Below are 1086063 nucleotides of genomic sequence, written 5' to 3' on the forward strand. Positions count from 1 at the left end.
TAACTTACAATTTAAAGTCTTCAAGGAGGCTGGTATTAAATGCTCTCACACTAGGAAGACTTGATGCGGTTTTGCTAAGCCTATAAACAGCAAAACACTAAATCTAACAGTTTGGAGGGAATCTCTACTCTATTAAAGTCTGATGAAGTAGACTGGAAACAAAATTTATCCAAAGCAAACTTGTCAAACTGAGGGAAGATGTGAAGGCGCTTCACGCGTCCACTATTCCGGCTTCGTTATGCCAAAGCACGATCTATACCAGTGCTTCTCAACTGGGGACAGTTTTGCCAACCATGTGATTTGGGGCAATATCTGCAGTTTGGTCTGTCACAATTACGGAGGAATTGCTACTAGCTAGAGGCCAGGGATGTTGCTGAACATCCTTCAATTCACAAGATAGCCCCTCTACAATAAAGAATTATTCAGCCCCAAACGTCAATAGTACTGGTGTTGAGATTCACTGGTCTATACTAAGTAGACAGTTGGACAGGAGTCTCTCTACGGCCTTGTCCTCTCCTCCTCTACCTTATTTTTAAAATAATGTCATCATTTGTCCAAATGAAGTATTTCTTGAAACATAAAGGAGAGCTGTTCTGGCTGAAAACGCACAAGAGTCTTGGAGCTCCACTAGCTGTGGCTACTATTACCCTTTGAGATGACCCTTTTTTAAGCACAACCTCAGTGCTCTGAAGAATACAACTTAAAAAACATTGCTCTCTGACATGGGTACCAGCACTCTACCACTCCTAAAATAACTGGAAAAGAAGAGGGGATCCTTGCAGTGGTAGATATTATACCCCAGGCACAATACCCTTGGGCAGAGACAGGGATAATTTTGGTAAAAGTACGGGCCTGCCTGGAATAACAATTGTCATGACATCCTTTGATGTTTGGCATCTTGAGAACAGGAGAAAGTCCCACCTCAGCCATGGAGAGCTATACTATAGAAATGATTTCTAAAGACAGCCGCATGTATTCTGCTGTGGTTGAGGAACAGATATGAGTAGAGCATTCAGGCAACGTCCAAGTGCAGTGAGTGGGGACAATGGAAATTTCACCATCTTCTCTGGTGGGGAGCACAAAGTCTACATAGATTTTACTTCATTGGAGAATTAACTAAAGAAGCTAAAATTTATTGAGTATTTACTATGTGACTGATATTATTTTAAATGCTTACCTTAATTGCTATTTAATCCTTATATGCTCTTTTGAAATTTTAAAAATGATACTAAAGATAATGCGATCATTGTGTGAACTGTAAAAAAATGTAATGAAGACGAACTTGCCCTAAAAGATGTTAAAAGCTATTATAACAAAAAAGAAATTAAAGCATGCAGTGACCCAGCAATACATAACACAGAGAAACTAGAAATAAACTAAAAAATAGGGGAGAATTTATTATCATAAATTTGGGATTTAAAATTAGCGAAGAAAAAATGGATTATTTTGAAAAATATTGGGACAAGTTAATAGCTATTTGAGAAAAAATTTATGTTAAATTCCTGCATCATTTCTTATATCAAAATAAATCACAAATGGAAAAAATGTACATCTAAAAATGACAACAAAAGTATCAGAAGAAAATTTTAAAAGTTATTACCATCTTGGAGTGGGGAGGTCTGTCTGCCATGAAATACAAAAGCTAGTAATGAAAGCACAATTGAACTTGACTGCTTAAAAATTAAATCCTTTTGCACAACGAAAGTTACCATAGAAAATCAAATAACAACAAACCAACTGAGAAAAACATTTGTATCACATATTTCATAAAAAAAGAATTTCTTTAGTATATCCCAAACCAATTAGAAAATGAAGAACACCAAAATAAGAAATAGGCGAAAATACAAAAAGATATAAAGGTGCTCAATAAATATATGAAAATATGCTCAAGCTCACTTAAAATTAAAGAAATACAACTTAAAACTACACAGGAATACAAATGTTTACCTATAAGGGAACCAGATAATGAAAATTGCCAAGGTCTATTATCAATGAGGGGAAATTGCACCTTCACATACACTTTAGGGTTCTGAACTGATGCAACTTTTGGAAAGGCAATTTGAAAATAACTATTAACATTTAAACACACTTGAATTTGTTGTTGTTGTTTTTTGGGGTTTTCTTTTGGTGAGGAAGACTAGCCCTGAGCTAACACCTGTGCCAATCTTCCTCTATTTTGCATGTGGGATGCTGCCATAGCATGGCTTGACGAGCAGTAGGTTCACGCCTGGGATACGAACCTGTGAACCCCGGGCTGCCAAAGTGGAGTGTGTGAACTTAACCATTACACTACTGGGCGGGCCCCTAAACATACCTGCCTTTTGATCAGCAGTTCCATGTCCAGGAATTTCTCCTACATATATATATGTTCACTTCATTGCACAAAAATACAAGAGAGTGCTAACAAAAGCATAGTTTGTGACAACAAATACTCAAACATCATCAATACCACACTGGTTAAAAACATTATGGTACATCCATACACTAGAATAGCATACAGTTCTTAGGAAGACTGAAATATATCCATGTTCATCGGGTCTTTGTTTTGTTTAAATGCCTAGAACAGTAGGCACCAAGAAGCCTCTTAATAAATATTTGTTGAAGTGAGTAGATGACCCTCATTCTAAGCGTGTTGCAATGGAGAGTAGTATGAAGCAACGATCCTAAGTTTTAAAAAAAAATGTTCCTCCCAAGACACTCACACACTCACAGACAGATTTCTGGAAAGAGAGACAAGAAACTGTTTGCAGTGGTGTGTTTTCTGTAGTGGAATGAGGAGGAGGAAGCAGGGCCAGACCTAGGGTGAGGTGTGTGAGGTACCTAGGGTACAAATTTGAGGAGGCACCCTGAGATTGGGTGCCTCGCTAAACTGTGTGCTCTGGGCAGCTCACACGCCTCACCCTATTGCCTACCTGTGGGGAAGGGAACTTTACTGTCATTTCTCTATTTTTCAATTCTACTTAAGTATTTTCCATGAGAAGGTAAATGTAATTTTGGAATTAACAAGAAAATAAATTACTCGATAAAACTAGAATTTAAGAATAGAGATTTCATGGTACAAAAGGACTGATGGTGACATTCAAGCACTTTAAAAATAGAATCAAGAATAACTGTCCTAAATATTGCTACAAAACTGACTTTAAATTTCAAGAAATATTATTGAAAGAGAGGATATGTTAAAAACGACAATAACTCAGGTCTATACCACCAGATAACATTAAAAAGTGCTAAAAAATGTTGGGAGTGGTAGTAAGATGCGCACTCATTTATTAAACAAATAAAAGCAGAAGTAAAGCATGGTTGGTATTTTAAATTTCAGGAAAAAAATAGAGGAAATTGAAGATTCTCTTCTTTTAGTGAAGGCACAATCCATGCTGACAATGTCCATGGAGAATAGCAAATAAGAGTTTCAAAATCAATTAAGCAAAAATTGTTATATTTACAAGGAGTGATAAACACTGCTTTTGGTAGAAAACTTGGCCTTACCTCTATTAGCCTCTGATGGTCCAAAATGTATACACTCATATATACGTACACACATACAGAGATAACACAAGAGATATAGGTACTTGGATACTATGTTCATAAAGTTTAAATGTGCATTAAAACAAACATCATGCAGGCTTTTGTCAATCACCTGTGGAACTTTAAAAAATAAAACTAATTGTAAGCTAAGTTACAAAGAAAAATTAATAAAATCCCCAAAATAGGAACTGTAAAGGCAAGTTTCTTTGACAACAATGCAATGAAATTTGAAATCATGTTCACAAGCTTAGATAGAAGCAATTAGGGTTACTTTGAAATTAAATAACAACAACAACAAAAACTTTTAGCTAAATGCGAATGCCCATCTACAAGTATGGAGTATTTATAAAATAAGAAAAATGAGAACAAAAATTCTCCAAATTTGTTAATTGTAGCCAAAACTATTCTCAGAAGGAAAGATTTTGTGTTAAATGGTTTCATTATTTTAAAAAAAGCAGAAATAAAAATAAATGACTGATCACATCTCAAGGAGTTTGGGAAAAACAAAACACACCTAAAAAAGGCATGAAGAAGGATATGATGAAGAATAAAAATAGAAAGAAAATTAATAGAAAAACAGAATCAGAATCAATTCAAAAATAAAATGACAGTCCCTTTAAGACCAAATTTCCTACAAATATAACTAAGAGAAAAGGCACAACACAAATTTTAAAAATAGGAATTAGATATTTGATATCACAAAAAGTATAGAGGGAATAGATTACAAAAGATATTATGTAGCATTCTATGAAAATACATTAGAAATTTGAATGACATAGATTATTTTTCTGAGAAAAATTTAACATTCAAAATTGGCTGAAGAAATAGAAAACACTAATTTCTTTCATAAAAAATAATCAAAACTTTTTCTTCCGAAAAGCTTTGAGCCATGTGGTTTTACTGTTAGGAGTTAGGTCAAACAAACAAAAAAAAGAATTCAAATTATACATAAACACTTTTCTGGAATATAGAAAAAGCCAACTTAACTTTGAGTTTTAAAAAAATCTATTCAAAATAGTATTTAAAAAATTATATTCTTTAAGAGGATGAAAAGAGAAGCCACAGACTGGGAAAAAATATTTGCAAAACACATATCTGACAAAGGACTTGTGTCCAAAATTTACGAAGAACTCTTAAAACTCAACAATAAGAAAACAGTCCAGTTAAAAAGTGGGCAAAATATTTGAACAGATACCTCGCCAAAAAAGATGTGCAGACAGAAAATAAGCATATGAAAAGATGCTCAACCTCACATGTCATTAGAAAATTACAAATTAAAACAACAATAAGACACCACTACATACCTATTAGAATAGCTAAATACGAAACACTGACAATACCAAATGGTGACGAGGAGGTAGAACAACAGGGATTGCCACTCATTGCTGGTGGTGTAGCCGCTTTGGGAGACAGTTTGACAGTTTTCTACAAAGCTAAACATAGTCTTACCATATGATCCAGCAATCATGCTCCTAGATACTTACCCAAATGAACTGAAAACCTATTTCTACACAAAAACCTGCACATGGATGTTCATAGTAGTTTTACTCATAATTGTCAAAACTGGAAAGCAGCTTAGATGTCCTTCATAGGTGAACTGATAAACTGTCGTCCATCCATACAATGGAATACTATTCAGTGATAAAAACTAAATGAGCTATGAAGTCATGAAAAGACATGGAGGGACCTTAAATGCATATTTCTAAGTAGAAGAAGCCACTCTGAAAAGGCTATATACTGTATGATTCCAACTATATGACATTCTGGAAAAGGCAAAACTATGGAGACAGTAAAAAGATAAGTGGTTGCAGAGGTTAAAGGAGGTAGGGGGGAGGGATCAGTGGGGGAGAACAGAGGATATTTAGGGCTTGATATTTGGATATTTGCTTTGATACTATCATGGTGGACACAAAACAGTATGTGTTTGTCAAAACCCATAGAAGTAAACATCACAAAGACTGATCCCTAATGTAAACTATAGACCTCAGTCAATAATTTTTCAATACTGGTTCATCAATTCTAACAAATATAGTACACTAATATGACATGTTAGCAACAGGAGAAACTGTAAACGTGGAGAGAAGAAGTATATGAAAACTATCTTATTTGTATTTTCTGCTCAATTTTCTACTGTATTTTCTGCTCAATTTTTCTGTAAACCTAAACTTTATCTAAGAAAATAAATTCTATTAACTAAAAAATTACATTAAATTCAATATCCAGTGTCCATAAATAAAGTTTTATTGGAAAAGAATAAAACCCTACATACATAGAAAGCACACTCATAAGTAGAGTTTCAAAAATCCCAAAATACACAAGCAAACCAATTTGGACAGTTTATTGAAAAAATCAATCAAAAAGCATTTTACCTGGAATGCATCTCAAAATTTATACACATAGCATACCATGTAACTTAATTTTATTTATAATAATAATTTTGGTTGATGGCAAAACTGCATTTGGAAGGAAACATTGACATCCATTCCTAGTTAAGTCTCAAAACAAAATTAGGAATAGGAGTATACTTCCCAACAAAATTATTAATATTAGATCAAGAGTCAACATCATACTTAATGGTTTTTGGAAAGTGTGTTTTACAGTCTTCGTTTCAAAAGATTTCATAGTAGATATTTCTTGGGGTGTCTTCTCAACTCATGATAATCCCCCTTTTTCTAGAAACAGCCCTTGAGACACAGGAATGGACCTCCAGGTATTATGTCTACCATCTGACCTTGACCATTGCTGACTGATCCAGGGATGGACACCTGACCCTAGTGTGGCTGATCAGGTTTCCTGTTCTGAGAATTTGAAATTTGGGGTTGAGAAACAGAGACTGGGGAGTAGTTGGAGCTCAGCTTTATTACTGGCAGTGCTTGACACAGAGCCTCCCAGAATTCCTCTGTATTCTCCTTCCTGAGTCTTGGTTATTAACTCTTCCTTGGATTCTAGTACATTCTTCTTTCTCCTTAAATGTGTGAGATTTGTTTTTGGAGCTTGCAAACAATGACAAAAAACCTCCAGTAACACAAACCCTAATAGCTGTTTCATGGTGAAAATGGAGGGATGTTGATCAGTGAACAATTTGTTTGGGAACTTAGGCTAAGCAAACTTATAGAGCTCTTTTTATTTTGGAACTTCTCAGAGTCAATGCTGCGTCACATTGTGAGTCTCTAGGAGAAAGCTGTGGTACGCAATTTCACAACTTTATTCGACCACAGATTTTTTTTTTGGCAGGTACTTTAAAAAGACTAGTGTGCTGGATAACATACTTTGGGAAATACTTCCCTAGTGGTACTCTTAACAAACCAGCATCATCATCCCTATGATTTAATATGGTTCTGGAAAGCCTTGGCCTATTCACACAGCATCTACAACCATCTATTAGTAGCTGCAATGAGAAGGGAAATCCACTCAAAACAGCAGCAGTAACAGCAACAATAATGAAAACATAAGACCCCTTAGGTTCCTTTTTACTCCAAGTTGGTGGATTTCTTAAGGGAAACACTTATTCATTACTGTTGTACCCTGGAAGCATACCTAGTCCACAGTGGGTCCTTCATAAATAAATGAATAGATATTTCCTTTTAATTTCCTTGAGATTAAGATAGTTTATGGTTATTGTCTACTTTGTAAATCATATTATTCTGGAAGATACAATCAAATTGAAGAGGCTGGTCATGTATCAGGTAGCTTTTGATTATATAATTGCTTATCTTAGAAAATTGTGTTATAAAACAGGAAGCATACAAAAGAGAATATTCATCCAGTCACATTGCCACTGCTGTTTTTCCTTCTGTTGTCACCACCAGTGAAAGAGGAAGAATGAATTGCTGCTCCAATGACTGAGTACTCGAGCATCCCAGACTTCTCCCTTTCCTCTCTCCTACTCTATTTCCTTACTCCATTGAACGAGATGCATTGTTTTGTCGCAGAATTACCTGCTTCTGTGAAGAACCTCATTCATTCACAAGGTTATCATAGTTACTGTAATTATGGGGAACATGATTATGCACAGCCTGACCATTTTATATTTTAAATCTTAGCGGAGGCTAAACTCCTAATTGAAACTGAGTCAAGTGTCTCTTCTCTGGAATTCTGGACTTGGTGAAAAGAAAGGAGAGAAGGAGGGTGAGAGGGAAGAAAAGAGAAGAGAGAGAGAGGTGTGTGTCTGGAGAAACAGAGGGTGTTTTGTAGATAGAGAATGATAATGCACAGAGAAGAGCACAATAATGAAATAGAGTAGAAGTTCTGATAGTGTTCAAGTGTTTGATCGTGATTATCCCTGAGATGCAGACATGCACCTTTCTCTTAGTTCTGGGAGACAAATCCATATTTTTATAATAAACGTTCAAATTGGATATCTGTCACTTGCAACCAGAGTCTTGGACAATACACTTAAAATATCACTTGGAGAAAATTACACTTGCAAAGCTATTATATTCACCTGAGGGAGTCTATAAATAGATTAGAAAAACAGCAAGGAGAAATCATAGATGTTTTGGATTTTGAAGGGACCATCAAGAGCCAAAGTCTGGAGAGATAAAGTGATTTGGCCAATTACCAACATCAGCTTGCCAAATAGTCTGGCTCTTAATGCTCTTTACTCTTTATTGCATTGCTCAATTTCTTGTTTCATTTCCTTTTGGTCGGCTAGCTCATTCTTTGGTCCAGTGTCTTTGGCCCACTGTTCTTCTGCTGATTCTCAGATACATTTCACATATTCCCTTTCCTTGGCCCTGCATTCAACCACTAGCTTCAGGTTAAAACTACTTCCTTAATGTGCCCTGGACTCATGCATAACAGCTCTCTAATTGCTCTCTTTCTTTACTGGGTGAAAGTCACCTTGATGAGCTTCCATGAAGGGAGTTTCCAATAGTTGCATTAGTTTGTGACAACAGAGCAAGGGAAGACATGAGAGATAGACTCAATACAATCAGATGTCATTTAAATATTTATAGGAATTGTGGCTTTGCCTATAGAAAGAATATGAAAACAATTCAGAAGGAGAATGAAACCTTACCTAGCTACACTGAATATGAATCAACCTGGGTGGGTGCTGCAAACTCAAATCAGACTACAAAATTAGGTAATATGATATTTGAATCCAAGGCTCTTGGACAGCAAGACAACTCACATTTGAAAGGCAAGAAATTGACTCAGAGGTCTGGACTTGGCTTAGCATTGGCTGCTAAGCCACATCACATGTTATAGGCTGAATTGGCCCCCCCAACATTCACAATTAAAGCCCTACCCCCCAGTACTTCAGAATGTTACTATATTTTGAGATAGGACCTTTAAAGAAGTAATTAAGGTAAAATGAAGTCATTAGGGTTTACTCTAATCCAATCTGACTGGAAGAAATTTTGACATATGGAGAGACACGAGGGATGCCTGCACAGAGGAAAGACCACGGAAGACACAGTGAGAAGGCGGCCATCTGCAAGCTAAGCAGAGAGGCCTCAGAAGAAACCAAACTTGAGGACACCTTGATTTTGGACTTCCAGTCTCCAGAACTGTCAGAAAATAAGTTTCTGCTGTTTAAGCCTCTCAGTCTGTGGTATTTTTTTAATGGCATCCTAGCAAACAAATACATCTCATATCTCAACTCAAATCTCCATTCAGCATTTCCTACCAGTAAATTCAGTTCAGAAGCTAATGTAAAAATCACTTGTGATGATTTAATTAATTTCTTTGTGTCTTAAACCTTGGTATTAAATATAGGAATAATCTGTAAATATATTAAGTATTTTTAAATACCTATACTTAAAATATTTAAAATAGTTAAACATTTAAGAAAAACTAGAACATTAGAGGATAGAGTATCTAATAGGTAAGCCATACTATTCTAATTTAAAATGTGATATTTGAATAAAATTCAGGCATGACCTTAAATTGAAATTTTATAAATTTGTAAACCATATTGAAATATCTAAGAGAACATGAGCTATTATAAGGTTAATTTATTGAATTTACAAGTTATTTAAATATATATGAAAGCTTACTTAGTTGGCAATTTGAAATTACTAGAAAAGTGAATCTAATAAAGTTCATAAGTAAAATTTAAAATGTTTAAAGGAATTTAGTTAAACTATAGAAGGACTCATGAAAGTGGTTGTTAAAATTTCATCAAATCTATAGAAAGAACAATAAGATTTATACATTGTACTTAAAGTATAAGGAGCTATGATTTTGGGCTTATAAATGTAATAAATCAAATATTTATGTCAAACAATCTCAGACTTACAGAAAGACTTAGAAAAAGTACAAGTACTGAGAAGTTGCAAGTACAGCTCAAAGACCTTTTCCCTCTGAAATATCTATAAATAATTTGCTAACATGATGCCCCTTGACGCCCAAATGCTTTAGTGTAATTTTCTACAATCAAGGATGTTTTCTTATATAACCACAACGTAATCCTCAAAATCAGAACACAAACAATTTTACATCACTATCACGTAATCCTCAGAAACCATTCAATTTTCACCAATTGTCCCCAAATTCCCTTGAGAGGATAAGGATACAACTCAGAATCACGTGCTGTGTTAGGTTGTCATGTCTCTCTAGTCTTCCTCAGTCTTTTCTTATACTTTCATGATCTTGACACTTTTGAAGATCTCAGACCAGTTATTTTGTATAATGTCTCTGGATTTGGGTTTGTCTGACTTTTCTCTTGATTAGATTCAGGTTATGCGACTTTGGCAGGATTATTACAAAAGCAATGCTTTGTTCTTCTGTTGCATCTCATTCGGTGGGGAACAAATTCAGTTTGCCTCATTACTGATCATATTCTCTTTGATCACTTCCTGAAAGTAGTGTCTTCCAGGCTTTTCCATCAGTCTCTCTGTAATTAATAAGCATTTTGTGGGGAGATACTATGTAAATGTCCCCCTCCTCCTAAAACCTTCAATTTACTCACTTATGTAGATCAGTATGGACTAATGGTTTCCTATTTCATGCCTGTTGTTATCATTATCTATTTTGATGCCCAAACTGTCCCAGATTTGGCCAGTGGGAAATCTTTCAAGGTGAATTCTGAGTCCTTTTGATAAATCTCCCTCAGTTTTCAAGATCTTCTTTGTTTTCTAGCACAAAAAGATGTTCCAGACTCTTGTGTTTTCCCTGCCTCAGTGCTTGGATCAGTCATTTTTCCAAGGATCCTTGCTTCCTTTTGGTGGAAAATGGTATTGAGAAACTAAGATGTAGGAGTGTGTGCTCACTGATACTGGATGTTGCTGCTCTGAGGCCCTCTTAGTGGACAGAGCAAGGGAATATGTATGAATACACACATTAACATATATTCTGTATTTGTCTTATATATGGAAAATGAGACCACAACAATGCATCCAGTGCTAATTTAACACCAGTCTACTCATCCTGATTGAGACCTGCCGCCTTGTGCCAGGCTATCACCTCTCCCATGAATACATCCTTCTCACACCATTGGACCTCTGACATCCTGCTCTGCGCTTTCCCATCCACACACTGAGCAGACGTCCACCTTGCGTGGCCCCACTTAATGGACTGTTTAGAAAGGGAAGAGAAGAGAATGGGAAGGAGAAGAGGAAGAACCAAATATTAATTTTAAATCACACTGGCCTCTGAATAACATCTTTTTTGCACGAATGCCACCTGCAGGGGCACATTATGAAAATGTGTTCTTTTCTCTTATGAAGTCCTCAATTCTCTAAAATTTTCTGATTTTCTTTAAATTTCATTTTCTCAGCTTCATTGTCATGGGGTTCATATTGTCCAGGCACATAAACGTGTCAAATGCTTCCATTCATTTTATGCATTATCTCATGGGATATTTCAGATTTTACTTACCCATTTAGTGCTATAAAAACCTTTTATATTTATATTTCCTTCTGCCTGGGCTCCAATTTGAGAACTCTTATCAATAGTCAATGATTTTAGGAGATAGCACTGCCACATGGCATAAGGTTTGGTCCACTATATTTGGCAACAGCAGGACCTGGAAAATTTTTGTTTTGGAAAATCTGAGCTACAAAATGTCACTAATTACTGTATTTTTGAAGTAGCAACAAGATTTTCTCTCATGAACTGTTGCAATCAGCTTCAGTGTTTAGGGGGAAAAAATTAGAAAAACCTCAAATCAGATTAAGAGACTATTTGTGCCACAAAAAGACAGTCAAGATTACAGTTTTCTTTCTAATTTCTTTATTAACTTTTATTATTCCAATTTGCCTTCCAGCTACAGGACTAATTTATTATTTTAATTTGCTTCTGGTTACAGGATTCATTTAAATTTAGCAAACCATTAGAGAACCATCTAACATGTTGGTAGTTAAGTCTTTCTTCTGGAAATGTGGTCAAAAATGACAGCTTGTATGTAGAGCTGTGTCTGGATAGGGGTTCTAGTAGAGTTGTCACCTGGTTGAGCCTAAAATACATAAATCATATTGTTAATCAGTCTAGTCCATGCAAATAATTGGCATTAAATGAATTTTCTTCTTGAGTCAATATTGTAGCAAACAAAACTAAAGAGGCTGTGGCCATCGAGATATTTCCACATTTCCCCCCAAGTTCTTTTTCCTAACAACAGTGACAATTCCAATCAAGACTTTGAGGCCCTAGATTGTGGCAATCCTAAAAATATCTAGGATCAAAGCAGTGTCCCCGGCTCATGATTGTCTAGTCTCTGCTGAACCCCATGGGTCACTAACTCTGCAGAATTCCCAGTGAAAGGCTTTGCAAGCTCATGTAATTTTAAGTTAATAAATCAGAAGAATCCTATCTTGATTTCAAGTTGTCAAATAAAACGTCTCGAGTTTGGAATTGATTCAGACTGGTAGAAGTACCCATATATGGTGGGTTTCATGAAAAGCTTCCTATCACTTTCAAAACTATTTGCTCTGCTTTTTTTCCCCTTCAAATTATAATCCTTGAAAAAAGATTTGTTCCTTTTACCTTTATTCAGGATAGTCTATCATACTGACAGGCTCCTAGGGACTCCTATGGGAACAAGTATTCACTAATATGGTAATGATAAGAAAGAAGAGAGAGATACTAAAAGAGCTGGACAATATCTATAATTGGAAAATATTAGTCATTAGGCCTTTTCTATATTTGATGCTACTTGCTGTCTCTTCATTTCTCGTAGCAAGAGACGATGAGAAATTTAGAGCTGGGATTAGAGAAGATTTGGTATTGCCTCTTCCCCTGAGCAGTCAATTTCTTGTGCTAGGGAGAGAGAATATATTGGACCCATCTTTAATAAATAGAGTCAGTAAAATTATAAGACTTTGAAATGGGTCAAAGAAAAAGAGTGAGTGTCCTGAGTGGCTCACCCATCCAAGTTTTTTCTGCTTTTCATTTTTTGGTGCTATTTTACAACTATTCAAGTTGTAGAAAACTGATAATAACACAAAATATTTTTATCTACAAAGATGCAAATTAACTGTGCCCAGTGGAATGCAATTACTTATTCCTTTTTGCTCTGTATTGGGGCTTGCTTTGCATCTATTTGCAAATTAATTTCAAATTTTCTTATTCCCTGTATATGTTCTGCTTTTTGAATTTTCCTTTGAACTGCTTATAATATCTTACTGGTTCCCTCTATAATTAATAAATTAAGTAAAATCTTTGGCACATTTATTTCATATCTGTATGAAAGTCACGATTATATCCTTTTTAGAAAAATTACCTTGTGAACATTTTGGAAGTTCCACGCAACGCCCAATGGATTCACCTGATGGCTGAGTGACCTGTGTTGCTGGAGGAGTATTGTACCTCATGGATGACTTATACCCAAGAATTTCTTCTCTTGGCTCCAAGAGGTAAATTCTCAGTAGCAATGGAACTTTCACTTTCCTGATCCTCTGTTTCTTTATATATTTGCCATTTTACTATTTTTGTGTTTTGCTTTTGTTTTTGGAACCTTTTCAATCAACAAATTGCTCCCCCTTGGTGACAGCAATGATTCGGAATTTGGTTTTATGGTTTAAACTTTGTGATCTCTGTAAATGGATTAATAGATTATAGAGATTTATTCTGTCTTGGGTGAGAGACAACAGAGAATCTGACTTGTTAGTATTTTATTCTCTTTGTTTATTTTGAGCTCAAATTAAGAATCTTGTGCCCACCAGGAAAGAGAACAACTTTTGGATATATGGACAGATAATTTTTTGTCTTTTCTTTTGACCTGTGGCTAATGTCTAGATCTGAAGCTACAAGCTCTCTATGTATAGAGTCTGTGTGTATATGTGCTTATGACCTGGAAAGACCTTTTCATCTTTTTGTATGAGTATATAATATTTTCCTGAGAAGGGAACTAGTAAATTAAAAAAGTCTCCTAAATTAAAGGAAATCTGTTTCGATTGGCCTGTAGAATTCTTAGGTAAATAAGTTCTTCTATAAATCAAATATTAATAAAATTCCAAGAAAATGAGGAAATTAAAGTTTTGATACTTTAAATGTGCTAATAACAATATATAACTTAACTTTAATAACTTAAAAAGTTATTCTTACAGAAACTCAGAAGTGTTTTGAAAATTTAAGTTCATGTAATTAAGGCAAATTTTTGGTAAATCAAACTACTGAAGTAATTTTGGTTTAATACAAACAGCTTGTTCTCTGATTTATCAGTGTTAGTTATAATATAAGCATACTTATTTTCTACTTGGGTTTGCTTTTCGTAAATTTATTCAGGTATACTGATCAAATAAGCCGACATTTAAGATAATGAAAAATGTAAATCTGTATTCAACAAAATCAAATCATTATTCTGACAACTTTATTTCAATAGTGATTATGTTTTTTAGCATGTCACCTTGAATATAAGTCCCAAGATCTTCAGGTAACATAAAGCCTTAGACTACTATTAAGTTGAATTATATAATGAATGTTCATTTGATATCTAGATAATTTCTAATTAAGAATACTGAAAGTCTGATGTCTAATTATTAGGCATAATTCTAAGTTTATGTACTTTTGCTTATCTCTCATGGAAACTTCCTACCTTTGCGCCATGTTAATGTGCTCATTTTGTCTCTTTAAAAAGCTATGTGTGTGAGGGGTCGGCCCCGTGGCTGAGTGGTTAAGTTCGCACGCTCCGCTGAGGAGGCCCGGGGTTCGGATCCTGAGTGCGGACATGGCACCGCTTGTCAGGCCATGTTGAGGCGGCATCCCATATGCCACAACTGGAAGGACCTGCAACTAGGATATACAACTATGTACTGGGGGGCTTTGGGGAGATAAAGCAGAAAAAAAAAAAAAAAGAAATTAAAAAAAAAAAGGTATGTGTGTGACTGTAGAAAGTTGCAATATGAGCTTTGCTAGACTGTTAAAATGCTTTTGGAAGACAGACAGTTGTTAATTACCTACCTCTAGTTTTCTCTATGAAATAGGAGTTACTTTGGTTAAAAGTCACAATTAATGTGAATGGTTGAGATTACACTATGAGTAATAGGGACACGTTAATACCGTGGTCTGTGTGCTTTTGTGTTCCAAAGAGAAAGTAGTTTTGTCCTAGAGTAGGGGTATGCACAGTAGTGGTTTTCAGGCTTTTCTTTTTGTTCCTTCTCAGAAACCCTGTACAATCTTGGGACTTGCTGAGGACCCCAAAGAACTTTCATGTGGGTTATAACTATCAATATTTACCATATTGGAAGTTGAAATTGAGAAATTTTTCAATACTTACTGATTCATTTCACCACAGCAACAACGAATATGCATTGAAATGCTAACAGAAACAACATCTTAGTATTAACATAAAAATTATTTTGAGCTCATGAATCCCCTAAGAATTGCTGTGATATAAAGAAGCAAAATGAAGGGCAAATTTGGAAGTAAACTTTGCATGCCTTGGTTTATAGTACTTGAGTCTAAAATGAAGAGAGAAAATGTGCTAAAATTTTAGTAAGTTTGCCTCATCTTAAGGGCTTGCTTTCTTGGGTTACTGGTTAATTCCTTTGCCTACTATAAGAAAGACTTTTCTTTCCTTTTTTTCCCTTAACCTTTTGTGTAATCTGTCTAGGTAGCAAATATTCTGTGTCTTACAAGAATAATTTCTTGTGCTTTATGTTGGATTTATTACATCCTTGATTAAGAAAGACAAAAAAATAAGAAAAAATAAAAGAAAGCAAAGAACAGAGATTCCTCACATAAAGAGCTAAAGATTTTTACAATCGTGTTAATGTCTATGTCTATTTTTAAATGTTTTATTATTTTAAATGTTTATTTAATTAGTTGACCCAGTATTATTTCTCTAGCACCCTGACCCTATCTTAATCAAGTGTCCAAATACCTTCTGATGATTTTTTTAATTTTTGCCTTTCAATAATTGGATTCTAAGTATAGAAAAAATTAAATAAGACTTTCAAGATATCTTTTATGTCGAAAACCACCTTTGAGATTTCCCAGAGGGTCCCTGGAAAAATCACAAAGATTTATTCTTTCACCTTTTAAAAGAGGTGCTGGGAATAATCAGGTTTGTCTGTAGAATTCTCTGTGAACAGTCGTCAAATCAGAAGAGGTGCTCACCTTTACCTAGGTAAATTTGTATAGATACAATATTATTAACATAAATATTTCAGAAATTTTGTATGCTTTATGAGAAGTCCCTGGAGTTATGTCATTGCCCTTGCTGTCTCATACCATGGTTTTACCCTCAGGGAAAACACTGATTGCAGCTCTCAAGTATATTTCCATCAGGTTTTCCTATCTTTATCAGAGTTCTGGAAACAGCAGGATAAGGTTATCAGTGATAATTTCAGCTAGTTTTTAAAAACACAAATGTTTAGGTCTTACTGCAAACTTACTAAATCTCTTTACTTGATATTCTTGGTATAGACAATTACGTCTCAGGATTATTTTATGTCCTAGGTCAAGATTCTTTTGCTCTATAAAATAGTTTTCATCTATTTCTTGAATCAGATAGAGTGTTTGCAGACTTCTTTTAAAATAAATTTAATCATTATCCTTAGATGGTTTCTCTAATTTGGGGATGGGGGCAGGGAATGGCTTTATTATCTTTGTTTTGCATGCCACAGAAAGAACTAAACTTCTTTGTCTGTTGTATTGTTCTTATTATGAACCCGCATCAGACTGTTCACATTTGAAAATTATTCGTAATAAATCATTCATAGCCATTTTAAGTCCTTATCATCTACAGATAGTGTTGTTTTACTCTGATGCTTCCCTGAAGTCTCTCTTCTAGATTATAGATGAGAATTTGTGTCTTCAACAAAGAGGAATAGTCTCAGAATCTTGTGGAAAAGGACTATACCAGGTACTTCAACTAGTGACACTTCAAATCTGAGATGGCGTAGATTAGATAACTTTCAGATTACACCAGGAGTGGACTGAGTTAGGATTTACAGGACCTGTTTTAGGCCAAATGGGAGGACTGCTAACCCAAGATCCAGTGTAATATTGTTGATATTCCAATATTCTGGAATATTATTGATCTTCTTTTAACACTCTATTTTCGAGATACACAAGAACACCCTTCTCTTTCTCGTTAAGCAATGTGTAACCCATAGCAATTTAGTAGACTCTGCTTTTGTAAACTGAAATGAAACCTTTTTAAATGATATCTGATTCTCACTTATTCCTCTAGGATTCAGAAATTTATAGTAAGTCTCCTTACTTTCCATGACCATTTAGCTATTTGCATAGGTTCAATAAGCAGCTGTCATCCTTTCTACCAGAATGTAATTGTACAAATTGTAAAACCAAGGCCTTGCCTGGGATGTCATATTTGAAAACAATGCTAGTTTAATCAGGTAGGAACAGCCACTCTTTAGGGATTAAGTTTGAATTTACTTATGGAAGCAATCCCTACAAAGTGCTGGCTTATTTCTTGGCTTAAAAAATCCAAGAATATTATATATTATACGTAAGTAATCTTAGGATATTTGGGGAACATTGAGAATAGAGGAATTTACCCAAATTTTAGGTATTTCAAGTGAAATATGGTGGAGAGCATTTATTTCTTTGGCTTGGGTTCCTAGCCTCAGGTCAACAAATAATGGAGGGTTTTAAAAATCCAATTTGAGACTCCTCGTGAAAACTTCCAGGCACAATTTAATTTATTATTTGTTCAAAGTTGTATGGCTTTAGAATTTACAAAGGAAACTTAAGGTGTCCTATATGGTAAAATAACACTTTTACTGCATCTATGTAAACAATCAGGCAAATCTAATGAGGCCAGCCTTATTTTATAAGAATAATCTTTCTTTGAAATTATTATGATATAAAGAGGGGAGGAGACTGTCAGGGAAAGTTGTGAGGGACTTTGAAATGGGCAAAAATCAAACAGTAGCTATCTTGACTACTCAGTCGTCTAGGTTTTCTCATCTTCCATTGATATTACAACACTGTAAGTTGCAGAAATCTGATAATAATGCAAATAATTCTTGTCTGTATAAATGCAAAGTAGTTATATTCGATGGCATGCAACTGATTTTTGCCTTGATTTTGATAGTCCAGTTTTGCATCTATTTGTAAATTCATTTCAGAATTTCATATTCTCTTTGTATGTCTCTGCTCTTTGAAGTCCTCTTTGAACTAATCATAACATCTTACTGGTCCCTCATTAATTAATGAGTTAAAAATCCTTGACACATGTTCATTTTATGTCTATAGGAGAATCATGATTCTACCTTATTTTAAAAATTATTCCTTAACAATAGATAACAAGAATGCTAAAAACAATCTCACATATGCAACAACAACAACAAACAATGCAGTTGGTTGAGAAAATTCAGCACTTAGAAAACAGAAACTGTACACATCTGCTGGGGTGGTGAATGGTTAAGAAGAGTCATGGGAGTTGACTACGTGTTCAACTGTTGAGACCCAGAAGAAATCATGCTCTCTTTGAATTAGAAATAATCCCTTAACTGAGGTCTTGAACCTACAGTGACTCCGTGCCTGACTCGTGTGTTTTCTGGTGCCTGCTTCTTTGTCAATAGTATCAGTTCTTTGAAATTATAGAGGAAACAATTATTTTGTTTTGGTTCAATCATTTCATTCAGCCAGGAAACTAACTTTCCACTCTTTTCCCATATTCCTTGTCCTGATTCATGACAGTAAATTTTGTGAAAAAGTGAGCATGAATTGGAGGTAAACCTCTCTTCCTCAAATTTCTCCATTCTCATCTCCCTAGCCTGTAAAAGAGACCATTACCTTTGGCGTGATGTTTGCTTAGGCTGCCCTTCTAAGCAGAAGCTTAAAACCAGCAATTTTTCTTTGTCGTGTATGTTTTACTGGGATATGTACTTTTATTTTCACTGCAGATATTCAACTTGGATGGTGAAGGGTTATCATTTATACTTTCTTATTACTAAGCATTGATATACATATAATAATTCAAAATCATATATTTAATTTTTTTCTTTCCCCCAGCTTACCTTCCCTGTGCTACACTTCATATGAGAGTTCATACATTGGACACTTAACAACAATGTGTTTATCTCTAGGGGTTGTTCCATAAGACTGCATATAAAATTAAAGTCAGTTTTCCAGGTCAAGAGGAGGGCATAGCATTTAAGTTTGGGGAGTTTTAATTCATAAACGCCAAGCTCTGTTATGTAATTTTTAATGTATTCCTCAAGGCCATTGACTTTAGCAGCAGTTAGTTGAGTAAATCTCTAATTTCCATGTGGTGGATTTTCAGTTCAGGTACACCAGGTGATTGCCCAGGGGAGAAAATGTTTTAAAAACTTCTTAGTATGTGGGTGTTTTAGGGCTATAATCAACCAAACATTCAGTAATTTGGGCGGCAAAACCAGAAAGCTGGCAAGGTCTCAGCTTTACTTAACAACTGTGACTGTGCCGTAGTTAAAAGCAATGTTTACAAGAGGCCTCTGAGGAAAATCCAGGAGCCAAAAAGTGGTAGTGATGATTCGGTAAGTGTCCCCTGCACCGTTAATTCAAGTTTGCATGGAGTTTGAGGGAGAACTGCCAGAGACTTTGAAGAATCCATAGCCTGGCTTAAACTATTCTATTCCGTATGCTTTTTTATTTTTTGACGACCAGTAGGAAATATACCTGGACCCTGTAAAAAGACAGATTATAAAATTGAGAACCTCCACTGGGAGGGTGGAGCTTCAAGACATTAAATTTGAACCGGCTGTGGAAAGGATGTAGGAATGTTATGGGCCTCCATTTTGAGAAGAGCAATTTCAAGCCTTTGACAGGCTCCCTCTGATTTTAATATCTGCTTGGCAAGGGAAATTAAGACCAGTCAATGAACTAGGGGGCAGCATTAAGGGGGCAATTAACACCTTTCCCACTAATAGGAGCAAGTGCTGGGGTGGGGGTCGCTTGGGAGGAACAGAACAGAGGAGAGAGGAGCTATGAGAAGATACTATTGGAAACTTCCCCTAAATTAAAACAACAATGATAAAAACCCACTAAAGGCAAAAACGTGTTTTTCTTGGTAGAAGTTACTTTTCATTTTAAACCTTGTTCACCTAGATATTCTTTTGCTCCTAGAAAATGAAAGTAGAATTTGCCATTTTTTTTTGGCATCTGTATAATATTCAATAATGACTACACGTTTATTTAAAAAATAATAAAATAATTGCTTCTCTCATTAACCCATGGACCTAACACACTGTCATTGTCCTGGACACCCCAGGTCAGAACTCCAAAGTTCAGTAAAGAACCCCCAGGGTTAATTCACTGACCAAGGAGAGAAAAGCACCAGAGTCAATTACTCTGGTAATTTTCAGCTAAAAATAGCGTTAGCTCTACGTATGTTTCTAGTGCCTAAGATCCTAAAATATTTTAAACTTAACCTCAAAAGTTTCCAGGATTATTTTTGGCCCTAATATTCATTTCTTTAACAAATATTTAATATTCAATTTATTCATTCCACCGATGTTTACTGAGCACCTATGATACGCTAGCACGGGAGACAAAATGGTAAAACGACCGGAAAGGGTCCCTGCCCCATGCTTCAGTTTATGCTTTACAAGTCTCCGTCACACAGAGTGTTTCATTTGAGCCTTCAGACAAACCTACCTGACAAAGCGATTCTTGATAAGGCAGTGATAGCAAGAGTGCCAATCACCACCCCCACTCTATGATGATCCAAATAAGTGAGGAAAAACAGCAGCAATTTATCAGCGGAAGCATCTAATGTGGTCGGTCATGTGGAGGTTATCCAGAAGTCTTTGGTACATGGTTTGTACTTTCTAGTCTGTGCAGTCTCGGGAATGTGTAATTTAAACTACTTAAAATTAAGACTGTTGAATTAAAATTTGTTTTACAGGAACAAAGTTTATGGACATAGAGTAAAGTGAAGCAACAGGTAATAAAAATATTACTATGTAAAGCAGTGGATATCAAATCCAGCTAATCTTTAGGATCATCTGGCGAGATATTAAAAATATAGATCCCTGGGCCTCACCACAGGCCCATTCAGTTTGAATCTCTAGGGATGGAACCTAGGGTTCTCAGGACTGACTAGTGTGAGGAGAGAGGAAGAGGAAATATTTACTGACATGACAGAAATTGCTCCTAATCAAGCCGTGGTAGGTTGGATGTTGATAAAGAGCTCTCATGATAACATTTTGCATTCCAAAGTAACATGTTTTTATGTTTGAACAATTGTAATTTCCAAAAAGACAAGTCTGGATTGGAGGGCTCCTGATGTACAGTGAGGAGCACTGATTTGTAAAGAGAAAAGAATCAATCAATACACAGTCTGCATTGCACATGCCTCCCAAGTTCTGTGACACTCAGGATGGATCCAGAAAGGTTTATTCGACAATAGTGTCTTTAGTTTCATCAATTTCCTACATCTAATAGAAACCACAGCATCTCTAAGATCTTTTAACATATTTTTTGTTTGCTTGTTTTGTCATCAGCCGTTTAGCAAGCAACTATATTCAAGATGTACTCTATTAGACACTAAGCAAAGTAACAAAAAGGAGACTGTCGTACAGGGTTTCACGTTTTTCATAAATGATTTTCTTGTGTGTACCAATGAAGTTTAACCAAAAGAAAAATAACATCACCTCCTTTCAAAACGGTTTATGCATTTTCCCACTTGGAAATTTTGATTCTGTCATGACACAAATGATACAGATTCTCATCGAACTGTATAGAATGGCAAAAACTCATTAGATTTGGCTTCCACAGTTGGAGCTCAATTTTGTCTGAAAACTTCTCTGCCATTACTCTCCTCCCTGCACCTGGGGCTCAACCCTGGCTGCACAGTAGAATCACCTGGGGAGCTTTTGAAAAGTACAGACGCCCAGGCCTTGCACTCAGACCAATTCAACCAGAATCTCTGGAGAGGAGGCCAGGCTTCAGAGATTCTAAAGCTTCCTGGGTCATTCTGAAATCAGGCCTGTGCTGAGGAGCACTTCCTAGCCAAAAAGAGGTCCTCTCCCTCTCACGCAGCCACATGCTCTGTGCTTCCTTTAAATGTGATGTTCCTTCCTGCTAGAATACCCCTTCCACTCCAGTCCCCGTGTCTTCACCACACCCATCCTTCAAGATTCAGTTCAGATGCTATCTCCTCTATTATCTCAGTTTTTTTGCTGAGGAAGATTCGCCCTGAGCTAACATCCATTGCCAATCTTCCTCTTTTTTGCTTGAGGAAGACTGGCCTGAGCTAACATCTGTGCCAATCTCCCTCTATTTTGTATGTGGGTTGCCACCACAGCATGGCTGACAAGTGGTGTAAGTCCATGCCTGGGATCCGAACCAGTGAACCTGGGCTGCTGGAGCAGAGCACGCTGAACTTAACCATTATGCCACGGGGCTGGCCCCTTAACTCATTTTTTAATGCATGTCTTAGGTCCAAAGTAGATTCTGTCTCCTCTGAATCCTTATAATGCTTTTTCTGTCTTCTCAGGTCACTTTCTAGCTTATTTCTGTGCATATTGTGTTTTCCCACCTACTCGCCAATTAACCGGTAAGGTTTTTAGGGCAAGAAACCCACCATTCTGATTTACTTTTTATACCTCACAGTGTCCAGTAGATGCTTAATAAACATCAAACGAGGAAGAGAAGGATGGAAGAATGAAGAGGCCACAGTCTTACTGACATCCATCCAGCTCACCTTTCTCTATACTTAAGGTAGCACTGGTCTCCCATTCTTCTCTCTCTCTCTCTCTTTTCTAAAGGTTGGGGTGAAGTAAGATCTCTCAACCACTTTTTCTAGGTAGATATGCATTGTCTAAGTTTGGTCTTTACCTGAATGATCAGGTAATAGGAATATTAAAAAGATCAACGCAGAAACTTGCTAACTACAGCAGGACCCCTACTTCTAGTCCTCTTTACTCTTCGCCTGCTTTATTGTTATGCTCTCATCTTCTCCAGTTTTTCCCCCCAAGTCTGTCTGAATCTGTACTCTCTCATCTCCTTAAAACATAATTGTTATCCTGTTATTTCTCTGCACAAAAGCCTTGGCATATTTCCCCATTTCCTATCAACTCCAGTCCAAGATCCTCATCAGTTCTGCATTCAAGGCTTTTCACAACCTTTCCACACTTAATTCCCACTCCACTCCTTCTCTGAGCCAATGCAGGGGCCAAATTGAGCTATTTAGGTTTTCCTTTATCTGTTTTACACTCTTCAACATTATTTCTGCTAATGGGTTTTATTCCTGGTATTGCCTGACTCTCTGTCTCTATGAGTTCAATTCCTAACCATTCTTCAAGTCCAGTTAAAAGATGACCTCTTCCATTATCACCTAACATTATTCCCAGTGCTGTCTCCTCACCATTCCCCCTCCACTGGCTCCTGCCCCAGATCAAAAGCCATCTCTTCTTCCACTGAATTTCCAAATCATTGCTCTTTTGCAACATATCGCTTTCTGCCTTATACGCAGTTATGTTTTTTACATGCCTGCTTCCTTAAAAATACTATAAGCACTTACAGGGCAAAGGTTGAAATCTTGCTTTCTTTACATCCCCTATTGTCTCATAATACTTAAATTTAAGCTCTATTGCTAGATTCTACTAATAATGAACTATCTGACCTTGAGCAAGTCATTTAACCTGTTTGAATCAATTTGTTCATAAATCAAAAACATGTTCTAATTTAACAGTCTTAATTTGAGATGGTTTAAATTACACATTCCTGGAATTGCACAAGAAGACTTGAAAGCAATAACAAAATAAAGGTTTCTGCATAACCTCTACAAAACCTAAAATTATGGCTGCACTAGCTGTTTCCACTGATAAAGTCCTGGAATTTTTTTTTCTGACTTATTTGGATCAATATAGAGTGGGGTGGCTGTACCCTTTCTGGCTATCAATGCTCCATCAAGTGTCAGTGACATACTTCACTCCTCAACTTTTAATTAGAATAGCATTATTTTTGTGTGTTTGGAGGGAACTATTCATTCACTCATTTATTCCATGAATATTTATTGAGTATATATTAACCAGGCATTCTTCCAGGTGAATGAAAGAGGAGAGGGGAGCAAAGCTGGTGTAACTAAGGAAGATTTTTCCTATTTTAAGTATTCTATACCATCTCTCTCTCATTAGTAGATCATGAAGGTTTTAGACCACTTATGTTATTCTAAGACTCAAAGCAAACTCTTCCATAGTTAATGTTCCCTAAAAGCAGAAGAAAAATGCCTATTTTTTTTATTTGTCCAGCTAATGTAGGGGAGTGAGTGTAAAGTGCTTCCGCTGAATCCTTGTAAAGATAATACACTGGAAACATTTTGGTGGGTGTGAATTACTCAGACAAGCATTCTTCACTCAAAAATAGAAACTTGCCTTATTTGTTCCAGATGTCATACGGCTGCAGGGACGTTAAAGGCAGTGGTCCTGTTTTCAGTGCAACCAAACTCTTATTGCATTTGGAATTTCTTAACCAATGAACTCATATTACTTCTTCTAAGACCTGCACAATTTTCTTTTTTCCACTGTTACTATTCACAAACAACTAATTTTCATGGGAACCACACTTCGGAATTAATGAGTCTACGTCTGTGTTGTACAAAGAAAATACATCCTGTTTATTACTGTTTCCACCTTTCATTTATCTTGACCTCTTTAATTTTAAGCATAAACTATTTCAAAGAGAGGACTTGGAGGAAAGGAAAAGGAGAGTTGAGCTATATTGTTCTTATAATATTTTAGAGCACCTTAACTATAGAGTTATGAGAAGGTGCTCATCTTAGGAAGAATTTCAAGCAAAATTATTAAGAAAAAAAAATTGAGTATAAAAATATAATTCTTATCATTGTATATTTTTAGTTTTAAAAACTTGACATTTTAGCCTTTTTGATTCTCCTTTAGGTCTTTAAGAGCTGCTGTGTGACTGCATGAAATATAAAAGGATCATGACTCTTCGGAGAGGGTGAGTAAGTTAAGAAAATCCATAGGAGATGTACATGCTAATTTTATATCTAGTCCGTAAAAATGAAAATATGTGTGTTCTATTTTGTTCGAGAAAAGAGTGCCAGATCTCTTGAGATTATTGTCTTTTTATGGAGAGGGTTTTCTCAAATTGTGGTTCTTGGACAATCTGTAGCACAATCACATGGGCTGCTTATGAAAATATGTACTTCTGGGCCCAGTTGAGTTAGAATCTCTAGGAATTGGGCCTAGGCTGTAGACAGACCCAGAGATCAGAAAACAACAACAACAACAACACTCTCATCTTCTAGTTGTGTCATTGAAGCCCACGGAGTTTAATTGAATTTCTCAAGGCCATGCAGCCAGTTAGTAGTAAAGTAAGGCCTGGAATTTCATTTATTGGTGCTGAGACCAACATTTTTTTTCCCAGCAAGTCAGCTATTAACTATTATCTTCAAAAGTATAAAAACTTAAATAAAATTTAAAGAAATATAAATATTCAAATATTATCAGGTGGTCCACCCAATAATTCTTTACTCTCATCACTAATTAACTAAATCCATGTTCTTTCTCCAGGATTTGGGAATACCTTTCCTTCAGACTCATCATGAATCTTTTGAATTATAATTAAAATCTTCCAGAAAAAAAAGAGGAAAATGTTATATTTCATGTATTGCTGGCTAAGTCTTTGAAATCTCATGATTGATTATTTTGGAAGTGAGTATTTTAGTTGAAGTTATTTGAACCATGTTCAAGTAACAGTTTGCATTCAATAATGATTCCACAAAGACCATAAAAACTATAATTCATGGCATACATTCTTGAAGTATGTATATTCCATTAGTTAAAATAGATCCCTAAAATAGTTTGTGTGATGTCATTCAAAACTAATTCAAATATTTGTTTCACACATCTTAATGGAGCTATTAATAATTTTATATCTTTTCTTATGTATATAGTTTCACCTTCTAAAAGGAAAAGACTCTGTGAATGCTATTTATTAAGTTTTCTGTATTTTGCCTCAACTGATAATATTTTGACACCCATTTATGATAAGTAAAGAGATATCATTAGAAAGAAGTTGTCTGATAAACTTCCCTGGTATTCATAGATTCATAATAAATGTGACCCTAATGATTTTCAGGTCCAGTCCTTTATTTTACTACTGAGAAACCTGAGTCCAAAACAAGAGCAGTGTTTTTTGAAGGAGGTAGCTAGTTGTCTACCCAAAACTCTCTTCTCCCTTTCCCAGAACTCCTGTTTTCAGGAGTTTCATGGCCACCTGAATAAAGATTACATTTTCCTGGAGAAAGCAAAATACCATATGATTTCACTCATATGTAGAAGATGAAAAACAACAACAACAAACAAACACATAGATATAGAGAAAAGATTGGTGGTTATCAGAGGGGAAGGGGGGAGGGAGGAGGGCGAAACGAGTAAAAGGGCAAAAAAAAAAAGACACCAAGTTTACATTTCCCAGTCTTCCCTGTAGCTAGATATGGCCATGTGACTATGCTTTTGCCATGGAACGTAAGTGAACGTTTGTGTGGTAGCTCTTGGGAAACTTCCTTAAAAGTATATCCTTTGAGCCCTCTGAGCTTCCTCCATGCATTCTGTTTGGGATGTGGTTGTTTTGGCTGGAGAGCTATTTCGGCCCTTGAGGATGAGGGCTACACTGGCCCAGATGACTGTGGAGCTGCCCTTCCAACTTTGGGCTGACACTATCTAGACTCACACATGGGAGAGAAAGAAGCTTCTATTCTGTTTAAGTCACTGTCTTGGGGTTTCTGGTATGGGTTTCAGTATGTGACTGCAGACAATAATTTATTTTTTGCTACAGAATTTCATTCATTAATTCTTTGAGCACATAGTTATTGAGCACTTTTTATGAGAAAGGAACTGTACCAAGCGGATATGAAACAAAAATCATTTTATTTTTGATTTTGAATTTCGAAAAAGTTTTTGGAACCAGACTCCCCTTTTCTTTTAGTCTATCCTTGCCCCTATCCCAGGCATAGCACACAATTCCTATTCTTTCATGATGAAGGAATATTTCTCTTGACTTTGGATTTTAGATTGATGCTGTCATGGGAATAACATATTTTTCAAAAGTTAAAAAAACAGCCTATGCAACTCAAGCACGTATGACTTTAAGTAAAGTTTTAACCTTCACCCCCAAACATATGACAAGTCATGATTAAAAAAATCATGATGCAATGCTGTCTTTGAAAATGTGTAAGATATAAATATTTGTCCTTGAACAAATTCAAAATATCATGGAACATGTCTTTAAAATATTAAAAGAAAATGTATTTTCTAAGTTAACACTTAGAAATACACGAAGGGCCATACTGCTTTCAGTGTTAGTCACATATCAAAAGGGATATTAGAATTCTGGGTACATATGTGAGGTGAGAGATTCCCCTCCTTAAATGACTCATCACCCCATTTAGAGCAAAAAGTGACTGCACATCCCCAGGATTAGAACAAACAAATGTGTTGCCCACCAGCTCCCTGATCTAATTCTGCTGCCAGGTGTGGAACAATGTTCACACTTGCAAGTTCTATTTAAATTTCCCCCAAACTCTTTATTATTGATTTCTGATAATTTATTTAGTTTTAGAGTTTTTCTTTAATAGTACATGCTCTAAGTTTCAACATAGTTTTTCATTTCTAGATTTAAAAACTTAAGTGTGTCAAATATTTAATAGATTTTTGAATAATGGTAGAAATACAATAAAGTTTGGAGAGATATATAAATGTAAAAAGCAGACTTACCTTTGGGTCCACATTGAGAATTTTTCTGTCTCTCTTGTATTTGAAAAGTAAGCCTTCTGGATTATCAGCAATCACTTGATAATTGGGAGTAGAATTACAAACAGCAATATGATTGTCCCAGTTGTAAAAGCTATAGAAATAAATATTTATTAGGGATTAATATGAAGAATACATTAAATTGACAAATATATTTCAGAAAATATTTGGGGCAGTTCAGTTTCAAGATAAATGGATTGGATAAAGTCTATACAATCATGTAGAACACACGTGATTAAAATTCTCGCAGAAAAGATTAGACTGGATTATTCTCAAATCATTTAGATACATATTTATGACTATTTTGCATGATTTCCTGGTTTGGACATCTAGGACCTAGAGTCTATCCTAGTATTATATTCCCAGGAAGTCCAGAAGAAAATTGATGCAATTTAAGGCTATTTCTTCCAGCTCAGACTCTTCAGGATATTAAGAGTATTCAGGGTATTAAGAGACTGTTTACTGGAAGGAAAGGCAGGCTAAGTCACCTCTTTTCATTCAAAACAAATTAGGTCATTTCTTTCAGGCTCTATTTTTCAGTAATAAGTTTCCCAGGGAGAGAGGAAACTATTTGAGTTTGAAAGGTTACCATAGGCCAGGCATGATGTGATGTAGTCTGTCGCAACACCCATATGAAGCTGAGTAGACTAGGGGAGGTCAACTAGCATGGGTAAGGCCCTGCAAATATTGTGTCATAGGACTAATATTTCAACCCAGATCTGTGTGTTTCTAAGCATACGCATGCTCTTTCTAGTGTTTAACATTGCCTGCATTTTATCCTTCTTTTGGTTAATCTTCTATAAAAACTCCTATTTTTTCTGTGTCTTCTTTTATACCCATTTGTGAAAAATGAATACAACACTGTCTTATAAGTTGGAAGAATCCTCAGTACAGTCATGTATCACTTAAGGACGGAGATAAGTTCTGAGAAATGCATCCTTAGATTAATTCGTCATTGTGTAAACATCATAGAGTGTACTTACACAAACGTAGATGGTATAGCCTACATACACCTAGGCTATATGGTACTAATCTGATGGGACCACTGTCGTAAATGTGGTCCCCCATTGACTGAAACTTCGTTATGCAGTGTGTGACATATACTTATCTTACACATATTATTCCTGTTAACACATTTCTAATATTATGTTAATATGTTCAAATATGAACACATTTCTGTCTAATGTTATCCTATTTCTGGGTTGTTTTGCCCTCATTACTCTCCTTCTTCATTTTGAAAGAGCAGACTTCCTTGATTAAACTCACTCTGAATTACATTGTTTTCTGAGGTATCAACTTTCATGCTATATCACCTGAAAATGAAATGAAAATATCACCTCAAATTTTTCAGTACCCAGAAAGGACCGATTACGTAGATCATATATTTGTATTATTGGGGGGCATATTAGTGAGAACTATTCTATTTTGTCCCCTACTACTGTTTCATGGTCAAGACACAGGAGTGTCTGTTCTTTCTGAGGCACTGGGTAAGGAAAAGTGGTTTTCCAACCATCTTTGTCTATTTAGTCGGTCCTCCCCAAGAGAGCAGGAATGATTATCTGATTGGTGAAGTGAGGAAAGGAGCTGAGCATTCATGGCTTTGTAGATCCTACTTTAGCTAGCTTTCATAAGTGAAGTATATCACAGCAGGCTCAGCCCCTAACAGGGTGATGGTAGGGTAGCAGCCTATAGTCCTGGTGATAAATTCAATTCAGTGGTGAAGGTATTAGGAGCTAGTCTGACTACGCACCAAGCTTGGTTCTCCAATTCAGTTAAATCTATAATAAAGAAGATAATTTGACCTCCCTCTTACTGGCTGTTCAGTTAGGAGATTGCTAAATTGGAATATGGGACATGGGTGTGATTCTAAACCTTACACAGAATTCTCTCTAAATAATTATCTATGAGATATATAGATAATTCCAGTAAAATGCCTGAGTCATAGGTATGCTTAGAGTGGCATGATTTATATCACACATTCCTATCTTGTTGCTCAGGCCTCAAATTAAAAGCCTTATTGAAGTGCAGGCGGATTTTACATATCTAGTCTTTACATAAGAAAGTTAATTTGTATAGCACATGGTACTTTTGATGAAGCAATTAGGATTGTTTGTTAATACTTTTTTTCTCTTAGGCAGGGATGGCAAACAGGTTTCATTTCACATGCCAATTCTAATAGCTAATAATTATTTAATAAAGATAACTAACATTTATTTAATAAGTACCATGTGCTGGGTACTGTTCTGAGCCTAATGAATCTATTATCTCATTTAATCTTATCACCAATCCCATGAGTAGGTATAAAATGATCTCATTTTATGCATGCAGAGCTCAGGTGATCCTGAAGTGTACTTGTGGATGAAAATGGGGGACTGGATTTGAGAAGATACTAAAAAGTGGACTTAATGGTTCTGAGAAAGATATCAACAAAATAAGAGTCTAGGATTACTCTCAGATTTCTTGTTTGCATTCTTAAGTGTATGGAATTACTTACTAGGATATAAAATCCAAGAGAAGGAAGAGATTGCAGGAGGTGGGGGGGAGGCGGAGTTCAGTTTTGGACATGTTGAACTTGAAAGCCCTGTGAAACATCCAAGAAAATGAAAGCAAGATCTTGGTTTGTGTTGGTTACTGCCCTATTTCCAATACTTCCTCTTGGCCCATGCCTGACACATGGTAGACACTGAATGCATATTCATTGAATAAATAAATAATGGATGAATTTCTGGACTTCAGAAAGTTTCTAAGATCAAGTAATAGATCTGGAAGTATTCAGCGGTACTTAAATTCAAAGAGGTGGCTTAGATGAACAAAGGAGAACACAGAGACAAGATGAAATCTGGGAACATCAATTTTACACGGACAAAAGAGGAGTCAGCAAAGGAGAGTAAAAAACAGTGATCTGAAGCATCAGTAGGAACCAGGAGAGTTCTTTTGTTGCAAAAACTGAAGAGAGGAGAATATATCAAGAAAGAGCACTTTAAGAAACACAACAGTACCAAATACTTCATAAATTATGTCAGATATGAAAAGAATTCATCAAAATTTGCACTGGCAAGGATGTTAAAGGGAGAGCAGTTCCAGTGAAATGGTGGGAGCAAAATTCAGATTGTGAGAATCTAAGAGAACATGAGAAAAGATTACTGAATAAAAATAATTCCTTTAAGAATTTAGTTGTGAAGGAAACAAGAAAACCAGGACAGCACTAGAGAAGGATAAAAAAATTAAAGACAGGTTTTGTGTTTTTCTTAAGATGGAATATGCTTGAGTATGTTTCCAGGGTGTGAAGAGGGAAAAGTAGAGAAAGCATGACTCTAAAGGGGTAGGAGCCAGCCCTGGTGGTCTAGCGGTTAAAATTCAGTGCTCTTACTACTGTGGCCTGGGTTTGCTTCCTGGTCAGGGATTCACACCACCTGCCTGTCGGTTGTCACGTTGTAGTGGCTGCATATTCCTGTGCTGCTGAAAGGTATGCCAGTGTTTTTTCAAATACCAACAGGGTCACCCATAGTGGACATATTTCAGTGGAGCTTCCAGACTAAGACAGACTGAGAAGAAGGACCTGGCCACCCACTTCCAAAAAAATTGGCTATGAAAATCCTATGAATAGTAGCTGAGCATTGTCTGATATAGTGCAGGAAGGTGAGAAGATGGCTCAAAAAGACCAGGCATGTTCCCTCTGCTGTACACAGGGTCAGTAGGAGTCAGAATCAATTCCACAGCACTAATAACAAAAAAAAAGGCAGGAGCTGTAAAAGGTTTTGTCATAGAAAATTACATATGAGATGTATCTAACATGCAACAGCACTATGCTATTCCTTTGTCTATGTAAACTAATCTGATTTTAGTAAGAGCCCTGCATATTATTTATTACCACTTATATTAGATAGATGAGGGGACTGAAGCTGAGAGAAGATAATTTTTTTAAGTTTGTGTATCTAAGAAGTACTAGAATACAGTCTCAAATCCAAACTACAGAATCTAAAACAAGTGTTCCTTAAAAAAATGTTTTTTTCTATTGTGGTAAGAATACGTAAGAGGAGATTTACCCTCCTCACAGTTTTTTAAGTGTATAATACATTAGTGTTGACTATAGATACAATGTTGTACAACAGATCTCTATAGCTTATTTATCTTGCTGAACTGAAACTTTATGAGCATTGATTATAAACTCCCCAATGCCCCTTTCAAGTGTCCCCAGGCAACCACCATTCCATTCTTTGATTCTATGAATTTGGCTATTTTAGACACCTCATATAGGTGAAATCATATAGTATTTGTCTTTCTGTGACTGGCTTGTTTCACTTTGCATAATGTCTTCAAGGTTCATCCATGTTGTCACATATTGCAAAATTTCCTTCTTTGTTAAGGCTGAATAAATATTCTAGTTTATCTATCAAATTTTATCCATTCATCTGTCAATGGACATTTAGGTAGTTTCCACACCTCGTCTTTTGTGAATAGTTTCTTTTAGACCACATATATTTGAGCAGTGTTTTAAATCCATTCAGCCAGTCTTTGTCTTTTGATTGAGGAGTTTAATCCATTTACACTTAAGGTAATTATTGATAGGGAGCATTTTACTCTTGCCATTTTATTGTTTATGTTAGCCTTAGAGTTCTTTTGTCTGTTTTTTTCTCTCTTGCTGACTTCTTTTGAGTGTTGTTGATTTTTTATTGATATGGGTTGAATACTTTATCTTTTTCATTTGTGTATCTTCTATATTTTTTTGTGGTTACTTTGGGATTCACATAAAATATCTTATATTTTAACAGTCAATTTTAAGCTAATAATAACTTAAGTTCAATCACATACACAAACTTTACACTTTAACTTCTCCCCCCCATACATCCTATATTGTTGTCATGATTACATCTATTCATACTGTGTATCTTTTAATGTTTTTGTTATAGTTATGTAATACTTTTGTTTTTTAACTTTTATAGTAGAATTAAAAATGGTTTATTCACTACCAATACAGTATCATAGTAGTCTGTATTTGTTTATATATTTACCTTTATCAATGAGTTCCATACTTTCTTATGCTATATTACTTCTCTTTAGCTCTCTTTCATTTGAACTTGAAGAACTCTCCTGAGCATTTCTTATAAGGCAGGTCTAGCAGTGATGGGCTCTTTCAGCTTTTCTCTGTCTGGGAAAGTCTTTATTTCTGTTTCATTTTTGAAGGGCAGTTTTTCTGGGTATAGTATCCTTGACTGGTAGCTCTTTTCTTTCAGCACTGTGAATATATCATCCCACTCCCTTCTGGCCTGCAAGGTTTTTGCTGAAAATCTGCTAGTTGTCTTATGAGGAAGGGATTCCCTTGGATGTGACAAGTTGCTTTTCTCTTGCTTCTTTCAAAATTCTTTCTTTGTCTTTGACTTTTGACAATTTGATTATAATGTGCCTCAATGTGGATTTCTTTGAATTTAATTAGTATCCTTTGAGCTTCCTGGATCTGGATATCCATTTCCTTACCCAGATTTGGGACGTTTTCAGCCATTATTTCTTTGAATAAGTTTTCTGTTCCTTTATCTTTCTCTTCTCATTCACACATAATGTGTATATTGGTCCCTTGATGGTGTCTTATAAGTCTCTTAAGTGTTCTTCACTCTTTTTCATTCTGTTTTCTTTTTGCTCCTCTGACTTAACTATTTCCAATGACCTGCCTTTGAGTTCACTGATCCTTTCTTCTGCTTTATCTAGTCTGATGTTGAAAACTTCTAGTGAATTGTTTTAGTTCAGTTATTGCGTTCTTTAGCTCCATAATTTCTGTTTTATACTTTTTAATATTTTCTCTTTGTTGGATTTCTCACTTTGCTCATGCATTGTTCTCTTGACTTCAGTGAGCATCTTTATGATATTTTGAATTCTCTTTCAGGTAAATCATATTACTCCATTTCTTTAGGGTCAATTTTTGGGGATTTACCTTGCTTATTTTTTTGAAACATCTTTTGCCTGATTCTTGATTTTTCTTGACTCTCTGTGTGGATGCCTGCAAATTAGACAAAGCAGACACCTCTTCTAGTCTTCACGGACTGGCCTCATACAGGAGAAGACCTCCATCAGTCAGTCTGGCTAGAGATGCTGTGGGCCTCTTCCAACTTTGTCCCTTCCCAGTTAAAAGAAGGCAGCTGTGGGTTTTGTCTGCTTGCTCTGTGATGAGCAGGGCATAGGCTCTATGGTGTCTACCAGCCCAAGTTGCTGTCTCCATTCTCCCATAGGTGGGTAGACCTTGCTTGACCCATCAGAGTTCCAGAACTGACAAGACAGAGGCCAGTGGTCTGGGGAGCACTCTCAGAAAACTTAAGGGTCTGGATGCTCAAACCAACCTCTTCCTCCCCTGGGAGAAGTGGAGAGCTAGGGGGTTTCTTGTTGATCATAAGGTTCTGTGCCAGAAGTAAGGAATTCTAGCAAAAGGGTGTCCTAAACCTCTTTACTGGCTTTAGTGAGGCTAGTTTTCCTTGGCTGCAGGAGCCTTTCAATTAGTTTCTAGATGTCTCACAAAGGGAATTTCTCTGGGAATTGTTGCCAAATCTGTGTGTTTGTAGGAGGAGGGAGGTTCCAGAGCTTCCTCCTCTGTAATCTTGCTGATGTCACTAATTGAAATGCTCTTTTTATCTGCTACTCCTTGATTACTTTCAAGTGGCCAAGTAATTGTCAATGCAGAATGGGTTAATGTATATTTTAACCTTAATTTAACCTCATTTTAAGCCACCTATATCCAGATCCACACTCTAGATGTTGTTGTAACTCATAACTCAATTTGAATTTTTATTGTCTATTAGTATTCCTTGTTAGTTCATTTACATTACTGTTTTGATCTTATTGAGGCCTTGGGGTTCCTTAGCTCACTCTTTTTATCTTAATTTACAACAACTAATTTCTTTACTTATCCATGATTCACAAGAAACTTGCCAGTAATCACAACTTTATTCCTCAATTGACCTTGGTTATATTGAAAAACACTGGCTCTAGATCGATTCAAATGTTTGTCTTCTCTGTTCCTGCATACGGCCTTCTGGCAACTCTTGCTGAAAATAATATACTGTACCATTGATGTAATTCTAAATCCAAATCTATAACCCCAGTTGCATTCCAGACACTGCAGAGTAATTTTTTACATGTCTCTAGTTATCTTTCTCTATCACTCATTATAGTGTTCATGTCTCCTATTCCTCTATTTTCCTCCTTATTCTCAGAAGATGACCTCACTTCTTACTTTATTAAGAGAATAAAGGACATTAAATGGGAAAATGATCAACATCCTGTCCCATTGTTAGCAAATTTATTTATATTGACAACGTTCCCTACCTCCTTCCATTCAACTCAGAAGAATAGGTGTCCCTCTTCACTTCCAAGACAAAAATCATCTCCAGATGTGTTCTGAATTCCACCCCTTATTGTCTCTTTAGTTACTTCAAAAAATTATCCCAAATTTCTCTAATATAATCAAACTCACCTCACCATAAATTTTTTCCCAGGAACTAACAAACATATGTAAATGATCCCAACTAAATGAAAAGCAGAAAGAAAGGAAGAAAGAACAAAAGATGGAAAGAAGTAGAAAGAAGAGAAAAGAGAAGATTGAAAAAATTCCTCAAACTCAGATTCTTTTTCTCCTAATACATTATAATTAACCCCATCTTCTCTACGCCAACTTACCGCACCCCTCCTCCATCTTAGTTCTCTTGTCTGAGCTGCTGATCCACATCACCTGCTCAAATGTACTTAATGGGATAAATCATAGACTTCTCAATCTCAACATATCAAAAGTTAAATTTTTCTTTCCCACCCTCCAAACCTATTTATCCTTGCTGTACACTCCATATCAATAAGTGGCACTCAACAAATGTTTATTGATTAAACAAATGATATGTGTCCATCTTTACCATTATTACTTATGATATAATTGATTATATTACTTTCAATTATTACAGAATTAAAATAAAGATGTAGCAAGAAAAAATATTTAAAAAAGAAATTAAGAGAATTGATTTAGAACATTGATCTGGGACGTAGGAAACCTGATTTAGTGGTTTCAATTTTCTCTTATCTAAAGTTCAGAGGTTGAACTATATATTACAGTGGTTCTTTACAATGCTAATATTCAATGATTATAAAAGCCTCCTTTGATTCAGTGAGTTCTTACACGTTATTTTATGTCTTGGTGTTCACATCTTGAAAATACTGGTAGAAAAGTTCAAATGTACTGTAACTACAATAGACAGAACAACAATAAGAGATAATTTATGTGAAATGATTTAGGGTTTTTAGAATAAAAGAACAATTTCCATTTGCTTCCTATAATAAACATCCTAGGAATTGGGCATTTTACTGTATAATAGTGTACTTATGCACAACTTATATAAATAAATTGGAATAATAAAATTAAATAAATATGTGTAAAGTCTGTTTATTAAGTGGTAAGGAGACCTCATGTATATTTTTGGAAACAACTACCTGTTTGTCATCTAGTTTACATGATAACTCCTGATACCAGAAAAAATACTTTGATGACATCACAGGGCAACAGAGCTTTGGACCACAAGGGGGAGTAAATTTCAAAGCCATTGTCTCCAGAATACCTTGTTCTAGTTTTGCTCAATATCTTCCTACATATGGAATGGAAAAAACATACTTATGAAAATTATGACAGCACAAAATGGAAGTTATTAAAGATTTTAAAAAATTGTACATAAAAATACATTTAAAGGCAAGCTAAGGTCTTAGGGGTGAATATAGAATAAAAATAATGATTGTAACAAACTCCAGTCTCCAATATGTAAAGCATAGAGAAAAAACGAAATCATTACCATGCTCACATGAAATCTGACATCACAGAGAACACATCAATGAAACTGAAGCTATTATTGACTAAGAGATTGTCTCCATGAATATAACCAATAGTTTTTAATGATTAGGAAGGAGTTTTTGTTTCAATCTCCATTAATAATGAAATCTTTTTGGTTTTATACATCTAGACCAGCAGGCTTTGATAGTGCCTAAGACTTGCATATGGTTATAAAGTTAAAATGCATTTCATTTGAGAGAAAAAGGAAGAACAAATATTTATACGATATAATTTTTAGGACAGAGAGATATTCATATTTAAAGGAATTTTGTAACAACAGAAATAAACTCAAACATCTATAAAACTAGCTTTTGTGAAATCAAAAGATTTTATTGAAAATGAAAATTCAAGAGATTTCATATCAATCATGGGGATGTTTAAGTGTTAAACATTATTGTCTCTTTTTTTTATCTCTGTGTTGACAGCCTGTCAGTAGGATCGCCTTATAATTTTATGGTCCAAACTAGAATCCTTTTGAGAAAGAAGATAATTGTGCCAAGACAACAAGAGTAAGCCCAGATGATGCCGGGCAAACTGAGATGTGTGGTCTCTACACCTACAAACCATTTAAACACTGCTGTTTTAGAGTTGATTTATCCAATGTTTGAGTAAAAGGTTTCCAAAGTTTTGCCACAGATTTGCCAGAAATATGATAAAGATGTTTAAACAATGCTAAAACATGTTTTCTTATGGTTGATCCTTTTTATTTCATTTTATTGCTGTGGAAAATTATATTATATGGAATTGCAATTGTGGTATAGAGACATGAAATTTAATCTAGAATAATAAATATTTCTGTGCTTTTTCTATTTTTTAAATAATATCAAAGCAGTAAAACATTCTATAATAATTTTCTGAAATATCATATTCCATGTAAAAACACAGGTTTGACCAGTTATTTTGGTTGGTAAGAATATGAAATCTAAAGTTTAGTGTTTCCACAAGTTAGTTCACTTGGCTCCTATTCATGGCTATGTATTGTATCTCTAATTTCAATCAGCTATTTAATAAATGCATGTGCCAGCTGGAAAACACGGATAACTGTTGAATAACACACTGTAACTATTAAAATAATTGAGAACATTAAAAGCCCTAGTGACAGATTGTCAGAAGTGTCATTCAATTCAATTCCACAAAATTTTGAACATCTATTCTGTGCCAGGAATGGTCCTGAGTATTTAACAATGAAAAGGAACGGTTCTTACCTTCAAGGAACTCATAGTCTATGGGATGTCAAAAATGCAAACAAAGGATTATAATACAGTGTGAAAAATGATACAATAGAAATTTATGTGAGGTGTTTTTGGACAGCAGGGGTCAAGAAAGAATATACATCTTGGTGAAATAGATTTCTAATGAGATTTTCCTCACGGAAAGCAGCAGGGTCAAGCATTCCAGGTAGAAGAGATAGTAAAACTTAGAAAAGATAAGAACTGAAAAATGTGCATATATCAGTGCTAATCACTATGAGAGATTTTCAGTAGTACAATGAAAGATGAAGGAGAGGGTAAATTGCTGTGAGTTGAGAACTAAACGTGAAATACGATTCTTAACTGTCTCCTCCCAAAGTGCAGAAATGTTGGTTGTGCCCTGCCTTTGGAGCTGGAGTAGGCTCAGAGTTAAGGAAGCAAGGAGAGCTGGTAAGGCTGGCTTGGGATCACTTTAAGGCAGATAGATAGAGGGAGTGTTCATTGCCAGCTGGCCATCGTTCCTAAATTTTCACTTGAGTAAGAAGACAGATGGGCACCTGCCTGGCATGTTCACCATGTCATGTGCTCTCAACGAAAAGTGTGGTGTCAAGTGGATGGACTGGTTGCAGAAGCTGCTGTAGGAGAGATGAATGGAATATAATACCTAGGATACTTGACTAATTGTTATAGGTCCTCAAGGGTAGAGAATAATGCAACCCAGCGAGTAGATTTAAGTCACTACCAAGGAGCTCCTTGTTCAGAAGGACTCTTCTTATAGGTAGAGATCCTGAGGAAGGATGCCATTCCTACTTCTCTACTCTTAAACTGTAAGCTGGCCTTCTCCCTGGGGATCCTAGCCATCCTGTGAGGACTCTGGGAGGCTTCCTTGCTAGCCCCATGCAGTAGGAAAGGGGTGGGTGATAAGTTTACCAGATCTCCCCATGGTAGGGCTATAGAGATAGATTTATGAGTTACACAAAGTTCTTTCCGATTTTTCTATCAGTATTAGAAACATCCTGGAGTACTTTTCAGTTGCAAATCATAGGGTGAGAACTTTAAGGTCAAGCAAGAATCCACCAACTAGTCCCAAAGCAAGTGGGCTATGTGGCCATTTGTGGTAAAGAGACTGCAGAGGAAGCACTTTCCCAAAGCAGAGACCTGAGGGGATCACGCAGGGAGGGGGTGGGTGTCAGAGATCCCTACCTTAATCTCATTCTTTTTCTGATATTATTGAAACAACTGCTGCTAATGTTATTTTGCATTGATGTAGTGCTTTGTCATTTACAAAAAGCTTTCATTTTATACTCTTGCTTAATGTCCAAAACAATCATGTGAGATAGGCAGGGTCTGCATGTATTTACTATTGTTATTATTAGTTTACGGAAGAGAAAATTGAAGCTTTAGAATGTTCTAGATATTATGTAGCAAAATCAGCATTCAATCTATGATTTTAAGATGATTATTTCATTGCTTGTCTTTGCTAACTATTACCATATGTTAAGTTTCTCAGGCTAGGCAAAAGTCCTATATCACACTTTGTATCTCCTAGAAGCAATAAAATCTCCCCTGAGAGCAAACAATAGGGAGAGGAAGGTGAGGAATAAACTCGAAATAGGGGACTTTTTAAGCCAAACTGTCCCTTTTCAGTAATAAAGCAGCTATAAACAAGGAGCTGTTTTACCTCAGGGAGTGTAGAGAGTGATTCCTCCTCAAAATTGGGCTTAATTCACCAGGTGCATTAGAGCAGGATTAGAAACTTCTGAGCTTTGCTTGAGTTCACAAGACTGGGTGTATGTGGGGGTGTGTGTGTTAAAATTCAACATAGAGTTTCTGACCAGACCAGGGTGATGATCAAAATAAAGCCTTTCTGTGCAGTCTCTTTGTGTTCCAGAGACCCCTTTCAGCAAGTTATGGATCTCATAATGAGTAGATGTTATAGGAACAATTGCTGGTGTGAGTACTAGGTTTATCACCCAAGGGAGACATAATGTACTCCGAGATGAACAGAACTGGTGATCTGGTCCAGGATATCTCCAAACACATGGCATCCTTCATGGCAATTTTGCCAACTGTCTAGATTAAGGGGGTGCTCCCCATATCAGGCGCCATTTCCTGTCCCTCCTCTCACCCAACCAGGCCATTTGAGAGATCCAATAAGGTAAATATTTAAGAAAATAAGGCTTTTGGAGGGTTTCTGGCTTCAAGGTAGTTCTTTTGGTCAATTTTTTCATGCAGGTCAAGAGGAAAACGTTGTCTAGAGGCCACATTACAGAGAGCAAGGCAAGGAGCTGAGAGAAGTGTCTGTGAAGTCACATTCATTCATTCACTCGTTCATTTTTTTTTTAACTTAACATTAGTGGAGAGGATATACCATACATTAAGCACAATTTTATGTGTTTGGGATAGAACAAGGAATAAGATACAATCCTTGCCTCATGAGTTCACTGTCTAAGAGGAGAAAAAAAAATAATCCAAATAATACAAATATGTCTGGAATTTGATGGGAAGACAGAGGAGGGAAACCTTATCCAGAATGAGGGACGAGAAGGAGAATTTAAGGATAGCTTCCTGGAGGAAGTAACACTAGACCTGAATCTTAAATGAGTAATAGGACTCAGCCAGGCAGAGGGATGGAATCAGGGAGAGAAAAATGGGCTTCCAACTAGATGAAACAGCATGGGAAATGAACGCTGTTGAGTATGGGAATGGAGAATGCTGGGGGCAGAGCGGCCAGCAATTCAATATCAATAGAACAGAAAGTGCAAGCAGGTGGGTGAGAAATGAGACTGGAGAGAATAGGTAACAGAAGGTCTTATTTACTAAGCTAAACAACATTATCTTTATCCTCTAGGCAATGGAAACATCTAAGGTTGTAAATAGGAAAGTGACATGGCCAGATATGCAGTTTGGATAGATTATTCTGGCAGTGCGAGGAGAAGGGATTTAAGGGGCTGGCAGGGAAGAGTACTAGAAGACAGGGGACCCGTCTAAAATCTGTCATCAATCTGGCCCAGAATTGAAAAAGGATTACAGGTAATGGAGTTGGAGAAAAAGAGATGCAGTAAGGGGGAATATAGCAGATGGTAACTACAGAAGTCATTAGTGAGAAGTGTTACAGATGACTATTAGGTTCTTAGCTTGAGAGATTGGATGGATAGTGGTAGTAGTACTTAGGAATGTTAGAAGAAAACACCTTTTCTACATGACCCCAGTTTCTGTGAAGAGAAGTTTTTCTTAAACATGCCCAGTCTTTTGATCTACTGATTTGGTGGGAATGAGAATAATGGACTGTGAATAGACCCTATGATCTTACATATATTGTAAATGTTTACAAATGTTATATCCTCTTATTGGATTGACCCTTTTATCATTATGTAATGACCTTCCTTCCTTCTTGTTACAGTCTTTGGCTTAAATTCTATTTCGTCTGGGGTAAATATTGCTTTCTCTGCTTTCGTTTGATTTCCATTTGCACCAAATATGTTTTCCATCCCTTTGCTTTCAGTCTGTGTGTGTCTTTAAAGCTGAAGTGAGTCTCTTGTAGGCAGCATCTAGTTGGGTCTTGTTTCTTCTTATCCATTCAGCCACTCTATGTCTTTTGATTGGAGAATTTAGCCCATTTACCTTTAAAGTAATTATTGATAGGTACGGACTTATTGCTATTTGTTTTCTGGCTGTACGCAATTCTTTTGTTCCTTTCTTCTTCTCTTGCTTTCTTCCTTTGTGATTTGATGATTTTCTGTAGTGTTATGCTTAAACTCCTTTTACTTTATATTTTGTGTATTTATTATAGGTTTTTGTTTTCTGGTTACCATGAAGATTGAATAAAATAATTTATATTTATGAGTCTATTTTAAGTTGATAACAACTTAACCCCGAATGCATTCAAAAGCTTTATATTAATTCAAATATACTTTTTGAATTATTTGAATATTTGAATATATTCAAAAACTTGTCCTCACTATTTTACATTTTTGATGTCACAGTTTACATTAGATATGCATCGGAGAAGAGCCTGAGAAGGAGATAGAGAATTGCATACAAATATAGGAGGAGTGTTAGGATAGGACAGCACCCTAAGAACCAAAGAGAATAGAAGGTATGATACAATAGTGAGGAGATTGCCCTTGTTAAGGAAAAAAAAAGAATGAAAAAACGAAAATCAAAATTTGATGGCTGTTATTGGTAACTGTCCTCTTGGTGGCCAGACTGTATTTATCTTAGGCTAAGGAGATTGTATAGATAAGCAAACTTTGCTGCTTCTATTGAAATTATAAGATTAAAATTCTGTTTTTTTTTAAAAAAAAAACTTCTTTGTCTTAACAGATTCTTTCTATCCTGGAAAGTCTTGGCAACCCAAATTTTGTGAATATGAAAATATTTTGAGCTATTGCATCAGCAATCTCATAACTCATTTTTACATGATGAGTATTGAGATGCTCTTTAGGCTTATTGATCTTTCTATGAGTAGTAGCAAATTCTACATAGTCATATCCATACTTTTCCCTCATATCTGTAGAATTTTAATTTCCCAGTTATGATTATGTGACAAGGTAAGGATTTTTGTTAAAAGAAATGCCAGGATAGAGAAACTCATAGTGAGTATTGGGTCCTGGGGATCAGGCAGAGAAGTCAGTAAGAAAAAACTGGGGTGTAGATATGTTATGAGGGAAACTGGCCACTCCTCCAGGCTCAGGCACTGTAATTGTGCCTTGGGGTAAAGGGGCTCTGAATTTGTGTAAACTAAAAGAGATGTGTAATTTAGAGTCATATTATAAATGAGTATTATGAAAAGAGGTTTAGGCAGTGTGGAGCTATGATGGAGGAGTGTAACACTGGAGATGAGAGACTTCCTTCTCTGCTGCTGTACTTGGAGAGACATCACTGGGTTAGGAGTGGAACCCCAGGCCTTACTTAAGTGGACAGGAGTTTTCCTAGGTGGATGTATTATCAAGTTTTGATGGTATGCTTGTCTAGGAAATAGGATCATTTGGCAGTACAACTAAGATGATTTTGAGAAGATTGGAGTTTCTGTGTTTAAATTACAACTGTCTAGAAAGGGAAGGCACTTGAGCTGTTAGGTGGCTGGGTTTCAATAGGGAAAACTCGTTGAAAGGGGCCCCTTTGGCTATCAGAGAGAGTTTTGTGAGTTTGTGTTCTTCAAAGGATAGTAACCAAGACTTACCCTCTGGGGAACAGGTAGACTTGGTAGGCAGAATTCAAAATACCTTCTGTGATCTCTACCCTCTGGTGTTGCATCTGCAATTTGTTATGTTGCTTGGCAGAAAGGACTTTGCTGACATAACCAAGTTTACTAATTGTTTGACGTTCAAATAGGGAGAAAATCCTGGATTATCCAGACGGGCACAAGGTAATAACAAGAGCTCTTAAAAACAGAAAACAAAGGCAGAAGAAGTCAGAGAAATTCAAAGCATGGGAAGGATTTGATGCACTGTTGCTGGCTTTAAGATGGAAGGGCCATAGGGACTTCAGTCCTGTAACTGGAAGGAACTGAATTCTGCCAGCAATCTAAATGGACTTGGGAGCAGATTCTTCCCCAGAGCATCCATAAAGAACTCTGCCAACAACTGAATCCCAGCCTGTGAGACCCTGAACTGAGAATCCAGTCACACCATGCTGGACTTCTGACCTAAAGACTCTGACATAATAAATGACTCAAAATTGTTAAATTTATTTTAAACCGCTAAATTAGTGGTAATTTGTTACGCAGCAATAGAAAGCTAATATATTAGGCACTGGAGGGGCTTTGGAGTTACCTTAAGGGAGTGTGTTGAGGAGGATTAAACATCTTATGACAGTTGAGGTGCTGGGATAGACTCATAATTTATTTTGAATATTAAAAGGAATGTGACCTCATTTTGTACTTGAGATTGGGGAAGCAGGGATATAAGTTATAATTAGAACATGATCGGGGAGAAATAACAAAAATAACACTGAGACAACAGAGACTAAAGCAGTGAGAATCCACATAGTAGAAAAACAACCTTATGCAGAAAGAGAAGCTGAATGCTTCACAGTCTTTGACTTTTCTCTGGACAACTTTGTATTTCTGTACATGATGTGGAAAGCTGTCTTTAAAAAAATGCCTGTCTACCTCAACTATACAGAGCTAAACGAAGGAAAGATGTGCTGGTTCTTCTGGGCCAGAATTAAAATGGGAGCAGGTATTTGTTGGGACCCACTGAGGTGATGGTAGTAAAATTGAGGAGGGAAAACATTAAGCGGGAAGAATGACAGCTGCTCATCCAGCTCTCCTTCCTCACCTGACAGATCGGCTTCTGAAGGTCTTATCTCTTCAAATAATAGAGTGCTCAATATTTTATATTTATAAGTGAGACCATTACCGTATATTTGTTCCATAACTCTTTCCACTACACTACAATGCTTACTCAGTCTTTGCCTTTGCATTTGATTCTTCTTCTTCCTCTGCCATTTTCAAACAATGAAACAGAAGAAGAGATGTCTTATCATGTTTATGAGTCATAATTTGATGCATATGAGTCATCAGTAAGTGATGCCACTATCCACTAAGTCACCCAAGGTAGAAATGTGGGTTATCTGAGGCTTTTTCCTCTCCCTCCCCCTGCATTCTGTCTCTCATCAAGTCTTATAGATTCTGTCTCCTTAATCTCTCATGCTCATCTACTTATCCCCAAATGTTGCATCATATGCCAATTCTGACTTGAATTAATACAATAGCTTCACAATCAGTGCCCCTCTTTGTCTGCATCTCCTCTCATCCATCATCCCTTTGCAATCACAATTATCTTTAAAAATATCACATCAGATATTACATCCCTGCTTAAAATTCTTTTCTAACACCAATGGCTTTCTAAACACACTCTGTAACTGAGCACACAAACTCTCCAAAACCTGGAAGCTGCCTCTCTGGCCACTCCATGCACTCCCAACCCCATATTTATCTTGAGTCTTTTCCACTACGTGCATTTCTTTAAACATGCCATTTCAGGCTCTGCCAGTGCCTTCCTACCTGTGGACTGCCCTCTCCACAATTTTTTTTTCCATCTACCTAAGACTGACTCATTCTTCAAATCTCATATCACACAATACGTTCTAAGGGAACCTACAACTCTCAGCTAGCCTAATTTATATTCCAGACTCTGGGCGAAATAGATACCCTCCTACAGAAACTAAAGTTCTGTCCTACAATAATTGATTTACTATTTTGTGTTCTCAACTAGCCTGTGAGCTCCACAGGGTAGGATCCAGGATTTATTTGACTATTCCTAAAGCTTACTGCAGCACCTGGCACTTGGCTAGTTCCAACAAATGTTCAGCTTATTCCTCTGCTACCATGAGACTGCCATGAGCAGTGTGACTTGACATTTGTCTTCAGCATCAGCTTCTCTTTTGATCTTGCATCTACTATCACCTTTCTCCTCAAGTCCTCTCCTGTCCCACTGAGAGCCTGGGACCAGGAGATTATTAGACATTCATACATTAGTACAAAATAATCTGCCTCTTCTTTCATTTGCCAGTGTCATGCATCTGTCATTGCGGGAGTGTATGCTCTGTTACTTTTAAGAGGAGATGTTTTTGAGTGGGGGGGTGAGTTTCTTGACTCTCCTTTAACCACATCACAACCTCTTTTGTTTGTAGACAGCATAACTGTCTTGTCAGTATGACAGAAACCTCAGGTACCCCATTGGAAATTGAACAGCAGAGATCACGATAGGGGGATAAAACACACCATATTTGAAAATCCATTGTTTTACCCCTAAGAAGCTGGTATGATAAGCCTTTGACACATATTTGAACTTGATAATGATAACAAAACGTAAAAAGGTAAACCGGTAATATTTTGTTCAGTAAAGATAGAGTAAGAAGATTAAGAGAGAAGGCACACTGAATATTATGACACCTCCAAACAAAAGGAAAGGGAGGATATGGAGGCTACTGTTTATTTGATTGGCACATACTGAGGGACTTCCTAAGCTTAAAGGTAATGGAAGAAATCCTAAAGGAAAAGATAAATCAATTTAATTTCATAACAATTCAAAATATCTTTATGTCAAGAGAAGTCATAAATAAAAATAAAGGCAAACAACAAATAGGGAGAATAAATTGTGAAATCTCTTATAAAATAATTTAAAAAATTTTGATGACTCTAACTTTAAACTTTGGAAGAGGAAAAGAATAGATAGATCACAGAAAATAAAGTAATAACCAACAAATAATTGAAATGAGCATGAGCTTCGCTAACAATGAGAGAAATTTGAGTAAAATAAAAAGCTTTTGTCTTTTAAAATGAGGAATAATTTAAAAGCATATAATACCTCTGCTAGCTAGGGTACTGTGAGACAAGCATGCTCATGGATAGCTCTGGAAGTGCAAGTTATTACAGTTTTGGAAAGTAATTTGGCAATGTGCATAACAAGCCTTATAAGTATTCATATCACTTGACCCTGCAATTCCACTTCTAGGAATTATAGACAAAGAGATACGCACATAAAGACTCTTCACAGAATTATTTATACTAGTGATGGTTTGGAATTAGCCTAAGTGGTCCAAGCATCCATTCTAGGCAATTGGGAGGCCAAATTCTGACTTAAACTGAGTCTGCAAGAAGCAGTAGCAATGAGCAGCTAGTAGTGAAAAATGTTGACTGGGGGGTGGAACTTGGAAAGAACAGGGTTCTTTTTTTGTTTTTTTGAGGAAGATTAGCCCTGAGCTAACTACTGCCAATCCTCCTCTTTTTGCTGAGGGAGACTGGCCCTGAGCTAACATCCATGCCCATCTTCCTCTGCTTTATATGTGGGATGTCCACCACAGCATGGCTTTTGCCAAGCGGTGCTATGTCCGCACCCAGGATCCAAACTGGCAAACCCCGGGCTGCGAGAAGCAGAACGTGTGCACTTAACCGCTGCGCCGCCTGGCCGGCCCCCAGAACAGTGGTTTTTAAATAGCAGACATCTTGGTCCTTTTTGGAATTGCAAAATCAATTTGGTGGGCCACACTCAGAATGAAAATATGGAATAGTTTAGAATAGAATAGAAAATATCAGAGGGCACTCCACTGGGTAAAGGTGAACACCAGTTTCACAAAATGTTTATCCACTGTATTTATTTAGAGACTCAGGTCATCCTCTCTTTCCCTTTTAAAAAATGTATTGTGGAACATTTCAAATATACCTAAAAGTTGAGCAACTAGAATAATGAATCCCCATATACCTATTATCCAGCTTTATTCACAGTCTATCAGTTTCACCTCTCCCCTCCCACGACCTCACTGTCGCCAACCAGATTAGCAAATCCTGGACCTTATATCATTGCATCTGAAAAAGTTCAGTATAGATCTCTGTGATATTGTGATATAAGGAATATATATTTGATTTTCATCCCATTCGTGGCACCGAGCACCTAAAACCCTTGTGATTTCCTGAGTGATAGGAGCGTCTTTTGTTATTCATACTATGCCCCTTTCGACCATACCTGAGTTTATGTTAACAAGTGACTCTCCATGCAGCTCTGGATAGCTTCAGGATGAAGGATGATTGCCAGAGGAACCAACCTTGTGATGAGAGGGGTAGAACTTTCAGCCCCACCCTCAGACCCCTGGGGAGATTGAGTTAATCACCTAATGGCCAATGATTTAATCATTCATGCCCATGTACTAGAAGTTCCATAAAAACCCTAACCAATGGGTGTTCAGAGAGTGGGCAACTACATCCATGGGCCAGGAAGGTTTCACACCCCAAACTCTACGGGGACAGACGCTCCTGCACTCGGGACCCTTTCACTCCTTACCCTATGAAGCTCTTCTTCTGGCTGTTCATCTGTATCTTTTATAACATCCTTTTAATAAACCAGTAAACATAAGTAAATATTTCCCTGAGTTTTGTGAGCTGTTCTGGCAAATTATTGAACTGGGTGGTGGGGGTGGTGGGCAGACTTTGTAGCCAAGTTGGACAAAAAGTGTGGGTACCCTGGGGATCCATTACTTGCAACTGGCATCTGAAGTGAGGGTAGTCTTGTGGGAGTGAGCCCTTAAACGTGTGGAGTCTGACACTAACTCTGGGCAGTGTCACAACTGCATTAAGTTATAGGATACCCAGTTGGTGTCACGAGAATTGGAAAATTGATGTGGGGGAAATCCCCCACATATTTAGTGTCCGAAGTGTTGCAAGTAGAGATGGCTCTTTTAAAAATATAAAGACAGTTTTATTATTATACTTTAAAATTCTAATAATTCTTCAATATCATCAAGTGCCCAGTTAGCATTCAAATTTCACCAGCTATCTTAGTATCTTTTTTATGTACAGTTTGCTCAACTCAGAATCCAAACAAGGTCCATATTTTGTAGGAGTCTTGAGACTTCAACTAGTGGAGGACAAAGGGCACTTGAGTCCACTGAAATGATTTTGAAACAATGTTCAATAAATGAAAATTGGTTAACTAAAGAACAGCACCATAAAATGAGATACTGGCAGCTGTTACTGATATCCATGAAAAATGTTCAAAGAGAAGATAAAGTACTTGCAATACAATAAGATTCAGAGTTGTGAATACTCAGTAGGATAGCAAAAAAATACATTCATGAATGCACCACAAACATGATTGACTACTTGCCAGTCACTGTCACTTTTCATGAAATTTCCCCTTCCTTATAGTAACATCACAGTGGAAATGGGCAAATACGCTCTTGAAAGCTTACTGGCCTTTAGAGTGGCATATATACTATACATGCTGATATATAAATGTCCTGAGACACTATAATGAAAAACAAAAGTGAAAGGTTGTAGTGGAATAGATAGTGGTAGGTGTGGTGAAAACTTCACAGCTTGGGCCTCAATTGGATTCAACCCCAACTCCACAAATGGAGGAGGACTGAGAGTGTCAGTAACCCCTCCCCTGCCTGGCTGGCGCAAACTTATCTTAGCAGAAGTCCTTTGAAGGCAAAACCCATAACAACCATAATGGAAACTCTCCCTGAGCTAGCAATGTTTTCCTCTTGGAGCAGGTTATTTAAGGAAAATGCAAATGTTTTGTAGCTCTTGCTTTTGTTTAGTGAGTAGCAGGCATGTAGCTAATTACATAGCACACATTTGACCTATACTCACTGATCTGGTGAACACACCATTTTGCCCAATAGCGAATCTCCTATCTCTCTTTAATATATATTTGTGTCTATGTGCGTATGTTATATACAATCATGTGTCACTCAATGACGTGAATATGTTCTGAGAAATGTGTCCTTGGGTGATTTCATCATTGCGTGAACATCATAGAGCATATTTATACAAACCTGGATGGAATAGCCTAGTACACACTTAGCCAAATGGTCCTACTCTCACGGGACCACTGTTGTATATGTGCTCTGTCATTGACTGAAACGTCATTATGCAGGGCCTGACTGTGTATGTACATATGTTATATAAGTACATATATACCTACAATATTTATATTTATAATATTTTAAACATTTATATTTATAAAATTTTATATTTTATGCTTATAACATTTTAGCATTTATAACACTTTAAGATTTCATGTTGGGAACTTAGGAGTAATTTCAGTTTTCTCTTTTATAGTTTATACTCTTCTATAGTTTACATATTTTCCACAATGAGTATGCATTACTTTTAAATCCAAAAAGAGCAAAAGTGTTTCTTGTTAAATAGAGGAAGCAGAAAGGCCTTTATTACAAAATGTGTATGGAGTAAATAAAATACTTGTCTTTCCTTTGGTTCTAAGTATCAGTCAAAACATGATACGTTTTGTAAGGTTACATGAAAAATCTTGAAGTATAAACTGGGGTTGATTTTGAGAGAGTATCCTTGACGTTTTTATCTGGGACAGTAAGGATTGACATGAAATCCATGTATAAACAGTAAGCTATTGTTTTAATTTTAAGAACAATATTTAAAATCACCTCTCAAGTTTTTAGTCATAAAATCATGGAAAAGATTTGTACCTACTTTCTTACTTTTTTATATTCTAATTTGCAAGTAAAGGTTTAAGCATATCTTCCAACTGTATATCTCAAAAAATATGTGCTGTTGGAATATATACAAAATAATAATAGTCATTCTTCAAAAACAGTAAACAAAGCTGGTACCCATGTAAAAAGAACATTATTGCTGCTAAAGGTAGAAAGAACGACCTCCTTGGATAATTTCATATTCTCTCACTGTTTTAGTTACTACTTGTATTAAAAACATTCCATACCCATTTCTCTGCCCAGCCATCTCAGAGACTCAGACTTACATATCTATCTACTGTATTCTAGATGTTCCACTGGCACTTTAATTGCAACATGTCCAGAACTGAGTCCTTGATCTTCCCCCCGAATTACTGTCACAGTGAATTTTCTACCTTACATTTATTGGTACCTCTGTCTATTAAGACACTCAGGTTTTAGACTTGGAATTGTGCTCAATTCTTCCCTCTCCTCATAGCCCATTTCCATTCAGGCCTGCCGGTTTCCCTTGGTAAATATGTCTCCTATCGGGCCCTTCTCATCAAGTCTTCCTCCACCACCGCCCTGATCAGGCCCTGAGCAGCAGCTTGTTTGTCTCCTAGCCTCTTGTTTTAAATCAATTCAATCCATCTTCAAACGCAGCCTCCAGGGCTGTTTCTCACACACAGATTTAACCATGTTTCTCTTTGATGCAAATCGCTTTCAATGACTCACCATCACCTATAACACAAATTCCAAGCTTCTTAATTTGGTTTGCATGGCCCTTCACGTCTTATTGCTCTCAGTTTAAGGTTTATGCTGTGGCAACTCTGAACTGCTAATAGTTTCTCTTTCGTATAGCATGCTGTTTTCAGTTTTATACCCTTGTTCATGCTGTCTTCTCTGCCTCAATGCCATTTCCCCATCTTCCATGCCTGGAAATGCCAATGCATCCCTTAGAATGAGCTCTGTCAGCACTTCCTCTAGGAAGCCTTGTCTTTTCCCCCACACTAATTCCTTCTACATTCTCCTCTATACTTGGATATCTATATCACTGTATTTCCAAATTATTTTATAACAGTCTCTGTATTTCTGACTTTCTACTAGACAATGTGTTCCTTGAGGGAAGGAATTGTGCTGTATTTATCTTTTATCAAATTACTTAATTCTATGCCCAACACATAGTAGATTTGTAAATAGAAGTTTAGAAATTAAAGTAGTAAATCACGTGTGGGAGGATATACTGAACTGTTTCGCCCAAATTTTCTGGGGATTAAGGATATAAATTGGAGCTTGATGCTTGGCTTTGCCAATTCATGTAGGGGAAACTGTCACAAAAATTTAGGCTAGAAGGAAACAGAATATACATTTAGCAATTAAACAAATGGTTATTAATTCCATTAGTTATTAATGAGGAATAGAATAAACTTAGTAGAGTGTTTATAAAAGGAATGTGCAGTTTTCATAAGGACTCGTTTGAGTAACCACCAATAGGAAGATAATATTTCATTTGTAAATTGGATTTAATTTTAGTTGCATTTAGGAAGTCAGTCACAGACCAGAATAGAAGTCCTCACCCTTACCTTAACCACATCTCAATCCTTTCTTTCCAGAATCCCCACATGTGCTCCAAAAAGTAGTAGAAATTGAGGCCAGAGGTCACCCCTTCTTGTTGCAGAAAGAAGTCATGGACATTCAGGGGACTTCTGGACATTATTAGTAAGTAATAAAAAGAAATTGGAAGTTGAGGCATCACAATTTTGTAGTAAAAGTTCACCTGTTTTTGGGCAGTCTGGCTCAGGGACATCACGCGGAAAGGAGCTAAAAGGAAGGTGCATTATGAGAAGGCAAAGTAGGAGAAGGGGCTAGAATTAGAATATGAAGAAGGCACCATGTGGCATACCTCTCAAGACCTAAGGACGTGGTGTGAAGATTTGAGTCATGAGTCTCAGCCCCTTCTGTGGTATAAGGAAGCAGGTTAGGTACACTGACACTACAGTCTGGCTTGAATCCTACATGATGCCACTCCCATTGCTTTGCTTAGCTTTGGTTAAATTTGGTTCATTAGGAAATGCTTCCATCTCCAACAGGATCCAGCAAGTATTCAATGGAGGGAAAACAGGTGAGTCATGTGTAGAGTGAGGACCTAGTGGTCTAGCTCCATATTAGTCTGATGGATATTGACCAATCTGCATTATGACCTATTTATCAAGAAGAGATTTTGACCAGGATTATTTGTCTTGCCCCACAAGTTTGAAAGAGGGACATATATGGGAAGAAGTCACTTTAACGTAGGATCCTGGGGTGATGGTGATGGTGAGGGTGGGGAAATTCATCATACAAGACTAGTATTTTGCACAGAGGAGGAGTCACAAGTCCAAATTTTTATCAAGAATTTAAAAAACAGGTCAGATAATTCTCTGAGAGAAGTAATGTTTGTGTATCCAATAGATACTGAGGTTCATCAAAAACCTGTCTATGCAAATGATCTGGGGTAGGCACTCAACTTTTGACACTTGAAGGAGTTGAGTTCATGTAAGAAAATCACAGCTCCTTGTGATTCTATCTGGATAGTGATCTTTGTAATAACAGTATCTAACATTGGCCTGGAATTAATAGACACAATAAATTTTCCTGGAATGAACTCAATATCCTAATTCTATGTGAACCAGATAAATTTGGACTAAAGCAATAGAAAGCGATGTCCATCTAGTAATGAAATGATCCAAACATATTGAATTTGTGAGTCATGGACTCAAAAGAAAAACAGTTTCTTATGTAGCTTGGAAAACGAAATAACTGCTTAAGTTTAAGTAATGGATAATTCAGCTTTACCTGAGGATCTCATACTAATAGTTGAAAATGGAAAACACTGCAATAGCCTGAAACTATAGTAGAAAATTCTACTCACTTGAATTATAACATGCTGAGAACTACAGATGACTGCATTTCTGCCTTAGACATGATTATGACCAGAGGCTTAATTCCTGAACTTCATGAACCACATTTGTCCAATAAGTTGAATTAGAGGGTTGCATGGTAATTCAACATGGTTATTAAAACATATGAAGGCTAAAATACTGATACAATATGTTGGATTATAACCTGTATTGTGGAATCTGGAAACCATCTAACTAGGAATATTCTGTTTTGTAATTTGCTCAACTTGTAGCATGCTTTAGGAACTAATACTTAGAACTAAATGTGCATTTACTGAAATATTAAGAAAATAAATTCAGTCCTCAGGGTTTTGGGTTCAGTGCTAAACTGTGGAAACTACAGATAGTCCCTGGCTTTTGCCGATACAATTTACAACCAACAGTTACACATGCTGTTCTGTGGGGCTTCCTTCACCTTCCTGATTGAAAGAGGGGCTCCTGCTGCTGCCAGACACCTTAGCTACCATAGCAGTCTACAGATCTGTTACTTTCACTTAGCTTCCTTACAGATGAACCCTGTAAACAGAGCTTACATCCTCAGAAACCACCTCCCTGAACCCAGAGCTTCCCCTGATTTAGCAGCTGCCATTGAAGCAACCCATACACCAAACTGCAAGATCTGTAAGATTCCATCAGCCTCTCTTCCCTCTCTCTCCCCCTCTTTTCTTCTACTGGAGCTGCGATTGTGCAGCCTGTATCTGGGTAGGGTAGGAAAGTCTCCCTTTTGCCTTTAGGGTGGGGGAAGACGTACTATTGACAACAAATATTAGCACTTATGAAACATTTTTTACATAAAACAGTATTATAAATAAAAGATAGTTATCAGTTTGCCATTAAAAGTTTACGCACATACACAGACACATACACTATAGAAGTCATAATATCATGGAATCTACCTAACTGTGATATGTAACCTTGTTGAGAAAATACAATAAATGTTTCTAAGAGCCAGTTTGCAAACTTCTGGAATATAAATCATTTGTAAACTGGGGTCTACAAAGATAAGCTAGATACGATCAGTCATAAATCAGAATCTACTATTTGTTAGCTTTCCCCACCATTTTAAAGTAGGGAGACAATTCACTTTGTTATTCATATCCATGGGAACTAAAAGTTTATCTCATAATTAGAGCCAAGGCATGTAGTAACAAAAGAGATATAAGCAAAATGCTTGTTTTAGATGTGTTGTGAAATCAACTGAATCATTGCAGGCCACCTGGAGATCACCCAGTGTTACCCAGCTCCTTTATGAGTGTAATAGAAAACAAGGAGAACATAAGATACTAACATTTAAGGTGAATAGATCAAACAAATCATGCTTGATTGGCATCTTCCTATCTTGAGATGCTTTAAAAAAGTGTTTGCAAAGGAGTCGAGCTAATGGTACAGTATATAGCACTGAGTAGAGCATCAAGAAATTTAATTCTAGTTCTAACTGTGCCATTAATCTGAACTATATCTTTCCTACCAACAATTTCTACATATACTCAATAAAACATCTGGAGTAGGTGATTTCTAAAGTCCCCTAGAATGCTATAATTTATGTTTTGTCTAATGATTAATTTAGAGTAGTAATGGTGAATGGATTGCTAGCCTAGGAATTGTTTTTAGAGAATAGAAAATTGTGTGATGTGTCCTGGAAGTTGTCTGTATAATGAAACGAGCAAAATAATAATCTATTGTGTTTTTAGAGCCCATTTCCACTGTATGAAAGCTTTCCTCAAAATACAAAAGGCTCAGATTCTTTGGGAAATGTGCCATGGAAAGGAAATGAAAGCATTAGCCTGGCAACTGCTGGTGGTAACTATTGAACTATTTGGAAGCTTGTTTATCTGAAGGTTAGCCAAAATTCTGGTAAAGAATATGGGCTGGAGTTCCCTCAAACACAACATTTTATGTGAGGTTTCCAATACTTGTGTAAGTAATTACACTGAATAATAGCTTCCCTTGAATTATTATGATATTTCTAATTCCTTTTCAAATCTAGAAACCAAAAGGCATGCAAAATCTAAAACAGAGAAAATATTATTATTAGTTTTTCTTTTACTAAAGTACGATTGACATGAGGATAGAATTTTGAACAATAATACAGTTGAGAAACACCTGAACTCATCCATTTTCACCATGTCTTTTTTTGTCCAGACTTAGGTCCCCTGCCCAGATCTATTATCTGTGAAACAGTAGTTATCTTTCAACAGTCTCTGGGACATTCTTACTTGGATGTGCTGCCTTCATCATAAAACACAAGTCCAAAACTTACTCATCATCTCCCATTGAAAGCTATTTTTCCTTGCCCATTTCTTTAGCATCACCTTGGCCAGAAATCTTGGATCATCTTTGGCTCTCCCCTTTCCATTCCTAATATCATTCTATCCAGTTTGTCACTATGCATTTCCTTTCAAATAATTTCTTCCTTCCAAATCTTGCTCATAGGTATTAACCACTTTCTCTCTTCCTATGCTTATAATTATTGGGTAACACCTGGATTGCTTAATTAACTTCCCAGTTGATCTCCTTCTTTTCTTGAATACATGGAACATATTACATCCCAGATTTTATTCCCTTGTATTGTATCAGTTACCTTCTCAAGAATCAATAACAGTTCCATCTTTACTCTTGAATTAAGTTGTAACTTGGCTGTTCAGCTTGACTTTCAATGTCTTTTATAACTTATATTCTCCTACTTAGATAATCCCAGCAATGATTATTCCTCTTTCAGCTAGAATTTTCTGGAACCTTCTCTGGCTAAATTGAAGAAAAGGAATTTATTTTAAGTATCAAAGGAAGAGTTCCCAGAACTCACACAGAGTTGGAAGTAGTTCATGTCCCCCCAGCCAGAGTGTAGTCTCCTAATACACGGGTTATTGAGCAGAGACATTGGGACAACCTAGATCCAGACTTGAGGCTGCTCTGGATCTGTCCAAACATAGCTGAAAAACAAGTTTCAGAAGGATCTCACTGATTCCGTGCAACTTAATTACATTTCAGAAAAAAGTATTACATTCTTTAAAGGAATAAAAAGATATTCAGCACCCAGTACAGTAAACTCACAATGTCCGGTATCCAATTAATATACTAGATATACAAAGAAGTGGAAATATATGATCCATAGCCAGAAGAAAATATTAATTAATGGAAATAGATTCAGAAGTGACAAAGATGTTGGGACTAGCAACCAATTATAAAATTGCTAGTATATGTCTTATAAATATGCTCAAAATAGTACATAGTAAGGAGAAAACATAGAAGATACGAAAACAACCCAAATGAAATCTTAGAGAGGAAAAATATAGTATCTGATATAAAAAATACATTTTATGGGATTAATAGCAGATTAGACATTGCAGAAAGAAAAAAATCAGTGAACTTGAAGACATGGCAATAGAAACTATCAAAAAAAATTAACAGAAGCTCAGTGAGCTAACATATGTGTAACTGGAATCCTTGAAGGAGAGATGAGAGCGAGGAGGATTCAGGGGGATAGTGAAGAGGGGGTTCAGAAAAAAATTTTGAAGATATAAAGACCTACAATTTACAAATTTATTGAAAATTATAAACCCACAGCTGTAAGAAGCTCAGTGAACCTCAAGCAGAACAAACATTAAAAAAAATACAGCAAAAATTGTGGAAAATATACCAAATTGTGGAAAATCAGTGACAAAAAGAAAAATCTTAAACACCAGAGAAAAAGATACATTATGTGCAGATAAAAAAAGGAAAGAATGATAGACAATATCTCATCAGAAAATATATAAGCTAGAGAAAATGGAGTGATACCTTTAAAGTGCTTAAAGAAAAATATCTGCCAGTCTAGAATTCTATACTCAGTGAAAATATCTTTCAAAAACGAAGGTGAGATAAAAACACTTACAAACAAAGATAATTGAGAGAAATTTCCAAACATTTTAAAATAACCCATGGATCAAAGCAAAAATCACAAGAGCATTTAGAAAATATTTTAAATGAATGAAAATGAAAACAAGCACATAAAACTTTGTAAGATGAGGCTAAAGTAGTGCTGAGAGAAACATAGCAATAAAAACGCATTAGAAAAGAAAAAAGGTCTCAAATCAATGATCTAAGAAAACAAAGAAAATAATAAAGATAAAAGTATAAATCAATAAAACTGTGGACAGCAAAACAACACAGAAATCTATGAAATCAAAAGCTTATTCCTTGAAAAGTCCAACAAAATTGATAAGCCTCCAGCTGCTTTGATCAAGAAAAGAGAGAGAAGACATATCCTACAGACAGTAAAAAGGGTAATGAAGGAATATTATGAACAACTTTATGTTAATAAATTTGACAGCTTAGATGAGACTGACAAATTCCTTGAAAGATGCAAACTATTAAAGCTTAATTGAGGAATGAGATAACCTGAAGAGCCCTATGTATGAGCTCATGCAAAAACGCTCACTGCCATTTATCATTAGAAGAAATGTATATTAAATCCACAGTCGTATACCACTATGTTAGTGGTTCTTGATAGGGAGGGAGGAGAGTGTTTGCCCCCAGGGGACTTTTGGCAATGTCTGGAGAGAGTTATGGTTGTTATAGATGGGGAGCTGCTATTGACATCTGGTGGGTAGAGGACAGGCATGCTTCTAAACTTTCTACAATGAACAGAACAAAAAATTATACGACCCCAAATGTCAATAGTGCTGAGGTTAAGAAATCTGACACTACACACACACTAGAATAGCTAAAACTAAGGACTTATAATACCAACACTGACAAGGATATGGAGTAAAAGGAACTCATAAAATGCTAGTTGAAGTGAACAGGTTACATCTTTGGAAAAGAGTTTGGCAGTTTCTTATAATTTTAAACATGAGCTTATCATATCCAACAATCCTATTGATAGGTATTTACCCAAGAAAAATGAAAACTTATGTCCACACAAAGACTTCTGTATGTTCATAGCCATTTTATTCAGAGTAGCCACAAACTGGGAAGAACTCAAACGTCCATCAGCTGATAAGTGAATAAACAGATTGTGGCATATCTGTATAATGGGGCACTAACAAGCAATAAAAAGGAGTAAATTACTGATAGATACAACAGCACGGATGAATCTCAAAAGCATTCATCTTAGTGAAAGAAGCCAGACCCTGAAGAGTACATGCTGTTTTATTCCATTTATAGGAAATTCAAGAAAAAGATATACTATAGTACCAAAAAGCAGATTAATGGGGCCAGAGTGGGGTTGAGGATTGACTACAAAGGAGAAAAAGTATATTTTAGGGGGTGATGAAAATGTCCTATATCTTGACTGCATATGTTTGCCAAAACTCATAAATTGTACACTTTAAAATCAGGACATTTCATTGTATGTAGATTACATCTCAAAATAAACTGATTAAAGCAGAAAGAAAGAAAGAAACTGCTGGTCAAGTGATGGAAACCTCTTCTAAGACTAAGAGTTTCAGAACCACTCAGCCTCTGTCAAAACCAGGAGGCCTCCTGTCCAAGCAGCAGCTGTGTCTGCAATGCCAGCTCTCCCCACCCTCCTCAGCCACAGTGCATACCACCAACTTGGATGCGTACCACCTGCCTCTCGCTCCATGAACACACTTCCAAATTGAAGAAGGGAAACCTACTTCTCAGTCAGAATCCTTGCTGTGATGGAGTCTGAGCAACGTGCTTTTTAGCTATCGAGATTCCATAGTACAGTCAGGCACGTTAAATGGAGGTTGGAACTGAAAGCATATGAGCCATTCCAAAGTATCCACCACAGTTCTTCAGCTCACCTTCCAGTAGTGATTGACTAGAAGAAAATGTTTATTTTCTTCTTTCTCATTTGGGATCTTTCCTTGCTGCCTCTTAACCTTTCTCTCTTGCTTGCTGTCAAGTCCTTCTTTCTTCCTATCTGGATCCTTACTATCTTTCCAAGTCGAGCTCCAGTCCTTCTTTCTGACAGTTCTGCCCTTAGAGCCAGAGAAGCTGGGCTTACATCTCAGGGGCCCACACGCTTTGGAGTGCCTTTCTAAAACATACCTAAGTCCCCTTACAGTGGTACTTAGCAGTGTGGAGTGACTGTGATAGGCAGTACTGTATGGGTGGAGAATCAGACTGCACCAAGACCTATGTTAGCCCTGCTACCTGTTTTTCCCCTTCAGGGTGCTCTCTGGCCCTCTACCCCTGACTCTTGCTTGTGGGGTCCACGAGAAGACTCAAGGAGCTCCAGGACTCACAACTCCAGGGTCTTCCTGGACTCTCTAGCTGGGCCAGGATGGTGACCTGGCAAGTGGATTGCTCCCACTGGCTGTGGCAGCATTTCTTTCTTGGGATCATGAGACACTGTGTTGCCAGAATGGGACTGAAGGTTGATTTTGAGTGATTCTCACTTATGCTGGACACAGGAAACGTTCAGGACACTGGGTTATCCCTGACAGATATGCCAGGTCTTGTGTCTATGTTGGGACTGCAGCCCTGCTCAGGTCTAGAGCACCCCGTGCCTTCCACAGGCGCCACACAATGAGGGAGGCAGCACTCCAGGACTGGCCACACCTACCTCCACCAAGGGCTTTCAACACCCTTGCTCAGGTGTTGCTATGCCAGTTGGCTCTTCCAACGGATGTTCTGTCTTTATTCTGATTGTTGCAGTGACATTGTGTTCTCCTGGCTCCTTCATAGGCCATGTAGGCATAGAGTTACATCTTCCTCATTCATTCTGACCATGAGCCCCTCGCCTGCCCTCCTGCTATAGTATGTGGCAGGCAGGGGTGTGGTGATAATTTGCTGCCTAAGTATTCTCTAACTGCAGGCTAAATATTAATTTTGTTAGTGTAGATAGAATAAGATCTTGAAGAGGAAGCGTTGTATCTTAAATTTCTTTTGCATTTTTCACTGAATCTAGCTCTATTAGGCACTAGCATGTGATTATTGTTTGTTTGGTTGGTTTTTCTCTGACAGATTGATCAAAAGGCCCACAGAATACTCAGTCTTCTCAATAAATCAAACATTTCATTCAGGGGATCAGATGCTTAATACTTTCTCTCTAAAAAAAGAAGCTATTAAATAATGCTGGCTTATTGCCTTGAGGTCAGCATTCCTCAAATAAACAAAAGTAAAATATACAATTTTTCTTTGGGCAATTCCAGACAAATCCGGTTTTTGAAATTGAGTTCTAAGTCTGTTATATTGTCAAGGACTAAACCATTTTTGTGTGGTATGAAAAAAGACCAAGTAAATGGACACGAGTTTCCTGAATATAAAGCAAGTGCCTCTTCCTTTTGTAAATGATTCTTCCCTTCAAGAAGTACTTATGGCATCCTGTTGATCCTGACAGAAGCAATTCTGGTTTCCTTTCTCTGGTATGTGGTATGGTTTTAAAGGTTGGTGTGATGTACTTTAGTATGATGCGAAAGTCATCATGAGATTTATGGAATTGACCGGAATCTTATTGCAGCCAGATTTTTTCCTAACAACCTGAGCCTGACATCAATTTGGACGATGAATGCGCTCAGTTTAAATTTCCTTTTAGCATACAGACAAATAAATGGTAAAAAAAAATCTGCCATTTGGAATAGACATCTAGTTCCAAATTATCAAAATCCTATGTTAGTAGTAAAATTAAACCGAAAAAATATTGTGATTCTCTTTGTTTTTAAATCAACAAATACTCATTTGTATATTTGATGTGAAAATTCTTGTAAACTGATTTTTATTAATGTCAGAATAATGTATTTGAGTGTGAATTTGGCAGAATAGAATGGGAGGAGTACATGAGTGAAAAAGGTGGGAAAAGTTAGAAAAAAGAGTGATTACAATAGAGAAAAGATATATAAGATGGCTTAGAAAAACCAAAACTAAGCAAAAACTTTGAAATAATGGAGCGGACCAGAGACAGAGGAGCATAGAAAGGGATGAACAACTCGTGTTTTATTTTATTTAAATACTTTGAAGTGCTCAATTGTAAATGCTTAAATATGTAAATATAAAAGCTTAAAAAAAATGTTAAGTTTGTGATGAGTCAAGAAACTGAAAGCCAAAGATTAGGAAAAGTTTAGTAGGATAAACTGTCATTGAACATTTATTAAATTATGCAAATTCTTTTTATTTGTTTAAATTTGGAAGCACTTCCAATAATCTATCTTGAGAACTAGAGAGGATGGCGTAAGTTTTGTAAAGAACTCTGAGTTTATATTTCCCAGACTATTCTAAATTTAGAGTAGCCACTGATTACAATGATCTGTTTCAATCAAATTAATAATTTATGAAAAATAGTCTATTTGGAGATAAAGTTCAGATGTAAGCTTTGGTGTGCTAATCTGCTGGGCTAAGAGGACTTTTTATGATCAAACATATCTTTAGTTATTTTGAACCTTTTTCCTATATGTTGAATTTGATATAAATATCAATTTGTGGACTTTTTAAAGCATGAATTAATTCAAGCAATTGTTATTAAAACCATAGTCAGTTAATAACAGGTTGTTGGAATTCCATTTATGGTTTTAAAAAATTCAATTATTTGACTAAATTGAATCATTAAAAAAACCTGTTATTGTTGCAAACCTGTTTCAGAAAAACACTGAAAATAGAGAGTTTAAAGCATACTGTTTTCTAAATTTTATGTTGACCATTTGTTCCTTTTAAAATCACAGAGATTTTATTTATGTTTTGGAATAGTGAAATATTTCAGCTTGTAAAAGACAATAAGAATTAAAAAATTCTAGTAAATTCTTTTTCTACTTGAAGTTTAAGAAAGGTAAGGTATAATAAAAAAACTTTTTCAGAATGAAAAATGTAGAACTGCAAGGTGTACATTGCATGTTAAATTTATAGTTTGTTTTCTGGAACTCTAAAATTACATTGATTATTATTTGTATTGATATATATTCCTTTGGAATCTATAGACCATTACATAATAGATAGACCATTAATGTAATAGATCATTACATAATAGAAACCATATCAGTTTAGAATGGCTAATTATGAGTTTATTATTAAAATTATTATTACAATAAATTACACTATTTAATCTGGTGCCAAAGCTAGTAACTAAATTTTGTAACAAATATCTGGATAAACTGTTCTAGAAAATACTGAGGGCTTTTTTACTGCAATGATGAACCATCCCAAGCACTTATTGAAGTTTAGTGACTATTGAACCAAATATAGTTAATTGTTAATATTCAAATAGTGGAAAAATAAAGGCAATCAGTAAGACAGATTTGAATTTAAATTCACAGCCACCTCTGTAGATAGTTGTTTTAAGTAAGTGATTACAAGTTTTGCCTTTGTAAAAATGAGGAGAATCATGAAAATTAAGTTGTGTATGTATTTTGTAGAGTACAAAGACGTTATTATGCTATGAGACTTTCCGGAGGTTTGGGGGCATAATGTCAGCATTAGCATGTGACTCTCATTACCTGACGGTTCAGATCAGGGGGAATTAAGGCAGGATGTGCGTATGTGTACATGTATTCGTGAGCACACACGCACGTGAATGTTTGTATGCTTAAAATGTGTGGCCAAACATTTGGATTAAATCTAGAATTATGTTTTTGGTATAGATCAAGCACAAGAGTAAAGCAGTGATGCGAGAGGTGAGCTTCAGTACCTAAGGATAACATCAATGAACTTGCAACCTGCTTTAGGAAATATATCAACTGACAATTGAACGACTTTAGCAATATTGTCTTGAGGCGTAGTACACCGATACCAACAAGGCAATTTGACCTGCACGCTTACTTCCAAAGGACATTTTGACGCGGAGAGGTAGTGATGTAATGAGGATCAGCACTTCAGGAAATGCTTTCTCTCTGCTGACTGATGTGTTGGGGCAATGCATCACCAAAGCCGAGTATGGAAGAGTAAAATTCTGGCTTGGATTACTTCTCCACTAATTTTTTCCAAACCTTGTTATTTAAACACATAGGAATGTCATGCTAAATCCATATCCTCAAAATATTAAACAAAGAAGTGGAGGAGAACAAAACCTGAACTAAAAATATATATATATTTTTGACGTTTAAACTCTATGGGACATCCAATTCCACTACCTGCAGTCAAGTCGCCATGGGATACAGATGTAAAGAGTCTCAACCGCAACACCACATTTCGTCACACACTCTAACTTAGCGACTATTTTGGACTATTGAGAGAACAGCACAACAGTTTATGAGAGTTGAGAAATTCAAACACCAAAGAACAAGACACTTTAGGCTCCCTGAGCAAAGTTTGAAAACTCTTTGCATTTGCCTTGTTAATCTCAAGATGAAAAGCGTGATGAAAAATTGCAGGCACAAGCCGTTTGCCACAGGGAAACTCTGCACCGCAATCCAGTGGGAACCAACAGAACTGTTCCTCCACTGAAGCAGCAAGGTGATGGGACTTGCGGTCCCTTAAGCTTCCTGGCAGGTTTCTCTTGGACTTGATAGGTTTTTGGTACCGTTCTCAGTAAGGGAGATTCAGATTGAAAACGCCGTTAGGAGATTTTCTTTGCGCACTGAGAATATTACTGCTGTGCACATCCACGTCTTTAGAATTCTAGTCTTTATAAGAAAGATACATTTTCTGGTTAACACTGTTTTAATGATTAGAAGGAACAATGGAAATCAGCCCAGCAGTCTCAGTTCAGGAGCAGGAATTAGATGATCGTCCATATTTATGGGCAAACTCACCACAAAGTTTGGTCTCAGAGCTGTTCTCTTTTCCTCCTGGCTTTTTTTACTGAATGGACTAGATTCAAATATATTGAGCATTAACTTGATGAACTGAAATGATCAAACGGTGGAAATGGTAAAAATTGGCAGTCAAGTAATGCATAGGTTTGCATTGCAACCAAAGAGTATCCTTTTAGTTTAATTAAGTTTTTTTTAGTTTTTCCCAATCTCAAGAAATGGGGACCATTAACATAAAAAAGTATAGGGAGTGGCAGTATTGTGTCTTTTAAAAATTGTTTTATTTCAACATAAAATTTGGATATTTTTATTACAAACTTTTCTCATGCAAAATTTCATTATCTTACACAAACTTTTAAATCTCATAAAGATATTCGAACACTAGTTTATTGCATTACAAACCACTTCTTATTCATATCCCAAAATATAATACATTTTTCTGTGCATGGATTTAATTGCCTGTGACAAAGGCTTAAGACACACATGTTTGCTTCTTATGACACATATCATAAAGTTCCCTGAGGATCATCATCAGTTTCACTGCACATCAAAAGGTTCAGTTCTTCTCCTAAAATGTGTGTGTGCATGGTTTTTATCATTAGGCTTTTGTCATAAATCTCAATGCATTCTCTCAAGAGCTAGGCTGAACCCTGGGGAGCCACCAAGGATGGCTCTCCTTGGAGCAAGTTGACCTAAGGCCTATATCAAACATGCTGAACAGCTTCCTTGTCTCTTTAATCTAGGCTGGATCTGGAATATTAGTTCCTCCAGATCTTACCACACCAATTGTGAGGAAAGTCAAAGCCCAAGGAAAAGTCCTTCAAGGAAAAAGATGAAATTATCCATCTTAGGGCTTCTTAAGAAGGGCTCCCCATAGCACCCAAGCAAAAGGCTCCCACCTGTGACCAGGACCTTGGGGTGGGTGGGGTGGAGAGAGGCAGGTGTTCTTATGCCTTTACTGCAGCAGGCCTCACTCATTGGCCTGCTAACATGCACTCCAAGACTCCAAAAAGAGTTGAAGCTGTTCCCAGCCTGACTCTAAACCATTTTTTGAGAACAATTGCTTGGATCCAGTGTTCCTCAGACCAAAATGTTCATTCCTCTAATTGGATCGTAGGATTAAGCCAAATAACACTTAGCATTTTGCTTGGCAGACAGCAACGAATGTAACATTTCAAAAAACAATATACTCAAAACTGGGAAACCTTCGATTTTACTTTAAATCCATAGATAATCAGCTAATTGCACCTCACATGCGCTGCTCTAAATAGAATCTAAAGCACAAAAGTACATTATGAGAATTATTTTAAAATAATATTACCTCTATGAAGTGTATTGTCAAATAGCGATAGATTTTCTACTAAGTGTAAATGTCATCAGGCAGTTCCGAGAATGATTCTGTATGCTCCCGATCAAGTATGAATTTAATTTTAACTTTACTTTTCTATTATTCCCTCAATTTTGATATTGCTAATTATATACCTCCACACACAAAGGAATACTAGAGGCAAAAAAATTCAAATAATAATATCTTGAGGTGGTAAAACTATGGATGATTTTAATTTCCTTTATACTTTTGGGTACCTTTTGTACTTGCCTCACTAATAGTAAGTTATCTTTATAATTACAACCAAAATAGTATTATAATAAAAATAATTTCTTATGAAAAAGTTCTTTATATTTTGTTTCAATTTTTTTCTATTTAAATGTGGTAGAACCACAAATTTGCCCTTCTGGATGATCAGTAGATGTACACTTCTCCCTTTTCCATTCCTCAATTTCTCTGGAATTTTAGGCTCTTTGTTGGGCTGATAGGAAAAATCTCTCCTTGGGCTATTCAGACTAATGATAGCGGTGAGAACATCAACAAAGAATGGGAAAATATAAAAAAGAACCAATCAGAAATGAAGAATACAATACTGGAAATGAAAAATTCAATAGAGGTACTCAATAGCAGAGTAGATGACACAGAAGAACAGATCAGTGAGCTGGAAGAAAGACTAGAGGAAATCACCCAAGCTGAACAGATAAAAGAAAAAAGAATTAGACAGAATGAGAACAGTCTAAGGAAAATCTGGGACAATATCAAGCACACTAACATTCATATTATAGGTGTCCCAGAAGGAGAAGAGAGAGACAAAGGGGCAGAGAATCTATCTGAAGAAATATTAGCCGATAACTTTCTTAACCTAAGGAAGGAAACAGACATCCAAGTACAAGAAGCACAGAGAGCACCAAACAAGATGAATACCAAGAGGCTCATACCAAGACACATTATAATTAAAATGTCCAAAATTAAAGATAAAGAGAGAATCCTAAAAGCAGCAAGAGAAAGGCAACAAGTGACATACAAGAAGAAGAAGAAGGGAATAGAGAAGAAGTACTAAAACACCCAGAAAAAAAGTAACAAAATGGCAATAAATACATATTTATCAATAGCTATTTTCAATGTCAATGGACTAAATACGCCAATAAAAAGACACAGACTGGTTGATTGGAAAAAAATACAAGACCCATATATATGCTGCATACAAGAGACATACTTCAGAGCTAAAGACACCCACAAACTGAAAGTGAAAGGATGGAAAAGATATTCCATGCAAATGGCAAAGAAAAGAAATCAGGGGTAGCAATACTTATACAGGACAAAATAGACTTTAAAACAAAAATGGTAACAAGAGACAAAGAAGGGCACTACATAATGATAAAGGGAACAATCCAACAAGAAGATATAACGCTTGTAAATATCTATATACCAAACATAGGAGAACCTAAATATATAAAGCAATTATTAACAGACATAGAAGAGAAATAGACAGTAACACAATAATCATAGGGGACTTTAGCACTTCACTTACAACAATGGATAGCTCATCTAAACAGAAGATCAATAAGGAAACATTGGCCTTAAATGACAGCTTAGACCAGATGGACTGAGTAGATACACATAGAACATTCCATCCCCAAACATGCAGAATACACATTCTTTTCAAATGCTCATGGGACATTCTCCAGGACTGGTCACATATTAGGCCACAAAAGAAGTATCAATAAATTTAAGAAGGTTGAAATTATGCCAAGCATCTTTTCTGACGACAAAGCTATGAAATTAGAAATCAGCTACAGGAAGAAAACCAGAAAAGCCACAAAAATGTGGAGATTAAACAAAATGCTATTGAACCACGATTGGGGCAATGAAGAAATCAAAGGAGAAATAAAAAAATACCTGGAGACAAATGAAAATGAAAATACGACATGCCAAACTCTATGGGATATAGCAAAAGAGGTTCTAAGAGGGAAGTTTATAGCAATTCAGGCCTACCTCAACAAACAAGAAAAATCCCAAATAAACAATCTAACAGTGCACCTACAAGCACTGGAAAAAGAAGCACAAACAAAGCCCATAATCAGCAGAAGGAAGGAAATAAGAAAAATCAGAGAAGAAATAAATGAAATAGACAGTAAAAAAACAATAGAAAAAAATTAATGAAACCAAGAGCTGGTTCTTTGAAAAGATAAACAAAATTGACCAATCTTTAGCTAGACTCAGCAAGAAAAAAAGAGAGAAGGTTCAAATAAATAAAATCAGAAATGAAAGAAGAGAAATTACAAATAGACACCTCAGAAATACAAAAGATTATAATACTATGAAAGGCTATATGCTAACAAATCGGATAATCTAGAAGTAATGGATAAATTCTTAGAGTCATACAACCTTCCAAAACTGGATCAAGAGGAAGTAGAGAACTTGAACAGACCAATTACCAGTAAGCAGATTGAAAGAGTAATCAGAAACCTCCCCCAAAATAAAAGTCGAGGCCCAGATAGCTTCCCTAGTGAACTCTACCAAACATTCAAAGACTTAATACCTGTCCTTCTCAAACTCTTCCAAAAAGCTTAAGAGTAGAAGATGCTTCCTAACTCATTCTACAAAGCCAACGTTATCCTGATACCAAAACCAGACAAGGACAACACAAAAAAGAAAATTACAGGACAATATCACTGAGGAACACTGATGCAAAAATCCTCAACAAAATACCAGCAAATTGAACACAACAATACATTAAAAAAATTATACACCATGATCAAGTGGGATTTATGCCAGGGATGAAGGGATGGTTCAACATCTGTAAATCAATCAACGTGATACACCACATTAACAAAATGAAGAATAAAAATCACATGATCATCTCAATAGATGCAGAGAAAGCATTTGACAAGATACAGCATCTATTTATGATAACAACTCTAAATAAATGGGTATAGGAGGAAAATACCTCAAAATAATAAAGGTCGTATATGACAAACTCACAGCTAATATCATTCTCAAGAGAGAAAAACTGAAAGCTATCCCTCTAAGAACAGGAACCACACAAGGATGCTCACTTTCACCACTCTTATTTAACATAGTATTGGCAGTCCTAGCCAGAGCAATCAGGCAAGAAAAAGAAATAAAGGGATCCAAATTGGAAAGGAAGAAGTGAAACTGTCACTCTTTGCAGACGACATGATTTTATATATAGAAAACCCTAAAGAATCCACTAAAAAACTTTTAGAAATAATAAATACAGTTAAGTTGCAGGATACAAAATCAACATACAAAAATCAGTTACATTTCTATACCCTAACAAAGGAGCAGCAGAAAGAGAAATTAAGAATACAATCCCATTTACAATTGCAACAAAAAGAATAAAATACCTAGGAATAAACTTAACCAAAGAGATGAAAGATCTGTGCACCAAAAACTATAAAACTTTTGTTGAAAGGAATTGAAGACGACACAAAGAAATGGGAAGATATTCTGTGCTCTCGGATTGGAAGAATCAACATAGTTAAAATGTCCATACTTCCTAAAGCAATCTATAGATTTAACGTAATCCCAATCAAAGTTCCAACAACATTTTTCACAGGAATAGAACAAAGAATCCTAAAATTTATATGGAACAACAAAAGACTCTGAATAGCCAAAGGAATCCTGAGGAAAAAGAACAAAGCTGGAGGTATCACATTCCCTGATTTCAAAACATACTACAAAGTTGTAGTAACCAAAACAGCACAGTACTAGCACAAAAACAGACACATGGATCAATGGAACAGAATGAAGAGCCAGAAATAATGCCATACATACATGGATAGCTAATTTTCAACAAGGGAGCCGTGAGCATAAAAGGAGAAAGGAAAATCTCTTTAATAAATGGTGTTGGGAACACTGGACAGCCACATGCAAAAGTATGAAAGTAGACCATTATCTTACACCACGCACAAAAATCAACTCAGAATGGACTAAAGACTTGAATGTAAGACCTGAAACCATGAAACTTCTAGAAGAAAACATAGGCAGTATGCTCTTTGACATTGGTGTTAGCAGCATATTTTCAGGTACCATGTCTGACCGGGGAAGGGAAACAAAAAGAAAAATAAACAAATGGGACTACATCTAACTAAAAAGCTCCTGCACAGCAAAGGAAACCATCAACAAAATGAAAAGACAACCTAATAATTTGGAGAAGATATTTGCAAACCATATATCAGATAAGGGGTTAATATCAAAAATATACAAAGAACTCATATGTCTCAACAACAAAAAACCCAACAACCCAATTTAAAAAAATGGGCAAAAGATCTGAACAGAGGTTTCTCCAAAGAAGATATACAAACAGCCGACAGGCACATGAAAAGATGTTCAACATCATTAACTATCAGGGAAATGCAAATCAAAACTATAATGAGGTATCACCTCACTCCGGTCAGAATGGCTATAATTAACAAGACAGGACAGAACAAGTGTTGGAGAGGATGTGGACAGAAGGGAACCCTCGTACACTGCTGGTGGGAGTGCAGCCAATATGGAAAACAGTATACAGTTTCCTCTGAAAATGAAGAACAGATCTACCATATGATCCAGCTATTCCACTGCTGGGGTGTTTATCCAAAGAACTTGAAAACATAAATGCATAAAGATACATGCACCCTTATGTTCATCACAGCCTTGTTCACAATAGCTAAGACTTGGAAGCAACATAGGTGCCCATCAAGGGACGAATGGATAAAGAAGAGGTGGTATATAGACACAATGGAATACTACTCAGCCATAAGAAATGATGAAATCTACCCATTTTTGAAGACATGGGTGGACCTTGAGGGTATTATGCTAAGTGAAATAAGTCAGAGGGAGAAAGTCAAATACCATATGATCTCACTCATAAGTAGAAAATTAAAACAATGACAAACACATAGAAATAGAGATTGGATTGGTGGTTACCAGAGGGGAAGTGTGGAGGGAGGAGGGCGAAAGTGGTAATTAAGCACAAATGTGTGGTGATGGGTTATAATTAGTTTTTGGGTGGTGAACATGATGTATTCTAAACAGAATTTGAAATATATTACAATGTACACCTGAAAGTTATATAATGTTATAATCCAATGTTACTCCAATAAAAAAAATAAAGTGATGTTCTCTTGAAACAATTTCTTCTGTGGTTAGGAAATCAACCTTCCCTTTTTTACCAAAGGCTGATGATATACTGCATTCCTAACTAGAGATTCCCTAAATCAGATTTAGAAAAATAAAAAGTGATACTAGGGCCAGCCCAGTGGCATAGTGGTTAAGTTCACATGCTCTACTTCAGTGGCCCAGGGTTTGCGGGTTCGGATCCTAGGCATGGACCTACATGCTCATCAAGCCATGCTGTGGAGGCATGCCACATACAAAATAGAGAAGGATTTGCACAGAGGTTATCTCAGGGCCACTCTTCCTCAATCAAAAAGAGGAAGATTGGCAACAGGTGTTAGCTCAGGGCCAGTCTTCCTCACTAAAAAAAAAAAAAGATACTAAAAAGTAGGAGCCATCTTCTACCACAAGTTTACCCGAGATATGCAGATGGTTGGAGCAGCTCTTATTTCCATCCTGGCCCAAGAGAAATAAAAGGCACTGGATTACACTTCCACTGCTTCTCCTACCTTAGGAAAAATGTTCAAACTTTTCTCAGAGAAGAAACATAACTTCAGAGCATCTCACAATGAGAAAGAGGAAGGCACCTGACTTACATGAAAAATATCACAATTTTACTATTTCAAAGCACCACTCTTGAACTCTTTAGCTTTTTTTCAGAAAGGCCATACATATCCATGTAAAAGTGTATAACTTTGGAGATGGGGAGATCAGAGCATGGAGAGAGAGAAAACAAACATTAGCCTAAGCCAAAGTTGGCCGACTCAGGAGCAAGGGGAAGAATTCAACTGGCAATCCTCGGGAAGGAAAAATGAAAACTATTTTAAACTTTAAAAGAAGATTTAATTTAGAATTCTCTTTGGAAATTTTAGGCTTAAGCCTCTAGTCATATTCAAGCTAAACTAGGTATCCATATCTGAGAGAAATGAGAGTTGGACAAATAGCTGGCAATGATCGGGCCAAGAGGATAAAACATTAATAATTATTAAATCTCTAGTCCAGAAACCTGTTATTCTAGAAAGTGGAATAAGATGGAAATTCACATAGTCACCCAATTTCAGTGGCCTTTAAAGATCCAAGAAGATAAAGCAGTCTGTCATATACCTGTGGCAATACCGCTGGGTCACGAGCATCTTAGGTGACAAAGTGAAGCCAAATATCTTTCTTAAAAAATGTTTACTACCTTGGATGATATGAGAGAAAATGACTTCTGCTCTTTTTTTACCTTCAGAAAGACCTGGAATGTTTAATAAGAGTACCTCACAACACCCATTACATCATTATACTGCTTCATCCAAAGGAGAGGAGAATGTTCCTAGCAGATCCTGAGAGGTGATGAAAAAAATCAACCCTTTGATAAAGCAATGGATTTTAAAAATTAAAATTACTTAACATGTAATATGTGTGTGTCTGTGTACATGTTCTAGTCTGATGCTACGAGAACAGGTTCTCTGCCTGAAATTATGTTTATACTGCCCTAGATATATTTTGTGTAGCCCTCCACATCCCTTCTCCTCCATTCCTCATGCTCCAAGGGAGAGCCCTGCCTCAAGGCGACCTTGCTGTCTCATTTGTGCATAGTTGTTTAGTATGGTGGTGATTTGTGACCTAACTCATGCTGTTCCACAGCTGCCCACTTTCCACTTTTAGGACCGAAATTATTCTGGTATGTCATACATTTTTTCTAAAAATGTGGTTCACAATATAGATGGTCTATGAAAATTTACGTTTTTACTAGCCTTCATAAATTCTTTTTATCTCATCTTTTTTTTTTTACCAACTTCATCACCCAGTGACACTTGATACTTAATGAAATGATTAATAATTGCTTAATATATTAAGCATCTACTATGGGTTAGTTTTCATAATATGTACTTTATATGCAATATCATATTGATCATATGACCCTCTACTAATTGAGAAAGATTTTATCATCAACTTTTGTAAGATGTAGGAACTAAGGGTCATGGAGGTCAAGTCACTTGCTCAAGATGATAGAATCAGAACTAGAAATGAGGGTTGAGTGATTCCAAAGCCCAGGCTCTTTAAATATAAGGCAACAACCAGACAAGGGCATTGCTATTTTAATATTTCCCCTATTCCATTAATTATGTAGTTACAGAAAGTGGACGTGTATACATATAAGATAATGAGAAAAACATGAAAGAATTGATTTAGAATGCCGTAGGAGGGAATGATGTGAATGTCTTTCCACTTCCTTTTTGCTCTTATACATCTTATCCTAAAAACACTGTTAGTTCTCATATCTCTTTTCCATACTGGACTACTGTTCTCATCTACCCCTACCAATATACACACACGGACAGACGCACACAATTCTTCCACTTTCATTTCATTTCTTTTGTCATCAAACTTCTAGAGTTCTCTACTCGTGCTGTTTCTTTTTCTCCACCTCCAAGTCACCTTTCAATCCCCTACAATATAGTATTCCCCTGGCACAATACCACACCACTTGATGGAAACTGTTCTTACAAAGGCTACTAACGTTTTCCACATTTCCAGATACAATGGACATTTTTAATGCTTATTTTAATCAACAAATGGCAACTTTTAATTCTTTTTTTCCCCACCTAATTCAGCTATAATTGACATATAACACTGTGTAAATTTAAGGTGTACAGTATGTTGATTTGATACACTTATACATTGCAAAATGATTGCCACCATAGTGTTAGCTATTACCTGCATCACATCACATAATTAACATTTCTTTTTTTTGGTGATAACATTTAATGTTTCTTCTCTTAGCAACTTCTAAGTATATAATATAGTATTATTAACTATAATCACTATGCTGCACATGAGATCTCCAAGACTTATTCATCTTATAGCTGGAAGTTTGTACTCTTTGACCAACATTTCCCCTTCTCCGCCTCCTCCACCCTGGTAACCACCATTCTAGTCTGTTTGTATGCATTCAGCATTTTTAGATTCCACATATAAGTGAGATCATACAGTATTTGTCTTTGACTTATTTCACTTAGCATAATGTCCCCAAGATCCATCTATGTTGTCGCAAATGGCAAGGTGTCCGCCTTTCTCTTGAATGAACAATATTCCATTATATATATATACACACACACACACGCACACACAAACACACATTACATCTTCTGTATCCATTCCTCTGTTGATGGACACTTGGGTTGTTTCCATATCTTGGCTATTATGAATAATGCTGCAATGAACATAGGAGTGTAGATAACTCTTCGACATCATGTTTTCATTTCCTTTGGATATATCCCCAGAAGTGGGATTGCTGGATAATATGGTAGTTCTACTTAGTTTTTAATTTTTTGAGGAAACTCCATACTGTTTTCCATTACTTCATTCCTGAAATACTTTTCTCTCTTGAATCCCATGATATGACTGTGCTCTGCTTTTCCTCCTCTTTCCTTCTCAGATTAGTCTACTGGGTTCTTTTCCTCTTTCCAACATCTAAAATTTGGTGTTCTCACATTATATCTCTTCTCTTCCTTTCCCTAGTTAGTAACATTCTTTCCCAGAAATTTAAGTACTAACTTTCTTTTGAACACTTTCAAATTTGTATCTCCAGACTTTTCAACTCTAGACACATCTCATAGATAACCCAACCCGAGCATGCTGAAAAAGTTTATGATAATAACAAACATTTTTATTGCATGTACTATGTGCCAGTCACTGTTGTAAGTGCTTTACATACTTTAATTCACATAATCCTCACTGTAAACTTCTTAGGTAGATATCATTATTATCTACATTTTACAAACAAGGATAATAAGTTAGAGAGTTTGTAATTTGCCCAAGATCATAAAGTAAGTAAGAGGCAGAGAGTGTTTTTAACCCAGTTTGGTTCCAGAGATCTTGCTCTTTAACTACCAGGCTCTGTATGATTTCTTTGCCTAAAATCGTCTATTCCTTACTCTTCACATGGTAAGTTAGGAAGCACTTTTCATCTTTTAGGAATGAGCCTAAATTTTACCTATTCAGAGAGGCTACCCTTGATCATCTTGTCTAGAGCAGCTTCTGCCTGCTTACCCTAGTCTTAGCCTACTATTTATTTCCTTGAAATTATTTATTAAAAGTTGTAAGTCAGAGGCCAGTCAGTGGCACAGCAGTTAAGTTGCACGTTCTGCTTCAGCAGCCCAGGGTTTGCCGGTTCGGATCCCGGGTGCGGACATGGCACCGCTTGGCAAACCGGGCTGTGGTAGGCGTCCCACATATAAAGTAGAGGAAGATGGGCACGGATGTTAGCTCAGGGCCAGTCTTCCTCAGCAAAAAGAGGAGGATTGGCTGCAGTTGTTAGCTCAAGGCTAATCTTCCTCAAAAAAAAAAAAAGTTGTAAGTCATGCATTTTAGTCATCACTTGTGTCAGATACCATGGACTGTTTGCTCAATACCCACCCTAATCCCCTTTCTGGTGTGCCTTCCTGTACCGTGGAGGTGGGAGAGCTACAATCCACTTTTCCAAGGTTACCTTGCAGCTTGGTTTTTCCATGTGATTTAGTTTTCACCAATCAGAGGCTCTGACAGGAGAAACCAACTTGGAACTAAGTTATGTGGGGAGAGACACGGAACATAAGGGACAATGTTGCTCCAACAGACTACGGCAGAAAAGGCACAATTCTAGAGCTGGCAGATGTGGCAGAAGATTCTAGATCCCGACTGTTGCAGAAGCAGCACGTTTCTGGAGCAGTCAACAGTGGGAAAAGCTTCCTGATAATGTAGTATCTTGATTGTGGTGGAGGCTGCAGCTTCTTTGTCAGCTCAGTTTTGCAGTTTGGCTTAAGTGTGGAAACTCCATCTAGAGTCTGTTTCTTCCGTCTTCCATTCTGTGAACTACTTATATCCTTATTATATCTCTTTGTGCTTAAACCAGCTCCAATAGACTCTCTTACACGCAACTAAAAACCCTGATCAATACATCTAACAACTTTTGTGTTTGTCTTGTCTTCCGGAACATAAGCACTCCAGAGAAGTTAACCTTTACTGTCAATGGCTGAATTCCCAATGTCAGGTACAGCTTAGCTCACAGTAGGCGTTAATATCTAATTATTGAATTTCATGGCAAAGTTTTAGAAAGGTTTAGTTTCTCCTGCAATGACAGAAACTGTTTGGGAATACCCTCTAAGAACGTCCTACCAGCCCACATAGCTCTTTCCCTATGTGTATTACATTTCATTTCAGCTTATCCTAGAATATGATACATCTAGGGGACTGAGGTTGCTGAATAGGTACCAGTTACTCTCTGTCCTAAAGTTTGCCGTGTTTTCTCACGTTTCTGCTTAGATTTGGAATACCTTGTGCTCCACTTTTTTACTGGGCAGACTTCTATTCATTTTTCAACAACAAAGCGAATTATTTTCTTGCAGCAGCCTTTCCTGTAATTCCTCAAGTGATTAATTAGTCACACCTTAATTTGTGTTCTTGTAATACTTTTTAGATATTTTATTATAGCATCTGTAAAATAATAGATTACATCTTATTATTCTGAGTCATTGTGTTATAATTACTAGGGGAAATAAAATGTATGGGTGAAGAATGTTAAAATGACCAAATGTTTGTGAAAATGTGCTAAAAACTCACGAATGCAAGTTATTATCTTTATTACATACAGAAGCAGAGAAAAATTATTGCTTAATTTCACTTCCCAGGTAGGTGGGCTTACAATTTATTCCATTTGTCTTCTTTTTGTGGACTGACTTGCCTTACACATGACCTGACTCTTTCGAGCCCTGGAAAGAAGGGCCAGAAGGCCTTAGGAAGCCACTTGTTAATATGAGCAGCTAACCTGAAGAGTAGAAGTCTCCTTCAGAGCAGTTCCTCAGAAAATTTAGGAATAATTCAGTTTGGAACTACTTCATTTCTGTATACAACATCACAATACTGTCCTCAAACAAACAAACATAGTCAATCATTTTTACTTCCTTTTTCCTTTCAAATGAAGAATACTCACTTTGAAAATCATACTGTATTACATGTATCCCAAAATAACTACTCCTCTTGTCATTTGGAGAATTTTTTTTTCATAGTATTTAATCTATTAGGTGACTCATATTCAAATGATATAAATGTTTACCATTTCCAATATTTTCAGTTTTCCTCTTCAGAGACTTTTGTCAGTACATGTTAGAGAGTAGGTAATATTTTGCATGTTGAATATTTTATTTGAAATATTCAGCATTTATCATATTAATACCACATGTTATCCTGATTTTTATTTTATTCTGGTTAATAAACCAAAATTTACATCAAAATTAAGATAAAAAATGAAAGGGGTAATATTTACAATATTAAACATAAGCCAGATGTGGAAGCATGCTTTTCCAGATTAAACATTTACTGAGTTGGCAGGAAAAGTCTTTCTTCCTCATTCATCCAAGTTAGTTTTGTTTGAACGGATTCTAATTTCTTATCCCTTTACCCTTTTCACCATCTTTCTGTTGCTTTGTTTACCTAATAGTGGTTCCTCCTTATTGCCGCCTTCCACAGTTCTGCACAGCTGCTTCCCAGATGAGCTAAATAGCTCATTTTCATCTTTAGACAAGTTCAAACTATACGCTAATCTTATACGGCTTTCTTAGAAACAGTGACTGAAATCTCTTTGTGACAGTTCTCATTGCTATACACTTTTTTTTAGGGAGTGTTCTAGGGAACTTGGCTGTAGAAAAACACCAAACACCATTATCTGGTTCTGCATCCTTCAAATCATATGTATATTTTGAAAACTAGTGGGGACAAGGCCTAGATTTATGAAGAATATAAAGCATGCATTTGGAAAATAAAGAAAACAGACTTTCCAGCAAATTGAGAGAGTTTCTAACTCTGTTCTTATATACTAAATGTTGATTAACCAACTTCTACAGAGTTTAAATGCCTTTAAAGTGGCTTCGATCAACATGAGTCGAAGAACCAAAGCAATAATTCTTGTTTAATGGACTCATTTCATGTATTCACACATGAAATGAAAAGCTTCAAGGAGAATATTTCCCAATTTAGAGACATTTCAATAAATGTCAAGCCATTCTTTTCTCTTTCTTCCTTCCTTCCTTCCTCTCCCCCTCCTTCTCTCTCTTTCTCCCTTCTTTCCTTTTAACTTTCCTTGACATGTTCATTTTCTGCACTTTCTTGACAGTGCATCACAGTCAAAGGACTTAGGCATCCAGTGTACTCTACAATTTAAACAGTAAAATCCCAAAGGTTTGACATTGCAGAATTCCACTCAGATAGATGATAATGGATAAAGATTATGGGAACTAATAAGAAGGGATGTTGGCATTCTCAATGACTTGCCCTTTCATGTTGAGCTTGTTTATTGCTTTCCTTATTTGAAGGTGGGAAAGGGAAATGAGAGGCTGAATTCTGGGTTATGAGTAAAGAAGCTAAACTACTTAAGAAAATGCCATTATTCCATTTCATTAAATTTTGGCACAGAGGTGCATGCACATGTTACCAGATTGAAAGGTGTGTTCATGAGTCAGAATTATACAGCTTGATATTAGGGTGTGTTCATGAATCAGAATTACACAGCTTTAAATAGTTTTTTAAAAAATGATTATGTAAAAAAGTAAAAATATTGATAGAAAGTAAACATGGTGAGTGTTAAAAAAATAAAAATGTTGGTATGGAATTTTTAGATCCATGTCACCAACAAGTTAACTTCTGTTGTATTGTGCCTTTACAAAATTAGGGATGATGGAACATAAATGACTCAGAACGTTAATGTGTTAACAAGCCTTCACTATACTTGTGTGTGTGAGTATATGAGTTTGAATATATATGTTGTATTGTTGTTTCCATAGCTAAGTAACATCTAATTTTGCTAATGTGGGAAAGATAGGCACTGAAAGAATTACATTAATTCTTCCTGAATTCGAATGCTCAGGAAAACCACAGTTAGGTTTGACAACTTCAGTCGAGTGTGCTTAGCACCAGGTGTGAAATCTTTGTATGTTACTGGAACTTCTTATGGAAGTAGACAAGGGTAACCCATAATTGAGTCAGGGTTTCTGTTTCATTCTTCTCAAGTTTGGCCATGCATACAAATTGAGGGATCATCAGATTGAACTGAATCATTTAGTTCTTTTAAAATGATGATTTTTACTTCTAAAAGTAAGGGGAAGGGAAAATACAAAATAACAGAAAGATTGCTCTCTTAACAACGGAATCTTTAAGATCAATTTTGTTTTTCAAATTGTTATCCTGGTTTTGAAATCTATGTGGTAAACGTTTAGTAATATTTGAAAACGAAATTGTATATTGTTTGAAGAAACTGCTCTCACATTGTTTCATTCAGCCTAATACATGAGTAGAAATGGAATGAATTTAATTTTATAAGTAATTTGGCAGTTGAAGTTCTAAAGTTTAAGCATAAGCTCTTGTGTTCTAACTTACTGCCCAATGCACTGCTTTTATGTGACAAACTAGAACTAAATAGGAATTCAATAAAATAAAGTCATTTCTATATTAAAACCCAAAGGAAATTCAGAGACTCTGTACAAAGCACACATTATACTACTGGATATTTATGAAAACAATGAAAGCAAGATTATAGTAAAATTTTAATTATTTTCTAACTATTACTTCATATGGTGAGATGAAATTTGATCTGGAGAACACATAAAAAGGTTCTCATGACAGTTTAAAATCTAGTGAAAACTCTGTCCCACCAACAAAATAAACTTTTTGAATCAATGGCACATATCCAGACTTAAAATACAATTATAAAATAATATAATAATCTTTTGATTATTGCTAGAGTGGTATTGTCAGTACAATTTCAAAATTATTGTGCCATATACCTAGGGTTATTAAAAAATAATGATCAACTGATAGTAAAAGTAATATACAACTTTTCTCTTTCATTTGAATAGTCTTTCACAATGCTAAATGTTTTTTATAAAGTTCAATATTTTAAGCAAGAACTATATTTCTGAAGTCTTCCAAAATTGGGTTAAGCTTTTCCTTAGTAAAAATCAGTTGTTTCATTCAACTTATTCATCTAACAGATTTTTAGTAAGTCTCTGCCACATGCTGGGCCTTAAGTAGGCATCAGGGGTATAAATACATTATAAGTAGAAACATAGTCTCCCACATTTCCACAGGAGAGGATTTCCATGGGAGAGGAAGTGTGGCAAGCTGATCTGAAGGGTGGCGTCCTGGCTTACGTTGGTCCATGTATTCGCAGGAGGGTTCACGCATTGAAAAGTCAGCACAGAGCTACTTGGAGCTCTCTTTCTCTTTTGCACATTGTGTTCAGGAGGTGGCTGGTTAAAGTGAGAGGCTGCAGGCCTATAAGAGGCTGAGGAAGAGTCCTTGGAGTCTGCTCCACAGAGCGAGCTCTTCCTTGGGCAGCCCTGATGTCCAGTGTCGATGGGGCGGGGGAAGTAGAAGCATCCTCCTACATCAGTGCTTCTTAGAGTGTGGTCTCTGGACCAGCAGCATCACTTGGGAATTTGTTAGAAATACAAATTCTCAAGCCCCACCTCAATACTACTAAATTAAAAACTCTGGGAATGGGGCCCAGAAATCTGGTTTTAACAAGTTCTCCAGGTGATTCAGAACCATGCTAAAGTTTGATAACCACAAAAGATCAACTTTATCAGAAAACCCAGGGCTTGGAATTATTGGACTGCCACTGAGAAAGCTGATACTTTGGTTCTAGTATCTGGTTTTCCCTGTTCTACCTTTGTTCTCTCCATAGTTTTCCCTCAATTCTATAGATGGTAGGATTGTGTAAAAATTTAATTCACATCACATCAATCCCATGCTAAAAACTCTCCAGTGGCTTCCCATTTTACTTGGAATAAAAATAAAGTCCTTACAACGACCTGTAAGGCCCCACGTGATCTGTCCCCCATTCCTTCTCTGACCTCATTACCCAACCTGCTTCCCTTGGCCACGCCCCTCCAGCCACACTGGCCCCACTGCTGCCCCTCACACAGACTGCCTCGGGGGGCCTTGTGTCCTCTGCCTCCAAAGCCCTTCCATCTGGTCTCTCCATGGCTCACTTTCTTCTGCTTTCTGTGCAAATGCCAGCTGAGCAGTGCAGTAAAGTCTTCGAGGACCAGAGTAATTTAAAATGGCAACCAGAAATCCCCGTCCTTGCTTTATTTTCCTCCATAGCACTCATCTTTCTCTGACATTTCATATAAGATATATAGATGCTGAACTACTTAAGATAAATATATTTTACATATATGTGTATGTATACACCCATATAGATGAATAAATAGATATATTTGTTGTTGTTGTCTATTTTCTCTTTCCTACTACTTGACTATAGACTCTATAAGAAAATATTTTCTTTATTCTTGTAACTGTTGTTTCTTTAATGCCTAGAACTTGGTACATTGAAGGTGTTCAATAACTATCTGTTGAATGAATCTTCATTGGACTTTTTGTATGAGTTCTTTGCCAGTTATAGCCCTGAGAACAGAGGAAGTTCACCCCAAACCTCCAACATCATGGTTGTTCCTGTGTTGAAGAACTCACAATAAACATGCTAATATCACGTTGTAATTGATGTGAAGGAAAAGAGGTAGACACAATGATATGGAATCACATTGGTAAACTCAGTCCGGGGAATTGAAGAGTTTTGAAAAAGGAGGTCACACTTAAATTGTGTCCTCAAGAAAGGGTTCAGCAGGTGGAGCACATGAACACGGTACTTCTGGTAGAGGGTCATGAAAGCCCATGATGTATCCAGGGAACAGTGAGTAGTTCTTTATAATCTAAGCATGAGGAGAGGTGGGTAGACACATGAAACAAGACAGGAAAAGTTGATGGGAATTTTTCATTTAACACGGGAAGGTTTTGGTTGTCTTGAATCTTAAAAAATGTTTATCTTTAGAAGTCTAAGTAGAATTCTATGTTACTGAATGCTAATCTCGTCCCTGAAGTTTGAGGTGATTTTTCTAACAGAGAGAGTAGAATTTCTGGGGCAAACAGAAATCAGGATCGGGGGAGAGCAGTAAATCTGTCTGTTAAGTTCAATTCCAGAATGGCTTCAGAATTTCCCCATAGGAAGTATTGCGGATAGATTTGGATTTAATCCATGGGATTTTATTCTTCACTTTTGTTTGCATCTTAACTCAGCCATGGTCAAGGGAAAATGTCATAGATGATTTGTAACTGTAGAAATTAATTAGAAAAAATGAAGTAGTTTTTGTTTATCACCTGGGTTAAGCCAGTACAGTTTAAAAATAAAATGGAGTAAAGCAAAATAGAGACGCTCAAGTCATATGTACAAACAGATAAATACACAGCATGCTGGAATGTTAAAAGAATCTGGACTAGGGGTTAGGAGACCTCGGATCTAGTCCCTCTTTTGTTACATCTACCTTTTTTTCCTTAAGCAAGTCATTAATCCTCTTCTCATTTGTGAGATTTACACGCAAGCATCCTTAGATTTCTAGATTTCCCATCATCAATAGATTTTTAGTGTTCCCCAAGTTATGAACACCGGGTTTTGAACAGAATCTACCTGTAAGGTGTTGACTTATATGTATTCCAAGAATAGAAACTGATATTGCCTGCTACTCCAGAGAGTAAGACGTGTTCCCTGAAGCATGATATTACTTTACTTTTTTGATTCCGTGGTGGCCATGGATATGGTATCTGTAGAAAGATGATCATGGTGCATCCTTACTTATTAACTCAAAAGAGATGGTCCTCATATAGCTGAGATAGGGAAATTGTAGGAATATGGAGACATTGATTTGATATCCTCAAGTTCCTTCTTGCTACATACAACAAAACTAATTTTTCAGTATAAATAATGGGTTTGGCATTTTGTGTGATGGCCTGGGAAATTAAATGACAGTTTCTCTAGGAAAATGGTTCTGAGTTCCAAACAATAAACAAGCGCAATTTTGGTGCACAATTTATTTGGACATTGGAATTTGTCTATGACTCCTGCTAGCTCTACACTATAACTGTAATGCTATTCAAACTCTATTATAACAAATTCTATCCTTTCTTCTAAATTAGAAAATTAAATGAAAAAGCTCTGGATATCAAAGTTAATTTGCTACTAATATCCTTTCTTTTAAAAATGTATATTTTAAACAGGAAATAGACAAATAAACAAATAGGTTTGTAAAAATACAGAAATGTTAGTTCATACTAGTTTAACTACTATAACAATTTTCCCAAAGAAATGAAAATATATCCTTTTAGAGGAGACATTTAGTAATTCTTCTTTAACTAAGTGGTCAAATTGAGCATCACTAATAATGGGATAACTTGAGATTAGGTGTCTCCTGATAGGATGCAATACATATTACTCACCAATAGAGAATTCTTGCTGAAAAAATATTTACACAATACAATCAAAACTTCAGACTTATCTTCCAGTTTAAAGATAGTATAGAGATGAGAGAAACAAGTCAAATGATGCCACAAGGAAACAATAGGACAAAACCAGAATGCAGGACACTGTAAAAGGCAACTGGCCTATCTCATTAAAGAGTCAATGTCATGAGCAAGAAAAAACATATCTTGTTGGGAACTGGGGGGAAAGGGCTATCTCACAGTAAAAGACAGTTAAGAGACACAGCAATGCAATTTTTGTACATTGATTGAATGATGGTTCACAAAACCAGGTATAAAACACATTTTGGGAACAATTAAGGAAATTTGAATATGAGCTGGATATTAGATCATAATATGAAATAATTATTAACTTTCTTACATATGATAATGGTGATATTATATAGGAGAATGTTCTTTTTTTTTTTAAAGATTGGCACCTGAGCTAACAACTGTTGCTAATCTTTTTTTTATTGCTTTTTCTCCCCAAAGCCCCCCAGTACATAGTTGTATATTTCAGTTGTGGGTCCTTCTAGTTGTGGCATGTGGGATGCCACCTCAGCATGGCCTGATGAGCAGTGCCATGTCTGTGCCCAGGATCCGAAGCGGTGAAACTCTGGGCCGCTGAAGCGGAGCGCACAAAGTTAACCACTTGGCCACGGGGCTGGCCCCAGAAGAATGTTTTTATTCCTAGGAGATTCATGGTGAAATATTTAGGGGTGAAATCTGCATGCTACGTTAAAGTGGGGCGCACACACACACACCCCAACATACTTTAGAGAGTTGAGAGATTTGGAAAAACGTTAACAATTGTTTAGTCTAGGTTGTAAGTACATTGGTATTTATTGTACTGTTCTTTGAACTTTTCTAAAATATTTTTAGATGTTATAATAAAAAGTTGGAAAAATTGTACAACAATTTGAATGTACTTAATGCCACTGGGCAATACCCTTAAGAATGATTAAAATGGTAAATTTTATGTTTATTTTACCAAAAGTTTTTAAACGTTGGAAAAAATCTTGTGTCAAGAATAATCCTGTCTTAACTACACTAAGTATTGTCAATAAACTCGAGGCTGTCTCAGATCTCTAATTATTCACTTAAAGTTTACCCAGAGACATAATCCTCAGGGAAGCACATTCTAGGCAATTAAAGAGACTACCAGATGATTGTTCTGGGATTCTGACTTTTTTTAAAGCAGGGAGCCAAACAGGGCCTGGATAAAATTTTACCATAGAATGATGCAGACAGCTATTTCAGAAGGAATTCAGTAGCAACTGTTAGTCTGAGTATATTTGGGTTTTACAGACAGGAAGAAGGAGGTCCATCTGAATATAGCTTTTGGGGCTTCTCTTGTCCATCCTTGAGTTTTCCATGAGACAGAGTACTTAATGTTTAACTTGGGATAAGGAGAAGCTAAAATGAGTTAAGTATTGGAAAATTAAATTTATTTGCAAAAGGATTGCAGTAAATATTACAAAAATTATGTGAACCACAGTTTAGAGGATATGAATAGATTCTAAAAGTATCCCGGGACATAACCAAGGTTCAACAAGTCAGGGCCAATTTTCCCTAAAGACTTTTAGGCTGAAGCCACAATTAAAGGCCACTTTTAGTTCTGTCCAGGGCTCTTCCACATACAAAGCTGTGTGACACTGTAATTCTTACTCACAGTGACTGAAAATAAAAGCCTGGTTAAGTACAAAAGGCTGTTTTCTGCCAAGCTCAATGAAAGGAGGAAGTGGCAAGGGTGGGTACAGGATGGCTGAAATTTTCATCTTAACTGTGGATAGCAGGATTGCTTAAAGTTCTGAAAAACAATCCCAAATTAGGTCTTGCCAAGTCAGATACACATCTGCAAAAGAAATATATGACCTGACAATGACTGGGATATGGATATGAGACCAAAGGAGAAAATGATATCTTTTCATGACAAAGTCCAAAAGTAGAATCATGTATTGATGAAAAAATCGTGGCATTTGGGGTTTCACAGATCTGTTTCTCCTAGATTTCTAGTTGTGAGCGCAAATGTGTCTGTGTGTAACTTTGGATAAACCAATTAACATCTCTATAAAGTATGTTCTTTGATGTTAAAATGTGAAAAAGATCCCTAACCCATAAGGTAGTTGTAAAGAGTAAGTGAAATGATGTGTATAAATTATTTAGCACAGTGTCTTGTGCACAGCAAGTGCTCAGTTAATTTTTATCAGCATCATAATCATCTCAGACTTTGACTCAGTGCAGCCTTGCTGCCCACAGTGGTGTGGAGCAACCTGAGAGACCCCAAGGGCTGAAATTAAACTCACCCAGAGTGGTTGGACAAAGGAGATCATGATTAGGCTAATGGCAAATATGACTTCTAAAATCTAAGAGGGTAATTTAGACCAGAAGCCACAAACTCAAATGCCTAGAAGAATCTGACAGGTACTGTAAACGAGTGACTCCAGGATGATGGTACAGATGCCGGTATGTGTCAATGGTCAAGTCTGTTTTAATCTGATGAGAATATCCCTATCTCAAGGAGCAGCTGCTATTTAATTCTAGATTATGGCTGGGATAAGAGAATGCAGACTCAGTACGGGAAGACCTTGTAAGTTTTTAAGAGGATCTGCAAATCTAAGATATTTTATGTGATATTTTTTGTTTCTAAAACTTTGACACAATTTTTAAATACATTGTAGAGGCCATATAAAACACGTCTGCTGCCAGACACTACTGACTGGTGATCTTTTGTCTATCTCTTCTTACATCACACTTATCTGAGAGCAGTATTGGTTGTAAAGACTGAGATGGGATCAAATCTCTGGGTTGTAGACAAGTAGACCAAAACAGTGCTAAGAGATATATATGGAGATATAATGTGAGCCATATATGTCATTTTGAATTTTCTAGTAGCCACATTAAAAAAAGTTAAAAGAAATCGGTGAAGATAATTTTAATAATATATCTAATTTAACCCAACATATTATTATCTTAATGTGTAATTAATGTGGATTTATTAATAAGATATTTTACATTTTTTATGTTGTCATCAAAATCAGGTGTGTATTTTACAGTTATAGCACATCTTAATTTGGGTTTAGTCACATTTCAAGTGCTCAATAGCCAAATGTGGCTAGTGGCTCCCTACTGGACAGCACAGCTGTAGAGTATGCTTCTCAAACTTTAATATGCATATTGAAATTTTGGGGATCATGTTAAGATAACAATTCTGATTTATTGGTTGTGATAGAGCTGAGATGCTTTTCTTCTTACAGGCTCTCAGGTGATGTCAGTGCTACTGGCCATGGACCACACTGAATATCAAGGAGCTAGACAAGTGTGGCAAGTCTTCCTCAGTCAGCTTCCTTTTTCACCCAGAGCATTCCTTCCTCCTTCAGATTCAGCCAACATTTGTTGAAGAGACTAAACTGATATTTTAATGGTTAGTCATCATATTTAGATGGGGAACAACATTAATAACTTTAAAAATAAGCAGTATTTTATATACCACTTGCAGGAGTACTGTGGTCATTTACTGCTTTTGTTCTTTTTAAACTTGAGAACCTGCCAATATGTTACCAGATACTTTCATAAAAATGCACTTAAGCACAGGATAAGCACAACTTTGTAATTCTAACATCAGAGGTTTGGCACGTTAAACATTTTAATAAAACAGACAATGGGACTGCAAGGGAAATTTGACAATATCTCTCAAAGCTTTAGTATTTAGGGGCATTTTTTGGTCAAGTGTATGAATATTTCATGGACTCTCCAAAGAGAAACACAAAGAAAATTTTTTCATTTCCTCCTGACTAGCCTACTTGAGGGATGGGTAGAGCTCTACCGGCAGACCTTAGATCTTTGTTCACCAACACATAAACATAGAAATCTAAGCAGCTAAGTGTGGGGCAGAATATAACTCAAGGATTCTATATAGTGTAATCGCCCTCAAGATAGAAAACTTAGACACAGAATAGCGTCCTGTGGGTGAGCAGTGAATTATAATGCCTAAGAATGTGTCCTCGCTCACCACTGTTTTGCTTGTGAATTTCAGCCAGCAGTTTACTCTGTTTTCTCGTTACTCAGATGGTAAGAATAATGCTTGCCGAACCTATTTCATGAAGTTGTTGTCGGGAAGTGTAAGGAACTTGGAACTGTAATATGCTATTCACTTACAAGTTACTCACACAGACGCTGGAGAAGAAGGTATTGAACCCTAAAGACATGGTGAAGATAGAGTCTGGACTGACAAGCTCATCAAGTTCTCAGGGCCCTTTCTACTGCTGCATTTCATAATAATTACAGCTGTCTGTTGACATTTATATTTTTCACAGTAAAAATGGAAAACGGGATTCTAATCACAGAACTAATATCTCTTCCTACACAGACTAAACTAGCATGTCAAAAGGTAAGTAAATAGAAAGAGACCTTATGAAATCCTTAATTTTAAGGTCTTTGTTTTAATTCTGAATCAAAATAAGTGTGGAACAACATATACTAAAGGCATTTTTCCCCTTAGTAACAACTGTATAAGTCATTTATTGGCACAAAATCTCGAGTGAAAAATCTAAAGTTTGATTCTGATAGATGGCATAAATTAAACTCATGTGGTAAAAGTTATCCACTGGGATCACTGGCATAGAACTAATTTTGTTTAAAAGGTCAGAAATTATCTGGCACCAAGAAGGAAAAAAAACCCCAAAGTGGTCGAACTCTCTAATTGAGAAAATTATAAAATATTATTAAAAGACATTAAAGGAGGAATAAATAAGTGTATATACAACATGTTTATAACATGTTCATAGATAGGAAGACACTATCACAAAGATGCCAGCTAACATTGATCATAATGCAAAAGTAATTCCAATCAAAATTACAACTTTTGTGTGTGTTGAACTTCACAAGTTGACTCTAAAATATATATGGTAAAGTAAAAGGCAAGCACAGTCTAGATACTCCTGAAGAAGAAAAACTAAGGTGAAGGAATTGCTTTTCTTTATATCAAGAATTATTATGAAAATATCCCAAATAAGCAAAATTCTATTATTTCAAGGAGACACCAACAAAACAGAATAGTGAGCCCAGAAACAAACTAACACACTCAGAACTGAACTCATGACACAAATGGTGTTGCAGATGCAGGAGAGCAGACAGTAGACTTTTCAATAAATTTTGTTAGGACAAATGATTAGTCCTATAGAAAAAAACCCAAAAAAGTGGACCCTTACCACCATACACAATATTAAATCCAAGTGGGTTAAAGACATGAAATGAAAATAAAACTACAATGCTCTATAAGACAATATCTTTATGACCTCCAGAACATAGGGATTTGTTAAACCAAACACAAAAAGTGCAAACTGCAGAGGAAAAGATTAATAAAATGCATTAATCTATCAAACCTTCTGACTTCTGACTATCAATAGTCAATGTAGAGGAAACAAAAGGAGAATTACACACTGGAAGATGATATTTTTTAATATGTATAACAGGAAAAAGGATTTATCAATATCCAAAAAATAAAAATAAAAAGAATTCCTATAAGCTACAAAAAAGGAAGAATAAACAACCAATATAAAAATGAGGAAAAATCTTAGTAGACACTCCACAGAAAGAAAATCTAAACAACCAATAAAATATGTTTAATCTGGGGCCAGCCCGGTGGTGCAGCGGTTAAGTTCGCACATTCTGCTTTGGCGGCCTGGGGTTTGCTGGTTGGGGGCCCAAGTGTGGATATAGCACCGCTTGGCAAGCCATGCTGTGGCAGGCGTCCCACATACAAAATAGAGGAAGATGGGCATGGATGTTAGCTCAGGGCCAGTCTTCCTCAGCAAAAAGAGGAGGATTGGCAGCAAGATGTTAGCTCAGGGCTAATCTTCCTCAAAAAAAAAAAGTAAAAAAAAAGATATTCAATCTGATTAGTAATCATGGAAATGAAAATTAAAACCACAATGTGAGATCATTTATAACTCACCACAGTGGGAAAAAAAAAAGTTTGTTAACATCATGTGTTGGTGAGGATGAAGGTTAACTAGAGTGAAGCACTTATCTAGTCCTTCTGTTGGGTACAAATTGGTATAACTACTGTTAAAAACAGTTTGGGATTATCTGTACACTCCTTTATGCTTTTGGCTTTGCACTTTTTTCATGAACTAAGGAAAATTATCAAACATTTATTTTGTCTTTCTGCATGAATTGAATTCTAGTTCAAGGTAACCAAATAAGTGATGAGGAAAACTTATTCTCTGTGGAAGAATTCTAGCCAAAAAATGCAGGAAGAATAGAATTAGAAAACCACCATTATACAACTCCTAGTAAAAATATTTAAGTAGCCTTCATTATTGTGTGCTAAAACCATTGGATGAAAACTGATGGGGAACTCTATAATGGAGTGATCAGACTGATACCACCTGAACCCACTGATCAAGCTCACAAAGCTTCACATGTTAAAAAATTCTTACCTAAAAATAAGAATTGAAACAATTTCATCAAAACAGTTGACAGGAAATAGGAGGATAGAGGTAGGGTGTAACAAACAATAGTACAAGAGTCACATTTAGAACATGAGACATTTCGTAGGACAAACGACCTGGTTTCTCCAACAAACCAACAGCATAAAAGATAAAATGAAGGAGGGGGACTGTTATAAAGTAAAAGATAGAATAATAAAACATAATATTGTTTGGATTTTGATACGGTCAAACGAACTGTGAAAAGATAACTTCAAGACAATCAATGAAATATGAATAAGGACTAACTAGGTATTAGATGATATTAAGGAATTATTTTGTTAGGTATGATAATGTCATGATATTTTCCTTTAAAATGTTATCAGATAAAGATTCATACTGCAGTGTTGACAGGTAAAATGACACCTTCTATTTGCTTTAATGTAAACAAAGTTGTTAAGGTAACAGAACCTAGTGTTTTTAGTAAATTATTAGTTATAGGGCTGGTCATGAAGAGGAAGAGGCCTAGGATAACATGTGGATTTTGCCTTGGGCTTCCAGGATGGTGCCATTTATCAAAATAGGGGATACACAACTAACAGCAGGTTTCAGGGATTAAAATGAGCTACATTTGAAAATAAGTTTTAGGGGCTAATGGGACATCCAGAAGTTTCTCTGTCGTGAGCAGTAGGATAATGGAGTCTGAAGTAAAGAAGAGATCTGCACTAGTGTTGTAGTTGTGAAGACAACTCCACTCCAGAACAGTGACCAAATCACCCAGAAGAATGGATATGGTAAGAAAAGAAGTTCAAGGATGAACTCTGGTGAATGCCAACATGTGTGAAACAAACAAGGGAGAGTTCAATGAGGGATTCTGAGAATAAAAGGTTAGAGTACATGAATAGCTTTGAGAAGCCAGGAGTAATCAACATGATGATTAATCAGCACTAATCAAATAATGTAGGGAAGTTAAGTAAGATGAGACCTGAAAATAATCCATAGGATTTTCAAATTGGCAGTCACGGGTGATTTTAGAGCTTAGCTGGAAACTGAAAGACAGAGGCGATAGAGTACAGAGAGGATTCCCTTTCTTTAATATAGAAATGGCTTCAGCATGCTTAGAGGAAAGATAAAAGCCAACCGGTTAAGAGGGTCAGTTTGAGAATCTATTAAAAAAGAGGGAACAACAGATGAAGTATAGCTTCAGTGGAAAGAGGGATGGAAAGCATCAAACACAACTTGAATAAATTAGCTCTAAACAGGACAAGGAGTTCTTTTTTCTCTGAATCTGGAAAAATGTGGTGAGAGTAGACGCTTGTATAAAGGAATATTTCACTTAGCAAGAATGAACTATTAATTTTTTTTTCAAGAAAAAAGCTGTTTCTAAAAGTAGAGAGTGCAGCCACCTGGGGTCAGACCTATTTTGTTGCAAAAATGTCACCAGAAAAGCCTGAGTCACTCTTAGGACATACATTCCCTCACGGTTCTTGGGGAGGCCTAAGCCTTGCTGTTTTGGGGAAATGTGTACAAGTGGGCAGCAAACTGGCCCTCTGAGAGCTGGGCTGAGGGACAAGAGGGTATGGTGGTGTTCCAAGAGTCAGGAGCAGACATGTTCTGAATGTAGATGGTCGGCGCAGGGGCCAATGGCTGCCAGAATGGAATTGTGACTGGCGATAATCAGAAGGGCGCTCTAAGGGGGCCACTGTCTACTGAGGAAGTTGATTTTGATTGACAGATAGATCAGGTGGTAGTTTCTATGTTTAGACCCAATATTCTCTGTGAAACATTAGGCAAATCATATATGGAGAGAAGTCAGGGTCAGCAGTTAAGAACAATGGTTTTGAGAGAGTGGTGAAGCTTTAGAATATTTTTAGGGAGGAGGGTGAAATTAAGAGTTGAGAAAAAGCACATAAATGGTTAGCTAAGAGCCCAGCTGAGTTTTGAGACCATAAATTATTAGTAACAGCCATCCACATCTTTGGGAAATTTCCTTCAGCAGTACCCAGGGGTCCAGCTGCAGGTGCAGGCAAGAGGATGTCTAGATCAATCTACCTTTGGGCATTAGCAGGACAGATACAACCAAAGCACAGAAAGACATAAAAAGTGAGGATTATTGAAAGACAGAAGTTAAATGATATACCACGCACCTCATTTGGATAGGAAAAGGGGCAAATCCATGAAAGTAGTGATAGGTTGAGAAGTCTAAGTAATGGCAATGAAGATGGATAGAAGACGGCAGGGATGTCAGGGGAATAGGGTGTTGTTACCAGTGTCAAAGAAGGATCTGGATGCAGCAGTGGAGAGTTAAAGCAGAATGCTGCTACTACTTTTGTATTCTATGGTAAGTGAGAGACAGTAGAATAAAAAGTTTAGCTTGAGAGCTATTCAGAAGGAGAAGGAAGGATTGGATCTGTAAATAGACTGACAGTGTAGAGTAGATTCTAGATGATGGGATGAGGGCTCCCGAGGAAAGGGTAGGGGTCAATAGTAAAAAGAATGATGGGTGGAAGGAATCCCAGAACAGGCCAGTGATGAGAGTAAATGAGGATGAGCTGGTCGGATGCCTGTACTTTGGCTGGTGGCCAAAGAAAAGTGCAGCAGGAATGTGTTAGATGGACTGCTCTCAAGGCTTCTAGACAGACCGAGTCCCAAGTGGTGCAAGAGCCTTTGAGGGTAGAAATTTTTAGGCTCTACTTATCATTTAAAAGGAATGTCACTGAGAATTTACTTATCTCATCTCTGAAGAGTTCCCTTTCTTAGGGTGTTAATGGAAAAAATGCATCTGTGTTCATTCCCCATTTTAAAATTTACTTATTTTTTATTCAGACCACTCTTAACCACATTCCTACTCTCTATACATTAGCATTCTAAGCACAGCACAGAACATAAAACAAAAATCCTTTATCCTGGGGTCTGAGGAGCTTGTTCTCTTATTGAAAGTGTGAGAAATGTACAACTTACCTCATATCTGTGGGTCTTGGAAGAAGTCTTCTTTTTCCATTAAAGTAGACTTCAAAATCTTCGATCTTCAGCCTGTGGGCATAGTCAATATATCCTGACACCTCCTGCCCATGAGAATTTCTGTCACGAATAAAGATCACAGACTGGTAGCACAGAAAAATAGAGAATGGAGAGAGTAAATGAATAAAAGTCATTTGAGTAAACTATATGTGATAATAAAAGCTACAGTTATTGAATGTTACATGTGCCAGATCCTATTCTAAGTGCTTTACGTTTCATCCTTACAATGATCCTGTGTACCATCACTTTCTCCTGACAGATGAAGAAATTTATAAAACGTTAACTGAATGTGCATATAATTTGCATTTACAGTAATTTTATATAATAATATCAATAAATAACTCATAGAGGTCTTCCTAAGGGCAGATATTATTGTGTTTGTAACAATTTATTTACTTTCCCCCCAATCCTATTATCTTCTCTTTGTCATTTTGTAGATTAAAAAAACTGAGGAACAGAGAGGTTGAGTACCTCACTCAAGGTCTAGTAAATGGAAAAACTCAGATTAAAACTCAGGCTCATGTGTTTGTCTTTCTAATCACTACATTCTTTTTCCATTTGAATTCTTATGTATTTTCTGTTATAGAGATATAAATTGGGTCCCTTCTTCTCATTACCACTAGAGTCAAAAAAATCTCTTTACAAAGTTAAAATCTCTTTATAATTTAAAATCGCTTTACAAAATTAATTCCACAGGTCAAAATTATATAGCAAGTACATATTTCTCATTCATATTAATTCCTTCACAAATACCATTGAGCACCTACTTCATTAGGCATTGTTGTCAGTGCCAAGGATACAGTGATAAACAAGGCAGTAAAGGTCCTGACCTCTAAGAACTTATGTTCTGGTGAGGCAAGACAGACAATAGACATACATGAAAAGAAAAAAATACTTCAATGAGTGATAAATGCCATTAAGCAAATAAAGAGGATGGTTGGCGAGAGAATGAATTATTGGTGAAGGTTACTTTAGGCAGAGTAGTCAGAAAAGACCTTGAGGAGGTCACATTTAAGCAAAGTCTTAAAGGATGAGAAGTGAGCCATGGAAAGATCTAGAATAGGAACCTATCAGGAAAAGGGAACAGCTGTTACAAAGGCCCAAAAGTAGAAACAAGGTAATGCAAATAGAAGAATTGTAGCCTTTTCCCTATCAAGCCAACAGACTTAGATCTTAGGTTCTAGGAGAAAAAAAGAAAAACCCCTATTGCAATTGAAGAAACTCTGAATGTATTTATTTCCAAATCTAGACCAAAGTGTAGAATTTCATGGCAAAGTTCTCTATTTACAGGGAGAACCTGTAAACAAGCCTTCTTTTTCCTCTCCAGGAATCACTGGATTGTTACTTATTTGGTCTTTGTGTAGCCAATTATAGGAAGCACTAATATGGATTATCTTACATCGCAGAGCTTCCAAAAGACTGAAGTTAGAAAATTGAAAGAGTTCTTTTTCCCACTGAACGTAAGAAAATGTGTTGCTAACAATATCCCAATTGAAAAACTAAAGAACAGGTGTCTCTGTTCTTTTAGATTTCATCCTAACTAATTTACAATTAGTTTTAACTCTGCTGATGTTTCATCTTCCTGCCTAATCTGGTTGTTTGGCATTGGTGTTGAGAATAGTGTGCTGAGGATTCTGAGGCACATTCTTGGCTCAAGGGGAGGAAATTTTGTGATGGATTAGTAATATTTCACACAGATATGGCTGGAGGAACTAGCATTCATTGTTATTCCTGTGCTCAGTCTTATACAGATTCAATTCTTAGTCGTTGTCATTTCCCCTGCATAAGACTGTTATATTTAGATAGATTTCTTCATGCTTCTAGCCACTTATTTTTTAGTTTGTATAGCAAAAATTCTAAATGCATAGTAACTCAAAGAGACTTCTTAAGACGCTCACACTACTAAATCTATAACTAGCATTGGTAGCCCTGCTTAAACAAAGGCATGAGCTAGAGCTATAACTATTTCATACACAGTCCTAAAGGTGCTTGCAATCTTTATCGCACCGAGTTTGCTCCTGTTGTTAGGCAAGGCACGCAGGGACAGAGAGAGGGGGAAAAAAGGTCTAAAATAAGCCCTCTACTTTCATAATTGAACTCTATTAACAGAAAAGAAAACACCTCTGTCTGTCTCTGTCTGGCTTTGTCTCTGTTTCTGTTTCCCTCTCTTTTTAAACGAGAAATGGGTCAGCCTTATTTTTCAAGTCAAATGGCATACCAGATATTATGACTGCCCTTACTGCTAAAAACAAATACAAATTTGGATGAAATCTGAAAAGCAACTGACAACATGCCTTGATGCACTGCAAGAAAATGAGGAATACTCGAGTCTCAATACTAAGTGAAAACAGGAACCCAGAGAAGATAGAGCCCTGAAGTCATCTATGTGCTGCAGGAATTTGCCCAGTCCCAGGGAATCTCAGCAGGGATTTCATGACCTTGTGGAGTGGGAATGACAGGAAACAAAATCCAGCCTTTCAGGTGGAGAAACTAACAGAGCTCATTGCCTCATTATAAAGCTGAGAATAAAAAAGAATGAAAAAATATCCTCATTGTGTTCATAGAAAAGAAGAATCATTCAGAATTAGAGAAGAGAAAATATCTTTCTAGTGAGCAAAATATAGACCTTTTCAGACCCAAAAAGTGAGAGAATTGGGTAATAACTAAGTCTTGCTCAAAGAAATTCTGCAGGACGTATTTCAGGCAAAAAAGAAAGTGCAGCTGGAAGGTCAGAGATGAAGAATAGAATGACAATCAAAAAAAGTAGTACTATAAGGTAAATATAAACAAATAATGACTGTATAAAATAATAATAATAATAACACCTTCTGTAATAAAAAAAGTATGTCTAAATTTTTGAAATAAACATCTATGATTGGAGGGAATGATCAGAGTAAAAGTGTTGGAATGTCTTTGGATTTTTTAGAATGAGGGAAGCTATATTGATTAATTTTAGAATTTGATAACTATTCATGTATAAATCTAGCACTCCCATCAACAACTTGGAAATACTGTATATGACCTTTAGATTATTAGAGGACAAAATAAAATCAGAAAAAGTGATCAATCAATGAAATAGAAGGCCAGAAGGAAGAGGAAAAATATGGAAGAGGCGGGACAAATAAAATACACAAAGGAGGGGCTGGCCCCATGGCCTAGTGGTTAAATTCAGTATGCTGTGCTTTGGTGACCTGGGTTTGGATCCTGGGCATGGACCTACACCACTCATCAGGGCCATGCTGTGGTGGCAACCCACATACAAAATAAAGGAAGACTGGCACAGATGTTAGCTAAGGGCAAATCTTCCTCAAGCAAAAAGAGGAAGATTGGCAACAGATGTTAGCTCAGGGCAAATCTTCCTCAGCAAAAAATAAAATAAAATAATAAAATAAAATACACAAACGTAATGACAGCATTATTGGTTGAATTGTGTCCCCTCAGCCTCTATATGTTGAAACTCTAACTGCTGGTACCTCAGAGTGTACTTGGACATAGGGCCTTTAAAGAGGTAATTAAGTTAAAATGAGCCCATTAGGATAGACCCTAATCCAATGTGACTTTATAAGAAGAGGAAATTTGGACACACAGAGAGATATGAGGTGTTGCTGTGCACAGAAGGAAGACCATATGAGGACACAATGAGAAGGCACCATCCGAAAGCAAGGAGACAGGCCTCAGAAGAAACCAAATTGATCTATCTTGGACTTCTAGCCTTGAGAACTGTGAGAAAATAAATTTCTGTTATTTAAGCCACCCAGTCTGTGTTATTTTGTTGTGGTAGCCCTAGCAAACTAATATAGATAGTAATAAATTGAAATAATTACACAATTATATTACAATAAATGTAAATGGACAAATGTTTAAGTTAAAAGACAAGGGTTATTAGAGTGGATACAAAATTATGGTATAAAACATAATGTTGAAAGTTAAATGATCAAAGAATATACATAAGAAAGCATCTATCTAAGAGAGTTGGTATCAGTATCTTGATATTAAACCAATTAGAATTTAAGGCAAAAAGCATTAGTAGAGAGGGATAGTCACTAGATAATGATAAAAGATTCAATTCACAGAAAGATATAACAATTCTAAACTTGAATGAAACTGAAGCAAAAATTGATAGACTAAAAGGATAAATAGACAAGCACCATCACTGTGGTAAATTTCTCTCTCTCATTTAGTTCTAGATCAAACAGAATTAATACATAAATATTATAGAATTAATATAGATTGTAAATAATTAAAAACACAGCTTGAATGCTTGGTTTTTACCTTAAATACCTAGACATATTTACTCTTCAATGTTGTGGGTTAAATGACTGATGGTCTAAAATTATATACATTTGGCCATAGTTTCACATTTTACATTATTATGTATAGCCCTCCCATGTGTGTTAAAGCCCCCTATCCATGGAAATTATGAGTAAATTTATTTCAAATCTCACTTCTCCAGCCTTATGAGAGTGTCTGTTCTGTGATTTTTGTATATCCTCGGGTTTTCTGAAGTTAGAGAACTTTAAGTGAGGCCAAACTGTTAGAGGCTCTTAACATCAGCCTTGATATCAGTTCCCGCCGCACATTGAACCCAGCGTATATGGGGTTAAAACTAAAACCCACCACCCCCTTTCCTGCTTCTCTAGCTCCACTCATACGTAAATACCTGTTTCTTTAAACTTGGACTCTTTGAGCTTTACAACTAAATGGGAGTTACAAATTGTTAAAAGCCCAGGTGGCCTGGAGTTGGAGGCACACTAAAGTTTAGCTAATCATGTGTCCTTGAGTTTGCCAGGAAATCCGCTGTCTCAAGAGTATTAAGGAGCGGAGGCTTCCCAGACCTCAACTTCTCAACTCCCGGCGCTTGAACCCGCCTCAAACAAGAAGAGGAGACAACGGCGAAGGACGCCCACCTGCCATCCTCCTGTCTCACACCCCCCCCCCCCCCCCCCCCGCCTTGCTGCAAGCAGCCTCTCAAGGCCAAACGCAGGCTGGTGGGAAAGCACCGAGCTGCCCAAGCTACAAGTTCCCCCCTCCCCTACCCAAAACCCCAAATAAAAATCCCTACCCATTCCTCATCGGGGAGCTAGCAATTTTTGAGGCATGAGGCCTTGCTTTGCTCCCTGTGCCTGGCATAGTAAAAACCTTTCCTCTTCCACTCAAGACTCTGTTCTCGTTATTTGGATTGGCATCGGGTTCAGAGACTGAACTTTCGGTTACAAAACTGGGCATAAGTGTGGGTCCCTCCAGATTCACTGTACATCCTCTGGTGGGTTGCTCAAACTCTTAATGCCTCTCTATAGTCATAAGTCCTATCTCCTTAAGCAGGTTCCTACAAAATCCAGGAAGTTTATACCAAACCAAAACAAACACCTCCAAAACCAAAAAACATAACAAGACAAACAAAACCCCCAGACCCTGCTTGGACCTAAGCATTTAGTTAGTTAAGCCCTTCTTGCAGACTCTCCTTTCTTCCTGTTTCTCCTTTGACTCTATAGAGCAACAGAATAATCTCTCCCTTTTGTCTTGCATGGAACTGCTCAGCTCACATTCATGTACTATCAGGGCCTTACCTTCTGCTCTATGCATCCACTTTGTAAGCAACACGCAAACACTGTTTCTTTTTCAGTGGGAATTCTGGGGATCATCACATCTATGATTTATTTTATTTTTAATAGAAACAAAATGTTCAATTAAAATTTCTATAATTTTATGTGTGTGTGTGTGAGGAAGATTGGCCCTGATCCATTGCCAATCTTCCTCTTTTTATTTTTCGCTTGAGGAAGATTAGCCCTGAGTTAACATCTGTGCCAATCCTCCTCCATTTTGTATGTGGGAAGCCCCTACAGCATGGCTGATGAGTGGAGTAGGTGTGTCCCCAGGATCCAAACCCGCAAACCCGGGCCACCAAAGGGGAGCACACAGAACTGGAACAACTTGGCCATGGAGTTGGTCCAAAAATTTCTGTAATTTTAAACCTAAAAATGATAATTGCAAGGAGTGTTCTCAAAGCTGTACAGGGCAAATGAAATTACTTCATTCATGTCTTTCCAAGTATGGCAACTTAGGTGTAAAAGTGATATTTAAAAAGATCTTTTAGTGAAATATAAAAAATTTGCTAAAATAAAAAATCTTCCCAATGAACAGCGTGCTTCATGAAATTATTTTAAAAATTTGACTAGAACTTTTGATGTGTAGTAATTGATGATAGATTGTCAGGAAATTACACTCAACATTCAGCTTTAGAAATACATCACTATTAAAGCAGAGTGCAGGGTTATAGGAAAAATAAGACAGGAAGAAGTGAGAGGTAGTTCTAAGAACTTGAGGGCTATTGAAATTGTACTGGCTCATTTATTTTTTTATTATATAAATTGTCATAGAATTAGAATGAAGTTAACTCCAAGTCTTGATTAATTAATATATTCACTTATAAAATGTGTATTTTCCTCCCAAAATGAATACTAATTACTCCAACTCTTAATACTACTAGCTATCATTTATTAAGAAGCCACTATGTTCTGAACAAAACATTAGGAGCTTTACATCATTATCTTATTTAATTCTCTCAAAAATGTATAATGGCTAGATAGCAATATTATCCTCATTTTATAAGTGTAGGAATTGAAGGCACTGAGAGTTTGATTAACCTCCTCAAGGACATGCAGAGAGTGGGGTACCCACACTCTCACCCAGGGTGGCTTCCCATGAAACCCACATTCCTAACCATTGCACAGTGGACACACAGACCTGGATCCAAATGCTGGTCCTGCCACCTATTTACTTTGTGACACTGATAAGTTGGTTGCCCTTTTTAAGATTCAGTTTCCAATTTTATAAAATGGGCATAACACCTGCCTCTCAGGGTTGCTGTGTGAATTAAATAAGACTTTTTTGTGTGTGAGGAAGATTGGCCCTGAGCTAACAGGTGTTGCCAATCATCCTCTTCTTGCTTGAAGAAGATTGTCACTGAGCTAACATCTGTGCCAATCTTCCTCTATTTCATGTGGGATGCTGCCACAGCGTGGCTTGAGGAGCAGTGCTATGTCCCTCCCAACCCAGGATCTGAACCTGTGAACCCCCGGGCTGCCAAAGCAGAGTGTGCGAACCCAACCAGTATGCCACTGGGTTGGCCCCAAATAAGACTATTTTTGATAAGCACTTAACAATGCCTGGTACATGGTAAACAGTAAATATTATCTATTACTTTTTAAAATTTTTACCATTACTATTGCTATTGTATTTATATCATGTTAAGAGTTTTCTAAGTTCCTTAGGGCTAAGGAAGTGTAATAATCATATCAGAATTCCATTGCCTAGGTCTGCGTAATTATGTTTAAGTTGCAGTACATTGGCTCGATTCCTTTGTTAAGTTTAGTCATTCTCAGTTAAAACTTTGGGTGTAATTTTAAGTTAAAATTTAAACAATATTCAGGTATTATTTAAATGATCCAGGTATTCTTACATACACACAGGATGGACCCACTATATTGGGTCATGATTCTTGCATCCAGAATGGGTGGAATAGGTTAACAGAGCTCTGAATAATTAGATTTATTTTTATATTTTAGTAGTTGAAGGCTTTCTTATTTGGAGCCCTCTATTGTTTCAATAGGAACTGGAAAATGTTATGAATCATTATTTTAAGTTTCTCTAATCTAAACATTTCCTTTTACTTTTTAAAATATAACAGCTTTATTGAGGTATAGTTTACATAACATAAAATTCACCCTAAAGTTTCAATTATACAATTCAATGATTTTTAGTAAATTTTCAGAGAGCTGTGCAACACAATCCCGTTTTAGAATATTTTCATCACCCCAAAGAGATCCCTGGTGCCCATTTGCAGTCATCCCCCAGTCCCAGGCAACCACTAATCTACTCTCTGTCTCTATAGATTTGCCTTTTCTGGATTTTTCATATAAATTAAATCATACAATATGTGGTCTTTTTCATCTTAATAATATTTTTTATCACAGTTAATTTCCCAAAAGACACATGAAAACTATACTTTATATATTTAAAGGCTCTTTTAAATAATGCCCCTTGAATCCTCTCTAGAACAAGTCAAGGCGTAACCAGCACAAGTATTTCAGTGAGTCAAATGATATTCACCTGAAGCCATGAACATTGGTCTACATTTATTTGCAACCTAAGCAGAAAACACTCATTTTCCTTTAAGTAAGAACAACAAAAACACAAGAGCAAGCTATTGATAAATATCAAGATGCAAATACTCCTGATAGTACGTGGGGGCTCAGACTGCAAGGAGCATGTGGAATCTGAGATTTTACTGAGGTGGTCTGTGACCTCAAGTGTGAACCAGTGTTATTTGAAGAGACGTAGAATGCTTAGTTAGGTCCTCATTACTTCTCATGTGTTGGGAAAAGATGAATTAAAGTACAATTTAGACCATTAATATATCATTTGGATCTTTGGCTGCTTGTCTTTTCCCAGAAGTGGATTAAAATACAAATTCATAAACTTGTTATGAGTTGAGTACATGCGTTGCCTGATTTTTCTTGCCAAACACTAATGAGGAGACATAAACTCGATACATCGAAATGGGACTTTTTCAACAGTGAAGCCAAAGTGAGTTAAAAAAAAAAAGCATACTAAGCAGTATGTTGCTGCACTAAACTGAAACATCCATTTCGGGCTATGAGAGCCGTCAGGCAAGCTCCGTTCTGTGCTACCCCTCTGAGACTGTCAGCATGCTCCCTGATGCAGACAAATGAAGAAAGAATTTTTCTCTCCTACAAGTTTAAAACTCTAGAATGTTTTTATGAACCATTAGCATTAGGGAATCTTCTTCTCGTTTCAGAAGAGGAATGATTTTGCAAATGGAGTCTAAGTTCTGACAAACAATTCTAACATTTCAAAAAGTCTGTCCTTATAAATTTCTCTGAAACCAGATATTTTCTGAAATTCTTTATGCTGACAATTATTTTAAAATTCTATATCCCCTTATTCAATTGCAATTAGACACATATCTTTTCACTATTAACACAGCTCTCAGGATTATGTTTGAGACCGTTCTTTGTTCTTCCTGTTGGAGGTTAGGCCCAGAACCATCACACTTGTACTTCCACACCCTGTTGGCCAATGCAGGTCACAGTCCAGATCAGATTAAAGATGCGGGGAGAGTGACTTCTTTTGATGGGAGCAGCTGCAAAGTGTCATTGCAAAGGAGGATGGATAAAGGACACAGCGGAGAATTGTGACCAGTTTTGCAATCTATACTTATTTACCATAAAGAACCCACGAATTTTGCATGTAGCTAGTTTGTCCATTTTGCAACAGTTGGAGATTTCATTTCTGGGGGGAATCATTGACTTTATTATTTTTTTCTCTCCCAGTTTATGAAATATATCCCTATTTAAAAAGGCTATTTTGCATTACCAGTCAGGTTAAGAATAATTTAGGAATACCTGGTCTCACTGATAGTACCCAAAATGTTATGGAAACTGTAGTGGATGAAGATAATATTAAAAGTATATACAAGCTCTGAATACTGGAAAGAAGAAAATTATCATATTTGTATATAAGCTGATCATTTACTTAGAAAATCAAAGAGAGTTAACAGAAAAACTTCTAAGACAGCTCAATAAATTGATCTGGTACAAAATATCTATACAAAAAATAATAGCTTGGTTTTACACTAGCAATAACCTATGAGCTATTGTGCATGCAATATTTATTTGCATTATGCTTTTAAAACAATCATAACATTTGGGGCTGGCCCCGTGGCCGAGTGGTTAAGTTCGCGCGCTCCGCTGCAGGCGGCCCAGTGTTTCGTTGGTTCGAATCCTGGGCGCGGACATGGCACTGCTCATCAAACCACGCTGAGGCAGCGTCCCACATGCCACAACTAGAAGGACTCACAACAAAGAATATACAACTATGTACCGGGGGGCTTTGGGGAGAAAAAGGAAAAAAATAAAATCTTAAAAAAAAAATTATTAAAAAAAAAAATCATAACATTCCTCCAAACACTTTTTATAAAAAACTTTCTGAAATATTATAAAGAACTAAACAAAGAGGTCACGTTGTTAAAGTTATTATTATAAAATAAATGTATTGACATTCCAAGCAAAACACCAATGGGGTATTTTTGATTAATTAAAATTTTACCTTGAAGAATAAATGGTTAACACTATCTAAGATAATTTTGAAAAGGAGAAATAAGCAACAGAACTCGCACTATTAGATATAAAGTTATGATAATTAAATCTTATATCATCGGCACAGTGATACATGGATAATGGAAAGTAATAACTTCAGAAACACACCCATACATAAAAATATGTATGCAAATAGTATACACGTTTTTTCATAGAGTGATATTTTCTAAATTTTCTGCAATGAATATCTACTCTCTCTTTAACTACACAATCCTAAAATCTTGTCTTCAAAGATACCATTCTCTGACCTCCATCTTCTATCTTTGTAGTTTACATACACTGGAAGCCCCAATTCAACAACCCTTTCAGATCTTCGGGGCAGCCAATCCATTAAATCGCGTTTCACTGTTTATTACCCTCTTTAAGTGCTCTCACTTTCCTCTTTACCCAGCTTAGATTCCACCGTGAAGCACCATAATTGTTCACTTGCATACCCCTTCAATTTCCTTGCACACATCCTTCTGTTACACTCATTGAAAAAATTCCAACACTATTTCAACCCAACTTTCCTTCTATTCTGTTTTTGCATAGCAACAACTGAGTTTGGCTGGAGAAAAAGAAAACTATGATGACTGGTCTCAGAAATATTAACGACCATAAGCTCGATTGGACCTATAGCCCTTGCATAATAATTGTCTATGATATGCTCTTCCTCTCTCCCACACTCCTAATTTTTTTCATATCTTCTTTCCTCACACTTTCAACAACATCCTTTTTCTCACGCTCAATGATTTTCTCTCTGAAAATAGAAGTAATCAGATCAGGGCCACTCTATCTTCCTCCCATCAAATCTACCTATGCGGCTTTATGTGGATCTATGTTGTTGCTTCTATCCTGTTCATAGAACTAGAATATCCATGGTTCTATCCAAAGCCAGCCTTTCCTTTTGTGCATTGAACCACATTTCCTCTCTTGTTACTCTTGAATCATTGATTTTTCACTTCTGTAAGATCATTGTTATTGACATATAAACATGCTGCAAGATCTACTATATGAAAAAGAAATAGCTAGTTATAGTCCCAAGTTTCCACTTCTCTTTACAATTCTCATGATCTCTTTAGCCATTGCAATCAGTGTTTTTCCTGGAGCACTCTGCTAAATAGCTCTGTCTCTCACATCCGCTATTCCATCTCACCAAATCCCATCGTCAGTTCTCACGGTTTATTTTACTTGCACTCCCTGCAGCATTCGACATGATTGCTCCCCTTTCCCTGTCTTGAAATGTTTTTTCATCTGGCTTCAGTAACATCACACATTCCCAAGATTTTCTTCTGCTTCACCAATCTTTTCTTCTCTGGCTCCTTCTCTTCTTTCTGATCTCTAACTTTTGGTATTCTTCAAAGCTCAGTCCTGATCTTTTTCTCTACCTACATTCACTCACTAGTTGATCTTATCTAGTTCCACGGCTTTAAGCACCAGTTCTTATTGTTTCATGAACTTCAGACTCATACGGATAATTTCTTTCAAAATCTTTATCTCTGGCCTGAGGTTTCCCCTGAATTTCAACATGACTGTCTAGTATATCATTCCAACTGGATGGAATCCAGGCATGTTGGTTTGTAAAACCATGTCATCAATATATTAATCTGCTTTTAATTATACTTCCTACAACAGCAAATAACTTCTCCATCAGAATGTAGAAGCTTCTGTATTAACTTTGATTTCTCTTTAACTTCCCACAGCTAATCAATCATTAAATTCTGTTCGTTTTACCTTAAATATCTATCTCAAACCACGCCTTTCCTTTCTATGACCACTGCCAACATCTTATTTCAAACCTCGTTATTTCTCTGCTGAGCTATCATAACTACTTTCCTTGACACTATTCATTCTTCACTCCAGCCATCTTCAATAGTATCCCAGAATTTCCTCTCTAAAACAGGAATCTGAATATGTTTCTCCTTGCTTTATTAGCTACTTGGAGTTCTGAAGTGCATCTTCTTAGAGCCATAGATTGTCCATCATCTGATGCCAAACTACCATGCCAGGGCCACTCTCACCTCCTCCTTTCATGTAACCACTTTTGTGCAGGATGTTTATGTTTAATTCCATATTTACTATTTATTTGCATTCAATAATACATTCATGTTTTCTAAAACTCAATTATTACCTCAATGCTTATCAAGAAATATAGTCTTACCTTCTTCACTCCTCCCTAATTATGATACCTGTTCCTCAGAAGAACCTCATTTAACTCTTTCAGCTGTTTCCAAATAACATATCAATACTCATATTTCTTTTTCTTTCTTTCTTTCTTTTTTTGTGCTGAGGAAGATTTCTCCTGAGCTAACATCTGTGTCAATCTTCCTCCATTTTGTATGTAGGTCACTGGCACAGCTTGGCTGCTGACAAGTTGTGTAGGTCCACGCCCAGGAACCGAACTTAGGTTGCTGAATGCAACCACTAGGCCACAGGGCTGGCCCCAATATGGATATTTCTTAGTTTTTGGACTTAAAAACTTTTTTTTAACTTTTCCTCCTCCCATCTCTCCAATAAAGCAATATCATAATTTTAGGTTAAATGAGTATGTAGTGTTTATAATTTTAATACCATTTAAACATTAGCCACAACTGAGCCATAGAATCAGAGAGGTCAAAGCATTTATTCCCCCAGCTATGATTACATTTCATTTTTTTAAACACCTTTTCATTTTCTAGGAGGTTAATTGCCTTGGATTTCCACCCCCCTGAGTTTTCTATGTACCCATCACTAATCCATGCCAACATTTCCAGTAGATCTATCACTATCTCCTCAATGCATTCATAATCTCTCGGTTCTCATTTTTCTTGGAGACTTAGCATCGGGAGTTACTGTCTCCTTTTACCTGTACTTGATTCTTTCTGGACTCCTACCAGAATTAAATATCATTTTGGGGAATTCTCTTCACCATCATCTTGGAAATTTCCTCTGCTTTCACCTGAGATTCCATAACGGTTTTTAAAATATTTCTATTTTTGCACTTACTACTTTATATTGTAGTGTTTGAGGTCCTTGCAGGCTTGAGACTGTATCTTTATCTAACTTTGTATGTTTAATATCTCTCCTGGCTCTTGGTTCAAGGCAGGTGTGTAACCAATATGGTTTTGGAATTGAAGTGATTAAACAAAGTCCAACAAGATAATCTGCCAGGGTGCTACTTATTTAATCATGGTTCACAGAATGTGTCACCATGCAACAGAATAACAATAGTGCTAAAAGCAAACTTTTAATCAGTGCTTATTATATGCCAAGATTTTATCTCATTCAATCCTAACACAAGTTTCATAATGTAGGTACCATTATTAATGATATTTTATAGATAAGAAAACTGAAGCACGAGGAGGTCCTAGGGCTTAGGCTCATGTGGTTAGTGTGTCAGTCAGAATTCCAACAGAAAACAATGGCAACATTTGTTCATTTACACAGGGATTAATGGATGGTAATTAGGGTCACAACAAGGGATACTGCATGACGCCAGGGATACTAGTATTGGAATTGGCATCATTTCTGCCACTGATCTCCCCCTGATCCCCAAGTGGGAGAGTTTATCAGAACCCAAAAAGGAAAGAGAGATGTATAGATTGACAGCATCCTGGAGAAGAGCAGAGATCCTATGTCAAGGGACATAGACAGGTGTAGATAATCCTACAGAATGACGATCAAGGGAATAAATACCTTCCTGCTGGAACCACATATTGGCCAAATCTAACTAGGGCCAGGGACCTGAGAGCATGTCCTCTGATAGAAGCAGCCTCCCTAGGTAAAGAGCAGTGTGGAGAAGAAAGGAAGAGGATGTGAAGCAGCCAAATAAAAGTACGAGGAATAATTAGTGATAATTCTGGGATTTGTACCCAAGCATTTGACTACAAAGCTTATGCTCTTACTACTATGCTATGCTTGTGGGGTGGAAGGCAGAAAGGGAGGTTTTGTTTTCAGTTCAGATTCCAAAACAAAGTGATTCTTATAAACAAAGGAATTTTTATTTCCTTTTTCACCATTAACATTGACGGGATATCCATCTTGCAGGGAGAATACAACTTATTAGGATAATAAGAGACCATCTTGGAACCTAGCATAAAAATGACTGTGACATTGCACAAGCATTCTCATTAGCAGGGGGATAGGCACTCAGCACTTTGCAGAATGTATTGGTTTGAATCAAAGGGCTTCAACACAAGCAAAGACTAGGAAATCAGAAATAAGAGAGGCTGAAAGAATGTGGTCATCCTAGTGGGATAACAGCATCCTGAGCCATGCAATAGGGGATATGGCCAAGGCAGAATCTAGTCTTATCAATTAAGCAGACTTATTATGGGTTAAAACCACTTCCTTAGTGAGGAGAAACAATAAATTGATGTTCAAACCCACTACATGGGCTTTGTAATTCATTGAATATGAATGTATACTAAATTATTTATCATTCTCATTATAGACTGGGTTTTTGTCAATCTCAAAAAGTCCTTTCATTGTCTCCATACAATTCTGAAATAAAAAACTCATCTATATCTTTTAATGTAGGCTTCTGAATACAGTAAATCATACTGTGCTTTAGAGGGGCTCATTCAAATATATTTAATGAGCGACCAGTGTGTACTGGGTGCTGTCCTAGGTGCTGGAGATGTAATATTGAACAAAATAAGACCCTGACCTCATGGAGTTCACAGTCTACTAAAGAAGACAAACAACTTTTCTATCTGGAAATCTGGAATGAAATTCCTCTCCTCTATCATCTGAGCATTTTCTCTTATCCTTTGAAACTCATCTTCTTAGAGAGTTTTGTGTTCCAATTCCCCCTCCTTCATGCAGTGTCCCCACAGAACCCATTTCTTGGCTCCACTCTAAACTATCACACTGTATCTTATTGGTCTCTTGGCTGCTTTGTTCTCCTATTAGATTGTGAGCTGCCTGTTATCAGGGAAGCTATTATTTATCTTGGTTCCTCCACAGTCAAACCTCATGCCCAACACAGAGAAGACATGTGATAATGTTTATTGATTAAATGCATAAATTAACAAAAGAGAGAATAAAAATGTCTTTCTTCTACCCACTTCCTATATTTTAACCTCAAAAGAGGCATGAGTCATCTTCATGCTTGATAGTAAGAAGTATAACAGTTACAATTTATTGATAATCTTCTATGTGACAGGGGCTTTACTTGAATTTCTAAGTAACTTAGGCATTTCTATTTCTATGTTTTGGATCACATAAGAAAAACTAAATATCTTGCCCAAGGACCGACAGCTAGTTAGTGGCCAAGTTGGGACTTTAGGTGAAGGTTTACTAATTCAAGTCTTTGCTCCCTCTAAATCACCAGCCTTCATTTCAGCAAGTTTGGAAGAATGTCTCAAAATTAACTGTAAATTGTTGCTATGACAACGAGCACCTTCTCTGGGAAGATGTCCTCAACTCTATGTATAAATTAGGAACATAGTGAGGTTATGAAAACTCACACTGCCATACTTCCCCTTCTATACAAGACGGTGCATGATCTAAAGGAATGATTCAAATTCTTATTTCACTTTCCCTGTTTAATCAGTGGGGGCTTACATTTGGGTTCAGCATGACTTTTCTTATTAAACCTATAAAAAAAATACCAAGCTCCTTATTTTAGTTGGTGGGATAAACTTTTAAAACTCTGTGATCTAATTAGGGTAAAGATCAAAGGAAGTGACTATTTTCACATGGTCTTAAGTAGACCTTTAAAATGTTTAGGTTTAGGAAAAAGACCTTTACAACTAACATGTTGTTTGGGGGTGAGGGAGGCACAATGGCAGAACTTTGATGTTCTTGAGAGGCATCAGTGTGTCACTTGTTTATCCAAGATAATCTATGTTTTATAAGAAAATTCTCAAATTAAAAATGATGGCGCATGCTGAACTCTTCTTTGTTACAGCTCGTCACTGTTTATATGAACACACAGTAGTATGTTTACTTCAATAATTATTGAATACACCACAAGGTATTGAGTAAATCATACTTTAATTAAGAACACCATTCAGAATTCATATATATCATGTCTACTTTACAAAAAAATAAAATTTTAACCTTTAAGTATAAAGATGGACAATCAAAATAGTTTTTATGTCTCAATGTATTATATACGCTTACAATACATTTAACATAATAGGATAAATGTATTTTAAACTTATTTATTGCTGTCAACACCTAGTAGAATGCATGCTACAGGAAGGCAGAGACTTTATCCTGTTCACTAGCATATTACCAGAGTTTGAACAGTGTATGTCACATACTAGGATCTCAAGAAATATTGTTGAATGAATAAATGAATGGCTAATTGAATTAAGGAAATTCATGTTGAATGCCATATTTTCTTGCCTAAGTTATTGGGGGACTTGTATTTAGGGGCACAGAAAATGCAAACAAGAGTGGGAAAGAATAAATGTGGTTATGAGGAATGGCATGGTAATGCACAAATAAAGAAGGTACAGGTAAAACAATGTGAAAAAACAGTTGTGGTTTAGAATTGCTCAAAGGGCATAGGAGAAATTAAAATATTTGAGAGGTCTTTGTGTTTCCTGGGACTAGATATCTCCAAGTGACACTGCCTGGAAGTGAGTCCCTTCTGGTGGAATCTCTAGGGTCTATTTAAGGGTTTAATAAGTGTCTCACCTCTCCCTCCCCAACCCAAAAAGAGAGGTGATGGTGCCCCACCCAGCAATCAGTGAGAAATGAACAAGGGAAGCCTGTGCAGTATCACCTGGAAGGTGAAATGTAGGGTGACCATGTGGAGAGTTAAAGGGGTTATGTAAAAGATAACTGCTATAAAGGTAGCAAAGTCCCAAACATTATTATTCAGTACTGAACAAATTTCAGAGATACGGAAAGGGGCATAGGTGGAGACCAGCCTACTCTTAAAGGAAGATTTAAGGCCATTAATTCATTCTTACGTTTAACGAATGAGCATCCATGTGCAAGTCACTCTTCTAGACACTGATGATAAATGGTGAATAAGATAAGGTCCCTGCTCTCCATAGATTGCTTTTCAGTGGAGAAAGAAGAATCATAAATACATAAACAAATAATTGCATATAGAGCTTTTGTGCTGTGAGAACAGTGAAGTTGACATTAATTGGAAAGGGCCTACCTACTTTAGACAGGAGGTTGAATCAAGGCTTTCTGAGAAGGAAATGTTTTAATTGAAACTTGAATAATAAGAAAGCAATGGGAAGATGCAAGGGAAGAACATTCCAGCAGAGGGAACAACAAGTACAATGGCACTCATACAGGAAATGGCCTGTCTTATTCAAGAAGTAGAAAGAAGGTCAACGTGGCTGGATTATAGTGAGAGCAGAGGAGGGGTAGAGAAGGGACAACGTGAGATAAGTTTTGGGATTAGATAGAAGCCAAATTCTGTAGGCCAAGTGGGCTCTAAGAAAGGCTTTCAATTTGATTTAAGTGAAATAGAAAGTCATTGAGTAGTTTCATGCATCAGAGTACCATGGTCAGATTTTTAATTTAAAGACATCACTGAAGAACTTGAAAAGTCTCCTGGAGAAGACAGCGTGGGGCTTGAGCAGATGGTGCTGTGATAAGAATGGAAGGTAGAACAGAAGAGATGACTGAGGTGTACAAACAGGGAGAAGACTTTGCCTTGACCCATCAGGATTAGAGGGCTGCTGCAAACAATATGAGCACAACAGACAGAAATGCTATTTACACATCTTCTAGGCAGTATGTTGGCGTTTAACCTTTATTACAGTTAAAGAAATGGTAGTAAGACTGGATTTAGCAAGAATACCCCAGACCCTCAAACCTTAAGCACTACCCACTCCTGCAAAGAATCTGAAGGAAATGAAGACTTAAGACTAGTAAACATTCACGACTACTTGGAGGCTTTGTTGTCAATCCCTGGAGGTATAGCCTAAGGACTTAGGATGAACCAGGTGAAGGGACAACTGTTATTTAGGTGCCTGAGATAACCGCAAGTCTAAGATCATAGCTGGCTGAAAGGCCTCCTTTTTCCACATCTCATTTAAGCTCACATCCAAATTTTGGCTACTGTTATGAAAATCTAATATTTATTGAATAATCACACTGGGTCATGCCCTGTGCTAAACACTTTATAGGCATTATTCCATCTAACACTCTTAATGAACTTACTAAGCAAGCACATTTATCACTTCCATTTTACTGATTAGAAAACTGTGACTTAAGAGAAGTAATTTTCCAAACTTATAGTTATACATGACAGAGCTGGAATTCGAAGACAAACTTGTCTGATTCCTGAGCCCACTTTCTTCACCATTACACTCTACTGCCACTCTACCATCCTGATAGTGAAGGGATGGAGAGATCAACCAGTGATATGAAAATGGAAAGAGGTGCCATCCGTTCCCCCAATGTCTTGGGTAGAACTGATAAGTAACTTGGCCAAGCCAGAATTAGAATTCAGTAAGCCATGGGGGGCTGGCCCCGTGGCCGAGTGGTTGAGTTCGCGCGCTCCGCTGCGGGCGGCCCAGTGTTTCGTTGGTTCGAATCCTGGGCGCGGACATGGCACTGCTCATCAGACCACGCTGAGGCAGCGTCCCACATGCCACAACTGGAAGAACCCACAACGAGGAATATACAACTATGTACCGGGGGGCTTTGGGGAGAAAAAGGAAATAATAAAATCTTAAAAAAAAAAAAAAAAGAATTCAGTAAGCCATGTATATTGCCCAACAGCATGCTGCAGCCCCTTCTCATCCATATGTCCTTTGTTGTTTCTGTCTAGAGAAAGATCCAGCTCTCCCAGCCTCAGCAGCCATCTCCCTCATACCACCGCAAAGAAGCAGCGATGAGTCAGGTTCCAGGATACATGTGTAGCAGAGGCGCTAAGAGCATGCAGTCTCTTTTCCTTGCTTGCACTCTAAGACTGGGAGAATAGATTAGGCTGGTTTCCTCTTGCCTTTAGAAAGAAATTATAGCTTGTTTTCTTGCCAAGACTTTCTTATTAGATTGGTAAATGAAGATTTGGAAGAAAGCTTAGGTGAAAAGGAGACAAAAAGACCTCTCAATCTATTTAAAGTCTCTTAGGTCACTTAGGACAAAATCCAGTACAGACAAAAAGGCATCCTTCATGTGGTTTAGCTTAGCTCATCATGGGTCTACTTTGGGATTTGGGACAAAAGTATCATTTTAAAGAGGGTACCCATTTGCCTGGATTTTCTTAGGGTCCTATTGGGGAAGGTCATTGTCACACAAGTTTTAGTTGTCTGGGGATCAAATATAATTTTTTGGATTTAGATAAAAATATAATCGTAATACTACCTTAGATATAACTTACATTACCCAGAGTGATTTTGTAATTTTTCAATTACTTACTTGGTTTCCAAAAATCTTGTTAAAGAACCCTACTGTGATAGAAATTGCTGAACTTCTGTAGACTTGTTTTCTCATCTAGGCAGCATAACAAACAGTCAGGAACCATGTTGGAACTTCAACTTGGGGGGTTGTAAAATGATATTTGCACAGGGACCTTTGCATGATCAGTCTGAGCATTAGGATTTTCGAGACCAGTGCTCTAGAGGTTGTTATTTCCTCCTCCTTAGAAGTTTGTGCCCTTTATTGCCAGTGAGACCACAAAATTAAGCCTAATTGAACAGTTAGGCTTCAATTAAGATGCTTATCTAAGTCAAAGATGATGCACTGATTCCTATGCCATGTGATAGAGTGAAATGAGCCAGTCAGCAGCTCCATTATTGTACATATATTTATAAAGTGTTTATTGTTATTGCCTGCTAGGCACGTGGATGAACAAGATACCATCCTTGCCCTCAATGTTCCTACAGCCTAATACATAATTACTTACTTATCCTTCTTGGAAACACTTATTTGTCATGAGTGGCAGTTTGGTATAATGGAAAGAGTCTAGACTGGGTGGAGTGAAAACATCAGGGTCTACTCCCAGTTCTGCCATTAGCCAGCTATATGACCAGAGATAAACAACTTAAGCTCTTTGTGGCTCAATTTCCTCCTCTGTAAAAGGAAGGTGGCAGGAGTGGTTAGACATCTGAATCTAAAAATCTAAGAGGCTAACACATTTTTTTGAGGCTATTTTAGATGGTGTTTTCCAAAAATTCTTGAATAACTTGTATGCTTAATAAACATTAAATAAAAATAAGATCATCTTAATCCTCTTCTTCCTTTGCTCATAAATCCAGAGAATCTTTAAAGAACTCAAAACTCTTATGTATCATGCTAGGGGAAAAAAAAATCAAAACAAACTCTGGGAATAAGCATTAGATAAAAAGAACTTCCCTTAATCCTAAACTCTCTGAAATCCAAAACATGCAGGATGTGGTTTAAGGGTAATGTGCAGATACAAAATTGTGATCTCAAGATTAAAAAAATAATAAATGTGTGTGTTTATCTTTGTTATCTGCCCATTTAAAATACTTTTGTTCTTAACCACGATAATGATGCCTAAATAACCCAGTAGCATTTACCTTTAAGACAAAACATCAACTTGTCTACTTATATTGATATTAATTTAAAATATCACGTCACCCAAGTCCTTTTTGCCTGTATGATTTGTGTAAGCATTTTTTAAGCCCATCTAAATGGTAAACATTTTTGACAGACATAGCCATATAAGTAGTTAAGGCTATACCTTACTAAGTAATGAAGATTAGAACATAATATACACCATCTAGTTCAAGTTACATATTTTAATTATGAGAAACATTAATTTGAATGTGAATCACTCAAATCTGAAATGTTAAATTTGTGATTTTTTAAATAAAAATATGCTCATTAACATCAAAAAAGCAAATAGATTAATAGATGAACATTTTCAATTTTCCTGAGTTAAGCACGTAAAAACAGTAAGTCTCTTTTTAAGGATTTCACAAAACTTATCTCATTGCAACTCACAACAATCCTGTAATGCAGTTTTGTCATCTGTAGAGTGGAGACAACAATGGCAGATATATTGGACTTTAGAGTGGGCTTGGTTTTTCCTTGCTGAGACCTTGATCATTTCTTGGGTGTTTCCCAGGAACTTCCAGGTCTCTGAAGCAAGGAAGGCAAACGAGCTGCTCTAGTGAGCTCCACAAAGCAGAATAGGGGCTTTTCTTACCTTGAAATGCATTCAGGGCGATTTTAAAATGGGAATTCCACAGACAATGTCTTCTAAAACTATTGACACCCTTGGGAATTCTCATCTGAGAATATGATTTTAAGATGATAATGAATAAGAATTTGTTTTTCTATAAGGAATTTATCTTCTTAAAGTGAACTATTTTTGATTTTCTTATTTTACCCACAGTAAAGCCCAGTGGTGTATAGAGAAAAGAAACAGCTTTAGTGGCAATTTTGCAGATGAGGAAACAGAGCAATGGCTGAGATGACCTGGCTTGCCTGGAGTTAGTCTGCTAGTGAAGGCCTGAAGGAGTGGGAGGCAGATCAGCTGATTTTTTTCAATTCCTTAAAATTTCCATTAGATCACACAGCATTTTTGTGTTCGTAACTAGCCCATGAATTCACCAGTACAAGGGACGGTATTTCCTTTCCTGTGTATCATGTAAGAAAATAATGTGTTAAGCATTTTTTAAGACATAGTTGTTCTAGACAATTGCTGTTCTGGACTGTGCTTTGTCATTTTCTCAACAAATGCTTACTGATGATGCTGATAATGATGATGAGGATGAGGATGTGATACTGCTGACCAATCAACAAATGTAGTCTACCTACAATGGGCAGAATAGTATGATAAGCACAAAAGGAATAGTAAGAAACATAATGTATAACATTTGTCACTAAGTAGTTCACAATTCATCTGGAGGAAAATGTTTACCCATATAAAAAGCAATGAATAATTCAAGGTAGCTCTTAAGCACCAAGTGAACAATATACCAAATAAGCAGTTCAAGTCTTTGGAAGAAGAACCACATCACCGTGGGCTGAGATGATAGGATAGGCTCATTGGAAGAGAGGAATCTAATGGGTTTGGGGTAATTTGTGGATTTGAGACAGGCAGAAGTGTCCACATACCTAAAGAAAAATCAGCAGATGAGAGTCTGCTAATTTTCTCAAATGTTTAGTCAACACATCCGTCAATATGTTAAAAAAAATAAAATGAGGGACCAGCCCATTGGTGCAGTGGGTAAGTTCACACTTTCCACTTCAGTGGCCCAGGGTTCACCAGTTCAGATCCTGGGAGCTGATCTACATACTGCTTGCCAAGCCATGCTGTAGCAAGCATCCCACATATAAAGTAGAGGAAGATGGGCACAGATGTTAGCCAGTCTTTCACAGCAAAAAGAGGAGGATTGGCGGCAGATGTTAGCTCAGGGTTAATCTTTCTCAAAAATAAATAAATAAATAAATAAAATAAAATAAAATAAAATGAATCAATAACTTGGTTACAATGGAATTTAGAGAAGTACAAAAAGAATTATAGTAAAATATTTGCTACCTCTAATTTTAGCATTTTTTTCCCTTTTGACAGTTGCCAATAAAACCAATCTCTCTATCTCAGCTTACTAATTTATAAAAATAAGGTAATTCTTACCATTCACCTCAAAAGAGATCATCTAACAAGTTATTAAACAATATATTTTAAAGTAATATTATTAAAAATTCTATGTATCCCTACAACGAAGTATAAAAAAGAGAAATTAAGTAAACAATTCCATTTACAATTGCATCAAAAAGAATAAAAGACCTAGGAATAAAATTAACCAAGAAGGTGAAAGATCTGTACACTGAAAACTATAAGACACTGATGAAAGAAATTGAAGAAGACACAAACAAATGTAAATATATTCCATGCTCCCGGGTTGAAAAACCTAATGTTGTTAAATTGTCCATACTACCCAAAGCAATCTACAAGTTCAATGCAACCCCTATCAAAATTCCAACAGCATTTTTCACGGAAATAGAAAAAGAATCCTAAAATTTCTATGGAGCCACAAAAGACCTTGAATACCCAAAGAAATCTTGAGAAAGAAGAACAAAGCTGGAGGCAACACACTTGTTGATTTCAAACTATAATACAAAGCTACAGTACTCAAAACAGTATGGTATTGGCATAAAAATAGACACACAGACCAATGGAACAGAATAGAGATCCCAGAAATAAACCCACAAATATATGGTCAATTAATTTATGACAAAGGAGCCAAGAATATATAGTGGGGAAAGGACAGTCTCTTCAATAAATGGTGTTGGGAAAACTGGATATCCACTTGCAAAAGAATGAAACTGGACTTCTATCTTACACCTTACATAAAAGTCAACTCAAAAGGGATTAAAGACTTGAATGTAAGACCTGAAAGCATAAAACTCCTAGAAAAAAACATAGGGCGTAAGCTTCTTAACATGGGTTTCGGCAATGATTTTTTGGATTTGACTCCAAAAGCAAAGGCAACAAAAGCAAAAATAAACAAGTGGAATTATATCAAACTGAAAAGCTTCTGCACAGCAAAAGAAACCATCAACAAAATGAAAAAGCAACCTAAAGAATGGAAGAAAATATTTGCAAACCATATATCTGATAAGGGGTTAATATTCAAAATATATAAAAAACTCAGACAACTCAGAAAAAAAAAACCCACAACAAAACCTATCCTACTAAAAACTGGGCAGTGGAACTGAATAGACATTTTTCCAAGGAAGACATACAAGTGGCCAACAGATACTTGAAAAAGGTGCTCAATATCACTAATAATCAGGGAAATTCAAATCAAAACTACAATGAGATATCACCTCACCCCTGTTAGAATGGCTGTTATCAAAAGGACAGGAGAAAACAAGTGCTGGTGAGGATGTAGAGAAAAGGGAACCTTTGTGCACTGTTGGTGGGAATGTAAACTAGTGCAGCCACTATGGAAAACAGTATGGAGTTTCCTTAAAAAAATGAAACATAAAACTACCACATGATCCAGCAATTCCACTTCTGGTATATATCTGAAGGAAAGAAAACCACTATCTCAAAAAGATATCTGCATTCCCATGTTCACTGCAGCATTATTTACAGCAGCCAAGATAGGGAAACAACATAAATGTCCATTGACAGATGAATGGATAAAGAAGATGTGGTATATATATAGACAATGGAATATTATTCAGCCACAAAAAAGAAAGAAATCCTGCCATTTGTGACAACATGAATGAACCTTCAGGGCTTATGCTAAATGAAGTAAGTCAGACAGAGAAACACAAATACTGTCTGATTTCACTTATATGTGGACTCTAAAATAAACAAACTCCTAGGTGGTTGCCAGAGGCAGGGGTTGGTGTGGACAAATGAGTGAAGGTAGTCAAAAGGTACAAACTTCCAGTTATAAGATAAACAAGTTCTGGAGATGTAATGTATAGCATAGGGACTATAGTTTAAAAAATTACTTATTCCTAATTTAGGAAAAACAGTAATTCCAGTATAAAAATTACATTAACAATAATGATTCTCAAAACAGTTGAAAGCCTAGAATTATATTTAGCAGCATTACACAAAGATAAAATATTTGGATGCGTAATGATTTAAATTAGAACTTTTTTTTTAAGTGAGTGACTTTAGAAAATACAGTTAAGATAAAAGATCAAAAAGGCTGTTTTGTTTTCTAGAACTAATATGAAATATTAAAACTTCCTACATCATCAAAATTAGGTTATGGTCAGGGAGAGGGACGTGACTGCTGAAGGGTCAGATAGATGCAACATTGCTGCTTTGACTATAGAGGAAGGGGGCCATGAGCCAAGGCAAGTGGGCAACCTCTAGAAGCTAGAAAAGGCAAGACAATTGACTGCCTTCATGAGTCTGCAGAAAGGAACTCAGCCCAGCAGACACTTTGATTTTAGGCTGATGAGACCCATGTCAGACCTACAGAACAGTAAGATGATAAATTGTATTGTTTTAAGCTTCTAACTTTGTAGTAATTTGTTATAAACAGCATAGAAAACAATACAGCAAGAAATTTACTTACTTTAAGACATATTCAAATATTACTTATAACCAGGGATTATTTAGAAGAATCAAATGCTATAATTAATTATACATAGGCTTAGTGCAAAAGTTCTGAGCCAATTAAAGAATTGAAATAGTTAATAACTTAAGTAAAAAGGCCCAGTTACTGAGATACAGAAATATCTCAGTGCTAAATATGTAAGCGTATTCAAACTTGAAAAGTAAAATAAGAAAAATAAGCAAGTTATGTCATGCCGTAATATGAAGATATCATTAAAGGAACTGTTTACCCATCTTCTTCAGGTTCCTAAAAAGTGTTCTCAGAAAGGGATATGAGTCTTAATGACACTGAAGGATAAGGGGTACTTTATTTAAAAAGGAATTAAAGCTGGTATATTTGTTTTCCACAGCTGCTGTGAAAATGACCAGAGACTTGGTGGCTTAAAGCAACGGGAGCTTAGTCTCCCTCAGTTCTGGAGGCTGGAAATCCCAAATGAAGGTCTGCACTTTCCCTGGAGGTCCTACGGGGACAATCTGTACCTTGCCTCTTCTTGCAGCTGCATTCCTTGGCTTGTGGCTGCATCACTCTAATCACTGCCTCCACATTCACACAGATGCCTTGTTTGTGTGTCTAATCTCCCTCTTTCTCTAACACTTGTGATGGCACTTAGGGCCTGCCTGGATAATCCAAGTCTTATTTCAAGATCCTAATATAATTATATCTACAAAAGCTTTACAATATAAGGTAATATTCATAGGTTCCAGGAATTAGGACCTTGTATCTTTGGGGCCACCATTCAGCCCACTATAGTTGATTTCTGGAGTGCTGGTAATAACCTGTTTTGTCAGCTGGGTCTTATACTCAGTGTATTTAGTTTATAAAATGTCTCCGACTCCAGACCTACTCAAACAGAATCTGCATTTTAACAAGATCCCCAGGTGATTTATGAGCACATAAAGTTTGAGAATCACTGCTCAAGAAATGTTTGAAGGAAACATTGTCATAACTTGATGAGTGATTGGACGGAGTGACTGGAAGTGAAGGAAAGTAAGCAGTAAGTGGGAAGGCAGTGTATAAGACCTTATCAAAATTTTTATGCATTAAAGGAATACATTTTTAATCTAAAAGAACAAAGATTTTTAGTTCTAATAAACAAATTTCCAGAAAGAGAGAAGAGTGGCAGAGATATTTGGGGTCAATTTGTTATTGATGTCTCTGAAATGGTTCTACTTAGGTAGCTGCCTGTTTTCCAGAGGTGGGAGTCTCTCTTTCATCCAAGCACTGATAACAAGCTCCAAGCTCATCCAGAATGTTCCACAAAGTTTGGCTCCTACTATATGTGAAATTTGATAAGGACTGCTCTGTGAATTGACTACCAAGATTAGTAATAATTTGTTAGTCCAATACAATGGGCATGAAATCATCACACCTATATTTTGGATAGTTGTCTCCCTTCCTCTGTCATAGCCAGCCTACATAGAAACTAGCCAAAGAGCCACTGAATTGTTTGGCAGAAAAGTGGCACAATCAGATTGGACACTCTTAGTAAAACATCTTTTAGTCATAAAATTCAGATCTTTTGAAACCCTCTGGACTCACATGAAGTATCAGCAGTTGTAGCATGGATGATAACATAATGATCCTTGCAACAGTCAAGGGTTTATTTGGTGCCAGGCACTCTCTCCTAAAGAGCTTTTTGCTCTCAAATAATCCTCACAACAACCCAGGAGGTAGGGAGCTGCTTTGCAGATGAGGAGACTATGGCCTTCCTTCACACCTGGCCCAGGCTCACTTCTTCCTTAGGACACCTCTAGCTCATTCAGCATCGTCGAGTGCCTTTAATCACAAGCGAGTCTTAGAAATACTCTCCAGTTCATTCATTCAGTAAATATTTATTGAGTGCTAGGTAATGTGAATCAACTGAGAATACACATCCACTTTAAGGAAAAGCAAAGACAAAACAAAAACAAAAAACAAAAAAAACTGAGCATTCTGCTTCTTTAGTAGTGCATACAGTTAGCAAACAGCAAATATTTCCTGTCTGAAATGACTAAAGGAGATTAACCCTTTCACTCCTCTGTACCTGTGAATCTAACTTGGGAACTTATCACTTCTGTTTACTCTGTAATATGCCACTGATTTGGGATGTTCTCTGCCAGCTTCCATTTCTAACTCTACACCGGGCCAAAAATTAATTCCTGGATTTGATTGAGAAAGTTGAAATAGAATTGTGTGCCATTGTAGGAGTAATGTCAATGTTAAACAGATCAAATGTTGTTCCACAAATATCTACAAACAAAGCTTTTCCCTTTGTTAGAAAAGTCATATTCTGGCAGACAGGTTTTCCATGCAGGGTAGCCTCCACTGTTTGCTTGCATTTGAAATTCTATATTTATAAAAATATCTCCAGTAATCAAGCAGTCATACTTATTGTGGGAGAGTCAGAATGGATGAATGAAATACTGAAAAAAAATCCCCAAACATACTTTCAATCAAGAATGTCATACATTTCCTTAAGCTTATTAGAGCTGCCTAGTAACAAAATTGTCTCGTTTATGTTTTGCCTCTTCTCCTTCCCTTTGTGATTTCATAAAAGTACCTGCCTCAGACATCATGTGGCTCATAGTAGGTCCAGGACATGATATTTCTCTCCCTGCTCACAGAACTGTTGATCAGGTTAAAAGTAGCCATGGGGCAGGTAGCTGGAGAGTATTGGCGGGGGTCCTCATGGGTTCTTAGTTCCAAAATAAGCAAGCTTTGATTTTAACTATCAATATTCAATATATATTTAGGTCCAAAACCACTAATAGATTTGTCTTCACTATGACGCTCTGAAATTAAAATGACAGTACTTCATAAAATAGGTTTATGGGCTTGTAAATTGTGCCTTTTATTTTCTGAACTATTTGACCCACTTTTGGATACTATGTTCAGTAACTACTGCAAAATCTGTTTTGCAAAATCACATGCTAATTGAGTAAAGTAAAATGTTAAAATATATAGTCAAGAAAATATAATTACTATAAACTCACAAAAGTTAAAATTTAGTACTCTCTTCCTATAATGAATATTTCACAGTTAGACTCTTATTTAGAAGACTCTTGGATTTAGAAGATTAAAAACGCAAAACAAGTCAAAATTAAAAGAGAAACACCTGATTTTTAAGAATTAGAACTTTTTTAAACTAGATATTTCTAAATGTCAAACAATTATGTCAAATTTCTTGAGACATTTGAGACATAGTATATTCCTTTTCCAATGTAAATGTAATTTTTATATTGGAATCTCTGTTTAATAAAAACATTTAGTTAATCATCACAACAGATGTTTCAGTAATGGAAAATGTTCTGTAAGTGGCACCTCAGCTTTTGTGATAAACGCTATTGCTCTGGAAATGAATTAAAAATCATCTACTCAACATTTACTTAAACATTAACCTAAAAAAAACCATTTACTTAAAAATTTAATTTAATCTTGATTAAATAAGATTAAAATTAACTTATTATAATTATTAAAATAAGGTTAAAATAAACAATCTTAAATCTTTACACTTTAAATTAAAGCCAAATAAAGGAAAAATCAGAACATTTACTTTAAATTTTAATATTTTTGAAAATTGTACCTACTTTTTTTCGTGAGCAGTAGCCCCAGTCTTTATCACTTTTTTTCTGAACAAAATTATCAATGGCGTTATCTCTGGTGAACACATGTCCTGTGTTTCTTTTATTTACCAATGTGCTTTTAAGTTATTTTAGTCAACAAAACTACATGTACCATTTCAAGTAATGTACATTTTTTCCAATGCGATGTAACAGGAAATAGTAAAACGAGACTTCATTTAGAATTTAAAAATTCCCTTGGGGTACAATTATTGCCTCTGAGAATTGGCAGCATGTTGTACATCATAGCCTACAATATGAACGGTGGCCCCTGGAATTATGCAGTGCACATCCTGCATTGCTGCACATGGCAGTCCTTACTAACCGACACCTGGGAGGCCAGCTCCAGGGAAGACTTAAAGTCTGTGAGCATTAATCAACAAATATTTTGGAGCATCAAAGGAGTACAAATCCATTCATATCGTGCTCATTGTTCTAACACAGAAAAACAAATCTGACACATGTTTTCTGTGGAAGTCTGGTTTGGAAACAGGCAGAAAAACTTGCCTGTAAACTTGCCATGGCCTAGATTTATTATGAATGGGCATAGTATAGTTCTGACATGCAAAATCTTCTGGAACACCATTAACGAGTTCCAGGTCCTGCTGATTCAAGGCTTTGCGTTCTTTCACACAGTGGTAACTGATTCGGGAATGATGAGAAATGAGGTATTAGGTTTTTAAACAGTTAAAAAGAGGGAACAGAAAATTATTAGATGCTAAACGGTATGCCCTCAATGGATAGTATCAGTGTCACACATTTGAAAGACTAATGGTATAGCTTTTATTATTAAAATATTTCTATAATATGAATGCCAATAAATGCCATATACTAATAGTTGTCAAAATTTATTGTATATAACTGTTGCTTGGGAAGCCAATTAAAATGCAGTTTCTGGGCCACACTCCCAGAGATTCTGATTTAGAAGCATGGGAAAGGGCCTAGAATTTGCATTTTAATAAGTACTCCCAAATTCCTAATGCCAGAAGTCTTGCTCTACCATTTTGAAAAACACTGCCATAAACTGTATATAACGGTGGCTCACAGCCCTGGCATTTCTGAGAAGTTTTAGAAAAATACAGACACTTCTCCCTAGATTTATTAGATGGGGTGAAGTCCAGACATGCCTAGATTTTAAAAATTCTACAAGGTGATTCTGATTTGCTGCTGGGCTAAGAAACACTGGTAAGTAGAATTAACTTCCATTTCCTGTTTATTATTAAATGCTTTTAATAGATGACCTATTTAACCTTAGAGAAATAGGAAAATTTCTTTAGACATTTAGATTATAAAACTAATAAATTATATACAACATCTATTTCCATTAAAGTGTCTTAAAAATATTTTCATTATCTTGACCCCCTTCCCCAATACCTCCTCTCCCATTTTCCTTTAAACGGCTACGCCATCTACCCAGTTGAAGAGAGACTCTCTAGGTAGTAGTTATGAGCATGGGTTTGGAAGTGAACAGTCCTTGATCGCAGCCCCACTTCTGCTATTTCCTATCCATGCAACACTGGACATGTTACCCAGCATTTATAAAATGGTAAATACCTCATAGATTATTGTGAGAATTAAGTGAGATGACTTATGTAAAGTGCTTCATTCAACCCCTGGGCTGTGATGAGCCTTTTTAAAAAGTCAGCTATCATCATTCTTAACTCCTTGCTCTTCCCATGGGTAGGCACCATTTTCTCACTCTTCCACATGTTAATTACCTGGTGTATTGTCCACTTGTATCCATTCTTGTTGCCACTAATTAGTCCAGTCACCTCTTTCCTGGATTACCACAATTAGCTGAGTTCCTTATTTTCAGGCTTGCTCCTTCTAGCGGCAGCCAGAGATAACTAAGATGCCAATTCCCTACTCAGTTCCTTCAATGGCTGACTTCTGCCCTTGAGATAAAGTCTGAACTTCCTAACATGAGTTACAAGATATTTCTCATTCTAATTCCTGCCCATGCCTCCATTCTTGTCTCTTGCTACACTTCTGCTTCACACTTTAATTTCCCACAATATCGAACATTTTTCATTCCTGGAATGTGCTAGACTTTCTTTTGCTTCTGGGTCTATGTACATATATTCCTTCTGCCTAAAACACACATCCATCGCTCCTCATCTTCTTTACCGTCCTCTAGAAGGTTATCCTGCCCTTCAACTATGCTTGAACACTTTTCTACAAACTTGTCCCCTTCACTTATTGTTAGTGCAATTGAGTCAATTTCAGCTCCAAGTGACCCTGTGTACGGCTGAGTGGAACCCTGCCCAGTCTTTTTGGACCATCCTCTCACCTCCCTGGTGCAATATCAGACAATGCTCTGCTGCTATTCATAGGGTTACCATGGCCAATTTTTTGGAAGTGGGTGGCCAGGTCTTTCTTCCTAGTCTGTCTAGTCTGGAAGCTCTGCTGAAGCCTGTCCACCACGGGTGACCCTGCTGGTATTTGAAATATTGGTGGCATACCTTTCAGCATCACAGCAACATGCAGCCATCACAGTATGACAACTGACAGACATGTGGTGTGGTTGCCTGATAGAGAAAGGAACCCAGTCTGTGGTGATGACAGTACTGAATCTTAACCACTAGACCACCAAGGCAGTTCATCCCCCTCATAAAACACATCATATTTTATTGTGATTATTTGTTTATTTGAGTGCTTTTCATGCTGAGTTAAGGGAGTCTGGATGGTCTTCACATGCATTATTTGACTGAGAATCCTGTAACATTTAAAAAAATTTAATAACAATCTGTAAAAATAAAATAAGCATATTCCAGAATAGCTGGATATGACTATGCATTTTAGTGTCTGTACTTATTTTAAATTTTTTATAGTAAAATATACATAACATAAAATTTGCCATCTCAGCCATTTTTAAGTGCACAGTTCAGTGGTATCACGTATATTCATGTTGGTGTGCAACCATTACCACCATCCAACCCCCGAACTCTTTTCATTTTGCAAAACTGTACTCTCTATCTATTAAACAATAACTCCCCATTCCCTCCTCCCTCTAGCCTCTGGTAGCCGCCATTCTACTTTCTGTCTCTATAGTTTTCACTACTCTATGTACCTCATATAAGAAGAATCAGACAGTATTTGTCTTTTTGTGACTGGCTTATTTTACTTAGCATATGTCTTCAAGTTTCATCCACGTTATGTCATGTTTCCTTCCTTTGTCAGAATTTCCTTTCTTTTTAAGAATAATAATATTCCATTAAATGTATATACAACATTTTTCTCATCCATTCATTTGTCCATGGACGCTTGAGTTGCTTCCACATTTTAACTATTGTAAAAAATGCTGCTAAGAACATGAGTGTACAAATATCTCCTCGAGACTCTGCTTTCAATATTTTGGGGTATATACTCAGAAGTGGAATTGCTGGATCATGGTAATTCTATTTTTAATTTTTTAAGGAACTGTCATAATGTTTTCTATAGCAGCTGTGCCATTTTAATTCTTATCAACAAGGCACAAGGGTTCCAATTTCTTCATATCCTTGCCAACATTTGTTATTTTCTGTTTTTTTGATAGTAACCATCCTAATGAGTGTGAGGTGTATCTCACTGCAGTTTTAATTTGAATTTCTCTAATGATTAATGATGTTGAGCATATTTTCATGTGCTTATTGGCCATTTGTATATCTTCTTGGAAGAAATCTTTATTTAAGTCCTTTGCTGAGTTTTGAATCTGGTTGTTTGTTTTTGTTGTTGAATTTTAGGAATTCTCTATATATTCTGGACATTAATCTTTTATCATATATGTGACGTGCAAATATTTTCTCATTCTGTAGGTTCCTTTTGTATTCTGTTGATACTGTCTTTTGATGAACAAATTTTTTTAATTTTATGAAGTCCAATTTATCTATTTTTTTCTTTTTAGCCTGTGCCTTCAGTGTCAAATCCAAAAAATCATTGCCATGTCTAATATCATGAAGCTTTTGTCCTATGTTTTCTTCTGAGAGTTTTAAAGTTTCAACTCTTACATTTAGGTCTTTAATCCATTCTGAGTTAATTTTTGTATATGGTGGTAGGTAAGGGTCTAATTTCATTCTTTTACATGCGGATATCCAGTTTCACTAGTACCAATTGTTGAAAAGACTGTCTTTTCCCCATTGAATGGTCTTGGCATCCTATTTGAAAATCATTGACCATATCTAAGTGTTTGTTTCTGGGCTCTCTATTCTATTCCACTGGTCAAATGTCTGTCTTTGTACGACACTGTTTCAGTTACTATAGCTTTGCAATAAGTTTTAAAATCAGGGAATCCTCCAACTTTATTCTTCTTTTTCAAGATTGTTTTGGCTGTTTAGGGTCCCTTGAGATTCCGTATAAATTTTAGGATGAATTTTTCTATATACTCATTGAGATTTTAACAAGGATTGCATAAAATCTGTAGATCACTTGTAGTAGTATGAAGATTTTAACAATATTGTCTTCTAATTATGAACATGGAATATCATTCCATTTTTATGTCTTTAATTTCTCTCAGCAATGTTTTATAGTTTTCAGTGTATAAAGTTTTCACCTCCTTGATTAATTCCTAAGTATTTTATTGTTTGTGATACTATTGCAAATGGAATTTTTTTCTCAACTTCCTTTTCAGATCATTCATTGTTACTGTATAGAAATGCAATCTATTTTTCTGTGTTGACTTTGTATCCCGATACTGGGCTGAATTTGTTTATTATTTCTAGGAGTTTTTTGTGGAATATTTAGGGTTTTCTACATATAAGATCATATCATCTGTGAACAGAGATAATTTTATTTCTTCCTTTCTAATTTGGGTGCCTTTTATTTCTTTTTCTTGCCTAAATGTTCTGGGTAAGACTTTTAGTACTATGCTGAATAGAAGTTATAAGAGTGGGCACCCTTACTTTGTTCCTGATATTAGAGGAAAAGCTTCCAGTCTTTCACCATTGAGTGTGATGTCCACTGTGGGTTTTTTTCATAAATGGCTTTTATCATATTCAGATAGGTTCCATCTATTCTTAGCTTGTTGAGTGTTTTTATCATGAAAAAATGTTGAATTTTATTCAAGTGCTTTTGCTGCATCAGTTGAGATTATCATGTGGTTTTTTCCTCCATTCTGCTAGCGTGGTATATTATATTAATTGATTTTCATACGTTGAACCATCCTTGCATTCAGGAATAAATCTTACTTGGTCATGATGTATAATATTTTTAATTTAGTTCGATAGTGTTTTGTAAAGATTGTAGCATCAATGTGCATATTTACCTTTACTGAGATCTTTATTTCATCATATGGCTTCAAATTACTGTCTGGTGTCCTTTCATTTCAACTTGCAGGATGCCTGAGCATTTCTTGCAGGGCAGGTCTAGTGGTAATAAACTCCCTCAGTTTTGTTCATTTGGGAATATCTTAATTTTGCACTAGTGTTTATAATGTGGCTCCAAATGAATATCAAATGAGTCACGATATGATGTATCAATGAAAGTTTCATGGGAATGAAAATAAGAGTGATTTTCCTCCTGACTTTTTATTATGAAAACTTACAAAAGTGCAGAAAAGTTGAAAGAATTATACAGTGAACCCTCTTCCACTTGGTGCCTAGATTTTATAATTAACATCTTTGCAAGAGACTCTATTCAAATATTAATTCTATAACTTTTTAGCTGTATAACCTTGGGAAAGTTACTTAACTTCTTTGTACTTTGGTTTCCTTAACTAGAAAAGAGGGATAATGATAGTACTTACTTTATGCACTGCTGCAAAGCTTAAATGATACAATCTATACAGAGTACTTAACCTACTACCAGGCCCAAGATAGGTATATGCATTCAGTGTAAGCTAAAATAATTAGTAATTTTTGAATAAATGAATAAATGAAGATATAATAAAATTTCTGAATCTTCTAAAGGAATTTTAATATCTATATTTCAGCTGCTGGATGTAGAACAGTGGTGTCTCTATTTAAGGATAAACATTCTGAAGAATGTAAACATGGAAATTTTTTCTTAATAGCTGAACTAATGTACCTATATAAGAATTGTACCAGCCCAGTTGTTTACTATTAAATTGTTCTGGTTACATGCAATGAAAGAAGGTCTCCAGTATATCCCTTGGATTTCTCTCATAAAAACCATAAAAAGACAATACAGGAGAAATGCTATAGTTTCTGATTTATTAATATATAGCAGTGATTACTGGCTATACTGAGTTTCAATTGTCTGTTGGAGCAAAGAGGAGCGGTATGGGAGGCAGGTGAAGGGCCAAACTAGGGTGAGGCAGGAAATAGAAGGACCTTGGAACAATCTTGCCAACACAAACTAAGACTAAGCCTCTTGCTCTCTCCAGGTTCCATTCCTGTCCCTGAGGACTCCAAGGGTTTGTGTTTAGGGTGAGGGCAAGGAAGGAGGCGCTAAGTAGGTCCAGGTGGAATTCTTTAAGGCAAACTGGCTTGTCTCCAGCTTCAGATCTCACTCACACACTTTCTACAGCTGCATTGCTGCTTAAAGCGCATCTGGTGTGTGCTCTCTTGTCCAAGAATGGTTTGGACTCTTCCTAAGACTTGATGTAAGTGATTTTAAAGACCATCAGAAAGATGCACTTTGCTAATTAGAAAAAAATGAGACAAAACCAAAAGATTTCAATATACTTGAATCTCTAAACAATTTAGAGATAGTACCCAACTTTTTACTCATTTTTGTTATGGAAGATTACCATTTCATTGATAAATTCAGAAGGAAGACATGCACAAGATAGGTTGCACAATATTCTAGAAAGGGTACATTTTAGTAGAGGTTTGAAATCTAGTTTCCCCGTTAACTCTGTCCCCACCTTAGGGGGCCCTTAGATATATTATTACATCTTTGAGTTCAATTTTTTTCTACTCTTACGCCCTCTCATAGATCTCATCCAGTTAAAAAATTACAGTATAAGTGAACTGAATCTTAGGTTTTTGGAGCTGCACAGTTATAAAAATCAGCTTTCCTTTATTTCTGCTGTCATGAATAAGCACTCATCAAAAAACCGAGTGTACTATTTAAAAATACCATGAAGGCTCTTTAAAGATGTTAATTATTGTATTTGAATATGTTTGAAATAAGTTACTTTCATAACACGGTGAGTGTTATTATATATATTCCTATTGATCCATTACCAACTTAAATCATATTTTCTGAATTATTTAGAAAAATATTTCAAACTTGAATTCATGGAAGAAAAAAAGACCTTTGTTGTCAATTCCAAGAAACCTAGTTCTGAAAAGTTCTCAAATGTTAGTGAAGGCTTTTCAGGTTACTTGAATGCACCTGCTTGATCGGACCTTCAACAAAGTATTTTCATTGGCAAATAAGTAATTTATGAATAAATAAGAAGTTGGATCCTGAGAAACTGGACTAATAAGCTCCATGCCTTAGTCTTTGTGCAAAGGCTTGCATGCAGTTTCTACCAAACTTTTGCAAAATTAATTTCAGCAAGTCCAAGTGCTTGGGATACAAGGGGATGACTGCATACAGAGGTCTTTTCACACATTGCTCCCCACAGTCAGCGGTTCTTTTCTATTAGCTCTCTTGGCAGTCCAGCAGGCCCTCAGGAGGGTCTTCGGTAAACTTTTAGGCGCGCGCGTGTGTGTATGCGTGCATGTGTGTCCTGAGCCAGTGGATGGCTACCCATCCACCCCCAGTCAAAATGTTTCCCCTTGGATGAACAATCCTGCACTGTGAGTGTTCTGCAGGTGTCTCTGGGTGTCAGCTGGCCTCTGTTTATTATTGGTGTGCTGTGTACAGGGAGGCTGAGCGGGCCATCAGTAACAACTCTCTGCAAATGGGTCAAGGAAATGAAAATAAAGCCTGTGCAGCAGGAACTTTTAGGGTCTGGGGTTTTGCTGGCAAACTCTGCCCAAGTTCCTCTGTAGGTGCTACTTTAAAATTGCTTCATGTTTGACTTGGACGAGACTTCCCGTGGCGAGGCCGTGTGAGATATGTGAGGGGGGACCAGCTGGAAGCAGGTGTGCTGTGTTTTCATTTTAGCTTTTACCAGAAGAACACATCCTCTGCTTGGTTCTGAGGCATTGCTCTCCTTCAGAAGTTTGTTTGCGTAATTTGTTTTCCAAAAATGGGGGGGGGGGGCGGGTTCCTATTAAAAGTGTTGGGGATCATCTGCATGATTTTAAACTATTTCATTTTTCAAATCTGTTACTCATAGTTGAGTAAAAAGAAACAAACATCCCTTAGAATTTGAAGCCTTTTCCTCCTCAGCTTGCATTTTCAGTGACCGAGGAATAAGAAGGGAACTTTCTTATCAAGAATGCTCTATGATGAATTTCCAAATACCGCTTAATACATGGGAAGGGCACTGGTTTACAGACAAGCTCACACATAGTGAAGTGTATCAAGCTTGATATCTTAATACAATATTCAAAAACAATTTCTGCTGAAAGAATTACTAATTTATAGAAGTTACTTAGCACAATTGTTTTATGATAAATCAGTTCCATGGCCAGTTTTGCCATCTTTCCCTATAACTGCTGTAATAATATTCTGGACTCTGTGCACTACATTTCACATACTACAGGTATGTGGTGAAGTTAAAAGTGGTTCAGGATTATTAGTCTGGGAATCTTTCAACTGGTTCTCAGTGCTCAAAAAAATTTCTCAGGGGGCCGGCCCCGTGGCCGAGTGGTTAGGTTCCTGCGTTCTGCTTCGGCAGCCTAGTGTTTCGCTGGTTCAGATCCTGGGCGCGGACACCGCACCGCTCATCAGGCCATGCTGAGGCGGTGTCCCACATGCCACAACTAGAAGGACTTACAAGTAAAATATACAACTATGTACTGGGGGGATTCGGGGAGAAAAAGCAGAGGGAAAAAAAAAGAAGAAGATTGGCAACAGTTGTTAGCTCAGGTGCCAATCTTTAAGAAAAAAAATTTCTTTCTGCCTAATAACCTATATTACTCAAAATAACAGCTTAAATCATTTGAGAAGTTGCTATTTATTATATTCATAAAATCTATAAGCAGTCACAAACATCTCCATTTATTCATTTATTTACTCACTCAATGAGCATTGATTGAACCAACAATGTGTGCCAGGCAAGGCAAAGTGACACAAACAGAATAATGATGACCTTCCAGCCCTCTGTCTGCCTACCCTCCACACTGGCCTGAAGCAACTGGAGGTACCCTTTGAAACTATGAGCCAGCTCACATCACCCCTCTGCTTACAACCGCTACAATCACCTCTAAGGCTAGCTCCTCACTCCCCGTCTACCCTCGCATCCTGCCCCATCCCTGCCCTGGCTCTGCTCCAGCAACAGTGGTCTTCTTGCTGTTCCTAAAACACACCGAACATCTGCCCCCAACTTCCCCAACATTGTAGTTGCATAGCTCTCTATTATCTCCGTAGTGTTTATCTCCTGATCTGATTCTGTTCTCATGAATCTCTTGCTTTGGTCTGATCTCTTGTTCATCTTAAGATTCATGAAGGCAGAGCTTTTGCTGTTTCATTTTTTTCTCTCATTTCCCCTGTGTCTGAAACAGTCCTTCTACAGTAGAAATTCAATATGCATTTGTTCAACGTAGAATGAATGCATGAATACCTGGTCTTTAGTCTAGTTCGAAAGAAAGATGTGTGAATAAACAATCATAAATTACCACAAATCATTACAGTGTTATGGTACCATATGTTATAGTGATCATATACCTGTCTGTGTTTCTTAAAATGTAAATTTACTAAAATATAGATCCACAGATATTAAAGGTGTGTTTAGAAATCAAGGAAAGCATCATTTGTTTCAAGCTTTCTTATATAACTACTATTTCTTTAGGCTATTGTGATATGGCAACTTCTATCTGTAATTCTCTTATTACTTCTCAAACTGTCTGGAGGCCAAAAAGGAAAAAAAAGAGTGAAAGAGAGAAAGAAGGAAGGAAGGAAAGAAAGAAAGAGAAAGAGAGAGAAGAAGGAAGGAAGGAAGAAAGGAATGGAGAGAGGAAGGAAGGAAAATTATTTTCCAAGAATTTCCAGCTGGTTCTCAAGAACACTGGCTGGAATTTTGGGGTTAATCTTAGGAAAACTCCTCCTGAGGCTTTGACTACCCACGAGAATGGAGCCTTTTGAAAGTCTTTAAATAGTAGGAGCATGATGTTGACAACATTGTTGTATTTGTTTTAGTCAGTTTTATATTAAGACTCTCACAGTACTTACTTAAGCTAAAAGCTTTTTTGGATTTTATGAGTTGGGATGTTTCCCAATAGATTTTTTCAGTTTAGGTAAATAGAAAAGAAATGATTCAGGTCAGTGTTCGCAGAGATGGTTCTTGTAGCTGGAAATGAGGAAGTGTACTGCTCCCGTACTTATTCTTCCTGAGGGCGTAAGTTACGCAATTTCCTCATCCACCAGTTAGCTAATTATTTTCGTTTTTACTTGTCTAGAAATCAAGTTAATTTTGACCACCTACCTCACTTATTTGACCTGAAAACATACTTAGTTCTTGTGGATGTGGTTAGCTCATTAGTATAGTTTTTGTCTGATTCCATTCTGTCGACATTTTCCAAAACCAACTAGTTGATTTGATCTGTTCTTTCAACTAACACACTCTTAATACTCCTAACCAGAAGTCCTAGGCAGCCTGCACTCCCAACAATGCTTGGTCTTTAGTCAGTAATTTTATATCAAGGCTGTTCTAAAAACCTCCAGTGACTTTTCTGAAGCCTGCAGACATTTCATTTTTACTCTCTGAATTCTTTGTTGTCTACATGAAGCCCTCATAAATCCTACATAGTTTCTTCTCCTAGCTGAGGATTGACTGCTCAAATGTTGTCACTTTGAACTTTCTCTTGCCACATATTAAATCAATTTCATATACAAAGACTTCCTCATATACCTAAACCAAAGAAAATTAAATTTCTCCGCTCTCCTTACATTGCACGTGTCCATCAATTCTTCTAAGCAGTCATCTGTCTCACTCTGAGATACATGTACACACTTTCCAAACCTAGCTTATAACACTGTGAAGTTAAAGTATTTTCCCTCCCCTGTAGGCTGTTTTCTGTTGAGAGAGAACATCTCAGCTTACCTCCCTTCCATGTGCTTCAGTAATTTAGGTATTTCTTTTCTTTTTTTCAAGATATTTAGTCAGTGAGTTTTACTTAATTCAATTGAAATAATGCCATGATGACTTAATAAGCCAATATTTAAAAGGGTGAGTAAAAGGACAGCATTTCAGAACAGGAAATGTGAAGCCTGAGGGAGGGGGAGAGGCAGAGAGAGGGGATGGCTCATCAGCCACCATTTGCCAGGACAGTATATAGTCCTGTTTGGTTTGGTGGAACAGACATTTTACTGGTAATGTATTTCCCAATCCCAAATTAGGGACTACTAGAACAGTTTTTTAAAATAAAAATTATATATATTTAAGGTGTACAATGTGATGATTTGATATACATATACACAGTGAAATGATTACTATAGTCAAGCTAATTAACATATCATCCCCTCACATATTTACCTTATTTTTGTCATGAGAGCAGCAGAAATCTAGTTTCTTAGCCTATTTCCAGTATTCAGTACAGTATTATTAACTCCAGTCATTCTTCCTGTACATTAGGTCTCCAGACTTATTCATCCTACAGAACTTCAAATTTGTGCCCTTTGACCCACATCTCCCCGTCCTCCCCCAACCCCAAGCCTCTAGTAACTACTGTTCTACTCTCTATTTCTATGAGTTTTACTTTTTTTCTTTTAGATTTCACATATAAATGAGAGAATGCAGTATTTGTCTTTTTCTGACTGGCTCATAAGTTAGTTGTTTCTGTTTCTATTCATGCTTGCAGTCCTGTTTGGAGGACTCTAAAATAATTTTGAGGTATATGGTACATTTCTATGGTCCTGGATGACATTTTAATGTGACAACTCACTATTTTTAGTGTCTTTCACAAACTATTTTCAAGGTTCTCTAGATCTCTACTTTGATAGCTGTCTTTGATCTGCTTTTTCCAATATTAGCAAAGCATCGTACCTCTAGATTTCTGGGGGGTTTTTTTTTGGTGGGTTAAGGAGATTTTATAAAACAGTTCCTTATATTCCCTTGAAAGCATGTAAGAGAATCTAGTGATACGTTAAAGAGAAGAATAATGAAGCATGTGTGGCTGAACTTTACTATTCTATTAATAGCCAAGATGTTGTCAGATAGAGCAGTGGAAACAAATATAATATAACAGACCTAAGTACATATAAAATAATTTAGTATATGAAAAAGCAGTGTTTCAAACCAGTGGTGAGAAGACAGTTTATTCAATAAAAGCTCTCAGAAAAAATTGGCAAACTATTTGGATCCAAATGAAGGAAAATAAAAAATGAAATAGTTACCTTGTAAAATTGAAATAGATCACATATAGATTAAAGACAATTAAAATATGAAAGGAAACTACCAAAGCACTAGAAGAAAATAATGACACTCAGAGAAAGTTGGGATGGTAATGAACATAGTGAACATGCCACCAAAGCCATAATTGGGAAAACTATTCCATCATAAAAAGTTTTTTCTAAAACTTTGATTTAAAACAGACAAAATTAAGAGAAAAAGAAAAGTTTAGGAAAAAATATTTTGAAGCAACCTATAAAAATGCTTTTAAGCAAGAGATGATTCCATTTACATACTATGTGCCAGATTCGTCCTAAACACAAATCATTAGTGGTCCCTGCTCTCATAAAGTTTCCAGTCTAATGAGATTAAACAAATTTTTATTTTATTAAGCAAATATCTGCACAGATGAATATACAGTTAGAATCTATGGTGAGATCTGTGAAGAAAAATTGCAGGATGGTATTAGAAATAATACCAAGGGATTCTAATTTGTGTTTTCGAGTCTAGAAGAACACCTGAAGGAAGTTGCATTTGTAGTGTAATTTTAGTATATTCATATTATCATAAAATCAATTAAATTTAATTTATTCATATATCCATACTTATAAAATATAGACTATGAACATTTCCATGTCAATTATCTTATTATCATTATTTATCAGCCCTTATATTAATATACAATGTATTGTATTCTTAATATATAGAGAATTCTTCAATTTAATAAGAAAACTACATTTAACCTGATAGAAAAAAATGGGCCAGCAAACGAATATGTAGCTCATCAAAGAACTTCCCAAATAACCACAAAACATATGAAAAATATTCAATCTCACTTGTTATGAAAAAATGCAAATTAAAACAGATATATTTTCAGAGCTTAATGAAAGATACCTTCCAAGTAGAGTACGCATGCTCAAACATGTCTGGTTGCCAAATTAGTGCAATCTTTCTTGAAGGAAACTGAACAATAAGAACATCAAATTCACATGCCCTTTGCTCCAGGAATTCCACACTGAGAAACGTGTCCTAAGGAAATGAGCATGAGTCTGCACTAACATGTATGCACAAGGATATTTTCTGCAGAATCATTTTAATAGTTGAATTTTTTCAAATAAGTAAAAGTTCATAAGTAAATTTATAGTGCATTCTTTCACTGAAACATCATGCAGCAGTCCAAAAGGCTATAAAGATACATAATAAGATAGAAGATATTTATAATTTATTAAGGTAAAATACAGATTATGAAACATTTTTATTAAATGATATTATTTTTAAGTAAATATAATAATATATGGAAAATGTTAATAGTAGCCATATTTATGTACTTATTTATTAAAAAACATCTTTTTGATTTTCTGCTGTATTTTGTTTACATTTTATTCTAAGCAGTTATTAACTTTTGTAAAAAAGTTACTTTCAATGAAAATATTTAGATAAAGGAAGAAAACTGGAAAAAAGTAAACTGAAAACTATAGAACTTGGAGTGGGTTAGAAGGCTGATTATCTTAGACTGGATTTCGCAGTTAGCAGGTTCTGAGATGAATATTTGCATGGAGAAAATTTTGGGGGGCATGCTCTAGGGATTAAAATTTATGAACGGTGAGGGAAGGAGGGCCGAGCAGAGGGAGAAACTAAACTGTAATGCAGTTGCAACAGATACCTCAACTAACTGACTACTCTGAGGAGCTCTTGAGCTGGTATGATCTTCAGAGACGTCCTAATTGAAGCAAAGGGGCGGGTCTTTTTACTCCCATCCCCTAATAGGGATCAGTCATTGGATACAGGCTGCTTCCAGGAACAGTGTCTTACCTGGGACAAATCAGCTTCTTTTGGCTGAGAGCATTCCTGGGGAGAGATTCAACTGCTGTTAGGTTGGGAAGTGAGTGTCTTGGATCTGAAGGGGAATGGAGTGGAGCACCACAGCATCCATTATATTGTTGGTTTTTGGTTGAGAATTACATGGTATCTGCACAGAGTTATCAAGGGTCTGGACGGAGCTATCAAGCGAGGGTCTAGAGTTTTATTCTCCTCTTGAACTGATCAATTTCTCTTTTGATGAAAACAAAGGGAATGGATTCACATTAATACAATTCTTAAGAGTGATATACATCAAAATTCCAATTTATTAATTTTCACTGAGATACATAGCTGACATGAGACCAAAATATTGTCTTGACTGACAGCATATTCTCTATTAAGTTAGAAAAAATCTCGTTGTGAAACCAAATTGATACCAGGTTTTTTGATTTGTATTGGGCCGGGAAAAAAGTGATGGTATTAAAAAATACCTGCTTTCAAATTTATATAGTCCCATTATACCGTTTTCTGTATTAGAAAAATTTATTTTCCTTTACTGCTGAAGACACACTGATAAATTCTTTTCTCTAAACTTTTTTTCCAGACTTAATGTAGATTCTACATTTTATTTTATCTTTCTTATAGTTTGTATGTTGGTTCTAGATTTGAAAGAATCTTATCCATAACCATTTACAAATCATCTGTAGAGTGTGGCTCTTGGGAAAATTTCACATATATTTTATATGAATTTTTATTCCAAAGAGGGTGTCCTTTTTTGTAAACTTTATTCTAAAATTCTCACATACTCTACTATTTCATTGACTTTACAAGTTCCTTTGTAGAAATGATTTGTCAAATATGACTATTATAATTACATATGTAACAACTTTTTAAAAATGAGTTAAAAATTTTTTTGATAGAATTATCTTTGGAAAGTAGCAAAATCTTTCTTATTTTTAATGTTACAAGTATTTTAAAAATATTTAATTGGAAAAAATTATTCACTGCAGTTTTCCATCCCCATCCCAAGTCTAGTTCAATTCCTACCTCAGAGGGAAACGTTGTTAAAAACTTGGTGTTTCCTCGCCCTTTACCTGTGCACTCACATTTATACATATGTACGCATACACAACGTTCAAACGTAGTTGTGATCATAAGTTATATTTTGTTCTGCTACTTGCTATATGATTGATTTGGAGAACTTTTCAGAGCTCCACAGTATGCTTATAACAAATTGATGGATGTTGTCTTATTTTAATAGATAAATTTAATCAATTCATATTTATTGTGATTTAGCAATATGTTTGCCTCCTTATTGTTCCTGTCGTCTTATTAATTTTTAAAGTAAGGCCTCTTCACTCAGTGTCACTGTTTTTTTTATTTGATGTCCTCCTCTTTCTTGAGTTTATTCATATTTTGTTATTTCAACCTTATTATTATAGTAATTGTAAGTAATTAGAATAGAAAGAGTCTGTAGTTCGTGACTTTCTGAGACCTGACTCTGAAAATTGTTTTCAATATTGGGAATTTCTTTTCTTCTCATGTCTTTGTTTACTTCTTCCCCTGCATTTTCTCAGTCTTAGCCCTCTAGCACTTCAAATGGTAGAATTTGTAAATTTATATTTTGTATTTCAGGATATCTTTCATATTTTCCATCTCCAGGTCTTTTTGTGTTATATTTTAGAGATTACTTTAGTTTGATACTCCAGCTTACTAATTCAACCTTCAAATATATCTTTTTTGTGCTTTAATCCATATATATGAAGGTGTATTACTTAGATGATCACATATATCAATTACGGTTCCGTTGCACTCTGGTTAGTTCAAGCAGAAGAAAATTAATAGATGGAGTTAGATGTTTACAAAATCATCTGAAGGTTGAGAGGAGCAGTCTGTAATTGGGAAGTCCAGAACAACTCCCAGAACAGACAGAACTGGCCAGGCAGGGGGCTGCTGCTTCTGCTGCTATGAAGAACCTGCCACCAGAATTGCCGGCTCCACATCCAAATGCCTCAGCCACAATCCAAGGATAAGGTGCCATTACATTACATCTCTGCTGGCTACAAGACCTTGTGGCCTCAGCCCTGACATGTACCAGTAAACAGATGTCACATGCTGCTTCTGAATGCCCACGAAGCAAGAGAACAGACAGTTGGACGTCTGCTAGAGCTGCCGCAGAAAAGCCAAATGCCTCCCTGACTGTACTTGCCAGCAGGCACAACAAAAGCAGCTAAAGTGTGGCCTCCACCTCAGCATGTTCACTTCTGCCTTCCAAACCTCACACAATGCATTCTCCTTTTAAGAAGCGAGCTTCAATCCCACCCAGAACCCAGGTGGTAGAGGAGTTTGAGAAACACAGATTTTCTCCTCTCTAGCATGCAACAGGGTACGAAACAAAGGAGTTGGAATGGAGCTGAGAGGGACAATCTGCAGCATTTGCCATGTTATATTTTTAATTTTACAAATTTTTATTTCTCTTTCATAGCCTAACTTCTTTTTATAGATGCAATATCTTCTCAACGCTAAGTACATTAAATGCCAATTTTAAAGTTTTTCTCTGTTTTCACTACTAACTCTTTTTGGTTACTAACTCTTCTGTTTGTTGAGTTTGGCCCTTCTCTTTGGCTATTGGTTTTCATCAAATGTTTGGCAAGTTTAGTCTATTTGTTCATAATTGTACTTGATAACTTCAGTTTGCCTTTGGCGAATGTAGGGGCTGACTGCACTGGCCAACTTCTTGCGACTGGAGTGTGCGTGTGTTTGTGCATAGGATATGTATCCATCTGAGATGTCTGGGTGGCGTGTCTTCTGGCACTGCCCTGGTACCTGGGTCAGAATTTTCAATGCAGACTTTATCCTAGGAGCAAATCTCGTTCCTTAATTTTTTTTTCTTTTCCTCCCTTGACTGCCCTTATGGGGATAAGGGTTACCTCAAGCTTCACCCTGCTTATTTTTCTAGTGTCAATATTCACTTGGGAGTTCCTTTCAGCCAACTGTTTAATTTGTTAAGAAAGGAAACCAAGATTTTTTTAAACCTTTATTTTAAATTAATAGCTGAAAGCAAGTAAAAATAACTAATTTTGCTAAATACGCCAAGGAAATATTTTAAATCACATATTCAGAGCCTAAACTAGTTGGAGACATTAAATTACTCCCAAATTACAAAGAATCTTAGGAAAAAATCATATGAACACAAACCTCATGGGGGAGTTGATTTCTTGAATATTTTTCTATGGAATGTGCATTCTGGCTCAAGTATTCCCCTTTCATTGAAATGATCTAAAGGCCTTCAAAATCCACTATTAACATGGAAAACTGCCTTTCCTATGGGTTTCTTGATGACATGATGACACTTACGTCCATCTGTGTTTGATACCCAGTGCCCACGTCAAGTACACTTCCAGAGCATGAAATAGGCATGGGCTTTTAACAAGTTTGGGGGTTGCTGAGGAACATGTGTGGACGTCTCAACAAACATTTTAAAAGGAAAGAACATCATTAGCTCACTTGTTTAAGGGAAGTGATGAAGTGTAATAGAGTTCAGCCTGTTCAAACACACTTCAGAAAGCTTTGAGCAACAGTGTTGTACTTAGAGTTTTGAGAGAGAGAAATGACAGAAGACAGAACACAGAAGAAGAAAAATAATTGTGCTAAACAAAACTTTGCAGTACTTTTGAGAAGTATCTAACACAGAAGCAATCACAGCAGGTTGGAATATGCCAGAAGATACACTAACTTTTAAAAACATAATTTATTAATTAGAAAAGAGAAAATAAGATCAAATGCAACCTATCTTTATTTAGCAGTAACTATAAATTCAGACAAACTGATCAAACTGATTTCACAATAAGCTAAGGACTTTTCAAATACTGCTTCAGATTTGCTGTTTTTGTTTTTTCCTTTCTCTTCTGGGTAAGAAATTACATCAAATTTTTGGGTGCCTTCAGTTTTGTCTCATATCTATATTTATACTTCTGGCAATGATTTGGTGATATTTTTGTTTGTGTTATTTGTTTGTCTTTTAACACCTGTTGTGGCTACTCATATATGTTTTTACCACCCAAAATAGGTGTTTAAATGAACTTCAGGTTCTTAAACGTCTGAATTCTACGTGAACTTAATTAAAGTCGTGATTCATGTATGTTCTGTCTTTTTCGGTATATAGTTGATGAGCCATCAGTCTTATTCACAAGCCCAGAAGGCATATTATTTGGACAAAATACTTCTCTCCAATAAATCCATTAGGAGAAACAGAAGAAGACGGTCCTTCTGTAAATACAGAGTGAGAACCACTTTATCCCACTGTTTACTAGGTTATGTTCAACTCTGCTTGATTTTCACAAAAATTCTTTGAAGAATTTAATATGATTTTAAGAATAAACTTCTAAACTCCAGAAAAGTTCCTTTGTTCATGGAAATCTGCCTTTTATAAATCTAGTTCTTGAGTAATAGAAAATTGCTTCTCAATTTATTAGGCCAAAGACCCAAGATAATAATTTTTCTCATATATTTAATGAGATTCTAAATTTTGATGACAGAAACCTTTTTCTCTTTGCTAATAAGTGTACTTTAATTAAGTACGTAGATTTTTACATGCGTATCACATTTGTGCATATAGATAGAAAAAGTATTTTACATGTCTGCTGGACACTATAAGTATGTGATGATAGGTTTTCACATTATTCTTATATTATGAAGTGTTCAGTTCAAATATTTTAAAGCAATACATTTTCCCTCTAACATTTTCTGAAAGTTTATTAATAAAACACTGTGATAGAAAATAACACTTCGTGTGAAAGGTCAGTCTTTGAAAGAAATGTCCACAGACTTCAATGAGTATGCCTATAAATATATTAGTGATGTCATTAGACCCAAATGTGAAATATGAAACCAACATACACTGTAATAAGTAATACAACATATTTCAGTCAGTCTTTAGGATAAAGTGATCTGAAAATTATTTATGTAAAGAATGACCAACTAAAGTATTTCCTCTGTAGACATTCCATTTTTAATATGAATGCTCTATTTTTCCTAGGTAAAAGTTTTTATCAGTTTGAAAACAATGTTAACAGCTACTGCTGCTAATTTGACCACACTGGTTGTCTGCACTGGGCGTCAAGGTCCGGTTTAGATTGTAAACCTCCAAAGGTTTTTCAAGCCCTCTATAATGTCTTAAAAATAGTAGGTGGTTTAATAAATACTTACTAAGTAAATAAATGGAACCAATGCAAGCTACTTTTCATGACAGATTTTAGTGTTCCCACTGCTTTTTAGAGCTTCCTTCTTCAATTTAAGCGTTATCTCATCTGGGAAGATTTCCTTGCTCCATTGCAGGGTTAGGGAGGGGATTCTCTTATGTAATGTGTAACTCCTCTGCACACAAACCTCTGTCAAAACACTTGTTGCTTGTACTTTGATACTGTCAGTGCATCTACCCATCTCTGCAGTCTCATGGGAAGTAGGGACTACGCCTGCCAGAGAAACTTCTGGCACATAACAGATGATCAATAAATGTTGAAGAAAAAAAAAATCAAAGCAATCAGAAAACAGTTCTTTCCAGCTGTGACTCCTTGGTTAACTTATCTCACTGGGTACAGATGATGGACATATCTTATTCACTATTTTTACAAGCTTAAGTTTTGGAATTTTGCAACTCTCTGTCTCGTTAAAAAGAGACTTCATCTCCCATTGTCGAAGCTACGTGGCTGCTATTGCAATCCCCTTTCACATAACCCATTTGTTTTTCAGCTACTTTATATATTGCAGTTAATGTATTTATTAACTCCCATAATCCTGCTTTATTCCAGATTTGTTCAATTCCCTGATTCTTTCCAAATTTCTTCCTCTGTGTTTTGTTGTGCTTTTACATCTGCTTTCTTTCTGTCCATTTTTGGCTCTGAGCCTTCAATTTACACCGAGATTCACCTCTCAAGTCTGAAGTGCCAGATGCTTTGTCTTCAGTCTTTGAAGTCCTTTACAACCAGCTCTCCTGCAATGCAGCTTCTCAACTCACTGCCCTTTGAACACAAAGTGGACACAACTGACCCAGTCTTGGTAGGTCACTTCTCTGAGTGACCACAAATTTTGTGAGTCAGCCAGCTGTGGTAGAGGGGACAGTCTGTAGCTGCAAAACTAACCAGACCATAAGAAGATAAAACCTAAGGCCTTAGCCATGATCCTTGAAGCACTAATTATTAACAACTGAGTGAAACAGTCACCAACATACCCTTATTATTAACTAGATGGCAAACTTGGGTTACATGTTTGCAAGCATGCAAACATTTTTATCTAATCCATAAAAAATTTACACGAGAAACAAATTATTATCATAGCTGATCACAATTTATATGATTAAGTCATGTTTTAAAGAATAGCTATACTATGATGGCTACATACTATAAATAATATGTGTATTTGTTTGGGGAATATATTATTTTGCAATTGATGTTGGATACATATGCTCCTGGCTATCAATGTGACATGATATCACTGGAAATGTATTTAAATATACATTTTGTATATTTTAAATATACAATTTGTATACTAACAATATCTTGGTAAAAGATGATTGTAATTTAAGTAAATTGTTCTGTGGCAGATTTTTCTATAAATGTAGAGAACTATATTATTCATACAGTTCAGAGGAAATTTGGATCAATCAATTAACATTTAGCATAACTTATGGTATTAAAGTTACTCTAAGGGGTATAAAAATGCGTGGGGCTCAGTTTTCATCCTTACAAAGTTTGCAGTCCTGCTGTGGAACCAAGACATGCATGTGCAAAGGCAACAAGGTGAGGCAATATAGGAAACAAATGAGTGGGGCAGAGGGTTCATTTCAGGGAAGGTTCAGAACAGGAAGCCTTTGTATCAGTCTGCATCTTCACCATTTAATTTTTATTTCATCAGTGGAGGTTTCTCTACATAGGTGGGAACTACTGAGACCTGAAAGATGGATAGATTGATGCTCACATATTAGTTTCCTAAGGCTGCCGCAACAAATTACTGCAAACTGCGTGGCCATAAACAACAGGAATTTATTGTCTCACATTTCTGGAGACCAGAAGTCTGAAATCAAGGTGTGGGCATGGTTGGCTCCTTCTGGTGGCTCTAAGTGAGAAAGTGTCCCATGCTTCTGTTCTAGCTTCCGGTGTTGCGGCAATCCTTGCTCTTCCATGCCTTGTAGATACGTCCCTCTAATCTCTGCCTCTGTCTTCACATGGTCGTCTTCTCTGTGTCTCTCTTCTTCTTAGAAGGACACCAGTCAATGGACTTAGGTCCGACCATAAATCCAGGATAATCTCATCTCAAGATTCTTAAGTAATTACATCTATAAAGCCACTATTTCCAAATAAGGTCACATTCTGAGGTTCAAGATGAACATGAATTTTAGGGGGACACTATTCAATCTACTGTAGATGGGTAGGATAATGCTAACAGAGGCATGGGACTGATTAAATTCCTTCAAGGGCAGGGTATGTAACATCAAAAAATATAAAGATTAAGTTATTAGACAATAAGATCTGTCTTAAAAATATGCAAATTCAAAAAATAATTAAAACATGGCTTGTCAGATAAGAAATTTCTGAAGGAAAGATGCAGCCAGAGGATACCCAGTGTGTGTCCTCCCATAAACAACAACAGCAATAAAATAGCTATCAATTTTTGAGCGCTTAGTATGTGTCAGGCACTCTCACAAGTGTTTTATATGTATTATAAATATGTTACATTTTCACCAAAATCCTAAAATATAGGTACAACTATGAGACACACTTTGTAGATGAAGATATTAAGCCCTGGAGTTGTTAAAGCACTGACCCTCAGTGACACAGCTGGTAAGTGATGTTGACTGGACCTCAAGCTTGGACAATCTGAATTCAGGAGGCCATGGGCATTTCCAAACACGATATTGATAAAGCACTATGGGAAGGGATACAGCTGGAAGAGAAGTTTGGGGCAGCTTTTGAGGTTTGTGACAGCCAGGTAAGGGAATCTGGTCTCTGTTCTATAAGGAAATGGGAGTCACTGAAGTTTTTGAAGGATGTGTAACATGATAGATACAGTAAATCGGGGAGACTGTGTCAATGATTACTGTTCAGGAGAGACTGAAGAATGGAGGTCTTGCAGTCTGTTAGGAGACATTGGCACTAAGAAGCTTTTGCAATAAATAGTCAAGAGGTGATAAGGGCCTGAACTAGGGCAGTGGCAATTATGACTCATCTCAGACATATGCTGGAGGGAATAATCCTGGCTGTGTGGAGATCCCTCTTTCCCTCTCTCTGTTTCTCTTTCATAGAATTTAAACAGTATCCTTATGCAGTTAAGAAAAAAGTATGAAAGATTATCATAGGACACATGCACGGTTTATTCTGTGGACAATTTTACTTGCTAAAAGTTTCACTTTTTGTCACCTAGATCAAAACAATGCAATTCTCCTGTTCCCACCCAAAGGATTTAGCTATAATACACTATCAACACAATCATGAGTGATCCCTTCCCGTATAATTACAGGGTGTGCCACAGTGCAGATGTCTCCATGCAAAGCAGGAGTAGCCTACAATTAGCCAGAAGAATTCTGCAGCAAATGTGGTTAGAGGCAAAAGGTTTACTCTAAATTTGACAGGTTGAGCCATAGCTATAAATAGTTTGTTGGGGTTTTTTTGTCTTTGTCAAGGACATTTTTGTTTCATCTGAGCATTTTCTGCAAAATAATGCTACAGCTATAGATGCCATATGTAAAAGCTGTTTCTGCTTTGGATTGGTTTCTCTCCACTCAAAATGATCTGAATAATCCATTATGAAAATGTCTCTGCATTTTCCCTGCATCTGGAAGGGATGCATATGAATTTATAATGCTTATGTGAGGCATAAGTCAGTGGTTAATTCATCTGATTGTAAATCATGTGACTATGTACTGTGACCACATTAAAACTTAACCACAAATAAAAAAGGGAGAATGGGCTCTAACCTATAATTGTGGATCTTAGAATCAAGACTCTCACAAGCGTTCAGTCCTAAATGTGTCACATATAAGAGATGCTTGAAAAATCACATTAGTTAATGTCTAACATGTGCAGCACATGGAGTGGCAGGTTAGCAGCTTTGGAAATACTTTACGGAAAGACAGAAAGGATCACTATATACTCAATGCAAAGGCATTACGGAGAACATGTAACATATACTGAAATCAAAGATCTTTACTTCACAAAACTCAATAATTTCCCTGCACATCAGAATTAAGAATGTATTTTAGAGCATTATAGAGCCTACATTTGAATTTAAAATTAAGTTCAACATTTTTTGTGTGTGTAAAATTATGGTGCTATTGTGTTGGAAAATAGCTTAAAATACAGATTGATAACACATCACTAAGTTTGGTATTTCAGGTTAAATTAATGCTTCCACCCTTATGCATGCAAATGCTTCCACAGAGATCATCCAGGGTAGCAGTATATTATGATCTATGAATGCCAAATTCCTTCTTCATACAGAATTTTGATTAGTAACCCAAACAACTCTGAACGAATATGGTTTTCTCATAACGGTAAACATATGCACCTTAGAAAATTTTAACAGCCAAATAAATTGGTTTAACTCAATATTTCAGTTTGCAGTATCAAAATGGAAAAACTGAAATGTTGTTTTATGAACTTTTGAATATTTACATATAAAATCCTTTAAGTATAACATTAAAAAAAAAACCATAGTATAAAATAAAGTGCTTATTTCCCCTTTGTTTTCTTTGCTCCTCACTAACGGTGTTCAAATCGCTCACAGTCCATGGGCAGGTTCTCTTCTCTGTGTTTCTTGTTTCTGATATCTGCATGCAAATTTTAGAAATAGGATGATTCAACCAATGATGTCCTCTCATCTCTCCCAACCCTGACTTTTTTTTTTTTAAGATTTTATTTTTCCTTTTTCTCCCCAAAGCCCCCCAGTACATAGTTGTATATTCTTCGTTGTGGGTCCTTCTAGTTGTGGCATGTGGGACGCTGCCTCAGCGTGGTTTGATGAGCAGTGCCATGTCCACGCCCAGGATTTGAACCAACGAAACACTGGGCCGCCTGCAGCGGAGTGCGCGAACTTAACCACTCAGCCACGGGGCCAGCCCCTCCCAACCCTGACTTTTAACTATGACACGCAGTGAAACGAGTTATGTTTTAATTTTAATTCCAAGATATATCATTACTGAAGTGAGGCTCCCTAGCACGTAAGCTTTGAAATGTCTAAGAAATGTCATCAGTCAGGGGAATACAGTAAAATACTATCAGAATGGCTTTTGTTTTTTGTTTTGTTTAATGAATGTTCTTTGTCATGTTTATTCCACGTGAAAGCTCATCTTTAATCCAGTTAGGGCAAAAGAACAGGATCTTTTCAGTAAATTGTGCCATGACCTAGGGTTGATACTCAGGGACCTTTATTAAAGATCAGGTTTTAAGAACGTATTTTCCTACTAAAGCCTCTTTATTAAAAATGACTCATTTTATGTATTGTATTTGAGTCATTGAATTTTTTAAAGCATTAAATGAATGTCCCTGAATAATTTCTGATTTTTCGCTGGTGCTTCTTTCTGAGAAGTGAGGATAACCTAAAATCTGTATGGTATGGCATAGGGCAGTATCAATTACTCTGCAGCTGGCAGATGTATGCATTCATTTTGAATCTAAACTAAATTAACTCCGAAAATCACAATGAATTCCTACCTTGTGATTCTTGAAAATGTTGCACAATTACAACATGTCATATATTTCATTGTAAAGATAATTTTTATTTAAAATATTTGGCTTTATCTGTAGGCAAAATGAAGTGCCAAACTGTATTATATTTATCATCCTCATTACAACTACTCCTTTCCCAAATAAGTTTATACATTTAAAGGAAAAAAAAATCCCTTCTTTAAAGTACAGAACCCTGTTTCAGGTGGATAACTTGCTTCTAAGAGAAGAAGCACTTGGTGCAACTTTATATCTGTAAACCGTCATCCTTCAGTTGACAATCTTGACACCTCATGAATGAGTCCAAAGGTAATGCTTTCTTATTTTCAAAGCATACTTAAGATAATTGGGTCTATACTTTTACAATTATTAACAGAAAAGCTAACATCTTCAGATGATTAAAAATTAACAAGATACACCCTAGAGATGTCCTGGCATTTTCTACCATCTGATAGGGTTTACATTTCCTTAATATGTTACTATCTAAGAGGAAGGAAGAATTGTGTGTGAACAGAAACTGTGGCACCCCTGTCTCCCTCAGGGCCTTTGGAAAGGCTGCCACTTCTACCAGTGATGACCAACACCTCTTTGTTGACCTAGCAAATTCCAGTGCATCCTGAGGCCCACCCTAAATGTCCTGGCCTCTGTAGTTTCTATTCACTCTTCACAATAACTAGAATTAATTATCTCTTCACTGAAAGCCCAGTGGCACTGGAAAATGAATTCCACAGGGCATGGACTTTTGCTTATTTTGTTTGTGATGTATCTCCAGTGATGCATCTCTAGAACAGTATGGTAGGAGTTCAATAAAATTTGTTGAATGAAACTCTCTTCACAGATTCCTGAGTTGTGGAGGTATTTTCACATGATATTTTGGTTTTGCCATTTGCAAATTTTCTTTCATATATGCTACCTAAATGCCACACCCTGAAGTTTATGCTTGTGTTCTCAAAATGAAAATTTCAATAATGATAATGGACAGTTTAGCTTCTCTGTGCTTTAGCTTCCTATCTATAAAATGGAAATAATGATAATAATGGGATTAGTGTGAAGATTAAGTGATAATGCAGTAAGCTCTCCAACACAGCAGCTATCAGTGCTTTGTCTCATATTTTCTATGAGTTTGACTATTTTCAATTCATCAAGGTCATTTGGAATTTAATGGTACTCTAAGACATTATTGTTCCTTGAAGTTGTCTAGAGATAAATCATGTGAATAAAGAAAGATAAGGAGCATGTAAAATAATAACAAAATAGTAGAAATAATATCTAGAGAGTAGAGAAGCATGGGAGAGGCAATGGTTGGATGATTAAATTTATGTATAACCTGCATGAAAATTTCACAAACCATAATAGAAGTCTATGTAACTATATGGGCAAGAATAAAGTAAATTTTCTTAAGTTCAATCACACTTGCTAATATACTGACAATTAAGTACGCCTCCACTATACTCACAAAATGGTTTACAGTAATACCATCTTTAAAGTATTTTTCCTAATGTCTTTAATGATTCCACTATTAAATGCAAAGGCGAAAAACAGATCAGCAAATTCTCATTTATCTAGACAGGTTGTGGGTGTAGTTAATTGAATATTTTGGTTATTAGTGTTACTACCTGATAATTTATACATAAATGATCAATTTTCAAGTGGTTACAGTTATAGCTAACATGCATATAGTTTAATACTATGTGATGCACTGCTCTAAGAGCTTTACATTTATTAACTCAATTAATCCTCACCACAACCCTGTGAGGAAGGCAAGTTATTATTAACCCAATTTTACAGAAGGGAAAACTAAGGCACAGAGAGGGTAAGCAACTTGCCAAAGGACTCACTACTAGCAACTGTTAAGGACAGTATCCAAACCAAAGAAGAGTGACTCCAGAGTCTGTTCTCTTAACCCCTATACTATGTTGCACAGAGTCAAATATAAAATTCTTGGGTTAATGAGACAATCAACCATAGACCTGTCTAGATCAGAAACTATGCATAATTCTTGGAATCTCCAGCTCCCTCATATACACTGCAAATTGATCAATAATGTCTCTACCACCAATCCTCCCTTCAATGCCACCCCCATGATCACCAATTTAGTTCAAACCCCTCTCATCACTACGTGGACTACTGCAATAACCTCTCCACCAGTCTCTTTTCCTCCAATCTGTTCACCTTTAGTCCATTTTCCAAACTGCCAGCAGAGTGACACAAATCAGTCATATTATCCCCCTGCTTAAAATATATGTTACTGTCCACAGCTGACTCATTCTGTATGGTAGTCACTAGAGCCATGTGGCTATTAAGCACTCAAAACGTGGTTCGTCCTAATGAAGATGTGCTGTGAGTGTAAAATACACATGGGAATTTGACACCTTAGTATAAAAAATCTAAAATGTCTCACTATTAATTTGTATTTTAAATGTTGAAATGATAATATATTTGAGTTAAAATGTACTTAATATATTATGTATAAGTATAATCTATTATATTCTGTATATTAAATATTATTAAAATTAATTTCACCAGCTTTTTTCTTTTTTAATATAGCTACTAGAAAATTTTAAATTACCTACGTAACTGGTGTTATGTTTCTATTGGTCAGAACTGATCCATAGGATAAATGTAAGCTTCCCCTTGCTCCAACTTTCCCCTTCCTCTTCAGCCTCTTAGCTGGCCATTGAATCAGCTTGTGGTCCAGCCTGTGATCCGGTTCAATACACACTCTGTGATACAGCCTGTGATGCCCTTACACACATTCAGACTTCTAAACACTCTAATCTCTTTGATGTAAATCCTTTCAATCTTTGATTTCCTTGGTCAAATCCTAGTAATATTTCAAAACTTGTTTCAATAGTTTTCTCTATGAGATCTTCTCTGATCTCTCCAGGCAGCACTGATCACTTCTTCAATGATGATGTTCCCATATGTATATGTATGTTAATGATTTTCCTCATTGCACTATATTGTAATCATTGGTACACAGCTATCTCCTATAAAGGACTGTGAGCTCTCCTAAAAATTCTAGATGCACTTAATAAGTGTTTGTGGAATAAAAGAGCATAAATGGAATTAGGAGTCAAACAGATTTGCTTTAAATTATACACCAATCACTGATTAGATATGTAAATTTGAAAAATTTATGTAAACTCTAATATGTAGATGAGGTAAGAGGTTGAGCTGAATCTGTATTTATTCTATTGCATACCATTTGACACTCCTTTAAAAAATACATCCTTTATATCAGCTTCCTTGCCATTTAGCTTTTTGCCAGTAAAGGATGTTTCCAGGCTTTGGTTTAAGGTTAATGAGACATTTCAGTATAAAAGAGTTACTAAAATTTATACAAATTAATAATGCAAGTGCCATAATTTAGAATGGCAACTTTTTACGTATTGCGTATTTTAAAAAATTATGCGATTTTTCTAAACTTATGAAATTTATTATAGTTAAATGGATATGAAGTGCTTATACTAAAGAAAGGTCAAGTGAAAGACAGTACAATCTTTTCAAATTATTCGCAGTGTGGGAGATGGAAAGAAATGAAAAGAAGGCATCGTGGGGCTCATTTCAAATATTGATCATTTTCCCAGAATTTCTTCTAAACACTGGTGGTTTCAAATATCGAAGATTGTTTTAGATGGCAGGAAAAGCGGATGCATCTGGGAGCTTCTAAGATGGTGGAGGAAATGTCTCAAGTGCTCATAGATGACCATTAACGAACCAACATCATAGCAGCTAATAATGAAACCATGTTAAAGGTATGTATTAGAGAACCCATAATTCTATTACTCTTTTAAAATGAAATATGATAGAATGCAAAAAAGAAGTGAAAAATAAACAATACCATAATCATATATACCACAACTCAAAGTACTCGCACATTCCTAAAAATATATTTTGAGTAAAGCCAGGCCTAAAAATGGATAAGCCTAAGCGTTCTAAAACCTCTAGCCCATTGCATTCGAAATATATTTAAAATTAGTTATTTACTCCTTCTTTCCATTCCTACAATCCCTGCATCTAGTCTTTCTGTAGTAAAATAAGCCAGGTGTTAGAGATCAGAATTAAAATGTTGAATAAAACAATCATATTTTGACAAGTTTTAGGCTAATTCATTTTGAAGGTTTAAATCATGTTTTGAAAAAGACGGAGTGTTTTGTTCTTTGTGCTAATGTGTGACTTCCTTCTTCAACAAAAACTGGTTACATAGAGACAGTACAACGTTTCTCTGACATCAAAAAGTGGTTGCAAAACATTGTTGTGCTGAATTAGTTGAAAACGAGTCAGAAACATAAGGATTGTATTTCTAGTGAACTTCACGTGAGCTCAAATGTGAGAAAGCAAAGAGTGCTTTGGGCAGAATGGTCTTCAGATTTTAGTTAACCCATTCTTGGAAAGCTTTGCCCATTCAATTTGATTGGCAATCTGTTTTGCTCTCCTTTGTCCCTCTACCATGTTGATGCCATAACTGCACAGAACTTGAGAAGGACGTACAAACAATCCCCAGGTGACCCGTGGAACATGACTGACACCCCGTCATGATTTCTTCTGCTAACCACGAGTCAGAAGAAGCAAGAGATTCTGGTTTAAAAATTCATAAAACTGATTTGGAACATATACTTTAAAATACTGCCTTTATTCTCCATGATGGGTGAGAATTTAAGGAACAGCCTATCAATACCTTCTCAACCATTTTTCTAGTAATGACTGACAATGCTTTTTTCCCTTTATTTGAATTTTACTTCACAGAAGATTTCACTAAAATTTTTAGAGTGAAGTGATAAAGGTGTCCATTTTCTTTATAGGAATCAATACATTACTTACATTTGCTATTTAGAGATTCCACTTCATAATGGTTTTTGGGTGGGAGGAATAACCACTGCAGGTAGAAAATTCTCAAAACCATCCTTTCAAAACTTAGTTACTCATTTAGCATAATGAAAATGATTTTTGAAGCTCAAAATTTGTTGCTTCTGTTGCTGAACAAGAAATAGGTGTCCCTCACTTACATGGTCAGAAAATAAACAAACTGCGTATCATGCGATCCCTAGTTTTACATAAAACACTATGGCAGGATCAACCTCAGCCTCTCCCTTTGATGTACAGCCAAATAGACACAAAATGTTAGTTGACCAAGTTTTCAGTGAGAGCTACGTGTTGTACGCGAATATATGTTGATCTTGCAAAATTCAAATTTGCCTACACAAACTGGGTTGTGGAAGGGATCAATGTAGAAAATCTATCTGAACAAACATTTCCCAACACAGGCTGTGTTTATGTAGGGATACAAAGAAAAGAAATTCCAGATAGGATTTACTTAACAATCTTTGACTCTTTGCCTATCCATACGGTCTCAAACCCACAACCTCCACAAAAATAACATTTAAGTGAAGTAGGCTTAAAATTTGCAATCACTTTAATGACAGCATCAAATATCAACACTATGATTTCGCCCAGAGTTTTTTGAGTTCTAATGCATTTCTGCTTTCTCTGAAGGTTACTTAATTCTTTCACTATCTCTGGGAGGTATGTTTTAGTACTTACTTGTCTAGTCTATCACTCATGGTTTAGGAATTTAATTTAAAAGTCTAATAAATCCTACTGAAACTCAGTCAGAAAACGCAATTTACTTATGAAACCAAAGCAACCCAGATACAATTTTGCTTTAACGTTCTACCTGATGCCTGCAAAGGTTTTCCTAAATCAATAGTGTGGAATAGAGATCATTGTCTTTTTTTTTTTTTTAAATGTTATTAAAGATCCAACTTAGTGCCACTGAAGAGCTAGATTTTTAATTTAATTTAACTTAATTTTAATATTCATATGTAGTCAGTGACTACCATATTGGGAAATTATCTGATAAAAATGTCAAGCCACATACACGAAATTATATATAATGATGTTGATAACACTATATAAATTTTCAGATAAAATTTAATATGACATCAAGTTATTAATTTCAACTGATTTGGCACGTTTTTTATTTAGTAGCTCTTGGCAGAAGTTGTTTATATTTTTGATAACCTTGCTCCTCAATGTTGTCTACCATGCTTCTAAGATAACTAAGAATTTTTGCATTTCAAACATGTATTTGTCAATATTTCATCCTGTTAGCAAATATGGCCTCAACAGCCTTTTTCAGTGAGATGCTACATTTTAGATTGATTGTTTAGTAGATAAGAATACAGCTTAACTCACTGAAATCTTTACTCTTGGCCTTTATCCGCAGACTCATTTTCTTTCTAAAGTCAGCTTGTGCAAATTTAAGGGTTTGCAAAGGTGTAGTAAAGCATGTGTTACTCTTTCTTCCTCCTCACCAATGACATGCTCGTTCCCTGATCTGTGTTAGGTTATAATGTGTGTGCAGGGTTTACTTGTACCTTACAAAAATATATACCATATCTCAGCAATTGCTATAATTGCTAATATACATTGAAGACTTCCTGTGCACAAGAATAGTACTAAATACTTTATGAGGATTTTCTCACTTAATCCTCCCTACTGCTCTTGAAAGTAGGTATCATCTTGAAAGTAGGTATAGGATATCATATACTGATATCCCCTTGACTAAGAGTCAATGTGGTTAAATATTTGCCTGAGTTCATCCACCTAGGAAATAACAGAGCTAAGATTCAAATCCTGTCTGTCCAACTTTAAATCCACAGACTTAAATATTTTTTCCCTGATCTCTCATCTGTAACAGGGAAATTTTATCTTTTATATCCATGAAACAAAAGGAGACTTGCTAAGTAACACATTTCCTTTCTCTAGAATAATAAAGAAACCTGCAACTAGTCAGAAAATTCAACTTAATTTTGTTCGTGTTTTTTTTTCCAAGCCAGTTAAGATCTAGTCATTGAAAACTTAAGAGGCTTTTGTTCATTTGTTTGTTTTTGAAGGAGGGATATATGTCCAGCATTATATAATTAGTAAATTGCAGAGCCTCAGTTATATAGATTGCAGTTTAAATAATAGTAAAAAATGTGTCCTGATTAAAATTTTAACATGGGAACCCTTCCTGCTATTTAAGATTTTGGGTGAAATATTTCTAATCTCCTCATTACATAAATGTTCTTTGCTCACACGTAATGGTCGTGGTACCTTGAGGAAAAAAATCTCTTCAATGTATCATGGATCTTCTGATGGTGGTTCAAGATGGGTCCTAGTGTCCACGAAAAAGAAAATCACGCTGTGACCATTAAGACAGAGACTTTCAAACCTTTTAGAGGTTGTAAAAACTTCCTGTGTTATACCGTGAGTATGAAACATCCAAGTGGTGGTGTGAACTAGAAGACAACGGGGAGGCTGCATGTGTTTTGCCACAGGTAAATTCTTACTTCAAGGCATCCTATGCATTTAAAATGGAACCTGGTAGTTTTCAAACTCTTAAACAGTACATTTTATTAATGCTTTGATAAAATGATAACACTTGATCTTACTTTATGCACAAAAGAATTATAACAGGAATTCTCATGGGAAGGCAAAAAAATTCTGGATTTTTGGGGAGAGAATATAGTGATGTAGACTCTGACTTATTTGTTGGATAATCTTGAGCATGTCTCCTATTGATTTCTTTCTTTTTTTTTTTTTGAGGAAGATTAGCCCTGAGCTAACTGCTGCCAATCCTCCTCTTTTTGCTGAGGAAGACTGGCCCTGAGCTAACATCCATGCCCATCTTCCTCTCTATGTGGGATGCATACCACCGCATAGCGTGCCAAGCAGTGCCATGTCTGCACCTGGGATCCAAACCAGCAAACCCTGGGCCGCTGAAGCAGAACGTGTGCATTTAACCACTGCACCACCAGGCCGGCCCTCCTATTGATTTCTAAGGAAATAAAATACCAGTAGATATGTTAATACTTACCTTTATTGCCCATTACAAGTTGAATATGTTAAGGGTGGAAGGCACATTTTCATTTTTATAAAGTCAAATTAACTCTTAGCTGAGTAGTCCATGTCAGCAAAATAATTGGATGGCTAACAACCAGAAAGAGTTAATGCAGCTTTAAAATACGTGAACAGGATAATAGATTAGATTTTCATGCTTGATGAGAAGGAGTTCACTGAAACATAGTAAGTTCTAGATTTGCAGTCAGGAATTGGTCTCAGGTCTGCTTACTAAGAGTTATTTTCTGGGGCAAATCTTCTTCTTCTTTTTTTTTTGCTGAGGAAGATTTGCCCTGAGCTAACATCCCTGCCAATCTTCCTCTATTTCGTTTGTAGGTGGCAGCCACAGCATGGGTGCTGACAAATGGTGTAAGTCTGCACCTGGAAACAAAACCCAGACCGCCAAAGTGGAGTGTGCTGAACCCAACCACTAGGCCACAGGGCTGGCCTCTGGGGCAAATCTCTCTTATTCAGAGCTTCTTTTTGCTCTGTGATAGAAATCAGTCATGTCAATAATAAGTGTATGTCAAAGAGCCTGAAACATAGTAAATGCTTAATAATGTTTGGTTTTTCATTCACAGATGATGAAAGTAACAGTATAGATCTATAAGGTTGCTTGGGACAGGATAATTTGTCAGAGCATTAGCAAAATCAGCTTGTAATAATTCTTTATCAGGTAACTTTGTATCAGTATTAACTTTTACCCAAGTTAATGAGGTTATCTAAAATGAGTAGAGTAGGTTAGGTTCTAACTGAAATAAACAGTCCTTTCTAAAAGTCCATGCTGCTCTCCTGCCAGACCCCTACCTAAATATACTAAGAAATCAGTTTATTCTTGGTACTTAAGTTACTCCAACATAGGAGTAAGATGTTTCCAGAGGTACATCCAGTTGTCAGGGTTTCGGTGGTAAGGACAGCCTCAATGACATCCTGAAGACCTGACTGAAGCGCCTTCCTTCCTGTCCAACACGGGTCAGAGCAGAGCCAACAGAACAGCTGTCCTATCAGCTCTTCACCTGTATGTCCTAGAATTTAAGACTTTTTCAAAATCAAAATCCCTCAGTGTTTTAGTTTGTACATATGTAAAATCTCCAGATGGAAAACTAACCTCATACGATACGTTGGTCATTATTCAAGAACTGTTTTTCAGCAACCCTCAAGTGACTCGGCAATGTGAAGAAAGTATTAGATGTTCATGTTAAGTCAACCGCGTTTAATTTAAGGGCTTTCCCATTCCAACGAAAACCAAAGCTTTGAAAATTCAAGAACACATTGTCTAACCCTAAACCACTTTTAACAAACAAGGACTTTCCAGTTACCACAGAAAATCACGTCTCAGAGCCTTCTTATGTGTCCTTTTGTCTTCTATATAATGGCTTTTCTCTTCCTCCTCTTCCCCTGACCCCCACCACTGAAACTGGCCAGTATAAATTGTGGAGTTAATATGGTTAGTAAACAGAAGAGAGACTTTTCAAACAAATTTATTAATAATTCTAAGATACTACTTAGTAAGTACTTAAGATGTACTAGCCAATGAGCTCATCACTAAACACACACCCCCCAAAACCTGCAGAGGGGATCCTATCCTACATATATGTATATATGTAACATATATGCCAATATACTTAATTTAATCCCCTCAAAATAGCTAGACATGGTGGGTACTAGTTTTTAATCCTTAAATGGAGATGAAGAAACTGAAGGTTTGACAGCTAAAATTAGTTAACCAAGTTATCCAGCAGACAGTTCAGCTAGTTACCGGTACAATAAGGTAACAGATGCATTTCTGCCTAATTCCCAAGTCTATCAGCTTTTATTTTTCAGCACTGATTGCTTACTGAGTGTCAGGTACCGTGCTCAGGCACTGGAAGTACATATAAAGACACATAAGACCAAGTCCTTTGCCTTGTAAGAGGTCACAGTTGAGTTGAGCAAAGTATATAATCTGATTTTCTCTGTTTAAATAAAACCTAGAACAGTGATTCTTTAAGTGCAATCCCTAGATTATCAGCATCAACCTCCCCCAGGGACTTGTTAGAAATGCAAAGTCTCAGGCCCCATCCCGGATCCACCAAATTAGAAACTCAGGAATCTGTATTTTAACAGGCCCTCCAAGTGACTTTGGTGCATGCTGAAGTTTGAGGATCGGTGGCCTAAAGAGACAGGGGTTGTGGAGACATACACACCCGAACTTGGAGATGTGGGAGGAGGCTTCCTGCGGGAACGGACACTCGAGCTGTGTCAGGGAGGATTTATAATTTTTTTCTTCCAGGCAGAAGCGACAACATTAACAAACGCAGAGAGGGAAGAATGCCATGTGTTTGATACTCCTAGAAATTGAAGGTCAGAGGCAGGGGTTGGTAATGGATAAACTGGAATTAGACCAAGGCCAGAGAATGTGTATGTCTTAAATGTTTTAGACCTTGTCTCATACAGTGCTTAGTATAAAGACTCTAGAAAATAACTTCAGGGACCCACAGTAAAAAACCTGGAATTGATATTTCTGCAAAATTTGGGCTTCCTATTGGCCACCCAACTGTCACTGACCATGGGGCTTTCTCAGGATGCTCTTACGTGTCGTGAGGGAGATACTTTGCTGTCCAATAAGAGAATGCTGGGAGAGAAGGAGAGATCAGAGGGAGCAAGCCTCATATTCTGGGGCTTTCAGATAGATGCAGAAGCTCTGCGATCCAACGGGGCTGTGACAAATTTAACCAAAGGTGACTGACTTGGAGTAAAGAGGGAAGAAGAGGGGTAGAAGGATGGGAAAGGTAATTTTAGTGAAAATTCAAGTTAACCTTACTCTAAACAAAACACACACACACAACAATAACAAAAACAACAAAGGAGAAATTAAGATTAACCACAGGGATATGTATGGCTATTATATTGTTACTATAGATATTCAGTTCACAGACCAGGAGATAGGACATTATATGTACTTCATCGTTGTCTTGACAATGACAGGGTCAAGGGTCAGCTCTGCAAATTTTCTTGTATTCCCTCCCATATTTTCACAGAAATCTATTATTTACCAGTTTGGGAGTATTATTTTATAATCATCAAAGCCATTTTATAGGGACAATCTCCAAATATCTTACTTGTCCATTTTATTGATCAAGTGTGTCAGAAGGACAACCTTCTTTGCACAGATGGTATACACATTTTGAACAGTGGGGGATTACATTTAAAGTAAACATTTTGTATTAATCCCTGGGGAATCTGGGTTACAGAATGTGGCTGACTGCAAGAATTGGTAGTGCTCTAGCAACCAAAAAACACTTAGGAACTCTGGGGCCTCCATTGGCCGAGGCACAGCTACAAATTTAGCATTCCCTCATTTTAAGCATTCCAAAATATTTTAGTGATTGTCTTGATAGGAGTCCAGCAAAAAACAGCTGTCAAAATGTATCATATATTTGCAAACCTCCTACACAGCACTGTTACTATAATTGGTTGAGGTTTGTTTTTTTTTCATTGGACTTTAAAAAGGTTGTGGAAAGCATAGTTTAGGTTTGGTCAAACTTTTATTAATGTTCACAGGAAGACTATAGTCCATAATTAGACTTCAGTTTTTAAAGTATTTCATATTTAAAAAGTAAGCAAGTGCATAGGTGGCAATTTTTCTTTACAGCTTCATTAATCTGAAAGTTAGACTCTCTTGGACTGCAGTATGTACACAGTGTTGCAAATCACCACTTTTTAATCTGTTGTCTCTGCTCCATCGAATAGGCAAAGTAATTTGGTTGGCAGTGTTTTCATTGGTTTTAATATCTCCTTCCCCACCTCCTTTCCACTCCAAACTATGACTTAATTGCACTAGGGTTACCCTTTTAAAACCAAGACATTAAAATAGCCTGGAGTACTACCGTTCTTTCTGCAGAAACCATCGTCTACTAAACAGAGGGTCTATTTCACTAGCCACACGTCCATCACAAGTGTTTTAGAATTCAGGGTAACTAGTTTACTGGTTAAATCAGAGCCAAAGACAATAGCAATTCCAAATTGCAAGATTTCTAGAAAATATGTGGAGGTCCTTTCTGACATTAAAAGAAAAAAAAAACCTTAAAACTTATGAGGTTTTTTTTTCATTATTCTGTTCTGCTTGGCCCTGAACATTGAGTTTTATTGCCAGACTTACGAAGGGCACCTCAAAAAATATTATTGTACTGCTCTGAATTACTTTAACTGTGTTTTGAAGCAAGGCACTTTCCTATATTGATGAAACCAATTATAGACTCTTTAAATTAAAAAAAAAGTTACACTGTGGAACATATTAAATCTAGTAATCATTGGGGAAAATATCTGTTCATATGGCTTCAATAGGCAGCTCTACATGCCTCATAGATCAGAACGTCTATCCTGACCTCTTGCCCTCTATGCAGCCTAATGATTCTTATTATCTACAGAATATTGCTATTTCATTGTCATCCAAAACAAGTTTGTCTACATAAGAGCCCATAATTCCATATTTTCACTACTTTAGTAAATACATTTTCAGAGTATTCAATGCATAAACGCAATAGAGAGTTGCTGAGGTGATTAGAAGATGGATTGAAATTTAGGCCATGGTAATGGAAAGGAAATGGTGGATCCCAAAGATGCTCTGCAAGAATTCTAGACTTGATGGGTAAGAGAACAACTTAGCTCAAGGACAGTGGTGAACGGGACACTATTCCTAGGGGTGGGAAAGTAAGAAGCCATATATAGATATCCATGATAGTATAAATAACTTCATGTTTTCAGCAGGGAACTTTTAACATGTGTAAAATAAGAATCTTAAAGCAAAAAAAAAAAAAATCACAGATGACAAGCAAACATGAAATGCCACAATAACAAGGAAAGTATTTAAAAGAGTTTTCTTGTTGTCATTAGGGTAGTCACACATAGTTTCTCACCAAAAAGTGATATTGAAGTTTGGTAGAACGTATCAGCCAACCTGATTCTGCTCAAATAATTTTTTAAATAAAATTACTTGATACAGCTTGTCTTCTTTACCAATAACAAAGCATTTACCTGTCCTGTAAAATGGAAGATGCCATGCAGACAGCAGAACATAGAGACATTTAAATAGTTATTAAACTCTCAACTTTATGAACTAGGCAAAGCCTTCTTAATATACTGTTGATCCAAAAAAAATCAATATGAAAGGTGAGGAAAGACAGGCTATTTAAAGCAAGAAGAAAGAAGGAACAAGGATGAAATATTAATCATTCAGGGTAGTCTGGTGAGCTAAAATTTTTTTTGGAAGATCCCTTAAAAATTGTTTTAAATAGGGTTATTTTTCACTTTACTTAGAATTTGCTTCTTTCTAAGTAAGTTATTTACTAATTAAAAATGTAGGGATATTGGGCTTGTAATTCTCTGTTTTTCTCTGAGGAACTTCTTTGCCTTTCCCTACCTGGCTCCATCCCCTCAACGCTGACCCTAAGAAGTGCACTCAAGGCTCCCACACCGGCTGGCTCCTGATTGGGTGTGGCCAATGGAGACACCAGGGATGTTGTTCTGAATGCCATAATATACATGAAATCTCTTTGAAAAGGTCTTTTGCAAGGATACATTGTTTTAAGCCTTACTAATATTTGCCACAGTTTTAAAACATATATTTCAGTATTAAAGTGATACAAATTAAATGTTTTACATTCTATAGTTTTACACCCATTTATGAAGGAAAATGAGTTGCTGAATATGTTATAATTGAATAATAATGGACAACTTTTACTGAGACAGTTAACTAAAAAGAATTGCATTGTGGTTAAGAGAGCAGGTTCTGAAATAAGACTGACTAGGTCCCAAATCTTGTTCCATTGCTTTAATAGCTATGTGACAAAGGACTTAAATGTTCTAAACCTTAATTAATTTCTTCATCTATAAAATGGAGATAAAAATTTACTCTATGTGATTAGCCACTCTCCAAGATGGCCCCCAACGGTCCCTGCCTTCTGATATTAACATCCTTGTGTTGTCCCTTCTACACTAATGAGGGCTAACTTGTGTAACCAATGGGATGTTATGTAAGTGATATAGTGTCATTTCCAATGCTCAATTATAAAAGATACTGAAGCTTCTGTCTCTGTTGGATCATTCTTCCATCTTAAAAGTGGATCCTCCAGCCCCAGTCAAGCCTTCAAATATCTACAACCCCAAATGACATTTTAACTGAAATCTTATGAGCGACTATGAGCCAGAACCACTCAAAAAGCTGCTCCCAAATTCCTGACTTACAGAAACTATGAAATAATAAATGTAAGCTTTGGTATAATTTGTTATGCAGCAATAGATAACTAATATACTCTGCCTGATAAAGTTGCAAAGATTAAATGAGATAATTGTGTGAAGCCAACAGAACAGTATCTAGAATATAACGAATACACAAGAACTGTTAGCTATATTCCTGAGCACCAGTATGTTTTAAGAACTGGGATAGGATATATATATGAACTGTCTCATTTAACCTCATATAGTTAGCATTCTTTATGTTTCAGGTGTCAGAACACCCAACTCAGACTGTCTTAAGCTGAACCCTCCTGCAAAATAAAGAACTTGTTGGTTTAAGTAACTAAAAGTACAAGGGGAGAGTTTGTTTCACAAACTGGTAGATTCAGGAGCTTAAACAATATCACCCTGGTCTCTCTATCATTGAGCTTTGCTCTCCTCCCATGCTATTTTAGTTCTCAAGCTCTTCATGGCAAGATGGCTCCCAGCAGCTTCACCTTTACATTCTTCTTGGTGCCAGTCCAGCGGGAGGGAAAATGTGTCTCTTTCCCAACAATCCCAGGAAAATTGTCCTTGTATCACTTTGGCTCTGACTGGACAGTCAATGTCTCTGACCCAATCACAGAGCCAGGGGAAAAAGAGCATAATTGGCCAGTTAAATCACACGCTTCCCTCTATGAAAACACAGGCTAAAAGTGGAGGGGGTGGCTACCAGAGGAAAACTAGGATACTAGGGTCTTGTGATTAGAAGAAGGGTAAAATGGATGTTGGGCAAAAATAATAGATATCTCCCATGCCTCATAAAAATTACGTAAAGTAGTTGATATTATGATCATGTTCCACAGAGGACAATAAAGCATAGAGCTCATGCAGCTTGCCTGGAATTGCACAGCTATATGTGGAAGGGCCAGTCAGATTCCAGAGCCTATGGGCTGCACCACATTATTATATTACCTCTCTAAGTGATCCTATGAATTGTTACTTTATTGTGGCTTGGCAATTGAGTTATACAGACACTACATCTGTTCCACTCCCTCTATCCTAAATTATACTCCTGTACAATCTGGTCAATTTCTTCAATTATCCTATTTACTCAACTATGAAACCTAAATGTTTGAGTCAGATAAAATACTTCAAATGGGCTGAGCTATAAAAAATTAAAGTACAATCTTATTAACTAAACCTTCTCTTATAGTTATCCGATAAACTAGGTGTCTTAATTATTTCCTCCTCAGCCCTTGCAAATAGTCTTATTCTAGTTCCCAGCAGACTAGATTGAGGGTTGTGACAGGCAAGGTTTTGTTGGCTATCCTTTCTGCTCTTTATGAAACCTATTCCTTGAAGATTAAATCTCAAAACAATCTATAATTGTAGAATGTTATACAAAGATATAGGTGCTTACCTACTTTCTTTATTTAATATATCAATGTTTCATGTATCTCTTTTGTTTGAAATTCACTCTTATCCCAGGATCTTTTGAAGGAGCACTTCAAAATTGTTAGTGATTATTAAAACCAGTCTGTTAAGTTCTTCAAGATCAACAATTTTAATAAAACAGTGCTGCTGCTGATGAAATAATTTTCCTCCATGTCACCTTCCCTGAAGCAAGGAAAATGACATGAGTTTTCCCTCAAAACAGGATTCCTTAAATTATTTATCAATGATAGCACATATTTAGAGGCATCTGAATTTTCCTCTTCCCTTTCCCAATATCTCATATGAGGGCTTCTTGAACTTGATTAAATATAAATCTCTTTTAAAGAAAATAATGTGGTAAAATAATGTTATCCAAACATAAAAAGCATATAATTATGTATGTGATAATTACGTAGTGCATATTTTATACAAATTTCTTAAGGTAGAAGATTGTCACAAAGAATCAGCATAAGAATAAAAATACATGAGTTTGGGGTCCAGTTCATAGGCATAACACACTTAGGAAAAAAAGCAACTTATCAACACTTTCTTCTTTAAATTTTTATTTATACCAACTATATACCTATTTCCACCATAAACGTAGATTTCATCTACTTAGTTTAGTCACTGACCGTGTAATCATTGACAGGCTTAGATATTATTTTTGTATATGTTCCTTTCCTAGATTCAGTTGTATAGGTATATAGGCTCAACTATTGGATTTCCATTAGCATAAGTCATTAGCAATAACTCTATGCATGTGATCAAAGATAAACATTCTTCCAACGAAAAGTTTGTAGCTTTGAGATATAAAGAGGATTAGCGATTTTAAGAGAACTACGAAGCCAGTAAGAATCATGTGCTTATTTCTAAAACTACCCAGAAATTAAATGATGTTTTCCTTAAACACAGTACATCATATAATTTCTATACCTCATGCTGTGATGTCGTAAACTTTTCAATTATTCATTCAACAAAAATGTCTGGGGAGGGGCTATATATTTAGCAATATGCTGTGCTAATTGCTATGGGAATACAAAGAAGAACTTTGCTTAAGATTATGTAGTGGCAAAGATGGGATTCTGAGAAAGTGGCACTGCCTATCAAGAGCTTGCAACCGCACAAAGAGACAACTGGAGCAATAAATCCCAACCCAAGGTAACATATTATTGAATGCCAAAATGATGCCTTGGTGCAGGCAATAGCAGCCAAAGAGATGCTGGCGAGCCAAACAACGGGTAGGGGTGGAGTGAGGGAAGGAGGCAGTTTCTTAAGAAACTTTTTGGAATTTGTTTGAAGAATGAATAGGAATTGCAAATGTGGAGGGAAGGAAGGAGAACATGCCAGGTAAGAATAAAAGGTATGAATTAAAGCAAAAACTGAACAACCATGGCAACAAAAGTAGGAATGTGGGAGGAGGAGAGGAAGGTCCGGGGGATGCAACAAGTTGTAGGAAACACGTCGAAGTGGAGGAAGTACAATTAGAGGTGTTTCCAAGCTCTGTTCCACAGAGGCGGGAGCTCTGAGTCAATAGGATTCTGGAGACTATTTTTTTTTCAGTACATCTTACACACTGGGCTTTTGCATATACTTTCTTCAAATATGAGTATTAGTACTTTATACACAAATAAGTAAGTAAATACATACATAAATAAATAAAAGCTGACAGCCAAAGATTGAGTAGAAGACACTATCATGCTGAGTAGGAGAGTGACAAGGTGAAGATTTAGGAAATGATGTGCCAGATGGATGAAAAGGAGAATAAGTGTCACTGGAGGGTCGAGAGTGGAGACAGGGCGGGAGAGGCTAGAGGGAGGTAAAAGGCCATAGTATGTTACAGTATATATAATATATTATATTATATAACTATATATAACAGTATATATAAGTATATTTATAATTATATATAATAAATTAATAAATAAATTCAAAATAAATAATAAATTTAATAAAATATTTTAACAAATAAATAACGACAATAAATAAAAATTATTAATAAATAATAAACAAAATAAATTTAATAAAATAAAAATTTAAATAAAATAAAATAAATAAAATTTTAAAAATAAATGATATACTGATATATATTATATTATATATAAATATATAATTATAGACAGAATGTAATTATATTATAGACACTGTATATAATATATATAATATACATAACAGTATATATAATAATATATATGACAGCATATATTGTACCATAGTTTAAAAGATGTTGGTAATAGTGAAAACTGTGTAAAGGCTATTATTTCTTACAACTGCATGTGAATCTACAATTACCTTAAAATAAAAAGTATAATTTAAAAAAGGTGTGGGTTGTTCTCTATCCATTTACAAATCTGTGGAAGAAATGGCTGTGTTGCAGGGCAATGGCTCATGTGAAGGGCAGGATTTCATGGGATATGGAGAGAAAAGGCATCTATTAAGGCTTAAAAGCAGTTTGCACCAGCAGTGTCTGTGAAGGAAGGAGGGAGTAGAAAACCAGTGGGAGGAGGAGGAAGAGGGAGTAAATCAGTAACTTCCTATGAAAAAAAAAATTTCAATTTAACTAGCAGTGGAGACTGAAAAATGGAGAAAAGATTCCATAATCCCAAGGCTGTGACAAGAGCTTGTTTAATTTGTTCACTGCACAAGAATGCCCAGCTGAGGGATCAGCAAAGGCTGGAACCAGGACCCCACACGAGTGGCCTCCACTTGTGGAAAGGATCTTTTTTCTAATTCACACAAAGGAGCTCTAAGGGGTAGGACAGGTACACAATAAGACCTGTTCCTCTCTAAATGGGTGTACAAAGCACAGTCTGCACAAAGGGTTTCCAAAGCTCAGTTGCACTTCAACTAGGAAGGCTTCAGCCAGTTTCTATAGCAAAACTTGGAAAGAAAGAGGAAATTAATTTAAAAAATGATCCTGAGGGGCTGGCCCTGTGGCCAAGTGGTTAAAGTTCTGTATGCTCTGCTTGGGTATCCCAGGTTCGCTGGTTCAGATCCTGGGTGCGGACCTATACCACTTGTCAAGTCATGCTGTGGCAGTGACGCACATACAAAATAGGGGAAGACTGGCACAGATGTTAGCTCAGGGTTGATCTTCCTTAAGCAAAAAAAAAAAAAAAAAAAAAAAAACCAAGAGGAAGATTAGCAACAGATGTTAGCTCAGGGTGAATCTTCCTCAAGAAAAAAAAATCCTGAATCTCTATAAAGTGACTGAAACTTTGGAATCTAGAATTGTTGTTTTGACTTTCCATGTTTCTGAATAAATACCTGGGACTTAGGTATAATAAAATAATTTCACAGATACGCCTTTTTTTGGTATGAATTGTAAGTTCATTTTGTTCAACTCAAATAGCTAAAAGCAAATGTTTTCTTTTTAAAATATTGGCTTTTTAATTTTTTAATTTTTATTTTTTTAGTGAGGAAGATTGCCCAGAGCTAATATCTGTTGCCAACCTTCCTCTTTTTGCTTGAGGAAGACCGTCGTTCAGCTAACATCTGTGCCAATCTTCCTCTATTTTATATGGGATGCTGCCAGAGAAAGCCACAGAGCATGTAGGTCTGTGCCTGGGATCCACTGCAAACCCCTAGCTACTGAAGCGCAGCACATGAACTCAACCACTACACCACAGGGCCAGCCCCAAAATATTGGCTTTTTTAAATAGAAATGTTCTAGAACACAAATACAAATATCATAGTATAATGGATTTCCTGTATCCATCAACTAGCTTCAAAAATGATCAACATGGTAAATGCCATCTAATTTGTCCACGTAGCCACACCTCCACTAAATTAAAGGAAATCATAAATATTACATGTGGATAGTTTAGTATTTGTCTCTAAGAGTTAAGGACTCTAAAAAAATATTCAAGAGTATTATCACACCCAATATTCCCCAATTGTTTCATAAACATCTTTTTTGAGTTTATTGAAATCAGGACACAAGTAAGCTTCCAACATCGAGTTTGATTAAAATGCATGCCAAGATAATGCCTTCTTCTTCTTCTTCCCCTTCCTCCTCCTTCTCTTCCTATTCTCTCCTGTCCTCCCTTCCTTTCCTCCTCCTCCTCCTTCTTCCATCTGTCTGATGAAGAAACCAAGTCATATGTCATTAGAATTTTTGATGGTCTGGATTTGGTTGATTTTATGCCTGATGACATTTAATATGTTCTTCTATATTCTTGTGTTTTCTGTAGTTATATTTAGAAGTTTGATGAGATTCATCTAGTTTCCATAGTTTCTGGTAAATAGTTAGCTGTCAGTCTTACTGCAGCTTCATTGAAAAAAATGTACATTTTTTTTTTCTTTCTCTCTGGCTGTTTTTACAATTTTTCTCTTTTGTCTTCGGTTTTTAGAAGATTTATTATGAGATACATCAGTATGGCTTCTTTGCATTCGTCCTTTTTGGGGTTAATAGTGTTTTAATAATTTGTGAAATTCTTCCTTCACTTATTTTTAAAAAAAACTGTCAACTAGAATCTCTTTAAATTTTGCTTCCACCCCATTCTCTCTCTCCTCTACAGTAGGACCCCATGATAGTTATATTAGGCCTTTTCATTGGGTCCCCTGTCTTTTACATTCCTTTGTGTATTTTTCATCCTTCTTTCTTTCAGTGCTTTAGTCTAGATAGGTTTTATCTGCTGCTAAACATGCCTATTGTGTTCTTAATTTCATTTGTCACTTTTAGAAAAAGTATTTTTCTAAATACTTAAAGGTATTTACTTTTAGAATTTTCAAGTGTTGCAAACATTATGGTTCTGTGGGGACATATCAATATTGTCATCTATTTTCTTGAGTATATTAATCACTCTTTTTTTTAGAGTCTGTGCCTTCAATATCTTAACCACTTTAGGGTCCTTTTGTATTATTTTTTTTTCTCCTGCTTTTCTGTCATTTGTCCCTGTCTCCTGACATTTCTGGTACTTATTGATTAAATATCAGGCATTGAGTATGAAAAATTGTAGAAGCTCTGGATGAAGTTGTGTTCTTCCAGAGAGGATTTACTTTTCTTCAAGTTGTGGGTAAGAATTGGTATAAATCAAGGACTTTGATCCAATAAGGACTGAGATGGATCAAGGCTGTGTGTTAGGCTTTGTGGAGACTGGTGGTCTGTTTTGAGTTTGCCCTTATTTGTGGAGCACAGTCTTTCAGAGGTCTTAACTGAAACACTGGTATGTTTTCCGGGACCCTTTCTCACTGGCAGCCCTGAAATCCATTATTTGTCCTTCCAGCTCAGTGAAAGGGACATAAATTTTGCTTTGTGTGCTAGACAGTCTATGATAAAAGTAAGTCTGCCATTGTTCTGCAGAAGCAGCCATAGACACTAACCAATGAGCATGGTATACACAGCAGGAAAGATGTGCACCACCACTGTAGTTTGCTGACCCTTACATTAGGCCATCACCTTCTGTTTCACATCAGTGCTATGCCTGAAAAATCGGCTAATATTCCATGGGGAAAATGGCAGAGAAATTTGGTTCTCCTAAATATCTCTCTGGAATGTGGGGCCCTCAAATGCTGGCTGCTTTTGTTGTTCACTGATTAACTTTAAAACATTGCATTTATTTATTTAACATTTTTTAATCCTGCCTTTATAATTATACTCAGTAGAAGCGATGGTCTGATATGGATTACTCCATTATAGCCAGAAATAGAAGTTTCATTTACATAGCATTCTTCTTTTTGATTATGAAACTGTCTTCAACACAACTCCAGTGTTCTCTGATAGCTTCCTTGATTTCTGGCACGTCAAGATATATTCTAGGTTTATCTCCTACGTTTGGTGGGGGAGCAGGTGTTGAAACCTCAATAGGTTGGCTTCACCTGAAATACAAATATATGAAGGAGCAGAGGAAATACTTATGTTTTGGGGTGAGGGGAGGGTGTAGCAGGGAGCATTCTAGATAAAGTGAACAGCAAATCAAAAGCTTTGAAATGGGAGTTTGAGTGCGATGTTTTAGGAGCAGCAAGGAAGTCAGTGTGGCTAAAGCCATAGAGAAACTGGGAAGTAGACAAGATTAGGTTAAAGGATAGAGGGATGCACTACTAAACATTTACTAAGCATTCCTCAGTTTTCTACATGTATGTAATGTTATAAATATATAAACACTGCTAAAAATTGAATGCAGGGAAGGGGGAAAGAAGAAAGTCATTCTAGAAAATTATGTATAGATAATCTTTTCTAGTTCCTACAAACTGTGAGTTAGATATTAACATTTCCATTTCATAGATGAAGAAACTGATGCTTTGAGATGTTAACTAAATTATCCAAGATCATACAACTTATAACCGATAGAACTAAGATTCAAACTTCAGTGTTTTACATCTATATGACTTGTATTTCTCCCTATGCTGTATGGGGAAATTTGGGAAGGTCAGTTAAGATCAGCACCGACGTAATTAAACAGAAAACCTAGCTTAGCCTGAACGAATAGTCAAAAGCAAGCACATGATTCAACAGAGGGTGAGGTCAAACAATCAAATGTCCTAGTAATAGAAGAGAGCAAAGACAGTAGGTGTGGGGGCTGGGGCAGGAACGGGGGATACACAATTTCAGTATGCTTTATGGAATTGTAGGAAATATTGTATCTGAACAGTAAAAAAATTATTTGACTTTCAAAGAGGAAAAACATTTGTTACGGCTTCCTCCAAAAACTAAGTATTCTCTATTAATATAAGATGAGTGTACAGAATAGAAGGCGGATTAATCCTCTTTGGTGTGTGTGGTTTAGATCACACCCAAAAATTGCACTCTGGGAGCCACACTTCAAGAAATCAAACATGATCAGATTGGAGTGTGTATATGAGAGTGGAGCTGGTGATGGGGCTATCAGCCATCAGAAAGGAAATGTTTAAGAAAACAAGGGTGTTTAGAGAAGAGGAGAAAATGGGAAACGATTTGATCTATTTAAAGGGTTATAATCAGATGGAGTAGACTTAGACTGTGTCATCGCAGGGGTTTTTTTTTTGAGGATAGAGAGGTAGAAACTGTTATTGTGATACCATTTTATATCTGGTTTTTCAATTACTTGATCTGTTTGGAAATGGAATCAGCTAACTCTGCAGTGGTTTGTAATTCTTTTGAGGACACTGACACTTTTGGGAATTTGATTAAGATATGGAAACTAACCTATATATCCAAAAATTTGCATATAATTTCAAAGTGTTATCTGATCCCTGAAACTCATTTAGGCACTCCTACAGTGTCTATGACCCCAGTTAAGAACTCGGGAGATATTGAGAGTTCTCCGGTTCTAGAAACATTCAAGTAGAGGCTGGGCCTGTGGTCTGACACTGTAGAGAAAATGGAAGCACGGATTGATGAACTTCTGGTGATGGTCCTAAAATAATTGTGAAAATTGCCAAATTAGCATGATCCATCTGTATGTTCCCTCTGTTGGTCACCTGTACAAGTACATCCTTGTAATCCTAAACAGTCGTAAAATCCTCTATTACCTTGAAGCATTTCATCCATTGCACCTTTTAAATTATTTCCATGGTGTTAGAGTTGGCAAGAGAGTTCTTTGAACCTGTTGGCAACCATCTCCATCCAGGGGGAAAAAAAGGAGGAAAAAAAGATGCAATCTGAGCCAGAACCACCATCTACTCTACAAGACAATTTCTTTTATAAAATGCCAATATCCTCAAATGGCATCAAATTGTGATATTTATTTTGTTGACTCAGTTGGTTCCTAAATTGCAATTCAAATCACTTACTGGAATATTTCAACGTGTTAAAAATAATATCGAAGCAAACAAAGACTCATGCCTTTCTCACTTCACACAACCATCTTGTTTACGAATTTGCATCCCAGACAAACTTGTTTTACTTGGCTGGCTAGTTTTTCAAAAATATTCTCCCAAATTCTCATAAGCCCAAGATTTTAAACTTTTATACAAATATATTTGCACCAATTTTTTTTTTTTTTCACTTTTAGTGTTCTGGTGCTTCTTTTAGTTAATTTTCAAATTATTTCTTATTTTGCAGTGTAGTCTCAGGCAAAAAAATACTCGGTTGGAATTTGGAAAAGTATGTTCTAATTTCATTCCCCAAACTGATTAACTAGGATGAGCTAAAAACACATCAACTACGCAGAGCCAAATAGCAAGAAAGTAAACATGGTGCATTACAGATGGGGATGGAAGAGGCCAAGTCATAAATTAGTGAATACAATGAATGAATACATAAAGTGGAATATTCATTATTTCTATTATTAAATTTAAACCATTTATTTTTTCACTTACTAAGGTAATGCACATCCATTGAGGAAAACCTGGATCTACAGAGATGCATAAGGAAAACATTTAAGAATCTCTAACTCTACCACCCTGAGATATTAAAATTATTTTATAATACATTCCTATCTTTTTTGTACCTTACAAATATATCTCTATATTGCATATTCATTTTAATTAGAAGCATGTTTACATAGGTTTATATCTTAGTTTTCCACCAAGCAATATCCTCATGCCATTACTCTGAAAACACAGTTTTTGATAGCTACGTCATACTTCACCAAATGAAAACACTTTTTTTTTAACGAGTCCTTTCTTTGGATATTTAATTTATTCCAGTTTTTTACAAGTATGTCTGTGATGAATATCTTTGTCCAGAGATATTTAGAAACAGAATTACTAGATAAAAGAATGTAGATATTCTAAGCTATTTGACACATATCACCAAAGGATCTGCCAGAAAGTCTGCCTGTTTTCAGGGGCATCATCCATGTATGTGAGTGCTCATTTCATATCACTCATTTTAGCAACAATGTTCATTAAACAATTGCCAAATTGAAATATGAAAATTATGTAGTTATCTTAATACATATTTAATGGAAGGTGAGTTTGAACATTTTTCACATATTTATTGGCCATTTTTAAATTTTGCAAATTAGTTGTTTAAGATGTTTTTCCAAAGAAATGTGCTTTTTTTTAAAAAAAGAGAAAATAAACTTTATATACACACATATATATGTATATATTTATATTAGCAGAGAAAAAAGTGTGAAAGGACATATGCCTCTGGAAGAGGGTGTTTGAAAGTGCACAAAGATTATTTAGTTTTTATATGTACCTTTGTTTTGTTTAAATTGGTATTACTTTTGTTTTTAAACATATAAGCATTACTAAGCTTCTCCTAAAAAGATATTTGTCTGCGCAAAATTTTGGTGATCCCGAGTGCCTAGAAAAATTAATTATAGCTATTTGGATTCTTTAAATTAATATTAAATTTAATAAAATCACAAATTCATGAATCTATTTTACTTAAAATTTGAAGTTCAAGTTGTTTTGTATTTTTCATTATTATTTTCATGAATTGAGTAAATTTTAACAATATCTTTCAAGAGAGCTTTTGATTATGTGTAATCAGCCTAATGTAAACAAACTGAAATTTCTTAACAATTTCTACCGTTTACAAACAGTTAAATTCTTTGAAACACTTTCAACTATAGCTCATGCATAAATTTATAACACTAACTTTCTTTTGAAGTAATTCAATTACTCCATGTTAGCAATTTGCTAGAGTATTTAAATAATGTCAGTAACCCTAATATATTAAACTCTAAAATATAGTGACATCTAAGACTCATTAATAACATGAAAAAGTATTTTATAACTTTTGATGTGCAAATTGCAAGTCTTAAAAAATTACTCAGATACACGTTTAATTGGAATCTAAGGCTAACCTGCTAAATACTATTTCCAATTTCCTTTGCAAAATATTTAGAATATCAAATAAAACGATGCTATTATTACAAAAATTACCCCTCCATTTCTAGATTTGACAAAAACATAGTAAGGCTACGATGATGATTTACACTTTATCATCTATTATTTGCAACTCTGATTCTTCCAGAGTTTTATAGAAAATTATCCACCAGGGACAAAAGAAAATTGGAATCACCATTTCTGCAGAATGAAAGATAAAGAATGGACTGCAGACATCCAGAGGAATTTTTCCCTTGTCACTGAGGGACACATTGGGACACTTTTTCTAGTCACCATGACAGCCATGGTTCAAGTCTAAATCTTCCAAATGGAGTTGGCTAATAGCATCTCGCCTCTCAACTCAAGAAACTTTAGCAGAGATTATCTTCTGTCTGGTTTGAGTCTACAGCCTCATACCCTATTCACTCTACCACTTACTAGGATCCAATGAATCTATTCCCTGCTTCATATTATTCTAAATTTGTTTCATATACTTACAGTATAGCCTGGCCACAATTCTTAAGGATGCTTACATGATATCTGATTATATTCCTTATATCTCTCAGAGCTATGCTGATTCTACAGTTACATCATTAAAGTCATACTAGTGACAATTATAAAGAAAATAGTGCATAACAGGAAAATATGTTTTCTCAAATGGTTATAGACTAATATTAATCTAATTGTACATGAGATTTTAATTCAATGATTTACATAGAGTCACTATTCTACTTAGTACAAAGGATGAGTTCCCTGAAATGAGAGCATCATCTGAATCAGCTACAATGAAATTAATAGTACCTGTTCCTCACACAGTTGTGTTCCTAGGTCCTCATAAGGTCAGTCAGATCCTCTTTTCTTCGTATCCCCTTAAACAATCAGATGCCTGAACCACACTTTTTTCTGGCAACTCTTGACATATTTTTGTCACTTTTCTTCAGGTTGCATTGATGTTTATAATGTCCTTTGTAAAGCAAAGATTTTCCACTAATTTCTTATTGACCACTGATCTTTACCATCTGTTTACTTCGTTGGTGCCTTAAAGATGCTTCTCTGCCCCAAACCAGTCAAACTTTAGATTTTCATATCCTGTGTGAGTCTTATGCACTTTTATTTGCCTGCCTTTGATTAGCAAGAAAGGATAGGTCGAAACTGGGCATAAGAACGTGAAGTACTGGCCAACAAAACACAGGGCAGCAATTACAAAACATGTGTCAATCCTTGTTGACGGTCTTCCAATCTCCATTTTACCTTTTCTCTATAATAATAAAAATTTTGGCTGGATCTGTATTTGTTCAGCAAAGACTAAATTTCTTAGAGTCTCTTTCAGCTAGGTATGGCCATTTCTCTAGGCTCTAGAAAAATGGGATGTAAGAGGAAGCAACTTCTAGCCATTCTCTTAAATGGAAATGCCCATGCCCTCTCTGTTCTTCCTCTTGTCCCTGTTAGCTGGAATTATGGCAGGGGCCCGAGGAGTTACCTTAGAGTTCATGATGGAAGACATGTAGCATATTAAACGAAGAAATATGCTTCAAAATAAGAGATAGCAGTATAGTATAATATTAAGAGAAGGAGCTTTACAGTAAAAGAGATCTGGATTTGAATTATGGCTATGCCATTGTGGAAGGCAGCTTTCTAAATGACTCACACACTTCCCACTCCCTGGTATGCATATCTATTATGATCTGCTCCCTTTGAATGCAGACAGAACCTGGGAATGTAATAGGATACCACTCCTATAATTAGTTATTAATCAGTTGGAGTTAATCAAAAGGGAGAAAATCCAAGTGGACTTGACCTAATTAGTTGAGCCTTTAAAAAACGACCAGACCATTCCTAAAGCTAGAGAGATTGAAATTGTGAGAGCGCCGACGGAGGGGCAGATGTGTCAAGGACCTGAAAGCAGTGTCTAGGAGCTGGAAGTGTTCCCCAACTGACAGAGGGCAAGACAACAGGGATGCTCTCACAATCAAAGGAACTGAATTCTGCAAACAACCTGAAGAAGGTTGGAAGGAAAATTACTCTAGTGGAGCCTCCAAACGAGGAGGCAGCTGGCTGACACCTTGATTTCAAAGAAATGTGTTTTAGAAAAAAACAAAGATAAAATAAACTTTAAATATGTATACATGTATTTGTATATATTTGTATTAGGAGGTAAAAAACATGTGATAGGATACACACCTCTGGAGGGGATGTTTGGAAGTGCAGAAATATTATTTAGTTCTTATATGTACCTTGTTTTGTTCTTTCAAAGAGGAAGAGAGAGCTCTGTAAATGGCAGAATCTTTAGCAAAAGTGTCGCCTGCAGTTATGTGGAAAGCTGAGCTTTTAATCAATAAAACTTGGACATATAATTGAAATTTCCAAGCAAAGAGTTGAAGACGCTGGGTTCTCCTTGTTTCCTATAGTAAAAAGTCAGGGTATTCAGTCACACAAAGACTATTTCAAGAGATTAGGGGACATATTCATTTATTTACAACAGCCAAAATATGGAAATAACCTAAGTGCCCATCAGTGGATGAATGGATAAAGAAAATATGGTGTGTGTATATATATATACAATTGATGTGTGTGTATATATATATACAGTTGAATACTACTCAGCCATAAAAAAATGATGAAACTTTGCCATTTGGGATAACATGGATGGACAATGAGGGTATTATGCTAAGTAAAACTAGTCAGAGAGAGAAAGACATGATTTCACTGATATGTGAAAGATAAAACAACACCACCACACCAACCAACCAACCAACCAACCAGCCAAGCAACATATAGATACAGAGAACAGATTGGTGTTACCAGAGGAGAAGGTAGGTTGGGGGAGGGTGAAATGGGTAAAAGGGGTCATTTGTACGGTGACAGACGGAACTAGACCCTTGGGGGTGATCACAATGCAATGTATACAGAAGTCAGATTATACTAATATACACCTGAAATCTATATAATGTTATAAGCCAATGTTACCTCAATTAAAAAGAAAATCTCAACTAAACCAGATGAAATCTAAGAAGAGGAGCCAAAGAGAAGGAAGGGCTTATCTCAAAAAGATTTGTGGGTATGGCTTTTGTCTAATGGAGTTGAATGCCATGGAAATCTATGGAGGGCCCACAAAGTCTTTGAAGAACTTTTATCAGCAGAAACATTGCAAACTTGGCTTGAAAAGTACAAATGCAAGGAGGTTGTCAGATGCCCCAAAATACTACCGGCAGGAAGCAGGCTGATGAACTCCTCAAGTGCAAACCTGTGCTACTTTTCATAAAAAGGAAGGATGACTCAGAGGGTGAAACTAAGAAACCAGAGGGTGGAACTAAGCCACAAAGAATTATTCACAGTCTTTACAAACTAATCAAGAAACTCCCATTTGCCAGCTGGATTACAGAACTGCTTTGGACCAGTGACTCCTTTTTACCTCCATTTCCCCTTTTCGGAACCAGAATGTTTATAGCTATTATCCTTTGCCTGTCTCACCTCTGTGTTGGAAGCGTTGTGAGCAGATAACTTGTCTCTTTACTTTTATAAGTCCACAGATGAAGAGGAACTGTGCCTCAGGAGTTATATTTAAGGATTATAGCAGGAGCCTGATCCGTACCTAGTTAAGATAATTTAGATGATGAGATTTTTGACTTTAAGCTAAGGATATTTAGATACAGTTTTGGGCTTGACCTGATGAGATTATGAAATTTATATTTAGATGATGAGATTTTGGACTACAGCTGATGCTATAATGGGGTGAGTCTTTTGGGAACCTTAGAAGGGGAGTGAATGTATTCTGCATTAGGAAGGGCAGACCATGGTAAGCAGAATTCTAAGAAGGCCTCTGAGATTTCTGCCCCCTGGTGTACACACCCTGTATAGTCACCTCCCTCCAAATGTAGGTGTATATATCATCATTTCCACGAAAATTATAAAAACCTTAAGTTTTTCTTTCAACTGACTATATTGGTATCTATCAAAGATTTAACCTAAGGTAATCTAGCCTGCTGTGCTCACTCACTTCCTCTCCACCTTGGGAAAGCATTGTTACAAATCACAGATCAAATTCCCATGTCTTTTTCTGCCTAAAGCTTTACTTGAATCCTCTCAGACAGCAGTAATTAGTCCATCATCCTTTGAGTAACCAGTCTAGCTGTTTGTAGTTCTATTTAAGGCATACTTCATTCTATCTTGGATCGGGCTGTTTGCATGCCTGTATTCTCCTTAAGTGGCAGGCTGTTTTAAGTCAGTTTTATTCTTCTTGGTATCTATGTCTTGGACCCTTGACCTCAGAATCTAAGTGCCTAGTACAGAGTAGAAACTTAATCAATATGTATTGAACTGAAATGAATCACCAGAAGGGAATTCTACACGATGTATTCAGTTATTGCAACACTTTCAATTTCCCATGACAAACAAATGGTTTTCTGTATATTTGTAATTGTTAAATATTGGACCTACTTGGGCAAAGCAAATAGAATAGTCCTGGTGAACAATAAATTTATTTTCATGCTTCAAATATGAATCTATCTTTAACACTGCGACTAATTCCATACTAGTTTTCATATAGTATGGAGCAACCAAATAATTCATAAAGTTCAGTTAAAAATAAAATACTTTTTCAGTATATATGAATATAGTATCTTCCTGATGGATTGAATTTTTCATATTTCTACTGATTTTTTTTCTTGTTATTACTGAACAATCTCTATTTCTTTCAGGGTAAGCCATTTATACTTAAAATAGTAAACAGAGACAAATTACTATTAGTTGATGCCTTTTTACTTCTCTGGTGTATCACCCAACTTCTTGAGAACATCTGTGGAAGCCTTTGTGCTGTGTAAAAGCTGTATTTTAGAATCTTAGGTGTCATTATTAAAGTTTGGTTACGGATGACTCATCCTTCTTGACGGGAAGAAAATGGGTGCCAATACTGTTGACGGCACTCTGGACCTCACTTACTAAGATGCTCTCACTTGCAAAGCTGAAAACTCTAAATATATTTTTATATCCAAGGCAAACAAATTGTGTACTACTTGAAATACTGCATTTTACTAGAAATTACAGCATTGGGTTTTAAAACATCAATGCTAATATTAATTTCTTTGACACAGATGTATATAAGGCAATTAAAGGAAATGATAATTAACTAGTGAAACAAAAAATGGAGTCTATTTTGATAAAGGAAAGTTGTGTTTGATAAATAATAAATGGAAAAACCAACTGAAGTTCTTCAAAAGAATGAAAGTCATCCAATCAGAGAGAAATAAGTCAGGTGATGAAAGTCATATGAAGGATACAATTGAATATTGAAAATCATACTAAGCCACTTATTGCCTTTATTGCATTATTTCATCTGTCCATTGAGATTTTTATTCTTCTTTAATTACAATGTATTTATTTCTTTTTAGAAGTTCACATTAGTTCTCTTAAAATTCAAAATTTTCATAGTGCCTCGTTCTTTCTAAGGATCCAATTATTTTATTTTCAAATCTATTTTTTTAAAAATACTAATTTTAGGGGCCGGCCCCGTGGCCAAGTGGTTAAGTTCTTGTGCTCCGCTTTGGCAGCCCAGGGTTTCCCCGGTTCGGATCCCGGGTGCAGACATGGCACTGCTCATCAAGCCATGTTGAGGCGGCGTCCCACATGCCACAACTAGAAGGAGCCACAACTAAAATATACAACTATGTACTGAGGGGATTTGGGGAGAAAAAGCAATTAGAATAAAAAAAAGATTGGCAACAGTTGTTAGCTAGGTGCCAATCTTTCAAAAAAAATTCACTAATTTTAAATTCTCAATCTAATTATCTTAAGTTCTTGAAACTCTAATGCTTTAGTATTTTTATGTCTACCAATTAATCTGTAGTGAATTTTTTTGATGTTTTGTAAATTTTTATTGTGAGCTCATCTTTAGTAGTGCTGTTTCTTTTTTCTTTTGGGAATCATTTGCAGCCTGGGTGGTATAATTACCTCTTGAAAGACATTCAGCATGCCTTTTTTTTTTTTTTTTTTTTTTGAGGAAGATTAGCCCTGAGCTAACTGCTGCCAATCCTCGTCTTTTTGCTGAGGAAGACTGGCCCTGAGCTAACATCCATGCCCATCCTCCTCTACTTTATATGTGGGACACATACCACAGCATGGCATGCCAAGTGGTGCCATGCCTGCACCCGGGATCCAGACTGAGGAATCCTGGGCACTGAAGCAGAACGTGTGCACTTAACCGCTGTACCACTGGGCCAGCCCCTCAGCATGCCTTTTTATGCCAGTGAAGTGAAGTGTTATCTCTCACTGAGGATCAATTTCCTGATAATTTTTCAGCATGAGACTTTGTGAACCACATGGGTAGAGTAAATGTGGACCTCAACATGGGCAAGGCCCACATCCAGCAATTAGATTTCTCAGATAGCCTTTTTTCCCCCCTCCTACCCAGGATCTTGGAAAAGACAGACAGCCCTCTGTGCCATTAGGAAGATTATCTCTAGCCCACTCTATCCCCACGTGTATGTATCACAGATTGGGTTCCCTGGAAAACAGACTAAGAAAGAGTTTAGTGTTCAAGCCATTTTTTAGGAAGTGCTTTTGGGATTAATACCTGTGGAAGGAAAAAAAGGAAATAAGATTGGACAGTGGAAGAAGCTGAGCAGTGCTGCAGCTACATTAGATGCCTCTGCTGACTCTATATGTGGATTTGGAGTTGGTATGGCCCTTTATAGTTTCCTACTGAAGAAACAGGGTCAGGCCTTTATAGCCCTATCAATCAGTCACTGGATGCTGGCCACCCTGGGAAAGGAGCATGGCTCTGGTGAGACAGCTCTCTTTAGCTGAGACACTTTCCAAAGGGGGCTGGCAACAAAAGATTGTCTGCCAGTCACTCCTAACAACTGGGGTAATAAATCCCTTATTTCTGGGAGGAGATCTAGCAGCATATCATCCACCACAGTACAGACTTCAAGGACCCCAACTCCCCTTCTCAGGTGGGCTCAAGACCTCGTCTCCTTTGCAGACGAGCATTAAATTTATGCTCTATCTTACTGACATCAAAATTATAAACCCCATTCCCACCACACTCCACACCCTACACCAGGACCAGGTGCATTACTAGCTCATGAGCTTCTAGTTCCTGTTTACAATTACTGAAGTCATCCAAACGAAGATATTTTTGGAAGTCCAGTTACACTTAGACAGCAGGACTGTCCCAGGAAAAACGGGAAGTGTAAATTTATTTCAAGCATCTTTCTTTCTTGTGATTTTATCCAGGAGGTCAATTTTTTGGTTTTCATATTTCCTCTTCCAAGCACTTCTATGTATATGTGGGAGTTTTCCATGTTATCTTAGTCTATCAACTTAAATGAGAGGAAATGTATAGTTTCAATTTTTAAAACTTAACCTAAATTTATCAGACTTGAATCAAATGTAATATATGCATATCACATTATATTTTATACCAAGTTAAAATCCAGCAGCATTTATGAAATAATCATTTATCCATTGATTAAAAATGATACTTTTATTATAGTTGAATCCAAAACAGGCACAAACATGCACAAAGATATGCAAATGCTGAAATCTGTTCTTGTGTTTTCTATTTATCTCCACCAATCTGCTTATCTATCTCTGTACCAGTACCACACTGGTTTGATATGAGTAGATTCATAACTTATTTTACTATTCAAGACCCTCTTATGCTCTCCTAATATAGGCTAACTATTACTTAAAACAAACATTAAAATCACCTTTAAAATTGAACAAAACTCCCACTGGAAATTTGATTGGTGCTTATTACATTATTTAGAACCTGAATATTTTTGTTGAGTTATGTCTCTAATTATTATTTACTTGCCTAATTATTTTCTATTTATTATCGAATTTTTTTCCCTTACAGAGTTGATGATTGTAGATATAGAGGAAAGCTTCTGCTTTTTTCTCTATACATCGTGCAGTCAGCTACTTTATTCTTCTTTTATTGGGGTAACATTGGTTTATAGCATTATATAGATTGCACCAAGCTTATTAAATAAAAAGCCTGAATTGACAGATGAAGGCTTGAAGATGGCTCCAGGCCTTCCCAAGAATTAAAGTACATGGGTGTGGAGATAGCTACCTTCTAAGAATTCTTTTAAACTTACTTTTGGTTTTGTAACTGTGTTCTGACTGAAAACTCCAAAGATCTGACAAATGAATAAGTCAGAAATTAACAAAGCAGTTATTACTAAATAATCAATCTTCAGCACTATAGTACACTCCTATATACTATGAAATACTCTAATCAAGCATTATAATTATTAACAATATTCACTGAATATACATTTTAGTTGGGTATTTGAATATAAGCTGAAGCATTCTCTCTTTTCCCCTTTCCATACAAATACATCAATTTTTCAGTTTAGAATAGTGCAACATATCATTGTAACTAGAGATTGACCATGCTGATAATAACCACAGGAAGTAATGCACGATTGTGGTTTCTTTAGTAGTCTAATTCTAAGCAAAATTCCACTGTGGTTTAGTTTACAGGAGAGTCCTCCTATATTTTCCTTTTGTATAAAAACAAAAACCACAGTGACCACCCAGAAGTAAAGGACTTGTTGCTAGGAGGATATGGAGAGAGAAAAAAAATTTGCTTAGACACATGTTCTTGTTTACATTATACTTTTAGACAAATTTAAATTGAGATTTTAAAATAAAAGGCAGTTTCTATCTGATTTCATTATTTCTAAAATACCTGCTGTGAGACAATGATACAAATTAAAACACACTCTCATCTAGGATCAGAGGAACTTTTAAAATGACAATTCTCAGAAAACTGAATTAGTATCAAAGTGAATGTGCGGGGGCTGGCCCAGTGGCACAGCGGTTAAGTGCACACGTTCCACTTTGGCAGCCCGGGGTTCACCAGTTCAGATCCTGGGTGCGGACACGGCACCGCCTGGCAATCCATGCTGTGGTAGGCATCCCACATATAAATTAGAGGAAGATGGGCATGGATGTTAGCTCAGGGCCAGTCTTCCTCAGCAAAAAAAGAGGAGGATTGGCAGCAGTTAGCTCAGGGCTAATCTTCGCCCCCCCTCAAAAAATGAATGTGGGAATGGGAAAAAAAGCCTCAATGTATTTATAACCTGTTCATCACAGGTTACCCATTCCTCCTGGGGACTCAGTATTCAAGTTCTCTTGAACTGTTTTCAGTTCTCCCAAGACACCATGACGTCTCTTGGCTCTGGGGCAGTTCACATGTCCCTTTCCTCCCCCTACTTCTCTCCCCCATCCATCACATCTGCCCATCCATCAGGGGTAGGTTTAGATGCCCCCTTGCCTAGGAAGGCTTCCCTGGTGAACTCTTTGGGAAGGGCCTCAGCTGTTCTCTCATGTTTACCTGTAATTCTCCTTACACTTTTATTTTAATTGCTTCTTAGATTTCTGGCCCTGAAAAAAGCTGAATTTTGAGTTGAGGGGGCATTCTTCCTTAGAATTGTATCTTCAACAACTAACAAGGAGGCTGGCAAGTAGTAAGTGCTTATTAAATAAATGTAGAATAAATGAATGAATATGTTAACGATTTTAAAAAATAGCAGTGCGGTAGTTTTGCACTATGTCAAGCTGGCTAAGCTGGAACTGTATTTCTCAGAATCACCTTCCCTGTGTAGTCCCTGGTTAAAGCTAGGAAAAAGGGAGATTTGCACAAGGTTTGGAAATTGGAAATGAAGTAGCAGTCATTGCTCTTTGAATGTCACTGTGATCAGATGTGGCGGAAGCAGATGCAGAGAAGGAGGTGGGTCCCAGCTCGTCCTTGCTCTCCTTTGCTCCACGTCTAGCTCTTCTTCCTTCCAGACCCCCAATTATCCTCAGCTTCTCCCACAATTATGCAAGGTCTTATTCCTAAAATGAGTCCATTATTCCATAATTCTTACAGTAGTTCTGCTTTTCTGATAAAACCCTGATGGATACAAAGAGTAATAACCAATATTTCTCTCTCTTTCAGATTATTTCATACATTGTTAAGAATGCTAACGATCAAAATTAAGGTTAGTGATTTCCTGTGAGATTTTCATTGCAGAAGAAAATTGAATCAATATGGAAATTTAAAAAAACAGTCTATCCTTATGAAGAATTTATGAAAGCCATAAAGTTAACTAAACCAGGGTAAGCTAAATAAAGATTTTTCTCTGGCCTTGGACACCTTTCTTAGACTGGTGAAGAGGTGTCTGCAGCTGTGGGCAAACTTACCCATAACATAGTCCCAAATAAAAATTGCTGTGATGGGATCTAGAGGGCTTTTAAAAATAAATTTTAAAAAAAGCTTAAGGAGACTAGGTACATATCGAGGTGAATAAAGTCATGGAAAATTAGGAATAAAATATGGAATGAAGTTATGGAATTAATTAGGTTACTAAATAAATTCAGTGTAAAAGTTATGTAAATCATCATTATTTCTACTTTTCTTAAATCCCTGTAACATTGACATCAAATAATTCCAGTTTGCTATGTTTACTGGAAAGTCTGTCCTATACTTGAACAATAAGAACAACAGTAAAACAATTCTACAAAGAAATTCAATAATGGTGGTGTCAAAATTGTCATGGATACACAATAGTCACTATTATTAATTTGATCTTTTTGCCCCCCATTTCTTAACATAATTCAGAATAGTGGTTGAAAGGAGAAAAATAAAACAATATAACCAAACAAATAAAACAGAAGACAACTTTGCTTACATTTTTCTTCTATGGTTTTTAAGCACAACCATAATCATAACTGCCCTCTGTTCAAAAATTTTTAATGAACACAGAATAAAGTTCAAACTATCACCACGGCATTTAAAGTTTTCCCTTTAATCAGATCTCAAACTACCACTTTAAGTCTTTTTTCTCATAGCCTTACCTAACAGACATTTATTTGGCCGTGTAGGTGTTTTCTACCACCTACATCAACTATTGGGTTAGGAGTACCCTGAGAACCAGGCCTACATATTGACCAACTTTGTATCCTCTTCAGAACCTAACACGGGACCTGGCACATAAGAGGCATTCAGAAAGATTTATTGAATTAAAGTGATTTGAATCGTGCTGAAAAAAAATAGGAAGTTTTAGGTACAAATATTACACAAATCAAGTTTTATGTCTTTTTGTGGTCATGCCTTCCATTTTTTGTAAAAATATAAATATATTTTTAAAAATAATTTGAGTGAGCTTCACCATTTTTTTCCACAGTTAGTTTTAAGAGTAAGAACCCAGGAAAGTACAGAAAACATCAATAATACTTTCCCGCTGTTTTATATTTAGAAGATTATAGGAATTCTTTTGGCCAATACAATTTGCCCTGATTTTACTCATATTTGAGAAAGTGTACTTCTGCTTTCTGGTCATCTTTGACATATTCTTCTCTGTTTTGTAAGCCTTAGAAAATATATCATCTTTACATGACTGACATTCATTTTTTTCCAGTCAAATTAATAAACCCTTTGGGAAGGGAAATGTTGTTATGTCTATATTAATACCATTTAAGTCCACAAACTTATGTTATTTAGACACTCTTTATTATCCTATATTGTTTATATTATGAATATGTTATGGAGTATACATCCATGAGGAAATATCAGTTTAATTCAACTGAGATTGGGAAAATAAAAAATTGACTTTGTGAAAAAGATAGAATTAATATTTAACAATAAAGTCCACATTATCTTGCTAATATCTAATAATAGACTAGCAAACTGGATAATGGAATCTTAGCCCTGGTAAGAAACTACAGAAGTTTTCAGGATAGAAGCATTATCTTGATGTGAAGAAGACTATAAAAGAATACAAGTTTGGTATAAATAAGTTAGCAATCAGTAAATGTTTTGAATAAATAAGTAAAAATTAAAATAACAGAGATGTCCTACTGAAAGATCCCTGAAACATGGATATCCTCATTGGTGATAAATCCAATTGTTTGTAGTCATGAGAAATGCAATATTAAAATTACTTTTTACTGAATTTTGAATATTAAACAATCCTTTGGTTAATAAGATATTTTAAAGATAGAACTTTCAGTAGTTATCAAATATCTGATATTCTATTTCTAATTATAATTTTGCTTTTCCTTTGTAAAAAATTCCTTCCAATGTCTCTTGTGTGAAATGATGAAGAGAGATTATAAAAACTGATTTACTAGAACACAAGAAAAACCAAACATTGATGTTTGTGAGACTAGAAAAATAGTACTGATTCCTGTCTGTGCTTTGAGTAGTCATTCTTATTATTTTAAAATTGTTCTTCACATGAAATCATTAAAACCCAAACCATAGTGTGTGCATTTTTGGGGAGGTATCAGTATTAGCTGGATGTAACCACAAATATCAAATACCTTATTTTGTAAATATTCAATATATTTCAGGAAGTCATGAATTCTATGAAAATGATGACAACATCTACCCCTTTGCATCAATTACTGTTTGGCACACTTCTTTCTTCTTTAAATATTCTTAATCTTGATCAATCTAGATACTTCATATACAGCAGAGGTCAGTAAATATTTTCTGTAAATTGGAAGATAATAAATATTTTAGAGGGCTAGCCTGGTGGTGTAGTGATTAAGTTCCCATGCTCCACTTTGGCTGCCTGGGGTTTGTGGGTTCGGATTCTGGGCACAGACCTACACAGCGCTCATCAAGCCATGCTGTGGTGGCATCCCACATACAAAATAGAGGAAGATTGGCACAGATGTTAGCTCAGAGATAATCATCCTTAAGCAAAAAGAGGAAGACTGGCAACAAATGACAGCAGTGGGGCCAATCTTCCTCACCAAAAAAAAAAAATGTAAATATATATTAGGCTTTGTGGTCCATACAGTTCTGACAACTACTTAACCCTGCCATTGTACCAGAAACCAGCTATAAAGAATTAAAAAACAAATGAGTATGGCTATGTTCCAATAAAACTTTATTTATGGACAGTGAAATTTGAATTTCATATAATTTTCACATCATGAAATACTATTCTTCTTTTGATTATTTTTTAATCATTCAAAAAATGTAAAAACCATTCTCAGCTTCTGAGTGTACAAAAACAAGTGGTGAGCTGGGTTTGGCCAGTGGGCCATAGTTTGTCAACTCCTGACATAAAGTATAGAGGAGCCTGTCAACTGATTGCAGTTTTGGATAACAATCTTAAGTTCATTGATGGGGTCAGACATAGAAAAATAATCAGCTTAAATACATTTTATACTTAGAGAATAAACCATAATAAGTTTGTATAAAGATAAACAGATGTAGTGACACCGTGCAAAGGCAAACAGCCAAACACCTGAACCATACTTCCTTCACAGACAAAAATAAATGGGAAGAGTTGGGACATAGAAAATAAAAAATGAAATTAACAAAGCCACACAGATCCATCATGCTATTTGATTTTCTGTTGGCAAACTACAACAATTGATTCAAGATAGGCACACTATTTTCTATATTAAAACTACCTAAACTGCAAAGCAGAGGTATATTGGTTTTCTTTGAAAAGATAAAATTTTGATGGACAACAAGGAGGCTAACAGAGGACATATGTTTTTCCCTTCATTCTGCAAACTTGGATAACTGATGCTTTCTTGAAGGTGGAGAGAGCAGAGTCCATACAATATAGCTTTTATAAGTCTCTAATGAGAGACACTACGGGCAGGATGTGAAGACTGCTCTAAAACTGAGACTAGCTTTTGTTACCAAAAGCACCAAAGGAAAGAAATAGGCCTGTTTGAGCCAGCCTTTTCAAGTTATTTGTGTAAAACTACAAAAATACCTCCTAGTAAAATGAATTAAGTGGATGTTTCTGCTGGCCACAGAGTTCTAATGAATACTGCACTGCTCATTGCACAAGAATTCCAGCTTAGAAAGGGAGCCTTTGAGTTTCTTAAGCAGTGACGAAGACCCATCAAGGATTTACCATTAACCGGATTATGTTGGATTTCTACTCCACATTCAGCTCAACTTCTCCTTTCACTATCCACTTATCACCCGGCGGAGTAAAGGGTGAACTTAATAATTGAATGGTAGAACCTTCTAAGCAGTCTTCTAAGTATTTGTTCTACCTGATTTACGGTCCTTTAATTTCATTCCCAAAATACTTTGTCATAATACATAATTGAGAAAACATTGAAGAATGGTTTTAAAATTAATCAAATGAAATGAAAAGAAGTACTAAATTTTAATGTCTTACAAAGAGTTTAACATTTCTCACGCATGAGTTTTGTTTGGTTGTTTCTTTTCTGTTGTTGGATCTGACTCCAAAGGAGCCAGTTTTGCATTTAGCCTACAGCCTATTGGTTCTACTCATCTGTCTCAAAGAGCACACCAAATAATGTGACATTTGCTTCTTTCTATAAAACAATCAGACAAAAACAGTAGAGAAATAACACCACTGCCTGCTTATCTACCTCTTCCCTTTTCAGACTATTCTAGACTCTATTCTATCTCATTTGATTACTATTGACCTAGAAAAACCTCAGACTGTCCTAATCTCCAGGACTAAAATTCTTGCTGCCTCTTGACAACTAATGACTTAAAAATGAATATCTGGCTCCACACAGGAGGCAGAAAGAAGGAAAGAGCATTGCTGCCACCCTTACAATACCTTCAACGATTGGCAAACGCACAACTCTTCTTGAATTCATCACAAGCTAACTAACCAACATGAAATCTAAGGGAAGGCAGGCATCACCACAGACAGACAGAATACAAGCACTTGCTGCCCTGGAACAGATACCAATGAACATCTGGAAGGAGATTCAGCTAAAATTTTTGACAAATCGTTGAAGGTTGACTGTGGGACAAGAGCACTTTGGAACCACAGACACAAGGAAAATTCAAATGAGCTCTCAGGCTCTTCTTGCAAAAATTAAAAAAACCAATGAGAGTCAGGAGAAAGCCTCCTATGGTGCAGGCCTATTGGAGTGGAAGAGCAACCACTTTTAGAAAAGGCACAACATCCTGCCCAGATTCCTCCCCTCAAGACAGCAAACACTATCATCCTGAGGGACCTCATGAAAACTCGTTGCAAGTAGAAGGGAACCAAAACCAAAACCAAAAACACTCTGCCCCTGGAGGAGGAGGGATACATGTACGGCCCAGACCTAAAGCTGAGGTTGGGACAGGGTCACTGAGGTGGCTCGACCTCAACACCCAATGACATGACTAAGTGCTAACCTAAGACTAGGTCTCAATCAGTGCAACAAAGAATGTCCCTGTCCCCCACCCACAGCAGGATGGGAGGCACTGAGTAACTGCAGTCTTCCTACTCTTGGGAGAGCAACAAGAGTTTGTAGGAAGGCACTCTAAGGCACTGTACAAAGGGAAGACCTAAAGTTGAGGGTGGAGCAGCATAAAATACATATATTAGAACAGAATAAAAAGGTGAAAATCAATAATCCCTAAGCATTCATCTCAGAGAGACAGGAAAACAACAGAAAAATAAATGAAGGAAAGTACAATGAAGGGAATATAAAAGCTAAAAGCAAGAGAGAGGAACCTTGGAGACAAATTTGGATCTTTGATAATAAGAATAAAAATGTCCCCTGGTGACACCGATCAAAAAAAAAAAAAAAGAATGAAAGTATAAATAACCAAAACCAAGAATGAAAAAGGAACGTTACTTCAGATCATAAAAGAATTTTACAATCAAGTTTATGCCAATAAATTGGAAAATCTATGAAGATATAAAATTCCTAGAAAAGACATCCTGCTAAACTGACATAAGAAGAAAACAATTTCCTTGAATCTAAAATAATTTTAATTGAATCCATAAATAAAAATCTTTTGTATAACAAACCTCTGGCTCAGATAGTTTCATCAACGGACTTTACTAAATCACTTAAGGAAGAAATAATAGCAGTCTTGTAAAAACTCTTCCAGAATATAGAAAAGAAGAAAATACACCCAAACTTGTTTTATGGGGAGAATCTTGATGTCAAAATCTAAAAAGAACATTACAGGAAGGGAAAATTACAGGCCAAAATCATAGATGAATATAGCTGCAAGTGTTTATGTCCAAAATACTGACAAACCAAATCTTACATATAAAAGAATAATATGTCATTATCAGGTTAGGTTTATTAATATTAGAAAATCGATTGATGTAATTCAACACATTAAATAGAATAAAAGGGGGAAAATCAAATGGTCGTCTCAAATAAAATCCAGAATAAAGCATATGTAAATTTGTGATAAAAAAAATCCTAGCAAAATTAACATTAGAAGGGAATATTCTTAATGTGATAAAGAAGATCAACAGAAAAAATCTGGGCAAATCTCATACTTAGTGGTTAATCTTTTTCCCCAGGATTGGGACCAAGATACAGATGTCCACTAATAGCATGTCTACGCAAACCGTGGTGGAGAGCCTCATCAAAGAAAGAAAGGAAGAAAAGAAAGAAAGAAGCAACATCTATGAGTTTTAGAAGGAAAAAATGATAGTTTCTTTGTGCATAATATGATTGTGTATATAGAAAATGCAAAAGACATTTTTTAGAGTAAATAAGTGAGTTTAACCATTTGTCTTGATAGAAAGTGAATATTTTTAAAAAATATTAATTCATATTTCTATTTATCAGCCACAGAGTTAAGAAAATGACATGTTCAAGCTATCATTTATAATAATAAAACATCAAATACTTAGAAATAAATCTCATGAAAACGTTAAAACACTATCTTGAGAAACTAAATAAATTCTAAATAAATGGACGGAAATACAATATTCATAAATAGGAAAGGTCATTTTTATAGGCCCTCAATTTTTTCCAAACTGTTCTACAGAGTCAATAGAATTCAAAATCCCTTCAGATTTTTTTTGTGATAATTGACAAAATGATTATAAAACAGTTATGGATATGCAAAGGTCAACTAGCCAAGACAACCTGGAAGAACAACAAGATGGGAGAATTTACTCTGCTTAATACCAAGGCTGAGTATAAGCCTAAATTCATTCAGACAGGTGTGTTTGTGCAAGGACGGACAAATAGACCAATAGACTAGAGAAGAAAGTAGAGAAATAGATCGATAAAATACAGTCATCTCATTTACAAAAAAGGTGCCTTTGAAGAGCAGAGGGGAAAGGACAGTTGTTTCAATAAATGGTCCAAATCCAAGGGATATCCATACAGGGGGAAAAATAAGACCTGACCGCCCTACCTGATATTATATACAAAAATCCATTCTAGGTGGTTGGTGGACATAACATGAAAGGTAAAACAAGATAATATGGAAGAATATCTTCATGTCATTAGGACAGGGAAATGTTTCTTTTTTTCTGAAGTATAATTGATATACAACATTATATTAGTTTCAGGTGTACAACATAATGATCTGACACTTTTATACATTGTGAAATGATCACCCCAATAGGTCTAGTTACCATCTGTCACCATATAAAATTAAAATTTTTTCTTCCCTGTAGTGGGAACTTTTAAGATTTACTTTCTCAGCATCTTTCAAATTTTCAATACAATTTTATTGACCACGGTCACCATGCTGTACATTACATCTCCATGACATCTATTTTATAACTGGAAGTTTACACCTTTTGATCTCCTTCACCTATTTCACCCACCCCCCCAAATCCCATCCCCTCCAGCAACCACCAATCTGTTCTAAAATCTATGTTTTGTTTGTTCATTTGTTTTGATTTTTAGATTCCACATATGAGTGAAATCATACAATCTTTGTCTTTCTCTCTCTTATTTCACTTAGCATAATACCCTCAAGGTTCTTCTATGTTGTCACAAATGGCAAGAGTCCATTCTTTTTCATGGCTGAGTAATATTCCACTGTGTGTGCGTATATATATATATATATATATACACACACCATATCTTCTTTATTCATCCATCCATGGACACAGGTTGTTTTCATATCTCAACTGTGGTAAATAATGCTGCAATGAACATAAGGGTGCACATATCTTTTTGATAGTGTTTTCATTTCCCTTTGATAAATACGCAGAAAGTGGATTTGTTCGATCATATGGTAGCTCTATTTTTAATTTTTTGAGGACCCTCCATACTGTTTTCCATAGTGGCTGCACAAATTTTCATTCCCACCAACAGTGCACAAAGGTTCCCTTTTCTCCACATCCTTGTCAACACTTGTTATTTGTTGTCTTTTTGATAATAGCCATTCTGACAGGTGTCACTGGTGATATCTCATTGTGGCTTTGATATTCATTTCCCTGATGATTAGTTCTATTGAGCACATTTTCATGAGCACCATCTGTATGTCTTTGGAAAAATGTCTATTCAGATCCTCTGTCCATTTTTTAATTGGATTTTTTTTTTGTTATTGAGTTGTATGAGTTCTATTACATATTTTTAATATTAACCCCTTATCGGATATATGATTTGCAAATATCTTCTCCCATTCAGTAAGTTCCCTTTTTATTTTGTTGATGGTTTCCTTTGCTGTGCAGAGCTTTTTAGTTTGACGTAGTCCCATTCATTTTTGCTTTTGTTGGCACTGCCTTCGGAGTCAAATCCAAAAACATATCGCCAAGAGCGATGTCAAGGAGCTAACTGCCTACGTTTTCTTTTAGTTTTATGGTTTCTGGTCCTAAATTCAAGTCTTTAATCCATTTTGAGTTAATTTTTGTGTATAGTGTGAGATAGTGGTCCAGTTTCACTCTTTCGCATGTGGCTATTCTCTCATAAAGGTATTCTCTCACAGTTTTGGATGACGAGTCTGAAATCAATATCATTGGGCCAAATTCAAAGTGTCAGCAGGCCGTAGGGGAGAATCCGTTCTTTGCTTCTTCCATCAAGGAGATGGCTGCATCAACCAAGACTCTAATTCCTTGTTGTCTTATCTCTTGTGTCTGTGCCAAATCTCCCTCTGTCTCCTTCTTAAAATAAAGCATTTGATTGCATTTACAGTCCACTCAGATATCCAGGATAATCTCTTCATCTCAAGAGCCTTAAGTTAATTACATTCATAAAATCTATATAAGCTAGTATTTATATGTGCCAGGGATTAGGAACTGAAATATAGGGAACCATTATTCAGCCTACTGCACAATGTAACTGACAGAGGGCTCAAATCTTAACTATACAAAGAACACTTATTAAGCAACAAGAGAAAGGCAATTCAATAAAAAATTAAACATACAACTTCACAAAAGAGGATATCCAAATGGCCAGTAAACATACAAAAAAAAAACAGTCAACTCCATCAGAAGTCAGGGAAATGCAAACTCTCTAGAATGGCTTAAAGAGACTGACAGATCTCAAATTTTGCTGAGACTATTAAGCAACTGGAAGTCTCACACACTCTTGATAGGAGTATAAATTGTTAAAACTACTATGGAGAACTGTTTATATTCTCTACTCAATGAGAAGTTAACATCTATGGCAAAGCAATTCCATTGCTACGTATATTTTCTGTAGTAATGCATGCAGAAGTCCACCAAAAGACAAGTCAAAGAATGTTCATGCAGCATTGTTCATAACAGCGCAGAGCTGGAAGCCAACCCAAACATCTGTCAACAGTATAATGGATAAATTAATCATGGTGTATTTATAGAATGGTATATCATTTGTGGCAGATCTTTCAGTGCTCCACCCATGTCTCCTTGTATTCCTCTGCCATCTTCATGGGTGTACTTTCATTTTCACCAGCCAACACCTGCATCTCTAGATCAGAAGGCTGTCTTTAGATTGCAGAAACCTAATTTACCATGCACCCAGAAAGCCAGTAGTGCCTGGAAATTTATGTACTTTATGGGTAACCTTTAACCTGTGAGTGACAGATGCAAGGGCATGAGTTTCCCAGATCCTCTTCCCTTGATCCACACACCTCTGACTTCAGGTTACACTCTGCTCAGAGCTCCCCCATGAGATTGGGCAAATACCCCTCAGGGGAAATTTGCTTTATATTGTACCTAACTTGCTTGGTCTCCAACCTTCCCAATCCTATTCAAATGGCTCCCTATCTTTTTTTCCTTGGAATCTTATTAGGATTGATAAAATCACTTTTACACAAACCCTTGTCTCAGGTTTTGCTTCTGGGGAACTCAATCTAAGACATTTTCAAATATGAAAATGAACAAACTATTGCTACATACAACAAGAGGAACGAACCCCACAGTAATAACACTGAGCAAAATGAGCCAAACACAAAAGAATACATACCGAATGGTTTATTTATATAAAGTTCAATACCAGGAAAAACTAACCTATATATTAGAAGTCAGGATATTACTTTGCTTTGAGGAGAAGGATAAAAAAGAGGAATAATGCATCAATGATGAAAGGAGTAAAAAGAGTCTTTCTGGGATGCACGCGGTGTTTTATTTCTCGATTTTTGTATTTATGTGGGTGTGTTCACTTTTGTCATAATACCTTGAGCCACAGACTTGTGATTTGTGTATTTTTCTATATTTAGTAGAATACTTAAATAAATATTTAAAAAATTAACAGCCACATATTTAACTACCATAATAGCTATAGCATTTTCAAAGCTATCCATGAAATCATCTATTTTCTAATTTATACTACAGCAGATATAAAGTTAAAATTTAAGATTTTATATATATATATTCATTTATATATATATATATATATAAATGAATCGTTCAATACATGACCGAGTAATTGGATCATATCTCAATCATAACTAATTATTTCAATAAAAATAATAAGCTGGATGCACATATAAACTCTGTGAGATAAAAGACCAATTTTAGATAATGGTGTAATTTAGATGCACTTCCTTTGTTAGCTTGCCATTCTGCCTAAAATTAACCTTAATAAAACCCTTAGACAGTTCTTCTTTAATGACAATTTCAAATATGTTAAGAATTATTATCTTAGTAGTGTAATAGAGTTGAGAGGTAGTTAATACACTTAGATATAGGAGAAAGTATAGATGTTGGGTAGCCACATACTAGAGATAACGGATTTCCAAAAATGTTTATAGTTGCCTGGTTCCTCTGGTCCCGAAGAGATAAAAGTGAACCAAAGACAATTTCCAGCTACTTAATAATTTTGGTTAATGAAACTACAACTTCATCACCATTATCATTGTCATCCTTGTCCTAATCTTCAACTTTGTCATCATCAATATAAACTAGTAAGTATTTTATATTCTTAAGTAAAGGTTCTAGATTAAATTGTAGTCTGTATTATTAGAAAGAAAAGTCTATTAGGTTTTATCTATTAAAATTTTTCTTATTTAAAATGTTTGAAATGGCTTTTTTCCCACTAATGACAGATGCATTTCTTGAAGTTGTTCTTGGTATCCAGTTTACAGAGACATTGTCTGTAATACCATACGTTGGGTAGCTTATAAACAACACAAATTTATTTCTTACAGTTCTGGAGGCTAGAAAGTCCAAGATCGAGATTCAGCGTCTGGTGGAAATATGTTTCCTGGTTCATGTATAGCTGTGTCTTCACATGACAGAAGAAAGAAGGAAGTTCTCTGGGGTCTCTTTTAAAAGGGCACTAGTCTTATTCATGAGGTCTTAGCCCTCAGGACCTAATCACCTCCCAAAGGCCCCAGCTCCAAATACCATCTCATTGGGGATAAGGTTTCAACATAAGAATTTTGGGAGGACACAAACCTTCAGTCTATAGCAGATATGTTAAATTAGTATTAGAAAAAAAATAACAATAATTACACTGCAAATAGAATGCTTCTTCTTTTCAGTATAGAAATAGCTGCAGACAATAGAAATGTAGGTTGAACCTAAACCAGTCTGACTAGGTTTTACAAAAATATAACAGCATTTCCTTTTAAAAGCAGACTTAATTTTAACAGAATGAGACAACTCAAATTAGAATGACTGTAAACCTTTGTAATTTTTTACCTCTTGGCTTACAACTTGTTACATTTTTAAAAATTTAAACATAATAAAAAGTGGACTTTTTTTTTCCTTTTAAATTAAACCTGCCTAACTCTTTTGCATTTCAAGTTCTTACTCTGGAGTGGTAGCAAAGAGGTAAAACTATAGGGAAATTTATTAGGGTACAAACATTTGGAAATAATTTTGGGAAACAGTCCATGTATATTCCTATAACTAAAACAATCTTTAATATTTAATTTAATATTTAATATTTCTTTGAATTGAATGTTAATGCAGAAGGCTTGGCATGTTTCAACATTTCTCCTGCATAAATAGCAGTGAAGGCCATTATACTCAGCTTGCTTCCTGAAAAATTAATTCTACTCATATGTATGACAGATTATATTCAATATTAATTAAAAATGCCCAGAGCCCTAAAATTCAAATCTGTCGTCATGTGATGACACATATATGAACTTAAGAATATACATTCTCTCTACCATAAACTTCTCCCAAGTTTCTTCGGCTGGAATTAATTGTTCTACCCTTTTGGCATTCTAATTTGCTCAAAAATCTACTATAGAAATTTGAATTGCATCCCTTCAAAGTTCATATGCTTAAGTCCTAACCCTAGTACCTCAGAATGTGACTGTATTTGGAGATGAGGCTTTTAAACAGGTAATTAAGGTAAAACGAGGTCACATGGGTGGGCCCTGAACCAGTACGACTGGTGTCCTTATAAGGAGAGGTGACTAGGACAAAGATACACATGGGGGAAAACCATGTGAAGACACCAGAGGAAGAAGGCCATCTGTAAGTCAAGTGTGAGAGAGGCCTTAGAAGACATCAACCCTGCAAATGCACCTCTGCTCCAAAGACAAACATAGGCTTAGAGTGAAGGGATGGAAGACAATACTCCAAGCTAATGATGAACAAAAGACAGCAGGTGTTGCCATACTTTTATCAGACAAAGTAGACTTCAAGATAAAAAAGAAAATGAGAGACAAAGAGGGGCAGTATATAATGATAAAAGGGACATTCCACCAAGAGGATATAACAGTTACATATGCATCTAACACAGGGGCACCAAAGTACATAAAGCAATTATTAACAGACCTAAAGGGAGAAATAAACAGCAACACAATAATAGTAGGGGGCCTCAACGCCCCACTTACATCAATGGATAAATCATCTAGACAAGAAATCAACAAGGAAATAGTAGATTTAAAGGACAAATCAGATGGACAAAATAGATATATACAAAGCATTCCACTCCAAAACAGCAGAATATACATTCTTCTCAAGTGCCCATGGATCATTCTCAAAGATAGGCCATATGTTGGGAAATTAGGCAAGCCTTGATAAATTTAAGAAGATTGAAATCATTCCAACCATCTTTTCTGTTCACAATGCTATGAAGCTAGAAATCAACCACAAGAACAAAGCTGGGAAAGTGAGAAATATGTGGAAACTAAACAACATGCTATTGAACAACCATTGGATCATTAAAGAAGTCAAAGGGGAAATTAAAAAATACCTAGAGACAAAGGAAAATGAGAATACAACACACCAACTCTTAGGGGATGAAGCAAAATCTATCATAAGAGGGAAATTCATAGCAACACAGGTACACCTCAACAAGCAAGAAAAATCTCAAATAAGTAATCTTAAAATGCACCTAACAGAGCTAGAAAAGGAAGAAAAAAGCCCAAAGTCAGCAGAAGGAGGTAAATAATAAAAATCAGAGCCGAAATAAATGAAATAGAGACTAAAATAACAGTAGAAAGGATTAATGAAACTAAGAGAAAGTTCTTTGAGAAGATAAACAAAATTGACAAACTCTTAGCCAGACTCACCAAGAAAAAAACAGAGAAGGCTCAAATAAATAAAATTAGAAATGAAAGAGGAGAAATTACAACAGATACTGCAGAAATATAAAGGATTATAAGAGAATACTATGAAAAACTATATGCCCACAAAGTTGATAACCTAGAAGAAATGGATGAATTCCTAGATTCATACAACCTCCCAAAACTGAATCAAGAAGAAATAGAGAATCTGAATAGAGAAATCACAAGTAAAGAGATTGAAACAGTAATCAAAAACCTCCCAAAAAACAAAAGTCCAGGGCCAGATGGCTTCTCTGGAGAATTCTACCAAATGTTCAAAGAAGATTTAGTACCTACCCTTCTCAGACTATTCCGAAAAATTGAAGAAGATGGAATGCTTCCTAACACATTCTATGAGGCCAACATTACCCTGATACCAAAACCATACAAGGACAATACAAAGAAGGAAAACTACAGGTCAATATTGCTGATGAACTTAGATGCAAAAATCCTCAACAAAATATTGGCAAACCAAATACAGCAACATATTAAAAGGACTGTACACGATGATCAAGTGGGATTTATTCTAGGGATGCAGGGATGATTCAACCTCCGCAAATCAATCAATGTGATACACCACATTAACAAAATGAGGAGTAATAATCACATGATCATCTCAACAGATGCAGAGAAAGCATTTGACAAGATCCAACATCAATTTATGATAAAAACTCTCAATCAAATGAGTATAGAAGGAAAGTACCTCAACATAATAAAGGCCATAGACGACAAAACCACAGCCAACATCATACTTAATGGTGAAAAACTGAAAGCCATCCCTCTGAGAACAGGAACAAGAAAAGGATGCCCACTCTCACCACTCCTATTCAACATAGTATTGTAGGTATTGGCCAGAGCAATTAGGCAAGAGAAAGAAATAAAAGGAATCAAGACAGGGACTGAAGAAGTGAAACTCCTGCTCTTTGCAGATGACATGATCTTATATATAGAAAACACTAAAGAATCCATCAGAAAACTATTAGAAATAATCAACAACTACAGCAAAGTTGCAGGATGCAAAACCAATTAAAAAAATAAGTTGCATTTCTATACACTAACAAGGAACTAGCAGAAATAGAAATCAAAAACACAGTCCCATTTACAATCACAACAAAAAGAATAAAATACCTAGGAATAAACTTAACCAAAGAGGTGAAAGACCTGTACACTGAAAACTATAAGACATTATTGAAAGAAATTGAAGAAGACATAAAGAAATGGAAAGATATTCCATGTTCGTGGGTTGGAAGAATAAACATAGTTAAAATGTCCATACTACCTAAAGCAATCTACAGATTCAATGCAATCCCAATCAAAATCACAATGACAATCTTCACAGAAATAGAACAAAGAATCCAAAAATTTATGTGGAACAACAAAAGATCCCACATAGCCAAAGCAATCCTGAGAAAAAAGAACAAACCTAGAGGCATCATAATCCATGACTTCAAAACATACTACAAAGATATAGTAACCAAAACAGCATGGTACTGGCACAGAAACAAACAGATCAATGGATCAGAATTGAAAGCCCAAAAATAAAACCACACACCTATGGACAGTTAATCTTTGACAAAGGAGCATACAATGGAGAAAGGAAATTCTCCTCAATAAATACTGTTGGGAAAACTGGACAGCTTCACGCAAAAGAATGAAAGTAGACCATGATTTTGCACCATACGCAAAAATTAAATCTAAATGGATTAAAGATTTGCAGGTAAGACCTGAAACCATAAAATTCCTAGAATAAAATACAGGCAGTATACTCTTTGACATTGGTCATATCTTTTCTAATACCACGTCTACTCAGGTAAGGGAAACAAAAAAGAAAGTTATCAAATGGGACTACATCAGACTAAAATGTTCCTGCAAAGCAAAGGAAACCATCAACAAAATGAAAAGACAACCCACCAACTAGAAGAAAATATTTGCAAATCATTTATCAGACAAAGGGCTGATCTCCAAAACATATAAAGAACTCAAACAACTCAACAAACAAACAAACAACCCAATTAAAAAATGGGCAGAGGATATGAACAGACATTTTTCCGAGGAATGTATACAGATGGCCAACATGAAATGATGCTCAAAATCACTAATTATTAGGGAAATGCAAATCAAAACTACCATTAGATATCACCTTACACCTGTCAGAATGGCTATAATTACCAAGACAAAAAACAACAAATGTTAGAGATGATGTGGAGTAAAAGGAACCCTCATACACCACTGGTGGGAATACAAACTGGTGCAGCCATTATGGAAAACACTATGGAGAGTTCTCAAAAAATTAAAAATAGAAATATCATACAATCCAGCTATCCCACTACTGGGTATTTACCCAAAGAACTTGAAATCAATGATCCAAAGAGATTTATGCATCCCTATGTTCATTGCAGCATTAGTCATAATAGCCAAGATGTGGAAGTAACCCAAGTGCCCATCCATAGGTGAATGGATAAAGAAGATGTGGTATACATTTACAATGGAATACTACTTAGCCATAAAAAAGACAAAATTGTCCCATTTGAAACAACGTGGATGGAGCTTGAGATTATGATGTTAAGCAAAATAAGCCAGACAGACAAAAACAAATACTACATGATTTCACTCATATGTGGAAGATAACACATACATGGATAAAGAGAAGAAATTATCAGTTACCAGAGGGAAAGGGGGCTGGAGGGGTGGGCAAAAGGGATAGAGAGGCACATATGTATGGTGATGGATAAAAATTAGACTAGTGGGGGTGAGCACGATCAAGTGTATTCAGGAATCGATAAATAATAACGTACACCCAAAATTACACAATGTTATAAACCATTATAATCCCAATAAAATTAATTGGAAAAAAAGAAGAAGAAACCGACCCTGCTGACACCTTGGTTTTGAACTACTAGGCTCCAGAATTGTGAAAAAAGAAATTTCTATTTTTTGAAGCCACTCAAGTCTGGTACTTTGTTATGGCAGCCCTTGCAAACTATCAGAGTACATAACACACTGTTTTTAGCTAGAGATAATTGTACATGAGAATATTTTAGACGTTTGAGAGTGGAGATCTTGTCCTCTTCCTCTTGTTCTACTTCTTCCTCTTGATTTCCTTTTTTTTTTCTTCTTGTCCTCTCTTCTCTGCTTCTTCTTCTCCTCCAACTCCTTCTTCATGATATCTCTCACAGTCCCTATTTATTTGTCAATAAAGTTTTTAATGAATAAAAATTTGTGGACAGCAACTCCAACATTTAGAGAAGGCAGATTAGAGAAAATAATGGAAATACTTCAGGAAAAATGAAAATAATAAATATTTACCTAAAATTTTCAAAAATAAGAAAATTGGGGGAGCTGGCCCCGTGGCCTAGTGGTTAAGTTCAGTGTGCTCCACGTTGGCGGCCCAGGTCCAGTTCTCAGGCATGGACCTACACCACTTGTTGGTGGCCATACCATGGCAGCAACCCACATACAAAACAGAGGAAGACTGGCACAGATGTCAGCTCAGGGCAAATCCACCTCAAGCAACAAAAAAAAACAAAACAGGAAGATTGGCCACAGATGTTAGCTCAGGGTGAATCTTCCTCAGCAAAAAAAAAAAAAAAAAAAAAGAAAGAAAGAAAATTGGAAAGACTATTCTCTCCCTTTTGAACAAAGTTCCTCACTTACTTCAATTTTCACTATTCTGAAGGCATGCTACTTGACAGACTTTGTGTTTGGAAATTTATCATGCTGCCTGGAATCCTTGCTTTCCTTTTCCTCCCTCCTCCCTTCTCAGTCCTCTGTTAAAAGTTGTCAAGTAAAACGTGCACCTAACTCCTAAAACTCTGAACGTGCTATTAACTTGTAACATTCTTTATGATTTTGTCTGTCTTAAAGAATAGTTTAAGCACAGCCTCACATAATCCAAAGCACATTTTGTTTCTGATGTCTTCACAATATGATCAAACCATGATATTGCCAATGTAACTCACACATGGGCTGCAGCTTTCAACATGACTTAAATCAAACACAAAGTCTGTTCTGTAAACATTAATGGTTCCAAGCCCATAAGATAATGAAAAAAAGAATATAATTAACGACCACTGTGTTTTCTTATCCGATAGACAGGTGCACTTTCACTGGTGTTGAAAAATTATGGCTGAGTTCCAAGACCATAAAGCCATAGGTGGATTCCTATTATACAAGATTTATGATAGTTATTCACAGATTTCATTGTTACCATGCATGTAATAAGCTTGATAATGGCATTACTCCACATGTAACTCAGCAATTATAAGAAAGTATATCAGAATGTTACAAAGTCTAACAATGACTTGAATATTAAGAGTATAATCCTCTTCCTATTTAAGTATGAAAAGCACTTAGTAATTTATAATCTAGATATGTCAAGCCCGTTACAAGTACTTTAAAGTGCTATCCTTTATTTTTTTAAAAATGAAATTCTACAAGGATGGTAGAAAGACTTTTCATTACAATACCATTTTATACAGTTTGAATGATCTATCAACGTGTATAACCTATTTATACAATATTAGAAATTTTACATTAGAAAAAAGAAGTATTAGCATGTATCATATTTAAAAATATATTTTAGAGTACAAGCAATAATTTCAAATGAAAGATTTATGTTCCCAAGTTTTACTTTAATAATTGCTAAGATTTATTAATTGCGTACCAAGTGCCAGGTACTACGATGAGTGCTTTCTTTTTTAATCCTCACAATAGCCTTATAAGATGAATATTTTTTTTGTTTCTATGTTATACACAAGGAAACAAAAACAAGTAGCTTGAACATCTTTTATGTGGTGCAATGAAGATTCCAAACCAGGTTGTAGATTCCAAAGCTTTGTACCTAATGCTCAAAACTGCCTCCTAGGCATGAACAGTAGGTAGCATTATTATTCATGATTCCCTAACTATTCAATAAACGTTTGAATATAAATGAATGAATGTTCTTTTTGTAGGACTATATAGGCCTATAAGCAAATGGTGGCAGAAATTCTGCAGAGCATATTGATGAGAAGAGATCTCCTTAAGGATATAATAAATAAAGACATTGTACTTAAAATGAATTTGAGTAAGTTCATAAACAACATTGGTGATAAACATCTAAAACCAAAAACATGATACTCCAGTGTAAATGAGAACGTGGAAAGGAACACCACGATACATTCTATGTACTCAATAAAAATATACTGAACTACTACTAAGTGCCAAAAAAGAAAAACAGTATGTTTTCATGGAATTTACTATCCAGTAGAGAAGACAGATAATTATCTAGAAGAGTGATAAGAGATGAGGCTAAAGAAGTCAGAAAGACTAAATCAAGTCTGATTGTTTCAGCCACTTTAAGGAATTGAGGAATTTTTGTTACTGAAAAGCATGGAAAATCATTAAACGGGGTCAAGCAAGGGAATAACAAGTTAATACTTGCATTCTAAATAGATAACTCTTCAATGTGAAGAAAGGATTAGAGCTACAGTGCAAACCTATGGGGACTAATTAAAGAGTGGTTGGTGTAATCTCTCTCTGACTTGACAGTGACTTGAAAAAGAGAAATATTAAATAAACAAAAAGGCAGGATTAAGTGACTTAATAAATGATGGATGATAAACAAAAGGTGGGTATACAGGATGACTCCCTAGAACCTGGACCAGAGAATGTATGGCGGTATGATTTACCTAGCTAGAGAACATTGGAGAGTTGTAGAAAGTTCATGAGTTCATTTTTTGGACATGTTTGATTTCAAGTGCTTGTAAAACATTCAGGTAGATATATTACTTTATTGGGACTATAAATCAGGAATTCAGAAAAGATGTTTGATCTGAAGATATAAATGTGCAAGTCATCCGCATATAGCCATGAATATGGATAAGAACACCTGAGAGGGAATAAAAAGTGGGAAAAGAAGAAAGTCTAGGAGAGCTCTATGAATCTCACTAGTTCAAGTCAGATATCATAGAAGTTGGCAAAAGAGACTGAGAAGTGATGAGAAAATCAGGTAAGTACTAGCTATGTCAGGGAAGATAAGGGAAATACTAATTGAGTAGCTAGTTCGCAATCAACTACGTGGAATGCTACAAAGACATTACAGAAGAGAAGAATGTAAAGAACCCAAAAAAGAAACCATAGCCAGGATTATTTTTATCACTGTCAATGGCTGACCACAAGATCTTTATGAAAGATGAAGTCAAAATTTGTTTCAGAACTCTACTATGTAACTATCTTACATATAACTATAGTCTGACAAGGGAAAAGATTAACAAATTGGACTACATTCACATTAGGAGCTTCTGTTCGTTGAGACACCATTAAAGAAATATAAAGGCACACTATAGAGTGAGAAATGACATTTACAATCCAAATAACTGACAGAAGGCTCAAATACCAATTATGTAAAGAACACTTACAAATCAACAAGCAAAACACAATCCAATAATAATAATAAAAAACTGGCAATCACTTCCACAGCCTCACATAAGAGATAACCAAGTGGCCAGAAAACATATCAAAAAATTGTCAACCCAACTAGAAATCAGGAAAATGCACATTAATACCACAATGTGGTACGTCTATAACCTCACCGGAATGGCTGAAAAAGAGATCAACGATTCCAAGTTCTGGTGAGGTTATACCAATTGGAAGTCTTACACACTTTCATTGGGTATATAAACTGTTAAAACTACTATGGAAAACTGCTAATATTTTCTACTAAATGTGAAGCTAAGAACAACATAAGAACCAGCAATTCTACCGCTGGTTATATATTTCCTATAGTAATGTCTGCACAAGCCCACCATACAAGACTGTTCACAGCAGCATTATTCATAAGAGCCCAAACTGGACACAACCTAAATGCCTGGTGTTTGTTTCTCTATCTCTTCTTGACTCTAATCTTTCTCTCACAAAGTTCTCCCAGTTTTAAACCATATTTTATATGAACTATGTCATCTCTCTTATATGTCACATCAAACTCATTGAAATGAAGGGATTCTATCTACCCAAATCAGAAATAATTTTAAGCAGGTAAAATTTGTTCAGAGTGGAGCAGGCAACACACTCATAGAAACAAAATCATAACTGGTTGGCTAATAGCTGCCTCCTGTTATCCCAAGACAAAGTATAGGGCTGGAGCCTGTGAAAATCTGGAAAGTGTCATTATAAGCACAAATCAAGGAGATGTAAAAGAAGAAAAAGAGAAAGAACACAATAAGCATCCGTCTTTGCTTGGAATATTGAATTTTGTAGGAATCCAGATGAGTGCTAGTTAAATGCCAGCAACTCCATTCAATGTGATAAATCTTTATTATTCCATCAGTGTGATAAATGTGTGCCTACTAGCTGCTGGGTACTAGTTACCAGCTCATTTAAACCACTAATAATCCCAATGGGCAGATTAGAAAGCTGTCAGCTAACAATTGTTTAGTAATGAAGGCATATCACTACGTCCTTAAGTGCCAAGAGTCTCAGCACCCTCCTTATTTTTTTTTTAAGTAACTGCTCCTTGTCAAAGTAATTTCATTAGTAGTGAAATCACAGACTCCGACTGATTAGAACTATTGCCTTGGCAACGTATGTACGAAGGCTGCTTTAGGGAAACAGGACTGGATCCGTGGGATGTTGTCCATAGATATGCTGATGTCATGGCATCTGGAGGGGAAACAGAAAATGGACTCATCTGTAAGCCAGTTGGTCTCTAAACACAAAGTTGTCATTGGTTTGCTCACTGATTAATTTCATTGAGGCTTTCTAGTTCCACTAGGCCTCTCTTAAAAAAAATTAAAATAAAATAGAAGAAGCTTGGATCCAAGAACATTTCTCTTGTTTGTGCATGTGGCCATTCTCTCCTTTTTTTCCTACCTTTGTAAAATGTGTTTAGAAATATTGGCTATATTGATAGCCTCAAAATTTATTAATCTTAATGCTGTTTTGTTCTTACGAAGCAGTAAACCATGAGAGCACCAACTGAGTCTGTATTTCCTATGATTAAAATTATCATCTAGAAAGATGTTCAGGTTTAAGGCTCAGCTGAAATTGGCTAACTCGGGAAGAGCACATTCCTTCAAGAGAGACATTAATAATACTTGCTTTTCATGGCATTTTCCAAGTATTCTCATTTGGAGCTTATACTAGATTCAATCCATCTACACAACAATATCACTTATAGACAAAACAATTCCAAATCACAGGTGGTCCCGACAAGAAAATGTTTGTTTAAAATAATATAGATTTCAAGCAACAAACCAACCTAGAACTCAGGATTCTGGTCAAAATATCTTTTTCTTCATGCTTTTAATTTTGCTCTTAATAGTAATATTTTAATGTGACAAACTGCATTCTTTAGATCTTAAGTATATAATCAATTCATTAGGATATAATAAGCATCACCTTAGCATCACTTGATTATTCAGCTTATTAATTGCATATTTTCTATATTTTCTTTGTTATTTTTGTTTCTCTTATTCTATTTGCGGGATCTCTTCCACTCAAAAATGGCAACCCCAGTCCCGAGAGCTGGAAAGGAATTATTTTGTACATTATTAATTATATTCTATTTACAAATTTCATTAATTGTTGGTTTGAGAGATTTCTGCCAATTGTTTTAATCAATTTACTTCTGAGTCCATCTTAGACTTTGGTGTCTGGAATTGATGTGATAATTGTTATGCCCTTTTGCTTAAAGTAAAATTTGAATAAATTCAGTAAAAATAAAATCACTATCAAGCTAGTATCTACATTTATTGAAAAACTGAAGAGAACTGGAGGAAGTTCGTTTGTAAATTTCTCAGTTATACACTGTGTATATTAAATTTTAAAGTTCCTTCCATACCTGACATTTTCTGAATCTTTACTTAGTAAAATCTTACAGACCATTTTTAGCCATAATACACATGTATAAACAACTTCTATATATTGCTAGGAGCAAATAAATTTTTATTCTTATTGAATGTATTAATTATTTCTTTTCCTCCCACAATAAATATTTATTCCCATTTGAATTCGCAGGTCATTTCTATATACTCACAGCCTTAAAGAATAAGACTGAGCTTAAACCAAAATGAAATAAGTCCTCCTTATATTTAGATATAATTTACAAATATGTGGAACCTACTTCAATGGAAGTGTTGAAACTAGTAAACCAAACTATTCCAGTTCTTTTTTTGAGATTATTACAATTCTATTACAAAATGGAGGACAGATTAGCTAAACTATGAAACAAAGACAAACAATCAAATATCCAGATCACCAAGGCAAAGGCTACATATCCCCTTTACATTACAGAGGATCAATTCTATCTGTAAAGATCTCCACAGTCTCTCTGATATATACTAGTGGTGCCCTCTCCTTTTTCCTTATATCTTTGCTTCTCCATCTCACTAGACTTAAAACCATCATCCACCTGCTTCAGATAAACTTAAAATTGTCTTATAAATAGAGATTTCTGCCAAAACCAAATTAAATAGAAAGCAAAAAGAAGAAGCAGAGAACATTAAATTTCCTTTAGGCTCCCTGCCTAATTCTTCTTGGGCTCAGAGCCCAATTTCCACTGAGCCCATTCTGGTTTCTTTAAAGCCATGAATACAAAGGCCAGTCCTTATTATCATGATCACTCAGTCTTATCTAGCTTGTCATATTCTGAAGAACATTTCTAGTTTCTAGTTTATTTTTCTAATGGCCTTATTTATGCATACAAGATTTGAATGGGCTTGATTAGGTTACTTTTCACAGGCTAACTGAAAAATGCATTACAAATAAGACTATACACTATCTCTTGCTATTTTCACTATCCACTTGAATAGAAGTCTGTGAAAACAGCTGTCTGTTCCAATACTAGATTATTTTCACTATAGAATTAACTATTGTTTGACTATGAATGTAATTGTAATCATTAGTTCCTCAAGGGTGATGAGCCACTAGAGAGCTGACCCATCTCTGCTCCTGATGGAAGTCCTGTAAACCTGATTGATATCAACCTCTAAATTTGATGAACAACAAAATATTAGTGCTCTAAAAACTGAATAGACTTTTACTCAGGGAAAGGGTTATGGTGTCATTCTAGTGAAACCATAAGCAAAAATGTTACTTCCTTTAGGATAATATATATTTCCAAATTAAATATTTTCACAAATTAAGTAGGCTTACTTCCCAAATCACTCATTTTTAATAGATTTTTATAAAGGCCTAATCTGTGCCCAAATTTTTATATGTAGTACCTAATAATATTTTTTAAAGCTACTACTTACTAATAGATTACTATGTCAAGGAACTATATCAAAAACTTAGCATGTTTCATTTCTTTTAATCTTTACAACACCCTCTAAAGTGGAAGGTGCTCCTTCACTTATGAGTAAACTGGCTCTAGGAATTAAACTGTTTGCCCAAGTACAAAAATCTGATAAGTGGTTGAAAAAGACTCAAGCTCAGGTCCTTTTTGTCTTCTGTGGTATTTCCAATTCTTTACTTGCAGAAAAGCTCCAGGTTCTAAATTGCTTGTACCTTAGGGTCTTTACACAGTGACTACCTCAACCAAGATGGGATTGATAGCCAGAATACTATAGAAAACTGGCTTAGAATTTGAATTCCTTGGGAGATTTCTTAGCTCAAGATACACACCAGACAAATGAAAACAGGACAAATCTCTACTGGGGGATGTTCTGACTAGTAATTCTCAAACTTATCGAGGCTTGAAAATCAGAGAAGCCAAGAAGAGCCTGAGGAAACATGATGACTCAATGTAACATGGGGTCCTGGATAGGATCCTAGAAGAGAAAAAGGACCTTAGGTAAAAACTAAGGAAATCTGAATAAAGTAGGGACTTTAGTTAATAATAAATCAATATTGGTTCATTAATTCTGATAAATGTAAGACGTTAATAATAGTGTAAATTGGGTGTGTGGTATATGGGAACCTGTATACAAGTATCACAAATCTTCTGTAAATCTAGTGGCTGGCCAGATGGTGTAGTGGTTAAGTTCATGCACTCCACTTCAGCGGGTGAGAGTTCACAGGCCTGGATCCTGGGCATGGACCTAGCACTGCTGATCAAGCCATGCTGTGGCAGGCGTCCCACAAATAAAGAAGAGGAAAATGGGCATGGATGTTAGCTCAGGGCCAATCTTCCTGAGCAAAAAGAGGAGGGTTGGTGGTGATGGATGTTAGCTCAGGGCTAATCTCCCCCCTCCAACTCCCAAAATCTGTAAATCTGAATCTCTTCTAAAATAAAAGTTTACTTAAAAAAGTACAAAATATGCTACACTGAAATTCATTTTTACTAAATGAGACCTATAAACACAATTCTCAAACTGAAAGCAATATATTTGGTGAAGACTTATCAGAACCATATAAAGGCAACTTTATTTGGTGCATCCTATCTATGTGAAATATTCCAATCTGCAACTTAAATTAACTAACGTTTGGTTCATATTCTGTTTGGGTCTGCTGGTCATTTTAGTAATGTTATTTTTATAAAACCTACGTCATTAGTTTCATATTTATCATCAAGGCATGACTTTTCACCAACTTCTTAACTAGAGTCAGTCTGTTTCCTTATGTGTAAAGTGGGGATAACAATAGATAACTCCAAGAATTGAGGTTAGGATGAAATAAGATAATGACATCAAGTGTAGTGGAAGATCATATATGTAAGCTCTTAAAATATATAGCTATCCTACTCAAACATCATTTTTGAGTATAGAACATCAAATTTTGCTGCCCTGACTGTAACCATATGAAAACTTTCAGAGGGCATGTGGAGTAGATTAGAAAGATCCCTTTGAGACTTCACTGCAAGATGGGCTAAGGCACACATAGCATCTGGATGAATCACCAAACACGAACATTGGGGTGTTACAACACTGACGTGCAGCCACCATTTCTGAAGATTTGCTGTCTCCCTCCTTCTAGGTCATGTTGTTCCCTGTGACCTATGCCTGCCTACCCTGTGGAGTTGGCTTAGACACTTAGTATGCTTATGATCCTTATTTCAAAGTCAGTTCTTATCTGTCCATTTCAATTTTGGTAGCCAGATGAGTCGTTTGATGATGATGTCTTGGTTGAAACAAATAATTCACTGGAAACTCCTCTTAATAGCGTGAACCTTAGTGCAGAACGCTTTTATTCATCTATCAGAATTATTTTCTTATCCCTCAGGAATATTCACTACCACATGTAAGGTGACCAACCCCACTCCCCAACCAGTGGAGTAGCATTTTGCATAATATTTTTTAAAAAAGGAGATCTGCATCAGAGATGATTTGGGTTCTTTTAAATCAAGCAACTCACTTTCTCAAATTGAGGAGAAGTTTGAGGCTTATCATTATAATAAAAAGTGGTCAAATTCTTAACAAATCAATGTACTTCCTACCAATTGCATAAATGATTCCTACAGGATAATTTACATGCTGGGTAGATCATTTGTGTTAACAGGAATTAATAAAGTGAACAGCCTTTAAAAAGAAAAAGAAAAAAATCATAAAAGGTAAGTGAGAGGAGGTGCTCATATGTAGAGAAGCAGGACTATTTGCCAGAATGGTGCCCTAACATGCAAAATGTTAGGGCTGACCTGCCTTAGTACAATATGTACACCAAGTTTTTCAAAAGTGGGGATGAGTGCCTATCGATCTATTTCCTACTATTTTTTGCTCAGTTCTTGTGAACTACAGTAAACACCTCTGAGCTGACTGGTCAGGTTTGGAGGAGAGCCACAAAGTGCGATACAGAACACAGCAGGATTACAACCAGGACCTGAATGAGGCACCTGGTCCTTGGAGTCTTCCTAAGACATCCAGACAATGGCGAGACAGCAATAGCACTTCTGTTAAGGTCATTATATTGCTGTCTTTAAAATGAGATGTCTCTGTTGTGAAGAAACCACCATCTTATTTTCCTACCCTTTTCTCTTCTTATCTTCTTTTACAGAAAATCACAAACATTTAGTCCTAAAATGAATTACATAAGTAATGTTATCATATATCTTTAAGAGATAAATGAAATAATCTAATCTATAGTTTCTAGCAAAGTACAAAGATATTATCTTTATGGAAAACTCACATCTGTAAAGAGTTGCATACAGATTGAACTAAATTTCCCAAGGAACAGCCTGGGTCCATATTTACAATCTGGCAATAATCATATTTGCTATAAATGATGAAAAAGACCGCTTGTGTTGTACATGTAGGCATGAAAGGCCTTTAGATATATTTGCTTTTATGGCTTCTGACATGTGGCAAATTAAGTCATATTTTACAGATTTCAATTCTACTCATTCTCAAATACCACTGAGCAGCTGAATAGCTTCTTTTTAAGATCCATACTTAGGCTAAGCCAGAAACTAGTTTGTGAAAACCAAGTCATTATATATTATGGACTCAAAATTCAATTTAACATTATTTTATATTTATAATCATTTATCCATATATATTAATGGCCATCATCACATGCGTCTCCTATTTTATCAGAGGTCAAAAACTAACCACAGGATCAGATAAACCTAACTGTGTGTGTGTGTGTGTGTGTGCGTATGTGTATGTATGGAAAATAGCATATACAACATAAATTTATCTAAAGAATTCAATGGGTTAAGATGTTTAAAATTTTCTTTCCTCTAATTTTATCATTTCTAGCAACAAGTTTCATGTCTGTAAGTCATAGTTCTACAAATATTGTGTTGCTGAATGTTTCCACGCTGGTTTGAGATTGCTCCTTTAGCATTACACGCTGGGCTACAGGATTGGGGGCGACATTCAAAGACTCATGTACCAAAAGTGAGCACTGCTAATGTGGAGGTAAGCCTGTCTTATGACCACGCGTGACAATATATTAACTCTTTGAAATCAAGTGTATTCATGAATTTAAATGCATATTTAACAGTTATTTTATGAGATTTGGGACAAGGATTTAGATCTCCTCTATAAGGAAGAATTGAGAAGTGCTTTATCTATCTGGCTATATACTTTAAAGAACTAATATTTACTATTTCCTTGTGTTTTATAATCAAAATTTCACTAAATGGGAGTGAAACAGTTTGATTTAGTTTTAATGGCAACATGTCCTCTCAAATCCAACTCTTAACAGCCAGAGAAGAGAACAAAATTCTCTCTTGTTTGAAAACTATCAGTTACCTGAACCTGAAAAAGAAACCTGATGACTTACACCTAACTTCTTCCTAGAAATAATAGCAAATACTGTTTGCTATGAGCAAATTACTTGCCAATCTACCTCAAAGAAATCCTAATACTTTAATGATCATTAACAAAATAACGTTTGAAAAGTGGCCTGAACCTTTCTATGAATGAAACGCATTATTATATAACTTAAATGTATTGTATGAATAAACACACACATATATAACTTTTGATAACATGTAAGATAAATATTAAATTTGACAACAAGTTACACAATCGGGTTGAGTTAACTTCACAAATAGTTAGAGGAAACCAAGTGAACTGATTTCACACTTCCTAGGAGGAAATTTTTTAAAGAATATCTAAATTCTTTTCATAAACAGTACTGTCTACATATATATCTGAATCACCTTTCCACGAAGGACCAAGACAACTGAATTGCCAGACTGAGTCACATTTTCTGTAAAGTACAACATTTCCTCTGTTTCTGTGATGAATTTGTCTTGTTTTGAGCTCTTAAACACAGAACAGTGAGGCTGTCTACATGTCAAATTGAATTAAGACCAATATTTTTTGGTGTCCCTGGGCATCCACAGCTGGTCCCCTGCATCTCACTCTTGTCTAAAGTCATATAGTCTTTAAAATTATCTCACGTGTAGAACACATTTGCAGATTATGATATTATCACTCTGATAAAGAGTTCTCCCCTCACCACCAATCAAAATAGCCCACTCATTCTCTCACCCCTCAGTTCTCTTTATAGCACCTATCAAATGCCGACATTATTCTTTCTGCCTATCCATTTGTGTGTCTGTTTCTCACCAGTCTATGATAGATTTGTTTATGGTCTCTCTCTACCACCAGAATTTCATCTCCATGAGGGCAAGGAACTTGCTTTATCTCCTCCTACAGCCTAGCACTAGAATGACTCCTGGCACTTTTTAGAAACTCAGTAATTATTTCTTGAATGAATAAGCAAATGAATAAATAACTGTAATGCTTTTCATTAGAAAATGTCTTTTTACTTCTATGAGAAGGTTACCTATACACTTCTTATTTTATTCCCTGCTTAATGCTCTACGTTAAGCTGAGGCAACATTAGCTGTTCATTAAAATTAGCATAAGTTCAAAGAATAACTTAGTAGTTCATTAAAAGTTTATCTGCATGCCTTTACAAGTTTAATACATCCAATACCCTTTCATAGATTTTCAGTTATACTTCAGGCTGGTAGATTTATGTAGACCTTAAAATTATTATACGCAGAATTTATTGGCTCAAAATTATAGCCACATAGAGATGACAAGCAACCATATTCATATTACTGATGTGGACCCAAATAATACTAATTTATAGTATACATGTATATTCCTGAGAATTTGGAAGGTAACTCATATAAAATGCTTCAATAAGCCTCATACTTCACTAAGAGTTAAAAAACAATGCTAAAATTGTTGTCATGGCTCTTGGCAGATGATGAAAATTTATATTGAAGTTCTTGCTTCTTGCTTCCTTTCCTCAAAACATCTGTTGAGAGTCTATTATATAACAGACTCTTTTCTATCACGAGGACTACAGGGAGGAATGAGCTCAAAGTCTAGAAGGATACAGAAAAGCAGACAGAAATTAATAATGCAATGTGATAAGTACTCAGTGTGGGGACTCAGGAAAGGGTGTCAGAGAAGACTTTCCTTGAGGAGACCGGTTGATCTTGAAGTTATAGGAAGAACTCTTTGGGAAAGAGAAGGATAATGACCATTAGGAATAATTGCTGCTCTGCTTCAAAAAGTTGAATTGGAAGAGTAAGAATTAAAGATCATAGCATTTCAAAAGAATTTCTTGCCAGTTACAGTTTCTTTCCTTTATTGGCTAAGTAGATGAAAACTGAGATGCATTTTCTAACTAATATTTGTGTATGATCTGTCTTCTGTATTTCCAGGCAAAAATAAAGGTAATTTCTTAATTACTAAAAAGCTGAGGAACCAAGGTTAATGTGTAATGAAAGAATGGACAGCAGGTTATTCTATGCATCTGGAAACAGTGATCAGAACTCAGAGTTCAAGGTGTGTTATTGTTAAAGCAAACTCCCAGAGTATCTATGGCTTTTCTCCAAGTAAACAGCAAGATTTACGAAGGAAAACCATGAAACTGAATCATTTCTTTCAAATATTCCATCCTTTCTGGCATGTTTCCAATCAGATTCGTCTTTTTCCTGCTTAGAGTGTCTACACTCAAAACACACAGTACTGTTCTTTTAATGCAGGGAAATCTTTGCACAACATTTTTAGGAGAAATTGCCTATAATAAAGAGGAAAGTTTATGGAAGCTTTTAGTAATAAGACAATTAGGGATTATATCACATCAAACACATGACAAGCCGATAAATTAAAAGAGATAAATTACAAAACTAAATCAGCAAAGGGCCACATTGAGGGTTGATGAGCATAAAAAAAATCAGGGAGTTTTTTAGAATTCCATACCTAGAAAATAACAAGGTAATAAACACCACATTATGAGAAAAAGCATAAATAGCTGATGAAAATCAACTTGGCCAAAGGCTTCCATGGTTTCAGGCCAATGAACTTAAGAATACAAGGTCACTCACTATTTGATCTTGGTGAAATCAAAGAAATTTTTTTCTTTCCATTGGCAATTTGAGCTTGCCATGGCAGTGCTAAATGAGTGAGACGATGAGGGTGAACAGATGGAGTGGGCACCAGGGTAACAGCCAGTGATAACGGGATTAAGTGAAAACAAAAACATGCTAAGAAACAGCTGCACCTGCACCCATTAAAGCTTGGTAATGGCCACTGGGCCCTGATAGAAACCAGAACGCTTGACTCCTTGTAATTTGGAAGTTATTTTACAAGCCATTATTTTGCATTTCCTCATGCATGCCTTCCTTGTATTGTCATTAGAGGTTTCAAGGAAAATTGCCACAGGACATTTTTAAAATGCAGAAGATCTGGTGATTTTACTGTGCTTGTTTTGTTTACCCACATATTCTAAGTTAACATTTATTTTAGCAATGTGGAACCACTCAGTACCTGTTTCAATACGTGATTTGATTGGCATTTTAAAGCTTTCAGGATTTAAAAAATAAATAAACTAGGCACCTACTACTCTCACAAAAGTTCTCTTTTATATTTTTCAAGAGGAAAAGTAGGTATAATCTTTAAACATAGACACAGAGAAAAGAGGCACATAGAATTAGGTTATTTTCTGTGAGTTGGCATATCTCTCAAATCATTACAATAGAATGTGAGCAGTAGGTACGAAGCATAGAAATAATACAGAGGAAGGGCTATTTAAGGTTAGCACCTCAGGAAACCCCAAAGTAAGACTAGACAACAAGTGGAGATGACAGGCAGTGTAGGAAAAAGAAAGGCATGAGCGAAGACCAGAAGAAATTAAACAACATGGTGTACCTGGGAATTTCTAAGTAGTTCAATATTTTAGCAATGTAATTAAGCTAATAGCAGTCAATGCATTGCATGGAGGTGCGACAGTTGTGAAGAACAATGTATTCATTATCTATTGCTCAAATCACCCCTAAAATTTAGCAGCTTAAAACAATAAACATTTATTATTTCATAGTTCCTGTGAGGCAAGAATCTGGGCCAGGCTTAACTGGGTACCTCTGACTCCAGATCTCTCAAGAGTTGTAGTCAAGCTGTTGACCAAGGCTAGTCATCTCAAGGCTTAACTGGGACTGAAGGATCCACTTCCAAGCTCACTCAAGTGGGCCTCTCCCCAAGACTGCTCATAACCTGTCAGCAGGTTCCCCTCAGAGTGAATGATCTAAGAGAGTGCCTAAGAAAGAAGCCATAGTCTTTTTATAACCCAGTCTCAACAGTGACACACTACCATTCCTGCTATATTCTATTTGTTAAAGGTGAGTCACAAAGTCCAGCCCACTTAAGGGGAGGGGATTGCAGAAGTACATGAATATCAGGAGGGGAGGATCATTGGGAGCCATTTAAGAGGCGGCCTACCACAAACACATGTGAATTTACTCCTAGACATGGCTGAAAGCATTGCTGAGGCTGAAGAATCAGCAACCAAAAGAGCACTGAGTTCACATTGGTGTAAGCCAAAGCTGCCACGTTGAACCGTATCTATTGCTCTTCCTGTGACACCAAATGGTGGCCTTAATTCTCCCGATGGCTAGGAAATCTGTGAAAGTTTTGTGACAGCACCCAGAGCTACAGAGATGTACGTCAGGTAAAGATGCTCCTACCTTCTATTTTTTTCTAATCCCAACCTACCACTGAAGAGGCACAAGCCATCAATAGCAACCTGAAATCTTTTTCATCTAAGAAACTTTGTCTTGGTTAATCAAACTCACTTTTCCTGATCACAGGAAAAAGGAGTTGATCTCTTTCTGTCGTTTGTGGGTTGGGGGAGCTTTTAGGCATTGTATCTTTTAAAAATTGAGTATACCATGTGTGCAAAGGGCAAAGTAAGACATTGCACCAGGAGGTAGGAATCAGGAAAGGTAGGATGTGGTTCTCACACCAAGGAGCTTAGATTTATGCTGTGGGCAATGTGTGACCACTGAAGGAAATTACATTTTACAGACAGCCAGACAGCACATTGACAGCAATGTGAAAAGAGAGTGGGTTTGAGGGGTGTGTAGCAAGGATGATCATTCTTCAAGTCCTCATATTTGGGAACAGTGCAGGAGCTAAGCAGGGGCGAAGAAGACAGAGAGAACATGAGATCAAGAGATTTTTTAAAAAGCAAAATGCATGGGACTTGGCAACTGATGGAATGTAGAGCGTATGGAAGAAGGAAGGGTTTAGGTTAGTTCCCAGTCTCCTCGTTTAGTTGAAGAGATCAACTGGGAATATAGAAGAAAATATAAGTTTGAAAGGAATGATAATAGGAAAGGATAAATAGAGAATATGGCTCTGAATAGTTTCATGAATTTAAGGTCAAAAGAAAATGAATAAAGAACTAAAATAAATTGTGCTACTGAAAAAAGAGTACTTTTTTTAAAAAAAGAAAATAGAATCAATAGTCACACTCTTCAGTCTATTGTTTTTTGTTTTTCTAGGGTATTTTTTAGTCTATTGCTCCTTTGTCATCGGACTACGTGGAAAGGGCTAAGCCAAAGATCTGTGGACTTGGAACTAAAGAAAAAATCTTTAAGATTAGAGAAAAGAATATTCTACAGTTTGGACACATAAGGGGATAGAAAAAGGATATTACTATTGTGCAAAAAATCATATCAGTTGGAAAATTACTTACTGAGCTTTGAATATGGAAATATTAAGGATACTCTTCTTTCCAAAACTAACTGAAATTTTTTATTGTTATTAATTTTTAAATTGTAATGTATTCTGAAGGAAAGTCCCTGATATTTGCGGTTTTAGACATAGAAATTGTTTTTTGTTATTCATTAAAAGCATAATTTATTTGAGCTTTTCTTAGACTGCAAATTAATTGTTGCAAAAAAATTCTACTTACAAATTTATTAATATCACTATCACTTCAAAATAGTACGAGGAACTTCCCAATATATTTTACCGAATACCTGGCATTTGTTTTCTAGACTGTTTTCTGAAATATATTTTGCTTGTCGATGGAAGCCCAGAAAGTCAGGAATCAAGACCCAAGGTTTCTGTCCCAAATCTAACAACAGAACGTACTTGGGCAACATCTTAAAATAAGCTCCCTTGACTTGGCAATAATAATAACAACAATAATAACAGTTGATGATAATAATGACAATACATAACATTCATTGAGTTCTTACTAAATAACTGACACTACGTTACGCTTTTAACCTTTCTTTAAATTTCTTAACATTTCTATATGGTACTACTATTAGCTCTGTTTTAAAAATGAGTAAACCAAGGGCCATGCTTCCACAAGATAGTTAGGTGGGGAAATCAAGATTTGAACTCAGGTAGTCTGGCTCAAGAATCCATTACCCTTAACCATCTCTACAAGTTTTTCCAGGCATTTGTTTTCCTTACAGCAACAACACAAGATAGCAGCATGTGAGTAAATACAATTCATACTCCATAATCTTTACCTTTTTGGAGCAGTAAAGTGAAGTATAGGCTAGTTAAATAATTTTCTGAAGACATTCTAGCTACTTTAAAGTACTATAGTAGTAGAGCAGTAAATAAAATATTCCAGAAGGAAAATAAGAACATGTAGATACCTTCATTAAATGATCTGGAATTCTGAACTATGTCACATTTTACCACTAAGCTGAAATAAAAATATTTTTTCTAGAAAGGATACATAGACGTTCTTTTACTTTGAAAGTAAATATTTTTCTTAAAATATCTAAATGTTATCTTGGAACATATAGGACATTGCCCTAACTCGTGATGATCTATTTTCTTTTATATATTTTTTACTTTATTTTTGCTGGAGGGCTGGGGATAGAGTGTGGAAAGAGGAAAACTTCAGATTTTTTTGAACCAAATTACTGAACTGAAAGAAAAACAATCCAATCATGAAAAGTATTCTTAGATGAGAAAAGACCAACTGATAAACACATACCTGCATCCAACTGATTATATAATACCTCATGGGTGCTGTGGTAATACTGTAAAAACATGGTTTGTATCTTTGAAATATCAGATTTAATTTAAATCAGTTTCAAGCCAACTACTTTATTCCACCACTGGTGAGAAATACAGCCAGTCCCCACAATGTTTAAGTTAGTGAAGAAATGGAAAATCAGGGAAAGAACACAGGCTCGTGTTGATCTGCTATGGATGTGAAATGCCAAACGCATTACAAAGAAAGATAGCTGGTAACACATTTCAGCACCAGCGAAGTGTGGAAAAAAAGTTAATCTCTTCTTGATACATTTTGTTTTTCCTTTCCTTTTCATTCTCGTCATTTGATGGTTACTAATTCTACTTTGAACATAGGTTGTGTAAATATATTTGTTTTATTTTTAATTTACATATATTTAAAATAAGTATAGTATAAAATAAGTATAAACTAAATGTATTTGGAGGCTTTTTAAGAGACATTTTCTTCTCTTGTCTAACAAGTTAAATTTACCAAGTATTAGTGATCACCTAAAGGGGCAATTTTTTAAAAAGGCAAAAGAAAACCCACTCAAATACTTGAAAATTACAGGGAGCCTTAATATGTAAATTTTAATGTTATTATTCTAATTGTGTCATAGAGGAAGAGTCCAAGCTTCTGGCTAAATATGACAAATTGATCCTACCCATTTACCTCTGCTCCCTCTGGAAAGCCCAATGAAACAACAGTAAAGAAATAAAGATCGTATAAACTCATAAGGACAAGGAGAACTAGGGAGAGAGTGAGTGAAGAAGAGAGAAATCCACAAAACTGTAGAAGATACAAAGCAGATTGTTGAGCACTAATTAATACAGCAGAAGAGATTGATGCCCAAGTGTTGTCTGCAGAGGAGAAAGGAAATTAGATGCTAGTGCCAGTAGGTGCCAGTGGATGTGGGGCTGAAATCAGGAGAATTATCTGAAAGCCTGTATGAGGATGCGTCAGAACTACTTTCCATCCCCTTTAGCTTTGGGAGCAAAGAAAGTGTCCCTCTCTCCCTTACCACTGCAAAAGTTTAGAGAAGTTAAAAAACACAGGGTCTCTGGAACTCAGAAATCAGTCAAGCAGGAGGATCAGCTGTCATATTGAAACTCAACACACTGTAAGGTCTGAATAAGACCCCATTCTCGGCGGCCCGGGGTTCGCCGGTTCGGATCCTGGATGCCGACATGGGACCGCTTGGCAAGCCATGCTGTGGTAGGCGTCCCACATATAAAGTAGAGGAAGATGGGCATGGATGTTAGCTCAGGGCCAGTCTTCCTAAGCAAAAAGAGGAGAATTGGCACCAGTTAGCACAGGGCTAATCTTCCTTAAAAAAAAAAAAAAGACTCCAGCCCCTTTATCTAATTAGCTCTCAGGTTGGCAGTGAGGTCTGTTCTTGCCACTTTTTTATCCTCATTATGGGCAGAAGATTAGAGAAGTCCTTGCTGGTGGAGCTGGCCTCTGAAGAGAAAGAATATGACCTGGTGAAGGGCTCCCCTACCTGATTAGTTGCTTCTGTGCTCAATACCTCCATGATAAGATATACTTTTGTACTTTTACAAAAAGTCAGCCACAGGATTAGAGATCTTCCAAGTGGACTTTTAGTGCTTTCTTTGAATATAAATAAACCAAGGATCTCTAGACATTGGAAGGAAGTTTCTAATGTGAAACAAAGATGATAAAAAAAGCCAAACAGAAAAGGAGACTCAGAGGATACATGGCCAATGAAGAAAGCAAAATAAAACCTCAAAATACACAAAATTAATATCCTCAAAGAGTTAAGAGAAAGTAGTTCATCCGTGAAATAAAAAAGAAACATTCAGAAAATAAGGTAAAACTTTTGGGAATTAGAAAAATAATGGAAACAAAATATTCAATAGGAAATATTCAGAAAGTCCTTGGAGAGAGTAGTGTATCCAGGGTGGGGCAATGGCAGTGGTCTCATCAGGGTGCAGGCAAGGAGGGGCTGTGCTGTGTGTAGAAAATTTAAAAATAACAAAACAGACTAAAAGTTGTCTGCTTTTGATTATTATCGTGAGCCAGCAATTCTAAACAATGTCTGTAATAAAATATTCTCATCCACAACGTTTGTGTGCATTTAACTTGTAAACAGTTGTTGCAGTTGCTGTTGAGTCTAAGAAGAAATGAACCCAAGGAAACAGAGCTATGGATAGTATTAAAATTTCTGGAATTTATTGTGAAATGAGATTTTTATGTTTTAAGTTACTCACCTCTTATCATTTCTTATTTTGTATCATTTTGCTTCCTCTTACCTTTTTATTTATGAAATTGGTGGTTTTTCTATTTCGTTAATTTTTTTCATAACAACAGGATTTTGAATTATTAGTTAGGTGGACTATTTTCCTATTGTCTACCTCATTGATCTCTATTTGTATATTTAATAATTCCTTCTTTGCACATCCTTTGGTTTACTTTGTGGTTTTTATCTAGTTTTGGGGGGTATTGGTATTTAATTCATTTATTCATTTTATTTTTATATTTTTAATAGGTACCATTGACATACATTAAAATATGCACATATTGAAAGTGTACTATTTGTTTTATTCGTGTAGACCCTACACGAGACCCTACATAGAACCCTGCCAAAAAGACAGGTAATGAACATACCCACATAAGTTTTCTTGTTACCTTCTGTAATCTTCTTCCTACGTCTCGCCAATCCCACATCCTGAGACAATCACAGGTCTGCCTTCTTTTACTTTGATTAGTCTGCAATTTTAGAATTTTATATAAATGAAATCATCTATGGACTCTTTATCTGGCTTCTTTCACTCAGCATGATCATTTTGGGATTCTTCCACGTTGCAACATGTATCAGTTCATTCCATTTTGCTAACTCACATTCCTTTGTATATCTACACCACTGCTTCTTTATCATTTAGCCTGTTGATAGATATTTGGGGTGTTTCCAGCTTGGAGCTATTATGAATCATGCTTCAATGACCATTCATGTACAAGTCTTTGTAGGGGCATAGCTCTTTTATAACTAACTAGGACAACGGTTAAGTCATATGGTAGATGTACGTTTAGCCTTTAAGAAACTGTCAAAAAAGTTCTCTAAAGTGATTGTACCATTTTACATTCCCACTAGCAGAGTGGGAGTTCCAGTTCCTCCACATCCTTGCCAACAGGTGCTATGGTCAGTCTCGTCTATTTTAGACATATCAATAGGTGGGTAGTGGTATCTCATTGTGGTTTTATTTGCATTTCCCTAATGAGCATCTTCTCAAGTTTATATTCCATACATATACTTTCTTTGGTAAACTGTCTGTTCAAATCTTTTGCTTGCTTTTATCATTGCATTGTTTGTTTTCTAATCATTGTGTTTTGAGAGTTCTTTATATATTCTGGATATGTCTTTTATCAGATACACGCTTTGGAAGTTTTTCCTCCCAGTCTGTGTTTTGCTTTTCCATTCTACTAAGAGCATCGTGTGAAGGACAGACATTCTTAATTTTTATGAAGTACAATTTACCAATTTTTCTTTTATGGATTATGCTTCTATTATGAAAACCCACAATTTTCATTATTTTTGCTTTAAGGAGTTTATTATATTTTAGAGATATGTAAGTAATTTTAAAAAATCTATTTACTAATGCACTTATCACTTCTGGTGTTTTTTATTCCTTTGTGTAGATCCGGGTTTCTATCAGATATAATTTTCCTTCTGCTTGAATGACTTCCTTTAACATTTCTTTTAGTACAGGTCTGTTGGTGGAGAATTATTTCAGTTTTTCAATGTTTGACAGTCTTTATTTTGCCTTTGGTTCTTGAAAAATAATTTTCTTGGGTAAAACGCTCTAGGTTGACAATTTTTTCTTTCAGTTTTTAAAGACGTTTCTCCACTGTCTTCCTATTTGCATTGTTTCCTACTAGAAATACACTGTCTTCCTTATTTTTGTTTCTCTGTGTATAATGTACCTTTTCTCTTCTCCCTCTCCCCCTCCTGCTTTTAAGATTTTCTCGCTATCACAGTTTTTAAGGAATTTAATTTTGATGCACTTTGGTGTAATTTTCTTTATACTTCTTACACTTTGGGTTCATTGAGGTTTTGGATCTGTAGGTTTATAAATTTCATCGAATCTGGAGTTTTTCAGTGATTATTTCTTCTCATATTTTTTCAGTTCCTGTCTCTCCTTTGTGAACTCAAATTACACATCTATTAGACTTGAAGTTTGAAGTTATCCCTAAGATCCTAAAATTGCTATACATTTTCTTCATTCCTTTTTCTCTCTGTGTTTAATTTTGGATAGATTCTATTGTTAATTTTTTAAATTCTCTAATCTTTTTTCCCCTCAACGTCTAATCTCCTATTAATCACATCCATTGGATTCTTCACTGCAAACACTATATCACTATACTAAGCTCAGTTTGAGTCATTTAAGAAATATCTTCCAACTCTTTACTTAACACAGCCAGTCTTTCTTCTAATTTCTTGAACATACAGACTACAGTTATAATAACTATTTTAATATAATCGACCATTAATTCTATCATCTATATCAATTCTGAGTCAGTTTTGTTGGTTGATTTTTCCCCTCATTCAATAGAATCTATTACACATAACATTTTCACATTTCTTTGTATTTTTGGTAATTCTATGAGATTGCAGACATTGTGAATTTTACTGTTTGGGGTGCTGGATATTTTTGTATTCCTGTAAATATTCTTGAGCTTCATTCTGGAAAATGGTCAAATTACTTGGAATTAGTTTTATCTATTGAATTCTTGCTTTTAAGATTTTTTAGTCGGAGCCAGAGTAAGATTTAGTTTAATTTTCCCTGCTACTGAGGCAAAACCCCTCTGAGTACTCTACTGTGAACTGTGAGATCTTCCACCCATGCTAGTGGTCCTGTGTTTGCTTTAAAAATTATTTCTTCTCATTCTTTCAGGTAATTCATTCCCTCCACTCCAGATAAGTTGCTCACATGCATCACTCATATTCAGCTCAGTGCTTGAGGGGGACTCTCTACAGATCTGAGATGTTGTCTCTCTGTGCAGCTAGCTCTTCTCCACTCTACTGCCCAGTAAGCCATAGCTGATTTGGCTTCCCGAGACTACCAGCCTTGTCTCCTCAACTCATGGAGACTTCGAAGAGATCTCCCCCGCCCTGCATTGCAACCTAGACACTTTCTCCAGGCAGTAATCTGGGGAAATTATAGGGTTCATCTCATTTATTTCCCATCTCTCAGAGGTCACTGCCCAATGTTTCCTGATATCCAATGTCACGACAACTGTTATTTCATATGTTTAATCCATTTCTTTAATTGTTTCATTAGGGAGGTAAATCTGGCCCCTGTTACTCCACCTTGATCAGATGTCAAAATTCCTTAACAATTTGTAAACCGTCCGGGGCTGGTGTCTCCTTCATCTGTTTCTTTTCCCACTTTTCCACCTATGCCCTAAGACAGCAGCAGCAAGGATCTTAATTCATTAATTTTTATTCCCTCATTTTTTTGTGATAAAAACATATAGTGCTTTGAATTTTCCTCTGATTACTGTTTAAATATATGCCATTGGTCCTGACATGTAGTATTTTTAATTATTATTACTGTTTAGAAATTCTGTTATTTCAGTTTATTTTTCCCTTTTCATCTGAGAGTTGTTTAAGATTTTATTTTTAATTTACAAATGGAAGGACCTTTTTGGTCTTTACTTTGTCAATAATTTCTAATTTTCTTGCCTTGTGATTGAAAAGTATTTTTTTGTAATATATTTACTTTAGGAAACTTACTGGTGTTTTATTTGTGACCTAACATATGATTAAATCTTTTAAATAATAATCTATTTTTAAGCATAATTTTTATTTTTTTGGCTTCATCTTCAATACTTTTCAAACCTCCCCTCTGTCTTCCATTTAATTCCTTAAAGTCCCCCTACTGTTAATTGTTTACTCTTGGCAACTATTCCAAAATACTATACAGAGATACACCTCCTGTATGTTTGCAATGATGAAAATAATTGTTTTAAGCACATTCCTTATTGAAGAGATCCTTTCCCCTCCATCTGTATATTCCTCAATTCACCAAAAATTTACTGAACATAATGTGAGTACTATAGATATCAGGCTGAAGACTTGCTTCCTGCCCCAGAGGAAGCATGGTAATATGCCATGCTTTTGCCTCCTTGAGTTTTGCTAGAATCCCTCATGGTTTTGTCTCCATATTTTCAAGTACAATGTTCTGATTTTCAAGTACAATGCCATATAGTATTACTCAAATTATTGTAGAGCCTATCCAAAAAAACTATACCGATGATCACTAATAACAAGATATGTATCATCTTCACCTCTTAATGTTTTTTCTTACCTTTCCCCAAGCTACAGACTGTGGCTTCAACAATTAGTAGGACACTACTATTAGCAAGTGAAAATTAAAGGAGAAGTCAGAGAAAAATAATAGATACCAAAGAATTAACATACAATTATAATTACAAAACTAAAAATGGTAAAAAACTACAGTGATTAATAATGAAAACATATTTACGAAATGGAGAAAGTCAAATGTTTCAACTGGCACACAGTTGCACATGTAATACTTTATAAAAGTAAAACTTCATGATTAATAAAATAAAATAAGAATTAGACTAACTTCACATCAATTTTTATTTGTACAAAATGGTGATAAAAATACCAACCTTATGGGGTTGTTGATAAGATCAAAACTAATGAATGCAAAAGTTTTCCTGACACAGCAGGCACTGGATATACGGCAGTTCTTGTTTTCATTATTATTAATTCACTCTTATATAAAGACAGATATTTAAAAACTTTTTAAACAATGATCCTGAGACATAAATAACTTAAAGGCCTTGCCAGGATATATTTTGGGGGAATTCAGATGTTTTGTCTACCAGTAGTTGGAAAGAAAGTGTAGTAGTCATATGTGATTTCTGCTGACCTGAGTTTATTTCCAGTAACACACAGTGGTCACAAGAAAGCATTAAAATATGACTTTGTATATCTCAAATGTCATGGGAGAAGCTAGAACTACACAGGAGAAAATCATTGCCAGACATTCTGGTTCTCTTCTCTTATTTAAAACAGCTAACTCAACTCATCCTTCAGTTTTCTGCTTAAACGTGTTCACTTCCTCAATGAGGCCATTCCCTTTAGGGTAGACTCCTCTAAGTGGTCCTGTGCCCTCACCCCAATTTCTCCTATCATGATGTTCATCATCTTTTTTCATAGTTATTTTTTACTTGTATTTCTTCCCAGTATTTTGCAAACTCCATAAAAAGAGAAGACATGTCTGTCTTACTCATTGTTGTAGGACCAGCATCAAGCAGACTGTTTGGCACAACTTTGGCAACTCAATAAATATTTATTGAATAAATAAATGGGCAAATGAATAAATTGCCTAATAGATGTGCAAATTTAAATTCTGGTGCAAAGATAACTCTAGATTCTGGGAGAGGCAGACACCAGAGAATACACAAACACACTCCACCAAAGGTTCCGACAGAGTGAGAACATATTATTTGCATCCCCAGGGCAACCTCCCTATCATTGATGACCATCACAGAGCCTCTTGGACCTTTAGGATTGTCATTGCTTTGGAACCAGCTAAGACTCCTTAATCTATAGCTATACATTGAATGTATACATATTCAGATTCAACTAAACTAGTCTGTAGAGAACTAGCTATGTACCAGGCTAAGAGCTATGTGCTTTATCATGTACTTTCACTCAATGCACAAACTTTAATGAGGCCGGATGATTATTTCTATTATAAATAAGGAAAGTGGCTACAAAAGATATCATACCTTGAGCAAAGTCATCTAGCTTGTTAGTAGAAGAACAAGGATGCATATACAAGACATAAGCTTGCATGTTGGGAGTGAATGTTTTAGGGTAAGGCACAGTAAGGTGATTATGTTCCAGTTGTTTTTGCATGGATATTGGTAGGTCTACATGTGTCATCAATGAACTCAGTTGAAGCCCAAATTAACTTACTTATAGCACATATTAGGAGTCAGAGTTATCTTTACTGACATTCACTTGCTGTCAGACTTTAGATATTTAAGCTTTCTGTGCTTCATTTTCCTCATCTGCAAAGCAAAAATACTATGTGCCTTATTTCTCTCACAGGGTCATTGGGAGGAACAAATAAGACACCCATATAGATGACACACTGTATTAATAAAAGCTTTAAAGGGATTGTCAACACAGCTATCATCTCAATTTTCTTACTCTGTTCCTATTTTATTGAGCAAAGTTTGGTCTCTTCCTTATTTTTGTTAGGAGTTTTATAGCCTTATAGATTACTAACACTGCATTCTTTCAGTCCTATAAACATTATTCTAGTAAGTTGACAAAATGATAATTATATTCAGATTCTGATATAATACAAATCAAAACATATTCCCAGAAAAATAACAATTGCTTACACTAAAGGTTTGCTATGTCTTGGTTACCATTAAAATGGGTGCAAATTCAAGGTTTGATGGAAACAACATTGGACTTGATTTTTAAACATAGCTCTGTGTTTATTAGCATTGTTACTCTTAGTTTGAAATCCTCATTGATAAAATGGGGATAATAAACTCAAACTTTCCTAAAATCATCAAATTCCATCAAACTGTAAATAGAATGTTATAAAGAGTTTAAGCTGTACTCACACAGCCAATATTTAAGGAAGTCATGTGTTCAAGGGGAAAATGTATTTTCTACATTTGAAACCAATTTTTATGTGTTTTTTAACAACAATTTTTTATTTCTGAAAAGCACTTACCCATAAGGTTAGCTAAATTGATGAGCAATGAAATATATTTCTTTGACAACACACTGTAGACTCATTTTGGTCTTTCAGAAGTGCAATATTTATGACAACCCTTAGGAAATTAAAAGGTATGCTATTCCCACATGAGAAACAAGAAAAATACTTTATGCCATCATGAAACACAAAAGCAACCCTTTTTGAGGAAAATATTGCTTGATCTGTTATTATCAGCAACAAACAGACCTAAGTACTGCCAGGATTTGCAGGGAGATCAAAATATATCTGAGGTAAGCCAATTTGTCATTTTTTTTCTCTTCTCTTAAAGGTTGGGTCATATAGAGGCAGCAAAATGCTTTGTGTTTCTTTCACTGTGTTCCACCCAAATCATGCAGCCAAGTTTCAGAACCATTATGTTTATATAGCGAACTTCAAACACCTATTTCCTAACTTGGATTGATCAGAACATCTTCAAAACATCTGCCCAACTTGGTAGACTGCCCAGGAAGTCTAACAACTTTTGAGAAGCGAAAAGGAGATTTATTGGCTAAGACAGGGAACTACCTGGAAAATTATGAGGTTTTAGTAAGACTATCAGTACTCCTCACTGTGCCAAGAGTCAGCCATGTGGAATGCAGTAAGAACTCTAGGCAGCTTTAAAATAAACTCTTTGATTAAGTGCAATTATAAGAAATTGTCAACTGTCAGAATTGATATTTTTCCCTAGAATAATGTAAAAAGTCATCAATGTCGGAAGTATGACTAGTAGATTTCCAAAGCTGGCTCAATTTTCCTACGTGGTTTGGTCTGGAGGTAATGGGAAAGCCTGCTTTCTCAAAACTCTATCACCTTTCCAAGTCCTGGGATGCTTTCTCACTTTCTAAACAAGTCTTGGAAGACTTTCCAAAGGGAAGGGGCACAAAGCAAGGTAAGGGTGTAACATGGGAAAACAAACTGGATTACTGCCAAACAGCGTTAAAGGAGAGCATTTTCCTTAAGAGACTCACCATGATTCCAGGCCTATTCTCAGTGTTTCAGATTTAGAAATTTGATTTGTGAGGATTCTGGGAATGGATTTGTCTCAGGAAGTGACTCACATTAACCAAAGCTCATAGATATGTAACAGATAAAACCAGATGCTATTTTAAGGATTAAAACTGAGAACCATAACTGCCCATGTATCTAGGTACTTCATCCTTTACCCAGAGCATTCTCTCTAGGCAGTCCAAACACAATGAAAGTCAAACTATAATCAGAAGTTTGCTTTGAAGGACAGAATCTGAATAAGGATTATTTACTATGTGATTTGAATGCTTAAATTCATCATGTCAGATGACTATTTAAAAGTTAGAGTTAGTCTTTTTAGGAGGCAACACTGTCCTAGTACTTCTGAAACCTCTCTCTTTGCCTCTGTCTCCCTATAGTCACTCTTCCTACAAAAACATCCTCAGGAGGAATATCCCACTGAGTCACTAACAAACACGGCTGTTCAAATCAGTTTCTCAGACAACTTTTAACCCAAGAGGTGGGGGAGACAGCATTAGATCACAGAACCTAGGAGGAGGATAAAAATCAGCAAGAAATAAAGGTGAAGAGACAAGCGGTGTTGAAAGTGTATTCTACTACTTCGTCAGTTTAGTAGGGCCTGCTTTGTGGCTGACTTCTGTTTGTGTATGAGCAGCCTCCTTCTTTTGAGTTCAGGCACCCACTGAAACAATGGCAAACCTGGAACTTAAAAGCCTCTTTGAAGCTGGGGCAAAAGCAATCACAAAGCCCATTGATTTTGATTACTTTAGGAGAGAAATTTATTCAGCTTTTATTCTGAAAGCCACTACTTTATTAGTTTGTGCAAACAAAGTTATAAGTTAAATAAGCTTGGTTGCATAGCACAGTAGTTAAGATCATAGCTCTAAAAAAGATTTGGCTTTGAGTCTCAGCTCACCCATTTCCTAGTAGAGTGACCTTCTCTAAACATGGGGATAATAAGAGTACCTAACTCACAAAATCATAATAAGGATTGCACTGGAGCTTGTAAAGTCTTGGCAGAGTGCCTGGTGCCTAGGAACTGCTCTATAATTCTGGTTGCTACTGATGTTGCCATGGATGTTACCATTGTTGCTATTGGTGATGCTTCTGTGAGATTCTTCTAACATCCTCAAATTCTTCTCCCATTATAGAAAACAATTTATTTTCTACAGAATAAGAACAGCCCAGTTCAGACCACCATCAACTCTTGCTTGGCCTCTTGCATTAAAGTCTGATAGTTCTCTTCTCAAAATTACATACATCTGCCCGCTGCACAGTTGCATATGCAATTCTCCTGACTTCATCTCCTCAAAGGCCCCCTACAGGGGCTCAAGCCCATTAACAGGGTCCTTGTAGCCAAGCTTTCGCCCAGCTCTCCAGCCTCTTCTTTTTACTTTATGATTCATTAATACTATTAAGCTTGAGTCCTTTACACATTGTGCTGTCTCTCACCTCCATGCCTTTGCTCCAGTCTCTCTGCTGTTCTGGAAAGCCCTCTCATACCCTGTCTATCAGGTTATTTCCTGCATATCCTTGAGTAGTCAGTTCTTACACCCTTACCTACGCCCGCAGCTCAATGTTTGGCTCACCACTATCCCCTAGCACCCAGCATGTAGTCTCTCAAAGAATGAATAGATGAAAGGATATCCCTCTGAAAGGGTACTCCACTACAGAAAGATGAGGAAATAGAGGCACAAGAGAGTTTCCATTTGCAGGTTTGAAGTACAATATTGGTCAGATTGTGGAAAACAGTCTTTAGTACCATTTTTGTTAAATTTAAAGGTCAACAGATCATTTTAGACCTACTATTCACTGAATTGTTGAATTAATCCAGTTATTATGGAAGGACACATCATTCCAAATCATTTCTATATCTGATTTTTAAACTGTCTTTGGAAGCATTATAATATATTTGGTTGTTGATTTGAAAGTTTAGAGTTTATTTATTTTAGAGAAGAAAATAATTGAAAATTAAGTATGGATCATACAATGAGTCACCATTATTGACTTACACACTTAACTTCCTCAAGTCAAAATAACATTTTTCGTACAGCCAGTACTACAATCTCAAGCTAGTAGCTAAGAAATGAAGATTGCCATTGTTAGTTGGTCTTCGTCATACTCTATGTTATCACATGACCTAGATTCTGAACTTAGTACTTATCTGAAGTTTTTGTTGATACATGAGGTTAAATGAAGCTAATCTACTCTATCCCAGCTGCATTAGCTTTGTAATATTAACAATGGTGCAAATGAGGGTTTTTTCTCAGTAGGCTAAACATTCATAATTCAGATAGTACTTAAAGAGCAAATGGCGGGAGATAATGCTTCTGAGGACAGTATGGCTACAGAGAAGGTAACCAAATACCCTGAATACATAAATGGGGCATGTTGATGGAGACCTGTCCCTTTAGCTTTCAAGAAGTGTGGTTACCTCATAACCACAGCCTCAGCATAAATGCTGTCTGAATCCACCAGAAATTTGACTTAGTTAAACTTTTAAGGAGTTTCTGAATGACATTTTGAACTGGGTAACTATTGCCTCCTCATTACTAACATTAGAATTTAACCACAGAGGATGCTCCATTTTAGAAATGCAAGCAAAGGACATAACTTTAAACGATGGGATAATAACACCAACTTCACATTTTAATATGCTTTAAGAGAACAGAATCAATTTGTGGAATTTGTGTTCTACAATGTCTGGCTGAAGAAGTCATCTTTAAGTCTACTGGGAAGGTCCAATCTTGAAGTAGCCTCACCCTCATGCAAGGTAGCAACTCATTCTCCCAGCATAATTAGAAAATTATGACACTCTAGATGAGAATCCATATAGCTAAATAGTCCCACTTTTTAGGTCTATTATTTAAAAAATAGCAATGGTCAACAATAGTTTAAGAAGTATGGTATAATGGGTAGACCTTCAGCCTTTGTTCCAGTTAGGTGAGAATTAAGACCTTGGGCCTGCTACTCACAAGCTATGTGGCCTTAGACAAGTCACTTAGCATCCCTCAGCCTTGGTTTCATCATCTGTAAAAGAAATATAATGTTACTTACCCTGTAAGGTTGTTCTGAGGGTTAGTCTCAGGCATATTAGGGGAACTCAATAATTAGCCTGTATTATAGTTCATGCCATCATTATGTGTGCAGACTGATGGAATTTTACAGCTCTCCAAAAAAAGAAAATAGAAAGAGAGGTAGAGAGGTCTCAAATTCAAATGCTGTCAGAGGCAAGGCAAGTGCATGAGTAATGGGGACAATGGGTAGAGTCGGGGAGCCTGGTAGAATTAGGGGATGTGTAAAATCCTTGTTAAGCCTTTTAGTTTCCAAATCTTTTAAACACCGTGGACAAAAAAAATCTCACTTAGTTCATCAAACATGATCCCAGGCCAGCTCTCTGTAATGCTTGATATTCCAACATAATTATTTTAAACGTAAGAAAGTCAGTGCTCCGAGAGACTCTTCCTTGTCCTAAGCAGCTTAGTGGCAGAATTGGAATCACACTCTCTCCTATGTTTGCTTGAGCTTTTTCTTTCAATTGCAAGTTTGTCTCTTTCGGAATCCCTAAGAAATCCAATTCCTTTTCTGGTTTCTGCATGCTGCTTTCCTTGGACAAAGTTATAACTATTTTCCTCAACTATCCTGGCCAATGAGAAAACAACTTCAGCTACCTCCACACTGGGCCTCAAATAATGAGGCTTAGATAAAATGCTCTCCCAGCTAGCATTCTTCTGATTTTTCAACCCTGGAGATAGCTGGTTACAGAGCTTTCTTGCCTCTTTAATCTCCAATTTTCTAATTCCACTGATTTCTTTTCAGCTATTCTATTATCACCACTGCCTTACATAATTCAATTTTGATTTATCTTTCTCATTGTTCTGAGGTCAATATCTCCAGCTGGCATTCAGATGAATTTCGGAGTTGCCTAATAGTCATGAATTTTTATTGCTTATCAGAGATATAATGACAAGTCAATCACTTGTGCACTACTTATTGCATACGTGTAGCCATAAATAGCAAGTATACAGGTTCTAGTGTGCCCTGGCTGAATAACAACTGTGACAGCTGCTAACATTCATTCTGTGCTTCATAATTGTAATAGGGACTTTACATGTATTAATTCATTGAACTCCTACATTAGAAGGTAGGTGCTAGTATTATTCCCACTTTGTAGATGAAGATGTTGAGGCACACAGACATTAAGCACTTGGCCTGAGGTCACACAGCTGTAAGACTTGGAAGCCTGCTCCAGAGCACATCCTCTTAGCTATTATATTCTACTGTCTCTTCAAATATATTCACATTATTTAAACAAAAGTTGTATTAAGTTAAAAGAATTTTAAAGAAAATGAGAGTCCCCATTACACACTGGCCCAAACTCCCTCCGTCTCTCCCTCCCTTCCTTTCTTCCTTCCTTCCTCCCTCTCTCCCTCTCTCCCTCCCTTTCTTCCTTTCAACCTTCCCTCCTTCCTCAGACATGTCTTGAGCTCCTACAGTGCTGAAGCAACACACCAAGATTTTTGCACATTGCCACCAACATGAGTGAAATACAGCTCACTCTATGAAGTGTTGATTTAACAAAATGAATTTCTTGTTCAACCAGTCTGTTCAACCCTGTGCCTAATGACCCCAAGGACCTAGTCTGTGTTTGTGTTACATTTTGTCTAGCTTATAGATGACAGAACCCCATGGGCTTTTGCGAATCAGACTGTGCAGCATCTGAACTACTAGGGGGTAGGTGAAGCACTGATCCATTCAGATTAAAGAAGCAATCTGAACTTGGGAAGAAACTTGCTCAATAAATGTTCTTTATCATAGGAGTAGTGATTTATAACAAATGCAGGAGGAGAGCAGCAATATATAACAGTGCTTCCGACAGCCCTGATATTTAACCCAGATTATTTATATGTATTACAGGCTTATACATGTTTGCAACCTTGGCAACATTTTCTTTTGTCTTCATACTTTACAACAGCATCATTTGCTTTCATTTACCCATACAACAGAGAGGCTGTAAGTCAGAATGCCTTTCAAAGGAGCCACATCCTTTAACAAATGTAAAACATGTGGAAGAATAAAACAGCTCAACTCTGAAAAGAAAAATGGGTTTTTCCAGCTACTGACTGATATCAAAATGTAAAAGGATTGAGCTATAGGAACATATTTGCCTTAGTTACAACATTTATTGAGCTCATTTTGGTTTAGCATACTTTTTTCCAGCTATTGAAGAAAAGTAAAAGTGTTAATCACCATAGTATTTATAATAGTAAAAACAGAGCTGACATTTATTTTGTGGGACTTTTACAGTTTTAAGGCTGATATTCTACAGATCAGATGGCAAATTAACCACACCCTGTTTCCCTATATTAATCTTTAAATATATTTTAATTTACATTCAAAAACAATATTTATGGTCATCTATTTTAATATTTTATGTTGTGCTTTTGGTTGTTGGTAAGTAAAAGTTTCAATTCAACGGCATTTTCTCATGATGTATCAGTCTGAAATGTTAATTGTTCTTAACTACATTATTATTTGGATTTTTTGTGTGTGAGTGATCATAAGCAGAATTTACAGCTAACAACTTTGAAAATTGCCTAAGTGACTCTCTCCATTGAAAGAAAGCTGTTTGGGCAGGTCCATATGTACTCTTTCTAGTATGTTAAAAATACTAACATTAAAGGCATTTGTTTTTCATAAATATTTTACACTAATTTAAAATAGAATCCTAGCAAACCCTATAAGAAAAATACTAACTGACACTCTTGTCAAAGAGTATAATTTGAACTATAAATAGTACGTTGAATCTAATAAAGAAAATGACAGGCATCGCGTGGAATGTCGGACTCAGTTTTACTCACATTGAGTAAAGGAGAATGAATCTGAAATACATTCACATAAAGAGTAAAAAGACAAAGAACGTATCTGTTTCCCACTAGGATTGGACTCTTACAATGGTCTGCAATGACAACAAAAATGTAAAAGCATGAAGCATAGATTGATCAGTCCTTTCTTTCTAGCCAGCTTAAAAGGAGAAATGATTGAAATCTAACAGGAAAACCTGGGTATGCATCAAATGGTCATACTGTGAAAATCACACCAAATGAAGCAACTTAACGGAAAAACTTGCCAAGATTTGGGTTTGCTGGTGAGCAGCTGCCACCTGGATATACTAGTAAAGTTACCACTCCTGATTGCTATTGTTACTGGGTCTAGATTTCCTAATTTGGAACCAATAGTCTCAAGCTTAAACTACCTGTTCATCATGGATGATAATAATCAAAGTTCCTGATTTGTGCTGCCCAGATCTTTAGAAAGTCCTTCATCATATTCCTGAATTTTCCTGCCTCCAAAGACCACTTTATCCAATTCATCACAGGTAGACCAGTTGTGGTAAATGTGCACATATACAATGGTATTTTCTTGAACTGGAAGAGAATACTCATTTACTCCAATTTTGTGTTTTCTATACAGATAATTATAATTTAGCAACATGTGCCACTCACTCAATCAAGTTTTAAAATATTCACAGTTGGAAATAATGGGGTTACTGTGCAGATAAAATAGAGACATAAAGTTGAATGAAACATTTTGGACTCTAGAATTTATTTTCTACGCCTGGGACCAGAAGAGTGGGAATTAAGAAGCACTGTGAGATAAATAAATACTAGGCAAGGTGAGCTGTTGAGCTGTAGTAATGGTGAGGCTGTGTATGCCCGAGAAATTACACAATTTTAATAATCAAAATAAATGATAATTAGGTCATGTTCTAAAGTAGAGCCAATCTAAATGTCAAAGTGAAGAAAGTAGATTCTTGGTGATTATAAAGATTACCAGAATACAAAGATATGATGAAGGACACCAGGTGTGTTAGTTGAGAGCACTGCTAAAATGGCTAATTAATCATTGAGGCTAAAAGAAGAAAACAAGTCACTTAAGAATGAGATGGAAAACATAATACAGTGGGGAGGAAAAAGTGGAGGCTGTTATGGGCAAGGACAACCATCATTAATGATTGAGAATGTGGGAAACTTGAAAATATAGGAGGTTGTTGTTTCACAAAGTTGATGATACTGGAGATGACGCAATTTTGAATGACACACGGAGCAGCCTCGCAAGTGACTAACTGCTACAGTGTGGCAGGGGAACCTAAAAGAGCTGAGAAGGCCAAGAAATTGTGGGATCAGAACATTAAGACTGCCATTATATAAATAGTGAAGTTACCGAAAGTAAATATAACTGATGGGTGAAGAAAAAAAAAGTGTGAGTTTGCTATTAATATACTTGAGGAAGATAGATTCATTCACTCCTTCATTCTCTCATCTAACATTTGTTGAGTTCCTTCTACTTTTCAATGACACTGAATCAAGTGCAAGAAGTAACATATCTCTTTATTTTAGAGATGAAGGTGGGGACCAAATTTATATGTGGATAACATGGATATCAAAAGAAACTCACAAGAACTTAATTTTTAGTACTGTTAGTTTGAATTCTATTTTATATCATCTACTTTTCTTATGTTTTTATTTTAAAATAAATAGATCAGATATCTACCACCCCCAGTCCTTAACTTTATGAAATATCTCCTTGTTTATAGCAGAATTGTAGGACTGATTCAGTAATTTTTTTACAAAAAGTAATCTGAATTGGAATCAGCAGTTGAAACTAAATTCAATATTTTTTTCTTTTTTTAGCCAAATACACTTATCCAAATTATCCTGCTTCCAACAATGAAAGTGATTGATTTTTGCAAATCCACCAGAGATCCTCCTGGAAATCATAGTTACTATTAAAAAGTAATAATAACTAAATCTTATATTAGGGGATAAAATGTTTCATGGTTTTCTTTATTCAGTCAACATTTTCTGAATACCCATTCTGTCCCAACCACAGTGAAAGAAGCAGAGGATATAAATGGGAGTAAGACTTGGAGTCTGTATTTGAAAAATTCACATTCAAGTCATTGGAGACAAGTGTAAACATGTGCTACGGAATAGAATGGAATAGAACAATATCAAAGCTATAAGGAACCTGCTGGGGTAGGAGCAAGTAAATCTGTTAGGAGAGTCAGGAAAGGCTTCATAGAATAGTTAATAATGGAGCTAGATCTTAAAGGAGGTGGGAGGAGAGTGCAGAGAGAAAGGGTATGTAAGAATCTTTTAAGTAGAGAGAATAGTATGGGCATGGAATGCTGATAGGGCGTGGAATGTTTAGGGAATGACATGAAGTATAGTTTGGTTAGGCCACTGGGTGAAAGACTGGATCGCATGGGGTGGTAGTAAGTGGTAATGATGTAGTAAATGACCTTCTCAAAATATACATCTAAGATATTACCCCTTACTTAAAACTCTTAAATGGCTTGTCTTTCACTTAGAATAAATCTAACCTTCTTTTGAAGTGTGCAATGTGTTGAATAATAGGTCTTTCCCTCCTCATCCTGTGCCACTCTTTCCTTAAATGCTATGCTATACACCATAAAAAGAAATTTAAAAAATATTTACTGAGTACCTACTAGGTGCTGGAGACACTGCCATGAGGAAAACAAGCCCTGCCTCAGAATTTCTGCACACACTGTTCCCTTAATTAGGATACTCTTCCATCCACTCTTTGCATAAATAGCTCTTCTGATCATTTGGGTCTCAATATCTGTGTTCACCACATGAAAAAATTCCCTATGCATTCAATATGATGAAGACATTGATCATTTACTCTTTTTTAATTCTTGCTTGTTTCCTCCCACTAGAATGTAAGCCCCGAGAGGAAAAGGATTTTTGATTGTTTTTTTCACCACCGTATCTACAATGCCTGGAATAGTGCCTGGCTCAGCCAAAGGAACTCAATAAGTATTTTGAATAAATGAATGAATAATATTAGCTACAATTTATAAGTATTTTACGTATTTGTTTTTCATTTGATTTTACTTAATCTTATTTTATTTTTGTTCTGCTTCTCAAACTAGACCGAAAACCCCTGAAAGCAGGAGGAACTAAGCCCGTCTTGTTCGCCTCATATCTCCTCACTATGACTAACACAGTGCCTGGCACCTGACAGGTGCTAAGTATTTACTAATAAGTATTTACTAATGAATGGAAAGAAATGGAGGAGTTGAGGAGGTAGGGAGGATGCAGAAGCCATACCAAAATAGAAAATCTGTGGAGAAGAGCTGGGTCATTTTGTTGGTTTTGTTTCATTCTGGGAGAAATGAAAAAATGAGTTTACTTTAGATATGTTAAGTTTGACAGGCCTCCTCCATATGAGTTTAGAATATGAAACAAGCTTGGAATTCCTTGGGCAACAGATATGGAGTCTTCAGTGGTCAGAAATTGAAGTCAAAGGAGTGACTAAGATTATCCTTGGCAATCTTGAAGCACATACCCTTCTCAAAATGGATGTCAGAGATGGAAATACACAGAAGGCAGCGTGACTTATTTTATTGAAGGACACCTAGCTGTATCTTGATATTGTGAGACTGAATCTTCCTTTAGGGGACTGATTAGCCTGTTAATTTCAGTAATAACACGAACTATTTTACATGCACTCCACAAGTTTCATTTTTCAACCTCATGGTTTTGCAATAAGATAAAAAGAGTTTATTGATGGAAACACCCTATTTCATTCTTCTAGGCCCACTTTTGGCCTATATATGTATATACACATGCCATTATATAGCTTCTAAATCCTCTATCAAATAACATAAAGAACATCAATATAAGATTTATTAGGGGCTGGCCCGGTGGCACAGTCATTAAGTGCGCACATTCCGCTTCAGCGGCCTGGGGTTCGCTGGTTCGGATCTTGGGGGCGGATATGGCACCACTTGGCAAGCCATGCTGTGGTAGGCATCCCACATATAAAGTAGAGGAAGATGGGCACAGATGTTAGCTCAGGGCCAGTCTTCCCCAGTAAAAAGAGGACTGGCAGCAGTTGTTAGCTCAGGGCTAATCTTCCTCATAAAAATAAAATAAAATAAAATTGTTAAAAAAAATTTATTAACAGAAAATCCTGTGTGTGCTGAAATTTCTAGAGCATGAAATTGATAATAAAGCTTAATCACCCTGAGAGCTAAAGACGTATAGACAAGCAATGGTCAAAACAGAACTGCAAACACGAAAATCATAGAGACATTCTTGATGAGGCTGCTGCATACTTAGCCCTGTATAAGACATCACTCAGAAACAAGCAGCCAAATATATAGACTGTCACTATCATGATGGTCCCATAGCAAAATGCATGATTCTAAAGTGAGGGGTAGCCAATTTTTCCTTCAAAAGGACAGATAGTCAATATTTTAGGTTTTGTGGGTCAAGACACAAAATTGAGCAAGTTATATAGGTAATTATATAGCAATAAAAATTTTATTGGTGAAATTTGAACAATAATAATAATGATAGAGTTCACTTTTTTTTAAGACAGGTCTATTAACAAGACTGGAATTCTTTACTGTTTTTTAAAATAATATTTTGCCTAAATGGGGTTCAAATATATTGTTCCCTATCATCAAAATCAATTGCAAATGTTCATCTGTTAATGCTGATCTGCAATGAAATTTTACATATTTCATATTTAAAATGCCCTTTTATACAGATAGGTATTGCCAAATACTGATATCAATCCACAAAAATATGATTTTAATTAAGCATATTCATCACTTGGAAGGCACTTATAGACTTCTATTATACTCTTTTGATATTTTCCTTTTAGCATGATATTACATTGCAGATTAACTACTCCCAATTGAAGTTATATGGCAGTTTCTCAATTGCCCAGTTAAATGGATTTTTTTTGTGAGTGTGTAAGGAAGATTGTTGCTGAGCTAACATCTGTGCCAATCTTCCTCTATTTTATGTGAGATGCTGCCACAGCATGACTCAATGAGCGATGCTAGGTTTGCACCCAGGATCTGAGCCCTGAGCCCCAGGCCACCAAAGCAGAGTGAGCAAACTCAACCACTACACCACCGGGCACACCTCTAAACGGATTTCTAAGTATGGAAATTTCCTTTGTACTTATATAGAGGTCTGAAAAACACTACTGGATCTATGGTTTGAGTTCAGAAAATATATCTGATGCTAAATTCGTGTGGAAATGGAGATCTCGCTTTTCCTTTTACCTTTTGATTGTACAAGAAGTACATAAAGCACCCTGACTTGTGTGTGGTAGGCAGAATTCTTAGATGACTCCCAAGATCCCTACCCTCTGATGTACACACCCCGTATAATCTCTAGAACTCTGAATAGGACGGATTTTACTCCCATGATTAGGCCTGACCACATGACCCCTTTAAATCTGGCATAGAGGTCAGAGATAGAGGAAGTCCAAGATTCTAAGGATGAGAAGGTTTTGATGCATCATTGCTGGCTTGAAGATGGAGAGGACCAGGTAGCAAGAAATGTGGGTGGTCTATAGATGCTGAGAGTGGTTCTTGGCTGAAGCCATCAAGGAAACATGATTTTCTGTCCTATAACTGGAAGGAATTGAATTCTGCCAATAGCAAGAATGAGCTTGGAAGCGGGTTTTTCCCTAGAGCCTCCATAGGAGAACTCAGCCTGGCTGACGCCTTGATTTCAGCATACAGAACTGTGAGTTAATAAATGGGTTTTGCTTTAAGCAGCCTAGTTTGCAGTAATTTGTTACACAACAATAGAAAAGTGATATATTTGATTCAAACAATTTAAGTTATTGTTGAAATGACTTTACTCCAGCAAAAATTTCACACATAAGCGCTGCTTTTCTTGTAAGTTTAGGTTGAATCCATTAAGAAACATTATCAAGTCTGAAGCAAAACTAATTTCCAAAACCATTTAATATTTGAAAATAGTGGTTTAAGGTTGTTCTTCCTGTTCAGAAAAATTTCAGTCACAGCCCTGAGTTAAAAAAGAAAACTATAAGAAAACTTGATTGCCATTAATCCATTGAACTGCTGCATGGTGGGGTAACTCAGAATATTCAGTTTCTATTTTTGACAAAAATTCATGGAACTAACAATGGTTAAAGCCATAAGAGTGAATGAAGTTCACCACTGACATTATTGGTTAAATAATACACTATAAATTCAAATATTTTTCCACAAAGTATCTATTGATGAATAATACTTTAAACACCTTTTCATTTTCACAAACTTTGTAAATCTGCATACCTAACACTTTCTCTGCTCTATACATATTTTCAACACCGTTAGTTATAACATCTTAGCTGATTCCACTTCAGGTTGTACTGAATTAGTGTTTTCTCAACTTCTTAAAAAAATTCTTGCCCATAGTTGTTCTTGCAGACTATACACAAGGGCTAATTCTTCAGTCACTTTACACTTGGCATTGACTCCTGAAATAAACAATAATACTGAGTAGTATCAGCAACATCTGTTGGCTGATCAATAGCCAAGGAAACCACTCAAAATCAGTTGCTTTGTTTTTCAATTAACTATTGATGCTGCTCCCAACGTCCTCAATTCTTTCAGCAATTGTTCTTACAAAAAGGCTAAAAGTCTTAAACCTTTATTTTCTCTGGATAAATTTCTTCAACTACTGCAATCAAACACAATTTAATTAACTCAACATCATCAAATGGCTTTCCCTGCTGGAGCAACAAATGAGTGACTCAGAAACTTACTTTGGTTGCATCTTCACTTTTACTTTTTACTTTTGTGAAGAAATTCTGCTAGGACGAGATATTCAATTTTAATTTTCTAATTTTTCTGACCATTGTTTTCTTATGAATTGCAAATATTGTTGATGAGTGCTTAGTTTGGTGATGTTGACATATGTTGTGTTATTTTAGCACAACTACAGTGCCACCACATAATAAACACAATGCTTTGCCAATGCTATGATATGACCATACGTGTGGCACTTGAAAGACTATAGACTTACAACTTTATCACTATGATTGTTAGCCCACTGAGCAGCAATGTGAAGTGATGAGAACACAACACAGAGTCTCTGTGGTGGCTACTCTGGCATTGTAGTGTATAAACAGCCAGAGAAATACGCAAACAGATGAGCATAGTTGTGTTCTAATAAAACTTTACTTATGGGCACTGCAATTTGAATATAATTTTCATGAGTCATGACATATTATTTTGATTTTCTTTCAACCATTTCAAAATGTGAAAACCAGTCTTACTTAGCTCACAGTCCCAAGAAAAACAGGCAGCAGGCCAGATCTGGCTCTCAGACCATAGTTTGCCAGCCCCTGTTCCGAAGCTTAGACGTCTCATACTCAAAGGCAAAACAGGGTGGGTTGTTGATCAGGGTCTCCATGTGTCACGATAGAACTCAGATTAAATAAGACTCTGGGAAGGCAAATAATATCCATTTTAGAAACATTGTTTTGCTTAAGCCTTGATGTAAGATGCATAATAAAAGAGCTGAACGATGAAATATTGCTTGATGCACTCCTTAAGCCAGTGTTTCTTGACGTGATCAAGCACCTTGGGGGAAGCGGTACTTATTATAAATGCATATTCATGCTCCTCCTCTAATTTTATTTCATTAGAAATCTATACTTTTAAGAAGCTATCCAGTTAATTTTTGTGTATACTAAACTTCGAGAACAACTTCCTTAAAATGGAGATATTTTCGAGGCTGGCCCCGTGGCTGAGTGGTTAAGTTTGTGCGCTCTGCTGCAGGTGGCCCAGTGTTTCGTTGGTTCGAATCCTGGGTGCGGACATGGCACTGCTCATCAAGCCGTGCTGAGGCAGCGTCCCACATGCCACAACTAGAAGGACCCACAACGAAGAATATACAACTATGTACTGGGGGGCTTCGGGGAGAAAAAGGAATAAAATAAAATAAAATAAAATCTTTAAAAAATAACCAATTATTAAAAAAAATGGAGATATTTTCATAGGTATTATAAGTGACTAAATCAATGTTTCGTGCTCACGTGTGAAACCAGAGGAGCCCATATGTATATCTGATTATCTATAGAAATGTTGTGAAGTCTGACTGTGGCATAAACCCATTCAGTAAATATCACTGTAACAAACTGGTACTAGGACAATGGGAAACTGGGAAACTTAGTCTTACATGTATGCTAAACATGCACACATAGGGCACACACAGACATACACGCAGACAGTCTACTGTCCTTCAGTAGGAAACAATTTAATGTATCCATAACATTTTTATAACTTTCTCCTTATAATTATTCAGGCTATAATTTCATGTATTGACATCTATGATTCTCAGGCATTTGTATGATTGCATTTTGAGAAGGTATTAGGAGAGAAAAGGGTAATAATTTTAAATCTGATTTGAATTCCTGTTTTTTCCAGAAAACCTTTCCTTTGCCAAAACATTTATTCTTTGAAACTTAGAAGCTTGTGCTAACTGGTGAGACCAAGACTTAATATAAATGATTTTTCACTTAATCCTTAGACAATACAGGGGTTCTGGAATATTCTCATTTGTCTTAATTAAAATTTTCAATGTTTTAAAATATGTTCACACAAACTCAACTCTCAAATATGAGAAAAAATAAACAATAGTTTCTTAAGACATAGCACAGACCACACAGTAACAAAGGCCAATAATGATGACAATTTTTCAAAGAATGCATCTGGGTATAATTGCTTATGAAAGCCTACATTCGAATTCATGTTAGGATTAAAACAGAAGTATAATCTGAATTTTGAAAATTCCATAACAGCCATTTAAAGATAACATATACTATAACATACCTTAAGATGTACACTTAAACACATTTGAGAAACTTGTACCTATTATTAAAAAAGCAAGGGTTTTCATTTATTCATAAACAATCCTGTAGCAATAGGAAAAATTTTAAAAATAAAAAAAATCACAAAAAATCCCATTACCTTAACAAACCAACATTCTTCTGCTCCCTAGTTAAAATGCACTAATTATTTTTACAGTTGCCAATCATAACAGGGATAAAACTTTGTGTCCTTGGAAAAACAAGAATTTTCCATGTTGCCTCATTATCATCATTAAGGGTCATTTATAGTAAATGGCATTGAGTAGGTGAATTCTAATTATATTCAACAGTCTCTGTATGTTGCATAATGAGGTTAAATGCTGATTTCTTAGTTTTAAAAATGTATTCAGGGGCTGGCCTGGTGGCGTAGTGGTTAAGTTTGAGTGCTCTGTTTTGACAGCCGGGGGTTCACCGGTTTGGATCCCAGATGCGGACCTACTCACCGCTTGTCAAAATGCTGTGGCAGGCGTCCCACATATGAAATAGAGGAAGATGGGCACAGATGTTAGCTCAGGGCTGATCTTGCTAAAAAAAAAGTAGAAAGTATTCAAACAAGAACTAACTAGAGGGAAAACAGCAAAGAGCTCCTAATTGTTATGTGGAGATTGGGGTAGGTAGGAGACAGCATTCCCTATTTGATCAAAATACCACTTGTTGTCAATTAGTATGTAGTAACTGTCATTCAGTTGTGTTCAGCTGTAATTATGAAACAGAGTCATTCCACACCCCTTTTCCTTTTTTCCTGGGCACACAACTAGATTACATTCTCAGCTTCCCTTACAATTAGGTTTGGCCACACGACAGAGTTTTGGACAATTGAACATTAGCATAGTCAGTTTGCAACACTTCTAGACTGGACCATCAAACTTCCCATAAGCCAACTTCCATGATCCTTCTCATTCTCTCCTTGGAAGGAGACAACTATACAACCTTGGAAGCCGTGTCTTGAAGATAATACAGACTCCATTAACCTGGCTTCCTGAATGAATCCCTACTTCCTCTAACCTGGAATAGCTCAGGACTATTTTGTGAGAAAGAAGTAAACTTTTAATCATTTAAGCAATTATAAATGTTGTGGTCAGTTTTTTACAGCAGTTATTATTACTCTGTTATTATGTAGTTGGGGATAAATGCAAAGAGGAGGTTGCATTTTCTTTCTTTTTATTCTTTCCAGGACAAAACTGCTAGCACTCTTGCCCTTCCAATGCCTGCACCACTTCTGACTTCACTGTCATCACCATCTCTAGTTTCTACTTGAGCCTGTAGTAGAGTCTAAAGACAATGGTCCTACACTTTCTTTCCTATACAAAAACTGGGTGAGCCTTATCCTATTTCAATCATTATATCTAAAATAGAAAAATAACCATTTAATCCTGTAGTCTTAGTTCTTCTCAACTGACAACTCCGATAACACAAAACCAGGTATATCAACATTTTACAAAAAAGAATTAGAATTGACGGAAACCTCCAAAAGTGCTTAGTACATCTGCAGATATAGTTCTATCTAGGACAGGCATGGCTGGTATTCCATTAGATTGTTTTAGCATCCAATATTTATCCATTTTATTAAAATTAAAGGCTTGAAGAAAGGCATGCTGTTTCTGCAATTTCAGGAATGTCTGATCTTTTGCCAACAATAACACTAACATGTAATTATGCCTGTTATCTGCTGTATCTATCATGAACCTAACCACAAAATGTAACTGTACAGCATCATGTCTTATTCTTAGACATGAACAAAATATCAGATTCCCAAGAGCAAACATGCATCATCTCTATATGTATCTAATCTCAACTAGCTCTTCAATTTAATTTGCATTCCTTAAATTCAGCTGACAATCTATCTTATTCCCTATGATAGCTCTTCCAGAACTTTTCTACTCTTCTCAAGTGTCCACCTCCAACCCTGCATTTCTCATTTTCAGCAGTTATGTTACTGAGAAGATGCAGGCCATCATAATGAGTTCACTTGAATTCTTCACTTTTCATCTATCTATATTTTCACCCAAATGTTTCCCCTGACTTTCCTTACCAGAATGAATAACTTTCCAGTATCTCTTTGAAGGCTTATCATACACTATACCTCCTAGACTCTACATACACACCCTTCTTTACTCTAGATTCAGTTTACTTTCACCTCCTCCAGGTTTTCTCTATCAAGCTTCCTCATTTTCCCAGTACATACAATTTTTCCTTCCTCTCTACTAATTTCTTTTTCCCAGTCTAAAGTAAAATTCTACCTACCCATTAGGACAAAAAAAAAAAAAAGAAAAAAGAAAGGAAATCTTCCTCAAGGACTCTCAATGTTATTCCATCTTTCTCCTTCTAAATAACAAACTTTTAACAGAATAATCTACATTCCACTAGATTATTTTTCTAGCCATTGGTTTCTTAATTTGTCTTCATCTAGATTTATGAGGAAGTGGGCTGGATATTGTCAGCTGAAGATGGGATAAGATAGCCATAGAAATAGAAGAGCAAAGGCAAGACAAAAGGACAATGTATTTGGAGGGAACATACTTGTCTCGTTGGTGGCGGAACTATGTACTTGCAGGGCAAGAATGGGAGAAGCCTGGGAAAGCAGAAGATGATAGAGCCTTGAGGGGCCTGAACATCAAGATCTGTGTAGCATATTCAGTGGTTTCATTGCAGTTATTTTTAAGCAAATAAATACTTCACAGCCTCTAAAACCACCAAAACATGAGACTGCATGTTAAATTCAGGAAAATGAGTAAATAAGGGAAATTATCCACTCTTCTCAGTCCCACCTCCTTGTCTTTTGCTACATCTTATCACTTATTTCTTGCTATTATATTTGTTTGCCTTTAGTCCAAATCTAATTATCAATGTGCTTCTCACAACATGACAATTCACAGCTTTCTTTGCCACTATCAGAACTATTTTCATATATTCACATAATATGTGAAAGACAGTGAGGAGATAATCTGTGAGGGTAAATAAGCCATTAATAAAGGATATTCTGGTTAAAAGAATGAGAAATGACTGTTTAACATCACTTTCAAAGTTTCCTATGAGCTTTTTGAGATATGATTCTTTCACAAGGCTGCTGCGACTGTAGTTGGGAACTCACTGAACCAGTAATTCAGCCTTACAAACAGATTTGCTCTTTTAGGAATTAAGTGTGTACAGTTGTCGCTGTTCCTTCTGAACTTTCTCATAGAGTTACAGTGTGTAATGGTGTTTTACTGAAGCAAAGTCCATGGGCTGAGCTGATATGTGCATAACTATTGACAGGAATGGAAAGCTGACACATACTGATGGCTTTCTACGGCCCAGACACTGATCTATATATGCCTTCCATTTATTAACTTATTTAATTCTTCAAATATGAAAGGTGGTTCAAAGAAGTTAAGGGTTTGGGCTAAAGTGGAATAGGCAGGATCTGCCCAGGCAGATGAGTGGCTGTCTATGCTCTTACCATCACATCATTTGGGCCTTTCCTGGGGCACCAAAAGCTGCTACTTACATATACAACCTATCCTAAGTCTGCTAAATGCAGTAAAAATAGTTAGTGCAGACAACAGAGGCAAGGAGTGTTTTCACAAAAATGCCACAATTTAAGGGAAATTGCCCCAAGGAAAGAGATGTTATATTTTTCCCCAATAACAAAAAAACGTGCTTGGGTCAGTTTACCTGGTTTTCAGATCAGAAAGCAGATGACATTGCTCTATGACAATTAAACAGAAATTAGATTATTTTTCCGGATGGAGGGAAGGGCCAAGAGGCTTTCTGCACTGGTGATTACAGAGGGACAGACGGGCAGCCGTAGGGAATCAGAGTCTTCTCACAGATGTTAGAGACCTGAGGAGAACGGGAGAACAGAGGAGAAAGGGGCAGGAAGAGGGAGAATTCTATAGCTATTTCCGTTTATTTCTATACATACTTCAGTTTTGTTTATAGGTCTTACTTTCCCAGAGTTTAATTTAAACTCAGTCTTATTTCTTAAAATTTTCATCCTTGGTCACAAGAAGGATACTATTATTCTGCACGGAAGGACTAAAGGTATGCTGATTATCAGTATCATTTCAACAATCTAAGGGCTACATTAGCACTTCATTGTCATGAAGGAGATATTAGGGCAAGCTAGATTATCCTCTTCCTGGGTCTTTCAGACACAGACCTTTCCTCTGAGGTAACAGAGTCTTAGTTACAGCAGCAGTAGGTCAGCTGATGCAGGTCCAATCAAAGATTTTGGTCAAAATGATTTCAGTTTACTGAACGAGAAAACTATAGATGTTAACTGGGGTTAACCGGTAGCAAGCAAGACCTATTAACTTCTTTATTAAGCAGACGTATGCTGTGTTTACATTAAGGGGCAGGTGTAGTTTCCCTCCAGTCCCACTAAGTCAAGACAGGTCATGGAAGGTGAGCTAGACCTACATAGCAAAGAGACAGCTGAGTATATGTCGAGCTAGAGTTTGATCTAACTATGAAGGATGGCATTCAGACAGTTTATTTCCATGATATCTTTCCAGAAAGTTAAGCATTTTTTCTTCTACTGTGTCAACTTTTCCAAGGCTAGTACAGAAATACTCCATGAATCAGAATACAGACTCAGTGGAATAGTTTCAAGTTTTTCTGATGAGGCTTACTTGTTACATGATATGAGATTTTAAACCTAACTTACAATTAACTAGGATGAAAGGCTTAATATAGGCAAACTTAATTGCCACCTCATATGCTTACCCTTAAAAATATGAAATGTAAAATATTTCTGGGGATGCATTTATTTCTTACTTAGCAGACACTGTATGGCAAGATGGTCAGGAAAAAAATTCAACAAAATTCCATAATTTACCCAAATAGCAGTAACTTTAAAAGGAATAAATACAAATAGTTGTATTGTCTTATCTGAGTAGAGTTTTCAGGAATGAGCTAATCTCCACTGAAGACACACAGATTAGTCTGCATTGAAGCCAACATTTCAAACATTTGGTAAGGTATTTATCTCCATTCCACTTAAGAAATAGCTCAATACTGTATATTAAAGCAGAGAAATAATTTATTTCTTCAGCATTTCCAAGAGAAATTTTCGGTGCCACAAGTTTCTTTAAGTGATAAATCCCTTTTTAACAGAAGGGAAAAAATGAACAAACCAAGTATGGATTAGTGAAACGTGTGTAAAAAGAGTTTCTGAAAAATGAATATTTACAAACATTGAAATATATCCTTTACACTGTGTTAAGCAAAAGAATGTAATGAGAACTTCATAGTTCATTGAACTTCATAGAACTTGAGATTCACTTAAGTGATTAAAAAAGGCCAAGAAGATTTTTGAAATGACATTATAAAAATAAATCTATTTATGCATCTCTTCAGGCATCACTGTAGAGTTTTTCCACTCCACCTCATTCTCCCACCTGTTTGGAAAGATATGCCCTGGCAGTGTGTCTAGGACCTAATATCATTCCTAACCACATACAAATTGAATTCCAGCCTCATAGCATCAAATCTCTGGGGAGTAAAATCTGGCCACGTAGGAAGAACACAAACTGTTCCTTAACAAGATGGCAGGTATTTGGCACGTGATTCAGGTTTTGTTTAAACAAGCTGATTAGCAGTATCACGTTGGCAAGTTCATTGTTTATAATCATTCTATTTCATTTGTCTATAAAAAGTAGAGGCACATATTCTGTTTTATAAGCCTGCTATGAATCAATAGGCATTTTTTTCTCTCTCGAGTAAATACTGCATAGCTAAAAACAAGGAGGAAAAGAGATAATTTAAGTGCAAGGGATTTTAAAGGCCACCAACATTGCTGTAAGAAAAAGGTTTCTGCTAACAATTACCCCATTAACCATACTCAAACTTTTGTGGAAAAAAAAATTAGACATGCCAGTAAATCTCACTGTATTTCCTGCCTAAAATCATTGTAGATAAATGGACTCCCATCTAGGATTATTACTTTTAAATATCATTTTCAAATCCTTCTTGCCAAAGAAGTCTTAGTACTTTCTCAAGAGAACCATCACACTTAGATATTTGTGAAAAGTAGTAAATTAATTACACTTTTTTGGTGACTGGTGTTTGACAATTGAATATTAGGATTCAGACTTTTTTAATACAAACAATGCCATTTTGATTTTCACAGGGGCAGAGCTAAGAGAAATCTGTTTTCTATATCCTCTTACTCATGTAATATCTCCCTTTCTAATCCAACCCAAAGATTCTTAAACCATATCCTCAACTATTTGATGCTCTTGATTTTTCCATTTCTGTTCTCAATTCTAACCCCTGCTATTGTTTTTAGGATCATTATGCAGTATCCCTTTTATGGCAAGTACGGAAAGCAAAATAGTATAGTGCTTAGAGACATGAACTTGAATACCAGGCAGGCCTGGGTTCAAGGCCACACACTCCAGCTTAGCCTCTCAAACCCCAAGCTTACTCATCTAGTACCCATCTTGCTTGGTTCTGAGGCTCCAGTGAGATAATGCCTATAAGTGCTTAGAACAATGGCTGAAACAAAATATGCCTTTTCCTAGCAAATAATATTTATGAGTTTTAATTATGATTTTTATTAAGTATTTTCCTTTCCTTGCCCTCTCCTGGCTTTGTATAAACTCAGTCTGTAAATATATTGAATCTATTCCATTTTGATTTAAAATATTTCTAAAATTAACTTTAAAAAGTTATGAAAAACAATTCCCCCTCTCTCTGGCTAATGGCATACCTATTTTCCCTCTTATCTATAACTTCTTGAAAGAATAGGCTAGACATCCTGTCACCACATTCTCACTTCATTTATTCCTGAGTGCACTGGTTTCTGTTTAGTACCCCAACCCTAGCACATTTTTTTAGATGGTAATCTTACCTATTCACTTTCCTCTAGCCAGACTCATCTTCTTACTGCATGTCGCTACCTGGATGTAGGACCAGCACAGACTCAGCGAGTCTAAATCAAAACACAACCTTCGTCTTCAAATTTGCTTTGCCTCTTCTATTGCCTACTCCAGTTGGTGCACCACTATCATCCGCTTGACAATATCAAAATAACAAGAAGTATTATTTTAATTACAAACTATAACAGCAAGAACTAAAGCTGTCTGAATGTTCACTGTGTGCCAGGCGTTGTTCTAAGTGTTCACAAATATTAACTACTTAGTGTTCACAAAATTCCAATGCAGTAATTACTATTATTATCTGATGAAGAGCAAACTTAAGGAACTGGGCCAAGGTCACATAGCTGGTAGGTAGCAAAATCAGGCATTAGGCCTTTGGAGCCTACACATTTAACCACTTTACTGTATTGACGTCAGTTAGGAAGCCAGAAATATGAAAATGACTTTTAACTTCTTTTTTTTCTTTTTTTTTTTTTTTTTCCGAGGAAGATTAGCCCTGAGCTAACTACCGCCAGTCCTCCTCCTTTTGCCGAGGAAGCCTGGTCCTGAGCTAACATCGTGCCCATCTTCCTCTACTTTATATGTGGGACGCCTACCACAGCATGGTGTGCCAAGCAGTGCCATGTCTGCACCCAGGATCCGAACCAGCGAACCCCGGGCTGCCGAGAAGCGGAACGTGGGAACTTAACCGCTGCGCCACTGGGCCGGCCCCTCACTTTTAACTTAATTTCCTTCACTTCCTTTATTGGGTTAGTACCAAATTCTGCTCATTTTAGCTCCTATACACCTACCAAATAGATCTCTTCAGATTATCATTTTATCTCACTACATGATTGCTACATTCTTTGCTTCTAGTTCTTTCCAAGCCAACTTCCCTAATCCTGCCAAAAGGATCTATCTAATATTAAATTCTGATGAGTTACTTCTCTGCTTCAATGGCTCCCAATGACTTTGAGGATAAAAATTAAGTTTAACTGTACAGACACTGCCTACCTCCTCAATACCAACTCTTGTCACTTTTATCCCCACATATAAAGTTCCAGGGGAATAGGGATCCCAAATTGCATCCAGGCTGTGCCCAGGGCTGAAGTTCAGGCACGTGTGATAACCTAGCAGAGTCTATTGAGCAGAGTACTTGAGAACTTTCTAGGAGAATTCAAACCCAGGGACACACAAAAAAAGTCAAGAACTGGCAAAAAAAGGGGATAAGAGATAAGGAGTCAAAGCAAGTTTGAAAGACAACATAACGAGTTTGAGGAGCCAGCGGCAAATTCATATGGCAATGTACAACGAATGAACTTGCACTAGTAACAAAGTCCTAGTCATGAGAGGGGAGGGGTTCTTTCAAATATAGCACATTGACCATCTCTTCAACTATTCTCTGGAACTTGCCTACCTGCAGCAATTGAAGAAACTGTAAAATATTAGCCAACAGCATCTCCTGGGACTCCCTAATAACTGTCAATCAGAGGAGAGAAAGTCCCCTTCCCCTCGCGATTTTGCACAGTCTGCTTCCCACCTTGGGCTCTACGGGGATGCAGGGTGTCTCTGGTACTGCCTGATGGAATAGTAATTGTGCTTTCTACATCTGGAAGAAACGTGGCAGCTGATAGGGAATTGTGAAGTCTGGAAAAGCAACCATAGATAACATGGTATCTGTTGGAGCAGCAACGAAGTGTTGTAGAGTGAAATGTTGACAGGCCACCCACAGCCCAGCACGGGAGCCTGCCATGCAAGAGAGCAAATGCAGAACCTGTTTGGAATAAAGCTTTTTATAAAAACGTTTGAGATAATATTTACCAAACACAGACACAACCCCCCTAGGGTCCGGGAGCCTAGGGCGCTTAACTATAGAGAAGCAAGAAGGAGCAGAATTTAAGTATCACTGTTACATGACTTTTTTGGTACCAATAAGCTTATGAGGACTGAGGAAATTCAAATTATGCCAGAAATATTAAGCACTTGGTAATTTTCCAAATACAGTTGACTTGCTTACTGTCCTAACCCTTCCCTGTGTTAGAATTATTCTGTGGCATATGTTATGAAGAATTTGAAGGCAATGATCATCTAACGTGAAAGAGCACTTAGTACACAGTTGGCATCTAAAAATATTTACCACACTGGATTGAATAAAAGTTGAAAAAAACATCCAATTAATTTAATTTATCAAGAAATTCAAATGTAGTAGACTCATTCATTTATTTATCCATTCTTTAATTCACTCGAAAACATTCATTGACTGATAGGTGCTGGGCTAGATTCTAGAGATGCAAAGCCACAAAAGACAATTTTTGTCCTCACGGAGCCCACTGTAATAGAAAACAGAAATGGAAACTGCTAATTTTGGGTACTTACTATAAGACAGACACTATGCTAGTGTTTGTAAATGAATTACCTCATTTGATCCTCACAAAATAATGATGAAATTTCTATTATTTTCCCCATTTTATAATAAGTGGTCCCTTAAAGATTAAAGTGATTAGGCAAAGTCACACAGCTAGGAAGTTACAGAATCAGAATTTCAATTTTGGGGTCTATGTTAGGTCAAGGCTAGCATTCCTCAACCTTCCATCTTTCAGCCATGACGTTGATGATTCTTGCCATACTATTTCCACTTAAATAGATTTGCTTGGACTTGTCTAGAGGTATTATGTCTATGAAATCCTCAGCTTGATTTGTTAATTTTTCATAATATGCATTAAAATAAACATATTTCTATCAAAATTAAAAGTTGGTCTTCATACTACCCCAAATTATTTTGAGTGCCCCTTTGTATGGACACATCTTGAGACATACTGCCCTATGTCATGTCATGTTACCTCACATGCAATTGGAGGGCCAGAGTGAAGCCAGGTGGTGGCAGCCATAAATCCTGCTCTTGTCTGCTACCATTGTGAGAAATGTTGTTACGATCACTTTCACCTTTCACTATGGTCCAAAGCCACTATTCAACAAAACTAAGAGGTCTCCGTGACCCATCCCAGGGAGTGGTCCCCACTACTCCCCCTCAACCCAATGTCACTGCTTGAGGTTTAGCCTAAATTGTGTGGGTTCATAAAAACAAGTCCAAAAGGCCAGGAGGCACTTTATTCTCATTGCAGTCTATCTTTTGCTGTTGTTGCTTTGTTTTGTGTATTTGTTTGTTTGTTTGGAGAGGGGAGTAGTCATGGCTCCAGTACCTGTTTGAATAGACTGGGAAAGGTGAGGCAATACGGTTCTACCCTGAGAGAGGCAGGTATTTAAAAGACAACAACAACAACAATGATTGTACAAACACATTTGCTTCTAAGATTATCTCCAGACCTTAGACTGTCCTATAAAGAAATTCATCCTCTTCAAGGTCTCATTTAACCATGGTCCCTAATTCTGAGTTTTCCCCATAGATCCTTTTTCTGATAACTAGAAACAATTGCTTTAAGGAATGACTAATTTTTAAAGATTTAACTACTTTGATTGAAATCTTTATAAAAACACTAGTCCTTTATATGTTTCAAGTATACCGAACTTCACCTCATCTTTTCCATTGACACAATAGAATATAATCCAAATTGCTTCTCTGTACAAATGGTCACATATGATTTGTGCCTAGCTACCTCCCCACCCTCATCTCATACTACTCTTCCCAGTGTTCAGCATAGTCCAAGCACATTGGATTTCTTACTGTTCTTCACACACATTAAGCTTATTTATGCCTCAAAATCTTCACACTTGCTGTTCCTTCTGTATAACACTTTCATCAGCTCTTCCCATGGCTCTTCTAGCCATTCAGACCTCACCGCAAATGTCACCATCTCAGAGAAATCTTCTATTACCACCCTTTGAAAGTTGTTCCTCACTGTTTATCACATATCTTGTTTTTATTTCCTTTTGCATTTACCACATGAAATTATCAAGTTTATTTTTTATTTGTGTATTGATTGTCTGTCTCCCTGAATAGAACATAAATTATATTGGAAGAGGGACTTTGTTTTATCCTCTGCTCCACATCTTCAGTGTCTGCTTTATTCACTGTTCCATATCCTTACTGTCTAGAACAAAGAAGTCAATAATTATTAAAGAAAGACTCATTTTAGAGGCCAGGTGACAGATTTTGTGGACTCACTGTACTTTTACAGATCTTGCACTTCTCTTTATTTCTTCTATCTCTTATCTTGGTATTTGACTGTCATCTCTCACTTTCGACTGCTCTCAAGCTGTTTTCCTCTCATATGGTGCAGTACGACCACACCAGTCTTCATAAATATAGCCTCTTTTCTTTTCTGTATGTCCACCAAAGAAATGGCTCATTTGAAATTAGTATATTTAAGACATAGTGAATCAAATTTTTCTTCTACTCTTTCTAAAATTCTACATATATGAAACTTTTGTCTGTTTATGCCCAAGTTTTTGTAGCATCTGAGATGATAAAAATAAGACCCACAGTTGTTTTCTTCTCTGGCAGAGCATGTGTGGTCTGCACTGGTTGATATCTGATGCAGTCAACTCTGGCTATAAGCAAGGAGAGAATCATTTGAGGATGTGGTGGTGGGGAACAACACAAACAATATTTATACAGATGCTCACATTCATTTGGGCCACATTCTCATTCTGAAAAAGAGCATGTACAAGGATAGACCACAGCTTGTCCCATCTGGGTAGTGAAGGTTTCTGCTGAGGCAACTGGATCTCACTGCATGTGAGGAAGCTGTTCCTGGAACAAGGTAAGTGGGAAGAAGCTATGTGGTAAAAAAGCAAAACAAAACAGAAGGCTCTAGCAGTCTGTAGATTATAATTAGACTTTACTTGGAAGAGGTGCTAATGGAATTGATTCTCTAACATATCTAAGAATATCCAGAATAGTCCACACTGGCTATTAGTTAACAATTCATCAAATATTTCCCTAAATGAATGGTGAGGTGTGGATATGTTATAGAAATCTCATCCTTGCCCAAATAAGGAAACCATCTACAAATATGTATTAACTTGGCTTTCATCACATCTAAGTATATACCTAATTTGTTTTAATGATGCTACTATGAGACATTTCCAAATACTACAGAATGTATAGGGTTTGTTAGTAATCCTTAATGATCTGGTCACCACTGGAACAATTTTAGCCCCAAAAACCTGGCTCCTGCCTCTAACAAAAGGTCAAGTTATAGAGACTCATCCAAGCTATGCAAGAGAAGTTTTTCATTCTGCTTTGGACTCTAAAACTCATAATGCATTTGTTCTGCACAATTCAATCACAGTGGTTTTTTCACTTTATTTTAAAAAGTGTCAAATTCAAGACACAACCAAAATAAACAATTTCATCTAAATAAATGTTGCATATAATCTGAGATATTTTAAAAATAGTAAACATGCTTTCTACCCACAATTGACATTTATAAATAATAAATACTATGATTTCTACTGAAAGCTGAAACTTTTGGCAGAGCTTTAGCCAAGTTAGAATTCAAGATATCAGTTAAATGCCATTTTATTCTGGCAAGTAATAACTGAATTCACAAACACAGTGCAGATATTGGCAACTCTTCTGCACACCTGTTATTACATATTACAATGAAACAAATATTCAGAGTATTTGGCAAGTCATCTGCTGTGAAACTATGTTGGTAATCACAGTTGAGAACAGCATATAGATATATACTGTTCTTTTCTACTGAGAAAACATTACCATATATAAAACTACTGGTGACCAGCATCTGGCCTTGCAAAATAAGAATCAAAAACACAGACTCCTCCATTCTCTGCCAGGTGACATAAATGCTGAGCTTTTTGCTTTCCATTGGAATCTGCAGGAAAAGGGCTGAAGAATGCCTGTCTTGTGAGACGTATGTATTGACCTCAAAGGGTGAAATGCAGGGCACTATTTATTCAGGTGAAAAAATACAAAGCTTTGCATGTTGTTCAGCAGTGATCAAACAAAGAAGATTCCAAAGAATGTACTCCATGTGTGACTTTCAGAACTCAACTGTTGTATTTTCAGTATTAAGTGGTAAGGCAGAAACACTACAGTTGTTAAGGCAGTGACAATTTTATGTATAATACATTTTCCAATGGAAGGTTTTTTAAAATAATTTTTGTGTATTAACAATAGCCAGAGAAATATCAGGAATGATTTCCTCTATGACTAAATTTAACTGTTTATGGTAGCTATAAGGGCAATAATCTACATAGTTGAATGAATGAATGTTACAAATTATTTTTGTTGCAAAGTTTGCAATGATAGAAGCTAATACTTTGTTTTGGATAGCTTTTAGATGGACTAAAAAAGTCACCATTTTATATCATGTAAATCTGAGCAGGATGTAGTCATCGAATTATTTACAAAGCACCCAATACATACTTGCTAGGTGATGGGTATAAGACCCAAACCCTGATCTCAAAGAATTTGCAATAGTGATGTCCCACCACAGGGTAAATCCCCCTTCTGTGTATCTTTAAAGCTTTCTGCAATAGCAAGCTAGTAATTTTATTTTCCACGGGTCTCAGTTTTCTTATTTATAAAATGAGGATATTAAGACAGATCACTTACAAAGCTCCTTTTAGGTATGAAAATTGAGATTCCACAATAACTAATTTCAAGAATTCTGAGGCTGAGGAGACTGGGTGGTGGAGCTGGAGTTGGAGATGGGAATGTGAAATATGGGGCTTTAATAAATAAATAGGAGGGAGGAGCACATTCCAAGGAAATGGAATTGCGAGAGCACAGGTTAGAGGAGAGTTGACATAATAAAGAAGTCTAGTGATGGGATGGACTTTCTCGAGTAGAGACACACATTGGAGGGTAGTAGGAGAGAAAGTTGACTGGTAGGTTGGGCCAGATGGTGGAATGACTTGATTACCCAACTGAGGGTCCAGATTTTATTATACGGGCAAAAGTGTTTTATAAGGAGAAGGGTAACTTTTGCAAAGTATCTCTCATAAGACTTATGAAACTGATGTGTATGGGTGTATTAGAGGGACTAAGTCCAATTAGAAAACCATTGGGCTATAGGAACTGGTATATCAAGAGCCTTGCTCAGGTAGTTTCAGCTGGAATTGTAAAGGAAGCATGGAAGTGTTATACCGTGCACATGGTCTCCAAGTCACTGCACTGGAGAGTAGAGATCAGTTTTTCATGCATCTTTGGAGGAAATCCATTTACATTTTCATTTTTCAGGGCAGAGGCTTCATATCACAGTAGAAATCTAGGCTCAGGAAAGGCCAGACCCTGGTTAAGCACCAAAAATATGATCAATAATTATATTCTCTAGAAACCTTCTTGAGGAATGTCATCCATGTGCTGCCACTGCATGATTAACCCCGCAGGTGCTCAACAGCAGTAAAACACACAAAATAGTGAGAGCTGGGGCAGCATTTCTGCAATGAGAAAGGTAACAAAATTTTTCTTCGCATACATTTGTATGATCATAATGAACTAAAGAACCACTTAGCTCTAATGACTTTTTTAGGAAGATAATAATATTTGCAATATAAATTAAGGTATTTTCATAACATAGCCTCAAAAAGGTGCAAAAGGAAAGCACAAAAAGCTAGAGAGGCATATGCATAACTAGCAGGCAGAGGGGTGCAAAATTCGGATATCACTAGATAGGGCAACAATCTAAAAAGTTCTCTTAGGGGTTGATTCTAACAGCATTAAAAGAAAATTTTCATCAAAGTTCTCATGGATTTATTCAATCCTAAACACGTAGGCTATACTTGGTTGGTTAGTGCAAATTTACAATTAAATTGTGAAAATCGTTCTTAGCATGTTACCTCTGGGGTCCTTTTTTCTAACTTAGTTCCCACAAGAAGATGAAAAATATTAAGAACCTGAATCACTCAGTATTACTTGTGCCAGATACACTGTGTAGATCCCATGGCAGGCATATTTAATGAGGGAGTCAATTGCTGCCTCAGTTCTAATTTGGCCTTTCCCAGTGTCCAATATGTTTCTCTCAGATGAACTGGTCCATGGGGAGCTTCAAAAAAGTCAGGGTGTGTGAAGAGAAGGAACAGGAAAATTTCAGCATTATGACAGTTTTCTGCAAGCTTTATTTTTAAGAAAGTTGTGTCAATTGATTTCTGTGGTTTAAATTAACCAAAGCATAAGCAACTTAATTAATCAAAATATTCCCCATAATATTAACTCACCCACATACTGCCATTCCATTGTGGAGTAACATATTTCTGCATTGTCCTACATATGGTCCAAATTAGCACCTGCACAGTTCAGTTATTAAATGAAAAACAGCTCTTTACTTGACCTATACAGTTCTTGTATACAAGACCCCATCCAACAGCATTATGTCTTCCCTTATCAGATGTGTGTGGTAGGACATAATGAATGTAACACTTCAGTGCAATTGGCAAGATTTCAATTCCCAAGCATGGGGTCACATTTCCCTGCTCAATGTTTTGAAAGCAGACATTATGCATTGGGTAGCTAATGGTGAAGCACTGGATTTTTTTCCCTCAGAGATCTCAAACCAAATCTGAGAAGCTAGTAACTTAAATTTAATAACAGTCTGAAAATTCATTCACTGAACAAGAGCTTCTTAGAATAAGTGATGAAAACCCCAGAGAAATGTGAGTGAATGCGTGGGGCCAGCCCCAAAGTCTCTCTTATCTGAAAAATTTTAAAGGATGATAGCATTGCATAGAGTATTTAATTCTGGTTTTGCGAATAAGTTTCCTGTTGGTTGCCTTGATAAAGCAACATCCAGATCCAAATTTTAAATAATTTTCCTATATTTTAAATTACGTATAATTACACAAATAATGCATATCTACCTCATCATACTGTTTATGTAAACTTTAGTATTTTACCATTTGTATTTATTTTTAAAAATTTTTCTAGACTTTAGATTGGGACAAACATAACATACATATGTGTCTGAAGTGCCGAGCCTTCAGCAGAAGAGAAACAGAGTTTTAAGACCGTGTAACCAGACAAAATAGAATCTACAGAAAGATATATGTTTATTTACTCAGAAAAAGAAAAGTGTGAAGGTGATTGTAATTAGAGTTTTTAATGATGTAAAAGATTAGCAGTCCTAGCAAATAGTAGCTAAACCTTATCCACTTGGTGAAGAACAAGAAAAATGGAACTCATTTGGAACAGAAACGATCTAGTTTCGACAATAATAATGACTTCCTGATTCTAAAAAATTAAACCAGCGTATAATAGTTAGAAAGATTTAAAAAATAGATATCTCAGGGTAAGTGACATAAAACAAACTAACTGAAATAATAACTAAATGAAATAAAACAAATAACCCAAAAAGTCTTAAGATGCCCTCAGACAATGAACAAATGTCATGTATACCTAGAAGCTTACATTCTGATTAATCAGTTGTAGAACAGAAAGGATATAATCAATTTGGGAAAGACTCAGAAATGGACAACTGCAATTAGCAAGGATGGTATGTAGCTCTCACATAAGACTAGATTTGAAACGACTGGCACTCTAGTTTAGAAAGTGAAATTTAAAAATATATAGGATTAAATATAAAAAAATCCCAAATGCTATAAAAATGGACTTATCTGCCAAATATTAAGATACTAGAACTAATGTGCACTCATTGACATTCAAAGAAGGAAGTTTTATATTACAGAAAAGGAAATGCACTGATTTCCATGAAAACACAAAAGCTCTTTAAACAAATATTTATTGAGCATCTGCTATGGATAAAGCACTGTGTAAATAGTATGTACTCAACAAATATCTCATAAATTTTGTGCTATTCCTATTTTACAAAACTAAAATTATAAAAAAGTTCTAAAGTACTTATTTCAAGCAGTTAAGTAGTAAACATATGGAACTCATTAACTTTAAAAGCTAAGCTGGAAATACAACTACGTTCAAGAGATATTTCCTTAAACTCAATGTGGGTAGATCCATATTAGGTTAGTTGAAAGAAAGTAGAGACTTTCTAGGTATACATGTAAGTTCACGTTATAAAACAAATACCAGTTTCCCCTATTAAACACCTCTTCGTAATAACAGAATAAAAAATATTAGACTGAATAATCAAGGGGAACTTCTGTAGGACTTCTGACTTTATGAAAATTTAGATATAATCGACTAGATTTTATTACTAAGAAGCATGAGGACCTACAGAGATTTAAGAATTGAACAATATAAACATTAATCTGTCGGTACAGAGGAGAATGTATTGGGACACCTTTTGCGATATTTTCCACCTTTGTGACTCTATAAATAACAGTTTATAGAGGCTTCACATTTACATTGTATTCTTCCCAGCACCATCACCACATCAGTCTACAGAAGAGCAAATTCATTCTCATATTATCTTTGAGATAAAGGTGTCATACTGGAGAAGGAGAAAAACTTTGACAGAATCTGTGGACCAGATGAAGAAAAATGTGCTGAATGAGAGGTAATTCACAACCTGTAAATCAGCAGCCCTCGTAGAATGTTGAAGGATGAATTGATACAAGCCTCCCTGGTGGGGGACTTCAGGGCTCTGTGCTTGGTACCAACCTGTTCAACATTCTTATCAACAATTTGGATAATGATAGTGAATGTATTATCCAATGGCAGGCTTCAAGAGCTAGGAGAAAGATGTGGGATGACAGAAACAAGATTGGAAGGATCCCAATGGGGCAGAATTGATAGGGTGAAACTTGAAAAATGAAATCTAAGTGACATGCATAAAATACTTCCTTGGAGTCTTAAAATAATGGGTGGGGAAGATCTAGCCTAAAAGCAGTGAAAATGTGACCTTTGAGAAAGGGACTTAATCTTCTAAGTCTCAGTTCCTTCATCTATGTGATGGAGGTAATAATAAGGTGGTTACAAAGAATAAGTGTGTTATGCTTCTAGAATGCACCGTGCTTAGCATTTAGTAAGGTTCGATAAATTCTAGTTACTGTTCTTACTATTAAATATCTTGTAGAAGGCAACTGGAATCTGACAAATATCTCATTGTGACTCCATGAAAAACTATCAAGATAAAACACAATGACAAATACCATGTGCTGTTCAACAGAATACACTGTTTCTGGTCTAATTAAAATTGTATGACTCTTAAGAATATAGAATGCTAGTAATATTTCAGGTGGTTTAAGATAAAAGAGTTAGGCACAATTTTGGGAGTGGAAACATGGACTTTGAAATGAGACTGAAGAGCTCTGACACTAGCTACCAGTGTGATTTGGGGCCTGTTACTTGAGGTCCCTATGCCTCAGTTTTCTCATCCATAAAATGGGAGTGATAAGAATAGCTAAATCATAGCACTGCTGGGAGGGAGGATTTCAGAGATAAAATGGGAAAAACTCTTAGCACAAGTCTGAATCAAAGAAAATGCTCAATAAATATTACTTATTGTTATCATTAACAATGTGTGTTTATCATCTAAATTAATTCAACTGAAAGAGAACTAAAAGGCCTTTGACAATACATTGTATCTCTTCATACAAACAAGACAATAAGTCTTGGTTTTAAACACAAAGAAACCAGAAATAAGTGAGAAAATATGTATTTTACGAAGCAATTTAATAAAAGTTAAACTTTCATTATCTAAAGGTAGGTAATTGGAATGATTCATTCCAATGCTTACAGCTCGTACTGGATATTTTACTGACAAGAGATTTAATTAGATCCACATTTTGATGACCTTAATATTAATAATACTTACTATTGATTAAGAATTTATTTTATGCAAAATCCTATAGTTGATGGCTTCATTCGATATTCATTAAATACCAACATCATGGTAGGGCTAGTCTCCAGGAAACTGGAAACAAAGTAGCAGTTCTCCAGAATTGAGCTTCCCTCATACTTCCTTTTCTGCTAACCCCTTCTAATCCACAATGTTGTCCCTTATCTTTTTTTCATTTTTATTTGACATAAAAAGTTATACCTGTTAAATTGTTAACATCTGATAAGGTTGTGATTCTTTGATGGTCTCACGCACATTTACTTTGAACAAGAACTGAAATCTTAAAACAAGGGCTTAAATTTATCAACGTGGATTATCTGTCCAATTCTCCAAAAACCATCCCACTGTGCAGTCATTTACAAGTCTATCTACATGTTCCATTCACCAAAGACATGAGAAGATATCAATTAGATGAAATCAAAATTAATGTATTTTCAGAGGCAAGTTGAGACACTCACTTGTTAAACTCAGAAATCAAAGTAAAATAAAATAAAGTAAAAGTGTAGCCAAGAGTCCTGAGGATTATTGTACTTTAAAAGTGATAATATTCCTTGCAATTAGGCAAGAATAAAATCAGGAAGTGACAGAATGAGTCTATTCAATAGGTGGGGTGTATTTAATAGCCCCAACTATCCCTCCTATATTTGGAGTAAACAGAGAACATTAACAATTTGAAAATTACCTTCTTCAGACAGACAACTTGCTTCCACTTTTCAAGTGCTGTGTTTTAAATTAAAATTGAATCTATGTGTTTCTGAAACTTTCATAATTGCCTCTTTAAAACCCATTTTTAAATGGCTTGAGTATCTTTTAAATATTTCTCTGATGGCTATTAGAACTTGGGGAAATGTCTAGAAAATAAGCTCCATTTCCTTTCCTCTCTAATTTCCAACAAAGTCCTCAAACAAATCAAATTCATGGAGCTGGATATAAAAAAATAAGCATTTTCTAAGCACAATATTGAAATCTATAACTTTAGAATAAAAAATAAAACTTTCAAGAATTAACCTGCTGTGACAGAACTGAGGGACCAGTTAGATAGTTATTGTCACCCAAGTATTAAAATGTCTTCCTCCTTGTTCTGTAATCCCCATTCTGAAAATTTTGCCTCTATGGGATATTAAACAAAATTTATGCCTATTTTCTCAGAATTTGGCCAAAGACTTGACAACGAAGATAAAAGTTAAAAGGGATTCCACATTCTAAAAAGAGATACTGGACAACAGGATTTACTGAGTAGCTGGACAGATTCCTCCCTCTATCAAACTCTCTCTCTTCTTCACCCTGCTAAAAGAAGGCTAGAGAGTATGAAGAGGAAAATTTGTAGGAGTAAAGCAAGCTTTGTCTTTCTTCTTTTCCTTGAGATCGGAAGATAGCGAGAGTGGTGTAAGAAGGTACAGCTTGGAGACTGTGATCATCAGTGGAGCAAACTTCTCTTTTCCATTTGGTAGGATGAGAATACGTCAGTTCTTAGTGGGTCAAGCCTTCAGGTGGAAGGTTTGAGAACTGCCCTCTCCTCATCTTACATAAGAGGACTGCTTCTTGGGACAAGGGAAACTCAGTCCCAATAATAATAGACAATATTACATACTATATGCCAGGTATTGTTCTAAGTACTTTATACATCTTAAATTATTGTACCTAAGTGGAGGGCACAATTCCAGGTTTACAAATGGGAAGTTCAGGTATCTAGCAACTTGCCCAGTGTCACAGGGTTAGTTAATCATCCATATTTTTTTCTTTATATCTGGTAGTTTGTGTAGTTAGAGAAAGAAACTGAACAGTAGTAGTAAAAAGATTAGAAACTACATCACTTGTATCAGGACACTGTACAGTGAGTATTCCCATGGTTGGGGTGGGTTGAGGGAGGTCCTCTCTCCTAAGAGCCCATTGGCCTATTCTATGAAAGAGATCAACTTTTGGACACCATTCATAACTAAAAGGATTGGGTGAAATTGATGCTGAATACAGCAGCATCAATCATATAAGACCATTCTCCCCTCTTTCTCTAAACTCTCTTCTCTTTCTCCAACGTGAGGAACCAGAGGCAGGGAAAGACAAGTTCAAAAGAGTATAAAATAAACAATAAAACTGGTCACAGCTCCCTAACCCAAATGTATGGTGAGAACTTATCTGATAATAGTAATTGCACATTAGACTAAAGATTTGATTTAGACTGGACTGGGATTTTAAAAACTGAAAGTGAATTTGAATTACCATGAGATTATTTTTAGTGGGTAAAAAAATAGAAACTATGCCTGTGATATTGTCCAGGGAAAAGGAAGGCAGATTCCACAAGTAAATTCGAAAGCAGTGGTTGGAGAGAAATAAAATTAACGTTTTCATATATCCCTCTTAATTCAGCCCACTCAACAAGCTAACTTCTCCTTTTTCTCTTTCACGTTATTCGAATATCACCCTGTATCCCTATTCTCCAGCAGTTCCTGAGGTTGTAAATTTCTAAGGCCTTCCCCCAAATTCTGGAAGGTTCTAGCAGGCTAGTGTTCTCCAGGTTCTTGAGTTCTCAAGGGCTGCCTCTACACTGGGCTATATGGATTCAGGCACAACAATTAGCCCTTTGTCAGTTTCCACAACCAAAATGTTTCTCACACAAAGCATTCACAAGCTTAGGGGACTTTATTGAATATGTGGTAGTCAGGATCATATTATGATCTTACGTTTTGCCGTCTGCTACATCATTTTTGGCTAATCCTATGGTATATTATATTCTCTTTCTAATTTCATCCTGCTTTTTTGCTTCTCTCTTCCCTTTCAACACTTGAGGAATATTTCTCTCTTTTTCTTGGCTTCTGTATCTCTAGGTCCCTGGGCAACTAAAGAAGTGGGTAGTCCTAACTCTAGTTCAGACGTGTAAGTAAAATTGTCCTCTGCACCAAGGTTTCCAGCATTCCAGTCTCAAATTTTCCAGTTCTTCAAGCTTTCCACCTCCTTTCCTTCCCTGCCTCTCACAATTTTTGGCCTCTGGCGCTAACTCCTTATGTTTCTCATGTTTACCTGACTCATTCCTTTTCTCTGCACACCTGGGTACAACTTGTCTTTCATCCTTTGTTAAACTTCCACCTCATCAATCTCCTGATTGATGAACGTTGACAAACATATGCATGTACAGAATTCACAAGAGAGACTTCCCTCTGCCACAGGAAGGGATATACATAATACACATGCAATAGAGAGAAGGGCTATTTTTCACAAAAATAATATTAGCTAGGAGTAGATACGGAAAGGGACTAAAACAATATCATGCAGAGTTTCCAAAGATTATATTTTTCATAGAGTTTTAGAGTTGGAACACATCTTAGAGATAATCCATTTCAATACTCTCAGAATAAGAATGAGGAAACTGAGGCCCAGAAGGATTAAACAGCTTGCTGGTGACCACACAGCTAGTTACAAGCTAGAACCAGCATCTCCCAATGATGACCACACAGCTAGTTACAAGCTAGAACCAGCGTCTCCCACTGATGATCACACAGCTAGTTACAAGCTAGAACCAGCGTCTCCCAAATTCTCAACAACCATTACATGGCTGTTTCCATTACACGATACTGTCTTTCTTTGTATTCTAATGGTTCAGGTATTATTAATATCAAAAACTATGCAATATTCTCCTGCACTAAAAAAAACTAATGGAATACTAATTGCTTTTATTCTTATGGCCATTTGTGTGGCTGAGCAAGAAGAGGACAAAAAATGTGGTTGATAACTAAAATTCATATGGAATCTCAAGGGATCTTGAATAGCCAAAACAATCTTGAAAAAGAACAAAGCTGGAGCTCTCACATTTCCTGATTTCAAAACCTACTATAAAGTAATCAAACAGCATAGAGACACATAGACCAATGGAATGAAATATAGAGCCCAGAAATAAACTCTCATATGTATGGTCACATGATTTTCAACAAGGGTTCCAAGACCATTCAATTGGGGAAAGATAGTCTTTTCAACAAATGGTGCTGAGAAAATGATACTACATGCAAAAGAATGAAGTTAGACCCTTAACTTAAATCACATGCAAAAAATGAACTGAAACTGGATCAAAGACCTAAATATAAGATGTAAAACTGTAAAACTTTTAGAAGAAAAATAGGGGAAAAGCTTCATAACATTGGATTTGGCAATGATTTCTTAGAAATGACACTAAAAGCACAGGCAACAAAAGAAATAGATAAACTGGATTTTATCAAACTTACAAACTTTTGTGCATCAAAGGACATTATCAATAGAGTGAAAAGGCAGCCTATAAAATGGAAAAAAAAACATTTTCAAATCATATATCTGTTAAGTAATTAATATCCAGAATATATAAAAGAACTTCTATAACTCAACAACAACAAAAACAGCCTGATTAACAAATGAGGCAAAGGACAGGAATAGACATTTCTCCAAAGAAGACATACAAACGGGCAATAATCACATGAAAAGATGCTTAATATCCCTAATCATTAGGGCAGTGTAAAGCAAAACCACAAGGAGATACCATACCCGTTAGGATAGCTATTATCAAAAGTAAACAAACAAACAAACATAGAATAAGTGTTGGCAAGATGTGGAGAAATTAGTGCATTGCTTTACAATAGTACAGCCACTGTGGAAAACAGTACAGCAATTCCTTAAAAAGTTAAACATAGAATTACCATATGACTCAGCAATTCCACTTCTGGGCATATACCCCAAATAACTGAAAGTAGAGACTTGAACAGATATGTGTATACTGTGTTCATAGCCGCATATTCACTATAGCTAAAAGGTGGAAGCAACCCATGTGTCCATTGACAGATGAATGGATAAACAAAACGTGGTATATACATACCTTGAAACATTATTCAGCCTTAGAAAGGACTGAAATTCTGACCTAGGCAGGAACCTGGGTGAATCTTGAGGACATTATGCTAAGTGAAATAAACCAGTCACAAAAGGACAAATATAAACAGTAGGTGCTGGCTCCAAATGCAAATGATAACCAATATTTTTCTTTTTTGTTTGGAGATTTGTTATGAAAAAAATCTGAAGCTATATTGTAGCTGAAGTGATATTATACACAACAAATTAAAATTTAAGGCAATAATAAGGTACATTCAGAAAGAGAGAATTTTCAAAAATGTAAATTAAAAATTTCAAAACATCAGGCCAACCTGGTGGCATACTGGTTAAGTTTGGCATGTTCTGCTTCAGCTGCCTGGGTTTTTGGGTTTGGATCCCAGGTGCGGACCTACAGCACTCATCAGCCACGCTGTAGCAGTGACCCACACATACAAAGTAGAGGAAGATTGGCATAGACGTTAGCTCAGGGCTAATCTTCCTCAGTAAAATAAAAAAAAAAGCAAGAGGAAGATTGGCAACAGATGTTAGCTCAGCAAAAAAAACCCCCAAAATTTCACAAAATTAAAAAAGAAATGATTAAAAAGTAGGACAAATAGAACAAATGTATAGCTTGATAAACACAAGAATTGATCTTAAAAAATGAAAACTAATAAAAAGTCACCAAGTTTAGCATTGTTCTAATAAGGAGGAATACGTGGAAGAGAATACATTATTTCACATGGCTTTGACAAGAGAAAATGACTCACTGACAACCAAAAATAGGATTAATAATTTTGAAGGGTAATCATAAAAAACAATAAATAGAACCTTTTTCACAAAGCTTGAAAAGGAAAAATTTCTCTACCTTTTGTCAGAAATTGCTAAAAATTTCCAAAGTATACAAGAAGCAACTTAAAATATACATCAAAGGTACCATAACAATAATAGTCCATGTTGTACAATATCAAACTGCAACAATAATTGTTCTGCACCAATTTTTTTAAAATGCCTGAAAAACGTTTAGAGCAAACACTGAAAAAAGCCAAGAAGATAAAGTTACACTTTTCTTTTCATCTGTGCTGAGCGTTGGTCTATGCATATGCAAAACGATGGTGAACAATTTAGTGCAGCTGTTCATTATGAGCAGATGAGAGGAAATCATTAAAAAAACTTCCAGGCTCCCGACTCCCGCCTTGAACTAGGAGAGGTGAGTGGCAGAGTGCAGGCAGACGGCTTACACGCCAATAAGGGGAAGAAGGAGGCAAAATGTAAATTTCTTTGTGATATATGTGCATGTTTTCATAAAATGCAGTTGGCAGCTTTCCAGCTGTCCTTGTGGGGCCCCATGTTTATAATTCTAGTAGCTAAAATTCGCATAATTACAATTTCAACTTCACTTTGAGAATATTATTGAGCTGCTTTTGTGCCTGATCAACTGAACAGCTGCGTCTTCAAGTTGAAGTGTCTACTCACTGTTTCAAACACTTTAAGAAAATAAAACAAGGATCATATTTGGAACTCTTATTAAAGAGACAAAAAATATTCCTGTGCCCCGGGAAGATGAGGGGATTGCTTTTTCATTTGTTCTTCAAGAACAACACATGCAAAGCACTTGTGAAGCCAACACAGCTGCAGGACCCACTTACCATACCAATTCTGTCTACTCAGTACCCTTTCTAGCTTTTATAGGTTCAAATTTAAGACACATGCAGTATATTTCCTGCCATGATTCCAGAATATTTGTTTTTAAAATAAGTATTTCACAGATATTGGTATCAGACACCAATGGAAGATACCCTATCCTAGTATTTTCCAACATCCTCTTTACGTCACAGTAAATTTTTCTTTCTATCCATGCTAGAGAGACTGCTTAGTGAAAAGTTAGACTGCTGGAAATGATAAATGCACAACTGATATGTTACCAGTAATTCAGTGGAGGCTCAGTATACACTTCTGCAAGATTTACTGTTGAAGATAGTGGCTGTAAATCCATATTTCAATCACCTTTTTTTTGTTGCTGAGGAAGATTCACCCTGAGTGAACATCCATGCCAGTTCTCCTCTATTTTGCATGTGGGATGCCTCCACAGCACAGCCACTGACAAGTGGTATAAGTCTGCGCCTGGGAACTGAATCCAGGCCGCTGAAGAAGAGCGCATGGAACTTAACCACTAGGCCACAGGGCCTGCCCCTCCAGTTGTCTCTTTGCTAAAATCTAATTTAGTTTGTCCGACTTTTTGTCATTCTAATTAGTTCATCACTGTTTTCATCTCCAGTGTAACTGATGTGGGGTTGTACCACATGTAGAAGAGTCAGCTCCACCACTTGCGAATTATCACTTGTGTTTTCATTATTAGTATTATTCTTAATCAGCAGGCTTTCTGTGTTTCCCTCCCCCTTCCTTCTTCCCTCGCTATCTCTCTCCCTCCCTCCCTTCCTTCCTTCGTGACCCTCCTTTTTCCCTCCCTTCTCCCTGTTTCTCCCTCTCACCCTTTCATTTTGCAGAAATATTTCTTAGTTTCTTGTTTATTTTTTGAGGGTTAGTTTAGTGAAAACTAGATACTATAATTGGTAAATCCATTTAACCTAGCACACATAACCTGCAATACATTAACATATGCTGAAAGAAAGAAAACAAGTAAAGGTACCACTGTCTACTCCTCAAGTTTTTTATTCCCACGCTTTCCTCAATATATCTTGTTAACGTTCATAACCAATGGCCATGGAATCTATAGGTTGAATGGGGAAAAAAAATCAGTGCCAATCCATATTTTAATACTAATAAAGATTAATTTCTTCCTAATTTTTCACATTCAAAACAAACAAAATGTTCTCACCACAAAAAAGAAATAACTATGTGATGTGATAGAGTTGTTAGCTAAAGCTACGGTCATAATCATACTGCAGTATACAAATGTATCAAATTAACATGCTGTATACCTTAAATTCACACAATCTTATGTGTCAATTATATCCAATTAAAAAAAGTTAAAAAAAAATAAATATAAGTGCTAATGCTTTCGTCATGTACTCCACTGGCTCATCTTGCCCACCCTTGAGGTTTGTGCATTAGAGACCACTGATATACACACTGGGGGAGACATTATAATTTTTGAACAGCAGGATGTCATCGACAGATCTGTGTTCTAGAATGCTCACTCTGTCTAGCGAATAAATTTGAGTATGCAACATGATAAATCAATAAGGAGGCCCTTTGTTATTTTTTACTATATACATAATCTAGCTGAGTAAAAATGAAGCCCTAAACTACAACAGTGAGAGGGAAGGAGAAAAGGAAACAGAAGGCAGAGGTGGAGTCACTAGAAATGTGGGAGCGAGGGAGAGAATGACTCTAGGATGCCTGCCGCCTATGCAACGTATCTGCGCCACTCAGCAGTAGCCCAGCAATTCATCAAGACACGGCACAGGAAGAGGAGGTGTGGGGTAAGTGTGAGGAATTATTAATTCAATTTTATACATGTTTGATACACAAGTAGGGTATGCAGGTGAATATAGAAGTCTGGAGCTGAGAAAAGAGGTTTGGGGTGAAAATTAAACATCAGTTCCTAGTTTTAAGTAGACAGCAAAGGCATAGGGCATTGTCTCTGAAGGCCATTGATAATGTGAGGCAAAGGAGAGAAAAGGCTCTACGTCTTTTGTTAACAACTTTCATGTATTTGTGTTTTAGACTTACTGATTCTCCATTTGGAAATCATAGGGGCATGAGTCTGAGATTCTGTGGCAATAGGGCACAGATAAAGTAAGTAAAGTGGAGGTGGGTCAGGTTTAGAAGCTCAAGCTCATTTGTATGCTGCTTGAGGAAAACTTACCCAGGGTATTTCTGCAGAGAAAACTCTGGACAGCCCTATAAGGCAGCAGCAGGGCATCCACCAGAGAGGAGTGAGGGAGCATCAGAGGCAGAACAGAGACGCAAAAGGGGTAAGAGGTCAACAGAGTGTGGGAACTTGTCGGGGAAAGGGAAGAAGAATATGAGGGAGGTGCCGGGTACATGGGACACATTCATTAAGTATTGACCATTGTTGTCACGAAATATTTTTGTGATTTTTATAATTAATTATTAAAATATTTTAATAACTTATTCAAACAAAGGCTATGCAAAATGTATATATAAGGTATAACTTTTTTTAAAAAACCTGTGTAACCACCACCAGTGTAAACATTCTCAGTGCCACTGTTGCCCCCATTCACCCTCTCTGATCACACCCCCTTTCTCTCTCTCCCAGAGGGAACCACTAACCTGAATGACAAAAAATTTATGTTTTTCATTTCTTGCTTTTTTCTATCTATGTTCTTGCCAAATATATAAATACATATTTTATAAAATATTGTTCATAAAATTTTTATACTTGGTGAAATTTTACTGCTTGCAGAGAATCCACTTGATGAAGTATTTTTGGCACTGTTGAAGTTCCACATCCACTAACAACAGTATTTCACCATCTAAAATACACAGTGTCACTCCTAATGGGAAACATTTATTGGCAACGTGTAGTCAGCTTTAAGTTCTCATCAGATAAAAATTTTGTTGTGGCAATCACAGCCTAATTTGTCTTGAGTGTTTTGAGGGGTTTAATCACAGCGCTGATTTTTATCTTCTAGCATAAACGTAGCTTTCCATCTTCCTAGAAATTCTCTCTTCTGTATTTTTAAAACCACCCAAATACATTGATTTTGAGTCGACTACGTCCTTGTTTCAGATTGTAAAAGAGAGAATTCTTTAGCCCCACAACATTTTTGAGGCCTCAACCTTGCGACTTCAGTGAATCCTCAAATTCACAAATAAATGGACTGTTTACGTAAGCTCTTTGACTTTGTCCTGAATGAAACTGAATAATATGTAGTGGATTAATATTTCAAAATTTACCTGAGTGCTTTTCCCTTTTAGGTGCCCATTTACTACAGCCCCACACCACAAGCACTCACATGCATGCACGTGCACACACGCTCTCTCCCACACAAACACATGGGGAAGCAAGATCCTTAGATTAGACTTATCAAATTATAAATATCTGCATTTCAAAAACGTCATAAGCAAAATATCGAAGCCAACGACAAGCGGAGAAAAAAAATAAATGACAAAAGGCATCCATATAAATTCACAAAAAAGCACATTAACGTGCAATTCTTTAAAAAAATACAAATAAGTAATAAATGTCAAATATGTTCAATATCAAAGCAATGATTTTTGAGCAGAAAACTACTAGGAATAAAAAATAATAAAAACAAAACAAACATATCTAGGATGGGGGAGCTAAGAGAAAGTAGGCATATAAATTGGATAGCTATTTCACACTATGAATCAAAAGCCTTAAGATGCTTACTGCCTGTGTTCTGTACTGTCATCTAACAGATGGGCACAAATAGTTAGGTCTCAGGCAGTTCACCCCCATGGTTACGTTAGAGACAATATGAACAGTGTAAATGCCAACCATAGGTGATTGGCTTAATAAAATACGTGTAAGTCACTAAAGATCATGTTTTTGAAAAATGATTTAGGATATTAAAAGACGCTAAAAGGATATGCTGAGTAAGTAACTGAAGTAAAAAAAATGATGTATCAATGCAATTTTTACGAGAAAATAGTAAAAAGAAAGTAGTTTACATAGTTTTATGTATACATAAAAGGCATACCCTACAAAGTATTTTTGGGGGCATAGCAGGATAAAAAGTAATCTTTTTGTCGTGTTGATGTTTCTAAGTTTTTTCTTTAAGTATTAATTTAAAATTGTTACTTTAAAAATAAGTACCCTAATACACAAAAATTGCAGCTCTCAATAAACGAAGGCTATGAATTCTGCAAATTCTTAAAAATATTAACCTTCCCAATATATTTTAAAATGACTCCATATATAAACTGTATTCATATTTTCTTATACCATATGTATTATATAAGGTACTTCTGTATTATGAAGATATTTTGTCACTAGTTTGCTTATTTACAAGCTAATCTCTCAACTGGAAGCCAGTACAGCACTGAAAAAAGAATATAATTTGTACTTCTTTTCCCTACTAATCATGTATAAAACTGAAAATCCATTTCATAAGGAACGTATTCTGCAGTGATTTATGGAGGGAAATTCCGTAATGCCTGAAGAAGATATTTTTCTTAAATGTACATGAAACTGAACTATATGACAACAATTAGGAATCTTTCAAAAACATTTAAACATCCAATTTTAGTGGCCTTTTAATAATAATACAATTAGAGCAAACACTTTATTTTTCTACACAATAAAATTGTACTTTTATTTTTCATTTTATTTAGGAATAATGATTCAGTTTTGATTTAAAGGTTTTTTAAATTAATTTTTCCCTTTAAATTAGTCAAATGCTTTCAAGATACTAACTTAATGGTGGGATTTCTGAATATAAGGGAAAAGGACTGACAGAGTAGAAGGAAATGAAAATTTCTTGGGGTCTGGCCCCATGACTAAGTGGTTAAAGTGCCACACACTCCTCTTCAGTGGCCTGGGGTTCACGGGTTCAGATCCCAGGCGTGCACCTACTCCACTCATCAGCCCTGCTGTGGAGGCATCCCACACACAAAATAGAGGAAGGGTGGCACAGATGTTAGCTCAGGAACAATCTTTTCAAGCAAAAAAAAGAGGAAGATTGGCAACAGATGTCAGTTCAGGGCGAAACTTCCTCACCAAAAGAAAAAGAAAGAAAATTTCTTAAATTCCACTAATTTGGAATTTATTTATTTTTAAAAATTAACAGGAATTGCCTTAAAATGAAGGGATATTGTTTTACTAAGTTTCATGAATTCTTTTGTATTACACTGTATTAGTGTCGCTGCCTCTTCTAACAATGCCCTGTAAGCACTCCCAAAATAGGTATTCATCAAGTCAAAATGAAGTGTCATTTGCTCTGTGAAGAAGCTTCCCTACAGGCAGAATTAGTCATTGTTTCCCAGGTTCTCCCATAACACTTTATACTCATCAGAACAGACGTTCCATAATTTAATGATTGGTATCATTTATTTTCAGAATCAAGCCATGTCAATGGCTCAGAAGAGCCAACTTACTTAAAAGTCCCAATGCTCGGCCTTCAGACAGCTCCTTCCCTCACCTGACTCCAGGACCAAAAGCTTCTTCCCTTCTCTATAAATACTTTCTGCTCCTCTTGTGTCACTGTTTGCTAGTCCAGTTTCTTCTCCACAATTACCTTTCCCTCTAGCTATCTGCCAGAAATTTGCTTATTTTCTTAAGCCTGAGTTTAAACCACACTTCACAGACGAAGTCTCCCTTATCTCCTTAGTGGGAAATGGGCTCACTATCTGATGATCTTCTTTGTGTCCATGTGATGTTGTCTTTACTCTTGTTTCTTGAAAGCCCAGGCAGGGTCTGAATCACTTTTGAACACTCTAAAATAGAGCATTTGAAAGACTTTTTGATAAAGAAACACTTTTCAGATGAAAACTCACATAGATTTCCTCCAATATATTAGAATGTGTTTTAGAATTTCTTGCTTAGGTTTGCATTTATAACCTTTACTTACTCTGTAATTATTCAGGGAAAACAACGAGGCTGTTTCGAGAGACATTTGAAAGGAGGGGATCTGAGTAACATTTATTTTCACGTCTATCAGCTGTACTTTTTCACTCATTTCTGAATTTTTTTTAGGTTGTACAGTATCAAAAAATCATGACTCACACAATTAAGTTGCAAATGGCAATAGGTTTTTAACACCTTGTCTTTCAATTTCAAAGGCTTTCAGTTACATTGCCCCAGAAGCATGAAAGAGGAGCAAAGGAAATGTCAAAGTTGAATTATAGTAGAGTCCTCTTAACTGACAAAATTAGACTGGTGATTAGTTTGTGTCTAAAAGAACAGTTAGGGAGAGGGTTAGGAAAGGATACAAATTTAACTTAATGTTTTATGTAAAACATACAAAGGTTCATGTACTTGCCATTTTTAAACTATAGATAAGCCCTGTTCTATGCATGTGGCTGCTCCTCAGTGATTCTCATAATCTTTCTTACACAAACTACTCCAATGTATCATCTATAAACCCATTTCTTTAAACATAGGAGGAAGTTAAAGATACTTTAGAAGCAACTTGCACATGAAAATCATCTAGATTTTTATGATTTTTTCCCAACAATTTATAATTTTTTTCTACACCTGATTAAACTGTGATTTTAACCAAAACTTTCCAAAGCAATTTAACCTGCTTTTCTTAGAAACATTTCTTTTTGTTCCCATATTTCATCTGCTTACATAAATTCAATTCAATAACATGAACAATTAAATATTAAATTTAATGTAATAGTAAATAAGAGAACACCTAGCAGAAACAAGTTGGGAAACAAATATAAACGGCTCATGATTAGCATACAGCACAGCTAGAGGAAGGTGGGGTGCTCTGGCATGGGGCCAAGTATCTCCCAAACTCTGAACATCCGTCCTACCACGGGCTTTCAGAGGAACTGGATCATTTCATAGTCTAGTGAGTCATGAAACGTAGATTTAGACGATTTCTATTGTACTAATTACTTGACAATATTTGGGCTTCCTATTAGAAATAGAAAACACAGAGAAAATATAAAATCTGTGTTAAAACTATCTATAACATCATCTTACTAATTGCCATTAAAACATTACTTGATTTTGTTCAACTGACTACAAATACAGGAGCACCTACCAAACACATGTGTCTGAGACTTGACTAACGTTTGACTGAGCTCTATGCAAGTGAACTGAAGTTAGTATTAATGAATTTAATTAATATTTCTTGACTGCCAAAACATGCAACAAACCATGCTAGGTTCTAGAAGTATATTGATAAAAATATCCATTCCCTGGGGGGCGGCCCTGGGGCCTAGTGGTCAAGTTCGGCATGCTCCACTTCAATGGCCCAGGTTCACGGGTTCAGATCCCAGGCTTGGACGTACACCACTTGTCAGCCATGCTATGGGGGCAATCCACATATAAAATAGAGGAAGAATGGCACAGACGTTAGCTCAGAGCTAATCTTCCTCAAGCAAAAAAAGAGGAAGATTGGCAACAGATGTTAGCTCAAGGTGAATCATCCTCAGGAAAAACAAAACAAAAGATCCGTTCCCTTATAGAACTTATACTCATAAGTTGCAGTCTCCAAATTTTTGTTCACACATCTCTACCAGTGAAAATACTTGAGGATTATCTATATCTATTTATCTATTTAGAAATATATACTTATCTATATACTTATATATAGGTATATATATATACATATACGCATATTTATATGTATATTTATAAATTATATGCAAATACATCTGTATATTACGCTTTATGAAATATGCATAGTCAACTTTGTATTCCATGGTCCTGAATGTGGTAAAATTATTTTTTACTTCCACCATTTTACAGAAGGGGGCTTGCACAGAAGTGAGTCTTTCTTTTTAACATGACCAGTACAAAGATAGTCATCCATTTGATTAAAAAAACTATAAGATGAGCCATACGTACAGTGATTAAAAGAGAAAGTTTATTTCATGGTCTACACCAAAAACAAATATACCTGTCTTCATAAGTTAACAAACTGGTGGACACAAAAAGTTTTGCAACACATGTGATTGTTTTAAATTATATTTGAAGGAACATTCATAGAGCTTCTGCAAAACCCTAGCATTTGCCAGCACATGGTTTGAAGACCATTGCTCTTTTGTTCTGAAGCATCAAGTGCAGAGTTTGGTACAGAAGATCTCTCAAATATTTATTACTTGACAAATGTTATTTTAGGGAGAATTGTTCACATACTTGCACAACAAACTATATTCTTACACTTTATTTTTCAGTGCTTTAGAAATATTTATACATTCAAAGAATTGAAAAACCTAATTGAAATCCAATTTCAAATCTTTTTTTGGTCAAATTTTTAAGAATAGCATTTACTTTTTTTTTCTATTGAGGTTATGATAGTTTACAACATTGTGAAATTTCTGTTGTACATTATTATTTGTCAATCATCTTACAGGTGCACCACTTCACCCTTTGTGCCCACCCCCCACACCCCCTTCCCTCTGGTAACCGCTAATCTGTTCTCTTTGTCCATGTGTTTGTTTATCTTCCACATATGAGTGGAATCATACAGTGTTTGTTTTTCTCTATCTGGCTTATTTCGCTTAACATAATACCCTCAAGGTCCACCCATGTTGTTGTGAATGGGATGATTTTGTCATTTTTTATGGCTGAGTAGTATTCCATTGTGTGTGTATATATATATATATATATATATATATATATATATATATATATATAATATCTTCCTTATCAGTCATCAGTGGATGAGTGCTTAGGTTGCTTCCACATCTTGGCTATTGTGAATAATGCTGCAATGAACATAGGGGTGCATAAGTCACTTTGAATTGCAGATTTCAAGTTCTTTGGATAAATACCCAGCAGTGGGATGGCTGGATCATATGGTATTTCTATTTTTAATTTTTAGAGAAATCTCCATACTGTTTTCCATAGTGGCTGCACCAGTTTGCATTCCCACCAGCAGTGTGTGAGGGTAACTTTTTCTCCCCAACCTCTCCAACATTTGTTATTTTTTGTCTTGGTTATTATAGCCATTCTAAAAGGTGTATGGTGACATATTAATACAGTTTTGATTTGCATTTCCCTGATGATCACTGATGATGAGCATCTTTTCATGTGCCTGTCAGCCATCTGTATATTTTCTTTGGAGAATTGTCTCTTCATATGCTCTGCCCATTTTTTGATGGGGTTGTTTTATTTTTTTTGTTGTTGAATTGTGTGAGTACTTTATATATTATGGAGATTAATCCTTTGTCAGATATATGATTTGCAAATATTTTTTCCCAGTTGGTGGGTTGTCTTTGCATTTCAATCCTGTTTTATCTTGTCTTGTAGAAGCTCTTTAGTCTGATGACGTCTCACTTGTTTATTCTTTCTATTGTTTCCCTTGTCCGAGAAGACATGGTATCCAAAAAGATCCTTTTAAGACCGATGTCAACGAGTGTACTGCCTATATTTTAAATCTTTTTCTTTTTAACTCTACCTGCCTCAAAACCATAGTGTCAGACTGGAGAATACATTTTAAAACTAAAACATTTATTACTCCATTTTGTATTATGTTACCTTATTAGCACAATTAAATATGGCTTATCTTTTGGAAGGGGAAAGAAAAAGAGGAGAGGGAAGAGAGAAGGGGCAGGAGAAGGGAGAAAAGAGAAGGTGGAAAAAAGAACAAGAACAGCATCAAGAGTTCCCACATTATCCGGCATCTAAGATTCAGAGAAGACAGGGAACATCACCAATCAAAATCATCGTGTACTGTTTTCCAGAAATGAATATAAGGTTGTGACACGTGACCTTGTTTTCTGACGAAACTTTGAAAATGATTTGAATTCCTTTTTTTCTAACCTTTTCAAAACACTCAAAGATTAAAATGGCTCACATAGGAGACAATTAATCAAATGTAGAGTTTGTAAACATGAAACAGAATAAAGCTTCTACTGGAATCCATCGCCATACTCTTGTTCTGCACAGTAGATCTATGATAATTAGTTGATTAAAAAGTAGCATAATAAGTGACCAGCAATTATCAATTTAAATTGGATGCCAGGAGGCCAGCATGGGCTCAGTACTGTTCTGTGACAATAAAGCCATGGTGACAGAATTTCAAGGCTGACTAAATACCACATCTGGGTGAAGTATGGCTGCTCCTTTCTTTTTCTTTTATTTAACAAATATTGCATGGGATGAAGGAATGTCAAGCCTAAACTCTCTAATACAGATGCAGAACACATCCATTTGTGCCAGCTCAAAGTAAGATTACAGACACTGGAGGCACTGTTGTGGTTTGGCAGTTAAAATTACCCATTTTCATTAACTTGTGCTTCAAAGATACTACCACATTTAGGACAGGATGCTGCCTTTTCAGAGACTAGTGTGTTAAAAGCTAAGAGTGGAAAGAACCACATGTTTGGAGATCATGCAAAATTTCAGATATTTCAAAGTGAGAGCAATTCGGTCGCAGTAGAAACACAGATTCTAAACAAAAATTCTTTGCAGAGAATGTCTACCAAGCACTTTTTCTCATTTTTTACTTGCTATTGTTTGTGAGAAAAGGCACAACCAGCACTTGACCTTCCAAGTCACGAAGGCCTTGGAAAATATGCCAAGGAAGAAAAAGAGCCTCACAAGACAGAAGCCAAATAGCTCTTCCCCGCCTCAAAAACAACCCAAGTGATGGGAAGACATTTGAACTACCCAGGGAGCTGTCAGCTCTTCCTTTTATCCTAGTTATTTTACATCTCCTAAGTTAGATGGCATGCAATGCAAACATCCTGAGTTCTAAGTTTTATAGTTATCTTCCCAACTGATTGCTGCAGGGGTGACCCCCCCAAAAATTTAATTAATTCAACTTCTGAATATAATATTACTTACTTTAAATCAGCTATAAATCTAGGCAGTTACTTGCATTGTATGAAGTCAAACCTCCTGCTCTCAATATTCACACCATCATCTATTTGAATAATAATATTGCATTTATTCTTTCAAGGCAAAATAAAAGTCAGGTTACCTCCATAGAGAGTGGAGTTTGCCCTGGCATTATGATTTTTGGCTAGTATTTATCATAAAAATCATAGGATTTTGGAGGTAGAAGAGAATTTCCCATTTTCTAGATGGGGACACAGGTTGTAATTTGCTCAAGAAAGGAAGGTTATTAAAGGTGGAGATTGGGCTGGTGCCCAGCACCTGACTGCTATGGGCTGCTTCCCATCTGCATAGTTTTGGCCACAGTGACCAAGGGTGGCATTAGGAGATTCACTGTCACAAATAGCCTAGACATAAGGGAAGGAATAAACATTAACTATCTCCAGTAACCAGTTTATTTTATTCTCTTAGTCTACTGTGTTTCTAAACCTATAAGCTCTTAGAAACTCTTATTGTATGAGTGCGATTTTAGTGGAAAACCTAAGAATACATCAGAGGAAGGGATACCCCTGACCTTTAGCCATTCATGCTACTCATATCATGATTGCTTTCACATCCTCTCTCTAATTACTTCATAAATATTTGACACCCCAACTCTACTCTCCATTTTTTTGTTTTTTGTTTGTGTGTGTGTGTGTGTGTGTGCGCGCGTGTGTGTATAATTTGCATAAGTTTTCTAGGGTGAACCTATATATTAGGTAAAATAACGCCCCCCAAAGACGTTCACATCCTAATCTCTACAACTTGAGACTGTGTTGGTTACACCACAAGGGGGAATTAAGGTTACAGATGGATTTAAGTTTGCTAATCAGCTAAGTTTGAGATGGGAAGATTATCCTGAATTATCTGGGTTGGCCCAATGTAATCATAAGGGTCCCTATAAACGGAAGAGACAGGCAGAAAGAGGGGGAATCTGAGAGAGGGCAGCACGAGAAAGACTCAGCCTAACATTGCTAGAGGGATTACAAACCAAGGAATGCAGATGGCCTCCTCTAGTAGCTGGAGACAGCAAGGAAACAGAGTCTCCTCTTGAGCCTCAAAGGTATGCAGCCCTGTCAATACCTTCAGTTTACCCCAGTGAGACCCATTTTAGGTTTCTGACCTCCAGATTTTAGGATAAGGAATTTGTGTGGTCTTAAGTCACTAAGTTTGCGGTAACTTGTTACAGCAGCAATGGGAAACTAATATGGCCTGTAAGGAAACAGGAAAAATCACAGTGGATAATTATCGAACTTTCTGAAGGTGCAATTCAGGAAAAATCTGCTTCCAAGCTCACTCTCGTGGCTGTTAGCAAGATGAAGTACTTCCTGGGCTACTGGAATGTGAGCCTCTTTTCCCTGCTAGCTGTTGAAGTAAGTCTCCACGCTGGATGAATGATAGCTGTCTCTCTGGTTCTGCCTCTTCTGCCTCTCTTTTCCACTTACAAGAACTATAAGGATGGGTAAAGACCCTCAGTATTCATCAGATGGCAAACACTGGAGAATAGCTACGGGAAAGATGGGGAGTACAACCTCAGCAATGTCAGGTTTGAAGTGTTTTGATCTAAGGAAGAGGGTCTGTAAAGTAGGTACTGTGGAACTCAGAAGGAAGTCTGAACTGGGAGACACAAATGTGGGTAAGATTTCTGTGGGAGAGTGTTGCGTCACAGTAGCTAAATTAATAAAGTCCTATAAGAAGGAGGGCTTGATTAAAAATGACAAACACTGATGAAAGATCAGTAAGAGTGGAGGTGAAAAATACTTCTGCATCTAATATCATTGTTTTTTTGCTCACATCTTTGCTATAAATCAGGCATTTAAAAAATTATTTTGTTTCACATTGAAACATGAAAAATATTGCCCTATGAGGCTAGGCAACAGGCCCAGAGTCACACAGAGGCCCATTACAGCAGAAGCAGCTGCCTCTGGCATAAAATCTTCCAAAGAGGATGCAAAATCTACTCAAGGAACAGAAGTTGGCATTCTCTAAACATTCTGTTCCTCTGGATTAGCCTTCATAGAACACTGGACAAATACTTATTATTGTCTCCTTCACCCCGATTACCAAATGCTCTGTAATTCCAAAGATGTAGGAAGAAGAAAATAGGATAGTAGTATGAAAATTCCAAAATATGCAAAAAGTCAATAGAGATTTTTATTATTTTATGAAAAGAACCATAAAATTGAATTTTAAGTCTGGTTTCTAGTGTCAGGTGTGTTACTTAAAGATAATATTGAATGATTCTCAGAGTCTCTAAACCTGTTTGCTCATTACTTGTTCTTGTTTCTTTTTTTGAGGAAGATTAGCCTTCAGCTAACATCTGCTGCCAATCCTCCTCTTTTTGCTGAGGAAGATTGGCCCTGAGCTAACATCTGTGGCAATCTTCCTCTATTTCATATGCGGGATGCCACCACAGCATGGCTTGATAAGCGGTGCGTAGGTCTGTGCCCAGGATCCAAACTGGCAAACTCCGGGCCTCCGAAGCAGAGCATGTGAATTTAACCACTACTCCACCAGACCAGTCCCTGCTCATTAGTTTTTAACTTAAAAAAATGTGTACTCATTATCATTAGTGAAATAGTGGAAAGATCTATAAAAATAAAGCTGTTAATCCCTTCATTACCCTTTCATTCTCGCCCCCAAAAAGGCATTAAATGCTAATAGCCTACTAGGTATCCTTTTGCATCGTTTTTTCATAGTTATAACATGATATACAAAAATACACATAAGACACATTTTTTTTTTGTTTTTTATAAAATCTGAGATTACAATAAGCACATTACCTTGTAACTCACTTGACAGAGACATATTGGAAATCCCTCCAATCCAATAGCTATAGATCTAACAAATTTATTTTCTAATAGCTACATAATATTCCTCACTGTGGATGTACCTCAATGCATTCAACTACTTCCCTATTGATGGACACTAGAGGTATTGAAACTTTATCTTAGAATTCATATGATGCAAAAATCCGTATCTTGTACAGATACGAAAGCATCCTGTACTGTCTGTTACAAGTATCTTTCAAAAAGGCATATTACATTGCAACATGAAATTACGCTTTTTTTCTTTTAAATCTACAATAAAATAAAATTTTTTTGATTATTGATGGGAGTTACACCAAAATAACCTCCTCATCCTCAGCTAATTTCCTTGATTCTTATTTCTCTGGAACAAAGGAAGACTGAAGCAGTAAGACAGAACTTTCATATGTTCCTCTGACCAAATCTATTAATTTCCACCTCTGGACCTAAAAACACTACTTCTCCCTTATCATATAGGATGAATCATCCATCTTCCTAGCCAAGAGCCAACTCTTCAGATTGTACGCTGGATGCCCATGTCTCTCACCTACTCAAAGACTTTACTCTAGAATTCTTCCTTTTACTTACTCTATCATCAGTTTTTCTTCTCCAGTGGATTTTCCCATCAATATATAAATATCCTGCAATTTTATACACTTCAAGACAAACAAGCCAACAATCTCACAACCCCTCTTTCCTCTCTAGCCACAGGCCTATTTCTCTAGTCTCCTTCATAGCAAACTCCTCTTACAAGTGGTATAGTTGTCATACTCAATCCCTCTCTTTTCTTCTTGGTCCCACTTCACTCAGACTTCTATCCCCACCCCTCTCTCAAAACAGTTCTCACCAAAGTTACCAACAACTTCCATCTCGCCAAATCTAATGACCAATCATCTTCCTCTTAATTCACCAGCAGCATTTGGCCCAGTAGATCACTCTCTTTCTTTCAACAATTCCTTTGCTGCTGCTCCAGTAGTATCTCTCCTGTTTCGTCCAATGTCCTCTGCTGTTTTTCCACCACTAAAATGTAAGCTCCATGAAGAGAGGGGTTTTGTTTTTGTCTGTTTTGTTAACTGCTTAATATCCCAGCACTCAAAGTAGGGTCTGGCATGTAGTAGACCATGGGGTAGATCTATAGTGTGCCAGCAAAACTACTGACTTTGCACTGATTTATCAAGTAAGATACTGGCAATTTTGACACTGTGGACCTCAAGAGTTCCCATTAATTTGTGAAATGCCTAAACAGAATTAATTATCTTCTATCATAACCCAGCTTTTCTCCTGACTTTCCTAGTTCAATTAATAATGCCACCATTCATTTTTCTGGCCAACTAGGTTATTCATAACAGGACTTAAATCCAAATTTAGTCAGTTGCTGACTCCTATAAGGTTTTATGTTTACCATATGCCTTCTGACTCGATCCCTTGACCTCTATCCTTCCACAGTTCAAATTATTCTTCACACTACTAACAGATTAATCTCTCCTACACAGAATATTGAGAATTATAATTTGCAATTTATAAATGTTTTTAACTCCCTAAAAGCAACAGATTACATACAAACTCCTCGGACTGGCCATCAAGGTCCTATTAAATGCAGAACGATCCCCCTCCAATAGTTTCACATAGTTACCGCTAAATATCTATGAAACTCAACCACCCCTTTCTCCTGAAGTAGGTATATCCAGCAGTGTCATCGATTTTACAGTATCATTGATTTTCCTCTCTACTCTGAATTGACCCTTTCATTAAGTACTTGTCAAACTGTACTTTGCTTGATTTAAGCTTAAACAGATTCTCCCTCTGCCATTTGCCTTTTCATATGATACCTTTTCCCTGTTCAGCTCAATGATATATGAATGTCCCCCACTATGTGGCCGTATAATTTCCCCTTAGGTCACATCCATATGATGCCCTCTCTAGTCTTTCATGTTACAATCATTTGTCCTCTTGTATGAAATGTAAGCTGCGGGTAGATTTCTTATTCATCATTAAAGTCTGTTCAGCACCTAGCACAATATCTTGCACAGAGTATATACTTAATTTTAAAAGTTATTAACCTAAAGTAATAAATAGGGCAAAATGTTGTGCAATCTCCTGATAAATACCATTTTGAAATTGGATTTAAAAGAGAAACTTTTAATGTAGCTAAATATGCTATGATGAATATATTAACTTCACAGGAATGACTTTTAAGTTATAGGTATGATGATGTTATACCTGCAAGATATAAAGAGTTGTAAAAGTATGCTTTGATGACGAAAATAAGTCTTGCAAAATAATACTCTGTATAATAAAATTTTCAAATTCATGTAATGTATCTAATGCCATATTTAGCAGATACTAAAATTTTATATCTATACTAACAAAATTACCCAGAAAAATGTAATTAACGGACGTAGCATATTTGTTTACATATCACTTTAATACTTGCACTGAAATGTAAAGTATTTTCATCTGGATTTTGTAGAGCAAAGTAATTGATGATATTCCCCAATGATAAATTGCAGAGGTTGTCACTTTCTGTACACAGAGGGCCACTTATTAATCTTGAGTAACCCTCTGAGACACAGAATATAAGCAATGTGCACATGGGAGGAAAATAATAATTCACCAGAATATAGACACAGAGAAAAAACAGAGCACATTTAAACAAATACAGTGAATATTACAGGTGATATCTAGTGTCACTACTGGAGTTCACTTTGGGGGAATTATGAAATTCCCAGGACTAATCCTGCAACGTGATTACATGTGTTTCCCAGCACTCCATGGAGGAAAATAAATGAAGATGAATGTGGGGCTGCAGCTAAACTAACCACTGGCAAAGGGAATACTCTGAGTATTACTCTGTTTTCATAGGCCAATCAGTATTAAGCTCTGAGCTTGAGGTAAGATTACTTTTCCCAAGGGATATATACCTGAACAAAACAGGTGGCTTATTAAGGGGAAAGGAGGGTAAACCTGGTAGGGTAGGCAAGCAATGCTATCTGCTAAAATGACCTGGTCTTAGTCTACTGTTCCAGCTCTCATCTCCTGCCAGCCCTAATACAGCCATATAGGCATCTCTAGGATTCTAGCCAGATCTAAGGGCTTACCATTTCCCTAGCATGCTGCAGAGCTGGATTCATGGGCATACCTCCCAGCAGTTGTACAGCGCTCTGGACTCAGAAGGGCCCCATATCAGTTTATTTATTTTTTACTTTTGTAAAACATGCATAACATAAAATTTGCCATTTTAATCACTTTTAAGTGTATAATCCAGTGGCATTAAGTACATTTACATTGTTGTGTAACCATTACCATTATCTGTTGCCAGAAGTTTTTCATCACTCCAAACTGAACCACTGTACCCATTAAAAAATAACTCCTCATTCTCCCCTCTCCCAACTGCTGGTAACCACTAGTCTAATTTCTGTCTCTTTGAAATTGACTACTCTAGGTACCTCATAGAAGTGGAATCATACAATATTTGTCCCTTTGCCCATATTTGGTTAATGCTTTACTGTCAGTGCCTTGAAATTCTTAATAATTTTAGAACAAGAGCCCCTCCATTTCCTTTTTGCACTGGTCCTCTCACTAATTATGTAGCTGGTCCTGCTGTGAATATTTGTAATTCCCTATCTATGTCTTTTCCCCACCAAAAACACCTCCATGTCCTTCTGAGTTCTACTAAAATCTCATCTCTTCTGTGAGATGAAGAATAGATGATAAGATCCACTACTCTCCTTAGAGTGTTTGTATTTTGCTCATTAATGGCACTCTTCACATTGCATTGTGATCCTCTTTTTAAATCTGTCTTCTCTGTTAGAGGAAATGCCTGTGTCTTATTTATCATTGTATCCTTCAAGACTAGTGTAGCTCCTGTGCTATGGACTGAATTGTGACCCTCCCAATGCGTATGTTGAAGCCCTAATCCCCAATGTGATGATATTTGGAGATGGGGCATTCGGGAGGTAATTAGGTTTAGATGAGGTCATGAGTTGGGGTGGGGGGTTCATGGTGGGATTAGTGTCCTTATAAGAAGAGAAACCAGGGAGCTTGCTCTTGTTCTTTCTGCCATGTGAAAACACATTAAGAAGGCAGCCATCTTCAAGTCAGGAAGAGAGTCCTTACCAGAAACTGACTATGCCAGCACCCTGATCTCAGACTTCCAGTCTCCAGAAAATGTGAGAGAATAAATTTCTGTCCTTTAAGCCACCTAGACTATAATACTTCGTTATGACAACCCGAGAAGACTAAGACAACCTGATACAAAATGAATCCTTTAATATGTTCACTGAATATAAGAATGAGTGCCTGCATCCACCGATAGTATGTTACCTTTGGCATTGTTATTAGACTTTACAATTAACAGAAACTGAGGGGGAAACAATGGAACATCAGGAAACGGGATCATTTTGGTAATCCGGAAACTCTAGTCAGGGACTTGACCCCGTCACTGAAAATGTGAACCGTAGTCTAGTAATTATATTCTCAAGAAGGTGTGAGCCAAGTCTCAGACTCCGTGTTTTAAGTCACCCAATAGGCTTGTTTTTAGTATTTCTGATTCTGGAAGTTTCTAGCTCCTTTTCTTTGAACTAAGTAATAAGAATAAGGCTACCTTACTTGTTTGCATCTTTCATGTCGATCTTGTAGTCTCATCTGGGCACCTATAACTAGGTCTAAGGAGGATGGCTAAACAGACTTCAAAGCTTACAGTACCACAAGCACACACACCAGTACAACACATGATAATATTTATGTGGTGAAAGAAATGTCCTCAAACTGGAGCCCTTAGGCATAACTTAGCTCCTTGCCACACCTCAACAAGAAACTGAATAAAAGTTCTCCAAGGGCAGTAGAGTAGTACTGTGCAAAAAGCCTACCACAGGAGGTTGGAGTCATTAGTTTCTGGTCCACCAGCCATGCTCCTACTGGTTGTGTGACTCTGAAAATGAGGCTCTCCGAGCCTTGGTTTCCTCATCTGTCAACACAAGAGGATTTGGTGAGGTGAATCTCCCTGAATTCTGAACAGGACAGAAGTCACCAACTTCCTTCCCATCCAAACGCTAAGTGAAAGTAAAAAATTATTCAAAAAAGAATTTTCTTTATTGATGGAAATCAACCAGGATATTATAAATATTTTAAGATAGTCAACTGTGTGAGAGAAAAGAAACACATCGTATTGACTTTTTAACAGTGGCTTCTCCAGTGAAGACTGGAAGTAAGGCACCATGACCTTTAGTTGAACTACTGCTTAGACATGTTATTTTTCAAAGCACATGATAGAGATTATACACTTGCCTTAATTATTCTTTTTGCTATTCTTCTAAGTCATCTAATAGGCTCGTTCCAGTGTTTCTGTTAGCTCCTTTTCTATGAAATGAGACTACCTTACTTGTTTGTATCTTTCATGTCAACCTTGTATTCTCATTTGGGGACCTCTGACAAGTAAACGAGCCTGACTGGTGGAGAGCTTTACATAAAATGAAATGCTATAGTGCTGGGAATTCTTCTTTAATTTTAACTTTAAACTTGATCTTTTGGTTGCATGACTGACCACCTTATTATTACCTGTACTAAAAAAGGTCCCATCGATACTGAATGTCTTAGGTCCACAGACCAAAGACAAATGCTGCCATTGTGCAGCACAGTATAATCTGTCAAGGAAATGCACAGGCATTGACAACCATTTCTTTCCGAAGTAAGGGAGTTTCACAAGAATGAAACTGCATGTCTATCATTTCTCCTTTTTACTGTACATTATATTATATCTATTATATCTTGCTGACAATGACTTTTTTTTCTCATTTTCCCTCTAATTTGTTGGAATACAATTTAGAGAATATTATCCATAACATTTTATCTTTATTAAACATAATACAGTGGGTCTTAGATCCTTGATCTCTAAAAAATGAATAAACGTAATTACAGAACCAGTCTTTATAGCATCCATGGATAGCCATAATCTTTATTTTTGCTTGGAGATTCAAAGTTTCAAACTATTTTTTTGATAGGCACATTGAACAACACATTTTTTAAAACTTCAATTTTTTTCTTTTCTAGCATATACTCACACCTTAATTCTCTGTACTAGGGATTGGTGAACTTTTTCTGTAATGGGCCAGAGAGTATATATTTTATATTTTGTGGGCCATACAGTTTCTGTCACAACTAGCTAACTTTGCCATCTAGCGTAAAAGCAGCCATAGACAATATGTAAATTAATGAGCTGTGCTCCAATAAAAGTTTATTTACAAAAACAAACAGCAGGCTGGATTTGGCCCACAGGCCATAATTTGCTGAGTCCTATTGCTCTGCCCTATTCTGTAAGTGGTGTTGTGCAAATCATAAATATAGGATGCCAAGATATGTTGAATTAGGAAGACCTTTTCTATCACCTCTGTCACTTTGGGAATGTCTCTTCAGTTATCTGAGGCTCCTCATTTGTCCTTTGAAGGTGTTTGGTCTAAGTGAGTGTTATCAAATTCTAATATTTCTATAGTCACTTGAGCATTCCCTTGCCTATTCATGAACAAATGCTAAGAAGCTAAATGCTAAAACTTGTAAACAGTTTTTTTAATCTTAAATATTCTCTTTTGAAAAATGTTTTATTTTTTTATTGCTTTCCTTTGAAAAGTGAACTTTTAGAATCATTCAATAAAATTTGAGTGGTTATAAATGAAATGCTCCGTTCACTCATAGTTGTACTTTTAATATTGAAAAGGAACAGCCTGAGGAGGGTCTGGCTGTGGCGTCTGATACCACTTGAATGGCCAAGGTTAAGGCAGCTGATCTGTCCAGCTAGGGAGATGTCCTCTTTCTCCCTTCCTAATTCCTGTCTGTACTTCTCAAGAAGAGAGTGAGCTTTCAGGAGAAAGATAGGACTTTGTTTTCTGAACCTTCTGAGGAATATTAGTGGCCATGATACATGGCAATAGAAGTGGTACTCAAAAGGTTTGTCACTGGGGTAATAAGACTCCTATTAACTAGCAGATGCTGATAAGATTTGCTTTTCATGGTACATTTCCTTTGGGTATTAGTGAATTTATGTGAAGTTTCTTCTTGGAAATAGAAATAATACAATTTCTATTACCATCAGAATGTGAAACTATCCAATTATCAGTGGGCCATATTTAACAAAATACCTAAGATCTCCAAATACTTTGCAGTTGCCTAAGGTAGTAAAGTTGAATAATGAGGGCCCATGGTTGTTAAAATACTACTAACTGACAAATAATGCCTGTGCTACTTTCAATACTAACATGGGTCACAAAAATCTGCTTTCTAGAAACTTGCTGTATTACCTGAGGGGAATCTGAGGGCAGCTTTGGAAATGTACATGAGCATGTAAAATAATGAAATAATCTGTTTGTTTTATCTTTACATTTCTCTCTTAATCATTTCAATTCTAAGACTAAGTCAGAGAGGATGAATAGGACATAGCAGTTACTAACATACATTAAACCTGTGATCAATTTTGTTTTGGAGAATTTACCTTTACTTTTTAATAAAGTGCTATATTTTAACAAAATTTAAAAGTATAAATCTATTTTCTTTGAATGTTATTTATTTTGGCGAGATGTAAATGAAGTAAAGTAGGAGAGTGAAAGTGGCTGTTACGGCATGGCTGTTTGCAGCAGGGAGGAAAAAGAGAAGGAAAAAGCAGATTCTAGATCTTTAACTTAAGGTAGAAAGACTTCATTCTAGATTCAGTATTCTGTGGGGTAGTTCTCTCTCATGAAGCACACCTTCTGTGGGGAAAGCTGCATATGATAATCACTATTTCAGCTGTTTTCAGCTTAGTTCTATTTATATTAAACACAAGATGAGCTGGAATGTCATAAATAAAAATTTTCCATAAACATGCAGAAAATTAATTTCCTACTTTATAATTCTAAGCATTACAGAATTTTATAAAGCTAGGTTACCCTAAGGATGCCTATATAGTACAAAAAAAGGACGATTTTTTTACAATTAATTATTTCACATATTAAATTCCTTTAGGAGATAGCATAATAAGAAATGATTTACAATGACCCCAGTGGAATAGATAATATTATTTCGCTGATTCAGATTTTATTCATTTCAAGGTAGACAAAGGGTATCCTACATCCTTTATATTTTAGCAACCCTAGTTTAACTGGCATTCACTAAATGAAACTTTTTGTCAACTATAACTTTAATACGACTACAATTAAATGATAGTAGATGTTCATAATAATGTCTCCAAAGAACTCAAAAAATCTCTAAATGCTTTTAGAAGCTCAGAAAGTCCAAATCAAGAGATCCTATGTGGTTGTACTTTTGAGTATAATTTAACGATTCAATTATAGTAGCCTACCAAAACAAATGTGTTTTGTCCCACATATTCAACCTACATGCTCTAAAATCATACTGTTTTATGATAATTGCAATCAAGGTAGAATGTTTTAAACAGCTAAGTGGAAAATGTTAAAAATAATAGCTGGGAGCTGGCCCCAAGGCCGAGTGGTTAAAGTTCTGTGCTCTGCTTCAGCAGCCCCAGTTCGTAGGTTCAGATTCCAGGCACGAGCTACTCCACTCATCAGCCATGCTGTGGAGGCATCCCACATACAAAATAGAGGAAGATTGGCATGGATGTTAGCTCAGGGTGAATCTTCTTCACCAAAATAAATAAATAATAAGAATAGCTAACATTAATACAGTGTTTATAAAATAGCAGGCATACTCTTTTAAATATGCCATTATATATATAATGGAAATGACACTGTGAGGAAGCTGAGGAAGATATTATCTTCCCAATTCCCACATGAGGGAACTGAAGACCAAAGAGATTAAGTAACTTGCCCAAGAGGCTGGCAACAGAGCTGATCTGAACTGAGCATGACCTAGCTTTGGCCCCGGTACCTCCACTCTTGACCATTATGCTGTGCTATTTCAAGACTTTTCCTTTCAATGAGCCAAAGCTTATATTCATTTTTTTGTTTTAATAGTTCTATGGTTTTACGTTCTGTTCTCTATATTATTAAAAATGTTTAAAAAGGGAAAATATTAAACCACGAAGAAAAAATTTATCACTAAGACTAATTATTTACAGGAAATATTGCTTCTTACACATTAACATAATTGGTGTTGTACAAATTTGGTCTCTGAGCAAAGTATATAACCAGTACAGTTAAAAATAAATTACTCTCCCATGAAATTCAGAAGCAAGCAAAGGAGCAAGATATTATTTTTTTAATGGCCAGTTTAGTTGTAATCTCAATTAGATGCAAAGAAAACTCAGGAAGGAAAGTATCTGCATTCCTGATAGCATCTTGCCATATATAAAACACGAAAGTCATGGCACAATCTAGTAAAATGTGTTTAAGAACGGAAAATTAAACCAAGTCATTAGGTCTATTAAAATTAGCATGGTAGTTTTTAAACTGTAATTTAAAAGTTAAGTAGTGATGTTCACATTTTAAGGAGAAAAGAGGCGTCTACTAACACAATGAATGTGATTTATATATTTCTCAATTTTAAGAAGAAATGATAGCATTAAGATACTTAAATTTTTTTCAAAAATGGCATTTTAAATAGAAAATGACTATACACGTTCTTTCAGTAAATTTTTATAATGTCAACTGTGATATCAAACTCATTCACATAATTTGTCCATCATATTGTGAGTTTCCAACAGAATATGAGTTGTGCTTATAGAAATTACAATTCATATATAAGCTAATTTTCAAGTACTTTTCTCTCCTTTTTGACAAATCAGATAAATAGGTTTAAAAATTTTCATAAGTGAGGGGCTGACCCAAGGGTGTAGTGGTTAAGTTTGTGTGCTCCGCTTTGGTGGCACAGAGTTCACTGGTTCAGATCCTGGGTGTGGACCTACATACTGCTCATCAAGCCATGCTGTGGTGGCATGCCACGTGCAAAATAGAGGAAGATTGGCACAGATGTTAGCTCACGGCCAATCTTCCTCACACACACAAAATAATAATAATAATTCATAAATGATATCTTAGGAAATACTTAAGTTTCTATTTACTTGAAAATACATTTTTCTTTTAGTTTTATTAAGTGTTGAATGTGTGCAAAGAAACTTGCAAAGAAGGACCTCCTCATCAAAGAATGATTTTACTTCTCATTACATGCATGAAAAGCGACAAGTGTATGCATTCTCAAATATATGCACTTGTAAATTAGTCTGCCCCATACAAGCCATTATTCTTGATCTTTGTTTCCTTCATAGTATTGTAGTTATTACTGCATCTTATTCCTTTGTTCATTTGTTTATTGCCCATCTCTCCTATGGAGCATTAACTACCATGATGTCAAGAGACTTGTTGGATACTGTCCAAAGTTTCATCACTAACAGCTATCACTTGCTGGGCACATAATAGACGCTGAATAAATGTAGATTCATTGAATGAATGAGTGAATGAATATGGAGAAAAGGGGAAATGGATAATAGAGTTTTAAAAATACCTCAAGGCATATTTGGCATTTGTGAAAAGAAAACCACATTGTTTTTTAACAAATTTTGATACGAGAAAATGATTTTTATCAAAAATGTTTATGTTGTAATGAAGTATATCAATAAAATGAATTACAACAAGAAGCTATAAAGAAAATGGCCAGAATAATTCTAATTCTCCAAAATGCTCTCATGATGGTTAACATGACTAAAGCAATCAAAATGCATGATGATATGGATTAAAAAGAAAAAAAAATATGTGAAAGAACATTTACGCAAATTGACTAACTTGAAAACAATATGTTCATACAGACAGAATTATGACAGTATTTAAGAGGCAAAGTGGAGTACCTCCTCATTTTCAAAATGAAACATCTATACTTGAAGATCTGAGCTAGTAGGATTATAATATACCAAGAAGCATAAAGGAAAGGATGCTTACTTAATGGCAAATTATTAAAAAGGAAGAAATGCATATGGCTAGGAATCCCATCACATATATTTTTCTTTTTAATATTTAATTTTATCAACTACTAATTTCTAGCCCTATTCTTTAACTCATAATTTGTGCTTCACATTTATGTGAGCATCTATTTGAAGCAACTGCATTGAATCTCATGAAATTTATATAATTTATTAGTCAATAGTATATGTAAATACAATTAATAAGGCGTATATTATATAACACTGTTTCAACAAATATTTCACATAAAATAACAATAGAGTTTACTATTATCTACTAATTTGGCAACTTTCAATAACCACAAAATCAATACTTTTATTATACTTTGAAATTAAATTTAAAAAGATAATCCTAGTGACTATAACAGTTTAACATATCAAAGACTGGGCCAATTGATTTGAAAATAATGTTATTTTATAACTAATTTAAACAACACTACTCTAATACAGGAAGCAACTATATTTTATGAATAGCCCTAAAACTGATCATACTTCTTTTATGCTTTCTAATTTTAATATTTTAACAGTCTAAATGGCATCTTCCTGTCATTAATGAGAATTGGTGAGGGTCTACTCTCATTTTAAACGCAATTAACTTCTAAAACATTTGTGCTAAAGTAAGATGTTGACATAACTCTTAAGTATGTTTAGGTAAGAAAAAAAAATTTGTAAAACTGCCTATTCTTCACATTTATTTCACGGAAAATCTACCATTAATCAAGTACTTTCACTTAAGTACTTATAAAAATATCATGTAGCTATGGTCAATATATTACTTAATAATAGATGGATCATTAATTTCCATCTGCAATAAGTAATGAATAAATAATTTAAATCCCATGTACTAAATAATTAAATGTATATGCTAGAAAACTTCCTCACTATATCTTTGTCCTTCTTTGGATGAGTCCCACAGCCTTAAGGAAATTCATTTTCCAGGTCCCTGGGCTATTTTAAACTTATGACAAGTTTATCCAAATCGAAAAAAAGATCTTGAAGCAGGAAAAAGAAAATATAGAACTATTTCTGTTTCCAAAATAAAGACAATTTATATTTTCAAATGCTATACCAAGGAAACTATTTTATAAGTTGTAAGGTTTGAGGAAACTATGAAAGTTACATCCATCAGCAAGCCTTAAAAGGAAGTAATTTTTAGATAGATTGATTTATAGTTGCAATGTAGTGTGTTTGTATATATCTTAGCAAATCTAGTACTTCTACAATAGTATTATTAAAATATTCCCAAAATTTCAACATATTACATTACTTAATTTGGTGAGGTTTCTTGAAATTTCCTTAGAAATTACGTAATTTGGAATGTGTTTAGAGTCAGGATTATGACTGCCAACTACCATTGAACTGTAAATTTGTTGAAGTGGTAGTTATCAGAGCTTTTGATATTTAAAAAATAAGCTTATGCCTTTTATTTGCCTTGAAATGAACAAAACAGGATTAGATAAATAATATAAACATTATGATTCTCACTAAGGTCTTTTCTAAAGCATCCTAAAACATATTATTTCTTAAACTCATCAATTCATAATTTATTTAAAAATTGCATTCTTCTTAATTTAGCCATCACTCAACCTAGAGCATTATAAAATTATGCTATTCACCAATTTATAAAGTGGAAGACAAATTTAGAGCAGGTTGTGAATTTTCCTTTTAAGATATCTAAAGACAGGACTTTTCTGATAACAGCTAAAATAAGCCTGGCACATGCAACTTTCACAGATGTAGAGTGATGAGGTTGAATTTGAAATGATTTTACTCTACTATTAATCAGTGTTTTCCTTTTCTCTGCCACAAAGAAAAAATAAACAGGCACATACACAAATGTTGCTTTTGTACCATTAAATCCATTCACTTCTGGAAGTCCTGTTCAAAGGATGTTGGAGTCTCTCAACCCATCCTTTATATTTCAGGGCTGTTTTATCATATTTCCCATCTCTCTGTCTCTCTGTGCTGTACTCTCGGTGAGTTCCTCAGTTCTACCATCCAGTTCACTAACTTTCTCTTAGACTTAGAATTTATTACCCCTAGAAGTTTTATTAATTTCAATAAAATTGTTGTATTTCCAAAAATTTCACTTGATTCTATTCATGTTTAACTATTTTTGTTTCCTTTCTGCCTTTTTCTGTTTCATAATTTTTATTCTTTATTCATGCATCTTAATATCAGACTATTCCCTTAAATTAATTTCATCTTAGATTTATTCTTGTGAACATTTGCCTAGTTTGTTGGCTGTGTTTCTTAACATTAATTAGTTTGCTTATGTACTTTGGAATCTTGGCTTGCAAGCTCATTTGAATGAAAGGAATGCCCCCCTTCCTCCTCCTTTCTCTCTCTTTCTCCCTCCTTATTGCTCTGTATTTTAGTTGTTTCCACTTAGCCCTGCCATGAGTTAAGTCCAGAACCAAGCCATAATAGATCCTTCTTTATGGTGATATCAGTGATAATACAGATTCAGTCACTAAACCAACGGGCCACTTGACTCATTTCCAACTGAAAAAAAGGTGATGTATTGGTGTTCTCATCTACTATGGCCTACAGTGTCTTACAAAGCCATAGCCCCAGGCTCACAATCACAACCATAATTGCAACCTCCTTTCCTGAGTGGAATTGGATTAAGCAAGAGTCATTCCCATCCTAGACATGAAGCAATAAGCCCACTATCTCTAGCTTCAAGTATTGCATACAGAACTTTTAGACCATGTGACTCAGCAGCTAGATACTAGCAGACTGTAGCTTCAGATGCACTCAAAACTTTATGTTTCTGGTCTACAGAGAAAGGGATCTGGCGTTTGAGCCAGTTATATCTTTTAGATTGTCTTTATTTTCATCTGTCACGGTTATTGTTTAGAGCAGAGGTGGTGCTTTAAATATGAACTCATTGTGCTATCACACCCAGAAATGCAAATTATTATTAGAAACATATTAATAAGAAAAATTGTAAAAGTCAATGAAGTTAACATATTATGAGACAAGATGGCTTTAGAAAAGATGCCTATATCAATGTCTTTATCTAACAAAGAAAATTTTGGCAACCTAAGATTTGAAAAAGAATGCGGATGAATACTCTCTGGTCTAACTCATTGGGGGATGGCCTGATCCAGACAGCAGGGCCATAGTGCAGGAAAATCATTCTGTGTTGATTTGAACATAAGAACAGAAGCTCCCTGTATAGTTCATACTACACCGGAACTGTTGTATTCCTATTCAATGCTACTGCCTTTCTTAGTTCATCTTACATCCTCTCTCACCTGGACTATTGCAACACTCTCCCAATTAGTCTCCCATTATCAGTTTCTCCTCTCCATGATCAGAAGAATTATTATTTTAATAAAAATGATCATAGCAGATCTTTGCAGCAAAGAGCCCAATTGTTCCCCGAGCTGACAGGAAAGAATCTAACTTCCTAAGCATGGTATTCATGGCCTATATGCTCTGACCCCAACTTACCTCTACAATCTCAGCTTCTAAGTGACCTTCTTTATCAGCGAAAACATTCCTAACACAATGCTGCACTCTAAGACTATATGTCTTTCTCCCTATCAGCTCCTTTACCTAAAATATTTTCTTCTTTCCCTAATACATTCCCCTTAGCAGTCCCCATCTCCCCCAGTGATCTACCAAATTCTTACTTCCCTAAAGACCCGGGCCAAATATCTTCCTTTTCTGCAGGCCCCCACACTTGGTTCACACCTCATTTGAAGCATTTATCACGTTGTATTATTTGTAAACAATTAGTTTAATTAGTTCAATGAACAAATAATTACTTCTAAAGAGAGTCCTTGTCTCATTCACCCTTGGATCCTCAATGTCTATCTTTAATTACTGTTGAGCTTTTTACTCATTGAGTCCAAAAAGAACTTTTAAAGAATATTATATTTAATCCTTCATAAATTTTCATAATATAAGTACTGTCTTAAGGGTGTTCAGTAGTCCAAGCCTACTTCTTGGGAAAAGGAAAAAAGTAATCCAAGTGGCGACATTCACCACACACATTTCAAAGCATCTTAGATAAAATTGAGTGTGGTTTTGCACCCGTAATTGGATCCTAGAGAAAAATATTTTTCATGATATACCAAATATTTGAGGCAATAATTGAAGGAGAGAAGCATTCCACTGGAAATATCCACTGGGGACCACTAGAAAAGGATGTAAGTGACTTTGCTAAAGGTCACTCACTTGATGATGAAGTAGATAGAACTGCTGAGCAAGTGCAGAGCCTGGAAGTAGCAGTCACAGAAACAGGAGCTTTAATTTACTTAAATACTCACTGCAGGCCAGGTGCTCTACATACTTGTATTTTTTTGTTTTTATCACAAACCAACCCCCAAAGATAGATATAATTTCTCTCATTTTATAGACCAGGAAAATAAGGTTTAGAGAGGATAAATAGCCTAAAATCTCACAGCTAGAAAGTAGCTAGGTCAAAATTTGAACCCAGATCTACTTTATTTCAGACCAATCTCTCTCTCTCTCTTTTTTTTTTTTTTTTGAGGAAGATTAGCCCTGAGCTAACTACTGCCACCAATCCTCCTCTTTTTGCTGAGGAAGACTGGCCCTGAGCCAACATCAGTGCCCATCTTCCTCTACTTTATATGTGGGACGCCTGCCACAGCATAGCATGCCAAGTGGTGCCATGTCTGCACCCGGGATTCGAACCGGCAAACTCCGGGCCGCCAAGAAGTGGAACGTGAGAACTTAACTGCTGCACCACCGGGCCAGCCCCCTCTACTTTATTTCAAAGCCAGTGCTCTGACTTCCTGTAGGGAACAGATTTGAGGAGACAAAAGAGGCAGAAGAGACTGTCAGTCAGCCAGTGTAAAGTTGATTAAACGTGACCTCAAAGAACTAATTAAATCAAGTAATGAGAACGATGACAGGAATAAGGAGACCAAACTGAGTTTATCAGGATGGCATCAGAAATCAAGCCATCACCTTGAAGCAACATTAACATAGTTCAAGTTCACTCAATTGTAGATCAAATACAAAATACAAAACGCAAGTAAAAGATTTGTTAAATTCATTTCAAAACTGTTATATGAACAGCTTTGGAGACAGTCACAGTGGCTGTCAATCACAAAGCCTTTTCAGAAATCTTCGTCTGCTATCTCCGAGAGCAGGACAACATCTCCTTCAGCACCATGACATCCCTGGCATCTCCACAGTCACCCTTGTTTCAACAAATTGTTCTTTTCATTCTTCTCTGGAGTCATACACTGATGAGCCACCCATAAATGAAGTTAAACGTTGTATTGCAGCTTTCACCAACAAGCAAGGATAATGGCAAACATCCAACGTCAAAGATTCTAGTCTAGAAATTCACTGCATAGCCTTGACCACTGTGCTCTGCCTGCAGGTGTGGAGTCAGGTGTGTACTGATGGGAGGATTTTTTTTTTGCATCATTTTCCATAAACGTAATTCACAAAAATATACAGCATTCGGGGCCGGTTCCGTAGCCGAGTGGTTAAGTTCGTGCGCTCCACTGCGGTGGCCCAGGGTTCGGATCCTGGGCGCCGACATGGCACCACTCGTCAGGCCATGTTGAGGCGGCGTCCCACATCCCACAACTGGAATGACCTGCAACTAACATATACAACTGTGTACGGGGGGCGCTTTGGGGAGATAAAGCAGAGAAAAAAAATATATATACAGCATTCAATCTAAGAACAATACCAATGATAAATGCCATGTATTTTATTTATTTATTTATTATTTATTTTTTTTGAGGGAGATTAGCCCCGAGCTAACATCTGCTGCCAATCCTCCTCTTTTTGCTGAGGAAGACTGGCCCTGAGCTAACATCCATGCCCATCTTCCTCTACTTTATATGTGGGATGCCTACCACAGCATGGCTTGCCAAGTGGTGCCACATCCGCACCCGGGATCTGAACCCCCGGCTGACAAAGCAGAACGTGCGCACTTAATGGCTGTGCCACCGGGCTGGACCCCTGCCTTGTATTTTAGATCACATATATAAAAATTGTTTCCACAACTTTATACTATTTTCTCAATGCTTCTGATTACTGATGGTATTTTTAATTAATATTTCAATATGTTTCCATGGAAATTGGAAAATAATAATTTTAAATATCGTTTAGTCATTTTTATGGTGAAAAGTGGATAGTTAACAGTGTTATGACAAATTCTCTCAACCTCAGCTTAGCCCATTGCAATAAAGAAAAAGGTACTACAAAATCTCTCTGTTAGATACAATCACCCTGGAATATATGCCTAAACATAAAATGTATGTGTGGATGGATAGTTTACATAGGCAAATCAAACAACAGTCACAACCAGTCATAGGAGCCTGGAGAGTGAGTTTTCCCAGATGCTTAGTAAATACCTATTTGCACTGTTTTGAGATGAGGTAAAATATACTACTGTATTCAGTCCTTCAAGAGTATGAAATAGCTACTGAATATTTAACTACACTCTACATAATACATAATATATGTGAGGCATCTAGTCAAGTGGCTGGCACATAATATATAATAAATGTATGTTATTTCCCTTGTTGTTCCCTTTCCAAGTGTTCCCCTGTTGGTTTCTTCTTTCTTTCTTTTAGAATTGAAGAGTGTAACAAAGGTCATGGAAATGAGTTGTTAAATATTTTTCAACACTAAGTATATTCAGAAAATTCCATGTGTCTTAAGCAGGAAGTTCAATTATCAAAAAAATATGAGGGAAATGGAATGTCAACTCTAACCCTTTAGTGCCCTCTGAAAGGACTCCACCTTGAGCAAGCCACTGCCACCTTGTGGCATTTTGATTCAATGAGTTTTGATACATGATCCATTCCTAACATATCAGAATAAAGTATGAACTGGAGTGGGAATCTTTCCCAAATATTTACTTTGGAGGTAAACTGACTCTAGCTGGATTTTAATGCTGTAGAGTTACTTCCTTTCATATCTTAGTTTGTATTTTCACATGTTCAGATAAGTCAATCAATTACTTTCTAATAAAATAAAATATTCAACCACTTAAAATTGTCCCTGATTTCTGAATTGACTTGAAAGAGCGACAGGCAACCAAAGATCACTTTAGTAATTGCGATATTGTAATTTATAAGAAAAATATGTCTTTGCTCATTCAGATGATCAAAATACATTTCTCATATATATTTGGTCTTCCCGTTAATGAAGGTGACTTTTGGAAAGCACTTAAGGATGGAAAGCTGGTTGACAGGGGAACCAACCAAGACAAGAGAGTTGGAACTTTCAGTCCCATCCCCTGATTTCTGTGGAGGGAGAGGAGCTAGAGGTTGAATCAATCACCTGTGGTCAATGAGTTAATCAATCAGGCCCATGTAATGAAACTTCCATAAAAACTCAAAAGGAGGGGGTTCAGAGAGCTTCTAGGTTGGGGAACCATAAAACTTCCAGTTGCCACCTTGTTGGGCCCCAAGCTCCATGCAGACAGAAGTTCCTTTGTTTGGGACCTCGCCCTATGTATCTCTTCATCTAACTGTTGATTTGTATCCTTTAATATCCTTTGTCATAAATCAGTAATCTAGTGAGTAAATGGGTTTTCTTGAGTTCTGTGAGCTCTTCTAGCAAATTAATGGACCCCAAGGATGGAGTCATGGGAACCTCTGATTTACAGTCAGTCAGTCAGAAGCACAGGTAACAACCTGGGCTTGGGATTGGCATCTAAAATGGAGAGTGGTCTTGTGGGACTGAGCCCTTTACCTGCGGAATCTGATTCTATCACCAGGTAGACAGTGTCAGAATTGAGTTGAAGTCTCATACTGCCTGCTGATGTCCAAGAGTTGCTGCTCATTGGTATGGGGAAGCCTACAAACACACACACACGCACACAAACACACATTGGAATTGGGTCCAGGAACCCAAAAGAGTAATAAATATTACATATATAGATGTCATATTTCCTCTGTTTTTTAATATATAATTTTTAGTATGGGTTTCACATGTGCTTTAAATAAAAAATCTTATTTCATTTCTACTATTGGAATGTATTTATTTTGACTCCTTAACTAACAGTTTGTTTTATTTATAATATAATATACCCTAGCCTTAATATACTTAGTAAAAGTTTACTTGTTATTAGCCACCTCATCCTCAATTGGATTGGGAAAAAATTGATTTAAAGCATTTTTCAGTTTATTAGTAATGAAAATCACGAAAATAATCAGAGTTCACATGGCTGATTTGGTTGCAACACCCTTCAGAAAGAACTTCCTCCCTGGTTCCTCAATTATTTTCATGTGATTTTGATTTGTGCTTCCATTTTATCTTCTAAGACTTTATTAATATTTACTTCATATCATTTCACCTCTAAACTATTTTTATATGTATCTCTAAATTATTTTTCTAACACAGTAGAGGTCCTCAACTTTTTGCATCCATGGTACGCTTCTGAATATAAGAATACTTGGGGCCAGCCCCATGGCCGAGTGGTGAAGTTCACTTGCTCCACTTCAGCGGCCCAGGGTTTCGCTCGTTAGGATCCTGGGTGTGGACATGGTACTGCTCATTAGGCCATGCTGAGGTGGCGTCCCACATGCCACAACTAGAAGGACCCACAACGAAAATATACAACTATGTATTGGGGGAATTGGGGGAGAAAAAGCAGAAAAAAAAAGAATACTTGACCAAAACTTGAAAGAATCATATTGAACTATTATCAAATTACTTGCTTGGCTGTCCTTCAGTTCTATATCTCTGTTTGAGAAACACTATTTACTATCTTTACTTACATGCTCACGAGATAAAATTTTTATATGTTGCAGATAATAATTTTTTCAAGAAAAGCTTGACTATGCAATACCTTTTACATCTTAATTCCAAGAAGTATATCTTGCCCTACTTCTTATTTTTTCTTCAAAGATCTGAAAGAGTAAGTTTATTCCTTCAGATGTGACTTTCATCCATGACCATGAGATGCTTCATATGTTATCAGGGATTCTTAACCCTTCATCATCATTTTATATGTGTGGGGACAGCCAGAAGGCCTGGGCTCACAAAGAAGAACCACTTTGGTCTGGTTCCAGGCTTGGCACCTAAAGTGCACAGATGAAAGTCTACAGTTTACTTTAGAAGACACACAAACAAAACTTACATGGAAATAAGATATGATACAATGCAATACATTGTGATATTTGTTATTTTAGATGAGTGTAACTCTTGGACATCTGAGGTTGTATCGACCAATCAGAGGAAATAGCTCCCCTTTCTTAGAGAGGGTTTAGTAGCTAAGCAGTGGATAATTAAGGCCAATTGACCAGCTCCCTAGCAGCTGTAGGAATGGAGTTGAGGGTGACCCTCATGGTATTATACTTTGAAGCAGGTATTGAGGGCCCAAATACTCACCTAGCTAAACCTGCTCTACTCCATGCCCATAAGCAATAATGTGGTTTCTTCCAATAATGCAGAGGTTGCTGAGTGAAATAAGGAAGACATTAATTACTTCTAAGCTATCATTGCTAGAAGTTTCAAGATGCATACCCACCTTAGGGTAAATCAGAAGTGTCGGTTTTCTATTCCAAAGTAGATACATTGCAGTTAGGTATTAAAATATTCCTAAAGCTTTGCTTTGCAAGTTTGACGATAACTCATGATGCATTTACTATAAATAGATGAAAATATTGGAAAAGTAAACATATTGTCATTTACTTTCTATTTATACAAGTTTGCTTCCTCATCACTATTTACCCAGCCAAAGAACCATGTTTGACAAGTAAATAGGCAGTGATTTCTAAATTCTGCATTCTGTTTGCAGTTCCCTAAGTTCAGCAGGTTTCCCAAAGTCTAACAAACTAATTTGCTCATATTAGTAAATATTAGCAGCTTCGGTTCTCAGTATTTGCCAAAATTTATTGGTTACATAGAGGGCAAGAAAGAGTTAATGCAATAAAAAATAAAGATTTTCAAATAAAGTATATTATTAAAATACAAATAAAGTTTTGATACTCTTTACCACTGAGGAAGTCCATAATATGGTATTTAAAATAGAATTAGTTGATAAACACTTAAATATATCAATGAAGAAATGGGAAACTTGAGGCTAAAATTAAATATATTGATTCATAAAGTTTTGGTATAAATGCAACCAAAGGTGTCTCCTGCACATTGACATTAAAATCGTGTTTTTCTTTTCTGATCAGAAACCAGTTCAAAACATTCTAGCTTCAAACAACATTTTAACAGCATGTGTATGCAATGTTTTTACAAAATTTTTGATAAATGGGACTAACTCATTGAAATTCAAGATTTGTAACCACATTTAGAAAGTGCTACATTGCCAGCAATTGTCAGCATTTAGTCTTCTAAATTTAAAAGAAAAAAAAGCATTGTCTCAAGTCCTCTAACTTCTCTGTCAAACTACATTAACGTTGCCTCCTAACCTTTAAGTAGTGCAGCCAAGCTTCCAAGTAAACACACAACACATGCTTCTCCAGCAGAAGACCTGATTCTGGTTCTTCCCCGCCACCCACATCAAATCAGAGCCGTCTTCTCTAATTAGAGCCTTTGTGATGTCATCAAGGTCTCCTTTTCAAGGGAAGTGCCTTAATTTAGAGTCGGCGCCTCATTATTGGCATGGACTACCTGTCATCTCTACTAAATAACAGAGCTACGGGATCAGGTCTATATGATCACACATATGCACCTCATGGGACACTTTCTGTCAGGAACACACTTTCTATTGGTTTTGAATCTCTCCTTGAGACTTAAAATATTCTAAAGTAGCAGTAAATTTTAGTCAAAACTCTTCCCATTAAGATAGAATAGCATAATTTCAGTGCAAACTGATATTAACATTCTTTTGGGGTAATTTAACTTGTAAATGGATGATTTGTTACAAGTACAAAGAGGAAAATGGAATACAAATTACAAATGTACTTAACAGGACAGGGGCCCATGAACAATAGCATCAATTAACAAAATCCAACTCCAGGCTAATTGGGAAACAACTGTAATAAACTTTAAGTAATTGGAGAGGACGAATCAAACATGTGCCTGACTGCTTTTCTGTGGCAGAGGTACAAGGAAGAGCACAGCCAACAGTGATGAGAGTTACAAACTCAAGACAGATTTTTGTTTTCCCCATAATTTTCGTCTCAGTCAAGAGCGTTTGGTCAAGCATTAGTCTTTGCAGGTGCAGATGGATTGTGAAATGCAGTCAGTTGCAAAACAGCATCATCTTGAAGTACAAAGGGAAATGATGTTGAAGTGAAAGGCAGTGGTCCTCAGATCTTCTGTGCCTAAATCCCAATCCCTGAGGACCTAATTCAGCTTGCTACACAAGCAGCACAGGTGATTCTCATGCAGGTGATGTGTGAATCACATTTTGTAAAATACTGCTATGTGGTATGTGTGCATATCAGTAAAACAGAAAAGTCAGCTGAAATTTGGGAGGGACGAAAGTGCTTCTATTTGTTCTGATTTGCATTATGTATGTGACCTACTTTTAAAGAGAATAAAAGAAATAATGTAATTTAGATTTATAATGAATTGAGTTGAATAGCTTTGAGTTATTTAAATTTATCTGAGATACCATAGGCGCTACATCTGTTTTAGAGTTAAACGATTCAGGCAATGACAACAAAAATATGTAAAATAATGTATTAATTATCTTTTAGAAAATGAGAGTTTCTACAAAGACGTGATGCCAGTAACTTCACAGCTCTGTATTTCTTAACCATTTCTATGGGTCTTCCTAAAATGAATTCTCTACTTCTTGCTCCAACAAATATACTAGACAACACTTAAACTCGTATAGGTGACTTTCGTCATCCCTGTAGGCATTCGCCATTGGCTTAAATGTAAAATGTCCTGAGTTAATCTTGCAATTCTGCCACTTACTAGCCTTGGGGAAATTGCATGCCTTATGCCCTATGCCTCAGAGTACTTATTTGTGAAGTAAGTAACGTACCTCATGTAGGGTTTGGGGGGTTAAATGTGATAATGCATGTGAAAGAGCATAATACCATGTCCAGCACATCACTGTTACTTTTCCTTTCTCTCCTCGGCTGTTAGTCTTTCCTTTCTCACGATTGTACTTAATTCTTCTAGTTTGATGCTTCTTATCTTCTAAAGGTGAATAAAACAAACAAGCTTAAGAACCATGCATTAAGTGGAAGAAGAACTGATGTGGAACCCAAGGATGCAATGTTAGGGTTTGGGATGTTCAGAGGCATTTCGTATTTAGTTCAGAGAGTTGAGAGTATTAATTTCAACCTCTATTTAAGTGGAAGCATTATTGGAACACTTGAAATTAAACCACAGAAGATTATTTAGGGTAAAAATCATTTGGGCACAAAATAGGGAAAATTCAATTTCACAAATTATTTATATACATAGAGATTTCACAAAATATAATATTAAATAATATTAAGTCATTTGCAGTCTTCTATATGGATAAGGCTTTTTCTACGGATAAGGATATTAGTTTATTATGCTTGATATAGAGACTTTAGGTTTTTTCCCATCTAACTCTAAGATGAATTTCCAGAGAAATTAAATTCGCATATTGCTTTTGAGAGAAATCCTTTAGTAAGAAGCTGAGTTAATGCATCCTTCTCACAAAGTTTTAGGCTGCTTTCAGTTTACTGGGTTATTTTTCTCTTTAGAGGAAGGAAGAAAAGAGAAGGCAGAGGGTCAGAAGTGAGGTATAGAAACAGAAGAATCATATTTTCTTTCTGTTCTGAAAAAATGAAATACAATGTTTTGCTAACAACTGTGGATGGCTAATTGCATTCATGTATTTTTAACTGTATCACTAATCTAAAAACAATTGGCACATACTTTCTCCTTGAGGGATAACAACAACAAAAACCTTTAGAGCATGACCATTGTCAGTGATTTGTGACGTTCACACAATATTCATTCTTTCATCTGGTTCAGTTTTAGGACATTGATCCAAACTTTTCCCTTCACATTCAGGTACATCAGGCAAAATCATTTGCACTTAAAGAATTTTCTTCCTGGGACAGTGTATGGTGCTGGCAGTAATGACACAATTTAGTTATTCTCATTGCTTAAGTCAAGACCTACTGTAGTGGGTGGTAGCACTACGTGCAATGTGTTAGTCTTCCGGCTCCCCTTTCATCCTTCCGTTAATGGGAAGTTAAGAGACCAAGTCCTCAAAACTTTCAAGAGAACTCAAGAGAGTTTGCTCAATGAAGTCCAAATATCAGGCTAAAAGCAAGTTGCAATTTTGATTTGAAACCTGCTTCCTACTAATGTCCCAACCCAGGTGTGGCCTGCATTTGATAAAACATTAACTTTGTTCTCTATGTAAACAAAATGGTAGCTGTCCAGGTGCACCTGTTGTATGGTATTACGGGCAACCACAAAGTTATCAGAGTGTAACGTAGAAAAAATAAACAGAACAAGTGTGCTAAGGGGCATGTTTAGATTGCTGTTGTAGATTATGTATACAGTTAAACCTTTCTGTCAAATAAGTTTAATGCAGTTACTGAAGATAATGTACAGCTCACATGGAAGTTAATTTCCCCAAGGTTCCCATATCACCCCGATATAGGTGAATATTCTAAAAGTCCTCTCAACAATTACACAACTGGAAGGTATTTAAAAGTACTATAGTGAAAGAAAAAGAAAAAGTGTTGCTGACTGAATATGGAATAGGCTATGCTTCCTTTTAATTTCTTTTGTGAAACGACAGAATGATAGAGACTACTGGGTACATTTATTACTGACAGGTGTAATTTCACCCCTACTCGAAAGGCCATGACTCTAAAAGGAGATGAAAGCCTCCAGCTGATGAATGAGGGAAGGAAAGTCTGACAGCAATAACATGACTGTCTCGAGGGAATGGAGTCATGTGGTCCTGCGGTTTACCATTTGGCCATGAAGTTACAAAGATTTACAGTGTGCTCTGAAGGGGTTTGGAACCCGTTTATTTGCACTTACTTCTGGAGAGCTGATAGAACAACTTAGTGAAACTACAAACAGTGTGACCAGCTCATCCCACAACTGATAATGACATAATGGTTATAGGCCACCCAGAGCAATTTAACCATGACTGATGAAACCCTCCTGCCAGCAAGTTTCTGGGCTAATAACAAGATTTAAGACAGCAACCTGGGTGTAAAAAGCCTTTATAATTATCATTGAACATGAACCACAGGTTTACATTTAGAAAGGGGCTTATATCACTTATGTAGATTTTATAGTATCGAAAGTAAGGTCCCAAAGGACTTTTTAGTTTTAGGTCCATTCTAATACAACTTTAAGATATAAAGCCTTTAAATTATATTGATTAATTAAACCAACATACATTCTGTATTATTATTAAGCACTGGGCTTAGAAACGGAGTTTAAGAAAATTAAACATGTAATCAAGACAAGATATATGTGAATTACTCTAATATAAGGAAGAAGGTGAGGAGTGTCATAGGAAAGACACAAGATAGAATGGGAGATAAAAACAAGTGGCTATGTCTCTTTAGGCATTAAATCAGCATACCATTTTGTTAGAATGTACTTTCTTTTGGGAGAAAATATTTGTAAACCATATGTCTGATAAGAAGCTCATATCCAAATTAGATGAGGAATTTATACAACTCAATAGCAAAAAAAAAAAGTTAAAAAATGGGCAAATGAGGGCTGGTCCGGTGGTGTGCAGTTACGTTTGTGCACTCTGCTTTGAAGGCCCAGGCTTCACTGGTTCGGATCCCAGGTGTGGACGTACGCACTGCTCATCAAGCCGTGCTGTGGCAGGAGTCCCACATACAAAATAGAGGAAGATGGGCACAGATGTTAGCTTAGGGCCAATCTTCCCCAGCAAAAAGAGGAGGCTTGGTGGCGGATGTTAACTCAGGGCTAATCTTCCTCCAAAAAAAAGGCAAATGACCCAAATGGACATTTTTGCAAAACAAACATATGAATGGCCAACAGGTATATGAAAAGGTGCTCAATATCACTAATCACCAGGGAAATGCAAATCAAAACTATAATGAGATATCACCTCACACTTATTAGGATGGCTATCATCAAAAAGTCAAGAGACAAACGTTGGGGAGGATGTGGAAAAAAGGGAACCCTCATGCACTGCTGGTGGAAATGTAAGCTGGTACAGTCATTACGGAAAACAGTATGGAAGTTCCTCAAAAAATTAAAAATATATGATCCAGGATTCCTACATCTGGGTAAATATCCAATGGAAATGAAAACTGGATCTCAAAGAGCTATCTACACTCCCATGTTTATTGCAGTGTTATTTACAATAGCCAAGACATGGAAACAACGTAAGTGTCCATCAATGAATGGATGGATAAAGAAAATCTGCTATATATAACATTCCATTGTAAGTATATATATATATATACATTATTCAGCCATAAAAATATTATTCAGCCATTAAAATATTATTATGAAATATTATTCACCCATAAAAAGAAGGAAATTCTGCCATTTGCAACAATGTGGATGAAACTCAAAGACATTACATTAAATGAAATAAGCCAGACACTGGAAAACAAGTACTGTATGATCTCACTTCTAGTGGAATCTTAAAACAGACAAACTCACAGAAGCAAAGAGTAGAATGGTGGGTGCCAGGGGCTGCAGGTGGGAGAAATGGGGAGATATTAGTCAAAGGGTACAAACTCAGGTATAAGATGAATAATTTCTGCGGATTTAATGTACAGCATGGTGACTGTAGTCAATAATATTATATAGTATACTTGAAATTTGCTAAGAGTAGATCTTGTGTTCTCACCAAAAACAAACCAAAAAAGGTAATTATCTGAGGAGATGAGTGTGTTAATTAGCTTGATTGTGGCAATCATTTCACAATATATATGTATATTAAATCATCACATTGTACATCTTAAATATATACAATTTTTATTTGTCAATTATACCTCAATAAAGATAGAAAAAAATTGCTCTCTTTTCCTTAAATGTGCAGCCCTTTACTTCTTCAGTGCAGTCAAGTTGCGGGGGAACGGAGATTCAGATGAGTTCAGGGATATTCACTCCAGTGAACAGAAAGCAGACTCTCACTGCCCTCCACACCTCACTGGTGTTAATTATTTTTATTAGAGCTTCTATTAAAGAAGTTGTTAATGTGATCAGAAAGAGGCATTCTAAAGGGGAATGAATCTCTTCAAATAATAAATTACTTAGAGCTACTTCATAAAGTATAAAGATTAAATAAGTATGCAAGTTGCCTGAAATTCCATAGATATTAATGAATAGTATTCAGCCTTTTTTAAAGTTTTAAGAAACTTCTCATAGTTAAAATGGTGTCCAGATATGATTCAGAGAGGGACAGAACTACTAAAATACATTTCACTTTTCAAACACAGTTTAGAATTTTTGGCTTCTTTTCAGTTTACGATTTTGAGGGTCATTTATGGATTATTCAAACAAAATTATTATTTTGCCAGACAAAATCCATTAGTAGGTACAGGTATTTGGTCACAGAAACTCATAGACTGTAGCACTCAAACATGTATAGACACACTAGGTAGTACTGGAAAGCTATCAAAACATACTGTTGCACATAAAATAAAAATTATAAGAAACTCCACTAATGCCATATAAAGAAAAAACAGGAAAAGTTGTAAACCTTAAATTCACCATGAAAAAATCATTATAGCACTCTTTGACATTTACCGAAAGCAGGTGACTACTTACATCCACAGAAAAACTTGCACACAGATGCTTATAGTAGCCTTACTTATAATTGTCAAAACTTGGAAGCAACCAATACGTCCTTCAGTGGGTGAAGGGATAAATAAACTGTGGTACATCCAGAAAATGGGATATTACTCAGGACTAAAAAGAAATGAGCTATCAAGCCATGAAAAGACATGGAGAAAACTTACATGCATCTTACCAAGTGAAAGAATCCAGTCTGAAAAGACTATATACTACATGATTCCAACTATATGATATTCTGGAAAGGGCAAAACTATGGAGATAGTAAAAAGACCAGTGGTTGCCAGGGGTAGGGGGCTAGTGGGGAGAAGAATGAAGAGGCAGAGAGAGCACAGAGAATTTTTATGGCAATGAAAATACTCTGTATGATACTCTAATGATGGATACATGTAATTATACATTTGTCCAGACTCATAGAATGTACAACACCAAGTAAAGTTAAGCAAGGGTTAATTGTAATGTAAAGTATGGACTTTGGGTGATTACAATGTGTCAGTGTAGGTTCATCAGTTGTAAAAAATGTACCACTCGGGTAAGGGATGTTGATAATAGGGAAGGCTACCCATGTGTGGGGGCAGCAGGTAAATGTGAAATCTCTGTTCCTTCCTCTCTATTTTGCTGTGAACCTAAAACTGCTCTAAAAAAATTGTCTTCCAAAAAAATCATTATATGTTTCATTATTATTTTGGCCCAGTACAAAAATAAACAAGAAATAATAAAATTAGCACTTATTACTCTGGATTGCTTAAAAATCACCTGATATCAAAGAAATATCATGTTAAAACAATTCAACATTAAGAAAAGTGAAAATCTTTATACTTTAGTAAATAAACCCTACAAATGAAGCCTTGAAACACTTCTAAAAGGATATCTCCTGAAACAGCTTCATTTTCTCACTACATAGTTTCTTGACCTTGGAAATATTTGCATCAACAGCATGACAAAGTTATCAAGATTCCTTAACACAGTTTAAATAATATCACAGGAAGAAATACTTCAATAACGGTGAATATTATTCAGATTTCACTGCAAACTTTTGCCAGTGTGAATAATTACACACGAGGCAAGAGTCCTATTTATTTACAAAGTCACATTATTGAATATAATGTAAAGTAGCTATTTTTTTAAAAAAGCCTGAAGTTTCTAGACATAGTGAGGTGATCAAATAGTAAATTTATGTATACTAAAAGGCTTGGAAACTTTTCAAGAAATTCTTCCACACGTTCCTTCATATTGAGTTATATCTAAAAGTCTCATATACTATTTGAACCTCAAATACACAATTAAAGTAAATTCATTGGTGATCTCGTCATTTGTAGAACTGAATTTTATCATGAAACATTTTCACCCAGCATTTCCTTCTTTTCATCTCCTTTTCATCATCCTCTCTCTACGCACAAACACACAAAAATACACACGCACTGCTAGCTTTACCCAGTTTTATATAACAATTCTAACTGATTTATGACCCTTAACATGATTATTCTAACTCTATTATTATTCATTAAACCCCTTAGTTTCATCTCATTAGGTAACATCTGCTTTCTACCAATGCCAAGGAAGATAGGTTCTTTAAATAAACTTTCTTCAAAAAACAAGAATAAGAATGTAGGAGTTGTATGGATCTTTAAAAGCTGGAAATCTAAGTTCTTTCGTTACATCCAAAACGAAGTTTTTCTATATGAAAGCCCTCCATTTACTCCAAGAAAATCATGGAAAATATCAACATCTGTGTATTGCAATAAAAGTACTACGTGTAACTGCCATTCACCAAGCCAGTGAGTAATTTGGAAAACAGTAGCAAAAGACCTTGGAGTGTAGTATATGTGGGATGAAGCCAAACTGTTTTTCTCACATGCAAATGAAACTTTTCCATGAGCACTACTTTCTGCCTTTGCCTCTTCAAGGTATCAGCAGCATCAGCCTCCTGTTGATTTAACTCCGATAAACTGAGAGGAAATCCAAGTGAGGCATGTTCCATATGTTAACAAATCCTCCTATTACAGTGTAATTTGAATCTCACCCTCTGGTATTATTGGAATTAGTCATCGGTCAGGCATATCAATAAGAATTAGAATATTGATAAATGAACAAAAAAATGTGCAACTGGCTATTTAATTATTTAAATATTTCATTTACTTTCCTTTCATGAACTCACCTTCCAATGTTGGTAAAAAGAGACACATAGCTCAAAAATGAGATAGTCAGATAGAAGATTCAAGAAGCTTATACATTAAATAATCCATTTCCTAATTATTTAGGTTTAACAACACTTGTGAATGGTATACAATTTAAGATAGTCCACTTCTTTTAAGTGAGTATCTCCACACATTGTAATTATATAATGATATGTATGTATATATACATAAATATACATATATTGAAATATAGAGGGATATATAACTATAATATAGCAGAATCAAAAAGAAATTTTAGCTAGGAAATGTTTCATAAACGTCTCCCCTACATTACACTCTAATCTAAAATAAAAATAAGCAAAACTACGTCATATAACCTTCAGATTGTTACATTACATGAGCTCCTAGTCCAGTGCAGTTTCTAGGCTGCCCCCACTGTGATGGATTCATGACTGTAATTACATTTCTATTCCCACAGCATTAGGTAATAGAAAGCAGGTCTTTCACCTTTACAGTGATACCTTTCACAGGTCTCTTTGCACCACTTAAATTGCAAAACAAGCCCTCAAAACAATCCTTCCTATTCTGGACTCATGCCCTTCCAACACTCACAGCTTTCACCCTGCCATGAGAAACCAAGCTATGGTCATCAATTCCTTTGGTTTTCTGAAAAATGACCCAATGTTTCCCTGATTCTGAAGTCAGAAAATACTGAGATTCTTATATCTCAGTGTTTTTTTTTTTCTTACCATTCACTTTTGCATACTTCTCCCATATTTACAGCTATAACCCCTGGTATCATCAATCTTCTTGTCTCCCTCCTTCCCTTCCTTACTTTCTCCCTATCTCTCTCTGTCTCTCTATTTGTCTCTATCTCTCTCTGCAACTCTCTCTGATTCTCTCTTGCCCCACTTTTTGCTTTTAACAAATGCTGAGCACCTGGACATCCTTGTGAAGCAGAGAATACATTGACAAACAAGAGAGACATGGTCTCTATTCTTATGGTGCTTTTTCTTCCTGTCTATGTAAGAAGACAGAGTTGGAGGAAAATTGCAAGTGTGATGAAGAAGTTCAGGGTATGACAGGGTCACACAATAAACATATTTAACATTCTATTTGTCATATTTTTACTGAGGAAGTAGCATTCAAGCTGGCCTCTGAAAGATAAAAAAGCACACAAAAACAGTACACAAATAAAAAGATACAAAAGCACAATAGAAATTGGAGTAAAGGCAATCATAATCTTGACTGAGAGGCCCCTGTTCTCTGTCACTTAGGTCAAGGAGACTGTCCCCAAAGACTAGCCTTCCTGACTTCCTTCCCTTCTTCTCTCCTCCTTTCCTTCCTTCTGCAAATGTTTCCTGAATGTGTGCTATATGCCAAAGACAAGAAATTTCAAACAATTATCAAAATTATTTAGCAATTATTATCACAGTTTAAACATACAAATACTCTGCTAGAAATTTATTTTACAGAAAATCTCAGATAAGAGAAAGATATACTCAGAAAATGTATGTTTTTTAGTTTTGTAACAGCAAAAGAGAAAAGAGGAAATGCTTATCATTTGGAGTATAGGTTAAAAAGCATATGGTGTGTCCACACAATGAAATATGATGCAGCTTTTAAAAAGGCCGAGGCAGAAGTACATGACCTATCATCACAGCTGGTTCACGTATATTTTCACATGGAAAGAGCAATGCAGAAGAGTGGACTTGGCGTAATCCCATTAGCTAAAATATGCAAAAGGATTTCTAAATTTAAATCTGTAATTCTATTTACAGGTGTATCTGTCTATAACCATATACCCATCACTTTAACGATGGCTATATATCCTTGTACATAAATAGAAAATTTCTGGAAAGACTGACAAGATACTGCTAGTTGCAGAAGGGACAGTGAGGTTAGAAAATGGAACTCACTATTAAAAGTCATACCTATTATTAAAGCATTTACTTGCTTAGACATTCATTTACGTATTTTTTTAAAATTTATTCATTAGCTAGAATAGTTGGGAGTTTCCTTGACTCTTCTTTCAACAAGTGGAGTGGTCCCTCTTAGGATTACAAAAGCAAGGCAATTTAGCCCCCACTACCCTAAGAGGTTTTGTGTGGACTGGCCAAAGCTGTCCTTCCCTGAAAACTGTGGGAAACTGCCCATGAAACACACAAAACAATGCGGCATGACTAACTTTTAAGTACTTGATATACAAAAATTTTGAAAGATGCCATTGAAAATGACAGGTAACAACAGGTGAATCTGTAGAAGGTATACAGGTGTTCCCTGTACTATTCTTACGCCTTTTCCATACTTTGAAATTATTTCTAAAAAAAAGATTCAAAAAAGAAAAAGGAAATAATGATACATTATTAGGTAGGTGACATAACAAACTGTTTTTTGTTTTTTATAAAAACAACTAAATGCCTCTTTTCAATTCATTTGTAGGTTATGTTTAAAGCCAGAATGGAATACCACAAGCAAAAAGCTCATTCTTGAAAACACATTCCTGACATTTGTGTCTATTTCTTTCATTTCAAAGGTGATGGACTAAAGTTAGTAAGAGTGTTTCATAATGTTATTTCCTCTTGGCTATATAATCTAGCTGTTCAGTTTTCCCGTATGTACTTAGAGTAAGATTTTTAGTAGGACTTCTTTTATGTTTAAGAAAAAATGATTATTATGAAAACACTTCAGGAAAATCATTTTTGGTATTTTCCTTCTCCTCCCATTAGGAGGCCACTTTTTACCTTTGGAAAATAAAGTCATAGACATGCTTATTAAGCATTTGGTTGAAAAGTAAGTGTTGTTCCAAAGAAAATGTATTTGCACAGAAGTATCTCTTCAATGAAAATCACCTAACTCCCACTTTCTAAAATATGAATAAATTATCTTAACATGACCTCAAGTAGAATTACAAATAGCTATTTCTCTTTTAATTGAGGTATGAATTTTACATAACTCAGCCATGAAAAATGTAACTTTAAAATTTTTTCTCTATAACTGAACTTAAGTTACCTTGTGAGTCCCCATTTTCACTGTTGGCAAAACATGTGATCTTGCCAGTGTAAAATAAACTCAGTTATTTTTTTGCAGTTTAAACATATTTTCTTTGAGGAAAATATTGGGTTGGCTCAGAATTCTCCTCCTCCCTATTCTCCTTTTGATCCTCCTAGGGTTAAATTTTTCCTTCTGGTATCACAGTGATCTCAGGGGACAGGTGTTCAATCCAAGTTACTGACACCTATCCATCCTACCTCTCTGATGTGATGTGTAATTCATACTTTCGTAGAATTCGTATTTTGTTTTTTGATTGTTATCCCTGTATTTACCTTGAAACATGGGTGAACCTCTTTGCTTTCCAGTTGACAGTCATGGGCACACACGACCAGCACTTCACAGTGCAGATAGAACATGGGAGTTATCAAGAGAAAATTGATAAGCAGAGAAGCAATAGAACACACAGCATCTCCAGGCCTCAATTCTCATCACCCACTGCTCAGGTCTATGTGCCCTCAGTGCACATTTCAGCAGAGAGGGAACTTGAGTAAGTAACGCTCTGCATATTTATGAAGCTAAGGGGCAAGGTAATCTATGTGATGTGTAACAGTAGAAACTTCCTCAACAGGGATGGCCTTGTTAGAAATGCGGAACCTCTGGACCTCAGCAACTGTTCTTCTGTTGAACTAACTTACACCTGCTGAGCCAGCTCTCTGCCAAGCAACCAAGAGAGGAAAGAAAATTAGCCATCAGGGCCACTGGATTTGTCTCTCATCAACCTAAATCTAAGGGTTGACTATTTTTTATATTTAAATTTTTATCCTGGAATCCTCCTCTGGCATAAGGCAAAGATCTGATACTGTGTCTCTTTACTTAGCAGTTTTGATAATGTTTCAATTAGTTCTCTTGAACTTTGGAATAAAATGACATCATTGTCCACTACTGATTCTTTGAATTCTTCCTTTCCATGTTTGTATATTTTTATTTATTTTTGTTGTTATTTCTTAGGCTAGGGCCTCTAGCCTAATTTTGCACAATTTCACGGATTGCCAACATTCTGGTCAAGTAGTTGAACTTTAACAGGCACACATCTAGGGTTTCACCTCTGCCTTCTCCTCATTTACATTTACATGGAGCCTCTTGATTTTTTTTTTAAAAAAGTGCTTTCTTCTAACTTTTACTTCTTCCCAAAGAAATGGACAAGTTACTGGTTCTGACTTCTCTCAACTGGTGGAGCTAATCAAGCAAAAGCTGTAAGTGTGAAGTGGTGTAGTGATCCTAGGTAAACATCCACTCTGTAGAACATACACTCCCTTAGGCAATATCATTTTCTCATTCTATCTGACTTTAGGATCTTCTCTCAATCAATTCCAAATTTAGGAGATGAACAGAGAAGTCTACATAATGTCCTCAAACTCCAACAGTATATATTGCTTATTTATTCATACCCTTTACATTTCAAATGCAAAACATGGTATATTTTCCATCAAGGAAAATTCATCAAATAAAAAACTTTAAGAAGTATCCAAATCAGATAAACTCAAGATTTAGGCAGAAATAAGTTATAGTAGCACAAACTTTCCACTTTAAATAATGCCATATGATAAAGCAGTGAGATTAGAAGCTTAACATCTTCAATTTATCTTGTTAGATAATTAAGATAGATATAATAAGCTGTCACCTCTTTGAGTCTCCATTTCAACATCTGTAAACTAAAAGTAAGAGAACATTTTAAGTTTTTCCTAGTGGTTCCTCTCTTCAACTATCTAGCAAGGTCACTACTTTATATCATAATCTTTGCCTCCCACCCTGCCTCACTCAGTATGCAACGCCAGCTGGCACCAGAGGCCCTCCAAAGCAGCTCCTGCCCTGGGGGCCTGACCCTGCACACAAACGTGCTCACAGCAACTGTGGCCCAGGAACAACAGGAGGGTGCACACAGCCTACGTGGGGGACATGCCTGCAGCACCTGGCTCTGGTACCCAGGGAGGAATATGCTACTAGGCCCCACAGGACACTTTCTACATAAGGCCACCCCTTCAAGCCTGGGAGACATAGCTGATCTAAGTGAAACATAGAAACAAACACAGAGAGTTAGGCAAAATTAGGGGACAAGGGAAAATGTTCCAAATGAAAGAACAAAACAAAAACCTCAGAAAAAAGTAAACAAAATGGAGATAAGTAATCTACTAGATAAAGTGTTCAAAGTAATGGTCATAAAGATGCTCACTGAACTCAGGAGAAGATGGGATGAACAAAATGGATAAACACAGTGAGTACTTCAACAAAGAGATAGAAAAATATTAAAAAAAGAACCAATCAGAGCTAAAGAATGCAATAACTGAAATGAAAAATACACTAGAGAGAATCAACAGCAGATTAGATGATGCAAAAGAACAGACCAGTGACCTCGAAGACAAGGAAGTAGAAATCAACCAATTAAAACAGAAAACAGAATTTAAATAAATGAGGATAGCTTAAGAGACTTCTGGGACAACATCAAGCATACTAATATTTGCATTATAGGGGTCCCAGCAGGAGAAGAGAGAGGAAGGGACAGAAAATCTATTCAAAGAAATAATGGCTGAAAACCTCCCTAAACTGGAGAATAAAACAGACATCTAAGTCCAGGAAGCACTGAAAATCCCAAATAAGATGAACCCAAAAAGACCCACACCAAGACATATTATAATTAAAATGTCAAAAGTTAAAGAAAAAGAGATAACCTTCAAAGCTGCAAGAGAAAACCTAATACTTACATATAAGGGAATCCCCATAAGACTATCAGCTGATTTTTCAGCAGAAAATTTACAGGCCAGAAGGGAGTGGCATGATATATCCAAAGTGCTGAAAGCAAAAAACTTACAACCAAGAATGTTCTACTGGCAAGGCAGAACATTCATTCTACCTTCATTCAGAATTGAAGGAGAGATACAGAGTTTCCCAGACAAGCAAAAACTAAAGAAGTTCTTCACCACTAAACTGGCCTTATAATAAATGTTAAAGGGACTGTTTAAAACAGAAAAGAAAAAGAAATAACTAGAAATAAGAAAGTTATGAAAGAAAATTCTGATTGGTAATGGCAAACATATAGTAAAGGCAGTGGATCAATCATCTATCTAGCTAGTTCGAAGGTTAAAAGGCAAAAGTAGTAAAATCATCTATATCTCCAAGAATTTTTTAAGGATACACAAAACAAAAAGACGTAAAATATGACATCAAAAACATAAAACGTAGGGGTGGTAAAAATGTACTGTTTTTATTCCTCTCTCTCTATTTTTTGTGTATATATTATAAGGTTTTGGCTTGTGATTACCATGAGGTTCATATATAACAACCTATGTATATAGAAGTCTATTTTAAGTTGATGGTCACTTAAGTTGAGTGCATTCTAAAAACACTACATTTTTACCACCCTAAACACTCCACCAAAAAACTATTAGAACCAATAAATAACTTCAGGAAAGTTGCAGGATACAAAATCAATATACAGAAATTTGTTTCATTTCTATACACTAATAACAAACAATCAGAAAGAGAAATTGAGAAAACAATCCTTTTTACAAGTGCATCAAAAAGAATAAAATATCTAGGAATAAACCTAACCAAGGAGGTGAAAGACCTGTACTCTGAAAACTATAAGACATTGATGAAAGAAATTGAAGATGACACAGAGAAAGGGACAGTATACCATGCTCATGGATTAGAAGAATTAATATTGCTAAAACGTCCATACTATTCAAAGAAATCTACAGATTCAACACCATCCCTATCAAAATGCCAATGGCATTTTTCACAGAACCAGAACAAATAATACCCAAATTTGTATGGAACCACAAAAGATTCCGAATAGCTAAAGCAATCTTGAGAAAAAAGAATGAAATGGGAGGTATCATGCTCCCTGATTTCAAACTATACTACAAAGGTATAGTAATCAAAATTGTATGGTACTGGCACAAAAACAGACACATAGATCAATGGAACAGAATAGAGAGCCAGGAAGTAAACCCATGCTTATATGGTCAATTAATCTAAGACAAAGGAGGTAAGAATACACAATGGGGAAAAGACAGTCTTTTCAACAAGTGATGTTGGGAAAACTGGACAGGTACATGCAAAAGAATGAAACCGGACCACTTTCTCATACTGTATACAGAAATAAACTTAAAATGGATTAAAGACTTAAATGTAAGACCTGAAACCATAAAACTCCTAGAAGAAAATGTAACTACTAATCTTTTTGAAATAGGTCTTAGTAATCTTTTTTGTAATCTGTCTTCCCAGGCAAACACAACAAAAGGAAAAATAAACAAATGGGACTACATCAAACTAAAAAGCTTTTGCTTAGTGAAGGAAGTCATCAACAAAACGAAAAGGCAACCTACTGAATGGGAGAAAATATTTACAAATGATATATCTGACAAGGTGTTAATATCTAAAATTCATACAATTCAATATCAAAAACCAAACAATCTAATTAAAAAATAGGCAGAGGGGTCAGCCCCATGGCCTAGTGGTTAAGTTCAGTGTTCTCTGTTTCAGTGGCTTGGGTTTGTGGGTTCAGATCCAGGGCACAGACCTATACCACTTGTCAGCCATGCTGTGGTGGTGACCCACATATAAGATAGAGCAAGATTGGCATGGATGTTAGCTCAGGGCTAATCTTCCTGAAGCAAAAAAAGAGGAAGATTGGCAATAGACATTAGCCCAGGGTGAATCTTCCTCAGGAAAAAAGAAAAAAAAGGCAGAGGACCTGAATAAACATTTTTCCAAAGACATAGAGATAGCTGATAGACACGTGTAAAGATGCTCAACATCACTAATCATCATGGAAATGAAAATCAAAAAAAAATGAGATATCACCTCACACCTGTAAGAATGGCTATTATCAAAAAGACAAGAAAGAAATGTTGGTGAGGATGTGGAGAAAAGGGAACCTGTGTACACTGTTGGTGGGAATGTAAATTGGTGTACTACTATTGAAAACAGTAAGGGAGTCCCTCAAAAAATTAAAAACAGAACTATCACACAATCCAGCAATTCCACTTCTGGGTATTTATCCAAAGAAAACAAAATTTGAAAAGATCTGCACCTGCATGTTCACTGCAGCATTATTCACAACAGCCAAGACATTAAAGCAACCTAACTGCCCATCGATAGATGAATGGATATAGAAGATGTGGTATACATATACATCAGAATATTACTCAGCCATAAAAAAAAGAATGGAATCTTGCCATTTTGGACAATATGGATAGACGTGGAGGGCAGTATGCCAAGTGAAATAAGTCAGACAGAGAAAGACAAATATCACATGACTTCACTTATATGTGGAATCTAAAAAACAAAACAAACAAAATAAAACAGAAGCAACCTCATAGATATAAACAACAAACTGGTGGTTGCCAGAGGGGAGGGAGGTGGGGGATGGATGAAATAGGGGAAGGGGATTAAGAAGTACAAACTTTCGGTTATGAAATAAATAAGTCACGAGGATGTAATGTACAGCACAGGAAATACAGTCAATAATACTGTAATAACTACGTATGGTGACAGATGATTACTAGACTTGTGGTGATGATTTCATAATATATATAAATGGCAAATCACTATATTGCGCACCTGAAACTAATATAATATTGTATGCCAACTATACTTCAATAAAAAAGTAATAATCTTATGTGTAAATCTTAATAACTAATATTGATTAAGCACTCACTAATTACAGACATCATACTAAGCACATCACACGCTCTATCTCATTTAAAGTACTCTGTAATCTACTGAATGAGAGCCGCTGTTACCCTAATTCCACAGCTGAGGAAACTGAGGCACAGAGATGGCATATCATTTTCATATAGTGCTGCAACTAGTAAATATCAGAGGTCAACTATGAATCTAAAACTCTGACTCCAGCGCCTACTATTTTTACCACAGAATAAGTCTATTTATTAGAACACTTCTTCCATATGTCTTGGACACAGAACCATCCTTTAGGAGCTGTCCATTCTCATGAAAAAAAATCTGAGTTCTTCAATGGTGAAAAGGAAATAACCACAGTATGCAATAACCGTCATGAGAGCTATAGTACAGACTTGATGAAACATTCTTAATTTTGCCACTTTTTGCATCTATAAAAGACTTTAAGACAAAGCTTATTTTTTGTTTCAAACCTTATAACAGCACAGGGAGTCCGGTCTATATTATCATACATTTGCATTCGGAAAATAAATTTACACTGTCAAAGGAGAAAACGGACTTAAACAGAAGCTGATTAAACGCTTGAACATAATTCAAGGCACTATACCATTGAAGTGACTCCAAAAAGTGACATGCATGTAATATAAGATCCTGAACTACATCAGAACTCCAGGATTTAGCAAAAGGCTAAGAGAAGAGTTCATTCACGTAGAGGAAAAGAAAATTTTCTTTGGACTAGTTATATCAGATAATATGTTTGTTTAAGGAAAAATAAACAGGTGAGAAAAAGTTCTGCATGCCTAACATGGAAGGAAAGCATATTTGTGCCTAATATATTGCAGAAACTGTTTTAGTACAGCTCATTCTTTCAAAAATATTACCCTCATACAGTGGCCAAGGTCAGTTTGAATTTAGGTAATCTGCTATATATAAGTGCGGATCATATACGTTAAACTCAGCTCAGAGGTAATCTGACATCCTACCTTTTAAAAATATTTTTCCTGCTTATTATTCATGGATTACTAATTTTTCCCTTTGAGATCTGGTAATCTTTAGCTTTCTGTTTGGTTTTGTATCCCAAGTTCAAGTGTATAACATTCAAGTATCCTACTGATAATCAACAACCTTCATTCCTTCATTACTAAAGGCGCATATTATGATTTGGTCACATGCCTTATAAAAGCACTACTGTAAATGTTTCAGGAATAAATGATCCCTTACAACCCAAACACAAGTTTCCGACCTCAAAGATTTCCTGGGAGTGTAACAGTAGTAGCCTGCAAGATCAAGAGCAGCAGTACCTCATTTTACATGAAAGTCATAACACGCAATCATGAGGGACACCTGAGAGAGTTTTGAGTCTGAACTCATTGTTAATAGGGCTCTTTAAATTCAATACCACTGCAATTTTGAATTTACACTGTGCAGACTAGTGAAAACAAAATAGGACTGGAGATGAGGGAACTTACTTTCTAGACCCCTCTGGCCACTAACTACATGGCTCAACCTCTAAAACACTCAGTGTTATCTCTCATTACCAATCCTATGTATGACAGTAGAGCATCAAAGGTGGCTGAAAGGTGGCTCACAGGATATGAATATTAGACACATAATTTTAAAGAGCCCAATATTGTCACTGCTAGCAAGAACTTAGAAAAGCACCTTGTAATAACTTATACAGGTATCTCAAGAAACAGTGAAATCGCAGGATATATTTTGGGAACAAAGTGTGCAGAAAATAAAGAAGATTATAAAGTTGTGGATGTAATGGCAATGTAAAGGACAGACCTAGGGACTGTACATAAGGTACGAGGGCAGGGATCCATAATTCATTTTATGTCCTTCGTAGCATCTAAAACAGTGCATTGCAAAAAATAGGCAGATCATAAATGTTGTAATTAAAATGAATGCATACTCAGGGGCTTTTTCGTCTTGAATTTGGCTCAATAAAAGCTACTCTGCACAAAGCTTTACTTTCATACAGTTGGGGGTGGCTAGAGGCCAAGTGCAACATTTGGGCATGCATCATATCGTCTTGTGGATGTTCCTTTTTTCAGAGGTGAAATAAATTGACACTGGAAGTAATTTACTCTGACAAGAATGTGGCCAACATTTGAGTGTTAGGTATCTAACTCAAGACTATATTAAGTGGGAATTCAACGAAAGATGTCTTCTCTCATGATTTCCTTACTAGAAAAGCTGAGGAAATATGACCTGAATGACAGTAGATTAGATACAATCGAACAGCTTTGCTCAAACAAGGTTTGAGATGGGCAACAAGTGTGCCAGTCAAAGATTTCAGGATATGATCCCATATAATATCCAATATTGCTATCTGCTGCTGGCTTATCAAATCTACAAATGTTGAATGCACAGATGTATGAGAGTTAGCTAACGTGGGATTAATGATTTAGGATTCCAAAATATCCTGATAAGCTGAGAAAAATGACCTGAATCACATGAAAACATACAATGTTCAAGAAAAAGGTGTAACTGCTGTTTTTATATGCAAACTAATCAATTCCATTGGTATAGAATGAAGGATTTGGCTTAACAACAATTCTTATTTAAAAATACGACATTCTGATTTACCATAACATTTAATTAAGTTTATATTCTGACTTGACTGTGGCATAAACCAGAACAATCATGGGATGCACTACCGAAGGTGGTATCTAGATGACAGGAATGTGTAGTACACTATGCTCCGTGTTAGTATATTGTACTCCACGCTAGCATGTAGTAGAGTGCTGAGTCTGGTTTTAGGTGACATGTTAGAGTGCCCCTGGGCTCTGTCCTCCAACTTCTTCTCAATCTATGCTCATTTCTTTAGCAATGGCATCAATCTCATAGCTATAAGTAGCACTCATACACTCAATACTCCCAAAACATTAACTTAAATGCAGACCTCCACTCTGAAATCCAGATTTTTATATCTATGTCTGCTTAACATCTTTGCTAGGATGCATAATGAGTATCTCAATGGAACTTGACCCCTACTTCACACCATATGCGAAAAAAGTAATTGCTGATAATAATATACATCTAAAAGTAAACAATAAAACTTCTAGAAGATAAAATAGGAGTATTTATTTGTAATCTTGGGATAGCAAAATTACCTTAAACAGGATAGAAAAAGCTATTTCCACAAAGGAAAAGATTAATGAATTGGACTACATTAAAATTAAGAACTTTCATTAAGAGTGCAAAAAGTGAAGCCACAGAGTGGGAGAAGATAGCCCCAGAACATATAATCAGCAAAGACTTTTAATCTTGAGTATACAGAAAATGCCTTAAATCAATAAGAAAAAGGCAAAAAATATAGTAGAAAAATGGACAAGAGACTTCTCAGAGGAGGATATCCAAATGACCAATGAACATATGGAAGACTTCATCAATAATCAGAGAAATGCAAATTTAAACCACAATGAAAAAACACCACACACTTATTAGAATATCTAAAATCAAAAATTAAAATACCAGGGGCCAGCCCTGTGGCCTAGTGGTTAAGTTTGGCGCACTCTGCTTCAGCGGCCTGGGTTCAGTTCCTGGGCGCAGACCTACACCACTTGTCATCCGCCATGCTGTGGTGGTGATGCACATACAAAATAGAGGAAGACTGGCACAGATGCTAGCTCAGGGTGAATCTTCCTTAAGCAAAAACAAACAAACAAACAAAAAGGAATACTGGCAACAGATGTTAACTCAGGGCGAATCTTCCTCAGCAAAATAAAATAAAATAAAAAATTAAAATACCAAATGTTAATGAGACTATGAAGCAACAGGGACTCTCATATATGGTTGCTGGGAATGTAAATTCTCCCATTGACTTTGGAAAGTAGCATTATCTACTAAAGTTAAACATACATATATGCTATGACCTAACAATTTCACTTGTAAGTATATATCCAGTAGAAACTCACATAAATATGCACACAAAGACACATACAAGAATGTTCACAGCACCATGATTCATAGCAGGCCAAAACTGAAAACAATCTGCTATCCATAAACAGTAAAACAGAAAAATAAATTGTGTTATCATATAATGGAAAACCACAGAAATGAAATAGTATACACTCTAACTACACACACAACAACATGATGACCTTCACAAACAAAATATTAAGTGAAAGAACTTAGACAATACGGTTCTATTTATATAAAATTTCAAAAATGGCAAAACCAGTCTATGGTGTTAGAAATCACAACGGTGATAATATTTCGGGGTAGGAAAGTAGCAACTGAATGGACACACTGGGGACTTATTTGATATCTACAGATGTTGTTTTTTTATTAGGGGTATTGATCAAATAGTTTGTTCGCTTTATGGTAATTTATGGAGCTGCACATTTACGAGTTGGGTACTTTTATGTGTATGCTATACTTCAATTTTAAAAGGTTTTTTAAGGGACATTGAAAATTAGGGAGCATCAAGAAGAAATCAATCAGCATACCGAAAGTTCAAATAGTGATTGAAGGAACTAAAAAATTTAACATAAAAAGGCCCAGAATATTTAAAAGAAAAAAATGAAAGTTATCTTCAAAAATCACCGTGTGGAAGCAGTATTATTTTATATTGTTCTAGAAGATAAGTAACCAAAAGAAGGCAGGTTTTTCCCAGCACTGTCTAATTGTTAGAACTCTCTGAAATGTAAATAACAACCTACAAAGAAATGTTATCTATCAATGAAAATATTTAAATTACTCTATCTGTCCCTCTCTTGCTCCCTCCCCTCCATCCTCTCTCCCTCCCTCTACAATCCCTCTCTCTCTCCCCGACTCCAAAATATAATCATAGAAAATGAGATCTTTTATTTCCTCAATCCTATTTCATTCAGGTTAATGACACAAAGAGCCCCAAGTGTGATGGGAGCCCTCACCAGGGGCCAGAGGTCCAGGGCTATGTAGTCCATGCCCTGCCAACTCTACTTCCCCCGAAGGAGAAAGTGTTTTGGAACTGGATGTTCTTCCTTTTCCAAGGAACTTGGAGAACTCCACTACCTCAGAAAACACACAAGAAAATATGTGCATGATTGCCCTTACTAGATAACTTAACAAATATTTCATACCTGATTACAGAAGCCAAAGTGGTACGCAGCATCCTTTCAATGACACCCATCTCTTAGGTCTGCAGAAACCTCCAAAACAACAGCACCTTGCTGAACTTTATACTTACTTCAGCATATTAGTTTTCAAATAATTGAGATGTCCTTTTACTTGATTACTCTTTATCCCACTCCAATAAGGTAGAAAGCATTCAGATCAAAAAGTCACCTTACTTCTGGCCTATCAAATAGCATCTATTGCAAAGCAACAGGTACATTTAAAATGTAGAAAGCATTCAGATCAAAAAGTCACCTTACTTCTGGCCTATCAAATAGCATCTATTGCAAAGCAACAGGTACATTTAAAATGTTGGACAAGTCCCCCAAACATAATGCACAAAGAGTTCCTATATCATTTTGTGCATATATTACTTTTCCTGGTATTCCCAGAAATCTTCAAAGCATGGGAAAATCTGCTTTACCAAAAATTACATTAATAAATGAACAGAACATTTTATATATGTATATATAAATTATACATATATATGAGCATAACGTGAGTGTATGATGCTCCTATCACCAACATTAGATTCTTGGTAGTAAGGGGTATAATAACATAATTCTGCTTTAAAAAATAATGCTCTGTAATTGTTGAGGATTAAAATATATCTATCATTATTAATAAAGAGGAAGCAGGTATAGTTGGGCTTATTCATGGAGGAAAAAAAGAAGGAGAGATGGCAGGAGGGAGGAGGGGGAGGACTCTATCCAAGAAGGAATGTGATTTTATCAGCTGAGCCCTGGAGAAGCTGAGAACTCAGAACAGGCAATTTGTGCCACAGAGCAAAGTCTTCTATATTCAAGAGGCTTCCACCTATTGGTAATCTCCCTGACCAATCACAGGTTAATACAAAACCCATCAGGGCTCACAGTCAGCTTTTATGTGGCTTTTTTCTTAAATACGAATGAATAGCCAAGGATCACTAAAAATTTGAGAAAAATCTTGCAACACGATAGACCACAAATACATACAAAAAAGATTTACCCTGGAAGACACAGAAGTAATTTAGGCAACGGAGAAAATTAACGAACAAAACAAGACAAAAAACTCCAGTCTCCGTAGAGATCACAGAAGAAGACAACACTAAGATGAAAGAATATCAGCTAGAACAGTGATATGCCTGCTCAGCCTGCCGATCTCAAATAAGACCATGACAGTAGAGGAAGAGGAGGAACGAGTAATCAAAATTAACAAATTAATCTCAGGTGTTGGGGCAATCTTAGAAGCTGGAAAATACCAAAATACTCGGAAACTAAATAACAACTTTTAGATAACTCATGGGTCAAAAGGAAATCAGAAAGTAATTTGTACTGCATAAAAAATGAATTGTATGAAAATGAAAATATGACCTATCAAAATATTTACTGGAGTTAAAGCAGTACTTAGAAGGCAATTTATAGCACCAAAACATCTGTATTAGATGAGAAAAATCCCAAATCAATGACCTAAACTTTCATTTTAAGAAACTAGGAAAATAAGAGCAAATTGAACCCAAAGTAAGCAGAATAAATAATAAAGAGTAGACATCAGTGATATAAACAATACAAATCAATAGAGAAAGTTAATAAAGCTAATAGCTGATTCTATGAGAAGTTAAATAAAATTGATAAACCTCAGGCCAGACAGCTCAGGAAAAAAGAAAAGACAAAATTACCAGTATAAGAAATGAGAGTGGATATCACTGTAGACTTACAGAAGTTAAAATGGCAAGGGAATATTATGAATAACTTTATGCTAACAAATTCGACAAATTATAAGTGCCAACACAAAGCAGACATTCAATAAAAGACAACCATCTTAATTACAATTGTAAGTGATAACATTGCAACGGCTTTATATTGGTCAAATATGAAGAGGAGTAGAGATTTCTAAAAACAGAATGACAGATAAACTGATCCTTCTAGACTTTTCCTCCATCTCTCAAGAACTAAAGCAGAGTATAAATGTATTTGGCCCCTATTCCAAAGCAAGCACATATTCTTGCTATTTTGACTGTAACGAAGACATTGGTTCAGATCTAGTCTCTCCTCTTTAACCTCTCCAGCCAGGATGAGGAAAAATAGAGACCAGCAATGTTCAGACATGTGTCATTGGTCCAAAGAAAAGCATCTGCCAACATTTGCACTGTTTTTCTCATCTAAAGGAACAGAACCCTGTGATGACCCAGTAAAATATACCTTTCCCCTGGGACTCAGAAGGAGCTGGGGTGGGATAGGAAGGCTCAACTGTGTTTCCTTTTCAGTTTTAGCATCTAAATAAACAGAATACTACTTCAAAAGCTTGGCTGTCAAGAGCACTTAGTTAATTTACCACACACTGGAGATGAGGAAGAAAAGAGAAATCAACATTATTGGTAAATTTCTGTTGTGATCCAAATGTTGCTGAGAGCATACATACTAACCTCTTAAAGTACTAAATTATATTCAATTGAAAAATAAAAAAAAAGTCTTTTGAATATGATGCAACATAATTTTCTCCTAATAGCACAAATATTAAATTAAAACTGTTAGGTATTATAACTTTATGCCAAATTCACCATCACAAGTTGCAAATTAGGTTGAGCAATAATGTTCATAATTTTAAAGAGTAATCATTGTTATATTCCTCTTATTGTTCTGAGGGTCAGCTCTGTTATTTATTATAGTACAGTCAACATCTTCCCTGACAGCTAATTTTCACTAGAATCTTCTTAATGAGGCCCTCTGGTAATTTTAGGAACTGAAACTATTTGTGGGAAGAAGAACTATTTAATTCATTCACTTCCAATAACGTATTTCATGTATCGAGAATTTTTCTTTTCCCTCCTTTGTTTTATATCATTCACAATATGAAAGCTATTGTGTTTGTTAACATTAGGCAGCCAGAAGATTGTTCTTAAAATTTATGGACATGAAGAAAGAAATATTACGATAATGTTGCATCTAGATCAAATAGTCTCATGAAGATACTTGGCCCTCATTGCACATGTCCAAACCCAAAACAATCTGTAAATGTTTCCTCAGTTATACAGAATATCAGCTTTTATAATTTTATTAACATAAAAATTTTTAAAATAAAAGCCCTTATGAATATCACCACATCAGCATGTCCACTAATTTTACATTTTACTGGACCCACTGCATTTTGCATTGCATCTTTCCAAATTCTGTAGCAATTTTTCAATAGTTTTAATTAACCTTTGAATTGCCATGAGACAGTAAGCATACAGAACTGGGTTTAGAGGAAGTGACAGCTTTCTTAGATGCCCATAGAGCATGAATCCATAGACTCCAACTCTACCAGCGCTTTTGGATGTTTCTTCTGGACGGAACTGGAAATAATCTGTTCCCACAAAAAAAAATCTGCTAAATGATAATCCTGTCTGTATTAGAGATAAACTTTACTAATTTTAAGATTGTAGTTAAGGTTCCCCTGCTGTAAGCCAAGAACTGGACTCTAATTTAAGCAAAACAGAGGATTTATGGGAAAGGTCCTGCAGTATCTTCCAGATTCAAAGGCAGGGTTGAATATTCAAGACTCAGGAGTAGATATATAGCCAGCTCAGGGACTTCAGTGGCTGGAGTTCATGCAGCATCTCTTTAAAGGGGTTAGCTTCAATGTCTCCTTGCCTCTGCATCTCAGCATTTCTAATGTCACATCCCAACAGACAGAATCCAATAGGCCCAACATGAGTCATCTAGGCGGACAGGGAAAGGCAGGACCCCTATGGCCTCTGAAGGCCCTCTTCTGGATATGGGTTCCATTCCCAGAGCAGAAAGAATTGTTGTGAGCTGCAGTGTCCCCCAAGGTTTTCCCTTTGTGTTTGACCTCTTGGTTGCATTTTTTGTTTATTTCCTTATAAACATTTTACTAGACATAGTAAGATCATTCATTTAAAATTTTTCCAAAAATAGTATAACCTATGTTTCTCTCTCCTATTTATGACTATGAAATATTTCAAACATAAAGAAAATTAACAAAAAGATTAATGTAACTAATATTTATTAATATAACTGCCATAACTAATACCCACTAGCCAACATCCAGCTAAGCATCTTACTCAAATCTTCACATTCTCCCATACTGGCATCACAAATTTTAAAGAAATAAAACATCACATAAAAGCCCATTCTTCAATTCTATTCTTCTCCTCTCTTTCCTTTCCAATTTCTTCCTACCTTGCACAATGTAACCACTTTCCTAAATTTAGTGTATATTGTCCCCATGTAGTTTTTACACAACTAGAACATGAGTATATGTACAAAAAGTTATCCATTATTTTGTATGTTTTAAAAATTCATGTAAATATTTTTAATAAGGATATTTGTTGAGAATTCACTTTGTTCCGAATAGTGTTCTAAGCACTTTGCCTGTGTTAGTTCCTATAATCCTCACACACACCCATTCTACTAACTTGATACTGTTATTAATCCAACAGCCATATAAGGAAACTGAGACATAGAAAGGAACAGAGCTTGTCAGTGACCACGGCAGGGTCATCTGCACATATCATTCTGAAACATACTTTTTTCTTTTAATTTAGCATGTTTTTAAGATGATTCCACGTTGATATACAGAATACATCTAGTTTTTCACATTGACTGCTGTACAATATCCCATTCTATAAATGGACCACAACTTGTTCTCATGTTTACAAACATTTGGGTTATTTTGCTATTCTGAGCAATGCTACAATGCATATACTTGTAATTATCTTCTTATATATATGACTGACAGTTTTTCTCAAATATATATCTACTAGTTTAAAGATTGTGCCCATCTTTCTTTTTACCAGATATTGCCAAATTGCTCTCTGAAGTGCACCTAACAATGCACTCTCCTGCCATCTCTGAACATGGTTTCTTTCTTCTTCATATCCTCACCTGCGTTTGGAAAGGTCAGTCTTTTTAATTTTTGTGGATTTTGTGGGTGTGAAGAAATATAATTCATTTTAATTTTCATTTCTCTGATTACTACTACAGTGAGCATCGATTTATTCATGCTCCAGTAGAAAATTGTCTTAGTAATTGTGGCTTTTTAATATATTTTATTATCTGGTAGCACTGGTTACTCATACCATTATTCTTCTTTTTCAGAGTTTTACCATGATTTTTAGAAATGATAATGTCATTCATTTACTAAAGACCACCAATGACATTAACTAAAAAATAATTTTCTGTGAATAAGTATTCTGCTTTGGGAATATGACACAGCAATGATACAATGTGTACCCATGCATATGGGGCAGATACCAAGACCAAACGTAGTTCATCAATCACATTTTCCTTCTCTTGGCACTCAGCTAGAAGACATTTCTCAGTCGTCCCAATAGGTGTGGCCATATGACTGAGTCCTAGACAAGTGAATTAGGACAGAGTATTGTAGGCCACATTTCTAGGCCTGGTCCATAAAGTACCTTCTGCCTAATTCTCCTTTCTCTGTTCCCTGAGCTGCTTCTCAATATCCAGAGCGTTTTCAGAAGCTCTGTAATGAAGATAATAGAGCTTATCTGTCAATACAGGTCTTTGAATGAATGTACGAAACAGAAAAAGCCCTACTGCGTGTTTAACATGGACAAGAAACTGAGCATGAAGTGAGAGAGTAATAAATTTTTATTATATTAAACCATTAAGATTGTTGTATTTTCTTATACAATTCAGTTTACCGTAATTAATACTTCATATATTTATGATATATATATATATGTTCAGAATCCTTTATCTGAAATTTTTGGAGCTAGAATTATTTTAGAATTCAGAATCTTTGGATTTGGGTAAGGTAATATGGTAGATATACGTATATTAATCAACATTCCCAGGTAAGCCTAGGGCAGCATCCAATAACCAAACCCAGTAATTTTTCTGCAATGAACTAAAGGGATAGTCACCCAGAATGAGAAGAAGTCTGTAATAGCCTCATGTCAGATCAGGTTTCATTGCCAGATTAATTTATTCCAAACTTAAAAAAATTATTTTATTTTCAAAATTTTGTGGATTTTAGATTGGTGGTTAAGAGATTGTGAACTTGAAAGTTCACATAAACTTTTGCATCAGTGCACTTGCTGTGAGTAAATCAGTGGGTTTTTTACCATTTTTTGCCCTATTTTCATTTATGAAGAGGGATGACACATTCTTAGGACATTCATACCTCTATTAATGTCTAAACAATCCTACTACATTTCACCATTAGACAAATACCTAAGGTAACTTGTTTTCATAGAACCTTTGCAATATAATAACTCCCTAATGTGACAAAGCTGTTCATTTTCCTAATTTTGGTGACCTTATGTCGTTTGCTGTTTTCCACATTCTACAAGCACCAAAAGCCTCCAAAAATATTGCACTAGATCTGAAAACACAAAGTGTTTAGAAAGTAGTAAACCGAATCTCCATTCCTTATGACAATTATTACGTATTATATTCACAAACATCTTTTGTGAATGCACTCGGACATGCTGCTGGTTGCTCACTCACGAGTAGATTCACTAGCTTGAGTCTGTCAATCCAAACAAAACAGCATCTATTCCACATGGGATGTGTACTAGTGGATATAATATTTAAATAGGAAAGATTACATACCCAAAGTTTCTGGACGTGAAAACCATGTTTGGACTTCTGATTATTTGTAAATGAAGACACCTTTGCAGTAAAATACACTTTATTTTAATTCAAATGACTATGGAATGGGACTCTAAAGAAATAACTAAACTTTCATATAAAAATGATTGATAAATTCAAGTATCTTAAAAATATTTCTTGCCTATATAAGATTACATTATTAAAAGAGTGGCATTCTTTTCTTTCAAAAATGGCTGAAACTAAGCTTTGGCATCTGCAGTTGGTGATGTCCCTCCTAGACCCTCGTTCCCAGGCTGGTGCACTCACCTCCAGATGCTGCAGGTGTTAACAGCTAATGGCTCACACCTGCGTTCTCCTCAAAAAGGACTGCCCTTAGTTGACTGGAGCCACTTTACTCCCTTTTCCCCCCAACCTCTGTGGCAGCTGATGATTAACTGATGGAGACATGAAAGGGGAAGGAGAGTGTGTTCAAGCACATCCCCCTTGCCTCAAGGCAGAACTAACTCTGACACAATTCATGCTTCAGAGCTCCCTGTGTGATCAGATTGAGGCTAGATTTCCAGTGAACCCACATCTCTGCCTACCTTTTTCCTCTATACTACCATGCTTCCCTTCAAGTCTTTAACGGGTTTCACATGAGAGAACTTTCTCACTAAATCACTTGCACTAAAATCTGCATTTTAGGCTCTCCTTCTAGGGAACCTGAACTAACACACCATTTATTATTTATAATGTATTAAACATCGACTAAGGAATAGGCTTATTTGTGCATTAAACATTATATAATTTTATTCTAGAAATATCTAAGCTGTATGAAAATTATTATCCCCATATTGTGGGTGAGGAAACAGACATTGTAGAGTTGAGGAACTTGTATTTAGGTTATAACAACTGGGAAATCCAAAAATCAAATTCAGATTAATATGGCTCCATAGCTTCTACTCTGTACAGAATTTCTTGCTGCCTCTATATTATATTTTTACCCAGGAAATAAAAAATTAAAGATCTATTCAACTATACTGTTTTTAGTGAAATGGAAGTTGATGTGCATTTTATTTTCCATACATTGATGTAATTTGTTTAAAATGAAAGTAAGATTATATGAGTCATATAATTTCCATAAGGGTTTATTAGTGGACAAGCATGGATTCAATTAAAAAGGAAATAAACATCTGTATAATACCTTCATTTTCTTGAAAAGGAACATTTTATAGAAGTTGGAAAATAGCAAGGAGGGAAAAGATCATGTCAGCACAATGTTACTGGTCATATACAACGCAATCTTATGTTTCATAGATATTTCAACACAGGAAATGGGTATATTAGGAAGTGCCTAATTCATAGGTTTTCCTGACCCACGTACAGTGGTTTCTTTGAATGACTCTGAAGGAAAATCTGTAAGCAGTGCTTTTATACCAGCTTCAATAATGCATATTTCAAAGCCCAAACTAGTCAGCCACGTAACTGTTTACATAGTCAACATTCAGTGGGAAAATAAGTGTCAACAGGTTCCACTTTCCCAGCCCAGAACAGCATGTGACCTTTCATTATAATCCTCTTGAGTCTCTGATTAGTAAGGGGATATTTTATTTTTGTTTTTTCCATTCAATAAATCCAGGATTCTTAGTTTACTACTATCTGAAAAATAACAACTCTGCCCACCCCAGATCCTACTTAGCCACTTAAAAGACTAACACAATCCTATTACATTAGAAACACTGTAGGGAGGGCCCACGTCTTTTCCATCTTTGTTTATGGCAAATAGCAAAGTGGTTTGCACAAAGTAGAACATTAATGAAATGGATTATGGTTTCCTATAACAACAACAAAAAATTCCACAACATAAAGTGTTTTTTTTAAATGTTTTGATTGCTATAATAGCTTGCCAATGACCAAAAATCTTTAGATTCCTAATAAAAGCATAAGTATCTGGGACCAGCCCAGTGGCACAGTGGTTAAGTGTGCCTTCAGTGGCCTGGGATTCGCCAGTTCGGATCCCGGGTGCAAACATGGCACCACTTGGCAAGCCATGCTGTGGCAGGTGTCCCACATATAAAGTGGAAAAGGATGGGCAAGGATGTTAGCTCAGGGCCAGTCTTCCTCAGCAAAAAGAGGAGGACTGGCAGCAGTTAGCTCAGGGCCGATCTTCCTCAAAAAAAAAAAAAAAAGCTATAAGCATCTGATTGTCTCAAAGCACTCTTTCAACCATCTTTTCTAAAGAGAGACTCTAAACTATTCAATGCTTCCCTTAAAAACTATCAACAAAAGTACTGCATATTTTCTACAACTCCTATTTTATTTACAATTATAGTTCCAGCAATGTTATAATTTTATTTTACTGCAGAAATCATACTATTTATTAAATTCTTGTCATGTATTATGCAATGTGCCAAGTGTTTAATCTACATTTTCTTTTCAATATTCAATTGATATTAAGACGAGGGTACTCTTTTAATCCCTACATTACAGAGCAGAACACTGTGGCTTAGAAAATTTGGCATTTTGCCATCTGTAGTACTAAGTATTAAATCTGGAACTTGAGTCTACTTACAGTCTACCTCCAACTTCTATGATCTTAACCACCGAACTATACTAAACCCTCTAAAGCCAGGATCATACTTCTCTTCCCATCAACAAAATGGCCCATTGAATCCTCCAAACAGAAACATGTGACTCGTACTCAAAAATTCCCTCTCACCATTTCCCACATCAAAACAAAAAATATCGTTTGCAGTTATCACCCACATCACTCAAATCCATCTTTTTCCCATCATTCATTCTGTTATTCCTTTTCCTACCCTTTTTTATCTATCGTCTAAAATGTTACGATGGCCTCTCATCTGTCTCATCTCATCCCCTACCCCTACAGACACATACTTATCCTCACATACCGCAGCCAGTGCACTTTTAAAATACATATTTGATCACATCCACCATTGTGCAAATTCTTTCATGGATGTTTATCTTCTTTAGGGCATTGTCCGTGCTGCTGAGCACAGTACAATAGAGCCCTTAGAGCTGACTGTTGCCCACCTCTTTGGATTCCTTATCGCTTCTCCCACATTTATTTGAGACATATTTACAAAGGGAGAATTGATCGGCCTTGGTGACCAAATGGATGTGAGATCTGAGGAGTGGAAGAGGAAAAGAAATTTGGTATAGTTGTAGATTAAATGTAAGTATCTAAGGTACAGTAATGTGGAGATAAACATTGGGGTAAGAGTTCAGGAGATCTTTTTCTCCAGCTATCTACTTAATATCTCAACAACTTCTTTTGTCAAAGACAACTCAAACTCAACATGTCCAAAATCAGATCCACGATCTCTGTACCCCATGCCTGATATCTGAGTGCACCACGTCTCAAAGAGTATCAGCACCATCTATCCAGCTACCAAGGCCAGTTATCCATGGCCACTCCCTTTGCCTCAACTCCCTTCTTAGCCATATCCTAATTGTCACCACATCCTGCCTAGTTTGCCTTCTAAATAGTTCTCAAATCAGTTCTCTTTTATTCATCTTCCCTGTCATCTTCCTGGTCTAGGCTACCATTTCTTACATCTCTTGTCTGATCTTGAAATGCATTTATTAGCATCTGCTTTATCCTCTTTATAGTTTATTCTCTATACTGAAGGAATTCTCATCTTTTCTGTCTGAAAATCTGAACATATCATCTCTCAGCCTACTTATACACAATCAGAACTTTTTGTGTTTTTCCTTCATAGCATCTACCACAGTTGGAATTTTGCTTCATTTGTATCCTTACTCGATTCTATACTTTCTTTCCCAAGCAACTCTAAGCTCCATAAGGCACTTGCCATCCATTTAGTCCCAGGAACTAGTTCCATGCCTAGTACACTATTTAATGAAAAATTGAATAAATTAATTAATAGACGGACAGCAAAGATCTAGGCCTCTGCTTTGGTAGTAAGAAGCATATAGTCAGGGAGTTCATGGTTCTGGATGATTCAACAACGGAAAATGTAGAATGTGGAAGAGATGCAAGTCAAGTGGAGGTCTAAGGCAGTCAGCCCAAGAAAGAGACTGAGGTCAAAAGTTAGAAGAAAGTAGGAAAACCATAAGATAATTATGTCATTGGCAGCAAGATAGGAGAGAAAGATTGTCCAACTATGTAAATATCTCAGAGTAGTTTAGAAAGAAATTGGAAATTTTTGTCTCAGGATAACCCATATTACCTCTTCACTCTAATTTCTACATAGTCTTTTATTCATACAATCATCACATCTTGACCTATAAAATTTTCCTTAGTCTCTATCATATACATGAAATACTCTCAAGATGCTATGTCTTCTTTCAAGCATCCTCTGTAATTCTACCATTTCTATTAAGATATTTATGGAAATTGCAAGAAAAAAATATCCTTAATCCCAGCCTCATTTAAATGTTTAATTTATTTAACATTTTCACTGATTTTTCTGATAAAATGCATTTTGTGATATCTCATATATCCACACAATGTGTTTAGTCCAAGCACTTGTTATAAACACTCACAAAATAAAGGCCTCACTGTGGAGGTAGTGTTAAAAACTTTATAGCATGAGCAATCAGAAGACTACACTTTCACAAGAAACAATAAATCTGCTTACAAATGAGAAGGAAATGGTTAATCATTTTAGTCTTTAAAGAATTTTTAAATATGAAATACATAAGGTCTGAGGTAAAAATGTTTTCATACATCAATGGCTCATATTTAAAATAACTAGTTATATTACTAGGAAAAAATACTCATTGTACCTGTCATTTGAAGTATTACACAATTAATCCTTTTAAACATTTTGTACACGAATTGCACATAAGACTCAATGTTTTGTCTAAACTAAATGCATGAAACATCACAGTAATTTAAAATAGTATTTTGGAAAAGATGTAAAGAAAGAAATGTGAGTGTGCTTCCATACAGTGCGTGTATATGTGGATATATATGTATGCATATATGTACATATATTTATACATACACACATATACATATTTGTAGTACATATTATGTATAAAATTCAGAGGCATTCATGAAATAATACTGATTCTCAAATTAAATTGAGTTACCTCTGGCTTAGTACAGCTCTTTTAAAATGAGCTAAACAATTATCTAAACAATATCTATGTCAAAAGCATCTGACCCATTGAACCACTAAATGCTTTAAAGGAAGTATGTTTTCAAGAATTTTTATTCTTTGAGTAGCTGTTATATAAAGCAGTTAATTTTCATAAAACTTCCCAGGGTATGGCCCTAGACTACATGTCCAAGCAGTAGCTTTGTGGGGATGGTATGAATGTAAGTAATAAGCAAATAATCCTATAACTTGAGCATTGAAAATATTGGGGTAGGGGCCCACAGATGGAGATGGGGGGCAGAGAGAAGTGCTATTTTCCAGAGCTCCAGGCTCTACAGCAGAGTAAATTCAAGACCTAAATGGAGAAAACTTATAAATCAATTTTGCAATTAGTTGACCAGGGGAGAAAGAGGACACCCAGAGCAAGATTCACTTACACTTTAGCATTTGAAACCCGGGATCACCAACCTTAGAAATAAAAAGTCGTGAGTGTGGGAAAATAAATCTAATTGTCTAATTTCCTAGCTACAGTTAAAGAAAATTACCTAGAAAAATTGCTATGGAATTAGTCCTTCAAGCCTAATAGGACATGCAGGTCAACTATGTCAGTTCTAAAACTACACAGTAATTTGTCTAGTACGTACTTTCAGTAAGATGAAATAAAAAGAGCACCAAATGTGCCTCTGGGTTGAAGTTCTCCATTGATTTTGCACCCACATATTACGTAGAGAAATCCTAACGCTTAGGAAATAGCCATTTCCCTTGGAGAGTTCAGACCTCATAAAATTCACATATAATTTCTGCTGACCACAAATTAACACAGAGTCAAATCTCATTAATATTGTATATTTTATAAGACTAATTTTTTAAAAACATATCCATTTAGTAAATGGCCTTTAAGTAAGCATACGATCCTAATAATTAGATCTTTCTAAAATATGTGTATTCTGTTATAAATAGTTTGCTATAAAACCCTTTAGAGTCTGCTTTAAGACAAGACTAGGAAATAGAAAATTAAACCTTTAATGCTCCTTTTGATACAATGATATGCATTCTACTGATTATAATAACATCACAAATTCAAAGGTCCAAATAAATGACCATATGTTATTTTCAGACTCAGCAAGCTATGAGTCTGGCAAGATTCTAGTTTCCAAATGAGTGACCACTCACCGAACACTAAATGTTAACTATTATAGCACACCCAACAAAAGTTAAATTTAGGACCTTTTCTAGGGGGGAAAAGTCATGATGATGTAATTAAAGGTCATTTGGAGCAACAATGTGGAGAAAATAGATAAACTCACAGCAGAGCTATCTCATCTTCCCAAATCCAAACCCACCAACCTCCATGTCAGATGTGCCTATAGACTCTTCCTTCCCTCCTGCTTTCACTTTAGTAGTCATTTCTTCCCCTCTCCTCATGCTCTGGATCCCATCTTGTTCTCTCCAGCAAGTATTCTCTTTCTCCCCTACACCATCAACATACCTCCCTCTACTGGATCATTCCCATTAATGTAAAACGTAAGTGAATATTATCCATCTTAAAACACAACAAAACAAACTTCCTGGACTCCAGGCCCTAGCCAGTTGTCACTCAATGTCTATGCTACACTTAACTGCAAAACTCTGCCAAAATCAACTGTTTCTGCTCACCTTCATGTATACAGTTTTTTCTCTTTTCTACCTACTCCAATGAGATGTTTAACCACAGCTCTCCACTGAAATAGCCCTCACCAACATAATCAATAACATATATCTAGCCAAAAACAGTGGCAAACATTTTATCTATTGTTGTGGGTTGAATTACATCCCTCTAAAAGATATGTTGAGGTCTTAAGCCCTGTGCCTGTGCATGTGACCCTATCTGGAAATAGGGTCTTTGTAGATGCAATAAAATTAAGATTAGGTCATATTCAATTGGGGTCGGGAGCTAATCTAACATGACTGGACAAAAGACAGAGACACAGATGCACAGGGAGAATGCCATGTGATGATGGAGGCAGAGATTAGAGTGATGTCTCTACAAACCAAAGAACACCAAAGATTGCCGGTAACACCAGAAGCTAAGGGAAAGGCATGGAACAGATTCTCCCATAGATCCTTCAGAGACAGCATGGATTTGCTGACACTTTGATTTCAGATATCTGACCCCCAGGACTGTGAGAACAAATTTCTGCTGTTTTAAGCTACCCAGTTTGTGGTAACTTGTTATGGCAGACATGGGAAACTAATATATCATCTTATGTAACCTCTCAGCAGCATTTGACATGGTGAGCATTCTTTCCTTTGAAACTTTTTCTTCCCCCATGTTTGTGGCATCACTCTACTTGATTTTTCTCCTACCTGCTACTTCTCTGTATCATTAGCTGGCTCTTCCACACGTTCCAGATGTCTAAATGTTGGATGTCCTAAAGATCTGTCATAGGACTTCACTCTTTCTGCCTATACTCTCTGCCTAGCAAAGTTTTACAAGTCCATGACTTTATACACCATTTAGATGTTAATGACTTTCAGATTTATACTCTAACCAGGATTTCTCCCCTAAGTTCCAAACCAATGTATGTAAATGGACAACCAACTTCTCCCCAAGGGCATCAAATAGGCATCACAAAATTAATATAGCCCAAAGAGAAGTGTTTCATTATTGATTCCTGAAATAAGCATTCCTGAAGAGTTCCCCTGTCACAGTTAAGTGCCACAATCATCCACCCACTTGTTCAAGCAAAAAACCTAGAAGTCGTCCTAATTTCCTCTCTCTTTAATATCCCACATCCAATCCATCAGGGAGCCCTGTCTGCTCTGCCTCCAAAACATAGGCCCAACTCAGTAACTTCCCTCCATCTCAAGTACAATCACACTGTTTTAAGAGTTTCATCTCTTACTGGTTGATTACAGAGCTCCCTAACTTATCTCCTTGCTTGTGGTCTAGTCCTCCTTCCTACACCTCCTACCCTGCACAGCAGTGAGAGTAATCTTTCTAAAGTATAAAAAAGATCATCCATTGACTTTCTATTACAATGATAAAAGAATAAATATAAAAATTAAAATGAAAAAATACAATAAAACTTCCTTAAAATCTATATGGTCTGGCTGCCAACTTCCTCTCTGATCTCATCTGTCTTTATAACCTCCTTCAGTAATTATAATCCGGCCATTCTGGTCTTGTTACCATCTCTTCCCTATGCCACTATCACTGTTATCTTAGGAGATTTTAATATGCTGTTCCTTATTCTTGGGATATCTCTCCCTCTCAAATATTTATCTGTTTAGGGTATCTCTCCCTTCAAATTTCATGGCTATCTTCTTCACTTCATTCAAGTCCCAACAGATGTCACCTCCTCAAAGTGACTTTCCTGTATACAGTAACCAAAGCAACCAACCACTCTCTATTCAATTTTCTAATTTTATATTCTCCAAAGCATCTACCCAGAGCTGAAATTAACAGCTCCTCTTTTAGTTTGCTTATTTATTTTCTATCTCCCTCTCTAAAATATAAACTCTCTAAGGTCATGGATTCTGCAACGCCCCAGTGTCTCAGTGACCAGAACAGTTTCAGGCTTAAGCAGGTGCACAAGAAATACGTGTTGAGTGATTGGAAAATGGGTGTGAGTGGGAAAGAAAACACATAGGCATATCATTTAGGAGGCTGTTATAGTAGTTTATTTAAGATAAATTGGGGTGTTGAATCAAAGTAAATGATTATTGAGATGGTGAAAAGTGAAGTAATTTGACTTATATTTAGGAGAATTTAGTGGCTTATTCAACTTGGGTGAGAGGGAGTAAAGAGTCTATATCAACTGACATACTTCTGATCTGGTAAATGAGTGGACGATGCTGTCATTCATGGCCAAAGAAAATATCAACAGGACATAAAGATTAAAAAACACATTTTTGAGAGGAAGCATACCATTGTTGTAAAAAACACGGGCTTGGGGTCTCTAAAACTGTGTGTGTTTGTTGGTGTTACTCTAACCGTGGTCCAGTTTTTCAGCCCTATGGGATTTGATTTCCATCCTTACAGTGGATGGAATTTGTTGTGGTCAAATATTTTTTTTAAATATTTACATGTTGCTAGACCCAGTAGATGCTTTTTCAGTCCTTATCTTGTTTGATCACTGATGATCATTTGCTCCTTCTTGAAAGTCCTTATCAAGGATTCCTGTGACACCACATTTTTCTGCCATTCATCTCACATTTCTAGCTATTCTTTATATTAATGGTCAGATAAATTCCAAACTTTACTGTTGTGATTTACAAGGCCCTCCAACCTCACCTCCTGTAAATCTCACTCAACCTCCTTCCTCTAAGAAACTTTCTCTGTTTTCAAGTCAGGTTAATTCTATACAATTATCTAACCAAGGTATGATTTTTTCTTCCTCTCTGAAGTACACTGGGGATTTTGTCTGCATGTGAAGTTTTCAAGTGACCTGACAGTAAGAAAACTTCTAACTTTTTTTTTGAGAAAACTTTGGTAAAACAGATCTCCTTACACATATTTTTCTTTTGCTCTAAATTTCTCATCATACTACTTCTGAGTATTTCCGTGAGTCATTTATTGCAGTCTCTGCAGGAGTATTTGTCTTTTTTTGTCCCCGACTTGGAACATTTTAAGACTTACAGAAGACAGTTATCACTAACATTGTATTAACAAAGGGTGAAAGTAAATATTTATTCCAAATAATATTAGCAACTTTACACATTTGGTCCAGCACACGTTTTAACAAAGCAAGCGCATGTTCTCGTTGGATGATTCAAAATCATGTCTCTCTATTATCTGGTTTCTAGCACATCTCCCAAGGTAGGACTATAGGACTGACTCTAGGATGATCTTCCAAGGTAGGCAAGGGGCAAACTTGGGAATGAGTGGATGATGTGAGTGGGAGAAGTGTACTAGGAGGTAGGGCTGAAAAGAGGTGGGAAGTTTCAGTCTATCCCTAAGACAGATTTGGAGATGATAACCTGTCTCTCAATATAGGCATTTTTTCTGCAATAGATGTTTAGAATACTATTTTTTTTTTTTACCAGTTGGCTACTTCTGCAGATGTAAATAGGAATTTTAAAAATTTTCTACACATATTCCTATAATATATAAATAATAAAAAGCCATATTATATCCTTCATGAATTATTCTTCAGGGAAGATATTAGAAGTTATATTATTAACTAACTGTGTATTATACTAATTGTGTCTTTAGGATGTACATTTTTAGCTGTTGGATGAAATGTACTCACGCTCACTTTTCCATTGCGATTGTCGTCTTCTCTCACTGCCAGAGCCTTCAGAAAATTATCTTGCAGGTCTTTACCAGCACTTGTTAATGTCCTATAAAAAGGAGGTATTTGGTTATAATATATTAGATAACAAACATATTTAAAACACTCTGGGGCCAACAATTAAGCTTCTTTATTCCAAGTGACAATTTCCTTATAACATTAAAAACACATACACATTATACACAATCATTATAAGCCATACACAATTATTACAATCTACCAGATTCCTCAATTTAATTTCATACAGTTATAGAGTTTTTATTTACAAATAATTGGGATCAAGTCTATAAATAATATATAAATCCATATCAATACTCATGCCAGATACAATTAATTTCATTTACATGCTCATTTTATTCTTTTTATCAGACCATGAAAATTCAATATAATTATACCCCTCACTACTCACAATAATTTTAAATTCCCTATAAGTTAAGTACAATTTATTTATTTAATATAAGAAAATTAAAATACTAGAGACCTAAGCCAATTCGGTTACTGAAGTATAGCATTAATTTTAGCTTTATGAGTAGGGATAATCAAGGCAAGAAAGCAAACTAGGTTGAATTATCTTTGTCAGACAAAAGGAAACATTAAGAATTCAAGAGAGAAATAACTTTCTTTGGAAGTAAATTTTAAGATCTCAATCAAAGATCTCAATCAAGCAACAGTGAACCACCTAACGAAGAATGAGTTCAAGAGTGATTTGCAAAATAATAATCCTCTCTTCATATGGCAATTTCCTATATACTCAACAAACATTTTTATGTGTCTACTATGTACCAGGAACTGTACCAGGCACAAAGATGAATGAGACATACTTCCTGCTCTCAGGTTGCCTGTGGTCTTATAGAGGTGAATAAATACATCTACACTATAATGGCACACCATGTGATAACTGTAACAATAGAGATGTGGATGGGCATCAGAGGAGTTCATAAGAGAAATCTCTTACCTATTCCAGAAAAGTCACTTAATCTTAATCTTTAAAGCAATTATTGAACTAAATGTTAAAAGATGAGATAGCATTAGCCAGTGTAGGGGAAGGGGGTGGAAGAGGGAGAGAGGTATCAGTAATAACAAAGGAGCAAAAGAATAGAGATGCAAAACTGCAAAGTGCCTTTGGGTAATTGCAAGGCAGCCAGAAAATAAGTACAGAAAGTGAGGGAGACATCATATAATACTAAAAAAACTAGCATTTTTATAGACATACTGCTGTAAATATTTAGTTAAGTCCACACTGCTACTAGGGGCAGAAGCCATATTCAAACCAAGGCAGTCTGGTTCTAGACTCTTCTTATAACCACCAGGCAACAGTGTCTTTCCAGGAAGGCCTTGCATGCTACATTAAGGAACTTGAATCTTGTCTTCTAGGAGATGTTGAACAAAAAGGGCATTATGCAAGGAAATAAGATGGTCAAGTTTGTGTTTTAGAAAGAATATTCAGCAGCTGTAAGAAAAAAGCCTGGAGGAGGGCAACACTGGAGGGATTAACTAGGGGACTATTAAAAAGCTTTAGTAAGACAAGATGAAGACCTAATTTAAAGCAGTGGTGGTAAGCATAGGAAAAGATAAATCTGGGAAAGATTTTAAAATGGAACTGGTAATTTCTTTTTGTGAAGAGTTAAAGAGAGACTACTGCCAGGTTTCATTAAATCAATATAGATATGTACAATATGGAACCTATCAGTTATTTTGTTGATCTAGAAATATAACCCTTTAAATTGATCATATCTTATCAGCTTTTACATTTCTACCTTTATGTGCCTTGGCTTGTAATATCAATATCAACTAATAATTCAAACATTGAAATATACATTAAAAAACCACTAATTAGCACCAATGGAGAGAATCAGATATTTGATATTTTCAATCCATTGTTTTGTCCAAAAGTGAGTCTTCCATATTACAATATACCTATCCACTGCTCTGATACTAAATCTCTAAAATATCATATTTATTTTGTTAGTTGCTTTCCCAAAAAACATGCATTGTTTCTCCATTGCTCATAGGACAATCTTCTAATCACTTGGTCAGTTTCTCCCTAATTTCCTGCTTATGGTCTGTTTTTAAAACTAGAAATTCTCTGTGAAGTTTAAAGAGAGAATTAGTTTTACACGTGTATCAGTCAGGATTAGTTAGGCTATGCTTTAGTAACAAATGGCCAAATCTCAGTGGCTTACAATTACAAAGGATTATTTCTCAATAAAGCTACACATCAATAGCAGGTTGATTGTAGCTTTTCACCCAGGAGAGAAGAACTGGGAGGCTGATGATACAGCCTCTGTCTGAAACATTATTGGTTGTTGTGCAGAGGGAAAAGAGAATATGACCACACACTGGCTCTTAGAGAGTCTAATTCTAAGAGACACATGTCGCTTCCACTCACATTTAATTGGCCCAAGCAAGTACCATGGCCAAGCCGGAAATCAATGGAATGGGAAAGTATAATCCTACCCAGGGAAGAGTATCAAATATTTATAAACAGTAGCCCATGCACCCCTGGCTTCCTATAACATAACCAAAAAAAAGGTTGAGAGTAGATAGCTCAGTAAACAGGAGCAATTTCTGAGAGAAATTTAAAAGTACAGATTATTTGTTAAACAATGTGGTTCACTGCAATATAACCAAGTAAAGACGCTTTTGAAAATTAAGATCACTAATTCTAGCTCCAAAACAGAACTTTCCCCCACATACCCACAGAACATTCTAAAACTTACAGTTAAAGGAATGAAATAGACATCATTATGTGGTCTTCCGTGATAGTTGTAGACACTTGTTGTTTTTAGCTCCCCAACATCCCTCCCCTTTTCATTGGTATTGAATCCTAATTTTTATTTGGGCAATGGCCCTCCCATGTTCTATGCCTTGGTAGAATAGTCAATCAAGGTACCAGCTTACTCACAACTCTTACTCCCAAACCTCAACTAATGAATATACCTCAAGCTTGACCAATGCCACTTCACCTCATGGGAATGTATATCATAAACAGAGAGACACAAGAATGAAAAGCAGCTGGAGTTGTAGTAACTATGCTTAATTTCTATGACATAGCCTTATTATTCAACTTTTTCTTCAGATCTATGATAACTGGTGCTCCTCCAATGAGGTTTTCAGCAGATATTTGGGCCGGACAAGAAAAGGGAGTAATAAGGAGTAGAATTCCTGCTGCCCCGGGAAACTTACTATAGCAGACACTGTTCTCTTTTCTTCCATAAACATGAAGCCCTAGTGTTACCTGGGCGTATAGCTTCTTGGAATAAAGACTACATTTCCGAGCCTCTCTTGCAGCTAGGTACATCCATGTGACTAACTTTTGCACAGTGAGATCTAAGTGAAAATGATGTACAATTTCTAGGAAGTATAATTAAAGGGGTGAGCGTATACTTTCTCCTGAGGTTGGTATGCAGTAGAACAACTATTGCTCCTACTGCCATCTTGACTTAAATTGGAGGCCACTATTGAGAAAGGAACAGGGTCTCTGACACCTTGGAGCACCAACCCAGCCTTGACTGACACCATCTGGACTTCTGGAATATGAGACTGAAAAGAATTTATATTTTGTTTTAGCCACTGTCATTTTGGGTTTTTTCCATTATTTTTAACTAAACCTAATCCAAACAGATACATTCACCATAAGAAATTTTCTTACCTTTCTGAAAAAAGATGCTGTGGGATTTGCTTGGTGATCAAATTAGACTTTAACCTTACCTGTAATAGTCTAAGAATTTCCCAAAAGACTGTATTATTTATGTAAGTAAAATGAATTACTTTGTTAAATAGTCAGAAAGTTATGTTTTTTAAATGGAAACATAAAATAATGGAAATTAAAATGAAATATAAGATTTAATTTCTATTCATTTACCAACTGATTAATACAAGTCACCACATTTTTCTGAACCTGGGTTTCATGATGGGCTAAACAATCTCTAAGCCCCCTAGAAGTCACAACTCTTGTGATTTAAAATGACCATACTCTCATCAATGACCAAATATTATTAATTTATAATCAGTCTAAGAAATGTGACTATGTTACCAACAATACATTAAGATCATACTATTCCTTTTTTACTATTATTCAAGTCTTACATACACAGACTTACATCATTTCCTATAATCTCTATGAAGAAGATAAATGTATTTTTGTTACATAAATTGAGAACAGAGAGGATAAGGTCTACAACCCCCAAGCTATTTGCAGCAAAGTAAAAAAAGTTATATAAGTAATCAATTATTATACCATGCTACATCTGAGAACCTGAAACTTTTCAGCAAGGGGAAATATTGGAAAAGAGAGTTAATGCAGAGTGTGTGGTAAGGAATTCTTAAATCTTTAACATGCATTACTCTTACTTAACTAGGTTTATTTAACAGTCAGTGACCTGAGAAACCTTGCTTAAATAAATATTACAAAAGGAGTTACTTCCTCAAGAAGTGAAGTAGGTCTGTTACAAAATCTTAGGGTTATAAGTTTTATAAAGGCAAATACTTCATCTTTGTTGTTTATACTCCACTACACTTTCAAAATGGGGTAAAAGTTATATGGATGAGTTAATTTTTACCAACCATGTTTAATCATTAGCTAAACGTATTTATCCAATCACACATGAATGACTCTAAATATATTCTTAATCCTCAACAATTAGGCTACTGGTTTTATGATTTAATTATGTTGTTTGCATATCACATATATTTACATTACTACATTGACATTAGAAGAAAAAGAATAAATAACAGAAGAGAAAAAAATTTGGATAACTTAAAATAGAAACATTTTCAAGAGTTTTTTTTCTGAAGAGTTCACTTATTTTAAAGATGGTAAAGTCTTTCAGTAAATATTTATGACTTATTAGTCATCTTAGAATTTTAAATATAAAATTGGGAGTGCCCTAATAGGCAAAATTTTATTAATTTTTAAGATGCATTCTAATAAGCAGTTTCTGAATAATCACTAAATCAAATCTAAGAATAAATCTATCTTAATAGCAATACGCTTTATCTATCGGACAGCCTTTGTACTAGTCTCTGTGCTAGGTATTTTGCAAATACTTTCAATTATCTTCAAGACAAGGAGGATATGTTTATTTCCACTTCAGAAATGAACTTGATTATAATCAGTTGGTATTTATTTTTTAATCTAGATATTACTGATTCAAAGGATTTATTCTACTATCTTAAAGCCACATAAATATCAAAACATCACATTTACATCACAATATTTTCACATCCTGAAAACAATGAGAATTCACTGGAGAAAAGAGACCTAAATTAGCAGCAGTAGTGGTGGGGTGAAGTACAACCTTCCTCTGGGGGCACCCTTGGAGTTATCAGAGTCCGCTGGTCTTGAGACCTCTACGAAAGCTAATTAGCCATAATCATCCTTCCAGTCTAGACTGGAATTCTGATCAACTGCTCTTTTCAGAGGTAGCTTTGATTTCTTTTAAAGCCAGTGAACTCTGACATAGCCTATATTTCATATTTCTAGAATTTATAAATTCAACTCATTAGCACTTGTTGGAATATGTAATTCAACCGCTCTGTACCTCAGTTACTTGAAATGATGTTTTTCTATACTCAGTTTGGAAAAATTTAGTGGAAAGTAAAGTAAAAAATAGTAGATGAGTAAAAGTTTATTATAAAGATTCGATAATACTATCTTCTTAAGAAACAAGAACACTTATCTATGAAAAAGTAGTTTTCAGAAATAGCTTTACTTTCCATGGATAAGTTTACTGACAAAACTATTTGTGTATATTTGTATGGTCTCAAATAATATAAATTTGCTTTTTTAGAGGCCAAAATGGAAAATTGCTTGCAAAATTGATAAAAAATATGATTTTATTTATCACAATATGTGAATTTTTAGACAATTCATTTGAGTTTTACATAGGGGAAATATATTATTATTATTATGCTTTGATGTAGGGCACTTGTTGTTTTGTCAGAGAGAAACGATCTTGTACATTTTCTCCAGGACAACACAATATCTTTTGCTTTGTTTGTTACATAAATTAGGAGGGAAAAAATCCTACTTTTCCTCAAACAAAGTGTTTTATAAATATCTCTAACACTGGCAAATCTTCACATTCCTTCTCCCAATGTATTATTGTATATTTACTCTGTATAGTCAGCTCAGGCCGCCAGAACAAAGCACCACAGACTGTGGGCTTAAACAACCGAAATTTATTTTCTCACAGTTCTGGAGGCTGGAAGTTAGAGGTCAGGATATCTGCAAGATCTGCTTCTGGTGAGAGCTCTCTTCTCTTAAGCAACTCACTGTGTTTACGCTAGTATCTCATTGTACTTTTAATTTGCACTTATCTGATTACTTTTATGTTCTGTATGTACCTACCGTTTTGTCTGAATTGTATGTCCTCGGAAAGCTACATGAATACCAGAAATTGTACAGATGGAAAAAAGAGCAATCAGAGAACAATTTCAAGTCCTTTCCTTTGAGTGCCAATTCAATAGGAGAATCCACCTTTAATATCTGAGGGATTATTTTTTAAAGATCTAAGAGGGAAAAAATAGTAGAACTAAATCCAGTGTGAGGTTTTTGAGTCTCCTGTCTTTTCTCATAGCTATTCTCAGTGGCTTTTCTTTCTTTTCTTTTTTTATTTAATTGAAATAATGTTCCTTTTGAGTCAGGTCAGTCACGATTACATTTAGTGAGATTTATGATTTAGGAATTTTTATCCTACATAATGATTTCCATGGAATTTCCAGGAGGTCATCAATTTATATTCTAATAACTCTCAGAAAAGGAGAAGATTACTTGAGAAATGAGATTCATTTACTGGTGAGAAGGAATGAGAATCAAATTTCCGTTGAGAAGATAAATGGCACCACTTTCCCCACCCTCTTCTATGTGAAAGAGTTTTTAAATTATCCAATGCACAGTAAAGCTATCAGCATCTCTGGGAAAAAACTTGAACTGTCAGGAGGACGCAGAAGAAAGACGAGAAGTGCTAACATGCACACTGGACAGCTGTTTCTTTTCATTTCTATTCTCAGGAAAACCCAAGTGGGAGTCCTGAAATCTGTGGTATCTTACATCAGTCAAACTCTACTCCCCCTGGATGAAAACATGCTTTTCTTTGAAGGGACAAAATGGGTTGGCCTCTGTGTGAGAAAGTGTCTCTGAACTCCTCGTATTTTGGTACATCTGGCAAGTTCTAGTTAATTTTTAAATATGGTAGGTTAAGATGTTCTCATACTTTAAGGGGGAAAAAACGTTGCTAAGGGAGGAAATAAATGTTCTTAGTCTCTGAATGTGTTTGACTTTATTCTGAAAGTGAATTAAAATGCAACTTTACTTTTACTCTCTTCTACGAGGCAGCTAAATCTTTTATCTGATTTGAAATATACTTCCTAATCTTCTGTTTAAACTTACAGTGAAAGCCAATGAGAAAATAGAAAGCAAGGAAAGTAACCTCTTGTTTGACATGCCTGACAGCAGACTCCTCTCTATCTGTGGTCACCACCCTCATTGCTTCATAGAATGCTGAGCAAATAAGCGTTTGGAAATGTGAAGGTGTTCAGGCTCAATATCTTTACGCTATATACACCTAGTCTCTATGTGTGTGTCTCTAGCTAATGATATTTGAAAGATTCTATATAAGGAGGTGGAGAACTTGATACAATGGAATTCCAGGGAGCAACTCCTCACTAGAGAAAAGCAGTCAAAGCAGAAGCCCATACTACATTTCTCAACAACTCTACAAGGTGGTAGGGATTGTCACACATCAGAAATGGCAGGTACTTGAGTGCTCAGAGCAGAAGAGGATAGGATGAGGGGAGGGACTGTAAGAAACAAGAGGATATCGGTGTGGGACTGCGGGGAGAAAGATACCTAAAGAATACGGTTAGGAAGTCTTACTGTTTGATGTCCTCTGTATAAACCCCTGTGTTACACCTTTAATAAAACTTGCAGTACCAGGAGGCAAGTCTGACCTCTAGTGATAAAGAAAGTTTAGAAAGGATGGGACAACATTAGGATGAGAGACAGAGAGAGTTGGATGGAAGTATCCTAGACTGCTATGTGAGCTAAGGAAGGTTCAGCAAAGCCATATCTATGTCCTTGAACCAAAGTCAGCCAATAAAGAGTTATGGCTCCCAGATATGAGTCCACTTTGATATCCCTACCACATGCAGTCACTGGGGGAAAGCAGGCCATGGGAGATGTAGCCTTGGTGCAAAAGCACAATAGCTTTCAAAGACCATCTGATGGGGCCCTCAGCTAATGATACTCCCTATATGAGATGCAGTCTCATGACAGCCACAATCTCCTTTCATCTAAACCAAAATTCCTGAGGTTCAAAAACACAAACATAATAACTCATTTGCTTGATCACAAATATAGTATCAAAATAAAATTGCCAATATCATTATTAGTAATATGCTTATTGAAAACACTTTAAGACATTTTGCAGATCTTTTCTCCTTCAGGGTATATCCCACAAGGGATAAATGGCCAGAATGCTGTGCTTTAAAGTCACTTCACTTCGAAAATGTCCTTTCTTTATAGCCGTGATACCAGCTAGGTACACAATTAGGTTTATTTGTTGATTTTATTTAAATTTTTAAGATATTTTAAATTGTGCATTATAATTATATAAAAGATTCATAGAATTCTAAAATCAAACCCATAATTTAGAGATTTAGAAAAGTCTAGCTTGTATCTCACTCAGTTCCCTCTGCCCTATTCTATTCCCTCCCTTCTACATAGACCACCATTTAAAAAAAAAGGATTAGCCACACGTTGCTTTTGCAATTGTTATTATTTTTAATACAAGCATATCTAGCTAGCTATGTATTTATTTACATAAACAGTAGCACCATGTAAACATTTATGGCAACCCTACTTTTTCACTTAGCATTATATTCAGGGAATTATAGCACAGTACTAACAGGCATTTTCACTACTCTTTTAGTTGCACAGTACTCCATTGTATAAATATGTCATGGTTTAGTCACTTAGCTACTGATGGTCATTTGGGTTGTGTCCTGTTATTTGCTCTGATAAATATTGCTTCAGTGTATAGCTTTGTGCATAGGTCACTTCATACTTTTGCCAGTATATTTTTAAGATAAATTTCTAGCAGTAGAATTGCTGGTCAAAGAGTACATGAATATTTTATTTTGTTAAATATTATCAAAATCCCCTGCAATGGGATTAGGGCATTTTGCAGTCTTCCCTACCATTAACGGGAGTGTCAGTTTCTGCATAGCCTCATTAACACAGTATGTTGTAAAGCTGTTAGATTTTTGCTGATCTGATAGGTGAGAAGCTGTATCTCAGTATACTTTTTGTATTTATCTTATTATAAGAAAAAGTGAACATACTTTCATGTGTTTAGAGACAATTTGGACTTCTTTTTCTGTGAACTGTATGCTGATGCTTCATTTTTCTATAGCATTGTTGGCCTCTTGTCTATTTTATTCTTTAAACATGAAGAATTTTAGCTCTTCTCTGTGATGGAAGTTGCAAATAATTTCCCAAGTTTTTCACTTGTCATTCTACTTTGCTTATGGTGCATTTTACCAAGAAAATGCTTCACTTTTAGGTTATTAAGATGATTTTTCAATGTTATAAATCTTTCACTTATTGACTATGGATTTTGAATTACTCACAAATTATAGAGGAAATCATCCATGCTTTCTTCTAGAACTTGGTTTCTTTTTTATTTGTTTTAACACTTATATTTCTCATTCCTTGAAATTTACCCTGATGCACTGTGTGATAAATTGATCCACTTTTAACTTTTTAGCTCTTCAGTTATCCCAACACCAACTATTTAAAAGTCTATCTTTATTTTTTCCACTGATTTGAGTTTATGTCTTTATCATATGATGAATTTCCATATGCACTTGAGTCTACTTCTGTGTTTTTTATTCTGTTCCACTGCTTTGTCTGTTCATGCATTAGTACCACACTATATTGATTACAGAAGTTACATGTGTTTTTATATGTTTTTTATTTTATTTTATTTATTTGAGGAAGATTAGCTCTGAGCTAACATCTGCCACCAATCCTCCTCTTTTTGCTGAGGAAGACTGGCCCTGAGCCAAAATCCATGCGCATCTTCCTCTACTTTATATGTGAGATGCCTGCCACAGCATGGCAATGACAAGCAATGTGCAGGTCCACACCTGTAATCCAAACTGGTGAACCCTGGGCCACGGAAGCAGAACAAGGGAATTTAACAGCTGTGCCACCAGGCCGGCCTCCAGAAGTTACATGTTTTGATATCTGGTAAAGCTAGCCCCCCTCATTGGTATTCTTTTTTAGGGTTTTTGTGGATATTCTTGCTTATTTGCTTTTCCCAAATAAATTTTATTATTAAATTGTCTAGTTCCAAAAAAAAAAAAACCTCAAAAACTGACGATCATTTACCAGGATTACTTTAGTATTTCTAAATGTCATAGTTTGTGTTTATAAAGATCGTTGAAACAATAACTCCCATCTCACATGTTCTTTTATAATGCGAGCTTTGCTCTCACTAAGAGGAGGAATCTACTTCTCCTCTCTTTGACCTATATAATATGGCAGGAATGACATTAAAAATGCCTGAAAGCTCCTACTTTTGAACTTTAGGGAAGCCAGCAACCATGTAAAAAGTGTACCTACCCTGAATCTCTTATATTATATGGAAGTATAAACTAGCTAGATGGTGAATCCACATGAAGAGACATAGATGTTTGGCCATCCCCTAATTGTTCAAGCCATCCCAGCTGAGAAGATACATAATTGAATAAGCCATCTTGGATATTCCAGCCTCAACAGATACCACATGGAGTAAAGATAAGCTAGCCCCACAAAGACCTGCCCAATTTGCAGAAACAATGAATAAATTTTATTTTTATTATTATTATTATTATTATTATTATTATTATTATTATCATCAACCACTGAGTTTGGGGTGGTTTGATTTGCAGCAATAAATAACCAAAATAGAAATGATAACCATTTTCTCCTTAGCCACATTTGATGGATTACATTGTTTCCTATCTCCTACTGAATCACCCTTGTATTCCTAGAATGAACTCCACTTAATCGTGATGTATTAATTTCTAATGCATGGTTGGATTTTATTTAAGATTTTTACATCATTCATAAGCAAGTTTAATCAGTAGATGTCTTTTTAGGTATAAAATTTGTAAGGTTTGTGAATTCATGTTAAACACACTTCATAAAATAAATTTCAAAGTTTTCCTGCTTTTTCAATGCTCTGAAATTGTCTAAGTAGCATCTAGGACAATCTGATGTTAAAAAGTTTGGTGGAGAAGTGACATCAGCATCATGACAGAGTGAGCTCTTCCCTTAGACTCTCCCCCATAAGATACAATGAAAAGGACATTCACAAACAAACAGAGGACATTCACACAACACAAAAGACACCTGAGAGACCCATGAAGCCATATGTCTGAAGGTGGAGGTGATGGACCCCACAAGAGGAAGTGGAAGGAGGTGAGGGGATCTCCTCTCCCTCCCCCAACAGCAGTGACCCAGGCCACGGGACCACATGCAGCTCTGAGAAAGGAGAGGGGAGGGCAACTCTCCTTGGGAATATGTTCACTTTCCAAATTCCCTCACAGCCCATGGGAAGCCCCACACAGAGATGGCTAAGCTATTGCAGGGGTGTCTCAATCAAGTCAGCATCCAGAAGAGAAGATAGCAAGGGCAGACCGAGAATGACACTGGGATCACGAACAAAAGAAAGTGCCTCTCCTCCCCCATGGCTCCAGTGCAGCTGGTCAGGCAGCTGGTCTGGCCACCGCATACATTAGAAAAGCAATAGCTGTGAGCAAGTGAGATGAAACTGCAAACAGATCCTACCAGTATAGATTCTAAGGACAGTCACAGCTGCCAGGGTTCACAGCCGGCACAGAATACACAGCTCCTGAAATCCCCACCCACAGTGGTGGAAGGTGGAATCTGTGACCAGATACCGTCACTATGTAAAGACACAAATCCATGCCATCAAACAATATGAAGAAAAATATTAATAATCCAGACCAAAAGGAAAATGACAAGCACCCAGAAATCAATACTGAAGGCACAGAAATTTACAATCTAAATGACAGAGAATTCAAAACAGCTATCATAAAAAACCTCAATGAGTTACAAGAAAATACAGACAGACAGTTCAATGAAACAAGGAACAAAATTAATGAATGGAGGGAATTCGTCACAAAAGGCATTCAAACTATAAAGAAAGACCATTCAGAAATATTGGACATGAAAAACACAACAGATGAGATGAAAAATCTGGACTCCCTGAATAACAGAGTTGATATTGTGGAGGACAGAACTGGTAATTTAGAGAACAGAAATATAGAAATGCTGCAGACGGAGAAGGAGAGAGATCTAAGACTAAAAGGAAATGAAGAAACTCTCTAAGAAATTTCCAACTCAATTAGGAAATGCAAAACAAGAATTATAGGTATTCAAGAGGGAGAAGAGAGGGAAAATGGAGCAGAAAGCAAGTTCAAAAACATAGCTGAGAAAATTCCAAACATGGGGAAGGAGTTAGAAATACAGTAGAAGAAGCTAATAGAACTCCTAGTTATATCAAGGAGAAAAGACCTTCTCAAAGGCATACAGTAGTGAAACTGGCAAAAGTCAATGACAAAGAAAAAATAGTAATGGCAGCAAGGCAGAAGAAAATAACTTACAAATGAAACCCTATGAGGTTTTCAGCAGATTTCTCAGCAGATACCTTACAGGCTAGGAGAGAGTGGAATGATATATTCAAAATTCTGAAAGACAAAAACTGTCAGCCAAGAATACTCTAGCCAGTGAAAATATCCTTCAGATGTGACGGAGAACTAAAAACTTGTACAGATAAACAAAAGCTGAGGGAGTGTATTGCCACAAGACCTCCTCCTACAAGAAAGGATGAAGAAGGCCCTCATACAGGAAAAAAAAAGAAAGGGTTTACAAAGCCTTGAGTAAGAAGATAAATAGGCAGACAAAATTTAAAAATTGCAGCTCTCTATCAGAACAGTTAGCAACAATTAACTAAAGCATTAAAGTTAAAGGGAAGGAAGACATCCAAAATAAATATAGTCTCATCATTTTGACCACAAACTCACAACACAAGATGGAATAAGCTGTGACAAGAACAACTTAGAAGGGGAAGCAGAAAGGGATGGAATTGCCTTAGACTAAGGAAATAAGAGGCTATCAGAAAATGGACAATCTCATCTATGAGATTGTTTTATACAAACCTCATGGTAACCAATAAACAAATAATCAGAACAGGGACACAAATGATAATTAAGGAGAAAACGATCATAGAGAACTACCAAATTGATTTGGAAGTTCAAAACACATGGGAAAAGAAACAAGGGAAGTACAGAACAAATGGAAAATGAGAGATAAAATAGCAGCATTAAGCCCTCATATATCAATAAGCACTCTAAATGTAAATAAGTTGAATTCTCCAATCAAAAGACACAGAGTGGCAGGATGGATTAACACACAGAACCCAACAATATGCTGCCTCTAGGAAACACATCTCAGCTCAAAAGACAAACACAGGCTCAGAGTAAGGGATGGAAGATGATACTCCAAGCTAGTAGCAAAAGAAAGCAGGTGTTGCCATACTTATATCAGACAAAGTAGAATTCAAGGTACAACAGGCAAGGTGGAGAGGTAGTATATAATGATAAAAAGGACACTCCACCAAGAAGAAGTAACACTTATAAATATATATGTACCCAACACAGGAGCACCAAAGTATATAAAGCAACTATTAACAAACCTAAAAGGAGATATTAACAACAACACAATAATAGTAAGGGACTTTAACACCCCACTTACATCAATGGGTAGATCATCTAGACAGAAAGTCAACAAGGAAATAGTGGATTTAAATGAAAAACTAGATCACATGGACTTAATAGATATATAGAACACTCCATCCAAAAACAGCAGAATACACATTCTTCTCAAGTACCCATGGAACATTCTCAAGGATAGACCATATGTTGGGAAACAAAGCAAGCCTCAATAAATTTGAGAAGATTGAAATGCTATCAAGCATATTTTCCAACCATAATGATATGAAACTAGAAATCAACTATAAGAAAAAAGCTGGGAAAGTGACAAAAGTGTAGATTAAACAACATGCTACTGAACAAACAATGAATCATTGAATAAATTAAAGGAGAAATCAAAAAATATCTGGAGACAAATGAAAATGAAAACATACCATACCAACTCATATGGAATGCAGCAAAGCAGTCCTAAGAGGGAAACTCATAGGAATACACACCCACCTTAACAAACAAGAAAAATCTCAAATAAGCAACTTTAAACTACACGTAACGGAATTAGAAAAAGAAGAACAAACAAAGTCCAAAGTCAGAAGAAGGAGAGAAATGATAACAATTATAGCAGAAATAAATGAAGTTAAGACCAAAAAAACGTAGAAAGGATCAATGAAACAAAGAGCTGGTTCTATGAGAAAATAAACAAAATTGACAAATCCTTAGCCAGACTCACTAAGAAAAAAGAGAGAAGTTTCAAATAAATAAAATTAGAAATGGAAGACGATAAATTACAACAGATACCACAGAAATACAAAGGAGCATAAGAGAATACTATGAAAAACTATATGCACACAAAGTGGATAATCTAGAAGAAATGGATAAATTCTTAGACTCATACAAGCTTTCAAAACTGAATCAATAACAAATAGAGAATCTGAATAGACCAATCACAAGTAAAGAGATTGAAACAGTAATCAAAAACCTCCCAGAAAATAATAGTCCAGGACTACATGCCTTCTCTGGAGAATTCTACTGAACATTCAAAGAAGATTTAATACCTACCTATCCTTCTCAGAATATTCCAAAAAATTGAAGAACATGGAACACTTCTTAACACATTTTACAAGGCCAATATCACCCTGATCCCAAAGCCAGACAAGGACAATACAAAGAAGGAAAATTACAGGCCAATATCACTGAGGAACATAGATGCAAAAATCCTCAACAAAATATTGGCAAACTGAATACAGCGATACAATAAAAGGATCATACACCATCATCAAGTGGGATTTATACCAGGGATGCATGGATGTTTCAAAATCCACAAGTCAATCAATGTGATACACCATGTTAACAAAATGAGAAATAAAAACCATATGATCATCTCAACAGATGCAGGGAAAGCATTTTAAAAGATTCAACACCAGTTTATGATTAAAACTCTCAATGAAATGGGTATAGACAGAAAGTACCTCAACATAATAAAGGTGATATATGACAAACCCACAGCCAACATCACACTCAATGAGGAAAAACTGAAGGTCATCCCTCTGAGAACAGGAACAAGGCAAGCATGCCCACTCTCACTACTGTTATTCAACATAGTACTGGAGGTTTTGGCTAGAGTAATTAGGCAAGAAAAAGAAATAAAAGGAATACAAATAGGTGATGAAGAAGTGAAACTCTCTCTGTTTTCAGATGACGTGATTTTATATATTAAAAACTCTAAAGGATCCATTGGAAAGCTATGAGAAATAATCAACAACTACAGCAAAGTTGCACGGTACAAAATCAACTTACAAAAATCAGTTGTGTTTCTATATTCTGGTCATGAACTAGTAGAAAGAGAACTCAAGAACACAATCGCATTTATAGTCGCAAGAAAAACAATAAAATATCTAGGAATAAATTTAACCAAGGAGATGAAAGACCTATACAATGAAAACTATAAGACATTATTGAAAGAAATCAATGATGACATAAAGAAATGGAAAGACATTCCATGCACATGGATTGGAAGAATAAACATAGTTAAAATGTCCATACTACCAAAAGCAGTCTACAGATTCAATGCAATCCCAATCAGAACCCCAATGACATTCTTCATGGAAATAGAACAAAGAAGGCAAAAATTCATATGGAGCAAAAAAAGACCCTGAAGAGCTAAAGCAATCCAGAGACAAAAGAACAAATCTGGAGGCATCACAATCCCTAAGTTCAAAATGTACTACAAAGCTATAGTAATCAAAATAGCATGCTACCAGTACAAAAACACACACAGATCAATGGAACAGGATTGACAGCCTAGAAATAAAACCACACATCTACAGACATCTAATCGTCAAGAAAGGATCTAAGAACACACAATGGAGAAAGGAAAGTCTCTTCAATAAATGGTGTGGGAAAACTGGACAGTCACATGCAAAAGAATGAAAATAGATGATTATCTTTCACCACACACAAAAATTAACTCAAAATGGATCAAAGCCTTTAGGTAAGAGATGAAACCATAAAAATACTAGAAGAAAATATAGGCAGTACACTCTTTTTACATTGGTCTTAGAAGGATCTTTTTGAATGCCATGTCTACTAGGACAAGGGAAACAAAGAAAAAAAAAGAAGTGGGACTTCATTAGACTAAAGAACTTCTGCAGGGCAAAGAAAACCAAGAACAAAATCAAAAGACAATCACAAACTGGGAGAAAACATTTGCAAATCATATATCTGTTAAAGGGTTAATCTCCAAAATATATAAAGAACTCACACAACTCAACAACAAGAAACCAAAACACCTGATCAAAAACTGGGCAGAGGGTATGAACAAACATTTTTCCGAAGAATATATACATATATACAGCAGGCACATGAAAAGGTGGTCAACATCACCAATCATCAGTGAAATGCAAATCAAAACTACACCTTACACCCGTTAGAATGGCTACAATCACTAAGACAACAAATAACAAATGTTGGAGAGGATGTGGCGAAAAGGGAACCCTCATGCACTGCTGGCGAGAATGCAAACTGGTGCAACCACTATGGAAAAGAGCATGGAGATTTCTCAAAAAATTAAAAGTACAAATACCATACAACTCAGCTATCCCCATACTGGGTCTTTACCTAAAGAACTTGAAATCAACAGTTCGAAGAGACTTATGCAGCTCTGTGTTCACTGAAGCATTATTCACAATAGCCAAGACATGCAAGCAACCCAAGTGCCCATCAACTTATGATTGGACAAAGAAGATGTGGTATATATACATACAATGGAACACTACTCAGCCAGAAAAAAAGAGAAAATTGTCCCATTTGCAACAACATGGATGGACCTTGAGGGTATTATGTTAAGTGAAATAAGCCAGACAAAGAAAGACAAACACCATATGATTTCACCCATATGTGGAAGATAAACTAACACATGGACAAAGAAGACAGTTTAGTGGTTACTGGTGAGAAGGGGGTTGGGGGCTAGCTACAAGGGGTAAAGGGGCACATTTATATGGTAACACAAATAATAATGTTTAACTGACAAATAATAATGTACAACTGAAATTACACAATATTATAAAGTACGATGACTTCAATCTATACCGTGGCTGCTTTTGGATAGTTGTGGTTTCCTAGAAAATTTATCTATTTCTTCTAATTTATTTTTATAGTGTTGTGTAAAGTTGTCAAGTTTTCGGCTTTAATAGTTATATCCCTCCTAGTCATTTCTCATTTTACATAAATGTAGTTTCTCCCTTTTGTCTTAATTGGGTTAGCTAGTGGTTTGACTATTTTGTTAATTTTTTTCCAAAGAGCTAGAATTTGGATTTCTTATTAATTCTACATTTTTCTCACTCACTTATTTTGGATTGTTAAATTAATGTCTTCCTTTTTCTTTTAGGTGGTAGTTTGTAGTCCATTTTCTACTTTTCGAATTGGGTGCTTAATCCATTTATTTTTTTTCTTTTCTTTTCTTTTCTTTTTTTTTTTCTTTTTGGTGAGGAAGACTGGCCCTGAGCTAACATCTGTTGCCAATCTTCCTCTGTTTTGCTTGAGGAAGATTGTCGTTGAGCTAACATCCGTACCAATCTTCCTCTATTTTTTGCATGTGGGACACCACCACAGCATGGCTTGATGAGCTGTGCATAGGTCCATGCCAGGAATTCAAACTTGAGAGCCCCAGGGCCACTGAAGCAGAACCTGTGAATTTAACCACTACATCACTGGTCCAGCCCCTATTTTTTCTTTTTTTGGTATAATGCTATATATTTTTTGATTTCATGCTACATATTTTTCTCTGAAGACTGCTTTAACTTTATCCCATAGATTCTGATAGCTATATTTTCACTATTCTTATTTTTAAGAGATACTGCTATTTCTTTTTTTGTTTCCTCTTTGACCCAAGAGTTATTTAATTAGATGATTTTTAATGTTCCACTTTAAAAGACTTTTTTATTGTTGTTGTTATTAATGCCGTTTTATTGACTTATGGTCTGATAATGATCATTGAAGTTAATGGGTTGTGAAATTAATTAAAGAGATTTTTTTGGGAAGTGTGCATGTGTGGACAAGACATAGCGCAATTTGCAGAATGTTCCATGTGGCCATAAGAGGTGAAGTCTTTGTTATCAGAGTTTAGAGTTGACTATATATTTATATAAATACCTTATTAATTATATTGTCTTTTATCTCTTGAGTAAATATTTGTCCACTTTCTCAGTTCTGGTTTGAGAGAACTGTGTTAAAGTCTCCTATTATTACTGTTTTCTGCTATTTATCATTTCCTCTACTGTGGTTTCTGCTTTATAAATTCGTGTTGTTGGGTAATTAATTGGGCAATTATTAATAACTCTTATTTCTACACTTTCAAATTATGGCTTTAAGCACTATAATTTGTCCTTTATTGTCTGTTAATGCTTTTTGATTTGAATACAGTTGGTCCTCCATCTCCAAGGCTTCCACATCCACAGATTCAACCAGTGGAGGAGGATCCAAAGGACTATGATGATTGCATCTGAACTGAACGTGTACAGACATTTTTTTCTTGTCATTATTCCCTAAACAAGGTAGTATGACAACTATTTACACAGCATTTACATTGTATTATATATTAAAAGCAATCTAGAGATGATTTAAAGTATACAGGAGGATGTGCATAGGTTATATGCAAATACTATGCCATTCATATAAGGGACATGAGCATCCGTGAATTTTGGTATCCATGGGGTCCTGATATCCCATTTAGTCTTAGTTTAACAGATAAATACATATTTAATGTTTACCACAAGTCCTTTGGTTGATGTCTTTCTGGTCATTTTGGTGATCTGAAGCATATTCTCTAAATTCAGGCTCATGGGAAAAATATTCCTTAAGTGTTTGCATGCCCATGATAGTGTGTTTTCAGTCTTTATCCAAGAAGTTTCGTTTGACTGGATATAAAATCTTTGGTTTATATTTTCTTTCCTTGAGTGTCTTAAATGTTACTCCATTATTTGCTGGCATAAAACATCAAAAAAATCTGATGACAATATGAGTTTCTTTACCTTGTAAGTCTTGGCCTTTTTGCCTTTATTCCCAGAGACTTTTTTTTCCCTTAAATTCCATTTTTCTCGTCTTGACGTTGGCTCTTCTGTGTTTTTTCCCAGGAATGCAGTGTGCCTTCCAACGTATAATTTCAAGTCTTTTATTTCAGAAAGTTCCTTAAAGAATAACACTTAGTTTTAATTTTATTTCTTTGCTTTGGTTTCTTCTCCAAGGAGTCCTATTAGATATGTATATTTTCTGTGTTCTTTATTCTTTTATATAGTCATTATCTAACTTCTATCACTTCCTTTCAAGTCCTCTTAAACTCTTCATTCTAAGGTTTAATTTTTCTCTCCTTTCTGTCATCTGTTCCTCCTAAAGCACTGTGCACGGTGTTTATTCACATCTATGTTCGTTTTAGTTTAATCTTCACTTAACAAATTTTTTTTCTAACTTTTCCTACGTTCTATTAGCTGTCTTAATTTTATAGTAACAGGAATTCAAAACTTTTTTTTGTCTATTTAATATAAGATAGAACTGTATACAAGAGCAACTCACTCTGATTGATGTCATAGCCAAGTAAAAAAAAAAAACAAGTAAAGAACACTGCAACATAAAGTAAAGACATATGTAAAGACTGCAAGTAAAGACATGCAACATTGATGGAAATGTCTGATTGCTGCCTCTTAGCAATTCTTGGCAGCCCACAATGAATCCAGAATGAAAAAGAAGCATTAATAATAACAGTACATAATGCAATAGGATTGCTGTGGGCTTTAGGATAATTCACACAAGGCCCTTAGCACATTGCCTGGCACATAGAAGGTGCTCAGTAAATACAACTATTTTTGTTATCATTATTACCACCATTATTTGATGGATGATCAAAACAGAGGAAACAGAGATAGCTGGTATAGTAAAGTTTTGGGTCATATACTTTAACATTTAGATTTTGAGTCTCTTTTATCTTGACCTGTCTCTCCGTATGCTCAGATCAAGGAGATATGTGGCTAATCATAAAGTGTCCATCTAGACCAATGCTCTTTAAATGATTTATTGGACCTTGTGCTAGACTGTATTTTCCAAAATAGCATCAATAACATTTTCCATCCTACATGCTCTTATGCACTGTTCCCACACCAGTCCCAGAAAGAGGAGTCGTCTTTTTTTCCCCACCTCCTTGAATCTGGTTACTTTGAACAATAGAATACAGAGAAATAACACTATACCAGTTCTGGACCCAGCTTGTAATTGAACTGGTATCTTTTCTTCCTGTCTCTTGGAACCCACTGTCTTAGAAGTCAATTGCCATGTAAGGAAAACAACTATATTGAGACCACCATGCCATGAAAGGCCCAAGCCATAGGGAGGGGCCCTGGAGAATGAGCTGCCAGTTAGAGAGAGAGAGACTGGTAGAGAGATCACTGAGGCTGCAAACATAGGAGAGAAGAAGCCATCTTGGATGTGGACCCTCCAGCTCTGGCCCCCTCAGATGACACCAACTGAGCAGAGACCAACTGCCCACCAAGCCCTTCTGTGAGCAAAACAAATTAGATATTTAAAGCTGTGGTGTGTTTCGCAGAAATAGATAACCAGAACAAATATTTATTTAGAAAGTGGAATGAAATTTATTTCCTGTGGAAAAAATATTATAAACCTTTATCTTTATGATCAAAATAAATAATTTTCAAATGCAATGAATGGAAAGCTACATTTAATTTTATCTTTCATTTCATATATTTATCTATCATTCACAACTAGCTGTTCATTCACATAGACTCTAAGAATAAAATTACTGGATGTAGTAATAAACTCTTGCTCGGAATATATTTAAATCTTTGTAAAGTCAGCTTTCATGTTTGCAAAATATTTCCATTTTTCTATAATTATTTTCCTCTCTACAATTTCCTTTGTAATATTCTGGACCATACAAATACTTAGGAGGCATATTAAAAGACTTTAAGGTCTGAAAAATAAAATAAACCACTCATTTCCAATAAAAAGCATTATGGCACATGCTATTCTGGTTGAGAATTTCACCTGGCTCGCTCAGAATTGGTGGCACAATTATATATACATGCTATGAAAACATTTAACAGGTCAGGGCCAGGGAAAAGATATTTTTCTTTTTCATTTCCATTTGAGGACACCCTCTACTTCAGCAAAAGCAGGATCTATTTATATTTTCCCAATTATAAAAGCAATCAAGTGTGGTAACTTGAGTTAACTAGCACCATATTTCCAATGTAAACTAGCAATATTTTAATACCTTTTGTTAATTGATGTCCCAGGCAACAATTGTTATGTTGTCCCAAAAAAGAAAACAAACTAGACTCTACTATTTGAGTGACTATTTGTAACTAAACACTTCTTCAAAAGACACAGAATGTCATTATGTTTTTATCTTAAGTAAATTAATTGTTTTAGCTCCTTTAAAAACATTAGTAGATATATTACTTACATGAAAAGCTTTTATATACACAATTTAACTATCAGTCATGTGAAATCTTAGGTTTAATACTGAAGGAATTGTACATGTAGATTTCCATGTATAAAACTAAACCCACTCCAAAAAAAAAAGAAACCCTGATTTTAACACATAATATTATGTATAGTACAGTTAGTTGATATCTGGACGTACAATATATATGAATTAGAAATAACAATGTATATGTTATCAGAATAAATATATTTTAATTTTATATGCCCTATCTTTCTATCATGTATTTTATTTCTAAATAACTACTACTTTAAAAATCTGCTATCTTTTACAAGAAATAATTGGATTAGGAAGTCATTTTTTTAAAGCTTAGACTGTTAGTCATTTTGACATGGTTGGCATGTTGTCAGCTGAAAAATCTACTATAAAAATTTGATTGCTACTTACATAATCTAATGTACAGGAAATGCCTTTGTAAGGACCTTAATACCACATATTTTATTGTTTAATAAAATGAACAAGTAATTGTAAAAACTACACTTACTATATGATATTTGAAACTCCACAGAGTAAATGATTTAAAAAAAATATTTTTATTGCTCACATACTTCAGTTGAATAGTTTCCATGGTTATCAGAGTTCTGGCTTACACTGGAAGCCCACACCTGACCAAATACTGGCAAGAATGCTTCCAAGAGTCAACAGAGCTACCAGCAGGCTGGCCCATGCCACTTCTCCAGCATTAACAATATATATATATATTTTTTAAAGTTTCTTTATCATCTTTCTGCTAAGTTTGTAAAACCCACCACTTCCAGAAAGGGGAGAAAAATGTAACTGAGAAGCTCTCCTTACGTGGTTATAGCATAGTTCAGTATATATGAAGAAGTAATTTTTGGCCTTCCTGTGTTAGGGACAGTGTTAATATTAGAATAAGAATGACAGAAATTAAAAGAGGGATCAGGGTCAAACTCTAACATGATTTTCAATATAATTCATGCATAATAATAAATAATAAAACAGAATCTATTTTCAAGCCACTTAAACAAGAACATGATATTACCCAACCAAAAATCTAAAGACATTTGAGGATTAAATTGAGAATTGGCTACAAAAAAGAATAATTTGCCTATATTGGATCATCCAAACATATATAGATAAATGTATATTTAAATGTAAGAAAGAAAGAGTTGGATATGGCTACTGAGGATTTGGCTGATTCAATTAAAATATAAAAGGATAACCTGCATTTAATATCAATCAATAAAGATTAATATTGGCTAAATATTTACTAGATATAACATAATTGTCATGTCTTATTCATATTTTTATATTTCACACATGCCTAGTACAGGTTTGAGCTCAATAAATGATTGCTGAATAGATAAATAAAATCTATTTGTGATGGGCAGATTAAGGCTATATTGTGTGAAACTTTAAGTAGCTGCATTTTTGTATTCCTACATTCATATAGAGTAATTATAACATATTGAAATTATAATGGCATTTTATAGATAGCTAAATTCTGCATAATATAAAAATGTATATATTATTCAATGAACTGATAAAGCTTAAGAAGTTTGACTGGACAGAGGAAAAATCTGACAAAGAATAATTTGTGTAGATAAATTTCATTTGGTCCTTTTACCTTTCAGCAATGAGAAAGTAAATTTTATAATTTACAAACTTTTTTCTGTTTAATAAACTTATGAAAAATTATATTCTGCTTTTAATGTTTTTTCCAAAATTCCTTCTCTCTATTCCTAAAACACATAAATACTCTCAAACAACTAAAAGAAGAATTAAGATACAGAACTTAATATGAACAACTAAGTATATTTCTATGAGAGCTCATTTACTTCTTTAATCAGCAAATCACAAAGTATGTTCAGTAAAAGACTAAGCCTACAAGAATTTCAACAAAAACAAGTTTCCATTGTTTCCCTGCTGAAAATCCACAACGCACATTAGCATATTAAAAGCACTGAAAACTCTTAAAGAAACCTCTTAAATTTGCCTAAACTTGGTGTTTCCAAAATTGATTTGACCACAGAATCGATTTTTGTCATTTCACAGAACATCTACTAACATATGTGTAACAAGTACACACATAAATATAATATAATATGTTTTTGGAAATGCTATTGTAAACATTTCAATAGTTTAACTCATGTGGTCTCCTTCCTCTTACTCATCACCAAGTCTTGCTAAGCTTCCCTCTGTAATATATCTAGAATCCATTCAATTTCCTCTGTCTTCTTTGCCACTATCCTAAACCCAATCCATCGTCATCATTTATGTTAAATATTACAACAGCCTCATAGCTGATGTCTCCAATTTTACTCTCCAATTACTTTTCCTCACTGAAGTCAGAGTATCCTAAAAGTGTGTGTGTGTGCGTGCACATGTGTTGTCTGCTTAATTAAACCCCTTTAACTAACTGCTTCTTGTGGAATTTAGAATAAAATATAAAAACCACAAACCTGTCATAAAAGCCTTTCCGAATTTTCTTACCACTCTTCTTCTCTCATTCAGTGTGGTCAGTGACCACACTGGCCATGTACAGTTCTTGAAACGTGATGCTTTCTCCCACCTCAGGTCTCCCAACAAGACGTTTCTTTTGCAGAAAATACTACTGGGAATTTTTTTTTTTTGTCTCTCTAATTCCAGCTTATCTATAATATATCAGCTTAAACATCATAACCTCAGAGAGCCCTCTCTGACTTCCATTCTAATTTAGGTCACATAGAGTACCATTACACAACTTCACTGAAAGATAATTACAGCACTTGAAAATATAGCAGATTAAAACTAAAAGTTTATTACCTAAGGTAGTAATACTAGGGGGAGAATGAGTTCAGCAAATCATCATATTCTGATCAGAGTCCTAATCCACACAAACTCATACAGAGAGAGGAGATGGTATGGCCTCAGTTCTCCTCACAGGGATAAAGACAAAAACACATAGCAGTCATACAACCTGAGCTTCTTACATCTTAGAGTGTCCATAATTAATTAGGTAGATGGGATATTTTTAGAGCCTAGCTCTCATGTTTTACAATGGCTTTTTCTTATTTTTCATATTAATACATCTTCTGTCCTTGATTCTCTTGTTCATGGTTGGCCAATGGCTCAGAAGTGGCCTAGTACCATGATAAAAAGTAAACTACTTGGAATTCCTACCACATTATTTTAGAATTCCCATAAATTCACAGAGAATTTTTTTCTTTCTCTTCATAGCACTTAAAACATTTGTTTTTGTTTTAATTGTTAAATGTCTATTATCCTCACTGGGCTGACTCTAGTGAGACCAAGAACCTTATCTATTTTGCTTAACTCTGTAAACCCAAGAAATAGTAGAGTGCTTCAATAAATGTTTGTGAACTGAATGAATTATTAAATGAATTACATACTACATCAGTTACTGTGATAAGAACTAGAAGAAGAAATGTGATAATATATAGTTCCTTCCCGTACAGAGTTATAAATGAAATGGGGGGAGATATAACATTAAGGAGATAATTAAAAGAGAGTAGGGGGCAGCCTGGTGGTTTAGTGTTTAAGTTCGTGCACTCTGCTTCGGTGGCTGGGGATTCATGGGTTCAGATCCCAGGTGTGGATCTACACACCACTCATCAAGCCATGCTGTGGAGGCGTCTCACATACAAAATAGAGGAAGACTGGCATGGATGTTAGCTCAGGGACAATATTCCTAAAGCAAAAAAAAGAAACCAAGAAGGGAGAGGATAGGCAGCAGATGTTAGCTCAGGTCCAACCTTTCTCGCCAAAAAAAAAAATAGGACAGTGTCAAGATGGTGGTGTTGGCAGACTTTGAACTCACCTCCCATGGACACAACAAATTTACAACTACTGTTGGAACAATTACCCCTGAGAGAGAACTGAAAACTGGATTTAAAAAACCCCACAACAAGGGACAGTGTTGACTGAGGTGAAAGAGGCAGAAATTCCTTTCTGGAAACAAGAAAGCTACCTTCGTGAGCCATGGTGCTTTACAGCTGGCTGGTAGCAATCCTAAGGTACAAAGCCTTCCCTAGAGGAGTGGGGGAACTGAGCTGGGGAACATTACCACAATAAGCAGCTTTTGGACTCAGCACAATCAAAACAAGGGTCATAATATCTCACTTTGCTTGCTATCAACTACAATGGGGGAATACCCCTAGAAAAACTATTGGACATAAGGGGTGAAAAAGCTTGCTCTTAAAAGGCCCATGCACAAACTCACCCATTTCAGAAAGCAATCTAAAATCACCAGAAAGAAAGGTGCACAGCAAGCTCTCAGGCAACTTGTGAGCCCACATAGGCAGAGAGCTTAGAAACACTGCAGCTCAGCAGTGGGTCTGCCTCTGCAGGGTAGGGTACACACGAGGGGTGGGCCTGCATTGGTGGAGTATGTGGGGCATCTGCAGTGGGATGACTGGGTCTGATTCAGTGGGTCAGGGTATGCAGATGGAGGAGGACTGTGTTGACCAATTGTGTGGCCCTAAGAGCAGTGGGGCTTGTCAGCTACAGCAGACTTGTGTCTCTCAAACAGCCACATGAGGGGTCAGCACCACCTTCCAAAGACTGAACAACTGGGTGCTCCCATGCCTGGGGCCAGCCCCACTCAGCTGCAATCCTTAGAAAGCTGACAACAGGCTTGCAGGCCAGAGGCCTATAGCAATTATAAGTCCCTGAGCCTAGCAACCAGCCATGCTGGGGGCCTACTGACTTAACAGAAAAACTGAAACAGGTATGTGCTATTAGACCTTGCAGCCATCTGTGCTGGGGCTCCCTATGCCCAACAAAGTGACTAAAGGGTCCATAGTAGCCAAACACAGCTGAGCATTACAACCAGCCTGCCAGGGGTATCACCTAGCCTTCCCAGGCACCTGCAGCAGGAGCAAGTCTGCCACAACAGAAGGGCACATGGAGCCCACACAGGTGACACTACTGGAACACTTGTAACTGGTGATAAGAGGGAAGCAAACTTCTTGGGCTCATAAGGCATCTCTTACATAAGGTCACCTCTCCGAGATCAGGAGACACAGCTGCCCTACTTAAAACATAGACATAAGCACAGAGAAAGAGGCAAAATGAGGAGACAAAGGAATACACTCCAAGTAACAGAACAGGACAAAATTCCAGAAAAAGACCTAAATGAAGCAGAGATCAACAATCTACCTGACAGAGAGAACAAAAGAAGAGTCATAAGGATGATGACTGATCTTGGGAGAAGAATGGATTTCACAGTGAAAACATCAACAAAGAATTGGAAAATATAAAAATGAACCTATCAGAAATGAAGAATACAATACAGGAAACGAAAACTCCGCTAGAGTGACTCAAAAGCACAGCAGATGACGCAGAAGAACTGGATGAAACTCATCAGTGAGCTGGATGAAAGACTAGAGGAAATCACCCAAGCTGAACAGATAAAAGAATTAAAAAGAACAAGGACAGTCTAAGGGACCTCTATGACAACATCAAATGCACTAATGTCTGTATTATAAGTGTCCCAGAAGGAGAAGAGACAGACAAAGGGGCAGAGAATCTATTTGAAGAAATAATAGCTGAAAACTTTCCTAACCTAAGGAAGGAAATAGACATCCAGGTACAGGAAGCACATAGAGCACCACACAAGACAAACCCAAAGAGGCCCACACTGAGACACATTATAATTAAAATGTCCAAAATTAAAGATAAAGAGACAATCCTAAAAGCTGCAAGATAAAGGCAACAAGTTATATACAGAGGAAACCCCATAAGGCTATCAGAAGACTTCTCAGCAGAAACTCTACAGGCTAGAAGGGAGTGGCACAATATATTTAAAGTGCTGAAAGGAAAAACCCCACAACCAAGAATACCACACCCGGCAAGGTTAACATTCAGAGTGGAAGGAGAGATAAATAGTTTCCCAGACAAGCAAAAACTAAAGGAGTTTATCACCAAGAAACCAGCCTTACAAGAAATGCTAAAGGGATTTATTTAAGTGGAAAAGAGAAGACCACAAATACAAATAAGAAAATTATCCAAAAAATCCACATTAAAATAACTGGTAAAGGCAAATATACAGTAAAGGTACCACATTAACCACACATGAAGCTAATATGAAGGTCAAATGAAGAAATGACTAAAATTATCTATTTCCATGATAAGAGGGTAACAGATACACATGCACAAAAAAAGAGGTTAGATATGATATTAAAAACATAAAATGTGGGAGGAGGGGAGTAATTGAGTAGAGCTGTTAGGGGATGGCACAGTGACATAGTGGTTAAATTTGCATGCTCCACTTCAGTGGCCCAGGGTTCATGGGTTCAGATCCCAGGCAGGGACTTACACATTGCTCATCAAGCCATGCTGTGATGGTGTCCCTAATACAAAATAGAGGAAGATTGGTATAGATGTTAGCTCAGGGCCAATCTTCCTCACCAAAAAAAAAAAAAAAGAGTAGAGCTTTTAGCAAGGGGTCAAAGTAAAGACACCATCAACTTAATATAGATTGCTATATATGTAAGTTATTATATATGAAGCTCATGGTAATCACAAACCAGAAACCTATAATAAATAGACAAAAAATTAAGAGAAAGGAAACCAAACATAATTCTAAAGAAAGGGATCATACCACAAAGGAAGAGAGCAAGAGAAGAATAAAGGAACAGAGAAGAACTACTAAAATGCCCAGAAAAAAGTAACAAAATGGCAATAAGCACATACATATCAACAGCTACTTTAAATGTCAATGGATTAAATGCTCCAATCAAAAGACATGGAGTAGCCAAGTGGATAAAAGAACAAGACCCTTATATATGTTGCATATAAGAGACACACTTCAGACCTAAAGACACTCAAAAACTGAAAAAAACAATGAAACTAAGAGTTGGTTATCTGAAAAGATAAAGAAAATTGACAAACCTTTAGCCAGACTCACCAAGAAAAAAGGAGAGAAGGCTCAAATAAATAAAATTAGACATGAAAGAGGAGAAATTACAAGGGACACTTCCGAAATACAAAAGATTATAAGAGAATACTATGAAAAGCTATATGCCAACAAATTGGATAATCTAGAAGAAATGGATAAATTTTAGAATCATACAATTTTCCAAAACTGAATCAAGAAGAAATAAAGAATATGATTGGACCAATCACCAGTAAAGAGGTTGAAACAGTAATCAAAAACCTCCCAAAAAATAAAAGTCCAGGACCAGACAGCTTCCCTGGTGAATTCTACCAAACATTCAAAGACTTAATACCTATCCTTTTCAAACTCTTACAAAAAGTTGAAGAGGAAGGGGAACTTTCCTAATTCATTCTACAAAGCCAACATTACCCTGATACCAAAACCAGACAAGGATAACACAAACAAAGAAAATTACAAGCCAATATCACTGATGAACATCAGTGCAAAAATCCCCAACAAAATGTTAGTAAATTGAACACAGCAATACATTAAAAAGGTCACACATCATGATCAAATGTGATTTATACCAGGGATGCAGGGATGATTCAACATCCACAAATCAATCAATGTGATAGGCCACAGTAACAAAACGAAAAATAAAAATCACATGATCATCTCAATAGATGCAGAGAAAGCATTTGACAAGATACAGCATCCATTTATGATAAAAATTCTGAATAAAATGGGTATAGAAGGAAAGTACCTCAACACAATAAAGGCCATATATGACAAACCCACAGCTAATATCATTCTCAATGGAGAAAAACTGAAAGCTATCCGTCTAAGATCAAGGAACCAGACAAGGATGCCCACTTTTACTACTCTTATTTAACGTAGTTTTGGCAGTCCTAGCCATAGCAATCAGGCAAGAAAAAGAAATAAAAGGGATCCAAATTGGAAAGGAAGAAGTGAAATTGTCACTATTTGCAGATGACACAATTTTATATAGAGAAAACCCTAACGAATCCACCAAAAAACTTTTAGAAATAATAAATGAATACAGTCAAGTCACAGGATACAAAATCAACATACCAAAATTACTTGCATTTCTATGCACTAACAAAGAAGTAGCAGAAAGAAATTAAGACTACAATCCCATTTCAATTGCAACAACAACAAAAATACATAGGAATAAATTTAGCCAAAGACGTGAAAGATCTGTACTCTGAAAATTATAAAATATTGTTGAAAGAAATTGAAGACACAAAGAAATGGAAAGATACTCCATACTCTTGGATTTGAAGAATTGATATAGTTAAAATGTCCATACTTCCTAAAGCAATCTACAGATTGAGTGCAATGCTTATCAAAGCTAAAGCAACATTTTTCACAGAAATAGAACAAAGAATTCTAAAATTTATATGGAACAACAAAAGACTCCAAATAGCCAAAGCCATCCTAAGGTAGAAGAACAAAGCTGGAGGTATCGCACTCCCTGATTTCAAAACATACTACAAAGGTATGGTGCTGGCACAAAAAAAGAAACAAAGATCAATGGAACAGAATCGAGAGCCCAGAAATAAACCCACAAATCTATGGACAGCTAATTTTTGACAAGGGAGCCAAGAACATACAATGGAGAAAGGAAAGTCTCCTCAATGAATGGTGTGGGGGAAACTGAACAGTCATATGCAAAAGAATGAAAGTAGACCATTATCTTACACCATGAAGAAAAATCAACTCAAAATGGATTAAAGACTTGTATGTAAGACATGAAACCATGATAGGCTCTTTGACATTGGTCTTAGCAACATATTTTCAAGTACCGTGTCTGATTGGGCAAGGGAAATAATACAAAAAATAAACAGATGGGACTACATCAAACTAAAAAGCTTCTGCACAGCGAGTGAAACCATCAACAAAACAAAAAGACAACCTAACAATTGGGAGAAGATATTTCCAAACCGTATATCTGATAAGGGGTTAAGATCTAAAATATATAAAGAACTCATACATCTCAACACCAAAAAATCTAACAAACCAATTAAAAAATGGGCAAAAGATCTGAACAGACATTTCTCCAAATAAGATATATAGATGGCCAACATGCACATGAAAAGATGTTCAACATCACTAATTATCAGGGAAATGCAAACCAAATCTACAATGAGATATCACTTCAGAATATTGTTAGAATGGCTATATTTAACAACATAGGAAATAAGTCTTGGAGAGGATGTGGAGAGAAGGGAACCCTCATACACTGCTGATCGGAGTGCAAACTGGTCCAGCTACTATGGAAAACAGTATGGAGAGTCCTCAAAAAATTAAAAATATAATTACCATATGACCCAGCTATTCCACAGCTGGGTATTTATCCAAAGAACATGAAAACACAAAAGCATAAAGACATATGCACCAGTATGTTTAGGGTAGCATTATTCACAATACCCAAGACTTGGAAGCAACCTAGGTGCCCATTAAGGGATGAATGGATAAAGAAGATGTGGTATATATACATAGTGGTATACCACTCAGATATAAAAAACGATGAAATGTAGCCATTTGTGACAACATGGATGGACCTTGAGGATACTATGCTAAGTGAAATAAGTCAGAAGGAGAAAATCAAATACCGTATGATCTCATTCATAAATAGAAGATAAAAACAACAACAAACAAACACAAAGAGACAGAGACTGGATTGGTAGTCACCAGATGGGTGGAAGGGAGGGAGGAGGACAAAAGGGGTGATTAGGTACATGTGTATGGTGATGGATTGTAATTAGCCTTTGGGTGGTGAACATGGTATAATCTACACAGAAATTGAAATAATTGATGTACACCTGAAATTCATATAATATTATAAGCCAGTGTTACCACAATAAAAAAAAATAAAATAAATTTCTAAAAAAGAGAAAGTAATAACAAAAAGAAAAAATTAAAAAATGAGAGTTTAATAAAAGCTATAAAGTACAACGAATACCATTAAAAACATGACAACAGACCCAAAGTGGAGTTGCTTATGCTAAGCCCCACATCACCAGACCAAGACTTAATTACAGCTTTGGCTCTCCAAGAAATGGAATCTTAAAACAGTCAGTCAGGAATCACTTGATCAGCATTAGTTAGGTCATCTGCCTGATGGACGCCTGCCATCCTCTAAAGAAAGGTAACCTTGCAATAACCAATCTGCTTTTTTGCCTCGTATAACTTCCTTCTTTGTGCTCCCTTCTGCCCATAAAAATCTTTGATTTTATACAGCTCCTCAGAGCTCCTTTCCTTTTAGGAAGATTAGCCCGGTGCTAACTACTGCCAGTCCTCCTCTTTTGGCTGGGGAAGTCTGGCCCTGAGCTAACATCCTGCCCATCTTCCTCTACTTTATATGTGTGACGCCTACCACAGCATGGTGTGCCAAGCGGTGCCATGTCCGCACCTGGGATCCAAACTGGCAAACCCCAGGACGCCGAGAAGCAGAACGTGTGCACTTAACTGCTGCACCACCAGGCCGGCCCCCTCAGAGCTCCTTTTTATCTACTAGATTGGATGCTGCCCGATTTGAATCGATTTTTGCCCAAACTCTTAAAATTTTTAATGTATCTCTTTATCTTTTAACAGTACCAAAGAAGCCTGTAGAAATGGTACATAACACTACATCAAAAATATTGTAAGGTTCTCTTAACTAACATATGACGCTGAGAAGGAAAATACTCACATAGATCTTCAACACATTTATAATTTCAATTGAACTAACCCATCTGTTTCTTTGAAGAAATGTTTAATCCTTCTAATGGTCAGAGCTAGCAACCACAATGAAGCAATATGGAAACAAAAAACTCAAATAAACTTAACCACGTTTATGTGGAATACACATAAACAGAATTATATTTCTGCAATGTCTAAAAAAAGTTAGAAAAAACTGCATGTACATTATTTCTCACAGTTATCTTTTCTGTCATATCTCCAACATATTTCTTGGAAAAAAGTAAAATATATTATTAAATGTCTTAGAGAAGGCAAATTTCTCATTTGTAACAAGGTTTTAATTTGACTAAGAAACAAAGATCAGAGCAAGAATTGAACCATCAGCTTCTCTCATCCTTCTATGTGGCTAGCAGCTCTGATAACCATCAAGAATGAAAATCCCCATCAAGGGAACATACAGGAGTTTTACAAAAGTTCAAAGAGTTTGTTAGATAGTTCCCTGCTCATCACTACAAAGGTTTCTTATACAGTATAGAAAAAAACTACTGGGACCGTTTGTGGCATATTAAGAACTCTTCAATATTTCTAAGTATCAAGCATACAATATTTACTTCACATCATGGAAATAAAACATACATATGGAGAAAACATGCACTTCTTTGCAACAGAGGTTTCTAGCCTGCTATCCACATGCAGGGCCTGCTGCATATCCTGACGTATGATCATCAACTCTGTCTTTCCTCTCTCTACACACGAACAGACTTTGTTTTGGTTTCTAGCTAAAGTTGCTCATTATAAAGAGTTATTTTCCTTAAAATCTCTTTGTGTAATCAAAATAGTCATAAAAATCTACATTTATAATTGCAGTTTACATGCTAATTTCCCTTTTTTTTCTGTCCTTGTTTGGGGTATTGAAATTATACAGTCTTGTAACATATTATTTTAATTAACCTGCTTACAATTTTTCCCTTTCATCATATGGCACAGAAGCCACTTACATCTCAAACCAGAACTATTTTATTGATATTCATATTTAATTAAGATATTTAAGAATATTTTCAACTGTTTATGTTTGTGTTCTCTATTTATTAAAAGAAAATTCAGGAAAACATAGACTCCTAGAAATTTACCGTATGGCTCAATGTTCTTAGTTGCAAACAACAGAATCCACTCTGGTTAGGTTAAGCATAAATGGAATTTATCAATGGACCTTAAGGAGCTCGCAGAAACTTCCAGCAAGGTCAGAAATCCAGACTCAGGAGCTATTGGAAAATGCTCAATCACAGTGAATTGATTCTTTTGGCAAAAACACTATTGCTTCTGTACTATTCCTTCTGCACTTGGCCAAGACATTGTAGCTTTTATAGACACTGTAGCTTATATCAAAAATACTAAACCTAGATTCCAGAAGATTCTCCACTGCAGGGTCCAAGAACTAGATGCTTTACTCACCAAAGGAAAGTATTCTCAATGTTCTTGCTTCTCTCACCTTGGAAACCTCCAAATCCAAATCTCTTGCAAGTGCACTGATTAACCAAGCCGAAGACACATGTTTATGCCACAGCAGCAAAAAAGGCTAGGAGAATTATCTCTGGCTTCTACTTTAGGGAAGCAGTCTGTGTTTGCTTAAATTCTTTATCTGTCTATTTGGCACCCATTAATCACAGGGACAAATTAACAGCCAAAATTGTTTACATTTCCCCTGTGACCCAGCTTTCATAGGCATATGAAGATAATATTACAAAGCCTCCAACCAGTCATGATTCCATACTCCAAATCATCTCCTTTAACTAACTCACACACACCAAGCCAATATTTCTCCTGCCCTATATGACCCAGAGCCAGGTACTAAACAACTAGAAACTACCACTATTGCCCAGAGCCTGCTGACGTTATTCAAACTAGCCAATCCTAAGCTGGTTCCCTTGCCCTGTCTTGCCTTTCCCACAGAAAACACAATAAAGGCTCTTGGTGATGTTCTTCCCCTCACTCCTGCTTCTGCCTCCTAACAAAACCTGGTGCTTCTCTGTGTGGCTCTGCATAGCATATCATGCTCCCTTCTCTTAAAAAACGTAAGTAATAAATTCTTCTTTCAAAGGCAGTTGTTTCAATGTCTGTCACCTTACCGTAATTAAGATCCAGGTACCAATTTTAGAATAGGAATCCATATAATCTGAGAAAGTGTCCAAATACAGAATGAGTGTTGCAAAGATGTTGTAACCATAAATATGATAAATGATCAGTACATCTAATAGGTAAATGAAACCATTTTATTAGTGGAAAGTTTTTAATTAAATTTAGTGAGAGGAATTATAGACAAACTCCAATTTAGGATACTTCCCTGGAAAACCTCCAATCTGTCCTTTGAACTGGTCCTTCATCTGAAGATGTCTTTAGAGCTGTGAGGCTGACTAAAACCCTACTATGGAACTCACAATGGAGAAATGTGAACTGTACTGTTTATACAATAAGTTTTAAAGCACTTTAATCTAAGAGTTGTGGAAGATGTAGCTCTCTTTTATTAGTTTTCGTTAAAGAAATAATCTTCATCTGATGAATCTCAGACTAGTATAATTAAAATATTTTAAATGATACGTATATATCATGATTCAGAGTTATCTGGTAGAATAATTATGTAGAACAAAACTACAGAATCATGAAGTCAGAGAATCTAAGGGTTCCTACCCAGCATAAGAATCCACTTAGTGACATCTTTGAAAGATAGTAATTCAGATTCTGTTGGAATATTTTCAATAGCAGGGAATTTTTAAAGGCAATTTATCCCACCATTGAGCAGTTCAATAATTAGAAAATAGTTCCTTACACTGAGTTGAAATGTTCCTCCCTGTAACTACCACCCATGATTCTAATTTTGTTTCCCTAAGCCCCACAATTATGTCAGTACATCAGGCACAACTTTAAGTATTTGAGGATAACTTTTATGTGATCACCTTAGAGCTCATCTCTTCATGCTAAACATCACCAGTTCCTTAACACCTTCGACACACGCAATGGTTCTAGAGCTTGATGACTCTCCTCTGAATGATCTCCAATTTGTAAGAATTTCCTACAAAATGAAGCTCTCACAATTCAAAACTATGCTCTCCAGGTGATCAACTGAGGGTGCAATGGAAGGCCATTTGTGCTTTACACTTGTAAACACTTACATCATGCTGTTGACACATATTGATCTTAACAAATCCTAAACTCACTTTTAACTAATTGCCCAAGGCATTTGCAGGTTCAGTTATACTCCAGTAAAGGTCAAGGCTAAATGAAGGACTACGAAGCTAGTAAATTTATCAAAACAGGAAAAGAGTTTAAGATTCCTATTCCTGAGACTCAAGCTTCTTTTCTAATGTTAATGTCTCCTCTTCACTAAGCATGCACCAATCAGTTGTTCGTTTATAATATTCTAAAACACAGCTAGAGATTGACATGAAGCTCCACAGTCTAGAGTTTCTGAAATTGAACTCTTTTTCTCATTTGAAAAATTGATTAAGGGTCCCCTCTCAGGTCTCCCATTCTTAGAGATGACTCTGAAAAGAGAGTGACCGTTCCGTTCAACCTCCTAACATGTGAGTTATGGGGGCTGAGAAATGAGAATTATAAAATACGTTTCACTCAAAACTTTTTATATCCTTGTGACGTGTGCTTTGAAGACAATTCTTCTTAATGGAACAGGCACACACCTAAATGAGCTAAACTATCAATCTCTTTCCTCTGTCACGTAGTTATACCACATCATCTCATCCACTACTGGCACAGGGTTGGGATGAAAGTTCTCTTTTAATCCTCGTTATTTTTGTTATTCAGAAATCAAGTACAAAATCTTGCTGAATCTAGAATTTTAAAAAAACTTCTTGATTTTCTTATAAATTCATCTCTGATTATTCCTATTGTCCAAAGGTTTCAATCATTCTTATATTTTAAAAAAAGTGTGTGGGGGGGAATCTATGTTCAATTAACAATGCTGATGAATAAGAAAATTCATTTATTTTCTGTAAATTGGAGGACACCATTCATAAATTTTCCAGTGTGACTCAAAATAGCTTTGTCCTATAAATGTGGTAGTAAAAGAAAATTTCCTTATTTTAGTGATATTTCTTTCACATGAGCCCATGGTTTACTTTCTGAAACAAGAAGAAAATGTCTTTATATTCCAGACATAAAAGTATAAAATTAAAAATCTTATTTTTCATATTCAACTGATTACTGCTGTTAAGTAACTAGATCAGGCCCAAGGTGGAGTCACTCATGCTAAGCCCCACGTCAGCAAACCAAAACTTAAACTAAATTTCTATGCTTGGTTCTCCCAGAAAAGGAAGGACTGGGTCAACCATTCAATGCTTGCCTGCTCAGCACAGGTTACTTGCCCTCGCTCCAAGACTTCCCTTTGCTGCATGTATGGGAAGTAATCCTGCTTTAAGCAGTCAGAAAATGCCTAGTATAAATTCCTTGTTCCTGCTCACTTTGGTCTACAAAACCCTCTCACCTTATACAACTCTTTGAACTCCTTCCTATTTTCTAGACTAGATGCTTCCTGATTCATGATTCACTAAATAAAAGTCAACTAGATCAGTGAATTATCTGTGGAAAATTTTCTTTTAATGATACACTAAATCACCTTATTTCTGCAGATAAATAGAACCAAAGTATATTTGTTAAACTCTAAGAAAATCAACAAAATCTTAAGAGACAATTTTTTATTTCTAATTATCAAGATTAACTGTGCATTGTAAAGTACACTTAACTACTAAGACCAAGCCAGCATAAGTTGCCAAAAGCTAGACAAGATGGAATCACCTCATATAGAAATGCTATAAAAGCTATCTGAACTTTCTAAACCTTAACAAAAGTGCAATACAAACATTTTGATTGATTTCTTTATAAAATGAGTTTTCTGTTTAATTTGTGGATAATTTATGTTTTCAAGGAAAGGTTCTTAAAAAATATTTTGTTTGGGTTTTTTCAATGTTATAAAAATAATAAATTCATTTTCACAAAAGGTTGAAAATTAGAGATAAACAAAAATAGAAAAATAAAATCCTTTTTAATCCCACCTCCCAGGAAGGATCACTTTTACTGTTTTGGGAAGAATTTTTAAATATATAACATTCAGGATGTCAGTATCCTTTCCTTTACCCATGGCAGATATCAATAATTAATCATAGTATTCTATCCCAGTGATGATAGTATTTGCCTCACAATTCTTCTTCTGAACACAACACTGGATCCAATCAATATTTCCATATATTCTCACTATTTGTATATAATATTATGCAACACATTGTTTTTATTTCTTACTTAAGAATTTAAGAACATATTCCCAGGTCATGAAACAGTTTTTTACAATACTACTTTAAAGGACAGCTTAGTATTCAATTGTATGTGAGTTCTACATTTTACCATGGGAAGCTTCCCAGGTATTTTGTGTCATAAATAGCTCTATGATGAACATCCTTGGAGCATGTGTGCATATGATGTGGCATTCATTTGCATTAAAACATTTCTGATGGGTATTGCTAAATTGATTTTAGAAGGCTTTTTGAAATATTTTTTTGTTTCAAATATTGAAAGTGTGTGAGAAATGACAAGAGCTTACATATTTAGTTCATGGAATCTTCTCCAATCCTTTTTTAAAGTTTCCCTGAGACAGGAAACCCAGTAGCTTTATTTTGCCAACAGTTAAGGCTCTTCTATAATTAAAATTGCGAAAGGTACCCACACTGAAAAGAAAAAAAGTATTTAGTGGCAACAACTTCCTTTCTAGCTAGAGGAGTCAAAAATAAAATCTAAAGAAGAGATGGGACATTCCAGTAAAACAACTTATAAATAGGAATCCTAGAATTCCACACCTGTGCATACTAACAAACGTTAACAACATTCATTCAACTTTGTAAAGAGCAAAAGGTAGACAGATTTAGGGAACCAGGCTTGAATACAGTGTTTTTATCTTTTGTGTTTAGCCAGGTAACCACTGACAGCTTCAATTACCCAGCTTCTGTTATGCAAATTAAATTGAAGCCAGAAGTCATGCACCTGTGCTTGCCTCTGGATTTAATATTTCTAATGAGTTCTTAAATCCTGTTCTACAGACAAGCATGTGAGATTACTCAACTCAGATTACAGTAGAGCAGGTGAAAAGCTTTTCAAATGGAGACAATACTTTCAAGGAATTCAATAAGGCATAGTATCCAGAAGATTTAGACATTGTCAGACGGGAAACAGACACAACAAAACTATAATGAATTATTAAGACGTTTGTTAGTATTGAGATGCTTGGCCCAGTGACATTAAAGTAATGAGAAGAAAAAGGTAAAGAACAGTATTTAGCTCTCCCCAAGGTTTCTCCTTGTGGGAGGTCCTTTGTACTCTCTTCGCAGCCACCTTGGTGCAGTTATGTCAGATCTGTGATCCCTCGAGCTCTGTGGAGTTTTCACGCTACTTTATAAGCAATGAGTTCAACTCAAACTTTATTTGCAAAATTTTTCCCTTTTTACTCAAATAACATACAGATCTCTGAATATCAATGGAAATAATAACAACAACAATAATAATAGCAGTTAACATGTAATTAGCGCTTACCATGTGCCATTCATAGGCTAGAGGACTTCAGGGGATTTACATAATTTACCTATATTATTTTATTTAATCCTCACAACTAACTAATGAGAAAATAATTATTAATCTTATTTTACAAATGAGGAAACTGAGGCTTAGCTGGGTTAGCCTGAGGCCATATAATGATTAAAGGTCAGAGGAGACAGCTCTAACTCTACCTGACAGTACAGAGAAGTGAGCAAGACAAATAAGGCTTTCCAATCCTGCCTGCCAGAATGTTGCAAAGAAATGAACCAAAAAATCAAGTTTATAATGGACTAATTACTATTTTTTAATATCATGTTCCCTTCTATCAAACCCCTTCCCAACACTTAGCAGTAAAGTATCTAAAAAAGTGCCTGATTCTGCCTTATGCTAATTTCTCTTATTTAAAAAACAGAAGTATTAAACAGTGATAAGATATTCTCAAAATAGCCAAGTTTCCAAGATATTAATTACTCAAGTGAGATTTTAAGATGGCTCAAGTCTGAGTAGGAAGAAGAGGAGAAGGCAATGGGGGGAAGCATCACCTCATCTTTGTCTCTTAAAAAATCTTTCCGAGAGCCTCATCAGCGAATTCGTGCACCTGTGCTTGCCTTGTACAACTTCGTGGTCAGATTTGGGTCAGATGGCCACATCTAGTTGCAAGGGAGGCTGAGAAAGTGAATATTTTTAGCGGGGCACATTGCCACCTTGAACCAAATCAGAGATCTATTTTTAATGACTAAGAGAAAGGATATTGAATAGGTCACTACCAGTTGCTTCTTGCAGACGAGAATAGTCTTTCTGGTTTTTACCTGTAGATTTTGAAAGATGATAAAAGCCTATAATTTAGTATTATAATTAAAATTACAATTCTAAATTGGAAAATTATATCAGCTGCAGGTGGTACCTGGTGTCCTGGAGTAACTGTTGAAAACAAATCTTTGAGCCACAGGCTAAAATATTACAAACTAGTAAAACTAACAAGTACTTAGTTTCACGCTTTAAGAAACATTTAAAACTATGTTCCAAACATTAAAAAGAATTGTATAAACTGAAGGAGAAAGGTAAAATTTTTAAATAATTCATAATTTCTTTTTTTCACTCACATTTCACATCCAGTACATCAGGAAATGTTTTGAAAGCTACCTTCAAAATATATCTGGAATCTGGCCCAGCTTTCTGTTTCCACCCTCTTACTATCATGGTCCAAGCCATTCCCATCTCTTGCCTAGATTATAAAACTAATCTTTAACTGGCCTCCTCATTTCCTCCTTTGCTTCTCAACACAGCAGCCACAGCCATACTTATAGAATGTAAATCACTTTTGCCTCTACTCTAAACCAGCTAAAAGACTCCAATCTTTTTCAAAACAAAACTCCAAGATTGCATATTGACATACAAGGACATACGGGATCCACGCCATCGTCCACGCCCACACCATGGATTTTGAATCTCATTTCCCTGCATCCTCCCTGATCCACTCTAACCACTCCTTGAAGCACATGTCCACCTCAAGCTCTTTGCACATGCTTTCAGTCCACCAGCAGCACTTTATCCGCCAAATTTGCTTTGTTTTCTTCTTCACTTTCCTTTCATCTCTTCCCAATTATCACCAAATCGATTAGGCATTACTTGACAACAGTATGAAAATTGACAGCACATCCCCTTTTCTCCAGCACGCCTTATCCTTTCTCTCCTGCTTTCTTTTCCTGCATTGCATTTATCATCATGTAACATACAATGCATCCTCTCATTACTTGTCTCTCTCCCCTCCACAGAGTCACCTCCATGAAAGCAGGGACTTTACTTTTTGTTAACTGGTAAATCCTTGTGCCTGGAACACTGTTGGCACATAGGAGATAACCAACCTTTGTTGAATGGCTTGATGAACCTTATTTAAATAAAAACAGGAAAAGCCTTATAGTTCAGAAATAGCAAAAATAAAAAAAACCCTCGATTATGGCTTAATTAAATGACACTATCTTTTGTATAAGATTTCTACAAATGATACTTTCCAGAAAATCTCATCTTGGTAGCAGGGTACTCATGTCGTTTTAAAGTACCTTAAAATCATTTCACTTGACTGTTTCAGGAAGTATTTGTATCTTACAAATAAAAAATATACTATTTCCAATATTAACATGATATATTTTGCTACTCCTTGCATTTCAAATTTTGAAACACTAATTTTCAAGTGTTTTTGTGATGTCATTGCAACCACATTCCAAAGCAAACATCTGGAAGTTCAAATCCCTTGTGTGCTTCATATAAATATTTTCACCACACTAGTGAACGTGTGACCTGCTTTGCTAACTCACATGCATTTTAAAAATTAGTATTCGTAGACTGTAAGAAAAAATATTTCGACTTGGTGATTTATACAATTTCTTCCCTCAGGTCACATTTATTTTTCCTTTGCTGTCTTCAAATACTGTTTCAAAACAAAAGATTACGTGTTTTAAAATTTTGTACCCTATTAGAAAAAAAAATCTGCTATCTTCTAATTCAGTTAATTTGTGTGTCACTCACTTTCCTTCCTCTGGGTCCACAAGTCTGCTCTATTATCTACCGTGTGTGAAGAGGCTAATGCTGTGCTCCCTTCACCCCACCAGGTTTTTCTTACAACCTACCTGTTTGCCAAGGAAAGGAAAGGTTCCAAAACAGCTCTTTAAAATAATTCTCTGCTAAAATTTAGGATAAAAAATGTGTTCATGGTAGCCATTCAGAGGACTGTATTTCAGCAATGATATATATAGATATACACATAACCTCATTAGTGAGATCCAATCAGCCAACTAACTCTACTATAAATGAATGAAACTATCAGCACAGATTGAGAGGAAATAATCCAACACATATATACAGTAACATTTAGCACTTTTTTGAAAATCCAGACTATGTTAGTTAATGTTTAGAAAATAAGGACATATAGGATGTAGTATATTCTAAAATACACTACAGGTATACAGGTAAGGCTTCTCAAGCTGTTTACACTACTAGACTGAGACCTGAGACAGGAGTCTTATTTATTCCCAGGAAGGAATTGGAAGAGAGCCTATGAGGCAGAGGAAAGAGCACATGCAAAGGACTGGACATGGAGAACATGGTACAAGTCAAGGTGCAAGTGACTGACTGGGGCTTGAAAAATTCAACAGGACAGAAGAAGAAAGGCAGGCTGCCACCTGATCACAGACAGTCTAGAAGTCACTGAAACGTTTCATTGGGTTTTAGGAAGATTGCTTTGCCTATGGGTGGACAGTAGGTTGAAATGGAGATATTCTGAAGGAAAGTGAAGAAAATGGTAGTAATAATCTAGGCAAGATAGTTCCATGGTCAGAAATAAGATAGTGAATGAATAGAAGTGAATGATTTGGGGATCAATAAGGTAGTAAAAGTGATAGGACTCAGGAATTGTTTGGGTAGTCCCAGAAAGGGAAAAAAATGGTAAAAATAAGAGAGGGATATTGGCCTCTTTCTTGGGACACTGGGTAGATGGCGATCCCATTCATTGAAATTTAACACTAGAGGAAGAGTGAGATCTGGAGAGAACAGGATGAGGAGAGTTTAGGATATACTGACTTTGAGGTTACTGTAGGACATTCAAGGCCAAAACCCAGGAATAACCCTTGTCTCTTCTCACCCAGTGCATGAGCAAATCCTACTGGCTCTAACTTCAAAATACATCCAGAATCTGTCCTGATCACTTCTCACCATTTCCTCTGTTCTTATCCTAGTCCAAGCCAGCACCATCTCTCTCTGGGATTATTACAACAATCTCCTAATTGGTCTCCTTGCTTTCTCCCTTGTCCCTTTACAAGTGATTTTTAATGTAGCAGCCAGAATGATCCTTTTAAACTTAAGTGAGATTGTGTCATTGTTTGCCTCACAAACCTCCAAAGACCTCTCATTCACACAAAATAAAATCCAGTCCTTAGCAAGGCCTCCAAGGTCATGGCCCCTAACTCCTGCCTCTCTGATGGCATCTCTAACTATGTGCCCTTCACTGTTCTCCTTGCCATTCCTCAAACAAGCCAAGCATACTCCCATCACAGGGCTCTGTGCGTGTTCCTCCTGCCTGGAACACTCTGCCCTAGGACATCTGCATAGCTCACTGCTGTACTCAGAGTCACTTTCTCAGGGTGAACCCATCTAAAACATCACCCTGCCCTTTTCTAGCTGTTTAATCATCCTTATTTTTCTTCATAATACTTATCACTTCCTGAAATTATATTATGCATTTCCTTATATGTTGACTACCTATATCGAATGGAATGGAAAATTCATGAAAAAAATTGGTCTGTTGTGATCACTATTCCTACCACCCAGAAAAGTTCCTGGTACATAATAGGTGCTCAATAAATATATTTTGAATGAATTCAAGAGGAGAGATCCAAGAGGCAGCTGGATATATGGGTATGAAAAAATCCTAGTCAACTTGAGATTTGGTGGTCCTTAGTTACAGTAACTAGGGACATGAGCGCAAATGTAAATGTTTCCCAAGGCGAGGGAACTCTAGCATTTAGGCACCAGACAACCAAAGTAAAAAGGTGCTAATACATAAAAGTCTCCCCAGATCTGTACTTTGGGGTTCTGCCTTTCTCTGACAGGTTTCATTCTCATATTTCTTTGATTCTTCTAGATATCTGACTGTCACACAGTAGTCTCTACTAGTTGGCTTTTCTCTTTCTCATACCACCACGGTTATGAAGCTTTATCAAATCTTACACCTAAATTATCTCACAGTTCTATCTCTTCCTCTCAGTCCCTCTGCCACTGCCTTCATTCATGCACTTATTCAACAAACATTCATTAGCTATCTATTACATGTCAGATACCAAATGAGGAGCTGGGAATGCTAAGATAAATAAATCAATGAATACACAGTTTAGTGAAGAAGACAAGAATGTAAATAATTACAATACAATCTTGTGCATTGTGATTAACAACACAGTGTTGCACAAGAGACGATGTGAATTCACGTTTTTGAGAATAGGGGTTGGTAACGTTTGTGAACTGGGTCTGGACGATAACAAGAACTGCAACACAACATGGGGAAGATGTGGCATTTCTGAGGGAAAAAAGGGGCAAGTTCAAAGACAGGGAGTGGGAGGTATGAAACAGTATCTCTTGTTTCTGAAGGTACAATTAACTAGGTATGGCTCTAGTACAGAGTATAAGGGACTAAAGTGGCAAGAACAGCAGAACTTAATAATTATTAGCAGAAAATAAGAAAGAAGACTTTTTTTCTAGAAGAATGGAATGTTGTCAAAAAGTAGTAGGTTGAATTCTCTGAAAATTGGACTCTGAGATTCTGAGATTTATATGTAGGAGGCTTATTGGTGAGTGCTCTCATAACTGCTGTAAGGCAATGAGCAAAGCAGAATTGAGCAAAGGGAAAAGTTTAACTATAATGTGGTTGCAACAGGTATAGCTGTTATAGGTATAGCAGAACTGGTATAGCTCTTCAGAGTTGTCCAATTTGAGGCAAAAAGGCCAGACATTTCTATCCTGACATTGACTGGTTACTGGATGTGGGCTGCCTGTGAGGTCTTGGTAGTAGGGCTGGGAGGTGAGGGTTAACCTTGAGCCAGGCAGCTTCCCTCTACAAAAGCAACTCCTGGAGAGGAACTCAACTGTGAAGCTATAGCAGGCAATACTCTCCTGGCAGCTGGAGAATAAGGCCTTGATCTGAAGTGGGATTGCCATAGACTGAATGTTTATGTCCCCCAAATTCATATGTTGAAATCTAATCCCCAATGTGATGGTATTTGGAGGGAGGGTCTTTGGGAGGGGATTAAGTCACAAGGGTGGAGCCCTCATGAATGGGATTAGTACCCTTATGAAAGAGATCCCCAGAGAGTTCCTTTGCTCCTTCTGCCATGGGAGGACGAAGTGAGAGATAGCCATCTGTGAACTAGGAAGCAGGTTCTCCCCACATACTGAATCTGCCAGTACCTTGATCTTGGACTTTGCAGCCTGGAGAACTGTGAGAAATAAATTTCTGTTGTTTATAAGCCACCTAGTCTACAGCATTTTTGTTACAGCAGTCTGAACAGAATAAGACAGGGTCTAACCATCTCTCCATGATGTCCACTACAAACAGAGGCTCTAAGACATTAGACACATAATGTTCCATGAACCATGACTATAAAGAATAAGGGCTGGAGGGAGACACAGGAAAGGACTTGTCTTTTTCTTTTCAAACAAAGTGGCATAAGCATATTGTAGGGAAGTATCTAGTAAGTGGAATGAGGTTGAAAATATAAGAGAAAGGGTCTAATGGGCTCAAAAGAGGGCTAGAGGATTTCTAAGGATTGGAATTAATACAAAGATGGAAGGGCTTCCAGTGTAAGATGAAAACTATCTAGCAGCTTCTGACCTATCTCCTCCCATTTACTTATGAGAATAACACACAACATTGTGGAAAATGTAACTGCACTGGAAAGCAGGAATCTTAATCAATAATCTACCAGATCCCAAGAATTGTCCATTAACCAAAATGTGGATGGGGATCTGAATCAGGAAACAAGATCAAACAGGAAGAAGTTAGGGGTGATACCCACCTACAGCCACTTATACGCCTAATGCAGAGATTACATGATTTGTCAACCAGGAAAACAGCAGTCATTCCCTTCTCCAAGGTCTGAGATGGCCAAGCCCTTTAACAATGCTTCTCCAAAAATGCTGTTTTTTGTATCATAGATTATCTCCTCTTTTCAACCATACACAAAACGTTGCCAAAAGCAATCATAAGAAGCCCCAATGACTTAGCAAATTCTGTAATAGAGTGGCACACCAGTCAACAAGAAAGACAAAGGGAATGCAGAGGAGAGAATAATCCTCCAGTTTCAGTGAAATGGAGAGCAGACCAGTCCTGCGAGTCAGCACATATAAGGCAATAGTAATCATTTGGTAAAGGTAGGGAAAGGCCTGATCATGGAAGGACCTTTATTCTCTGATTATGGCTTCACACATCATCCTCTAAACAACAGAAAGTCATTAAGGGCTTTCGTAAAAGGTGAGTAAATGACAAAGTGGTATTTTAGGAAGACTAATAAGGCCCTATGCCCTTCTTTTGCTTCTCCATTGCCAACACCTACCTAGACAAACACTGTAAGGAAAGATGCAGTAAACAGAAAAAGGTCACAAATAAATTCTTATACTAACTTCCTGTCTCTTCCTACCCTAATTTATCATGAAAACTGCTTTCAATCTGAGTAGGATAATATTTTTTACAGAAATAAACCTAACTGTTAAGATTGAAAATTCTTACAAGCAAGTCCCCCATGATTTCATGACAAGCACACAAAATATGGACTGAGGGGTCCATTTCTGAAAGATGATAATGAGTTTATATAAAGAGCAAATAGTAATTGCTAATATTTCCTGAACATAATTAGTATGAACTAAGCATTCTATTAAGCATTTGTGTGCATTATCTCATTTTATCCTTACACTAACAGGTACTAGATGAGAAGCTGTAGCTTGAAACATTTAAGTAACTGCCCCAAGGTCACACAGCCGGTATACACTACACTTCAGAAAGAGACAGAAAAATTTCAAAATACACCTTTTCTCTAATTAATTGTAACCTCTTAAAATAAAATCCTTGTTATATATGTGTTTATTTAATAAGTAGATATTAGGCTCTTAGAATATGTGCAGTGCTAGACTGGGACCTATAAGAGATATAAGACATGATGTACTGGGAGAGCTAAGTGAATCCATTCTGCCATGCCTCTACATCAATTTGTTTATGTTTTGGGGTTAGTCTTAATTAGAATCACAGCATACGCCTTACAAACTATAGAATAACCTATTCACTGAAATAACACCAAACCGAACGTGCCAACTAAATAATGGAAATACCTCATTTGATTCTAATGCTATAATTTGAAAATGTAGGGTTGTACAGATATAAAAAATCTATACTCATTACATTAGAATATTTAAAAGGTTTCACTTCTCTTTTAAAAGTGATAAAAATGATATTGAAGATGACTTACATAGATTCTTCAATTTAAATTTGCTCTTTAATAAATACACATTAGCATAAATAGTAGAAAGCATATCACCAGTCTCTAGAGATTCATGATTTTGATTTAGTATGTATTTGCAGAATTTGCATAAAAGATTTTTTTTAATGGGGTAGTGGAAGGATTTGGAGCCCTAAGGGAATAGAGAATTATTTTTTACTTTGAACATCTGTTCTTTCTCATGTAATGAATCTTTTGCCTTCTATGCCAAAATGTAGTCGTTCAAGCTACTTTCCAAATGAATACATTTTCTTAACTTTTGATCAAAATTACTGAACAATTCATCTCAGTTGAAGTTTTCTGAGTACTTTGCGCCCTGTCTTAGTCCATTCAGACTACGATCACAAAATACCGCAGACTGGGTAGCCTGTAAACAACAGAAATGTATTTCTCACAGTTCTGGGTGCTCCAAGTCCAAGATCAAGGTCCTAGCATGGTCGTGTTCTCTGGGGAGGACTCTCTTCCTGGTTCATCGCTGGCACCTTCTAGCTGTGTCCTCACATGGTGGAACAGGCTAGGGATTTATCTGAAGTCTTTTATAAGGCACCAATCCCATTCATGAGGGCTCCACCCTCATGACTTAAGCACCTTCCAAAGGTCCCCCCTCTTAACATCATCATCTTTGGGGGTTAGGACTTCAACATATGAATTTTGAGGGACACAAAACATTCAAACCACAGCAGATCCCAAGCAGAGGACACAGCTAAGCTATGCCTGAACTCCTGACCCACAGAAACTATGAGACATGTAACTGCTAAGTAGTGCATGTGTGTACTGTTCTCATTTTAGAATCAGTTGATATTAAAACCTAAACCCAAAGTAAACATATGTCCCATATAATTACAATTTTCTGAATTACCTCTCTGATCAATTATTCATCTACTAAGACAAAAACATTTAAATGTCTATTATGTGCCAGGCATAGTGCTTCATGCTGATGCTAAATAGTAAGCAAAATCAGACACAGTCCCTGCCTTCATAAAGTTTGCTGTCTAGTGGAAGAGAGAGAGATTATTCAAGTAATCATAAACTCACTTATAACATTGGGATCACTATAAATTCTAAGAGGAGGAACTTGTCATAATGAAAGTTTATATTCATAGAGGTCAGAAAGTCTCTCTGAGGAAGTAAGTTGGGTGAAGATGAGGGGTAAGATCTTTCTATGTGAAGGAAGAAAATATATACAGAGACCCTGTGGCAGGAGGAAGCAAAGGAACTGAAAGAAGCCAAAATATCTGGGCAGAGACAGTGATGGGGAGCAGTGAGGGAAGAGATCAGTGATGTAGGTAGGAAATGACAAAATTATGCAAGGACCCTGTAAGTTTTGATAAGGAGTTTTATCACATCCCAAGAGCTTTTGAAAGTCTTTGAAAGATTTAAGCAAGAGGGGGACATGAACATATTTGCCTTCCAAAGAGATCATATTGACTATGTGGTGAAGAATGGATTGGAGAGGGTCAGAGTTGATAAAGACAAACTCTTTAAAGAAGATCCTGCAACAGTCCAGGTAAGTGATGAAGATAGGTTGGAACGCATTCATGATAAAGTTTGAGGAGGAGATGGATAGAAGCTGTTAGATATGGATAAACACGTTAAGATGAAATTCACAGGTGTTGGTGATGGGTCAGTTTTCTAGTGGGGCAATACATGTCAAGAAGACACCCAACAAGTCATGCTCTTGTATAATCCCCTGTCCTTGAGTACAGGTGGAACCTGTGAGTTGCTTCTGATGGAATATGACAAAGGTAATGAGATTTCACTCTCTTGATTACCTTACATCACAGAAGACTCTGTCTTAACAAATTGGAGAGAGAGAGCCTCTTTCACTGGCCTTGAAGGAGCAAATGTCGTCACGTAAACTGCCTATGGAGAGGGCCTTGTGGCAGGGAACTATGAAAGTCTCTAGGACCTGAGGACAGCCTCCTGACAATAGCCAGCTCACAGCCAGGGCCCTCAGTCATACAGCCACATGGAAAGGAACTTTACCAACAACCAAAATGAGCTTGAAGTAAATTCTTCCCTAGTAGAGCCCTCAAATGAGAATAAAGCCCTTCTGACACCTTGATTGCAGCCTAGTGAGACCCTCAGAAGAAGAGTCAGCCAGGCTGTGCCCCAACTCCTGACTCACAGAAACTGTGACATAATAAATGTGTGCTGTTTTAAGCTGCTAAATTTGTTACAAACCAGTAGAAAACTAATAGCCTATAAAAAGGTAGATGATACCTACGTTATGGCTTGCATAGCCAGAGAGTGTGGTACTTTTTTGATGAGTGAGCAAGCAATGGCACACACTCAGGTTTAGACGCAGGAGTTCCACAATGAGTTTTGCTTTGGGCATGTTGAATTAGAGGTTCCTTGAGACATGAAAGAGGTATGTCAATTAGACAGTTGTATATATGGGGCTGGAGCCCAAGAGAAGCCTGAGGCTAGATCAGTGGTGATTTTGCCACTCAGGAACATGTGACAATGTGTAGAAACATTTTTGATTGCCACAACTGGGGGTTACTACTGGCACCTAGTTGAGAGAAGTGAAGAATTCTGCCAAATATCCTAAAACCCACAGGAGAGATCTACATGACTGCCCCCCAAAACCCAAAATGTCAGTAAAGCTAAGGTTAAGAAACTCTGGGTTACATATATCAATTTATGCATTTGTGTGTGGATGATTAGTAATCAATAGGCATGGATTAAACTATCTAGAAAAAAGCATAAAGTGAAAAGTTGAGACAATTTAGGACTGAGCCTTCAGAAGGTCAATATTTTATGGTTGGACAGAGAAAGATTAATCTGCAAAGGAAACAAAGATGGAGTTGCAAGAAAAGTAGAAGAGAGAGTATCATATTACATAAGGTTTGAGTTCTTCCAGACTTTGTCTTAGGTATTGCCCCTTCCAGGCTATACTCTCCTTTAATGATCTCATCCATTATTGAGTTTCAAAAGAAGTGAGTGTTCCTAGGTTAATCTCAAGGCTTGGCTATTGCAAAACTCAGTGTTGCAAGATCTGATTCCTACCACCATGTTCTCAATTATCTGTGAATTAGTATGAAAAAGTCACCAAAGTTGATTTCCATTCTTAACTAACATGCCTCGCCAATAAAATCATTCACCCAATAATGAACACATTATAGCATTTTGTCATTAGCAAATATGTTTATGTTCAATTTATCATAGTGTTCACAATCTTAGAAACTTAAATCAGTTCTTCTCTCAGTCTTTACTTATCCAAAATATTTCATCTGTGCTCAAATAGAAATCCACATATCACTCTTCTTTCAAGTTTTAGAGGGTGCTCGAATATGATATTCCAGACATAGATAGCTCCCAGCTGATGCAGCACACATCCATAATAAGCAGAGTCCTTCAAGTGCCACGTGATGGCTTTTCTCTTCTCACCCAGTGTTGCCAAAGTGTTTTTAGGAGCTCACTTGGAGAAATCGACCAGACCAAAACAACAATGGCTCTGAGACATAAGGAACATTATTATGAAAGAGAATATGGAATTAAAAAAGTAATAAAAAGCAAGATCCAGTAATTTGCTACAATCATATATGAAGCTTGAGTTTTATGCATTAGAGTTAAACTAAACTGATAGAATAATATTTGCATTTAGTCTGTAAAATTCTTGCCTGTGCTTGGTTCTTGCTTTGTTTAAGGACTTGTTCCATAAGTGACAAAAATACTGAGAAATATGGAAGCAATTATAATGAGAACCCTAAATTAGCATGGGTACGGGGAGAGCCCCAGCAGTACTGCAGGTAACATGGTGCCTGAGATGGTCTTAAAACCAAGTAAACAGGAAATGGAAAAAAGAGAAACTTCTGAATTGTTCAATTTCTCTTCTTTCCATTCCATGATAGAATAAGACAACACACAGAGATTTTAGAATGTATGATGTATTCGAGGAAACACAGAAATAGAGGATTTCTAGAGTTTACAACAAATAAGAGTTGAAACTGGGGAGACCAAGGAAGGACTTCTTAGCCACATTAAAGAATTTGGACTTTACTGTATATACGACAAAAATTCTTTAAATATCATTATGGAACAAACTGACAGGTCAGATTTCCAGTTTAGAAGAGCCATTTGGCAGTTGTAGGGAGGTTATATCTAAAGAAAATAAACCTGAAGGCAGGAATTTCAGTTAGGAGCTGTTATGGTTTGAATTCTGTCCCCCCAAAAGATGCGAAGTCCTAACTCCCAGTACCTCAGAATGTGATCTTACTTGGAAATTGGGTTATTGCAGATGTAATTAGTTAAGATGAAGTCATACTGGAGGAGGGTAAGCTCTTAATGCAATGTGACTGGTGTCCTTATAAGAGAGAGGGAGCACACCATGTGAAGATGGAGGCAGAGACTGGAGTAATGCATCTACAACCCAAGGAATGCCAAAGGATTGCTGGCCATGACCAAGAAGATAAGAGAGAGGCATGGAACAGATTTTCCTGTAGAGTCCTCAGAAGGAACTAACCCAGCCGACACCTTAATTTCAGAATTGTAACCTCCAGAACTGTGAAAGAATAAATTTCTGTTGTTTTAAGCCACTCAATTTATGGTACTTTGTTAAGGCATCTCTAAGGAAACAAATAAAGGAGGACAGAGCAGTGGATTAGAAGAGTGGAATTAGGGAAATAGCATTAAGGATGGACAGGAGAAAATACATTCTCGATATAGTTATGAGGTAAAATTAGCAGATGTTGGCAACTGACCAGAAATCGGGAGGGGGACTGTGGGAGGAACCCAGGATAACTCCCATTTAGCATGGGAGATGGCAGTGAACCCAAAGAATATAATGAATATTGAAGAATCTATTTCAAGGAAGACATATGTTCATTTTTTAATGGGTTTAAATATTAAGATAAAGGAAAAGTTGGGAGATTCAGAAAATAAATTCTGAGAACAATGGGCAGGTGGTACGTGTCTAGTCAAGTCACTCATCCCAGGACAAGCGGTCATTAGTGAGGGTCTTAACAATACTACTACCAAAGATCTAGGCAGACAGGCAGGCAGCAATCTCTAGCGGGAAAGCTTAATATGCTCTGGTAAGCAACAGGCCTTAAGATTCAGGGTTCCAGAACTGGCATTGTATCTTTGGCCACATAAAGCAGGACCCCAGGTTGGGAGAAACGAGCACTGAGAAGGATATCAGCATAGGATTTTAGCTTTTAAATTCTGTTTTATGTGCCCTTGTGTGCTTCTTCAAGGTTATATTCTTTTTTTTTTTTTTTGAGGAAGATTAGCCCTGAGCTAACTGCTGCCAATCCTCCTCTTTTTGCTGAGGAAGCCTGGCCCTGAGCTAACATCCATGCCCATCTTCCTCTACTGTATATGTGGGACGCCTACCACAGCATGGCTTGCCAAGGGGTGCCATGTCTGCACCCGGGATCCAAACCAGCGAACCACGGGCCACCAAGTGGAACATGAGAACTTAACTGCTGCGCCACAGGGCCAGCCCAAGGTTATATTCTTCCTCCCATCACCCTCAGATTCTTCACCTGCTAGGTACCAAAAATGAATACTAAAAAAATCATTAGACCTGAAGATGTTAAATTTCCAATCATTAAATTTATAATTAAACTGGCATTTAAGTCTTAATAACATAAAAGTCTTTGAGACCTAAAGTGAAAGTGAGGGAGATGTTTTTGAGGAAGAGGTATCTCTTGGCAGTCTTCAGCTCATATACTAGAAGTCAATTTTACTTTGTCTACTCAGAAAGCTCTTCATACTTATATTCCCCCTTCTCCAACTCCCATTACTTCCTGTGCTTGCTTTAGTCTCATTTTAATACATTTGTATTAGTCCAATTTCTACTATCAGACAGTAAACTCCTTCAGGGCTGAGAATGCCATCTATAATTTTATTTTTTCCACCAAAAATAGCACAGAGCTTTGGAGAAGTAGACATTTATTAAATATTTGTTCAATGAATGGATTGGTTTTCAAGGTTACACTGTCTAATAAATAAAAGACTGGGTCAGCAAATTATCTGATATTTTATTCCTTTTGGATGAATTTCAGCTGCTTCCACAGTGACTTAGGGCATTCCTTGCAGTTTATTTAAAATGATAAATATTCTCCAGTTTAAATACATAATTGATATTTTTATCATTCCTTCTTTTGAAAATATCCTATCATGTTAGGCAAGATGGATTTCCACTGGATGAGTATAAATTACAGTACAGATTTGTTCAAGAGTATAGCGTGATTAAAAAAAACAGAACTGGGCATTAGGTTAGGTTCCTGTTGTACAGCCACTAGACTATGAAATGTTTTCCCTTGAATTTATTGTATTGCTTATTTGTTGTATTTACCTTTTATTTCAGGAAAAGTTCTGAAAGTGGTAAAGTAACTCAAATATTTTATTTAAGTAATTTACCATGTTCAGAAAAGTATATAAAACATTTGGCATAGAACAAAAAATTTACGCATGTTAAAATAATGCCATTCTCTTACTTTTGTCACAGCCAAAGACTATATGTCATAAAATGATTTTAAAGTATAAAAACATTTATTTCATATAACAGAAATAGAAACCACTGCAAGTTAAATCAAATAGTGAAATATTCAAGTGAACACTCATTTTGTGACAGTCATATAAGAATTAGAATAAAATTTATGTTTTATTGTACCTAGGTAAGATCTGTACCCAATCTGCTATCATTTGGTGAAAGTTTTATTTAGAACAATATATACAAGAGACAGGTTTTCTGTTAGTTTAATTCCCCAGAAATGAACCTAAAATCTCCATCATTTCAGTTCTTAATATCTAACGTTTTTGTACCATTTGTAAGTTTTCAAGTGATCCTAAGATTTTCTTTTATCTACATAATTGGTGTCATTGCTTTAATGGCAAAACTTTTCTCTACTTACATAATTCCTTTTTTCATTGACTGCTAAGAAAACTTAAATTGGTGGCCCACTATTCACGTGCATAGCACTCTGGTAGGTGTTTCTATAGGAGTCATAGTCCCAGCTCCATTTTATCTTTATTTTTTATTCATTTTCTTTCTTGATTCTAATTTATCTAGGCTTGCTATAAGGTGCCTTAAGTCATTTGCAGAATAAGTCAGAATATAGTTAATGTATAATTTTTAAAAGCCAGCAAAAAGTCTTCTTAAATGTGCATAAATATAGCTATAGTTTTAATTTTTAAAAACGTGTCAACTTTATCTTTTAAGTTACTTTTTCCCAAGTATATATGATTTGGGGGCTTTATGTTAGCACAAACACTTATGCTTGAGTAGACACAGACAATCAACATTTCATTTTCTCACATACATGGCTGACCTCGGTACCTCGTGAACTTGCGTGCTACTGGGGCACGATTGGGTGAAGCTGTATTACAGCTGAGCTACTGCCTTTGGGGAATGTTTAATGACGATACCTGGGAAATATTATTTCCACCTTTATTGCGATACAATTGACATATAACATGGTGTAAGTTTAAGATGTACAACATGTTGATTTGATATGCTTAGATATTGCAAAATGATTACCACAGTAGTGTTAACACATCTATCACATCGCATAATTACCATTTCCTTTTCCTGATGAAAACATTTAAGGTCTACTCTCTTAGCAACTTCCAAGTATATGATACAGTATTGTTAACTACAGTTACCATACTGCGCATTAGATACCCCAGAACTTATTCACCTTCTAAACTGGAAATTTGTATCCTTTGACCAACACCTCCCTATATTCCCCACCTCCCAGCCCCTGGCAACCACCATTCTACTCTCTGTTTCTACAAGTTTGGCTTTTAAAAATTCCACTTATAAGTGATATCATATAGCATTTATCTTTCATGTCTGACTTATTTCACTTAGCATAATGCCCTCAAAGTCTATCCAAGTTGTCCCAAGTGGCAGAATTTCCTTCTTTCTGGCTGAATAATATTCCACTGTACAGGTATATACCACAACTTCTTTATCCATTCATCTGTTGATGGACACTTAGGTTGTTTCCATATCCTGGCTATTGTAAATAATGCTGCAGTAAACATGGGAATGCAGATATCTCGTCGAGATCCTGTTTTTATTTCTTCTGGACAGATGTGGGATTGCTGGATTATGTGGTAGTTCTATTTTTAATTTGTTGAGGAACCTCTAGTGGCTGCAGCAATTTACATTCCCATCAGCACTGCACATGGCTTCCCTTTTCTCCACATTCTTGCCAACACTTGTTATTTCTTGTCTTTTTGATAATAGCCATTCTAATAGGTATAAGGTGATATCTCATTGTGGTTTTGATTTGCATTTCCCTGATGATTAGTGATATTAAGCACTTTTTCATGTACCTTCTGGCCATCTGTATGTCTCCTTTGGAAAAACGTCTCTTCAAATCTTTTACCCATTTTATAATCATATTGCTTTTTTTTATTGTTTGCTTATATGAGTACTTCATATATTTTAGATATCACTACTTTATCACATATATGGTTTGTAAATAATTTCTTCCATTCCATAGATTACCTTTTCATTTTGTTGATTGCTTCTTTTGCCATGAGTAGCTTTTTAGTTTGACGTAGTCCCACTTACTAATTTTTGCTTTAGCTGCTTGTGCTTTAGGTGTCATATATAAAGAAGTCTTGCCAAAACGAAAGTCAAGGAGCTTTTTCTCTGCTTTCTTCTAGGAGATTTCTAGTTTCAGATCTTATGGTTAAGTCTTCAAACCATTTCAAGTTAATTTTTGTGAGTGGTGCAAGACAGGGGTCCAATTTCATTTTTATGCATATGGTTATCCAGTTTTTCCAGCACCACTTATTGAAGAGACTATCCTTTCCCCATTGAATATTTTTGGCTCCTTTGTGAAATATCAGTTGACTGTATATTCAGGGGTTTATTTCTGGGCTCTCTATTTTGTTCCATTGGTCTATATGTCTATTTTTATTCCAGTGCCATACTGTTTAATTATTCTAGCTTTGTACTATGGTTTGAAATCAAGAAGTATGATGCCTCCAGCTTTGTTCTTCATTCTCAGGATTTCTTTGAGTATTTGGGGTCTTTTTGGTTCCATACAAATTTTAGATAGTTTTTTCTATTTTTGAGCAAAATGTCAATGGAATTTTGATAGGGATTGCACTGAATCTATAGATGGTTTGGGGTAGCATGGACATTTTAACAATATTAATTCTTCTGATCCATGAACATGGGATATCTTTCCATTTGTTTGTGTCGTCTTCAATTTCTTTCACCAAAGTCTGTAGTTTTCATTGTACAGATTTTTTCACCTCCTTGGTTAAATTTATTCCTAAGTATTTTATTGTTTTTAATACAGTTGTGAATAGGACAGTTTTCTTTTTCTTTTTCAGATGTTTTGTTGTCAATGTATAGAAACACCTCTGATTTCTGCATGTTGATTTTACATCCTGCAACTTTACTGAATTCCTTGATTAGTTCCAACAGCTTTTTGGTTGAATCTTTAGGATTTTCTATATATAAAACATAATATTTTGTTGAGAATTTCTCCATCTATATTGCTCAGGGATATTGGTCTGTAGTTTTCTCTCCTGTAGTGTCCTTATCTGGCTTTGGTATTAGGGTAACACTGGCTTCATAAAAGGAGTTTGGGAGTGTTCCCTCCTTTTCAATTTTTTAGAAGAGTCTCAGAAGGATTAACATTAATTCTTTAAATGTTTGATAGAAGTTACTCATGAAACCGTCTAGTCCTGGGTTCTCCTTGTTGGGAGGTTTCTGATTAGTAATTCAATATTCGTAATCATTATTCATCTGTTCATATTTTCTATTTCATCATGATTCATTTTTGGTAACTTGTATGTTTCTAGGAATTTATCAATTTCTTCTAGGTTATCCAATTTTTTGGCACATAATTATTCCCAGTAATCTCTTATGATCCTATGTATTTCTGTGGTATTATTTGCAATGTCTTCTCTTTCATTTCTGATTTCTGATTCTGGTATTATTTGCATCTTCTCTCTTGTTGTTCTCAGTCTAGCTAAAGGTTTGTCATTTTATCTTTTCAAAAAAGCACCTCTTAGTTTTATTGATCTTTTCTATTGTTTTTCTCATTCCTATTTCATTCATTTCCACTCTGATCTTTTTTTTTTTTTTTTTGAGGAAGATTAGCCCTGAGCTAACTGCTGCCAATCGTCCTCTTTTTGCTGAGGAAGACTGGCCCTGAGCTAACATCTGTGCCCATCTTCCTCTACTTTATACGTGGGACACCTGCCACAGCATGGCTTGCCAAGCGATACCATGTCCGCACCCGGGATCCGAACCAGTGAACCCCAGGCTGCTGAAGTGGAATGTGCACACTTTACCACTGTGCCACTGGGTCGTCCCCCATTCTGATCTTTTATTTCCTTCCTTCTGCTCACTTTAGGCTTACTTTGTCCCCTTTTTTCTAGTTCCTTGGGATGCAAAGTTAGGTTGTTTATTTGAGATCTTTCTTTTTTCTTAAGTGTTTATTGCTACAAATTTCCCTCTTAGAACTGCTTTTGCAGATACCATAAATTTTGGTATAATGTGTTTCAATTTTCATTTGTTTCAAGATTTTTTTTTATTTCCCTTTTACATTATTTTTTGACCCACTGGTTGTTCATGGATGTGTTGCTTAATTTCCAGATATTTTAAAGTTTTTCCCAATTTTCATTCTGTTATTGATTTCTAGTTTCATACCATTGTGGTCAGAAAAGATACTTAATATGATTTCAGTTTTCTTAAATTTGCTAAGACTTGTTTTATGCCCTATCATATGCTCTATCTTAGAGAACGCTCTATGTGCACTTGAGAAGAATATGTATGCTGCTGCAGTTGGATGAAATGTTCTATATACGAATGTTAGGTCTATTTGGTGTAAAGTATGGTTCAAGGCCCACATTTCCATGTTGATTTTCTGCCTGGATGATCTATCCATTGTTAAAAGTGAGGTATTGAAGTTCCCTATTATCATTGTATTATTGTAATTTCTCCATTTGAATCTGTTAGTATTTGCTTAATATATTTAGGTGCTCAAATGTTAGTTACATATATATTTACGATTGTTATACTTTCTTGATAAAGTGATTCCTTTACCATTACATAATGACCTTCCTTTGTCTCTTGTTACCATTTTTAGCTTAAAGTCTATTCCGTCTGATATAAGTATAGTCATCAGGCTCTGTTTTGGTTTTGACTTGCATGGAATATCTTTTTCTATCCCTTCACTTTGAGCCTTAAAGCTGAAGTGAGTCTCTTGCAGATCGCACATAGCTGAGTCTTGCTTTTTTATCTATGCAGACACTGTATGCCTTTCGATTGGAGAATTCAACCCATTTACATCGAGAGTAATTGCTGATAGGTAAGGACTTACTAATGTCATCCTATTGTTTTCTGACTTTTTGTAGTTTCCTTGTCTCTTCCTCCTTTTTTGTTATCTTCATTTGTGAATTGATACTAGAGGTAAGCTCTGATTCCCTTATTTTTATATTTTGTGAATCTACTATAGATTATTGCTTTGTGATTACCACTGGGTTTACATAAAACATCTTATAGATGTAACAGTCTCATCTACACTGATGATAACTTAAATTCAGTTGCATACAAAAACTCCACCTTTTTACTCCTCCCTTTTATGTTTTTATGGTCACAATTTACATATTTTTATATTGTTATTCATTAACGAATTACAGTAGCTACAGTTATTTTTTAATACTTCTGTCCTTTAACCTTTATATTATACTTAAGTGGTTAACACATTACCATATCATATTATTCTGAACGTGGCTTGAACTTTACTAGTGTGTTGTATATTTTCATATGTTTTCATGTTACTAATTAGTGTCCTTTCATTTCAGCTTGATGAAATCCTTTCAGCATTTCTTATAAGGCAGGTCTAGTGGTGATGAATTCCCTCAGCTTCTGTTTGTCTGGGAAAGTCTTTATTTCTCTTCATTTCTGAAAAATAGCTTTGCCAGATAGAGTATTCTTAGTTGACAATTTTTGTATTTCATCGCTTTAAATATATCATCCCACTCTCTCCTGGTCTATAAGGTTTCTGCCGATGGCCTAATGGGGATTCCTTTACAGATCACAATCTTCTTTTCTCTTGCTGCTTTTAGGATTCTCTCTTTGTCTTTGATTTTTGACAGTTTTATTATAATGTGTCTTGGGAAAGATCATTCTGGATTGAAATAATGGGGTGCTCTATTAGCTTCATGAACTTGTATGCCCAAATCTCTCCCAGGGTTTGGGAAGTTAGCAGCCATTATTTCTTTAAATAAGCTTTCTACCCCCTTCTCCCTCTCTTTTCCTTCTGGAACTCTAATAATTCACATATTGGTTTTTTTGATGGTGTCTCATACATCACATAGGCTTTCTTCACTCTTTTTCATTCTTTTTACTTTGCTCTCCTCTGACTGGGTAGAGTAGTCCCCCCTTATCCACAGGGGACATGTTCCAAGACCCCCAGTCGATGCCTAAAACTATGGATGGTACTGAATGATATATATACTGTTTTTCCCTGTACATATAAATAGCTATACTAAAGTTTAATTTATAAACCAGGCACAGGAAGAGATTAACAACAACAACTTCTTTTTGGCATATTCTAACTGCCACCATCACTACTCTTGTGCTTTAGGGCCATTATGAAGTAAAATAATATTTACTTTAACATAAATACTGTGATACTGCAACAGTCTATCTGATAACAGAGACAGCTACTAAGTGATTAACAGATGAGTACCATATACAGTGTGGGTACTCTGGATAAAGAGATGATTCATGTCCTGGGCAGGATGGAGAGAGATGGTGTAAAATTTCATCATGCTAGTCAGAATAATGTGCAATTAAAAATTTATGAATTGTTTATTTCTAGAATTTTACATTTAATATTTTTGGACTGTGGTTGACCATGAGTGACTGAAACTGTAGAAAGTGAAACCATGAATAAGGGGGAGACTACTGTATTTTCAAAGTTCTTATCTTCTTATTCCCAGATTCTTTTTCTGTTTGGTTTATTCTGTGGTTGATGCTCTCTAATGCATTTTTCATTTCACTCGTTAAGTTTTTCACTTCTAGAATTTTTGTTTGGTTCTTTTTTATGATTTCTATTTCTTTGTTAATTTTTTCATTGTGTTCATGCATTCTTTTCCTGATTCCATTGAATTGTGTTTCTGTATTTTCTTGTAGCTCATTGAGTTTCCTTAAAACAGCTATTTTGAATTTTTTATGGGGTAAATTGTAGATCTCCATATCTTTGGGTTCAGTTACTGGAAGATTTATTGTGATCTTTTCATGATGTTAGGTTTCCTTGTTTTGTCATGTTCCTTTAAGTTTTGTGTTGCCATCTTCACATCTGAGGTAGCAGTCACCTTCCCAATCTTTACAAACTGCCTACAGGGTAGAAATACCTTCTGTCAGTCCTATTAGAGATTCTGAGGCTTTCTCAGACTTTGTATTAATATACCTGGCTCCATACTCCAGGTTGGTTGCTGATAGCTTCTTTTTTGTTTTCCTGAAGGTAGCCCTACAGCTCAAGTTTGTGGTTTCCCTCTGGCCCACAGACCCTGGACTGCTTTCTGTGCATGATCACTAGCCTTCTACCAAAGCTCACTCTCCCTGCTCTCTTGAGCAAGAGTAGGGAGCCAGAGAAGAGTGGGGGGTGGTGTGGGTGAGGCATGCAGGTGCTGGGGGTGCCTATGGGCCAGTTGGGGGAGAATTCATGCAAAGGATTCCCCAGCACCTCATGAGCAGGCTTCCTGATGGAGCCTACTACGTAGTCAGCAGGAACTATGTCCCTTTAATGCCCTCTGAGAATCTTATCTGCCATTTTCCCAAACCCCTTCCTCCACCCAGTCATGGAGCTCCTGCTTTAGGACTCTGGATGCTACAAGAGAGAAATGAGTCTGTTTGGCAGCATCCTGCACAGCTCAGGAAGCCAAGCAGTCATTTGCCAGCTCTCCTTTTCCCTCATGGGGGAAATCTCAGGCCAAATAGGTCTCATTTACCCCTAAGTTGTGCTGTCTTTGGGGACAGGTGATGCAAGAAAAGTCAAACTGTTCTTCTTATCCACTCCAATTTATCCAAACTCATATTTTTTTGCTTCAACAGAGTGCTGGAACTTCTCCTCTGGAAACCTGGATTTCCACAAAGGCTCTCTTGTCCCTCTGTGGGTGACTGCCCAAGTCAGTGTTCTCCAGGTGCTCCGGACCACTGCCGAGAGGGGCTGGAACTGGTTCACAGGCTACTTCAGTGTCCACAGCTGGTACCAAGATCTGTCAGCCTATTACTCAATGCACAGGTGGGCGAGACTCTTTCTGGGTCTCTTGGCATATGGTGCTGGATCCCACAACTCCCACAGAGACACTTTTGTTCATGGATGAAAGCCAAATTTTTGTTGTTGTGGGGGGAGCAAAAATGATGGACAAGATCTTATGCTACCATCATGCTGACATCACTACCTCCTTGGGAAATGTTTTGACATTTCCATGTTAAAGGTAAAGGAGGGGATTTTAAGGGAAAAAAGAACCAAAAAGTAGATTTTTTTTTTGGCCAATCAAGCTAAAGAATAACCCTCCTTAGTGTGTCAGAGAAGGTTATCACAGAAAGACTGCTGATAGAGCACAGGCCTTGGTGAACTCTAAGATACTGCTCCTGGATATACCCCACCTGACTGGTACAGTCAGTATTCTGATGCTCAGAAGAGATAAAATGAGTTAAGGAATGCCCCTTTCAGAACAGTGTTTAGGCAGGCTTATTTCTGTCTGTGTTACATGATACAATTAAACATATTAGGTACTCAAAACAGAGTAAACACATAGAAAACTAAATAAAGAGCTTTAAAAGTCAACATGCGCTTCTTTTACGCTGTCTCCAAGTATCCACTGCCGGCTCTCCAGTGAGACCCCAAACTAGTGGCTGCCTAGAATGGAGATGGAGAGGCAGACAAGGAGCAGAAAGCCTCTCTTGTGTACCTCTCTCTGTTCTGGCCCATCCCAACACTCATTAACTGCAGTTCTGACACTATATGAATCCTAAAATTATGTGCTCAGAACTCACAATGAGGCTCCAGGTGTGGACCGATGTGTAGGTTAGAGGCTTCTTACCCACTTTGCTTTTCTAACTTCTAACATGGGCCATACATTTACGGGCCCATGAGTTTTGGCAGTTGTGTGACAGTGTTGACACATATTTGGCTATGGTCACCACACCACCTCTCCCATTCTGCACCTCGGTGGGTGACTACTTGAACATGAGGCTAAGATTGTATATGGATCTCTAAACAATATATCTCATTGTTTTTGGCCCATTTCAGTCTGTCCTCAAATTTTTTTAATTCTACTTCAAACATGTTAATTATTCTTCAAAGCTTTAGGTCACTGTAATTGTATTTGTTCAACAAATATTAATGGAGAGCTTTCTATGTGCTGGTAACTATGCTAGTGAGTGAGGGCAAAGAGATGAAAAACAAAAAATTGATCTTTATGTAGTCATCAGCATTGATAAAAATTTTTGACTCCTACACAATCAAGCCTTATGGTCTACTACTCCAGCCCACATATCCTGTTGCTCTATCCCCAGTGAACTCCTGAGTATTTACTTTACTTGAAAAGAACTTTCATACATGTATTTCTTAGTGCGTGCTATTCCTTCTGCCTGTTATACACTCCCATGCTTCTTCTCTAAGCAAAGTCCTACTCACTTTGTCAAGACCTGGCTTAAATGCCAAGCTAGGCCATAGGTCACTAATTATGAGCAACCTTAGGGTCTCATACTCTCATTCACCAAGGCAGGGAAACTTGCTAGTCATGTTAAGCCAGCATGCCTCACACAATCCTCTTATCTTCCCTTGGTCACCACCCAAGGTGTAAGCTTCGTTAGTCATTTGCTGTCTCTGAAGTTCACATCTCCATAATGTTCTGTAATTACTCTCATCTGACCAAGCATTTTGGTGTTTTCCTCCCTCTCAAAACAGTGTGCTTCCAAAAAATTTCATGAAAAATAAACAGACCTGCATTCTGAACATTTTCATTGAATATTTTCTCTATGTCCTTGCCTTAATTCAAACCTGGCTCTCCCAAACAGAATTCACAAATAAAATCCATTATTTTTTCATACTCTGTTTTATGTTGGAGTCAGGAGGAGTAGTTATCACTGTCCTAAATCCTCATTGATGCCTCCAGATCTTTATGACTACAGAATTCTGTGAGAACCTTTGATCTTTAAAGGCTTATGTAACACTCCAGCTTTCTACCTTCTATATCTTCTTGTTATCATTTATCTATACCAATCTCTTAGTCATTCCCCTACATTTGTTGAAGGTTTTTGTACCTTTATTAGCATCATTTCCTGTACACCAATTGCTAATATCATCTTGGGTGTTTTCAAAGACCAAAAGGACAATCTTAATCTCTCAGTTCCTCTGCTTCCTCATCTTCAGTGAACCTTATCTCTACTATGCTTTACCATCCAACTCTCATCTCTATAGCCTGCACCTTGTCATCACTATAATTGGTCCACTGCCAAACTCTGAAAGTCAAACAACCACAGCTGTCTATTATCCTGGTTCTACCACAGTTTTCCCCCCTTTGCATTAGGTCTTAGATCTTGGTAAGGCATTCAATTTCTAAATGCTTCTGCTTTCTCCCTATCAAACAGCCTACTCATGTCTCCACTTCATTTTCTCTCATATTCAACTCCATAGTGCAGTATATCAGTCACTTTTCCATGTCCTCAACTCCCTTGCTTGTCCACATAATACACCATCACTGATATAAACTGAATGTCTGCCTTCTAGGCCTAGATAGCTGAAACTTGCTAGAGAAAATAAGTGGTGCGTGTCAGTGCCACTGTAGATCTGTGGCCTCCAACATCAGCAGCTCAGCCACTGCTATCTAAGAATACTTCTAGGTTTCACTAGTGAATGCTGTCTTTCTATTCCCCAACTAGCTATTTCAAAATGTCTTCACTCATCTCAAAGCTCTGGCCTCATCCCTGTTCAATATAAAACAATAACCTTAACATTACACAACAAAAATTAAAGCCAGTAGAATTCCCTCAATTTTCTGCCATCAGATCTACAAACTTAGCTCCATCTACATGCCTATTTTCTGTCTTCTCTCCTGTCACAGTGAGAGAGGGGTTTGGCCACCCAGATGAGGATAATTTCTCTTCCCATGGTGTGGGTCATACCTCTGACAGCTTCTCATGGACCTAGCTCTGTTAATTATATTGTCTCTCTTCAGGAGGCTTCTCATGAGCGTTTCACACACTCAGATCTTTCTGATCTAAAACAACAGAAATCCTTACTCTAAGCAGTTTCCTTCCTATTCCACAACCAAAACTTTGAAAGTGCTGCTGCACAAAGGCTTATATTTAGACACCTCTCATTTACTCCTCAACAGATTGTGAAACTAGACATTTCACTAAAAAATCAGATCTTGCAAAAGTTACAAATAAATTCTTATTGCCAAATCCAATGAAAACTCATCTGTCTTTGTCTTAATTCACTCATTCAGTCGATAAATATTTACTGAGCCCTTATTACATCAAGGCTGTGAACTAGGTGCTGAAGACAGAGTTGTAAAAAAAGAAACAGTTTCTGTCCTTGTGAATATTAATTCTGATGGGTTACTCTGATAACATGCTAACTATGCACTGAGAGGTACACTTACTGAAAGAACTTCTTTGTACTCCCTTCCCAACTGACTTTAAACCTTGTAACCAGAGTTCCTTACAAACTTTAAGATGGCAACTATCTTCTTGAAGGTCAGAGATGACCAAATTTCCTGTTTCCCCATTAGGTATCATCATATCTTGCTTCCCCGTAGTAATGCATATACTTTTGATTTTATCTTCTTTCTTATATCACGAAATTATCTGTCACTCACACTGAACCATAAGCTCCTTTAGCTCAGGCTTTATATTAAATTCTCCTTTTGTCCTCCAACTACATCCCAGAAACCTTACACATAACAAGATTTCTAAAATATTGTTAAATAAACAGGTGAACAGATAAATGGATATGTGTATCAGCACACGAGTAACGATCTAGCATTAGGTCCACAATTACCCCCGAAAAAGAAAGCCAGTGTTATTGGGTTCTACAGATTCCATGAGCAAAGGAATAATTTATATAATTTATGTTCTCACAGCTTGTTTCCCTAGCTCCCTATGATGTCATATTTTCTTTTAATTCTATTTAGAAAGTTAAGGAGAAATAAATTTAAAGTTCTTGTGTCTTAATTGTTGGCACATAAACTAATCATGAGCATTCTGATAAGGAAACCAATACAGAAATACACAAACTTTTCAAAGACTTAGGCAGGATATTCTAAGTGCTGCCAAGTTTTTGCCAACTTTTTTCCAAAGAGAAAGATTGTGCCTATAGAGACAAAACGAGATGGAGAATATAGCAATTATCTAGGAAATTAGATCAATTAAGACTGACAACCTAAATAATGATGTTGGGCTTTTCTGCAACTATCCTGTGGAGAGGACTATTTCTTTCAACACCAGTCTCAGTTTTGTTTTGTTTTTTTAAGATTTTATTTTTTTCCTTTTTCTCCCCAAAGCCCCCCGGTACATAGTTGTATATTCTTAGTTGTGGGTCCTTCTACTTGTGGCATGTGGGACACCGCCTCAGTGTGGCTCGATGAGTGATGCCATGTCCCTGCCCAGGATTCAAACCGACGAAACACTGGGCCACCTGCAGCAGAGCGCGGGAACTTAACCACTCGGCCACGGGGCCAGCCCCACCAGTCTCACTTTTTAACATAGTTTCGTGTATTAATAGCCTCTATGTACAAATATATTTCTAGATGTTTTCCTCAAGCAGTCCTTTGCATCCCTCAAGAAATCTTGTTTAATAGGAAAGCACTTGGTGGGGACAAAGCAACAAATGATGTCTGGTTTAAAAGCATTTCTTTGGAGGTTAAAACAAATGGTTCTAAAGAAAAGAAATTTAGACCATTTTTCTTTCTCTGTAGAATAAGATGCTATAGTTTCTGCACGAAGTTTTTCATGTTTGAATGTTACATCAAAAGACAGTTAAGCAAAAAGTTTGTTTTGCAGGACTTTTTCTTTTCCATTGTAATAGACATAGTCTTGAGTAGGTTGAGGTGATTCATTAATATTTTGTGCCTTTTGTTTTAAAAAAGAAAAAATGTTCTCATCAAATTAAATTTGGAAATAAAACCAATAGTCTTTAATACAATAATATGAGATATTAAATTACTATTTATTTTTCACTTATTCCAGCAATTTCAACATGTAGTTATTGAACTTTGAAGTGGTCATACTTTTATCTCCATTAGAGTTCTTTTCCAAAAAGAACATAAAATGATACTCTTTTTTAACAATGAGAATCTATTCAAAGAGGTATGTGAAACAAAGAGAGAGGAGTGAGAAAGGCAGGGAAAGAAGGGCCAGGTATGCAAAGATGGACTTGGGAATGACAAGAAGCTTAGGGCTTTGAAGTGATTCAATTGCAGCATCAAGGGACGAGTGGGCTTTAAACAATCATTTTAATTTGGTAGCGGCTTGCCAGTCACCTTTTGGTAATTCACCTGAATTAGCCCATTTTTAGGCCAATAATTCTCTTCCTATTGACTTTAAGAATTAAAGACATTTAAAACTCTGATCCACTCTGTTGTTGGCCTTCTCTTTTCCCATCATGCTATTATGGACATAGAAGTTTATTGTAATGATTAGCTGCCACTTAGTTAAATTATAAAATTGACCTAAGTGTTATTAAAGTCCTGAAAGGTTCATAACATGATCAAAGAGCAAAGCCCATTCCTTAAAATGCAGTTCTCAAACTTTGGTTTCAAATAACCGCCTGAAAAGTTCCTGGCCTCCTAGTATCCCAAGCTCCCCTCCTCTGCAATCTGGTGCATTTTTTTAAAAACTCTTTTGTTTTAAAGATTTTATTTTTTTCCTTTTTCTCCCCAAAGTTCCCCGGTACATAGTTGTGTATTCTTTGTTGTGGGTCCCCCCAGTCGCGGCATGTGGGACGCCGCCCCAGCGTGGTTCGATGAGCAGCGCCACGCCCGCGCCCAGGACCGGAACCAACGAAACACCGGGCCGCCTGCAGCGGAGCGCACGAACCCAACCACTCAGCCACGGGGCCTGCCTCTCTGGTGCATTTTTTGAATGGATGCTAGGCTGAAATCACAAGCCATCTCTCTGACCATGGAAAGAATTTATAACATAACATGGAAAGTATATTTTTAAGGGGCTCCAGAATGATTATTGATAGGCTTTCAAACAGTAATTCTACAGCAGAAATTCATTGGCACACCATTCACCATGACAAGAAATTCAATTATTTCATGGTGCTCTCCCCCCAAAATTGTCTCTCTTCCTCCTTCCTATTTAAACACACGTGTTAAAGTTTCTCAGTTAATACCTTACACAGGGTAATTTAATTAATTCTCAGAGTACATATGTATTGTGCTTAATCTAATAAATGTGGACAGTATTGATCAGATATTCCTCAAGTGAGAATTTTATCATTCCCTGTGGCTTGGATGACTTGAAAACGAATGCCATTAACATAATAAATTAATAATTTTTTAAAAAGTTAAGAAAACTGTTTACCCTTGCTACCCATTCACTCATTCAACAAAATCTATTAGGTGCCTACTGCATAGCAGACATTACGCCACATCCAGGGAACCTTTCCAGAAGTCAAGAGTTTACCTGAGGATGAAATTACCTAACAAAGGATGTAGCTTCTAAAAGATCTTTCCTCTACTGAATAACAACACAAACTCTTAAAGTATTGCACAAATTAAAATCTTAACAGGAACAAAATATGTTAGAAAAAAAATTGGACTTGCATTTTAGACTGTTTTAAATAAAATGTACTAAAAAGGAGTAATACTTTTTTACTTTAAAGAATACAGACTGCAAAATATTTGGAGGAATGCCTCATAAAGCAGCACTGGTAAGAATGACCAGGCAGAAGAAGTGACACTTGCTATGACTGGATACAACTTTGACCCCTACTTGTGGCTCACACATGTTGCCTGAAAAGTTCCAGAATTTTTCAGATTATGATAGCACTTTACAAACAAATTCTCTGTATTAGGTAGGATTTGCATAAGCTTTATCAACCAAAGCACAACATTTTTGAGAGTCAAAGAGAGTATTATGAATTATTATGCTGGGACAACTGATGTACTCTGAGACTATCCAGAGAAGGCACACGCCTATGAAATTCTCAATATCAGGGGACCAAAGAATCCATAATTCTTTCATACATTTTTCTCTAAATGGAAATTCAGCAAAGTTTAAAAACTTGAACTCAGCTTAGGTTATAAGTGGAAGTATTCCTGATTTACTATGTATTTTATGCCTTCAACTAAATTACTTTAAAAACATGTTATTATATAATTTCTTTTAATCATTATCATTAGGCATTTATGTGAAGAGAGAGAGAGAGATAGAAGAATCCTAAAAATGTCAAAATGAAACTATATATAATTGAAGTTAATCTTGTAGAGGCACGTACAGCATTGTTTTCCTCAATAATATTATCCCATCATTATCATATACGTTTTGCTAAACTTTCTTGGTCTTAATATTCAGAGTATTTTTGTACAAAAACTCTAATGTAATTTCTCTGCAGCTGGATAATGAGGAGTTGTTAAGGTATTGGTTGAGAAGTGAGCAAAGGTACTTATCAGAAGGTTATATTACAACACCTGCTTGAAATTACTTATTTATTTATTTATTTAAATATTATAGCACAACTACTTCCCCCTAAAATACCTCTTGCTGTGAGGTCATATTCTGAGTACTCTCCAAAGGAGCTGTGGGTATTTCCTAGGCCTGGCTATCCCAGAGAAGGTCAACGAAACACCTCTGCGAAAGGAAAACTAGTTAAAACCCATTTGTATCGCTCTGACCTTGCTGTCACTTAGAGTTGTGTTAGCATCATGTGTGCATTTCCTTCAGGTTCTCTCTTAGCCCCAGGAATAATGTAGCTGTAATTGGTGCGTAGGTGTATTCTAGTAGTGCTGAAAATGCAGAAGTTGTGTTTCAGCAGGTTTTAAAAATTTCTTTATTTATTATCAATTCTCATTTAAAATTCACAAAAATTCAACTTTTATTGAAAAAAAAAAACCCTCTGTTGAAGCAAGTGAGCCAAAAAGAAGTCAAAGGAAATAGGCCCATTTCTATTTCTTGTATTCATTATGTATTTATTTAGCACCTACCCCAGGAGATACAGTGGGTAAACAAGACCCACAAGATCTCTGTTCTCATGTCTTCTCTCCTCAAAAAATTATTCAAATATACAAGATAATTTTAGATAGTGGCTTGGGAGCTGTTAAGGAAATAAACAGTACTCTAAGAAGTGAGAGACAGTGCCTCTAAATAAAAACCACTGATGTTTACCTACATTAGTCTCTAGATTCTTCTCTTTATCTTTCAATGACACTTATTTTCACTAAATATTAGCACCAAGGCTATCAACTTCTCTTTATAGTCAGCTTCACCTCAAGAAGGTGTCAGTCACCTTTAATTATTCCACCTCCAGTTACTCATGTCCACTAATACAAATCAAAATGCACACTTCCAATTTCACGCCTCCAGGGAACCAGCACAGTTCTTTTTCATCAAAGGAAGGGAGACCCAGGTAAGGCTACCACTCAGTCATACCTTAGTGCGTATTTGTTTATGGGGTGTGGTCCCAAGTCCTAATCACATAAGAATAAGGGGTTTGGAATTGATGGGAAGGGTACAAGGGGGAAAGAGGGTAAGAAGTCATTATTTTAACACTTTGTGATAGGGCAGACACATGGAAAGTACTAGAGAGAACGGTCTAAGACAACGAGTATAGGCAGCTTAAAGACATTATATTTGTAAGAGTGGCTAAAAGTAGAGTACTGAGTACTGGAAAAGAGACAAGAGTGCAGAAAGGGAGATGGGATACATAAAAAACTAATTTCAACAGTTGCATTATTTTTCCCAGGTCATGCCAGTGAAGGTATTATTGAACAATCCGGCTTTCCTCCTCTTCGACATAGAGAAAGGCAGCAAGAATAACTATGGTTTAGGAGGAAACCAGATATGGGGATGTGGAGATTCTTCAGATATGCACTTTGTGTGTGTGTATATGTACATATGTGTCTGCACACATATATCTAGACACACATATAATACACATACACGTGTCTATTATTAGAGAGACACTTGTGTCTATAAACACACACACACATATACACATATATTGTAATCTTTAATCTTCACATAAACCCTATGAAGATAGTACAGGTATGATTTGTTTCACAGATAAGGAAACTGAGGCATAGAGAGGATAAAGAATTTCCCTAAAGTCAAAGTCACACAGCCAGCAAATAGATGATCTGGGATTTGAACTCATGTGGTCTGGCCTTGGTGTCTGGGTTCTTGACCACTATGATATCCTATAGATGTGAATACTGGGGTTGGTGTTGGGGGCTATGGGAAAGGTACAGATATTTACAACCTGTTAGCATTTAAGTTTAAAATTTAATTTTCAGATTTGTACTTTATAAACTAAAACTTCAAACACTCCCTGATTGAATTAAAAATTTTTTTAATTACACTGAGTATTTTACTTTATTTAAGCATGCAACTTTTTAAATAAAAACATGCAGTGCAATCCAACCAGTTTTGTACTTTATTTTCACTAACTAGCTGTTGGCACAGATTTAAATACTAGAATTGTGTTAGAATGCGAATTTGGCCTTATTTCTATGCTTTCTATTTTATATATCTTTCCATTACAGTAGTTCTGGAGAGCTAAATATTTATGAGTATATTTAGGTTAGAAAATCTGTTCTTCTTGTGCAATGACTTTGAAGCTCTACATTAAAGATTCATAGCATCTGGTTCCTGTTTACAATTTTTCAATCTTCCAAGATACATTAATGAGAAACATAATGAAGTAAATTAGATTTTTACAGAGTTATGCTTATTAATATCCATGCTACCTGACATAGTCAGACAGACATGCCTCTATCTAGAAATTATAAAATATTTTAAATTCCATATTTTTAAATAACGTAATAATAAATGTAGAAAACAGCAAAGGGCAAGGAATCCTGAAACATTTTAACAATACTAATTACTCCAAAGTAGAAATCAAAATAGGGAAGTTTTTTTCTTGAAGTCTGTACAGAGTTTATCATTAAATTACCAAATACTAAAATCAAAAACAGCCAGCACTTATTGAGTGGTTGCTAAGTACTAGGCATTGTTCTAAGTATAATAATTCACTTAATCCTTATAACAACCCTATCAGGTAGTTATTACTATTCTCATGTTCCAGACGAGACCATAGAGATGGTAAGAAGTTAAGCAGCTTACACAGGCCCCACAGCTGGTAAATGGTAGAGCTAGGATTTGAACCCAGGCGGTGTGACTTCTTGAGCTCCTTTCCTATACTACCTCACTACTAAATGGCTCTAGTTGTCTTATTAGGCAGCTCACACATATAAGGTAACTTATTCACTAAAAGCCTTGAGGACTGCACCCTCATCTGGATCCAAAGTACATGTCACTATACTGATCACTATCATTTAGAGCTGTTTTCCACACGTGCTCCATAAGTTGTTCTCTAAAAGGAGGGTACAATTCTTCTTTTGCAGGACACAACTTTTCTTAGCATAGCCTGTTGTGTCAGTTTCTCCCACTTGCTTCCACCCAGTGGATATCTAGGTAACCAACCAGGGAGATGGCTGATGGGAAAAGATGTGGCTTTGTTGTGTGTATATATATAAACTCCCAAGGTACTGCCATATACTGTGTCAGATGTGTGCCTGCTATCACTACCAAGTAGAATTGACCTTTTTATTACTTTCCTCTTCCGTGGTTGCATTTAATCTTCATTTTACTCTGATTTTGTACATATAAAAGTGTTGGGAATTGGAACTTAACAATTTGATTTGTCCTAGTTCCTGAAAACACTTAAGGATGGGACCCTCTTTTATAAAAACTTCTATTATGAAAGTTGATCAATAATTTTTCAAACATAAGAATTTTAAAAAATCAACTTCTAGGGCTCTATGAATCTCTCAGGATTTCAGGTGAAATCTTAGCCTTAGTGTAGTGATTTCTACAGTGATCCTAAGAGAAATTAGCATAAGGCAATTCCTGAGTTAATATAACTTTAAAGAGAAGAGGACCTGTTATTTTATGCTTGGTTTGACTAAAGTTATTGGACATACCATTAAGATACATAAAGATTCTCTTTAGTCAACCTTTAGGTCATGTGATGGCCTGAGGTCAGTAGCTTACAAACGTCACAATATGGTTTGTTTGAAGATTCCGTCTTTAATAACATTCAAGGAAAAGAAGCACACCCTAAGTGCTGTGCAATGACCAACTTCATTGTCATATCCATAGCCACTACCTTCATTGTTAGTAACTATTGATTTATAAAAAAAAAATAGATATTAAAATATCAGGCATATTCACTTTAGTGGAAAAACGTGAACAAGTAGTTTTGAATACTTCACTATTATCACCATTACATTAAACCATGATTTTACTTCCTTATAGAAAAGACTAACCAAACTAAGAATGATGCAGATACATTCTGAGAAATGCATCCTTAGGCGATTTCGCCATTGTGTGAACATCACAGAGTGCACTTACACAAACCTAGATGGTATAGCCTACTACAGATCTAGGCCATATGATACTAATCTTAAGGGACTACCACTGTACATGCAGTCGGTCATTGACCAAAACATCATTGTGCGGTACATGACTGTATCACAAAGAAAGCTGCTATGAACATTAGTGTAGAGGAGTTTACATGACCATAATTTTCAATTCTCTGAGAAAAAAGCTTAAGAGTGCAATTACTGGGTTGTAGGGTAATTACATGTTTAGTTTTATCAGAAACTGCCAACCTCTTTTCTAGAGTGGATGTACATTCTCACCAGTAATGCATGTGATCCAGTTTCTCCACATCCTCACCAGCATTTGGTGTTGTCACTATTTTTCTTTTTTATTTTTGCCATTCTGATAAATGTGTAGTAATAACTCATGGAGATTTTAATTTGCACATCTTTGATTGCTAATGATGTTGAACATCTTTCCATATGCTTATTTGCCATCTGTATATCCTCTTCATTGAAATGTCTCTTCATAATGTTTGTCCATTTTCTGTTTCGACTATTTTTTTATTGTTGAATTCAGAGTTCTTTATATATTCTACATACTACTGTTTTCTCATATAGTTTGCAAATATTTTCTGCCAATCTGTAGCTTTTTTCCTCCTCTTTACATGGAGTTTCAGATAGCAAGAGTTTTTAATTTTGATGACATCCAATTTATCCAGTTTCTTTTTCATGGATCATGCTTTTTGTGTCACATCTAAGAAGTTTTTGCATAGCCCTAGATCCTAAATATTTTCACCAATGTTTTTTCTAAAGTTTTATAATTTTACACTTTATATTTAATTATATGATCTATTTTGAGTTTATTTTTGTATAAGGTGTGAGGTTTAGGATAAGATTCTTCTTTTTTTTTGGCCCATGGATATCCATTTGCTCCAGTACCAGTTTGAAAAGGGTTTCCTTTGTTGAAGTTTTTTGCATCTTCATCAAAAATCAGTTGTGCATACTCACATGGGTCTATTTCTGGATTCTCTTTTTATTCTGATCAATGTATCCCTCTACGAATAGCACACTGCCTTGATTATTGTATCTATATAGTAAACTTTAATATTAGGTAAAGTGATTCTTTCCAATTTACTCTTCTTTGTCAAGGCTGTTTTAGCTATTCTAGCTTCTGTGTCTTACGCACAAGTTTTAAAATAAGCTTGTCTATATCTACAAAACACCTTGATGAGATTTTGATAAGAATTTCATTAAACCTGTAGTTCACTTGGAGAGAACTGACATCTTCATTATGGTGAGCCTCCCAGTCCATGAATCCAGTTGTGTCTTTCCATTTATTTAGATCTTCTTTGATTTCTTTCATCAGCATTTTTAAATTTCCAGCATACAGATCTTTATCATACTTCTCAAGTGTATTCTATTCCTAACTTGCTGAGAGTTTTTATCATAAAAAGATGTTTAATTTTTTCAAATGCTTTCTTTGTGTCAACTGATATGACCATATAATTTTTCTTCTTTAGTTTGTTGATACGATGAATTACACTGACTGATTTTGAATGTTGAACAAGCCTTGCATACCTGAAATAAATTCCATTAGGTCATGGTATATAATTCTTCTTATACATTGTTGGATTCAGTTGGCTCATATTTTGTTGAGAAATTTTATATCTGGACTTATGATACTGCTCTGTAATCTTCCTCATTTGTATTATCTTTTTTCTAGTTTTGATGTCGGGGTAACACTGGCCTCATAAAATGAGTTGGGAAGTGTTCCATCTTAATTATTTTCTGAAAGAGATTGTATAAAGTTGGTGTTAATTCTTTGTTAAGTGCTTATTAGAATTATCTAGTAAAATTATCTGGATCTGGAGATTTCTTTTTCAGTAGCTTTTTAATTATGAACTAAACTTTCTTATTTATTACAGGGCTATTCAGATTATCTGCTTCATCTTGGTTGAGTTTTGGTAGTTTGTTGTTTTCAAGGAATTGGTTCATTTCTTCTACATTGTCAAATATATTATGTAAAATTGTTCATAATATTCATTCATTAATTTTTAATGGCTGCATAATTTGTAGGGATATTCTTTATTCCTAATATGGAGCTATTATTAATTTTTGTCAGTCTTATTAGAAGTTTATTAATTTTACGGATTGTTTCAATTGATTTTCTCTATTGTTTTCCTTCTTTTTATTTCATTGGTTTCTGCTTTCATCTTTATTATTTCCTTCTTTTGGCTTTGGGTTTATTTGGCTCTTCTTTTGCTACTTTCTGAGATAGGAACTTAGATTATTTAAGACCTTATCTCATTTCCAATGAAAGTTATAAATTATAAACAATTTATAAATTGCCTTCTAAGCACCACTTTAGCTGCAGTCATATATTTTGATGTACTATTTTCATTTCTGTTCATTTCTATGTATGTTTTTCTATTTCCTTTTCTGTCTTTCTCTTTGATCAAAGGATTATTTAGAAGTATACGGCTCAACTTCCACATGTATAGAAAAGTTTCTATTATCTTTCTGTTATTGATATCTAGTCTAATTACATTATGGTCAGAGAAGACTCTGTATGATTTCAATTATTTTAAATTTGTCGCAGTTTGTTTTATGATGCAGGAATTGGGTCATTTTGGTGAATGTTCCATGGACACCTGAAAAGACTGTGTTCTTTTTCTGTTGGGTGGAGAGTTCTATAAATGTCAATTACATCCTGTTGGTTTGAGAATGTTGTTCAAATCATTTTTATACTTGCTGATTTTGTCTAGTAGTTCTGTCTGTTGCCGAGAGGGTAGTGTTAAAGTCACCCATTATAATTGTAGATTTGCCTATTTCTCCTTTCGTTTCTATCAGGTTTTTTTCTTGAATTTTGCGGCTTTATTTAAGGTGTACACATTTAGGATGACTTTATCTTTCTCATGGATTCATCTTTTTATCAACTTTCTTTGCTTCTAGTAATTTTCTTAGCCCTGATATCTATCATATATTAATATAGACATTCCTGTATTTTTTTAAGAATTAATGTTTTTATGTATACTTTTTTCTATCTTTTACTTTCAGCCTATGTCACTGAATTTGAAGTGAATTTCTTATGAAGAGAGTACAGTTGTGTTATTTTTTTAATCCATTCTGCCAATCTGTCTTATGATTGATATATTTTGATTGGTATCGTTGAGATAATTATTGATACTTTAGAACTTAAGTCTGTCATTTTATCAATTTTTTTTTTCTGTTTCCTTCTCCTGGAACTCATTTTTTGCCTTCCTGTGAATTACTTAAATATTTTTTAGGATTCCATCTTGATTTATTTATGGTGATTTTGAGTGTATCTTCTGTATAGTTTTTGTAGTGTTGCTCAGAGAACTAGAGTACACGTATGTGACTTATAATAATTTTCTGATATCAACATTTTTACCACTTCTAGATAAGTGTGGACACCTCACTTCCATTTAAGTTCCTTTACCTTCCTCACTTTTAAATATCATTGTTTCGTGTATCAGATGGTGTTATAATTTTGTTACAATCATCAAAATATGATTTATAAAACTCATGAGGAAAAGGATAGTCCATTATATGTGACCATACTTTTGATCTTTGCATTTCCTTTCCTTCTTGCTTCCTGAGCCCCAAGATTTTTTCTTTTATAATTCCTTTCTGGATAGTTTCTAAAGCTCCTCTCATTGCAATATTCTATGAATTCAAAACCTTTCCAAAGAAATAGTGAGTTAAAGATAAGGTACTCAGAAAAATAGACATTGTTTAAAGTCTGAGAGAGGAGACAAGAGACGGTCTAGAGCTGAGGCCCTGACTGGAAAGACCACACTAGGGAGCTAGAGGGAAGTGTGCATCCATGAAGAAAGAGTAATGAAGTAAAATTTATACCTTCCACAATTAGGTCTTGGACAATACTACATTGAAAGAAATTTACCACTCAAATAAACCATCCTAAAAAGGTCTTTCATTCAAACATTATAAGATACCTACAATGTGCCAAGAACTGTGCTAGGTGATGGAGATGCAGAGATGAGTAACACATGGTCCCTGTCCTAATTCATGATTGACTTAGACAGGAGTACCTAGACACAGAATCTGGGACAGAGATTCAGGTACTTTTGCACTGTGGAGGGAATACGCAAAGGAGAAAAGCAATGAAGGTGGCAGGACAGGTCAGAAGACAAAGCAAGGCAAGGATGTGGGCTTAGCTATAGTTTATTCTAGTCTAATCCTAAGGGAGACCACAAGGAGTTCAGCAACACGAATGGCACCACAGAGTGATCCCACCTTAGGGAAAAGGATCAGTTGCAGGCCATTAGCAGCCGGCACTCACAGCAATTATGAGATGGGTGAACTGGCTGCTAAAAAGACCTAGGTGGGTCACAACAATAGCCACTACAACTGTCTGGGAAAGAAAGTAGATGATAACCAAATTACAGTATAATTTGGTATCATAGTTCAGACAGGTCCAAAGAAAGTCTAGAACAAAGAGGAGGAAAAAATAAATTCTGTCTGGGGAAGCTTGAGAAGCCTTCCCACATAATTCGTGGGACGCAGTGGAAAATAAAACTGAGGAGCACCTTGCTCAAAATGATTTCAAAACAATGACAGAGCATTAAACCAAGCATAGGGCCCTTCTAAATGTGAGTCTCTGTGCAACTGCACAGGTCGCTCTCCCATGAAGCTGGCTCTAGTGGTGAGGAAGGAATCTGAACAATGAGGAAGCAACAGGATCTTGAAGGAGATGAGTTATATGCTCCAATCTGTATTCATTTGTTTGCTTTAGGAAGATTTGCCCCAAGCTAACATCTGAGCCCATCTTCCTCTATTTTGTATGTGGGTCGCTGCCATAGCATGGCTGATGAGAGGTGCAGGTCTGCACCTAGGATCCATACTGATGAAACTGGGCTGCCAAAGCAGAGCGCACTGAACTTAACTACTACACCACAGGGCCAGCCCCTCCAATCTGTACTTTTTTCTTCTTGTTATGCTGAGGAAGATTAGCACTGAGCTAACGTCTGTTGCCAATCTTCCTAATTTTTGCTTAAGGAAGATAAGCCCTGAGCTAACATAAGTGCCAATCTTCCTCCACATTTTTTTTTAATATGTGGGTGGCCACGACTGCACAGCTGATGAGTGGCATAGGTCCATGCCCAGGATCTGAACCCACAAACCCAGACTGTCAAAGTGGAGCATGCCAAACTCAACTACTATGCCACAGGGCCAGTTCCCTCCAGTCTGTATTTTTTAAAAGCAATTTCTGGAAGCAGGGCAGAGAATGATCAGGAAATCAGTTTTGTGATAAATTCATGGTGTTTTCTAGGCAATTTAGATGTCTCATCACTCATCTCAATGAAACAAAACTTTCAATCTTCAAAATGTGTTGTGATTTTCTGTTGTTGATTAGTTAATGCTAACATCTGTAATAGTCAATACCATGTGAAGAAATAATAATTATATATCCCTAGTGAATAATGTTCTAAGGAATAATGTTCTTCAAATTATTTATGACCTGATAAATCCTGTTGCTAGTTACAATTTTTCAGAAATAGGCAACTTTATAAGAGCACAATAGAGAGTTCCAATATTCACACCCAGAGTTCAAGACTGAAGACTTGACTAAGGAAAACTACTATGAGTGTATTTAACAATCTATTTTTGACTACAAGCCACATTCACATGTGAAGAAGACAAAAGATTTAGGTATTTATTCAGCTTTCATTTCATCTTAAATAAAAGCCTAGTTCACGTAAAAGCAAATACATCTTAAAACTTTGCTTCCTCTACATGCAGAGTACTGTTGTCAGTAAACACTCATATTTAATTCTGCCTTCTCTACCCAAGCTTGTTCTAAAATGCTTTCACATAAATTCAAAATTTAAGAGTATATTTTAGCATGCTATAAGCTAATAAAAATACAGAGTGCCATGCTGTTACTTTTCATAAGGTGTTTAAAACTAAAATTACATAATTTCACATATTTAGAGTATATGGCAAATATGTTTAATGTTTAATTTACATCAGCCATTCTTAGGCATCTGTGTCCAACCACACTGTATCCTGTAGTTTAAACATCTTCTTCTCTCATTACCTTTATTAGTCACCAAGATCAGCATGGAAACATCTGGGGTCAAGAAGTTATCTTCAGGCTTTATATTCAAGAAAGGCTAAATTTTTAGAGCTGACCTCCAACTCTGGAAGTCTGTGGTTCTCACTCTACAAAGTACTCTCGGCCATGTCCCATATTTCTCTGTTGGCAACTTATCATCTGGCCTGTTCTGGTGTCTGGAGAGCTGTGTTCCAGAGTAAACCTATAAACATTGAGAGGAGGAGGCAATTCACCATGAACTTTGGGAATTACTCAGTGTTGCATCTGGAAGCCTGAAAACCTCTGAGTGTGGCTTTTATTTAATTAATCTTAGGCACAACAGATGGGAACTTACTCGTGGTGTTTCCATATACATAACGAAGAGTACATGGATTTTCCTCTGGTATAGTTTTCAAAAGTCCCCAAGGTCAAGGCAATCCCAATTCTACAGTTGCTGTAGAAATTATTTTTGCCAATCAGGGCTTTACAAAGTGCTCCTTATGCCAGCCAAGTGACCCCTAGAATGTAACTAAATAAGCAATTACCAGCTGTCATCATAGGATTGTGGCTGTCTATTGAGTCAAGGATACATTTTAGTTAAAACTTTCAATATGTTTGAAAAAAGAAATGTATGAAGCAGGTATAAAGCTCCATCCACAAATTCAGTTGTGGGGGAAAAAAACCTTTATGTTTCCTTAACAATTTAATTTCTAAACTCATCCAAACTCCAGCTGTTTTTGCTCAGGATTGAATCTAAGTGCCAAGGGTCTTATGTAGTGTTAAAACATATGGTTGGGGGTGCTCCTTGGTGTCATCTGTCCATGCTCAGACCCTCTGAATCACGCCTTGTCTGTGGTCCGTTCTTTGAAGTTAGTCCATTTAGGTTACAATTCTGTCAAACCTAATTCTCACCCATAAGGTCCTATCTAACAACTCTCTCTACTATTTTCATGACCCCCGTGGGTGCCTGAGGATTTTTAGTCACTGAAGAGCATGGTGGTCCATCAGAAGGTTATGGGTCAGCCTCAGACCAGTCTGCTTACAGAGGTTATGTGGCCTCTCTACTCTGGGGACTAATGTCCCCTCTTCAGGTCCTGGGCCCTTCCACAGGGGCAAGCTCTAGGTCTCCTCTGCTCTGGGATCTCACAGCCCTCTCTAGGGTCTCTATTGTTCTTCACTGGTGGCTCAACTAGTAGAGGGAGGCAGTCAGATACATGGCTCCTTTCTCAGGGATCACCTAGACTGGGTCAAAGCCCTCATCACTTCTCCTTTGCCTTTCTCCTCAATCCCATCCCTATGCCCTCCTGAAGCAAAACATTTTCTTGCTTTTCCCTTATTCTCAGCATTTTTCTGAGTACTTCCATCTTTGAGAAAATGAACAAAGACCTCCCAAGCATATTGAATAGTGAATGGATCAAGAGCTACCAAAAAAATCTTGGAAAGAAAAGTAGATTATACTTTAAAATACTATTGAGCTCAAATGATTTCATGTAATGTTTACGGGCTGATCAATCAACTTCATATGAACACAGTTATTTATGCACATTTTTAATAAATCATCGTTGAGCCTGAAATAACTCCTCAAATGAATGTAACTTGCATATAACACTTTTTAAAACAATTATTTTTAAAACAATTAATATTTCATGTGTATTGTATGATTAATTAGAATAAAAGTGTGAAATGACATTTCCTATACCCAACATTATATACTTACACACATTTTTTCAGATAGCCAAAGTGGCTATAAACATTTACAAGCCAAATTTATTTTAACAGTTTTATGAAGGTCTTCTAACATACATTATATACTTTCATTCCTTCTTCAATAAGGAAATAGGAGTAGACATGAAAACACCTTCTAAAATGTTTTCCAAATAGCCATGTTGCTTCGAAATTTTTAAATCTTGATAATTTATTACAACATTTAATCTCTTAACAATAGTATGGTGCTGACTGCAGGATTGACAGTTCTATTTCAAGCCATCAAAGTTCCAATAAATTTACAGTCCAACAAACTTATAATGTATGGTGGTCTGTTTGGAAAAATTATGAGACTTTAAAAATATGTGAAAATGTCAAACAACTGGACTATGTTAAAATGATATTCTGTTGAATATGGTTTCAGGAATAAAATGAAAATTAATTTTTACTTTGTTTGGAACTTTACCACCAGGATAGTTAGTATTTGGTTTTCATCATCACATTCACCTAAGTTCTATATGAAGCCAGTTGGTACTTAAGGAAGTTTTATAAGGAGTTAGATGCATCTAAAGCAACTTACTTGACTTCTTTCCTCCAAAGAGAAGCAAGATGTCAAAATACAGATCATACCAGTGATCAAGATTATTGAAGACACTGAACTTGGATTTCATTTAGGACTTCAATCTGATAATGGTCAATCAATCAACACAATTCCATGAGGTACAGAAAATATGATTTGAAAATTAATCAAGCGGTAATGAGAATATTATTAAAAACATTTACCAATTAGTTGTCAAGATTGCTAACAATATATTTTTAAATTTAACTCAAAAGGGACCTAGCATACTGTTAGGCACTATGCATTTAAGAAGAATTTTGAAAGCATCAGAAAAATATTAGCATAGATTAAGATAACCCTCAAGAAAATACTGGATGAATGACAAATATGATTTTTGTGACGCTGGTAGAATTCTAATAAAGAATATATCTTTGGTTCATTTATTCAATAAATAACTATTCAAGTACCTATTATGATGCAGGCACTGAAATTGTAGTGGTAAACACTTGGTCTTTGCCCTCCCTGAGGGCACATATAAAAACAGGCAGGATGATAAGGTGCAAACATATGGGTTAGTATAGAATGCCATGACTCTAAGAGGTGCAGATAATTCACTCTTGATATGGGGGCAGGAGGGGAGAGAAAACCTTCCCAAAGGATGTAAAGCATAAAATAAGAACCGAAGAATAAATAACATTAACAGGGTAAAGATGGAGAACATTTGCATTTTGTTTCACTCATTCATTCATTTAATAAGTGTTGTTAGAACCCAGGCACTGTCATAGGCACTTGAAAATCAACAAGGAAAAAAAAAAACTGGACTAAAATCCCTGTCCTCCAGGAATTTACACACCAATGTGGAGATAGACTATAAACAGACAAGCAAGTAAATGTATATTGCCCTATGGTAGGAGGCCAGCGTTAGCCTCACTGAGAAGGTGACATATAAGCAAAGATGCAAAGGAGGTAAGAGTATGATCCATAAGGAAGAGTATGATCTTCCAGGCAGCAGGAATAGCAAGAGCAAAGTCCTTGAGGTGGAAGTTTGTATGACATGTTCAAGGTCAGTGCGTCTGCAGTGAAGTAAGTAACGGGGAGACTAGCAAGAGGTAAGGTCAGAAAGGTGAAGAGAAGCCAGTTTGGGAGCCCTCTGTAAGCCATTGTGAGGGCTTTGACTTCTATAGTGAAGGAGAAGGAGAAGTATTAGGACTTTTGGGTGGAGAATTGAATCAATCTGACTTAAGATGATCAATCTGGCTGTTGATTTGAGAAAAGAAAGTGGTGAGGGAACAGGAACGGCATAGAATCAGGCAGAACAACTAAGAGGCTATAACAGGGTGTATAATACTGCAGGCTAAAATGATGGCGTATAGTCCAGGGAGGTAGCAGTAGAGGTGGTGAGTAATGATTCAATTCTAGATATATGTTAGCAGTAGATTTTACACGATTTCCTGACAGATTTAATTTGGGATGAGAAGAAAGAGAGGGACCAAGATAACTTCAATAATTTGGTCTGAGCAACTGGGTGGATGGATTTTCCATTTCCTAATATGGGAAAGCCTGTGAGAGAGGAAGGTTTCGCCATAGAATGGGAGATCAAAAGTTCAGTTTTGGACATGGTAAGTTTGAGTTGCGTGGTAGACATCTAAGAGGAGATGCCCACTTAGATTTGGTCTCTGTCAGACCAGCCACTGGAAAAAAACAACATGGAGAGCAATGGTGACTGAAACAAGACTAGATTCAGTGGAGAGGTGGGGATGGAAGGAGGCCTGATTAGAGAGGGTTCAAGAAGAAACGTATTGCAACTTTATGATAGGGAAAGTAATGGTATGTGTTTCTAGTCATAGAATTCTGCATTAAGACCATACCAGAAAACATTACTAATAAACTACTTTTCTTGCTAGTGAAATATAGTCAACTCCAAGATAAAAAGGTAATTCTCATTGTCACAAAGGTAGTTAAAAAATGTCTCATAAATTTTTTTAAAAAATGAAATGTACCATTTAAGTATCTTTTCATTGGGAATTTAGTAAACGGAGACTTTAGTAACCACATTTTAAGATGATAGAAAGCAAAAGTTTTTAATAAATTAAACAGAAAAATTAGATAAAACACACTAGCTCAAGAAATCATGAAAAAAAATCTCATATACTACATGGTGCTGATCAATAAATTTGAATATATTTTTCTCTAAAGTGAGAAATAATAAGAGGAAAGGACTTGGACACAGAAAGTATAAATAATTATCTCAAGTAGTTTTGCTCTAAAGTGGAATAGAGAAATGAGATGATATACAGAGTGAAATATGGACTCAAGATGGGGATTTATAAGATGAGAAAAAGTACAGCATATTTTTGCACTGATGTGAATAACCTAATACTGAGAGAAAAGTTTGTGTTTAAAGTAGAGCGGGTGGCTGAAGCAACAGCTTTGAGTTGGCAAGAGAGGATGGGATCTAGTACATCAGTGGAAAGATAAGGTTTTAACTGAAGCACAGTCAGTTCACTGACAAAAACAGGAGGAAAGACAATGTATATGGGTACAAATGCAGATGGATTGGTTGTTGCAGTGGTAGTAGTTTTTATAATCTCTATTTTGATTGTTTCTATTTTCTCAGTAAGATGGGAAGAAAGGTCATCAGCTGAGAGGAAGGATAGTGGAGGTGGGGTTGAGGGTGTTTTGAACAGATGGGAGAAGGTCTGAAAAAGTCATTTAGAAGACTAGGAAAGCAAATGGATTAGTGTAATAGAATTGCCTGGAAACACTAAGAAGATAGCTGGGTTAGTGATGACAAACTTAGATTGAACTTCAATGTAGCATGCATTTTTTTCTAGACATGCTCAGTTCCATAGGTATAGGCACATAGTAAGCAGAAAATTCGGTTTGACCAAGTCTGGGTTTTTACGAGGTGAATATGAAAGAGCGAGAAAGGGGCAAGGGAGTAAGCAGTTGAGTCCGAAAATGACTGGTTATAGTGATGGACTGTGGAATATGAGTGGATAACTGGCAATTGAGAACGTGAGTGAAAATGTGAGAAAAAAATGAGTAAACTGAAAAGGCATAAAATAAGAGAATTGCAGGTGCTGGTGAGTTTGAAGAATCTTTGGAATTGGTGTCCTTGAGGAAGTGAACTAAAGAGATAAATAGTGGTTGGAGAATGGTCTCCTTGAAATTGTGATTATAGATAGGTTGAAGTTATTAACAATGATAAGGTCAAGGTTATAACATTGGGATTGAGGGATTGAGGTAGACTGGAAGATGACATAACTGAAAGAGAGAAGACTAAGGAATTGACAGACTAGGGTAGTGGAAATACTGAAATCACCTAGAAATGTTTTATAGGAACTAATATAAACCACAACCTTCTGTCTGCAAGACCTGACTATCAAAGTATAGATGATGTCCAGCTACTATCTGTTGAATTAACAGGCAAAATGAAATTTTATTATATAAGAAAGCTTGAAATTCAATGATAATGCACATCAACGTTAGTCTTATATTCCTGGTTTCTTATGGTTTCTGTGTGTGTGTGTGTTTGTGTGTCAATGTATTGTTCTTCCAGTAAAGTTTCTTTAGGTAGTCAATTGAGCTGATTAGAGCTGAAAAGATGAAAAGAGTCTGAGGACAAGATGCACTTGATAAGCAGGAAAGAGGCATTACAAGGTTTAGACAACTAAGTTCTTCTTATTGCAAAACTTGCTTCCTTATTTTGTTTATTACATTGGACAGAAAAGAAATCAAAACAGAAAAATTGCTTATATGGGACCATCTATTCAATGGAATTGGTTGTAATGAGAAAAAAATTATCTTTCTATCACATGATAGAAAAATAATTGTGTTATACAGAACTATATCACAGAATAGTATCATTACACAGTTCTTCTCTTTGAAGCAATTTATTGCATGCATGGTAAGTTATTTAGATATTAACATCAAAAAGGCAGAAGTGTGGCAAATTTCAGAATATAAGTAAATGAGTGGGGAAAAAATCAAATTGATACTACTGCTATCACCAAGAGAAATAAGACCTTTCTCAGTCCAATCTAAACATAGTTTTTTTGTTTTGTTTTTTCCTAGGGTGCAGTAGACATGACATAATTTTTAAGGTCTCAATTATGTATTATTCTTGTATACCAGCTGAGACCAATTTTAAAAATGTATCTAGCTAGTATAATTAAAGTTATTTTTGGTCTGACTAATTATAGTGTATAGTATATGAAGAAACTGTTATTTTAAAGTGTCATCTGTCTACATGGAAATAAATTGTAATTTATTATTTTTGAATCAAGGAAATACAACATAAATCTCCAATAAATGAAGCTTCTGGAGCCTGAGTCCATCACAAAAGATCCTGAGGTCTAGCGTTTGGCACCCATAACGTGTTTCTGCTGTAAAAGCATCACACAGAGGGCTAGTGGAGAAGAAGAGCGGAAGTGTAAGTACCCAGACAAGGTAGGAAGCTAATGTGGTGGTTGTCTATGGAGTAAATTATGTGACTGGAGTCAAAGCAGTGGCAGTGAAAATGGGCAGATGTCAATGAATTTACATAATTCATTCAATCAACATGATCTGGTGATAGATTAGATTTCAATTAAAATTGAATATTCCAAAAGAAGACTTGCAAAAACTCCAAGAAAGTAATACTTTTAAATCTAGTGTTATGAAATTAATGCAACACTCTGAATGTACTACTTGGAAAAATTGTCTCAATTCTTTTTATGGGACATAGTTCTAAAGGTTCCCAAACTCACTAATAACATTTTCAAGTAAGTATAATCAGGACTTACCTTAGGAGCTGAGGGAGTAGGAAGACCACGTGGTGATGTCTCAAAGAATACCCCTCCCATCACACCCCCAAAACTTGGTTCTCTAAAATTTCACTATTAGTGATGCCTTCAGGCATCTGTGGCAATATGAGGACCCGAGCTGATATGAACCTCCTTTCCCCAACTACCCACATACGAACACATATATGCTTACTATAAACATGAAGAAATAAACCTCCATGAAAGAATGTGAGCAGATATATAAGATGGGGGAGAATCAAAATCTCTAGAACTGGAAATAATAGAACAATTTGAAATTGAGTTTAAAATCACGAAGAGATGGGTTTCATTTAACCTAAAGTAAATTCAGTTCTCAATTAAAATGCAAATAACCCTGGAAAGTATAATATCGTTATCATCTAAAAATGGAAAATACTGTTAGACAGACTTTAGTTCATTGAATTGGATTACCCACCATAGGGCATGCATGAACAGCTATTCTTGTCTTTTTCTCTTTATTTGTATTATATTTAACCTCCCTGAACTGAACAACCAGAACAATGACAACAATTCACACCCACCTATGTATTATTTTCTTATCTCATTGCCTTTAATTTGCTTATCAGATGATTGAAAGTTGAAGTATATGAGACTGAGATAAAGAATAGCTACTTGAGATTAGGAACAGGAGAAGAGCTTTTGAGGAATAATGAAGAAGTAGGAGAAAAAAAGCAAATTTTGTATACCTCACAATTCAGTCAAGGGTTTCCTGGATACTTAACACTTCAGTCAATACATATATGACAACTAATTCAAATGACAGAGAAATTAAAGTTCATTCTCCAAATTCTCTTTTTCTGCAAAATCATGAATAGAAATTAAAATAAGAGTGGTAGTGAAATTTTCATTCAAAGAACTTCCTAGAAATAGTAAACCACAGACATTCATTTAGCTAGTCTAGCCTCAATGAGATTTCCCCTCTGACAAGTACACTATTTCAACTACAGTATTATCTTTGCACATACATAACCTCCACTGATTCCAATAAGAACCATATCACTATAAAAAATAAAATTTCCCACATCTAGGAATCTTTTTATATAGTTACGTGTTTCAAATAGTCTCACCTGGATTTGCTATAACCAAAAATTCTTAAAATGAGAACTGCAAATATATCTATCTACCATAATTCAGTCTGGAGATTTATGAAGGCAATGTTTTACATTTAAAGTCACAAGCAATTAAATGTCATTTTTATCATTTATATATAAATGTCATTTCCCACACTAAGTCAAGAAAAAAGCCTAAAATAAAAATGTTCAAATTTATCCACAAGCAGAAATTACCAAGCAGACTTTTTTTTTTAGAACACAAAGGTATGACCCATAGAATTTCCTTTTGGGGTAATAAAAAATATTTTTTATTCATGGAGTATATACTTTAACCCTTGAGAAAGATAAAATATCTTCCAAGATTTCACGTTAAAAGGGGGCTATTTTCAGTTCATATATATAACTGTACATGCTTATACCTGAATAGGCACCCTTCTTATATGGCTTAGTATCCAAGTATCATGGCTGGAAAAATGGGAGGGTAGTTGAACCTATTTTTGTTATTCTTCATGGTGATAGTCACATTTTATAAAATGACCTCCAGTTTTAAATTTTTTAAAGTAATAGTCATTTTTGCATTGTTACTTTAAAGTTTCATTGTATCATTCCTAGCCTCCGTCAAAACAAATACAACTGCACATGAGAGAAGGATAGAAGCTTATGTCACTCCCCTGTGATAACAGGACACCATTCGACAGAGTGATGAGCACTACACACAGAAATCAATGGAGAAAACAACATTACTGCAAAATAGCAAGTTAGTTACTCCACTCAGGAAAAAACTGGATTAAATTTTAGTCAGTACACATAAAACATAACTTAGCAGTACAGTTCAATATTTATAGAGGAGTATAAAATAAATAAAAGTTATAAATCCTAAATACCTAATCTATTACTGCTCTAGAAAAAATTGTGGAAAAGGTACGACGTATTTTCATCCCTTTTATACATACATATATGTATGCATATACATACATATACCATATATACACACACTTATCCCTTCTTCATCATATAGATACATATCATACATATATATCCATCTTAATCTTCCTCTTCACTTCTATTCCTTTTAAACCTTGGTAGCCACGTGCTACCCTTTTCTCAGCCCATTTGCCTTGACTTTGCCAAAAAATGTCATGTAATGCCTCACTTCTACAATGTCTTCTTATTCCCTATTCTCTACAAACTCCCAAAAAATCTTAGAAATTGAGGTCTTAAAACCTAAAACTAAAATAATGTAATGTTTTGCCTCTCCAGTAGTGTGTTTTAAAAAGGAAGCTTCATTTTATTCTCCCAATGAAATTTTAAGAAGAAATGATTCATTCTATTCTTCCAAAGGAAAAAAAAACTCTATAATGGTGGGATTTTAAGTAAATATTTAAGAAAAAATTAAAAGTAAGTAAAAAAGTAATAAAGTACAAAATTTAAGGAAAAATGCTAGGCAGCTGTCTAGTGTGTATGTTTTTAAGACTTTCCCTGGATATAAGCTCCAAGAAGGATCTTTCATGCATCCTATGTGATACTCTTTATGTTTTTTTCAAATCCAAGTTTCTCCATATTCCTAACCTTACCTAATCATCATCAAACTAGTAGAAATATCTCATCACCTTCCTAGGATAACAATTTATATCCTTTCCAGGCCTATCGGCTCTCCAAATTACGTTCAGAGAATTGTTTTTTTCTAAATGCAAAACTGGTAACATCCAGTACTTAAAATGTCTTCCCACTCTTCTTACAATACAAAACATACTCCTACTCTACAAAGACCTACCCCTACTGCCTTATCTCCTACATGTTCTCCCTGGCTCCCTCTGTCCCAGCCACAATAGCATCTTTCCCTCCTGCTCATCAGGTTCTCCCTACCACCAAGTTAATATTTAATCATCCATGTCATCTCAGACCACCTATCACTTCTTCAGGGAAGCCATTCACTACCTCCCAAACCATGTCAACCTCCTCCCTATGATAAGCACAGGAAATGTCACATACCGCCCCTTCATAGCACTAGACACAGTACGAACTATAAATATATTTGCATGATTATTTGACTAATATCTTTCTCAACCACCATTCTGTAAAATTCACAAAGGCATGACCCTTGCTTCTTTGCTCACCAACTCATCCCTAATTTCCAGCATTGTGCCTGCACAGAGTAGGTGCTCCCTAGATATCTGTTGAATGAATGAATGGTTCTGATGCATAATAGGAAATACCACCTCACCAACAAACTAAAGCCTGAACTTTGATGCTTTGGCACACCTTTCAACTCAGTCTAACAAATATTGATTTTTTTCATCTACTTTGTAGCCAGCACAAAGGTGAATAAGACAGCTTCTTCTCCCAATAGCCTTGAGGTCTGAAAATACTGGATGGTGTATAATAAAAATGCGACAACAACTAAGAAGCGGACTGCTTAATACAAGTCAGCAACTGTTCTAAGAAATAAATACATACGACCTGTACAACAACCCTACAAGTGAGGTACTATCATTAACTTGTACAAGACCACACAGGTAATAAACGGAGGAATCAGTTTCCTGACTCCAGGTGATCTGCGTCCAGAGCCATTGCTCTTAGCATCAATACAACACTACCTCTTGTGAGAATGATATGATAAGAAGATAACAAAGTCATGTAAAAAGTTCTACAAAAACCCACAGGGTAGGAAACTTGCAGAGGCACAATATTTCATTGGGCTTTGAATGATGAGTAAGAGATGCTCACCAGGAAAAACATGTGCAAGAAAGAGGACAATCTAGGCAAAGACAATAGTAGAAAACAAATGACAAAGTCTTAAATGTGCATTTGTGTTTAAGGATCAACCAAATAGATCAGAGGGAGAGCTAGAAATCAGATGAAAATTAACTTGAGGCCAAGATCTGAAGGACTCTGAGTCCTAGGCTAAAGAGCTTTAACTTTATTTTGTAGACAATGAGATAGCACTGAAAGATTTTAGTCAGATATTGCTATTATGGGAATGATGTTTGGCAAAATCAGTTTTAGACAGGACGCAAGAATATTGCTTGTTCGTTGGCCTCTTCACGACATCATTTCCACCACTACCTTCAAATTCCACCTCAACTATCAGTTCCTTCAGAAAGCCTTCCCTAACCACCTTTCCTCAACCAGGTCAGATTCTCCCTTGTATTTTTTAAACTATTTATTTATTCTCATAGCTCCTCTGAGGTTTTATTCTAACACCTACCACAGCTTGTAATTATGTTCCCGGAGTGATCCAGGGTCATAAGCTAAGAAAGGGCACGCATATGAAACTGGGAGTCATCAGCAGTTGAAGCCACAGGAATAAATGAGATAGACAAAGAAAAATATGACAAATGGAAGAAAAACAAGCAGAGGTGAGATACCAGTAGAACACCATCATACTGAGTTTAGGCAGAAGAAGTAGACCCAGAGAAAATATTCCCAAAAAGGATCCAGGGCGGCAGAAAGTAAACTAGGAGAGAGGTGCGACATGGTAGGCAGGAGCTGAGATAACATCAAGGAGGTGTTGGTCTGGAGTGACAGATGCTATACAGAGATCAGGTTAAGATGAAGATAAAAACAGCAGTGGACTTGCCTTTTCCCAGAAGAACTCCAATAACATGGTGGGAGGAAATCAGATAGATATTTAAAGATTGAGAAGTAAAAGCAGTGAACAGAGACTATATCTTAAAGAAATTCCGTGGTAAAGATAACCATAGGATGTCTTGTGGAATCTGAGTTGAGAGTAAGCTTGTTCTGACACTAAAGGAGAACAATCTCAGTTTACTGATTTCAAGTAATTCCTTAGGGTTTTTGTGATAACTCAGTTTAATACTTCCTTCCATGGGAAATGGTCTTTCAAAATCCTACCAAAAGATCTTTGCATCCACATTTTCTCTCATACTCCCTTCAAGAAGTTAACAACATTAACCTAGTCTTTTTTCCCCACACATTGTCCACTTCATCACCCAAGCTTATGCTTCCCACTAGAGTTTTATCAATTCTGCACCAGATTCAATTCTCAGTAAATGAAGAACAGTTATTCAGCATCTCTTATTTGCCTGTTTCTATCTGGAAAAAAGAAAAGAACCACCTAAGTAAAGGAAATTTGCAATTTTGACTCACTTGATAAGTGAGCATGTGGTGCAAATCTTAAAGGAGGCATCAGTTTTAAAATTAACTTGCCTTTTATGGCATTAATGTAAACTATTTGATGGGCAAGGTGGCCCTGCCTACAGCTTGGGTTTTCAATATGAGATAAAAATCATCGAGGTAGGTAATTTTTATCTCATATCCTCAATCAAAATACAAAGCATAATACTTTATTTTCCCCTTATTTAAAAAATCACCTGCTGCACTGATATCTGCAAAATCTCAAAACAAGTTTCAAATGTTGATAAAATTAGATTCTGACCTACAATGCTCTTGAATAAAATTGTGGTTTTGTCAACACCATACAAATTTGACTCATTCATCCAGGGCTAAGCATTTAACAATATAAAAATAGTGAGACAGGAGCCGGCCCCCTGGCCGAGTGGTTAAGTTCACGTGATCTGCTTCCGCAACCCAGGGTTTCACTGGTTCAGACCCTGGACGCAGACAATGGCACCGCTCATCAGGCCATGCTGAGGTGGCATCCCACATGCCACAACCAGAGGCACTCACAACTAGAATATACAACTATGTATGGGTGGGCTTTGGGGAGAATAAGAAAAAAAAGAAAAATAGTGAGACAGGGATTACATCATGGCCTTTTATAAAATCAGTCATCTTTGATCAAGAATAATTAATAATAGACCCAAAACATAAAAGTATTTCAAATTATGTATCATGTTGTAAAATATTGGGCAGTTAGGCAAAACTGAGCAGAACCAAGACACTGAATTATAAACTTAGCAAAATGATCAGAATAATTAAAATTCATCCTGAAAAATGAATAAACAATATTTTCCAAGCCACTGCACTTCATATGCTTTGTTTTCTCTATTATGTTATAAATAAGAAAAAATAAAATGGATAAATATATCAAAAATGGTGCCATCTTTGAACCAGAAATTGTTTTGTGTTTACAAATGTTGAGACAAGTTCAAACTGTTAAGAAAACTCTTAGAACCCTATCCAAAGTTATATGAATAGATATTTTTTAAATTGTTAGTTAACTTTAATAAATTAATTTCAATTTACATATACTTACATTTATTTATATTTATATATAAATTGAAATTAATAAGGAATACAGTTTTAATTATAAAAGTAAGCACCTACTGAGAAAAATTGAGTGCACTAGTAAGCACAATGCATCAATTCCATTTTTAGTACTTTTGTTCACATTTTAAATAATTTAAAAATTCAATAAGCAATAACTCATCTTGTAAATACGAATGTCCAAGAGCAGTAAAAGCTAAGCTAGAGTTATGAGGGCTCAAGTTATATTTCAAACTATCAGAAAGGTTGACTGTTAATGCACTGATCTGTACTTGCTGTGACCACACATTTTACAAGCTTCAGTATGCTTTATTAAAACCCCCAGTTTTAGAACAATCAGGTTTAGATAGCTGTCATTTCAGGAGTTATTTGTCCACAGTTTATTTAGGTAAATAAGATCACCTTCCATTTGGTTATTCCAGTAATTTTGAGGACTTAGAAGATCCAGGAAATCTAAAGTGCCACAGTGAGCAAGTAGGCGGCTTGATGGAGGAAAAAAGAGGTTTTAAAAAAAGAACTAAAATCACTTCCTGTGGTTAACGTTTTAGAACCTAGTCCAGAACAGTCTGTACCAATATTGTGGGTTTCTTGGTATCTTATTTATGAGCATCGGAAGCAGACCTGCACTGGTGCCATGCTTTGAGTAGAATGCACGTGTGAGACAGATGGAACTTGTATTTTTATCAGATGTAATTAAAGATAGTGAATATACTGCCAAATACCACAAATATTAACCAATTTAGAGTAAATTTACTATTGCTTTGACAGCAGTTTCAACAAAATAGCTGGTTATTCCAACAAAAAAGAAGATTGAACATATTGAACTAGTAGAAATATTTCAATTTAAAATGATAGTTTGATATAGTCTAATTTAATGAATACAGTACAACCTACACAGATTTAAACTTAAGGATTTTATTTTAGTAAAGTACATCAGGCTCTCATATGTGAAAAATTAGGAAACAGTCTTTAAATGAGCTCTCCCAACGAGAAATTACTAAGTCAGAAGAGAACTGACTTTCCATACAGTGGAGGAAGGCCACGCAAAGGAGGCTGACCATTAGGATACATTCTCTCATGGTTTCCTACCATCTTCTTCCGGGAATACTTTCTCAATGATCCCAAATGCTTCAGAGAGATTAGCCAGGACAGCAGTAGTAAAAGACCAATGGACTGATTAACTAGAAGTCACTGGTGATGCTGGCAAGGGCAATTTTAGTTGAGATGAGGTTCAATGCAGACTGCAGTAATCTGAGAACTAAATAGAAGTTTAGCTAAGGGTCCCCCAAAATTAAAATATGAATTTATTTTAAAACAAAAATGCATAAGCTTATCCTTCAAACAACAAAAAATGAAGTCAATAAAATAAGTGGGTTTCTAAATTCCATAGAGCTAGGCTGGCTGTTAATGGCTACTTCATATAAATAAAATATGAGATGTAAAATGGCAAGATTTAGTAAGAAGTTTTGAGAGACGTTTTACCACGATACTCTAGGATGGGAGTTTTAATCAGAGAAATATTGATTTTATGCTTATTATTTATCTTCAGAAAAAAGCTATCAGGAGGAGAGAGAACTAAAATGGCCAAAGTAGCTCCTGTGCCTAAACCCCAACATACACCCACCCGCTAAAATTAATACAAACTAAACCAAAAATATTGAAAATGGGTTAATTCCCTTATTAACCAGCAGCAATTTTCCGCTTAGGTGAATTTTTTAAAAACTCATACATACAGTTAATAAGAGACATACCTAAATCAAAACACAAAAAGGTAAAAACTAAACAGATGAAAAAAGTATATGAGGCAAATGCTAGCGATATGTAGAGTAATGCAGAAATGTTAATGTCAGAACCCTTAGATTCAAGGTTAAATCATTACACGGTAAAAATAACATCTATCACGGTTTTAGAAAGCAAATTCAAATTTGAAGCATATCATGATTATTATTATACTATATTAGAAGAAGAAAATAATGTATCTAGTGAAATATAAAGTACAATAAAAATCCTAAACTAAACATGGCAAATTCATATGATGACAGTGTCATTAAAAATTATGTTACACGGGGCTGGCCCCGTGGCCAAGTGGTTAAGTTCGCATGCTCTGCTGCAGGTGGCCCAATGTTTCATTGGTTCGAATCCTGGGCGCGGACATGGCACTGCTCATCAAGCCACGCTGAGGCAGCGTCCCACATGCCACAACTAGAAGGACCCACAACGAAGAATATACAACTGTATACTGGGGGGCTTTGGAGAGAAAAAAGGAAAAAAATAAAATATTTAAAAAAAAAAATTATGTTACATGATATCCCAATCTTGAAGGGTTATCTGTAGCCCAATGTTCAATGAAACATTATTCACAATAGTCAAGGTATGGCAACAATCTAAGAGTCCTTCAATGGAAGAACGGATACAGAAAACGTGGTTTATATGTACAATGGAATATTATTTAGTCTTAAAAAAGAAGGCAATCCTTGACATTTGCAACAACATGGATGAACCTGGAGGACATTATACTGTGAAATAAGCCAGACAGAGAAAGACAAATACTGCATAGTGTCACTTATGTGTAGAATCTAAAAAAAAAAGTTAAACTCTGGAAACAAAGAGTAGAATGATGGTTTCCGGGGGCTGGATTATGGGGCAAATAGGGAGAGGCTAGGAAAAGAGTATAATCTTTTGGTTATAAGATAAATAAGCTCTGAGGAACTAATGTATAACATGGTGACTATAGTTAATAATACTGTACTAAATAATTGAAATTTGCTAAGAGAGTAGAACTTAAGTGGTCTAACCCAAAAAAAATGGTCAATATGTGAGGTGATGATTAACTTGATGGTGGGAATCCTTTCACAATGTACACTTAAATCATCCTGTTGTATACTTTAAATATCTTACAATTTACTTCTCAGTTAGACTTCAATAAAGCTTTAAAAATTACATTACAAAGTATATCAAATCATCGTGTTGTACACTTTAAATATATATAATTTTTATTAAAAATATATTTTATAAATAAGTTACAGAAAAATATTCAACGACTTTGAACAGGGTTCATAATATGCTATTAGGTTAAAAAGCAGGTGTCAAACTGGGATGTATGGTATGGTCCAAATTTTAATAGTACATAAAATATAGATTCACATATGTAAAAAATAATGAAGGGAAAGAAGTATACCAAAATACCAAAAGCAGTTGGCAGAATTACAGGCAATCTTTATCATTTTCGCTTATTTTTTATTTTCTATAATGAATATATACCACTTTTATAAAAAGTTACTTTTAGAATAGCAAGTATTGACTTTATTTGATAATCTATTCCTTAACTTTAAAATTTGCATGTTTCCATTTTGAGTGTCAAGTAAGAAAATCTACATACAAAGAAGCAACAAAAGTGACATGTTAATTAACAAAAATTTCATTACTGCTTTGAGAAAATTTAATTAAAGGAAAAATTTATATGAGTTGTATGATTACTTGCATAGAAAATAAAGAAAATTTTCTCCTAAATGAAGCGAAAATGAGTAACTATATTTGGTTTTTTTACTCACATTAAAAAATTCACAATGACCAAGAATTGGCAGCTAAAGGTGCTTATAATGTTCCTTTATATCATTTCCTAAAATGTTATTTTAAATATGTGAGTAAAATTTGTTCTTATTGCAGATCCTTTTTTTTCTAGGAAAGTAAGCTATGGAAGTATACATTTCAGGAAGGAAATTAGAGTTCCAGCCAAATTAAATAGTTTTTCTTCTCCTTCCTCTTGCTACCTTCATCGTAAAACGTAAGTTAATACTGAATTTAAGCATTGTGGAGGAAGACCAACTCCATAAAATCTAGCAAAACTATACATGCCTTAAAAAAATGAAACAAAACTTAGCATATAAACTGTGATCATTTTCTTTTAAAACATATGAGGTGAAACAGATACACATCTCTCTTTAATCCATAATTGAGAAAGTGCTGGACTTAGAGTCATATATAGTGAAATTAAGACTCATAATTGCCATAGATGATCACTTTGATTTTTTGGAGTCTACTACATACATTAATATATTCATTTGTTCCACAGATATTGACTATGTATATATTCTAGTCCCTAGAACACAGGGGTAGGATTAAAGCAATGGAAAAGAGAGAGAGGGAGACAGGTTATGTCCCAGCCCTCTTGAAGGTTTCATTTTAGTGGAGTCAAAGACAATAACAAATACATTAATAACTAAACAAGATAATTTTAAATTGTAGTGTTTTAAAAAAAAAAAGCTGTGAAGGAAATAAAATTGAAGGAGGGTTAAGGAGCAGAAGGTGCCTTAATTAACTCAGGTGATCAAGGAAGACTTCTCAACATAACTGACCTTTGAGCTGAGACCTCAAGGACGAAAAGGAGTCACACATGTAGAACACGGAGCAGAACAATCCAAGCAGAGAGAACAGCAAGTTAGTAAAGTGGGAATGCATTTGTGGGGTAAGGAACAGAAAGGAGGCTAGGATGGCCAGAGGGTCATGAGCATACCAGCACAGTTAAGACTGCTCTGAGATACAGAGGGAAAGCTAGGTATCTGTCAGATCATGCAGGGACCAACAAGCCCTAAGTTTAGATTTTACTCTACATATAAAGGAAAGCCAAGCAGAAATTTTAAGCAAGGAAGTCACGTGATCAGATGTATGTTGAAAAAATTTTGTACTGCCTATTATGTGAAGTACTGTAGGAGAGCAAAAAAAGTAGGAACAGCTAGAGTGCTTTAATGGTGATGTGGTTTAGGATAGAGGAGTTGAGGATAATGGGAAGAGGAGCAGATTTGGATGAATATGGGCTTGGGAATCAAGCAAACTGTTAACTTCAAGAATATGATACACATCTCTCAGCTGGGTAGTGACTGACAGCAATGCCATTTTGCCTGTCCGATGTCCATTTTGCTTGGAGTTTCTACAGTGACAACATGTAGGCCTGACGTTTGTGGTGGGCGTTTCACTCCCTGGAGGGGATAATCTGCCTTGGAATGAGGTCAAGAGAGGAAAGCAAAATTGAGAAATAAAGAATGATTGCTGGGGGAGAAGATCCAAGATGGCGCCGTGAGTAGTCCTCTTTGTCTCTCCCCCTTCGAGTCTACAATTATTTGGACACTTATCGCTTGACAAAGGATATCCAGACAGCATCTTAGGACGTCTGAGATACCCACGCGACTATACATCGGAAGGCGGACGGACTTTCCTCCGGGAGGATGTGGAAATAGGTGAAAACTCTCCGACCCCGACGAGCAGCCTAGTACCTGCAAGCAGCTTTCTTCCAACGGACGCCCCCAGAGGATCTACACACATCTAGGGCAGGAGCAAGCACACAACAGAGGAGCGACGGTGGAAACAGGTGACCAGAACCCTACCTAAACCCCCCGCAATTACTCCTAAACGCAGAGGGAAACTTTGGAGTTGCACACCTGAGCCCGTGGGGAGAGTCTCTCCCCGCCATTGGCGGGGAGACCCCACCTGGTGTTCGCGGCACCCGGAGGGTCCCAGAGAGAGTCGCTGAGGGTACGGAGGTCTCCCAGCTGCCGTTGCCCGCCCCGTGGGAGTAGGGATTGCCGGAGATCTCGGAGAGGACCGGGGCTGGGGGAACTTTCAAAGGCCGGCTCTGCGACCCGGACGGGAAGCGCCGGAGTTCCGCCCGGGCAGCAGACAAAACTCTCTGTCTGCCATTAGCAGAGGGGCCACTCCCAGCATTCACGGCTCTGGGAGAGGCCCGGAGAGAATCCCAGAGGGCGGGGTGACCCCCAGCTGCCATTGCCCACCCCGTGGGACTAGGGATTGCCGGAGATCTCGGAGAGGACCGGGGCTGGGGGGAGTTCCAGAGACCCAGCTTCGTAGCCTAGGGGGAAACCCTACAGGCTCACAGCAGCCTTAGGGAAAGCCTCTGCACAGCACCAGTAGAAGGCACCCAGCCACCAGCCACAAGGCTGGAAGACCCCAGGGCAAAAGCAGCATAGCTAGGTGAACTAACCACAGACTGTAGAAGATGCCAATAGCTCTCCTGCGACCCATAGAGGACAAGTGAGATTTTGTGGGTGCCGACAGCAACGGAGCGACAAATATAAGTGATCCCACCCCTGGCCGCTGGCAAAGCCCATAACACCGTTGCAGACCCCAAGGAGAGAGCACATCTAGGTGGGCTGCAACAGTAGGCACCAGCAGCCTGAAGCCCCCCTGTGACGGCCCCCACAGCAGAGGAGGGAATCCAAAGGGCCACTGTGGCTACGAGGAGGGGCCCAGGCCCAGTTAGCAACTGCGGACAGGGTTCCTGGTTGGTGCAGTATAAACAGCTGCTCCCCCACCGCAGCAGCTGAAACAAGTGAAAGGAGCAACTAAACTCTATCTCCATGCGGAGGCACAAATCAACAACATCAAGAAATATGAAAAAATACATTAAATCTCCAGAACAGAAAGAAAGTAACAAATACACAGAAAACAATCCCAAAGAAAATGAGATATATAACCTAAATGATGATGACTTCAAAACAGCCATCATTAAAATTCTCAATGAGTTAAGAGAGAGTTCTGACCATCAACTCAACGAGTTCAGGAGCTATGTCACAAAAGAGTTTGATACAATAAAGAAGAACCAAACAGAAATATTGGAAATGAAGAACACAATAGAGGAGATTAAGAAAAATCTAGATGCTCTGAACAGTAGGGCCGATAATATGGAGGAAAGAATTAGAAATTTGGAAGATGGCAATATAGAATTGCTGCAGGCAGAGGAGGAGAGAGAAGCAAGACTAAAAAGAAATGAAGAAACTCTCCGAGAATTATCAGACACAATTAGGAGATGCAACGTAAGGATTATAGGTATACCAGAGGGAGAAGAGAAGGAGAAAGGGGCAGAAAGCCTATTCAAAGAAATAATGGCTGAGAACTTCCCAAATCTGGTGAGGGAGATGGATCTTCAGGTGACAGAAGCCAATAGATCTCCAAACTTTATCAATGCAAGAAGACCAACTCCACGCCATATAGTAGTGAAGCTAGCAAAAGTCAACGACAAGGACAAAAAACTAAGGACAGCCAGGCAAAAGAAACTAACCTACAAAGGAACCCCCATCATGCTATCAGCAGATTTCTCAGCAGAAACTTTACAGGCTAGAAGAGAGTGGAATGATATATTCAAAAATCTGAAGGACAAAAATCTACAGCCGAGAATTCTCTACCCAGCGAAAATATCCTTCAAATACGATGGAGAAATAAAAACTTTCGCAGATAGACAAAAATTAAGGGAGTTCATTGCCACAAAACCTCCTCTTCAGGAAATCCTCAGGAAAACCCTCATTCCTGAAAAATCCAAAAACGGGAAGGGGCTACAAAACCAAGAGCAGAGGAGATAAGTAGAAGGACAACAACAGAGAGTAGCAGCTCTACATCAGAACAGATTAAACCATGGGACGAGAAACAAAGGAAACTGAAGAAAACCGGAAAACAAGACACAAAATGGTAGTGGTAGGCCCCCACATCTCAATAATCACTCTAAATGTAAATGGATTGAACTCCCCAATCAAAAGACACAGAGTGGCAGGATGGATCAAAGAACAAGATCCAACAATATGCTGCCTCCAGGAAACACACCTCAGCCCCAAAGACAAACACAGACTCAGAGTGAAGGGATGGAGAACAATACTCCAAGCTAATAATGAACAAAAGAAAGCAGGTGTCGCTATACTAATATCAGACAAGGTAGATTTCAAAGCAAAACAGATAAAGAAAGATAAAGAGGGACAGTATATAATGATAAAAGGGACTCTCCACCAAGAAGACATAACACTTATAAATATATACGCACCCAACACAGGAGCACCAAAATTTGTAAAGCAACTCTTAATAGAACTAAAAGAAGACATCAACAACAATACAATAATAGTAGGGGACCTCAACACACCATTAACACCAATGGACAGAACATCCAGACAGAAAATCAACAAGGAAATAATAGAATTTAATGAAAAATTAGACCAGATGGACTTAATAGATATATATAGAACACTTCATCCAAAAACAGCAGGTTACACATTCTTCTCAAGTGCACATGGAACATTCTCAAGGATTGACCATATTTTGGGAACCAAAGCAAACATCAATAAATACAAGAGAGTTGAAATAATATCAAGCATCTTTTCTGATCATAATGCTATTAAACTAGAAATCAACTACAAGAAAAAGCAGAGAAAGGTGCAAAAATGTGGAGACTAAACAACACGCTTCTCAACAAACAATGGATCATTGAAGAAATTAAAGAAGAAATCAAATTTTATCTGGAGACTAATGAAAATGAGAACACGACATACCAAATCATTTGGGATGCAGCAAAAGCAGTCCTAAGAGGGAAATTCATCGCAATACAGGCTCACCTCACTAAACAAGAAAAAGCTCACATAAGCAACCTCAAACGACACCTAACAGAACTAGAAAAAGAAGAACAAACAAAGCCGAGAGTCAGTAGAAGGAGGGAAATAATAAAAATAAGAGCAGAAATAAACGATATTGAAACAAAAAAGACAATAGAAAGGATCAAGAACCAAAAGAGTTGGTTCTTCGAAAGAATTAACAAAATTGACAAACCCCTAGCCAGACTCACCAAGAAAAGAAGAGAGAAAGCGCAAATTAATAAAATTAGGAATGACAGAGGAGAAATCACAACAGATACCAATGAAATACAAGAGATCATAAGAGAATACTATGAAAAACTATATGCCAAAAAATTGAACAACCTGGAAGAAATGGACAAATTCCTAGACTCCTACAATCTCCCCAAACTGAATCAGGAAGAAATGGAGAATCTGAATAGGACAATCACAAGTAAGGAAATAGAAACGGTAATCAAAAACCTCCCCAAAAATAAGAGTCCAGGACCAGACGGCTTCTCTGGAGAATTCTACCAAACATTCAAAGAAGACTTAATACCTGTTCTCCTCAAACTGTTCCAGAAAATTGAGAAAGATGGAGAACTCCCTAACACATTCTATGAAGCCAACATCACCCTGATCCCCAAACCTGACAAGGACAACACAAAGAAGGAGAACTACAGGCCGATATCACTGATGAACATAGATGCAAAAATCCTCAACAAAATTTTGGCAAACCGATTACAGCAATACATCAAAAAGATTATACACCATGATCAAGTGGGATTTATACCAGGGACACAGGGATGGTTCAACATCCGCAAGTCAATCAACGTGATACACTACATCAACAAAATGAAAAACAAAAACCACATGATCATCTCAATAGATGCAGAGAAAGCATTCGACAAGATCCAACACCCATTTATGATAAAAACCCTCAGTAAAATGGGTATAGAAGGAAAGTACCTCAACATAATAAAGACCATATATGATAGACCCACAGCCAACATCATACTCAATGGACAAAAGCTGAAAGCCATCCCTCTGAGGACAGGAACAAGACAAGGGTGCCCACTTTCACCACTCCTATTCAACATAGTACTGGAGGTGCTGGCCAGAGCAGTTTGGCAGGAAAAAGAAATAAAAGGAATCCAAATAGGTAACGAACAAGTAAAACTCTCGTTGTTTGCAGACGACATGATCTTATATATAGAAAACCCCAAAGAAGCCACAGAAAAACTATTAGAAACAATCAACAACTACAGCAAAGTAGCAGGGTATAAAATTAACGTGCATAAATCAGTAGCATTTCTATACACTAACAATGAACTAACAGAAAAAGAACTCAAGAACTCAATCCCATTCACAATCACAACGAAAAGAATAAAATACCTTGGGATAAACTTAACCAAAGAAGTAAAGGATCTATACAATGAAAACTACAAGACTTTCTTGAAAGAAATTGACGATGACATAAAGAGATGGAAAGACATTCCTTGCACATGGATTGGAAGAATAAACATAGTTAAAATGTTCATACTACCTAAAGCAATCTACAGATTCAATGCTATCCCAATCAGAATCCCAAGAACATTCTTCACAGATATTGAACAAACAATCCTAAAATTCATATGGGGCAACAAAAGACCGCGAATTGCTAAAGCAATCCTGAGCAAGAAAAACAAAGCCGGCGGAATCAGAATCCCCGATTTCAAAACATACTACAAAGCTACAGTGATCAAACCAGCATGGTACTGGTACAAAAACAGGTCCACAGATCAGTGGAACAGAATTGAAAGCCCAGAGATAAAACCACACATCTATGGACAGCTAATCTTCGACAAAGGAGCAGAGGGCCTACAATGGAGAAAAGAAAGTCTCTTCAACAAATGGTGCTGGGAAAACTGGACAGCCACATGCAAAAGATTGAAAATTGACCATTCTTTTTCACCACACACCAAAATAAACTCAAAATGGATCAAAGACCTAAAGATTAGGCCTGAGACAATAAGTCTTTTGGAAGAGAATATAGGCAGTACACTCTTTGACATCAGTTTCAAAAGAATCTTTTCGGACACTGTAACTCCTCAGTTGAGGGAAACAATAGAAAAAATAAACAAATGGGACTTCATCAGACTAAAGAGCTTCTTCAAGGCAAGGGAAAACAGGATTGAAACAAAAAAACAGCTCACTAATTGGGAAAAAATATTCACAAGCCACTTATCCGACAAAGGGTTAATCTCCATAATATACAAAGAACTCACACTGCTTAACAACAAAAAAACAAACAACCCGATCAAAAAATGGGCAGAGGACATGAACAGACATTTCTCAAAAGAAGATATGAATATGGCCAATAGACACATGAAAAGATGTTCATCATCGCTAATCATCAGGGAAATGCAAATCAAAACTACACTAAGATATCACCTTACACCCGTTAGATTGGCAAAAACATCCAAAACCAAGAGTGACAAATGTTGGAGAGGTTGTGGAGAAAAAGGAACCCTCATACACTGTTGGTGGGAATGCAAACTGGTAGAGCCACTATGGAAAACAGTATGGAGATTTCTCAAAAAGTTAAAAATAGAAATACCCTATGACCCAGCCATCCCATTACTGGGTATCTATCCTAAGAACCTGATATCAGAAATCTCAAGAGTCCGTTGCACCCCTATGTTCATCGCAGCATTATTTACAATAGCCAAGACGTGGAACCAGCCTACATGCCCAGAAACTGATGATTGGATAAAGAAGATGTGGTATATATACACAATGGAATACTACTCAGCCATAAAACAAGACAAAATTGGCCCATTCACAACAACGTGGATGGACCTCGAGGGTATTATGTTAAGCGAAATAAGCCAGTCAGAGAAAGACGAACTCTATATGACTCCACTCATAGGTGGAATTTAGTATATTGATAAGGAGATCTGATCGGTGGTTACCAGGGAAAAGGGGGGGTGGGGGGAGGGCACAGAGGGGGAAGTGGTGTACCCACAACATGACTAACAAAAATGTACAACTGAAATCTCACAAGGTTGTAATCTATCATAACATTAATAATAAAAAAAAAAAAGAATATGATACAACCAGGTAGGAGGTATAGAAGAGAGAGTTAGATATACGGGGCTCAAGCTCAGAGAGAAGCCACAGCTGGAGATAAATTTAAGAGTCATCAGCATATAAGTAGTTTTAAAGCCATGAGAATGTCTGATGCATGCAGTTAGAGAAGATAATTATAAATACCCTATGGGTTGGTGAGAGGCTACATAAGCATGTCTTTATTCTGAGGCTGTGACATCTGGAACCTTGTTGACACTGGAGAGGCTGCCCGTCCTTTGGCTAGCCCATTCCTAGAGATAGTAAAGGACTCCCCTGAAAGGGCACCTGCCTTTCACATGTAAGTCAATAAAATCAAAGCCCATACTCCCAACCATCTCTTTTATCAGGCTCACACTCCCAGCTACTATCCTGCTCAGGTACCAGACAACTAGAGACAGCCCTAAACCCCAGAGCCAAATGAAACTATTCAAATAAGCAACCAGTGTTATATTACACCAAGCTGTATTTCTTTCTGGCTCTTTTACACATTCTTCCAAGTCCCTCCACTTTCTCCTACAGAAAAACTCTCTGCCTTTGACCTCCTACTGGTCACAACTATCTTCCCTGGATCTCCCAAAGAACTAGTTTATCATGAGCCACAATATGGTTATTTGCTTTTCACAAACATCCTTATCATTAATTCTTCTTGACGGTGGATTGTCAAAGATGTTAACCTATGAAAGTTGGTGAGAATGAACAGAAAAGTAAATTCCTCAAGATTATCACACACATATATGGGCTGTGTAATATTGGGTTTACATGAATACAACAAAATACTTCCTTAAATAGCGAAAGAAAATGGCTATATTACCCTTACGTCCTATTTATGAATGTTAACGATTGTAATTGTATGCATATACATGTGCTGCCTTACATAACATGTATTTCAGATGAGTATTTTTTTAAAACCTGAAGAAAGCTTATTATTGTTTAAGTGCTTTTATCAAATGACATTCAGAATTCTAAGTCCAATTTACTACAATTAGCAGACATTTAGTCCTATCCAAAATGTCTGTAAGACATTTGGTCCACACCAAAAGGTCCTTGATATTTGGTCCTGTCCAAAATGTTCATGAGCGTATCTGATCTATCCCAAATGGTTTTGGACAAGACCAAATGTCCTGCAAGGATTTACTACCTCTATTTTTATGAACATATTAAGCTTACAGAGAACCTGGTGTACAGCCTATATTAATTCTATTTTTAAACCATGAAATTATGGGTAATATTATTATTAAACAAATGATAGAGGTATCATCTAGTCAAAAGTGACAGTACATGAGATTACTCTCTGAATTTCCTCTCATCCTCTAATATCTGTTCATTGTCAGAGAAAAAAGAAAAGGCAATTAGAGCCAGTACTGAGTTTACTGTAAAAAGTTTAATATGTACTTTCTTATTGATCTAGTATATATTTCTGGTAAAAGAATTTCAAGCATCATAAAACCTTTCCTTAAATTCTTTATTCCCAGATAGAGTTACCACCTGTGCAGGTATAGAGCCATTTTACAAGATTCTCTGACTCTTCTACTTCTTTTATCACTATCCAGTTTTAGATAGTAATCCTTTCTCATATTATCAACCAAAACATGTGTCCCCATATTTTCAAATAATGTCATATATACAGAACACAAAACATTCTGTCTTTTCACTTCTTGGAATGGGATCTCTAAAATAAATGTTCGATATTGAATATTAGCCATGTACCAGGTCCTAAATATAAACCAGGCTCATACTGGAAAATTCTTAGATGTACAGAATAAATGGGGGAAAAATACATGGTTAACTGGTAACAATATATATATAATCATTCAAATATATTTTCTATTTTCAGATTTAGAAGTAGGAACACCCATATTTTAGCCCCAGCTCTGCTACTAATTAGCACTTAATTTTTAAACAAGTCACTTTTAAGCCCTTGGGGTCATGCATGGTTTCCTCCATCTGTAAAATAAGGAAATAGAGACTAGGTCTCCAAGTTTCCTTCCAGTTTTAAATTTTTATCCACATTTAGTGGCTACAGTTAGTAACAAAATTCTCTCAAGAAAAAAAATTTCATATTAACAGAATTTTTCATATGTACTTTGAAAAGCCAGTAAAATAGATGAATTGGCTCTTCGAACAGTTTTTAAAAAATGCCTTAAGCTAGATTGACTGCAATATCTGCAGTGAGTCTCATTCTGTTAACTTAAAAAGTCAATAGCTCACTCATATATATAGATCTTAAAATATTATGTTATTTGCTGCGAGTTTTAGGGGGATTTAACTGGTGGAATTGATAATTTTAGCCCATTGTTTTGTTTTTGCCGCATATGGAGATTTTCCAGAAACAACCAGCTATGAACTTCACAAAAGCATCATCATTTCAGTGAAGTACTGGCATCCTTGTCTAGACTATTTGTCTTTGCAAGTCAGACCTAAAATTCTCAGAACATCTGTTAGCTGCCTCTGCTGATACTAATCTTTTTCAAGAACATGTTGCCTCTTTTTAGAAGTATCTATGACTGTGTTTTCCCAGTGGCCATGCATGACGATATCATTGTCTTAGAATGTGGCATTTTTGCTTACATGGCTTACAGAGACCAGTAGTCTAAAACCATGTCTGCTGGACATTTTGATACCTTTCCAGCGATAATGAATGCCTTTTTGGCCATCAGTTGACCTTTAACAATAGCACTTACTTAGTGAAATGATTTACAAGCTAAATTAATACAGAATGATTTTTTAATTCATGGACAAATGTATTTTATATTGCACTCTTTGTGGACTGAGTTGAGCTATAAATAATCAGAACAAACTCAATAACAGAACTTCAGAGAATTTTCTACACACTGCAATTGGAAATTCATCTTGATGGGAATGTAGTATTTGGAGAATGTAATATTTTGAAACAATCCAATAAACTACAACCAGCAGCATCTTCACGATATCCACTTAGACACCTTTATCCTTGAAGTATTATGCAATCCAAAAGAAAGCAGGGGGATAATTTTCGAAGAAAGAACACAGTTAAAAGTTTTGCATTAATTTGTTTTTAAGGAAAATGCCCTAGTACATGAGGAAAAGAATATATCAACTAGGTATTGCCCAGGTCTACAATAAATTGCTACAACTGAGTATAACAATAAAAAAAAAAAAATCTGGATACAACCATTAGCAGATACTTGGCCAGCAGAAATCAGAACATATGTTTTAGCTCTATGGCAATAGGCTGTCAACTTTTTGTCACTTGGTTCTCTTAAGGCTTCCCAAAATGTGTTAATGTTCCCAGTGTCACTTAATTCAATTAGTACCAATATAAAGATTTTTCAAGATGTAGTCTAACTTTATTGAACTAAACAAGTTTATTGGACTAAAGTGATGTGGCTCTTTATAACACTGCAGTAAGTTCTACATGGCTGCTTAACACTAAAATATCCTGTTTGAATTTATTTAATTATGGATTTTTTTTACAATGCTCTCTATTATTCAAAATAACAAGTTTTCATAACAAATACTTCACTACTTTATCAGTCTGTGGTAAATGTTTGTACTTTTGACTAGAAATGTGTCCTGGGATTACTTAATGCTCAAAAGACCAATTTATGACAGAAACATTCATTTCAAGTCTAATTTGGCATTTTCCCACAGTCTGCTCCACAGAATATGAAAGCATTTTATCTGCTATTCTTATGCACATTAGCATACTAAATGGTCTGAGAAATTTTGCAATAAAGAAGTCAGTTTGATTTTCTTTAACCCAGCATTTCTTAAATTTATTTGACTATGGAATCTTACATCCCATAAAAGAGATTAACCTCATGTAGAAAGTACTTTAAAACTTTGGGATGGAAAAGATATCTCCAAGTCTTCTTTGTATACTTCATTTTTAATTCTTAAATAATTTGTTTTCAAATCTATATTTTTTTCACTTTAAGCCCCCTACGTCTCATTTTTTTAAGAGAGGTTATTGATAAAGTGGCAACCTTAACTTCAACTTTTACATAATTTAATTCAATGCAGTAAATATTCACTAAGGTACTGTGCTTGGCACTCTAAAACTGTTATATCATCCCTCAGTTTTCACTTTGGTAGACTAAGTAGACCAAAGTCCTACTTTTTTTTTTCTTATAAATCACAATTTATACCCATCTGATTACTCTTCTGGAGCCCCACCTTTTCAAAAATATCTGCCACCATTTTGAATTGTGACAATCAACACTAGGCATATCAGTCTAACCAATGTAGCATACTCCATGAATCTGGAGCCACCTCAAAGATCGAGACTTGTGTAATATTATTGCAGCGCATTCCCTTGTGAAAGTGGAATTCTTTGACAATTTTGTGTGAAGTCACCACATCAACACCCTCTCCCGCCCTCCACCACAATACGGATTTTGTTGCCAGGGCACTCCACTATAGCAATGTCTTTCTAAACAAAGTATTTAAGCTTCATAAATATATGATAACAAATAAATTAAGACAAGGAGTTAAACTTTCATCTAAGGAACATATAAGGAATTAGAATCAACTCATATCCAACTATTGCATTCAGAAACAAAACAGTTTCACCGGGTGTACATATTTATCAGGACTTAAAAATTAAGTCAGTCTCTTTTTGGCATTGAATTGCCAGTGAAGTTTTTTCCATTTAGGCTTAATATTGTTTTCCAAAATACATAACAGATTTTTTATTTGATCAATTGCTTACGAAAAATATTTGTACTGATAATAGCTCATTAACTACTTGAGCTGCTAAAGGATTATGCTCACAGAAAATAAAGAATTTTTAAATTTTGATTTATATGCATTGTTATTCTACACAAGTATTATAGGGTGATAAATAAAAGACTATCAAACACAAAAAATTTACACTAGAATAAAATAAAATTCTATTAAGCCTAAATATGCCTCAGTTTATCTTTTAACAGTTTGAAGAGACTGACAGATCCACGCACCTAAACTGAAGTCTATAGATAACATCAAGAAACAGGGGTGGTGGCTGGTATAGTCTGAGGACATGATTTTCAAAGGTGGGCGATTGGGGAAGACAGAGGAAAATTGTCTGGAAACAGCAGTCCTAGGGGTATGAGGGTGTAAAACTCACCACCACTCGAGAGAGCTGCAGGGAAGATGTCATCCTTGAGGACGAGCCAGCTGACAGTGAGAGGAGTGATCAGAGAACAGCTCCAGAGAGCACAGTGGACGACATCCAGTAATTGGAAAGAGATGGGAGACAGAGTCAGAAAAGGAGAGGCACAAATGGGATGAAATTCCAGGAGACAAGGAATCCTGGAAATCCTGAGTTTCTGTATAGCTGACACAAACAGCAAAACAGAACATAATGAGATTAATCCAGATGCTATTGTGGGGAACCACTTGGACTCCCAGAGTTGGTACAGAGATTATTTTAAAGCGAAAATATTTAAACTAGAGAAGATGAAGAAAGAAATCTTATCTGAATTTCATTTATCTAACTAAAGTAGAGCCTCCCAAAAAAAAAGCTACCATTAACCCCCTCCATGGGAGTTTCCTGTGAATTCAGCTGCCATGAAGATAGACTGCCCATTCCCATTAGCATCAAAAAGGCCAACAGACCTTTCCATACTTTGGCATTGAAGCCCTGAATCAAAACTCCCCTGGTTAAGTTTGGTATATAGTTTTTCTCTCCACCTATTGAGTGCTCATCACTTAGCACTCCAGCTTGTACTCCAAACCCAGGAAAACATAAACGAAGCTTGTCATGAAGGCACAAGCGAACTTTGTCTTTTCTCCTGTGAATCTGTCTATTGTCAGCTAATTTTCTGGTCCCCAATCACTGGACTCAAGTTGGAAGAGGAAAAGTTTTCATCCCAACATTGTCAAGGCAGATAGTGGTGGTTGGTGAAGTTGTGAGGGTTAAGGGGAAAGAAGAAATCGAGGAGAGGAGATCTTTCCAGGAACTTGCAAAATTCAAGAACTCCTTCATTATTCCTGCCACTGATGCTTTAGAGTTTGGAAGAGAGACAGCCTTATGTGGGTCTTGTTTTATACAATTCATCCATTAAAAGAATAGACCATTTGGTCTCACCAAGAATACAAGAGTTTAGCAACCTCTTCTTAACTGACCTCTGGGACATTCTTAAATGACCTCACATTCTCCTGGTTTCCACCTGCCTCATTGACTGCCTTTCTCAGTCTCTTTCCTAGATCCTCCTCCTCTCCTGATCTCTAAATTTTGGAGCATCTAGGGCTCTGTCCTTGGCCCTCTTTACTTCCACCTCTCTCCCTGGGGGCTCTCAATTAGTCCCATAACTTTAAACACCAAATATTCACTGATGATTCTTACCTATTTCTAAACGTAAAACTTAGCCCTGACTTTGTCTTGTGTTCAAAATTCACATATCAACAGGTGACCTAACATCTTCACTTGGGTGACAGAAAGTATCTCAATTTTAACATATCCAAAAACTATTCTTATTCCCTTCATGCCCCCAGAACAACCACCTCTTTCTCCATTTTCCTTATCTCCCCATCTCAGTAAACGGTCCCACCATTTACACAGTTGCTCAGGCCAAAGATAACTCAAGTATCTCAGCTGATTCTTCTCTTTCATTCACTCTGCACATCAAATCCATCAGTCTATCCCGCCATTCTATTTCCAAAAAAATATGATTCCTAATCCTGGCACACTCCACCTCCTGCCCAGAACAAGCTCTTATCATTTCTTGCCTGGGATACCACAGTACCTATTAACTGGTGTCTGCCTGTTTCTGTTTCCCCCTATAATCTACCTTCCAAACAGCAGCCAGAGTGATATTTTGAAACGCAATGTGTTCACATCTGTTTTAGCTCTAAGCTAAGTGCCTCCCAAAGTCTTCACATGGCCTCCACGTCCCAGTCTGCACAGGCACCCACACAGGTCTTTAGCTTCACTCCTCTCACCTGCCCTCTGGCCCTCTGCTCCAGCCTCACAGGCTTTCTCACTACTCCTTTATATACCACCCTCCTTTATATACCTAGTGCCCCTCCCAGCCTTTTTTTTTTTTCTGCCTGGACCCTCCTGAATCTTTGCAGGGCTCACTCTTTCTCAGTTTTAAGTCTCTAGTGGGCTTTCCCTGAACACACAATATAAGATAACTTTTTCGCCACCTCAAGTCAACCCAGTCACCTCCTTGTTCTGCTGCATTGTCATCATAGGATCAATTCCAGGTGAAACTGCATTTCAAACTGATTTGTTTACTTGCTTATTACCTGTCTCCCTCACCAGAATATAAGCCCCATGAACAGGGATACTATGTCTAAATTTTTCATCCCTGTATCCCCAAAACCTCGAATGATAGTTCCATCAACAAATAATATTGCCAAATGAATTGATGAATAAATGTTCAATTTATAAATGTACTCTTTACATTTTTGTTACCTTACAAGTGGGGTTCTCTGCCTGATGCGCATCAAAAAAAAACGAATTATTATGGCGTCAGCTTTTGAGAAAAGGAAAGGCTTTATTGTGAGGTTGACTTGCAAGGAGACAGGAGGCATAAGTTCTCAGATCTGTGTCCCCAGTTCAGGATTTAGGGTGAAATTTAAGAGGTTGGGGAGAACAGGCAGGTATGTAGAAATGCTGGCGGGACAGGTTTTGATGGGAGGGCTTTAGGCATTTATGGTAAGATTTTAAACATTTATGGTAAGGTGTGGAAGGGGTTTGAACCCTGGATCTTCCTGGACAAGAGACTCCTCACCTTTGATGAGAGACCAACTTTCAAGTTCCCCTTGTGTCCTGGTCCTTTGGATCCATAGAGGAGAGAATCTTTGGTTTCAGTGTCATTTCAGGTCAAGATTTCCTCTTCTAGCTGTGTGGCTTTGCAAATTTTCTGAAAAAACAACTCAATCACTCTGCTGATAAGAGATGAGGCCCGTTCGAACTGGTCCTAGTGGTCCTGTGGTTGCATTTTCATTCCTTTTTGTTGCTTTAAATACTAAATCTCAACTTATACTAACTTATACAACTCAGTTTGTTTCTTCTTTGCATCCTGCAAAATATTTCTAACAGGACCCATTTCCTGAATCCCACTACAGGATATAAAACCATATTTAAATAGTTATCATAGTATACTGATGGTGAGATGCAGAAAACTCTTTTAAAGTAAAACTTGAAGATATCTATTTTCCATCCCAGCCCACCACGTCAAAGAAGAAAACTGAATTTGTCTTAGATTGTTTGTTTTTGATAGATGAACAGAGCATTAATTAATACCTTATTAACTTCTAGATGTTCAGAAACCAACTTTAAATTTGTTGTACCGTCCAGGAAATGTCCAGGTAGAAAAACCAGATTCTAATTACAATCTTATTTCTATTTTAAAACTAAGGAGTATTATTTGTCATGTCAATAACCTCACTTCTCAGTTTTTTGAAAAGATTCATAAGTAAAAAATATATATAAAATCACATTTATCACATAAAATATGTACCCAAACATTATTGTTCAAATGAACACATTATTTTTCTTATTCTTATTACTCAGCATGTTCCTTTGCTTAATGAAAATGCTAACAATACAAAACTGGAGAAACCTGAGACGTAGCCAAAACATGATGAAAAATCAAATTTACTTTTTTTCCCAGCTTTATTGAGATATAATTGAATATAACACTGTGTAAGTTTAAGGTGTACAATGTGTTGATCTGATACACTTATATATTACAAAAGGATTACCACCTAGCATTAGCTAACACCTTCATCATGTCACATAATTTCCATATTTTTTGTGGTAGGAACATTTAAGATCTACTCTCTTAGCAACTTTCAAGTATATAATACAGTATTACTAACTATAATCACTATGCTGTACCTTAGATTTCCAGAACTTACTCATTAAATTAATTCATTAAATTAAGTTTATATTTATAAATTAAATTTATTCATTCAATTAAAAAATTGAATGAATATACTTTAAATAGTAAAAATATACTTTAAATAGTAAAAAGAGATCCACAACTAAGAATATACAACTACATACCGGGGGGCTTTGGGGAGAAAAAGGAAAAAAATAAAATCTTTAAATAGTAAAAAGAATGATTTATAATAAAAGTTTTAATAGTAGAAATTTTTAAATAGCAAAAAACTATTTAGTTTTAATGTAGTTCATAAACAATCTTTTTGGTAGTTTGTTGACTAAAACAAAATTTTTAATTTTTTTGAGCCGTGCTCTTTCTATTTTACCCAAAAGGGCATAGAATCTCTAAATAAATAAGATATTCCATGAGGGGTAGTTCACCTCCCTAAAAAAGTTGCACAATGTAATTTTTTTTAAGCATCGGATCATTTAAACATATCAAAACTATAACATTTAAAATCAAACTTTAGAACCACTTGGGCCGGATTCATGATACTGGCCCTCAGACTTATTTTACTCAATTTGTTTTGCAGGAAGATGTTTTTTGTCTTGAGAATTCACACATGCTCCGCCTCCTGCCTAGAATATTCTTTACCCTGATCCTTCCCTGCTGGCCCCTCCTCGCCTGCAGGTCTCGGCTGGGCTGTATCTCCCTCTGCGCAGGCTTTCCTGGACCCATAGCACCTGGGTTAGGGGGCCCTCCTGTGGATTCCCAGTGCATTCTGCACCTCCCTTTTCATATTTATATTGTAATATAATGGTCTATTTGCTTGTCTCTAACCCCTAATCAATTTTAAGCTCCTTGTGGGCAGGAACTGATTATCTTCTTAAGCAATATATCTGTTGTAAAGCAGTTTTTTTGTGAATCAGTGAATGGAGTACCAATTAATCACTTCCGTCACACTCACTATATTTTACAGCCACGGGACCCATTATTTCCCAGGAAATCAAGAGGTCAATGCCCTCCACTATTCATTCATCAGGTTCTGACAGCAATGGCAAATGTTTTGATGAAAATATTAATTACGCATCAAGTTTTCCATTAAAAACGTAGCATCTAAAAACTTTAGCGGTCACTCCAAAGGTGTGTTATTAAAGCTTTCTTTTGCTTTAATATATTGTACCTGAAACTGAAGAAGCCTCAAAAAAACATTATCCCCCCCCATCTTGCTATCTACTTTACTAAATAATTAACTCATTTTAAGTCCATGATCCCTATTTTCTAAGAGATGCAAATGGGGGGAAATATCTTAAGTTCATATAAAAGCAAAAAGTTACATGAAAACAACTCCTCCCTCCACCTCCTGTTTAAAGTTCAACAGTATTTACAAGACATAATCGATTCCAGTTTAGGATTTAAGAAAATGTCTGTGTAACATTCTAAAATGAGTGAGATTCAACAAACTGATTTATATTTAATTCCAAGCTTAGGACTCCTAAGTCAACACTCTAACAGTGCTAGCTAGTGAAAGTGCAGGCACAGTGCGTCTTGCCATGGCTGAAAGCAAACCGAAAGCTGTGAGTGAAGGATGGCTGCGGGTCATGTGCTGCCAAGGCCTCAATGTAAACACAGGTGTGTGGGCAGGCGTGCAAGGGCTCTCCCATCTAGCAGCTAAAGAAACACGGGCAGTCACGCTGTGGAGTCTGAATGCTAAATTTGGGGAAAATAGATCATTGTAAAATTGATACATCTTATTTCGCATGTTAATGCATCCTCAACTTAACGGTTCATGAAGCACACCTGAACCTCATATCATTGTTTTATACTGAAAAATTAACAGATTGGAAAGCAGATCTTTTTTTCCCCCTGCTGAGCATCTCCCTGCTGAGTAAAGTAGTTTGAAGTTATTACCACCTCATTTGCTGGCATTTAGCAAGGATTCTTTTTATGCTTGCGTGGAATTAATGCCACTAGAGGATTTTTCCTGCCAAAGTCTGTTAAATGGCATAGCAGTGCTTTTCAAAAAATATATTTTGAATATGCCATATATTATCAATAAATTTATCAATAACAATAATATTTGCTAACAGGTTTGAGTTTGGGGGATTTGTTTTCATTTTTACAGTTTTGTTTTTTTGTAGCTGTGGTTTTGGATTTTGTTTTTGTCTTAGGGGAGGGGTTGGTTTAGTTTTCTGATATACCTGTCTGTTACTATCAAAAATAGTTTTAAAATAGTGTACAATAACCTTTAGTGTAGCCAATGGTTATGAACACGTTTTGAACGCGGACAGTCTGGGTTCATATTTTAGCTGAACAACCTGCAGATTATGTAAATTCTCAAACCTCAGGTCCTCCTTTATAAACTGGAGATAACTGTGATATCTCGAGTAAGAGGTATTTTGTGGATTAAATGAGTCAGTACACAGAAAGCACTTCCTACAGTGCCTTGTTATAGTGCAAAATAACTATTACTATCGTTAGTCCCACTTTGTTATTAGTGTCAGCTTATCTCATTTAGAATTTAACTTCATTTGGTGTGGCTTCCAAACTGCTTGATTGTATGAAATGATTGACTACAAAATTCGAATAAATATATTTGTAATTAGTTTCTTGCTAAAATATACTATCTCTCCCCTAACCTATCCTATTTTCTCAGTGTTGAAGGTTTCTCTTGAGGCAATGTTCTGCTGAATGAAAGATGGCACTTTGGTAGAAACTGTCAAAATGCATCCTAGGATTTCATCAATTACATGCCAGACTATCATTCCTGACTCACAAAATAACTGACAATTTTTATGTCAACACAATATTCTGATAAAATTGAGACAACTGTCATACTCCCAATTGAAGCTGAGGAAAACAAAAAGAAGTATGGGCCATTAAATGACATCATGTGACTCAGTAATAACACCTATAATAACAATTACCTTTGTAAATGGTATTTAAAAGCATCACGTTTCTACTTGTGGTGATACCTACGTGAAATGAATACCATGTTCTTAATGACAAAATGAATTTATTAAAACATTTGCCCTAAACTTTGTTCTGGAAGCCAACATACTCTGGTACGATACTAGACAGAGAGGGAAAGAAAAGAAGGTAGACTGAGAATCCATTCATTCATTGCTTATTCATTTATTTAACAAATAGTATCTATGTGACCAAAATTTTGTATACATCAGCTTCAGCTTGCATAGTGCTTTCATGTTTACCAGGATTTTTACATATATTTTCTTATTTGATCTTTGTAATCCATTTAAGAGATGAGAGAACTGAATATATGATACGTCCAAGGTGGCAGAAGCCTATGGTTGGTTTTCCTGAATACTGGCTAGAGCTCATTTCACTACGTGGTACTGGGGAAGCATTTTTCATTATGCAAAGGAGAGGTGAAGACTGAGAAAGCTCATGACCACAGAAAGAACCACAGAAAGACCAGAAGAGGCATTCCTTCAGTATGGAGACTACCCTGGTGTTTCTAGCATTCTTAAGTAAAGTTCTTTTGGTAAATCAAATGATACTCCTAGCTTTTTCTTCTTTCTCTCTTTTATTTTTTTAATAAGACAAAACAAAAGTGGGAGGAAGCTTATAATTAGGGACTTACATAAAATAAAATAAATTTAAAAAAATAAATGACAAGAACCACAGAAAGGACAAAGTAAATATATTACACAGGAAGCTTTACATAACTGATGCGACTGAGTATCAGATTTGGTCCTGAGTATCCTAGTAGCCAAAGTAAAAATGAACACATGAAAAATTATAAAATTCTCACCGGAAAAAATGAATAAAGGCACTTATTCCTTCAGGAAAAATAAGATATTTTTCCTGGTATTAAACTTTTAAAGGAAATTTCTTGCCAGGTCTCTCTGATTGCAGACCCATGGATAATATATTAAATGATGCCCTTTCCTAACATCTCAACCCAGCATCCTTCTACATACTGTTAGCTATTGTCAATACTATTTTTATTAATATTATATGTATAAGAATGCATAATTTTTATGTTTTCACACAGAATATCTTTTGAATTAAATACTGTTATTAACCCTTACTTAATGGGTGAGAAAACATTTATACAAATGAGAAAACTTAATAGCTTGCCCTATATCACAAAAATTGTAAATACTCATGCACTTCACTTATAAATACTCATGCACATCTTGTTACTCCAAATCCCATGTTCTCCAGATAAAAAGACAGCAGCACTGCATTGGCTGTCAACTCTATGGGCAGGATTCAGAACAGTGGTTCTCAAAATGTCAGAAGGCATCAGAGTTACCTGGAGGGCTTGTGAAAACACAGATCACAGAGCTCCTCCCTCCATCAGTTTCTGATTCAGCAGATCTGAGGTGCAGCTGGAGAATTTGCACTTCGAACAAGTTCCCACGTGATACTGACGCTGCTGGTCAGGAACCAGATATTGAGAACCACTGGCCTAGAATTTCAAAGCTTCTAAATATATATCACACTTAATAGAGTATTTTTGCTGATTGCTTTCTCTCAGTCATCCAGATTTATTTGGTAATGTAGGTCCAGTCATTGAGATACAGAATAACGGAAGAGGAGCCCCAGATGATATCTAGAAATATCATCCCTTCCTAAACCACATTTACCAATGAGTTTTCTAAAGCTAAGAAAGGAACCAATGCTCACTTTGGTTATCCCTTCCTTCTTTTATTAAAGATATCTACAATGTTTGCATATTTTCTTTGTTCAATCTTATTTTATAAGCAAAAAATGTAGATTACATATAAGAGCTTAAAAAAAAAACAGGTAACATTATGCCTATGTGGTGTCAATTTTTTCTCTCTGTAAGTTGACTCATCCACACTTGTATCATATCACTTAGTATTAAGACCTACATCATTTGTATTTCATATTCCAGTGTTAGGGGGACATGAAAGTACATTATTCTCCCAAATCCTGAACAAGAGAGATGCAGATGCAGGTGAAATTGTGGACTCAGAAGCCTGCCAGGTTGAGACAAGGCAAGGAATAGGGAACTCTTTCTGGCAAGAGATTCAGGAGGCAGATTAGTTCACAATAAAGACAAATAGGGGAAAGTTGGAAAGGGGAAAAGTGGATTAGTCTGGAGAGGAAATCTAGAGCAAAACAAAGATGAGAGACAAGGAGAAAAATGACAGACAAGGTTTGCATTTTAGGAAGTCATTAAGACAGTGGTACCACCAAGGTATTGGCTTAGAATGGCTTTAACTGCTGTGCTCCAGTCACCACAATATCCCCAGGCCTGGCTGGGGTGGGGTAGAGATGGGGGGGGTTGGAGGGAGAGAGGCCCTGATTGATAGCATTTGTCAATATTCGTGGTGTATATACTCCCATCTTGGCCAATTTCAAGCTACCAACAGACGGCCTATCTGGAAGAGAAGCGCCCTATGGACCTGCTAGCTTCTGAAAGCTGCCTCCAGCACACTATTGCCCCAAACCCACCATAGACAAAAACACCACCTAAGAGAAAAACTGTAGACTTGCTATTCAAACACAGCTTCAAGACAACAGCTCTATGGCCTTCTCCACAGCCTTCAGCTAGAATGTTGACCCTAAAATCCTCCTAGGTAGAATCGAGAGCCACCTCCTCTCTGTAACTGACAAAGAGGCATGAAATTGCCTTCTTTCAGGTTTCTACCAAAGCCTTAGTATACAGTTGTTTCACCTTTTGGTACTGACACACATCTCTAGCTGCTCTCATTGTACATATACCTTGCAATGCAGGGGTCTGCGGTGATGCAAGACGGCAGCAGCCTGGGGTGAGAGAGCATTTGATGGGGTGGTAAAGATTACTTGCAGTCAGCTCCAGGGAACCAGATCAGTGAAAACAGAATTCAGGAGCTGAGGGATGAAAACTGCTGCCTTCAGCTGACTCCCTGTGGTTTGGGGTGCGCTGCTGTCTATACCACAGTTGGCTTCAAGGGAACTAGAAGGAAAGCAATTGCCCCAGGAGCAGCAGGCCCCCATGACCATTCACCATAGTTCTAGGGCTGGTCAACAGTCCAGAAAGGACCATCCTTCAAAACTGAACCCTCAGGTTAAACATTCTGAAATATGGTTCTGGATACTTGCACCTATTTTAGACAGTTACACTTATTTATTTTAAAAAATACTTTGAGAGAAACCTTCACATATTTCCTTTCTTCAAACACTTATAAGCAATTCACATACAATTTTTAGAACCTTGAAATATTAGTTCCTTTTGTGCAAAAGAATGTAACAATGAATGTTTATAGTGGTATTTCCATGACTTATACTTGTTATTCCTTTTTGCAGAAACGTTTGGCTCAAAAAATGGGTTCTAATTTGTACTTTGTGTCATTTTTTTCACATTTAGGTAGATGCCATTCAGGTCTGTGATGATGCTACATAAAAACTAGATATTTTTTCCTTAATTATTAGCTCATATACATTTTAAATGACCAGAAAGTGATTTGGTTTTTTTAAGGTAGCATGAATTATTTTCTGGTACCCTCATTTAAATTAGAAAATTGCAACTGGGGACCTCAAAACCTAGAAATTGCGGTGCTCTTCTGGACCTCTGAGTGGGTCTGTTTCTTCCCAGAAATTATGGCTGTTGAATGAAAGAGGAGTTTACATTCGTCTGTGTGTGAAATACAGCTAGAGCTGCCCGGCTACGCTCCTCAGGCATAGGAATGTTAATCATATGAAGTGTTTATTCATTAGGCGTTCGTTTTTTGTTTTCTTTGGGACAGCCTGTTTCAGAAGCCCTGCTCATATATGTTCAAGGAAAGAACAGCCTGCGGAGGGTTAAAACTGAGGAAAAGCTCCAAAATGTGTTGGATGGCTGCAATTTGTTAGTTTGCGTGTTGATTTGGTTTGGTTTGGTGTTTCTTTCAGTGTCACTGTATTTCTCCCCTTGTTTTCTTTCTCTTTCACTCTTCCAAGGTAGAGGGAGTCGGAGACAGGGATCCTTTCAAATTTCATCATAATATAGCAACATTTTCTAGAGTGTGGCAGAGATGGAGGGTCGGTGAAGGACACAGAGTTGAAGCAATTGTTCCCCTCCCCCTTGGCCCGATGCACAATCACAGGTTCCTCCCAGAATCTGTGGGGCATTTTGGAATCCTTGCCTCTGCAACCCTATGCCACCTCTTTTCTAATGCCGTAAACTTTGCCGCCTCCTCTTTCTCGCTTCATGAGGAACTAGGACCCCTCAACACCATCATCCTCCTCTCCTGTCAGCTTAGTGGCATCCCGGCATTTTTATTTGAGTCATCTAAATTAGGGTATCATATCAGATAGAAATGTCAAAGTCTATTTTTGTCTTTTCTTGACTTTTGTCTGCTGGAAAATAAGGTCCAGTACATACAGTGAGTAGTAATTTAACAAAACAATTGGGATCATTTAGGTTCTACACACGCTCAAGAATTATAACTTTTATTCCGCTATTGATTCTAAATAAAATTTGATCAATACCTGAAAACAACTTAGCCATGGGAAAATCATTTTTAACAGGAATTATGAAATAATTTATAATTTTCATACCATTCTTAATAAAAGGATCATGCTCATCACAAAACTTGTCAGTTTTATCTTGTCAGAGTAGAAAATTAAATAGCTGAAAAAGTAAAAAACATAAAAGCATTCTCCAGAGGTCAAAGGATCTCTGTTTTTCTATTAATTAGTAATATTCCAGGTACCTTTTTAATATGAAGCTCACTAGAAGATGTCAAAATATTATGACAAGGTAGAAGAAACTATAAAATTTCTGGAGTTTATGGTTTTTATGTCATTTGGGCCAACTCACAGAAAGCTTAACACATTTAGAATTTATTAAAAATGAATTATTTTAGTACTACTAACTTTATCTGCAAATGGCAAATGCAAAAAAAATAGTCTGTTTAAAAGGAAAGGTTAGAAAAATAATGGAAGTAAAACAAAAACGAAAAGTTTGCTAGTTTGCAGTTTATTTTTTAAGCCTTTGAAGTTTGGCATCCTGGACGATATACTTCATCTGAAAAGCTCTGAAATGTTGGGAGCAAAACCTTAAATATTTGCAAATTGAAAGACACTCGTTTTTAAAATTGAAAGACACTCATTGTTTTTAAAGTTCTGCATCACACACTGTGGGTGTAACATTTAGCATTGCAATGTTTTGAGTGACCGATGAATGTCATCTTTTTTAACTTCTAGGTAAAAATCATCCATTTTGTTTACTGAATGCTGAAAAGAGTAAAATGCATAGAAAACACAGCACCTAGTTTCATGTGTCCTGAATTATGCAGCTGCATTGTTTCGTTTAGCTTAAGTACTAGTAATGGAAGTAAATATTACAGTAAGCAACTGGCAGCAGAATGATGTTAAGGATCTGCAGCCTCCCACATTCTAGGGAGTTATAATTTGGTCTTAACATTGGCTCCAAACTTAAACTTGGCATAGAAGTTTCGATTGGAACATGGAATTTTTTTTTATTTTATTTTTTCTACTTTACAAAATAAAGTCAAAATTCGTTTTCTTGTTATTTAGTCAAAGGTCGCCAAAAATAACATGATCTTGGCTGATTTAGATACGTTAATGCATCTCTACTTTAAAATCAGTTTTAATTTTAAAAATGAAATGTTGCAGACATTTGGAGATTATGGAGTCCAGGTCTGATTGGCAGAGCTTTAACGTTTGTGCGCACAATCTGATGCATGGAGTAATAATGTTACCTAGTAAGCAAAACATCACTTCAATGAACCTCTACTCTGTTTAGTATAACATTATGGGCCAAATTGTGTCCCCCCAAAATTCATATGTTGAAACGCTAATGCCTAATGTGACTGTATTGAAGATAGGGCCTTTAGGGAAGTAATAAAGGTTAAATGAGGTCATAACAGTGGGGCCCTAATCTGACAGGACTGGTGTACTTATAAGAAGAGGAAGAGACAAGAGAGATCCCCTCTCTCCCTCTCTCTCTCTGCACTTGCTCCGAGAAGAGGCCTTGTGAGGACACAGCAAGAAAGCAGCCATCTACACAGCCAGGAAGAGAGGCCTTACCTAAAAGCAACCCTGCTGGCACCCTGATCTTAGACTAGCCTCTAGAACTGTGAGAAAATAAGTTTCAGTTGTTTAAGTCACCTAACATGTGATTTTTTTTTATGACAGCCCAAGCAGACTAATATATATAATATATGAAAAACTGGAAGAACCTAGGATTTTTTCAACTAAATATTTATATTTAATCTTTTTAAGGCCATTTCCTTTTGTTTGTAAAATTCCCCAGAGGTTCCTGTGATCATATTTCATGCTCTTTCTTCATATAATTTTAGAGCATTCATTCCAAACTGATTCATTCCTATGATGGTGTTTTTTAAATAGCAATTTGCTATAGGTGATTTTGAGGTTTGCTTTTCTTCTGAGTGTTTAATGTGATGTTTCTTGTCCTCTGTTTTATAAAAGTTTTAATAATCTTGTGTTAAAAAGGTTTTTTAAAAATAATTTTTAATCATTTTATTCTGACTTAGTTTTGCCAAAAGATAGGTTTTGAAGATTGTTCATGTCCCACTCACGGTTGTGGGAGAGCAGGTAATTTCTCTCCTCAGATCTACAACAAACAACCTAGTGTGCATAATTCCTATTCTACTTCCAGTTTTGCTCAGATAGTCACCAAGTCTTATTCTCTTGTCCTGAGGAGTCAACCTCTCCTGCCTTCAGTACCACATTCTCTAATACTCTAAACTGAAGTAACATGTTGAAGAAAAAAAAACAAAAATTTCCAGTATATGCTGTTATTAGGACTCTTTTATTCACTGAAAAGGAAATTTTAGGAAGAGGAGGAAATTTCCCTGGGTGACAGGCTGATGAGTGCACTTTTGGACGTGTTGAGTTTGAAGCATCTATGGACCATCTTGTCAGACACATCTAATGAAGAGTCGAATAAACAGATCTGAAACTGGGCAGGGGCTGGGGCTCTTGTAAACAGAAAGCACTCGTGGGGTGAAATCACTTAGAGTCTATAAAGAGAGGAGACAGCAAATAAATATCACCAGCATTTAATAGATTCATTTAATAGATAAATTGATGGTGGGAGGGCAGAGGCAGAGAGAGAAGAAAACCAAAATTATGTGTCAGAGAAACTAGGGGTGGAGTGGGGTGGGCTAGGGGTGGGGAAGTGACAACAGTATGAAATTCAAAAGAGCAAGCAAGGAAACTAAGATCTGAAGAGCGTTCATGTATTTTTAATTTAAGAACTACAAAGTCTTTGCTGACCTTAGCAAAAACAGCTTAGTGGGGCAATGGGGACAAAAGTCTAGCTATAGTGAATTGAGGAGAAGAGTGCGTATAGGCTACTCTCTCAGAAAGTTTGTTCATGAAGAGAAGAGAAATGGAGCAGAAGTTCAAGGAATTTAAAGTCTAGCGAAGTTTTATTTATTTCATTTGCTTTTCATAGGGACAGAATTGACTATATACTGAGGGGGAAATTGTCAGTAGAGATGATGATGTTGAAAATACAAGAAAGAAAATACATTTATTTTCTCATTCGAGAAACTTGTTTGAACACCCACTATGCATTATGTACTGTGCTTCACGTTAAGGATCCAAGGATGGGTTATATTAGCATGGTTGATGCCCTGTTGAGAATCACAGATAGACCAAAGGCTCTAAGAAGGTACATGAGATTAGGATCCAAGTGGAGTCATTAGCCTCAAGAAGAAAGAGAATCAGTTCTTTCATTGAATTGAGGTAATGCGGGCATGATGAATGCAGACAGGTTTGTAGACGAAAGCGAGGGGACAGGCGTTTGAAGAAGTTCATACATCAAGGTCCTTCCTATTTCTATGACACAGGTTGCAAATCATTTATCCAAATGAGAATGTTCATGGTAAAGACTTAAAATAATTACTGAAGAAAATGAGAAAAAGAAGCAATATGATACACAAGATAATCACTGAGCACAACTGATAATCCCACTAAACTTGAAGCAGGTAATTTTGGTACAAATCCACATGATGGTGTGAATTTCACCAGTAGAACTCAGTGGCAGACTACATATGGAAGAAAAAAGACAAAGCTGTGGATTTATCTTTGGTTATAACACTAGCTGCTGTAACAGATTAACATAGAAATTTCAATGATTTAACACAGAAGCTTATTTCTCATTCAATTTAAAATTCTTCACATAGAAGTGGGAATTTATTCATGAAGTTATTTAGGGAGTCAAGCTAGTGAAGGCTCACCCATCATTAACATGCAACTTCCAAGAGTATCTTGGATGTTGTCATCCAACCAGCAGATGGGGGCAGGGGAGAAGGTGAAGGGTCATGCCAGAGGTTTATATAGGCAAGGCCTAGCAGGGGCACATATCATTTCTAGTCACAACTCACTGGTCATACTACAGACACATGCCAAAACCTAACTGCATGCCAGTGTGCTAGGAAGAAAGAAAAAGGGTTTTGGTGAACAGCTAGCTAGTTTCTGACACCAGGAGGTTTTCAAGAAGTTAGAATAAGATAGATAGATAGATAGATAGATAGATAGATAGATAGATAGATAGATAGATAGATACATGAATAAATAAATAAACAAAGTGGAAGTGAAGAAGGAAGGAAGGAAGGGAAAGAGGGAAGAAAGGTGGGAAGAAGGAAAGAAAAAGGAAAGAGAAAAAGACAGAGACAGACTAAGAAGTTGAGAACACAGGCAAAGGAAGAGTTAAGTAGTAACATAAAATGAAGTTAAGCCAGAAGGAGAAGGAGAGACTTGAAGAACAAGCAGTTAAGGGACTGGAGATTAAGACTGGTGGGTAAGCGTGAGAAAGCTAGAAATATTAGAGATTATGATCAGAAGTTAGGATAGTAGGAGTTTGGAGTCCAAAGATAGAGGAATCTTGGGAATGAGAGGGTCCAGGATGTAGCCACCAGCAGAAAACCACAAGAACTGTGAACTTTCAGACCTGTGTGAACTACAGAAAGTAATGGTAAAGGATGACAGCACTTGGAGTGGCAAGTAAAGTCCTTGACAAACACAAGAGATGGATTAATACGCCACAGAAGGATGGAAATGGATGTCAGGAATAAGTCTCAAATTAGAAGGAGGATTTTTACTGGAAGATGCAGAAAAAAGGCCAGAAAATCAACCGGAAGCTATAGACCCTGTGAAACATGAAATGAATAAGTAGTGTCTATTGCAGAAAGTTGCTAGAAAAATTGTGTCCTTGGCAGGGGGGCCTAGTTTCAGTTAGGGCAAAGATGTTGCACGAAGCATTCTATGAAAAATGAGTGTTACAGTAGAATCTGGTTACAGAAGGCCCAGAAGATATCTCAAAATGACCCACGGGGCAGGGAAGAACCAGCAAAATAGTGCTGGCTCAGGGGAAAAACTATGAGTACAAAACCTTGGATTTTTGAGCAGGAGCCTAGGAATCAAGGGCAAGAATGAGAGGTATGATAGTACTACATAGAACTCTTGCACATAAATTTGTTCCAGTGCCTCGTGAAGGTCACAAAAGAATGGTGATTGTTGCCTCTAGCCACCTGAGCCCTGGAAGCTGAAGGCTGCTTCTGTGTCATACCTGAGGCAAAGAATCTGTGGTGTGGTTGGGACCTTGCATTCTTAGGGACAAGGCTCCCTAGGCCCACTGTGCAGGATACTGGTCTGAGGTGGGGATGGATCCCTTCTTACTCAAAAGATCTAACAACCTCTACCGTACCGAGTCAGGAAGAAAATCTGTTCCGTACCTCTCCTTACTTTCAAAGGTTGGGCTCTCTCTCCCCTTCAGGATTACAAGCAGAAGTCTTAGGAAAATAAATGAGGTTAGGAAATGCAAAGGGCCAACAAATAATATCTCAACAAGTTAACTTACTACATAGTGATATATTTACAATAAATGAAATATCAACAGCACTCTAGGTACTCAAAGAATATGTTAAAAGTAAAAATATTTCCTGATCCTCTTCCAATCCATCCAAGCCAAAGGGATTCAATGGATAAACATTCGTCACCACATCTAATTTTGCATAAGTGTGAAAACTCAAAAGAATATGTTTTTAAATACCACCAAGATGGCAGCCTCTTTGTCTTTCCCAAACAAGGAAATTACCAAAAACAACTTACCAGAGGCCCCAATAATGATTTTTGGTTTCAGAGATGCTATTAGGACAGAGGCAAATAACAAAGACAGTTACTCAATTTCCCATAAGATTTATTGGTGGTGATGGGGAAAACGCTGCCTATTGAGCATCAAATAGTGTGACCCTTGCCTTTCAAATAAGCAGTTAACTTAATAGTTTATTTCTACATAATAAAGTAGAAATGCTTACTTCAAAGTTGTATTTGAAGTGGCTACATTTTGGCATAATGCAAACTACTTGTGCAGTATAACTCTTCCATTTTTTTCTTTTATTGAGGTCATAATAGTTTACAAGATTGTGAAAGTTCAGTTGTACATTATTATTTGTCCGTCACCATATAAGTGCTCCCCTTCACCCTTTGTGCCCACCCCCAATTCCCTTCCCCCTGGTAACCACTGGACTGTTCTCTGTGTCCATGAGTTTATCTTCCACATATGAGTGAAATCATATATGGTGTTTGTCTTTCTCTGCCTGGCTTATTTCGCTTAACATAATACCATCAAGGTCCATCCATGTTGTTTCAAATGGACAATTTTCTCCTTTTTTATGGCTGAGTAGTATTCCATTGGGTATATATACACCACATCTTCTTATCCAGTCATCAGTCGATGGGCACTTGGGTTGCTTCCACTTCTTGGCTATTATGAATAATGCTGCAATGAACATAGGGGTGCATAAGTCTTTTTGAATTGTTGATTTCAAGTTCTTTGGATAAATACCCAGTAGTGGGATAGCTGGGTCATATGGTATTTCTATTCTTATTGTTTTGAAAAATCTCAATACTCTTTTCCACAGTGGCTGCACCAGTTTGCATTCCCACCAGCAGTGTATGAGGCTTCCCTTTTCTCCACAACCTCTCCCAACATTTGTTATTTTTGTCTCGGTGATTATACACATTTTAATGGGTGTAAGGTGATATCTTAGTGTTGCTTTGATTTGTGTTTCCCTGATGATTAGTGATGTTGAACATCTTATCATGTGCCTATTGGCCATCTGTATATCTTCTTTGGAGAAATGTTGGTTCATATCCTTTGTCCATTTTTTGATTGGGTTGTTTGTTTTTGTGTTGTTCAGTTGTGTGAGTTATTTATATTTTATTGAGATCAAGCCCTTGTCAGATATATGATTTGCGAATATTTTCTTCCAATTGGTGGGTTGTCTATTTGTTTTGATTCTGGTTTGCTTTGCCTTGCAGAAGCTCTTTAGTCTGATGAAGTCCCACTTCTTGTTTTTTCTTTTGATTCCCTTGTCCGAGAAGACATCATATTTGAAAAGATCCTTTTAAGACAGATGTCAAAGAGTGTACTACCTATATTTTCTTCTGGAAGTTTTATGAATTTCAGGTCTTACCTTCAAGTCTTTGATCAATTTTGAGTTTATTTTAGTGTATGGTGAAAGATAACAGTTTACTTTCATTCATTTGCATGTGGCTATCCAGTTTTCCCAACAGTATTTATTGAAGAGAGTTTCCTTTCTCCATTGTATGTTCTTAGCAACTTTGTCAAAGATTAGCTGTCCAAATGTGTGGTTTTACTTCTGGGCTTTCAATTCTGTTCCATTGATTTTTGTGCCTGTTTTTGTATCAGCACTATGCTGTTTTGATCACTAAGGCTTTGTAGTACATTTTGAAGTCAGGGATTGTGATGCCTCCAGCTTTGTTCTTTTTTCTCAGGATTGCTTTAGCTCTTCAGGGTCTCTTGTTGCCCCACAGGAATTTTAGGATTCTTTATTCTATTTCCATGAAGACTGTCATTGGAATTCTGATTGGAATTGCATTGAATCTGTAGATTGCTTTGGTAGTATGGACATTTTAACTATGCTTATTCTTCCGATCCATGTGCATGGAATCTCTTTCCATTTCTTTATGTCATCATCAATTTCTTTCAATAATGTCTTATAGTTTTCATTGTGTAGGTCTTCCACCTCCTTGCTTAAATTTAATCCTAGATATTTTATTATTTTTGTTGTGATTGTAAATGGGATTGTCCTCTTCAGTTCTCTTTCTATTAGTTCATTACTAGAGTATATAAACGCAGCTGATTTTTGTAAGTTGATTTCGTACCCTGAAACTCTGCTGTAGTTGTTGATTATTTCTAATAGTTTTCCAACGGATTCTTTAGGGTTTTCTCTATATAAGATCATGTTGTCTGCAAACAGTGAGAGTTTCACTTCTTCATTTCCCATTAGGATTACTTTTATTCCTTTTTCTTGCCTAAATGCTCTGGCCAAAACCTCCAGTACTATGTTGAACAAGACTGGAGAAAGTGGGCACCCTTATCCTATTCCTGTTCTCAGAGGACTGGCTTTCAGTTTCTCCCCACTGAGTATGATGTTGTCTGTGAGTTTATCAAATACAGCCTTTATTATGTTGAGGTACTTTCCTTCTTTCCCCATTTTGTTAAGAGTTTTTATCAGAAATGGCTGTTGGATCTTGTGAGATGCTTTCTCTGCATCTACAGAGATGATCACGTGGTTTTCATTCCTCATTTTGCTAATGTGGTATATCACATTGGTTGACTTGTGGATGTTGAACCATCCCTACATCCCTGGTATAAATCCCACTTGATCATGGTGCATGATCTTTTTGATGTATTGCTGTACTCGGTTTGCCAATATTTGGTTGAGAATTTTTGCATCTATGTTCATCAGCAATATTTGCCTGTAGTTTTCCTTTTTTGTGTTGTCCTTGTCAGGCTTTAGTATCAAGCTGATGTTGGCCTCATAGAATGTGTTAGGGAGTGTTCCATCTTCCTCAGTTTCTTGGTGTATTTTGAGAAGGATAGGTATTAAATCTTATGTGAATGTTTGTTAGAATTCTCCAGGGAAGGGGCTGGCCCCGTGGCCGAGTGGTTAAGTTCGCGCGCTCCGCTGCAGGCGGCCCAGTGTTTCGTTGGTTCGAATCCTGGGCGCGGACATGGCACTGCTCGTCGGACCACGCTGAGGCAGCGTCCCACATGCCACAGCTGGAAGAGCCCACAACGAAGAATACACAACTATGTACCGGGGGGCTTTGGGGAGAAAAACGAAAAAATGAAATCTTAAAAAAAAAAAAAAAGAATTCTCCAGGGAAGCCATTTGGTCCTGGACTTTTATTTTTTGGGAGGTTGTTGATTACTGTTTTAATCTCTTTACTTGTGATTAGTCTATTCAGATTATCCAATTCTTCTTGATTCAGCTTTGGGAGGTTGTAAGAGTCTATGAACTTATTCATTTCCTCTAGATTGTCCATTTTGTTGGCACATAGGGTTTCGTAGCATTCTCTTATAATCCTTTGTATTTCTGTGGTATCCATTGTAATTTCTCCTCTTTCACTTCTAATTTTATTTATTTGAGCTGTCTCTCTTTTTCTTTGTGCCTATGTCTAACGGTTTGTCAATTTTGTTTGTCTTCTCAAAGAACCAGCTCTTTGTTTCATTGATCCTTTCTACTGTCATTTTTATTTCCATTTCATTTATGTCTGCTCTGATTTTTATTATTTCTCTCCTTCTGCTGACTTTGGTTTTGTTTGTTCTTCTTTTTCTAATTCTGTTAGGTGTAGTTTGAGACTGCTTATTTGGGATTTTTCTTATTTGTTACGTCAAGCCTATATTGAGATGAATTCCCCTCTTAGGACAGCTTTTGCTGTATCTCATATGAGTTGGTATGGTATGTTTTCATTTTCATTTGTCTCCAGATATTTTTTGATTTCTCCTTTAATTTATTCAATGATCCATTGGTTGTTCAGTAGCCTGTTGTTTAGTCTCCACATCTTTGTCCCTTTCTCAGCTTTTTTCTTATAGTTAATTTCTAGTTTCATAGCATTATGGTTGCAAAAGATACTTATTATTTCAATCTTCTTAAATTTATTGACGCTTGCCTTGTTTCCCAACATATCCCCAACATTTTCAATCTTTGAGAATGGTCCACGTGCACTTGAGAAGAATGTGTATTCTGCTGTTTTGGGATGGAGTGTTCTATATATCAAATAAGTCCATCTGGTCTAGTTTTTCATTTAATTCCACTGTTTCCTTGTTGACTTTCTGTCTGAATGATCTATCCATTGATGCGAGTGGAGTGTTCAGGTCCCCAGCTATTATTGTATTGTTGTTAATTTCTCCTTTTATGTTTGTTAATACTTGCTTTATGTACTTTGGTGCCCCTGTGTTGGGTGCACAGACTTTTATAAGTGTTATGACTTCTTGGTGGAGTGTCCCTTTGATCATTATATACTGTCTCTCTTTGTCTCTCTTTACCTGTTTTACCCTGAAGTCATTTTGTCTGATATAAGTATGGCAACACCTGCTTACTTTTGTTTCCCATTAGCTTGGAGTACCATCTTCCATCTCCTCACTCTGAGCCTGTGTTTGTTATTGGAGCTGAGATGTGTTTCCCAGAGGCAGCATATAGTTGGGTTTTATTTCTTAATCCATCTGCCACTCTGTGTCTTTCGATTGGAGAAGTCAATCCATTTACATTTAGAGTGATTATTGATATATGAGGGCTTAATGCTCCCATTTAATCACTCGTTTTCTGGTTCTCCTGCATTTCCTTTATTTCTCATCCTGTGTATTTTGGACTAACAATTTGGTTAGGTAGTTTTCTATGCTTGTTTTCTTAGTTTTCTTATTATTATTTGTCTCTCTGTTATATGTATTCATTTAATGGTTACCATGAGGTTTGTATGAAAAGTCTCATAGATGAGATAGTCCATTTTCTGATAAGCTTTTCTTGCCTTACACTAAGCCAATTCCATCCCTTTTGTCTTCCCCTCCTAAGTTGTTTTTGTCATATCTTATTCCACCTTGTTTTGTGAGTTTAAGGGTAAAATAATAAGATGATATTTATTTTTGGTGTTTTCCTTCCCTTTGTCTTTAATGTTATACTTGAGGGTTTGCTAACCTGTTCTGATGGATAGCTACAATTTTCTGATTTTGTCTAACTATTTATCTCCTTACTCAGGGCTTTGTAACCCTTTCTTCTTTTTTTTTCAGGTATGAAGGCCTTCTTGAGGATTTCTTGTAGGAGGGGTCTTTTGGTGATAAACTCCCTTAGCTTTTGTTTATCTGGGAAAGTTTTTATTTCTCCATCATATCTGAAGGATCGTTTCCCTGGATAGAGTAATCTTGGCTGAAAGGTTTTGTCTTGCAGAGATTTGAATATCTCATTCCACTCTCTCCTAGCCTGTAAGCTTTCTGCTGAGAAATCCACTGACAGCCAGATAGGGGTTTCTTTGCAAGTTATTTTCTTCTGCCTTGCTGCCCTTAGCATTTTTTCTTTTTCATTGACTTTTGCTGGCTTCACTACTATTGGCCTTGCAGTAGGTCTCTTTACATTGATATAGTTAGGAGATCTGTTGGCCCCTTCCACTTGCATTTCCAGGTCCTTCCTCAGGTTTGGGAAGTTCTCTGCTATTTTTTCTTTGAACAAGCTTTCTGCTCCATTTGCCTTCTCTTCTCCCTCTGTAATAATGTTTCACTTCCTAATTGAGTTGGATATTTCTCGGAGAATTTCTTCATTTCTTTTTAGTCTTAGTTCTCTCCTCTCCTCCATCTGAAGCATTTCTATTATTTCTGTCCTCAATACTGCTGATTCCTCCCTCCATAATATTAGCTGTATTGTCCAGGGAGTCCATATTCTTCTTTATCTCATCCATTGTGTTTTTCAGTTCTAATATTTCTGATTGCTTCTTCTTTATACTTTCAATCTCTTTTGTGAAGTAACTCCTGAATTCATTGAACTACCTGCATTTTCTTTCAACTCATTGAGTTTTTTATGATAGCTATTTTGAATTCTCTGTCACTTAGATTATAGATTTCTGTGTCTTCAGGGTTGACTTCTGGGTACTTTTCATTTTCCTTCTGGTCTGGCGAATTAATATATTTTTTCATACTGCTAGACGGTGTGGATTTGTGCTTCTGTATTGTAGTAGTATTTGATCACCATTTCCACCTGTTGCCACTGGATGGGGGTCAAGAACTGCATATTCTGAGCCTGCCATGATCCAAGGTGCAGCTCTCCACTGCTGAATAGGGGTGCCACGGGGGGGGGGGCACTTTCTCCCATGCCATCTCAGGAGCTTCTTGCTCTGCCCTTACTATCTGTTCTCCTGGGGTGTTAGCTTGATGGAAACAGCCCCATGATAGCTAGTCACCTCTGTGTGGGCCTTTCCCCTGGGCTGTGAGGGACCTCGGAGAGCAATGGTATTCCTGCAGAGGGCTGTCTCCTTTCCCTCTCAGAGCCATGTTCAGTCCCTGGATCACTGCCCTTGGGAGGAAAAGAAGCTTTCTCTTACCTCATTCCACTTCCTCACTGGGGGTAGGGGGGGTTGCTCCAGCACCTCCACCTTCTGACATATAGCTGTGTGGGTCTCTCAGACGTCTTTTGTGTTGTGTGGATGTCCTCTGTTGGAATATCAACATCCTTTGCATTGTATCTTAGAGGAGAGAGTTTACAGGGAGAGCTCACTCTGCCATGAGGCTGACATCACCCCCCCCAACCCTTCCATTTTTATATATTCTCATAGCCTCATTAAATAATGAGAGTGCTGTCACTACCATTTGCAGTTTTGTAAAAAATATTTTATAAAAGCATTTGGAATAATTGATCACTGCCTCCTCCTCAAAATACTTTCCTCTCTTGGTGTCCAGAACACCATACTCCCTTTGATCTCTTTCTAGCTAACCCTTCTCTAGTTTCCTCATACCCAAGCCTCTTTATGGTGAAGTGCTGCAGGGATCATTCTCTATAACTCTTCTCTGTCTTATCTACTCACATGATTGTAAGTAAGACTATACTTGCATGACTCACAAATTAATATCTCCAATCCAGACCTCCACCGAACTCCAAAATAGTTATCTAAGTGCCCTCTCCATCTCCACTTCAGTTTCCGCATAGCATCTCTAACTTGATATGTCTGAAATACAAACTTCAGATTCCATCCCTCCTTAAAATCCACCTCCCACCATCTTCCTTATCTAATTGAAGGGCTATTTCATCCTTCCAGATATTGAGGAAGTCATCTTTGTGTCTTTCTCTTTTTCACACATTATATCCAATCATCAGAAATGCCTATTTATTCTATCTTCAAAATATATCCAGAACATAGACACACCTCATTAACTCTACTTTTTATCATCCTAATCCGAGTGGGATTCTCTCTTGCTTGACTTATTACAATAGCCTCTTGCTGCTATCCTTGCTTCCATTCTTATTCCCACAAAAATCTATTCCCATTACAGCTAGAGAAAACCCTTTAATGCCAGAGTTTGTCACCCTGAGCAAAGCCTTCCAATGGTTTCACATCTCAAAAGTGGAAGCCACAGTCTACATAATGGCTTTCATTAATCTGTCCCACCCCCTTTATTTCTCTGACCTAATTTGCCTTTAAATCACTCCATTCTGGCCACACTGGCCTCCCTGCTATGTCCCAAGCACACCAAATTTTCTACTATCTTTAGGGTATTGGCTCATTTCTGCCTCTGCATGGAAGAATCTTTCCCTATCTATCCTTATGGCTTGCTACCTTGGTTCCTTCAGCTTTTTGCTCATTTTTCTTGATCACCTGTTAAAACTACAACCCTACATCCAGCACCTTTCTCCTTTTCCTGCTTATTTTCTTCCCAAAGTACTTACAATCGTCTATCATATTATATATTTTTGGGTTTTGATTATTGCCTATCTTCTCCAACTAAGACATAATCTCTGTGGATACAGAAAGTTTTGTAAATTTGATCACTGTATTGATCACTCCTTGGTGCTTAGAGTATTGACAGACATATAGCAGATGCTCAACCAATACCAGATAATGAATGAATAAAGCATAATAATGATTCACAAAATCATTGACTACTATATACTTGTGACTACCAAAATTATACCTGAAAATATTAACTTAAAAAATTTAAAGGCATTTCAAGGAGGTGCTTATTCTCTTGAGCTACATGTTACAAAATGGAATAGGTTACTCAGCATAATTTTTTTCTACTCTCTAGGAATTTTCCTCAACTCTACTCACCCTACTTTAAAATTTTTGTTGCATCTATCATTTTCTTAATCTTTTTTGTCCTCCAAGTCTTGCTTTTGCAAAGCATTACATTCTTGTTTTAAGAATACTGAATAGAGTGTGAAAGTGTATATAAGTGCGTGGTGGGAGAATTCACCAAAATCCCCATATAATTTGAATAAGTATCTACTTCACTTGGGCTCGTGTATGTATTTAGGGGCATTTTTTATATGTTTATATTAGCTTCTCTTTCTTCTGTTTCAAGCTTCCTCAAATGTCTGTTGAACCTTAGTCATCTTCATACATTTAGGAATGAGGTAATAAAAAATCTAATTACATGGGAACGTGTACAAGGGTGCTGGTGGAATTTTTTGGTGGTGAGCTGGTCCTTATGATTGAGAATTCCTACATCCCAGAATGCTGAGGTCTTTGCTCTGGGCACCAATCGCCACACCAGCTGTCCCTGTGCACTCCAGTCAGTCACTCATTTCTGAAGGGAAGAACCCTCCAATATTTTGCCTAAGTGGGTTGATGCTCATTGTTTACCATGTGAAGTAAAAGATTATTGTAACCTTCCATAAACAGATCTTTAATGCTCTTATTTTTCAACTCATTCTTCACTCCTGTTCTTCATCAGACCTGGAATTCCTGAGCTTTGAGCCTCTTCAGGATTCAGTAGGGTAGAACAACTCCTTCCCAGGCCCTAGCCTCCCTGCCATGCTACTTCTAATACCTCTCTCCAAATGGCTTTCTGTCTGCCAGAAAACTGTTGAAAATGTCAAGCACTAATGGTCACCTCCTGCAATCTTCATCATGGTGTGTTTATATGTTTTCAAGCCTGTAACTGATGAGTCTGAGATGTAAAGGACACGGCACCATGTGTCTAGAGTGCAATCATGAACCAAAAATCTTCTCTGCCCTTTCAAGCTGCTGTAAAGTTAAAATGCTAGGAAAATAGCTGGGTGTATACAAATGAACATCAGACTTGTAGGATTATTTTTAAGGGATAATTTGGGGATCAGTGTACAAGAAACTCCTAAATTATTTTTAGAGCATTTGGGAAGATTTTTAAAAATTTAGATTAGTGGGTTATGCCACTGACTAATTAAATTAAGATTTATAGGCAGGATACACACACACTAAAATTTGAGAACAAATTAACTAAAAGGATGATATATGAGAACTCACCTCTTAGTTTGAGTGCTCTTAAAGGAGTTTAAAAGCCTCTGCCTGAAGGCTCAGAGAAAACTCTGTTGCCTATTAAAAATTGGAATGTTTGAGATATGCAAGGTTCAGTACACAAAAGCATGATCTCTTTTAAAAATTTTTATGATTTTAAAACCTTCCCTTAAATATAAATAAAGAAAAGGCATTGAGTTCCCACTGCTTACTTTATAGCCCTGTAGAATTACAGGTGGGGGCATGTTATGTCAATCACATGAAACTTGATAAGATTGCAGATTCTAGGAGACCTACTCAGGGTTTTCGTTGACTCTCTGAGTCAGGCATGAATAACCTGTGCCAATTTTAGTTTCTCCTCTGCTCTCAATCCCTATGCAAACACCAGGGGCTGCTTTAATGTAAACATTCTAAGTACAAAATGCATCATCATGGCCATCTGTTTTTATTACCATTTCTCATGGTGTCTCTGACTTCAACTAATAACGCAAACATCATTTTAAAATTAATCAACAGGGTAGTGTGAATTGTTCTAAGTTAAATTAACATCTCTGAAGACGACTAATGAAAAACATCAATGTGGACAGATGTTTTCATTTGGGGAAATGTGTTACATCCCTTCAAACAAATCCCATAATCTACTCCCACAACTTCTACTGCTTAACAAGTAATCAAGTGAAATATAATAATTTAATTACATTATTTTTCAAACTTATTGTTGTACCACATTGTTCTCATTCAGCTTGGTTTGATGGCCCTTCTAATGTTAACAATGTTAACAATAACAGCTTTAGCTCCAAAGGAATTAAATTTCTGTCACCTAAAATAAACCAACCATTAGATGGATTTTACAATGGTCTTTACCCAAAGAGCAGCAGGTAAACATAACTCAGCTAGTTCCATACAGGACACCCATGGCCTTTACAAACCTAGGAGACCAGCAAATTCTCAGAAGAAATTCTAAAAGTAATATTATCCACTTCTCTTTCCCAGAAATGGCAGTAGCCAGAAAAAACTAATTTGAATTCACGTGTTATGTAATTTATTCTATTAGGTTTAATTTATTCTGTATCAAGTGGAGAATGAAATAAACAGCTGATGGCCTGTTTGTCCCAACAGGATGATACAATTGACTAAAAGATATCCACAAAGCCACGCAAAAGCTAAATCTTCCTTTAATGTAAGGAAAGGATTCAGGCTATAACACTCAGCTTACTACATACACCAGTCATGCGGCAGCACTCCCAGGCAAGGACAGGCTTCCCTGCCTCAAGGCCTCACAAAACATCTATCACTAGGATAACGCCTCTTCGGGGTGAAGATCCACCAAAGCCTTCCAGAAACTGCCTTTACATTTCTTCTGATGGATTTACACTCTCCACCAGCCTCAACTATTCTTGTGCCCACTAGGCACAAGTTAACAGGCAACATCCCTAGCATACTTCTGAGTGTTTACTGCAGGTCAAAGTCAGTTTCCTAGGAACAATTTTCTAGGTAACAGGCACAGGCTTTAGATCTGATGGGATCCAGTCTTCCACTGAGTAATTATCAGATCAACATAGTCAGTCTTAAATGAGGCTCCATCTTCTCAAGAGCATAATTTGTTTAGAGTGATGGGTGAAGGTGAGGAGGACACTAAATTAACCTAAGCTCTCTGTCACTGATACTTTCTATCCTTTAATTGCATAAAACAGTCAAAAGAGGAAAGGAAATGAATCAATTATGTTGTCAAAAGATTGAAAACAAATTCTAAACCAAGCATTAAAAAAACTTAGTTTAAATGGAAGTAATTATTTCCATAGACAATTAACAATACTAATTGTGTACCAAAACAGAACTGCTTCCTTTAACATTACTGAGTACCATGAAAATCATTCCTACCCTGAAAAATATAAACGCAATTAAATTTTTTTAAATGAGCTCTTACAAGGGTCTCAATTGCTTTGCTAGACTACTATTACTGTGTCTCCTAAGACTTACATGTTGAAGCCCCAACTCCAGGACCTCAGAATGTGACTATACTTGGAGATAGAGTCTCTAAAGAGGTAATTAAAGTGAAATAAGTTATATGGGTGGGTCCTATTCAATCTGACTGGTGTCCTTATAACAAGAGAAAATTTAGACACACAAAGAGACGATAAGGATGCTGGTGCACAGCAAAAAAGCAGCTGTCTGTGAGCCAAGGAAAGACGCCTCAGAAGAAACCAACTCTGCCAACATTTTGATCTGGGACTTCTGGCCTTCAGAACTGTGAGAAAATAAATTTCTGTTGTTTAAGCCACCCAGTCTGGGGTCTTTGTTATGGCAGCCTGAGCTGACTAATATAACCCCCACTCACTCAACAAATATGAGCTGAGCATGATCCTGGGCTGGGTGGGTGCTAGCTACTGGGTTGGGTGCAGTGCTGGGCGATTGCTCCCCTTCCAGCTGCTCAGTGCATTACAGAAACACTTTCAGTGTGATTCTCAATTACTAAAACATATATAAAAATTGACAAAGTTTTTCAACTTCCCACCAAGAACAGCTATCTTCCTTAATCTATCTTAGATTTACCTCATATGCTTTTTATTCTCATGAAAATTATCCAACTCATTAAGTCCAACCTTTCTAATTACTTCCTTCTTCGCGGCCTATTTTGATTTTGATTTGACTTTTTCAGCCCTAAATCCCACCAGTTTTGAGTGACTATTCTTCCCTGCTGAACTATAAAGAAGTGGCTCACAACCTGTTTTTAATGACATACATAAAAATAAAATTTTCACAAAAGCGAATTTCAGAACATCTTTATGGGGTTTGGTGGAAAAGTGTTGCATTTTCTTTGTATTTTATGATTATAATATAAATAAAATGCAAAGTATTAGGGAAGATTTTAAATATTGAGTATAAGTGAATTTTCAAAAAATGTTTTCAAAACTTTTAATAGGAAGCATGAAATTTCTTCTGTAGACATAATGCTTTAGTATATGGTTTTATGTTTGAAATAGCTATAAACAAATCCTTGTCAAGACTTCTTAATGATGATCTCCTTAAATTTTTCATAGTGATACAAATGAAAAATTTTGTTCACACAAGAAGGAAGTAGTAAATGAATATATATTGTTTGTATTTTGATTGTTGGAAATGGCTTTCTCACAGAAGTATCAGAATTCAGATAATTCTGTCTGTTTAAATTAAATTTCAAAGGTACAATCAGTCTTTAAAAACATCTTTGATCTTTTTTTATGACAAATATAACAGTGAACATTCTTGTGGTAATGCTGATTTTAAACCTTCAAGTATTTTAAGATTTTTTTTTCCTTTTTCTCCCCAAAGCCCCCCGGTACATAGTTGTAAATTTTAGTTGTGGGTCCTTCTAGTTGTGGCATGTGGGATGCTGCCTCAGCATGGTTTGATGAGCAGTGTCATGTCCGAGCCCAGGATTCGAACCAACGAAACACTCGGCCGCATGCAGCGGAGCGTGCGAACTTAACCACTCGGCCACGGGGCCAGCCCCTAAACCGTCAAGTTTTTAAAATATTAAAGATTTTTCTCGAGCCTACACAGATGTTGTTTTGCTCATCTTAATTCTTTAGGATTCAAACTTCTCCACTAACTCTATCAGTACCCATTAAAATATTTTAATTAAGCTCCTCAGAAGCTGAAAAAAACATCAGTCAAGTGCAATACTTTGAAAGTCAACAACAATCCCTTTAAAAAATGTGCAAAGTGAGACTAATCGGGAAAAAATATTTCAACTTATTTATCCGACAAAGGGTTAATCTCCATAACATATAAAGAACTCACACAGCTCAACAACAAAAAATGAAACAACCCAATCAAAAAATGGGCAGGGGACATGAACAGACATTTCTCCAAAGAAGATATACAGACGGCCAATAGACACATGAAAAGATGTTCATCATCACTAATCATCAGGGAAATGCAAATCAAAACTACACTAAGATATCACCTTACACCTGTTAGAATGGCAAAAATATCCAAAACCAAGAGTGACAAATGTTGGAGAGGCTGTGGAGAAAAAGGAACCCTCATACACTGTTGGTGGGAATGCAAACTGGTGCAGCCACTATGGAAAACAGTATGGAGATTTCTCAAAAAGTTAAAAATAGATATACCTTATGACCCAGCCATCCCACTACTGGGTATGTATCCTAAGAACCTGAAATCAGCAATTCCAAAAGTCCCATGCACCCCCTATGTTCATCGCAGCATTATTCACAATAGCCAAGACATGGAACCAACCTAAGTGCCCAGCAACTGATGATTGGATAAAAAAGATATGGTATATATATATACAATGGAATACTACTCAGCATAAAAAAGGACAAAGTCGTCCCATTCACAACAACATGGATAGACCTTGAGGGTATTATGTTGAGTGAAATAAGCCAGACAGAGAAAGACGAACTTTGTATGACTCCACTCATAGATGGTAGTTAACACATAGACAAAGAGAACTGATCGGTGGTTACCAGGGGAAAGGGGGGGTAGGGGGAGGGCACTAAGGGTGAAGTGGTGTACCTACAACATGACTAATAATAAGGTACAACTGTAATTTCACAAGGTTGTTAACTATCATAATCTTAATTTAAAAAAATGTGCAAAGTGAGAAATCAGCCCCTCCTCTTCCTTCCACTCCTCTCTCTTTCTCAAATACACACACACACACACACACACACACACACGCACACGCACACTATTATTCAATTATTTTATATACTCTTGCATAACTCTCCTTGGGCAACCAATGTACTTCACTATGAAGTAGTGTTCTAATCATATTTCTTTGAATACAGTTGAAAATAGTATTTTAACAGTTTGAATTTTATTATAACCATTTTTATGACATCCTTTAATGTGGACTGTAGATCTATGGACAAACATTGACATATGTGAACATCTCCAATATTAATTAAACAATGTATTTCTGAATTCGAGAGTTTAAAAAGAACTCTTGATATAAATCTCATACATCTTCCTGCAACCTAACATAACCTTCAGTGCCCAAAGATATCCAGTGTTTTCCTAATATTTTATTTGTTTCAAGTATCCCTTTACCACTTTGAACATTTTATTCTCAGTAGTTTGATAGAGAGCTTCTTTGGAACAAACAATAGTCTTCCAAGCATTTGTCTTCAGGGATTCTCAACAGTGTGATATTAAGTACGTACAGTTACTACTTTTGTGAAATTATCTATTTTCAATGAAAGCTTTTTGATGTCCTAATCTTCTGGATTCATGCTGGTTCTCTTATATTTGATACGAATGTCAACAATTTATTAATAAGACTATTTGAAAAGGCAACTTTTCTATACTCTTCCACTCTTTGATATCAAACACAGTATTGAAAAGTTTTTATAAATGCTGGTAAAATTAAAGGTTTGCAGTTATGTGAGGTGTCTTTTTTCTGGCATTAGTAATTAATTCTGAAACTAGTCTTAGGCTTGATTTGACACCATTATAAATAATCTCAAAATAACTTTTTTTATTTTGTACAAACATAGTTTACTTTGCTCCACTGCTTTACTGCCTATCTTTTCCAGGCAAATAAGACATTTAGGAAGACAGAAATTATTGGAAGAGAGAATTAAAGAAGAGAGAAGCTATTTGAGTTATTTCCCATTATGTTGCTCAATTAGTGACAAGATAGTCTACCTTACGAATCAGATAACTTTCTAGCTTTGAGAAAGGAGTTGTACACTTTGGTGAAAAATTAATGTCTATAAATATTAAATTAAATTAAACATAAAGTACTTAAGGAGATTATTGAGAAACAAAGAACTTTAATGATAAACATCGTGACTTAAATAATAATCAGATTGAGGCAGAAAAATGAGAGGGGGAGTCTCTGTGCAATTATGCAAACTTTGACTAAAAATAGAAATGACATACAGAAATGTGGGTGGTACATTTTTGCCCCATTAAGATATAAGACCATCTGCAAAAGGATTCGGTATAATTTGTAGAGCACACCAGAGGAGATGTGGAACTTCTTGTCTTGACCCAAATCTCCAAAGAGCACATAAAGCTACTTTGCCTGATGCTTTTAATTTAGTCTTACTCACAGGGAGACAGGAGATTAGATAATCACCTGGGGTGTGCTTCTGTCCCAGGGTCTGTAACTGCCTCATCATTGTCATACATGCAAAGCCCAGAGCACCAAGAACTCTCATTTAGAAGTATGGTTGATAAGTTTCCAATTTGAATATATCATAATTTCATTAGAATAATAAACAAAAAATGCAACTTGAATTCTAATAATTACTTGAAGCTGAAAATAAAGTATGTTAACTGCTGAAATTGAGTGCCGAGATGTGTACTTATTTACTATGCTCAATGTCATTAACACCTGAATACAGCAGGACACTCATGGTGCTCCCAGCCTCAGGGGTTGGTGAATGCATCAATTTTCAGAGTCAGGATATGGATCTCTTGGCAAAGGAAGGGCAAAGACTTTTTCTAAGCATTCAGGTTAAAAGAAAATTATCTTAAATGTTCTCTGTCTTGTTTATAAGATACAACTCTATATTGACCACTAAATACTATTATATTAAATAGCATCTCAAAGATAAACTAAACCAACCATATTATTTTAACATCTTCAATAAACTTCTCAAACTTATTGTTGTATTAATAGAATGAGGCCTAGAGTTTGTGATCAAATGAGTAACAGAAGGACATAGACATTCTTACATGCTATGAGTAACATTGAACCAGCAGCCAACAACACAGGTCCTAAGATATTTTGACACTTTCACCAGCAGACACAACACAGCTGCTGACATGTACCAGAGTGTCATAAAAAAAAAGCACTAAAGATGAAGAGATCACACAGATGAAAAAACACTTTATTTAACTGGGAAGAAATGAAGTCGGCAAGATTGTGACAAAGTGGGGCAATACAAGCAGAGACAATCGCTTGAACAAAACTACAAGACACACGGCAGATATACAGATCCATCCTATGGAGTACCTAACATATGAGGGGTGAGTGCCAGGACGTAAGGCTACAGACATCGCTAAACATTAGATCATGATAGGTCTTGAATGCCATGTTATGGAGCTAGAACATATTCCAATAAGCCAGTGGTAAAATTGAATGAGAGGAATGTCCTGGTATGATTTGTACTCTAAAAAGATTAAACTGGCAAGAGTATAGAAGACTGACTAGGAAAAGGGAGAAGGGTGTGGTTAGGAGGATGATGTTAAAAGTGAAAGAAGCTTATTAACTGATTTTAATAAAACTGTGGTCACTAGGCCACCTAAGAGAGGGTAAGTGCCCAATTAAAGAAGGAGGTGAAGTTATTCACAGGAAAAATATCAGTAGGTAGAATTGAACAAAACTTGGTGACTGATTTTATAGAGTGAGGTTATGTAAAAGAAAGAATTTCTGCACTATGATGCTTAATCCTTTTTCAGATCACAAAACTCTTTGAAAATCTGAAAAGCCATGACCCTCCCCACAAACACACACAACTATGGAGAACTTCAGAGCTCCACCTGGGGTTGGCGGAGGCCTTCACTGATCCACACCACACCTCCACCACCGCCCCACTCCCCCCCCCCCCCACCAGCCCATTCTTGCTCCCCCGCCCTCCCTTCCACAGCACTGCTCTCAAGCGATGCACTACCTAATACACACCCAGCATGCTAATCTCCATCTCAAAGTTTTCCTCCTGAGAACTCCAACCTGCAACATGGACATTGAAGGGAAGGATGACATTTAAAACTTCCAGCATAGTGAAAGAAGAAAAGACTGAAAGTTTTTAAAGATGCCAACTTAACATCCTGCACACACATACACACACACAGACATCTTTGCAATACAACAGTGAATCAGTAATGGGAACTTTATTAGTGTATTAAATCATATTAACTATATCCAAAAAAACACACATGATTTCAATAGATGCCCACGAATATGTTTAACAAAATTGATCTTCCATTCTTGAATTTTTGAACTCTTAGCAGCACAAGTAGATAGTTTTTTAACTTGCTAAAACTATATGACTCAAAACAAACATCCACATTATGCTTAAGATGATGGATGAAAAACACTTTCTTTAGAGTGAGGAACAAGATAAAGATCCCCAGGATCATCACTATTTGATATTGTTCTCTCTGTACTAATTGAAACAAAAGTAGACAATAGAAAGAAATAAAATACATAAATATTGGAAGGGAGAAGACAAATTTAAAATAATTGCAAATAGTATAGTTCTCTGACAATATAAATTTAGGGTTTTTTTCTTCTACAAATTTATGGTTTAATGTGTACGTGTGTGTACATATTTCATTCATTTGTAAGTGTTAAGGTAGAGAATTTTCCCAAAGGTTACCTAGTTTTTCTAAGATAATTTTTGAGTAATCTTTCTTTCTCCACTGATTTGAAATGTTACTTTTGTCATAAAATACATTTTTCCTTGAGTTAGGTTTTTTTTCACTTTCTCTGTTCCATTCATCTGTCTATTTGTTAATAGATAATGAGAGAAATTAATAAAATAACGTATGTTTGGACAATATGACAAACAAAAATAGGTAAGTTTTCTAAATATTGTTAAGGAATTAAAAAAGAAAAAAGAATTCCACTTAAAATAGCAATTGAAAAGAAAAAAGACCTAAGTATAAACTCGATAATCAAAAAGATACATTAATGTACTTTAAATACCCATTGAGGAACATAAAAGAATATTTAAATAAACCACCTTCTTGTATGAGATGACAATATAAAACATTTGGCAAATCTATCTACCTATTTATCTATCTTTCTATCTATCATGTATGGAATGCAATATAAATTAAAATACCTAGAAGATGTTGAAATTGGACATAAGGATTATACATTTCAATTGGAAAAATAAGGAGGAAAGTCTAGAAATTTCTAAAAGAAGTCAATAATTAAAATAGCTGTTAATGAATTAAAAAAAAACAAATAGACAAACAGATGAATAGAACAGAGAAAGTATAAAAAAACCTAACTCAAGGAAAAATGTATTTTATGACAAAAGTAACATTTCAAATCAGTGGAGAAAGAAAGATTACTCAAAAATTATCTTAGAAAAACTAGGTAACCTTTGGGAAAATTCTCTACCTTAACACTTACAAATGGATGAAATATGTACACACACGTACACATTAAACCATAAATTTGTAGAAGAAAAAACCCTAAATTTATATTGTCAGAGTTAAGATGACCTTTGCAAGCTGGACATAGAACAGATAAGCAACAGTAGCCTTCCTGCTGTTCCTCAGACTCACGAGGCCCACTCCAGCTCAAGGCCTTGCAATTCCTGTCGGCTTTTCCTAGACCTCTCCCATCCACCCTGCCCCAGATAGCCTCAAGGTTTGCTCACTTCCTTCACGTTTTTATTCAAATGTTATATTCTCAGTAAAGCCTCTGTTCTCAAATTTCTACCCATCCTAATCTCCCTATTCCCTTTATTCCTTTTTCATGCATTAATTTTCTCCTAAGCATTGCCACCGCCAAACATATTATACGTTATTTTATTAATTTATCTCATTTATTATCTAACTTCCCCAACTAGCCTGCAAGCTTTATGAAAGCACAGGGTTTTTTTCTGTACTCTTCACTTCTCAATGCCTATGAGATGACCTGGAGCATGCCAAGCGCTCAAAACGTGTGCAATGAAGGAAGGAAGGAATAAACAGTCAAAGGAGTAAGAAGAGGGCCTAGAGAAAACCGGGTCATTGAAACCAGAATGAGGAGGGGTATGACAATAGTGCTGTAAGCTGTTAGATAAGCAGACAAAAGTGCCCATTAGAAAAAAAATTAGCATGTCACTAACGACTTTGGCAGGAGCGTTTGGAAGACAGATTCCCCATAGGTCTCTCATTTCTACATGTGTTGCTAGCAGAGATACTGACTGTCCTTGATTCCAGAATATCTTTTCAAGTATGTTTGTATAGTGAACAGCCTTGGAAGATGGAGCATCTACCCCTGGAGTAAGAGGCAGTTTTGTTTACAATTTTGGAAGATATAGTGTCTTCCCTCTGGAGCAAAAAGGAGGCATGCTCACCACCCATTATAAAAAAAATTGTGAGGGGCCAGCCCCCATGGCCTAGTTGTTAACATCAGTGCACTCTGCTTTGGCAGCCCAGGTTCAGATCCTGGGCGCAAAGCTACACCACTGGTCTATCAAAGGCTATACTGTGATGTTGGTTCACATACAAAATAGAGGAAGACTGGCAACAGATTTTAACTCAGGGCAAATCTTCCTCAGCAAAAAAAAAAAAAAGAAGGAGAAGGAGAAAAGAAAAATTGGGGTTCTCTATTCTTCTATAATGCAACCCACTGAGTGTGCAGGGATCAACTTGCCCTCTTTGTGTTTCCTTATGGGAACTGGGGCTTGAGAATAGGTGTAAAACATGCTGATACTCTCATTGCTGCTAATGCTGTGAAGAATAAATTGTCCTTCAACTCTGGCCCTGGAGTCTATGGCAGGCTAACTTAATAATGTGCAAGTAGGGTAAAATTCAAGACCTTTTACAGTTCTAGATAGACAGATGGCAAAATGACAGGATTTTGTATAGATACACTAGCTTAGCAATGATATAGTCATTTACTTCCACTCTGTACAATACTAAATGACACCCTGGAAACATCATTCAACTTCTTTTCACCTAGATGGTATTCATAAATGCATAATGTTTATACAGGATGATGCACTAAAGTCATTAATCTAGCTCTTATAACCCTTAGCTACAAACAATATACACACTCTGGTTAGGCATATAATCCCAACAGAAGAATGAGAGATATTTGAAACAGAATTTACCAGACTCCCTGAGTATGAAACAGAGCTGTTCCAACCAATCCATAAAGTCATGTGCAAGAAATAAATGTTTATTTTTGTACGGCACTGAGATTTTTCATATTGTTTGTTATGCAACAATAGCTGGCTGATACAAGACCCAAAATATCAACACTCTCAATGTGATAAAAGTTTATTTCTCCTTTGTGCAATATTCTTGAGGTAGGCAATACAGGGCTAGTATAGTGGCTCTGCTACACAAAGTTATCCAAGGACAAAAGCTCCTTCTATCGTGTTGCTCTACCCTCCCTCCAAAATGACCCTTATCTCTTGTTCTAAGATAGCTCACTACCTTACTCATGTTTCAAAAAATGGGATAGAGGAAGGGTGAGAGAAATGAAATACACTTTCCTTTTAAAAATGTCCCAGATTTTGCATCTGCTAAGTCTCTTTATATCCCATTGGCCAGATATTAGTCATGTGGCCACACCTAACTGCAAGGAAGATAATAAAACTTACTTTATTTTTGGCAGTCCTGCACACAGTTAAAAATCAGGGGCTGTATCTCTGTGAAAGAAGGAGAAAACGGAAATTTGAAAACAACTAGCATTATTTGCCACAGTCTATTAATGTGGCAACCCAAATATTCATCACAACGTCTCTCCTTCACATAGAGTACATTCCTCATCTCCACAAGAGAGAAAATCCCAAAGTCCCATTGGTTACTGCATCCAGTAAAAGTCTCTCATCTCTGGAAGATGTATAGCCCTTTCCATTAAGCACGAATGTAGAGCCTCCTGGTTTGGCAACCTATAAACTAAAACATAAGGTTACTGCCCCTAACACACTCGATACTCAAGGCTTGTGAAGAAAGTGGATATGGCAACATAAACTGCTCCTACTGAGCAAAGGGGGATTGGGAAGCATAGAGCAGTCACTGGGCTACGGCAATAATCAAATCCTCCTAGGCAGGACTTATAGATATTCCCCAATCCAACAACTGAGTAAGTCCTGTGGTTAGTCTCATCTGGAAGCCCCTGTTTCTGCTTTATAGAAAGAAATGTCCATTTTCCTCCAAAGCTCTTGGTTCTACCCTCTGGAAGGTGCTTTCCTATCTTTTCTCCTGCCTTGCTATGAATCAAGTAAGTATTAAAAAGATTGCTCTTCTTGGAGATTACAATGTTTTTGTAGCCTGCTTCTGGCTGGTCCAGATTTGGTGGCCCAGGGATTTCCTAAGAGGTGGGAAAATTACAGGCTTCTACAGGCCACGTTGTTGTTCTGTAGCCATACAATTCCCTCAAAACCTTAGCAAGCTTCCAGGCAATTTGTTTTGGATTAGTTCCATATGTAAGTAACTATAGCCAAAGATCTAATCAAGATGTAGTCTTTAAGCCTGAAGATGCTTGTCCTTTCCTTATTACCCTGTGTGCTTTGCTTACTCCCTCTCTAGATGGAAGCTACATCCAGGCTATCTGAACCATTTTGTTTGTGTGGAAAAGCAATACCCTTAATTTGATTTTGCTTCTGGTCTGGCTCCCAAATCTGGCAGGGCATTGAGCTTATCTCCTACTAAGGCAGTGGCTTTGAAGGTACCAATTATAATCGCTTTGGTTTGGAGTACAGAAGGAGTTGACTTTTTCAACTCTTTATTAAAGGCCTGAAATTATAAAACTCTCAGTAAAATTATTTTGCTAACCCAGCACAAAGAGCCTTTCTTAATAAAACTGTATTCCTTTCCACCTCTGCTTGCAGACCGGCTAACTCTAGCCCAAGTTCATCTGTGTACAGGACTTTGCTAGAAGAACAAGAAGCAGCCAACACACATCAAGATTCTGCAGTTTTCCTATGATTTCCTCTGATGTTATTTATGGCCTCAGCCTGTGGTCTGCCTTCTGAAACACTGCAAGCAACAATTATATCAGTGTTTTTCCTCAGCATATCATGGATTAATCAGCTTTTCACCCTCCAATATCTATGTCTCTGCCTCCTGCCTCCAAACTGCCAAATATATTATGCTACACATCTAGGTTGTGCCACTTTATGCATCCCACTTCTGGTACCAAATTCTGTCTTAGATAGGATGTGGTTTGGAATGTGTAACAGAGATTCAAACACAGTACATAAAGAAAATAGAGGGCCAGCCCTGATGGCCTAGTGGTTAAATTCAGTGCGCTCCACTTCAGCGGCCTAGGTTTGGTTCCCGGCCACGGACCTACACCACTCATCTGTCAGTGGCCATGCTGTTGTGGTGGTTCACACACAAAAAGAGGAAGACTGGCAACAGATGTTAGCTCTTCCTCATCAAAAAAAGGAAGGTTGGTAATAGATATTAACTCAGGGTAAGTCTTCATCAGCAAAAAAATATAATAATAATAATAGAAGTTCAGTCCTTTCACATTACAGTCTGGAGGTGGTGGTCGAGGGCTCTTATGAGGGACCTAGGCTCTTTCTATCATGCAGCTCTGTTATCTCTGAGATATTGCTCTTATCCACATGATGCAAGATAACTGGTCACCACAAACACTTTTCAAACAAGGATGGGGGAAAAGGTGGCAGAGGGGCAACTCTTTCTCCTTTTAAGGAAAGTCTAGAAGCTGCACATATCACCTCCAAAGGAGCTTGGGAAATGTAGTCTTTACTCAGTCACCACAGGTCCTGCTATAAAACAAGAGCCTTTTAATTATAAAAGGGGAGAACGGAAATCAGAGAATAAAAAATAGTCCTTGCTACAACCTTAAAACAAGAGACATTATTTATTTGGACCTAACATGTTGGGTATTGTGAATGAATATTTATAAACACAACAAGAACTAAGTTGACTAGAACACTATTTTAAGAACTGCTGGTCTGATGATATTTATAGAGTATTTTACAAAGTGTAAAATCCAAAACATAAATTTTGGTAAAAGTAGATGTAAATTTACAGTGTACCTTTTGCATTAAACGTCTGATACATAATAGGAATTTGATAAATAATTTTTGAATGAAAGACTGAATGAACTGACCAATTAAGAAATATTTATTCAGCACTTGCTATGAGGCCATATCTGTGTTACACACCAAAGAAATTAAAAATGACATATGATTCCATAATGGAAGACGGCAGACAATTTACTTGATGAAATTGGCAACATGGAGCATCGGATACATCTAATAAAGGTATAAAATAATAATATTATATAAGTAATAACTATCATAATATAAATGATAAATATAATAATTGATAAATTTTCAACAAAATTCCCAATAATTGTACAGAAAGTAAAGCTTTTCTAAATTAAATTTTTTTCTTAGAACAATTTTATAATTTCAAATAAAATACAGAAATTGGGTATTCTCTTTATAACTTGCTTTGAATGAGAAAGTTACCCCAAGGGCAAAAGCACTAATTGGTATTTATTTATGTAACTTTTATATTATGCCAAATTGGTAAGCAGATACTCCATGCTTAAGATTTTAGTAAAAGTAATTACACATTTGACACGAAATGCAACGTGTAATTATTTGCTTAAGATTGGAATATTTTTCAAGTAATTTGAATCAATGCAAATAAGTGAACTTGTTTACAACTATCAAAGCTATTTGTGCTTTTATGTGAAGAATACAACAATTCATTTCTAGGTTTGAGAAGCTGAGAAAAGAACTTGAAGAAGGACATTTTGTAAGATAAAGTATTCTTCTCGCTTTTCCACAAACGTTTCTCTTTTCTATCCTTCCGTTCCTAGAAGCAGAATTCAGTTATCATCACAGATCGTTTTCAGGAATACATGGCTACAGACATTGGGATATATTCTTTAGAAGGCTGTCCATGTATTAAGGGAAAAGACTTGTCTGCACACATATATAAAATGCTTGTTTTAATCACTCGGGTACATGACACATCCCTATTGTTTCCACTACATAAGACCTTAGGAGAAATCATACAACTTCTGCCTTTAGTGACCCTTTTGTTCTCTATAATTTTGCATATTGGGAAACCAACAGATGAACAGAATGAATTAAGGGCAATAGGTGGTGGGAAACAACTGCTCAGTACCTGTCATGCCACGCCAAGAAGAGATATTTTTTAAAGTCTCTTGATGAGAGTACATTTTTGTTATTTGAGAGTTGACAGTCATTTAGTGCTCTATCGGGCACATAAGATGAGCAAAGAAGCTGAGAAATATTTTTATTAAAAATAAACATTGATGAAAATATTCTGGCAAAGATGGCAAGCTAGGCACACTTCTTCCCCTCCATCCAACTCCAGATTCCCATGAACATGCACAAAAGTATATAAAAAAATAGGGTGTTCATTGTACAAGAAACGGAAACTTTGTGCCAAAAACTATAAAGACTTTCTTTTAGAAATAGCACAGGTGAGAAATGAAAGAAAGAACTAAATGCTGACTCCCAATATTTTTAAAATAGTTTCCATCTTCATTTTCTTTTAGATTTTTCTATCTATCTTTACAAGTGAGATTCAAACATTCCTTCATTTATCCAACAAATACTTACTATGTTCTCTTAGTAAACCAGGCACTGTTCTAGACTTTGATATTCAGAAAACATTCCTGTTCTCACAGAGCTTACAATTTACAGCCCCGGAAAACAAGAAACAATTCTGTGAATGAGGCTCAGCATCACAGGCAGTAGAGGAGAGCCATCTAGAGCCATGGTTGGCAGCAGCAGCTGGGACACTCGCTAGAAGAGCAAGTCACTGCCAGAACAGAAGAACTTTTGCAGCTACATATCAATGGCATTCAATGGTTACCGAGCTGTCAGCAGCAGAATTCAAATTGTAGGGTTAATGGGCAGTGATCCCAAAGGAAGAAGCTTCTTTATGATGTCCAGGCAGCCAACCCCTCAGGAAGACTAGACAGATTGTCCACATAACCAAGTGACTGCCAGTCTAAACAGAGAGCTAGAAATAGGAAACTGACCCTAATGCAGTGGCTTCTCCAAGTCTGTTAAGAAAAATGAAGAAGGAGGAGGAGGGGGAGGAGAAAAAGGAAGGAAGGAAAAAGGTAAGGAGGGAAGGAAATAGTGAGAGAAGAAGGAGGGACGGGAAACCCTGCAGAGATGTGGTTCCTCTACTGCTGGAGCCTCACATTCCATTGAAGACCTACTACGTGCCAGGTACCATTCCAGGCCCTGAACAAAACAGATGAAAATTCCTGCCCATGGAGCTCACATTCTAGTGGAAGAGTAGCTAGCAATAAGCACAAAGTAAGTAAAATATATATGGTATGTTAGACAGGAATAAATTCAATAAAGAAAAACTTAACAAGCAACATAAATAGGGAAGAGACAGCCATTGTGAGGGGAAGGGAGTGTTACTGGGGGGAAAACAGTGTAATTTTTAAATGGATTGGGCAGGGAAGGTCTCACTGAGGTGAGTTTGGGAACAAACGCAGTGGATGTAAGGGAGTGAGCAATAAGAATATCTGGGAGATGAAATTTGCAGCAAAAGGCCCTGAGGCTGGACCATATATGTAGCATGGGAGGAAGAGCAAGAAGTCTAGAATGGCTAGGGCTGGGGAAAACAAAGAGTAATGTGATCAAAAAGACAATGGATTAGAGATGTGTTGGAAGGGAAAGAGAAGTGAATGATAACTCATAGATTTGCAGCTAGGGTTACCATTTACTGAAATGGAAAATACTCCAGGACAAGCTGATTTGGGAGTGTAGGGGAGGAGGAAATTTTCCTCTACCTTTCTGGGTTATTCTGGCTGGTCTAAAACTTAAATTGACATGAGACAGAATAACAGGAAAAAATCAAACAAAGTTTGATAACATGTATACAAGGGAAAAGCCCAGGAAAATGGATTAACTCACCAAAATGGCCAAAGTCACCACTTTAAATACCATCTTCAGCTAAAGACAAAAGAGGATGTTGAGGGTAGTGGTTTGGAACTTCACAGGAGAGGAAGGCAATTCACTTGAAGATGGAAAAGCAAATTCTTGGTAAACAAATGTTTGCCATGCCTTGCAGAGATAACAGGACCTGAAGAGGACTTTGATCAAAGGGACCTAGCTAGATTCCTCTCTGTCTACCACACCCAGTTCATATTATACTATAGTTATCTATGCTGATAGCTCCTTCCTGGAAGAGGTTGTCTATCTTAAATTCTTTTAGGCAGTTAGGGGGAAGGTCAAAGTTCCTTCCTGAGTCTTTTGTTCTTATGAATAATCAAGCAAAAGAGACACATTTTGGGGTAGCAAATTCTGCTCCCCTACTGAAGGGACAATCAAGAGTTTATGTGTCACAGATATTCAAGAAGATATTCAGAGTAAACAATTTGCTAATGAATCTGGAGACCAGGGAGAGGTCTGAGATGGAGACTAATGAATAGGCAGTTGTCACAGCAGATAATGTATTTAAAGCCATGCTAATAAATACAATCATCAAGGACGCAAAAAAGACAAGCAGGAGAAGCTCAAGGACAGTCCTGGAACTCTTCAACATTAAGAAATTGAGAAGATGAGGAGGAACCAGCAAAGGAAAGAGAGAATGAAGAGCCAGGGAAGAAAATCTAAGAAAATTTCAAAGCCAAGTGAAGAAAGCGTTGCAAGATAGAGAAAAAAAATCAGCTGTGTCAAGTGCTGCTGAAAGTCAAATAAGATGAGGACTTGAGAACAGCTCATTGGATTTTTTTGGTATGTTTCTTGTCTTCTCTCCCACTGTACCATAAACACCATGATGGCAGGAATTTTTCTTAGTCATTAATAAGTTCTGAGGGACTAGACAGGGCCTGGTACATAACTCATGTTCAATAAATTTATATTCATAAATGAATGAATTTCAGTTATGAATATAAATATAAAAATCTAAAAATACAATGTGATGTGGGTTTGGAAAGCCGAGAAGTGGAAAGAAAGATTTCTTAGACTCTCAAGGTCTGGTAGTAGTGCTCCTTTATTCAGGGAATAGCATGGAATAGCATGAGGACAGGACCCATGGGCAGTGAAAAGCTGCAATGGGTTGAGGGTAGGGCTAAATTTATAAGGCATAGGTAAGTGAGTTAATTCTTTACAAGACAAAGGAAAGATCACGTAAAAAAGTCATTAAAATGGTATCAGTGCAGGTGGGGTCTGGTTATCGGGTGGTCATATAACTTTGGACACGAGTCCAGTCAAATCAGGTCAGGATGTCCTATACTTCCCAGAGGATGATACAGATCAATATGTAAGGCAGGACGCCATGGGCTACTCTCCCTGGTGCAGCCTTGATCCACACCAAAATCTGAAATATTTTATGATGGTAAAATGTTTATAAACATTGTTAGATGAAAAAAATGTAGAACTTTGCTATAAAGCTTCAGGTTCTAGATGGTACCAATTTAAATTCAAAATTCAGAAAGAGTGATAGTATATAGGAAAGAAAACTTGGAAATAAAACATTTGGATAACAAAATTGGGTTCCTAATTTCTGCTTTAGCATCCAGATTATTCTTTTACCTAAACCTTACACATTTACAAATATGGCCATTTTACACAATGTTTTGCAATGATACATTACAAATTATAGCTCTTAATCCCAAATCAACTTCTTTCAAAAGCAATATTTAATTCTATTAAAAGACACTGAAGAACTCCACTAGAATCACATTAGTTATTCAACACCTCATAGTCTGCTCATACTCTTAAAGTCAGATTTTATATTCATGCTGTAATAATCAGAGTCTATACTATGTGAATGAGGTATAGGATTTCCATAAAGCAGAGGTTATAACTCAAAACAACCAGATTTCAGCACTATAGCCACCAAAATAAATTAACAAATGAAAACTGTTGTTGGCATAGTAAGAATGCAACAGTAACATGTTGCTAAGTGAAGTTAAAACAGCTTCTACTTAGATTTTATACCGAGATATACAGGTTAGATATTTCTATAACTATATCTTACCAATAATATAATTGTCTAAGATGTTTCATATTCTCAAAGATACAAACTTAATGTGTGTATTTTCTCACCAATTTTTAGGCAAAATAGTACTTGAGTCTTTCAATTAAATGTGTCATATTGTTTCAACAAGGCTAATAAAGAGTCATCTTATTCAGATAAATGACACTAGAGCAATTAGTTAGTCCCAGCTGATGACTGATTTTATAATATTACTTGAATATTGGGTGGGATGCATGGAAACCTACCAGAATTTTCCTAGGCGATTTGCCAGAGAGAATTCTTGTCAAGAAAAACAGTACTGTGATTTCAACTTTGAACTCTGAACTGTACATTGTGTGAACTTGTCAAATACTCATCCCACAAATAACCTCATGCTCTTTCTGAAAAGCTTGCCAAATGCAATGAATCTGATTTAGTGGAAAAAATGTTTAAGGCCAAGAAAAATACACACATTGTGTATAGAGTGTCAATAATTCTGGAAATATTAGTTTACCCCTATTCATGATTTCACTTTAAAAGAATGCAGTGTTGTGTCTGCTAAAATATTTTTACCATAATTAGTTCATTCTTCTCCCAAGGAAACATTTTCTTCATATGTTACTACATTTGCACATTATTCTCTTAGAGTAATTAATTCAGCTGGTTAAAACACAATGGTACTAAGATCAAGGTTTCAGACCTTCAAGGTTTCTTCTGCACCCTCAGCCATTCCCCATTCCCATGCAGATGACTTAAATTATTAAAATTACACCCGGTGACCTAAATCCTATCCACATCACTTTATAGAATATAGATAAGGAATGGTCCTTGCCTGCTTTCAATGTAGAACAGACTTCTGTGTGTGTGTGTGTGAGGAAGATTGGCCCTGAGCTAATATCTGTGCCAATCTCCCTCTGCTTTATGTGGGATGCTGCTACCATGTGGCTTGACGAGTGGTACCAGGTCCATGCCTCAGATCTGAACCTGTGAAGACTGGGCCGACAAAGTGGAGCACTTTGGAGAAAAAAAAAGTGGAGAACTTAACCACTATGCCATCAGGCCAACCTCTAGAATAGACTTTTTATAACAATATACTAGATGGATAGGGATAGAAGCAGAATAAAAGTACAAATTTTAGAGGAATGACATCAGCATCATGGCAGAGTGAACTTTCCCAGTAATCGTGCGCCTCCACCACACAATGAAAAAGACATTCATCCTCTAACAGAGGACATCCAAACACAAAACAAAACACGTCAGAAAGACCCACGCAGCCATATGATGGAGGGTGGAGAGGCTGGAGCCCCCCTCGGAGGAGGAAGAACAGGGTAAGAGAAAACTTCACTCCCTCCCTAAAAGACTGTGATCCAGGACTGCAGGCAGCCTCCAAGAGGGAAGGAACAGGGAAGAAGATGTTCCTTCATGGGAACGTCAAAGATCCCCAAGGGCCCTTGCAGCCTAGAGGGAAGCCCTCTATGGAGATGAAAGCTACTGCAGGGGTGACATCATCAAGCCAACACCCCAGGGGAGCAGATAGGGAGGGCAGAGCAAGAAACCCCTGAGAGCAGGCAGAAGAAAGCACTCCTCCCCCTTACCCACCCAGGGCCAGCTCCTGTACCTGGGATCTCAGCAGAACTGAGAGGGCTCAGAATATGCAGCTCTTGACCCCCACCCAGTGGTGATAGCCAGTAACTGCAACCAAATAATACCATGATGCCCAAAAACAGAGCCACACCCTCTAACAGTATCAAAACTTATTTTAAATCTCTAGACCAGAGAGAAAATGACAAGTACCCAGAAATCAGTCCTGAGGTCAGAGAAATATGTAACCTAAATGACAGAGAATTCAAAATAGCCATCATCAAAAAACTAAAGGAGTTAAAAGAGAATGTAGAGAAACAATTCAATGAGTTCAGGAGCTACTTCACAAAAGAGACTGAAACTATAAATAAGAATCAATCAGAAATATTGGAGATGAGAGACACAACAGAAGGCATAAAACAAAATATGGACTCCAAGAATGCTCAAGTGGACATCATAGAGGAGCAAAGCAGCACAAAGGAGGACAGACATGTTGAAATGTTCAAGATGGAGGAGGAGAGAGAACTAAGACTAAAAAGAAATGAAGAAATCTCTGAGAAATATCCGACTCAATTAGGAAACACAACATAAGAATTATAGGTACTCCAGAGGGAAAAGAAAAGGAGAATGGAGCAGAAAGCTTGTTCAAAGAAATAATAGCAGAGAACTTCCCAAAGCTGGGGAAGCAGACAGAAACCCATGTGGAAGAGGCTACCAGATCTCCTAAATATGTCAATGTAAAAGGACCTACTGCAAGGCATATAGCAGGGAAACTGGTAAAAGTGAATGAGAGAGAAAAAATAGTAAGGGTAGCAAGGCAGAAAGAACAACCTACAAAGGAACCCCCATCAGGCTGTCAGCATGTTTCTCTGCAGAAACCCTACAGGCTAGAAAAGACTGGGATGATATATTCAAATCTTTGAAAGACAAAAACTTTCAGCCAAGAATACTCTATCCCGCAAAAATATCCTTCAGATATGATGGAGAAATAAAAACTTTCCCAGATAAACAAAGGCTAAGGGAGTTCGTAGCCACGAGACCCCCACCGCCATAACAAATCCTCAAGAAGACCCTCATACTTGAAAAAAAAAACAGGAGAAAGGGGTTACAAAGCATGGAGTAAGGAGATAGATAGACAAAATCAGAAAATTGTAGGTATACATCAGAACAGGTTAACAAATACACAAGAATAGCATTAAAGATAAATGGAAGGAAAACACCAAAAACAAAGATAATCTTGCCACTTTAACCACAGACTGGCAATACAAGATGGAATAAGACGTGAGAAAAACAACTTAGGAGGGGAAGAGGAAAGGGACTGAATTGGTTTAGTCTAAGGAAATAAGAGGCAATCAGAAAATGAACTATCTTATCTATGAGATTTTTAATACAAACCTTGTAGTAACCACTAAACAAAAAAGCAGAACGGAGACACAAATAAGGAGAAAACAAAGAAACATAACATAAAAAAACTACATAACTCAATTGGTAGACCAAAATACACAGGACAAGAAACAAAGGAAATGCAGGAGAACCAGAAAATGAGTGAGAAAATGGCAGCATTAAGCCCTCATATATCAATAATCACCTTAAATGTAAATGGGTTGAATTCTCCAATAAAAAGAAACAGAGTGGCAAGATGGATTAAAGAACAAGACCCAAAAGTATGCTCCCTCCAGAAAACACATCTCAGCTCCAACGACAAACACAGGCTCAGAGAGAAGGGATGGAAGATGACACTGCAAGCTAACGGCAAACAAAAGAAAGCTGGTGTCACAATATTTATATCAGACAAAGTAGACTTCAGAATAAGACAGGCAAAGATAGACAAAGAGGAGCAGTAAATAACGATTAAAGGGACACTCCATCAAGAAGACATAACACTTATAAATATCTATGTACTCAACACGGGAGCACCAAAGTACATAAAGCAACTATTAACAAACCGAAAAGAATATATTAACAATAACACTACATTAGTAGGGGACCTCAACACCGCACTCACATCAATGGATAGGTCATCCAGACAGAAAATCAACAAGAAACTAGTGGAATTAAATGAAAAGTTAGACCAGATGGACTTCATAGACATATATAGAACACTCTGTCCAAAGACAGCAGAATACATATTCTTCTCAAGTGCACAGAGAACATTCTCAAGGATAGATCATATGTTGGGAAACAAGGCAAGCCTCAATAAATTCAAGAAGATTGAAATAATAACAAGCATCTTTTCTAATCACAATGCTATGAAGCTAGAAATGAATTACAAGAAAAAAGCTGAGAAAGGGACAAAGATGTGGAAGCTAAACAACAGGCTATTGAACAACTTATGGATCATTGAAGAAATTAAAGGAAAAATCGAAAAATATCTGGAGACAAATGAAAATGAAAACATACCATACTAACTAATATGGGATGCAGCAAAAGCTGTATTAAGAAGGAAATTCATCGCAATAAAGGTTCACCTTAACAAACAAAAAAAATATCAAATAAGCAATCTCAAACTACACCTAATTGAATTAGAAAAAGAAGAAGAAACAAAGACCAAAGTCAGCAGAAGGAGAGAAATTATAAAAATCAGCAGAAAAAATAAATGCTATTGAAACAAGAAAGGCAGTAGAAAGGATCAATGAAACAAAGAGCTGGTTCTTTGAGAAGATAAACAAAATTGACAAACCCCTAGCCAGACTTACAAAGAAAAAAAGAGAGAAAGCTCAGATAAAATTAGAAATGAAAGAGGAGAAATAACAACAGATATCACAGAAATACAATGGACTGTAAGAGAATACTACGAAAAGCTATATGCCAACAAAGTGGACAATCTAGAAGAAATGGATAAATTCTTAGACTCTTACAACCTCCCAAAGCTGAACCAAGAAGAAATAGAGAATCTGAATAGATCAATCACAAGTAAAGAGATTGAAACAGTAATCAAAAGCATCCCAAAAAACCAAAGCCCAGGACTAGACAGCTTCCCTGGAAAATTCTACCAAACTTTCAGAGAGGATTTAATACCTGTCCTTCTCAAGCTATTCCAAAAAATTAGGGAAGATGAAAGCTTCCTAACACATTCTATGAGGCCAACATCACTCTGATACCAAGGCCTCACAAGGACAACACAAAGAAGGAAAATTACAGGTCAATATCACTGATGAACATAGATTAAAAAATCCTCAACAAAATATTGGCAAACAAAATATAGCAATACATCAAAAGATCAGACATCATGATCAAGTGGGATTTACACCAGGGACACAGGGATGGTTCAGCATCTGCAAATCAATCAATGTGATACACCACATTAACAAAATGAGGAATAAAAACCACACAACCATCTCCATAGATGCAGAGAAAGCATTTGACAAGATCCAACAGCCATTTATGATTAAAAAAAAAATTCTAACAAAATGCAGATGGAAGGAAATTACTTCAACATAACAAAGGCCATATATGAAAAACCCACAGCCAACATCATACTCAATGGGGAAAAAGTGAACACCATCCCTCTGAGAACAGGAACAAGACAGGGATGCCCACTCTCACCACTCTTATTCAACATAGTACTGGAGGTTTTGGTGAGAGCAATTAGGCAAGAGAAAGGAATAAAAGGAATCCAATGGGAACTGAAGAAGTGAAACTCTCACGGTTTACAGACAACATGATCTTATATAAAGAAAACCCTAAAGAATCTGTCAGAAAACTATTAGAAATAATTAACAACTACAGTAAAGTTGCAGGGCACAAAATCAACTTACAAAAATCAGTTGTGTTTCTATACTCTAATAATAAACTTACAAAAAGAGAACTCAAGAATACAATTCCATTTACAACCACAACAAAAAGAATAAAGTATCTAGGGGCTGGCCCCATGGCTGAGTGGTTAAGTTCGCACGCTCTGCTGCAGGCGGCCTAGTGTTTCATTAGTTCAAATCCTGGGCGTGGACATGGCACTACTCATCAAACCACGCTGAGGCAGCATCCCACATGCCACAACTAGAAGGACCCACAACGAAGAATATATAACTATGTACCGGGAACTTTGGGGAGAAAAAGGAAAAAAGTAAAATCTTAAAAAAAAAAAAGAATAAAGTATCTAGGAAGAAATTTAACCAAGGAAGTAAAGGACTTATACAATGAAAACTATAAGACATTATTGAAAGAAATAGATGATGACAGAAAGATATGAAAAGATATTCCACACATATGGATCAGAAGAATAAACATGGTTAAAATGTCCATACTACCCAAAGCAGTCTACTGATTCAATGCAATCCCAATCAGAATCCCAAAGACATTCTTCATAGAAATAGAACAAAGAAACATAAAATTCATATGGGGCAACCAAAGACCCTGAACTGCTAAAGCAATACTGAGAACAAAGCTGGAAGCATCACAATCCCTGACTTCAAAATATACTACAAAGCCATAGTGATCAAAACAGCATGGTACTGGTACAAAAACAGGCACACATATCAATGGAACACAACTGAAATCCCAGAAATAAAACTACACATCTATAGACAGCTAATCTTCAACAAAGGTGCCAAAGAACATACATTGGAGAAGAAATAGTCTCTTCAATAAATGTTGTTGGGAAAACTAGACAGCCACATGCAAAAGAATGAAAGTAGGAGGAAGGTGGGCATGGATGTTAGCTCAGGGCCAGTCTTCCTCAGCAAAAAGAGGAGGATTGGCAGCAGATGTTAGCTCAGGGCTAATCTTCTTCAAAAAAGAAAAAAAAAAGAATGAAAGTAGACCACTATCTTGCACCATACACAAAAATTAACTTAAAATGGATCCAAGACTTTAGGTAAGAGATGAAACCATAAAAATCCTAGAAGAAAATATAAGCAGTATACTCTTTGACATCAGTCTTAGAAGGATCTTTTTGAACACTATGTCTACTTGGACAAGGGAAACAAAAGAAAAAATGAACAAGTGGGACTTCATCAAACTAAAGAGCCTCTGCAAGGAAAAAGAAATTAGGATCAAAACAAAAAGACAACCCACAGTACAGAGAAAATATTTCCAAATCATATATCTTACAAGGTGTTAATCTCCACAATATATAAGAAACTCATACAACTGAACAACCAAAAAACAAAGAGCCCAATCAAAAACTGGGCAGAGGATATGAATAGACAGTTTTCCAAAGAAGATATACAGATGGCCAAGAAACACATGAAAAGATGTTCAACATCGCTAATCATCAGGGATATGCAAATGAAAACTACACTAAGATACCACCTTATGCCTGTTAAAATGACTATAATCACTAAGACTAAAAATAACAAATGTTGGAGAGGATGTGGAGAAAAGGGAACCCTTATACACTGCTGGTGGGAATGCAAACTGGTGCAGCCACTATGGAAAACAGTATGGAGACGCCTCAAAAAAACTAAAAATAGAAACACCATATGACTCAGCTATCCCGTGATGGGCTATCTACCCAAACAAGTTGAAATCAACAATCCAAAGTAACACATGCATCCCTATGTTCATCGCAGCACTATTCACAATAGCCAAGACATGGAAACAATCCAAGTGCCCATTGGCTGATGACTAGATAAAGAAGATGTGGTATATATATACAATGGAATACTACTTAGCCATAAAAAAGACACAGTCATACCATTTGCAACAACATGGATGACCTGGAGGGAATTATGCTAAGTGAAATAGCTGGACTAAGAAATACAAACACCATATGATTTCACTCATATGTGGAATCTAAACAAACACATGGACAAAGAAACAGTTCAGTGGTTACCAGGGGAAGAGGAGTGGGGGGTGGGTACAGGGGGTGAAGGGGAGGACTTTTGTGGTGACAAACAAGAAATAATGTACAACTGAAATTTCACAATGATGTAAACTATTATGAATTCAGTAAAAAAAAGTACAAATTTTATAGAATTAAGAGTCAAACTAGAAAAAAAGAAATTAGAAATAAAAAGACACTCATTAATTGGAAGAACTATAATATAGAGCCAAGGAACAGCATCAGAATAGATGTCAGAAGGAACAAGAACAGGCGTAAGTTGTAGGGCTGATCAACAAATGCTGCCAAAAATGCATCTATTCAATTTCTGTTATTTTTATTGGGCCACCAGCTTCTGCAGTGGCTTGCTAGCATGTTAGGTTTATTAATTATCTTCTGAGAAATGTAAAGTTCAAAAGAAGGGCTATCCCTTAAAATCACCTAATGATTCTTTTTGTTTCATAGTATCTAATATGTGGCAAATAGTAGCTATTTAATAACCATTTGTGAATATAAATAAGTTTAATAAAATAAGTACATCAGGAATCTGAAGCAATAATGAAAAGTTTGAATCTGCTACTAAATATAAAAAAGTAAAGAATATACCTTCTCCTGCCCTTTTATACAAATTCTAAGAATTATAGGTAGTTGAAATAAAAATAAAAAGTCCTAAATGCCTTCCCCAATATATTATTATGTATCTTCCTATCTCGTTTGGATACTTAAATTGCTATTTAATGCAGCACCCTGATTTGGGGGCAAAAAAAAAAACAATATTAATGGTGGAAACTCCCTTCTATAGAGGAGTGGTCTTAATCTTTTAGAGATGACATAACTCTTTGAAGATCAATTTTTTTTTCTTTTTGTTTTGAGGAAGATTAGCCCTGAGCTAACATCTGTGCCCATCTTCCTCCATTTTATATGTGGGAGCCTACCATAGCATGGCTTGATAAGGTACGCAGGTCTGCTCCCAGTTTCTGAACTGGCCAACCCCGGGCCACCGAAGCACAGCACGTGAATTTAACGGCAATGCCACTGGACCGGCCCCTGAAGATCTAATTGTAAAACAATGAGTTCTTTCTACAGAAATGTGCTTATCTTACACAAAATGTCATACCTAATTTTGGGGCTGTTGGTGCCATTCATTGAAACCTGAAAAGGTCCATGGGATAGAGGTTAAGAAAACTTCCTATAGAGGAGATGGATAGTAAAGTTACAGATTTGTTTTGTTTGTTTGTTTGTTTTGTTTATTTGTGGGTTGTTTTTTGTTTTTTGAGGAAGATTAGCCCTGAGCTAACATCTGTCGCCAATCCTCCTCTTTTTGCTGATGAAGACTGGCCCTGAGCTAACATCTGTGCCCATCTTCCTCTGCTTTATATGTGGGATGCCTACCACAGCATGGCTTGCCAAGTGGTGCCATGTCTGCACCCAGGATCTGAACCAGCGAACCCCAGGCCACCAAAGCAGAACATGCGAACTTAACCGCTGCACCACCTGGCCGGCCCCACAGATTTGTTATTACCTTTAAAAGTCCAGGACAAATTAATTACATCAGCGTGTAGTATAATATCCCACACAATATAGGCATCAAATAAATATTTTTAATTTATATTTCCCAAGCTAAAATTGGTTTTTCATAGGTATTAATAGATTCAAAGTTATTAATTGCTGATATGCAAATTAAAATAAAATATGTTGGAGAGGAATTAGATGGTTAAATAAGCTTGGGTTATTACGAAGAATTATGTAGTTAAATGCTAGATTAAACAAAGTTAATCAGATATTTCTTTAGTGTACAACTTTTGAGAGTTGTTACTATATAAATATACAAAAGTAAGATAGATTATGTAGCATTTCCTCAACTTCTTTTGACCACAAAGTCCCCTTTTCCTCAAAATACCTGTTGCATGTTGTTGGAAATTACTTAGGATGAGTGTGGTCAGAGCTACAATTGCTTTTACTAATATTGAATTTTTAATGGAAATAAATCTACATTTAATCTACATTTTACTCTTCTTGAAAGAAACCAAGATATCAGAATAAAAGAAAATAATATATCTGAGTAGATTTCTTAGAAAATTTCTTGAGACCAAAACAGAGACTTCTGCATCCTCATGCATAGAAGGTCCTCTCTGCATTCTCTGAGAGAGTTCAGAGGGCCAGGCAGGGCCACAGTAACAGTGAGGCAGGCTGAGCTCAGCAGAGAGGGACCACCGAGAGGGCAAGGGCAGAAAGTTTAGTCCACATATTGTGGGGCTGCAACAGCTCTGAGAAATAGCAATTTATAACAATTCCTCCCCTTGGCAGTATTTTCCTCTAATTTTTGCAGATACTATGTGTACTAGCAAGAACCCTGAAGCAAGGACATAGATATTAAAAAACAAACCAATTTTTTAAGTGTTGTATTTGTTTTTGGAACACACTTTGCACTTTGAATAAGAATGGCAAGTTTCTCATAGTTCATAACCCAAACAAAATGAGAAAGAAAGTTTACAGGAAAAAAAACGACAAGAACTAAAAAATTGCCCTGCTCCCCATTGAACTTGACCATCCTCTATATCCCAGCCCTGCTGAGGAGATGACTATCTGATAGTTCCTGAGTTCAGCTGAGTGGCATTGGTATTCGCCCATCTATAGCACTTTTCCTCTGATTTATATTTCATAAGTAACAAGTAGGGCAGTTGAGTGGTAGTTAAGCGAGAATGAAGCAAGGAAGAGGTAAAGCAACATTAGGTCATTGATAGTTGAAGGAAAAATTATAACACTGGTGTGGTTAAATGTGTGTAGAGGAGATATTTAAGATAATTATATTATAGACAAAGGAGAGTAAAAGGATTAAAAGGTAAGTAAGCCTTCTATATTTCACTCAAACTAGAAAAATTATTACACAAGTAGATTGTAAGAAATTATGTATATATAATGAGTATCTACAGCAACCATTAAAAAAGCTATGCAAAAAGACACACTCAAAACCAATATAAAGAAATCGAAAGGAAAATCTAAAAAGTTTTTAAGAAATACACAGGAAAACAGGAAAAATAAAACAAGAAACAAACAGAAAACAAAAAATAAAAGGGCAGACTTAAACCCTAACATATCAATACATAAATGACATGTAAATAGCCTAAATATACTAACCAAAACACAGCAATTTGGCAGAATGAATTAAACAGCATGGACTAACTATATGCTGTCTACAAGAAACTCTCTTCAAGTATAACAATATAAGCCAGTCGGAAGTAAAAGGATGGAAAAAGATACATCATGCAAACATCAATCAGAGGAAAACAGGAACTGCTATATTAATATGAGATAAAATAGACTTCAGAGCAAAGAAAATTACCAGAAACAGAGAGACACATTATCCAGTGATAAAAGGGTAGATCGACCAAGAAGACCACAGTCCTAAAATGAATATGCACAAAGCCAACAAAGCTGCAAATTGTGTGAGGCCCAAACTGCTAGAACTCAAAGGAAAAATAAGTAAATTCAAAAGCATACCCGGAGACTTCAACATCTGTCTCTCGACAAGTGATAAAACAACCAAACAGAAAATCAGTAAGGACATAGAACTTAACACCTGAACACCATCAACCAAGAGAAACTCAGCATTTATAGAACATTCCACCCAACAACAGGAGAATATACATATTTTCAAGTGCCCAAGGAATATATACCAAGACAGACCATATTCTGGGCCACAAAACAAGTCTCAACAATTTAAAAGAATAGAAATCATATGCAGTGTGTTCTCCAACAAGGGAATTAAACTAGAAATCAATCAGAAAGATAACTGAGAAATCCACAAACACTTAGGAACTAAACAACACTTCTAAATAATAAACAAGCAAAAGAGGAAGACTCAGGGGACTCTTCAGTGTAAAAAATACATTGAACTTAATGTAAATGAAAATACAACACATCAATTTGTGGGAAACTGCTAACATAGTGCTGAGAAATTTATAGTGTGAACTGAAGGCAGCGGAAGAAAGGAAAATTCTCAAATCAATAATTTAAGCTCCCACCTCAAAAACCTAGAAAAAGAAGAGCAAAAGCAAGCAGAAGGATGGAAAAAGTAAAGAAAAGAAATCGATAAAATTGGAACAGAATAGAGAACACAGAATGGGCCCACACAAATACACCCAATTGAGTTTTGACAGAAGTACAAAAGTAATTCAATGCAAAAAAAATCACCTTTTCAATAAACAATAGACATTCATAAACTAGAAAACATGAAAGTCGACCTAAGTCTCACTCCTTCTACAAAAGTTAGCTCAAAATGAATCACAGGATATAAAATATAAAACTATAAAACTTTTAGGAAAAAAACAAGAGAAATCTTGTGGATCTAGGATTAGGCAAAGTGTTCATAAACTTGACAACAAAAGCACAGTCCATAAAAGAAAAAAATGACAAATTTGGAACTTACCAAAATGAAAAACTTTTGCTCTGCAAAAGACTGTGTGATAAGCATGAAAAGACAAGCTATAGCCCAGGAGAAAACATTTACAAACCACATATCTGACAAAGGACTATCATCTAGAATATATAAAGAACTCTCAAAACTCAACAGTAAAAAAGACAAAAAAAAATCCAGTCAGAAAATGGGCAAAAGGCATTAGGAGACATGTCAACAAAGAGGATATATAGATGGCAAATACACATGTGAAAAGACGTCCAGTATTGTTAGCCAGTAGGAATGCCTTAAAACCACAATGAGATATCATTATACATCTACAAGAACAGTTAAAATAAAAACTAGTAACACCAGCACCTGCTGGCGAGGATGCAGAGACTCTGGAGCACTCGTACTTTGCTGGTGGGAATGTAAATGGTACAGGCACTCTAAAAAGTTTGGCAGATTCTTAAAAAACTGAAATGTAACTACCATACGACCCAGCAATCACACTCCTGGGTATTATCCCAGAGAAACAAAAACTTACATTCACAAAACAACCTATACAGCAATGTTTATAACAGCTTTATTCATAATGCTCAAAACAACCCAAATATCCTTCAAGGGTGAATGATTGAACAAACTGTGGTGCATCCATACATTGGATAACTACTAAGCAATAAAAAGGAATGAACTTTTTATACACACAATAACCTCACTGAAGCTGCAGAGAATGATGCTGAGTGAAAAAAGCCAATCACAAAGGTTACATATTGTATTATCCCATTTATATAATATTCTTGAAATGACAAAATTATACAAATGAAGAATACATTAGTGGTTGTCAAAGCTTATTAAAGAGGGAGTTGTAGTGTGAGGGAGTGGATGTGGCTATAAAAGGGCATCAGGAGGGATCCTTGTGGAGATGGAAATGTTCTTTTCCTTGACTGTATCAGTGCCAATATCACGGATATAGTGTACTACAGTTTTGTAAAATGTTACCATTGAGGGAGATTGCATAAAGGGTACATGGGATCTCCGTATTGTTTCTTACAACTGCAAGTAAATCTATAAATATCTCAAAACAAAAATTTTAATTCAAGAACATTTGCATAAAAAACAGTAAAGATATTATCAGCCTTTATTATCAACAGAAAATTAAGAGATGCTTGTGGAAATTAATACATAAACCTTAGTTTCTTATATTCAGCTCCATCACCTGTCTCAGTTTTATCTGCATTTTATCTCCGAATTTTGTCTCAACCTCTTCTGCCAAAGGCCCCGTCCAATTCTGTACTTCTAGCTTATTGTATTCCATGTCTTCTTCCAAGAATGCAGTGTGGTCCAGAAAGAAAGCGAGAAATTTATGTACTTTTTAAGTATTTGCTGACCTTTTATCTTCTACTGCAAGGGGATTATTCTAAGTATTTTTAAAAATCCAGTAAGTCACCTATCAGAATAAACACCAGACCATGAAAGGCCAGTACCTTCTTATGGACAGCAGTGTGCTGGTATATATTTAACAAACAGCTTTGCGGGGATCGTGGGGCAGTTTGTAGGGTTTACCAGTTTTAACTCATGAATATTCCTGCCACGTTCTATTTCAAGCTATCAAAGAACTTAGGAAGAGATCTACGCGTTGGCTCTTGTGAGTATATGATACCAAGGAGAATGAGAAACGAATGTTAAACTCCCTAAGATTCTGACCTTCAAGCTTTAAAACTTGTAAGGAAACTAGCAGGTCTTTGTGAATTGAAACAAACTTAGGTGACGTTTAATTAAACAAGAAGGCCATTCAACTGAGGTGGTTCCGATGCCTGGGTAGCCTCCATGAGCAAACCACACTCTAAGCCTGTAAAAGCCTCAAGGTTAAGAAATCAAAATGCTAAGAAACCAATCACAGAGAGCCAACTAGGCTTTCAGCTATAGCCAATCAAATAATTTCCTTTCTTTCCTTTGCACCTTCTCTATATGTCTTTCAGCTGGCTCCTGCCCGAGGAGTGCGTCTAACCACTTCTGGTTTGGCAGGGCCTTATTCCAACCAATCTTTGCTCAAATAAACTCTTAAAATTTTTAATATTCTTCAGTTCATCTTTTAACAGTGGTCACTCAAAATTGGTCACTTTTTTTCCTGAGTATCTCTTGCTTAGTAGCCTGTAACGATTAAAGGCAAGTGAGTACTAAAAGTACTTCTCCACAACTTACTACCAGAATACTAAATGAAAAACAAAGCCTCACAATGAATTCTGCCACATGTATAAACATTTGTAGGAAGGAGCACAACCCAGTTCTGTAAACTAGATGAAGTTCCCACTTGCTCTTGGGCTGTCCAACAAGAGCCTCATATTAAACATGGATTCAGAGACAAACAGAATTCTGGGGGCAGGGTTAGTTGATCTGAGTGCCTAGTTGAATCACACAACGGCCCCTCCTTTAAGCATAGGGTAAAGAATTGAAGGAAAGTCTACATATCTGTATTGGTCCAAAGGAATTAAACTGCTAGATGTTTCTCATTTTTCTACCCCAGCAATGCAAAAGCTGTAGTGTTTGTACAGTTTCTACCCCACCCATATATCTTGAAAGCTCCTATTTTATCAACGAAAAATTATGTCTAATATCACTTATGCTACTTATCAAAGCTTCTCTTGCATATTAAGATAACAGTCTCTTGGGCCGGCCCTGTGGCACAGCAGTTAAGTTTGCACGTTCTGCTTTTCAGTGGCCCGGGGTTCACCAGTTCGGATCCCAGGTGCAGACATGGCACTGCTTGGCACGCCATGCTGTGGTAGCTGTCCCATGTATAAAGTGGAGGAAGACAGGCATGGATGTTAGCTCAGGGCCAGTCTTCCTAGCAAAAAGAGGAGGATTGGCAGTAGTTAACTCAGGGCAAATCTTCCTCAAAAAAAAAAAAAGATAACAGTCTCTTTCAAATGCTAACTAACCCCCCTTAGCCTGTGGATTCCTGATTAGGTCATTTCAAATGTTAACAGATGTAGATTAAAAATAGTTTACAAAATATATCACACTTTCTATGCATAAGTATTTAAAAGTAACTTACAGACAATATACAAAAATCACTTTAGATCTGTTGCAATATTTTACTTCAGGAAAACATTATATTTTTTAAAATGCTGGAATATATGTGGTATAAATGTGCGTTTCCTTCAGGAAAAACTCAAGAAAGACTGAATTCGCTTCAAAGAGTTGAAAATAGCATGTTGATTCATTTGATTCCCACATTAAATAATACCCAACCTGTTTAAACTAGTTAGATTTTATAATTTGAGAAAATTTATTTAAATATGTACTAAATCTCATACTACCAATGATAATAGCTAATATTTATTGAATGTTTACCTTGTGCCAAGCCCTGTGCTAAATACCTGACATGGTGTACCATCTCATTTAATACACATAGCAACCCTCTTAGTAGACATTACCATTGCCCTCATTTTATATGTGAGAAAACAGAAACCAGCAGCCAGATAGCCAATAATGATTATTCTTAAAAGTCATATAGATAAGCAACATGTTACAGACTCCCACTAGGCTCCTTATAGACAACATCTCTGACCTGATGCTTGGGTCACCATAGTAACAAGTGCTTAAGTTGGTTTTCAGGAAGTGGGAGTCGATTCCTTGTCCAGTTCAGGCCAGTTAAAGCCAAGATTCATCAAGTGGGCTTGCATGAATGTTCAATAGGTGAAACTCTGATGTCAGGGGGGCTAAAAACCCCAACCTCAGATCATGCTAATGCCATTTTGTGAACATGCATCCTATGAAGGGCCATGAAGCTTGACTAAACTGGCATAGATCACTGATTCCTGCATAGATGATTTCCAATCATCTATCCCCACACTTCAGACAACCCCACCCTTTTATCCCATAAATATCCCTAATCCCCATTTTCAGGGAGGCAGTTTTGAGACTTGTTCTCCCATCTTTTCACTTGGCTGCCTTGTGAATAAACCCCTTCTTTGCTGCAAATGTGTCATCTCAGTGATTGGCATACTGTGCAGTGGGGAAAAGGAGCCTGGTTCAGTAACAAAACTGAGACTTAGAGCTCTTAATACCTTCTCCACAGATACCCCATTAAGAAGTGGTGAAATCAAGAGTCTAACTATTCAGATATTATAGTCCCAAACATCTGTTCTTAACCACTACCCAATATTTCTATGCTTAACAAGCATTCCAGGCCCCTCCCTCTGGAGATTCTGATTCCTGGAGGACCCAAAAATCTGCTTTAGCAAGGGGCTCTCCCAGAAGACTGTTATGAACAGACAAGTTTGGGAAATCCCACACTATACTAGGCTCAATCTCTGAAAATTCTTTTTTTTTTTTTTTTAAAGATTTTATTTTTTCCTTTTTCTCCCCAAAGCCCCCCAGTACATAGTTGTATATTTCTCATTGTGGGTTCCTCTAGTTGTGGTATGTGGGACGCTGCCTCAGCATGGTTTGATGAGCAGTGCCATGTCCGCGCCCAGGATTCGAACCAACGAAACACTGGGCTGCCTGCAGCGGAGCGCGCGAACTTAACCACTCGGCCACGGGGCCAGCCCCTCAATCTCTGAAAATTCTAACACATATGTTACCTAAATTCTAACATATATGTGATGGGGTTCAAGGCAGGCTGCCCCAAGATGTGCCCAAGGTATATGGACTATTTCGAGCTGAAGACAGTAAAGGCTCAGAAGACTCAGGAGGAACATTTGACCTTCTCTCAAACTGACTAAAAGAATTCAACATAGAAGGCCTGATCCAGGAAAGAGCTAATACCATGAGACAACTAACAATAGTATAATGTAAAATAGGTGTGATAAGAAAAGCACCAACAAGCCCATCTTATCAAAATTCTGTGTCTCGGGCCACACTCTACAGGGGGCCCAGCAAACAGATGTCTAACAAACATTTTCTTTTCCATTTCCATGTGAATTGCCTTCTTCCCCTTTGAAGTCCCAAACCCCTACCCCCAACAGCCTCCCTTGTCTTTAGCAGAAGATGATATTTAAGGTGACAGCTTCAGCCATTCTGAAGAGCTGTTCAGTTTTCCTGGGTTTCTCCCATGTAGACATGTTATTAAACTTTGTTTTATTTTCTCCTGCTAACTTGCCTTTTTAATTATTTGTCCAGCCATAAGAACCAGAGGGAAAAGGGTGGGGGGAATTTTCCCTCATCCCCTACATATGCAACCTAAATTCTAACATATATGTAATTTAAATTCATACAGATTCACTTTTTTTTCTAAGAGGATGCAGAACAGCAGATACTCGTTCATCTTCATATATTCTCCACCTTTTAGAAAATTGTTAGAGAACTCCATATCCCAATATAAAGAAAATATCCAGAGCCTTCCAGAAAACATAGCAAAACATAGTGTAATGGTCATATTAAAATATATAGTAAAAATAATGGCTCATAAGAGTAACACCTTTTTTCCTTCCTAATTCCCTTTAAAAAATAACTAAAATAATCTCTATTAAATAGGCATTGAATTTGTTCAGGTAAATGTGGAAACAGTCAACATGTTAAACGTCAGACTAATGTTTGTTTTTGTTTTTTTTCATCTGGAAGATTGGCTCTTAGGTAACATCTGTTGCCAATCTTTCTCTTTTTGCCTGAGGAAGATTGTTCCTGAGCTAACATCTGTGCCAATCTTCCCCTATTTTTTGTATGTGGGATGCTGCCACAGCATGGCTTGATGAGCAGTGTATAGGTTCGTGCCCAGGATCTGAATCCATGAACCCCAGGCTGCTGAAGCAGAGTGTGTGAACTTAACCCTACATCACTGGGCTGACCCCGCATACTAATGTTTTTTTTAAAATCCAATTAAAAAAACCTAAAAGCTCTAGGAACTCTGTTAACCTGTCTTTGCTGGTATAGGGGAGGAAGAATAATTTTCCCTCTACCCTTCCAGGTTCTTGGCTGAGAGACCCCCCATAATACAAGACAGATTAACATGAGAAAAACAAAAGTATAATATCACGCTTATTTCCTGTATATATATGGGAGATACCCAGGAAAACTGAATAACTCCCCAAAATGGCCCAAGCCACCATCTTAAATTCCATCTCCAGCTAAAGACAACAGAAGATGTTGGAGGTAGGGTGAACCAGTTATGGGAGGTTACCAGACAAAGCACAGCAAACAGGGGTAAGGTTGTTATGCAGATTTAGGTCATTTCCTTTTCTACTGATAAGAGCTTCTAGAGATTTAGTCATCCGCCTGTTCCTGTTACAGACAGGGAAACACCCTTACAAATGGAAATTTCCCTTATAAATGTACATGTCCCTTACAAAAGGGTAACTTCTATTCGGTTTTCAGAGCTTTTCTTCTGCCTGCTGTTTCTTAAAAAAATAACCCGCTCAAGATAATCTTTACACAAAAGAGGCATATTTTGGGGTGGTAAATTCTGCTCCCTCTTCAGTGGTCAGTTTTACTAAATAGACTGATGTTAAAAAAGTTTTAATAAACATAGTTGTTGCCTAAATGATCCCTTTCTGTGTACTTGTACAAAACTCCAACTTCATCTATAAATTTAAGCACACACACACTTGAAGCATTTCTGGTGAGATCAGCTTTCATCAAGCTTGTTTACAAGACTTTTTCACTTTAACCTAAGAGTCTGCTATTTTTACACAGGACAATAATCATTCCCCAGTGTAAAATCACTCCCCAGGCCATTCAGTGGCTTAATTGGCAACATCACCCTTTTACTAACAACTCCACAATAAAGGAAATGTTTTTAAACAGTGACTAAGTGACAAGGCAACATGTGACCTAAATTCAATACATTATCTCTCTCAAATTTTATTGCTGCAGGTGCAGAACACAACTGTTCAGAGGCTTGCTAAGGGCAAGGTTCCCTTTCATTGAAAACAATTCTATTTATACACCTGTGTTTACAAAGATTCTAAATGAAAAGACTTAGGAGCAGATAATGGAACAAGAAAATAATACTAAACATTATCTTCACAGAAGCCTGAATCAGTCCTTCCCCAAGGAAAGGAAGGGGTGAGAACAGCCCTTGATCTAGCAGAGGCATCCCCAGAGCTGCATGTGTTCTCGGAAATTTATGTGCAGTACTAAATGTGTTAGATTATAAGGGGAAATATCTTTTATCATCCCCCAGTGCAGAAATGCTTACCAGGAGCAAGAGCTAAGAATTTGCTTCATGTCATTTTTTATACAGTTATCCCTTTCAATTCAACAGGAATGTTTTAAGCATGTATTATTCCTTCAACAAATATTTATGAAGGGCCTACCATATGGGCTGAGGATACAAGGTGAAAAGAAATCATGTGAGAAATTATGGGCTAGGCCTTGCAAGAGGTAAAAAAATAACTAATAAATAGAAATACTAAGTAGAGGTTGCAATCCAGTTACCATTAGAAAGCATACTACACCCCATCTATCCAGAGTAACACAAAGTGCTATGAGAATTCAAAGAAGAGGAGAGGAAGTGATATGGACTCAATACAAGGTTGACATAAGGGAAACCATATTGTAGAAAAGATACCATATTGTAACTTTAAATGACCTCTGACTACCTAGCCCACATATGTTCTGTAGATTTTGTGGGCCCTCCCAGGTGCTTTAAGACAATAACTTTGTTCTTTTGAGTTCCTTAAGAAGGTGATGATCCCCAGGCAGAGAGCATGTACTGATAGCCACCATCAATAACAACTCAAAGATCAGGGTATAGGGCATTGCTCCATTCTCTGATGCATATCCAGTAAAACAAAGGACTATCAGGAACTAGGACCAGATGTCTAACCCACCCAGAGACCAGCCCTGTATATAACTGGCCTATAGTCTTTGTTCTGTGTGATGGTTCTTTTGGACATGAGTTGGCCATCTTCCCTCTTGTTAGCAAGCTGTAATAAAGTCCTTTCTCTCCTACCACCTTGCCTCCTGACTATTGGTATGTCTTGTAGCGAGCAGACAACCCCCTTTGGGAGGTAACAGAAGGAGACATGTATAGATGAGGTAAAGACTTGTAGTGTCTTCCCTATGCCTGACATTGTTCTACATCAATTGACTTGTTTGAATCTTTTTTCTTTTATTAATTTAGAAATTTAAACACATAAGGAGAGAGGGTAGTATAAGTCCCCCAAGCACCCATCACCCAGCTTCCACAATTATCAATGTTTTTCGTCAATCATTTTATCTATCATCTCCCATTCTTCCAAATCCCTCAAGAATTTCAAAGGAAATGCCACACATCTTAGGCTTCCATACTTATCTCTAACAGATACAGACTTAGAACACATGAGCACACATCACACATAATACTACTGTCACACATAACAATTTATTACAAAATTTAAATTCTTAAAACAATTTAAAATAAAATTCGTCTTTACCATATAATCCTATCTTGTTATTAACGTTTTTTAACTACTTAATTTAATGTCATATTCTATATGGACTTATTTTATAGAATTTAGGTTACTTAGAGGTTTCTCAGAAACTTTTTCAATCCTTATGTGATTGTGACTGTTAATACATGAGTGTTCCAGATCTGGCAGAGATTTCCTACTGGTTTTCTTTTGTTTAGTTCTACACAGGGGGAGGGAGGGCATTCTTCTCACATCTCCACCACCTCTTTGGGCACCCATGGTCATATCTTGTGTTTTGAGTGGCTTGTAAGTCCTTAGACCATTGAAAGGGGTATTGTCCCCCACAAGTAGACGGGTGCTGAACAGTCTCTAGGAACAGATGGCACCATTCCTTCTGGGCAAGGGGACAAATGATAGTTCTGGCTGGGCTGCTCCTAGAGTATGTCGGGCCCTTGTCTATATAAACGATTTGATTAATAATGTATTTCAAAAATCCATGAGCCAATATAATGTCTACTGATTGATGACAGTTTAGTATAACGGGTAGAAAAGAGGTACTTAAGTATTTTGTATTGTCCAGTCAGTGCATGTGATGGTCCCTCCTAATGTCTAGGTTTCTCTTCTTGAACAGGTCCAGGAACTATCCCTTCATATTCTTTATTGTTGAGCGTGCTCTTCTTGGTTAATTTCCTATCCTCCTTGGCAAGGAAAAGGAAGAAACACCCTTATTACTCATAACGCCATGGTTTTTTGGAACTTGTTTGTGTTGAATCAATATAGACCTTCTTGCCTCTGTACTTCCCTAACACCAGTCCTTTCATGCTGGTTACATCATTCTTTAGGAATTGCCTCATCCCTGGTGCCACCCATGAATGCTGGCATCCAGTGACTCTCAAAAGATGACATTATGCTTTATTGATGATAACTGAAAAAACAAGTCTTATCCAGAGCATGTAGGAAAATATGAATAATTCCTTTTCTGGTCATGTTAAGTTTACCTTTTGAATTTTATAATATAGAAGAAACATCTTCCAGTAGTGCCTCTTCTTGAATTCTTTAGGCTATAGTCATTGCATTCCTAGAATGTGATCTCTTTCCATTTTGAAACTGCAACCCTGCCCTCCACACACTGCCACCAGTGGGCAGGTTAGGGAAAGGGCCATAGACAGAGAGAGAAGAGTCACATTGGAGCAAGGAATGTCCCTCTCGTTTCCAACATGGCTTAAAATTGACCAGGAGAATATACATCCACATAGATCAGAGACAAGACAGGATATCCATCAGGAGGGCCCATCGGTGTTGAGAGCAATGGTTTCTAAAGACCTCGAGGACATGGACATGGCCACTCCAGAGGACCACCTACAGAAGGGTGGGTGGCCACTTCAGATGCCAACAGTGGGGGGTCACCTGACCTTAGGGTGCAGTAGCCTAGAGGGGTATCACAGTTGGAACACACCATCAATGCATGGGCCTACACAGATGGTTCAGGCCCAAGGCTTACCAATCTGCCCTCTGACACTCCGGCCCAGCCATGGGCTGAGACGACCCTAAAGACAGGAGTCCCAGCTCCAGGACATCTGATTGGCTCCATGCTCAGGGTAGAGAGTTGGAGAGCTCCCCTAGCGGGAGACACAGGGACTGCAATCCACGCAGTTTGGAACTTGCCCAGTGCTGCTCTGGAACCCACCACCAGCCTCAGCAGGTCTCAGGAACCTGAGGAGGATTTTGAATATTCAAGGAAAGGGCTTCTGGCAACCAAATTTAGCTCAGTATCCTACTTTTTTTTTCCCCCTAAATCTGTCAATTCCAGCTATATCAGGCTTTACTGGTTCCAGGGATCACCAATGGTCTACTTATTATACCATGATTTCTCCAGTATTAATTTTGATTAATTTTTTGGTCATCTGGAATAATTGTTTTTGATGGTTTGAATGTTTTTAATTGAATTTGATCCCACAAGTTCTAAGATCCTACCCACTGTAACCATGTTTTAAATTTTCAGGGTGCCTTTTCTCCTTTTCATTCATTTATTTAACAAACATTTGTTGAGAACCTATTCTTTCCTGGCACTGTGCTCTCTTTTTTCCCTACTGTTATTTTACTGTTCTTTTCTTTCCCTCAGTTTTACTGAGATATAATTACATACAGCATTGTATAAGTTTAAGGGGTATATTACAATCACTTGACTGATATATATTGTGAAATGTTTACCACAGTAAGTTTAATTAATATCCATCATCTCATACAGAATCAAAAATAAAGATGTTTCCGTGTGATGAAAACTCAGGATTTACTCTTCTAACAACTTTCAAATATACCATACAGCAGTGTTAACTATAGTCACCATGTTGTATATTACACACTCAGAACTTATCATGTAACTGGAAGTATGTACCTTTTGACCACCTTCCTCCAATTCCGCCTCCCCAACCTCCTACTTCTGGTAACCACAAATCGATCTCTTTCTATGAGTTTGGCTTTTTGTTGTTGTTTTTTTTAGATTTCACATATAAGCGAGATCACACAGTATTTGTCTTTCTCTGTCTGACTTATATCACTTAGCATAACACCCTTAAGGTCCATCCATGTTGTCACAAGTGGTAGGATTTCCTTCTTTTTATGGCTGAATAATATACCACATACTTATGTTTTGATTTGCCTTTCCCTAGTGATTAGTGATGTTGAGCACCTTTTCATGGACCTGTTGGCCATTTGAATATCTTCTTTGGAAAAATGTTTATTCAGGTCCTTTGCCCATTTTTTAATTGGATTATTTGTTTTTTTGATATTGAGTTGTATGAGTTCTTTATAAATTTTGGATATTAACCCTTTATAAGATACATGATTTGCAAATATTTTTTCACATTCTGTAGCTTATCTTTTCATTTTGTTGATCACTTCTTTTACTGGATAGAAGCTTTTTAGTTTAATATCATCTCACTTATTTTTTATTTTGTTGCTTGTGCTTCAGGTATCATATCCAAAAAATCATTGACAAGATCCATGTCAAGAAGGTTTTTTCTATTTTTATTCTAGGAATTTTACAGTTTCTGGTCTTACATTTAAGTCTTTAATCCATTTTGAGTTCATTCTTGTGAGTGGTTAAGATAGAGGACTAGTTTCATTTTTTTACATGTGAATATCCAATTTTCCCAGCATCATTTATTGAAGAGACTGTGTTTTCTTCATTGAGTATTCTTGTTTCCCTTTTTAAATACTAATTGACCATATGGAATATTTCTTAAAATAATGTTTTCAAGAAGGGCACATAGGTAAGAACGCTTTCCAAACTTTGGCATATGTGCATATTTACATTGTTCTTTACATACAGATGGCAGTTTGGGTTTTGCAGAAATGACTGTAAGGCCTATCTTATATAGAGTTTCATGTACAGAACCTATTTTTCCTGCCTGGATACTTGTACTATACATGTACATCTGTAAACATGTATATGTTTACAGATAAACACAATGATCATCTACTAATACTTTATTCTATTTAATTACTTACGTGGCCAAGGCAGGGTTTCAGCAGCCCGAAGGCTATACCTTACTCATCATTGAATCCACGGTGCTCAGTCCTGGAATATGATATTAACTCAATAAAAACTGGTTGAGTAAATAAGTGAGTTAATTAATTCCATTTAAGGAAACAATAATAGAACGAGGAAAAGCAAAAAGTTGAAAAAGTGCAAGGCCCTATAAGTAATCTCAATTGTAAGGACCTTAGGATCTGTGTATGAACGTCCTGGGAGATGCAGTAAGAAATGCAGCTCACTACCCAGTTCTGGAAGGCCAAGCAGCAGATTTTTTTGTTAATTTGGGTAACACTGGAAAAACCAACGCTTTTAGATTAGTAAGGGGGAAAACTATTTCCTAAACTACAGGGGTCTGTTTCCCATCAGGTATGTGATACTAACAACTTTATACGACACTGAATTACGGTGGATAGTTGTGAGTACAAAATCAGCAGAAGGAGAGTGCCATCCTAGGGTGATTGCATTCTCTGTTTCCTCAAGCCTTGGCCAGTTTTAAGCAAGGCAGCATTTTTTCACCCTCTTTTAGTATTTAGGGAACAAATTCCATGCTCCTTCATTGCACACAAGCCCTTGGGACTGTTGACTTCATATTTTTATGTTTTATCTTATTAAGATGGGGAAAAAATCAACCTTGACATTCACTTCTCTAACTCTACTAATGGTCTCTTAGTGAACTATACTAAATGACTGTTTCTATGGCATGGATTTTTGCTAACAACCACAATCCCTAAAACGAATTTACACAAAGAATTTGGTTCCCAAAAAGCCTTTCATAAACTGTGACATTCTTTGAAATGCCAGGATAAAGTAGAAGGATGAAGAAGAAGAATTAGAACAGTGTGTTTTTTGTTGTTGTTTTGCTTTTGTTTTTGTGTAAAAGATGCCTTTGGGAATTGGATAAAAATTGCTGACTCACCCACAAGATCTGCATATAATACCGTGACGTTCCCAGACCTTCTAAAGTTCATTCATGGAGTCCCTTCCTCAAGAAGTTTGGGAAACCCAGGTTCAAAACCTGATATGGTCTACAGTAAATTATTTTCTATCATTTTTTTTCCTACTTATGTTCCTTATCTAAACATTTTAGGGGGAAGACAAGACAGAGAAAAATAAAAATTCATGGGAATATAAAATAATTAATAAGTGCTAATTATTTATAAAGCTGCTGCACCAAGGTCACAGAATGTCTCAATTTCTTGACATAGAAGTCAGTTCAAATATAAACTGCTTTAAAATCCAATTTTGATTATTTATTCCACAAATGCTTATGACAATCTACAAATACCATGCTACGGATTATGGAGGAATCAGAGAGACCAAAACATAGTCTGTGTCCTCAAGGAGACTATAATCTAATAGAAGCTCTAAAACCCTCACATAAGTAATGATAATGCAAAACTGAATGTGACTTGTCATGAGAAAAATACAGATAATACGATGATATGTCACAAGATCCCAGAAGAAGGGAGTAAATAGGGCTATGAGGTATATCAAGAAGGTTTCATGAAGTGTTTCCCCTGGGCTTTGAGTAATGGATAGGATTACATAGGAGGAGATTAAGAAAGAGTCATCTCAGTGAGAAGAACAAAGCAATACCTTGCACAGAACAGGCCCTAACACATAGTTTTTCAACAAATGAACAAACAAAGGAATTCAAAAAGAAAGACACAGAGCAGTCCATGGCCTGTGTGAGGCACAGGGAGCAGTTTATTTTGGTGAAAGTAAACATAAAGGAGAGTTGCAGGGAATTAGACAGGGAAAGTAGACTGGAGCAATGGGTGACGGAAAGCTGGTAAAGGGTTCTGAGCTACAGAGAAGCAAAGCCAGAGCTGCATTTTAGTGAGAAGAGAACAGGACGTAAAATCTAAGGGCAGAGATGAGTGCTGGGAGTCAGAGTGGCGGGGCGCATCATAACCACTCCCTTGTCAAAAGCTCCCTCCATCACAGTGCATCCCCCTACAGCTCGGGTGCAAAGCACTGGAAACACTCTTCAACGTAATGCAATATGAAATATAATTTGATTTCAAATCACCACTCAATTGCGAAATGAATCCTTCTGTAACAGTAAAAATGATCTATTATCATCAAAATAGAAACAAAACACCCTGAGTATCACCTTGAGGAAAGAGCCACCACTACAACATCTGAGCATTTATCCTTGGTCTCACATCCCAGGATGGGACTATTTTCCCGCTGGTGAGCTGTCGTGCTAGAACTCCTGCCCAGAGCCTCCCTTTTCCAAACATCAACGTTATGAACCTTTACCAAATCCCCAGACTTTAACATCTACATCTGGGAGATCATTATAAACTAATCTTTAAGTCAATAATTATAACACAATGATGCAATTTATAAAATATCTTTACATATTATCTGGTTTGCTCATTATAATAGCATCTTTTGAGAATGGTCCTCATTTCACTCAGATCAGTGATTGGTAGGATAAAGTTTATAAAGAGATCTTGAAATGTCATGGAGAAACTTGCTATATTTCTTTTATTTCTGATGGGCAGAAATGTGTAGATTTACAATTTCAGACAAATAAGTAGCCCTGCCATATACATCTATGATAAGATTCTGTATTTCTATGTCTGCTTTTAACACATTTTCAGCTACATGTTCTAAATTATAAACCTTCAAGGAAAGGATAGCAAGTCCTCTGTCAAAATCTAACAAAAATAAAATAAAATAATGTAAAAATAAAAATAAGACGTGTGATGTAAATTGCAATCAGAACATAGTCTTAATGAGTTTGTTATGTAATAAAACCACAATCCTAAATGGCAAAGTCAAATGGACCATCACAAAGACACCCCATAATTAAAATCTTTGTAATATAACTTTTTAATAACTGAGGTGTCAGGGTTCCTAAAGTATGTATCAATTTGTTTTCTAGCATTTATACTAATCACAATTTGTACTTGCTTTTGGCAACTTTTCAAGAAAACAATGTTTTTCAAAAAGCCAATAGAGAGGGAATGAGAAGACAAGCCATAGACTGAGAGAAAATATTTGCAAAAGACACTTCTGATGAAGGACTGTTGTCTAAAATATACAGAGAACTCAAAACTAAACAACAAGAAAACAAATGAACTGACTTTAAAAAATGGTCCAAAGACCTTGGCAGATAGCTCCACAAAGAAGATCTACGTATTGCAAATAAGCATATGAAAAGATGCTCCACATCATCAGGGAAATGCAAGTAAAAACAATAGTGAGGTACCTCTATACACCTATTAGACTAGCCAAAATCTGAAATACTGACAACAGTAAATGCCGATGAGGATGTGGAGCAATAGGAACTCTCATTCATCGCTAGTGGGGATGGAAACTGGTATAACCATTTTGGAAGACAGTTTGGCAGTTTCTTATAAAACTTAAAAATACCCTTATCATATGATCGAGAAATCAAGCTCCATGGTATTTACCCAAAGGAGTTGAAAACTTAGGTCCACACAAAAACATGCGCACAGATGCTTACAGTAGTTTTATTCATAATTGTTAAAACTTGGAAGCAATCAAAATGTCCTTCAGGAGATGAATGGATAAATAGGAAAACTGTGAACAACAGAATATTCAGTATTCAAAAGAAATGAGCAGCTATGAAAAGACAGGAAGGAAACTTAAATGCCTATTACTAAGTGAAAGAAGCCAATCTGAAAAGGCTGCATACTGTATGATTACAACATATGACATTCTGGAAAAGGCAAAACTATGGAGACAATAAAAAGACCAATGGTTGCCAGGGGTTGAGGGGGGAGGGATGAATAGGTGGAGCACAAAGGATTTTTAGGGCAGTGAAAAAACTCCATATGATACTATAATAATGGATGCATGTCATTATACGTTTGTCCAAACACACAGAATGTGTAACACCCAAGAGTGAACCATAATGCAAAGTATGGACTTTGGGTGATTATGATGTGTCAAGTAGGTTCATCAATTGTAACAAATGTACCACTCTGGTGGGGGACGTTGATAACAGGGAGGCTATGCATGTGTGGGGGCAGGAGGTATATGAGAAATCTCTATACCTCCCTCTCAATTTTGCTGTGAACCTAACACTACTCTAAAATATAAAGTCTTAACAAATACATATATGTATAAAACAAAATTCAAAAATTTATTTCACCCAGATTCAATATGGTGAGACAGTATTAGACACAAATTACTAATCCACTATACAAGTGGTAGTAATTTTTATGCAAGTGGTAAATGTTTACAAGAGTATTTTTTCATTTGGCCTCCTTTGCAGTATAGATTTATTTGGCGAAAATCTCAGAAACAGAAAATTAGGAGCAACTTCTAAGCCTCTTCAGTCATCTTTTAGGCCTGAACCACACATTACCTAATCCAGAAAGACTGCCAAATTTTCATTAGATATGTTGTCACAGTCACAACTATAACATTACCAAGTAGTGTTAACGATAGAGATTACATTTTCATTTTTAAGTTGACTTGATTCAGCAAATATTTTTTGTACAACCACTAGACTTTTGTTAGGTGAACTTTTTTAAGTGTGATACGGTCCCTGTCTTTATAATTTTATTAATTTATCTATATTCCTTCAATACAACTACTATTGCTTCAGCACATCTGTGTTCCAGCCAGTGGTCTGGGTTGGAAGGGTCACAACGGTGAATAGAGGCCGAGTCTCCCCCTTCATGGTCCTTAATACAAACATACATGAAACTATTCACATAAAATACACACGCCAAAATGAAGAGTACATATAGTTAAAACAAACATGTCAAGAAAGATGAAATTGCACTAAGGTACCCCAAGAGTAGTTTCAGGTGGATGCTGGGCGTGGTGAGGGGGCTAGAAATAGAAGTCGAAGATGGAACCTATTAGGATATAATATATATCCTTCAGAGGATGGGGCAGGGAGGGTTCTAAAGCCGTTGACAATATAGCCACAGCATTCCCCCCGAATCTGTTTTACCTTGTTGCACAGGAGACTTGATTTGCAAAAACATTCTGCTGAAGGCAAAAGAAAGTTTGAAAATCATTGACCTAATTACTGTGCTTCATTTTTTTCCTTGAACTTGATGAAAAACTACTTTAGAACTATGTAAAAATCCCTTGATGCTCTGGGAAAACCTTCAAACTGGTTTCTACTTAAAAATTAGATTTGGGGGTCCAGCCCCGTGGCCTAGTGGTTAAATTCGCGTGCTCCGCTTCAGCAGCCCGGGGTTTCGCCAGGTCAGATCCTGGGTGTGGACATGGCACCACTCATCAAGCCATGCTGAGGCAACATCCCACATGCCATAACCAGAAGGTCCCACAACTAAAAATATACAACTATGTACCAGGAGGCTTTGGGGAGAATAAGGAAAAAATAAAATCTTTAAAAATTAGATTTGGAATAATATCCTTCCCTAGTTGCAGTTTCTAGACATGTCCCGCCACACCAAAAATGCGCATCCATTTCTTGCATGCCCCTTACACCCCACTGCAAGAAGACAACTGGGTCTCCCTCTCAGATACTCATGCTTGCTAAGAGGACAATGGACCACAGACTTTGCTCCCTTAGCCAGAAGTGATTGCATCTGGGTCAATTACATTTTTTCCTCCTGGAAATTTGCAATTGGGACTCATTACTTTTATCAATTTCTAATTGCTTGAAAAGAAAGACATATAAGGCTGCAATCGTCATTTTATAGCATAAACACAGAGAAACGGAGAAGCAAGTTTGCAATTAAAGACAGAAAAGAATGACAACAGACAAAAGCAGAAATGAATGACCATGAGACTCTGGAGAGACAGAGAAAGTAAACTTCATTCTTGACTTTTGAGTTCCTGAGTTCTGGTGGCTCATGAGACCCAGCTATAAAACGGGATTCTGCTTCTTTCATTCAGAATCTCTCAAGCATCCACTCTCCACAGTTTCTCCAGTGTCTTGGTCCCATCATTATCTCAGGTTTTCCCTCCTCTTTTTTCACAGGTGTGGAGCAAGTTTCAGCCTCAGAACTCTGCAAGTGCAGACAGGGTTTTAGGAAAGGTACTAAACTACGTTTGCAGGTGTCAGGCCCTGTCTGTATAGCTGCAAACATCTTCATCTCCTGAATTCCACCATGGGAGGTGTCACAGGCGAGCTCATGCACAGTCTTGTCATCTTCACCCACTCTGGTCCCTCTCAGGAATGCCTACTGCTTGCAAAATCATCTAAGTGCGAGGCTTCAAAAGTGCAGACAGCACCACAGTCAATGCCCAAGTAATGACACTAATGTCTGGGTCTATACTTGGGTCTATGCGTGCTGTCCAATTCCATTCCTCACTTTCTTAAACCCATTCCTGTTAGACTTTCACCCGTATTATTTTTGTCATTGCACAGATGGCTTTGGGATGCAAATGAGATTATTCAGATTCAAGCCATCTTCTTCTCTAGCCCTTTAAATTCTGCTGATAAATCTTACTTATAAGCCTAGAAAATTTTAAGGGTCTATTTAAGCAGTCTTTGATTGACATTTGGTTCCATTTACAAAATTAAATACCTTCAAACACATTAAAATGCATTTTTAAATTCAATAGACTCAATTTACTTTTTAAATACTTCAATTGTCTTATTAGGAAAAAACGTCCCAAAGTACTTAAGTAATTTTTATACTTTTAGTAAGTTAACTTATAAAAAGGGCAATCAAGTTCTCTTAAATATTCCAATACAATATATAAATCTAGAAACATTTATACATAAAAATCACAAGTTGAAACCATTTACTCAATTATACATTTTAATTTGAAGTTAATAGGCTATCATTCCCAAAGGCTGAAGTTTTCTCATTTTAAGCAAATACAACACTAAATATGAACAGATTCTTCCCTAACATACACACAGTAATGCTGTAATTTTGAGTCTTAAACACCTTTCTACTCCATTTTAAATCTTGGGATTGAAAAATGCATACTCATTAAGGAAGACAGTCACCAACCCCATTAACTGAGATTAACTAGAGAGTTGACAAAAGAGTAAAGAGACATACGGGTGGATATGTGTCTGTGTCAAGGTGCCATTTCCTGATGTTCATAATCCAGCAAATAATTGAGATATATATATCTACATGTTGCTACATTCCCCAGAATCCTCAATGGGCAAGAGCTGGAAAGAATGCCCCTATTTCCTGTACTGCCCATTGTCTGTGTCCACATGTCTCAAAGTTATCCCATTTAATACAAATCCTTTAGCTCTCTCTCCCTCAAGCAAGGTCCATGGCACCACACTTGCCCAATGAGAATCAATCTCTCCCTCCTCTCTGCTTCTGGAATGTGTTGTTTATTCTTCTCCTATACCGGTTAGCACATTCTGCTTCAAGAAATATATTTAGTTGAATTTACGCGTTCTTCTTCTCTCTGAACTGTAAGTTCCTTAATGAAAGGGGATTTTTAGTGCTTACCTTTTATCACAAAATGTGCCATGCAAAACACACTCATTTAGTAGTAGCTTATAACAAACGTATTTATTTGAATTGTAAAGGTTTTATGATTGCTATTTAATAGGCAAAAAAATAAGAACTGTACGTTGATTTGGACTATTAATGAGAAAGAAGGTACAGAAAGCTTGGGACAGTTGAAATGATCATTATGAGATTTTTGCACAGGCAAGTGGTCTCAAATAGAGAGGCAGCACAGTATGAGGCCAAAAGCACGGTCACTAGATTGCCTGGGTATGAATCCTAACTCTTTCATTTACTTGCTGAGCGACCTAGGTAAGTTACTTAACCTCTCTGTAACTCAGCTTCTTATTCCATAAAAGGAGCCTAATAAAAGCCTGTAGCTCATAGGATGACTATGAGCATTAGAGGAGATAAGGCCTGCAGAGAATTTAGATTAATACCTATCATACAGAAAGCAAATCATGGCATAGAATACACCATAGATGATGCCCTCTGTGGACACTGACAGTGAGTGTTCAGTAAGTGTTATTATTATATCATGTATAACTGTTCTCTCTTTCTCTTTACTATGAAGTAAAAGAAGTCTAAATTATTGAATGCAAAAGAGATTTTAGGCAAAGAGAAATCTTATCCTAGAAAATAACATTCATGGGCTCTTAATGCCTATTTGTCCAATACACTTCCCAGGCAAACTTTCTTAGACGATATCGCAGCAACAAAATAGTAACAAAAATTGTGAAGGAATTCATATTTCTACTACTCTAACAAATTAAGCATACATAGTACATAGCCCCAGGTTCTTAAAAGTTTTTCATTGAATAAATAAGAAAGATACTATTTTTATAAAAACAAGATAAATGCTGGGGCCGGCCTGGTGGCGCAGCAGTTAAGTGCGCACGTTCCACTTTGGCGGCCCAGGGTTCGCCCGTTCAGATCCTGGGTGTGGACATGGCATCACTTGGCACACCATGCTGTGGTAGGCATCCCATATATAAAGTAGAGGAAGATGGGCATGGATGTTAGCTCAGGGCCAGTCTTCCTCAGCAAAAAGAGGAGGATTGGCAGCAGTTAGCTCAGGGCCAATCTTTCAAAAAGAAAAATAATAATAAAATTTTTAAAAAACAAAAACAAGATAAATGCTGTAGCATGTTAATTGCTCATTTTTAACTTTAAAAAAATGGATTGTTTATATCCCTATTCTCTATCTGGATTCTCCCAGAAGTATTTTCAGATTAAGTTAACTCTAAACAAACTTTAGTTAGTGATAAAATTAAATGAAGCAATGATTGAGGATAGTTAAGAATTAGTGAATTAAGCACCAAATTACACATATTCATTGCTATTTATTTAAATTTCCTCTAAAATAGTTATAATATATTATCATTTTGTGTTCAACTTAACAGTGGAAGTTTGCAATATCCCATGTCACTGATGCCTTTCAGAAGACTAGGTGCTCAAAATCCAAAGCCTATTTGAATTGTAAAGCTTTATGATGCATGAGGCCACGATTGAATGGTCGTAATTATGGATTGAATGGCCAAAGGAAATAGTCATCCTTGGTTCCATACAGTGCTGCTTTGGTGGAAGGGAGCAATTTAATTATGACACATATCACAAAACATCACCAAATTTTACCCCAAACCACGTCTTGGTCCTCATTCATTCAACACATATTTCCTTATGTTCTCCTAATGGAGATTAATACTTTTTGGAGCCTATTCTAATTCTTAATATTAACAAAAGCTGCTGGTATCAATGGAGGATGACTCCAAATGTGTATGACTTCTTCTAGGATAGAAAAAGGAGACAAGAAGGCCAAGGTTTGAATTCCACCTTTGTCACTAACTCACCTTAAGCTAAGGACTAAATTCTTTAAGTCTCAGTTTCCTTATCTGTGAAAGGAAAAACATGCCACCTCCCTGTGACTGAGATTATTTAGGACAATGCCTGACCTTCCATATAACAGCAGCTAGTATAATTTCCTGAATTATCACTGCAGATTCAGAAAGCTCAGGGAAGAAAGACCACATATACAACAGTTCTACCAACGAAGAGGTGAGAAACACTTTCTCCTGTCTGGTCTAATCACTACCACCAATGGAGTCAGGAGATCAGAGATACTCACGGAAACACCAGGTGGCTCTTTGATCTCTGCCTCTGCTAAATTCTAGCTTCTATCCTTAGATAAATACTCCTAACTGACTGTCTTCCAGGTAACTCTGCAAGAGTGGAAACAACATGCACAGAATCTCAGAGTTGGAAGAGTCTCAAAAAGAGATACAGGGTAGCTCCCTGTGCTGAGGTGGAAGGACACATAACCTATCCAAGGCAGACGGCTGTCTATTCCTAGTTTTAAAGATCTCTAAGGATTGAACTTTCCCATATTCCTTGGTTACCTGTTTCAATGTTTAATCCCTTCTTTATAGTTACGTCCATCTTTATGACCAACTGAACTTTTTCTCTTGCTACAATTTAAAAGTATTTCCTTTTATTTGGTCTCCTGTGGAAGTAAAGAACATCTGTTCTGCATCTTCCATATAATAACCTTTCAAATACTTGAAGACAGTTAAATCACCCCTTAGTCTTCCCTTCTCCAAGTTAAACAGTCCTGATCCCACTGAGGCCTCTCTTAGGAGCTAGCCCCCTTTTCTTACATCACTTTTGCTGATCTTCACTGGACTTTCTCCAGAGTCTCCATATTCTTAGCCAAATGCAAAGACCAAAATCGAACACGGCAATAATGCCAAATAAAGCAGAAGGATTACTTTTCACTTCTGTATCCCTCTCTTGATAAAACATTCCAAGTGGTATGCTTGCTTTTTTTCCCAAAAATATATTGCTCTTTCTAATCCTCTTTGCTTTGTAATCATGTATGCTATCATCTTGTGGTACCTTTCTCCCAGGCTCATATCAGATTTCAGGTGCTTCAAATAATTCCTCCCTGTCAGTAAGGACCAAATTTAGAAGCACACAGCGCCAGAACATTCTTCTACCCTCTATAAAAGTTAAAATAGAAAAGCTGTGAAAACAAAATCAAAATTCATACAATCCATGAAATAGCCATCAACATTTACATCTTGATGACATTTTAGAAACATGTTTTCTTCACATGTATGTAGAAATCCATTTTCTTTTAAGAATGATATAATCTGACAGACTTTATAGGAGTATCTTGTAAGCAAATAATAACAATAAAACAAATAAAAAGGTTAAAATTTACAGAAGAATTTCTCAATAAATTTGTGATATGGTGTAGGTTTGGTAATGTGATTTTTTTTTTTGATAATGTAGGTTCCACTTGTATGAGTTAAATCACTGAACTCAGGCAAGGCCACGGGCGCCATACCTAGGACTCCATTGTCAGTGCTGGATCAACACTAGTGTGGCAAATTGAATGACAAACGATCTTACTGCTATCTTGTCTATAATACATCCAGCAACTGGCAATCTCAAGTCTTGAATCAAAAAGTCATTTATTCAACTCGTAGTTGAGAACCTACTTTTTATCAGATACTATGATTGACTCTGGTGAGACACTGGTGAGCAAGAGAAAAAAAGAAAAGCTCGTATGGAGCTTACATGTAGCTGAGGAGAAAGAATGTATGTGTCACGTAATCAATACAAACAAACACACATCAGATAATAAGACCTCCGAGAAAAATAAATAGAGCAATGTTACAGCAAGCGACTAGGCGGCCGGTTTAGATTGACAGTCTAGGAACACCTCTCTCTATTGAGAGGTGATATATGGACTGAGATCTGAATGACAAAAAGGAGGAGCCACACAATAATTAATGGGGCGGAAGAGTTTTCCAAACAAAAAGAACAGCCAGCGCCAAGTCTGTTGTCAAGAACAAGCTTCGTGTTCACAAAGGAGAAAAATCACAACTATTAGTTAATACTCAAAAAAAACAGGAAAAGGATTCCAAACAGCAGAATCATTTAAACCTATGCATAACAGCAACACAAACAAATTACTGCCTCAACTCCAGTCCCTTTTGCTTGAAGATTATTAACTTGTTACAAAGAGCAACAATCTGGATGAAAAAGAAATGTTTTGTTGCACCTATGTAAACAAATTTTATTTGTTTATTGCTGTGAGCTTTTCCAAAACTATTTAGAATTAGAATATTTTAAAATTACAGAAAAAAATTTTTTAAAGGAGTCCAAAGTTATTCTTAGGCTGAGAAAGTTTGTTATCGCTGTCCAAATGCAGGTGCAAAAACATTTTTGCTAATGTTACAAATTCACTACTTAGAGAGAAAAGCTACCCAAACACACCTGCACCTTTTCAGAACTGATTTAATATTGTGTTAAAGTAAACATATTAAGGACATGAATGTTTAGCCATCAAAAAGCTCTATTGCCCAATTTGCTACTTAGAGTGAATGAAATAAGCTACTTGGATTCTGATAAAAATAAACCTGCATTTCATGACATCCTTTCCAAACCCAATATTATCAGGTAGCACTCGGTGCTTATGATTTCACCTTAATATTAGCTTGGTCATATGACTTACATGATTGACAATACACAGAACAACGTATAAGGAAGAGGTTATGTTCTGAACATATGGTATTTAATGTCCTATTTCATTATATGAGGCAAGGGAGTGTGATAGCTAAGAACCCAGGCTCTAACACCAGACTCCTTGGGCTTTCATCCTACTTCGGCCTGTTACTGGTTATTTAAACTTGCATGTAAACTCTATGTACTCAGTTCTTCCATCTGTAAAGTGGAGATAATAGTACTTATGTTCACTACCATGGTTGCAAACATTAACACATTAAACAAGTTAAAACACGTAAAATGCTCTACAATGCCTGATACATATTAGCATATTATAGATACAATGCTACTAAGTATTATATACACAAAATACACTCAGATCAGTCTACTGTCAAACTATTCACTCCCATGAAAGCTTATGTATCTAAATACATATATATATATGTCTCTCTCTCAACATACAGACATAAAAAGAAAGAGAATATGTAAAGTACAAAATGAATAAAGTCATAACATCAGTCCAACAAATACAGAAATTAAATTTCAATTTTAAAAATCTAGTAATTTTATGATGATAATTCATTTCAAGGATGTGCCATACATTCCCTTAACCTTATGGCAAAAACAAACCAAAAAGAATCCTCTGGTTTAAAAGAAAATCTATGTTTTCTAAAATGTATAAGCAAGTCAAATCAAGAAATTAGCTCATGCCACAACTAGAAGGAGCCACAACTAAAAATACACAACTATGTACTGGGGGGCTTTGGGGAGAAAAAGAAAATCTTTAAAAAAAAAAAAGAAATTAGCTCTCATCTGGAAATTGTTTCAATATTTAAATTAATAAAAGGAATCATACTTAACAGATCACTTATAATCATCTTGATTGGGATAATTCTACTAGTAGGATTATGTACATGAGAAAGAACTTAACGCATGTTACCCATCTCTCTAAAATTAATACTGATGCTAACATAATTCCTAGTACAAATTTTTAGAACCCATTATCTGAATATTATAGATATGAAATATTATATTATAACACATTTTATTTTCTCAGTGGATGTTTACAATTACCCTTGAATATATGTTTGAGGTAAATAGGGATGTTTGATGTTATGATGTACTGAACTGACTCACGAGAAACTAAAACAGGATTTCTGTTTACCATCTCCTGGCACCTCTCCAAATTATCCATTGATTATCGGAAATGAACATCCCTAAGCCTAAACAGAGCAAAGGACCCTTGTAGTGGGTTTTTGCCATCCTTCCCTTAGATCAAATATTTGGTTTTATGGTTACATTTCAAAGAGTTTTCCCATTATATAAAAATTAAAACAAACAAGAAACATAATTTGTCAACTAAGCAAATTAGTTAGTTGAATATGCTGGAAAACTTGAAAGCAATAAACATGTAGTGTTGTCTACAATATCTATTGCTCTGTTCACTTACTTTACCTCAGTAGTGGCTGTAAACAAATTAAAAGAGAGAGGAGGGGCCGGCCCCATGCCTGAGTGGTTAGGTTCATGAGCTCTGCTTCAGCAGCCCAGAGTTTTGCCAGTTCAGATCCTGAGCGAGGACATGGCATCGCTCGTCAAGCCACGCTGAGGCAGCATCCCACATGCCACAACTAGAAGGACCAACAACTAAAATATACAACTATGAACCCAGGGGCTTTGGAGAGAAAAAGGAAAAATAAAATCTTCAAAAAAAAAAAAAACAGGAGAGGAAGAGAAGGGAAAGAGAGACCATGTTTGTGTATATGTGTACGTGTGTGTGTGACATAAGCATTTTCTCAGATTCTCCAGGTTCAATCATATACCATTTCTATTTTAACTGATTATATTGAATATAGTAAGAAGGAGTTACAGGAACTAATCGATTGTTAACAATAATTATTACTATACTTGTAAATGATTAATTCAATGATTTGATTTAAAAAATGAGCAGTTCGATGGGCTTGAATATAGCTTTAAAACTTCATTCAGGGCCGGTCCAGTGGTGCAGTGGTTAAGTTCAGACGTTCCACTTCTCGGCGGCCCAGCGTTCACCAGTTCAGATCCCAGGTGTGGACATGGCACCACTTGGCAAAAAGCCATGCTGTGGTAGGCATATAAAGTAGAGGAAGATGGGCATGGATGTTAGCTCAGGGCCAGTCTTCCTCAGCAAAAAGAGGAGGATTGGCAGTAGTTAGCTCAGGGCTAATCTTCCTCAAAAAAATAAATAAATAAAAATAAAACTTCATTCAAACTGGTAAAAATAGCCAAAAGGTATATGCCACAGGTTTATTTAAATCACTCCATTGCTTTATCAGATCTTTTATCTAATAATTTGTAGTAATCAAGTTGACTCATGAAACATACTCCACAAGCCTCTTGGCTCTGGAGCCAATCTGCCTGGATTTCGGTCCTCAGCTATGGAGCAGCTGAAGGACTTTAGCCATGCTTCTTAACTTCTCTGTGCCTCTGTTTCATCATCCATGAAATGGTTGTTAAATTAAATAAGCAAATCCTAATAAAAGCATTTCAGTACTAAATGTCTGAATCTTAGTATGTGTTCAATAATGTTGGCTGTTTTTATTATCAATTAAACAATGGAGGCACAAAGTAAAAATGCCTGGAATTGATGCAGGTAGCCAATGTGGTACCAGACTATGAGACATCCAGGTAGTAGATCTTGATTTCTCAATGACAGAAACAAGCCTTTGTCCTCAAATAAACATTTTCTGCCAAAGTCTTATGATTCTACTCATCCCTGATACCCTGGTACAGCTAAAATCAAAGTGTATTCCACTTAACCTGCATCCCTCTGGTACCATTAAGTTTGTGCTCTGGTTTTTGTCCACCCTAAGCACAGGTCTCTTGCCTGGACTAGATTTAGAAACAGCAGAGGATTGCCTTGTTTTTCAGATCCAGGGGACAGGGATCAGAGCTATGATGATTGAGTGCATTTTAAAAAATCCTTAGACTCTTAAAATGGAGCTTATAAAAGACTGGTTGAATCCCAGAAGTGAGATGGAGGTGGGAAAGGGAGATGGTAAGAAGGGGAGGCCCTGAACAGAAGAGTTGTTCGTTATGGTAACACCAGGTAAAAGTGATTAGCAGATAATATTGGTGGAAAATTCCAAGAGACAATCCAGATAAGTTGTTATTATTATCTAACTGAATCCAACAATGAAGAATAAAGATAATAAGCATGACCAAGTTGAGCTTATCCCAGGAAGGCAAGGATAGTTTAGTATTAGAAATCCTCTAAAGGGGGCCAACCTGCTAGTATAGTGGTTAAGTTTGGTGTGCTCCACTTTGGTAGCCCAGGTTCATGGGTTCTGATCCCAGGTGCAGACCTACACCACTCACCAAGCCATGCTGAGGTGGCATCTCACATACAAAATGGAGGAAGATGGGCACAGACATCAGCTCAGGGCCATTATTCCTCAAGCAAAAAAGAGGAAGATTGGCACCAGGTGTTAGCTCAGGGCCAATCTTCCTCACCAAAAAAAGAAAAAGAAAAAAAGATTCCTTAAATATCTTTCACTTTTTAATAAAGGGGAAAAAAATCATACCATCATCTATCTCAGTGAAGTATGTACAGAAGAGAACATTCTATGTCAAACACACATACACACCTCACTCCACCATAAACAGGGAAATAATAGACATTATCCCTTTAAAATCAAAAACAACACAAGAAAGCCCACTATCAACATTTCCATTTACCCACGTACTGGAACGTCTTACAAGGGCAATAAAAAAAGAAAAATTAAGCAAAATGACTGGAAGAAAGGCAATATAATATCATTATTTGCAAATGATATGATTACCTACATTGAAACCCCACTCCCCCCAACAATCTACTAACAAATTATAAGAAACATAGTATAAATAGTGCAATTCACATTTCTGTAAAAATTTAAACATGATTCTCCTAGAAAGCATATACTTAAGTGTATAAAAGGAAGAAAGCAAGGGAAATAAATGAAATATTCTGGGGTAGATGTGTGAGGAGGAGGAGAAATGTGATTGAAAATGGGGGATAAAGAAGGAAAACACTAAATTTTTTTTTCATTAAACGGCAACCTAGGCGCCAGCCCAGTGGCCGAGTGGTTAAGTTCGCACACTCCGCTTTGGTGGCCCAGGATTTCGCTGGTTCAGATCCTGGGTGTGGACACGGCACCACTCATCAGGCCATGCTGAGACAGCATCCCACACAGCACAACCAGAGGCACTCACAACTAGAATATACAACTATGTACTGGGGGGCTTTGGGGAAAAGAAAAAATAAAAAATAAATAAACCAGCAGCCTAGTAAGGACTCACGGTAACAGCGTGCTATGGAATGAGGAGCACAATCAACACAACTCTACATTCCTGAGGTCCTCAAATTAAAAAGGGAGTGGGAGGCATGACATCGACTCTGCTTTCTGAAACAAACACCTTCAATGTTCTTAGCTCATGCATTAATTTTTCTGAACAATTTCCTTTCCTCCCTCCATTCACATCTCCTAAATCATGCATGAAACTTTTGTCCTGATTGATCACTAGGTAGGTGTTTTTCCTCTCATCTCTTATAATGGGTACTACAGCCAGTGCATTTCTTTCAAGCTCACCCCAGCATCTAGGCGGTCAAGGTAGTTAAAAATGCAGACAAAATGACTTCTGAGGCACTAGTAGTATAACTTGACCGTTTCATTCATAAATTGTGAATGAAACATTGCTGACTGAACGCCAGACTCTTTATAAAGTCAAGATTGGTTTCCTAATATCAATATCACTCAAAAACTTCTAAGTAATAGAGAAACTACTGAATAATTTTGCTTTTAATTCACCAGATAATCCTCACCAGAAAGATAGAATGTATGTCCCTATGCCTAGCAGGCATCCTTTATATTCTAAGAGTTAAGTGTCCTGGTCCTCTGGTTAGTAGAAAAGGTGAGCAAGCAGGTACCAGAACAGAATATGAGTTTGATGTGTTTGTGTGTGTGTGTATGTGTTTGTCTCGGGTAGAGAGATTGTAAAGAATGGGGAAGGGAAGATGTAAAAAAAGAAAATAATTCCTGAAAGGAAAAGAGTAATAGCCAGGTAAGACATTTTGAATAAAAGTCAAAGTCAAGCAGATTCCAGGTCTCTTGGACCTTATAATCTAACTCTATTATGAAAACCTTGCTAAGATCTTCTACCATATTATACTGAATGTCTCACGAGAGCAGAACCAAGTGGCTATCCAAAACAGGACAAGACAATGTCAATTCTTGAGGATCTATGTCTTCTTAAATTCTAATGAGGGAAAGAGAATCAGGAAAAACAGAACAATTTGGATAAACAGAAATACAAACAGCAACATTTGTGATAGCTATTATTAAGATAATTGCTCAACATACTTGCTTAATAAGTAGTAATGAAAGATAAATTTTGGTACATAAAATTAGGTAGTTTGATAGGGTCTTAAGTGTAAGCGATAAAATTTCCTATTGAACCTATAGGGCAAGAGAGAATTATTTTTTTCTGTAAAATCTGGGATTATTATCATTATAAAATGTTGATGGTGATATGGTTCACTTTGTCGTACTAGGTTCTCATTACGTGATGACTCAGAGGGAAAAAGGGCCTCAGCTCTAATGACGCTCAGCACACACTACTCCAAAATATGGCACCTTGGCATACTGAATATTTCAAGCAGAAGCAGGAAGGTCACTCCAATCCTCTCCCTCCTCGTCCTTCTTCCGTGAAATAGGTCATAAGAGAGGCAATCTCTCTAGACCCAAGGGAAAGCAGCACCCTATCTCTGAAGACAAAAAGACTAAGAAGAATCCTAACAAACAGAGCTTTCTAAGTCTCACCCAGTTCACTACACAGTACCTCATACTCCTTAACCTGTCATATTCCTCCATCACTGTCCACTCTTCATCAAACCTAGCATAAAATACTCAGGTCTGTTTCCTTGGGTCTTTATTTCCCTATGAAGGTTCTGTGTCACATAAAATTTATATCAAACAATTTGCATCATTTTCTCCTGTTAATCTGTTTCTGTCAGGTTAATTTCCAGACCCATCCAGGGGCCTTAAAAGTGTTAAGGAAAATTTTCCCTCCTTTACAGCTCTTAGAACTAGGAATATCTACACTTTTGGTCAGTGGTTTCATTGTTCCAGGTGGACATAATGAGTTATGTAATGTAAATATTTTCCTCTTTGAATCTCCCCAAATCTGGCATACATTTTGGGTACTAACCTCAACCTCATTCTTCACCACACTGATTGTATTTCTGCAACCTTTACTTTTCCTTCTCTCCACCTTTCAAAATCTTACTGCCATGAAATATTCATAATTCCCTTTTAAACACATCAAATTCTTTTGTGGAAATGCAGATTTAGAGAGTGGACAGACAGAAAGAGAAGAGAATGGAAAGGAGGAGGGATGGGAGGAAGGAGATGTTTTGAAACCTGTTTCACAGAAGCACGATCTAGCAGCACAGTATTAGAGGATGAAGAAAATTAAGAGTGAGCAATCAGGTAAGACACCGCAATAAATCAAGTTAATTTGAAGAAAAACTGGATTGGCAATGCATAAGAAGAGTGAAAAAAGTATGAATGTAGGAGCAAGTATAAACAAAAGAGTCAATAGGAATTCCTTGTTAATTGCCTTTTAGAATTGCTCATCTCATAGATTTTGAAGATATCCTAAAATATACAGGCTATATAGTAAAAAAAAAAAAAAAAAGTATTACCAGCATTAAAAAAAAATGATATTTTTGTACGTGGAGCAGATCTGTAATAATGAGACTTTATTTTCTGTATTTTATTATTGGTTTGACAGTAAAATATTAAAAAACAGAGATAGAGCTAAAAGCCCAGGAGAGAAGTCAGGATCAAAGATCTGACTCAGGATAACTGAAAATATGAAAGTGGTTGAGATATGAAAATAGTAGAATATAAAAGAGGTGAAAAAACCAAAGAACTGTCCTGTGGGAGAGATCGAAGTTAGTGAGAAGGAAGAAGATACAGCAAAGATAGCAGACAAGAGCAAACACAGAAGAAAAACTGGAGGTTCTAAGGTAATAAAAGTCAAGGGAAGGGCACATTTCAAGAAATGGAGAATTCTGAATCGCTGTTAAAGGCATCAGCAGAGGTCAAGCAAGTCAAGTGAATCTGAGAAGAGATCTTTGAATTTGCCTACAAAGGGATTATGAATGACTATTGAATGAATCGAGAAAATTTAAGCCAAGAGCTAAACTAAGAACAAAAAGAAACCGAATCTAAACAATATTCTGAAGAAAAGGGCTATAACTTTTCTAAACATGTGGATTTTATTTGTTTTTTTGATTACTCATTAGCTGAACTGTCATCAATATTGGATTTTATATACATAGTTTTTCTCTGTGACTCTTTTTAGATTTATTTTAAGCTCAAAGAGGCTAAGATCTATAAATGCGGCAATGGTAACAATACGTCAAATACAAAAATAATCAATTCATCTAAGCAATGGGTCCATTTACTCTGAGTTAGAATTAGTTGTACTACGAACATGTTCATATAAGTATTCAACAAAAGAATAATAATATAGATACATCTATTGCTAGATAGATGATAGATAGATAGATGGATAGATAGATACTATGTTCCTTGAAAAGATCAGCTCTATCTGTGATTACTTGCTTGTTTGAGAGAGAGAGAAGGGAAAAAAGAGTGAAAGAGAGGCAGAGGGAAGGATGGAGGAAGGGAGGAAAAATTCAGTGTGTAGTTTCAGTGATGTTACAATATCCACCTAGCTGATACTGGGCATTTACCAATATCACATATTTGAGACTCAGTGAGTGTATCAGAAATAATCTTTTGATCTAGTCACACCCTTAATTACATGAGAGAATAGCTCCACCCAGTATTTTTGTACAACGATTTTATTAGGAAAATACTGCATTTGAAATGATTTCTCAATAACGAGTTCCACACAAGTATTTATTTAGAAGTTATAATTCTAATAAACATGACACAAAACCAATTATCTTGTAAAAAAACAAAATAGAAAAGAACTTAATAAGAGAGAATTTCAGCTACAGTATTCATGCTTATTTAAATAGACAAAAGAATTTAATAAGAGATTGGAAGATACTGCTCTTATAATTAGTAAGCTAATTAAATTGTACTTTATATGCATAGAGTGACAGGGCATCACTTGGAGTACTTACTCCCTATAAATCTATGAGACAGAAATGATCCACCTTTCTAGATGAAAGCATAGAAGATGATCATTTTGATCAAGCTCATGAAGCAGAAAATGGCAATTACCAGAACAAAAACTAAGAGAACAGACCCCTAAACATGAAATTTCAATAATATGGCAGATGTAGAGATGAGCTGCTGCTGGGAAAACAGCAAGAGACTGGAGAGAGCGAAAGCCCACCCCACTACCAAGGCACAGAGGTGCAGGCACTGCTGATGCTGAAGGTGGAGCTGAAACGTGAATTCCATACCCAGCAAAAAGTATCTTTCAAAAGCAAAGACAAAATACCTGGGTTAACAAATGACAGGTGAGGAAATTCATTGCTAGCAGAAAGGTTAAAAGAAGTTATTCAGTTAGAAGAACTGCACTCCCAAATAGAATTTTTCATCTACACAAAGAAACGAAGAGAACCAAAAATGAGAAAATTTAGACGGCAAATGTAAAAGAATATATTTTTACTTTGGATCACTTTAAAAGATGATAGACAAATGAATTTAACAATGTAGTATATAGAATTTATAAAATACTTAGAAGTAAAATGTATGACGAATAGAACAAACACGGGAAGAATGTATGGAGCTGGGGTAAAGTTCTTACACACTATGTGAAGGGGTCATAATACTATTTGAAAGTAGACAGTTATCAGCTAAAGATGAATATTTCAAACTCTATAGCAAATACGAATTTTATTAAGAGCAATCACTAAAAAAATGTTTAAAGAGGTATAAATGAGTCAGTTATGAAGATATAATGGAATCGTTTTAAAAACTAAATTTAAAGGAAGGCAAGAAAAGGCCAAATTGGACAAACAGGAAACAGATAACAAGTTGGTAGATTTAAATCACATATATAATTATAAAAACATAAATGGTCCAAATATACCTATTAAAGGCAGTGCTTGAAGACTGAATTAAAAAAATCAAGATTCAAATATATGCTGTCCATAAGAAATTCACCTTAAATATATAAACACAGGTAAGCTAAAAGTAAAAGGATGGAAAGACATACCATGCAAATACTATTTAAAAGCTCAAGTGACTATATGAATATCAGTGTAAATAAGCTTCAGAAAAAGGAATCATTACCAGCGGTAAAGAGAATGTTAAATAAATGATATAGAAGCCAAGTGTTCAGGAAGACATCAAATCACGAAGTGTATGCATCTAACATTAGAGCAACAAAATACATAAAGCAAAAGTAATAAAACTGAAGAGATACACATAAAAATCCATCATTATAGTTGGAGGTGGCAACACTTATCTCTAAGTAATTGACAGAACAGGTAGATAAAAAATCAGTAAGGATACAGAAAGCTTGGAAACACAACCAAGCAACTTGACCTAAATCCTTTTTTAGAACATTCCACCTCCAAGAGCAGAATACACATTCTTTTCAAGTGCACCTGGAACATTCACCAACATAGACCATATTCTGCAGCAAGAAGCAGATCTCAAGAAATTTTAAAAGAATGAATTCATACAGAATATACTCTCTGTTCATAACAGAATTTAACTAGAAATCAACATCAAAAAGATATTTAGAAAATCTCTAATATTTGGAAGTTAAACAACAAATTAAAAACATCTCATGGATCACAAAGAAAATTTTTAAATCTTTTGAATTGAATAAAAATTAAAACAAACATCAAACTTTTTGAAATCCAGCTAAAACAGCGCTAAAAGAGAAATATATAGCATTATAAGTTTATATTAGAAAAGAAGAAAGGTCTAAAATCAATATCTAAGATTCCAACTTAAGATGCTAGAAAAAGAAAAAACTAAACTCACTGCACTCTGAAGAAAGTAAAAAAGGTAACAGCAGAAATTAATGAAATAGAAAACAGAAAAATACCAGAGAAAATCATTAAAGTCCAAAAGTTAGTTCTTTGAAAAGATCAACACAATTAATAAATTTCTATAAACTTACTAATACGAGAAATGAAAGAGGGAACATCTCTAAAAAATTATATGTATATTAAAATCATATAACAAAATATTATGAATGACTTTATCTCTACATATGTAATACACAGATGAAATGAACAAATTCTTTGAAAGATACAAACTACAAAAGCTTATTCAGAAAGAAATAACCTGAATTTCCTTACTGTCTATTTAAGAAATTAAATTTGTAGTTAACAGCCTCATCACAAAGAAAACTCCAGGGTTAGAAGATTTCACTGGTAACCTCTACCAAACAATTAAGGAAGAAATAACATCAACTCTACACAAATATTTCCAGAATATTTGGAAAATCAAGTAAAATTTCCCAGGCATTTTATGAAACCAAAATTACCCTGATACAAAATGCGAAAATTTACATTGCAAGAAAAGAAAACTGAAGACAAATAGGCTTCATAAAAATGGAAGCAAACATCCTGAAGAAAATATTAGCAAATTGAATCCAACTGTATATATACAATATATATACACATATACAATGCATATGTATATATACACATTGTATATATGTATATATATAATGAGAAATATATATATAAGACAAGGAAATTGGGTTTATCCCAGGAATGCAATGGTGGTTGAACCTTTGAAAATTAATCAATGTAATTTACCAACAGACTAAAAGTGAAAAACCTTAATATCATTTCAATAAATAAAATATATCGTTTGAAAAATTCTAACATCTCTGCATCATAAAAAACCTCTTAGCAAACTTGGAATAGATGGAAATTTCCTCAGTCTGATAAAGAGCATCTCAAAAGACCTATAGCTAACATCATACTTAATAATGAAAGAGAGAATGTTTTATTAGCATTTGGAAAAAAGCAAAGATGTCCACTCTCCACTTTTATTAAAGTTATCTTGGAGGTCCTATGTGGTAAGTGAAGGAGAGAAAAATAAAAAGCATACAGACTGGAAAAAGAGAAATAAAAGTTTTTATTGATGCTCTTCGACATACAAAACCACAAAAAAAAATTGCTACTAGAAGTAATAAGTTTAAGAACGTGTATGACACAAGGTCAATACAGAAAAATCAGTTTCACTTTTATATACTATCAATAATCAATTGAAAATTAAACTTTAAAAGACAAGATCATTTATAATGGCATTAAAAAAGATGAAATTCTCAGGGATAGATCTAATAAAACACTTACAAGATTTGTATATTGAAAACTACAGAACATTGCAGAGAGAAATAACGAAGACCTAACTAAATGGAGATATATACAGTGTCCATACATCAGAAAACCTGATATGTTAACATGTAATTCTCCCCAAATTTATCTACAGATTCAAACAAAATCCTGGCAGGACTATGTGTAGAAGTTGACAAGGTTATTCTAAACTTTATATGGAAAACCAAAGGACCTAGAATTCAAAACAATTTTTTAAAAGGACAAAGTTGGAGGACTCCTATTACCTGATGTTAAAACCTAATGACAGTGTGTTGCTCGCATCATGATAGACACATAGGTCAGTGGAATAGAAAGTCCATAAGAAATAGACCCACACACATATGGTCAATTGATTACTGACAAAGCTACCTTCAAAGTCCAATGGAAAATGGATAGTTTTTCAACAAGTAGTGCTGACAATTAGAAATCCAAATTTAAAAACAAAACAAAATAAAACCCTTGACTCTTACCTTGCAAAATATACAAAAAGTAACTCAAAATGGATTATATACCTAAAAATGAAGCCTAAAACTTCAAAAGTCCTAGAAGAAAATAAAGGAAAAAATATTTTTTACTTGGAATATTCAGATAATTCTTAGAACACAAAAAAAACCTGAACCATAAATAAAAATTGATAAGTTGGGCCTCATCATAATTAAAATCTTCTATTATTTGAAAGACACTGTTAAGAAAATTAAAAAAAAAAAAGAAAACAATGTACAGAGAGGGAGAAAATATTTACAAAATATACATCTGGCAAAGAACTTGTAACCAGAATATATAAAGAACACTTACAATAATAATAAGACATTTCACCAAAGAAGAGATATGGATAGTAAACAAGCACATGAAAAGATGCTCAACGCCCTTGGTCAGTAGGGAATAACAGCTTAAAAGTATAATCAGATACTGCTACACCTGCTACACCAGTTAAAAACTTTTAAACTGAAAATACCATGCGTGTTGTCAAGGAAGCGGAACAACTAGAACTCACGCGTGCTAGGAGGAAAGTAAAATGATACAGACACTTTGGAAAGTCATTTGAAAGTTTTTCATAAAATTAAACATACACCTGCCATATGAGTCAACAATCTTTCTCTTGGGCATTTACCTAAGATAAATGGAAATACATGTCCTTACAAAGACCTATTTGCGAATATTTATAGCAGGTTTATCAGAAAAGCCTACAACTAGAAAGAACCAACCATCTATCAACTGGAGAACGGATGGATACACAAATTGTCATCCATCTATAAAATGGAATATTTATTACTCAGCAATAGACAAAAACAAACACACATGCAACCACATTGGTCTCAAAAGCCTTATACTTAGTGAAAAAATGGCTACATGTTGTATGATTTCATTCATATGGCATTCTGAAAAAGGCAAAAACTTTAGGTACAGAAATCTGATGGGTAGTTGTCAGGGTCTGGGAAGAAGACATAAATACAAAAGGTCATGAGGAAACTTTGGGGTTATGGAAATATTCTTATCCTGATTGTGGTGGGGGTCACACTACTATATATGTTTGTCAGAATTCATCAAATACTTCAAAAACAATAATTCTGACTCTCAAAAATGAATTATAAAAATAAAGGAGTTGCTGCCTGGCTTCAAGGAGTATGGTTAGCTGACAGCTTCCACCTAACTCTTTTTTGGTCAGCCTCGGCGATTGAGCAGATGTCATGTTGTTCTTGGGGTAGCCTCCACAAATTACCCAGCAAGACAATAGTTCAAAGACTATTTCCATAAAATGTAGGAGCCCCCCCCCCAATATACAATCTTTGCTTTGCAGACCCTCCATTGGTCTGCAGAGACTTTGCCAGGTGGAGATTAAGGTCTGACAGCTCCCCCTGTCCAATCCTCTTCTCCACACTTTTCCTTTTATGTTTACTACTTCTCAGTTAACCTCTTGAATTCTTAAGTCCATCTCTGTGCCTGCTTCCCAGAGGGGCTGGTCTGTGACAGCTTGTACCTGGAGTAGCCTGAGAAAGCAGACAAGATGGGTTTGGGGACTGGACCACTCACCATGTATCCTCTAGTAATGAGGTCCACAGCCCTGGAGGTAAGTGGTGTGCAGACAACCCCAGCACTAGGTGGTAATCCAATTGTTAAAACATTCACATATGGTAAGCTGGGAATGATATGCAATCAGAGGAATGCCCTAGCCAATGGGATGATTCAGACATTTGAAATGTATGGGGAATGATAAACATAAGAGTAATGAAGTTAGATGGCAGTTGCTAAATTGCATTGATGCCCTATAGGCTGAAAACAAAAAGCTAAGGGCAATTAACTAACAATTGTAATGAAGTAAGAGAGCCAGAGAACCTTTTTGCTCGTTTACAAAAAAAATCCTCATCTCAGACAGTAAGCAGGTATAAAATGAAGATTAAGCACAAGATTTGATAGTCACAGTGGTTCAAGTCAAAAGACAGACGCTCAGCAGAAGCAGGTCTGTTACACTGAAATCAGAGCTCTGATTAGGAAAACCTGGGATCCTGACACATGGGATGGGGACAACTGAGTAGATGTTCCTGAAAATTTTGACCTCCCCAGACCTCTGAATTTTCTGAGCTTAAAGTGGCCCACTCCTCTCCATTAAGAGCTAGCAAACTCCCATCACCACCAGCAGCAATGCAAGAAGAAAACGGAGGTCTTTGTCCCACAAGACAACGTGTCCACCTCAAAAGATGTCCCCACATCTACTTCTGACCACCAGTCCTATAAGAGGGTTAAATCACAGCCAGGGACATGTTAGGTCTGATAAGTATCAACTTAAAAAGCAAATTTGCCTGTTTTTACCCTCAAAATGAGTTTATTTGAGAATAACCTAAAGAACTGCAATTCGGGATATGCATGCTATAGCAAACCATAGGCAAATCTGGAAAACAAAGGAGAGGAGCTGCTTTTACAAAGAAAAAGGGGGAGCAAGGAGAGGCTATTCTAAACGAAAGTCCATTGGGGGAAAGTAATAGTTCAGAGTGGCAATGGCTTCTCACTGACTGAGCTGCTGCCAGTTGGGGAGAGACATCTTCCTTCAGTAGTAAAGCAGTTTTACTTCCTCTCAAAGATGCAAGCCTCTGTCTCTTCCTGTTTGGTATAACTGACGATGTATGACAGGGTGTGAGAGCTCCTCCTACAGGTCTTCCTGACTGCAATTTAGTTAAGGTTTCTTTTATTAATTTTCACAATTTCCCCTTTTGATCAAGGTCTTTCTCCAAAAGCATCACTGATCAACAGTCAGGTTCTCTGCATGTAGTGCTCTTATCCCTCAGAGTCAAGAAGGACCTTTCCTGGCTGTCACGTCCCATATTGTGCATAGTGTTTGGAAACCATTTGGGCCATATTTGAGTAACAAGGAAGATTAGGAGGGAGAACCATCAGGCACTTCTTATTCAAAGTCTATAGTTGTCTGAGGTCATAAGCATCACAAATCATTTCAAATTGTTGAACTAACATCACCTTATTAGGTAAGTCATCTTTGCAACTGTTCAACAGGCAATAGGGACAGAGTTTAACAACAAGTACACAAGGCAGGATTAAGAACAATAAAAGAAGCCCAGTTAGTATGATAGTTCTAAACCAGGAGCCCACACCTGAAGGTAACGAGCTGAACAAATCAAAAAACAGTGGATTATTAGGTGAAATTGGTTGTAGCCAATATGCTTGCTCTCTAATCTTATGTAATTGGTCTCTCCCTCCCCAGAGGCATTGGAGGTATTCACTACTGCACAGATACCTCCTTGCTCAGAGAGTAGATAATCAAGGGCTATACAACTATCCAAAACTACCTCGGTCAATGAGTTAAGTGATTGTTGCTGAGCTGAAATGGTTTTGGTTATGGAGTCAGCCAACTTTGCTAACATCAGGGAGAGATTCCTGATCATTTGTTCATTGGCATTCACTCCAATCCACAGAAAGGAAGTTCTTCCCACACAGACAAACCCAGAGTCAAGCACATCTCCTGGAAATTCTCATTTTGAGCAACTATGGAGATTCAGTGGGAGAAACGAATGATTGATCTCTGTTTGGTTATACAGATAGAACAGGACAGTGAATACAGCAAGGGCACATTGTCCTTATATTCTCCAGTTGTCAAGGAAATGTGTTGCCAAGCATAAAGGCCATTACTGAAATTTCCACAGATAAAGATGTAGCCGGAGGGTATACATAAGTCTCATGCATAAGTGATATCATCTATAGACTCATGCATTGGCATAAAGACTTTAGCAGTATATAACCAACGCTCAGGTACTATGTTGTTACATACAGAGAGGTTGCATAAATACACGGACATGTTAAGAAACATACAAACAATCCTACTTACATTTATGGTCCCACAAAATTTTTCATACAAATATTCAAAAGCTCTTGCTTTCTTTCCAAGATTGCGCCAAATAAAGCAAGGAATGAGTTTAGGTGGGCTTAGCACCCTGACTTGGTAAAATGGGCCAGCAGATCAATTTAGACAAAGAACAGCATCTGGAATCCCAGTGAAATTACTTCTAGTGTGAACTAAGGGGTCATTACTGTCTTGGAGAGACCAAGGTTCCTGATGGAAAATCCAGCAATCAGAGCGGTTTCCACCTTTCGCAAGGGATTGGGAAACGCAAACAAGGGCACTGTCCTTCCAGGAAGAAGAAGGAGAAAATAAAATAAGAGCAGTGGGTAGAGAGCATGCAGGCCTAGTCCAGTCATCCTGGGAGAGCTGTTCACCTCAGATGTCCACTGCTTCTTTTCCTAGTCAATTTAACATTGCAGTCCCCAGTGTTCATGCAGGACTAGATGTCAGGTGGAACCTTCTTTAGCTGTGAAATGTGTACCCAAGGCTCAAGTCCCTGAAGTTTGGCTGCCATCTGGGTAGTGAGGAAGACCTGGTATAGTTCCTTCCAAGGAGATTTCAAGGGCAGTAAAATTGGAAACATCAGTTTGGAACGTCGTATCTAAGCATTTAGGGAAACTAGAAGAATTTAGAATCCAATCCAGTTTACAGGTGTAACAAAACCTTAAACAATTAATAGGACTAGAATTTAATATCTACAAAGTGAAAACATAATTTCTCTCTCCACAATAACTCCAATTTTTATTAAAGATAATCATAGTAAAACTAACCTGTATTAAACTTGGCCTGATTACTAACATAAATGCAGCAAGAACAGTGATTGACCATATAAGCTCTTTTTTAAGATTGCTCTCCTAGAACTTTGTAAGCAAGGGACTGGCCAATTTTTCAAGCAGTTTCTTAAAGCTGTCTGTTCATATCTGAGTCTATGTACATCTTTATTGAATATGACATTCTAGTCAAAGCCTTAGTAATGTAGCCAATATTTCCAATTGTATTTTGTTACAAGGAGAAGAGACCTTCACTGAGCCCATGCAAATACATATATTGTCATGAAAAGAATACTTAAGAGATTCTGAATTCAGGAGGGATCAGGTCAAAAAAAAAATAAATGTTTCAACACTTGTTGCAAAGATACACTTTACCGGGGCCGACCCCATGGCTGAGTGGTGAAGTTTGCGCACTCCACTTTGGAGGCCCAGGGTTTTGCCAGTTTGGATCCTGGGCGCGGACATAGCACCGCTTATCAAGCCATGCTGAGGCAGCATCCCACATGCCACAACTAGAAGTACCCATGACTGAAAAATATACAACCATGTACTAGGGGGCTTTGGGGAGCAAAAGGAAAAATAAAATCTTTAAAAAAAAAAAACAGATACACTTTACCAAATTGCTGTAAGTTAAGATAGCTTAAAGGAGAAGAGAAAAAGGGGTCCTTTACATCTGGAAAACAAAACATAAAAGCAATCAAGTCTTTCACTCAAGTTCTAGAAACTCCCACCCAGTTCAGTGTTACGATCTTAAAGTTATCAAAACCTGTATTCCAGAGCACCTTTCAAAATCTTTTTCATGAATCTCTTTGAAGTGAAACATATTTGTAAAAGCATCAGAGTAAAACAATAACAGTCTGTAACTGATAAAAGACTGTTTTAGAAAGCAATAGGTAAATGCAATTGCCAAGGAAATTTGGGTATTTTTTGTGACATACACTTTACATAGTAACTAGAACTAGAGATGATAACATTATATTAGGACATGTCCAACTTTTAGGAATTTTATACAATTTCTAGAACACTTTTTGGTAACATTCATCCATACAATATAACTTAAAAAGGTTTATTACCATTTATTTGACCATGCTTCTCATGTAATTTGACCTACCAAATAAACCTAATTAGTGTAATATAGCTCTTTTTATAAGGAGAGGCAATAAATCTTTTGAGATGTCTCAGGTGCCCTCTGGAAAATCCCAAAGTTACATCCAAGTAAAAAATAAATGTCATTTAGAATTTGAATACTTTGGGAAGTTTGTCAAAAATATCAAGAGGTTTGAACACTTGACTAAATAAGATCACAGATCATCATGAAATAATACTTAAGTATCTATTTGACCAAAGTAACAATAAGAGGTTTCAAGGACAAATACAGAACCTACATAGTTGTGAGCAAAACTTAACTCCTTCAATATTAAGAAGATTGAGTCTTCTTAAATAATTAAAGACCGAATAGAAATACACAGGAAATTATTTTGATAAAACACAAAATCTCTGTTTTCTTGCCATATTGCTTAAAGGTAAAGAAGCCTTCATAATCCGTTATCAAGCAAAAGTCTTGGGGCTGGCCCTATGGCCGAGTGGTTAAGTTCGTGTGCTCCGCTGCAGGCAGCCCGGTGTTTTGTCAGTTCGAATCCTGGGCGCGGACACGGCACCGCTCATCAAGCCATGCTGAGGTGGCATCCCACATGCCACAACTAGAAGGACCTACAACTAAGAATACACAACTATGTACCAGGGGGCTTTGGGAGAAAAGAAGGAAAAATAAAAAAAAATCTAAAAACCAAAAAGCCAAAGTCTTGCCCTTTCAACAGAAAAGAAAGCCAAATTTTAACTTTATATCAGCTTATTTTGATACTAAAATTCATTCATTCCAATCTTAGCCAGTCCTGATCACTCATAAAATTCTTTTCCCAAAATTCCTTTCCATAAACCTCTTATAACTTTCTTTTTATATTCAGGTTTTGTCCTATGTTTTCTTTTCCCCATTACAAAGTAACCAGCCTTTCCTTTTAGAAGGAATCATTTTCTCTTCCCTAAACAAAATGTATTTCCACTCCTTGTACCATTCCTGATCAAAACACACATTCTACTTTCCTTACATACAGAGATGGGGGATGTTTCCCTTTTATTTCTAGTAGCCTTAATTACATATATTAGAATTCTTAACCCTTAAAATCCTTAATTGCTAGTGAAAAATAAGAAGTAAGCAATCCTGGACTGGCACACATAAATACATTTCATAATTTCTAAGAGAATATGCTCTTTTGAATAGTACATCTTTCAGCGTGGCACAAGACATGCTTACCAACAAACTCAAATTTACTTTTAGTTTCTTTGCAATAGGAAGCTAAAAGTAGATAAACCTATCTCCAGTAATTAATGTTTTAGTATTTTATCTTGTTTGGAAAGTGATTTAGGTCTTCAATGACTATCTATTATTTAGTTTAACTTAGTGTAAACTTTTATTTATTATTTTAATTACTTGCTTTTCAAAATCATGCTTGGATTAGACGTTAAATAACTAACCATCATCTTAAGCTACATTTTTAAAATTTTTTATTGAAGTCACAATAGTTTTAACATTGTGAAATTTCAGTTGTACGTTATTATTTGTCAGTCACCATATATATGTCCCCCTTTACCCCTTACGCCCACCCCCTTAAGTTATCTTTTTGCTAACAAATTTTGTAACAGAGACAGCATGAGCCTACTCAACTAGTAAACCTAGGCAGAAAAAAAGGCTGCACATTTTCATTACAGCAAATACTAACAACTCTGAAATGTGCCTGTTTTTATTTACACCAACAAACTTAAGCTAGCTTTTTTTAATTATTATTTACTAAAGACTTATTCTAGATCACATAAACTGGAAAAGCATTTGAGTTGGTTTCTAAGATTTCTGAGATTTAGGAATACTTAATTTATAAGCACTTAATTTAAACCCAATTAAATAGAGCTTTTTACAAATCAATTGCAGTAATACCATCCAGAGGTAGAAAAATATCACATCTCTATAATATACATATATAGACACACAGACACAAATACAGATCTCATAGCTTTCATCTTAAAACTTTTAGCCATGTCTCAGGTACAAAACTCGAAAGAATAGTTGGATCCAAATTGTTATTTCTGGAAGATGGACTGAGGTAAGGTCACATCTTCAGATGGCCAAACTCTTTTACTAAAGATTTTTCTGCATGCTGTAAGGATCCTTTTAGAGCTGTTTTTGTAGTCATTTTGTCTATTATCAAAAGTCTAAGGAAATGGCTATTTTTTTCCTCTAGTTGTTTATTTGCTCCACTTAATTAGAAACAGTAATTAGAGGTTTAGCACTAGAATCCTCAGAGGGTCTGATTTTATGGAGGGCAGGTTTCTGCAGAAAGGAAGAGAAGAAGATGGTATTGGGGGTGAAGCCTGGGCACAAGGTGGCCCTGGGGTGAAGTCTGAGACAAAGGAGTCTGGGAAGACAAACAAAACGGCACCTGAGACAAAGAAGGAGGAGGAGGGGAACATGAGGCTCCAGAAGCCATTTTGTTCTCCCTTAGTTTTGTAGTTTTTTTGGCTAATTTAGATAAGGTACCTTGCAGTGAAGCAATTTTAGAGCTTTGTGTGCACCCAGAAGCTTCCAGGTACCCATGAAAAGAGACATACCATTCATGTTGCTTAATTTTAGAGCTGCAGTCTTCCAATTTGGTTTTAAGAAAAGCTAGTTTGGAGAGACTGAAAGCTCCCCGTAATGGCTATTGCAATTCCAGACTGCTTTTGGTCTGTTTAGCCTACTTAGTTAAAAATGCACATGGAGGGGGCCCAGAGTTCTCAAACGTAAACATCGCTGGGGGCCCTGAAGAGGGTTTCCCTCAGAACATTTGGATGACTGGGATCCCATTTCTGAAATTTCCTCTGAAAACTCAGGGAAGTTAGCAGAGTCCTTCCCCTGATCCCTGAAGGAATCTAAAAACAAAAGAAAGTGGCTGGATTCCCAGTCCTGATTCCAAAAGGAATCCAAAAACCAAAGAAAAACTCCTGGATCTTCAGCAAGTCTGAACCCCAAAAGGAGCTGTGCTACCTTCAGAAAAGAACTAAGTATTCCCCAAGGACGACACCTTGAACCCACGGACAGAGCCTTGAAGCAGGAGGAGAAAGTCCTTTCCCTAAGAGGACAAGGCCTCTCCAGATCCTGAATAAAGTCTGAGAGTTCCAAATGCAGGGAGAGTAGAGCTCAGAATCTGAGAGGAGACTCACCAAACCAAAAGCAGGCGGCAACTCACAGAAGCGATGAGCACAAGGAGCTCAGGGACAAGTACCTTGCTCGATTCTGGGGTTCTCCATCTCTCTGGGGTTGCCTCCTTTGGATCCCACTTTTCTGACACCATATATGTCAACTTAAAAAGGAAATAAGCCAGTTATTTTACCCTCAAAATGAGTTTATTCAGGAATAATCAAAAGAATTGCAATTTGGGACGTACATGCTATGGCAAAGCACAGGCAAATCAGAAAACAAAGGAGGGGCGCTGCTCCTATAGAGAAAAAGAGGAAGTAGGGAGGGGCTGTTCTAAATGAAAGTCCCCTGGGGGAAAGTAACAGTGTAGAGCAGCAATGGCTTCTCATTGGCTCGGCTGTTGCCAGGTGGGGAGAGAAATCTTCCTTCAGTAGTAAAGTAGTTTTACTTCCTCTGAAAAATGCAAGCCTTCATCTCTACCTAGTTGGTGTATTTGATGATGTATGATAGGGCATGAGAGCACCCCCTACAGGTCTTCCCAACTCCAATTTAGTTAAGGTTTCTTTTATCAATTTCCACATAAGGGGAAAAAAGGGACATAACCCAAAAGGAGATGCAGGACCTAGTCAGCAAATACCAGCAGGACTGAGGGAGTACTCATGGGACTAGATTCTGAGGATTCTAAACCAGGAAAGCCAGAAATAAGGCTGAATAAATCAGAGTTTGTTGACTTGTGGCACTCTCTCAGGACACAGGACATAGCATTTTGGTAAGGACCCCAGACAAGAGATTCGCTTATCCCAGTACTAGGGTGGCTCCATCAAACCTGGAACAAGTAATGGCCCACACTGAGTACATCTGAGATGCCTAAATTGCAGAGACAGAATTTTGAGAAAGGGATTAAAAGGCTTGGGAAAATAGGCACACTAGAGTGGACATATTACATGAGACCAGAAAATCCAGAGGGCTAGGGTCCATGAAAGGACCCAGGCCAAGGCCATCAGAAATGCACTGGTCAAAGTAGCACCAGAATCACTAAGCAAGAAGTTCAGTGATGGCTCTCCAATGCAGGCCAGGGCTAAATGTAAAAGAGCCTGTCACAGACCTAGGCTTGCTGAGAGGAAAAGGAATAATAGTGCCTTGATGCAATAGAAGCTAAGAGATGGAGCTTAATCATAAGAAGCCAAGGACTTGTAATTATCATAAAGACCAATAAACTCAGAGTGGTTACCAAGGGCCCTAATGTGCAGAAAGTTATGGAATTGGTTTATTGAACACAGCATACCTTGGGGCGAAATAGATGGGCAGTCAACAAAGGTACTACTCAATTTATATCATAACAAGAAATCAAAGTTGATTATCTGAGGTTGAAGGCCGCTATCCCAATAAAAAGCCATGATGCCTTGCCCAGTATCCATACCTAATCCAGTTTTCAGACCAGGAACTTGTGGACTGAAGAAGTTACCAGGTCCTAGAGGAATGGACCTGCAACACTGTAGCAAGTTCCATGGCAATGATTCCCTCTGTTCTTCCCCCAAAGGGACCTACGACCATTTACTTAAATAAGTATACACAAGGAAAGGAAAATAGCCTGACAGTTGATAAGACTATTGAATGCAAGGTTATAGCTAAGATTGGTATCTGGAGATCCAAAGCATCATTGTGGTCCCACTATTAGAGTGAAGGCACAAGGGGGTATGATAACAAATGGAGTCCTGGCCAAGGGTTGGTTTATAATAGGTCCATTGTGCCCCTGGATCCACCCAGGGACCACTGATCTGAATATTCAATTCAGATTTTCATACTTGGCAGTTGACACAATCCCCGTATTAGATCCCAGAGAATGACTGTAGACTACCACAAGCTCATCCAAGTAGTAGTCCTGATTGCAGCTGCAGTGCTAGTTGCTAGAAGAGATTAATATGGATTCAGGCATGTGGTATGTAGTTATTGATTTGGTGATTGAGTTCTTTTCTATCCCAATTGCGAAATGAGGTCAAAATCAGTGAATAGACATTAAACAGGCAACAATATTCGCTCACAGTTTTGTCCCAGGGCTATGCTAACATTCTTGTCTTCTGTCATAATGGAATCTGGACCAACTGGACATCCCACAGAATATCACATTGATTAATTCCATCAGCGAAATCATCACACACTGATTGAAAGAATGAACAAGAGATGGCTAGCACATGGCTTTTATGAGACATATGCACTCCAGAAGAGGACAGATAAACCCTACAAAGATTTGGAAATCCACCACTTAAGTTTTTGGGGATAAAGACTTGCTCAGCATATTTGTTTCCTAGGGCTGCTGTAACAGAGTATCTTATCAGAGTGGCTTAAAACAATAGAAATGGATTGTTTCACAGTTCCAGAAGCTAAAAGTCCAAAATCAACATGCATCATCAGGGTCATGCTCCCCTCTGGAACCTGTAAGGGCATCTTTCCTTGCCTCTCCTAGCTTCTGGTGGTGTGCTGGAAATCTTTGGCATTCCTTGGCTTGTAGATGCATCACTTGAATCCTTCATTATCACATGGCATCTTCCCGGTGTGTCTGTCGTCATATGGCCCTTTTCTTATAAGGACACCAGTCAACTGGAGTAGGGGCCCATCCTACTTCAATATGAACTCACCTTAAGTTAACTAATTACATCTGCAATGACCTTATTCCCAAATAAAGTCACATGCTAAAGTACTCGGGATTAGGATTTCAAAATATCTTTTTTGGGGAACACAATTAAACCCATAACTTTCAGGGATGGCCTTAAATTACAGTGGGGAAGAAAAACCTTCCCAATGGGCAGAACTTCAGGTGACACATCTGATCATCCACTCTGTGTAGAAAGATAAGGAAAAAGAACTGGCCCAAAGATCAGAAGAAACTCACAGGCAGTAGAATGGCCTGGCTGGCTGCGCAGGAACCTGGGAAGAAAAAAGTTGGGAAGATTGGAGACCAGGAATGTCTGAGGTGGAGCCATATGGATGGACATATGAGAATGAGTGAAACAGTTAAAATTTTTATAATGTCCACCAAAAAGGATGCACTAAACAACCAAATAGACAAAAGGGTTCAGCCAATTGATGTCAGCCAGCCTTTGTCAGTGGTCATCTCACTAGCATGATGGGCACATGAATAAAGTACAACAGATGAAGGCTATACCCTAATAACATAAACTCCCACTTACCTAGGCCAATCTAGCTACTTCTACTTCTGAAAGTCCAATTTGCCAGCAACAGAGATCAATGCTGAGCCCCTGGTAGGGCATCATCACAACGGGACTCTTGCTGGTGATTTGACTACACTGGGCCCTTTTTGTCCCAGAAGATACAGCAGTTCATTCCCATGGGAATACCTATTCCAGATATGAGTGTGCCTTTTCTGCCTCCTTGGCCTTAGTTGGAGTGCTTATGGAATACCTGATCCATAGGCATGGAATCTAATACAACATAGCATCCCAACCAGGGAACTCCCTTTACAACGAAAAGGTACGAGAGAGAGCTCATGACCATGGGATCCTCTTGCCATATCACACTGTACACCATCAGAAGCTGTCAGCCTGAAAGTGTCAGAATGGTCCACTGAAGGCACAGCTGAATTGCCAGCTTAGAGGCAACACTGTTCAAGGATGAGTTGCCATCTTTTAGGACATGCTCACTAGGGAAAACAGTAAGAGTCCCACTGAACTACAAGCTATGGCTGCCACACGAACATTTTGGGCTTTTTAAGCTCAGGGACCAGCAGGCAAGAAGAGGGGACACTATTTTGTGAAGAGTACTGGATGCTGATCAGCAGGATAAATACGACTGCTGTTACAGAATGGGAGTAAGGAGGAACATAAGACAAACTTGAGGGACCCACTTGGGCACCTCTTGATACTCCTTTATGAAATGTTTACTGAGAAAGACAAACGCAGCAACCCCAGCCTGAGGAAAGTAGGATTACTAGGATCCTGGCCATCTCATGTTTGAGACTTCAAGAGGTGATAGCTAAAGGCAGAGGATTCAGAATGGATAGCAGAAGGAGAGATGAGAACCAGTTCTGGCCCCCAAGCCAACAGGGGTGATGGGAACTGTAGCTCATCCTACTGACTTTCCTCTTCTGAGTTTCCTCGCAGGGAGAGAGGCCCTCAGTGCTCCGGAGGAGCTGCTGCCTGCATGCTCAAAGTGGATCTGCATGTCACAAGGGGCGGACAGTGGCAGGCGTGGAGACGCATCACTCAAATATCCCTTGGAGAAAGACCTCACCACCTGGCAGTGAGGAGTTTTCTGGGCTGACAGCCTCCAGCTGTTAACCCTTTCAGGGTCTGCCTCACTTTTCAAGCTGAGATCACACATTTTTGGGGGCAGCCCCTAGCCAATGAGTGTGCATAGCAGGGGTACTAGGACCTGACCATTTCACACAATGCCAGATTCCTTCAATGGACAACCTTTACTCTGGAGCTCTCCACTGTGCTGGGAGAGTCTTTGTAACTTTGGCATCAACGTTCTGACCCTGCTCAGCCCTGTTTCCTCACTTTTCCTTTCACGGGTGTTGCTTCTCCAACAAACCTTTTGCGCTATTAACTCTCACTGTCTGCCTCCCAGAGAAGCTAATCAGCAACAAGCCACAAGCCTATATTTTTTGTTTGTGAGCTACAAAACATAGGAGAATAACTTTTTAAAAACATATTTGAAACACAGGCAAAAGTTGAAGCCATTTCTCAGAAATCAGATTTTATCTAGCAGAACACTTTAAACTTAATTCATTTAATTCACAAGTATATGCTATTCACTTTGGATCATAAAGTGAATGGGATAGTCATTTTACATGAAACAAATTTTGGCCTTTTATCCAACTTCACCTTCATAAAATTGAAAGAGTATCCTGTCAAGTAATAGATATTTCCATCTCCTATTTTTAAAAATAAATTGAAGAAGACAACTCCAAATCATACCAGAAAGTAGTTGACAGATGATAAATTGGCTAGGCTAGTAGAATAAGAAAGGTTGAGGGCTTGTGTGGCTTTTACATTTAGTTCCAGATGTACCAGAGGATGAAAGCACACAAGAACCTTCCCCTAAATCACCCTAGACAGCCTCTCCATCTAAGCAAAAAAGACCACAGGGATCCCTACACATTCCAGGGAAGTCCAGGGAAGCCTTACAGGAATTCCCAGAAGCTCATCATAGGTCTCTCAAGAAGATGGCAGTAGCCAACCAGCAGTTACCAGCTCTATCAGGGCTGCCACTTATTCCATCTATCTGCGTTTCAGATGCTGTGTCTCAGTAAAATAAGGCCATGATCCCAGGAGTAGTTTTAAGAGGGGCTAATTCATCACCTGAAAAGATAAGCCGTCTCAAAGCAGCATCTGATGATCTTACAAGCTCATCTAAGAGATGTTAAGCCTGAGGGATGACTCAGTTATAAGTACTAACTAGACCTCAATGTTCAACCTGTATTGCAAATAGTCAAGGTCTCTCTCTCCATCACCTGTGGAAATCAACTGAGCTTCTCACTACAAATAGAAATTCTCTGGAGCTTATGATGGGAGCCACCTCAGTAAATGCCATAGCCAGCCCCTGAGGAAAAGAATACTGTCTCGACAAAAGGACAAAAGCTAAACTACTCCCATCCCTTCTTTCCAACCTTTATAGCCTCTGCCTTGTGGCTACTATACCCAGCTAGCATGAATCTCAGTGGAGGAGAGAGGAGAGATGATATTTACATGATAGTGAAGCTGAGACAGTTTTGAAGCAAAAATTGAGGGACTTAGGAGAAAGCAGAACCCACCCACCACCACCACCACCCCAGTAAATGTGGAAATGAGTGGCCTATAGCTGGCACAGCTTTAGGGGAAAAAAGTCTTAGCAAGGGAACAGGTACAAAGTAAGACAAAGAGGTAGAGAGAATAATTTGTGAAGCAGAGTTTATCACAGAATCGAGCCACAGTGGATGTGTCCAGCTTCATACCCCTCTTTGCCTGCTTAACTCCTACTTATCCTTTAAGAGAAAATTTAGCAGTGACGCCTTAAGAAGAACTTTCCCTGTTCTTCGCATCCCCCAAATCTCAACTCAGCACTCCTTCAGGGTGTTGCCACAGCACCCATCACAGCATATATTATCTTCTATTGTAATTGTCTTTTTTACTGAGATATAATTCTCATACCATAAAATTCAAACTTTTAAGGTGCACAATTCAATGGTTCTTAGTATATTTACAAAATTGTGCAATAAATATCAATATCTTTTTCACTCCAAAAAGAAAATTAGCAGTCATTCTCCATTTACCCTTCCTTCCAGCCCCTCGCAACCACAAGTCTATTTTCCGTCTCTAAGGATTTACCTATCTGGACATTTTATATAAATGAAACTATACAATATGTAGTCTTTTTGTCTGGCTTCTTTTGCTTAGCCTAATGTTTTCAAGATTTATCCACATTGTAGCATGTAATAGTACTTCACTCCTCTTTATGACTGAATAATATTCCATTGGATCTATATACCACATATTTTTTTACCCATTCATCAGTTGATAGACATTTGAGTTGTTTTCATTTTATGGCTGCTATGAATAATGCTGCTGTGAAAATTTGTATGTAAGTGTTGAAGTGGACCTATGGTTTCAATTCCCTTGGATATATACCTAGGAGTGGAATTGCTGGGTCATATGGTAAATCTATGTTTAACTTTTTGAACAACTGCCAAACTGTTTTCCATTTTACATTCCCATTAGCAAGGTAATCGTTTGTCATTTATCTAGTTCTCAAATTTCTTAAGGGCAGGGAATAATTCTTACGTTCTATCATATCCCCAGCACCCAGCACAGTGCCTAATGCAGTACAGTTGTCTACAAGCATTTGTAAGGTGACTGACTGAATAAAAGCCCGAGATAGTTTTTTTTTCCTGTGGAAATTAATAAAAGAAACCTTAACTAAACTGAGTCAGGAAGCCCTGTAGGGGGAGCTCCCACACCCTATCACATATCATCAATTGCACCAAACAGGAAGAGACAGAGGCTTGCATCTTCCACAGGAAGTAAAACTGCTTTACTACTGAAGGAAGATGTCTCTCCCCACCTGACAACAGCCCAGCCAGTGAGAAATGCTGCAGCTCAGCCAATGAGAAGCCCTTGCTGCCCTGAACTTTTATTTTCCCCCAATGGACTTTCATTCATAACAACCCCTCCCTACTTCCCCTTTTTCTCTATGAAAGCCTCTCCCTTCCTTTCTTTTCTGGATTTACCTGTGGTTTGCCATAGCAAGCACATGCCAAATTGCAATTCTTTTGGCTATTCCAAAATAAACTCATTTTGAGATAAAATAACAGGCAAATTTGCCCTTTAAGTTGACATACCTTATGCCTTCTTCTTTTCAAAATACCTACCAAATACCCTTTCCTAATATTTTAAGTTTCACCTCTTCAGACTCTTTCCCCTATGAAACTATTCTAAGTAAGTGACACACTCTTACGTGCCAGCACTTCTTGAAATAGGTGCTTTCCGATTGTCAGAGCAAAGGATTGTGATCTACTTGGGGCTGCTCACCTGCACATTAGAGAAGTTAATGTAAAATAATCTGATGGTAGAATCAAGTGTTTCCAGTTGGTCCTAGTTGGCAGGCAGTCAGATGCTCATACCTATTTTCAAAGTGATCTTCCAGCAAATATAGGCACAGGACATATTTGGCTCCAGGACACTCTCTGCTGGCCCTGCTGCCAATAACACTACAATGAATCTGACAGAGAAAGGAGCAAAGTGACTCCCACATGGGGCAAGAGAAAACATATGGGGCCCATCCCATTACAAAGGCAGCCTGAGAAGATCTGCAGATGAAAGGGCATTCCAACTCTAGCATCTCGGGGTGGGGATTAGTCTCCCATGACTGGCACTTAAGTAGCCTGATGGCTTCCAGCTCTGACCAGTTAAAGAGACTATTTCATAGAGTAAATACCCACTTTGATCCTCAAACACGAAACGAGCATTGTACATGGATAGAATTTACACTTTAAATATGACCAACTCTTCGTCATATGAAATAGGATGTGTCGCTAATAAAACATGAATATACATTAACTCCTTATAAAATCTCACAAAAATCTCTCTACTTCTACTCCTGACTGATAAACATTTATTGATACCTACAGAAAGAGAAGACTCTCCTGATGTTTTATATAACACACATCACAATATACACATGTACTTTGCCTTATTTCAATTTTCTAAGAAGAGAAGTCGAGTGCAACTGTGTTGAATAAATTATTGAAGTTTTATATAAATTACCTGTGGTAAGCAGAATGCCCCCCACAAGGATACCCATGCCTTAATCCCGAGAACCTATGAATGTGTTACATTACATGGCAAAATGGACTTTGCAGATGTAATGAAGGTTGTAGACCTTAAAATAGGAAAATTATCCTGGATTAGCTAGATGGTCCCAGTGTGATCACATGTGCCCTTAAAAGGAGAGATCTTTCTCTGGTTGGAGTCAGGAAAGATGCTGCAGAAGAGGAAGTCAGAGAGATGTGCAGGGTGAGAGGATCTCAATCCACTCTTGCTGGAGAGGGACCAGATGCAAAGCATGAGAAGAAATGTGGGCAGCCTGTAGAAGCAAAGACCAGTCCCCAAATGACAGTTGACAAGGAAATGGGACCTCAATCACAAGGAACTTTGGCCGGCAACCTCAGATGAGTCTGGAAGCAGATTCACCCTCAGAACCTCCACACAAGAACTCAGTCCTGCCAGCTCCAGGATTTTGACCTTGTAATAAGCTGAGTAGAGAACTCAGCGGAGCCCTGTACTTAGACTTCTGACCTACAGAACTACAAATAAATACGTTTGTGTTGTTTTAAGACACTAACTTTGTAGTAATGTGTTATGGCAGCAATAGAAAACTAATATATTACCAAATGTCAATATATTAAATTTCAATGTTCTATGGTTCTGAAACACGATAACCATTAGGACGATTGATTATAATCGGACAATCCCAGAACCAATTCATATTCCACCACTAAATGTTATTTTTTATGATAAATACACAGGAGAGGCCGGCCCGTTGGTGCAGTAGTTAAGTTTGCAGGTTCCGCTTCAGTGGCCCAGGATTTGCCAGTTCAGATCCCGCTTGTCAAGTCATGCTGTGGCAGGCGTCCCACATATAAAGTAGAGGAAGATGGGCACGGATGTTAGCTCAGGGCCAGTCTTCCTCAGCAAAAAGAGGAGGATTGGCAGCAGATGTCAGCTCAGGGCTAATCTTCCTCAAAACAATAAAATATACACAGAAGATTTCTACTCGTAATTACTGAGGGGTTTTTTTATGTTATCTAATAATAATATAGCAATTTCTAAGTAATTATCCTCTCCACTTATAACTTTAGCATTCTTTTTTTTTCCCCTTGAGGAAGATTCACCCGAAGCTAACATCTGTGCCAATCTTCCTCTATTTTGTATGTGGGATGCCTCCACAGCATGGCTGATGAGTGGAGTGGGTCATGCCCAGGACCCAAACCCATGAACCTGGCCCACCGAAGCAGAGCACACAGAAATTTAACCACTCGGCAACAGGGCCAGCTCCAATAACTTTAGCATTCATTTTTAAAAAGTAAATAGATAGTTATTTTGTCAAGTCTTTTTCAAATTGTCTTAGTTTGAGACAGTTCACTTTAGGTATACATGTCTTTCATATGTTTAATATATTTTATTAGATTCATATTTTATATAAACATATATCAGTAATGTTAACAAAAGTCAGTGATTGTTAATAGAGTTGAATGAATCAATGCTTATAAAAATGTAAGAACATAAATGATGCCAAAGATTTACAGACCTCAAAAGTACAAAGAATTCTGAGGCAAAAGTCACTCATATTTTTAGTATATAAATACCTAAAGCCAATAATATTGAGATATTTTTTAACAGGAACTTATTGGTATGATGACCACATTTTGGTATTTACATTTCTTAAGCTAGTAGCTCAGAGTTGCATGGGTTACTTGCAAGTATATCACAATTGCTCCAGTTCCTGATCTGGACAATACAGACTTAAGATATTCCAAGTTCTACCTGCTCCAACCAGCGTTTCTAAATTATTATAACAATCCCAACAAAGTTGGATTTTTCCATAGACTCTATGATATCATATAAAATCCAGATCTGGAACACAGACACTTACTTTTTCTGGGTTCTTTCAGCCAATCTTGCAATCTCTATAGCCGCCTTCCTCGCTTCAAAATCTTCCCTTTTCACCACCTCTCCAGTCCCTCGGTAGCCTAGCTCCACCAACTGGCGGGCCAGGCTTTCATCCTACAGGGAAAATCAATTGTTAGATCTGTGGATGAATGAAACACCCTATTTTATCCTATGTATACTGAATAATTGTTTCAAAAGAAAAAGCAACTTTATTACTCACAAATGAGACAAGATTTTCAGATATGAAAATTTAGAATTCTTTCTAACAATACTTTTATAAACATCTGATTTGTCATCCTTTTCCCATGGATGTAAGATGAAAAAAAAAAATAACATCAATCACTAAATCCTCTCTAAGGGACTGAAGGACAAAAGTCTGCTGTTTTTAATCAATTTATGAAAACAGCTGTAGATAATTAATAGAATATCTTTAAAACAATAAAACTAGAGACAATAGTACTTACACAAGAAAGACTTTTGAAAAACCAACTGCACAAAAAGAGAATTGGTTTGCTTTCAAGAAAGTTCAACATTTCAGACTCACTTCCTTGAAGTCAATTAAGTGATGACACAGAGCATTATAACTTCAAATACAAAAATAAAGAGCAGATGAATTTCCTATTTATGTAGCAAAATGTTGTTACATATAATGGTGGTACCAATAAAAACAGAAAAGTAGAAACCTAAGAAGATGACCACACAAAGCTCCAAAGTGAAAAAGAATTTCCCCACAATCTTTTAGACCCTTTATATTTCAGTTACTTTAAGAACTGTCTCACACATTTTTGTCACTTGCATGGCACATTCAAAAAAGAATAGTTTCCCCATAATTTGAAAAGGTGTAATTTTACTTGAAGTTACTAATATAAAGACAAAAGCATTACATTAAAACATGTTTGCATTAATAATGGTCCTTATATTATCATCTTAATTAAATCCGAAATACAGAGAAAACGGCATGTATTTTATTGTTATACACCCTCACTTACACTACTGCTGAATGCAAAAACCATCTAACAGGATTAAATGGGAAAACTTAAGATGCAGGCTTAATAATCTATTCAACCTACAGTGGCTATTTTAAAGTTCAAACTATTCCCACAAAACCAAAAACTTCAGATACTATCAATCTAGGAAACTTGCTACTTTCCTTTGCTAAACATTAAAAGCAAACATGAACCTGCATATCCACTGTAACAATGTGGATACATTTGCCAAGCTGACACCATGCAAACAGGCCTTGAGGGGGGCTATTTGCCTTCTTTCTGACTTGTTGCCCTGCTTACTATACTCAGCATCCCCAGCCTTTTTAGTCTGAGCCACAAAACTGAGCCAATGCCTCCACCTAGTGGAATTAATATTTAATAGAAAGAGCAATGCAGGTTTTGGGTTTGACTTAGAAAAAGTTCGATGATTTGAGTGTAAATTTTCTTAAATATATTATCAGCACTGAGCTTATGGGAAGAACTCTCAGCTGAGCTCTGTGAGACTGTGGGGTTCTGCTAGCAGAATATGAACTGCTTGTGGTCAAAAGAGTATTTCACATAATAAAGACCATTAAAAAGTTGGTGTATTAATTTTGTATATGGAATGAATTATGCATTCCTGTGTGCCTTACCTGGGCCACACAAAACCATTTGGATACTTCTGCATTCAACTATACTAACATATATTGTGATAAATGACAAGATCTACTGAGAAAACAAGCAGCAAGTTGAAGCTGATTGCCTCTCTTCCCATTACTATGCTCTAACCGGTGGAACCACGAGTCATCTCTCCACTTTAAATGTTCAGTTATCCTTAAAGAAATCATCTTTAAAGGAACTGAGAAAGAAAATATTTTTTTCCTCACACACTTAGCATTTCTGGGGCTTTTTATTCCTTTGTGGAGACTCCAGTTTCCTACTGATACATGATTTTCCTTCTACCACCTAAACTTTAACATTTCTTGTAGTATAGGTCTGCTGATAACAAATTATCTTGGCTTTTGTTTGACTGAAAAAAAAAATATATATATATATATTTATTTATTTCACTTTAATTTTTTTTTTGAGGAAGATTAGCTCTGAGCTAACTACTGCCAATCCTCTTTTTGCTGAGGAAGACTGGCCCTGACCTAACATCCATGCCCACCTTCCTCTACTTTATATGTGGGACACCTACCACAGCATGGCTTGACAAGCGGTGCCATGTCTGCACCCGGGACACAAACCAGTGAACCCAGGCCACCAAAGGGGAACGTGCGCACTTAACCACTGCACCACCAGCCCGGCCCCATTCGCTTTAATTTTTAAAAGATATTTTTGGTGGGTGAGTGTTCCATGTTGACTTTTTACCTTTCAGGTAAGGTAAAAATGGGCTAACCATTTTTCCCAACAACCGACCATTCCCCACCACCAACCTGGCTACACCCTTGGTGTGAAGTGCCTCCGCACTATTTCTCTGAGTAGGGGTCGGGGTGAGGCACAGACCAGGTTTGTGGTTTGCATGTCAGTTGCTGTGAGCCAGACTCCTTACTGATGAGTGTGGGACAAGGGGCACCCAGCATCTGGGGTACCCAGGTGGTTCTCATCCAAAAAAGAAAGAAGAGAAAGTCTACCCCTACTAGAATGCTTGACATTGCCCCCACAGGCTCGGTTAGCTTTTATTTATGTCATGTGTTGTTACTGTGTTGTTTATTGCTAGAGAATAGAGTATTGTTGTAGCTCAGTCTTAGATTTTTGTACTAAACTCACTGATCTGTTCTAATAGGGTCCCAGTTAATTTTCTTGCACTTTCATAATAGATAATCATACTGCCTATAAATAACATTCTTGACTCCTTTTTCCAAAATTTATAACACTTTGCTTTCATTGTAGCATTGCTTTGGCCAGACTGCCAATAAAAAGTTAAAAGTACTAGCAAACATTTTTATCAGGTTTCTGATTCAAATGTTTAATCACTGAATATGAAGTTTGTGTGTGTTTCTGCTTCTCTGACTGAATCCTGAATGAATCACAATTAGTTACTGGCAACGGTTCCAGAGGAATAGAAATTTAAGGATGGTTCTCTGAATTGGTTCTGGGTTACCTGGAATTGGGTCTCTGATCTTATTAAAGGCATTAAAAGCCCTGTTTATAGTGGTAAAGAGTACCCCGTAGTCCGTGAAATGTAAAGGCAAAAGTTATTTAATTTATCACCTCTAGATACCTGCCATGAAGACAAGGCTTTGGGTAACCAAGTGTTTGCTGCCGGAGGACATTTTAGTGGCAATAAGAAATATAACGGAGTGGGTTGTTTCTAAGTGTGCTGCAGGACTTGGGGAAAGAAAATGAGGTGCCCAGGGCTCGGGGATTAGCCAGCTACTTGGCAGCAGGTTCGTTACATAGGAAAGGGGGGATCATGAAAGGGGGAAATATTTGGTATAGTTTCATGATTTTTAAAAATTTTTTTTCATAAATGGTATTATGCCATATGTATGCAACTTTTCATATAATTATTATTTTTAGTGTTCATATGAGAATTGCCTGTTTGCTAAACTTGCTCATTTTTCTATTAGATTTTATCTATTTCTTACTGCTTTATAGGGTTTTATTCTAGCTAGAAAGTTCTTGTTGATTATATTTTGCAAATATTTATTCTCAGGCAGTTGATAGTCTTTTGACTTATTTATGATACATTTGTCAAACAGAACTTAAAATTTTTGGCAAGGAAATTACATATCAAACCTTAATAAAGCCATAGAAAAAATGCATCAATGCATTTACTAGAAAAAAGAAAGTCTGAAAATAAACAGCTAACCATTCAACTAAAGAAAGTAGAGAAAGAATAGCAAAATACATTTAAGTAATATAGAAAGAAAGAATTAATGGAAATAACAGGAAAAATGAAAAAATAGATATTAAAATATACAGATCCAGTCAGCTTTGATTGCTTAATGAAAGCCAAGAGCTTATTCTTTAAAAAGACCAATAAAATAGATAACATTTGGCAAGACTGATGGTGGAAACAAAGAATACACAAACAATTTCAGAAATCAGAAAAGAGCTATAACAGCAGATAAAAGAAAACCATACACAAGTTTATAGTACATTTGAAACTCTATATGAAAATGTATGAAGCATTTGCTCAAGTTACAAATTGAGAAAAGACCGGTAGGTGGTTTTATGAGTCCTTGATTTTCTCAAAAAAGTCTTTCTTTTGCATTCCCATTTGAATGTTAGGTTATCTAGTTCATTAGTCAGAGTCCAGGCAAGAAATAGATGATACATTCAAATGGAATAACTGAAGGAAATTGAATGGCTGAGTTAATTTACAAAGGTATAGATAGGGCTAAGAGAAATCCAAGAGGGATAATGTAGCACCCTGCAGCTAGGAACAGAACTGAGCTATTAACAGCCATTAACTCATCCAAACGGAGGTGAGGGAAGGAAGCAGTTCATAGAACCAGGGGAGACAGCTCTAGGACAGTTGCCAGATCCTAAATTGTGGTTTGATGCAAGAAAATATCCATTGTTAACCTGCAGCCCAGTGTGGAAGGAGTCTGAAGAAAAAAATGCCTGACTTCTCTCTCCTCTAGCTTCTAATTTCTTGCTGCTGCCTCTTATTGGCTGAACCCAATTGGCTAAAGGGAAAGGGGGCCCTGTGGAAGCAGTCAACAGAAGTCAACCTCTTGGGGCACAGAGCACAGAGCAGGTTGGGGTAGAACAGAAGGTAGATCTCAAGGGCCAAACAGAATATCTAATGCAGCCAGAATTCTAGATTCAAAATAAAATTTTCTAAGAAGTTTAAAGATATTACTCCATTTTCTTCTGGAATCACTAGTGGGAATGCAAAATTTAAGATCAAGCTGATTCTCATTTATATGTAAGTTGTTGACACTCTGAATTAGTTTTTTGATTGTAGTAAAATATACATAAAATTAGCATTTTAAATGTAAAGTCCAGTGGTATTAAGTAATTCACATTGTTGTGCAACCATCACCACCATCCATCACCAGAACTCTTTTCATCTTACAAAACTGAAACTCTGTACCAATTAAACAATAATTCCCCATTCTCCTTACTACCCAGATCCTGGCAATGACCATTCTACTTTGTGTCTCTGTGAATCTGACTACCCTTGGTACCTCATATAAGGGGAACGACACAGTATTTGTCTTTTCATGACTGGCTTATTTCACTTAACATAATGTCCTCAAGCTTCATCCATGTTGTAGCATGTGTTAGAATTTCCTTCCTTTTAAAGGCTGAATAATATTCTATTGTAGATATATACCACACTTTCTTTATGTTTTCATCCATCAATAAACACTTGGGTTGCTTCCACCTTTTGGCTACTGTGAATAATGCTGCTATGAATATGGGTATATAAATATCTGTTGAAGTCCCTGCTTTCAACTCTTTTGGCTATATATCCAGAAGTGGAATTGCTGGATCATATAATAATTCTATTTTTAATTTTTTGAGGAGCTGCCATCCTGTTTCCACAATGGCTGCACCATTTTACATTCCCACCAATGGTGCAGTGTTCCAATTTCTCCATCCTCACCAACGCTTGTTATTTTCTGTTTTTTTGAAATACCTATGCTAACAGGTATGAAATGGTATGTCATTGTGGTTTTGATTTGCATTTCCCTGATGATTAGTGATGTTGAACATCTTTTTATGTGCTTATTGGCCATTTGTGTATGTTCTCTGGAGAAATGTCTATTCAAGCTCTTTGCTCAATTTTTAATCAGATTGTTTGCTTTCGTGTTGTTGAGTTGTAGGAGTTCTTTATATATTCTGGATATTAACCCCTTATTAGATATACAATTTGCAAACATTTTTTCCCATTCTATGAGTTGCTTTTACATGCTATTGATAGTGTCCTTTGATGCACAAAAGCTCTAAATTTTGATGTCGTCCAATTTGAATTATTTTTGAATTATTTGATTATCAGAGTTCTGAAATTCTACCACTATCTGCCAAGATGTGGCACTTTTTCATTCATCCTACTGGATAGTTGATGGGCACTTACAATCTTGTGCTTATCTCCAACACAGAGAAACTTTTTTATTACTCGACTGATTATTTTATCCCCTTCATTTTCTGTATAATTTCTTTCTGGAATGTCTATTAGATAGATATTGAGCCTCTTGGAATTATTCTTTCATATTTTCATTCACGTAACTCTTTCTTATTTTCCTCATTTCTTTTTCACTACACTCTGGTTTAATTACATCAAATTTAACTTCCAGACCATTAATTTGTCCTTTAAAAGTGCCCATTCTATTAGTTTGCCTTTTTAAAAACATCATCAATTACGTTTTTAATTTCCAAGGATTCTTTCCTGCTCTCTGATTGCCCCCTTTTCATACCAGTCCATTATTTTGCTTATAGATTTAACAGATACTAAAGGTAACTAAGGTAGAAAATTGGAATTTATTTAAAATTCTCTCTGGGTTTTGAATGTTTTGTTTTGTTCTCCTTATTCATCTTGGGCCTTCTCTTTCATGCTATTGTGTTTCCTCAAACATCTGGGGATACGTATTTATAAACAGAGGACTAGTTTAATTGGTATAGTCATTAGCGTGGATTCCCTCTGTAGTTGTACAGGTCTAGTTCCCTAACTAGACTCTCCTCTGAAGAGGTGAACTGTGGAAGTTATGTGTAAAAGAGCAGAGCATGACAAAGTACAGACTCCACTTGAGGATATGCAGGCATGAAGAAGGAAGAAGGCTGGGATATATCCCACCCTCTCCAACCCAACTGCCAAAATAAGAAGCACTCAGCATAATAAGTGTAACTCTTTCCAGATTTTCTTCTCCTTTTCAGCATCTATTCTGGACTTCTAGCACTGTTTAGTTACTTCAAGCTTAGTTCTGATTACGTCTTAGGCCCCTTCCCCCCTTCATCTGGACTTCTTGTTAGGCATGTATTTCACTCTGAAAGAGCAGTTCTCTTGTTTATCCTTGGGTTAAACATTGCAGGTGTGTATGCTGGAGATAGGGTACACCTCTGGCCTAGCTATGTAGAATTAACTTCAATCAATTACAGATTCTCTCTTGCTCTTTGTATTACTGCTGACTCTGACTTTTCTCTAAACCAGTTTTACCTTTCCAATACTGTTCTTTATTCATTTTGGGCTATAGTTTTCTCTATCTTGTTAAGTTGATAATATCTGCTTTATAACTTACCAGAAATACGCACAATTTCTGGTCCCCTAGAGTAGCATCCTTTCTTGTTTCCTACTGTTATTATTGATGGACAGACAGATGATGGATAGGTAGAAAGCAAGGGAGGAAGATTGACTGATTATACCCAGGGCTCTACAAGCCTGCAGTGTCTACTTTAGTTTTAGCCATAATCTTCTCTTTCTTAATATACTAAAAAGGCTTCACAAAAAATTCTTCCTGCTTCTAGCTGTATACCAATACAATCCATCCTCCCAGTGAAAAATTGAAGGATTAAACTAGAAGGTATCCATTGGATTTAGTGACACATCCCTCATTTGTCACCATAGCAAGGACAATTTCTATTGAATGACGAAGATGGGGGCCAGCTTGCAGTAGGTTGAAAAGTGGAAGATGATGAAATGAAGACAGCATTTTATGATTCATTCAAGAAGAATATCTGTAAAAAGGACAAAAAGAAAGAAATGATGGGGCAAAAGGATGTACAAAAGATCTGTATAACGAAAATGAACCTCTAAAGGACCACCTTAAGAAAACAATGGATTCAATGAAGCAATTTATAAAGAATAGAGATATCACTGTAGAGAGACATTAAAATGTCTCCAAGATTTAATGTTAATTTTTTTAAGTTACAGAAAACTATAGATATTGCCTAAATTTTATGTAGAAAATACCAACGAAGAATAATATATATATTTACATATAATGAAAATATTCATATATAATAAAATATAATTTTTTGAAGACTACGCATATGTATGCAAGAAGAGGACGAATATTGGGGTGAACTTCACCCCTTGATGCTGCAACGTGGCTCAGACCCACAACAAATACTTATCATCTCCTACCTCCACCATCCATTTTAGACTCCCCTCACCCTCAACTAACACCTCTGCTGGTGGTGGTAGCATATCCAGTTGTGTGAACCAGACTCTCATTCCTGAAGGGTCTAAACCAACTGAGAAAGAAAGTATCAAGAGGCATCTAAGTGAATCACCAGAATTCTGAACACATTCCTTCACGATTGATCTTGTAAGCCCTAACTTTTCCTGATGATCACGGTCAAATTATTCTTGCCAAGACGGTGACTCTCTCCATGCCTTCCAATTCCTAGACAAGGAGCCTAAAGATTGCAGGCAATAGTTGTAACTTATAATTTAATGGGACTCTCACTGAGTCACCTGACGGAAGTGTTCTCCCATTTGGTACCAGGACAATTAACCCAGCAGAGCCCACAGTGATGAAAGAAAGTACAAATGCCCCAAGTCGGTCATTGGGAATGACAGTAAGATGCTTCAACCTCTTAGTTCCCAGACCAAGGGAACAAAACTCAATGCAAAGGTCTTTGATTGAAAGTATACACTGCATCGTGGAGGATGGCACCCCATTCTCTCAAATTATCATTCCAAATCAGCACTTCAGTTATGCTTTCAGCAATGCATTCCAATGATCTATCTGCTGGCAGCTCTGAATGTTTCAGAAAGTATTACGAGAAGTGAACCACATGGTCAGGTCCTTACTCCCACAGCTCCTTTGTTATAAATTAGGTCCCTAGTCTGACACAATGTTAAATGGGACCCTGTGTCTGTGGATCAAATATTCCATAAGCCACTATCTATAGATTCAATGCAATCTCTATCAAGATTCCAAAGGCATTTTTTAAAGAAGTAAAAAAAAAATCCTAAAATTTATATGGAACCACGAAAGACACCAAATAGCCAAAGCAATCCTGAGAAAGAATAACAAAGCAAGAGGCATCACACTTCCTGATTTTAAGCTATATTATAAAGCTATAGTAATCAAAACAGTATGCTACTGGCACAAAAACAGACATATAGACCAATGGAACAGAACTGAATGCCCAGGAATAAACCCATGCATAATCAGTCAACTAACATTTGACAAGGGAGCCAAGAATACTCAATACAGAAAAGACAGTTTCTTCAATAAACAGTACTGGGAAAATTGGATATTCACATGTAAAAGAATGAAACTAGACCCCTATCTTACATTACTCACAAAAAATTAACTCAAAATGGATTAAAGATTTAAATGACACCATAAAACTCCTAGAAGAAACACAGGAACAAAGCTCATTGACATGAGTCTTGGCAATGATTTTTTGGATATGACACCTAAAGCATAAGCAACAAAATCAAAAATAAACAAATGGGACTAAATCAAACTAAAAAGCTTCTGCACAGCAAAAGAAATGATCAACAAAATGAAAAGACAACCTACAGAATGCAAAAAAAATTTGCAAATCATATATCTGATAAGGGTTAATATCCAAAATACATAAAGAACTCACACAACTCAATAGCAGAAATACGAATAATCCAATTCTAAAACAGGCAAGGGACCTGAATAGACATTTTTCCAAAGCAGATATTCAAATGGCCAACAGATACATAAAAAGGTGCTCAATATCACTAATCATTAGGGAAATGCAAATCAAAACCACAAGGAGATATCATCACATGCCTGTTAGTATGGCTATCATCAAAAAGACAAGAGTAACAGATGCTGGTGAGGATGTAGAGAAAAAGAAACTCTTGTGCACAGCTGGTGGGATTGTAAACTGGTACAGCCACCATGGAAATCAGTATGGAGGTTGCTCAAAAAATCAAAAATAGAACTACCATATGATCCAGCAATTCCACTTCTGGAAATATATCCAAAGGAAGCAAAAACACTATATTGAAGAAATATCTGTACCCCCGTGTTCCATTGCAGCACTATTTACAATAGCCAAGACATGCAAACAACCTAAGTGTCCATGGATGGATGAATGGATAATGAAAAGTGGTATATATATACACAGTGAGATACCATCCCACCATAAAAAACGAAATCCTGCCATTTGTGACAACATGGATAGACCTTATCCTAAGTGAAATAAGTCAGACAGAGAAACACAAATACTGTATTATCTCACTTGCATGTGGAATCTAAACACAAAACAAACTCATAGATAGAGATCAAATTTGTGGTTACCAGAAGCAAGAGGGTGGGGGAACTGGATGAAGGTGGTCAAAAGGTACGAACTTCCAGTTATAAGATAAATAAGTACTGGGGGATGTAATGTACAACATGATGACTATAGTTAACACTGTTGTATGGTATATTTGAAAGTTGCCAAGAGAGTAAATCCTGAAAGTTCTCATCACAAGGAAAAAATATTTTTTTCTTATATCTATATGAGATAATGGATGTTAACTAAACTTATTGTGCTAATCATTTTGCAATATATAACAAGTTATTATGCTCTACACCTTAAACTTATGCAGTGCTATATGTCAATTATATCTCAATAAAACTGAAAGAAAAAACATTCCATAAGCCCTTAGATAGTGGAGCTGGCTTATGACTATAGGCAGAAAGTGTAACCCCATTACTACCATATGTGTTTATGCCTATCAGATTGAATTGCTGGCTCCTCCAAAGTGGAAGAGGCCCAGTGTGGTCAATTTGACACCAACTGGTTGGTTACCTTAAGAAATGGTGCTACATCACAGGCATTGGACTTAGTTGCTGACAGGTTGGACATTCAGAGGTAGCAACCGCTAGATCAGCCTTGGCAAATGGGAGCCTATGCTATTAGACCCATGCATAGCCTCCATCTGTGTGATTGTAGTCACTTCATCCATGTGCCCATTCTGCCAGCACTAAGGTGGCCAATAAAAGAGGCTGGCTGACAGCACCTGGCCATATCATTTTGTCTACTTGGTTATTTAGTACCTCTTCTATGTAGATGCTCTCTGGTAGGCAGATTGTGACCATTCCCATATGTTCATCCACATTTGCCTCTGGTATTTACCCCTGCCTATGTGTCCTATATAGTCAAACTGTGGGCCACTTCTCTGTTCAAAGTAGATGACTCCTGAAAGGATGTGCCTTACCACAGTCTCTGCAGACCTTCACCTAGGTGAGGCTGTAGTGCAGCTGCTGTCCATTTTCAGCCTGCATTCACATACCACCTGGTTCATTTATATACCAAATTTGGACTTTTCCCTCCTCTATTAGCCACTTATAAGAGAGTCTCTGTATAGCCATATATGTGAGCTGAGAGAAAGGTGCACATCCAATAGCAGTAGAAAACCTGGGATCCAGGCTCTGGCTTATGCAGCTGGCACATCTACTTTATTCTCACTCATGCTCTGTACCAGTGTAGTGCTTCCATCTGATGATGACTTGTTACTGGGCCTGCCCGACCTTATGACTTGGCAGATCTGAAAGAACTCAGTTCACCGTGGGGAGTTCCCAGTGCATGGTACCTTGGTAATTCCATGGCCAGCTGCTCTATTTCTTGCCCGGCCTCACAGTATGCCAGGAACTGTTTCTTAATGGATGTATAATTCTCCTCTGCATATAGCATGGACTTGCACCTGGCCCCTCCTGACCTCTTGCTGTGAGATAGCTTTTGGCTGTGATACGTCACCTTACTTTAATGCTGATGCTAGGTTGTGTCCTTTTCCTGAAATAAACTATAGATTGATACGCATTGTCATTTTGGGTCCTGTGAGTCTTTTAGCAATTAAACACTGCTTAATTGTCACTGTTAAGGCTAAAACCTAGAAAGTTGAATATCCAGAACAGATTAATTAGCTGGTTATTTACTGATAAACTATCAACAATGTTGCTGAGGTTTTTCAACAAAACTACCACCTCAATTACTATATCATTCAATTTAAAAGATTTCTCTTACAGTTAGTTTAGTCAGCCAGTCGCTTTTTAAAAACTTGCTCATTGTAAAATAAAACAGATATAGAAACCTACGCAAAACAAATGTAAAAAACAGAGCTTAGTCAGTTATAAGATAAACCCTTGTAACCACCACTCCAGTCAAGAAATAAAACTTTGCTAGGCATCTCAGAAGCTTCTCCATGTGCTCCTTCCTAATCACCACCACCTTTATCTTGCCCTAAAAGTAGCCACTCTTGACTTTTATAGTAACCACTTCCTTGCGCTTCTTTATAGGTTTGTCAGCCAAGTGTGCATCCCTAGATGCCAGTTTAGTCTTGCCTACTTTTCAAAATTTCACATGGCTTCTAAGTTTCTCTTAATTTGCATCCTCCCCCTCCATCCCTTTCCTATCCAATGAAGAACCTGTGCAGTCTGATCTGTAGTTCCCCACTATCAGGTTTCGCTGACTGCATGTGCATGGTGCAGTGCAATAGGTTCCTCTCTCTTCTGTGTGTCCTGCAAATCAGCGGCTGGATACAGAGGCTGGACCAGATTCAGGTTTGAGGTCTTTAGGAAGCCTGTTAGTGGTGTTTTGTTCTTTCACGCACCCATGTCTAGTTTTCTCCCTTTTTTGTGACATTAGCAGCTGTGAAAGCTCGATGTTACCAATCCTTACACTGATGTTGTCTTAGCCATTTTGGTTGTCTAAAGCTCATTCTCTAACACATTAATTAGGAAGGACCCAAGAGAAAGCTGAGTGTTTGCATATTGATAACAATTTGTGCCCTTTATGTCTGAAAGTCAGATGAGATGGATATAAAACCCTTGGCTCACATTTTCTTCCCTTGAGTATCTTAAAAAAGTGATTCCAGTTTGTTCTGGCATAAAGCATTGTTAAAAAGTATAATAATAATTTCATTTGTCTTACCTTATAAGCCACTTGCTGTTTATGCCTCGATGTCCAAATGTTTTGTCTTTTTCTTTAAAGTTCATATAATTTTACTAAATACATCTTGGTATTGGTCACACCAGGTTTACATTCTCAAGTGCAGAGTGTGTTCTTCAATAAGTAGTTTCGAATCCTTTTTGTTATTTCAAGAAGGTTTTCTTGAATTATTCGTTTTTAGGATTTGTTCTGTTCTCTTGCTCTGATTTACTTCTTCAGGGACCCCTATTATCTGTATGCTGCACATGCTTTCTATCTGCAATAATTGCTAATTTTGCCTGACTCCTTTATCTCTTTTTTTTCTTTAATTTTCCTCCTTTTTACCTTCTATTCCTTCAGGATACTATCTACTATGTTTATCCATTCTTGTGTTCCTTCTAGTTCAGCTTTTATTTCTAAAGAGTTCCTTTTGTTCCTAATCCTCTCCTGAATTCTGTCACATCGTTTCTGAACTCTTCCATGTGTATACCATTTTTCTTAATGTCTTTTAGTTTGTATTCAAAAAAAAGATTACAGTTCTGTAAGAGACTGTAGGAATACTATTCTGCTCCTCATTTTCTTTTTTTGTGCATGTGCTCTTTTTTTATTGAGGTAACATTGGTTTATAACATTATAAACGTTTCATTTATCTTTATAAACGTTTCAATGTATCTTTATATTTTGATTTCTGTGTAGATTACCTCATGTTCACCACCCAAAGACTACCTATAATCTATCACCATAGACATGTGCCCAGACACCCCTTTTGCCCTCCTCCCTCCCCAATTCCCCTCGGGTAACCACCAATCTAATCTCTGTGTCTATGTGTTTGTTTGTTATTGTTATTGTTGTTTTTACCTTCTACTTATGAGTGAGATCATACAGTATTTGACTTTCTCCATCTGACTTATTTCACTTAGCATAATACCCTCAAGTTCCATCCATGTCATCTCAAATTGCAAGATTTCATCTTTTTTATAGCTGAGTAGTATTCCATTGTGTATACATACCACATCTCCTTTATCCATTCGTTCCTTGATAGGCACTTAAATTGTTTCCAAGTCTTGGCTATTGTGAGTAATGCCACAGTGAACATAGGGCTGCATGTATCTTTATGCATTTGTGTTTTTATGTTCTTTGGATAAATACCCAGCAGTAGAATAATTGAATCATATGGTAGATCTAGTCTTAATTTTTTTTTTTAAAGATTGGCACCTGAGCTAACAACTGTTGCCAATCTTATTTTTTTCTCCCCAAATCCCCCCAGTACATAGTTGTACATTTTTTCAGTTGTGGGTCCTTCTAGTTGTGGCATGTGGGACGTTGGCTCAACATTGCCTGATGAATGGTGCCATGTCCACACCCAGGATCCGAACTAGTAAAACCCTGGGCCGCTGAAGCAGAGAGAGCAAACTTACCCACTTGGTCACAGGGTCTGCCCCGTATTCTTAATTTTTTGAGGAATCTCCATACTGTTTTCCATAGAGGCTGCACCAGTTTGCATTCTCACCAGCAGTGTATGAGAGATCCCTTTTCTCCAATCTTCTCCAACACACATTTCTTGTCTTGTTAATTATAGTCATTCTGATGGGCATAAGGTGATATCTCATTATAGTTTTGATTTGCATTTCTCTAATAATCAGTGATGTTGAACATCTTTTCATGTGCCTGTTGGCCATCTGTATATCTTCTTTGGAAAAATATCTGTTCAGATCTTTTGCCCACTTTTTAATTGGGTTGTCTGTTTTTTTGTTGTTGAGATGTATGAGTTCTTTATATATTTTGGATAATAACCCCTTATCAGATATATGGTTTGCAAATATCATCTCCTAATTGTTAGGTTGTCTTTTCCCTTTGTTGATGATTTCCTTTGCTGTGCAGAAGCTTTTTAGTTTGATGTAGTCTCATTTGTTTATTTTTCCTTTTGTTTCCCTTGCCTGGTCAGGCACGGTATTTGAAAATATGCTGCTAATACCAATGTTCAAGAGCATACTGCCTATGTTTTCTTCTAGAACTTTTATGGTTTCAGGTCTTACATTCAAATCTTTAATCTATTTTGAGTTAATTTTTGTGTATGCTGTAAGATAACGGTTTACTTTCATTCTTTTGCATGTAGCTGTCCAGTTTTCCTAACACCATTTATTGAAGAGATTTTCCTTTCTCCATTGTATGTTCTTGGCTCCCCTGTCCAAAATTAGCTGTCCATAGATGTGTGGGTCTCATCTCTTTTTTCTTATAATAACTTAGAATGCTCAATGCTTTTCTATAGCTCATTTTTGGTTTTCCTGAATCTTAGAAGAAACTGTGGCTCACAGAACTTCCCTCTTATTTTGTTTCCATATAATGTTCAAAACTTTGGCAGTTGTTTTCTGCAATTTCTTCTTTTATAATTTTTTTTTTACTCCCTCACTTTTATCTGACCCTTCTGTTTCAAATTTTGTCTCAATTGTCCCTATCCTACTCAATATTGATTCCACTCCTAATGGCATCTCCACAGTGTCAAGCACTGCCCAAAAGTGAGCTACGGAAGGTAGCTTCAAGAGTTCACAGCAGCTACATTGCTCCAGCTCCTTCAGACCTCACCTGGGAACCTTCATACACACCTACTAATTAGTGGCCAAAACTCCTCCCAGTTTCAGTTGCTGTTCTCAAATTGGACTACTCCACTTCCAGTGAATACCTGTTGACTATTTTGCAGTTTCTTGTTTTGAGGTTCTTTAGATGCTTCATTGTTTTCTTTGCTTTTCTCCTGCATGGATGCTGATACCTTCCAGGTGTTGTGGCTATGGAAGGTTTCTGCCCATCTGCTTTTATGCTGGGGTTCTTAGGAATAACTGTCACCTAGTTTTGTGCAAATATTGTCAGGGGTTTTCGGTCTTGCTATCCAGCTGCTCTTGGCTTCTGGATCATCCTATTCTCTGTACTTCCTCATACCTTTCTGACCCCCTTCTCATTCTCCTTTGTGAGCACCACCTCCATGTCCATGCCGTAAGTAACGGTAGTTCTCCAGCATTTGTGTTAAGGCCCCCGTCTTGTCTCACTCTACACATTCTCCTCGGGAATTTTCCCTCTTCCATTCTTGTCTCCTCCCAGCACTAGCTTTTGAAATCAATATAAATAAAAATTGAATGGAACATACTGTAAATACATACAATATATATTTGGGGGATTGTCTGAGACACTGAGGATGATATTAGGCTCAAAGCATTTTAGTTTTATCATTATATGATAAAGATTCACAAGCATCATGGGCGTGGTATTCTTGGTTCAGTTTTACCCTCTGATCCTCAGATTTCATGTTCACGAGGAAACTAGATATTTTTACTTAGGAAGAAGTACTTCTGTGAACCTACTAAGGAAAAAATATAGGACTCCTCTTAAGCAGAGAGCAACTAATTTATGCCAATTATTTTTCTATTGAATAAACAAAGAGTATAGCTGATTCTGAAGTACGCAAACTAAGATATTCATAGGGAACAGTATTTACTCTGTACCTTGATGCAATAAATAATGGAATAATACAATGGTTGGCTATTAGCTGGCTTGTTGTATAAACATGGTAAATTATTTTAAGGATTTCTCCTAGAATCTCACTTAATCAATGTCTGCCAAATAATTTTAAGATTATATCCAAAAGATTTAATTTGTACAATTTATTTCTATTTTCCAAATAATGAGAAGATATCCTCTGAATAAAACTTCCACATGGCTAATCTCTGTAAACAATACAGCCATGATTAGGATCCATTAGTTAAGCAAATTTTTAAATAATTCTAAAAACACCCCTTGATTCCTTATCTGGGAAAAGAAATTCAGTGGGACTTTCACTTCACTAGCGGTCACAGGCAGCCTCCGAAATGAAGGGACTGTGTTTACTTCACATGGAAGAATTAACAAGAAAAAAAATCTGGAATATCACAGTGCAAAAATTTTCCCAAAACTTTCCAAGTATTTTTATATTGATGTTGGGGATTGGTTTAATTAGGTAAAATGATACTAACTCCTAGAACAAATATTGTTATCTGGGCTAGCAGAGACAAATCTAATTGATTCTGTCATGAATTTCTTTTAATGGTTTCTAGCTGTCTAGTAAAATGAGCAAAGCACGAGGGACACAGAATGAAGGGCCTCTTTTCTCCTCCTTAACCACCTTACCCCTCTCCAGCTCACCAAACAGTTAACTAGTGTCAGTCTTCATTTTTTTCTCCTACTTCCCTTCCTTTCTAATCAGGTATCACATAAAAAGCAATGCAGTTATTACATTCATACACTACTTTTATACTTATAGTGGTCTGAGATATTAAATGATAATATAGAGGTCAGGGTCATGGCAGGCAAACTCAAAAGAGATGATTTTAAAAATGTAAAAGAACAATTTACAAAGATATGGGCAGGATGAATGGAAACCAACAGGAGATGGTGAAGCATCCTTGGGCAAGCAAGAGTGGGAAGTCATTAACACCATTTAGGTCTGAAAGGAGACAGGAGAGGCAACAGCCCCTAGAACAGGAAGTGCCGCCGGCACCTGAAGAAAGAATGCTACAGTTGATGGAATGAGAAGTTGGCCAAACCTAAGGAATGAAGCCACTTCCAAACCACAACCAGTAGGAATATGACAGGGAATTAATTCTCTAATTACACTCTTTCAGCCCTCTGACCTCCCATGGGCTGAAACAAACCGAAAGCCAAAAGAGCCTGGCTAATGACCACAGAGGACAGCTTCCAAGGGCACAGAGAAGGGTGGAGAAGGGTAGAGAATGAATCCAGCAAAGATAAGATGGCCATTTTGTGTATGAATCATTAGTACTAATTTTTATTGAAATTAATTGAAAACTTTTGGCAGTAGAATATACTACACGATAAAAGAGTACCTGGAAGATAATAAATACTTGCTGAATATATAAAACTTAGACTGGACTGTAAGCACTATACTAAAGTTCAGTGACTAAGAGCAAGTCTAGAACTGATTCTTACTTACATTGCTAGCAATTAAGGCAACATCCACTACAGTAGGCTTGGTGAAGGTGTATTAATTAAATAGATAGTTAGATGAATATATGGATGCATGGATGGACAGATGGATGTACAGATGACTCAAAATTTTACAGCCATAAGGAACTCTGAAAGTAATCTAGTCCAGCCCCTTCAATTTGCAGATGAAGAAATGGAGTTTCAAATTGGTTAAAAGTTCACTAATATAGAATTAGAACCCGAATCTCGTGACTCTAGGCTCTTCTAACTATAATAGGCTGTCAATTACTGATGACCAAAAAAGAAAGAGCAGGAATCACAAAGCATGATCCATGATCCATGACACATGCTTACCATACCAGCCATACCACTGAACCAATTCTACTCCCCAGCTCCCTAACCCATCCTCCCATCACACACACACACACACACCTTTAAGAACCTGGTGTGGGTGAGGAGGCCGAAATATGGGATGGTTGTCGGGTGGAAGACAGTAGCCAATCCCCTCATGCCCAATTTTGCTGTATGGCAGGCTTTTTTTTTTACTATCAACCTTAGTTGTGATTAACTCGATAAATTTGAGACAGGAATATGCCTGCACAACGACCTGTACAGCATACCCGTAATCAAAGGGCTTTCTGAATCAATTACCGTGGAGTGGAAGTTTTTAGACCCAAATGCCCAAGATAACACTATCCCTTGCCCTGGAAGGATACTGTGTTCTTCTTTAACACAAATTGGCAAAGGAAGAAGCAACAGGGCGTCAGACCTGAATCACACCTCACACTCGAAGAGTCTCAGCAGGCCTTGGACGCCAGCCACCGTCCTCTTAAGATAACGACATGGGAAAGGGACACACGCTGGGAGCGACAGGTGTGGCTGAGATACAGAAACCCGAGGCTCCCCCAGGTGCGCGTGCGCGCGCGGGTGTCTGCGCCAGGAGACAGGAGGGGCGCCAATCTGGGCCCGCTGAGCGGCGCGGGGCAGCAGGGCGGGCGCGTCACCGCCGCCGCTGCGTGGGCGCCGCGGGCGGGAAACGCTGGGCCTGAGGTCTGCGCGGCCCGCCGCCGGGCGCGAAGACTGCGCGATGCTGGGGCTCGGAAGGGTCCGAGGGACGGGAAGGCGGTGGCCACTCCTCGGCGGCGCCGCCCTTACCTCCAGGTAGTACAAGTCCACGGTAGTAATCTGGGAGTCGAGGAAGTCTTCGTAGGTGTTGAATTGAGTGACTATGTTGTCCACGGCCGTCGAGCCCTCTTCCGGATCCATCGCAGTTGCCCGGCCCGCAGCGTCCCTAGCGACAGGAGGCGAGGCGGGGGCGGGGCCGGGGGTGGGGCCGGGGGCGTGGCCGGGGGGGCGGGAGGTTGCACCCAGCTCGTTCCTTCCAGTCAGTTGGGAACCGGTGCTGAGCAGTGGCCGTTCGCCCCGCCCCACGTTTTGTGACTGAGTTTCAGGCTTCCGTCGTCGCAAATTACCCGCTCCAGGTTCAGGTCGGACGCCGTGCACTGACTCAGACTTCGGTGAAGTGCCGAGCCACAGGAGGGATGCAAATGGCAATCCAAAATTAAAAATGTTGAGACTGCCAGGATATGTGGATATCTAGATCAGCGCTGCCAAGCTCGTTCTAAAACAATCTTATGCAGGACAAAAATAGTTGTCAGGTAACTGAAGGTCCATTTTTGCAAGGGGGGGTGTCTTAGAACAGAAGACTCTGGAAAGTCTTGTGACCAAAATCAGTAACACAGCACATTAATGATTTTGTTAAATTATTTTTAAAATTATAAATTACAGGCAAATTATCGCTAATGTTTGGATATAAAGAAAAATTTATGAATTTCCCAAGGAAAGAAACTCAAAGAAAATATCTTTGAAGGTCTCTTTTAGCCACAAGTGCTTTTTTTAAACCTTTTCTTTTCACCTTTTAAATTTTAGTAAGCACGCAGTGGAAGACCTTGGCTTGTTGAAGCTGCGTTTTTTTAGGGTAAAATATCTGTGGAAACTTACAAAGTAAAGGTTTTTATTAAAGCCTTTTCCTTTAGAACAAAGTTTTGCATTTTTAAAACATGGATTTAAAGTAATCCGACTTGGCAGCTGGCAAAACTTTTCAGAATCCATGTTTGGATTTTAATATTCTACAGATCATCCTTGGGAATTAACACATAGTACAACACTGAGCCCGTGGTGGTTGCTTTCTGAGTACTTAGTGAATTGATTTTGAAGATTTTCATGGATGTGCTAAAATATTTTAATTAAAACATCTGGTAGGATGCTTCACTTTCTGTTAGCTTTGCCAATTTAAAAAAGTTATCTCAAAAATTAGGATGTCATCAATGTAGAAACTTTAAGTGATGTAGACACAATAATCTCTAGGATATCACTGACTTGTTTTTAAGTTAATGAATATATTCTGGAATGTTTTAAAAGGCATTTTGGACATTATTTTTAAATGCAATTTAATTATTGAATTCAGGGGAACAGAAAGAGTGAGAAACCCCAGACACTCATAACACGGCAATAATGATAATAGTAACAACATTTACTGAGTGCCCCCTGCATGCCAGGCACTGTTCTAAGTGCCAACAATGGATTGCATCCTAAACTAGTATTTGTGCTGAAATTAACAACCACCAACAATTTAACATCATCTAATACCTAAAAAGATCTAAAAATTCAAATAGCTTGAGAATGAAAAGAAATCCATCTGACTTAAGACATTCTAACTGATGAGGGACATAGGTTTCAGTATTCTCTCTATCTGGAGAGTTCTATAAGTGCCTCCTGAAAAGAGGTATTATGGGTGAATTAAACACAAGGAAAGGCTTAGAAGAGAGTCAGCCACTTACGTAAGTATTTGCTTTAGTATGGTATTTATCAAGACTTTACCATATGTCAGCCCTGTTCTAAGTACTTTACATGCATTGTCTTGTTTAATCATGGCAACAAATCCACTAGGAAAGTAGCATTAGCATTATTCTCAATATAGAGCCATAATGAATTTAAATGGATGGGCCAAAGTCTTAAAAATAGTAGCACAACAAAGAGAAAGCAGAGGTAAATAGAGGTTTGAAGAGCCACATGGAATTAATTATGAAGGGTTTTTGTTTTTTGTTTATTAGAAAAATACATGTCAAATTGTGAAAGGGAAGGTAGGCTGGCACAAATTAAAGGAGAAAAGGGATGGCATACTGTGAAATGTGCAGGCAAGAAAGGTAGGTTCTATGTAGGAAAAAGCCGCACATTGTTCTGATAGTTCTGAGGGGCCTAGTAGGAGAGTCGAGGAAATGAAGCCTTCTAGAGGATGAAAACTGGTAAGAAGGCTTTGCATGCTAGGCTGAAGAGTTCACACAAGGTAGTAATCACATCCTTGAATAAGAGGGGCATACAGTGAAAAGCACCTTGAGTGCTGAGCAGGCGCTACTGAACACAGCGTGTCTTACTCCTGAAACTGCCAGAGTGCTCATGTTTAGTACGTTTGCTCTGAAGTCCTACTCCATCAAGAGTTTGTCACTTTCAGGAAACAGTAAAGCATCCTGCGAATCTTTGGGCTCATTAAACTGTAACAATTTGATTACAAGGACCCATATGTTAGTACAATGTGAGGCCATTGTCTGCCTATATATTGTTCTGTTATGATTCATTGAGATTGTGCATTTTCAGTGGAAACCTGATTAAATTTACCATTTGGTCAACAGTTCTTTGATGAAGTAATCTCTAAAAAATCTAAATTTAAACAATCATGAAAACGTTTTCAGTCAATGAGTCTAGTAATGTATTCCAACTTGAAACACGGAGGGGGATTTTCAACAAATCGGCTTCTCTGTCAACACTGAAAGAAAAAAAGAAAATTTGTAAATTTAGCCTTGTTCCTCAGAGAAAGGCTTGAATTAGAGTAAGCCTAACTCAATTGTCTTTTTCTTAACTTTCCATTTAAATTCAAAACCGCATTCAGACCTGTTCCTGAGACATTACATGAAAGAATGGCAGCAAAGAAATTAACGAGCTTCAGCAAGTCTCTATTTCCTATTGCAAAGTCTTTTGTATAACATGCATTCCTACTTAAAGTCCAGGGTTTTAAAGATCGAAACCTGGACTTTAGCACCCAATCCCAGAAATTCCGTTCTTTGCAAAAGCACCAGCAAAGATTATGTATATTCACAACAAAACTCCAAAATATAAGACAGGAGAAACACATGCTATGTAAGAATAACAAAATATATGTCATATTTAGCTTAGTTACTGAGTGCAAAGTAGCAAAATGTAAAAATAAAGGTCATGGGAATATAAACATAAGTATCTCTTTGAAATAAACAGGCTTTGGTACAGTACTTACCTGGTGGAAGTATATAAAAGAATTTCAAAGTAAACTCTATGCTTTTCTATTTCCAAATATTCAGCAATATACCATGATACCTGGGAAAATGAAAAGGAAACATACTTTTGGTGTGTTGACATGATAGGAAGGGGAATACCTTGCTTATTATGTGAATAAGATGCTAAGCACTCTGAGTAAGAACTTGAGACTCTATTAAAATGGACTTAATACATTACCATATTATAAGAAAGAAAAACATATGCTCACTCTAGTAAGATAAGAGATTTGTGTCTGATGTTGCCCAATTGCTTATTAAGTTTCCGTGGATTGCAGATGAGGACTGTTGCTTAATCATCAGCCAAGGAGAGCTTTTTGCACTTTGTAATAATGATGACACTGAATTTATTTAAGATACTCCTCGTGATGAGATCACTGGACTTCCAGACCATCTCAGTTATTTTAAAGTGCTGTAGTTCTGGTTCCACAGCTTCTCCATCATGGAGACACAGCGTGTTCATGTGTCATAACTCCAGGGTTTTCTCCCCCCTTGCCTATGTCTGACAGTGTAAAAGGAAGGATCCAGAAGAGGAAAAAGACAAGTGTAAGATGGAACTGCTTCCAGGAGGAGTGGGGTTGACAGGTATCAGCGACTGATAAAGGTTGAAAACTACTGCTGTGCTATAGGAGAGATGGTAGCTATGATCGCCACAACCATCTCTTTGGAACAGAGGAAAACTTGGGCTCACCATGGCTCTATAAGGTTTTCCTAACAATTTCACTAAAAATTCTCTCAACCTCTTTGCCTACATGGGAATCAGGCTCCACCCTAAAACACCACTTCCTCAGAGTGGCCAATCACTCTCAGAAAGCATGACATGTGAATACATGGCCGCCACTATTAATGTAGAGCTGCCAGGTTAAGTGGGTGCTCTACACCCACCCGAAATCTTACTATGGTTCACTCCTTCAGTTCACTCTTGTTTTCTACAACGGCTTTTCCTACTTTCTCTTCTCTCTTTAATCCTATATCCTCCTGTCTCAAAGCAGATAATCTTAACTCCTACTCCACAAAGGAAGTGAAAGTCATCAGATTGGATATCCTGCAGTCAAATATGTCAGCTTATTCACATGTCAATCCTTTACTTTTTCCCTTTTGTTTCAAAGGAAGAGATCTGCCTTCTCATACTTTCATTCTCCACTGGTTCTCTTCTTCTGCCTTCTCGGGATTTCTTATTTTGATTATCCCCTCTTTCCTTTATCATTAATTCTTCTGTCTTCTGTCTTCTCTCTCTCTCTCACTCCTAGCTCCTTTCTCATTTTAAAAACAAGCAAACCTCCCTCAATGCCACAGCCCACTTCAGCTATGGGCTCTGCTGCCCTTCACAGCAAAGCTTTTTGAAAGAGTTAGCTACAATCACTCTATCCATTTTCTTGTCTTCCACTTTCTGCCCACACATTCCAATCTAGTTATACACACTGTTCCACTGAAACTGTTTTCATCAAAGTTAATTATGACCTCCTTGCCATTAAGGCCAATAGACATTTTTTCTGGCCTCATACTACTTGACTCTCAACAGCATTTGACCCTGTGACCACTCCCCTCTCTTCAAAACTCTCTCTCTTAGCTTCCATCACAACTTTGCCCTGAGATTAGTTAGTTGACTGGTTGGTTGGTTTCCATCAGCTATTCTTTCTCAGTTTCCTTTGCTTGCTCCTCTTCCCCTTAACAAGCTTTTAAAAGTTGGAGACTCTCAGGGTTCTCTCCTAGGCCTTTTTCTGACTCTCTTAGAGACCATATCCACATCCATAATTTTACTTATGTCCTACATGCATATGGTTCCCAGACCCATATAACTAGCCACGTCACTCACCTGAGCTCCAGACACATATCCAACTGCCCACCAGACACCACTTGGATGTATAACATGTATAAAACTGATCTTTTCGCTTCTCCTGCCTCCTCTACTTGCTCTTCCCCCAGTGTTCCCTTTCTCACCATACAGCCTCCTCTCTCCTTGGTGATTCATGGCAGAAACCTAGGAGACAGTCATGACCCTTGCTTCTCCCTCACCTCTGAAATATATAGCCTGTTATTTCAGTCTTCCATATACATCTCTTGAAGGCCTCAGTTTCTCTCCAATCTCTCTGCCATTGCTTCCCTGCCTAAGCCAGAGACTGACTTCTAGACTCCAAAAATAGTCTCTTTTCTGGTTTCCTTACATCCTTCTCATAACTTCTCCATTCCATTCTTCACAATGTAGTCAGAGTGATTGTTTAAAAATACTGATCTGATTTCATCACACTCCTCAGAAAACCTCCACTGGCTTCCCATTGCCCATAGAATTTTTTTTTTTCCCTTCAACATGGCTTACAAGGCCATCCACATTCTGACTCTCATCTGGCCCCCTCTATCTCACACATTACGTATTCCAACCATCATTTGTTTTGCCCCTGGATCTGTAAACACTGCTGTTACCTGTACTTAGAACATTCTTTCCCAGTACACACTCTTTCCTTTCACCTATTCATTCCCTATTATAGGTATAGGTACAAGTATAGAGATATAGCAGTTAATCTTCTTCTATTCCCAGAGCACTTTCTACCAGCATCCCCACCCCCTACAATTGTTGTGAACATCTCACTTATTATAAAGTATTTGCAAAATGTCTATACTCTTTGTTAGAATCTATACACCTGAGGGCAAAGACTACATCATCCCTGTTCACCACTATATTCCCAGCATCTGACATGGTACCTGGAACATAGTGGGTCCTCAAATGCATTTGCTGAATCAAACAGTTTCCTATATGTTTCACTCCTTCATTTTGTCAATTACTAGATGAAAGGGACTACACTCAGTGTGAGGAATATAAACAACCTAAATTTTAGCCCCTAAGTTTTGGAAGGATACTTTGCAATGCTAATGTAATAATAACACAAGACAGAGGGATATTTTTGAAGCACTGTGCAAATTCAGAGCAGCTAAAAATCACTTCTAACTGGGAAGATTCAAGGAAAGTTTAAAGGGTAACATGACCTTTGTAGTAAATTTGAAGTGCTGAGACAGGGTTCTGGGGCTCTAGGGCTCTGAATGTGAATGTCCATGTGAAGGAATCACATGTGCTAAAGCTTGAAGGTGAGAAAACACAAGGGATGCTCAGGGAAGAGTGACCAGGTCAGTTTGATTATAGTGCAGGGTATGTGTGAGAGGGAGGAAAATGGGATGGTAAGTCAGAAGCTGACCATGGTGTGATTTGTCAGTTTAAGAAACTTTAACCAGAGTCTCCAAGCAAAGGAGAGCCAAAGGAAGTGTTTAGAAAGAAATGATAATCAGAACTGTAGTTTAAAAAGATTATCCTGACAGCAGTTAATGACTTGAGGGGAGGAAGAAACCTCTTAGATCGAGGAGGGAGGAGGAAGGAAAGAGAGTCTGAACTGGAGAATAGCTGTGAAAGGATGGATTCAAGACCTTTGGGGAAGGAATTTTACAGAGGAGCAACTGATTTCAAGTTCACTGTACACACTTCTTACCCTCGAGTAAGATTCAGTAGATTTTCATTTAGATCAAAGTTTTCCTGCTCAAGATAAGAAATACAACCATGTGGTTGGTTTTTAATGAAACCTTGATAGTACTTAATAAACTCAAATACTGAGCTACTAACTGGAAAGTAAAAAAAAAAAATCAGATGAAATTTCAGAAGAAAATGTGACATCTTTAAAACCCCAGAGACAAGGTGGAAACAGGCTTCCTCTCTGAGGAGTATATTTAGCCCCTCTAAACTACTCAGTGACCTCTATAGAATTCCTAAGGGGAGAGGTTTGATCTATTTTAAACCAACGTCTTTCTAGCCTATGAGTACCATGTCAGAGCTCATCGGGTACTCAAGTATTTTTGCAGCCATGGGAATAATACAACCCCAGTCACAACTAAGCCAGTGCAGACAGGGGGAGAAAAGATCCCTAGACTTTCTAGAAGAAGCATTAAAGGGAAGGGCACCAGTTCCATTGAGACCTATTTCACTCACTGTACTCAGCTCTGCTTCTCCAAGATATCGAACATTCTCCGACTACAGATAAGTCAATCACGATAATTACAATAAGATGTTTTGATCCATCTTTCCTATTGACTCTTACTTGTTGATGCAAAAGTAAAACTTACTCACTCAGCACTCATTTAATGTAACCAGAGTCAGGCAGTATGCCAGGCCCTGAAAGTACAACAAAAAAATAAAGCCTTGGTCCTTTATGTCTTCAAGAATAGTATAATTTAGAGATGGGAGATAGAGAGACTGAACTGGTAGTTGGTTGAGTGAAGGAAAAGGAGGAGATGAACTAAGCAGATTTGAGGAAACACATCTGTAAATAAATGAGGAAAATAAAACTTTACAGGAGGTAGAGAAAAATACAGTGTTCAGAGTGAAATATAAGTGAGAAAAATTGATTCTGTGTGTGAAGGACCGACTTAATAGAAAGAATGCAAGAATGTTGTATTTTAGGAAATCAGAAAACAATTTTGTCTTCTTTAAAAGAATGAGTTAGGACTGGATGATCTCTGAGATCACATCTAGCTTCGAAATTCTGATATTCTGCTATAACATATATTTTCATGAAGCGTTTGGGTTTAACCTAAAGGAGGTCTCTGAGAAGAGAGGGAAAGAGTAGAATTGTTCTCCTACAATGCACTTTTCTGGAAGAAAACACGTATTAGGGCCAGCCCCTGTGGCCTGGTGGTTAAGTTCAGCATACTCTGCTTTGGTGGCCCGAATTCAGTTCCCCGGGTGTGGACCTACACCAGTCGTCTGTCAGTGGCCATGCTGTGGCAGCAGCAGCTCACATACAAAAAGAGGAAGATTGGCAGCGGATGTTAGCTCAGGGGGCATATCCCTCAGTAAAAAAAAGAAAGAAAGAAAGAACACATAGTGTACCAAAAATCATTTGATGACCACAAATCTCAACATGCTTGGCAAGACTACCATATTGTCTTAGTGTGTCTCCTTTCTTGTTTAAAGAAAAAGTCTATTTCACATCTTCTTTCCTATTCAAAATTGTTGCTGTCTCTCTCCCCTCCCTTTTCATCCCCCTCAACACCACTCCCCACCTACCCACCCAATACATCATTATCTACACAGCAGTATAATTTTTAAATATATAAACAGATAAGTTGGATATTATTTTCAGAAAATTCAGACATCACTAAAGCTAACCCAACCAAATAATCTGAACACTAAATGTATTAATATCTTAGAATGTATTTATGAGGAAAAATGAAGAGCTTTTATGAGGAGATACAATTACTATTTGCCAAAGTGATGTAGTTAACATTAGCCAAAGGAACACAAAAATGTTGATTTCAATAACCGAGTGGATATTTCTGGCAACTACAGTGTTTCAGCAGTAAGTGCTATAACTTATTTTAATGGACATACCACAAATGTGTACTTGTGTGACCATATTGAAGGATCCGCAATTGTTGCCTTTTCTGTCAGGACCTCATTAACATTTTTATTTTTCAGATTCTTTTTACCTTTCTCCTAAAACTTCTTCTTTTCTTGTCCATTCAGAATATCTACTGTCATATGAATATTACAGTATATAATTACTAGCCCATATGACTGTTTTTCCAAAATTGTTGCTATTCTCAGAATTTCAAATTTCTTTGAAAATCATTGTCTCCCGGGACACATCAGTGTTCGTGTCTCTGGTTTACCTTATAGAATGTTGAGACAGAGGAGACGATGGCAGCAAGACACCTGAAATGGCTGAGTGAGTCTGTGATAAAATTAACATTCTGGTCTCAACCAAAACTTTAAAATGTGGCTCTGTATGCATGCTTATCAATAACCAATACATTAATAATGATAACTTATACCTGTTTGTGATACATGTATAATGTACCATGTGCTTAATTTTCCCCCCTTCCACTTACTTTTTAGTTTATGAGTCAATTATTGGATCTTGAGAGTTTTTATAAAGGGCTGATAATAAAAATTGATTGCAAAGGACTCTGAGAGCCTTTCATGATAACCACTCCAGAGAGCAAAACAGTCTTCTACTCTGTGTTCTTTCATAGTTTCCCAGTAGATCACGTATTCCAGAAAGAGTACGTGTAGCATAGAGTAAATTCCTGAATACTTTAAAAATGTAGTTTAAGAATATTGTCCCTTCAATCAAAAATCTAGTATTTGCCTTGAAGCATTACTGCAACCGCAGTTTTCAAGAACAATGTGACTATTGGCATTTTGATTAACCTAAATCGTTCCAAGTTTCCAAATAATTATTAATACGGGGGGAATCTAATTTTTAATTTAAAACAGACTAAAATATGCTAAATACTTTTATAATAAAATTAAAACTTCTACTTATTTCTGGAAGTTTGGCCAGCATAGTTATTCAAGAGTAAAGAATTACATTATTTTTATGAAATACTTGCATGCTTTCTATTATAGGCCTATATAATTTATTGACCATTGTAATATACATGGTTTCATAACTAATTTATTCCTCCACATGTTAATCAATCATAATTAATGGCTTTTTTTAGGCTAATGTAATTTTTATGTCAGTCTTGGGATACTAACAAAAAAAGTCATTAAACTCTTGTTAGGTCAAGAAAAAACTATTTAAGACAATTTTCCTGAGAAGACAACATTTAATAAACATAGTGCTGATTTAGGTTTTAGAAAATCAAGGTCAAATTATGTTTATTTAATTGGGAACCATAATCAAATCCTATTACTCCTTTGTATCTTACTTTCTCCACTGAGAGACAGTAATAATGAATTACAGCTTCCTTCAAGTCCTAGTTAAACAGTGAAGTTAATTGAGAGAAATGAGCTACATAAAACAGAGACCATATATTTCTGCTTTGCATTTTAAGTCATGGGCTCTTCAAACCATGAGGTCTGCACCCAAAACATCAGATGATAGCTGGCTTCCAATCGCTGTTCAGGTTCTTGGTCTAGAACCAATTGCCTTGGTCTATCCATCCTGTTCCAACCAGTTTCTGATCTTTCTATTACTGTCGAAGTTTGTCATTCTTCCATTTACAATCTAACGTTATCTTTCTGTCCCATATTTTACCCTACTTTCCTACTTATGACTCGGCCATTGTTTCTGGCCTGGAGATAGATTTTTCTTCTGACTGTTGCTTCATCTTTCCTTGAATAATGCATTTAGCCCAACCTCCTGTGGGTGGCGCTCCTGCCCGAGTCTCCCCAGCCTGAAAGCAGGATCCAATGGCTGTTCCTCTTCAGTCTACCAGTGGTGCCCTGCAGGAAGAGCTTTACCACAGGTGAAGGCCATAATACAGTGTATTTGAAGGGCATCAGCCCGCCAGCCAAAAACTCCCCTGGCAGCCTACCTGAAATTCCAGCCAAGGATCATTAGTGTTGCTCCTTGAAATAACTTTGTTGTTTTGAATCTAAATCCTTCTAACCCCTACTCCTACCTTTTCCTATTGAAATAATTGTTTTCCTACGTGGTTATTGAGAACTCAATGTTTCTTAAGATTTCAACAATTGTGTTATAGCAGAACAGATGGTGCTTGGTAAGCAAGATTTTTATGTATCTTGTAATCCGTTTATCTCCCTTTTATTCTACTCTAGCATTTAGAGAGGAAAAAAAAGTATTTTTAAAAAAGTTTGTCTCCTCACTAAGGACAAGAGATTGTAGGCACACAAGAGGAGAGTGGCCCAGGGGTGATGGTAACAGAAGTGTTGGAAACTGTAACAAGAATGAGAAAAACCCAAGAGGACACATAGGGAAGAGTATCAAGACTGAGCCTCACCAGATGATTCTACTTCCTAAAACCTAGGATGTTCTTGAGTTTTTGTTCCGCTGTGGAGGTTGTTTTCCCTGTAAATGCCTTCTTAGCAGGGGTAGATTTTAACAAGATTAAGCCTTTTGTTGCCTGGGAAATAGAACACATTAATTAGTAAGTGGATCATCAGAGATAATTAATTAGGCTACTTACAGCTGGATAGCACTTTCTGGAACAAATGGAGACCTAGCCATGTTGATTTGGAGGTAGGGAAGAAAGAGGTGAATAGAGAGACAGCCCCATCCAGGTGAGGTAACCTGTCATGGTCGAGGATTAAGAGCAGCCAGGGATAAAGATAGCAACATGGTCCAGTTGGGGTGTTGGGAGGAAATCACCAACATGACTGAGAGATGCATAAAGGAGAGATGCAAAGGGAGATTTCAACCATCTTTACCATTTTTCCAGGGTTTACAGCTAAATTTACAGCTGAGAATGTGTGCTCCCTGTAGAAGAAAGGGAGCAACCATGGAAACAGACGCATAGGAGGATGTCTTATAAAGAATAGTTAATATCTGCCCCCAGGCCCAGCCCAAATATTTGTATGATCCCTTCTCTCATCCCTGATGCACATGCATGTGGACACCCCAGCCCAAAGGTTTAATCTAGTTCCCAAGCCTAGCCTGACCACCCCTCAGGCAGGGTCCATACACCTGCAGTGTGGAGGCCCTGTTAACAGGGAATTCTGGAATCCCAGGTACCCAAAGCCTAGTCTAAAAGGAAAGGATCCAGGTTCAGGTGGACGTGGTCTTTTGGCTAATTAACCTCTCAAAACAGGAGGGACAGGGCGAGAAAAAGAGGGTACACTTAAAAAGAGGGGGCCAGGGTTTCAGCCTCCTTCTCCCCACCCCCACCACGAAAGAATCAGATTGACTGTGAGCAGGACTGAAGCACCAAAAGGCAGTATATAAAATGGTCTGTGTCTCATGATGTAACTGTGACTAAGAACATTGCCAACCACTACTGAGCTACAACTACATTGTTCCTCATGCACATTTGGTCATTATTTTCTTGAAAAGGGGAAGAAAAATAAAGGAGCAGATGGACTAGACTCCAACAGTCTTTCAAGAATAACAAAATATCTTGTCATCTCCTCTCCATTCAGATTGGAAGGAATTTCCAGCCATTTTAGAATTGCGACATCATACCGTAAGTTGCCCAATGTCCTGCTTCCACTGGTGACTTTGCTCTAGTGCTGTATGCATACACACCATTTTCATTTAAAGTGACTTTTGATTTAGTTTGAGGCATGTATGAGACTTTATTAACACCACTTACAAAGAAAACATCTCAGGGAATGAGAAAGCATTGTATTAAGTGTGCAAATATGGGTAAAAATTCTGTTTCTTTGGAAGAAAGGTCAAACATGTTAACCTCTGCTCTCTGGATCATAGGAGAATAATCAAGTTGACAACTTAAAAGATCATGTCTCATTTTACTGATGAGGAAACTGAAATCTAACAAGTTTAGACATCTAGACTGTACTTTGCACATAGTATGTGCCTATAAATATTTGTTGAATGATGGAAATATAACCAAAGCCAGAGATGGTGACAGAGCCAGTATTAGAAGCCAGAAGGAGTCCTGATTCCTGGTCCATTGTTTTTGTAGTACTCACCCTCACATTTTCCCTAGCTGTAATCAGCAATGCAATAAGACATAATGGTGGTCATGTTGGTCCAAAATCCAATATGTGAAGGGAGAGGAAAAAACAAAAAGAATGCATTCCCAATCACAGAAATACATCTTTGTGTGCTTCTAGTTAAGGGAGCCATAGTGCCAGTTCTTTTAAGGGGTAAAACAAAATGTGTTTGCCTGATGCTCCGTGGGCGCAAGACCCTGGCAAAAAGAAGCCCTTCTAACCTGCTCAAGTTGGGTTAGAAGAAGTGTTTTAGCTTCTTTAGCCCAGATGCACACCCACACACGCACACACACACACACACAAAGGTATTGAAATTTATCTAAGTGTACCCAAAAGCCCTTTCTACTAAAGAATTACTAGACAAAAATCTAGCCCACTATAACTTCCTAGGTACCTCAGCAAATGGCCTGTGCTTATTTTATTTTATAGTATCAAATATTTTGTCTAACTACAGTAGTCACTGAGAAAGAGAACTGGATTCGGTTCTGAGTAAATAAAGACTGGAGTCTTTTATTAACAGTCCATTGTTTTTCAAAATCATTCAACGACAGATCTGCTAAAAGCATGGAGTCATTCCCTACCAAACTAGTGTTCCAAATGTAATTCCATCTGCTTGATACTTTGACATTTTAGGTCTGGAAAAGCACAGGGTGAAAGATGGCAGAGAGCAGGGGAATTTTAGTTCAGAAGTGCAACAGCTCACTTAGAGCTTTCGGAAAGCAGAATCCAAAACCACTGTGACTAACACATTTTTCAGATTTATTAAGTAGAAAGGCTCAGAGGCAAAAGAAAGACAACAGGCAAGGAGAATTGGCTGTTGCGCCAGCTCTTCAGGATTCTGGTGCAATGCCCTAAGATTATTTTCATAGCTGGGCAAGATCATTCTAGGTTGTAAATGTGTAACTCATCAGCAAGACAATACTTTCTGAAAATAGTATGTTCTACTGAGATATCAACCAAAAAAAGAGGATATGTGTTACACCAACTGTTTCTCTGGATAGGGTGCACCTGTTTAAAAAAGAAAAAATGTCTAAAGAATTTGTTCTCCTATTTCACATTCCTTGACCTTATCAATCATTAACTTCACAATGCTGATAAGTGACAAACCAAAGTTTAAATGAATCTATATTTTGGAAGTATGTTGGATGTTTATTCATCCAGACCAAAGAAAGATCTCTTGAAAAAAGAATCTAAAGTGATTTCTTATTTTGCACAGGTACAACTGGAAAACCCATGTGAAAGGGCTGGATACTTAATATTAAAAGTGTGTGATTGCTGCTTCAGAAATAGCACTTTTTTTGGTATCAGCTTTATTGAAATGTAATTCACATACCATACAATTCACAAATTTAGAGTATATAACTCAGGGGTTTTTAGTATATTCACAGAGTTGTGCAACCAGTTAACACAATCAGTTTTAGAACATTTTATCACTCCCAATAGAAACCCTGTACACTTTAGTTATCAACCCCCACCCACCTGGACTCCCACCCCTGCCCCCTACTAATTTACTTTCTGTCTCTGTAGATTTGCCTATTCTGAACATTTTATATAAATGAATTCTCATAATATGTAGTAATTTGTGACTGACTTCTTTTTCTTGGCATAATATTTTTGTGGTTCATTTATGTTATAGCATGTATCAGTACTTCATACATATTTTTGGCTGAATAACATTCTGTTATATGGATATACCACGTTGTGTTTATCCATTCACTAGTTGATGTGCATTTGGGTTGTTTCTACCCTTTGGCTAATATGAATAATGCTGCTGTGTGAAAATTGGTGTACATGTCTTGTGTATATATGTTTTAATTTCTCTTGAATACATACGTAGGAGTAGAATTGTTGGGTCAAATGGTAACTCCATGTTTGACTTTTTGAGGAACTGCCACACTACTTTCCAAAGCGTCTACACCATTTTACATCCCCACCAGCAGTGTATGAGGATTCCAACTTTTTCACATCCTTATCAACACTTGTTACTATCTGACTTTTTGATTATAGCCACCCTAGTGGATGAAAAGTGGTATCTCACTGTGGTTTTGATTTGCATTTCACTAATGATGAATGGCATTGAACATCTTTTCACGTGCCTAGCCATTTATATGTCTTCTTTGGTGAAATTCATATCCTTTGCCCATCTTTTTAACTGGGTTATTTTTCTTTTTAGTGTCGAGTTGTAGGAGTCTTCTCTATATTCTAGATACAATCCCTCTATCAGATATATGATTTGCAAGTAATTTCTCTCCTTCTGAGAATTGTCTTTTCACTCTTTTGATAGTGTCATTTGAAGCACAAAAGTTTTTAATTTGATAGAGTCCGTTTAATCTATCCTTTTGTTTTTCTTGTTGCTCACATTTTTGGTATCATATCTAAGAAACCATTGCCAAATTCAAGGTCATGAAGGTTTATCCCTATGTTTTCTTCTAAGAGTTTTATGGTCTTAGCTTTTCTGTTTAAGTCTCTAATACATTTCAAGTTAATTTTCACATGGAGTATGAGGTAGTAATCCATGTTTATTCTTTTTGAGGTGGGTATCCATTTGTTCTGGCACTATTTGTCAAAAAGACTCTTCTTTCCTCATTGAATAGTCTTGGAACCCTTATTGAAAATCAATTCATCATAGATATGTGATGTTTATTTCTGGACTTTCAATTCTATTCTATGGATCTACATGTCTATCCTTATGCCAATACTATGCTCTCTCTATTACTGTTGCTTTGTAGTAAGTTTTGAAACTGGGAAATGTGAGTTCTCCAATTTTGTTCTTTTTCAAAATTGCTTTGGCTATTTGAGGTACTTTGAGTTTCTATATTTTTTTTTTTTTTTTTTGAGGAAGATTAGCCCTGAGCTAACTACTGGCAGTCCTCCTCTTTTTTGCTGAGGAAGCCTAGCCCTGAGCTAACATCGTGCCCATCTTCCTCTACTTTATAAGTGGGACGCCTACCACAGCATGGTGTGCAAAGCATTGCCATGTCCACACCCGGGATCTGAACCGGTGAACCCCGGGCCACGAGAAGCGGAACATGCGAACTTAACCCCTGTGCCACCAGGCCGGCCCCCTCTATATGCATTTTAGGATCAGTTTCTACAAGGAAGTATCCTGATAGGAATTGTGTTGAATCTATAGATCAGTTTGGAGAGTATTGCCGTCTTAACAATACTAAGTTTTCCAATCTGTGAACACAGGATCTCTTTCTAATTAGTTAGATCATTAGTTTCTTTCAACAATGTCTTGTAGCTTTCAGAGTATTAGTTTTGTACTTGTTCTATTAAATTTTTTCTTAAGCATTTTATTCTTTTTGACGCTATTGTGAATGAAATTGTTTTCTTGATTCCATTTTTGGATTTTTCATTTCAAGACTATATATAGATTATATACTCATATATACATATAATATATAGATTTTTATATATCAATCCTGTATGCCACAACCCGACTGAATTTCCCATTAGTTCTAATAGTTTTTAGTGGCTTCCTTAGTATTTTCTATACACAAGATCATGTCATCTCAAATGGAGATGGTTTTACTTCTTAGTAATGCTTTTTAAGTAATAATTCACATTTTTGCGTTAAATGAAATAGTTGAATGTTTGTCCAGATGTGATGTCCAGATGTGAAAACTTAGATAATTATCTGGATTTTTTGTTTTTGTCAAAATCTGCTTTTCACTAATATATGATTATGTCTGATAAAACATTCCTTTTCTCCTCTTTTTGTTTTCTGTTCTTTAATATAAATTGCTTGGATGATTGTTTCCTCTGATCATTTCACTTCCCCACAGTAAAACTGTTACCTTTCTGCAAAAATAAAGATGTTATGGGGCTGGCCCGGTGGTGGAGCAGTTAAGTTCACACGTTCCGCCTCAGCGGCCCAGGGTTCACCAGTTCAGATCCTGGGTGCAGACCTATGCACTGCTTGGCAAGCCATGCTGTGGCAGGCATCCCATGTATAAAGAAGAGGAAGATGGACATAGATGTTAGCTCAGGGCCAGTCTTCCTCAAAATAAATAAATTAATTAAATTAATTAAAAATAAAGATGTTGTTACCATTTATTCTAAAGGAATTATATTGTGTAACCAATCTGAGGGTCAGTAGTCTTTGATTCAATACAATTAGAAAAGTTTCCTTATAAAAGTTTTGACACGCAATCAAAAGTACAGAAGAGCAACATCATATCACTGTGGCAGTAGGTTTGTAGTAATATAAAGAAGACAATAGAGCAACTGTCTACAAAGGCCAACTAAATTTATAACGTATGTGTCCACCACATCACAACATGTAAATACCTGCCTCCTATGCTACTCTTCCCCTCTAACCTAAAAAACTATTCCTGCAATCACTTTGCAATACACTGAATAAAAAAACTGCCAGCATCTGGCACAAGACTGATGGCAGAGCAATAAAAATCAGCCCAGAATTTATAACTGATTCTGGGAACACTGTTAGGCTTTTGACATGTCTCTCTGTCTCTGTACAAAATCCATCCATCATCCACATATGGCTATCTTCATTACAAGTATGTTTCCGACACACTCGTTAAGGAGCTCAGCTGAAGGGTCATTGTGTTACCACAGAGGGGACTGAGTTCAGGGGCAACCTCCTTGACCCCAGGATGTGGCCTCCAGAAACGAGAAATATTACAAGGAGGGTGGCCATGAAATTTCGCTGAGAAAATATTATCTCTTCTAAGGAGTTTTATCTGGAAGTTAGAAGAAGGACACATAGAGAAAGACAGAGAGAGATGCTGCACTTAGAGTGAGGTTAAATCCCTCATCAGAAGAAAATAAATGAATCTGTGATACAACGTCAGCTCTGTTCTGAGATATTGTGTATTATGTGCTTCTATAAAGGAAATATGTATAATCACAAGGAAGGATTAAGCAATTAGTCTTCTAGTTTGGCTGGTTGTATTTCATATTTTTTAACAAATACCCACTCACGCATTTTTCTAAGAACAAGCTTTAACTGTTATAAAAACAGTTATAGAATTTATGTTAAAATTTGGCAGAGTTGATAGCCTAAGTTATCATTAATTCATAATAAAGCAAACCACAAGAATGCTTACTTACAAGCGACTTATCCGAACATGCCCTCGGAAACTGTATTTAAATGCTGTTGATTTTAATCTCAATGAAACTCTGGAGCATCCATATTAGTCAATCTATAATTGACTCCAGAGCCTTAGCTATTAGCCAGAATGATCTGAATTTTTGTCTTGGATCTGCTTTTTTGTGGCTGTGTCATATTGGGTAAATCACAAAATCTCTCCTAAGACTGTTCGCTTGTTTGTAAACTGAAAGTCATAGAGATTATGAGGTATTTTAAAAGGATGAAATGAGAAAATGCACAAAGAAAAATTTAACACAATGCTTGGCACTTACTAAGTTCTCAAACAGACTTTGAATTCTATTCCTGTTCTTAGCCTACTTATCTGAAAATCTTAACTCATAATTTATGTCTCACACTCACGTTTATTTTAAATTATAATTGAGAGCTAATAAGAATACACTATAAGTTCCTCATTTATAACATATGCATTGGCACTGTCCATTATTAATGAAACACTTTAAATTTAAAAGATAATACATATTTTATATGTACTATATATAAAGCATATATTTATATATGCAATCTATAGTATACTATATAAAGCATATATTAATATATGTCATATATTACTATACTATATATATGCATTATATAGTATACTATATATCTTATATTTTTGAATATCTATAAAGCCCACATATATATATATATATATATATATATATAAAGCCTATTTCAACTATGTATCACCTAGAGATATCAGCATAGGACCTAGGAAATAGTAGGAACTCAGAAAGTCTTCAGTGAACAAAAACTACCTCTCATACCTAATGAAAGATAGAGGAAGATGATAAAGCAGATTAAAAAGCTGAATAATACTCCACTGGATATGCTATAAACCAACATAAAAATATTTTACTCTGGGGGACCATCCCCATGGCCGAGTGGTTAAGTACTCGTGCTCCAATTTGGCGGCCCAGGGTTTCGCCGGTTCAGATCCTGGGCACAGACCTAGTACTGCTCATTGAGCCATACTGAGGTGGTATCCCACATGGCATAACCAGAAGGACCTACAACTGGAATATACAACTATGTACTGGGGTGCTTTGGGGAGAAGAAGAAAAAGAGAAGATTGGCCACATGTTAGCTCAGGTGCCAATCTTTAAAAAAATTTTTTACTGTTTCAATACATATTATTAACAGTTATATATTGGTACAATAGTACTTTTATGCAATTTATAAACAAAGATATAAAATTTGGGATGTGGACTCAAATAATTTTGTATTAATAGTGTTGATTTTAAAAGGTATGGAGACTTGGGAGTGGAGCTGAAATATTTCTTCTCCATTTACCTATACATCTACCTACCTATTGATCCAACCATCTTTTTTTTTTTTAGCTTGAAATTTCTCTTGCCTGAGATTTTTGTTTATATCCAGATACGATGGAAGAGAGAAGAGCAGGAGGTATGACTGAGTGTCAGTGGACATAAAATGGATAGTGAGAAATCTCTTAGGCATCTAATTTCCCCAAGTCTCACAGGTACCACACAAATTATATCATCAAAGTAACTCTACTTGTCAAAGTCTTAATGCGTGTTTGAAATACTTCACCTAGCTGGAGAACTTGCCTTGATATATAGTTTGCACCTTTCTTGCTGAATTAAAGCAATCACCTTCTTATAAATCCTCAATACGATTTGCAGGGGTTTTGGTTTGTTATTTTGAATTGATGTTTGTTTTCAAAAAAGGACTGCCTTTGCTTGTAGATGAACCCAATACCCTAATTCATCCATTTAGGATCGTTTTTGTTACTAATTTTCTGTCATAGATTGTCCCCTACATAGGTGGCCTTCCTTTATAAACATGAAATATCAATATATTATATATGTAATATATATCACATATTACATATGTGTATTATAAATATACATGAAATGGAAATTGAAAAGGAGATAGAATATAATTCACAATGTTTAAAATATTTATCAATCCTTCAAATAATTTTGCTCTCGCTAACATTAATATTTTAATTGAAAGCAAGATGATGAGTGTGTTGTTTTTTAAAAATTTGGTTTAACTCTTTGTGGTACAGCAATTCAACACTATGGGTCTAAATTCAGTATGTTGCCATACGTGATTTTAAATGACTGTTATAACTGAAAAATATTCTTCACAAGCCACATAGACCTAACTGTGAGAGGTACATGTAGGCTCTGCTTGCTGAATCACAATGCCATTTTTCATTCCCATCTGCTAATTATGTGAAGGATTTTTTTGAAATCCAGAAAATATCTCTCTACCTTTCCTGATAACAATCACTTATTCTTTCATGCTAGTTAGAAAGTACTGTCTGTCTTTAACTAGAGGTCTCATTTCCTCCAGTCCAGTACTTCCTAGTTCGAGTCCTCAAACTTGAGTGGAGGCCCATGTGACTGCCTCCAAGACCATGTTTAAAGAAAAGGCAGTAGTTTTGCTATTGAGGCTGTAAATCTGTGTGTTTGCACACACATGCGTATCGAGGTTTGTTAAAAGCATGTAAGTGAAAATTGACATTTATCGATAGACCTGTGCCTCAACAAAAATAAAACCTTACCTGAAACTCTCAGGTGAGCTTTTCCAATTTAATAATATTTGGAGATATGTTAGGTAAGAGGGAAAGAGGGAAGGTGGGTGGGAGAGAGAGAGATGGGAAGAGAGAGACAGCTTTTATGCTACAGCAGACGGAATATTTACACATTAAAATGTTAGAAGGTTCGAGTACAGAAGCAGTAAAGATAGAGGCCATATCTGTCTCCTTCCTAAGTACTCCATTTAGAATCTGATCTTTGTATGGTTTCCAAACCCAGCAGTTGAAACCAACCATGATGAATGGACCGTAATAATTGTGTGATACGCTTCATATGGTACCTCTCAGAATCACATACTATCTGGAGCATCGTTTATGAAAGGAAAGGAATGTGCTACAACCAAGCTCTGCTCAGTCCTGGCTTATAAGTTGGCTTCATAATAAAAAAGAATCATGATATCAAATCTAACAGTAGTCTAATCAAAAAAAGAGCCGCCATAGAGGCTTCTTACTTTCTATGGCCGAGTCCATTTTTTTCATTAACACTTGATTTTACAGGTAACTTAATGGATTGCACCTAGTGTCTTTTGTGATTTTACAGTTGGAAAAAGTAAAGTGGACATTCTCAGATCATAGTGTGAACATAATTCTAGCAATTTCTGCATTTCCCTTAGAGAATCAATCTTATTTATTGAAAAGTGAAAGGTTAACTTTAATAAATGAAAAAGTCAAAGGAATAAGACTTAAGGACTGAGATCTGTGGTGAATTGGACTATGTTGTCTCAACAATATATAAATGCAAAAGTGTCTGCTTGGCAGGAAACAAAGGAGACTATGAGTAAAGCTTTTATTTTAGAGCCAGGAGGAAGCTTATTGAGTAGGACAGATAAGGAAACAGGTGCAGCTCATTTCAGTTATTTCACCTAATTGTGCAGCTGGTTAGCGGCAAGGTAGGTGCTCCAATGTGGATTTTCGTATTCTGAGATCAAAATTCTTTCCATGAGCTTGACTGCTTTCCCCTCACACAGAGCATGGTTGCAAAAGGGGCAGTGGGCTTGGTTTAAAGGGATACAACACTACTTGTGTATGGGCCCAGCAGCCCTGTAAAGCCTGCTGACAAGTCCTACTAGGAGCAATGGCAGTGGCCTTGCAAACTACAGAGACTCCTAATTGCCACAGGAGCTCTGATAACTGGGCCAAGTGGTAGCTGTTACCATCCAGTGCTTAGTTAAATTAAACTGTGCCTTAAGGAAATATCGCTAACTTTCTCTTGTGGTATTTTAAGTTTTGCAGTGTTCCAAACTTCCAGTCTCTACAACTCAGTGATTCTCAATCCAAGTCCCCACATTAGAGTCATCTGAGGAACTCTTAACAGTATGGGAGCTTGGGGCCCCACCTCAGGATAAAGAAATAAGAATTGCTAGGAGGCAGCCCAGAGTGAGTTTTTGTTGAGGTGGTTCTTTTTGGTTTGGAGGCTTTTGTTTGTTTGGTTTTGTTTTTGGTGGTGGTAAAACCACCTTGGAATGGTGTTTTCTTTTTAAATACCTCCAAGTGGTTCTAATGTGCAGCCAGGGGTGAGAATCGCCTGCAGCTCTCTCCTGCCCTACTATTACTTTTTTTTTTTCTAATTTTTTCCCCCAAAGCCCCAGAGCATGGTTGTATATCCTAGTTGTAAGTGCTTCCAGTTCTTATCTGTGAGCCACCAGCACAGCATGACAAGAGACAGAGGGGTGGTGTGGTTCCACACCCGGGGAACCGAACCAGGGCCACGGAAGCAGTGAGTGCGGAACTCTAACCACTAGGCCATCAGGGCTGGCCCCCTACAATGACTTTTAATTGTCCTTCTGAAGGACTCTACAGGGAGTGACAAACCAGAGTCACAGCTAAAATCTCAGGTCGATGTCCTTTCTACCCTTTTTGTTCCTTTCTTTGAGAACACTGTCCTAGAGCAATTTTTCTAAACTTCCCTCTTCATCAGAATCTCCAGGAGGGCTTGCTAAAACAGATTTCTGAGCCCCACGCCCAGGGTTTCTGAGTCAGTAGGTCTGTGGTGAGACCAGTCTGCTCATTTCGTTGTCGTGGTTGATAACAATAGTGTTCTCATTTCTCCCACTCAAGCTATGTGGAAAATTAGTCTTATCAGCCCTCTCAGGGACAAGATCACAAGCTTTCTGAATGAGTACCTCACTATTGAATGTGTGGGTTATCACTGAAGTATTGAAGCACGTCTTAAGGTCAGTTCCTATGAGGGCTATTACCATGGTTTTCCACTTTCATGAGATTCTGAACAAATAACTTAAATTCTAATTCATGAGGCAGCTGGTCAGTCAACATGTTTACAACTAGTGAATTTTATATATTTTTTGAAAGCTTGGATTTGGATATCACCTTAGAAGCAACTTAATCCAATTTCCTGTATCTTAGTGTATACATTTATATATTTAGCTTGTTTTTTTGTCATGTTGGTATTTATACCTATTACATTTTTTTCTCTCCTTTTTCTTTTGGAAAGAATTCACTCTAAGAAAGAACAAAAGAATCTAAAGAGAGAAATGAGCTTATATAGCAGTAGATTAATGGGAGCTACGTTAGGAAGTGTTATCTGTTTGGGGAGAGTCAAGCTGAAAACAAGATTTAAATCGTGTAGGAGACTATGATGGTATTGGTTACCTCTAAATTGGAATAATCTCATTAACTCCTTCTACTCCAGTGTGAGATAGTGTTAAAAGACCTTTAAGGGTTGGCCTACACCAGCAAAGGAAGTAAAGAAATGTTTGTTAATTTTTTCATTCATTCAAATAACTGTACTGATTAAACTAACCATGTCTTGTTGGCATTCTATCCTCCCCCCTCAGTCATCTGTAACAGTTAAATTGATAATTTCTGAGTGCACCACGTTCAGAAGTTTCAAGGACTATATTCCCTTAGAGACTTTCTCTTACTCTTGTCTATCCACTAGGGCCTTTCTAAAGGGAACTTGCAGAGGTCTCTGGAGTTTTGGTAGAAGAACATAGAGTTCTCCATGACACCATTTACAGTCTGAACAGAGGGTTCAGCCCAAATGCAGCCAATTTGGAAACTGGGCTGGAGGGAAAGCAGCAGAAACCCAGCTGTGATAGTGAATTTTATGTGTTAACTTGACTGGGCTAAGGGATGCCCAAATAGCTGATAAAACGTTACTTCTGGTTGTGTCTGTAAGGATGTTTTCAGAAGAAAGTAGCATTTGAATTGATAGACTGAGTAAAGAAGATTACCCACCCCAGTGTGAGTGGGCATCATACAATCCATTGAGGGCCCAAATAAAACAAAAAGATGGAGGGAGAGCAAATTCACTTTCTCTGTTTGAGCTGGGGCATCCATCTTCCTCTTGCAGACAGCAGATCATAGGACTTCTCAGCCTTCATAATTGCATAAGCCAATTCCTATAATAAATCTCAGATAGATAGATTAGATAGATACATATAAATGTGTATATCTATAGATATAGATATTCTGTTGGTTCTGTTTTTCTGGAGAACCCTGACTAATACAATAGTTCATATTGCTGGAGAATTTTACAAATCATCAAGTTAAGCCCCATTAAGATGTCCAAGCCCTTCCACTTAATTCATGGCAGGGCTAAGGTCAGGACACAGACTCCCATCTGCCAGTCTCAGCTCTTCTTATTACAGAGCAGTTCACCCAGATGGCTCCCAGGTTTGAAGAACTTATATAGTAAAGGAGACAACATACATGAAACAACCAAAGGAAGACTAAATTTTCTTTAGTCATTTTTACACATCTACACATAGTACGTGTTTGGTAAATATTATCTGATAATGAGATGCATGGCTTCTTAAAACTATAATAATATGGTTGTTTATATATTAATCTACTTTATTTTTATTTGCTTCTGACTCATGTGATTTAAAACTGATATTGTTTAGTAGTGAATATATATTAGACCTAAACAGTGAAATGAGGCATGAACATCAAGCAATTGCCAACTCAATTTGTTGAGCCCAGTAATAAGGATATACCAGTGGAAATTTCAATCTATATTGCATTGTCAATGGTAGACATTAAACCTCAATTATCTAGGCCATATCCTTATGTCTTTTTGCCAAGGCAAATATAACACAAAAAGACAACTTACTTTGAATATGATCAGATTAAAGATGGTTGCTAATGTAAAAAAGTAAGGATTAATATACGAAGATACAGGACAGAAGCATGCCTGGCACAGTAAAGAACACATTGTGACTTACGCCTAATGCTTCAGTCTTTTGCTTCATCTGTAACATAAGGATATACTTTCTAACTCACAAATTTTTTATGAGGATAAAAGAGTCGTTTCTGATATAACCCAACATATGCATTTCTAGAATCACTGCAATATGCAAAATTGTGCAATAAAAACCACAGGACCCATGAAAAAATGGGGTTAGGAGCACAACACTCAGAATTGCATCAGCGGCACATGAAAGAGGATATAACCTAATAAAATTGAGAGCACAGTGCACACATGTTAAATGGTTAATAAACACACACATACTATAATAAATATGGGATTTTCCTTTAAAAAGGTCTTATGTTTGCTTGAACTTAGGTTTCCAGTGTACTCTGTGTAACAGAGAAAGAGTGAGAGAAAAAAAGTGAGACGAAACTTTTATCATAAAAGAGAAAAAGACCGGAGAGAAAAAATACGTAAAAAGCTAAGAAGAAAGAGGAGGAAATTGAAGAGGGAGGGCGCTGGGTTGTGTGAGCAGGCTGGCTGCGGGAAGAGCTGTAGCTTGTGAGTTACTGTCAAGTGGTTTATATGAGTCTTCTGGGGCCGCCATAGCAGAGTACTACAGACTGGGTGGCTTAAACACCAGAAATTTATTTTCTCACAGTTCTGGAGGCTGAAAATGCCAGATCAAGGTTCTGGCAGATTCTGTTTCTGGTGAGGACTCTCTTCCTGGCTTGCAGATGACTGCCTTCTCTCTGTGTCCTCACACGACCTTTTTTCTCTGTGCGCGCAGTAGCAGGAGAGAGAGAGAGAACGCATGTGCTCTGGTGTCGCTTCCCCTTCTTATAATGGTACTAGTCCTATAGGATTAGGGCTCCACTCTTGTGACTCCACTTAACATAAATTATCTACTTAAAGGTTCTATCTCCAAATATAGCCACACTGGGAGTTAGGGCTTCAACATACGAGTTTTGGGGGCACAGAATTCAGTCCATAACATGGTTGAAGGAGGTTTATCTGAAATCAGGTAGAAAATTTTAACACTAGATGAGGACAAGTATGGCTCATTAACCTGATGAGGTATGTGTAGGATATTTTGTTTATTCATATCCAGCTTGGTTCAGCTGAAATGCCTAGTATTTCTCATAGATGAAATTGCATATAAGCAAACACAAAATTCACATTATCAAATTGTTCCCTTATATATCAACTTGAAACAAATTAGTGTTTTTCAAAACAAGAGTTATAGCAGAACTGACTGTATTCATTCACTCAGTCAGTAAATATTGAGTGTCTCCTATGTGCCAGGCACATTGCTTGGCAGCAGAGATACTGCACGAATCTCTACTTGAGCTTCCCTCAAGGTGCTTATGTTCTACGGGGGGGAGACAGATTGCATACGTTCCCCTGGGGAAACCAGTAAACCCAAAAGTATACAAGATATTGAGGAGCATGAAAATGCTCTAAAGAAAATAAGGAGGGGCCGAGATTCAGTAACTTGGGGAAGAGACTCTAAACAGAATCATCAGGGAAGGCATCTCTGAGGAGAGAAAGAATGGAGTTGATGAAGAACTGGAGGAAAGGCATTCCAGGCCACTGTGATTAGAGCAGAGTGAGTGTAAGATATGTGAAAGGAGAGTGAAGAAGGAACCAGAATCCATTCTAGTGGGCTCAGAGGCTACTGAAGGGTTCTGGGCAGGAGAGTGACATGATTTAAGTTTTAAAAATTTCACTCTGACTTTTCTGTAAAATCCACTGCTGTAAGAAGAAGGGACACCAGTTGGGAAGCTATAGAAAAAGATCTAGCTACAGATGGGGGTAGCTTGGACTAAGGTATAGAGTAGAGATAGAGAGAAGCAGTAGGATTCAGAATTTATTTTGAAGGTTTGGGCAAAAGGAGTTACTGGTAGATTGGATGAGGGTTATAAGGGAAAGAGAAGGCGTAAGAATGATTCCTAGATTTTTGTCTCAAGTCACTGAATAAATAATTATGCTGTTTATTAAACTGTGGAAGTCCGGAAGTTTAACCGGTTTGGGAACAACAGTTGAGGTTTGGACGTGCTGAGGTTGAGATTCCTGTTAGACATCCAAGACGCAGTGTTGAGTAGGCAGCTGATTATGTGACCCTGGGGCTCTGGGCGAGGTTGAGGCTGGAGATTTAAGTTTGGGAGTCATCAGCATACAGATGATATTTAAAGCAGGGGTGAGATCACATAGAGTGTGAGAGAAAGAAAGGAGCCAAAAACTGAGCCCTGGGGTCCTGCAAGGTTTAGAGTTCAGCAAGAAGAAAAGCAGCCAGACTAGGAAGGAGCAGCCACTGAGCTAGCAGAAAGATGAGGAGCATGTGGCACTTGGAAAATAAGTAAAAAATGTGTTTCATGAAGGAGGGAGTGATCAACTTCTTAAGAGACTTTCACAAATGTTGGTGATAAGCCACAGATTGGTTACATTCCTTGTATAATTTTAGGAAAATACAGTCCATGTGCTTTGGTGTAACACACGCAAACGTGTAGACTGACAGCTAATATCTTGGTAGAGTAAAGAGTTAATGCCTCAAGATCACACTTTGGACATAATATATTAGAATTTGTATAGCCACTGAAACTTCTGAATTTGGCATTGCTTATGGGTATAAAGGTCTTTATGCCCATAAGAATGTTGAAATATGTCCCCCTAAATGTGAAAAGGTGTCCTTCTAAATCCTCTTCTTGTCCCCCTCTGAGTTTTCCTTTGCAGTCCAGGATACTCCTTGGTGTTTACTGACCATAATACCTATTCCTAGAGAATGGATTTCCCAGAAACAATGTATGGCTGTGAGTAGCACAAAAAAGGTTTGTTGGGAGTGCTCTTGAGAGTTAAACCTGTAAGTAGGGTTGCTAAATTTAGAAAATAAAAATACAGGATGCCCATGTAATATTTGATTATAGTAATACTAAAACATTCTTCTTTTTTCACCTGTAATTCAAATGTAACAGAGAGTGTTGTATCTTATCTACATCATTACCTGAAAGGAAGTAAGAAGCCAGGCTAGAGGGAGAAGGTGACCCCTCTATATGCTTACAAGAAGAGCCCCAGCTGATCCTAGAGTTACTTTGAAGCTAGTATGACCCTCCATATTTACTGCAAATTGTGGCAAGTGGGCCCAACCTTTGTATATCTGAACCAGCCAGTCATTGGCCTCACGGTGCCCCCGGGAGTGGGTATAACCTTAGACAGAGCAGGTCCCTAAGGCCAATGAGCACAGCTTTGAGAAGATGCATCTCCAGTAACTGGAGAAGGAGTGTCTCAGGATTGAAGAGGGAATCTGCACCAAGCACCACAATATTCAAGGTGTAAATGCCGACACTTTAGAAGCTATTCATTTCCGTTTCGGTGATTTACCTCTATATCTAATTAGATAAGGTAGTTAAATATATTCTAAAAATGAAAAGTGCTGAACTAAAACTAAAAAGTGCTGTTCAGATGTAAGGTGGTAGTGAGAATTATAGTAGTCAAGTTACTAATACTAATATTATTGCCCACTGAGCCCAGCCCCTCCGCCATAGCATATGTGGGGCTTATTTGTTTAATTGTCCATCTTCCCATCTAGACAGCAAGCTTCTTGAAGGAAGAAACCATGTCTTGTTTATCTCTGCGTATCCAATACTTAGTACTGTATTAGGCCTGCAGTAGGCACTCAACGAATACCTGTGGAAAACAAACAGGCAGGAAATAAGTAAGCCATCCAAATTATAATTTATAACAACTAGACCCACCATCCATTAGAGTGGAGGGAAGCTGATATTAGATCCGAAAATCAATGTGAGATATCATTTTCATTTTTCCTCTTATTTTCTTCGGCAATGCAAAACTGACACTGCCCTCCCTGGCCTTTGAGTCTCATTATTAAGCAATTAGACCCTTGACCAAACCCTGAACCATTTCAGTTCATTAGATACTCAGTTAGTCCTCTACTGTTTTGATGCATGACTCATGCATGTCTTAAAGAGCTAAGGAGACATGGGCTCTTTCCCACTTGGGTCCCTGCCTTTTGGAAATTTTGAGAGTTTCCTTCCTAAACAGAAGACATTCTACGTTGCCTCAACCATGAAAGCCTGCTGAGAAGTACAAGAAGCCTCTATTTCTCTGTTAACCTGCAACCTCATCTCTTATGAATGCTTCCTTCCATTAACCCTTGAGTGAGTCACGCTGATGCTTGATGATAATCCTCTGGTAGATATGCTTTTCCTCCCAGAATGAGTGTTGACATGAAGAAGTCTCCAGATCCCCTACAGCCAGACCAGTGATCCCAAATTTCAACCACATTGGATCCTGCCTGCACATCCTGCCTCTGGCTCCACATCCACCTTTACGCCCACAGCTAGAAGCTGTGACCACAGAGGCAGACACTTGCAGGGTGGTCCTCTGAGCACACCCTCAGGGCAAGAGACATGAAATATTTATTGACTGCAGGCCAATGTTACAGGAACGCTGGCTGAAACCACTGTAAGGGTACCTCTGTAACTCCCGAGGTAGACACAGCAACATTTGCCAACCCCCTCAAATGTCCTGGGGGAGGTTTGTTTGCACTAATCCTAGCAGCCCAAAATGCAGCAGCTGTTCTCAAAGGGAGTCTGATATAATCCTTTATTTTAGACCGACAGTGGGAGGTAGCATTTTATTAAAGAAAAAAATTTGCTAAATTGTTAACAATTTTCTAGCTTCCTGCAAGCAGGTAGAAAAATTGCTGAAAAATTAGGCAAGATTCAGGACCACATTCACTTCCTGACTTTTTGAAACTTGTTTCTAACCTGTGGACATCTTTTTCTTGGGAAGTAAATCAGACTCTGGAAAGCATAAGTCATTTTATTCCCATTTCTGAGCAGTCCCAAAATTAGATGGCCATTGATCTTCCAATCCCAGCTATCAGGTCAGTGTTGGTTATAACAGAATTTGAGGTCTCCCTAGAAAAGCCTCCATCCTATTTTCCTACTCATTATTGGGCCCCTAATTATCTTTTAATGAATGTGGAATAATCTTGCATGTTTGTCAATAACCAATGGAAAACATATTATAAATTCCCAAAGGGAATGCCAAGAGAATTTGTGAAGTACTTCCAAAGTATGTAATGTAACCTATAGCTTAAGCTTTTGGGTCTATTGTGATAAATAGTATTCTAATATATTAAATTCCTTTGCAAGAATAAGTGTCACTTTTAACTATCTGAGAACTGGATATAACACAAAAGATATGATCCACTGCCCTAATAATATAAGCAAGAATGTAAGATTTCCCCCAAACAGGTGCTGTGTTAAGTTCTATCCTAGAACTCTAGCACAATGCCAGTATATTGTCAAGGGTTAAATGAACATTGAATCTTTTTATTGGAAATTTTTTAGAGATTTCTGCCATAAATTATTAGCAACCAAGAAATCATAATTCTTTGACTTTGAGTTGGCTCCTTTGGACCTTAGAGTTTGCCAGACTGAGTAGATTTCTTGTCATTAAACGTTAAACTCCCTGGACTTGCAGAGAGATCTTGTGATCTGAGCTCTGCATCAGCACGCTGAGATGTGTCCTTTTCTCATTTGGTCCTTGTTCTCCAGAAGATAAAGGCTGAGAATCTCAGACAACGTGATTGCTAAGGTGAAAACAAACTCCTTCTGGAGCGGACCCAATTTTATTACCCGGTGATACAACTAATGTGGCAACAAAAATGGGCATGACTTTCCCTCCCAGTCATAATTTACGGGAACTGCCGGCCTCAGAGGGGATTTATAGTAGTCATTGCGGTAACTGTTATTCTTCCATTACTTAAACAGAAAACATGTTTTCACCCCTTTGTAATGCATCCTTTATGCAAAAAAAAAAAAGAATAGGCTGAGAATGTACAACTTTTAGGCTGCTTTTTGTTTCTAAAATTTAAACTCATTCTGTCCCAGGCTCCATTAGAATGGTGATTGTTAGACAGCCCTTTGTATATTCTTCTGGTATATTTACTATTCTAGTATACGGTTACACTTACTCTCAGGGGCCCTTTATTGAGGAGAATGTAGGGCAACTAGTGACCTTTAAAAAATATAAATATATAACCTGTGTCACAGTATGGAAACAGGTTATGGAATGCACGCATCCTACAAAGAGAGCCCTATGGTACAGTGAAGGACTGCTGTGGAAGCAGAGCCGCAATTGCACTCTGGAGAGTAAAAGACATTGTGTTGCCCCTTCAGCAGAAATTCACCTCCCTGTACAAAAATCTGATAAATTTCCCAGTTTCCCACAGAGGGAATGACAGAGAATTTAATGAGAAACACATTGGAACCCAACCTGTCCCTGTGTGATTATGCATTCCCTAATCTCTCTGTAGGATACGGAAAAAGTCAGTCCTCTCTGAGAGAGTTTACCTGAGGAAAGGGAGAAAACACACCTAGAAACAAATTACTGAAAGGAAATATATGTCTTCATTCTCCCACTGATACCTACTGACGTCCCACTAGACTGCGTGTTTGGCCTATAAATAGCAAAAGCATTGGAATTTGCATAGTAACCTATTTTTATGATTGCCAATGAAATTGAAGTTTCCTAGGATGACTAACGTATCGATACTTAAATGCAGCTTGCAAACGTCTGATATTTTTAGTCTGGACTCAGGATTTGTGTTTGAGAAGTCCAAGTATAGCGAGAGGGGCAGTGGCTGTTCTTACTCTTGTAGGATCTACTTCATATCTCATGTAACATTCTCTTAACCATCATCATCATCTTTATCAAATCTTCATCAGCACCGATATCCGTCCTATAAGCATTTTTGAGCACCTAACATACGCCAGGGACCTAGAAATATAATTGTATACCAAACTCTGTGAGTAAGTAGATTATCCAGTAGTCTCACAAGGTGTTTAAGTCAGAGGGACACATCATTCAAAATGGCTGTCAGCTAAGAGCATTTCTTAAGTTCTTTTTATTACCCTGAACTTGGGTTGGACAATGTGCAATGAGAGCAGATATGTTTCCTCCAGAAGTTCGAAGTCTGAGAATACATTGATGTTAACATGCACAAGGAACACAGTAAACAAGTGTTGAGCAAATAAAGGAAGGTTTCACTAGCTGAGAGACTTGTACAAAGCGGGATCTCAGAAAATACTTAGAGAACTATTGGGACAGTGAGGGAATGGTGATGGAAAGTTGTGTCGTGAGCTATGCTTGTTTGGAGGAACAGTGTCCAGATGAGATTACTCATGTTTCTTCATGAATTTCTAGAAGGCTTCATGGAGAAAGTGGGATTTCAGTCAAAACAGAAGTATTCAAAAATCACAATTAAGGTCCTGGAACTATTTGTTATCAACAATGAGTACTCTGGCTATTCCTCTCCCTCTGGATTAATTCAGATTTGCAAAGTCCCTCATAAAATGCTAAACCCAGAATTAATCCCCATTTTGGAAACCTCTTGATTCAATCTCACAGTTCATTTTTTTTTTTTTTGTCTAAGACATAGCCTTTAAAAAATATCTATGTTTATTACAAAATTGACAATTTTTTTCATGTGATTGTGCAGTTTTATCTAGACATAGATTTTTAGTTTTATCTGAGGAGAAACCATGTCCTTTTTTTGGTGCCTCAACATTTTAAGACTCATACGATCGTTGATGAAAAAGCTAGAAATGACATTTCAGATCATATGGTGGAGGACGAAACAAGCCCTAGAGAGTGACTTGTGATAAATATACAGCAGAGTCAGGACAAAAGACGATTTAATAAAATAAAAAGTATGTAAGAGTTCTTGATTTCTAATCTAGTATTTTTATTACATAAAATTACTTAATTGCTGATGGATGATTTGTAGCTCAGTTATCTGATGGTATGTCTGAATGTTGTATGTGATTCTTAGATGTAAAAATGCTTCCACTGACTCAGCTTAGCTTGGGGTGCTCCTCCCTGCTCTCCCTCTCCCCTGGGACTTTTAAATAGGGCAGAGCAGAAGATGGAGGAGGTAATTCTTTTCTTCAACTAATACCTAATCATATGATACTCTTATTTCAAAAATAGCCTAGTACAATTAGACTGACTACTAAAAGAAAAGTAAATGAGTAATGTTCATTTATCTAAAAGGTTTGTTTCAAAAATTTTTTTAAAAGATCACTGGCTTAAAAATAGATTTTCCATGATCAAAATTGAGATATAGCAATGAAGTAAATCTTAAAGGAAGTGGAGAATTCCTTTGACAAGTTATTTTTCTTTGCTTCCCATTGCAGCAATGTCCACAATACTGTGTTTATTTTTAAAATTAAATGTACAAGCAATGTTCTGCAACTGTAAAAATGGTGACAGAATTCAAGTTTTTGGTTATTGCAATATTTTCTTTTCATTATTGAAAATGTGGGAAGTGATGGCTTAGTTCCTCTCTCCTTTAGAAGGGTAAAAAATGTTAATGTGAGAAAATTATTCAGTGTTCTATTTTAAGATCAGTTTTATAGAAAATTTACCTACCAGATTTATGGTGTTTCATTTTCAGTTACAAGAAATAAAACCATCTAAAGCAATATAATTATCAAATTTGGAAATACCTTTTGTCAGTATTCTTTATTATTGTCACATTATTTAACGGAACTTCTGGACCATTATAACTCAGCTAAAAAAACTAAGATAATTTATGTGCACCCACACTCACAAATTAGTCTTTTTAGAAGGACGTGATGGTGTCTTTTGTGAAATGAAAACCATGGTGTTATTACATCTTACTGGAAACCTCCATTTACCTCTACAGATGTTCCAAATAAAGAATATCTTAAATTAAATTAAACAAAATATAATTTAAAAAACTAAAATGTCAGTCTGAAGGTGTTTGTCACCTATCTTCTAGGCAAATTAGTTTCCTAAGTTTAAATATAAAATTCACTGACATTTTTAGATAAACATAATCACAATTAAACAACTTTACTTGATGATAGATGGGTCAAGTTACTTAAAAATCATCAACAACTATATAAGCAAGGACTCCCTTAAAAAGTTGTAGGTATTAGTAAGGATTTATATTTATACATGTTTTCCGTACATGAGTTAATTCAATTAATTTAGGTAACTTAATGCTTCAGTAGGCCTTAATTAAATGTAATTGTGTAGGGCCAGTAAACTAAAGATAAGTGTAATGCAAATTTGTTTTTTTAAATTTTAACTTAGCTTTAAATTTTGAAGTTAATGAGTCCTGACTTGCATAATATATATTTAGTGCCATCCTATTTTAACTTTCATATACTAATCAAATCAAACTGGGAGTACAAAATAAGCTCTTATTTTTTAGTTTAACATAAACTACAAGCAGCATTAACCTAATACAGTATATGCATTAATTTAGTTTGTTATTAATCATCATTAGTATCATCTTTTCCTTGCCCATTTAGGAACATATCTCTACTGTTCTCTTTTTTACAACTTTAATTTTTCATATGTCCTGAGAACTTGATAGTGCACAATACATTAGAATAAACTAGAGGATTATTTTTAGCTTTATACTGTGTATATAAGGTGATATGCCATTGAATAAGGGTTGGACATATCTTTGTTTGCAAAATCCCCTTCTTTCATTTAACCCAGGAGAATTTTAATGTATAAATTAAATTAATGTATAAAAAAATTACAACTTTTGTAGTATTTCATTTTATATTTTTTAAAAATCATGCATTAAATGCAAACAACATTTAATCAGATTATTCGCTTTATAATAAAACACTATGTTAGAGTATATGCATGATGTTTTAATTGATGGATGGATTTCATATATATTATATATAATATATATGTGCATATTTTGTTTCTATTAAAACAAAGCAATCTGCTTAAGTGGTAGTGAAGTTCAGTTTTGCTAAGTGCCTACTTCGCATTTCTGCACCAAATTAAACAGTACTTTGTTGTAAGAAAAGAAGTTTATCACTATTTAAAAGAAAAGAAGCATGCTTAAATAAAAACCACCAGCTGTCTGTGAGCTCCTCTGTTCTTTCTATGAAAAACGTACTTCTAAACGTTAGCTAAACCTTTTTATTGCCAAACTTCTGAATATAAACGTTTGTATTTCATAGAATTCCATAGAAATGATTACCCAAGAAAATAAATAAATCACTCAAATTCTCTTAAGTTAAATTTTCTGTGATTTATGCCCAACATTCAGTATTTGGGTTGAGAATTAAGTGCCATTTTTGATCATCAAATTCCCAAACTAAATTTCTCATATCACATGGCCAGCTTTTTAAAAATATACATCAGAAAGTTTCCTTATTAAAGGGCAGATCTATTCACTGGAATAGTTACCTTCAGGATAGGAGACTCAAAGGGTGTTTGACTGAGTCATGAGAATATTTTTGACAATGGGACTTGACATGGATAGCTGTTACACGATTCATCTCCTTTGGTTCTCCATGTTTTTCCGTTAAGTGGGTTGCTCCCTGTGGATCTATACAGTGGGGATAGCAGAGGGTCATAGAAGAGGTATTTTTAATCACTCCGGTTTCATAGCGTATGCTTGATGGACAGAATAAAATGTATTCCTCCAGCTGTTCAAGAATGAGGGCAGGGGGTAGATAAAAGGAGAAGTGCAGGAAGGGAGAATTAGATCTCAATAAATGGCTGCGAACGTAGTGTACTTGTGCCTCTAATCCTTTTCCTTATTTCCAACTTTTAATTTCATCAAAAAAAGTCATTAGAGTTTCTCCTTACTTCTAACCCATTATAGCCCAGCCACCAAAGGGGTAGGATTCCACATAATGTCATGAATTTACACACACACACACACACACACAAATCCAAGTCGAGCCTTTGGTGCTGTGGATGAGAATTTAAACATTTTATGATGTAGAACTAAACGTACATTATCTGAGGTATGGTAAAAAATAATAATAAAAAGTGCCATGAATAAGAAAAACGAAAAAGAAATCCACATGTTACAAATGGGCTATAAACACATTTATAATTCATAAACTGCATTAAAATGGTTGTTTATGTCATATTAAAATAATAAAAGTAAGAAAATATGCTCAATGCAGAGGTACTCTTTTTAAAAAAAACAAAAAAAGCAGAAAAACAAAAGTTAATAAAATATTTCATCTGCATCAAAATATTCTTTGGAAACCAAAAATAAAAATGTATCATGTATGTTCTTTCGGGTTGATCTGTAAAAATCAGAAAAATATGTAGTACATGCTGTTTAACTTTCTGAAAATACAGAGTCCTAGTATGCACTCAGCATAAAGCAAAAGGCTTTATGTTTTGAACTGAAGCAGTGTGCTCCGTATATTCATAGAAAGAATTCCAGTTCAGTTCCTATCAGAAAACGTTTTTGTTTCAGTCAAACTGAAACAAATGACCTGACTTCAATACAGTGTAGCATAGCTGAATCTGTGTCCAAAAGTGTTTCTTCAGAGCTCTAAAGACACCTATAGAAACTCCTGAGGGGAAGGCATGATTTCTCACAAGGCCAGGATGAATATTATCCAAAGCGAAACTTGAGTCTGTATTTCACTGTGTTGGGACTCCTCCGAGGTGCGGAAAGGGGAACCTTTGGCTTGGCAGGATTAGGTGCCTTTTTCTTTTCAGGAACAGTTACTGTGAAAGAAAGTTCTGGCTGCTCCGACTGCTTGAATCTTGGCAGGAAGTGGGTAGAGATGTGCTGGGGCTTAACCCGGGGGCTGCAGCCTCGCTTAGCTTTCCCTCTTTTGTTCAGGGCCACATACCACTCCCGTCCCGTTTTCTCAGTTCTGTGTATTGCTGAGGCATAGGTGTTATAGCTGTTTTCTTGAAATCGCTCCCTGAACTTGCAGTCATCTGTAAATTTGGCCTACGGAAAAAAAAAAAAAAAAAAAAAAAGGAGAGATTTAAGTAGTCATAATGTTTCAGCATGTAATAAAAGGAGGTCTTGGACTGTAAAGAAGAACCAAGAATTCCATGGGCCCCTGCCCTGCTACTCCATTCTCTTTTATAAAGATATATTTGCTTCTCTTAAAGTTGCTTTAAAATTACAATTTTCATTTCTATATTCCTACTCATCTTTGTAACTCTAATATCTGTTTACTATGTACTTAGTGAAATAATATCAATGTATATAAAAATGATAACAGGAACTCCCAATGTATTTAAATTCTGTTACTGTTTTTAAATTACTTTGAAATTTGTAGTTAAAAAATTAAGTTTGAACATAAGATTTTTTCCCCCTCTTAAGCTGTGAAGAAAATAAATAGAACTATATTACTGAGGAACAATTAACAGTACAACATGAATTCATGTTCAGAGAAATGGGGTTATATTATTCCCTTGAAACAAGAATACATTTTTCAACATTATCAGTGTGATCCACAGTGCTGAGAGAGGAGTAGCATATGGTCCTATTAATATTGCATGTGTTAGAGTTCTTTAGGAAAAAAATATATCTTCACACAGCAATACAGGAGAGGGTATTTGAGGCCAAGAAGTAAAAATTACTTTTTGGAGTCACTAGCAACACTTCAGCCAGATCCCTCTCTCTCTCTGTCTGTCTCTCTCTCTCTCTCACACACACACACACACATACATACATACACACACACACACACAGTATCTGCCCTTGAAATGCTCACGGAATAGTGGAAAAAGCAGACAAATAGACATCCATCACAGTGCAGCTCGATAAATGGAATAATGACAGTGGTATGCCGAGGGTACATGATAGCATAGAGGAAGAGCATCTAAGGGGTGGAGGTGACAGGGAAGAGGGCAGGAAAGTCTTCCTAGGAAAGGTGACATTAGAGCTGAGACTTCAAGTACAATGAGATATTGGCAAGGCAGGTGATGTGAGAAAGGATTTTCAGGGAGCGGGAACAGTGTGTTCACAGGTCAGCACAACAGTACTATGAGTAGTTCAGTGTGACTTCCACTTAAGATGCATGGGAAAAGGAACAAGAGATGAGGCTGACAAAGTAGCCAGTATGAGCTCAAAAAAGGCTCAGTTTGCCATGTTGAGGAAATTGAAGGAATATGGTATGGAGGAGGAGTGTGATCATGGAGTCAGTCATGCCATCAAATAAGAATTCTGCCAATTGAGGTCTTAGCTTTAGGCTCCTTATTCACAATCCTTACTCCATTGGGCTATTGTGAGAATCTAAATATTTTTCTTGGGAAATGATCTGTAGCTTCCATCAAACACAAAAGAGTCCATAACTCCCAAAGAATTAAAATTCCTATCTTAAACCAGATGACCGGGTTTCACAATTTCAGGAAGCACCATTTGTATAGAATTCCTGAGTTTGGGAATACCAAATATTTTGATGTCTATATATAAAAACACTAAATATATATATGATATACTTTCTATATCAGACCAGGAGATACTATACTAGAATTTAAAGTCCTTTTTTTCTTTCACTTTTTCTAGTACTGCCAAACTTCTCTCTGCACTACAGATCACAACACCGTAATCTGAAAGTCTGAACACTGCAAGGCAGTCTACATAGATACACTGTTGATGGCCACGTGAAATTTTGATAATATCAGAAGACAACCAATTTCAGAGTATTTCCAACAGCACATTTACCTTACGTACGACAGTTTACCCAAGTTATTTACATTCAGGTATAGCTCAATCAATAAAGCTCTTTATTGGGGCACTATGAAACTGTATATTTAGAACTTCCACAAGTCTGCTGGTGATTCCCTGGAGTTGATCTCTAACAGGCTGGAAGTAGGTGTTTGAAAGAACTACCACCTATGGATTCCTCTCATCCCATCATAACCTGCCGACCCATGTCCAGGCCAAGGGTGCTACGCTGATATCACTTTAGAAGAGCACACATTTATTGTTCCTGTTTTTTACTGAAAAGACTTTTTTACAAGTCGAACATATAGATTTGTCTGCAGATGCTTAGCTCTTAAAAGGACTTAAATGCTCTCCCATTTAATTAGATAGTCCCAAAGTTTTATTTTAAAATAAGAGCTATAGCCATCTAGAATGTTTTGTGCTACATAAAAGGATAAACATTTTAGAAAAGTGTGAGGAATTTCATTAAAAAGAGTAGAAGGTGGGGCCAGACCAGTAGCATAGTCATTAAGTTTGTGAGCTCTGCTTCAGCAGCCTGGGGTTGACAGGTTCGGAACCCCAGGCGCGGACCTAGCACGTCAAGCTACGCCGTGGTGGCATCCCACATAAAATAGAGGAAGATGGGCACAGATGTTAGCTCAATGACAATCTTCCTCAAGCAAAAAGAGGAAGACTGGCAACAGGTGTTAGCTCACAGCCAATCTTCCTCACGAAATAAATACAATTTAAAAAAATAAAAATAAATAAAGAGGAAGATTGGCAACAGGTGTTGGCTCCGGACTAATCTTCCTCGCCAAAAAAAAAAAAAAAAAAACCCACAAGAGTAGAAGGGATATTTACCTTGCCTCAGATTTTCTTCTTAAAATGTATTTGAAAAACATTCTTTAGAATATATAATACATTATACTTTGACCTGACTTCTGCCCGTTTCACAAAATATCCATTTTCCTGAAATAGAGATAGCACCAGTTGCTTTATTCAATTTTGACAGGTTTGTTGAGTGTACTGCATTATTTAACCATTTTTTCCCGACAATGTCAAAGAAAAAATATGTCATTTTTTAGTTGAAGTGGCTAGCAGACATACATGCATAAACAACGCCTCCCCCCCATACACACGGTGAATTAGACCTATAGCAGTTCCGTCTTAAGGTCTTCATGTGAGTGACACCCCACCAACTCTGACTGCTAAAGTTATTCCATGTAAAAACTTTCTCTTTTTCTCCTCAAAATTTGTGTTCTAAAGTTCTTTCTTAAGATGAAAGATGGCTGTTCAGGCTCTAGATTTTTCAAAGTTCACCTAGCTGTCGCACAGGGTAGAGACGTTCAGAATTCTGAGGACCCACACACTACCTGCAGCCCCTCAGCCATTCCAAATCCCATATTAAAACAGGAGGAAAGGGGATCAGACTGTTTTGGCTTTCTTAATTGACTTCTAATTTAATGTTTTGTCTGAAAAATTCTTCCAGCTACGATGGAACAGAACCATTTGAAACAAACATTTCAGTGAGTTTTTTCATCAGGAGATCTAGTTTCTTCTTGAGGGGTCAACTGTTCCTGTTGGCATTCCTGGGCTGGTTGACAAAAGGGTGACCCTAAGCAGTGTATCGCTGTCCCTAATGTCACACATGCAGCATCTTTATAGCAGAGTTGCTAAGCAGCATAGGTCTTAGCTATACATTTACCTTTACATTTATTTTGGATAATAGATTTTCTAGGCTACATTTAATTTTTAAAATCTCCTTTGAATCATAAGAAGTCCTTTAGCAAGATATATACTTTTTAAATAATATCACTGTATTATTTCCTTAGAAAAAGTGAAGTTGCCATAAAGACTTTTTCTACAGTTAACGTGTGAAGTGAGAGGTGAATCAAATTGCAAATAAGCTATTGAAATCAGGACCTCCGTCACTTCATGGTCCTACCACCATTGGCCACTACAACAAAACCAATCCTTAAAATGTTTGTAAAGAACCCCTATCTTTGTTTCAAATTCAATTTTTTGTGAGTTTATTCAACAGATGTTTATTGACAATGTATCACATGCCAGAAAAACAAACAAGTGGGTCTTAGAGCAAATTAAGCCTGAACTATCGCGGGAGGCAAAACTGATAAAACTGAGGCTGTCCTACTTTGGGCACATCAGGAGAAGGCAGGATTCTTTGGAAAAGACAATAATGCTGAGAAAAGTAGAAGGCATCAGGGAAAGAGGAAGACCAAATATGAAATAGAGTGACTCCATTAAGGAAGCTATAGTCATGAGTCTACAGGACTGAGGACAGGACACTGTGGACATCCCTCATTCCTAGTGTCGTGAGGTGTCAGAGCTAACTTGACGGCACGTGACAAATCACACGCCACACACTGTGTTAGTTGCCGCTTTTACAATGAAAAACAATAGAGATGTGGTCCCGCCCGTGTTCTTTGTTGACTGAAATGATCTAAGTTTTTCTCTTTAATTTTTCCTTGATCTTGCAAGTGTAAAAGCAAACTACATTCAACAAGCCATAATTACAAAATTAAAATGAAATGTTCAAATCAGCTAATTCCTATGTAATTTAATATAGTCCTTATTGACAAAACAAATAAAACTTAAACAAATTAAATTGTTCTTTGCTTGAATATCCAAATTATTCAGAAGAGGGGGAAAGACAGTGCTATTGCGAAAAACAAGAACTTTTGGATTAGAAGGACACTTGGCCCTGATTCTACTCATCTCTTCACACAGTGAGGGCACACAATGGATGTTTAGAAGAAAGGTCAAGTTCAGTTCAAAGAAAATAAAATTTGATTAACTGGGATAGTCTACAAAAGATTAATTCTGCTTAATTGAAATCTGAGAGTCAATTAAACCAAACAGAAAATTCTTTCTGAAATGATATGTTTTAAAAAAACTTTCTAAAACCTCTTAACATAGTTTTTTGTTCCTTAGTAAATATCATGTCCTATGATGATTGAGGATCTTGTCGTGAATAAGTCAAGGCAATGCAATCAAGTACCAGAAGTACCAGTTCTCATACTGCGCCACCATGGCAGTAAATATGCAGTCTATGGAAGAGGTGCAGAGAGAAGCGTGAATTTGGACACACACTAGTATAAATCTTGGAGTCTGTGGAGTATTTAATCAATTTTAATACTTTATTTAATACTTTATTTCACTTTGTTTTCTTTGATTTGCCTCTCTATTGAAAAATCTTATAAAATTAAGAAATAATTAACCAAATATAAATAATTAAAATGTTGTTGTTGACTGTAATAGCCAGCCCAGGTGGTCTAGTGGTTAAGATTTGGCACTCTCATCGCCGTGGCTCAGGTTCATTTCCCAGTCAGGGAACCACACCACCCGTCTGTCGTCTGTTGGTTGTCACGCTGTGGCAGCTGCATGTTGCTGTGATGCTGAGAGATCAGCCACCAGTACTTCAAATACCAGCAGGCTCACCCACGGTGGACAGGTTTCAGTGGAGCTTCCAGACTAAGACAGACTAGAAAGAAGGACCTGGCCACCTACCTCCTAAAAACATTGGACATGAAAACCCTATGGATAGCAGCAGAGCATTGTCTGATATAGTGCCTGAAGGTGAGAGGATGACACAAAAAGACAGGGCAGGGTTCCACTCTGCTGTCCACAGGGTTGCTAGGAGATGGAATCGACTCAAGGGCTCTAACAACAACAAATAGACTGTAATAAAAACAATTATAGATCAAATTGTGCTCTAAGCAGAGTTTTCTTGCTGAATGCATCCCTCCTTCTTGTTCCCCTATCTCTGTTCAGTGCTTCCTGATTCCCATCCCTAGGCCCAGCAATGGGGCCGCCCAGGCCAGGTGACCTTAGGCTGTTTTGTATGATTGTCCAGGATATTCCCTGCACAAAAGGCACCCAGCCTTCGTGCTAAGTGAAGGTTGAAAGCCAGACCCTGCTCTAATTGTTCCCAAGCAGAGTGCCCCAGTACAGGGCAGCATGCACCCAGAGGGGCTGCCTTTTAGACTTTACTAAATAAGCCTCATATGGGTCAGTTATAGCCATATCATGCCATCGCCAGCATTTGGCCATATTTCCTGCTTGACACTGAACATCTCTCTTCTTTATACTGAGCAACCAAGGGAATATACAAGTTGGATTTAATAATAAACCAACCTGAGCTAATGTGGTGAAGAATACCAACCACAGGATTTCTCCTCCTCAGAACTTCATGAATTGACTTAAAGTTACACAGGGAGCTGGTTTAAAATGCATATTCCCCAGGCCCTATCTCCAGAGACTGTGTTTTAGTAAGTCTGAGGTGAAATCCTGAAATTGCAGCCTTAACCAGCATCCCATGTGATTTTGATGCAGGTGAAGTGAGGACCACACTTGGACAAACATGATATAAAATAGCAGTTTTCTTTCTGATGCTCTTAATAAGTCAATAAAGCTGGGCTACTGAGGGCTACTATGTGCCAGGTGTTTAACATATATTATTTCATTCTCACAGTAACTCCGTGACTATTAGCATGCTATTATCTGATTTTCCAGTCAGAGAAGTAAAGAAAATTATTTGTCTAAAGCTCCACATTTATCAAGTGCCAGGGTAGGCCTGTGACTTAAATCTCAGATCTTCTGATTCCTAGATTCAAGCTCTTTCCATAATACCACACAAACCCAAGACCACCTCCTAGGCTTTTGTGTAGACCCACCTGCCCTGAAGTTGCTCCATGGTAAAATGCTGGTGAAAAACAAGTGCCACTCCCCAAACCATCAGAGAAATGTAACACCGTCTCTGGCTTTAGGCTGAAATGGATTTCTGAAGCTACAAGTCAGTTCATCACACTCAGACTTCCTCAATAAAATAGGCCCCCTAGCCAGATTTACACAGAGAGAAATTAAGGGGAAAACTGGTATTTACTGCAAAAGCAGAGCCCTGCACCCATTTTTGAGCCTGAGTTACTAGAAATTCGATTTTACTATGTAAATTGAAAGCTCTTGGAGAGCAAGGGGAATTTCTATTCAAATGCCTTTATACAGCTCGAGGTCTCGCCTGGAAGAGTGGAGTGCTTAATAAGTTATTTTATAATGATGATGATAACTATTGCTCAAGCCTCCATTTCCCCAACGTGCCCAGCTTTAGGGGCTGCGGACTCCTCCTCACTCTGCCCCCAGCGCAGGAAGTCCAGTCCAGACGCTCATCCGAGGCAAGCCAGCTGGCACCCTCTGAAACCAGGAAAGGAGGAGTCCTTGCTTAGGCTGATCAAACACACATTCCATGCCTGTTTCGTAAACTCTGCAATTAGCTTTCCTTCCAAACATGATCCCCCTAAAACCCTGAGAAACAAAAATAATTCTGCCACATGCTTCTCACTGGATCTTTAAATTGAGCTACAATGTTTTTTCCCTAATAGGCAATGAGTTATCATGCATACTTTATGAAGAGACTGAAGAATACATGATAACTACCTTTTCCAGGATTTACACTTTTTTAGGGAAAAAAAGATATACAATAGGGCTCTGAAAGAATTATGAGATTATGACTATAGGAATTCCTTGCCTCTTAAAGAACTTTAGCCTGGGAATTTTGCTTTCAAATTAGGTTGCTTGGAAAAAAGGAAAACCAGGAGATAAGGGGCTACTATATGCATGAAAAGTTTGGACCTAAGGAAAAAAAGGTCAATGATAAATAGGATTTAGGGCTGATCCAAATATCTGAGGGGTCACAGCTGCTTGACCTCCAAATCAGAGAGTCTTCTAAGAGAGGAGATTGAGGATCATCAGACAGCTGTCTGAGAGCAAATTCTGCAAGATCTTTTTCAACAGTTAAGTACTGACTACTTTCCAGGCACTACTCTAAGTGTCTTGTATGTATTATCTCATTTAAAACACTCAACTATCACAATAGATTGTTACTTTAATTTTCCTCCTTTTACAGCTGATAAAAACCAAGGAATAGAAAGATTAAGTAAAATGGCACACTTGGTAAGTGGTGGAGTGGGAGTCAGGCTTTGGCAATAGAACTGTGCTCTTAACCACCACTCAAGGCCTTTCACTCTTACATCTGGACCCACCTCAGACAAACTTTTCTTTTCTTGGTTTTTCTTTTTTTGAGGAAGATTCACCCTGAGCTAACACCCATTGCCAATCTTCCTCTTTTTTTTGCTTGAGGAAAATTAGCCTTGAGCTAACATCAGTGCCAATCTTCCTCTATTTTGTATGTGGGATGCCTCCACAGCACTGCTGATGAGTGGAGTTAGACCACACCCAGGATCTGGGCCTGCAAACCTGGGCCACCAAAACAGAGTGCAAGGAACTTAACCACTTGGCCATGAGGCCAGCCCCATGGAATTTTTGATGAAGACAATAAATCTGAGGAGAGGGCAGGAAGGAAGGAAGGAACAGACAGACCTGAGGAGGAAGCAGGAACAGACAGGCAGAAGAGAGACAGAAAGAGAAGGATGTTCAGTCCCACAAGGTCTTCCTCCTAGGAATGAGTTGAGAAAGAGAATAGAGGTCACAGTGAAGGCTCTGACTAACCCTCATGGCTCTTCGGGAAGCAATTTTCTACTCCTACTCTCAATAGTTCCCAAGGCATTTTGAGAAGGAGAAGACCATACACCTTCATCCTTGTAAAGAATGCTGAAAAGACTTCATGAGAGGAATTTGGCTGCATTGTGTATTTCGAGTATGCTCGCAAAGGTTTTAAGAGAGCTGCATGTAGATTAGTGTGAGCATGTAGATTGAATGAGGGCAGGTGGCAGAGCACAGTGAGATGGTCGAAGTTGAAATACAACTTCTCTTGCCGAATCAACAAAGAGCACACAAAGGAAACCAACATAAACGTTGCCTAAATCTAACCATTCTGGGCTTTCTGTTGACCATCTTTGTGTCCACTGATGATGAAGCATTTTCTAAATGAAGATTTTCTGTGAACTTTCTATGAAAGTTCATCTTTGAGAGCGGTTCCCTATGCAACTCATCATCACATTGAATAACCAACATTTCTAAGACTCTGTGATAAGTTCTGCTGCAGACATGTCCCCTTCTTTCTAGATTTTAAAATCTAGTGCTGAAGACACAGAAGTAGATGGGAAAAAATGATTCCAAAAGAAGAGCTTGGAATGAAAGAGAGAGAAAGAGAGAAACAAGCAAAAAAATCTAAGGATGAACCACAGTATTCATTCTTTAAAATGTAGTACGAAAATATTATTAAACCATGCAATCATTAATTCCTATAAAATAATAGGTGAAAACAACATAATTGGTTCCAAACAACACATAATATCTTCTTTCAAGGTAACTTTTACCTACTAAGCTTTATAGCATTTAAAGAGAAAGAATTTTAAAAGGATATAGTTCTGGTTCAATCGCTTGTTAACTATGTTAAACTAGGAAAAACTTCACATCTGAGCCTCTTTCCTCATCTAAGTAGGTAATGAGGTAATGAGAGTGAAAGAGCTCTTAAAGAACTATGCAAATACATTATCTCTGCCTAGTAACTAATTTTTAATATTCTGATTGTTACTATAAAAACCAAGTTGAAAATCTGCAATTATCCATGAATATTTCTCAATATACTATAGGCTTACTTGCCCCAGAATTACATGAATACTTTACATTTTTAGTTCACATTTACCCTATAGATAGAACCCTAAACGTACTCCTTATTAATTTTTAAATTTTTTTCTAGTTTTATTGAGCTACAATTGACATACTGTGTCAGTTTAAGATGCACAATATAATGATTTTATTTATATACATGTATATATCCTGAAATGATTATAAAGTACTCTTTAAATGCCTCTGCAGAATTATTAATTTGAAGCAACTCATGAAATACACATTTAATCCTAAGAGTGTAAGCGTTTTTAGCCTTTTTAGTGATTATGTGATTTTGTAAAAAATGAAAATCAAATAATTATATTTAAAGTTGTAAGAACAATTTTTTAACATGTTTAACTAGAAACTGAAAACAGGAAAGAAACCATCTAGGCTTAAAACTGATAATTGCTAGAATTACTACTATTTCTAAATTCAACTTCCTTCTAAGTAAATCACTTTATAGTTTGATTAGGTTCCCATCTAGAGGAAAAGTGCTAATCAAAGCTCAGATAAGAGAAAGTGGGTTTGGACAATTGGTTGAAAAAGAATCCACATAATCGTGGGGCTTAATTTTTTATCCACAATTCAGCTCAAAGTCATCAGAATGACTTTCATATCAAAGAACATCAGTGAGTGACAGGAGCAAGGCTTGCTTTGTGCTGTTTAAAAGTCATTATTCCATGAAATAACTTTAGCCTGCCAAGATGAGAAAGAATAACAGATGCTGTTTTTGCATTATCTGCGTTATTTCGGCCAGCCATCCTTAGACATTTGGGTCAAATTTCTGGAAATTTGCTGCTTGCATTTGACAGAGGAATCATGTATCCTCACCTCTTGGTCTGACCTTTCTAATTGGCACCCATTTCTAATACTTTGCTTTCTGTGGCAATTTTCCTTAAGCTGGCCCAAGTTTAGTCTATTTTTTGCATGTACCAGGGCAAATTAAGTATTTTAAAAAGTAAGATTTTCACCCCAAACAAACCAATAAGAGAGGTTTCTTTATATGCACTGCATATTATTATGATCCTTGCATTTCGAAGGCGTTTCAATCTTTTACAACGTTAAAGTAGACGGAGGAAATGGTTCTCTGTGCAGATGTGTTTGATCATTATTTTCTATTCTATATGTGGAGTTTTAAAAATCAAATTTTTTAAGTAAAGTGGCATGTCCTACTTTTCCACAGCAATGCAGAACTTTGTCCCTTAAAATAAAAGAGCAGTTATTTTATGAATACTATATTATAACTTGCTAGAATAAATAACTAGCTCAGAAAATGAAATAGGTAAATCTTTTTATAATTCTTGAAATCAATGATTAAAGAGGTTAACAAAGGTTTTCCATTTATCTTAATAAACAGATTTTAGGAGTTTATTATATTTATATTATCATATAATAATAGGTAATATTTACTGAGCACTTACAATGTCCAAATACTGTTCTAAAAGCTTTATCTGTATTTTCTGATTTAATCCTCAAATAACTGTAGAAATAGCTTGAATTCTACTGACTCCACCAAGAGGTGTTAGCAACTACATTGAGATGCTAGGGAAAGGAAAATTGAAAGGTTTAAACATGGAACCAAGTGAAATTCTCATTGAGCTTTTTAAAGGTGTTTAAATAGAAATTATAAATAGTAAGTTTCAGTGATTGCACTCATTTAAAACTGCCTATATACTTTGAAAACTGAAAAAGTGATATTTCTCTGATTTATTTAATAAAACTTAAAGGGAGTAAGGATTAAAGGACTAGTATAAAAGAAGAATAGCTTTTTAAAATGATTTAATGTGACAAAACAGTATACTACAGAAAAAGCACAAATCACTTTTAAGTGCTGTGCACATGTACTAATACAAATCAACAGAATCTGTGAGTGGGAAAACGAAGCCAGACATATATTACTATCTTTAAAATGTTTTAGTGCTTCTCAAGTAATGAGCATTTTCAGAACAAAGCATAGAAATCTATACCTTGTAAATTGATTACAAAATGTAAAAATGATTCCAAAAAAATTTTGAGTGAAAAATTAGTCTTCACAGTTTTAAGAAGTACTTGGTTTTGATGCAACAAAAATGCAAGATGAGAATTCCTCAAATGGATCAAATAAAATTTCTCTATGAAAGATCAAAGTCTTCTCATTATTGGTTTCTTCCTTCCATAGTGATTAATACGAAAATGTTATATTACTTAGATCCAATTTTTGACATCAGGAATAACTTAAAAATTAAATAAGAACTTGATCTATTAAACACACATATACACAAGCACCACAAACCTGTAAATTTAAAATATTATATATTATTTCCATAATATTTCTCCTCGCTTGAACCACTTTTATGAAATAAATAACGGCAATCACTTTGAGAATGCTGTTTCCAAAAACGCTTACCCTTAACATTTTTTGTGAACTCTATATTATCTTTTCAAGTAAATAAAATATTTAAGTGATTACTTATAAAAACACATACAATTCTCTTGGTTAAAGGTACATACAATTTTATAATAACAAAAAACATTAGGTTCTCTGGGCGAATTCTCCTATCCACCAATTTGAAAGATCACTGCATTCCATTCTACAAATGTAAAATCTTCATAAGCCCTTTAACAAATATAAAGTGGTTCTACTTACACTTGCATGGAGTTTTCCTTTTTTTGACATCGCTAAAAATTTGTTGCTGAAAACTCCTCGTATTCCTACAATCCCCTGAGACACAGCAAATATTTCCAAAATACCTAGGATGACAGAAATCCCAAAATAAAACACAGACTCCTCTATATACCATTGTGAAGAATTAAATTTCTACATAGATTCTTCCCATTCTTTATTACTGCGATTTAAAAAAAGTATTTAGCATCCTTATTTTTTGTGCCATTCATTAGGTAAAAAAGAAAATGCTATCGCTCAAGTGTTCATTTAAAATGAAAAATTTCAAGATTCGAAAATTTAGTTTGGCTTCATTAGTAATTCTTTTTTTTTCTTACAAATGATGAGTCCCTTTTAGTATACAGTGTTTGACAACACAATCTTTTCAAGTTCTAAAAGAATTGAAAAGAATTTTCAAAATGTTTTTCAAAATAATTCTCATGTATTGTTTTTCTATCAGAGATAATACCCTACTTTTAATAGTAAAGCACATAAAGTCTGTACTCATGACTAGTATAAACCAATGAAACTTTGAAAATATTTATTTACATAAAAGAAATTCCAGTTCTCAATTTATCATAATTATAAAGTATAAATCAATATATACCATACTCAATCATTTAGTGAGTAGCTCATTTAAAGATTACACATAACAACATCCTAAAAGCACTATAAATAATGTGGGATTATTGGCTCAATGAAGTGTTTAATGGATTATGGTTTGGAACATCTTGCATTTTGAATGACTTATCTGGAAAAAGAATTTAATGAGATATTTTGTTACATTATTGTTTTTATATTTGGTATTTTGTAGTTAATATTATCAAGTCAATGTCCCTTTGTCTCCTATAATAATTTGAAAGTTTACATCCACTGGGTCAAGAGAATCACACACCACAGGTCACTGAGTATTTTAAGAAGATGAAACTCACAGTCTGTATATAATTGGAATTCCTGCCTGTTTATCATAAACTCATATATAATGTTATATAAACACAAGAAAAACATAGTGCTTTTTGTTAATTGCCCACATCAAATTGAAAAAAAGGGCAAAATAATATAGTTTACTAGAGGTAAAAAGGGACCTGTCCTAGAAAGGAAGGAAGAAAAGAAGCAAGGATGAGAGGGGGGAGAGAAAAAAAAAAAAACCTCAACATTTCAATCTATAACATTTTGAGAAATATTTTAATTAGGATATCTCTATAAGACTCTACTGAATAGAGAAATTGATAATTTTCCTGAAATAACAGTCTCCTCCTGCAGTATTTGAAGTACGTATAAAATTATTCATTTTATAAGAAAAGCCCTATATTGTGCACACACATGTATATGACATACAAATACATATATATGAATATTTTTATTGATCACATGTCACACACTGAGCTAATACCAATAATTGTAGCAAATACTGCCACATATTTATTCAACTTGATTTCTTAAAAATACTTGATCAGAAATTTCATGGGGGAAAAAAGAGTAGCAGAATTCTTGTTTTTGTTATAAGCATTCTTAGCCTGGAGTAAATAAAACACATCTCAAGAAAACTGCGGCTACCAATTTATTAATGGGTCTTTCTTTAAAAGGAAAAAAAACCCTAAAAATTGTTAGAAGGGAACTACTTCTGCTTTTAGAAAAAGACTGCTAAAGAAACTGGTGCCTCATCAATTCCTTTCATCAAAATATTTTCAAAATGCTAATTACAATAGATTTTGCTGTATAGATTATTTGACTGTGATGCACACCCAAGGATTTAGAAGCATTACCGTTTTATCAATAGCAGCAAAGCATACAGAACGCTTTGTAAAGTCAAGTACACTACACAATGAAATACGGTGTAATAAAATTATTGATAAAGCATGAATAGGACATATGGTATGAAGTTATATTTCTATCAAAATTACAGAAGGATTTTAAGCAGCATTAACGATTTTAGATATTTGGGTGATGGGGGATATAATCGGGAATACTGTATTAAGTGTGTTAAAAAACGAGACTGGGAGAACTTGAGAAATCATCTATGTGTGGAATGATGGCTACCAAAGAGACAATGTGCAGTTGGTAGAAAGGCGATTTGTTGTATGTTTTCCCCCAATTTACTCATGATTCTACCTTGTTACAGGTTTTCCATTCCATTCTCTTGAAAACTACCTGGTTTTGCAAGTGCAAATCTATTGTGTCTTAGTGGAAAAAAAATTACACGGTAGCATAAAAGATAAAATTCTCATTAAGGATATGTTTGCAGGCTTACATTTAAGAGGGCAAGACAAAAGGATTCTATAAATATTTGTTTAATGGGAACACTGCTTTGTTTATGTAAACTATTGGTTTCTGACAACTAACATTCTGTTTTTAAGAAAGACCCATTTTGACTCATTTAACTTGTTTCCTAACACACTGTACATTCTGTGTGTATATGTTATACAAAATTTGCATTGTAATGAATTTCAAATATGAGGAAAACGAAATAGTATATGTGAAAGTGTTATTGTTTTATTACATACTACAAGGTTTCTTTTCTTGTAAGTTCCAGTATAAAAATGATTTCTTACCTGAGAAAGAAAGCATTTTATAATTTTAATAAAATTATATTTAATTGAAAGCTTAAAAAATGTACTTTTACATATATCATTCTATTTGAAATTATGAAGAATGTGGGAAAGAAAAAAAGATGAGGTTAGATTAAACAATTGTTTTTTCACATAGGCAACTTTGAAATGATCTTCTAAATCTTAATGTAATTATGGTGTAATATTGGAAACACTGGTAAGATCATAATATCAAAAGTAATTTCATCATGTCATTTTTTCTAGATTATTTGAGAAAATTCTAACAGGTCCCACAATTCAACTTCCTGCGCCCACCAAGAGATCACAGGCTTCTTGGTTTTACTATACCAAATCTCAAGAACTCACTAAAGAATTCTACATAATATTTTAAACCCATGTGCATTAAGTCACACATATAAATCCCAGAAACATTTCTCTAAAACTGATATTTTTTTCAATTTCAGTGATTTCCTGACTTACCGTTAGAAGACAGTAATAATAAATTTGATGGAAATTTACAATTCACATTATGGATGCCAAGATGATATCCCTAAGCAAAATCATGGAAGGCCAAGTATGTCTCACAGATTATAGATAATGATTTTTGCTAAATTGGATTGTTTTCTTTGACCTTTTCACTATCTCTCTTTCCCTTTTCAGGAGACCCCATAGGCACAGAGGTATAAAGACATGTTTTAGTACCCTCCTAGTATTTTGGCCCTCTCCTGCTTAGAGGGTGGAATGGGAGGAGGATCAGTATAAATTCACATTCTAGTGACGATGTCTTATCTTTCCTAGGGTGTTCACATTTAAAAGGATCAAAAGAAAAGGGCAAGGCTTAACAGAAGGAATTATTCTCTCCTGGTGTAATTTTGGGACTGACCTCTAGGTTGAAGGAGGCAAGAACTTGGTGTCTCTCAGATTTACACACACTGTTTAATCCACTTACTTACAAGCATAGGCATGCATGACAAAGTAAGTTTATTTCAGTAAGAAAATACATATCTAGATTTTAGTCCCCTCCATATTTTTAAACAAAATAGAAGTCTATTAATGATAGTTGATAATAATTATATAGACCTCTCCCTTTTCTTCCTTTTCTTGGTGAATAAGATATAGACACAGATATTCCATGTATTTAGAAGCTTTCAACAGCCATCTGAAAATCCTCAAAGAAAAATAATTTAAAACTGAAGCTTCTCTATCTGCTTTCACACAACAACAGATACAGTCTGTCATTATAAAATCTGAGTCTTGAAATATCCAGTTTGGTAGTCTTCACTGATTATATTAGTAACATAGGAATTGAGTTTTTCTATACAGTGGATGCAGATTCTGGTTTTTCTAGGCTTGGGGGACTATATAAAGGTGAACTCTACATGACACCAAAATTGATAGTGTCATGTTTTAAAAAATCAATAAAATTGAGGGTTCTATTTAGCCAAAATATATGATTGGAATTTTCCTATTTTATGTGAACACTTTGACTTTGTCTAGCCATAGCCTTAAACTTTTGCTCCCTAAATTAACAATTATCTGATAGTCTATTCCTCAATGGCCCAAAGTCAGATAACAGAAGCACTAAATTGAAAGCACTAATTGAAACTAAATTGAAAGCATAGAAATTAAAGTAAAGCCTTTGTTTTTATTCAATAGTTGGATTTTATTATCTGTCTTGTATTGTGCATCTTTCTTTATCCTCCTCCATTATTTCCTCCTAATAAGAGTTCATGTGCAATGAGCTTGGTTCCTTTTTCTCTTCAGAACTTAGAAGCTAAGACTATAATAATTGAAATACCTTAACTAAATAAATTGTGTTTCAAAATCTATGGCCAGAGTGTACTTCTGAAGGCAAAACTAGAAAATATTCACGGTTTATCAAAATTTTAATATCAAATGAGAGTTGTAAAACATATATATGCATACTGTATATATATAGTATATATATATTTATCTGTTCTATCCGACAAATATTACAGAAAATTACTAAGTTTAAAAGAACCTGCTAGAATGCAGTTTCATGGCAAAATTTTTACTCTTTTCTGAAGTAGCAAGCTGTGACTAAAAGAATCTAAGTTTTCCATCATTGCTCACTCGCAGACAGTAGAATTAGATGATGAGGTCTATCATCTGTGGTCCTTGACCCGGCTCTCTCCGTGTCTCTTGTGAGAAAAATGTTTCCTCATGTACTCTAACCAACAGTCATGACCAAGGCCTTAGTTTCCACAAATGCCAGGAAACCATCAAGTGCTGCCTGTAAGAGGTATATGACCAGTTGCAATCAACAGTCTGTTTCCCTTTCACAGCTACTGCAAAGCAGAGACCCATTTTAAATTTCCAAATTACATGCCATCCTACTAAACATGACATATTTCATAAATTATTCATTGATCAATGGTAGCAAAATCTAGTAAAGTAGTATTAGACACCAGACATCACAAAGCAGAACATTACCACAATTGGAACATTTAAGTTATGCTTTCCTCTTTGAGAAAAACCCATGGAAGGCAAAACTAAAAAAAACCCCACACTAACCCCAAAGTAAAATATCAAGCTGAGTGAGGTAGGCATCTTGTATTGGCTGAATGAATGAATGAGTAAGTGAATGATAGCAAGCCATATAAAAAACACAAACTAAATTGTGAAAGGCTATTGTAAACTGGAATGAATTAGGAAAGTGTTAGTTAAATTAAGGAAGTTTTATCCAGGGACTGTTTAAGAAACATCCCTGTACTTTTGTAGATACCTTTCAATGTAGATTTAAAAAAAATTCTACCTTGGAAATAACAGATAGTGGTCAATGTCTTTAGCTGGATGTATTCTTTGTTATCTGTTCTCATGTTCCCTCCTGTGCTTTTCTACAGCTTCTCCTCCTGCAAGGCCTAAACTGCAAAAATCTTTGTCTCTTGTGGTTTCTTCCAAGAGAAGAAGGTGACTATCTTGGGAATGAGTATGGTGTGCAGAGATCTCTAGGGTAACCCACTCCAGACACATTCGTTTACCCCTCTAACCTGCTCTTTGTTGCATGCTAACTTTGGGTCTTCCCTTGGGAACATGCAAGTTATCCTCTGTTGGTGCTGATTTCCTGGATAAACTACGAGAACACAATAGAAAAAAGTTTTCATGTGAGAGAAAGGAAGAAATATTACTGGAAGTGGGGAATAAGTTCTGATGTCTGATGAGCAGAGTTGAGTGGAACAAAATGAGAAGGACAAATGGAATACCGAAATAGACTAACTCTCGCCCTTCTGAAATCTCGGAAAACTCCCTCTTCTCTCCAGCAGACCTTGCCCTTTAACACCAAAGATGGGGGCTTATTTGATAAGACCCAAATGAACCTTAAAACGTGGGAAGAGTTTCTCTAAGGAGCGTGCGGGAGGCCCTGGGACTGGCTGGGGCATAAGCAGAGGGCCGTCTCTCGGTGCTCAAGGTCCGTTCACCACGTGCAACACCGTCATCTGGGGCTGCACAACCCGAAAGACTAGACCGGGCAACGCGCGGGCGTGGAGCCGCTCCCCTTCCTGCGCGACCCGACCGGTCTTCCATACCCCGCCTCCTGAACCCCGCGGACGAGGCTTGCCCGCCGGTCACGCCACCAGCCTGCGCACTCTAACCCCGCTCCCGAGGCGGCTGCCAGGTTGCCAGCCCCGCTGTGGCGCCCGCGCTCCTCCGCAGCTTGGGGAAGAAGTAGCCCAATGGCCATGGGGTAGTTGGCTTGAGACGCAGCGAGTTAGGTACACCTAGGAGCTAGCAGGCTGACACACGTGAGCCGGGTGACCCTACGCAGCGCTATCTCCAGGCCAGGCTTCCGCTCTCCCTGGGTATCTCGGAGGCCCCGACTCTGCTTCTACCTGGCGGACTAACTCCCCCCAGAAGAGCGATCTGCTCTGAGGAGGAAAAGCCCCGCAGAGATCGCCCAAGTCCGGCTTACAACCTCAAATCATCTCTCCCCTTAGCTGCCTAAGGGCACTCCGAGGAATCAGAGGAGCGGCAGTGACGACGGTCTGGAAACGTAGATAGGGTGGAAGGGAAGAGGAGATGAGAAAGGAGGGGGAGAGAGAGCTAATGAGAAAACTCAGACAGAAAATTTAAAACTTGGCTTTAAAAAATCCTGCAAAATTTGCACCTGTACCCAATTGAACCTCCTCTGAGTTTCCTGTAAAATAAAGAACTTTCTTCTAATTGTCCTTGGGGACAAAAGGCTGGCCAGTCTTCCTAACAAGGTGTTATCATGGTCTCAAGACACTAAACGTTGCTAAATCAAACTCTGGAGATAATAATTCGAATGTCCATCACGTCTGCCTCTCTAAACGTGTCCAGTTTTCCAGATCACTGTCTTCCTCCCAGCAGGGGTTGTCTGTATATATGTATATACACATACAAACATATATAGTGCAAATATGTATATATACTAGACATATACGTATATACATACATAAATTACATATGACATTAATTTGGGGTTTATGGTGGCAGTTGGGGGGAGCGTGTGAGATCTGATTCTTCTGAAAAAATAACTGTTCAGTTATGGGCAGGGAATAGGGACGCACTTTGATGCCTAATGAGAAATGCTAGCCTAGTAAACAGAAGCAGAAGGTAAACAGAAACTAAATGAGGAGAAAGAAGGAGATTTTTGTTTTTTCTCCAGGTACAGACTGGAGGCTCCTCTTTGGGACCAGGACAAACTGGAAACAAGATGCCTGTCCATGCACCAGCCTCCGGATAGCCTAACCCAGCAGGAATCGCCATTCCTCATACCCAGGAGAGGGGTGCGTGTGTGCGCGCCGTGTAGACCGCATCTCCACCCAACCCGCCGGGCTGTTTCGAGGGACAGTAGGGTCCCGGGGGCCGGGGCTCCGGACGGTGCGCCTGTGGCCCAGGAAATAGCCGGCTGTCCCTCCCGGGTCTCCCACCGCCCGCTTAGGACGGGTTTTGGAGGAGAGCGAGCAACTTACTTAACATATTGGCTTCGTGGGAGCCATTGACTTTGCCATCCGGGTAGATCTGCAGATGGAAACCAATGCCCACTCTGCAGTAGAGGCTGCCGGTCCGGCGACCCGAGGGGCTCCACTGGAAACTGCCCTGCTCCAAGCCGCTTGCTTGGCTGCCCAGAGAAGCCGCGGGGGAGGAGGAGGCAGAGGAAGAGGAGGAAGACGTCGTGCTACTGCCGCTCCGGCTGCTGCTGGCGCCTCTCGGGTTCCTATCAGTGGCAACGGGTCCGGGTTGCCCCTTGGGGGCGAGGCGTTTCTCCCCGTGAGCCCAGGCGCTGAGGATCAGGTGGCTGAGGAAGAGGAGGAGAAAGGACAAGCTCATTCTTCCAGCCGCGGGGGTCCTAAGTGCATCTTGTAGGGCTGGTTCTGGGCTCTGTAGCCCCCGCGCGGCTGCGTGCCTTTGGTGCTGCCCCCCTCGCCGCACCGGGTGGACATAGCCTCGGGGAAGACAGAGGGAGAGGGGGAGAGAGAGAGAGGCCACCCGAACGGATCTCGGCGCTGGCACTGGGATATTTATAACGCCAGTGATCTCACTGCTCGGTGCACGCCTGCAAAGCTTCCCCTCACCCGCCGCTTTGTGTACTCTCTGGCCGGTGTGGGGAGGGAGCCTCGCGGTCCCGGGGGCGGGGGGTGTGAAGGAGGGAGGGGATGGGAGAGAGTGAGTGGGAGGAGAAGCCTGGCAGAGAGAAGCTGCACCCGGACGCTGGGCGCGCACACCAGGGCCACGCACCCCGGCAGTTCTCACGCGCCACTCGGCCACCCTCCCAGTGGCGCCAAAGCTGCGCGGAATTTAGCTCCGCGCGAGCAGCTGAGTCTCCAGGGGCTGCGACGGAAACGGGGGGTTGAAACGTGGAAGTGAGTTCTCGTGCTTTCCCACCTCGGCCTCAAGCTTGCGTCCCAGCAACGCGCCTTTGCCTACCTAGGACCCAATTTCCAGGTTCCGTTCCCTTTGCCCAGCAGACCCGGCTATCACAGTGCCTGCCCCTCGGGAACTGCGTCCAGCCGGGAGATGCCACAGCTTCCGGCGCTTATGGTGGACAACCAAACAAGGATTTGCAGCCCAACTTGGGAAGGCTTCGGTGTGGCGCATTTGGGGGAGAAGGCTATGTTTGTTGTTGTTGTTACTGATTTATTAAGGAGCTAAGGAGTGGGTTTGTTCAGCGTTTAGAGAGCCCCTCCGAGCCATTACACCACGACTTGAGCTGCATTCCTGTTGGAAACCCTCGGTCGCGCTAAACATTATGTCGAATATATTTTTCCTCCTGGGAAGCGCTCGGTCTGTGTCTGGGAGGGTGAGCGCACACGCACGCCCGCGCTCGGAGCAGGGTCTGGGCACCAGCACATGTGACTGACTGTCCAGTTGTCCTCTCTCGCCCCAGGATCCCCTTGTCAGGAAGGATTAGCTAATGGCTCGTTTCAGCTTACTCAGAGCTGCCATTGACTGAAGGACCGACCCCAATGAATGATTAATGATGCGCGTGCTGGATTTCAGGAAACCTGAGAACGGAGAATTTCCCTGTATGCAATACCCCTACTGTCATTTACCTAAGAAATATACCTGACTTGCATTCTTGGGATGTTTCCTGTCTGAAAGCATATTTGAAGCTTTAAACTACACTCTGATACATTATTCATTGGTCATTTTAATGAAAAGGCCATAATTTTGACCGATAAGGTCAATTCACATAAGCCAAGGTTGATGCTAAGATATGGCCTTATCCATCACTGACTACCCACTTAAGGATTCCTGTCTCAGTAATGAAAAGCATATAAAACGCACGTAGATTTTTCAGGATTGGAAATATTCCATGGCTAGAATACTTACCATCAAGACAGCTGTAAAACACAGTCACCTGGACAACTTATTGAAGCCACCATGGGGAAGAAAGAGCACATCAACAGATCGATGTGCACAGCCTAGGCAAAATGCCCCTGAGACTTTATATAAGATGCTTTCCTAGGCTGAACACCCCTTCTCTTTCCACTGTTCTAGGCTCAAGCTCTCTGCTTCTGGCTTAACTAGCCATGGGTAAGCAGACCCTCACAAAGCAATCCTGAAAGTGGATATTGAGAGCAGAGCAGACACGTGGTCCCTCAGAGCAGTCCACTTGACTGAAGTTACCTCTTTTCAGGGTGAATAATTGAGGATGCTGAGCCTGGGCACCATGCCTTCTGCAGGTGATGCCCTTGGGTCTATGACAAAGCTTTCAGCTGCCACTTGGTGCTGCTGGATGCCGTCAGTAAATTCCCCTGTGTGTCACACAATCTACCACCAATGCCTCAAGTGGCAAAGATTTTCCAAAGCAAATTGCGTTGCTCGTTTCACCCACTCCTCTTCCCTAGGAGTCTGCTGAAAGAGCAGGAAAGCGAGCGGCTCCACCCCAGGCGCACTGCCAGCCCCCCTCCCCTAACGCAGGAGGCCAAGATCACTCTGGGGCCCAGCTTTTGGTACTGAGATCGGGCCTCTTGTCTTTTCTTCTTTCTTTCAGCTTTTAGAGCCCCACCCCCACTGAAACAGCCATTCTTGTATCCCTCTGGTCCCCTGCAAGATTACACTTGGGGTTCAAACTTTTGTCCGGGAATGACCCGGGAAGGCCAAGACACCTGGAGGGCGGCGAGGTGCGCTCCGACCTCCTCTGGGGTCCGAGAGTGAGACGTTAAGGAGAGCAGAACGTTCGCTAAGAGAGAAGTGATCAGCTCTTGTGGGCAGTGACCGAGTTTGGCAAGCCAGACCCCAATTTCCTTCTCAATTCTCTTCGATGCTAGGGGATTAAAAATTTTTTTGAAAGCGCGCTCTTGGAACCTAATCGGCAGGGTGTGCGTAAGCACGCCGGGTACATGCCATAAAACTTTAAAAATCTACAACAAGAGAGGTGAACTTGTATTTGGGGGTTTTGTTTGTTTGGGTTTTTTTGTTTTTTTTTTTTAAAGACCTGCAAAAGGTGAACAGTGAAAGAACAGAACACCGCGCCTTTTCGGTGCGCTGAACTGCCGAGCCCCTCCCTCCGCGACTGGGCAGGGAAAGGAACCGGCGGCCCCGAGCTCCAGGCTGCACCCGCGCCGGCCCACGCCCCGCCTAAGCCGCCGCACACCCGGCTCCGCTGAGCCTGTGTCACCGCAAATATGCGGTCAGAACAATTCTCATTTCACGGTCTCGGCTACCCGGGCTCTACTCCCTTAAGCTTCACTAAAGAGTGCAAGCGTGGACCACTTTTTCTCCGGTTACTTTCCCGATCATCAAAAGCCCTTGGCTGGAGACGTTCCAGCGGTCCATTCACGCGCAGCCAGAGCCTGCTCAAGGTCGCCGGGGCGCAGGCGGGTGCGCGCCCGCGGCCGGGGCGCGCGACTGTTCTCAATTCCCAAGTTCTCCCAGCCCCGGAAGCAAGGTCGGGGATAAGGTGTATGCGCCTGGCTACCTGCGGAAATAAAGAGAACGGTCCTCAAAGAAGAGCGTCCGCTCATCGCCACCTGACAGAGGACCGAAAAACCAACCAACAGGTTAATGGGTCCTACCAGTCACCTAGGCGTCAGGCTCTGAAAGCGCGTGCCTCCGCTTGGGTCCCCATCCCTTCTGGTTTACCTTCCGCAGCCCTCATTCCCGCGGACTCACCTACTGCAGCTCCTTAATCCCTCGGCCTCACGTTGGGTATCCCCACCATCTCAGGCTCACCTTTCCTAGCCCCAGTACCTGAGCCTTTTTCTGGCCCCCAGTTCTGTGTAGGAAACAGGGCAGTGAATTTCCCTTACGCCTTTGGTAGCTGTAGCTATGATCCCGTTACTAGCGACAGGAATCAGTTCAAGGCAAGATATAGTTACCTGTATCTTCAGGCTGGCACCCAAAAGCCTAAAGAGACAGAGGTCAGGGCTAAGAAGTCAATGCCCAAGCTTCCCCTCACCTGAGGGACAAGCTTACCATTTACAACCTTCCTCTGGTTGTAAACAGAGGCCAGACCTCCCTGAGGCCGGCGCTCCGAAAGGCAAGGCCAGTGCCTGGTCCATCCTACGGTGCATCGTGCTGGGACTGACGGAAGGACAAGAGATAGTGGGATAGCGTGAGCGATGCTGGGCGGTACAAACCCGTCTCTCCAACCCGCGAACGAGGGTGCCACCGCGCCAGCGGACCTCGCACAGGCTTCTGCTCAGAGCGCTTCAGGCGCGCGAATCTCCAATCCTGGAGGTCCACCCTCCATGAGGTTTGCCTGGTCAGAGGTTTGTTACAGTGGGAGGCGAGGACGGGTTTTCTTTGTTTGACTCAAGCAAACAAAAGCCCAGGGGATTTCAGAATGTTTTCCTAAGTGAGCTACTTGAAACTGGCCCTAAGGGACCCTGTGGCCCTCCGTCTCCAACCTTCCACACACGCAGAGGCTGCATCCAGACAGCAGGACCACTTTTTGCTAACCAGGTGCCTGGCGACCCCACTGTGACTTCTAGGTCCATACCATGTTTAACGGAGGCACAGTTGTATTGTGCGAGGAGTCAGGAGCTGACTCTGTTGGGGCCCTCAGTGCCTGTTCTTGCCAGGACCCTCTATTTCCTCCAGGCCTGGCTTCTTACCAGCCAACTTGGCAGCAGCTATAGCAACAAATAGCCTGTGGCTAAAGGAGCACTGAGCAGGCTGAGAAGGGTGTCAGGGCCAACTCTGTGAGAAGGAAGCAAAGACTAAAAGTGTACATGCAGGGTGGTGATGATGTGATTAGAAACTCTGCAGGTCCTGAAGTTAGATCTCTTCCTCTTTCTCCAGGGTCTATTACTTCCCTCTGAGAAGGCGGTTGTTGTGAAACGGCCACTGACAGCTGGTCTTCTCTGTATCTGTGGGGTCAGAAAGCAAAGCAGCCTTTGCTAGTAGAAAGAGATCTACTCTTGTGGCCTGAACTGACTCAATGAAATCAGCTACTTTTTCTCATAAAGCTCAAGTCCAGAGTTTTACAACTAACTTAGTGACTATTTTTATTTTGCCTTCTGGTACATCCTTGTGCTGAGTCCCAAAGCACTACAGGCCCCCAGTTATCTCAGCATCCAATATCCGATTCCAGGGAAATAACTGCTCTTAAAGAACTAGAAGCCCCTCGTCCTGTCTGTGGCCGCCATGGAAGATGGAGGATGCGGTTCCTTGTTACATGTGAGTGCAAAAGTCGTTTTTTAAGATCATGCCACTGTCCTTTCCCCCAAACAGAGCCCACTCTGCCCTTTGTAACAGGTTTCTTTCCTGACACAATCTGTATTAATAATGTCCTATAATGAGCATACATGGAGAGGTGTGGCACTTCCAGTCTGAATTCCCTGTAAGAAGTGTGTCAAGTGGTGAGAAGGGTGGGGAATCAGAGACATTTGTCATCTATGAGAGAAAAAGAGGGTGAGTTAGAGTTGCTGCCATTGGAACAGTTCTAGCATTCTGGATGTTTGGTTTGTAACCAGAGAGACAGGCCATAAGCAAATGGGCACTCATTCAAGAAAACGGAGGGCGGGGGATAGAGAGAAAGGAAGCACAGTGTCCTCTTCTAGGACATCCTTCTTGTGCCAAATGAGACAGGAGGGAAGAGAACAGAAGTGAGACCAAGCCTGGTACCAGGGATAAACAGATAGGAAGCTGCTGGAACCCGGGGTGCATGGGCTACCCATTCACCAACCCAGTCAAAGGCCATTTGTTCAGAAAGTAATTTGATCAAAGCTGATTTCTCAGACTAAGTCTGAGATCCAGTCCACACAGACTATGTTTGTTTTTTTCCTCTAATAAGATGCTTATTTTTCCTCACTGTTAAAGGGTTAAGGAGACCAAAATTGGAGATGCAACTGTTGGCAGGGAAGTACACAGAATTCTAAAGATATTTTCCACAATAGCAAGTGTTTAGCTACAGTTTAGATATTTTTTTCCAAGAAAAGTTTAGGCATCACATTCTAGAGAAATACTCCTTGTATGCTTTTCTAAAATCAGGAACTTTCTGAGAAGTCCAAAAGGTGATTTCAGCTTAACCAAAAGCTGTTTAAAAAAGAAAAAAAAGCATCCCATTCCTGTGGCCTCTGGAAGGAGAATTATTTGGGAACAGCTTCTTTTTGTTTCTTCCTGGGTTTGTACATTGCAGAATTGCTAGCTCAAAAATCCTGGACCTTCCTTTCAATGATCCCAGTATAAAAGCCTTCAAAAATCACAGAATTGAACCACCGCGTGCCTCCCACTCAGCTCCCAGGTAAACATATTCAAAAGAGATTGAAAACGGAGCAGAGAGACCTAACACATACACTTTATTTTGAATATTGTGATCCTATATACATAATACGAAAATCATGCTGAGAGAGCCCATGACTTCGTCTGATCTATCTGTGTCCTCACCCTTGGCCCACACCACTGTTTGCTTTTCATTCCAGTAGCTGGCTCAGGTCAGAGCAGTGAGAGGATCCTTATCTCCTAAAAACAAAAAATGAACGAATAATTCACATTCATAGATTTTTTTTAAAAGAAGAATTTACCTTATGCAAACCATTCTGGAATCTGCCCCATTTTTGAAGCTCCTATATGATCCTTAAGGGAGGGATTGAGGAGCATATAATATATTACTAAGAAGACTTTTTTGCTTTTAAATAAGGCAATTTACCACTGGAAGCCAAAAGGGCACACCATGGAACTTGGTGCTGTTAATGAGGGTCACCACTAAAAGTATTGTGATGTGAGTATGGCTCAGCTATTTCACTTTTCTAATGGGTGTATATGATCTCAAGTAAATCCTAAACTCCTCGAAGGCAGACTGCTTTCAGCAAACACTGCCTGTAACCCAACCCCCTCCCCCCATGCACAATAATGCAAATCCTAAGTGAGAAAACGTATGAGGAATTATTTCAAAGGATGGCTGAATAATTGTTTCCATTTCTCCCCCAAAGAAGTGAGACCTTTAGCACTGAAATGTACATTGTAATGCTGGGTGTTGTGTTATCTGTCATTTCCTCTAACCAGAGGCTGGAGGGTTTGGGAGAGGGTAAGCGCGAGCGTGTCTGCGTTTTCATCGTTTGCATTACTGTGACTCTTAATTACAGTAATCATTTTCGCAAATGGGTTTTGTTTTTTGCTCTGGCTCCTTGGTTTTTGGCAGGCTGCACGGGGCAAACACCTGTTGTCTGGTTATACAGAGAAACACCTGTCAGTGGAGCCACTAAGTACTAACATAGGGGCCGTCATCCAGGGTCTTGGGAACCTTTGCTATTGTCAGAAGAAAGGAAGGAGCACCTGTGTGGGGCCCACGAGGGCTGAACAGAGCTTATTGACTTCTGACAAGAGGACGATGAATCCATTCCCCTTCCGCTGCCTACTCTGGAGAAATGCAGCCTGGGGCCACAACATCTGTTACTGAGTGAATGAATGTGGTCAGATTGGAGGGAAATTCCTCTTTAAAGGAGACTGTAGTTTCACAAATATGAGGGCTTTGAGGCATCCAATTCTAAGTAGCTTTCATAGATGAATATCCTATTGATAAGAGTGGAGGCAGGGAAGCAAGGAGCGAAGAGAGAGGATGCAAAGAAATGTTGTGAGAGCATGAAAAATGGGTCAAAGAAGGTTTTTTTTCCAGACGATAATCTCCTTCAGAAAATCGCCATTTTGTGTGCATTGGTGATACTGGGCTGGTTCTTTGTAGAGACAGCTCCATTCAGCCTCACAGGCATCATTGGAGAAAGCCAGTATCAATTCCTGAAGTAATCAATGATTCTTTGACAGTTTAGATATTTAGATATTCCCACTCATAGAGAAGAGAGAAAACAAAATGACAAAAAGGTCTGGGAAGGAGAGAGAGAAGAAAGAAAAAGCTTATATTTTTCAAGGTAGATCTTAGCACCAGTATTTATTTTTATGTGTCCTAACCTTTTGTTCCCCATGTCCAACATATGTAGAAATCCATGCCAGCTCAGAGAAATTTCTTGAACCTGGCCCATCCCGTGAAACATTACCCGCAGAGCTGGGTGTTACAACGATGGGGCCATCGAGCTTTCCCATCTGTATCTTTTTCCAGTTGGAACTGTTCTCCCCGTGTTCTGTGGGCGGAGCTGCCAGCCTGAATTCCTCCTCCAGATGGATTTTCTTCTCTCTTCCGCCCCATTGTCTCTCACAAAACCACTCTCCTTTCCTTACATGATGATTTTTCCTAGACTTGGGAGCTCCCAAGGTTGGAGACGGAGGGCCACAGGGTCCTTTAGGGCCAGTTTCAAGTGGCTCACTTAGGAAAACATTCTGAAATCCCCTGGGCTTTTGTCTGCTTGAGTCAAACAAAGAGAAAATGGAGGTGGATGAATAAAGTTGTAGGTAGGAAGGGAGGCAGACAGGAGAAATCAGTAAGAGAAATTTTAATCTTAGATTCATCCTTGATTTTTCTCTTCCCTTTACCCACAACATGCAATCCATTTGGAATGCCTTTTGGCTTTATCGTCCAAATATGTGCAGAATCCAAACACTTCTTACTGTCTCTACTGCAACTGCCCAAGCCGAAGCTGTCATCGCCTCTCGCATGGGTGACGGGTACCCCTGCTTTTGGCCTTGTCTCCTTACAATTTATTTTCAAAGCAGCAAAGCAGTCTTTTCAAAGATCAAAGTGAGTTTATGCCACTCCTCTTCTTGAAACTACCAGTCACTTCTCATTTCACTCAAAATAAAAGCTAAACTCCTCCCAGTGGCCTTCAAGCCCCTACCTGATGGCCAGGCTCCCTCTGTTCAGGCCACACGGGCTTCCTTGCAGTTCTGCCAGCTCAGCAGCCACGTGCTCACCTTAGGACATTCACAAAGGCCACTTCCTCTGTTTGGACTGCTCCTCCCCAAGGTATTTGACTGGTTAACTCTTTCACCATCTTGCAGGCTTTGCTCATGTTTTCTTCTCAAATGTCACCTGACCATCCTGTATAAAATGACCACCTCCACAGACTCCCTAACACCCATGCTGCTTTTCTTTTAAATTTTTTTCCACAACAATTATTTATTTAATAAACAATCACATAGCTCTTACTATGAGCCAGGCATTCTGGCCAGGAATGAATTCATCTAATGCACATAGCAGCCTTATGGAGTAGGTATTATTGTCTTGTCTATTTAATAGGTCATAAGAAAACTGAGGCACAGAGAGGGTAAGTAATTTACACAAGTCACACAGCCAGAAAGTGATGGAGCTGAGGTTCAAACTCAGACAGTCTGGTTCCAGAAGCAACACTCTTATAACTCTGCTTTGCTGCACTTATCGCTTTCTAATGTACTATAGAGTATACTTCTGTATTGCATTGATTGTTTATTGTCTGTTTCATCTTGCTAGCATGTAAACTCCATGAAGGTAAGGACCTTTCTTCCATCCATGGATATTTACCTAATACTGAGAATGATCCTTGACACATTGTGGACGCCCAATAAATATTTGCTGGTTAAATAAATGAACTTGATGATTGAGAGTCTGCCCCTCAGCGTGAGATACATTATTTCAGGCTCATTACCGAAACATCCACCTGACCAGGCACCTCAGTTTATCCTCTACGAGACTTCAGGTAGAACAGAGCAAAGAGAAACAGCATTCCGGGGCAGATATTTTATTTCACCCAATAATTTTTGGATGAGTGAAACTACCTCAGAGATGCTGCTTTTATTTCCTCTGATCTTACTTTCTGTTTAAGTTTCCTTTACAGCCCCACCCAACCCTCTCCACCCCACATAAGGAGTGTGTAATTGTGAGAGGAAGTAAGAAATGGAGAAGTCAGGGTTCACTCTTGTTCTTATACACACGGACCAAACACCAATTAGTCTTTTTAACCTTATTTCTTGTCGGAATTTTTTAGTAATGACAGCACACAGACAGGAAGATCTGGAACCAGAGAATGGGGATTATGTGGCAGAAATGTAGCTGGTTCTTTGTGGTGCTCACTCTTGAAAACAAAACAAAGCAAACCATAGATCCAGATTTCTTAGAATTCCAGCACAGCAGAGTGGAAGCCTGCAGAGCTTCAAAACTTAGTTCATTTTGTAGAGACAGCAGGGGGCGAGGTGGCAAGGACCCCCTCACGAGGACCAATACAGCTGAATTCTAATTCTGCAGCTCACCTCCACGTTCAAACACACATACACAGAGGAACTGTGCAGTCAGACTGTGGAGTCTCATTTTCATTCTCCATAAAAATAGGGGTAATAATTTCTGCTCTGCTGTCTTGTCCTTTGTTTTGAGAAGTAAGTAAGAACACAGGCGTGAATGTGAAATCATTATATAAATTTAATATATAATTTACTTAATTATAAAAATTATAATTGTTTATGTTAAATTTGTCAAAATAATGCACTTCCTTGATATACAAGAAAGGTCTAATTAATGTATGAGGATGAAAATATTTTAATCAGTTCATCTTGCCTTTGGAGAAATGCAGATAGTAAAATGGATAAAATTGATGCTCTTGTCTGTCCTAATTTGTGACAGAAGAGCCTGGTCCAGTCGCTTATTTACAAGGTCGGATGATGATTCCCCAAAGATATTTCGGCAGCTGCATGACAATTCCAGTGAAGTTTGTGCACTGCAGGAGGAAGGAGATTGATCTGCCTCATTCCGAAGAATGCAAAAGAAAGGAAGATAATCACTGAAAAGAAGCTTGTCTGCATTTTCACCTGTCTTCTTCAAATAGTGGTCCTTTTTATTGCCAGAACCAGAGAAAGGCAGCAAGAGTCGCTGGTGCGACTTTGGAGTCATCTTTTCTGACTCTAAGGCCTCCAGCAGGTGCAGTAGTTTGCAAGGAGTGAGGATCTGTCCAGATAACTTGTCCACCCTTTAAAAGAAAGGGACTTCACTTCAGATTTCTGTGTCAGGATACCTTCTAGCAGTCACCCTGATGCCCTGGTAGTTAAAACTATGTATCTTAAAATCAAACAGATGATTTCACACTGAGTAGAATAACCTCACAGTGGCTGAGTTGCTAGAGAAGATTACTTGGCACAAACTCTAACCCATTTTCACCTCATTTTCTTCATTGGTAAAAACCGAGATACAAACTTGGCAGCTTTAAGAGTTTTCCTCATATATGATTATTTTTTAAAGTTTTTGTAAAAATATTTTAGGGCCTCTTACTGCATTAAGTTTCATCTGTAATGTGCTCTGATTTGTTTGAAGAAAGATGAGCAACAGGACTGTATGTTTAATATAACAATATAACAATATTATAATATAATATAATAGGCATCATAGAGAATGTTTTGGGACATGTCTAAGATTAAACATTAAAAAGGTCAATGTGTTTTTAAAAAAAATCATAAAGGAATTACCAAAGTAAAGCATTTTGAAACATTTGAGACATCATTAAAAATACCATCTTTGGAGCCGGCCCTGAGGCCGAGTGGTTAGGTTTGCCTTCTCCACTTTGGCGGCCCAGGGTTTTGCAGGTGCAGATCCTGGGCATGGACATGGCACTGCTCATCAGGCCACGCTGAGGCGGTGTCCCACATAGCACAACCAGAGGCACTCACAACTAGAATATACAACTATATGCTGGGGGGTGCTTTGGGGAGAAGAAAAAATATATATATTGCCTTTGTATGAATTAATAAGGAGGAGGGAAACTCTTGCACTTTGTGTGACGGTGGTTTCACACCTAATCTACTGCCATTGAAAGTGGGATTATTAATGAAGCAAAACCCTGGAGGACTCCTGGTTATAGCTTCTGGAAGGGACCCACAGGAAACTCCCTTCAGTGTACATGCTGGGAACCAGGAAGCACTGAGGACTTCATATGGATTGACATAAGGCGTAGGCATCTGACAGGAGGAGCTCGGCATACACATAAACAGCAGCATTAGAGGTTGCCTGGGTGAATTACTCAGCATTACTCCTCTCCGCAAGCACACCTCACCTTGGCACATAAAACACATAGTCAATCCTCTGAGACAGGCACAGCACTCAGAGCACTTCCCAGCTTTGCAACCTGGAACAAGTTTCTTAACCTGTCTGGGCTTCACTTTCCTCATTTGTAAAATGGAGACAGACTGCCTCTGAGTACTCTTGATTATTGTGAAAACTAAGGAGCTAATGCCCATAAATGAAGCAGTGCTGTACTTTCCTGGTCCACTGGGTGCTTCCATATCATTAACCATCAAAACACTGTCCCTCTTTTTCCTCTCACAGATTTTGGAGAAAATCATTTTGGAGAAGAGGAGGATTCACGTTTTGATGCAAGTCAATAAATAAGTCTAAATGGGATTTCCTTTTCTAAGTTAAATTTCTTCAATTCTATGAAAGATAAGGAAAATGCTATTTAACCTGAGTGGTAAAAATCACAAGGGATTTCCTTTGTCATAAACATCAGAGACAATGTCATCAGACGACACATAGAGAAATGACAGGCCTCCAATTTAACAGCAATGGTACACGAGTTTTGTGGTCTATGAAATAATGATCTCACCTGTCTTCCCATTAGTGGAGTAATGGCATTCAGGCGCCTATATCATGTGTTCTACCAGTGAGTGTAGCCATATCTCTTCTAGATAACAAAGACACCTGTCACGTAATGCCAGAATAAAGCCTTCAAATGACACTCCATTTGTCAAAACAGTACATTACAGAACATATTTTTCTTCCAGGGATTTCCCTAGCCTGTCTACATATTATAGCCATCTTAAAGAGTCCCTCTTGTGTTAGAAACATAAAACATTCAGACAAATAAAAACAAGAGCAAACATTCCATTCGCAAGGGGAAGATTAGAGTTTGCAGGAAGCACACATAATCCTGTGCACACTTATATGTTATTTGTTGCTTTTCACGTGAGGCTGAAGGAGCAACTGGACAACAGCAGTCAATGCTATATTTCATTCACATTCTGTTTTTATTTCTTCTGAAAATTTACATAAAGGAAAATTCATTCTTTTTGGTATACTGATCTAAACTTTGACAAATGCATTGACATGTAAGTATCACCACAATCAAGATCTTAATTTGGTTTGAATTGGCCCCGAGATATATGTAATGCAACATAAATGAGAATGTGTAAGTGATTCAGTCCTTTAAATGGGAAACATGAAGAATGGGGAAAATGTTAGAGGAAAGGTACGTGGGCTTCTGTCTTCCAAAATGAACCTCCACTTCCCACAATTTTCCTTGACTACTTTCTTCTCTTTTATTCCTTTATTATTTTTTTAATATCTCAGTTTAAAAGCTGCTTTCTCCTAAGAGCCTTCCGCGACTTGTCTCCCACGCCAAATCTAGATTGGGTCCTCCCATGATGTGTTTCCCAAGTATCTCGTTCTTTTTAAAGTGTCCCCACTTACCACAGTTGTGTCAATACAGCGTTTTTTCTACACAGCGTTTTATGGGATAATTAGTCTGATATCGGTTTCCCGCACTGCCTAAGCTAAAAAAGGAGTTGAATGAGTGATGAGTCCTGCTAGTCTCTCCAAAAACAGCATTTGTTTGAACAATTTTTTTCAGGTACTAGGTTAAAATAAGCCTAATTGTTTCATCGAATTCTTGACTATACCATACCAACCTTCCTCTAATGGTGAGAGAAAAATCATATGGAAGTAAAGATCAGAGTGTGCAATTGAAAATCAGCAGTATGATTTACAAAGTATATAAATAAAGTTAAATGTGGAAATATTCTTGTATGAACCTCTTTCCCAACCAAAAAAAGGCACAAGACCTGCCACCAGTCTCTCTCCTCCTAGAGTTAGACTGAACAGCTAGCCACACTTTTTAGTAGCTCCCACTGGACAGTAAGCTCTAAGCCACACTGGTCCACAGAGTTCGATCTGGGTCTGAATACTGACAAGAAAGGCAACCGAGACGCTAGTAGAGGTTGCTTTCACTTTGCTTTACTATAGAATCAGCAATCAAGCAGAGGAAATGTTACTCACCACCATAGTTAACAAGCGAGTGTTTGTGATGGATCATTTCTTCTTTGTTCCTCACACTAGTGTGTGCAAAGTGCGTTGGTTTATTCAGTCTTTTAAGGAACCGACCAGGTAAGAGGAGCCAAAAAACCCATAAGCCTACTGCCTTTTCTACTTTTAGGCTGGGCAAACAGGCCACATAAACAGCCAAGATCTTATCAACTAGGAATTTTTGCTACTCCACAATTAAATGTTCCCAAGTTCTCTTTCTTATGCTGCCATTGGATGTATAGCAGCCCAGTCACAGCCTACGACGAACTCCATGAGAGCGGGAACTGTGTCTATTTTGGTCACTTTTGAATCCCTATTCCCTAGCATGATGCCTGCCACTGAAAATGTATTCAGAAAATATTTGTGGCATGAGTGAAGAAATGAATGAATGAATGGGTTCGGGCTCTGCCTCTGCCGTTGATTAACCATGTGACTGGCTAAGTTACTTATTTTCTCCATGAATCAGGCTTTCCTCAACTGTAAAATGTAAAATCTGTAAACATGGCTAGATTGCATAATCACTAAGATTCTTTTAAAAACGAGACGGATGTCATAAAGATCGGATCAACAAGAAAAAGTCGTTTATCTTAACTCTTAATCTTAGGCTTTACAGACCATATTGCAGCCTATTTCAATTAACTACCTTAAATGACAGAAAGACTATGCTTTAGTCCTGGAGATGCTGATTGTCAGTATATGGCTTCGAATTTATCAGTTAAATGTGTGGACCTTCATTTTCTTACATATAAACTTGGAAGAAGATGAGGATATTTCTGACCTTTTTTATCACCAATATTTGATTATTCTAGTTTCTTTTATATGTTTTGTTTAAAGTTGCTCCTTTTTGTGAAAATCCTTGAATTAGTGTTTTTAAATGCCCAATTTCCAATGATTCTTTTTAAACAAGTAAAATTAACAAATTCTCTAAGCCTTATGAAGAGGGTAAATATCATGGAAAAAGTTATTTCTAAAAACAACAGTAGAGAGTAGGTATAAAACTGAGAGAAACAAAGCACAGGGGGAAAATATCTCAGGAGATGGGGTTCATTGTGCTGGCAGAGGATTAGGATAAGGAAACATGATCACAGCATCCTTGCCCCCAGAACAGGAAGAGCCCTCTAACTTACAAGAGTGGATTAATCATCATTTCATCTCCCAAACTTTCCATTTTTTGTTCTCTTTGAGACAACAATTTTGATTCAAGCAGAACACTTTTACTTCTCCCGGGTCACAAACAGCTTTCATTTCTGCAAGGATTTCTGTTAGCCTTTGGAAAAGTGCCAACAATCCAGGATATCTCCAGATTTCAACCACATTTCTGACACTGTGCATCCAATAAGATATGACACATGGACATAATTGGTTCCTAGAGGTATTTAAACAAAAAAAAGAAAACTCATTTTGTTACAAGAGTAAACCTCTCTTAGACTAACAAGATCAGGCAGAATCAAAATATCTTTTATTATATTCTTTCACATTCTTTTTAAAGGACACTATTTTGCATTTGGTGAAATAAAAGTACCAAGAAAGTAGGGCACATGCCTTTTTTCAGAGAAATTAGATTGAGAAAAGAATTAGCTGTGGTCCTATGGCCAGAAACTTGAGAGTGACAGAAGATTCTCTGAAAAGAAACTAGAACTGTTTCTAGTGACGCATGATCCATTTGAGGAAGAAAAAGGTGAAGCATTTTAAACAAACTTTCTGTTTAGTGAACTTTCTTAAGATCTCAGACTTTTTTTAAAAACAGTAGAATAGGAGAAGGGGCACAAAATGATAAATGTAAATGAGTGACAGAAAAACATTTTTGGAAGGATGAAAAGCAAAATGGATCAAGACAATGGGAAAAAACTGTTATTTTTGAGATGGTACTAATTAATTTCCAACTTTCTAAGGGACATCTTCAACTAATGTCCCAAAGACTCCTAAAGCTATCACTTCTAGAACCTAAATATCATTCAATATCTTTATCTTAGTTTTGATTAAAGCCTGAGACAAGGATTAGGTTTAGATAGTTTATTTAGAAGATGATCCTAGGAAGCAGAAAAGAGAGAATTGAGAGAATGAAACCAGAAATGGGGAGAAAAGCCAAAAAAAAAAAAAAAAAAAGAGGGGATAAATTATTGAATTGGCTACCCTCATCACTAACTGGGGACATGCTGGGCACCCTCCAGACCCTGCCTTAAAATTGTCTCACAGAAGGATGGGAAAGTTGGAGCAATTATCCATTGATTCCTCTTCCCCCCATTTGCAGGCTACATCGGTGTGCTGGTTGAAGGTACTGATGCCTTAGGAGAAAGCCCTGAGGTAGTAAAGCAGAGACGTGCAGCAGTTCCCATTTGAGATGGAACCCTGGCAACGTACATGGAACTGCTTACTCCAGCCGAGCTGAGATTATTTGGGCAAAGAAAAGATGATGTAAAGCACCACCAGTATCTATTAATATCTTCACTCCAGCTTTCTGCTCCTCATATATATTCACGTTTTCCATTAAGGCAATCACCTTCTACCAAGTTGCCCAAGCCAGAACACTTTGGGTTATCATAGACGTCGCCATCCTTCCATTCTCCATATCTAATACTGATAAATTTTACTCTCTCCACGCTTTTTTAATTGTAGTAAAACAAACGTAACATAAAACTTACCATCTTAACCATTTTAAATGGTGTTAGTTCAGTAGTGTTAAGTATAGTTACACTGTTGTGAAACAGACTTTCAAATGTTTTTCGTCTTGCAAAACTGAAACTTTATACCCATTAAACAACAACTCCTCTTTTCCCCTTCTGCCAACCTCCAGTAACCACCATTCTATTTTCTGTTTCTATGAATTTGACTATATTGAGTACCTCATATAAATGGAATCATGCAGTATTTGTCTTTTTTGTGACTGGCTTATTTCACTTAGCATACTGTCCTCAGGTTCATCCATATTACAGCACATGATAAGACTTCCTTCCTTTTTAAGACTCAATAATATTCTACTGTGTGTATATATCATATGTTGTTTATCCATTCATCCATTGATAGACATTCGAATTGCTTCCACCTCTTGACTACTGTGAATAGTGCTGCCAGACCCTGTTTCAATTCTTCACGATATATACCCAGAAATGGGATTGCTGGATTGTAAAATGGTGCAGCCACTATGGAAAACAGCATGGAAGCTCTACAAAAGTTAAAAATAGAACTATTACAATTTTTTTCTACCCTTTTAACAGCTCCATAGCCTCTCTCCCTTCCCACTGCTACTGACTCATTGTTTCTCCATTCAATCTAATTGCTCCTACTTGCTCCCCGACTTCTAGTTTGTTCCCCTGTAGTTCATTTGCTACAATGCTATCACGGATACCAAACTACAAGTCTGATCATGTCCTTCCCTTACAGAAGATCTGCCATGATCTTATGATTCCCCATAGCCTGTAGGATGTAGTCCAAAACTTATCATCAATTTATAATAAAAAGCCCTTCATGAGCTGGCTCTTGCTTACCTCTCCAATCTCATTGCTTCATTCAAGATGAACTAATTTTATTTGCATGAACTCCAGGTTATATTCTTTCTCCTCTCCTTGACTTTGCTCTGACTATCCCTTTGCCTTCAACACCTTTCTCAATCCCCTTACCTCATTAACTTCTTCTCGTCTTTCAAAATTCCTACCAGTTGTCTTTTCCTCCCAGAAGCATTTTCTAGTCCTCTTCCTAGTTTGCGTATGTGCCACACTGTCTGGTAATCACGTATTTGTTTGTATGTCTCCCTCTGGAGATAATACTCTCCTTGAAGGAAAGTGAATCCAGATAAGGTCCAGGAATTCTAATGCAGGTGGTGCTGGGACCACATTATCAGAGATTCTGATGGATAAGACTTACCTTGAGTACAACAAGATATTTATCAAAGCTCTTCCTAATGTGTTTGTGGACAGGATATGGAAAAATATGCCTCTGTACTTGGTTCTACTGTTCAACATTTCAGCAACTACTTTATTAATTGCATAATGCCGTACTTTCAATATTTCTGGATAACCAAAAGCTTGAAAGAATTGTTGGCATATTCATTAGTTCAAAGAGTCAACAAGTTAAAAATAATTTGTTCAAACAAGTAAAATAAAGCTTACTTTAATTTTTTGTTTAAAATTGTATGACTCTTCATTTAAACATCACTAAAAAAAAAATTAGAAAACTATCAAAAAGGGAGGAAGGGAAAATCACCTATGATTCTGACGCCTAACCATATTCACAGTCATGAATATTGGTGTGTTTATTTTCTTTTTTTATTTCTTTTGATAAGTAAGTGTGTTTTTCACATAGTTTTAATCATACTATATGTACATTATCGTTTCTTTTTTAACATGGTGTGCACAATCAAATTGAAAATAGATAATAAAGTACTACATTTAGGCTAAAAAAATCAGTTGCTGAAGTACAAGATAGATGATAGAGGATCTAACATAATTTGTGTAAAAACATTCACAAATACAACACACAAGTAAAAGAACTTGGAGCTGTCAGTTTGCTACAAGCTCAATGTAAATCTCCATTGATATAAGGCTTCTAAAAATCAATTGCAATACTGGGATACTTTACGAAAGATATGAATAAATGTTTCCAAAGCAGAATAACATATCTTAAAATAGAACAGAAAGTTACAACCAATATGGTATAAAGAATCTGAGAATATTATCATTTGATAGAAAGATCTGGGGATGTTTGGCATAGAAACAAGAATTGGGAGAACCATACCTTTTTTTGGAGTTATAACTTTTTGACAACATTTACTTGGATGTTTTTCCAATTTCAACCCAAGTATAAAAGCATATACTTAAAAAATAACAGAGGCCTTATTGCCATAACTTTATTAGAGTTGAACAACTTATTAACAGGATCCTTAATGATTCATGCATGAAAACCAAGGGTCCCTCAGGAATAAGTTTATCACTGTGACTGGGAAAATGAGTATATAATTTCTTAAAGCAGAAGAAATCCTAGAAGCCACTTCAATATCGTGTATAGTTTTAGAACAGCCTAGATTGACCTTTGTTTTTAAAAATGTGTTTTGTGTTTTTAAATACTAGATGATTTAAGTTTAAAAAGGAATACAAACTTATTCAAACGAAATAGATATCTATATATATATATTTTTTAAATATAATCAATGTTGACATGTAGTATGTTCTTCCATGACTTTTTCTATACTTTTTCAAACATTTATCCCCAAATATATATTTGGATTTTTGTTTGTTTGTCTTAAGAAATGAGGTCTTATAATACACATGATTGTGCTTCCCTCACATGAAAATATACCAAGGACAGTACGGACTAGATCAATACATATGGATCTAATTCATTCTCTTAAATATTTGCTTTAGGCTCCATAGAATCACGTTCAATAAATATATACTCTTTTAGAGTCATTTAAATTGTTTCCAGCATCTTTTTTACTCTAGTTATTTACAACACAGAAATTCAAATGTACCTATGATTTTATTTCTATGAGATAGATTCCTGAAACTGGGATAGCTGGGTCAAAAGTTATGAGCAACTTTTGTTTGAATAAATATTGCCAAAAAGCTGTATACCTCTCCACAGACCCCTCCAGCAATGTATGAAACTCTTGACTCTCCGCTTCTACAGGAACATGGCTATTCTGGATTTTACATTTTTGTAAAGATGTTTTCAATTATTTAAAGGGATTTGCTAATGAGATTGAACTATTTTGTATCATTCTAGATCATAGAACTGGTATAAGTGAAATTAGCTTTTGGCCTGGTGTAATTTTTCTGGCAATTGGAGCTGTTTGTAAATGAAATAGACTGCCTTATTAAAAGATCAGTTTACTGCTTCTGGAAGCTGTGCTTTGGAAATAACCTACCTAAAAATAATCCTTATATTTGTATAACAGTTTATTGTTTATATAGCACATTCATATCTTTTGATTTCCATTAATCTTTGGATCTCCATTAATCCATTATTCTACAGATATGTGAGTTTTTAAAATCTTGCTTTCTGAAAACTTATATTAATCCCAAATATATTCTCTCATTTTCCTTCTCTCTCTCTCTTCCACCCTCAGTTTTCTTCTTGGCATTTTGGAAAAACAGAATATTATGGGGCACATCATTCATCGATAAGTATGTGATATAGTCATCAATATCCTAATTATCTTTTATAGATCGTATACTAACTTAATATTCTCTTTAAAACCTAAAAATTTAATTCAGACTTACCTGTAAACATAACAGGGCTCTGTTGTCAATGATGCTGGAACCAAATTTTTTTTTTAAAGATTTTATTTTTTCCTTTTTCTCCCCAAAGCCCCTAGGTACATAGTTGTGGGTCCTTCTAGTTGTGGTATGTGGGACACTGCCTCAGCGTGGCTCGATGAGCGGTGCCATATCCGTGCCCAGGATTCTAACCCACAAAACCCCGGACCACCTGCAGCGGAGTGCGCGAACTTAACCACTCAGCCATGGGGCCGGCCCCTGGAACCAAATTTTTATAACATATCCCTCCGTTCCTCTCCCCCTGACTAAATTTTGATATGAGAGTCGAAGGAGAAGCCTTCAAAAACAACGTTAATGGAGTAGTGTTAATTAACAGATTTTATTTTGGTAGAGGTTGAAGTTCTTAGAAAGCCAAGAAAAGAAAGTATTCTTAGAGCAGTAAACACCACAGACCTCAGAAGTTGGTGGTTAAATGTCTTGGCAACAATGAGAGTAGTACACCATCTCAAGGACAGATGACGTGATATCTCCCAGATGTCACTGTTTAGTTGTGTCACTGTCCAGCAGCAGCCACTGATTAGAAAAAAAATCCTTCCTCCCCTGAAGGAGCATGGCCAGCACTGAAGGCAGTAGGGGAGATGTTGGCAAGGTACTGGAACAGGTGGCAGCAGCAGGTGTGGTAGGCGAGAGATGACAAGGGCACAGAGTGTGCTGTTGGCAAGCTGTCGGTAACCGGAGTTCAGGAACTCCTGATAGCAGAGAAAGAGCGGAGATGGGGGCACAGAGATAGAGGAGCACGGCAGAACAGACTGTCATCGCAGGATGACAGGTACCCCCTGAACAGGCACAAACAGGGAACGTGATGAGAGTGGAAGTGGTGGCCCGCAGCCGCAAATTGGCCTGGGAAGCTCACCCTGTGATGACAGGGAAGCCTGCGGTACTCCAGCAGACGTGCGAGTCACCCAGGGCTCACATGCCAGAAGGCAGTCCACACTGCAGCCACCATGGAGAGGGGAAAACAAAGAGAAAGGAACCTTAGTGATATATTATTTTTCACTTATTGTTGACACGTTGCTTTTTTTCCACTCAAGGAACAATGGTCTGATAGGAACATCAGGGCATCTCCAAATACTTTAAGAACCTAGAGTTCTTAGATTGAGAATCAGAGATTAAACGTCTTGTTATAGCCCCAATTTTATCTATTCTATAGCCATGTTGAGACCACATGTCAAGATGGCTAATTATGTGTGATTATAAAATATTTCCCTCATATGATTCAATTGAGTAAATATTTATTGATGCCAGATTACTGCATAAAAAGTTCTATAAAATAGGGAGTCACTGAGGACGGCTCGATGCTGCATTTTGATACTGCGTTGACACTATGTAACAATACGGTGCGAAGACACTTTAATTCAGTGTGATAGAATTCCATCAATATTTTATTATGTTTGCTTTGTCAAACTGTCTCGCACAAGAAGCTATTCCTCCAGGAGGATAGGATTCCAAAGTGTCAATCCTGCTCAGGGGAGAGTTAAGTTGCAAAACAGAATTTAATTTCAGTACCTCACAATATATTATATTTTCTGATACACTCAATAATAATTTTAAAGGTAATAGTTTTAAAAATGTTAACTTTAGCAATGGCAAAATTTGTTTATTCATTCAAAAATTTTTTCTTAGTGCTTGCTTTGTTCCAGGTGCTAGAGATGTCGTAATAAACAACAACAAAACAACCATGACCTTTGCATGACCTTTCATTGCAGTGAAGAGAGGCAAATGATAAATACATAAACCACTAAAAAATATATTTAATATAGCAAGCAGGATGGAGATATTAGGTTGAAGGATAGAACGTTGCTGTTTTATATAGAGTGGTCAAGAACTGCATTTTTGACAAATTGCCATTGGATAGAGACAGAAAAAGTGAGGAAGCAAGCTGTGCAGATATGGAGAGGAAAAATATTCTGGAAAAAACATGCTTGGTGCAATTCAAGAAGAACAAGGAGGCCAACGTGATTGAAATAGAAGGAGAGAGAATGAGAGGGGTAGAAGAGCTCAAAGGGGAGAAGGATGCTTATCGTGTGCGACCTGTAGATGATGGTAAGGATTGTGAATTTTATACTGAGAGATAAGGGAAACTGTTGAAGGGTTCTGAGCAAAATTACATGGTCTGAATTAATTCTCCAGAGGGTTACTCTGGCTGTTAGGCAACCAATAAACTGTAAGGGACACAAAGGTCAAAGCTGGAAGTTCTATCAGGAACCTGTTGAAATAAGCCAGTCCAGGGATGACGTGGCTTGGACTAACAGGTTTGCATTGGAGGAAGTTGAATGGTGGGATGCTGGATACATTTTGAAGATAGAGTAACAGAAGCTGCTGATGGACAGAATGTGTTAAGCACAAGGGAAAAAAACAAATCCAGAAAGGACGCCAAGATTTTTGATCTAAGCAACTTAGCAGAAGGGATATTCCATTAACTGAGATAGGGAAGACTGCTAGAAGAGTAGATTTTAGGGACAAAGTTGAGAGTTCTGTTTTGGCTATCTATTAGGTACCACATGAAATATTGAATAAGCATTGAATATAAAAGTCTGGAGTTAGGGAGAAATCAGCTCTAGAGATAAAAGTTCAAAAGCCATGGACATGTCGATGAAAGTTAAAGCCCTGAGACCAGAGGAAGTCATCCAGGAAACCAGCGTAGATAGAAGAGAGGTCTAAAGACTTCAAAGTTAAGCTATGAATAAAATGAAAGCAAAAAAAACTGAAAACCCCCAGGCAGTGAGGTAAAAGAAAAACTGAGAAGTGGCCAGAAACCAAGGGAAGAAACTACTTCAAGAAGGAGGAAGTGATCAATCATGTTAAATGTTGATTAAGTCAGATAAGAACTAAGAATTGAACTTTGACAATATGATACTCATCAGTGACCTTGGCAAGCACTATTTTTGTGAACCGTGAGAAAGAAAGCTTGATTGCAATGGGTTCAAGAGAAAATGAGAAAAGAGGATTTGGAAAGCTCTTTCACTCATTCATGAATTTTGTTGTTCTGGGACTGGAGAAATGAAGAGGTGACTAGAAGGGAATGGGGGAATGAGAAAAAAGTTTTTTGAGGTAGAAGATAGTAACAGCATGTTTGTATGAAGATAGGAATGATCAGGTAAGAGGAAAAACTTAATGATGTGAAAGAGGGAGAGAAGTGTTGGGATGGGATTCAGTGCTCTAGCGCAAGACAGGGTTTCTCAACCTTAACACTACTGACATATTGAGCCAGAAAAAATCCTTTGTTGTCGGGGGCTCTCTTGTGTATTGTAGGAGGCTTAGAAGCACCTCTGGCCTCTACTTATTAAATGCCAGAAGCACCCCTCCCCCACAGTTAAGTTGTAATGATGAAAATTGTCTCTAGAGTTTGTCAAATGCGCTCTGTGAGGCAAAATCACTGAGAACAACTAGTGTAGGACTTGGTCTTAGGTAAGCGTACAAACAGTTCATCTACAGTAGCAGGAAGAAAGGCAGAGTAAATGGTCATGGATTCAGATAATCCTGAAGACATGAGAGTGGGAATATTAGGAGTTACTTCTGATTGATCCTGTTTCATCTGAGAATGTGAAGGGGAAAGAATGCACTGGATATTAGAGTGCAGAGGAGCAGCATGAGGGAGAGGATAAGGGTGTGTGGTCTAAGGAAGTGTAGTTGGATAGCAGAGAGCACTAAAGTGAGTGGTAATGAGTTTAAAGTAAACTAGTCAGAATGGATAAGGCATTGTGACTATGGTTGTGGGTGGAGAAGATCCTTCGAGGAAGGGAGATCAAGGAACTGAGAGAGTATTGAAGGATATATAATATGGACATGGAAATCATTAAGAGAGAGGACAGAAGTAATAAATTGTATATATGAGAGAGAGAGAGAGGAGATAACATCTTCAAGAAATAAGATCTGGGCATCTGTAGATGTCTCCAACAAGGGAAAACAAGGGGGTTAGCCAGTGGTATAATCTGATAGGGTAAGCTCCAAAGCTGAGATTTTAGGGAGAAGTGAGGGGCAAGGGTCTGGAAAAACACTTACCTCAATTCTTGCCTAAGGGTACAAGGAACATAAGAGAGATACACCTGTGACTTGAGAAAACTGTAGAGGCAGCAGGGTCATTAGAGGAAAGCGAAGATTGGTTTAGAGCAAGAAGATGAAGGGAGCATTAAAAAATGCAGTTGAAGATATAATGGGTTTTTCTCATGATAAAACAGGAGTCTCAGATGGCACAGTGGAAAATGTTTGAGAGTTAGGGTAGAAGAGGAAAATGGGGTCAGCTGAGGAACCATGCAGAGTCGTATGGAGATGCGAGCCTTCTGATGATGATGCAGTAAGTTGGAATGTAAGGCATGATGGCATTAGTCCCAGATGTCTCTTGGGCCAACATCTTAAAACACTTTGTGTTAAGCAGTTCATTTTATGTGGCTTCCAGTATACACTTTCACAAAATAATACTTAAGCTAATTGTGTGATACATTTGATGTACTCTATTTTCCTTTTCACATCTAAACTATTCTTTTTAAAATGTTGCAGCCTACCAAATTGATTTCACAACCCAATAGCAGACCACGCTTAGCAGATTGAAAGCTCCTATCTAAAACAGGTTGCATGAAGGGGAGATTGTGAACGGTTGGGGAGAGAAGCTTTCTCTTAAATGCTTTCCACTTGTGAGGAACTAAGTACAATTTTCTTGCAATGTGGATATGAATTTCCAAATTCATAGGTGCAATAAATACAATTTTCTTTATTTTATGTAGCAATTGAGTTTTCTCTCTGAGTCCTTATTATGTCAGATTAGCAAAATATTGAGTCATTCTTGGGCTCTCCATTCCTCTCTCCATGTTTGGAGCAAGGTTGGGAGATGTAGGGGATCTTGGTTATTAGCTCTTTGTTTGTTCCACCCTGAACTGTCCCTTCAAAATTACTAAACTTGTGTTAACGTAGGCTGTATCTGCAGTATGAATCCACCAGACACTTTTCTAGAAGGTCTGCTTCCTCTCTGATATGCTACTAGAGCCTCACTTCCAAAATATCTCTATCCTCAAATATCTACCTCCAGACAACCCTACCCACCATATTGGAGGTTTTAGTCTGTGGGTGGAAGAAGCCTACCTCTCCCACTGAATCTCTAAGACACCCTGTTGACACCTCTTGCCCCTTTGTCTTCATCCACAGACCCTCTAAGTTCTCCTAAGTGTTTGGGTTTTCAGTACTCCAAAATACTTGTATACTGTTTCTCCTTCTACCCAGCTGTGTGGTTCCTCAAACTCAATAAAGTATATATTGGCTACTTGCTTGGATAGAGATCAGGGAAAGGGGCAATACAGAGATAAAGGCATTTAAATTGGTAGTTCCCAATATTATCCAGTCACATTTAGCAGCTTTTTGTGACTACTTCTAATAGAGAGTTACCTCTAACAAGGGTCATATTTTGAAAATTGTACATATACTTTTCTTCTTCATCTTTCCGAGTATAAGAGCTTCACCAAACTCACCCAAAATATACAACTGCCTAGGAAGGGGAAATGATGGTCAGGATTTGCTAGAAAACATGAAGGGAAAAAATGAAATAATATTTTACTTCTGCCATGCGAAATAGGATTAAGCAGAGGGACTGGTTGGGATTAGCTCTGCACACGGGACCATTGTCCTGATGGTTGATGTCCTGAGGTTGAGAACCCTCAGCAGTGCTCTTTGTTTTGAGGGACTGTCCTGTGCATTGTAGAATGTTTAGCAGCATCTTTGGCTTCTACCTAGCAGCACCCTACCCCAAGTGTGACAACCAAAAATGTCTTCAGATACTACAGGATATCTCCTGGAGAACAAAAATCCACCCTTAGTTGAGAACCACTGTGATAGAAGATTTAATAAATTCCTTTTAGTTCCATTTAATATATCAAGGCAAGTCTGAAGGATTTACATAATAGAATCTTCCATAGGATAAAGAAAATATTCCTTTCACCTAGAGTCGCTGAGCCATAGAAAAAGGATATAATGCAAATAGAGAGAAAAATGTATAATGAGGCAAAAGACTCCCTCGCTTTCTTTATAGCAGTAAAAACATGCTTCCACTTTTGGTCTAATTACCACCCTCTGGAAATAAATTTAATTATTTATTTAATTGCTGTTCCATTTAATAGCACTTCAGCTATTTGAAGACAGTTATCGTGTCCCTTCTAGTTCTTCCTCTTTTTGAGTTAATCATTCCCAATTCTATCAACCAATTTTACATGCAGGTAGAATTTTCTTGTGAATCATGTTCACGTCTTTGTCTCTGTGTGAATGTAAGTAATAATATACATCCTCAGGGTTTCTTTAGACACTCAACAGGCACGTCTTACATTGACAATATTCACAATTCTGTTTCTTTCATGAATGCATAATTATCTTACGGTATGTATTACTGGCCTCTCACCAAAAGCAAGGGTACTCCCTTCCAGTGTGGATTTTGGCAGTGGCAGGCCAGGATCCACTATAATGACCAATAGTATCCAAGAAGTATGTGAGAGCCCTGGAATTGCCTGGGAGTGGGGACATCTGTCTTTAGTCTAAGCTCCAATGTTAACTGTCTTTGTAATGCTTACTCAATGACTTAAATAATTGGTGTTTCTTCTTTTTAACAACAACTGTATCTTTTTACCTTCATCCTTAAGCTGTGACATGATAACTACCACCTGGAGGGATAAGGAGAAGTAATGATTGAAAGAATTCCAGTAGCAGTTACAAGAAATTACCAAAGGAAGAAAGAATGGGGAGAATATGCTAGAAAAGGAGTTAAGAGCCACTGAGGGGAAGGTGTGGGTGTGTTGGGGGGAGGCAGAGAAGAAGCAACAGCAGGAAAGTAGCCAAAAAGTATAGGATGTGAATGTTCTTTCTCCTTCTCCTTTTTGAGAACTGACAACCCCCAGTCAGCTGCACCAACCAGAAGGAAGGAGTGGAGAGGGGAGGGTGTGGAAAGACCTGAAAGCAGAGAAACTGAATACCTGAGAAAGGAAAAGGAAGGAAAGTGAAGCCACTGAGAGAGGAAGTGTGAATGTTAAAAGGTATTCCAAGTATTGGTGTGTCCCAGCTGAAGGAATGGAGGGGAGCAGAAGGAAAAGAAAGCTGAAGTTAAACTAGAAATTGGTCATCAGAATAAAATTTAAAGAAGGCAGCAAGCAGTGAGAGCTTTGTTGAAACTTACCTAAGAATAGACAGCTTAGAGGATCTATCAAAGTATTATAAATGTAATTACAGAGATATATTTATATATTACATATCGTGTAGTTATAAATATTATATAATATATAGAAATAATATCCAAGAGAGTTAAACAGGTGATATAGTCAGAATAGGAATATATTTAGGATTCTGCTAACTATGCGGCTGTGTGAACAGGGAGTGTTGACTCATTTGACCAGCAGTTAAAGTTGAACGATTTCCCAAACTCTCCTAGTACGTTGCCATGATAAGAAAGAATATTTTGCAGCAATTCTGATTTCAGAATAAGTATATGGAATTTAAATTTTGGAGGAAGAAAAATATATTAATATTTTGGAGGAAGAAAAATATATGAAATATTTTCCAGGAAATTGGGGGCTTGGATTTGGTTTTATGATGTTTGTACCCATGTTTTGTGAGAGTGAAATGCTAAATTCTCCTTAACACCAGAGGCCACTACAAAAGGGTGAAGCCTGATTACTCAGCCTCCTCTGTTACTGTACTCTACATCTGACCTAGAAAACAAGCACAGGGCAAGTTTAAAATGTGCTGGAATAAAGAATAACTTATTTTAAGTTTATGCTGTTGTGCTTTTACACTATGACTGGCTACAGTAAGACACCAACCCAAGTGGCTGTAATGATCCCAAAATGTCTGTTTTATTTGTTTACCATGAAGCCCTGACATTCCCTCTGCTAGAGACTTTTTTTTCAGGAGAGGAGGGGGCTAACGTATAATTTCCAAAGAAATTCTTATAAAAGTTTAAACTTCAGAATGGGAGAAACAAGTATGTTAATATGCTATTTGAAACATTATTTATTAATTTTAAGGTTAAAAAGACATTTTTGGATCATTCCCAGGGTTGCCATGAAGATCAAATGAGAAAATATATGTGAATTGCTTTGGAAAGTATAAAATACTAAAGAGATTTGGACTCTATTATTCAAATTTCTCCCGAAATGTCATGGTAAATGTGCATTACTAAGTTTAATTAAATGAAAACATTAAAAGCAAAACACATCGGAAGAAAGATAATTCATTTCCTGCACATTTAGAGAAAAATGGTTTGGAAGATACTACAAATATTTAAAAGAGAAAACCAAGGAATGTTGGCCAAAGTTTAGAGAGGCAAAATATTTACTAGTGTTACTCTTATAAGGAGATAATTGCCCTCCCAACCTGGAAACTTACTAGATTTACTCATGGGAAAAAACAATTGTGTAGAAATATCTTGTATTTGTAGACATATTTCAGAAAGAATAAGAAAAATAGACAATAGTTTTTTATAATGTGCAATATTAATAATAAATGATTTTGTAAAGATGCGGAAGTTTGGTAAAGAGACACAGAACCTCAGATAATTTATATGACTGGGATATAGAGATAAGTTAAATTAAATTCATACAAAATAAAAGGTCAGGGGCTGGCCCGGTGGAGTAGTGGTTAAGTTTGTGTGTTCCGCTTCGGCGGCCCAGGGTTTGCTGGTTCACATCCTGAGCGTGGACCTACGCACAATTCATCAGGCCATGCTGTGGCAGCCTCCTGCACAGAAAAACTAGAAGGACTTACAACTAGGATATACAACTATGTGCTGGGGCTTTGAGTAGGAAAAAAAAAAGGAGGAAGATTGACAACAGATGTTAGCTCAGGACCAATCTTCCTCACCAAAAAAAGCAAAAGAAAAACCAAATAAATAAAATGTCAGTAAGTAATAAAAACTATGAAAGATGAATGTAAGCAATAAAGGAAGAGTTTCTGGATAAAAGCTCCTTGAAAGAATGAGGGAAGAAGGCAAGAGGTGACGCAAAGCAGAACATGTTGGTCCCACTGAATAGGCAAGCCAAGTATCTGTCTGATTGATTTCAGGAACATTTGAAGGAGGGTCAACTTCACGGGGAGGTGATCTGTGCAGTTCCCAGGGCCCTAGGCTCAGAAAGACCTCGCTTGTCTTAATTATCTGCTCATGCCATTTTGAAATTCTTAATAATTTTATCTTTGAAATTATGTTTTGGAAATGAAGTCTAGTGGGACAATGGAGCATGCAAGAGCAGAGGAGACATACCCAATCTGAATGTCTGCCTCTGATCCTTGCTGCCCCATTCATATATAGTGTTTGTGATGCTCCAGGAGCGTAGAAGTCCAGTGGATCCATGAGATGTCTGGGAGTTCAGTGAGGCTCAAAGCCAGAAACCGGTAAGTCTTTTAGATCTAAGACTGAGTAAGGCTGGGGGTGACGGAGAGTTGCTGAGAGTCCTGGGAGGCCACGCTTTCTGTTTAAACCAGTGCTTGCTTTGCATGCAGAAGGAAGACATTGGTGGTGTGTCGCTTTTCTGTATTCTCAACCACTTGTGCTGAAAATAATGACGTAGAAGAAAAGCAAAAGATAGGACAATCCACAATTCCTTTTCCTTTCAGTCCTTCCTTACTTAGCAGTAAGCTGAAAGTAGAGAGTACTGGTAGTCTGTGTGTCTATCAAGAAAGGAAATAAAAAGTCAAGTTAGTTTTGTGCAGATTTTCACTGTTCTGGTAAGAGCAAAATACATATGCACATGTATAAGGTAAAAATAGAATTGTGAAATTTGGTGATTCTGCATACAACTTAAATGTTCTTATATTTATATTTAAAATTGGCATTGCACAATATGAAGATAGTAAAATTTCTGCAATATTGTAAAATTTCAATTTTTCTTTACTTAGAACAACACTAAATAGCTAATGAATGAAAAAACGGAATGACAAATTGAAAGAGAGAAGCAGAAGAAAAGGGAAAACTCTTACATTTTAGTACCTTTAATGATATTCTTTTCCTGCTGTTTGAACACGAGGCCTCACACTTTCATTTTGCGCTGAGCTCTGCAAATTCTGGAGCCAGACCTGTCAGGGACGTCTGCGCCACCTCCCAACCATCACACAAATCCCCTTCCTCTTACTTACTGGGACCTCAAATTCTGGTAAAATAGCACAAAGCACAAAGCTTGTCATCCAACAATTACAAAGCAGCTTACAATGCCCAAAGAGGTGTGATACAGCAAGCAGTGGCCTTGACTGAAAAAGGGAGATGGAGCCCCAGCAACAGTCATCATGTGTATTTGGGAAAGCTTTTTTTTGGCCCCAAATTTTCCCAACTGTAAAATGGGCTAAATTACCTATCCATAAGGCTGCTTCAAGCTCAAAGGAGTCTGTAATTAAACCCATATTGCGCACATGTAAATGGCTAAATTACAGAACTCTGTACAGATTTTGAGATTACTGGAGAAAAGGCCCTGACATCTGAAAGGAGAAAGAATTGGAGCTGCAAGAGATTCACTGCCTCACTCTTTGTAGGACCGGTTCTATGAGTGAAAGACCCAAGCACAAGGTTAAGGAAGAAGTGAATGGGGAAAGAAAACACTGCTGTGGATGAAACACCTGCTGTGCGCCAAGCACTTCTCGCGTTATTCCACGAACACCTCACATCAAGACCACAGGTAAGGGAAGTGAAACAGTTGCATTAAGGGGGAAGAAACAGGCTCAGAGGTTAAGCAAATTGTCTGAAGCCACACCGTTAGTAAGGTGGTAACGTTTGGACCCAGGATTGGGTGCTAACAAAGCCCATCCTCTTTCCACTGTAACAGAAAAAAAAGTTTTTGGGATAGACATGAAATTACAAGAAATGAAAGTTCAAAAGTTAAGTGTGCATGTATCTCGGCGAAAGAAACTCATCCACTCATTCCACCTTAGCCTTCGTAGGTGATAAATCGTGAGTCAGAGAAGGATGAGGGGAGATGAACTACATTCATGAGGAAATCATTACATAATTTTTAATGTTTCAATATCAATTGAAACGGAAACATATAAAAATCAAAGTCAAAAGAAAATGTATATTTTTAGATATTTTACTGTACTCATTTTATATAAATATTCACATTACTTTAGAAATTGTTTTAAAACTTAGAATTAATTAGAATAATGGCTATTGTCATTTTGAACTCATTAAATGATATTAAAATAGCACGATTGTGTTGTTACTCTTTTCTAATACTAGAGAAATTCTCTAATCCTACAATTCTTTCATTGGTATTTCCAAGATATGTCCTTTGTAAATAATATCAAATTAATTATGTTCGTTTTTCCTAAGTTAATTTCCTTAGAACATTGGTTAATTGGATTTCCTTCTAGCCTCTCAATCCTATGATCAATGCAAAATATAAATGGAAAAGTTAAACTATCATTTTCAAAACACCCATAATTTCTTCACTTGGTCTGGTGGGAAACTGAAGGCAGGGGGAATTGCTTGCCTAAATTCTCAAAGCAAGTCAGGAACAGACTTCTAAGTTTGATATTTCTTCTATTACACTCCGATAATTATGTCTGCTTGTTCATTCCCACCTCAACCATACAACTTGTGGCCCAATCCTGGCAAATTGATATTCAGAATATTCAAGTGAGCCAAAAAGCAAAGATTCTGTGCTGTTGCACATACATATCTTTTGACTCATTCATTCCTTGTGTCCGCAGGAACACAGCTCTCAACACTGGCAAGGCAATAGTTATTTATGGCTGAGTCAAACAGTCCTGCTTATGAGAGTTAACTTTTTAAGACTGTGAAAGAAAAATATTTTTGATTCCCTCATTTGTAATAGAAAGCAGTGCTACTTAAGCAGCTAACTCCCGGTGTTGTTCTGAGGGTTGACTGAGATAAGATTTGAGGAAGAGATTTGTAAACTCCAAAAGAAGCTTTTTAATTTCAAAATAACATTACCGAAAAAATCAACAAAATCACAAAGTTTACAGTTACATTCGAAATTATGAGACTACTAGAAGTTACACAATTTCTGTTTCATTGGTTTATAGGAATAAAAAGAAATTTGATATTTTCTGACAGTTTTCAGAATAATAAACTTGGAGAAACATCTCATTGTATTATTTCCCATGTTCACCGAATAGTCTCTATTACTCTGCTATGTTCTTTCTCTCCATATTATAGGTAAAAATCTCCCAATCCAGAAATAATTTTATTTTTAAATCGTCTATTGACTATTTTATCTCCTCAAGCTAGCGTCTCTGTTGTCTTTCCTTCCTTTCATCTTCTGAATCCACTCTCTCCAGGATAAGACAGACGAATTCCTGCTAATAATTGAAGGAGAAATGTTGGAATTAGAATATCACCATTTTTCAACATTTACTGAAATAGTGGATCAAAGCAATGACCATCAATGGTCGTTATCATTCCTAAGTGAAACAACCAGATGAGTGACTTCTGAAGCATGTTTGTAGCACCCTGAGGAATACTGATCAAGTCTGCAGAGATCTGTAAGTTTACAGGAAATAAAGGTGACAGAGAAACATGATTTAATGACACCACAATAATGCAATCAGAAAAATCTAGAGTGTCAGAGATTTTATAGGACAAATGGCCCAGCTTTTTCATGAAATAAATGGCAACAAAAAAGTATAGAAAGGATTTGTAGATTTTTAAAAGATTTGAGAGACACATAAATCAATTGCAATTTAGATCTTAATTCAAACAGATCGTAAAATTAGTACGAGACAATCAGGGAAATTTGAACAATGATTTGATACTTGATGATGTCAAGAAATCATTCCTAATTTTTTAAATGTGATCATTTTTTCCCCTTTAAAAAAATCCCTTCTCTTTTAGGGTTACATACGGAAATATTTATGATGAAATGATTTGATCTCTGGGACTTGCTTCAAAACAATATATTAAAGCAGAGAGTGAGAAGTTAATAGGTAAAAAAGAATTGGTCATAAATTAATCATTGTTGAAGTTGAGAGACAGTTACACATGGGTTCATTATTCTATTCTTTCTATATCTGTATATGCTTGAATTTTCCCATAATGAAAAGCATCCAGAATTTAGTCATTTACTGCCACTACCTCTACCACCAGTAGCCCAGGTAGAGGTCCTGCCCCCTCTCACCTGAATTATTGCAGTGTCTCCTAACTGAGCACACTGATCTGCTCTTCCTTTCCTCCACAGTCTCTCCTCAGCACAGCTGCAAGAGAAATTTTAAGATTTTAGTCAGATCAAGTTACTAAAGGCGGAAAAGGGCTTCAGCAAGGAAAGCATTAGAAGGTTATTAGACTAATCAGGCTTGAGAACATCAGGGTTTAGACCGGGCAGGTTGGCAGCAGCAGAGACAATGAGAAATGCATATATTCTGATACATCTTGATGTAGAGCTAATAGGATTAATTGATAGATTGCACATGGAATAGGAGAAAAATAGAGGAACCAGGGATATTCCAAGGTTTTCAGCATGAGGAATTGTGAGAATAGAATTGCATATATTTTAGGAAGAATAATCATATGTTCCAAAACCAAAAATAATTTAGTGGGAAGAGAAGCATTATTTTACATTTTTGTGTATCCCTTTACTAGCTGGATTAAAAGAGAGCTGGATTCTCATATCTTTGCTCAACCTGTTTTGACAGCACACATCCCGTAGCCTCTGAAACACTCCAATCCAGCGTGAGAGATGGGGGTTACTTGAGATAGGGCTGACATTATGGACTCCCCGAAAGAATCTCAGAGATCTCTGAACTTTCAGAACTGCTGTTGTATACCACTGGTAAATGTTTAAGTTCAAATATCTGTTTCTACTTCTGGAATATGGGAATGACAATTGAATCAATTCCTCAAATTTTCAGATGCATAAATTTCCTCCAACTTTCAATATTCATTTTCTATGCCTGGCACAAAATAAGCATTCGTTAAATGTTTGTTGAATAAATCATAAACTCCCCAAACTGTCCTTGGTTAGAATGTCCTAGTCATTATAACAATGTCAAGACCAATACTGGACTACTTGTTAGTTCGTAAATCATAAGCAACAGTGGTTCTTAGGAAAAACTGGACAAAGTCTTTATATGTTTTTCTAGGATTCGCCCCAGCTTCACTCACATTAGATGTCTAACAGACTAATTCATATTGTATGTAATTTATTTGGGGTACTGGGCAACAAAATAATCCATTAGAGTATAGCTAAACACTTTCAAAATAGTAATTATCCTGTTTAACAAGAATAATATTTTCTTATGTTTTATGCAAATTTAAAATCAATACTGTGTTTTCTAACTTAAGAAAGGGTGGCTGTCAAAAAACTTCAGCAAAATCATAATGATGACATATTAAAATTTTTCCCATTAAACCCAGTAGAAGACACAGATGCCCAATATTCCTTCTATTCAGCATTTTAAATATCCTAGTCAATGCAGTAAAACACAAAAATAATTAAATAAAAGGTATATATCTTAGGAAGGAAGAGATAAAACTGTCATTATTTGATGATGAAATGATCACTGATGTAAAAATCATCCAAAAGGATCACCTGACACACTATTAGAATTAATAATTAGCATTAATCCATTCAGCTAGGTAGACACAAGATCAATCTTTAAAAAGCTGTAACTTTGTTTTTACGCAAGCAATCTTCAGAAACGGCAAAAAGAATAGAAGGTTTCTTTTACAATACCAATAACTATAGCATCACCATGAATAAACCTGGCAAGACCTGTCTATTAGAAAAATAGAAGTTAACTGAAAGATGTTCATGACCTAAAAACTTCAGAGATACATATATTCAATGATGAGAAGACTCGATATGCCACTTCTCCTCAGATTAATATGTGAATTCAGTGCAATTCTCGCTTTCAATAGAATTTTTCAGTAACCGTAACAAGCCAATTCTAAAATCAACATGAAAGAGTAAATGAACAAGAATAGCAAGGATAATTTTGACAAAAATGAAGACAGAAAAACAGGTTGCATAAGCCAGTTAGCAAGACGTGCTAATTTTTAAAATGTGGTATTACGCAGGAATACGTGAATAATAATAATGATAAATGAATAGTAAAGTGCCCAGAAATAACTCTCTGAATATAAGGCAATTTACATTATCATAAAAGTAGCATTTTAAATCAACAAGAAAATATGCACTATTCATCAAATGATGTCAGGAATACTTGTTTTCCATTTGGGAAAAGAATTAAATGAGATTTGTACCTCACACATGAAAATAATCCTCGGAGAGTCTGAAGATTTAAACAATACTTATAACAATGAAACCATAAAAGGATTAGAAGAAAATATAAATATATAAGAGATACATTTGTTATGATGGAAGGAATGGTTTTCCTTAGCAAGAAAAAAATTTTTAATATATCATCATTATAATTTTGCTGAAGTTTTTTGACAACCATCCCTTATTAAGCTAGGAAACACAGTACTGACTTTAAATTGGCATAAAACATAAGAAAATATTATTCTTGTTAAACAGGATAATTACTATTTTGAAAGTGTTTAGCTATACTCTAATGGATTATTTTGTTGCCCAGTACTCCAAATAAATTACATACAATATGAATTAGTCTGTTAGACATCTAACGTGAGTGACAAAGTCACCAGAGAAAGAGCTGATAAACTGACAGCATAAAAATAAAAAATTATTTATGTCAGAGAAATCATAAGCAAAGTTAAAAATAGAGATGTGGACTGGAAAAATATTTTCATGAATATGACAAATAAGCACTTGATATTCAAAATATATAAGATCTCCTAGAGATTAGTAAGAAAAAGCAAATGATACAATAGAAAAAAGAGCAAAAAATAAGAATAAGAAATTCACAGAAGATGAACTATCAATACCCAATAAATGCATGGAGACATGATGAGCCTAGACACAAATAATAACTAGCAAATAAAATTTCAAACATGAGATACCATAGAAATGACAAAAAGTGTAAAGTTTGATAGTGCATGCTGGTGAGGGTGTGAGGAGGCTGCTATTCTCCAGTTGTTGCTGGCTGGGAGGACATGGGTGCTGACAAAATTCGGAGAGCTATTCAGTGGCATCTATTAAAGTGTTCAATGCCTCTTCCCTATGATCTAGCAATTCTCTTCACAATATCCATTGTGGAGGAACGCTTGATCAATCATGTATAGCAGGATAGACACAGATACATCGTTTCTAAGAGGGAAAAGGTAGAAATAGACTAATTGTACTTCCCTAGGAAAATGGGTAATTAAACTATGTGTACATCCATTCTCAAAGACACTACGCTGTAGTTTAAAAGAATGAGAGAGCTTTGTAGGAACCAATATGTAAATAACTCTAACATCTATTATCGAATAAAAATCAAACACATAAACGACAGGACAATTTGTTCAATGTTACATAACATTTATTTTAAAAACATATGTGTACATAGAACAAAATGATACAGCATATATTCTAGATGTACTCGCCTTTGAAGGTAAATGTTTACCACAAGTTCTGGAAGAATACACAGAAGGAGTTTATCTCTGGGAAGTTTGGCAGAATAGGACTAGTGACCAACAGACGCTGCCCTTATCTGTGATATTTCAGTATTTTACATGGGGAAATTATTCATGTATTAGATTCATGCATGAAAATAATTTTAAGAAGTAATACTATTAAAATTAGGTATTATATATATAATGATTCAAAGGACACCTGATGTTTTAACTTTCTTATTTTGTTTTCAGATTTTAAATATTTCTTTCAATGAGCTCTTTTTCAAAAGTGGTAGAAACTATCTTAAAGCGGCCTCTGTTGGGGTGTATTTAAACAAGTGAGCGGAGGGTGAATGATGTAAAAAGGTAGACGTTCTTTTGGATGGCACGAATAAATCTGTGTAAGTGATTTCCCTACAAATGTCTCCATTTCATAGAGAAATGTGATATTGCACTATTTCAGAGTTTAAAAACTGCTGATTTGGGGTAAATTTTAAGAGTAGCTGAAAAAATGCTTGAAAATCAATATAGTTATGGATATAGGAGAGACATAGTGGGTATTTATCCAATAGGGCGCCCAGAAATTGTAAGCTTACGCAGAAGGCTTAGTGGAAAATACATAAGACTATTTATACACAAAGATATATATATATGTTTGCAATGTTATTTTTATGTTATGTTTTTAACAACATAATAGCAGCCTGTGAACATTTTCATGCTAGTGAAAGCCTCAAGAAAAAGGAAAAAAAAAGATAAAGTGTCTTTTAGTTAGATAAACCAAAGTACATCAGACATTCATATTTTAGTCATTGCTTTTTAAAAAGTGGCTCAAAACATAGCTCTAACGGATCACTAGGGAAATTAAACCAAGTCTGGTGAAATTCAGAGATCCAATTCCACAGGTGTTGATGCTGGATATTTTTCATCAGCTCTAGTGTTTGTGGCAAGGAACGGCTCGCTTCGAAGTCTTCTAACTCTCACGAAGGCTATACATCTCTGGTTATTTCACACCAATACAGCATTATAAAGTCCATTAAAATTGTTAAGAAATAGACACTTGTTGCTAGTGTTCAAATAGTGACATTTAAATAACAAAAAAATATAGATTTAATTAGGTACCCAAGAGGATCACTAAAAATGTCACAATAGAAAATATACTTGACATACATACAAGAATATATGACCCCAATGTGGGAAAAAGTTCAGAAAAAAACTCAAGAAATAGCAGAATTTTTCCTGGGAAGAAACAAAGTTTCCAACATTGGAAACAAAGGCATGTAAAAAAGATTCGATGACAAGAATCAAGGCTGGATTTTTCTATTTTTAAGGGAAATAAATTGAAAAAGTGACCTCTAGTGGACTCTTAGCTTCATGTATAAAGCTGGCTCTTTTCATTTTGAAAAAAATAAAAGTTTTTATTATGAATATAAATTGCTGAGGACATAGAATCTGGATAACGTATTAAAAAACACATTTAGTAACATAGTGTATTTATTTTGATTGTTTTCAAAATCCAAAAATCATCATTTCAAAAGGAGTTCACAAATTCTCCTGATACAACCTAATGTATTTGAAATAGCATAAACTTTGAAACGTGCTTTTCATACATGGAATAGTGCTTATTGGCCAAAAATGCATTTCCAGTTGGGCCAGGACAGACACAGTCTAGATTCACGAGAAATGAGTGATAGGATCTCATCAGCACCGCATTGGTGGGCCTGATGTTTCATTTCTTTTGCCTCCCACATTGCTGGTCAACGGCATACCTCTAAAGACTGACTCGACAGCACATGCTGGTTTCTTGAATTCTACAATAAGGCTAATCGTCTACAGGGGCCCAGATCCTCCACTGAACAAGTGCTGTAACCAGCACCAGTTTTTCCCGACTTCAGGATCTTGAAGGAAATTCATTAAACAGCACACGTTGGTAACAAGACGTGGATTTACAGTAGTGTAATGACATAGTAAAGGTGGAAGAGGTCCTCACTGAGTTAAAGATTTCTCTTCAAAAACAGCATAAAATATATTTTTATAAAAAAAGGAGAGATCATTTTTTCCAAAAAATAAAAAAAGATGAAATTTGTTGTATGAAAAGAAAATATAGTCAGAAACTACATTTCCAAGTAAACAAAAATTCTGTGCAAGTTCTTAAAAGCTTGGAAAATTCCCTGATCATTTTACTTTCTAACCCAGGAACAGTGTCAAATCAGTAATCATCTTGAGGTTAAATCTTTAGAAGTAGAACTTTCTAGGTGTTCCTTAACTAATATAAGATAATTTTAGAGGACCAATGAGGCTTCAGTAACTGTTGAAAACCTCTGCTCTTTCAACCCCACACTCGTTCAGAGAAATATTAAAATGGAATAGGGTATGTAAGCTTAGTCTTGCCTTCACTTACTTTTCATACATACTTCACACTTAATTCAGGCTAAGACTAAATTAAACAAGGATTGAATCTCTGATCTGTGGGGTTTTTTTTTCTCTTTATTCAACTCTCTTTGAATGAAAACTACAGAACCACGAGTTTTGAGTCCTTATTGGTTTAAATTCTTCTAGCACCTAGGTAATTTAGAAAAAAAGGAGACCTAAAAGACTATGTAATGAGATAGGATAATTCTTTTCCAAAATCAAACATAGATCTTTGAAAAAGTTCTTTATAGAATCACTTTTAGGGCTCTAATAGGATAATATACTAACAGAATTCAACCATTTATTCTTTTTTTGAATACAGACTTTTAGTGCCCACTTGACAATTCATCTCACCAGTGGATACAAGTGCTCAGAATGCATCTCACATCCTTAAGAAGCAGCTTATCAGGACCTCCCATGCTGCTCGCTCCAAGCATGAGTGAGCAAACAGGTCTGGCTGGTGTGCCCTAAGGACCAGCATTCCTGGGCTCCACCAGACCACCAGGGAAGGGAGCTCTCTGCAGTGGTGAGCTTCCAAACGACTCTGGGGGAGTGGATTTTTACCCAAGATGTTCAAGGGAGGTAATGAATCTGCTCTGCCGAGCGGAGTGGAAGAGTCCATGGTTCAGTCTCCGACTTTATTTGTCTTAGTTAAGTTTTCCACCAACAATTCTCAAGAAAATAAGCAGTCTGTATCCCAGGATATCTCCTTTCATAGTTTCCCAGCAACATCCTCTTCTTTGTACAGAAAGAGTACAGGAGACGCCTCTCTTCATTCACAATAGGGAGAAAAGAGTGTAAAGTTGAGAAACCACAGGATAATGGAAAATTCACAAAGATCTGTAAAGGGGCATCATGAAAATAATAATTTTTATGTATCTAGTGTCTACTATGTGACTAGGACTTCCACACTTTATCTTCAATCTTTACAACAACCCTCTCTGGTTTTCAATATTCAAGTTTACAGGAGAGAAAACAGGTTCAGAAAAGTAAGATGACTTGCCAGCAGTACACACTGCAACAGAACACCAACGAGTGGTAATGCCAAGGTCTTTCTGACTCCAGTACCTGTTTTTGCTCCACCTCCCAATACAGCCTAGAAAAGCAAGGAAGGGCAGTAGTCATGCCTTCAGTCATCAGTAATCTCAATATCTGGACAATTATTCTTATTGGTTGTCTAGTCAATAATTCTAAATCCTGACTTAAGTTTTGTCCCACCAATGAACTAAAAAAAGAAAACAATAACAAAACAAAGTAAAATAAAAACTTGTGACTTTTCTCAGCTCGCCTGGAAGCCAACCGCATCCACTCAGGTACACAGAGATATTAAAGATCTCAGATATAATCCCCAAATGAAGACTCTTCTCTAAGGTAGATATAGAAAGCATTTAGGCAGCTTGTGTAGTCTGTAAATTAATACACTTTTTGGAGTGCAGCAACGAGAGGACAAAGAATTGTTATGATTTGAGATATTGAAAAAGAAACAAAGACTTTGAATCTCTGGGGTGTTTGTTTGACTCTTAGAACACTAGAATATTCTAGGCTGCTTGCCAAATGAATGGTTTGGTTGAATATAAATAAGCTTATTGTCATGCATATGTATAAATGTGCACAATAGAATTGAGGGTTAATAAAACATTTTATACCTGAGCAGACCAATATTTTATCAGAAAGAACCATTGGCAGTTTTGACCAAATTTCTGGGAGATTTTCCATCTTAACATTCTCCAAATTCCGAGTAGTAGTGGTATTTCCAAATTATTTCATTATACTGGAACTTCTTTTTACTAAGAGCCATAGAAAATGTCTGGATTTTAACATGTATGACTTCAGAAATCTCTTCTCATTTATTATGATGTAAACCTTTCACTTTCTTAACTCAGCTTCCCTGGAATGTGTATCAAATGAATGTGCATTTGAATAATAAAAAGAAAAAAATCAACACAGTCAAAGCAGAGTTACTTTATAAAGAACCCATACCATGGGTCTGCACTTCGAATGCCTTATTCAACTGAAATGGAATATTTTAATTATAGACTACTAGAGAGGGCATCATCTCATGACTACATATATTACTTAGTACTCTTCTACTACAATGCAGAAAAATGCTATCTTAGAGTAATAATTGGAATCAGTTGACAGATGTATCAGTTCAAGGAACAGATATATTAAATTATGTTGAAATTTAAGTCACAGACCAATCTGAGAGTTTTTTCAAACAAATAGAAATTGCTTCCCTAATGCCATGTGTCATGACCTTTAATTTGTCCTTGTCACATCCAACAGTTGTTTCAGGCAAACAGTACCCCTCTTCCATATTTCATTGCTACCTATCTAATTGAGGAATTAGAAGATATATAATAGGCTGGTGACTATGATAATGAAAGCGCTGTGAGGCAGCTATATAATCCAATAGAATAAAAAGTGTTTCACATTATTAACCGAAATTTATACCTCTGAAACTAGGTGGATCTGGTTACCAAATTATTTGTACAGGGAAAGCAATAAGGGAGAAACTGTTATTCATTCTGAGAAAGTAGGTAGTTTCCAGTTTCATATTTGGGACTTAGAACATTATTTTTCTGCCGTTTTGCTTGTTTGAAAAGGGAATAGGTAAAATTGGCAACAAATACCACAAAACGCCTCTAAGAATCAATTATTACTAAAGAGAACACAGAGAAAGAGTTTCTTGGAAGAAAAAATGTCACTCTAGTCTTCTCTCTTCTCCTCAACTGCCAGAAGCAACTTCCCTAGACTTCATTCAGAATAAATGTACTTTGGAAAATTAACTATTTCTCTCTCTTTTGTTCATTTTCCTTTCTTGTCTTTTTTTTTGTGGGGGTGGGATAGAAGAAGGGAGAAGTAAGGAAGTTACTAGAAATATAATTAGCGTTCCTGAGTGCCGTGTCTCTGGACAAAGCCTCAAAGGAAAGTTTGATATCAATTTTTCCTATATCCTCTAACTATTTCATTAATGCTCATATAAATGCAATTTCTCACATTTATTATTTAAAAGTTGAGTGATTATAACAAACTACCTACCTGTAGTATTTCACAACACCTACTAATTTAGTGTACTTCCTTATTTCCCGTCGACATAGTCACATTGTCACATGAAGCCCATCCTATCTGAAAGGGAAGGATTTCTATCTTCACGCTGTACAGAAAGAAATTGTATCCAACAATTGAGCCAAAACAATTTGATAGCTTAAGCTCCCTGAATTACATCATCTGAAATAGGACCTTTGCAGAGGGCATACACATAGTAGGGTTAACTAATTAAGGATTGTGACATTCTTGGGACATACCAAGAGCTATTAAAAGGGAAGTATCTTTAAACTCTCCTTTCCTTCCCCAGCTTATAGTAAGAAAGATTGACAGAATTACCAAGTAGATAATATCATCCTGCATGCTTAGTAAAGGTCAGCAACAGTAAATCAGTTAACAACAACTTCCTAAAAGTTTAGGACAGGAAACAATAAAGGATGCTGCATCCACAGAGAAGCTGCAAGGATAACTGAGCTGGATAGAATGTAATTGCTGAAGTTAAAATTAGCCAGGTCACCTTACTCTTACGGAAAAAAAAAAAACAACTCTGGGAACCTGGCAACCAAATAAATAGATAGGAACTTCCTTCCCATTAATAAGCTTCTTTCAGTTCTATGCTGAAATGTTATTCTAAAGACGTACGCCTCTTAACTCATGAGCATTACTTCCTAAACCAAGGTTGGATGCGCACTTAATTATTAAAAAGACTCTGAAGCTAATAACTATGAGTGTGTGTTATAGATATATAACCTTATCATATTAGAATTGAAAATATCTTTTAAATCATGTAGTTCAATCCTCTTTCCTCAGATGAGGAAAAAGATCCAGAGCTGTGACCTACCCACGCTCAGTCACCTAGAGTTACACTGGTTGTTTACCATAACACTGACTTTCTGTGGGTGGTAAATATTTTTTTATATTTACCTACAAATTCTTTTGTCACTTTAGCTAAATGCCTTTGAGAAAGATTATGATCACCTTTACACTCAGCATACGAGTAGTTGCTAAATAAAAATAAAGAATACACAACTTAAAAGTCAAAAGTGATATAGCAGTTACACATGGAAGATTTCCTTTAATTAACAAAGCATAGTTATTCACAATCAGAAAACATTTTTAAACATTTCTTGTACTAACTATTTCGTGGTTTAAAAACTGAATTACAACCAGATGATTCTGCTTGTTTTCCACTAGGTGGCAATATATCTTTTTCTTTACAATCTAAATGTGTTTTTCCAGACTATGATGAAAGTACTTCTTTGAGTAATCTCCCTTTGAGTAGACTCAAGAGAAAATTAAGATTAAAGAAATCTTAAGAAGTAGACATGAGAAGTTAGGGATGTATTAGGATAGGGGACAGGGTTGTCTTATAAAATTCAAAATTAAAATAATAAATTCTGCTTCACATATGCTAATAATTAAAATTTACATTAAATTTACATGACCACATTAAAAATTTGGTCGTGATTTGTTATTTAACTGAAATCAGGTTTGTTATTTATGATTAGTATCAAAAAGCACTGGAAATTTTCTTAGTCCTGTCACTTAAAACATCATCCTTAAGATTAGGTCATAGTATTTTAAACTGTTAAAATAAAAAAATATGTATAAAAAATTTTAAAAATAAAATTTCCATAGCCTATCCTCAATCAGGACTTTGGGGGAAAAAACTCATTAAATCACTTTTCTTTTTTGTTTTAGTTTATTTGTGTCCGTAGTAGAGAGAAGTTGGTTTTGAACTAATAATAAGACAAACACTATTTTCTTTGAAGTCAGATAGATTTCAGTAAACTATTTGACTAATGTATTAGGGCTGCCATAAGAAAAAATCACAAACTGGGGGACTGAAACAACAGAAATCTATTTTCTCACAATTCTAGAGGCTAAAAGTACAAGATTAAGATTGGCAAGGCTGGTTTCTTCTAAGGCTTCTCTCCTAGGCTCACAAATGCCCGCCTTTTCCTTGTGTCCTCTTACGGTTGTCCCTCTGTGCTACGTGTGTCCTAACCTCTTCTTATAAGGACACCAGTCACATTGGATACCCACCCATACAGCCTTATTTTACCTTAATTACCTATTTAAAGGTCTCCAGATACAGTCACATTCTGAGGTAGTAGGGGTTTGGACTTTAACATATGAATTTGAGGGGAACACAATTCAGCCCATAACCTCTAGTAGATCTGTCTACACAGAGTGCCCTATATTTCTAAACTGAAGGACTGAGGTAAAGAACCAAGAATCCTACATTGGAAGTCAGAGTTCCGGAGCTAAGGAAAGATCTTAGAGGTTATCTAATCCATTGATTATCTATCCTTGCTGCACAAAAGAACTTTTAAAGCACACCAACGCCTGGTCCCATACCCAGATATTCTGATGAATTAATTTGGAGGGGGACTAGCCATGAATATTTTTTAAAACTTTCCAAATGTTTCTAATATGAGACCAGAGTGGACAACCACTGATCCTGACAAATATTTCCCAAAGGAGGTTAAAGAATTGCCCAGAGGGCTTATTAAAATGCAAATTCCTAGAAACAGGCCACTGCCACCTTCATTTGGAATCTCCCGAAATGGCGCTGAGTCCATTCATCAAATGTCCTAGTGAGTCTTAGGAACCCAAAAGTCTGAGAAGCACTGATGTAGTCTAACCCTCTCATTTTACTGGTGAGGAGATTGAGGTTTGGAGAAGTTAGTTCATCCAAGGTCACACTGCTGGGGAACGGCAGAGCGGGAAGGAGATTAGATGTCAGATCTCCTGAAATCTAGTCTAATTTTTTGGCAGGATTCTCTGTGCTAATAAAGAACTGTGTGGACTTTAAAATGATCTTGTAGCTCGGGCCCCAGGATAAGACTGCATCTACCCTTGAATTCAGGCATGTCCTAACAAATCTAGAAGCCTAGTAGGGCAGGATTATTCTACCTATGGTTACATTTAAAAAATGCATTCCAGGAGCCCTTATCGTGTTCAGGGATAATGGGCAACATCAGGACTGATGGGTTATTGTGAACACTGCATAACACCTGGTGCTGCCAGGCTCTCCTGGCCCCACCTCCTCAGATTCAGGCCTGAGTCCTAGGCGGAAGGAGACTGTCGTAATGAGTCAGCAAATTCAGCGAGATGAAGCCAATGGAGGAGCCTGTTTCCCCGGCACCAGCAGCTTCTGCGGCAGGAGCCGGTGGCTTAGAAGCACACACCATCAGAAAGTGGCAGCCTCTGTGCAGGCATACGCTGGCAGAGAAGCATCAGTGGTTGATTGGTGAACTGGAACAGGGAGCAAACTGGTAGCTCAAGAGATTTTCAGTTCTGCTGCTATTATCCATTCAAACACCAAGGGTGAGAAGAGTTCTTGGGAGCTCAGCCTCGGAGCCTGAGTTGGTGAAGGCCATGAACACACATATACCAGTAAGTTGTGACACAATTTTAGAAAACCTAATGTATCGAAATCCAAAACATAAAAAGCAAACTCCTCAGGGGGTGATGATCCATGAACATTTAAAATTTTTCCATAGAGTGGGAAAGAAAGAGCAAAATGTTACAAATCACTAGAAATTGAAAATTGACCTAAAGCAAAGATAGAACATTACTGAAGATTTCTAAAAATTTTAATGTACATTATAACACTATAATTCATTTTAACCTCTATTTCAGACCCAGGTGCTCATGCATTTTAATTTAAGTTTCCATAGGACTGGTTACTGTTACAAACACTTCACAGTGTTTCTCAAAGTGTGGATCAAGAACCACCTGCTCCAGAATCACCTAGGATGATTACTTAAAATGCAAGATTCTGGATCCCTCATGAGATCAACCCACTTTCTGGAGGTGCATCTGGGAATCTGCATTTTTAACAGCTACCCAGCTGCTTTAAAGAGACCTCTTCCTCTAGGCTCTATAATGTCCTGTAGATATTATTACTTTTCCTCTGCTCTGTGAGCTCTTAGTATCTATCATTTCTAATGAAAATTTCTGAAAGGGGAGTCTTGGGGAAATTATCTTCTTTGGGAGTTGTTTCCTTATTGAGTCAATGAAATTGTGAAGTCATTATCAGAGATCCTCTCTTTTCAGTATCTGATTTTCCAGCTGACCATGCTCCTGGGTCTCTGAACAGGCTGCAATAAAGAGCTGATATGCCAGGGACTCAGAAACTGTGCACATTAAACTTTAGATTTCTTCTCCTGAAATGTACTCAAAGGAAAACCATCATCCCAGAGAAGAGAGAAATTTGTGTTATCAGAAATCCCACGTCCCTATTTCTGAGCTGTTTGTTAGAAAATTGGCTTAATACCAAAATAAACTTATTTGGAATATTTAAAGGATTTAGGAAATACAGATGTGAGCTGCTGGCAATCATGTAACTTGATGAAACTTGTTTTACCATGCTATTATCTTTACTATGCATGGAATTAAATTTTTGAAAGGTAGGTTTTCTCAACATCTTCCTGGTTTTAAGTTTAGGCATGTTTGGAGGCTTAACAAACGGCCTCAAATGTGGCCTCAAAATCAAAGAGTTCTGATTTGGAAGTAGTTTTAGGCATTATCTCCCAGGAGGAGAGGTACCTCTGCATATCAATGCCTCATCTTTCCTTACGCTGTTCCAAAAATAGAAATGAAGCCCAAAAAAGCAAATAGAGGAAAAAATACTTTCATGTAAACTCAAACGTGAATTTTCTCTCGATATTTATTCATACCAATGGGAATTTTGTATAGCACAACCTTGCTGGAGGGGAAAAGACAAAGGGAGATCTAACAGGGCCTGAAGGCAGGTGGCAACTGAAGATGAGGGGTTCTGAGATGGAACTCCGAGCGCCCATGAAGGTGAGCTGTCTACCTCCATCCAGCCCTGCTCAAAGCAAATGGTTTAACTTGCACTCTCTTCAAAAGCATTTGAATGGAGCAGTCTATTTACCCCTCTTTCTAGGAGGGACCCTGCAGTAATATTGCCTTTATTTTCTTTCCTCCACCCACATTTGGCTCCTACACTGGACCCCTGAGCATAGAGAAGCCTATGGGTACGGAGATTTTTCTAACTGCATGGTTTGCATCGTTTTCTGGGCTGGGTGTCGCTGTTTGGCTATGTTTGTCTTTCTCAAAGACCCAACGAAATCTTGCCAGAGGCGAAAACAGATCTTAATTCATTTGTTTGTCTGGGAGAAAAGTCATCAAATGCTTTTTAAAAAAGAGTTTCACACTTCACAAAAAAGTAACTAAACACAGAAAAAACTACTTTGAGTTCTACAGGCGATGGAGTAACACCGGCACGCCCATCCAGAGATGAATCCCCAGAGAAAAGTGTAATCATGCCACAGTTTTTCCAGATTTCAACCCCCGCAGCAAGTGTGCTCTGGGCTCCTGGTCAAGGGTGGGACTGATTTCCGGATTTCTCCCCTTGAAACCCACAGTCCTGCTTTTCTCTAGAGCAAATGCAAAAAAAAAGGGGATGAGAGGAATTTGGAATTGGTGGCTGCCATCTGAAGAGAAATGAAGGGACAAAGAATTGATAGAGATAGTTACTTTTGTCCCATGATTTTTTTTTTTTTTTCCAAATCTCCTTCCTGTCCTTGGCTAACGAAGGATCTTATTCCCTCTAGAATTTGGGAAAAAGAAGAAGATATTGTATGCATTCATCAAATCTCCATTTTAAAAGAGGGGAAATGTATGATAAAATAATGCATTATAGCTCAAGTTCCATTTAAAAACACTAAAAAAATTGAGGTGAAGTCAGGGGTCCCTTCTGATGATATTAACAGATGGATGAGTATCATTCATGGATTGCTATGATCTGCAGACCTAGAGTTGTCCTCATGAAGCACTGAGGACAGCATGGCTTTCTAAGCAAGGTGCCATTTGTTACATGGCACCCAGGAAGAGAAATGGGCTACTCTTCTGCATTTTGACCATCTTTTCTACAGCAGGGCAATTTTAAACTAGGACCCCTCTTAAAGCCCTTTTCAGTTTTACTCTTACGCTGGCTTACCATTTTTAAGTACTGGTAAAACACTGTACTTATAATTTAGGATTATTATAGCTAAGTCAAATAAACAACATATATCTGAACGGTCCTATAGTCCTGCTTGATTTTATTTCTTGAATATTTTTTTCAGTGACCCTTCTGTAATTTTGGGACACAAGGAAGAAATACCAAGTAGTTGAATACACACTCACAAAAATCAAACCAGTTGTTATGCCTGCCTCTCCTTAAAAATGAGCAAAGATCATTAAAGGAAGTCAAGACCACAAATGATTTCTTATAAAGGTACTAGAGCATCTGACTATCTGAGGAAGGTACGTTGAGGCTGAAAGCATCTCTTTCACCAACAGGGAAGTCAATCATGTATCATAATATGAAAAGCTTCTACATGAATGATTTTATTTGCTGTTCAAGACACAGCTGTGTGATGAGCCGACAGGTGGTATTATTCCCAGTTCAAATAAAGTAAACTGAGACACATAGATGGAAAGGCCACAAAATTTGGAACAGGCTTTCTGACTCAAGAGCCACTGTTCTTTCCACTACACTGTATTATAAGTCATCTTTCTGTTCCGAGATGACAGCCATACTAACCACACAATCCTAAAACATGATGGTGTGGGACACCTAGTAGGCTTCTTCTTGGGTAGGTTGTGAGAATTAAACCAAATCAACTTACGAAACATACTTAGAATAGTGCCTCCCAGTTGTGTGCCTGTGTGTGTGTGTGTGTACTAAAATGGCTATGTACCTTTGTATATATACAAATATATCTGTGTATATATGTGCCATATATAACATGCACATATATATATTCCAGCACACATATACGCAACTGGAAAAGGGATAAGTGAATAATAATTAGCATAACCAGGTTCTGTATTCAAGTAGGACACTTTACCAGACCTCTAACCCTAGAGATTAAAAAAAAATTTTTTTTTAAAGAGCTTTTTCTTCATTTTCCTCATCCACAACTCCTGGAGAATAGATATTCTTCTAAAAAGTTTTAAGTCCTGATTTAAAGTAAGAGAAGCAAAAGTTGCCTTAGGAATACAGTCTGTGAAGCGGAGAGTCAGAGAGCATCCCTTCTCCCTGCCCAGCCAAATTACAAAGCCAGAAGTGATGCAAGACCCGGCAGTCTAGGACACATGTTTCAGCCTCAAACGTTCTAGGCCTCATGACCCGCCTGTCAACCAAAATGCATTTGGAAGAGGAAAAGGAGGTGGCCCAACTTCTCACTCCATTCCCAGTTCAGCTTCTGGACAGGCTAAATTTTCTACACCCCTTGGAGGTATTTTTGCACCTTCAGAGGAAGACATGGACATTTCCAAGCAAGGCCAAAAGCCTATCAGTTCAAAAGCCAGGCCAGCTGCTTCCTCTCCTGGGAGGAACTGTTCAAGAGGTGGCTGTGCATGTGTGTATGTGAGTGTGTGTCTGTTTGTGGGGGCACTGGCACTTGCTCATCTCTTTGAGTCTAAGATTGGGTGTAGAGTAGTCAGCAATGCCCAGTAAATGACAATGCAGCCTCCTGTTGGGCTAGTGCGACCTCCACAGGAATTGGTTGCCTGGATGGCAGAGTCATCCAGGGGGGTTTCCTCATAAGACTCCAGGAATGCTCTCAAATCTCCATAAGTGCTTAAGAGACTTTTCCGTGAAAAGAACGTGAAAGTGAGGAGCGATTGAGCGAAGGGGAAACCGGAGATACCATGGAATGAGCCAAACTGATTCCAGAACATGGGATTGGGTAAGAGGAGAAAACAGAAAGACAATCTAAAACCTCCCCTGCTAAAACCAAGCGGATCCTTGCCTGCCGTGCTCGCCCCGCGCTCGATGGGTCCACGATGGTCCGCTGGGGCCGCGTCTCCGCTCGGGCGGGCGCTGAGGGCTGCAGCTGGAGGAGGCCGTCTGCGCCTCCCCTGGCGCACCTGCCCTGGGCCCCTGCAGACCCGGGCGGCTGCTCCACCTGGATGCGCAGCCCCGTCCTGGAGGGCGGGCGGACGGAAGTCTGGCCGGATAGTGGATGGAGAAAGGGACCGGAAGCCCCTGACCCCCGGGGCGAGGCCGCTTTGGGGATCAGCCCCCGCAATTGGAAGGGAGAGGCGCGCTTCCTGGACAGTTTTCTGGGTATGACTGGTCCCAAGGTTTCCCCGCTCAGGGTCACGCTCCCTGGGCAGGGCGCCTAAGGAGGTAAGGCGCGGGGAAGTAAAACTTTTAGAGGACAGGAAGCAGCTGCGCTCCGTGGTTCAGAGACCAGAGGAGAAGGTGGGAAATGCGGAACCCGAGCCAGACACGTGTCCCCACACCCCACCCCGCCTACCTCGGCGCGCGACCGCGGAGGTACATCTGTGCTTGCAAGCGGCCGGCGCGCAGCTGCGACTGCAACACGCCGGACTCTGAGCCTCGGAGGGCCGCAGAGACTGGGAGCGGCCCAGGACCTTGGGAACTTTGCCCGGATGGGTCCAGTTTCGGTCTCGGCTCTCCAGCGCCTGTGAACTGGTGCAGAGATGTGCGCGTGTCCTTTCCCGGGCCCTCTGGTCCCCTCACGCCTGTGGACGCACGCTACAACCTACAAACACATCCCGGGAAATACAAGCGTCCCCCTTGCCCCCTCCGGCAGACGCCGAATGCGGAGAGGGATTCTGGAGCTGCTCAGAGAGCACTCTTGGAGGCGCTAGGCGCAGGGTCAAACCCAGGCATTCTGCCCCCGACTGGGACCCAACGAACGCTGGTGCAGCAACCAGTTGGTTTTCCTTTTCCCCAGTCTCTAGGACCTGCGGTCTTGGCATTCTAAGCTCAGGCCACCTGCCCGGACTTCATGCGACCAGCGCAGCGCCAAGCCTGCATGACCCTGTGACCTTGTTTCCTCCGCAGCTGTGTGCAGACATTTACGCCCATGGCCTCAGCCAGCGACCTCAGCTAGCTCGGCAGATGGGTGAGGTTATGGAATCTTAGAAACTCTCTTGTGAGAAAGTTCAGACACGGAGAGAGTTAAGATACATCCGAAAGCTTGAAATGCAGTATTAAAATAAAATATTTCTCAGTTTGCCTTGGCTGAAGGCAAAACTAGCTCTGGGCACCCTTCCCCTACCACTTGTCGCCAAAAGGTCTTGTGGGCAGATTTGTCAGCATAGCCGCCCAGCCCTGAAGTGTCTGCCACGAACACACCTACCTGGATCGACCGGGCAGTGGCTCAGCCAAGGCTCGGCTTTCTTCCCGATTGTGTGATTAAGTTAATGACCATACAAAAGAAAACACAGGGGAAGCTCACTGAGTATGTACACGTATCCCTCAAAAAATATGATTCCAGACTATGAGGAAGCTGTTTTCAGAAAGCAGTATTTGCTTACCTTTTTCTGGACCTAAGTTCATCTCTGAATCCCCAACAGGTAATGAAGCCACCATAGTGAAAAGGAGATTCCGGGAGGATTGGGCAAAAAGGAAGGGGCATTCAAGTTTTTTTTGAAAGTAAGGCCCCAGGCAACCTGAGATGGTTTGTCTTAAAGAAACTTTTGCTCCAAAGATCCTCTAGAGTACCAGGCATAGACCATTTAGTCAGCCTCTCAGGCATTGTGATCTAAGGATCTCTTAAGGCCCATCTTCCATTTGCCTCCAAATATCTTTCTCACTTCTTGCCATCAAATTTGCTTCCAACCAATCTTGGTCTTTTCTCTAGAAAGCACCCTTTAGATTTAATTGAAGCCTCATTAAGCCATTAGAAAAAACAATTCCCCAGTGCTAGAAGTACTTTACAGATGGCCAACCCTGCCTTACTTATTGTGCAAATGAGGAAACCAAGATGCAGGTAAATCATATGATGCCAATGATGATGCAGACTCCTAGTGGTCATGAAAACAGGGTTAGAACTGGGATTTTGGACTGTTCTTTTCCTCACACTCTCTTCGGGTTTTGTGTTTCAGATCATCCAACTGTTGCCTAGGAAAACCCAGAGCAGGCCTCACAGATGTGTCGCACAAAAAAGCACTCGGATGATCTTAAGAAAATCAACCTGCTTTTTCACCAACCTGGTTCACATCTCTTTGCCCTACTCCTGGTCTCTACCTGCTCCCTGCCCTAATCATAACTCAGTTCCATAGTCAACTAAGATGATGGAGGCCTTAAAATCCTTTTAGGGAAAACCGTTGAAAGCCTGCAAACAGACTTTGTGCAAGTTTCCCATTTCATACCCTTCCACAAGTGTCCTCCTCCTGACATAGGGGAAGGTTGTCAAGATGTGAGGGAAGGAGGAAAAAATGGGAAAGACCACCTCTGTGATAGACAAACCAGTGTAGTGTCACTACAAAAGCATCCATAGAATGACTCTGAAGATGCCCATGGATTAAGTGCACACTATCCTAAGACCTAAGATCATCATTCATTTGGTTTTGCATCTAAGGGTTGCTGGACATACCACATACACTTATCTATGTACACTTTATTTCACTAAAATCTGTCATCAGGACATGGAGTACAGAGGAACTTTTCATAAGAGGAAGGGCAGGGAGAGGAGGAAAGTTATCAGGTTCTTCTGTGATGTAATGCTCCAGGATTAGTTTTTTTCCGGAGGCTGTGCAGCTGCCCAAACCTTTAGAAGAGAAGCTGGGCCCTGCAACATAGACTACCATGGCCATTTCTCCTTGCTTTCTAAAGAAACTCCATAGGGTCTCTTAACGGATAAGGACAGAATGCTGAAGGCTTCTAGAGCACAAGATACTCTCATGCAGGCCTCACTAGCAGAACCTAACGTGAACTTTTCATCTGATCTCCCTTATCCAGGCCTAAAAATTGTCTCTGGCCACTTGTGAAGGTGGTAGTTATTCTGCTGCTGAATAAATGCTAACATCCCAGTGACAGGTTAGCTTCATGGAAGGCATCTTTGTCTAAATGATTTGTCCTTCCATCAAGAAACCCAACACTCTCCTGCTAAAGATTTTCCAAATAATAATCAAACCTTGTTTTCTCACTTTTAGGCTCAAATTGGCTTAGAGTAAATAAATGCAAGTGGAGCGGCATTTGCCATCCCTCTCTTCTGCTCTTTCTTCTCTTCAGGGACTCAATGAAAATAGATGGTACCTACTCAAGTGTAGCTCTTAGCTACACAAAATATTGAGAAACACTTTACAAATAATTGCTTTGAAGAAAATAGTCATTTATTGTCAAAGCATCCAACATACTGGGATAATCTATAAAGTTTAATAAATCTTTCCAGGGATAAAAGAAACACATAACTATTCAGACTCCATTTCACTGGCACAAAATTACACTTTGTATTAAAAGGAAATACATATTTACATACTGATGACATTCTTCATTGAAGTCCATAATCATTTCATGATACATGCACTTTCCCCTGGAAACTTAAATTGAATGGTGACCCCCTTTTTATTAGTTTTGTTTATTTTTGTAAGAACACAAACCGTCATCGAGAAATGCAGAAAGCATCTCAGGCTCCTCCTTTATATCTAAAATAAATTTTGCCCTTACATATAATTATTACATCTAAACCGTAAGTGCTTAATAATTTAAGTAGAAACGTATGACAAATGCATCAATATGTTGCAATATATGACATTTTTAAAAATGTACCTTTGTTTTTGGGAAAGTGAAAATGCGTGCATTCAAAAGAAAACCCCTCAAACAACCCACTCAATCGAAAATCCACCATCCTGTCTCGTGTGTGCGTGCGTGTGTATGTGTGTGTGTGTGTAGGTCTCCGGTAAACATTTGAATGAGGAGGCTGGGGGGGAAGCACGTGTGCGAGTGTGTCTGTCTGTCTCTGGGGTGCAAAGTTTCAGTAACAAGGAGGTGGTGGATGTCCTCGCATGTTTATTCCTGCAGGTGGCTTGACTGTGCGTGCGCGCGCGTGGAAAGCTGGGGTCCTTTCCGTGTCAGTTATGCGAGGTCATGTGCCTGGAGAGGTGGTGGCGTTCCCTGAAGGACTCGTTGCAAATGGGGCACTTGAGTTTTTCCTCCCGCCGCCGCTTCACCAAGGGCTCCATGGCGTACTCCTTTTTGTGGTGCGACCTCATGTGGTACACCAGGTCGGAGGTCATGCGGAAGGAGGCATTGCACTTGGCGCACCAGTTCTGCGCGGGCAGACACAGCGAGGTGAAGGAGGGCGGCAGCAGCGTGAGCGCCGAGGGCAGCTGCAGCTGCAGGGGCCCGGCTGCCGCCGCCGCCGCCGCCGCCGCCGCGGAGCTCTTGGGCCAGAAGGCGGTGGCGTAGAGGAAGGGGCTCTGCTTGGGAAGGCCGCCGCCGCCGCCGCCGCTCGGCAGGGCCCCGCAGCCTCCGTTCAGATCCGCGGCGCCCTGGAGCTTCACGGCCAGAGGGTCGCCGGCGGCGGGGTAAAGTCTGGTGGGGCCCACGCCGTCGCCGGGGTGGCACGGCTCGAGCGCGCTCAACTTCTGGCCCAGCACGAGCGGGGACAGCTGCGCGAAGGAGCGCGCCGGCTGCGAGAAGGCGCTCTTGCGCTCGTCCGCCGCCGCGCCCTGGCCGCCGCCCGCCCCGCCCGTGGCCCCCGCGCCCCCGCCGGCCCCCGCGCCGCCGCCGCCCCCGCCGCCCAGCTGCGGCACCGAGGTGAAGGCGCTGCTCCGCGCCGGGCTGCCGCTCTCCAGCCGGCCGGGCAGCGGGCCCCCAGGCCGCGGGGCCAGCAGCTTCTCGGCGCCTGCCGGCGACGCGGCCACTGGCGTGGAGGAGCCGCCGCCGCCGCCCGCGTCCTGGTCCTCGGTGGCCGCGCCCCCGCCGTCGGCGGCGGCCTCCTCCTGCAGCCCGGCCGCTCGGGCCGCCTTCTTGACCTCCACGAAGGCGCTGCGCTTGGCCTCGCCGGTCTCGGGGCTGGGCGGCGCGAAGAGGCGGCCGTTCTCTTCCAGGCCGAAGTAGCTGCCCGAGGCGCGGTACTGCTGCGGGGTGCACACCAGGTCCTCCTTGGAGGCAGGCAGGGGCCGCTCCGCGAAGCGGCCCCGGCCCCCCAGCAGCCCCGCGCCGCCGCCGCCGCCCTCCGCCGCCTCGTCCGGGAACTTCCTCTTCCCTTTGCCGCCGCCGCAGGCGTTGCCGTCGGGACTCAGCTCCGCCTCCTGGTGGCCGCCGCCGCCCGGGCCGCCGCCGAGGCTCCGCACCGGGGAGCAGCTGCTGCCTCCCCCGGAGTTCTCCAGCTCCCGGGCCAGGTTGTGAAAGTTCGTGGATGGCTTCGCGCTGTTGCCGCCGCCAGCCGCAGGCGGGGTACTGCCCTCAGGAGAGGGGGCCGGGTAGTGGTGGATGGGGCCGGCTTTGCAGAACTTGGGGCCCGGACCCAAGGGTGCCTCCTGTTGCTGCTGCTGCTGGTCCTTGCCACCGCCGCCGCCCCCGTGATCCTTGGTACCCACGCCGCCGCCTTGCTCGTCTTGGGGGCTCATATCTGCGCTGTGAAGTCTCTTGGGGCAGCGGAAGCGCAGATGCGCCACATAGGGGAACTCAAACTGGAAACGTTGGCTGCATTCCAGGCATGTGTAAGGGGACGACCCTGCTTAGTGAGCAAACATCACACACACAAGCACACACACACACGCGTGCCCGCACCCACACACACGCATACCACATGATTACTCAGCATCGTTTCCAGGCCAGTTTGCCATCACCCCCTTCACAAATCCACCTTCATCTCTCAGGGCCTGAGTGCCTGAGAAAAGAATATTCTGTTCGACCTGATCTAACTTTCCCTCCTGATTTGGAGGGAGTGCAATAATTAAGCCAAGTGTCCCCGATTTATCCTCATCTATCTGTCCCAGCTTCGTTCCGGGCTACATCTCAGAAGCTTGCTGTGAGACGCCCAGAGGGAGGACAGGCGCGCCGATGCGCCAGGGCTAGCCCCCGCCGCTCCCTGCGTCGCTCCCCCGCTACCTAAGGGCCCACACGCAGGTCGCGAGCCAACCTACCATTCATTTTGCTGTGGGATCTAGAGGGGCAGAGCAAGAGTAACTCAGTCAGTTCTTTCCCGTACCAAACTAGTAACTCCTCGTCTTTGGCAATCCTGCGGAGAGAGCGGTAAAACAGCTGTCCATTTTTTATATAGGCTTCAAGGTTCTGCTCTTCCTTATCTCTGGCTGATTGGACCAGACGCAGCCACATGAGACCTTCTGAGGAACCATTTGCCGCTGAGGTGTCTACCTACAGTTTAGGAAAAAGAAAGAATACAAGGAAGGGGGTGGGGGAGGGAGACTCTGGTGAGAGAATGAAGCCAGAGGAACCAGGGCCATTTCCTCCGCGTTATTCTTTTCCAAAAAATTATCTGAGATCAAGCTTCCAAAACTTCCCCCAAGTTGGCACACGTCCTCATGTTTGTAAGCAGCAGGCAAGATAACCATTCTTTGAAAAGCTGCATCAATCCTATAGATTATTTAACATATGGTCTTTTACATATGTTGGTTGAACACTAAATGAGGAAATTTCTGCTTACAATTCAAATTAGTGTTAACCTCTGGAGAATCTACTTCTAAATTATCCCACATTACAGAAGTGTGGGAATTTTGTTTGTTTTGGAAATAAAAAGCAAGCTTAGATCTTAGAAATTCTTCTGTGGCATTCACTCATCTTCTTAATTTTGGCTTAAACAATTAATAGTTTTTCTCTGTAAAGAAAGAATATGAAGGGAGAAGACATCTTCAAACTCTAAGGTGGATTTAATGATGTTTTATTGTCAAATGATTAACATTTTTATTTAAGTACAAACTCTGGGCACTAGCTAGGTCTGCCAGGAGTAAAATTTAGGGGAACAGGAGGCCTCCTAGGTTGGAAGGCAAATGCATCCAATACTTATAATAAAAGTACTTACAGAAAGTACTTAGGATGCAAATAGCCTCAACCCTAGTAAAACCTCCCAAAGACTTAAGAAAGTGGTGTTCATCACCAGGAAAGCCCAGAACTGAGGCACTGATTTAGACATAGCTGGCATTCCAAATCAAATTTTGTCATTTGCTTCCAGAAAATCAATTGACAATAATTTGATCTGTATTTTCCTTGTCCAGTTTTTACTGTGCAAAACAAGATGGCTTGTATTATTCCATTTTCTACATTCAGAAGTTGTCTCACCTTGTCATTGGAATGGTCTTAGTCCATTTTCAATAGGACATTACCTTCATACCCTATGCAAAATCGGCCAATACTTACCCGGAAGATATAAGGGACTGTTCTCTTGTCAGTGGACTTGAGGGCTATAAAAGCTATGCTGTCGTACAGGGAAGTATGGCTCAGGACGCAGGGACCGAATATAGCATTCTCAGGGATGTCACAGGTGGTGTACACGCTGGTAAAAATATCTGTCAGACATTGTTGGACAGCCTTAGCATCTCCATCCCAGATGCCTCGCTGGATGCTGGAATCCTCCATCACTGCAGATAGATACACAGGACAACGAAGTGAGTTACATGACTCCTTTTGCCTCTATGAATCCAGGCAGAACATTTAAACTACTGGAGAGATTTTTCTTGAATTTGCCTGATTTTTGCATAGCTCTTATTTCAGAAATAAAACCAGTGACAAATTAAATCTGGCATATTTTCAAGATGTCAACTAAGGAGTACTTTCCTTTCCATAAAAAAAATTGGAATATTTATTTATTATCTGAGTAGGAGCTCAGAGCGGACTGGCTGCTTGGGAGAAAGAAGCATCAGAGTAGGAGAGACAAGATCATTTTTGCATTACCTTGGGGAAGGACGGGGCAGGATTTAGGGGGTGAGGATAGGGGAGAACAATAGGATTTTTTTTTTCTTACTAGCCTATAGACTTTTCTGACTGAAAGAAACTCTAACCCTAGGGAGAAAGCTCCTCTTCTCTCGTCTTCTGTGTTGAACTGGGTGCCCGGGAGCTGATTTTTTTTTCTTCCAAAGAGGGGAGCAGCATTAGCGAGCAGGCGGAGACAGCCGAGCATGGCGAATGGATTTCCAGTGGAGTGTCAGGGCTACTGATTCCGTGTCAGCTAACCTTTCTCTGCAGCCTACAAGAGGGGACGTATGTCTGCTCATTACCATAATCCAACACTGTCCCTCCGAGGCTTTAATTAAAAGCAGCAAGCAGAGGTAATTATTTCTTTCTCGACATGCTTATTTATGGATGAGGGTGAATCCCAGTTACCTTGTTATACAAGGGGGTGGACTGAGATGCATGTGCCTCATGAAGTGAGCAGGTACAGGGCAGGCCTGAAGTGTCGCCTGTGTGGAATACCGCGTGTGTAATGACTGGTGAATTCTCGCTCCCCTAGGTATGACCCTGTCTGGGCAAAAGCGGGCAGCCCCACTTGAGTCGACCTCCGTGGGCTCTCCAGATGTTTAATCCTCAGCAATTTAGAAAGTAATGCCCGATGGAGGGCTCTCTATTAAGCTGTCATAAAGAGACATCTTCCTTCCTTGGCCACTGGACATCCCCTCCCAAGACTTATCATTTTTAAAAAACAAAGCACGTATGTAAATTTTAAACTGGCTTTGAGCTAAGTGCCTTGTTTACTCTTTCTGACTGATTAAAAGATTCCCCCCAATTGACTTTTCCCCAAAAATGTCCCAATAGGCAGTAATTTACGTATGTTTTGTAAAATTTAAGTAGCAGGGAAGAGTAGACCTAATTATTTTCTTGAGAAGCTGTTCATTATGGAATAATATTAGTGATGTCCATTTTTATCTTAATGTCTATTAACCAATTAATCTTGCAAATGTGATTACAAGGTGGTGCGCTTTTTTTTCTTTCCAGCTAATAGAGCATGAAACTTTGATCAGCTTCTTTTCCCATTCACTCTGCTACATCCCCTAAATGTCAAGAATTCGGCTGTATCTGCCAGAGAGAAATAAGAGAAAATATCCGTAAGGTAGAAACTTACTTTATTATGCTGCAGCACCTATCCCTGGACATTTCTGCTCCACACAAGGTAGTCTTTCCGATCTCCAATTGCAAATTTAAATACATTAAAAAAAAACCCTTCAGAACCTCTCGTCTTCTTTTCAACGGAATCCTATTCTCTCCTTTTCAATTTCCTCAATTCAGCGTTTTATACCCCAATTTCTCCGTTCCTTTTAAAAGTCTCTTTCACACAAGCGCTTCATTGTGCCGGGAGGTCGCCCCGTCACTTCGGGCAACAGCAGGGACGCAATCATTAAAATGCAGTTCTACCTAACAATACGGTGAAAAGATCCTCGCTACGCCGCGCTAATAGGGGTCCGCGTCGCCGCAGCGGCCGCCACGAGCCTGCAGCCGGTCGGTCACAATAACCGCTGGGCGAGAACCTGGACTCTTCCGCCCGAGCGCGGTCGCCTTTGCCACCCGACCTTTCCTAGCTCTGATCCTCCTCTAGGCCCGGGATTCTCATCCGCCGGGGCATCCTCGCCGGAGCCGGCGGGCTCCTGGAAAGCCCATGCCGCCGCCCGCCGCTCGCCCTCCCCTCTAGGCAGGCATTGTCTGGCGGCCGCGCGCTCCCCAGTCGCTTGCTGCTCCGGGAAAGTGCTCCCCATCCGCTCCTCCCTTTGTATAATCTTATTGGCAGTAGAGATCCCCTCAACAATTATTTTCCCCCCCTTCTAGATAATGAGGAGACGAAGGACAAAATTTTCCACTCTCCCCACAAAACCTGCCTTCCTCCCGTCACCCTCTCACACCAATGCAAACAGACTTACCAGGAATAAGATCAGGATCGAATTGCCCAAATAAGGCCACCTGAAATCAGGAGATGCAATCGAGTGCTTCTTTTGCCTATTGTATCACTGTATTTCCATGTCAAGAGGTGTTGGTGTTGCTGTCTTGTAGGCTCTGCCTAAGAGAGGAGAGAGAGATGGAGAGACGGGGAGAGAGAGATAAGCAGAGAGTAAGAGGAGAGAGAGGGAGAGAGAGAGAAAGCGGAGAGAGTTGTACAGATGGACCCGATGCAGTGACTGACTGGCACGCAGACACACACTTTTTGTTTGCTGCACATAATCTGCCCAATGACGCGTGACAGCCCACGTCCCCTCCCTTTAACTCTTTGCTAGGCTGGGCGCTCCCTCCGGCGCCGCCTGCCTGGAAGCGGTCTCTCCGGCCTGGCTGCGCCCGGCAGGTCCTGAGTGCCTTCCCCAACTGGCAACGCCTCTCTGAGCGCGGCCCCGCCCGCTTTTTCCTAAAGCTTCGACCCTCTGGGACTGTAAGGAGGAGAAAATCAGTTTTGGGGTCGGAAAGGGAAGAACCAAAAGAACTGGAGATGGCCTTTTTCCGTTTTCTCTTGGCACTTGGAGAACCTCCGGCAGAGAGCTGGCCACCCAGCGCGCGCACGGACCCGGAGCGCATTTCCGAGTCTCAGTTCTGTGAAGGGGAGGGGGGGTGGTGGGGTGCGGATTAGCCCCGAGGGATTCTCTGGCCATTGAGCTGCCGCTGATTTGCGCAGCTAGTTGCCTGGGGGTGATAAACCGGCTCCAGCTCGCTCCTGGAGCCCTTACACTACCAAGCCCTTCCGAGCAAGATTGAGAAAGGATGCGCTTTCGTGAGAACTTGGCTCAGCCTTTCCGTGGACCCAGAGAAGGGGTAAGGGAGGATGGAGTGGGGACGCCGCCAGACCTCGGGAGGGGATTTGCAGGGGTTTTCTGGTCCCAGGACACAAGTACCTGAACAGGGGCCGGGATGAAGGGGAGATGAGTGGGGAAAACCCGGGTTGCTGGACTCAAGCTGTTCCTGCTCCTCCGCCCTCTGCCTGGCGCGTTCTGTGTAGTCCCGGAGGGGTCCCAGGGTACGGGGCGGCCCGTATTCTCAGACCTCCGGGAGTAGGGAAGAAGGGTGAGTCAAAGTAAAAATTATTACCGTGATGGGCTCCGGAGAGCCTTTCCCGTCGGCCGGTGGTGGGAGAGTGGATGGAGTTGCCGCGGCGGTCTCGGGAGCCTCGTTTGTGCGCTAAGCCACTCAGAGGCGCTGGCCTGCCCCTTTAGTGCAGCAGCTGATACTAATGACTTGAGGTCTTTAACAGCCTGAAAGTTGACTCCTTCCGTAAGGGCCGCAACGTATTTTCTTCAGGAGATCTCGGGATTCTTTTTCGCTGTTCAGTTCTCTACTCCTAAGAGAAGAAAGATCTTTGAATGGTATAGACGCCCCCACTCCCTCAGCCCCACCCACACCACCATTACACTGAAGAGGGCAATCTGTTAGCTTTAGGATAAATCGGATTGTGTAGCCGGCTAAAGGGGACAAAGCAGAACCATGACTTAAGGAGGAGACAGCCTCGTTTTTATCCAGTGTTGAAATAAGGTAAGTGGATTGGGAGTTGGCAAAGAGCAGCTTAAAAGGAAAAGGTGTGCACCGTGTTAGTTTGATCCTCTCGCAGCTCAGCTCGGAGACCTCCCTCGGGAACCCAGTGGGGCGGCGAGCGAGGCACTGAGCACCTTCCCTCGCCGGCGCCTGTAGTCCTAGGAGGCCGGGGAAGGATTTTGCTGAGGAGAAATAAAAAAATGTGCCAGGAATTTCCCACTAAGCGAATTCTCTTCTCCTTGGTCTCTCTCTCTCTCTCTGTTCCCTTCTTTTCATCTGGCTCTGGCCCCCTCCTTTCCCCCCTCCCCCCCCCCCCACCCGCCGTAAGTTCCAGCTCCTTCTGATCAGACAGAGCCCGCTGCCTAGGATTAAGCTGGGACTGGGGGAAAGAAGGGTTGTAAAATCTCCATATATTAGGGAGGAAGGGGGGCATTCTCCCTTAATTTCCAGGTTAGCTGCTGACTTTTCAAAGAAGGCTTCTTAAACTGCAGTTGTCTTTCAACTTAACATATTTCTTTTATGCACAGGTGCACACTTTTAAATAGTTTGGCTAAGGGCGACTGGGAGTGACCAAGGCTCGATGCTGAGGGCTCTCACATGTCTACATATAAGAATCTGCAACTGTATTTAACCACCAATTGTCTTATGACTAGGTGCTCCATTCATCTCTCTCTCACAAGAAAGCATCCCCTCCCCCAATCACTTGTTTAAAGAGAGGGTAGGGAAATTAGAAATGCCAAAAGAATTGCCTCAAACATCTGAAAAATAACCCACAGGGGTGAAGAATAGTGGCCAGATGCTTAAGTGAATTCAGGGAAGAAGAAAAAGGAAAAAGAAAGGGCAGAAGAGACACAGGTATAAACTACAGCAAATTAAGATAAAGAAGTAGCCATAAGAAAGCTTTAGAACCTTAGAAACTATAGCCTGATACAGCAAAGGCATGTGTGTGGAAGGGTGGTGTCCATAAACCTAATTCCATTAGATTGTTGAACAGAACACTCCTCAGAGCCTTCTTTTGCTATTATTTAGAGAACAGGGAACTTGCCTTTCCCAGGAAAAGTCATTGGTCCATGCAAGCCACTTAAAAAAATCCTCTTACATTATTGTAATACATTATTGTAAACATAAAAGCATCCACTCCAGAATGCAGACATTCAGAAAACCTAACACTCTAAATGGAACACATTTTTCTTTTCCCTGGCCTTTCCTCTCTTAAATATAGAGGGCACTTAGACTTTGTCTCCTTTGAGGTACTGAAACCTAGACTCCAGTTTGTATAAAATAATGTTTCTGGTACTTAAGATGGGGATAGCAGAGCTTGACCTTCTAATCTCAAGCTAGAAAACAGCTAAGATTCCATACATCAAAGTGGGGAGAAATGTAGTGAGAATCTGGCCATCAGATGATGTTTCCTCTCAGTTTCACTTTTCTAACCCCTTATTAGATTTCCCCTTCTGATTTCAGATAAAAATCCCCATATAAAAGAATGTCTAATATTTTATGAATCCAACAAACTGTTTGTCTTATGTATTAACTGACTGACATAACAAAAAACCAAATATGGATAAGATTAAGCTTGAAATTCCTACTTTGAGGGTTTTCTAGTATTTTAAGTGGTACACATTTTGTTTGGTAATATAAATGGTCTAAATGACAATCTTAATGGGAGGTAAAGAAAATCTGCAAATTACTTTTATTTCTCTAGAAATTTATGAGCTAAAATGGTACATAAACTTACTTTGAAATCACTCTGCATTACTACTTAGTGGATTCACTGATACTAAGTGAAAGGTTGAGGCATTTATTCAGCCACAAACAGTACTATAAAAATGCATCTCGGTCAATAGTTTTATCTAATTCACATGGAACAATGGGTTTATGCATATATTTGGAGCTTTTTGCCCTGGGATTTTATTTCCTATTAAATGATTAGAGGGATGACAATGAAGAGTGAAGGTATGCTCACCTTGCTCCACTTTAGCAAGCCTTCTTGCAGTTATGGTAAAAATACATGTGTAGGCAACTGCAGTATTGTTTTGGAAGAGAAGGCTAGAGAGAGGTTGATGAATGATTCCCGAGGTGGTACCTTTTATGACCTAAGTGAGAGGGTGGAGAAAGGGTAAGAAAGGAACTCTGATTCTTAGAGAGTGTTAGAATGGAAATGCCATTTCTCCTCCCAGGGTAGAGAGATGCGGCCCACAATATCTCAACTTCTGTGAGAGGAGACAGGTGAAGTGTTTAAGAATTACTCACTTAGAAGGACTATTACCCTATAAGAATGAAAACACATTTTTGTTTCTGTCTCCCTTTCTAGGTCCTGGTTCATCCCCCCTCCAATCCTATTTCCAAAGCACTACACCAGCAAAGGCTTAGTTGTAAAAAAAAAAAAAAAAAAAAAAAAATACATGGCAATTCATGGTGAAAGGAAAAACGCACTGGAAGACAAGAGGATGCCAATGAAGCAGACGGTGGTGGAGACTTTTTCCTAAGCTTATTAATTTCCCACAGGGAGCTCTGTGGAAGGGGCTGTGAGGGTTGGGGGAGGCAGAGAATGGAACTTCATTCTCTGGGGTATTGCACTGCCTAGCCTCACCGTGGAGAATAAGGAACTTTCTAAGGGATAACTTAGAGGCAAGAAGAGGCCGATTTGCTGAGCTGGATGAAGGTTTACAGGAATGGGGGGGAACTTTGCTTCTTATAAATATACACAGCAATTTCCATCTGGGTCTGTTCCTTACCCTAATTATTACAGTTGGTTCATCAGGTGATAAATGAGTGAATGTTTCCCCAGCTGGTCCTGGGAGAGCCAAAGTCTCCAAGGATGGGTAATTTTGTAGCCTGGGAAGAGGAACTCCAGGCTCCCAACTGCGGGGATCATTACTCCCGACTCACGTTTTTCTCTCTTCAGCTTTTCTTTTCTCAGTAAATGGTAGCTGTTTTTAATGCTGCTGCTGCTACTACTACTACTACTACTGTCATTATGATTATAACCTACCTTTCTCAAGTTTAAAACTTTCTCTCTGAGGGGTCTCAGGTTCCTTTTACCCTCGTGTGGGAGTTCAGCTGTGAGCTGGACAGTCTTTGAGAGCTTTGTGTAATTCATTTCCTCTCCTGGATCTGAGCTGTAATCAATTGGCTTAATGGCTTCTGGGTATGACTTCTAGCAGGGCTAGCAAACTGGGGTGATATTGGAGGCAAGTACCACAGATGTGAAATGAATGCCTCATGCTCACCTGTGTGAGTGTGACTTGTGGACGAGATCCAATATCCAGTATCCTAACCCCCTAGATTCTTCCAGCTCTTATACCCCTCCTCAGATGAATATCTAGAGAGCTGGCAAGGAATAACCTGGTTTTCTGTCAAGTCTGCAGGGTACAAAGTCCTTCCCAGACTCAGACATCACAGCCCTTGCATAGATCTCTGTAGAAAGAGTAGAGTGGGAGGAAGGAAAAGTAGGCAGGGCCATAGTCAGCTACTCTGAGCCCGCTCACCCTCTGGGCCAGGCTTTCCAGGCAGACTGGGGACCAAGGCATGTCCAGCAGTCTCACATTGGAGGGAACATCATATTTTGAGAAAACTGACTCTAGGCCTTAGGAATGTCACCAAGTTGAGAGGGTCTACATCAAATTTCTTTACCAGGAGAGGGGACATCATCCCACACTTAGTACCTGAGGCCCACCTTTTCCCTCTTATTTTAGCCTGTATGTAGTTCTTGAGTTAAAATGAGAGGTACTGATGGACACACAGTGGGAACATACTGGGCAGATTCCATTCCCTGATCCCAGCTAGTCCTCCAAGGTGTGGACTTATATTGTAGACTGTGCTGCTGGGCAATGAGCAGCATGAAGCATTCCTCTCCTGGGCAGAAGGGACACAGGCTCAGGACTATCTAGCTTGGAATCTGCCCATGGCATACTTTCCTGAAGTCTGAGGAGAGAGACAGAGACCTGATCTTCTCAAAGAAAAGGGGAGGCAAAACTGAAAAGAAATGAAAAGGATTTGGGGAGTAGACATCAATTAGCAACCACAACAGTGATGATTCACATAGCTTTGTTAGAGCCTTGGGAATATAGTTTAATTTCTTCACAAACTATGCTTTCATACCCAAACTGCTCCCCTGGTCAAATTGCAAACTGGACTCTTTGAGTGAAAACCATCTTTCATGATTTCAGTTTGATGAACTGCAGGTGTTTCATGATTTAATAGAGGGGTGTTAATCTAGCATCAACGGGAAATATCTCCCAAAACATTATATGGAAAGCCTGTAGGTTTTAGCAGATCTTCATAAACACTTTAAAACCACCAATGTAAGTCTTTCTTCAATTCTAACACTTGGAGAAGTGCTCTGCTAAAGAATTCAAAAATCAACTTGTCACAAACAATAGTTAACGGCATGACTACTATAAACAATACTGAATATACATTACGAAGTGGCAGAAATAATAGGCAGGGGGATTGAAACGTATTTGTTCTCTTGAACTTGCTGATTGAAAAGCCAATTCCCAGATAGATTTGATAGTCTTCTGGTAATGTAACATAAAGCTAACCAACATATAATTCAAAATCTCCTCTAGGGTTTTAAGGAAAACCCATATTTAAAAAATAAATAATATCCAAAATTGTCAAATAAATCATTCACAAATTCCTAACAGGAATAAACATACTGAATATGAAGACCTGGATATTGAAATTTCCTGAAGGCCTAGAATTCAGTTTAGGTCTGAACAGTATTATATCTGATCAGACATGGTCTCTTTTGTGTGTGTGTGTGTGTGTGTATGTGTGTTTAAGCAGGTTGGGAGTGAATGTTCTTGAGGGCAACAATTAAAAACAAACTTTCAGGACTGTCATTTTTCTTCGCTGTATGTCCATAGTTGGTGCTCCTTGTTGCATGTTTTCACATAAGATGGTTTTGAGGAAATAGTTTGCGTGAAGTCCTATAGGAGGGCAATTGGTCCTGGAGAAGCAAAATTGAATAGGGTCCTAAAGAACATATTTTCTACCCATGATTTTAGTATCTAGTACTTTGTGTATGCGATCAGATGCCTTATAGCATTATCTACATTCTAGAGTCAGTTTGCCTGAGGCCCTAGGAAGTTAATATTTCCAGACAAGTGCAGATCCTCTGAACTCGTGAAAATCTCCTGGGGACAGTCAATGCGCTTGAGAGTGCAGCAGGTTCCAGTTCTTTCCTGTGGGACTGAATTAGCTGCTCTATCCGCAAAGCCACTCACAGCTGAGTTTGGGCCCAATGTTTGGGCGATAAGGTAAGGCAAGGCACAGAAGCGCCTGCTAGAAGCAGACACTTCCTGATGTCTGGATTCTCCGGTACCTAGGTCTCAGTAAAGGGCACGGGGACGGAGATAAGAGCGCCGAGAAGACCAACGACAGAGACGGGCTTCAATGGGGGTTAATGAGGTCTCTCTGGGAGAGACCCTGGGGAGGGAATACCCCGGCAGAATCACGAAGGGCAAACGCCGCTCCCACTTGTCTGGGATGATTCACCAGGGTGCAGAACCCTGACGCGGGATGAGACCTGGGCAGAACAAGACAAGCCGCCTTCGGCAGAGGCAGAGGGTCGTTGCTTTAGAAGCAGCGCTAGCAAACCGTGAACTTGGGGGCAGGAAGAGGCCACGTGGCACGCTCAGTGCGCTCCAGACACGCCCCGTACGCAGCGCAAGTTAAGGGCCCGCCACGTTTTCTACCTTCTCCAGCCTCCTGCCGCCTCCCTGGCATTAGTGCCTACACTTACTCCCTGCTAGGCAACCAATTTCCGCGCGTAAAAGCGTCCTAAGGACTGGGCTGAGGGACCAGCAATCTCCTTTCACCCCCACCACCATCCCCGCCCCCTGCGCGCGGCGCGTCCTCGCCCCGCGAGTCCCTCCCCCGCGACCGCCTTTCCCAGGGCAGAAGTCCGTGTTCGACCTCTTACTAGCTGGGCTGCCAGTGACCTCTTCCAGTCTTGGTTTGCCTCCTTGGGCAAACTAAGGCTGGCAAGAGCTGCCTCCGGGTCGCAGTGAGGACTCAGTGAGGGAACGAGGGCGAGCAAGCTTTGGAAAGCCAGTTGCTGAGCAGATGGTAAGGGATTACTTCCAAGAGCCAGGGTCAGTGTTATTTCAGCCTTGGACATCCCAGAGAGGTCTCAATGCCTTCATTAAGGAACATTCTCCTTAGTTAGAAGTCTGGAGAACTGACCCAAGAAGGACCAACAAGTCAGGTTCAGGCCACAACGCCAACGGGGGAACTAGACTGCCTGGGTTCGAATCCCAGCTCCTGACGCTGGGCAGGTAATTTAACCGGTCTCTGCTTCAGGCCTTCATCTGTGAAGCGAGGGTAATAAAGGAAACTCTCTTCATACAGTTATTGTGAGGGCTGAGTTGATATTTAGCAACCGCAGGGAACAACGCTTGGCACCTAGTAAATACCCATTTCACTGCTGGCTGTTGTTAGCGTTACAGCACTGCCTTGGCTTCCTCATTAGGAAATTTGGGAATTGTATTGTGCACCGGCTTTCAAAGCCACTCAGTGAAGGCTGAGGATTTCTCGATGTTTCTAGGGAGATTGGGAGGACGCACTGGAGGATCAAGTAGGCAGGAGGAATCAGGGATCCTCTCTACTGCCGAGGGAAGGGCCCGAACGTCCCAGTCACAGGCCGTGATCCCTACTAACTCCTCCCCTCTTTAAGGAAGAGGAGCGGGGCTCTGCCTGGAGGCCGGGCAACGGACTTCCAGCCCCGTCGCCCACCGGGGAGTGCCTTCTTTAGGCCTGGAAGCGGCGCCACGTTAGAAACGCAGGGAAGTCTGGCCGGCTCGGACCGAGGCAGTGCGACCTCGTGAGCGAGAAGCACGTGAACGCCTCGCTGGCTGGCTCTTGTGCCGCCGCCAGAAAGCCGAGGCCCGGGAGGGCAGAGACACCTGGGGCCCGGCCGCCCGCCAGATCTGGGCTCCGGGCCCCCGGGCAGCGCGGCTCCTCCTCTACTTCGAAGAGCCGCGGCCCAGCAGAAGCGCTCAGAGACTGGCGGGCCCTCTCCCCGCACTCAGGTCTGGACAGGTGGCCAGACGAAGCCACGTTGCCCGGGGCCGCAGCCTGGCGGCACACACCGACTCCCCAACAGCGCGGGCTCCACCGTGCCCGCCTTCAGGCCCCGCCCCCGGCGCGGGGCATTGTGGGCCGCCGGCCGATGAGCCCCAAGTCGCGCCCAGGGCCTCCTCTCCGGGCTCCGCGCCGCTGTCGCGCAGCCGCAGCGCTGAGCAGGTGAGTTGCGTTCGCGCCACGCCTACAGTCTCTCGCTGCGACACCTCCCATCTAGGTAGGGGACCCGCAACAGAGGGCAGCTGTGGGTCCCTCATTGCTCATTCTTCTGAAGGTTCCGAGAGGCAGTGGTGGAGAGCTCGAAATTTAGGATCCTAGACACCTGTGTTTGAACCCCAGATCTGCAGTCTACTAGCTGTGTGTCTTTGAGCAAATCACCTAATCCCTCTGAACTTTAGTTTCCTCATTTGTAAAATAGCAAAAACAACATTATCTCCTAGGGTGGCTATGAGTATTGCAAGGGCAAGCCTGGGTTCAGATCCCAGCTGGACCACTTGCTTGGGTTAGTTGGCCTCTTTGTGCTTCCGTTTCCTGTGAAGGAAGGGGATCTGTGACCGAGGGATAATACTTAAGTCAAAGGGCCATAAGAATTAAATGCGATAAGCCTGGCAGAGCATTCATTCTAGCACGTTGTAAGAGCCCAAACAGTTAACTATTTAAAGCATCTCAGCGCCTGCCACTTTGAAGTACTGGGTTAATTTTTATCCTTAGCTTTCCTGCCCCACTTTTTCTCCTCTTCAGAGAGAAACAAAGTGCAAAGGTGCATGTCGGTGTGAGGAGTGGTAATGCATGCAGAATTGGGAAGAAGTAGCTTGTGGCCAAAAGCTGTTACACTTCTGGAAGCTGAATGCCTTTCCTTCTGGCCGTTCCCGGTCGGTTTCTAGGGACAAGGTAAAAGTCTAGGAAAGGCAGGGAAAAAGGAGCTTAGAACATGGAAGGTGCTCAACAAATGTTTCTTGAGTCACAAGTGGCATTTCGATTATTAAGGAGGCAAGGAGACTGTGGGGAGATGCAGACTTGGGGTTGGCTTCCGTCTGTCTGTGCATGGCTGCTAGTGGGCGTCTTGAGAGAGCATTTCTGTATGACCTTATGTCGTGGCCCCTGAAGGGGAAGATCTCAGAGAGGAGATGGAAGAGAGGGGGCACTGCTCTAGGGGGACAGGTTTGGGGAACAGTAGGAGCAAGGGGGTGCATCTCCCTGCAAACGGAGAAGGTATACAGCAGACACAGAGCATACCTGACTCCAGAGAAGTAAAACTCAGATCAGGGGAAGAAAAGAGAAAAGATATAGGGGTGAATTATTTGGGGGCAAATTAGGCCTCCAGTGTAGGGTTGGAATCTGTATATTCCCCAAAGCTTGAAAATTCAATTTGGAGTCCAAAAGCTTACATTCACAGATACCCCTTAGTCATCCCTACAGCTCAGACCCTTTCAGAGTAGGGGACCATACCTCACCACCCTATGCGTCATCATTGCCTTGCTCCTTCAACACTAGTGTCCTCCTCTGACTTTTTGGATGAGAGCACTTACATCCTTCATGGTTCTCTTTAAATAATAGGATAATGGAGGATGATGCTTTACCTGGCAACTAACAGGACATCTGGGAAAACACGGCCCCAAACAGCATTCCAGACCATACCCTTCTGCTTTTTCCCCCCCCCCGAGGGCAGAGAATGTTGATGCACAACCACCCCCTAAGGTATTTCATAAACTTCTGCTCTTAGTCTGCTCTCCTCTCAGACCCAGACTAAAAAGTGCTGTTAGCAGAAAGAAGAATAAAATAAAGTAAAACCAATTCCTTAGTGTTTTGACCCCCCCTCCCTGAAAGGAGACAACCTGTGAGAAGGAGCTGCAACTTGGACGAGATTTATTTTTCCTGGCCATAAATCTCATCCCCTTGTTCCTCTGCCCAACGAAGCATGATAAAGTTCTTTTCCATAAAGTATTCAGTCTTAGAGCCACAAAGCTCCCCCAATCAGTAGCCATCTGCTTCTACCATAACTGCTGCTCCCGAAGCAGGGAAAGCAGCAGCAGAGAAAGGGCACCACTGTTAGGCTGCTGGACAAATGAGGAGACTGAATGAATAGCTTTGGTTTTCCTTGTGTATCTGTATCTATAGAGACAGGAGAAGAAAGGCCGCATTATATTGATACAACAATTGTAAAACAAAACACGGAAGAGGCATCTAAAGGGCAATATCGCATGCATCAGGGGTCTCCTGATAAAAGGGGGGCTAACAGATTTATAGAAACCTTTAATTGGTTTTCAATTGAAAGCTAAAGAGGCTGGGGCGAAGCTGTGAAGAGTGGCAAAGTGCTCTCCTTCAGCCGTCTGGGAGGCGTGATCGATTTCATGGAGGGAGGAAAGAGAATCCGGAACCGCCCGTCTCCTCTGCGCCGGCAGCGGGCGACTCCGCGATACCAGCTTTCCTCTTTGGCCTGGGAGTTACTGATAGGATCACAACCACAGAATCTCTCGATTCTCTCTCCGCACCACCCTCCTCTTCCTTGTTCCCTTACCCCCATCCTCCTTCAGACTAGTAGACAAGTGGAGAGGGAAGGAAAGGATGCAAAAGTAAATCTAACTTCCCATCCCCAGAAGAAATAGACCCGGGTTAGAAACACCGGGCTTTACACCTTTTCCTCCGCGGGTTGGGAGGCCTCTTTGAAAGAAAGAGGATTGCCTCCCTCACCCCACCCCAGTCCTCTCTTCTCTCCTTTTCTACACTCAAACAGGAAAAGCTAACCATCACAGGAGCCTCTCCACTTCTGTGGTAAGTCTTTGCTGGCGCCCACTGGGTGTATTGCAGAGCGGAGCTCTCCACTCCGCCCGCACCCGCGCCTTTGCTTTAACCCCTTCCTGCGCGGTCCGCAGCGCCCCCAGGAGCCTCGGCTGGCAGTGCCCACCCACACAGCAGCCGCTACGTCCGTCCGTCCGTTCTTAAGGCTAATTTATTGGCCCGGCCCTCCATTACCTTTTTCGATTTCCTAATTAATCAAAGATAAAAGGCAATGGTGCAAATTACGATTATGAGAGAACTGGTAGACGGTTTTGAATAAAATGGGAGAAGGGAAATATGATTAACTGGACGACATGATAGTGAAATCTCAAGTGCGAGGAACAGGCCTCAAGGCGTCAAACCCTGACCCCTTCGTGTTGCAGGTGGACCCCTCCACCTGCCCTAGCGTCGTCCCAAGGGGACAGTCCTCAAATTAGGTCACTTGGGTCTGAAGCCTTCGAGGGAGAGAGAATGGAGTTTCCTCTCGGACTCCCAACCTCACTAGGCGCCTGCCGCCCAGCTTCCTCTCCCCCTCCCCGCGCCCACTCCGCTGCCGCCTCTCGGGATTTCAGGACCCCTCGCCCGTGAGTCCACTCCATATCGCGAGCGCCTTTGGATCGAAGTGCACTCCATTATTTCGCTACTGTGCCGCAAGTCTCACACAGTTTTCCTTCTGTCTTTCAACCTCCCTCTAGTGAGGCTAACTCCTCGTGAAATTACAGGCAAATTAGTCTAGTAGGTCAGAGATTGCATTTGCTCGTGTAACGGATTAATAGAGTCCCTGTCTGATGCTGCTTTCCAGAATTACGTTCGGGATTAAAAGGCAGACACTGCACGGGCGCACATTTTGCATTCGCTGGTGGTTGTGATTAATGTTTCCGAGGGGATTTGTGCTGGGAGCTTATGGAACGTGCTTTCGGGGGTCTAATGCCCGACGGCATCAGCGCAGGGGCGAGCAGAGGGGCTGGGGGCGCGCGCCAGGGCGCTGCCGGATTAGAGAAGACGTCAGAGGGGCGCGGGGCGCCCGGGTCTTTTAGCGCTTCCCCACCCCTCATCCCCCGCTTCCGAGGAAAGCAGTGAGGACTGTCCCGGGAGGCGGACTTTAGGTCTTTTAGGCGTATGTGAAAGGGAAAGATGCCCTCGAATGTCCTGACTTCTGGGTGGGAAAAAGGGACTCAGTACCAAGCCACTGAACTTCATACATCTGTCTAGTAAGGGGAATTGCGAGCTCTGTGTTCAGAGGAAGCGCTGCTCCGAAACGCATCACTCACCCCCAAATCAGAGTCGCCGGGCCTGGAGAGAATGACCTCAACCCCCGCGAGCCGCCATTCTCAGAGCTGCTTTTTTGGGCATACAGGGAGGCACCTGGGGAGAGAAGCCAGCGCCTGGGCAGGAAATACATCCCCCTTCCCACCATCCCTAGTGGGCGGACAAACCCTCCCCGAGCGGGTGAAGAGACAAGGGAAGGAGAGGAAAGTTCCAGGATGCAAGGGGGAGGGCGAGGAGAAGGAAGGGAACCTGGCAAGCAAGGAAAAAGAAAAGCAAACAGGAAGAGAGAGAGAAGACGGTAGTGAAAAGAGAGAAGATGGGAAGGGGGGGGGGTGGGTGGCAGCTGGTGGGCATTACCGCTTTCCGGCAGAAGGGGGCACCTTTCTGGCCGAGACAGTCTTCCACTGGGCTGGGGAGGATGCCTAGGCAGAGACGCCCTCCGGCCCGGCACCAGGGTGCTGGGCGCCCCCTCCTGGCGGCTGCGCGGCCGCTCTGTGCTGTCCCGCGGGTGTTCCTGACCAGCGACTGCTCTGCCCGCGGCGACGGGGAGGTGGTGGTGGTGCGGGGAGGAAGGGCAGGGGTGGAGTAGGGGTTCGAGGGTGGTGCCGGAACGGCCAAGCTCCCCGCTTCCCACCCTGCTCCCCCGCGGCTTCCTCACCTGGGGCCTGCAGGGCTCCTTCCCTGAGATCACGCCTCCTGCTTGCCCCTGGGCGGCCCAGCTTCCGCCCTAATCCGAGCCTGCGGAGGAGCCCGCTCTCCTCGCAGAGCGGCCGGGTCTCCGCTGCAGCAGCTGGCAGGGAGGGAGCGACCGCCGGCTGCTGCCGGGCGGTGTCTGGGGGCCGCGAGCCGAGCGCGAGGAGCCGCCATCTGGAGCCTCGGCGGCGGGCGGGGGTGCGAGAGCAAGGGAAGGGGCTGGCAGCTCGGCCCGTAGCGGGAGAAGGGCAGGGATCTGCGCGTGGAGCGGCCGAGTGCTGGGTGTGTGTGGTAGGGGAGTGTGCGTGAGGGGGGATGGCCCCTGGGGAGGAGGAACAGCGGCTTGCCCCTCTCAAGTCCCTGAATTCCCGGACAGTCCCACTGGCTGGTCTAGCAAAGGAGCGGGGGACCAGCTGCAGGGGTGGGGTAGAGAACTGGGAGTGGGGAACCAAAACACTCCTACACGCGGACACAGCCGCTGTCCTCCAGAAGTGGTTTTCTCATTTCCCTTTCCTCCCACGTTGTCCATCCCACTCCAGGAAACGTTCCTTTCCAAACGGCATGGACTTTTGGACACTTCCACACTAAGACAACTACTTCAGCCAGAACGTGGGACAGGCGCTCACAGGATGTCACCCTTGAGGATAAATACTCGCTAGTTTCCGGTGAACGGTGGAAAAGGAAGCGGCTGGGGTGAGGGAGGCTCATCCTCGCATATTTAACCTGGGGAAGGAGAGAATAATTGGAAGGTGGGGAGGATAGGAAATGTGGTTGCTCCTCTCCCATCCTTTCATTTCAGATCTTTCCAATGTTTTTATATCTTTCACTTAAAAAAATCATTCCCCTTTCCTGAGTTTGGATGAGGCTGGGGAGCAAACTTCCCAAAAAAGGAAGGTGATGAATATGGGAGAGGGCCAAGGGAGATGTTCAGGGAACTCAAACTCTCCAGCTTCCACCTATTTCTGAGGGAAATGCCATCAGCCATGGGTTTTAGCCCAATGTAAGGGGAGCTGATTGGGTGTATGGGCGGTGGTGGGAGGTCTGAATTAAGGGAAAGAAAGAAAGAAAGGCAGACCCTCTCCCACCCCAAGGCATTAAAAGACACCCCCTCCCCCAGCTGTCTTGTGTCCGGCAGAATGGCATTATGTAAAAAATCTGGCACGTCACCCAGTGGCACATCTGGTAGGTGTAGATGGCATTCATTAGCACAGGGTTTCTACTCTGCTGCATGCCAAAGCCCTGACAGAGATGCCCGCTGCCAATCATTCACTCGCTGCCAATCCCAGAGCGCGGCCTGGCGGGATGGCTCCCTTCCACCCTGGCACTGGGACTGGAGGAAACAATGTGTTGAGATAGGAGGAGACGAAAGCGGAGCTGAAGATGCGAGGCACCCAACAGATGTATCCAGTGAAGAGATAACGGTGCGAAGATTCATTTAGCAAGAAAGCATATGCAGGATCGCAGGAGGGAGGCTTGGGCAGGGGTCTGCCTACCTAGGGCTGAGCTGGGGGAGGGGCAGGGGATCCCCTTCAGAAACCTCAAAGTTGAAGTTGCTTCTCTAAAAACACACAAAGACCATTCTCCCCAACCCTAACTCTAAGACCTCCTCTCTCTCTCCCTGCCCCCAATATGTGCCTCTGCTTAACTTACTAGCTCTGAAAAGATGAACTACTCTGCCCTCCTCAAGACTTTCTGATTACCAACATAAAGAGCACCTTCCTGTCTTTAAAGCTGCATCATTCTCTTTGCCTTGTAATTTGAGGAGGGAGGGAGGGAGGGTGTCAGGCTATCTTTACTGCATTTTAAAATGTAAAGTGTGCCGGGACTGAGTTGCATATATTAATAATATGGATAAAAAAAAGAACGTATAGGTCTATTTCAATTCCTAGCCTTTCAGAGGGGATAAAGACAAACAAAGGAAAGCAAAGGAATTATTAAAATGGCAAAGGATGGATAAAAGTAAAATCTATGTTAGAGGTTGTCTCTGACGTTATGCTTTTTCTTAGGCTGAATGGTGGTTACCTAGGTAGTCGGTGGTGTATCGTTTTTATTTATGCCATGCACATATTTTATAAAAATTCTTTTTATCCATTGGATATTTAATGAAACAACAAAACTCAGAGGTTTGAGGATCTGTGGAACTCAGTGTTTAAGTTGGGTCTCACAGCTTTTTATTGAGTATACATGTAGATATATGTAAAATTACAATAATCATTTTAGTGTAAGTATATACTATGAAGTGTCTGAGGCATGCTTATACTGGCTCGTGGTCACAAGATGGCTATTATAATTCCAGGCATCACACCATTGTTCTAACCATGAAAAAATGGACAGGAGCAAAGAAAAGTAATTCTTTTCTTTTATCAGTGAAGGAAATACTTTGACTTTTCACTAGCCAGACCTGGGTCACTTGGCCACAGATCCTTGCAAAGGAGTCTGGGAGAACTAGCCTTTAAAGTGTCAAAAGATAGGGATAAGCGGACTGGGAGCAGGTTGTTGAATTGCAAGCAAGGATGTCTGCCAAAAAACTGAGGGCAAAGAAGACAATGTTAGCACCAGGCAAGAGCACATTATCAAGTTTTACCATTGTTGTAAATAAAAGTCTTTTGTTTTCATTATAGTCATTAAAACTTATCAGTCAGGGATACTGCACTTGAATTTAGCAGTTTCTTTGTGAATTTCATCAAGTTCTATTTCAAAATAAGAGCTCAGGCTTAATTGATATATTCATAAGACAGCTGACATAAAATCTTCTTTGGAAGAAAAGTGTAGTAAAATTATTCTTTGGAAGAAAAGTGTAACTAGAACCTGTTTACAAATTTAAATGAAACAGGGAGAAGGGCTATTGTTAGAAGAACTAGACTTTTAATCCCATCTCTGTGACTTACCAGAAATGTGACTTTGGGCATTTTACCTGTCTAAGTTGTATGTTCTTATCTGTAAAATGGGTTAATAATGTTAATATTGCCTTGCAGGTATATGGTAAAGCTTAGTAATAATGATACAAGTTGTTTTTAAAATGTAGTAGTTGTTAGGGGCCCAGCAGGAAATAAAATTCAGTCCAAATGGATCATATAAGGAGACTACTTAGAAATATGTGGGCGTGGTTAGGGGAGCAAATGAGGTGATGATGCAAACAGCAGAGCAAGAACCTCTTAGGAGAGGAATTAGTGTTTCTGGAGCCCAGTAAGGACTGGAACCTGGGAGGAGGGGCCTAGTGAGAGTTATAGGGACATGGCTACTGCCAGAGAGGCAGTGGGTATAGCAAGGAGGGAGCAGGGAAGAAACACCCAAAACTTTCTCTTCTCACACCCTTCAATTTCATGTTGATATTTTCCATTGGCCAAACCAACTGGAAACTAGTCCACAAGCTGCTGGAGCATGGTGATGAATCTGCGTGGGTCAGCTTCTGAGGGCACAGAGCCAGCACAGAAGGATGGAGAATGAATCTCGGGGAGACAAATGGAGAATAATCAGCATGCAACTATTATTATTTACAAATAAGATTATCTGAGAACCCTGCCTGCAAACATCTTTTTGATGCACAATTCCAGCTGGAAGTAAAAACTTAACAAGCTTTGTAAACCTGAGCATCCAAGATTTTAAGAGTCATCTCTCAAAGTGCTTTGGCTGAAAAACTCCTGCTAGCACTCAGGAAAGATTTCCAGAGGTCTTGGCAGATTTTGCAAGCCAAGACCTGGAAGAATTTGAGAGTATACCTTCTTGACTTCCTTTGGTCATCCCCTGATCTCTCATCATTTTGTGGCTTCCTGTGTCAGAATCAGTCTTGCTAGGCCTGGTTAGTCACTTGCTGACTGTTGGTGTCAAGGAAGCCAGCCATGCTTCAGCAAAAGGTGACTAGCTCATAACAAATCAACCCTATAGCAACAGGAAGTCTTCCTAATGCCTTCCCTTGAGTTCAGAGTCTGTGTGGACTTCAGATTGAGGGAACTTTTCCTCTTTCCAACTTTCCCTATCCTTTCCTCCTGAACCTGAACTAACCCATAGACAAAATGATGAGAGAGGATAGTGATGGAGAAGCATGTTCTCTTCCCTAATTTGAGATAAAAATTATAACTGGTATCAGAGTCTTGAATGTTCATTCTGGATAACAGCACAAACAAAAGCCTCATTTCAGAATCTCCTAGAAACTGAGTTTGAAAATTTGAGAGGACTGATAATAAAAATCAGCAGTCACCATTTTTAATGGAGAGAAATTAACTATAGAAAAACTGAAAATTAGGTGTGAGAAGCAAAGATGAATATTTGTGGAAATACCATATACAACAAAACAATAAATACAACTGAAATATATCAGCTTCTGGCTTGACAGCATGGGGTGCTCTGCTGACCCATTACCCAGTGAAACTGGTGAAAATTTTATATATATAAAACAAAAAAAATCATTTAAAGTCTCTGGAAATGGTCCTAAAGGCAAACAGCAGATGAAGAAAGGTCTATTCAAGAATATCTATGCCCATTTCGTAAGAAAGGCGAAAGTCTGTGGTCTTGGAACCAAGACCTCTCCCTTCCTCCCCACTCCCAACTCACGGAGGCACAGACTCAACTCCAGACTGCTGCAGCCAAGGACACGCGGCTCCCTCTGTCCCCAAAGTCCCAACTGGAGGGTTTTCTTTGCAAGAGGAGCAGGATTTCTGCTTTTCTCATCCTGCCCCTAGCTGCCTGTTTCTGAGCCTAAGTCTCAGATGAGTTTGGTTGGAGGTGGGAGCTTCCTTCTGTCAAGCCCTCCTTGTGGAAAGGAGGTTCTACTTTGGGCGTGGTGCGTTGAGAATTCTGGGGCCCCAGTAGACCTTCTTTTTTTTTTTTTTGAGGAAGTTTAGCCCTAAGCTAACATCTGCAGCCAATCCTCCTCTTTTTGCTGAGGAAGACTGGCCCTGAGCTAACATCCGTGCCCATCTTCCTCTACTTTATATGTGGGACGCCTACCACAGCATGGCTTGACAAGCGGTGCCATGTCCACACCTAGCATCCAAACCAGCGAACCTGGGCCACTGAAGTAGAATGTGTGAACTTAACCATTGCTGGCCACTGGGCCAACCCCTCCCCTAGTTCTTGAGGCAGAGATTCATGCCAGGAGAAGCAAGCTGAGAGGACTGCAGGCTGCTGCCACTCTCCCCCAACCAAGCATTCAGCCCCTAGATTAGGGATGTTACTCGGAGAGAAGCTTGTCATTGTTCCCACCCCCAGCTCCAGAGCCCTGGCCCAGAAAATTTGCCTGTCAGGGAAGGGGGGAGAACCAGGTCATGAAGCAGACAACTCCTAATCTCTTCCTGGAAGAACTGACTTCGTTGCAACAGGGTGGTGAAGTTTAAACCTATGGGCTACTTTCAAGAAAAGTAGAAATTGTGGTAAAAGGCAATTGAGAGGAGATTTGTGGATCTACTGAAGATGTAGCCTAGAGGGTGAAACCAGGTGGTTTGTATGAGAGAACCAGAGAATGAGCCGGGAGGAGCACTACTGGAGTTGGTACAAATATCAAACACTGACCTCAGAAACTGCTCTATTGAGTTAGTTTGTAGAGGAATTCTGCTCCTGGGAGCTGTTTTTGTTAAAAAAAATTTTCCCAACAATTTTATTGAGGTATAATTAACAAATAAAATTGTATATATTTGAGATACACAAGGTGATGATTTGATATACACATACACTGTGAAATGATTACCACATCAAGTTAATTAACACATCCACCACCTCATATAGTTACCTTTTTTAAATGAGAACACTTCAGATCTACTCTCTTTGCAAATTTCAAGTATACAATATGGTATTATCACCAATAGTCATCATACTGTACATTAGACTGCCAAAACTCATTCATTTTATAACTGAAAGTTTATGTCCTTTGACCAACATTTCCACATTTCCCCCACCTCCTCAGCCCCTGGTGACTATTTTTAAGATTCCACATGAGTGAGATCATATAATGTTTGCCTTTCTTTGGTTTATTTCACTTATCATAATATCATCCAGGTTCATCCATGTCAAAGGTAGCAGAATTTCCTTTTTATGGCTGAATAACATTACATCGCATATATATGATATATAAATATATGTGTATATATATATGTCATATATATATATATACACACTACATTTTCTGGATCCATTCATCCATTGATGCTTACTCAAGTTGTTTCCATATCTTGGCTATTATGAGTAATACTGCAAAGAATGTGGGAGTACAGATATCCCTTTGAGATACTGGTTTTGTTTTCTTTGGATATATACCCAGAAGTGCAATTGCTAGATTATATGGTAGTTCTATTTCTAATATTTTGAGGAACCTCCATACTGTTTTCCATAATGGTTATACCAATTTGCATTGTCACCAATAGAGTACAAGCATTCCCTTTTCTCCACATCCTCACCAACACTTATCGCTTGTCTTTTGGATAATAGCCATCCTAACAGATGTGAGGTGATAGCTTATTGTGGTTTTGATTTGCATTTCCCTGATGATTAGTGATGTTGAGCATTTTTTCATGTACCTGTCCATCAAGCTTCTTTTTGTCTACCTGTCTATTCATGTCCTTCCTCATTTTTTAATTGGATTATTTGTGGGGTTTTTTCCTATTGAGTTGTACAAATTCCTCGTATATTTTGGATTTTTTTTAAAGATTGGCACCTGAGCTAAAAACTGTTGCCAATCTTTTTTCTTTTTTCATTCTTCTCCCCAAAGCCCCCCAGTACACAGTTGTATATCCTAGTTGTGAGTGCCTCTGGTTGTGGCATGTGGGACACCACCTGAACATGGCCAGATGAGTGGTGCCATGTCCACGCCCTGGATCCGAACCAGTGAAACCCTCGGCCGCCAAAGCGGAGCATGTGAACTTAACTACTCAGCCACAGGGCTGGCCCCTATATTTTGGATATTAACTGCTTATCATATAGATGGTTTGCAAATATTTTCTCCTATTCCATAAGTTACCTTTTCATTTAGTTTATAGTTTCCTTTGCTTTGCAGTAGTTTTTTGGGTTGGTATAGTCCCACTTGTCTATTTTTGCTTTTCTTGCCTGTGCTTTTGGTGTCATACCCAAAAAATTGTTGCCAAGACCAAAGTCAAGAAGCTTTTTCCCAACGTTTTCTTCTAGGAGTTTTATGGTTTCAGTTCTTATATTGAAGTCTTTAATCAATTTTGAGTTAATTTTTGTGGGTGGTATAAGATAAGAGTACAATTTCATTCTTTTGCATGTGGTTATCCAGTTTTCTGAAAATCATTTATTGAAGAGACTGTCCTTTTTCCATTTTGTGTTCTTGGCACCCTTGTCAAAGATTAGTTGACAGTATATGTATAGGTTTATTTCTGGGATCTACATTCTGTTCCATTGGTCTATGTGTCTGTTTTTATGCCATTACCATACTGTTTTTACTATTACAGCTTTGTAATATAGTTTGAAATCAGAGAGTGTGAGCCTCCAGCTTTGTTCTTCTTTCTCAAGATTGCCTTGGCTATTCAGGGTCTTTTGTGGTTCCATGCAAATTTTAGGATTTATTTTTTCTATTTCTGTGGAAAATGTGAGAGCGCTATTGAAAACATTAGAGCAATAGGCCAGGAATCAGTAGAGTTTAACATCTGGGTGCAGTCAGCTAGAACTGCCGTCATCCCAGAGTGACTGTAGGCTATGTCGCCCTCATCAGAGAGCATCAGAGGCTTAATACTGTGTATGTGTATTTGTGTGTGTGGGAATAACAATAATGACTAATTCCTACAGTTGCTAAAATGTATCATCTAAAATGTCTAGTTTTTAACAAAGAATTACATGGCATGAAAAGGAACAGGAAAGTAGGACTCATATACTGGATAAAAAACAGGCAACCGTGGGGCCGACCCAGTGGCGTAGTGGTTGAGTTCACATGCTCTGCTTTGGCAGCCTGGGGTTTATGGGTTTGGATCCCAGGCATGGACCTACATACCATTTATCAAACCATGCTGTGGCAGGCATCCCACATACAAAGTAGAGGAGGATTGGCATGGATGTTAGCTTAGCAACAATCTTCCTCAGCAAAAAGAGGAAGATTGGCAACAGATGTTAGCTCAGGGCCAATCCTCGTCACCAAAAAAAAAAAAAAAAAAAAAAGCAGGCAAACGAAAATGATCAGATGTCAGATTTAACAGGAAAAGATTTCAAAGTAGCTGTTATAAATGTGTTCATAGAACTAAAGGAAAGCATGATTAAAGGAAGGTTTGATAATAGTGTTATATCAAATAGATAATATAAAGAAAGAGATAGAAATAAAAAAAATAAATGGGAAATCTGGAGTTAGAAAGTGAAATGACTGAGGTAAAAGATTCACAGTATATTTGAACTGGTAGAAAAAAGAATTAGTGGACTTCAATGTAGATTGATAGTATACAAAGTGAAGAACAGTGAGAAAAAAAGAAGGAGGAAATATGAATGGAGCCTCAGAGAAATGTGGGACACCATTAAGTATACCAGCATATGTTTAATGGTAGTACCAGAAGGAAAAGACATAAAAGAGAGTAAAAAATAGGAGAAATAATAGCTGAAAAATCCTCAAATTTATTGAAAAACAATAACCTACATATCCAGGAAGCTCAATGAATTCCAAGTAGGATAAATGAAAACAAACCAATAAATAGACACATCATAGTAAATACATTGAAAGTCAAAGGATAGGAGCAAATCTTGAAAGGAGCAAGAGAAAAATGATGTGTCACTTATAAGGGAACCCTGATAAGATTAATAGCTGACTTCTCAGCAGAAACAATGGAGGCCAGAAGGCTGTGGGATACCAAATTTAATGTGCTTGAAGAAAAAAAACCTGCTTGGTTGAGCCCACTGCCTTGGAGCTACTCCCACATGCCTCCCTCTTCTAGGTCTGTGAGTGTAGTAAATCTCTTTCTTTTTCGCATACCTCTCCATGGTGTGATTTTGTGTCCACACCTGAGGGATCATCAAAAAACCCCATTTTAAGTAACTTAATTATTCCTTACAATACAACACTATACACAACATTTAACTCAAAGTGAATCAAAGACCTAAATGTAAGAGCAAAAACTGTAAAACCCTTGGAAGAAAACATAAGGCTAAAACCTTCATGACTTTGGATTTGGCAAGGGATTCTATGATATGACACTTATATCTCAAGCAACAAAAGAAAAAAATAAATGGATAAGTTTGGAATTTGCAAATCATATATCTGATAAGGGTCTTGTATCAAGAATATACAAAAAACTCTTAGTACTCAAGAGTGAAAAGATAAATAATCCAATTAAAGAATGAGCAAAGGATTTGAATAGACATTTCTCTAAAGAAGATGGAACAATGGCCATTAGGCACATGAACAAACACTCACCATTATTAGTCATTAGGGAAACGCAAATCAAAACCACAGTGAGATACTACTTCACACAGTACTATGGCTATGATAAAAAAGACAGACAATAACAAATGTTGGCAAGTATGTGACAGTTCCTCAAAAAGTTATACATAGTGTTGCCATATGACCAAGCAATTCTACTCTTAGATATACATTGGATAGAATTGAAAACATATGTCCACACAAAAAGTTGTACACACATATTCAAAGCAGCATTATTCATCATAGCTATAAAGTGGAAACAGCCTAAATGTGTATCAATTGATGAATGGATAGACAAATTATCTTATATTCACACAATAGAATAATATTTAACCATAAAAAGTAGTGACGTACTGATAGAAGTTGCAACTGGATGAATCTTGAAAACCTATGCTAACAGAAATAAGCCAGCCTTAAAAGGACAAACATTGCATGATTCCACTTATATGAGGTAACTAGAGCAGTTAAATTCATAGAGCTGGAAAGTAGAATAGTGAAGGAAGGGGGAAGGGGAGTTATGGTTTAACAGGTACAGAGTTTTATTTTGGGATGATGAGAAAGTTCTGGTTATTGATAAAGGTTACAAAATAATGTGAATGAACTTAATGCCACTGAATTGTACACTTAAAAAGAGTTGAAATGGTAAATTTTGTGCTATGTATAGTTAATCACAACTCAACACACTGCAAATGAGAGAACATTTTCTTTTGGGGTTTTCATTGTGGGGGGGGTAAAGAAACACATATGGTGGTTTTATATCTATATTCTACTTAAGCTGGTGAGATGCTAATTTTAAGTAGACTGTGAAAAGATAACTAGTTATAATCCTTAGAGCAGTTGCTAAAAAACTATACAAAGAGATGTAGTCAAAAACACTATGGATAAATTGAAGTGAATACTCAAAAATATTTAAATAGCCCAAAATAAGTTAGGAAAGGAAAGATAGAGGAACAAAAACCAAATAATATAATGGTAGACTAAATGCAAACATATCAATAATTACATTAAATGCAAATAGTCTAAACAGAGAAAATACAGAGTTGGTCAGAATTGATTAAGAAAAAACAAACAAACCATGAACCAAATTTATGTTGTCTACAAAACAATCATTTCAATATAATGGTATAGATAGATTAAAAGTAAAAAGATCAAAAAGGATACCTGAAAACATTAATCCATAGAAAGCTATGTGGCTATTTTAATAGCTGACATAGATTTCATAGCTAAAATAATACTAGGGATAAAAAGGATCATTATGTAATGATAAAAGGGACAAATGATCAATAATTCATAACAATCTTAAATCTGTATGCACCTAATAACAGGGCTTTAAATTACACAAAGCACAAACTGAGAGGAGTAAAAGGAAAAATAGACAAATATGCAATTATATCACAGACTCAGAAACTCTTTCATTAATAGAAGAACGAATAGAAAGAAAATCAGCAAAGGTATAGAATAACTGAACATCATCAGCAAAGAGCTGAATCTAATTTTCATTTATAGAGCACTCGGCCAAACAACAGTAGAACACACATTCTTTCCACATGCACATGGAACACTCACCAGGATACTTTATATCATGGAATGTAAAACATAGTTAACAAATTTAAAATATTCATAATAATATCAAGTATGTTCTCTGACCGTACTAAGCAAGACACAGATTATCAGAAAGATATTAAGCAAAAAACAGATATCAGAAAGTTAATAGGAAAATCTCCAAGCACTTAGAAGTTAAACAACACATGTCTAAATAACCCATGCATCAAACAGGAAATCTCAAGGGAAATTAGAAAATATTTTGAACTGAAGGAAAATAAAAATACATAAAATTTGTGGAATGTAGCTAAGGCAGTGCTCAGATGGAAATTTATAACTTTAAATGCTTATGTTAGAAAAGAAGAGAGCCAGCCCTGATGGCCTAGTTGTTAAAGTTTGGCACATTCTGCTTCAGTGGCCTGGGTTGGCTTCCTGGGGGCAGAACCACACCACTTGTCTGTCAGTAGCCATGCTGTGGCAGTGGCTCACATAGAGGAACCAGAAGAGCTTACAACTAGATGCAACTATGTACTGGGGCTTTGAGGGGGTGAGGGGAGAAGAAAAAAGGAGGAAGATTGGCAACAGATGTTTGCTTAGGGTGAGTTTTCCCCTGCAAAAAAAAAAAAAAAAGACATAAGAAAGGTCTCAAATAAATAATCTAAGCTTCCACCTTAAACTAGAAAAAAGAGGAAAATAAATGATGATAAGAACAGAAATCAAAGAAATTTTAAAAAGAAACAATAAGTATAGTCAATGAAAACACCAGCTGGTTCTTTGAAAAGATTAATAAAATTGACAAGACTCAAGCAAGACTGACTAAGAAAAGAAAGAGAAGACACAAATTTCTAATATCAGGATGGAAAAGGAGATATCACTATAGATTCTGTAGACTTTTAAAGGATACTAAGCTAATACTATGAAAAACTTGACAAAGCCAATTGATTAGATGAAATGGCAATTCCTTGAAAACCACAAACTAGCAAAACTCACCCAAGATGGAATAGATAACCTGAACAGTCTTATAACAACTAGGTAAATGGAATTCATAGTAAAAAACAAAAAACCTTTCTAAAAAAAGAAATCTCCATGCTTAAGCAGCCTAACTGGTGAATTATACCAAATGTTTAAAGAAAACATGTCACCAGTTCTACACAATTTCTTCCAGAAAATGGAAGAGAAGGACATATTTCATGGTTCATTTTATATCAGATATGAAATCCAGCAAAGGAAATTCAGGAAAAAAATCCCACAGATCAATATGTCTCATGATTATAGACTCAAAGTCCCAGTAAAATATTAGTAAATTGAATCCAGCAACATATAAAATGAAAGTGACACCAGAGAAAAACTGAGTTTATCCAAGGAATGTGAGGCTGGTTCAATATTTGAAAACTAATCAATTTAGTCTACTGTATTAACAATCTAAAAAAGAAAAGCCCACAAGATCATATCAATTGATCCTGAAGTAGTATTTGATAAAATTCAACATCCATTGTTGATAAAAACTCTCTGCAAACTAGGAATAGAGAAGAACTTCTTCAACCTGATACAGGACAACTGCAAACAATCTACTTTTAACGTTGTACTTGTTGGAGATAGAATGAATGTTTCTTATGAGCAGAAAAAGGCAAGAATGTCTACTTCCACCATTACTATTGAACATCATCCTGGAAGTCCTAGCCATTGCAATAGGGCAAGAAAAAGAAATAAAAGATGTATGGAGTGGAAAGGGAGAAATAAATTGTCCCTATTTGCAGATGACACAATTTCCAACATAAAAAATTCCCAGGAATTTATTTTTAAAATCCTAGGACAGATATGTGAGTTAAGCTGGTCACTGAATATGAGTTTACAAGGTCAATACACAAAACTATCGTTCTACATACTAGCAATGAACAATTGGATACCAAAATTTTTTAAAAAATTACAAAAGTTTCTGACAAAAAAGGGAAATGCCTATGAATAAATCTAACCAAACTGTGTAGGATCTGTATGCAAAAACTAAAAAATGCTGATGAAAGAAATCAAAGAAAATTTAAATAATGGAGAGATATGCCTTATTCATGAATTGGAATACTCAAAATAGGAAAGTTGTCAATTTTTCCTAAATTAATTTATAGATATAACAATTATAATCAAAATTACACAGAGATATTTTGTAGATATAGACAAGATGATTCTAAAATTTATATGGAAAGACAAAAGAAAAAGAATAGCTAAAATAATTTTGAAAAAGAATAAATTTAAAGAATTTATAGTACCTGACACCTAAACTTACTATAAAGCTATGGCTATCAAGACAGTGTGGTATTGGCAAAAGAATAGACAAATAGATGAATGGAACAGTATAGAGAGTCCAGAAATAGATCCATACAAATACAATCATTTTATTTTTGGCAAATTTGCAAAGATAATTAAATAGAGAAAGAATAGTTTTTTCAATAAATGCTGTTGGAACGATTGGACATCCATGTGTAAAAAGCAAAAGCAAACAACTAAATCTCACACTTTATACCAGTATTAATACAAAATAGATCATAGATCTAAATGTAAAACCTAAAACTAAAAAACTTTCAGAAGAAAACGTAGGAGCAAGTCTTTTTGACCCAGGGTTAGGCAAGTGTTCTTAGTCATGATGTCAAAAGCATGATTTATAGAAGAAAAAATAAGTGGCCAGCCCTGTGGCCAAGTGCTTAAATTCCCTGCACTCTACTTTGGTGGCGCAGGTTCATGGGTTTGGATCCCAGATGTGTACCTACTCCACTCAGCAGCCATGCTGTGGAGGCATCCCACATACAAAGTAGAGGAAGGTTGGCACAGATATTAGCCAAGGGCTAATCTTCCTCAAGCAAAAAAAAAAAAAAAAAAAAGAGGATTGGCAATGGATGTTAGCTCAGGGTGAATCTTCCTCACAAAAAGAAAAAGAAAAAAAGAAAAAAGGAAAAGAAAAAATGACTTGGGCTTAATAAAAATTTAAAACTTTTTCTCTCTGAAAGTCACTGTTAAGAGAATCGAAAGACAAGCTATAGACCAGGAGAACATATTTGCAAATCATGTATCTAACAAAGGACTTGTATGCAAAATAGCAAAAGAACTCTTAAAACTCGACAGTAAGAAAATAGTCTGATTAAAATATGAGTAAATGATTTGAGCAGATGAGTATCTGTGAAGATATCTGGATGGCAAATGACTACATTAAATGATTTCCAACATCTTTGGTCACTGCAGATATGAAAATTAAAATTACAATGATTTTTAATATTAGAATGGTTAAAATAAAAAATACTGATAATACCAAGAACTAGTGTATTACTTTGCTTGAGCTGCTATAATAAAAATGCCATTGACTGGGTGGCTTAAACAACAGAAATTTATTTCTCACAGTTCTGGAGTTTGGAAGTCCCAGATCAAGGTGCCAGCATGGCCAGGTTCTGACGAGAACACTCTTGCTGGTTTGCAGATAGCTACCCTCTTGCTATATCCTCACAAGGCAGAGAGAGAGATCGTCTCTATCTTTTCTCTTCTTATGTGGGCACTAATCCCATTGATGAGGGCTCCACTCTCACGACCTAATTATCTCCCAAAGGCTTCACCTCCTAACACCATCACGTTGTGGTTTAGGGCTTCTACATATGAATTTTGGAGGGAACACAAACGTTTATTCTGCAGCAGCTGACAAGGATACAGAGGAATTGAAACTGTCATCTATTATTGGTGGGAGTGTGAAGTTATTCAGCCACTCTAAAAAAGTTCAACAGCTTTTTTTGTTTTTTTTAAAATAAAGTTAAACATACACTTATATGACCAGCAATCCCGTTGTTTGGGTACTTACCCTAGACAAATGAAACTGATATACACAGCATCTTGTTCACTAACATTCGTAGCACCTGTATTCATAATTACCAAAAGCTGAAAACAACCAAAATATCTTTCAATGGGTGAATGGATAAACAACTTCGGTACATACATACAATGGAATACTACTTAGCAAGCAAAAGGAATGAACTGCTGATATATAGAAAAATTGGGGTGATTTTCAAAGACGTTAAGCTGAGTGAAAGAAGCTAATCTGAAAAGGTTGCATACTGTTTTTATTTATACGACATTCTCAAAAAGATGAAGCTGTAGTACAGAGAGGTGGAGTGCTGCTGTAACATATACCTAAAGTGATGGAAGTGGCTATCCCATCCTTGTCACCATTTGTAGGGATTTTCAGGTATTTAGAGGCTAATCAAGGAAAAACTATGAGCACGAGGTGGTAGTAGCACAGACAGGCTTTATTTGGGCAATGCTTTGACAAATTTGCATATTAGGTGAAATGTCTCATAGCATGAGCCTGTCCAGAGGCTACAGAGTGGGAGCCATCACTCAGAAAGGGAGGAGGTGAGAGGGGTTAGGAGAAGTGGTGTCACTCAGCAGCCCAACAGGGATTCTCTAGGTCAGAGAGTTCCAAAAGACAGCGGCAGTTTAGGGTCTTTACAGCTCCGGAGTTTATCTTATCTATGGCGAGCTGATATTGTGTGCACTTTTATGAGAGTATGCAAAACAGGCAAGCTTTACGTGGCTAACAGTCTGCTTACTTGGGCTGTTTAAAACAATTGAATGTGTGAAAGTTTGACTTTGGTACCAGTGGGATTTTAAGCTAATGGGTCTCAGCGTAGTGTGAAAAAGTAAACAACCTAGAGGCCTATATACAGAGGCCATCTCTGCTTCATTTATATGACAATTTGGTAATAGGTAGAGGCTAGAAGAAATTCGAACACATAATAGAAAGAGTCTGGATTGCCTTGAGGAGACTGTTGGTAGAAATATGGATGTTAAAAGTAATTCTAGTGAGGACTCAGAAGGAAAAGGGGAACACATTATTGGAAACTGAAGGAATTTTATATATAATTAAAGGAATTGTTATGTAGTGGCAGAAAACTTGGCTGCAGTGTGTTCTCCAGTTGCGGAGAAAGCAGAAGTTGTAAATGATGAAATTGAATATGTTGCTGAAGAGATTTCCAAGCAAAGTATTGAAGATATAGCTTGGTTTTTTCTTTCTGCTTAGTAAAATGTGGAGGAAAGAGATAAATTAAGGGAGGAATTGTTAAAGCAAAAAGGAACCAGCACTTGATGATTTGGGAGGTTCCTGGCTTATCCAGATTTCAAAGGATGCTAATATTAGGAGACTTACTGTTAAGGAAATGTGTTCTGGAGAGAAGGCCAAGGGTATGACTGGATAAACTGTCGCTGAACCAGTTAAGCATGTGACTCATGCATCCACTCAATAATCTCAGTAGAAGACAGGAATAGAGATGGAGTTATTCAGGAAATATCTGTGGAAGACGCTCTTGTCTAATGCTATGGATCCTTGTGACACACCTGGGAGACCGACAAGCCTTTTTAGAATGTTATATTGGCAGGAATGCTGCTAGCTTGGACTGAAAGGGACAGAAAAGGACAAAATGAGAGAAAGCTGCTGGCTTCCAAAATTACTCAAGTAGGAAATTGCAACTGCAAACATATGCTACCCTTCAAGTAAAAGTGATAATGATTCCAAGGGTGAAGCCACTGCGGGTTGTACAGAGACCTATGGAATCTCAGAGGCCAGAGCATTAACACACAGAATATTATTCACAGGTCTTGAAACCTAATGGAATTATCCCTTATGCATTTCAAACTTACCTGGAACTGGTGACCCCTTTATTCCTTCCAATTTCTCCCTTTTGGAATAGGAATGTCTATCTTATGTATAATTTCTACGCTTATACCACCACTGTATTTTAGAAGCAGATAACTTGTTTTCTTGTTTTATGTGTCCACAGAAAGAAAACTTTTGTCCCAGAATGGGTTGTACTCAGAGCCTAACCCACACCTGATGTAGATGATGAGATTTGGGACTTTTGAGCTAATGATATGTAGATGAGATTTTAGACTTAGGGTTGATGTAATGAGTGGAGACTTTGGAGGATGTTGGGATAGTGTGAATATACTTTACATGTGAGACAGATGTGGATTTTGGGGGACCAGAGAGTGGACTGAAGTAGGTTGAATGGTGCCACCCTCCAAAAGATATGTCCACATTCTAATTCCTAGAATTTGAGAATCTGATCTTATTTGAAAAGAGGGTCTTTGCAGATGTAATTAAGTTAAGGATTTTAAGATGAGATCATCCTACATTACCTGAATGGGCTCTAAATCCAATGACAAGTGTTCTTATAAGAGACACACAGAAGAATGACAGATAGGAAGATGAGGAGAAGGCCATGGGAAGGTGGAGGCAGAGACTGGAGTTGTGCAGCCACAAGCTAAGGAATGCCTGGAGCCCTCAGAAGTTGGAAGAGGCACGGAAGTTGTCTCCCTTAGAGTCTTTGGAGAGGGCAACACCTTGATTTTGGACTTCTTGCCTTCAGAACTATGAGAGGACTCATTTCTGTTGTTTCAAGCCACGGGTTTGTAGTAATTTGTTATGGAAGCCCTAGGAAACAAATACACCTACCTTGTTATGTTTTTTAGATTTAGAGTTCTGTCATGGGAGGGTTACACTAGCTTTACAGAAGAGCACTACTATACATTTGGTTTGTATAAGTTTGAGAGTGATTGGGACATGGAAAATACAGCCCTAAGTTTACACAGACCTCTTCATTGACCCTATGCAGAGAAAACTCTTAGAAAAAGCTTAAGATTCTATGTCACATACAACTTTGCATCTCATTGGACATATGCAATTCCTCTGAAAAAGGTATCTTGTTTTCAGTCTCCTTCCAATTTGTGTGGGATGACTTCTAGAACAGGAGGCAATTCCAATATATAGTTAAAACAGAGAGATAAGAAGATAACCTTTCTGAGCTGGTTTTCCCATCTGTGAAATGGAAAAGAACTAATATCCAACTTGCCGAATTCTTTTTTGTTTTTATGAGAAAGAATATGAATATGCTTTTAGGGCTGTATAGTACTACTTGTGATATTTAATTTTGTGTCAATTTGACTGAGCCATGAGGTACCCAGATTAAACACTATTGCTGGATGTGTCTGTGAGGATATTTCTGGATGAGATTAACATTTGAATTGGTGGACTCAGTAAAGTAGATTGCCCTCCCCAATATGGGTGGGTGGCATCCAATTTTTAGAGATCCTGAACAGAACAAAAAGCAGAGGAAAGGAGGATTCATTCCTTTCGTGCCTGCCTGCCTGCTTCAGTTGCAACATCGGTGTTCTCCTGCCCTTGGACTAGGATTTACATCACTGGCTCCTCTGTTTCTTAGGCCTTCAGACTAGCACTGAAATTACACCACTGGCTTTTCTGGGTCTCCAGCTTGCAGATGGCAGCTTGTGGGACTGCTCAGCCTCCATAATCATGTGAGCCAATTCCTCGTAATCAATCTATCTATCTATCTATCTATCTATCTATCTATCCAGCTATCATCTATTTTGGTTCTAGTTCTGTTTCTCTGGAAAACCCTGACGAATATACTGCACAAATCTACTTTAAAACTATTAATATTATTAGATGATTTTAAGCCAAAATGTTACAACTTTTTATGCTTTACATTGTCGTTTTTTCCCTCACTCCTTACTCCATTAGACTCATTCAGTCACTGAGTTGGGCAGTCTAACTTCTTGTCAGTTTCCACAACCTAAGATAACTTGCCTATTCCAGGCCAAATTCAGACTAAGAATTTTGTGTCCAGTTTTTAAGACTATTAAAAAGAATAAATTCTCTTTGGAAAATTGTGAATCATCAGTTTTCTCCTGGGATTAATATATTATTAATATATTCCCAACAGGCTGTCACTCACCTGTTACATACTAGAGCTATCCAGTTATTTTAATGTATTTCTTATTGGTAAAATGTTGGTCTTTTGGGTTCCTGGGCCCAATTCCAATGTGTCTGTGTGTGTGTGTGTGTGTGTGTGTGTGTGTGTGTGTGTGTGGAGGCTTCCCCACACTAACAAGCAATTCTTGGACACCAGCAAGATGTCCGAGAATTTAACTCAATTCTGACACTACCTGAAGGTAGCATCAAATTCCACAGGTAAAGGGCTTGGGCTTCCAAGACCACCCTCCACTTCAGACGCCAATCACAAGCCCAGGTTGTTACCTATAATTCTGACTGACCAACAAATTGGTGGTTCCAATGACCCCCTCCAACTCAGGATGCCAATAGCAAGTCCAGGTGGTTACCTGTACTTCTGACTGACTGGCTATAAATCAGAGGTTCGCACGACCCACTCCTTGGATTCAATTAATAAAGTAGAATGGATGACAAAAGTTAGAGAAACATTTTACTTAGTAGATTAGTGATGTATTACAGAGAATATTAAAGGGTACGTATCAATAGCCAAATGAAGAGATACATAAGGTGAGGTCCTGAACAAATGAGCTTCTGTCCTTGTGGAGCTTGGGACCTGGCATGATGGCACACTGGTATTCTGGAACACTTCCCCAACCTGGAAGCTCTACTAAACTCCTTCTTTTTGTTTTTTTTATGGAGACTTTATTACACAGGCATGATTGATTAACTCATTGGCCATTGGTGATTGATTCAACCTCCAGCCCCTGTCTCTTCTCTGGAAACAGGGGGTGGGACTGACAATTTCAACCCTCTAGTCACAGTTGGTTTCCCTGGCAACCAGCCCCCATCCTTAGGTGCTTTCCTAAAGTCACATTAATTAACATAGAGCCAGCTGTAGTGGAAAGGGACTTATTACAACAACACACCATTTTCATCTTTATGGCTCTGAAGTCATTTTAGGAACTGAGGGCAAGAGATCAAATATTATAACAAAAGATGCTCCCATTGCCCTTATCAGGAAATTCCAAGGGATTTAGGAGCTGTGAGCCAGGAACAGTGGATGAAGACCAAACATATATAATAAATATATATATTTAGTCATTCAAATGACCAAAATATATTTCTCATATATTGCAATTCCATGGGTTTTTGTTTGTTTCTCTGTTTTGAGAGAACCAAGTATTCAATTATGATAATTTTAACTTTAAAGTCTTCCTGGGTCTAAGAACAAAAACAAAACACCTAGATGCTAGCTGAAAATCTCAGTCAAAAATCTAAGTAAATATTGCAAAATAATTCCTGATATTTGAATTTTTATGTTTCAACCTGGATTTTAGATGTCACTGACTATAACCTTCATGTTAATTAACTTCAGTCAAATGGAGACGATGATTTTAGCAAGAAATGTCAGAAAGAGGAGGATAAGAAAAGTATGTCAATCCTCACTATTCATGTTGCAGCCTTTAGTTCCAAAATAATAGAATGAAAGGCTATCTAAATTTATTCATGCAAAACGATTACGTCCCATATCTGATTTATTACCATATAGCCATGTTAACTCATGGTAGATTCATTTCCTTTATTTGCTTTCTCTGAAGGCATTTTTTTCACTTTACTGTTTACTGCTTGTCCAATATTTTGTTTTTTCTACTATTCTTTGTTCAAACTGCAAAAATATGAAATAAAAATATAATATAGAAGTATAGGCATCAGCTAACATTTTCTATGGCATATGGTACTTCAGATGCCATATGTACCAGTGTTTAGTGATTCTGGCAAAGAGGCATAGAATGGTGAAATCCAACTGCCAGGATTGCTGAAAACAAATATGTAAATGCTCCAGGGCTTTTGTTATTCATAACATACCTCTAACACAGCACATACAATATGCTGTTCATTCTGTAACTAGTGTAACTAATAAGCCACATTTTCCTCTCTTATTTTTTAAGGCTTCTCCAAGTCTGTGTGGTCTTCTGCCTCTAACCTTGAATCTCACAACTGAACTCTGCATTTCATAAAGCTCATATTAATGAAAGAGGCCTAGGGGAATACATTCATCCTTTTTCAAGGGCATTTATTTATTTTTCAAATTACAATCCAAAATCTTTTACAGGCCTCTTCTGTGAAACAAAGAAAATGCACTGGGCATGTTCTCTGGACGGCACATAGTCATTAGGGGAAAGCAGCTAATGCCAGGAAAGGCAAATTTGGGCAGAAGAACAGGAAAAGTCTCTGCGCTGTGAGGCTGTTCAGTGGTCTTCCCGACGGTGAAGTTCTATAGGACGTAATGTGAGGGGAGGTCTGTAGATATAGTTATTTTGAAAAAGGGAAATAATGATAATTTTAATAGCTTTTAAGCTACTACAAGCATTCACGTCCATGTAAAATGATCACAATTTAGAGAATAAAAGTTGACCTTATTTTGTTTTGTTGGTTTTTTCCTGCTGATTTAGACATAGCTGATGGAAGTATACCTAATCTCATCTGTTGTGTTTCATAGATAGGCAATCCACACACATGGAAAGAATAGACGAGCAGCTAGAATACTTAGGGGTCATTACGTTCCATTTGTCATCAGACAAGCCGTTTAACCTCATTGAGCCTGTTTCCATGTGTACAATGAAGATAATATCTTCCGTAGGGGTATTACTGTGAGGATAATATGATATAATCTTTGTGAAAGTGCACTTATCTAACATTATTATTATTAAAAAGAAAGCATCTGTAGATTTGCTGGTAGTTTAGAGACCTAAGGAGGCTTGTACTATTTACCACTGAGTATTTTTGCGTACACACAAAAACCTAGAAGGAATATTGGAAATGTAAAGCTATGAATGTGCCAATAAGATGCTCAGCAATGAAAATGACTCCTGGGTTTAATTCTTTTAGGTTGAATCAAGTGAAATTGCCATTTTTATAGGTCAAAAATGGTCTAATATAAGAAATTTCATTTGGTTCTCCTTAGCTGTTTTGATGGATTCCCCATGTTAACACACACACACACACACACACACACACACTCACTCACTCACTCACACATACACTCACACCCTTTCCTTTATAGCAATAACTAGTACCTAGAAGAGTAGTCTGATTTTTCTTTCTGCTTAATAGCTTCTCTTTCTATCACCTCTAATTAGTCACCAAATTATTGTGATAGTAACTCTGAAATGGCTCTCAAATGTGAACCTCTCATTTCCACTGCCATGCCCCAGTCCACGTCTTCATTTCTTGTTCAGGTTATTGAACTATTCTTCTACTTAACATTTCATGTAATAATTCTCTGTGGCAGCAGCAATGGGAATTTGAGGGCATTGGGAAGAGGAGTGGGAATATCATCTGCAGGATCAGGAAACTGTCTCCAGGTTTAGCTGAGATCCAAGATATAGTTATGAAGAGGTGTTAAGGACCTTAACAGAAGATTGGGAGGAGAAACTGAATGCTTAGGAAGTGAGTACTAATTGCTGGTCCAAAGAGGAAGATCCGATCAGGGAGCTCTAGGATAAGGTAACAGAATTTGCCTTAGCACAGTTATTAAATTGCCCATTCTGTAGTCTCACTGTCGGCCATTGGGATGGGGGATAAATCTCTTCTTGCCTATAGATGAAAATTATATGGAAGGATGGTTTCTCTGGAAAATTGGGAACTTGGCCTTTCTACAGGAAAAGTAGATGGAGTTCCATTCCAGGATCTCCTGTGGAAAAGTTCTCAAATGGGACCTGAGGTCCCTGGAAAGCTACCATGTAATAATAACTTTTCCTTCCCATAGGTACAGATAAGATTGGTACTTTCTAACTATTTTTCTTAAACAAGGTAGCTCAAGGTTGCTGAGCTCTTTTTTGAAAAGTTCCATTACTGAATTGAAAGGAAAAATGAATAAAATCTCTCCTTAAAAGCTCCTTTTGGGGCTGGCCCCGTGGCCGAGTGGTTAAGTTCGCGCGCTCCGCTGCAGGCGGCCCAGTGTTTCGTTAGTTCGAATCCTGGGCGCGGACATGGCACTGCTCATCAGACCACGCTGAGGCAGCGTCCCACATGCCACAACTAGAAGGACCCACAACAAAGAATATACAACTATGTACCGGGGGGCTTTGGGGAGAAAAAGGGGAAAAAATAAAATCTTTAAAAAAAAAAAAAGCTCCTTTTGTTTAGGATTATACTTGATTTGTATTTTGATATGTATATATCCACATATAAAATATTGAAAACCTTGTCTCTGAATTCCAAACAAGACAAAAGGAAGTTACAATTGAGTCTCACCACAGGTGAAATAGTTTCTAATTTCTTCCTGGAAAAAATAATAAAAAATACTAAGTATAAGAACACTTTTTCTCCTTCCAGGTGTGTCATATTGGAAAAACATGCAGAGAATCAGAAATTAGGAACAAGTAATCTTTCTATCATCTGGACCCAATTCTGAGGAAATGATACCAATTCGGGGACCTTTAACAATTGCAATTTTTTGTCTTCAAAGAGAGATGTCTGGCTTAGAGAGGAAAGCATCCTCAAATTCAGCAGAAACTGTGATAAATTGTTTTCCTGATTTTATTATTGACCTAAGACTTGTTGGATATATCTGGTCTACTAGGGAAGTTCTTCAGTCAGAAAAAAAAGATAATAGTGGTGATGAAAGCTTTCAAAATAACTCATCTCTGATTATTAGAAGGAGCCAATGTAACGCAGATATATTCCAGAGAATGGTGTCATCTACCATTGATGATAACAATTCTCAAGTGAGACTAGATTATGATGCTTTCTTAGATCTTAGGTAAAGTAGGCAGACTTTTAAAGAACTACATCCTACCCTAATGAACTTATAATAAATACATTTTGGAAAATTCAGAAAGGACAGAAAAAAGTTCTTCATAACAAAGTGAGGCTCCCAAGAACAGTAGAGAACCCAGGACAGACATGTTAATCAATGGATCAGTCAATCAATTAGTCAATTCAATACCCTAGAACTAGATTCTATAAGAGACACTGAAGATAGAAAATAAATATGACACAGTATCAACCCTCAAGGAGCTTTAGTCTAATAGAAGAGGAAGGGGACAAGGACCAAAAGACTACCTGAGACAGAATAGCCATAGTGTGAGGTGGGGACAGATTCCTTCTGCTTGGCTGTTCAGGGAAGGATTTTCAGAAGGAGAATTATCTGAGGTTGGTCTTGAGAGATGAATAGTAGCCTGCCAGAAAGGGAGGGAAGACATTACAGTTGGAGGGGACAGCATGTAGCAGATTTAGAAGGCCTGAAAGAGTCATATTGGAAAGAGCAGGAAATGAAAGATTGGGATTTATGGAAAATATGGGTTACAGAAAAGATGAACTAGGGAGGTGAAGAAAAAAATAGAAATTTGAGAACTTGGAAAATACAGTAACTAGATTTTATTAGTGTTTTGCAGAATGAAGAAATCATTAATGATCCAGTTATTGTGCTCAGTAAGCTAGTAACTTCAAAGCATGAACTGGCTTAAAATTGGCATAAATCGGGCACATTCCCAAGTGACAACAGATAGTCATATATCTGTAACTCCGGATTTTCCCCACCTTTTTATCCTTTCATTTCTTTCATCTCCTGATTCTCACCTCACTAAATATCTCTGTAGCTAATCTAGACGGCACTGTGGCATGGTGAAACAGGTGGAGGGTTGAGAGCAACTAGTTTTATCACAGACTACTGTGCATGACTCCGGAGTTATGCCAGGGCCACTTCTTGGATGCCCCTATGTTGCTGATTATGTCCTTACTCTAGCCTGATTTTGTCCATTCTTGAAATAACCAAAGTGAGCAATATGCAGGTGAATTCTTGTCAAAAGAAAATCTGAAGAAGATCTGTGGTATCATTTCTCCTTCAGATGCAAAGAGAGAAATGAATTGAGTAAACCTTTTGTTCATTGACTGGAACAACAGAGGCTTATTAATATTCTTGTATTTTAAAACGTATTTTCTGTTTATACTATGACTGTACCTATTCTTGTGGATCACCTAAGACATGCAGAGTGGATGCTCAAAAGTGTATTTTAGAGATAAACACTGTAGTGAGGATGGAGGATCTCAGCATTAGTCCATCAACATGATGTATTTTCTAAGTAAATAATTACTTATCATTATAATAACTCAGGTACAAATGTTGCCATTAAGGCATTGAGAAAATATCTCTATATATCTATCTATAACTATATATCTTATAGAATATTTCTATATACATATGTATGCACATGTGTGTGTGCATGCATGCACGCGCTCACACACACACACACACACACACACTCTGTACTTTAGAAAAGAGCCAAACCCCTTTATGACAAATTTGTCAACAGAATAAACAATCTTGAATATAACGTGAAGCTTGCCAAGTCCTGTCAGAAAACTCTTGTGGCTCAATGCAATTCTCGAATGGCAAAGAACCACTAAAATAACCCCTTCACTCAGACTCCTGTGATTCCCTGCAGGGAGCTTTCGTTGCAGTTGTCACTGTGAAACAGCAATCAAACTTAACGTATAGATACAGGGAGTGAAGGCATGTGAGTGTCTGTGTGCGCTCTGGTGCATATGTGTGTATGTATGTATATAGAGGGACAGCTGAAGTCTTGCTCTAATAAAATATGTATGAATAATTGGCAGAAGAGGTCTGTTAGGATTTCAGTATCTTTTTTTTTTCACTCAATAGAGTTCAAACTTTATTAAAGCTAATGGAGATTTTCATTCACCTTATAATAATTGATTTTTAAGTCCACATCTCATAGGACAAAATAGTCACATAGACAGTATTTTTCACATGATAAGTTGTGATCCATTAGGAAGTTATGAAATTAATTAAGAGGATTGTGACCAGAATTTTACAAAATGAAGTTGAATGGAATAGAAAACTATGGGAGAGAGTATATAGCATATAGTAAAAGTATTGTTTTCTTGTGAAACCTCTGTGTGAGCATGTGTGTGTGAGCGTGTGTGTGTGTTAGATCCTTATCTCCACTTTAAAATGTAGGTTATAAAAAACGTTGAAATTTGCTAACTATATTAGTCTGCTCAGGCTGCCATAAACAAAATACCATTGACTGGGTAGCTTGAACAACAGTAATTTATTTTCTCACAGTTTTGGAGGCTGGTAGTCTGCAAGCAGGAGCCAGGTTGGTTGTGTTCTCGTGAGGGCTCTCTTACAGGCTTTCAGTCAGTTGCTTTCCTCACATGGTGGAGAGAGAGAGAGAGCAAACTCTGGTGTCTCGTGAGGGCACTAATCCCATCATGAGGGCCCCATCCTCATGACCTAACCTGAACCTAATTACCTCCCAAAGGCCTCATCTCCAAATGCCATCATTTTGGAGGTTGAGGCTTCTGCATATGAATTTGGGGGGACACAATTCAGTTCATAGCACTGACATAGAGATTATATCTTAATTGTCTGTTCGGTTTACAGTATTCTCATGCTGGAGACCGTGAACTCCCTGGAGGCAAGTATTAGATGTATTTCATCTTTATACTCTCCACAGCCCCAGGAGTGTCATACACTTACTGGAAGATCACAAAATAGTTATCAAACAAATGTTAAGAGCTTCAGATGCTTGTATTTGAAAGGATAATAAAGATAATAGTTTGCATTGATAGGTCACTTACTACTTTTCAGAGTGCTTTCCATCAGTGATCTCATTGATAATTCAGAACCATTCTGTTGGAAGGAAGCATACAGAATGTTGCATTAATAAGTTTAATTATCTCCTAAGTGTGCTACATATTATGGTAGTACACAAGAAGACATTATTTAAGTAGACCCTAAAATTTGTGTTTGGGAAGGACCCGGGTTTTATGGGGCCTGAAGCTTGTGTAATGTTGGAGAACTTCATAAGGAGCAAGAATACAAAATGATGAATAGAAAATTAGGTACAATAGTGAATATTTATTTAAAAGGAAAAAAGAAATTGCAGAGATTATGAAAGCTGACAAATACCACAAACATCCCCTAATCTAGAAAAATACAAATAACGTGAGATATTTCATCAATGATTGACATCTCTATAATACGTTCTACTTTTTTTGTTGCATACACTTTGATTGCCTTTCATATGATAAAAATTTTATAGGATCTTTTTAATAAAGAGAATAGAATGTTTCTCTACCATAGCTAATGGAAATTTCTCTTTTATTATTGACAAGTGAGATGCATAGAATGTTTGATTTCACATACAGTTATACTTGCTATTTGAAGTACTGCTACAGATTTCTGCCCTTCAAATATGTGGATTCTTATACGTTCTATGGAGTACACTTCCATTAAAAAAGACAAAAGTTATGATAGGTTTATAATTGTATAAATTGCACTATTTAATATATTTCTGAATGGAGATAACTTCTATTTTGATTAAGTATTGATGAGAACTAAATCCTCTGTTTATAATTCTGCATATTTGATGTTTAGTAGAGTTTTCCACAGACTAGTTTCTTAAACTTTATTTCTTCTCTGTTATCCTCTTACCCATAGTGCAAATACCATAGGACATTCTCATTTCATGCTACAAATTCTGGCTCTGTGCTTTCATGTTACAACCGCAGGTAAGTCAGCATATTGAGTGGTGGTATTATGGGAAGATGTTCCTACAATGGGATGGCTAGTAATAACTTAAATTAAATATCGAAGTGACTGAACATAAATATAGTTCACTAAAGTCCAACTAAATGTACCTCAGCTCAGCTTTCTCTTAGCCAGATCCCCAATATATCATGGACAGTATCAACCAGGGAAGTGTGATGGAAGGGAAGTTTGAGTGGAAAGATGCAGAAGTCTTAGTCAATTGCATTTAAAATATCTTTCTTTCTACTGGTGTAAAGACAGACATATAGACCAATGAAGCAGAATAGAGAGCCCACAAATGAACTCATGAATATACAATCAGCTGATCTTTGCACATGTGTATGCATATACTGTCTACTAATCTTTGACAAGGGTGCCAGGAATACACAATAGGGAAAGAGTAGTCTCTTCAACAAATGATGTTGAGAAAATGATACCCACATGCAAAAGAATGAAATTGTATTCTTATCTTACACTGTCAACAAAAGTCAACTCAAAATGGATTAACGACTTAAACGTAAGACCTGAAACCATAAAACTCCTAGAAGAAAACACTTCCTAGGGAAAAACTACTTGACATTGGCCTCATCAATGGTTTCTTGGATATGACACCAAAGGCAGAGGAAACAAAAGCAAAAATAGACAAGTGGGACTACATCAAGCTACAAGATTCTGCATAGCAAAGGAAATAATCAACAGAATAAAAGGCAACATAAGGAATGAGAGAAATATTTGCAAACTATATATGTGATAAAGGGTTAATATCCAAAATAAACAAGGGACTCTTACAGCTCAATAGCAAAAAACCCCAAATAACCTGATTACAAAATGGGCAAAGGATTTGAATAGACATTTCTCCAAGGAAGACATACAAATGACCAACAGGTATGTGAAAAAGTGCTTAAAAGCACTAATCATCAGGGAAATGCAAATCAAAACCTCAATGTGATATCACCTCACACCCATTAGGATGCCTATTATAAAAAAAAAAAGATAAGTGTTGTGAAGATGTGGAGAAATTGGAACCCTTGTACATTGTTGATGGCAATGTAAAATAGTGCAATTGCTATGGGAAAAAGTATGGAGGTTCCTCAAAAAATTAAAAATAGAACTGCTATATGATCCAGCAATTCTACTTCTGGGTATATATCCAAAAGAAGTGAAATAGGATCTTGAAGAGATATCTGCACTCTCGTGTTCACTGCAGTATTATTCAAATTAGCCAAAATATAGAAACAACCTAAATGTCCATTGACAGAAGAATGGATAGGAAATGTGGTATATATATACAACGGAATATTATTCAGCCTCAAAAAGAAAGGAAATCCTGCCATATGTGACAACATGGATGAACCTGGAGGATATTACTCTAAGTGAAATTAGCCAGTCACAGAAGGACAAATAACTTCATGATTCCTCTTATGAGGTATCTAAAATAGTCAAAGTCAGAGAAACAGAGAGTAAATAGTAGTTGCCAGAGGCTGAGGGCAGAGGGAAATGGGAAGTCCTTCTCCCAGGACCTTGGTGGGGGCTCGTGCAAGTGAAGGAGCTTGAAGCTAAAATTCGTTAGCTTCATGGTAAATCCACCTCGGCTTTGTCAGACTTAGAGAGGACCATTCATTCTTTCAATGTGTTTGGTATAACTTGTTATATGACTGCTCAACTGTACTATCCTTTTCCTATTGTAGCAGGATGCAGTCTCTGTTCACTAAGGTCTACATAATTATTATCTGTTTTGTTTATCTCATGTAAGAAGTGTGGCTGAGATGGCTAACTGTCCTCCAAAGATCCATGCTCCTTTTAGTGCTGATTGTGTGTCTGTTTGCTCTTCCTTGCTCTGGTCTATAATGCAGGGAGTCTATTGCTTATCAACTGAGAAATGCACATTTTACATATAACTCCTCATTCTAGTCCTCTCTAACACTCTATGACAGATGTCATCATATTTCCCATTTTATATATGAGGAAACCAGGTATTAGTATCTTTATTAAGGTAAGAGTAATGCGTCCAAGTATATGGTGAAATTAGGATTTAATCACAATTTGACTTTAGATTGTGTTCTCTTAACCATAATACTCAGCACTAAATATTAGTTCTCTTATAATAAAAATTTATTTAAAAATTCTTTGTAACTGTCAGGATTATTAAGAAACTCTGAGAGAATTCACAAACTGAGCGTTAGTTTCAGGTCTCAGCATTGCTAATCAAGCCAGTATCAATTATCAGCTATGCATTTTCTGGAGTCGGATGCCTTGGTTATGATGAATAATCGCTGAAAAGAACTTTGAGTCATTCTCGGAAGATTCCTACACAGATTCTTACCAAATCTTATGGAGCATGCTTTCTCTCTGCTATGGAGAGTTTTTTCAGAATTGTTTTGGTTATTCTACTTCCTTTGCATGAACACACACATTCTATTAGAAATAGAAATTGTCAATTTAAACAGAGAAGACTGCTGAGATATTGATTGGGATTCAATTGAACATTGAGATCAATTTGAGGAAAATTGAAATCTAAACATACTGAATCTTCTAGTCTATGAATATAGTATATCTCTCTAATTATTTAGGTCTTTTAAAATTTCAGCAGTGTTCTATAGTTTTCTGTGTACAAGCCTTGCACATTTTTTTGTCAGGTTTATCCCTAAGAAGTTTGTAACTCTGGATACTATTGTAAGAGTATTATTTTCCTAATTTCAGATTGTTAGAATATGGAAATAAAATTGATAAATGTAAATTGACTTTGTATCCTGTGACTTTGCTTAGTTCACCTATTTTTTTTTGTAGATTGATTTTGTAGATGTTTTTTAGAACTAATATGTTTTTGTAGATTCCTTAGGATTTTCTACATAGACCATGTGTCCTCTATGAAAAAAAATTTTTTTCATTTCTTCCTTTCCAACATGGGTGGTTTTCATTTTTTAATTGCCTTATTTTACTGGCTAAGATCTCCAGGGCAATGTTGAATAAAAGTGCTGAGAGTGATCATCCTTGCCTTATTCCAAAACTTATAGGTAGTAACCAATCATTCACCACTAAGTATTATGTTTTTTAGATTTTTTATAGATATCTTTTGAGTTGCAGAAGTTCCTTTCTAGCTATAGTTTATATAGAGTTTTATCATAAATGGGTGTTGAATTTATCAACCAATTGTTTTGCATCTATTGAAATGTTCATTTCAGCAATTTTATTAGTCATGTGTTGCTTAATGATCAAGATCCGTTCTGAGAAATGCATTGTTAGGTGATTTTGTCATTGTGCAAACATCATAAAATGTACTTACACAAACCTAGATGGTATAGCCTACTACACACCTAGTCTATATGGTACTAATCTTATGGGACCACCATCCTATATGAGGTCCATCATGAAGCAAAAGGTTGTTATGCAGCACATGACTGTATTATGTTTTACCATGTTTTTCTTCAAATTTGTCCTGCTTTGGGTTCATTTAGTTTGTTGGATTTGTAGGTTTGGTGTTTTCATCAAATTTGGAAATTTTTCATCCATTATTTTTTCAAATATTGTTTTCTGTCTCCAGCTCCTTCTCTCCTTTTGGGGCTCTATTCACTTGTATGTTTGACCAGATTACTAAAGCTCTGCCCACTTGTTTTTTAGTATTTTTTCCTTTTTTCTTTCATTTTGGAAAATTAATAATGTTATGTCTGTAAATTCACTGGTACTTTCTTCTCTAATGTCTAAGCAGCAGTTGATCCCATTCCGTGTGTTTTTGCTTTTAAGATATGGTATTTTTACATCTCTATAAGTACAATTTTTTTTATATGTACCTCCCATTTCTCTCCTCATCATGGTCATGTTTTCCTTTATCTTCTTAAATATATGGAGTTTTTCATGTTAACTGTTTTAATATTCCTAACTGCTAGTTCCATCATTTATGTCACTTTTATGTGTGTTTCTATATTGTTTGATTTTTATTCTGGTTATGTGTCATATTTTTTTGTTTATGTGCATGTCTTGTAATTTTTGGTTAGAGGCCAGACATTGTGAATTTATGTTGTTGGTTGATTTTGTTGTTGGTTGGCGAATTTATTGTGTTGGTTGATGGGTTTTGATTTATTCTTTTAAATAATGTTAGATTTTGTCCAGGTACACAGTTAATCAGTTGTATGCTTTCAAGGTTTGATTTTTGTTTGTAAGTATAGAGAATCCTTTAGTCTGGGACTAATTTAGCCCCACTATTAAGGTGATGACCTTCTGAGAATTCCATATGATAACCACGTGTTATGAGATCTTTCCACTCTGACTGGTAAGGCAAACTATTTCTGGCCTTGTGTGAGCTCCAGAATTGTTTTTCCTATTCCTCTTTGGTACCCCCATCCTGCGACCCCATCTTGCAGTTTTCTCTGCCAAAGACTCTGTTGGTAGATCTATGGAGCTCTTTCTATATAAAGCTCCCTCTTCTTCACTACTTTACCCTGCAAATTATAGCTGCCTTGAACTGTCTCTCTATCTCCTCAACTAGGATAGACTGATGATTTTTGTTTGGGCTCTTCCTTCTTGTTCTGTGTACTGGATATTGTCTCCAAGCAGTAAGCTGGTGAAAATGTAGGGTTTAATTTATTTGTTTCCCATTTCTTAGGGATCACTGCCCTGTGCTACTTCTTGTCCCATGTCTGAAATGGCTTCTTCATATATTTGTCCATGTTTTTAGTTGTTTAAAGTGGGAAAGTAAATCTAGTCTCTGTGATTTCATCTGGTCAGAAATTGAAGTCTATAATATTATTTGTAATGTCTGCAGAGTATTCCATTTTATGGATATACCATAATTTAACTAGTTACCTGTTGTTGGATATTTACACTTTTCCAATCACAAAAATCTGTATTCATAAATATTATGAAAATTCTTATGCATATATACTTCTATGTATTTTATCTAAAAATACATAGATAAAGTGTCTGGGTCAATGAATGTAAAAACTAAGACATTTTTGGTCAATTGTATGGATATTACTTATCCCATTTAAAATAAGTGCTGGGATTCCTTAGGAACTCACTAAATAGCAGTCTTCTTCACTACCCAATTTTTGAACAAGCATACTTAATACAAAGGATTGTACATATAGGCCAAAATAGAACCCTTGTTGCCTAGAAAAGTCAAATTAGATGTGTGAAGGCTAAATAAGCCTGCTAACTGAAGCCAGGGTGAGTAGAATTGCCCATGTACAGATAATGCTGGACCATGGGGAGCTTCACTATAGGGACAGAGTCTGTATCTTGAGGAGTAATGAGTGGCTTGTTCCCAGTGGAAGGCCACTAGCAATAGATTCCCAGGAGGAAGCAGGAAGGAACTGAGCTGACAACACTTCAGTTTATTGTTCCAAAATCTACTAATCAGGAAAGTCATTCCACTTCCTGGGGCAATTAGAATAAAGTTGTGTAAAAGACACTAGCATTTACACTAATTAAGGTCTCTTAATATGGAAGAAAATATCAGGAGAGAGTAAGAAATGTTTCTCTGCTGATAACAAATAATAGTTATTGATAGCTTACTATATTCCAAATAACAGGTATTATTTCATTAAGTCCTTACCTTAACCCTATGTAGGTAGGTACCATTTTACAGAAGAGGCTGAAGATCTGTACCGAGGAGGATCTAGAATTACTCAGTAGAGCTCACAATATTTCTGAGTGTGCTTTGCAGGCCACAGGCATCAGAAGTAACTGTGTAGCTTTTTAAACTGTAGTATGTAGTACAATTTCCAAAATATGTGGAAAAGTATAACTTTCATAAAATTTTCATATAACTGAATATAATTTCTGCCTAGAGCCACTGTTCCCAATTGAGGACAAAAATATTAATCTACTGACATTCAGTTAAACCCAGGAATTCATGGATTATCTTGTTGTAGGTTTAAATTTATTCAAATTCAGACTTCTGCTCCACTTTCTTTTCCTGAGGTTGTGTCTAAGTTCCAAAGTTATGTTTTCAATGATTCCATGGCATCAGTGTTTGGTCTTAACTGTCCTCTTAACTTCTTGATCTTTACTGGCCAGGAGTTTCACATTCACACGTAATTCTGTTCTCCCTCTGCAAGGTTCCTTTTGCTCTGGTTGGGCAGGCTCCATCTATTCCTGGGGTGGTGGTGGGTGGGGAAATGGGATGTTATCTGACTCTGCCCCAAATCCATTGTCTATGGCATAATCCTTGGATTTTGCTCTTCAAAATAAGCCTTTTCTTGCCTTTCAAAGTTGTGGGCTCTGTGGAATTAAAATTTCTGTTGAAAACCAATAATTAGATTCTTGTTCTTTTTGTTTTTTGTCATGAGGTAATGCTACTTCGGACTGAATAGGGAAAGAACAACAAGAAAAGTTAGTGATATGGGTGATAAATGGGGAGAGAAACCTCAGTTGTTATCTCAAAATATTAGCCTCTTTTGTGAAAATGCAGGATATTTTGAATCAGAACCTCTGGGCATGGGGCCTGGGCATCATCATTTCATCAGGTTCCCAGATTGGCCACTGATCTCAGATGGACTCCAGAGGATGTTGAGGAGGCTAGAGATAACCTAGCAGATGTCATAATGATGTGAATAGTTGGCTGCTTGGACTAAACATAAATTTTTTTTTTTTTAAAGATTGGCACCTGAGCTGACAACTGTTGCCAATCTTCTTTTCTTTTTTTTTTTATTCTTCTCCCAAAGTCCCCCAGTGCATAGTTGTATATTCTAGTTGTGAGCACCTCTGGTTTGTGCTATGTGGGACGCTGCCTCAGCATGGCCTGATGAGCAGGGCCATGTCCACGTCCAGGATCCCAGCTGGTGAAACCCTGGCCCGCTGAAGCAGAGCGCACCAACTTAACAAGTCGGCCACAAGGCCGGCTCCTAAACATAAAAATTTACTTGGATTTATCAGAATGCATTTGCTAGAAAGTCGAGGATCCTTCTGTCAAGTATTTTGTCTTTTACTCTTTCTACACTTTTCCCTGGATTTCTGCTTTTTTCAGTCTTATTTACCCAAGGTTCCACTCCTTCTCTCTCCTAGATGGGGGGAGGGAGTTTGAGTGAAGTGGAAAAATGAATAGTTATTGGGCATCTATGATGTTCTTAAACCTTTATATGATCTCAGTTAATCTGCACAACATTCAATTAATTCTCAGAAAGGTTAAATAAATTGCTCAAGATTGCACAGGTAGCAGGTGACAGAGCTGGGATGAAAATCCAAGGCCATCTGATCTCAAAGCTGGGTGATAATGACTTTTATTTGCTGCTGTTCTGGACAGAGGCTGTAGTGGTACCCTGATTCCTCATCAACATTCCCCACTTCCCGGCCATATGGAAGGCCTAATCCTCACTTTTCTTTTTCCCATACTAATTATCAGACTGAGTCTGTAAAAGAAATTTCATGTGTTGTATTGACTTTTCTGTTTTAGATTGGCAACAATAGTTTTCTTGTTTATGTGGCACTTTATGAAGTACTCTACAGAGTTGTGATTTAAGGCGTCTTGATTAATACCTACACGGGTTTGAAGCTCAGGCTAACAGTTGTGTGGGCGAGTTAGACTCTGAGATCCCTACATTACTCTTTTTTGGATTTTGGTGTTAGGACCCATTTCATAGAGTTTTTAAAAAAATACGTAAACATTCTTTTTCCTTGGAATGAACTTCTTCAGGTCTAAGGTGTCTATAGACTCTCTTTGTGTGGGATTACCTTTCTTTCTTTTTTTTTTTTACACGGCAGAGGTCTTTTATTTTCTTTCAGTATCATGCCATGAATTCATAGGGAATGGGTTCCAGCAGCTCAGGCTTCTTTCCATTGGTTCTCACAAAGTGTGCTTCTCTGGGTGGAGCAGGCTGGCGCTTCAGTTGAACCCAAGTACCCTTCTCTTTGGCTTCCTTCTTTTTCTGATCATTTTCCTTCACACGTTTCAGGAAGCTATCCCGGCTCTTAGAATGCTTAATATGCTCAATACGTACATTAATTCTTTTGGCAAGAATCTTGCCCTTTACTTGTTTGTTTACAACAATGCCAACAGCATGCTGGGTAACATTGTAGACTCTTCCAGTTTTGCCATGGTAACATTTGTGGGGCATTCCTTTTTGAACAGTGCCCATTCCCTTGATGTCTACAATATCACCTTTCTTGTAGATTCGCATGTATGTGGCCAAAGGAACAACTCCATGTTTTCTAAATGGCCTAGAGAGCATATAGGGGGTGCCTTTCCTCTTTCCCTTTGTGTTGGTCATTTTGGCGAATTACTGGAAGATGGTGGCGCCGGCCGAAAGGGTGGGATTACCTTTCTTAATGGCATTTTGGTTCAGAGTGGTTGAGTTATGAATTAAGGGAAGATATGGTACAGTTATGGGGGAAGTGGGAGGACGAGAGTTTGCAGAGAGAAGTAGAAGGGACAGACGCTTGCTATTTGCCTTTTGGCCTGTTGGCCCTTTCAGGTTCCCTGAAGTCCAGCATCCTTTTTTTTTTTTCTTCTTCTCCCCCAAACCCCCTAGTACATAGTTGTATATTCTGGTTGTGGTATGTGGGACGCCGCCTCAGCATGGTTTGATAAGCCGCGCCATGTCTGCACCCAGGATCTGAACTGGCGAAACCCTGGGTCGCTGAAGCAGAGCATGAGAACTGAACCACTGGGCCATGGGGGCTGGCCCCCTCCAGCATAATTTAATACACAGTCTCACTTCTTTCCTGGTCTCAGGTTGGTGTGGCTGGCTGCATACAAGGACTCTCCTGTCTGTGTAGCCTGCTGTGCTGAGGCACTGCCTCTCTCTTTCTCCAAATCAGTGGAAAATGTAAGTGTATTCAAGTACTTCCTGATGTATTCCAGGCTGCATATTTTAGAAATTAGATATTAAAGGCATTTTTCCCTTAATAAATGAGGGAAAGTGTGGATTCAGTTACTATTTGAAGACATTAAATCCATATAGTGGGGGAGACATTAACATAAAAATCTTCCTCTTGAGCCCTTCTTTGCTGGCTAGTGTGGATTGTGCCTTGGCAGAATTTAAACTAGCCAGTTAAAATTATCTCATCCTCTTGGTTTAAAACAGTTCCACATTACATAAATAATCAGACCTTCCAAAATTCAGCTCTCTCCTATCCTACTTGAAAGATGATATATGGATTCAAGAGAATTATGTGTCCTCATGGTCGCAGGAAAAGAGGAGATTTATCTATGTGGGGCTTTGGGTTTTCCCTGGGTTCTGGGCAATGCCCCCTTTCCCTCCTCATCATGGGCATCCTTATGGAATCACCTGTAGAAGGCTGAGGCTAATGAAACTTTGGGTCCAGTCTGCTGGTGTGGCCAGGGCACGGTGATCCTCCACTTACAGAAGTGACTTCACTGTAACTCTTCGTGGAATTGCTGATCCTCAGCAGTTTCAATAGTGATGCCACCTCATTTCTCATCTCCCATTAGCAGACCTTCTGGTTCTCGACTCAGTTACTTCACATTAGAATTTCTAAGTCTCTTGCAAACCTCAAAGAAAAAGATTCAGAAGGTGCTGTTCTTTACTCTCTTTTGTGCCTGTGTTGCATCACAGTTTCTAATCTCCATCAGATATCTGGTGTCGATGATGAGCAGCTGAGGTGATGATCTCCTAGATTTCCAAATTTACTTCCCATTCTGCTTACTTGTATATCTTAATGTGCATTCCTTCCCAGAATCAAATATTTGGGACGTATTTGGGAGAGGATCTATCGAGACACTAGTAGGGGAGTGGGGAAGTGCAACCAGGAAAGGAGGAAGGCCAAAAAAGAGTGCATTATCAAGCACCTTATGATGTGGTTTGAAAGACAGTAGAACATAAGCCTCAGAGTTACCCCACCCAAGGGAGCAGGGAGTTGGGGTATTTATGTACCATGGCCACCAGTCATTGGTTGAGGGTTGATCTTGTGGGGCATTCATTTTCAAAAACTCTCTGTCTGCTGTATGTAGAGGCAGAGCAGGCTTTGATGGCCAGAGAAAGCCATCAGGCAAAGAGATAAAGGTGCTTCAGTTGAAAGTCAGGCTGGCACGCACAGATGGTAAAGGCTGAGAGGGTATGGCTGGGGCATCAACAGCGTCTGCTATAGTCTACTCCTGGCACCACTTAGATACACTCGTGATGCATGATGAGTTTACTCTGTTCTGTCACTGGTTCTTCAAGTTTGTCGCTGGTTATAGCTTCAAAAAAATGAAAGAACACAAAAAACGCAAATAAACTATTTAACAGAAGAGGGCTATTGGGACAAATTACAGGCCCCACTTCTGTAGTTAATAGTGTGGTAAGTGAAAGTCATGTATTTTTCTCCTCTATTACACATCATAGATTCTTCTCACCCATGGCTGGCACTTCTACTCATCTGGATTGCTCACTCAAGTATCCCAAATCTTCACCCCTGAGGAGTCTGAGCCCCTAGTTGCTATGCCTTTGTCTGGCTGTGGTTGCTGTAAATTTTCTACTTTTTCCATTTGTGGTTACCATCAGGCATATAGGCACTATGAGATGCTTCAGTGAATTTCCTGAATTCCAGACATACTTCTCCGATTTGATATTAGCCAGTATAGTGATTGAGATTGATAATCAGGTAGAATATTAACTTTTCTCTGCCAGAAACAACTAAGTGGCAGCTGTGGCTTTAGGTTTATTGGAAAACTTACTATATCTCCTGGTAGAAGGATTCACCCCTAGGGAATCATGAACTCTAGTTCTGTAGAGCTTAAAATTGTGGAATGGGAAACACAGTTCCCTCAAATGAGTCACCAGGAATAATGGTGTGAGAGGCTATTCCTACTTCCATCTCTTGGTGGTGAATTCAAAGTATATAGCCCATTTTGAAGGAAAGCCCCTAGTGTTGCAAGGTGTCAACCCTAGCCAACAATTGGCTTCATCTTTAAGAGGTCATTCCAATGTTCTATCTGGCTTGCAGTTTCTGAATGATGCTGTGTATGGTCGGATAGGAGATCCAGGGGTCATGTGGCTTACTGACTTCATTATAAAATGTTTGCATTGTGTTATTATTATCTCAGTCTTGTATCCAAGAACCCTGTAAATATTTGGGTATTCCATTTTTATCAGTGTAAAATTTCTCTTGTAAGTGGTTATAGGTCACTCTGGGGAAGTATAAGGGGGATCATTATTGTATATACTTGTAGTGTGTGGGCTCCTTCCTCAAGGAGATTGACTTTCCCTTTGATCAATAGACTCTGGGTCTGAGAACTGGGCAAGATCTGGAAAGTGAATGAAGGATCATGACATTTAATTGCAGTGGCTGACACCAACTTTCTGTTTACTTGCTCTTGATCTGTTTTTGGTTATACAGGTGAAGCAACATTCATATTATCTGTTAAGTTTGCCTCTTGTAACTGTAAGGTCTATTAGCTATTGTCATATGGTTTCTGTGGGTGAGGACCCCAAAGTCACTCCAGCCTTTGTCCATTCCATTCCAGTTGGCTGGCTATGTCCATCTCTCTTCAGGAAGTCAAATGCTACCACCTGACCTCTCTTATTTTGGAATCCTATTTTCCCGTTGAAACTAGGGGACTCAGTTGCATAAGAGCATGCCCTGTTGTCATCTCTGACCTAAAGAGGACACCCACCTCATCTCAATGATCCTGGTGCCTTCCTTATTGCTTTAATAAAGGGAGTATCCTTGGGCTCCCCTGAGGAACATAGGCTTATGTGTTCTCTGGTCATGTGTAATAAATCCACTTTAACATGTTCATTTCTCTGATCATTTTGACTCCATCATCAATGCTTTGCTCAGGCAATTCTATCTCATTTACTGTAGGCCACTATCATCTCCACATTTCAGGGGGCTATCCCAGCAGCATGTTAGGATTGGCTCAAAGCATCTTTGTTCCCAGTGCCCTGAGTCATGGGAGAGTAATCGACAAATTAAAAAATGCTTTATATCTCCTCCCCAATCCTATACTCTCAGATCCATTCTTGGGCATGTTCACTTGGTTCCTACTGGTACAAATTAGTCAGGGTCAGTAGCTATTTTGGTAAATAACCTTTCTTCCCAGTAGAGACAATACTTCCCTAGTCTGGGCTGGGCTGAGAGTTGTTCCTGATTATTGTTTTAAAACAGTGGTTCTGAAAAGTGGTTCTCCAGACCAGCAGTATTAGCATCACCTGGGAATTTGTTAGAAAATCAAGTTCCCAAGTCTCATCCCAGACCAACTGAATCAGAAACTGTGGAGGTGGGAGCCCGGTAATCTATGATTTAATGAGCACTACAAGTGATGCTGATGCATGTTAAAGTTTAAGAGCCACTTATCTAGAAGCCATGAGCAGAAGTGCGGGCAGATCTTGAGGAAGGCAGTATCATTGTGTGGGGCATCTGCCTTAGGTGAGGACTTTTCACGTCTCCAGGCAAGGAGAGGCTATGATCCTCTACCAAAAAGAAAAGAGCCTCTTCTGCTACAGAGTTTTAGATTTAATGGTTCAAAGTTCTTATGTGTATACACCCAGATATTCTTTTTCTGGGTTTTAGATCCCCTTCTTCCCTATCAGGGCCATGAATTTAGCATAGGGACTTGCCATGGGATTGTAAATTCAACTTTCGCTTGTAACTGCTACTTTTCCCATAGGATCCACAACCTGATTTTCAGCACAGTTTGCCTTCTGGCTGCTGAGGATGAGGGTCTCTTTAAATACTGCCATAACAGACCAATGACTTTCACACTATGTTTTGAGTTGATAGTTGCCTGATACAACCTTATGATTTTCTTCCTTCATCACTTTGGTGGCTCAATAACACCCAAACACATTCCCTATCCCCTTGCCTCTCAAATCTCAGAGATGTTGCATATGCACAAGTAAATCCTCTTCCACATGACTCCCATCCCAATTCACCATAGATAAGACTCTTATTGTGTTGCTATGGTACTGTAGGATTTACTACCATCTTATTGCTGTCTTAGTTTGAGTTCCTCTAGAAGAATATTCTAAGACAAAGATTCAGTTGCATGTAGATTTAACAACTCCCATCTCATTGTCCAGAACTGTGACACATGGTCTAATTATATTATTAGGACTATTCCTAGTGTCCTGGACTATTCAAGAATTTAGTTTTCCTACCCACCACAATGGAAAGCAGCAAGAGAGGAGAGGGGTGGAAGTGGATATTAAGTCAGCCAAACAGCAATGTTTGCCCCCAAAACATTATACACAAACACGCACACTCATACATGTATGTGAATGCATATGTATTTTATTCTAGCTTCTGTTCACATAACAATGTACATCTTTTAAAGTGTAGAATGAGTAGCAGGATGGTGGTTGGTAAAAGAGATGGTAGAAATGACAGAAAGTCAGAACGCTAGTTTGTATTGAGGAGAAGAGTTAGAGAGAGTGGATGTGCTTCTGCAGCACCAGCAGTAGTTTGTGGGCATGGAGAAGTTTTGTATGGACTTCTTTTTTCACTTAAAAGCAGTTTTAAGAAGGCAAGGGTTTGGAGTGCAAAGCATTTGTACAATAGATCACTGAGAAGCTGCCAAATCAGAGAAAAAAATGGAATGCACAAAATTATGAGAAAGAGAGAGGATGCACATAATGATTGCTCAATAATGTTTATTGACCAGAAATGAGTTTGAATTCTTACAATTCTGTGGACCTGGGTTGCTCAGGCTAAATTAGGAAGCTCTTCATTGCCTCTTTAGGAAACTGAATGGTGAGATTTGCTTACCTGATTGCCTTTTGTGTGGTAAAAATTCTTAGTGGTTTGCAAAACCTTATTTTGAAAAAAGTAGGATAAAACAACATGTTAAATTAGAAAAATAAATTTGAAGCTTGACTCTCAAAAGGGATTTTTTTCCATATCTTTCTCTAAAATTTAATAACAGTATTAGCACTCATTCCTCCAACAGCATAAACCTGTATACCCCTAATGCTTAGAATTTTGTTTCTGATACTATTTTCAACTGAAGGGAAATACATCTCCTTAGAGGGCAGATGTTTCAGTGACCTAAAGTAGGATAAAGTTAGGATTGGAAACAGCAGGTCTGAAACATACAGTTTTTGTCAGAGAGCAAAGATGTTTTTAAGAATGTTAGGGGGTAAAGACTAAAAGGGTAAAGAACATATCTAGTTCAAGTTATTAAAATTTGAGCATCAAAACCCAATAATGATTATTTTTAATTGACATAAGTTGAATGTATGAAAGCCTATGAATTCATAATGACATGCCAAAAAGAAAAAAGTCCGAACTATGGAAAGTTTGAAAACAAAAAAGGAAGAGAATATAGCAGAATAGGATTATATTTTTAATTTGTTTTAATAAGTAGGGGAAAGCTTTGTTCCTTCTATTAAGCATATGAATTTTATAAATTATGGTTATTCTTGTTTCTCTGAGTAAATAGAGAATAGTGAATACAGAGAACAGTGAGTAAAACAAATGATCAGCACTGGTGGTTACCCCTAATACTGGTGTATGACCAGTTGTCATGCATAATCACCAAGTAGCAAAAGGCTTTACCATGTATACTGAGATGACACAGTGGCCAAGTATCCTGCAAAGGAGATTTACCTTCACGTAATTTACTCTTTAGCTAGGCAATGAGACTTCTAGATGGCTTTACTGATTATAGTGAGAAAAAACTAAGATATCAATACATTTCCAATTGTTTTAGGCAGTTTTCTAAGATATTCCTTTCTTAGTATTCACATCCTTGTGTAATCCACTCCCCTTGAGTGAGGGCCAGGCCACACTCAAATGAACACATCAAACAAACAGAATATAGCAAAGAGATGAGACATCATTTCCTAGATTAGGTTTTGGAAAGACTGACTTCCATCCTTCATTGTCTCTCTCTGGCTTTATTGGCTTGCTGGCTCTGATGAAGCCAGCTGCCCTGTGGAGTTACTAACAGCTGATGAAGAACTGAGGTCCTCTGTTCTATAGCCCAGGAGGAACTGAATTCTACCAACAACCAAATGAATAAGCTTGAGAGGTCATTCAGTTGAGCCTTGTGATGACTGCATCCTTGGATGACTCCTTGATTGCAGCCTTGTGAGAGACCCTGAACCACAGGACCCAGTTGAGCTGTGCCCAGATTCCTGACTCACAGAAGCTGTGAGATAATAAATAGTGTTGTTGTAAGCCATTAATTTTCAGAGTAATTTGTTACATGGCAATAGATAATTAATATGCTAACACTTATAATGCCAAAGAAATGAAGTTTAGGTGCATCCTTGTTCCATGTCCCAATCAGGAATGTATTGGCAGATGATCCAGAGTTTGCTACCTGAGCTAGAAAGAGAACTCTTTCATTTGTGTGAGTTGAGATTTCTGCTAGGGAGATATGTCCGCTAAACTCATTGTAAACCAACCATATACGAGAATAAGAACATGCATTCCTATAAGAATAGAGATAATACAGAAAAAAAATATAAGGATTTTAAATACCAGAAAAAATTTAACTGGTTTTAGTGTAAGTGTAATAAATTCAAATCACTGTTATTTTGTGATATGTTTTGTCTATTTTTTAAGGAGTTTAAGGCATTAAGAGTTTCTAATATAGTAGATTCTAATATACTATGTTAGATTCTAATAGTAGTAGAGTACAGTATAAAAGATTCTATTAGTAGTAGATTTAAATCGAGTTTTAGAATAGTTTGAGCAAATAAATTTAGAGTCAATGTTCAGATGTTTGGGGAAATGTTGATTTATTAATTATGTAAATACAATGTAGATATATACAGGAATGTTAATTTTTAATTCTTGAAAGACTATTACATATTTAGTATTTTCATTGGATAAATAAATTGGGTATTAAGAATATTCTTCTTGATGTCCTAAAGCTCCTTAGATTTTAAAGAATCTATCGATATTGGCTATTAGTTGAGGGACTTCTAAAATTTTAAATGCCTGTCAACTGTCCATACCTCCTTAAGCTTCCTTCCCCCATTATAAATGAGAGTGACTTCTAACGACTTTCAATGAAATACTTTCATTTCATAGTAACACATACTCGTATCTCAGATAATTTCTGAATTGTCTTTTAATGGTAATTATTGAAACTAGATAATATTAACTATAGGTCAAAAATAAATAAGAGTTTCTTGGATATTGGGTGTGTTATTGAACTGGTTATTGCCATGGGTAACTGAAGCCCAGTCCTACTGGAGATCCTCTGCAGAATCATGTAGAATACAAATGAACTTTTTCTCCAAAGGTCAGGAGGCCAAGGCTCTTAGCCAATGACTGTCTCCATTTGGTTGAGGGTTGCCCTTGGGAATCCTTGCACTTCAGGCTGCCTAGGAACTCTAATTCAAATGAAAGAATTAAGAATAACTCATTCTTGAATGATTTTTTAGGTAGATAATAGTGCCCCATATTTACTTTGTAGTCTCCCATGTTATATTCAATTTCACTTTAACAAATAAATACTTTTCTTTCCTCATAGAAACTAGAAGTAGACAATGGCAATGGCGGTAGGAGATTGTATAATATTTTAGATAGTGACAGATCCAGAGAAACTTCTTCCCAATCTCTTAGGGGTGGATATTTTGCTTTTTCCTCACTTCTAAAGCGTCATTCCATGTGGAAGTATTGAATTAGAGTGACATTCATGGCAGATTTAGCTGTACAGAGAAAACACACACACAGTTTGACTCCTCCTGACGTAAGTTGTACAAGGGCAGGCCCCTCTACTCGGGATGCCTGTAGTGGTAAGTTGTTTCTTGTGATTGAATGAGTACGGATGAGGAAAGCCCCTCACCTGTAAGCCAGTCTAAGTAATAAAGGTAATATTTTGATTTCTGTCTGCTTGATTCCTCTTTGTTTTTCTTGTAATTAGTCCAAAATGTGGTTATGAAAAGAAGGATGTTATCTATTATTCCTGCCCCAGTATTGTCCTTTGAAAGCGGAAACATCGTTTGAAACTTCCTGACAGACTTTTCCTTTTTTGTATATAGCTACGTACAAATGATCACAATTGGAACGTTACGTAACTTGTTGTCATGAATGTAGTTCGTCTTCCACAAACCTCATATCTACAGTTAGATTTGCATTTTTCATAAATCAGGCATATATTTCCACAACTTTGGTAGAACTATGATATACTTTTAGTCATTGTGTGATTTTACTTCTTCACAAAATCATTCTTCATGAACAAAAGTCATTTTCCTTTTGTTTATTAGTAACACTCATGCTGCCTATTAGCATTGCTAATTGTTATTATGACAAATTGGCTTTTTTTAGGTATTAAAATTGATTGTTCAATGACAAGTGTGTTGGTAAATCTGATATACAGATGCTAGGCTTAGATGAGACAAGCACTTTGGGTGCTAGTTTATTTGGCTGGGTTTGGGGAAGGAATTGGGATTAGAGGTTGGGAGAGTGAGGCAGAGAAGGAGAGAAAGTCTACAAAGGGTGTCTTATTGGGTTGGTTTCTGCTATGTGCAACTGGCGCTCAGTCCTATTGGGAATGCTCTAAGGAACCATGTAGAATGCACTCAAAATTGTCCCTCCAGGCCAAGTCATTTGTCTAGTGAAATCTCTTCCTCAATTGATTGAGAGTTGTCCTTGGGAGAATTAACTCCAACTTGTGGGCTGCCCCTTGTGCAAGTAGAATGAAGAAAAGTGGAGCGATACAGCAGGACTTGAGGGGAATGGGGATATTTGCAGCCTGCACAGGGTTTGTCTCCCATAGCTTTAGCTGAAACTCAAGACAAACTGAGGGGATGTGGCACAGGGCTCTACAAGTGCCTGCTTCAAGTATTCTTCAGAAAATATTCAAAAGAGAGCAACTATTTACTACATTCAGTCCATCAGCAAGTACTTTAACTGTTGACCTGGCTAAACAGTTGTTTGCTTTTTCATAAATTAATGTTAAGTTGCTTTGAGTCCTAAATTCCAGAGCGGTCAGATAGATCTATCTATATCTTTACCTATATCTATATATCTCTCCATTGATCCAGTCAAGATTTCCTTTATGTTGCACTGACTTTGAGTTAATAATGTGTATTACTCGAGTAATAATTGTGTATTGATATTAATTCTTAAATAACATTAATTGACAATTAATTAAATCAGTCCTTGTAAGGAAATTTCTCCACCTTGATCTTGTATGTGTGTGTCTCTGGTACAAAACTTAGGATTCTCTTGTGATTTCAAGGTGATGACTATCCTTTTGTGACTTACTTTGCAAGAGTGAAGTTAGGGCTGAATAGATCACAAGGTGCATTCCCTCTTGCATGGTGCTATTGACAGGGAAAGAGGGAAGTCCCCAGCGAAGGAACTGAATTTGAAAGCTTAAGTTATTGAGTGGTAGATGCTGAAGAGAGTCTCTCTAGGAAGCCAGCCAGAATCTGGATAGGATAAGCAACTTAAGCTTTAGAAAAAAAAATTCGTAATTTATAGTCCAGATTCAAGTTTCTCTCTGGGATATTTTTCTTTTGTTGTCTTCTGGTATTAAATAAAATCTTATTGAAATGTTTTAGTCCATTCTCCATCATGCTCATGGATATTAAATAAAAGATTTGGTGTTCACAATTGGCCCTTAGTGTTAAAGGACAATAGCATCCACATCTTGTGTCTGATGGTGGTTTATGAATAAGTGAATCTCCAAGAGGAATCTCCAACCCACTGGGGAGATTTTCTCCTTCATTGTCTTTTGTTAAAGAAGGTAGTAGTTTCCTACAGGGTCTCACTATGAATTGTTAAGGGTCTCCTCAACTATTGTCTCACCTTCTACAATAGTTCATTTAATTCATCTGTCTTCTAAATCACCTTGATTCAAAACGGTCTTTTGCACTGAAATAACAAATGTAGGGTTTAATTCTTCTCCATAAATTGTTTATTTTAGTGATCTATTCCACCACTTAGTATTAGGGATTGGTTCAGTGCCTGGTCTTATTAACAACTTTGTAAACGATGTGGAAAAGAAAGTGTTCACAATGAAATTCCCAAGTTTGCCAATGACCCTAAGCTCTTTTGGTTAATGAAATGCCAAACTGATGGGGATAAACTGCAGGAAGACCTCATCAAGCTGCGTTAGAGGATGGAAATTTGACATATAAGCCTCAGAGAGGACAAAGATAAGATAATGAGCCAATGCATTTAGGAAGAAAATAATCCAAACAATACTTGCAGAATAATGGGCTTGGAACTATCCATTACATCTCAGGGATCATGGTAGACTCTTCTCTGAGGACAGTGATGAATCTATTAAAGGCTGATAAAATTCTGAAAATCACCAGGAAGGGAAGGGAAAAAATAAAACACACTATGCTTCTCCTACAGAAAATCATAGCACAGATGTACTCTTGTTTATAGTTCTGATCACTATATTCAAGAATATAATGAAAAAGAAAGTCTGGAAGAGTAAGACATCTGAAACAACCAAGAAGAATGGCAATGCTGCCATATAAATAAAGACTAAAAAGATACAAACTCCAATACAGAATGTCAAAGTTTGAGAGAAAATAGAGCCAAACCTTCAAAATCCTTAAGGATTCTATTTTGTATGTGAAAACCAGGTAACTCTTCGGACCACACTGAGGCGGCGTCCCACATGCCACAGCTAGAAAGGCCAACAATGAAGAATATACAACTATGTGCTGGGGGGCTTTGGGGAGAAAAAGGAAAAAAATAAATAAAACATAAAAATCTTAAAAAAAAAAAAAAAAGAAAACCAGGTAACTCTCTAAAAGATGTAAAACAAAGACAAAAACCAAAGGAATTTTTAATTGGTAGATTCAACAGAGAGTGGATTTATGAAACTTGCTTCCTGAAAAGATAGTTCCTGATGAAAGTAGAACCACCAAAAAGAATTTAATAAACTCTTGTAGTATTCATTTAAGTTGTTTTTAAGGGGGAAATAATGATTGTGTATTTATTTCTAGATTTTTAAGCTGAATGTCAGTGTGTGTGTATTAGAATAGGTATAAGAATAGGTATATTCACATTACCTATTACCTATTTTATTACCTATCCTTTGGTGTCCATCAGAGACAGAAAAAAGGGGAAAAAAAAGCAGCTCCTCAGAACCAAGAGTTTCATGAGTTGAGAAATTAAAGATGGAGATGTGTGGGGCTGGCTTCATGGCATAGTGGTTAAGTTCTGCATGCTCCACTTCAGCAGCCCAGGTTCATGGATTCGGATCCTGGGAGGAGACCTACACCACTCATCAGCCATGCTGTGGTGGCAACCCACATATAAAATGGAGGAAGATTGGCATAGCTGTTGGCTCAGGGCTAATCTTCCTCAAGCATGAAAAAGAGGAAGATTGGCAAGAGATGTTAGCTCAGGGTTAATCTTTCTTGGCAAAAATAAATAAATAAAAATAAAGATGGAGATGTATAATTAGTACATGAGTTTCTCAAACATCTGTCACATCATATTGTTTAGTTTTTATTGAGACAAGGCAGTGAACATCTAACAGATTTAATCTTTGTAAAACAGAAACATTTCTTCAACATTTTCTTTCTTAAGCAAATCAATGAATACTCATCGGGGGGAGACTAGCCAGTATTAGCAAAATCCCTGCTGAAAAACCTGAAAATTCAGGAATTTCTTTATGAGTTGAGTTTATGTGTTTAAAATAACTAGACCACAACCTTAATTGTTACAGTACTATTGATTTTCAATAACTAATTAGACTACCCTGGGGTAGAATCAGTCAGCTATAGTGTGATTGGCACTTGATATTCTTCAAAAACGATTGTAGAATGGTTAATTTGACAGCCATGCATAGACACAGTCTACTTCTGAGGAAATTATACTTTGCTGGCTAAGATCTGTTCTCATTTGTCTACTAGATTTTTAAGGATGAACAATAGTAAAAATTATATAAAGTAGGAGTCAGCAAACATTTTATGAAAGATCTAGATAAACATTCTGGGCTTTCTGGACCATGTGGCCCCTGTTGCAAGTATTCAACTCTGCTGTTATAGCACAGAGACTGCCCTAGACAATACATAAACAAATAGGTGAGGCTATTTGTTCCGATAAAGCTTTATTTCCCAAAACAGAGACCAGGCCTGGTTTGACTTGTAGGTCAGCTGACATCTAAACTAAGGGGGAGCTGCTATCAATGGAACATAACTTATGCAAGCTGTCCAAAGTAAAGACATTAAATTAAAGCATATATTTCACAGGAATCCCCTTTAGTTTAACTAGTGTATACAGTAGACCTTTAGTTTTCGGACCCGTTCTGCTCTGCCCAGGGTTTTATTTTGACAAGACTGTGGGATTTGCAGACACATGGCCTGGGCTCAGGTCCTGTTCTTCCGCTTGCTACCTGTGTGACCTGGAGCAAGGGGTTTAACTAGTCTGTCTTAGTTCTTTCTTCATAAAATGGGATTATAATAATGTTTAGTTGTGAGAATTAAGTGAGATAATATTAATGAGAAAGATTTTGTAAAAGTCACCTGTAAACACTTAAATCCAGTAGCAGATAGTTCCTGCTATCACTATCCTAGGTCGTTCCTTAGAGAGTACCATTTTCTTCTCTGTGAGTATTTTCACAGGCTAATTAGCTCTGTGTACTGTCCCTAAGTGAGAAGTAGGCTAATCTAAGGAGGATCTTGCAATATAATATACTTCACTAAAATAATCAAATTATCCATTAATCATAAGATTTTAGGAAATGCACATTTGTAGAGAAAAAGAAACTCTGAAGCTTGTGAAAAGAAAAAATAAGAGAAGTTTTAGTAGCGGACATAAATGATAATAGGAATTTAAGAAGGTTAGGGGGTAAGAAATTAGAGAAAATAAAAGAAATGGAAGATGAAAGATAAGTCAAGGGGCAAAACCAAAATAGGGCTACCTATGGGAGTTTAGGAGGGAAAATAATTAAAAGGGCAAAGTTAATGAAAATAGATCTAGTTCAAGGTAAGTATCAGAGTCTGCAGGCAAAGTGCTGACTAGGAAGTTTGCAACTCTGGGTTTATCTGTCCCCATTACCAGTGTGACTGTTTATCCTCCACACTTGTGTTAGTTACTATACTTGAGACCTTCCCGTTTGTATCTATATTTACTGACAGGCATCCAAAGATAAGGACCAGGGAAGCATTTAAAATAATAGCCCACAGTCCTATTGGTTCTGCATTTCTAATCAGAGAAAGCTTCCCTGAGAAAAATGATGCCCATGTGCCCTGACTACAAAATGAGTTAAGATAAATGAAGATTAAATAACAGATTTGTTAATCAGGACTTGGGATAGACTTAAATTTTCACAGTCCATTTTCTCGCTCTCACTTTCTCGCTCTTTCAAGCCTGTATTCCTGCTTATACATTCTCACAACACACATCCACACCCACGCACGCCTGTCATACTTTCTCTACCCAGATGGATAAAATGGACTGAAGTTGGGTGCACCAATGTGTCTTTTATAATCAGTATTCACTGTCTCAGAGTCAGAAAAATGAGGGTAAAATAAAAGCATCCTTCTTTTTGAAAGCATAGAGAAATGACATTCCTATTTTTCTTCCTGTTATGACTCAAACTAACCTATCTAGGTGCCACGTTCATATTAAGTGAATATTCAGTTCCACCATCTGGCAAACAGAAGGTTAAAAGTATGACTGTTTAAGGAGAAACAAACAATTTAAGAGGGTTTTTATTTTCACCTCAAAAAAGAGTGTTTGAAATATGTCTCCTCATCCCCAAACAGAGTTATTTTCAGTCACTGGATTGTATGTGGACTTGGCTATACCAGCAAAAAATGTAAAAACACAATGAAGAAGTGTATCTTTTGTTAATTGGGAGTTTTAGTGGATTTGGAAGTTTGGGCTTACTGGGAAAGGAAGAACAATTAGCTGTGGAGAACAAGGAGAACGGGAGTGGTGTGATCTGTGAGAGAAAGGAGTGGGTTGCTTCAAGGATAAACACTTTGAAAATTCTATGAAACACTGTCTAGAGTCCCCAAGGATAGAAATCTCCCCAGAAAAAAACTTAAGGTCAAAATATTAATGACATTTTCATATTTTTTTGTGAGTTTAAGAAGGGAAAAGAATGTGTTTTGGATACTTCCTAAATATCCAGAGGGAAAATACATGTTCTGGTGGTAGCACCATCTCTGTTTCATTTTCCGCAGTTTAGGTATTATTCTGTAACGAGAAGCAGAATTTAATAGGACTTTCCTCCAAGTCCCAAAGCCCCCATCTTAATAAGACAAATCATTCTGTATGCTTTTACAGAACTTTCTTTCTCTGATTCCAAACTTGTATAAGCCCCTTCCAGGAGAAGGAAGATCCCTAGGACTATGCTTACAGTATAGGTTCTTCCAAAAGGACTGAAATAGTCCACCTAAATTCTTTGACTTTTAACCCAATTGATAGAGAACGCAAGAAGACAAAAGCGTTACATGTTTCCCCCAGAACTCTCTACCTCCAAGTCAACTGTGGCTGCTCCCATCAAATAGAAATAGACAACATAGGTCTATGTTTTGACTTTTTAATTTTATTTTTATGATGAGTTCTCATCTTACCTTTATCATCCGAACGCACTCATAGAACAGTAGTTTTCAAACATAACAAGACCATCATTTTAACCAGTAACTAAAGGCATGAAGACTTGAAGGAACAACCTGAATTGGAATGAAATTGCTTATCTCTAGATTGCTTTTTAGATAATTATAGATACCTGAAGTTATCAAAAACATGCACTTAAGCTTTGCAGAACAGCTTGTTAAAGTCTGTTTGCTTAAGAATACCCTGTTTTTGCTCTTTTTTTAATACATTACAGAAGAAACACTCCACTATGGTAACATATGATGAAAGTGACACTGATTTGGAATGTAAATATATGCATGGTGTTTTAAACCGACAGCATTTTGTATGTAAAAATACTTTTAAAAATATATACTATATTTGAAATTCAATTGACAGAGAATAAAACAATAAAAATCATGCCATTCTAATTTTTAAAGTGTACATTGCAAGACGATATTCACTAAAGGATATAATTTTTCACTTTGTAAGAAAAGAGTGAATATCTTAGTTATTTTTTAATACTTAGCTATGAAGTGGAGCTGGTTGAAAAACTAGCTTTTTATTAGATGGAATTATATGAACTTGCTGATATTCAAATTTTTTAATCTACACAGAGAGTAATTTGACATGGTTCAAGCTAAAATATGGGACATCCTCAAAGGAACAACATCTCTCCAAAAAGGATTCTTTTAAAAACAGCAACTCTCACGTTCTTTATATTTTGAATAGCATCTTAAGTTTTGTAATTATACCACTGGTAATTTTTCGGATAAATATTTGTTCCTGCAATTTCCCAGGGCTATTTTCTAGAAATCAGGTGGAAATGTTTAGAATCCATATGGATTTAAGGCTCTAATCCACATTTTTAAAGTCTTGAATATAGCCATTGGTTTACCAGGACAAATTAATGAGTTTTGTTACATTTACACACCCATGCATCCACCATCACAATCAACATGTAAAACAGTTGTTTCATTTTACCTTATGCTCCCTTACAGGCGATGCCCCCCTACCCCTCAGCAACCACTGATCTGATTTATATCACTATAGATTAATTTTACCTTTTATAAAACTTATAAAAGTGAATTATATAGTATGTTCTTTTTTGTTCCTGGCTTTAGCCAGCATAATGTTTTAAAGATTGTCGATGAAAATAATCCATAACCAATTTACAAATGAAAATTTGGGAGAGTTTATTCTGTGTAGAACGTGAGGACCATGGCCCGGGACAGGCCTTCCACAAAGGGAGGGAGCACGCCAAAGAAGCAGGGGTATACAGGGTGGTTACATACCCTCAAAGAGGACGTTTCACACATGATTGAAATGTCCCTCTTACAATAGTCACAAGATTGCCCTGTCAGCACAGTGTTTGATGGACACAGCAGGTAGTGGGTCTGCTATCTTGGTGGGCGTAGCAGGAAGCAAGTCTATGGTCTTGAGCTGGGTGGTCACAGGTGAGCACAGCAATCAGTTCCTAGCCTAAGGAAAGATGCTTAATCTTTAAGGAAATGCCAATGTTGGGAGGGGGAGGGAAGCTGCACCTTTATCTCAAGGGCCTTTGTTCTTGCCATAGGGAATGTCTAAAGCAGATATACAATGCATGCTCAACAGCCATGGTCAGGCCCTTTTGGAAAAACAAGGTTGGGCTGAATTAGGTTTACACCAAATGGCTTCCTCATATACTCCAATATCCTATTGCTTGCCATTTCTATTTGTCAAGATTCATCCATTCTGTTGTGAGCATCAGTAATTCATTTCTTTTTATTGCTATATTGTAGCATTCCATTGTATGAATATATCATAATTTTGTTTATCCATTCATCTGTTGATGGGCTGTTATCAGGTTTTGGCTATTATGAATAAAGATGCTATGAATATTTGTGTACAAGACTGTGTTTTCATGTCTCTTGGGCAAGTATCTAAGAGTGAAATTGCGGGGTCATATAGTAAATGTGTTTAACTTTTTAATAATTAACAAATTATTTTTCACTGTGGTAATACTTTGATTTTTGTTTCATAGCCTCTGTATTAATTTTCCTGTTGCTGGTATAGCTGCTATATCAAAGTATCGTAAATTCAGTGGTTTAAAACACATATTTATTATCTTACAGTCCTGAAGGTCAGAAGTACAAAATGAGTCTTCTGGGGCTACGGCTAAGGTGTTGGTAGGTCTGATTCCTTATGGAGGCTCTAAGGGGAGAATCCATTCCCTTGCCTTTTTCATATTTACCTGAATAATCCAGGATGGTCTCTTATCTCACAATCCTTAATCACATCTGCAAAGTCCCTTTTGAAATGTAAGGTAACAGTCACAGGTTCTGGGGACTAGGACCTGGACATCTTGGTGGGCCATTATTCAGCCTACTACATTCTCTAACCTTCTAATCAAGTAATTTCAACTAAAATTACCCATTTAGCCAAAACTCTAAGATGCATAAAAGTTCTTTGCGTAACTTCCCTAGGCTTGCTAGCTACTAGCAATTAGTGGTTACTATGTTCCAAATACTGTTGCATAGAGTTGGCAAAAATGCAGGATGATGTAGGATCAAGGTGCTTCTTGTTGTCGCTTATTGGAGAGGAAAGTCTGATCGGCTAGTGGGAAGAGGAAAATCTGAGAGGGCCCTAGTGGAGCTTTAGTGGTACCAGAAAGGGCCCTGCTTACTTCTCTTCTTTGGAGTCCAAACCTCAGAGGGAGGGCAAAAGGAAGTCTGGTTAAGTGTGTGGGGATTGCAGAACAGATGGGCCCATTATGGAGCTCCACAGAGTGTAATCTCTAAACTGCAAAGTGTAGCGAAGCCCCAAGTGCAGCATCATGCCTGAGTGGAAGATTGACCATGCTGAAGGTGTCTGATCATAGGTTCAGGACAGCCTTTCAGAGCCCCATACACCCTAGTGGGAGAGACAAGAGCTCAGTGTAGGCCAGGAATCCCAAAGAAGGCTAGTGTTCTGTTCACCACTGGAGGTTATGATGACTGGAGGCTATGGTAAGACAGGCTTTTCAAAGTCCGGACAGGAATCAAGTGACAAAGAGGTACTCAAAGACAGAGCAACAAAAAGCTCAGCACTGGCCAGTGAGGACCGAGGGTGGCACGCTTCAAAGACATTCCTGGCCTGATGCTGGAGACACAATATGAGCCCCATAGAACTTAGATTATCCTTGGGGAGATGGGGAAAGAGAAAAGCATGAAATAAGAGATTTTTGAACCCAAAGACCTTGAGGCATATCTGGAAGTGACTGAGCTACCTTGAATTAGGAAGATTAAGTTTTCCATTAAAACGAATTAGAGAGTTAAGTGAAAATCATTTATAGAAAAACAAAAAAGTTACGGTTTATCAAACCTGACTTTCTTGCCCACGAGTTTCATGCTCCTTATACAGAGAGAAGGTATATAAAAATACTTTAACAAAGGTAATGCAATTACCAGGCTTGAGAAAGATTACTGGGCCATAGGGTCTGCTCTTGGAGGTTTCAGATGCCTTGTTCTTAGGATCATCAGGAATATTCGCCCTACAGATTTTTGAGATTAATCTCAATCTCTGAGATTAATTTTAGAGGTTAACCTTGCTTAAGATCATTGAGAAGATTGTAAGGGGTGGGTTTGTGTGAAAAGTTCAAGGAAAGTTTGACTCACATGTGAAAGGCCATTGTTTTCATTTTTTAAATGGCAAACCCATGGTCTCAAATGCAGTTCATTTCTTTTTTGTGTAATATCATATACTTTGTCTTCCATTTCATGAATTCTCCTTTCCTGCCCTGGCTACTATAAGATGGCAGTATCAGATGATGGTGATAAGAAACGTGTTCCATTCTTCAGTCTTCAAGTCACACAAAGCAAGGCAATCTTAGGTGTCTGACTAGTTGTTAATAACAGCTTGAAAATGTGGGTGTCACTGGGCTGTATTTTCTGCAGTTCATCATTTTGGCAATTGAATGTCGGATATTTTATAGGGGAGGGGAGGAGAGGAGAAGTTGCAGATCTAGCCACCATTTCCTGTTGATTGTAATCACGTTTGTCACTCACCTGCTTGAACTGCTAAAACCCGTCAGGAGCCTGATCGTAGAAGCCTCCTGTTAAGTGGAAAAGAGTCTCCCCTGCCTCTTAGCAACTCATGGTAAACATGTCAGCACATTGTGGGATGTGGTAAACTTTTGAATATGTGAACATCTGATGAGGAGATCTTTTTGATGGAAACTTTCGTGTCGGTTCAATAGGCAGGACTAGCTCTCCACTTTGTTTACTTTCAGGTATCTGAGACAGTTAGACACACATGCTGGGACTGGGGTCAGCTCGCTGCGAAATGTATGGAAACACATTTAACGCATGGGCTTTTGTGTCTCCCCCCAGCTTAGTGTTTTAAAACGACAGGTCCTGCCTCTAGGATGGTGCCTAGATATTCCAAAATAGATACACTAAATTCAGTACAAAATGCGGTTAGATGATTTTTTTTTTCTGGGTGTTTGCAGCACATTTGTACAAGTTGTTAAAAGACTTGTTTTGCTGAATTTTCATTAGCACATTCTTAGTGAGATAGTAACATTTAATATCACTGACAAATATATTGGGCATCTCTAATAAGAGTTTTTCTAATTATTGGAGGTAGATATTCAGGAGTCGGTAGAAATTCTAAATACTGATAATTTAAGAAATCCAACAATTACTGTGATGACCTTAATATTCCACTCATAATAACTGTAGCTACACTTATTGAGTGCCTACTCTGTTCCGGGCATTGTTCACAATGCTTTCCATGTGTTACCTTATTAATCACAACAACCTTATGAGGTAGGTATTACTATTATCCTCATTTTAAAGATGAGGAAATCGAGGCACTGAGGGGTTAACTACTTTGCTCTAGGATACAAAGCTAGTAAGTGGTAAAGCTGTGTTGGAAACAGAGTATACTGTTGGAACCAGCATTCTTAGTCACTATGCTAATTATATTTCACTTTCTTAGTCTTTTTTTAAATTTCATTTTTTATTAAGACTTTATTTTTAGAGCAGTTTTAGGTTAGCAGCAAAATTGAAGGGAAGATACAGAGATTTCCCATATGCCCCTGCCACCACACGTGCATTGCCTCCCCTATTATCAATATCCCTCGCCAGAGTGGTACATTTGTTACAACTGATGAACTTCCATTGGTGCATCACAATCACCCAAACTCCGTAGTTTACATTAGGGCTCACTCTTGGTGGTGTACTTTCTATGGATTTGGATGTGTAATGTATAATTACATACATCCATCATATCATTCAGAGTAGGATATCCTAAAAATCCTTTGTACTCCACTTATCCATCCCTTCCTTCCAAACCCATGGAAACCACTGATCTTCTTATTGTCTCCATAGTTTTGCCTTTTCCAGAATGTCGTTTGTTAAAATCATACAGTATGTAGTCTTTTCAGATTGGCTTCTTTTACTTAGTAATATGCATTTAAGGTTTCTCCATGTCTTTTCATGATGGGATCACTCATTTCTTTTTAGCTCTGAATAATATTCCATTGTCTGGATGTAGTACAGTTTATTTACCCACTTACCTACTGAAAGACAACTTGATTTTTTCCAAGTTTTGGCTATTATGAATAAAGCTGCTATAAACATCCATGGGTAGATTTTTGTGTGGACATAGTTTTCAACTCACTTGGGTAAATACCAAGAAGCATTATTGTTGGATCTTATAGTAAAAATATGTTTAGTTTTGTAAGAAATCACCAAACTGTCTTGCAAAGTGGCTGCACCATTTTGCATTCCACCAGCAATGAGTTCCTATTGCTCCACATCCATGTCAGCACTTGGTGGTGTCAGTGTTCCAGATTTTGGCCATTCTAATAGGTGTATAGTGGTATCTCGTTGTTGTTTTAATTTGCATTTCCCTGATGAATACGATGTGGAGCCTCTTTTCATGTGCTTGTTTGCCATCTGTATATCTTCTTTGGTGAGGTGTCCGTTAAGATCTTTGGCCCATTTTTAAATTGGGTTGTTTATTTTCTTATTGTTGAATTTTAAGTGTTCTTTGTATATTTTGGATAATGGTACTTTACCTGCTGTGTCTTTTGAAAATATTTTCTCTCACTCTGTGGCTTATTTTCTCATTCCTTTGACATATTTTGCAAAGCAGAAGTTTTTCATTTTAATAAAGTCCAGCTTTTCAATTATTTCTTTCATGGATCATTCCTTTGGTGTTTTATCTAAAAAGTCATTTACCTACCCGCAGTCATCGAGGTGGTTCTTCTATGTTGTCTTCTAGGATTTTTATAGTTTTGCATTCTATGTTTCAGTCTGTGATCCATTGTGAGTTAATTTTTGTGAAGAGTATAAGTTCTGTGCCTAGATTCTTTTTTTTTTTTTAATGTGGATGTCCAGTTGTTTCAGCACCATTTGTTGAAGAGATTGTCTTTTCTTCATTGTATTGCCTTTTCTCCTTCATCAAAGGTCAGTTGACTCTATTTATATGAGTCTGTTTCTGCACTGTTTATTCTGTTCCATTGATCTATTTGTCTGTTCTTTCACCAATAACACACTGTCTTGATTACTGTAGCTTAAACTAAGTCATTTTTCCCTCTCCTCAGTGCTATAATAAAGGAGGACATTTGAGCTTTACAAAAGTTAGAATGTGAAACTAATATGACTTTTCTCTCTTTGCTTCTTGCTGTATCCCAAAGTCTTCTATTTGAAGGGACTTTAGAACACTGTGGATATCTAATGAGAAAACTATCCTGAGGCTCTCCTACCTAAAACGGGTTGTTTTGAGGCTACTCTGCCAAAATGGTGTTGACCTTTGGTAAGTAGTTTCTTTGCCAGTATCTTCCCATCAGTGGGGAACTTAGGTTCTGAATTCCAGTCAATGTCTGGGCCATTGATATTCCTAGAGTTCCAACCAGCCTTTCCACAAAGTTTTAACAGGGTTAAACATGGGGTTAAACTCCATCCAGTTTTCACCACCTCATATTAAATGAACATCTTGATGATAATCTAGTCTTCATCTAATGCTGCGAACTGATGCTATCTAGAATGTATGTACTCAGATAGCTTCTTGATTTTTTTCTGTCTCAGCACTTAACATACAGTTTACTTGCTTACCTCTTCATCTAGACTCCAAACTTTTTGAGGACAGAAATAGCATCTTTACAATTTATCTCTACGACCTAGTAGTATTGGTTGACTAAATAAAGACCTGTATCAGGTAAGACTCTTTCCATTGCTAATGACAGAAAACCCAAGTCAAACTAGCTTAAGCAAAAAACAAAAAATCCCCCATCACATTAGTTCTTGCAGTTGCAAAGTCCAAGGCTCAAGTCATGTCATAAGAAGCTCGTCTTTTTGCATTTTTTGTTCTCCCCTCTGCCATGCTTGGCTTCACTCTCAGGCAGGCCTTCCTTAGATGGAGGCCCGTAGTACAGCAAATGCAAATTTTAGTTCTAATTGGGCCCTACTGAAGTCAGGTAGTGTCAGTCCTTCAATTTTGTTGTCCTTCAATATCGTGTTGGCTATTCTAGGTCTTTTACCTCTCCATATAAACTTTAGAGTTAGTTTGTTGATGTCTACAAATAACTTGCTGATATTTTGATAAGGATTGTATTGAATCTATAGATTAAGTTGGGAAGAACTGAATCTTGACAATGTTGAGTATTCTTATCCCTGAATGTGGACTTTCTCTCCATTTATTTAGTTCTTTGATTCAATTAATTAGAATTTTGTAGTTTTCTTCATATAGATCTTGTACATATTTCATAAGACTTACAACTATTTCATGGTTTTGGCCGCTAATGTAGATGATATTATGTTTTTAATTTCAAATTCCACTTGTTCATTGCTGGTATGTAGGAAAGTGATTGACTTTAACTTTGTATCCTGCAACCTTAGTATAATTACTTATTAGTTCCAGGAAGGGATTTTCTGTTGATTCTTTCATATTTTCTACATAGACAATCAAGTCATTTATAAATAAAGATGGCTTTATGTCTTCCTTCCCAATCTTTATTTCTGTTATTTTTATTTCTTGTCTTATTGCATTAGCTACAACTTCCAACATCAAGTTGAAAAGAGTGGTGAGAGGGGACATCCTTTCCTTGTACCTGATCTTAGTGGGAAAGCTTTGAGTTTCTCATCACTAAGTATGATGTTAGCTGTAGGTATTTTGTGTGTGTTCCTTATCAAGTTGAGGAAGTTCCCCTCTCTTCCTAGTTTACTGAGAGTTTTTATCATGAATTGGTGCTGGATTTTATCAAATAAGTTTTCTGCATCTGTTGAGATGATCATGTGATTTTTCTTTTTTAGCCTGTTGGTGTGATGTGTTACATTAATTGAATCTAAAATGTTAAGCCAGCCTACTTGGTTGGGGTCTATAATTCTTTTTATACATTGTTGTATTTGATTGGCTAATATTCTGTTGAGTATTTTTATGTCTATGTTCATAAGAGATATTGGTCTGTAATTTCCTTTTCTTGTAATGTCTTTGTCTAGTTTTGCTATTAGGGTAATGCTGGCCTCAGGGAATGAATTAGGAAGCATTCCCTCTGCTTCTACCCTCTGAAAGAGATTGTAGAAAATTTGTATAGTCTCTTCCTTAAATGTTTGGTAGAATTTACCAGTGAGCCCAGCTGGGCCTGGTGCTTTCTGTTTTGGAAAGTTATTAGTTATTGATTCAATCTCTTTAATAGATTTAGGCCCACTCATATTGTCTTTTTCTTCTCATATGAATTTTGGCAAATTATGTCTTTCAAGGAACTAGTCCGTTTCATGTAGGTTATCAAATGTGTGGGCATAGAGTTGTTCATAGTGTTTCTTTATTAGCCTTTTAATGTCCAAAGGATCTGTAGTGATATCTCCTCTTTTATTTTCGATTTTAGCAATTTGTGTCTGCTCCCTATTTCTTCAGTTAGCCTGGCTAGAGGTGTATCAACTTTATTGGTCTTTTCACAGAATCGCCTTTTAGTTTTGTTGATTTTCTCTATTGATTTCCTGTTTTCAATTTTATTGATTTCTGCTCTAATTCTTATTATTTCTTTCCTTCCACTTACTTTGGATTTAATTTGCTCTTTTTTTCTAGTTTCCTAGGTTGAAACTTATGCTATTGATTTTAGATTTTTCTTCTTTTCTAATATATTAATTCAATGCTATAAATTTCTGTCTAAGCACTACTTCTGTTGCATTCCACAATTTATTTTTATTTTTTTCCTGAGAAAGATTCACCCTGACCAGCATCGGTTGCCAATCTTCCCCTTTTTGTTTATGTGAGCCACTGCCACAGTATGGCTGCTAATGGACCAGTGGTGTGGTTCTGCACCAGGGAACTGAACCTGGCCAGCCTAAGCAGAGTGTGCCAAACTTTAACCACTATGCCATCAGGGCATGCCCCTACACAATTTTCATAAGTTCTATTTCCATTTTCCGTCAGTTCAAAATATTTTAAAATTTCTCTTGAGATTTCTTCTTTGACCCATGTGTTACTCAGAAGTGTGTTGTTTAATCTCCATGTATTTTCAATTTTCTAGTTATCTTTCTGTTATTGATTTCTAACTTAATTTCGTTATAGTCCAAGAGGGGACATTGGATGATTTCTATTCTTTTAAATTCCTTAAATTTGGTTTTGTCGCCCAGAATGTGCTCTATCTTGGTGACTGTTTCACGTGAGCTTGAGAGGAATGTGTATTCTGCTGTTGCTGGATGAAGCAGTCTGTAGATGTCTGTTGATTGATGCTGTTGTTGAGATCAACTATGTCCTTACTGATTTTCTGCCTGCTGGATCTGTCTATTTCCGATAGAAGGATGTTGAAGTCTCCAACTATGGTAGTGGGTTCATCTAATTCTCTTTGCAATTCTGTTAGTTTTGCCTCACATAATTTGATGCTCTGTTATTAAGCACATACATGTTAGGGATTGGTATGTCTTCTTGGCAAATTGACCCCTTTATCATCATGTAATGCCCTTCTTTATCCCTGATAATGTTCCTTGCCTTGAAGTCTGATCTGTCTGAAATTAATATAACTACTCTTGCTTTCTTTTGATTAGTGTTAGTATGGCATATTTTTCTTCATCCGTTTACTTTTAATCTATATGTGTCTTTATACTTAAAGTGAGTTTCTTGTAGATATAGTTGGGTTGTGTTTTTTGATCTACTCTGACAATCTTTTTTAATTGGTCCATTTAGATCATTGACATTCAAAGTGATTATTGATACAGTTGGATCAATATCTACCTTATTCATTACTGCTTTCTTTTTTGTTACCCTTTTCTTTGTTCCTATTTTTGTCTTCCACTTTTTTCTGACTTTTGGGGTTTTAATTGAACATTTTATATGATTACATTTTCTCTCCTTTCTTAGCATATCAGTTTTACTTCCTTTTTAACTCATTTTTAGTGGCTGCCCTCCATTTACAGCAAATCTAGGTCTACTTTCAAATAACACTTCACCACTTCACAGGTGGTGTGAGTACATTATAATAACAAAATATGAATTTTGATGGGGACACAGTCAGTCTGTAACAGCCCACCAGCATTAACCCTTTTTAATGTTGCCTCCAATAATCAATAAATGACTAATTTTTTAGTGAAGGCATGAGGAGATAAGGATCTTTTTTTTCTGATAGAAAAGCTCTGAGAAAGAATAAGAGAGATAGAGTGATAGAAAGGAAGAGAAGGGAAGGTGAGATATAGTGACAATTGAACAGAAGAAAAGGATGATATTTATTAAAAATAACAATAATTAATAATAACATTTCTTGTGTGTTTCTTCTGTGATAGGAACTCTGTTAGGCAACTTGTGTCTATTACTTCATTAAATCCTCAAAAATATCTTACAGGTGGATGATTTTATTTTATCCATTTCTATATGAAGAAATGGGCATGGAGAAGTTAAGCAACTTGCCCAACATTATGCAGCTAATACATGGCAGAGCCAGGATTTGAAAGTAGGCTCAGATGTCTTTTTTCCTCAACAGCCTTACTAGGGGGATTGAACAAACCTCATGATCATAATTTGGAGTAAGACTCTCCCTGTGTAGAGGCACCAGATTGATCATTTTTTGGGATCACCAGCATTTTATATGCAGTTTAACAATTATGGCCTAGATGGTCTCTATCCCTCCCAAGAATTATTATTGAGAATCACACAATCAAGCATAGATTAGGAGGTTAATATAGTGAAAGCTATGTTAAAATTTTAACAGTGGGGCCTAAACTTGTAGTACTTTGACAGCCTTAAACACAATTCTCCCCTCACCCTGCCCCAAGAACATGTGGATATAAATGAGTGAATGAGGAGTGTGATGCTAGGGGTCAGGAGGAGTGCTTAGCTGGAAAGTGGACACTATGACCTAGTAAAACATAATGGAATACTGAAAGACTTTTTGGAGAGAAGAGATGATGGAAACATAAGACTCTCAAAACCTAAAGAGGGGAAAAGCTGGATTTTGGGAGCAGGGAATAGCTTGTAGTGGATGTGGTTATGGCATCACTGTGGCTTCTACTCAAATCAGTGTTCTGTGGTTTTACATGGTGCCAAAGATGAAACGATCTTAGTCTCCCAAATCTAGAGGACCAGAGGCCAATACAGAGCTCAAAGTAGAAACAAGATGGGTGGGAGAAGAAGAATCTGAGATCACACTTCATGGTCTAGACTAAGGCCTATCTGTTGAAAGAGCAGTAACCTCTGGTGGGGATTGCAGAATTCTCTGAATCCTGGAAGAAGCTTGAGTCATGTGGAGTGGTTTACATGTGGAGTGGTTGACTACTCAAGATCCCAATTATGAATACCCTCAGGAGAAGTTATTTTCACATGTCAGCAATATTAATTTGTTTACTCAACGAACATTTGCATTATCACACTGGCAGTAATGAGATGGAGAGAGAGACTGAAGGATGTTAGACCAGAAGCAAGAGGACCAAATGTCAAGATTAAAAATGTGAGGATAGACATCTTTGTTTTCATCAGCATTATGGTCATTTAAAGATAAAACATTTATCCCTAGTTTTCTAACTTTTGCTCTTTGCTAAATTTGTGCCCTATTTTTAAAGAACCAGCTTTTGACTTGGCTGGTTCTCTTTATTATACGTTTGTTTTCATTTCAGTAATTTTTTAAATATGTTTTATTTTCTTCTTTTTTTCTATTTTCTTTAGGCTGTTCTTTTTCTTTATTGAAATGCAAATGGATGCTTAGCTAATTGAATATCAGCCTTGCTTTCTTTTGTATGTCATTTAAGGTCATAGTCTCAGCTTTGGCTGCATCTCACAAATTTTGATGACTAGCGTTTTCACTATTATTCATTTAAAATATTTTCTAACTTCAAGATTGTGATTACTTCTTTGGCTCTTTGATTATTTAGAAGTGTATTTATTAATTTTCAAACGTGTAATTTTTTTTATTATTGATTTTATTTTATTTCCATTGTGTTCTACTTCGTACATACTTGGTACACAATTTCAATATGCGGCCCAGCATATGGTCAGTTTTTGTCAGTATTCTGTGGGCATCCAAAAAGAATATGTATCTTGCAGTTGTTGAATGTAGTATCTGACAATAGGTTATATTTGTTAAATATGTTGATAAAATATTCCATATTTTTACTAATCTTTTGTCTGCTTATTCTATTAGTTTTGGAGAGAATAATTGTATCTTCCTGGTGAATTGGGCCTTTTATATTAGAAATGTCCTCTTGAGCCCTAGTAATACTTTTTGCCTTGAAGTCTACTTGGTTTGATATTAATATGGCTATACCAGCTTTCTTTTGGTTAATGTTTGCCATATATATCTTTTTTCTTTTATACTTTTACTTTCAATCTTTCTGTGTCCTTATATGTGCTTGTTTCTCATGTAGGCTGTAAATACTTGAGTTTTTTTTCTTAACTTCACTCTGACAATTTTTGTCTTTTAACTGGAAGATTTAAGCCATTCACATTTAATGCAATACTGATATATTTGGATTAAAATCTACCATATTTCTATGTACTTTCCATTCATCCCAACTCACCTATTTTTTTCTTTTCATCTCTTTTCTTTCATTTTTTGGATTGATTCAGTATTTTTTCTATTTTTCTAATGTCCCTCTCTAGTATCTTAGTAGTCATACATTCTTTTACTATTCTTTTAGTGGTTACACTAGAGATTAAGGCATGCATCCTTAAATTATCAAAGTAATGTAAATTAGTACTTTTTTTCTTTTTCTGGATGATGCATGGAACTTAGAAAAGTTTAACTCCATTTATGCCCCTCACAATTTTTTCTTAATGTAGGTTCTTTCTTTTTTGTTTTCATTGCAGTAACATTGGTTTATAACATTATATAGATTTCAGGTGTACATCATTCTATTTTGAATCCTGTGTAGATTACATCCTGTTCACCACCCAAAGTCTAATTACAATCCATCACCACACACAAGTACCTAATCACCCCTTGCACCCTCTCCCATTCCAATGAAAGGGGTGTATGAGCAGATTAGATAAGGTAAAAAGATAATTAATTAATTTGAAAGTGAGTCAGAGGAAAAGATTCAAGATATAGACAGCACAATTTTTATGCTATTGTCACCAGCTATTTTAATTCTTGCTAAATTTTTTTTTTTTTTTTTTTTTTTTGGTGAGGAAGATTGACCCTGAGCTAACATCTGTGCTGTTATTCTTCTATTTTGTATGTAGGTTGCCACCACAGCATGACTTGATGAGTGGTGTCTGGGCCTGGGGTCTGAACCTGCAAACCTGGGCTGCCAAAGCAGAGCATGTCAAACTTAACCACTACACCACCAGGCCAGCCCCTAATTCTTGGTAAATTTTAAAGTTCACATGACATTATTGTTATTGTTTAAACAGTCAATATTTATTTAGAGTTACCCTCATAATTACCTTTTTTTCCCCTTTATTTTTTTTCTTGAATCTCTGAAATTCTATTTGGGATCATATCCTCTTAGCCTGAAGAATACTCTATAGAATTTGCTTCAGGGTGGGTTTGAAATCAACAAATTCTCTGTTTATATTTGTCTTAAAATAATTTATTTCCCTAGTTTTTGGAAGATGTTTTCCCTCAGTGGAAAATTCCAGATTGACAGTTATTTTCTTTCAGCAATTTGAAGCTATTCCATGGTCTTCTGGCTTCTATCATTTCTCTTCATCCTTCCCAAATCTCTATATTCTTGTCTTCTTGGTTCTCCAGTTATACACATGTTAGATTTTTCTTCAGTGAATCTTCTATGTGTTTAACATGTTTTTCTCTATTTTCCATACTTTTGTCTCTCTATATCTTGAATTGTTTCCTCTGACTCACTTTCGAGTTCATTAATTATCTCTTTACCTTATCTAATCTGCTCATAAACCCCTTGCATTGAGTTCTTAATTTTGGTTATTGCATTTTTCTTTTCCAAAATGTACTTTATTTAGCTCGTTGTCAAAATTCTTTGATTTCCTTTTATATATCAAGCATAGTTATTTTCAAGTTACTGTTGATGTCCCTGTGACTCTCTTTCTATTTTCTCATGTTTTTCTTGTTTTGATCAGGTTGTTTTGTCTCCTCTTCTTCCTCTTTCATTTGGATTGCGTGTCTGACATCATATATGGAAAATTGTAGAGATAATCTGAGGCCTGAGAGATAGTGTCTTTTGCCAAAGGGATTTTACATTGCCTTCTTGGATTTAGGGACACTCTTCTATGCCTTTAATTCAGTCAAGGATTGGAATAATTTGAAGCTTGACTACAAAAGACCTGTTTTCCCTTCAGCCATTACTGACATTGTTCTAGTATTCTGAAAACAATGCTCTAACCCTCACCTCACTGCCTGTCTCAAATCTTTAATGGCTACCCATTGTCCAGAGCTTAAAATTTTAAATTACAGTGCTAGTATCCACAATTCTGTTAAATATGACCCCTATCTACCTTTCCAATCTTATCTTCCATTATTCCTCAAAATGTACTTCCATTTTGTGAAAATAACTTATCTAGTGCTCCAGGAATAAACTCATCCACTTTCTCATTTCTGTACCAGCATTCTCATGCCTGGAAATCTCTCCTCTGTCTTCCAAATCATCATCCTTTTCACCTTCTAGGCCAACTCTAAATTTTGTCTTGTTTATGAAGCCCCTTTTTGCAACCAAGCCCATAGCATTGTCTGTCTTCTATGGATCATTCCCTCACCTTTTATTTAGCAAGTTTAATGCATTGACAGTAGTGCTAGTTATGACACAAGTGATTTATTTTACCAGCTAGGTGTAGATTTCCTTATAGCAGGGACTTTGACTCTCTCAACTCATTATTTCTGCAGCATCCAAAAATTTTGTATATAATAGTGTATGTATGTAATAGTGATGTGGACAATACAAATGTCTTTTAATCCTCCATGGTTTTATTAATATCTGGTAGGGCTGTTGGTCCTGGGTGCATATTACAGCCTAAGTCAACCTTTCTCAGATTTAAGTAATGTGAGAATTCCTTCTAAAAGGGCTCTGATGGACCCTAAGAGATGAATTAAATTATTTTATTGTAATGATTCTTAACTAATTAAAACAAAGTGTTGGGAATAAACTCTCTATGCTTATGGTTCTTATATTAATAAAAGCAAATTTACTCATCACATCTGAACAAAATTAAAAAACCAAAAACATTAATTTAATATAACAGATGACATTGTTTTGCTAAGACTGAATGACTCTTCATTACAGATTTCTGTGGTTCAGGTTTTTCAGAGTTCAGAGTGCTTATATTACAACATATTTGGGATGACTTAATTTCCATCTCTTTTCTCTATTGAAACACCACAAATACTTTTTAGAGCATGCCATGACTTAACATAACTTTCATTTGCCAAAAATATTAAGGTCTTCTATTTTCTTTTCTTGTTAGCCTAATACTTATCATTCAAACAGGATTCATGCAAAGTCAATTTTAAATATGAAAGAAGTTCTGTGTTTTGGGCATCTCTATCATAAAATGGTCACCAAGATGATCCAGAATATACTTACCAAATATATTCCTCAAGCCTGTGAGTTTCTAAAAAACATGTCTTTAGACTTTGAGAAGTTAAGTCTACAGATTCAGCCTGAGAAACACTTGCTTACTTGTTCTTTTAGTATCAAAATGTTATATATTCTCAATCTTCTATAAAAAGCTATGCCTGATTGCATGCCCACAAAGTACTATTCCAGAATTCTAGTATTTCCAGAATTCCAGAAATTCTTCTAGTTTCAGTAACTAGAAGAACTAATACTGGTATCTCTTGATTTTCTTTGGTGTTGGTGGAGCAGATGCTTTGGTTCTTTGTTTCACATCCTCTCTGCCCAAGTCTAATTTTAGCTGTTGCCACCACGTTCAGTTCCGTGTAAGCTCAGACTCACCTTGATGAGGATTATTCTAGGCTGGTTACTTTTAAAAACTGCAGATGGGCAGGAGGCTCTGAGGAGTGGAATTTGCTTGCCCTTTGATGAGAGACATTGCATTTGTGAAGGAAGTCTCCATCTGTGTGTGGGGGGGTGTCTCCCTCTCTGTACCTGGAGGAAGAGGAGATGATCTTATCTCTAAAAACTCTTAATGGGGAAGGCAAGGACTTAAGTTGTTTACTATCTGGTAACCTCATGTAACTGACCCCCGCACCACTAACATCCTCCTTTGTCTTTAGCAGAAGATAATATTTAAGGTGGTGGCTTCTGCCATTTACTTAATCTGGTTTGATTCTTATCTAAAAGTTATAGGACCACCCAATAACCAGACCCTACCGGCACTGATACCATTTTAACAGCTTTTTTTTACATATTCCTTCCTTTGTCTTGTAAAGAGATAACTCACATACCTATGCCTTAAATTTAGCCCTACTCTCAACCCATGTTTGCAGCAGCTCTGACTGCCCATGGGTCCTGTCCCCATGCTATTCCACACTATTCTCTGAATAAAAGAGCACTACTGCCAGACCTTGAGAGTCCAAGAAATCTTTCTTTCGACTCCTCGGCTTGCCAACCCCACATCAACCTCATATTGATATCACTTACTATCTGTGTCTTTCTACTTTCTTCTTCAGGGCCTTCGCCAAAGCTATGAGAACCCACTTGTGCTTCTTGGAAGTGTAAGGATATTAAGACTCCTAGGGTGGTCCTTCTTTAGTAGAGCCCACAGATAAATGCTCCAGCCTCCTGTTTCTCGACTGGACAGTTCTGTACATAGCTAAGATGTTCTGGGGGAATTGAGCTCCTATCACCTTGAAAGCAAAGTTGATTATGAAATCTAATATTGACTTTCTCTCCTCCCCTAATTAACTCTCCCTACTCCCTCATTCCTGCTTCAAGAGATCACCTTACACATAGACTACCTCAATCTAAGTCCTTGTCTGCCGCTCTATTTGGGGGAACCCAAATTAAGACAGATAGTTCCTTTATGAGTCTAAGGAGGGACTGCAACTATGTTAATTTAATGAATATTTACTGAGACCTTCAGTGTTCCGGGCAGCACTCAATGTTCTGCTGGAAACACAGACTGAAGAAAACAGACAAAGAATCTCCCTTCATCAAGCTTATGTTGTAGTGCAAATCATAATTGAGTTCTCAAAGTTTTTCCAGAGTGAGTAAATCTGGACTAAGTTTGTAAAAACGTGAAGTAGTAGGAGGATTTGAGAGATGATTGGAAAGAAAGATCCAGAACCTGAGATAAAAGAGCTGGTGTTGATTCCTCATACAGAGAGAAACAGAAAACCGCTAGATTCCTGGAGAAAGAGAGACACAGTTGCGATTTGTTAAAAGTCTGAGAAGGAAGGGGCCAAACTCAAGCCTTGCCTCTGTCACTATTCTTCATAAGGATCAAGCCTGGTTAATAAATTGGTACTTAGTAAATAACTGTTGATCTACACGAAGTTGGAATTTAAGTCCTGGTTCTGCTGCTTACTTTGAACATGTAATTTAACTCCTCTGTACTTATTTCTACATCTAAAGTGGATAATAAGGATAATAACAATTGACTTCATAGGATTATTGTGCAATATAAATAAAGGATTATAAGTGAAAAGCACATTTTAAATTGTAAAGCAAATACAAATATCAATTGTGGGCTCAGAAGCGCAAAAGAGTGTTTATATTAAAGTCAGGTTGGCAAATGCCCCTTTCAGTGTACCAGAGAAGTTCATATGGAAGGTTCTGTGACTACTGAATTGTTCATGTTTTGCTTTTTCTCGTCCAACTATCATACAATTAGGTCTAAGCACCTCAATGGTCAAGCTATTTGTTAATTTTGACATCTGGCATAGGTATTATCAGTTTGCTATGGCTTATAATCCACGCCTAATCAGAAATGGTGCTGAGTTTTTCATTGATAATGACATTGTAAGTGTAAACACAGGTAAAGCAAGAAAACTATCCTTTCAGGAACATCCATGTAATGGTATTCTTTTCATGCGCGGACCATGATGGAGAAGCCTAAACCTCATTGATGTTAAACAGCATGGCTCTATCACTATGCATATATTCTTTCTTTTCCCCACTGCGTGCTTGAGAATGCCAAATTAAGAAAGAAAACAGCATCCACGTGAGCCATTGTCCTCAGAACTATTAGGCAAACGAACAAGTATTTCGTAGACTTAACGTGACAATGAATTACATGGCCAAAACAGGTTGTGTGTGTGGGTTAGCAAAACAAAATTAAGAGTCATTCTAGGGAAGGACATTGCCACAATTAGGCATAATTAGGAATCATCATAATCAAATACAGGAAATTGGCACATCTGCTTTTCAGGCTGTTGATCCAACTGTGAGGCTGCCTGTGCACTCTGGCACAAGCGGTTCTGATGCAGCGCGATGTGTTCTGCAAAGCTGTCTTTGCATAAATATTTACATAATTTTCTCCAAACACCACTATAAGCAGTTGTTTTTTTATCACTTTTTCTCCCTTGGGTTATTATTTCTTCCTATCCCTACTCCTGGTGAAAGAGCGATCACTTGTTATTTTAAGGATTCTGTCTCTTCAAGAGAAGTTTGGAGGAAAATCGTGGAACCTGAGAGTTTTATAAAATGACAGTGTAGCAGCATCTTTTATTTGGTATATTTTTATAAATATTCAAAAAGGAAAACTAGACCCAACTCAGCTGTGGGGAAGGCAAAGCAGAGAGAAAAGTTAGAGAGCGAATCCACGCAGGGTTTGAGATTGATAAAGAACAGAAGGTCAAATTAGGTGAGGTGGAATAGCGTGGTCTTAAAGAAATGATATACCTCTGCCCTCCCCCTATTTCCTTTAGTTATTAGAGGTTAAAAAAGTCTTCTACAGAAGCATTGGTTGAGGTGTTCTTTCACTTTTAGTCATTTAATTCTGATAGTTTCCTTCTTAAAATGGTTGAAAAGATCCCTCTTGTCTCCTCCAGGTTTTGTTGTTGTTGTTTTTTTGCTGAGGAAGATTTGCCCTGAGCTAACATCCATGCTGACCTTCCTCTATTTTTTAGTATGTGGGTCACCAGCACAGCATGGCTGCTAACAGAGTGGAGTAGATCCATGCCCGGAAACTGAACCTGGGCTGCCAAAGCAGAGTGCACTGGGCCACTGGGGCTGGCCCTTGTTTCCTCCAGTTTTGATTTTCTATTTTACATTGTTGAAACTACACATATTTTAAAACAATACATATTTTATACTTTTAAAAATTCAACTGAAAAATCTACTATCTTTTCTATTTTCCAAGCATTGTTTTGCTTACCAATGTGCATGTGTCCTATTTTTATTATTTTAAATTTTTTAATAACATCTAAGTTGCAATAGATAAAATATTTGATAATATTCTAAATATTCATAAGGAATCTCCAATGTAGCAGGCATATTTGTTCTATGTTAATATGAATCCTTTGCCTTGGATGAAGACTTTTGCTGACATATCCTAGTGAGCATGGGATTTGTATGTTTGAGGGTGTAGGATACATTTTCTTAACAAAATAATTGGAGGATTTACAGGGAAAAGTATGTTCATTTTTTCCTTCCAAAAGCAGTAGAAAGAGGCAGCTTTTCAACAATTTGCAAATAAGAAAGAGAAAGAATTCCAACTAGGAACAGGCAAGATAGCTCCCTTCATCATATGCCTCACTGTGACTTACATTAATATATGAATTATGAAGTATTGTCAGTTATCAGTTTGTGGTTAGTTATGTGTATATACGAATGCTGGATTGTGAGTGAAGTGTCTGTGAAAGGTGCTTATTTTGAACTTTTTGGTGAACTTTACATAGTTTGATTACAGAGTATAAATCACTTCTTTTCAATGAATTCTTCTGTTATATTCAACCATATTGAATCATAAGAATCTCTTCAGGTATTTTTTTGGGTTTTTTTGGTGAGGAGGATTGGCCCTGAGCTAACATCTGTGCCAATCTTCCTCTATTTTATGTGGGATGCCTCCACAGTGTGGACTGATGAGTGGCACTAGGCCTGCACCTGGGATGGAAACCTGTGAACCCCGGGCCACCTAAGCAGAGCTTGGGAACTCAACTGCTATGCCACTGGGCCGGCCCTGCTTCTTCAAGTAATATTAAAAAAGGTTTTTCCTCTTATCCTCTGTCATTCTTAGAGTGTTGTTTTTTGTTCTCTTGCTTGTTTCCTCATGGACCTCAGGTATCTGTTGCAGCACCAAAAAACACAAGTTAGGTAAAGGGTGAGAAGTGGGTCGTTTGATGGCTCCATCTGCTGAAAACCCATTTCTGCTCTTTTACTGTCTTTTCTCCTGGTATCTGTCTCATCCCTCTCACCCCTCACCCTAGGTTTCTCCTCCCTTCGGTTTTCCAGATGACTGATGACAGCTCCATGTCAATAAATAGGGCCACTTGGTGCTTTTGTTTTGCCCACAGGAGACTCTGGGAACATAAGGGCTTGAATGGTCCACTGAGTCAGAGTCAGATTTAGGAATAAGACCATGAGTCCAGTGTTTGATTCATAGTCATCTTGTACTGATAACTCATTCAACCTTCATAACGTTAGAGTTGAACTAGACAGAATGTTTTTGTATAACGCACATGTACACCTATGGATATTTTTAAAAACCTTAAAAACTCTTCATGTATGTGATGGGGTGTGTGTGTGTGTGTGTATTTACAAATCATTCTTGTGCATTTAGTAACAAGATGTTAAAAATTTTCTCTTTCCATCTAAGTCTGATAACTCTCTGGATTTTTTCCTCATTTTTTTGCCAAGTCCCGGGTGTAAGCACCTATGTCATATCTTTAACTGAACATGGTTGTGATCTGATTTAAAAGCTGAGGAATTATCAGCAACTTCCTTGATCATATCTCTATCTCAAAATCAGCAATTTTAATTTTTTTCTGCTTGCATTTATCTAGGGCAAGACTTTTTTTAACTCCACATATGTCTTAGCATATTTGCATTTTATAATATAGTTATTATCATCCCTATCTCTACTTAAAGTTCCTCTGAAAATATATAATACAGACTTCAAAGTTTGGGAGACAGTGCTGTGTGGTGAAAAGAGCTCTTTGCCTAGAATTTCGTGTTCGTGTCCAGGAGCTCCAGTTTCTCCTTCGTAAAGTGAGGACATTGGACTAGAGAAAATTTAGTCAGCATTTGTTGAGCAGATACTATATGCCAGCAACTGTTGTAGGTGCTGGTGAGAAAAAGAGACAGATTCTCAGTTGGAACTTATGATATTATTGGAAGAAGAGTCAACTCATAAGCAATTACAATAAATTATAAAAAGTCTGTATTAGGAAATGCACAGAGTACTAGGGTACAGAGAGGATGCATTTATCTTTCTCCAGAGGGAGTCAGGGAAAACTGCTTGGAGTAAATTATGTTTAAGATGAGAAGAGAGAATAATAAGTGGTAGTAAGACAAAGAGGTACAGTGGTATTTAAAATAGAACTCCCCTATGGTATAAAAATGCTATTATTGGGTCCTTTCAAGTGCATTTATATGATGTAATAGTTGAGAGAATAGGGTTACTTACCTTTTATAAATATGGAGCTTTGGGCTTGATCTGTAATGATAGATCCTTAATTACTTTTAATTTCCTGTTATATTTTTCTGCTTCAAGAGCTCCCTCTGGGCCTGCTAGTTCAGAAAAGTAATGTTCGTAATTTGAGCTACATAATTGAAATAATAGAATGTTCAAGCTGGGAAGAACCTGCAAGTTTATTCAGCCAGCCCTCTTCTTTTGAAGGATGTTTCTTTAAGGCAACACGTCTACTGAGTTCTCATATCTGGCTAGTGCCTGAGTTTGCACTAAATGTGATTTCCGATTCCTGGTTTAGTGATGGCTCAGCTGTCTCAGGATGTCTTTTCATAACACGAGGATAAATAAGTATACATTTCCTTCGTCATCTATATCCAAGTACTAGGAGAAGAAAGTTATAAAAAGGATTAAGGGCAGAAATGGAATGGGATAGGTTTTTTTGTTTATTTGTTTTTGTTTCTCTGGTTAGTGGTTTCACCATTGTGGTAGTTACAAATGTGTTTCTAAAGTTAAAAAAAGAAGAACCTATTCACTCTTGCTTTCTTCAGGATACATTTTGGTGTTAATTATCTATCTGTGTTAGTATTTTAATTGAGAAATAAATATTATTTTAACCTAAAACAGCTAGTATGAGTCTGAATTTCTCTTTTTCCTAATGACATCTAATTTTCTGCTACTATCTTAAATTACAAATTACTTTATAAATTCTTATATCAATTTGGTTGGCTTAATATGATAGTGGTTAAGAATTCAGGTTCTGGTATAATTCTTGGTTAGTTCTGGACTCAATATTTGCAAGTTACCCGACTTTAGGCAAGTATTGTACCTACTTTCTATAATTCTATTTCTTTATCTGTAAAACAGAGATGAGATTGTGATGAGAATTTAGTGAGATAGTTTACATGAAACATTTAGCCTAAGCCTAGAAAAGGGTTCACTGTACGTCAGCTGTTATTATTGTTATGATTCATAAAAAGTCAAATACTCAGTAAAAATAATGGTTGGAGGTGGTCTCCAGAAACACTGCTTGCAGGAGTATTTGTCAAAACAAATAAAAAACAAATTTTTACATTTGTGGAATGGACCAAACCAGTTTTGATACTGATGTTACCACTGCTGTTGCTGGAAACCAGATTTTGTTTGTGGGTCTTGGCCGCCAGATGAATGAAGCAGAGAGCCAATTTTGTTTAAGTGGGCCCCATATGATTCCTGGGAGTGTCCGGAATGTGAGGAAGGCGCAATGTGTGTTACTGTTGCAAATCTCTTTTCCTGCCAAGAGTGACATTATCTGGATAGCTTGGCTCAGCCTGGTCATCCCACCCTATTGGCAGCAGGACGACTGTGAGACAGAAACGGGCAGCCTGGGCCAAGCGAAAGAAACCACTGGGGAACGTGGGAAGGGAGTGCAGAGAGCTGATGGAGAGACAAATAAGAACAAGGAGGAAGTTGGCGAAAGGATGTGATAAAATAAAAACTGAAGTAGATCAATTCCCTGGTATTCTAACTGGAAAGGGTGGGATAATATTTTTGAGATATTAATTACATTTTTCTTGGCATTTTCCATTCCCACTGTCCTTCCTTCTGAGCTCATCCTCCATCCTCTGCCCCTTTGCAGACTGAAGCTGGTTGGCACATGCCATGTGGACAGATGACACCAAGAATCAGATTCTACCTGTCCTTCCTCCACTTCTTCTGCATACATGAACACCTCGGTACTGAAGAATCCCCTCTGATTGTAGATGCACCCCGAAAAAGGGAGTGGGGAATACGGGGATTGACTGAGATTAATTACTTCAGGGACTTTCTACCCCAGGGGAAAGTTAGTCGTTTGAACAAAGGAAATAATATTAAATTCTTGAACATCTGAGTTTGAAGATGAGATTCAAATGTGAGACATATATATATTATGTATATTTTTCCTCTTAAATTTCCAGTTTCTATCCAAAGTAGACATTAGGTAGAATATCTTAAGAAAGATTAATATTCTTGCAATACTTGTGAAGAAGAAAGTACAAGAAAATTTCTCATGGGGATTTCACTGCTGCTCTCTGTAATCATGAACCAATATTGATACACTATATCTCAACAATAACAGTAAACCCTAAAACTTTCTCGCTAAACTGAGCTAAACCTGAGGGATAGGTCTTTGTGTTCATTCTTTCAACAAATATTTATCAAGCACCAATTATAGGTCAGGCAGCGTGCTTGGCACTGGGGATGTACTGACAAGAAGCATATATGGTCCAAGGAGAGGGATTATTTGAAAGCAGACAAGCTAAGATTCGATGTGAAATAGTAGTGATGGGAGCATGGTTCTTACAAGTCATTTTCACATAAGGTTAGTTAATCATAGACTTAAATGGAAGTTGGATGATCTCTAATTTCCTCTCTCAACCAACATTCTCATTCCCTAAATAGCTCTGGAGAAGGCCTGAATACTGAGAACACTGTGGCTTGCTATTCAAAGTGTGAGACCTCAGCTCTCAATTACTCACTTAACGTCCCTGCACATTTTTGGAACAATGGATAATTTTGGAAGCTGCCAAGCAGATGGATGACTGGTAACTGCCTTAGCAGATCCAGGAAAGCTGAAACCTAAGCATACCAATAGGTAATTGAAACCTCTGAACCCTGGAAATGCTCCTGAATTGAAACCACCAGGTGCTTCTGAAAGTGAGAATGCAGGGCGGGGCTGAAAGCAGGGAATAGGTTGACAGTGCTATAAAGAGGAGTTCTCGTTCCTTATTCCCATTCCTCTTCAAGGAGAAGCCTGGAGGTTAACTGGTTGAACCAAAGATGCTCTGCTCTTGGAGATACCAGATAGAGTTAAGAATGGAAACGTTGGGGAGATCCCACAATAAAAATCAGGGAAATGTGAAAGACTACATTCTGAAAAATGAGACCCTCAGAACCCCTTTCCACGAGGTTCTTAACATCCAGAATACTGGAGGCCAAATTTATATTCTTCAGGCAGGGGTTCGTAGGATTCTTCTCTGGGAAAACACAGTCCACAAAAAAAGACCCACAGATATTGTCAGTAATACAGCTCTTTTGGAAAGATGGGAGGAGGGAAATGTCTGCATGTGAGGCAGTGGTATAAGGGAGTTAAATCCTGTCTTTTATAGAATGTTGTCATGAGTGAAAAATGAGGATTATCACAATAAGTGTGTTATTTGTTATTACGTAGTATTGGAAATATAGAGTTAATACCAAAAAATGTTGCTAAAGTATTTGAAAATGGATTTATCTATTTTCCTCCTCCTATCAAGGATTAGGAGCGGGGAAAGAAAATGAGAAACATGTTACTTTATAAAAAATAAAAATATAAAGACAATCAGTAGAGTGCTGTAGAGTCAAAAATATCTGGAATTAAATTTCAGCTTCTCTACCTGTGAGCTTTGTGACTTTGGTCATGTTGCTTAAATTTTCTGAACTTCAGTTCTTTTCCTGGTCAATGGAAAAATAGGACCAAGCATGCAGTAAGTGTTCAATAAATAACATCTACATCTTAGGGTTATTTTGAATATTAAATAAGTATTTAAATACTTAATATAGTACTGCATAGAGCTTAACAAATACTGTTATGACAGTGCTTTGCGAAAGATGGGAAGACAAATCAACCCAGAGTAAAGAGAGGAATAAATATTTGGCTGTGAGTACACACACACACACACACACACACACACACAGTATATAAAGAGAAAGGGAGATGAATGAGGGGTAGGCACAGTAAAACTTACGAGGGACAGTTAGATTTGTCCTTTATGTTTAAGTTAAAAGAGCCAGATTAAAAGAAACAATACCAATTCTAGTGAGAAAGAAGAGAGATAAGTTTTCCAAATAATCTTTTGTTGACTTGCCTTAACTCCTTTGTATAACAAGGTGGCATATAAATAAATCCAAAGGATTTACTGAGTGCCTACAATGTGCAAGGCACTAATTTTACTTATGAAATTACATAATGGTTATATTTAAAATAAAAGTGCTTTCTCTTATATTCTTTCACTTTATTTTCATAATTGCCTTGTAAAATAGGTAGGATAACACTTTGCAGTTGGGTTTGTTAGAAGGTAAGAAATGGGGAAGAGTGGTAAAAAGAAAATGAAACGCTAGAAGTTGCCTAAACATCAGCATGGCTGATGGAAGCAAGAGAGAGATGATAATTTTGTTAAAGATACCTATTTTTTATAACTCAGTGTGACAATTTGTTTATTAATTTTCAGTGAGAAGTACAACTGCCAAGTGAACTAAAATGCTGATATCACCTGTTTTACACATTTTCCCCCCTGTAAAAAAATACGTTTCCATGGAAATTCAAATTGGTTGGTAGAAATGCAATCAGAACACAGTTATAGGATGATCTTAATGGCTGTTATCTTCAAATTATAACACATGATGTCCCCCAACACACTCTAAGGCTGTATTTGCCAAGCAACCAGAACGTCCATGTCAGCTGGCCAAGTCACCTTCATCTCTGGGTGGTGCTGAAACTACGCTGACAGAATTGTGTTCCTTGACTTCATCCAGACCATCTGGTGACACTTATTCTTCAGCTATATTTCAGTACAGTTGGTTAGGTTAAAGCCTTCTCTTACATCAAGTCACATTCCAGGCATGCCTTCTTGATGAGTATTAAATATTTTAAATGACAGTTGGAAAGCTCAGTTTCTGCAGGGATTAAAACTGAGTTATGTATCCATATGGTTTTCTAATATTCTTATAAGTCCATTAAAAGAAAACCCAACAATTAACTAAAATGAACTTGAGTTTATTTTGATAGGAATGAAGCTAAAGATGATTAATCTATTGGATTAAACAAATATGGCATGAGAAGCACAGGTGCTAATGTCAGAATATAGAATGCACAGTCTGTGATATTCTTTATATTGTGTGTACATTTAAGATGCTATCAAACTCTTTGAATCACTACCCTTATGTTAGAAGCTTTGTTTGTCTTAGCTAGTGAAATGTCACTTCAACAAAACCAAAAAAATTTAAAAAAATACCCACATGCTTAGAAAGCAGAAAATAGCAAAATGTGGGAAAAAGTCATCTTTGCAAGGAAAGGTCGGAAGAAACATATGGATCCCAAGTGAAATTAAAATAAGGTTTCTGTACAGACTAGATACTATGGCAGATAACGGTGCCACAGGCCAGACAGAAGGTTCCCAAGGCCCCAGGCTGCTTTCTTACTTCTGCTCGGCTGAAGACTTTATCCAACATTATTTTGGTGATAACACTTGTTATACATCCTCTGGATCCTCAGATGCTAAATCATCCTGTAATAGACTTTATCCAGGAAACCCAAAGGCCAGCCATATTTCATCATTTCTTAAGTTTCAGTGATTATAAAACAGCCATCTGTACATGTCTGGAAGCATATTTTTATTTGGGTTATTATTTGATAATGTACAGACAATTCGATCTTCAATCCTCCCTAATGTGTCTATTTAAAATAAGTCCATAAGAAATTTTTAAATAGTTATATTTTTAAAATTCATGTTTTATTTAGTTGAAATGTACATAAGACTTCTTGCATCCATATTAAGTAGGAAGAGAATAAGTAATTACATGGAAAAACAAAGAATATGTTCATTGAAAACTATTTGACTACATTATCTCATTGAATTTTTTTTGTTTAAGCAAACTGCCCATTTGCTTAGAGTTGGAGACCGTATGTAAGCATCCTATATAGAAAGCCCTCCTGGAACTTTCCATCTAAAGCACACTATTACTCCTGTTTAATGTTAATGTATTACCTATCAATTTTTATCTATTAGATGCTGTTATCACCAACCAGACTCAAAGTAGGGAGGGAGTAAGTTAGATACTATAAAAGTAGCTTTAAAAGTCAGCCCTAGCCAACAATTCCTCCCTTCACTACAGACATTTGAGCCTACATGGTCAAAAACATCTGACCCCAAACTATCTGCAACAGGTGCCTGGCATTCTGCCATTAGACATTTATTCTTTGACATCAGGCAAATATGCAAATATTGTTGGTCAGCTTGGATATGAAGTAAAAGAAAAGGTAATACATTAAATATTTATTAGTGATGCATATATTAGTGTGAATTTTTTTTTTAATCAGAGCAAGAATTGCAGGAATAGGTACTTCAATGGGAGCAAGTGAAAGAGTAGTTGAGATGAAGCATGGTAGAAATGGGAAGTGGGATGGAAGTTAGTAGGGAGTGGGAGAACGCTGTTTAAGGGTGAGCATTACTAATCTGGTTCCCAGCAGGAAACAGATGGAAAACATTCAAATTGGATCATCTAATGGAGAGGTGGTTATAAAGGATGAGGTAGGAATAGGTCAGGAAGGAGTAGATTCTAGAAGCAAAGAGCTGTGTAGGGAGGGCTGCTTGACAGAAGCTGTGCCCTTTGATGGGAAGACCCTGCAGAACAAGAGCAAAGGCATAGTGAAAAAAAACTACACGCACATCCACCAAGACTTGAACATAAGTCTTTGCTCTGCCATGTACTAGCTGTCTTGATTCTCTGTGCCTCAGTTTTCTCATCCAGAAGATGTAATATCTTTTCCAGAAAGTTATTGTGAGGGTCAGATGATATCATTTACATAAAAGCTTCAACTACAGGGAGCCGGCCCTGTGGTTGAGTGGTTAAGTTCACGCTCTCTGCTTTGGTGGCCCAGGGTTTCGCCAGTTCGAATCCTGGGCATGGACACGGCGCCACTCATCTAGGCCATGCTGAGGTGGCGTCCCACATGCCACAACTAGAGGGACCCACAACTAAAAATACACAACTATGTACAGGGGGCTTTGGGGAGTAAAAGTAAAATTAAATCTTAAGAAAAAAAAAAAGCTCCAACTACAGAGCCCTACAGAGAAGCAAGCTTGGAAGAAATGAACGTTTAATTTTAAAGATGCAAAAATTAAAGGCGCAGGTAAAAGGAAAGGAGGCCTTTCTTTAGCTGGAGCAAGTCCTCAGGTTAATACAAGGGTGGCGATTAATCTACATATATGTGCTCACGACAAATGTTTCAGAGACATATGTGTATAAATATGGGATCAATAAATCAGCAAAGTTAGGAAGAGAGGGAGATAGAGAGGAAGAGGGAAAATACCAAAAAAACCCTAAAACTTTTCCCTGGATTATTAGGATAATTAATTAGATAATTAATCTTTAATTACTTATATTAATATAAGAATATTAAATATCTATTTTAGTAGATGGAATCGATTGGAAGTCTGACTAAAGAGATAGCCAGTAGGGGCCAGCCTGGTGGCGCAGCGGTTAAATTCGCACGTTCTGCTTCTGCGGCCTGGGGTTCGCCGGTTCAGCTCCTGGGTGTGGACATGGCACTGCTTGGCAAGCCATGCTGTGGTAGGCATCCCACGTATAAAGTAGAGGTAGATGGGCACAGATGTTAGCTCAGGACCAGTCTTCCTCAGCAAAAAGAGGATGATTGGCAGTAGTTAGCTCAGGGCTAATCTTCCTCAAAAAAAAAAAGAGCCAATAATGCAGACACAATCACAGGGTCCATCCCCCCATATATTGGAAATGTAAAAGTTTGCAGCTTTTAGCAAAGGGGTGGTAACAAATATTTTGTCAAATTTCTTCACAAATTTATTTCAACTTCACATACGCATTTTTAGTCTGCACTGTTAACTTTCTTAGTAAACCACAGCAAGGAGACTTAAAAACCTATTTTCTCTCATGTTTCCCTATGGAACTAGCTTTCAGTTAAAATCCCAGGATACAGTAATGTATGAAGACTGTCAATGCATTTTATCTCCTACAAGATACTCTTGTAAGGAATTTTCCTGGTTGAAAGGGATGATACACTTCTTAAGTCTGCATCAGGGAAAAGAGAAATTATTTGTTTGATCTCCTGAGTTTGGTCCCGTGTTGTGATCCCATCTAACACGAATGCAGTTTAAAATTCTATGTGAAGTCCCTCTGTTTTGACTGTCAATTCAGGGTGGAAAACCATTTTGTTAGAAGTGTCAAGGATATGATGAATGGTGAAGATATCAACTTTGTTAGCTTATTTTTTTGACTGCCACATGATTCTTCTTGTACTATATCATGTATGAACAAAAAAGGCATTAATTCAAAGACTGGAAATTCAATGACTTTTAAACTAATCACCTCAAGGTGCAATGAATTTATCTGCACTATCCTTTACAAATTGATGTTTGTGGCTACGCAGCTCCCTTGGTTTATATTCAGTATTTGTACTGCAGAAGGGAAATCATTAATGAAAGTCTTTAAAATGCAAATTTGTCAAGGTCAGAGTTCCCAAAACAGAAGCTTGTTGCTTGAACCATGCACTGCGTTTTATTTCCCTTTAATAGTTGGTTAGATTATCAATCAAAATGTTGACTATAATTGTTTAAAAATTAATTTATAAAAGTCATTTTTCAGCCTTTTCTTTGTCTAATTGAGCTTCATGTGAGAGAAAAATCTTTTGGACAGAGAGGACATGGGAATATGATCGATATCAACCATACAGATGTTACACTCTATGGAACTGGAGTATCCCACAGAACTTGGCTGCAAGTGGGTTTTTTGTTAAGTGAATCTTTATCCCTTGATGACTCTCTTTATAAAACAGGGGCTACACTCCGTGTGGAGGACACTTTTTGAGGTATCTTCCTAGTATATCATCTCCAGGAAATGTCCTTCCCCCGACCAGGGGTGGAGCCCTGTCGGCCATGTTTTGATTACATATTTGTACCTCTGAACTTGAGCTGCAGTCAGGGTGGACACCTGATCAAAACTAAATCAATACAACAAAATGTTCTTTCCTGGGAATTTGACATTGAAACCTGGACTTTTCAGGTTGGACTCTAGTTCCATACGTAAGAGCCATTACAGCGCTCGCCTGAGTTTCCATGAGACACTCTGTAGTTAATAGTATTTTCTTTCGTCTTTACCTAGTTCACATTGGTATCTGATATTATAACCAAATTTACTTTTTCCATAGGGTGAACCCTATGGATTGAATTGAAGGCAGAAATGGCAGGCTGACTATCTATCATCAAGACCTTCTGGGACCCTATTCCAACAATGAGATTTCCCCTGTGCTGTTTCCTCTGAGCCATCCCTCCCATGGTCTCATGCACAGCTGCCCAGTCTCCTCACGATAAAAAGCAACAAAATAATACCAAATCTTATCTGTTTTGAAAACAGTTGACAGTGTTCTCAGCTCCTCGGTGTCTTTTTTCTCTCATTTGTCTTGTCACAGCAACCTGATTATCCTTCTAAAAGCATAGCTCTGTTCAAACCACTCTGATGTTTAAAATTTATTGTCATCTCCATGAAAATGTTTGTACACTAAAAGGCTTTTATCTAAGGCCTAGGTTGGAAAACTTTTTCATTAAAGGCCAGATGTAAATATTTTAGGCTTGTGGGCCATATGGTTTCTGTCTCAACTACTCAACTCTGCTCTTGTAGCACAAAAGTAGCCACAGACAATATGTAAGCAGATGGACATGGCTGTGTCCAATAAAACTTTATTTACAAAAACAGATGGTGGGCAGGATTAACCTAAAGCCGTCTACGTATTTGACCTTACCCAGTCTGTGCACTTTACTTTCTACTCTATGCCTTCATACACTCAGGGCTCTACTGAAATTAAATTTCTTGTTGTGCCCATTGGTACTCTATACATTCACTACTCTATGCTTCTGTTCTCTTGGATCGGGGCTGGGGTGGGTCACAGGGAGACTGTCGTTTTCCCAAGCACATTTTCCATAAGAGGTGCCTTTACAACAACTTTAAGGCAATATGTAGTCTTACTGATTGTTAAGAGTGTGAGACAATATTCTGGAGAAAGCATAAGAAAATACATGATTAAAACACAATGCTAGTACTATGATAAAGGGAATACTATGAGACAGGTAAAGAAGGTGGTCAAAGGGTTGTTCCTTTTAAAAAAATATGCTTGCTCTTCTACCCATCTCAGTTAATGATGCCATCCTTTCTCCACCACCCCCTAACCCCCACTCTCAGATAGAAGCTGGTTATGCCTTTTCTTTCTGCAGAGTTTTCTTCCCTTCATCTGTGCTAATCTTAAAAGCACTGCCCATGTCTCGAGATGAAGATTAAATGCTCTGTCTTTTCTCAATCCTGACCTTTCCAGCTACAAGTAATTTCTCACTCTTTGGAATTCCTATTATACTCCATCACATCATTTTAATTCTGGTATTGTCGTTATTTAAGTATCTTAGTTCAATAGCTAGAATATCTAACTAGAGAATCCCTCTTAATAGATTCTGCCCTCCAAAGAACACAGAGAGTAGGCAGTAAATAATTATTTGATTAATAACTTTTTAAAATTTGTAAAAATGGATTGCTTCAAATTGAAGCTCCCTTTGTTTGATAAAGAAGTGTTAACTCTGTATAAAGATCTGGGTCAAAAGCAAACCTCTGGTTTACTAATCTTTAAAAAATATCCTCAGGCCCTTGTGGTCCAGTGTTGTTGAACTTAAGTTGGTATTTTTGCTAGCCAAATTCGCTACATATGAAACCCATTGGCCATTTGGGGATTGACAACTTTCCTACTGCTCCTTTCAAAGAACTTCCCAAGAAAACTGGGATAGATAATCTATGTGCCATATGTGCTGTTAAAATAAAGTTGGATATGCACTAATCAAGCGGTTTCCATGAGAAACGCAAGGACTCCAAAATATGAAAAGTCTCTTTAATTGTAGTACTTATGGTAGGCACTCCAAATAGCAAAATTACATTTCAAACTTTTTTATCTAAAAAAATAGTTTATACCAAAGCTTAAATATCTTGGAGCAGAAACACTGTGGCTGTTTAAAATGTTATATAAACAAGTTTGAAACAAGCAAAAAAAAGTTTTCTCTTTCATGTTGACTACAAAGTCTTTAAATTACTGCTTAGCTTAAAAGAGAGAAGTTTTTTGCTTTTTGAAAATGGTGGCAATGTAGGTAAAGGGTGCCCCTCTCCCACTGCAGATCGCAGGCAGGAGAACAAGGATGGTCAAACTTGAATTCCCTCAACTGAATGGATTGGCTGAGAACATCCTCATTTAGGTATCACCCCCACAATAGTCCAATATTTTTTATTTTTTTGTTTCTTTTGAGGAAGGTGACAGATAAGGAGGAATTAAGATTGAATACTGTTAATTTTTAATGCACCCAGCATGAAAAACAAGCTGGTTGAAAACTGGAAATGTTTATCAAAAAGACAATGTAGACAGAAGTACCTTAAAAACTATAAATTGTTATCCAAATTTGTTCCTATTGTTATTTTCCAAGTTTTATCTTATCATCACACCATATAATAAAACAAATATTGCAACGATATTTTCAGTCTTCTAAGTTATTTTATATTGTAACCTCTTGGAACTAGGTATGAACATACAATTTTCATGTTTAAAGTAATCTGGGTGTAGCATATTGAAATATTACTTATGTCCTGTGCAATTTTAATCATTCCCAGCTGTAACTTGTTTTCGAGTTGTCTGACTTCTGTGTCCATAGGTAGCTAAAAAGGTTTGTACTTGTCCTGCATTATTCTCAAAGAAGTAGATTGAACCTCCTCCTGCTTCTCTCCTCCATCTCACCCTCCTTCTCCTGCTCCCTCTCTCTCCTCCTCTCTATTGCCTTCCTTCTTCCTAGTCTTTCATATCTCTTTTTCCTCCAGGGTATCTGAGTTTACCAAGGAGAGGAATAATATCAAATGAGTGTGATGGATAATTTAAAAATTCACAATTTCTTATTTCTTTTCTTCCATTTATACCCTTTTATCATAATTATAAATGCCTGCAAAGTGACTAATTTAAGGTTCATAGAGATTATGGAATGTTGGGACTTGTCACTGTCTTTGAAAACAGAATCTGTTCTAGCTACTTTAAACGAAAGGGACTTATTAAGGAGGATAAATAGCTCACAGAGTCATTTAGGTTGCTGAAGAAGGAGAGTGAAGGCTGAGCGTTCAGGAACAACTCCCCAGGTACACCCAGCACTGGGGTGCGAGGGGGCTACCTGCTCTGCTGAGAGCAGGGAGGAGCTGAACCACGAGGCTGGCTAAGGAGCCCCAGACACTGCCTCCTACACACAGCCTCCGTCATGACCTGCCCTGCCAAAGGACTCTCCTTGTCCTGCCTCTCTCCTCATGTAAGTTGGTTCTGATTCAAAGTCTGGTGTAAGGATATATGGGTGGATTCTAAACCATGAGGAAACCTACCTGTGGGGAGTGTAGGAAATGCCCATTTTAAGCTTTCTCTAGCAGGCGGAAAGACATGCTAAAGGGAGATGCATCAGTGTTGGGTGACTTCATTCACAGTGTCCACCATTCAGGCAACTTTTATCTTCTATTTTTTTTGATTCTCACCCCTTCTCCAACTGGGATGCTGATACACAGCAAAATGACTAGAATTTTAAAAATGACATGAATCAATTTTGTGTAGACGCATCAAGGACCTCTGAGAAGAATTAACTATTTTCCCCTTCCCTTATTTGTAATTTCCTTCTCTGGTGGTGAAAAACGTGGCTCCCCTTGTCTATATTCACTTAACTTATCAATCCCTCCGTGTGTAACCACTCTCTCATTATCCCTGTTACCCTCTCCCCAACACTGACTCCCTCAGCCTGCAGGAGTTCTGACACGATCACCACCCTGTACCCCCACACAGACTCTGATGCTCTGTTCCTGGCTGCCAGCCTACCTGGGCACTTTCTATAACTCATCTGGGCTGTGATATCCTATGGGGGGGGTGACCTCTGAACAAAAACCCTCCATACGTTACTTGGGTTTCAATACTGTGCCAGACCATTCCCTGTTCTGAAGCTTTCCTTACCCTGCTTCGATTTAGCCCCACACCAGGCTGGCTCCCTTGTGCAGAATTCCTCTTCACACTGCTCGGGCTCTTAGACCCTGTACGGTGCTGCCCCACCCCTATTCGCCCCATGCTTGTTCTGACATTCTGGACAGCTTTCTTCCAGTGCAGACTCTCTTCTCTCTCTGTTCATGTTCTGACACCCTGCACTGGTGTGACCCTGCACCCCTGCATGGCAGTCCATGCTTGGGCTCCAACTACTCCACAATGAGCTTCCCCCTGTACAAAGGCCTCCTCCCCTCACTTGGGCTCAGAAACTTCACATTGGGCAGTGCGCGTACGCACACACACACACACACACACACACGCACACACATAACCTCCTCACCAGGCTCACTCGTTGACTCCTCACGCTGGGCTGCTGCCCTCCCATGTGGATGTCTTCCTTACCCTTCTTGGAATCCAATACCCCATGCCAGGCTGTGCCTTCCTGCACGAGGGGTATATTCTCTTTACTCTGCTTGGTCTCTGACACTCTGATCTGGAATACTATAGCTCCTTTCCACCCTGACACCATTTGCTTGGTCCCACCTAGTGGCTTTTTTTTTTGCTCAGGAAGATTCACCCTGATTTAACATCTGTTGCCAATCTTCCTCTTTTTGCTGAGGAAGATTTGCCTGAGCTAACATCTGTGCCAATCCAATCTTCCTCTATTTTATATGTGGGATGCCTGCCACAACGTGGCCACTAATAGACAAATGATATAGGTCTGTGCCCGGGAACCAAACCTGGGCTGCTGAAGTGGAGCATGCCAAACTTAACCACTAGGCCGGGGCTGGCCCACCTAATGGCTTTTGACTTGACTTGTTCAGTAAAGGAATGGAAGGGAAGACAAAGTGGAGAATAGAATTTGACACCTGGAACATGGTGTCAGGGAAGTGGTGTATCATGAGATAAGACCCAAAAGTATAATTGTGTTTATGAGGGGCATAGTGACTATCACGGTTTTTCTGGAGCACAGAGTACGTGAAGAGACTTAACTTGTTGTAGGTGAGGGCGCAGAGCTAATTTGTGATGCTGGTGTGGAGGGCCCTAAGTTGTTAGGAAATGATGTCTTATTGGCAGGTATTAGGTAGGTGATTAGTGTGATTGGCTTTACACGTCGGAAAACTAAATCACATTGAAGTGTAGAGGACGTATGAGAAGGCAGAATGCTATCAGAGTAATTCCATTGAGAATTGAGAAACTGACCTGGACCAGGGCTATGATAGAGGCCATGAGTGGGAGCAAGGCAGTTACATGAGTTTATCATCCAGGACGCCAATCTGAGCCTGAGCTGGTTTGTGAAGGTCTGCCATTGCACATGGGATAAGACTTTTGTTAAACAAGCTGCTAGCTGTCTTGGCTTTTTGTGAATGTTCTGGATGCTGTGGTTGCATCACCTAGATTCCTCCTTCAGGACTGAGACGCTCATTCCCCACAGCCAGGAATTTGGTTGCTGACAGCTCACAGCTGAGTTTCTCCCTACAACTGCCCTAAGCCAAAGGGAGCTGCCTTACCCAAGGTTTTGCTCCCTCGAAAGGGGCAGCCCACATGGAATGGCTTGTCCATGAGGGGATACAAAACCCTGGCCCCATTTTCTCACTTAATTCAGGACTACTGTGAAAGACTGTTCCAGCCCCAGAGCTACCACTGGGGTCGGCTGAGGTCTCCTTTGCCATTGCATCACAGTTCGTTTCCCTCTGACCATTCCTGCTTCCCTCGCCCCTCATAGGTTTTGCTTCTGAGAGCATGCTCCAGTAGACCTCCTGCAGGCAAAGCTCAGAGTCTCAAGTCTGTTTCTGGGAAACTGGATTTAAAACATTCAGTCCCAAAAGCAGATGTTGGTAATCATTCTCCGTCATTGGTTGACATTCCCTGTTGTCATACACAGAAATGTTAACTTAGAAGTAATTGCATCTTCCAAAAACATTTCATCCACTCCCAGGAACTAGTTCAGACATTGGGGAAATCTAGTTCTTTAATGACTATACCTGATACAAGTTTAAATAGGCTTTTTCACCTATAGGTACTGAAGATTTATTTCCTCCCTCTGAATCACTTTAGATATCATGGAATGAATCACTCCGTGTGTAATGTGAATATGAATCACTTCCAGGGTGGTACTTAACTTCCGGGAGAGTCAGGTTTGTCATTGTGGATGTCATACAAACATATTTACTTGTAGATAATATAGATTATACGATTTTTTACACATAAAGGATACATTTATTTCATTTTATTTTCCTAAGTTTATTGTTGTCCCTTCTATTTGTTGTTTGTTGGGGTGGAGGGAGCTGGAAATAAATTGTGATAGGATATTGGAAAGGTGAACTCCTGAGAGGATGGAGTATAAGATTTGTGCTGAGAACATTACCAGATACATAGTAGGTATCAATAAATATTGTTAAATAAAAATCAGTAACTGCACAAATAAAATTTAATATGAAGTCTGTGGGAGCTCTGCAGGTGGAAGAGATGGACAATGATGAAGGGCCTAAGGAACACTTTTAAACGCCAGATGTCAATCTCAAACTATTTAACTATGTTAAACTGAGTTTTACATGTTTTTGAGTTTATTAGTATATTTTGTGTAATGAGGTGATAAATTCTAACATTGAATTAGAGGTGTGGTTTGATGCAAAGAATAATTTTCAAAGAGTAGGGGTTTGCATGGATCGTGAAGCAAAATACTTCAGCAGAAATCCAGATAATTTGATAAAGAGAAATATTTTAGATTTATTTATCTAAATAATTCAGTCTAATCCTGTTCTCTCTGCTTAAAAATCTGCATCCCCTATGTCATTCTTGATTTAAAACTGAAAATTAAATAGAGTCCCAGCATGTCTGCTGTGGTGCGACACTCAGTTTGCAATCTTACCTGGCTAGTGTCCAGCTGACACAATGCCTGGCTCCTCCCCCTGATAGAGGGGGAGAGAAAATGTTGCTGTTGATACACTTCCTTCCTCAAAGCTTGGTGAGATTCTTGAGTCTGCCCCTGCTTTCAACTTCCCTCACTGTTTCTTGGGAAGAGGGTGACCAACAGCCTTCTTTGCCAGGGACTATCCCAGGGACTGCCCCAGTTTTAGCTCTGAAAGTCCTTGTCCCTGGACTGGGGCAAATCATGATAGTGGGTTGCTCCAGTAATTAATGACCTTCCCGCTGATCTCTATTAGATAAAGTGATTTGATTAATTATTGGTCTGTGCTAGATGAGGCCACTTCCCTGAGAGAAATGAGAAAAGTTCCAGAACTGGGCTGAATTAATTACTCAAGCAAATTAAAAAAAAAACAAAACAGCAATATGCTTTAGTATGTCAGTCACCTCTGCTGGCCATTCATCAGGAAAGAACTGAGTGAGATGACTCCAGGAGGGCCTGGGAATTTTGAGGAAGAACAAGTTTTAGATTCAAGGTAGTTTGCTTTAGTTCGGGCCTAGGATGAGATGGATTCTTAGATCAGTTTGTGGGGTCCCAGCTGATGAGCAGGCAATGAGTCAGGAAGCAAGAGGCAAAGGAAGCCAATAAATGTGAGTTTAAAATACTTCATCATGAAGTTAAAGTACATGGTTAGCATCATGTCTCCTATTTCTTCACCTTCTGTCCCCTTCTCACTTGAAACCACTTGTCATACTCTTTGGCAGATTTTTTCCCCCGATTTATGCAGTCATATACTGATAGGTATTAATTGCTAAAGGTATATGCTATCTTTGCTTTTGACTTGATTAAAGTGGAAAGAGGAGACCAGTTTTAACCAACAGTAGATAATAAAAACCTTGAAAAGAAACTTTAACAAGTTTCCTGAAAATGTCAGCCCATTCCGGCTTTGTTATGGGAAGTCAGAGAGATTAATGTATCCACCGTTGGGCCCAAGTGTGAATGAGTGGCAGTATGTCCCTGGAGGCCTGATGGCTGCAGAGGAATCAGAAGTTCAGAACTTCAAGAAAAATTGAAGGAGGAGGAATTATGGTGCTTTTAATATAGCTATCCCTCTCCTTGGGCTTTCTTCTAGAGCTCAATTACTTGAAAACAATGGAGGGTTTGTTTTTCTTTCTACCAGAAGTGTAAAGTATCTGCCATTCAATCAGCCACTTACCCCATCAGCACCCTCCCCACCCCATCAGATAAGAAGTGGTGGATCCACTGGATAGTAGTGGCAGATGTTTATTGAAGTTCTCATGGATTTATAGCTCTCAGTTCAGTTGCTATAGGGATGATGGCCCAAGGTACCATTTTATTGTGCCCTGATAACTGCAATAGTCTAACTTGTCTCCCTACTTTCATTCTTGCTGCCTCCAAATTCATTGTATCATATCAGCCAGAATGATCTTTGAAAAACATAGATCATATCACTTTATCCCATACCCCCCCCCCCCCCCCCCCGGGCTTAGACTCCTCTAATGGGCTCCTATCACACTTAATATAAAATATCTGCATTCTCTATCAGAGTTTACAAAGCATCACATAATCTGGCCCCTACCTACCTCTCTTACTTCATCACACCCACAAAGCTCCAGCCACACTGTTTTTCTTTGTTTCTTGAATGTTCTAAGCTAATGCCTAAGGAGAGTTGCAGTAGCTAGGAGTGGTTCCTCTTTTAGTTCTTGGAATAGCTGGTTTCTTTTTGTTAGTCATCTAGTCAGTCATTTTCTATCATGTTACCGTATTTTAAATCTCTGCAAACCACCTTCTAATGCGGTCATTTACTTATTTATTTCTGTCTGTTTTTCCTCCTCAAGCAGACTGCAAGCTTCACGAAAGCAGGGATTTATCATCTTGTTCTGTGCATTGACTGTGTCAACGAAAATAATCCATAACCAATTTATAAATGAAAATTTGGGAGAGTTTATTCTGATAGAACATGAGGACCATGGCCTGGGAGAGTCCTTCCACAAAGGGAGGGAGCACTCCAAAGAAGCAGGGGTATACAGGGTGGTTATATACCCTCAAAGAGGACGTTTCACATATGATTGAAATGTCCCTCTTACAATAGTCACAAGATTGCCCTGTCGGCACAGTGTTTGATGGACACAGCAGGTAGTGGGTCTGCTATCTTGGTGGGCGTAGCAGGAAGCAAGTCTATGGTCTTGAGCTGGGTGGTCACAGGTGAGCACAGCAATCAGTTCCTAGCCTAAGGAAAGATGCTTAATCTTTAAGGAATTGCCAATGTTGGGAGGGGGAGGGAAGCTGCACCTTTATCTCAAGGGCCTTTGTTCTTGCCATAGGGAATGTCTAAAGCAGATATACAATGCATGCTCAACAGCCATGGTCAGGCCCTTTTGGAAAAACAAGGTCAGGCCGAATTAGGTTTACACCAAATGGCTTCCTCATTTACTCCAATATCCTATTGCTTGCCATTTCTATTTGTCAACTGTAAGTCCTAGAACAGTGCCTAATAGATAGTTGATACTCAGTAAATCTTGTTGAAGTGACCGGGTTTCTATCCTCAAAGAGCTTGCAAATCTGGTTGCATATCAAAGATAAAGTAAATGAAAAATTAAATACAGAAAACAAGAAACACAAGAGATGCTAAAAGGCAGTATGTGATTATTATAAAAACTTTTTATCATAAAGTATTGACTTAGTTAAAATATAAAGAGGACGTGACACCTCATATTGCCATCAATCATTGATAGGTATACCAGTGAGACTGTAAGTTCTAAAAGCCAGTTCGCACAAGGAGAGGGCAGAAGTCATAGGTGGAGGTGGCTGGGAGGGGAGAGGAGGGAGGGGAAGGAAGGAGGGGGTGTAGAATGAGTAGGCAGAGAATTTGAATGCACACAAACTTCAGCTCCTGCGCGTTTGGCAAGGGCAGCCTCGCTTGCTCCGAGATGAAATTCTTAATATCTGGAGTTCAGGGTGAATGAGAGTGGGATGAAATATTTTGAAGTACAACTTTCCACTTGTAAAGAGTTTGACATTTCTTGGCTTGGTGAAACAAAACTACAAAGTAAGTTTATAAAAAAAAGAGGAAGTTGCCTTTCTTAGGTAGGGGCGTGGTAAGTAAAAACCGTGTACTTGTGGTAGTGGGGGAGGGGCGGAGTGAGGAGGCCATCACCTCCCTTGGAATTGCTAGTCTTTGGTCTCCCAGCCACACAGAGAGCTGTTCTGCACAGCTGCTGAAACAGGCCAGGCCTGCAGGATATATGGGTATGTTTAGTTTCAAGAGGACATTTGTTTTTCTAAACTCCTTCTCCCCTTTCCAAAATCTGGCAAGCGTTAGTCATCTTCAACTCGGCACGAACCCACAAGTGTGCGTGTGTGGCTCGGCGAGCTCAGATGAGGCCACGCCCTCGCCCTGAGGCGCACACTGACACACTCAGACAAGACTTGGCCAGATTGCGCTCTTGGCCCCGGTCAGAGTGGCTGCTCTCGAGCCTCTAGCCCCAGGGCCGGCTCAGCCTCCTCCCCTGAAGGGACCGCCCGGCTGCGCCGTGCCAGAGCCGAGCACAAGGAGGAAAGTTTGGCGAGCCGGGCGGAGTTGGGCCGCCGGAGGAAGGGAACCAGGAGAGAGGGATCTCCGCTCCAAGTTTGCGCGGCCGTCGCCGAGTCCCGGGGGCCCTGCCCCGCCGCGCACTACAGCCCCCGGACCTCAGCCCTCCCGGCGGAATGCGCCTCGCGGTCCGGGTCCGAGGCAGGCGCTAGAGGCGCGGCCAGAGACCAAGGGGAACTTCTCTTTCGAGCTGTCGCCTTGGGCCCTCATTGTCTGCAGGAACTCTCCGGAATCCGGAGGGGGAGGACTGGATCGCGCTTCCACTGGGATTCGTCAAGAGTTCCGGCGGCAGCTGCGGCGGCTGCAGAGTCTCCCTTTGTCCTCCTAGGACCTCCCTCCCTCTTTTTCTCCCTCCCTCCCTTTCTCTCTCCCACTGTCAGTTAGTGGGTCCCGCTGCCCCAGGCGCCGGCGCCCTAGCTGCCCACTGTCCCTCACCCCGCGGTGTGTCCCTGGTGACTGCTACCCTTAGCGTCCCCACCGAATCGAGCCGAGGGGGCTGCGAGCAGGAGGGAAGTCTCAGGCCCCTGGCCGCAGGATGGTGGCGGGGCTGTCCCTGGCCCGCAGTCCCGGGAGCTGGCTGGTCCCCGGGCTGTGGCTGCTGGTGCTCAGCGGTCCTGGGGGGCTGGTGAGCGCCCAGGAGCAGCCCTCCTGCAGAGGAGCCTTTGATCTCTACTTCGTCCTGGACAAGTGAGTGCCGGAGGGAGGTCCAGGGTCTTCCAGTGAGGGTGGCACTGGATGAGCCGTGTCTGGGGAGGCTGAGAAGTGTGTGCGCCCTGGGGAGGGGTGTTAGAAAGCGGATGATAGGTGCCCTGTTGCTATGTCCGTCCGAAGGGCAAACGCTTTCCGATCTGTGCGGGCTGAGGGGCGATGGGAGGAGTCTGGAGCTGCTTGGCTTTCTGGGGAGGTGGGGAAGTCACTCCTTGCCAGTCATGGGGGCGTCTTGGGAAGTGGGAGTGCGGCCGCTTGGGGTAGCCTTCTGCGTCCCTGGAACCCAGACAGGACTCATTCTCGGCCCGTTTGTCCTCACCCCCTCACGGTGGCTAAAGTTTGCCTGATTTTATCCTGATCGCAGCGCTGTCATTGTAGCCAAGAAAAGCCTAGGGTTCACAAACCCAGTGTGGTTTCATTTCCGGCAAAAGAAGGCTGTGTTTATTTTGAAGAGCCAGGATCCTACTCCAAACAATTAACAGGCAGGTGGTCCCCGAAGATGGGTTGAGTGCCTTGATTCTTGTAGCACCAAAGTTTCAGTTACTGATGCTGTTGCTTTGCTTGAAGAAGAGGGTAGACTACCCCCATGTAACTGTTTTGTTTTTCTGATCAGTTCAATTTCATTTTTCAGGTCTGGGAGTGTGGCAAATAACTGGATTGAAATTTACGATTTTGTCAAGCAACTTACTGAGAGATTTGTGAGGTATTTCTCCCACTTTACTTGTCTAAGCAGGGCAGTTTGAGGTGGAGGGAAGTAGACCAAAGTGTGGGTCTCCGTTTCTTTGGGAAATCTTTTGCAAGGAAAGTCTTTCCTGAAATGTTGATTTCAGGAAACTAAGTGCCTCAAGGTCGTTATGACACACGTGCTGTTATTAGGACAGCCTTTCAATTGTTGAGGGCTTATTTCATCTGGATCCCAGACACTTGGCTCAGGCTGGGGAAGCATCTTCAAATACTATTCCAAATGTCTTTTCCTTTCTGAATTTTCATCTGTTTCGAATTTCAGTTATGCTTTCTCATAATTTATCACATTAAAAAAATTTTATGCTAATAGTATCCATAATATATTTTCCTTGCCATGCAATTCTTAGCATTTTAGAGGTCCTCATTAAAAAAAAAAAAAGTGTTGGTAAACTTCAAATGAACATGTGTTAATAACCCACTACCAGAAAAGGCACTTGTGTGTGTGTTTAAAGAAACGACTTGTGTTTACACAATGTGTGGGTGTGTGGCTGGTTTAAAATTTAACTGTTCTATATATGCAATAAGCCTTACTAGGAAAGACCGGTTTCCTCTCCTATAAAAAGCATAACTGCTATGAAATCTAGCTGACTCTCTTATTTAGAGGTAACTAGGAATTAGTGGCATCCCTCTTTAAAAATAACCCCAGGATGCCACGCTTTTGAGGGTTTTTTCTTTTTTTCTCCTCTTTTTTTAAAAAGAAAAAAATGCAAAAAGCAAATGCAAGTTTATCAAGATAATGGAAAGGACACAAAAAAAGGAACTGTATCATTAAATATTGCTTCTTTCAGTCTTGTTAGCCCAAATGTTTTCTGTAAAACAGGCTTGGATGATCAAAACATTTTGAAAGTCATGTTGCAAGTAACTTCAAACAATCTGTAGAGGCCTAGGCAATCCTTGCTTTCAGTTATTGGCAGCAGTAAACTTATCCCTATAAAAATGTATGCTTGTCCGTGTTTAATCATCAGTCTCCTGCTTAAGAAGCCAAGTATAACACTCTCATTTCTGAACAGGGTCTGGGGTGAAACAGTCTAGGAAAGAAAAATAAACAAGGCCCTATATCCTTAAATGTCAAAGGCAGGAGAGACAGTTGTTTGTAAATTTTCTGACATAATCCAAGAGTGTGCAGAGAGTATGACATAAATTTTGATCAAAAGTGATGGATTATTTTCATACGGCATTTTCAAGAAGTGGGACCCTTATTATTTGGTCTGGTTTGCCAGTTGGAATTCTATAATACATAGTCTCTGGCTCAAGTTTAGTTGCTCAGTTACTTGCTAACAATATATTATAGGAAGTGAATAAAAGGTAATTACTGAGTAGAATGACTTTTAAAATATGTATGAGCCTTTGAGATCATTCCGATCTTAGTTTATAGATCTTAGTTTTATATTTTTAGTTTCAGATCTTAGGAATAGTTGCACAAGAACCATTCTGTGAGATAAATGCCTAAAGCTTAAAAGATGTAGCTAATGGGGGCATTTGTTGCCAATTGGAAGTATGATGTCTGAGACTTGGAAAACTGAAAATGCCTCATCAAACATGATTTGTTAGTCTCTTTCACATTGTCCATGACACTCTTATGTGTTCCCACTTTGGGATAACTTGTGTATGAATTCGTATCAGAGTTGTGGTCATTAAGTCAAACTGCCTGCTCCCCAGCCCTAAATATTGCTTGTGATAATCACTGTGAAGGGTTTGGCCTTCTTTAAGGAGATGAGGTAGACCACCAAGGGAAGAAGTGTTTTCTATGAGGATTTTACATTGGTCTAGAATTTATCTTTCTAATTCGTCTTTTCCTAAATGACCTGTGGATCATGGAGGAGTGTGTGAGTTCTGGGAAGTACGGACTAAATCCAAAATGACTTCTGCAGTAATGCTAAGCAGAGTTAGTGTACTTACTTAGGGAGCGCCATTCAAAAGAAGCCTGGACCATTCAGTGAGACTGCTTTTAAATGAGACTTTCTAGCTATACATCTGTATTGTATCAGTATTTCTTTTAAAAATGTTTTAACTGCCTCTTTTCTTATTTTGCAGCCCTCAAATGAGATTATCTTTCATTGTGTTTTCTTCTCAAGCAACCATTATTTTGCCATTAACTGGAGACAGGTTAGTGCATTATCTTTCACTGCAGGCTTTTAGTAGAGACTAATCATAAAGGAATGATTGATATTTCCAAGTGGTGATTCAGGCCTCTCAGCGGAACCGAGCAAATGCAAAGACAATTCGGGTCTCTTTACTAATAGAGGGGAAAGGAGGTATGAGTAATATAAAAGAGCAGATCATCTGGAAATCAATATCATTCATATTGGCTGTGGAATGTACAATGAAACCCAGATCTCTGCCTTAGTTGTATATTTACTGCTTCCTACCTTTCCCTTTCTCTGTTACTGTAAGTAGTTCTACATCTTTCTTATTGATGTAATATATTAATCAACTAGGAATTTGAAGAACATTAGGGAGGAGAAAGATATGGATCTATTTGGATAATTTACTAGATTCAGCAGACATCCTGAATCTCCAGTTTTACTCTGAGGTACACTGATGCTGAATATTTTTACCTTTCTAAAGGCACTTGCTTACTATTTTATATATAAACCCATATATGTGTGTGTGTGTGTGTGTGTGTATTTACCTATATATCATAAAAGATGGGGCTTTTTCCAAGCCAATGTCACAGTATTTCATATGACCATTTCTATAGGTTTGAACCCATTGTGGCAAGTTAGAAGTAGTTGTTGACATACTTTGAAGAATGGCTGCTTTCCGTGGGATCAGTTTTGCTTGCTATACCATGAGTTCCACAGTAGGGAGATTTTCTTCTTCATTTTTGTATCCACTTCATTTAACACAAAGTATGCAAGAAACTTCTTGCTCAGTTCTTGTTGAATGAATGAATGGATTAGCATTATTTTGAAATCAAATTTCTCCAAACTGTAGTTTTAGCAAGGGAGGCTGATGTACTTTGTTTTGCATAATATATAGATTTATGGAAAGTTACGTGTGAATACAGTTTTTTAAATAAATTAATTTTTTCTTTACAAATGTCAAGAGTGGGCTGGCTCCATGGTGTAATGGTTAAGTCTGGTGCATTCTGCTTTGGCAGCCAAGGTTTGGTTCCTGGGCACAGACCTACACAACTCATCAGTTGTGCTGTGGCAGCAACCCACATACAAAATAGAGGAAGATTGGCACAGATGTTAGCTCAAGGCTGATCTTCTTTAAGGAAGAGAATAGAAAGATTGGCAACAGATGTTAGCTCAGGTCAAATATTCCTCAGCAAAAAAAATTGTCAAGAAAGTATAATATTTAAAGGGACTCAGGGAGAGAAGTTATTTATAATTCACAGAATTGATTTGGAAAATTATATGTATATAATCTTTTAATTTTTTTTGTGCTTTAAGTTTCACTTCTCCTGGAGAGGAAATCTCTCTGTAGGTGGGGAGTCCCGCTTATGACCTTGCACTTCTCATTGATACTTCCCTTCCAGACTTTCTTGTGTGCCTGTGGGTCTCATCAAGGGTCAGAGCAATAGTCGTCCCTTATGATCCATATACACCCTTCTATACCCAGTGATAGAACAGTCCTTGCCTTCATGAAAAGAAATTTTCTCAGTTGCCCAGCTTAATTTCCAGAGAAACAGCTTTGGATCCAGCCTATCCATTAGGAGAAAAAAGGAACAATGTTATCATTTATGGAGTGCATATATAGAGAAAAGCACTTAGCATGATACCAGGCACATAGCAGACTCTCAGTAATTGTCACCTGCATATGTTGTGCCAGGTTCTCTGTTAGGTACTTTACATATGGGTCCTTCAGCACTTTGAAGATACAGTGTAGTCACTGGTTGACAAGACTGGTATTGCTTACACATGCACAGAAAGGATTTAAATCGTTAAACTAAATTAGAGATTCTTCCCTCAGTGTTGGTTGAGTCTGACAGGGGAGAGGTTGGAATGGGATAAAAAGGCTTCTATTTCAAGAGGCAGCATAATGTTGCAGTTAAGTCACTGAACCAGTTTATTAGCCAAATGGTCATGGACAAGTTACTTAACCTTTCAATGCCTCTAATTTTTTCCATCTGTATAATAATGATGATGACAATACCCACTTCATAAGATTGTTGTGAGGATTGAAGTCAGTGAATATGGAGAATATAGGACAGAGTCTGGCACATATGTATTCAAGAGTTGAAAACTTTGTTATTATTATCACTATTATCTGGAGCTAGGGGATATGTAGTATTTTAATGATCAGGGAGGAATTACCCTTATATGAAGAGATTACTATCCTGCTTGAAAGGATTTATAATATTCCAGGAAGAATTTTAATAATGCTACTTGCAACTTATTTTATATATAGTTGGCTCCTTCGTCTCTTTTTAAATAGAAATATATTCAGTTTTAACAAATTGCACCATCTGTGGCATGTTGAGTTGGTTTGGGGTGGCAGAAAGTACACTAAGAAGTTCTGGGTTAGAGTTCCAGTTTTGCCACTTACTGATTTAGAGACCTGGGGAAAATCATCTACTCAGTGCATCTGTTTTTATGTCTATAAACTGCTGCCATAATCTGCCATGTTTCCTTAAGAGAGCTATGAAGATTGAAATAAGACAATGTATAGAAAAGTACTTTGTATATCACAAAACAGACTCCACAAAAGGATATTATTTTCTGCTCTTGGTTGTTCTCTTATGAATTTTATCTCATTACATCAGTAACTTCTCAATTTTCTCTGGTCCTCTATATTTGGATATAGGGTCACTTTTCATCCATTACACACTTTCCAGTGTTTGGAAATAATTCACATATTTAGATGCAAGATCACTGAACAAATGTTTCCACAGCTATTGTGGGTCTTTGTTTCCAAGCCTAGAAATTGGAATTCTGCATGTAAACTTTCTTGATGTCATATATCACCCTCATAAATAGATCTGAGTGCATGAGAAATGCAAAGGTTAAGTATGGCAGGTTTCACAATTTTGGTTTTATTACTCACAGTTCTTCAATACTTTGGTAGATATGAGAAGTACGCCTCTTTCATGTTTCTCAGAGTGTTGCTAAATATTCTCAGGAGAGGAAGCAAGTGTGGAAGGCAATAAGTCCGCATGGCAGGGCCATGTCTTCTGTTAGGGTTTCAGCATGGCATCTGATGCTATGTAAATGCATGAATAGAATAATAAACATGGCAAGAAATGATCAGTTGTACATTTTATATACTCATTTAAAAACCATATTCTTTTAAATATTTCCATTTGGAACACTCCCTTTTCTCTTGCCCCCATGATTTTTATCTTCCCTATATCTGTTAGTCCATCCATTCACCTACCTACCTACCTGCTTGCCTACCTTATATACAATGTATTAAGCATTGTGGGCTCTGAGGGTAACGCAAAGATGAATAATCTAGCATTTGTGAGAGTAGGGGGTGTGCACATGCACATAAATGGCTCCAGGCTGTAATATAGGATCAGGTAAGAGGTAAGCGCTGAGTCTTGATTCAATATGGAAAAATCCAGCCTCTCAATATTAGAGATTTGAATCAAGACTAATTTTAAAGGATATTTTTAGTTATTATATTGCATAATTGGGGATAGTGAATTATGCTCAGTTCTGTTCAATATAATCTTAATGATATAAAAGTGAGGTACTTGAAAACATTTAATGAACAATTATTATGTGTCAGACAGTGTGCAAAATGCTTTCCATTCATTACCTCATTTAATCCTCATATAAACTCCGTGTAATACATACTATTATTATCTCAACTTTACAAATGAGGAAACTGAAGCTAAGAAAGGTAATGTAGCTTGTCCAAGGACACATAGTTAATAAGTTGCAAGCAATATATTAGCCAGAATGGTCTCTTAAATTATAAAGTAGATCATGCCACTCTCATGCTTAAGACAATCTAATGGCTTAGAATACAAAGCACACATCTCCCAATTGCCTAAAAGCCCTACCTGATTGCCTCACCCAGTCCTCTCCTGCCACATCGTGTGCCACAGTCTAGCCCATTGGCTTTCTTTCTATTCCCTGAACAGGCCAAGTTTGTTTCCACATTAGGAACTTTGCTCTTTCTCTGCCCCATGTCTTCCCCTGGCTCGCTCAGTCTTGTCATTTAGGCCTCATCCCATGTATCACCTTTTTTGAGAGGCCTTGCCTGGCCATCATGTCTGAAGGCACTTTGTCCTTCCTCCTCAGTAATCTCTCACAATACTCTATTTGGTTATCACTTTTTGAAATTGTTCTGTTAATTAATCATTTTTAACTCCACAACCCTAATGTAAACTACATGTGATCAGAGGGGCCTTCTTTGTCTTGCTCACCCATATATCCAACACCCAGAACAGAGCCTGGCACACAGTAGATGCTCAATAAATATTTGTTGAATGAATGATTGAGTTGGTCTGACTCTATTAACTGCTATCATATATTTTCTCTCTTTGAGAAATGATAAATGATGACTTGTGTTTGTAATTTTCCCATTCCCACTCTTATAAATCAGTTATAAGCATTTCCACTTCTCTTTTCAGTTACTTGTCCCCAAATTGAAAAAGTCATATAATTGTTTGACCTGAGCATAATAATCAATTACCAAGAAAAAATATTCCTTAGGGAAACTTGTAGGAAATTAAAGAGAAGTCATTTGATTGTTTAGATAATATACATCTTTCTGTTATCTGAAAGGATTTCTTCTAATTCCTTAAAGTCTGAGTTAGAAATTCACTTGTGATAAAATAGTCTTTTGTGAGAGTTGGTAACTTAAAAATTAGTTCATTCATTTTGCAGGGAAATTTGGCAGTATCTGTAAAAATGTAGAAGCTTCCTATTAGCAATGCTACTTTTAGGACTATGTCCTGCTGAAGTACTGGCACCAGTGTGCAAACACAGGTATCTGCAAAATTAGACACCACAGCATTATTCATAATAGTGAAAACTGTATTCAATCTAAATGCTCATCAATTGATGATACTATAATTAAATTAGAGTATATACATAGAATGGGATACTATACAGTCATTAAAAGAATTAGAAAATCCATATATATTGACATAAAATATATCTAAGATATATTAATTGAGAAAAGCAAGTTGCAGAACACTGCTAAGTATGATTTTATTTCTGTAAAATAAAAACAAAAAGAATCTTTAAATGTTTTTATGGTGTGTATGTATGTAATCATAAATACATGGAAGAAAGTCTGGAAAATATGCAACAAACTGCTAACAATGATACTGTTTTAGCAGTGAGATTCAACGTGGAAAGAGCCTTCATATTTTTAATTTCCATACATTTAGGTTATTCAGTTTTAGGTCAACATTAATATACTATTTGTAAAAAATTAAACAAATGCTTAAATTAAAAGGGAATGTTACTGACTTCTTCTGTAGCCAGAGATAGCTATGTTGGAATCAGAATGGAATTCAGGGGTTGGAAAGAGTCAGCATTAGGAACAGAACATGTCCAAGTATTACCTTGAAGGGTGCTGAAAGCTCCTTGTTAAAATGAAAACATCAGCATTGGACCTTGGGTCAAATAGACATAGGTGCTATCTACTAGCTGTGTGACCTTGGACAAGTTACTTTACTCCTTGCTGTCCAATTCCCTTGCCAGTTCAAAGAAGCTAATGATTCCTACCATACAGCAATGTTGGGACAATTAAATGCATGTAATGCATAAGAAGGCCTAGCTGATGACTGGGTAGGAAGGAGGCTAAGGTTGAAATGGGATTTGGAGGTTATCAATGTACACCATCATCATCATTTTCATCATGTGCCAGAATTCTAATAGAAGTTTAGAGAAGTCAAGTGACTTTGCTCGATGTGACAGCTAAGTAGTTAGAGCCAGGATTCACGCTCCGGTCTGCCTCCTGAGCACGAGCACTTCACCACTGCACTGCTTCAGTCTTGCTCTGTTCCTCTTCTCCAATTTTCACAATTAGTCAGAATTTGTCATAATTCAAAGACAGATTCATGCTCTAAATTTATTCTGTTTTCTTACAAACCAGTGAAGTGGAGAGAGGAAGTGACTGTAGTTTTTTTTTGCTTGTTTGTTTTTAATTCTATTAAGGAAGCACTTATCCTGTTTAGAAAAGTCGGCTTTGGCCACATATTGTGCTAATCCTGAGAGGTCCGGGCATGGCAGCAGCTCAGAATCTAGTGATGAGTATGTTAATAGTTACTTTCAGTGAAGTCCCACATCTGCTTTATGAGTATGTTCCAGAAAATTAAATACATTGTTACTCATGCCTGGGAGACAGACCTGGCATGCTGAAGGGGTAAAATGCAGAGGTCAATTTCTCATGGCTCAGTCAGGCAGTGAATGGGGAAATGGAGTAAAAGTATACAAAATGCAGCAGGTGTGGACTTCAGGTGTGATCTGTGTACCCTGCTTTGGTAAATGTAGGCTAAACTGGTTAACGTTTTTTCACAAAACCCTGATTGTGCAAAGCATTTTGTAAGCAGAATTTGTGAATCCAGGACCGCTACCTGGGATTCATTGGTCTGGACTCTGGACTGTAGAGATCTTGACATATGTTGGCTTTAGAGTGACGTGCTAAATAAACAATAAGCATGTTTTTATATAAAGTGAAATAAGAGATAACCAAACCTGCCAGTTCCTAAGATAATAGAATATATTAGCCATGTTTCTGTTTAGAAAATAACCTTCTACTCCTTTGAAACCTTTACAAAATTTTAAGTTGAGAAGCTAGTAGAAAACAATTACTTTTTAGTAATTTATCCTTCATGCAGTATGTAGTATAGCAGTATATAATAAAAAATAAATAATTAGAGTGAGTATATTTGAATGAATGAACAAATTTACCCTCATATAATTTTTTCTTTTTTTTTTTTTTTCTTAAAGATTGGCACCTGGGCTAACAACTGTTGCCAATCTTTTTTTTTTTCTGCTTTATCTCCCCAAACCCACCCTGTACACAGTTGTATATCTTAGTTGCAGGCCCTTCTAGTTGTGGAGTTTTTTCTTATTTTGTCAGTCTGGTTAATACTGTGGTTTATTAATGGAAGGAGACAATAAAAGTAGTAGATAGAGTTCACTGGGCACTAACTGTGTATCAGACATTTTGCTAATGGGCCGGGCCTATGGCTTACTTTAACAAATAGAATGCAGCAGACATAAACATGAAACTTCCAATTCTAGGCCTAAGCCTTAATAAGGCATAAGAGTTTCTTTTCTTCTGCTCTTGGTAGCCAGCTGCCATATAAAAACTTTGACTACCTGAGACTGCCATGGTAGCAGGAAACTCAGCCTAGCCATGTAGAGAAGCCACGTGGAGGAGAATGAAGACTCTGGTCAATAGTCCTAGCTGAGATCCTAGGCAATAGCCAGCAGGAGCACCAGCACTAACTTGCTGACCCTGTGAGTGAGGCCGTTTCAACACTTCTAGCCATTCCAACTTCCCTGCTGACAACATGTGAAGCATAAGAACTGCCCATGAAATACACAGTATCATGAGAAACAATAAATTGTGTTTACACCACTAATTTCAGAGTAGTTTATTATGCAGCAATAGATAACCAAAAATAGGAATTGTGACTAGGGTGGGAGCTAAATGACCTTGAGGAGATTGATAGTAAAGACTGGAAGGGCCAATTGTTATTGGAAGCTGAAACACAGATGACCATGTATGTAGCGGTGGAAAGTTTGGTAGAATGGTGAAAAATAGAAAATGTACATAATGAACCTGTAGATATAGCTAAGGAGATTTCCAGGAAGAATGTTGAAGATGTCTGTCAGCTTGTTTCAGCTACTTATGATGGTGTATGAGAGGCATGAGATGAGCTAAAGGAGGCAATCTTCCGTTTTCAAAGAGGATTTAGAGAAAACATAGAGCAGGACTTGATGGATTTGAAAATAAAACACTTTCTTATCCCCAGTCTCTCTTGGCAAAATACTCCCTAATTTAAGAAATGCCCTTAGATCAATGAGCAAACCCAGATTTCTGCCTGTGAAATGAGGCACCAGAGGAAAAATCAGGTAAGGGTGCAGTTGAAAGACCCTTTGTTATGACTTCAGAAAGATTTAAGATGATGCCCTGTAGACCCTCTCATCTAGACAAGAAGGCTTGTAAGAATCTAAAAGATGTGCCTCATAGATACTCTCAGGTAAACATAGGGCATCTAAGAATCTTTTGGTATATGTCTCACCTAAGTTACAGCCTAAAGTAGAGAGGAGCTTCTTTTGAAGAAATTTTGTGCATGTGGCTTTTGTCCAATAGAGTGGATCATAATTTGATACACAGAAGTCTCACAAAATTTTTTCTTTACAAGATAAGTGTTTTTATTCCCATTTTGCAGATAAGGAAACAGCAACTCAGATCCATAGCAAGTAATGTAGGAAGTGGGATGGGAAACACTGTGATTCCAGGTCTTAACCCTTGCCTCCCCTATCCTGCTCTGAGGGCTGAACGTTGGCTGTAGCCTGGCTTAGTTCCTGGGGGACGAGAGGAGTTGAGGCAGATGCTCTTGTTTGGTTCCACCTCTTCTCATGTCTGAGTGTTCTGGTAGGTGCTGTCCATGTTTGTCAATGGAATCTGAGGACTTTGTTCTTTTTTAAAATTTTTTTCTTTTCTTGAGGTCACATTGGTTTATAACATTGTATAAATTTCAAGTGTACATCCTTGTATTTTGGGTTCTCTATAGACTGCATTCTGTTCACCACCAAAAATCTAGTTTCCATCTGTTACCATACATATGTGCCCCTTTTCCCCTTTCACCCTACCCCCAACCCCTTATCCTCTGGTAACCACCAATCTGTTCTCTGTATCTGTGTATTTATTTGTTTGTCAATCTTGCACATATGAGTGGAATCATACGGTATTTATCTTTCTCTGTCTGACTTATTTTGCTTAGCACAATACCCTCAAGGGTATTATGGTATATATATACACTATCCCTTCTTTATCCATTCATCTGTTGATGGGCACTTAGGTTGATTCCAAATCTTGGCTATTATGAATAATGCTGCAGTGAACATAGAGGTGCATATATATTTTCGAATTAGTGTTTTCATGTTCTTTGGATAGATACCCAGCAGTGGAATAGCTGGATCATATGTTATTTCTATTTTTAATTTTTGAGAAATCTTCATACTGTATTCCATAGTGGCTGCACCAGTTTGCATTCCCACCAGCGGTTGTACAAGGGTTCCCTTTTCTCCACATCTTCTCCAATGCTTGTTATTTCTTATCTTTGTAATAAGAGTCATTCTGATGAGTATGAGGTGATATCTCATTGTGGTTTTGATTTGCCTTTGCCTAATAATTAGTGATGTTGAACATCTTTTCGTGTGCCTCTTGGCTATCTGTATATCTTCTTTGGAAAACTGTCTGTTCATATCCTCTGCCCATTTTTTGATCAGGCTGTTCATTTTTTTATTGCTGAGTTATATGAGTTCTTTATGTATTGTATTTTAGTTTTAAAGATTATCCTAGTTACTCAAAAACCCCTTCAATAGAAGGACTGGCAAAATAGGTAAGGTAAAGAGCATTCCAACAACATGGAAAGGTTTTAAATTAGATTAGATCAGAGGTTCTTCATTCTGCCTGCACATTAGGATACTCTGGGGAGTTTCCGAAAAATACCCTGACCCCATCACAAACCAAGTAATTAGAATCTCTTCAATTAGAGCCCTGAAGAGATTTTTTTAAAAAGCTCTTGAGGTGATGCCAGGCTGGAGAACTATACTATATCTGTAGAGATGTGTGTGAGTAGCCACTGGACTATGTGTAAGTCATTCTCATGGCACCATATAGAATCACAGTGTCCACACGTGGAAAGTGCTCAGCAGATGTGTGTAGACTGATTGGCTGAAATCTGAAAAGAGCTTTGACATCTGGAAAGTTAAGATGATGTGCATTAGGAAGTTCAGGTACTATACAGATACATTGTAGAAACATGCATCCTTAGTCAGAAGTAGAAGGGACTTAAAATTATGCCTTAATTGTGTTTTTTGGGCAAGTTAGAATTCTCCATCAACCATTTTATTATACCATTTTATTATTATGCCACCATTAAAGTAAAAATTTCTTTACTTTAGTTATGATGTCGTGCACACCTTCCATAATCCAAAGTATTGTATGCATGGAGAAAAGTCATTGATGTGGTACAGTGCGTGGCAGTTGTAGTTGCTATGTTTTCTTCCCTTCCCTTCTCATCTTTTCCTTTCCCTTCCCTTTTTATCTTTTCCTTTCCCTACAAAACAGAGAGAAATTTGAGAGATACTAACAGAGCTGAGGTGTTAATTTTATAGATTAAAAAAATGTCAGTGTGTATTTGCCTTTTTCCCCCTCTCTCTCTCCAATCAATACAAATATAAACTAAAGAAGAGTTGATTGTAGAATTTGGTCCTCTGATTCTCAACAAAAAAAAATCAGAAGTTTAATATCTCATTTTATTTGTTTAAATTCTGCCTCTTTTCCAAAATGTATTTGAAGCTATACAGAACATAACAACACTGCAGAAAATAACATATAAAAAGAAATGTTAAGATCTAGGAAAAGAGGAAGTTCCAACATGATAACGACAGGAACTTAGCAGTATTTTGTGAATGAGTAACAAATTTACTGTGGGCTTCCCAATAGTCGGGGCAAGAAACAGTTTACGTAGTCGTAGTTAGCAGGAAGGAGGAAGTATATAGCGATTACTCAGGGATGACAAGAAACGTGTACCGCAAGACCGTATAGGGCACATTGTGTGTCAGGATAGCGGCATCCTTGACTACAGCTTCACAACAAATACCAAAGTAGTTTCAATATTGCTACTCCTTGTAGTTGAAGGCATGACATTAAAGCCAAACTCAGTAAGGCTGATCTTCTAAGATGTTGGGTTTGAGCTGGTCTTTAGAACATGTACATCTTTTCTTCTTTATTTTATTATGTTCTCCCTTGTTTTCCTTTAGAGTTTTCTTTTAGTCACAGTATAGATGAATGAACTTTGTTTTCAACCTACTACATCCCTTTGTTTTCCCCCCGTTAACCGTTTTCTAGTAGAGAAATTTAGAACTTATTTTGGTTGCTTGAGATCTTTCGAAGGCCTGTCATTCGAAGGATCTGTCCTGTCTTGTTTTAGCTTCTGTTTTCCCTAAAGTGACACTTGTTGATGGGGGACAGGCTGACAGACTGTGTAGTTATCCTGGAAGGAGACAAGACCAGGACGCACATGTGTTGATGTTATCGGCTGTGAGCAAGGAACACTTCCTCCTATGGCTGTGCAGCTGCAAAAGTAATAATGGGATTCAGTGCAGGTTAAATCTTATGGCGGCAGGTGAATATGGATAGAAAAGCTGAAGGTGCTCTGCCTCTTCCAGTGAAACAAGCCGGCAGAGGCCCACCTTCCCCAAAGACTCTGAATCCCACATTTGGCAGGTTCCTTCAGCTTAGGGTCTTCTGCTGGTGTTGTCCTCAGAAGTAATGGTGAGCAAAATCTGAACTGAAAGGGGAGGGCGATTTTTACCATGCAAAATCTATCTGTGTAAACTTGAATTTCAGTTGTCTTTTTCATTTCCCTTTTGGCAGCAAACATTAATGCTTAAGCACATGCTGCCACTCATTTCTGGAAAGCACCAAATATTTGGTTTTTGTCTGCATTCAGACAGAATCAGTTTCAAGTTGTTTCTGTAGATACTAAACATAAATATTTAGATAAAACAAGCTTATAAATTATGTAATTTACTCCATCATCTTTGGAATTATGAGCTTTTTTCCTGTGGTAGACTCAAAAATTTGTTGAACACTTACTTTGTAAAAGGCATTGTAATTAAGTTTACGTGCAGAGTAGGGAGATATATTATAAATATTAGGTATGGTGATAGCCCACTGTAAACTTCCAGTCTAGTTAAAAAGTGAAAACATTAAATTAAATTGTTAGTTAAAATATTTTACAGTAGGATGTTTTTAAGAGATGAAATTATTCATTGTAGTAAAAGTTGAACATAGATATGTTTGGGTCATCTTAGAAAAAAGAATGTAACGAAGTTAGAGATAGGTTCAGAACAGGCAGATTTTAAACCAAATATTAAAAGAGACAATCAACATGGGTGGTAGAGATGACTAAATCACGAAGGGGGAAGATTAGGATCATACTTTGAAAGTTGTCTTGTGTTTGCTGGAAACTTCTTGAGATGGAGAACTTATCTGATTATAATTTACATTACAATACTAAAATATAATCAATAAGTTACTTTTAAAATGTGAGTGAGGCTCCAGTGAATGACTCATTTATTTCAAGTGTTTGAAACACAACATTGGAGCATGACAAAATAATTTATTTTTTACTATTTTTGACATATATTTTAATAGCATATGATATATACATATATACACATATACATATATACATATATGTGTGTGTGTGTATATATATATATATATAATTTTGTAAGTTCCTTGATGTTCACATAATACACTTTTTATAATTAAGCTCCTTTTATCTATCATCCTCAGTAGTGTAAGTATTCTTCATGTTTTATTTAAAGCATTATACTTCAGTTTACCATTTCAAGATTTTTTTATTTTGCAAGATATTTTTCTTTGTTTCTGTTTAAAAATGAAAATTCTGAAAATAATATATTAAGAAGGTCTCTGCTGATCTTTTAAATTTAAAATTTTAAAAGGAAGTTTTGAGTTTATTTTGGATTACTTTTGCGACATTATTGTATTTCTCTTTTAAGATTCTTGTGGTTTCTTTATTTTTAAAGAGGTCATTGGAACCTATATTAAAAAAACTGAAAAATGGGTCTTTTCTTACTCAAACACACAAAATAGCTCAACGTTGTAGTCATACTTCATTTAGACAAACCCCATCGGGACGACTAATTAGTAGCGATGGAAAAGATTATTCTATGGTTTTTCACCTTTTTAATTCATATTGCCTCTCTCAAGAGTCCATTATCATCCATCCACCCATTTATTCTTTTATTTGTTCATCAAGTATGTATTAAGTACCTACAGTGTTCAAGAGAATGAGCTGGTGTCTGGATGAGTGAGGAGATGGTACAAAATGACTAGACCGTGAGACTTATGACTCTGAGAGAATAAAGTAGAAACTGTTAATTTCTGTAAGTAAGGGTTAAGTAGTGCTTTAGGAATTTGCAGGTAACAAAGAAAATTTCCAGCTTGTAAGGAGGTGGGGTGAGTGCTTCAAAAATACTTTCTCACTTAAGCCGAACTGCTCAATCCTTGGCTTTTTTTTTGGATGAAGGAAAATGTTTTACTCCTTTGCACTTAGTAAAATAAACATGATCGAAGATATCTGTTCTCAGCTCAAAATGCCTAGAATATACTTAAATTTTTAAAGACATTTCACATTGTTAGTACTTTTATTTTATTTTTTTGTAATTAAATACAGCTGTTATTAAATATTCACTAAAATGACAAGAAGTATGAGGAGCTATCTGCCCTCAAAACCCGTGTTCTTTCCTTCTTACTAAAGACACCTTAGTTGCAATACTGCCATGTTTTCTGAGAAGTGCTTATTGTGATCTTTGCGCATTTTTCTTTTGTTTAATATTATAATACATTATTTTCAGAGGCAAAATCAGTCAAGGCTTGGAGGATTTAAAACATGTTCGTCCAGTGGGAGAGACGTACATCCATGAAGGACTAAAGCTAGTAAGTTCTTTCACATTTATGAGTATGGGAGAGAATGTTTTCTTATTCTGTAATGAGATAAATTATAACTCTCTAGTAAAACTCATAGACTCCATTACATGTTTATTGTAAAAAAAAAAATTTTTAAAGGCTTTTAGTGGTTTTAGGGATGAGACTGATAAAAAACGTTATTTACTGTGGTGATAAGAAAAGTTTGTATGGCATTTTGCCTTTTAAGGAATTTTCCATTTTCTCTGTGGTTATATTCAGACTAGTCACCCAAAGCTAAGAATCTATATCGTTTAAACCTAGTAGTAACTACTCTACAATGTGAATATATGCATATTTCAAATAAAATAGTTAACCCAAATACTCTGTTTGAAAAGCCAGTCTATAATATTTTGATTTTATCAGACTTCAAATTCAGCTTGATGGAACATGCTGCTTAAAAGTTAAGATTAAATTGTGAGTTGGATAATTATTCTTCATTTTCAGGCAAATGATCAGATTCAGAAAGCAGGAGGCTTAAAAACCTCCAGTATCATAATTGCTCTGACAGATGGTAAGCTGGATGGTCTGGTGCCATCATATGCAGAGAAAGAGGTGAGTGTTGAACTGAAACTCTTCTTTACACCCCAGTGTACTTTGCTGAGTATCTCTGTATGTATGGCCTGATATCTGAATAATTCACCTCTCTCTCTCTCTCTCTCTCTCTCTCTCTCTCTCTTTCTCTTTCTCCCCCAATCTCCCAAGGCAAAGTTATCCAGGTCGCTTGGGGCTAGAGTTTATTGTGTTGGTGTCCTTGACTTTGAACAAGCTCAGGTGAGTACAGCAAATCTACAAACTTTAAGTCACATAATTGTCTTAAGGAGAGTTTATCAGATTCTTTCCACTGATGACTTATGACACTAATCACTTGTTAAAAGATTTTCTATAAAAATGGCTGTGTGTCTTGAGCCCCACGTTAATAATGTCTGATTTGATAGGTTTCCTTACTGAAAACAAAACTAATTTTTCAGATGAACATAACTGAAATGTAATGAAGTATATAAAGTGTTGTATGTCTCAACCACCCCTTAATTTAAATTTTCCTCCTTTTTCTAAAGCTCGAAAGAATTGCTGATTCCAAGGAACAAGTTTTCCCTGTCACAGGTGGATTTCAAGCTCTTAAGGGAATCATTAATTCTGTGAGTATTTCTCTGGGGAGCAGGAAAGGCTCATAATTTTAGATACATTTTAAACTGTAAGAAGTAATCTTGATGTCCAGTTCAGGTGGTCATTATCTTGAAGAAAGAGATTAAGAAGGACATTGCTTTGCTGTTTCGAACACAGTATAGTTCTAAAGATCTGGATTTTGTTTGTAAGTGAGACGTAGTATTAGTTCTTGCAAATTGAGCTCTGTGAGCCTGGGTTTGTGATTTCAAGTTTAAGATTTTCATAAACAGTCTTAGACACTTCCATCCTTTGAGCATGGAGTTCCTCACCGCCTTGATATCGTGAAAGTTTTATAGGCTTTGTGGAAGAAGTATGAAATAAAAATTTGGATTGGAATGTGTGATTACCCCTCCTCCAAATATGGTGTTTCTTAGGGATCAGTCAGGCGACTGGAGCCAGAGGCTGAGTACTCAACGGCTGTTGTTGCTCTTTCCATTTTAATGATGAACAGTTTCGCTGGAGCTCATAATATTCCTGTTTGGAATTCAGTGGAGCTGTCTCTGGTGATCGTTAGAATCTGGGTTAACCTAAACAGGCCATGGGGAAGTGGAGTGATGAAATGCAAAGCAAAACTCCGGGGCTTTCACAGCTGAGGTTTATGTTTCATTTTACTGCCTTTTGCTAGAAGCACTAGGAACAGTTGCTATTAAGTATTTACGATATTTTGGTAAACACCATCCTAAAATGCAAGGGAATAATATATATTCTCTAAGCCAAAGCTTTTCCTTTAATCGTTAGGTATTTATTGAACGAAAAAAATCCAGTTTCTTCTGACATTTGGTTCTAGCATTTAAAATTTCTCTTTAAATAATATGTTTTTCAGAAACACAGACTGAGATTTATTGAATTCGTTTCTAGTTACACGTGGGCTTTTTTCCCCCCTAATTAATGGAGATTTTCAGAGAAAACGTAGAATTTGGTTCTATCACGTATCAGTACTTCCAGTGGACAGGCCAAATGTAAATGCAGAATGGAACAAAGATTAAATTATTTTAGGAGTTTACATATATTATCGTGTTTAATTTTTAGGAAAAAATTATAGTGTAAAAAACTAAATATTTTTATAGCTGGATTCAAGATAAATACTCTACAACCGTGATTTGTTTTAAAATATAGGAAAATGAATGGACAGTACAGAAGGGAGGATAATTGGACCCTATAAATAAACAAATCAATGGATTATATTTTAAATGCAATTTATCATGCTTGGGAATTTGCAATTATTTTTATAATTATACTAAGAAGGAGAAAAGAACTCTCTGGGTATTCCCTTTGGATTTTTTTTTCTGTTTATAAAAGGTTTAATTCAAAATTCTCCAGGTGACTAATTGGCTTTTCAAAACTCTCTTCTTATGGGTTATCACCACAGATTTCTCTGTCAAGAAATTAGTAGTTGACCACCAGGGGAGATAAAGGTGATGTTGTTTTATTACATTTATTTGTTAAATTTCATTTTTTTATTTGTATTAGGGAAACTTTAGAATGGAATTTCTAATTACAATTTTTCTCTTTTTTTTTTTTTTTGAGGAAGATTAGCTCTGAGCTAACTGCTGCCAATCCTCCTCTTTTTGCTGAGGAAGACTGGCCCTGAGCTAACATCCATGCCCATCTTCCTCTACTTGATATGTGGGACGCCTACCACAGCATGGCTTGTCAAGCAGTGCCATGTCTGCACCCGGGATCTGAACCGGGGAACCCCGGCTGATGAAGCAGAACGTGTGCACTTAACCGCTGCACCACTGGGCCGGCCCCCTAATTACAATTTTTCTTGCTGAAGTTATTGATGGACTTTAGCTTGAATAAGTTCTGTTGAAAGATTTAGCATGAAATTGGAAAGATTTGTGTTATTTTAGCCACAAATTGCGAACAAAGCCCCGTGAGTTTCATCTGGAGGGGGCTGATGGTTATAGCTTTCATCTCAATATAGTTAAACTTCAGCTCTTTTGTCACAAAAGGGGGAATAAATTATCCTCAGGGAAGCTAGCCTCTGGGGAAACACTGGCAGTAACATGACAGGGTCGACAGGTGGACAAACGGAGCCATTACAACCTAAGTCGATCTCACTAATGGTTGAGGTATTTATCAACATGATAGCTTGAGATTTTTGCTCACTTTGTAGAAACTTAAAGCAATTCAAGCACTTGATCTCTCTTCAAGGCAGAGATTGCTCCACCCCGATAATATACAAAAGTTATAATTCTGCCTTAAATTTGAATTGCACTTTATACTTACAAAGTAACATCCTATCTTGAAAAAATTATATTTGGTATTTAAAACAAATATAGTGTGTCTGTTTCAGAGTAAAGACAGAGGAGAGACTACCCCTGTACTCTTTATGATTTACCAAGCTAACAGATAAAATTGTACTGTGGAATGTACTTACATGAAGCTATGCAAATGGAAGAAATCAGGAAACTTAACTTTTTCAGACGTTTGGTACTATGAAGGGAAGATATTTGCTAAATTGATAGATTACTTTTCCTGCTAGAAGTTATTTAAATACATCCAGGCTTAATTTCAGTGCATTAATTTCTTTGAAGTTAATCTTTAATTGAGAAAAATTGATAACATGGTTTTCTTGTTTTCTTTGTCTTCCCTCCCTTGCCCACCAAAATTCAGTAACCTAGATGGTCTGGTGCCCTTACTGTATAAGATGTCACATTTCGTTAAGACATAGTTTGTCTAGAATCATCTTATTCATCAGAAAGGACAGGAGTTTTCTTTTGGAGCCTTTCTTCATTGTAGTTAAAAAAAAGGAGAAACAAGCCAGCCCAGTGGTGCAGCGGTTAAGTTTGCACGTTCCACTTTGGCGGCCTGAGGTTCCCTGGTTCAGATCCCAGGTGTGGACATGGCACCGCTTGGCAAGCCATGCTCATTTCTTGAGCTGTTACTATGCTTAGGGTATTGTGTTAAGCTTGGAAGGCAGGACAGAAACTTAAACAAGACAAATTATTCTAAAAGGGCTTAAAAATAGTGATAATTTGAGGTTTGGAATACAGTAGTCCCCAGCAAGAATTACAAAGTGTGGAGATTTTGGGGAGGAAAATTTCAGTGAGTCACCCTATGTGATAAAAAAAAGTCCTGTAATGCAATTTGTGTTAAAATGCCAATATGGCTAGAGTAAAGTTGACATAAGGATGGACTCAGTTTGGTTATATGAAGTTATGGAAGGCTTTTTTGTGGTGGAATATGAACTGTGCTCTGACGATTGGAGTCGATTTAATTAGAAACAGAAACATACAACTTCAGGAACAGCCTGGGCTGAGTAACTGAGGCACAGGAGGGAGTGTGGCTTGGCTTGAATTATGGAGGGTTGTGGGGGATAAACATTGACAGGTGAGCTGGATCCAGATTATGGAGCCCCTCAACTGTTTGGATGGGTAATTGGTACTTATTTCATAAATAATTGGGGAACCATGGAAAATTAATTTAGAGCATGAGATTTATATGATAACAGTGAACATTTAGGAAGAGTACTTGTACGGTAATGAATAGGATGATTTGGAAGATGGAAAGGTGTGTTATACATTCTCACAATGGTCCTTGTGAAACATGGTAAAAGGAAACCTAATATAGTGGAGACAGTATGAGATCGGAAATAGGAAGACCTGGGCATGAATTCCAGCTCTGCCACTGCCTAGCCATGTGACCTTGTGTACATCCTGTAATGTGGTAGGAAGCTAGGAATGGCAGGAAGGTAGGACCACGTAAGACGGGGTTATTGATCCTTCTGTAGGGCAGTCCACTGACAGAGTTGGCCAGCGTTCTAAATGATCAGTTACTTAGGTTTAAAAGGGCACGTCATTGATATATGAGAGGATCAGATCTAGCAAGTGGGTGATAACAACAAGGATTTCCAGATGGAGTAGCTACCCAAAGTCAGGTATTTGGCTGTGCCCTAGTTCTAAATCCTCAGGCCATGGGAATAGGATCCAGCCAACAACTGGGAAAGGAGATTCAATATTCCCATGACAAAAGCCATGTAGAATTTCAGGACCCTGTGTTCAAAAAAGAGCCACAATTCTTGTGGGGGAACTTGTAGTGCTAATTAGTGATTCAAAGTAGAAACCTAGTTGTTATGGGGGAAACAGCATCCCCAGTGGACCATAGTTCCTTAGGGCTAATTTCAGGCACTGGGATTCTAGGTCTTTCACAATGTAACTAGGTCAAGGACCTCGAGGGAAGCACCTAATAAACTCTCTGCCCTGGTCAGAATCATGTCAGGAACAGGGTGGGGCTGAACCTCTAGGTATGAAACTATTTTCTCTTACTGAGTCAGGCTCTGAAGGCTCCGGCAAATATTAACGGATACATGTTAATTGCTGCTGTTATTATTGTGATGGCAGTGAACATGGAAACAAAAAGGTAAATTTGGGAAGCTTTAAAAAGTTAATAGAACCTGAGAACTCACTGGATATAGGATGAAAAGGACAGAGAGGGGAATCAAATGTAACTTGGGCATTCAGTCCCTGACTAATATGAATCACTAGGAGCAGCGAAAGTGAACGCTGTTTTTCTAGAGGGGCCCAGAGTGTGAGAGGACAAAATGGAATTGGCAGAAGGGTGGAAAGAGAAGGCGAATGGGGCTTGGGAAGAAATCCCAGTCGGGGATGTCCCTGAGGGAAATGGAGGTCCAGTGAAATGTTCAAGTCAGAAAACTCCAGAATTGAGTCATTGTTCCTCCTCTTGTTCTTTCTCTCCTCCCATTGCCCACAAGCACAAAGATGTAATTCTTCTGTTTTTTTTACTTAAGATTGTCTTTAAGATCTCGGAATGTGAAACAATTATTTTTGGTTTGTTGGAACGATGATTTTAGGACTTTTATTTGAAAATGAAATTTTATGCAAACTAGCATAGATCAGACTGACATGTGAGTACCACGTGGTTTCTAGTTCAGTGTTTCACAATGCAGTGCTGTGGAAGAAAACATTAAAAATAAAACAAATCCACGGTTGGTGAATAATATGGAAAGAATAAAAATCAAAATGCTCTGTGGAAACCCCCTCTCCCACCTTTTTTCTTAAAAAAAAAAGACATGGATGTTTTACTCTTTGCAATTATTTCCATGTTTTTTTTTCTTTTGGATGGAGTACCTCAGAAAGTATTAAGCTGAAGAGTTGAATCGGTCATGAAGCTGGTTTTATAAATAACCCTGATCCAAAAGAATTAAGAACACTACATCCTAGGTGATGGCAGCTAATGCCAGAGTTCCTAAGTACCTAATGGGGAAGTATTGGAGCATAAATAGAAGGGAAGGATCACTCATATGTGTACAGAATTTAAATAAAACTGTAATAGATTGTTTATAAATGGAAAAAAGTACAATATACATTTCAAAAAGTATCCTCATTCATAGTGCTGGAAATAGAAGCTTCGTCTGACCTTTGGAGCCAAATTGTTTTTCTCAGTCATGTCTATTGTTGTTATTTTTTTTTGAAAAGTATCTAAGAAAAGTGTCTAAACTATGTTTTAATGGAATGAGAAGACATTGCAAAGTTGTTTTCTCTACGGGCAAATCATTTTTGTGCAAGAGGGTAGCTAATTAACATTCTGATAAGACCTTACCTTAAGTGATTTGAGCAGGTTCTACTATGAATGTTGACTGCTTAGTGGTGGAAATCTCTATTTATAAAATCATGATTTGATGAAAAACCTAAAGTCTGAGCTAACTACAGAGATATATTCACAGGCAAATAAACTCAAACTGGTAGGACTTACTCAAAATTGGAAGTCAGTTTCTAGGACTCCTTTAAAAAAGGATTGTCTATAATGTGCAGCTCACTATAAATCAGATTCTTCTGGGCTTCTGTTTATCTGAGGATCTTTAGTGCTGACTATAGATGAGGTGTCTCACTATAACGTCTTTCACATTAATGGTAGGAAGGTTGGGACTGTATTTCCTCGCTGCTCCTTTTTCTGCCTAGTGGCTAATGTAGTGTTGGGTAAGTAGTCGTTGCTTAATTCATATTTATTAATGAATGAAGAAATAAAATCCATGCTTCTTGAAAGTATTTGTTTATTTTTTGTAATTTTTATGGTGTATTTAAGCATTAAAAAAAAATCAACTTCTTTTTTCATTTTTGCCCGAAAATACTTTATTTTGAATTGACTTCTGATTCCATATAATTTTGATTTCATCCTCTTATTTATGTTCCACTATATTAATACTTTGGTTACAAGTGACAGAAATCAAGTTCATACTAGCTTAAAGGGGAAAAAAGCAAGTTATTGGCTTATATAACTGGGTGGTCCAGAGGAGGAAACTGCCTCGGGCACAGTTGTGTCCAGGGAATCAATCTATGTTCTTAGGGTCTTCTCTCCTTGTAAATTTTGCATATGATTCTATTCGCCTCATTCTCTCTTTATTCAAATGAATGTCAGATGAAGGTAATTGCCCAAGATTTCAGGCTTACAAGGGCCTTACTTAGCGAGGCCATTGGAAAGGGAAAGCTGTTGTCTCTGGACATCAGGATACTGGGTCCCAGATGAGGACTCTGAGTGACTCAGTTGGGTCAAGCGCTCATTCCTATGACAATTATATTGTCCACATATTTGGACCAGCCTGAGTAACACGCCTACCCCCACGACAAGAGGTTGGGAGCAAGGTGGAGAGGGAGGAGGCGTCATGATTGATAGCCTCACCAGGACCACATAGAGTGGAGAACAGTTTCCCCAATACAAAGGAAGCACTGTTCATAGACACGTAAGGATGAAAAAGTGTTCTGGGTAGGAAAAAAAATCAATAGCTATTACAGTTCACTATATTGAAATACATTTATAAATATTTTGACATATATTCTAATAAGGCATTTCATGCCTTCTAAATTCCAATTAACTCAAGTATGCAAATAGAAAATTTTCTTTAAATTATTCTTTTTATGTACTGAAATTTTATAATCTTACCTTGACATCCATTGTCCAATGCTCTATTTGCATTTCATGGTAATTTTACTTAATGATTACATTATTCTTTTATTTTTCTTAACTTGCTTGGGATCATAGTTTAAAGAGATCAAATCCACTTTGAATAAATAATTACAAATTTGTGATATTTTGTGAGAAAACTAAACTGGTAGCGTTGGGTTACATGGCCAAAATTAAGTGCTAAATGTTGGTTTCTTAACATTAATCTGTTGGGCTACAAGAGCACATCATCTTTGGAGGCTCACCTGTTCTTGAAAGCAAATTCATTTGAGTAGAAGGACATTGAAAAGGAGGATAAAATGGTTAAGATTTATGACTAAATGTACTATTGATATAAATTATAATGGGTAAATGCATGATTTCTCAGTTATATCTGATGCCCCCCGCCATATAGTAATTCCTAATTTATTTGGAAGCATTTTTGGGATACCTAATGTGTTCAAGACACTTTTCTGGTGTTGGGTTACAAAGATGAGTATGGTACCCTTGACTTTTCTGAGCTCACAGTTTTTAGGCATATGTTTTTGATTATAAAATTAATAAAAGAACTGACAAAGGTTTTTTTTTTTTTGGTATTCTTCTTGCATAGGGAAATATTTATTTGCCATTTCGGAGTTTTGAAAAATCAAATAGGACAAATATAGTCTTAGAGTCCTTGACAAATCTATTTCATCTTTCAGTTAATAAAAGCAGAAAGTGGGCAAATAGGACTAATATGAAATAGTGTATGCGTCAGAATGAAAAACATGTTGTGACTCAAATTCTTTAGATTCTGAAACAAATAGTACATTTATTACTTTATCCCATAATTTCAGTGCACTTCTTATGGAAAGTCTATTTATCCTTTAAGAAAGCCTGAAGTAATTATCTTTGTGCTGACCAAAAGAAATGAAAAGAAAAGAAAAAAGAAAAACGTAGAGGCAGATAAACTTTTGTTTCAAATCACAATCCATTTTTGGCATATTTCAAGGTTGTAGTGAGAAAGGAAGATCTGCTAATGTGATTTGTCATGCAATTGTGAGATGTGGAGAAACTTAAATGTCATTTGAGTTTTTTGTTTCAAGATTTGTGATATGGGCATATTTTCACCAACAGTGTAATCAGAACTATTCCTCTGTTATGTTTGGAGCTGAAAAGAGTAAAAGGCAATGATTATAACTTACATTCTTCCCTAGATTTCTTAAAGTAAAAGTTTGTTTAGAAAGTTGTCACTTGTCCTTATACTGCTCACTTACTTGCAAAAGAAGAGAAAAATCCATATTTAGAAATGGGTCAGTGCAGAAGGCGCTGTATTGAGCAACTGGTATTTTGAAGCTCCAAGCGTGTTTTTAAAATGAACTCAACCAAAACACGTGATTGCAATAGTTTTTCATCGAAGTGTTACCTTTTAGAGAAAAATTTATTTGGTAGGGATGTTTGGTAGCCAGAGAGACAATAAAAATCACGTATCTGAATTTTGAAAGGTAAAGAGCAGACAAGAAAAGCTTCTGAGAAACCTCTTTCCAAATTGTTTTAGCTGCTTATTTTATGCACACGCATGGCTAATTTCTAAAGCTTCATTTTGTTGGGACCTTCCGAACTAATGCTGTTCAGTGATTTTTTTCCTTATGAGATTTGAACGTGGAATCTTACATATTTGGGATGAACTCCTGTAGTGCTTAAAGCTGCTCTATGAGTCAGAAAAAAAATGCTTGCTTTTTTAGACTTTATCATCCTTACTGATATTTTCTGACATGCCATGTGTCATGGAAATTAGCAGTTTTATCTGTGAAGGACACACCTAGCATGCATGTAAATTATTTGTAACATTCTATAGTAGGCGGTGTTCTGTACCCAAAGTCAGTCTTAGAAAATTATTCCTATGATGAATATTTTGAACTTTTAATAAAGTTTTAAAGATGTTGGAGATGTTTAGGTAGCATATTGAGCTTAAATGTAAGGAGATAATCTATTTTTGGGGAAAAATCCTTGTTATTGAGAATTGACCTTAAGAAATGAGATCACATAAGATATCACCTTACACCCATTAGAATGACAAAAATATCTAAAACTAATAGTAACAAACGTTGGAGAGGTTGTGGAGAAAAAGGAACCCTCATACACTGCTGGTGGGAATGCAAACTAGTGCAGCCACTATGGAAAACAGTATGGAGATTCCTCAAAAAATTAAAAATAGAACTACCATACGACCCAGCTATTCCACTACTGGGTATCTATCCAAAGAGCTTGAAGTCAGCAATCCCAAAAGTTCTATGCACCCCAATGTTCACTGCAGCATTATTTACAATAGCCAAGACATGGAAGCAACCTAAGTGCCTATCAACAGATGAATAGATAAAGAAGATGTGGTATATATATATACAATGGAATACTACTCAGCTGTAAAACAGAACAAAATCATCCCATTTGCAATAACATGGATGGACCTTGAGGGAATTATGTTAAGTGAAATAAGCCAGTTAGAGAAGGATAATCTCAGTATGACTCCACTCATATGAGGAATTTAAAAATGTGGACAAAGAGAACAGATAAGTGGCTACCAGGGGAAAGGTGGGGTGGGGGGTGGGCACAAAGGGTGAAGTGGTGCACCTACAACATGAATGACAAACATTAATGTACAACTGAAATTTCACAAGATTGTAACCTATCATTAACTCAATAAAAAAATAAAAAATAAAAAATAAAAGGAAGACAGAAAAAAAAATGAGATCACAAAGAAAACCATTCAATTGGATTCAGTATCCTTTTCCTCTTTTCACACGTGCTATCTGGAATTAGCCCCCCCTTTTCAAGAAGCTACAAATCTCACATTTGTGTTTCTTTTTGTGTTGTTTTTATTGTTTCTTTTTCTTTAAAAATTTTTTTCTGCATCTGGCTCAATGCCTTATAGGCGCCATTGATTACCAAAATTTGAACTATCTAAATAAGTTTTCCTGTCATTGTGTGTGACTGAAGTTGTGATTTTATTTATTCAAGTAGCTCCTCATTAGGTTCTGTGTTTTTCTATATGTTTACTGTTCAGTGTTATACACCCAATTTATCTGTCTTATTGTCAAAATGCTCATTCTTTTTATTAGAAAGTTTTACTTTTACTTTTCAATTAATTCAGTAAATGTTAATTGAGCAGCTGCTATTTATAACATTTGTGCTATATACTTTTATATTAGGTTGATTTTGAATATGTGGTATTATCATTCATTAAAAAAGTATTTACCTAGTTTCTTCTGGAATGGGCTCCATTCTATTTTCCAAATACATATCCTCCCCACTGTCATTTAAAAATTGGAAAAAAGAGGGATTTAAAAGTGTGTCTTAGCTTATATTAGTTGTAGGAAGTTTTTTTCTTTTTTAAGGTGGATGCTTTATTTTCAAATCATAAGGACTAGCTGTTTCTCTCAAATTCAGCATAAACTTCAAAGACATTGTAAGTCCTAAATCATATATTTTTTTATTGCGGTGTAATTAACATTTAACGTTATGTTAGTTTCAGGTGTACAACATAATGATTTGATATTTGTATATAATGATCACCACAATAAGTCTAGTTAATAAACATTCCTGTACATAGTTACAATTTTTTTTCTTGTGATGAGGACTTTCCTAAATAATATTTTGCCTTCGTCTCCTTATCTTGACCAATTCCATGCTAAATTTTATCTTGCATATATCCCAGCTACATCTCTCCACTAATTAATCCCATTTTATCTTAAATGCCAGAAGAAAAAGGCCATAGTTATATACATTGCTTGCATTTTTCAGGCCATAAAATAGCTTTTGCTACTTTTGGCATGTCCTATATTTGTTATAATAACGTGTCCATTATGTAAACGTGTTCAGGAATTTACAAGATCTCAATCAAAATACGGTTTCCTGTGTATCTTAAAATCTCCAGGAAAGAAGAAATTAAGTCAAGATTCTCACAAAACTCGTCCTTCCGATGCTATTTGTTTATTTCTGCTGTAGATGGTTCCTTGATAATACTGTCACTTTACCTGGTTTTTATTTAATAGTTATAGAGATCTGATTATAACCCTACAGACAAACCAGATAAGAAATCGCTTTCAACCAATGGGATTCTTGGAAGAGTTGTGTCTCTGACTTAGCTGTGGTTCTCACACTCCTACAAACCTTGCCAATTCTGGCTCCAGAGTGCATGTCTGCTACTTGTTACCTCGTATGCAAATCTGGCCTACAGTGAAATCCGGCAGTCTGACCACATGACAGTAGGTGTAGACTCGATCCAAACTAATGTGGAACATGCCTGGAGTGAGTATCCAGACTGAAACACCATTCTGATACTTCATTCAAGTTGGGCTTCAGAGAAGGGACAGCATAGTGGAATCTACTTTCATCTCCTGCCAAACATCTGTAATCTCAGAGAGGCCAGCAGGCGGTACATCAGAGCTGAGTCCTAAGGCTGCATCCGGTCTTATTGCTAACCAGAAACTAACCCAGAGGGAGGCATAAACAATCTTATCCTATTCTATCCCCATCCCTAGACAAATAGAGAAATTCCATGAAATTAGTGTTTGCAGTGTTACTGAACTATTGAGAGTATTCCGATGATCTGAACTGTACAAATAATACATCAAAATTGATACAACCAGTTGGAAGCAACAGAAAATAAGTAATTATAATTTGTAAGGGTGAATGCTATTGTTCCACTTGAAGTTTTATCCCAAACAACTTGGAAGACAGGAAATACTTGGATTTTGACCTTCTTACATTAATATATGGCAGGCTTTTTACCATACATATTAAAAGAGGCATTCAAGACAAAAACATTTCAAACAGGACAGGAAGTTTTGATAATGAGAGAGGACAATGACAGTTACAGAGACTAAATATATAAAACCATCTTTAGGCATTTAATTCACAGTTTGGGACAGCATGCTGGAAGGTAGAATTTTTACACAAAGTACCAGAATTTAGAATTCTATGTATTTTAACCTCTTTTCTATTATAGATTTTTACTGGCTTATAAATAAAGTCTTTGCAGATGGTCTTGTGTGTACCAACAGCTCCTCAGTCTAGACTTCTCCCTCCTGGGAGTTAACAACTTTATCTCCTACCCAACATGTGCCCTGTGGTTACAACTGCAGGTTAAAAAGTCTTTTTAAGACCCTGTGGTTCACCAACACAGGAAGGAAAAAAACTAAGAAAAAGGACAACGGAGGAACAGACTTCCCTCAGGCAGACATGCAGGCAGATGCCATTTTCCAATGTTGGCATCCCATTTTGGAGAACATTTTCCCTCATGCTGCTTGCATTTCTTGCTTTACTAATTTCTGCTCCCTGAATTTACATGTATCAGAATTTTCATGGCTTAAAAAAATCCTCTTGAGGCTATAATTCAATCTGGGTTGTTTGAAGGGTCATCAGTTCACATATTCACATTCATATATTAGTGTGAATGAGTCCATGAAATGAGAACAGCTACAGTGAAATGGAATATTTTGGGAGGTAGGGCAAACCTGGACAGTGATTGTGTTTAGAAAAGGAGTGTCTCTGTGTATCTAGCAATCCAGGTGTGACAATGAGTTGGGGAAGGACAAAGGCTAACTTATTCTATATCAAAAATTTGCCTGAAGTCAGCTCCACATTCAGAAGAAATAGAGAAAAACAAAACGAAACAAAAACCCCCAAACTTCTGCCTCCTGGCTCAGAATGTCCTTTCTGTTCCCAGGACTCAAGCAAGTTCTAGAGTTTTCAAACTATGAAATCTAAAAGACAGTGACATCATTACTTTTATGAAATAAAGTGTTTAAGATTGAAGAACATTAATTTTTCCAAAGAGTTTGACTTTAGTTTTCCAAGTGCTTCAAATGTCCCAAACCAGAGCTAAGACCTTTGGTAATCTTTTGTTCTAGTATGGCCGCTCTTGTCTTTTAGGTTCTGGATGATGCTGAGAAGTAAAAAGTACAGGCGTTTTATCTGCACAAAACAAATTTGAGATAGGAAGCAGTAATAAAGTAAGACAATAGAGAAAAAAATAAAAAGAGAGGGCTGTATGCATTTGGGTATCCTATATATTACCAATTCATAGGATGATCTAAAACTTTAATTTATGTAAAGTCAGTGGTATTGGAGATTTTAAAACAAACCTATAAAATCCCCAGCAAATAAAAGTAAAAGCTTAGTGACATACTTTTGAAGATAAGAAATTAACCAGGTTTTAGACTGTTTTTGATAGTATGAAAGGAGTCCAGGCATAACAGGCAGAGAACTTGCACTAGTGTGTTCCATACTCGCTTTTATAATGGTCGTACCGTCCATCACAACATGAAGGGTTGCAGTGCGCACTGGGCTCAATGAAACCTGGGGAGAGCTGGCTCTGCTCTTTAAAAACTAGTTGTTCTAGGGCAACTTTTAAAAATCTCTCTAAGCCCCAGTTTTATCATCTATAAAATGGGGATAAAAATAATATGTATTCGTAAGACTTGGGAGGATTAACTGAAGAAATTCAGATGAAGTACTTAGCACAGTTCCTAGAACATAATAAGTAGCCCCAAAATGGTAATCATTATGACCATTGTTAGAAATTCTTTTGAATTTTTAACAACTGATATTTGTACTAAATTTGGAAAGTTTGACTTTGTCATCCACATTAATATTTGAGGATTTAAAGGTAGGGATGAGGTAATAATGTACATAGTATCATTTATACATATTCCTGAATATTTAGTACTTTTTGAGTGAACAGATGCTTTTGAGTGAACAGATGCTTCAGAAATATACTTTTCATGGTGAGCATCAAGTGCTTTGCCAATTTATATGTATATAAATGGACTCTAAAATCTCAAACGATGCAATTTTGCATCTAGTGTGTGCATGACTTAAAGTGCCCTGGTTTTATTAATAGCATTTGGCTTGTCTTTAAATTTGGTCTATGGTGCTATTAGCTCTCTCTGATGTCAACTAAGGCCGACCTTTAGTGGAAACTATTTTCTCTTTCTATTGAGATATAATGAAGACAGATGGCAACACATATTTGAAGAAACATCCTTACAAGATCGTCTGTTGTACAAATGATGGAAGTGTAGAGTATGAAAGATAATGCATCAATTATCATAGATGGGACACCTGATCCAATGTTCAGTCAATCAATAACAGTATTTAATTTGGTAAAAATTAACTAGAGTGTTTAAAATATTTGTCCTGTCTGTCAGTTGTCATTTGGTGATGACAATTTTAATATAATAGACACATTTTGATACATTTGAACTTGTGCAATTACTTGGTGAGACTAGATATGAACTACTTTGTATTTATGGAACAAGTTTAAAAAAATTAACAAACATTAAATTATTTTGACTTCTAGTTGTTGTTTTCTTAATAGAGGAATATAGTAAACTCTAGATGGAAAAACCAAACTTAGAACAAATTTTATTTTCTGAAAATGCATAAAATTTCTTCTCTCTTCTCTCCCCACCAGATTCTCTCTCTCTTTGATTATTTTCTATTTGGAAATGAGTTTGGTGAACTTAGTCTCAAATTATGGGTTTCTAAATTTCCAACATACACATTTTATTGAAGGACTGGATGCTTTTTCACATAAATTAACTTTATTCTGCCTTATCTTAGTCGTAATATGATTGTTGATTTGCTTACTAGATAATTTTAATATCCTCATTAATTCATGCATTCAGTCTGTATTCCCTAGGCATTTATTGGTTCTACTGCATGTACTAAACAATGTGCTCATCTGAAAGGGTTGCACAGTACAATATAACCCTATTTCTATACTTAGTTTATCTTCTAATAGAGGAGGTGATTCATACACTCAAGTAATATAATATAAGGTCCAAAGAAATTTAAAAAATCAAAATAAACTTTAGAGAAGGGCAGGAAGTGTTCTAGGGGGAATTCAACTGGATTATATCAGATGGTGATGCCAATTTTATGACTAATAGTCTAAACTGCTTGCCTTTCAATGAATGTGTTACCTGAGTCACTTTTCCATTCAATAATATCATTTCTATAAAACTCATTTTATTAAAATCATAAAGTACAAGTATAAAAGTAATATGTGTATTCTTATTTATAAATGTGTATTATACAATTTACTGATAGATATAACCAACTTCTACTCTTCTTCATCTCTGCTTAATCTCAGACTTGAGTAGAACATAAATTGCTAAGTCATCTTGAACTTTTTCTTTAAAATCAAAAAACCTTAACAGGGAATAAAAAGGATCTGGTTTCAGAGAGGTAGACCATCAAGGGTCCTTGAAGCTGTTTATTCTCCAGTCTTAAGGAGAGCTCCATAAAGAGAATTGCTCATTTGATCTTGCTATTGGAACTATTATTTAAAAAATATTTTGACAGATTACATCAAATTAACAGAGGGGTTCAACATACACACATTTATCTTAAATATTATGCAATCTGATTTAATTATGGTCAACACTGATAGGAGGGGGAAAACCAATGTAATTTCAGAAATTCACAGAGCTCATTCTGGGATGCATATTTTTTGACATGGCCTTTGGAAAATCTATTTATAATTTTTTGATTTACTTTATTCTAAGGATTTTTAAAAAATGGTTTCTATTTCCAGTAGATTCAATATTTAAACCTCTCTCATACTTTTCCTTGGTGCTTGAAATGTTTTTCAGTAATGCTGATAGAAGTGTGGCTAAAATAAATAATAAAGAGATTGTAAACTGAAAGATGCAGTCAATCTCCTTAATAGGATCTGTTTTAAAATAAATTCCTTCAGAACTGCTGGCAGACAAAATAGATTTGGGAGCTTCGTGCTTTCCTTCCATTTTTGTGGCTCACTGTTCTCATTTTTATCTCAAATGGGCTGAAGCTAAAGCCCCTTTTGCTGTTAGTTAGAGCCTTTTTAGTTTCATATTCCTTTAGGAAAATTTTTCTGTTCTCTTTCCTTCATAGCTTTGTTATCTGAGTTATGTCAAAATATTTAAAGATGTTAGTGATTTGAGCTACTTGCCCTCCAAGAGGGCATATTAACCTTTGAGAGTGGTCTTCAATTCTTAATTGAACAGTGCTGCTCACTCCTCAGAGGAGAAAGTGTTGATGACAGGAGATAAAATAGCAAACCAAGAGATGTTTGGGTGCTGAAAGTTCTTTGGGTGACTATGGAATCTCTTTGGTCATTTCTGAGTTTAAATAGACCTTGTCTGGAATTTCTCAGTTATAAAATTTTATTATATTTGTTTCCTAATCACTAAAGCCTCAATGGCTATGTGAAAAGTGGATTCACTTGGAAATGATCTTAAAAAGAACAAATGATGTCCCTTTTTAGAGATGCATATTCAGCAACAAAAATTCCATGATTGGACCCAGCTGATTTTTAAAGTCTGACCATTTATATTTCCACTGTTGTTAAAGAAAGCAAATCATCGAGTCTTGCTGAGGCAGCATCCCACATAGAAGAACTAGAAGGACTTATAACTAGGATATACAACTACGTACTGGGGCTTTTGGGAGAAAAAAAATGAGGAGGATTGGCAACAGATGTTAGCTCAGGGCCAGTTTTTCTCACTAAAAAAAAAAAGAAAGCACGGAAAGCTTATTTCCTGCTCCAGTCCTTCCTTCCTGTTTTAGTTATGAGCAGGAGATGCTAGAAACTACTGTACATCATCCGTCTTCAACTTCTGTCAAGAAAGGAATGTTGTTTAGAGATCATCTGGAATTTGTCTGACTTTGATAATGTAGTGCAGAGCACTTCTAAAAATAAAGACAGGATTGTTGTGTCCATGAGGAGCAGCTTATTTCATCATTGTTGTTTTTCGCTTGTAGTCTTGTGCCTTGTATGGTGGTTTCTACTTCTCGGAACAAGCTAAGAAGAGCCATTCTGTTCCTGTGCTCTGGGAATGCTGGAGTCCAGAGTCTGTGTTTTTGAGAATAATGTTTGGCTCATACAAGGAGCTTGTGTTCTGGAAGTGTAATGTTTGATGCATATAAGGAGGATTAGCATCTGTGGGAATTGAGGCTGAGAAATCTAATAGAAATGCCACAGTCAAATAAAGAAGTGTTTATTTATTGATATTATATTGAACTTCTTAATAGAAAACATTAAATTAGCATAATTAAACAGGAAGTCTGATTTGCTGTCTTGTTTTTGCTTGATGGGGAAAGCCAGCATTGATTTTATGGCTATTAGGAAATTTTAGTTATCGTGTCCAAGGCTACCAGACTTTGAGGCAACACACTTTGTGCTTATCTGTATTTACTCTAATCAAATAAGGATTCCTACAGAACACAATCTTAGAATATATACTGAAAGACAACACAGAAATTTCCTAAGGGCTTGGTAGCTGTTTGTGTGAGAGTTAATAGATTTTCTCTGCCATCTATTGAAGTTAAAGGGAAGACTTCAAGATTATTAGTAGTCTTATAATTCACTTTATATGTTATAATTGGTCCTATATCTTGGTCTTTTGTTTTCCTTTTTAGATACTAGCTCAGTCATGCACTGAAATCCTGGAATTGAGGCCCTCAAGTGTCTGTGTCGGGGGTAAGTGGTTAGAATTTAAAAATATCATGTAAGAAATTGGTTTTTTTTCTTAGTTAAAATATATGATTTAAATCTCATGTTGGAAAGAGAATAGCAAAATTAACTTTTTTGGCATCTTTGTCTGTAAGAATTTTTAAATAATTCCTTGAAATATTTCTATTTTAAATTCAAATTTTTAAATTGGAGTGTTATTTTAAATAATGAACATATTGTGTGACAGGCTTTTAGAATCTTCTGTATATTTAGTTCATGTTTGAGACCTTTCCTATGACAAGTAACATAAAATATGACATTTTTTCTTTTATCTGATTATACAGTCGTATATTTGTAGCCTTTGCGCCCCATGCTTTGATGACCTGGCCAAAGTACAGTATCGAGCAGCTCGGGGCACGTGAGGAAGTGACTCATGGGTGGAAGGCAGGAAAGAAAGCAGATGGTTTCATCAGCTGGTGCTAAGAACTGACTCAGGTTTTAGCACTTGCACTCCATTCTGACCTAGAGAGTGTGATTCTCTCTGACCTGTTCGATTTCTTCTTCAAGTCTGACCTGGAGTTCATTTTAACCTAACTTTACTTGAAAAGAAAAATTACTGGGTCTGGTGGAGGAGGAAATGTGCTGTGTAATTTACCACGGAGCTTCCCAACTGCTGGACTTGGTACTAAGTTCTGCATCTTTTAGTCTCCCTAACTAGTGATTATTGAGATGCTTAAGAGGAGTAATTCATTCAGACATTCCAGAGCAGGACGGGGTTCTTTGTATTTGTAATTTTACCTAATCCTTATAACAACACTATTTGACAGTTTTATAATCCCTGCTTCACAGGTGGGGAAACTGAGGCAGAGACAGGTTCAGTACTTGCTATTAATAATTGTCCTATGAGACTCTTGTCTGTCTGACTCTAAAGCCCATACGTGTTTTTACTGAGCCACATTTTAAGTTTTATCTGCACCTTATATTAACTTAAAAGCAAAATTTCTTTCATAACACACTTAATCGAGAATGGCATGGCGGTATTTTCTTCCCCAATTAATTACTATATATGTGTTAGATTATGTTAGATAGGAGGTGTTTGAAAAGAATGAGAGTTAATCACTGTTAAAATAGTTAACATACCATCTTGTAGCTAAGCAGCAAACATTTAGTTGTCAATCAAGATATTTGATCAGTTAACTTTTCTTCTTGCATATTGTTTCGCTCTCTAACACTTAGTGATTGCTCTTCCTATATATATATTGTATAGAATACAATAAATTAAGTCAACCTCTTTTAGTGACTGGCCATAGATTATTAGTAGTCCAAAATGCGTAACCTCTGATGAGTTGTAAGTTTGCATGCAACAGAAAATGAAACTGAGATTAGCAATGCGAAGCAGCTGTTAAAGAAGAACTCTGTGTGGGTGTCGTAGATTAAAGAAAATACAACACCTGACTGTTCAAGAACCAAAGAACACAAATAATTCATTTTAGTTACATTCTCATACCTCAATACCTTCGAGCAGAAAAAAACGAAGAGCTTTCTTCCCTGCTGCTATTTTCCTAAGGATAGAATTTGGGGACGTTTGTATGGTATCTGTCTGGGAATGACACTTATGCCTCAATTCTAATATCTTGGTCACTATCGGAAAACACTTTGTTTAAAACATAAAACAGTGCTTCCCTACGTGGCAGTGAATGCGATCTCCACTGTCTTTCTCTGGAGGGTCTAAGAAAGCAAGTAGATTTGGAAATAGAGCCCTGTCTTCATTATTATTAGTTGGCTGAATAGTATGAAGAAATTCATTCCATGCACCTTGATACTTTCAAGTGATGTCCTTTTTTTCTGTAAACAGTGATTAAAATGTTTATTTTTCCTTTTACTTCTAGAGGAATTTCAAATTGTTTTGAATGGAAGAGGATTCAACTTGGGCAGTCGGAATGGCAGTGTCCTCTGTACTTACACTGTGAATGAAACCTACACGAAGAGTAGGTTCCCCACCATCTCAGTGTTGCTTTCATATCTGCACAGTGTGTCAGCATCAAGTGTTTCCCTCTTTTTCCTGACTGAAACCAACTCTGCTATAGTTTTTAATCAAAGAGGAAAGAAATGAAGTCCAATGATAATACAAATAGTAGTAGTAATTATTTACTAGTTATTTAACGATGGCAACATTTGTTCATAACTTAAATGCTGGACCCTATCCTAAGAAGCCTCATTATACAGATGATAGTCTTGTGGCTGAAAGAGTCAGATAATTTGCCTGTGGTGACAGCTACTAATGGGCGGAGCTGAGAGTTGAACCCAGTTTTCCTGAGCACACTCTGTGGATTCCATCAAATGCCCGATTTAATTGTCTCTTTCTCCAGATTTATTTCTTGCCACTCTTGCCTGAAATCTAACAATCTTGGACTACTCTACTACTTTTTGCCTGATTTTATTGTCACTTGTTTTCTTTATCTGATTTCCCAATAATGTGTCAGTCAGTTGCTTGAAGACAGGCTTTTTGCCCTATAGATATTTTATATCTCCAATGCCCACTCAGCACAGTGTTCGTTGATAATTCTCATATTTGTGGGATTAGGTTTTATTTTACCTAGCTTGACTTCCACAAAAGCAGATGAATATGTTTTTATCTTCATTCTGAGAAAAGTCCTTTTGAATGGATCTTAGTAGTCTGAGCATTTTGGGTCTCATGAAAACATTATTTTCTCATTAACGATTATATTCTTTTATATTATAAGGCAGATGCTATGACTCTGTGAACTCTGGTAGAATTATTTTTTCAGAGGTTCATCTACAATTTTGCTATTTATCTGATGGTAGTAGACACTCCAATTAACACGGCTTTGGCAACATACACAGTGACTGTTCAATATGTGTTTGTTGAATTAAAGTGGTGAGGATCTCAGCATGGTAAATGTCATAATTAATTCGTCTCTTTCCTATTAAGAATATCATTTTGGTAAGGCAAGACAATAATATGCAAAAAACTCTCTTCATAGTACGTTCCACAGTTGAAGAGGACAAAATAATTTTATTTTTATTCGGTAATCATCTGTATCTAAGTGTTACCTTTATCTAACTCCTTTCAATTACATATTTGAGTTGATTATAATATAAACATATTTTATACTTAGCTACATAAGATTAAATTTTTTAAAGTAAATCCTCAAACAAATAACTTGAGTCAGTTTGTATTGTCATCATTCACATTTTAGGATTATCCATCTGATTGCATAACATTTCTGAGTATTTATAGTCTGCATCATTTTTCTCATGTATTAGTAAAATTACAAAGGCAAATTAAGCATTAAGCTTTATAAATAAATACATTTTATAAATTGTAGACAATTATTTTATTAAACTCTTGAAATAAATTCATTCTCCTTTGGACATTCATCTTCTTTTCTCCATCGTTTTTAAATTCTACTTAAAAAATATATATAGGTCATTTGTCCCTAAAAATCTAAGATATTTGCAAAATTGAAGGGGGAAAAATGATAATTTTATAGTATCTACAAATGTATGTGAATTTGGTCTAAGTCAAAAAAATCATAATTTATAATTTAACAATACTATACATGAATGAGGCATATAATCTCTTTCTATTTTTCATTCTCTTTTCCTTCTCCTCTTTCTTTAGATGAGTATCTTTTTAGTTTTTCACGCTAATATATGCAGTGTTCCACACTTGAAACTCTGAGTGCCTCATCCTCTTCATACTATTAGTGAAACTGTGTGAGATACATAAAACCCTTTATTAATTCAATGACATTTTATTTTCTAGGTGTACAGCCAGTAAGTGTGGAGCTTAATTCTATGCTTTGTCCTGCACCTACCCTGAATAAAGCTGGAGAGTAAGTATTTCATTAAAAACATTTTTAGAACTTTTTTAGCTACAAATTATTAGGAAATGGTGACAAATGTACATTAGTTTTATTGTATTTTTTTTGATATACAGATTGAATATGAATTAGTAAGCACCAGGCAAACCACTCTGCTTAGTACTTTAACTATACGCCTAGTAGTTGAAATGGTAAAGACTATTTGTCTTGTTTCTTAAATATTGATTAAAAGTCTCTGTAAATATTTATCTGGATGGCTTTGAGAACTATTGTTAGAACCTTTAAATAATCAGAGCCACAGCCATTATTTAGTACTGAATTTACACATGCACAAACACACACACGTGCACATGAGTTCCAAAGTGAGCTTTTGACTAATTACTACAGTATTTAAATATTGAGATTAAAGAGCAAAAGGAACATGCTCAATAAGGCACATGTTAGACTAGGAAATATTTGTGCTTTAATTTGTGTCCCAGTCCGTTAACGTCTATAGTCTCATGTTCTTTGGTGTGGCAGTAAACCATAATGATAGATGGTTAAAATAAGGGATATTTAGTTTGGAAAAAGGGCTTTTATTTGAATTACCTATACACAAATAATTTCACTAGTAATTTAGTATTTCCATTTGTGACGTTTTCCCCTTCCCTCTCTATTATGAAGGAAGTGATTGCAAACAGTTCAAATGTTCTCTCGCCTAGTAGTAGTGGATGCAATATGTTTAGGATAATGAACAGGATACAGTTTTCTAAAATCACCTTATACTGATTTTGCACCTAGAGCAGAGAAAAGTAAAATATATAAGGCCTCAATCCAAAGTCTGGATTAGTGTTCAGAGAATGAAGATTCTATTTTCCTTCACAGAACCCAAGGGAATCGTTTTAGTAGTTTGAAGTTGACTTGAGCACTTAACTTTTGTGGATGCTTAAATATTCAAGATCTCTATTGGGTATCACTTGTGGTCATCTAAGTAAATTGGAGCAGTCTCAGCTTTCTATTTTAAATTGATTGAAAGAACTGCATAATATAACATAAATGCAAGACTATCAGAATCTTTTTTCTTTCTATGAAAAAGTATTCATTTTCTGTGTCATGTTTTAATCTAGTGTTATTGACAACATGCTTATGGCTAAATTAGACTGGCCTTGGAATTTGAGGCAGGTCCATTTTGCATGGAGCCATCTTAACCCCAAGTGACAGTGGGACTCAAAGGTTTTCTGAGTAATCATGTCTTGTACAGTTATGCACTGCATAATGACATTTTGGTCAACAACGGACCACATATAAGAGTGTGGTCCCATATGATTAGTGCCATATAGCCTATGTGTGTAGTAGGCTACACCATCTAAGTTTGTGTAAGTGCACTCTATAATGTTCACACAACGATGAAATTGCCTAACGATGCATTTCTCAGAACATATCCCCGTTGTTCAGTGACACACGACTATATTAGTAAGGATAAATCCATTGACTTGAAGTTCAGTCCTATTTTATCAAATCTATAATTCCATATTGATTCTCCTGGTTGTTCCCCTTAGTCTGCTCCCAGAGCTGTCCTCTCTGTCTTAGTCATTGGCGGCTCCATCCTTTTTCTTGTTCAGGTCAAAAATCTTTGAGTCATTATTGATTTCTCTTATATGCAGTCCATCAGCAAATATTCTCAGTTCTAAACTCAAAATATGTTTAGAATCCATTCCTTCCTCATCGCCTCCACTGATACCAGACTAGACCAAGCTACTGTCATCTCTTGCTTGGTTTATTAGCCTCTCAACTGGTCTTTCTGCTTCTGTCCTTGGCAGGAGTGATCCTGTTAAACAGATCTGTTTATGCCACCCCTCCACTTAAAATCCTCGATAATGTGTTTCCCATTCCAATGAGAGTGAAAGTCTAATCATTGCAGTGTTCTACAAGGTTCTACAAGATCTGGCCCCTTACTGCGTCTCAGACTCCATCTTCTTTTTGCCCCTTCTGTTATGGCCTCACACTGGCCTCTTTGCTGTTACTTAACTCATCAACTTCCTCCTACATCAGCACTTTTACACATGTTGTTCCCACTGCTTTAACTGCTCTTCCCCTTATGGCTCACTCTCTCACCTTCTCAAGTCTTGTTCAAATGCCACCCTCTCAGTCATCCTATTTAATCATACAATCCTTCCTTTCCCTTGAGGTTGGCATTCTCTATTCCTTTTTCATGTTTTATTTTTATTCTGAAGCATTTATTTGTTTGCTGTTGTGTCTCCTTCCTGCTAGGATGAATCTTGTTTGTCTTGTTTCTTGTTGTATCTCTAGCACCTAACACAATGCCCAATACATAGTAGATTCGTTAAATGTTAGATGAAAGGAGGAATACATTTTTTTCAAGTGTTTTGTTTTACTAGTTATATAAAGAGCTAAAAGAATGCATTGGATTCCTGGGGGGCAGGGATCTATATCAGATAGGAGAAAAATTATCGGAATCCTATTTTGGGGGCATGCCATTTAAGAAAGCAGAAAACTGTCTTGCCTTTTAACAGCAGTGACTAATTAAGGAAGACAGTTAACTTTCTTCTCCAAAGTGGTTATAAAATGCAATATTCCTGTTCTATCCCAGACACTGAATTTGTTTTCTCTAGAATTTGCCTTTGGGCACATTCTTCTTTTGAAGAGACTACCATTGAGACTGCTGATATTCTTTAGTGATTTGTAGATGGGCTAAATACTCAGGAGATGCGATTTTTAAAAATCATATAAGGCATAATAGCTAGCAGACAGGAGAAGTCATCATTTGTTTGGTTTTGACAGTGATGTTTTACCTACAAGCAAACTGAGAATATTTTGGGAAGATCTGTCTAAAATAATTACTTTTGCTTTCCTTTTTTTTCTTGTATCAAGTACATGATGCCACTGAGACAAAAGTTGAGAAGATTTTATTTGTTAATGTATTGGGTATTTGGGGACATCATTATTTGTTCTACTAAGTATGTTGCAAGTAATTTGGACCTTTCTTTTGCCTTGAATTTTCTTCAGATGCTTTTGTAGGTGATGAGCTCTCGTATGAGACTGGATTAAAATCAACACAACTGAAACAGTTTAGCCTTGTAAGGTGACTGATGCTTAATATGTTTGCCTAATTAGCTTTTGGCTAAGGATTCAAACCCATTAAGTAGCTAGTTAGTCTATGTTTCAAATAAACACATCTGGCCCAATAATGAATGAAGGTTTTTCCTGTGTGAGGGTGACAGATGTGGTGATGGTTCCCCCTGTTCTCTCGCTTAAATAATTAACAACATGATGGTGAAGTAACTCTAGACAGACAGCCTCAAAGCCAGATGCAGAGTCTCAGAGCTGGATCCATGGACATGTGCCTCATCTCATTAGCCTGATCTATCAGTTCCTTTCTCCTCTTTATGTTACTTCCTGAATTACATTTTGTTTGAAGATTGTTCTTTTAAAAACCTAGGGCTTGAGAATTTGGGTTTGGAAGAGAGTTAACATGAGGATGTTTACTTAGAGATGGGGACTAAGAATGTAGCAGAGTAGCTAGGATGTAGGTTTGCATGTGGAAATTGACATCATGGAGTAAACCACACTTAAAGCCATCTGGGCAAGTCTCATCCAGGTATAGCATTGTTTAGCGTTGTTAGAATGGGTCTTTGTAGTACTTTCTCTGAGAGAGATCTCTATTTATTAAATTTCTTTATTTGATATAGCTTTTTAGACTAAGATGAACAAATTCATAGTATTTAAACAGAAAGAATGTAGAAGCAGTAGTATGAGGTTGTTCTTTTCTATTTCTTTCATTGGACACAGTTTAATTTTAAAATGTCATATGATTAAACAAATTGTGTTACCACGAAAAATCTGTCGATTGTTAGGGAGTTTATTTCTGCCAGCGGTTTATTTGTCTTAATGAACACCCAAAATGTCTTAGGTTTGAATAGGAAGGACTCTGTGAAGTTCTTTGAATCCTTCCCATTCCAGGGTAATCGCATCATGGTGTCAAGTGCGGGTGTCACCAGTACTTGCTGTATGGGCTTATTCTCTGACCCTCGTTTAGTGAGACATCAACAATAGCACAGCTGCTCTGCAATAGTTGAGATCTCAAACCTGTAATTTGGCAAGAAGAACAGAGCAAATTGGGTAAATATACATAAACACATTGTGAAGAAAGAAAAACAGAACAGAATGAACCAGAGCCTTATCCTACAGCTTGTTTGATAGAGATGATTTAAGGAGGCATATGGTATAGTTAAATGTGCTTTCAAAAACATTGGCCAGAATCTTCTGGCAAATATGAAATAAATATCTAAATCAGATGAAACTGATAGTATTAGTTCTCTTAAAAGGCAGTGCGGGAAGACACTTGACAGAGTGTTTTGAGTACGAAGTGGTGGGACATCAGTGTGTGTGGAAAATTGTAAGCATCTGATACTGAGGAATCATTGAGATGCATGGTGTGGCAGACTTGGGGTTAGAGGCTGACTTGGTAATAGAATCTTTTTATTTTCCTCAACATTGTTATTTTTTCAATATAATCCATTTTGCCTGGAACAAAATTGATTAATTCCATTTCTCTTTCTTGATTGGACAAATTCTGCCTTTAGCACAGCTTCTCACATGAACACTTCTTTTCAAAAATATGCCTGTGTATGTTTGTCTATGTGTATCTATACAACCCCTAATTCCATGATTTTAGTAGCAGGTGACGCAACCACATTTATTCTTTCTTCCTTTCCTTATGAGGAATGAAATGATTTATTTATTTTTTTTATCATGGATACCAGGACATTAGTTATGTCTTTATTTTGAATGTAAACATTGGAATCTTGGTGAGATGAGTTAAGGCTAGGGACACTATCTGTTTCCCTGTTTCTCTACACCTTTCCCTTCAATGGTGGAACATTTATCTTTTCTTTCATATGGTGCGTTGTTTTCTGATTATACCGATCAATGTGATAAATTCACTGAACTGCATTGCATCTCCATCCTAAGTACTATATTCAGTTCTGGAAATTGTCTTTTAAGAGAAGCAACAATGAATTCAAACACATCTAGAGATGGCCAACAAGATGTTGCTAAGTATGGAAATGTTAAACAGGATGCAATTTAAAATACTGACAAAGGTATGATTCAGGTGTGATACATCAGGTCTCTTCAAACATCACTGCTGTCTTGTGAAAGATTTGACTTATTCTTTATTGAATATTACATGTACTTATATATACTTACACATACATATATAATATATACTTATACATAACACTGTATATTATATATAGGTCTATATATACTTATTGTTTATTGAATATTCTTTATTGAATATTATCCTTTATTGACTCATTCTCCAAGGAGAAAGAAAGAAGGGATAGTAAAGGGAGGCACAATTTAGCTCAGTATAAGGAATATCTGCTTAGCAATTAGAATTATTTAGGGAATGTTTTGGTAACTAAAAGTGTTCAAAGAGGACAGCTATATGATGAGATTGAGGATGCCCTTAAATATGTGTTTAAATCATCTTATATATCTGCTTCTAAATTTTATGCTGTCAAAATTTTTACTATCACCAAGACATTTGACATTTTTGGGTGAAAGACACTAAAAATTGAGTGATTATTTCCAAGTGTCTTTTTAGTATTTTATTAAAATATGCAATGAAGTTAAAAAGAGGTTCTTTTTGGTGTAATACTGAAAACATTTACAATACAACTTTAAGTGTGATGTCTAGTACATTTCTGAATATAGCTTTTTTTTAAATTATGAAATCTAGCAAACTTCCTGACTACAATGTTTGTTTTGGTTATGCACATATATTGAGATAACTCAAAGAAATTATTTTATTCAAGAATCCTTTAACTACTTTGAAGAAAACATCATTAGACAAAAGGTTAATTGACATATATACTCATAAGTAGAAGTGGAATCTTTAAACTATTCACAAATATGAAACCTTAATTTTCGACTCGTAATCTTTATAATGCATAAAGCTAACTTTTAAAAAGCTCCACACAGTATTAAATAGTAGCACTTTATTTGAAAATCTTAAGTCACCATAATTTTAATAACTTTTTGAGTAGTTGCCAGTTTAATTTTCAGTATGTGCAAATTGGAAGTAAATTATTTATTACTTCCAGCAAATGTCTTTCACAATTTTATTTAATTTTTTCGTCTTTTTTTAATGGATCATAAAATGGCAATCTTTTACTGGATATGCATAAAGTCAGTAGCAAATGAATACTTTGCAGTAGGTTACTGTGGATTGAAATGTCAATCATATTTCATGGACTATGAAATTTCTCAGATCGGAGTAGCTCTGACATATGGCACTGAGCTATTCTCCTATTTTGGAACTGTCATACTTCTTTCAACATTAAATAATAGCAGTGTGACCATTAGGACTTACTGAATTTTATTTACTTCATTATATGACACAATACTATTTAACAATTTCTCATGTGGAATGAATTTAGTTTTATCACTGTTAATCAAGTACCAAGTGACATTAAAATGCACTTCAAACATCCTTTTGTTATGTTATATTGTTTAGGTTTCTTCTATCCTTCTACTTTGGAAAAAATTTTCGAAGGATGGAGCAAAGAGTATTTTAAGATATTTATAAGCAATTCTAAACAATGTAGAACCAATTTATAGAAAAGGAAATTGAAAGAGTTGTCAGTTCTCAGCCTAATCTTCCCTGACTGCCCTGCACGATCTGCACTATGGGCCAGTCTTGTCTCAGAAGGTCCTTGTCTTTCATGACTTCATATTCTCACCTCCCTGGCTGTTTCTTTTCAGAGGTCACCTCAGGCTCCTCTTCTTCCTACAGTCCCTTAACTCGATTTTCATCATGGTTGGATTTCTGACTCATGAACACATCTTCTTTAAGGCTTTCTTTTCTTGCTGATGAGCTTCAAATCCCCGGACAAGATCTTTTCTTTAGCTCTAAACACACTATCCAAATGTCTACCAACTCACTAGGATTTCCCATAGGAACCTTAAACTTGAAGTTCCCAAATTAAACTCATGTACTTCTGTTCAAACCTGCTTCTTCGATGTTTCCCATGTAAGATTACCCACCTATCTGTGCAAGACAGAAACTTTGAAGTCATCTTTAACTCTTCCTTCTCTCTCACCTCCTACATCCAATAAATGTCCAAGTCCTTTTTATTCTAATTCCTTAATATCTCTCAATTTTCATTTTCACACTACTCTTATTGTCACTATTTAATTCAATTCTACTTTGGTTCTTATTTGAAAGACACTAAGACATTCTTGACTGGTCTTTCTACTGTAGACACTTACTGTTCCAACCCATGTTCTACACTATAAGAAGGGTGGTATCTGTAAAACACATTTCTGATCATGTTTCTACCTAGCTTAAAAACTCTTAAGATTAATTCCAGATATCTAAAGATGGCATCCTGGGTTCCTCACGATCCTTTCCCCACTCTCTTTTTTAGCCTCAAGCCATATATTTCTTACTTTCACACTCTGTGTTGCTGCTGTATTGAATGGTTTTAGTTCCTTGACTGTTCTGTGCCTATCTTTCCTTTCAGCCTGTCAAATAGTGCTCCATCTTCTTGGATCCCTTTCTAATCGCTTTTCCTAACTCCTGGTCATTCTTTAGGATTCATCTTAGAGCTGACTTCCTGTAGGAAACTTTTGTTGATGGCCCCATGGCAAGGCTGAGTCAGTTGTGTCTCCCACATGGTCCTCTAGTACTCCTGTGCTTATACCTATTTTAGTTAATATCACACTCTATTGTAGCTGTTTGTTTATGTGGCTTCCTTTCAATTGTATTGTAATGCTTTGTTTTATTTGTTATTGCAGCCCTGTTAACAAGCACAGCCTAGCTTGGCCTCTTGTAGGCAATTTATAAATATTTGTTTAATTAACTAGCGATAGAATGATTGACTGATTGAGTGAACCTATTGGCAAACATTCATAAATCAATTTGGGGTGCAGTTTTAGGTTTTAGGTTTAAGCACACAGCTCAACATAGCTATAATGTTGGGTTTCATCAAGATAATATTTTGTAACAGGAAGGAAATAGCATTGAAAAAATTTTTTACACAAACTTGCATGATATTAAATACTAGGCATCTTTGGAACAATTTAGTTCTCTATATTCTTAAATGGCAGTAAGTAGAATACAAATTCTTTAAATTAAATAAAGTGTTAGGTAATTATGTCATTGCTGCTATACATTTGTCTGTACTATCTCTGTTATTTTTTTACTTGGCTCTAAAAGTTTTATATAAAAGTACCTTGATATTCTGAATAATCTGTTAGACAGATAGGTGCTACAACAATTTATAGAGTACCTGCTACGTTTCAGGCACTGTAGGATGTTTATACATTATTTTATCAAGTTCTCCTCCCCAAAACAACTCTGAAATAGGTACAGTTATCCTCACTTTACAGATTGAGGAATGCAAGATTGAGAATGTAGTGACCAGGTCAAACCCAAAACTCTTAATTCCCCAACATATGGGCTGAATCTATCTCCTTTTTCGATTTTATTTGATTCTTGGGACAAATAAACATGGACTGTCCCCTCATCTCTCACTTATGTGTAGAATTCAGTAAAAATAACATGGCTTTAATACATTTTTGTCCATAATAAAGTCTCTATAACTGAGGGTATGGGTTCAACTGTCATAAATATACTAACCAGAAGTAGAAATTATATAGCAATAGGAAAGAGAAATCCATAGAAGCTAGCAGAAGTGACATAAAATATGACAGGAACGATTAAATACATCTACTGAAGTCTTGGGGCAAAGAAAAAGAAAGTTATTTGAGTTTGGGTTACAGGGTGAGATGACTTTATCAATCTATATGCCAGCAAGGGAGTGGCATAGCTTTGGACAAAGGTATCAGCTCATAAAAGTGCCAATATTGTATCAATAATTACCAAAAGTATTTTTCTGAAGAAACAACACAATTTAAAAGAAGTAACTTTTAGAGTGTGTTTTTCATGTTTGCAACACTTCTGAAAAATTTTCCCAGCACAAATAAATATCTTAGCATATAGCGAATGCCATTATAGCTAACCATGAGAAATATGTGAATATAGTAAAAAACTAGAGGAGTGATACTAAGTTCTTACCAATGAAAGACATTTAAATATAAGACCCTAAAATATTTATTGAGGATTAAGGTAGGATGCAATAGAAGTGAAATCACTTTGACTACAGAGTCAGAGAAGTACAACATCTGGGCAAGTTACCCTTGTAGGCTTCAGTTTCCTTATTTGGAAAGTGGAGATAATGCTACTGCCTATCTCAGTGGGTTGTTGTGAGAATTAAATAAGATGAGTGTTATGTGTCTGGCTCCGAGTAAGGAATCGATAAATGCCATCAATATTAGTACAGCAGTTGATGGTAATGTTTTGATTGACTACTGTGCTCTCAGGAAGGTGAAGATTATATTGTTTCAATTGAGTCCATGTTCCAAAAGAATCATCAGGTGGCTTTCCATGACTGGAAACTTAACTCAGTTTTATTTGACATCAGCCACATTACACTCCACTGAGATTTTGGGGATAATATGCAGTTATTTTGGTTGCCTACAAGATCTCATCAGCGCGCATTTCTACTGTAGGAGAGTGAACTTTGTTGTAAAATGTGTCTTCTCTTCTTATTCCATGTGAATAAGCATTAAAAGTTTTGAGTGTTTCCTTCATTAAGTAGAGAACTGGTTTATTTCTGGTGAATTCTTAGTCCCAGATTATAAATAGCTTTGGTCAATATCTACTGATCCCTTAAAAGTCGAATCAATAAGATTTCCTGCAGCAATCCTACATTATTGTGAATCAAATAATCTTCCCCCAAACTAAAACCATGCCTACTATGTCATATGCTTTCTGGTACATGCTTTGAAGTAAAGGAATTAGGAACTAGGAAAGGTTTTTTTTGGATTCAGCTATGCTTAGTCTTCAAAACAAAACACAACAAGGCACTCAGTTTTGCAGAATAAGCAATTAGGTTTAAATTTGCTTTCTGAAATAAGCTACTTGGCATTCTGTGTTGGAATAGTTCAGAAGTTCAGTTACATTGATATAAACACCCAAAGTTCTCATTTTTTTCTGGATTTAGCTAAACTTCTTTTTTTGTAAACAAAATGTTTTGAAGGGAATATTTTACAATCTTTGGTATTGGGAAATATTTTTAATAGGACTATTCCTGAATTTTGAAGAAGAGTTTAGCTAGAAGTTTGCTGGTAGTATCTTTCCTGGTGGCTCTATTTCTGTTCAAATCTAACCTAAATATCCTTCTGAGAAAAGAAACACATTAAGGACTTTCATTTCATCAAGCCTCTGTGGTATGATGGAAAGGGTTCAAAATTTGTTAGAATCCTAACTTTACCACTTTGGGCAAGGTAATTAACATTCTGGGCCTTAGGTACCCGATCTGTAAAACTGTGAAACTACTTACTTTAAGGGTTATTGTAAGGATTAAGTGAGATAATGTCCATAAAATGCCTAGGACAGCACCTGGCACATAGCAGGGACTAAGTATTTCCCATCTCTCCTCTCTGGCCTCATTATTGTAAATTTTACCAGTGGCTTGAGATTGCTTCTGTTTTAAAATCCCACGTCTCCATAACTAATAATATTTGGCATTCAATTCAAGGCATGAAGAAGAAATCTTCTAAATATAACAAAATTCTACTAATTCAGAGTATTTAAGGCAAAATTTTTGGATATTAATTCTAGGACTTTAGAATATTTTATGAGAATTGGAGCATGGTATCATGTAGAAGTCAGATCAGCAAACTGTTACTTCCTACTTTTGCTTTAATGAATGGATAGCTTTGATTTGTTGGCATGCTGATTATTATATGATAATATACTTTGTAAATTCTTTTGAAAAAGAGCTATTTCCTTAATACTTTAAAATCTCTTTGTCATTTTTTCCCATTGATATCTTGTTAGAGCTGTTAAAAAAAAATTACCGACTGCTGGCTGACTGATCCTAAATAATAAATTACTAGAAACTGAATAATTGTTTTATAATTTGAAATCATCTTTTCAAAATGTAAGCTGTATTTTAACTGATATTTCTTAGCCATGAACAAAAATTACCCTCTCTTTTTTCTACCTTTCCCAGGACATTTTAATATCATGGGATATTAAGTATATTAAATATATTAAATATATCCTGGGAACAGTTACAACAAATACCTACAAATAAATCATTCGTTCTTTTCCTTTAGTTTTTCTGTCTTTCATTATCACTTTCTCTATATTTTTTCTGTGAATGGTTTATTGTTTCCAATTTTATATTCTTAAACAATGATCTTGTGATGATGGTAATGTCTAGAGACAGGGAAAATAAGCTAAATGGGATCTAAGGATTTTTTTCCCCCTTTTTGGGTTTTTGTGAAACTGAAACAACCTAACCATTTCTCTAGATTAAGGATTTTTTTTTTCTAATTTATTTAAACTAAAACAACAACAACAAGAATTTCCCAATGTTTCTATTTACCTTAATGCTTCTTTTAGAAACAATTAGATCACTTAAGGAATTTGCCTCTGGCTACTGAGTAAGGACTGGAATTCAGGAAAAAGCTAGGATAACTGATCAAAAGCTTTGATTTTTTAAGTAGATTTCTAGTTGGTTTTGAATTATGTAAGGAAATAAAAATCTCCTACAATACTCTAGTTTTTATTTTTAATGATTGTTTCTTCATTTTCTTTCAGAACTCTTGATGTATCAGTGAGCTTTAACGGAGGAAAATCTGTCATCTCGAGTTCATTGATAGTCACAGCCACAGAATGCGTAAGTGAAAAGTTTGCATAAAGTTATCTTTTAAAAATAATTCTATCCAGAAATAGTTTATGGAACCTCAGTGTTGTTGCATACTACAATAAAGAAGGTATAAACAATCACACTGAGACCATTACAAGGAAAGATTTGTATAAAATTTATTTTAGGTTGTTTTGTTTTTTCCTTACCCTCCTTTAAAAGGAATTTTAAGACAGTATATATCTTATTTTGATATTTATAAAATTCAAAAGTCATATTTAAGATCAAAATAAGGTAGAGGAATGATTTCCAAATGAAGCATTTTTTTCTTAAACCATTAAACATGTAAATAGAATAATTTTTTTTCTGTTATGAAGGCTGCATTATAGTATCTAAGACATTTATCATATTTTTGAAATTATTAGTGCATCTTAATGAGTGAGCTTATTAATTTGTCCATTTTACTGTCCTTGTTTTCTCATAAGAGTATGGAATTTGATTTTTATAGCTTGATAATATCTTAGTTTGAAACTATATTTTACTTGAGATGATTGATTTGCATTACCTAAGATGCAATATTTTGAAATATAAATTCCATTGATAAGACAGCATTTTCCTTATTTTGGAGGGTTTATGGAAAGTTGTGATATTAGATTGTTGAACATGAAAACAGAAAGAAATAAAAGAGACTGATCACATGGCTATTTTTTTATGAGTATATTTTCTTTGTAAAAAATGTATAAATCAAAGCAAAAATAAAAATTCCTGTCCTTCAAAAGACCAAAATCCCAAACCTAAACATTTTCTTACATCTTATGTTTTCATGGTTTTATATTTTGATCTTTTAATTTGAAAGACGTCCTTCCTTCAGAAGACAAAATAAAACAACTCACTATTATCTGTATAGAGACAGTTCTGTTTCTCATTGTAGGCAAACGTTCCAGGTTAAAAAGCAGCCATAGGGACCCTTGGGTGACTATTGAATTCCCTGGATAACTCTTTATCAACACCTTGTGTTTCTATTTTGAAAATAGCTAGTTTTTTCTTTTCCTTTTCCTCTGTAATTAATGTTGCAATTTGTAGTCTTATGGATGTTGCAATTTGTAGGTTTGGTCCCTCAGGATGTGGTTGAGATTACAAACATTTGTGGTATATAGTTTCTCAGTGTTTAGCTACTGAGATGGCATTCTTTCTCCATCCTTCTTCCTATTCTGCACCTCCAGCTGTCTTTTTTCACCTCTCTTCTACGCAAGCAGGAAACCAAGTCTTTGTCTGTATCCTATAACCATGCATGATTTCATTGTGCAGGGATGCTGACGTTAAATGACTCATCTGGAATTTACAGGTTGTGTGCTTTAAGGAAGTCTTCCTAGGTCTTGCTAGTTCTCAGAAGAGCATAATAGGACTCAAGGTGATTTAAGAGTCAAGTGACTTCAGAAAAAGGGACATTGGTTGTGTCAGAAATGGACAGAGAGTGAAGGGGCAAGTTGTAGTTTTAAATAAGGGGTCACAGCAGTTTTCATTGAGAAGAGATTTGAGCAAAGAATTGAGGAAGGTGAGGGAGTGAGCCTTGAAGACCACCTAAGGGAGGAGTGTTTCATGCAGAAGGAGGGGCTAGAAGAAAGCCTAAGATGGGACTGTATCTGACAAGTTTAAAGAAGAGCAGCTGGCCAGTGTGTGGGAACAGAGGTAGCTGTGGGGAGTAGGAGTCTCAAGATGAGTAGGAGGGGGTGGAGAAAGGGGGACTGATCATGTAGGGTTTTGTAAGTCATTGTAAGGACTTGAAGTTTTCTTCTGAGTGAAACAGGGTGACATGTTTTAAAAAAATCATTCTGGCTGATGTGTAAAAATAGACTTTGCAGGTAGGGGCCAAAGTGGAAACATGGAGATCAATTGTGCGGCTATTTCAGAATCTAAGAGAGGGAACGGTGCCTGCACTAGGGAGATGGCAATGGAGATGTGGTTGGATTTGAATATACTTTAAAGGTGGAGTCCATGGGATGCCGAGACAGTGGGTGTGGCATTAGATATGGGTGTGAGAGGAAAATGTAAAGAATAGTTCCCAGCTTTTTCACCTGAGTAAGTAGAAGGATGAGTTGTCATCAGGTAGAGCAGTTTTTGGAAGAAGATGAGCAGTTCTGTTTTGGAAATGTTGAGTGAAAGATGTCCATTTTGTCATCTCAGTGGAAATGTCAGAAAGGCAGTTGAATATACAATCTGGAGTTCCAGAAAGAGGTCTGGGTTGGAGGTACACATTTGGGAGCTAATGTATGGAATGAAGTAGTCAACCAAATTCCACATGATTTTTACTGGGAAAAAAAAAAGTAGCTTTCAGGAAGTAGAGCAGGAAGGGAAAGAGTACCAGTATTTATAGAGGAACCAAGATAAACTGGGTCTTGGAAGGAGAGTAGGACTTAGGAAAGGAGAGAGGAGGGAAAAGCACTTTACAGATAAATAGCAAACAGAAATTGAGAGTAGATGTATTTGGTTGGAGTGAAAATAATGGAAGGAAAGCTTGGAAATAGGAAATTGAGACCAGATTATCAATTGCCTAAAAAACAAACAAACAGAGTTTAGAGTTCATCCTGCAGGTCTGTAGTTCCTAAACTCCAGTAAACAGAGATGTCAGTGTTGAAACGAAAGAAAGGAAAGAAAATCTCCCACATCCATAAGTCCCAAGGGCCAGACTGTGGGTCTCTCCTTGCTCCTGTGGTGCGAAAGCAGAGTATAAGCTCGGGCGGCCCAAGTCATGGCAGACAGGCATCTAGAAAATGTCTTCCCCTTTTTGAGTATTAGCTGAAAGGAGTGCAGCTGAAACGGTAACTAAAGGAGGCATTGTGCTTCCAGAAAAAAATCTCAAGAAAAAGTATTGCAATCGACAGTATTAGCTGTTGACTTGAGCTCTAATGGCAAGGGTGGAGAGATTCAACCAGTAAGCATGTACGTTAGAGATAAAATTTTCCCAGAATATGGAGGCATCAAAGTAGCTCTGATGACAAGGATTATTTCTTCTTTAGAGGTGGTGACATTCTTGGAAAGTATGTAGACTGAACTAAGTCACTCTTGAAATGGCATCATGTGAAGCTGTCCATTCTACTGAAGTTCTGAAATCTTTCATCCTGTAAATAATTTCCATGTCTATCTTTTATAATAAACTAATGATATCCAAACTAAGAAAAACAAAGGAAAGGAAGTGGATTACATTTTTCATAATGCTAGATTTATTCAACTTGAAAGAATGCTTTTATTCTAAAATTGTTCTTTCTGCCATTTTAATTTTAAAATATCTTTTGATGGAGGAAAGAGTAACTATAATAACTCATTCAGTCCTTCCTTCCTTCTTTCGTTTTTTTTTCCCCTCTCCCTTCCTCCTTTTCCTTTCCTTCTCTCCTTCCCTCTGTGATAAAGAAAAATTGCACTGGACAAAGTTAAACAGGTAAGGAAGACTTTTCAAGACTGTTATAGTAGGGGAGAGAGACAACTCAACTGTGCTGAGACCAAGGGCCGGAGAGTTTTCAAGAGCTGAGGTGGAGGGAATGGCAGGCACTTCTATCTGCAAATTGGCCTTATGTGAAGGAAAAGAAATCTCTCTCCTCTCTTCCCGACAGAAGGTGGTGTTACAACTTGGGGCAAGGCACCAGCAAAGTTGGGCTCCTACCCTCCCACAGAGACTAGGAGTAAGGGTGCCACCTTCTTCGATGACCACATTTCAAAGGGATGGCTCTCAGGTGGACAAAGACATTCCCCCTGGAAGCTGTAAAACTGGAAAGAGACTTTAGAGGAGATTTATTTACATTTCAAAGAGGCAAAGAAGGATTTTGCAGTTATAAGTTTTCTAAAGTAGATTCTCCAAAAAGAGAAGTCAGGAAGAAACTGTTTAAAGTTTAATCAAACTGAGGGAAAATGCAAGGCCTTCTTGGTCAATAGAATAAGTGGAGTGAAAAAGAGAAGAAATAGCTCAAGAAATGGGAAAGCCAGGACATTTACCATATTAAAAAGCCAAAGGAAGATAGAATTCCAACATGAAAAGAAGGCAGCATTAGGTGCCTCAGAGAAGTGAAGGAGAAAAGGTCAGAGGTCACAGTGACTTTGATGTTTCAGCCCAGGTTGATGATTTGTAGTCTTCTGTGTGAATTTTATTATTCCACTAATAAGTATAGAATAATAAATACTATAATCCACTTTATCATATTGATAATAATCATAGGATAATTCTTTCTTTCTCATTAAATTTACCAATTATTTTGTATTCAAACTCAAATAGCTAGTGTATAGTAGTAATATTACTATTTTATAGATATGAAAAGTGAGACTGGAGCTGATGAGATGTACCTGCTGATGTGTTCATTAAATATCTATTCAAAATAGAAGAGGACAGTGGGTAATATTGTGATACATACCCAGGCATTGTATTTAAGTGATATCCAGTCTCTCAGGCATATTTGGATGTGATACTTAGGGGAGACGCAGTTAGTAATATTACCCATTATAGGAGAATGCTTTTGGCTTTCATAGGTATTTGAAAGCCGCACAAAATAAAACAATATTATTTAGCAATTGATTAATCCTTGTGGAAATCTCACAAATAAAGAAGCCCTTCTCTGTGCTCTGAGCACATCCAGGCTCAGGCCTGATAAGGCACTTATGTCACTGGGCTGTAATTTCCTGTTTACTTCTGGGCCTCTCTCAGCTGTCTTGAGACGTTGATGGTAGGGCCTGACCTTGCTCACTGCGTCCCTCCCAGTGCTTGGTGCTTGCACAGGGCAGGTGCTCCAAAATCATTTGTTAGATGAATGAATGAAGTAGTTGTATATCCAGTTTAAAAGTGGGGAGACTAAGGTTTAGATTTAAGAGATTTAAGATTAGAGTGTGAGGAGGGTTTATCTTCAGGCAGTGCCTTGTCTTCGTCTATCTCAAGATCTAAATGTGCCTGTGCAAAATATGGTGAAGGAGGTCTTTTGTTCCCTCTTGGAACCACTGCTCTTCTTCTGACTCTTTTCGAATAATAATACCAAGAACATGTTTTCTGAGCATGAATTAAGTGCCAGACACTGTGCTAAGCACGATACGTGTGCTAAGCACTTTATGCCTTCGTGTAATACTCGCAGCTCAAGAGGAGGCTATTACTATTACCTTAATTTTACAGAAGAGAAGACTGAGGAACAGAGAGCCACCTCCAATCTTCAGTGCACATTTATGCAAACACGTTAGAAGGTGCTTCTTCTTTTAGGTGGACCCAACCCTTGGCAGGGTCCGTGGCTTGATGAGCAGAATAATCGCTGACTTCAGACCTCATTGCCCCTGAGAGAGGGGGAACGTGGAGCCTGGAGGCTATGGAGGTTAAATTACTTGCTCAGTTTCACAGTCAAGGAAATGCTAGAATTGAGACTTGAACCCGCCTGTCTTCCCCCCAGCCTGAAGACTTGTACAATCTCCTATTTGTAACAAGGTCTTAATTACCTTATAAGGGTTGGCAGATTTTTTCTATAAAAGGTGAGATAGTAAATATTTCAGGCTTTGGGGGCTATACATTTCTGTCACAACTTCATGCTTAACTCTGCCATTGTAGTGCAAAAGGAGCTATATACCTTATGTAAACAAATGGGTGTGGCTATGTTCAACAAAATTATGTACACTAAAATTTGAATTTCACGTAACATTTTTCTTTTCATTTTTTCAGCTATATAATAATGTAAAAAACAAAAAATTCTTAGCTTGCCAGGGGTCTTATGAAATAGATGAGTTAATTTGGTTTTTGGCCCATAGTTTGCCAATTCCTGATATGAGATATTCCAAAAGAATCCAGTAAATGAAATCATTACCTATTCCATGACTATTTTTTCTTTCCTTAACTCTAAGTTCATGGAAACAAAACTGTGGAGACCTAGTTCCCCTTTTCTGTGTCTGTTTTATTCTAAGGCGGTTGCTGTGATTAATTATCTCCTAGGTAGATTTCAACATGTTTTTCATGTAGTTTTGAAATTTTTGACTGATTCCTCTTGCCCATAATTGTTTTGCAAGTGCAGTGACTCTGATTTTCTATACTTCTATGATTCTCTTAGCTAGACTTTCACTTATATTTGGCAGAGTAAAGGTTTTGATTATACATTATAACTTGCTTTAAATGAAGAAAAGAAAATTAAATGCAGACAAAGTTCAAAAATTAATTGTCCAGGATTACTAGAAAATATATTCCTTCTACCCTAACATCAAGCTCAAGGTTCTGGTATGCCCCTAGTTAATCCTTAAAAGAATTTTGGCTTCACGGCCTTGACCAGCATCTGGGATCTAAGTCTTCAACTAGACTCCTCAGTTAACTTGTCTTCATGGACATTTGAAAATGCTGCTTGTTCAGAACTATGGGTAGGAAGAATTCATCTAACAAATGGCCAGTTGAAAGGTCATCCAATAAATGGGCATTAATCCAATGACCAATTCTCTGTAATAAAGAGAATTTTGGCTTTTCAGAAGTTTGTATTTCATGCCTTTTCTTAGTTTCTTCAGGTGCTAACAAGTCCCCTCAAACTCTGTGCTCCAGCCAAAGTTGTCTTTTTCTTGTTCTTACAAGAAGCCACTAATTCTGCCCCCACTCCCTCCCCAGGCTTTCTTAAACTTCCTCAAGGAGGTCGTCTCAGAACCTTAGTCCAAGTTAGTTCCCACTTTGACATGTTTCTGTTGTTCTCTCCTTCCATACTCCTCATATTTGTAATTATTTGTTCAAGGTTTGTCTCTCCAACTACCCATGGGCTTCATGAAGACTTGTCCAACATTATAAGTTTGGCACCTGTTTAACTGCCTAGTATTTAAAGAGAGCCATGCTTAAGCAGAAGTGAGAAGTTTTTAGTTTCCACCTATGATACTGATCTATGTGTAATCATATCTAGTTTCATCTGACTCTTAAGTCTGCAGTGTGCAGCATGGTATCTGCTCATAGGACTGAAGTCTATGTGTTTGACCTTTCCTTAATTTGTTTATAAGTTATGTGAACAATGAAATTATTTACTTTTCATATCTGAAGTCTTTCATGTTCTGATAATGGCCCTGGCAAATCAAAACAAAGGAACTGGGAAAGCCTGGATTTGAATCCAGTTAACCGAGTGAATGTCTGGGACCAGGGCGTCCAGGGCTACATCTTGTACATTTATGGCAAGGTTGAGTTGCATTAAATTCTTTGCTTCTTCTGACCTGTTTTCCATCATGCTTAGCTTAAATCTAAGAAAGATTAGATCTGTAGGTCTTTAGAAATTTCATTTTAATTTTATTGTAGACAAATCTTTGGAATCAGTTAAGATGAAAATATTTTCATACTAAATGTATATTTGCATCTGGAAGTACATAGTGTTGTGTCAATGTTCCTAAAAGAGGGATTTTCTGAGGGAAAATCAAGAATTTTAACTGCCTATAACAGCCAGCCCATCTACTTTATATTATATCAGTATGATTTGCCAGATTTCCTGCTCATGACACATTTGTAGAAAGAAAAAACTAACCACTCAGTTTTTAGTAGATTCATACCCTCTAGTTGCATATGCTTATTTCTGAACACAAGGTTTGAATTCTAAGAAAAGGGGAAAACAAATGTTCATAGAACCCTTTTGCAAGTTGTATAGCACAGCCAAATGGTGAACCATTTCCATGAGTGCTGTGGCTAGATCCTCATGTGGAAAGGTCTAGTGGGGAATGTTTTATTCACTTTGTACATGAACAGTCACAGATTGGGGGTATCTTATATATGGCCTGATATTTGAAGGTGGGATCATGAATTTATACATTTGACAACATTTCTTTCATAGACTGACACAGTTTTCTATGTATGTCTTTGATGTTCTTTTCCTATTATATTCCTGTTTGCCTAGATTTTAGACCTTGGCATGATCAAGACTGTAGAAAGTTGTATGAGTTGTTCATGAATGTTTAGAATTCTGTGTAGAAAGATGCACTTTGAGTATTTTCCTAAGAAGCCTGATGTATGAGCTGAATTGTTTTCTTTGGTTCTAAGAACAGAGAACTTAGATATTTGCCTGGAGAATTTCTATGAAGTATTTATCTTCTCTCTGTCTCTGTCTCTGTGTCTGTCAGTCTCTCTGTCCCTCTCTGTCTCATACACACACACACACACACACAGAACTATGTGCAAGAAGCTGACTTAGATGTTTAGCATACATCAATAATCAAATGTTGAGCTTACATTTTCATTCTATCAAACTACATCAAGAAGTTGCTAGATAAGTCCACGTCTTTTTATTTCTTACATTTTAAATTAATTCTTTATGGTAAATATCATGTACTAGCATCTTCGAGTGCCTTAAGAATGGTTTAATAGTAAATGGTAGAGCACTATGAAGATAGTGTCTGTGTGAAGTTTTTGTAGTTATTTTCGTTGTCTTCTGAAAGATAAATGAAATGAAATGATCGAGGATTCTAAGTGATGCTTTGGCAGTGTCTGTTTTGGTTAATTTGCAGCCTCAGCTACATAGATAGCTTATATGGTTATTCCCTCTTACATCCAGATGCAAAATTAGAAATCAAGGGCTAGCTTAGTTGTTTATGTGTACTTGATTCTTAATCTTTTCCTGGAAATTTCTGAAATTAATAAATGTTTTATGGTGTATGCTGCTCTGAGAATTATTTTGAAAGTTATTTTTTGGTGGATTTAGTAAAACTGAAAGGCTGCTAGTAATCAATATCTTTGAAAACTGATTTTGTTTTGAGATAGTTTCCAAGCTACTATATGGTAATCTTTTTCTTTTTTTTCCATTGTGATAATAACAGATGGTATAGGGAAACCATACACATTTCAAGATTTTTCTGATTAGCTAAACCAAGTATATTTTGCTAACACTTCCTTGCTAATAATTTTGAAAACTACCTTCTCTTCTTTTTTCAGTTATTTACAAATAACTATTTGCATAAAGATTATTGTCTCTTTCTATGCATAGGTCATTATATGTTACACTTCAAATTCTATTATAAAATGTTCTAATTAAATACTACTACCATTGTTGCTTAAACATCAGAAAGTCTGTTAGTTTTGATCAATCCCAACATTTCCCAAAGTAGATTCTAGGGAATCCTAGTTCTGTAGAATATTAAAAATGTTATGAGATGGGCTGGCCCCATGGGCTAGTGGTCATGTTTGGTGCACTCTGTTTCGGTGGCCCGGGTTCAGTTCCTGGATATGGACCTACACCATTCATCAGTGGCCATGCTGTGGCAGCAACCCACATAGAAAATCTGGTTTGACATTATTATGCTTTCTGTATTACTTTCTGGAGTTTCCTTAAAAATATGTATATATTTGGGATTTGACCATAAGCTTTGCTGACTGCTCTGTTTTTGTCTCCTGCCTCCTCTAGTCAAATGGGATTGCAGCCCTCATTGCTATTTTGGTGTTACTGTTGCTCCTGGCCATCGGTTTGATGTGGTGGTTTTGGCCCCTTTGCTGCAAAGTGGTGAGTAAGAAGGATTTGCAACTCTACTCTTTTTTTTTAATGAGTGAGATGTAAAGTAAGACCCGAAATGTGAATCAGTACCACATTGTTCAACAACAGCAAAGTTTCCATTAGCAAAGCGAATTTTAATAGTTTTCATCACTGTAATAAATTCTAGAAAACATGCACGCCCATAAATGTTTATTATAAAACTTCATCTAAAAAACATTTCAAAATCAGATTTGGGGGACGAGGGAGACGTAAAAGGAATAAAGGGTTTTCCACTCAAGTACAAAAGAATTTCAAGTAAATTGAATGATATTTTCTGCTGGATTCATTGGGAGATGTTGATAACCTACCAGGGGTTTTTTTTTCAGTGCTCATTGAATCTTTCGCTGTTACCTCTTTGAAGGGTCTACTATTTCAGACCTTCTCTATTTGCCTCTCAGTAAAGCATTTTAGAAATGTCATGTGCAAAAGTGAGGGTATCTGTTACAGTGAGTGTGAAGTTATGACAGTTGGTTTCAGTTTGTGTCATTTTTCATGTTTGAGTAAAACCTCTGGAAGAACATGGTTTATATTAGTTTTCTATTGCTACTGTAAGCCACATATTTGGTGGCTTAAAGCAACACAAATGTATTGTCTCACAGTTATTTAGTCACAGATCCAAGATGGGTCTCACTGGGCTAAATGAGACTAAAAGGTATTGGCAGGGATACATTCCCCTCTTAACTCTCCAGAGGAGAATCTGTTCCCTTGCCTTGTCCAGCTTCTAGAGGCTACCCACATTCCGTGCCTCGTGGGCCCCTCCCTCCATCTTCAAAGCCACCCTCCATCTTCAAAGCCAGCAAGCTTGCATCTCTTTGACCACTCTTCTGTAGTCACATCTCCCTCTGACTCTTGAACCTAGCTGGGAAAGGGTCTCCAAGGTTAAGGAACCATGTGATAAGGTTGGACCTTCCTGTGCAATCCAGGGTAATCTCCTATCTCAAGGTCCTTAACTTTATCACATCTGCAAAGTCCTCTTTGCCTGTAAGGCAGTTTATTCATAGGTCTAGGAAATTAGGGTGTGGACATCTTTGTGGGGCCATTAGTCTGCCTATCAACGGGTGGCACGTTGAGTAATAAATTTCAGCACATTTCAAGCAATCCAACTTGGACCGTTCAGGTTTCATAGAAAAGATTGTCCTGAAGAAGAACTCACTCAAAGCATACCTACTACTTATTTTGATAGTATTCCTTTTATTATCAGCACATTGTGGAGAACTTCATATTCTGTGGATCACAGAACAGTGCTTTACATAGTATTTCTAGACTGCCTTTTTCCTCCTCACCTTGGCTGGCTGATTTCAGCCTCCTTGCCACTTCAGGCAGGCCTTTGATTGAGACTCCTGCATTTATTATTAATGATACTTCAGTCTGCTTTCATGAGGCAACTTTAAAATCCTTTATCTCCGAGCAGTTGGCCCACGGAGGAGGCACAGAATTAACTCAGACAACAGTAGAGACAAGAAGCATCCTGTCTCTTTGCTGAACTAATCAGTTTCCTGCCACAGCAATTTATGCTCAAACGGTTTCCTGTTACAATCTTGATTATTCTAGATATGGCTATTTCAGGGGGGCTCACATTCTCGAGACTCAAATTAAAAAGCAAAAACGTGCCTTAATGTGATCTGTGCTCCTTGGTTTTTTAATTTAAACTCTGCAGTGGTGGATTTCCTTCCTTCATTACTTTGCAGTTTCATTTATTATTGATCAGAGGGCTTGAAAGTGTCAATGTATATGCCTTTTTTAAAGACACATGCGGAAACTGAAATGGGCTTCATTGGGAGATTGCTAGATGTGCTCAAATACAGGTCTTGACCATCATTTTGGATGTTATGGAGAAGATTCCATCATCAGGTGGTAAGAATAGCTATGTTCCAATCCTGGGACTCTGCAGATTTCAAATCACGGAGTCTATTTCTTTATGTAAGGTATAGAGGGGCCCCTTAAAGGTGTGTTTTCAGCATGTCAGGAGGGCTTCCTATCCTCAGGAATATCATGAATGCTTACTAATTTATGCAGCTTATTTAATAGAGAGAACCACCTTTATTGTACATTTAGAACTATAAATAAAAGAGTGGCTGGCCCTGACTGTGAACTTATTTTTATACCTACGTATAAATGAATCACAGTGAACAAATGTTTCCTAAAGTAGGTTTAAAAGCAGGGAGAAAGGAGAGGCAAAATTCTGTGTTCAGCCCTTGGCAACCTAATATGTGCTAGCCCTGTGCTAGGAACTGGGGGTACAAAAAATGACTATAATGTGATATGGAAACTCACATTTTAATATGGAAACACAGAAATGTGGTCAAAATGTAAATGGCAGTTCACGAGTGCCCCAGTGGCAACATGTGCAAAGAACAGTAAGAACATAAAGGAGGAGAGATTTGCTAGAGGGATTGTTTCAGAGAAACCAGACTGAGCTGGTGACTCCAAACCGAGTTTTGAATAATGAATAAGATGTTGGCAATTGATGGGGGACGTTTCAGATGAAGTGTGTGTGCAGTTGTAAGTTACCATGGCGTGCTTTGGGAAGTGCTAGGCCGAGGCTTACCCAGCATGCCAGGGGAAGGGAGCAGTGAAAGATGACTTGGGATTTAGGCATTAGCGCCATAAGGGAGGGCCTCTTCTGTCTTTTAGGAAGTCTGAAGTACCTCAGGGGTGGTGGGAAGCTGCTGGAGAGACCTGATCAATATAATCCCCTGAAAGAAGCTTTCCTTGCTTTACCATGGTGCTGAGGTCTGGTCCTAGTGGTGATTAAGTCTGTATCCAAGTGAGTTCTGTCGACAATTGAGTGGAAAGCCAGTGACAGAGCGCACCTTAGATGTGGCTGGAGCCAAAGTGTCTCCAACAAAGTGTGGAGAGGCGGAGTACAATATGGAAGCTACATGAGCTAGAGAAAAACGAAGAGGTGATCTGAAAAGAAGGGGCAAAGGAGACCAGAACCTCGTGAACAAAAAAGATCTTAAGTGTACCAGAGGGTGTTGTAGTATGATGGCAGGGTATTTGTTTTATTTTGTTCCTTTTAGACAATATATGTGTGCAATGCTGGTACTAAACTATGGTTAGTTAAATAATTCTTAGCAGCATTTAATTATTAGGGGTCAGTGTGACTATCGTTACTAGTAATACTACTTTTTAATGGGAAATGAAATGCATTTATTTCAGTTTGGTGATGTACAAATTTCTTTTTGTCTGAGTGTGTTGTAAGTACTGGAGGCAAATATTTAAATCTAATCTTTCAACTGAAACATGACTAAATAGCTTAAAATGTCTGTTCTCAGGCACATTTAGATTATGTCAGTGATCCACCTCCTTGGGAATCATATGCTCAAGAGCTCTTATCAAAATAGAAAGCCTGGGAAAAAAGCCCTGAACAGAGGCACCAATATCTGTCACATATTCTTCATTCAATCATTTCACATTTTATGAAAATATATTATGAACTAATTCATTCATTGTTCAGAGATTAAAATTTCACACGTATCTAATCAATGACTCAGAAATGACAGTGTTGCTTATATTATATACTTATATTTTCTGCCCCAGATATCCAAAGGCTTTCAGAGCAATGGCCATCAGATTTCCAATGGTGGTGACTTTCCCTGAGGGGAGAGGGCTCGGTGAATGAGACATCTCCGGGGGTTAATGCCCTTTGGAAAAGCCTCCTGTGGTAGGCTGAATAATGGTCCCTAAAGATATCCAGACCTTAATTCCTGGAAACTGTGAATGTTATCTTATGTGGCAAAAGGGACTTTGCAGATGTGATTAAATTGAGACTCTTGAGATAGAGAGATTATCCAGGATGACTTGGATGGGCTCTAAATGTAATCACAAGTGTCCTTGTAAGAGGGAGACAAGGTAGATTAGACTGCAGAAGGGAAGAAGGCAGTGTGACCATGGAGGCAGAGACTGGAGTGATGCAGCTACTAGCTGGAGGATGCTCACAGTCACCAGGAGCTGGGAGAGGCAAGGAACAGATACAGCCTGGGGGCCTGCAGAAGGAACCAGCTCTGCCAACCCCTGATGTTAGCCTTGTAAGATTAGTTTGGCCTCCTGACCTCAGAACTGTAAGAAAATTAATTTCTGTTGTTTTCAGCCACTAAATTTATGCTAATGTCTTACAGCAGCATTAAGAAACTAATATATTCCTCAAATGATTCTGATACTCCCCAGGGTTAAGAATCACTGCTTAGGGCTATTGATTTTGGGAATTCTTATGTAACGTGTTTTCAGATCAACTCATTACAAAACTTGTTCATGGGGTACAAGAGGTTGTAAGATGGGAGACAAGGAAATATTCTTCAAAATGTTTGCAATAGTTCCAAGGCTAGTTAAATCAATACACATTTTTTAAAACTGGAATTATCATTTTGTTTTGAGTAAGTTAAGTAAATATGCATAATGCTTTATATACTGTGTAGAATTTACTTACTGTTTTGGAGTGATAAGGAATTTTTGGAAGAAATAAGTTTCTAATTTTCAGAAGTATCCAAAGAGTGTATGTTATTAGAACCATTTGACGTCAGCGGTCCATGGACAACTTTCTCAGGGTGCTTGTTATTTGCTAGAAGAGGCCAGTACAGTCTCATTCACATTCAGATATTGAACCCTTGAATCTTCTGAAAGCTAGAAATTGACCTTTTTACTCTGCAGGGAACAGCAAAGAACTTGAACATTTAACTAAATACTGTCAGTGAAACTACGACATATACCTCGTTAGCTGTACCAATTTGATATCAGGAACAAGAAACATATGAAAGTCATAAATATCCCCTCTAGAATACTTTATATTAAAATTTTAGCCAAAATCCTTAAAAAATGACTTTGTCAGGTTAGAAAGTAGTATTTTTTTGGTGATACTTAAATGAAATTATGATTAAACAATTATTTATGTGATTATTTGTTGAATATTTCTCTCACTTTATAGTCTAATAATTTCATGAAGGCAAGTACTGTGTGTGTTTTACCCATCACTGTAAACCAGGCATGCTGTATAGTAAACACTTATCCTTCTTGAACCATCTAAATTCTTAAAATTGAGATACTTGATATCTCTTTACCTGGAAGACAACTTCAAAATAGGATAACTTGTTGCTAGTTTTAATCAAAATTCTACCAACTATGGGGAAGTATTGTTGCATGAAGGGATTCATGGTACAATCTTAGTTCTTTGTATGATTTTCATTGCCTTTATTCAAAATGCGTCCCTTATAATGTATAGACAATAGAAAATGTGGCCTTTGTAATTCCACTCAAAAGGAACTAAGATACAATTATATAAGAATTTTCAATTGTAATAAAACTCTGAAGTAGAAGCAATTTAGCTTTTGTCTAGTTGCTTCTACATGTACTCCACAGGGAATTCTAACGTGAGGATTCTGAACTTGAATGGAAAAGAAAATCTTTATCTTCACTTCTAACTGAAATTTGTCATTTCCTTCACTTAAGAATGTAGGCTACTGTCCACAGAAGTATCAGCAGTTCTGAAGACTTTGTTGCCAATCATAATCACGGATATTCTGTATTTCATTTATAGTTGCTCAGATATTTTGAAATATCTTTTACACATATCACTACCTCAAAATTATGATTGATCCTAGACTTACTATTATATCTCATTATTTACTGATATAATCAACAAGTACATATTTCTATATCACAGACTTGGGTTTTTTCTAACAGATTTAATAATTAGATTTCAATATAATTGGGTTCCTTTAAATCTGTGTATTTTAATTTAGCTTAATTATTCTGGGAAGGGGTCCATTAGTTCACCAGATTGCCAAAGGGGGGCATAGAATAAAAAAAGGTTATGGAAATATCTGGCTATCCAGGATGCTTTTAAGATGAGACCATTTTAAATTTTTCAGTTCATTTTAACGAGCATTTTCAAGGATAAAGGAGAGAGATGATGTCATTTAAAATGTGGCAGAATAGTGTCCTCTGTGTACCTGGTCCTTCCATGACAAATAGAAATCGAAACCAATGATATTTGGAGAACTAGTAATAATCATAATGAAAGAGCCCTCACGCAAAGCTGAAATTTTCCGGCACAACCATTAGTGAATTATAGAGTATGTTGAGTTTGCAAACTATTCCATAAGGGGAAAAGTTCTCATTTGTGTAGGAAGTTATTTCTCACTATCTGTTAAGTATTCATATTCTGTTAAGACTCTTATTCTGCTCCTTGAGTATCCTCACATCCATCCTTCACAACTACTTTTCTTTAACAAAGACATCAGCAGGATCCTTCCTTTTTCCTTAAATTAAAAAAGGGGTCAGGAGAGGTTAAAAAAAAACTTAGCATGTATTGAATCATAAGTGAGATATCAGGAAATATGGATGTTTTCATCATTGCTTAGCTTAGAAGATATGTTGAGTTTGTAGCAGGTTTTTTTGTCATCTGGATGGCAGAAATGACAGTCCTATAGTTGCTTCATTTGGAATAACCAGACACTCCACTGAATTACAGATGTAAGGCTAATGAGGTGGCAAACAAAGGCTTTCTGGAGTGTTGTCAATTAGAGTGTGTTATACAGCTGCAAATAAATATCTGAATACGCTGGAAATGATAAATCTTCACTTCGCTCCAGTGTCCTTGGCCAAAGTTCTCCATGCTCCAGGGAAAACTGCAAGCTCATTCTTCCTTAGTACATTTAAGACATTACATAAAGACCTCATAAATCTTAATTTAAAAAGCCATTTTAAAAAATTATCTTTTAAAACCCAATTTGCTTATAAGTAAGTTGAGCTTTTGTGATGAGGCTATGTCTGACTGGAGCTCTATAGAATCATTTTCTTAGCCAGCAACAGCTGTGCTGTTCTTTCTAAATAGTAATAATGCTTCTACACGGCACTTGTTTTTATTGTTGAGGAGGGCTCTTAGTGCCTTTATTGAGTTACTTTGCAGCCCGATTTTTTTTTTCCTTTGGAATGCACAATAAAACAGAAGTAATTTAAATTTTAATATGCCTTCCTTGCACCATTAATTAAAATGATTTATGTTTGGTTGCCTCCTAGAAACAGAGTGTGATGTTAGCTCTTATTGCTTCCATGGTGATGTTTTCCAACAGAGCAGCATTTACAAAACAGGGTATCAAACTCTTCCTGGTCTTAGTTTATTTGCTTTGACAGCAGCATTTTACTTAACTCCTGGCAGAATACGTTCTCACACTGCTCTTCCCAGACCTCCTTTGGCATTTTAAATTATATTTATTGTCCGACTTCCCACCAGTTATTTATTCGTTCAAAGTAAGAATCTTTGAACATTGATGAGTCTGTCAAGGCTGAAAGGAAAGGGAGGATGAGATAACCCAGACCCTATTTTGTTCTGGATGTTGAAAGCATCTGACTTTGTGGGATTCAGAAGAGGACTTTCCAGATACTCACCTAAGACAACTTTGTGTTGAGGAAAGGCACTACACTTGCTCTCTGAAAGGAAAGAAAAAGGAAAATGAAAGGAAGACCCACATATATTTTAAACAAATTTTTGTAAACAGTAAGAATGGTTTCTCTATTGTCTGTGGGCTCTTAGGCACTTAGATGACATCGCTGATAAATTGGGCATTTGCTTTTGTCACTGGCAGGAGTCAGTTCTGAAATACTAGTTGATGTACGGTCGTTGTATAGTATCTTTAAAAAAAAAAAATCCAAGGCAGTTCACTGTTGACAGTTCTTTTCACTCTTTTCTGAATATCGGAACATATGATTGCATCAAGCTGGCTGCAGGCTCCAGTGCTGACATTTTCTAGCGCAAAGAATGCCCACATCACTCGAACATTTGAAAAGTGTTAATGAGCAGATCAAAAGGACTGTTGCCTCAAGCAGCTAACTTTTTTTTAAACAAATCGGCTCTCCTCCAAACTGAAATCTTCATTCTAGCAGCTAAGTAGATGAGATGTAATCCTCCCTGATGATGGTAATAACAAATGAAAAAAAAATTGGAGAAGAATCAAACTCTGCATATGGTTCATAAAGTGGTGAAAGTGTTTTCCAGAATCTTCAATACAGAGCTGAAGGATGCTAAGTGGAAAAAATCCTGGCAACTAGGCAATATTATGCCTTTTAAAATCTGCAAATTCTCATAAAATATGGTGCATATGAATACATCCTTTTCTGAAATGAATGTGTTCTTGCACTATTTAATACGAGAATGGGATTCTCATGATTGTTATTTTTAATGTATTTGGACTAACAGTAAGGTTTCCTTTTCTCCTGCACTAGTTTTATTGAAATGTAGGGATATCAGCTGGACACAGATCTTTGCCATTTTTGGCTTTTGGACTGAATGGCTTCAGGTTATTTTCATCTTCCTTTGTTACTTATGAGGTTGTGTGGTAGGGTAGAGGGAAGGAGCATTTTGAAATGTCACACAAAAAAACATTATTTCCTATTCCAATATTTCTAGGGCAGTGATGTTGGGCATATGAATTCACATGTCATATCTCTCTAAAACAGGGATGATAACCTCTCTCACACACAGTTACCATAAAAATTAAGCTATAGCTATCTTTCTGTCTATTTATCCATTCATCCATCTGTCCATCCATGCATCCTAACAAGTAACAATTACTCAACAAATCTTAAGTCTTTTCTTTTGTACCCTTTCCCTTTGTGGTTCAAACCTTATTTTAAAAGGACGTCATGTGGCAGAAGAAGTTGAACTCAGAGTTTGGAGGTAGATGGACTTGGGTCCTGGGTTTGAATTCTAATTCTAAAGTTTTCTGTTTGTATATCCTTGGGCAAGTTATTAAGGTTATAGCCTCCCTCTCCTTATATTTAAAATGGAGATAAGCGTGGTAATTGCACAGGGTGATTATGAAAATAAGAGAAATATACAGTGTGTGGCATATGGCAGCACCAAGAAAGGGTGGTTATTGTTAACAGTGATAACAGCACACAGATGAGCCTTATCCTGCTTCAATTTTCTGATGGTGCTGTTACTTGTTGTGATGGTGCTTGTGTCTCTTAATTTAACACATCAAAATTTGATTCAGGTAGAGTTTTAAGGGCTTTGTTTCCATCATTAACAATGTAGAAAATATACTTGCAGGATTTCAAAATCACTTTAAATTTATAATAAGTCATGCATTTAGTCATATATTAGATTAATGAGACATTATTGGAAAAACAAACCCTAATGTTCTTTTCCAGAATAAGGTGAATACAAATAGATATAGACATACAGCCTACTTAGTTATGGAAAGGCACAGAAGCAAAAAACCTGGTGGAAATATTGTGATATGTATTTTGTTTTAGTGTTCTATTAGAATTTTCATGTTGGAAAGGGCCTACAATTAATCAAATTTATTTCCCAGATGAAGAAACTTAGGATGGTCTTACATCTTCCCATCTGCCATTGAGTTCATTTGTTCTCTGGCTTTATTGGTTGAAAGAGAAATTTGATGCTTCAGTTTCTTTGGAAGTAGCAATATTTTAGTTTCATGGAAATCTATCTCTGTTTATTATTTATATATATATTTTTTCCTCAATATTTTTCTTATAAATTTAGAAGTTGGCTATGAGCCTGTGTGAATATTCTCAGCCAGTTCCTTCAGCTCACTTTCAATCATACTTTTAGTACCTGCTGTTTGTAGAGCACTTTATTAGGCACCGTGATATTTGTAAAGAAGGAGAAATGATTATTGCCCTTAAGAAATCTACACTCTTAAGGGATAACTGAAAAATTCCAAAATAAACATATAAACTCAAGTTAATGAAGCATGAATTGTTCGACTGTGCAGCAGCTATATTTTTAGAAGTTTTAAAGCTTGTAGATAAAGCAATGGAAAGTTGGTGGACTACTCTGTGATGGCTGGATGGGACTTAACATAGAAATGGTCATTTTATTTGTAGTAAGCAAAGGGATCTTCAGTCAGCCTGGAGTAGAGGTGCATGTAGGGGGATGTTTGTAGATAGGATGTTAGGGCAGAACTAGACCATGCTAAGGCATTTGAACAATGAGAATAGAAGAGCTGGCTCTTGTAGATGTATGAAGAAGGAGCTTTGGTTTGCCAGGTTGTGGCTTATGATAACAGATAAAGGGTCTCTGATAAGGAGAAAGAATGCAAAGATGCCTCTCATTATCCTGTTGTGAGTGTGTCAGCAGTGGTCATATGAGGATTTTATATTCAAACTCAGTTTGCTCATATCAATGCTAAAACTAGATGCTATGCAGGATAATGAGTATGACATAAAAAAGAAAGAGTCATGGAGAGGGATGTTCAGTAATTCTCAGAAGGATATAATGTTGAACAGGGCTGGGGATACTATTTATGTCCTTATAAATTTATATACCAATGCAAGATGTACAGGTAATAAGCAGAGTAAATTTGAACTTCTCACAAAGAAGTGAAAGTGAGTTCAGATGCATTATACTCATTCTTAGGGGAATGAAAGAGGTACCTTGGTCTTTTTCTAGTAAGGGAACTCTAGAAAGAACTTTATGGTAATTTGCAAAACTAAGAGTAGAAGCATGATTTCTAGGGTTCTTCCAATAAAATTCACTAATTTATTGATTTCACCTGTGGTCACTGGAACCATCGATCCATTTTGACCAAAGAAATGATTGATTAAGCTTCTGTTAGAAAAATATTGACATGGCTACATAGGTTAGAATGAGGGATGGGTTAGAGATAAGACAAGAGATAAGAGCTAGATGTCTAATTTAACTACAAGTAGAGCATGTAAACATTGGTGCCCAAAAAAGCTATGGTAATTATAGACTATCAATCAATAGTATCAATATGTTATTAATTAAAATGCATAGAATGGGAGTGAGCACTGCTGGGGGTGCATCTATTTTGTCTGAGCACCATTCATTTAATTATAATGGCTTGGCCACACTTAAAATGCTATTATCAGTTCTGGAAAACACACTTTGAGATATTGATCAAATGAATATATACTAAGGAAATTGACCAAGACATAATATAACTCAGAAAGTAAATAACTTAGAACAATTACATGAAAAATGGTTGCGATGTTTAGCTTTCAGATGAGTAGCCTCAGTAGATATGTGGTTATCATCCTAGTATTCAAAAATAGGAACTGCTCTCTTCTGGAAGAAAAATTAGTTGTGTGTGTGTGTTTCCACACTCTAGGATCAGGACTAAAGAGTGGAAACTACAGAGAGGGAAGCTTTGGCTTCATTTGTGGGAAAAACTTTCAAGTGATTTGAGTTCCTTGCCAATGGAATGAATTGCTTTGTGAGTTAGCAAATTTCTCTTTATTGCAGAAATTCAAACATAGTTGGACTACAGCTAGGTGAGAAGATTTTAGAATATTGACGTTTTGGTTGAATGTGCATTGGAGAAGTTGAAAAATGTTGTACTAGATATTTTTAAGGTCCAGAGAATCTTTGAGTTTATGAGTTTTAGGTGGTGATAGTGGGAATGGAATGTAAAGAATCCTTCCTTCTTCCCTTGTTCCTTCCTGCCTGCCTTCCTTCCTTATTCCTTTTCTCCCGTTGTCCTTTCTTCCCTCCTTTTTTCCCTTTCTCACTTTCCTCCGTTTCCTCTTTTCCTAACTTCCCTTTCTTCCTTCCTTCCATCTTCTTTACAAAATAGAAAATCTTTTTTGTGCTAGATACCTTATTAAATACTGAAAATACAGTGAGGAGCAAAGCAGACATAACCCTGTCTTCATGGAAGTTATAGTTTTTTGGAGCTAGATAAAGTTATCAACTCTGATCAGTGCTAGAGAAGAACAAATAGGCATCCGTGCATATCAAGGGAATCTGAACTTCTCTGGGAAGATTGGGGGAATTCATGGTTGTGGGGGGTGGTGGGGGGAAGAAGAGAGAGAGAGAAAAGGAGAGAAATATTTCATAGAGTCTATTGGACATGGTAAATGATTTAGGGAAGTCATTTAGAAATGAGGAAGAAATTATAGATTATGAGAAAAATGTGAGGCTGCAACTAGAGTGATTTACTTGAAAGAAACAGGAAAGACAGGAAGAAGAGTTGGCTTATAAATGGAGATGGTTAGGTTGGTTTTGACCATGTTGAGTGTGAAATGTTAATCTGCTTTTCATTGATTGATTTTGGACAAGCAGGTTGATAATTATATGAGTTGCTTCCTTTTTATAAAGGAAATGCACCTATAGCGTGACAACCTTAACTTTATTTTATTTTACTACAGTATTATTTTAAATCTTAATCCTCCAATGGCATTTATTTCTGGGCTAACTGGAAAAATTCACAGATTTCTATCCTTCAAAATTACTAAAAAAGAACTGAACTTTTATGTTTGTTGATAAAATTGAGTTAAATAAAAGGGTTACAAAGAAATAGCATTTCTTATAGCATTCAAACTAAATTGCTGGCCAGTTATATCTATGTGGCTATAGTCTCTGTATATTTTTTTCCTGAGATTTAGATCTAAATTACAATTTGAATGATGAAAATAATATACATAAAGGAAACTATGTCAGTTCTCTAAACATTATCAATAACATTAAATTTTTTAAAACCTTTCATTATGGAAAATTTCAAACATACACAAAGAGAAAGAGTAAAATAATGAATTCCTCATGTTTCCTTCACTCAGCCTCAATGATTCTCTATTTACGGCTAATCTTATTTCATCTATAATCCCATCCACCTCCCCATCCCAAATTATTTTGATGAAAATGCTGACATTTTCATATGACATCATATCACTTAACCTGGAAATATTTCAGTATATATCTTTAATAGATAAGCAGTCTTCAAAAGACATATCCATGGTAATAGTAATATACCTAAAAAGTAATAATTATTCTTTGATGATATTCATTTTCAAAGTTGCTATTGTTTTAAACTTTTGAAAACTTAATAATATAATTGAAACATCTGATATTAGATAAAGTAAACCAGTTAGATTTTCAAACAGTTTTCTTCTAAGTATAGAGACTTAGATGTGTATCTGAATTATCAGAAGCCAGTGGCACTTGGTCAATAATTTTCTATCATGATGGTGTGAAAAGTCTAGATACCTCAGTACCAGTCAAGACCATCTGAATTAGATTTCAGGCTCCATTTCCCTCACAGAAAGAATTGACCATATTAAATTTCACGAAAGAATATATTGAGTGATGATTCACAGGAAAGGAATCTTCGTTAAAAAGTTGATTTATTTCTAGGTTAAAAGGTGGGGAAAGAGAGTATGTTAATTTCCCTATCATCTCATCCAAAAGCGGGCTAACTTCTGTATGTCAATTATGAAAAAGTCAATGAGTCACAGCAGGAGGATTTTGCTAGTAAATTCCTACTCTATTTGAGGGGACATACTGTAATCTAGTGGAAAGTGTTTGCATTTTGACATTAGAAGAACCACTTAGTGAAACTTTGTGCAAGGTATTTGACAATTTTTGTTCTTGTTATTCACTTGACAAATGAAGCTAATAATATATGCATATCATAAAGATAAAATGAATGAATGTGTTTGAAGGAATTTAGTGAATCGTTAGGTGCTTGTTATCTACTGCTGCCTAACAAATGACTCCACAACTTAGTGTCTTCAAACAAGTTGGTGTCTTCACGGTTCTGTGGACACTGTCTCAGCTAAGACACTCTCACTCTGGGGTTCAGGTGATTGCCATCAGATGGCAGCTTGACTGGAGTCATCAGAAAGCTCAACAGCCCTTGATGTCTGAGAGAGATTCTTCTCTCAGATGTATGGCACCTCAGCTGGGATGGCTGACATAGCTGGGGGCTGGCCAGATACCTCTTTCTCATCACCCAGACTTTCCGTAAGGGCTTCCTTACAGCTTCATGGTCTCAGGGTAGACTTCTGACATGACAGTAGGCTTCCTCCAGAGTGACACTTCCAACTGTGTCAGGGGAAGTGGAAAAGCTTCTTCCTGACCTAGCTTGAGAAGTCACGTGACACCACTTCTACCTCATGCTAGTCAAAAGCTAGTTAAAGGCAACCCCTAATTCAAAAGGAGGGGCATACATATTGGGAGGCAAGGTTCATTGGGGACATCTTTGGTGCTACCACAATATTTTACTAATCTAATTATCATAGATTATAAAATAATTTAAATATTTTTACACAGCCTTATTGTCTCCTCCCTATTCCACCAAAGTTTTTACATTTGATTTTTTTTTTTTTTGGACAGGTTATCAAGGATCCCCCTCCACCACCACCCCCTGCACCAAAAGAGGTAAATGAGTGCCTTATAAGTGACCTTGGTGTTTTTTTTCTCTATTTAGATATTATCCCCAAATTTGATCAATTACATTGTTGTCAGATGACTATGATAACTATGTCTTGACTTTTGAATTTATGAAAATCAATTGTTAGTCTTTATCCTCTTAGGATTTCTTTCATGTGCTAAAGGAACTGAATTCTTCACAGACTGATAAACATAGACTGGCCATCAGAATCAACAGTACATAGGGATTTAATTTTATAGCACTATATCAATAGTTCTGATGTCACTTATTTTATTTACATAAAGTTGGAAGAGCCAAACTGTCAGTTTAAAGATGTTATTATTTTCTTCAAAATGATTATTACTTTTATATTACTCTGTTAGCCAAAATTGCATCAGCAACATGAATACAGAATCTACGGACATTGTGCATTTCCCAACTGCCTGTCTTGTTAGTACAAATTTCGCAGAGTTCAAACTTACACATATATAGATGCTTTAAATGATTATTTAAATGTTGTCCTAATTTTAATGATTTATCTTTTTAAATATGAAGTGATGAATAGATTTCCAACAAACAGCTGATCCTCATAGTTAAGGAGTAACTTTTGGTAACCTAGTGAAATAAGGGCAATTCCTAAAATTGTGGAAGGGAAGGAGTCCTCGTATTCTGTAGAACTCCACTTGAAATTTATGCACGTGAGCATAAATGCATCCACATGCCCTGTATATAATTTTCATCACATTTCTTCTATATCAATGACATTATTCATAAAAATGTTTAAATGTGAGCCAGTTCTGAACAAACAATATTTGAAGAACTTAATTAAACCCGCTTAAAAAAACTGTATCTACACAGGAGGAAGAAGAACCTCTGCCTACCAAGAAATGGCCAACTGTGGATGCTTCCTATTATGGTGGTCGAGGGGTCGGAGGAATTAAACGAATGGAGGTCAGTATCTTCAAAAAAAATAGAAGCTGCTAATCTCGAAAATGTATTTCTAGAACTATTAAGCCATGGAAACTGTGCTTTTCACAATTCAATATCACAATAATCATCCATTTTTACTTAACACTGGGTCTTTCGGGGATGATTCCTTTTCAATGGAATCATCCTGGCCGTTTCAAAACTGTTCAAGAACTGACTTCATGAGACAAAGAATTGCATTGATAAGATGCCTGAATTCTAAACGGCAAAACAAAGTTAGGGTTTTTCTCACTATTTTGGAAAAAATTACCTCAGAGAACATCAACTTTAAAGAAGTTGGCCACTTAAAGTTGCAACAATGCTTGTCTTTGAAAAGATCCAGCAGTTATGAACTATTTGAGAGAGAATGTTAAAATATTCAATAGTCTGGATATGACCTTATCACAAATGTAGAGGAAGCACATTTAAGGTTTCTTTTCTTTCTTTCTTTTTTTTTTTTTACAGCTTTTAGTTACCACTTATGAATGATCATAATTAACATTAAGAATCATTTATAGAATGTATTGAATTTTTTGACTGGCTCAAAATGTGGATTGAAATTGAACTTTAATATTATACGTTAAAACTCCAATGAGGTCTTCTTACCACCATGAAATAGTTTTCAAAGTGATAGATTAATTAATAATAAGCAATCATCGCCAACACTGAGCCCTTAACAACAGTTTAGACAGGCCAGCATCTCACCCCAAGGAGCAATTGAAAGAATTTTCTCATTGATATATTGACTTTATCATTAAACATAAATCCTGGCATTTCCTCCTTATTCGTTATCCTTTAATTTTACTTCTTGATAAGGACTTTTTGTGTGTTGTGCAATCATTGTACGTCTCTTACTGTCATATCTGCTCTGTCCCATTACTGCCAGCAAAAATCAATAAGCTAATTAACAACCTCACAACTGTTGCAATTTTCTCTTTTTATACCTTTCAATAAAATTCAGATTCCCAAGGAGAGTTTCCCCTGTTCAGAATAAATTTCAGTATTCTTCAAAAGAAGCCCAGGCCTACTTAACATCGCTGTCATTACCAAAGTGGGTATTCAAGTCATCTGATAGTGATTCTCACTTTCTGGACCACATTCCATCTTAAAATAATGTACATTTCCCTAAGAGCTTGCCACTTTGTTGCTGAAATATCCTCTGACTCATTGCCAATAAGCCATGGAAAGGGCAGGTGCCAGAAGCTATTAAGCTTGTCTGTTGGAGAAGATACTGCGTGTGTGTTTGTTTGTAGGTAACTGAGAATATCAAGGAGTAGAGAGAACACGGCTAGGCTAGCTCTTGTTGCTTGACACATAAGGAAGGTCTTTTCTTTCCCCTTGCCTTTGTTGTGTCATTCTAGGCTTGGAGGAATGGGGAAAGAGTGGATTAGATGTTCCTGTGTATATAAAAAATACACTTCTAAATAAAATTGTTACATATGGATATCTAAATATGATCTGTCACAACCTATTTTTAGTTTATTTAGCCTTATTCCAAAATGTGTGTGTAAAAAGATCTATGCAAGGAGAAAAAAGATTTGACAGGATACACCACGTTATTAGTTTTCTCTGGATGGAGTGATTTTCAATTTGTGCTATATATTTCCGTATTTTTTCTTCACTTATTTGACAATGAGTATGCACTACTTTATATTCAGAATAATAAATTTAAGTCCATTTTGAAATCCGCACGTAAAATATCACATGACAACAAGATACGGATATATTAGTATGTGATATCTTAGTATGTTTTAAATGAATAAATATTATTAATGCTAAATACACTAGGAATTATGCCAGGTTTTTTTTAGTCCAATATTCCAGTCTTCCAAAGATTGAGATCTCTTTCTAAAGAAAAGGAAAGCATGGGCATGAACTCTTCCGAATGGGTCCTGAGTTAAAAGGAATATTATTGGTTTATGCTCAAGAAAGCCAAGGTCTCATGCACATTCTTGAATAACTCACATTTCAGGTTTTGTTACTGACTCTTAATATGTGAAATTATATCACCCGTCCTTTTCAGTTGAAGAAAATTTATGGAAAGGATTCGTCCACTTTTATTAAATCAGAGTCCATTTAGCCTTGGCTGATTTGGGCTACATTTTATGGAGTATTCCATCAATGAGATGGAAATGGGAATGAGAATGAGAAAAAAAAAGAGAAAATAAATTTGGGCTTTGAAAGGGGAAACACAATACATAAAAATACGCAATAAAAATTGAACCGAAAATTAAGCATCATTAAACTTTCTCAAACATGAACTTATTTAAACTTGGAGAGGGAAAAGAGAATACATAATCAGTTTTACAATCATGCCTATTCAAACCTGGAAAGTATTTCCCTTTAAAAAAAATATCTTAAACTGGAGAAGGTAAAAGGCGTCACAGAAATTATGAGCACATCTGAATTACAGAACAAATCTTCCTAAGTAATGTTATTTTAAGCCAGTATATGGATTTTACCTAGAAATTTTTTCTTACTCCTCCTTTATATTAAATATTTAAACACTATGGCAATGACAATTTGCAGAAAGCTGGAACCAAGCTGATGTTAATGACAGATGTTAGCACAACTGATCCACAACACCTAATGACTTCAAATGTGTGTTTCTGCCAATTGAGCGTGAAACTGTTTTTGTTTCTTTTCTCAATTCTGAAATTGCTCCTTTATGATACAACCTCCTATTCATCCGAATATGCTCTAGAAATTATGGAATATCATTGTTTATAATGAAAGCCAAGCAGAGTTGAAAGAATTTAGCTATGAAGCTTGCACTTATTTTTTATAGTAAAAAAGTCAGACATATTAATTCTGCTAAGGTTCCTTGTAGTAACCTATTCCTGTTACTATTTTATCCTTTTTGACTATCTCAGTGTGATCAAACTAAAATATTAAAATTTATGCATATATATTTAATTGCTTTTAAGAGTTTTAGGAAAACTCTATAAAGTGTTTCCTAATTTTAGACTTTGAGACTGATTGAGAATTGTTTGTTGTGTTGTTTGATGATAGTGATAATGATGATGAAACAGTTACCTCATGAACTAACACTAATGAATTTATTTACTGAATTTCCTTTAGACTTCAGCCGCTATCTTTCATAAGCATAGTCCTTTGATAGTTGAGTCCCCCGTACTACCACCTTGGTCAGAACTCAGGTTGAACTAGCTTTGTGTTCTGTATCTGAAAACGGTGCCAGTGATACTTGGAGGAAGAATATGATTACCATAACCTCTGCGATATCAACTGTGAAGGCTGGGCTGTTAAAATCTATAATTTCCGAATGGATCTAAATTTTATCTACTTACATTTCAACTCTGCATTACTTCTCTGAGTTATGACATTCATGTTTACTTAACGGTGTATCTTCTTTTGTTTTTTGTTTTTTCCCTTAAAATTGAGACTTTACAACTGCAAGGATATGTTTTAGAGTTTTTTTAGTTCAATTTAGCTATTTTATAAGTTCTAGTTTATCTGGGTGAAGACACTGTAATTTGAAAGAGAAGGTCGTTTCGCTGGAAAGAAAGCCAACTATCTAGCTCTAAAAGTTTAATGGTGTTTAAAACAATTTTAACAACCTCATAAAGAACATTCTAGTACCACTGATCACACTGAAAGATACAGATACATTTTAATGACTCAGCAGGGTCCACTTGAAATTGAGAGCCCATTCTAAAATTGCAGTATAAAGAGGTAAAAACATCTAAAGAAGCCTTATCAAAAAGCTGTGAATAGTTCTTTCTATGAACAGTAATCATCCGTATCCCTACCCACTAACTCAGGTCATTACAATGCTTTAAAAAGTATTTAATCGTTCTTCCTTTGTAGAAATCACTTCACTGGGGAGTCATAGCGAGCCCTGGACAGGCTGTCCCACTTCTTTGTAGATCCTCACTGATCTCATCTTTGTCTTCTTTGGTAATGTCCCTGAGTTTTGAACATCTCTACTGCTCCTGCTTGGACAAAGCCTTCCTTCAGGAGGCACATCCTATTCACATGTCCACACGTGAAAAAAGTCTAGCTAAGATTTAGCTCTGAATTCCTGTTCACTGAAAAACAAAGAAAATAATCATTTGACCCTCTGGTTTTTCAATGTCTAGAGTTTTCAGAGAAGGGAATTCCCTAAAATTTGTAGACTTCCCTGGTGACCTGAATTTTTCTCTTCAAAGCAGAGTCTTTTGAGATTCCACTTCCTCAATGAAAAATCAATATGTCAAATAACCATACTCAAATGAGCAAAGGAACTAAAGACTGAAAGCTACTTTACAATCAAGCTTTACAAAACTAAAGAAAATCATATATAATTATTTTATTTCCAAAGGCTAAATGTTTAAATCATACTTTTGCCTTAACCAAATCTGATGCAAAGTTTGGAAGAAACAATTAACTCCTTTGTGTAAAATATATTTGTAATATTCAAACCTATTAACCAATTAACCCATTTCAGACTGCCTATATTCAAATCCCTGTCCTGCTACTTACTAGCTTTGTGGTTTTGGACATGTCACTTAACCTCTCTGTGTCTCAGTTTACTCATCTGGAAGGAAAAAACATAGTATCTGTCTCATTGCATCTTTTATTAGATTAAATGCAGATTGGCACATAGTAATCATTCAGTAAATGCTAATTATCACCATCATTATCATCTATTTCCTCCGGTGCCATCAGTATATATGGGTGTTTGTTTGGCTGGAAGGGGAACATTCCCAATTGGAGAACAGAATTGGAGAACACTGTCATGCATTTCATATGTAAACCACAACTTAACTCCTTATTTGAAACAGTGGAGAAATGGTTGCTTCAAATTTAATTGACTCTAGATTTTTACAAAGGGCCTTTTTTTGTAGGATCTTAATATTAAATATGTAAGGAGTGGTGAGAAATCTATTAAATCTCAGAAGAGGAGGAATTTGGCGTTAGTATACTTACTCATCTTCCTTTTACTGTGAGGTGGTGAACCAAAGGACCACTGGGCACATAAGAGCTTGTTCTTCTAGGATACTGTATGTCTCACAAGAGTATCTCCCCTCTGTTTTAAAGGTTCGTTGGGGTGATAAAGGATCTACTGAGGAAGGCGCAAGGCTAGAGAAAGCCAAAAATGCTGTGGTGACGATTCCTGAAGAAACAGAGGAACCCGTCAGGCCTCGACCACCTCGACCCAAACCCACGCACCAGCCTCCCCAGACAAAGTGGTACACACCAATTAAGGTAACTGTCCACATGTTGTGTAATTTAACTGAAACTTCCTAGGGAAACTATAACTCTCAAGAAATGATAGCTCTTTTAGTCTCCCTCTTCCACCCCCACCACCCGCAATTCTCTGAAGGAGGACCAAGGTACATTAGATAGCAGACATTCATTTTACATCATAACAACTGAATACTTTCGCAGCAACAAGAACCTCTGTTTTTGTTATTTATTTATTTATTAGTTTAATGAAATGAGAGTAGAGAATAAGGCTTTCCCGTCTTCATTTTAACTCATTTATTCGGCAAATAGAAGTTGAGAACATTGCCTCAGCATTTACAAATCATGTTCCCTGCAGGGCCGTCTTGACGCGCTCTGGGCTTTGTTGCGGCGGCAGTACGACCGGGTTTCCCTGATGCGACCTCAGGAAGGAGACGAGGTTTGTATGTGGGGATGTGCTGGGAAGGGCTGACCTGACCGCGTGGGTCCATATAATGAAGTTAGTGAAATAATCATCAAAAAGAATTTAAAGCCCTCATTACACTTGAGGAAGAAATTATTATTGTCTTGTGCAAATTCCTATTACATAGGGTGCTTAATAAATTATCTAATGTTAGAATCCATCTTCAAGCCACTGTTTAACACAAGTCCCTTTTCAAGGAGTACATAAAAATTAGGGTCCATTGTACAAATGCTTTGATAAGCACACTCACTGCTTCAGCCTTTGACTTGGACGACATCATGTTCTGACGTTTCACCCAGTGGGGAGGACAGACTGGGCGTTAGTAGTTGAAACCTCTCTCTAGCATTTACTAGCAATGTGCCTGGGGAACATGCCTCAGAGCCTCTGTTTCTTTACAAATAAATATGTATTTCCTTACCTCCAACAGTTGATTTAATCTCATTTCGTGAATATATGAAAGTGTCTTTAAAGTTATAAAGCATTATAGAAATCTGCAATGGTGAGATATAGACACAGGTATGTATAAAAATACATATATACACACACATATATATATGTGTATGCATTTTCCCTAAAAAGGAAGACTATTTGAGGCTTTTTTGTTTTGGGAAATTTGGCTAGAATTCTCCAGTTTTATAATTTCTTTAAGATAGTAGCACTATTTCCTATTGTATCAATGTAAGAAAAATCGCTTAAAACCTTTTCATATGTAACACTGGGCAGGTTTGGTTCAGAGAGACAACACTGTTTATAACAGGATCGTTTCGTTCTGTGTCAATGTGATTATCATTCTGTTTTAACAAGTGCATGAACTTCACTTCAGCTTCAGAGGACTTGAGGTTCATTCAGGTCTGATAGGCTACTTTTTTTAAGGCTGAAATAATTGATTAGATTAATATTTATTTTACAGTGCCAAGCTAAGTTATATTTAGTGTTATATGATTCTAGCTTGGTGTTTAAAATACAAAAACATCAAAATCTTAAGATTTTACTTCTATGAGATGGCGGTAATTTTTAAAACATCTGAGTTCAACCATTTAGGAAATCCTATTTGAGAAAATATTCCTGGAATATTCCCAATAGCTCATTTGCCCTTTGCTAGGACCATAGGTCGAGAGAACCAGGTGGTTTCTGAAGCAGCCTCTTTCATTACCAGACCACTGTGGTTAATAGAAAGTTCTTATATGTAATGAAATTTGTGCCTCTGTTTAAATTCATGCATGATCTGAGTTCTGCTTCTGGAGCAACATATAACTACTTACTCTTCAACATGCTAAATTTCTACTTTACCTGTTTTAAAATTGCTTTCATGCATCATCTTAGTTTTTTCTCCCCCAGGTTAGACATTAGTTCATTTGTTCAATAATTTTCATCTTTTTAAGTACTGGGTATTGCACTAGCACTGAAGATGTATTGGCCAGCAAAAATAGACAATGGTTCCAGCACTTGCCAACACTTTATATATTCTTTTAACTCTCATGATTAAAATTTAGCTTTTAGCCTTTATCGTTCCCACTAATTTTGGCTTAATTCAATAATTTTTGGATTATAAATATGCACAAATGTCATCAGGTCATACTGGGGGGTGGGTACAAACTGTAGCCTTTGCCTTTAAGAAACGTAAAATTTGTTTGGGAAACAACACACATACAAAAATAATATTTATTCCAGAGTGTGGTCTGGGCCATATTATAGATAGGTACCACGTACTCTTGAGTGCATAGAGGAAGAGATGAACTCATCCTGGAGGAATTTGGGGATGCTGCTTCAAAAACATAGGCCTTTTGTCTTTGAAAATGGGTGGGGTTTCATCATGTGGAGTTCAGTGCAATGAGCATTTCCATAGATGAAGCGTCATGAGCAGAGTCTCTGAGGCAGCCAAGAATAGTGATCTGTGGTTTATATGATAGTCTGGGGTTGGAGGTTAAACCATATTGATAGGTTGGGAATAGAAGAGAAGGCATCTGAGTGGATAAATTGATATATTTGGTTTTTTAAATAATGCGTTGTACTCATTCTTTCATTCGCTCAACAACTATTTATCTAATGCCTAACATGTACCAAGCATTTTGTTAAATATCAAATAAATTTAACATTCTTCTTAAATTATAGTGCAAGAATATTCTATGTGTTGTCCCAACAGATTAGAGAATTATTTTTTTATGATTGAAGAGTAATGCCCCATTATTTTGACCAAGATTTACTTTGTTTTTTAATAATTGGTCACACTTTTGTCTAATATAGTCCTAAAGCCTTTTATTCTAACTCTTGAGGTTAAATTGTTTCAAAATTCAGAATTTTTCAGATTTTAGGACTACATATATAGTCCATATATCAGATATTATATAAAGCAGCATCTCCTGATCACATTATTGAGACATTTTCCTACAGAAATATTAATTCTACAAGTGGGTAGACTATAAATAGTCTCAAGTTAGTTCAGGTCAGGTTTTGCTTCCAAATGACGATGTTTGGTCACAAACTTAGCATAAAACTTTCAGTTTTCAAAGATTTTGTATTTCAAAGATATAAATAAAACAGTAGAACTTTATTGTGTGTTAACTAAAACTCCAGTGTTCCACTCTTCACCTATGTATGCTCTTTATGATTTTTATTTGTTTTTATTTAAATTCAGGACTTTAAGCTTAGTAAACATCAATTGTTGGTTCAATTAATTGATTTGTTTTCCCAACAAATCTATATTATGATTATATGTGTGCCTGACACAGTCTGACTTACTCTTTCTTCATAATACCTATTCTTGATAGCTTTACTGCTTCCAACATTTTGTCAGCTGCAAATTTTTGTCACTTACTTCAAGCCACTGTCAAAAGCTCAATATGGTACTACTCCATGAGAGCTTTTCCCCACAGGTTGACACTCCACAGTTAATTGACATTAATATGGTAAACCTAGCAACCCACCCTTAGTACATACTCAGTTTATGTCTTATTCACAAGGATAATTAATAAATTTTGTTAAATAATTGGCTGAATTTAAGGTCTAATGTATATTTATGTATTCCCCCAACCAACCAAACCAATGACGCAAAATTATTTGATCATGGAAATCAGGTAAGCTTAGCATGATTTGCCCTTTTGCTTCTGTTTCTTGCTAGTGATCCTTTATAATATTATTTTTTAGACTGGGATTTCATGTCAAGTTTATAGTTACCAGCATATAACTTTTTTCCTTTAGATAACTTGGGAAATCTTTGTCCTCCTCCCTTTCTTATTTCCCATCTCCCCATTTTTCATGTTTCACAAAGATTATTAAGAATATCTGAGTTTCTGTTAACTCCACGTCATCAACCAGGTCCTCTTCATTTGATAGAATTAATTCCAATATACACTTCCCATCCCACACATATACTTAACTATAACCTGTATTTTTTCAGAGATTAAGTGATAGAATTACACAGCAAGAATCATTCCAACACTTTAGCAGAATTGGTGTTCTGTACATTATTAGCACAACTGATGAGTCCGGGCATTTGTTATATGTTTACATTATGTTTTAGGAAGTCATCATACTGTTTTGGTTGCCTGGTCTCTAGAATGCTTTACTTCCATCCTTCCTTCACCAATTCCTTCCTTCCTTCCATCTGTCCAGCATCTTATTTTTTTCTCTTTGTTTCGTCTCAAACACATTTATCTCCTTTCACTTTCAGGTTTTCTAATTTCTTATACTAGTTTATGCATTTCTTATATGCTACACTAATTTTCTCTTTGGCTTCTTCTCCTGAAGGAAGCCTCTTAATTGCTCTATTCTTATTCTCACGAGAACAGTAGATATCGTATTGACAAGGCCAACCATGTGACTCTGTGATACTTGTGCCCAAAAGAATCTGCACCAATCATAGGACACTTAATCATAGTAAATATTTGGTGGATTTTATTTAGAAGGCTTTAAAATTACTGAAATATATCAAATATTATTGTCCAAAAAAGTAATATTTAATTATATGTTTAAATAAAACCATGTTTGCATGGTGCAGTGGCATAATCTGTACTGACACTCTAACATTCTACAAATTTTATAAGAAAAAGAACACACAATATTTCTTAGATTCTAGTACTTGTTTTAGAGTATCTTTATTTGATAAACAAAGTAATTTATCCAGTAAGAAAATGAGGAAGAGGCAGAAGAGAATAAGGGATTCCGAGCATATTTGGCACAACTGATTTTGATGCGTGATAGTAGAATAGGATGGTTTGCTGTGGTAATGCTTTATCTGTGCATGAGAAGACCATGGCTCACCATTACCTCTAATTATTGGGGCTAGTTATTTAAGCCCTCAAAAATTAAACTGCCTGAAATCTATGGTTTTCACCAATTTAGTTTAGATAGACATGGTTTGTCTCATAGGATTCCATGGAGTAGAGAAAATTTTAAATTTAGGAGACTGAGATGACCAAGTGGCAGTGTCCTCCACTTCTCTGGCTAATCTTTGTGTTGAATTTTCTTGGCAAGCCAGGGCATAATCATTGGATGAGAAAATTAGTCTTGGGGTTCTTTTGAGAGCGTTAGATAACCTCCTTCACCTGTGATTGGGCTCCACTGCATAACAAAGGGTAACCTCGGTCTTCAGCCTTCTCCCCTGAAACCAATCAGTACTTGATTAAATTCAGTTAAACACTGAACTGAAACTACTCAGACTACTCAGCACAGATTTCATATATGTGTGTACTATGTATATAGTAGATATTCATTGTCCTTTGAAACTGTTTACCACTTGGATATCATAAATCTGTTTTTCTCATTAAATTTTCCCATTAAATATTAGGAAATTTGTAAATAGTATTCTATCAGCTTAGGTTACATACACTGATTCCCCCTGAAAAGGTTTGTCTCTGCATACCAAATAATTCATTGGAACAAATGTTATTAATTATTCAAAGCCAATTCTTTTAAAAAGAAACTTTATCAACATAAATTGGTGAATAAATTTTGCAAATAATTTTATTTTCCTGTGCTTGCAAAGGCTTGTGTGCGCTTACTGTTGATTTGAAGTATTTATATACTGGTATAGGAGCTTTGTGTATTTGTGTGTGTGTGTGTGTAAAGCAATTTGTACATTGTAGAACTTAGAAGACTTGGAAAAATTTTCTAATCATTGGACATGGATGCAGTTTGTTTTATATTGTCAAGAATGTCGACCTTCTCATTTGTGAATATTAAAGGAAGCAATAGTCCTTCTCTCTTTTTCCTTTTTTAAAGGCAAAACAAACTTTATGCTGCTTAAGAGAATAAAACAGAATTGTTTTCAGGTTGTGGCTGATGGTTCCAAAATAACAGAACCTCTGCCTACTCAAAGGCGTGTTTTCTACCTCGGAAAACAATCTTGTCATTTATTTATAAATTGTTTACTGCAGATTCTTCCTCTTGAGAGTCTAGTAAACAAATCGGCGTACGTGGAACTAAGCCCAGAGTCACGCACGTTGTTACTCCGCAAGTCCCATCACGCTGGCTTTCAAGCCAAACGCTCTCCTTTTACGGCTCCGAGGCCGCACTGGGCTCATTTGCGGAAGAATTCACAGCTGAGTTGAAAGCCTTGATCAAGTAATTGAAGTTCAGGCATAAAGTATCAAAGCGGCGCGAGAACTTTCGCTCCGCGCCGGCTCGCGCTGCCTCCCGCGCCCCAGCCCCTGCCGAGGCGGCGGGGCCGCGGGCTTTGATGGCGGCCGCAACTCCTCCGAGTCATGAATGTTTCAGCGCGCGGCGCGCGAGGTGAGGGCCGCGCGTCCAGGTGTAAGCTAGCAGGTTGTCGCCGACATCTGTTTGCAGCAGCGGCAGCGGCCTCCCCAGGCCGCGGCGAGCGGCCGGATTGTCAGCGGAGGTAGTTGAGAGCGGCAGAAGCGTTTTGGTCTCACGCTCGCTGCCTGGAGGCCTGAAACACCAAAGGTAGGAGTGGGGGTGGACACAGCTGCGCTCCCAAACTTGCCTTAGGCACAAATAAAGAGATCTAATGCAGTTTGACTCCGTTGCGGTGGGGAGACAAGGACAGAAAGCCACTTCAGAGACAACTTAACGCTGCAACATCTGCCGCCAAGTTTCCAGGGAGTGACAGGGGACAGCAGGTACAGATCGAAGTCTCCACATAAACAACCTCCGCTAAGCCGTGGACCCTTTTGAAGGGCCGCCATCAAACGGGCTGGAGTCCGCAGCAGGAGTTTGGTTTTCAAAGAAGTGTTTTGTTTTTGCAATAACAAGGTAATTTATAAATGATGCATTACCATGCGTTCTTTTTATTTGAAAAGAGTGAGAGAAGCAGAAAGACAAAGAAAGAAGAAAGCGCAGCGCAAGTTTTGGAGTTGTTCCACAAACCAATTAAATCTCCGAGGAGCTTCTTGGCTGGAACCGAGGTTATGTTAACCTTCAGACCGCGATCCCTCCTTCACCAGTGAGCAGACATAAACTTATATTCTGCAATAGAAGAATCCTGGGGTTGGTAACGCCCGTGAAGTACATCTACTATTTGTTTTTAAACGTTTATCATAGGGCTTCTTGTTACATGGAGGTGAAATGGAATTGCATTTTTTTCCCAGATGAATGTGATTTTTTTTAGTAAAACAAAATTTAGAAAATTGCATTGACTTCAGTTTTCTTCGTATTTATAAAGGCTTCAGTACCTGCAGTTGGATGTTAAAAATAAAATTTTAAGTCGAAAGTAAGAATTACACGTTCCTTTAACATTTTCCTCTTTTGAGCGGGCTCCCCCTCTACCACCTAGATTCAGCCAGGAAAAAAATTCAGGAATGTGAATAATTTTCACTAGAAATATTACGAAAACCTAATTGTGCGCACAATCACATATGTGTGACATAATAGAATTGGTTACAATATTAGCCTGACAAGTAAAGCTCCAGGGCATGGTAAAATAATAGTCCAGAGTAATGTAAACTATTATCATTAATAAAATTTAGGCTCCCTACCCTGAGGAAGTGTCTGCAGGACCACTGTGAGATAAAGGAAGGGTACCTTCTTAAAGGCATCCTTCTGAATGGGAGTAGGGAGGGAGCAATGGCCTGGGGAGAGATGCTAGTGTGTGGCAACGTTTTCATCAGTCAGTGGTGAAGTAAGCAACATAAGTGCATAGTGAGTTCCAAATTAAGTTAAATTTACGTTGAGAAGACTTTTGTTGTGCAGATATAATTTTCATTTGTTTTTGAAATAAAGTCTATTCTGATAGAATTCAATGCCAGTTCTCCCATCTTTTAAAAAATCTGAGAACATAGGTTCATTTCAAAGGCACCAGAGAAGCCTCAGTGGCACATGATTCAGGCTAGAACGCCGGTTCACATCTCTAGTTCTGGATTTATGCTCACTCCTCTGCCAGTCCTGCTTCTCAGTTCTCATGCTCAAGACAAACTGGCCTCACCATCTTCATTGGCGGCCTCTTCAAAGATTCTAACCCTCCCAAGGATCGCTCTGAACTCCCTTGTGCTTTCAAGTCATCTTCACTATTAAACCACTCCATCTCCGGACTGGAGAAGCATCTTGATAGCAGAGATTTTGTGCCACGCTGCCTTCAAGTTCCCCATCGCATTTGCAAAATGTAAACCACTGTGGGTGTTTCTGAGCAGATTGAAACCGTCACTTAAATGATTCGAGATTTCAAACGTTTTTAGTGCTTAGCATTATGCTGCTAATGACTGCATTCTTAAACTTAATTTTTAGATTCCATATTGATCTTTTGTGTCATATAGCCAGAGTTTAGAATAAATTTTAAGAACTGTAAGAAAACCCTTTATTTTAGCCTAATCGAGTCAGTCCTATTGTACACAAAATGCACATGGTCCCTTCAAATCTTTCCTTTTTTTAATACTTTAGAGAAAAATATCAATATGTTTTAAAACTGAAAATTGATTCCTTACGTTTTATTTCTGCAAGATCTGAAATTTTACGTGATCCTTTAGGCCAATTACCATGTGACATCACTGGGAAAGAGTACCACTAGACTTTCCCGTTACCCTTTGTGTCATTACTAGTACCTTTCCTTCTTAGTATCGCTTGTCTTCATATTTCAGGGCAGCCTTAAAATACCTTAAATATCCAGTTTAAATTAGTAGAAGCAATTAACTTTGTACATATTTGGAAGATAAATTTTTACTAGAACACACATGTCATGAACATGCCATTATTACTACAATCCTGCTGACTGATTTGTGAGTGTGTGTATAGGTATAGATGTGTGTATGCTATGTTTACTATAAATATAAATGTATGTGTATTCCTGTAGAACATGTTTTCTCAGTGTATATCATCAGCCAATGTCCGTTATAGTGGAAAATAAATTCATGAAATAGAGTGCTTTTTTGATACCATTTCTTAGCTTAAATAAAACTATCTCTTAATTATGTATATAAGTTGGCAAGTGTTGACTCACTTTGGTTCCGTAAAGTGAAATACAGAATATGTGACATTTAATCATTTAAATTACCAAATATTATTTTTTTCCAGAGAAAATATAAATAGAACTTGGATATTTAATTGTTTTTCCCCCCATCCAAACGTAATTTATATTTAGTGGCATCATATGCATTTTATGTATTAAATTGTAAGTTTAGGTAGAGATATTTCTTGATTATAATTGATCAGCAACCTTTTGATAATCGAGACAAATTATTTGTGTAATTTCCTCTTCTCAAATTAACGCACTGATTTTAGAAGTAAACTTTTTTATTCATCATCAGTGGGCTTGGGCACACTGAAAGAATACTTAAAAAATAGCAAGAGTTAATATTGATTGACCAGGGCTGAGCGTTATTTTTTTAGTCTCAATAAACAGCTTTGATGTAGAGCATTTTGAGGACATCAATTTAAATCATCCTATTAGGAGCAAAAATATCAGCACAGATACAGTTTTTAACCTTTTTTCTTCTATCTTTGAATACTTTATGTATAGTCTGTATTTTTAGTTACAGAGGATTAAATATATACTTATTTAAGTAAATCACTTTATAATTTCCAATTTACAAAAATATATATTATTCTGCATATGTTAAATATTCAGTTTTCGGTTAGAGCTCAAAGGACCCAGTCCAAGGGGGAAAAAGTGTATTTCTTTTAGACAGTTTATTATTTTAACAAAGTACATTATGATGGTGCCTTTATGTCTACCAGAACCCCATTTATAAGTTTAGTTTAAGGAAACCTTTATAACTCAGTTAAGGAAATGGGCTTGAATAGTAAGCTTTTATTGCCCCCTTATTCTTAAAAATGAATTTATATTGACACATTATACAAATATATTCTTTTAAGGGAAATAAATGCCCCTTTTTTTGCTAAATATCTTTCATTTCCTTTTTTATTTCTAAATGAAACTCTAAGATTTTTATAGTATATACTTATAAGCTCTGAGTAAATCCTCTTTAAAATTGCTTCACAGGATCTAATTATATTTCCCATTAATTCTACTCAGTCAAATTGCAGCCTCTAACGTTTGAGAAATTTGAAACTGATGAAACTTTGAGGTATAAAATAAAAGTGATTTACTTTCAAACCTTGCAAGAGTTATGTTTAAGAATACCAGTGGACATTCATTTGTTTACTATTTTATTTGTCTGACTTTGGATTAAAAATTGACTTTTTATTTCAAAAGGTTACAAGAAATTTCTCACTTTTTCTCCTTATGGTTTCTTTTTTTTTTAAATTAACGCAGTTGGGATAGTTTTTACAAACTCCCATTTCAGAATCATCTTATTCTCTGATATACCTCATCTCTCTCTCTTTAGAGAGCTCTTTTCACTTGGAAAATGTGGGAAAAAGATGCTTGTGTTTCCTAAACTTTATATTCCCATAATGATTCTTAGCAAGGAGGTTAGTATACTGAAAATAATACATATTATATATATTTTTCATAATCTTGTCCAGTGCTATGCATATTTTGATTTGTATCAAAATTAGAGATTTCCAACAGTTCTCCTTTTAATCAAACACTGTTTCCTACTTACAATAAATTTTCTACTACAGGTGTTTCCTTACACGAATGATTTCTTAAAGGTTTAACCTTTGATTGTATGTTTTCTTCCCATCTCACTTTTCTTGGAGACTTTTTTTCACATAGACTTTCACTGCTTTGCTTTCATCATTTGTAGACAATTCTCTCCTCCTTCCTCAATTCTGCTGGCCTGTCTCTGAAAGCTTGCGTGAGTTTTCCTCTTGGGTGGCCTATTGTCACCACATTATCTGTGTTTAATTGGACTTATCCCACGTTCTCCGTGTATGGCCCCCAAATTTTAGTCGTATAACTTTTCTCTCAGTTGTTCTCTCTACCCTTCACCTGCTGTGTCTAAGCTCGAGCCCGGGAGACCTCACGGTTGCCACAGCTGCATGAGCAGGGTGCAGACTTTCACTTTCTAATCCTGGGTACTATGTGCCATGCCAACAAATCACAGCACTTCCCTAGAATGTGCACAAGATATTTAGTGAACAAAATTGTGCCTATTAATGTCCCTCTTAGTTTTATGATAATTGATTAAAAATAAAAATGAGCTATTGAGGAATATACACATTAGCCTCTGGTGATTCTTAAGATACATCTTTTTGACTTTGTAGAATTTAAAAGTTTTTGTTACCATGACTTGTGATTTTACCTTCGTGGCTCTTCCCTGACACTAAGCTACTTAGAAAATTACGACCTAAAAGTGATTCTGAAATTTGACAAATTTGAATTATTTCTTATAAAGATATGACTGAGGATGGTGGTACGTAAAAATGTTATTTATATGGAGCTAAGATTTATCATTTTTGGATGGTGATTAATTTTTAATTTATAATTAAATCTATTAAACATTTTCTGAGTTATAAAAGCATGACACAATCATTTTCCCTTAGCTTGAATTCTGAATAGGTGAAGCCTTGTAATTTTTATTAATTCTCTTGCATAACCACCTTCTGCGCATGCCTGCATGTGGCTTATGCTGGCTCTGAGTGCTTCATTAGTCTGGTTTACAGAAATGCTGGCTCTTCTCAACAAACAGGGAGAAGAGGGCTGACGATTGAATTCAGTTCCTTCCTCTAGAAGTGTGACGGCTTTATCTGTCTTCTGAATCCAGATTTATGAACTAGTCCTATGCTCTTAACTAGATTAGTTCCTTTTCCATTAACTGCTTAAAGTAGGGCAGCTGTCTGAGCTGTTGGTTGTAAATTTGCTAATGTCTACTTTGTTAATGTCAGATACAAAAGGCAACAGATAACAGGATCAAAGTTTCAGGACCTAGGTTTTCACAGCCTGAAATGGGCATGGAAGGGTTGATGGAGTGGGGAATTGAAGAGATGGGAAGTGTTACAATGGGGAAAAGGGGATGACTTCTGTCATTAATCTTAATTAATTGCCAAGAGTTTTAAATCTGAGATGTTAATACTGAAGTTAAGCCCTTAATACACTGTTCATGCTTTGGCATCAGATGCTCTTTTATAAGATAAGAGGTTTAGGAGGGAGAGAAGAGTATGTGTGTGTATCTTACATAAATATTTTCATGTACATCTTTCAAACATTTCCCTGAGTTAGTATTCAGGCCTTCACTTTTGACAGTTACTGTAGGGCTGTTAGGAATTATAGACAAGTAACAATAAATCCAAATAAAATCCCTAGGTATAGCAACAGCAGTAAACCTGAATAATATTACTTTCGTGTTTACCAGCATACAAAATACTTCACTGAAGGGGAAATGTCAGATTATGGGCTGAAATAGAAGGAGGGACAATCGGGGCAGAAAGGGGACAAGAAGGGAAGAAAAAGGAAAAAGAAGAATGGGAAGGAGAGATTACTCCTCTGAAAAACTTGCAGGTAATAGGAGAATGAAGTGTTTATTTAAGTAATAAACTACAAATTTTATGTTTGCAAGATTGCATATTCCACCATTGCAGCCCTAATCATTTGGAATTAAACAAATTGAACCTTGAAATGACTAAGCAACCTTTTCTTAAAGTCTGTCTTTTTTTCCTCCCTCTGTGGCTGTTCCACTCATGTCGGTCAGGTAAATCTCCCTCCACTATTAAATCTATGTGATTATTCTGTGATACTTTTCAATGTGAAATTGCAACTAACTGTATTAATTGTGAGTATTTTGTCTATAGAAAAATGACTTGCAATTCTTCCAGAGGAAATCTTACTGTCTACAAATTTAAAATCACAAGTTTGGCTTTGAGATATATTTCTTCTGTATATATGAGATATATGTTTCTGCTGAGAAAACAGCAATGTTTTCTCCCTTTTATGATTAGCTTTAAATGTAAATGGGAAAAAACATGAAAATGAAATAGTGTTTATTTATTTTATTCACCTATGTATTTTTGCACACAGTAACTAATTATTGGAGAGACAATGCAAAAATCTGCAGGTGTCAAGAGATTAGATTTTCTTTTATAGACAGTGGAGATCCAGTAACGTTTGGGAGCTGGGCAGTAACATGATCAAATGAAATTGGAATTGGGCTCTTGGAAGTTTCTCAAATAAATTTGTGACAGGAGTGGAGATAGTATCTGTTTTTCTGTATAGCTCAGCCCTGTATCAATGTTTTTATCTTTCTATATAATAGTCTTTCATCATGAGTCACAAAAAGAATCACATAAAAATTGGATCTGATGGATTGTTGAATGGTCAAGTGGTTTCTTGAATAAAATAACACTTTTTTCCAATAGAAATGCCATCTTTTTTTTGAACACCAACTTAGTTCATTAGCTAAAAGAAGCCAGAGATTCGTGGCTTCAGATATTTTTCTTGATTTGTCAGGGGTCTTCCTTCTTTTTAGGAATATTTAGATAGATAACTGAAGCTCAGGCTTGCAACACAGATGTGCACAAATTCATGTGTTTGTTCATAGGTGCATATGTGTGTGGGAGGGTATTTATGTGTCTGATGGGGGTGACAGGGCATTGTAGTCGTTGAGGGCACTCATAATATCAGGAAAGAGGGAACACTTTTTTTCATTGGTAAGATTTGGAGCTCAAATTGAGCTAACAGTCATTGAACACCTGCTATGTCTTAGGTGTGTTCAATAGGTAAGTTCAACTCTTAACGGCGCTAAGAGTTAGGGGTCACATTAGTCCCGTTTTACAGATGAAGAATACGAGACAGAGGTATTTAGTGAATTTCCCAAGGTTACGTTGCTGAAAAGGAAGAGAGCCTAGATTCAAACTCAGGGTATTTTTTTATTTCCAGTTCAGTGAGTGCTCCATTATGCCATGCTGTCGTTTTACAGTGCCATACTTTATTCTTCTCTCTGTTCAGTCAATAACTGAATTAATGCTATCATACAGGTAGGGAAATACTTTTAAAACTTCAGTTTTGAATCTGATTCTCCTGTTGTTGAGATTATCAATTTTATATCTATATCTATAATAAATTAGCATGTATTCAGAATGCATGCATATTACTTGATTATGTATGTGTGTATATATATATATAATGTACATTTAATTTTTGTGCATCTATAAATAAAATAATGTTTAGAAGTGGCAATAAATTCCACAGAAAGTTCATAAGCTACATGGAATAAGAAACTTTTGCATTATAACGGACCTTAGAAGTTGTGTAGTTCAACCCCTTTGTATGCGTCAGCTTCCACCTCCACTTCAATTCTATGCCCTAGAAGGAAGAGCATGTTCAAAGGCACAAGAGGGGTGAAATATTTTGCATATTCCAGGAATTGCAAGTAGTTTTCAAGGCTGGAGCAAGAGACTGGGAGTTGGGGAGGTAAGTTATGGGAGGAAGGCAAAATTACAGCAATTCCTAGAGCCCTTGGTGGTACACTGGTAAGATCACTACAATGGGAGTCAGGAGACTCGGCATCTCTCTACTGTGATTGGTTAGCATGAAACCTGGCACAAGTTTCCTCATCTCTCTGCTCCTTGTTTTTCTCAATTGTATATAGAGAAATCAGTGATCACAAAGATTTGAATTCTAGCAATTTTGTCTTTGTATCTAGTTCCAACCAAGCCAGCTCTATGAAGATGGGCCTGCTCCTGTTATGGTCACCAGGGTGTCCCCAGGACCTTGTGTGTTGCCTCTCAGACAATGGGCTTTAATAATCTTTGATGAGTGAAAGAATTTATGTAGGTAGAAAGTTTGGTCCATTGTTTACAAATTTGTTTAAATTAATTCATACTCTTTAGTGATTAGATATTTCATGAGGACAGCAATAATTAATAAATACATTTAAACATTTTACAAGTTACTATAAGAATTAAAAAATGGCATTTGTTCCTCACAATATTCTGAAACATGTTTGCATAACTATAATGATACTATAATTCTAGATCCATAGTGGATATTTTGCTATTATTATGCTGTAAATAAGTTGAAAACAACTGCATATGGAAGAAAGTTAAAGAGGATACAAGTTTAATAGAGCAGCATATATAAATTTTATGCCAGTTTTCTCTCTTTATAAGATGTATCTTTCTTGCTGCTTTTCTTTCAAAAAAAGAGAAGGTATTAATGTGTAATCTTAGATTATCTCCATTGTCATTTTGATATGTTGCAATTTGCTGCCTTGTGTCACAACTGCAAGATAATTTAAACACGAAGTTTATTTTATTTAATACTATCACAAGGAGTGAAATACTAATGTGTTCCTGTCATTAAATATCTATAGCTACATGGACCTCTTCTCTCGTTGGGTCATTGTGAAATTGATTTTCCAACTTGGGCTAACAATAGAGGACAAATGTTAAATGAAAATCAATAACTTTGATTTAAATCAGCTAAATACACTCCTGTTATTAAGTGGTCTTTTTCCCTTTAGCTAACTAGATGACAAATAACCTCTAGCTTTTGAATGCTTTTAACATAAACCTCTAAGGACAATGGCTTGATCATAATTTTACTCTTATATTAGAATTATCTTACTCTTGATGAGTTAGATAAAAGTATATTTTATATATTATTTATAAATAGAAAAATCCTGAATTAATATTATTTTAATCACAAATTCTTGGACCTTTATCATCTCAAATGTATATCAGAAATATTTCAATACGAATACAATGTGGACAGAAATAGTAACATGTTATTGGGAAATACAGGGATCTAAGAAGACATGGAAACATAGCGACATTTAACTTCATTTTTAAAACAGGACAAGATAAAAAATCAGGAAAGGCTCCAATGTAACATATACCTTAGATAATTACAGTGATGTTGGGACAGTGTCAAGGTCTAAAACTGTGATAGCCAGCATAGAAAGTCAAAACTTGAAGAATATACTTTTTTTTTAATTCCACACAGACTTTTATTACAGCTGTGTAAATAAAATTGATGTATAGAAAAAAGTGGATAGAAATATACCAGTTGGTAGCAAGAATATATTTAACTAAAAAATTTAGGATATAGTTCCTTAGAAGTTGGAGTGCATTACCATCATTATTAATATCATCAATAACAAAAGCCAGCATAATCTTTAGAGCAGCAGCTATGTGCCAGGCTCTGTACTAGTGACATTACTTATGTTACTCTAAGTCTCAAAACAACTCACTGCAAAGTACTTTCATCCCCATTTTGTGGATAAGGAACCTGAGGCTCAGAAAGTTCAGGGAAGTTGCCAGAGTCATGCATGTAGGTGGTGAGTGAGTGGTATTACTTTTGTTCGAACTTTAAATAGGTTATTAGAAAATTTAGTTTACCATTTACATTCTGCTTTAATGTATATTTCAAAATTAATTGGCCAGTTATACAGAAAATGCACTGCAGTTTAGAATTCAGTGTTTTAGTTGTAATTTATAGGCCCATGTGTTGAATGGAGAAAATTATAACAAGGAAATTAAGTTGAAAAGGCCAGCATAGAAATGGGAATTATTAGCAAATGATTTGAATATCATAGGAATCACTAGTGACTATTTAAATATAAGATATCCAAAACATAAATGTTAAATATTTTAATCAATCACATTCTTGTGAATATTGGGGTCAGAAAATTACTTGTGGATTTATCTTTTGACACCTACAGATACTATACAGGGGCCAAGGTTTAGGAACTATTATAAAACATATATTTTCCTTTAAAAAAAGGAATAATAGATAATTAGTGGTAGAAAATAAATCAACAGGTTACTCTTAATATTAAACTTTTAAAATTGATTGTTCTTTCTAATCTGTAAAATGAAACTAAAAAGAAGGGTTCCATCTGGAGGCTAAGATTATGACACAACCCCAGATTATATTTTCCAAATGTGCTTCCTTTCGAAACTCGTTCACTATAGAAAAGCGATAGCTTTTAGTTTAGGATACTGTTGTACAGTCATATAATTTATAATCCCTCTTAAAATCTAGTTTTCATAATATTTCATCATTTTCAACTTCAGTTAAATTTATTAATTTACTTTGAATTTACTGTTTGTTTCCCCTATCCTCCTCTCTTGCTTCAGCTCTCATTTTGATCTATGGAGCAACTGATTCCACTTGTCAAATTTATCCCTCCATCTAGCTGCAAATAGTGTGCCCAAAATTAATCCTAAAAAAACCCCACTGAAATGGTTTTTAAAGTGACTCTTCTGGTACATTGGTGAAAATTGAGGCAAACAGGTTGCCAGCCTTTACTTTTAAGACAAATCTCTAGCATGTCAGTAGTGGGAAGTGAAGGTTGAACCTCTGAAGGGTGGCTTCCGCTCCCATCTGCCTGCCGCGGGCGCGGGGGCCGGCAGCGTACGTGGGGGCCGGCAGCGTACGTGGTCCTCGTGTGTCCCACGGGGAGGCCAGGGTTTGAGAGCTGTCTTTGATCCTGTTATTTTGATGAGGCATCTTGAAAGACTTTCATGTCGTGGCATGCTGACCTTATGGTTGTTATTCTGCTGAGAAAATACCTTTTACCAAACTGTGAGAGATCATGTCTCCCTTATTCCTTCAGTATCATTTTGTATACTCCCTCTCATGTAAAAATACTAGTATGAAAGTTAAGAATAATGATAAGACAATTTATGTTACTGAAGGCGTATAAATTATATTTTAAAGCTTGTTATAATATAGTAAACAGTTTCTCTAATCATTTATGAACATTTATTGTCCTGTTTCTGAAATCTCAGGAATAGGAAACAAGGAAAACATTGGAATAATTTGTGGTATTAATGAAATTATATGGTCTAAGATTGTAGGTGAATATCTATTTGAACTTTAAAATTACTAATGCTAGAATTTTCCTTTTTGGTGTGTTGGAAAACAATCATTTAAACACATTTCTGACTTGTCTTTTCTAAATTTTTCGTTAAAACATTTTTCAGTAAAATGAGAGTGAGAGGAAAATGAACTATAATCTTGTTAATAGACTCTTAATTCAGAGAAATAAACTTTAAAAAAATTTAACGATGACTAGATAGTTCCTACCTGCTAGGAATTTATGATCTAGTTGGAACAGGGGATAAACTAAAGCCTCATAAATTATAATGCAAAGCAGAGCAAGCAAAATTCAATTAAAAAATAAAAACAAAAAATAAAGCCAATTGTACAATCTAGATGCATTCTAATTCCTAATCCAATTTTCTACCATTGTCTGGCCTTGAAATCTGTGATAGTGTTGCTATTGATAAATACTGTATTTGTAAGAATTAAAATAATATTTTTGCTTTATATTAATTCTTAGTAATACCTACACAAATGTACTACAGAAAATCTGTAATAAGTATTAGAAGGCAAGAAATGGTATAAAATATATATATACATGATTATAAATCAGCATCAAACAGTTGATAGTTTAAAAGAATGAACTAGATTTAGGATGTGAGACGCATAAAAATAAATCATTTTTTCTTGAGCACCCATTCTTTTTAAGCAGTCTTTGAGACCCTAAAATATTTAGTACATAGTCCTCAATAAGTTTATAATCTACTCAAAGGACCAGAATACACATAAAGAAAATAAAATAATGAAATATTTAAATACCAATTCAAGGCAGTAATGAGATTTTGCAAAAGTGTTGCCTAATTAATTTCCAAATGAGTGGTCTAGAAATAAATTGCTATTTGAGTTATCAGGGAAGAACACTTCAGACTAGAAGGTAAAATGACAATTTACAGAGGAAGAAAGATTTTGAGTTAACTTTGAAGGATTTGTACAGGTAAGAGAAGGCAGGAAAGTTCACATTTGTTCCAGGACAATGACTCAGCCATTTTCTTTAGCAACTTCCAAACTATATGTGGGAAATAATAAGGATTAAATCTACGTTGTATCTAGTTCTGGAGGGGCTAGTATATTAGACTAACGCTTAGCTATCAATATCCAGCAAATATTTATTGCACTGTGTCTCAAGTTTTTAAACTTTTTCCCCATCAGGCAAAAATATTTTATCGAATTTTGTTTTCTAGTTTTGTATTAGGACCTCACGAAAACATTTTTTAAAAGGTATTAGCTTGGTGACAAGCAATAAGCTCTTGGATAGATTGAAGGAAAGAACAGAAGAAGGCTGGGCTAATGCAAGAACCACCTGGTGAGGAGCCCCGGGAGGGCAAAGGACAATGGGATTCCATCCAAATGGGAAATATGAGTTGAAAAGGGGCCCCTAACAGGACTTGATGACTAAATGGAGTTAGATGTGTGGCAGGAAGGAGAGAGAGAGCGAGGAGCACCTGAGGATGGTGCCAGGAGGATTGAACCTGAAAAAAAATTGGATAGGCTCAGTAGGAAGTTAGAAATATTGGGTTTGGGGGAAAAATGAGACCTGGACATGGAGACTGGAGAGGCTCCTTAGACAACTGAAACTGTGGGAGTATTTAAAAAATTGAGGGTTAGTCTTGTCCTATTTTAATATTAGATATTTTCTCTCTTATGGGTCAAAAGCAGCATCTGTTTTAATTTTTTTTTTAGTTAGAAATAGCATCCTGACCTCTCCTTGGCATAATATTCTTGTTTTCCAACTTTTTGCCATTTTTGAAAGCATGAAATATACAAAAACTAAAGTATTTGAATAATGCACAAAGGAGAGTGGATGGCAGAGAGAATGGAGGAAGGAGGGAGAAGAAAGAAGAAATGGTAGCTTTGGTTTGTAAAATTCTGAGGCTGTTAACTTGCTCCAGCTATTTTCAGCAGCTTAATTTCTTCAAGAGATAAAGATTTGTAGCTACTGGAAATGTGGCCTTTTTTCTTTTAAAGCAGTGGGAGTTTCATAAATCAACAAGGGTAATGACTGAGAGATGAGGATCTTCAGGTTCTTGTGAACCATTGTATCTGAAAAAGAAGTGTTAAAGAAGGATGTGAATGATAATATTTGATGTTTTTAAAGGAATGGTACAAATAGTAACTACTGAAGTCTTAAATACACTAGAGAAAGAGTATGAATGAAAGATGTGATAAAGGAATTTTTGGCTGTTTTCTCTACTGTTTCCAAGATTGATGATCCAACAAAGAGTCAGGATGACTGTTTAGTTAAAAAGAATGTGAACACATCCTGAACAAAACAATGAATATTGAGTGGGAATTTTTTCAAAATGGAAGTTTTCTAGACTTAGTTGGAATCGTGCACATATAAAGAGAATAGTACTGGTGCAAAGCTGTTTTGGTCCTTTCCTAATCATAAAATTTTGAATATAGTCATCAGTTGTATGCCTTATTTTTAAAATATTACACCATAATTTATAAATTATAGTATTTGTAAATTGATGTGTTTTCAGCAAAACTTTGTAAGAATGACACATGTTCACTAACAAAGCAATTTTAGTCACGATTTGACCAACTTGTTCAGTGGCTTAGGAGATATCTAAAATTTATCTCATGCCTTCTATGTGCTAGCTATCTTACATTGATTTTTTTTAATGTAATCCTCATAAAAAGTAGGTTCCGTACTATGCATGTAGGAGGTTAACAAAGGTCAAACAGCTGGTAAGTGGTAAAGATTAAGCAATTTGGTGACACCAAAGACTTCACTTACATTATGCTGGAGTTAGTAACGTGTAAAGATACAGTCTACCAATGAGTAAATTCTTGGGGCATTGAGGATCTTTTATGTCTATGTTTCTGTATAAAATTATTATTATTTATAAATTTTAACTTGCTGTATTGGCCTGCACTTTCCCAGTAAGACTTGCACAGAGCTAAGGATTATGGCAGTCTGGTCCCCCACCTGGGATGATGACAGCTGCTGCATCTGAATCTAGCCCTCGTCATCATTAATGACCTGCATTTGGCACTTTATCCCAGCCATCCTTGTTTAGTGTACAATGTACTGCATTAGAATAATTACTACCTGTCATCCTCTATTTAACAAACAGCTCTTAGTCATCCCAGACATGTAAGTGTCATGTGATAATGGACCAAACCCATGTTAGCTCCTGTGTTCTCATCCTGTGTGTACCTGTGTCCTGTCTTTCCTTTTTACTCACAATATTCAAACACATTTTCTACCTACATTGAGGCATTTTCTTTCTGTCACTCATATTGAAAGGATTCATCTCCTTAGTTTTTAAATAATAGCCAGACATTAACTAAGGGATAATATTTTATGAGTATAAAGCATGGCCAATGGTTTTAGGGTCTCTATTCATCCGGCTAAAAATACTGGAGAGGTAAAATAGAAATCAGAGAAGGGAATAGTAGTGCTGACTCAAAGAAAGGATGATGACCAAATCCAAAGGGTATAAATCGTGTACAGAGGCTATTATAATGCCTATATTAAAAACTTTGTTTTAATTTAAAGATCTGAGTTACTTCCAAGGACAATTTCCCTTTCTTCTTTCTTTTTTCCTTCCTGCCTGCCTGCCTTCCTTTCTTTCGTTTACTTTGAGGGAGGGAGACACAAGGGATTCACTAAATTACTGAAATGAAAGACACCTCCACCGTGATTTTAAGTCATCATAATGTTGTTGCATATTTATTGAATAGGTTTAGAAATTCCTTTGTCCCAGAGAGTGAAGATTGTGACTTTTTTTTTAGACTTGTATTATCTTTGTTTTGTTTAAGTCTCTGCTCATAGGCATCTGTTATGGTTTATTTTACTTAGGAGGGTTAATCTAAAATGTGCTACTGAGCTTCTGTGTATCTTAATTTGACACTTTAAGAAAACAAAATAAGTCATGCCTGAAATTTGGAATAACACATGCCTTGTATTCATTATGTGATTTACCCCAGCTTAATTGTTAAAAATCTAGGTTCACATATCAGCTTTTGAATTTACCAGCTGACTGGCCTTGAGCAAGTTATATAGCCTCTCTGAATCCCTTTTTTTTAAAAGATTTTTATTTTTTTCCTTTTTCTCCCCAAAGCCCTCCAGTACATAGTTGTATATTCTTCATTGTGGGTCCTTCTAGTTGTGGTATGTGGGATGCTGCCTCAGCGTGGTTTGATGAGCAGTGCCATGTCCGCGCCCAGGATTCGAACCAACGAAACACTGGTCCGCCTGCAGCGGAGCTCGAGAACTTAACCACTCGGCCACGGGGCCAGTCCCTGAATCCTTTTTTTTTTAAACAGAATTTTTCAACAGGGTTTTATCTGAATCACAGAAGAGAGTAATTTAAGGGACTATTTTCTCATTCTCCTAGGGGTGCTACACAACTAGTTTAAGGCTTGGGTGAGAAGTTAGTTTATCACATGCAATAGATGACTCCAAAGGTCTTAACGCACTCATGGAACCTGATTGAGAAAGGCTAATTAGGATAAAAAGAATTTTCTACTTTCCGTATTTTTATCACTGTTTTTCCATTACTTGAGAAGATGCTTTGGTTTTGCAAGCTAGAGGTGAATGCAGTCAACTAGCAATTTATTTCCTTTGGTTCTCAGATTATTACTGAATGAAAAGGAGATTTCTCGGAAGCTAAAATTAGTTTCTCAAATATGTACCTTCTGAATAAAGTATAATTTTATAACAATAATGAGTAGAGAGGACAGAAATATGTTTTTAGATGGGCTTATTCAAATCTATATTTGTGATATTATGTTTATGAATATATTATGTTACGTTTGGAATGCAACCTTTTTTAGAGTTTTGTAATATTTGTGGACAAGACACTTAACAGTAGATAATAATTATTGTGCGTTTTTGCAATAAGTTGTACCATCACTCAAAAGTGACCTTGTTAAGTGAGGGGGAAGGCAAGAGAGACATACACTGCCTCTGGAGAGCAGGTGGAGTGATGCGTATCAGGAGAAGACACTAAAGATTTATTGTCTGTGGCAAAGGAAACACAGATCTGTGCTTGGGCAGTAAGTGTTTTTGACACCGCTCACAATAAAGTGTGATTGGAAGCTGTTGGTTAGAAAATGTTCTGCCGGAGCAAAATAATAAGCATTTTTAAGTTGTTGTTTGTATTATGAGCGTGCCTCACTCTTTAGTCTTTGTAGCACTTAAAACATGAATCATGGTCATGCCAAACCAATCCCTGTAAATAGGACCATGCTACTCAAATAACCAGATTTACCTAATTGAACCAATACACAAGAACAGATTTGGTTATAAGAGGGAGCAATGCAGAGCAGATTAATTATTATTTTTTTCTTCCAGTCTCACATTTTGCTTATGAGAACTGTCTTCCCTGTTTACACGTTAGTTTAAAATAAGGCAAATGTGAATCATCCACTTAGCCTGAAATTTGAAAGAAAGAGGACAATTCTAATGGGAAGAATTACAGACCTTGGGGTAGTTGTTCTCAGTGGTCTTAAAACAGCCCCATCTGGCTGAGAAGGAGGGATTACGATTCAGTTATTGTAGCCGATTCCCATTTGCTTCTGGCCAGAAAAAGCAGGTGTGTTGCACCCAGAAGAGATTCATAGCAGTGTGGAATATTGTCTATGTGGTTTATGTAAGTCTTTACTTTCGTAAGAAAGGAAATAAAGTATTGTGCTCTCTTTATTTTGCATGGTGTCTAGATCCTAAGGTTTGAGCATTAGGACTTTAGCTTATAGTATATGAACTACCTGGTATATATCTTCAGGTAGCATTACCCATCCTAAAAAAAAAAGCCTTCAATTAAAAAACAAAAACAGGGAGGGTTTTGTGGCTCATCACCTGTTCACTTTTTTTTTTAAGTTGGACAGTTCGTGAGAACTATAGGAAAAGTGTATTTCCTGTGATGGTTCAGCAGGAACAGAGTAGGGCAGCCCACATTCGATGACTGATTGACATGAGTGTGCAAAGGCTTGGCCTTCTGTCTCAATTCAGAGCAACTTGAATGGCCTTCCAGTTTCGGAGATCCCCATGGGATTTCTTGAGGCCTCTGTTGAAACTGCAACATAATACAAATTCTTGCTTTTCCCAGTTCTACTTCCTTCACAGAAACGGGGGTTTCTGAAAGTACTCCCTAATAAACGTTTTGCACACAAATATTCATCTTAGAGTCTGTTTACAGGGCCACATGACTTAGTAACCCATCACTGTCTTATCATACCTGAGTTGCATTCCTGATGGTACTGTTTACTAACCCTGTGCCCTTAAGCACATTCTTAGGCTCTCTAAAACTCATTTTTCTTATTTAATATTTAAAATGGAAATTGTTGTATACTAGCACCTACCACACAGGGTTCTTTGAAGATCGAGTGAAATAGTAAAGCACATAGCCAGTGACTTAAAATCAGAAAGTTCTTAATGAATATTTGCTATTTTTTAAATCATGTTTATTATTATATTTCCAAAATTGGTAGTCTCTATTTCACAATTTCATGCTCACTCTACATTTCTACCACTTTACATATTCCACTTTGGAAGAGCTTACTTTCTCTGCTTTCAGCTTTTTAAATTTTTAGGTCATTATGAAGTGGGCAAATCTGGGGTATATATTTATGTGTTAGAAGAAACATGTTAAAGTGGGGCCTATTTGTGATGACCAAAATAAATTTAATTTAGGTTGTAATTGGTATAATTCAGAGCTTTTTGACTGCTTGGGGCTCCTTCATCCATCTTCCTATGTCCAAGGTGGGATGGTTAAGTCTTCTGGAGGAGTGCCAAATGAACAGCACAAGGTGAATCTGAACGGCTGTGATGCAAAGGTACGAGTGAAACTGAGTATTTTGGTTTCAACTTGAATTAAGGAGCTCAAATCAATAGATAGTAGCTTTGTTAAGGCAGAAAACATAAAATTGCCTCCTTGGCTTTATTTTATGTCATATAAATTTTCTGCTTCAGTTTTGTGAAGTTGTATGAGTTAATACCCATGAAACACTTAGAACGCTGCCTGGGCTTAGAGTAAATGTTCAATAAATCTTAACAAATATTTTAGCCATTAATGGCAATACATAGGAAATCAGTGCCTTCCTTCCAGTAAAATGATGTAAGATGGATGATGGTTGACATGAAAATCTGGAAGCTGAAATTGTTAATGGAAATTTTAAGGAGTAAGATTATTCCATATTTAGGTTAATTACTGCTATATAAAGAAACTTTGAGGCATACTCCTAAAAAAGAGATTTCCATATCGGATTTTTGTACATATTACTTAATGTATTCAGTTGTCTTCTAATGGGGCAAAACATCTCTGTATCTTTGCTTTCTCGTTCCTACCTTCATGGGGCAGTCCTCTGAGGAAGGACTGTGGCAGGAAGGTGAGAGAACTTCACGCCCATCCTTTCAGTAGCTCTGGTGAGGATCAGTCTATGGCCCCTAAAGCTACTTGAAACTAAGTCTAGACTCATGAGTTAAGTAATTCAGGTAAGGTTTTAAAAACCAAGAATTATCTGTTTGAGAAGCCTTTATGCTTAATTTTAGAAAGCTTCAGAATAGAAAATTATAGTGTCAGGCAATTACAAAGCAACTCTGTAATTGAATTGAATTTCTTTATCATCCTGTTGGCAGGAGTCACTGTTTGCTGAAACCTCAAGCTCTAGGGAGAAAACACTGGTGTAGAAGGAAGGAGCACAAAGGGGCCGGAGAGCCTGGCAGCAGCGGTGGACGTGCTTAATGTATTTAAAAGATTAGTAGGCCATTGAAATTAAAATTGCCTGCACAAAGCATGTTATACCAACCTCACCAATGTATGTGTAACAACCATATGGGCCACAGCTTAGGCCAATGGCTTGCTTTCGTATTGTGACAGGCGTAGAGTAGGCCTTTCTTTATTGTGATGCCTGGAAAAAATACCTTTTATTTGTCACACAATTAAAAATATACACAAGTACAAGAACTCATGTTCACATTTTTTTTTCCCAAGCAGCACAATACATCATTTTTTTGGTGTGGTGCCAGAATACAATGCTGTAAAAATCTGAACGTTTTTCTCCTCCTGCTGCAGTTTAAAACGGTCGTGTGATTTAGCAGTTTTTAATGAGTATAACAGTAGTAATTATTCCTACATATAACACAATATATTAACCACCACGGATAACAAAGTAGCGGTACTTAAGGTACTGTACTACTTTTTCAGCATTATTCAGATTTTTCTTTAGCGACTGAATTGTTATAGAGAGCTTGGCAGGAAAATGCAGAAGCATTTTGGATACATTTAATGGGCTTGAATTCTAGAGCTCTCTTCTCTTTCCTGCTTTTCCATCACTGTTCTGCGGTTCACAAAGATATCCTCTAGAGGAAAATCTTTGTAATTTGTATGAGTAGCAGTACTAGTGATGTTAGACTTTGCAAAGCCTCTGGCAGGTTTTAATTAGCTTGATTCAAACTCAGAAGTGAATGACACTGCCTTCAGACTTAGCAAGAGAACTTGCCATTTCGTTCAGTGTTCTTTCCTTCTGACCATCTCTGCCTAAATGGGCAATAGTTATGTTTATAACCAACCTCATGAGAGCTTTTGCAAAGAGTTGAAACAACAAATTCCTAAAAGTAAGGAATAGGCAAGGCAGTCATTTATGAATTAAAAACCAGAGTAAAATATTAACCAGATGTCAAAATATCATTTCTTGTTTTTACTGAAAAACAGTGAATTATTCAATACTATTAGGGGGTTTTAAAAACACCGGCACAGTGCTGGGTATATGGTTGATGCTCAATATAAATAGTTGGCTCAAAAGATACTTAATTGCACAGTTGTACTTTGTTAGTGACACAGCATTTTATAATTTCTTTGTTTCTGGGTTAAATAATGAAACAGAAATCAGTTGTTTGAGAATGGCACAATCTAAGCGGTATCTCTTTCAGGGTAGATATTAGTTGCAAATTAGAGTTGAGAAAAAGTGACCCGAATGAGTAGAAGAAAGAGTTACTTCCCCGTAGACAGTATTCTGCGGAGGGACGACAGTGAGAATTTCAGTGAAGATAGGTCCAAATGCAGATAGTCAGAAACTGGCCACACTAGCCTAAACTTTTATGGATGTTGCAAGCAATCTTCCAGAGAATTTCTTCTTCTGACCTATTTTGTGCTGTTGTAGATGTTTGTATGAGATTGGTTTTCAAGGAGCTTAATTGAGCCAAATCTGAATCTTTTGAGGTTTTCCTATAACTGGTAATTGCCTCATTAAGAAACTGAAATGGGCACCTTGTTTTCCTAATGCTACTGTTGAGACTATGGTGATTGATTCATATTCTTTATAACTGAATTAAAAGCTTAATTAAGTTTATGGGTGTTTTTAAACTGTAAAAAATCAAGGCTTATTTGTTTATTAATTTCTTAAGAGTAAAGCAAAAAAAATTATCAATACATTTTTTCTTCTTTGTAACAAAGATTAAACCGAGAAATGCCTCCAAATGATTGGATGAATGCACAAATTATTCCTTTCTTGCTGACTTTGTGTCTAGAATTGTGTGAAAGAGAGAAAAAATAGAAAATAGAAGTATAGTAGTTCTTACCCTTGTTTGGAACTAGATAGGAATGGTTGTTAAGTGCAAAGGTCATTATAATCTCTAGTGCAATATATAAGCAGGGCTTAAAGTTAATTGTGTTAAATATTGTGCAATAATTTTTAAGTTAATTGCTTGATTATTTCATGTGTCAGTTTCTTTCTCCTTCACTATCTTGTAGGTTTAGTAAAGGATTTTTCTTTCTTTTGCATCATTTTGATTTGAGATCAACTTGAATACCATTGAAATATTTCACTATTTCCTTCCATCAGCAATTACAGCTGAACTTGTCTGAGGAAATAAATTATCTTAAAAAGAAAAGAAACTTTGATAGAATTAGAAAAATGTGAGAACATTTTGGCTGTTCCTTTAGGTTTTGGATGTGAGATTAAGGGGAAAACTTCTTGGATGGGATGTTTTGAAACAGGGTTTTAAAGTCATGCTACCAATTCTAGCGCTGATTTAGGAAAGAGAATGGTAATAGTTTTTTTTTGTTTTGGGTTTTTTTTTTTTAAAGATTTTGGTTTTTTCCTTTTTCTCCCCAAAGCTCCCCAGTACATAGTTGTATATTTTTAGTTGTGAGTCCTTCTAGTTGTGGCATGTGGGATGCCACCTCAGCATGACCTGATGAGCGGTGCCATGTCTGCACCCAGGATCTGAACCAGCGAAACCCTGGGCTGCTGAAGCGGAGCGCGCAAACTTAACCACTCGGCCATGGGGCCGGCCCCAGAAAGGTAATAGTTTTGAAAGAGAATAGCCAAGTTCTGATGACAGAATATCTGAAAATAGCACAAACGGCATTGTGTCATTTTAAAATTTATCTGAATAGAGGTTGATTACAAATCCAGGCAAAAAGAATGCACCTACAACTAACTAATTATATCCTCTGTAGTACTTGTTTAAGAGTGATGATTGGAATGACTGAACTCCTTTAAAAAGTAGCATCATAATCCTATCAATGATGTGTAGCTACTCCCTACATTTAGAACTATGAATAATATCTTGGTATTATAATATGTCATCTGTAATCAGGTTGTACATGTGAAATCCTAATAAATCCCATTTTCTTACAACTTTAGAGTGGGATCATAGTTCTTGGTGCTTTTCTTTGGAAGAAGCATTTATAGTTTAAGAAGATAGATCCTACTAGAAGCTAAGTCATCTCCTGAGAGTATGTTAATTTGTGTCACTCTTTAATATGGCTATACAACAGCTAGACCACAATCAATAGAAATGCACTATGTATTAATGCAGTGAATGTGAAATAGCAAATGTTCCTTCCAAAAATAAGTAGCCAACTTGCAAATGGGCACAGCATACTCATCTCTAATTCACCTTAGATTTCCAAGTCCTTTGAATTCTAAACATCTTAAAATTTCTTCACAAGTTCTGTAGCCAAAAGAAATGGCTTTCTTCCCACTTTACTCCACATACAGTAGGCACATGAGCATAAACATCAGCTCTGCACTTGGGTTTCTGCTTTTCTTCCTCGTATTAGCATTTGACCCATCCTTCACCCTAGTCGCTGCTCCCTGTGGCATTTCCCCAGTTTTACATCCCCTTTTTTCTAGTCCAGCTGGCCTTTGAGCTTCTCTTTTTATGGTTAGTATTTCTCCCCAGATAATCTTCCCCCAACTCTTTGTCACTACTTCATTTTCACATTCGTGGTCCATGATGTACCACCATGGGTTATGTCTAATTTCAGGAATGCTGTTTCTAGTTGTGTCCTGCATAAAGATGGAAACTGAAGGAGTAACGGAGTGGTCCCTGAAATCCAGCCCACCTTGTGCTGGCCAAGCTGAGTCAGCCTGGAGGAAAGGGGGCTTGTTCTAATTGGCCAAAGTGGTGCCTTTTTAAAAAGAACAACATTTAGTTTTTAAATTCTCCACATTGGTAGAGGACATGCACTTTAATTTTAGGAGCATTTTTAGCAATGGCCAGCACTATTTAGTTGTTCTCTTAATAGAATACCCCGAGTCAATACTCTGAAAGCGCACAACATCTCACTTCAATGACTAGTGTGTATTCTTCCTGAAGAAACTCCTGAGTAGATAAGTATTTCTTTGGTTTAGAACTCAGCTAATGTAGTTGGTTTTTTTTTCCTCTCTCCAATATCTGCTTTGAAGTTTTATTTAACACAATTCTATGCATCAAACTATTCGCCAGTTCCTTTCTTTTAGACAGAAATAGTAATAGGACTATCTGGCATTTATTAGTTTTTATCATGTGTCAGGCACTGAGCATTTTGTGCATGCCTGCAAACCTCCTCCTAACTATGAGGCAGTGCTGCTGTTTTCCACATTTTATGAATGAGGAAAATAAGGTGGAAAAGATCCATCCCTCCAAGTCAAATGACTGTTGAAGGGTAGATTTAGTTCTCAAAAAAAAAAAGAGCCCACCTTCTTGCCTACTCCTTTCATCTTGCTCGAAAGCATTGACAGTCATTTACTGATACTCTTGTCAGAAATACTATCCTATTGTTTTTTCCATGCCCTTTTTTCCTGTGCCACAGTTTATATCTGAGAGAGGACTCAAAACTGTTGACAGCTATTTAGTTTCTTCCAGTAATTTGATTCAATGGTAAGATTACAACCAAGAAAAATTAACTTCAGTTTTTCTTTTTGTGGAAGACGTGGGTCAAAATAAATAACTAACTAGTAAGTTTTCTTTTAATTTTTTATTGCAGAATAAATACATACTTAAAAATTGCAAAAGTTTCAGGACAAAGAAGAAAAAGATATCTTCTCATATCACACAAATTGAAACTGTTAAAGTATTACTCAAAATTTTTTCTGAACCTGTTTTTTAAATATAATTGCAATCATACAATATAAACCAATTTCTATCCTGCTTTAAAATTATATCAGTACTGTTTTGTTTTCTTTTTTTTTTTTGGTGAAGAAGATTCACCCTGAGCTAAGATCTGTTGCCAATCTTCTTCTATTTTGTATGTGGGTCGCCGCCACAGCATGGCTGACAAGTAGTGTCAAGTACAAGTAGGCTGTGCCTGGGAGCTGAACATGTGAACCCAGGCCGCTGAAGCAGAGCACACCAAACTCAACCATTAGGCCACGAGGCTGGCCCCAGTACTGTTTTTTATATTCTTATATAGTTTTCATGATAATAGTCACATAACATTTTATCAAGCTTTTTACTATAGTCAATGTAGGAGTCCTCTGTGTTTGGATATTTAATAGTTTTTCATGGTAGGAAGGACATCATTATAACTAATGCAGCAATGATATTTTTATTCCAAGATGGGTATTTTTGAAGAGAAAAGAAATAGGTTTATAATGAAAAATTAGGAAGGAATATCTTTTGCCAAGGAAAATGCATCCCTCCTTTTGCCAGTAAGAGTTGTTGTGAGCTGTTTAAATAATTATGAAGCGAATCCTTTCTGCACTGCTGTTGCTCCTCTCCTGGAGGGCCTCCTTCACTAATCTTCCTGCTTTCTCTGAACTGAATCAGTCATTACATTTTTAACCCTTTCCTCTTCTTGGTGGTCTTCATGAAAAAAGCTTAACTATGGGTTAGGCACAGGTAGGATTGCTAAACAAAGTTAATTTTATTAATAGTTTGCTTGTATTTAAAATTTAACTAAATATGAATATTAAAGGGCTAGTTAATTTACCTATATAATGGATATTTTGTGAGCATTCCAAATTTTAAGTGTGCTGATATGACTTGTTCTAAGATGGAAAAGATTAACCACCCTCAAAGTAACATTCTATCAGCAGTTTACAGTAAATTTGAATGTACATCAGAATACTGTTATTCAGCATGTCAGCATATGTGACGTATGAGTGACTTTATTCATTCCTTCATTTTTCTTGAACATTCATTCAGTCACCAATTTATGACTGTGCACTACGAGACATCAGTGAACAAAGTAGATCAAGTCTCTCTTCTTGTAGAGTTTCCTCTAGCTCAGGAGACAGAAAACAAATATTTAACATAGCTATGGAATGTGAAGTCCTATGAAGAGAGAGACAAATGAGAGTAACTGGAGGAGGCGTATTTGGTCTATTAATAGGCAAATAAAGATACTTTGAAGTAACAAGAGCTATAAAGAAAACCAAATGAGCTAAGGGAATAGAGAATGGGTGGAAAGAGTCTACAGATCCTCAGATACACATGAATATGTGAATGCGTTCAGACAGTTGCACAAATTAGATTACCCTAATTTCGTATTATTTCTAAGAATATAGCATTTATCTAAATACCATCTAAATTAATACATTTGTGGCAAATAAAACAAATTAAATATGCTCATTTGCTCGAGGATTTCTTTTGCTGCTCTGGGAACATGTCGTGAGCGCTCACAGAGCAGCTTTAACCTTGCCCGTCACAGCCGTCCTGTAAGCGCACCGCAGTTATTTGGAACCTCGTCTGGGTTGGCGTTGGCATTCTTTTGCTAGATTACATTTATGCATTAAGACCATCTGTGCCTGCTGTACCTTCTGTGAGTTAGCCCTGGCCAAATGACTGGCATTTATCTGGAAGTGGGGAGAGAGAAAGGGGTGGGGAGAAATGAGAGAGATCCTAGAGCATTTATTTTACTCGCTGTTGGCAAAGTGGACTTTAGGAAAGGAGACGCATCGGTAAGCATAAAATATTTGCAGCTGGTGTCCCTGACTTCAACCCTTATAAAGTAAAGTCTATTTGTTTGCTTTCTCCTAAAAAATGCATATATATGTAATATACATATAATAGCTATTTACTTTTAGCACGTGCTATGCAAAATAAGTTAAAACCAAGCATTTAAATAAGGAAATACAACAAAGCACATTTGCAACATTTTCAAGTAGAGAAAAATTATGTACAACTTGAATATGTGTGCACTTCTTCTATGACAGTGAATATACATGATGTAAGTTTGGTTTCGTTGATTAGATTTGGTAGGCTGCTTGAATTGGATTCTCTTTTGGTAAATGTGTTGAAATGTAAACTTAAGAATATTGCAGTCGTATGTAGGAAAAGTATGGCTCTATATTCAACATATAATTAGGCTCCTGAATTTATTCTGTAGAATCTTTATGAGATTATATTAAACTATATGGTCCTGCAAAATAGATCAGCAACTCCCATACCTAAAACACACTCTAGAGCTGTAAATGGAAATAGATAAATAGCTCTCTCATCAGTAAAAATAGATGTCAAAGAGTTCTAGCTCATTTACGTTATCTATTTTTATCCTATACCTACTTTTGTGGACTTGATTTCCTGGTTCCCATACCTGTGGCAAATTAGAAGCAGTACAATAGAATCGGAGAGGGGGGTTGCGAAAGGTGGATACAACACAGTAAGGAGAGGTAAGAGTTGCAAAGAGGATGAGAGAACTGATAGACACAAGACCCTGCCAAACACTGCAATCTGCAGCCATATAATGTAAGAAGAAACATTTCCACATTCCCAGAATGCCCTGAGGATGTTGCTGGACTACATCCTGCTATAATAATCAATATTCATCATAACAAAGCTTTGTCTTCGATATGAGAACATGTGCAGACAACTCAGTTTAGGAATATAGAAACGTGAATGAATTCTTGAAAAGAGTTCCATCACAAATGGAAAATATATGAAGTTTTAGGTCTTAATGTAGTTAATCCATACCTATCTTTATGTACTAGCTTGTATTGTGCTTTAAGTACTGGAGATCTGAGTTCACTTTCTATCGTCTCAAATAGGTCAGGTCTCTCTCATATAAGTTCCTCTAATGTATTTTATATTCCTTTTCATAATGTTCTTCAGACTTAGTTTATAATGTATTTAATTTCTGTATTCCCACTGGATTTACGTTTCATAAAGATAGGCTTTTTTTTTCCTGTATTCCCATTCAATAATATTTCTTTATCTCCAACGTAATTTGGAAAAATCTATACAAATATCCAAGATGTAGAATTTTATTAGTGCTGTAATGCTGATTGGAGGTGATTATGGCTATTGAAGGTTGACTCTCCTGGATCCAAATCCTAGAGCCGCCATTTACTTGCCATGGAATTTTGAGTAAATGAGTAAATGATTTTCCTTCTCGAAGCATCAGTTTCATCTATAAATTTGGGATAAATAGCTGCCACATAGGACCATGGTGATGATCAAATAAGCCCAGTGCTTATAAAGCCTTTAGAAAAGCACCTGGTAGATAATAAGGACTAAATTCTATAATGGTTGGTCATAATTATTATTGCTGTTGTCAGAAAACTATTGCCTATATACATGTGGAATATAGTTGGTTTTGATTCAAATTATATTTTTAAAAAATGGTTGTAACTGGTTTCTCTGCTTTACTCTTTTGTGTCTATGTAGCTGTGTGTCAGTTTGGAGAAGTCTTCAGAGTCACAGTGGTATTGTGATGTTGGCACTAGGAGAAAGCAATGCCGTAGCATTTCCTCCTGCCTTTAGCACTGGGGCCTGTCTCAGTTGGAGAAAATAGTGGTGGCAGCAATGTTAAGAACGCCCAATGAGAACTTTATTCTTTCATTAACAGCAGTTAGAATCTTTCCATTTTTGTCTTTGATGACCAAGTCTGAAAGCCCAGTAATGGTCACCTAAGTCCTCCAGATGGTAGGCAACAGGGCAGAAGATTCTGCTGCGGCCAACTCGAATGACTGTGGGAACAGAACAGAGGCTAGGGGAAAACCAGCAGCTCCTTTTCCTACACTATCAATTATCAGGATAATTCTTCCACTCTAAATTACTTATTCCCAACTATTACTTATAGTTAAGATCTTGTGTGACTCTGTTAGCATTCTATTTGTATTAGGATACTAATATAACTAAAATAAAATTTTGAGTTAACTTTTGAAATGTCATATTTTCTTGTCTGTATGTCTTGCAAAAATACTTATTAAGCAAAAATTTTTTTTTATGTGCCATCACTGACTAGCGTGATAGATAAAATAATCATGATAAGTATGTATTGAGACAGATAACCACATATTAGTAATTTATAATAAAAGTCTATGTCTTTTAAAATAAATTAATAAATACTTTTATTTAAACGTATCTTCCAGAATATTCCTAACTTAGAATTATTACTGGTATATGGGATCTTTTTGATTTTTTTATATCTTGAATTTACCTTATCATTGTAATTGATGAATTTTGATAATATTACTTTTGATTTTAAAATCCTATAGATCATAATTTTTTGTTTTGGTAAAATATATATGAAACATAAGATTTACAGTTTTGTTCTGTTTGTTTTTTGCTGGGAAAGATTTGCTCTGAGCTAACATCTGTTACCGGTCTTCCTCTCTCTTTTTTTTTTCCCCAAAACCCCAGTATATAGTTGAGTATCCTAGTTGTAAGTCCTTCTAGTTCTTCTATGTGAGCTGCCCCCACAGCACGGCTACTGACAGATGAGTGATGTGGTTCTGGCCGGGAACAAAACATGGGCACCGAAGCGGAACACACCGAACTTTAACTGCTAGGCCATCAGGGCTGGCTCAAGATTTACAGTTTTAACCATTTTTAAGTGTACAATTCAGTAGCATTAAGTACATTGACATTGTTGTGCACCATCACTGCTATTCATCTCCAGAATTTTTTTATCACCCTAAATTGAAACTCTGTACCTATTAAAAAAATAACTCCCCATTCTTCCCATTCCCTAGCCCCTGGTAACCATTATTTAATTTTCTATCTCTATGAATTTGATTATTCTAGGTACCACAGAAAAGTGGAATCACAAAAGGTTTATCCTTTTTTGTCTGTCTTGTTTCACTTAGAATATTTTCAGGGTTCATCCATATTGTAGCCTGTATCAGAATTTCTTTCTTTTTACACCTGAATAATATTCCATTGTATGTATATACTACATTTTGTTTATCCATTCATCTGTCGATGGATATTTGGGTTGTTTCTACCTTTTGCCTATTGCAAATAATGCTGCTATCAACGTGGGTGTACAAATATCTGTTTGAGTCCCTGTTTTCAGTTCCAGAAGTGGAATTGCTGGATCATGTGATAATCTAAGTTTAATTTTTTGATAAACCACCATATTATCTTCCACAGTGTACCATTTTACATATCCCCCAGCAATGTATGAGGATTTCAATTTCTTCACATCTTCTCCAACACTTGTTATTTTCTGTGTGTTATTTTTTGATAATAGCTATCCTAATGGATGTGAAGTAGGAAAATGACAAGTTATTTTAGCTTCTACTTTTCTACTTACTTTTTCCAACTTGTAAACAGGTAGTATGTACTTCTAACTCGAGCATTTTGCTTAGCAATGGTATACAAAGATGAAAGACTTATGTGATAAATTATGGCAATCTCATAGCAGCTTTCCCATAAGAAATGTAATTGGACTTCTTAGTTCATTTAAAAGTATCTACAGACATGTTATGTTCAGCTGTCTCCACATTTGATGAAAGTGATTTATTTTTAAAATAAAATAGTTACTTTTTTTTTAAAGATTTTATTTTTTCCCTTTTTCTCCCCAAAGCCCCCTAGTACATAGTTGTATATTCTTCGTTGTGGGTCCTTCTAGTTGTGGCATGTGGGACACTGCCTCAGCGTGGTTTGATGAGCAGTGCCATGTCCGCACCCAGGATTCGAACCAACGAAACACTGGGCCACCTGCAGCGGAGCGCACAAACCCAACCACTCGGCCACGGGGCCAGCCCCATAAAATAGTTACTTTTACATGCAGGTCTTTACAGATCTTTATAAATTCTCTTTTTCCTTTCTAAGCTTAAAATTAAATCTCTTTATGTGCTTCAGTATGGCAACAATCTCACTCCTTTTTCCATTCACCTAAGCTAACACAACTTTCAGATGGGAAGTTGACATGTGGTTTGTAAAACGGTAAGGTTAGAATTAGAACCTTCTGACATCAAGTTGGACACATTGCTGTCTCATTGATAACATGGTATAATAAACATTTTTTTATAGACGTGATGGAGATTGCTATGTTTTGGTAAGTTAAATATTCTGGTTAGCTAAATTCTCAAAAACATGCACAAGAACATATTAATCTTAGTTTATAGTTAAAGAAATTGGATTCAAATTCTCATTCAAGAATATTGGTTTCATCAACACATGTTAGTTACTGTTAATTCAGCAGTCCCATAGCAATCTTGAAAGTTTTCCAAAGCCATCATTTTGAATCAATTTGTAGTCTACAGTTTTCCCAAGATAAAGAACATAGGACATTGAAGTGATTATTTAAAAACGCGCTGATTGGTGGTAAATAACTTATAAAATCATTTTGTTGGGTATAATTTGTCTTTTTCCCATGAAAGTGAAAAGCAGCAAAATAAAAATGCTTTAAAAATTCTCCTTGTCTGGAGAACAGCTGAACGATGTTAAATTTTTCTTTGTCAGATTTGGTTGCATGACTTACTCGTTCACAGACACCACCTCTGTGATAATGCAGTTAAGTGGATAAATGGAAGTTGTTACACTGATAGTACTCACTGCTTGCTGCTAATTAATTTATTCACTGGCTGACTTGTAAAGGTGTTATTTTTAATGTTGCCCAATAAGAAATGACCCCAACTCACACAAAGAGAAGGACTCTCTAGATATAATCCTTTTGAAATCCAGAAATGAATTTTGTAGAACCTGAACAATGTGATTTCAACCATGGAAATTTTAAGTCCTGGAGGTTATTATGATTACAGCAAAGAAAGGATGTTTCTATTAGTTCTGAGTCTCAATAATCTGCATGATTTGAAAATACTATAAAGTAGCTTTTCAACCAATATTTGTGCCTGGAATTCAGATTTGCTTTTTCTTATTTCCATATGCTCTGTTTTAAACATATGTTAAGTTGTATATTTAAAGCTAGAAGTACCAAAAAGCCCACATAAAAATATGTTTTCTTCATTATCAAAGTCTTCAATGCCATCATCATTTGGAAAAAAAAAGAAACAGTGAATATAATGGAAGTCTGTAAAACAGACTTTTAATAGCACCAAATAGAATGAACATCTGGCTTTCTTTTTGCAAGGTGCATTGATGTTGTCAGAAAAGATGGAATAAAAATGCTGATATGATTGTCCAGGTTTTGGACTTGCTAGTACAAAAATATTTTATTCATTCAGTCTTCCGTAAGTTCCAAAGATAGATGTTGACTTTGATGAAAAAATACAATGATATATATTTAGAATGACCAATCTTTCACATTTAAATCTAAAATTGTGCTGCTGCAGTTGGATTTTTCTCAGAGATGCCATTCAAACAACACGTTGCCTTGTCATCTCACATAGCCTTTCTATCTGTGATGATAGGGGCTAGGTGAGAGGCTGACAGCTCGGCACAGCTTTTGTTAGGGCATGTAATGCTGCATGACTGCGAGCACCTCTCTTTTGTTTCAGTCAAAGAAACATTTTCAAGGGGCAAGGTTTTGAAATTGAATCTTCATTGTCATATTTTAAAAGTGTACCAAAGACTGAATGTAAAGAAAGCAAGCTTTATGGACACTAGATTTTTTGCAATTCCTGATGTTCCTGACTCTGAAGCGTGTTCTGTGCTCCAGTCCTGCCACAGAATCAATAATTTTTCTCATAATCTCTCACCAAAGGAAGAACAACTCAATGTAGATGAAGGACTTTCTCAGTAATTTTAAATAAGATGTAGTAATTAAAATTGATTTATCAAGTTATGTTTTATTATTTTTAAGAATGTTTCATTCTTTTTGAGCCCAAATCTTTACTTGTTGATTAAGAGTCCAGTATCAACTAAATCTTAAACTTTCACATTCAACAGAAAATGCCATCAATTTGGAGAGCATTTTAAAAATATATGTTTTGGGAAATACGCATGAATTGTGCTACACTGTTTTCAAATTTAATGATGTTAATAATTAATAAATGTAGAATAATTCCTCCTTGCTGCATAACTTGGTGTCTGGAATTTTATCAACGCACAAAGATATAGGAAGTGATATGCCGCTTGTGAAGAAACATCATGTTTCTTCAGATATTGATTTTTTTGACATGGAATAACAGAGGCATCAAGGAAAATAAACGCCCACGAAATCAGTTAATTAACTGGGCATGATTTAATGTTTCTCTACTTGGTGATACGTTTACATGTGGTTAGGTTGCTCATAACGACCACTTCCTTCTTGTCAAAACATGTATTGTATTTAGATCCAAGAATCATAGTGGATTTAGAATATATACTTTTATCTCTACTCTGTCTGTTGATGGTTTCAAGCGTGAAACAGATCTCACTTCCCTGCCATCTGCTCTCTATTTAAAATTGACATCAAGTTCAGTTCCTCTCTGATGCCTCCTTGTTTCCCAGCTTAGAACACTTCACTCCTGCAGTTCAGCCATTTCCCTATTATGCCTGACCATTGGGCAAACATAGAGGAAATCCGACATCTAGAACTGCTTCACTATTCATGTCACAAAATAAACCAGGAAGATTTTGGCCATGGAATGATTGCCATTATTGCTTAATGACAAGCCAGTTAGCAAAAACCGAAGTATAGTTTTGTAGTTTTGTGTTTGTGTGTTTAGACAAGTAAACCATTGTATTTTATTTTATATCTTGCTCATCATTGTGTTGCTAGATTGCATTATGTCAGTATTCATACAAAATATCAATTATATGTTTCAGAGAGATATTAGCTCCATAGATCAAATTTAATATTTCAAACCCAGTAATCATTCATTCAGCAAAGATTTTTAAGCACTTAACCTGTAGGGTGAATACTGTTTTAGGTATTTGCAAAATGGTAGTGAAACAAAATCATCACGGAGCTCACCGTCTAGGAAAGTAGGGTTTAAACACATACTTAGATTTGTTTTAAAAAACGGAAGAGCTGTAATAATACTGAACAAACTTTGCTATCATCTAGAGTGTAATTGTATTTTTTGTGGTAGGGTAAGATATTAGGCTAATTATATTATTTTTGGTTTAGAAAATCATTTTGGCTTAGAATATCAGAAGTTGTTTCTCTAACTGAAAATTGACTCTTCATATGCACATCCTTGTATCTTATATATCTTCCTCTCTCTCTGTATATGAAACATCTATTTTGCACTGCCGTTATACCCAGTACTTGACTTGTGGATAGACCTAAACTCCAGTTTCTGGTTCTGTGATTTATGTTGAGTAATTACATATATACAAGCAAAGGGAGATTAAATAATCAAAGCCAATCACTTTTTTGTTACGTGACTCCTAAATGTACATGTCTTCAGCATTTTTTAGTTCTATAGTCCAAGAAGCAAACTGTCCTTGGTCCATAGAGATAATTACACATGAGTAAGTAATGAGTATTCTGAACTATCACATTTATGTTTGTTTACTTTTTTGAATGTATCTATATGCTTGTATGTATATAAATATTTAAACTTTGAAAGTTTATTCTTCCCGTTTGAGGGGATTAATTATATCTCTGGAGATGGTTTAGTATTTCCACAATTATTTTAAGAGTCAGTCTTGTTAGTTGATATGTTATTTAGACTAGGAATGCCTGTATTGATTAAGGGGCAAAATTAATCCACTTTCAGTTTCTTTTCAAAGTGTGAGCAAGGGGCTCTCATTAAATGCCATTATATAATCATTGATCAGTGAAATGATATCTGGGTCACAGTGGCATCTATTTTTGCAATATAAATCCCTGTGGCTATATATGAAAGGCATGTTCAGACTTGCATCTGCACGTAAAAGCAAGGATAGTCTTCATGCTGTTATCAGCCTAATTTTAGTATATACGACTTAAGGTGCTGCTTGAAGTGTTTTTCTCCATGGTATAAATTTAGCAATAAATGTAGTCATTTGGCTGCTGCTCTAGCAGTTTGAATGTGGAAGTATAATGTGAAGAATTTTAGTCCACATTACTTAGGTGTTATAGAAAACATATATCATTTCACATCATACATCTAAATATTAGTTTATAATAAATATTCAAATTTAAATCCTGACTTTGGGGATTTGGATGTCTTTTTATTAGATATAAAAATGACTTCAGCAATTGTTTAAAATTGTTTTTCCCAAATGTGATAGAAAATATCTAAAGCATAAATTTGTTGTTCAAAAATTAAACACATACATACATCTTCTCTTAGGACTGAATGTGTGGAATGGGTTCACTAAATATTTGCTGTGCTGCGAGAAAACAGCATCATAGTAACTAATTTTTCAGCTAAGGCTTTAGACAGATTTTCATAAAAATTTTTACTTTATAATCTAGAAAGTAATCCATAATTGCCCTTCAAAATGAACCTTTAAAAACTATACATTTCTATAAAATATTTTAATTGATATTATTGATAAAGTATCAACTTAAAAACTTAAAGTGAAGATTTTAATATTTGGTTTTCTTTGAAAGAAACTGTTACATAATTGTTTTTACTCTCAAATTAACTGGGAGTTTAGCTGTCTGACAAACGACTCAAAGAGCTATGGATACTTTTAAGTAGAGACAGCTAATGAAAACCTGTATGAACAAAGTGCAAGCTGAATTCATCAACACATTTTTAGTTATTGATTTTTTGACTGGAACAACATACACTGTTGTAGGGTCCCAAAAGCGAGGATTTAATTCTTAGAAACTTAACTTAGCCAGGGATCAATCATTGCATCCCTAGGGTCATATACATTAGGAAAATCTTTCAATAAACGTTTTGCAGTGCTAATGATTTATAAGCATTCAGAATTTCTCTTTCAATGTGCCATAAGCAGTTTGATGAGACAAATGAATTATCTCAAGCCCTAATTTTCTAGGAAAAAATAAGAAATTGCATGTAAAACTTTTGCTCTGTTAATGATGGAGGTTAAAATTTTAAGTCTAGAAATATTCTGGTGAAAATTAGTATTTTCGTGCAGCATTCCTCCACACTGAGTAAATTAATTTATTCTATTTCCCACCTGATTAAACAATAGTGATGTAATATGCCCGTCATTTGGATTTTTTATAACATTTTCCTAAATGCATAATTCAAATATGGATTGAGTTTTCAATTAGCTGTTATTTGACCTAATGGTTAGAATTTGGCTTCTTTATTCTGATATTGTCTATTGATTGTGTCTATGTTTCGGTACATGTGAATCTTAAGAACTTTGAAACGTAAATCACTTAACATCTCAGCTCAATCTGCTGTAAAAAAGATGAGAAGGAATCTAGATATTAACTTTGTATAATTAGTAACTTTGCTTTTAAAAAAGAGGATTTGTAATAGTTACTGCTACAAGGCTTTGCATGATAGGGTCTCTGCTTCCTCTCTGACCTCATCTTCCACTTTCTGCATTGCTCAATCTAGTCCCACCGCACTGTCTGTATTACTTTTCTACAGATATGCCAAAGACACTTTCACCTCAGGGCCTCTGCACTTGTTGGTTTCTCTACCAGAATTATTCTTCCCCAGATAGTCACAGTTTCGTTGACTTCCTTTGAATCTCTGCTCAAGTGCCAACTGAACACTTTTTGTAAAATTACTACTCCTTCAGCACTGGGCCACAACACACACACTCATATATGCTAATGCTCTGTACCCCTTTGGATTCAGATTCTCCTTTTTCTTTTGGAATGGATTATTCACGAGTGGTGCTGTGCACTTTATAATGCATCACGTCAATTGTTCTACTGTTAGTGATGCCAAGATAGATCAGAGTAAGCAGGTAGTGAAAACCTGATCCATCATGTTCATTATCATATATTTTTGACATGGTCCACTTTAGTGTTTGATAAATTTCTTTCATTTTGGCATAATATGTCCCAGACTCATTTTTACATTTTCTGTTTCAAAGCTGGAATAAACCATTCAACTCCAAGGATCCTTAGATGTTTTTAGTAGATAGTGGTATTTAGAGAACACATTTTGGATACTAGGGGTGCTAATTGTTATTGGGTTGTCATTGCTTCTAAGCATTTTCAGCAGGTAGAGCTAGGAAATTCAAGAGTTTCAAAAAAAACCACAATGAATGTGTGGTATATTTTCAATTCTAATTTATCATTAAACAGTTTTAGTGAATATTTTTAAGTTTATACTTGTACTTCTTTTCTCTTACATGAAAAATCTTGGCCTTAATATTAAAGTACTTACTTATTTGCTCTATTCTATAATGTGTATAGTTGCAAATTAGTAATAAGATAGTATTAGTAAAATTAAGACTGATGAATGAAGTAAAACATTTCTTTGTTGGTCTATTTATTCTTAGATTATATTCTGTTGTTGACATACAAAATATTGTGTTAGGTCACTTGAAATAGTTCTTTTCTGGATGTGATTATGTATCCAATTCATTTGTTTCAGTTTATTTCCAATTCTTATGTCTACTGTATTTGATTTATATTTGGCTTATCCATTCTTTGTTCTCCTGTTTCTCCTTTCCTTTCTTTCTTTTTTTGGGGGGAGGGGTGAGGAAGATTGTCCCTGAGCTAACATCTGTGCCAATCTTTCACTATTCTGTATGTGGGACGCCACCACAGCATGGCTTGATGTGCAGTGTGCAGGTCCATGCCCAGGATCCAAAGCCACAAACCCCAGGCCACTGAAGTGGAGCATGCAAACTTAACCGCAATGCCACCAGGCCAGCCCCCTGTTTCTCCATCTTTTTAACTGTATTTCTGTGCTGTTTTTCAGTGATTGCTCTAGAGATAACAATATATTTTTTAACTTTTTACAATCTTTCATCAAATAATATTACACTAAAGAACAATATGTGAACATTGCAGTGACCTAATTTCCTTCCCCCCCGCCTCTGTGTGCTCTGTCATACATTTTACTTCTACATATGTTATGAATTCAATAATATATTTTTTCTTTAAGTAATCAACAGTGTCATAAAGAAATTTTATTTCTTTTATATGTTTATGTTTCTTGTTTATTCAGATATTTGCTCTTCTCTTTCTCTTTATTTCTTCCTGCACATCTAGACTTCCATCTAGTGTCTTTTCCTTCAGTTGTGAGACCTTCTTTTACCACTTGTTGTTGGAGTCTGTTGCAGATAAATTATGTCCAGTTTAGCTTGTCTTAAAATGTCTTTATTTTGCCTACATTTTTGAAGGTTGTTTTTTCTGGATATGGAAATTTAGGTTCATTCTCCCCCCATTTGGCATTTTGGAGAGTTCCATGGTCTCATGTCTTCCATTGTTTCTGGTAAAAAGTTGGCTGCTGTGCTTGTGGACATTTTCTCTGTGTGTAATGTCTTTGGTGGGGGTGGGTGATGAGAGACAGGGAGGTATACTTTTATGATATTCTTTGGTTTTCTTAAGTTTTACTATATCTTCCTTGATAATGATTTTCTATGTATTTATCCTGCTTGAGGCTCACTAAGTTTCTTTGATCTGTAGGTTTATGCCTTTCATCTATTCTAGGAAGTTCTCAGTCATTATTTTTTAAAATTTTCTTTTCCGTTCTTTCTCCTCTCCTTCTGGGACATCAATTACTCATATAACAGACAATTAGGTATTGTTCCATAAGTCTAAGATTCTTTTCAGTTATTTTTTTCTCTTTGTTTTTCAGTTTGAACAATTTCTATTCTCCTACCTTCAAGTTCAGTGAGTTTTTCTTCTGCTATGTCCAGTCTACTTTTACATGAATCAAAACATTCTTTATTTCTGATATTGCATTTTTTTCTCTGTGGCTTTTTCGTTTTATTTATAATTTCCATATTCCTGCTGAAACTTACCATATTTTATTCATGCTATCTACTTTTCTCACCAGAACTTATAATTTTTTTATCATAGTTATGTTAAAGTCCTTGTCTATTATCTAGATTTGCCTATATTGACTGTGTTTTCCATTGGTTATGGGTCATGTTTTCCTGCTTCTTTGTGTGTACCGTAATTGGTGATTTTTATGCTAGACATTGTACATTAAAAAATAGAGACTAACCCAGATAATATTTACCTCTAGAAACATGTATACCACTTACTCTGTCACATCGCTAATTTATAGTTGAGCTGGGTCTCAGTTTGTTTCCATCTTAGTTATTTTTAGTTCACAACTGGCTTCAAAAATTTTGAGAGCAAGATCAGGGATTTTCCTTCAGCAGAGCTCTCTTTCTCTCACTCTCTGTTTACAGCCCACCTGTGAGCTCTGGGCTTGCAGGGGAGTTCTCTTTGCTCTCCAGCCACCAGGATCCTGCCCAAGCCTCCACCACCAGCCCCCACCACTTTCTGTTTGCAAATGTAAAAATATTTACATGGTTGCATTTGATATCATATAACAAGATCTATTTAAGGGTATGTCATTTACATCCTCAGCCACTCCACTCTGTGCCCCTCCTCCACCTATCAGTAGTGAATTTTGTTTTCAGAGCAAATACTGATTTTTTTCTTTCTCTTTGAAAATATAAGTATATATTAATTCCAGTGTATTTTCCTTCTTTGTCATATAAAATATAGCATAGTGTGTATACTATATGAACCTTGATTTCCTTCCCTTAATAAATCCTGGTCATCACTTCACAATAGTGTATACAGATCTTCCTCATTCTTTCTAACAGCTGTTATATTATTTATAATATTCAGTTATCTGTCTGCATCTTATAGTTTATTCATCTTGTCCCTTACTGGTGGGTATTTGGGTTGTTTTTGATGTTTTTTTAAATACCAGTAATGATACAGTGTGCATGTGCAAAACTTATTGTCTGATTTTATATAGCTTTAAGTTGTATTTTTAAATAGTTTTTTTTTTTTACTATTGGTTTAGGACCTCAGACATAATTGCTACTCTAATTGAGATTAGAAGGAGGAAAATCTTTCCTATACGTCCTATGATGTGTCCAACAAAAACAATGTTAACCAATGAAAAAGATATATGAAATTCTGTTCTGATTTTACATATATATATAAATATTGGGCATATATATATTGGGCATCTACTTCCCATTACAACTTACATGAGACCCAAGAGAAGGTATTGCCAACAATGATTTCTGGAGAACTGTCAATATGTATACATATTGCTTGCAAGTAATAACTTAGAGGGGTCAATTTCATATCTTATTATTATGAGGTATGGATTTGGTATTTCATTAACTTTCAACTGTAGGCCTGAATCTCAAGAAAAACTGAGACCTGGATATTTGCAAAATAAATGTTAATAGTGTGTGTAGAGTCACTAAAATTTCGCTGGTGCCATAACAGAATGAAGAGGGAAAAGAGCATTTGAAGGTAAATTTGTCAGACACACTCAGCACTTCCCTTCATGACATCTCCTGAATATCCATATGCTGTGTGGTCTCCACTGTAAAATGGGACATTTATAGGTTGAGCTTCCATTAGAAAAGAGTATGTGGAATTTATATTTCAGCTCAAAATCTTGCAGTTTTATTTTTAGTAGAGAATAGCACAGATTCTCTCATATGTATTTTACTATAATGTATATTTTATATGTAAATCTCTGCACATATCTCACATATATAGATAGATCTCTCTCTCTCTCTCATATATATATATATATATATATATATATATATATATGTATGTATAGGAGAGAAAGATGATAGTATGTACCCTCTCTTCAATCTTGTACCTCCAGTTGCTACAGAAAATCTCCACTCAAAGAGCCTATTGTATCCTCAAGTCGACATTCTTTCCAGATATTTGTGATTCCCTCGACCTCTTGAATTGTCTTGTGTCTGTTCCTATGTGTATCTGCACTTTGTAAACAATTTTAAATTTGAATCACCATTTACTCTTGCACAAAGCATGAAAGTTTAGCAAACTCTTTTTAGAAGTGGAGATATAAATAAATCAGCTACCTGTGTTTGAAAAGTCTAAACTAAAGTGCAGTTGTATGCTTCAGCTTGTCAATGGATATTTATGAGGTGAACATAATACTATAACGGTTCTAGCAGTGAAATATCTCCTGTGCAGATAGCTAGTAAAGGAGCTCACAAGTGTTAATGCCGGCAGAATTTTAATGCTCAAGAGATGGGAAACATGACACTTCCTCTGGGTAATGCTGCTTTTACTGGCTACAGTGAAAATGAATGTGTGAAATCAGTCTTCAAATATTACAACAGGGTTGGGGTCTATATAATTAACCAGTAACAAATACATCCTACTATTGTCTTGTTTTCTTCTCTTGGTTTAATTAACTGCCGTGCAGTAACATAGCACTACAATTTTATTTTGGCATCAACTTCCCCTTCCTACTTATTATGAGACCCAAGAGAAGGTATTGCCAACAACAATTTCCAGGGAAATGTCAATGAACTTCTTGCTCTAATAGGTACTTGTTGCCTGGAAATACCCTAAGTAAAGTTAAAGCTGACAGATTCTAATGGTGAAGTTAGCCTTCGCTATGACCAAAGTTTTGTTTGTGACTTATCCTGGGTACATTCTGCTCCTTCTTCTACTGCGGGCAAGTAGATAATGGAGGAAAGCTTTGCACAGAGCTCTGCTCTAAGAGATGAATTGGGATAGTAATACATTTCCAGCTTATAAAGAATCATATTGTGCTTATTTTTCCCAGCAGCCAAAGAAAATGAAGTTAAGCATTCAGTCTCTAGACCTAGGGGATTTATTCTTGTAGGAGAATGTCTGGGATTTTATGAAGAATAGTATAGTTTCAACATGCTTACATGCATAAACTTCAAGTTAACATTAATGATCTATGTTAACTTAGTTCAGGTTAAATTCCAATTAATCTGCATTTCATATCAGCTATCTGCAGAGTACTTCATTAAGTCTTACCATGTTAAGAAAAGGCAACAAAGGAGGGAAGTAGACATGATAATGATCTTTTTGTATAAGGTAGAGATTGAGATACTACATTTATTGGAGGGTTTCAAAGGTTTAGATGAGTTTGGAATCATTATGATTAAGAAAGTTGAGAATTAAGAAAGAAATATATATTAGTTTAAATTTACTTATACTTAGTCTACTTCTAAAGAAGTATTGAGAAAAAAAACATGTACAATAAAACTTCAGAATCAAAACAGAGAAATAATCCTGGGCCAAAGTCAAGATATAGCTGTATCAGAACATGTGCACTAAGGGTAGCAATTGCTTTTAGAACCTCCTGTAAATCTGAGCTTTTTAAAAGTCAACGCACAAAGAGAAAGTCTGAGTTATATAGTTGCCATTGTATAATAAAAGGGAAGCACCTGAGCTTACCAGAAGTGACAGGCTTTTTCCTAGCTAGCTCTGAACTCCAAGAATTGATCCTTTAGTATCAGTGTCTTCAATAGCAATTTTCCAAAATGCAAAATTCTCTTCATATGACCAAAAGTTGAATAATGCTGTAATATTGTCAAAAAGCTAGGAAGGCATTTCTAAAGAGAAGCAAAGAAACCAGGTCCAGGTAGATAGATAGTTTACCGGTAATCGGGCTTAACATAGGCATGAATATCTTGAATAATAGTTATCAAACTACATTTTTAATGCAAACAAAAACAAAATTCTGTGCTGAATTGCAATTTTAAAGGCTAGATGAGAGTGGAGCTCCCTTGGGTCGAATTAGGATTGAGAGGCCTGCAGTGTGCCTGCTTGCTCTATTCTTGTGCACCACTCCAGCCACAGTGGCCCCTGAGGCACCTTGTGGAACCCACAGGACTTCATGGACTGCGGTACGAAAAACAAACACTAACCTAGAGAAATAGATGACTAGCATCTCACGTAGAACTTCCCTCTCAAAGATAGTTTGCCAACTGATCTGGAGGGAGAGGATTCCAAAGTTATCACTGATAAATGCCTGAGGTATAAATATTTTATATTGTTGATTGAATAGAGAAATATATGCCCTAGATACTGGGCATGTGGTTAGAAAGTTTGATGTGGTATGAAAATTAAAGCGCTTCCCTTATATTCTTGTTTAAATATAATCAACTCCAGCATGGACAGGGCTTGAGGTAGGCTGGGTATATAGGTAGGTACATGCACACACATGCACACACACACACGTGTATGCACATTTAAAAAAATTAGAGAGGCCAGCCCCGTGGCCAAGTGGTTAAGTTCGCGTGCTCCACTTCGGTGGCCCAGGGTTTCGCCAGTTCGGATCCTGGGCGCAGGCATGGCACCATTCATCAGGCCACAATGAGGTGGCGTCCCACATAGCACAACCAGAGGCACTCATAACTAGAATCTACAACTATATACTGGGGGGCTTTGGGGAGAAGAATAAAAAAAAGAAAGATCACTGATTGTGACCTGGACAGATGCTTGAACAGGCATTTTATGGAAACTCTTAGAATTGTGTACCATAAAGATGAAAATGCTGACTGTGGATTATAACCTTTATCAATCATTGGCTTCTACCATACCCAAGCACTCTTGAGTAGAACTGCATTCACGTGGGTTCACCAGGATATTAACTATACAATACAACCCAGTAAACAAGTTGACCAATGTGGGCACTGAGTGCTGAAAAACTTTGGCATGGTTGGTAGTTGGTAATTAGAGAGAGTGAGTAGTCAGAGGTTCTTGGGCTGACTTTTAAAAACGTTTAAATACAGATGTTTAGAAAGGATTGCATTTTGCTGATTAAATTTACTCTTTGAAAACTATTTTTTTAAACTAACAAAGATATGCATATATAGAAAAGGTATAAAATAGAATGTAAGAAATCATATGCAATTTCATTACTCATAGTGTGTTGGTGTACTGTCTGTTGGTCTTGTCTTTTACTCTTTAGACTTTTGTTGCATAATTATAATTATGTATATATACAATTTGACATTTTTTTCACTGCAGTTTCCCTACATTGTTAAAACTGTTTAAAAAATTTTCTATTTTAATGGATAGATAATATTTAGTTAGATGGATGAATCATAATATAACTATTCTCTGTTGGGCAGAAATAAATATAAATTGACTAATTATATTTTTCATTATTATAAAAATCCCATGGTAAACATTTAAAAATCTTTGTCTAGATATTTTATTGGGCTTACTTCCCAGCTTGAAATTACTGAGTCAAGGAATATAAGCTTTTAAAGACTATTATTATATACATTGCTTACCATATAGTTTTGGCCAACTTATACTCCCACAAGCAATGCATGAAAGTTCTTTTTTTTGTCACAGAAGCTCGCTAATTAGGTAATTTCATCAATATAAGGCTGCATAAGACAGTATACATTAAAAGGAAGGCAGTTTTATTCCTTTTAAGCCATAATTTTTCTTAGGCAAATGCAATGTTGTCATACCGAGATCGTAATACAGTGATGTCAGTATACAAATACATTTCTAATATGCTACGAAATATTTTATTTTAAGTTGGTAAACATGCCTCTAGTACTCTTGTTTACAATTAACTTGTCTATCTGACTGTTTAATATATTGAGAAGGTAAACTATCACCTAGTCAGACAATATCGAATCACATTTTTGAAATTAATGTGTGTTAAATATATCCGGCTACAATCTAAAATCAGTAGTTAAATTCTGTTTGTTCTGCCTAACTTTAATGTCTTTAAATATTTAAGAAATTTCACTCCTAATCTCTTATGTCATACAAAATGAATAAATTTAACAATTACTTCATTGCATCCAAGGAATGCTATATTCATTCCCAAGGCAAAAGAATGGAATACATTCATAGTTCATTTTTAAATGAATGTACTTCTAAGATATTAATTTAATTCAATTTTATAGTGACTATATGTTGTTATTGTTGAAGTTTATGACCTAGTGACTTATGAAGCATGATACAAATTCAAATAGATTGTATTGATCGCCTAATTGAATAAATAGTACAGGTGTTGCCTGAGGCATCACACCGACAGTGTGCTTTGATTTTATCCATTATTTACATGCATGACTTTAAGTCAAGAAAATTATTTACAAAAAATATTGAATTAAAAATTCAATAAATAGAGAAAATTAAATCAATATTATTTCTTCTTAATAATTATAATTCATAATCTAATACCACATTATATTGTTTCATAAATACTTATGCCACCTGAGTTCAAATTTCTTGAATTATTTTGTAAAATACAACAAGGGTAATATTACACATTTATTTTAACTCTTGCTTACAGAAATCTTGTGTTCATCTCTTTTAGCATATTATCATCTTAGTGGTTTATTTTAAAGACTGTATTGTCTTGTTACCTAAAACTAGTATTAATCTCTACATTGAGTATAAAGTATTAAAATTATAAGTATATATTTCTATATATTTTTATATATTTAGGTTACATTGAATAATCTTTTAAGCCATTTAATTAACTTTTTATTTTCAGCACTTGTACTTTTGTCATTAAAATGAAATATTCTCAGAAATATAAACACGATTAACTAATAGTATTTTCTGTTCTATACTATTCTTTGATGAATTGTATGTTCAAGCTATCTTATATTGCTTTGCTTGTTAGCTTGATAACATACCTTTATTGTGTAGACATTATCAGCATGAGGATATGAAGTCCTGTAAACATTGTGATATCCCATTTCCTACAATTAAACATTGCTCTGTGGTGTTTTGGCATAGACTGCTTGCCATGATATTAATGGCAGCCCAAACATTCACGACCTTAAACATGATCAGCACTATCATGATGGGTTTTCTAAGATGGTACTGAGTAGTACTCAAAGGGCCACAGACACCTAATCACAGCCTCTTACAACCAGGGTGTGTTGCCTTGATTTTAGAATATTCTGGTAAGTGGAGTGGCAGCCAGCATAAAATAATCCCCTGGGAATGAGATGCCTGATGGACTACTTTCTCCTAGCCAATAGTTTCTTTTTTTATTGATTGTTGCTTTTCTATCTTTTCTCCTTGGGGCTACTATCTTCTCTTTTCTGCATATTTTCTTCTCTCCTTTTCCACTGTTGTATTTTTCTCCTTTCTAATCCTCTTTTTCTCTATCAAATTCATACTTATTCTATATTCTCATTTTTGAGGTCCAGCTCCTCCCTCAATGGAGGTTTAAGTCACTGTGTATTCATTCATTTATACATTCGTCATCCATCCATTCATTTCTAAGTACATATTTATTACAAGTCTGTTCTATGTTAGATACTGTGCAATGAGATTGCAGAGGGAAAATGGATAAGTGCCTGTTTTTAATAGAGAACTTGCTGTATGCTAAGTACTGTTCTAAGTGCTTTATATACATTAACAGATTTCGTCTCTGTGATAGTCCTAAGAATAGGTCCAATTTTTAATCCTTATTTTTGTGATGAAGAAACGGAAGCACTCAGTAGTTAATGTTGCCTGTGGCCACACAGTTAATGAGTGGCAGAGCTGAGGTACATACTCAGGATTTAGAGCCCTCAGATTTAACCATTATTGTCTTCGCTTTTGTATATTTGAGCAAACAACTGTGGTGTACTAATGTGGTTTGGCTGGAGTGGAGATGCAATGAGATCTTTCAGGGAAGGAGTTCCATGCCTGGGAGACCTAGGTAATGCTTAACAGAGGAAGTCACTCTGGAACAGAACTCCTCCGAGTTACCAACTTTAAATTTCTGTAAAATAAAAGTACACCGAGACATTATCAGCTCTTGATAAAAGTGAAAAATGCTGAGTTCGTGATCAGGAGGGGAGAAGACATTTGGTTGTTTTTGTTAATGGATGTGTGCTAAAACACACGGGTGTGTATTGCATTTAGCAGGGGTTTTTTTTTGTTTTTTGATACTTGAATCAATAGACAGCTGGCAGCTGATGATCAATACTAATCCTGTGCTTTGGAAAAATTGAAGTAAGGACCTCAGGGTCAAAATCTCAGAATTCTTTTCATTTGAGTTTCCTTGTCTTTAATTAAATCACACCAAATGAAATAGAAAATAACTTAGGTCTGGAATAATTTAGGTGTTGAAGTGATTTTGAGAATTCAGGTGAACTATGAATCTCCATAGATTTTTCAACTATCCAGTTACCTAAAGTAAATGAATCAGAGTCACCAGATTAATCCTGTGTGTAGAACAGAAGTGGTCAGAGAAGGAGCCTTATATCTAAAACCAGTTAAGTAGTGACGAAACTCAAAAGTAGAGATTCATGACAACTTCTTTTCAAAATTATTCAGAAGAGAGAAAATTTTTACTTTTTTAGTTCATAAATATACAAGAAAAAGGTGCCATTAATTCATATGTTTGCTGTCATAATGTCATTTCTCATATATTTGTTTGATTCTGGAAAATTGCCAGAAGATAATATTTTTAATGTTTATCACTGTTTTAATATGCATAGCTAAAATCTATTTTATTGCATAAAAAGTTACAGTATTGTAGCTTAGAAACTCTGCTTTATTGCTTTGCTGAAATATTTAATTATGCCATTTTCGTACCTGCTGCCCTTGAAAAACATGTTTAGAAAAGAGATATGTCATGAAAATAACATTTTCAGTGTTTTCTTGGCATTTGGTGTCATATTTAGCTAAGCTGGAGAAGAGCATCTTTTCACTTAATGTTCATTCTAAAAATCTTGTTTGAGGGTTCTAGATAATACGAAAGTACAGTCTGACTACTTGACCTGTGACCATTGCATTACCAAGGAATTGTGACCTCTTTCTAAGATGGTTTTCTTTCTGCTTTTCTCTCCCTTCCTTTTGCACAGATATTATATGTAGACATTAGGCACAAAATAAGTAATAAAATCGACAATTGTACTAATAATGTTGCCTCCAAAATTACTTAGAAGACAGATAATTTGATGAATGTTTGCCTGTTAGGCAAAAGCTAATGGAAACTAGTTTGCTTTTATGCTTTTCTGTTTCTTCATTAATTTCTGAAATTTTCAAGTTTATTGAGCAGTCATATTTAAGAAGAACATGAACAAAATCCTGTTTTTCTGTTTTAAGCTTTCTTCTCCAACAATATTTGTTGTTCCTTTTGAATATTACCATGTATTGAATATTTAAAACAAATTTATTGTTCACATTTAGAGGAAAATAGAGAAGTTCTTACATCTAAAATTAGAGAGCTGGTATTATGAGATACAGAAAAATCTCAATAGGATGATAGTCTTTACCCTGAAGTAGAAAGCAGGATGCTAGCTTTTGGCCTATTGAGGGATCTGGACATGATCCATGTAGTAAAGTACATCAACAGTGCCATACCAAGGGGAAGAAAGGAGGGGGATCTTTTATCACTAATTGGAAACTTTGTTTTCAAATGACTCTTGGTTTATTTATAATTACATATGAAACAATGTGTCTCCACAACCTTCATTGACCTGCTAAAGAATTGAAATGGCAAAGTCTCTTTGGAAATGTGCAATGCAAATAAATAGTCACTATTTGGAGAGTGCGTGGTGGTGTGCAGTTGTGAGAAATGGTCAACACTGAACAAGATCTTTAGTAAGTCTCTTGCAAAAGCCTTTTATAAAACAGAATCACAAAGAGATGGCATCTCTTCCCTTTCTCCCTGACTGCTTATCCTCAATCTCTTTCTGTGTCTTAAATGTGCTCCTTATGTATACATTTTAGAAGCACCAGATTGCATGAAGAAATACTTTCATTTTAGGTCATTATAGAAAGAAACATGTAAGGTGATGGCTTGATATTTTTATTGCTGGGATAGTAACACTATATACTTTAAACAGCAATAACATAGTTCTAATTTCCATAGAGTTTTTTCCACTCTAATTTTGCCCTACCATTGTGTAGGTGAACTTGCTATGGAAAAGAGCTGAATGAAACATTCATGCTTTGACTCAAAGGAAAAAAACTTATGCCTTCATCGTATGAATGACTTTACCTTAGGTAATTGTTTATTATATCATGGTAGGAAAACTGAGAGTGTTCTTATGCTTTTATATACTTACTTTAATATTTCAATAACAATTTGTTTCTTTCCTAGGGCCGGTGCATAAATTTCTCCCGAGTTCCGTCTCAGTAAAAGGAAATCAGGAAGACCAAGAAGGTATGAAGATGGTACATATTCACACTGCTGATTTCCAACCAAATGAAAAAGAAAGTGCATTTCAGAAGTTTTTGGAAGAGCAGCTTTATTCCTCTCAGTCAGGAAATGTTTTCTCTGCCTTCTGCTTTGCTTGCACCAAACATTTTCAAACACTTGTTCTGCCATCTACATGGGCGTTGATGAAACCCAGTGGTAACTCATGATTCATGACACTGAAAATAAAAAGGAACATTAATCTACATGCTACGGTTTACACAGGAAAGTTTGTTTGAATGTGTAGAAGAGGAAAAAGCAAAAACAGCATGAAGGTGATATCAGAACAGGGACCACAAAACAACTGGCCATCATGGATCTTTAATGGAGAGAGGAGTGTTTAACATGGAAACATGGCACTTGTGTTGTTACATGGCAAGATGGTTAGCCACAGGCAGAGTATGAAATTTCCCACCAGGCTAAGCAAATAAAGGAGTCCGTTGCCTTAGAGCTGTGTCAGATCACAAAATCCTTCCAAGTCCCCTACCACAATGTGCCTTACGGGAAGCTTCTGACTGGAAAATCTTGTCATTCTAGCACTGCAAAGTGCACACGCATGACAAAATGTAGACAGGATGCCTCAAGGTATTGGTAGCAAGCAAGATTTTGCCCTTTAGTTCTTGAAGACACCTTTCTTTCATTATGCACTCGGGAAAAGAAGAAAATTAATAGAGCGTTATTCCACAGGAAGACGGCTTCTAACCAGCGATCTTGAGTGGAGTTTAAGAGACTCAGGATTTGAGAACTTGTCCCTGTGATTGGTAGATTTACCCCTCTTTTTATGCGTGGGGTTTAGTAGTGCATAAAGCATTAGTATCTGTAAACATACCTAGGAGTTTGTTTTGTTTTTAATTTAAGGGAAGCAGTAACCACAAAGCTTCCGCTCAGGGTTTTTTCTTCCTCCAAGTCTCCAGGGGCTCTTCAGCGTCACAAGCCAGCAACTCTCTTTGCATGAAAATTTCAAAGTTTAATTAATATAATTAAAGGCAACAGCAAGCAGCAGCCTGTGAAGATTTTGCTCATCTTTTTTATGCCTTTTTGACATTGAATGACCTATTACTGTATGCGCATTACTTGGATTTTGAGGGGCACTCTACCTTGGTTATGATTCAGGAGAGGAAAAAGAGACCTCCTCTCATCAATTTGTAAATGAAATTTTCAGGAGGCTCGGCCACCACACAACATCGAAAATGTATGTATTGTAGTTTTTTAGAAAAACCACCGTGTCACGTCGACGATGCCAAATTATGTTAGCGTGAGCGGAAGCACTGTGGGGGAGGAAGAAGGCAGCAGCTGAAGAAAAAAGCTCAAATGATCTAGTCACTTTCGATACTGTACTTCAGATGCGAAATGGATATTCGACTCGAAACCTGACAAAGCGCGCCTGCTTTGATGTGAACTGGTCTAGACAATGACCAGTGGCTGGGTCAGTGGGATGTCTCTCTGCGAGCACAAAGGCTTATCAAATGACACTAAAAATAAGTTCAACAACCATCACATTGGAAGAGAGAAGGCGAACATTTCATGTTTGGCGGGCATGTGAATGCACATGATGGAAAGAGCGATTTGGAGCATCCCAATATAATTACCCCCATTGTGCTCTTAATGGAAATTTCAAAGGACGGAAGTGATTCTGTTGGTTGGTGTCCAGATTTGCGGCACTGCTCCAAGAAGCCTTACTCACACACACAAATATATATATGCATATATATATATCCTCTAGCTTGAATCTTTTGCTCAAGTTTATTTATGTCACTGGCTGGCTGGATCCAAAGTCATGTGTCTACATATGCATAAATAAAATTTTACCTGTGCCTCTGCTACCATTTTCTTTAAGCTCACATAAACTCAAGGCTTGTTAGGTTGAATATATGATTGTCCTGGTTAGTTTTAGGGAAGAATTATATTCAGTTTCAAAATATCCCTTAGGTTCACAAATAATACTGTTGGCAGTAATTATCCATGTGTACCAATGTGACTTGGAAGTCTGATGGACACCCAATGAGTTCTTGTAGACCTCTGCATCTGGGACAGGGCCTATTGCTGTTTCCTTAAATTGGCACTTCCTTTCTGACCAGTGCACACCCCTAAATGGTATTTCTGGGCATCAAGGATACTACAGAATCTAGGGCTGTTTCTTTGGTAGTTACTTTGAATTTGTCTAGTATCATAGGGCGTTTGTATGACACTTGCGTTTTGCTACAGATTAATGTTAGTGGACCTCTGCCCTTAACTGGCAAAATGGCTTTCTGTAGATTGTAAGGCAAGTGGATTTCCAGTTCACTATGAGGAGCGCTCAACGAAGAGGGAGAGGCAATGGTCTATGTGTAGACTAAAAGTGTACCATTCATAAAGTTCAAAGACAGAAGGAGCTGCATAGCACTTAAAGATATGAACCAGATCCGTGTTATGATTTTCTCTGATTATGCTAACCAGCAAATGAGAAGAAGTTGCTTTAAAGAGTACTGTTTTCTCACCAAAGGATCAAATTAAAAACCTCTACACTTTTCAACCAGGAGAGTAAAAGTTAGAATAAAGCCATTTCTATAAGTTTAATAACATTTTATATTTTATAGAGAGAAATAATTCCTTTTAAATTTTTTGGACATCATGTCAGTCAAGATCTACTTTCTGTGAATAAACGAGTAAGTTTTTATCCATAATCCATTTGTGTTGCATAAGGTTGCAAAAACAATTAAGTGGGAAATGACTCCTAACTTATGTGTCTACTCTGCCTGGAAAGAAAGTTTTGAAGGCATCTATATATATTTCATAACAATGTCTGTTCTTTATGGATTTGATCCATAAATATTTATCTATCTGAAAACTTTGATACTTGGAATGTTTTCCTTAAAGCATTTGGTGCTCCAAGAAGAAACATTTGGTGCTAAGAGTTGCAGCACTGATGCCTTCCCCTGAGTTAATTCTATTTTAAAATTTTATATTTCCTTCCCAATGAGATGCAGAGTAAGATTTGAGACCCTCCATTAAGTAGGGAGCAGCATCTGTCATCTATGGATAATTACTATTTTGACAAAAATATGTAAGGTTTAAACCTCCTATATTTCAAATTGTTGGAGAAGAAATGATTTGCTTATATTTCTTTTGAACTTTATTCTAACCACTTCACAAATTATTCAATATTTGATTTTCTAATAAATCCTTACTGGGTATAAGATCTAGATGTCTCTGTGAACTTAATAAGTTTGTTATCTAAATATCACTGACCATTGTTTTACTGCTCAGAGGCAATTTATTAGTTTATTTTTAAAATTAAAACAATCTGTATTATGGCCCATAGTGTCTAAAATTTTTTTTTTTTGAGGAAGATTAGCCCTGAGCTAATATCCGCTGCCAATCCTCCTCTTTTTGCTGAGGAAGACTAGTCCTGAGCCAGTATCTATGCCCATCTTCCTCTATTTTATATGCAGGATGCCTGCCACAATATAACTTGATAAGCGGTGCATAGGTCCGCACCCAGGATTTGAACCAGCAAACCCCGGGCCACTGAAGCAGAGTGCGCAAACTTAACGACTGCACCACTGGGCTGGCCCCGTCTAAAATGTTTTTTGACTTATCAGCTCACATTATTTTTTAATTTTAAGAGGGAAAAATATAATTAGGTTACATTTAGAAGTATTGTAACTTCCTCCTCCATTGCAAAGCCTTGTGTTTAACTTTTACTAGATTTTGTACAGTATCCTATTCCTTTAGGAAGTTTATAAGTGTTTTATTGCTACTGGAAAATTTTGGTGAGTGTATGTGCACGGGAGAGAAATATGTACATTTTTTATTTTAATATGAAAGGAAATATATAACCCAGAATGATAGAATCACTCTGGTACATCTGTTGTGTGTTTAAGGAAAGAAACAAGCAGGTGAGTCTAGAGAATGTTCTCTGCAGGTAATGAAGTGAGTGCAGCCATGTGCTCTAATCTCAGAGTTAGATTAGTGTTTCGCTTAGTGAATTTCTATGGCATATTTCTGAGAACACTTTAGTTTTGGTATATTTCTACACTTACTAGAAGCTAATTCAGTCAAGAAAGGTTGGTTTTTTAACGTACTTTATTTTTGTGCTCTTCTGCCAAAAGAAAATGCTGATAAGAACATAGACAGTCTAAGATGCAAATGTATATTAAAATGTGCTTGTTCAGATTGCTTTGCAAGAACTATATTACAGGGAAGTGTGTGAATGTGTGAAAGAGAGAGAGACTCAATGTGATGCACCACAAATTGTCTTGACTTAGGAATCAGGTGATGGAGAACGGAGACCATAGACCTAGCTGCAACTAGCTCGCTGAAATTGAACAGATCAGCTTCTCCACCATAGGCTGAGATGACTGAAGATATCTAAAGTTCCTTCCAGCTCTGACAACATTTCTGTGAAAGTATGGGCATATTGGAGGTTTTACTATTTATGTATCTCTAATTTTTAATGACTGGCTTTATTTGTAGAACACAGTAATTTTAGCTCTGTAAACTGCCATTTAGTTACAAAAAAGACATTGAACTCTAGTACATAATTTGATAATTAGCCATAATAGAGTAATTTCTCAGTTAATTTCTTATAACTAGAATTTATCAAAGAGGCAACTGATAATAAAGTTTATATGTGATGAAACCTCTCAAAAGATGAGTAAAATATTGGGAAATATATTCGTGTATTTCAGTCTGACTTTACAGTCTTAGCAAGTGTCTCAAAGGCATATATAAAAATGCATAGAAATTGTTATGAGATATTTATGCTGCCAGTTTTAATGATTGAGTTACTTTGTACACTGCAGAAATTTAAATTATTAAACTTTTCTTTCCTTAGTTAAAATTGGGGAAAAAGTCATAATTGACAATAACTATGCCTATGTTCCCCATAGCAAGTATTCAATGAAGGGCATTTTCCCTAGTAATTTGAACACAGTTTAGGATATGTAGTATGTTAGAACTGTTAACCTTGCACAAAGTTACCATCATCTTATTGTGAGAGAAAACCGTGAAAGTAAGAATTCAAAATAGAGAACCCTTAGCATTGTCTCCTAATTATGGTAAATTTATTTGTATCTTAGATGAATTATATTTGCAAGATTGTAAATGTCGATGGATAATCCAAAATAGATTGTAAAAGTTGTTAAAATATACAGTTAAGTAGATTTTAATTGATTAGAAATTTCAAGAGTTAATCTTCTAGAATGCAGACTATAGAAAAGAAAAGATGTGCATTGCCTTTATGCACTAAAAGGCAAGGTGATTTTAAACAATTTAGATGCAAAGCAAAGAGACTGAGAGCTTTCAAAGTCATACATGATGGAAAAAGGGAATTGTTATATCATGTGCAAAGTTCAAAGGGCGTGGAACCTCTCCTCATGCTTTGGCCTCCACCGTCTGATTTGTATAATGATTGGGGAAAGAAAATCACAATACAAAATAAGATTGACTAGTTGTAGCAGATGAACCTGTAAATAGAATTTTCCCTTGTTGAAATTCTGTTGTGAAATGAGACTGTTATCATTATCTCACTGAAGTTTTCTTTTTGAATTCTTTTTTTAACATCCTCTGGTTCTAAAAGTCTCTGTTAATTAAACAGAGCAATGACAGACCTTCATCTTCTTTAAATACTTTGTTTGTGTGAGGCTGTCACATAAGAAGAAAGATTGTATTTTAAACAATATGTTCAGGTGTAAAAAATCTTCAACAAATTCTTAATGTTTAAAAAAATGAGAAAAAGTTCCAGGACTTTTGTAATTAACATCTTAGGATTCTTCATGGGGAGCTGGATATTTCAGAAAGTTTGAAAGGATTTTAAATAATTTTTTAAAAAGGATATCAAAGACTAAAATATTCCCTGGAATATTCAGTGTCCTTTTTCTCATTTTAAGGGGTATTGATATGATTAGAATAATATGACATAGCACTAAAAACAGCAAAAAAATTATGATGGCATTAATGATTGTTCAGTATTTCTGTGTTCCTGTCACCACCCAGAAAGCACTGAAATGAAATTTAAAAATTCTAATTCAAAGTGATAAAGGCCAGTTCATAAATGATTTTGAAAGTATTAAATCTGTTGAGCTGGTAGAGTAAAAATAGTATAGTCCTAAATTATTCCTTTAAAATCATGGATAAAATGAAAGATATCACTTTTCTTTAAAAAAATGTTCCCTTCAATTCTTCAAAAATCCAACAAATCTCAACCCAAGGTCGTTATTGCATATGTTTATAATTTCTGACTTTGAGAAAACACTTTTAATATCAATTAAATTGAGACGAGAGGGCCTGTATCAGTTTTCTATTGCTGTTATTGCAAATCACCACAAACTTACTGGTTTAAAACACCACAGATTTATTCTCTGACAAGTCTGAAAGTCAAAATCCAAAATCAGTTTTATTGAACTAAAAAGTTAAGGCTTGAGCGGGGTTGGTTCCTTCTGGAGGCTGAGAGAAGCATTCATCCCTTTGCCTTTTCAGCTTCTACTGGCTGCCTATATTCCTTGGCTTGTGGCCCCTTCTTCCGTCTTCAAACTCTATCACTGACCTCTGCTTCAGCCATCACATTACCTTTTGTCTCTCTGATCTCCTACCTCCCTTTTATAAGGACCATTGTGACTACATTGGGCCCACCCAGATAATCCCTGATAACCTCCTCATCTCAAAATGCTTAACATAATCACATCTGCAGAGTTCCTTTTGCCATATAAGGTAACAATCACAGATTCTCGGGACTAGGACACAGAAATCTTGGGGGGGTATTATTCAGCCTACCACAAAGGTTATAATAATTTTCCTTTCATTAAATACTTTCATTGTACCTGATACCATAAGAAAATATACCAGTTGAGTTCAACTTTCTCCGTTAGATCCTTGCCTGCGCAAATTCTTTAAGTCTTATCATTCCACAAGTGATTTAGTTTTTGGAGGATTTCTATTTGTCCACATTCTACTGCTTCGTATTTTACTTGAGATTTTTCTCAGAAAAGGAAAAATGCCGGAGGATAAATTCTTGGAAGATTTTGCCAGATGATAAACCTTGCACAAGGCTGAAAAGCATACGGGCAGTTTTTGTTGCCTCTGAGCATTTACCTGGTCTGTCTGTGTAAGCCCTGCAGTTAACCTGGATTTAGTCCTGTAATACTTTCTGCTGTCATGCTGAAAATCTGTTTAGAAGCTATTGAAATATCGCCGGAGACAAAGGACAAAAATAAGTTGATATTTTAATGCTAACGTCAGCAATAGACATATAAAAAAGAACTTGATTAAACATTTCTTATTGTATTAACTATTTTGTCCTAAATTATGCGGCATTGACACATGGCACAACCTATGTTTAGCTGAGTCATTGATTGTAATCTTACTACTCATAAATGAAGTTGTATATACATAGTCAGTCATATTGTTTGGTTCCATATATGATGCTGTCACTCCAGAACATAAATCCACAACAGAAAATTCAACAAATAATTACTGAATGCCTACTAAGGACTAGGCCATATGTGGATGACCAGGGAAGTGCTGATGAATAAGTTGAGCTTACATTCTAGTGGAGAAAAAACACCTTATGTAAATAGGTGACAAGTGGGATGAGCATTTTGAATTTTTAAGTGCTGTGGTTGCGTACAATGAGGATTTAACCGAGTTTAGAGTTTCAGGGAAAACCGAAGAAGCAGGAACTTTGAAGGAGAAGAGCACAAAAGGAGGAGGAAAGAAGAATGTTGTGGACAGTGGAAGAGCAAGCACTAGAGTTAAAAGAAACAGACTATCTTTGAGGACTGAGAGAGATGAATTACAGAATGGAGAGCCAGGGAGTGGGAAAAGATGGGGCAGGATGGTTTAGGAAGGGAGCAGAAAGTGTAGGGCCACGTTCACCATTTTGGCTATCTTCAGGATGAAAAGAAATCATTCAACAAATGTTTGAAGGCCTAAAGCAGGAAAGCAATATTATCAGGTTGACATTTGGAAGCAATCATACATTAGAGAGGAGACCATGAAGGAAAGAACGTATCACAGATAATCCAACATCTCTCCCCAAATCTCACATCATTGCCCATTGTCTGGATATTATATTTCTTAGCTTGTCATAATTCAAAGTCTCTTTAAATTATGGGAGCCTTTATTTTCTATTACCTCAATTAAGTCACATCCTTCTCGGCTTTAAACAGATGTCATGTATTTAAAATTAGAACTAGTCATTCTCGTTTCACAATTGTATTTTTTTCTGTCACTTTTAAAGATTCAAAAAGTACTATTTTAAATAATTTGGCCATAGTGCTATTCCGTCTCCCCCTGACTCCATGGGGCTTCTCACCACTGTGCCCAGAGCTCTGGAATCTGACCTCTGCCCAGGTCTCTTGTTGCCTCTCAAAATCCTTTAGCCTCATCCTCACATTAGGCAGAGGTGACCTGCCAATGCTGGTACAACTAGTTTCAGAATCTCAGCATGTTCTTCGCAGAAGAGCTAGTATAACACACATTAGGATATCACCCCTATTAAATTATTCTTGACTTTTGGGGCTTCTGCTGCAACTAAGACCAAACAGATCCCATTTTAACATTGTTATAATTTATTTAAAAGGCACCATTCTGGGTGCAGGGGGAAAAAGTAGTGAGGAGGGACGAGGTCTCTGGTTCTGCAGATTGTACATTTAAGAGTGGAAATAGGAAACAAACAATGGGACTTCCAGAAAGTTGCCCTCGTGAGGTGTCAAATATAAGATGTAATGTATATCATATATGCTGTGAAGAAAACAAAGCAGTATGAGATAAAAACTGAATGGAAAAGGATTTGTAGTTGAGGTGGTAGGGACGGTCTCTCTGAGGATGAGGATTCCCTCCTCAGAGGGAAGAGCTTATTCCCAGATCCTGAGACAGAAATGAGCTTGGTAAGAACAAGAAGTTGAATGGAGACGGGCAGAGGGGTGGAAGAGAGTGTGTGTAATAAGAGGTGAGGAAGCAGGAACCAGAGCATGTGGGGCTTTGAAAGCCGTGTAAAGAGATAAGATTATACTTTGTGATAGCAAGCCAGCTCTTGGAGGATTTGAGTAGGATTGTGATATCTTCCACTTTGTGCTTGAAAAAAAAAGTGACTGTAGCTTCTGGGCAGAGAGTAAGCTTTAGGAGGCAAAAATGGAAGGAGGGAGACACATGTGAGGTATTGAAAGATCCTGTAGGGGAGGAAGAAATTTTCCTCTAAACTTCCAGCCATGCTGGCTGGCCTAAGAATGAAAATTGACATGAGACGGAATAACAGTAGAAAATCAAGCAAAGTTCAATAACCTGTGTACATGGGAGAAATCCAAGAAAACTGAGTAACTTGCCAAAATGGCCAAAGCCACCACCTTAATTTTATCTTCAGCTAAAGACAAGAGAGGATGTTGGGGGTAGTGGTTTGGGACTGCAAATGGGAGGAAGGCAATTCACCTGGAGATGCAAAAGCAAATGTTTGGTAAACAAATGTTTGCCATGCCTTGCAGAGACAATGGGACATGGGGAGGACTTTGATCAAAGGAGCCTTGCTGGGTTTCTCTCCATCTACCACACCTAGTTCATAGTATAATATTGCTATCTGTGGTATTAGCTCCTTCCTGAACAGGGCTTCTGTCTTAAATTCTTTTAGGCAGTTAGGGGGAAGGCCAAAGTTTCCCCCTGAGGTTTTTGTCCTTAAAAATAAGCCAAAGAGACACATTTTGGGGTAGCAAATTCTGCTCCCCTACAATCCTCTGTTCTTCAAAATTCTGTGTAAGATCATTTATGTATTTTTCAAAGAACAGTGATTAGTAATATAGAGAAACTATATTTTAAGTTGATCATAAAATTATTAAAATAAGTACCAGGAAATTAAAAATATCTTGCCCTCTAGCTGCTTGTGTACCTGGGTAACTCAAAAAATAAACTGCCTTTCCTCACCCCCTCTTTGTAGTAAATAAAAGATCATGACGGTATTTGTCTAAGAACCTAACTCAATGGAGAGGGGCTCTGGCAAGTCATACATTCAAAGCTGCAGCTGAGTTCTTACATGTGAAGTGAATCTCAGATATGAGTTCTGCACTCGTGGCTGAACAAAATTCAATTTCTCTGTACAAAACAGATCCTGGAGGGATTTTTTTCCCCCTGAAATGGAAGGGAAATAAAATGGAATAAAGGGAAGAGAGAGAGGAGGGCTGAGCACCATCATAGGAGGCTAGCGCATAAGTTGAGAAAATGACAGAGGAAGTTTTTGTGTTTTTAAGAATGGAGATACCTGGTATTCCACTTTAAATTGCATGCATTCCTACCATGTAAATTGTTCTATCTCGTAATTTCAGTTGTCTGCTAACTCAGTTTTTGTGTCACTTAAGGAAGTTGGCTGAATTCAAGAAAAGCACTCAGGGGGTGGTAAAATGATCCTTAAATTAATATAAGAAATAAGCCTCTCTGAAAATTTGCAGAAATATTGAGAATTGGACAACCCAAAACTGATGAATGGATTTAAGGTAAGATTATATGGATCTTAAACAGCAAGTTGCCCCTCTGTGTTAACATTTTTACCAGAATTAAAAAATATATATATTTTGAAAAAAGGAGAATGATTTTAAGATCAATCAAACTAACATCTACTTCAAACATCATTCAAGTAGTAATCTTGAACAAGACATCAATAAAATTAATAAACTCTGAAATGATGGAAATAAAAGGGGTCAGATTTTCCAGGTAGATTTCCCCTGAAATATAACATCATGTGCCAACGGACTTTGAGTCCTTAGGAACAAATTATTAAATTCTATATATGCAATAGGAATAGCGTTTACAGCTCTCATATTGTTTGTGACTTCATATAGCTACACACATATTCACATACTCTTCCTAGGAAGTACATTTATATATATATTTTTTTATTTTTGAGGAAGATTAACCCTGAGCTAACATCTGCTGCCAATCCTCCTCTTTTTGCTGAGGGAGACTGGCCCTGAGCTCACATCTGTGCCCATCTTCCTCTACTTTATATGTGGGACGCCTACCACAGCATGGCTTGCCAAGCGGTGCCGTGTCTGCATCCGTGATCTGAACTGGCAAACCCCGGGCCGCCGAAACAGAATGTGCGAAGTTAACCTCTGTGCCACCAGGCTGGCCCCAGGAAGTACACTTATATTAAAAAATGCTATGAATGACTCACAGTATGAACTCTTCTGTGCTTCATGATCCTAAGGATATCCCTGATTCTTTAAGTGAAGCAATTTGACATCTGAAAATGATTTCCTAGCATGTTTAAAGAAAACCAGGCAAATCACCTGATAACATTAATAACTTGCATTTATATATCATTTTATAATTTTACAAAGTACTTCCAACACGTATTATTCATTATTTTTATTTAATAAATATGTACTGGCTGCATACTATGTATACAGTGCTAATTTGGCAAAAACCTGGGAAAATTTAGTGTGAAATTGTTGTGTAAGGGCATGGGTGGAAGGTGGAAGAGACGGCCTTCCCATGATACTCAGTAAAATAAAGTCTTACAGCATGAATCCTGAGTGGCCCATTTAAAAATAAACCCTGACCACATAAAATGAGATTTAATGCTAAATGAGGCCTGTTTTATATGGGCAACCCTAGATAAACTCTGTGCCTCTGAGAGTACCTCATTTTGCTGCCACACAATTTCTCGTGTATATTAACAGCCTTCGCCAGGAAGCAAAATACTTTTAAATCATTCTATTTGTTGCAAAACATTACTTTGCTCTAAGTCACAGATAAGTTAAGCCACATAAAAATTTAATATCCCCTAAAGGTAAACAAACAAAATACCGTAAAAATGATGAGGTTGAGAAGGTTGACGTGATTCCTAGGAAAAAGGGAGGTTTCTGTAGAAAATTGTTTTCAGGGCCAGCTGAAGGACATTATGATAGGGATCATTGCTTTAAAATAATTTCAAAGGCAGTTAATGTTGAACAAGAAAGGAAAGAAAACCCAAGACAGTGAAAGGATAATTAATTCAGAGTCTTAGTTTTAATTTCCAAGGATCATATGGTGAAGTGACCCTTCACAATGGAAAACTGAAGAAGTAAATTTATATTTTGCTTTTTTACCTTGTGATAATTAACTGTTTCAGGTATCTATTCTATTTTGACATCAATGTTTCCCCTCCATTTGACCAACTGACCTACACAAAGCAGGTAAAGAACAATGCCGCTTAAGGTGAAGCCAGGCACCCACCTTTCAGCCACCCTGAATCAGTGTCCTGATTTTCTGACAGCCCCTGGAGAATGGCGGGGTTGATGTGTCAGCACTGTAGTCCTGGGGGAGAGGAGGATAGTTGTGCTTGGTAGCCAGGTGTGTAAAGACCCTCCAGAGGTGTGCAAACCATGCTTAAAGTCAGGGAGTTGGTTCTGTTGCCAAGAGAAAGGAGCCAAAAACTGACCAGAAAGGTCAGAAGCCATGCAGCAATTCTACAAGGGATGAAAAGCAATGGTAAGAACAAAGGCAGAGAGAAGGGAAACTACCTGGGATTTGCACCTTCACTAGCTTAATTACTGAATATTGGTGAATGCCTACCTTGTGCCACTAGGCGATGGAATACTGCAGTGAGAAGGATAACCTGGTCTTGGCAATCTCATCAGCAAGTGGGGACAGACACTGAACAAGAATATGCAAGGTCATAAGTTCTATAAAGTGGAAAGTGCTATAAGAGCCTATAATGGGAAGGGGTTAACCTAGTCTGAGTCATTAGAGAAAGCACGACATTTTCGCTGAGACCAGGAGGATGGATAGTGTGTCCTTCCTCCCTCCCTGTCCTCTCCTTTCTCTTCTTCCTTCTTTCCTACCTTCCTTCCTTCCTTTCTTCCTTCCTTCCTTCTTCAGTCCTATTCACTTAGGAACATAAGTACAACATAAAATAGCAGAGTGCCTGGCACATAATAGGCTCTCGATGAATATTTGTTAATGAGTTAAAAAATGATTATTCAGACTTCCAGTTCCTTGAAGACTGAGCAGTCGCACTTCTCCCATGTCCTCCCTATTATAACTAAAAATTTCTGGACATAACACAAGAAAAACATGGGACATCTCTGAAAGGTGGAAAGAAGAAGACACACGGCTTAAGACCCTGGGATTTGAGGAACAACACGCAAGTGAGTCCCTGGGTTTCCTTATTGCCTTATCCCAGAAAGGCTGCTGCAGAAACTTCCAGCTGGGAATCAGCAGCAGGCACAGCCACAGCTGCAAGGAAAGCCTCTTTCCCCCAGCCAAAGGATGGGGAAAGAGTGGCCTAGTAACAGAAAGCCTTTCTGGCAATACTTAGTGAACTCCAACCAAACAACAACAGAAAAATGACACCACCACCCCACCCCTGTGGTTTCAGTGGGGCTGAGTGGGAAGGTGATGTTCCAGACCCTCATGTCTTCGCCACCCACCCACCTCACCACTCCATGGAAGCAGGCAGCACTCCTATGTGCCTGCCAGATTCCATCTCCCATCCAGTGGAAACAAGTGGCAGTAAGTCAAGGTGCCACCATCAATTAGCAGCAGTGAGACTTATCTAGGTGTTGCAAGGCTGGACTAGTCACCACTATGATTCATCCGACCCCCAACCCCTGTGTGAATGCCAGCAAGGTCCACTTGAACCTCCACAGCCACCCAGCAGCCATGAGACTAAACAAGGTAGTATAAAGCAGGGCTAAGTGGCACTTCTCTTCTCCCACCATCCACATGGGATTCAATGAGGCCCAGGGGGGAACTGAACCTTCCCCCTCTCTCAAAATCAACAAAGTAGAATAGGGTCCTGTGAGGTAGGGCTTGTTGGCACTCCACTTTGTCCCCTTCCTTCCCCTCGTGTCAATGGGGACCTTAGGAATACTGAGCTTCCGTATCCAGGTGCAGCCACAAAGTGGTATGATTCAGCCTTCCACTATCTCTTCCTGGGGACAGGGGACCTAGTGGAGAGCTCATCTTATACCCCCACCCCACTTGGAAGCAATAAGGCAGTGCAAGTTGATGTCCCACTTTTGCTGAGAAAGTGTCAGTGATGCCAAGGGGAAAGTCAACTTCCACCTACCCGTCTGCAGTGAAGCAGTATAAGTCAGCACCCACTCTTGCTGGTGTGTTATTGTCAGGGTCCAGCAAGAAGCTGAACAAAGACACCCTTGGACTGACTACATCTCAACAGGAGACTGCCTGCTGAAAAAAGGTTAAATAGGATTCAGAGTCTCATGATGTAAAAAATGTATAGGATACAATAAAAATCATTTGCCGCACCAAGAACCAGAAAAATCACAATATGAATGAGAAAAAACAATCATCAGATGCCATCACTGAGCTGAATCATAGCTGTAATTATGTGACAGGCATTTTAAAGCTGCCAGCATAAAAATGTTTCAACTAGCAATTGTAAATTCTCTAGAAACAAATGACAAAAATAGAAAATTTCAGAAAATAAATAGAAGTCATATATACATTTTATATATATATAACCAAGTAGAAATTATAGAACTGAAAGAGACAATAACTTAAAAAAAATATACTGAAAAAAAATAACTGAAGATAACTAAAAAAAAAAAAAACCCCTCACTGGGTGGGCTCAAGAGTGCAGTGGGGATGACAGATAAAATCAGTAACACTGATTTGAGGATAGATCAATAGAATTTACCCAATCTAAACAACAGAGAGAAAATAGACTGAAAAAGAATGAATAGTCTCAGGGAACTGTTGGGCAAAAACAAGAGAGCTATTATACGTATAATAGGAATCTTAAAAGAGAGAAAAGAGAGAGAGAGAGTGGGACTGAAAAACTACTCAAAGATATAACAACTGAAAGCTTCCCAAATTTGGCAAAAAACTTAAACTTACTGATTTTGTTGGGAAAAGCAATCTCACAAACTAAGCTATATAAGCACATGTCTTCAGCTTGGAGCACTTTCTTACCAAGATATCAAGAGCCCACACAGCCTGTTCTGGGCTTGTCATCCTGCATGGAAATATCTTTCCTTATTTCAGGATCAATGAATACTCTTTTGTCTCTGCTTAAAGTGTGTGTGTCTTATGGAAACTGCCAACCTCACTGCTGCATCTGTCTTCTGTGAGGAGGGGAGAGGTCCTCCTACTGCAGCACAAGACGGGTGCATGTAGGCAAATTTCCCTGCCTCAGGAAAAGACGCATTGGCCATGGGGAACCAGCACTCACTATTGAAGCTGGTCTTGCTCTGTCTCTTCTCTCTGTGAGTCAAATATTGCTCTGTTCAGTGCTTGTCTGCATTGTATTTTCCTTGGTGATTCCAATACCAAAATGCAATGGGCGGAAGCATTTAGATCCTCCCCTGAGACAGGTGGCTGATACTCTGCTCAAGATTTTTTTCATTTTTTTTTTGAGGTCAAATATATGTGACATAAAATTTACCATCCTAATCATTTTTAAATATATAATTCAGTGGCATTAATTACATTCATAATGTTGTGCTGCCATCACCACCGTCCATCCCCAGAACTCTTTTCATCTTGTAAAACTGAAACTTTTCTCCCACTAAACAATAGCTCTGCATTTCCTGCTTCCCCCCAAGGCCCTGGCAATCAGCATTGTACATTCTGTCTCTACGATTTTGACTATTCTAAGTACTTCATGTAAGTGGAATCATGCAGTGTTTGTCTTTTCACAACTGGCTTATTTCACTTACTGTAGTGTCCTCAAGGTTCATCTGTGTTGTAGCATATGTCAGAATTTTCTTCCTTTTTCAGACTGAATATGTCCCATTGTATGTATATACCACATTCTGCTTATCCATTTATCCATCAAAGGACACTTGAGTGGCTTCCACATTTTAGCTGTGAACATGGATGTACAAATATGTCTGAGATTCTCTTTCAATTATTTTGTGTTTATACCCAGATGTGGAATTGCTGCATCATATGGTAACTCTATTTTCAATTTTTTGAGGAGCCACCATATTGTTTTCCATAGCAGCTATACCATTTTACATTCTTATTAACAGTGTGCAAATGTTCCAATTTCTCTACTTCCTAGTTAACATTTCTTATTTTCTCTTTATTGTTTTTGTTTCATTTTTAAATATTAGCTATCCTAATGGTGGAAGGTGATATCTCATCATAGTTTTGATTTGCATTTTCCTAATTATTAGTGATGTAGAGCATCTTTTCATGTGCTTATTGGTGATTTGTATATCTTCTTTGGAGAAATGACTGTTCAAGTCCTTTGGTCATTTTTGAATATGATGGTTTACTTTTGTTGTTATTGAGTTTTAGGAGTTCTTTATGTATTCTGAATATTAATCTTTTATCAGATATATGATTTGCAAATATTTTCTCCCATTCTGTGGGTTGCCTTTTGATAATGTCTTTTGATGCACAAATTTTTTAAATTTTCATGTAGTCTAGTTTGTCTATTTTTCTTTTGTTATCTGTTTTCTTTTGTTTTTTCTGTTTTCTACTTTTTCTTTTGTTGTCTATGTTTTCTTTCTGTTGACACAACAGACATATACAAGAAATCATTGCCAAATCCAAAAGATTTTGCCCTATGTTTTGTTCTAAGAGTTTTATAGTTTTAGTTCTTACATTTAGGTCTTTGACCTATTTCAAGTTAATTTTTATAAATGGTGTAAGGTAAGGGCCCAACTTAATTCTTTTTCATGTGGATATCCTGTTTTCCCAGCACAATTTTCTGAAAATACTGTCCTTTCCCCATTCAAGCTTTTGCACCCTTGTCAAAAATCATTTGACCATATATTTGAGGGTTTATTTCTGTGCTGTCTATTCCATTCTACTGATCTACATGTCTGTCTTTACGCCAGTGCCATACTGTTTTGATTACTGTAGCTTTTTAGTAAGTATTGAAATCAGGAAATGTTACTCCTTGGCTTTGTTCTTTTTCAAGATTATTTTTATTATTCAGGGTCCCTTAAGATTCTATATGAATTTTAGGACAGATTTTACTATTTTTTCAAAAAACATCATTGGGAATGTTGATAGAGATTGTGTTGAATCTGTAGATTGCTTTGGGTGATATTGACATCTTAGCAATATTGTTTTCTAATCAATGAATGTGGGATGTGCTTCCATTTATGTATGTCTTCTTTCAGCAATGTTTTATAGTTTTCATTGTACAAGTCTTTCATCTCCTTGGTTAAGTTCATTCCTAAGTATTTTATTCTTTCTGATGCTATTGTAAATAGAATTGTTTTCTCAATTTCTTTTTCAGGTTGTTCATTCATAGTTTATAGAAATGCAACTGATTTTTGTCTGTTGACTTTGTATCCTGCCACTTTGCTGAATTCGTTTATTAGTTCTAACAATTTTGTGTGTGTGTGCAATCTTTAGGATTTTCTACATATAAAATCATATCATCTGCAAACAGAGATAAACAGAAGATTTTACTTCTTCCTTTCCAGTTTGGATGCCTTTCACTTCTTTTTCTTCCCTAATTGCTCTCACTAGAATTTCTAGTACTATGTTGAGTCGAAGTGGCAAAAGCAGGCATCCCTGCCTTATTCCTGATCTTAGAGGAAAAGCTTTCAGTCTTTCACCAATGAGTCTGATGTTTGCTGTGGGTTTTCGTTATTGAGGTAGTTTCCTTCTATTCCTAGTTCTTTGTGTTTTTTAATCATAAAAGTTGTTGAGTTTTGACAAATGCTTTTTATGCATCAATTGAGATGATCATGAGGTTTTTTCTTTCTCATCTTAAATGTTGTTCTATCAATAAGTTTTAAAGATGTATTACTTGTAGAGAAGACTACACTTAATGAAGAGGCTTTTATTTTCAATATTATATCTTTCTCTAATTTTTAAAACCTTTGTTTTAAAATGTTTTACACAGTAAATTTGACATTTTTTGGTGAGTGCACACGTGTGTGTGCACAGTTCTATGAATTTTAATACATGTGTATATGTGTATAACCATTATCACAAACAGGATACAGCACAGTTCCATCACATCAAAAGACTCCCTCAAATTATGCCTCTGTAGTCCCACCATCCCCCAACCCTAAACCCCAAGGAGCATGTATTTGTTTTCCATGGTTATATTCTTATCTTTTTGAGAATGTAAAATAAATGGAAACAATCTCAAAAGTTTGGCTTCTTTCACTCAGCCTAATGCACCCAAATTCCAACCATGTTGCAACATATATAAATAGTTCATTCCTTTTCGTTGCTGTGTAGTAGTCCATTGTACAGCTATACCAATTGTTTATCCATTTGTAAGTGAGCATGGTGAGGCCATCTTGTTACACTAAATGGCCCCAGCTCCTCCTTTGTGTGACTACTCACTGCTCTGAATGTACTCTAAAAAAGATTCACATTCTTTCCTGATTTATGGCCTCTGCTTACATGTGTGCTTCCCTATACCTTGATAAATTAAAACTTTGTTCTATGAGTTTTTCTCCATGAACAGGCTGACCACTTATGGGAAACACACCTGCAAGGTATCCATCACAGCTGACAGAGGAAGGGAACAATGTGATGCCTGGAGCCCATCACGCCTGGAGACCAACATCCTGGACCCCCTCCTTACTGCTCATTTTCCCTATATAACTGACTCAAGATTCTGTAATCCTTGAAGATGAGTTTTGGGGATGTCAGTCACCCATCTTCCGATTTGCTAGCTAATCTAATCTAATTAAACTTCCTTTCTCAATCTCTAACTCATTGTGATTAATTGGCTCAGATCTCAGTGAGCAGAGCAAGCCCATTCCTTGGTATCACATTCACCTGCTGATAGACATTTGTGTCGTTTCCAGTTTGGGGCAATAATGGATAAGCTGCTAAGAACATCTGCATGCAAGTTTTTGTTTGCTTATGTTGTGTGAACATATGCATCTTTCTTGGGTCAATACTTAGGAGGGAGTCATATGATAGGTGTATGTTTAATTTTTTGAGAACTGCCGTACTGTCCTCCAAAGGAGTTGTAACATTTTACATTTCCAACATTTTGTTTATTTCTCACTTGTGGCCCTTCAGTGGCTCCAGTTTGTCCATAGATTGAGAAGCTTGAATGCTTTAGCATGGCAGATGTGTCAGTAAAGACCTTAGAGACAAGCAAGAGAAACGGATTCTTTGAATTTGGAAGAAGGATGTAACTGACAAATCACTGCTTCCCAAGCCTGATTTCCTGACTTGGGTAATTGGGTGCCTAGCAAAGACACATGAAAAGACATGAAAGGCACAGCTATGGAGGAAAGATCACCATGTATGGGGTAAACAACCAGGCTGAGAAACCAGACATGTAAATAGGGAATATGTGGAGCGAGAACTACAACCAAAAGTCCTATAAGAGGACCAATCTGGGGCCTGCCCCGTGGCTGAGTGGTTAAGTTTGCACGCTCTACTTTGGCAGTCCGGGGTTTCGCCAGTTCGAATCCTGGGCACGGACAGGGCACTGCTCGTCAGGCCACGCTGAGGTGGCATCCCACATGCCACAATTAGAAGGACACACAACTAAAAATATACAACTATGCACCGGAGGGCTTTGGGGAGAAAAAGGAAAAATAAAAATTAAAAAATCTTTAAAAAAAAAGAGGACCAATCTGGTGTGTATACTGCTCTTGGCACAACCACACATGTGGGCTTTGCCTTCCATCTAGTCTTATAAGGGAGTGAAATTCCCAAACATATTATTGGGGCTCAGATGTTGGTCAACCAAAAGTGTGACAAAATGTCCACTGAAGCACATAGGATTTTTCATGAGCTAGACCCTGACTCCCTACAAACCTGGCCACTTGCAATCTATTCAAATCGTACAATTAAGCATTTTTGGAATTACTGCAACATTCAAGTGGTTTGACTACTTTTATCATTTTTACAAATTGACTATGTGCCATTTCCTTCTTTTTTTCTTGTAGCACAAGGGTTAAGCTTTCCTCTGCAAAAGACTATAATTAACACATTTGTGTGTGTGAACGTTCTTTTGAACTATTTTATCTTGTTCGTTCAGATTCAACATTAAAAGGCCTCAAGGCCACAGCTAATAATAAGATTCACATTTTGGAGGCTACGTTAGTACAGTAATGCATTTCATGCTGTTGTTCCATAATTTGCCTAATCAAATTAAATGAGAGCAAGCATTACATTGGAAGGGTCCAACCTCCCCATTCATATAAAGTTATATTTAGCTAATCACATAAGAAATCACTCTTCTCCCAGGGTTTTGTTTGCGTTTTTAAGCTAGTTGGAAGTCAGAATTTAATCAGTGTATTCTATTCCTCTCCTAAAATCTAGTGAGACAATTTACCCTACTGAGTAAAGCCAAAGTAATAACAATGTCTGGTGCTTAATTAATTAATTAGTTAACTCAATAGATATTTATTGATTACTGGCTATGTACCAGTCACTTTATTGGCCACTTATTCACAGCAATGAAAAAGACACATGATTTTCACTTTTTATGAAGCTTATTTCTAATTTTAATAGTTTTCTATTGCTGCTGTAATAAATTACCATAACTCTCAAGTCTTAAAACAACACAAATTTGTCTTCTTACAGTCCTGTAGATCAGAAGTCTGACTACATTCCTTGTGGAGGCTATGAGGAGAATCTGTTTCTTTGAAGTTATAGGATTGAGGTCTCTGGATTTTTGTGGGCTATCAGCTGACTGCCATTCCCAGGTGCTAGAGGCCACCCACAGTCCTTCATCATCTTCAAAGCCAACAATGGCAAGTCAGATCTTTCTCACTTTGCATCTCTTGGACCTCTTCTTTTGCCTTTCTCTTCTGCTTTTAAGGAATGATAGGTTGGGCCTCCTAGATAATCCAAAATAATCTCCTCATTCAAGGACCTTAATCTTAATCACATCTGCAAAATTCTTTTTGACGAATAAGCTAATATATTTACAGGTTCCAAACATCTTTGGGTGAGGGGAGCATTATTCTGCCTACCACACTAATACAGGGAATGAATTTAAGAGTTAGGCCTGTGGAAATATTTTCTTGAAGTAAGTTTATTTCAAGTAACAGTTTAAGTTTATATCATATACTTTGAGAATGGAACTAAATTAAAAATTGCTCAAATTTTTATAATGACATTTAAAAATTTATGTTAGTTTTAATTTCAGATAAATCCAATTTGTTGAAACCTAGGTGGAAAAATTCTGTTTTTCCTCATGCCAACAGAGGTGTCTTTTCTAATAATTTTGAATGGCTCAACATTTTCAGGTTCTTTGTGAATTGGCCACGCCTCCATACAAATTCCTAATTCTGAACTATTGCTTTTGATTTTCCTGTTAGAAGGCTAAAGAACACTGTTGGAGGATACGGAGTCGGTCAGCAATCGGCACCATTAACAAATTTTTTTTCCAGTATTGTATATATCTCTACTACAGTTGAGAATAAACTCTTTTGGAAGGCAATTTTGAAATCTGACATAAAATTCTTAACATGTGCATTCCTTAGAATCAAATGGATCTGCTTTATGTTTCCTAAAAAAGAAAAAAAAATCAGGGACATAAACAAAAATATAGCCATATGATTGAATATTATAGCACCATCAATAGTAACAAAATATTGGAACCCATCTAAATAACAATAATAGGGTACTGGTAAAATTCTGGTACATAGGATACATTGAGAATACTTGATCACGTGGGAAGTGTGCATGCCATATATTACATATATATGTGTATGTATGCATATATATACTTGTTTAAAAATGCTAGGTTATAAAAATGTTGGTACACTATGATTTTCATGATAAAAACAATTAAAATTACATGATAGAAATAAATGCAGATAAAGATTTAGAAACATAGAATTTAGATACAGCAAAGATGTCTACAAAAAAGTTGAGTAATAATACTGAATGGTGGCATTTTAGGTAATTTAATTTTTTTATGATTTCATCCAAAAGCAAATGTGCTTCTAATTTAAAACACATTTTAAAGCACATTCTAATTTAAAAATACTATTTGGATTACAATTTCTGATGCAGCCATTTGTAAATATCCATGATAAAAGAAAAGAATGAAATCAAAAGAGAATAGTGTGAGACGCAAAGAATACAGAAGTAAGGGGCTGGCCCCGTGGCCGAGTGGTTAAGTTCGCGCTCTCCGCTGCAGGCGGCCCAGTGTTTCCTTGGTTCAAATCCTGGGCACGGACATGGCACTGCTCATCAAACCACGCTGAGGCGGTGTCCCACATGCAACAAATAGAAGGACCCACAACGAAGAATATACAACTATGTACCGGGGGGCTTTGGGGAGAAAAAGGAAAAAAATAAAATCTTAAAAAAAAAAAAAAGAATACAGAAGTAAGATGGAATTGAGTGAGTTAAGGTAAAAATTGGAGAGAAACTAAAATCTTAATAGCTAGAAAAACAAAAATCAACATTCTCAGAACAGATGCTACAGGATATTTAGTCACATGAAGTAAAAATTAAGAAAAAAGAGACAAAAATCAACAATGATGAGGAACTTGAAAGACCCTGCCCTCCAACTCATCTCCTTCCTGGATCTGGGAACTATTGTTAAAAGAAAATTTTCCACAGACAATTTACTAATCCAGTTGGCTTTTATTCAGTGAAATTCATGAACAGGCAGCATCTGATCTAGCAAATAGAAAGGAGCTCCAAAGAGCTGTATAATCTGAGAGATTTTTACAGATCAAAGCAAGCAGGAACTGGGAAGTGATCTGGACGTTTACTAATTGGTTAGGGCAGGGTTACTTCCCTTACATGGAGCAAAGTGACGTCTGGGAAGCGGGGTCAGTTAACTTGTGCTGAGCCGGCCAGTCCTGACTGGTTGACCTAGGCCTTCCTTTTCTGGGAGAGCTGAGCATAGGAACCTCAAGTTTGGTTTGCTGACATGGACCCTAGCATGAGTGACTCCATTCTGGGCCTGATTTAGATATTTTAACACTGTTATTTTCATCATCAGACAAGCCTTGAATTGGTTATCATTTTCTCTTAGAAACTGCCCCTGATCCTTCAAGTTTGGGTCTATGTGCCCCTCTCCTGTGCTCCCTTAGTGCACTTTCCTTCTCCTATCATAAATCTCTATTGCATTTTTTCAGTTTCTTATCTATTGTCCCCTGTAGAACTATAAAACATGATCTAGGGGGCTGGTCCTGTGGTATAGTGGTTAAGTTTGGCATGTTCCACTTCGGGGACATGGGTTTGTGGGTTTGGATTCTGGCTGTGGATCTATACTACTCATCAGCTATGCTATGGTGGCTTCCCATATATAAAGTGGAGGAAGACTGGCACAGAGTTAGCTCAGGGCTAATCTCCCTCAAGAAAAAAAAGATGAATATTGGCAACAGGTGTTAGCTCAGGGCTAATCTTCCTCAGCAAAAAAAAAAAAAAAAGCCCCAAAAAACACGATCTCAGGATTTGTGTCATTCTTAGTTCTCCACATATAGCGCAATCTCCCAAGACGTATTTGTTGAATGAATTAAAGATATGAAAATGAGAAAGACAATGTATGAAAAAGGAAAAAAAACAGAAAAAAATGGAACAAAAGCAGTAATTTAAGACATATTTGAAGAGAACTTTTTTGCTCCAAAACAAAATCTGAGTATGTGGATGAAATGACCTTATCATTTTCTTGGTAAAATAAATAAGTAAATGAATAAATAACTAAAGAAATGATATACAACTGAACATTTTTTAAATTATGAGGTTAAGAAAAAATTCTATATGTGTCTAGGCAGGAAAAATCCAGTTAAGACACAAGAAGAAAAATCATGTTGGCTTCAGAATATCTGCAGAGTTTGAGGGGAAAAACTTTGGTAACTTCAATTTATAAAGTTCAATAAGCGTATTGTCTTAAATGTGAAGAAACCAGTAAGCTATGAAAGAGCTCATAAACTATAGCAGCCATATTCCCTTCTTGAAAATTCCTTGAGATATAAAGAAAAATTAAGTTTCTAAGAAATGGGAAGCTGAAGAGTTAAGAAACTGGTGATAACAAATTTAGTTACATTTTAAAACCAAGTTGTTGTAAATATAATTATAAAACTGCATGCAAATGTACAAATTATTATTATTTTTAAAACCCGAATGCTACAGTTAGAGCCATATGTCCTTGTTCAGTCCTCGGTGATATGTTTTTTTCCTCCCCTAAGCCACAGTGCATGGTTGTATATCCTGGTTGCAACTCTTTCTGGTTCTTCTGTGTGAGCCATCACCACAACGTGGTAACTGACAGACAGGTGGTGTGGTTCTGTGACCAGGAAATGAACCCGTGCCACTGAAGCAGTGAGAGCATTGAACTTTAACCTCTAGGCCATCAGGGCTGGCTCAAAATACTTATTTAATGTAACACGTAATATGAAAATTTAGGGAAAACTGGAAAATAAAGAAAATAATAATCTTTAATAATCTAGTTATAAAGTAGAACTGCAAAATTAATATGAGTTTATTTTTTGAAAAGGATAATAATTAAAAATAAATTACTTAAATAATAAATAGATATATATAAATAACATATGAACCCATGATTTATACTCATGAAGCTTTCAACCACAGTGTGGAGAATTATGAAGTAGAGGAAATAAAAACATGTTATGTCTTTGATTTTATATATGGAAGAATAAAAATGTGCAAATTATTTCCTGAGTTTGATATTTAGAACCACTTACGTTGAAAATTTTAAAAAATCAATTCAAAAGCAGGTATTTTATTTCTATAATTAATATAGAAACAAAAGTAAAATTTAATAAATCTAATTAAATGACAGAAGAATGTAACAAATGGAATAGTTTATGAACTTCTTAAAAAATTCAGTGGCTTATGTTGAGTGAGAGAAGACACAAAATAATGATTCCTCTTACATCATGTCCAAGGACAGGCAAAACTGAATTCGGTGTTAGAAATCAGGGAGTGTTTGGAGAATGGAGGGTTTGTAGGGTATTGAATTTACTGGAAGCAAGAAGAGAAGAACCTATTGGAGAGATGAAAATGCTGTGTAATCAGTGGCTCTTGAAGGGCGGCCCCAGGCCAGCAGCATAAGTATTATCTGGGAACTTGCTGAAAAGGCAAATTCTTGGATTCCACTCCAGACCTCCTGAAACAGAAATAGAAATTCTGAAGGCGAGACCCAGCAATCTGTATTTTAACAGCCTTTCCCAGAGATTTTGATATATGCAAACATTTGAGAATCAGTACGTTGTTTGGGGTGGTAGTTACACAGATGTAGTAAATTATCAGGAGAACTAAATATTTAGAAACTTTTATTTTAAGTAAATTATACTGAATTGTTTTTTAAAACGTCAAATACAAAGATTCAGTGTTTCAAAAAAAAAAAATCAGTGGCTTACATTTGGGGATGAAAATAAAAATAACATAAAAACAAAATCCACCAAACAATATAAATGCCGTAAGAATATAAAAAATTACCAAAGAAAAAACAAGGTTTTTTAAGGAAAGCGTAAGTGAAAATAGAGAAGTAGATTGCCAGGACGCATCTGAAATTAAGGGACCGTGATGTCCCCTGACAAGTTTAAATGCTCAAAGCTGAAGAAAAGTTAAATGACTGATTTCAGAAATATCTATTGATTAGCATATGATATGAAATTGATATATAAAGGAAAAATGCAAGTCAGTTCTATTTAATTAATTGGACAGAATTCTGTCTAATATTTAGTGCTCTTTAGAGAACAAGAGATATCAAATATCTCTTAAAACAGGTTTCTTCAATGTCCTCCTCAGGGATTTGGCTTTAAATCAAGGCTGAGTTGTATGGAACAGGGAAAGCCTTTATATTCATATAACTTAACCAGTCAATTACTGGGCAAGTGCTAACAGTGGTACTCCATTATAGACAAAATATGAACTCTAAGGGAATCCATCATAATAAATATTTGTACAATCCCTGAATGCCTATTTACAGGATAAAGTGTAGCAGTCTCACAGGAATGTGTTGAGATATTTAAAGAGTGGTGTGTCAATGTTGTCAAAGTGGGAGTTAGGGTCATATTCAAGGAGGGAATTTAAAAATCATTTGATGTTCTTATGGGCAATTTTTTTTTTTTTTGAGGAAGATTAGCCCTTAGCTAACTACTGCCAATCCTCCTCTTTTTGCTGAGGAAGACTGGCCCTGACCTAACATCCATGCCCATCTTCCTCTACATTATACGTGGGACGCCTGCCACAGCATAGCTTGCCAAGCGGTGCCATGTCCGCACCCGGGATCTGAACCAGCAAACCCTGGGCCACGTGCGAACTTAACTGCTGTGCCACCCTGGGGAATTTTTTAAAAAATTCAAATGCTTGAGAACTTTCTATACATTTCTCTGGATGATACCATTACGATTTTTCCTTACTGGTAAATTTAATCTACAGGAAAAAAGAATACACTTTTGAATGGGGAAAACAAACCAATGGAAACAACTGATTTTCACAAAACACATTTATTTTAAAGATTTTGTTTTTCCTTTTTCTCCCCAGAGCCCCCCGGTACATAGTTGTCTATTTATAGTTGTGGGTCCTTCTAGTTGTGGCATGTGGGATGCCATCTCAGCATGGCTTGATGAGCAGTGCCATGTCTGTGCCCAGGATTCGAACCGGCAAAACCCTGGGCCACTGAAGCAGAGCACGTGAACTTAACCACTTAGCCACGGGGCCAGCCCTATAAATATTTTTTTCTTTTTTCTTTTTTTTGAGGAAGATGAGCCCTGAGCTAACATCCTCTGCCAATCCTCCTCTTTTTGCTGAGGAAGATTGGCCCTGAGCTAACATCTGTACCCATTTTTCTCTACTTTACCTGTGGGATGCCTGCCACAGCATGGCTGTAAGTGATGCGTGAGTCCACACCCCAGATCTGAACTGGCAAACCCCGGGTATTTTAAATATATAATAACATAAAAACAATGAGAATCCAGCATCGTTTGGGGTCGTTCTCTAAACTAAATAGTTGAAGAAACAGGGAAATTTATGAAGAAATAACACGAGGTATAAAACAGAGTTTTTGATGTTAACTGTGGGCAATAACTTATGAAATATCCACTAAGATGCACCACTGTCATCTCATACTCAACAACAACAACAATAAAATATAAATCTTTCATCTTGACTTCTACACGGCTTTGCATTTCTTATGTCCTCAATTCATCAACCAATCATGACATCTAGAAACCATAATCAATTTCTTCCTCTCTTTATTTTCCTATTTCTTACTAGTACTAGTTTTTCCTTTCTTGTCTTTGCTATTCCTATTCCAATTAATTTAATCCTAGGCAGTGCTGTCCAATAGATCTCTCTGATATAACAGGAAACTTCTACAAATCTGCCCTACTCGATGTGGTAGCTACCAGCCACATGTGGCTATTGAGCGGTTGAAATATAGCCAGAGAGACTAAGAAACTGAATTTTCAATTTTATTTAATTTTAATTAATTTAAATCTGATTATCTATACGCTATGACTAGTGTCTACTATATTGGACAGCACTGACTGAAGGCTTCATAAACTCGCTTCATCCATATATCATTTAGTTATTTAAAAATATCTTTTGGAGGAAACCTATCAGGTACCCAGGCGTAGCGAAGATTCAAATTCCCAAAGGGTCTAGTGACAAAGAAAAGAAAGTGATAGAGGTGTGTGCACAGGGTGTTATGGGAGAATGGACAAATACCAACTTAGGAAAGAATTCCTGAGGAAGGTGGGGCTTGAAATGAGACTTAATGGGTAAAGGGTAAAGATGAGAAGAGCATATAGGGAAGCATGTATAATATTAATGAGGCAAAAGAGAGCCTGCTCCATTTGGGGAGAAATTATGAAGTTCAGAGTAGCTGAAATCTGCAATTTGAAGTAAGGAAAATGTCATGAGATGAGCTTAGAAAGTTAATCAAAGACTCCAGGGTCACATCTAATCTTCTTTTTTTTTTTTTTACTATTTTAAGGTGCTTCTAACCTAATTAATAGTTAATGGACTAATTAAGGTTACTTTGCTTTTATTTGTTTATTTTTAAACAAAAGAGAGATATAATTAGAAGTTCATGTTAGAAAGGTTACAAGAAGTAGGATAGAGAGTGGGTTGGAGGGTGGAAAAATTGTGAGGTTGTCAGTTCAAAGATTGTTACTATGCTCTTAGCCCATAATGGCAGTAGGGAGAGAAAGTAAAATGTATAGGAAAAAACATATCATGGAGTTAGAATCAACAAGATTTGGTGACTGATTACCTGCATGAGGTGAAGGGAGTCAGGAAATCAAGACACCCCATAGGTTTCTGACTCTGGCAGATTTGGCTCATAAGAGACTGGTGATGTCATTCATTAATGTGGGAAGGTTTGACCTGGGCTAAAAACATTTATAAGGTAACTCATTCACATGGCTGTTGGCAGAGACCTCAGTTACTTGACATACGAATCTCTTGATAGAGTTCCTTGAGTGTCCCCATGCTGTAGAAGGCTTCATCCCCCAAAGTAAGCGATGACAGAGAGAGAAAACACAATGCTTTCTACGCCCAAGTCTTAGAAGTCATGAACTATCATTTCTGCCATGTCATATTTGCTGGAAGGGAGTCACTAAGAACAGCTCACATTCAGTGAAGGGAGGAATTAGCCTCCATCTTTGGAAAAGAGTGTCAAAGAATTTGTAGACGTATTTTAAAACTACTACACTAATACAGGGGAAACATGAGCTTATCTATTATAACAGTTAACCTTGCTCTAATATAAAGAAATTATCAACTTAGTTCTCTTCCCACTAGTTTATCTCCATGGAATGTACAAATGGCAATTTTCAACAGACTGTCAGATGTATGGGTTGTTTTTTTTTTTTTTAATCTCAGGAGATATATTGACTGAAGCCATGGGAATGGATGAAAATAACTTAAAGGAGTTTGGAGAGTGGAAACAGAAGAGAGTCAAAGACAGAACCTCTGCTAGGGAATCTCTTGTAGGGAATGCCTACAGTAGGAAGATATTGATGGAAGTGGAGCCCAAAAATGATTCTAAAAACTGATAGTCAAACTATGGGTGGAGAACTAAGAAAGAGTGGTGCACATAAGACAATGAATCACAGTATTTTGAAAAGGAAGGAGCAGATACAATACACATTGATTTTAGGTTTTAAGGTTTAAGTTCTTCCTACTGGAGAGGAAGAAACAGGGAAAGGATGGGGACGTTTAGGTATTTCTTATGTTTTATTTATTTTTTAACAAGATAGACTTCAAGAAAACATGGCAAATGTCTATATTTGTTTATACTGTATGGTGAGTAATGAATGTCTGTTATATTTGTTATAGGTATTTTTATATTTGAAGTACTTATAAGATTAACAAAATTAACAAAAGGAACTGATTAACTTTGCCAAATCTTGCAGAAGTTTGAGTAGGGCAAAGAGTCAATAATGTCCATTTGGTTTAGTAATAAAGTGGTCACTAGGGGCCTTGATAAAAATAATTTCAGTGAACTGGTGGTGGTGGAAGCTAGATTCCACTGGGATAAGAAGTTAATAGGGAGGTGGCTGGAAAGGTCAAAAATAGAACATTGTAGGATGAAAAGAAATTATTATAGAAGTCATTATACTTTTGTCACTGCTTCCTTCATAAATAAGGTGACTTAAATTTATTCATAGACTAAGGGAAAAAAAGCCTGAATGAAGGAAAGCATGCGATACTAAACTAAATCCCCAAAGAGCAGACAAGATCCAGAATGCAGATAGTAGCCTTGTCATGGAAAGGACATGGGCATTCCTCTTTCTGTTGGTGAAGTGAGGAAAAAGGGTGAGAAGGGGAAAAGGGAGGTCCTCTCACAGCAGGAAAGTGAGGGAGCCACTGAGATAGAGAGGCATGAGAATGGGTAGGGGTGATGAGAGTGATGAAAGTCTGGACATCTGTTTCAGGAATCAGAAACTAACCTGTCACTGACCTATTCCTAGTGACTGGAGCAACAGCCTTACACAGGCTGGTTCCTCAAAAGCAGATGGTGAGGTGGAGTTTGGGGTACAAATGTTTATTGGGGATCAATACCTATGAAAAGAGGAAATCATATAGCGATTTTTTTGTGGACCACTGGGGGTATAAATGGCAGATCATTCATATAGTTAAAATAAATGTATCAATGTAGATAAATCCCCAAAATGTAACGTTGAGTGAAAAAAGCAACCTGCCAAAGGATATCTGTCACATGATAAAATTTATGTAAATTTTAAAACAAATAAATCAATAGTATTTATTATGTTATGGATAAATAGAGAGTAAAGTACAAAAGCAACAATGGGAATGATACAAATCAGCTTGGTTACCGCTGGTAGGCATGAAATGCGAAGGAACTCGAGGTTCTGTGAGGCAAATATATCAAGCCTCATGCTTGACACACAGTAAACTACATAGGTGTTAGCTACTATAATAATGAAACACACTAACATAGGTTTATTCTTATTGGGGGTATACACAGGTGTCTGTTACATTATTCTATTTTCTTGTATGTTTGAAAGCATTCATACTTAATGATTAAAAAAACCCAAACACCATCAGGGACACTTTCCTCATTACACAAGGCCAATAATGCTGATTTCTAGCGCGATGTGCAACTTTAATCTCAACTTTCTGAGGGACAAACCTCTATGAATTGGTGACCAACTGAAATAGTCATCAGTCACATACTATTTGGCTGAACACACACACACGCACACACATGTACACACACAACCATCCTCTTGGTGTAACACAAGCACCAGTAACCTCATTGAAAGGCTAAGGTCAAGTGCATTTATCTTTTCTCTTTATCTGACGAATTCTTCAAGGGCGAGGACTGTGTCCCTTTATGCTCGGCCAGCCATCCCTGGCATATTGTGAGCACTCAATAAATAATAATTAATTCAGTCTGTTAATAAATAATCATGCATTTACTCAATAAATAATAATTAACGATAATGAAATGACTGCAAATGGCAAAATTTGAAAAAAGTTATAAATGAGGTATACCTGTTTGAACCTAATTAAATGTAATTTTTTGCAGAAGACGTACTTAGAAGTCGAGCTCTATGAATTTGATACAGATATTTTATGCCTTAGAATTTAGGGCACTCTTGTCCTTTTACTTCATACTGTCCCCAGTGTCTCAGCTGTATTCACATACATGTATATAAACCTGTATTATACATGTGTGTATATACATATTCCCCTAGATGCATACATATGTATTTGTATATGCATAAACACACTGGAAGTCTATGAAGCATTACATTTATCTCTGTGTGTACATGTGTGTTTATGAGAAGAATTTCTTCCACTTTATAACACCATTGACACTGTGGTGGCCTGTTTGTGCCTCAGATCTCCAAGGCCCATGTCCTCGACTATCATAGGTGTTAGCTAATATTACTACTATCAGATTACTATTTAGTTAATCTTAAACTAATTGTAATAAGGTACTAGTAACTCGATGAATTACTTTCTTCTTTCAATAAAGATTGTTGATACTTTCCTCTGAAAACGTGATTAACAGTGTGAATTCCAGACACACTTGTGTTGGAGATACAATTAAACAGGATCTTTTTGGTGCTATTCAAATTATGGCATATTTACATACTCTTCTACTCAATTTAAGATGGAAAGTGAGAAAAATAATTCACCTAGTCATTAGTTTCCAGAAATCTAGCTTTTTCATCAAACAGATAAAACCATGTAAAATAATGATTTTGCATTATTTTACTTTACTTCTAGGTTGTATGGATATAGTCATATTAAAATTTAAACCAACTTTCAGAAGTACATTTGGTAAACAGAGCAGCAATTAAAAATCATGTGACATGTTATAAACCAATCTAAGTTGATATGACCACAATCATCTATCCAATTTCCGGTTTGTTTTCCACTTGGACATCTTACCTGAGACTCTTATTCATTTACTCCTTTCCCCTCCATAACTGCAATTGAAATTAAATACTGTTCATCTCATTCAGGATCCAGTATGCGCCTCTTAGAAAAATGAATGAATGTCTGCCTTTTCTGAGCTGGTTCCACAAGGCAACTACAAAGAGCGAGCACCACATCCAAAGAACCATGTAATTCAGACAATGCTTATACTGATGAGAACAATTTTGCTAAAGCATGAAAGCTTTTTTAAAAGAGGATAACATAAGAAATAGGTGTAATAAAAGGAATGAGCCCTTTAGATGACAATGGGGTGATAATAAGCCCTTGATGCTGTGCTTATGAGTTATTTTGTTATTTTAGTCTAATGGCCTGAAAGGTCCTTTAAAAATCATCTAGGTGGATATATATTACATGGAGATAATAGTGTAGATGGTTGTTTCCATTTGACTTTACAATAAACTTCAAAGTCAGAGAACTTTCCGTAGTATGTTGGATTGTCAAATTATGTACTTTTGAGCTGCATAGTTTTCATATGCAAAATATCTTCCCAACATGTGCATGTTTTGAAAAAAATTCTTTTACTTGAAATGTAAAAACATAAAAATAAATACCTAATTCAGCCAGGGAAATTGGTTGATGAGTCCTCTAACGGATTAATGAGTCAACTCTGCCCCTTTAAGACTCACCTCTGTCTGTAACGCCTGAGCCATCAGTGAAGATTAAAGACAGGCTTCAAGGAGGGCTATTCTTCATATTTTGCCTGCTCATTAAATGCCAAGATAGTTTTTTATTCAATTATACATCTGCCAATGAAAATGGTGAGCAAAGACAACATCAAGGCCATGTTTTCATTTTGATCATTGTTCCCTAGTGAATTACAAGGTTGTGAGCTCTCCTGCAACAATTTATATTGACCCAGGCTTCATAAATCCGGTACAGTAGACTGAGTTGCTGAGCTATACGTTGTGATCATGTCTTTCTACTAACAATATTAATCACTCGCTCAAGAGGAAGTAGCAGTTCGAGAGTGTTCTGTCTCGTGCTCTCAGCAGAAAGGACATCTTAACAGAAGGTTTTAGTGTCGCCCTTTCTCCTCAGGGGTTTCTACCTCCACTCCTCTCTATAGTTTTTCAAACTCTAACCTGTCTGGTCCTCCTTATTGAGCACTGTCAAAATGAACAAAAATATACAAAGAATTACAAACCCATGAGAAAAATATTCCGTTTATAAGCCATAATGTCTAAAGATAGAAAATTAAAAGGACTCTAGATACATTCGCATATAAAAAAATTAATCTTCCATATCTAGAGTCACTCCAAGTTGGAGATGTATTTGAGAGAAAATGATTTTTATTTTTGCCCTTGTGATGGACTGTTTCTAACTTATTTCTAAAACAAATGATTTTCTCCTTAAGGAAATACTAAGCTTAACTGAAAAGCAGCCAACACAGCTGTCTCTGAAATGTTCCAGGGCAAAGATAATAACAATGAGTCCAGTAGGTTATGCAACTGGCCACCAACATTTTATGTGGAAAAAAGGAGGGCTATGACTAACACACAGGAAATTCTGTTATTTGACACTATATTACATTAGAGAACAAAGCAAAGCAAAAAATTGGGCTAGTATGAGTGAGATGAAATAAATGGGATTGTTTTAGGTATCATATACTGCACATAGGCCATTTCTTCTCATTGTTTTAGTGCATAAACAAAAAAGCATCACTATGTGTTTTTCACTAAAGAATTAGTAAAAGTAAGTGTATTCTATGCCCTCTTACAATCTGATTTTCCATTTGTCTTCTGGTAACAGTTATTAGGTAACTCTTATGGGAGATTTAATTTGTTTTATGTGCAAGGTAATCTGTAATCAAGTAGTCAATAATTTTAAAAAGTAAGATACATTTTGTTGAATGCTATTTTCCCCGACACTACTGGCTAGTCCATAGAACATTTCTTTCTTTCTTTCCTTTATTCTCCCATTTCTTTTAAACTTCCATGAAGTACAAAGTGTGTAGGGGACACTTAGTTTTAGTTCTTAAGGCAAATCTGATGGCATCTTATTGGGAGAGACAAAGAGAAGAGTTCTCAGAATTTATTTTTTTCTTACCAGTGTAGAGCACATGTTACACTTTCAGAAAATGTTGTCTCCATCCTTCATTCCATCGTTTGTGATAATTTTAGGAAACCATCTAAATAAGAATTTAGTTGTATACAATTTATCAGGCTGATTTCTTTCACGTTGCTGGCACTTCTAATTACTATTGATAATGTTGATTTGCCAATTATGCTGAGTCTAGAAATAGAAAGGTCAATTGAGTTGACTTTTTAAAATATATAAAATGGTAATAATTGTCCCCAGTACTTTGTGCAAAGGACTAAAGTTTTAATCTCATTTCTGCCACTAACTGGCAGCTTGTAAAGCCATGGATTCTCTCAGCTTTATCTGTACGATCAAGACCATTTTTAACACTAAAATCTCATGATGGATAGAGAACCAGATTGCTGAAAGATTTGTCCACTGCTTATTGAGTCCGCTTTAAGCCATTGGTACCTGGACTACATCTTGCTTTCAGTAAAACTAAAATGAGTCTGTGGTAATAAAGGCATTTAAAGGAATGTTGGATAATGCAATTCAAAGCACTGAAAACAATACCGATGCTAATGTTATTTTGTACAAATACAATGCAATATGGTAGTAAAACCACTGTATCAATATTTATATTTATGATGTAAAATAATGCTTCCAAGTCATAAAAGCACAAAAAACTTAAAGAAGGAAAAAGTCCCTCATGATCTTAGAAGGATTAATGTTATTTTAGAATATTTACTCCACTTTTTTCCTACTTATACAGTACTTTGTATTGAGTGCATATTTGCAAATTAGGATGTCTATAGAATCCTAATCTCTATTGAAGCAAAAACACTTTCCACGATCAATAAACTCTTCTTGCACACATGAAAATAATTTAAATCACACACAGGAATATTTTAAAAGGTTATTTCAAAAAGCAGGCCTTTGACAATATCTCTCCTCCTCAACTGTAAGCCTGGTTATTTCACAAAACTAAGATCAAGGTCTTTCAATACTGAAATAGCAGCAGGTTTCAAGAAATTAAACAGTTAAGTGGAAGGATTGAGATTATGATGGGCATTTCAAGATTTTCATGCAGATGATTATTTTAGTTTTTTTTTTTTTATAGAGAGGAGTTAAATGACAAGAAATGAAAGCAACTGCCTCAAGCGATAGCATGGCAATTACCATGATATCAAGAAAATCTAGTTGATCTGTCTTCAAAATGCTAATCTGATGAGAAAGTACAGAAAAAACTTGTTAAAATACCTAAGACATATTCTTTCTGGAAGCTCTTGCAATATCACCCATGTGCTACAGAGTTTAAAATCTTTACCTCCAGTGTGATCTGTCTCCTCACTCTGCATTAGTGCATTCAACTGCCCCGTATCAACCATTTGGATAGTTCAGAGTCAACCTAGACCCAACAGGTCCAAAACTGAACCTAGCACATTTTGCCCAAGCCAGAAAACAAAGGGGGAAACACTTTCTCTTCAAACTCCAAATTCAATCAATAGGCAAGTCCTGACATTGTACTATTTAAACATCTCTTGACTGTTTCTCTTCTCTCTATCCCATGATGACTCCCTGCATTCAGACACCACTGCCTTTCATCCAAATATGCTACAATAGTCTCCTAGTGGCCTCCTGGTCTTCTTGTTTTTCTCCAATCCACACTGCAGTAAGAGAGAGAGACAGCAGAAGGGAAAGCGAGGGGGAACTAAGTGAAACTCTGATTTTGACTCATCTTTGATAAAATCTTTAAATATTTTCTGAGTCTAAACAGTTGAAAGTGGATTACAGTGGCTCTTCTGACCTGGTTCTTGCTTTCCTTTCCAGCACCATTTCTCAAAACCTCTTGCCTTAAATTCAAAGTCCCAAACTAACTGAAACACTATACTTCAATGCAACATGCCCCTCTCCTCTTGAATCTCTGCGTGTTTTTGCCATTGTTTGAATATTACGTTCCTATCCTTTGCTCGGCTAAGCCCTGCTCATCTTTCTGATATCGTCCTTAAGATCGCTTTCTAATTGTAGCCTTTGCTGGCCCCAAAGGCTTGGTTAGATACCCTCTCCAATATGCTTCCACAGTACCTGTGCTTTCCTCATCAGAGGACCTACCATGCTGCACTGAGATTCCCGGATACTTGTAATGGATAAAGGTAGAAACTGTGTCTTTTTAACCATTGTATCCCTAGGCCTATATTTTCTAGATTTCTTCCAGTTCTCCCATCTATCCACTTTGGCTCCATCTAGCTGGACCATCCATAGCTTGATGAACCTGCCCCTACCATCCTTCCTTTCTTCTTTACTTTCCCTTGAGATCACACACATTTACCCAAACCTTACTTGTTCTTCAAAGTCCAGCTCATTTGGCACCCTATCCAGGAACACTTCCCTGGATACAAAGTGCAGAACTCCTCAGAACCTTTGCAATAATTATGTAACACTTAACAGGTCTTGTATGTTAGACACATTTTTGCTCGTCTTCTTCTCTTCTTTATATTACATAAGCAGAGACTAAATATTATATATCTGTGTGCCCTTAACCCCTACCAGTTAACATCAGTAACATGCAATAAGTGTTTGATGTATAAAGAAATTTCCATTAATCTTCAGATTTAGAAACTCACACTAGCCAGGTATACTCACCTCTGTCTTGACGTCTCTCTTCCTGGCGCAACTTCTCTTTTTCCCCTCTGAAATCCATCTATCCTTTTCCTGATTCACCTCCTTAGAGAGACATTTCAAGCATCCTATCCTCCCGGAAGGCTTCTTGAACTCACCTGCCATACTCTGACTTCTCTCCCATTCTCCCCTATCCTGTGTGTTTCCTTAGGATTTTGTTTTATTTTTAGAATATTACTTTGTAGATGCTGATATATCATGTTGGTTGTTTTCAAGTTGTTTCAAATACGTTATTTTGTTTCCTAAAACAACTTGTAAGTTTTAGAGAGGGCTTTCCAACAAGACTCTCTGCTATGATGGAAATGTTTTATAAGTTTGCTATTCCACAAAATACTCACTAGACATATGTAGCTACTGAGCACTTGAAAAGTGGCTAGCATAACTGAGGAACTAAAATTTTAATTTTATTTACTTTTAATTAATTTAAATGTAAATAGCTACATGTGGCTATAGGCTATAATATTGAGCAATGTAGTTTTCAATGCCAGAGACAGTATATTTTAAATTATTACACTTCCCTAAGGTGTCTGGTACCTAACAGGAAGCAATGCCTCATGTTTATGAGGTACTTTACAATAAATATATAACATACAATTGAATACAGAACCCTACTCAAGTTTTGGAATCACTCTTTGATGCAGGCATGATAAATATTATTATACTCATTTTTGAAATGTGGTAACCACAAGGCTAATTGACTTATTCAAAGTCATATGGAAACCCCTGGTAAGTTAATATTTGCCATTTTTTAAATTTCCCAGTCCTTGTGCTGTTATCTTGCCCTTTTTAATGTTATGTTGACACCTAATAAAGTCTATCAATAAGCTGAATTCTTAAAGTAAGAATCTTATTTAGAATCTTCATTAACTGGTCATTTATTTATTCATTCAAAAATTTATTCATTCAAAAAAAAAAAGTTTTCATTGAACCCCAGTAACCAGCCAGGCATGCAAGGAACTAGCAACAAAGTGGTGAAGGTATGCATCCTTGCTCTGAAGGGGCTGGCTGTGTGTGTTGGGAGGCAAGGGGCAGTGTGTGACAGTAAGTAAGCAAGTGAGTAAGTAAATAAATAAGTAAATGGCTACAGATGGAAAAAAGTGCTGTGAAGAATATAATGTGGATGATGATGTAGAAAGTAATGGGGGAAGTCTCTTTCAGATGAACTTATCAGAGGAAAGTTCTCAGAGGAGGTAACGTGTGAATTGAGATTTAAGGATGGAGAGGACTGGAAGAGAATTCTGGGCAGAGGGGACAACAAGTCCTGATATGGGAAGGATTTGATGAGGAACAAAAAGGAGGCTAGTGTGGCTGGAGCTTAGCGTAGGGGGCTGCCTTAATCTGCTAGGGCTGACATAAGAAAATACAGACCCTAGGTGGCTTAAACAGCAGAAACTTGTTTTCTCACAATTTTGGAGGCTGGAGGTCTGTGATCAGGATGCCAGAATGGTCAGGTTCTGGTGACAGCTCTCTTTCTGGCTTGCAGACAGCCACCTACTTGCTACACCTTCACACAGCCTTTCCTTCGCGCATGCGCATGAAGAGAGACAGACAGGGATCTCCCTCTCTTCCTCTTCTCACAAGGGCACCGGTCCTATTGGATTAGGATCCCACCCTTATGACATCATTTAAACTTAATTATCTCCTAAGAGTCCTACCCCCAAATATAGTCCCATCAGGGGTTAGGGCTTCAACATAGCAGTTTTTGGGGTATATGATACAGTCCATAGCAGAGGCATATTATAAAGAGAAGTTGACTATATCATACAGTGCCTGGTAAGGATTTGGGGTTTTATTTTGGGATCAAAGGAAAAACATATAAAAGTCGGAAAATCCTAAATATTAACTCATTTTCTTTCAGCTTCTAGAAAATGTATTCATCCAGTTGATGTTTATTAGGCTCCTGTATAAGAGAGACACTATGCCAAGCTCTATGATTACAAAGATAAATCAATCGTAGACTATCACTGAGGAGCTGAGTGTTGAGGAAGCACACAGGTCAAAAATAAACTCATGGGAAAGGAGAGTCTTTTCAACAAAGAGCTTGGGAACAACTTTTGAGTCCTATCTTGCAGCATACACAAAAATTAACTGGAGATAGATCATAGACCTCAATGTAAAAGCCAAAGCTTAAAGCCTATGGAAGCAAACATAGGAGAATATCTTCATGACCTTGGGGTAGCAAAGAGTTTTTAGATAGGACAAAGATGTATAATATAATGTATTGATTGTTAATCAACTATAATATAATATACAATATGATATAATGCACCTTACAATACAATATGAATATAATACAATATATCTCAATAATTAAAAACTGAGCTTCATCAAACTAATAAAAAGTTTTGTTTATGAAAGGACACTGTTAAAAAAATGAAAGCCAAGCAACAAACTAGGAGAAAATATTCACAATACATTAATCTGATAAGGGACTTGTACCGAGCATGTATAAAAAAACATCTTACAACTGAATAACAAAAAGACAATCCATTAAAAAAGTGAGTAAACAGACAGCTCATAAAAAAAGATATATGCATAGTCAATAAGCACATGGGAAGATGTTCAACACCATTAGTCATCAGGGAAATGTGATTTAAAAGCAGAATAGATACCCCTGTGCCCACCGGAATATCTAAAATAAAAAAGACAAGAACACTAAATGTTGGTGATGATGTGGACCAAGTCAGCTCTCACATTTTTAGTGGGATCGTAGAATGGTATAACCATTTAGAAAAATGGTTTAGTAGATCCTAATAAAATTAAATAAATGCCTACCCTACAACCCAGCAATTCTATCCTTTATATTTACCCAAGATATATGAAAACATGTATCCAATAAAATCTTGGACATGCATGTCCATGGTAACTCTATTCACAACAGTCAATAACTGGAAAAATGTCCACTAACAGAAGAATAGATACCAACTTGTGTTATGTTCATTCGAAGGAAAAATATTCAGTAATAAAGCTGGTACGTTCAACGTCAAGAATGAATCACAAAAATGTTACACTGAGCAGAAGAAAACAGCAGAGAAGAATACAGACAATGTGATTGTATTTATGGGAAATTCAAGCGCAAGCAAACTAATCTAGTTTTAAACTTTTTAAGAAAAAGTTCCAGGGACCGGTGAGGATGGGAGGGAGGTATTGCCTGGAAAGGGAACTTTCAGGCAGTAAATGAAATCTTTTATACCTTGGTTTGGTGATAGACACATGGGTGTGTAATTTGTCAAAATTCATCAAAATCTACACGTAAACTCTATATATTGTACTATATGTAAAATATATTAAATAAAAATAAATTTACTAATAAAACGTGATGAGTGATAAGAGGGAAAGGCAAAGAAGGGAATAATTATGGCTCAGAGTCTGAAATGTAAAGGGACCAGGAGTGAAGTCTGCAATTAGCCTGACTTATTTGGGGTCCCATGTTGGGCCCAGACACAGGATTGGACTTACTTGATAACGGTATTTCACTCTACCAGATGCACTGACCAAGCTCAATGACTGGATGCTTCTTCCTTTTCTTCCTATCTTTTAAATCCGAACAAATACTCCAGGAGATTCTGACCTTAAGATGAGGGTAGACTGAAATTTGTGGTGAGGTGTGACTCCTCCCATTAGCAGAACCATTGCCTTTGTCAGGTCTAGAGTTTGAACAGTGCTAGAAGGGTGGAGAACCTTCCATTTTGTTGTTATTCTGTTGCAGCTTAGGAGTGCTAACCTCCAGGCCACAGGGCAAGCCTCATCTGTTTAGTCTCTTTATTAGGGGAAGGGCGGTTCAGCTTCAGCCTTTGGGAAGAGTACGGATGCAATTGTTTTTCTGCTTTTACTTGTTAATTTTAAGCACATGCAGAAGGCAAGTGGTTGAATACTAGCTTTAAGTTCAAAATCAAAATGAGACAAAATTAATAAATCCAAGACTGCAGATTAAAAGATGTACAGCTCTTTTAGAGAGATACAGGAAAATAAAGATGTTAACTTTGCATGGACCTGGATAAATATTCGAATAAGCGCTTTCTTCTAGATACCCATTTACACTCCTTTTAAAGGCCCTTTTACATCTGTTTCCCTGACATGCTTCCTCTTCACATACCAGCTCCTCAAACCTCCCATCTACTGTATTTCTGCTGCTAAAAGCTCAATTTATGGAGCCCAAATACCAGCACATTACCTCTACATTATCATTGAATCTATACAATAGCCTATGATGTCTACACTAGTGTTATTTCCTAGTTACAGAAAATTAAAGGCACAGAAAATGTAAGTTTCTTGACCAAAATAACACAGCCTGTAAGAGAGTCAAGATTTTAACTCAGACAATCCAATAGAGATGGGATACTTACCCATCAAGCTAAAGTAATTGTCCTCTCCTCTTTGCTCCTTGTTTCTTTCTTCTTCTTCCTCAAGCACCAGCTTTCTGCTTTCACATATGGTATCTAATTTAATCCTTCCAATGATGTTGAAAAGTAGGATTTAAAATCTTTACTTTACAGATAAAAAAACCAAAACACTAAGGCTCAAAACATTGATTAACTTGCCCAGGTTTGCACAGCCAGAAAGTGTTGGTGACACTAGAATCTGAAGCTTTATCTGCCTCCAGAGCTGTGTGTGAGTCTTTCTACCTAAAAGACAAAGTTTTAACATAGAATTTCTTCCAGGCCTATTGGTGTTTAGATAAATGGGTAATCTACAAACTGTGAAGTTTCAGGCATCTGAGGAAATTATTTGGGGAGACAGTTTGAGGTGAAGGCTCCTTAAGTGACACTACATAGTGGCTACTTGTTCCCTTTCATGTAAGGCTGGTGCCATGCCCATGGAACCCAAGCAATGGAGAATTGTGGCTACTTCTGTCTTCTTCTATGCGCATTGCTCAGTAGTCAGTGTCTGCTTGGCATCTGGTGATTGTTATCTACACTTGGCATATTGCATTTGATTGTGTGGCCACTTTATAATGTTACCATTCAATCCATTTGGAAATCCTCTAAATTTCGTTCTTCCTTCAGTCTGAGCTGGACAGTTCAAACAAGGTGGCTCATTGACTACAATGTGATCAGTCTTCAGAAAGTGCTGTAGAGAAGGGATTTTTAATGCTTCTTTGGAATACGTTTCAGGATATGGTTTATCTAATTAGGTTTTAATTAGGCTAATTTTTAAAAAGCTCGCATTCTTCAGACAAATATACATGAAGGGAACCCAGAAGTAAGTTGGAGGTCAAGAAAGAACCAGGCATTGTGGATAGAACTGAAACAGTGTGGCATTCACCCATATTGTATATGTGTTTTTCAACATCTTGAGACCAAATTACTCTTCTTCTAGTCAATATAATATGTTAAATTTCCCTAAGTCTTATGTTCCTTATCTTTAAAATCAAGATATTGGACCTGTTGAGTTTTAAGATCTTTTCCTATAAAACATTTTATCTTTTCTATACTATAATATACCATGCCTATATATTTTTAAGTTTTAAAAATATGTAGAAGTATAAAGAGGAAGGATTCATTATTTTGTGTATTTATCTGTTTTTCACATTCCCCCAAATTGACTGAAAACCACTAAGTGCCAGGCCTGTGTTGACTTGGGTGCAACAATGATAAATAAGATGCAGGCCCGGCCCTCCGAGATATCTACGCATAGACATGGATAAAGCTACACAGAAGGCTAATAAAATCCTCACAGGTGACGAACTTCCCAAAGACGACAGATGACAACGGCTCTTCCTTTCATCACAAAACATACAAAAGCTCCCTTTATTGTGAAGCTGACCGGCACATGTCATTCTAGCTATGCTCTACCTTTCTGTAACTTCCTCAGAACCGAGAGGACTTTTTTTCTTCTTCTTCTTCTTTTTTTGGTACATAAAGAAATAGTACAGGAGACAACCAGTAGCCAGTTTATACTCCCTACTGTCCTTCCAAAGCTTCACAGCCCAAAATAAAGGTGCTGCGGAGGTGGAGAACCCAATTTCCATTCTAAGTTTCACACAGTGGGTTTCAGTCAGTTAAAATTTCTGTTCCTAAGATACAGTTGCTTATGGAGGCAAGTAGCACCCACATTTTTTGGAAACAATGATCTCGGTCTTGGAGAATTGTCTTCCCCTAACACCTGCTGGGACCCCAGTCAAGGGATTCTGTTCAGCTGCTCCCTGGGTCTTATAAAGCGGATTTCTTCTCCTTTCCAGGCATCAACTACTTCTTATTACCTGGGTTTTGACTCCTCTAAGCAACACAACAAACATCTTGAGCGGGAAACAACATGTTTGTCGTTCTTTTTATCCTCACTCATGCGTTGGAACTAGGCCATCTGGCTGCCTTTTGGGTAAATCCATTTTATAACAAGATTTTTTTGTGTGTGTGATTCAGTAATTAAACCCCTTTGGATAGAGTTCAAGATGGACCTGCCTTATGCTGAATTTTGCTTAATAGCAAACTGTGAGTCACAGGTGCCAGTGAATTTATAAATCAGGGTGAAAAAACCTCTTACAGATTTCAGAAAATAAGTCATCTCCCCCAGTTTCCTTTGACTTTAGGTCCACTCTTCTTCAGAGGTGGGAATGTGCTTAGAACTGGCCCTGATCTAGCTTTGTTAAGATTTTATCTGTCATCTTTATCCTGAATCCAACCTCCTAGGGCTGAAATGTGGAAATTAAGACAGGAAGAGTCTTAATATTGTTACTCATTGCTCGAGTATACATACCATAATTGACTCCTCTCTTCCCTCATTCATTCAACAATCATGTGCTAGATGCTCAGCTGAGGATTTGGAAATAACTAGAGAAGCTTGTGAGCTCAGCTTCATTATGACATGATCCATTAGAGACCTAATATTCCTTTCCCGTTGTCATTGTTACATGGGGGCTACAAACATTAGAGTGTGATTTAACATAATATCATCTTTGGAATACTTTCTGAGTATAATTCATTTCTTTTGAGCAAATTACCAAGCCAACTCAAACTCAAAAAGTATAAAGCAATACAAAAATGGAGTTAAAAGTCAAGTGATCAGTCATGTTGCTCTTGACATCTTGTGGGAAAAATTTCAGCTTTTTGGCTAGCTGTGCTCCCAATTTCTTTTGCCATGAGTCATGGAAAGTCAATATTCAGGTTGAGAATTTTCTTCTGGTCGCTGAGTCATATGAAAATCCCTTTGCAAAACATCGTCAAGTTGATTGGACTCCTGCTCTTTGTTTTCCTTCTTGCTCTCTCCTTTGTACCCCCATTCTGATTAGTGAGATGAGCCATCTCTCAATGCCTATGTGTTTTCTTGGCTATGGTCTAGTTATAATGTCATTCATGTCAGCAGCACTGAGAGCTTGTTTGACAAGGAAAGCAAACCCTGGTGACAGTTAATTGGGTAACAATTCACTTTTATATCAAGCTAAATTGTTTGAATCTCTTAAATAGATAATGAGCTTGGAATCTGTCCTCAGACATAAGAATATCTTGCCTTGGGAGGAGTGGGTTATTTGAGTTCTGGCACTTTCCTTGTTTGTGCGTAGATTTGCTTTCTTTTTTGAGCCACTATGAATGATTAGTGTGGCCTAACCTCCTTCAGGAGAGAAAGAATGTTCCCAAATTCCTGGAAATTCACCTGATGGTACCAGACTTCAGAAAACAAGGTGACTTTGACCTCCTCGTGGCTTCTGTGTTGACTGACATAAACCACATCCCCACAAATGGGTAGCTGATATTTGTAATTAGAAAGAAATGTGCTATACGGCTTAGATCTTGGCTCTGCAAGGACTAAAGGAGTAACTTAATGGGTTTGGGGCACGAGACCCATTGTTGGAATTACATTTGGAGTCACATTTGGGAAAGGTTTTCATCTTGCTCTTACTGAGGTTCTTAAAAGCTGCTTATACAATCTTAATTCACTTTGAAACTTCTTGAAAACAAACTTCATCATGAGATTTTTAAGGCATTTTTAGTTCTGGTTGGGTCTCCAACTGTAAGAGAAAATTATCTAAGTAGAAGCCAAGACATGCTGTCATCCAGACATGTTTACAGAGAGGCAAATTACTACAGGTGCAAAAATCTCTCAAGAGCTTACTGAGTTTAGATAAAATTAAAAATAGTTAATTGCAATATTGTGAAATGTATTTTTGTCACACATTCTTGTGAGTACTATGGCATGATTATTTCGAAGGATTATCAAACTGATCTTGTATTCACGGGATTTTTGTGTGGTAGTGATTTTTTTTTGGCTTGTGGGTTTTCTTCTTCTTGGCCACAGTGGAATGTTCTCAGTATAATGTATGGATTTTGGAAGGGACTGAAAGGCATATTGATGAGTTTAGCAACTTGCTAGCTGGAAGCTCTCCTTATTAGTGAGGGGAAAGCTGCAAAGATTCCCCTGCTGAGAGTAAAATCCTGAAGCCATGTGCTTCTTCTGGTTGGTGTAAGACAGCTCTTGCAGACTAAGGCGCCTAGTGTAAATGATCTGGGTTTGCATCTGTGACTCTGAGCTGAAGCCTAGAGCGAAGAGGGGTAAGAGCCCTCTTACCCACAGTGAATATTTGGAACTGCAAACAGAAAATGTACATCAAGAAGATTGTCTGTGCTGGTCGAATTAGTGACCAAAGCAATGAAGCGTGTCACTATGTGAACAAATTACCTGTTTTTCCAAGAGTCAAACCTGCGATTAAGTACCATAAGCAGAATGGCAGGCGGGGTTCCAGTAGAGGACCAGAGAAAACTTTTTTCTCTAGCAGAGTTGGCACAAATTGTGCAATTGGTGGGAAAGTCACTATTGCATGAAGAGAGCAAAAGTCCTTGAGGGTTAACAGATTTTCAGTTTTTATATTTCTTCTTAGATACCTTAAAGAATGCATCTTAATTTTATTTGAATTAAAATATTTACAGAGATTTTATTTAAATGAAAGTGTTCACCTGTCATACCTTTCCCCATCCCTGAGTTACACTTCTGAGGGTGAACCCTTTTAGCTGTTTATTCTGGTATTCTTCGTATGTCTAAATAGCACAATAATATTGTTATTTCTTAACCTAAAATTTTGGAGATTATTGGTTGATTTCTTGCTACAGACAGTAAGTCCTTTTCTGTCTTGGATCCCACACTGCTGGCTTTCATGTTTTCTGCATTATTGATTCCCTGTCTAATTCCATCAGAGTGCATCCTCCAGTAGCTTTCTCAGAAAGGTTGCACGAAAGGTTGATGTTTGAAGCACTGTGTGTCTGAAAACACCTCTATTCCATTTTCTCAATCCTTGGTACTTTGGCTGGCTATAGGATTCTAGGTTGTACTTTATTTTTTCACTGTTTTCTACTTTAGGTCCCAGGGCTGCTGTTGAGAAGTCTGATACTGTCTGTACTGGTTTTCTTTCCTCTGGAAACTTTTGCAATCTTTTCTTTATTCATTTTATCTTTTTCTTTTTATTCCTGGTGTTCTTGCTGAGACCTGTAAATCTGAAATCATAAACACATACTCTTAAGTTCTAGAAAACAAGAAACTCACTAGTATTCTGTCTTCAATAATTTCCTCTTTGACTTTTTTTTAAAATTATTTTTCTAGGGGCTGTCTCAGGGGCCTAGTGGTTAAGTTCAGTTCAGTGTTCTCCACTTCATCAGCCTGGGTTGGATTCCCGGATGCAGACCTGCACCACTTGTCAGCAGCTATGCTGTGTTGGTGACCCAAATACAAATTAGAGGAAGATTCACACAGATGTTAGCTCAGGGTGAACTTTCCTCAAGCAAAAAGAGGAAGATTGACAATAGATGTTAGCTAAGGGCAAATCTTTCTCAGCAAATATATATATATATATATATATATATATATATATTTTTTCTAGAATGCCTCTAAGTTGGATGTTGATCTCCTGGATTAATCCTTTTTCTCCTCCACTTTTTTTTCTCTTTTAGTTTTACTTTCTGAGTCAATTCTCCAGCTTTATATTACCATATTCCTATTAATTATTTATATGTCTTCTCTCATATTTTTAAGTTCCAAAAGTACTTTCCCATTATCTGAACAGTTTCCGCTTATGTTACCCTATTCTTATTGCATGGCTGCAAACTCTCATCTTACTTCTGTGAGGATATTAATTACAGAGTGTTCTTTTTATTTTATTTTATTTTTGCTTCTATCTTTTATAAAGTCTTTTCTCAAATGTCAGCTTTCTTTTTATACTAAAGAGATAAAATGTACACCTGTTTCTGGAAATATGGAAGATTAGATATTTTAAATGTTCCTCTTAATTAAGATAAACAAAATTCTGGATAAATTTTATTTAATACTTTAATTAAATGCATTTCGGGCCTGCATAAAGAAAGAATGTGCAGAATAAAAACAAAGTGGAGAAGAAACCCTTGAAGGTAGGTATCTAAGCTTACCTTTATCCTGAAGAATTTTAAAGAGAGAAAGAGACAATGAGATTGCTGGATTTGACAGGAGGTTGGAATAATAATTCCAGTCATATCACTCTTTAGATACACCTTTAAAAATATTTGATGTCATTTTTCATTGCATTAAATTTGACTTCATAGCATAAAGCTTTTTCCCCAAAATTATACCATTGTGTAAGGCTATGAGAAGCAGACGAATGGAGTGAAGGTTGTGGAAGACAGACAAATATCAGCAGAATTCTTGGTGGATAGGGTTTTGGAGACCTTAGTCTATTGGAAGCAAGGGAAAACTTTCTGCCACCTATCAACAGAAACTGAGCGGGCTAAGAAATATTTCTTTTACTTTCCTTCCTCTCAAAACTTTTCTTAGCAATATACTGAATTAGGTTTTCCATAAGTGATAGCTTTTCTCATTTTCCAACTTGAACATGTCAATATGAGATATCCATGTTTCAATGTGGGTTTTTTGTTATAAGGTAATAATCATGAGGCATTTCTTTAATCAATATTATATCAAATCTCCTCTCCAATGCTTGTTCAGCCCTTTCTTACTAACTGACCATTTCTTACTTTCCAATTGGGATGGCATGGCTAAAGCAGGAAGATTTCTTTTCCCCATTTTAATCATAGGTCTCTATTGAATTGATCTTTTAATATTTTTCCTCTAAACAAAATTTAAAATGTTTTATTTCACAAATGGGCTAAGAAAAAGAGAAATTATTCCTCATCTCTTGAGCGTAGAAGAATACTGATGATCTACTACTGAGAGTCCTTACAATTGTGTCTGGCTTAAAAGCATTTCAGAAACACACATGCTAGAAGAGAGGGAAACATATGTCTCAGCAAGCAGGTGGCTGTACAAGAAAAGGAGCTCTATAATGGCTGGTCTGCCTTTCTGGAAGCTTGGAACACTGCAGAAGCGCAGCCTTAATATAACCATAACAGACAGCAGGGTGTGACTTGATCAAAAAATAAAGAAAGAAAAAATGAAGCTACAGGTGTCATATGGTGAAGCGTGAAAAGGAAGCCCTGAACCATGGAGCAGAATTTAGCCAAGTAACTTTAGCACTTCTGCAGGATTTTTAAATCTCTGGATTGAACTAAAATCTTTATAAGAAAAGAATTTTTTTAAATGTTTTACTTAGATGTACTCTATCTATTATGGTAGAAATGATTTCTAATTGACTAATAATCATCCATTCAGTTATTTACTTAACAAACCTTAATTGAGTGCCTATTCTGTGCCAGGCCTCATGCTAGACACAGTGGATGCAAAGATGTTTGGAAGTTCATAGTCTAGTGGTCGAGATGAACGGCAACTTTACTATTACGCTGCAGGATAATGAGTTCTGCAATGAAAGAAAGCAAAGGATGCTATATAACGAAGGCTACCCAACCCAGCCCAGAAGTCTTTCACAGGGAGTTGATATTGAGGCAAAGTGAGACTAATTTGGAAGGCGAGTCCTTTTAGGGAGAGAAAGAAGCACGTACAAAAACATGACAGGTTTGGCTCAAATCAGTAATTTTGAGCTGAGTATATTGGGGTATAGGGTCAAGGGCTGGGGAGGTACACTTAGAAAACATCACGAAGTGCCTTGCCGGAAGTCGCTGTGAAGCCAAAGTAGGATTTAGAAAGATCAGACGGGTGGCAGTGTGGCAAATAGGTTAAAGGGAGAAGTTAGGAAGACGAGACAAAAAGCCTTTATAGAAAACAAAGTGAAAAATAATAAGGTCCTAAATCAAGTTAATCACAGTGGATATAGGCAAATGTCAAAAATTTTAAAAATGTTTTAAAAACTAGAATCAACTGAAATTGATGGCAAATTTGATACGGGGTAGGAGAGTAAGGGAAGGTGAGTCAAACACGATGTTCAGGCCTCTGATTTGAACAACGGATGTGGGTGCTGCCACTCACCTAGACTGGATAGTCTGGGAAGATAAGTAAATCTGAAGGGAAACTGATGGGTTCAGTTTGAGGTGGGTTCCATTTACAGTGTCTTTTGAGGCATCCAAGTGGGAATTCCCATAAGTGGCTACATAAAACAGCCTCGAGATCAAGAAGGAGATCTATGCTTAGAGACGTACAATTGGGAGTTATTGCACAGCGACACTAGTCGACACCAGTAGCATGAATATATTATCCAGAAGGACCAGCCAAGGGATAAACTTAGAGAAATACCAATTCTTAAGGAGCAGATAGAGAAAGAGGAGATTACAAAAGAGACTGAGAAGGAATAGCTGGTGAAGTCAGATTATTTACCATGTGAGGGTGGTTTCCCAGAGTCAAAGGAGTCCAAGAAGAAGCCTGGGTTACAGAGGCAATTGCTGTGGTGCCGTCAAGCAAGTTAAGGATTGAAAAGTAGAAAGAATGATGATGTAAATTATCATCCAAAATAGAATAAGTTTGAGAATGAAAGGGATTGTGATGGTTGATTTTGTGTGTCAACTTGAATGGGCCATGGGGTTCCCAGATATTTGCTAAACATTATTTCTAGATGTGCCTGTGAAGGTGTTTCTAGATGAAATTAGCATTGAATCAATAGACTGAGAGAAGCAGATCGCCCTCTCTAGTAGGCATGGGCATCATCCAATCAGTTGAGGGCCTGAATAGAACAAAAAGGCAGAGGAAGGGAGAACTGGCTCTTTGTCTGTCTGATTACTTGAGCTGGAACATTGGTTTCTCCAGCTCCCACACTGGGACTTACACCATCAGCGCTCCTGGTTCTCAGGCCTTCAGATTTAGGTTAGAATTTACCCCATCGGTTCTCCTGGTTCTCAGGCCTTTCGTCTTGGACTGGAATTACACCACCAGATCTCCTGGGTCTCCACTTGCAGATGGCAGATCTTCCCAGCCTCTATAATCAGGTAAGCTGAATTGTTATAATAAAGCTCTTCTATATCTATATAACTCTCTATCTATGTATCTATCTATCTATCTATCCACACATTCTATTGCTTCTGTTTCTCTGGAGAACACTGACTAATACAGGGGTTGTTATTAATAATTATGGTAGGACAACAAGTATAAACCAGAAGTTCTCCAGGAAAACCAGGATATATGGTCATCCTACATTTGAAAGAATTATTTCAATGAAGTGGTAGGAATGGTGGCTGTAGATGGCAAGAGTTAAGGAATGAAGTGAATAATGGGAAATTAAAGTACCTGTGTATAGACTATTTTTTGAACTAGCTTATATTTAAAGGGGAGAAGCTAAGTAGGAGTTAGAGGTAGATGGAGGTTGCAAGGAAGATATTTGTTTTGCAGAGGCTTGAGCAATCTTATATGCAAAAGAGAAAATGTCAGTGCAGAGGGAGAAATCAGAGACTTTACCATAAGGGGGAATAAATGATTGAAAAACTTCTATATGAGAATTGGAAGGGATGGCAGAATAAGCTTCAGAAAGGAGAATAGAATATCTTTTCTGGAAAAACAGGAGAAAAAATAAATAGAAAGCTAACATAGCAAATGTGTGGGTGGGTGAGAGTGAAGGTGGGCAAGTTTTCACGTGGTTGTCTTTGTTTTCTCTACAATATTTGAGAACAGGCCCTGTGTTAAGTGTAAATGATGAGTTAATGGGATAAGGAGCTTGCGAAAAGCAGGCAAGATGGGAATGGTTATTCTGGATAGTGAGAGACAAGCTGATGAGGTACACACTACAGGATATTGAGGCAATATTAAGGGCCAACTGGATACCATTAACTTAGGGTGACACAGGTCTACACAGTTTTATGTTTTATTCCCCCCTCATCCATATTAGGTAGCAGAGATTGTGGCATTGGCACAATGAAATGAGGCACAAAAAAGTTATTCAAGCTGTGGATTATTGTCCACGTGGGAAATGAGGACGGGAGGAGGCTGACTGATGGGTAAGAACAGAATGGTCAATAAATTTCAAGTCTCACTGAGGTTAGGAAACAAAGCTGTTAATAGTACAAATGATAGCTAGAAAGCAAGATGTTTAGCTTCTTTATGTTTGAACTTTCTCATCTATAAATTATAGGTTATATTAGTTACCATGCTTCAGAATTTCTGGAAGCACCTGGCACCTAGTTGGCACTCAATAAATGGCAACTATTGCTTTTAACTGTTTTATTTGTTGGGAGGAAATATGCTGAGAATAATTTGAAGCTAGAGCTCTGAGATTTCTTACTAGTTTCCAAGAAGAATATTGGTAAGAAATCCTAGAAGGAGTGTGATGGGTTCAGAATTAGTTACGTCACTACAAAGAGAGAATGCCTTCCTTGTGTTTTAATAACTACAAAGTTTCTATCCAGTTACTCTTAACAAGTGCTTTTTTGGGTGCCAACTTCCTGGGTAAACCTTGGATTCCTTGGGCAGAATGATAGGATGCTTTTTTATCCTGTGAATAGTGCAGTTCTTTTTCCTGTTTCAAATCTGCTCTTACCCTGAAAGAAGGTAAAATATTGATGGAAGGAGGGACTGTGGTTTCTAGTTAATTCGTGCCTTTCCTGGGTTTTCTTTAATGTAAACTCTTGAGTTCAAATAACAATCACTGTCTAAAGTATTCACTATTCCCAGAAATCCTGGGGATGCCTGAGTGATGAACAAGAAAGCTTAACACAAAAGTATTTTGTCATTTAATTAATAAGAAATATTATACTTCATCAAATGTGCACCTGGAGAATTTGAGTGCAATTTCTATCAGCAGATCCATTTGTCTTATCTAAATCTGTTATTTTATTCCTTGTCTGAGTTTGCCTTGTGATCTTGTGTCTGAGTTGCATCTTGGCTTTCTTGACTCTATGCTTTGACTCCATTTCCTTCTCTATCAGCCCTGGAAACATCTTTGTTGGGTATAAGTACTTCACTCCTTCTCTGAAACTCATTCTAATACTCTTGAATGTACATGACTCACGGGGAAGGCAGAAAAATCACTTCCAACACTTTTACCACTGCTTCTGGCCCAGCCTACAGTTTCCTCACGCTGTGATCTTTTTGCTTTCTTGCTTTAAAAATCCACAGATTGAAAAATAGTTATTATTCATCTAAACAAGTTTCCATGCAAGTCATCAAAAATCCACTCTGATCTTACCAAATAAGGGAGGTAACTTGATTCCTTTCAATGTTGGGAACCACCTTGGTGTTCTAGTTCTCTCATTTCCTCCCTCCATCAGTGAACTTTGGAGCCTTCTCAAGATTTTGCTCCAATACGAAGGCTCTAGTCCACCCTTCTTGTAACACTTCCTTGATTTATGGTTGTGGGATTTTCCAAGTAATATAAGTAGTCAATGTGAATATTTTAAATTAAGACTTGAGACATTTTTCCCAACAGAGCCATAGCCACAAATCTCTCATGTCTGCTCTTCTGTATCAGTTTGTACCACTGGATATGGAGCCCTCCTAAAAGCCCAGGAAGTGCAAGGATCTTAAGACGATGAGGTGACTATGTTGCTATGGTGATTCTGCAGCTGGCTAAGTGCTTACTGGTTGGTTTACCCAGCAGGAGTTTTTGCAAAAATTACTTTGTTGAAAATAAAACTCCTATTTTTTTCTCCCTGGAAGCTGTAGTAAAGATGGATCAATAAATACATTTAGACAAATTAACTTTGAAGAGAAAATGAATGGAAAGTAAGGAAGATCATCAATAAGGGAAGTTGCTGGAACCCTATGGAAGCAATCGCTGATATTGTTTTCAAGTTCAAAGATTAGAAGACAGTGAAGTTAAACTTGGCTTGTCTCTCATATGGTATGTGCTAAGAGTAGAGGTCCAGGGAAATTTAACCCCTTTTACACACAGATTGAATATGTGGTTATAAATTTCTACAGTACTAATTAGCTTTAATCCAATGAGAAATAACTTGATAGAGTAAGAATATAATGCTCAGAACAACCAGGAAACCTGAAAAATTATACAAGCTATGCTGTGGCTCTAAAGAGCACTGTGGTATTACTCAGAATGAGATGAAAAATTTTACCTGTTTTCTTTCTGCTGCTCGATTTGTTATTCAGTCCTCACAGTCATAAACGCTAAATAATCTACGATGGAATTAGAATTTAAATCAGACTTACGTAATTGTACCTGTAACTGCTAAACTTGTTTGGACATAGATGCAATATAGTGTTAAGAGTTCTTTAAAAAATTTTTTTTTTTTTACTAATTAAAAGATATACACGCACACACACACACACACATATATTCCTAAATTGATGATTAGAAAAACATTGAGGTATGAAGTTATTAGATTGCTGTATATGAGTAAGCAAATGAGAGGAATTTAAAATCCTGAAGTGGTCTCCACGAAAGCCTAATGTCTTATGTAAATTAACTCTCGAACAATGTCTGATGAATGAACACATATTCCCGCTAGGGTATTGAGGCACAGTTTTACCTGAAAATCTGATGTAAATTTTGTATTTTACTATGTATTTATATTTGTCTTAAACATACTATAGGTATAAGGTCTTAATTTATAATAATTTTTTAAAAGGAACAAAAAATACTGAAAGGCTTTCTTCCCCAAATCTTTGAGTAAGATGGATTTTCCAGAAAGATGTGTTCAGATTTTATCCTATAGGTTTGTGCCCCCCTGGGCACACTGAGAGTTACCCTAATTCAAAGGGTCATAGCTCTGGCGAAACAGTAGAAACACTAGGGAAACTTTTTAAAAAGACCAACGTCTGGGCCTCACCAAAGTCCAATTAAATCTACTTCTCTGGGATAGCACCTTAGCATTGATATTTTTTATAATCTCACCAGAGGAATCTAACGTGCACCCAGGGGTGAGAACCACTGCTGTAGCTCGAGACTTGCTCCAGTTTGAGAAACATGGATGAGGTTACATTAGACACAATCTAGCATTACACCTGTCTTCGCATCATCCCTCTCTTTGAAATTGTTTCCCTCATCACTGGGACCTTAGAAAAGTTGTAAGTACAGTGATTGCAGGGGAGTGGAGTCTTGGTCCTGACTGAAACCCAGGCCTACTGTGTGGCCCCATGGAATCCTGAAGAGCAGCACGCAAGCTACTGATTCTACAGCAGAGAAACAGAACTACTACTTGCTAACACTTTAGCCATTGGTTTTCTTCCCATAGCAACTTCCTACATTTAAAGAAAATTTTAATTTACAAAATCCAAATTGTTGATTTGGGGAAGTATTTAATAATTATAATTTTATCAGGTTGACTTTTTAAAACCCCACCAAATTCTCCTACAATATTTTCAGTATTTGCTGAAGGATGACATCCCCCTTGCCTTAATCATGTGCCAGATTACTCGTAAACCTGGACCATATGCCGCTGCAATTTGTTGATGGGCCCAAGCTGTTTTGGTAGATAAAAAATCCAAGGGGATTAGAATGGCTCAGTCCTCACCGTGAACAGAGCAACGGCAGGAGGGCAGCTACATGCTCTCCTCCCTCTCCTTGTTTGTCAGCTACTTATATTCTCTTCATTTAGGTCATTGGCAGCCCAGAACCCAGAGATCACATCAATGCAGCAAAAATGTATTTCATCCTAATAAGGTCTTTCTTTAGACATTTAGACAGAAACCAAGTTTCAGAGACACACAGATCATGCAAAGGATGGAATAGAGGTCATTATGTACAAAAGTAGGAAATACTTCCCCAATTTTGTCTTTAGGATGATCCTGGGGGGCGGGGGGGGGGGGGGCGGAAGACTCTTAATTTGACGAGTGACGTAAAGCATCTTTCTCTTTTATTTGGCTCCTATTTTCTGCTCAGCACAGTTAGTAGTGCTACTCCCCATCATCAATATTTGAATGAATACAAGATTTTCTGTTTATAATAAAATTAACCTGTGTAACTTTTGACTTGAAATCAGAATCAAATGGTTGATTAAAACTTTTAAAATTTAAAACGACCTTTGGGAACGTATAATTTTCTGGAAGACACTTTTCCACACTCCCACTTTTCCTTTCTATTGCAAGTGAAACTTGCTCCAAATAAAGAAGTCATTATGATTTATTCCTTGTGCCTTGAGATCCATTTTCTTGAGAGCAGACACTTACTTTAAATGTCTGACATGGTGTCTTTAAAGATAAAGCAAGAAAGCATGTTGATTTGAAGTATACTCGTTATTCATACTGCTAAGAGTGCTTTACACAAAAATAAAACCATGGGAAAATGCTCATTATTCAGATTTCTATGGTACTATTAAACAACTTGCACACTGAACGGTTCTGTAGTTCTGTATGAATCTTGGAGGATAGACTACTTGAAGTTTAGAGTTGGAAACAGCATTGAAGTCATTCAAGCCAACGCAGGAATCGTCTTTGCATTTTCCTCTGCCCAATTCAAGAATCCTCTCCAAACTTTCCTGACGAATCTTATTTGAATACTTGCAATGATGAGGAATGCTAGAGAGTCATTCTTTTTATTCAAATCCTACTTCCTTTTACTTTCATTCATAGTTCTGCATTTGAGAGCTCAGCAGAATAATTTTAGTTTTGTTTTTCCCCTTGACCACCCCTTAACGACTTGTCTGAAAGATACACCTCTTTCCTCAGGAATTTTACAGTCATGATGACCACCTTTATAAATGCATTTGCCTTTCCCTGGAGACTCCATTCCCTAGGGACAAGGAGGGATGTCGTCACTTACCAGCCCAACAGCATTATCACAATATTACAACCAGCCAATGCCCAGATACGTGTTCAAAATGAACCATGCACATAGAGGACACTTGTTCAGTGAGTCACTAACAACTGAGGGGCTCTTTTCAGTAGTCAGAAAGGGATCATGCTCTCCTGGGAATTCTCCTTATTCTCTTTTTTGTTGAACATAAAGTATGGCTTATTTAGAAGATCTGGCATCATGCTATAAAAAGGAACTCATATCCCGTTCACATTCCCAGTGGTGGGAAGTTCTTTCTTAATCACAGGAACTAATTAATTAATTAGCTAATGTCACTAACATCTTGCATTGCCGCTTACAGTTTTTTTTTTTTAGTTGAAAGTGACACAAAAATAAGTCCAACTGCCATAAGAAACAGAGGGATTATTATTACTACAATTATTCTTGTGCAAGCAAGAACCCAGGTACAAGATTGCAGGATTCAAGCAATGTACCCAAGACCTTCTTTCCCTTGATGTCTTGCTGTCTGGTGTACAATGGCAGACTGCTACCACACTTACAGCACTTCTGACACCAGATGTGTGGGTTTATTCCCAATTGATCAATTCTCCAACATCAGCTGGGTGTCCTACAATTCGATTCAGTTCTGACACTCTCTATTTGGAGACAGCATCAGATCTGACAGGTTAGGGGCTCAGATTCATAAGACTGCCCCCACTTTAGATGCCAATTACAAGTCCCAGGTTGTCACCTGTACTTCTAACTGACCTGCTATAAATCACTGCTTCCACAACCCCCTCCTTGGGTTTGATAATTTGTTAGAGCACCCCACAGAACTGAGGGAAACATTTACTTAGTTACCGGCTTATTATAAAATGAAGCATATGATAAAAGATACAAATGAACAGGCAGATGAAGAGATACGGTGAGGTCCAGAAGAGTCCCAAGCACAGAAGCTTCTACTCCCATGGAGTTGGGATACGCCACCCTCCTGGCATGTGGGTGTGTTCACACACCTGGAAGCTCTCTGGACCCAGTACTTCAGAGATTTTTATGGAGGCTTCTTCATGTAGGTATGATTGATTATTAACACCTTTTTTAGCCCCTCTCCTTCTCTGGAGAATGGGGGAATGGGGCTAAAAGTTCCAACTTCTAATTATGGCTTGGTCTTTCTGGCAGCCATCCCCCACCAAGAGTCACCTCACCAGAACAAAAGATGCTCTTGTCGCTCAGGAAATTACAAGGGTTTCAGGAGCTCTTTGAGGAACCAGGCTGAAGTCCGAATATTACAAGGAACAGGAGGCAGAGATCGATATATACATATCTCCAGGAAGAGGGAGAGCCCTTCGATGTGTCTCGAGAATATTGTCATTGGCCCTTAGATGTGTGTTTAATTAGGAGCCTACCCTTCAGGCCACAGCTATGAAGATAAGCGAATAGGCCTCCTTCTCAGAAAGATTAGGCATGTCACTCTGCTGCCTCTGCACGGGCCCTGAGGTGTAGCCACGGTGAGTCCAGGCAACCTATTTAAGAACTGTTCCTCAGATTGCTGTAGCCTTATGGGTCTTGTGGATACAAGCTCCACTGGCTTTCAAAGCTAGATGTTTTGGAAGCTTGTCTCTCAGGTGCAGGTCTTAAAGGTTAGGGCATCTGATGTGGGGTTAAGCCCTTCACTCCTCAGGGACAAGCTTGGAGTTGTTGAGTTCCTGTCTGACTGTGGGTCCCACGCTGGGGGTGGGGCTTACAGTGAGATTGTGTATCAACCTCTCCTACCCATTTCCATGTGGGTTTTTCTTGTTCGCCCAGTGTGTAGGAGTCATTCAGGTAGTTTTGAGGTTTCTTTCAGAGGAAATTGTTCTATGTATAACTGTAGATTCAGTGTGTCCCTGGAAGGAGGCGAGTTCATGATCCTCCTACGTTGCCATCTTGAACTGGAACCTCTCTGATTACCACATATCTATGCACAGGCTGGTCCCTGGATCCCCAGCATGTCTATCTGGGGCTGTAATCCAACTTGTATGGGCTGGAGGGAATTCGGGTTTCTCATTCATCCAGATTATTACTTGATCTGTTGTGTTCCCATTTTCTCCAGTGATGGCAGATGCTGTCATATAAAGGGAGAAGCAACACCGTCTAGGGGAGAACTATTTATTTCTTGTCATTTCACACTTGCCTTTGTTGGTCTCACCCTCTCCTACTCCAGATAGGCTTTCTCCAGGTGGCAGATAATGTGGTTATAAATAGCCTCAAGTTCATATCATTCCAATTCAGTGACCCGACAGTAATGAAAAAGTTCCCATAAATCTCTGCATGAAAAGTTCTAGGGATGTTGGGGCCACATATATACACTTGAACTGGAGACCAAGGCCATTGGATGTGATATCACAATTGGTAGGGCCAGAGTCCCGTGTCCCACTTTGTACCCAGGTTCCAGTAACTGGGTTCTCATCTAGTCTCTCCATCTCTTTTCCGTGTCAATATGGAAACCAAGGTGGTGTGGTTAAATGTGCCTGTAATTAACGTGAGTGCATGAGCTCAGGATTTGAACTTTCCTGGTGATTTTTGGAATTTTGCAAGCTGGAGAAACATATTTCTGAAATTACTATGCTTCTACTGCTGAACTTTGTCCCTGAAATGTTCTAAGAAAGTGAATACACTTCTGAAAATAATTTTTTTCATTCTGAGATCAATTATATCATTAAATCCACAAAAATTCTCTGTCATATGGAAAAGATATAAGGTGGACTTATTTACAGTGATTAGAAAACAAAAACCCCAGAATTTATGATGAGTGCCCTGAGTTATGAAAAATGTCTTTCAGCTATCAACTTAAAAAGATTTCAGTCACTTTTTGTTAAATAAAAGTTTAGCAATGCCAAACTGTATAAAGAGGTATTTATTTAGTTTTGAGAGTTAAATGAACTACCATTTAAATTGTTTTAAAAATCTTAAAACATCTTAAGTAATTCTTACAAAGTACAAGATGTGGGAAGTGTGAAATCAAAAATGTTTTCACTCATTAGAGAAGACCTTATATAGTTTCACCACTTATGTGTTATCAGGACATCTGTAACTTGTGAAAATGACTTTCATATCTTATTCCCAAATATTATGTATTTTCTCTTTATTTTTGAAAACATGTAAATATGCAAATGCACATATTGAGAAATTTGTTTTTCATATTTACTTAGTTATAACAAGTCGTTAAAATAAGAGTTAAAAATTCCACTTGTTAAGCCATCCCAACAAAGGCGTAACTAAACTTACTACCAAAATTATTTATGTCCCTGTTCCTTCACAGAAAAGGTCACCTTTCCAGAGGCATAACAAACTGGTGCATTGGGAAACAGAGAAACATCAATAACGTCGAGTACATTTTTCACTTCTGTACTGAAGGTACAGTAAAGCGAGCATAAATTTTTAAAAACGAAATGGTGAATGGAGCATCAGTGGACTGGATAGAAGGGTTAAGCAGACAGAGAAACGGAAATCTGTTTCAAATCTGTTTCCAAAAATCTCTTCAAAGAAGGGCATGAGAGGCAATGTCTTAAATAGACAAGTTGGGAAAAGCAGGCTGCTGTTTTGGTGTGATTATGCCAATTGGCATCTGCAGTGGGTGCATCACATGCCCTGTCTCCCATCTTCTTGGACCTCTTTTTCCTCCCGTATTGCTGCCGCAACCAGTGGTGTGCAGTCAGAACGTGATGGAACTTTGCCTCGGCTGCCCAGCCATATCTGTGCCTCCATGGAGTAAGGTGAGGCTGAAACGAGGTCAGCTGGTGCTAAGTGCTGTGGTGAAAAGTTAAATAAGGAAGCAGGAAAGGGTGCCAGATTTGGGAGAGGACCAAGATGCAATTTTTAAAAAGGTTTTCAGGGAAGACATCACTGGGAATATAGTATAACAACAAAGACCTGAAGGGAGTGAGAGAGTGAGTCTCCCTGGGGAGGGGACTTCCAGGGGCTGGAAACAGTGCAGAAGCTCTGAGGCAGCAGCGTGGCTGGAATGGTCACCAGTACTAAGGAAGCCAGAGTTTCTGGAAGAGAGCAAGCCAGAGAGACAGAAAAGCAGGAGACGAAGTGAGAGATAATGGTGCCAGGATGTACAGAGCCTCATAAGCCTCTCTAAAGATGATGGCTTGGACTCTGATGAGATGGGAACTCAATGGAAAGTTGTGAGAGAAGGACCAACACAATGTGGCTGGCTGCTGAGAGTGGACTGGTGACTGTGTGAGCAAGTGTGGAATCAGAGACATTTGTTAAGAAACTACTGCAATAATTCCATCAAAAGATAATAGTGGCTTTATAAAAGGTGGAAACAACAGACGCGGGAAGATGAGGTGAGATTCTGGATATATTTAAAAGGTAGAACCAGCAGAATTTGCTAATAGGCAAGACGGAGATATGAGGAGACAAACAAAGGGTAATTTCAAAGTTTTAATTGAGAGACAGCAGGAAGAAGTTGCTTTTAACTGAGACTGGGAAGACTTTGTCAGTTGGTAGGTTTGGGAAGGAGAGCAGGTTTTGCATGCAATAAATCAGAGATACCTGTTAGACATCAAAATGGAAATATAAATTAGGTGGTAGCCTGGGTATATGTGTCTGGAGTTCGGGAGAGTGCCTATGATGAGCTGTAAATTTGGGAGTCGTTCTCACCTGGGTGGTATTTAAAGTCACAAAACTGGATGAATCACTGTGGTAGTGTGTGCAATAAGAAAAGAGAAGAGGTCTGAGAGCTGAGCTCTGGGTCACTCCAATGTGTAGAGGTTGAGAGGCTAAGGAGAAGTTTGCAAAGGAGCCACAGAAAGAGTGGACATTGAGGTAGGGGGTAACTGGAAGAGTGTGAAGTCTTGGCAACCAGATGAAGACAGTTTCAGTGGTATCACACACTGAAGATTCCTTCTCTTCTCAAGGTGAGGTCAACAAAAGGATTCTTTTGTTAATATGGGAGAGATAATTGTGTGCGTATAAGCTGTTAGAAACTATTCAGTAGAGAGGGAAAATTGGTGATCCCAGAGAAGAGAAAGAATTGCCGGAGTGACGGCCTTGAGTAGGCAAGAGTCATGCCTTCCCATGTATAAGGGACTTTAGATGGAACACAGTTTGTACAAAATGACGGGATGACAGGAAGCTAGGAAGAATATGTGTGCACAGATGCAGGGAGGGGGTTGGCTGTGGTGATGCAAGCTTGTGGGAGTTGTTTTTTCATTGTTTCTGTTTCCTTGTTAAATAGGAAGCAAGGTCAACAGCTAAAGTGTAAATGGGAGAGGAGGTGTTGGGTGCATGAGGCTAGAGAAGGAGATTTGAAATGGTCCCCTAGAAGTGTGAGAGAGTGAAGAGATTAGGGAAACATATGGTCTCCGAGCAACGTTAGGGCCTGTTTGACAGTGGGGCGTGTATGCTTTGTCCAGCCATATTCAGCTGGGTGGAGGAGCAGCTAAATTCAACAGAGAGTTGAAGTTAACCAGGGGATAGGGGGTTTGCCCTTCTAATATGAGAAAATGAGAGAGGTATGAGGGAACCGAGAGTGTACACAGAAGTGTTCCACGATACCACTGGTTTTATACTAGATAGATTCATCTTTTCTTTCATATTAATTCCTCCCTCATCTGACTTTAGCCTTTCTACTAAAGGTACCACCTCTTATTCATCCAACTTCGGACTGCCAGAAATGTGTTTGCATCTTCTTTCCTCTCCCTATCCAAATACACCCAATCACCAAGCAGCAGCTGCCACACCATTCCCACCCCACCAGTGTCACTGTCACAGAAGGTAAGTGACAATGAATGATGAATGGAGGGGATAGATGAAGGTAAGGAGGGAAAAAGCACGCTAGTGTCAGAATATGGAGGTTCTAGAAATCTGAGTTAAAGAATACCAGTCTTCACTAACCAGGGAGACGAGGACTTCTTACCTGGTGACAAGCTTCCCAGAGTAAGCATCCCAGGAGAACCAGGAGGAAGATGCGTGGTCCTTTCTGACCAAACCTCAGAAATCTCAGTTAAAGAGTAACCTGTTTTTTCAAACAAATTTTATTGGAACATAGCCTTGTCCATTTCGTTAGATATTGTCTGTGTTTGTTTTTGCACTTCAACAGCAGAGTTGAATGATTGCAACAAAACTGTATGGCCTGCAAAGCCTAAAAGTGTTACTCTCTGGCCCTTTACAGGAAAAAGTTTGCTAACCTCTGTTCTAAAACATAGAAGAAAGTGTCCCAAGTGGGAGCTTTCAAACTCACTAGTCATGGTCTTAGTTGTATAACTGAACTTCATAACATATAATGAAAATCTACAATATTTATACAGCAATATCTACAAAAAGATAAAATATCTCACTAGATTAGAGGGCAATTCCAACCCCTCATCTCCTCTCTCCAGAGATGTTCCCTAAGACAAGATAAAAATACATGAACTGCACCCAGATTTAAACATTAATTTTGGGATGTTTGCCAGACCAGATGGTTAGAAAAGCTAAATACCATTGATTTATTTCTTACCCTTTATGAAGCAACGTTAGAGACAATGGACCTTATCCGAACAAATGAGAATAAACAACAGAATGCAGATCAGAGGAGAATTAGGAACAAGTGCTATTGGATTTTATCATGCTATAATTAATTTTTTACGTAGAAAACCACTAATTATTAGCAAATTGTGAACTGCACCAACCAAGCTTATCTCATGGCAGCTGGGCAAGGATGGACTTTTCTGTTTCATGAATCTCACTTTTCCTTGCATAGTACTGTGACCGTAATTTCCAGTGCCCTGAGAATGCTCTCTTGCTAATGCAGTTCATCACCAAATAAATGCCTTTTGAGCACTTAGATTAATAAGACCTGAGCCCTGCAAACAATATGCAGTACAGTGGTGATTTGAACCCAGAACTGAACAATAATTCTTATATTGTTTTGGATCACAGACCCTAATGAGATTGTGATCAAAGCTGCAAATCCTATGTTTAGAAAACAAATGTGCAAAGTCACATAGAAACAAAATTTTATGTGGAATTTCAACAGGTTCTTTTATTTCTTGAAGGTCGTTTATGAAAGTCTATGTGGGGGTTAATTCCGTTTCTAGAATCTTTGTGGTATTCCGTGGGCACAACTGAAGAAGTGCATCCATGTGTGTGTAGGAGTGTGTGAGTGTTTGCACATGTGCAAGTGTCTTCCTTTCTTCAGGTGATTAAGATGGAAAAATATTTTCTAAGGTGGGAGGAGTGATTTATGCAAAAGTAATGGGACACGATGCGGTGGGCGGATTACAGAAGTCCAGGCAGTTTGGTGTGACACACCTTCAGGGTGGAAGAACAAAGCTTTGGGAGAAGAGGCTGAAAGAGACTGGAGACTGGGTCACACCAGGCTTGTGTATTGTATGAGCAGCCCTGTCTCTTTTTCTTGAGAGGTGGTACATCCGTAAGGGAGACACTCACTGGGATATGGCGTTTACCACAGAACGCTGAAAACACACATGTATTTGCTTCTGGCTGGTTGTTTATTGCTGATTTTCTCTTTCCTTGCTTTTTTTTTTTTGAATTAAAGTTTGTGCAACTAAACAAGGATCTTTATGTAAATTATATCATGCAATTTAGCTTCATTTTGTAGCAATTCTGTGCGGTAGATTTTATTTTACCTGTTTACCCACAAGAAACTGAGATCCAGAAAGGTTACTAACTTGAGCAAGGCCACACAGCCAAAAGTGGCGGAGCTGGGGAGTAAACATCCCTTTTTCTGACCCCAGGGCTTATTTACTGAGCCACATACAATTGTTTTTGAAGAATAACTGATCATTTCTGGCTAATGGAGAATACTCCCTTAGGGTTAGTCAAGTTATTAATTAAAACCATACCTTTTATTTAGCAATTTTATTTTGGCCAAGAATTTTGGAAGGAATAGGACTTCTATTGTTTAGCGATCCTTCACTCTTACCTACCCTCACTTTGGTTTTTATTTCGGTAAAGAGAATGTTGGAGGAAGGCTCATTGCTGGGGGGGGAACTGAGCAAACTGGACAGACTGGGGAAGGATGGGAAGGACGAAGAGATGGATTCCACGGCACTGGGAACTCCTCCAAAACACAAATTTCAAGCAATAGACAAAAACCTGTGCAGCATAAAGAGAATTACACATTAAGAATTTTAAAAAATGTTTTCAGCCTTCTCCAGGGGTGGTGAAAATATATAACCACAAAGTGGAGAAGAGAACGTTGTCCGAGGGATGGGAAAAACGCTACATATTCACAAATGTAGTCCACTCCAGCGTCAAATGTGGCTTGAAATTCTCTCTGCTAGCTTTGTTTTTGGTGATGGATTATTTCTCGAAGGCTTTTCCAAAAGCTAAACTGAATTACCATGTTAACTCCTATTGAGAACTATTGCCAATCAAAGACTACAGACTCTGAGGTGACAGAATAAGAAGGAAGGGACAGTACACAAGTGAATTTTGGTTGTGAGGAGATTGAGAACATGAAGCCATCAGGGAGATCAGACTTGGATGTGGCTCTTTCACATCAGATGAGTGCAGTTTAAGGATATTCAAAATCCAACAGAAAAAGCAGACAGTGGTGATCGAAGGTGTCAAAAGGGAGAAGGCTGCAGTGGAGGAATCTGGCTTGCTTTGTAATTATGCTTAGGGACTGCTCTGAGTATAACACAATAAGATCCATCATTTGGTGGAACAATGTATAATGAGACCTTGAATCATGTTTGCAAGAAAGGGAAAAAGTGTCAAAGGCACCTCCCAATGTTGCATAAATGATGGGGAAGCGTTTCTGGAACAAAACATGTTGAGCACTGTTTGTGCACTCCCCTCTGAAGGACAACCTCTAACCCTGTTCACCCAGAGCCAGTCAAGTCACAGTTCTGTTTATGTGGAAGTTTCTGTGACCTTTCCAGCATGCTTCCCCCTCAGCTGGATCCCAAGCACAGTCCCATTTCCCAGCCTTACATCATCTCCTCGGAACCCGGCCAGGTGGAGAACGAACAGCTGGGAAGGGATGATTGTAAAAAGCCCCAAGGATTTGACAGAGGGTCCAGAAATCCCCTTTACCAGTAAATTTAAAGGAGCCTGAGGGCACTTTCATCAAACCCAAGGGTGGTGTGAGAAGAGAGAAACAAAATGCAAGTTGAGGGGTGTGCCCATATCGCAGGCCAAGAGAAATTTGTAACGAGGCTAAAAGTTTTGTATATTTTTTAGCATTTGGTAATAAGATGACAGACATGTTTACTAAAGCCCAGGAACAGATGCTCTTGATACAACAGTGGGGCATAAAGTCCCTCAGCAAATACAAAGTCCCACTGTATTTTCATAATTGAAATATGTGTTTTAAAGATCCTTTCACTTGTTCAGTGTCACTGCACGCATTAAGACTTTTAAAAAAATCTGAGTTTCTAAAATGACCCTCTAGAACTGTCTATAGATCTGTTAATATGAACTGGAACTATTTTAAGAAAGTATCAGTTGTTATTTAATCTAATTTCATTCCTCTAAATTGAAAGACACTATTACTAATGCTCATCTCGGAGAGAGATGAAGCAATTTTTTCTCTCTATTTTGGTTCTTTGAATGAATTTCATTGCTGCTGCATGATTTACAAGCTGGGTATTATTGTGGAACTTTTAAATCTCTCTGTGCCTGCGTAATTGCAGCTACAAAATGGAGATAACGCTAGAATCTAGCTGATACAGTTGTTTGAGAATTAAATGGAATAATAGATGTAAAGCGCTCAGCAAAATGCTGGGACATAGAAAGTGCTTGGTAAGTGCTAGCTGTAATAATCTTTATCATCACCATCATTATTCATTTAAACTCAGTTTAGTCAAGAATACAGTAATTTTGGAATGATAAATTTTATGTTTGAAGATAGTATATAACTTTTGATCATTAACTTCACATAATTATCACCACCATCTAAGCTGAAAATGCACAAAAACTTTCAGCACCTTCCAAATTTGCTTGGTAAGGGAGAATTTTTTTTTTAATTTTTCAAATTCTAAAAAATATCCAGGTTTGATTTCCAGGCAGGATAGTGTTTAATTTGTGGCAAATCTGAAAATCTTGATGATTAAAGTTTGTTGACAATCATATTTGTGTTATAGATTTTGTCTAATCTTTAAATCCAAAGTGTAGCAGAGTCTTTGATGTTTTAAAACTCGTTTATTCAAAGAAAACATGGAAACATTTGTAAACCAATGTGAAATGATTAAAAAAGTGTGCCAAGCAGAGGGAGTTGGAAACAATGTTTGTGAACCTCAAACTCATCTTGTTTGCTATATTTTAGGGCCCCAGATTCTCAAGTGTTATTGAGAAATGTTCAGAGTTCAGTGGAAAGTGTTTTGAAATCAGCAAACACAATTTTGACGTGCCTATCTGCCACAGCATGGAGACCTCCTTTTGTTTAAAGGCCAGCCAAGCATTGTCATTGGATCTTCATGTACGCATCCCAGTGACATAAATGGGAGTGTCAGGTTGAAATCCTTCCAGACTTGGATACATCAAGTGCGGGATTGTTGAGACCTAGAAATAAAAATAGTCTCCAGGCTTATAATCAAACGTAATGAGAATTAAATGCCCCCATAAATTAGTTTTCTAAAAGCTTCAAATATAATTTAATTTAATTGGAGTAAGTCCTGATTTAATAAATAAGTAGTTTCCCAGGTTCCAGTGTAGAAATATAAGGCCTCACTGTTATTAACACTTGCATGTTTCAGAAGTTCTTCCATTCCAACTTACTACGGCTTTAAATTCCCTAAGAGTCATTTGTCTTAGACATTCTCTGAAGGCAGATTCCAAGGGAAAGGCTTCTGTACAGATAGTTTATTCATGAAGCACTGGAAGGCAAGAAGCAAGTGATCCTGGAAAAACAGAAGTGGTGGAGGATTGAACAGGGAGGAGGAAAAGCCAATGTAGGGATGAATTTCTGCATCAGCCACACCAGTGGTGCTCAATTCTGTGGTTTCTCCAAAAGAGCCTTACGGCATGTGGTTCAGAATTGACCAACTGGGTATCAAAATGGTGGCCATCTATCCTTTAGCTTCTGCCTCTCATTGGCCGAGGGACCCTTACCGATGTGTATTCCCTTGCTCTTCTGAATGATGCATAGCTTCTTACAGATTTCCCAAGAAGGTGCCTCAAAACCAAAATCAAAGAAAAAGCGAAAAACGTAGGCAAGAGACTTGACACAGGCCTGAGTGCTGTCAGGTTGTACCTGAGGGAAGCTGGTGACATCTTCTAAAAACTGGTCACCACAGCAGTCCTGGAGTAGGATGTGGAGAGGATTTGGGGTAGAGCCCAAGAGGTATCTGCTACAATTTACCACTTTCACCTCTCAGTTTCTCATTCCCATTACAGTGTCCCTTTCAAGGCAGTGGCCAAACTTTCAAAGACTCAATAAAAGAAGGTTAGTTGAGTAAGCTGCTGTCCTCACTGCCAGAACTAGTTGTAAAGCCATAGTCAGTATTTTCTCTCCTCTACCATCCATTTTGAATTTTCCTTATATTTGCCTGGTAAGATGGTCTAGTTGTGTGCCTGGTGGAGTGACTCCAGACCTTTCTCCTCAGGGGTCTGAACCCTTAGTTACCTTGCCCTTCTTGGGCTCTGATTGCTGCAAGTGCTGATTCTTAGTTACCACTCAGTGTGGAAGCACCAAAAGACGTCTCAGTGAGTCTCCCCTTTTTCAGATATATTCCTCCCTGACTCCGATGTGTGGCAGCAATTCTAACTCCTCATAGTAATTAGGGTCCATTACTCGTCCTAGCATAGTTAACTTTTTTCTCGTTGATCCTCTGGCATGATGAGCTCAACATGACGAGACAGCAGTTGTAGCTTCAAGTATTCTAGTATGCTTCCAGTGTGCCCAGATGGAAGTTTCCATCCTGGGAAATAGGGCTTCTGATACAATGACCTAAAATGATGGTGGCAGGAATCATACATTCTGAAAGCAAGTCACTGGGAGTGATGGGGAGAAGACCCAATCTTACTTCTACCATTGGTGCTCAGACCTGTATTTTCTATCTACTGGGGACACAGAACCAGAAATGGGCCATTGGTTCAGAATATAAACCACATTCTGGAGGCCTGCATGCCATCCTCACAGGATGCTGTACCTGAGCTGATGCCTTTACCAAGCTTGTCCACTGTTCTGTTCTATAGTTAGCTATTCTACTCAGGTTGACTGCTTCTGAGGGATGAGGTATGTAGTAAGTTTAATGGATTCTGCGGATATGTTCTTATTCTTATATCTCTTTCACTGTAAAATCAGTCTGTTCTTCTCAAGAGAGAGGGAACGTATATGAGAAATACATGTGCAGCTTTCTATTCAATTTAAGTAACGATTTTGTGGTGGATGCAACCCACAATGGTAACAAAATTCATTTTGCAAATTATTTAGTAAATCCAAACTGCTATGCAAAAGTTAGGATGGTTAATGGCAATCACAGCATACAGAGTTTTGCTAAAAGAGCCCTCCAGACTGGTGAAGAGCTGTTGTTTGATTAGTGATACAGCCAGGCTGATGCCCCGACGTACGTGGGCACTGAAAGAGCAGTGGAAACCCCTTGAGGTCTTCTGCCTCCTTTCTGGAACAGCTGTCTTAGCTTCAGGAACCTCAAATACTGTGGGCAACTTCGAAAAAGAACATGCAGTTTGAAATTCTGAATTTGCAAAGTACTGTAAGAATAGTTTATGATAATGAGTTTAAAAATCAACTTTTTATTGCCTTCTCATCGGCTGCGAAGTGTTTTATACCAGTGAATTTTTGCAACAATGCAGTATGGTAAATTTTTAACTTTGAAGAAAGAATAGTTGAACTTCAAAAAAAGAGAGAGAGAGGGCAAGGGGTGTGTGTGCAGGCCCTGGGGCAGGCACAGCACAGCAAGTCTGAGGAGGTGGGAGAAGTAGATCTGTGCTGCTGCTGAAGCTCAGACAGCAAGGGATGAAGTTCTTCACCAAGAATCCAGAGTAAGGACTGGGCTGCCAAGGCCATGGAGCAGCTGGAGTGAAGCAACACCCTGTGATCAAGGACATTAACTTTCAGGAGACTGGAAGCATATATGTTAGATCCCCTTTCTATCCTGATCCTCATGCAGTTTATTGTAAGGCTGTCTTGGAGTTTCCTTTTTTTAACAGGTTTTTTTTTTTTTTTTTTTTTTTTGATGAGGAAGATTCACCCTGAGCTAACATCTGTTGCCAATCTTCTTCTTCTTTTTCTTCTTTGAGGAAGATTTGCCCTAACATCTATGCCAATCTTCCTCTATTTTATATGCAGGATGTCTCCACAGCATGGCTTATGAGTGAAGTAGGTCCGTGCCCGGGATCTGAACCCACAAACTGCAGTCATCAAAGCGGAGCACACAGAACATTAACCACTGGGTCACGGGGCCAGCCTCAGGATGTCTTGGATTTTAAGCAGATCACCATGGTAAAAGGGGTCTACCTGGACACCACAGATGACACCTTCTCCACTCAATTCATTACAGGGTGTGTCTCTATCCCCTGGCAGAACAAGATGATTGTTTATATATGTATAAAACAAATCCAATATACCATATACTCCTGGTATAAAAATATGGAAACTTGAGAGAAAATTAACCTAAATTACATGGACTATGCATATCTCAAATGGGTAGGACTATGTGGTGGTTTAAAAAAATTGTTTGAATTTCTTACCTTCAAGATTTGGGGTTCTCTCCCTTTGAATATGGACTAGCTTCAGTGACTCTCTTATAATTAACAGAATGTAACAGATCAGAAAAAACCATGAAGCTTCTACCTGGCTCTCTTGGGAAGCTTGCTCTGGAAGAAATCAGACACCATGTAGTAAGTCTGATTATCCTGATACCAAGTTGATGGAGAAGACACAAGCAGACGCTCTAGTCAACAGCCCCGCTAAGATAACAGCCTTAGGTCACACCAAGGGTCAGCATTTGAGTGAGTCACCTTGGACGTCCAGCCCATTCGGAGTTTCAGACGATTGCAGCTCCAGCCAACTTCTAAGCGTAACCAATCAGAGACCCTTCGACTGAGTGTCTCAGCCAAGCCTTTATCACACTCCTAACCTATAAAATGAGGAGCAAAGGAAAATGTTTGCTGCCAGAGTATCTGGGTAATTTGTTGGGCAGGAATAACAGCCAATTAGTTCATATATGCCAGGTACTCTGCTCCACGGCTTATCTCAATCAACTCCGTTAATCTGGACAACACTGCAAAGTGGGTGTTGTTTCATTTTAGAGATGACGAAAGTGATTTTCAAAGTGGTTAACACTCTCCTAATGTCATGCAGCTGGGAAGAGGCAGTCGGAATTCAAACCCGAGTCTGCATGACTAACCGTAACCTGAAAAATAAGATCAAAAGAATCTTAAATGTGTAGAATAAGGCCACTCTTCAAGTAGCAAAAACGTTGGCAACATATCTGATATTAATTGATTTAGAAGTACCCATATTCAAATAAAATAATTAAGACACTTTTTAGAGTTCAGTACGTACAAGCTGGAAATGAAAAATTTGGATGAGAGGGCCCTAGTGAAAAACAAATTTAACTATTACCATATGAACATTGTTGCCTGAATAGTAATGATGCCAAACGGCTGAGCAAAAGGTATTGGAAATAATCTGTAACAACTTTTGTGAAGATGTTTTGGCGTGAAAATGAAGTGCAATTTCATTTTGAAATACTGAAAAGCATGAGTGAAAATATAATTAGTATCTGTAAAAAGTGAACAATTATAGTGTTTTGCTTTAAATGACCTTTGATGAAATTCTAGTTCTTCAATATGCCATTACCCATTTAACCTAACACGAAAAAAGGAGAAATAAATTTTTTTGCTTTTCATCCCCTTAATAGGTCAACTGTCGAGATGGAAATATCCAACTTAAACTACTGTATCATGTGCCAAGACCGACTGAGGGACTATAATTATGCCACTTATGCACAAGACTAAAAATATTTTTTATTTGTTCTGATTGCATATGTGGTTTGTAATTTATTTATACCAAATTAAAAACATTTTCCGTTTTTATTCTGTCTGACTTACACAGTTTTTTACATATTAACTCTAAATCCTGGCAAAGAAAACTTCATCACAGATTACTCCTTCACCTCTCTACTCTTGTATCTTCTTCAGGGGTTCTTTACTTTATCTTTCTATAATATTTGATATTTTGGGAATAGGTTGGATGTTTAGGGTATATTTATTAGGATTTGATTTGTTTGAATCATGGTTCTCCAGTATTAGAGTGCCAAAGAATCGTCTGGGGAATGCATAAGGAAAAAACTAGATTCCTGGGCCACATTGCCAGAGCTTCTGAGCAGAAGGCTGCAGTGTGGGGCCTAGAGATCTACATTAGTGAGGAGGACCCTGGAATTTCTTTAAACATCTTCCTTCTTTAAAAGCATTCTTTTAAACATCTTCCCAGACAAACTAGTGAACAATATTAGAAAACAATGATTTAAAGTCGCTGGAAATGGACCTGAGGGCATAGAGCAAACGACGAAATATTTATTCAAGAAAACCTACTAAAATGTGGCAGGAAAAGTGAGAATCAGTTGTATTTGAACCAAGATCTACTCTCTCCTTCACTTTCCCTTCTCAGTGAGATGGAAACGCCAATCAGAGTTGTGTAAGGAGTGAGAGCTGTCCTTGTCCTTGCTTGTAAGGTGGAGGTTCCATGCTGAGAGAGGCAAATTGAGAAAACTGTCACGCCCCCTTCCTCTCAGCACTCTGCAACCAAAGCAGGATGTCTTGGAGAGAGATTACCACCGATCCCAAATGGAGCTCTAGAGCTGTGGTCGGATATTTTGCCTAGAGGGAGAATCAGCCTACATAGTAGAGAGCTCTGATCTCTTCCCAAAGGGACTGACCTCATTTGCAACAGAGTGTGGAGAATTGTGAGCCTAAGGTATACTCTTAAAAACGGGCATGGGCTGCGGGGGTTGGGGGGTAACAAACAATTGGTAGGAGATTGGTAGACTGACTGGGGATATAAGCGAAACTGTTGGCTGGCTAGTTTGCCAGAGAGAGCCAGGGAAAGACACAGCTGGGAGGAGTGCTCCTTAGGCTAGAACAAATCTCAAACACTGACCTCAGGAGCTCTCCCTTCAAAGGAGCTCAAATTTGACTGGCCCAGTCTGTTGAATAATTCCTGCTCCCAGGACATTGTTGAACACCATGAAGCAATTAGCTGGCAATTAATGCAGTTTGACAACTGGGTGTGGTCAGGGAAAGAGACAGTTAAAAAGAGTCCTGTCATCTCAGAGTGACTGTGGGCTATCAAGTTGGTGTCTCTTGAAGAACATCGTCAGAGGCTTCACAAAGTGGTGAGTGAGGGGGTGGGTGGGATGAACGATATACTTCACTTAAATGATCCAGTCAGTCAGTAAACAAATAAAAAAGCAATAACAATAACAAGCCCTGGAGCTGATGGATCAATACCAGTTGCTGCAATATATCATCTATAATGTCATTTCCAACAAAAAAATATGAGACATGCAAAGAAACAAGAACAGTGACCCATACACTAGACAAAAAGCAGACTGTGTGAGTGACTAGATGTCAGATTTAACAAAGACTTCCAAGTAGCAATTATAAACATGTTCAAGGAACTAAAGGAAACTATACTTAAAGAGATTTAAAAAAAGGTGTAATGACAATGTTGAAGCAAACAGGAAACACCAATAAGGAGATAGAAATTATAAAAAAAGAACCAAATGAAATTCTGGAGTTAAACGTTTCAATAACTGGGGGCCAACCCCGTGGCACAGTGGTTAAGTGCGAACCTTCCACTTCGGTGGCCCGTGGTTCACTGGTTCAGATCCCGGGTGCAGACATGGCACCGATTGGCAACCCATGTTGTGGTAGGTGTCCCACATATAAAGTAGAGGAAGATGGGCATGGATGTTAGCTCAGGGCCAGTCTTCCTTGGCAAAAAGAGGAGGATTGGCAGCAGTTAGCTCAGGGCTAATCTTCCAAAAAAAATAGTTTCAATAACTGAAATGAAAAATTCATTGGAGAGCTCAACAATAAATTTGTACAAGCAGGAGAAATAATTAGCAAACTTGAAAGCAGATTGATAGAGATTAGGCAATCTGAAGAGCAGAGAGAAAAAAGAATGAAGAAAGAGAAACAGACACTCAGAGAAATATGAGACACTACTAAGTACACCAACATGCAGGCACACCTCATTTTATTGCACTTCACTGTTTTGTGCTTCACAGACATCATGTTTTTTACAAGACCCTCCACCAGCAAAAAGATTATGACTTGCTGAAGGCTCAGATGATGGTTAGCATTTTTTAGTAATAAAATATTTTTAATTAAGTTATGCACATTGTTTTTCTAGACATAATGCTATTGCACACTTAATAGACTACAGTATATTGTAGACATAACTTTTATATGCACTAGGAAACCAAAAAATTTGTGTGTCTCACCTTATTGTGGTGGCCTGGAACTGAATCCACAATATCTCTGAGGTATACCTGCATACATAATGTGAATGCCAGAAGGAAAGGAGAGAGAGACAAGAGCAAAAAAAGCATTTGACAAAATAATCATTGGAAATGTGCCAAGTTTATTGGAAAACATTAATCTACACATGCAGGTAGCTCAACAAACTCCATAGGATAATGCAAAGAAATCCACAAACAGACAAGTCATGGTAAAAATGCTGAAAGCCAAAGGCAAGGAAAAAGTCTTGAAAGCAGCAAGAGAAAAATGACTCATCACTTACTGGGAACCCCAATAAGACTAATAGATAAATTCTCATTAGAAATGAGGGAAGCCAGAAGGAAGTTATGGGATAACATATCCAATGTGCTCAAAGAAAAAACTGTCAACCAAGAATCCTATATGCAGCAAAGCTATCTTTCAAAAATGAAAGTAGAAAAAAGACATTAAAAGATAAAATAAAAGTGAAAGAAAGCATTATTCACAGATCCACCTTCAAGAAATACTCAAGAAAGTTTTCCAGGCTTAAAGCAAATGATCTCATTTTTTCAAATCCACACACAAAAAACAAAGAATGCCTATAAAGGTAATTAGGTAATTATGAAAGAGAGTATAGATGCATATTTCTTCTCTTATCTAATTTAAAAATCAATTGTATAAAACAAAACAATATGTATATAATGAATTGTTGAACCTATGACATGTAGAAATGTAATATATTTGTCTTTAACTTCACAAAGGAGGTGGGTGGGAACACAGCTCAAATGGGCTTAAGAAATGACTCCAGGTGGTAACTCAATCCACAGAAACAAACAAATGCATCCAGAAATGAGAAATATTTTATCAATAATATTAATTATTAACATTTCCTAGCCAAATAAAAGGCAGTTTGGAATAGAGGAATTGAGTGAGAGAATTGTGTTTTAGTGCAGTTTTCATCATAAATATCCTGCTGTCTTTAGACTAGCCTCTTAAATTCTTTGAGCATCAAGTTTCTCACCTATTAGATGATGGGAATGTTTTGGTCAGGGGTCCTGTGGATAGAATTCAGCAGGTCTATGAACACCCAGAAATTGTATGCACAACTTTCTTAGTATATATGTTTGCTTTCGTTTGGTTTTTTTTTTTTTTTTTTAAAGATTTTATTTTTTCCTTTTTCTCCCCAAAGCCCCCCCCCCCCCCCCCCCCGGTACATAGTTGCGTATTCTTCGTTGTGGGTGCTTCTAGTTGTGGCATGTGGGACGCTGCCTCAGCGTGGTCCGACGAGCAGCGCCATGTCCGCGCCCAGGATTCGAACCAACGAAACACTGGGCCGCCTGCAGCGGAGCGCGCAAACCTAACCACTCGGCCACGGGGCCAGCCCCTTAAGTTTGGTTTTTATCAGAAAAATTGTGCAGCTTTCAAATGATTTTCCAGTGAATGATTTCCTTCAAAAGAATAAAAAACTTCAGACTAAATGTTCAAGATCTCTTATAGCTCTAAAATTATATAATACCATTAACTAAACAAACATTTTTCCAGTCTTGAATATTATCAATTTGCTTACCTCTTGCCATATAAAATGTGATTATTTCTCAATGTATTCAATGTTCAGCTGTCTATACAGAAGTGGTTCAAAGATTACAAGCATATTTTCGGGGTCTCCTATCGTGTATTTCTATCTCTGTGCTCCTTCACTTCACAAAGGATTTAGATGACTGCTCTTGTATTGGTATCAAGAGAGAAGTACCACCCCGTTCTGGTCTTTTTGTTTGTTTATTTAGATCTATTTTTTTTTCCAGCTGGAGAGTCTTAATAGATGATTCAATCCAGCCCCAAATGTTGAAGATGAGGAAACTGAAGGAAACTAACCATTTCACTGACTTACTTCAGACTGCACTTCTAGTCCCGAACAGCCCTGGGGTTAGTACCATTCCACCACTCTTTCCGCTCCTTCTAGAGCCTTGTTTTGAGTTCTGCTGAGACTTTACAGCTGTTTTATACTCAGATAGTCATGAACTATACTATGTCAGTTGGAAAAAGTAGGGGACAGTGGAAAATATGATAATGTGATTCAGTCAGTAGTCAGATGAAGTAAGAAAAAAGATTCATGCAAAAGGCATTTGTGCTGGCACAGCTTTGAAGTTGTTTCATTTCTGGTGAAGAGGGTGAAATAATTTAGATGGATCTTCTCTGTTAACTGCTACACAAATTACACTTGTCGTGCTTGAGGGAAGAGACTGAGCATAGTCACAATTTAACTCTAATTCTTGTCTTTAAAATCTTAGCTAATACTTTTTCTACAGTTGCTTGGGATGTGACTGAGTTCACAAAATAAAGAAGGAAAGTAGAAAGCTTATGTTATGTGTAATGTTAAATGCAGAGAACACATTTTTATTTTCCTCAATGTCTGTGGCTTAGTCAGAACCACCTCAAAGTTTGAGGACCTTTATCCGTCCGAGGTAAAATCTAGCCAGTTTGGGCAAGCTCTACGGAAAGCTAAACCACATTTCCCAAATGAGTTGGGGGAACACACTGTTTGAATATTGTTTATAGAGAAAAAAGGAGCATTTTCCAGATGATTGTTTCTAATATAAGCCTATAGAACTCATAAAAGAATAATCAACATACATACCCAACTTTTCTATGACCAACTGTGGAAGAATATAAAATTTATCCTCAGTTTAAGAAGGCATATCAGTCAGTATCCTGCCAGGAAAAAGGAAACCATTTTAAGTCTTTCAAACAGAATAAATTCAATACAGGGAGTTGCTGCTACAGGAAGTGAAAGAACTGAGAAGGCAAACAGGATTACATTTGAGGCAACCCAGGGATTAGCAACAGCAGGGAGCCCTTACCTTCCTCAAGGATAGAGAAACGGCAGGCAGACAGGCTATTACCAGAACCCAGAAACTGGGGCACTGGGAGAGAGGTGGAACCAGGGCAGGGACTGTCTGGCAGGACTTGGGGCCATGAATAAAATACGGGACCTGCAAGAAGAACCACTGGAAGCAGAAATATTCCAGCTTCTCCTCTCCTTCTTCCTAATCTTCCATGAGTTTCTCCCATTGCTAAACTTACTGCAAAGCTAAAGAGGAGGGAAATATAAATTAACATAATGCAGAGTAGAGCCAAGAAAGAGTGGAGAATGGATCAGAGTAGACAGGTGGAGGACAAACATTGGAGGATACAGTGTATTTGCAGAAACAATACCAAATGCTAAGACAATTGGATGGCGACATGTGAAAATGTGTGACCAAGTGCTCAAAATTATACAGATGAAAACTATGAGAGAAGTTATATATAAGAAATGTCTCTTGTTGGAAGGGACATGGGTGCAGATATCAGAAAAGGCTGAGATGAGATGGGCCTTGTGCTGTGGGCTGATTTGATGTGGAGAGAAAGACAGGAGACCTGTGAGGGTAGAGGTACAGCATAAGGAAAGGCAAAGTTAAGAATTCTCCTGAAGTATGTGTGCGAGGTGGGGGTGGAGAAGGAGGGGGGGTGTGTGGTCATTGAGGAGACCAGGAGAATGATCTCTTCCTCCCCCTTCCCTCTCTTCCATCCTTAATTCCTTTCTCTGTTTAGTCAGCAAATGTTGACGGCCCACCTTGTATTTGCCTGGTACCTGCAGTGGGTACAAGATACACAGTGAATAAAAAGGTCTAGCTCTTGCCCTTGGGAAGCTTATAGTTTCATTGAAGAAGTAGAAAATAAATCAGTAAGCAAAGATATATGTAATTTCAAATTGTGGAAATGCTATAAAGGAACAAACAGGGTGACAGAAAAATGTTCAGTCATAGGGATAGATCAGGGTTTTTGACCACTTACATGGAACATGTTAAAAATTATTTTGCTTATATTTTCTGGTACTGTGGAAAATGATTCATTCCAGATCCTTGACCAAGGAAGTGACATGGGGAAAATGATGTCTTTTGCTTTTTCTGATAGGCAGACTGGACTCGATATATGAGCCTGTGACAGCAACATAAACAAAAATTGAGTTTAGGCTGCGTTAGCGGTTGTGGATACAGGGGAAAACAGCTAACCAAAATATCAAGACTAAATGGCAAACTTGACTCTTACTTAAGGAGAAGTTGTTGGAGTTTGATTAACTTAACTGAGGAGGCCAGAATAATAATGACATCATTAATAAAAGAAGAGACAGATGTTGGGAAAAGAAGCAGATTTATAGGGGAAAACAACAAATTTTGAACACGTAATCTTAAAGATGATGTCCATTCAAGATAACTTGCAACTTAGAAAAGTGATGCAGCTACTCCTCTTGATGTGATTGATCTATTTATTGATAGTTAATAAAGAGAATTCAGGGGTATGGGGATGGTCAGGGTATGTCCTTAAAACTTTGGAGTTATGTAGTATCATTCTTTCAGGGCAATGACAGAATACAAAATGGGATTGTTCTCATACAATATGAGAATCCATATGGATTTTTAAATTTTTATAGCCACTGAAGTCTAAAAATGTGTTATATACCTTGGATTCTCAGAGATTGTTCCTGGAACACGGTAGGTACTCACAGTTTAGTGATGATTAGATTACTAGAATTATGCAGATCTCTGAGAAGGCAAAGACGCTTTTCAGGAACGTTTGACCACTGATTCTGCTTTCTTCCCCTGATTGGTATGTGGTCGCGCAGATGCTGAATTAGATACAAAAACAAGAAAAAGTCTAATTTTTGTTAACATTTACTTAAGTGAAAATGCATAGATTATTAGAAAAACTCACTGGCACAGGCAGCTGTACAGAGACTTCTGGGACTCGATCTGTCTCCCCGCAGGTGTCTACCATCTCGGAGACACAAGCTCTCAGTCAATGTTTATTTCTAACAGCCAGCACCTGTGTCTCCTGGTACACAGATGCCCTCAAACTTTCAGATCCCACATTCCAAACTACGCAGAGATCTAAAAACGCCTGGGAATGTACTCCTCTAGCCTCAGCACCTTGGGCTGTGTATAAGCAATGTCTAGTCAGAGGGATATTAATAACTCAGTCCTGCTGCCATTTTGATTTAGGAATTCTTTGAGAAATGACCCACACTATCTCCAGAGCTTCCCCATGGAATTGAACCAAAGTACTCCATGGGATTTGGCTTGCTATGATACCCTTGCATGGCCTCCTTTTTCCTAATCCCATTTCCCTACTCTCCTAAGCAATTCTTCCTGGGAACACTTCCTAATAAAACACTATTATATGAATCCTCATTTCAGAGCCTAAAACCAACCTAACTAACGTGTATTAGTTTTCTATTTGCTGCCGTAATAAATTCCCACAAAATCAGTGCTTAAAATAACACGCATGTGAAACCAGCAGAGAGTTAGCCATTGATGATTAAGTAGCTAGAAACTGAAGTTTTTTTCCTTTTTGCAATTAGTGATTATAGGTTTTAGCTGTTTAACCCACCCATTGTTAACTGTGCTGCTTAGGCAATATGCTATCTGACTCCCACTAGGTTCCTATAGATAACATCTCCCTGGAGCCTGGGTCACCATGGTAATAGATGTGTCAGCTGTTTTTCAGGAATTAGAACTCCTTGTCCACTCCAGGCCGGTTGAGACCACCAACTAATCAACTGAGCCCTCGGAGATATCCGATAGGTGACCTTTTGATGTCAAGAGGCTAAAAACTCCACCCTCAGATCATGCTAAAGCCGCCATTTTGTGAACATGGGTCCTATGATGAGGCATGAAGTCTGACTATGCTTGTGCAGACCATCAATTACCTCACCCCTCCTCACCTCCAATAACCTCTCTCCACATTTCAGACCACCTTGCCCCCATCCCATAAATATCCCTGAGTCCCTATTTTCAGAGAAGCAAATTGGAGGCTCATGCTCTTGCTTCCTTACATGGCTGCCTTGTGAGTAAACCCTCTCTCTGCTGCAATCTCGTCGTCTCGGTGTTTTGCTTTTTGGGCAGCGGGTAAAAACGAACCTGGTTCAGTAACACATATTATCTTACGGTTCTGTAGGTCAGAGGTCCAATAGAAGTTAAAACCAAGTCACTGTTAAAACCAATCACTGGACTAAAACCAAGGTGTTGCAGGGCTGCATTCCTTTTTCAAACTTCTAGGGGAGAATCCATTTCCCTGCCTTTTCCAGGTTCTAAGGGACACCTACTTCCTTGGCTGATGGCCCTCTTTCTCCATCTTCAAAACAAGCTAATGCTAGTCAATTTCTTCTCACATCCTGTCACTTGACTTCCTCTTCTGCCTCCCTATTCCACTTTAAAGGACTCTTGTGATTACCTTGGGCCCACCTGGCTGATTCAGGATCTCTTCATGTTAAAAGTCAGCTGATTAGCAACCTTAAGTGCGTTTGTAACCTTAATTCCCATTTTTCCAGGGAACTTAACATAGTCTCCGGTTCGGGGGGTCGGGGGAGGTCATTCTTCTACCTACAGCAGATGGTAAACCCCGAGTATAAAAGGCTCATGGTAACAAAAATTAGAGTGTCTTCTCAGATCAGGCATTATTCTACTGTGTTCATAGTGTTAGTTTATGCCTTTTTAGAGAACTGGAGTCCCAGGAAAAGTCACATTGAGATAAATTACATCTGTTTCTAACTAGTGTGGTCCATCTTGCTTTTGTTAATTATTTGTGTCCTTGGTTAATTAAATTTGAAATTTAATCTAGTCTGTGTATCTGGGGAAGGTGGAAGAGTCGCTTCTTGCCAATTCACAACCTACACAAAAGCCCAGAAGTTCAGCGATGATGAAGCTGTAATACACTATTTTTTTCAAATAATTTGGAAATTAAGAATGAGAAGTATGAGCAACACTTCTTTACTGGTGAATTGCTTTTCAATCCCAGTGTTCGAGAAGAAACTGAGCATCACTTCTTAAGGACATTGTAATAAGAATTCAAAGTACGATGGGGATTAGATGAGGTTGTGTCTAAAATATCTTCTATCGCATGTTTTATTATTGTAATTATATCAACACAATGAAGTTAGTAATGATTTGGGAACTGTCTTTATGTCACAGCATAACCCGACCAAGTCACCATCAGCCGGGCAAAAGAAAGACTGATTTGCAGCGGCAATTGCCGGCATTCTGACCATTGAAATAATGACACACACACTGGGAAAGGACAGAATTCTGAGTCATGTTATAAAGGAAGCTTTTAAGTTTCCAGGAAACTTTGGAAAACTCTCCTTGAGAGGCTCTAGTAAGGTAGACAGAGCCATGACTTAAGTGCTCATGTGAAAGAAGATTTTGGAAGCCAGAAGAAGATAGATGTTTAAATATGCTTATGCTATTTTATTTGAAGCCAAAAAAGGAGACACTAGAATTGTTTGTCGTATCTGAACTGTTGCTGAGAAACTAAGAAAGGTATTTCCACAGTAGGATGCCAACGAATGCTGAAAAACCTTGGGGGCTGCTTGCCAAGACTGTAAACTCCATTTGTCACAGAGCCTGTGTACTACAGAGTTTCTTCTAAATTTATCTTCTCCATTTGTTTTTGTCATAGAATCATAAACAATGTGAGGTTAGACACATGAAATTGCTATATGTGTTGCTTCTTTTAGTTCTGTCAGAAGCAGCTTTGTTTAATATCAACTGCACTGTTAAAATCTATGGGGACTCAGAATCATTAGATCCTAAAATTTTGAGGGTGAGGGCTGCTATCTTGTTCCTTTCCACATGCTCTGAATTGCCCAGCTCAGTGGCCAGTACACACTAGGTATTACATACTAGCCCAGACATGTGAACACATGAAAGAACGAAAAAAGAGAATGAATGAAGTTTTGACTAAAAATCAATGTAGAATTTTCCTTCAATGTTTTCTGAAATGTAATATTGAGCAGTTATGGTACATAGAACCATATGAAATAGTTGATATATTATTTTTGATCTACAAAAATAGTAATTTCTTATGGTTCTACTGAGTAGATGACTAGTTAGTAGTTCACTTGTCTCTCCGATCCCCAAATATCATATTCAGAATAAATCACAACTTATTAGGCTCCTATTAAGGACCAGGTATTCAGATAAGTGTTTTTCCGTGTTATTTTATTTAATCCTTAAAATAAACCTGTAGTAGGCAGAATTCTGAAATGGCCTCCAAGATCACCACAGCTGGTGCACATTTTTGTACCTTTTCCCCGAGACTGTGAATCTCATAGATTTTTGTTTCCGTGATTAGATTATGTTATATGGCACCATTGACTAAGAATGGAAATTATCTGGGTGGGCCAGACCTAATCACATGAACTCTTTAAGTGTGGGACCAGAAGTCAGACAGAAGAAGTCAGAGATTAGCAGTCAGAGAGTGCTTTGATGTGAGGGAGTTTCTCTGTTGCTGGCTTTGCAGATGAAGGGACCACATGGCAAGGAATGTGGGCAGCGTGTAGGTGTTAACAGTGGTCCCACACCTACAGCTAGTAGGAAAATGAGGACCTCGGTTCAACAACAGCAAGGACACGAATTCTGCCAACGGGCTGTATGCTTTGAAGAGGACCTGAACTGCAGATGAGAAACACAGACCCAGCGGACACCTGGCTTTCAGCCTGGCAAGACCCTGAAGGGAGAACCGAGTCATGTGTGATCTATAGAAACAGAGATGTTAGATTCACGTTGTGTTTAAGCCCCTATGTTTGTAGTAGATAATTGGTTACTCAGCAATAGAAAACCAACACAAGTCCTCTAAGCTCTTTCACTTCGTTTTACAAAAGAGGAATGGAGACTCAGTATTAATAACTACTTCTCTCAAGGATGAGCAGAAAGGATTTTAACATGACACTTTCTACTCTATGGTTAATATTTTTTCTAATGTGCCCCACTCTTTGTAAAAAAAAAAAAGGGGTTTGGAAGAAGAAGTGAGAATTAGAGAATTAAAGTTCTATCAAGTCCACGGTAAATTCTCATCATAGATGAGAGTTCACAAAAAAGTCATAGAACATTTCTGCCTTCCTTGTGGCTCTGTTAAACTTTTTCTATATCTGGGTGTTTTAATGAGGAACATAAATATCATCTCTGAACTCAATTTGGGTTCAATCAAAAGATATTTGGCAAGAAAGAATCACGTGGTGTGGGTAAGATTAACTGTCTTTCTGAAGTGAGAGATGCATCTGTGGTTCGTGGCAACTTCCAGAGTTCATGTGATTCCTCCTTATTTATTTCTTCCTGCCTGAGAAAACAGCACACCAAGCCCAACATTTTAACATTTTTCTTATGAATCACATTATGCTATTTCATCATGTGTTGCTATGTTTTCTCTGGATTTCTAAGACTAAGCAAAGCAGCATATAGCAAGATTGCCAAAAACGTTCATCTTACTACCTTAAACAACGTGTATGTGTGTGTGTGATATCATTGTGACTTCCAAACTATGCAATTTACTTAGAATTTTATTTCACTTTTAAAAATAAATTTATTTTATTGTTTTATTGTTTTTAGCATGTGATTGTCGTATTTTATACAAATCATGTAACTAAGAAAAGCCCTAAGATTTTCTTAAGTTACTCATAATCCTAATACCTAGAAATAATTTTACTAGTTTTTTATTAGCTTTATTCTATACATAGTTCTATGTATTTATGCAAATAAGGGTAGATAGAACAAAAATGAACCTACTATAATAATGTTTTTAAAATAAATAAAATTGAATTTTACTTGGGACAAAAGAAATTAAAATTAAAGGTATGCTGAACTTTAGATAATTTCCTTACCACATGCCATTAGTTCTAGAATCCTCTGAAGCAGATGTGGGAAAACTTTTCCTGTAGAAGGCTAGATATTAAATATTTTAGGCTGTGGGCCACACACGGTCTCTGTCACATATCCTTCTGTGTGTGTAGGCGGAGGGGTTTATTTTACAACCCTTAACAAATTCAAAAACCATTCTTCGCTCCAGGGCTGAACAAAAACAGGCCATGAGCCAACTGGTCCAAGTAAGAATAAAATATTATGCCAAACATTACGAGATTAGAGTGATTTTTCAGTAAATTCTTTTATTAAGGTATAATACACTACAGAAAACATACAAATCGTGAGCATATGGCTCAAAAAATTTTCACGAAGTCAACTCTCTTGAGTAATAAACTGAACTGGCATAAGGAAAGTTACATTTTAGCAGCTCAGAAGTCCTCCCTCTGCCTGCGGCGGCCATGGAGGTGTTGCTCTCGTCTCTCTTTGAAAAGACTTGCCATCCAGCTGCCAGGAGTGCAATGAGCTGACCGCCCTGAGCTGCCTTTCTTTCAGCCTCTGTGGCTGTTAAGGTCCTGCTTTTCTGTGGCGACCTCTGGCTTATAACAGCACTGTGGGCTTCCTAGGGCCTGGCCGTTTCTGCCCAATGTAGAGCTCTTCTATGTGGGAATCTTTTTGGAGAGCTACAAAAATTTTTGTAGAGACTTTCTCAAATCTGCATTACACTGAGACTTTTCTTGCTCAACGCTGTTTCCTTTCTCAGGTGTCAGAGCAGCATCATGTATAAAGAATTTCCCTTCCCACTTATATCTCTCAATAAACCTTCTGCAGTCCTAATCCATCTCTGCATCTGCTTCCTGGAGGACTCACTTGACACCTGTCCCCTGCCATCTGCTCCTGCACCCACTCAAGCATAACCACTGCCCTAACTTTTAACAGTTTCCCAGATTGAACTCGGTATCGATGGAATCATACGCTATGTAGTCTTTTGTAACTTGCTTACTTTGCTAAATATTTCGTTTGTGGGATTCATCTTTTTTATTCTTATAGCTGTAGATTGTTCATTCTTGTTCTTTTGTTTTCTATTGTATGAATAGACCACAATTTGTTTATCCATCCTGCTGTAGATGGACATTAGGCTGTTTCCGGTTTGAGGTTACTATAAACAGAGCTCACATAAACATTGTTGTGCACATCTTTTGGTGAACATTTGACTCACACTTTTTGCTTGGGTTTATACCTAGGAGTGAAATTGCTAGGTCGTATGGTATGCATAGGCTCAGTTTTAATAGATTTTGCCAAACAAATTTCCAAAGTTCTTTTATGAATTTACACTCCCACCAGCAATGTATGATACTTCCAGTTGCCCCACAAAAAAGTCTTTTTTATTTTAGCCGTTCTGGTGAATGTAAAAATATATTATGTTGCAGTTTTAATTTGAATGACATTGGAAAACAAATGCAGTTGAGTACCTTTTCATATGTTTGCTGGCTATTTGGATGGTTCTGTTTTGTAAAGTGTCTTCAGGTATTTCGCACATTTTTCATTCTATTGTATTTATTGTGTGCATTTTTCATATCTATTTTTTGATTCTTTATATATCTGGATAGGAATCTTTCGTAGATTATATATAGTTCAAATATATTCTACTGTTTTTACTCTTCTAATGCTGTCTTTTGATGAAAAGAAGTTCTTAATTACAATGTAGTCTAATTTATTCTATTTCTTTATAGTTAATTCTTTTTGTGTCCTGTTCAGGAAATATTTGCCTACCCCAAAGTCGTGAAGATATTCTCTTATGTTTTCTTCTAAAAGTTCTATTGTTTTTACTTTAACATTTAGCTTTGGACTTTATTTTTGAGTATTAAATGAAGGAGTGGTCATGATTCATTTTTTTATATGAATATTCAGTTTACCCAGTACCATTGATTGAAAAGGCCATCTTTTCAGCAATGCATTGAATAGTCATCTAGATCATAAAGGAGATGATAATTTCTCTCCCCTCAATTCTGCTATATTGGTTTATTTATTTTTTCTTGCACTGTTATCATACTTTCCTAATTGCTGGAACTTTGTAATATATCTTGATATCTAGCATTGTAACTTTCAGCTTTATTCTTCTCCAAGAATGCCTTGGATATTCTTGGGTCTTTACATTTCCATATAAATTTTATAATCATCTTGTAAATTTTCACTCAGTTTGATTAAATCTATGGATCAATTAGATGACAATTGACATTTTTACAATACCGAGTCTTTAAACCGTGAATATGGTATAGCCTTGCATATATTAAATCTTTAATTCCTCTTAGTACTATTTTGAATTGTTTTTGTGTGTGTGGAGATCTCATATATATTTTACTGTATGTATTTGTATATATTTATTAATTCAAATAATTTTTCTGTAGATTCTTTTGGCCTTTCATATAGCCAATCGAGTTGTCTGTGAATAATTACAGTTTTAATTCTTCCATTACGATACTTATAACTTTATTTCTTTTTTTGTCATTTTGTTCAATTCTTAGGACTACCAGTATGTTTAGTAGTGCTAAAGTTGTGATAACAGGCATCCATAGGTCTTTGTCAACCTTAGGAGAAAAATTTTTGGTAATTTATTATTAAGTATGATGCTTGGTAGATTTTCATAGCTAATCTTTAAAAGATTAAGGGAGTTTTTTATTATATGTAATTGTTGAATTTTGTAAATACTTTTTGCATCTATTGAGATTATACCTTAGTTTTTCTCCTTTTGTTTATTCATTTATTTTCTAATGTTAAGCTAACTTTATATTCTGGAGTAAGCTCCTTTTCCTGTATTGCTGTATTCAACTTACTAAAATTTTATTTAGAATTTTTGTATTTATGATTATGAAAAAGAATGATCTGTGTTTTTTTTTTCTTTTAATATCCTTTGTCAGTTTTGGTATAAGGATTATCTTGTACCTGTAAATGAGTGTTCCTTTTTTCTAATTTCCGAAATAATTGGAGTAAGCTTATTTTTCTTAAAAGTACAGAAAAATTGGGTCTGGCCCCGTGGCCAAGTGGTTAAGTTTGCGTGCTCTGCTTCGGCGGCCTGGGGTTCACCGGTTTGGATCCTGGGCGCAGACCTAGCCCCGCTCATCAGGCCACGCTGAGGCAGCGTCCCACATAGCAGAGCTAGAATCACCTGCAACTAGGATACACAACTGTGCCCTGGGGCTTTGGGGAGAAAAAAAAAGAGGAAGATTGGCAACAGCTGTTAGCTCAGGGCCAATCCTCACACATACAAAAAAAATTGTGGAAAAATTTACCAGAGAAATCACCTGGATCTTGTGGTTTCTCTGCAGGAAGATTTATAACAATGGATTCAATTTCTTTAATAGATTTAGGATTATCAAATTATCTATTTCTGTTTGTGTCAACATTGGTAATTTGCTTAGCTAAGGAATGTGTTCATTTCAACTATGCTATCAAATTTGTTGGTGTAAAGTTGTTTCATTACAGTCCATCTTTAATTTTTTTTTTTTTTAAATTTTAATTTTTTCCTTTTTCTCCCCAAAGCCCCCCGGTACACAGTTGTATATTCTTCGTTGTGGGTCCTTCTAGTTGTGGCATGTGGGACGCTGCCTCAGCATGGTTTGATGAGCAGTGCCATGTCCGCGCCCAGGATTTGAACCAACGAAACACCGGGTCGCCTGCAGTGGAGAGTGCGAACTCAATCGCTCAGCCACAGGGCCAGCTCCGCATCCTTAATTTTTTATTACATCTAGGATTTGACTCTTGCCTATTCTTTCATCATTAGTATTGGTAATTAGTGGTTTTTTTCCTTTCTTTTTGGGCATTCTTGCTAGGAGTTTATCAATTTAATTAATCTCTTCTAAGAACTGACTCATGACTGTTGATTTTTCTCTACTGTAATTATTTCCTCTATTTCATTGATTTCTGTGTTTCTGATTTTATTTTTCCTTTCTTCTACTTCAGTTGGGTTTGATTTGTTGTTCTTTTTCTAGCTTCTTAAGGTGAAATATTAAGTTATTGACTTAAACCTTTCTTCTTTTCTAATGTAAGCGAAGTTATAAATTTTTATGACTTTAGTTGCATCCCACAAATTCTGATATTTTCTTTTTCTTTCTTTTTTTTTTTTGAGGAAGATTAGCCCTGAGCTGACTACTGCCAATCCTCCTCTTTTTTGCTGAGGAAGACTGGCCCTGAGCTAACATCCATGCCCATCTTCCTCTACTTTATATGTGGGACGCCTACTACAGCATGGCGTGCCAAGTGGTGCCATGTCCGCACCCGGGATCCGAACTGCCTGGGCCACCGAGAAGCGGAACATGTGCACTTAACTGCTGTGCCACCAGGCCAGCCCCTGATATTTTCTAATTCAAATTTTTTCTGATTATCTAATTTGTTTCCTATTTCTTTTTTGAACCATGGGTTGTTTAGGACTGTGTTATTTACAGTATTTGCAGCTCTTCTAGGAATATTGTTGTCAGTCATTTCTAATTTAATTCTATCGTGATAAGAAAATTTACTCTGAAATATTTCAGTTTTCTTGATATTTATTGAGAAGTTTTTCTTGGTCCGGCATTTGTTCTATCTTGATAAACATCCTCTGTACACTGGGAAAGAGTATATATGCTCCATTTGTTAGGTCAAATGTTTATTAATGTCAAGTAAAGTAAGATGTTTGACAGTATTATTGAAATATTCTCTATGCTGTTTGATGTTTTGACTACTTATTCCATCAATTACTGACAGACCGCTGTTAGGGCTCCACCTATGAAGCTGTGCTTGCTTCCTTTTTCCTTTAGTTCTACCTGTTTTTCCTCCCTATATTTTGAAGTTCTGTGATTAGGAATATATACATTTGTGATTTTTATGTCCTTTCAGTGATTTGACTCTTCTACTATGAAATATTTCCTTTATCTCTGGTAATTTAATGTCTTTAAAGTCTATTTTTTTATATTAATATAGTATTGAAAATTTTCTTATGCTTACTGTTTTCATGATGTATGTTTTCATATTTATTTATTCCAGTTTATCTCTTAAAGTGAATCACTTATAGAAAGCATATAGTTGAATCTTACTTTTTTATACAGTCTGACAATCTCTGATTTTTAATTGGAATGTTCAATCATTTTATATATAGATCAATTAGTTCATTTAGTTTGATTTATGTCTGTCTTTTTGCTATAGGATCTCTCTGAATGTCATTTTACGTAATTTCCCTGTCTTATCTACCATTTTCTGTTTGGAATCACATATGTTCTATTTTCTTGTTGTTATTGTGATTCATGGGGATTTCTTTTCTAAATGTATTTTTTTCTTCTACGATTTGTTTTAAAAGTTTGCTTGTCCAACCTCATCTCTTGATTTTGTATAATTTCATGTTTGAAAGCTTTGTAGTATTTGTGGGTTTTTTTGGTCTTTACAATATACACTGATGTCTGTGAAAAACTACTGTTGTGATTTCCTTTTCTGTTTCCTCACATATTTACCCTTGAGATATGTGTCTTTTACTTATGTTCCAGTCCTTTTTTATTTAGTCCCTTCCAACTAAGAGTTTTATGCTGATTCCGTTGTTATTATTACTTTGAATGAAGCTAATTATTTGTTAAAGAATCGTACAGGGAGAAATGCGGATAGTGAAATGAGCCAGTCAGCTTCTTCTTGGAATTATTGTTGCAAGCACCCTCAGTACATTTATTTCCTTTGCCCTGGGGATGATTTTCTTGTCATTGTTATTGTTGTTGTTATTGTTCAGGAGGCTTACTGAAGAAGTCTTTAGGTCACATCTCTCTGTGTTGCTTCCAGATAATCACTTTAGACATTTTCTCCGTGACCCTATTTTACTCTCTTGGCTCCTCAGGCCAGCACGATGAACACAAAAGTACCTGCTCAGCACACTTTCTCCTTCAGCTCCCTCTCCTTCGCCTTCTGTCATCTCAACAAGGTCTCGACAGGGTCTTATCCATTCTCTTGTGTGATCCACATATACCCTACTTCTTGTCTCTCTCATCAAGGGATGTTGGTACAGGCTGTTTGAGACAACGTTCCTTAATTTTAAGAAAAGTCTGAGAAAAGATAGATCAAATCTCATCTTTCTCCTGCATTTTCATCCAGATTTTACAGTATTTTGCAAGTATGCTGTAGATTTCAGTTTTCCTATATTTTTAATGTACATTATTTCCCATGAGTTTCAAAGAAAAGGAATGAGAAAAAAAACCCCACTTTACTCTGTTGTATTTAACTGAGATTCCAGCCAGTACTTTTTGAAGCGTTCCGTTTATATTGCACCTTTCAGATGAAGGTGGCAGAGTAACGTCAGAGATTTGTGATACTTCCTTTGTGCTTCGGGTGTTTTAGGATTTCTTGAATCCTACAGTACAAATTTTACTGCATCCTGAATAAAACCTTCAGTTAAGCGATACTTATTAAAAGAGACAGTGTAATACAGAGGTTAATGTGATGGTTTTGAAGTTACACAGGCCTGGGTTAAGTACCAGGCACCTGTTACATGATAATTGAGAAAATTGCTTTATTTCCCTAAATCCTAATTTCTATTTCTGTATGTTGGTGATGAAAATACCTACCTCACAGTGATATGGTAAGGATTAAATGAGGTAACACAAAGAGAACAATTGGTACATAGCTATTGCTGAGTAAGCAGTAGCAATTATGATTGTTATTCTAGATAAAGATGTTTGATTGAATCAAATTGTAATATTAATTGTCATAAAGTTTTACTGCAGAATTCCACCTTCCATAATCCTTGGGTGGAAAGATGCATGTAACTCTCCCCATACAAGTAAAATTATTTTGCTGGAGAAACAGATAAATGGTTAACAAGGATTCCCACGTCCTAGGACCTTGCTATCTGAGATTGAGCTTACTGGGAGGAAAGCTTTGCTCATGGAAGGGTCGACCAGCTGGTGGCATGTTATCTTTTGTCTTGTCTACACCCTGACCTTTCAGCTTTATAACTTCCAAATGTTTATGTAATGAGAACTGCCCTTTTAAAATTGACACAGTGATTAAAATTGAAAATGAGAGCTGAGACTGTTCTCTAATAAATAGGCTGGATCTGAGCATACATCTGTCCAGCAAAAATCTTCTAAGCAAGCAGACACACATTTCTTTGCTTGTACCGAAAAAGTGAAGGTGACATTTATACCATTCAATAATTTTTCTCTCCATCTGTTTATTCAATGGTGAGATTTAAGTTGGCAAATGTTACACTCACATTGTTACCACTCCTCGGCTATCTTTCAAGTATTCATGGTGGATACATCCAGAGCCTTGTTGACACATACATTTGTTATAAATTTCAATTGATAAGAAAACACCCCTTCAAGAAGAAAACTATAATCAAAAAGGAGCCCACTCTATTCCAGCAGTGCATTTTGCTAACAGACTCGCCAGTTCCATCAGAGTTTCCCAGATCCTCTGACGGTTTGTTCTAAGTACTTTTCTCACTTCTGATCATATATAAATAACTTTCTTCATACCTGGTAGAGATGAGTTGCAATTATTCAAAACCATCCTTCTCAGTGACTAATGGGGAAAAAATCCCCGAAGCATTATAGAACACCTATAGTAACTTCAGCTTTATGCTTTTCAAAGAACATAGGGATTCATAGGAAAGATTTAATAGCAATACAGTATTTTTATTAAAAAATAATTGAATCAAGTCAGATGGGAACTGGACACTGGGATTTTCATTTTTCCTCTTCCTTACCTTGCTTTCCTCTGCCTAGATTACAGTCACTGTGGCCTTCTTCTTGTTCCTTGAGTGTGCCAAGTTAGATCCTTTTGACTAGCTTTTAGGACTTTTATCATTAGCTGATCTCTCTCCTTGGAATACTGTTCTCCGTATTTTAATTCGACGGACTCCTTCTCAATTCAAAAGTCACCCCTGCAAGACGCCTTTCCTGACCGTCACTCTTTAACTCAGTGCCTTCTTTTATTTTCTTCAGAGCTCTTAACACTATATAAAATTGTTTTACTTGTTTTTTAAATACAAATCTTCTCCCTCCACCGGAATGTAATCTATATGATAGCAGGGATTTTGATTTTCACTATTTCCGTGTGTGGAAAAGTGCTTGTAATATAATAGGTGCTCAATAAATAGTCGTTGAAGAGATGAACAAATGAATAGTAGTTGCCAACCAGATTTCAGCTTTCTTCTCAGCTTTATTGAAGTTTGATTCCAACACCTTTTGTCTTAAGCTAGGATCTAAAGCTAATCACCTTAAGTCATGGTGACCACACTTAGTTTATCTGTGCTCTGCTTTTCAGGTAAATAGAAAGTGGCTTCTTTTATTTCAAATGCCTGAATCTCCTTCTTGTCGTTCCAATAAGTCCTGTATCTGAATTTGACAAATGCGTCTAAATTTTGCTCATTTGCTAGGAAAAGAACATGGACATCACTGAGTCACATAAATTTGACTCACTCTTCATTTGCAAGTTGTTCTACTTGTCTCCCTCCTGCGGGAGACAAAATGCTTATGGCATCTGAACATGCCAATTTAAAATATTTAAGCATTTAAATATTTGAGTAATAATAATACTGGTTTTTCTATCATTCAGGAATCTGCAAAAATCCTGAGAAGATAGGAAAGTCCCATCACGTTGTAAATGTACTTTATTGAAGCTTGACACCATTTTATGTGCTTAGGAAAGGACACTAACGGTTAGAAGGTGAAGGGTGTAAGGGATCTCAAAATCATCCAGTGCAACTCCTCTGCCAGTGCTTGCGTTCTCTGGGTAAGACTTCTTTCAAGTTATCGTCTTGTGAGCCTGGGCCTGAACACCTCTAGTAACAGGACTGACACGATAATTTGAGACAGTAAATTCTATCTTTGGACAACTCTGTAAGTGGTTAAATATTTTTCTGAGGTGTCCTTCAATCAGTTCCATTTGTGTTCCATAGTACATACTAAATAATTTTATTTCCAGTTACCAAAATAACTTTCCTTTTAATATTTCTATTGTGTAAACAATACAGGCTCATAATAAAAATTCAAATAATATAAAAGGATCTAAAATTAAAAGTATCTTTTTCTTACTCCATCCCCTTAGCTTTACTCTCCAGAAGTTGCCACTATCAAAATTTTCTTGAAGCTCTTTTGAGAAAATTCTCACCTAAAAACACATATATCTACTGATACAGATACAAATTATATAGATTTTTAAGTACAAGTTGGAGGTGTAAAATACACATTATTCTGTCTTACTTTTTGATTTTACAACTGATTTGTATTTCCCTATGAAAATGTATGGATCTACTTCCTTCCTTCTCTTAGCCGCAGAGTTCTCTATTGGAGAAATCCTGATCGATATAAGTTAACATGCATGTAATGTGAGAATACGCGTAGGATAAACTTTTCAAAAAGGGTTTCTTGGGCCAATTTTTCTTTTACTTCTGAGCAAGCATTTTGTTCTTTTTAAAAACAATTAATTAGTACTTTGTTTTAAATTGACATGGTGCAAGACTTTCTTTTCAAGTTTTATAGCAAGTTTTCTCTTTGCTAGGAAAAAGCGTGAAATAAGTATGTTGTGCCTGACATTCAAACTTCTTTCATTTTTAGAAAAAGATGAACTTCTCAATATTGCCTCTGGTTAGTACCTTTAAACCTGGAAAATGAGTACATAATTTTTTTTAAATTGTAAAAATAGCATGTTTTTGCAGTAGAATTGTGAGAGACTAGCTGTTAAAGAAGTGGTTGATACTTTCTTTTATCAGATTTCAAAGATAAACTTATAGAAATGTATCCACATTTATAACTCTTCTTTAATAAAAATTTTTTTATTTTGAAGTGAATTTAAACTTATGGAAAAGTTGCAAATATAGTACACATATACTCTTCACTCAGGTTCCCATAAGGTGAATAATTTCCAAAGCCATTGTACAATTATCAGAACCAGGAAATTAACGTTGGTCTGCTACCGTGAGCTGAACTACAGACACATGCAAATTTCAGTGTTCCCCTTCTGTCCCCCTTCAGCCCCACAGTCCAGTCAGGATCCCACATGATGTTTAGCTGTGTCTCCCAGGTCTTCTCCAAGCTGTGACAGTTCCTCAGTCTTTCCTTATCTTTCTCGATTTGACATCTTTCATGAGTACCGGTCAATTATTTTGTAGAATGTTTTTCAACTTGGTTTTGTCTGATGTTTTCTCATAATTAGAATGAGGTTATGCATTTTGACAAGAAAACTATAGAAAGGATGTATCCTTTTCACTGCATTATAACAAGGGGGGATGATTTTCATATGCACTTTAACTAGTGGTGTCAACCCCAAGCGCATGGCTAATGTGGTGTTTGCTAGGTTTCTCTAATGAGAATTTATTATTTCCCCTTTGTAATTGATAAATATCTTGGGGGAGCTATTTTGAGGCTTTGCAAATATTGTTTCTCCTCAAACTTTCATCAGCTGCATTTTCATCCGCTGGTGCAGCAATTATGACTATGGTTTTTACCCAACGATAATTTTGTATTTCTCTCAGTCCCTCTACATTTATTTTATCTTATTTTATTTTTGGTGAGAAAGATTGGCCCTGAGCTAACATCTGTTGCCAACCTCCCTCTTTTTGCTTGAGGAAGATTGTGGCTGAGCTAACACCTGTACCAGTCATCCTCTATTTTGTATGTGGGATGCCACCACAACATGGCTTGATGAGGAGACTGTAAGTCTGTGCCCAGGATTCAAACCTGTGAACCCCGGGCCGCAGAAGCAGAGCATGTGAAGTTAACTACTACGCTACTGGGCTGGCCCCCTTCTACATTTATTAATTGGAATTCTTTTGTAAAAAAGAGCTACTACATTTGTTTGTTTACTCAATTACTTATTTATATTAATACGGGTTCAGGTATACATATTTTATTCTATAGATTATAATTAAATGCTATCATTATTTAGTTATTGCTCAAATTGTTCCAAATTTGGCTATCAGGACTGTGACAAAATACCACAGACTGAGGGGCTTAAATAACAGAAATCAAGTTCTCATGACTCTGGAGGCTGGCAGTCCAAGATGAAAGTGTAGGCAGGTTTGATTTCTCCTGAGGCCTCACTCCTTGACTTGCAGATGGCTCTTCCTACTATGTCCTCACATGGCCTCTTCTGTGTGCACACACATCCCTTTGTCTCCATCTCTCTTCTTATAAGGACACCAGTCCTAGGGCCCCACCCTCAAGATCTCATTTAACCTTAATTCCCTCCTTAAGGGTCCTACCTCCAAATAGAGTCAAATTGGGGGTTAGAATTCAACATATGAATTCAGTGCACGACAGTATTTCTTTATCTTCAAGTGTCTTTGATTAGCAGCCAAAGTTGGCTGCCGCTCACAGCCTCTCCTCACTGGCAGTGGGCTTCTGCTAAGGCTGTCTTGTTTCCCTGATTCCTCATTCTGCCGTCTTCCTCTGCTTCTCTGTAGTATGAGAAGAGCTATGATGTTCTCACACTTTCCACTCTCTTCAGACATTCTTATTGCAAACAGAGTCATCGCTTGAGCCCTTGAGGCCTGGGTGATCGTAGGGAGACTACATGATGTGCGAGATTGATAAGTGTTGATGTCCTCTCAGAAAACTTTCTTCATTTGCTACAAATTCCATTGGATTTGGCAGCTCTCCATCACAGTGTGGGGTTTCACTGTGCTTTCCTAGTTTTATGGTAAATGAAGTTTCCCCCTAGTTTCCCTTCCCTTTATTGTTTTTAGTTGGCTTCAAGAAGAGGGAGGTGAAATGCCTTTATTTGATCATTATCTTTAATTACTGATAAACTAAGTTATTCATTGTTATTAATATGATGGAAATTCAAGACAGAACTGTGGACATTAATGGACATTATATAGTGATAAATTTAAAAGCTTTCCTCAAAATATTTGTTTGTTATATATAATAATAATAATTAAAATAAAAGCCACCAACATTTATTGGACTGTTATTCTGTGCCAGGTATTAAGCTAAGTGTCCATAAAGAAAATCCGATTTACTCTTGTATCCACTCTAAAACAGAGGTACCAGTATTAAATTTTACAAATGGAAATATTTGTTCAAGGCTACATGAGTGATAAATGTTAGAGCTGGATGTTAAGTACAAGTCTACCTACCTAAATCACATGTTCTCAATCACTATGTTGGAGAGACTATCTTGGGAAGAAAAGAAACAAAAACAAAAAATTAATACAAAAAAACCAACAATAACAACAAAATGCACCTCAATATTTTATAATGCTATTTTCTTTACTGATTATTCTATTTCCAATAACATCACTGCAATATATGTTAACTCATCTTAAATGTACTCATAAATTTATAAATGTACTCACAAACACGTATACATCATGGTCGCTATTATATATAATTTTTCACTTGCAAAACCAACATATTGCCTCTACTGTGAGTAGCCTGTTTGTTTCATAGTTATTTACTTCTTTATACACCAAATCTACACAGGAAATGAAACCCTGGCACTGGTTACTTTACACTAATATAGCCAATACAGGCTGATGCAGTTTTCTCTCCATGCCCAAATATCTATTAACATGAATAAAATCTGGATTATCTGGTACTGAATGTGCAAAAATGAGTTTAGCTTTCTGTGCTGGATGATTGAATGCATCTTTGGATCAGCCAATCAAGGTTTAATTGAACTACAAATCCACTGATAATTGGAATATAACTCCAGTCCAAAACAGGACACAAATATTCTAAGCTTTAGTTAATGAGCAGAGGCAAATGGAGACTTCTGCTTATTTCATGGCATCTTTTGACTGTATCAGTCATTCAAAAAATATGGTATTGCAGTATTTAAAATGAAGAATTAGATAACAATAATTATGCAGTAGCCACTTTGTGCTCAATAAATGAGACTAGAAAAGTAAAATGTTAACAATAGAATATTTTAAAATAACTTTAAGTCTTCATTTGTATTTTAGGTTCTTCAAGGCTATATGTTTCTTCATATAATATTAATGTAGTATTGGGTTGCTAAATACATGTTTTATTTGTATGCATGAATGCTTAGTCTTTGAAGGAAATAGATTAGTAGATGAACTATAATAGATTGTATTTATTATAAAGGTCATATTAGTTGATAAAAAAGGTTTGCTTCCTAAATAAGAGGATGCATACTAGTTAGTACTGCAGTTGCCACTGTCAACCTCTGCATCTGGTGTATTGAGTGAGCTCATTGGTTTAGAATTATCAAACTTAGCTAAGGCATGCAAATTCACTTAACAGTGTTGCCTTAAAAGGGTTTGAGAGCTGTGATGTTTATTTCTGAAATATTTTTGAAAGTGTTGTTACTTTCAAAATTCACAATTACAAATGCACGCAAAACTAAAGTAAACGTGATTGAGTAAGTGAAAAATGACAAAATTATAGAGATGGAGAAGAGGTTAGTGGTTGCCTGGGGTTAGAGATAAGAGAGAGGAGGGGGAGGGCTATGATTATTAGGGGTAGCGTGAAGGATATCTTTGTGGTGATGGAATAGTTCTGTATCTTGATTGTGGTGGTAGTTGTAGAAATCTGCACACGTAATATACACATTATAAATTGCCCATGTAATAAAATGGCACAGACACATTGTGTCAATATCAATTTTCTGGTCTTGACATTGTTCTATAGTTAAATATGATGCAATCATTGGGAGGAACTGGATGAATGAAACAGGACATCTTTACTATTTTTGCAACTTCTTATGAATCAATAAGTCTTTCCAAGTAAAAGCATGAAAAATGATTGAGCAGAGTTAATCTTAGTTTGTATAATAGGCTGTACATTTTTTTCTCACCGCTTACATTTAAATGTTTTCTACAATTCTAGTTTGAATGATGCTATTTACAAACTGTACATACTTGGGCTTTTGACAAGCAGTTGCAGGTGGCACATCAACTCATCAACTGCATCGTGTACTCTTGCCGTTAAGTGATGAACACATGGCATTCAATCTGATATTTTCCTTTGGAGGGCAGAATTTCTCAAGTGTTTTGGTCGAAACACTGTTGTGACACTTGCTCGTTTCTACCTTTACTGCAAATATGGTTTAATATATTTCACCAGTACAGTAAAACAATGTAAAATATTGAAGTTATCCTGATTTTATAGTTTCTTTGTGATATCAAGTATACTTTGAAACAATATATCAATATTCTGTCGTTCACTGATTCTGTCTCCTGCTTCTATTTACTAAACTTAGGTGAGTGGTGTCGATCTTCCTCACAATGCATAAGCAATGCTGCGAGACACTTCACTGGCATCTTAGTATATATGCATAAAAGCAGATGAGGAAGATGTTAGAATTCTCCTGCCCTGCCTATCTCTGTCTATGCTAGGATTGTCAGAGGCATCTCTGCCTCTGTCAACTGCCTCTGCCTTTACCTGTGATCACTCCACAGGCAAACACCCCATCTCATTGTTTCGATTTGCATTTCCTTAGGAACTGGCAAAACTGAACATCTTAATATTTATTTCCATTTGTGTCCTATTTTATGAATTGCCTCTTTGTAGCGATTTGCCTATTTTTCTACTTAGATAATGTTTTTTCCCCAATTGATTTAAGGAGCTGCTTCTGTCTAATTATACAAAGCTTTTGTTGCCTATGTTACAAACATTCCTCCTTAGCGTATCTTCAATGGGAGGAAAGCAAACTGCTGTGTTCAAAAAATGGAAAAAATGGCAAGCAAACCTGGTGTGGCCGGATGCACAGAGAGTGAAGGGGAGCAGGAGTGAAAAACCGTCAGAGAGAGAGAAACCCAAAGGCTGCGTAAGGATTTTAGTTTTTATTCCTAAAGCAATGAGAAACCATTGACATGTTTTAAGTTGGGGGTGTGGGTGGGATGAAGTATGGAGATGATAATAATGTTGTAATTGAGGGTTATTATGAAAATCCTTTTAAAATAATCTACCTAAAACTCTTAGCCAAGAATGGAACATGTAAGTACTTAACAAATATCTGAACTCATTGTTAATATGAATATAATGATTATTATTATATCTGTCACAAAGAGCCTGCTGAGGCTAAGTGATTATTCTAAGGCCACAGCTAGAAAGGGTCACAGATTGCTGTTTCTAGGCTGGATCTCATTCTCCTTCTGATATCCAGAGTGTGAGTATGTTTACAGTGAGCAATTCATGAGCTCACAACACAAATCGAGCCAGGGGAGTGACCCTGTTACAGACCAAAACATTAGGAGTATCAACAACAAAAATTGAATCACACAGTGGGTTGCTTTGACGGGAGTCAGGCCACATGCGTGTGATTAATGTCTTGGAGGCCAGAAGACTCAGTTGCAATAGCATTTACACAGAATAGATTTTGGGAAACAATATTATCCTCATTATAGGGTTAATCTGCCAGGATTTACAAGTGCCATTTTTCAAAATTAAATAATCTACAAGCTCCATGGTCATAGACACGTACATACTCTGTGGGGCCTCAATAAATACTTGCTGACTGACTGACAGGTAAACACCACCATAAATAGATAAACACTTCTAAGTGAACTGTAGCCATATATTTAAAGAGGCAGTATCAGATCTGTGTATAGACTAGAGATTAAATATATGAGAAACAACAAAATGCAATGGCGAAAATCTTTCTAAATTATGAGTTCCTTGAACAACAGATGAAGATAAAATCCAGCTGTTATGAAAGTATCCCAAATGAAAGTCTTACAAAGTAACTTTACTCCACAAATTGAGTGCTCTTTAAAGATTATAAATAAGTCCATTTTTGTAACTTCAAATCTTTACCCCGCCTATTAATTAATTTGTAAGCAATGGAGACAGTGATCTTGTATGTATGTGTGATATTTCTTGAGAAGGAAATATGCAAGGAAACAGATGAGACAAAACTAAAGATCAAAAAATGGATGTTTGATTATACCCTTTCCTCTCAGTTTGCATTAAGCTGAAGTCTCACTAAATATCCTTATCTAAAACAATGAGCATATCCTTAATAATTTAACTGAGATGTGGCAATACTTTGACTAACAATCTTGAGTCTAATACTTTCTACTTTATGAACTTTGGCAAGCCTTAATCTTTCAGAATTTAATATTTTCATCTCAATAATGAAGAATAATTCATTACACAATTTCTTTAAACAAAATATTTTTTAAAATTTGTTTAATATTTGGTACAGCGCTGGGCATTTAATGGGCCTGAAATGAGTCCCATTTACTGATGTTATTTATTAATTAATAATGTTGGTGACAATTTCCCCAGTAACAGAGCTCCATTTAGCATAAACTCTCTTGGCAATGGGACTGTAGTGGGGAGTTCTGGTTGTGGCAGCTGAGCTTACAGGATGAGACAGCAGAGCAGCCTCTGGAGGACAGGACATATCTGGCTGAGGGGAGGGTCCTGCTCTCTGCGCTGGCGTAGGCTGGATTCTTGAAATGTGTAAGTTACTCTGGTCAGACCCCAAGGAGAAAGTGAGGACCACAAAACTACCACAAGCTCCCCCTAAACAGAGGTGGAGGGAGTAAATAACCTTGCATAAGAGGTAATAGGAAATCCAGACCCTGGAATGAAGACATGACCCAGCCTATCACATTAAAGTCCAAAGAAGAAGATTTTGTTGCTGTTGTTATTTGTTTGTTTTGTTTTAAGAACTTGGAAGCCCTGTTCCTTCCAGTTATGTTGCATATAGATTTCAGTCTCTCCTGAGGTGAAAATGGTTCAGCAATGTCACCATCACTCCATGCACTAATTCATTTTCTACAGAGGTTAAGAGGTTCTTTGTAAGAAGGACTATAAAAATACTGTGATGTATTTTTTTATTTATATTTTTTATTGAGGAAGATTAGTCCTGAGCTAACATCTGCTGCCAATCCTCCTCTTTTTGCTGAGGAAGACTGCCCCTGAGCTAACATCTATGCCCATCTTCCTCTATTTTATGTGGGATACCTTCCACAGCATGGCTTCACAAGCAGTGCTTAGGTCTGCACCCGGGATCCAAACCAGCAAATCCTGGGCCACCAAAGCGGAATGTGGGAACTTAACCACTGTGCCACCAGGCCAGCCCCTACAGTGATGTATTTTAAAGGTTGATCCAAGTAGTACAATTTGTGAATACCATATTAATAGGGCATTAATGAAAATTATTATTAGGGTAGAAAGTGGATCATAAATGTCTAAAATTATGTCCTTTCTATATTCATTCCCTTCTTTCACTGGAAAGGGGGCTAAGATTGAATGAAAGGTAGAGGTCTGCTGTCCTAGGCATCAAATTTGCCTTTTTATAAAACTGCTTCAAGTGTTTTCTTCTAAGAGTTCTTAATAATTCTGTAAGAAGCTATTTTTAGACCAAATTTAGTTGAGAAAATTAATATTTAGAGAAGAAAAGTAACAGGCTTAATATTAAATAACAAGTAAGAGGTGGAATTTGAAACTAAGAATGTTTAAAATTCAGAAAGACATATACCGTTTCTATTTGAAAAAAATATTATAAGGATGTAAAACAATCCATATATATATATATATTTAATAAAATTGTGATTCGAATTCCAAGGTATCTTGTTTTAACTGATCAAAATAATTAAAGCATATATATGGAACAACGAGAGTGTAAGCATCGTCAAGAACTTTTGAAAAAGAAGAATATTAGGGAAGAACTTCCCCTATCAGCTAATAAAACTTATTATAAAGCTGAAAACAGAACAGTAAGACAGTGGCATAAGAATAGGTAAATCAATGGATGCTTCTGGCCATAGTTAACCTCCTAGCTAAAACTACATGCGAAAATAAAGTCCTTAAGGACTTCACACCTCTACCTCTCTCTATCCTATCTCTATTTCTAACCCCATCCCTAGCCTTATCACTACTCGTACCCCACTCATATCTCTATCTGCCACAACCAGAACTCTCTCTCTACCTCTCTCTCCTCATCTACCTATCTATCAATCATCTATCTAACTAATCTATCTATCTTATCTCTATTTATCAACGCCTAAATATGGAGTAGGGAAGAACATTTTATCCAAGATAACACAGAAGATATATTGGTAAAGACTCAGAGGCTTGATTATAGAAAATATTTTCAGTCTTTAGAGAATATATCAACAACAGAATCAAATGACAAATAATATAATTAAGAATGTTTCCAACACACTTGATAATGGGTTATTCCTATCCACAAAGAGCTTTTACTAATGAATAAGAACTAAATCAAGCAGTTCAGTTGTAAAATACATAAAAAAATCAAAATCTATATGGAATGTTACTGTGCAATAATGTCAGTTAAAAACTCTGTCAAAAATTAAGTAGTCAAAATTCTACCACCTCTATTCTCCACAATTTTCTTTTAGTTTCTCCTCTTAATCTGTGACTAGAGAATTTAATACTCTATCAAATTTGCCCTTTCCTAAAATTTTTCCTTCTCCAAAATTTCTAGACCTTTCAATTAAAATCCCCAGTTGATTAGAGCTACTAATGTCAGCGAGAAAATGATTTTAAAAAATAGTGAAAGAAGGTTTATACCTTCTAAGACATCTGCATTTGCACAAGTGAAAGACACAAATGTTATTAATCCTGTTTTACAGATTGAGAAGGCAGAAAGATTCTACTGATTGGTTATATAAGATTCTGGAGAGGGCTACATTTAAAATTAGAATTAAAATTCAGGGATAACTATCTTCTAAAGAGGTTAATCTTCATCTTCAGAAATAACATAAATACTCAACATAAAATACTCAAGCTTGTCTTTTAAAAACATGCAAAAATTATCAGAGAAGACTCAACCCAGGAGAGATTTGTGTCACACGTTGGATTGACTTTAAACTGTGGCCCAGAGGAAAAACTCCATAGCAGTAATGGCTGATATCGCAGAGGATAATAAAATCAGAAGAACAGTAAATAATAAAGAGCTGTGTAGTCAGACGCAGAAGCTGGATCACTTAAATACTTGGACTAAAAGATGGCAAGTGCCAGAAATCAACACTGATCAATGCTGAACGCTGAATCTTGGGAAGAAAGAGAGTCAGTGTTTGCAAAGGTAAAACAAATAAAACAGAGCAAAAACACATGGCAGCATATTGCCTCAAGAACAGATTTGGGAGTTAGGGAAAAATTCTCCAAAGCAGGCAATACATTGTGCAGCTCTCCAAAGATAAAGGTAAAAAAGACAGTGATAGAGTTCCCTGAAATACAGTACAAATCGCAGGGAAGAGGGGGGTTTCAGATGCTCTCTGAAGAAGCAGTCAAATCTCTGGAGTACATTGCTGGCCTCGTTAGCCAGATCTATGGTTGGAAAAGCAATGAGTGGCGGACAAGAGATAATAGACGATTTGAATAGCATCAGAAATTAGAATTTAACTTTCTTCCACTATTTTTGTCAAAATAGCTTAATGAATTCCCCACAAGGAGTAAACCAAATATTATTTTAAGAGTTTGAATATCTGTCAATAACTTTGTTATTGAAAAGAATCAACACTTTTACATGAAACTAACCTTCTAACCCCAAAATCCCTCTCAAAATATTGAATGGAAAGATGTACAAACTTTTTCTACTTTGGAAAAACATTACCTTGAAAATAAATGCTGTTGACAAATGCTGATTTCTTCCCTCCCTAACTCCCACTTCTTTCCCTCCCTTGCTTTTCTCTTTTCTCTCTAATAGCTGTTGATAGAAAAATTTTTGTTTTTTCTTTTCCTCAACTTTCTGTTGCTGCTATCTTTAGAAAGAGCCTAAAAATCTATTTACGTTCGTTTTTCTTCCCTTCAGTATTAAATGCTTTGGTATCTTTGCCATGATGGACATACAGTTAACCTTTTGGTGACAGCAAAATACATTTTACAAGGTTAATAACCCGTGATAGTCTGAAGAATTATTAGGTGCTCACCCAATGCCAGGGATTATATTAAATGCTTTGCTTTTTTATTTTTATCACAGTTTTATGAGCTAAATCTTGTAATTACCCCATTTACGAAAGAGGAAACTGAGGCTCAGAGAGATTAAGATCACAGGGCTAGTAAGAGGTAGAGATGAGGATCCTGAAGGCAGAGGTGTCTGAACCTAGAGTACTACTTACACCCCACCTGCCACTGCCCCAAAGGTCCTGCAAACAATACTTTCAGCTCTTGTGGGGACGCCATGTTCGTTAATAGTTTCTAGACAATTCAAGGCCTTTAGACATAACGTTAAATCCTGTATTCCCATGATGAGTGAGGAGCTGTGCCAAGTCCTGGGAGAAACATGATGTTCCCTCTCACTGCCTCGATCTTCTCATTTCCTTATACTTGTTCGTAAAAATCAAATGGAAATTTATGAATTATTTAGTGAACAACCTGGCTTTATAAAGAACATATGCAGCCTGCTGGTTTCATAGATTTTCCAGACTGTAATAGAATCATTTTAGCTTACTTGCTTTTTTCTATTTCAGTGGATAAAAGTGACCAAATTGAAACTCAGCCCTCGTCTTTGTCTCCTGGTTGCAACTGTGGCAAGTATACCTTCAGACGTGATTCATCAGAAAAGGCACATTCAACTTCGTTTCAGTAATCATCTGAGCAACAATCAAAGATACATTACCATTAGAAGGAGAGGTAAGAAATGAGTGTCAAATTACTAAAGACATGACATCCTAATTAAAGGAGTCCTGTATAGAACACCAGGGAGTGTATAGACAGAGCCAAAGTGATTGTGAAATCTTGTCTCTGCAGATGTCAATGTCCTAAGAGCTGGTCCTTTAATTAGAATCTTTTATTTTGTCTACAATCAAGACAGGAAAATTCATTGCAGTCACCCTGCCTAGAAACTGAGTTGCTTAGAACAAAAGGATTTGTCCTGGAAAAAGAAAATCAGGGTTGTAACAGTCCAGATATATAAATATGTATATGGACTATCATTTTCTGGTAACAAATGGTAAAAAGCTATGCGGATGACAGTCAGGGAGTCATGTGGAGGGCCTGCTTTATCACCTACCTCTCACTGTGTTTCCCGAGCAGCCCTCTCTCCAATCCGGAGCCCTGGGCCATCATTAGTCCTTGCACATGGAAGCAATGAAGGTGTCTCTTAAAGTAAATCATTTGAGGATTTTTATAATCTCGAATAAAATTTTCTAATATTTTTTTCTAAGTTTTCCAGGTTTAAGGTTTTAATCTTTTATTATTTATTGTGCAGCAGTTTTGAAGAGCATGGGGAGAAGCCCTGGATAAATAGTTGGATGGCAAAATCTGTGCTGTACAAAGCTCTATTAAAAACTAATGAGTTCTTTCTTTTTCATATTATTGCTGTTCTGTCCTCTGATGCTTAAAAAATTAATAGCATGTGGGTTTATAAACCTTTGGCTGTTGATCAGTAAAATTGCTGATAAATATATTTTAGAGATTGCATGGGAAAGAAAGTCTACATATAAATTTTCTCTTCAGCCACCAGAAAGACCATAGGCAGCCATTTCAACAGAACATATTTTCCAATTTTTTTTATGATATCAGGATAATGAAAATTACATGTCAACAATACAAAATAAATCTGTTTCCAACTGAAACTTTAAAACTTCGTGAGAAAATATGTTAATAAGGCAGATACTATGGAATAAAAGTAAATGTTTCTTCATTGCTAATGAAGATTGGATAAAATAAAATATTGGAAGTTATTTTTGTAGGATTAATGAGAATAAAGTCAATAAGGGAAAAAGTACACTGTTTAAATTTTGTTTTTTGAAAGTCTTAAGCCTCTATTTATTTCTGGTATTAAGTAGCATTGATTTGTGTCTGCCTGTCTTAGATATGGACTTGGTTAGAAAATTATGAAACCTGAAAGGGTCTAACCCTTATCTAATGAGGGGAAAATAGAACGAACACAGAGTGAGAATCAGTACAAAATCTGAAGTCATAATCACATCGACAATTGAATTATTCTTGCATATTTATGCATTTGTAAGTTTAATATACGTAGAACGAAGGCAGGAAGAAGGAAAGAAGGCAAGAATGAGGGAAGGAAAGTAGAAAGAAAAAGAGGAAGGATGGAAAAATGAAAGAAGAAAAAGAAAGAGGAAGGCCAATGATTACTGGTGAGTCTGTGACGAGAAGTGAAAAAAATACAGAAGGGCTTGAAGTCCCATGCTGCTGCTTTAACACAATTCCAGCTGTACTTTTTCTCAGTGTTTACAACAAAATACCATATCTATCCTTTCAAGATAGGTATCATTCTTCCTTCTCTTAGACTGTGATTTTAAAAAGGCTTTACTCTAATTTTGGATTATGTATGCCATTTGGACCTTTAATTTATTCGTGGCAGCAAACACTCTGATGAGTGTACTTTGTCCTATAATTGCTATCTTCCACTGAGCATTTTGTTCCATTACCATCTCCTAGGACATTTTATTCTCAAGAAGACGTGGCGCAGACTGATTCTTCATTTTAAGGATGCTCCTTTAACTTGTGGTTTTAAAATATTTAAAGTTACCTTTTGAATGATAAAAAGTGGGGAAAAAAAGAATGATCAGAACTGGGACACATTTTTAAATTCATTTTGAATATTTCTACTTTTATTTTGGAACTGAAATGTGTTATGGAATATAGCTTGACATTTATAGACAACCCATTCATGATATACAATAATAATATAAATATGTGGATGGAAACAAATTCAGTTGTAGAAACAGAGTAATTCCGAGTGCATTATAGTAAACCATATTTTTTTAACCTTTTGTTATGCAAATTTCATAATAAATGCAGTAATGCTGATTTATAAATAAAGACTATCCGTTCAAATATTGCCGGTTTTTTTGATAAGTAGAAACTAATGACTTTAAGTGTCTTATGAAGTTACCTTTTGCCCACACACCATCTTTGTGATTTTTGAAAATGAGCGATGAATGATTAGGAGAGAAGATTTTGAGTATATTTAAGTAATTTAAAATCTCATTAATATTGTATCAGGGCCCATATGAAAATATCTTACAAGAATTTAGTATGGAAATAAATGTTTATAATGCATATATACTTGTAGAAAGTGGTCTGAGGCGACACACGGAGTAGCAGGATGGTTATAAATAAAGTTAGAGAGGTCAAAAGACATATTCTTCAACCAAATGTGGTTGACAAAAAAAATTATAACAGGAACATATGAGAAGGCACTATGATTTAGATTTAAATATAGCTCTGGGCTTCCAGATTGCCAAGTTAAATAAGAGTGTATTTCTGGTTATATGACAAAAGAAAACATACCAAATTTTCTGACAAGAAAAGGTAGAGTTTCACTATGCAAATAATATGGTAAGCAATTCTGCTAGAAAAAAGCCAGTTCTCAAGACACAGTTGATAGAAGGACTTAGGCAAGTACGTGGATAGAAATTTCCTAGATGTTTCGGGAGGAGGAGGGACTATTATTACTTCCCATGACTATTAATTTTTACATCCGTTTACAAACTTATTCCATAAGAACGTTGTATACAGTGGGGCGAACAGCACCCTTTCCCAGTTGCAGTTCTCTGCCCGAGATGCTCTCCTCCCTGCTACGTTTAAGTAACTCCTACTCATTCTTTAAGCCTCATTGCAAATTTCATCTCTGAATGAAGGTTTCTCTAAGCATCCCTAAGCTGTCTCCTAGCACCCCTATACGGCACCTTTCATTCTGTGTTGTTATAGTTGGTTTCTTCTCTCCACTAGACAGTAAACTTCCCGCAGGCATGGAATATATTAGTATTATATTCCTAGTACCTAACATGGTCTTTGACATCTAGGAGATGCTCAATAAATCTTTGGTGATGGGATGAATGGATGAACGAGTCAATGTAGGGTTGCACTGGGGAGTCTTGTCATTGGGGAAGAACCCTTGTGATCAAGGGTGTGGAGTGAAGCAGTTGAATGAGAAGCAAAAGATGGGAAAAGATAGCATCATATATGGAGGGGGGGGGTGTGTGTCTCGGCCTCAGAGCTCAGATTTCACTTGCTTTCTTGAGCAGCTTCCCAATCATTAAAAGTCAGCATGGGTATTGATTCTTGTGAGTAGAATTTGATGAGGGAGGAGAAAAGGTTTGGTTTAGTCACATTTCCAAAGCTCAAGCTGCTGTATACTCGAGGGCTGAAGGAGAGAACCAGAGAAAATCTTGATACAATTCTATACTATAAAATAGATTTTCATGCATTCATTTTAATGTCTTTATCATAGTTGCCTTTGAGGAAGGCAATTTATATTTAGCAGGAACTGCTATTAATTAGTATTCATGGGCATAGCCTTTCTTTCTATTTGTTCCGATGTTCCAAAATTGCAAGGAAAAAATGCCTGCCATTTAATTATATTAAATTGGATACGTGAACAAGAGAATTCTGGCGTCAAGGACTGTATTAGCAAATTGGGCCAATTAGAAACACACAGCAAGTACCATGCACTTTCCTTTTGCATTAGTGGCTTTTAAATCATATAGCGGCAGAGTAACAAATACAGCTAGTGTGGTATGACTGTCACATTTTCCACACATTCATTTTTAGCTACTTTGCCTTTTAAAGAAAACATACAGTATGCTGTAGGCCTACACATAAAATGCTTCCCAAAATATAAGAGATAATTATATGCTTAAGGAGTAATAGGCAAACACTCTTCTTTGGATAATTATGAACACTTATTTTTCCACATGGGAAGCTAGCCAAGAAGTAAAGACATACCACACTTTGGGAAGTTGTTCGTTCTTAATACATGAGACAGTGCCCTATCAGATACTACAAAAAGAAAGTTATCTGATTTCTTGTGATCCAATGAACAATCAAAAGTAAAAAGAAATTCTAAAATGACAATAGCATCTGCTACAAAGTGCCCCATTAAAAAACAATCCTATGAAGGAACAAAATCTCCTATGAGAATAAGTCATTAAAAAAATTCAATTTTTACTAGATCCTGAAGATATTTATATATATCTTCCTTCAAGAATATTCCTGAAAAATTAATGGAAATTGAAAAGCAAATTTGTGTGAGCTGTACTTTTGTGTATCTTCATTTACACTTGTAAATGTTGATTAATTATGGTAAAGGGTGGTGGTTATAGCATTTAATGAAGAAGATGGATAATTGAAATATCCATCATGCTAAATTATATTTTTGTTCATTGCTTAAACATTCTAAAATCTAAAATTTTACCATATCTTCATTAAGATTTTAAATGGTTGAGTATTAAGCATCTAAATACTTGAGTATTAAGAAACTTTAAACTAGATTCCATTGCTTTGGAAATTTTATTTAAGTGTAAAATAAGTTGGTGATTAATTTTAGTTTTTTTTAAAGTGTTTTGTACATATTGAGTTTATTGTCCCATTTAAAAATTTTGACTAATACTGTAATAGCCTCTAAAGAAATTTTAACGTTCTTTTATTATTTTAGGTAAAATTTACATATGGTTAAATTCACAGATATTAAGCATATGCTTTAATGAGTTTTGACAAATTCACACAAATGTATAACTAATATCCTAGTCCAAGAACACTACTATACCCCAGAAAGTTTCCCCATCCACTTGCAATCAGTCTCCACTATCCGTAGGGAAACGCTGTTCTGATTTCCATCACTAATAGTTGGGTATGTTCTTGAACTTCAAATAAATGGAACTATCCAGTGTGTATTTATTTATGATAGGTTTTTTTTTCTTTTTAAAGATTGGCACCTGAGCTAACAACTGTTGCCAATCTTCTCTTGTTTTTTTCTGCTTTTTCTCCCCAAATCCCCCCAGTACATGGTTGTATGTTTTAGTTGTGGGTCCTTCTAGTTGTGGCATGTGGGACGCCGCCTCAGCATGGCCTGAAGAGCGGTGCCATGTCCGTGCCCAGGATCCGAACCAGCGAAACCCGGACTGTGGAAGCAGAGGGCTGGAACTTTACCACTTGGGCACGGGCCTGCCCATATGATAGGTTTTTTTGAGAGATTTACCTATCTTGTTGCATGTATCAGTAAATCTTTCTTTTTTATTACTTAGTAGTATTGTATGATATACAGCAACTTATTGATCTTCCCTCCTTTTGGTATACGTTTGGATTGTTTTCAGTTTGGAATTATTATTAATAAAGTTGCAATAAAAATACTTTTACAAGTTTTGTGTGGACACATGTTTTAATTTCCTTTGGGTAAATACTGGGAGTTGAAATGTCAGGTCACAGGGAAAGTATGTGTAAAAGAAAATGCCAAACAGTTCTCTAAGTTTGGTCAGTTTATACTCACCATCATTATAAAAACAGAATCCGTTTGCTCCAAACCCTTGCCAACATTCTGTGTTATCAATGTTTTCAGAAGTATAGTGTTTAATTTTCAAATATTGGAGAAATTTCTAGATATCTTTCTGTTACTGACTTCTAGTTTAATTCCATTATAGTCTTAGAACATATTTTGTGTGAATTATGTTCTTTCATGTATGGTAAAGTTTGTTTTATAGCACAGAGTATTGTCTATCTTGATGAAGGCTGAAAATCATGTATATTCTGATGTTGTTGGGTGGACCTAAATGTCAATTAGATCAAGTTAGTTGATAGTGTTCCTCATGTCATCTGTATCCTTACTGATTTTCTGCATACTTTTTCTAACAATTACTGAGAGAAGAGTGTTTAAACTGCCAACTATAGGTGGTTTTGCCTATGTCTCCTATTACATCTATTAGTTTTTTGTCTCATGTATTTCAAAGCTCTGTTGTTAGTTACATATACATTTAGTATTGTTATGTCTTCTGGGGAACTGACCTCTTTATTATTTTGTAATAACATTCTCTTTTTAAATCCTTGATAGTATTTCTTGTTTTGAAGTCAACTTTGTCTAAAATTAGTATAGGTGCCCAAGTTTTCTCATGGTTAGTATTTATATTATGCATTTCTCCATCCTTTTAATTTTGACCTGTTTATATCTTTGTATTTAAAGTGAGTTTGTTATAGAAAGCATACAGCTTGGTCATGCTTTTTCATCCAATCTGACAATCTTTGTCTTTTAACTGGTGTGTTTACACTATTCAAATTTAAGGTGATATTGATACAGTTTGATTAAATTCTACCATCTACTGAGCTGTTTTTATTAGTTCTATTTATTCTTTACTTTTAATTTTCTTTATTTTAATTTTTTTTCCTTTTCTGGGCTTATCTGGGCTTTTTTATGATTCTATTTTATCTTTTATACTAATATAACATACTTTTTAAAAATTAACAGTTGTCCTAGGATTTCTATAATATATATGTGCATATGTGTATGTATATGTATGTGTGTATATATATATCTGAGTTTATGTTCGAATATTACACTACATCAAATAGTATAAGTAAGGGCCTTATAACCGTGTATTCCCAATTCCTTCCCCTAATCCTTTGCTGTACTGTTACCCTATATTGTAACTTTTACATATGTTATAAACACACAATACATTGTTATCATTTTTTGATCTAGTCAGTTACTTTTAGAGCTGTTAAAATTCATAAATACACAAATTTAATTTACCTTAATTTTTTTCAGTGCTCTTTATGTCTTGTGTAAATCTAAATTTCTTATATTCTTTCTATCTGAAGAACCTCCTTGAACATTTCTTTTCAAGATAATCTGCTAGCAATAGATTCACTCAATTTTTGTTTCTTTGAGAAAATATTTACTTCTCTTTATCTTTTGGATGACATTTTACTGGATATAGAATTCTAATCGACAGCCTTTCTCTTTATTACATTACTTGAAAGATATCACTCTATTCTATACTTTCTTGCATGGTTTCTGATAAAAAATCTACTGTGATTCTTATCATTATTTCTCTGCAGATAATGTGTATTTTTTTCCTGATTGCAAGATTTTCTCTTTGTCTTTGGTTTTTGGCAATTTGAATATGATATGCATGGTGTTCCCTCCCTCCTCCCAGATCCACGCTTTTCTGAGCTTCTTAAATCTGTGATTTGGTGTCTCTTCATTAATTTTGGAAAATTCTCAGCCATTATTTTTTCAAGCAATACTTTGGCCCCATTTGCTCTCTTCTCCTTCTAGGATTCTAATTATTCATATTTTAGACTGTTTGATATTGTCCCATTTTTATATACTTTGTGATTTTTTGTTAAATGCTAGACGTATTGTACAGAACAGTAGATCATGAGATAAATAATTTTTACTTGGATATGTGTATGCCTATTCTTATGCTAGGCTTTTGGTGTGGGGGGTTGTGTTAATATACAGCTCTTCCTCAACTTACAATGGGGTTACAACCTGATAAACCCATCATAAGTTGAAAATATTCTAAGTCAAAAATGCACTTAATACCTAACCTACTGAAAATCATAGCTTAGCCTAGGCTACCTTAAACATGCTCAGAACACTAACATTAGCCTACAGTTGGGCAAAATCACCTAAGGCAAACCCTATTTTATAATAAAGTGTTGAATATCTCATGTAACTTATTGAATACTGTACTGAAAGTGGAAAACAGAATTGTTGTGTGGGTACAGAATGGTTGCGAGCATATCAGTTGTTTCCCCTCTCGTGATGGTGTGGCTGACGGGGAGCTGTGGCTCGCTGACACTGCCCAGCATTACAAGAGAGCATCGTAACGCATATTGCTAGCTCAGGAAAACATCAAAATTCAAAATGCGAAGTACAGTTTCTACTGAATGTGTATTGCTTTTACACCATCATAAAGTTGAAAAATCATAAGTTGAACCATCGTAAGTCGGGGACCATCTGTATTCAGGATCTGGGCTGGGTTTGCAGTTTGTTGCACAAGCTTCAAATTCCTCTAGTTATAGGGCGTGGATGAGTTTTCCGGAGCTTTTTTCTCAATATTTTCTCCCCAGAGAGAATACAGCTCTCCAGCTGCATCCCACTGTTGTAGTTACCAGCTGCTTGCTGGATGGTGGTGGGAGGTGAGGGTGGGGGTTGTTCTCTGATGTTCTGATTGAGCCTCATTCTTGGGCAGGGTGAACTTGGGTCTCAGAGTGGTGTGGCCCTCGCAGGTGCTCCAGCTCTTACTCCAGCTACAGCACTTTGCTTAGTACATATTCCTCTCCCTTCCCCAGACATAGAACTTTATTTTTCCTCTGTTTCTTTTCTCTAGACTTAACAGGTTTCCAACGGTGCCCTAAGTGAGAGTTTTGTGTCTCTTCTTTCTGCAGACAATCCTAAAGGGGAATTAGGGGACATGGGTTTGAACGGCGTATTGACAGTGGCTGCTGTTCTCCTACTTGTCAGGGAAGTTTCCTCAGGATTCTAAACAATCTTCTCTGTGAGTACCTGGCGTGATTCATAGAAGAAAAATATGTTAGAGGGTGCAGAGCCCCCCATATATGCAGGCACAAATGACTTTACACTCTCCCATCAATACACATTTGACCTTTAGTAATTCATTAAAATTTTATCTGGCTCTTCTTACTGATTTGTATGGCATCTGGTGACATTTGACCCAGGTATGCAAATACTTCGTTCCTTTTTATCCATGAAATTTCTGCCCTGAAGTTAAAGTTTTCTGATTTATTCAAGAAAAAGTCATTTATATCAAGTTGGATAATTTTTTTATTGTAAGTGTAAGATCAATATTCTTTACTGCTTTCTATAGCTCTGAGATGAAACAAAGTTTGTCAATGTTTTTAGTACATCCTTTCTAGTTGGGGTGAAGTGGTATCTCGTTGTGTCTTTCAGTTTCATTTTTCTGATGACTTATGATATGGAGCATCTTTTTATGTGGTTGTCAGCCATTTGTATACTTGTAGTGTAGTTGAAAGAACTTTACACCCAAGTTTTTTACACATTGCTTAATTGGATTGCCTATTTATTATTGATTTGTAAGAGCTCATTACATATTTTGTATACAAGTCCTTTGTCATATAGATGCATTGCCAATATTTTCTCCCTGGCTGTGACTTGTCTTTTTATTTTTCAATTGTGTCTTTTGATGAAGAGAAGTTTTTCATATACATGAGTTCAATTTATCAATTTTTTATGTTTCTTGTTTTTTTGTGTCCTTTTTTAGAAAAAAATCATTGCCTACTCCAATAACAAAAACAAATTAAAAAACTCTCATATTTTTTGTAGGATCTTCATGACTTAAGGTTTCATGTTTAAGGCAGTGATCCTTCTCAAATCAATTTTTATGTGTGGTACAATATAGGAGTCAAGGTTCAATTTTGCTGCCTAAATATTAACATAGTTAGTTGTTTCTAGCACCATTGGTTGAAAAGTCTGTTCCTTATCCTATTGAATTATGTTGATACCTTTGCTGAAAATCAGTTGGCCACCCAAATGTGTGCCTATTGCTGGAATCCGTATTCTTTCCACTAATATATTTGTCCATCCTTAAGCTAATACCACACAAACATGATTACTATAGCTTGATTGTACTATAGCCTGATTGTACCATAGCTTGATTGTCTTGTCTTTTCTCTTCTTTGATGAGATACTGAAGTTGGATGGTGTTTTATGTTGAGGTGAGAGGGAACTGGAGTTGGGCTTAGGAGTCAAGGTCTGGAATCTGTTTTCACTTCACTAGCCAAGAAATGAAACCAAGACTTTGAAACCTTCTGAGCTTTTCTACCTTCTCTCCCTCTCTTCTTCATTTATTTTCTCCTCTTTATTTCTTTTAGAAATTAAAAATATAACATCCACCTTGCCTACACATCATGTAAAAATGCTTTGAAACAGCATTGCTCTACACAGAGTTATAAAATGTTTTGTAATTACCTTATGTGAAAAGTCATTTATACCTCTTTAGAAGCTTTAGATGTTTTTTATTTCTGATTTTGACTTAAAGACAAGGAGAACAAGGGACACGAAGCTATAGCAGAATGACTATTGTATTTCAATTAAAAGAGGGCCTCTTTTCTTCTCAACACCCAACACCTCTATCTATAGTCAGACAAAAACCCAATTAGTTATTAATTGATGTGCATTAAAATTCATTAACTCTGCATGTGAGGCCTGGGCTATAATTAACTGTCTTTCTTACCTTTTGTTCTGAAGTCTCTGGGTAAAAGATCCCATTGCTAATAAGAAGGAGGAAAACAGTGTTGCCGTCTGTAGTTAGAAGCAAGCTCTTCAGAAGGCTGGGTGACTGGGTGGCTAAAATGTCTGACCATAACCAAGTGGTACTGTCAAATCCTTAAAAACTATTTTCCTACGTGAAGTTTATCTTTGAAGTATTTGAAAAGGGGGAAAAAGTAGTAATATTTTACAATGTTCTGATCTGATATTGGCATATTAAATTATACTTTGTATATGTCTTCAACCAAATCAACAGTTACATTCAAACTTGTGATCCAAAAAACTACTCCCTGAATGGGCAATTTCAAATAAATAGTTTGAAAATTATCAATTTTAAATTAAATGTATTGAAGTCACTATATATTTTCTTAAAAGACACTTTACGAAGGAGTGATAGACAAAATAAATTACCTCAGACTCAACTGAAGTAAAAATTTTCCTAAATAGCTGCATCTAGCTTCCCAGCATGCTATTTGGACAGATTTACAGTAACAGTTATACTGGAGCTTTGGTATCTGTAATCTACAAAAATAACAAAAAAAGGTAACTATTCCTTATGATCTCAAATTTCTTAAAAGCTGGGTATGAGGAGAATTATGCACAGATTTTGTTTAAGATTATCGAAGATTTTTAACACATTTTGCAGTGGATTCCATCCATGGGTAGACTCAAAAGAAAGAAACTCTTGTGAAATGAGAAGCAAAGAAAACTTAAAAATCATAACACTCAGAAAAAACCATTAAGAACTTTGAGTCTCTCCACTCTTTAAATTGGACAACTGGGGCTCATAATTTAAATGACTTTTCTAAAGCCATCATTCTGATAAGTGTAGGAATTGTAAGACAAACCTGTTTTCTACCCGGTTTTTAACTAGTTCTCTCCAGGACATAATGAACTTAACTCTCACTTCATGCTTGAATCTAGAAAACTCATTTTTACATGAATCTGGACACACTGTAGAGGGCTCAAGCTCCCAGAAGATAATAACTACATGTGATGCTCATAGTTGACATTTATCTTAGTGCTATTATGTTCTGGGCACTGTTCTAAGTATTTACATCTATTAAAGAATTTAACCCTTCGATTAGTCTTGTGAGATAGGTCCTCCTGTTGTCATCATCTCCATCTCACAGATAAAAACACTGAGGTTCAGAGAAGTTAAGTAACCTGCCCAAATCCCACGACTGGAGAGTGAAGGTCTGTGCTCTCTGCATCTGAGGGCTTACACAGAATAATAGCCTATCGTGGAGAAGTCATACACAGGAGTCCAATTCTGTAATACCAGCACTATTTGGTAATTTCTCCAAACTTTTAAAATATTTTCAAATAATTACTGATAGAGTTACAATTAGAGAATTTCCTCTTAGATCTTACTGCTTTAGATTCTGACTAGTGCTGATGTGAGAAATGGTTGAAAAACAGGATTCTGTTTCATTATGCATATATTTAAAGCATTGCAAAATTCCTGAATAAGGTATATTCTGATTCTTCTTGGTCTCTTTGCTGGCTCCTCCTTCTCTCAGTGTCCATTGCCACAGAGCTGGGTCCGAGGCTGGTCTTCTCCTTCTCCAGTCTCTCGATAGCTTTTCCATTCAAGCACCGGGCTATAAATCCATATATATGCCCATAGCAACTAAATTTCTACCTCTAGCCGTGGCCACTGAGTTCCACATTTAAATATTTGTGGATTTGGCTTTTAATATCTCTGCTTGAATTAACAAATATCTCAAATTTAATATAACCTAAATAGAACTCTGTAGTCCCTTCTGCCCTCCAACACAGATTAGGAAACAGAAGCAAAAACAAACAAACCTGCTCTTAGTTCAAAATTTTCTGTATTAGTTGGCACCACCCCCATCCATCTCGTTGTTCACCCCCAAATTAGAAGTCATTATTAACCTCTTGCCTCTTCATCCTCTGCATTCAGTCCTTTAGCACGTCCTCTCAATTCTTCTGCCAAACCATATTTTATATCCGTATCCTGTATTTCTTCTCCATTGTTATCATCCTAAGCCAAATCACTTACATCCTCTCCCCCAGAATACTAGGGAACCTGATATTTGATGTCCTTGCTTCCATTCTTTCCCCTTTATAATAAATTCTCTCTATACCAGCTGGAGGTACTTTTTTTTTTTTTTTGAGGAATATCAACCTGCCTGGTGGGGCAAGTTATCCTCAACAGTCTATGTGGAATGGACTGCTAAAAGCCGGGGGCTGAGGGGCTGTCACAAACATTCAGCTGGAAGGGACATTTCCCATACCAGGAAATCCTTAGTAAATGGTTAACAGCAAGAATGGTGCTATGGAATGAATTGTATCCCCCCAAAATTCATCTATTGAAGCTCTAACCTCAAATGTGATAGTGTTTGGAGATGGGGCCTTTGGGAAATAGTTAGGTTTAGATGAGGTCATGAAGGTGGGACCCTCATAATGGTATTAGTGTCCTTTTGGGAAGAAGCATCAGAAAGCTCTCTTGCTCTCTCTCTGCAACATAAGGACACAGCAGTAAGGTGGCTGTCTGTAAGCCAGGAAGAGAGCTTGCACCAGAAACCAATCTTGTTGGCACCTTGGTCTTGGACTTCCAGCCTTCAGAACTGTGAAAAAATAAATTTTTGTTGTTTGCCAACCAGTCTGTGCTAGTTTGTTATGGCAGCCAGAGTTAACTAATATAAAAGGTTTCCAATTTACTGACAAAAAGTTTCCACAAGAGGAAGAATCCATTCCTTGTCACTTGCCACACTCAAAGGGACAATATCACATTAAAACTAGAAAAGCATCTAAGATTTTACTCTTTTCATCTAGTCTCACCTCCCTTGCTTCTTCTGGCTGGGCTTGAAACAGCATCTAGTGAGTTGGGGAGGAGATGGTGCATGGAAAAGGAAGAATCTGATCAAAATCCCCCAGGTTTCTGAGGCTAAGTCAGGCCCAAGCTAGAGGAAAAGAGAATCTTTAAATTGGGTAACAGATTAAAGGATTTTTAAAAAAAATATTAAACAGCAGTGAGCTTTCCCACATAGGAAAAAGATGAGAAAAAATAATGAGATCCACCCAAGATTTAATCCAGAGTCAAGGAAGAACTATTTGACAAAGTCAGTTTGAAGGGATCGTGATGAAATAGAATAAAGTTGCTTTCTGTTTCTTCTGTACAAAATACATATTAATTAATTAACCAGATACACAATTAAAACAACGCAATACCTGCCATAGAAAGGCATGCCCTATAGGAATAAATGGAGGTGGTGAGGGTGGGGGCATGGAGCAATTCATTTTTCCTATTGGTTCAGTAAGGCTACAAAGAGAAAGGGGACTTTGAGCTGGGCCTTTAAAAATGAATAGAACATTCTAAGATACAAAAGGATGGAGGGGGGAAGAGAAAGACAAGATGAATAAATAAGATAGGAAAAGGAAGATACACTTGAAAGTCCTTGAGGTCTCCAAGAATGGCACTTAGTTAAGTAAGCCTAGAGAATAAAATGTAGAGAAAAATGGAAATGCTTCTACAAGGTAGGCTGGGACCGCGTGTGCCTTGGTAATAAACTAAGCTTGATCATAGAAATAATAGTGAGTCACTAAAGGTGTTTGAAACAGAGAAATGACTGAAAATGTTGTGCATGTAGTAAAAGCTATTACTAACGAGACTTGGATGGAAAGCTTAAAATGAGAGGACTTAGAATGGAAACTGAGAAAACACTCATGTGTAAGGGGGAGCAGAAGAAGAGGATGAAGTGAAAAGTCAAGAAGGAGTAGTCACAGAGGGAGAGAAAGCCCAGAAATACGGCATCGCAGAAGCCCAATGAGAAGAATGTGTTAAGGAGGGAGAGGACAGTTGTCAAATTCTGTGAAGAGATCAACAGGAATGAGGAACGAAAAGAGACCACAAGTTCCAAAGTTATTGTGTTTTAATTTCCATTTTAGAAAATAAAAGTGATACTTCAGGTAGTTGAGATGTTCCCAAAAAACAAAATGAAACCACACAAGAGTAAACACCAAGTATTACTTCTAGGAAATCCAGATTTTTAACAGGTGAATAATAAAGATTTAAATTATGTGTTGCACCCTTAGAGAATCCTATCAGGCTAGTGAGTTGTGAAACTCAGAGGGTTTTTTTTCTTTACATTGTTTTAGGTTTTTCAATTTTATTTAATTAATTAATTAAATTTTTTTCTTTTTGAGGAAGATCAGTCCTGAGCTAACATCTGCCACCAATCCTCCTCTTTTTTTGCTGAGGAAGATTGGCCCTGAGCTAATATCCATGGCCATCTTCCTTTACTTTAGATGAGGGAGGGCTGCCACAGCATGGCTTGACAAGCGGTGCCATGTCCACACCCGGGATCCAAACCAGTGAACCCCAGGCCGCCAAAGTGGAACGTGCACACTTAACCGCTGTGCCACTAGGCTGGCCCTGGTTTTCTTCAATTTTAAAGAATTGTCCCCATAATTTGGTAACTGAATATCTAATGAATTTTCTAAAGGTCATGCAAAATTGTCCAGTTTCACCAAAAGTTATATTAAAATAGTAGAAATAAAGTCCTTTCTTTATATGTAAATACAATCAGAATTTTAGAGCCAGGGGACCTCGTACATTCCCCCCTTCCTCCATTTTGCAGATGAGGAAACTGAAGCTCAGAGAGGTCAAAGGACTTCCTCAATGCTACTTGGATAGCTACTGGCAGAAATGGGCATAGAAATCAAGTCTCGCAACACCTCTTTAAGGGCATATTTTCACTATATCACACTGGTGCTTCTTAAAAATTAGTGAGTGGAAAGTAGAAAATGATCATTAGCAACGGGATGAAGCCCAAGCAGATGCTCTGGTGAGGTAAAGCTTATGGCACGGAGCGGAGACACAATTCACAAATACTGTTGGATTTGCCACGGAGGAAGTGAGTTTTATGATTCATAACAAAACCCCACAAAGGAGAATTTTGGCAGTTTCAGGTCAACTTTCAGCAGCCCTTGCTTGAGACTCAGCTTGCTTAATGGGCTGAGCTACCCTAGGTCCTCCTGGGGCTCATTAGATAAATGACTATGGTCTTTAGACCTTGAGATTTGGAGCTGAAGCTGCTTGTGCTGCAAGAGGCAGACTGGCAGTGACTGTTAATATTAAAGAGCAATAGATCATTAGGATTTAAATTAGGGGAAGCAATTCCAGTTCGCTTTTAAGGACATAGAGATATCATGCAAAGCATAAGATAAAAGTGTGTTGTCAACTATATTTTAAACACAGAAACTGGAATAAGCAAAGTCATAAATGAGCTGTATCTCCTTGTGGTTTTGCCCCTTAATTCTGGGTCGCGCCAATAAAAGTATTATTTTCTACCTATTGGCCAAGAGGCAAATGCTGTAGTGAGATAAAACAAATAGTAAAAATGGGACAGTTATTTGTTTCTCTGAGTACAAATAACCAGAAAAATGCAATGAAATCTAACTCACAAAGATACAGGGCAGGTAAATCACACGTAATTAACTCAGGCAGCCCTTCTAATGGTTCTTACCAAGTTAACATCCAAACCACAGTGCCTTAAATTTGTGGCTTTCTTCCCAAGAGCTCTAGGAGTTCTGGAAAATTAAATAATAAAACTTTTAAAAAGAGAGAAAAAGTCTTCTTTAAAAGATAGGAATATATAAATAAACAAAGGCATCTTTCACCAGCCTCACGACCTCATAGCCTCGTACCTGGTGGCAGTAAGATGTTCTGGTCCTGTGAAGCGGGGAGAGTAACTTTGGGCTTGCTGTCTGTGTGCACGACCTTCCAGAGTTTAACCAGTCGAAAGAAATTTTCACTGTCAATGATATTTTTCAGATTGGGTGTGTTTGAACGAACTCATTTTCTTTTGCCTCCTCGAAGACATTCTCCTCAAACAGGCTGTGTTTAGAAAACATTGCAAAAGTGATGCTAATTCAAGTAAACTTTCATTTCTTGCAAAGGCCTCTGGGAAACTTAGATTGTTCCGTTTTCAATTCTAAACTGAAGGTGAGAATTAGTGAAGATGAGGAGATGGGGTGAGCCTTGCTGGCCTTGTGGTGAGGCGGACTGAGAGGTGTGCACTAACTCTGCTGACAGCTGGTGCCCCAGTCACGTAGAGCTCTCCATGAACAGTGTGTTCAATCGTGAGTTTGCTGCCTATATCAAATTCTAACTTTCATTCTGCCGGGGAATTTTCACATTGGACTGGGATCAATATTTTGCGCCGCCACGAATAATCACTAAAGAAAGTACTGCATGCAGACACTGTAATTTCATTTAAAAATATGAATCCTATAGGCTCCCTCCACTTAAGATTGTTTTTAAGAACTCCCACAATATTATTTTCTCTTGAGTGATGGATCCCATGGTAGCACTCTGGAAGTGAAGAACAAAGTACTATTGTGAAAGAAGCTTTGAAAATGTAAAGCACACAAAAACCCTTAAAAATATAAATCTATCATTATCTTTCTTATTCTCCTAATCATGCGCTTTCTAGCACTGCCTGTAACTTTTTCCTCTTTTGTTAGCTGGAAGGAGCAAGCCAGAGTTAGAACAGTAATTGGCAAAGTGATGAAGGCCATAGTTTCTCATAAGTTGCTATCAAAATATTTTTGTTGGGGCCAGCCCGGTTGGAGTAACGGTTAAGTTTGCATGCTACACTTTGACAGCCCTGGGTTTGCAGGTTCAGATCCCAGGCACGAACCTAGCACCACTCGTCAAACCATGCTGTGGCGGTATGCCCCATAAAATAGAGGAAGATGGGCACAGATGTTGTCTCAGCAACAATTGTTCTCAAGCAAAAAGAGGAAGATTGGCAACAGATGTTAGCTCTGGGCCCATCTTCCTCACAAAAAAAGAAAAATTTTGTTGTTAGTGCTGTCCAGTCAGTTCTGACTCCCAGCAACCCTGTGTACAGAGGAGCTGAACCCTGCTTGGTCTTTTGACATCATCCTCTCACCTTCCAGCGCTATATTAGACAATGCTCCCCTGCCATTCATGGAGTTTTCATGGCCAGTTTTTTCAAAAGTGGGGGGCCAGGTCCTTTTCCTTTGTCTAGTCTGGAAGCTCCGCTGAAACCTGTCCACCGTGCTGCATCTTTGGAATAGCCAATATTTATTACTTGTGGTTCTTTCTTTTTTAAACACTGGACGATGACATTGCTTCACTGGGCTGGAAAGATACTTTCTAAATTTGTCTTTTTTCCTTCAGAAGGAGGTTGGAAGCTGTCCGCCTGCTGGTATTTGCAATATAGGTGGCCTAGCTTTCAGCATCACAGCAATGTGCAGCCGCCGCGGTATGACAACCGGCAGACAGATGGTGTGGTTCCCTGACCAGGAAATGGACCTGGGCTGTGGCGATAAGAGTGCCGAATCTTAACCGCTAGACCACCAGCAAATATACCCATCTGTTTTCCTTCGTTTGCTTTTCTGTACCCTCCACCATTTCTGAACCTGAAAGTTTGAAAACGGAGGAAGTCTTAGATGGACTTTGTGGCTGAGGGAAAAGGTTAGGACAGCAGTGGGCCTAAGCTTGCCGTGGATAGCCACGCAGAGAGCTCTGGAATAATGGCTTCTGTTCCATGCTCTGTCACTGTCCAGTGGGACGACTTCACCCTCTATTTCCCAATTACAGTTTGGCTGCTGTAAAAATGATGACAAATTATTGACTCATATTGATTGCTGCTCATTTGCTTTGAGACACATTGTACAAAGCATACTTTCCCAACCTGTAAGTTATATTCTGTGAGAGGTTACCCCAGAAAGTCACCCTATTTGGAATGTGTCAACTGGAGGAAGGAAGAGTGGGTAGTGCATTCACTCCATGGTTCTTTGCAAAACGAAATTGCTGCCAATATGTGTCACTCCGACAAATTCCTAAGCAGATTTTAAAGCTTCTTAGAGATGTTTAAGAGGCTGCATTAGCCAGCAGCTGCGAAGATCACCAGCAAGCGGCTGAATGACTCTCTGCTTAAATTGCGCATAAGCCCAGTTAACAGAAAGATGGGAAGTGGAAAAAATGGACATTTTTTTCTCCACCTCTATGACTCCTTAGGGATTATGGAGGCACCCCGTGAAGACAGAGAAAGTGTGTGGGGCATATTATTCTTGTCAGTACTGTCTATAAATGACGAACAGTCCAAAATGACAATCTCCTTCTGAAGGAAAAAAAGCAAATTTAAAAATTTTCTTTTCATCCCAGTGAAGTAATGTCATCATTCAGCATTTAAAAAGAAACAACCACAAGTAATAAACATTGGTTATTCCATATATGAGGAATGTGGAGGCTGAATATTACTGCCTTGAAAGCAGAAAAGTTTTCTTCTTTTCTGAAATCAGTGACCCCCAAACTCTGTCATTAGTAACAATAATTAAAAGGTGCTCGAAGAGGGAATGGATGGATGATTGCCACTAAGAGGCACATTCTCATTAATTTATTACCAATTTTTAACTTTGCTTCATTAGGACATGTCTGCTGAAGGCCATTTAGGACTCGGGGGATTTGCCTGCACTTCTCATTGCCTCCATATTGGTTCCAGGGAAGGAGGATCGTTTCAGTTTGTTGTCCTCCATGGACCTATACGGACAGGGAGGTGGAGGGAAATCTACTGCCTTGTAAATCTTCCAATCAAGGAAGTGGTCAACTTCTTTAGGATGTTCTTGGGAGTGGCTGAGTAGGCTTTCAGGACTCAGTTCTGGGAAACAATCATCAGCTAAGCAAATTGTGAAGCAATTTACACGTCATTGAAGCTTCTGCCACAGCGAGAAGTATGAATAAAATTTGACCCTGTCCCAGATAAGTTAGGAATCTGGTCTCAAGGATTCTGAAAGCACCCTAGGCTAAGTTCCCCCAGTATCTTTTGCTCTTTCTGTGATTCCTGCTGTCACATACTTCATGAAGATTGCCTCACGGGAGAGGGGCAAATCTCCTAGATGTCTGATCTTGGAGCCAGGGTGCAGGTGCCACCACACCTGACAGTAGAGAGTTCATCCTAGAGATGCTCTCTAAATTAGCTTACTGATCAGATGACTTTTTTCTTTTTTAAATATTTCTGGTCAAGTAAATTATTCCTATCATGTCTCTGTCTTATGGCTAAACATCTAGATCTACGTCTCTTGGTTTCCCCGTGGATATCTCTTGTGATGGGGCTGTAAAGCCATAAATTGAACTATCCTAGAGTTGGGCTACCACCAAGGAGACTGGAATTAAGCCTTTGTTGGCTGTCTGTGGCATAATTTACTAGAGCTTGTCTTTGTCTCCTGTAGAACAGCAAATGCCATACCAATGCCCTTGAACTTTATCTGAAAGGATCAACTATTTAGGAGTCTCTAGGGTGAAATTTTCCCCATCGGTACCACTGCTTTCATCTCCACAAGTCTAACACAAAACCTGGTATAAAGTAGACCCTGAGTAAATGAATAATTAAATAAAGTGTTAGTTCATGTCATGAATGCAATGGCCTTTTATATTCTCTTCCCTGTGGTATTAGGTATAGAGAATATGATCCAAGATCATCTGAGGTAAACTCTTGAATAAAAACTGGAAATTACATTTGCTTTAGTCATATAAATAAAGGAAAGTATAGTTTCCTTTAATTTGGTATAAGGCTTGGGAATCTGGATTATGCTTTTAGATATTTTTTACACAAACCTATTAAAAACAAGAAAACACCCAAATTGTCATGGTAAAAATAAATGTGCAAAATGAATCCATTATCCGATACTCACAGAGCTCTGTTTACCAATAATTAACAAATCCTACTGATATTAAGAACTTAGCCCCCTCTAATGGAGCAGACCACAGGGAAATATCAAAGAAGTGCTAACAGCTGGCTTGTTAATATTATCAGTCTTTTTTCTTTACAAGAGAAAACAAACGGGAACAAACAAAAGCAATTATACAGTAGTTCTGTTTAAGATAAACCATAAGAAGCGAAAGTACCAACTGCATTGATAGCATTACCATAGAACAGTTCATAAATTCTAATACTGGATATCAGGAATATAATATGTTATCAGCTTAAGAAGCACTAATATACAAGCAACTGATTTTATTCTTTGGTAAATACTTTGCTAAGAGAAAGACCCAGTCACAGATTCTAGTGGGGAGAAGCATTTATCTCATTAAGTCACACTACACGCCATCTGTTTCCAAGTCAAACCCGTATAAAAGAACCCTTCAAATAGAAAAAAGACCATAAAGAATGCCAAATTTCTCCTTGCCCTCTTGTTTTATTTTTTATATCTTAGTTTATTTTGAACCGTTGTGAATGTAGTTATGTGAACAGGTGAAAATGAAAGCTAAATACAGACCGTGAAATAAGAGAAGGAAGGAAAAAAATAAGTTTCAAATACCATTAACCTTTACTTCAGTTTCGCATGACTTGAGGAGCGGTAGGTGTGTAGGTCCATGCCTGGGATCTGAATCTGCGAACCCTGGACCACTGAGGCAGAGCATGTGAACTTTACCACCATGCCACTGGGCTGCCCCTAAACCTACTTTTTAAGGGAAATAATTAATGATATCTTTTCCTTGTGTCTATTTTCAATATATAATGTTAATATGAATTCAGCATTTAAAAAATTGTGCTTCCAATTCATATTGTAGCATGAGAAATTACTAAACATACAGACTCGAGCTTCTATTCCACTCAAGCTAATATTCTTCATATTAAATGCCTAATAATCCCTAAAGGAAAATTGTAATGTATCACAGCATATTTGCACTTAAAACACTCTCCACTGGCAATATGTTATAATGATATATAATGTAGTTAATTTCAATATGATTTAAGTCTGTTCCTATCATTATTAGTGAAAGTTTTGCTCTCTCAATATGCATCATATCATGGTAATCTTTTAATCAAATTCAGGAAGGATAGAGAAAGGAGGAATTTGCATTGATATGGATTGAGGGGTTTTAGAGTGAGTATAGCAGAATGAAAAGGGGATGAGGCTGTTGAGAACGTTTGTAAATATTGGTAAAAGGCTGAAATGCATAGCTGATGAGAGAAGGAAGTAAATCCAGGAAGGCTTGATGGATTAGGAAAGTGTCTTCGTTAGGTCTAAGGCCTAATGTAATAGGAGTAATGCAGTAAAAACTGCATTAAAAAGAGTATTTTCAAAGTGGGCTAATTAAGTTTTCAGAGGTGGAACAGCTCCCGGTAATGATTAGATCAGGGAGAAATCATGAGAACGTCCTATGGAAATGAAGAAAAGATCACAGAATTTCGAGACTACTCAATTGACAAAGTAGTACCAAGCTGACGGCAGCATTTAGGGCTGGAGGAAACCTGTGACCTAGATGCCACAGTTATCCATGAATTGGTCGAGACCCTCAAATGTAGGTAAAACTGCAGGAGGCGTAGATGGCAACAGCCGGATAGCCAGAGCTCAAAGAGCAGAGACTTCCCCTCTAGGGGCAGAGCATGGATTTATGATCTGAAAGCCACACTGAAGAACCGTAGAAAGCCAGTTTTGTCACGGGCAGAAAAAGCAAGCTCCATTGTGAGAACTGCAAAGAAGCATGGGTTCTTTGGGGATGTGCCAAGTTTCCATAATGGAAAGGAAGTGGAAGGAGCATTGTGTGAAGAAAATGAGAGAATACAGGATGCCAGCAGGCATTGTTGGTATTCCATTCGTATCCTATTCAATCCCTTTAACCAGTTCTGTGAGCCCCCACTGCCCATATCCCCATCGTCATACCCCTCCCCCCCCCAACACTTAGTATGAAAAGCCCAGCAACCTGGCCTCTGTAGGGTTTCCAAATTTACTGATAAAAATACAGGATGGCCAATTAAATTCCAACTTCAGGTAAACAAATAAATGTTTTTGGAATAAGTTTGTCCCATGCAATATGTGAGACATACTTATACTAAAAAGAGTTTATTGTTTATCTGAAATTCAAATTTAATTGGGTGTCTTGTATTTTATCTGGCAATCCTATGAGGGGGACAAACTTACAAGTGTAATTTAGGCTCCAGAGCCCCTGTGTGGGATCAGGTGAGGCCAAATCTTTGCCAAAGTGGATCCTCGTTCGACTTCTTCCTTCTCCCTGCCCGCTTCTCCCTCTCTTACAGGGCTCTCCTGGTGCCACAGTGAGTCACTTCTACCCCATTCCTTGTCTCTCTCTTGGTTTGCTCCTGCAGAATCCAAATTACTACAAGGAGTTTATTTAAAGAGAAACTGAGGTGAAATCAAAAGAGTTTGTAGGGAGGTCAGCAATGGGACAGAGTCAGGAAGAAGGCAAAAGGGAGGAAAATCATCTGAGTTCTACAGATCAGGAAATCGTCACTCGGAAAAGTTTCTTGACTTGCTAGGCTAATACACTTGGAAAGTGGCGGTGCTGAGGTTCAAATGTAAATTGGTCTGGTGCCAAAACCTTTGCACACGTCTGCACACAACACTCCCTCTCTAAGGCAGGGTGACAAACTGGTAAGGGACTGACTGAGCACAGGCCTTGACAATATGCCATTGAGGGCCATCCATGCAGTCAATGATATGCTGATGTCGAAGGAAGGAGCCCAGTTTGTACTTTGTGTGATGCCTCAGAGAAACAGAGATCAGAGCAACAGATGGAATGAAGTGACTTCAGGATATGAGGCCTGAAAGGAACACTTTGGTAAAATTATGAGAGTCCAGACCTCAGATGCTCCCAGGTGCTTCCTGCTGAAGCCATTGGTGGCATCTCCCTGTGGCAGTGGGAGGGCCAGAATTGGAATGGAAATGAGCTTTCCAAACACGCTTAATGGTAGAACACACAAGTGCTCTCAGGGACTTTCCAATAAGAATCACTTATGTGCTTGTAGGGACACTTTTCTCTCTTATTACTTAAATTTTCATTATGAAACATATTCCAGGTTAAAAATCACAAACATTTCCAGGTGAAAACATGAGGACATTATTTTTAAAGTAAAATATACTTACTCAAACTTGCCTTAGTGACACATGTAATGGTTTATTTGTGATGTCTTTACTATGAGGTATTTTTTCTTTTATTCTGATCAACATACATTCTTTAAATATGAAATACTAGTGATATTTAGTAAATAGTAATAGTGTTTTTCAATTGGAGGAAGTTAAAAGTTTGAGGAATATGTGACTGGGGCTGTGTAATCTATCTCTGGCATTTAGACAGCTGTGACTCCAAAATTTGAAGTTAAGAGGCAAGCAAAGAATGTTTTATTGCTAGTATCTAAAACAAATTTTATTGGAAACTTTTATGTTTGTAGGTTTGAGTAGTTTTTATAGTGAAGAGTTCTGAAAACTGCCGTAAAATTTTGCCTAGGGGGTTATGATTGCATTTGTATCTTTCCCAAACTTATATAAATAAAAAAGACAGTTTTTACTGTGAAAGCTTAAAAGGTTAGAGAGGTATTTGGTCTGTGATGAACCTTTTATAGGTTTGATGTTATAGGAATTTATTTTAAAAATATCAATAAAAATACAACTTTAGAGGCCCTGATAAAGAAATTGCAGGAAACTTGACGTTGAAGTTTCCATTCAAATAGACTCACTAAAGATCACTTAATTAATTTATTGTACTATGCAAACTATCTTTAATATTAGCTGATGCTACAATTTTACATGGTTGTGATAGGTAATTTACAATGTTTTCTGATGGCTAAACGTTAATACGAGGTAGAATTTTCCTTGCTAGAGCTGTTTAAGCATAAGCTGGACAATCACGTGGCTGGGAAATTATGGAGGAAATTGATAGATCTTAGAGGGGGCCAGATGAGCCCTAAGACCCCTTTCCAAACCAACCACTGTGATTGTTAATCTGTAAGGGGGATAGTTTAAAATAACAAGTCATGTCCCCCTTTCCTCCTCTTCCTTCACACCAGAGGTTTCATCTTGCAGAAACAGGTTCTATACAAGAGAAGAGGAGGAGGCAGAAGGAAGAAAGAGAGGGAGGAACAATTTACGGTGTAAATCGTGTATCACAGATGATCTAAAATAACTACGTAAAGAAGGATTTCCTCATTTTCTAAATGAAGTAACCGAGTCAACGTAGAGCTAGAATTCAAACCTGAGTCTCTTTGATACCCAGACCTGTACTTTTCCCCATTATACCAATTTTAAAATTTTGGTACTTAGTGGAAAGGTGAGGTGAAAAGTGAGGAAGTGATTGTTAATTTATTATGCTCTATAATATATAATGGATAATACGGATTTGAGCTTAAAAGGCAATTCTGGATACTTCTTAAAAGGCAAGTCTGGATACTTCTGGGTCAGTCAGTCAGACAATCAACAAATATCTATTGGGCACCTGTTATAAGTGAGACACTGTTCTAGGCACTGTAGATACTGCAGTAAACAAAGTAAATGGAGTTCTCACCCTTAGAAAGCTTACCTTCTAGTGGGAGAAGAGACCAACAATACACAAAAATAAGACAATTTCAGGCCTTGAGAAGTACTTTGAAATAAAAAATTTAGTTAAAAAGCAAATTTGGTTTGGCTAAGAGTGGAAGTGGCTGAGGATGGTAAGAAAGGTTGAATATAGTTTGTTGAGAGCATTGAAAGTTATACTAACAAATTTGGGCTTGATCTTGCAGGCAGGGGGGATCCTATGAGAATTTTTTTTCCAGGAAATCACATGATTAAACTTGTGTTTTAGACAGTTGTCTCTACTGACAGTGTAGAGACTGGAATGGAAAGGGAAGACACAAAAGGCAGGAAGAAAAAACAAGAGGTTCTTATGGTAATTCAGGAAACAATGATGAAATTACCCAAGTAATGAGGATAGATTCATGAACTATTAGTGAAATATAAGGGCAAGTATTAGCGACTGGATATGGAACATGAGGAAGATGATGAGTTTTACAATATATGGATTTGCTAGTCTTGGGTAAAAAGATAGCTCTCCAAGTCTTAGAGAGATGAAGGATGCAGGAGGATGTAGGAAGAGGAATAAGATGTTTTTCTAGAGATTATAAATTTGGCTTTGGGCAGGTTGAATTTAAGGTACTTGTGGCATCATCCAAGTTGATTTTTTTCAGTAGGCATCTGGAAATATAGCATTTTCCTGAGAGCAGTTGGCTCTGAAGATAAAAATTAGTGAGTTAGCAACTTAGAAGTGCTAATGGAAGCTATGGGATGGTTTGAAGATGATGTTACAAAATTTAGGGGAAATGAATGTTGGATATATAGTAAGAAATATCTGTGACTATCATGTTTTTCCCTGCATAATATCTTTAGAAACTAATATAATAGGCACCAAGTGTACTTGAAAAATAGTAACAACCAAGGAAATTACCCTGGAGCATGCCTGCATCTTTTGTTGTCCTGTTACCACTTTCCCCTCCTCTCTTTCACTCTCTCGCTTCACCTATTACCATGTGACTTCTTCATTCAACTTGGTGCTCCCTCTCCTCTTTAATCTCCTTCTCTCCCTCCTCCACATGCATACCACTTGTCACTTGGTTCTCATGGCAGTTTAGAAGATACTCGGCCCTTTCATTTCCTTTGTGGTAAAAATGACTTTTACTCAAAGAAAATTAAGGTTACAGGAAGAAGAATGCCCTTGCATCAATCTTATACAGATGAATAGGAAGGTTAGCATGGTATACTGGAAAGATCAGGGCATATGCTGCCAACGAACCTGAATTTGCAGGCCAGCATTTCTCCTTACTAGCAGTATGAGCTAGTTCATTTACATTAACCCCTGTGCATCTCTGTATTCCTCATAAGAAGGCACACCTCACAGGACTGTAACAAGTATTAAATGAAGTGATAAACGTAACTCTGTTATATAGACGAATGTACAGATATTAGGTTTTCATCTACAGTCTAGCTTACTCAATAAATGTTTGTTGAATGAATGATCACCTCTATTAAGGATTCTTGGATCTACCGCTATAGATCTGTCAATCTCTATAAAATTGTTTATTTAAGCACTTATAGCTGCCAGGATTTCTGGCCTCAAGAATGTTTTTACTACCCTCCTGTACTTTGGGTTGCATTGGCTTCATCTTAAATAGAAAATGTATTAATTATGTAAAATGAGTACATAATAATAGTCATATAATTATTATTAAATTATGCTAACAATATTAAATTTTTCTTTTTGATTATGCCTTTTACATAATCTTGATTTCTCTTTTTCTGTAAATCTTTTCCATTCAGTTCTCAACTATACACAAAGAACATAAAAATATTTAAAATACTCTATAAAACTAAACATAAAGGTATAGCAACTAGAGAAGGCTATCGTTTAGTTACGTCCTTGTTCAGCCATGATTTTTATATTGCCCACTAAATTGTGTTTACCTTCTAACATTTTTCCTTGCTGTAAAATATTCAAAATCGACTTGGAGGCTTGCCTTCAAAACTTGAAACTTGAAAACGGCGATTATTTCTTAGACTCTTTTATGAACCTCTCTGTATAATTATATGACCTCAGAAGGGCACTGTGCTCCCGTCTACAGCCTGCTTTCTTTTCCATCAGAGTAAAGAAACATGGAATTCCATGTTGTGCTGATAGATTTGGCTAGATTGCAGTCCAGTCTAGTACAAATAAACGGAAGATTAATAATGATGAAAACACGATGCTAGACTATAGGCTTTATGAAAAAAAGGCAAAGCCAGATATTTTTAATATTATATTTCAAGATCTAGCATAGAAATTACTCGTAAAAGCTTATGTTGAGTAATGAATGTTGTATGCAGCAAGTTTTAGATTATGATTTCATAAATATTATTTCACATAATTAAGAATTTCTTTCTAACTAAATTAGAAAGCATGCGCTTGTCCACTGGCTTCCTGCTGTTCCTTCAACATACCAAGCTTGTTTCTTTCTGAATGGAATGCTCTTCCCCATAGATCTTTACATAGTTTCTTCCATCACTTTGTTCAGGTCTCTCCTCAAATGTCCTTCAGAGGGTCATTCCTTGACCGCCTCATTTAAGTAATCTTTGCCTACCTTGTCCCTAATTGCCAGTCTCTGTCTTTTTCCTGATACATTTCTACTGATAGCGTTTATCATTATCTGAAGTCAAACACTGGTTTGTATACTCGGGTATCGTCTGTCTCCCTTCTCACTCTCACTAAACTATGAGGTCCACACAGGCAGGGATCTTGTCTGTAGAGATCTTACAATCCAATAGCAAAATTTTCCAGTCTTCCTAAAAACTAAGCCTGCAATTCAACGCTGCACCCAACAAGTCAGCCTGATGTGAATGCTCTCACACTGGGAACATGTTTGCCAGCCCCTAAAACTCTCAAGCTCCAAACATAGCCTCCCTGGACCTAAAGGCCCCCAGATTTTCCTCTATGGAACAGCTGGAGTTCAGCGAGGCTACGAGGCTACAACCATGCGCTGAAGGGATGGGGCAGCAAAGTCAGAAAGGGAGCGGGGATTCCTATGTGTTAAGGATCCTATAGACTCTAGGGGAAAAGGGCGAAGCGAGGGGAACTGTGAAGTGGTTATTGAGCTCAATCACCTTTTAAAGCAATTATGCATTATAAGAGCAAATACTATTTTGTCTGTAGATTATTGCATAAATTATGTTTTATTAGTTCTCATTTTGAGTATAACATGTTTGTATAAGAGCTCATCTGTAATTTTGAGATTTTGATGAAAGCAGCAAATTAATTCATGAGACAAAAATCGATCACTCAAATAATAAAAAGTCTATTTTTAGGAGATTTTAGCGATTTTTTTCACTTCTTAATAATTGATTTGTCATCCTATTAGTGAAACCGACTTTGGTTGTTTGACTGTCACAGTATCATGAAAATGATACATGCCTCAGCTTCCCAGATAAGACTCAAGAATCACTTTCTTTCAATAGCACTATGCTGTTATCTCAAGAAAAACACAAAGACACTGATCCATAGTAGAGGCATCATTATTATCCAGATATTTGGATAGAAATGCTTACCATCTATTGGTGCCACCCTATGCACACCCTTTTTGACTTTATACTGTGGGGCCCAATTCTGAATCCATATCTTTATTATTTATTTTTGTTAGTAATGGAAGAACATCTTCTGATGTCCATGAGATCTTTATATCAAGCACATTAACTTCAGAGTCTCTTGAGAAACGAGGAAGATGTATTTACATGAGTTGCAGAGTCTCTACCACCAACTGTTCTGTGATTTAATGTAATTGTTTACGTAGATAAAATTTTTCTGTTTTGTTGCGGATGAGCTGTAGAAATCCCAGGGGATTAACCAGACTCTCATAACTTGGCAGGGTTCAAACCTTAAACTCTGTCTTCCTTGCAGATCTTGTCAAGACTTTAGGATTAGTTACAGCTGGTCTAGAGTAGTCCTTGTTCTGGGAGAGTATGATACTTAATCCCAAATCCTGGCTTTTCTACCACCTTAGCTGGATGCTTGGGCATTTTAACAAAGTCTCTCCACTTTGGCTAGGCTGCGACTCTAAAATCTCCTAGCATTGTTTGACTTCAGTATCCCCGTTCTATTCCTAACCCTCTGGTAGACCTTGGACAGTCTTGCCCTGTGCATGTGAAATCTAACTCTTGGCCAAGGGTAGTGAGAAGCCCACCCGGACTTTGGGGACCCCTACCCCCATCCTGTGTATCCACTTTTCCACCAGGTACCCTGCTCTGCTGAATCTAATCATTTCACCAGCCCCAAACTGTGATTTTTGCCTCCTTAGCTTGTCAGGCTGTTGGCTCCGTAGTCCTATGCCATGGTGGGGGAATTATCCACATGCAGAGGATAGAGTGAATATGGGGCTCGCCCTATGAGTTTCCCTTCTCTCAGGGATCAGAGTCTTGTACAGTTTATTGTTCAATACCTGAAAACAGTTACCTTTATATAGCACAGTTCTGTAGTTGTTTATGGAGGAAAGGCTAGACTAGTACTCTCTTGTAGAACAAAGTAAAAGACTTCTGAGAATAGTGGTTTTTAACCTTCTTTTAGTGCACTTTGAAAATATGCTGAAAGCTATAGACTGTTTCCTCAGCATTGACAGTTAAATTGTTTAGTTCATCTATAGCTTATATTTTGACCTCGTAGGGAAGGGAGTAGAAGGATTGGAAGGAGGACTTTGGTTAATTTTTTTTTTCAGGAAGATTATCTCTGAGCTAACATCTTCTGCCAATCCTCCTCTCTTTCTCTCTCTCTCTCTCTTTCTTTTGCTGAGGAAGGTTGGCCCTGAGCTAACATCCGTGCCCATCTTCCTCTACTTTATATGTGGGACATCTGCCACAGCATGGCTTGATAAGCAGTATATAGGTCTGTGCCTGGGATCTGAACTGGCAAATCCCAGGCTGCCAAAGCAGACTGCACAAACTTAACTGCTGTGCCAGCAGGCTGGCCCCTAGTTTTTAATTATATCTTAAACAATTTAAATAATATGTAATTCGTTGCATATAGTTTCCCGATATTTTCATTATGCCTCATGCTCCTAATTACTGAAAAAGGACTCCATCACATTTAATGAAGTCATCTTTGTCAGCTATTTACATTGTAACCTGTTTTCTTTTTCTGGCATTTTCTTTTATGCTATTAATTATTTCATTAAGTGAATTATTCAACTTCTTTTAGGTAAGCCTGTAGTATTTAGTTACAATGGGATTTCATTATATTTCATTTTAACCAAATCCAGAAGTCTGTTCCATTTAATTTATGAGTTTAATACATTTAGATTAATCGTTATAATAGAATTTTTTATTTTACTTCTACTATCCTATTTTATTTGTGTGGTGTATGTAAGAGTTTGTTTCTCTAATTTATTATCTTTGCTTAGTTGTTTTGGGTAATTAGGAAAAGATGTAGTTATCTTTTTTTTTAAAAGATTTTATTTTTTCCTTTTTCTCCCCAAAGCCCCCCCCCCCGGTACATAGTTGTGTATTCTTCATTGTGGTTCCTCTAGTTGTGGCATGTGGGACGCTGCCTCAGCGTGGTCTGACGAGCAGTGCCATGTCCGCACCTAGGCTTCGAACCGACGAAACACTGGGCCGCCTGCAGCGGAGCGCGCGAACTTAACCACTCAGCCACGGGGCCAGCCCCGATGTAGTTATCTTTTTGATTCTAGTAGTGGTTACTTTTGTAAACTTAAACAATAATGATAAAACATATTTCTTAATCTTTCACTCTCAGAAATGAGGCAGTGAGTATATCCACTGTGAAGTATGAATAAATTGATACACTTACACACACTTTTATTCCCTTTCTGTTTCTTCTCTGTTTCCCGAATTTTATTAATTTGCTCTGATTTATTTTCCTCCAATCAATTTTAGCAAACGTATAATTTGTTACACAGTTGCTTCAATGATAGCCTTAGGTCGATGTTTAAAGAGAGTCACTGGGGGCCTGGCCCGGTGTCGCAGTGGTTAAGTTCGCACATTCCGATTCGGCAGCCCAGGGTTCCCCGGTTCCGATCCCAGGTCTGGACATGGCACCGCTTGGCAAGCCATGCTGTGGTAGGCGTCCCACATACAAAGTAGAGGAAGACGGGCACGGATATTAGCTCAGGGCTAGTCTTCCTCAGCAAAAAGAGGAGGATTGGCAGCAGATGTTAGCTCAGGGCTAATCTCCCTCAAAATAAATAAATTAATTAATTAAAAAAACCTAATTAATATTAAAAAAAGAGAGAGAGTCACCGACTTCTGCCGTTCCTTTCATACTACACCTCATAGTTGGTTAATTTATACCCCAAGGTGAATTGAGAACTTAGTTTATTCCAGACAATGTGCCAGGAACTAGGGATTCAGCAATGGGGAGGGTAGCCACTAAACCATCCTACCTGATGGCAGCTCCCTGTGTAGTAAGAGGAATTTCCATATGAGGAAAGAAAAGTTGTGTTGTCTTTCTTGTAGTTTCAATAACGTTCATTCAAAAATTTTCTTTCATTCCATTCTTTTACTTTTCATTGAGATCTCAACAAAACCTCTATGAGCACTCCAGTCTCAGTATTCCATTTCTGTTTCTAGGCATGCCTACTTGACATTTTAAATTTCTATTCTACTTAATTCTCATGGCTTCACTAGTAACTCTTCGGTTTACCTCTGAGTAAAGAATTTCCCCCATCTCGTCTGCTTCATTCGCCCTCACATATTTGTTTTGAACATTTGGATTTGTGCTTGTTCAATGATGTGTGAGTTTGAAATGCCGGGGGAAATAATTGGGCAATGCAGCCTACTCAGAGTTTAAAAGCTTAATTATGTTTCTAATGTTCTATGAGTTGTCAGAAGCCCACCATGCTGAATCCCAGGCAGTTATCAGGAAGTTCCTTTCTGAAAAAGTAGCCTGGGAATGAATTTTTAAAGCATTGTCTCAACTCATTTCCTTACAGATCTCTTTCCATTCACACATCATTACCACTGCCTTTCCAAGCTTCTTAGGAGAAAGAAATCCTTGAGAGATAGATTTTTAAAAAAAGGTATCTAAATTGTCAAATGGAGTAACAGAGAAGTTCTAAAAAGTAGGAAACTTTGTTTCAATTCTACATTAGGAGTCCCCTGCCTTTCAGTGGTGGTCTATGACATTATTTTACTAATTTATTCCTTTGTGAAATGAAGGGAGGGGAGGAAAAAAGTTACAGTAGTTACCCTTAAACTACCATCCTGAAAATTCAAGAGGTTATCATGGTCTGGGTAAGCCGACTTGCAAAAACATCTGGAAAAAAGGGCCACTGAAGCTGACTTCCACAGAATATATTTTTCTTAATATATTCAATCTTCTGCATAAACAGTTCATTTTATATTTCTGAAAACTTCACAATGTATATTAGCGTATAAAATGTTCTAGTACGTCTTGTGAACTATAAAGACTTTTTGATTTTATTATTTATTTTTTATTGAGCTTATCTTTTTCCAAACTGAATTCACTTCTTTTCTCCACAAAACATCTAATAACAGTTTGTTGTTGCTGTCCTAGGAAACATAGTTTGGGAAACATTGCCTTAGGGAAATGTTTCTCGTGAAGCCACTGGCTTTGAGATTCAAGTTAATAGTTTAAAAAGGAATAAAAAGGGCAGCAGAGATTCGTTTGATTTCACCCTCGACTCTTGACCAACTGAAACACACAAACACACATGTCCATAAAGAAAGAACGCTTCGTTTAAAAATTTTGTCTCCATGCTTAGTCCCACCTCTAGGAACAGGATGAATATGTGTCTCCTTGTCTTCCAATATTAGCTTCACTCCTATCATTCCCAGATGCTAACACTACTCTACCATTTTAATGCTTAAAAATGAAATCCCACTTAACTAATATTATTGGATGTAAGTTTACTCTAAAGTATTAATTATTAAGAAATTCCTTAATTCCCAAGTAATTCCTTAAAATGAAAGGTAGAATGGAATGCAGAGTTCGGGAGATCATAAGGCAAGTGAACAACTTTGGTGGGACTTGAAAGAGGAAATTTCCTGAAGACAGAGGCTGAGAGACTGCTACAAAGATGAATTTTTCTGCCTTGACGGTTTGGTCGACTGCCTCCTCTAGCTGGGCTACAAAATGATTCCCAAAAGCACATTTCTAAAGTGATTTCTGAAAAGAAAGTGCCAGTTATTATTCAATGGTGTTGTGTGACAGAAATATCTCATTGTATCCTTGCCAGCATTAAGTATTATAATTTTTCATCTTTGCCAGTTTTATGCAGAAAAATATCCTATTATTTTTTCATTAGAAGTTCTTTATTAGTAAGGTTAAATATTTTTAATTTTTCTGTGAACTATATTTCTATCTTCTCATGCAACATATATTGGCTATGTAAGGGCTAATGATTTAATCTGTAATAATTCTGTCCCCTTATTTCACTTCCATTCTCCCAATTGTTCTGCTTTATGAACATAGTCAATGAATATGAGGTCTAAACAAAACCAATCACTTTGTTGTCTTATCTCAGTAACCCTACAGTGTGATTTTATGATGAAGTTGCTCAAAACTGTGATGACGATACAGTGAAAGATTATTTGTGCATTCTATTTACCATGCTGTTTTACGTTGGCTAAATATCAGGAATGTCAGAAGGAAAGCAAAGATGCCTGCTATCAACTTGATTAGTTAAGACTGTTTAAAAGAGCTAGTCCACTGTGATATAACAAGAAAAGGAAATTATGTAAAGTTACGAGAAACAGAAGATAAATAAGATCATTTTAAAATATAAAGACATCTGTGTTTGAATTATAGAATCAATGGATTATCCCAAATTCCTTGGAAATCTTGGATTTTGTATATCATCTGTGTTGTGGAATAAAAAGTCTATCTTCCCCACTGAAAAGGTACAGTTTGTCATTTTCCTCCTTGTACTGAAATCTAGATGAAACCCAGCTGAATTATTTTACATAGAAAACTAAATCTAATTTCTTGATATTCGGGGAATATGTGTTCAGTTTTATTCAAGGAAAGTCCCACCAGTGGAAACAATTTTCATATATAATAGCAATATATAATAGCTCTACTATCTATTTCATAAAATAGCAATTTTATAGAGTAACCTAATTGTTTAATAATGTGACCACGTTAAAAAAAAATGACAAGATTGGTAGTTAGATACATTTGATACACACCGTTTCTTACACTAATGATCTAGGCATGTGGCCACTTTGTGGACTTTTGTCTGAATAGCCAAAATATTCCACACTAGAGATATGGAAAGACATGAGGAGGAAGGAGGAAGAAATTGGAAGGACTATTGCAATTGACAAACAGTTTTGCAAGATATGGAAATGAGAAGGATAGAGACAGCTAATAATATTAATGGTTAAAATTTGCTACTTATTATTCACCAGGCATTGTTTCCCATAGCGTGTAGGTTTCAGCCTTCAAAACAAATTTACGAGGCAGCTGACTTTTTTATCCCCAAACATGTGAATAAGAACTGAGGCTTAGAGGGGAGAAGTATCTTTTCCAAGATCAAAAAACTTAACAGCAGAGACAGAATTAGAACACAAACCTATATGATTTAGAAACTTTGAAATTAATTAATTAACTTAAAGTGGTATATATACATACACCTAATTTAAAAATTTAAATAGTTTAACAAGACATGAAACTAAAAAAATCAGTTCCTTACCTAAATCTGAAGTCCCACAAACCAGATGCAACACACTTTGAATTATTTTACCTAACCTATGTTCTTTGATCGTTTATCTCAATATTTCTAAATATCAAAGGTTATACCATTATTTTTTGTAAATCAAGTTAACTGAGCTATAATTTGTTCTATCAGAAGATGTGCTGTTCAGTGAGCTTAGGTAAATGTGTTCATCCATATAATCACCACGCTAATCAAGAGATGGACATTGTCATCACCCCAGAAAGTTCCCTTTTGCTCTTTTCCAGTCAGTCCTTCCACCCACCCTGATCCAAGGCACCAATGTAATTTTTGTTGATATAGATTTACATAAGTTAGTTTTACTTCTCCAGAACTTCATATATAGTCCGTTTTTTTGTGTGTCTGGCTTCTTTTGCTCAGCAAGACATCCACGTTGTTGCATGAATCAGCACTTAGTAGCATTTCATTGTATACTTACGCCACAATTTTTAAAATCCATTTTCCTCTGATGGATATTTGAATGTTTCCAATGTTTGGCTCTTAGGACTAAATCTACTACAAATATTTGTGCACATGTCTCTGTGTGAACATCCATTTTCATTTATCTTTATAGTAGAATGAGCTAAGTGTACCTTCAACTTGATAAGAAACTGCCGAAAGATTTTCCAAAGTTGTACCATTCACACTCTCACTAATAGTGGATGAGAGTTCTAGTTCCGCATTCTCACTGATGTTTATTTTTGTCAATATTTTTCATTTTAGCCATTCTCTCGAATGTGTAGTCATATCTCATTATAGTTTTAATTTACATTTTCCTGAAGAGTAATGATTTTGAGCATCTATTCATGCACTTATTAGTTATTCATATATTTTCTTTTGTGAAATGTCTGTTGAAGTCCTTTGCAGAAGTTATTAATTTGGTGAAGTTCAATTTATCTATTTTAATTATATTATTAGTGTTTTTTGTTTTCTGTCTAAGAAATCTTTGCCTATCCTCAAGTTACAAAGATTCTCTATTCTGCTTTTTTAAAGAGCTTTTCTAGTTTTAGGTTTTTCATTTAGGACTGTGATTCATTTCAAATTAATTTTTGTGGACAGTGTGAGGTAGAGTCAGGGATTATCTTGTGAACTGATACTCAATTGATCCAGCACCATTTGTTTAAAAGCTACCCTTTCCATTAAATTACTTCGGCACTTTTGTTAAAAATCAATTGACTATAAACATGTGGGTCTCTTTCTGGAGTCTCTTTTTTGATCCATTAATCAACTTTGTGATTTTTATGTCTATAGTACACTCTCATAATTATGATAGCCTTGTAGTAAGTCTTAAAATCATGTAGTGTTGGTCTTCAGGTTTTTTTTTTTATATTTTTCACAGTTATTATAGCTATTCTAGGTTTCTTATTCTATTGTTTCTTTTTATATTTCAGTTTTAGACATTATGTATTTGACTACTTAATTCTCAACATGATAGTTTAGTTATTTTTTCCTTTCCTCAATGTAATTTGATAAAATTTTTGGTTAAATCAGTATTCAGTTTATTGTTCGATTATTATCAAGAGGTAATATTCATTACAAATGATTTACATAATGTATCATAATTTACATTCTCTTTCTTGTAAAGAAAAGTTTCCTGTAAAATTTTTGTTTTTCCTGGAGTTGTTATTTTGCCTTGTATTTCCGTTTATTTAAACTTAGATGTAGCTTTCTCTAATTCTTCCTTAACTCTATACCAGAAATTCAAATCTCTTTGCAAAATGTTCAAATATATTATTAGCACTCCGTCATCTTCCTGCTCTAATAGTAATGTTTTCTCACTAAGCCTCATAGACAGTTGTCATCCTAGAATTTATCTTCATAACTCGACATTCTTTTCATGTATCTCCCATTAGGGAGAAAATCCCACTAGGATTTTCAGTTTCCTGCACCCGGCATCTTCCTTTTACCTAGTAAGGAACACATCATCCAGTGGCTAAGAAAAGATGCATAGCAGCTAAATTTTTTGAGGAATATTTGTGCTTGAATAATGTCTTTACTTTTTCCCCAACTGACGTTGTGAGTGGATAGAACATTGTAGGTCAGAATTCATTTTTTCCCTCAGAATTTTTTAAGTATTGTTTTATTTTCTTTTAGTTTCCTCTGTTCCTGTGGGTAGGCCTGATGTCATTTTGAGTCCAGATCCTTTTATGACTGTGTGTGTGCACACATGTGTTTGGATGTTTTTAGGTTCTTTTCATTCCCATTTATCTGAAATTTCATGATAACATTCCTTAGTTTGTATCTATTTTATTTTTTGTGCTAGGTACTTTTGGCACACTTTCAGTTTAGACTTTCAAGCTCTTCAGTTTGAGGATATTTTATGGAATTTTAAATATAATTATATGGTTTTGTTTTCTCTGTTTTTTTTTCTTTTGGGAAACCTATTATTCAGGTACTGGATTGCTTGGCTAGGTTTTCTGATTTTTTCATGTTTATTTTCCTATATTTTATGTCTTGGGGCTTATGTTTTGACTTCTGGATGTTTGCTCAAATATATCTTATTCTCTTTATTCTTGACTTTTTTATCTTGTGAAAAAACACACAAAATTTATCATTTTTAAGTGTATAGTACAGTAGTGTTAACTATAGGCATATTTGCAACATATTTCTGGAAGTTTTTCATCTCGCAGTACAGAAACTCTATGCCAACTAAATAACAACTGCACTTTCACCTCCCCCCCAGCCCCTGGCAACCACCATTAGACTTTCTATTTCAAAGAGTTTGACTGCATTTGATATCTTAAATAAGTGGAATCATGCAGTATTTGTCTTTTTGTGGCCAGCTTATTTCACTTAGCATAATGTCCTCAAGCTTCCTCCATGTTGTAGCATATGACAGGATTTTCCTCTTTTTCAGTGCTGAATAATATTTCAGTTTCTGTATATGCCACAGTTTGTGTTTCCATTCATCCATCAAAAAACATTTAGGGTGCTTTCACTTCTTGGTTATTTTGAATATGCTGCAATGAACATGGGTGTGCAAATATCTCTTCGAAATCCTGTTTTTAATTCTTTTGGATATATACCCAGAAGTGTCATTGCTAGATCATATATAATTCCATTTTTAATTTTTTGAAGAATCTTCATATTGTTTTGCATAGCAGCTGCACCATTTCACATTCTCATCAGCAATGCACAAGGTTTCCAATTTTCCACAACCTTGCCCACACTTCTGTTTTGTTTTTTGATAGTGGGCATCCTAATGAGTGTGAGGTGATATCTTATTGTAGTTTTGATTTGCATTTACCTCATGATTAGTGATGCTGAGCATCTTTTCATATGGTTCTTGGTCATTTGTATATCTTTTTTGGGGTAAATGTCGATTCAAGTCCTTTGCCATTTTTACATTGAGTTATTTTTGTTGTGGTGTTTAGTTGTAAAAGTTCTTTATATGTTCTACATATTAATCCCTTATCAGATATATGGTTTGAAAATATTTTCTTTCATTCCAGAGATTGTCTTTTCACTCTGTTGCTTTTTTCCTTTGCTGTGCAGAAGTTTTTAAGTTTGTTGTAGGCCATTGGTCTATTTTTGCCTTTGATGATTGTGCTTTTGGTATCATACCCAAGAAATCACTGCCAAATCCAATGTCATGAAGATTTTGCAGTGTTTTCTTCTAGGAGTTTTATAGTTTCAGGTATTACATTTAGGTCTTTAATCCATTTTGAGTTAATTTTTATATATACAGTGAGAGTCCAACATCATTCCTTTGCATGTGGGTATCCAGTTCCCCAGTGCCATTTGTTGAAGAGGCTATCCTGTACACATTGTGTCGCCTTGGCACCCTTGTCAAAGATCATCTGGCCATACAGATGAGGGTTTATTTCCAGGCTCTCTATCCTGTTCCTTTGGTCTATAACAACGTGCTGTTTTGATTACCATAGCTTCATAATATGTTTTGCAAAGAGGAAGTGTGAGGCCTCTCTGTTTGTTTTCCTTTCTCAAGATTGTTTTGGCCATTTGGGGTTCTTTGAAACATTAAGGGTAATGTTCTTTGAAATAGTAACATAGGGCTAAAGGGAGTCTCACTTTTTGTATGTAACCTTTCATATACCCTTATGTTTTCACTATAGCCTCTCTACCCTCAGCTGGGCTGGGAGGTCCTATGTTCAGGACCCCTTTGGTTCAACACAGAGTAAATCTCTAGTCTTCTACTGTGATGCTGATATAAGGGTTGGGATGAATAAGAGTTCCTTTGCTGTGTGGCGGATGGACAGCATCTTGGGTCTCCAATGATATTCTTTATTGCCTCAAAGTAAAGACTCAGTAAATGGTTATTGCTTGATTGATCTTGTCTTTCAACATTAGTGGACTGATAGCTGGACTGAGGCTCAGACTAATTATTTATTTATTTATTTAAAGATTGGCACCTAGGCTAACAACTGTTGCCAATCTTCCTTTTTTTTTTTTTTTTTAAGGATTGGCACCTGAGCTAACAACTGTTGCCAATCTTTTTTTTTTTTCCTTCTTCTGCTTTATTTCCCCAACCCTCCCAGTACGTAGTTGTATATCTTAGTTGCAGGTCCTTCTAGTTGTGAGATGTGGGACACCGCCTCAATGTGGCCTGACGAGCAGTGCCATGTCGGCGCCCAGGATCTGAACCCTGGGCCGCTGCAGTGGAGCAGGCGAACTTAACCACTCGCCACAGAGCCGGCCCCTGTAATATAGAAACTCTACTGTCAGAAGCAGAAATATTAGAATTTTAAGTGGCTAATCACTGAAATGAATCTGCTTAGTTTTTGCATGTAGAATTCTAAATATCTCTGCCAATAGGATTAGAAATTTAAGAAATTCTTTAGAAGAACAAATTTCATTTCCCTGAACAGCTCATCATTTTTCTTCCAGGGTTTTTCATGTAGGCTATTTAGGTGAATATTGAAAGCGTGAATGGGAATATTTTGTACCCATGATGCTACAGATTGACATCTTCAAAAGACAAGAGATATTGCCAAGTCTTTTGCTAATCAAGTTTTATAATTTACAACCTGTGTGAACTGTGGGCTGAGAACCACAGCAGTTGTGCTGAGCAGTTCTGGGAAGTTACCATCATCCCAGCACCAATTATTAAAACCTCTTACACACATTAAAGCTATAAAGATTAAAAATATAGCACACTTGTCATTAAATATGGATGACTTCATGTAATATGCATTATATACAAAAACAATGTCCTGCCACTTGAGCTTTATCGCTACCCTACGGAAAATCCACAAACCCAGAGTCCCACATCAAAGCTCATTTTGGCAAAGCCAAGGAACAACTTCGTCATGCAAAATAAACACAGATGTTCCACACTCAGGCAACTGGCTAAGAGGAGATGGTGCATAAGGGGATGCACAGCTCTGTAAAAGATAATGCCTCCTTACATACCCTACAGCAGTATCTTCTGTGGAGGCTGCAAACATTGTTTAAAAGGACTGATTCTTCTGTTTTAAAAAATTGTTTTTCTGACTATAGCTGTGAACACATTGAACCAGTTCTCTCTGCAGGTATGCGGGAGTATATATGCACACTGTCTGAGAATGTCAGTTTGCATATTTTTGAGCTAAAGGGAAGAACTAAATTTCACAGGCATGTTAAGCAGTGCCTTTCTTGTCAGTGATTTATTGATTTCTGTCTGTAAGGTATAATATTAATAACCATATTAATTATAAGAAGGTCTGAGGAAGGAAAAGTTTCTAGCCTCTTCCATTAACTGACAGTTAATGCTGGGTGGTTCCAAATGACCAGACAGCTGTAATTGACTTCCCTTTGTTTCTTTCATTCTCAGCTAATTGAAAGAGAATATCTCTGCTAAACAAACATTCCTGGGACTCAAATGTATTTCCCCCAGAAACAGAAATAGAGCTGCAAAAGGTGAAGAACACGTTTGAGATTTCTGATATGTGGCCTAGAATTGCATTGACATTCAGTTATGGTCTATTTCAAATATCTACTCAAAATAGAGTTTCTCTTCTTCCCTCAAACTGTCACGTGACTGGGAAGAATAGGATAGAACAGGACTGGAAAGAGAAGGATAAGATTTGAGGTTATTGTGATTTTGGAACTCCATAATTTTTGTGAACACCTCAGTCTTGAAACAGTTTTAATCTGAAATATACCTAAATCCTATGAAGCGAGGGGAGTGTTAGAAGGTCAACAAAATCTCCCTATGTTTTGCCAGAAATATTGTCTTGGAGATAATGGGGAATTGATCATAGGAGTCATATTCTAATTAGTAGGGAAAATATGTAAAAAAGTGTTTTAGGAAATAAGTAATCTCTTGAGAAGGACTGGAGTCCTGTCTATCATCTTCCACCATCTTTTTTTTTTTTTTTTTGTGAGGAAGATTAGCCCTGAGCTAACATTTGTGCCAGTCTTCCTCTATTTTGTATGTGGGTTGCTGCCACATCATGGCTTGACAAGTTGTATACCTCTGCGCCCAAAATCCAAAACCATGAACCCAGGCTGCTAAAGTGGAGCATGCCGGACTTAACCACTATGCCAGAGGGTGGGCCTCCCAAACCACTGTCTTATATTTTGAGTATCATGCCTTAGGCTTGACAGGCAGGAAATTTCAGACTGTATCCCATTTGCTTTCATGCTGCAAGTATTTGTGTTTTCTTTGCTCTCTTTGTTGCAATATCCTTTACACTTTTCTGATACACACATCAATATTTTCAATACAGACTCCAAGTATATATTTATTTATTGTTTTATGACTTATTACAATAATATATTACATACACTATAAAGCGTACTCAAAAATAAAAATTAAAAGTAGATGAGACAAGGATAAAATTTTAAAGACAATTTTAATTTTATTTTTTATTATTAGTTTAAAAGCCTTCTTATATTATAATTTTATTTTAGACTAAACTGACTCTAGGACTGAGAGCCATGTGATCAATGTGACTAAATATGCTTTACAAATCTGGCTTAACCCTTATAATATGTCAATTTAAGGATCTGGTTCTAAGTGCAGTTTACTTCCATACTTGGTTATAATAACTGCCATAGCTGAAAAGATACTATATGGAAATCTGGTGAGTCAAATGGGAGGACATTTTTTGTTGTGATCAATAGTTCATGATACTCATTTTAAAAATCCCAACCTCCCAATTAGGTAAAACTACTTTAAAAAAATTTGACTAATACCTTTCCATCTTCCCTGACGTCAATCAGTTTTCTTTGCAAAACAATAAGTTGTTACATTAATTTTAACAAATTACTTCAATCCACTGAAAATTTTATTTTTGTTTTTAACATGCACAGATATGAAAATCTTATATAGGTTTATCTATTTTGAGCTAAAAATATCACTTATCAATGGGAACATTTCCAAATATCAGTTTTCAAGATGCCCTCTCCATAGTCCAGGTTGTTTTCTAACTTATTATTAAAGTGTTACCTTTACCTTGAAGGGACATATTAATATTTCTCCCCAAATATCTGTTAGGTGGCATGCTCCTGTCAGTCACTTGTCATCGCAGAAAAGATCAGTAAATTTGGAATAATTTACTTTTCATTAAAAAAAAATGAGTAAGATATTTTAATTCCGACAACTGTTCATACTTTACCACGAGATAATCAGTGAATCTCTGTGGGCTAAAATGTTTCATTATTTCTCTTTGATTTGTTAAAGATAATATATAGTCTATTTCAAATGTGTCCTTATACAATAACCACATCATGAAATACTCTAGTTTTTCTGCTTCTCATTTCAATTTCACTTCTGCAATAGTTTTCTAAAAATTATATAGTGAATAAATTTCAAAAATGGTGTTATTGATTAATCTAATCCTGGAATTCCTCTTTAGCTTCCATTTGGAGCAAGTGCTCAGAGTTTGGATTTCCAAAGTTGGGATTATATCAACTATTGTGTTGGGAAATATATTATTTTCACTTAAAAGTCATTACTGTTAAAGTATATCTTCTCTGATACAGCTTTTCTTAATTGACTCATAAACATAGTTATTTCTGGGGCTGGCCCTGTGGCCTAGTGGTTAAGTTCACGCACTCCAATTCGGTGGCCTGGGTTTTGGCAGTTCGGGTCCTGGGCGCAGACCTGGCACCACTCGTCAGGCCATGCTGAAGTGGCGCACCCAGAGGCACTCACAACTAGAATGTACAACTATGTACTGGGGAACTTTGAGAGAAGAAGAAGAAGAAGAAAAAAGAAGATTGGCAACAGATGTTAGCTCAGGTGCCAATCTTTAAAAGAAAAAAAAGCATAGTTATTTGTGTATTTTGTTATTGAAGTGGAATCTGGAAAATGCCATTAGCTGAGACAACACCTGTGGGTGGGTGATTGTGGGAAAAGGTAACCTGAATGAAATTCCCTTTCCCTCTACTTCCGACTTCCAGCTCTTTTTTCTCTCTGGTCAGGAGGTTCCAGGACTTGGGGACAGCTAGGGGTGAGTCCTGAGGCTCCATCCAGGTCTTGGCAGAAAGAATAGAAGAGCGGGTAATTAGCTTCCACCCTCCTTCCTGCTGCATCCCATCCATGGGCACTTCCAAGGGCCTCAGCTGGGGTTGATGGCCTGCCAGCATCTACGATAGAGGTTCATGGCGTTAGAGAGCTTCTGTGTTATTTTGCCCCTTTAGGATACTTCAGAAACTAGAAGTGAACCCCATTAAACCAATAAAGAAAAATAAAAAACTTCCTAAGTAGTTCAGCAGTCAGAGAGAGGAAGAATAGTCCAAATAAGCAGTATCAGGTCCAGTGAAACAGAACAGCTTGGGGGGACAGAGAAATATATGAATGTTTTTTTAAAAATGAAAAACACAGCAAGAGAAGTCAATGAGATTTGAGTGCAGCACACACACCCCCAAATTTCCTGAAACCTAAAAAAGAAACAGTCTTAAACTAAAAATTCAGTAGACAAAATGAGGTAGGAAATGGTCACTGTTCTATTAATCATGTTGTTATCTGCAAAGAAAATATCAATATATTTTAAAAATTAGAAATTATATAGGCCACTCTTGGGTCATAATTCAATAAAATTAGAAATTAAAAATTAAACAGTGAAAGAAAGTCTTACCTACATAGAAATTAAGAAAAAAAATTTACATCAAAGAGGAAATTAAAAGAAAATTCAACTCCAGATATAAGGAAAATATTAATATGAAAACATACGGTGGTGGAAAAAATTATTCTCACAGGAATATTTATAACCTTTGTTATTAAAGGTGAATGACCGAAAGAGAAGAAACTGAATACATTAGAAGGAATTAGAAAGTGAACTGGAAAACGTGTCAAAAGAAACTAGAAAGGTGAAATTCTTAAGATAAAAGCTGAAATTATTTAAATTGAAAATCAAGAAATAGTAAAGGAGGGACCAGCCTGGTGTTGTAGTGGTTAAGTTCGTTTGCTCCACTTCAGCAGCCCAGAGTTCACAGGTTCAGATCACAGGTGTGGACCTGTGTATGGCTTATCAAGCCATGCTGTGGTGGCATCCCACATACAAAATAGAGGAAGATTGCCACAGATGTTAGCTCAGGGCCAATCTTCCTCACCAAAAGGAAAAGAAAAAAGAAGAAAAGTAACAGTAGAAGGAATAAATACATCCCCAATGTAGTTCTTTGAAAAAGGTTATGAAGGAATTACCTCAAGGGGAAGGTGAAAGAGCAATAAAAGAAAAAGCTATGAATGAGAAAAAAGACATAGTCACAGATGTAGAGATGATTTTAAAATTTTTGATTATTTCTTTACGATTTTTTTGTCAGATCTTATTAGATGACCATTGTTTCTTCCACATAACATGGCTGATAAAGAGATCACATTAGGAGTAAAAGTTGCCCATACTTGTATTCTAGAATTGTTCTCTTATTCTCTCCTAATCCTACTTCAACCAAGCCTTTGCCCCACCACGTCATTGAAACTCCTCTTATCAACATTACCATACCTCTGTGTTGCGAAACCTAATATTCATTTCTCAGTCTGCATCTTTTTTGATCTCCTGGCAAGATATGGCATAATAAATTCCATCTTTCTCATTGAAATACTTTCTTCTCATGAGTTCTGAGACCCCACAATTTCCTGGCCTTCTTCTTATCTCACTGGCCATTACTTCTCAGCTTTCTTTAGTAAGTTCTTTATTATCTCCCTAATTTCTGTTAAAGCATCCTTGGTACACTTGCCTTCACTATCTCATCCAGCCTCATGGCTTTAAATATCATCCAATCTCCCACCCCCAATCTCCCTGTTCACATATGTGTGTGTGCGCACGTGCACACACAATCTAACCCCGCTCCACTTGCTGTCTTCCCCATTTCCACCTTCCAGTTGCTCAGATAAAAACTCTTGGCATTGCCCTCAACTCCTGACTTTCTCTAGCATCCTATGTCATTCTGATAGGAAATCCTGGTGTTCTATTTTCAAATTATACCCAGAAACACTTACCTCCACAGCTGTAAGATAGAACGATGTGAACAATGGAAACAAAATGGACTGGAAAAAAATGAACAGAACCTCAGGGACCTGTGGCACTATAACAAAAGATCTAACATTCATATCATCAGAATCCTGGAAGGAAAGGAGCAAGAGAGCAGAGTGGGAAGAGAATATGAAGAGATAATGGCTGAAAACTTCCCAAATTGCCCAAGCATATAAATCTCCAGATTCAACAGTCTGAGTGAAACTCCAACAGGAAAAACCCAAAGAAATATACACCAAGACCTATCATAATTAAAATTCTGAAAATTAAAGAGAAAGAAAAAATCTTGAAGACAGTGAGAGAGAAATGTCACCTTACTGTTAGGGTAAAAATGGTTAGAATGACAGTGGATTTCTCACCAGAAAACAGGGAGGCCAGAAGTAAGTAAACATGCAAATATCACATGACCCAGCAGTTGTGCTCCTGGGCATTTCCCTCAGAGCAATGAAGAATTATGTTTACACAAAAACTTGTACACAGATGTTTATAGCATCTTTATTTGTGACATACAAATAACGGAAATAGCTCAGATGTCATTCAATGGGTGAATGGTTAAACAAACTGTGGTACATCCATGCCTTGGAACACTATTTAGCAATAAAAAGAAATAAATTATTGATTCATGCAACAATCTGGATGAATCTCCAGAGAATTTTGCTGAGTGAAAAAAGCCAATCCCAACAGGTTACATCCTTATGATTGCATTTATATAACATTCTTGAAATAAAAGAAGTATAGAAATGGATAAGAGATTGGTGGTTGCCAGGAGTTAAGGAGGAAGCAGGTGGGGAACAAGTGGTTGTGACTATAGAAGAACAAAATGAGGAATCCTTGTGGTGGTGGAAATATTCTTTATCTTGACATACAAATGTCAATATTCTGGTTATGACATTGTACTACAGTGTTGCAAGATCTTGTCATTGGGGGAAACTATTATTGCTTACAACTTTAATTATAAAATAGAAATTTGGAAAAGAGGCAGAATAAACAAACCCATGTATTCTTTCTAAAATTTATGACTTTTTCATTACAGTGCATAATAACATATGGTCAGCTGGTAAAAGAGCAGCAAGAACTGACAAGTATCATCAACACTTGCTACGCCCTTAATTAACCATAGTTCATTAATTGTACATAGTGCAAGGCAGAATGTATTTTTTCCCCTGATCTTTAATCAATTGATTGTTCCTCAGAAAGTGGAAAATGGTCACTGGAATAAGAAGCAGAGAGTTTAAACCAGGGATAATTCATTACTCTCAAATCTCTCTACAAAAGATTCAATGTAAGTAATTTGGAGTCTTCAGGCCTAATTGAGTGGCATTTAATGGTCTAGTTCTTTTTAGTTGAGACACAATTCAAAAGCAATTTGTTGTAGAAGTGAGAGGCACTGACAAAGAAAGTCTTTTCTACTACGGTTGTGAATATTCATAATTGGAGATTTTTTAAACCCTCCACGGGTTTGCCTTGAAGCTTCAGGTTGCAGAGCCAAGCTGTCTCAGAGCGTGCAGTGACTTCCTCATGTCATAGCACTGAGAACTGCCATGGAGCCATGTGCCACCGTGTAAGTGCCAATGACATTACAGAAAGTAAAATTGTAGTGTGGGCTCCTGCTTCTTCCTTTCATTATTACGTGGCATGCAACAGCACAGGTGCTATTCCCACCTTCATTCTTGTATACTCAAGTCTTCCAAAGGTCTCCTCTTTTCCGAACGTCATGGAGGTAAACATTTAAACTATAACTAACACTGGAACAATTGTTTCTTCTATTAGCCATTCCACGACCCTGTGTTACACTAAGCCCCCTATGTTTGCACCAAACATTTGGTCCCAAGCGCCCCAGATTATAAGCACCTTGTTGGAAGTTGCCGCGTCTTAGCCATTATTGTGTTGTCATCACTTGCCATGGTAACTCCTTAGAATAAGAGCCAAATAAACATCATTGGAATGCATGCAAAACATCAGGGCCAGCCAAAAGGACCTTTTAAGTGATGAAATGATACAAAAATTGTGAAAGGAATCTGTTCTCTCGTTAGACATGTGTTTGTAACCTCAATTATTTTCATTAAGTGTTTTAGAAGATTGATAGGAATTATCAAATGTGTGCAAAGTTTATAATTCTGATTTTGTAATAGATGGCTGAATAACAAACTTCATGACGATGACAGTGCCATTGTAAAGATTAATTCATTTCCATTTTGAGCACCTGCTATATGCCAGGTCTAATTGCTATATTTCAGGGTGATAATGGTGAGTGAGTGATAAAGTCTCTATATTCAAAACCCTTACAGTAAAGTGGGGACACAGACAAATAGACAGCAAACTACTTTGGGCTAGAGAGAGGGGTATGTGCTAAGATGGAGAAAATAAAAGATGTTCTAGGAGTGCCAGGAAGTGTACCCATTGAGATTGTAGGGATTGACAAAGGTTTCCTGCAAGAAGCGACGTTTAGATTACAATGTGAATGCTTACTTTCAATTGTTATTTTATTACTCTATGTTTGTATTAATTACATGGATAATGGCATTTAGTAGGATAACAATGCAAATACAATTACCATTTAGAAAATATATTATTAGGCACAGGTGTATGTTGGGGAAAATTTTTCCCAATTATGCTAATGGCTAATGCTTGTTAGTTTAGAAAGTGTTTGGATCCATCTGATTTAACTATGAAACCAATCTTACTGAGTTGTAATTATTATTCCCATTTACAGATGAGAAAACAGGGGTTTGGGGGTTTTGTTTTAGACATAGTGAGTTGCAAGCTTCTGTTTTGGAGCCTACAGTTTAAAAGTCCCCTATGTTTTTATTCATCCGTTCATTCATTGAATCAATCTAATTAATAATCTTGTTCATTCTTTGATTAATTCTTTGTGGGTTTTTTTCTCTACTACTTTTTAAAAAAACAACTCCAAGTTTCAACATACTGACACTTTTGGCACAAGTTCATTCTTCTCTGCATCTTTCATTACAAGTCATTCAGCAAGTAAATGATAGATTTACGCCCAAATTCGAGTCTTTTAATGTCAAAGCAAGTGCTCATAGAGTTGCCTATTGCAAGATTCATGTTTTATAGATATTCCTCAAATGAATTTTTAAAAATTGTATAATACTACATTTCTATATTCTTCTGGTACTTTCTTTTTAACTCAATATTGTGTTTTAAAATCCATTCATATTGTTGTGAGTAGCTGTGGCTCATAGCTTTTCGCTTCTCTTGACATTATATTGTCAAAGATAGAAACATTTATTTATCCATTCTCCCATGGATGGATACCTGTTTTGCTCCCAGAAGTTTTCTTTTCATGAACAATGTTATCATGAACGGCGCGTGCACTCTTGAACCATTTTTGTCTGTGGGTACAGAAGCTTCTCTAGGGTCACTACCCAGGAATTTATAAAATTTCAGGATAATGTACATGTTTAATTTTACAAGATAATGGCAAATTGTTTCCAAAATGTTTACATTAATTTATAATCTCACTGCAATGTTTAAATGTTCCCAATAATCCACACCCTCTCCAATATTGGTGCTGTCAGATTTCTCAGTTTTTGCTAATCTAGTAGGTATAAAACGGTATCTCATTGTGGTCCTATTTTTGCATGTCCCTGATTGCTACTGAGATTGAGCATCTTTTTATAAGTTTATTCATCACATATATTTTCTCTTTGGTGATATGTCTATGAATGCCTTTTGCAATTCTCTTGTTATGTTGTTTGGTGTTGATCTTATGATTTTGAGGAGTTATAAGGTGTGCTGTATACTAATCCTTTGTCAATTATACTTAACGCAAGTCTGTTTTTCCAGTTCATGTCTTGTTTGTGTTTTAAATTTTTAATAGCATCTTTTTTTTATTTTTTTTAAAGAGTGGCACCTGAGCTCACAACTGTTGCTAATTTTTTTCTGCTTTTTCTCACCAAATCTCCCCTGTACATAGTTGTATGTTTTACTTGTGGGTCCTTCTAGTTGTGGCATGTGGGACGCCGCCTCAGCGTGGCCTGAAGAGCAGTGCCATGTCCGCGCCCTAGATCTAAACCAGCAAAACCTTGGGCTGCGGAAGCGGAGTGCGCAAACGTAACTGCTCGGCCACAGGGCAGGCTCCTAATAGCATCTTTTAATAAGAAGTTTTGTTAAATTTAATATAAGCAATTTAGCAATCTTTTTTCTTATGGTTAGCACTTTTTTAATTTAAGAAATTCTTCACTAATCCAGTCTCAGAATGATGTGTTCCTACGCTGTATTCTAAAGTTTTACTTTTCACATTTAAGTGTTTAATCCATCTATAATTTATTCTTAAATACAGTATGAGGTAGGGATTCAATTTCATTTTTTTTATATGGTTATTGACTGCTCCAACACCATTTATTGAATACTCTCTACTACCTACGCTCAGCTGCAAGGCTCCTTCTAGTCTTCATCAGCCACAGATCTGGGTCTTCATGGCTTGTTTACAGACCTTCTAAGGTTTTCATTGGTTACTTTGCGTTATTCTCATTGGTCAAGCTATCTTAATTACTACATCTTTATGTAAGTCTTGACATTTTGTAGGGTAATCTCCCACCATGATTTTCTTTTTCAGGAATATTCTGGCTGTTCTAGGCCTGTTGTTCATTTAGCTTGTCGTATTTCATGAAAAACTCTTTGAGAGCTTCACTGTAATGACATTGAATCTATACGTTAATTTGGGGAAAATTGACATCTTTGTGATCTTGAGTTTTATTAACATGAATTTGGGGTATCTCTTTATTTGTATTTTTACCTTTTAATATGACCCACAAATTTTTATAATTTTCTGCATACAAGTCTCATGCAGTTTTTTGTTAGATTTTTTTCCCTAAGTACCTTAAACATTTTATTTTCGTTGTAAATGCTTTCATGCTCACTCCACTTTCTGTTTGTTCCTGCTGTAGTTGCCAGTCACATTAATAACTCCTCTTATTTCAAAAGCTTTGTCTAAAAATTTGTGTTTAGATTCTTTGGACTTTCAATATAACGGTATCATTTGAGAATAAAACATAAATGTCTTTCTATCTAATCCTTATATGTTAAGTTTATTTTTCTTGTCTTACTGTATTACATAAAACTTCAGGGGAATATTGAATACGACTGATGATAGTGGCCATCCTTATCCTTTCCTTACTTAGAAGTTAATGTTTCTAATGTTTTCTCATTATGGATAATATTTACCCTAGATTTTTTTATGTATGTGGACAATGAAATGTAGGACATAACTCTGGAGATTAAATTGTGGTGATATTACTTAATATCAGAAATATATGGAAATAAGCAGACATGAGTAGTGAGGAGAGGGCAGAAGTCCAACTAGTGAATGGTGCCATACAAGTCCAAAATGGAACTCATCTCTACTCAATACTCAAATATGTTCATCCTTCAAATACATTGTATAGCATTCTTTGATTGTTTGAGGAAATCTTAGACACATCTTTCCCTATATGTCTATTGAACTTTGTACACATCAGCTTTGCAGCAATTATGGCACTGCCTTGAAATAATGTGTTTACATGTCTAATGGCCAAAATTATATCAGCTATCTTTTTCCATTTTATCAACTCAACAAACAATCTCTCTGTTGCAAGGCCCTGTCAGTTTATCTATGAAACATGCTTTGAATCCATCACATTTTATCCTCACTATTACTTCTTTAGTCTAAGCCACCATTACTTCTCACCTGGACTGGTGTCATAGCCTCCTAAGTGTTGTCCCTGCTCCACTCTGTCCCACCACAGTCTGTACTCCATAGAGAAGATTTATTGATCTATTAAAAGTACAAATCATGCCAACCTTAACCAATGGCTTCTCGTACGCTTGCAATAAAATTTGAACTCCTTACTCAGGTTTAAAAAGTCCTATGTTATTTGGCGTCTTTTTACTGCATCCCAGAATTAGTGGCCTCCTTTCAGTTGCTTGAGCAAATCCATCCTGACCCATCACCGCCTCAGACAGACCTTCCCTAGTAGAAGAAATAACAAAATAACGCAAATAAATAATATCTAAATATAGTTTATAAGTACAAAAATAAATAAATAATAACACAAATAAATAATGACCTAGTAGAAGAAATAACACAAAAAATCAGTCCCAGGAATAGAACAAGAAATAACAACAATGTAGGAAATTTCTTGAAGGAAAATAGAATTAAAGCATAGGCCAAAAATAAATTACATTGGTAATGGTTATTAAATTTTGACTCAGTACTTCTGGAGGGTAGTTGGGGATTTTAAATTTTTAATTAGTTAATGTTAATTTGTTTTAGTTAATTTTAATTTTGGCGATTCTGATGTAGACCATCCATAGAGAATGTTTTGAGAAATATCACTTAGGAGTTCAAAGGAGAAACACCACTCAGAATGAAATGAGTTAGAAATGCTTCATGATGGAGAAACATTCTAGTCTGGGCTTTATAGAGTTGTTTGATTTGAGATGGATAGATATGAAGAAAAAGGAATGGCATTCAAAAT

At 37.0% G+C, this 1086063-nt stretch overlaps 6 protein-coding genes, 1 long non-coding RNA gene and 1 pseudogene across 43 annotated transcripts in view; 3 read left to right on the top strand and 5 right to left on the bottom strand.

The window, feature by feature from the left end:
- Positions 1-11682: 11682 nt before the first annotated feature.
- Positions 11683-576501, bottom strand: CFAP299 (cilia and flagella associated protein 299). Of its 7 annotated transcripts, none has more exons than XM_070505541.1 (8): positions 576353-576481; positions 557443-557573; positions 547317-547456; positions 337940-338030; positions 91345-91487; positions 30136-30222; positions 27606-27735; positions 11690-11926 (listed from the first exon to the last, which is right to left on the bottom strand). In XM_070505541.1, exons 3-8 carry the CDS (start codon positions 547445-547447, stop codon positions 11831-11833), a joined length of 678 nt encoding a protein of 225 aa, XP_070361642.1. In that variant the 5' UTR covers positions 547448-547456; positions 557443-557573; positions 576353-576481; the 3' UTR covers positions 11690-11830. The 7 variants fall into 7 exon arrangements, with proteins under 7 accessions (XP_014691800.1, XP_070361642.1, XP_070361639.1 ...); XM_070505539.1 differs by lacking the exon at positions 547317-547456 and adding an exon at positions 15945-16032 and having other exon boundaries at positions 11795-11926; positions 576353-576501; XM_070505538.1 differs by lacking the exon at positions 547317-547456 and having other exon boundaries at positions 337946-338030; positions 576353-576501.
- Positions 576502-607722: 31221 nt separating this feature from the next.
- FGF5 (fibroblast growth factor 5) lies at positions 607723-632665 on the bottom strand. 3 transcript variants are annotated; one of them, XM_014836312.3, is made up of 3 exons: positions 632042-632665; positions 624523-624626; positions 607723-612599 (listed from the first exon to the last, which is right to left on the bottom strand). In XM_014836312.3, exons 1-3 carry the CDS (start codon positions 632397-632399, stop codon positions 612252-612254), a joined length of 810 nt encoding a protein of 269 aa, XP_014691798.1. In that variant the 5' UTR covers positions 632400-632665; the 3' UTR covers positions 607723-612251. The 3 variants fall into 3 exon arrangements, with proteins under 3 accessions (XP_014691798.1, XP_014691799.1, XP_044622148.1); XM_044766213.2 differs by lacking the exon at positions 607723-612599 and adding an exon at positions 615256-619517; XM_014836313.3 differs by lacking the exon at positions 624523-624626.
- Positions 632666-658358: 25693 nt separating this feature from the next.
- LOC139044844 (uncharacterized) lies at positions 658359-682893 on the bottom strand. Of its 2 annotated transcripts, none has more exons than XR_011502167.1 (4): positions 682380-682893; positions 665303-665378; positions 662167-664487; positions 658359-661847 (listed from the first exon to the last, which is right to left on the bottom strand). It is a non-coding gene; the product is annotated as an uncharacterized lncRNA (long non-coding RNA). The 2 variants fall into 2 exon arrangements; XR_011502166.1 differs by lacking the exon at positions 682380-682893 and adding an exon at positions 681870-682365.
- Positions 682894-685187: 2294 nt separating this feature from the next.
- Positions 685188-705216, bottom strand: PRDM8 (PR/SET domain 8). Of its 13 annotated transcripts, XM_070505551.1 has the most exons (11): positions 705078-705216; positions 704422-704515; positions 693333-693462; positions 692840-693089; positions 691690-691826; positions 690900-690961; positions 690164-690240; positions 689842-690026; positions 689201-689421; positions 687970-688201; positions 685188-687560 (listed from the first exon to the last, which is right to left on the bottom strand). In XM_070505551.1, the coding sequence occupies exons 9-11, from the start codon at positions 689417-689419 to the stop codon at positions 685948-685950; spliced, it is 2064 nt and encodes a 687-aa protein (XP_070361652.1). In that variant the 5' UTR covers positions 689420-689421; positions 689842-690026; positions 690164-690240; positions 690900-690961; positions 691690-691826; positions 692840-693089; positions 693333-693462; positions 704422-704515; positions 705078-705216; the 3' UTR covers positions 685188-685947. The 13 variants fall into 13 exon arrangements, with proteins under 13 accessions (XP_070361652.1, XP_070361653.1, XP_070361654.1 ...); XM_070505552.1 differs by lacking the exon at positions 690900-690961; XM_070505553.1 differs by lacking the exon at positions 690164-690240.
- Positions 700179-933629, top strand: ANTXR2 (ANTXR cell adhesion molecule 2). 7 transcript variants are annotated; one of them, XM_070505557.1, is made up of 18 exons: positions 700451-700534; positions 705652-705805; positions 798276-798347; positions 800423-800494; positions 813937-814018; positions 814493-814600; positions 814751-814819; positions 815104-815184; positions 832562-832622; positions 834485-834583; positions 836386-836455; positions 848127-848205; positions 857529-857624; positions 871756-871800; positions 872651-872743; positions 877799-877966; positions 878304-878384; positions 931720-933629. In XM_070505557.1, exons 4-18 carry the CDS (start codon positions 800430-800432, stop codon positions 931756-931758), a joined length of 1236 nt encoding a protein of 411 aa, XP_070361658.1. In that variant the 5' UTR covers positions 700451-700534; positions 705652-705805; positions 798276-798347; positions 800423-800429; the 3' UTR covers positions 931759-933629. The 7 variants fall into 7 exon arrangements, with proteins under 7 accessions (XP_070361657.1, XP_070361658.1, XP_070361662.1 ...); XM_070505561.1 differs by lacking the exon at positions 700451-700534 and adding an exon at positions 702812-703144; XM_070505560.1 differs by lacking the exon at positions 700451-700534 and adding an exon at positions 705188-705394.
- LOC106828071 (large ribosomal subunit protein eL21-like) lies at positions 740041-740569 on the bottom strand. The gene has a single exon (XM_044766212.2). The coding sequence runs from the start codon at positions 740542-740544 to the stop codon at positions 740062-740064; it is 483 nt and encodes a 160-aa protein (XP_044622147.1). The 5' UTR covers positions 740545-740569; the 3' UTR covers positions 740041-740061.
- LOC139044845 (10 kDa heat shock protein, mitochondrial-like) lies at positions 848230-851968 on the top strand (annotated as a pseudogene).
- Positions 933630-990871: 57242 nt separating the features above from the next.
- Positions 990872-1086063, top strand: part of LOC139044846 (uncharacterized) — a 140729-nt gene continuing 45537 nt past the window's right edge. Inside the window, exons 1-5 of one of the 10 annotated variants that reach the window (XM_070505570.1) lie at positions 990872-990957; positions 992833-992971; positions 1006417-1006537; positions 1034654-1034816; positions 1043322-1043431. In XM_070505570.1, the coding sequence (XP_070361671.1) occupies positions 992871-992971; positions 1006417-1006537; positions 1034654-1034816; positions 1043322-1043419 (483 nt within the window). In that variant the 5' untranslated portion in view covers positions 990872-990957; positions 992833-992870 and the 3' untranslated portion in view covers positions 1043420-1043431. Of the gene's footprint in view, positions 990958-991080; positions 992113-992832; positions 992972-1006416; positions 1006538-1034653; positions 1034817-1034933; positions 1035905-1036589; positions 1036986-1043321; positions 1043503-1086063 lie in introns of those variants that run through there. The other 9 variants (XM_070505571.1, XM_070505564.1, XM_070505566.1 and 6 more) reach the window with 9 other exon arrangements.

Source organism: Equus asinus, chromosome 3 (genome assembly GCF_041296235.1).
Source record: "Equus asinus isolate D_3611 breed Donkey chromosome 3, EquAss-T2T_v2, whole genome shotgun sequence".
NCBI classification, from domain to species: domain Eukaryota; kingdom Metazoa; phylum Chordata; class Mammalia; order Perissodactyla; family Equidae; genus Equus; species Equus asinus.

Coding starts and splice junctions, on each gene's coding strand:
- CFAP299 (XM_070505537.1), bottom strand. CDS start 576,463: ATGGATCCGGAAGAGGGCTCGACGGCCGTGGACAACATAGTCACTCAA. Junction 30,223..91,344: donor CCAAGACCCACAGATATGAG/GTAAGTTGTACA, acceptor GATGTTTCACAG/GGCTTTCAAGTTCAACATGT. Junction 27,736..30,135: donor CTCTTGGATTTTATATCCTA/GTAAGTAATTCC, acceptor TTATTTCTATAG/CTTTTACAACTGGGACAATC.
- FGF5 (XM_014836312.3), bottom strand. CDS start 632,399: ATGAGCTTGTCCTTTCTCCTCCTCTTCCTCAGCCACCTGATCCTCAGC. Junction 624,627..632,041: donor CCACGAAGCCAATATGTTAA/GTAAGTTGCTCG, acceptor CTGTCATCCTAG/GTATTTTGGAAATATTTGCT. Junction 612,600..624,522: donor AAGGAAAACTCCATGCAAGT/GTAAGTAGAACC, acceptor TTTTTTCCGTAG/GCCAAATTTACAGATGACTG.
- PRDM8 (XM_070505547.1), bottom strand. Junction 688,202..689,200: donor CAGTCCCTTATATCTTCCGG/GTAAGTATTGGC, acceptor CCTAAACTGTAG/GTAGACACCTCAGCGGCAAA. Junction 687,561..687,969: donor ATCCCACAGCAAAATGAATG/GTAGGTTGGCTC, acceptor TTGCTCACTAAG/CAGGGTCGTCCCCTTACACA.
- LOC106828071 (XM_044766212.2), bottom strand. CDS start 740,544: ATGACCAACACAAAGGGAAAGAGGAAAGGCACCCCCTATATGCTCTCT.
- ANTXR2 (XM_070505555.1), top strand. CDS start 797,472: ATGGTGGCGGGGCTGTCCCTGGCCCGCAGTCCCGGGAGCTGGCTGGTC. Junction 814,601..814,750: donor CATCATATGCAGAGAAAGAG/GTGAGTGTTGAA, acceptor CAATCTCCCAAG/GCAAAGTTATCCAGGTCGCT. Junction 815,185..832,561: donor TTAAGGGAATCATTAATTCT/GTGAGTATTTCT, acceptor TTTCCTTTTTAG/ATACTAGCTCAGTCATGCAC.